At 34.7% G+C, this 1,150,462-nt stretch overlaps 1 protein-coding gene across 6 annotated transcripts; it reads right to left on the bottom strand.

Moving 5' to 3' along the window:
• Window positions 1-109,856: 109,856 nt before the first annotated feature.
• Window positions 109,857-778,314, bottom strand: Nlgn1 (neuroligin 1). Of its 6 annotated transcripts, XM_027942190.2 has the most exons (7): window positions 777,822-778,314; window positions 777,317-777,376; window positions 581,279-581,338; window positions 574,589-574,741; window positions 115,866-116,051; window positions 111,748-112,537; window positions 109,857-110,679 (listed from the first exon to the last, which is right to left on the bottom strand). In XM_027942190.2, the coding sequence occupies exons 1-7, from the start codon at window positions 778,312-778,314 to the stop codon at window positions 109,857-109,859; spliced, it is 2,565 nt and encodes an 854-aa protein (XP_027797991.1). The 6 variants fall into 6 exon arrangements, with proteins under 6 accessions (XP_027797991.1, XP_027797992.1, XP_027797993.1 ...); XM_027942191.2 differs by lacking the exon at window positions 777,317-777,376 and having other exon boundaries at window positions 115,839-116,051; XM_027942192.2 differs by lacking the exon at window positions 581,279-581,338 and having other exon boundaries at window positions 115,839-116,051.
• Between the last annotated feature and the right edge of the window lie 372,148 nt (window positions 778,315-1,150,462).

Consider the following 1,150,462-nt stretch of genomic DNA (forward strand, 5'->3'; position numbering starts at 1 on the left):
GTATAAAGACACTTAGCATCCCTACTATGACTTTAAGACCATTTGTTCCAGTCTTCACTCAACAATCTTTCCTCCTTCAACATTTTGCTGTATTTAGTGAAATTCTGTTATTAGTGCACAGGGGTATATTTTAGCTCCCTGCCTTTTATTAATTTTATTAATATATGATTTCTTTGTCTTTCACCCTTTTTATCCTCATCTCTGCTGCCCTCTAAGAAATGTCTTTCTTCTCTTACTTTCTTTCAGCTTCTCTCCACCTTATCTGGAGACAAATAAGCAGAATTGAGAACGTTGTTCTTTAGGATTTGGTTACCCAAGTGGCATCATTTTCTCCCAACTTTACTGCGGGAAAACATTTCAAATAACTTGCAAACTTTCACTCATTCCAAGGATATCTGCTCAGATCATACTTTCCCATTATTTATTCTTCTTATCTCTCTTTACCTAAAAATTGCTTTACCTGGTTCCTAAAAGACATATTCTAAGCAGAAGTCAGGATTCAAGAACAGAGAATATAATACAGCTGAAGATCTCCAAATTTGTGACTAACTACAATTCTGAACTCTTGTCTCAAGGGGCAAGCTCAAACATTCCACTGCTCCCTCCCTGTTCATTAGGCATTCCCCAGGTTCAAAATCGCAAACCAAATTGTAGGCATTATTTCTCTGGCCCCTAGCTTCTTTTTCGACCATTCTTATCTTGATTCATTACACTCTTGTTTCACTCACACTCCTTCTGTTACTAGAAGACATCAACCTTCAAACACAGGTCCTGTGCACTACCTTTTCTCTTTGACTTGAAGACTCTTCCCTTAAATATGTACCTGGATGGCTCCTTCAAATCCTCAAAATTTTGGCTCAAACATCATGTCCTTAAAGGGCCTTCCGTGATTAAACTACCCAAAGCAGCCCCCTTCTCCATTTCTCTCTGACTACTCTGCTGTATTTTATTATCAGTAATTCACCTTTTTGATTTTTACCTTATTTTTTTTTCTGTCCCTATTCACTATATACATGAGAGGAAGGACATTATCTGTCTTCTTCCCCATGTATATTTAGGCAAAAGGAAATTATTTTTTGGTACATGATAGCTGCACAGTAAAAACTTTCTTTTTAACAAATGACTAGATGACACCATTTTTCATTAAGTCCAACACTTTTTTCCTATCATTGTTTTTGGTGCCAAATATCCAAGGAAATAGTTAGCTTGAGTTTAAAGGCCATGCTGTACAAGCAGTATGTGTCTTTAATCTTTAGACTCTTATCCAGGGTGATAAAATGTGGCACTGAGGATTTGACACCCACAGAGAAAAAAACAGGTTCGTATATTTTGTTCTCTCTAACTCATGGCATATGCTTGAGAGGAATGGTAGACTAAACTGATTCCATTATTTAAGCTGTTTTTCTATCTCTTAAGCATGAATGTATGAATTAGAATATATTGTACTTACGAATGTGTACTTCCTCCCACAAAATTTCGCTAAGTTTATCTTTTGGGAAGGAATTTATTAGAAAGCTAACAGACATGATTTCAAGCCACCATGTTCTAGACATTCTGGTTCCTCCTTCCAAAGATAGTCTCCAATATTTTCAACTTAGGAAAGAGAGAATCATGACTTATTTGGGCCTCAGGTTCCTTTGGAACCATATGGTTTAAAGGTAGTAACTTTGAAAACTACTGCACATGAATTGATGTCTCTGGGAGAGATCCCCTTGGAACCACCTCAGCTAAGCCATAACTTTGCATCTATTAATTTACAGAGATGCCAGAATTGACAATTTGATATAACTTCTCTAGTCTCTACTATTCCGATTATTACCCCAGCTATAAGGTCTTTTGTTTATTTTTATTTATTATATGCAAGAGCATTGTTACTGGAAAGCGTTTTACTTTTCATACTGAAATTATTTGCATACAGAATTATATTCAGAAGTTAACACTTTTCATGAAAATATGAGCAGAAATATATGAAAAATCAATGCTCAGAATGCTGGATATAATGATGGTACATCCAGTACAAGTTATAGCAGAGGCATGAGTATACCCGAGTGGTGCCCTACTGGATCCACTGGGGCCATTAGTGTTTTTTTTTTTAATGCATATGAAATTAATTTAATAAATAAATCTCTATACACAAAAATGAATACACCTATAGTACGCTTATATGAAGAAAGAATTAACAAAAAAAAAAAAAAAACACTAAAGTGTTGTTAAAAGTGATACAAGTAAATAATTTACAAAATTCCAAAAAATGAGATAAAGCTGCTCATGCCTGATTTTTCTCATTTGGTTGTCAGAGTTGAAATATGAATTTAAGAGGTTTAGAATGTTTTCTTTAAAAAAGTAATATATTGGGGCTGTGGTTGTAGCTTAGTGGTAGAGCACTTACCTGGCATATGTGAGGCACTGGGTTAGACCCTCAGCACCACATAAAAATAAATAAATAAAATAAAGGCATTGGATTCATCTACAACTAAAAAAAAAATCTATAAAAAGTAATATATTAAACTTACACACAGGAAAATTAGCAATACAGAACAGAAAGACAATTTGCAAAATATTTTTTAAAAAACATTATTATTTATGGACACTCATAATCCAAAAATAGTGTAGACCTTAAGAAACTGTCTTAAACAGCTTATACTCACACTCCTGTATTTGTTAGCTTGGTGATACTATGACCAAAATACCTGAAAAGAACAACTTAGAGAAGGAAAATTTATTTTGGCTCATGGCTTTAAAGACTCAGTCCATTATTCACTGATTCCATTGCTCTGGGTCTTGATAGGCAGAACATCACAGCTGAAGGGCATGACAGCAGGTCGCTACTCCATTCACAGTGGCCAGGAAGCAGAATGAGAAAGGGGAAGAGGCCCAGAGGAAGTTGCAACCTTCCAGGAAAACGACCTACCTCCTCTAGTTATGTCGCACTTATGTACAATTACCAACCAGTTAGTCCATTCCAACTAGGATAAACAAATTGGGTTACAGCTTTCATAATTAAACCATTTTTCCTCTGAGTATTTCTGCATTAACACAGGAATGTTTGGGGGACAACTTATATGAGACCATAACAACATCCAACACCCAACCATTTTTGTCAGTGACAATATAATATAGTTAAGTAGTCTTTCCATTCTCTAAAGTAAGCTTGACTTTGGAGCACAATTAAATTTTAGGTAGATTTTTAAACATGAGAGAAACATGTAAGAAAACAATTTCATCTGTCCAGTTAGTACTAAGAGAACACAAAGTTATAGATAATTAGATAGCTCTTCATGCTACGCCCAGCAATTATTCAGAAGCCTTTTTTTTTTTTTTTTTGCTGCTGGTTTCAGGACAAGTTCTTTAACAAATTCTTATTTATTTATTTATTTTTAATCCTGAGGTACAGTTCAGTAGATTCAGCTATATTCTCAAACCAAAATGACATAATTCCAATTAAAATTTGCTCATAGCAAGTATAGGTCTATAAATTTTAGTGTCTATCATAGGACTGATGTCATCATGAAGGAGCTTCTAGCTGCTTCAGATCTTAATGTCACAGTTTGATATACAACATTGCCATTACTAACTAGAACACCTGAAGACTCTACCTGAGGAGACTCTTCTTTCACTTTCAATAAGGTAACATAGCCTCAGAATATGAACTTGAACAATGTTTAACTTTGGATTCTTTCTACAAGCATCAGGCTTTTAATTTTGTTTGTTTATTGGGAGTTACTGGGGATTGAACTCAGGGGCACTTGACCACTGAACCACATCCCCAGCCCTATTTTGTATTTCGTTTAGAGACAGGGTCTCACTGAGTTGCTTAATACCTTGATAAATTGCTGAAGCTGGCTTTGAACTTGCCATCATCCTGCCTCAGACTCCCAAGCTATTGGGATTACAGACATGCACCACTTTGCCTGGCCACTTCTATTGTTTTTAATAACAAAGATTCTTCTGTATTATGATCCTCTTCTAAAACAATACTGGATGACTACAGCATGATCAAAGGAAGACTTTTCCACAGGAATAGATTGCTGTTCCTCTAATCTTTTTTTTTTTTCAATTTGATACAAATAATTTCTTGATGATATTGCATCAAACTAACATTGTTCATATATAAAAATTATAATAAACATTCATCTAACTTAGTATTATTCACCAATATTCCATTTGGTCGAGGAAGAATGTTCAATTTTCTTTTGAGTTCTTGAATGTAGAGCAAAATTGCCATATAATTCCTTAATACAGTGGATTGCGCACCTATACCACTGTTTTGCCAACTCCATTGTTGTTCTTATTACTTTGAAGTGGGTGTGAATGGGCCTTGGTTAAACTCCTCTGGGTGGTAAATTGCACTAAGCAGCCCTTAGTTCTATCGAGTTCTATACATTCTATGAAACCTAATTGTAATTTCCATTTTTTAAGTTTTTGACTATGGAGTGAAGTGATTTTAGATTTTGGGGATCTAGACAGATAAAGTACATTATTTTTTTTTCCAGGAACTAAATCTCAAGACCTCTTCTCTGATCTTGCTGAATGTTCTACTTGTTATGTTTGTGTGAAGATCAAGGAGTACTTTAGAATAAACATAAGCATTTTTACCCTTAGAATTTTTGTACCATAGATAAGATTCTCCTTAGGAAGATCTATGTGTTGTTTTGTAAACTGACTTGACACTCACAGCTAGTTCTGTGTTCTTCTGTTGAAGAGAAATAATTTCACAAAATATTAACATCTAATAATACCGTTCTGTGACCATAATAAGTCAAAACAAAAATAACACTCTTCTGAAATTGCCTGAACACAGATAAAACATGAACATTTTCAAGTCATAAAATGCCAAATAACTCACTCTTTCAGCCAATATGACTGACTACTGTGTATATGTTTTCCAAAAACACTTTAGCCTGATTGTATTCTTCTATCCTTATGAGTAAGAATTATTAAGGCACCCAATTATAGAATTATTCCAGTTTTCTGACAGTACCCAATTTGAAGCAAGGCCCTATTTTCCCCAAATATTTAAATCACAGCCAAAATCCTTTAATAAGTTCTTCTGACACTATCTTATTGTGATACCCAGGATTTATCATGATGTGTCTTCTCTCTTGAAGCAACAAGGAATAAATCCAACTTGTTCAATTGTACAACAACTGGGTTGTACAACAACTTCCTTTAACTGGGAGGCATTTACAGTTCATCCTACCTATGACAACTGGTAAAATCTCATCTAAACCCAGGCAAACCCCGTATAATGAGAAACTGTGCAACTCCTCTCTGGGTTACTTGACATAGCAGTATATATCATACAATTATGCAGAAAGCTGCAGTTGACAAGATCTGCTGTTGAAAATACTATTTCCTCCTCAAAACGACCACATGTCTAAGGGCAGGGACACTCAAATTGTAATGTGCATGTGAATCACCTGGACATCTTGTTAAGAAAATGCAGTTTTCTGTTTAGTAGGTCTGAGTGAGATCTGAGATTCTGCTTTTCTAACAAGCTCCCAGGGGATGTTGAGAATTGAGAAGCAAGTTATTAAAGTACTCACAGGCTACAGATTTGAGTCTTTATTTCCCTCTTTTCCTCATTTAAGGAGCTCAGATGACCACCAGCCAGGTAAGATGTGGGATTTATCCTGAAACTACAAATTTCTCCTATTCTTCCTCTCTTGAGCCACAGGGTGAAAAAAGACAGACAATTTTGCATTAATTTAGCAGTGTATACATGTCCATGTTTGTTATGGTTTAGATATTAGGTGTCTCAAAAAGCTCATTGTGAGACAATGCAAGAAGGTTCAATGGCTAAATGATTGGGTTATGAGAGTCTTAAACCAATTATTGAATCAACCATCTGATGGGATTAACTGAGTGGTAGATGAAGAAAGGAAGGGTGTAGCTGGAGGAGGTGGGTTTCTGGGGATGTGCCTTTGGGGTATATATTTTATACTTAGTGAGTGGAGTCTCCCTCTGCTGTTTGATCATCATGTCAGCTGCTTCCTTCCACCACACTCCTCCACACTCTTCCCTTCAGCCCCAAGGAATGGAGTTTGCTGTCGATGGATTGAGACCTCTGAAACTGTGATTCCCCCAAATAAACTTTTTCTTCCTCTAATATTGTGTTTTTCAGGCCTTTTGGGTGTGGAGGAAGATACCAGGTATTGAACTCAGGAGCACTCAACCACTGAGCCACATCCCTAGTCCTATTTTATATTTTATTTAGTGACAGGGTCTCACTGAGTTGCTTAGTGCCTCACAATTGCTGAGGCTGGATTTGAACGTGTGATCCTCCTGCCTCAGCCTCCCAAGCTATTGGGATTATAGGTATGTGCCACTGTGTCCAGCCTATTTGTCAGATCTTTTTGTCATAGCAGCAAGAAAGCTAACTAAAAGAATGATCTTAATCTTTAGGCACATCCAAGTACAAAGTGTTTGAGATGCATTTTTTATCAGATTTATTACGGTTTTTGGATGACCCCTTCCCAGATCAAACACTGAGACAAAGATTTGAGAGTGAGTACATAATATAGGGAAATTCTTAGACAGCTCAGACTGCTATAATAAAAATACTGCAGTCTGGTTTATTTATAAATATTAGAAATTTATTTATCATAGTACTGAAGGCTAGAAGTCCAAGATCCAATTGCCAGCATGGTAGGCTTCTGATGAATATCCTTTGCCAGGTTGCAAATTTTAACTGCTTGGTGCATCTTTACATGGAGGAGTGCAGAGCCAAGCAACATCTCTTGTGACGATTATACAGACACTAATCTTCATTGCAAAAGCTCTATTCTTGTGACCTCAATTTATCCTAATTACCTCCCAGAGGCCCTACTTTTTAATGCCATAAGATTGGGGATTAGGGTTTCAACATCCATATTTTGTTGGAAACACAAACATTTATCCATAAAAAAATAGTGATGTGGGGAAGGCAAGGAATTCAGTAGAGGGTAAATTATTAAGCAAGTTATGACTGGGTACTGAGAGCCTTAGCCAAGTAGGAATGACGCATGGCATTTTTGGTTGAAAGGTGACGCCAGCAAGCCATTGAGATGATATGATTATGTTAAGATCTGCATTCAATTGGATATTAGACCCCCTGCTGTCCGTCTTGGCCTGCTACTTTGGAGCTCTAGCGGGACTCCTGGAGAGTTCCCATTGGTTGGGGAAGTGCACTAGGAGGGATTTCCGGAGGAGGGATTTTCCTGTTGGTGTAGTGTGGCCCGGGAGAACGCCGTGTGTGTGGTTTGGCATATTTCCCGGGAGCATGTGTGGCATTGGTGGGAGTTTCAGAAATAAAGTTTGCTCCTGCTTGAGTGGCTTGTGATTTTGTTCCCAGCCAGACTGCGGCATTTGGTGGCACGTGCGGGGGACACCTGAAGCTCGGAGGTAAGTAAAATTGCTCACCTCTGAGGGAAGGTGAGAGAATGGGTGACCATTTCAAAAAACAATGTGTTCTTGTTTTGATTTATTTTGTTTTTGTTTCAAGCTGCCTGTCCCTAGAACTTTCTCAGGCAAACTGGGAAAAATGGTTGGCTCAAGGTTTGAAGTTGTTCGGCCCTGAGAAAGAGAAAATTGATACAACGATTTTTTGTTCTGTTTTTGTTTCATTCGGTTTCGGTTTTGTTTTATGTTATCTTATTGGGTTGCGTTATCTTTACAGTAGATTAGAAATTAGTAAAAAACAAACCAAAAGAGTGTTAAGTAAATTGTTAGAGGTCCAGACTATGGTAGAAAACATGTTAGATCAAGCAAAAGAAAAGGTCTCTTGAGCTAGTCAGATAGAGGAAGAAAATTTAAAGGAAGAAAGCTTAGAGGAGAAACAGCTATCGGGGGGGGGGGGGAGGGGGAAGCTACAACAGGAGGCTGCTACTAACTCCGTTCTATCACCAGAGGGCGTAATTCAACCAACAGCTCCATCTATAGAGACAGCTGAGTGGCCCTCAACCCCTGTCGTTGATAGATGGAATCCTGAGGCAGGACCTCAAAGATTAGCATGCCCTGTACTTGAGCAGGCAGGACGGCAACGAATTCACCGTGCTTTAGATTTCAAAACAGTGAAGCAATTAAAGGAGGCTGTAACAACCTGTGGTCCACAAGCACCCTTCACTGTAAGCATGGTCGAATCCATTACCAACTTGGATATGACGCCAGCGGATTGGGCTAACATGTGTAAATCTGTGCTAAATGGAGGACAGTATTTGTTATGGAAGGTTGCCAATGAGGAATTTTGCACAGAGACAGCTAGGCGAAATACAGCAGCTGGTTACCCTCAAAGAAATCTAGATATGTTGTTAGAAAAAGGACCTTATGAGGGTCAACGGCAACAAATTGAATATGATCCTGGTATATATGCACAAATTGCTGCAGACGCAGTTAGGGCATGGAAGACTTTACAAGGACATGGAGATTTACAAGGTCAATTATCTAAGGTAATACAGAGAGCTAATGAATCTTATGCTGAACTTGTAGATAGGCTTATTCAAATAGCTGCCAGAATTTTGGGGGATACAGAACAAGCAATGCCATTAATAAAAAAACTGGTTTATGACCAAGCAAATCTTTACTGAAGAGAGGTCATTAGACCATGGAGACATGAATATTTAAACACATATATTAAATTATGTAGAGACATTAATGAACAAGGGCAAGTCTTGGCAGCTGCAGTAAAACAGGCTTTAGATGCCAGGCCAAAAACATGCTACAATTGTGAACAAACAGGACATTTTAAAAGGAGTTGCATAGGAGGAGGGTTTAAAAAAGCTAGGTATCAAAGGAATAGAATACCGGGTATTTGCCCATGATGCCGTAGAGGGAGACACTGGGCTAATGAATGCCGTTCTCAAACCACCATAGAGGGTACTCCCTTATCAAAAACCGGACAAGGACCAAGTGTTTACCCATGATATCATGGAGAAAGGCATCAGGCTGCATTGCCAAAAAAAGGACTGGGGGGCCCAATGCTCAGGGGCCCACAACCACAAATATACGGGGCAATGGAGGAACCCAGCAACACCATCAGGGTAGTACCCAGGACACATTATCCATTAAATTCTTCATCAGACAAACTAGAGGGAGCACAGGGTTGGACATCTGGAGTACTAACTCCAGAGATGGGAGTTCAAATCATTCCCACAGGAGTAAAAGGACCTCTTCCCCAAGGAACAGTAGGCTTATTATTGGGATGCAGTTCTTCTACACTAAAAGGACTTATGATAAGTCCTGGGGTAATTGATCCCGATTATGAAGGTGAAATAAAAATTATAGCTAGTTCTCCAAGAGGTATATCAGTAATTTCACCAGGAGATAGAATAGCACAGTTATTAATAATACCCAGCCTGCATGATAAATTTTCCAGTCGTACTGTAGAAAGAGGTTCCAGGGGATTAGGCTCCACAGGTATGGATTGGGCTATGCTGTCTTTAAATTTAGATTCTCGCCCAATGCTAAAACTAAATATTCAAGGACATGAATCGAATGGACTACTGGACACAGGTGCTGACCTTAGCATCATATCTCGTCAAGAATGGCCAAAACATTGGCCATTACAATAAGCCACTCAAATGCTTGGAGGCCTAGGAGTGGCAACTAATTCCCATAGAAGTGCAATGGCATTAGATTGGAAGGATCCTGAAGGATGTGAAGGAACTATACAGCCATATGTATTGGATCATCTTCCTATAAATTTATGGGGACGAGATGTCCTAGATCAATTAGGTTTGACATTAACAAATAACATCAATCCTAACATTCCCACTACTAGGGCTAGACAAGGTTTTAGGAAAGAAAAAAGATTAGGAGAACAAGAACAAGGTATAGCAGCACCAATTCAAATAGATCAAGGAATAAATAGACATGGATTGGGTTTTCAGAAGGGGCCACTGAGACAATCAAAATTACTTGGAAATCAGAAAGACTAGTATGGGTTCCTCAGTGGTCCCTGACTAAAGAAAAGATACAAGTAGCCCATGACCTGGTCAAACAACAATTAGCGGAGGGACATATACAACCTTCCATATCTCCCCATAATACTCCCATTTTTGTCATTAAAAAGAAGTCTGGTAAATGGAGATTATTGCAAGATTTAAGAGCCATTATTAATGAGATGGTTATTATGGGACCTGCTCAATCGGGGATTCCCCAATTGTCTGCTTTGCCAAAAACCTGGTATGTTTTAGCTATAGATATTAAAGATTGTTTTTTTTTTTTTAATTCCAATTCATCCTGAGGATAGTCCACGTTTTGCATTTACTATCCCTGCACTGAATCATTAAGGTCCTGATAAGAGATATGAATGGAAAGTACTCCCTCAAGGGATGGCTAACAGCCCAACTATATGTCAAATTTATGTTAACAAAGCAATCCAGCCACTTAGAGATCAAAATCCTGAACTACAAATATTTCACTATATGGATGATGTATTATTGGCACATAAAGATAAAAACACATTGCTAGAATGTTATGCCACACTTACAAATTTATTAAAAAAATATAATCTAGAGATAGCAATAGATAAAGTATAATTAAATCTTCCAATTAATTATTTAGGAGTTCTATTATCCTCAACCATGGTCCATCCACCAAAAATTCAAATACGAGTAGATCAACTCAAATCACTTAATGACTTTCAAAAGTTATTGGGAGACATAAATTGGATAAGGCCTTATCTAGGAATACCAACAGGAGAGTTGGGACCTTTATTTGATATACTAAAAGGTCCATCAGATCCAAATTCACCCCTCATGTTAACGCCTGAAGCAAGAAAAGCATTAAAAATTATTGAAACATATATGGAAAATATGCATTTGGATAGAATTGATATAAGTTTGCCTTTATTATTTATTGTACTACCAACAAAAAATATTCCTACAGGGGTATTTTGGCAAGAAGGTCCATTATTGTGGATACATTTATCTTATTCTCCTAACACTATTCTTACTAGGTATCCTGAGTCTGTAGGACAATTAATACTCAAAGGAATAAAAGCAGCAAAGGGAGTGTTTGGAATTTCTCCCAATAAAATTATTACTCCATATACTATGGATCAAATTGATGAGTTAGCTAATGAGTTAAATACTTGGGCAATAATCATGTGTAAATCTAATGTTTCATTTGATAATCACTTACCATCTAATCCTTTGTTGTCTTTTTGGTCTTCGCATCGTGTAGTTTTTCCAAAAATGACAAGAAAAACCCCTATCATGAATGCTCCAAATATATTCACTGATGGGTCAAATAATGGCACAGCATCAGTAGTTACCCCTGATCAAACTTTTACATTTTTAGTACCCAAACAATCAGCTCAAAAGGTAGAGCTTAATGCAGTATTACAAGCTTTTGTGATGTTTAAAGATTCTGTATTTAATTTATTTTCTGATATTCAGTATGTAGTTAATGCTATAGTATCCCTTGAAGATGCTGGTAGGATTTCCCCTTCCTCTACTGTTTTCTCTTTGTTTTCCACTATACAAAGTCTAATCTGGGACAGAAAAGATCCATTCTTTATAGGACATATCAGGGCACATACAGGATTGCCTGGAGCCCTTAGTTTGGGCAATGATTTAGCAGATAAATCTACACATGACATACATATTTTCTCCACAATAGAAGAAGCTATAAATTTTAATAAAAGGTTCCATGTCAATGGTAGTACTTTACAAAAGCACTTTAAAATAACTAAGGAACAAGCCAGACATATAATAAAACAATGTCAAAATTGTGTGACCTTTTTACCACAAGTTAATCTTGGAGTCAATCCTAGAGGATTGATACCTAACCATATTTGGCAGATGGACATCACACACTTGCCAGAATTTGGAAAATTAAAATATTTGCATGTTACAGTTGATACTTCTTCTGGATTTTTGATGGGCTCCCTTCATGCTGGAGAAAAAACTAAAGATATTATAGCTCATTGCTTACAAAATTTTGCCACTGTGGGCGTTCCAAAACAGTTAAAAACAGATAATGGTCCTGGCTATACCTCTACCTCTTTTAAACAATTTTGCTCATCATTTGGCATTACTCACATAACAGGAATTCCATACAATCCACAGGGATAAGGCATAGTTGAAAGAGCTCATCAAACTATTAAAACGTATTTATTAAAGCAAAAAGAGGGAATTGGAAAGGGGTATATATCCCCCAAAGATAAACTTAAAATAACACTTTTTACTCTAAACTTTTAAAATTTGGATTCATCAGGACTTAGTGCTGTGGAAAGACATATGTATCCAAAAAATGTACATAAGCCTAAGGTACTTTGGAAGGATATTCTAACAGGACAATGTAAAGGTCCTGACCCAGTGATTGTCTGGAGTCGGGGTTCTGTTTGTGTGTTTCCACAGGGAGAACAGTAGCTGATTTGGATTCCAGAGAGACTAACCAAAGTGATTTCTACAGATCAAAAATAAGATGATGTGACTCAAATCCATAACAGCTGATATCCAGAGCTCCAGCTTGGCTATTCTTACATCTGCGACAGTGATTAACCAGGATGCTTTTTTCAATATCTATTTTATTATTGCCTTTTCTCACATCATAAATTTCTATTTTATTTTTTGAGCTCATACAGACCTAGGTTAATGTTTTTCTGATCAGTTTTATTTTTTGACTGTGGAGTTTTTAAACATTGCAATGGAGATTTCACCTGTGTAAAGCTACAAGGCCTTTACTATTGTCTTGTGTTGTACATTTGTGTGCACACTTGTGTTTTGTGTTGTATGTCTGTGTGTGCGTATGTCCATATATCATATATGAGGAGCGCTCATGAAAAATTGGATCCGAATTTTTTTTATTCATGTGATTTTAATGGTTTAATTTAAATTGGGTAAACAGCTGTTGAGGATTGTTTTGGGAGGAAATGGATATATTGATAGATTCCTCCGCTTTGAACTGCTTGCAGAACTTGCCTGGACTATGTATCACTTGTATGCATTGTGAACTATCTGTTGGTGCAGCGATTTGTGGTTGTGCTGACATATCTTTGCTGATGGTGTCACCAGTGATACAATTTTTCCAAAGGAGCCATCAATTGGCTTGGTGTTGTGGCATTTCTGTATCCTCCTCCCTTCTACTAGTGATGGTCTAAATTTGGGGGCCAACAGAGGTGAGGCAAAGAACCTCACCCCCCAGTGGTGCATAGGCCTATCCACAAGTATGGCTGTATGCTGGACCGGTAGTCAGTGACGGGTATGATCCAATTGCAGTGGTACCAACCTAAGACAGGAGGCTGACGCCTAGAGGTCAGATCATCCGATGACGGGTAAGGACCATATGTTGTATTGGACAACCTAACAGGCACGGTCCCTAAGCCACATTGCTTGTTGCTTAATTAAACAGAAGGGGGGAGATGCTGAGAGACATAGCCAAGTAGGAATGACGCATGGCATTTTTGGTTGAAAGGTGACGCCAGCAAGCCATTGAGATGATATGATTATGTTAAGATCTGCATTCAGTTGGATATTAGACCCTTGCTGTCTGCCTCGGCCTGCTACTTTGGAGCTCTAGCGGGACTCCTGGAGAGTTTCCATTGGTTGGGGAAATGTGGTAGGAGGGATTTCTGGAGGAGGGATTTTCCGGTTGGTGTAGTGTGGCCCAGGAGAACGCCGCGTGTCTGGTTCGGCATATTTTTCCCAGGAGCGTGTGTGGCATTGGCGGGAGTTTCAGAAATAATGTTTGTTCCTGCTTGAGTGGCTTGTGATTTTGTGCCCAGCCAGACTGCGGCAACTGCAATTTAATCCCTTTGGGGAAGTCTGGAAGTCTGTATAAACAATGCCTTAGAATTTTCTCAAGAGATGGAGACTTGCTTCATTGGTGGAGACCCGCTTTGTGGAGCATGAATGCTATCACTTTGTGTGTGTGTGTCTTAAACAACAGGAATTTATTTGTTACAATTCTAGAGGTTGAGAGTCCAAGATGAAGGTATCTCCTGAGGTGCCGCAGTCTGGCTGGGCACAATCAGAAGCCACTTGTCAAAAGAAACTAACTTTATTTTTAGAACCAAACACGCCAAACAAACCAGCCTCTCGGGAAAAACCCTCAGAGCCTCAACTGCCACCACAGGCTTTCCACAAGCCTGTCTCTCCCCCCTCTAGCTTCTTTCCACCTCCCACAATCCTCCTGCTCTTGAGGCCGATTGGCTGGGTCACGTGGGCAGAGCCAAAAAGTCCCCCAATGAGCAGCTCCGTGGTCTGAAAGGGCAGGGAAACAGTCCAATGAGCATCACCGCAGAGGAGCCAATCAGCTAGATGTTGCTGGGGCCGAGGAGCCAATCAGCTAGATGTTGCTGGGGCCGCTGTGAGCCAATCATCAGCCGGCAGCTGGATTGCTGGCAGCTGGAAGTTTGCTGGGGCCCCTTCGGCTGTGGCTCTCAACACTGAGGCTTCTCTCTGTGGCTTACAAATGGCCATCTTCTCACTGTGTCCTCATATGGCCTTTTGCCTATGCATGTGCATCCCTGTTATCTCTCACTCTTCTTACCAGAACACAAATCCTGTCCTTGTGATATTATTTGGCCTAACTACCTCTTTGGAGGCCCGGTCTTCAAATGTTGTCACATCGAGACTTATGGTTTCAACATAGGGAATTCCTATTCTTTTTATCTAGCCTTGCTTAGCAGATCTATCCTGCCATAAAGCCAGGAAAAAAGAAAATCTCTAGTAGGCAGTTGAACTTTTTTTATAGTGAGTAGCCTTTAGCTTAGAGGTGAACACTGAAAAGATATGAGTGGGGCATGAACAGTGATGGCTACTTGAATAGCACATATCTTTACTGATACACAGGTATGAAGCAATTCATCTATTTCCTCAAGAAACAGTGGAATTTTTTGATGGACAGAAGAATATCCTTGAAGCTAGCTCCTGTCACAACCAACATTTTCCACGAAGGCTTGGTAGGTGGACTTCCTGAGAGACTCTAACGTATCACCTCAAATGGACAAAAATTTGCCACTCAGACAAAAGCCCTCTTCTCTTTACCCTCATCAGCTATAATTGCTATTTGGTAAAAACCATTCTGCAAGTTTATCAAGGTGAACTCTACATATTCTTTCTAAGCACCATATTGATCACTTTTAGTTCAGGAATTAGCAGTATGATAATTCACATTCTCAATTCTTTCCAGACTTCTTTTTCACTACCACAATTGGAGAAGCATATGGGCTATGATTCAGTAATGATCCTATTAACCAACAGTTCTTCAAAATGATCCCTTAAGTCATTAATCTCCCACAAAGCAATCCTCCTATATTGTTCCGGAAATGCCCTTGAGTCATTTAACATGATGGTGTGCAGCTCCCCTTGGACACATCTCAGAAACCAGGCATACGGGAATTGACCAGTTTTCACCTCCACCTCTCCTTCTACTCACATGCTAAAGAGACCACAAAGTGCAAGGAGGCCAACCTTGTTCAAGGGTATTTCAAGGACAAAGAACAGGAGGAGGGAATGAGGGATCGTTGTATTTTCTTGTCTCCATATTTTATTAGTTGTACACTACATGTGTTTCATGTAGCTTAGTGCTTGAGGCTGGCCTTGCTGTGATGGAAGCTGTAGAGAGAGCTCTCCTGCAAGGGATCCACTATGATCAAACCCTGATGCAGGATAAATTACATATCTGCTTACTACTTATTTTTTTTTACAATATCTTTAGGGTGTTGCAATATCACAATACTGCTCCTGGTGAAACTGTCTCTTTTTGCCCAAACTTAATCTAGGGGGACTAGATGTTAATTCTAGAATCGCTTAAACAAATATTTATTCAGTTTCACGTAGTATGCTCTTTCTTCCCACCTAATTTCTGGGATGTATGTAGTTCCCGAAGGCAGAGGCAACAGTCTGCATTAAGCCTATCCTCAGGAGGGGTGGGGCACTTAGTTCCCTGTTGAACTCATAGGTGATTGTGTTACCTGCCCCCTGGAGCCTTGATACTGAGAAGATGGAGCCTGGTTGTTACAGCTCATATCAACTTCATTGAAATTTTCTTATATGTCTAGCAAGAAGAAAAATTCAGAGGAACTTGTTGGGCCTTCTTTCTTTTTTCTTTCTTTCTTTTTTTTTTTTTTGGTAGAGATGAGGGAAAGAAGGGAAATTGGGTTTTTTGGGGGAAAGAAAAGACTGCCTGGTGACTCACTTCCTTAAGCTTCTTTGCCTTTTACTTGATTCCAGGAAACAGGTCAATACCCATAGAACTGCCCACCACCAATGTCTGTACTAGGAAAAAACTACGATTTCAGTTTTGCTCTTGGTCCCACAAACTTCTTAAGTTGCTGCTTTTTCCTTCACCTTTGGAGTAAAATTCTTAATTAGTGAGGAATCCAGGGAAAGTGGTCATTGCCACATCTCATGTACTCTAACACTTCTGAAGTTTAAGTTCCTTAAAGAGTGCCTATTTTTCCTGCTCTAAATGGGGCTGATTGTTTAACTTTTTTCTTTTTCTGTTGACTTTTACAACATCTTTTCCAGCATGAATGTTGAACTCCCTTTTTCCTCCCTATAGATATTGTCATGAATTAAACTTTCAGATTCCTACCAGTCTTATAGTAATTTTTATTTAGTTGGTTGACCTTGTTTTAATCAGCTATAGTCCTAGAGTTTTCAAAAGGTGGCCCCAGTTATCCGTAACACATCTTATGTGGAGACTGAATTCTAACAAGTTCTTGTGCCTCTTTGTGGCAGTTGTCTGCTGTGACAGTGAGGATTCTTCTTTCTGCTGCTTGTGCTACTGTGGCTTCTCAACACCCTGCATACTAGGTTGTCACCTCCTGCTCTAAATGGTCTTTTCTATTTCTATATTTTCCCTCTTTCCATGTAGCTGTTCATATAGAAAAAGTGATGACTCAAATGATTTTTTTTTCAAACATTAGCCAATCATATTTCTGTTTTCAACCTGAAACCTCCATTCAGTTTTCTGGAAAATTCTGTTTTCCGACATTTATCCTGCAAATAGAGTTGGTACTATCAAAAGCACAGCTATGCTTGCTTAGCCATGTAGCTGGCTCACACTCTTCCCTTTACTTAGGGTGCCTAACTCATCTGTATCAATTAAGGTCCATTGTTGTATCTTCAAGAACATCCATATTTCCAACATTTTCATCACATTTTTCTTTTTTCCTTGAAATATAGTCTGATTCAACCCCTCCCCCAATTTTACATTGGTAGCAGGAATATTAACAAACATGTAATATAATTTGACTTTTATAGGTGAGGATACTGAGGCCTACAAAAATTGTGGACTTAGGAAAATGGTAAATAGCTAAGTAGTGGCAGCACTAGGATTTAAATCCAATATACCAGAGTTTGTTGAATGTTCTTTCCTCAAAGAGAGAAGAAGCCTATAGAATATAAGGACCTGACCTTTTGTCAATATGTGATACATGACATTTTGCTGGTTTCTTTTCAAAGTTTTCTTTTGTTTTTGTTGTTTGCAAATATTCGTTATATTGTAAGCACTTCATAGGCAGAGGAAGCGTATCATTTGTCTCTATATTTTCTTTATTATTAAGCACAGTGCACTACACTGGGAAACAGCTGGTGCTCACTAAGTGTGTACCCAGTAAACAGTGCATGAGCAAATGAGTGAATGCTCGTTTGCTATATGTTATAAGGCAATACAGTTTAATTGGAAGAAGTAATGGGTGGTTTGGAATGCCAGTTGTTTTGCACCATGTTACGTAAACAGCTGGTTAATTTAAAAGTACGTAATATGAGTCAAACCAATGTTCTGCCACCACATAGACAAAAACTGGCTCATTAACTGGATTGTTCACTTTCCAGGCTATGGCTGTGAGATCATGTAGACAGAAATTCATAGTGTTTTATCTTCTTCCCAGATAAAGCAATGTTTAATTGGGCGATCTTGACCAAGCAAATTAAAATCCCCCTGGGTCTTCTCCTCTCCATCTGCTAAAAAGTGTAGTCAAGTCTGTCTGCTTATTGCCTCACAAAGAAATTGTCATGCCAATATTTTTATTAAAGAGAATTTTATGGAGAGAAATAAAAGTCCAAGTGGCCTAATTCCTATCTTCTTTCTAGGAAGATTTTGTAAATGAATGGTTTTATTGTTCCTCAATGCATCTTGTGTTAGAGTTATGGCAGTTTGTAAGATGTGAAAATCCTCAACATCATCTTAATTTTCACAATCTCATTCTTTATTTACCAAGTAACATGATTGCAAAAAGTACAAATAAGACACTTGTTGGATATTCTATGATTCCTTAGTCTCTATGGCTCCTTGGGTTCTCTCTCTCTCTCTCTCTCTCTCTCTCTCTCTCACACACACACACACACACACACACTGAGCAAAAGAGCAAGAACAAAATATTTACTTTTGAATATCTTCAAGTTCTTTAGTTGTTGAAGTTTTGTTCAACAAATAAAATGGAAAGAAAAAAACATAAATATGTTATGTTAAAATAACAAAATTTATTCTGGTGTATTTTCCAAAAAGAGAAAGTTTTAAATCTGAGTTTGATCAACATCTTATCTTAAAAAGATATTCTATTATTACTATTATTATTATTATTATTATTATTATTTGTACTAGGAATTGAACCTAGGGACACTTAACCACTGAGCCATATCCTCAGCCCTTTTTATATATATATTTTTAGAGACAGGGACTCGCTAACTTGGTTAGCGCCTCACTAAATTGCTTACAGCCTTGCTAAGTGGATGAGGCTGGCTTTGAACTCATAATCCTCCTGCCTCAGCTTTCTAAGTCACTGGGATTACAGGTGTACACCACTGTCCCCAGCAGAATATTCATTCTTGAGATACATTTATCCTTTTTCTTTGTAGCTCATATTAAATCTGTTGAGACTTAATCTTCTCAAGCTTTTTCTGCCTCACTTTTCTCCCTCCCTCAAATCATTGTATACATACCATGGAACTTGTCTCCAAAAATCACTTCTTTGGTCAAATCCTTATTAGGCATCTTCAATCTCTTATTGTAGTAGGGGTTCGAAAACCAGGGCAAGTGGGCCATATCCAATCTTGTATTTGTTTTCATAAGTGAATTGATAGGAACAAAGACATATTTATTCATTTACTTATTGTCTAGGGTTGTGTTTGTGCTACAAAGGCAGAATGGAGTAGTTTCTATAGAGATCACATGCCTAAAAAAGCCTAAACTCATTACTTTCTTGTTATTCACAGAAAATATGAAAAATGTTAAGTAGCCTCTGGACTACAGAATAAAATAAAAAAAATTTGCACCCTTGGTATTTATGGTCTTTCATAAATGGTATTAGGCTATAGTAGATGAGCAATACAAAATAAGCTAGATGAAAATTTAACCTAGAAAAATAACTCCACACCAGGCATGGTGGTGCATGCCTGTAATCCCAGCAGCTCAGGAGGCTGAGATAGGAGGATCACGAGTTCAAACCCAGCCTCAGGAATGGTGAGGCTCTAAGCAACTCAGTGAGACCTGTCACTAAATATAATAAAAAATAGGGCTGAAGATGTGGCTCAGTGGTTGATTGCCCCTGAGTTCAATCCTTGGTACCAAAACAACAACAAAAACTCTGCTAACAATTCCTAGTAGTCTCTCAGCTCTAACAATGTCCTGTCCTATTAGGAAAACAGCCAAGTATCAGGCTACACAGCCTCTTCTGTCAAACATATCTAGTGTTAGTCTTCTTTTCTGAATATTGTTTTCCTCCTTTATAAAATTATTTCACAGGGTTTTAAAATAAAGTTATGACTTTAATTATACAGTTAGAATCTGAAATATAACAGTTCATGCGTAAGAAATGCTATTGCCTCGTTTCCTGATCAGTCTAGGAGGTGGGGCAGCCTGAAAATCATAGTGTGTTCACCTATTTAGATTGCCATATCAACATATCCCAGACTAGGTGGCTTAAATAAGAATAGTTCTGGGTTGGGGTTGTGGCTCAGTGGTAGAGTGTTTGCTTTGCATGTGTGAGGCACTGGGTTCTATTCTCAATACCACATATAAATAAATAAAGGTTCATTGATAACTTATAAAAGTATTTAAAAATATAAGAGTAGTTCTGGAGGTAGAGGAGTCCAAGATCAAGTTCCTGGCCACTTGGGTTCTTGTTAGGGCTTTCTTCCTGGCTTCCTGGACAACTGCCTCTAACAGTCCTTATATAGTGGAGAAAGACAGAAAGAAAGCAGGCCCCAAGTGCTTTATATATTCACATACTTGTCCTATTGGGTCAAGGCTACAGCTTAATGACCTCACTTAACCTCAACTTTCTTCTGATAGACTCTGTATCCAAATCTAGTCATTTGGGGTAGGACTTAGAGTACCAGCATATGTATTTAGGGGAACACAATTCAGTCCATAGTACATGGTGTTCAGAGAGTGGTGATTTATTATTTGGTTTGCACTTGTCAAATTGGCCATTATTTCTCCATCAGAGTGGGCTGCATCTTGAAATAAATTGAGTGTTTGATTTTTAAACTTCAAACTCAAATCATCTTATTCACATAGTATGACATTTATATGTATTGTTAAGCCAAAAAAGCATAATACAGAGGTACATATATAGAATGATTGCATTTTTGGTAAAAACACACAAAAACTGAATTGATGTGTATATTCCCATAACTTCACTAAAACTATTGCTAGATGATAGAATAATGCCATTAAGTCTCTTTTCATTTCTCACTTATGATACAATAAATATGAAATGCATCTAAAATAAATATATAGATAATACATAAAACAGACTTAAAACACAAACACACATATTCTATCAGTGTCCATAACTTTTTATTTGTTTATTTATTTATTTAACCTTTAATTAGATGAGAGATACATAACATAAAATTAACCATTTTAAGGTATACATTTCAGTGACATTTAGTACATTCAGATATTGTACAATTGCTTCAACCTAATTTCTGTCCATAAATTTTAATGACAACATTATCACATTATAACTTACCTTTTATAAAATTCTTTCATCTAAAATACACATTTAAAAGATTTGTATAATTATACAGGTATGCAACCTTTACCACAATCAAATTGTAGAACATTTCTATTATTCCAATATGATTCTTTGTGTCTGATTAGATTTAACCTCTATTTAACCTCTCACTTCTACCCCAGATAACCACAACTTTCTCTTTCCTTAGATTTGCCATTTCTAGCAATTTCACATCTATAAATTCCTACAATAATCTTTTGCTTCTGGGTTCTTTTACCTTGCATAATATTTTTGATGTTCATCCATGTTGTAGCATTTCATTTCTATTCATTCTGAGAATATTCCATTGTGTTATGAATATACCATATTCTGTCCATCTACTCATTTATGGACACTTGGGTGGTTTCTACATTTTGCACATTGTGAATAATTCTACTCTGAATATTCACATGCAAGCCTGTAGAGAAATGTGTTTTCATTTCTCTAGAGTTGTGTGATGGTTAATTTTAGGTTTCTACTTGAATTAGGGAATACATCCTTGGATTAAGGAATGCCCAGAAATCTGGAAAATCATCACTTTGGGTATGTCTGTGAGTGCATTTCCAAGGAAGTTAACACGTGAATCTAAGTGAATTTAAATAGAGAAGACATACCCACAGTGAAAGTTGGCATTATTCAATAAGGAGAGAACGAATACTGACGGTGAATTGGTCTCTTTCCCTGAAAGCTAAAATACACTTGTCTCATGCATTAGCATTAGAATTCCATTCTTGCTGGCTTTTGGACTCTAGGAGTGACATCAGTGGCCCTCTCCCTGGGTTTCCAGGCTTTTGGCCTTCAACAGAGTTACACCAACGACTTCTCTCATCCTCAGGTCTTCAGACTTGGACTGAGCTACACTACTTACATCCCAGGGTCTCCAGCCTGTGGATGAGCTATTATGAAGGATGGTATAATATTGTTAATGTGATACATGATTTTTCCTCATTATTGTGTTGTAATTAACCCTTCTCAGATGCTGATAATCATATGAGCCAATTCCCTAAAAAAATTCCCCGTATTTTACACACACACACACACACACACACATACACCTTATTAATTTGTCTTTCCTGAGAGCCCTGAGTACTACAAGTGGGATTTTAGAAATGAAACTACTGGGTTGTGTGGTAAACTTATGTATAACTTTTTATGAAACTGCAACATTGTTTTCTTCATAATTTGGTTTTTGATTTACACAAACATGTAACAAAAACAACTACTTTTTGATTTTCATAAATTGCATAACGTAGGGCAAATTTCTTATGTTCTCTACTTTGTTCCTTCATCTATAAAAGGAGATACCAATAAAAGTTATTTCAAAGAGTTATTGTAGGTATTGAAGGTATTATATGTAAGACACTTACTACTGTGAGGTATATATACACTCACACACACACACACACATATAGTATGTATATATCCATTCATCCCAAGTAAGCGTTAGTCATTTTTATAGAGTGTGTTCAAATGATTGGATCACACATCAAATCTCTCGCATGGACATTTTATAAAGCATAATATTTAATTTAACGCTTTTTTTCCAGTGAAACTATAATTTTTATTCTCTTCTTGGATTTTTAGGATTTCCCCCCCAAGGTTTTCTAACCCATAGCCAACCTTATTTATTTAGTTTGTCCCAAAGCATTCAACTTAATTTTTATGGAAATTAGTCTTCACAGAGACACAAACTCATTCATTTTGCACCTGTATGCCATATTCATCCTTCTCTAATTCATGCAGTTTGGTCATGAGTAAGTTTTTTTTAATTTTAAAATTTTTTATTCTAATTTGCTATATATGACAGAAGAATGCTTTACAATTCAAATTACACATATAAAGCACATTTTTTACATCTCTGATTGTATACAAAGTATATTCACAATATTTGTGTCTTCATACATGTACTTAGGGTAGTTATATCCACCTCATTCCACCTTTTATTTTCTTTTTACCCCCATGGACCATCCCTTTTCCTACCACCCCTTTGCCCTATCTAGAGTTCATCTAATCCTCCCATGCTCCCAGCTCCAACTCCATTATGAATCATCCTCCTTATATCAGAGAAGACATTTGGCATTTGGTTTTTTGGGATTGACTGACTTCACTTTGCATTATCTTCTCCAACACCATCCATTTACCTTCAAATGCCATGATTTTATTCTCTTTTATTGCTGAGTAATATTCCATTTTTCTTTATCCATTCATCTACTGAAGGGCATCTAGGTTGGTTCCAGAGCTTAGCAATTATGAATTGTGCTGCTATAAACATTGATGTGGCTGTGTCCATGTAGTATGCTGTTTTTAATTCCTTTGGATATAGACTGAGGAGTGGGATAGCTGGGACAAATGGTGGTTCCATTCCTAAGGAATCTCCATACTACTTTCCATATTGGCTGCACCAATTTGCAGTTCCACCAGCAATGTATGAGTGTGCCCTTTCCCCCACATCCTCATCAACACTTATTATTGTATGCACTCTTTTTTTTAATATTTATTTTTTTTTGTTGTAGTTGGACACAATACCTTTATTTTACTCATTCATTTTTATGTGGTACTGAGGATTGAACCCAGGGCCTCACATATGCTGGGCGACTGCTCTACTGCTGAGCCACAATGCCAGCCCACTTTTGTGTTTTCTTAATAGCTGCCATTCTGACTAGAGTGAGATGAAATCTTAGAGTAGTTTTGATTTGTATTTCTCTAATTGCTAGAAATGTTGAACATGTTTTCATATATTTGTTGATTGATTGTATATCATCTTCTGAGAGGTATATTGATTGGGCTATTTTTTTTTTTTTGGTGTTTAGCTTTTTGAATTCTTTATATACCCTAGAGATTAGTGCTCTATCTGATGTGCAAGTGGTAAAAATTTGCTCCTAAGATGTAGGCTCTCTATTCACTTTACTGATTCTTTTGCTGAGAAGAAGATTTTTAGTTTGAATCCATCCCATTTATTGATTCTTGATTTTAATTCTTGCACTATAGGAGTCTTATTAAGGAAGTTGGTGCCTAATCCGACATGATGAAGATTTGGGCCTACTTCTACAATGAAAACAATAGAACGCTAAAGAAATTAAAGAAGTCCTTAGATAGAAAGATCTTCCTTGTTCTTGGATAGGCTAAATTAATATTGTCAAAAATGACCATACTACCAAAAGCATTATACAGATTTAATGCAATGCCAATCAAAAATACAATGGCATTCCTCAAAGAAATAGAAAAAGCAGTCATTAAATTCTTGGAAAAAATAAGAGACATAGAATAGCTAAAGCAATCCTTATCAAGAAGAGGAAGAAGCTGGTAAACCAGATCTTAAACTGGTTAACCAGACCTTAAACTATACTACAGAGCAATAGTAACAAAACCAGCATGGTATTGGCACCAAAATAGACTGGTAGACCAATGGTACAGAATAGAGGACACAGAGACTAACCCACGTAATTACAGTTATCTTATATTAGACAAAGGTGCCAAACACATACATTGGAGAAAAGATAGCCTCTTTAACAAATGGCACTGGGAATAATGTGCTTAGTAAGTTTTACAAAGCAAACTAAAATTTCTGGTAAATCTGATATTTGGTAGAGTAGTGTCTGGAGGAATTTCTACTCTAAAAGTTAAGGAAGAGGAAATGACAAACATGCTTTACTCCTCTTGCAAAATTGAAATAGAATTTACCATATTCCTTTTGTCAAATACAAACAGCCATGAAACAATATTTGCCATAATTTTTATTGCATAGGAAAATAAAATATTAAGATTAAATAATTAATACAAATAAGTCAAGAAAAGTGACTCTAAATTATAAAATTAAATGTTGATCTTTTCTTTTTTTTTTTTTTTTTTTGGCACCAGGCATTGAACCCAGGGGCTCTAAACCACTGAGCCACATACACAGCTTGTTTTTATCTGTTTATTTTGAGATAGGATCTCCTTAAGTTGCTGAGGCTGGCTTTGAATTTGTGATCCTCCCGTCTCAGCCTGCATAGTGGCTGGGATTACAAGTGTGTACCACATGTCTGGCTAATATTTTCTCAATGTCTCTGTAATTTTCTCTATTGAAATGTTTATAACACAGGAAGTTACAGATTTGATAAATAGACAAACTAAAGAAAAACACCTGGTTTCAACACTGACATGTGAAGAGTTTGGAAGTTCCCACTCCTGTCCTTGAAACAAATATAACAAAACCTCCCAAAAGTGGTAAATCAACAACTTTTCTTAAACCTTTTAGAGAACTGAGATAATTAGAGAAAATTTAATTTCAGAAATCTGTAAACAAATCCAGAGTCTGCTTACCTTGAGGAGAAGGAAGCAGAAGCATAAATAGGTTGGAATGTTTAAATGATAGTTTAATGGGTTGCTTCAGGCTGAGTGATCACACAACTTAATCTGCACTGGAATATTGACAGTAACCTTTCTCGTAATCATCAAAGCTGGAAACAACCAAGTTACTAATGGACAAATATATTGTGGTGCATCATCATAATAAAATATTATCCAGCAATGAAAATAAATGAGCAACACAAAACAAGCAAACAGAAAAATAGGGGGGATTTCATGAAAATAGAAAGGAGATTAGCCGAATGGAGGAAGGGGACCAGGAGTAGGGTGGAGCAGAGGTAAAGGGAGAACAAAATTGACCAAATTATATTGTTATATTGTGTGCATGTACAAATATGTAACAATGAATTCCACTATTGTACATAATTATAATGAAATAATTTAAAAAGAAATGTATTGAAATAACTGAGTTATGAAGCCACAAATATATCAATAAATATTAATTATGCATATTACTAAATTAAAGAATCTTATTTCAAAAAGCTATAGACTGGATAACTCCAATAATTTTTTTAAGGAAAGACAATGCTATAGCAACAGAAAAATATCAGTGTTCTTAGGGGCTTGACGGGGGGAATCCCAGAAGTCACTTTCAGTATGGTGAAACTATTTGGTATGACAAGTTAACAGTAGAAATATAAATTTGCCCAAATGCATAGAACTTAAGAGCATAAAAAATGAACCTTAATTTATATAAATTTAATTTTAAAATATTAGGAGGTTGGTAGATTCCAGGAACAATCACCCACTATAACAAGAAAGTTTGACTTTATTACAAATGTGTCTAATAATCTCACTAAATAGGATGGGAAAAACGTGCTGACCTAAGTACTTTGGAAATAAGCCAGTCTGTAAGACCAACAGCAAATAGAAGAGCACAGAAGCACTGTATTCTAGTTGGTCAAGTCATTTCCCTTGAGGGTATGGGTTAGTAATTGTGAAACTGCTACGCTTATATACCAGAATTAAACAATTAAGTAGTGAGATGCTGTTCAATGGGAGTGAGATTTCTTACTGTTATAAAAGAAATGTACAGTTAAGGAAAGAGAGCAGGCTGGAATAATCCTTGTGGTTAGTAATGGACTACAGACATCATATGAACCTATATTTAGTTAAAACATGGACAGTTACATGTAAAATATTTAGAGATATGTATATTTATATATGAATGTATACATACAAATAGTCAGTGTATGTACATACATTTCCTTGTTCTGTCAACCAAGAAAATCTGGAGGCAACGACATAACTAGTAATCAGATAAAGATATTGATTTATAATAAGGGTCTCACAAAAGCATCCAGTGTGCCTGGAAATATGGTTTATTCTAGCACTATATGGGGAAGGAAATATATAAGATTACCATTAAGAATCTATAGTACCAGAAAGAAAAGAAGTGTTAAGAATGAAAAACAAAAACTCATAATTAGCAAAGTTTGCCAATGAAATACAGAAACCAACTGAACAATCTGAACATCAAAAATAAGTATAGTGGTATTGGTTTATAACCCAATGTACAAAATAAATATATATATAAGCTCATACCAAAATAAAAAATTTTAAAAATAAATAGAAAATTTGGATTAAAAGAATAAATTACAAAGCCTAAGATACAGTTAGTTGGAAAATCCATAATATTCTCTGGTATTCCTGTGGATTAATTGATTATCTTCTTTGACCTTCCCAGGACACCAAGGAGAGAATGAAGTTGTTACAAGATTCCCACTATACATAAGGTTAGCTCTTTTAAAAAATAAGATACAAGAGACACTCTTTATTGTGCCTGGAAATATGGTTTATTCTAGCACTAGATGGGGAAGTAAATATATAAGATATATAAGATAAAATATACTATCAAATGTATATTTACATAAACTTAAAACATATTGTGTTTTACAATATAAGCATTAATAAATGTCATTGACTCTATGCTCAGCAATATTTTTAAGCCAGGTGCAGTGGCACAAGCCTATAATGCAAGCAGCTCAGGAGGCTGAGGCAGGAGGATCTAAATTCAAATCTAACCTCAGCAATTTAATGAGGCATTAAGCAATTCAGTGAGACCCTGACTCTAAATAAAATATTTTAAAAAAGGGCTGGGGATGTGACTCAGTGGTTAAGTGCCCCTGAGTTTAATCTCTGGTACCAAAAAAAAAAAAAAAAAAAAAAAAAGTATAAAAAGCTTTAATGACATCTTTCAATATAGACTAAATAATAAGAAGTATTTAATTATTTTTTGGCACACGTACATGATAATGTTTACAAATACTATCAAATGTATGTTTACATAAACTTAAAATCATCATTTATTTTTGAAAGAGATTCTCAAAGTCAAGATTCTTAAAATCGTAAGTGACAAAAAACTGGCAAAAATTAAGAAGTTTGAATATGACTTCAAATTTTATTTTTACAATTCTGACTATTTCATGATAATTTTTAAAAATTGACTTCTTAAAAATACAGATATCTAATTTTAGAACTGAGGTATACATACATTCAGATCTGAGGTTCTGGTATTAAGCCTTCATTTTAATATTATCACATTCCTATTCTAGTTATAAACCTCTATCTTCAGTTGCTCACACAGCTTCAAATGTAAGCCAGGGAGTTCCAGATTTATGTAGGATAGGTATTTATGTATTAAAATTCATGTGTTTTTATCAACTTGCAGCATGACTCTGAATTTTGTTTTCCCCCAAGATTGGTTTGACTTTCTACCCAGTAGAGTTGTAGAAGCAAGCTGTAAAATGACGTTGGAAGTGGTCAATTGGCACCCTACAGTGCTCACTTCCACAGAAAGATCTCAGAACAGCAGTGGGGCGGCTTACACAACATTAGGTCTAAATAGAAAACCAATCTATATTCACCCCCATTGAGGATCGAAACAGGAAGGGCTAATTTGTTCCAAGTGGGGAAGAAACACTACAGACTCCCTGCTCTAGGCTGTGGGTTCTTATCACTTGGCTCATCATGGGGCTTTCACAGAAGCTGACCTGAAATTCTTTTGGAATGGGACTTCAAATACAGATATTTGTGGTAGTGCCCTGAGTAACTCTTCCTATCAGTTACATTTAAATTGAATTATGTTTAAATAATCACTTGAGTATTATTTGTGTCAAAGAAGCGCTGTTTAATTTGCAACACTTTCATTTCCTGTAACATTCTATCTAAAATTGGAGGCTGTATCTAAGGAGGTGATTGGCAAGTTGACTAAGGCTCCTGTTCTTTGTGTTAAAAGACTAAGACCTACATGCTCTTCACTATGTAATTTAGTTGTCTATGATTTTGATGATTGTCTTAGATCCAATCATTTTGTCAGGTATCAAATAAACTCTAGTAAAACTGAATATTACCCTCTTGGTGTTTGTCGGTAGGGTATTATTTAATTTAAGATAGCTATAGCAATTCCCTTTTCAAAGCTTCAGCAGATACTTTAACTGGGAAATAAATTTTTCAAAGTATGTCCTTCCCTTCATCAAATTTATGTTATTGTGTAATTTATTTCCATGGGAATACATTTCTTCTAATATAATTGTGCTTTTTAAAGTGCATTATCACTTGGGGACATCTTTTCTCAGCTATTACCTGGGAATCCGAAGACAACAAGATAAAAATACTAGCTTTATTTGTAAAGTGCTTACATAAACCTAAATATTTATATTTATACAAGGTCCTTTTATATTTTATTAATGAGCAATAATAAACATTACAGTACATTAGAGTTGTATAGGGAGATTTGGAACATTGTACTTCTGTGACTTAAGTATGCAATAGGCAAAATAGAATGACCAATATAAAAAGCATTTATTTAACTAAGGTGAGAGGAAAATGATAACAATATAACTTTTACTGGGGAAAACATGACTCTAATGGGGGGATTCAATTTAACTGAAATTATTAACATATTCCAGGCAGGTATACATCTCTTCTTGTGCTTTCTATCTTTAGTTGTCTGCTGGTTTCTTCTCCTATAAACATTAAGTCATTCTGGTTCAAAAAACAACTTCTTCTGAAACTTTCCCATTTTTCCTAATACATTGTAACCCTCCTTCCATTTTCACATAGTGAAAAAACAACTTACCTAACATTTGTTTCAATCCTTTGCAACCTGTCATTTGCAAGTGTTTTTGAATCATTATATGTTATCTTTACATGGTCAGATAGATCTCCTTAAATTGTCATTAACTCTGCTCTGCATACATACTCCAACCCCTTCCCACATGCAATGTCTGTCTCCTCTTTCTTGGTTTCCTAGATAACACTCTACTTTTTTTTGTTCCTACTGAAGGTTTTTTAGTGTAAATGCCTTTTGATCTATTTTTTTCAATGCCTTCTCTGTTTCCTGACCCTCAAATATTGGTTTGTTCCCTTCAGCCTTTTCAATATGTGCTCGTACCAAGTGATCTCATCCATTACCGAGGCTGCTGCTTCCATTAATGTGCTGATGAATCTAAAATCTAAATGGATCAGACAAAGAAAAGTTGGACTACTACAAGAAGAAAAAGTGGACATTTTGGGTAATAAAAGTGGAAAGATAATTTCATACAGATTATGAAGGAACACTCAATATACCTGATTACAAAGTAGATTTATAGGCTCTAGCTATTAAAGAAGAAAATTAACCCAAGGTGCTGAATTCAGAGAATGAAGAAGATAATGGAATTACTTAGAGTAAGATTAAACAGTCATAGTATGTAAGAGCTCTCAGACGCTCCCCCTCCTTGTCTGGATGGATCAGGAATTATTGCCCTAGAGTTTTTAGGTAGCGTGTACTCAATACCAGAAAATATCATATTATGAAATTTTCTTGCCATGGAGCTTGTGAGGTAGGGGAGGAATTAATGAAAGATAGCACCAGAGTTTGAGAATAATTCATAAAATATGTTATTGTCACATATCAAAATGGCAAGATGTTAAGAGTAAGCAGATAAAATCTGGAGGCAAAAGTTCCAGGACTTCATCATTAATTTACCAGGAAGTTTATACTGAAATTAAAGCCTGAAAAGATGGAGTCAGAAACAGTTTTTGTGGATTGCAGCAGAATGTAAGGTGTGAAAGGCAGCTCAGGGACATACCCAGGGCTGCATGAATGAGACATATAATACAGACCTTGTGTTAGAATTCAGATTTCTGTCTTCTAGGTCATCGTACCAGGCAGCCTCCAAAAATGAGGAGGGATTAGAGAAATTTAAGAAAATCCTGTCTATTTGAAAACCACTTTAGTAATGCTTTGCTCCAACTAAGTAAACATTGTTTATTAAACAAAGTGCCATAATTCCCAAGGAAAACGGTAAGTTTTGAAGAGTGCCTGACAAATGTCTCATTACTCCTTCTAATGTTTTGCTCCCTGGAGACTGTTCAGTATTGTTGGCTGCAGGTACAATTCGCTCTTTTCAAAATTCTCTGAATTTAGAGTTGAGCTACTCAGAAAATCATTCATCACACATAAATGAACAGTTTGGTTGTTATTTTCAAAGCATCGAAAATTTTGGATAACAAGCTTTCTTTGAAGAACATAAGGTCCTTTCTTTATAGGGCTCACCAGCTTAAAAGGTGACTAAGCCTCTGTTTTAGACAACTCATGGCCCATTCTCATTTGAAACATCAAATAGATTTTTTTTCAGTAGGATTATATTTTTCATATTTTTCTTTCTTATTTAGTTTGATTCTCAGTAACTTAGAAACATTTAAAATTGCTGAAGATGATCCAATTTAATTAAAAATAAAACATAGAGGCTAGGGTTGTAGCTATGTGGCAGAGTGCTTGCCTAGCAGGTGTGAGGCACTGGGTTCAATTCTTAGCACCACATAAAAATAAATAAATAAATTTCGTGTCCATCTACAACTAAAAAAAAATTTAAAAATAGACTTTTTAAAAAAATACTTTTTAGTTGTAGATGAACACATTACTTTTGCTTATTTTTGTTTATTTTTATGTGGTACTGAGTGTTAAGCCGAGTGCCTTACATGTGTTAGGCAAGTGCTCTACCACTGAGCTACAACCCCAGCCCTGAGACATATATATTTGAAATGAGATTTTGTAATAACAGGAATTAGAAATGCACTATTCATACATAGTCCATGAATATGCTGGCTGCTTTCCTTTGGAGCTTTAAGGGAATAGGCCACATTTATTTGCTTTCAATATTTGTTGTTTCTTTTCATTTTATTTATTATGCTACCTGAAATTTATATAATTAAAATATTTGGGCTCAGAAAAGAAACACTGCAATGAAATTGCAAACATTTCTGGGAATATTAAAGGGCTTATAGGTATTTATGTGTTACTATAAATTAATTTAACAAGATTGCTTCTCCTCCAAAATCATCAGGCTCTTGATAACATGAATGTTATTGGAGAGAGAAAACCAAAGAATTTGAAAATATAGAACACTTGGGTAGTTGTGGACTAGGTCTAGGTGGGCCACATGATAGTACAGGGAAAGATGCTGAAGACAGATTTGATTTATTTTAAAAAGAAAAGTTTTTGAAAATAAAAACGTGCCTTTGCCTTCTTTGCATACACACACACACACACACACAGAAATTATATAGTTGTTCCCCCTCAATCATGGTTTTAGTTCCTTTGGTTTAAGTTACCTGTGGTCAACAACCACAGTCTGAAAATATTAAATGGAAAATTAAGTGAATCTTAAACTATGCATCATTCTGAAATAGCAGGAGTGAATACCAGGTTTTTTGCAAGGCTATGACTCCTTTTTCCAGTCTATTTATGCTGAATTCACTGCAAAATCACTAATTCTTCAATAGACCTCTCAGTCATCTGAACTGCTGTCAAGTTATTGCTATTTCTGTGCTGAAGTAATCCTTATTTTACTTAGTGGCCCAAAGTATCAGAGTAGTAAGTGCTGCCGGCAAAGAAATATTGTACAGATAATCTATGAAGTGTTTATTTTAAGTGAAAAGGTGAAAGTTTGTCACTAACTTCAGATAGTACCAAACATATAGTTATATATATTTGGTATATTTATATTTGGATATATATGCATTTGGTACCAGCTGGAGTTTCAGGTGTCCACTAGGGATCTAGTTTTTATGAAGTGGCCTAGACCACCATTCTGAGTTACAGATTATGGACAAAAAAAAATGACCATTGTAGGATAATGGGATTATACATTTTAGATTGGACAATATAAGTAAAAGGAGAGTTCTCTAGATAATGTTTTATATGCTAACATTATTTTTAGAATTTCACAACTAAGACGATTCTCTCTCTCTTGAAGAACTGGAGATTTTCCTTTAATCAAGTTATAAGAATTTTATAACTCTTGTTCTGGCCTCCAGCAAATTTAAAGTTGAGGCCTCTTTATGGTTAAGAAACCTGGCCCTTTTGTTGGCTTTTATTTCTATTCCCTTCTTTTTATTTCTTTGATTTTTTAATTTCTCTATAGGCTATCTAATTATAAGCTGCCTTAACTTTAGAAAAATATGGTAACTAAGAAGGAATAAGAAACAGAGTGGTTTTATGAATTATGTGCCAGGTTTTATACATGCAGTGTCTCAATTATTCCTCCTGGTAGCCTGATGACATAGGCCTTAAAATCCCACTTTTATAAATAATGAAGCTGGCTGGGCCCAAAGCTATCTGAAGTGACCGTCAGATTTGTCCATATATAACTAGTTAGTGAAATGGAGTAATATTCTGCTGATTTCTTAACAGGACAGAGCTTTAGTTTTTTCCTTTGTTTGCATTAGAAAAAAATCCCTTGGATCTCTGTATTTTTTTGATTGGCTCTTAGATTAAGGGTACTATTTTTTTTTTTTCAGGTATTACCAAGTCTAATTCCTCCTAAAGCAAACCTTCAAAAACTCAAGCAGTTCAGAATTTTCCCCCTCTCCCTGCAGAGGTCTGAGGTGGACATCAGGGATCTTGCGCTTGTTTTTTTTTTTTTTTGAGTGGGGATGGGTATCAAGGATTGAACTCAGGCAGGGGCACTTGACAGCCTCCGCCATTGCTAAGGCTGGCTTTGAGCTCGGGATCCCCCTGTCTCAGCCTCTGGAGCCACTGGATTACAGGTGTACGCCACCGGGCCCAGCAATCTTGCCCCTTTTGTTCTGTTTCTCTGGAGTTTTCCTTTCTCTCTCTCCACTTACTTTGCCGTTGGCCTGACTAGAGTCGGGGGAGGCTGGAGAGGGATGGGAGTAGGAGGGAAAAGCAATATCTCCCTTGCAGTAGTCTCCAGCAATCCATCTGCCAGCATCCTCTGTAATGGCAAGCTTCCAACTGCTGACTGATACTCGGGGTTCTCTTTCTGGCTGACTTCTTTAAATTTCACTTCCTGCACTGTGAGACTCATTTTCAGCTTCTTCCTATGGGATGCATTTTTGGCTGGGGTCCATCGATATATATTCAACCCTAAGTTCTAAGGAATCCATTTGGCACGAGGGAGTTCAGACACCCTTGTTCTGTCAAACAAGGATGTACTTATGTGCAGTCTGCAACCTTTGATGTCCTCTCGAATTGCCTTACCATTTAAGTCAGTTCAATCATCCTCCCACCTTCAGCAGTCTCCAGGTAAGTGGCAGGGACTCTCTCCATACTTGTATATGCCGGAGAATCATGTCAGTTTCTTCCAACTAGTCACCTAGGGAGTGAGAGCTATTGTACCCTTTTAGACATGCATAATACTTACACTGCCCCTCCTTGCATTCCTCTCACTTATCTTGAGGTATGGGGGGCATATCTGAAGAAGGCTGGTAACCCTGACTTGATGAACCAGTCTTATTTTACGTAGTTAGGCTATTAGGGTCAGATTCTGGAAAAAAATTTCTGCCTTAACTTAGTCCCACAAGTATGTGTCCAACATCTGTCTTCAGAATGTAGGAGAACCTATCAGCTCTTTTTCTCAATCTTGAGGTTTCAACTGAAATTTAGAGACAATAGGACAAGCCCCATTTAACACAGTTAAATTGTTTTTAAGAGTTCAGAGTCTTTTCAGTATAACATACTCTGCCCCAAATTTACCTTAGGTGTATCTACCCACATGCTTCACACGTCCTCCACTGATTTAAATGTTCAATATGACAATAAACATATGTTAATATACAACGTCAACACACTTTATACTGTAAATTTCTCTTTTATCTTTTATTTGTCTTTTAAGAACATGAGCTATATTTTCTGATACAAATGTCATACTAAATTGTAGTTATATTATGAAAACATAAATATCTGCCAAACTCGATAATATTTCTAAGGAAATAGCAAGCAAGCACTAATGACTTTGCCACTTGTTTCTGTTTCCTACATGGCCACTAGTTGAATAGTTGAAAACATTTTGCAAAGAACAATTAATTGGAAAGAAGGTACAGGTCTTATTTTTAGCCTTAGTACTGCATAGTTGTCTGAACTTGGCAAATATGTTAACCTTTGTTTCACTCAGTATTCCTATAATTAAGGATTCTTACTAAGTAATCTTTACAGCCACAAAAGGTTAACCATGCACATAATGCTTAGATGAAGCACCGAAAACCTTCTAAATAAAATCAGAGCCATTGAAGGTACTTATTAGAAAATAACCCTTGACTGATAATATGGCTGGACAAGCCATTATCCAGGATGGGTTCCTTTGATTTCAGTAAAGCAAGGTGCTAATCTAAGCAGTTAGTTCTTTAGAGCTTCTGGAGACTAAAGGAGATGCAGATCAAAAAATAAACACATTTACTTATGTGTAGTCTGAACACTTTGTTAAGCCACCACTATAGTGTATATTATGAATTTACAAATTAATCAATATGAAATATTCTGAGCAAATGTTCATAAATAATAAACTAATATTTGTCTATAAGTATTCCCAGAATACAGAGGTACAGTCATTGGTTTCAGGATGAAACCCCATAGCATGCCACACTAGAACCTCTATGACCTGACCTTGGGTGCCTGGCCCTGACTCAAATCTATCTTTTGACCACACTACATGGAGATACTTGTTCTTGCTCAGAAACACCATAATGTTTTAAGTCTCCATAGCTGTCTATTTTTCTAGTTATAATCTTCAGGGTAATAAATTTTATCAGCACTTAGAGTGGTCTTGGAAGTTGACAGAGACTAGGTGGTCCTTGCTCAATGGGCTTACTCATAGGGACATATTCAGTTGATGATTGGAATGGGAATTTTCTAAGTCTTGCTAACTTACATGTTAGTTGCCTGAACTTGAAAGACTCAACAACTCATATTTAGCACAGTTGGAGCTCTTTGAACATCTTTCCTTTTATGGTCTCTTGACATGGTCTCTCATGCATAGCGGCTTCAGCAAAGTCAGAGTTCTAATATGGAGGGCCAGGACTTCAAAAATGCATGTCTCAATACAACAGGGGAGTCAGGAGGACACTATCACCTTTTATGGCTGGCCTTGAAAGGCATGCAGTGTCACTTCTGCTGCATTCTATTCATTAGGGAGTAACTCAGGAACACCTAGGTTCAAGAGGAGGGGAATTAGATTCCATCTGTTGATGAGTGGGATGTCAAAAAATGTGTGGGTGTTTTCCAGTCATTGTGTGGACAGCAAACACCTGTTATCTTTTGAGATGCAGCTCAATAGTTATTTCTACTGTTTAGTTTCTGGACCATGTTCATGTTTTATCTCACCCTTTTTAAATTGGATCATTTGCTTCATTGTATCTCTACCCTTCCTGTACCTGATTCTATTATTACAAGTATGATATCTTTGTTGTTGTATTTATTTAAGTTTGGCCTATTAAAATGTGAATATCACTGGGGCAGCAAATATTTCTATATTCTCTTCTTTAGCCCTGTGCTAGCAAAAAAATGTTCTGTTGTATAACTAGTGAATTAAATAAGATATTAAATAATAAATGAGAATATACAAGAAGCTTATATATACACCATATAATTATTTGTTACAAAACAGATTTATTTTTTAAAATGATGCCAAAGCATTTCTGTCAATGCTAAGAACATTTTCCTTTGGCCATTATGGACAAACTTAATACTTTACATGTGTATGTTGAGCAAGAGGGGACTGGACATCCTTTAGTTTTTTTGTTCTTGCCAGAAATATGGTCACTTAAAAACGAAGTGTCATATGTCTAAATTATGAACTTCTGCTCCTAGTTTTGAAGTACTGAAAAAAATGAGAGGATAATGTAGAATATATTCATTTTCTTAGTCTCAGAACTTTAGTATACTTTAATCTTGTTTTCCCCCAGTGCTGTTGTGAGAGCTGTCATAAGTCTATGAAACTCCAGTAAAATAATGGAAGAAGGAACTTTTCCAAAATGAGTTTAAGAATTAATAGATTTGCAAAACGTAATGGTTAACTTCCTGGCAATTGTGTAATGAATGATAAGCAAAAATTAAGCAATGTACTTCTATTTGCTTTAGATTTATATGTTTGTCTTTTGGATACATACTGGCCAGTGAAATTGACAGCATTAATTTTTGGCATCTTCGTTTCATCTCCATTATAAAAGCTAGTTAAAAAAGATGTTGTAACTCTCACCCAAATTAATGGAAGCAAGACTACTTATATTTAATTTGCCCAGGAGTCAGATTTTTACCTCCTATGCATTGCTATTATCAATATTAGCACTTTTCATGTTGAGAAATTTGAAGAGTTGAATAGTTTACTGGCATATTTTGGTAACTCAAGATCTCTGCTAACCACAATTGCATGGGGAGTGGGTGATTATTCTTTAATAGTAGAAGACTAGTAGGGGTCACATTTGGCTCAGAGTCATGGCTAGTGTTTTCATTAAATATTTCCCTGTAGTCATTACTCACTGCACGTTTTAGCAAGGCAGTTGATGAGGAAGGACGACAGAAACAGGGACATTGCCATCAACAAGCAGAGCACACAAAGGCTCAAGAGTGTAATTTGGTTCGACTAGTACTTGGAGACACTTACTGTCACATTATGCCACCCTACAACTAGAAAGAGTTTAGAGGAGAAAAACTATTGTTTAGGGAAAATGTGTGGTTGTCTGATGGCACACACTTCAAATTCTGTTCAAATAAAACCTAAGACAACTGAGAGGTTCCAGAATTCTATTGTGCCTTAAATGAAATTCAGGACATTGAATTCTTTGACTGCATAATGTTTCTTTGGGTGCTGTATGTAATAGTGTCCTTCACATGAGTCAAGTGGTGGGAAGTAAGGGACACTACCGCATCACTGTACCCAAAGTCTTAACACAAGGGGAAGGGGAGGGAATTTCTGTTACTGATTTCTCATGCCTTTAAATATTGTATGAAGATTCAGGGGAATGGTATTGGCCAAATTATATTGTTATATTGGGTGCATGTGTGAATATAGAACAACAAAGCCCAACATTATATACAACTATAATGCACCAATTAAAAAGGTGGAAACAATATTGTATGAAGTAAACTTCTGCACTTGATTTCTTCCCTTGCTGTTTTAGTTTATATTATTTTTTTGTTTTTCTCTTCACTCAGATTCATTTTTAGATTTTTAATCCTACATCCTCACCTCATTACCTTTGGTGTATTCATAAAGTGATCAACAAAACCCCAATCCCAAAAACCCAGGTCCTTGGGTGTGTGGTATCAGGACATGTAGATGACATGAGATTTTCCTGTTTTACCATGTCTATCAGCCATGCTTCTCTCCTTAGGCTTCTCCAAAACAAAAATGCACTCCAATAATATAGTGAACATGCGTGGCAGGTACCTCTCAGATGCTTGAGACCCTGATTCCAGCCACACTCTGGCTTTTAAGTTCTTTCTGTAGAGAGATCCTTCAGTTGCTAATGGTTGCATTGCTTCCCTTGAAACATCTGCTTCTATAAAAGCCTTCCAGTCTGGAGATGTAGCTCAGTGGTGGAGTGCTTGCTTAGCACATGCAAGGCCCTGAGTTCGACCCCCAGCACTGCCAAAGCAATAGCCACATCAACAACACTTTCTACTTCTTCACAGAAATACTTGTAGTGAATGAGAGAAATTATAAAGTCTAAGTATTTTTAATTTGTAAATAACCTATTTAAATTATGACAAATGGGCTGGGGTTGTAGCTCTGTGGTAGAGCTCTTCCCTGGCATCACCACATAAAAATAAATAAAATAAAGGTTTTGTGTCCATCTACAACTAAAAAAAAATATGACAAAAATGTATAGTCAGAATTCTGTTAGTCCCCTAACAGGTTGGGGGCAAAAAATATCAAAAGGGAATAAAAGTATGGATAAAAACATTTCTATATAATAATAAGGTCAATACTAAATAATTTAAGAGAGCTTTAGGAACTTACCAGGACAGGGAGGATTTTCTTTTTTCCTTCATGCTTATACTGGTTTTTCAATCTGCAGGTTGAGTTATAGTGATGAATGTTTATGTATGATTCTGGTGGTAGGGTAGGATTTTTCTATCTCATTAGAAGGGAAAAATATGAAACAAGGCAAAAGGTTCACTTCAAAAGATGGGTCAGGATTTTGAAATTGACAGATAACAAACATACGCCTGTCCCTTTACCATATCTGCAGCTGTCCACTGCAGTTATCTTTCCCATTGATTGCTTATTTTTAATTTGACTTCTGCCTTTCAGATGATTATAATGGCTCTCTTTTAGTTTCTCTGTATTGACCATCTAGTCTCAGTGCTGAATCACATTGAACCCCATGCCTCAACAATATAGTTTTAGTTGGAAAAAGAAGTGACTAAATATAATGAAATGCATAGGTACTTCAGAAGACGTTTGCATACACACCAAGTGTAATAAGAAAACATGGTGTGGTCAGTTCTATTTGTTGGGAGAAGATGGGAATGTCTTCAAGATGAATTGAGAGCTCATCCAAAAAGTCTAAATGGTGCCACTAGTTAGACGAGAGAGAGAGAGAGAGAGAGAGAGAGAGAGAGAGAGAGAGAGAGAGAGAGAGAATCAGACACCAAAGAGAGAACTATTTAGTCAATCTCCAGGATATTGATGATATTTGGAACACCTTCTTTTAGGTGAAGCAAGAGGAAATAAGACTGGTGTACATGAACATATGTAAGGTATAGAGAATAAAGGAGAAGTGATGAGTGGCCTTAACTGATGGTCTCTGTTCTTTCAAGGAGATTGGAGGCAAGGGTTGATGACAAATCATAAAAGGTGGCTCTTGGACAAGGAGTCAAGGTGGGTTTATTTGTGCTACTGAGAAAATGACCAAAATGTACCAAAGTGTGTATTATGGTTTGGATGTGAGGTGTCCCCCAAAAGCTCATATTTTCTTTGTACCAAAAGAAAAAGACAATGCAAGGTTTGGAAGAGAAATGATTGGGTTAAATGATTGAACTAATCACCTGACTGGATTAATTGAATGGTAACTGAAGGTAGGTGTGGTGTGGCTGGAGGAGGTGGGCATTGGGTGGCATAGCTTTAGGGTATATATTTGTATCTGGCAAGTGGAGCTCTCTCTCCTGCTTACTGATCATCATGTGAGCTGCTTCTCTCCACCACACTCTTCCACCAAAACGTCCTGCCTCACCTTGAGCTTGGAGGAAAGGAGCCTTCTATGTATGCTCTGAGACCTCTGAAACCATGAGTCCCCAAATAGACTTTTCCCTCTCTATAATTGTGCTGGTGGGTCTTTTAGTCACAGTGGCAAAAAAATCTGACTAAAACAGTGTTTCATGTTTTCTTAAACACAGAAACAAAAAGCACTCTGTTTTCTTTGTTACCATAGAAGTAATGAGAGAAGATTGCTATTAAAAAAAAAAAAAAAAAGAAGGAGCACTGAACTGAGAATTTGGGGAGTTGGCTTCTGTCTAGAGTTTGCCCTTGTCCAGCTGGCATGTGAGACAAGCCAATTTAACAGGTTTTTCCTCTCAGAAAGGAAGAATTGAACTAAATGACCTCCAAACATCCTTCTTCATACAATCTAACTTTAACTGTTTTTATTTTGATAAAGGCAAATAAAAAAATGTAATGTTTAAGCCACAGTATTTTGTACATTCATACCTTGCTGCGGACACCTGGGAGCAAGAGACTGAAACTATAGCTTTGGGTTTGGGATAGAATTTTTTTTTTATTTATTTAAAAGCTATTCATGGCATTCCTACTTTGAGTCAAACAGTGTACTAGGTGTTGTGTGAATAGAAAGATGTATTAGATAGGTTTGGGCCCTCAAGGGAGCTCACAAAGAACGGAAAGAGTGGAATATACATCTTTCAAATGTTGAAACTATAAAACCAAAGACATGAAAAGACAATAAACATTCCAGGACTGAGCATAATGACATAGATAGTGTTCGTTCCCAGGCTGTTTGTTAATTGCAAGAGACATTTGCTGTTAATTGGCCAGGACATTTTCCAGTTCAGTTCATGTGATGTGCTGCTAGTTCCCTCTTGTCTACTAAATCTGTTGCCACCATAGCCTGGAGAGATTCTAAAAGTACTGTAGAAGACTGCAGAAATGTTACCTCCCTGCAGAGGGAATTGGTTTGGGCATGAACCCATGAGCAATTGAATGTCATTCAGCTTAGGTTGTGTGTTATCCTTGAGCTAACTAAACTCTGCCATCAGATCTGGGGTTGTTGTTTGAGATCTGGGGTTTGGAGAAGTTAGGAGTCATATTCTATTAAACTTGGTATTAATGCCTCCTTAGCATATCTAAAACCAAATGAACCTCAAGAGCCAAACTTTTCTTCCTTTTCACCTGCCTTTTCTTCTTTCTTCTGTTCTTTCCTCTTTCTCTTTATTCCGTCTTGTTTACCCATCTAGTTTATAAATATTATTTCAATTTTACTGGACCCTATAGTAAATGATAAGATACAAAAGTAAAAAGCATTTTGTTTCTTTTCTCATAGAGTGGATAGTGATGGGAAGAATACACAAAAAATCAGTAATAATATGCCATAATAACTATTTATGGATTTTGTGTAATAAAGAGTCAGAGGAATGACTCATCTGGAGAGGAGGGAGGGAAGGGGTAATTGTCAGGGAAACAGGGAAAGCATTCCATATTAGGTCTTGATACATAGTTGTGTGTGTGTGTGTGTGCATGCATACATGTATACTCAAATTTATCTCTGGGGAGAAGTTACTACTTGTTCAGAAGTCCTGAAGCAAGAAAGTACTATACATGGGATAGTCTGACAGAGGGCTGAGCATTTCATCTCTGCTCCAAATGGTGGAAGAGAAGTCATGCCTCAACCCTATTTCTGCTACTCACTTACCAAACTAAAATGTATCCCTGCTTCTTTCCTTTCCTACCACATCTTTCTTCTTCAAATGACAGTTTCATCAAGGAACAATTCCTCAACACATACATCCATAGGTATCAGTGCTTGTCTTAATCTATTTGTACTTAATCTATTTCCTTTGTACCAAAAGAAAAAAAGAAAAGACACAGTTTTGTAGAAAAAGTGACTATGAGTTTTTAACCTTTTTTCCTAGTTAGGTTCCTGATGATAGCAGGACAATGCCATTAGGGGAAGTTCCAGTGGTGTGAAGAGACTGTGGTATACAAAGGAGAGTGCAAGGTATGAGATTGGAAATGCAGATGGAGTTAGAATTTGCAGGAATTAATATGCAATTCTAAAGAGAAGACCGACACATTTAGATCTATATTTTATGATGAATATGATTTCTCATATTTTATAGTGAGTAGTAACAAATTTAGTCTTACCCCCCCCCCCCCAAAAGACATTGCTCTCAGCCTCTGAGAGGTAATTCACATCAAATATGATAGGAGTATCTTTGCTTTGGGGAATGTGGGCTGGCTTACCATATCTTAAGGTGGGACCAGGATATTGGATACTCAGAGTGGGGGTTAGCATTGGCAGAAAGAGCAAATATGTGCTTAGTATGAGGGCTTTGTTTCATGTGAGATCAGTCAACCTAGAGGCTGAGATCAAACAAATGGGCAATCAACCTATCAATCAAAGAATGCCTGTAAAATGGAGCCTGTTTTAGCTTTTCATCACTGTGACCAAAATTCCTGGCAAGAACAATTTAGAAGAAGGAAAGCTTATTTGGGACTCATGGTTTCAGAGGTCTCAATCCACAGATGGCCAACTCCATTGCCCTGGGCCTGAGGTGAGGCAGGACATTATGGAAGAATGTGGTGGAAAAAAAGGAGCTTAGTTTATGCTCTCACAATCCTATCTCTTTACCTGTAAACATTCCTGCATTAACACAAGAGCTTTTAAGGTGGCCACCCCATGTGAATGCATAAGAAAGCCTCAGTGAAAATTCTGCATTCTGAAGCTTGAGTGCATTTCTATGGTTGGTATGGCTGCACACATATCATCATACATTGTTGTCAGAAGAGTAATGCATCCCGACTCCATGGGAAGATAACAACGGAAACTCACATTTGGAACACTCCTGAACTCTGCCCTATGCACGTCTTCCTTTGGCAGATGTTAATCTGTATCCTTTCCCTGATATCCTTTCCCTGATAAGTCATAACAATTAGTATAATAGGTTTCAGAGAGTTTTATAGCCCTTTTAGTGAATTATTGAAGCTGAATATGGTTTTGGGAATGCCCCCCCCACAACTTGCAGTTGGTGTGTGAAAATTGAGCATAGGCTCGGGGGCTGTGCCCTCTAATTTTGTAGTCAGCTGAAACTTCTTGTACATAATTATAGGTAGAGACTTTGGAGTCAGACAGATCTGGGTATAAGTGATAACTCGGTTCCTTTGCAATCTGTGTTACCTCTCAAAGCTGTACTTCCTTTATCAGTAGCAGATGTCTTTCATGCTCTGTGTCACTCTCTGTGGCTTATCTTAGATTTAACTGTGGCAGTGGTGAATAGTTCCTTGTTGAGCTTAGACTCACCTGCCCTGGCAGTGGTTCCCTTAAGTGTGTGCTGTGTCTTTTCACTTTCTGTTCCTGGGCTGTTTAATCCATGAAAAACAGCTCCTTAACACTGAGGATGCAGCTATAGATAAATGTCCCAAATGCTCATATTTTGGATAACTGTTTCTTTAAGGCACAGTGTGGATTTCTCAGATGTTCCAGCCCCTGTTGCCTATGGCAGAAAGCATGATATTGGTATTGACTTTTTCTCCCCATCCCTTTATTTCTGCCTCTTCCCTAAGCTCTTTCCTCACTCTTTAGTTGAGAATCTAAACTAAGACACCATCATATGCCTACCATGAGGTTTATATTTACTTAAAAGAGATCAATTTATTGCTCAGTATATAGAAGCTGCTGTTAGAAAAGACATGGATCTTTATAGAGATGGTGAGAACAGGATTCATTTGAGAGAACTGGGAGATTCATCTGAGAGTTTTAGGAAACTGGATGGGCATGACAGATGTTTATGTGTGCTAAGGAAGAAAGAGAGATGTGAGGTGACTTCGATTTCTGACTGCCATTCTTTGAGAGTTTATGAGAGAAACATGGTGAAATGAGCTAAATTTAGTAGTTGACATATGAAGCTTGATGTTTTAGTTAGCTCTTTTGCTGCTATGACCAAAAGACCTGACAAGAACAATCAGAGGAGGAATTGTTTACTTGGGGGCTCGCATTTTTAGAGTTCTCAGTCAATTGACGGCCAACTTCATTGCTCTGTGCCCAAGATATGGCAGAATATCCTGGTGGAAGAGTGTGATGGAGGAAAGCAACTCAAGACATGGGATCTGGAAAGAGAGAGAAAGAAGAGTGAGAGCAAGAATGAATATGAGAGAGAGAGAGAGAGAGAGAGAGAGAGAGAGAGAGAATGCTCTGACCACCAGGAACAAATATCTCCTTCAAAGGTATGCCCCCCACTCCAGTAACTTGCCTCCTCCAGCTTCACCCTACCTGTCCCAGTTATCAGCCAGTTAATCCCTATTAGGGATTATTGTACTGATTAGGTTAAAGTTCTTATAATCCAATCATTTTACCTCTAAACTTTTTTTTTTCATTTTTAAAATTTTTAATTTGTTAGTACCTCTAAACTTTTTTACATTGTCTTACACATGAAGTTTTGGGGGATATCTCATATTTAAACATTTAACACTTGATATTCTTGTGGGAAAGCTAGTGTGATTGTCCTTTATGATTCCCTTTTCATATCTAGTAGCCAAAGTGACAGGCAGTCTAAAAAATATGCTGCCACTGCTCCTCAGTAACCCTCAACATCATCAGACAGATGCACCAGAAGCAGAGGTTGGAAAGCACACTTGTGGTCCAGACCCACAATTCTATTTTTTCTGTTTTCGACTGAGTAGTATTTCCCTACATTTTGAAATATTTATTTTTTTTTGGTTTATTTTTAATCATCTGTTAAGAAACTTTATATAAAAATCAAGATTGACAGTGTTCCTTAATAGAAAATCAGATGATCTGACACCACTGAGTTGCACTTCTGAATGGCAGCATTCTGATGGTTCTGAGAGGCTTAGCATCTTTATTAGCACAGGGCAAGTCCTCTTCCATCTACCACAGACCACACAATTTTCCCTACATTAAGGGCAATTGCTGCTCAGCAGGAAGGTGAGCACATCCTTTATTTTTGATATATGTTTGTCTCCTGTGGGTATTTGTGATTGAAATCTCTGTAGAATAAGGTAGTGGAAACTGAGGAAAATTCTGGACAAGCATTATATTTTAATTTGAAAGAGCTTTGAAGGAGGATCTAAGGAAGAAGCCTATACTGGGTTGAATAATGTTCTGTCAAATCCATGTTCAGCTGGAACCTATACATGTAACCTCATTTGGAAACAAGACCTTGGCAGATATCAAGTGAAGTTAAAATCATGTTGAAATAGGTTGACCCTAAATCCTTTATGACTTAAGTCTGAATAGGAAGAGGGAAATTTGGACACAGACACACAGATACACACAGAGAACCCCATGTGATGATGAAGGTTGAGATTGGAATGAGGTATATGTAAGGAAAGGAATGCTACCAACTACCAGGATTGAGGAAGTGTAGAGGAAGGGTCCCTCACTAAAGCCATCATATAGAGCATGACTCTGCCAATGACTTGATTTTGGGCTTCTAGCCTTTGCAATTGTGAGAGACATATTTCTGTTGTTTGTTTATTTATTACCAGGTATTGAACCCAGGGGCATTTAACCATTGAGCCACATCTCCAACCCTTTTTTATATTTTATTATGAGACAGGGTTTTGCTAAGTTGCTAAGGCTGGCTTTAAACTCACAATCCTCCCACCTCAGCCTCCTAAACTTCTGGGATTACATGTTTGTGCCACAGTGCTCAGTGTATATCTTTTGTTTTAAGTCACCCACTTTGTGGTCCTTTGTTATGGCAGCTAATAAGGATAAGCCAGAGAAGATTGGGGATGGACAGGAAAGCCTGTTGTCTTGGGAAACAAAGGAAAATAACATTATGATCCAGGGCTAAAATATGGTCAAATAAAATGAGGACTGAAACTGTTGAAAGTGACAAGTAAAATTTTAGTAAAGACAGTGGAAGGAGAGGAGCCAAATCACTTTCCAGGGAGTGGTGGGAGTAGAAACCAGATGGAAGTGGGCAGAGGAAAGAATGCAAAATTTAGAGGTGGTGACAGTGAGTGAATTCAAGAGGTGTCTCTAGGGAAGGTCTGAGAATGAAAGGGCAATGGTGTCATATGGGACTCCTAAAGATTATTTTTTAAAAGAGGGAAATATTTACACATGTCTGTACTGACTAATTGGTGGGAATATCTACTCATTTACTCCGCATTCTTCTTCGTCCACTCCATCAGAAGCTGATGAATGTGAAGTAAATTGACAGTATCTCTTGCTCCCTGACTTATAGTTGGGTTTGGTCAGTGGGAAGTACCAGCAGAAGATGAACTATTGTCAAAAAGTTAGGTCAGGGTATTCATTGTCTAACTTTCATCTGGGTTCATGGGCTGGGAGTAGTTAATTTCTCAACGGTTTCGTTTTTGTCTGATGGCATTCTCTCACAACAGTGGTTCTCTTTCTGGGTTCAGATAATTGCTCTCCAGGTTTAAGAGTGGGCACCTGAGAGCATCATTTTCTGCTGCTTGTTAGTGTCTTTTTATTCTTTTCAAATCTTTTATTAAATCTCTCCATTAAATGTTCTCTAGTGACTCCATTTGAACATGTCACCTATTGCGAAGAAGTCCATGAAAAAAGGTGGCTGATATAGGATTGAGACAATAATTGATATAGGAAGATAGATTCTGACTTGCTGAGAAAACATGAATTTTAAAATCAGTTTCTACCTACAGATGGCCCTTCACACTGGCACCAGAGTGATACCTTTAATAACATGAGTCAGATCATATCATTTCTCTGTTACTCCAACCTCTCCAGGGACAGCCATGCAAGTCAGAGTGAAATCTGTATCTTCTCCAGTGGCTGGCATGGCCTATATTATGTGACCTTTAACTCTCTGATCTGATTTCCTTCTATTCTCTGCCTTCGTCACTACAGTAACCTCTTTGCTTTCCCCCTTACTCTCTTAGCTGGCTTCCTTGCTACCCCAGGAGCAGACAAGCATACTCCCCCTTCATATCATTTACATGTACTCTTCTATGCCTGCTATGCTCTCCACGGATATTAAAGTGGAGAATGTCCTAACTTCATTCAAAATCTCTGCCCATTGTCACCTTTAGAGACAACTGCAGTGACTACTCTTTAAAATATCATCTTCCTGCCCCTATTATTATCACCATTCCTGTTCAGCTTTATTTTTTCTCTGTAGTTATCTCTCCACTAATACTTATCCTTGAATTTAGTCTCCATGACAGATGGTTCTTGGTACATTTTGGTTTTTGCTCTATACCTAAAGACTACAGTTAGTGTTGGGTATATAATAGATGACCAATAAATATTTTTGCATAAATACTTGGATAAATTACTTTTAATAGTAATTCCATCATCCACTGAGATAGACACTCATATATTTATAAAGTCAAATTTGTTATCTCACCCTCTCTCTCATCTCTAGAGTCCAGATAAACCTTTATAGTATAAACAAATCCCCAGACTTTATTATTCTCAAGATGAGTATTGTCCTATTTTACTGTAAAATATCAATTTCAGGACATTGTGAAGTACAGAGTCTGTTTTAGTCAGTTTTGTGTTGCTGTGACCAAAAGACCTGACAAGAACAGCTTAGAGGAGGAAGAAATATTTATTTTGTCTCACAGTTTCAGAGGTTCAGTCTGGTCAGATGACTCCATAGCTCTGGGCTCAAGGTGAGACAGAACAGCATGGTGGAAGGGCATGGTGGAGAACAGATGCTCATTTAACAACGCCACAAAGTGAAGTGGGTTGGGGGAAGAGATCAAGATCCACTTTCCAGAAACAAAGTATAAACACCAAAGCCATGTCCGCAATGACTTACTTCCTCCAGCCAAATCCTACCTGCCTACTGTTACCATCCAGTTAATTCATTCAAATGAATTAATCCACTGACTATATTAAATCTCCCATAATCTAATCATTTCATTTCTGAACTTTCTTGCATTATTTCACACATGAGCTTTTGGGGGACTCTTCATATCCAAACCATAAGAGAGGCCATGAAAATGCCTCTCTGAGATTTCCAACCAGAGAGAACATAATTCATATGTGGTCCCAGCTGCTGCACTTGGAATTCAACACAACACTTATGACAATACAATATTTTCCAGATACTCTCCCAGCATATAACTGAGTGCAGTAGGAATACCAAGGCAATACTAATTTCTGGAGAACATGGGACTCATTTGATGGGCAACTTTGGTTTGAATACTTCCCATCAATATTATTGAACATTTTTATAAGTGTTCCTATTCTAATATTCTCCAGTTCTACTTTAATTTCTTTCCTGTCTCTTTTATAAGAGCCATATTTTCATTGAAGTCCCTTGTCCTTCCAAATTTCCTCAATTTTCTCCTTTCTTTCCCTCACAGACTCTCCTCCTTATAAACATTTTTAGATATTTCCTTCTGTGTTGGTGTCTATTTCTTGCAGGACTTGTACTTATCCATATAAAGATACTTCTCCCCAAGAACCAAGATATGTAGTGTCTCTAGTTCAGGCCTCTGCTTTCTTAGGAAGCAGTTTGACCATAAATCCAAAAGTATTCAGAAATTCACTCTCCAAACAATTACTTCTTCACATTTTTTTTTAGCTAGTGCCATTATTCTATTTTTTGATCCTCCTCCATACTATTTATATTTCCCTTTCTTCTAGTGTAGTTCTTTTTGCTGCCAGAGAAAACAAAGACCTCCACCATACATATAAGATATGACACTTGGCCTGAATGCTTCCTCGTTTGAAAGCTAGGCAGCAAATTATCAATAGGGCATGGTGAGTTAAATACACAGGACACAAACTTATTCAATGTGTGTATATGTGTGTGTGTGTGTGTGTGTGTGCATAGGCTCATGTGTGTTTATGTGTGTATTTGTTGACATTCTAGAAATGGAAGCAAAGCAGAGAAATTTGATTTAAATGGCATGTCAAGTCCTTGATCTCCAGTCCATGATCTGCTATCAGACAACATATGACTCTTGATTATTTCCAAAACTCCAATTTGGATTTTATCTTTCTTTCTCCTGCACTTTGGGTTCCGAACTTCTTCTTATCTTCTTTGGAGGTCTCACTTCCAAGTTTTCCCTCCCTACAACATACTACATCTGCTGCCTTTCAAATGGTTTCCTCCCTGAAGTATATATTCATGCTTATTTGCATCACAATTAACCAAACAAAACTCAGGAGACCATTCCTTCTCTATCAACTTTGCAAGAATGCTATGGGCATGGAGATTGATTGCAAATTCCATGCAAGTAGGAATTATGTCTGATTTAATTTGTGCTATATCCCTAGTCCTTTGCCTGGTGTCTGAAACATGACAGAAAATGAATGAGTGAATGAATGAATAAATGAATATATAAATAAATAAATAGTTTAGTGGATAAATAAAATAACACATGTGATTTTTTGAAAGTCAGTACACATTTTAAAAGTGATGTGCAATAAGGGTGTATGTCATAATTAAATTCTATGTTTTATAGTAAGTACATACATACAATGTAGTTAAGGTTGCATCTTGGTGTGTGTGGGGGGGAATTGCTGAGTCACATAGGGTCTTCTTTTTTGTTTTTTAAGGCTATGTATTAAAGTGCCTGTTGTAAACACACCAACTTTTGTTGAATAATCCAAACTTCACTCAAGCAAAATGAGTTCAACAAAAGGTGCAAAATATCCAAGGAATCCCCAAAATACAGAAAATAATTAAAAGTAAACATAAAAATTCAGCAAGCATAGCACTTGATATTCAAGCAATTCTATATACATCAATAACTCTAGAAGTATGTTTTATTTTATGACCCAGAGAATGCATATGAGGAGGTCATTAAGTCATCAAAAGCAAATTGAATTGGCAGTAGCACATTTTAGCAAAATTTTAATCAAGATATTAAAATATAATCTGGATCTTAATGAGAAAAATATTTAGCAACATGGGAAAAATCTGCTTTTCTAAGGAATATAAATATTTTATTTAGAAGAAAAAGAAGTATTTTTTATGATGAAAAAATATAATGGGAATACTTAAATTACTGCTATCATACTTTAGTATATTTTAGTATATATTTTTATATATTTCATGTACCTTAAATATGTATTTTACAAGGACTTACACATAAAAACCACTTAAATATATTTGTTATATTCTTACACTGTATATGATAAGTATATATATGTATATATATATATATTTTTACACACACATATATAAAATAAAGTACAGTATAAGGACTGTCAGTAAAATATATTGGTTGAATGTTTTTTAGCCATATAATATGTATTATGCAAATTTTTAATCCATTTACCTACATTATTAAAAGTTCTTATTGACCACACATGGTTCCAGTGATGAACTGTGATTAGTTTAGCTGTGATCTTTGTTCTGATATCAACAGAGATACCATATCTGCATCCCTAGGGAAGTAATGGCTGTTTTCTCTGGATACTTACCTAGGTGACCTGATGCTCTTTCATTCAACTTTCACTGAAAGGTGTCAGGAAGGACAAGAGAGAACAAGACTATTATATTATTAGAGAACTATACCTGTCCCCTGGTTAGTTCAAAAGGACATTGTAAGAATTAATGAGATGATATCATTGAAATACTTTTAAATACTGAAAAAATTCTAACTATGTAAATGGTTATAACTTTAAAATGATCACCAAAGGTATACTTTGGGAGTTTGATTGTATTCCATTCAAAAATTATTAAGTCAATAAATTAGCTTTATAATGTCATTTTTTTACTAAATTCAAAGGGTAGATCCTTGAGCTAATTTACCTTTTGTGAGAGAGACCTTTTTACAAGACACGGTTCTTCCAGTTGCAAGTCTGAAAACCCAGCCCAAAGAAGTTTAACTATTCAAGGGATTTGATTGGGTCAAAGAACAGAAAAACTTTGGGTGGTTTCGCTTCAGGCATGGTAGATGTAAAGTCTCAAAGAATAGGATACAGGAATGATTACTCTCTCCTCTCAGTTCTTTTTCCCCCTCAGGTTATGGGAATTATCAGGTAAACTGAACAAAACTAGAAAATAGTAGCTTCAGAGATTTTTCAACCCATGAGGTAAGGAAAAAGAGCTTATATCTACCAACATTTTTATAAAAGTTCCAAGCCTATGATTGGCTCCAAATGGCAGTATAGTCCCACCATAGTCAGTGAAATGTGGTCTGTTAGCTAGGAGTGGGTCACTGGTGTTTTTCTTAAGTAAGGAGGTGGTTTCAGTATTATATGTTTCTATTAGAGTGTTCCTATAAGGTGTTCCCCCAAAAGCTCATGTGTGAGACAATGCAAGAATGGTCTGAGGTTAAATAGTTAGATTGTGAGAGCTGTAACATCATCAGTGGATTAATCAGTGGATCCACTGATACAGATTAACAGGGTGGTAACCATAAGCAGGTAAGGTGTTGCTGGAGGAGGTAGGTCACTGGCGGAATTCCTTTGGGGTATATATTTTGTCCCTGGTGAGTGGAGCTCCATCTCTCTGCTTCTTAATTTCCTTTTTCTGACCTTCTGTCCTCTTCCACGCCCTTCTGCCGTGATGCTTTGCTATCACTTTGGGCCCAGAGAAATGAAGTCGGCCATCTATAGACTGAGACCTCTGAAATTGGGAGCTCCAAATAAACTTTTCCTCCTCTAAGTTGTATTTGTCAGATATTTTGATCACAGCAACAAAAAAGATGACTAAAATAGTTGCATACATTGAGTAGGAAAGGACTGACTTCCCAAAACAGGATCTGGTGCTTCTATCAAGGGCCAAGGCTAAAAAGCAAAATCTGCAAGGGGCCACATTCCCTTTATACCTGTGAGTAACTAGAGTTCCGGATGCCAGAAAGAAGTCTGTCCTCAAACCCAGTTTTATTTTCAAGTTTCTTAGAGATTCATAAACTATGTAGTGGTTTGTATAAATGTTCTACTACTATAAATTACCTCCTGGGTTTAGCAAAACTACCTGTCAAAACCTTATTGACTCTGCATTTCAGAGGCTCATTGCCACCTTTTCCCTCAATGAGAGCACAACTGTACACTTGTTATAATCAGGCTATCTGGGACCTGTAATTGAACACTTAATGAATACCTAAGGTAAAATCGTTGACCCTGTCACGTTTGAACACATTAATTAAGAAACTGGGAGATTTTGGAGAGTGAGTGACATTTTGGAGCACCAATAGTAGGGGAAAATCAGGAGACCGATCAACCTGATTTTGTCTGTGGAAGAGACTCTCCACAAATAAATAATTTAAAGGGGGGATTTAGAGCCTCAGGGGGAAAAATTAAAGATCTTATTGAATTGTAGGAGAAAGTAACAAGGGCAAAGAAAGTCATATTACAGCAGATGTACTTTTTGGTGGGTCATTTGAATTTAGCTGGCGGGGTAACCCCAGCAGGAGGGGTATTTTCACATCGTTTAGCAGAGGCCACAGCGGGGATGAAGAGTTCTAATCACTTTATTAGAATCGTGAAGTCATTAAAGGAAGCTTGGGCATGTGGGAACTATTTATAGAAATATTCAATGAAATGCTCGTGTGGCCACGAGAAATAATAGAAAGTGGATGTTGCTCATAAACACATTAAAGGAAAAAAATTGATTTATTTTGACTGAATAAACGAAATCAAGGGATTCTTTTGGTGAGGAAAAGAATTTTTCTGAGAATCAGACCTTAGGTTGTCAGCTTTAGCACACAATCCCAGACCATCAACTCTAATTAAGTCCTTTTTTTTCCCATTTTGGTAAGTGTGGTTAAAATATTAATCTACTTTATAGAGTTGATTAAAGCATATAAACTTGGATTCAGTTCTTTAAAATTAGAGGAGTTTTGATCTACTTGTGGCTTTGCTATTCCTATTAATGATTTCTTAATTAAATTTTTAACCTGGTCACAACAGATCTTGGTGATTCTGAATCCAACTCTGATATGTAAAATATGGTTTATGACAACACAAGCTTCCAGTCTCATTCATATGCATGATTCTGGGAGATCAAAACATATATAGAAGTGACTCTCTTCATGTAACACTAATTATCATAAGGCAGAGCTGTTTTTGTGCAAATTGGGTGTGTGTTAGTTTTCTATTTCTGCATAACAAATCATTGTAAATTTAACATCTTAAAATAAGATTTAGATGTATGAACTCATAGTTTTATGAAAAGGGAACCAGGGTTGGGTTCTTTACTTATAGCTCTGTAAATCAAATCAGGCTCTTGGGTACCTGCATTCTTATTAGGCTTCCACATTCCATTGATATGATTGCCCTAATTCAGTGGTTGCGGTTATAGGACTGCTGTCCCTGTTTCTTAGCTGACTGCTGGCTAAAGGCTGCTCTCTACTTCTTAGGACTGCTGTATACCTTGAAACTTAGTCTCTTTCACATTCAAATCCAAGAATGGAAAGTCTTAACAAATCTCTCTAAAGCTTTTTCTTTGACTTTCTGTGTTGTAAGAGAGCCGACTTCCATTTAAGAGCTCACCTGATTAGGTAAGTCTTACCTAGGATAATCTCTGTTTCTTAAATTCTGTTCTCCTATATCATATATCCTAATCATGGGAATAAAATGCATCATATTCATAATTTTAGGGTTACACTGGCTCTGTATAACATCTTAGAGTTCTGTGTAGGACATGAATTCCTTGAATTTAAATGTGGGTGGCCAAATATACACAATGGTCTACATTTCAAGCAAAGAAATAATTTTTCAACACATTTCAACTTGTTGCTATTTTTATTCATCATTGGTCACCTGACCTCTACAACTGTGAAAATTGCCAAACTATGATAATTATATCACTAGGCAGTGGATCTCAAACTTAAGTATGCATGAATGTCCCAGGGAAATTTTTGTTTGTAGATTGCTGAAATCCTAGCTCAACAGGTCCCAGGAAAAGCAAAGGAATGTACATCTTAGCAGTAATTCTGACATACGCAACAACTATATACAGGTTCAGAAATGTCATTGCTCCGGAATCATTATACTGATTCTGGCAGTCTTATGTGGATGCATAAGTTACTCAGAGGATTATATTCATGGTGCCATTATTAAAATGAAAATTAGGATTTATGAAAATATTTAAGAACTAAAACTGAGATCCACTAGGTCTAGTCCTTGAAAATGGCAAATTGTTTACTGTAAACATTGAGTGTTCCATTGACTTAATGCAAACTTTGGACATGAAAGAGATAACAGGGATAAAAGACAAATATTACAGAAGAATTATTTTTCTCAAGGAGTTTAAGGTATGCTGCTCCAAGTGTTATCATTAAAAATGTCCTCTTTTACATCTGTGCTGCGTTTTGTGAGATTTACATTAGTCATCCTTCACAGAGAGGAGTTCTGTGAATACTTATTGCACTTTGTGTTTATTCATACATAATGACCATGAATCAAAACATGGAAGAGGGATTTGCCCTCTATAGCATGCTGAAATATACCTTGTAGTTTGGGATCATCAGATGCAAGTCTAAACCCAGAATCAAAGGCTTGATTTGTGAAGAGAAGTGAGAAAAAAAAATGAAAACATGCTAGTATCTTAAAGGACACATGTAAAAACAATGCTTTTTACAGACAACATTTTAAAAATTATTCTGAATACAGGATAGTTTGAAATTGTTAACATTCTCATCACCTCACTTAATTCATATTTTATTTTGGGGCCTTCATTTCATCACTAGATTAAAATTGATTTGTCTTTGGAAAGTATTCAACACTTAATAAAGAAATTTCCACCAAGTCATTTGCAATCAGACATGCAACAAATTCCCTCATAATCACTGTTCTAAAAAACAATGCAGTAGATACAAGTTCAGATATTCTTTGTAGAAACTGCAACTCATATTATCTGTTTATTGCTTTACCTGGTAAAATGCAAGTACATATTTTCAGTTGCCATCAGTAGCAATAATTTTGGTAATAAAAGAATATAAACATTCAACTTCACTTTTACTTACCCCTTCAAGTAAACCACTATAATATCAATTTGTCACATTTTCATGCCTAATTCTCCTGTTAGATAAAAATCTTGGTTTTTTTTTATAAAAGCAGAGTTAAATTTGATATCTAAACATTTTATATGGTATTATAGTATTATTTCCAAAGTTAATACAAAATATATATAATGATAATATGAGAGTGATGAAAGCAAGTGATTTCTAGAATTTACTAATTTGGCCAGTCTAGTTGAAAGTGTAATGTAATATATGTAACTGTGTGTGGGTCTACAGTTCATGTGAGTTCTTTTATTGGAAGTAAATTTCTTTTTTTTTTTTTCAAAAAAATCTATCTCCTTCAAAGTCATACCTCAATAAATTAAATTTTTTTTTTCCTCCTTAACTTTACTTTAGATCTTTCTACAGTTTCTCCTTTAAGCATGTTCCACTTTCTTTTTTTTATTGGTTGTTCAAAACATTACACAGCTCTTGACATATCATATTTCATACATTTGATTCAAGTGGGTTATGAACTCCCATTTTTACCCCGTATACAGATTGCAGAATCACATCGGTTACACATCCACATTTTTACATATTGCCATACTAGTGACTGTTGTATTCTGCTATCTTTCCTATCCTCTACTATCCCCCCTCCCCTCCCCTCCCATCTTCTCTCTCTACCCCATCTACTGTAATTCATTTCTCTCCCTTGATTTTTTTCCCCTTTCCCCTCACATTCCTAGATTCTCTTCCCTTTTCTAACTGGGTTTAAATTCTCTAGGATCTCAGATTTTACTCAGCTCTTGAATGGTAAGCATGGTTTAAAAAAATGGCTAGGCATGGTGGTACACACCTATAAATCCCAGTATTCCTAGTGATTAGGGAGACTGAAGCAGGAGGATTTCAAGTTTGAGGCCAGCCTTGGCAACTTAGTGAGATTTTTGTCTCACAATGAAGAATAAAAAGTGCTGGGGTCTGGCTCAGTGGTAAAACACCCCTGGATCTCTAGTACTACCCCCCCAACACCCATGAACAAATCATATCTTTGGTTGGTATGAATGTTTCCTCAAAATCCATGTGTTAAGCTTAACATTTTTGTTGTGGCATTGAAAAGTGGGGTCTGGTGGAGAGATTGTCATGAGGGCTACATGCTCAGGAAATGGATTTGTACCTTGTAGAAGGGCAAGAGAGACATAGCTGAGACCCTTTTGGCTCTTGCACTCTTCCACTATGTGATGACAACATGTACCTTTCTCCCTTTTCTTCCTTCTGTTACGTGAGGACACTCAGATGACAGTATCTATGAGGGTTAGGCCTTTACCCAAGCTGCTGGCATCTTGATTTGGACTTTCTAATTTCTAACTGTGAAAATATAAATTTTCATTCTTTTCAAAATACCCACAAATTACCGTATTCCATTATGGCACCACAGACAGATGAAGATGAACTTCATCCCCTTTCTTATGACCCTTGTCACCTGAAGACTTGGCTATAATCTTCCTCCAGGTTTAATGTGGAAAATCTAAGTGCTCTTCCAAAACCTTCCTCTTCCATAAACTTTTCTCCATGTCTATTTTTATAGTATATCCTGCATGTCTAACAGAAAGAAGACTTGATCATATTAATGCTTGACTTTGGCCCAGATTCCAAGTGACCACATCTCTACTGAGAACTATTTATCACCACCTCCCTTGGTGGTGATAAGTTTTACTAAAACCATTTTCTCCTCTTTTAAACACCCTCAAGCCTCCTGTAGTTATTTTCTTTAACAAAGAGTCAAGCTATCTTGACACTGCCAGCTACTTAGGCTACCACCAAATTTTCTTTCTCTTTATTTTTCCTTTCCCCTCTCCCTTTCTCTCTCTCTCTCTCATTTCCTTCTTCCCTCCCTCTGTTCCCTTCCCTTCCTTTCCATTTCTCCTTCTTCCTTCCTTCCTTCCTTCCTTCCTTCCTTCCTTCCTTCCTTCCTTCCTTCCTTCCTTCCTTCCTTCCTTCCTTCCTTCCTTCCTTCCTTTGAATCCAGAGGTATTTTAACATTGAGCTAAATCCCCAGCCCTTTTGAATTTTTTTTTTTTTAAATTTTATCTTAAGACAGATTCTCACTAAGTCTCTTGGGACCTTGTTGAGTTGCTGAATCTGACCTCAAACTTGTGATCCTTCTGCCTCAGCCTTCTGAGCTATTGGGATTACAGGTGTGTGCCACCATGCCCAGCCCACAGAGTTTTCTTAAAAGAGTAATCTATATGAACTACCTCCACTTCTGATCTTTAAATCAGAGTCCTTTGTATTCTGGGTATTCCTCTCATAAACTTTTTATTTCGTTCTGAAGTATTACTTTTTCCAGTTTTCTCTTCTGTCTAATCATTGTTCATTCTGATCTTAATAACCCTATTTCTTAGGAAGCTTTCTCTTGCATACATTTAGATGGTATTCCAGCATTTTGTCTCTTTCGGATACTATTTTCCCATCACTATTCTAATTTAGTTTTCTGTGTGTCACTTTAGAATGTATACTTATAAATACCAAAGCTCTGCTTTTCTGTCTCTGAGTGTTGCTCCTTCTTCTATTCTCTTTCTTAGTTATTTTATATATTACAACTTGGCATATCACCTCCTAATTAGACTTCTCGAAGCCTTATTGCTCTCTTGAATTTCAAAATCACTGTTTAAATTGTCATTGAAATTTCGACAAGGATATTGTACCTCAATCAAAAAGTTCACTGTCCAGAATTGCCACTATTATCACATGGCCCCATCTCTTCTTCAGTGTGCTCCTTCTTCCTGTAATTACTTATCTTTATGTTCATCATGCTTGCCTCTGGGAAAAAGTCAACATATGCGGAATGAATAAGTTGCCCTCTCTCTGCCAATGGCTTTTCTATTTTGCCTGTGACTTAAATTTAAGGCCATATATATTTTTAATTTGTCCTCTTTTTAACCATCCATTTGAAGATAGAACCTGCCAATTCAATCTCTTGCGCTGTCAGAGATTTGTGCTTCCCCCTACAATTGCCAGAATATAATTCATAAGAGGGCAGGAAAGTTATAATATTTTGTTTATTAATCTAGCATAAATACCTAGAATGAATAGCACATGGAACGTTATCAGGGCTCAAAAACTATTGTTGAATTTAATGAAATATTTTTTCTTTGTATTGACTATTGCAGTTGACTTCTAACTGGACTCCCTGAATCTTATCATTCCTCTAACGCATCCTGCAAGCCACTGCTACTTACATGTTACTACTCTTCTGCTTTTGTATAAAACTTCTCCCCTCCCTGAGGAATATGCTACACTTCAGTCTTCCTCATGGCAAATATTGACAGACTTCTGGTTCTTAGTCAACATATATATAAGCCTCAGATGCATGAAATATATTTGTCTTCTCCACCTCAAATTATTTCAACCCTGTGGATACAGAGGCATATGTATCTGTGATACATCAAATATCATTTTATTGTTCTCTATACTAATCTTCCAGAAATGAGAAATGCTTGGATATGTTTTAAGTTGGTGAAAATACACAAAATATACAGACACTGAGGGATATCTGTATATTTTAATCTGCCCATTATATTTGTAAAAAAAATTCCCCTTAACTTCATAAAGTTGCTTCAACAGCTTATATAAGATTTTTCATAATCCTTTGATTCCATGAAAACAAACTATTCCCTCAAGACAGTGCCCCATTTCTTTTGTATGGGAGATTGCAGGATGGATCAAGAAGCTCATTTTTAGTCAAATTACAAATTATTAACTCAATATATTCAGAAGATAATATTCCATAAATGATTTTGGTAGACATTAAATAGGATTGGGTTTTTATGAATATCTCTTGTGGGAAAAAGAAATTATTTTCTGTATTTGAGTTGCTAGTCAATTTATAGTACACTATATCAGAATAGTGAGACTTTACTTTTTATTTTACTCTTTGAATGGTACCTGAATATACTATTATTATAAAACATTATCTTTTGATGGCTTTTATAACTGTGGGATGCATATGGGTATTGCTTTATGGTCCAATACTGTGTTCTGAAAGTAACACATATATGAAATGTACACCAGAATTTAAAGTCTTGTTAGTGTTTACTTCTATTATGTTTCCTTCTCATGGAATATACTTCTGTTGTTAACAAATAAAATATGTTTTTTAAAATTATTTCCCAAATTTTAATTAAACATGTATGATTTTTTTGGAATCACATACACTATAAAACAACCCAGAGATAATTTCCTTTCCATGTTAAGATTTCATCTTTTTTTTTTTTTGTAATCAATAGTTTGAGCTGTCATCCTGACAATTTTTATTTGTTCTTTTTATATAGATGTGACAGTAGAAGGTATTTTTAATTTTTTTTATTTGTAGATGGACACAATATCTTTATTTTTATTTATTTATTTTTATGTGGTGCTGAGGATCAAACCCAGGCCTCACATGTGCGAGGCGAGCACTAAACCACTGAACTACAACCCCAGCCCAGCAGAGTGTATTTTGATGTATTATATATATACATGTAGTATAACTTATTCTAATTAGAATCTCATTCCTGTGGTTGTACATGATGGTGGAGTTACACTGGTCGTGTATTCACATAAGAACACAGGAAAGTTATGTCTGATTAATTCTACTGTCTTTCCTATTTCCATCCCTTCTCCTTTCCCTTTATTCCTGTTGGTCTAACCCACAGAACTTCTATCCTTCCCTCTCCCCTCCCTTGTTATGCGATAGCATCTGCATATCAGAGAGAAAATTTGCTTTCCTTGATGAGAAGGGTATGTTATATATCCATGGATTCTATTGTTTGGGCCATAAGTATTACACAGTATTATTGTATTTTGGTCTATTTCATTAGTGAAATGAGAAGGGTTTGTTATATATACATGGAAGCTCTATTGTTCTGTGTAGAACTAACCAGCAAAGAGAAAAAAGAAAAAAAAATCTTGATAAAAAATTGAAGGATTGTTTGCATTGGAGTTCAAAAGATTCTCAGCTTTCCTTCTCAGCCATGTTACATAGTGTGGCCTGAAGTGTGATTTCTGCTCCACCCTCAGGGTGGGGTCCAGGGGTAGGGTTTAAGCTTAGCTAAGCTCCAGGTTCTTTATTGAATGGTGATTGTTCTAAAGATTTTAAATCAGCATACCTCCAGGGCCCAGCACTTACCAGTCCACACTGGGAGGTTGCACCCCAGGGATCTCCCCTGGGTTTCACTCATGCAGTGGAGGAGCTAATCCTTAGTCCCCTCCATCGTCCATGAATGCGGCTTTTCCAGATCTCTTAGGTTCAGTTTCCAAACTTAGTCACGCCCACCCCTGCTCTTTCTATCACTCTTTCTAATTCCTGGCCAGCGGCTAGCATGTCTCTCCCAGCTGGTTCTGCTAGTCATCAGACTGCAGGGGAGCTGGGAGTCAGGTGGGTTTCCATGACCTGTAAACCCCTCTCTCTGTTTGATTTTTCTCCTGGTCACTTAGGCACTGTCTATGTCACATGGTGTGCGCATTAGCAGGCTTGTATTTGGGGCCTTGTTTGGGGTTGCCAGGAATCAGTTCCCCCAGCTGCTGCCCCCATGCCACAGTTGAAGAATGGCTCTTTCCTCTGTCCTCCATGGGCAGCCAGGAGAGATGTGGCTTCTTTCCTACACTAGGCTATGGTGCCGCATGCCTTTCAGGTTAGTCTGGCAGTGTCTTTGTTCTCTGATCATTCTGTACATGGCCTCCTCTTAGGCCTCCTAAATACATAGGCTCCTCTTATTCCTTTATTCCTCCATTTTGCTTGTGAGGGAACCGCTTTTACTGGCTCCACTAGCGGCAGTGATGGTGCAGAGATTTCTTCCTTATTTTATTACAACCAACCTCCTGCATCCCCAGTCTGCTTTGAATGAATGTCCAGTATAAATTCCCAGTAAATTTTTTTTTTCACCCACTTTTTTTTTTCACCCACTTTGATGAGAAGCTACCTATCTGCTTTCTTGTTTACATGCCATGGAGCAGGCAGAAAGGTGACCTCCTCTATTCCACCACTTTGATACTCGTTGGTCACTTTGACATTAGGATTGGTCTTTAACAGAAAGCTTGGATTGGAAATATTATTGAAAAATAAATTTGTCCCCCATCTCATCTGACATCAGCAACCATATCCTGTGTTAAAGAGGATGAAGCAATTTGAATGCTTTAACTTTGGCTTGACAGATTGAGTAATAGCAACGATGAGTTACCTAACCCTAGTTAAAAAGAAATATTAACAAAATTATAAGTAAAAAGTAAAAAGAGGACAAAAAACAAGAATTTTTCCAAATTAAGTACTAATTAAATGAATGATTTTCTGAAAAAGCAAAAACTGAAATTTGAATTAAGTACAATTAAAAATATAGTTAGAACAATATGTGAAGATGTAAAATATTATAAAACAATCATTTCTAGTATATGACTATATTGAGATGACTTAGTAATTCATTGAATATCAAAAAAGTATGATATTCATTCTATGTAATATGTTAGGTGGTAAATAATAAAAGATAAAATGATCCAAATTGACTTTCGAAACTTGAAATCCCTGACACAGAGTAACACAAACTCTACATCAATATCGTTTAAAAATATGTGTATATAAATCATAAACACAATTTTAGCGCTTCAAATTTTGCTGTACATTGAAAAACATCACCTAGCAAGATAAACTAGGATTTATTCCAGGAAATTCCAGATAACTTAAGCTTAGGAAATCTATTAAAATAATTTGTCACTTCAAATTTTTAAGGGAGAAAAACTGATTTTCATCTCAACAGAGTCCAAGAAAGTTATTTCCTGAAAATGTCTTAAGAAAACTCACAAAGAAAAATACTTATATAACATTATAAACAATATCTGCTTTGGCTAACAATTCATGTCCTACTTAAATGGTGAAAAATTTAGAAAACTGCCTTTAAAAATCATGAACAAGACGAGGATGGCTTTTGTTTGTCATTTATAAAGGAAAAGACAGCCTAGATGCCTGTCTTCTGATCTCTTCCAATCATGGGTTGCTGATATACTTGGCTGCTGCCTATCCTTTGTTTCCACACATGAAATACCATAGTCACCCTGACACATTTTCTGGTATGCTGTTGCTTCAACTATGCTAGCACAGTGGGAACACGTGTGGATCGCTGCCTCTATTAATAGGAAAAGCATCAAGCAGGCAGGATTCAACATTATTAAACCACCTACAGTAGATAAAGAAGAGAGGATAGATACACAGTGGGCAAGGAAAGAAAAGGAACTAAAATATTAGTGACCCCTCCCTACTCATTTCTATTAGTTTAACCTATGAGTTAGTTGGAGTACTCTCAGTTCTACTATGGGAAGAAGTTAACCATGAAATCTTAGATACTTAAAATGACAAGTTTATTTCTCTCTGATGCTACATGGTCTGTGAGGACTAATGTGGAGTACTACTTCTCCTAGTTTCATAAGGAGTTGACTGATGGTGGCAGCATCATCTTTACCTACATCATCTGGTACCCATAATCTCTTCAGATTTCTTGGCCAGAGAAGACAAAGGCTGGAGAATCATTATCAGTTTTCCATTGTCTCAGTCAAGAAGTAATGTGTGACAGCTTCAATCATATTTCATTAAATGGAAACTGTCATAGGATCATTTAGAATAGCAAGTGGATATTTGTTGAGAACAGATGTCTATCACAGATCAAAACTGGCCTTCCTCATTGGTCCTCAAACTCTAGCCAGTATATGAATGAGATCACACTGACCAGGATGGAAAAAAAAATCAGAAAAAAATGAAGTGATTATTACTTCAATGATTTCTTGTTTTTAAAATCTGTGACCTCCTAAGTGTTACCAATGAATTGATTTGAAATGTTCATATCAGATAAACTCAATAATTATGTGGGCTGTTTTGGTTATTTTTGTTGTTGTTGCTGCTGTGATGAAAGGACCTAAGCAGAGGAGGAAAGATTTATTTAGGGACTCTCTGTTTCGAGGTCTCAATCCATAGAAAGCAGGCTCCATTCTTCAGGATCAAGGTGAGGCAGGATATCATGGCAGGCAGAGGGAAGCAGCTTGCATAATGATCAGCAAGGAGAGAGAGAGAGAGAGAGAGAGAGAGAGAGAGAGAGAGACAGAGAGACAGAGAGACAGAGAGAGACAGAGAGAAACTCCATTCTCCCGATATGAAACATATACCCCAAAGTCATACCACCAATAACCCACCTCCTCCAGGAATATCCCACCTGCCTGCAGTTACCACTCAGTTAATCCTATCAGAAATTCATTCGATGATTAGTTTAAGGCTTTCAGAACCTAATCATTTCCCCTCTGAACCCTTTCCCTTTGTCTTGCACCTGAGCTTTTGGGGGACACCACATCTAAATCATAACACACATTATAACCAATATTTTCTGCTTGTAGATAAGCCATATAAGATGTCAACATAACCTGGAATGATCTCAGACCTAGAAAGAAGAACACAGTGTAATGATTTTAATTTAAAGTACTAGTAACAGTCTTACAACAACCCTTACTATTCACATTCATTTTCTATAGTTGCATAAAAATCATCACAAATAGTATCTTAATACAAATTTATTATTTTACTTTCCATGGGTTAATAATACAAGTGTGGCTTAACTTGGTCTTCTGATCAGGGTCTCTCCAAGATCACATCAGGTTCTCAATTAGAAACTTCTTTCAGCAACCAACAATCATGCTCTGGGCCTTGCCCAAAGGCCTCTCCTCTCACCAAAAGGCAATTCACTTACTCTTTCAATCTATTCTATTTTAAGGGCCTCCCCTGATTATGCCTGGACCCCTGAGGATAATCTCTCTTTTGGTTATTGTTAATTAATTACGAGTCTTAAACACTGGAGTGATATCACATTCACTGGTTCTTGCCTCACTCCAGGGAAGGTGACTATACAGAGAGTGCCCATGAAGGGTGGGAATCTTTGGTGTCAGATTGGAGTTCTCATCAGTATACTGTTAATGTTTATTGAGTCCATATTTTGTGTCAGGCATTATGATAAGCATTTTACATGTTCTATTTTATCATTTTTTTTTTTGCAAAACTGTATAAAGTAGGTGTTAATATTTTTATTTCTATAGATGAAAAATTGAATATTCCAAAGAAGCTTTCTCAATGTATCAAAAGCTGCAATCACGGAGCTAGAATTTGAACTTAGGTTTGAAAGCCCCAAAGTTAAATGGCTTCACCTCTACACTACATAGTTTTTCCTTTTGTTGTCATCTACTTAATAAAATAACTGTTGGGTATACCATGACTACTGCCCTGGACATTGCTCACCTTGGTGTTTGGTGCTTTGTTTTCTCTTCGTGTATCATTTATGACCACATCTTCTTCTAATGACATATTACTTGAGATTTTTAAGGCCATGTGCTGCTGGCCTTAAAGTCACGCTGTTTCCTTGATAGAGTTTTTGTCACCGCTGTTCTGGACCATCAATTTTTAATGTCATTAGGTAACTTCCTGAAAGCCCATATATTTCATCATGTCCCAGGCATCCCCTGTAGAGTTTGGTGAGGACATGAAGAAAAATTTGGGGACTGGAGAATCTCTTAAACATTTCCAATTTCTTTTTACATGAGAGAGATATACAGGCATAATCCTCTGAGTGAGAACTGTGTCTTCTTAAATAGTTATTTTTAATTCAAGGATATGGAAATACTAGTTTTACAATTTATCTTCTTTGGGAATGTGTTAGAGTTTACTTGTGGTAACCTGGGAAGAAATGGTTCAAAAAGCTTGGAGTCATGTGGAATTTTTATCTTGAAGCCTTCTTTTTTTCTCCGTATTGATTTGCCTGCTCCCGGATATAATCAATCATTACTTCTCTGATGTGGTATTCAGAGTGATGAGTCTCAGGGAGAAGGGGAGCATCTGCTTCAACCCAGGGTACATTTTTCAAAGTGCAGAATCCTTTCTTCGTTAGACATCCTAAGAAGAATTTTCCTCTGTTTATGTTTCATTTGGTACCCTTGAATCAGTGCTGTTGTGAGTTACAGTACTAACTCGATAGTATCTTTTCAGTGTATTGATGTTGAAAAAATGACAATAATTAGTCTGAAAATTATGATCTGTTTTGGAATCTGTGACTCAACTTTTGAGTGGAGAATGCTCTTGCATAGATTAATGGCTCATAATGCTGTTACTTTTATTTTGGGACCGGTTATGCTTTTGAAAGTCTGTGAGTGTGCCGCTAAGATATTCTTAAGTAAAAAGTAACTTGGACTTTGGAAAACAGAAGGCTGGTAAAAAAGTCTTAGAGCTGAAAATGTCCAATTTTGGAGGCTCTGGAGGAGCATCTTAGCTATAGCAGCTGAGAGAAAAATATAGACTCCTAGATTCTCCAAGTAACAGAATATAAATGACATGAGGAGAATGATTGCTTCTGAACACTTAGCTATTTTAAAAATACATGTGAAGGTCAGGCATGGTGGTATACACCTATAATCCCAGCAGCTAGAGAGGATGCTGCAGGAGGATTGCAAGTTCAAAGCCAGCCTCAACAACTTAGCTGAGCCCTAAGCAACTTAGGGAGACCCTGTATCAGAATAAAAAAAAATAATAAAAGGTTTGGAATGTGGCTCAGTGGTTCAGTGCACTGGGGTTCAATCTCTGGTACTAAAAATAAGCAAACCAAACAAACAAATATCACAAAATAAAACCATTAAATGGAGTGGTTTAGATGATTTGAACATTAGATGGAGTTTGAAGCTTTTAATTATACAGTATGGAGTAAATCTTGGATGTTATATTATTTGATTTGAGTTATTACATTGGTGCAGGACAAGATGGAGAGAAAACACTTACTCTCTTTGGAGCCAGACTCCATGGGTTCCCACTTCCTCATTTACTGGATGAGAAAACTGAAGCAAGTTCCTTAACCTCTGTGTTTTCTAATCTACAAAATGTGAGTAATAGTAGCATCTACTTAATAGGGTTATATAAGGTTCAAATGGATTAATGTCAGTCAAAGTACTCACATAGTGCCTGACGTAGTAATTAATCAATGTTAGCTATAAACACAGCCACTGGAGGAGTAAGACAAGAAAGCCAGTCATATTTAGTGAATTAGGAATAGTGCAGGGGTGAATGATAGTCTTAGTGTATAAGGTAAGGTGAAGTCACTGGAAATACTTCACTGAGTACTGAGCAATGTCAAATCAAACAACATTTATAAAAGACTTTAGGCTAGAAGAAAAAAAAAATGGAAATGATTTTCACTTAGGAGAAGTTTTCATGAATAATCCTTGAGAAACAAAAATAAAATAATATAAGCTCACAATTAGGCTAATATGAGGGGGAAAAACATGATTAGAAGTGGGAATCACAAGTTCTAATATCTAAGAGGGGTGTAGTGTTTCTATTCTCTTCACCACTTCAGAGCCCAGAAAGACTGGGAGAGGAACTAAGATAGGAATCAATGCAAAATGCAGCGCTCAGTCACATCAAGTTCGGTCACTGGCTGGGCTTAATTATCTATGAGTGACATATATAGAATACAAGTACAACTGAATGTACGCCAGATATTTTATGAAACAAGCTGAGAAAGAAATAAACAAATTAATGTTTCAAGCCTGAGAATGAATTAAATGGGTTCATTTGATCATTCTCTTAGATCTTTCTTAGGCCATATCTTAAATCTTTGCACAACTCTCTTTAATTTCTTTCACTAGAATTTGTGGCATGTGGCAGGATGAGTCTAGAGAGTCTGAGAACTTATGTAGGAGCTTGGGTGCTTTCACAGGGAAGAGTAGCAAGTGTCACACTTATCTGACTTTCCCCTAAATTTTGTGTATAAAGCATGGATGCGTGTACCTGGTATAATTTTCTACATCAGAAGAGACTTGATAGAGAATGGAATCTGAAACACCAGGTCAAAATAAAGGGTATGTGTGTATTTGGATCATAACATATATACTAAAAATGCAGGGGTAGTTAATGATCTGTGGTTTTAGTCTTTTAGATCCAGGTGTCTTCATTTTGTATCACAAATACTATTGCCTCTATTAACATCATTCTAAAATTTCTCCCCAATGCAATAAGTATAGAGATAATATAGATTGCCTCTTCATACCCCATTCCAAGTATCTTCTTTTTTGTTGTTGTTTTAATTGGTTATACATGACATTAGAATGTATTTTGACACATACATAAATGGAGTGTAATTTCTCATTCTTCTGGTTATACATGATATAAAATCATACCAGTTGTGTAGTCATAAATGTGCATAGGGTAATAATGTCTGTTTCATTCTAAAATCCTTCCTACCCCCAAACCCTTCCTTTCCCTTCACTCCCCTCTACCTAATCTAAAAGTAACTCTATTCTTCCTTAGCTCCTGAATTAGCATCCACATATCAGAGGAAAACATTTGGCTTTTGGTTTTTTGGGATTGGCTTATTTTGCTTAGCATGATATTCTCCAGCTCTATCCATTTACAGGCAAACGTTATAATCTCATTCTTCTTTAAGGCTAAGTAATATTCCTTTGGGTATATATACCACATTTTCTTTATCTATTCTTCTGATCTTTTGATACAGATGTTGGAAAGCCAAATGCCCTTTGCAGAGTAACTCAGTGTCTTGAAGATAAAAGTCCTTAGGAGGGCTTCCTTTCAGAATGAATAGCGAAATTTCATCAGGAGAAATATTTTCATCCCAACCCCTCTTCAGGCTTTCCCCTTCTGGAAACACAGACATAATTCCTGAAGTGGGAGTAGCCATCTTGAAATTGACACAGTCAATGCAACTGGGTTAGGCAGATTTTCATAGTGGTGACAAAATACTTGAAAAAAAAAATCTACAGGAGGAAACATTTTTTTGGCTCATAGCATTAGCAATTGCAGCCTTTGGTCAGCTGACTCCATTCATTCCAGGGCTATAGCAAGGCAGTGTATCATGGTTGCTCACCCCATGGCAGCCAGGGAGCAGAGGAAGAGAGAGGGAGAAAGGGGCTGGAAACAAAATATATAATTTTACGGCACATACCCAGTGTCCTCCTGCTTCCAACTAGGCCCCACCTCCTAATTTTCACCAACTTCTAATAATGCCATCAAATTATAGATCCATCAATGGGTGAACTCATTCATGAGACTGATCTCATGATTCAGTCACTTCACAAGAGCCCCACCTCTGAGCTCTGCTGCATTGGGGACCATACCTTCCACACATGAACTTCCGGGGGACATTGCTGATCCAAATCATGATAACTTAACAAATATAAAACAACCCAGAAGGATAACACACCAACTTCCAGCCAGAACCATGGTCCTCCCAATCTCTTTAGGTAACATTTTAATGAATTATAACAGATACAGAGAGGTGTACCTAATATATGGTCACATCCATGGCTCATATTCATGTATAACTGAATAAGAATAGTCAGTGGTCAGCAATCAGAAAGGATAGACCCCAACTGAAATCTTATTCAAATGCAAAGGCCCACACCAGGAAGCCATAGTGACCTCAGGAGGAAGAGATAAAGCTGGACAGGTAGGGAGATGGGCCCCTGGGTAAATTCCTGGACAACAAAGCACAAAACATCACCTGCGAATATTTGCTAAGAAACTTATAAAAAGGCTATTCTTAAATTAGGACCTATGTGACTGGGGTCCATATCTCTCCAAAGAAAGAAAAATGACTGATTGATATTTGATTGGACTATAAGCTGTAATGAATACCTGGTGGATGCTGAATGCCTTACCCAGGATTGAGCTAAGGGCTGACTTTCTTAAACCTAAAGATTTATATAAAACCCTAGACAATTGCCACTCCTTGGTATCCCTTTCTTGGGACCCCCCCACCCCCTCTTTGGGAAGTCTGCTTTCTATTACTCTAAGAAATCCTGTTACTTTGCCTCACCCTTGTTTCTATGGGTTTTATTCTTAAAATTCATGAAACAAAGTATCCAACCCCACACTCTGTGCTTTAGTAGCCTTGGTGCCATTTTCAATGTCACCATAGATAGATTTAGCTTCATGCTCTTCCCAGAACTGTATAAGCCCCATAAGCTTATATAGTTTCTTATAAATGGGTTTTTCTGCTGTCTGACCTTCTCCTGCCTGGTAAGAGTTGTCTCTCTTCTTGCTTAAATAAATACTGTTTCTTAAGATTAGTCTTCCCTTCTGTTATTGTCCACAGATTTTGTTCTTCAGATTTTGTGAGACAAGGGCCCAGAAGGAAATTGGCAAAGTGGGGAATCTAGTCATATCTCAAAACTCCAGTTTCATAACCACCACCAGAATCAAGAAGAGAGCACAGTTAGCATAAAGAAGCTTGCCCATGCCTGTCATCACCCACTCCTCAAAGGCAATCACCATCCTGGCTTATATAGCATTGGATAGTTTTGCTTATTTTATAACTTTTTATGAGGAAAATCACATTGTAACCCTCTTTTCATCTGGCTGCTTTCACTTAATATACTGTAACTATGGTTCATTTTTCCCCATTGTTATATGGCATTCCAGTATAAGAATATCTCACAATTTACTTATTCTACTCTTTATATACAATCTCAACCTTCGATTTATTTTTTACAATCACAAATAGAGCTGCTACGGACATCCTTAGGTGAACTTATGCACCTCTTTGTGTTGAGAGTATTCCTTAAAAAAGTCTCACTCAGAATATATATTCCAGATGGATTCAAGAGTTAAAAGTTAAAATTAAACTATACAAATGTAGGAGAAATTGCTGAGTTGAGGGACTTTTGAAGTTAAACATTCTTGTGTGGAAGTCTTTTCTCTTCCGCTCTTGGTAACACAGAGGAAGTCTATGCTGTGTTGCCTTGGCAACCTTGCAAGTGTTCACGTAGACCACTGGGGTAAAGACTTGAACCAGTGTGAACTTGAATCTTGGCATCATACCATGTGATTCTTCCAGGGTGGGAGAGAATGAGAGGCTTGTTAGGAACTTTTGTGAGGCCATCTTCCAATTGCCTGTCTCCTGGGAGGCTGTGAAGAGACAGTTTCTCACCACTTCCCATCTCAAGTTTGATGAAGTATGACCTTTCCTCTCTCTCCCTCAGGGTGTTGATACAGACACACCCACTTAACTTTCTAAAGCTGCCTCCTTATCCATGTGCTATTGTTGACTCACACTGTAGTCACCCTTTCCTTTTTTGTTTTCTTATCATACTTTTTGCAGAGCCAGGGAGTTAGCACCTTTGGCTATGTTTCCCTTCACCATCAATGCAAACAATAACAAACTCCAAATCTAACAATGATTCATCCTATCTTTACTGACTGAGCCAACCAAGTCTTGGACTTGGCCCTTGCTTTGGCCTCATTTGGTATTTTGTGCAAGTCTGAACATGGCATTTTCTAATCCCACAGGCTGCCTTAGATGCCCACCACCTTGAGCCGACATAATATCCTAGGGACACCGGACTTTTAACAATTAACATATAACCCATCTACACCTGCACTGTTCAATGTAATAGCCATTCACCTGATGTGGCTATTGAGCACTTGAGATGTTGCTAATGTGAATTAGGATAGTACTGCCTGCAAAATATATGATGGATTTCAAATTTTTAGGATAATAAAAGTATAAAATATTTTATGAATTCTTTAAAAATATCAATTTTTGTTTAAATTTGGATCTATTGGGTTAAATAAGATATATTACTAAAATGAGTTTCACCTGTTTCTCTAGTTTTTATTGAGGAATAAAAATTGTTTATAATTAAGGTATAAATTTAACAACTTGATATACAAATATATTGTGAAATAATCACCACTATCATGCTAATTAATGTATCAATAATGTCAGATAGTTACAAAGTGGTTTTTTTTTGTGTGTGTGTATGTGACGAGAACACTTAAGATCTACCCACTTTGTAAATTTGAAGGACACAAAAAAATATCGTTAATATGCTCATATTTTGCACATTACATTTCCAGAACTTATTCATCTTGTATAAATGAAAGCTCTTACCCATTACTCATTTATCACAATTTCCCCAGTTCTTCCACGGCCCAGGTTCTGGTAACCAACATTCTACTTTCTGCTTCTATGAGTTTTTTTTTTTTTTTTTTTTTAAACAAAAAGTTACAAATGAGATCATCCAGTATTTGTCTTTCTGCATCTGGTTTATTTCACTTAGCATAATATCCTCCAAGTTCGTTCATGTTGCAAATGGTGGAATTTCATTCTTTTGTAAGGCTGAATAGCATCCATATGTCTCACATTTTTATCTATCCATTCATCTATCAATGTACAATTAGGTTATTTTCATATTCTTGCTACCATGAATAATGTAAAATGAATATGGGGGTACAGAACTTATCAATGTCCTAGATTCTTTTTGCTATGTACCCAGTAGTAAGATTATTGTATAATGAGAGTTTTATTTTTAATTTTATTAGAATCCACCCTAGTGTTTTCCATAATAGCTATACCAATTTCCATTTCCACCTCGATGTAAAGTGTTTTCCTTCACTCCCCATAGGTACCTTCACTTAATTTTTATTTTCTGATAGCCATTGCACTAGGTGTGAGGTTTTTTCCTTTCTGGGTGGATTTGATTTGCATTTAACTGAAGAGTAGTAATGTTGAACCCCTTTTCACATACCAGTTTGCTATTTGTGTGTCAAAAAAAGGTCATCTCAAAACAGAAAAAAAACATTTAACAATGTTCAACATCAATTCAATTAATTCTGAATAAAACATCCAGAACTCATTTAATCTTATGAAACTGAAACTCAATACATATTAAGCAAAAACTCCAGATGACCCTTTTCCCTGGCAACCACCATTTTATTTTCTGTCTCTATGATTTTTGAGGTTTAGGACAGAGATAGAGACACCCACTTCTTAACTCCCCCCCACACATGAGTGATCCCATGTTTCAAGGCATAGATAACACTTCATTATAAACATAAATTTCCCACCACATCACTGAGTGGCTAACATGCTATACATTAGGTTTTGACTTATTTGAAACTGCTATATTCCATTTTTTCTTCAATGTTGATAATAGATTTTAGTCATATTAATAATGTTCTATAGAGAAGCCACACAGTTGAACAAAGCCTCTGCTCTTAATAAAGCACACGACTGGCTTCAGTTCTCAGAATATTCTGTTGTTGTTTAGTTTCCCTCAGTGAAATAGAAGTCTAGAAGATTTTATGGAAGAGGTTCAGAACAGACAGTGAGCCAAAGGAAAAACAAAAGAAGGAAGTCTAGGAAAAAAAATATATCAATTGCTTATTGCATACTACTCAACCTCCAACAATCAATGCATATTTAAAGTAATAAACTAATTTTTAATATTATTTTTTAATTTGATTCAAACAGGTGTTCAAGATAATTTGCATCAACCTATTTTAAAAGATTTTTCATCTAATATTTATATGCTAAAATCATAGTAAATTTATTAATATGAAATTTATTAATATCTAATTTTGTAATAGGGTTCTGTAGAGAATCAAAGGCAATATGTATGTATGTGTACATATGTCTATATATGTATGTTTTTGTATATATGTGTGCATATATAATACATATTATATGTATTATTATATATTATAATCGTTATTATATATGTATACATAAGTGTGTGTGTGCATGTGTGCGTGTGTGTGTGTGTGTGTGTATATATATATATATATAGAGAGAGAGAGAGAGAGAGAGAGAGAGAGAGAGGGGATTTACGCTGAGGAATTGGCTCAATATGTAATGGAGACTTAGAAGTACCACAATACAACTCTCTGCAAGCTGGAGACCCGGTAAAGCCAGTGGCACAGTTCAGTATGACATCATAGGTATGAGAATTAGTGGGGTCAATGGTGTAAGTCAGTCCAGGAGCAAGAGAAAACCAGTGTTTGAGATCAGGCAGACAGTCAGAAGGGTTAAATTCTCCCTCCCTATGCCCTTTGTTTGATTCAGACCCTCAACAGATTAGATAAGGCCCTCCCACTTTGGAGGACATGATCTGCTTTAATAAGATATCAATTCAATTACAGATCTCATCTGGCAATGACCTCAGACACATCTATAAATGATGTGCAAATATCTGGATACTCCATGGTCTAGTCAAATCAACACATACAATCAATCATCAAAATTTTGTACTAGAAAGGCCTTTGTGTGTACCTATACACACTATGCCTTTTATTTAATTTTTACACGCCTAATTTGGCAAGTCTTTATTCCTACTAATCACAAATAGTGATGTGTAGCTATTTACAACAAAATTCAGCTTGTGTTTAATTTGGATAAAATTAATACATGATGCTTTTAATGATAATTCCAGTTGATACTCTTTCTTGAAAAATGACTAGAATAACCCCACGTCTAATAATGTAACAGAAGCGTACATGGAAACCAATGATTCTACATAGTACCAAGAACACGGATATATGTACTCTGTCTTTATGCCCTCCTTTTTACAATTTTTTGGCATTTATAGTTTAGAATATGCTTTCACATATGTATTTTGCTTGATTAGTCTTCAATTTCATATTATTCTTCTCAGGAATCAGAGATTCAGAAAAATTAAGAAACTTCATCGACATCACTCACTTTAAGATTATGGCAAGGAACTGGTTGAATTCTGGACACCCAAAAACATATTTTACATATGACTTGTTAGGGATGTATCTGTTCAATATGTATTTTATAAAATATCTTAGCATTTAGAAGAATAGCTAAAGTGTCCTATATTTCCTTGGAACAAGTCAACCAATCCTTAATGACAATAGACTGTACCCTGGCATAAAGAAACTTTATTGTTAAAACTAAGATAATTGACACTTCAATTTTCTCAAATCCATAAGCTTACACAAAGTAATATTATTAAGTCTTAGGGAAGATTATAGAGTCTACTTGCAGTATCATCCTGAATTGGCATAGGACTAACAATATTTTAAGACTGCTTGCTAAATATCTCCAGATTATCAGCACATATATGCTAGATTCTGTTAGAACATAGATATCCTAAATCACTATTCTCGTAAGCAGTAATTTCCATCCTTACTTCACCAAGATCCCTTTCATAATTAATTCCTCCGCTAATGATTCAAATCTTTTCTCTTCCAAGCAAAACATTTTTGTAACAGTTTACTATGGCTTTCAATTGGGGAAAAATGGACTTTTCATTAACAATATTTTTTCATATATATATATATATATATATATATATATATATATATATATATTCAAATATATATAATAAGTATATATTTGAAATATATAATAAATATATAAATATATAAATAATAAATATATATAATAAGTATATATATATATATATATATATATATATATATATATATTCAAATATATAAGTTAGGGACTGCTGTGACAACTACTTGGGTGTTTATGTTCCAAGAATTCTGGGCTTTTTCTTTTTTATTATTTATTTATTCTTTCAAGATATACATGACAATAGAGTATATTTTGACATATTATTCCTACATAAAATAAGTCTAACTTATTCCAGTTATTATTCCCATTATTCCCATTATATGATGTGAAGTTACATTGTATGTGAATTCATACATCAGGATAGGAAAGATTTGTCTGAGTCATTCTACTATTTTTTCTATTCCCATCCCCTCTTCCCTTCATTCCCCTTTGTCAAGTTCAATGAACTTCTAATCTTTCCCTCCCTTGTTGTGGGTTAACATTCACATATCAGAGAGAAGATTCTGCCTTGTTTTTTTTTTTTAGGATTGGCTTATTTCACTGAGCATTATATTTTCCAGGTCCATCCATTTATCAGCAAATGCCATAATTTCATTCTTTCTTATTGCTGAGTAAAATTCCATTGTGTATATCTACCACATTTCTTTATCCATTCATTTGTTGTAGGGCACCTAGTTTGGTTCCATAGCTTGGCAATTGTGAACTGAGCTGATATATATATATATATATATATATATATATATATATATATATATATATATATATATATATATATATATATTGAAGTGGCTGAATCACTGTAGTATGCTGATTTTAAGTCTTCTGAGAGATGGCTTTATGGCCAGTCCCCATAGCCATACTCAGATTAGCCATCACCTCTGTAGTGAGATTAGAGTGTTATCTCTAAATCTTTTTCTGATTGAGAATACCCCTTACTCAAATAATCCTATATTGTCACCATTAGCTTGGGTGAATTCAGTTTAGGCTCCATAAAGGTCTTTTTTTTTTTTTTTTTTTTCAGTCCAGAGCTTGATCTGAGTAAAAGGACACTGAGCAAACAACACTGGGAGTTAGGGATGGAGTTCCTGGGCATGGAGTTGAGGAAAATCAAAGGAAGTTGATTAAATGAGAGAGATTAGGATGTAACAAGTATTAGGCTAAGGAGGCTGTGAGAAGCTTAAAAATGACCTGGAAATGCTGCCTGAGTTAGATTCCTGAGAGGTGATGGAAGGCAGTGACTCTATGATAACTGGTGTTGCTGTTGGTTGTGCCCCATGCTAGCATAGACCATATCTCCTTGCATTTCATTTTATTAACCTCCCACAAAAGCTACAAATGCAGCAGTCTCTAGAAAACATTATTTCTCCTCTTCTGCTTTTGTCTTTTCATATTTATTATTTGGTGTGATGTAGGTGGAATAAGAATTTCCTGATACCTTGGGCTCAAGTTTAGGAGTGTTAAGAGTTTCGGAAATTGTATTGAACTGAGTTTGTGGATGATTATTAGCACAAGTTAACTCCTTAAATTAAATGAATTATATGGATATTCAAATAGGATTCATTTTAGGTTGTGTTATGATATGAGCACTACTTTTGGCCTCAGGAATAAAAGAATAAAAATGTAATAACCTGTTTTCTAGCTTCGTAGTCAGGTATTTAACCCTTATGCTGTCTGAGCTTTAGTTTGGGCTCCATATGATCCTGGACTGGAGAATGCTCAAGAAGTTCTCCAATGGTGTCATCTTGATTTCAGGGAGTATTCTTGGTAATTCAATTGAGGGACCTTATAGAAGTTGAGCTCAAGGAACTGATTAGGAAAGGCAAAGATATGTTATTATGAGAACACATAAAGCTGACAAAAAGATTTACAATATAATTGTGCTTAAATCAAAAGTTTCACTTGGAAATATTAACTGAAATTGGCCTCATCTACAATTATCCAGATGCTGGAAAATTTGCTTCAAGTATGACACCTTTAATGAAGAAATAAAATAGTGTGCAAATTGTTTGCATATAAAGGTTCCATATATACATATATATGTATGTATTTACATATAAAACATTTTTTAACAGTGTTGAAGATTATGGTCTACCTCCTGTTTTAGATTGGTCAGAACATAGCTAGCAAGTCAGATGTAAGCCATAGTCTCTTGAGACATTGTTCTACTTAAAATTAAAACATAATTTATAGATTTAAATTGTTATTTTTTAACTTTACTCTTAAGACCATAATGAAAATTGACAACAAGTCACATAGAGTAAAGATTTTAAAAAGTTGTAAAAACATGCATTCAAAAGGTACAAAGAAAAATGTATATCTTAGTGAATCATTGTGAGTGTAAACAAGAGCATAGCAACCTCTCAGTTCAAGGAAGAGAATCCTGTCAGCACCTAAACCCCATGGGACCCCTTCCCAGTGACAGCTCTGCCTGTCTCTTGCAAGGGGATTTTAAGCCAGTTTCTAGGGATTGCACTTTGTTTTATTTTATGAATGTAACACCAAAACATGTACTCCTAAACAATAGGATTTAGTACGGTTTGCTTAAGAAGACAATGTACTTTTAGCCAGGAAAGATTTAGCATATGTAGAAGCCAGGGTTATTCCCACTCAGTATAGATTAAGCACAGTCAATACCATCCACTGACAGTATAAGACATAGGCGTGTTCCCAAGAAGCTTGGCCATTTCTCTATTAACGAGGAGTTACTCTATTTTAAAATAAGCGTTTTCTTCCATTTTTAAGTCATTTTCATCTTTAGTCCTCTGTTTCATCTCCCTGTCCCTTTAAAAACATCACATATGTCATAATAATAAAGCATTTTCTTTTTTTAAAGTCCTGGTCTATTTCTATACAATCATGGGTGTAGGGTGTTCCAACTATGACTTAGATTAAACGAATCACTGCCATTTGTCACACATAGAAGTGTGATTGGCAGAAGCAGCAAGTATCGATCAGTTCAATCTTGCTGATGTGTATAAAGACTGTTGAGCTGTTTGAAAGAAAGTTGTGGCTTGGACAGCTCTAAGAAACGTTCTTCTATCTCCTGTGTAGACCAGTCTATTGATCTCATAAACCTTATAGATGTACTTCAAATTGTTTTACTTGTACAAACCAATCTTAGAAGAGTTTAGCCCTTTAAAAAGCAGCTGCCAGGCATAGAGAGGCTAAGAGTTCAATGCCTCAGAGTATTTGGGGCTAGAAGAAAAAAATGAAGTTATTTTTCTTCAGATCAAAAAAGACTAAAGGGACAAAGAATCCAACACATTAATAAATGAGACATGACCCTTTCCACTGATCCCAGATATTAAAGTTGCTTTTCTAAAGTAAGAGTTTTATTTTTCAAGAGAGACAGGGTCATGTGAGAAAGAAAAGGAACAGAAAATGAAAGGTGATGTTACATCAGAGTAGTTATAATTAATAAGTGCTATTGGAAACATTGTGAGAAATGTCAGGAAGGCAAAAAACACAATTTTAAGTGGCTATTGTAACTAAAATGCTGTTTCAAAAGAAAATACTTTTAAATGTAAATTTTTATGTTTCTCTTATCAGATTAGTCACAATTAGACTAAACAGCAGATGCACACTGAATGATTTCAGGCACACTAGATTAATCTCTTAGTTTAATCATATAAAAAACTAAGCTTCTCTGTGGGTAATGTCTCGTATTTTGGGAATGTTATGCAACATCATGTTAAAAGAATTTTAATGGAAGACTTAAAATATATAAAAAAATAGAGTGATATAATTGCTTCATGTTTTCATTACCCAGTTTTAACAATGATCAACTTAGGACCAATGGTACCTTACCTGGACACCATGCCATTTCATTAGTAAATAACATTTTAGAATATATCTTTAAATACTGGGGTATTTATGGCCATTTTAATAATTGTCCCTGAGGTTTTATGTTTGGAAAATCACTTCTCTCATAATAATTACTTTTTATCCCCCTTCAAAGTGGTCTTCAAACATTCATATGGGTGAGAATTGCCAGAGAAGCAACTGAAGTAATATTTAAACACACATGCTCAAAATTTTTATATTGTTGATCTATGGAACACACTTTTAGAAATTAGAGCTATAGAAATTCTTACTAGAGTTTCAGAGGCATTCAGTGAAGTTAGGAAATTGTTTCACATGAAGACCAATTTTTAAGTTTTTCTCCATGTCCATAGTAAATATTTAGAACTCACCAATATAAGTTGTTTTGTTATCTCCCTTTATGCTCATTGTACATTTGTTTTTTGTTTAATAATTTTAAACTTGACATAAGTGAAATCTAGGTATTAATTCTAATATAAATTGAGAATTTATCACCTCTATTTGAAGTGCTTGTGTTTAAAGCAGTTGTTGCCAATCCTGTCTCTCATAGTTACTATGAGAATTACTACATGTATATTTAATATCATAAAATACACATCTGAAGTGCTCTTTGAGAAGAAACATTAGGGTTTCCTTTAAAAAAATCAATAAATACAAAAAGGCATTCCTCTTATCTGAAAGTAGAAAATAATTTTTCCAGTAAAGAAATGTTGGGAGTCTCTGGTTCCTTTTCCTGATCTGGCTGGCAGAGAGAGTGGTGTAAAAGCCATGCTAACTAATGGCCAGAATTCTTGGGAATTGAAGGATCTTTGTGAGGGAGAGATGGTGCACATTGTAAATGAGAGATTATCACTTGAGAGACTCAAAAGCTTTCCCTTTCAAGAAAGTATAAAAAGACCTTGGAAACCATTCTAAACAAGCATTCTTAAAAGCAATTGGGTTCTCTATTGGCAAAAAGAGAAATTCGACCAGAAGAGATAGATATAATCATCACTCAAGAGCACCTTTCCTACCCATACATGACCTTAAGGTTCTACCTTTCTCCTATCTGCCCACATAATGATTTTTACCAAAGATCTACACTTTTCCCCAACATTGCAATAGAATGTATTCAATCTCTTGTTCTTCACTTTCTCTTTTCTGATCTCAGATCAGATACAAATAAATTCTTTTTCCATGTCTTCATCTGAGGACATAGTTTTAAGATCTTGGGAATATGATTTTGCAAATCCCCTCTCCAGCCTGAACTACTGAGTACATAGGCAAAGAAGGGCTAAAGAAGTAGCTGGATCTCCTGTCCTAAGAAATCCAGGTTGACTCAAACTAATTACCCACACCGTTTCCCAGGTACACAGGAAGATGGATTTCTACCTGCAATATTTAATCCTCTAGGAGGTATTCCAAATATCAGAAGGATAGGGACTTTTACTACTAGTGTGCTAGGAAAAACATGTTGCAAAAAGCACCACTTTGTGTGTGACATGGGGTGGAGTTCCATCTTGCATCATTCAGTGGGAATTCTGGATCCTGGAAGAGTGTACTTATGAATGATGTCATAAATATGCCTGGCCTACAAGAAGAAAAATGGAGTTATTAAGAGATACTAATTTTTATTAGATCACATTCCTCTACTTTTAGCAAGAAAGGATGTAAGATGTTACAGGACATCCAAAAGTATATCTTAGACCTTGGGCCTGGTGCTGCTTCATGTGATTCTTGTATAATTGAAAGTACATTTGGGGTCTTCCTAGTTATACAAGTCAGCTGGAGATTATTAGAGAATATGAAAACTATACACAGCATTGAGAGTTGAAGGAAAGCATTCAGAATGTAACTCACAATTCCCAGGGAATGAAATATTACAGGTGTAGGAATATAGGGAACTATATTCAATTCCATAATATTGAGGTGGACGGGCCAGGAATGTACCACTAAGTGAGAAACCAGAGCAAAGCCTGTCCAAGGAAGGGGGCATGACCCTGTCCTTGGAAAGACCCACAGAGCACTCCTAGGCACATCCCCACCCTGCTGAGTTGTTTATCTACAAATAACAGGAGAGATCTGCTGCCCAGGTGTCCCTGACTCAGTCAGGCTAGGTGAGGACCCATAGCAACCCCCTAGCAACCACCAATCAGCGTGAAACAGGGAAAATACCTGGGATGCCAGAGGACCCTCCCAGTAGTTTATGGTGGTTGATAACATGTTGGGAAACCATGTAGTTCAGTAGGTACTCCCCTCGTGGCTTAAACCAATCAGTTCAAACGAATTCCCCTCTTGTACTAACCAACCATCCTTACCCAACTTGTTCCTGCCAGTGAATGTGTTAATCATGTTTTATGATTTTCCCGCGGTGTGTGATGATTTGCTAAGAGATGCTATGATGTATGTGAAGTCCCTGCCTTCCCCAAAGAGTGTATAAAACTGCTGCAAAACCTGGGCTCGGGGCCTCTCAGCGTCACTAGTTACTGTGTGTGCGCAGAGGACCGAGCTAGCTCGCTATAAACACCTCTTTGCTGCTTACATCGATCTTGGTCTCTGGAGGTCTTTTGGGGGCCCCGAATTTGAGCATAACAGTAATACAAGGTAATGTATACATGAGTATTGTGTGACCTTTGGGTCCTGTCAAGTGACAGCACTAGATACTTTGACCATCACCACATCTTGAAAGTAGTCGTCCACTCCTCAGCTTCCTGGATAGCAGGAAAGCTCTAGAAAACTGGTTTTCTTTCTTTCTTTCTTTTTTTAATATTTATTTTTTAGTTTTAGGTGGATACAACATCTTTATTTTATTTTTATGTGGTGCTGAGAATCGAATCCATTGCCTCAAGCATGCTAGATGAGCGCGCTACCACTTGAGCCACATCCCCAGCTCCAGAAAACTGGTTTTCTAACTAAAGATTCTGATTCAATGCATCAGAAATCTACAGAACCTCTGAGGACAAGATCTTTGCAAGTAAAGGAATACTGGGGGGTCGTCCTCACATTGTATAACTGATGAGAGAAGAGCTTATCTTTCTGGTGTTTGTACTTTTATTTAACTATTGCTTGTTGAACAAAAACACCAGGCTCTTTGGGAGTATATCTTTTGGTGATGCTTCTTTGTGCCCCAAAGCTTACTTTATTTATCTTAATGTTTAAAAAGATTTTTAACTGATACTCAAAAACATAAAATTGTACCTATTAATAGGATACCATGAAATGTTTTGATACATCGATACATTGGGTAATATCTAAGTCAGGTTAGATGTATCTACTTCTTCAAACATTTATGATTTCTCTGTGATTAAAAAAAATTTCAAAATTCTTTTCTCTAGCTTTTTGCAATGCACAGTTCACTATTGCTGTGTATTTACCAAATTGTTCAACAGCTCACCAGAGTCTCCTGTCAATCTATAACTTTGTCCCCATTGATCAACCCCTAACCCATACTCTTCTTAGTCTCTGGTACCATCATTCTATTCTCAACTTTAGTGAGCTCCATGTGTTAGATTTTACAGATGAGTGATATCTTATAGTATTTTTCTTCCTTGCCTGAATTATTTCACTTCACACAATGATCTTCAATTCCATTCAGGTTGCTACAAATGACAATATTTCATTCTTTTTATGGAATTCCTGAAAGGAAAGTGAGGAAGCTTGAGACAGGAGAGCAAGAAATGAAAAACGGAGACAAGGCAGAGATACACATGACAGTTTATTTGTCAGAGCTGACAAATAAAGGCACATCCCTCCATAGTGGAGAGAGGTAACACAGGCTTGGGGTTCCAGACTTTTATGGGGGAGGGTCAGGGATTAGAGCTGGGTGGGTCCTGATGTGGGCCATTCAGGGTGGGGTTGGTATGCCCTTGAGTGGGAAGAATGTAGGTGGTTAAGGTTGGGGCTGGTATGAGGGAGTAGTGAGTCTTTCTCAGAAAGCCCATGGGGTGGGAAAACCTTAAAATGGCAGCTGTCACTTAAGATGGCCACCCAGATGATAAGCAAGGGCCTTACAATTCCATTGTATATATGTACCATATTTTCTTTATGCATTCGTCAGTTGATAGTGTGCCCCAAACTTTATATCCACATACTGTCATCACTCTTGGTCTCTGAGAGGAAGTAAACTCTCAATTAAGAACAAGCACTCATGTCCTGATTGGTTATATGGAAGTATTATTTACTATGGAATAGAGCTGCGTGATCTCTGTCTGAGAGCCCTTCCTTGCTGAAAGAGTATCTGGAGACTTGGCACAGGTTTTAGCAAGAGACATGATTGTGGACTTGAATGGGCAGAATTTTTAGGCAATGCTGGTGACATGTGTTAGAAGTGACACCAATATGTTCCAGTGTGCATAGCTGCATCCCTATAAAGACTAGTGTGATCATATGTAGTAGCCAGAGATTGCTGTGGACTACTGAGTAATATGAGCACAGGGCAAGTGACAGCACTACATAGTTGACGTAATCATTTCATATGATTTAGAGGGATAATCAACAAGTTTAATAAGACTAAGGTTTGGGCCATGGTGCTGCTGTATATGGCCAAATCTTGGGGCTAGTGAAACTGGGATCCTAGTTTTTCTTCTCTACTCCATTATTCCAGTCTTCTTGTTCCTGGATTACTCACCAGAATTACATGGCCTCATTGGTCACTGTTCTTCCCTTCTGTCAGAGATGGTAAATGGTATTAGTGGCCATTTTATCATAGATTGTCAGAAGCTGTAGCTCAGTTCTGAGCTATCTTGGAGGCCATGTGGTTCAAACAGCTTTGCTTTAAGGTGAAGGACAGATCCTGACCCACACCAGACGTTGTGCACGTGGGGACTAAATATTACATTAGGCCACTGGCAGTTTGGTGGAACTTTAATACATCAGCTACAGATGATTATCCTAAATATGATTTGAAGGAAATGGAAGATCGCCAGGTCCATGGTGATTCAGTAAAACAGCATCAGAAACTTCAATGCCCCTGGCAGGATAAAGATGCTGAGTTCTAAAGTGAAAGCATGGATCCACAGCTGTGGTTAGATTGAGGGTCCTGGCTGGCAGCATTAGGTGGACTTTAATAGCTGCCATGGTCAGGTTTTATAGCAAATCTCAGTTGCTGCTCGGGATGAAAAACTTCCCTCACTTGAGAATGTTCCTACAGGGTATTCTTGTGTGTGGGCCTGAGATAACTTCCTGAAGATTCCTCAATAGAGGGATATAAAATAACTGTTTTGTCTCCAATCCTGGGTGAAAATTGATACGTCATTTAGTGTTTGTTCATATCCATCCCCACCCTTCTCCTCCTCCACTCTATATCTTTAATAAGAGTTGCCCCTGCTGGTTTCCATTTGGTTCAACCAATGGAGGGAATTGCCAGGAGATTGTAAGCCAGAGAAGTCAAGAAGTAAAAGGTTTCTTCCCCCTCTCGTTCTCTGACTTGGGAGAGATTTATGGTAGTAGCTGTGCCTTTTTTTTTTTTTTTTTTCTGTACTGGCTCTTCCTGTGGTGGTCTGAATTTCTGTTGGCCTTCTCTACCTGGGTCTTAGATTTAAGTAATTCAATCTTCATTTTTTTCTTCAACCTTGTAACCCTAGAGGTGTTCATAGCTTTCTGATAATGTTAACATAAGGATTCCTACATCACTCCTTTTGGTTTTGCAACTCTTTTAACACTTTTTTTTTTTTAACTAGTGACTGTATTTATGGTCTCTTTTGAACTACCTGAAGTGGGCTGTATTTTCCTTATTAGACCTCACTTCCTTGGGCTGTAGACCTTCCTAATATTCCAGGAGCCAGAATTGGATGAGGAAATGTATAGAGATGTAGCTACAATACAGGGGTAAAGACAGAGTAGCACCATCTGATTTGTGGAGAGATCAGGAAAAGATTCTTGGTGGAGTGGAACACTGAGGGAGAAAGGTGTTTCTTATGGAGTACTCCCTTGAGAGCTGTTAGGTTAAGGACATGCATATGCCCTACCACACAAACCTTGTTTTGGTGTTTCAGTTTTGAGTAGGCATACTTGAGAAATTCTCAGGTAGCTAACTTTCCTCCAACTGACTAAATAGCAGAACTTGTCTCTGGGTTGCTTTCCTTAAGAATAACTGTACTCACCATTCCCCCTGACATCCAGAGTGAGACCTGGAACTCAGTAACACAGAAAAGTTATCTGGGGGGATGTCTAACTTTAAAGAAAAACCTCTATTCTAAGGTCAGCTTTCTATTTCATCCAGATGGTTTGCCTTCTGGAGATGGTAAGGCCCATATGCAGATTCTGACCCACTTGCTAATAAAGGGAATGTGTTGTGCCAGGGCCTAAAAAAACTTGGATTCAGGTTCACAAATGCAATTACTGAGGTAAAACATAGTCATAAACATCATTAAGCTAATAAAATTTTCCTTTTTTTTCTGAACACAGTGAAGCATTACTTAAAAGGTAAATGTAATTAGCATTGCCCATTAATACAACGGAAGAGTATTTATCAAATTAATTATTGATCAGATGTGAAAATCACTAGATTCTATCAAGAATACTTAACATAGACTTAACTAATGTTCATTTTTATTTGGTGCTATTTAGTTAGTGTTCCAGTACAATCATTAAGCAGTCATTTAAAAACTACTTTAGTCAAGTTCATTACATTACACTCCATTCTTCAAATATGAGTTAAGATTACATTTTCATTAATTAAGTGCATGTATATGTTTGTCAAGAATCAATGATGCCATAATAATGTTCTTTAAAAATTAAAATTATATAAATATACAGATTTTCTACTGATAGAAAGTTGACTTTTCACACTGAGATGTGAGAGAAAAAGGAAAGAAGAAACTGAACTTAAGCACTCTGAACTTAGATTTTCTCTCTAACGTTTTGCAGAGAAGATATAAATTGTTAAGATATAAATTTAAAGACCAATCAAACAAAAAGCCACTCCATTTCTTTGTAGTGTGTTTCATTTTATGTGTTTTTAAACTTAACCAAGGTGTATGTACTCTCAATGGCAGAATCCTTCCAGATTGCTTGCACAATTCCACTCAGGCAAACTGGGTCAGGGAAGAAGGCATGATTGAAATAACAAATAATTCTAGTCCTCTTTTAATTCTCTCACCACTCTATCTACTTGTCTCTAACCTATCATTTAAGAACAACTCAAATCCCATTTCCTTTATACACATTTTCTTTTTTGGAAACTGTCTGCCTCTTCTACCCTCTGGTTTTACTGTTTACAGGGTGGAAAATTACATTACAGGGTGGAAAATTTATTCCAATTTTTTTCCCTTTGCACAACCTACCATTTTTTTTCCTTTACACATGATGTTTACACTGAAGAAAATTCAGGAGATCAATATATGCATGTTAGAAAAAACTCAAATTATACCAAGAAGTGTAGTTAAGATGATGAATCTTTTTATTGTTTTTTTTTTTTTCCTCTAGGGCATTCCCTCCCAGATGCAACTACCTTAATTTGACAGTTCTTAACATGCACACTTTGATGCCTTTGTGCCATTGTTTTCTCTTAATTCTTACATTTTCTACCTATCTCCCAAGACTTAAAAGTAGCATGCTCTGTAAGCTCCTCCTTGCTGTCCTTCATCAGCCTTCACTCCATTAGTATGCTGCTTATTCTTTACCTGTGTACTTCATTATAGTGCTATGTGCTTTTCTTGAGAGAAAGAGCCTATTTTATTCATCTTTGTATCTTTCCTATTATATACTTAAGCTTAATAGAATATATATATATATATATATATATATATATATATATATATATATATATATATATATAAATAATATGGTATATTCCTCATCTATGCAGATTTGTCACAGCCAAACTGTCAACATCTTTGAGGCAGGGGCTAAAATAGTTTGATTTTGTTGTCCAATAAAAATGGCGATAATTCAAATATTGTAACCATATCTTTCTGTAGTACTGTTATGATATGAATCTCTCTCCAAATTTGTGTGTTGAGATTTAATCTCCACTGGGGTGGTATTAAGAGCAGGGTTTTATTTTATATCAAGAAGCCCTTTCTTCTCAAATAGGTCAGTAATTTATAAGAGTGTTTGAGAGAGTGGACTGCCTCTCTTCTGCCATGTGAAGTTATAGCATTTATTTCTCTTTTGATCTTTCCATGACTTCTGCCATTTGAGAACATCTATATGGTATCATCTGTAAAGATTGAGACCCTCACTAGACAATAAGCCTGCTGGTAGCTATGTCTTGGATTTACCAGCCTCTGGAACTATAAAACAGAAATTTCTGTTGTTTATAAATTACCCAGTCTAATCCATTGTATTATAGCAGTATAAATAGGCTAAGACAAGTGTTCTGTTTTGATTCAGAGCATTTTCATTTATAGAAATGCCTCTGAATTTCACAAAATCCTATATTAGGAGCTCCATTGGTTTGGAGAGGGAAAATACATGGGCTTTGGATTCAGATAGACCTGAATTTGAAGTCTTTCTCATCTATCTGCAGTTTATAAGATTTTGGGAAGCTTCTTTGACCTTTTCAATTCTTAATTTTCTCATATTAAAGACAGAACCTTAAATTTTTGGAGGGGATGTATAATCTATACATGTAAATATATGTGATATATAGTAGATATTTAATAAAAGTGAAGGCATCCACCTCATCACCTCCTCTAGAAAACAGAAGCTTAGATAGACTTGATGATTGTTCAAGGACATGTGACTGGCAAAGGGTTATAAATGGTTGCAAAGCCAGCACTGAAATCTAGAATCTATCAATATATACATGCCTGTCCCTATGTGCCTAAAGTCTGGGCTGGAGTTGAAAAACCTGCTATCATCTTACTATATGCATACTGCAAAGCCTATGATACCACTGTAGGCTGCTGACTCCTAGCAGGATAAGGAACAGGTTTAGAGAAGTTGAATGACTTGACAAAGATCAATCCATGATCTAGAAGCCATGTATCTGTCATTCTCCATACTCATTCTTGGCCTGTATGTGACTGAGATTTCGTGGTTTAGTCTGCATTGACCCTTTGAGGAATAAACAGAGCAGCAAAAATAGGATCAGCAGCACCAGGCCTGCCTGACTCCAGAGTATGATAGACACCCTGGTACTGTTGTGGTGTGAAATGATAAATATAATCAATAAGAGTAAGTTATAGGTTACAAATTAGTAAAAAAAAATATAGATTATAGACATAAGATTTTGATAAGTGAGATAAGACAATTATAAGGCAAGAACTGTCATAGGAAGGCCTAGGACTCCTGTTTTGTTGCCACCTATAAAAAATTGTTGCAGGACCCATTTCTAAGAAAACAAAATGAAAGCTGTTTTCTGCTAAATTAAAAAATATATATATATATTGTCTTATGTACTTTGTACCCCAAAAATGTACTCATCCAGGATATGGTGGTCTTGATGACCCAAGACTTTGAAGAAGATTCTCGCCCCCACTAACTACCTGCTCGAACCCAGGATACAGTTGTCTAACACCTGCTCAAACCCGAGATGTGGTTGTCTGAGTTGCTCTGCTAACTGCAGAGTTAGCTTCCATGATTGGTTTGCTTGCATTACGCTAAGGAAAGTCCCTGAGCTGTGGTTTTCATCCTTAAATTTCTAAGACACAGGCCAGGAAATTGCTGTTCTCCCACAGAGCTTCAGTCTCTACAGGTAGGTGACAGCCCCTGGCCAGGTAAATAAAGCTCTCTTTTGTTTGACTTAGTGTGTTTTTGTTCGGACTTAGTGTGTTTTCTGAGGCAGCTCCATATAACAGGACGTATTAGCAAGCCAGTCTCAGAGACTGTGCTGATAGTGTGACAAGGAGGGAGAGAAGAAAGAAAAGAAAGACAGCCAAGACTCATGGACAAGGCCATGCAGGAAACAGTGAAATGAGTGATCCTAGTAGGGAACCATGTGTGGGGAAGTCAATATGGTGGCTGTGGAAGATAAAAAACAGAAGCAAGACCAGTGAATGATCTATGTGAACAAGGCAGGATGGCCTTTGAGAGACTCAGCCCAGTCAGACCCTCCCTACAGAACCAAATGATGGCTTTTTCTTTAATGAAGAAGAAAATAAGAGATAACACTAGAGCAGAAACTTCTGCTCACCTGCTATTTGTGAGGAAATGTCACACCCAAGCCATCACTGAGTAAGGACATGTAGATCGTAAAATAGTCAGTAACTTATTAGACTGTACCATTTTATCTGTTTCCCATGAGAGAATGTCTAGTTAACACAAATTGGCTAAAATAATACATCCAATATTTGAAACTATTATCCGTGAAGTAGGATCAGACAGAAACAGATATTGAGCTGAATGTTCTACACTCACTTGACTTATTCTTTCTATTTTTAATTGTGCTGCCTCTCCCTTCCTCATTAAGATTTGTACACATTTAAACAAAGTCAAATCAAGTTGAAAGAAGAGGCAATATGGCACATGTATATCAAGCAAGAAGTTTGTTTTGTGAAAAAAAAAATAGGCCCTCACATAATTCAGTCACTGTTCTCCAGCATAAGGAGCTTGAAATCCCTTTAGTTGACTGGCTATTTATGATCATAGGAAGGTGATCATAGAGGGTGAAAGAAACGGGAAACTTACAGGGGCTTAGAGCTCTTACAATGTCAAGGAATATTTGTAGGAGGATGTTGGGGAAGTAAAATTAAAGGCAACTGAATTGAACTGGATATGCAAATGCTAATTCACAATAAGGGAGAGGGAGTACAGAAGAATATAGGTACTTTGGATTAGACAGAGAGGAGTGAAGGGATCGGAGGAGATATGGGGGGAGAATGAATGTAATAATGTAGAATGAATCGGACATTATTATACAATGTGGATATATGATTACATGACCTGTGTAACTATAACATATATAAACAGAAGGATGAGCAGTTACACACCACTTATATATGATGTCAAAATGCATTCTGCTGTCATGTATGACTAATTAGAACAAATAAAAAATATTAAAGGCAACTTCTGAAGTTTATATCAGAGAGTCTCATGTTGTAATGTGAATATGAATCACCTAAGGATATTGTGAACATGCAAATTCTAATTTAGTAGGTTCATGGGACTTCTCTAGGACCTCCATCTATGATGAGCTGTAGTTGTGCTGAGGCTATTTGTCCATGGACCATACATTCAGTAGCAGGATGTTAGACCATGTTGACTATTTTAGGATTGCTGAACCCTGACAGCCCCTAAATAACTGTGAATATTTGTGTTTGGAAAAAAAGGCAAGGCCACAACAAACATGTACAAAATAATAGCATTCTTATCTCAACTAATGATGCTGGAGTGCCAAGGCTGGGTCAAAAGCAAACCCCAGGACAAGCTTGATTTGTCTTGAAATCAACCTCAGAACTTGTTTTAATCCATATGAAAAATACATTGTCTCTTATGGCTCTAAGAACTAAATCCAAGGTAGATGATTGATTTGCAAATAGTAATGATGGACAATGTTGGTCTCCTAACCTGATTTATCTGGGTGTTCATTCAGTTATTTTTCTCTTGTTCTGATCAGTTCATTCATTATTTAATAGCACCCAAGTATAGCCCAAGAGACCCTTCCATAGTGGTATGTGATTTTTAAGCTCTGTGCTTTCAAAGTCTTGTCAGATGGATATTTGGGTAAATATTGAAATCTCAAAGTTCTTTACAAGAGAACTTCTTGAGAAGGTTTGCAATGGTATCGTTGGTTAACAAGATTGGACTAATGTGGCTCCAACATAAAAAAGATTATTATAAGATGTGAGAAATACATCCAATTGAACTCAATTTATGGGAATAATTCTATTATTCCTTTTAATAATAATAAAATGTCCATTTTTCTCCTATCTCATGTCAATTTGAATTATGGAAAGATTGAACTATTTTGTATGGCATATTCCATTTATTTTCTTTTAATAAATGATCCCCAAATATTAGGGTTTAGGAATTTGACCAAGCACCTTGGTACACTTTAGTGAAAAATTCTGCACATTGCATACCTTATATACAAACAGAGATATGAAAAATTGTGGTATATATGTGTATTAAGAATTGTAATGCAAAAAAGCACATGTATAATGACATAAATTGACTGAACATACTTTATACACAGAGATACAAAAAATTGTGCTCTATATGAGTAATAAGGATTGTAATGCATTCCACTATTATAGTGTGTTAAAAAATAATAAAATCAATCGAAAAACATATTATATATAATGATTTAAAACTTAGATTGAAATAATCATCAATGCAATACAAATAGTTTTATGATGGTATAGTTAGCCTTTGCTAATGCTTTGTATTGTCTTCCTCAAAAGATTGCTGTGAAGATCAAATAAGATAGTGTCTTTGAAAGTGATCTGTAAAGTTTAGGTGGTATTTATGTCTTGTCTTCCCCTCTACCAATTTATTTTACAGGGACACCAAATTAATCTCCTTTTTTAAAGAATTTTATTTTGTATTTTATAATTTAATTGATATACAAAAGCATAAATTGTACATATTAATGAGGTACCATGTAATGTTCAATACATGTATACATTGTATAACATTTAAATCAGATTAAACAAATTTATCACCAAAATATTTATCATTTCTTTGTGCTGAAAACTTTTAAAAGTCCTTCTTCAAGTTTTTTTTAAATGCCAGATTAATTTTAAACCATCACTTTGATTACATTATTTCCCAGCTCAAATACCTTTAATGTTCATTCCAGCATCCTTTTGGATGAATTGGGTTTGGATTCCCATGGCATTTAAGAAACATCACACAACCTCTTTAATCTCTCCCCAGCCAGTTTTCTATTCTAATCACAAGGCTACTGTGTCCCATTCTAATTTTCCTGAGTTTATGAACCAAAATTTCAGTTGTTTCCTGAATATCTCTATCTGGTTGTTCTTTAGGGATTCTAATACTGAGCATACCCCAAATCAGGAACATAAGCTTTATTTATATGTTTAATATTATCCATTTAATTATCCAATCCAGCAAATGAGAATTTTGTTTGTCTCTACCTTGTTCAGAATTCACTTTTAATTGGGAATGTGGAGTTTTTCTTTACCTGCATTTCTTCCTTAACTCACCTTCAATCTTTATCTACATCAATTAATTCTGTCAGATAATTATCAGGCCTAATATTGAGTGGATTTTTTCTTTGAAAAGATATTTATAGAGCACCTGTTATAGCTGGCTGCTGCACCTGTTCCCTGTTGCTGCTGTAACGTATTACCATGAACTTGTTGCTTTAATGTAGCTCATTTATTACCTTGCATTTCTGGAGTTCAAAGTCAAAATGAAGCTTACTGGGCTAAAATCAAGGTGTTGGCAGAGCTCTGTTCCTTCTGGAGGCTCTAGGTAGGGATCCATTCCCTATTCCCTGTATTTTACAGCTTCTAGAGGCTGCCCACATTCCTTGGCTTTTATACTTTTTGACCCATCAACGCTAGCAATCACATCATTTCAACTTCTGCTTCTATTGTTGCATGTTCTATGACTATCCTGCCTCTCTCGTTCACTTATAATAAGTCTTCTGATTACATTTATGGCTCATCAGGATAATCCAGGATATTCTCCTTTTCACTGTTAATTTACTCATATATGCATCTTAGATAAAGTATGCACCAGTTCTGAGGTTAGGATGTGGGCATCTTTGGCAGAGGCTGGGAGAGTAGTTTTAGCATTATTCTGCCCATCACAGCTGTAACTTTCTATGCATATTGACAAAAAGTCAATATGATGATATGGTTCCTGTTCTCAAAGAAATCAGACAAAGCAGCCAAATGAGCAGGCAGCTGCACTATACCATAGTCACTGTTGAAGTCTACATGAAAATCTTTGGGGATCAGGAAAGTCTTTGAGAAGAAGTGAAATACAAGATATATGATTACAATTCTACTCGAGTTTCTCTTGCTATGTTTTGGAGACGAGAAAAATGGCACCGAATTAAATTGGTGCCATCATCCAGGCTCTAATAGTATCAATCAATCTGATCAGTTTTATAATGGTGAGCAGGCTGCCTTAATATAAATGTTAATGTAAAAATTAATATAAACATTACTTTTATAAAAATTTATATAATATTTACTTTACTCCAAAGACATAATGATATGTTTGTATATATTTTGTTCGTCTGCATATTCTTTGTGTATATATTATATACTATTCAACAGATACATGAGTCACAGAACAACATATATGTGCATGGCATTTTTTATGGGCAAAAGAAAATAGAGAAACTAGGTAGAAGTTTTTCCCTCTGAGAACTCAAAGTGTAGGAGGAGTACAAGTCTTGGGCATAAATATTCACAAAAATGTGAAGCAAAAAGAGATGGCTGTCATTAGAGACATACAGATTGTGCGCTGTGTGCATATGGGGCTGGAAGAGAGTGTTTTCAGCTTAGAAGAAGTAGGAACACTTCACAAGTAATGTCTTGTTTGAGCTATAGTCTCTAAGGATGGGTTATTGGGCTTTGGTCACGTTGGTGATGAGAGAGAAAAAACATTAAAAGGGCACACATCTCCATAGTGCTCCTGGGTAGAGGAAAAAAAGTTCCTGCTAGACATCTTTGAGTCTTTGAAAAAGTAGTAGAAGAGATGTGAATTTTAATTACAATTTCATCTATACCAAACAGAATTATTCACATGCTTCTATTATTCCCATCAACTCTTCAGAAGGCTTTCTACTGCAGTGCTATAAGGGAAATATGTAGAAATAAATCACATGCTTCCTTGTTAGAGTGGGAAAGATGAAGAAATTCACAAGGGGGAAAAGTACTATGATAGCATTTTTCTACAGAAAATGCAGAAAAGTTCATAGCTTTGAGAAATTATTTCACAATAATTCACTCAGTACATAATAAGCACCAACTCTGCAAAGCACTCTGATAGATGATATGGGGAAAATGAAGGTTTTAAAACATAGTCTCTATTTTGAATTCATCTAATATGGGGGAAGAAAAGCAATTGAGTGCACACTAGAAAGCAGTTATTATTCACATTACTTGATGAAGGTGTAGAACAGTGGAAATTCAGAGCAGTTCTAGAGGAGATGCTCACGCAAGTGATAATACCCAAATCTTGCCTGCAAGACTAAGCTGGACTGGGATACATCTAGATGTGTCCATTGGGTTGGTAAGCGGGTAAATTTGTAGGGATGAAATTCAGGCAAAAAAAGCAGCTTAAGAGAAATAATGGAAATAGGAAAATCAAGACATTTTCAGGGAACATATATACCAATTTTTTTTCCAAATATGAATTTACCAGTAGCCATAGAAAGTAAAACAGCACATAAGATACTTCTTGACTTAAAGGAACTTGCAGTCTTAAAGTGGGTACAAAGAAACTGACAATCAAAGTGTGATTTATGTTGTGGCAGAGACAAAACAGAGGGCCAGATTTTGCCTATCCTAGGAGTCACTAAGAGCAGAGAGGCTCTTCGGAGAAGATGCCATTTGAGCTGAGTCTTTGAGGGATCACATTGAGTTAGCCAAGCAAAGAAAGGGAAGATGGATGAGACTGTGTAAAGATCCAGAACAGAGACCAAGAGTATAATTCATTTGAGGAACTGCAGAAAAGTTTCTTTGTGGTTGCAGACTAGGCTGTGTAGGTACAGACTAAAGAAAATTATGGATATAAACAGCAGCTGGGTCACACAGGATTTTTGGAAACTAGGTAGGAGGCAGGTTTAAAATCTGGCCACAGTGGTTGAGGCATTGAACTATGAAATGGCACTAGGGACTAATAACAAGAACAATACAAATGAGATAGATATGGGACACGTGGGATGGAGATTTTCCCTAGGTCGAGTCTAATTGGGAGGGATTTTATCATAAGAGGTCTGCATAAATTTAATACTACAGAGAACTGTGTTAAAAACTCTCAGGAGTAAAGCCATGGGTACCAGTTCAGAAAGGCTAGAAGGTATATTCAAGGAGAATGGAAAAATAAGTTTGCAAATAGGAAAAATGAAACTGGGAGTGGGACATAGAATGCAGAAGTGAGGGAGGAACTTGGGAAATCCTGGGTTTGAAATGAAGTTCTCTTCCTGCACAGAGGCTATTATAGACAAGATGACAAAAGATTGCATTTGTAATCAAGTCACCTTAGCTAGGTAAATTAACTTGATCAGTTTTTAATTTAATATACAGAAATATGATGAGTTTATTTGGCCAAGATCTTTAAGAGTGAATCCCAATAAGGAAAAAAAAAATCTCACAGACCTCAAGTTACCTCTCCATATTAGAGTAATGTTGGTCTCCATTGCAACATGAGAAGGTTATATTTCCTGGCATGTGAGCATAGTTACCTCCATGTTAAAGATGTACCAATCTGTAGTTTTTGGTAAGAAGAATTTTCTGATTTACTACAGGAAAAGAAAATGTAGTGTAATTCAGGATTTTAACTGTGAAAAATTCACAAGAAAATTGACAAGACTGACTCCTAGTGAATATTATCTTGATGACTGTTTCTTTCTTCCAGAACCTTTTTTCTGCAGATGATTGCTGCAGGTTCCTCTTTAGCTTCTAGGTCCTCAATCTTTTCCTAGGGCTTTATAGCCCCTGAAACAAACATATGTGCTTATTATTCAAGGAACTTTGTGGTTGTTAGAGGAAAGAAATATTTTTAGTTTTCTCTCCTTAACACATCTTTTCATGTCAACTGTAAAGATTAGTTCTCTCCTTCTTTTATCTTTCATCTAATTCCACCCAAATTTCTTATGGAAAACTGCACACATTGCTAAGCTCTTTTGTCTTGTCTCCAAAATTAGTCTTTGTGTAGAAGGGAAAACTGATTTAGCTGTAAGATATATGAACTTTTGTTAAGTATATTTTGACCACTAAGTAAAAGCTGTCTCTATATAGTCTGCCCACACAGAGTCCAATTAACCTTCTATCACCTTTTAAAACGTGCATTTTCATAACACATCCATCTTTGCTAAAAGCCTTCATAGAAATCTAGACAAAAATAATTTCTGTTTGTTATTCTTCAACTTTAATGCAAAAACTAGTTTCTTTTTATAGCAATTCAAAGGCTCTGGAAAGCTTAGAATAAGAAGATAGAGAAATAAGTCATGTATCAGAGTATGAGCCCCAAGAATCAACACCAAAAAATGATAACCCGAGAGCTACAGATACAGTAGAGGTCTTAGGCAATGGAGAAGAAGTTAGGTAGCTACTTTAGTGAGATCTTTCTTAACAACAGATCAGTGAACTAATTATTCCACTGCTCCAATCTGGGAAGAAACCAAGACCACTAAGTAGATTATCTTTAAAATGCCAAGACATCTACTCTTGTCTTAAGGATACCACACTTGGTGAAAATCCTTGGCAATCCCATAGCAGCACCTGACAGGCATTTGGCTGAGGTCTGGAGTCCAGGGGCAGGTGGACGTGTAGATTTATTGTTGCTCTTCTATGACTCCAACCTAAATCAAAAGACCCCCTTATCATAGTACCTTTAATTCTATTTTTTTTTCTGATTACAGAGTTCTGTGAACTTTTTATTGTAGAATTGAGTAACCTCACAGAGGTAAAAGAAACACTTAGAAGATTTCTTTAGAATAATTAAAATAGTGGTTATTAGATCTTGGGAAGAGTATGAGGGAGGGCAGACAAAAGAAAGGGTGGTTAATAGGGGCAGTGGTGAAGTTGGACATAAGGAATAATTTCTGTTTGCTAACATAGTAGGATAGCTATGATTGATAACTGTTAATCCTATATTTTATAATAGCTAGCAAAGAGGGATTTCGAATTTTCTCAATAGAAAGAAATGATAAATATTTAAAGTGATGGATATACTAATTCCCATGATCATAACATATTGTATACATACATTGAAATGTAATACTGTACCACATAAATATGTACAATTATTGTGTGTAAATTAAAAATTTAAAAAACCCTATAACACAGTCTGAAGATGTGAGTATACTTTATAATTCAGATCTATGAGAATACTGATATGCAGTCAGAGGCCATCCCTTACTGGTTGAATAATTTTCAAACTTCTTGGGATAGTTTGGAACTGGATGTTACATACTAGGAGGGCAGGTAGATTTCAGTTATAGACATGGAATAAGACAGACGGAGGTAGTAAGAATCCTCAGGTGGTTTGGCTAGCATCATGTTCTTCTGTAGTCTCGTAGAATTCAGCAGCTGAAAATAAAAGGCTAAGCTTTACAATAAAACAATCCATTTTATTCCTGTCTGAATTTTAAGATGTTGAATTATTGGGGAAGAAAATAAACCTAAATCCTCCATCCTTACCTGCTCTATCATTATAAATTGTAAATGGATTAAATATTTTCCCATAAACACTGAGGCCATCAGTACAGAAGAAAATATAAGAAAAAAATATTTGGAATGGAGGAAGTCTTTGTAAGCAAGAAACATACCCCAAAAAACATAATGGAAACACTGATACATTTAAATAATAGAGGGCAAGCATTTCTGTCTAGCACAAAATAACAAAATTCAAAGAAAAGGTGATCAAAATTATCTACAACACATATGTCAAAATGTACTGATTTTATTTGTCTATAGAGAGCTTTTATAATTCCATAAGAAGAGATTAAAAAAACAAATAGAAAATATATACAAAGTAAAGGAATACATTAAATATAAAAAAGAAATACAATGGCTTATAAGCATAAGAAAAGATGCTTTACCTCAATTTAAAAATGCAAATTAATACAATAATGACATTCCATTTATCTTAAAATGGAAAAGATAAAAAATTGAAAATCACATTTTTGGCTATAGGGTAGGCAAACAGGTTCTCTAATACACTTGGTGGGAATGTTAATTTGTATAACATCTTTGAAAATCTATCAGGAAAAAGTTATAAAAATGAAAACACCCTTTGATTCAATCTGTATTTGTAAGAGTACTAAAGAATATCACTTAAGTATATTTTCATTCATGTGCACAAATACATATCTGAGGCTTATATTTGATTCCCTACAGTACTTTTTGGTTTTCTCTGTATTAACAATTACCATTTTGTTTGTTGTTTAGCTTCCTACATCTTTTTCAAATTGAGCAAGAAAATTCTAAAATCCATACAAATATATATATTTTTTTCCACATGTTGAAATACATGGGATTTCCTATCAGGTTCTCCTTTGTTCTAGAGAAATGTTCTCCGGGTTCTCCAGGTTCATAGCCGTTCTCATACCTCCTGGTCAGTGGCCTGATTTCCTTCTGATTTCTTCCTGGATCCATGCCTTCTTGGATGATGGATACACTGGACTCAAATTTTGTTTTGATATGAAACTCCAGGTTGGTCATAATTTCCCCTAAAACTATGAAGGGGTTTATTTAGTGTCTTCTAGCTTTCAGAGCTGCTGTTGAGAAACACTCGTGTCTCTCTTTGGAAGCTTCGGGAACATTTCTTCTTTTCTGATGTCCTGACATGGCTTCCATATAGGTGCATTTTCTGCCTATTCTCTGAACAATTGGCAGCCCTTTCAATGAACAGAGTTATTATTTTTTTTACTCTGAAACATTTTCATATATATATATATATATATATATATATATATTATTACATTCTATTTATTTTATTGTGAAATATAACAAGTACAAAAAAAGTTATGAAATAAATGTTTGGTTTAATACATCATTGTACTCTAGAGAAAAACACCCACATTAAGAAATAACTTTGCAAGCCACCCTCAAAAGTCCTCCACATGTACCATTTTAATCACGACTTCTTTCCTCCCCCATAAATAAACACTATTTTGGGGCTTGCTAGCTGGCCTTACTTTTCTTTATAGTTTTATCATTCAGTGGTTCTTCCTGAAGCAGGAAGTTTTCAAAAGTTCTTAAGTTTCTTTTAATCTAAACTTTTACCATCATTTTTTCTTGCAATTAATTTATTAAAGAAACCAAGAAATTGGTAAAATCCTCAATAGTCTGATTGTTGCTGATTTCATCTTCATGGTCTATTTTAACCTGCTCTTTTGACCCATGTATTATTCAGTCTCCAGTATATTTCCTGACAATGAAATCTAGAGACTTTATTGAATAAAGGTTTGTTTTGGTGTGTAGGACTTTTCAGAGGTGGTCGTATCTACTTCCTTCTCAGAGTCACACAACTACTGATTGTTTCTATTTTTGTGATGTTTCCAGCCATTGACACTTAATAGCTACACCTACTGATTCACTAGGAGTGACAGGAGGGTGAAAATCGAACACAATGATCGCTTCTTCCATTAGCTGAAATACTTCCAAAGGAATTAAAGTTGACCTATTATTGTGTTTCATGCATAACAATGTTTATAGCAGTGTAGTTCACAATAGTCAAGCTACGAAACCAACTTAGGTGTTTGTCACAGATAAATGGTAAAGAAAATATGGTGTATATATGCAATGGAACTTTACTCAATTATAAAAAAAGAATAAAATTATGTCGTTTTCAGGAAAATGGATGGAACTGGAGAACATCATGCTAAGTTAGGTAAGCCAGATGTAGGAAGTCAAGGGTCATGTTTTCTCTCATTTGTGGAAGCTAGAGAGAAGAAAGGAAAGAACGGGACCTCTTGAAAATAAAATATAATGGAGTAGTAGAAGAAAATTGGGAGAGGGAAGAAGGGAGAGAAAGGGGAGGTATAAGGAGTGAAACAGACCAAATTATACTGTGTTTATGAATAAATCACAATGAATCCCACTACTGTGTACCATTATAATGTACCAATAAAATTAATAATAAAAAAGCTAAAATACTTCTCAAAGAATAAATTCTCATGGACTGTTTGGCTGCTTAGCTGTACCAATCATAGAGGAATGGCAGGATAAATACTTCAATCTTTTTCAGTTTTAAAAACAATGAATTGTATTTCAGTTATCTTCCATAAGAAACAGATGAGTTTTTTCTTTAGTCATTATTAACTTGAGAATTTAAATTTAATTTTTTTTAATCAATTGAAATTATTCTTATTGATGTACAAACTTTCCTGTCTTTATATAGTGAAATCTTCTTCAAGCTGTTTCCTGAATTCTTTAGATACATCCCTAAAATCTTTGACAAGATGTTCCAGGTTTGTTTTGTTAAGTTTGTTCCCCAGACTCACAAACACTTATCTCCATCTCTCTCTGTCCCTCTCTCTCTCTAGCTCTGTCTTTGTATGGGTTTGTGTCCGTGGTGTGTGCATTTTAAAATGGGGAATGTTATTCTAAGACTACAATCTGGGTCCTAGATATGCTCATTGCCACTGGCTTGGTCATTGTTTGTATAACATTTTAGAGTTTCCACTTTAAAATCCAAACCACACTTATACAGAACACTTAGAGTATTTAGTGTATTTTTCCTAAGATAAGCTCTCAAAGACACTAGGAATTGTAGAATTACACATCACTGTATTCCTCATTTGCTATATTCCATTGTTGCAGAGAAACCAGTCTCTGAGTAATGACAGCACTATTACGTCCACAAATATGACTATTAAAAGTAACTACAATTTTGCTTGTGATTTTCCTATCATCTTCCTATTTCTTTTGGTAGTACATGTCCATGTTGCCAAAGCCTATAGCTATGATATATTGTACTCGCTATCTTAGTCTTAATCTTTAAGTAAGTGTGTCTTCAGTCCCCATCATTAATGCTCATGTCAGTGGCACCTTTCAGTTTGTCTGATGGTCTTTTCCTGGCATATTTTCCAGGAAGCACTCTTGGGAACAATATTAATTTGCCTGTGGTCTTCTTACTTAGAGAAAAGGTAGTATATAGCTGGATATAAAAATCACTGGATATAGCTGGATATGAAAAATCTTTCTTTGAGTATTTTATGTATGCTACTTTATATCCCTAGATTTGGAAGTCTGTTATATAATCTAACTATGTTATAAAATATCTCCATTCTTCGGAGATTTGGTCTTTTGCTATGGTGTGACTGTTCAAAGGCTTTTTTCTTTGATATTTAATTGGGATATTATTGGGATATGTCTTGGGGTTGGTCCTTTCTGATGAGTGTCCTCAGATCCTCAGTATAGCCTTTCAAAGTGTAGCATCATTACTTTGTGCAAAGCTTTTTGAATTACAGTTTTTATTGTATTTGTTCTATCCTCTCATTTAGGTTCACTTTTTTTGGATTCCACACACATATATTAAATTTTCTTTGTCTCTCTGGTCAGTTATGCTTGAGTTCTTCCTTTCTTCCTCTCTCTCTCCCTTCAATCCTTCTTCTCTCCTTCTTTCCCTTCTTACCTTCCTTCCTTTCTTTTTTTGACATTTGGACTTTTTCTTTGTTTCATCTTCTTTTTCTATTTAGTTATTTTCTATGCCTTGCATTTCTTTCAATTTAATCTCCCTTCTTGATATATATATATATATATATATATATATATATATATATATATATATTTATATACACACATATATATGTATATATAATTCTTTCTTGAGTTCTATTAAACATCACTTAATCACTTAACTTTTCCAATTGTAATTTATGTTTTTATTTCATAGGTTGTATTATATTCTTGACATTCTTTATTTTATGTAATTTTTATCTTTCTCAAACTTAAAACTTCTCAGCTGCTATCTTCTCTTCAATTCCTTTCATTCTAATGGGTTTCCATATTTTTAGTCCTCTTATAGGATTTGGGAGAGGAGAAAAGCAAAAAATGTTTTAATCTGCAATACTTTACCAGCTTAATTTTTCTTGTGGATTTGTATTTCCTTGCTGATTTACAGAAGTTCTCCATTTTAACTCATTAATATAGTCTTTCATTGCTGATGGGTGCTGCAATCATTCAGTGTTTGTAGATGCTTGTTGTCATTTTAAAAAATCTTATTACCTTATATATTGATATTTTAACTTTTTAGTGTTTCCCTTTATCTCATTTAACTCTGTCACTACTTCAAGAACATGACAGTGTTTCCCTCTGTGTTCTAAAATAGCTGAAATTTGTTTTTCAAGTTTATATTTTTATTGGGGTTAAATTTTGTATGTATTATGACATAGGGCTACTTTTCCCCATGTGGATAGATATTTTTAGCTAGCGTCTATCCTCTTTTCTTGATTTGTAATGCCACTCTAGCATATAATAAGTTTCCCCTTCTTCATAAGTTTGCTTATGCTTCACTATCATTCTCTATTTCTCTCTATCAATATTGAATTGATTCACACTGTTTTAATAGCAATAGATTTACAGTTACCCTTGAAGCATGGTTGAAAAAGTAGTTGCTCCATATTATTTTCATTCAAATGGTCTTGGTTATTCTTGATCTGTAGCTATCTCAGGTCTATAAACAAATTTTGTTGAAACTTTGATTAGAATGGCCTTGAATTTAAGGATAAATTTGAAATTTTGTTGTTGTTATTGTTCCAGGGATCGAACTCAGGGTCAATCAACCACTGAGCCACATCTCCAGTCATTTTTATATTTTATTTAGAGACAGGGTCTTGCTAAGTTGCTGAGGCTGGTTTGGACTTATGATCCTCTTGCCTCAACCTCCTGAGTCACTAGGATTATAGGCATGTGCCACCTCACCTGGAATATTTGAGACCTTTAAATTTACTTCTGTTTTCTCCATAAGGCTGACACATGTGTTCTCACATAGAACATTTCCAGATACATTAAAATGAACATATCATAAATGCCCCCTACATACATACACAGACAATGCATATTTGTATGTATTTGCATATGAATAGGATACTTGTAGAAATATCTATAAAAGTTGGTAACAGTCAATGTCTCTAAGGAATTAAGACTAAAAGATTAGGATCTCAAGTGTGAGAGATGTTTATTTTTTACTATAAAATATTTTATATTTTTTTCTTTTTTTATCCTCCCCCACCCTTTCTCTCTCTTTACCTATCTCTATATCTTTATTTTTTTTCTTTCTTTCCTGTCCTGAGAGTCAAACCCAGGCATATACTAAACAAGCTTTCTACCAGTAAGCTATAGCTCTAGGACATGCTTTTGGTATTAAATAATGCAATTTGAAGACTACACTTGGCTGGCCTAAATGAACATCTTCAGTGTGACAGATGATTGCTGTGAGAATTCTTTTTCTGTGATGTCTTCTGTCATATAATATAAGGCATTGGTGACACAGAGATGCCCAAATAGAAAATCTGAAGTAATTATGCCAATTTTTTTTTTTTACTAAAGATGACTATGGTGGCACTCGAATATTTTAAATGGAAATAAAAGGATCCTGCAAGTGTTCTGATAGTATCTCTTGTAAAATGTTTGTAGACAAAGGAAGATAAATCAGTCAGCTGCTAGTGGTATGAGAAAAGAGACTACATTCTATTCACTCTTCCATCACCAAGGGGTAGTTCATCATATAAGGTAATAATAATAAGTAGTTTTTAAAGACCAAATAGTGAATTAGCATATCAAAAGTGGTCATTTTGACAGTGGTGTGTAGTGGTTTTTTGTAGGGTGTGACATAGAACCTGGGAACTAGGAAGTGCTCAGTAAATGTTAGCTCTTGCTCTTCTCAGTCTTACAGATACCGCCTCCATTGTTATTTCTCTAGAGCTTCATCTTCAACCTGATTCTGTGTGGTATTTTTTGATAATTATGTGGGTAAAGACAAAAGTTATTTATCAACCATGAGATTTCATTTCTCTAAGGTGAAAAAAGACTTTAATTGGCTGGAATGATATTCTGAATCTAATGAAGTATTATTTCATAACATTTAATATCTATATATGAGGAAAATGCAAATTATAATTTGCTTGGCAACACATGTAGAAAATTTAAGAGTTTTAGTAAGGAATACGATTCAATCTTAATTAGAAGAATGCTGTGTCCACTAAAAAAGCCAATACTATCATAAGTTATGTTAAAATAATATTTTATAATAAGGAATTTGATAATGATACTCCATTAGTCAAAGGTCAGCTATACTTAAGGGTTTATTGTGGTCAATCCTGATGTACTTCCTAAGAAACTTTGGCTTAAAAGCATTTTTGAGGAACAGTGATTGAAATGGAGAACACACTCAACTATTTATATCGAAATTGGGAATATTTTGCCTTGGGCAGAAAATGACTTATGGAAGACACGACAGGAGTCCTCAAATATTTAAAAGTAAGTCAGGTGATAGAGATTTTATAACTATCAAAAGAAAAAGATAGATCATCATTAAGAAGAATTTCCAAAACTTCTAAAATATAGCCAGATGTTTCAGAATTCCAGAACTGTGGTGGTTCATAACCACAAACTGGGACTGTGGCAGAGCTTAAGGAACCAGTTAACGATCTGAGATGAACTTTCAGCTGGACATTTCATATTCTGTGATTTATTTTGTGGTAGTATAGCATAACTTCAGATATGGCCATATTTATTGCTGGGATAGATCACTACCACCTGTCCTGATAGATGGGCTTGATCAGAAAATTCAACTAACACTGCTTTGAACCCCCAAATATCATTTTTATGTGTAATTTTGAGACATATAAGATGAAATAGGACATTATGCAATGATTTGCTACAATGGAGAGCACAGAAAAGGATCTGAATCAGTTCAAGTTTTTGAAATTATTCCCATAGTTATATATATCATTGGGTAAGCCATAGCGGTGGTCCATGCGTCAACATCCACCACACTGTCTGACACATGGTAGCACCAGTGACGAAGGAATGAGTGATTAATTCCTCTCATTGCTTGATTCATGTAGCTTCTAATCTGCCCAAAAACAGAGGAAGCATTCCCAAGGCACCAGTTAGATCGCCTTTTAAGACTTGCCTCACAAATTCCACACATTTGAAAAAGAAGAAGATATAAATAGAAATAAGACAGTTCATGGAAATAGAAGCTGTAGTAACTGTTGGGAGGATCCCCTATGGTGCAGAGGAAGGCAGCTCTGGGAGTGAAGTTGAGTATTTTCAAGGGAGATAGAAATGTTTTAAAGAGATATTCAAAGCGACTCGCTAGAAATGTGGTAGTAGGAAGTACTTCAAATTATAGCACTTCACTGGAAAATTCTGCTTTTACATAACATTTATAGAATATATTTGGGACTTTTTTTGAACTCAGAAATAACATTCTGCAAACTGTAAGAAAATGTAAAAATGCAGTGAAAAGTGTATTCATATCTAATGACACCAAATTCTACAAAACATCAAAACTCTCTATTATAGAAAGTGAACTCTCAGAATATGTTTTTGAATCATTTAATTTATTTTGTACCGATGGCCATATGCAGCAGAGATCTGCAAAACAGCATCACTTCTTTTCTTTAGCAATTGGGAAGCATTGATGTTTAAGCCATGTATGGGAAAATTTCATGATGCCCTACTTGTTTTCTGGGTTACACAGATAAAAGGTGGCCATATATAAAATGGTTTTCTCTCCTAAGGTCATTATTGATTGGATAGTACAAGATTAGAAATACATTACTCCAGGTTTTCATTTTCTTTATTTCTAGGGACAAAATTTGACTGAGACTTGGATCAAGGATTAAGTTTAGTGCATTTTCTTACATGTTAGTAATCTTGTTCTCTATGGACAGTAAATTTATGCTTTAAAGGGATTTATTTAAATCCTTTGTTTTCCTTTTTATAAACACATCTCTATTTATTGAACCACTCCAAGGGAAAACTGACTTCAAACTGGGAAGTTTCTCTTGGCTCCCCATTGCCTCCTTCCTTCCTCCTGCTCTCCCTTTTCGCTCTTCTCTTCTGACAAGTTCTGTCCAAATTTCCAAACACAATTCTCCATGTCCTTTCCCTGAATCCACCAAGAGATAAACAGAACATAAGCCTGTAATTGTTTCCATCAAATTAGAACCATCATCACACATATGGGGGATATCAAGAAGTTGTAAGGGAACATTGATCTTACAAATGTTTTAGGGCATGCCAAGCAGAAGAAATTATTTCTGAATTTAAAAATAGCCAACACAACTTGGAAAATATGATAATATTTATTCATGATAATAAATGCATTTTAATGAAAGCCATGGATGTCCAAACACAAACTGAACCATGACAACCCAATGGCCCTTTTTTTTTTACAAAAACCATGATATATGACGCATTAATTTGCTAATTGATATGAATGCGGAGAAATAATGAATCAAAAACACTAAAACTTTTTAAACACTTCATCTAATATAGATATCAGCTCTGAAAATGGCATTCAAAAATGGTCCCCTTGTTTGAACTTCAGCTGCTGAGTTTTCGTTATTGTGTCTTACAAATCTCTTTAAAGCTTTGTTATCATTTATTTCAACACAACACTGCTTGTACTTTGGCTTGGCTTTCCATGGAATACTGAATCCTGTCATATTATTACAAATTTAGGAAGATATACAATGTTATTTGTAAATATATGGATCTAAAAGGGCCATCATAAATATCCTATGAACCATGTAGTATATAGATATATGTATGATATAGTACATAATGGATGGCCAGAAAAATTATATATGTATCTTATTTATGTTTGTTCCTAATACCTTCAGATTTCTAAATTAAATTCAATATTTGGAAATATTTAAAAGTTTGTTAGAGATTGAAGTTTCTGTTCTTAAGTACCATCAAATCAGATGCCTAAAGATTTGGAAAATCTTTAAAAAAAAATGTTTCAAAAAAAAAATAATGACTTCATTCTTTCCAAAGAGGCATTTGTACCCATTTGATATCCTACAAAACTCAAATTAATTGCACAATTTCCAAATAATATTTTCTTATTAGCAATTGTAAACCTATTCATTTAAGTTGTTTTTTAAATCAAATTAATCAAAATCTGTAAATTAAAAAAGTTAAGTTTTATAAATAAAATTCCAAAAGGAAAAGGCACTTAGGCTCTGCACATGGTTATTTCAGTTTATATTCTCCATAACCCTAATCACATTAATTAGGGAATTAATTTCTGGCCTGTATACAATAAATACAGCAAAGTGCCAGATTAAAACCAAATCGCAATGCTTATGGAAAAGAATCAAGTCGGTCACCTGAAGTTTCTAAGGAACTTTGGAGACTACAATGGAAATCTGAAGTGTATATTGGTATATTGTCAATATCAAGTGCAGGAAATGTATAAGGCTATTGCAGACATTCTGTTACTTTTTTGACAAAAAAGCTAAAACGATTGATGTAACAGTAAAGCTTGGCAAGATAATTAAATGAATGATAACAAAAATCTCAGCAGGGAAGTGCCCATTAATTGAATTTATTTGGGAGCATGTTTTCACAAGTATAACCAAATTATCTAATTTTCACTCACATTAAAAAGTGATAGTCTGTAACAACTAATTACTGGAAATGAAGGAAAAGGCCAGTACTTTGAATCAACACCACAGAAAGAAATAAAATCACTAACATCAAAGGATTTCTATGATGTTTCACAACTTCCTAAAAACTCCACTCATATTGTCCTGTGAAAGTATTTCAGTGAAACTCGCCAAGGAAAAGAATCCCAGTAATTTCTATGTAGTAGTGTCTTTAAAGCTGGAACATATTTACTACATTTCTTCTATCCTTTCTTGACAATAATATGCATTTGAATATGAATATACCAACAGGTGAAATAACTGTCATCATCTAACATTTTTTACATACAGCCATTGAAATTTGGCATTTCATTTCTGTAAGAAAATTATTGCCATCTTGTTTTCCTGCTTAGTAAACATGGTTGAGATATATATATATATATATATATATATATATATATATATATATATATATATTAATGTTGCTCTTTTCAGGTTATACAGATTAAGAAGTCTGAAATAAAGAATTTTTTGGTCAACTTTTAAATTCTATTGAGAAATGAAATTATCCACACTCATTTCATTTGAGTTGAAAAGATGTCTCCAAATTGGGTATTTGTAACATTTTAGCAAATTATGCTCCAATTTGCATAAAATTAATGATGAAATTTATTAAATACCTGTAGTAGTAAATCAGATTTTGTTCATAGTCAACACATTTAATAAAAATTGAAAACTATGAAATCTGTCATTTTAACATTTTTACCCTCATACTCTAAAACAACATTATTCTAATAAACGTTTGGCAAAAAATTTATAGAAAAACAAAACAATAAAATAAAGTTCATTTTGGCTTAATGTTTATACAAAGTCTAAGCAGCCTTGCTTAGGTTACAATTTAATATGAATCAAGAAAATCTGAATTAATAAATAATGCCAAAATATTCTTTTATTTTTAGTACTTACTTTTTTTCCCTAAAGGAGGCTATTATCTAAATAAATACATTTTAAGCATATTGATTAAAATTTATTGAGTATTCAAATTAGTTCTTGCATTTAAAAATTTATGTTGCAGCTTTGAAAACAGTTCTTAATGTTCTGCTTAATGTGGGATATCGTTTCTCATCCAGAAAACTAGAGGCTGTGATTATAAAACTAACAACTAACACTCATTCACAATGACTTTACCAATTGACTTGAGAAGAGCAATAAAACCTGGCTGCTCTGCCTTCTGCAAAGTTGATGCTACTTAAATTTTAGAGAAATAAACAGGGTAATGCTTTTTTCCCCCAATTTTAACATGAAGTAGATGTCAGATATGTTACAGATAGGCAGGTTTACAGATAAGGGTACAATAGGGAGAAATTTGGCCATCAGTAAAACATAATAGAATGTTTGGTTTTGCCAGGTGGAAGTAATGCCTATGAAGGTATTCATATATTGTCTTACTCTGCTGTCATTTCTAGTTCTGTTTTTATCTTTTGTTTACTCAATATAGTAAAAGACACTCTTCTGATTAAACAATATTTCAGATGCTAAGCAATTCCTTTTATTGGTTTACATTGGCAGTTCACAGTCTAAAAGCATAACCACATCAGGCAAAGACTGAATGTAGACCACTCTGGATTTTGAAGACTCTGGATTTTTTGGCTTCTAACAGAGATTTTTATTTGAAATTATGGAGCCATATCTGCATTTTACTGAAGGTTCATAATTGGGAGGAGAAATTGTAATCAAATAAATCCCTTGAAATAAACTTTTATCTTTTAGTATAATTTAATGTCTTGCACAGCAATTGTAAGTTCTCTTACAAGGATAACTTTCTATCTGCTACTTTATGACAACTTAATTACCCTTATATTATCAACTTAAATATTCTTTCTTTCTTTCTTTTTTTTTTTTTTGGTGCTGGGGATTGAACCCAGGGCCTTGTGCATGCAAGGCAAAGCACTGAGTTAGAGTCATATATTTCATGAATTTTTGCACATTTCTTTCCAAAAGACCTTCTCCCTGATGATCAGAATTGTAACCTGTGTTTCTAACGGAAAACAATTGGCACTTTATTTCTAAAACACATTCACAAAAGGGGTATTTAAAAATACAAAGCTAATATTTTTCAAGAGTTTCTGGAGCTTATAAATCCATAATGTTGAAGTTTCAATCTTCGACAAGAATTGACTTTAAACACATGGTCATGTTTTTCTGTAGAAGTTACCTATGTGTCTTCAAAAACCCGACTGGTCTAGAAAAATGACCCTTTGAGACAGTCATGTTTCTCTTGTTTTTGTTTTGTAAAAAAAGACAAAACAGCAATAAACATTTTAGCTCTTTAATGAGCAAAGATCATGTCTCTTAGCATTTGACTAATAGTCATTATCCAGATTATCTTTATTTCACGCAATGACCAGTGACATGGCCAAGATGTACAAAGTTGTTTCCATCAAGTAGTATACAATTTTTTTCTTTTGTATAATAAGCTTTCATTCTTGAAAAAGAGTAACTGAAAAGAAAGGTTTCTGTTACTGCAGTTAGTTTGTCAGAGAAAGTTCTTTGCATTATCTTACAAACTATCAAAATTGCTAGTCATCTGAAAAAATGTAAAAAAAAATCACATAACTTTAATCTAATAGAAATATAGTACAGGTAAGAGAGAAAGTATTTATCAGGATGTGCTCTTTAAGTCCATCTCATTGTTTTAATATAAATGTACATCGGATTACATATACAAACATTTGGAAAGGTCAGTGATATACTGATATTACTGGTAAACAAGGGGATGAAGAGTTTCCTGTGATCTTAGAGTATTCATTTAAAATCACACACATGTGTAAGACTAAAATCCTCCGGGTGTTGACTCTCCTAGGTTCTTTATCTATGTCACACTCTACTGAGATTGCGTGAGTAAATTCCAGTGAATGAACCTCAGTGAGAAAGATAAGTGATGTGAAGAGGGACATAACTTTATATTGAATTATTATTGGTAAACATTTTGCCATGCAACATGAGTAAATCAATTAACTGAGAACTGTCATCAGAGTGGTAATATTGGGGCATCTTCATATCATAAAAGACTGTTTCAAACAACTCTTTGGACACACTTCACCTTACCAAAAGGAACAAACTACAGAATAACAAAAAAAAACACAGCAAATTATAGAGCCAGTAACACATGTCCAATTAGGGTTATATTTCTATAAATTATTTAGATGGGAATGAAAAGAACATTAAAAACTCAGGAAATTTTTTTTTCTGGGATTCATATCAGCGAGTATTCACCACTATACCTATATTTCTTCGAATACCTTTATTAGCTAATTCCTTCTATTATTGAAGCTACTGTGAATTATTTTACTGTAATTACTTTTGCCCCTTAAAATCTTCTTTAGGTTCTGCCAATTGATGGAGGAAGCTTGTATTAAAAACTCCAATGGGATGAGAAGAATTTTAATTACGGCTTAATCAGCAGCACAGCCACCAAGCATATAAATTATCATGCACATCGTGCTAAAAATATCCAGTTTCCTTTATCCCCACAACTTTATACTGACAGCACTTATGTGATAATGTTGTACCTGCCAGTCTTTAAACTCCTTTGTTTTACTGGCAAATTTCAGCATGAGCCTCCGCTAAGGCCATTAACAGCATTGGTGCTTTGTGTACTTATCCAAATATGTAAATATGGTTTACACAATAAAACAGCTCCAAATAAAAACTGGTGAAAATTATCTGACATTCCATTGGTGTGTCCCTTGTGCATATTCATAGTTGTTTTTAAATTTTTTTTTTTATATTTCGGACATAGTTCTTTCCTGTTCGGTGTTCCACATGCCTAATTCCATTATGCAACTTAAATCTTCAAAAAATTAATTCTTGAATATGAATGAAAAAGTATCATTCAGAACAATTGCTTCAAGCAATTGAAATTTGTTTTTAGAGTTGATTTGTGTATATATATATATTTATACAATTCATTTTTTTCAAAACCCCCAAAGTTCTTGATATGTATATTCACATAATATTCCTCCTTATTTAAATAGTGAGAGTCTTGTAGGTTGAAAGCCAAGGAATCTTCAGTAATTTTGTTTTACTGCAATCCATCAAAAAAAAAATAGTTTGTTTCTCTTATCTGGCTATACCCTGGTTGTTGAATGTGAATGGGGGTGGGGATGGGGATGGGGCAGAGTATTGTTCTGTCCTCCAGTAAATGTATTGAATGTGTGTAAGGGTTGAATTCCTGGTATAGTGTTGGGAATCATTGTAATGGTGTTGGGTGTCATTAAGGGAACATCATCAGGTGACCTTCTCATAGCTAGTGTGTAATCTGGGGGGCAGGCGGTCCGAAGAACCACCTCATGTGGATGGATGGACTCACATTCATGATCCAAATCAGTGTGCTTCATTTGGAGGGACATGATTTCCTCTTCTTGTGCATGGGTCAGATCGTTGGTGGTAGTACGCTGAGGGCTGCACCTCCTGTGGACATCGTGTCTCCTCTTATCCTTTTTGTAGTACAGGGCTGCAAAGGCCAAGATGTTCAGAAACAACAGTGATGCTCCGACTGCAATAGTGACGCTCAGCTCTGTTGAGTAGTCCCTTTGATCCACTGAAAATGGACTTGGCTGTTGTTTGGGATCATCCTGCTTGGCAGTGGGAAAGGCTGATGTGACAGGTACAGAATTTTTTCTCGTGGGTCTGAGAGTGATGTCAGTTGATGGCACTTTAGTTGTTGTCGAGGTATACTGAGAAATGTCATTGAGATTATGCAGATGAGGTACCAGCTCCAACCAGAGGTTCACCTTATTGGCCCTGTAATGCTCTTTAACTCTTGGTTTTAATCCAATATGGAGATAAAGTTGGTCTTTCTGGGAATATCTGGTCCATGCTACTTCTTCAAAGCGGTTGGGTTTGGTATGGATGAATTTTGTGTCTTGAGGGACTGGTTGATTGGGGTCACTAAGAAAGAAAAAAGAATTTATGAGAACAAGATTGTTTTGTCCATAGTCAAAATATCACTAGTTTAATGTCAAGTGAAGAGGTAACACAACAAGGCTTTAGATTATGTTTTAACATTAACTTGGGTCAATTTAGAAATTTAAATCTCATATAAGAGGCAGATTACTAGATGGCTGAAAATACAAAATAAGAGGTCTCACATTCTTGCCCTCTGTGTCCACTAGAAACAGGCTGCTATCTATTCCAAGATTTATCTATCTATCTATCTATTTTTGGTACCAGGGATTGAACCCAGGGGCACTCAACCACTGAGCCATATCTCAGCCTCTTTTTTTTTTTTTTAAATTTTGTGACAGGGTCTTGCTAAGTTGTTGAGGCTGGCTTTAAATTTGCAATCCTCCTGCCTTGGTCTTCAGAGCCAGCTGGGATTGCAGGTATGTTCCTCCACATTCAGCTATTCCAAGATTTTTAAAAATTATTTAAATATTTATATACATATGAGTTATCTTATAGGAAATCTATATAGAAATGGCATGGAAAAATAGAAAGGAAGGACTTGAGGTTTGGGACTGGCAGATAAATAGTTGAGTCATGGTGCTGCTACATATCAGAAATACTACGAATATCTATAAGAGACTCTCAGAACCTCAGGACCCTTCTGTGTAAAATAGGATTAATAGTATCTGACTTTGTCTCAGACGGTTCTTAGAAAGATTAAATAGCGCACAGTATTATGAACTGGAAAAACTATGAAATAATATTTTGTACTACTAAATAGCAACAAAAATAAGTTCTGTGTAATACAAAAAAACAAAAACATAAACGATTTTTCAGCAATGTAATAGAGACATAAGCCTTTCTCAATAAACTTTTAAAAAACAAAACTAAAATAGTAATGACTTTTTGAAACATTATAATATAGAATTAATTTTTAACAAAAAGAAATTGCTATATTGCTGCTATCAACTTGTTAAATTATTTGGGCACAAAATATGTATTGCTTTTAAAAATATTTAAAGGGATATTTTCTACTAAAATTCTAGTAAACGTCACTCCTTAAGTACATACCCAGTTTTGGCAAAGTTTGTCCAGTATGTCATTACGACAGCACTCAGCATCACATCATTTTTGGAGAAATTACAAGGAAATAACTCTGTGGGACCAATCATGGGGATTCCCAATACATAGGGAACCTCATCTCCATGGGCTGCATCAGCCCAAGCTGGAACCTGATCTGTTTGGCAATGATGGTAAAAGGCGTAGAAGTATGTAGGTGAACCAAAGTTTGAGTGAAGATCTGCTGTGGCTACAGCTGGTGCCACCCACTGATGGTCAGTAAATAATGCCAAAAGTGTCTTCCTTCTGGTTTCAGGGTTATGCCGATCAGCCCAGTCAGTGTACATGAATTTAATGGTTTCTCTCAAAACATCTTTGCCTTCAGGATAGCCGTATAAATTATCAACAAAATTGGAAACAGCAAAGTCAAAGTCACTAGCTGATATACCATCATCACTATCTACTATATTTTCAACAAATTTTAACCCTTCCCCTTGGTTAACTCCTAACATTATGTCATAGTTGAGAAACTCTCCTTGCTCCATCAATATCTGGGGGTCGTCTGGTATGACATCACCATCGATCACAGGTCCAAAGGCTATGTGGTATCTGGCAGGCTGAATATCTTGATCAACAAGTTCTTTGTAAGGCTTCTTCTGGAGGCATTCCACTAACTCTACTGTATCTGAAACATTGCAACCAACTTTTGTGGCCAACATTCTAGCATATTTTGCAGGTTGGAAACTAACAGCCCAGCTGGAAAGGGCTGTTCCACTTTGAGCTATTGCTCGTTGAAAAAGTCCTATGGGAAAATCAACAAAGAGTTTCAGGTAACCTTTGAAGAACATTGTGGCAAAAAAAATAATAATAATAACATCTGATCTCTGAGACATGTATATAAAAACCCAGATACATATCAAGAAACAGAGAGAGACATTTGGCCTAATAGAGAAGGTACATAAAGTCATCCCCAAGGTATAATGAATCAGAGACGTAATTAAGTCTTGGGCTTTAAGTGACACCTGTTATAGGGATTATAGTTCTAAAGTTTTGCAGTCTCAAAGAGGCAGTAAGCAAAGAGAAGAGGATAAGTTGTAAATACTACAGGAAAAAAGCCCCAAATATTATCTTCTAGGAGCATGTAAACACAGTCAACACCAACCAGAGGGGGCCAATCCTCTCTCTTTTGACTCACCATCAGACTGTATTGTTTATTTGGGATATTTTCTCCAAATTGATTTTATCTTTCTTCTCTCAAAATAACTCTGTGTGTTGATTACACTAGCTTTATTTTGAAAAAGACGTGTAGTCTCATAAAACTACTGGGGTTGGGAATTTGTTAATACCCTGGGGATGGCCTTAAAGTCACACAAAACAAAGTATCACTTTTGACATACTCATTCCAGATCTTCATGTCAGACATTGTAAGCTGAATATTTTCTTTCAGAGAAGACATAACATTTGAAGTGTCTTCACTAAGTTAAAGAAAAAATCATGAGCAGAAAATCCAGTTGGGGTGGGTGATTTAACATCTTCCATTGTTGAATGTACCTTGCATTAATCTATCAGAAAACGTGAAACATACATGGTCCACTGCTTTTTACTTAATTGTGTTTAAGAATTGTAAATTATGGCCCCATAGGTAGCTTGATAAGAGCTGCATGTCATTCAAATTTACAAATGCATTTACCCTAATCTACTTAATAGGGTACTTTATAATGACATTCTTGTTTTAAACTATAATTTGTCTATTTTCTTTTAAATTTTTACATTTATTATCAATTCCAGATGCAGCTTTGTAGTTCAGTTATTTAACAATATGCTTAATTATTCATACATGTTAATGAGAAAATAACTCCTTTTACAGTAACTTCTTTTACAACTGCTAAATTAGAAGTAAAGTTTTTTCCAAACATCCATATATATTAAAAATGTCTATAATGTGTTCCTAGATAGTTCTAAACATTTTTAAAAAGTTAAACAATTTTACTTTCTGACTCTTTGGAAACATATTTTTACTTTGATAAAACAAGGTGTACTAGAATAAACAATACAAATACCAAAAATTTTAAAGACATATAAGCTGCTGTCAAAATTTGCTTGAAGAAATACTTTATGAATTAAAAATTTTTACAATTAATATAAACCTAGTGACTTTGATGATATACTTTGAATTTCCAGGACTTAGTGATGTTAACTAACTATGCCCCAAAAAGATTTAGTGAAAAATGCACATCATGTTAAATATTGCCTGAAATACCCCAGTTAGAAGGTCTTGGGAAAGACCATTTATTTTATCACTATTGACAGTGCTTGTTGAATGTACTGGAGATGTAGCTCACTCCTGGGGTCACAGCCTGCACACTGCTGCAGCCCTTTATGGAGTTTACAGACTTTGAAGCCAGTGATTACATTGGAGGCAGAATCTTTTGGATTATTTCAAGAGATTTGAGCCTGTCTTGGTCAAGTCTGACAGCACATCCTGGAGATGGGTTTAAAAACAAACCTATCTCTGTCTCTGGCCAGAGCTTCCCTTGAATGGTATGATGAAAGGTTATATTTTCTACTATTTGCAGAACCATTTGCCAGTGTTCTCCTCACTGCCAATTGTTGAATAGCGATGTTGATTGATAAACTAACTTTTTTTTATCCAATGCTAGTTTGATAAGCTAAAACTAGCTTTGGTACCCATTTTTGTTAAAATGAGCCCAAGAAGTCTATTCCAGTGATATCAGTAATGTATGCTAACTTGCCTAAATATTGGCACAAATAAGGTGCTATCGCTAGAACAATCTAATCTTTTTAATTAAAAATCCAAAATCTGTTATTTCAAAATAAGCCATTTCATTTCAAAGCAAAATCTCTATGCATTTGAAAGTATTCTCAGCTATATAATTTTGTCATCTCAAATCAGAATCTTACTAATATAAATGAGATGCAATATAAAATATGTTAATAAATTAAATAAAGCAAAATTCTCTCTATACACTCAATAATTGGTTTTTCTTTTAGAATTCCACCTTAATGTATCTTTGATAACTAAAACAAATATTCTATGCATGATGCTCAACCATAAAAGTTTCACAAAATAAGATGCTTCATAAATTTTGCTTGATAATATATACTTAGGTTTTCCATATATATAAAATGAGAATTAAGAAACATAAAATAAAAATTGGGCTGTGTTGATGCATATTCTCTATTTTCCTATTATACATAAATAATGGAGAAAAATATTTACTTTCCAGACTTCTTCACAAATCTTTTCTGTTCTTTATTGGTCTTTCAAGTTTTAAATTAATTATGTTGGTAGAATGGGTTCCTTATCACATGGTAAAATGGAGCTCATAAAGAACAACATGAAGAGCCTTGAACAGGCACTTTGGAAAAAGGATGTCAAAGCTAAAATGTAAACAAAAATATTCCATAGTTTTAAGCAGCTTTAGTGCTCCAAGCTCCTTTGCCAAGCTTTAGGGGAAAAACACTTTTGGAGTTGAAAATAGAAAAAGTCACAAAATCAAATGTATTTTATTTTTTAACCAAAAACTCAACTAGTGACCTTGATGCTTTGACAATTTTGGATCATGCATGCAAAATAATCAAATATCCATTCTCTTCTCAGACAACAAGTGAAATCTTATGATTCCAGACAAACTAGTTTATGACTGCTCCATTAGTTTCAAACTACTAAAGGGCTTAAAATGTCTATTGTCTTGAAAATAGATTATATACAATCCCTGTGCTAAATAAAAAAAAAAATCTTATTTGATTTTGATTACTGAATAAACAAAGAGGACAAAACTGCTAATGTCTTTGCCTGATTTTCCCCCAAATCATCCTTTGAAGAAAAGAAAATAACTACAATACCAGCTAATCTGTAGTGTGCTTGAAAGGGCATCCTTACCAAGCTCCACAAGAGACAAAGAAGAGTTTGACAAAAATTTAAACATGCATAGAAAGCTGAAGAAACATAGTTTTAAACAGTTATTGAATTCAACCTCACACTCAGTTTGAACAGAGAAGTATATACAAAGTATCACATATTACTGATGGTGGTGGCATGCAGACACCAAAATTGTCAAAATTTGCAACCTGCATAATACCTTTGGTTGAATTGCTCCAACGGTTACCTTCAGAATAATGGGATAAAGTCAGCAGATTGACACATGAACCCCCAGCGCCTGATCCAAAAACAGTGATTCTCAAGGGGTCACCACCAAAGAATCCAATATTCTCACTAGTCCATCTTAAAGCCTGTATGAGATCAAGAAGTCCATAGTTTCCTTTTGCGGCCTGATCCCCTGTACTCAAGAAACCTGGAAAATAGAAATTGAAATACACCTTAGAACATTTGTTTAGTTGACATAAACTCAACAGACATCACATTTAAATGCAAATGAAGCCTGCATTCATCAATGTGAGCATCGACCAAGGTTTTTAGTAAAAATTATTTCCCACCAGAAAAAATAATTTATCTTAGGAAGAATAGTAGTGATGAAAACCTGAAACATGATGTTTATCTTCCTCAAAGGCTTCCCAAGTTATCCAGGTAACAGGTCAAAAGGTTAGATAAAGGAAATAAAAGCATTTCCAGAAGAACACAATGGAAAAATTCCAAAGGTCAAGTTGTCTGATGGAGACATTTGGGAAGTACTATGAGAATATGCGAAAATTAACTGCATGAAACACCATGTCAGTCCTCAAGTTGCTTATGGTTTCTCCGGGACAGAATTTAAAATATGTGTAGCAGAAAGTAAGTATGGCTGTAGAGAAAAGACATTTTCCAAGCCCTGTGGGAGAAGTTTTAGAAATTCTGTTAAATTATATACAATTCTTTGCATGCATCCATTTGAACATTTTTTTAAAATCAATTTTGGCCCATGATTAAGAAAGAATCATTGTGCTAGAGATAATTTGAGACCATATTTTGGAATACCTTTAAACACCAAGCTGAGGATTGTTGCTCAATTAGCTAACAGTGTAAATAACTAAAGTTTTTGAAAAGTTCAGATTCAGATCATTTCTGGGTTGTTCAAAGCTCTAGTTTAAAGCTAAGATGATAATGAGGAGGAACATAGATTGAAGAATACAAAGAATAAAGATTGGGGAAAGATTAAACAGATCTGAACTGACAAGGGCGATAGAGATTGAGAAAGGAAATGAATACAAAAAATTGTGGCAGTTAAGAGCTGAGTTATTTGGGAGGTTGTGGAGGAGGAGTCAAAGATATTACTTTAGTACCACTTTAGCCATATTCATTTTTTGTGCAAAATGAATTTTTGGTAATGTATTACAACTTGTAAAACATACATTTGTTCTCTATCATAATACCGCAATTTTAATAAATCAGAAAAGTAGAATGTGGTTCATACAGTATTACATTTTATGGACTATTCATATCATATAGAAAATATATAGGGTCATATTACATGTAAATTGATTAATAATACTCAAGAATATAATTTCAAATCTCAACAAGTTTATAGAACTAATTTAAAATTACTTCTATCTGATATTGTAAATACAGTAGAAACTACACAATGATTCAATGTTTAAATAAAAACTAATGGTTTTCAATTTAAAATATACTTCATTTTATAAAATAAGTGATGCAATAATTGTATTTCTGAAAGTCATACTATGACATTAGTACCTATCAGTTGAATAAGTAAATTCATAAGCAAAATGAATGTGTGGATGAGAAATTCTTTAGGATTATTGTAGGGTGGGGGAAGATCAGTCCTCCCAAATAACTTTAATAAGGGTAAAGAATTGAAAGTGGTTAGCCCTTTTCCTACAAGATCAAAAAAATGTAAAAAACATAAATTCTATCTCTAGTTCACTCTATGAGCACATGTGCACATATGTGTATGTGGTCCTGGAAATATTAATTATTGTTAAGTTTGAGGATAACATTTTCCAAATATATTTTGAATAAACATTTCTTCCTGCTCATGCCCATTACCTGTAATTTAATTTGCATAATAATTTAAGGAAATTTTCATGGTTTCTTCTTACATTGAAGCATTGTCAAATACTCAATTATGGCATAATAAAATTCAGAACTAAATCATAGCAGGGATTCCTTTATCTTTCCTAGCTATTAAATGAACTTTGGTATAAGACAGAATCATTTCATTCCTAAAGAATTAAGTTATGAATGTTTTAATCTATAAAGATAGACTGATGGCATAAACCTGGAAAACAATATTATAGAAAGATTACTAATAATTAGTTAAAAGGACTCTGAAAGAATAAAGGATGGATATATATATATATATATATATATATATATAGAGAGAGAGAGAGAGAGAGAGAGAGAGAGAAGAGAAGAGAAGAAGACAGTACTACAGGTAGTTTATTACCTATAAATTCTGTATCACAACATTCAGTTAAAAATTTGATTCCTGAATATAGCTTAAGCCACTCAAGCATAAAAAGAGGATTTGAATTTAATTCCTCTTAAAATAATATTGAATAACATTATTTATTTTCAAATGAGTCTTTACATCCATACAAAAAAACTTACTACTAAGGGAAATTGCATGGAAAGGGAAGGAGACCCTCAGGGTTATACAAAATTACATACAAGAGGAAGTGAGGGGAAAGGGAAAAATAATACAAGGGGGAGAAATGAATGACAGTAGAGGGGGTAGAGAGAGAAGAGGGGAGGGGAGGGGAGGGGAGGGGGGATAGTAGAGGATAGGAAAGGCAGCAGAATACAACAGACACTAGTATGGCAACATGTAAATCAATGGATGTGTAACTGATATGATTCTGCAATCTGTATACGGGGTAAAAATGGGAGTTCATAACCCACTTGAATCAAAGTGTGAAATATGATATGTCAAGAACTATGTAATGTTTTGAACAACCAACAATAAAAAATTAAAAAAAAAACTTACTACTAAAATAACCATTATTCAATGTATAGCATGTAGAGAAGCACAGTAAATTCTACCATTAAGTAACTGTATGTGCCCCCCCTGCCCCGCCCCCATATAATTTTACTTTTGGTTGTACCATTTTCACCACTCAGGTGTATTGGCCAACTAATTTTATATTTATATAACAATAGTTTTAAAATATATCAAGTCTCTGAAAAAAAACTTCTGCTTTATACATAATTAAAAGAATGTTGTAGCATCTTCCAGGAAAAGTTTTAAACACACCAATTTGATTCCCAAATTATACTATTAATTTAAAGTATGGAAGTTGATGGAGTAAGTCCTCTGATAAAAGTTATGTCTTAGTTATGTCTTAGAAATGTCCAGGATTACTCCTCAAGCTCCATTTTTGATCTTCAATACTGAATTACCCTCACTCTTAATTCTATTTCATAGGTATACAGAAGTATCCTTCTATTTATTCATTCATCTGTCATCTATCTAGTCTATATGAAGCCAAATGATCATTACAGTGCATATGGAGAACAACTTTAGGTTTTATATTATGGAGAAGTAATAGTTACTGTCATTATTAAGTCCAGTCAACCAATCAGATCATCTCTTCAGACCTGGAAGAGCCATACATGCTTCCATGAATTCCTTGATTCCTATGCTGCATTCAAATACATCCTGTGGCTCAGCTAGGCCCACGATATGAGGAAAGTTAAATAAGTTACTGCTTCAAAGGAGACACAGTTTGCTAATTACCCAAGAGATGTGCATTATTTATATCTTGCTATCCAGTGAAGTATTCATCCAATTTTTAATTGACTTAGTTGCTACATTCTTAACAGCAGAATAATTTCAGATCACTCTATTTGGAAATTTATACTGAATTATTCAACTACATTCCAACCATGAGGAACCCAATTTTGTAAAACCTGAAAATGCCATTTACCTTCATGAACATTTGGAGAAGAAAGATTTTTCCTTAATGTCATTTAAACAAGTCATAACAGAAAGTCACAAACTTTATCTGGCCTTCATTTGTAAGCTTCTAGACTGTGTGATTAATTTTGTTACACATTCATAATAATATGGCATATTATTATTTTCATAAGATAGAACAATAGTGACTACAAAAATGAATAAGCTTTTCCTTTTTCAGGAAGAAGCAGCAGAATGTTCCAGGGAAAATCAACTATTTAATTTACTTGACTTTCGACTACAAAATATTTAAAAACATTAGTACTCTCAAATTGATGGTTAACCTAAAAATTCATTATTGCCATTTTACTGAGAACTACTTCACTATTTCATGAATCCACTACAATCATCATTCAACTATTTGTTCAAATAAAATTTATTTAATATCATACTTCCTGCCTAAAAATTAGTTCTATTGAAAAACACTTCCAATTGTTGTTCCTACATGGAACAACTAATTCCACTGATCTGAGTAAATCTACTGAGAAAGCTGAGTTTTAAATCATAGTTTACCTGATCTGGCAACTATGATTGCTTTTCCATAGTTAAGGAGAAACCAGAAAATTGAGCATAGCTCCACAGGTCTTTGGAATGGAAAACTCAGATCAGGCCTAAAATAAATTGGGCAAGGGAAAAATAAATAAAAGCAGAAAATTACTGTGACAGAGATATTGGCTTGGCCTACTGATATATACTGAACTCACATGAGTCTCTGGTAAGCAGGTCCTAAGGAATAGTGGAGAAGCTAAGTTTGGTTGTCAGGCAGTAGCCTTGAAGCTTATTCATTGATCCAATCAGTACTTAGGTTTCTAACAACACAACAATGTACAATCTATTCCAAATGTTAAAACAGAAAAATTGGGTGAGTCTTACTAAAAAAACAATGACAAAAAGTACCTCAGGAGGAACCTTGGACCAGGAAAAACAGACCGCTTACATTTCATAATTTTTTTTTAAAAATATTCTTTTAGTTGTCAATGGACCTTTATTTTATTTATTTTTATATGTGGTTCTGAGAATCAAACCCAGTATCTCACACATGCTAGGCAAGCGCTTTATCACTGAGCCACCACCCCAGACCACTGCTTACATTTTAGACAACATATAGAATGACAGAGATTTAAGATGTCAGTGATTCTATACTGTAGATGTGTGTTTTGCTTTTTGGGGGGTGTGGGGTAGGGACCATCTTCAAATATCTACTGTATAATGGTTCATTTCTGGAAATATTAAATGTTATATAATAACCTTAGAGTCTGTATTGTGTATCAGACTATAAAGAAGTAGAAGGAAATTGTTAGTGTTTATTCATGCTGTTGCCTGGTTATAGATGATGTGATTGACTCTTTGAATCAAAATGATAAGACCTTCAAATAGAGACCATTAAGGAATCAGCCTTGCAGACATGACTCTTTGAATGACAGTGAGGCATACTTCCAGGGTCCTGAATATATGAATTGAAAAAAGAACTAAGTATAGATTTTCCCTTGTAAATATAACTGGATTTTAAACTGTAGAATTAAATTCTCAAGTGATTCCAATTAAAAATACAACTGGAAATCCCATGTTCTAACTCTTGCTATCTGCTCAGTTGCCAGGTCTAATCAGTTTCCCTGCACTCTTGTCTATTTCTGTTTTAAATCACATACCCCTGACTTATTCTAGGTCTTTTCTTTCAAAACCCATGAAATCTTTCTAATTAGTCATTTGACCTCAAGAATGCCAACAAACAAGTCTATCTTTTATGCTCACCACACTCACTTTTGAAAAAATATTCTATTCTAGTAGAGGGATGCAGCTCTATGAAAATCTTCATGGGAAGTCATGATTAAATAATTTAAATTTATTTCTCTTTGAGGCGATACTGTTCAAAACCTGTTTTAAAAGTCACCAACCTGGGCATATATGGCTAAATGGTGCCAACAATAGTGCCAAGACTCCACCATGGGGAAAAGTAATCTCACTAACATATGATTTGAGGAAAAAATGGATATATACATGGTAAAAGAATGAGTTTGGAACCTTACTTTCCATTATATATTAAAAAAACCCAAAATGGATTAAAGGTCTAAATGTAAGACCTGAAATAACTAAACTTTTAGAATAATTCAGAGAAGACTTCAGGTTATTGAATTTGGTGATGATTTTTTGGGGGGTTATACCAATGCTCAGGCAACAAAATAAAAAATAAGCAGATTGACTCCATCAAACTTAAAAACTTCTGCATATCAAAGGAAAGAATCAAAAGACTGAAAAATCAATCCATGGAATGAAGGGAAAAAACTGTTAAGTCACATAACTGATAAGGTATTAATATTATAACTAAATAAATAAAAAGAAAAGATTCTACAAATAAACTAATTTAAAAACATGCTAAAAATTAAATAGACTTTTTTTTAGTTAATTTATTTCTTCTAATTTGTTATGCGTGACAGCAGGATGGATTTCAATTCACAGTACACAAATGGAGCACAATTTTTCATTTCTCTGGTTGTACACAAAGTGGAGTCATTCATATCTTCATACAAGTACCTGCAGTAAAGATTTCTCCAAATAAAATATAGAAATAGTCAATAAGTGCATGAAAAGATGTTCAACGTCACTAATATTAAAAAAAAGTAAATCAAAACCACTATGAGACAGCACCACACACTCATCAAGATGGTCATAACCAAATGAGAACAAGACAATAAGCTTTTGGCAAGGATGCAAAGCATTTGGAATCTTATGTTGGTAGAAATGTAAAACAGCATATCTATTATAGAAAAGAGTATAGAGTTTCCTCAAAAAATTTAAAAATGGAATTACCATATGCTCTAGCAATGGCCTCAGGATATATATTCAGAAGAATTCAAAGGAGGATCATGTTGCAAACCCATGATGATCACTGTGATATTCACAATAACCCAGAGGTAGAAATGACCCAATGTCCACAGATATGAACTGATAAAGAAAATGTAGATAATGAAAATGTGCATATTATAGGATATCATGCAGCCTTAAGGATATCTTGTCACATGGTACAGTGTGGATAAAATTCAGAGATATTATGCTAAGTGAAATAAGCTGGTCACCAAAGGGTGGATATTGTTTAATTCTACTGATATAAAATATCTAAAGTGGTCAAAATCATAGCAACAAAAAATACAAGTGTGATGACTGATGACAAAGGAAATGGAAGGATAATTTAGTAATAATGGGTATAGTTAAATGGTGTAAGATTAAAAAGTATTAGAGACCTTTTGTAAAACAATGTAAAAATAATTAATAATAATGAACTTAGTACTTCGTGAATTAGACTGTATTTAAAAGGGTTAGGATGATAAATTTAATTTGTAACTATAAAAATCACATTCCCCCAATGGGAAAAGTCAGGGTCCTTTTAGAAAACAAAAACACCCATGGTACTACTTAATTACCCATCATCTACAACTTGCTTCCTGCTTATTGTGTTCCCTTGAAAGCAAGTATCTAATTTTTTTCTTAGAAAGCAATGAAAGACAAAATTAAAATAATTTCCTTTTTGTATGAATCTGTTGGGGAAAGAAACTCGTTTGGAAATAAGACTGATATCATTGTCTTATAACGTGGTATTTCCAAAATTCAGTATTTTGTTGACTTTATTTCTTCATTATTTTTTTGTGAGAGATAATTTGCTCTCTAATGACTCATCTTTGGGAAGAACAAACTGAGTTACTGGCCAAGGCTTCTGATTACTGACAGCTGGACATGGAGGCATATGCTGTGGAAAAAGAGAGGAACTGCTAACAGATGTAAGGACAGAAAACACCTGTAGATTTTTGTTGTTATTTTCAGTCCACAAATTCTCAAGTGTCACCCTTTTCAAGATAAGCAGGTCAGATTGATCTGTCTCAATCAACATTTTGTGACTCCTTCATCCAAAAAGATTGAAAATTGATTTCAACCAGATTTCTTTTGAATATAGATGGTGACATAGAGAAAAAAAATCATGATTTACTTAGCTCTTAATCATGTACCTTGTTTTCCTTTCAAAAATGGCAGAAGATACTGGGGGCAAAAATAACTCATAACCACAGTTCCCACCACTATTGCCCCTATTCTCAACCGTAATTTAAGGTTGTCAGTGTTTCATACTCTTGGTCTATATGCCAACAGAAGCTCATCCAAAGTTTACTGAGTTAGACTATAATGCAATTCTTGTCTATTTGAACCTGAATAACAACCCCAGTACAAAATCTGGTGAAATTCCTGTGTATTTTGAACTATTTAGCTGGCAAAGAAGTGAAAGGAAAATTTATATTCTAAAAGGGCTATCAAGTAAAAATAAATTGTTTATTTCGGACTGTTTTGATTATATAAGGATGTGTTCAGGGATTTAAATGCAGAATTTACTTCAAAGCATGTCATTAAGGGACACAATGGCTGCCATGGAAGAATGGTCTTTAGGAATTAGGTACCTAAAGACTGTGCTTTGTGGCTTCAGAAACAATAAGGACGATGTGAATTTTGTAAATCTCTGTCTAATGTTTACTTTTTGTTCCTATTGTAATATGTGTGTGTGTGGTTGTAATGTGCATTTATATATTTTTTTATATTCTCTATTTTTTTCTGGATTAATAACTTTACTCATTAAACTTGTCCCCAAATGGCCATTTTATGTGTGTTTGCTGAGTGAAGGAAGCCATTAATATAATTCTCTGTCACCACATGGAAATAAATGTTTACACACTACAAATGAAAGACGTCTCTATGTCTTTCTTTGTTGGCAACAGTAAAGTAGGAATTTAGGAAACAACTGTCTCTGTAGCTAGTCCTTAGGGGAAAGAACTCTAAGACAAAAAAAATGGGTGGTAACTGTCCTAAAGGGAGAAAAACAGCACAGTCCTGGGTGGGGACTGTCTAAGAAGAGGACAGACACAGGGACCTGTTGGCTAGCTCAGAATTTTGGCCTAAGTACATAGAGGGTGACAGACATTTTAAATTTCCCCAATAGTCAGTATTGTGAAAAGAATAGTTTAGGACAACTTGAGTGGGTAAGAGCAAGTTGGTCAGTCCCTCTGAGCCTTGATTTCCTAATAAAAATATTAATAACACTACCTGCCCTACAGAATCATCATTATTAAAAGAGAAGATGATTGTTGCATGCAAGAGGGTTTAATATATATATATGAAAGGAATACTTTGGCTCTAATCAACTAATATTTTACTCATGACCCCTTATTTCTTTTAAATAAAATAAACTATTCTTATTGATAATAAATCTAACATTCAAAAGAAGAAAAAGAAAATACATTTTTAAAGGTTTACAAAGTTAAACACTTGTAACCTGGACAACAGAGTTAAATTTATCATGGAGGTTTTAAAATTGTTGTGCAGGGAATAGCAAGGAAGGCATTTCAAAACACACAGGTTGCTCCTTAGGTAGTAAAGGTATTGGTTATAATGTAAACAAATTTAAGCTATCCTATTTAGAGTAGGAAACATATTTGTATTCGCTGTGGGTAGCTCCTTAGAATTCAAATCAAACGAGATGAATTGGCATGTATTGCAAAGATAACAATTTTGCAAGCCAAGATACTCTGATGATGGTGAAGTATAAAGCCTCATGTCTTCATTTGCTGATAAATCATTATGTTAAAAATAGCTAACAAAATTACTAACACTTGTTCATAACACATTTTGGGGTTGTAAGAGAAAGAAAGAGTAGGAAAGACGAGAGAGAGAGAGAGAGAGAGAGAGAGAGAGAGAGAGAGAGAGAGAGAGAGAGAGAATTTTAGTAATCTGACCATTATAAAATGGGCTAAAATGGGCAGCAATAGTCAATTGCACTTAACTGAGGCCTAAGTGGGTAGGAAGGGTGCTGTGTTCTTCAGTCTCACACTAGCTGACCCTTGACAAAGACACAAAAAATTAAAAAAGGAAGCATAGGAGTTAAGTTCTAAGTAATGACTAGGGATGCCAGACAATTCAGCAGACTTCATATGAATATTGACAATATCAGATGATTTTATGTATTTATTTGTAACATCTGAGGAATTTTTGAGATGATAAAAGTTACATTAAGGTTTAACATGTAAAATCTGGTATTCATAAAATGCTGCTTTTATTCCATCTTTCTCTATTAAAAGCTAATCTGACTTTGTGACTTTAAAACTTTTTATTTTTGAGTACTTTCAATATGACAGAAATATTTCAAAAATAGTACAAAGAACTACCATATATATACTTCAACTGGATCTCCCACTAATAACATTTTATTATCCTACTTTCTTTTTTCCTTTCTTCTATCCTTCCTTCCTTCCTTCCTTTCTTTCTTTCTCTTTCTCTCTTACATCAAATATGAAATCACATATTAAATTTAGTTTTCTATTTGTATTCATTAACTTTTACGTTTGTTGGTCTGTATTCATTTCTTGATTTTGACACTTTCTTAAGAAATACAGGTTAGCTATTGCATAGGCTGTCCCTTAATTAGTGTTTGATATTTCTTCATGATTATATTCAAATTATAAAATTCTTGGTAAATGGCCAGAGAAATAATGTTGTGTTATCTCAATCAATCAGGACATGAGGAACATAATGTTGATGTCTCCATTGACCATTTGGTTAGGGTGGTAATTTGCCAGGTTTCTCCACTATAAAATTATATTTTTTTTTCCCTTTGCAGGGGATAAGTAAGTATAAAGTAGACAGATATATGGAGACTATGTGAACATCCTGATTTCCATCACTTTCACATACCTATTTTAATGTCTATTGATGAATATTATCTGAAACAGCTATTAATTTTCTCCTTTCCCCAATTTGTGTTCACCCACTCATTCATTCATTTGTATGACTATGGACTCATACATTTGTATTTTATTCTAGAAGTTATAATATTTATTGTCATTCTACATTCTGATTCTTAAACTTTCCCCTGCATGACCACAGAGAGCCCCTTAAAAGTCTTTGCAAGGAAAAGTAGCCTGATGAATTTCACCACTTCCTTGCTCTCTTTTGCAGTCTTCTCTGCAGAGTCCTCTAATTTCTTGGCTGATTAAAGGTTCAACTTCTACTCAGTTCCTAAGGTTCATTTTAAGTGTTATTGTTAGGAGGACTTGAAATGCAGTTATTCCACCTTTTAAACATCTACTTTAGACTGGAGAGTCTTTTGTGTAGGGACTGAATTGCAACTTTTTTTTAACCCTAACCCCAGATTAGCACAGTGATACACATATAGTAAGTGTACAGTAAGTGCTTGTGGAGTTAAAGGTGACCATTTTGAAGCACTTTGGATTCCAGAAAAAAAATTAAAAACACGTATAACAAGAGATAATTAATTAATAATTTCATTTTATGCACAGCCTAAATATGTATATAATTCGACTATCCTGTATTTACAAATATCAGAAAAATATAACACGATTCCTGGTGTTATATAGACATAATCACTAAGGTAAAACTAAATATCTACAAGATAAACTGAACAAAGGAGTGAGATGCTTATTTTCATCTAATACAACTGTCCATGGTTACAGTTACCATATAGTTAGTTGCAAAGGTGAAAACCAAGAACGCTGTGAGAAATTCTACTATAAATAATATGAAAACTCATATAGAAAGAGAGAGACTGTCATATTAGAATATTAAAAATTAAAATGTAAACAAAATAATATTAAACTACTTCCCATAATCAGATGTGATAAAACTTAAACGCTAATTCAAGTTTTCACTTCCCCAAAATTTAAATGACAAATAATTTTTAAAAATAACATTTCCTAAGAAATTTCAGTTAGTATTTCTTAAAAGACAAGCTTATGAACCCTCTATTTGGGCCATATGTTGTGCATTTAGGGCAGCTGCTTAGGGGACAAAAAGGCACCGGAAGTGGGACCCAAAATATCCTGAGGCAAACCACTAATTCTAGAGGCCAATGTTAATAGCACCAGCAACTAGCCTCAGGGACTCTCATTTACTAGTGCTGAAGGGATAGATGACAGCTCTGAATTAACTCTAAACAATTAATCTACCTAATATTGAAAACTTGGATAAATTTTGGATTCTACTCAAGTTTAAGTAACACGGTGATATTGGCTCCTGCAATCCATTGGAAGCCTTGGCTGAAGCACAGAATCTATTGCTGTGTTAACCAGTGAAGGCTCACAAGGAGAAAATTATTCATGTGAATTGGCCTTCAGTTAGAGAAATTTTTCAGAAGTTTTCCTAGCCCTGCAATTCCTACTGTAGCTATTATGGATCTTCAGCTCAGAGGGTCATGGAATGCTATTCAATAGCGAAGGAAATATTGAAACAAGTAGAAGGTCAATTTAGAAGAAGCAGTGATCTGAATCTCCCCCAGGGTGCCCTCACATTAAGTTCAGATTTGTAATTGAAAATAAATCTTTCATGTCCGGGTGACAAGTCTGAGGTCCTGTCCCGGGTGCAGTTTTCACTAAGCATTATATTTTCCAGCTTGAAGTCACTGTCCTTTTCAGCTGATTTGACCTGTAATGCCACAGTTGGATGTTGGCTGCCAAGTGATTAGCTATTCAAGAAAAAAGTGAAACTAATCTCTGTATTAATATACATGAGGTGAAATGAGAAGGAATCTGAGACTTGAAGGCACAGAGACTGATGTTACAAGCTGTGCAGCGAGGCATACTCCCCCAGATCCAATAGCAGAATCAAACCCCAGAGAAGAAGGGTGACATTTGGCAGAGGTGGTGCAAGAGACAGCTGCTGTGGGTTGAAGTGACAGTTTGATTTTCTGCCACTTTAATGTAAAGAGTTGGTCTTTTTTGCAGAATAAAAAGAGCATTCCGTTATTATGCCACTTATCAAAAAAAAAAAGTACAAGTGCAGAATTCATTTCATTTTTTTTTTCCTCTTACACTGAGGATTGCAGGGGAGCTATGTTGAAGAGAAGATAGGATTTTTAATTTGTGAATGTTAAAAAGCACTTCCATATCATTTTATACCTACTTAGAAACCTAACCTATTTTCCTTCTATTAGAAATATCCCTTCTTTCCCTGAGAGAATCGATAATAATGAATATCAATTAATATAATGAATTTGAAAGAATATCTTAATAACACATGGTTCATTATGTCAACATTCGTTACATACCTACTTTTTGCCAGTTAGTGATAAACAAAATCTAATTAAGACATGTCTGCTGTTCTCCAGGAAGTTTGGTTTTATTCCAGTTTTTCTTTAATTTATATTCGTTAGCCATCCTGTGATCTCATCGCGGAAAGAGTGTGTAAAAAAGCTTTTTTGGACCTTATCTAATGAATCAAAGTTTCTAGACAAATCCCAGAATCCCTGGGCTGGAATTTGCATTGTTAATAAATTCCCAGGTGATTTCTATGTATGCTAAAACTTGAGAACACTGATGTCTTAAAGAATGAAAGGAATTCCTACAAAAAATATTAGGGCTGGAAGGACTTAAGTACCCAGTGTGATATATAACTTTACAACTGGAGTAAACAGAGGATCAGAGAAGGAATACAATATACCTGATGTCACACAGCTGGTTAGGATCCCAGTTTTCTTTTAGTCCAGTTCTTAGAAAGGGAAAGAAATAGGTTTTGGATTTCATTACTCAAAAAACTCACTGCCCTGTATATGTTCAGTATCATGTTTGCTTTACTAATTAACTGTTTCTGTGTAATGGTGTTTTCTTACAGGAACAGGCTGGCCAAAGTTTATTTGAAACTATCTGCTCTGTTAACCTTGCCTGCAGCCACTTTTTATCCACCTTTAACTTTTCTGGAAAAACAGACATACTTTTCTCTGAGTAAAAGTCACAACAAGAAATTAATGTACATGGCCTATTCTATACACCTTTATTAGTTTTTCTTTCAGTTTAAAATGCTGATCTTATCTACAAATTATTCTTATATTTCTAAAGGAAACAAAAAAACTGGTTTTGAAAATGTGGGCCAATAAAATCCTTAATCTTGCCTTTAAGGTTCTATTTACCTTGAGAAAAATTCCTTTATAAACTAATTTTATTATTCTCTCAGCTAGGAAATTCTTTCCAGAGCTGAAATATCTATGCAGCTTAAGCCAGTTTCCTTTTCTTCTGTGCAGGGAGAAGATGGAACACATCTGGCAGTTTCCTCTGGCAGGATATTTAAGGCAAATACTTTCCTACTCTTCGGGAAAACTAATCCAATTTTTTTTGTGTGTGTGTGTGTCTGAATTGTAGGGAACTAACTATGTTCTAACACTTATATAAATGTATAAATAAATAATGTAGATGGATATTTGTTGATCAGAGCCAAGTGCAGCAGTTTAATTTGCTATTTATTTAGATACCGCTAATTATAACAAAGACAATGTTACCAATTCTACAGAAAATAATGTCCTTTTTAGGTTTTTTCCACCTGTTGTCTGTGTCAAAAGAAATATCATGCAGTATCCTAATTGTTTTTTCCTAAGGAAAAAAGCCTACTGGCATATCGCAATTGACAAACTTTGCAAAGCTGCCCTAGGGTAGCCCATGGTTGAGGAGAGTGTCAGGCTTGAGGAAGGAGGCCTACAGCAGGTGTCTTTTTAAATTGCATAAAGTAGCCTTATGCGTTAGTGTAGTTCACTGAGATGGTCACTACAAACCCTGGTCAAGTGCTCAGATTTAGATTTGCATGTAAATAGGTTTAGTTGGTTTTTTTCCCTCCTTGGATGTTGGAGGAATGCCAACCCACCGTTTCTTACAAAGAAAAACTATTCATGATATATTATAAATTGCTAACCAGTCCAATATTAAATAGTCAGGATTTGAAAAGTTCTCATTTCTCATTAACTGTTTCTGTGAATATTTTTAGGGTTTATAAATGTGGCAGTTTCCTATATTTATACACTTTTTAAAAAAATTTCAGCAGATTGGTATTGCTGTGATTCAAGATGGATACTACCAAAGCACATGATAAAAGTTGGTCAGTACCAGGTATAGGAGCAAACGTTACCATCAAAGCAAACTTTTAATTTCTGTTAGGCCTCGTCAATAGTAAGTATGGTGATACTTTACTCAAAAAAAAAAAAAAAAACCAAAAACCTTTTCTTATTAAAAACAGCATGTCATGTCAGATTCTGCCCAAAGAAACCTTACTCAGAGGAATAAGGAAGGCTCGAAGGATAGAAAGGGTAATCAATATTTGATTACCTATATATCCTAGGTCACAGCTGCTTCTTCTCCTGAGCTGGGCCATAGTTCTTCTTGAATTATTAATGATCAGAAGTAGAGAATGTTAACTTCTCAAACTTGGCTCCAAGGCCCAGCTCCAAGTCTGCTTCACTAAAGTAACCTCTCTCCCTCTTTCATCCTCTGCTTCTTTGATTCAGGCAGGTTTTTTGTTTCTTTCTTTTCCAGACCTCAGAGTCTATCTCTAGGCATCCAGTGATGCCAGTATCCTTCTGCTTTATTTCCTTTGCCATTTTAAATTTTCTCTACATCAGATTCTCACTCCTTAAATGATACATTTTTTTCCTTTATAACTCTTTATAACCACCCCCCGAAAACCACTCTTTAATTCAAATCAAATAAATAGAATTCAGGCAAAAACCAAATTTAATGCACACGCAGTCATGTTTTACACGGAGGTCCCATAAAATTACATTACCTATTGGCATCGTGGCTGCCAAGTTTGTTGTGAGTAGACATGATGATTTCAAATCACCTAATGAACATTTCCTCATAGTTCAGTAATACATACATATAAAAAACACAAAATATAGATGAATTATTTAATTTTATTAATGTCTGCTTTTTTACAGCAACTAATAATAATGATGATTTGTCCTGTGTGATATACTAAGAAACTTATTCTGTGCTAGGCACTGGGCTAAGTATTTTGCACACCATGTTTCCTTGAATCTATATAATAGCTTGATTAGTAGATACGAGTTTGAGGTCAGGTTTTTTTGTGAATTAATCACAGGGTGAGACCAGAGGGCTTTGTCCTGAAAATTTTCATATTTTAATAATGAATATGACTTTATGTATGATCTTTTTTAGCAACAAAATATTCCTCCACTGTAACAACCTAAAGGGTGACTTTTCCTATGCTTCTAAACTCGTCTCTTCTGTCTCTTCTGAACACTTAAGGTTTTTCTTCCTTAACAAATCTTCCAGCCTCCAACCTTCTATTCCTTGATAATATAATCTTCTCCTTTCCAGAGGTCACACGCTGGAACAAATGCGTGACCCATTTGTGACAATGAAACACACCAGCCTCCTTCTTTCAACACAAAGGCACAATCAGAGAAGAGAAAAATAACTAAGTAAAAAAAAAGGGAGTGAAAGAAAACTCCCCTAGTTTTAAACATAACTCAATAGAAAATTTGTCTTTCATCAAAAGTATTTTCAGGCTAATGACTTGTGGTTTCTTGAGTCTTCATTTAAGTGGAATAGGACTCACTTTTTATAAAGTGGGTAAGTGGATAAAGGACTCATTCAATTCTACATTAATTTTAAAGGGAATAGGAAGTAGCTTCAGTTGATATGAGTACTCATCTCAAAGAAAGCCAGCTGTCACTTAGAGCTCCTGGGGACAGAACTGCCTAGTCTTATTTCAAGAAAGGGCCATGGTCCCTAGTCATGCAACTTAGAGACAGTGTCATTGGATCTTTGCCCTGAACACTCTATTCTTCATCTCTTCTATGAAGCACTATAGAGTTCTAAGGGGGTGGGAAAAGTCTTAATTATATTCAGAACATATGATACCATTCAGTTCAAAAGAAAATTCATTGACAGCATGTGACAGACATTATAAAATGCACCATGTTTCTAATTCAACATGTGAATGAGAGCTATCATACTATGATGAAAATAAAGGAATAAATGCAATTCTCAACTTCTTGCTAAACAATAAATGAAGCAGCAGCAGAATAAAAAAGATAGAGAGATGTATACCCTATAATAGGTATTTCTAGGAGATATAAGTTAGTGAGGACATCATTTGATTCAAAATCTAAGGTTGTACCATTGGGATGCAGAAAAGCAGCCATGAGTCCAATTGTTTCATCATCTTTAGGAATCCTTACAGATATCATCTCAGACTTTTTATCATTACAAGTCTCTTGGACCTGGAGAATCCATAGAGAAGCAGGGGTTGAGAAGGTGACAAGATGGAAATAAGAGAAAAAAACTATAATATGAAGATTGTATATTGGATTATAGTGCCCGGTTTTGGTGTTATTCTCCCACAGTATCATTCAACATACACTCTTTATGCTTCTTTATAATATGTCCCTATAACATTATTTACCATGTCTTAACAATGGAAAATGCTCAACACATGTTTATGGAATTGGAGATAATGCATATTTATTGAGGGTATTCTTTGCAAACAATTATCCATGGGCATGACTTTGTTTCTTATTAGACTGTAAGCAGCGGAGGAGATGGAGGAGAATGGGAAACTTCATCTTTGCATCCCCTTCAGCCTCTAGCATACAGGAAGCTACCTATACAAATTTATAGAATAAAAGAATTCATGAAATGAAAGTACAGATTTTGGCTCTCAGTTGTCCCCTCCACAGGTCCTCTTATGTGATCTAGCTCCACTGGCAAATCTGAAGGCAGACCAGAAGTCTGTTTCCAAAGCTGATTTGATTGTGCCGTGATCCACATCAAGCACTAACATAGCCAATATGAATGAATTAATCATGCCCAGACTGCCTATTTCTTGAGTATGGACAGAGGCTAAAGTCATGTCTTACAGAATACTATTTTTTCCCAAGAATCTGTAATTAACATACATTATGTATCTGCAAATTTTCCAGGCAGATCTGCAGATACTCTCAGTCCTTATTCCAATGAGGTCAGACATCTGGACAAAGCAGAGCAGCAGCCTGCATTGTGAAGCCTGAAAATGTCTATCTTGCACAGCCAGGGTGGTTTCCAGCTGAGATGGCAGCTCCTGACTTCCTGAGATAGCTATAATGGGCAGTTGGCTTAGGCTGTCTATCTCATCTCTGAGCTGGGCTGCTTGATTAGTGAATGATGAATGCAAGGTCCTCTAGCTGACAGCTGCCAACTACTGAGGGGCTATAGATAACTGTAAGTAAAGTGAAAAGATGGGAGAGACTTCTTGGCTGCACTGATGATATCATTTAGATGAGAAGTCTGCATAAGAGGTAGACTTGTGAAAGAGTAGGAATAAGAGAGACTGTCACAGTGTCTGCCATAAGGGTTTTGCGGGATAGAATCTTAGCAAAAAAAAAAATAGAGATGGGTTTTTCTCTCAGAGACATCCTGATAGGCCTCGTACCAGATAAGGATGGAGAAGCCACGTTAAAAGGAAGCTCCCTGAGTGGTAAGCCTGTTGATGTCAAGGACTATTATTATAGTTTGTAGGGGTGTATGTGTATCACCAAGACATGACACATGGCAGTCATTTAATATCTGTACAGTGTCTTCAACTGAAAGTGGACACAATTCTGTTGAGGCTAGAGAATAACCTTTGAGGTTGGCCTCCAAATAATGCCCATAAAAATGATGAAGATTCAAAAATTGTATAGATATTATTAAGAGGCACATGCAATCTTCCCTAATGGATGATCGAGTCACTGTAAGAGAATGCTTAAGGGGCTGGGGATGTGGCTCAAGCGGTAGCGCGCTTGCCTGGCGTGCGTGTGGCCTGCGTTCGATCCTCAGCACCACATACAAACAAAGATGTTGTGTCCGCAGAAAACTAAAAAAATAAATAAATATTAAAATTCTCTCTCTCTCTCTCTCTCTCTTTAAAAAAAAAGAGAATGCTTAAGAGGTATCAGCCTTCACATTTGTAAATGTTTCAATTATAAAGTTTCTTGTGTTATTCATTTTTAAGAATTATTCTGTTCTACATAGAGACAGACTCACAGATATAGTCATGTGATCCTTGACAAAGGTGCTGAAAACATGTTGGAGAAGACAGACTTTTTATCAAGTGGTGCTGGTGAAACTGGTTAATGATATATAGAAGAATGAAAGTAGATCCTTATCTCTCACCCTGCAGAAAAATCAACTAAAAATGGATCAATTACCTAGGAATTAGACCAGAATTTCTGCAAGTCCTAGAAGAAAATATAGGTTCAGCCCGCTAACATATAGGCACAGGCCATGATTTCCTCAAGAGGATTCCTAAAGCTCAAGAAAAAATATCAAACATTAATAATATGGCATCAAATTGAAAAGCTTCTGTTCAGCAAAGCAAACATTTAAGAATGCAAAGAGAGACACTGGGTACAATGACACATGCCTGTAATCCTAGAGACTTGAGAGGCTGAGACAGGAGGATTGTGAGTTCAAAACCAGTCTTGGCAACTTAGCAAGGCCCTAAGCAACTTAGTGAGACCCTGTCTTAAAATAAAAAACTAAAAAAAAGCTGCTAATGTGTTTCATTGGTGAAGCACCTCTGGATTCAATTCTCAAGTACCCAGAAAAAAAAAAAAGAATGTGAATAGACAACTTACAGAATGAGAGAAAGTTTTTGGTAGCAACTCTTCTGATGAAGTATTATACCCAGAATATTTATAGACCTAAAAAAAACTTACTGACAAAAACAGTTAACCCAACTAATAAATGAGAAAATGAACTAAAAAGAAACTTCTCAAAGGAAGAAACAAAAATGACCAGCAAAAATATGAAAAATGTTCCATGTCTTTAGCAATTAAGGAAATGCAAATCAAAGCTACATTGATTTCATATCATTCCAGTTAGAATGGCAGTCATCAAGAACACAAACAATAATAAATGCTGGGGAGGATGGGGGAGAAAGGAACACTTTAACTCTGTTGGTGAGATTGTAAATTAGTACCACCACTATGGAAATCAGTATGAAGAAATGGAACCACCATAGGACCCAGCTATACTACTCTTTGGCATTCATCCTACAGAATTAAAATCATCACACTATAGTGATACATACATACCCATGTTTATAGCAGTACAATTGATAGTAACCAAATTATGGAAACAGCCTAAGTATCTGTCAATGGATGAATGGTTTAAGGAAATGTGGTATATATGTGAAATGGAGTTTCACTCAACCATAATATAATGAAATAATGTCATTTGAAGGAAAATAAATGAAACCTGAGAGCATTATGTTAAGTAAAATAAGCCAAACTTGGAAAGTTAATAATCATACTTTTTTTCCCCCATGTGAGGAAGCTAGAGAGGAAAAAGGAAAAGAAAAGTGGGTCGTAGTAATCTCAAGAAAACTGAAGGGAGATCATTAGAGTTAAGGAAAGGTACTGGGAGACAGAAAAAGGGAGGAATGGTGGAAATACTGGGGAATGATATTAATCAAATCATACTGTAATATCATGTGTATGCATAAATATGTAAAAATAATTCCACTATTATGTGTAATTATAATGCACCAATAAAATGCAGAAAAATTCCCAATTCTGTTGCCTACCTAGCCCATGAAATAACAAAGTTAGTATCTATAGGCAGTTACTGTAGAATAGTTCAATTTACTAGTTACTTTCCTACCATGGACTAGCTATTCTCCCTGGGTCCTGCTGATTCAGTCATCAGTGTGGCCACCTTATTAGTGGCCATTTTTGGTTCAAATCTCATACACTATAATCCAACGCACAAACTTTATAGTTCTTTATTATACAGTATGTCTTTACAATAATAAATGCTCAACAAATGTTTGCTGATTTGCTGACATTACATATTTATTAAGAGTAATCTTTTAAAATAAGTATCCCTGTGTGTTACTTATTAGACATTAAGCATTTGGAGAGATTGAGGGAAGAGAAAAAAATCAAATATGATTTTTTGCATCTTCTGCAAAGCATTTTTCTCCATTACAAGCCATTTAACTATGCATCTATTGGTGAATTTGTTTCCTCTAGGATCCAGAAAATTATCCTATTAAAAATGGAAGTAGGAAAGTTATGTCATGTATTACTTAAAAAAAAGGAACAAGGTTCACCCAGTGAACATTTGCTAAAGCAGATTAGCCTTGCCTATTTCTTCCACAAAATCTTGCATGTGTGCATAAATATGGATTTGCCATGAAAAAGAGCTGGATTTAAAGATAAGATCATATAATGAACAATCAGTATGATGAAAATTAGTGATTTCAATTTCATGAAACTTGACATAGGCAAAGTGAGAGCATGGTGGGAATCTTGCCATTTCTATTACTTTTAGATCTTTCTTCCCTGTTCTAGCTTCAGCAGTGGTACAGTGATATTCAAGACCAACAGTACCATTCTTGTTCCCAGAGTATTTGTTTTGAGACTAGCCAAATAATCTGATAAACAAAATTATGCTAAATTATTACTTGATGGACAAGATCAGGCAATGTGTTTTCCTAGGGCTTGCCATACAATAGAAATTTGGTAAATATATGTCAAATTGAATTGAAAATGTACACAATTATGTCAAGACTAGAGAGTCACCTTTGATAGTCTCTACATAAAGCCAGTTAAGTTCCATATGAAGTTCTAAGCTTCCATAATAGGTAAAATTATCACCTAAGAGACATTTTGAACTGAGTATAGGTCTTTAGAATGTGAAAAGTAATTGAGCAGAACATTTGAATCAAAACAGGAATTATTCAATATGTTAAAATAGAGCACTTAGAAAATCTACTTTTAGAAAATACCAAGAGTTATATAGAAACATATATAAATATCTTGATATCAAGAAAGTTGATTCGTAATATGGAGAATTGGGAAGCAATTTCATCAGCACTTTGTAGTTTTTGTAGAGATAATTTTACCTGCATCTGTTCAGTTTCTGTGTGATTATACACCTGGTTTATTATCTTCATGAGTTTTAATTCTAAGTAACAACTACTAAACCAAGAATATTTTCCCAAATGATACTCATTAGGAGCAAACAAAACAAGATATTTTAAGCATTACCTATTAATATTCAACAGTCATTGGCAATATGCTCTTTCAACAATTTTTAAAATTGATAGGATGGAATGTATAGTGTTGAATTTCTCATGTTGCCCTTCCCTCAATCCAGATTGAAAACCTAAGTTTTATATATTGAAAAATAGCAGGTCTTTAGAAGAATTAGTTTAAAGAATAATAGTGGTGGTTGCCTTTTGAATTAAAAATCACAGAGACTCTAAATGCCACTTTGAAAAAAATGAATGCTATTAATCTGTACTTCCCAAATGGAATCTGGGGAGATTAAGCTACTGCTGGCTGCACATCTGTTAACAGAGAACAGCTGCATACGATGGGTATAGATTAAAATAGAAATAGATTGTGTAGATGCTCCTTTGGCTCCAGCACATCCTTATAAAACACCTAGTCACACAGAGTCTCCCTCTAATTTTCTAGCAACAATTTAAATAAATACAAGATGTCAGACAATAGTCCCAGTTCAGGGAAAAAAAGGGCTTCAATTCTACCCAAGTTAATTGAAGCTAGACTCATTCCTGTGACATCTATGGCAATTTCACATTGGTGCACTTCAATTAAGGAATAATAAGAGTGCAAAGTAATTTATACTCATAGATTAGATGTCGTCTGTGAAAAATTACCGATTAACTCGAAGGCAGCCTCTGGAGTGCTCACTGAGCATTCTAATGGGGGTCTCTCTGTCACCTCTTGTCCTAATATCTGGTAAGAAACTAGCAACACTCTAAATTTGCCTTTTAAAAGACTCAGTATGCCTATTTTACACACCCATGACTCCTCCTTATAAAAATCCCCCCAACCATGACTGTTTTGTAGTAATAATCAATTTTACTCTCTGTTTTTGTATTATTTACCTACATTTTTTCTTATTTCATTTATTTTTGTTGTGCTTGCCATTAAAGGGCATTTTCTTTGATAAAGTAACAATACACAGCATTTTTTGGAAAATATTGTTACTCAAATGTTCTGTATTTTATTTCCACCTCTGTGAGCATGCATGATTTTCAACAATGAGAAAATGTAGTTTTTTTTTTGTATAATGAGACAAGATTCTTAATTACTGTTTTCCCCAAACTAAAATTTTAAGCCTTAGTAGCTGACAAGCATCACAAGAAAAATTTTGTGCATGATATTTGACCTTTTTAAACTCCCACAAATTAAGCAGGAGGATTATTACTTGATCATCTGTTCTCAAATCGTTAGTTTTTTTTTCTTTAGGTGTCTGGAAGACATGGCTAAGAAACATTGAATTAAAAAATAACTAAAATAGCTCAATTGGAGTTATTTTCCTTTTCCTTTCTCTAGTTATTAGCTGAAGAAAAAACAAATGGAACCATTAAGAAACCCACATTTATCTTATTAGGAGAGAAAATGGTCTACTTTCAGTTATGAGCTATTTATTCCTAGAGATGAAAGACCATATCAAAACACAAGCAAAATAAGTTTGCCCTTTCCCCTTTCTTTATGATGGTGAATATGTCAGAGACCTAAAAAGCTTGGAAGATCCAAATTCTATTGTGAGTTCTGCCATGTTGTAATAGTGTGAGTTTGGAGTGAGCTCAGAGAATTATATGAAACAGTGCTCTTGTAAAACAGGGCAGAATTTCAATAGGTTGTTGTATGAACTAAATTTTAACAAGTGTTGACCATGACTTCTCAGGATGGATGGCATTTTTTTAGGGTCCTATGAAAATAAGGTGCTGGAAGAACTTCTAAAATGTTTTCTCACTCTGTAATAAGTGTGATCTTTCTCTTTAAGGAATTGCATTGAACCATGTGTAAGTTCACAGGGACAAGTCCTCAGCTGCCATTGTTAGGAGATCTGCTATGGAAAGTGTGCTTGCAGACCAGGAAGGCCACCATACTAGCGAGGTTATCTCATGGGACCACCTTAGTGTGTGCATATGTAGTTCATCCTTAACTGAAACGTCATTATGCGGCATATGACAATGTATTGTAATTGGCCTAAACCTGCACTATGACCAACCTTATATGACTTTCAGAGACTGTATTAGGAAAGCATAAAAAGAAGTTAGGATGGGAAAAAAATTGCAGAGGGTAATTTTTAAAGAGCTTGAAAGAAAGAAAGAAAGAAGGAAGGAAAGAAAGAAAGAAAGAAAAAAACAAGAGTAGGATCCTAGTGAAATGTATGTTAGGTAAAATCTTCTGAGCTTACAGTCTTTAAAATATGGTTTGGTTTGGTTGAGAAGCCTGGCTTTGTGGTAGCAGCTTATTTATATGCTGACACTGTTTATCTGAACCTGTCATTGCTATAGTGACTAAGTCTCCAGCCTGCCCTCCCACGAGCCTGAAAAGCCATGTTAAGTCATTCTATGAGCCCTGGATCTGGGAAGAAAGACATGTTTGAAAGGAGTAATTTAAATATGATCTTCTTCCTTGAAGCAAAGGGTTATCAAAGCAACGTGAAAAGGCATACATTATAAATGTCTGTAAGTGAACATACTGGGGCTCAGTTCTGCTTATATTCTCTATTCAGCTTCACAAGGCTTGTGATTAAAAACAGTATCCGACAAAATAACTGCAGTGTACCCTCTCTTATCTTTCCGCAAATAATGAAAAGAATGTGTCAAAAACAAAAACTTGAAGTGGCAAAGGAAATCAAAGCTTGGAGTTAAGCTTTGACAACAATTTTGGAGGAGGACTTAGAGTTGATCATAAAGTAGATCATGCTGGATTTCATTCATTTAACATCTATACATCATTTTTGGTATACTAAGCAGTCTGAGCAATTCACAAATATTGCTCCATCTAATCAATACATCGGTATCATCATCTCCTACTTGGAATTGCACAGGTAGGCAGTAGAACTGAACTTGAACATGGAACTTCCACGCTCAAAACCATCATGCTGTTCTCCTAAGGTGAAGGAGGTTAAGGACTACTTCCTGAAACGAAGAGGCTGCACCCTGTTGGCCCATGTCCATATCAACAAGGAGTGTGTGGGTTTACTGCCTATCTCCTGGAAAGATGCAAGATGCAAGAGCAGGAAGACCAATTTGATTTTTTTTTCTTTTACGTGTGCTGTGTACCAGGAAAATGTTCATTTCTCTCTCTCTCTCTCTCTCTCTCTCTCTCTCTTTTGTATTGGTAGATGAGATGCCTGATGGTGGCTAGAGAACTGTTTCCAAGATGCCAGATTCTGAAGTCCTAGGTTAGCACCTGCTTAGGCATTCACTTCTCTATGGTGTGACAGCTACTTTAATTTTTTTTTTTTTTACTAAGCCTGTTATTGTTTACTGTAAAAGTATTGAACTGTATAAAATTCGAAAACTAAAAAACAAAAAGAAAACAAAAATGCAAAGTAGATAAAAAATTACTTATTTCATTTTAAACAGAAAATAGTGATGCAGATTATGAAATAAGAATTAAAATAGTATCATGATCAAATTTCCTAGCAATTTAAGTGATTACAATGAAACTTTATTCACCTCTGCTTTTCTAGGAAGCAAATAAATGAGAAAAATATCATGTAGTGTGCCAATCTATGTACAACTCTTGAAACTAAGTTCTATCACTATTAGCAGGTAATAGATGAGGAAAACATTTCTTATTTTGAGTGGCTGTCAAATAAGTTAAGAGAGGCCATATCAGTGGTAAAGTAGAAGATGTGGCACAAAGAACACATCTGTAAATGGCTGAAAGTAGAAGGAGAAGAGAAGCAGCTGATGAAAATAATAGAGTTCTGTGTTTCCCCAGGATTTCAGAATTTCCTCCAAGTCTCAGAATTTCCCCCAGCAAGAAATGGTCCCCTACGTTCTGAAATCAGGGTCAAAGAATGAAAAGAGTTACAAATTTTCTCCTGTATGCACTATGCTAAGGTCTTTACTTCTGTTTCAAGATAAAATTCAGGGATGTTGTATATTCTGAGCTTTTGAGTATTTCAGAATAATGATGCTACTGTATATAATGTCTGTGATCATGTTTTCTCCTGAAGCTCTGTGTTGCTTAGTTGTATTCTGGAAAAACATTGGAGGCTGTGGCCGTTGATAGGGAGAGTGTGCATTACTTATTCTTTGCAATTCAAAACCATTTTCAGGATTTGTCTAAATGTGGATATTTCTTTTCAGTTCTTGTTCATTATAAGGAGAACTTTTTTAATTTGGATACTCGGGCCATTTTTTTTCAACTCCAGAAAAATTCTTCCATATTACATTGTATTACGTTTCTACAATGTTCCTGTCCAAGAAAACTCTGCTGTATCAGATCTTCATATTTTTAATGTAATACCTATCACTTTCTCCATCCTCATTTTGACTCTGTTTTCTTCTTTTGGTCCCTAAGTTTTGGGTGAGCTTCCAGAGTCTGATGACCAAATAAAGAGTTTAGTTCCATACTGGACTGATTCTCCTCTTTAGTTGCCACAGTCATTATGGATTTAAAATCTGTAAATTAATTCTCTTTTAAAAAAATATTTTTTAGTTGTTGATAGACCTTTATTTTATTTGATTATTTATATGTGGTGCTAGGAATTGAATGTATGAGGCAAGTGCTCTACCACTGAGCTACAACCCCAAACCCTGTAAATTAATTCTCTTGCTATACTTCCTTACCAGGCCTACCTATTAAAAAAATATCAACCTGATGTCTTATTATGTAAATATGTTTTCTAAAAGTTGATTTATACCTCTGTTTCAGAAGTAATATATTGTACATTCTATGGAGTGTGTCAGTTTCTGAAATTTTATTCTGGGTTCTCTGTTATTTTCAGAAGTCTGATTTTCTCTTAGTGAAATTATTATCCTTTTCCCTTGTTTGATGATATTTTTAAATAAGAAATTATTATTTTCATTTTAGTATTTTATTTTTTTCTTCTTTCCTTTGAATACATATCCAAACCTGGAGTTTTTCAAATTGTGAGGCTGACTTTATTCTCTGTTCTACTTGGTTAACTTTTCAACCAGCCAAGCCACTTACTTAGACCTAATACTATATTGCTGAATCACTCTCCCTAATTCTATGCTTAGTATCTAAAACTTTGATGAATATCTATCCTTTTGATGTACTAAAACATGTAAAGAGGTAATATTTTGTTTGTTTTATTAAATATTCTTTTAATTGATTTAAATTAATTTTTAAAAATTCAAATGAATCAAAGCAAAAATCAGCAACAATAATAAAAAAGAGTTTATTGGGTCATTGAATAAAATAGCTTAAAGATCATCATCAGGCATGGCTGGATCCAAGTGTTTAACACCTACTGTAGTACCCTCTCTTGCATAAGCTCTAGATTAAAGAGGCCCAGAGATATCAGTACAGTACAAACATGCTGGATATATGCATGCATGTTCTTAGAATTAGGCGGAATAGCATTCTGCCATTTAGCTGTAAGTATAAAGAGTGGCTCCTACCACTCGTAGTCAATGATCAAAGTTAATAGATGATAAAGACAATGTGGTACATATACACAATGGAGTATTACTCATCCAAAAAAGAAGAATAACTATGACATTTGACAGCAAATGGGTGTATCTGGAAACTATCATGCTAAGTGAAGTAAGTAAGTCCTCTAAAACCAAAGGTCACATGTCTTTGATATGTGGAATCTAATCCACAATAAGGGGGAAGTAGGTGTAGTGGAAGAATAGAAGTGCAATAGATTAGACAATGGGGAATGTATGCAAAAAAGGGTGATAAGTAAAGGAAAGATGGTGGAATGAATATGATGTAGTTTTCCCATGTACATATATGAAAACAACACAGAGAATCCTACCACCATGCAAATCCATAATAATGGGACTCTAGAATAAAAATCTATGTTTGTGTCATTGTATCAAAATAAATTCTGCTGTCATGTACAACTAAAAAAGAACCAATAAATTTCTAAAATATTTTTAAAAATTAAAAAAAATAAAATTTTGACCAAGGTTGAAAAAAAAAAGGTATTCCACCAACCCTATTAAGTAGAAGTAGAAGTCAGTGTAGAATAACCTTTCACTAGAGTAAAAACAACTAAAAGAGAGAGAGAGAGAGAGAGAGAGAGAGAGAGAGAGAGAGAGAGAGAAAAGAATATATATATATATATATATATATATATATATATATATATATATATATATATATTTTTTTTTTTTTTTCCTTAGTGTTGATTCATCATTAAGTCTGCTGGAATGCATAGATAGATAGATAGAGAATACAACAGACAGTGAGTTCTTATCTCTAAAAACGATTTATTAGAGGGATGGGCAATACTATTTTGAATCCTCTGTAGATTTCAAAAATAGACAGTATATGGATTTGAATTTGAAGTAATAAGATAAATTAAACCCTGAAGTGAGAACAGAAAATTGAATGTATAGAGGGGAAAAAAATTAAAAACTCCCATGAGAAAAAGTGAACATGGAGATCAAAGGTAGAGCATGAGTATGTGTCTGTTTAACAGAGTGAGGGATACACAATCTGAAAGAAGACAGTATTGGGGTAGCAGTGGAAGAGATGAGTAGCAAGAGCACATCAGCAAGGCAAGCAGACAAGCACATGGGTGACACTTAACCTGAGTTAGAAAACAAAACAAGCAGTCAGGCATAGAGGTAAAAGAGATCTCCTATTTCAGTGGTTATTATGAAAAGATACAATATGTAGACACCTAATAGAACACAATATGTAAAGCACAAGAATAACTAATACATCTTACTCTCAACTATACTTGTAAAAATATTGTCTCAAAGGAATAAAGCAAAAACTTCTTTGCAATATGAAATATCTGGAGACATTAGCAAAGGTGCCACAGATTTTTTTCAGGGCAGGATATCAACTTATGATCTATAAGTTTCATACTAGCCAAGTGTTTATGCACATATGAAAATAAAAGAATGATAATGTCAGAAATGCTTGGCTTAGACAATAGTGTACAGCTTGCAAATTTTATTTGAAGATGCATTCCAGCGGACTTAATGATGAATCAACACTAAGAATTTAGGGATAGGAAAATTGTGTCCTTAAAGAGTTGATATGATGCCAAATTATTAAACATAATTGACAGTCTAAGTAATTATAGTTTTGGATAGACAAATGAATAAAACCTAAAGCACTGTATTGAGATACAGTATTTAAGCCACAAAAAAAAAAAACTAATGCAAATTTTCTGGTGTAAATATTTAGATTATATTAAGAAAGCCTTTAAATTGGGAAGACAGAGAATAAAGGTGAAGATAAAGTTTGAAATTACTTACATTGAATTAGGAAAGCAAAAAAAAATCTCATTTTTTAATTTCACCAATGAATTAACTATAAGAAAACAATAATTTCTAATTACTTAAAATCAATTCATTATAAGTTCCATATGTTTCAAGTTTCATTCACATCTCAATTACTATGAACAGTAAATATTAGTAGATGAATGAATTAGTGAGCTTACATGAGAGAAGAACAATATATGTGTGTTTGTTTCTGTGCTCATGCATGAGTGTGTGTGTGTGTGTGTGTGTTATTTTTATCAGTTTGGAAGCAGTTGTACTAATTAGGAAGCTAAAAGTGAACCCATAGAATTCATGTAATAAAAGGAAATAAAGATAACTGCTAATCAGGAAAAAGAAAAAGAAAATTAAAACTAAAGCAAGGTCAAAGAATAGTGATGATAACAAATGTAAATGGTATAAAATCTACTCTTAAAAGATGAAGAATTTCTGGCTAGTTAAGAAACAAAGTTCATTATCAATATTTATTCAAATATGAATACATGCTGCTTGAAAACAACACATTAAAATATGTGAAAATCACTGGGTGAAGTTTAACAAGTACAAATGCTCCTCAACTTGCAGTAGGGCTATGTCCCAATAAACCCATTATGAATTGAAAATGTAATAAATTGAAAATGCATTTAACACATTTGCTGAACATCATAGTTTAGCCAAAGTGTACACTACAGATTACTGTTCACCCTTGTGAATGCATGCAGCTCACTACCTCTCACCTATCATCACAAGAGAATGTTGTACTTATATTGTTAGCCTGGAAAAACACCAAAGTTCAAAATATGAAATACAGATTCTGCTGAATGTATATTATTTTCAGACTGTTGCAATGTTGAAAAATTATGAGTCAGACCAATATACAATGAGTACTCTCCATAAATACAAACTACTAGCAAATATTAAAGATAGCACTAAATCTATTTATTTATTTATTTTATGTCTTTTGAGACAGGGTCTCACTCTGTTGCCCTGGCTGGTCTTGAATGGCTGGGCTTAAGCCCTGCTTCTGCATCAGCCTCTCAAAGAGCTTGGCCTATAGGTGGCATCACCACCTCCAGGAAAGTATTAAATCTATACAAGTAAAAGTAAAGAAAAAGCTTCCTAAACAATTTAAATGAGTATTTTTCTCCTAAAGAGTGGCATCTATATGGATCAGAGTTGCTATGTACAATAAAAACAGTTGTCATGAATTTTTCCATGACAAAGGGAAAAATATTGAAATATACAGGACAAAACTCTTAGAAACATAACACTTTTTAAAAAATAATGAATAAAAAACAGAAACTTCTTCAGAAACACAGTTGTTTTAAAAAACTTTACCATAACATTTTTAGCATTTGACAGACTATGTAGGAAAATATAGATTGGCATACAGAAATTGGATTATATGATTTTTATTATATCCTGTTTAAGTTATAGATTAAATTAATATGTCTGTATTGAACTACATGTATTCTATGGAGAACACTAGTTCTTTTCAAGTGCCTATGTCATTTTTATCAAAATTGATTGATTCCCAAAAGCATATTTGTAACATTCATCCAATCATTAATTTATTAATATTTATTGAGGATTCACTATGAGTCAACACTCTTCCAAGTATTGGGGATATAGAATGAACGAAAGAGATCAACTCCCTGTTTTCTTGGAATTTGAATTTTTGGTGAGGAAGAAATAGAATTTCATAAGCAAGCTAGTAAAATACTATATGTCAGATGGTAGAAAGTTCTGTAGAAATAAATAAAATAGTGTTAGGATACTTGCTGATGATTTGGGAAGAAGTTCTTTTGTGAGGGGAGCTTTTTACAAATCTTCTTGGAAGTTAGGCTATTCTTAGTTCATATTTTTAAAAAGGCACTGTTCTATTTTGAATTAAGCTTTTTACAATTTTACATAAGCTATATATCTATAACACAGACAGTAAGTTAACCAACTCATACTTTTAATAGGAAAGCATTAACTATAAATCCTATTTGTAACCATACAGAATGTAAGTAGATAAAAATAATATCAAGCTTATTAAGGAGGATTTTCTATTTTTCATTAGAACATGTTTTACATTTTCTGGGCCTCAGGTATATAAACTTATGATGCATCTAACCAGGATAGGAGAACCACTGGGTGATAACGTATTAAACAAGATTCGTTAAACCACTAAGCTAGAGTTGAATTATCTCACAGAGACATAGAGAAGTACCTGGGGTGTGCACAACTCACTGTGTGAGGAAGTATACACTCTGTTTCCTTTTCCTTACACTAGCTCCACTGAAATTAATTATTATGATCATCCTTAGGACTATCGTGGCAACCAAGAGAAAAGTTCAGGGACAGACAGGTGGAGAATGGCAACATACCAAAGAAAGACAGGAGTAGACAAGTCTCATTTAACTCCCATTTCATTGGGTTAAATGTTGCTGTAGAATGTGGGTTTATATGAAACTTTAAGCTGTGGAGCATATAAAATCTGAACCTTAGCATATCTGTTGTGAGGCTGAGAGGAAGCAGGTCAAGTATCTGCATGTTGAATTTGTGTTGTGTTAACATTATACCACACCAGCCATCAGTAGAATGGGGAGATCAGTGAGATCTTTTTTATGAAGCCTAGAAAGATGGGATAGGAACACATGCACAAAAGGGGAAAAAATGTAATGGGAAATTACCCAAAAAATCAATATATAAGGTAATGTTGGGTAAGAACTTTTTAATATGATATATTTAAAAATTAAGGTTATAACTCTACAATTTTGTTTTACATTAATGTGATTCTAAAAGCATAACTGAGTGATTTAGTATAGAATGACTAAGTTCCTTATTCTTTTATTCATATGGAACTTAAAATAGGTTACTGAAAGGAACTATAGAAAATTAAAGTTTAAATGCTTATATAAAGAATAAAAGGAAAAAGAAACTACAAGTCAACATGTCAAAGGCACCAAAAATAAGATAGAAATTAGCATGTAATAAATGTTGAATTTCCATTATTACTAAAGAATTAAGTGTTTTGGAATATTTGATGACTACTCATCAGAGATTTCATCCACTGAGGTGAATTAAATGCTGTCTTCAGTGCACTACCCCTTCTGAAATTCTCACATGTGTAAATCATTCCTTTGGCACAAGAAGATGCTCATTTAAATGCTCAAATATCACTATCCTATAAGGTTAAGAAATGTGAAACTTCATGGTTATATAAAACCAAGACTTAGGCAAATCAATGCCTGCAATTAACCACCAAGAAGGTACCCTTGCAGAGTGGAGTCGCTGTGAGAAATGAGGCAACTGTGAAGCCTGCCAGCCCTAGCCAGGCCGACTTGATCTGGGAGCAGCATCCTGGGCTGGGGTTCAGGGCTGACAGCAAGGCGTGAGAACCTGAGAGTTCAGTTATCATGAGCCTGGAGATACCTGAATTTGAGGCAGCTACTGAACAAAGAAGGAGGAAATACCAGTCCACCAGCTTTATTGCCCCTCCAATACCAGTCCTGTTGCCAATCTGTAATTTTGACCCCAGACACAATGCCTTAGAAAACTGGAGGGGAGCCAGGGGTACTTAAATGTCCCTTTACTTCCACCATCAGCATTTCATGATCTGGAAGTAGTCTTCTGTATTTTAGCATCCTAAGGTCCTAATTTCCTCCATTCCCACTTGGACACACATGCTCAGTAACAATTGGAAAGACTTCAATAAATACCAAACCCAAATTAAATCAAACTCACTTAAGTATACATTTTGGTGCACTCTGGTGCAAATAAGATCCAGTATTCACAGGTCAACAATGAACAGAGCAGTATTGTTTCCTCCAGGAAGCAAAATATAGTATGAAATGTGTAAAGATAGAGGGTGTGGAAAATAGAGAGATGGAGTGATGAACTGAGAAAGGCTAGAGAAGGCTTCCTAGAGGAAGCAATGCAACTGATTTTTACAGGCTAAAATTTTAAAAAATGTAATAAAAACAAAAGCCAGCATTTCTCTCTAAGATATATTTGTAGGATATGGGGGATTATATTTCCACCAAACCAGGATCATTTTTTGTGAAAGGAAGTATTAACAATTATGTCTAGGCAGTAGGTGTAAACCAAGAGTCTCCAGGTAAACTAGTTTCACAAAAATGGTGGTAGATTGACAGAGAGGTAATTTGGAAATAAAAAGGAGAGAGACATCTCAGAATGCCCAAGATACAGGTGACCAACTCTTAAAAACTGCCTACTGAATACGAACTTAACCTATATATTTTTTTAAGTAGAGGGAATATGTGCATAATTTCCCAGTTATGTCTGGAATGTTTAAAGCTATTCAATATTTCAAAGCTTTGGAACATACTGGGACAAGGAACATTTCATTGAGATGGTTTCTCAATAGCATTGTACTTCTTACAGCCTCTAGTTTGCTCCTCCTTTGGCCATCTCCAACTCTCTCCAGGTCCTCTCAGACAGACATAAGGGACAGAGATAAAGCAACAGGACATTCCATTCACCCAGCTGTGATGTGATGGAGAAGGCAGGGACTTTGACAAAGCACTCCTTAAACTTTCAACAGTAAGTACCTCAAAACTGCCAGATGTGCTTTTGAGTGTTGCTGTCACATAGCAAATTGACAATCAAGCAAAATGAGAGAATATCAGAAGGCATTCTACAACAAGGGATATGATTTCCCTTTGTGAATTATTAGGAAACTTCCAGCCATGTGGATGAGGGATAAAATGAATTTCTATAAACCAATCATATGCTAATATTTAAGAATAGTTTGCTGTTTTATAATTTCTTATGTAATCATATTTCCATAGTTTAAAAAATTTATACGATTATAATAGCAATACATGCCATTTTTTAAGAATTAGAAAAATAAAAAATGTAAAAATGAAAATAATCATCACCCATGGTTTCTTTACCCAGTTATCCATGATTGAATAATATGTGATTCTTTTATGTTTATTATGCATATTTGTACAACTTTCATTTGGGTTTTTCACTTAAAATTTCATCATAAACAATTCTCCACATTATTGAAGTCATTTCACAATACAATATAAAGGATAATGCTTATAAATGTACTATATTAATTATTTCTCTTTCTTGAATATTAGACTGATACATTTTCACTAAGATAAATAATGCAATAAATATTTTTTCTAATATTCTAATTTTTTAGATTTTTAGGAGCAAAAACACTGGGAAATGTATTCAAGTTATTACATGTCATTAAACTTAAAGATAAATCACTTTCACATCAATAGCTCTAAATGTTGGATCTTTTTTATTATATTAGTCTTAGCACTGGGTATTATACTTTTTATAATCATCTTTGATCATTTCATGGGGGATAGTGGCATTTCTTGTCATCTTAATTTGTATTGCTTCAATTTCTTACATCCTGAATTTTTTCACGTTGTCTATGAATATGCTTAAGCTTTCCTGACTGAAATTTTCCCAGGAAAGTATTTATCTCAATTCTCATTCATCCTATAAAGTTGAATGTGTACTTTTCTGGTTGTGTACTTCCTCTCCAAGTGCAGGGCCTCACAGGCACCTAGGAAGATGCTGTGTGCATGGGAAGTGCTCAGTACCTATTTGTATGAGAACCTGGGCTGTACCTCAGTACCTTGCCATGCACAGACATGTGATGCTGCACTTATAGGAAAATTTTCCTACAAAAATGTCTCTGAAGACCATAGTGATTTGGAAAAAAAATGTTTTTGATGAGAAGAATATAAGGATTTCTCTGACCATTTAATTTATGAATTTGGAATGAGCATATTTTGAAGATGTAGTTCAGTGGTGGAGTGTTTGTCTAGCAGGTACACAGCCCTGGGCTTGATCTTTAGACACACACACACACACACACACACACACAGGATTTCAGGCTCAAGTGTATTCTGCTCAGACAGAAGTGGAGAGACCCCATTCATAGTCAATGAGCAACAACAACAATAACAGGCTTATGTAAAACAGGCCTAAGAAATGGCAATTCCCTTCCTACCAAAAGAAATCCTTTCAAAAGCAGCATCACATAATCATGATTACAATATGATGGAAATTTACTGTACACTCTTGCTTTCTTCTTATTGAAAACCTCTTTGATTTAATTCAACAAAATTCCAATCACATTTTAAAGAGATTTAAAGAATCTCTTTAAAGAAAATCCTACACATACATTTATCTGCCACTTCTTTTTCTTTTTATTTCTTTGTATTTACTATTCATTAGCAGAAGAACTTTACCTTTGACAAAGACAGGAGGGGAAAAAGTATATAATACTTCAAACCAAGCAAACAAAACAAACATGTTGCTTTTATTAATTGGAGAATGGCATAATTTGATATTGGTACTAGTTGTAGTGTTTTTAAAATCACAGTTTGAGAAGGCCACATGGGGAATGTGTACTATAAGCCAGGTTTGAGATATATATATCTCATCCCTAATTTTAGATGAGGAAAACAAGATTCACAAATTATAGAAAACTTGTCCAGCATCACTCAACTCCAAATGACATAGAGAAAATCAATATTTCCTTGTTTCTACTTCTACCTGGCACCAAAGACCATGTTCGTTCTATTTCACTTTCTGCATACAGGATTCTGTTTTAAATCCTTTAGAATTAGTAACTCTTTTAATTTTTTGAATATTTCTCTGACTACTACTATTTAACAGTAGAAAAATTAAAACACAGAGAGGCAGAAGTTTTCCTTGGGTCACACAGCTAGCAAGCAACAGAACTGGGAATCTCAGAATCAAATTCAGACAGTCTGAGGCCAGTATCTGTACTTTGAACCATCGTTTACCTCTTTACATTTTAAAAATAGATAGAATTGCTCATCTAACCTTCACTGTGACTATGACACCATAGTCTAATTTCTACAAGTTAGCGCTCTTCAGGAACTTATCAATGTCTACTTTATAATCAATATAATGCAACAGTCTACTTACCTGGTACATCTTTGTATTATTTCTTGGTTTCTAAAGAAAGCTGGGAGACTGAAAACACTATATTATAATCACATCACTAGATTTGTATAAAAATGCTTATTGGGGGGCAGGACATACTGTAAAGAAGACTTATGAAAACAAAGGGTGTATTTCCTATCATTTAAAATAAAACTTTCTTTCATCTGATGTGGATAAATGGTAAATGGAATTTTATTTTCAGGAGCTTATTAGCATGGAACTAAAATGACAACTTTTTAGTCATCTAGTGCCAAATATCATCTATGTCATTTCTAAAAGATATCTTATGCCACCCCCGCCTTGTATGTGCAGTGGAGAAAATACACTGATGTTTGTAGCTTCAGTTTCTTATTCCCAACCACTTGGTAGATGCCCTGCAAACATACCTTTGGGGATGGAGGGAAATGATTTATGCTAACAGAGATGTGATTGAACTCATAATTGAGCCAAATTTCTGTTACATGTAACTGTGTGCATTTGATTTGCAAAATTGTTTCTTCTTCCTTTATGGGAAGATACACTGATGATGTATCATTTTAATTTCTTTCATGAGCACTCACTGGAAAAAAGTAACAAATGACAAGGTTGTTTATTTGTCACAGTAGTGCTCCTCCAAAATCAAAGGAACAAAAGGTAATCTTAATTTCATGAATCAATTATCTTAATAAATACCTCCAAAATTAACTGGAGAATTCCCTTTGGAAGATCTAATTGAGAAATGATTTTAATGTCGAGAAGTAGAGAGAGAAAAGCATACTAATTCTGAACTAAAACATGATTTTTCAACACTGTCAAATATACAAATTTTCCTAAGTATACAGACAATATATAATATATATGTGTGTGTGTATCACTTAAGCATATATGATGAACAAAACTGTCAGATTTGATTCTGTTATTTTTCTCATACAATGGCCCATTTTAGAGAAAATTCACCAGATTATTAATTTTATTCATTTGGTATATTTTATAAGTAAAATAACTATTAGATTATGCTATATTAACTTTTTTCTTCATCTTTTTACTTGAAATGTACTTTCACTCAAATTAATTAAGTAATGCTATTTAAAAATATTTTTAAAAGATTATCCAAAATCTAGGTCCAAAATACTTGGCCCATTTCCACCAGTCATTTAGTAATCTTTAGAATTTTTTCTTCTTTTTTTTTGGTCACAGTTTTCTCCTCTGTGAAATAAAGGGGCTGAACAAGATGTATTCTGCAGCTCAATTTTTCTCTTACAAAAATTAAATTCAGATAAAAATATGACTTTCTTGATAAGTTATAAAATAATTGGAAACAAAATTAAAGTAACTATATTAAGTGGCACGGCTATTGTTTGTCAAAACAAAAATTAAGATTAAGGAAGTGAAAAGAGTTTTGTTTGAATCCCTGTTGTAATTCTTATGAGTGGTGTGACCTTTGAAACTTGTGCTTCCCTGATTCCCCATTGGGGACAGGAAGATGGGAGTAAAACCCTTAAATATTTTTCCCCTCATGTGTAGCAAAGTGGTAATTCCCTTGTGTTGTGGTTTTTTGGTTCTTTCAATTCCACAGGCACTTGGATTAATGTAATGAATGTGTAAATTGCCTTAAGTGTTCAATTAGCTAATTGTACAGGTAAAATGATATGGCTTTGTGCTTTCCATGTAGCATCTACGTGGAACTGGCAGACAAGTAAAATGATTGCTTTCTTATTGCAAAGTCCATGCAGTCAATCCTTATGACTCTGAGTGAATCACCTATTATAAACCTTATTAAGGCTTAGAATTATTTTTAATATTAGGATCACTAAAAGTCAAGAATCCCATGTCTACTTGCTTTGTTTCTTGTTTATGAGCAATAAATAACCAGCTCTTTAAATACAGCTTCACTAAACACGTACCCATCTGCAGCTGGGGCAAATGAAAGAAATCTCCACCTCCAATAATTCCCTAAACTGCCAATTTGGATAGTATGGCCATAATCCAGGCTGCTTAAGAAACAGGGGGAATATCCACAAAGGAACATTTCAGCAAGGCATTATTTTTCTGTTTAGTGTTGTTTTAAATTTTAGTGGATGGTATATAGCTCTTTTTAATTAAGTAACAGACATATAGCACCTGGTTCTTATGTCGTACGGTACTTAAAGAGTAGAGGAAGTAACACTAAAATTCAATGCATCATGAGTCTTGTAAAAGCTGAGCTCAACAAAAACTAGCCTAAAAGCATCTTATATATTGTCCTTAATAGCACCCCAATGCTTCAGCAATGTGGAAAGCCACATATTGACTAGAACTTAAAAAAAGAAAAGAAAAGAAAGAAATCCAGACAACTTTGGAGAAGATCCTTCTTAAGTGATAACCTGCTCATTCCTTCATAACAAGCTAAACCATGTTTTCACTATGTGAGACAAAGAGGGTCAGGAAACATTTAGAGAACCAAAAGGGAGTAGTTAGTGTTCTAATCATCCTCCTAAGAATTCTTATGTACTTTTAGAAACCATGTATTTTCTTGGAACCCACAATTTCTTTGGTTATGCTCATAAAAAGCTTCTATACTCTTTTCATAAGTGAGCCATCTTCAGGCTTCTGTCTCTTAGTCATCTCCTTAAACAGATTTTTGAAGATTCAAGTTATCACTGACTCTTGGTCTCCATTGGTAAGTTTCAAAGTAGGCTTATCTGGAAAACATCATATTTAGGACAAAAGAGAAAACTATGGAAATGTGCAATCATGTCCACACAACCTCTGATACAATCAGATCCTCCTCCTCTTTTAATATATCTTGTATTAGAATTTCTGCTCTAGAAATCTTTTCTTTGACTTATTTTATATACGTTTTTCCTGTAGAGTTTAACTGTAATGATGCAAAATGAAAACAAAATTCACCAAATACTCAAAGATGTGAAGGCTTTTAATTATAAACCTTGATTTTCCAACATTTCTGACATACAAAAGTAATCTAAAAAGTACAGGAGTAAACCAAGAGCACAAGGCACATTACATGACATGGAGCCCAGGCTGACTGTTGTAATTTTCTCTTTTCCTTGTTTACCATAGAAAAACAAGTGCTTTTAGGGATAAGATTGTTTTCATAGGATTCCTAGAAGGGTTTAGTGGAATCTGGAAAACTTTAATATTTGAGGCATGTTTTTATCTGCAGAAAGTGGTCATATTTTTCATTAGTATCTCAAAGAAGATTAAAGACTCCTTTCTTGGAATTATTTGAGAATTTTGTACTGTGACTGTTCAGGCTTCCAGGCATACCTTCCCAATACAACTATATAATTGTTGAGATGCTTAAGATTGCTGTCTTTTTCTCTTCTAGGGGAGAGAAGAAGAGCAGGAGAGATAAGGGAAGAGCCCATGTTGAGCCCAATATAAGAGAATGGATAAAAGTAAACACCAGAAGTTTGGATTTTTCTTTTAACTCAACCCTTGATAAGCTTCAGAATTTGGACCCATTTGTTGACCCCTCCTGGTCTCAGATTTCCTATTTTTTTGGGGGAAGGAAGTACTGCGGATTGAACTCAGAGGCACTTGACAACTGAGCCACATCCCCAGCCCTATTTTGTATTTTATTTAGAGACAGGGTCTCACTGAGTTGCATAGTACCTTGCTTTTGCTGAGGTTGGCTTTGAACTCCTCCTGCCTCAGCCTTCTGAGCCGCTGGGGATTATAGGCATGTGCCACTGCACCTGGGGCCAGATTTCCTATTTCTTAACTGAGTTTGTTGGACTATATCAGTATTGATTTCTCGAAATCCTGGGGGATCTGGAAAATTATTTCAGTGACCCTTATACTACAAACTCTCATTTAGCTTCATGTATCTCTTCATGTACCTCCTAAAGGTCGATGTAGTAGGTGGCCGGTGAATGTACAGATTCACTTATTCAAGCGACCTTTGAGTTTTCTTAGGTGGTTCTTTTGGGTGTGCATGCTATTCATTTCTTCAGATGTTAAAATTGCTCAAACCTCCATGAGAACATTTTCCCCGTGGCATGGTAATTATTATACAATTTTATTTCCACTAGTAGATTGTAGGTAATTTAGGAGAAGTATTATTTCTTGGCCATCTCTAGAGCCCAGGAAGTAATTCTGACATGGAATGAGAACAATAAGTTAACTTGGGTGATAAAAAATAATAGATGTATCAATATTGAAGAAGGATTAATATTCATGATACAAATAAGAGGCACAAAGAATGGTCTAGGCTGTTGTGTTATAATAGTACATGAAGTGGGATGGAGAGATGAGGTGAAACTTGAAAGTCATTAGGACTTTGTGGCCATCTTTTTGGGAAATACAGGAGATTGGAGTGCAAAGTAATTTCCAGATTTTTGTATTGGAGTCTCACCAACCAGGGGAGAAAACACAGAAGAAAGAGCAATTCGGCAGGTAATGATGATTTGTTAGATTTTGGTTATGCTCCTGAGAGCACCAAGTCATGCGGCCCTTTTGCGCCTCTGGGCATACTTGGTAATTTGAGATTCAAAAGTACACTCACTTCTGTGGGCAGCAGCCAGAAAAGTTTAGAAAGACATTTCTTAAAGACATCCACATAAGATATTCAAGTGCAGTTGTCAACAAAGTGCTTGTTCTGGATCTAGGTTACACATTTAGAAAGTCAGAAAAAGACATCTAGCTGCAAACACTGATTTGAAAGTAGCCAGTGGGCAGGAGTTAGCTGAAAGCAGGTGAGTGGGAGAGATTAGCTAAAGGAAAAATGAGGAGGAAAGAAACCCAAGAGAGTTCTGATATCATGGAGCAAACAGAGGAAAAAATGATAGGAAAAGAGAATGGGAAAGTGTTCTGAAAGTTAATGGAGAAGACCAAGCTTGTCAGGAACTTAATGCTATGTGATACTGTGCTTGGTTTAGTGCCAAGAAAATCACACTGATTTGAGGTTTCCCTGCGGAATTCATCATCAAGGACCAAAACACCATTGACTAGATTAACAATAAACATAAAAAGTAGAATTGGCACACTAATTTGGCACACAGGGAGGGTATGCTAGATAGAGCACATATTTAGGCAAAGACGCTAAAGGCACCAGAAGTGGCAGGTGCTTCAGGAGATAAGACAATGAAAATTGTCAGCTCTCCAGTGATCACTGTGAGAACCCAGTTAGGAGAAGGTAAAATATCCTCAGTGATTTACAAAACAGAAGTTTACCATCCCTGAAAGAGTTGAGATCGGCTATTGCACTCTGGTGCCCCAAAACACGTTAAGATTCGAGAGAAAGAAGAGGAAGCATTGTAACGGAGTGTGAAAATGTGAAAAAAAAATTATCAGTGGCACACTTTTAAAAGTACAATCTCTAAATAGTAAAAATATACAGAAAAAAGCTGTAGTCTCAGATAAACACTTTTTGCTGAACTTATTTCAGAAACCCCATGCTGTGAAATCGATACTATCAACAAGTGGGATGGTCTAATCAACACCTGGGAAGAAGGGCAAAAGAAACCAACCAGTGGCATGCAGGAGGGAGATGAGATTGACATGTGTTTTATGAACCAGGAAAAGTGAAAGAGAATTACTCGCTCAGAGAAAGGAAGACATTCTTACCCAGTTATTTGACCAGATACACTGACTTGAGTTGAATCTAATGAGTTCATGTGCCAATGCAAAATAGACCCAAACCTAACCTTAGAATCTCTTGTTCTCAAAAAATGATTAACTGAGAGAGAACTATGTGGATTGTGAACTAGTAAGTTATTTGATTATCAAACAAGATAATACATGTGTTCACTATATGAAAGAATGTGTTCATAAATTTGGGATGGGAATAAAACTCCACTTTCTAAACTTTCATTTCCATCTACCATGTCTCTATATAAAGGAATAATTCTTAACTCTGTAAAACTATTGTTCATTAAAGTATTTTGCAAAATAAACTATAAGAAGTGATTATAAAGTCTGCTTTTATTATAACTATGTACAAGTATCAAGTGAAATGAATGCTTGTTGCATAAGTTAATGTGCCATAAAATCAAGCCAAGTGTACCTGTATATAATACACATATGCGATCACCCACGAATGGAAAGCCTTATGATTTAAACTATGTGCATACTTATGTCATATTTTGAGATAAATACTGAGAGTTTGGGTATATACTTTAATTCTCCCATGGGAGTGGGTAAAATATTGCCCCACGCCATTCATATTCACAAAGAACCGCAGAGTGCAGACTTGTTGGAAATAGGATCTTGGCAGATATAATTAGTTAAGTTAGGACTAGGGCATATTGGATTAGAATGGGCCCTAAGTTCAATGACAGGTTGTTAAAATGAGCAAACTTCAGACACAGAGAGGGGAGATGTTCATTTGACAATGGAAGCAGAGATAGGAATGAGGAACACCAAATGTCACTGGAAGCTGCTGGAAGCTAAAATGAAGCAAGAAAGAATTCTCCCCTAGAAACTTACAAAGGTACAGGCCCTGTCCACAGCTCGGTTTTGTGTAACTATGAAAACTTTCAAAAAATACATAATTTTGAGCCATACAATTTGTAGCAATATATCACAGCAGCCCTAGAAATGAATACACCCACCTTGCTAAGGGAAAAAAAAAAAAACAAAAAACAACATTTATGCATGTCTAGGTACGTACTGCTCGTCCAGCTTTAAGGCTTATTCATGACATCAAGAAGTTGAGTGTCCCAAGGTCATTTGGTAAGACTGCGCTTTTGTTGTAACTGGAACCCAAGACCAATACCTGTTTGGAGTCTTTGCTATAGTCACTGTCTCCTACTGCTGGAGGCTTTATGAGAATAATTCTATAGGAAAATGACTCCTGTAAATTCTGCCTCCTGTCAGTGGGAGCTGGCAAAGTGCTCGTGCTGATGGCTTTCTTGATTAGAATGCAGGGCAAACAGCCCTACACTCTCGCTTATAAAACAAGCCAAAGTGTCTCCTGCTTCCCCACCTCATCATTTTCAAATGGTACTTATCTTTCAAGCCACAAAACAGTGCTGGTGCCAAGGCCATAAAAAGTATTATATGGTTCTGCCTGCCATCTTTTCAAGGTGGGCTGGCAAAGCAGAGGACCACAGACAGAAAAATGGAGTAATAAAGTTTAAATAGTAGGTAATAATATTAATCTGCTGTGCTGCAGTGCCGATTAAGAGATTGAACCAACTCCCTGCAGTTCTAATTGGATTTTCCTGTGTTTTCTACAACCCTTAGGGCTCTCTCCTGATAAATCCTATTTTTGCTTGCCATTTATTCTCCATGAATGACTCTACGTAATGGACTTATCTGTAAAAACGCACAAATACTTGTGTTGTCATAGAATTCTCTTTGTGGTTCTCTTTTGCAGATTGCTGGCACATTACTTTCTAAAAGGCAAGTAATTAATACACTTGAATCACTGGACTAATTGCTGTCTAAATATTTCATATGTATAATAAGATATAAGTCCATAACTCAGGCACTGGGAAAACACAACCATTTCTAAAGTGATGCCCTAAAAATTATTATCATATTAGAACTAGGAAAATGGATCTATACATTGTGGTAATAAAATATAAAATAAAAGTGAACTACAGCTTTATATATTGACATGTCATGTGTACTTCTCAAATCTTTAAAGTCATTTGCACAGGGTAAATTCACTATTTTTTTGAAGTAATACTATCACTGTCTAAATTTGTCTTTGAGAATACTTTGTCAGGATATTACTTACATAAGGATCTAATTATTGGTTATGATTCCAATAACAATATTGTTAGTTCTAGTTTTAGAACATTAATTATATACTCCTAGGTCCAGATGAAAATGCTTGAAATAGGGTCCCAATACATGTACTTCTGTGTTAGAACCAAAAATCTTACTCATCTGAGCTGCTCAATTTGTCTGATTTTATCATGAAACTCATGAAACATCTATTTTCCTTTGCTATGCTTTTAGTTTTGATTTAGTCTAGTACTTTCCCTCAAACTAAAGAAAGTAGGTTTTCTCACCAGAATCTTCTTTCACAATCCCAAACTCAGCCAGGTGTTCAAATTTTCTACTTCAGATTCTCAGGGGGAGGTTTCTGTCTCCCGTTTGTGATGTTTTGCTCTTCAGACTTTGGGGGCACAGTAGTTCTGATTGCAATGGATTTTATATCACCTCCCTGCTTGGTCTCTTTCTGCTACAATATCTATTGTATTTTCTTCCTTCTTCTGATTTCCCAAATTCTTATATCTGTATGGCACCTGGCATCATCAACTCTTCTGTACTATTGTTGACATTTGGGAAAACAGAACTACAGTCAGACATCCTGCTTATTTTCTGATGATGTATCTTGCTTCTATTTCCTGTTTCACTTGAATCAAACATTCTCTGACTCTTCCTGGTCTTTGCTTCCAGCTCTAAATAGTAATTTCTAACCATCTAATCAATGAATAGTTATTGAGCATCGGCTTTGTGCCAAAGATACAAGAGCTAAGACACACCATCCCTGTGTTTAAGGAATTGATGGTCTATCCATGGATTTGTCTATTGGTTGTACTCTTATTGCGCACCAGGCTGTTTACATTGAACTCTTACAGAGATTGTTCTCCAAGCAGGGTAGGCTTGGTAATCATCTAGGGTGTATGCTAAAATATCAAGAGTTCTGGGCCCCTTTCCAGATTTATTAAATCAGTATGTTCAGGGATGGGGTCTAGGATCTGGCTTCAGTTAGAATGCCTGTAGCTGTGTGAACAGATGCTCCAAGGACCAGGCCTTGAGAAATACTCTATAAGAGCTATTCTATTGAGTAGATTTTTAAAAATCCCTGTTTACATACCAAGGTATGAAAGACTGGAAAGATATGTAACTTTCCCATCCAAACTCAAAGTGGCCCGAAAATCTTTTCAGAGAACCTCATACCATATTATCTATGTCTTTCACAGGCCCCTGGCTCCTATTCCAGGGTGGACTCTCAGACAACCTGTTCTGAGTATGGACTAGCTGGTGGTCTGGACAGCAGTTGCCAATATTTTAGAAAATAGGGAATCATTGTTTGGGTATCTTGAGAAATTGCCTGAAATATATTCAGATATTCTGTATCTTTTTTTAAAGAAGGAAAGCTGGTAATGAACAAATATGGTGGAGAATGATCTAGGTCAGAATGAATCACCAGCTGAACATAAACCAGGATTGCTCTGTCAGAACTGGAGAATCATTCCATTCTCGATAAATGGCAATAGCAGCCCGGAGGCAATCCTCCCACTTCAGGGAACTCATGAAATGATCTCAAACAATAGAAAATGGGCTACTGTCAGCTGGATCATTGAGCAGAGTGGGAAACTTGGGGAATGTCAAGAACTAAGAAAGTAAAATTCAAATGAAGCTCACAAGGGGGAAAAAGCTTGAGAAATGTGGGTTACTTATCTGATATAAAGCTCAACAAGAAGGCCTCAATTTAGCTATTCCGATGCATTTCCCTGCAGAGTGGTCTGATTCAGAAGGGATGCTTTGGCTCTCACCCAAGATTTTTCCAAAGATGAGGATTTCTCATCTTAAAGGATTTTGTAGCATGAAACTTGCAATACCATTATGAGATGAGGTTCTCAAGGACATGAGTTGTTTATTGAAAAAGCAACTGTCTGCATGAGATGAAAAAAATATATATACATTCGTGGTGGAAAAGTTTGATTAGACCAAGAAAAACATATGACTGAGTGAAATAAGGCAGCATTGTACTCAAACTTCTGATTACCTTCTTCCTAATCCTTAACCTCCCTCAAGTGAAGATGCTGCTGCAATACAACCAAAAAAAGAAACTCCTACTGGGAACATTTTTATTCTCTGCCTTAAATCCTCCCTATTAAAATTTTACCTTATTACTCTTGGGGAGGTAAGGGTAATCAATGAATGACATTAGTCATAGTTTTCTTAGTAAGCTATAATCCCCGGTGGCAGATTCTATTACTATGAATACTCTCTTTTTAACCTTGCTTGATTATTTAAAGGGGACTTAAGTGGTATGGATTCCACTTGTCTAAAGCATTAATTTTTCCAATGAAAAACCTGGTATAAGCCATAAAAGAGCTGTGAGAAAGCCAAAGACAATTTTCCAAGGAAATTATTCATTGACTTAATTTACTTTAAATTGCAAAACTCTGTTTCAAAAGTTCATTTATTTTCTGGCCCAGGCAAACTTAGGAAGTAGGTGAAGTTTGTCTTCCTCACACCCCTCCCCACGCCCGCCCCTGCCAACCCAAAGCTTTTGCTGGCATATTCTTTGGGTACGCTTCCAAATGCCTGGCGTATGTATGAGGACCTCTGGTTGGCCAGCAGTTGCCCCTCCAGACACCTCCCTGGAGCCTGCCATACCGCCTTCATTCTGAGCTCCTTCACTTTGTCTTTCTTCCTATCTCATCCTGCTCACTTCACAAAAGCTTAGTTCCTTTATGTATCACTTTTCAGGGTTTTCTTTCTGCTAGGTGAAATCTTACTAATTTGATAGAGTAGCTCATGTATTAATAAAAACTTGCTAACGTTTGAATTGTAGTCCCCCAAAAGATGCATTGAAGTTCTCATCTCTATGTTATGGATTGAATGTGTCCTTTCAAATTCATATGTGATCTCACAATGCAGCGGTGCTAGGAGTGGGACTGAGGCAGGGAGTGGTCTTGAGGATGGAGCATTCATGAATGGAATCAGAGACCTTGTCAAAGGGATCTCATAGAGCTCTGGGTTTCTCTTTCTGTCATGTGAGGATACAATAAGTCAGCAGTCTGCAATGCAGAAGAGGGCCCTCAGCACAACCTGACCCTGCTGGTACTCTGATCTCAGAATTCCAGTCCAGAAATGTGAGAAACACATTTTGGATGTCTGGGAGCCACTCAGTGTTGTCAGAGCAGACTGAACTAAGACAGCCCACTACCTTGGAGTATGCTTTAATTTAGAAATAGGGTCCTTGCAGATGCAAGTTTGTTAACATTAGATCAGATTGGATTAGTCTGGATCCTAAATTAAACATGACTTGGTCCTTATAAAAATAGAAGAAACACAGATACGCAGGAGGAGAAATATCATGGGACACTGAAAGCAGAAGCTGGTGTTATGCCACTACAAATTGAGGAACACCCGAGGCTACCAGAAGATGTAAAAGGGACCAAAAAATCATTGTCTAGAAAAGACTTTGGAAGGAACATGACCTGATAACATCTTGGACTTGTAACCTTCAGAACTATGAGAGGAAAAAATTTTGTAGTCTGAAGCAATGAAATTTAGGGTACTTTGGTATGGCAGCCCAAGGAAACTAATACAGAGACTAGCTTGTTATTTCTGAATATCTTGCATGGGTCTATTAAAATAAAGTTTTTGGTATACAACGACATAGCAGAAGCAATACCACTAATGACATGACTCAGATACCTGACAGGTCAATGAGAAAGGTATTTTGAGATGGAAAAGGATATGTGACATCCATCAAGTTCATGACAGAATGTGATTTTAGGGTTCTCAGAGCTGACCCAGTATTACAACCTGACATCCAAACTGTCCTGGTTCAATTTTTAAATAATGCAGATACAGAAACAGACATGGCCAAGAAGACAATGGTTGGCTAAAAGTCTTGAATATCTGGTAGACACTTTAGTTTGGCTCCTCATACAGTCTTCTCCATGTCAGGAAGAGGTCCTTCTATCTATCATAAGGCCAGTGAAACTGGAAGATGAAAGAACTGCTTTGTTGTTGTTTGCTCTTGAGTTCTTCGATATCTGCATAGTTTACAAAATATAGTATGTGTTTAACAATTATTTTAAAAAATGACTAGAATAATGATTGGTTTATAGAGTCTGAACAGGCTTATCTTTGTGATAGGGAGTTACTATATGTTATTTCATGGGTGCTATGCCGAGGACTCTCTATGCTCCTCTTTAGACCACTTTCACTGGTTCTATGAAATATGGTTATTGTATCTTAGATGGAAATCCATTTGCTGATGACATGGGACACAGAAGGCGATGCTAAGTCATCACTAGGAGGAGTCCACATTTTCCCCTCAGCTCAGCAAAATAAGGAGATACTCAAATCTGGAAAGAACATGTTTTAACAGAAATTATTAAAGGACAGACAGAGTAATGCAACTGAAAGTAGATTGGAAATCCAGTGAAATTGGACTTCTAATTTCTACTACCCCAAACTTCCCTATTGGGGTTGTTGTAAATCTCCTATGGACTGCATTCTTTCTACTGGAAAAAAAATATATATATATATATATATATATATATATATATATATATATATATATATATATATATATATATATTTCATACTGGGGGTTGAACTCAGGGGCACTCAAACACTGAGTCACCTCCCCAGAACCCTTCTCCTTTTTTTTTTTTTGTATTTTATTTAGAGACAGGTTCTGAGTTGCTTGGTGCCAAGTTTTTGCAGAGGCTGGCTTTGAACTAGCAATCCTCCTGCCTCAGCTTCCCAAGCCACTGGGTGTTAAGGAGATTTGATATTTAAGAAGGAGCAGGCATAAAGCCATTTGCCTATGTGGGTGAGGAGGTTTAGCAGGGTGAAAGGACTGAGGGAGAAAGTTTGTCATGCTGGAAAAACATAAAAGTACCATTTTATTTGGAGTCAGTGATGAGTGTACAAACATTTCCTTCTACTGTCCTCGAGTATGTTCCTTGGCAATGCACTGCTCTTGTGTTAGATTCCCATGGTCTTCTGTGACCTACATTTTCTGTGGTATTTTACCAACGCCTTCATTTTAATTAGCTGCTTTTTTTATATGTCTCCAAATGCTATTATGAATCACTGAAGCTCAAGACCATCTATCACAGTTACAAGGCACATAAAAGATGACAATCATCACTCAAATATCTTCACTCTGCCTGAAACAAAATTTTCTCAGTACAAAACTTTCCCTCCTGCTGGATTAGCTAAGATTTATACTCATAATATGCAAATAGTCTCCAAAGTTTCAGATAAAGGGAAACAGTATCTCAACTCACTAATAAACAGAAGACACAATTTTCAACAGGTATTTCTGTTTGAGAATTATACATGGGCTACAAAAGTCACATTTTGGTTAGGGAGACAGCTAATGATACCATGTGTGCTTAAATATTTCTCCAAAATTTCTCAATGTCTTGAGCACAAAAGAAGTCTACATAATATTTAAATATAAATATCATTCATGTCTTACGTTAAAATGAAAATGTTACAAAATAAGAAAATGTAAATCATAATATATTACACAATCATTAAATTTTTGAACTGGAAGAATTAAATCATAGTTTGCACTTAGAATATCCTCCAAAGACTCATGTGTTAAAGGCTTGGTTTCCAGCTATTAGTGATATTCAGACATGCTGAAGCTTTAGGAGGTGGGGACTTATTGAATGAAGTAGGTCACCAGGCACATATCTCTGAAGGGGATATTTTGTGTTTGACCCGTACCTTTCTCTCTCTCTTTTATCTTTCTCCCTCTTTCTCCATCTTGGTTGGTCACCTATAACATCCCTGCCATGATGTTCTGACTTATCGCAAGCCCACCACAAATGTGATCATGACAACTGACAAAAACCTGTGAAATCATAAACCAAAATAAATATTTTCTTCTTTAAGTTGATTTTCTCTGGTATTTTGTCCCAGTCTTGACTTTGATTTGAGCTTTCTTTCAATTTCATGAATTCTAATTGTTAAATAATTAAAAAGTATGGCAGAAACACTTCATTGTCAAAGAATATTCATAGATATCATTCTGAGTAGCAATAATACATTCAACCAAAAAAAGATTACATTTCCTAAAGTAAAGTTTAGATAATAAAATACAAATTTAAGTGTTTGGTGAAATTTTCAAAAAAAAAAAAAAAAAAAATCACATTGATCAATAAGATGGCCTTGAAGAAGTAACCCAGGCTAGGATTATAGAATCCTTGGTCATCCTACTGACCATTCATGATTTTTTTTTAACTTGAGAAACTAAAATCACCAATTTTAAAAGACACTTTTATTTTGGGTTTTCTGTAATAAGTAGAGCCAATGTTAATCCTAACTGTATACAACTTATTGTTATTTTTTAAGAAATAGAAAAACAAAACAAAAACCAAGAAGGTTTATATTTGCTAGCTGGAAAACCAGAAAAGGCACCAAAGGGACTTGTAAATAAGGGCACATTATTAAGGGTACAGGCATTGTTTAAGAAGGACCACCTAAAGGAGAATGCTTGTAAATATGTAAAGTGCTTATTAACACTTTTAATAAGGAACACTGTTATTGCATGGACAATGAAAGCTAAGAAATCACTAGTAATTATTTCTATAAACTTATTTCATAACAACTTACTAAGCATATCAGAAAAAGCTAATTACTACATAATTCAGAAGCTCATGACATGTCAATAATAATTCTAAAGACACAATGAAAAGAGTGTAAATGTTTAATTCCTGAGAATACAATGGTAATTATTTTATTTCATTTCTGATAATCTGGATTCTGATCTGTGTTGATAGAAAGAAATTGTGAATATTCTAAAATTTACAAAACCATAGCTAACAAATTTAGGAGACACAAACAAAAATAAACTTTAGAGTCAAAATCTTTTGAGTAACATTGTTTTAAGTGATTTCTTGATAAAGAGCTAAAAACATCTTTTCATATATGTGATCTCTTTAATTCTTTGGAGAAAAAAAATGCCCTTAAGAAAACTGATTGAAAATTAAATATGATAAAACTGCATCACAAAACAGTACCTTATTCCTAATCTTAAATCCAAGGGAGACAAACTATGAAATCATCATCCACAAATGTTGATAGTTTTAAAAATGTGTTATAAATTGAAAATAATTCATAATTTTAATTCAACAATCCTACCTTTGGCATGTATTCTGAAATGTTAAGGAAAAAATATCTATAACTTGGAAATAAATATAGATCTTGTCAATGTCATTGTTCTGAAGGGTTCTTCCACAGATTAACAAAGTGTCTGGGGGGTTGGGGCTGTAGCTCAGTGGTAGAGGGCTTGCCTAGTATGCACCAGGCCCTGGGTTTAGTCCACCAGCACTGAAAAAAAAAGTGTATAAAACAATGCACAATGGGGGCCATGACATTAAGATCTTATCTAGTAGATTTCAGTCTGGTAGAAAATAACAACCCCAAAGGTTACACTTTTATGTACATAGAGGAGATTAAACAGCTTTGTCTCTTAATATTAACAAAATTATTTCTTTACTAATTGGCTATATGAATTTCTATGCTCACATACTCCTTTGAACCAATCTTCACAGTTCCTTTATTAATAAATTGAAATAAAATCTTTGATATGTGTGGATCTTAAACTTACATGAAAGTTCTACTTCTAGCATTCAGAAAATTATCTTTTAACAAAAGAATGGATATGAGCTAATGTTTCATCAGAATTTATTAATGCCAAAAATTTCCCACAACTCAAATGGTACCATATATTACAACATGTAAACCCTGTTTCTTTTGGGAGAGGAAGATGCATGCAATTTTGTTGTTGTTGTTGTTTCTTGTTCTTGTGGTAGGCAAAGTAAAGGCCCCCAGTGAAGTCCATGTCTGAACCTCCAGAATTTGAGAACATGTTCCTTTATATAATAAAGGGGAATTAAGATTGAAGATAGAATTGATAGCTAGTTAGCTGACTTTCAAATAATCATTATCCTGGTTTATCCAAATTGGTCCAATGTAACCACAAGGGTCCTTGAATGTCAAAGAGGAAGACAGAGAAGATCAGAATGATGTGACATGATGTGAGGTGAAAAGAACCTGATAGTGTTGGTGCCTTTGGAGATGGAGGAAGGAGACATCAGGCAAGGAGATGGGCAGCTAGAAGATAAGGAAGGTTAAAAAAAAATAGACTCCTCTACAGCCTCAAAGAGGAAATATAGCCCTGCTGACTTCTTATTTTAGACTAGTGAGAACTGTGCTAGAGAGTTCAGGCTTGCACAATTGTAAAAAAAAAAAAATAGCTTTGTATTGTTTTAAAATGGAATAATTGTGATAGCTTGTTATAGCAGCTATAGAAAACTAACAAACTTCTCCATAATTTTAAAATTGCCACTTGCTATAAGGCTAGTAGAAGAGCACAGTTTAGATCCCTGAGCACTGAGCAGATGAGGGAGGGTGGGGAGAGGGAAAGCACTAGAAAGACATTGCATCTGTCTCTGTTTTGCCGGTTATTAACAGAGAGGCTGCAGATCTCATTTTCTTTGGGCCTCCAGCTTTTTGCAGCTTCTAAATTCTGTGACATTTCAAGGTCTTAGCGATGTTCTTCTATACATTGACCTGAAGCATGTATAATGCATAAGCTTTAAAGATTATAATAAGAAAGAAATAGAGCAATAGTGCCGTCATGGAAAATATGCAGTGGGCACCTGCCCATCACGGCTGACACCAGTTACATCCACTAATGCTCTCTACAATAGACTTTGAAGGCATGTCAATTCATCCCACAAATATTTGTTGTATACCTACTGTGTGCTGGGCACATATCCATGAGCTAGAGATAAAACAGGAAACAATATAAAGAAGGGTGTTGATCCCTTATGTCATTTGCAGTGGGGAGAAAGAAATATACAGGAAATAAATAAGAAAATAATGTGATGAATTCAGACAGTGATTCATGATATGATACATTATTTTTAAATAAGGGGATGTGAGAGATGAAAACTGAGGGTAGAGTAGGGTAGAGTATGGAGACGTGATTGGAGGATATAGCTGATGTGAATTTTACGGAATGGTATTTGAACTCAGATATAAATGTTAATGGGGAACCTACCATAAATGATCTGTATAGAGAATATCTCAGGAAAATGCAAAAGAAAGTATTTAATACAGGAGTAATCTTGGTGTGTCTAGAAGAAAGGAAAATGCCAGGGTGCCCAAGACATGGTGATGAGGATGAAGGTGAAATGAGACAAAGGTAGAATGGCAGATATGAAGCCAGAAGTAGACAGGTGGGTAGGTGAGGGCCAGATCTAGAGTATGGAGGAATTGAAATGTTAATTCTTTCAAAGCCCTTCCTCAACCCTTATCAAGACAACCTGGCTGCCTCCAACCTGTTGCTAAGGTAACCTGTCCCTAGGATTGTCCCCCCTACAGGGAGTTGTTAATTACACCCCCTTCCTGCCCCTGCCCATCACTCCTCCCTGGCCCCTTCAGCCCACCTGTTTCCTACCTTTTGCTATCCCACATTTCCTGGACTTAGAATCACATATGCAGGAAGGAGAAAGATAAGGAGAAAAGAGCAGGAGAACAAAGGAAGCCTAGAACATATAAAAAGGCCAAACACCCTCACTTCTTGGAATACCAGGTTGCCAGCTGTGGCCCCCTTCTCCCTCCTGGGAGAGGTCTGTGTGACTTACCCCTTTTTAAATAAATCCTGATTTATATGCTTGCCTCAGTGTGCTTCTCTAATGCTATACTTCAACATGTGAGGGGGCAGAACTCCTCACCGGTAGCCAGCAGTATCAGATAGACACCCAAATAGGCACTGGATAGTTATTAGTGTGGCCAACATTGTTCTTTCTCCAAAGTGACAATATATGTCTGATCAAATAAACACATTGTTCATCTGACTTAACCAGTTTATTAGGCATTTATATGCAGGAATTTCCTTGCCAGTGTGTGGTGAAGAAACTAGCTGAAAATATGTGATGAATAATTATTTTTATGCTAAAATGTACTGACAAACCACAAACTCTGAGATGCTCTCCCAAACACTGGTGTGAAGCATGTATAATGAATAGCACTAAAGATTACAATAGGAAATACAGTAATGGTGCAGTCAGAAGGAAAGATGGAGGGAGGATTTAACAAGTCATCAAAACAAAAGGAGCTATTCCTAATTGCTACCTACCTGTATCACTAGGATTAGACACCATGTTATTCTCTGCTGCTGGATATTGGAGACCCTCACAAACAGAAAAAGAAAGATGAATATTCACTACTTTTGGGTCTGCTGATGATTTCCTTTGGGCGTTTGCTGATTGAATTGAGGATGTAAGCACTGTGCTTAATTTCAGGGCTCTCTTGGTTGATAAATTATCATTCTCCTTGTCCCCTGTAATGGCACTATCTTGCAATAATAGTATACTTTTGAATGGTATACGGATAGACTGTCAGATATATAAATGCAAGCTACTTAAGGTCAGCGATGTGGCAGCAATATTAGAGATGGTTTGGGGAACTTTCAGTGAAAACCTGCACTATATATGATACTAGACTTAGCTCTCTAAGGTAATGCTGATCAGATTTAAATTGGGTGTTTGAAACAAAGGTCATGTTAGTGACATTAGTGGTGAATCATCTACCTACAAATACCATTTCTATGACCAACTCTTCTTGTCTGAATAAACTCCTGTTAAGCTGAGATAACAAATCATATCTTGTCCACCCTGGCTCTTAGCTTCATGTATTTGGTCCAACTTTGCTAAAGGAAATAAAATTTAACCTGATCCAATGCAACCATCCTTCCTCTCCTCCCACAGACTATGTAAAATGAGAATGTAAAGTCAGACGTCTCCTTTCCTTTGGGTGACCATGCAGGAAGCATAGAATTGGAAATGAATAATATTTTCATGATCTAGAAATAATGGGGAGCAGATGCCCATTTTACATCACTCATTCATGTCATTAAAAGGCATTCATAAGAAGTCTCTGTTAAAACAAATGGATTTGTCTTTTGCTAAAGCTTTGTTTTACAATGTGTTAAGGGCTTTGAAAAAAATATAGGCAGTATTCAAAGAAAGCAAAGCAAATACATGCAGTTTTTTCATTATTTACTAATTAAAATTTGGCAAGCAGTTCTAGTTTGCATATATTTGAATTAAGAGAAATGCATTTGTATATCTCTAATAAGAATGTTAATTCAACTTTTTACTAAAGGCCTAGAATGTGCAAATTTCTATGCTTGGTGCCATGAGGGGTTCAAAGAGGAATTAGAAATTGTAGTCTGGTGAGGCAGCATGATATACAAGCAAAAAAATATTAGTAACTATGTAAGGATACAAGCAACTGTCTTTGGGGACAATTATCTCTGACTGTCTTATTTGAAGAATATGATAAGAAAAGTGTTCTGGAGTAATAAATATCCTCAGAGTGGGAATTTTTCATAGCCTCTGACATCCATATGTAGGAGCCATCCATATGTATGCATTTGGACTGACATAAAATCTATTCACCTCACACAATTGTTTTGGCAAGATGATATGAATTAATTTCTTTATAAAAAACACTTTATTTCTAATTGAGTTAAGAACAGCTTTGCATTCTTTATGTATCCTAGCACTGATATATTCAACAGATAGATATGGTCTGAGTGTCTACTGTATGCTTCATCTTTTGTCTGTGACTTAAGAACCTGCAAGAGTCTCATCCTGCATGAGAACTGAATGTTGCAAGAGAAAACATAATAGGGTACAATGACCAAGTGTTCTGTTGCTACTTCTTAGCACTTTTTGTTTCCAAACCTAGCCTTCAGCCTTGTGGATGAGCTACACAAAACAATGTAGAGTTGTCATATATCCCATCTCTCTCTGTATATAGTCTAACCACCAGCACACTAGGCCTAAGCATCCAGATATTTCTTATTACTGTTCTCTCCACTCTTCTTAGAATCCAATTAGTTTTTCAAAGGTGCAAAATGTAAGCACTATTCAGTTGTAAAAATCTCAATACTGTGGAAGAAAAGCAGAGAGCAAACCTTCAATATCCTTTCCCTCCTCCCACGGAAAGCTCCACTGGCACTCTTTGGGGTTGGTGGGATGTTTTGCCTGTGGTGGGTCTTTGCCCAACGTGTGTGTGTAACCTTGAGACTAGAGCAGAGTCTGGAGAAAGGAAGGATAAAGCAAGTATGCAGGACATTATACTTCAAATTTTTAACTCCAAACAGGCTATCTCAGACAATCTAGGAGGCTCATGCTGATTGAGACTTGATTTTTTGCCAGCCCCTTTCTGTGGTGTTGCTAGGTACACAAAGGCACACCCCTGTCTCAGAGAGGTTATCAGTTTGACAATGACAGGAACATATGGTGTGGCTTGGGTTCTGATGCTCTTTACCCTACTCTGCACAGTTCTTCTCACTGCCAGTTCTGAAGGGAAGCACAGCAAGCTGTTCTCAACAGAGCACCTGTCAATCATTCTTTGAGCAGGAGCTGAAAGGAAAGCCTGCTGAGACCCTAGGGGCGGAGTGTGGACCACAGGCAGTCCTCCGTGTGGGGGTGAGATCCTCAGTAGGCAGCTGTCATGGACCTCTTGAGCAAGTGAAGGATTGAGGGGAAGCCTGTGAGGGAAGGCTTTTCTTTCTGGAAAGAGGGAAAGGTGCTGGAGCTAAAATGATTCATAGTTTTACCTCCTTGGCCCCAGTGGCTGGAAACTAACATGAATCCCAACCCAGCACCTGATTTTTCTCCTGTTACTGCAAACCCAAGGAGACAAAATGAAGAAAAGAATACATCTTCTCAGGGCTTTAAAGATCCCTGCTCAGGAGATTTTCTATGGTTATTCTGAGAATGCATAGGCAGCTTTATTTGAAATCAGATCACGTGCACTTATTTTTGGTTTGAAACAAATATCATCATATCTGCAAAGTTTTGCTTAATTCATTTGGACTTTAACAATTGAGGTATTTTTTTTTTTCAGTTGCTTGCTTTGTGTTTGTGTTCCAGGCCGACCAAATTAACTATCAAATTTTCATATCAGATGCATCTATATTGATTAGGATATTTAGTGAAAATAATAATGGCCACTGCTTTGGGTACCAGATACCAGGCACCAAATGGAAGCACTTGACATGTAGCTATTTCAGAAATCCTCTCAAAGATCCTCTAAGATTGACCTTAGAAGATCTGGGATACATTCTTAAAAACAGAGTCTTTCTTTGTACTACAGTGTGGAAACATTAAAATTAAAGCAGCATGCATTCTCTAATCAGAACTTAAATGCCACTGTATTTCCTTTCTAAAAATGCAAACAACTTTGTTATCTTTCTCAGTAGTTTCTATATAGATGCAAAAAAAAAATGGTCTCATAGATTAGGAAGCAAGACATAGTTAGAGGTAGTTTAGTCCACTTTCTTGCTGCCATGAAGCTTATGAATTTATAAAACCTATATCAATGCTGTTAAAAAATTCAAAAGCACCACACATATACAGATATTATAACTACAAAAACATATGAAAGTCCAGAAGTGTTGAAAACTTTAAAAACAACTACCACATTAAGCATAAAAATATTCTTTTCAGTATGTACATATATTTTGATTTTTAAATGTTAACAGAAATTAAAATTTTCTTTTTGTATTAAATTTGAGAGTTGTAGAGATTTATTATGAAAGAAGTAGTAGTGAGTAATGGAATTCTAAACATATCCATTTTCTTTTTGAAAATTATGATGTTTTAAATATTTAGCTTTAACCTCAGGCTAATTGTATTCTGAAAAGGGAATATGACAGAATCAATGTTACATCTTCAAGTGCTTTGTTTTGAATATCTTAGCTTTCTTAAGAGGGAAATTTTGGTGGATTCCTAAGGGTAGAATTACCACAATTATATTTTCATGTCACTTGAGATATTTGTTAAGCATGTAATTTTTAAATTTTTTTTCAGTCAGATTGAAATTAATAAATGTGCCACAATAGTTTGCTAACTACATTGTGTTAAGTACTATTACATAATTTCTGGATGAAAAGACTTCATAACCTCATGACCATGTGACTAGTTTTCTATTTCTGCCAACTCATTGCTGGCTATCACATTTAAAGCCTTTTTTAATAAACCCCTGCAGACTAGGATACGATATCCGAAAATGAGTAATCCAAAAGGATTTACAGGTGGCATCTCTAAAAAAAATGTTTGAAGTTTAGTTAATATGCATTTTAATGTTTTACCTGCCTAGAAATTCAAAAGCTGGAAAATTGTGCTAGGTGATACAATAAGCTGTCTTAGAGGTGAAAGAGAATACATATTGACAGCCAAACTTTTCATCTGTGAAGCTTTTCTAGGGCGTTAGTCATGGAAACACTACAATCTTCTATAATTTACCATGCATAGATACAAATCCTGATAATCAGATTATAGTTCTGCTTCTTCATGAGCTTATGCCGTCTCAGGACTTTCACTCCAAACTTCATTATTTTTTAAAAAAATCCTATGTTTAGTGAAGCAAATACCAACATAATCTGGCACACTCCACTGAGAACACATAGGACTTCAGTAACTATCCGCGGATGAGTTTATTTTATGCTCTAATCCAGTGACTGATCGGCTGGCACATTCAATAAAAAGTTCTTTACATCAGTGGAAACACAATTAATCCATGCTTTTGCTTAATTAAATTTTAAGTTACATTTTTTTTTTTTGTTAAGCAAAGAAAATTTCTTTTTCGGGAAACAAGTCTAGAGTATTGCAGAATATTAAAATATATTTTGATTCATTGTTTATAAAGGACAATAAACCTACTCTGGTGTCAGAGGCTATTAAATTATGACTTGAGGAATTATAGTCTAATTTTTACAAAAATTATAAAAACCAGACAAAATACCCCATTTCTCTAAAGGAAAAATTAGATACTTAGAGAAATAACCCATAGTTCCTTAATAATCACCATAGAATCATGATTAAATTTTACTTATGTACATACAAATTTGTTATCTCTTATGTTCAATCCAAAGATACAAACGTATTTTTGGTAAGAATTCCTTTCTAAGAATGTTAATATTAATGCTTTCAGCAAAGTCTCTAGAATCGTAATTTTAAAACAATGAATTCAATAGAAATTCTATATTATATGAATCAAATTATAATATATAGGCAGGAAATCTGTTTTGTGTCCGGGTTGCTATGGAAATCTATTTTTTGTTCATAGAGAATGATTGGATTAAGTCTCTAATAATAAGATAGCCATAGCTATATCATTCAAATCTGGAAGTTCTATAGACATATGCCTTATAAAAAAATCTGCCTGTTTTAAAAGAATCCTACTATTACAATTCCACAACTCCTGTGGAATACTCATGTAGTACAGAATTCTGTGTTGAAGATGCTGGAGGAACAGTAATGGGAAGATGTTCTCTGGTTTTTCATCTATTTTCTTCATGTATTTGTGTACCTGTATATGTCAGATCTATATCTTTCTACTGCAGCTCAAGCAGCATGGCTGATGATGGAATAGCAGTGCCCTGGGCAAAAGAAGAAAGTACTGAGACAGAACAACTTTGGACAGCATGTTTTCTATGGTTTCACTTTCTCCTAAAATACTTCTGCCTGGAGCTGTCCATGAACAAATGTACCACCAGCCAATCTGGAAGGGTGAATGCCTGTATTTCAAAGAAGCAAAGATTACACTTTCCCCAGTCTCAGCTACCTCAAGGTGGACCTTCCAATAAGAATTTAAAATATCTTTCAGTGAAGTAATTCCTTAGTAGCAATTGGAATAGTAACCTTTACCAGACTATACAGGCACAGAAAATTACTCTTCTTGTGTTGGTCATTGAAGCATTAGGGAATTTCTGCTAGTGTCAGAGATGTGAAATGGGGAGTAGACCTGGCCAAGAACTTTCATAATCATAGAAGAGATCTTAAGGGCATGCTTCAGTAAGCAAGGACATCACAGAGACATTCTGATCAGGCACCTTTTAGTGACATGTTCAACTCTCTCAAGAAAAAAAAAATGTAAAGGCATATTTCCTTTTATAGAAAATAGTCCAGAATTCTCATGGAAAAATAAGGCAATTTACTGGACCAACATTTTTCACTGTTCACTGAGGGTTAGCCTCCTGCCCTCCATCAGCTGTGCACAGCTCCCTGACTTCTGTAAGGAAGAGAGAGTCAACCTTTATTCTACTGCTGCTGATATATATTCTTGAATAACAGATTCTTGCATGAGTCATGCCTAGGTTCTCCTTCATTTTTTTTTCCCACAGTAACACCAGAAATCTTTACTTGTGTTTCCGTTGCCATGGAAAAGTGAGCATTCTGAAAAGCAGGCTTGATTGTGAGTTGAAGCAAAATCTAATAGCAGGGGAGGGAGAGAACCCAGGTTGAACACATGCACACACCACAGCTAATATTGCAGAAAAACAGCAACTTAACAAGAGAAAGAAACACAATTCTTTTCAATCTTTGACCTTTTGGGTAAAATACTCTGAGTTTCAAGACTATTTTTTCTGGCCTTTAAAAAAATTTCTTTTAAAAGTAGAAAAACACCCTCATGCTTAGGAATAAAGTAGATGCACTATTTTTACCACCTGGTGTGTGGCTGGCAGATACAAAGGCGTTTGAGCACCAAACAGCAGATAATTGGATCTTATCTACACTAGGAACTGGCTACATCATTAGCAGACTTTTCATTTGGAAATAGACATGGCTATTTCAAAGAGGCAGAGAACAAGAATGGCATACCAACCCTTGTGTGGTTAACTTAGTCAAGCAACAGGAATTACATTTGGATCTAGGTCATTTTATCCTAAATACCTTGAGTACCATCAGTGCTCTGTACAGAAAATGTAATCCCAGGGACAGAAATAAGAGGTAGAGAGACACAGAGACAGAACAAAACATATGTGTCAAGAGGATATGATAGAACAAAGAAGAGGATTGAGAGTACAACAGGAGAAGGGAAGAAAGATGGGAAATGAAATGGAAACAGAGGGAAGCAGAAGAAACGAGAGTCGTCAAAGCCTGCCAGAGAGAGAAAATGAATGCAGAGAAATTTGAGCAAATACAGAAATCACAAGGGGAAAAAAAATCTGCCTTCAATTAGCTGGTTAGACCTTATCCATTGCAATCCATGGATCTCCAGGCTGTAATTTTCAATTCTTATCAGTGGGGTGAGAAAGCAGTAAGTGACCTGTCATTTCTGAGTTGAGGTGATTTGGAGCAGTTAAGAGAAGACAGAGCTGGTAGGTGGGAGACCTGGAGTCAATCCCAGCAGTACCTCTCAGTAAATGAGGCTTTAGATGAGGCCAAGAACAAATCAGGCCTGATTTCCACCCCGGGATATGCACACTTGTAGATCCTGAGGACATTACTTCTCTAGGTTAAGAGAAAAAGGTTAGCTGTACTTTCTACTTGATATGATTGGACTATTTGTGCCTGATGGCCAAAGAGAATACACAGTGATGGGAGAACTACGTGGTCTGGTTAGGGTCAAAGAAGATGAAGTTGCTCAATTCAGTGGCTGACAGGGAGGTTGGAGTGAGACTTTAGTCTCAGGTAAAAGTGTTTTTATATAAAAAGAAAGATGTTGTTAATATTGTTGCATTGTGAGCCTTATTAGTTGAACTTAATCTTTCTCTGCTTAACATACAGCATCTTCTCTGAAGTATATTCTATGGAAGCATTCTCCACTTTATACTCTAGGTACCAGTTTTTGATGGTCAGGCCACATCTTGTCCAAAAGCATCTATACAAAATCTATTTTTAATAAGAATGCAGTTTATATTTGGTGTAAAATAAGAAAAAAACAATGAAGGAAGTTTGTTTTTAGGTCAAGATGTGGCAATTTTAACTTTAGCTGTGCACTAGTGTTTGAACAAATTGACTGAGGTCTTCGTATTTAAGTCTCAAAAATTGAGTAGCCAGTATCTGAATCATTAACAGCTATTAATTACTCATTGTGTACTCTGTGCTAGGAATCTTCGAGTAGTTACTCTTCCTCCTTGCATTAGCTCCAAGTAGCTGTCATCTCTCATTTTACTGATGAGGAAATAGGATTAAGTAATTTGTCTCAAGTAACAAGGACAGAGGCATAGGGTTCAAATTCAATTCATGCATTAGTATTACACGTAAGGTCAGATCAGGAGCTGTAAAAATCTTTCCTGGAAATCTAGTCTTCAGAGAGAGTTCTGCATGTAGAGATACCTAGTAAAGTATATTGTCAAGAAAAAATGCCAGACTGACTTTACTATAACTATGGACAAATCCTTATGGTCCTATCATGTTTATTTCTTTCTTTGCAAATGCTACTCTATAAAAGTATCACTTATTTTTTATCTATTGGATATATTTTCATATAAGTTGCTTTGAGATGTTGGAAAAACTTCTAGAACTGTGCGTGGCACATCAAAGGCACCTAACAAATGCCATTTGAACTTGAATTTCTATGGAAGTAAAACGGTTGAATTTGTAGCACCATGATGATAATTTAGAGAGAGTTGCTTTCCATGAATTTCTCAGACCATGTGTTGGACATCTCTTCTACCTTGGACCTAACTGCAAGGCATACCTTTTCTAATCTTTATCTGCCTAATGAAGTGATCATCTGGAAATGGACTTCCAAAACTTTTGAGCTCTGGAACAGCCCTCCATCCTGTCTAGGCTTGGTCCCTTCTTTAAGTTAGTTCACATCTTCTAGAACTTGAAAACAGTGCTTTTAAAAAAAGATAACCTTGGGCTATAATCTCAGCTCTACAGTTAGTAGCTTTTTGACTTTGGAGAATTTCACCTCTCTGGGCTGTATTTTCCAATTTTATAAAATGAAGCTTCATATAAAGTGAAGACACTCTACTGAGTGTATAATTCACAGTACATGCTCAAAAACATTAACTATTTTATTTTTTTCTCTGTTATATTTCTTACTAACCTAAATGTATAACAATGTGGAATAAATACATTATATATCATCATCTGTTTAATGGAATTATGTTTTTGAAGACTAATTATGTGCAGAAATAATGATCAATTAAGTAACAAATGTACATACAGGAGTATCTCAACTTTTACTTTAGTGTCTGTTTATATAACTGTATGTATAACTATTTTTAAAAAAGAAAAGAAAAAACTCAGGATGGCAATACCAGATAGTTTGGGATTATAAGTGACTACGTTTTTTTTTTTTTTCTTTCTTTTTTTGTATTTTTCAAATTCTCTATAGTAAATGTGATATTTTTTACAATCAGAAAATAAAATTGACTTTAAAACAGTTTTAACCACAGATTGTTTTACTCCACTAACACACATACACTTTCTCTCTCTCTCTCTCTCTCTCTCTCTCTCTCTCTCTCGATGCTAGCAATTTTTCTGGAATTTGCAACTATGGATGTTTGTGGGATTTTGACTTCCCATAATCTATTTGTAGTTCCTAACAATGATCTCTAGTGCATTTAGGAACCTATATTGTCCTTACTCAGCACAGACTGGCACAATTGTATTCTAGTCACCCTTCTCTCCTAGCCAAGAGATTGTGGTTGTTATCCAAATCAGGCTAATTGGGTTCTGCATTTTTAGAATTTAAATCTTGAATGCAGCTACAAAAAGATTGAAAATGTTTGGAATCTATTCATCTTCGTATGAGTACTATGCACTCTGCCCTGATATAAACTGTACATATAGTTCTGCTTTCCTCCTTCGCCAGACGGCTTGGTTCCTGTAAGTTTCCAAGTTTGGTTCTTTACCCTGTGTGTGATTCTGTGACTTTCCACTTCAGTCCCAATGCATTTCCTTTTGTTTAAGGAAGTCTGATTTCTCATGCCTTCTCAATAGATTCAGCACCTAGATATTTCTCTAATCCCCCACTAAGTTCAAGTCGAAATTCAGAGAGAATATGGCTTGAGGAATAGATAGTCTTACCAACAGATTCATCTCCAAACATCTGCCAGTTCTTTTATTCATATATTGTTCTGTTTCTTCCATATTGTCTCTCTGAATATTGATATAATATAGCCTTAATTATTCAGATGTCTACTTCCTGGATCATTTAAACTTAAGTTTCCCCAAGGCAATGATAAAATTGATGTTAAGAATGATGTCTAAAATATCAAAGATATTTTTAAAAGATTACATCTTCCAAAAGAGAGAGATTATAAGGTTGAGTGATGTTCTATTTTGAGCATCACTTTTCAACAATTATTATATGCAAAGGAAAGGGAATTAATCTGAAAATCAAGAATTTTGTGTTTGGGTCTAGCTGTGTTTATGAATAAAAGACATGACCTTGAGAAGTACACTGAAACTTTCTACACGTAATTTCCTTTATTTTTAAAGTGAGGAGGTTATATTTTTTTCACCAAAATTTCCTTGGGGTTTAAAAGTTAATGTTATAACTATATCTATGTACTTCTTTTTAAAGAAACATAACCTTTTCTCTCTGTGTCTCTTTTAATTGGTTTTTGTGTATTTAAAATGCATTTATCAAAATTTAATTCTTCTTCTACAAATAGCCTCATTATTTTGTACATCTGGGTTTGCTTTACCTCATGCTAATCTAAATATCTTGCCTTAACTGGAAATATTAAAGAATATCCATGTAGAGTATATAGATAAAAGAATAATGGAGAGTGTTTCTCCAGTTTTGATTAAGATGTTGGGCTTTTAGTAATTTGGAAAATGTTGTGAAGAGTGAATTTTATCAGCACTTTGTGTTTCCTTACTTAGTACATAAGTAACAGGAGTAAAAAAGAATCATAATCAAGTGAACAAAAATTTCATTTAGGTGGTACATGCCTGTAATCCCAGCAGTTCTGGAGGCTGAGGTAGGAGGATAGTGAGTTCAAAGGCAGCCTCAGCAAAAGCAAGGTGCTAAGCAACTCAGTGAGATCCTGTCTCTAAATAAAATGCAAAATAAGCTGGGGATGTGGCTCAGTGGTCAAGTGCTCCTGAGTTCAATCGCCAGTACCAAAAAACAAAACAAAACAAAAAAACTCCATTTAACCATCATCAACTGGCATGGGTTGCAATAATTATGTAAATGAAAATAAACAACAGGAAAAAATAAAATGTATTCTAACCTCTGGGATGACTACTGATTTAAAATTAATTTTTAATGTAAATTTAATAGAACAAATGAAGAGTGTAATGATATTATGAAACAATACCAGAGAAAAATTTTCAACACATGATTTCTGAACCACAGCTTTAAAATAGTAATCTTATGGACATAACACAGTGGTATTACACTTAGGAATGAAAAATGGATAATCTTTTGGGTTTTATCTTTATAAAAAGTTATTCATTCTGTCTTCCCATATAGTCATCTCTACTATTTTTCCCATGGTAAGATGGAATAACTTTAGCCACAGCTTATTTCCTACTTAACAACAATTTTTTTTATCCCTTAGGAAAACATTAGGAAGAGGCACAAGACTGGAACCAGTGGAGTGGCCAAGAATCTCTTGCTCATGGAGTTAAGAAAACTCTTTTTGCTCTTATTTTTTTGCTACTGCCTAAAACCTCACAGTTCAAAACTTACTTCTTTGGTTTAAGGTAATATATCTCTTACTTGATTGCAGATACTCCTGGAAGGAGTATCATGGGAAGACCCGTTGTCCCTTTCCCAACTGTAGCATGGAGGATTTTAAGTCAAAGAATTTTGAGGGGGAAAGTATGTAGGAAAGTTACTCCAAGAAATCTGAAAAGCAGAGGTAGGCCTTGAAAAGGAAAAATGAAAGGGAAGCAATCACAGACAAAATTATACTGTTTAATTGTATGATAATGATTAATTCTTGGACAAAGCCTGAAATGTACCCAACTTTTTTCAATTATTATATATCATCTTATTTGCTCCTTTGTACTAACTGCTGTATGTCACCTTAAAAATACTTATATGTATATATTATATTAATATGCGTTAAATGAAATAATATATATGAAATAAATATATTTTATATTTATTTAATGATATAAATATATTATTTATTTAGTATTATAATAATAAATATATGTCTATAAATGATACAATCTAATAGTAAAAATTCATATTACTTATTATATATTTATTATTTTAAATATAAATTTATAAATAAATATATGCTTACTATATAAAAATCATATAAATACATATGCCCTATATTGTTTCTTTGTACTGTTACATGTCACCTTAAAAATGTTTATATATAAATTTGGATATGGCTGTGTCACAACATAAAATGACTGATTTATCAGTAGATCTCTCCTTTTGTCATCTTGTCATCAACTCTTCATTTCTCCCTAGTCTGTAACCCTTTTACTTATTTCATCTCTCAATTTATCTTTCACCAGAGATGTGAGTCACTGATGGCATGAGGATTAGGAATTGTGCTGTATGTAATAGACTGAAATTGAACCCCTATAGCTTACCCTGCACAAAACTCAACTCTAAGTGGATCAAAGACCTTATACATTAGACCAGAGACTCAGAACTTACTAGAAGAAAAAGGAAGCCCAAATCTCCATCCTATTAGCTTGGGAACCAACTTCCTCCACAAGACTCCTGAAGCGTAACAAGTAAAATCAAGAATCAATAAATGGGATGGTATCAAACTGAAAAGCTTCTTCACAGCAAATGAAACAATCAGGAATGTGTACAGAGATCCTGAAGATTATGAGAAAATCTTCACTATCAGTACCTCAAATAGAGGCATTAATTTCCAGGATATACAAAGAACTCAAAAAACTTACACCAGAAAAATAAATAACCAATCAATAAATGGTCAAAGGAACTGAACAAACACTTCACAGAAGAAGAAATAAGAATGGTCAAAAAATATATGAAAAAATGTTCAACATCTCTAGCAATAAGAGAAATGCAAATTAAAATTACACTGAGATTCTATCCCACTCCAGTCAGAATGGCATTTATAAAGAAAACAAGTAATAATAAATGTTGGTGAAGATATGGGGAGAAAGGTACACTCATACATTGTTGGTGGGTCTGAAATGGTGCAAACCTCTGTGGAATGCAGTATGGAGATTCCTTAGAAAATTTGAAATAGAACCACCATTTTACCCAGTTATCTCACTCCTTGTTGTATTCCCAAAGGACTTAAAAATAGCATACTTACAGTGACGCAGTCACATACATGTTTATAGCAGCTCAACTCACAATAGCCAAGTTATGGTAACAACCTAGCTGTCCTTCAATGGATGAATGGATAAAGAAAATGTGGCATTTATACACAATAGTGTATTATTCAGCAGTAAAGAAGAATGAAATTATGGCATTTGCTGGTAAATGGATGAAGCTGGAATAATCATGCTAAGTGAAATAAAGCCAATATCCAAAAATCAAAGACCTATTATTAACTCAGATTTATGGATGTTAACCCCAAACAAGGGAGGTTAGAGAGAAGAATAATAGAAATCCCATTGGACTAGACAATGGGAGATAAAGGGAAGGGAAGGTGAAAGAGAGTAGGAAAGACAGTAGAATTAATGACATAACTTTCCTAACCTTGTATTTGTATACAGGACCAGGGTAACTCCATATCACGTACAACCACAAGAGTGGGAGCCTAAATAGAATAAGTTATACCTTACATATGTGCAATATGTCAAAATACATTCTACTGTCATGTGTAACTAAAAATAAAAAAAATGAAAAAAAGAATTAGGGATTATGGATGGATACCTGTTTTTAACTATCTGGTAAATGAAAAAACTGAGACTTAAATATTTCTACCATGCTTTCAAAATTACCCTGTTATCAAAATAACCTATGTTACACAGTTGGTGATAAATAGGGGATGTTCGACATATGTGTTTCAAATGTAAGAAATAATAACTGTGTATATTGTGTGTGTTTCATCAAATAGATTGAATTCAACACTTACTGAATATCTATTAAGCGGTAGGAATTTTCTTGGGTACTGTGAATACAAAGACAGAAAAAAATCAAATAAAACTTCAAGTAGCTTAGTCAGAGTGGTCAACGATTAGTTACACATCAATGAGGTAAGTGCTGTAATAGTGACATGTGTAAAATAAATCCAATTCTACGTGGTCTTGGTAGAAGAATTGTTATTGGACAGAGGGAAATAGTGCACATTTTTAGCAGAAGTTAGCAATACCCAAGAGCTGGAGAAGGGGAAATGCAAGTCAGTGTGGGGAACGGCGAAGAGTTCTATGTGCACAGAGTGAAAGGTCCCTGGGGATGAAGAGAGAGTGAGAAAATGAATGAAAGAAGGAAGGTCATAGCTCAAGCTCACCATTGATAAATAAAAAATGTTTATCCATGAAATTCTTCATGGAAAGTACACTGGGGACACATGCCACCACATAAGCATCCCTATGAGCTTTTAGGCCTGGGGAGAAGACAAAACAAAACACACAACTAAGCAACAGTGAATCATGGCAGGAACTACATGTCTGTGTTCTATGTGTACTTTACTGGGAACTTTGTTCAATCCCCAGAGTAGACAATCAATAAATCGATACTGAACGCATACATACAGAAGTATCTTTGCTTTGTTAACTTGTTAGGAACAATTTTTTTTACATGAGTTTTTACATCTGCACATTATCACTGACTTCTATAAACAAATTAATCTTCTCTTTAATTTCATCTTACATGGAACATCAAAACCACTAGTTGAAAAGCTAATGTTCATTCCAAGAAATGATTAGCTATTAGGCAGGTTAAAATCCTGGTTGCTTGATTGAATTTACTTTTCACAGACAAAATCTAGAATAAACCAGTTTTATGTTTAACATTTGTTGAGATAAAATTTAGCTAATGTTTTTCAAAAATCCTAGTATGGTATATATCTCATGATTTTTTTCAAAACAAATCAGTGGTTTTTAACCTAACACTATCAGAAACAAAATATATCTGTTTTAGGTATCCTACAACTTATATTGAAATTTCAGGGAGTTTGGCCTAATCAATTAATGAAAGTGTTATTTTTATCAGCTTTGAATTAGTCACAGTAATAGTTGCTCATTTGTTTTTATACACCTCAGTCCAACAGCCTAGACCAGAAGTTTTAATGGACCTCATTTACAGGATAGAATGAGGAATCTACTTGAAATAATTTCACAGATAGGTATAATGCTGAAACACTCAGATTAATTTATTTGAAATTAAATCTTTGAAACAAGCAAATAAAAACAATGGACCCAAATCTGAAAGTGTATGTTCAAGCCCCAAAGTTTAGGATACAGTGCATGAGTATTCTCAATGATCCCACTTCATGATGCCTTGTTACAATGGTAATTTTTCAAAGCAGACAACACATGTCAGAACTTCCTTCATAGCTTGAACAAGGTGGCCTGTTCAAACAAGTATAAGAACATGATCAAACGACATGTGATTTGTAGTTTCATTTTTGGCAAGACACCTACTTTTCACAGAATGACAGGTCATGGAGTTGCAAGCCAGCCTCACTCTTTGATCTCTGTCAAGAGAAAAACTAGGGAGCAAAAATAGCTTTGCTCATTTATCATTTGCTTATTAGCTGTATAATCTGACTAACAGCTTAAAAGCAAACATGGTTGTGCCACTCCACTACGTACTAATAAACAACTACTTTCTGTACTTTGATTACTTTTTTCACATGTATAACAGAACACTGGTTGTGACATTAACTGCTACGTTCTAACAGCAGGTGCAATTCTGGTAGCATATTTTTATATGTTAGGGATATTACTATACAAGTCTCCTAATTTGCATAAGAAAATCTCTTTATAATAAACTTGTGAAGAGCAGAAAGTGGATTTCTAAGAAAGGCTGGAGCCATGAGTGAGTCCAACAAGCTTGGGAATTGGATTTGTTTTACAATGACTGCCATTCATTCCCTATGAAAAGGCTTCTACTAACTGGAACAAATGTAATCTATGCAGGACGTGGAAAATAAGAGTTACATACACTTTCCTGCATACATATTGCTGTCAATTGAAGGAGCAGAGAACAGAATACAATCTCAGGTACTAGAAATCACTGCCTCTAATGAAACCCTTCATATTTTCTCTAGGAAAGATACATTTTTTAAAAGGATATCGGAAGTTTTTGGCTACATGAAGTAAAGGATCAAATATGACATTTATTGTTCAATCTAGGTGGTGATTAGTTTGTTTGGAAACAAAAGAAGGATTCTAGAAGTATGTGGTTAATATTATTAAAGGAATGCGAACTTAAGATGGTCACTTTTTTAGTCAATATCGTACAGATGTAAACCACCACTCTGCTGGTATGTGACCATAAATAAATTTACTCTTAAATGTGTATGCATGCATAAATGAATATATTATTTCAATAAAGTGTTTTTTCATTTAAATTCAGTTTTTTTAAAGATCTCCTTAAGTTGTCTGTGATGCCCTTGAATTTGCAATCCTCCTGCCTTAGCCTCCTGAGTAGCTGAAATTACAAGCATGCACCACCATACCTGGCTAAAGGATTGATATTATCTTGATTTAAAAATTTTGGGCAATTTATATGAAAAAATTAAATTATCATGAAAATACAAATCAAAAACACAGTGAGATATCACCTTAGTTCAGCAAGAATAGCTATTGTCAAAATAACAAAAGATAATAAATACTAGCAAGAGTGTGGAGAAAACACAGCCATTTCACATTGTTGGTGGGATTGTAAATTAGTATGGTCATTAAAGAAGAGAGTATGGAGTTTACAAAACAACAACAACAACAAACAAAACACAGAACTACATGTGTTGCAGCAATCCCACTACTCCTGGTTATAGATTGAAAGGAAGTGAAATTAGTATTCTGAAGAGACATCTGCAGTCCTATGCTTATTGTAGTATTATTCACAGTTAGCGAAAAAATGAAAAGAACTCAAGTGCCCATCAACTAAAGAACGAATAAAGAAACATGGTGCATATACACAATGCAATACCATTCAGCTACCAGAAAGGATGAAATCCTGTCATTTTCAACAACTTGGATGGAACTGAAGGGCATTATGTTAAGTGAAATTAGCTAGACACAGAAAAACTAATGTTGCATGATCTCACTCATCTCTAGTCTATAAAAAAAGACCTCAAAGAAGTTGACTATAGAATGGTAGGTAACTGACTGGAGACAGTAGAAAGGTAGCAGAGTGGGAAGGTCGATCAATAGATAAACAGCTAGAGTTAGTAGGAGTACAAAGACCTGGTGTGTGATTGCACAGTAGGGTGACTATAAAGCAAAGTGTACTGTACATTCAAAAAGAGCTAAGAGAAAGATTTTGTATGTTTTTTAAAATCATAAAGAAATGATAAACATTTAAGGAAATACGTACATTTACCCTGATTTCAATACTACACAATGTATACTTGTATCAAACATTGCAAGGTATCCCAAAATATGTACAATTTCTATGTGTCAATAATTTTTTTTTAAAAAATTAAATTTTAAGCTAATTCTGTAGCTACATCTCAAAGAACAAACATTTAAGTCTTGGAATAGCTTAAATAGGTGCCTGTATTCATCTTTTTTTTCCCCTTAAACTAAAATGAGCCATTGGTCACCTTTTATAAAACTGGAAGTTTCACAATGGGATAATTAGCAAATGTACATACTTTGCTTTTTAAATCATTCAAGACATGGTATGTGCATTATGCACTTGCTATGTTCTTTTTTAAAAAATATGGAACACATAGTACATTTGAATCACAAGTCTAAAATTCTTATTCACTTTGCTGCTTAAATCCACTCAATAATGTAGGGAATATGCTTTCTAAGTTACATAATAATTCACTTTTATAAACTGAGCTATAGCACAGTGCTCAAGTATTATACCTTTTTCTACCCTTAAGTCCCAAGTGGCATTATGTTCTCATTTATTGAATGCCCCTGATATTCAAGCCACCTAGCTATAAATTGGCTTCCCTCCCAGTCTAATAACTTGGAGACTTTTTGTAAAACAATTGTAATATTAAAATTCAGACAAGTGACCCAAAAATGGCCCTAGAGGGCAGGCCTGCAATTTCCTGATTTGCACTTTCCTTATTCCCTCATTTGTTAAGTTTCGCAACATCAATTTTTATACTGTTGCTGTTTTATCCTGGCCAAATGGTGGTTGAATTTTAATGAACTGTCTTCCTTTGACAAATGAGTTATTGTTTGATATATTACATTAGGGATATAGAGAATAAACTACTTATGGATACCAGATATTTGGATAAAATACATTTACATAATAGTAGACTATTAGTGTAATGAGTTTTATTAGTTATAAAAAATACCATCCACATCAGAGTTTGGAACATGTTGAAGAATGATGGACACAGACATAATTCAAATCCCAGTACCTTAAATGAAATGGCAAGTATGTTTACATTATATAGCTTATATACTTTTTTTTTACCCTTTTAATAGTGCTAGGGAAATTTTCACTTTCATGAAATAGATTTGAAAGATGGGATAACTTTCTCTGATTATTAACAATTACTCAAATAACGTGGTAGCTTATTTCATTATCAGTGAATTGAAATAGGTGTTGATGAGTAATTTACTATGTTGAAAACACTAGAGCTCCCCTTCCCTCATAATTCTTCCATCTACTAGGAAAAGGCAGTATGATTTTTTTCTCCTGTCAGAGTGTAGGGCTTAGTTGAGAGTACTCTTTGCTCTTTGTCTTCCATTCAGACTTGATTTCAAAATAATTTACCTAGACGTTGTTATAGGAAAGGAAAATATTTAAAGCAAACTCCCACATATTCAGACACTAAATCGCCCAAATGTTCCAATATCCACACTGTAAGAATATTATTATATGCTAATTATGTGCATGATGATGAAGCACTTCAAGAATCTGAAGTGCCTCTTTAATCATTGTGCAAAGAGGAAATTATATTTGGTACGACTTTCATGTTAAGTGTATGTATGTTATTTCATTCTAGCTACAGTAGAAACTTAACATACTCCAAATATAATAATTTTCTCCTAAGAAGAATCTAATTACCATTGGTGTAAGGTGATGATTAAGAATCTTGCTGGCTCTTTGAAGTGAACTCAAGTCCAAAGTCTATTAGGCAGTCTACTAGCTTTGTATTAATGGGCAAAGGAGCCAAGATTCTGTAAGCCTCACTTTTCCCATCTAGATAATGAAACCTATAAATTTGTATTGTTGTTTTGAGAATAAATGTTGAAATTGCAGAATATTCAATCTCTGGAACAAAGAATGAGTTCATAAATCATATTCATTGCTAATTTGGACCGAGGAGGGAGGTTAGCATGGTGGTCAAGAGCATGGACTGCAGGGTCAGACAGACGTGGGTCCAATTTTGCTCTTGTTATTTTTCTGCTGTGACATTCTTTGTAAGATTTCTAAGTCTGAGTCTCTTCCAGTGTAGCAGGGATCAGGCAATAATAGTCCGCATTTCATAGAATTGCTGTGAGGATTAAATAAGTCAACATGCATAGAGTACTTACAGTAGTCGCTATGTTCCAACTCATGATTTCACTATCACTGTTATTGATTTCACTATTATTCGCTATTGTTTTATATCTTTTCAGCTCTCTAAGTATTCTGAGTAAAATATTTTTTTATTTAACACAAACATAAATGTACCATATTATATAATCATACAAAATACAAAACTAAAGGCTGAAGAAATATCCAAAATAACTTTAGAAAAGTATAAAATGTTTTCCAAATATATGATGATGTTATCATGTTATTTTTTTACTAAAATAATTCAGCAGATGTTACTTTCGTCTTCTTCAAAATTTTATTTCCTTGATAAATATTAATATTAGGTACTAACATTATGGAAATCAAATAGCTAATTCAAAATTATTGTATGAGTCTTAATTTTACTGTTAGATAATCACCAGAAAATAGTCACATAACATGTTGATTGACTGACTGATTGATTCAAAAAATATGTACAGTATTCTTTCTCTTATCCACAGTTTTGCTTTCCTGAGTTTCATTTACCTTGGTCTGAAGATAGTAAAATTTCAGATTTAAAAATGTCTTAAGCTTTAAATTGTGCCATTCTGAGCAGTCTGATGAAATCTCAGATCATTCTGCTTCATTCTAACCAGGTCATGTATCACCCTTTTCCCTAATGTATCCACACCATATGTGCTTCCACATTTAGTGACCCTCTCAGTTATCAAGCTGATGGTTGTGGTACCACAGTGTTTGTATCCAAGTATCCCTTAATTTACTGAGTGATGCTTGATATCTTGGCTATACCAAACTGAGCCCATAAAGGGCTTCCTTCCCTTTCTCTTTTAAGGAAAGGATACAGATATTGACTTAATAATGAAAGAAAAAAAATTATACACTGCAATTGCTAGATCTATGGTAAGAACAATTCTTCTGTGAGATGGCCAAGAAAGAAAAAGAAATTTATGCTAGTTTTGCTGTTGCACTTCAAACTGCAAACATTGTGGCCTAGTACATGGCAAGTGCTTAGATAAAATGGAAAAAGACATTAAATTTGTAAATAAAAGTTATGAATAGAAAATATGTTTCTATTGATGGCAATAGGTTGCATCAGAAAGCTAAGATCTATAAGAAAATTTAAGCAAGGGATCCCCTAAAACTAGTGACACCAAACAGTTCACTACAAGGAATAGTTCTACAAGTTCAGGAAAAGGTTGGGACTGAAAAATCTAAAACTTCCTGTAGAGGCTGCATCTGCTATTAGAAAAACTGTTGCCTATTTCCAGCAGAGTTGTAGAAGTAGATTAAGGAGAAAGAACCCTATAAGTGCAAGACTTCAACTGCAATGAAATCAGTTTGTGTGCAGGTGTATAGAGATGTACATATTGTGGGGGAAAAGAGAATAGATATAGGTTTCAGTGCTATCTGTAGTTTCAGGCATCCTATATAGGTCCTGGAACATATTCCCTACAGATAAGGGGGGTACCAATGTATTACTGTATGTTAAGAGCTGCATTTAGTATAGAGGAGACAGAGTTAACTAAAACCCATTCTGGTGTCCTAGAGTCCACCATCCCAGAAAACCCACAATATTACTATGAAGAATGAAAAACACTGTGGTAGAAGTTAGAGAAAGGGAGTGATTATCCCAGAAACCCATCAAGTGAAGCTAAGACTAAGAATAGCTAATGCCATCGCTGACTTCAAGCTCTCCATTTAGAGATTTCACCATAAACTCTCCAGGTCTTTTCAAGACTCTACTGGATCTGGTTGATCCTCTACTATGGTTGTTAAATTTCCTAAGCAGCTCTGGGCTTACAATCCTCAATCTTGATTTGAGTAAGTAAATGTGTCTGTAGGATGGGATTTAGATGGTCTTCTCATTGGCCTGCACTTTGGCTCCCATGTAAGAATAAAATAGTCAACCATTAAGCCTGCTGCAGGAGAATTTCATGAAGAAATTAACCTAATTTGGGATACTCAGGATTTGTATTCCCATAGGTAGCCCCAAGAACTTTCCCTGTAGCCTTCCCTTTCATCCTTTGACATGACCCTTTAGAGACTTTAAAATCTTTACATCATCCCTTCTCAAGATATCTAGCATTATTGCTATGTACATTTTAGGCACTTCATATTTACATATCACACTTATTAAGAAAATAAATATTTTTCAGTCTTCTGTCTTTTGAATTATTGTAGTTAATGTCCTTGTCTTCATACCTTGCAGTATTTAAATATTTAATTCCTGCCAATCTTTTTTTCTCAGATAGAATACCACTCATCTATAGAGCAAAAACACTCTCTCTCTGAACTCTGAAAGCAGTTTGCTTTGTACCAAGCATTGGCTAAGGGTTTTATAGTGTGCCAGGGATAGAACTGTCGTGACCCCCCGCCAGCAAGGGAAAACAGGACACAGGATTCTTCTTTCAGCAGTTTATTTAGGCCTTGATTCATGTATTATCTTCTAGTGACCTCCCGCCGAGCGCCCAAGCACAGCCTAATAAAGCCTCCCGCATACCAATCCCAAGCTGCCACGTGGATCTTTCTCATAGGGTGGTAAGGGATTGCGTGCCAATCTCTCCATAAAAGGAGTTGTTTACCACAGGCCACAGTGGAAGCCGGCGCCATCTTCTAATGGCGGCCACGGTCTATAGGAACGGCTCACCACATAGAACAATGTTAATGCTTGAACATGCTTGGCCTCTCTTTCTCCACCAGGAGGATTTGCTTTTTTCAGATTATAGTTCAATAATCAAGCTACAAAAAAAGAAATTCTTCTTGCAAGTGTAAAGCTCAAAGAGGCTAATATATCTTGTTTAATGTCAATAACTCCTAATATGGGAACCAAGAAATAAATTCAAGACTGTTCTAAACCATTATATAATACTTAGCAATTGGTGTTTCGTAACTATTTTGTTTTTGTTTTTGTTTTCTGTGTGTGTGTGTTTATGTATGCACATGTGTGCACATGTGCACATATTTGTGTTATCTTCTAGGACAGACCTATTATTTGAAGTCAGGTTCACCAATGATTAATCTCCCTCGAGTATGTAACACATGTACAGTTAATGCTCAATAAATACCTTTGGAGTGATCAGGGGAAGGAAAAAAAATGATAAAAATTGTAGCCAAACTCAAAGGAAAGGTAAAACAATCCCTTTTGATTTAATAGGGTAAAAAAAAAAAAAAGAAAAATCTATGCTCTCAAAAGCAAAATCGGCTGACAAACAGAAACCAGACTCTGTAACAGCTCAAAAATGATTAATTGGATATGCTAGTCAACATGGTAGGTCTGAAGCAGGAGCATTAGGCAAAGCTCCTGCAATTTGTTCTGATTAGTCTATGGTGACATTTTTATACTTGCATACTGTTAACCACCTACCATGAGAAAGTAAAGAAAATTCCATTCCACTATTTAAAGGTGATGGAAATATTAAAAGAAAACTGTAAAAGAGCCAAAGAAGCTGAAACTAAATTTAAATACTAAAAGCAATGTGACATATAGAATGGTGGGAAGGAGGTAAAGAACATAAGACGATTGCAATTTTATTTTAGGAAAAAGCTATTTCAAATAACACAGGTTTCTCAAATATAAGGCAGAAACACACACATAAAATGCTGCAGAATGCTTTATTGTTCATAGTCTCTGAGGGTCTTTGCAGGAGCTGTCTTTCTTTTCTGAAAATCAACTGTGTTAGTTTCATTAAAATAGATTATTTCTGGTTTTACTATTAATTTCATTTTTTCCAATATTATTGAGTGCCTATTCTGTCCTAGGCTTATGCTGGGAGGGACCACAGATCCAGTGGAAATAGATTTTCCTGTTCTCTCGGAGGTTACAGTCTAGTATGTGAAAACTTAAATATGATTAAAACATTATAAAATACTCTGGAAATGTAGTATAAAATATCAATGTATAAAGAATAGAGAACCTCAGCATTTCCACAGGTCTCTTTGGACTAATTCTATTCTAGGCCACCAGTGGCAATATTTTTTAAAAAATCTACATTCATGCCACACTATTTTCCCTTCTCATATTTCATTGTTTAAGTGTCATTAAAATTTATTATTTTCATGCATCTGGTCTTTATTTTCATTACCTTGCCAAATACCCAATGTGAAAAAAATTGTAGATTAATAACAAAAACTGAAAAAAAAATACCCAATGTGACCCACTCAGACTTGGCCACTTATTAATTCAACAAAACCTTATTCAATTCACATTATGTTTGACTCTGTTAAGATATATAGATGGCATTACACAATTCTCACCCTCAAGAAGGTGAGCACCTAGAACAACACTAATATGATAACCATTACCTAAATACAGTAACAAAAATTTTAATTTAAATATATCATAATTAAATATAAGGAAAAAAGGAGTTAATATAACATTAGTTATATTTCAGGCATTCACTAGACAGATGTAGCCAGAAGCTCTTTTATTGGACAACGCAGATACATTATTTCCATTATCAAACAAAGTTCTACCGGACAGTACCAGTTTGGAATATGTGTAGGACAAATGGTAGGACAAGTTGGTGAGCTGATGATTATGTGTAATTATGATGTATAATTATGGCATAAAGATGATTATTCATAGATGTAAAGTGCAATGGAAGTTGGAAATAGGGAAAGGCTTCTCAGAAGCAGTAACATTTGTCTCTCAAAGGATGAAATCAAGCGAGCTCATGGAGGCTTATAATAGCATGACATGCTCAGAGACCCATACACAGGAGCCTTTGAACACACTTGTGTATATTGTGCCCATCACAATTCTAAAGGGTCCTGTTAAAGGTTTGGATATTCATTGTCCCCACCAAAAGCATATGAGTCAGACCATTCAGGAATGTTCAGAGATAAAATGTTTATGAGAGAAGTAACCTAATCCATTTGAATTAATCCATTTGATGATTAGTAATTTGAATGGATTACTGGGTGGTGACTAGACAGGTGGGTATAGTTGGAGGAAGTAGATCATTGAGGACATTTCCTTAGGATTTATGTTTTTTACCTTGCTTCTCTCGCTCACTCTGCTTCTTGGCTACCAAGAGCTGAGCAGATTTTTCTCTGCCATACCCTCCTGCCATAATGTTCTGCCTCACCTAAAGCAATGGAGCCAGCCTACCATCCACCAAGATTTTGAAAGCCTGAGCTCCAAATAAACTTCTCCTCCTCTAAATTGTTATTTTTAGGTATTTTACTCACAGTGATGAAAAGCTGATTAACACAGCTCCCATCCCTGCCTTGAGTGTTATCACAGGGAACTGGCCTTGTGCCACTCACATTCCTGCCCCTTGATCTACAGTCATGCTTTTCCTTGAAAATCCAAAGAGCTTTACAACTTCTCCTATCTGTTAACACTGACTTCACTTGGTGTCTAGTTCCTTCCGATGTCTTTTTGGTCTTTATCCTCCCAATCTGTAAGACTGTGCCAAAATTGTGGAACTCCTCTACTCAGGCCTTATAGAAATTGCATTTGGATGTGCATGTCAGAGCTGATACACAGGTTTCCATAGTTCCTCACTGATGCTCACGTTAGTATTGTCTCTTGACTATACTTCAGTGCTCAAGAAGGTACACAGAGTCCATGTCCTGCTTCTTTTATATTCCTCAGAGCAGTGCTGAACATCTAGGCAAATGTTCTGGAAATTTCAGTCGATTGATTGATACGGTGCTTACTATAGCCCATTTTTATTCAACACCAGTACACATTCAGCCTACACCCTTGTAGGCACTCTAAAGTAGTGAGGATAAAAAGATGAAAAAAAAAGATAATATAGAAAAGGTATTGCTATTCTGAGGTGAAGTTAGATTATATATATTTAATTGCTATAGATTTGAAAGAATCCTGAAGTTAATCTTTATGTAATGTGATAGTATATTTTACATTATGTATGATTATATATTGATATTTCTATTTCTACATACATTAATATTTGACTTAGTGGTTTTGTTTGCAATGAGATACACTGATTTTTAATCACACTGATTTTTAATCATTTCTAAGTTACTTTTATATTAATGATGTGAGATTTCTGAGTAATAATAATTCTAAAAATCTAATTTACTCAGTGCAGATGACAGGTAGTCATCTGTTTATCATTCTGCCAAATATTTTGACTTTTCTATTTTTCTATCAAGCAATGATATAGACAAGATTCTAAAGACCTCCTTCTCTTCTACCAATATGTTCATGTAGGTGGCTTTCTCATAAGTTATGAGGTAGCTCTATTTATATTCAGGATCATCTTTGAATTGTTCCCTGACATTCAGGGTTGATCTTTGCTTTCAACTGAAAAATAATAATTCACAAATGTTGTCTGTAAGCACAGTCATGCCATCTGTAAATAGGAGGAATATGAACTGCTCTCACCAAGAGACCTTCCCTCATTTCAGTTCAATCCAGTATCTGAGACATAACTTCTAGTACCAAGGCCCACAGTGAAGCAGCATGACAAGGAGTATTCACACACTTTTCTTGTTCTTTCTGGGAACAAGCTATTTGGTAAAAAATTTTGGGGGCAGTTCAAATGATGAATGTGTATGCTCAGGGGAGAAGTGACTTAACATTTAAGTAGTAAATACTCAGCTTCCCTCATTGCAATGTTTCTTAGTGTTTTCCTCCTCTATCTGCTCTTTCCTCCTCTTTCTCCCTAGCATTTGTATCTGCAGTGCATTGAAATTCCATCATAATATGCATTGGTTTGTTTATTATTGCTGTCATAAATTATTTTTGAGCCAGGAAAGACGTTTGTAATAGCTAGTTAGGATTTATTTATTCATTCTATAACCTGCAGCTATTGAAGCATCTTCTATATTTTGAGCGTAGTCTTATGGGTAGAAGATGCAAACAAGAGTGAGATTCTGATCCTTCCAAAATAGAGGCTCATGTGGGAGTGGTGGAAGTATACAGAAGAATTCAGTTTTTGTGCTACAGAACTCTTAGCCCTGTCAGTCTGGGGCAAGCCTTAGGGAGGAGGGGACATTTGAGTTTCCGCTGAAGGATGGGTATAGTTTGCCCAAAAGACTATGGGCACAGGGCATCCCAAGAAAAGGCCGCAGCCTGTGAAAAACAGAGGGAAGCAAGAGTGTAGTGAAGTCACACTGACGCAGGTTACACATGGTGGAGCTGATGGCAGGTACAACTGGAGAACTGGCAAAGGCAGGTTTGGGAAGGGCCTTCAAGTTTGGAGCTCCAATGACAAATAATGGAAAGAATCACAATAACTTTAAGCCAAAGAATGGCAAAGTCAGAATTTTGGAGAGAATCATCCAAAGGTACTTTAGAGGATAAACAGAAAGGGTTTGGTAAAGAGAGCGACAGTGTGAGATTGTCCCAGAAAGAATCAGGAAGGCTTTATAGAAGAGGTGGGAAATGAGATATGTTTTAAAAGTTGACATACAAAGTACATGAATAAAGGCAAAAAAAAAAAAAAAGAATAGCATTACCTTAGATTAGATAGAGGGAAGTGAAAGGAGGGGAAGGCAGGGGACAAGGGGATAAGAAAGATAATAGAATGAAACAGACATTAATATTTTATGTATATATGTGACTGTATGACCAATATGATTCTACAATATGTAAACTCAGAAAAATGAGAAATTACATCCCATCTATGTAGGATATATCAAAGCATATAAGTGCATTCTACTGTCATGTATAACTAACTAAAACAAATAAAAAAATTTTTAAAAAGTTGATATGGAAGTAGGCCTGAGCTTGGGTGTCCTCAGTGCACATATATCTTTCAACCTCAATATTTTCCTCATATCACCTCCTTCCTCCATGAAGCCTGCCTGCTCTTAGAATCTTTACTGGCAGGACAATTCAAGATTCTTAGTAGGTTTTAATAGCTTTCTACTCAAATTGAGGTCCATAGACCAGCAGCAAATACAACACCTGGGAATTTGTCGAAAATATAAAATCTCAGACTTTGCCCCAAACCTACTAAATCAGTATTTTACTGAGATCTCCAGTTGATTTGTATATACAATGTACTTTTAGCAGCACTATTTCACAAGTCTCCATGCCCACATTATAATGTCTTGGAGGTAATTCCCACGCTCTGATTCTCCTGACTCCCTCAGAGAACAAAATAGAGTCACGAGCATATTGTAGGTAGGCAGGCAGCAGGTACTTGCTAGTTGATTTATTTTCAAAATAAAGAATGTTACTTTAAGAAATTTAGCTATTTCAACTTAATAGACATTTATTACAACTGGGAGACTGGTTAAGAGGTTACTGCAATATTGTCTTGGTGAAAAATGAAGTTCTGCATTAAAGCAATGATCATGGAGATGAAAAAGCAGTAGAAATGGAATTTTTAAAAAATTACAAAAAAAGAGTGGTAGGGTCCACTAATTGAGGATCTGAAAAGGGAAGGATATGAGAAATAAGTACAGGTACATGGCTAAGGCACACAATCACCTGCTGACTTTATTGGCCAATGAAAGATTGGCTGATATTCCAACTTTATTCAGAGACCTACCTCTTTACATCTTTCGTTTTCTCCCAGCTAATAGATATTAATTAATCAAGACCTTCTATAGGGCAGGCTCTGTTCCAGGTGTTCTAATATTATAGTGTTTGTCCTCAGGAGCATATAAAGTAGGACATAGAAACAAGCTGACAACTGAAATAATTGGAAGTACCTGTATGATAAAGGTGATAGCAGTGGGTCCTGGACCCTGAAGAGAAGTCCTGGGTCTAGGTTGGAGGTGTTGGCATGAGGCAATACTTTTCAAATGAGGGACTCCACAATCTACTCTTGAAGCTTAATAGGCCAGGTGCATGCGGGTATGTTTTATGGATAGAAAGGCAGGGTGGGAGTTCACTTCTGGGCACAAAGGACATAGCATACAGAACAACTGGATGTGTGATCACACATGATTTATTTTGTGAATTTCTGTTCTATGTGGCAGCAATATTCAGAGCCAGGAGGAAATGTGCTGTATTGGAAAAATACAAGTAAATAATATCATAGAGTACCATTGATCTTGTTGGTTATTGCATATCAAGGTACACAGGAATTCATGTCTCCCCATGGAAAACATGACAATATTTTAACCTTTATTCTCTGTCTACAATGATGTAAATCAAATTTAAATATGATTTTTTATACACACTCCAAATACTTGTTTCAATTCTACTGGTTTTCAATACCTCCGTCTTTTCCCTCCAAAGAAGCCAAACACTCTTCTTTCTCCCTTTTCTATAGTTCCACGGTTTTTGTACCTCCTTGTTCAGGGATTGCCCTTTCCTTTTACAGAGCTTGAGTCTGTGACTTGATTGCAATCTCCAGGAAGTTAAGAATTTTATCTTTATCTTTATAAACATCTCAATTGACCATGCTTGGCTCAGATTAAACACAATAGATTTATGATCTCCAACAAATTAAATTGATTTTTAAATTATTGAACCAAGTAGATAACTGATAGTGAGTTATTCTTTTTAAAAACATAAACTCAAAAGTAAGTTGTTTTCCTAGACTTTCTTCATATGTATAAATCATTAGTAACTCAGAACTAGATTTAAGGAGGAAAAGACTAGCACCCCTTGCCCCTCATTAAAGTCATTTGTACCCTGTAAAATACTTCTGGACTCCACATCTGCTTTTGGTATAATTATGTGACATTTCTCTGTAAACAGCTCAAAAATAAAATTGCACTTGTTTATTCGCTTTGTTAGCTAAATGCAATCATTCAGCTAGATCAGCCTCACACTAAATTGGACAATACACTGTAGCCTACAGGAAAGAGAAAGAAAGTGATGAAGCTACGAACCTTCCCTAAATTACTGGCAGTTTCTTTTTGAGAGGGAGCCATTGCCAGCTATATCAGTGTCCTTGAGGTTTTACTCTCATCTCCCTAATGTATGCTAAAAGGCACTCTGGCTTTTGCATTGTGTCTATTTTTTTTTTTTTTTCATCTGCAACTCTTCTGTGGCTCTTCTGCCTCCATACTAAATTGAAAGAAAGGGCCATGTTCTTTTCATATAGAAATGGCAGCAGGGAGCATAAATAGAAAAAAATAGGTGGTCTCCCTGAATCAGTTTGGGATTCTATTGCTAAAATTCTGTCCATGTTTTGGAAACAATGTGTCTTATAATCCAGGGCACCATCAAAATTAACTATGGAGGCAAATCACTATGAGGGCTCAGAGGGAAGAGGGCACAGGTTAAAATAATGTAAGGAAGAGTAGATTTGTGAACATTGCTTCTTAGAGATGGATTTCAAATTAAAACTCTCTTCTAAAATTATTAAGGAACTTGTGAAAAAGGTGAGATCGCGGTTGGATAGGAGTCTGGGATAATCATCTCCAGAACTGTTCAAATTCTCTATAGTTAAAAATACCCCTTTGTTTAAAACAGTGTGTGTTCTCTTATTTGGCAAAAGATTACTCATTGTCCTCCGTATTCTTTATACATTAGAGCAATTCATAAGCATCTACAAAATAAATATTTTAAGGTTAAAATACATGTATATCATACTACACTTTCTTCTTGTCACTAACACACAAACAACATTAAGAGAGTTGCAATTTCAGTCAGTGAGAATACAACAATCTACCTGATATTTGACCTTAGCTATGCATACATCAGAAACTGTCTGAATACTGTTTTTCATTATTCAATTGCAATGCAACAATATGTTTTCTCTCCCAAGAGAAAACATATTGTACCCAAGGACTCCCACTTTATCAAATTCATGGTCAGTTTTACCTATCCATGATTTTTTTGTGTGTGTGATTCTTCTATTTCTAAATACTCCTGCAGGTGCATGTGGACCTTAGAGGGTTTTTCCTACATAATCAAGAATTCAATTTAATCTTATCTAAGTTTTAACTTGTTAGTTTAAAATTGTATTCTATTGTGAGGCAAACGATTCATTTTAAAATAAATATGGCATTTCTTACATCATAATCCTGGCTCAGCAATTGTTGAATAGTTAAGGAATCTAATGACAAGTAGTGGTTTATCACTATGATTGTCCTAATTCCACTGGCAATAATAATCCACTGCCTTAAAATATAATCTGAAAAAAAGATGAAGTGATACTTAAAATAAGTTGAAATCACTTATTTAACTTTAGAGTCTTCCCAGAGCTACCACAGAATGATTTTATAACCTTGGGAAAGTCACTGAATCTCTATATGCTTCTGATCTCATCCCTTTAAAGTAAAGATAATAACTTCACCTTATTATCTATTTCATGATGAAGGTGTGAAGACTAATAATTATAAAAAGCACATCAGGCTTTCTGGAAGCTACATTCATGAAATGACATGCTATATGTTTGTAAATATAGAGACCAAGGCTTTAGACTGTTTCTTGAATCAACAAAATACATAGGGCAAGAAAATCATACTTCAATATTCATTTTTCTAAGGTCCTCCTGTGTCCCTGGTATCCCTGCATTATCATTCCATGTGAAAGACCTGAGGAAGTTTGTATATGGTTGCACTTAGCATTCAGCCATGGCTCCCCCTTGCCAGGCAGTGAAATACTCATCTTCTACTTGAAACGCTGGATTTACTGCTCCTAATGGGAGATTTGCATTTGTTCTGAGATTACAAATAACAATGATGCCAAAGCAATTACTCTTAACCTCAATTTGTAGCTCTTGCTTGCAGCAGCGCACTTTCATCTGTTCCATTTATTTTCATTCTCATTTTGGCCTGGAGGTATTTCTAAATCAATCAATCACCGTAGATGTTGGAACAGGTCTATTGAATAACACCTAGGCTGACTACACACACTGTGTGGAGGATACAGAAAATTATAACCATAATTCAAGCAGAAAAAGAAAGCATACAGCTGGGGTCAGTTATCTGAATAAATCAAGGGAAAAGCTTTTGCCTTGGATTAGCTGGAGTTTGCTCTCCTTTCCATTCGTTTTTGCATGTATGGAGATAACATTTTATGTTGCAAACATAAAATAAATAATTCACTGTCTACTTCATAAATACATTGTGAACATACCCTATAATATGTTTGAAGGCCTGCTCTCAACCACCATAATTAAAGGGGATCATGAGTTATAATATTCATTAATCTTCATTCTGAATTTCCTATTGCACTTTATCTTTTTTTAAGTTCCTATTTTATAGATGAAAAACAAAAAAAGTACTGAAGCAAGGAAAGATGAAAGAATTTGCTCAAATTCATACAAATAGCAGCAGAGTTAAGTGTCCATCTTAGGCTTGTCCCTGGAACCCGTGACCACATCGCTGCTTCAACTTCCCACAAGCAGGATTGCAGTCTGGGTCACACTCACAACATGGATAAAGACCAATTCCAATATGAAGAACAAATGAAAAGTTGATTAGTTATGACTATGCTCTTTCTTCCATTGTCAAATTTCTCACTGTCTTTTTTTAAATATTCATTTTTTAGTTTTAGGTGGACCAATATCTTTATTTTACATTTATGTGGTGTTGATGATCGAACCAAGTGCCTCATGCATGCTAGGCGAACATTCTACCACTGAGCCACAATCCCAGCCCCTCACACTGTTCTTAAGGAGAATATAACACAGTGAAAGACGATGAGTAAATGATTTGATTTTGACCAAGATCGTGTATAACTGAGAATAAAAATCTTGTATTTTTCTTTATACCAAAACCTGTTAATAAAGGATGAATCCCTAAGTTGGCGTCCAAATTACTATTTCTCTTCATAAAACTGAAGAGAACATCATTGAATACATTTAATTAATATTCTTCCTTGCAGAGGATACTGGCTTATAATTAGCTATCTCTTTATATTTATAACATATGATATATATTTAATTAATTCCAATAACAAATTATAAACAAAGCAATCGGGAACATATCATTAATCAATATAATCATTACTTCTAATCAGCATACTAAAGTTTTTCAGTAAATAAAATAATTTTGTACTCTACTTTGTTATGTTTCAAAGTAGTTTCTTAAAACTGATAAAATACATACTCAATATAAGAAATTGGGGGAAATAATAATGTAGAAATAAAGGAGAAATCACTTAAAATGCCCTCAGTTGGAAAAAAATAAAGGGTTGGCATATTTCTTTATAAATCTTTTTACAAATATTTTAATGAGAAAGTGCTTATTGCTGCAGCATAATGTCTGTATACTCAAAGGCCATGGAATGGTTTCCAGCTTACGAGGTAGTATGCAGATAGTTAAGTAGTGTTAGTATGTTTCTTCTAAAACATTAATTCTGTCTTTTTAAAGCAATCTCGTTTAAGATTAAACGTTTATCTTGTCAGATTGGAAAAGATCCTGCTCAGAATCTAACCAGATAGCTCTTTGACATTATCCATAGATTTTACCACTGCACCATTCTGAGTGTACCTGGATTAACTCCAAATGTTATGAAGGTTGAGACCGCCCCTTTCCTTTTTCCTTATAGTTGAGGCAATTCAGACACATTCTGAAGAACTCTCTTTTCTATCCCTATGTAATGCATTCTAGTTATGCCTAAAAAATCAAGCCAGATAATACCAACTGTGCTAAGTATCTGTGTGGTTGCACACACACACAGGTTTAAAGATATATGCTTTTAATTTTTAGGTCCACATCAGATGGTTTTACTGGCCTCTGTTCTGCTCCCTTTTGATAGCAGTCTATATCACAAAGTCATTATTCACTGTTCTTTCAGTGATCTTCAGTGAAACAAACAGAACAATTTTCTATCCATCTAAAAAAGTGCAGAGTACTAAGCAATAAGGGTTCCCTTCTTCCCAGAGAGGTTATCTTCTCAGTACAGGAAGAGAGTATCACATCTGATGCCCTGAAGGGAAGCCGTTTACTGTAAATGCAAAATCCTGATGTTTCAAAGTACATTAGTGTTGGAACTTTTAAAAGTACTATAATGATTTATTTTATTTATATCTATATATGATTAGAGTTAACCAAAGACTGTAAAGATTTAAACATTGTTTGAAGATCTTTATGGTAAAAATCCTAAGTGTTCATACAAGTGAAAGAATTGAGGAGAGTCTTGTTTGAGTACTTCCTATTTTAATTTAATTAGATATATGGAAGGAAGCCCCCAGATAGGCATCTTTAACGTATTTTAAACTAAAGGGCATTTTAAATTAAAACAATAAAATTATTGGGTCCAATTTCCCAGTATAACTTGTAAATCACATAGTACAGTGTCCAACAAACTTGATTTCAAGACCAGAAACTGGACCTGAAAATAGAACTCACAGATGTCTATTAAGTACAAAAGTCCTTCTATTAATGCATGTTTTGAGCTGCTTGTGCATGTGTACAGAGATATAATGTGGAAAGCATGTGCTTAGTACGGTGAATGGGAAGGTCAAATCTAATATTTGTGCTATAGGTGGTAAAAAAGAAATATCTCAAGGACACCCAATAGAAATCATGACAGTGGTGAGCATGGCAGAGTTGTTGAGAAGGCATTGTGATATCTTTAGCTGAAAATACAACATCAGTGTAGTTCTTGACTATATTTAAGTGAGATACATAAAGATATATATATATATATATATATATATATATATATATATATATAGCTATATATATATATATAGCTATATATATCATGAGATGTGCATGCATGTTTGTGTGTGTGTGTGTGTGTGTATACATACACACACTTTGGGCAAGTCTCTTAACTTAGAATAAGATTTTTTGTCTCATTTCCCTCATTCCAAAATAAATTTGCAGGACCTCACATACTTCAAGAATACTTTTAAATAATTAACTGTTGTACTATTTTATAAATGTTAAAACTCTCTGCATGTGTGAGCTCGAAAGAGCTAACAGATATTATAGGATTCTGGGAGTAAAATTTTAATGCTAATTTTTGAAGCAATACCCTTGCCACTAAAGTAGAATGTGGATATTTTAAAAGTCAGGAGAACTTCATAAGAGAATTTGACATGATGGAGAAAATCTTGGGGAAAACTCTTGGCACCCAAATAGCTAAAGTTTTGAGTTTAAATCCTATCTAAGGGTTACATTAGAATTTGGAGCTTAGCACGTGAATAGGGAGGTGATTATTATATTAAGCAGAGTGATCAATAAGCTGGCCGAGAAATACAAATTTGGAAGGAGGAATTAAAAGGGTTGAATTCCTGTCACCCAAGCTAACAGAGGAATCACTGAGCTTTTTAAGGCTGCAAAACTTGAAGTGAGAAGTGGGAAATTGGTGACAAAGAAAGGATTCTGGGACTGGTAAAGATGTTCATTGATGTAACTAAATATTTCCCATTTTCAGTGTATGAAATACCTGAAGATTTGAAATTGCAAAGGTAGATATGATTTGTAGGGCTGGTATTGTGTGCACTCAGTAAAAATGCTTATGAACTCATTTTACCTAGTTTTATTAGCAGCTTCAGAAAGAAATTAAAGACCCTAATATTTATTTTCCAACATTAAAGATCTCTTTAGACATTAAATTACTTATTAGAAAAGGGTAGAAGCTAGTTTACAAGCTCATATTCTAGATAGGGTTTCTCTTTGCCAATATCATAAAATATGCCACTATTTATTTTTAACAAGTAAATGTTCCCTTTTAAAAATAATGTAGAGGGGGTATATTCAGGATAGAAGTAATAACAGGCTTTTCCCTAAAATTCAAAATTTAAGATAAAGAAGAGCACTGTAGCCAGCCAATTTTTAAATTTATTTAATTTATTCAAAGCTCAAGTTTTCCATACAGCTCTCTAATGATAACCTATTAAATTCTTGATTTTTAAGTTATTTTGAATAGAATTGGATTAAATATTTATTTAGTGTGTGCAACAATATCTGACATTTCTCTCAAAAATATGATATCTCTATGTATTTCAAATTGATTTTAAAGAAACAAAAAGGCAAACTTGGAGGTTTAATTATTTATTTGTCCACATATTCTTTCAATGAAGTTGTTAAAATTTTGCTGAACATTAAATGTGGATAATAGAACCCTTAGTAAATGCAAAATTTCCTAGATGTGAATGCAAAATTTCATTTCATATTTTACATGTGTAAACATATAAGTGTGTACATTCAGGTTCAGTGATAATTCTGTTATCCAACAAGGATACATAATGTAGAAGATATAATGTAGCATGTGGCTAGTTAAATATTTGGATTAATAAAGCAATAGCATGCATTATTAGAGAACCAGAATGCACATATTATAAAACCTATTCTGATACTATTTGAATCTTTTCTTTGATTCAGAAGATTTAGGAAGCTGAAGAATATTGTGGTCACTGTTAGGCACATCAGCTAATATCATACTTCTAAAATGAAAGGAGAATTCTATCTTGTAAACCAAAAACATTTTTGTGGCTGGAATTCAAGACTTCTGAAATACATAGCGAGTTTCCTTACTCATCCATACCCTTTCAAATCATTTTTTCTTTCATTAGAACTAAAACAATTTATGAAAAAGGCCTGTTTTAAGCACTTTTTTTTCCTGTCAGCTTGTGGGCTGATGATGTAATACAATAATCCATCATGGATCCAGGGTTCCTGCTGATGGATTACAGCAGGAAACATCCATGTGCTGCTGTGCTCTGTAATGCACCATTACTGGCACATGAAAGCAAAGCAGCTTTGAAAGAACTAAAAGTTCCAGGAAAACCTCAGTTTGGATTTTTTTAAAAGAAATTATCAAAGAATGGGGTTGATGAGAAATGCTAAGGGACTCCCTGAACAGAATTTAACACTGTCACTGATGAGAAAATAACAAGTTTTCTATGTTCTGATTCACATGCAAATTTACTTTATATGGTAGAGGAACTACATGAGTTTCATGAGTGAGATTGAGTTGAGAAATATCCATGGACAGTAAATGATGATCTCATGAGAGGAGAAAATTTTTTAAAAAGGTAACTTCCTAATCGGCACAAGAATGTTGGTACTTGACATAGCTGTATCTGGTGGATAGCAGTACCTTGTAGTTTGTAATAATCTTAATATAGGTAACACTTATTAATGAGAACTCTCTCAATGCCATCTATTGTCCAATTTAAGAAGAAGATTCAGGAAACTTGTGAACACATAGCTGACAAATAGTGGAGGAAAGATGTGATGATAAGTCTCCAGGCTTTAAATCCAACATGGTAAAGTACACAAGAGAGCAGATTCAAATCAATCTTCTTCTCAGGATGGAGTGTCATAAAAAAGTGATAATCCATATACCTAATCCTGCTTAACAGAGAACAACTGGAGATCAACTGAATCAGAGATCAACTGAATTAAAAGTGATCTCTTTCTTTCTGTTCTCTTGACTTCATTTAATAAGATGCCTCTTCCTTGAGCCACAGGCTACCATAAACTCACTCCAGGTGAAGCCATGGAAAGCTTGAATATTTTCAAGATGACAGAACTGTTATGAGAAAGTTTTAAGGTTGTCTCACCTCTTGCTGCAGATCCATGATCAGGAACCACAGCCATTCTCTAATGGAGGGCTACATAACAGTTTCTTCAGAAAACAATGAAGTTGAATTTAGAAGAAATAGTACAACTCTTAATTAAATTTAAGAAATCAATTACACTATACAGAATTAAATATAATGCAGTTGCTAGAAGTAGATTTTAGAAAGCAGAAGAAAATAATGGCTATATTGATCATTTTCTTAATGAATGAAAAACTGTGAAGTACCTCTTCTACAAGTTAGGCAAATGGCAACTTTGTGAGAGATTTTAGAACCACAAAAGCCAATTTCGAGACCTAGATTATGAGTTTGTGGTGAATGCTTCATTTTGACAGACTAAGGAATGGAAACACAGTTGAAAAACATCTCATATTTATAACGGACAGGAAATTGACTAAATAGAGCCTACAGATTAAGTTTAAACCTAAGAGAGTCCAGCAGTTATTTCTATGATACAGCTATGTTTATATTTCTTAAAAAGTCATAGCTAGGACATAGAATACAGGACTCTGAGAGGCCAAATCAATCTTTAGTTTAGAAATTAAATTGTTCAAAAGTAGTATGGGCCACTTTTTATATGACTACTGAAGGATCAACTGTCATTTTCTGTTGAACTGAATGCTGAGTATTCCCATACTGGTTGGAGACTTACATGAACCACCAGACCCCTCTCAAATCCAGGGTTCCTGCTTTTGTGGTGGAAAGTAGGAACTCTGAGGTTCACAAAATGAAAATCTTGAGGCATAATGAAACAAATTTCATATAAGCCCATATAAAATACACATATTTATTGAGTACAAAGTAGGTAATCAAATATTTTGTTCTCTTGATTCCTTTCAGAAGCTCCATGGAGATACTCCTTCTGTCTAGGTGGAGCCAAAATGGAGTAATCTTTTTCTTGAGGAATTGTTGTCATTCTGAAATGTGAATTCTGATAATAAGTGATGGTTTTCAGGTGAATTGTTTTGTTGCTATTGAATTTTGTTGCTATTGTGCTGGTTAGGAAGTTACCTTTTAAAAACTTTCTCCTCTCATGAGATCATCAATTTATGATCCGTTAACCTGAATATTATTCATAGAGTTTTCCATCACAAATTTAGAGCTGATTTCACAGTATTTTACTTAACTGCATAGAAAAAGAAAATTAAAGAAAGCACTAATCACCATTATCAAGTTGCTTGAAATTTTTTTTTGAGGGGTTACAGGGATTTAACTAAGGAGCACTTGACCACTGAGCCAAATCCCCAGCCCTATTTTATATTTTATTTAGAAACAGTATCTCACTGAGTTGCTTAGGGCCTTGATTTTTGCTGAGATGGGCTTTGAACTCAGGATCCTCCTGTCTCAGCCTCTAGAGCCACTGGGATTATAGGTGTGCACCACCATGCCAGGCACAAGTTGCTTGAAATTTGTTCAACATTTTCAGTATGAATATGGAAGTATATAAGACATATTACAAATTAATCTAGCTAAATGTCAGTTTTTAAATATTTCATGTATAATATATATTTTATATATATAATATTTCTTATTTTAACATTTCATTCATATGTATTATGTATGAACTATATTCGTATCACCTAGATTATATTCCATATAAAATGTTACAAAACTGACATTGAGTTAAGTGCATTGCTAAGGGCACCCTAGTTTTAAATGCAGTCACTTTGACCCATGGAATTATAGATAGCACTAAAAAGAGTTTTTCCTAATAATTGATGAAAAACCAAAGATGTTAAAGTTCAGAGGCAATAAAACAATAATATCTTAGACAGGACTTTAATCTTTACAAGGTAAAATTCTCATTTAATGGGTAGACTGACTAAAAAGAGAAATAGATCCCAGTCAATAGCACAATTGGAGTAAAAATATGCTGAGCTGGGATGCTGTGTTTATACAGTGTTCTGAGAAAAATAATCTGGTAACACTGTATAGGAAGATTGAACAGTGGCAGAAGAAATTAAACTGCAGTAGTCATGCTACAATGCTAACATGATGTGATGAAGTTTGGCTCTCAACTTGTGGCCATATTAACAGGAATAAATGAAATTATAAAAAGCAAGTGTATGCATTTGCCCAGGAACAAGGTGGCCAGGACAAGGAAAAAAAAATTAAGGTCACTCTAATATTGAATGTGGCTAAGAGAATAGAACACTACCATGGAAAACGGTAAGGAAATAACAGGAAGGGCACAAAAAACTGTTTCAGGTGAAAACAAACAAGAAACCAAACAAACAATAAGAGCAGCTCTAACACTTACTATCTGCCAAACACTGTTTTATGTTTATTAACATACTTAATCTTCACCAAAATCTTGTGTGGTAAATGTTTAGGTTGCCATAATTTAGAGAAGTTAGAAACACAGGTGTTGTTTTTGAATTTGACATTTACTGTTCAAAAAAACCTATGTGAGTTTTTCAGATGCCACTGTAAAAGGTTTCTGTAATATTGATCTGCAAGTAGGCGATGGGAGTAAACAGGTAAAGGCAAAAGCAAATGTTCACACACAAGGTTTTGGCCCTTGCCCTCTTCTCCAAAATACTGCACAGAAGTGTGAGGTTAATATGAGGAAATGAGATGGCAGCAACTCAAGAAATCTCTTGTGGAAAGAGAAATGCTAAGTGAGAAAGATGTTCTACAAGCTCTCATTATATTGCAAATAAGGAATTCCTTGTCAGAGGATGCCAAACAATTTTAATAGAAACAATGTGAGAATAACTGATACTGTGGTTATGTAAAATTATTTTTTTGCTACTGTTTTTTGTTTGGGTTTTGGAAGGAGAGGAACACTGACATATTTAAGGAGAAGGGATCATCAGCATCTATAGTTATCCAACTTTCCCACAAACTGCTCAGAAAAACAGAAAATGCAAACGTGACAAAATATTAACATTTGAAAAACCTAGGTCAAGTTTTTGTATAATTTATAAGTTCTCTGCCAGTGTTAAACTATTTAATGACACAAATTAAAAGAGAAAAAACATTAATGAATTCTGTTTGGTGTGTGTATGTGTGCACGTGCGCGTGCATTGGGTTCATGCTAGATAAAAAGGAAGAGAATCCATGCTAAAATTCAGGAAACAAACTGAACATAATGCTTTGCATGAAAAATAAAATCCCATAAGGAATCGATTTATCTTGCCCACTCCAATATTCTTGAAATGGTGTTGCTGTGCCTAAAATATTGCATCTAAGACAGTGAAATCAATTCCCTGTAGAGGCTGTCAGAGAGGTCTTGTTAAAATGCCTACCGAAGGTTAAGCGTAATCAGAATAGTCAGAGAGCAGTGGCTAGTGGATCATTGCTGAAAGGCTCATTGGAATTTCAAAGACTAAGGATAACAGGTGATAACTTACTTTGATGACTCTAGTACAAATAAACTGTGGGATTGGAGCAGCGGCCTAACTTGATTAACACATCAACCTCATAGCCTAGGGAGCTTGTCTCTTGCTGCCTCTCTAAATTCTTTTCTCTCCCGCGTGAACTTCTCTTTATAAATATTTCTTCATCTTTCCACCTATTTTAGAAAATCTCTGCCTTTCATAACCTTTTTTTCTTTCCCATCTCCTAGCTTTTCACTAGCCCTTGTTATCCTATCTCGTGTGTTACTGACTGTATAATCAGAATACATGGTGCTTGATAAAATCGAGATGTTGCATTTAGTAGACACAATGCAAGCCTTATGATATCATATTTAAAGATAAAGTCTTAAAATATTCCTCTCAACTAAAAACAGTCATTGCCTTTCCCTTGAACTTGTCTCTTTCTTGATTTTTTTTTTAGTTGAATTGACACTCAGCAATTTAGAAATGGACCAAAATTTAACCTTAGTCACCTAGGTATAGATACCAAGGGTGAAAATTTTCACAAATATCTATTTCTTGGATTTCAGAGTACCATTGAGTCAGACAACTGAAGATAAAGAAGAAGTCATTTTACTTCTCTAGTAACTCCAGGGAGCTAGAGAAGATATTTTACAACAGATACATTCCTCTCCAGTGCATGCTAGATGTGCAGCAGCCTGGCTATTCCTGAGTTGACCCAGTTGTTATTCAGTAAAAACATTCTTCTCTACCTTGCAGAAAGGAAATTTTTATTTCTCTTCACATACACTTTTAAGACTTCAGAAACATAATTTTAGAAAGGGAGACTAAAGAAGATGAGGCCTCCAAAAGTTTTGAAGAGCCATTACCCATGGCCTGGATAAACACAGATAGGCATGAAGACTGAAGGCAGGAGGCCCACGAGGTGGATTTCAGGAGCCGGGGAAACTGATAGGTACACTTACTCTCCATTGTCTGACTGTGGTTCTTTCAAACTTCTGTACATATGCCCTGCCTCCTCTCAGCACCCTAACCCTTTGCAAACACACCTGTACCCTCACAAAAAAAAAAAAAAAAACACAAAAAACCCCCCAGTATTCTAAGTAAGTATGTCTCAAACATTAAAGTACACACAGTCACTTGGGGACACTTTGAAAAAAATGCAAATTCTGATTCAGTGGATTTGGGGCAGGGTCTGAGATTCTGCTTTTATAACAAACACCCAGGTACTTTTCTATAGACCATACTTTGAATAGCAAGGCTCTATACCACAATGACTTTTTGGTGGATTTCAATAAGATTCCATTGCATGCAGTTTCTAATATTGATATGATTATAAATGCTATCACTCCTTCTTACCAGATTTATAAACTTTTGGAAAGTTGGTTTCTACTTGTATTTTATCCTCACATAACATACATTAGAGTTCCCAGATACAAAGGGTGGCATTCAAGGATACCACATTCAGTTAAATTCTATTTTAAACAGTATTATTTTACATAATCTTTAGATAAAAATTTTCTTTTTCAATATAAGAGAAACTCATATGTGAAAATTTTATTTAGTTATCACCACAAAATAGAAGCAGAATCAGATTATCATTGATCTGTGAAGAAAAAACATACTTCACAAGATAAATAAACAGAAACGTTTTGCAATTCTTCTGTCCATTCTTATTGCCATTTAATTTATAGAGATCTTCTTTCCCCTTTCTAGGATCATCCAGTAACCCCAGAAAAGAGGGGACCAGAGAGGGGGACAATGCACTTTGTACTTAAAGGCAAAGAAGCAATTGAAGGAAGAAGTTTGACAATCTTAGATTTTAAGGCTAAAAAAAAATAGTGAAGAAAAATTGGTAGAAGTGAGTAATAGTGTTCTAAGGGGGAAAAAGAAAAGAAAAGAAATGATCTAAGAACACGTCTTGCAGACATTTATGGTATTTTTTTTTCTATAACCTTTTCTTCCTTCCCAGCTCCCATTCTGGTTTCAGTCTCCTTGTAGAACACTTTCCTTGATTCTCCCCCTTGCTTGGAGACGAGGTGGCTGGAAATTATAATCAGGGCAATCTAATTCTAAAAGGGAAGAGGTCTGAGTTTCAAGTAAAAATTTCCAAGTTTACTCAGAGTCCAGAGATTTGCAATTACTTCATTCAAACTCTCTTTTACAACAAATACCTAACTTGATTGTTGTGTGCTACCAATGTTACTAGGCATTGGTTTCCATTCAGCTTTTTATGATGAAGGGGAGTTTATGTCAGCTATTGTTTGTGGGAAAATTCCAAGCATATTTTACAAAGTGAGTATCTGGATTGTCTAAATCTATGGATGACAGAAAAGAGAGTGTTATTTAGGAAAAAAAAACCTTCATCAATCAAGTAATATGAATTGAAATATTGCTGATAAGCAAAAGTGTATGCATTATATAAAAATATACTATACTGTTTTATCTTCTTTAATATGTTAATACACAGCAAGGTGAAACAAAGGCTTTTAAGGTACTAATTATGCTGGTCCACTTGCCTATGTTTTTAGTTAAATAGTCATGCTGATAAAGGAATCCTTGAATATAAATGAAGTAAAATTGTTGTTCACACACTTTGGTCAAATTAGCTTTGTGGTAAATCCTGTATTTTCTCTGAACACAGCCACATATCTTCACGTCTATCACTTACCGAGTGCTTTTGAAATTTGTGGGTTAATGTAATGTAGAATGAAAGTACAGAACACCTGCATTTATGTAAGGAGTGTATACAGAATATATATGGTCTTAAACTATGTTTATGTTACTGGGCGCAGTGGCACACATGTGTAATCCCAGTAGCTTGGGGGGAGGGAGGGCTGAGGTGGGAGGATCATAGTTTAAAGCCAGCTTTAGCAACTTGGTTCGGCCCTAAGCAACTCAGTGAAACCCTGTCTCTAAATAAAATATAAAAAAGGGCTGTGATGTGGCTCAGTGGTTAAGCACCCCTGGGTTCAATCTCTAGTACCCCTCTATACATATATTTATGATATACATAAATATGTGTGTGACTCAAATACAACTATATATAGTTTAACTTTTAAAATCACATGACTTAAATTTATTTAGAGATATTTCTATTTACCAGTGCGTGTGGTGCTGTAGTATGGAAATCAAATTTGTGTAATTAATTTGGGTTGCTAGTTTTGTAATGACATTTGTTTTTAAATTTTGACGTTAACTGTAAATGTTGTGTGAAAATCTGGCTTAGTGAACAATGATACCCATCTTTTCAAATTTGCATATTATATAATTTATCTTTTAATTATAAAGACCTTATAAAGTGATATAACCCTTTACTCCTACTATTTTAAACTAGTATCTTTCTTAAAACAATATCCTTTGATATACTAAATATTAAATCTTATTCCCAAACCCATAATACAATTTTACAGGAAAACTGCACTCTCCTCATTGACAAAATGACTAATTATATAAAGATGGTGAGTGAAAGTGGTTTCGAAATATTCCATTCAATTTCATCAGCTTATGTTTATTTATAAAATTAGGAACATTAAACAAACAAAACAACACAAAGCCAAACGTTAGGTTGAAAAGAATACATAGGCAATAGGGATGAGCATATTTCTGGAAGCCTAGCTCACCCTGACTGAAATATCTATCTCATAGACAGCTTTTCTAGAAAAATAAGGGGAAAGTGTTAGTTTAGAAACATTAATTACAGTATTAAAGCAGCCAATCGGCTCAAATGGTATTCCTAAAGTCACTATCCAGCAAATGACATGCTTCATCTACCTTTTTGCCATGCAGGCTTTTGAGCAGAAAATAAATGCAGTAGATGCTATTTATTGAAAACAAAACCCAAAAATAAACAACAAAAAATTATCCAAGTCTTCTACCAAGGCTTTTTATGCCTTGACTAGTTAAAACTAGTAAACGATCTCTTCACAACTCATGTATAAAGCTACCTAAAACACCAAACATGTGCCTCAAATTTGAGCTCCTGCCAGTGTATGTTACCTTGGAAAGGTATTTTAAAGTATTAAAAAACTATATTATAAATGAAGATAGAAATACTTGTTCAGAAAAAAAAAAGCATTACTTTCCTTCCTATAAGACTTATAAAAGAAATATCACTAAGATCTGCTTTGCTCTCTAAAGACACTGAAAAAACTTTGTTTATATTAAAAAAAAATGTGAACTCACGCTCCGGACTTGCCACCCTAATTTCCTTATTCATTTTGATACCTCTTTATTCACTTTGCATGCTCTTGCTTATTTTCATTGCAATTTGTGCTATATAGTACTTCTATAATATAAAGCAGCTCCAGCCAGGGAGCTGTTTCTTTGTCTGAAAATAAGAACTAAATGAAAAATAAAACCCATTACACCCTGAGTAGCTATGTTATTTGACATATCATTGAAACCTGAAAAACATACCGGTATGATTTTCTTATATTGTCTAATGAAAAGTTTGCAAGCATATTTTCACTATATAGTGTTCACAAATGCTTCATTGTCCCCTGACAAATGGTCTGTAGCAAATCTCTAAAATCTTCTCTCACAGTACTACAGCTTAAAAGATTCATACCATCAAACACTGCACCTCAAAGGCTAATGTCTACTCTCCAAATTTCAAATACTGTAGCCTAATAAAAATTTAAAGAGTCCAAGCGCCTCTCTGGGGAGGAGCTGTCAAACATCTCTTGAAAGAAAGAAACATAAACAGCCTCTATCTAGAGTACCAATATCTAGTCTTTGAGAAAAGACACAGTAAGGGCAAGCATTTCTAATAGAAAAAATTCAAGTGATGTTATTTGATGTTAAAATGATAGGCTTTTGATCTCTCAATAACTATGTATCAAAAACATTCCAAATATCTCAGATTTATTTATGGAGGAAAAACTAAAATTATATATATGTGTGTATACATATGTACATACATACCCATATGATTAGTTACATGCAACCAAACATATACATACATATACATATAATCTACTTTTGGGATACTGCAGATTTTTTCTCCTGAATTGTTTTCATAATCAATTTTCTGTGCAAAGTCTGATTTATCCTGTTTATAGCTGTGTGCGTTAAGTCATGACTGCCCCGGAGACAAAACATAGTTCATTTTAGTTCAGCAGCTTTTCATGTTTTGCTCTCCTCTCAGCACATTTCATCAGTGATCCTTCATTTACAGTTTCTGGTTCAGTAAAATTCCTTGTAGTAATATTCCTTCATAAAGGTTTGATCTGAAAAATCCTGTGTAGAGAGGACCAAACCACTCACTTTATGTCACCTAAGGAAAAGTTTGAGGACACAGATCCTTAGACTAAATTGGAAAGATCATCACTCTTCCACAGAAATGCAATTTATTATTTTTCTATTACAGCATCTTAAAGTACATTTATACTATCACTCTAAATAATAAAATTTATTTAAAATAAGTTTAGTATTGCTTTTCATAAAACAAAGCATATAATATCTCCTTTTGTGATCCCCTTTCTGCCCAAATGCCTTCTGCACTCATTTGCTCTGAGAAGGAAAAAATGCTCATCTCAAAGAAGAATGAGTTCTAGACTCCCTCCTGATCCTCTAATAGCCTAATATAATTCAGGGAAGATGAGTTACCTTCAAATTCTTGCCATGGGCCATTAGCCATATATGGAAATGAATTACAGTACATTTTGTTTACATTTGATTCACTTTTTTGAATGCCAAAGACAATAGAATACACAAATAGAGAAAAATATGATCACTTTGAATTGGCCAATGCTTGAAAAATACAACTGCTTTAAGGGAAAAAAATGGTAAATTCAATTAAATCATTCACATTTGTATATTTACCAGTATTCAGTGGTTAAATTCATACATATCCATAGGTTCTTACACAAATTCTTTTGATGACTTGAATGTGTCCCAACATGATAAGCTATTTTAATCCTGTACTGCTTTTTAAAAAAAATTATATTAATTTTTATTAATTGAAATTAAAAATATGACTTATTACTAAAACCATTTCAATTTATCTTAAAAACATTTAGAACTAAAATATAACATTAAAAAAAACATGAAAAATCTGCTGTTGTTTTATTGTTTTATTCTGCAATGATGTGACACCTATAAATCAGTGTAAATTGAAGACAGTCATAAACATTTCTAAGATGTTTCAAATTTAAAAATTATGAATAAATCAAGGGTAGCTATAAATGCGATTATTAAGTTATAAAGTTGATGTTAGAGAGCAAGAAAATAGTTATGAAGACCTCTAGGCAGACTCTGCTATTTTCTGTATTGTTTGCTCTACATGCAAATACTACATATATATCTATACCTACAGATATTTTAAATGTGTGTTAGAAAAAAAGAGTAACAACATGTCTATCTTCACATGTTTTATTTTCAGGTTAAGGGGACTTGAGTTTAACATTGTCCTTGAAAGGTTACCTTGCTTTCATTAGGTACAGCCATCACACTGATCATAGTTCTGTAACATGTAATTGTTGCAATGTGTCAAGATTGCAAATTGCGGTAAAATCTCAAAAGGTTGAGAAAGAGATTAAAAGGCAACATCCCTTAGTTAAGCTTCTTCAAGGAAGGACCATTTATTTAATCAAGACTTGAAGATACACAAGTCAGTCCATAGAGGAGCCTGGCTCTTTGTGTGGAAGACCTGAGCTGGTATTTTAAGGCTTCCTGAAACATCATGATAGAGATGAGAGGCAGGAGGGGAAGCTGGAAATGTAGGCAAGGGCTAGAGTGTACAGAATTTAGCAGAGAATGAAAAGGAATATGCAATTTGTTTTAAATGCGTGCAAAGCCATGCTATGGTTTGGATGTGAGGTGTCCCCGAAAAGCTCACGTGTGAGACAACGCAGGAAGGTTCAGAGGAGAAATGATTGGGTTATAAGAGTCTTAACCCAATCAGTGAATTAATCCCCTGATAGGGATTAACTGAATGGTAACTGAAGTGGTAGAGTGTGGCTGGAAGAAGTGGGAATTTCGGGTGTGGCTTAGGGGTGTATGCTTGTATCTGGCAAGTAGAGTTTTTTCTCTCTCTGCTTCCTGATCACAATGTAAGCTGGTTCCCTCTGCCATACTCTTCCTCCTTGATGTTCTGCCTCACCTCAAGCCCCAAGGAATGGAGTTGGCAGTCTAGGTATTGAGACCTCTGAAACTGTGAGCCCTGTAATAAACTTTTCCTCCCTTAAAATTGTTCTGGTTGGGTCTTTAAGTCATAGTGGCAAAAAAGCTGACTAAGACAGACCACTGGAGGCTTTTAAGCAGTGAAATTAGATGATTTTTTTAAAAATTTTAAAATGATCATACTGGCTTCTAAGCAGATGATAGGCAGCACACAGAAGCAGGTGATTTAGGATTGTCATATTAAGGTTTTGGTTATCTTAGTCAGAGATGATAATAAGGTTTCCCTAGAATAAGATACTACTCACCAGAGGCTTGATAATACTATGTGTTGGCTTAAATAACATGTCATTAAACATTAATATACTTGATGAGCAAAGTATTGCTCATCTTTAAATATTTTATGATTTCATTGAACTTGAGAATATCTGCTTTTCCTCATGAAGGATCCTAAATATGTCAAATTTCATTCCGATGATATTTATGCATATAGATGATTAGACAGTTGTAAATATGTACATATTATATCCATTTAAAAACCTGTGTGAAGAGTATATATCACCTGTTGGATAATATTAGATAAAAATTTTTCTTCAAATATCTTAGCCTCAGTTACGTAATTTTTATTTCTCATCATTATATTTTGAAATTCAGGAGAAGACAAAAATCATACTTGTTCTGATTAAGTACTTTTGAATATTTATTTGTGATTGAAACCATTTAATATGGTTCAGACATTAGAACTGATACACACAGGTGTTGCATGCCTATGTTCTTTCCTTAATAGCCATTTCTTTTCTATTCCTATAGTGAAGTACAAAAATGCTATATGAATGCTCATCACATACATTTTTTCTCAGTTAATTTTAATACACAAATGGTTCAGGTAGCACATTTGCTCTAAATCATTCAACCCTTAATGCAGAAACCTTTGTAAAATCAGGTTGGCTTGTTTTAGTCAGCTTGTTTATGAGGTTTTGAAATAAATCTTTTGTCCATTTGTAATGTGGGCATCACTTAAAAAGCAGAAAAGGAACTCTGCTCCAAAGACTTTAGGAATATCTGTCTCTCTTTTTAATACACAAATGGTTCAGGTAGCACATTTGCTGTAAATCATTCAACCCTTAATGCAGAAACCTTTGCAAAATCAGGTTGCATGAAGGAAATCCATCAATAAAACACAGTAATCTGAATGAATCTGTACCAAGCTGTGCATGTTTCCTGAAGGCTCTGTAAAGGTTGACAAAGAACAAATATTTTAGAGGCTCATGGAGGCTTAATTTGTCTGTGATAAGTTCTTATGTGTAATTTATTTGGAAACATAAATATTGTCTAACATCGGGGCCTAAGGACAACTCAACATTCCAGAGAAGTACAAACCCATACTATAGCAGAGTTTTCAGTGAGGTTTTAAAAATTGGGCATATGGCCAGTATGTTCAGTACAATAGCAATTATTTCAAATGCCCACAGAGGCAATCAGGAGGTAATGATGAAAAAGAGTATAATTGAAGAATATAATGAATATAGATTGATTGATTGATGGATGAATAGCAACCTTTCTGTTAATGAACATCTTTTCCATGTTATAATATGAAAGCAACTTTTTAAAGCTTGCACAAGTGAGAGTAAGTGAGTTAGTTTTTTTTTATATAATTAAGTATTCCAAAGTGAAGATTATTTTTGTTACTTTTTATGCGTAAAGGACTATCTTTTTCAATATGATACTGAAGCACTTCTTTGTTGGGTATACATATTTAGAAGGGAAAGAGAAAATTTTAGCAGTAGAGATGTTTCTGGACTTGAGGGAAAAAGCCTATGACCCTGGGAATTGAAAGATAGAGGAGATTGTCTACAGTGGGAAATTTTTATTGGAGACCACTGCCTACCAGATTGAGTCCTGCTATTTGGAAATAACTGTTAGATGGCACATCTATTGTACTACAATGTCCAGAGTGCTGGACAATTTATTTTTGTCTTAATTTTTTTTATTCGAAATAAATTCATCTTTGATTATTTACTTTTCCATAGTGATATATTCTCCTATATTAGATCTTTCTATTTTTTTTCCTTTCCTATACTTTCTGATCCAAATAAACCTAGTGATATGTCATCTCTCCTAATATATACTCCCTGAATCTCTACTAGACCTTGATCATGTCCTTTAAGTGCAACAGTGATCAGATCAGAGAGTTCAGTATTCATGTGTTTATCATATTGTGTTATGTTGTGTGACTTTGCTAGTTCTGGTTCACTTACAGCCCCAGCTCCTAACATACCCTGGAAACAGAATTGGCTCTAGAATGAATAGTGGTTCTCATCTAGGGGCAATTTAATTTATAGGATATTATTTGTCAATGTCTAGTGACATTTTCTGTTGTTATAGCACTGAGGGTATAGAGGTCAGCAATGCTGCTAAATACCCTACAGTCCTCAACACAGCCCTCTACAACAAAAAATTAATTTGTCACAAAATGTCCATAGTGCTGTGATTGAGAAACCCTGCAAGAGAGGCATAGGCATTTGTTTTGCAATCAATTTTGTGGAAACATATTAATCTCAACATTAAAAAAACCATTTAACATATTAACAATGTCTACTATGTAGACTTATTTGTAATATTTTAAATTTTCCAGTCCATGTATGGTCCAAGTTACTAGCTGTGCTTCTTCTACAATTATAAGTAAATTGTGAGTGTTTTGCTAATTTCTATTACTCTAATAAGACAGGAACAAATAATGTTTTAAGAAAGGCAACAAAATGGTACAGATTATCAATCAATAAGTGTTTATGTTGGTCCATGCACTGAATATCCATGTCTTGTGTTCATTTCCAGGAAAACATGAATGTATAGGTCACCCCTGAAAAAAATGCAAATACCTGTGTAATTCAATGCATTTTTCCTTTTTTGGCCTATATATAGAAAGACTCTCAAATGTAGCTTCCAACCATGGTGTTATACTTATCTAGATTTCTCCTGGTATCCAATTTTGTTTTCTTTATCCTTTTAGTGATCACATCATTTTCATGCAGTGATGATAGATTTGAAGACCATAAAAATTAAGAACTTAAATGTCCTTACATTCAAGAATGCTTAAAAATCAATGTGCAAGTTGAAAAGCATAGTAAAAAAGAAAAGCATAGTAATAACTACTGAAGAAAGCAGAAATGTTCCCCAAAATAAGGACAAAATATAGAAGTCACTCGTCTTTGGAGAGTACAGGAGTATGAAGGCTTTAGGATAACATTGGTTACTGAAATAGAGGTTCTTATTAGATGAAGTTTGGAGAAAAAGATATTTCAAAGGAATAACATGAGAGAAGGTATAGACACTGTTGATAGCTTACTCAATAATTCTGGCTAGGTCAGGACTTTGTGATCCAATTCTGGCCAATGGAACCTTGGGGAACTTTGGCAAAGGGTTAATGCTGCTCTGAAAGATTTTCTTCTTTATTAAATGTAAAGGTACGAAAGCAAGATGGGGTAACGACTTAAGCACTATTTACCTGATAAGAGCTTGTTCATCATGTCATAAATTTATGACATTAACTTGATTTGGTAGGCTTGCAGAAGGTCTATAATAGCAGAATATAATTGTGAAAATGTGTAGTATAAATAATAAATGCTTCACCTTACCCTTCTATCACTAATATTTACACGTGGGCTAGGCATAAAGTATTAGATAAATATTTGATGAATAAAATGAAAGAATGAAATCACAAAAATAGTTATCATGGAGGCTTCAAGAATTCTTAATGGCTTATTACTATCTTTGACCCCCTTCTTCATAATACTATTTAGAGTTATAGCAAATAAAACTTTGTAAAATATATGTAAACGTGCATGTGGCATATGTTCCAATCAGATCCATATATTTTAGTGGGAGGGCATGATGAAGTCCCAGTAAATTCAGTTATGATGCTTGAGTATTAATTACATGTTACTCAAAATGGACTTAAAGGAAGATAGGCAAGAGAGTTGGAAGAAGAGAGAAAAGGTAAACATAATCATAGGATCATGCCCATTTGGCTTTTATTTCTAAATTAGCAGAGGAAAATATGTTACATTCTTATGTTTATTCATGTACCCATAAGTAACAGAGAAGGACAAACCATTTAGATATAATTGCTTGTACCCTACCACTTGTACAGCTAATTTTAAGTCTTTTGCAAGATTTTCAAGAACATATTGTGTCTGCTTTTGAATGTAATATAAACTACTAAAACTGAACAGAGAATTGACACATTCATAAGAGACACATATTTCAAAGGTCCTTCTTTTGTTTTTAACCAGAAAAATGGTGCAACATCTACCAATGAGAAAACACCTATACTCCTAATTAAATTGGAGAATAGCTAATGTTTGTCACGGACCAAATTAAAAATTCATTGTTCAGTTTAGTAGCTTGAAACTGTTATGTCACATTCTTCATTGAATGACATACATTCTTTTGTAGAAGCATTCTTTTGCTAAATGCACACCAGAATGTTGATAATTGGGGCATGCAAATTTGTTCTGCAACTAAGAACAAGAGGAGGATTTAGAAGCTATTTAAATGTGGTGGTACATTTATGTTTAAAGTACAATCATATTCATGTCATTATCATGTATTATTCATATCCATTGTTTAAAGTGGAGGTCTTTCCAAATATATTAAGAAACTCTTATTCACAATAATCTAATGAATTCTCACGCCCTCTATTCCTCTGGTTTCAGCAAGCATGAATCTTCAGGCTAAATTACATCACAGGTTCTTTCCTGGCACCCCATGGGCCAGATCTAGCCAGCAATGTGTTTTGTTTGGCTCACACAGTGTTTAATTTTTAAAAATTATTTGCCAGAATCTAAAAATAGGAGCTATAACACAAAAAAAAATTTCAGATTTTCACTTCTTTTGAAAAATAAAAACCAGAAGTACTGGCAACAATGAGCCTACACTTCTGTGTGGCAATAATTTGCTGTAGTTGGGTAGACCTGTAGATGGGGCTCATGTTCTCTGATTTCATGCCCCACACAATGACTTGTCTTCCCTTGGTCTAAAGAGAGCTTCTGGGATCTGACACAGTAGTTTTTTATTTCTCCCTATGGGGGTTCATAGGAGGAATTAGAGATTGAACCAAGGTCCTCATGATGCTAGGCAATTGCTGCTACATGCTTGTAATCTCAGCTACTTGGAAGGCTGAGGCAGGAGGATGACATAGTAATTTAGGGAAACCCTGGCTCAAACTAAAACCGGCTTTGGAGGCAGGGGCACAGTTCAGTGGCTGAGCATACCTGAGTGCAATCCTGCTCATGCAAAAATTAAAAAATAGAGAGAAAGCAAGAAAGAGAAAGAGAACAGAGGACTTCTGACACTTGGGAAGATTTATGAATGTTATACAGGGCATCCTTACAAACCCAATTCAATTTGATGCTCTAGACTTTAACTATTGTTGGCATTAAGGGAAAAAATATCAGGAGAATGCTATTTCTATAATGGAGTAAATACAGAGGTGGTCTTACCTTTTGGGAGTTCACTGAGTATCTATGTACATAAACGATCTTGAAGAAAAGGGTTTTCAGTTCTTCTTGAAAAGGTGTTTTTCACTCTTGTTAATGCATGGTTTTCATGAATTAAAATTTCTTTTTTCCCCACAAATCTGTTTTATGCAAATATCTCATAATATTTGAAGGAAATGATATATACTATATTAAGGATTATTTTGAAAAGGTCTACTTTGCAATTCAGATGTGTTAGATATTTTGTAGCAAATTTTATTTAAATGATTTTAAAATGTTCAAAAGTATTTGATTTGATTTAAAATTAAAAGTAACACTTTTTTGATAGCTAACATTTATTGAACTGTTACTATTGATAACAAAACTGCCAATTATTTTTATACAGTAGCTCCTCCCTCACTTATTCATAATGTATAAGGGCCTCAGTGGATTCCTGAAACCACAGATAGTACTGAACTCAATATACACTATGTCTTTTGCTATACATAAATACCCATTACTATAGCTTTTTCTGTAAGGTATCTGAATTGCTAGCATCACCATTATTGTGCTTTGTAGCTATTATTAATTAAAGTAAGGTTGACATGAACACAAGCATCAAGATATTGAGCCAATGAATCTGAAAATCAAGACAATTATTAAGTCACTAATGCACAGGTAACATCTACATGAGGATATGCGAGAATAAGGAACAACTTATGTCCCAAACAGGACAGAGTCAGTTTTAGTTTTCATACAATAAGTTTTACCCAGGTATATGCATATTTTCGTGGTAAATGTTAGTATGTATACATGTGCGAGCATGCACAGGTGTGTACACACACACTAGTAGTGATACATTTTTCTTATTATGAAATTTGGTCAAAAAAGTTTAAAATTACTGCACTTCGATAGCCTCCTATTACAGTTTGTAGTAGTTGCTGGACACAGGGGTGCACGCTTATAATCCCAGTGGCTTGGGAGACTAAGGCAGGAGAATTGCAAGTTTAAAGCCAGTCTCAGCAATTTAGTGAGACCCTGTCTATAAATAAATAAATAAATAAATAAAAGGGCTGGGTGAGTGGTTAAGTTTCTCTAGTATCAACACCCCCCCCCAAACAACAACAACAAAAATTTGTAGTATTTACTGAAATTCTGTTAATATTTTCAGTAGAAATGAAGTTTAGATTTAAGCATCTTTTAAAAGTATACCCCTGTTCTTTTAGCATTATAGTACAACAAATACTAATAAATCAAGAATGAACTTATAAAAATATATTTATAAATCAAGAATAATGGTATTATCTTAGATTCTTACGGAAAATCTAGTCTTATAAAAAGCACAATTGTATTGGAATACAGTTAAATGTGTTACAAAATGCAAGTAGCAATGTCAAAGACAAGATAGATGACTCATTTAAGAAAAACAAAATGCAATGTATGTTTCTTCAATGCCAGTTTGTTTAATTATTTTGTCTAATTATTTTATCTTAAACAATTTATTTCTTTCTATAGATATAAAGTAAACACACTAATTAATCAGGCGGCATTGCTTTATTCATCTTTGTAGATGTTGTTTAATCAGTAATTAATTTGGGCCATGAAGAATTTGTTAACAAATCCTAAAGAGGAAAATCAACACATTGGAGGCTGAAATAACTGACTTGAGTTGCACTTAGATGTATCCCTGCAGTTGGACCAACAGGCATATAGTGGTGTGGGGCTTTAGAATCTCCATCAGCATCTTACCTGTCAAGCCTAAATGAATGAAGAATATTACATTTTATTGTAATAAAAGTCTGCTCTACTGGGTGCAACTTGGCCAGCCTATCCCATAATCTGGAGCTGCTGCTCAGGCTCCACTAATTTGGAGACCACTTGCAACCGAGATCATGAAAGGTGACACCTTGAGAGAGATCAATCGTATCCTATCTTAGAATAAGAATTATGAAGTTATAGCCAGACATCAATCATAGCACCTTTGCATTCTGTCACTTTCTTCCCTTGGAGTTCATAACATGAATGGAATTTTTGTAATAAAATTTTCTCAGTGGCTATCAGTGGCTTTAGTTGTTTGCCTATATTTTGTAGCCTACAGCAGTTTGTGAATTTTTTACTGAATAGTATTTATGTAATATTGTATGATACAAATAATTATAACTCAAAATAAATGTGCATATATATCTAAGATATCAATAATTAGATGAAATGCAAAAAGTTGTATGCTGCTCCCTATCACTGTTTCAAGTATCTGATAAAGCACTATCTAATTTAACCCTTACTTAACTTTTAGATTTTTTTCTTCTTTCTTAAACACACAAAGCTCTTCCCACCTGAGGGCCTTAGCATGGATTCCTTTGTGTGAAATGTTCTACTTCCAAATGCTCACATTTCTACGGTGAAACAGTATCTCTAAGTTAAAAAAAAAAAAAAAAAACAGAACTGGATTTGGAAAATTTGAACTGATGTACCTTATAACTCAGAATCTCCACACCTAGGTACACACCCATAGAGAACCACCTGCACCTTTGTCTCAGGATAAAGGTATGAGTAAAAGATGACCAAAACTGTGTTAGCAATAATAGCAAGCAAACAGAAAAACAACGTGGAAACAACCAAATGTCAATGGAGAGCAAATTGGATAAACATACTGTAATGAATTCACACAGTAAAATATTATATATAAGATTGAAAGTAGATGAACATATATCATCATGCACTAACGTAACAAATTGTAGAAACAAATTGTACACCTAATGAAGCCACTTACAAAAAACAGGTAAAATATTCAGTACATGAAATGTGCAAAACTGAACTACATTTTTTTTAATTTTTTATTGTTGGCTGTTCAAAACATTACATAGTTCTTGATATATCATATTTCACACTTTGATTCAAGTGGGTTATGAGCTCCCATTTTTACCCCATATACAGATTGCAGAATCACATCAGTTACACATCCATTGATTTACATATTGCCATACTAGTGTCTGTTGTGTTCTGCTGCCTTTCCTATCCTCTACTATCCCCCCTCCCCTCCCCTCCCCTCTTCTCTCTCTGCCCCCTCTACTGACATTCATTTGTCCCCCTTGTATTATTTTTCCCTTTCCCCTCACTTCCTCTTGTATGTACTTTTGTATAACTCTGAGGGTCTCCTTCCATTTCCATGCAATTTCCCTTCTCTCTCCCTTTCCCTCCCACCTCTCATCCCTGTTTAATGTTAATCTTCTTCTCATGCTCTTCGACCCTACTCTGTTCTTAGTTACTCTACTTATATCAAAGAAGACATTTGGCATTTGTTTTTTAGGGATTGGCTAGCTTCACTTAGCATAATCTGCTCTAATGCCATCCATTTCCCTGCAAATTCTATGATTTTGTCATTTTTTAATGCAGAGTAATACTCCATTGTGTATAAATGCCACATTTTTTTTATCCATTCATCTATTGAAGGGCATCTAGGTTGGTTCCACAGTCTTGCTATTGTGAATTGTGCTGCTATGAACATCGATGTAGCAGTGTCCCTGTAGCATGCTCTTTTTAGGTCTTTAGGGAATAGACCAAGAAGGGGAATAGCTGGGTCAAATGGTGGCTCCATTCCCATCTTTCCAAGAAATCTCCATACTGCTTTCCAAATTGGCTGCACCAATTTGCAGTCCCACCAGCAATGTACAAGTGTACCCTTTTCCCCACATCCTCGCCAGCACTTGTTGTTGTTTGACTTCATAATGGCTGCCAATCTAACTGGAGTGAGATGGTATCTTAGGGTGGTTTTGATTTGCATTTCTCTGACTGCTAGAGATGGTGAGCATTTTTGCATGTACTTGTTGATTGATTGTATGTCCTCCTCTGAGAAGTGTCTGTTCAGGTCCTTGGCCCATTTGTTGATTGGGTTGTTTGTTATTTTATTGTCTAATTTTTTGAGTTCTTTGTATACTCTGGATATTAGGGCTCTATCTGAAGTGTGAGGAGTAAAGATTTGTTCCCAGGATGTAGGCTCTTTATTTACCTCTCTTATTGTTTCTTTTGCTGAGAAAAAACTTTTTAGTTTGAGTAAGTCCCATTTGTTGATTCTAGTTATTAACTTTTGTGCTATGGGTGTCCTATTGAGGAATTTGGAGCCCGACCCCACAGTATGTAGATCGTAGCCAACTTTTTCTTCTATCAGACGGCGTGTCTCTGATTTGATATCAAGCTCCTTGATCCATTTTGAATTCACTTTTGTGCATGGCGAGAGAAAGGGATTCAGTTTCATTTTGTTGCATATGGATTTCCAGTTTTCCCAGCACCATTTGTTGAAGATGCTATCCTTCCTCCATTGCATGCTTTTAGCCCCTTTATCAAATATAAGGTAGTTGTAGTTTTGTGGATTGGTTTCTGTGTCCTCTATTCTGTACCATTGGTCCACCCGCCTGTTTTGGTACCAGTACCTTGCTGTTTTTGTTACTATTGCTCTGTAGTATAGTTTGAAGTCTGGTATCGCTATACCGCCTGATTCACACTTCCTGCTTAGAGTTGTTTTTGCTATTCTGGGTCGTTTATTTTTCCATATGAATTTCATGATTGCTTTCTCTATTTCTACAAGAAATGCCGTTGGGATTTTGATTGGCATTGCATTAAACCTATAGAGAACTTTTGGTAATATCGCCATTTTGATGATGTTAGTTCTGCCTATCCATGAACAGGGTATATTTTTCCATCTTCTAAGATCTTCTTCTATTTCTCTCTTTAGGGTTCTGTAGTTTTCATTGTATAAGTCTTTCACCTCTTTTGTTAGGTTGATTCCCAAGTATTTTATTTTTTTTGAAGATATTGTGAATGGAGTGGTTGTCCTCATTTCCATTTCAGAGGATTTGTCGCTGATATACAGGAATGCCTTTGATTTATGCATGTTGATTTTATATCCTGCCACTTTGCTGAATTCATTTATTAGCTATAATAGTTTCTTTGTAGACCCTTTTGGGTCTGCTAGGTATAGAATCATGTCAACTGCAAATAGTGATAATTTAAGTTCTTCTTTTCCTATTTTGATGCCTTTAATTTCTTTCGTCTGTCTAATTGCTCTGGCCAGTGTTTCGAGAACTATGTTGAACAGAAGTGGTGAGAGAGGGCATCCCTGTCTTGTTCCAGATTTTAGAGGGAATGCCTTCAATTTTTCTCCATTCAGAATGATGCTAGCCTGAGGCTTAGCATAGATTGCTTTTACAATATTGAGGTATGTTCCTGTTATCCCTAGTTTTTCTAGAGTTTTGAATATAAAGGGATGCTGTACTTTGTCAAATGCTTTTTCCGCATCTATCGAGATGATCATATGGTTCTTATTTTTAAGTCTATTGATGTGGTGAATAACATTTATTGATTTCCGTATATTGAACCAGCCTTGCATCCCAGGGATGAATCCTACTTGATCATGGTGCACAATTTTTTTGATATGTTTTTGTATCCAATTCGCCAGAATTTTATTGAGGATTTTTGCATCTAGGTTCATTAGAGATATTGGTCTGTAGTTTTCTTTCTTTGAAGTGTCTTTGTCTGGTTTAGGTATCAGGGTGATGTTGGCCTCGTATGAACTAAATTTTTAGATATAGATATGTGGTAAAATCATTAGGAAGTTAAGAAAATGATGAACACAAAATTAAAAATGGTGGCACCTTCTGAATGTGAAAATGGGTACAGGAATTTGGATCAGAAAGGCACATGTAGATTTCAAACATTTTTTTCCCCTTAAACTAGATTTGAAGAGTCTGTGTTTTAGGTTTATATGTGTGGTATATACATGCCATTTACATACAATATACACAGTAGTATTTAATACTATTATTTTCATTTAATATTTAATTTACAATTTAGCGTAGAGCTTCAGCCCTTTTGCAGACCATCCTACTTTATTTTCACATAGCTTATCATTATCTGAAGTTACCTTATTAATCTACTGCTGACCTGTTTAGTTTTCATCTCTCTGTATCTCTCCACCAGACTGTAGGCTCCACAAAATCTAGCACCTGATCTTCTTGGTTCAGTGCTCAGTATAGGAGAGTGTCTAGCCATTAGTGGGGATGTAATGTACTCATTTACTGACTTAATGAATCACCAGCATTGTTTATTACAAATATAATTCCACAGTGGTGCAGGGGAGTCATTTTTGAATATGTATGCACTTTTTATAAAGGACTTATATTTGAGTTGGATTTGTTTAACATGCTATGTCTTAAGGGAATCCAGCCATTTTCTTATCAAATGTAGTCTCCTGTACATAAACCCATTGCCTTTTCTAGCATACCTGACCACTGACTTGTGTGATTTTATTTCTTCACAGGAGGCATTTTGAATTTTGTTATTTAAATGAATTCCAATGTGACAAGATGAAAGATTAGGAAACACTTGAGCAACCCTCCTCTCATCTATCCTATCACTGGATAGGAAAATTACTCATAAATTTCCTGAAGGATATAATCCTATTCCTGTTAACTGCTTGAAAAATAATTTGCTTGTATTAAAGAATGTCTTTTTCTTGTTAATTTCTTAATGAAAAACAGTGCAAAAAATATAACTTAAACAGCATGAGAAAAGCCTGAAGTACTTAATCTGATGTGAAACCAGATAGATGTTAAGTGAATTGTAGTAACAATTATAAAATAAGCTAAGAAGCCATTAAACAACGTTGAACATACATACTATTTTAGAAATTTGCCTTTACACAAATCATATTAGTTGACTTCTAATTGTTTTAGAAATAATAAATAATAATGTTTTAATGTACAGATTAAAAATAATTTCCTAACATCCTTCCAGAAATTGAACCATTATCTAATACATATGCATATTAATAATAAATGTTTATTTTTATTTCTAACCACAGAGCTATAAGAAAATAATTCAACTTTTGAATGACTATTTAGGAAAAAAAACAAGTTAATTTGAATAATATCTTCCTCCCCAACTCCCCTCAAAATTTAGTATTTGTAAAAGATCACTAATTTGTTTTTTTCCCATATTTTTTGCATTTTAGTTGCACATAATGCTGGGATTTGTTGTTATGCATTTATACATGCATAACATAATAATATAGTTTGGCCAATATTACTTTTCAGTGTATCTCCTTCACTAATTTTATAAAATAATAACTTTGCAAGATAGGAAACTGAAGGAGATGTCAATCAAGAACAATCCAATAACTATAATGTCCCACATATATAAAAATGCACTTTTGTAAAAACCTATGGAATATACAATATCAAGAGAGGACCCTATGTAGAGTATGGACTTTGGGTATGATGTGTCAATGCCGCTTCATTGATTTTAAGAAATGTACTAGTGTGGTTCAGGATGTTATCGTGGGGTAGTTATGCCGCTGTGGGGTTAGGAGATATATAAAATGCTGTACTTTCAGCTCAGTTATATTGTGAACTGCTCTAAAAAAGTATCCTATTTTTAAAAAGTATCTGTTAGGTTGATATTGGCTAAGCAACATACAGAGATGTAATAGTATATAGATTCTAATTTTTCTGCTAAAGATTTTGTAATTGGGTTTCAAAGTATGTTTGGCCTGCATATTGTTAGCTACAATTATAAAATGACCAGAGAATTAATTTCAAATAATTTTTTAAAAATTTACTTTATGGAATTAATTAATAAACCAAGATGATTTAATTTGATTTTTACTTTCAGCATCTTTCCCTTCTTTTATTGCCATTCTGTGAACAGTGAAAAATGAGAAAATAATTATTGATAAGTGAAGTGCTGTGTTCAGTATCTTATAAAAGATCTAGAATTAAACAGCTACGCAGAATGAACTCAAGCTAAGAGTATTATAGGAATTAATAATAATAGTGAATGTGGAATAAATTATAATAAAATAATTCAATTAAGTCTTAAGAGGATAAAAGCTACTTTATTAACTATAATTTGCATAAATTTGGCAACTCAAATTGAGCTACCAAGGGGCTCTATGTTTTAAGATTAAATTTCAGTACAAAATTTCAAGTAATGTTAGTAGTATACAGTAGCTGAATTGCTAAAAATTCAGCCAATACAACAAGACCAAACTTGTTATCTGTTAAACTACTTATTTACACTAATGTGAAGTTTTAAATTTTAAGCATTACATTAGATATTGGAGAACCTGAAACTACCCAATACTTGCCATGTTGTTTATAGGCTAAGAGGAGGCAAGGCTAGAGATTACTACCAATTCTAATCTTGAGTTTAATGTATCAGCAGTGAAACTGGAGTGATCAATTTATTCTTTACTGATGGTGTAAAACAGTAAAGTGATAGTTGACCAAATGTTACCAGACAGATGGATTTCAGAACAGTTTGAATGCCATACGTGCAAGTAATGTGTGTGTGTGTGTGTGTGTGTGTGTGTATTTTTCTATCTAGAAATCAAGAACTAGAAGAGATGGTATTGCCCCTTAGGCTCTGGTAAGGTTTGGATATGTGGTGTCCCCCAAAGCTCCTGTATTAGGAATGTTGAGAGGTGAAATGACTGGATTGTGAGAATCCATCTTGATTTGAATGGATAGGCTTGGTTTTGATTGTAGGCAGGTTGGACATGGATTGAGGAGGTGGACCACTGGGGCCATGTCTAGAAAGGGTAAATCTTCTGTGTGCTCACCACTTCAATCCTGCCATGAACTGAGCAGCTTTCCTCTGCTGGGCCTTTCCCCCAAGATGTGCTGCCTCACCTTTAGACCAGAGCAACGGAGTTAACCATGTATGGGCTGAGACCTCTAAAATAGTAACCCACAAATAAACTGTCCTTTTCTCTTAGTTATTCTTTTTTTAATTTTTAAAATTTATATATGTCAGCGGAATGCATTAAAATTCTTATTACACATATAGAGCACAATTTTTCATATCTCTGGTTGTATACACAGTATATTCACACCAATTTGTGTCTTCACACCAGTACTTTGGATAATGATTATCATCACATTCCACCATCATTGATAACCCCATGCCCCCTCCCTTCCCCTCCAACCCCACTGCCCTATCTAGAGTTCATCTATTCCTACCATGCTCCTGCTCCTTATCCCACTATGAATCGGCCTGCTTATATCAAAGAAAACATTCAGCATTTGGTTTTTTGAGATTGGCTAACTTCACTTAGCATTATCTTCTCTAACTCCATCCATTTACCTGCAAATACCAAAAGCTGACAAAACAGGATTAATAAGACCAAAAGTAGTGATTTTACTTTTCAGTATTTAAGTTTCCCCACATGAAAAATAGTTGAAATAATAGCAACACATAGGCTTTTTTTGGCCAAAGTAATGCCAAAGTTAATATGGCTATGTTGATTAGTTATTCATATTTGTAATCTTTTGGTATCCTTGGGCATTAAATGACAGTATTTCTATACCACATAATGATAATCCCTTAAAGTAAGACTTTTTAAAGTTGTTTGATATTCATTACCTTATTTGAGAATTCTAACAATTCAGCAAATACAACGAGATATATCTTAGTATTCCTATAGACAAGGTGAAAAAAAATTGGATTTAGAGAATTAACATGGTTTCTCCAGGGACACATGACCAATAGGTAATGTGAAGGTTAAAACCTAGGTATATGACTCATAAACCAATCCCCTTTCATTTACAATGATGTTGAGTTTGAATTTTAAATAGCCTTAGGAAACTGTATAGAGGTTATAATAAATAATTATGAATTCTTATGTTTTTACTTGCTTCCATGTTTCATTTTATATTGGATTAAAACACATATAAACATATTCCAGGAAATATTATTCTAGGAAATATAATTTATGGCAATATTTTCTTGTGTTCAATCTAACACATGCCCTGTGAAACAAAATTAATAAATGCTCAACACAAAACAAGATTCTATAGGCAAATTAGTTTGGGAAATCTGGCACATGATCACCTTTAGAACAGGAAAATTACTGATAAGTTTTGCAGAAAAATTATGTGTTCACCGCCTTTGTCACATATTCTTTGTATAGTGTTCAACATAAACTAAAGTGATTTCATCATCAGCCCTATTGTTATAGAATGAACTAGTATATAATTAACCTTGGAATAGTTTGTTAGAGTTACTTTAAAATAAATGTAATAAAATATAAATTATTATAGTTTTCTTTAACATTACATTTTCCGGTTCAAGTATCCACTGTTCTAATTTTGGTGACTAAATCATCATCATTTTAAGTACCCAGAGTATAAGGACTTGACTTTACATATCCTCTTATCTCCTACTAACTAATAATTTTGGAGCAATAGAAGGAAACATTATGATTACAACTACTCAGATATTTATTGAGTAGCTATGAGGAAATGCTATTTTGTTAAGGGTAAAAATAATTTATAACCAATTTGTAGCAATTTTCTAAGAATGAGGAAATAAATGATGAAGAAGAAAGATTAAAGCTCAGGCTGTGAAGTCATTCTTCTTTCAAAGGGGTTACAAATGCATACCACTCTTTGACAAGGAATTAAAAAAGAAGCCAACAGTCACATTTCCCTGCCATCTTTCCACTGGAACACTGGAAAATTGGTTCCACCTTTGGCAAGACAAATCATGATCTCTCTCTCTCTTTCTCTAACACACACACACACACACACACACACACACACACACACTTTTTAAGTAAGATAAAAGCATAGAATAACATGGTATGGAGGGCCATGCAATGAAGGGGGATCCTTTCCTGATAAACAGTGTGTGGATCTTCCAACATTAAATACAGTCTCTTAACAGCTTTTGTGGGTTGTTATGACTAAACAAACCCCATGGAAACAGAGACCATTTCCCTCGCCATGTAGTACCTAGAACTTGACTGACAGCTGATATATGGAACATTTTCTGAATGAAAAGATGAATGAGTATATACCTGATTCTCTGTTTTTAAGTATAATTTGCTTAGCTTTCCCACTGGGCCAGAAATTTAAGAGTACTTTCACTTTAAAACGTGTACAGTTTTATTCTTATAGTTTGATTTCATTGAATAAATTTGAAGAAAAATAACCTCCAACCAAGAGTTGAAAAGCAATGACTTAACTGCATACCTGCTTAAATCCTAGGGCATTGAGGTACACAGGATAGTTACAGGAATAGATCACCACAAGCTATGCTAGTTATTAGTGTTGGCTGGGGCCAAAGTGGATGATAGGTGATATTACAATTCAGAGCAATGCCCCTCTTCAGCAGTAACTGGCTGTAGTGATGGATAGCTAAGGAGCCCATAGAGGTTAGCCTGGCACAGGATCCCAAGTCATAGTCCTAAAGTCTCAAGCAAACTGCTGTCAGCAGAACTTCCCAGAGCAAGCATGCTTTCAAAAAGAAGAAAGTTCACTTACCCTAATCAACAAAATTGATTCCCCTGAACCTAATGAAAAATGTCAGGGAAAACATGTCTTGTCCCTGTCTCTAGTAAAATTCTTGATAATTAGATGTTCTATTATAGACATGCTTTTCTTAAAAATATATAATTGGATAATTTTCATTGGCAAAATGATGTTGCTCTGCTGACTGCAATTTGTCAAGTTTTCCCTATTATCTTATATGGCTTTGAGGCCTCATAATGCAATGACCTATGTTCAAATTTGATAATATAGAGACATATCAGTTTAGGGTTAGTGTTCATGACAACAAGTTTTAGTATTTATTTAGAATTGATTATTTTCTATGATATTGAAAGCAGAAGTAACCAACACCAATAATATGACATGTGGCTATGCATCTTTAATTTTTCTGTTCTGAATATTAATGTGAACATCTCACCAATATATCAGATTATATATTTTTGGAGCTTACAGACATCTGCTGTATCCTTTGAGCTGCAGATTGTTCAGTTATTGAGGACTGTTCCAATCTTGCAGTTTTAAAATAATTTCCAGATGAAGCAAAGATCAAAGCCCTCCACATGTGTGCATAGTTTTAAACATACTAGAATAGAAACTAAACCATGTTTGGAGACAAAATAGAAGAAATGTGCAGAATTTCTAAATTTAAAAACAGTTCTCATGCACATGATAGTTGGTTTTCATTTTAGTATATTAAAGATTAATTTCCAATGATACATTAACAATTTCTGTTTCTTTATTTCACCAGATTCTACATAGGTCTGGAATTTAATAATGGAAGCTTTCCAAGTAGATACTCCTTTTAAAAAAATGAGTATTACTCAGTCAAGATAGTTCTTGATCCGGAAACTTTGTGCTACACACTTAACTGCAGTGTAGATAAACTTCAATGTTTTTTAATAAAGCTAAATCAAGAGACCACAGCGAGGGAGGCAGCACTGGAGTTGTGTAGTCCCTGGTGTTCTTTTAGGCCATACATCAAACCTAGTTAGTATGTATATTCTGTGTCATGAAAATCTGGGGATGATAGAACATACTTTTAAAAGTCAAAACTGTTAGAACTTTAGGTCCATTTACTAAGACTAGAGTGAAAAATGAAGCTTGCTATTTCAAAGATTTATTTGTGTTATTAATAGGCATCATTAAAATGTTCTGTAGGTTCAAGAACTATTTGCTTGAACTCACATATTTCCCAGCCAACTACCACCCTCTATGCATCTTTAACACTGTTTACCTTGAAGCACAGGTTACACCATCATGTGATCTACTTGTCATTAGGATGTAACTAAAAATGACTCAATTGTATGCTCTTGCTAACTACTCACAATTTTGTCAAAAAAGAAATACGAAGAAACGTTTTACCTTATCCATTTCCTTAGTATTTTCAGACATTTACCTAATAAACTACTTAAAATAAAGGTTCTGAGAAATATCTTTGTGAAATTGCCTTAAAAGTGGTTAACTTAAGAAACCAAGTGTCTGATTAAGATGCATTGGAAATCTTAAGAAACAATAATGTTCCATGTGGGATGATCAGAATGATTGGTATTATAATAAAGACATTAGGGAAATGGTTTTAATAATCTCAGAACTTGAGCGTAACATTAAATTGCCTTTTTTTTCTATATAGGAGGTAGCTCCAATTGTTTCTGAAAAGAAAGTCTACATATCAGACAGGGCACCAGCGCCTGCAGGAGCACAGTAGAGAGAGACTCAGCCCTGGCTTCCTCTCACACACCATTCTGAGAATCTGCTTTATACCCCAAAAGGCAGGATTCGATGCTGGCCTCTGCTTTCACTGTGTGCCCTGCTGTAGTTCCACTGGTCAGGGAGTGTTCTACCATGTATGATGAGTTCATCTGGTCTTCACTCCCATGGTGACTTAAGACAGATTTCTCAGAATTACCAGGGCCATCCAGTTTCAACTCATTTCCTTGGAAGCTGCAAGTTCCTTTGGGGCCATGGGGAATTATCAGGATGAAACAACTTTCTCACATGCCTCTATTTATTTAATATCATCTTGGACACTCATAACAGAGCTGATTCTTAGCTTCTGGGTACAAATCAGGAAGGGGACAATGTATCTCATTCAGCTTCAGAAAGAAAAAGAGATTTTCTATTCTTAAATCCTTAAATAAAATTTAAACTATAAAGCTTGCTAAAATGATTTATTTAGTTTTTAGGTAAATGACTTCATACACATAATAATCAAAAAAGATGGTCCATGTTGCTTTTCCATTTCTCTTTCAGTTTCACCCTTAGATTTTACAAAAGCACTGCTGGATTTTAAGTCACTTTTTCCCCATGATATAGTTTCTCTTTAGTGTTTTGTAAACTGGCTCTTTCACATCCACCATTTTCTAAAATGATCCATTTGATTCTTTTCTTGCTCTGTTGACTTAGTCACCCTCCTATTTCTGTCCTTTAATCACAACTATTCCTTTTTGCTCTTATGGCCACAATAAAATAAAATTTGTTCTCTTCCTTTACCTTCCAGATTGAAACTGTGGAGGAGGAATGCCTTGCCTAAGAACTTATTAACATCATATGATCTTCTTAGCAGTGGGTTCAAAGCTTTGTCTAGGTATTGGAATGATTAAGAGGATTTAATGCTAATTCTTAAAAAGTCTCAAATAAAAAGTGTTTGTGTGTCTGCCTATTTGTGTGTGTGTATGTGTGTGTGTTTGTGTATGTGTGTGTGTGTGTGTTTTCTGGAGGTGCAGTGGGAAAAGGCATATCATGGTTTTATATGATAGGAAGGAATACAGTAGTCTGTCCATATCTGTGGAGGATTGATACAAGGACACCCATGGATACCAAAAATCTGTGAAAGGTTAAGTCCCTAACATAAAATAAAGTAGTGTTGGCCTATAAATTATGAACATCCTTCTGTATACTTTAAATCATTTCTAAATTACTTGTGATATGTAACACAATGTAAATATTACATAAAAAGACAAATAATTGCTATTCTCTATTATTTATGGGGTAATGACAAGGAAAAAATATGTATCTATTTAATACATATGCCATTTCTTTTCTGAGTGTTTTCAATTTGCAGTTGAATAAATACATGAATAGAATCCATGGACAAAGGAAGGCAGATAGCTTTGCTAACTAAGAAGGTAGTATTATGGTTTGGATCTGGAATGTCCCCCCAAAGCTGATGTACTTAAAGCCTTGGTCCTCAATTGCAGCATTGACCAGATGTGGGGCTTTGGGGGAATTAATTGGATCATGAGTGTTCTGACCTCTTCAGTGAATTAATCCACTGATAACCAAATGGACAACTGAGAGGTGGGACCAGTTGAAGGAAGTCGGTCACTGGAAGCTTTCCCTCAAAGGGTTTATGTTGTCCCTGGCCCCTTCCTCTCTTTCTCTGTGCTTTCTTGATGCCATGAGCGGAGCAGCTTTCCTCTTTCATGCCCTTCTGCCATGATGTTCTGCCTCACCTCAGGCCCAAAGCAATACAGCCAGCCAACAATGGACTGAAATCTCTGAAATCCTGAACCAAAATAAATCGTTCCTCCTCTAAATTATTCTCGTCATATATTTTGGTCAAGCCATGAAAAGTTGACTAACACAGGTAGTTAGAAAAAGATTCTGCTTATGGAATTTTGAACAACCTACCTGTGTTATATAATGTATTGCTGTCTTTTGGAAGTATATTTGTTTACTATTACAACCATAGGAATAATTAAGATCTTTCACTCACAATCAAGAGAAAACTTTCAAGGAATGTAGACTGGGAGATCTCATCCACCATAAACTGAGTGGTGGCTCAAGTTCCAAAGCCTCTTCCCTCATCTTCCATCTCCTTGGAATCATACTATCAATTATCTTTCCTCCAAACCAGATTTGGGTTTGATTTAAAGGGCAGAAGACCTCCCAGGACTGACTGGCAGATAATCCAGACATTAATTAACACTAAATTTCTTAGATTCGGGAGTTGTACTCTTGGGAAAGAAAAGGATACCTCCTGAAGAAGAGACTAAAGGGGTGGAGTTGGAAGTTTAGACATCAAAGTTTAAAGAGAAATTTTTCCAAGAGAAGTTTTACCTGAAGACAAGAAACAGATTATCTGGGGCCTTTTATGGAGGAATGAATAACCTGTGAAGATTCAAATTTCTTTGTACATTTTTTTGGTTTTATAGTTCTCTCTTTTCTGTATATAATTAATATTACAAACCAAGTAAGTGCTCAGGAAATTGCAATTAATACAAAAGTGCTTGTAGTTTTCATGTGAAAAAGAAAGTGGGACTGACCTGACATGGATAAGAATCAGCTACTATGGAGAAATGATCAAGGCTGAATTAATTTGCTGGCAGTATGTGAGGAGCCTGAGGTGATCATGAGAATCCGTGACACCCAAGAATTCATAGCAACCTAGAAGAAGGTGCTGGACTTTCCAAAAATCATGGAAAAAGGATTGAGCCTAATTTATCTGTGGCCAAAGGACAGAGTGACCCTAGAAGGTCTTTGGATTACACTTAGCAAACGTTGCCTATGGTACTGTCAACCTACATGCCCTTTAAGAAATCTCATTCACTCTCTTGGCAAAGCAGTTTTATACCTTGGACATATTCAATCATTTGTTAGATTGAATTTCCTTGTTGAGATCACATATGATAATCTCATTACTGGATAAAGAACAGAATCATTTTGCTGACACCCGAGGCACTGACTGAGTCTACCCCGAACACTGTTAAGCTCACTGTGACTTGTAGAGTACCTTGAACTCTGGGAAGTGCTTAGTAAATGTTTATTGATGATTAATCCAAAAGGTTCCAGAAGCTTTACAGGAGGTTATAAACAGACTGGGGGAAAAAATCCATAAATCCCTCAAGACAGAGCCAGACTTACAAGAGTATTCATACTGTTTTCTCTGAAGCAGTTTTAAAAGAAAAGAATACAAAAGGGAAAATTCTCAATATTCTACCTTTATGACAGGAGTTTGCTAAATGCAGTCAGAATGCTAAGTATTCATGTGAAGGGTTGGATTTTTTTTTTTTTTTTGGTGTAACCTTCTTGCCTCTCCATTTTTATTGTGAATAATTACAAACAACAGAAAGATGGAAGAATAGTAAAATGGGAAATCTTATTCCTAATATTTAAATGCAAAAATTATTAATATGTATCATTTCTCTCTCTCCCTTCATCTCTCTCTTTCAGTCTCTCCCTCTTTCTTTTCATCTCTTATTTTGAAATATATTTAAAAGTTAATTTCTTACATGTCTTTCTCCTAAGCAATTCAGTACTTCTCTCCTAAGAATAAACAAATTTCCTATGGCTTACCATAATTTAATTATCATAGCTAAAAATTAATAATTCTCAGGACTGGGGATATAGTTCAGTGGTAGAGCGATTCCCTGGTGGTGGGGGACCCTGGGTTCAATCTTTAGCAGCAAATCCCCCCTCAAAAAAGAAAACAACCAATTCTTTAATATTATATTCATATAGTTTCGGTTATTTCTAAAATGTCTTCCTTAGCTATTTTTCAGACCAAAAAAAAAAAAGAAAAAGAAAACCTTCTAAATTATGTTCATTTCATAAATGTAGAGCAGTCCCTCATCATTGATTCTTCTTGCCTTGACTTTTTTTTTTAGGGGTGATTGCTATGGATCAAACACAGAGCCTCATACACTCTAGGTGAGCGCTCTACCACTGATTTACACTTCACCTCTTACCTTAATTTTGTGAAGAGATTAGGCAAGTTGTTTTGTAGAATGGTGCATAATCTGGATTTCTCTGATTGTTCCCTGCTGGAATTTGTGAACCTGTTATTTGGTTCTCCATATTTCCTATGAACTGGACATTTGCTCTAAAGGCTCGATTAGATGGAAGTTAAAGTGTCTTGGCAAAAAGACTCCACGTGTGATACTTTGTATTTCCCATCATATCAACTCAGATGGCACTTAATGTCAGGTTGTTCCACCATTTGTGAAGTTAAATTTGATCTCTTGATTAAGGTGTTCTCACTGACTTTCCCCACAGTAAGGTAACTTTTCCCATTTCTCATTTATAAATAATTTATAGTATAATATTTGAAACCTTGCAATTACTCTGTTTCTCCAAAAACTTTCACAGGAGGGTTTTAGCATTCTTTAGTAACTATTACTAAATCAATTATTTCATATGTGGTTATTCTGCATTTCTCATTACTACTATAAATACAAGTTAAATGATATTCCAAAGGAAGTACAAAGAGGAGGTCAAACCATTCATATAAATGTTTCGGTCATGAACTTATTTTGAATCCTCCAGGTAAGAATTAAAATAAGCAGTGGACAGGATATGTTGAAAAGATAGTGGAAGTTCCATGGAACAAATATATGAAAAATAGTTCAAAGATTTAGCAACATTTTAAAGAGGATAATCTAATACATGTGGTAGTCTCCATCAATGGTTGGTACTGATATTAAGAGACTCTAACTATTTGTACCACAAATCATGAGTGGTAAAAGACACCTCATACCAATAAATAGCTAATATTAGCAATTAGAGTTGTGCATAAGAGATGTGGGACTAGTATAAACAGCATCAGTGAAGTTTGAATAAAAGAAGTATCTTATAAAAGGTAAAGTCAATTAGAGAGACCTATGATTATCTCCAAGAAGGAATCCCTTCATTTCTCCAGTGCAGATCATGTCCACTCTTTAACCGCAATTAAATGAGCCAAAGGGATGGGAGTTCCTTGAGTCCTTAAAAGGCATGGCTTATTGAAAATTATAGATTTGTGAATTCAAGTTACCCAAGTGGTTTGTCAGCCTGCACATTCACAAGCTTATTTTCCAGTTCTTTGATTTCAGATGGAAATATAGCTTCCCCCCCCTTTTTTTTGCAATATAAAAGTTAAATACACGAATAGCAAAAGCATGCAGAATTATAGAGAAACTTAATGATCATCCCTAATTACATCTTCAAGATATAATCTTTTAATATTTTATTGTATATTATTCAAGATGGTTTTCTATGCATATATTTATATTTTACAAAAATATACTCATAGTGTCACATTGTTTTTAAACCTGCTTTTTATCTAACATATATTATGAAAATCGTTCCGTCAATAATACAGTTCTATACTATCACTGTGACGGTGTCCATGCATATGTTACTATATATTATCTAAATCTGACTAATTTTATTTTGCCTGAATCTAGTTTTTAAAACACTTTCTCATCCTATCTTATTTCTTTAGAGTCTATAAACTTACCAGTAAGGTAGCTATAACATCATCCTCCATGTGTAGCTTTCTTGGAACTGCTTTAAGCTTTAATAATCAGAAACAGGTGAGTCCTATTCATCACCAGGCTGCTAGGTGGGATGTTACAGTGAAAGTAAGTGTGAGACCAAATTCTTTCATGAGGGTTGATTAGCAAGCAAACACATTTTCCTTTGTCTTCTTGTAAATTCAAGGGAGCCCATACCCTCTGTCCTCAGAAACTCTGGAAAATACTTTGAGTGAAAATTCCTTTTCTGTTCCATCCTGGGCAGATACAATAAAGCAAGACCTGCCAATGTTTGATCTGGGTCAGACAACAAAGAGCTGCATGTAATGTGGTGACACTGCCAAATGGGCATCCAGACCATGAGCAAGCACTGTTCTGAAGTTATCAAGCTGTCAGGATGTTTGCATTCTCATGCCTTGTTTAAGAAGGAATAATGTTGTCAATGTAACTTGCTAGTCATTGACAACTTTCAATCACTTGCCATTTCCACATAGACTTCCACATAGACTTCTAACGTCTCTTGTGTTAACTGATAAACCCTCTAAAAATGTAGTTTCCCAAATGTGTTTGTATCCAGCTGTACACATGCACAGTACACAGTTTAATTCAGAATTTTTAAAAAATAAATTATTTTCAGGTAATTAATCAAATCTCATTATTTATTGTTATTGCTATTTATGTTATCACTATTATCCCATTGCTATTATTCCTATTTTCCAAATGAGAAAACTGAAGCTCAGAAACCTTAATTGGCTTTCTCCAAGTCATTCAACTAATATGAGAGACACTTTCTGGCTATATAAATCAGAACTCAGTTCTTGGCTTCTTGTAATGAACAATAAAGTGGGAAATCTCATAGATTATGTAGCTTTCATATTGCTAATAGAAAGAACCTAGAGAACCAAGACAAGGGTGTGAGAAATAATTTGTATAAATTCTTTTGGTTGCTGCAATAGATGATATGCTTGCTATTAATGGATTGAGAAAAGCAGAAATATCCCGATGGCTGATTATCTCCTACGTTAACTCTCACACAAAGAGTTAAAGAGCATGATGATATTTGAATGCCTCCTGGTGACCTAGTTAAATACAGAGATAAAGCTGAACAAATGGATAATTAAAATATCCATTGCATTTTTTTTTTCTTCTTAGGAAAGGGGTATAATGAATATGAGTCACATAAGGATCTTTCACAAAAATGTTTGTGCCCCTGTGACAATTTATTAAAATACTGTCTCAGTGAGTACTTGGCAGAAACTCTATGCCAGACATTACAAAAACAATTCCAGCAAATAGTTTAGAATAGATATTTTCTGCTATTGACTGAAGAGTGATCTGCATGCTCTTAACTTTCAGCATAAAAAATCAAATTTCTAAGCTGCTTTGTATCCTCTTGTTGCATTTTTCCTCATCTTATGCTCTATTTTTCTGCTATCATGAGTGACTTAAACTCTCCTAATGAATAGTCCCATCTTCCTGCTTTTGTTTCTGTTGCCTGCTCCGCCTATCACATCTTCCCCATGTTCTCTCCTAGCCATCATATTCCAGTACTACTTTTTTCTTTGTATGTCCCATATACCATGTTGTCTGATATATCATAAGTCCTCAAGACTTGATGGAATATAAAGACATAAATGCATTTATTCATTTTTAGCTAAGATATTATACCTGGCTCATTTAGATTTACCAGGGTTTAGAGCTTTCAGAAAAGGAAAAATTTTATTTTGGAAATTTGAAAAAGGTTTAGAGGCATGCAGGTGGTTCTGCAACACAGTGATTTGATGTCAGTATGGTACTGTTTGCCCTCTGCCCTGTTGTTCAGTCTCTTTTCTGGTGTGGGCTGTAGTGCCATTCTGCACACTAGCTCCTACAAATGCTGGTGACTACAGGAGAGATGGATATTCAGTGACCAACAGAGTCCTATCAGTAGCAAATCTAAAGGCATTGTTTACTTGAAAATTACACATGAACTTTCAATGACCAATGTGTTAGAGCAGACAATGAAAAATTATACTCAGTCTCCATTGAAACCCACCTTACATTTCAGGATCTTATTTTATAAAGCACATTAACTATTTCATGTTTGCATGCCTTTTAAAAGTTATTACTAAATGCAAATTTCCTTTCACATACACAATAATATGGATTTAACTCTCAGTCTTAAGCATAAAGATAAAGCTACATCATTTCATTGTTTGGGGCATCCCATTCAGCAATCTAGCTGAAATCTGGCCAGAGAAAACTTGAAAGAGTGAAAGTCTTCAAAGCATCTAATAAGCCTGTCTTAACCTAAGTGTCATATATACCTTGACTGCTAAATTCACCATTAATGTTCTTGGGGGAAATTCTCAGCTTTTTTAATAAGTAAATGCAGATTGTGATCATGGGTATTTTCAGCCCTACATTACACTTTTTATTAGATGCCATGGAATGAATGAATGAATGAATGAATGTGTGTGTGTGTGTGTGTGTACTCAATGAGTAGAAGGAGCAGCAGATGACATATTTAAGCACATTTGTTCATCTCTTTTATATCAACTGCCTGAGACTCTTTATTCTTTAAATTCTGAACAACAGAAACAACAACAACAAATGTTTGAGCCAAAAAAACTTATGTCTTAAAGGTAGAGGATACCAAAATTTCCCCAAAAGAGTCTTCTGAAACCAAATAAGAGCTCAGTAAGGAGTGGCAAGACAACCACATTTATATGAACCTTATCTGCTTATATTAGTTCTCTCATCTCCAGATTACACAAGGAGCTTACCATATATGCTTGGGCATGTTTTAATTGAACATTATTATTCCTTACATTGTCCAGGTAATAACTATAGTCTCAAAAAGATATTTTGCTATTCACAGGACGAGGACACATTCTGAAATCTCTCTCTCTCTCTCTCTCTCTCTCTCTCTCTCTCTCTCTCTCTCTCTCTTTCTCTCTCTCTCTCTCTTCTTCCCTTTGTTTCCCATTTCTATTTTGATTTCCTGGGCCTGCTGTCTTTGGCAGGCAGACACATTTTCCAGATGAGGCAGTGAGGAAAGCAGCAATCAGGACATGCTTTATGATGGTCGCTTCAGGTTGCTTTATGCAGCACCATATCTAAAGAACCCAGCTTTCCTGAATGTCCAGGCAGGTGGCTCTTTTGTGAAACCCACTGAAATAGCTTGTCCCAAAATGGACAAGGTACAAGCTACCAACTGAGCAGGTAAAAGCACTGCACTCTGGGTTCTCTAAGGTCAGTCAGTTTGACTAAATGTACAAAGATGAGAACTACATGATTTGGGGGCTGCTTTAAAAATGGGTCAATAAATAATCACCATTCAATCAGACTAGCAGTGAAGAAACTGGATGTATTCAAAGGCAGTAAAATAGAGGTGAAAGCTACTTTCTTTCCCTTTAACTGAGCTGTTGTAAGGATCAAGTGAAAATCCAAATGAAAATGCTAAATGTAATTCCTGTCTATTCTACACATTATCGTTTCAATTACTATTTTACTATTTTTCTTGACTTCAGTCAGAGAGGAACTGGAAGTCAATTTTGAGTTATCACCATTTATAAAATTATTAGAAATGAACTCCCTTTTAGAAACTGAACACAGGATGGGTGGAAAAGCACTTTCTTTCAGGCCAAATTTTGTCTATACATCTGTTTGTTTAAAACAAACTTTTCATTTCAGTGGATTAGGTACCGAAATTAAAATTTAGCATGTATTCATACTATTTGCATTTTTTTATATTTCTTTTTCCTTTTTGAAATATCAAGAAATTTAGCAGCAATAGGATCCCTGTTACATTAATTAATTTGCTCATTCATTCAACAAATCTGAGAGATAGGCACTTTTCTATGCATTGAGAAGATGACAGAATGAAATCTAGCCAAATCCAGCTAGAATTGACTGGGATGTTTCCCTGCATGAGTTTTGTGCTCTAGTTTTATCATAACCCCCACTACCTTTGTATTATATGTTGACTAGCAGACTCACTGCACTTGTTGACTTCAGCTGCTGCATCTTTATAAACACTGATGTTGAAGATGTGTGGAATATATACTTGTATTTTTCACATATTTATCAAGTTCTCAAATATGACTTAAACGGACCCAATTTAAGTGGAGGAAAAAAATTTCTGGCTATTATTATCCTCAGCTTTACCGAGTACCTGCTTTGAGCACTTTATTTTAGGGGGCAGTGTTAGAACTGAGCTTTAAAAGAGTGGAATCCATATAGTCATACACATGGCTGGGTCTGAACTTCCTCGGCTGTTTGAGAATGTTGAAGAGATAAGTTCATAAGGAAAATGGGATGTGAGAGGAAGTACTACTGCTTCAGAGCCCTCCCTTAATGCAAAAGGTCCCGATGCTGTTGTTTCTAAGTCCAAAGACTTAACTATCAGATGTACATAAATCCTCACAATATAACAGAAGGATAATATAAAATCAAATGATTTCAACATTTATTAAAATTATTAAATAAAAGAAAGTGCTTATATGATTGAATCATACATTTCTTACTCTACTCGTAAGGTTTTCAAAATGGGGAAGGAGATGATTTAGAAGCTTTTAAATGCCTGCATTATTTGAGCTTACCAAATTTCTAAATACTTGGGTAGAGTGAACCATTTAGATAAGCTTTCTCATATAGTTTTTCCAGATATTAAGCTTGATGAGTCATGATGGTAAAAAAAAAAAAAAAACATATTTATTAAAACTTGGCTTCAGTCTAGAAAACATTTTTAGCTTCTTCCTGTGACAAACATAACCTCTGAAATCATTTTGTTTCCATGACATATTTGGAAAGAATGATAAGATATGCCCTATTGTGCATGTACATAATATATATTATATATACATATATATATATATATATATATATATATAAATGGGTCAATAAATAATCACCATATTCAAAAATGGGTCAATAAATAATCACTATTCAATCAGAATATATATTGTATATAATATACATGTAAATATATATTATATATATATTTATATAATATACATATATATATTACAAATTGAGCTCAGAGCAGCAGTTAAAAAGTTAGAATGCCATACTAGTGCATGACATTTTGTAATTTTGAATAGAAAGCTTCTAATGTCTTTGGAGGCCAAGAAATCTCCTCTTCATCAACACCAAATTTATTTATTTTATGTTTTTAAGTACTGTGTAAATACCATGTGCCTGGTGGTAGATTAGGTCCAATGAAAATGGGAGCTTAGAGAAATCACAGATCTTGTCCTCAAGGAGCTCGTGATTTTCAGGGGTCTAGTTTTCTAATGTGGTATTTGCACAGGTTTAAGTAAAGGCAGAATATCTCATTCTCTATTCTCTTCTCAGTCCCAGGGTAAGTTAAGTTTTCATTATTGGCAGTGGATTGATTCCCAAACTATATTAGCAAGTATGATGTGGACAATTAACTGAGGAAGAATGTATTAGTGTCCTAAGAATGAAATCTCACAAATATTTATTTAATCTTAGTCTCTGAAATACAATGAACTGAAAGGGACCCACAGAAATAATAAAATCCACATCCATTTAACACTTGGCTCAACATCTGTACCTGTCACTCTACTAGACACTTCTTGGACATTATAATTTTTTAACTATGACCCAAGTCTGTCAGGTTGCAAAGTCTATTTTGTCTCCTTTATACTGTGCTCTGGTGCTTGCTCTTTGGGGAACTCATAAATCTCATGGGAGAGACAAGGCTACCACAAACAGAGCAATAAGAGAATAAACTAAACGTAGTTTTGTGGCCTTGGATTTTAAGGCCCAAACAAGCAGCAATGACGAGGACAATAACAACAAAACAACACAGAACCAGCTCAGGAAAACGAGAGGTGGTATGGGTTTAAGTGGCAGTGTACAAAGTGCAGGGTTCTACCTCTCCAGGTTGATACCTGCATTTGAGTTCAGATTTTCCCATGACAAATTCTTAATATGTGGCCTGGATCTCTTATGCTCGGTTTCTTTACCTACGACAGGACACTAATACCTACAACACTGTAAGAATTAAAGATAGATGAAAAACATATTGTATAGTATCTGCCCAAAATAGACCCTCTGAGTTTTTTTTTTTTCTAAATTAAAGGGTATCTTCTTCCTCACGTTATTTGAACTCATCATAGTTTTTGACAAGATTACCGGTAACTCATCTTTTGAAATGCCATCATTCCTTGTGGCCTGGCATTTCCCAATCTTAAAAGTTTTGTTCCCATCTTATTAGATACATTGTAGAATTTTTTCCACATCTCAGTATTAAGCCTTACCCGATTCCTTTATTATATTAACATATATTTATAAAATCATATTATATAAAATCATATTATACATAATCATTATTTCTATACATATTCATGTAATCTTATGTATAACCACGATACATATATGTATATTCTGAAAACTCGCTAAGAGATGTTGCAGACTATGTCTCTTTTGAGTTACAAACTTCAACATGCACCTTCCCATCCAACCTCACCTGATCGTCTCACCAGCATGCTAGGGGAATACAGGCACACTGTAAATCTTTGTATAACACCCTTTCCCCTGCTCAGCTCTCTTCATCTCTACTCCATTCTATCTTAGAAGATCAAGGATGATCCTCTTGTTGTTCAGGCTTCACATATAGGTGTGATCTTTGATCTTTCCCCATGTGCATGCCAATAAATCACCAAGTCTTTTCACAACTTCTTCTTATTGTTGTTTTAAATCAAACCTCAAATTTTTGTTCTCTCTCTTTGTACCCTAGGACAAGTGAACCTTGCCTGTACACTAAACTATTAAATAAATTTTACCTAGTCTTGCTACATTTGAGTCATCCTATAGACAGTCATGAAAAGTTCTTTTAATATTGAAAATCTACTTGTTTTAATGGTGTTCCAGTGTTCTTAGAATAAACATACAAATCTCAACCTTTGTCTACAACCTACATTATAATCTGGCACCTGAATTTTTCTTCAACTTTATCTCATATAATTGTGTACTCACATACAATATTTTCCAGATATAGATCCTTGGTTACTTTTTGTTTTGGGTACCAGGGATTGAACTCAGTTGCACTTAACCACTGGGCTTCATCCTCAGCTCGTGTTTATGTTTTATTTTGAGACAGGGTCTTGTTAAATTGCTGAGACTGGCTTTGAATTTGTGATCCTCCTGCCTCAACTTCATGAGCCACTGGTATTACAGGCATCTGCCACCACATCTGGCCTTTGTTATTCTATTACATTCTTGAAATGCCCCCATCCTATTCCTGAATCAAGTTCTTTGCACCAGCTGGATCTTCTACCTCTGCCTGATCAATTCTCAAACTTTAAGTGGACAGTAATTTTTTTCAGAGAAACGTGAATTTCTCCATTTTAGCACTTAGCAACTCAGAATAAGAATATATATATACACAAAATATGTAATATATTTATTCAATTTCCATCTCCCCATGAAGACTATGACTCTGGTGGTTTCACTTACTGTTGCCAGTATGTTCCCATGTAGTACAGTGGAATGTACAAAATAGATGCCCAAGAAATATATTTGCATGGATAAATATTCAATATTCCATTGATTAATGCTTATATAGGAATTTTAAGTAGAGCAATAACAATGACTATAATAGTGACAATGTATATTATTAGTTGGCTTGGTCTCTCAAAACAAATACCATACACTGGGAAACTTCAACAACAGAAATTTATTTTATCACAGTTATGAAGTGGAAAGTTTAAGATTGTGGTGCTAAATAGTTTGGTTTCTGGTGGGGTCTCTTTTCCCTGGTTTGCAGTTAGCCACATTACTCTTGTGTCCTCACTGTTGTCTCTCTCTCTCTCTCTCTCTCTCTCTCTCTCTCTCTCTCTCACACACACACACACACACACACACACACACAGAGAGAGAGAGAGAGAGAGAGAGAGACTCTTTGTTCCTCTTTTTATGAGACTGGGTTCCTATTAGATTAAGAGCCCACTCTTACCTCCTCACTCAACCTTGTTTACTGCTTTAAGACCCTAAGTCTAGATATAATAATACTGGCTTTAGGTCTTCTACATAGATTTTTTTTGGGGGGGGGCAAGGGATCAATTCAGTCCATAGCACAATGTCTTATAAAAGAGATATATAAATAAGACTTGAAGGGAACAAAAGTTTTAATAGCAACTGAGGAGGCAACGGAAGTACATATGGTGTGTGAGCAGAATGCTTTAAAAGCTGAGCAGAAGCATTGATTAGTGCAGGAGGCCTTAGGATATAACAGTAGATTCTTCAGCTTTGAACCATGACCAATACAAGTTCATGGGAAGATAGCAAGGGCTGTTATGGATTAGATGGGCTATAGCCATGACGCATGAGGCATAGAAGCAAGAATTTCTGTATAGTAGTGGGAATAGATGGATGGGTTCATTCCTGGAGAGTTCCATGGAAAGAACAAACAAGCTGACTTTTGGGATAAAAAGATGTATTTACGTCTCCATGAAGCAACAGAGTCACAAGAGCACTCTAAGAATGGGAAGGCTGTGAAAGAAATTTTTTAAAACAAGGGACAGACACCCAGACAAGATTGTAAACAAAGTAATACAAAATAATAAATAAGATGGCCGCTTAACAACAAACTCAGCATAGGTCACTTCCCATGCAGAAATCTTTGGGTTTTTCACTAGCTGTGTGAGATCTTAATTGTCTATCTCCTTAATTTACTAGAAACAAATACCCAAATTCCACCTATGTAGGTGGCCATTTTTTTTTTTCTTGTCATTGGTTTTCATCAAAACCTGACTGCAAATGACTCTCTGTTCTTTGATTTGGGATTCACAGTTATAAATCCTGATGAACTGGAGTCTACACTAGAGAACCTCTTGTTAGGTGAATTTATCTTAAATTAAGAATCCATAGTTGCATTTGCCTTCTACTTAAATGCACAGCTGGTAACATCTGGCATCCCTAATCTAGATGGTTCCAAATCATACTTAACTACCAGTGGATATTTAAATATATACTTATTAACCTAAGCAGCTTTCTTGGATTGGGGGCACAGTTCAGCATCAGAGCACTTGCCTAGCATGTGTGTGAGGCCCTGGGTTCAATTCTCAGCAATGGAAAAACTTATAAAAAGCTTTCTTATCTCATCTAAAGGAGGGAAAGCTTTATTTATTGGTTTGTCTGTTTTTAAATAGTATGCTGCTGAAACAAATTATCTTTAATTGTCTTTGCAAATCTCTTATTAACAAATATTCTGGGGAAGGCAGGAATAGCAAACCTAGCTATAAAATAAACCAAACCTCTCTCTTCTCTCTGTCATTTAAAAACTATATAAAAAACCAAGCATGGGAGCGATTTTCCATGTGAGAAAGAAGCCAGTGCAAATGATCTTTGCTTTGGGAGGTCTAGCTCTAGGTTTTGGCTTAAACACAGTGTCATTGTGAAATCTGAAGGGCAAATTTGCCACATGATGATCATGGGGATGTCGTAAATTGCCTTCTTTCCTTCTCCCTGAAGAGGTTATTATAGAACCAGAATTATTTTGAAAATGTCATCAGAGAGGTGGAAAAAAATAATCTCCCCCTCTAGGTAGAAGATAATAAAAGACTAAGGGATCCTGGTGGATTTTCAGCTAACAAAGGGCATAACCTATCTTTCAGTTAAAGCGAGAAAGGATATGGCAAGGCTACATTTCCTTTGAATGACCCTGCTATTTTTATCTTATCATTATTAAGCCTTTCCTTCGTATTCAGCCTCTTATAGAACATGCAGAAATCCAGTCTTTAAGATGGGTTAAAACTGTAAGTGAACAAAAGAAAAATCTCTCAAGGAGGTTACCATCTAAAAAGAGGACAACAATTAGATGCAGGTAGTATTGAAAAAACTTATGGTGTTTTTATGGTTGTTGAAAAGGGACAGAATGACTGGACTTGGGAAACATGTTTACTCGTTTTTCCTTTCATCTATTTCCTTAATTCTACAGCACACTTCAAGGCGGTGTGATCAAGAGACAGTCCACAGGTGAAGGGATTTCAAAGCAGAGAGATGAGCAAATTTTCCATATATATGAAGTAGAGTAAAAGAATAGATGGAGGAGAGTGTGGGTGTAAATTAGAGGCAGAAATTTCTGCTTGATTTAAGGGAAAAAATGACATGTTCAAGAAGGATGAGTTTAGCTTCTCATATTTACATGCTCATGAAGGCTCAGCTTGGCGCAGTAAAGACTCCAGAAACAGATGTTCTGTAGGGGATTCTAATTATGATTTAGTCCCCATAAAATCCTGTGTTCCTTAAATGATAAGTGCTTTAATATGTGGGCATTGAGTTCTCATTGTGTGAGATACAAGAGGTATAGGAATTTGAAAGTAAAATCTAGTTGTTTATATTTGATGAAGAATGGTGGTGAGGACTGGATTTGAACATCCAGAAGTGAATCTATTCAGAGCAAATTTTATTCCCATAGCTAGGAAGCAAAATTAAAAAAAAAAAATCCAGGTGTGGTGGTGCACAGGTACAACACCTATAACCCCAGCTACTTGTGAGCCTGAAGCAGGAGGATCATAAGTTCAAAGACAGCCTCAGCAATCTTAGGAAGGCCTAAGACCCTGTTTCAAAAAAAAAGAAAAGGTCTTGAGATGTAGCTCAGTAGTAAAGTGTCCCTAAGTTTGATCCCCAGTACCAACAATAATAATAATGATATTAATAAAATTAATTAGTTATTTTTCTTTCCCTGTGCTGGAAGCCTACCTTAGAATTAATTTCTACAGATACTTAAAACTCAAGCCTCAATTGCTGATTGCATTAGCTAATTTCATGGACTTGCCAGCTTGTCTAGAATACAAATGTGGCCCAATGTGGCAGTGTCGCCCCGTGCTCTGCACACCACTTTCACACAAAGCACAGGTCACTATCGTGGGTGGAAACGTGTCTGGTCAGTGATCTCAAAGTAAAATGCTCCTGTAGACAATGGCACTCTCAAGCACATTCATTTCATTTAGGACCTGTGGACAGAGAGGAGGTCAAGTAGAGTTGAAAAGGTCAAGTGGCTCTCAGACAGAACTAGCTGCTTTTGTTCTTTCAAATGCTGTCACCAGTCACTGCTCCAAAGTAGCAGAAATAATGAGCATATGGGCTCTCCCTGAACTCTTGATGTTTTACCAACTGTAGGGCACATGCACAGCTACCCAGTTGACTCTAAAGGTATTATTCAACTTAGACTTGAATTTCCCAAGCTCTAAGGTAATTCCCAGTGCATAAGTTACAAGAATTTGAAAGCTGCAGACTATTAGGTTACTGAAGTGAATGGCTACCAGAACAAGGCTTACTGCTCTGCAGATTCAAATACTGAGAGTCACATAGTGGCTGCTGGGCCTCATTTTACCAGTAACAGGGAACACAGATAACAGTGGAGGAAAGTGAAGCCCCTATTCAGGGTCGGGTAGCTATGAATTCCAGTCTTGATTTTAATTATTTACAGTATAATATCTTGGCCATGAAAATCTATTTGAAACTTAAAACTTTACCTTTGGGGGTCTTAAATTTCCTTTGTCAATCTAATCTCCATAGTACTGAGGGAGAGAAAGAGATAGGAAAGAGAGAAAATGTAACTAAAAACTCAAACATGACCATACCTTGCTTTAAAATCAATTGTTTCTCAGTGCTAAGTGATAACATTCAAATTCCTTAGAAAAGCAGAGTGAGTCATTGGCAATTATTTTTTTACAGTGTCAAATTAATAAACAAATAAAAGGGAGTATCAGGTAAGTGGAACTAATAAGATGACAGTCTTTTTTCAATATTTGCTATGTGCTTAATGCCAAGTTAATTATTTCACATCATTATCTCATTTAACCCTTATCACAACTTCACAATTATTTATAATGATATTTAGCTCTAATGTATTATGATATTTGGACTTTAGATGTCAATGTTTATTATTTTTAATACTCATGGCTATTTGGTTAATGTATCTAAACTTCTGTAAACTGCGAATAGTAGTATTTCCTGAGACATCGTTATTGCTATAAAAAGGGCTTAGCATTTATTTAAGGCAGCTTTTTCACTTCTGTGACTAAAAGACTTGAATAATGTTAGAGGTGGAAAAGCTTGTGTGGGGGCTCATGATTTCAGAGATAGGTCTCAATCTATAGACAGTTAGCTCCATTCCTTTGGGCTTAAGGTAAGGCTGAACATCATGGCAGAAGAGTGTGGTGGACAGAAGCAGCTGTGAATTTGACACTAAGAAGGAGAGAGAGAGAGAGAGAGAGAGAGAGAGAGAGAGAGAGAGAGAGAGCGCACTCCACTCAACAAGGACAAAAGTAAACCCAAAGATACACCCGCAGGGACCCACCTCCACTAGTCACACCCTACCTGCCTATAGTTACCACTCAGTTAATCCCTATCAGAGGATTAATTCATTGATTGGTTAAGGCTCTCATAAGACAATAATTTCACCTCTGAATGTTCTTCCATCATTTCACACATGAGATTTTGGGGGACACCTATCTGAACCACAACAGCATTCCTATTAACAAATGCTAGGTAAGACAAGGACAGTTTCTTTACTACAGGAACTTTCTGACCTTTGATATAAGTCAGGGCAACATGAAGATAGAACTAGGTAATTGGGCAAAGGAATTCCTTTTGGTTCAACACTTCTTGAAATAGATATACTAGCATTTCACAGAACACAGACTAGGAGTTCTGATCTAGATAAATCCTAGAGTGGTGAGTCCTCAGAAAATATTCCAGAGTACTTTCTAGCCAAGAGGGCTTGCGGCTCCCCAGGGCTTGGTGTCTAAGTCAGTCCTGAGTAAATCTGTAGTTTTCTAAACCTAGGATGACCCTTGTTCTGAAGCTATTTTAGAGCTCCTAAAGCACGTGGCACAGAGCAGAGGGCGCTGAGTGTAAGTCCACAGGATAATTAGGTATGTGATGGAGTTTTCGAAGGTTTATGTGAAGTTAGAACATTAAGACTATTTTAATGGGTTTGCACAAAATTTTAAGACAAGGAGGATTTAAAAATAAATCATAGTAAATCCAAGCTATGGAGTACTTTCAAGTGGTTAAATAGAGTGAGATAAACTTATATGTACTGTAGGAGAAGTTGTCTATGGCATATTATTAAATGAAAAAAATAATTTGTTGAGAATGCATTGAAGATTCCATTTATAATGTTAAGAAACATGTACATTTAGAAACACATTGAAATACATGTACAAAACTCTCAACGGTGACTTACATTTAAAAAGTGAATTGTGAGATGATGACTGGTGGGTTGGGGAGAATGTTCAGCTTTTATGTCAATAACAGTATTTTTTGAGATTTCAATAATGATACATGTTACATTTGCAAGGCAGTCATTTGTTGCTTAATGATGGGAAGAAATTCTGAGAATTGCATTGTTGGGTGATTTCATCCTTGTGTGAACATCATAGAGTATACTTAACACAAAATCTATAGGGCATAGGTCAGCCCCACACTGGATTGTCGGTGGCCTCTTGATGCAATTGAGAGATGCAGTAAACATGAATTGTATAAGTCTGGTGTTGGCATAACACAGCACCTGATTTTACAATAAACATTTTTATGAGCAGAGGAAATACACTCTAAAAAGAGCAACTTAGTACATATATAAACCAATAGCACAGTTGTTTATTATCATTATCAAGTAGTATTGCTGGGCAAAATTGTGTATGCTATATTTTTATACAACCAGCACTACACAGTGTGTTTCACCACAAACATGTGAATGATGCATAGTATGAAGACATTACTATGGCTATGCCATAACTAGGCCATAGGAATCTTTAATCTGTACTGTAATCTTACAAAATCATCATCGTATATATGGGCCATTATTGATAAACATCAATATGCAGCACATGACAAATTTTATTTTAATTGAAGAAGACTTATTCTAAACTTGTATGAAAAACATAATCCCATGATTTGTCCCTATCCTCTGCCATAGAGTTGTAATGTCAATTACTATTGTTTAAAAAAAAATTACAGTAGGACTGGGGTTATGGCTCAGTGGTAGAGTGCTTGCCTAGCACAGGTGAAACACTGCGTTCCATCCTCAGCACCACATAAAAATAAATAAACTAAAGGTATTGTGTCCATCTACAATTAAAAAAAAATTACAGTGAAGAATATTGAAAGTACATGTATTCTTTCTGATATGTGGATGCTAACACATAAAGGGGGAGGAAAAATAGAAGTTTATTAGATTAGACAAAAAGGAAGGAAGGAAAGGGAGGGAAATGGGAGTAGAAAAGACAGTAGAATGAATCAGATAGAACTTTCCTATGTTCATATATGAATACACAACCAGTAAAATTCCACATCATATACAACCACAAAAATGGGATCTTAATTAGAATAAGTTATACTCCATGTATGTAGAATATATCAAGATTCACTCTACTGTCATGAATGTCTAAAAAGAACAAATAAAAAAAATTTTAAAAAGAAAGCACATATGGCCATTTACTAAATCATCTGGAGAATGACAGACAACGATCACATTCACCTACTTAACCTGGACAAGTAAGTGATGAAAATAGGAAGAACTATACTATTGCTTTTAGTGGGAAATATAAAGTTACCAACCTCCTACTTTGCATCCTGCTTGTACACAACATCTTTTCCCCAAATTCTCCCAAATGCTTAGATTTTCTTATGTCTCTTGGATCATGTAGTTAGGCAAGCGCTAGAAATCTCTTCCTACTCCTCAACTTACCATGTGTGTAATTATTGAGCATCTAAGAATCCTTCAAGAATAACTTCAGTATTTTATTTCTGTGAAACATTTCCTCACTAGATCCTCCTTCTCTACTACAAATGAATGAGTGATGTCTTTACAAATTAAACCTTATTAGCAATTGTTGTAACTTTAGCTCCTGTCACTAATTTTGTACTCTTCAAAACACATTATCATTATCTTCTTTTTTCCCCCCCTAGTTGCCAGAGTTTGAGTAGAACATGATTCCTAGTTAATGCCTGACTAGCATATAGAAAATAGATGATTAGGGGCCAGGTGCAGTGGCACACACCTTGAATTCTGGAGGCTGAGGCAGAAGAATTCCAAGTTTAAAGCCAACCTCAGCAACTTAACAAGACCCTAAGTGACTTAGCAAGACCCTGTCTCTAAATAAATAATAAAATGGACTGGAGATGTGGCTCAGTGATTAAGCACCCCTGGGTTGAATCCACCAGCTGGAAAACTCTGAAACCCATAAAAAGATGTGATTGATTTAACCAAATGTTTCACAAGGAAAAAAAAATCTGAGCAGTAGTAAATGGTAACAGCTCATTTTCTGAATTTTAAAATAAAAATAAAAGAAGGGAAATGAGCAATTTTAAAAGTAGATGAAAAATTAACTAAAATAAGTATTAATGACATGACCTTAATTAAGAGAGAGAGAGAGAGAGAGAGAGAGAGAGAGAGAGAGAGAGAGAAACTCTATGAAGCAAATTTATTCCCTGCTTATGGAATCTCTTTGTTCTCTTTGAAGCCAGATTAGTTCAGATCCTGAAATAAAGTATTAGATTTGAGGGTCTGTTAAGATTATATGTTAAATAAAGGACATTAGTAATGGGCAATACAGAAAAAATCTACAAAAATGAAAGTATTAGAATTTCCTTCTAATCTTTGGTTAAATCAATCACATCTTTTTATGGGTTTCAGAGTTTCCCAGCTGGTGGGCAGCCGAAAAGCGTCGAGTTGCAAAGAGGTTGCAGGTGTATTAGCTACTGACCTCTTGTGACCCTCGTGGCCATTCCTCACCAGCCATAAGCAGGCTGGCTCATTTATCCCAGTGATTTTCTTTGTGTGCTACAATATAAAGACCTTGAGAAACATTGATCTACTGTTATTTGAAATTTTCATTCTTTCACATGAACCAGCTTTTGGATAGCTGCCTATTACAGATGGTAATGTCATGGAAGGGAATGGCAGCAAAACAAAATAGGATAAAAAATTTTAAATGATTTATTATTTAAAATTCAAAATTAACTACACCATATGATTTGCATTCTTAGTTTGCTTGTCCATGAAATAGATAAAACGATCCTTCCAAACCTCCTTTCATACAATTGTTACAAAAAAATAAAATAATGGATGTGAAAGTCCTTTGAACCTGTCAATGCCAGCATCTACTTCCCCACATGAACCAGAAATCATTTTACATACATCATTCTCTTAATTCTTCTAAGAAATAAAACAACATAATAAGTGAAAGTCATTTTAGAACTGAAATAAAATTTAACTTGTATTTGGTCCATATGCCTTCTGTATCAATTGTCATTATCTTAGAATATTTGCATTCTATGCTAGTACCAAGTTAATAATAAAATTGAAAAATCAGCATTCAGGGTTCTTCTGTCTAAGTGTAGAATTTCCAGATGCTATCTGGCCTGTTTCAAAAAGCTTGCATATCACAATTTATAGTGGAGTATATGGAAGTGTCATCCTTAAATATAAGATGAACAATTTTGATGATGGCAGTGGTGGTGGTGTTGGCCAGAAAGATGGTGGTAAAAAAAAATGTCATATGTTTGACTAAACTTGCTACTTTTAAAGCCTTTGTATTACCTAGTGCACCACCTATTAAAGTATATGATATGAGTTCCATGGAGCTTATCTAAGTTTGGGAACTGAATGCTTAATAGTTTTCTTTACATAATGAACTTCCTGGAAGTTTAATATTCCCTGAGGGTTTGATTGTGAAGTTTTAGGAGGTAGGTGGCATGGGCACAATTCCCTATGGGACATTTTACTCTCTCACCCCAAATCACCAAGAGGAATAACTGCTTAATGGAATATACTTTAGGTTGCTCCACTTTAATGTATAGACACACACACAACCTTAGCATTGGAAGTGACCACAGGGACTTTTCATCTATTTCAGCATACTTCCTAAGAATATAGGACATTGAAATGATGCCTTTGAGCCTACCTAGCAAATTAGTGGTAAAAGAAACATTATAGTCCAAAATTCTTAATTCTAGGGCACTGTCTTTTTCATCACAACATCTAAGACGGATGAATATCTTCAGGTCTCCTTTATCTCTACCCAATCCTTAAGAAAGCCTGCCACCCTTTCCCTTGTCATCTCGTCCTAGACTGACTTGTACTTTTCACTTCCTAGATCAGAGATCCCAAGGTTATGTCCATGACTCCAAGTCCAAAGACCTCTCCATGAATCACTTATCTTTATACAGATTCTGAAATATGGTTTGATATATCTGTTTAGCAGAGAAGGAAAATAATATACAGAGGTAAAATCTGTATAATGTCTTGTAGCAGTTAGTGACATGAGCATCCAGGGAGTGAGCCTATGTGGTGCCTGATAACCAACCCTATTTTCCTGTAGTTTTCTCATTCAATCTTCTCGACAAAAGTAGACACAGGTGATTAGATCACTTTCCAAGTTCACAGAGCTAGCAAGCAGCCATACAGAACTTGTACCTAAATCTCACTTCAATACACTGTTCCACTTATAATTCTCTACTGACTTTGATTTTTTAGTTTGCAGTAAAAAAAATAAAAATTTGATGTTCTAAAGAGGATACAATCACAGGACCATTTTAGATGCAATGTAGTCAACAGTCCTTTGCTAACCAGGCATGATGGAAATTGCTTTCAAGACCTGGAAACCTGGGTTTTAATACAACTGCTACTCTTTATTGGCTACATAATCTTAAACCAGTTAACTCTGGGTCTTGGTTTATTTATTGTTTATAGTGAATAATAATGCCTACTATTCTATGGAACGGTTCTGAGATTAAGGAACTTGAAGAGTCAGAGATTCTTGAGATTTGGAAGACCATGACCTTTTTGAGAAGAGATCTAGAAATCTTGCTAGGAATCATCAATCTGGGGTTAAATAAACATCAGGGAGGAAGATGCATTTTTCTGGGTATATCTGTGAGGTAGATAACTGTAAAAGCACCTTATGGATAATGTTCAGATTCATGTGAACTGTGTAGCATTACGTAAAATATGACACACACTACTAGAGGTATGTGAGTAAAATATTACTTGGCAAATTTGTAATTTAAGAGGAAAAAGATTTCAGAAGAAAGAAAGCATTTTAATTTTTGTTATTGTTTTGACAGATTAATTATTTTTCTGACTTGGTCTAGCTAAAATTTAAAGCCTCATTGAGTGGGAAGCATCAGATAAACAGATATGAAGCATCCACTTTACAGTATTTAATGTACTCCTCAGAGTTTTGGAATTGTTTATATGCCATTGTAAAACTAGGGATTATGCATAATGAGAGAAGAGATCATTTTTACAACTTCAATCATATTACTGAGGGCTTTCAGTTGATATTCATAGATTGGTGTTTTAATGAATTACATAAAGTCTCCCTTTTAATGTCTATAACACGTTTGTTACTGCAAGCTGTGGTTCTAGGAATTTATATGTCCAAATACTTCTAATACTCTAAAAGCCACATGGGTAAAGACAGCCAAGAAATACAAGTGGGTTGGATCACGTGGAGTAAAAAATAAAGGGTGTAACATACACGCACAGCATTGAAAAGTAAACTCAGGACTTCAGCCTAAATAAATATAATGCAAAAATATTCTTCTATTATACTAGAGTAGTTTCACCTAACATATCCTGGACATTGATAAGCTAATCTTCATGCCATTTGATATAAAAATAGAGGAAAGATAAAGTCAGAGAAGAGAGCTTCTATTAGAAAAAAAAGTTATCTTTCTTAGAGTGGCCCCAAACTGCTGCTATATTATTGTTAAGTTTTTGTCTTTGCTAATGTTATAAATCCTGATTTGCAGATATTTCTAGTATGACTATAAAAAGGGCTTATATAAAACTTTCAGATCTTGGCCTTTAAGATTATAGTTGACTCAGGGCTAATCATGATATAAAATGAATATTTTACATATTAATATTTTCTTATTATATTACACGTATGTATATATGTTATATATATTATACTATATAATTATAATAATATAATTATCACATTATTCTAAATATAAGACACTATCCTAAGACTTATACAAGGATACTTCTGCTAAATCTATACAGCAAGTCTATCACATAAGTACAATTTGCATCCACATTTAGAAAAATTGAAACTCAGAGAAGTTAAGTGAATATTCCAAAGTCACATGGCTAATAAGTAGCAAAGCCAGAATACAATCCCAGGAAGATTGACTCTTGGCTTCAGTTGTTTGACTACATAGAAATTAAGCTCATTAGTTTTTACTACCAGATTTTAAAAAACCCAGAGCCTCTCCAGTAGTTGCAATAATTGTTGCAGAATCCTCAGGATAGAAGGGGATTTAAATTCGTTTTAGCTGAGGGATATGAGAATGATAAGAAAATTGTAGTTCTACAAATTTTAAATCACTTTTTACTGACACTTTCCCCTAAGTACCACAGTAGAATATATTTGAATTGAATAGTGAATAATATGTTTCATAAAATTTTGTCTCATTTTGGAAGCAAAGCATATTTTCCTTTTTGCATTTGCTTTCAGTTCATCATTTCCCCCCCAGAAATATCTGGAACTCCAAATCACTGTATGTTATTGTTTGATTCTTTAAAAATCAATTTTTTATTTGTTCTAATTAGTTATATATGACAAGAGAATGCACTTTGACACACCAGACATAAATGGAGTATAACTTCTCATTCTGGTTGTGCATGATGTAGAGTTTCACAGGTCTAAGGTAATGATTTCCAATTCATTCTCCTATTCTTCCTACACCCATACCTCCTCCCCACCCTTCACTGTCCTCTGCCTAATCCAAGGAAACTCTATTATTCCCTGGTCTTCCCCCCTTAGTGTGAATTAGCATTCATATATCACAGAAAACATTAGGCCTTTGGTTTTTTGGGATTGGCTTATTTCGCTTAGCATGCTATTCTCCAGCTCCATCCATTTACTGTCAAATGCAATAATTGCATTCTTCTTTAAGGCTGAGTAATATTCCATTATGCATATATACCACATTTTCTTTATCCGTTTATCTATTGAAGGACATCTGGGTTAGTTCTATAGTTTAACTATTATGAGCTGAGCAGCTTTAAACATTATAGCAGCTATCCCACTCCTCAGTTTATACCCAAAGGATTTAAAATCAGCATACTACTGTGACACATCCACATCAATGTTTATAGCAGCTCAATTCCCAATAGCTAAACTATGAAAATGAAATTTACCATTTTAATCTATTGGCATGTGAAAATATATCTTTTGGAGATCACATGTTATTAATAAACACTCATAGGAGTGATTCTTCAAATAAAGAAAGCTGCCAAAGTGATATAAAATATAAAGAATAAGATTAAAATCTAGCATGAAGGTGAGATTTTTATTTTAAGAATTCTCCCCTTCCCTTATGAACCTCTTATATAGGAGAATATTAGTTTTCTTAAAAATTGAAACATAAAAATTATAGAGGATACTATGTACATGTGGGTATATGTATTTATGTACATAAAACATTATAATATATATATATATATATATATATATATATATATATATATATATATATATGTGTGTGTGTGTGTGTGTGTGTGTGTGTGTGTGCGCTTCTGTTTAGCATAAAGGTTTGTTTTTAGGTCAAGCTGTTTGAGAATCAATTAAAGTCTAAGTCCAAACTCGTTATTTCATTCAAGAATTCAAGACTAATCAATACCTGGCCTACCATAAAAAATAAATCATATTTGCATTTCATTCTAACATCTTTTAAAATATGATATTATTGGCTTATAAAGAAGGAGTTTGAAATCAATTTATTCTGGTTTTCTGTTTGAATCCATCATTTTAACAGAGAAGCAGAAGTAATGAGTGACATTTTAAAATGACTTTTCAATACAACTGAAGATATAAAGTACATTCTGCGTCCAACCTGAGCAGTTAATCTGTGTCGTGGATCTATTGAACAGTGAGCAGAATAGAGTGGTATTAGCAAATATCTCTGAAATGGCACCGAGTCAGAAAAAGAGAAAGAAATTGCAGGGATCAGTTCAGAATAATAACAATAATAATAGTGACTTCTCTCACATTTACTTTAATGATTGTATCCATGATGTTCAAACTCTATCTTGTGAATTTGTTCTTATATTCATAACAATGCTCTGAAACATAGGGAAGGTTTTTATTTTCAATTTACAGGTGTGATCATGGAGAAAGAGTAAATGTTCATCTATCCATCATTCTATCACTAAATCAACATATCTATTCCAAATCCAAGTGACTCCATGTTTCCACTGGATGTTTTGACTTTGTGCAATTCTGTGTGCAAGCTACTCATCCATCCAGGCTCAGTTCTTACACTTAATACTCACCAGACTTCCTAAGCTACTACAGCTTTTCCAAAATTCTTGATCCAGTGCCAATTAAATATGTAATAATTTGACAATTATTTGGATGTCACTTTAAGACATTTCTTGAGTCCTTGTGTTGATCAATCCTCTGAAGCACAGGGAAGGGTTTTGGTTTTTAAAAAAATTATCTTTCTGTCTTATGTATTGGCTTTTTGTTCACATCATCATCTTGCCAGCTAGGTCCTTCCCTGAGAACAGAGGGATTTGTGATTCCAGGGCTAGGTCCACTGGTACATCCAACAGTGTGATTAGGTTGGTCTAACAAAGTTTAATTAGACCTAATATGCATAGAATTGATCTCTTTTCCATGATATACTCTCCTTATAGTTCATGCATAGTTCTTATTTACTTAGTCCTCATTTATTTGGTTGTCTCTAATAATGTAATAGAATTTAAGTACCCTTCATTCAGTCCATAAGGCAGAACATTACTAATAACTTGTATCTATTATTTCATTCCTTTCCTTCCCCCATCAAATACAATTACCATTCTGCATCCTTTATGTTCATTGTTTCCTTTTTTCTGGAGTTTTATTGCAAATATATATGTATTCATTAAACTAGGTTTTGTAAATTTAAACTTCACAAAAAAAAACAATAGGGCAATGTTAGTCTCTTCTACTTTTCCATTTAGTATTTGTTCGCTTAATATATTGTGAAGTGACATCTGGATTTTGCATATTCTTGAAGTTTCATTTGCTTTGGTCACACTGGACTTAAAAGCTTGTGAAATAATTGCCAAGATTTAAAAATTGGGAGCAGACATTTCATTAAAAAGTCTAAAGTTCAGGTTTAGGTTAAATATGGTAAGTTCTGGAGATACTCGGTCCTCATTCTTACATGAAATGGATCAGCAGTAAGAAGCAATTGTGGCTTTTCCTGGAGACAGTGCTTTCTGTCCACACCACTTTCTATAGCCCCATTCCCAATCTACTTAGCTAGCTTCCCTGTCAAACTATGGAACAGGATTCCTCCTGCCTTAAACTGTTTGTTTAGTTAGCAAAATGCACAATTTAGTAGTTAAAGAAATTACAGAGCCACAACTCTTTAAATACCTTTTTAAAATTAAAATGATAATTGAAAAACAGGTGATCCATGAGAACACAGTTACTGCTGCTTATTGCTAAAGGGTGCTCAAGCATGTATAAGAAGGACTGACAGTAAGTATTTCTCAACACTTGCCTTGGGTGTTCTGAATGTGACCTTTAAAAAGCTGCAGTAACTATTTACCAAAAGACATAGATGAATTGTTCTCTGGAATAACATATTTCTTATCTAGTGCTTTAAATTTGTTTATTCCATCCACATTTTACCTTGGGTACTTTTTAGATAAAAAGAAAATACTCCAAGACTTTGTGTTTATACATGCAAAATATATGGAAAAATCAAGGCATTTATTCAGATGATTTGGGAAAAGAGTCATTATTTTGGGAAAATAATTTCTTAGTCAAGATTAAAAATCTTGACAGTCTAGGTCAAGCAAAGATTCTCTCTTATTATTATTGTTTTGCTAATATATTTTAATATCTTTTAGTACCTATTAAAGTCAGTCCTCTGTATCTATGCACTCTGCATGTATAAATTCAACCAACCACAGATCAAAAATATTCAGAAAAAAACTGTGCCTATACTGAACATAGACAATTTTTTTCTGGTCATTATTTTCTAAATAATACAATATAACAACTATTTGCATGGTATTTATATTGTATTAGGTATTATAGTAATCTAGCATTTAGCCTATGCACAGTAAGGTGTGCATAGGTTATATACAAATATTGCACTATTTTGAATAATTAATTTGATCATCTGAAAATTTTAGAATTCTCAGAATTTTAGAATACAGTTTGCTCAAATTCATCTACCATGTATGCTAAGGGATGACTGCATATTCTAGGTCTTGTTCTTGGTGTTAGTTTCATAACAGCTAAATCTTTTGATAGTGTTTGCCGCAGTCTGTCTGGGCACAAAATCACAAGCCACTCAAGCAAGAACAAACTTTATTTCTGAACTCCACCAGCACACTCCACACACGCTCCCGGGAAAAATGCAGAATGCCAAGCCGCCAGGCGGCTCCTCCCGGGACACAGTACACCAACAGGAAATCCCTCCTCCGGAATTCCCTCCTTCCGCACTTTCCCAACCAATGGGAACTCTCCGGGAGTACTGCAAAAAGTAGTAGGCCTAGGCAGACAGCAGGGGTCTAATCTCCAATTGAATGCACATCTTAACATAATCATTATCATCTCAATGGCTTGCTGGGGTCCGCTTTCAACCAAAAATGCCATGTGTCATTCCTACTTGGCTATGGCTCTCAGCAAGTGTTAATTATTTATTCAAAGTATTTAACCCAAAGAGGGAAAAATTCTTGTAGAGTCTGTTTGTAAGGAATAAAAACATTTTATTCCTGAATATCACCTTTACTAAGCTTTTATACTTTTTTTTTTTTTTTTGGACATGAGACCCTAGCAACAACAGTAGCAATATCTTATCTTCCCTGGAGAAAACAAAAGGAAATAAATATCTACTTAAAGCAGATAGAAATAAACCCAGATATACCAACCAAACAATGCTCTGATGAGTTCATTGGAAGGTAGGGATGTGGAAAAGCAAGCACAAACCTACAGGGAAATGTCGCAGAGTACCCAGTGGGATAGAGAATTAAACAACTACAAATCAGGGAAATGCTCACTGAGAAGTCACCCAAGTGAACATCTGTAGTTTCAAGCTTTAACAAGTCTGAGGAAGTATGTGCTGGCAGAATGTTCACTTCTAAAAATGACAAATCAAGTGTGTACAACTCTGAAAACCAAAAACTGTAGAACATTCCACAGAATTCAACAAAGACAGTATTTTGGGTTTTTGCAGTTCTTTAAAATGTCTTTAATTCACAAAAGGGCCTTTTTCAATGGACCAAGCAAGACATGGTTTAGGAACTTGTGGATAGCTTTCTGGTATCATTTCAGATATGAATAATAGAACATCAACATACACTGACTCCAAATTTCAATTTCAAAGGATTTGTTCCTTGAGAGTAACACTAAATGTAATGCTGGAAAGAATCTTAGAATATCTTAGAAAGAAGCTTAGAATATCCTCACAGCTATGCTTATCATAAATATTCCTGTGAGATGTAGCATATTGCTAATATTTTTTTCTATCCTGAATAAAAATTCCAGTAAAACAAAGTAACGATAAAATATTTTTTTGTTAATTTATTTATCGAGTCCTAAGTTTAGATACAGAGAAAAATATTATTAAAAGAAAAGAAAGAGAATTGTTTGGCAATATAGGTCAAATAAGATGATTATAAACATTATGTGATTTAATAAAAGGTGTTTGTTCAAACAAGAGGAGGAGAACCTCATAAGTTAATTATTGAGAATAAAAATAGAGAAGCAACTCCAAAAAACCATAATGGACATTTGGCAGTATGTAGTAATATGTTTGCAAAGGTAACTGAGTCCAAACTAGAAAGTGGTACACAAGAAAAATAATGCATGGTAAACAGGAGGATATGTACTTCTTTGAAATAAGCACAGAGGAAATGTACTTCTTTGAAACTTAGAATAAGGGAACTTTATTAATTTGAAGAATTTCCTATGAAAATTAGATCATCACACAATATAATAATCTTAATTTAAAATTATTAGAAGGCACTTATTTGTAGTTTACATTGTTATTTTTTAATTTCTCTTTTCATATAAACCTGTCAAATCTTTAAGCTTAAGTATTTCAGATAAACTTTAATCTGCCATAAAGTTTATCTGAAATACTTAGCATATAGGAAGAGTGTTTTTAAAGAACATTTTACTGTACATATCTCTAATGCTTATATTTACAAAAGTTCATAAATTTACTCAATATTGAGGACATTGCTTACATTATAGTATGCAAGAATTATAGGATTTGAAAAGTGAAAAGAGGGAAGACCAGCAGAACATCTACAGGCTTCAAGCCACAGAAATGCTATGATGGTAACCAAGCCTCCTGATACAAGGAGTCTTTTACTCAGGCTCTTCAGAACTCTCTTCTCCACTAGGTGTGCCTCTGTCAAGACCTACATTGCCTAGTTTTAGCCAGAACCACATAAAGACAGTAAAGAGAGAAATCACCTGGCTCCTGATGTTTTTTCTTAACTAACTTCTATCTACTGACCCCCACCGTGTTCCCTGGCTACAAATCCCCACTCATCAAATGCTGTATTCAAAACTGAGCCCAGTTCTATACTAATGTCTCTTATTCCGTATTGCATTAGTTCCTAAATGAAATGTTTTTAACATTTTACTACTTCACTGTCCAGTTCAGCTTTTTCTTTTTTTATTTTTATTTTTATTTTTTACATACATGACAATAGTGGAATTCATTACAATCATAATTATCCATTCACAGCACAATTTTTCGTAACTCTGTATATAAAGTATGTTCATGCCAAATTATGCTGTTATACAACAGCTCTCTCTCTCTTTTTTGCATTACAATTCTTAATACACCTTTATACCACAATTGATCATATCTCTGTTTGTATATAAGGTATGTTGACACCAAATTCACGTCTTCATACATGTGTTTTGTATAATGATGAGGTCTCCTTTCACCATCCTTGCTATTCCTCTTCTCTCTCCCTTTCCCTCCCACCCCTACTCCCTATCTAGAGGTAATCTTCCTCCCCTGCTCTCCCTCCCCACCCATTTTGTGTCACCCCCCCTTATATCAGAGAAGACATTTGTTTTTTTGTGGGGGGATTGGCTTACTTCACTTAGCATAATCTTCTCTAACGCCATCCATTTCCCTGCAAATGCCATGATCTTATTCTTTTTTTATTGCTGAGTAGTATTCCATTGTGTATAAATGCCACATTTTTTTATCCATTCATCCACTGAAGGACATCTAGGTTGGCTCCACAGTTTAGCTATTGTGAATTGTGCTGCTATAAACATTGATGTGGCTGTATCCCTATAGTATTCTGTTTTTAGATCCTTTGGGTATAGTCCAAGAAGAGGAATAGCTGGGTCTCAGCAAAAGAAATAATCTGTGAGTTGAACAGGGAGCCTACATCCTGGGAACAAAGTTTTACCCCTCAAATATCAGATAGAGCTCTAATCTCTAGGGTATTTAAAGAGCTCAACAAGATAAGCACCAAAAAAAAAAAAATCCAATCAATAAATGGGCCAAGGACCTGAACAGACACTTCTCAGAGAGGATATACAATCAATCAATATAGGAAAAAATGCTCATCATCTCTAGCAATCAGAAAAATGCAAATTAAAACTACTCTAAGATACCATCTCACTCCAGTAAGAATGGCAGCCATTATGAAGTCAAACAACAAGTGCTGGCAAGGATGTGGGGGAAAAAGGTACACTCACACACTGCTGGTGGGACTGCAAATTGATGCAGCCAATTTGGAAAGCAGTATGGAGATTCCTTGGAAATCTGGGAATGGAACCACTAGTTCAGCTTTTTCTAACAGTGACACCATTGTCATCCTATGTTTTCATACAACCCAGGCGTGGAGGTGAAAAAGTACACAACCCAAAAATGTCAGTAAGTGAGGATAAATGCCTACTTCCCCTCCTTCAGTCAAAGGACCATAAAGGTGGCAGTGTAGCAAGAAACAGAAACCTAAGTTTCACATTGTATTCAAAAATTAATTTGACCTCTCTGGCAAACTTAAATATAAAGTGCAAAACTGTAAGACATTTAGAAAAAATGCAGGATAAAATCTTCAGTATAAAGGGCTAGACAAAATGGTCCTAGATAGGATAACCAAAGCATTATCCATCAAACAATAAAATGAATAAAGTAAATTTTATTAAAATTTTAAAATTTTCATCTGTGAAAGATGCAGTAAAGAGGACAAAAAGGCAAGGTAAAGACTGAGAGAAAATACTTGTAGGCCAAATATCTGATGAAAGACTGGCATTTGGAATATACATATATAAATTCAGAAATTCAATGGTTAAAATAAGCAAATAAATCAACTAGAAAATGGCCAAAAGATGTGAAAAACTGTTTCACTGAAGAGGACGTATAGATGGCAAATAAGCATATGAAAAGATGTTCTTGGACATTGAAAAATGAAAATTAAAACAAGAAGATATCACTATCCCCACCAGAATGACTGTAATAAAAGAGTTAAAATAGCAAATGCTGTCAAAAATGCAGAGAAATCAGATTGATCTTACCTTGCTCATGGGAATTCAAAATGGCACAGCCACAGCTAGAAACAATATGGCTTTATCTAAAAAAACTAAACATTTTTTATCTAAAAAACTAAACATGCGGGCTGGGGTTGTGGCTCAGCGGTACAGCACTTGCCTAGCATGTGGGAGGCCCTGTGTTTGATCCTCAGCACCAAACTTAAAAAAAAAAAAAAGAAGACATTGTGTCCATCTACAAATAAAAAATTAAAAAAAAAAAAACTAAAAATGTAATGGTCACCTAACTTAGGAATTGCATTCCTTAACATTCCCCCCGCCCCCCCCACCCCCCCCACCCCCCACCCCCACCCCCCCCACCCCCCACCCCCACCCCCCCCCCGCCCCCCCCCCCCCCCCCCCCCGCCCCCCGGCCAAATGAAGGCTCACGTTCACTAAAAAACATGCACATAAATGTTACAGCAACTGAATTTATGATAGCCAAATTCGGTAAGTCTCAAGATGTCTTTCAGTGGGTAAAACTATGGTACATCACACTGTGGAATGCTATTCATATTATAAGGAAAAACTAGTGGTTAAACACAATCACTAGGATGAATCTTCAGACAGTGAATGCCAATCCAAAGCTTATAATGTGATTCCACTTATATAATCTTTCAAAATGACAAAATTATAAAAATGAAAATAGATTAATTATTGGCAAAGTGGGGGAGGAGAAGGTGAAGTGAGGCTATGTGGCTACAGAGGGATGGCCTGAGGGATCCTGTCGTGATAGAACTGTTTTTAACCGTGATTATATCTGTATCAACACCCTGCTATGATTCTGTACTACAGTTCCTCAATGTGTTAGCACTGGGAAAAACTATGTAAAGTCAGCATGGAATTTATGATCATTAATTTCATGTGGCAATGAGCCTGCAGTAAGGGATGAATAGGTAGCTAATAAAACACTATTTCTAAGAGCTTCTGTGTGGGCACTTCTGGAAGAAATCAGCATTTGAATCAGCAAACTGCATAAGAAAGATCTGTCTTCACCAACATATGCAGGCATTGTCTCATCCATTGAGGGAGGGCCCGAACAAAACAAACTGTAGAGAAAGGGAAAATCTCTTTCTTTCCATGCCTGGAACATTCAATTTCTCATTGGAACTCCTGGCTGCTGGGCTTTCAGAGTATAGCTGCATTACACCACTGGTTCTACTGATTCTGTAGCGTGCAGAATTTCTTTTCTCCATGATCATGTGAACTAACTTTCATAATAAATCTTCTCTTATCTATCTCTGTGTCTGTCTGTCTGTCTATCCATCTATCTCTATTGCTATCTATCCATGCTGTTGGTCCTGTTTCTCAGTCAGGGAGAACCATGACTGATATAGGATTCTCTGTATTATTTCTTACAACTGCATGTGTACCTACATGTATATCTAAAATCATCTCAAAATAGAATGTTTAATTAAAAATATGACATACAGAAATTCATGGTCTTCAATGGTTTTGAATAAGTAAAATATAGTATAGGAATTCTCAAAATTATCATGAAGACAAGAGAATATTTTGTTGTGAAACCTGAATATAGAAGGTTAGAAGGTTTTTATATTTACTTTAAATCCTGAAACATTGAGAGAAAAGATCATAAGGAAAATTTCCAGGTTTCTTTTGTAATGGAAAGTATAACTCCTCCTGAGTTTATAAGAAAATATTATACATAGGGCATAATGTCATGTACTTAGAGGGGAAAAAATCCTCTATGAAAGGACTCTCTAACTTCAGGAAGTTAACAATGAAGTTTATAAACTTTACTCAAGCTCTGAATTCCAACATAAATTGAAATCCTTCCTGCATGATTCTAGTTGAGACTTTGATCAAGAGATTTAACCTTTTTGAACTGTATTTCACTCATCTGTGAAAGGCGGCTTATGGATGGATCCTACCAAGGAGGGAATGAAATGTTTTTGTTCAAAGATATTAATGCTGGGTCAGGTACAGTATGGGTTCCAATCAATGGTAGTTGCCAAATTATTTTCAGGGATTGAAGCTTACTGGGCAAAGACTGTTCCCACATCCTCTTGAGCAATAGTGTACCCATATGACTTAACAAATTTTATGACCATAGGATATTATCACCATTCATACAATGACTCTAAAACCAATATTGTGATAATATATATTTTCATGTGTTCTTAAATGTCTTGCATATTAGTGTTATCTATTAGGTGATTGGAATGCATTAGGTAAAAATTTAAAAAGTGAACATTCTAGAAGAATCAGAGAGAGAGTTGTATATGTTCAAGTAATAAAATAATCCCTAAATATGGTGAAGATACTTGCCCAGAAGAAACTGTTTTGGTGTCACTGATTAAATTAACAGTCAGACCTTTGAGCCAATTTGTAAAGCTAGAAACTCGGTTTCAGTTCCTCCCCTTTTTCTCATCTGCCTCTTTGTCTCTCTTTTTCCTTAGCTCTACCCTACTTGCCAAACTATATTTTCACCTACTTTTATGCAATATCTTACTCAACTCTGTTGACTAAGTCTTTTCCACTCTTGCAGCCACTTATAATTGAGAACACATATTATGCTGCTCATCCTTTCCTCCATTTACCACTAGCCATATCCTGAAAATTCACTTCAAGCCATGTAACGACTTGATTGGAGAAAACCTGGGTCATTATTCTAATTGACACCAGAATAATGGCTAAACTCCCTGGCAGGGCACTCCATAATATTTATGATCTGACCCTAATTTTATGCAGTTCATCTGACTGAAACCAATGACATTGCCAAAAGAAACTGCTGAACTTCACCCTGCTGACTTGCATCCCTCCATGATCCTGAGCACCTCTCCACTTCTTCCTCACTTACCAAAATTCCTCTCATCTGAAAGATTGTACTCCAATGCCATATCTTTCCATAATCCCCTTTTATTGCTGACTTAGCATAAAAACAGCAAAAAATCCCTTAAATCTTTATGTAAACTAACACAGTTAATCCAATGTGTGTTTGGGGCTGGGTGTGGGTGGTGGCACATACCTTTAGTTTCAGCTACTCAGAAAGGTGAGATGGGAATATTACTAGAGCTCTGGAGTTATAGACCAGCCTAAGCAAAATAGCAAGACACTGTTTCAAGGGGGGAAAAGAACATTAAAAAAAATCCTAACGAAGCAATTATATGTCTACTATATATGATTTATTTCATTCTTATTTAGATTATATTTATTGTTATGGGTCTAACTTGTAGTATATGTCCAGTTTCTCCAAAAGTATCAAAAAATACAGACATAATCTACGCTTAATAGCTTATTTCCTGTATACTGTTAAACATATGCAGAACACTCAGTTCTAAACATTTAATAGATATTTGTAAAGTAGATAACTAGTGAAGGCACATATCTACACTGGTGTTTGAATATACCCCAGTGCCATATATCTAATAAGCACTCAATAAAAGCTATTTGAGCAAAATGGCTTTGAGTGAAATATTATTGTAACATTTTTAGAGCTCACAGTTCAATTCAAGTGACAAATTGACCTGTGAGCTTTAAAGCATTACTATAATATTTTTGAAACTCAAATAACCAAGCCACAGAATATAAATAGAAGGACAAATAACCAAATAACTGCAGAAGAAATGAGGAAATAATCAGGGCTTCCTGAAAAATGATTTGTCATCAGGAGGAAGAAATGTAAAACTTCTATAAAAGACTGGAAGAGATCTGGTGGGGGAAATATTGGGGACAATACTGATCAAATTGTTATTACATATTTAGGAGTATGACACAATGAGACTACCATTCTGTATAATTAACATGCACCAATCAGAAAAAGGTTGGAAATGGAAAATTATCTTAAATATATGAAAGTAAGCAAAAGATAAAGTGAAATCATCCCTTTATGTAATGAGAAGAATGTTTTTATTTTTCTGTAATAAACTAGTAAATGTTATCAGTAACCTGCATGTAGAGAAAGGAAACTAATAAGCACCAGTTATGTAAGGTATGTAATGTTAGGTATTATGGAGAAATAAGAAATAAAACAAAAAGAATAGATCTTATGTATAGAAATATAACAATTTAATTTATGGCTATGCCACAGCATAAAACTACATTTGAGAATACTGGTGGTGAGAAATTCAGGTCTGATTCTTACAGCTAATAACAGTTTTATGTTTTATACAGCAGCTCACCATACCAGTAACAGACTGCAACATAACAAACACCTCTTATTCAAAGGCATATTTTTATATAATGCCATTGTGTTATGTTATTTAGCTATACCATAATAGCATATTTAATAAATGTCCATTCACCAGACCATTAAATTGCCAGTAAAAAACCCATTCTCCCATCACTGTGTTTAAAATAAACTCTGCCCCAGTTCTGAAAATTCAGATGGGAAGAGTTTCCAGCTAAGTAAGACTGTCATTCCTATAGAGAAATTTTAATTTGAGGAAAAGTGGATATCTGAATAAGCAAGAATGAGCCTTTATCTATAAAATTAACTACTTTGAAAAAATTTAAAAGGATTTTTGAAATGCAAACAGCAATTATTCCTTTTTAGAATATTCCCTCTTTCCAGTCCAAAAATTTTTGAGGAAATTGCTTTTTATCTCTAATCAGTTTTATGCTTAATCAAAACCTTTCTTGAAACATTTCAAGAATGTGACACACCAGGAACTTCTATGCAGAAAAATGAAATGTTACTCACTATGACTAACTTCTAATGCAAATAAACCCAAATGTCAAAACAATGCAGAAGTTATAAGTACCACTGCAAGCTGAGGAAAAGATTTACAGTTCTTCCCAGTCCCCCATTTATTTTATAGCTGCCATATGAGATTTTATTTCTGGATGAAAGCTGCATTGATAAAGAGGTTTAATTGTCTGTCAGTATGCCTTATGGTGAAGTTGCTTCATTTACTTCAAGTCTGAATCTCATTACCAGTTCAAATCTCCAGGCTCTCCTCCATCTTAAGGCGGTGCTTAATTAGTGTAGCCCTGGTGATGAAAGTGCATGCCGCCTGCTTTCTCTTCCCAGTCCCCTGACGAATCTAATAGACTATTGATTTTCCATCCTCAAATAGATCAGGCACCACTCAATCATGATATTAGCTGTCCATTAACTTGAATTCCCCACTTTCATGAGCTGTCAACACCATCAGGACCATCCAATCAACCATTCAACAGTCAGGTAGCACCTGCAATTGAAGATCTCTTTGAAAACCATGCCTACAATTCTGTTCTTTGTTACTTTATATTTTTTTCCTCCGGAAGGGCTTCTATTCCATCATCATTTTTTTCTTATTTAGCATTTGAATAAAGCTTTCATTTCCTAACAACTATACTTGGAAAGAGGTGTTTGCGTTTGAAAGGTTGATTGTGTTATCTGCAGACAAGCCATAATTTTACTCAAAACTAATTCTACCCCTTTTCCACATCTGTAATATTTTGAAAATAATCTGACACTATAAACACTTAGAACTTGTCAAAGCAAATAGATCCTTCTAATTTTAGGGGGAAAAGATCTTTATTAATTTCAACTGTAGTTTTAAGAAATGATTGTTATATTAAGAAGCAAAGAGAAAAAAATATTGAATATCTCACAGCCCCTACCAGGTGTGTGCGTGTACACACACACACACACACACACACACACCACAAATGTGCAACAGTTTAAACCAAGTGGGAAGGAAATAAAAGTCTGCTGTGATTTTTTTTCAATTGAATGTCAACTCAAGATGCACACTCAGCAACAACTTCATTGACAGAAAGAATGGCAACCAAAAAGACCTGCTGAGTGTGGGAAGTATGAACTTTGATGCATAATTTTAGAAAACCAACATATCACAGTGCAATGAAAATGTGGCAATCGTGCCTTCTGGCCTTTTCTTCCCACACCCTTGTACATGATGAAGCCCTATGCAGATGCAATTTTCTTTGTGGAAACAAGGAAAATGTCTCCACTTTTTCCTTTACTCTGTATTTATTAGGACACTTAGAGCACACAGCATGGCACATTTTGGAAGCACTTTTCTTCCCTTCCACACAGGAAATAGATCTTCACTCTCTTAGTCACTCACTCAGTCTCTTTTCTAATTATACATCCATTTGAAAGGTATTTATGACAGATCTATAATGTGGCAACTACTACTGTGCCAGAACCCAAGGAAAAACAGATAAAAGGCAAACACAAGACTTTGGCTTTAAGAAGTAAACAGGCCAAGAAGGAGGTAACACAGTTACAACACAGTGGGGTCATTTAGTTAAAGAAGTTATAATTTATTTATTGAGAGTTGGTAAAATGATTAATTGGAAGGCCATTAGTTTGAGGTGGCTTCTGCACTTTGCATCCTGAAACCCAAATTAGAATAAATGGTAACAGAGAATCTCAGCTGAACCAATCAGAAATCACAAACTAACTTCTAAACTTGGGACTTTACCAATCAGAAACTATCAATGAACATCAAAGTAGGAACTTTCAGGCTACCGTTTCACATAAATCACAAATATATGCTTGATCTTGTTTCTTCGAATACCTTGTTAACAGTTTTTCTCTGGTGCCCTTATGATGGAGCTCAAACTGATTTGGCACTGCACAATTCATGAACCACTACCTGATCAAGTAAAGTCTTTAAAATTTTAATGTGCCTATCTTTTAATAGAGCCTGCAATCTACTAGGCACTGAGTCATGTACTTTAGGTGCATGACTGAATTTAAAATCACAAACAACCAGAGGTTAGATATCATTGTCCCAATTTTATAGATGAGGAAATTGAGCCAAAATATCCATTAACTACCTATGTTCACATCACATAGTTGAAAGAAGGTAAAAGTTGGTTTTGAAACCAGACCTGGCCAACTTCCAAACAGCTATATTCTTGGCCTCTTAGTTGCTGCACAAAGGAATATGGAAATTTTGAGATAGAATTTGGGGATACAGAAAAAGATAGACTTAATCTCAAAAGAGAAGTGACCATGAGCCTTTGGAATGAAGGAAATGGCCATGGTCCTTTGAAATACAAAACAAGTATTCCTGAGTCAATCTTCCATGTTCTTAGCCCATGCCCTTATCTGCAAAAAAAAGCAACGTAAGGGTAACACCCAAGCTCAGAAGAAACTGGTGCCATATTGTGTAACTCTGCCCTGGCCCCATCTCTAATCCAGGACCTATCAAATGTCTCTCTATAAATATTAACATTCCCACACCAAGGGGTGGCTATCTCTCCCTCTGGAGATGACCCACATTCTCCTTGGAATGTGTATTCCTTGCTTTACCCCCAAAGCTTCTTACTCTTAAGATGGCCTATTTTTGTCCTTGAATATGTATTTTTTACTTCACTCAAAATGCATCTTTCCCCTAAGATGGCCTGTATTCTCCCTTGAATGGGTATCTGCTTTCTTAAATAAATCTGTCTGTATTTTGGCACATTCTAAAAATCATATACACTGAGGACCCTGCTTGTTCTGAGTAGGGTCCCCATTTCTGGGAACTCCACCAATGATGCCTCAAGAGATATAATATATATGTCATGTGTTACTGAAACAAGGTCAGTATGGTACATAAAGAAGGAAATGGAATAGAGAGAAATTAGATGTAAGTCATTTATTTATTTTTTTAATGCGGTGCTAAGGATTGAACTCAGTACGTCACACATGCTAGGCAAGTGTTCTGCCATTGAGCTACAGCCCTAGCCCAATTAGACATAAATCAGAATTGTCCCTCGTAAAACAGGAAACTTAATCACTAACTAGAAAGGGCCCCTTCCTTGCAACTTAATGGAGATTTTTAAAAGTAGGATGCAGAAGGTGACTTATTAACTGAATTTGAGAAGTTTGAAAGAAAGAAGCAAAATGACTTTTTAGACACAGCCTGGGTAAAAGCCTAATGGCATGGGAGAAGATGTCCCCAAGTGATGGGGTGACAGGGAAGAAATCAGATTGTAAGTCAGGTAGTAAAGGCTAGATCTCCAAGAGCCTTATGGGCCAGACTGAGAAGGTTCAACTTTATTGAAAAGCTGTGGGAAAGAAAGCCACTGTAGGACTTTAAGCCAAGAAAGACAAGACTAAAATACAATAAATGGAATTAGGAAAAAAAACATTAATGATGGACATTATAGAATATGTGAAGTTAAAATGAAGACTTTAATCGTTAGAATTTGGTGGTTCTTGGAAAACTAAAGCCATGTTAAAAGATTCCTTAGTTGTCTAGAGTCTCTGGCATCACGGAAATGGAAGCAAAAATAACAGCATGAGATTACATTGTGGGTTTTCATTTCTAGTAAAACACTTAAAACCTAAAGATTTTCTTCACATTTTTTTTTTTTTTTTGCTTAGGAACACAAACCCCATATTCAATAATGCAAATCCTAAACAAACTAAATTATACCTTCCATGCAATTTCCACAGAAAAGTCTAGGAGCCAACAAGGGTCACAGGAAATGTTCCAAGGCAAATCTTTAAACTTGATTTATCAACACTGACAGTTACTACTGCAAATCCATGACTCAGTGGAATTTCATCCCATCCCTAAACCCATTGCCCAAGAGAGAGAATTAACTTCACAGATATTTTCACAGCTTACCTCTCTTTGAGATACATGAATTAGAAAACAGTAAGTTCTTTTCACAAGGTCCTGTGTTTTGCACTAACACATGTTTTTTGCTTCTGCAATTAGTAAAACCTTCCATTTTAATTTCTTTCTTTTTCCCCCTCTCCTTCCTTCCTTCCTTCCTTCCTTCCTTCCTTCCTTCCTTCCTTCCTTCCTTCCTTCCTTCCTTCTTTTTTCCCCTCAGAGATGGGCTATGTTGCCCAGATTGGTCTTGAACTTGTATATCAAGTGATCTTTCCACCTTAGCCACCCAAGTTGGTAGGAGTAGTAGTGGGCCGCCATGCCCATCTCCCATTCATTTCATTGCCATGTTGTATTAAATGGCTAGAATGATGACACATATGAGCTAAGATAATCACTGGCTATCTATCACTAAAAAAAGTTTTAATCACTTTCTTTAACTATTTACAGATTATGGAATTCTATTCTTTAATGCTCAGAACTACAGGAAAAGACTTCATTAAGATCTAATAATACTATCGCACATTTAAATAGAATCTGTGCAAGGGAAACCTCTAAGCACATTCTCAGGTAAAACCAGACCATTTTAAACAGTGCAATGACAAAATTGACCACCTTCTTCCTCCCATATCTGAAAACTGAGAGATCATAATCAAACCTAAAAAGTTAGCATGTGCCCCAGTATGACCTATATCATGGCCTGGTATGTGTAGCAGGAAATAACAATTGCAACTGAAAAGCCGTCGTAAGTATAAGTTATAAATTATTTAAGAATACTTACATGTGAAATATCATATTCAGACCTCACTACATATTTATAAGATTTGGATCAGGTATTTAACATCTTCAATTTATAAATAAAGAAAACTGGTTCCATGGCAGAGCTCGAACAAAATCTCTTTCATAGCTTCTATTCTTTTTCCTCATATACTCACTTTTTGATTTATACATTTGGCTTTAAAAACTCTCTTTAGTTTTAATAGAAATGTCCAGTTTTAACAAAGTAATTTATCTTTAATATGAGCTCAGCATTTCATAGCAAGGCACTCACCTTAGTTGACATCTTCATTTTGTGGCATTTTCATTCATTCATGAAATCTTATTAAGTTAACAAATCTAAATTTCCCAAAAATGCATAACCAGGCTCCTAAGTGATGATTTTTCTAATGGCTTCTTTATTTCTCCCTTTTTATCTTTAGTTAAAACATTAGTTCTTTTATACTTAGTTCTTCAAACTGGAAGCGATTCTACCTATAAGTAGTCCAATAGACTGCACTGTTGTACTCTTGCTTCTTTGATTGATTAGCAGACGAGTAGCATTTGTGGGATATGGTTTGAAATGCAGCGGCTCTGGCCTAACACTGGACTGATTAAATGGAACTGGAATTTTAACAAGATCCTCAGGTAAGAATTTAGTTGCACTTGAAAATCTAAGAAGTAATGTACCTTTGAACAACAACAACAAAAACAAACAAACAAATAAAGTTAAGGATGCAGACCTACACATAGTTTGAAAATCGAGGTATAAATTTTGTCTTCTCCAAAACTTACTAATAGCCTGCTGTTGAACAAAAGCTTAAGCACAGCATAGATGATTAACTTGTTTTAGGTGTTATGTGGACTATATATGATGAAAATGTGGGAGAATCATTGAGAGTTCACATTTTGCTTTCATATATACTTTACTAGATTAACTGCTCACAGAAGGATGATTACCACCACACCACATTTTAAGAAGTTATAACACTTGAAACTCATCACAATGCCAACAGGAGGTGGCAATGAAATTATTACAGTACTACACTAATACAACAGTTAATTTTATGCCATTATAATTTAATACCACATTTTGTGTTTGTTTATGTTTTTTTCCTCATGTGCATGGTATCATGTGTAGTCTATAAGTATGTATTAAGTTTCGATAAATTTTAACTTTTTGTAATATATTTGTGTATTTTAATAGTGCTAAATCACAAAATAGACTATTCATTTCACATATCTTAAATATTTTTCTCATAACACCTTTTTAAATGTTTTGATATTTGGGGGCCACAGATTCATCTAAAAGTTTTTACAAATTGTCTAGTATCTCAAACAAACAAAAAGCTACATAAATGTGGAACCCTGTAGCTCAAACTCATGTTGTCCAAGGATCAACTGCATTATTCTATACTCCATTTAGTGAATCACTCCTGAATAGGACTGCAAACAGTTGAAACTTCTCAGACATCTGATGTTTACCTAGTTTCTTAACTGTCTACCACACATAAAAAAAGCATTTGTGGCACCATATTTCCTCATTTCGGTTAAAAAATTTCTCTACTGCCCCTGGTTTTATCTTCAGTAAACAATTTGCCAGGTGGATATGCAGGCAAATGAACATGGACATATGGATATTATACAAAGAAATTTTGATCATGCACATAATTACTTTAAATTTCTTTCTTTTATTTTAGGAGCCAACTTTACAAATTTGCAAAAATTATGAATTACAAGATGTGAAATACAGATAATCAACTATAAGTACACAGCCATAAATGAAGGAAAACTATTTGGGAAAGCAAATAAAACTCTCAATGGAAACAGGCTAATCTTATTAAGAGCTTTACTGCAAGTAGCAACAAATTAGCAGCATTATGAAGGCGATTTGTATGTAAATTTCCTTTTTACTTTCCCTGTGAATGTGTTTTCTTTGGTCCAGCATTTATGGGGAAATGCTTTGATTTTATCAGATGAATATTAATACCACCTCAGTGACATGCTGCAGAGAAGGTACCTAGCAGGAGAGACTGATAAAGCAGTTAATCCAGATACATGCTTAGAGCCACATTAGTTAAAAGGTGGGCACTTATGCAGGAAACTATGCACCACTCACTCACTGACAATGAATCACAGCTGTATTAGAAGGAATTGGTGTGGAGTGATAATGAGCGGGTGTCCTTGTCACTAATTGGAGGCAATGCCACACCCCTGACCACTTCTGTCAGGACTTACTCTCTCTCAAACTGCAGGAGCTATTCAGTAACTCTTAATTTTATAACCGCTTTCTTTGTAAACTCAGGGCAGAGATTTTTTTTCTTTATATACTATGTCTTTATTCCCAGCTAGATACACTGACTCTAAAACACTATATAATTGTGTCCTATATTAACAGCAATTGAAATAATTTTGGATTAAAAGACTATTAAAAAGGTTTAGTAGGTAAACAGCTGAATTATCTGCTGTTCACACAGACTTGATAAAAGTGACTCCATGACATTTTTTCTAATACTTAAAAACAATTCTTCAAAGATCAGGAACCAAATAATCTTAAAGGCTTCTTTTTTGACCAAGAATATCTCAATAGACAATCTCCACTGATCAAATAAATTGAACAACTGCCAGTTTTTCAGTTTGCTGTTTGATGGGTAGATAGCTCGAAGTAATTCACATTCATTCACTAATTTTTGTCTTAAGGAATAAATATGAATGATATCTAAAAGTGATTTGAGTTCTAAGCAGAGCTACATTGAAGTTTTGAATAGTTACAAAAGTGAAATGATTAAGTATTTAAAATTCCTTGCCATGAATGGAAATTTCCCATCTGCTTATTAAGAAAACATTCAGAAAATTGGATAATTATAATCATTTATATGTAGCTACCATCTTTTCCACAGTGGCATTCATAGCCATTGTCTCAGTAACCTTCAAATAATTTTAGGGTAGATAAATAGAAACCCTCAACTATTCTGCGGTGGTAAAAAAGCTACAGTTATTGGTTAAAAAAATCATACACATAGGGATCTCCTCCACTGCCACACACAAGCAGATATATACTTACTTATTTATTTTTTGAACTTTTACTTCAAGGTGTTAATTCCAGAAGTTTATTATCTTGTCTTGTGAGGTCAGTTATGAAAATCTTTTATAATTTCTACAAATTCAATTACATCTTTAAAAATATCTAACAAATATTCTACAATAAGAAAAGCAATAATCAAAGTACCCACTACTGCTACATATTTTATAAGGTTTCTGACAAATAATCATGCCTAGCAAACCCTAAATAACATAAAAGAAACCAAATAGTTTTCAATGGCTATAAATTATAATTTGTTATTTTAAAAACAAGTTTTCTAGAAATCTCACCTCAACCAATGTTCATCCTTCATAATCTGGGCATTAATTTGGAGTTTTCCACATTTAAAACTTAAGTTATTTTCAAACTAAAATTTCTACCTATTTTTATTTATTATTGTAGAGGTATATTCATAATCTCTTACCATTATCTCTGTGGCATCTAGAAAACCAGTTAGGATACTCCTAATCAAGCCATTGTGTTTTAGGTCATTTTAAAATTCACATGCTTATTGCGAGAATAAAGAAGTCTGAGATATTAAACTATTTTGTTGAAATTAATACCTATTTATTAATCATTGTGAATTAATTTATCAGATGATCTGACTCTCACCTGGCCATCTGGGTTATAAAAAAAGTAAATAAGTTGGGCTCAGTGGTGCATGCCTGTAATCCCAGTGGCTCAGGAGGCTGAGGCAGGAGTATCGTGGGTTCAAAGCTAGACTCAGCTTTAAAAGTGAGGCAGTAAGCAACTCAGACCCTGTCTCTAAATAAAATACAAAACAGGGCTGAGGTTGTGGTTCAGTGGTAGAGTGCCCCTGAGTTCAATCCTTACTACCCCACAAAATAAACAAACAAACAAATAAATAAACAAATAAATCTGGGTAAATGAATGTGAAGTGTGATGGTAGGAAGCATCACAAACCAACTTTCTTTCTTTCTTTCTTTCTATCTTTCTTTCTTTCTCTTTCTCTCTTTCTTTCCTTTCTTTTTTCATGCAGTGCTGGCAACCCAAATCTGGGCCTCCTGCATGCTTGGTAAAGGCTCTATCACTGAGTTCCACGGGAAGCCTGAGAATGACCTTTCTGGACAGTGGTTCTCAGAGACAAAATGGAATAAGTGTGGGGACATCTGTCTTTCTGCTGTCTCACAAATACATGGGGTCATCCTTTACCAGATGCATAAGGAACTTGTGCCGCCTTGTTCCCCCAAACATTTATTTACATACTTATTTATCAAGACTGCTGTTTGTTGGCATATTCTCAGTTTGTTCACTCATAAAAATAACATTTCTATATTACTGTAAAATTGAGAGCTTCCTATTAGCCACAGGCTGTGTTAGACTCTAAGCATATGCTGATAATAGATAGTACATGGTCTTTGCCTTTAAGGAATCTGTACTTCATCCCGGACAAACAGCAGCTCCAGGACCATGTGAGAAGCATTATGACAGTGTAAGCATTATGAGACACAGGATGAGAAAAGAGAGGCAGCTGATCCTGCCTGGGGGAAATAGAGTTCATAAAACCTAGTGGGGTGAGGGTCAAGAGAAGGGCCCTGTGTTGGTTGAGTAAGATCTCCCTTCTTACCTACAATATCTTTACCACTTCTCAGCAAAGCAAAAAAGGATATGAAACCAAGAGTTCCTAACTGTCTGATGGTTCCTTAATGTTCCCCCAGTTCGGTTATCCTTTAAATCTTGTCCACACAGAAGCAGAGAGGCAGCACTTAACTGTAACATGTAGCTGATGACAAGATGCTGTGTACTGGTTGAAATAATTTGTCAATATCATGAAGGGAAAAGGTTGTTTTTTTTTTAATTGCTTCACATTTGTTTTTTGAAATGAATGATTTTCACATAACAGAAACTTACTATAAATGTTATTCATCTAAAGAAATACTCATTTTTTATAATCAGCTTTCATGTTGATTTTGAAAATTCATATTTAAATTTTTATAAGTAATGATAATTAATAATAATAATTAGTCTCGTGACATATTCTTCTCTTTGAATTTACGTTTTATTTCCAAAATGTCTACTGAAATGCTTTATTGACACATATAGTGACTCTCACTTTAGGGAACCTAAAAGAGTATATCAATGATAGTGGCTGAGAAAAGAAATGAGACCCAAGTTTCAAACAAGTCACCTATTCTCTATTAGCTTTCTGTGGCCGTATTCTAGACCACTTTTACACTGCATGCATCTCTGATAATAGTAATAAATCCACACTAGGAAGTCTATATAGGTTACTTTATTTCTAAATATAATATGGTTCTCTATTATAGAGATCTGTGTGAATCCTGTGAATCTTTAAAAAGAAAGCTAGTTTAGCCAGGCGTGGTGGTGCACACCTATGATCCCAGTGGTTTAGGAGGCTGAACCAGGAGGATAGTGAGTTCAAAGTCAGCCTCAGCAAAAGAGGGGCACTAAGCAAATCAGTGAGACCCTGTCTCTAAATAAAATACAAAATAGGGCTACAGATGTGGCTCTGTGGTTGTGCTCCTGAGTTCAATCCCTGGTACCTCCCCCCCCCCCACCCCCCAAAGAAGAAAGCTACTCTGGGCTAGAGACTGACTTCAGTAGTCTCCTGACTCCTGTTCCCTATTCCTCTGTTGATTTCTAAGGGAAAGGATCCTTTCTAATCCTTGGGCATGAAACATTAGAAGGGGTGGATTTCATCTTTTCTCTTTGAGATGGAAATAATAGAATGAATTCTAAGCTTCCTCCTGAGTCCAGAATGTGTGGCCAGCTCTGCCACAAAGATCTTTAAATATAATAGAAGTTTACTTTGGTAAAATTTCCAAAGAACAGCACATTTGTGTATTTACAAATTACTTTGATTTAATACATTGAGTAGCTCAGAAAAACAGCATTCCCTAGTTGTATGATTTGGTCTTCTGTGGTCTCCTTTCTGGCTGCTCTGACCTTACATCATTGTGCAGGTAATGAACTCTGTCATAACACCTGTGATACTTTCTGTGACCCTCATGATAAGCACACATAGATAGATATGTCATCCATTCAAGTTCCTCAAAATAGAAATCCAATGCTAACTGCAGAAAAATTACTTGATCTTTAATGTCTATGTCTTCCTAGGAAAATTCACAATAAGAATAAAGTCACTGTGGCCCTCATTTTCCTTAAAACCATGTGACAAATTTTCCTCAAAACAAAATCCTTTCATAATCCAAGAATTCAATAAGTCTTGTAAAATATTTACATACTTTCTAATCTGTTGCTTGCAAAAAAAAGGTGTTGGGCCTTCATAAGGTAAATTAATGCTCTATTATATGACGTTGCCATGATTATATTGTTAAACACATTTTAGAAAGTCTTATACTATTACAATATGTAGGCTGCACTTATTTGCACTTTTTAAAATTAGCCCATGTTCTGTGGAGGACCCTTCAGGGGCTATCAACAGAGGACAGACAAATTTGTGGGGTCCCCAATTCTTTCCCCATAACAGAATATAATGTATTCTGCAAATCCCAGGCAGGAAGGGTGTTCTAGTCCTAAATCCTTCCCTTTTCTCTTCCATAAACTTGTTTGTGTGTTTGTATACATAGGCACCCACACAGGTGCAGTGTATATGCCACAATGGTTTAATCACATTACTTCCATTTTTACCTATCTTATATATTGTTTCCATTTAAAATGTTACATGAAAACTGTCCTACTATTAAAACATTTAACTATTCAGTCATCATATTTGTATGTGAGGCTTATTTATTATTTAAAAAATAAGTAAAAATCATCTTATTTTTTAATTTATATACACATACACACACACCACTTTTCAAAGACTACAAGAAAGTAGCTTCCTTATCATGTGTGCAAAATCTGATTTAGCATACTTCATTCCAATTGCTAGTGACTTTCTGGAAAGGCAATCCACAAGATGTGTGAGGACTACCCTTAATTTAATTTTTATTGGCTACCTATCTGTTACTAAAATTAGATTTTTTCTTCCTAAAGTAAATCCAATTCCATTCCCATGTAATTTTTTACAGAGCACTTTTATAACTTTTATTTTTAAAACTTCTTCAACAGGTTCAAAATCTATTTTTCAGGCCTTGATAAGCAACTCTTAAAATTATTTTATGTCAGTTGAGATGACAGTGAAGACAAAGTCATGCAAGGAGTGCTGAGGCAGGAAAGGGTAGTCTGGTTCTAAATTTCCCACTTTTCCCTATAACCCCCCCCCCTAACCCTAACCCTAACCCTAACCCTAACCCTGAGCATTTATGAAGGCTGATTCCGGAAGAATTCTTTGGCCTTTCTAGGGCAGAAAGGAATGACCAAGTGCTACGGGTAAATTTCTCCTCAGCTTAATCCCTGTGCCTTTTTGTACTCTGATCAGGTCTATTTCAAAAGTAGGGACTACTGCTGCTCAAGTAATAAAGCTGCTGAAATAAAAAAAATATATAGTTATAATATTTGTGACCAACTTACCACAGTTATCCTTTTCTGGATGAAGATACATGCTCAACTCACTTGACTCCCCTGTCCCTTCTTTTTTTTTAAAATATTTGTTTAGATGTTGACGGACCTTTATTTTATCCATTTATTTATATGCAGTGCTGAGAATTGAACCCAGTGCCTCATGCATGCTAGGCAAGGTGCTCTACCACTGAGTCATGACCCCAGCCACCGCCCCCCGCCATCTTTTTTAAATGGAGCAAGCAATGCCAAGTAAGGAAGCAATTTGTTTTTCCTAGAAACACAGGAGGAGAGTATTTATCAATGTTTAATAGGGTATAACAAGGGAGTCCTAAAGAATAAATAATAATAGATACTATTGTTTTTTTTTTTTTTTTTTTTCTGGAGGGGGATACTAAGGATTGAGCTCAGGGGCACTCAACCACCTAGCCACATCCTCAGCCCTATTTTGTATTTTATTAGAGACAGGGCTGGCTTTGAACTCGTGATCCTCCTGTCGTGTACCATCACGCCCAGCTAGGTAGATACTATTGTTTATACCTTCAAGTTTTGAGAGACAGAAGAATCAAAGGTTTTGATTCTACAAGAACTTGTAGGTTTTGTAATGATAATATTTGAATGATTACCAAAATGCAACTAATTTATAAGACAAAGGGTTTGAAGATTTTTCAGAAAACAAAGTTGTAAAAATGTCATCATTATTACAAATTATAATTCAGCTCCACAAAGACTTAGAGAAACTACTGAATCTTAGGATAAGTCAATAAGCACTTAGCAGTAATTGACCACGTGTCTGTCAAGGTAAGAACTGTGATAACTAAATGAATCTCTTCCCTTAAGATTTTTATAATATATGGAATATGGTTATGTAAATAAGAATGAACAAAAACTCTGACTCTATGGATACTAGTGAGGAGTTCATGTAGCTTTGCAGGTAAGAGATCATTTTAAAATAAGAATGAATAAAACAGATTTTCAGAGGAAGAAATCTGATGTAGAAGGTAAAGAAGATGAAGGACTTAAATATGATTCCCAAGATTATACTTAGACTAGGAAGTGGATGGAGTCATTGGAAGAGACAGGCAGTACGTAAGTATTAACAGGCTGGGTGAAGAGTACAGGGAGGAGAGAAGCAATAATGAGCATGTGTTAGTCAGCTTTGCATTGCTGTGACCAAAAATATCAGATAAGAACAACTTCAAGGTGGAAGCATTTATTTGGAGCTCATGGTTTCAGAGGTCTCAGTCCCTAGATAGCTGATTCCATGGCTCTAGGATGATGAGACAGAACATCACAGCAGAAGGGCATGGTGGAGTGAAGCTACTCAGCTCATGTGAGGGAGGAGCACAGAGCAGAAAAACTCCTGGGCATGCCCCCAGTGGCCCATCTCCAGTCATGCTGCACCTGCCCATACTTACCACCCAGTCAGACCATTCAAACTAGGATGGAGTGATTAGGTTGCAGTACACACAACCCAATCTTTTTACTGTTTACAGAAAATTCCTGCATTAACACAGGAACTTTGGGGTACATCTCAAATCCAAACACAGCATAAGGCAGGCTGAGCTTAGAATGTTGCAAAAGATCCACAGGAAGATGTTCAGCCAGCATTTAAAATCACCCAATGCAATTTTCTGAAATAGCTGGTCCTTTTTTCTTTTTTTTTCTTTGCTTTTTTCTCTTTTTAGTGGGGCCAAGGAATGCTCAGCAGGAGAAAACTGTATTTTAAAAGGACCCTTTCTTACCCTTTCTTACAGTTGATCATCCATTTACTTAATGCGTATTTATTGAATGCCTTCTGGGTACTAGTCCTACACTTTTAGAACCAAGGAGATGGAAAAAACACATATAGTAATTTTCTCTTATGATTTAGATATGTCCCCCAGAGTTTCAGATGTGAGACAATGCAAACATTTTCAGAGATGGAACAATCAGATCATAAATAGTACAACTTAATCAGTGGATTAATCCACTGATATGGATTAACTGGGCAGTAACTGTAGGCAGGGAGGATGTGGTTGGAGGAGGTGGGTCACTAGGGATGTGCTTTTGCGATTTATATTTTGTCCCTGGTAAGTGGATCTCGCTCTATCGTGGCTGCTGTGTCCTCTGCTGCTTTTCTCCACCGTGTTCTTCCATGGTAATGTCCTGCCTCACCTCAAGCTGTTGGCTGTCCATGGATTAAACCTTTGAAACCATGAGTCAAAATAAACTTTTCCTCCTCTAATTGTTCTTGTCAGGATTTCTGGTCACAGCGATTCAAAAGCTGACTAAAATACCTTCTCTCGGGGAGTTTAATTAACTGGAGAAAGCAAACAGCAAATAAGTAGAGAAACAAATATATAATTACAAAATGAGACAAAGGCTGTGAGGGGAAAGGAAAGAATAAAATGGATGGGATTTTTCTAAAACTTGGTAGTCAGATATTCTCTTGAGTGAAGTCACATTAATCTGCGGCCCCCCAAATGAGAGAGAACTAGACACTCAAAGGTTATTTATTTATTTTTGGTACTGGGGATTGAACCCAGGGGTGCTTAACCACTGAACCACATCCCCAACCATATATATATATATATATATATTTTTAAGAGACAGGGGCTCACTAAGCTGTTTAAGGCCTCACCAAGTTGCTGAGGTTGGCTTTAAACTCACTATCCTCCTGTCTCTGCCTCCTGAGCTGCTGGGATTACAGGTGTGTGCCACCGTACCTGGCCTCAGTTATTTTTAGCAAAAAAAAGAATAGCATCTTTGAAGATCTTGAAGCCCAGAAGAACTTGTCTATTAAAGAGCACTTGATGTGAGATGAAATTGGGAGATATGTTAAGTCTGCAAGTCTGTATCAGTAACCTCTGTCTAAATGGATATGTCAAATATTTGTCAATTAAGAAATCAGTTTTGTCCAGTGACCAGAAAGAGGAGGGAGGTTTACTAATAACACGGGACTTCTTGAAAAGGTTTCAGATTTCCATCCAAGACATTGATCCTCCTACCCTTTTAAAGACTTTTAGTAAAATGAATAAGATTTTTAGTAAAATGAATAAAAAGAAGGTTTCATTGAAGAAACTGCAGAAGCAATCCTTCATCAGACAGTAGGGAAAGTAGTATCAAATAGAAACTTCTCTTGAGACTGAAAAGGGTTAAGCTGTTTGTTCAGAAATATTACCTAACAAGAAATAGATATTAATTAGATTTATTATTTATAATGCAAATGCAAAATTTCAAGTTTGCTGTTCAAGTGACAAAGTAAAACTGACAATAGTAATTTCTCCAGTGATGTTACCAATTGACATATGTAGCACATTTTAAAATTCATGAAGAGCTCTTTACACATCTGTTTTTTTTTTTATAATAATCTAGTGAAATAGATATGATAAATATTGTTTTTATTTTATCAAAGAAGAAATTGAGGCTCAGAGAGAAGGAAATTGACTACTGCATTATACTAGGATAAAGCTCAGACAGTCCTAAAATCCCACATTTATTCCATGAAATTTTCAAGGAGAATCTTCCTTCAGTGGTTTGTTGCAGATTAATAAACTATAACCTTCAAATATGAGTTCAATCAAAATGAAACCAACGGATACCTATTAAATTTTGATGGCAAGTGGTGATAATAGACCCATTTCACATATGGGAAAACTAGTAACATGACCTTAGAGGACTTGAGCCACATCCATACAAACATCCATCAAGCATCTTTGACACTTCCAACAGGCTATGTGGGGCCCTACTGAAGAATGCATTATTCTGAAAATATGTATGTTGACTGCTTGCATTTATTTAGCCATTACTGAATTCTTTAAAATATAAATTTATTTCAGGTAGATATCTCAAGTTTTTCTTTTCCTTCACTGCTGAAAAATTGTGTAGGATGGTAACTTCAACTTGTAGCTACAGGTCTCTCAAAGTGGTAATGAGTCTTTAAAATATAAATGTTCAAACATGTTAGAAAAAATTTGGAAACTAGTTTAACTTATGCTTCTACACAATGCTATTTTGAGGTTAAAACTTATAAATTACCCTTAAAAAAATCAAATGAATGGGCCAACGACCTGAAAAGACACTTCTCAGATGATGATGTACAATCAATCAACAAATACATGAAAAAATGTTCATCATCACTAGCAATTATAGAAATGCAAATCAAAACTACTCTAAGATTTCATCTCACTCCAGTCAGAATGGCAGCTATTATGCATACAAACAACAATAAGTGTTGGCGAGAATGTGGGGGAAAAGGCACACTCATACACTGCTAGTGGGACTGCAAATTAGTGCAGTCAATATGGAAAACAGTATGGAGATTCCTTGGAAAATTGGGAATGAAACCACCATTTGACCCAGCTATCCCTCTCCTTGGTCTATACCCAAAGGACATAAAAACAGTATACTACAGGGACACAGCCATATCAATGTTTACAGCAGCACAATTCACAATAGCTAAACTGGAACCAACCTAGTGCCCTTCAATAGATGAATGGATAAAAAAAAAATGTGGCATATATACACAATGGAATATTACTCAGTAATAAAATAGAATAAAATCATGGCATTTGCAGGTAATGGATGACGTTGGAGAAGATAATGCTAAATGAAGTTAGCCAATCCCAAAAAACCAAATGCCAAATGTTTTCTTTGATATAAGGAGTCTGATTCATAGTGGGATAGGGAGCGGAAGTATGGGAGGAATAGACAAACTCTAGATAGGGCAGAGGGGTTGAAGGGGAATGGAGGGGGCATGGGGTTATTAATGATGGTGGAATATGATGATCATTATTATCCAAAGTACAGGTATGAAGACACGAATTGGTGTAAACATACTATGTATAAACCAGAGAAATGAAAAATTGTGCTCTATATGTGTAATGAGAATTATAATGCATTCTGCTGTCATATATAAATAAAAAATTAAATGATACACCAATACTTTGTAAAGTAATTAAAGGTTTAAGAAAATATATAAAACCACCTTTTAACTGCTAGCTTTAGGTTCGGGGCAACTACTTCTTTGAATATAGTCTATACCATACAGAATACTAAAGTATATATTTTTAATTTCTTGGATAATGTTCAGATTTATAGATTCATATACCAAAGACACATTTTCTCAAATTAATTTCAGTGGAAAACAGAATTTCCTTCCTTTAATTCTAAAATCTTAATACAAAATTTTAAATTTCCTTCATTACATACATGAAAATCAATAGAAGAAAGATCATTGGGGAGAAAAATGAAAATTTATAAAAACTTTAGAATGGGTATATGTGGTGGTGAGAAGCAAAGAGACTCAATCTTTATGTACATCACAGATACTGAATATTAACTAAATTTGCTGGCTAAAAGGATTATCTGAATATTAAATGTACACCAACTCGCAGAAAATTTATAGTAGGAGTGTGAACAATTTAATTATAAGGTCAAACTTTGGAAAGAGGCAATCACACTATCAAACACATACCTTAAATAAATGTTTCCCATGGCCTCATTTATACCAAATAAGTTAATGTGCAGCATTAACCTATTGCTTGGCATTAGCATTATTGATGAGTTTGTGTGTAACCAGTATTAATCAATTGGCTTCAGAGAGACAAACTACTGTTTTAATTTGTTTTCTTGAATTCATGGAGATTTGCTTTTACTGCATTCCTTTAACTCATATCTCACGGACTTTGGAAGGCATTGCAGCTGCTTAGCTGCAAGCCATGTGCCTCTAAAATACCTACATCTTCCAATAGAATATGTGTGATCTTATTAAGGAAAGCACTGTTCGGAAAATATGTATATTTATTGTTTGCACTTATTTGGCCATAACTGGATTCTTGTATCTGGTTAAATTTACTTCAGAGAGATATCTCAGTTCTTCCTTTCCCTTCTCTCCTGCTAAATTGTGTTTGCAGAAAATAAGGCTACATGTTGGCACACTGCCTTTCTGGCTAATGCAAATAAATGGAAGATTGTATTCCTTTAGATCCCTAAAGTGCCAGGCAAGGTTAAAGCTTCTGTCTCATAAGAAAACTAAGCTTTTTAAAGCCCTCCCAGAGTTTGATTTATTCTTTGCGTTCACCATTGTTAGGTGTGCCCCATGGGATGAGCTAACTCAGGGGAATAACAATGAGCCCAGGGTCTGCTCTCTTCCATCATCCTGCCATGGATTCAGTTCATCTTGATAATGGCTTAGAAAATTTAAAGACTTGATGGATTAAAGATTTGAGGGAAGAGAGAGAGAGAAAATACATTTGAAGTTAGAATCTATAGTTTACATTTGAATTGGCAATTGTCCATAATTTTTGAATAACCATTAAGATGAATGTTCCTATTCTCTTTAGGGACATCAGGAATTAACTAACTATATATCTTCATATGGTGACCAGTATTGTCATGCATCAAAGTGCTTATGCAGCAACAGATGAGCATTAGGGATCTACTTTCCCCTCTGGAATGAAAAATAAATAAATAAAGAAGTGTTATGAATAATGTCACTCTATGGTTTGTCTTAAAAATGTGAAATAATAATCTGTCATTGGTATCACTTTTATTTTGTTTTTCTGAATTACTAAACGACAACTTATTGTGAAAAGAGTTTTAATAGGAAGAAAACACAGCTCCTGGAGAGTACATGGATAAATGAAATCTACTGATGGCCTTTCACTTTCTGTAAATTTTCTCTTATTACAGAAAATTTTAGTTCAAATGAAAACAAATCTCATCTTTCTGTACCTATGGTACCTGCTCTCTATTTTTTGTGTGTCTTTAAAATTACTGTCTTCTTTTGCCATCAACATGGGTATCATCCTCCACATTTCTCCCCTGCTACTAGCTCTAAAGAGTTCCTATTTCTAGTGACTTCACAGAACAACTCCACTTTATTTATTAGAAACCTGAGGAATATTTTACACAAGATATATTGCTTTTATTTCTATTTTCATACAAGTTTATATTCTATGCAACTTTATTTTTAACTATAATCTAGAGGCATTTGCCCTACTATATGTTGATAGATATATGAGACATGATCAGAGTTTTTTTTTAAATTTATCTACTCCACTAAGGTAGCATAGTGCTCTTAAAATAGATTCAAATGATTTGTTTACTCTTTATTTTGGGTCTTGATAAAAAGGTTTATAACAGTAAACAAATGATTAAAGCCTACATGGCAGAAAGAAGCAGAGGAACTGTTAATTAGTAACTTATGAATTATCTTTTAAAAATATTCATAAATTTTACTGTAATTAGACTTTGCAGTTTTATAGTATCGTAAAGACAAAAACATCCTCAAAACAAATAAAATGTTTTACTTTCATAAAAAATGTCAGGGGCTGGGGTTGTGGCTCAGCAGTAGAGCACTCACCTAGCAGGGCGAAGCTCTGGGTTAGATCCTCAGCACCACATAAAAATAAATAAATAATTAAAGATATTGCATCCAACTACAACTAAAAAATAAATATTAAAAACAGTCAGTTCCAGAAGTATGTATTTTGGTCCCCACCAAAAAAAAAAAAAAATGAATGATTCATCAAATTGTGTTAAAGAATGATTCCTCTGGATTAAAAGTCATTGTAACCACAGCAGGATCTCTTGGTTAGTTTAAAGAAGAAAGCACTAGGAAAGATCAAACAATTGTCTCTGGATTTGTTTTAGATCTAGCATGACCCCTGGGTTGATATTATACTATACAAGTTAAAGAAAATATTTGTGCCATGCGTAAAGTTCAAAGGCAAGCTTATTAATTTGAGTTTTTTTCTTTTAACCAATTGAAAAGTATCTTATCAGTTGAATACGATCATAAATTACTTAAAGCAATTTTGAAAAATCTACAAAGGAGCATATATTCTATGATTTTTAAATAAACACAGAAACCAACTGGTGTTTAAATGAGAAAGCTATAAAAACAAATAGCTCTTTTAAAATGTTTAATGAGAGATGACCAACGTCGAAATTCCCAATCATCCATTTTCCAGATTGATGATAGATCACCTCAAATTTCATTTTGCCTTCAGAATCCAGGTTAATTTCCTTCAGGCAATGGGTCATCTCAGATCAATCATTGGTCTGGGCAGGTCAGCAGAGCTGTCTGGAAGAGAGAAATTCTCCCCCATAGCTTTAGCACCATACTTCCTCAGGCTACAGTGGCTGATGGTCTAGCAATGCATCAGTGTCACAGTGATATTTACAGTCGTGAAAAAGCCAGTGGGGGTGGCAAATGCTTTTGAAGGCTAAGCTTTATTTCTCTAACTTTAGAGTAAATAAGAATCACTGGGATGATCCAGAATAAGATCCAAGGTTGGCATTTCTAAAGAGCTCCCTTATGATACTTATGTTATTGGTCTAAGGACCACATTTTGAGTAGCAGGAGACTTTCTGAAAGATTGCTACAATATGCTGAAAAACAGTCTTTGATCTCCATGTATCATGCACAAATACCATCAGTTCTTTTGGATTTTTGATCCTTATATACCCTGTATTCAACCTGAGTTCTGCTGGTGTGATTACAGAGAATTCTTTTTCACTTTGGTTCTTGAATAACCAACCAGCTCTCTCACTCTATACAAATTGCTCCAAGTGTTTTTTTTTTCCTTTGAGATATTTTAGTGGCCTTTTAAGAGCAATTTCTTAATCTCTGTATCTTTCTTTTTTCTATTTAAAATCCTAACACAAAATAACATAAAAATAGGGCATTTTGCTGGTTCACACACTAACCAAGTGATTGTACATGGGAATATGTGTTCTTTGTTAGAACAGGTGGAATTGCTAACTTTAACAATTTGTTATGTCTTATATGCAAGAAATTTTTTCTTCTTCATTCCTCACATCACCTTGCATCAGGTGGAACTCTATGTTGTGAGACAAATAGTATCAGATTATTTATTGAACTGCTTTTTTTGGCTGTGAAAGAGATAATGGGTTAAAAAAAAAGTAACAATATTTAGTGAATACATCAACACAAAAACCTACTTCTGCTGCATATTATTTTGAAAAAGAAAAAAAACTTCAGTCAATGTATACAGTCTCCAAGGAAAATACTTTGCCTACTGAATGCATTTCTAAATTTTCCATAGAAATTCTGGATGCCTTTAAGGGAATTACTTCTTGAGCTTAATTGTATTAAATGGATCTGCAGCGCACTCCATGTGAATACGCTGCAGAGCTCTCTTCAATGAGTTATTGGTGGCCTTACCCTTCATAATAAGAATAAAAGTGTTGTTGAAAGGTCTTCTGGATTAATGTATATTAACAACATTTTTATTTTATTTTATTTTTTTAATGTAAGCCCTGTTACCTCAAGGGGTCAGAAACACAAAGCGTGAAAAAATGTTTTCAGATAGCTGGGAACGTTTGTTTGCCAACAAAATCATATGTTCCTTTACACTTACAGAAGTCTAAATGTAAATATTTTTATACCATCTTTTATTTCCAAACAAGTCTGCTGTTTCCTGCTTTTATTTCCAAACAAGTCTGCTGTTTCCTGAACTCTGAGCTGCATGTCCTCAAACCTAAGGCAGAGACCACAATTTCATAATATTCTGCCCTACTTCTAGTTGAAAGAAGAAAAGCAGTCATAAAGAGCAGGCTGGAGGAAGAAACACATACTGAAAATGGCTAAATAAGTTTCCAGGGAAAATATTTTAAGCAAATGGCACCCAAGACAGGTTATATGTTTATTTATGGGAAAAACTTCCACATCTTCCATTATGCTTTGAAGCGAATGAATGCTGATCATGTTCCTGTCCCTGGAACTATATGCATTTAAATTAAAAATATAGAAAGTACAGTATACACCGAGGTGGGATCTATTGACTCTGTCAGTAATAGCAGCATTTTCATTTTTCCTTTTGTAATAGAAGTCATTGTGTGTGTTCAGGATGGATTCTTGGTCTTTATTAATCTCAGCAGTGAGAGCATTTGGGATTTTAAAAGCTATTGATTTTTTTAAAGAGGCCATAGTGTTTTTCTATGACATCCTCAACTTCTATTTCAAAGCTGTCATAAAATGGGTACTCTGTGCAGAGGAGACCAACATTGGGTGATGCATGCAAAGATTTGAATACTTTACTATCTTTAAAAAATAAAAAACACAATTGATTAATGATTTTTTTCTTCATATTATTCTCTCCCCTTTCTTTTGACAATTTGATAACAATTTTATAACACAATTGTGGCAATAAATGTTGCAAAATAGAATCTTGCCATGTGTCCTCTATTTGCATTCATTCTCAAGGCCTCCTAAGTAATCTATTTTTGCTTCTAGTCACTCTTTTATTTTCACTTTTGTCTGAATCTTACTGCCTTTTCTCCTCAAGTATCTGAAACTTTGCTGGCCTCTGGAATGAGATGCATATTATTCTGTAAATTAACCATTCCATGATGTTATCATTTGTCAATACATAATGAATCCTGAAAGAAAAAATTATAAAATTATTTAAAAATTATAAAAATTATATTTTATAATATAATTTTATATGATGCATTGGTATTTTATGGAAAAACACAATGTATGAAGGCAAAATATAGATCTTGGAGCAAAACCTAGTAAAACATGGCTTGCTTTGCCCTCCCCAGCAAACTCATAATGCAGGAATACAAAGCAAAAGATAACAATGGACAGTCCTTTCTAAAAATAGACAGCCTATTTTCTTACTTCTCCTGATATGTCACTTGGGACTGGGAGAATCCATACATGACTTCAATTCTTATTCATAACTAATTATTCAAGTGAGAAAAGCATGTGGGATTAGATCATTTAAAAAGGCCAGTATAAAAACATGGTTAAATGTGAACAAACTAAAACCAGTTTTCCTGTGGCCACAGGTGTACCTCTGGCATGGCCTTTTGTATGACTTTTAACAGCCAGGACGTACAGTTATGAAAAAGCACAGAGAATGTATGAAAGGGGTAAAACCCAAGTTTGGGCTTGGATTTAAGGGTGAAAGGGTGGGACAGAGTTGATAGTAAAAGTTGTCTAAAACTTGATGAGTAAGTATGGATATATTTTCATGTTATCTTTGTGGCTTAATACTTTTTAAAATTTACTGTTTTGTGAAGCAGAATTTATATGCATTGGCAGCTTTGTAATTTTGTAGTTAAGTACTCTAGAAAATTGCATCAGTTTGTTTGTAATAGGCTAGATATGAAGTAAGATGACTATAAGGAAATGAGCATTTCAGAGAACCTCCCCTATTTTTGTTAAAAACATAATAATGTTTTGTCTCTGAAAAGATAATAATGTTCTTTAGAAACATTTTATACCACACCTTCAGATTAATTGGATGCTAAAGAGACTGAATCTTGTCTTTGGAGACTGAAAATAAAATGACATTACAAAACATAAGCTTGAATTATTTATTTATTTTTGGCACCAAAGATTAAACCCAGAGACACTTAAGCACTGAGCCACATCGCAGCCCTATTTACTTTTTATTTTGAGACAGGGACCTGCTAAATTATTTAGGATTTTGCTAAGTTGCTGAAACTGTCCTTGAACTTGTGATCTTCTTGCTTTAGCCTTCTGAGTTGGTGGAATTACAGGTGTGTGAACCAGCACCCAGCACAAACTTGATTTTATAAAGATTTTGCTAAAACCCTTTAACTTATAAAAAGAACAACAAATGCCAAATGTCTTCTTTGATATAAGGAGAGTAACTAAGAACAGAGTAGGGACGAAGAGCAGGAGAAGAAGATTAACATTTAACAGGGATGAGAGGTGAGAGGGAAAGGGAGAGAGAAGGGAAATTGCATGGTAATGGAAGGAGACCCTCAGGGTTATACAGTGGAGGAGGTAGAGAGAGAGGAGGGGAGGGGAGGGGAGAGGTGGGGAGGGGGGAGGGTGGAGGACGGGAAAGGCAGCGAAGCACAACAGACACTAGTATGGCAATTTGTAAATCAATGGATGTGTAACTGATGTGATTCTGCAATCTGGGTATGGGGTGAAGGTGGGAGTTCATAACCCACTTGAATCAAAGTGTGGAATATGATATGTCAAGAAATTTGTAATGTTTTGAACAACCCACAATAAAAAATTAAAAAAAAAAAAAAGAACAAAATGTCTTCCAATATATTAAGATTGCATTATTCAACTATGTATTTTGAATATATGAATGCTGAATATTTCCAAAGGTTTTGGGACTATTTTAGGAGAGCTAGGAGAAAGAAAATTTCCATAAATTTTACCACAAAGGTACAAAGACCATTGAAAACTTTCATTGAGATTTCTTTTCTATTTGCTTTATTTGAATTATATAGTTATTTAAAGAATCTTTTAAAATTGTATTTTTATGAACTTTAACATTAACATTTTCATATTTCTGCCAATGTTTTTTATTCTAACATTTCAAGGGTCATAATGAATATTTTTACACATAAGATTTTTCTTTTAAGACTTCATATAAAGTTATTAACAATTGAATTAATGTCTCAAGATGAGACAAAAATAATCAAAATACTTTGTTTGGCAAACACTAAAAAAATTCTACATAATCATATATACATATACATGCTTCATCAAATATTTGGGAAGAAAGAGCATTGGTGGTTGTGGTAAGAAATAGACAAGATAGATATTTGATACATTTGTTATGTATAATTGGTCAGAAAAGAATAATTTTTACATATATGTATATGTTTTTATACTATTTGACTTTTTGAAAAATCATGGTGATTAATGATTTTATCCAAAAATGTGTTCATTTTATCAAAAATTAATTGACACCTATGTTCTTATATGAATACACAACCAGTGTAACTCCATATCATGTACAACCACAAGAATGAGAAGTTGTACTCCGTGTATGTATATCAAAATACATTCTACTGTCATATATAACTAAAAAGAGCAAATTTTAAAAATGTAAAAAAAAAAAGTAGGAAAAAAAGAACCAATTGGCAATCATTTTTAAAATGAAAATTTGAATCCTATTTTAAACTTTCTTGAATATGGTAGGCACTCAATAAAGTTAATAAATTCATTTTTAAAAGCTGAATTTAGAGTTGTGTGCATTTTCATATATATTTGCTGCAAACTAAGATATTTTACTTTCTAAGATGTTTAATGATAGTTAAAATAAGAATTTTACCAATTACATTTTTAACTCAAGGAAGAAAAACGTGTCCTCTTTCCTTTCTTTCTCAGGCTGCAATTTCCCAGTCTGTAATCCTCTGCCATGAATGAAAAAATACAAAGAAACTTCCCTTAAGAATGCTTAAGATACAATGAACACAATACAAGGTAGAATGTAGACTTTGTCTTACAGAGAAGACCTACATGTGATGAAAATTCTTAGCATGAGTTTTTGAGCACTAGGCCAGAAGGAAATTTGAATACAACTCATAGAATAAAAGTGAAATCACTCATATGGCCTAGATTTCCCAAGAAATGAATTTAATTTACACTCAACTTATAAAGATACAACTCCATGAAAATAAATTCATAAATGAGTGGTAAAGGAAAGTTAATTCGGTGAAAGCAATTGAAAATCTAATATATGGTCCTTTTCTAAATTTGAATAGGATTTTTTTGACTGCTTTCCTCTAAGGAACATATTTCCCCCAACATTTTATCTGAAAAATTTCAAATATGCAACAGAGTATAGAGAATACTATACATGTTCATATATCAATTATACTAAATATTTTATTATACTGCTTTATCATATCTATCTACCCACAAGGAGCAGATTTTAAGAAATAAATTTTACATTTCTATAATTGTAACTTATGTGAATTTGAATCTCATTGTATAATTGTTATATATTTTAAACATAGTGTTTGTTTTTCTTTCAATGATTGTTACTAACATAGGGAGGATTCTTAAATGCTTTGTAATTGAGGAAATACAAGCTCAGGTTTGAAAAAAAGATAAATTAGCATATTTTACATTGTTTAAATATTTGAGTTCACTTTAGCAAGATATAAAGGCTTAAGCTCATCAATCCAATATAACAATGAATCATGATTGAATTAAGAAAAAGCAGACTTCTGTAGCATATAAAACAGTGGGACAAAGATTATAGAAAGAATTGGGAGCAGTAAATATCAGAACAGCATTTTCTCAAGGAAGTTTTTAGCAGGTTAACGTCACTGTATCCTCATTTAGACCATAATAATCCCTCTTGTCTTGCCTTTTGAATACTGATCAACAAAACTATAATCTGTCCCTTATTTTATTCATCTATGTTCATTTGTATTTTGAATTTTTAGAGGAAAAGAAAATAAGAATATAATTTGCACATTGAGTCTCTATTGATTCCTCCCACCTTGTTTTAAGTTTGTGATATCTTTCCAAGAGAGTAGAAAAGTGTTATGTTAAAAAAAGAAAAAAAAATGTAATACCTGGAAAAAGTTCTATGTGAAGAAAAAAAATTCCTGGCCATCTACCTATTAATGAATCTCTTCTTTAAGAACTACTATTAAATGAATTGACTGTAATTGTAATGTAAGTGCCTGAACAATATTAGAAAAATATATGAGAAAGTCAGAAAAAAACTTTTTAAAAATGATGTGGAATTTTTGTATTGGCACTTAATTATCTGAAAATTTTAAGGAATCAGCTATTTTATGCAATTATTTCTTCCCACAGTCCTTCCTACACAGAAGTACTAAATTAAAAAAAAAATCTATCTAAAGTGTGTGAAAAAATGTTCTTGCTTTATGAAATGGTGAACTCTAATTATAACAATGATAAAAATTTAGCAGAAGCATCACCTTTTTATATTCACTCTACTGTAAAATACAAAATGATACTTTGCTCTCAGGGGCTATTTGTCCCTCTACAGACTGAAAGGGTCTTGGTTCATTGTTGTTGTGTTTGTTTTTTTTTTTTTTTCATAGTGTACATCTGGTGTGTGTTCCCACTGTCCACCTTTCATCTCCATCTTCTCTCCTGTGTCATAGAGACTACTTCTAATGACTACCTTCTTTTCATCTGATCTTGAGTTTTTATGTATAGAAGGGTAAATGTCCTCAAATTAGGAGGATATGAGCAGTGGGTCCAAAATAAAAACCAATCATTTGAGAGAGTTCAAGAGTATTAAAAGAATGAATTACATAAGCATCATTATATGAATTTTTGACATCTCTTTTTTTACATATTCAGACTTAAGATTCATATATTTGGGGCTGGGGCTGGGGCTCAGTGGCAGAACACTTGCCTTGCACATGTGAGGGACTGGGTTTGATCCTCAGCACCACATACAAATAAGTAAAAAAAAAAGGTCCATTGACAACTAAAAAATATTTTTTAAAAAATTCATATATTTGACCAGGTACTAAGTAGTTTAGGATGTTCACTAAGTGTTGTGTTTTGGATATAAAATCTCCTTCAAAGACTCATGTGTTGAAGACTTGCTCCACAATGCTGCAGTTTTTAGAGGTGGACCTTTGGGGAAGTAATTAAATCCCAAGGGCTCTGACCTCATCAGTGGATTAATTCCACTGATGGTTAGCTGAATGGACTACTGGGAGTGGGTAAAGACCATGTGAGACATGGAAGGAGGAAGCAAGTCACTGAGGACATGCCCTTGGGGATTACATGCTGTTCCTCCCCTTCTTCCTCCCTCCCCCCTTTTTCTCCATTTGTCTCTCTATATGCACACATCTCCAATGCTGCTGCCTGCTCCCTGGCTGCCATGAGCTGAGCAGCTTTTCTCTGTATACCCTTCCTCCATGGTGTTCTGCCTCACCTCAGGTCCAAACACTGAAGATAACTGCAACCATAGACCAAACCTCTGAAACCTTGAGTCAAAATAAACCTTTCCTCTCCTAAGTGGTTTTTCTAAGGTAATCCTCACAGTAAGGAAACACTAACTACAAAGTAAGTAACTCTAATATATTAGGCATTAACTCTGTTTTATAAATTAAATTCTAGGTCATTCCAGGACAACTATGGGTTTTTAAAGACTACAGAATGTTAGGTTGCCCTCAATTTGTTATGTGTTTTGAAATATAATTTAGTATAGTAACTACTATGTATCACCAACTTACTAGTATATGTCAACAACTATTCTTCATAATAATCTTAACTCATAAGTTAAAATCTAGTTATGTCCATTTTACAGATGATGAAATGGAAGTACAGAAAGTAGAGACCACTTGCTGAAGGGAAATCACCATAAGTCCAACAGTTTGGGTACGGTACCTACAGTGCTTGATCACTTTGCTATACCAAACAACTTCATATTAACATGATCATCTATGTATGTTATTTTCTAATACATGTATATTATATATATAAATATATATATATATATATATCATATGTTACTTGTTAGATGTTAACATCTAATATATAAGAATATAATCAGTTCAGTAAAGAATAATAATGAAACCAAATATTTTGTATAAATTAATACACACCAATGAAAATTAATATCGTAAATGAATTGAAAAAATGTCCAGAAATTCAACCTCAGACATGAAATACATACATACTTTTAATATTTTGTTACATTTTTTGTTTCAAACAGTTATAGATTTTTTAAAACCTTCAATCATATTTGATACATATTGTACATTCTTTTATTCTATTTACTATTATATATCTTACACTCTTTGCCGTTACATTACCTAGTTCTTTTAATCATTATTTTTAATGGATAAATAACATGCCAATACCTTTTTTCACTCAAAATGGTTTTGTGTGAAAACAAAAGTCACAGAAAAATTATTGATAAAGCTAGCATTAATAAGCTTGAAAAATGTCTACCATATTTCTTTGAATTATTGCTTTATTTTCTAATGAAATTTCACTTGCCTAATGATCTAAATAAGGTCTTAGATAAAATATTTGTGTGATGGTCAGGTAGTTATATCACAAAAGGAATTTTTAGATGTGTTGCCATACACTTGTAATCCCAGCTATTTGGAATCTGAGGCAGGAAGATCACAAGTGTGAAGCTAGCCTGGGCAACTGAATGAAACATTGTCTCAAAATTTTAAAAAAGGGCTGGAAATTTATTCATTGGTACAGTGTCCCTGGATTCAATGCCTTATTGCCTTATTGCCCAATGCTGAAAAAATAAAAAACACTACTGGGAATACTCACTGATATATATATATATATATATATATATATATATATATATATGAATGCTAGCTTCATGAAAGACTCTTCAAATAGAAGGCCCTATTAAAGTTGCTTGATATTTTCTCTTTAAATAAAGAAATTGGTACAAAAGACAAAAGTATAATTTGAAAATTGAAATAAATTTCTTAGATCTTCATTTTAATGCACATCACCCAGCAAGAAATAATAATACTGTAACCATTGCACATATTTCAGTGTAAATACCTCCTCTCAGAACCCTCCACTACTGTCTTGTATGGATAACTGGATAGTAGAAGTGTCCTCATTTTGATTAAATAATTCAAGGTGAATGGTAATTCCTGAATGTGATGTCCTCTAATATCCATATGTTCCAAACCTAATCAACAACATGGTGGTAGCAGGAGATGGCACCTTTGGAAGATGACTGGATCTTGAGGGTGGAACCTTTATAAATGGAATTCGTGCCCTTAGGATAAGGGTCTCAGAGAGCTCCCTTGTCTAATGAACTCTTGTATTTCCTCACTGAGCAAGCTGTGCAGACTCAGGTAAGTGTTGTGACATAACAAAATAGGTGTTTTCAAACTTTCTTTCAAGAAATGATTTGCAACCCATGGTGATGATTCTATTGCAACATGAACACTAAGAATTAACTAGCAAAATGATCTGTTTTATCTATGTGGATATTCTTTAACCCTCATTAAACAGCAGCTCCTTTTTATATTAAAAAATATAATAAAGGCATCAGTGTGATATTTTTTAAAACATTATATCTCAGAAGTTTTGGCAATATTTAGATTTATTCCCTTTATAGACAAAAGACTATATGGCATATAGATAAATATTAACTGATGGTTTTGTTACTTCCTCCTGAACCCCCATTGGATCAACTTCAGGAAACAGTGTTATAATTCATTAGAGGGGAAGATCACATCTGTGAGATTTCCTCTGCTTTGTTTTCATTTCCTCTAGAGACCAATTTATATATATATATATATATATATATATATATATATATATATATATATATATATATATATATATTTTGAGCTTCACAGTTGCATGCATTCTTGTCTGATTATTGTTAACAAAAAAGTTGAGCAATGAAGATAAACCTAAATATATATATATACTTTTTCCTGTTGTCCGAATATTTTCTGAGCATCATTTGCTACTATCTATGCAATTAGTTTTACATTACCTACTCTATTATCACAACCTTAGAAAGTAAACTGCTTTCTTTAAATGAGACAAGTTTCACTTAAAAACCAAGTTAGTGGAGCTATTTCGCAGATTTCAGTGTTTTAGTGGTGCATTAAACTCCTGTAAAATTAGTCAGGGTATCTAGGTTGAGGCATTTGGATCTTAATGGAGCTTCAGTTTCTAAGTAGTGTGTGGCTTCATTTCCTCCCACAGCGTATTCTCTATAATCTCAATTTTTAGGGTAGGAATTGCTATTTTTTTCTTAGAAAAAATATATTTTTCTCTGTGATTTGTCACTTCCTGTGTCCTAAATATCGATTTAGCAGCAAAATATGCAGCTATTTGAATTAAATTTTCTTAAGGAAAAACAGTTTGATAATTCTCATTATTTAAATAATTTAGCACGTATAGCTGTATATAATTCTATGTTATTTTTTCTTTAAGTCATACTATAATTTAAATATGGGAATCTCCTAGCAGTTCAGTGATTTGTTCCTGAATCTGTTTCACTGTCAAAAGAAGGAGAATAATCTCTTTCATGACACAGTAGGATGGTGGAAACTTAATCTGAACATGGTATTTAGAAATGAGAATTTTTGAGAGGTGATCAAAAGTAGATAAGGTCATCATATTGAAGACCCATGATGGAATACTGGTGGCTCTATAAGAAGGGACAGACCAATAGACAGACACACACAAACTCCCTGTCTCTTGCTATGTGATGTTCTACAGCACCTCAGGACTCTGATAAATCATCACCCCCTTGGCATTGGATCACAAACATAGCCAAAATGAATTGCTTTTCTTTGTAACTTTCCCAGTCTATGGCATCATTGTATTATTAGCAACAGAAAATGGACTAACAGCTGTACATACCTGGAGCTACCTTGGATTAAAAAAAAATTAGTTATTTAGGCACCATTGTGAGTGATTTCAAAGGCCCCCAAACAATCTCACCCAGATGTGGGTAATTTTTGAAGGCAATGGGGAATAGAGATGGAATACATTAACTTTCTCTTGCATCTAAAATATGCAGTCATCTGGAAAAGAGGAAATTCTATCAAGAAATATTTTTGATGCTCATGCTTGGTTTTTTGTTTGTTTATTTTTTAATGTGTGTTGTGTTGTTTTGTTTTGTTTTGGTTTGGTTTGGTTTAAAATATCCTGTGCTATTTTCCAGATTTCTTCCTGGTATTTTCTCAGAGGGTAAAGTAATACTTCGAGTCAAGAAAGGCTGTCTTTCTCATCGAAATGGAACTTAGAGGTCCTTCCTTACAAGATAGAAGCTTCCCTTATAGGACAGGATTTTCACTGCTATTAATGAGAGCTGTCAAAGGTATATTGGCACACATTGAGTCTATTCCATGGCACCACTTAGAATTTTGAAAGAGAGATGGTCAGATGCATTTCTCAATTTTTTTTTAATCAAAGGGATAAATAATACTAATGTCCATGGCATCATTTTTGATTACCTGCAATAAATGAAATATTAAATATATCAATCATATCTAGTCTTTCCTAAACACTGCCAGCTACACAGAATTATTTAACATGTAAGAATTTCACATATAAGAAAATAAGAGATCAGAGACTTTAAAAAAGTTATTATGATTATACCAATTAATAGAGCCTGGAATAGGAGTTGAACTTTGAATTTTGATTTGCACGATTTCAACAACTTTGCTTTTTTTTCTGCTACAGTGTCTTTCTTTTTCTATTTCTAGAAACTTCACCTTACAAAACTCACATATGAGCAGGATACAAGAAAAAAAAGGAATTTTAGAGTTCTAGTATGGGCATCAGCAAACCATGGAGACCCTACTAAATGCAGTAGTAAGTGAAAAATAAATGACAAGCCCTCCTAGCAGTTCAGTGATTTGTTCCTGAATCTGTTTCACTGTCAAAAGAAGGTTTAGGTTTTTATGATGCCTGAAGTTTATACAATTTGTAGCACCCTTTGAGAACAAGTATGAAAATCCAAACACTAAATTTGGTAGGGAACATTTATTTAGAATAGGGAAACAAAACACAACAAATATTAAAATTTTGGAAAGTCAAATGCCTTAATTTTGAAAACTCCTTATGCATTTTACCAGAAATCCTTATGAACTCATGAACCTGCTTGCCCGTCTCAAACTGTAAAACTATGTACCTTACACTAACTCATTGCACTTATATTGTTCAGAGGGAGCTATGCAAATAAAGGCTCTGAATATTGAGTTTCTTTTGTCATTATATGTACATTGTGCTTCAGCGTGGATGATCAAAATGTACTTCAGTAATATTGCAAGTTATTCCCACTGATAAATGTTTGGGCTGTCACCCTTACATCCACAACCACTGATAGTTTACAGAATACATGTGTATACAGATACATGTGAACCTAAACACACACATACACACACACACATACATATATAAACACTTTATAGTCCCAGAGTAGAGTGGCACTATTATTGACTCTTTCTGGAAGGTTCAGGAAGGTTTTCATAAAAATATGAAAATTTAATTGGGTTGTAAAAAGTACATAGGAGTTTGTTAGTCAAAGAGAATACTTAAAATTATTTCCAGATGAGCACAGTGGAACACTATCTGGGCCTTCTCTGATCCATAATGAATCTCCAGAATCTGGTGTACAAGGGGACCTACTACGAGTGTTCAGAAAACCTCACTGAGGATTGAATAAAGTGATGGGAAGTAGGCTAAAGCTTTATTTCTACATGCCTACAAAGCAGTTAAACCAACAAGTGAAACTTGGTCTAATGGTTAAAGATCAAATCCTAAACACATTTTAAGGTCTAAAATTATGTGATTGCCAGTATAACTTCAAAAAAAAAAGAACAAAATTCATTTGAAAATATATTATTTTTTCAAATTAAAAACACTTTAGAATTACTTGTCAAATTTTAGACACAAAATATCACATAAATTTGATTATTATTAATTAATAAATAAAAACTATGATCAGTGAGTTGTCAATTGTAAATTAATTGATGATAAGTGTGGACAGACATGTAAAATGATGTACTGGTGCTTAGTTTAATTAATAAGTCAGATATTTTTGCACCCACAATGATTCTTCATACAATAATATCTAATGTACACTTTTAGTATTAAATTAGTTTTTTATGCACAATTTGAACTGATATAGTTAATTAAAGCAGTGAAATTAAACCATTACTAGCTTATTTTCAGTTCCACTGAAATTCATAGCTAAATACTATTATCCACAAGAATCAATAATTAACAAATGGATTGTTTTTATGCCTTCTTTTTCTTTCTAGCTCTATTAATAAAGAAAATATCTTAAAGTAAAATTTATTTTCCCTAAGACATTCTTTAACACAGAAATGCCTACAAGGCTTAATGTTAAAAACCAAAGAATGAGTCATCTTAATTTGCAGAAATAGCTGTTCTTAGGTGACTCCATTCTGCCCTCAATGAGAATGTGCAATTCCTAGGCAAGTCATACTGTCAGAGTTTGAACACCTGAAGTAAATTTTGATTCATTTTGTGACATTTTCAATCACTTCTGGCATGTACTTTAAAGTATCACTTAATCAAACTTATTTCTAATCTAGGAGCTTCACTTATCATTTAAATTGATCAAGTTTCAAAATCAATCAATATTGTATGACTTGAAATTATTATCTTCATAACTTCTGATTGTCACAAATTTTACCAGATCCTGAGATTCACAAATGTATTTCTTTTCAATTATTAGTGGGATTCTTTCAATTTATTTTTAGAAGGATTAGGAATTAATTTGAACTACTGTAGGAATATCCTTTAAATTCCATCCAAATCTGACATGCAAATTCATTAGATTTTCTACTCCTTTATCAATAGCTTCTAAAGCTCATGCAAGGGTCTATCAGTATCACTCTAACAGAGATCTGGCTAAGTAAAACTTGCTATGGTTCCATAGTGCTATTCATAAATATACATGGTTCAAGTGGGATAATCTTGGGAAAGTCAACAATGGTAGATTGAAAATTTATTCAGAATTAATTGAATGAATTACTTTCATACACCCACATTCATATTGTGGGATATACAACCCAAAGATAGCCCCTGCCTCAGGTGCGACTGTGGACAGCATATATCCAGGCAAAGCTATGCTTAGACCTTGTAATTTTAAGGTTGAACTTCCTGAACTGATGTGACTCTTAATTATGGAGCATCATGTAATAACCACATTTCCACTAGTGAGTCCTCAATGGGAAGCCCATAAGCTTACATTAGTGCTTGTCATATAATTGTTGCTTATTCTCCATGTCAACTTCGCTGACTTCCCTTATATCCTTTAGGGAAGAAAATTAGTATAAATTGCTGAAGTAACACTCATGTCTGATTGTAAATATTATGACTTGTATTTATTCCAGATTTTCAATGTTTTCAACAAGAAAATAAATAATACTCTAGAAATTGAATACTTTTTTCACCTCTTATTTTTAACTATGAAGAACAGTTTTGAATTAGATATTTCCTTTTTATGTTTGTTTCGACTAAAACAAATAACATTTCAGTTAGTATGAAATTATATTCACAAATAGCACCTAAACCTCAGACGCTTAACCATAAGCATTAGCACACCAATATCTTTCCCAATAGGAACTGGGTAATAATTGTGATTTATAAAACCTGTTTGATTCTTTTAATTTTTTAGGTATTTCAACAGAGCCAGTCTTAGGGAGAAGCATCTGTGAGAGTTATCATTTATACCCCCAGTCCTCCATATGGACTTAGATCTTTTATTTTGAGATGCTCCTTCTACATTGGATACAAACAAGCTTATGTTGTAAACATTCTCAGAATAATCCTGTTCCTAATCATTCCACTACCTTCAACAAAATTTCCTTTTTTTTTTTTCTTTTTGATGCTGAGGATTGACCCCAGAGTTGCTGGCATCCTAGGTGAGCTCTGCCTCTGAGCTACCTCCCCAGTCCTCTGCATTCAATTTGATTGACACCCTTTCCATTTATAATTTTGTCCTGCTTTCTGGTAGTTTATCTGATAAGTCAACTGTTTTATGTTACATGAAAAAAATTGTCAATTTTTTACCTCATTTCTAGCAGTACTTACATTTAGGTCAAATTATTCTTGATAGTTTAAAAATATTCATTATTTTTTAACTAAAAAGAATGCTTTATTTTTCTGCTGTGGATCTTGTGTTTTAAAAGATTTTGACTAACATTTTATTTATTTATTTATAGAACCAAAAGCTATTGAGGTGGGTACTCTAATAACCAGACATGTGACTCAGGTAAGTTTGCCTTCCATCAATTACATCTTAGAAGCATAGGCAGTGTCAACAACAGTTAATCTAAGCCTCTGATTAGCATGAAATTAGGGTTATGATACTTTCAACCAAATGTGAAGAAATAAATGAGAGTTTTCACTATGATATCCAAAATAATCTTTCAGGTTTCACTGTGACATACAGATTTTAGAATGAGGAGAATTGAAAGAGAGAATCAGTAATGTAATCTAAGGAAGTGGTTTCAAGGTTTAGAATTCTTGCCCAGTGGAGGAAATAATTGTAGGTAAATCTCATCAGCCCTATGTGCAAAAGTAATGCTTTTAAGTTTTTGTATTGAAACTATTTAGATATTCTAAATGGCCCCCTTGAAAAATTTTAAAATTCTATTTTAAAAGATACTGAAATATATGTAATATAAACTTCTAGATAATATTAATAAAATATAATACTGAAATATGCAAAAGCATATAAACTTTAAGGTTGAATGGAATGTTATTTGATATTAAAGAATTGCCCTCTGCTCCCCTAACATAAATTGATTCTATTTTTTTTTTTTCATTTAAAAACAAAAAACAAAAGATTAGATAAAAAATTTCCAGGTTCAACTTTAAAAATATGATTCTGGAACTCATTAAGTGTGTAATTTTACTTTTATTGATGGGGTTATTCTCTTAAGATGATTAGATGGTTAAGCTACATAGTCTATGTTAATAACCATCCAAACATGATCTAAGAAGTTATTAGCTAATGAAGCCAGTTGATACTTTTGTGCAATTCTATTCAATTCCAAAAAGGCATGTTTACTCAGACTTTCCCTTATTCATAGTGAATAGGATACTCTTTATATTGAGTGCAATAATATTATCTTAATGTCTTCAAGGGAGTGATTTATGTTCCAAACCCTCTTCATGAGTATGAACATATTAATACTGGTAATGATTCTCAGCCATTCCTGTAATGGCTCACATTCCATTAGCTTTCTCTAGTTACTCCACCATTAATTAATCTTGAGCTCCATGGTCATTTCCTCCTGAGGGTCTGTACGGCCAATCCTTGATCCTTTATCATTTGCTAACATGGCCAACACTTCTGTTGTATCCACATTGTCTTCTTGGTCTATTCCTACCTGGAACTAAGAATTTTGTGGGAAACAATTAACACTTTATAGATCCACCCAGCCTCAGTTTCATGTTGAACAATTTCAACTTAGATCTCACCATTGTACAACTATCCTCTATTTTACCATCTGTGCCCTTGATGTGACCTCTACTTTCTTAGTTTATTAACATAAATTGTTACCTCCTAACTCCTGTGTCTACAATTTTCAATCTTCTTTTGGATGTTGTACTCAGTTCCACAACACTCTCATAACAAACTATTCATCCTCAGGCCCAAGTTAGTTCTCTCTCCTATTTCTCTGGTCCCTATCTTACAATACCATCATTCAGCTCAGTCAAGATGAAAGCCTCCTCTTTTTCCTTTTCCCAAGGATAGTCTCTCTTTGGGTTTGAGAATCCTCAGATCATTCTTTTTAAGTTAAGTGATTTTTAGGTGAAGCAATAAATTATCATTTGTAGAAAGAAAAAATAAGAAACTCGGTGAAAATGTGAGGATAAATGCAATACTGTGAATGATTTTTTTTTTTAAACTGGAGATTGAACCCAGGGCTTCCTGCATGCTAAGCAAGTACTCTACCACTGATCATATCACCAGCTTTTTATTTTTTAGAAAGAGTGTCCTATGTTACCCAGGCTGGCCTTGAACTTTCTCAATCCTCCTGCCTTAGCTTCCCAAGTAGCTGGGATTGCAAATGTGCACCATTGTGACCAACTTCAACATATTTTTCTTACTTTAGAGTTATTTTTCAAGGATTCTCTTTTCTGCAAAACAATTATGCTACCATGTACTTCTTCTCTCCTTTTATTCATTCTGCACAGTGCACATGAACTGTCTTTGAATCTCCACTTGTATAAATTTCCTTTCTTGAAAGCATCTCAAAGCCAGTTCCTTCAGAAGGCTTTCCTGATCTTGAAACTAGATCTAACCTGTATATAAGCTGCTAGGAAGCAAAAATTATCAGTTCATGCTTGAAAATATTTTACATAGTTTCTCATTGTAAACATGCTTACAAATTAGCTGACTAAAATAAGAATATCTCTTACCTGCTTGCCAGATTGATATTTCCAAATATTTAACTGGCACCTTCATGGGTAGGATAACGTATTCTTGCCATGAATTCCACACAACAATACTAAATTTTTATCTCCTCTCCATAATCAATTTTATTTCCCCACTTCCTATGTCCTTTAATGTTCCACCAACATTTCTCTACCTTCCAGGCTTAAGCATGCAGTTGACGTAAAAATATTCTTAACAAATGACAAAATAACAAAAGTCTGGAATCTTTTTAAGTTCACTGTTATTTTTGCATGTGGTCACCAAGGAATTCAGACATTTTCCTTATACACAATTCTGTTGTTGTTATTGTTGTTTTTAAATTGTATCTTAGATTTGCCCTTTACTCTTAATGAGTATTCCCAACTCCCTAGTAATATATCAGTTTTTATTTTTAGCCAGTTCTGACATTCTAATAAAAATAGTTTTAAAATTAATGTTGTAATATTTAATACATAAACTTTTATATTAAAATGTCAGGGATTGTATAGTATATGTTAGAAATTGTCTGGCAAATAATAATGAACTACAAAGCATAGTTGCAGGCTTTTATCTCCAATGGGATAGAAAAATCTTAGGTAGGAATCAATCTAGGTTCATTCCAGTTTACTTTTTTGTAGCCTTGGTTTTCTCCTAGAGATGCAGAAAAACATCAGACTTCTGACATTGCTTCTAAGTACATTCCAAGCATCCTTCTATGCTCATTTAGTCAATTTATTCCTACAACATCATAAGAATAACAGCAAAAACTAAATTTATTTGCTTGCTAATTACTCCATGCCAAATGCTACACCAAATATTGTATACTAGCTGTCTCATTTATTGCCTGCCATCACTCTTTAGGGTGTTGTATTATTTCCATTTTACAGGTGAGGACACTGTGCTAGCAATGCTTATCATTCACCACAGGTCACACACGTAGTAAGTTTTAGAGCTGGAAATCAAAACCTGTCTTTTCCAAGGACTATGTTAGCAACCACTTTACTGTACAGCTTTCCAGAAATGACATCAAGTTTGAGGATCAATTGCTTTTCTGGCATTTTTCTGACATCTTGAGATTTTTTTTTTCTTCTTTAGTCTTCTCTTGACCTCCAGGCCAAAAGCTGTCTAGACAGTTGAACGATCCATGACCTCTACACTGTCCCCTATGTGTTCTGGCTTCATACCTCCCTGCCCTGCCATCCATAACCAATTGGTTCTGTTTCTTCTCCTTCCAAGTTTAAAGTGTTTACTGGATCTGAAAAAAAAAATGTTTATGGCATAGATTTTACTTTTACCATACAAAGGTGGGTAATCTAAGACATATATGTACCTTACAGGTGTTTTAGCCTCTTCTTCTTTATGTACCACAGTTATGTGAATGAGAATCTCATTGATTAATGTTTAAAATTTTCTCCCAGAGAATGTACTTCCTTTTCATTTCCACCATGATCATCTCTGGTCAATGCAAAAGCCTTCTAACTGGTCTCCCTAGTGTGTTCTGTTTCCATCTAATCTGGATTGTGAACAGTTATCAGAGTTACATTTCCAAAGTGTCACTCTGATTATATTATACCCAGATTCACAAACAACAGAACTAAAAGATTCAATTATGTGACCTAGAATTCAAGACATTTAAGTCCTTCCTATGCATTTAACCTCACTTCACCATGAGATTCTGTAACAAAAAATGTATTACTTATTCTATGGCTTTTACAAAACCATGCTTATTCTGGCTTCTAAACTATGGGCTCCTCCTTTCACTTCCAGGAACATTAAACCCCATTATTTATACTTGCACATGCTTCTGTCTTCTAACATGACTCCTTTCTTTGAAAGTCTGATATCCTCTTTGATTCCACCATACATTTTAGTACAGATTTACATACTACTATGTATAACAGTAACTTTTCTCCTGCCAACTTATTTCTCTCCCCAGGCATAAATATTAAATAATGTTTAGAACCATCCCACCTCAGCCCCACACAAATTAATGTGGAATATATTCTTGCTATTCAATTCCTGGTTTGAATTTTTACATTTAAGATTAAAAATCTACTTTTAATCCATCTATTATCTAGAAGAATATGATGTTAAAAGTTTGAAAATGAAACAGAATGTGATTAAGATTGATTGAAGTAAAATTATGGCTCAGATCATTGCTATATCAAATATAACTTCTTTTCCAAGCACATTGATGTTTTCTAAATCCATAGTATTTGAAAACAAATTTTAAAAGCCTGCAAATAAAGTCAGCCTAAGGTGAATATTTCTGTTAAGCAAATACATTTTTTTTCTAAATCTGAATATAAAATGGGACTTTACTGGTTCAAGTCAACTACATATGTGGTTTAGGAAGGAGCAGTGTAGAGATCAGAAAATATCTAGCATGTTGGGCTCATGGTGGCAGACTGAAAGGGAGCAGAACTGACTGGAAGATTTCCAATAAGTGCCTATGTATTTCATATAGCATTTGCATTTTATATAATATTTTGCTGTGCTACATAACTTTTTTTTTTTTAAGATGGAGGTGCTTAGAGTGCTTAGACAGAGCAGGCAGCTACTTGCAAATTGAACTTAGAGCTGTTCTAAGAGGCTACTATACTCACTAACAGTTTCTCTCTTAGCTATATTCACAGCTCCTGAAATGCTAATCTCAGTTAGTTAAAGCAAAAAAAGCCCAGTTAAAATGCAAAGGAACCTTCTTTGCTAGCAGGAATGACACAAGGAGAAAAACCTACTCAAACCTCACCTATTTTTCAGTTCTGCCTCAGGTCAGCCTGCTAAGAGGAAATTTATATAGCAGCAAATTAAAGAACCAAGGTCTGCTATTCCTAGAACAAATACTAGAACACTTTGGTGTTCTGATTCCCAAAACAATTCTCTGTATTTTAGAATTTTTTTTTTATATTTATTTTTTAGTTTTCGGCAGACACAACATCTTTGTATGTGGTGCTGAGGATCGAACCCAGGCCGCACGCATGCCAGGCGAGCGCGCTACCGCTTGAGCCACATCCCCAGCCCAATTCTCTGTATTTTAATACTCCATGTTTTACTTTCTTTAATATTTATTTCCTTCTGAGTTTTCCTCCAAATGCCCCAAACTATTTTCTTAAAATACATGGATTTGATTATCTTATTTTCAAAAGTGGGTCTATGTTTAGTTATCTGGAGGTCCCTAGCACAAGGTTTAGCAGATAACTTAAACTAAGAAAGAGCTGGTCTGCACAGATTCATAGCAACTTTGCCAAATGAGATTCCTCCTGTAGAACATTGTGTGCCTATCAAAGAGAAGACCTGGGAACAATTATTTCCACAGAAATCTATTCAGATCTGCCTACCTTAACAGCAATTAAAACTTCATCTAACTCAGTAATGTCACTGAGAAGAAAGACTCTGACTTTCCATGCAGATTTCAAAGCTACCTTCCCTAAACAAATGACATTGTTAATTTATTCTCTACTTTAAAACAGAAGAAAATCAATTCTAGATATTGAATTTACAATTATCGATCTATCATTTCTAAATTTCCATTGAAGAAAAATACTACAGTTCAGATGACCTTTACAATCAGTAATAATACAATCCTAAGACTTATTCTAGCTTTGCTGAGTTCCCGTTTGTATTATGATTAGTTTAATGGAGGTTAGGAGATAGAAAAGTAGATTTATGACACTGGGTGTAACTCAGGGGTAGAGTGTGTGCTTAGCACATGCAAGATCTTGGGTCCCATCCCCAGCATAGGGAGAAAGGGAAAGAAAGGAGAGAGAAAAGAAATAGGAAAAAGACGGATTTAACAAATTGATTTCAGTCTCTCAGAAACAACAACAACAAAACTTGATGATTTTTATCTTTTACCATTGTCTCTGTGTTTTTTTTTTTTTATTTTTTTAATCTAAATAGTTACTTAAGGCAATTTTTCTCTATGAAACAATGAAATAGTGGAAATATTTAATAAGTAAAGAACTAAGAAATCCAGGAAAGCAAAAAAGATTTGAGAGCTTAAGTGTGTCAAATGTTTCCCTGTGTTTTTTTTTTTTCTTGTTTGTTTTCATTTTTAATCGCCAAGAACATCAGTCTGAGAAAAACCTGTAAAAATCTGTGTATTCAAGTGAGAATATTTGAAGAACTTACTTGCTATCAAATCTCTTTTCTACCAAACAACACAACAGTCATTTTGACCAGATGGTTTCATATCCCATGTATAGGTTAGAATTTCCTACACAAATAAGTCATTTCGATTTAAAGTCCTATAGAAACACACCTTGACCCTAGCAAGGACTCATTTAAGTTGAACATTTATAAAAGAAAACGTATCACAGAGACATGATTTTATTCTAAGTCATGTAATGCATTGTTGTCAACAAGATACTGGTTTCCTTCTCTACATTGGACCAACCAGAAAGCTAAAAACAACCCAAATTATGCGTACATACACACCCTTCATAGAGCTGTGTTCTAGAATCCATCCAAAAACTGCATTCAGATGGAACAGATATGTAAGTCAAAGTGAAAGCTAAATAGAAACCATTTTTTAAAAATAATTCATAGCTAATCTTGCAATATGTTGATAGTTTACTTAAAAATCTTTGCAATTAACTGACTGGACTCACATACCTTGTCTTTACGTAACTTTAATTTTTATATTGAAACAGATCATTTTAAAATCATTTTTTAAGAAACAGTTTATATAATTTTTGAGTTACTTTAGTTACCTGATCATTTGTTCTAAATGAGATAAATAAAAAGAAAAGATGATGGATAAAAACTGCCTCTGCAAATTCACATTAGTGATATTATGAATAATTAGCCTACAAACTATTTGTATAATGGTGAAGTTGGCAATATGTCTATGGCAATGACCCTTTTAAGATCTCAAACATCTCATTAAGGTATCAAGTCATCCAAATTTGTCTTAAGAAAAAAACCTTGTCATAGACCCAACTTCATTAGTAATGCGGTGCAATGAATTATCCCAAACTGCAAGGCTTTAAAAAATAATGTTTATTATCTTGCAGTTTCTATGGGAAACAAATGTTGGTACTGGTTTAGGGTCTCTGATAAGACTTCAGTCAAGGTGTAGGTCAGGAGTCAGTCATCTTAAGGGTGCAACTATAGAGATCTACTTCTAGGCTCACTTATTTGGTTGTTCCTGGTGGGTTGTAGTACCACAATCTTCAATTCTCACAGGCTTTTGGTCAGAGACTATTGTTAGTTTCTTATTTCAAGAGCTTCTCCTCAAGGAAGGTCATAACATGTCAACTGGGTTCCTCAGCCCAAGTAAGTTAGAACAATCAGAGAGAATAAGGGTAAGGCAGAAGTCACATTCATTTATAACCTACCCTTGGAAGTGACATCAAATCTCTTACACCATATTCTGTCCACTAGCACCAAGTTAGCAGGGCTTGTCCACATATAAGGAGAAGGGATTACATAAGAACACGGGTACCACATGTGCAGACCATTGGGAGCCATTTTAGGAGTAGCCTTCCACTCTTATTCTTATCATTCCTGTTTTATAACTAAAATTTATTTAATCATTGGTACTTCAGGATTAACTATTCATTTATTCAATCCATTTATTAAAAATTTCAAAACTATGGAAAAGTTGAATGATGAAAGTAATTAATGCCTACAAACTCATTTCCTAAATCATACACATATAAACACACACAAATATACATATTCACATATATATCCTATCATATATGTACATATGTATAATGTCATATATCCCATATAGTTAATGTATCATATAGTTACTGTATTTAGCATTAATGTAATTAATAGGGATTATAATTAAACTCATTTGAAACAAAAGCATAGAGGAAGTAAGTAATATGTCCAGGATTATCTCTCTAGTAACTAGTGGAGTCTAGACTTAAATTCAAGCTGTGAATTGACCATTATGCTATCATACAATTATGAAAACTATATGAACTAAATTAACAATTATATGAATGATAACGACTCAGAATCATTTCCCTTTTTAAAAGTCTATTTTCTCATCTGTCAAGTTCCTATTTTTTAATTAATTCATTCAAAAATATTTTACCTACTAAATTGCAACACTATATGAGGTGCTAGGAATAATTAGGTATAACTGTTGTCTTCATGAAGCTTCCAATATGTATTTTTTAAGATATTCCCTTTTCTTTCCTTTTTATCCTTAAAATATTTCCAGTTGTTGCTACTTTAGAATCTGCTATTATTTTTATTCCCAGAGCTTTTATTATTAAACTTTTCATAACTATAGAAAAGTTGAAATACTAATGCAATAAACACCAATAAATATTTTTTTCTAAATTAACCAACTGCTAAAAATTTACTATAACCTCTTTTTCTCTTAATCTCTGTCTCTGTGTCTTCATTTATGTTTTTCTCTCTCACACACATAAACACTATGTTTTCACTGTTTGATAAATTTCACTACTTCTTATAGAATATGAACACCTCACAATATAGTTTTATTTATTTTCCCATCTTTATGTTAATGTTGTCATTAACATAAGGAAAAATTACCCATAATATAATTATTATTTTAAGCAGATAATAGTCCTACAAAAATTCAAATGAAGTTATTATTCCTTCTATTTATCTCAAAGTTTACCATTTCTAGTTCTTTTCCTTCCTTTATACAAATCAGGATTTCCATATTATATATTTTAGCTTTGAATATTTCTTTTAGCATTTCTTATAGTATAAGTCTACCAGAGATAAACATTGTTAGCTGTTATTTATTTTTTAAAAATATATTTCTTTAATCATTAAATGTGAGATTTTCTCTGGAAATAAAATTCTGAGTTCAAATTTTCCTGCCTTCAACATTTTTAAGATGCATTCCATTGTTGTCTATATTTCATCAGTGCTCATGAGGAATCAGTGTTTTTCATATTATTACTCCCACATACATAATAATATTTTATTTCACCCAACTCCTTTCAGGATTTTCTCTTTAATGTTGGGATTCAGCAGTCTTAATAGGATCTGTCTGCATGTGGTTCTGGTTTTCTTTGCATTTATTGTATTCTATTCTCTGAACATATTCAAACATGTTAACAATATATTCTTAAGCAATTAAAAATGTCAATTATTACTTCGAAAACAATTTGCCTTATTCTTTTTCCATACTCTTTTTGGGACTTAAAGTCCATATAATATAGATTACTAGATGTAGTCTCTCAATTTACTGAGACTCTTCATTTTTTGATTCAAGCTATTCTCTATGTTCTTTAAATTAAGTATTTTTTGTTCTTTAAATAAAGTGTCCAAATATTTTCTTCTATAATCTCTAACTTCTTCTAAACTTCTGAATTGAATTTTTAAATGTCAGAGGTCATAATTTTTATGTTTAAAATGTTTATTCTTTTAAAATATTTTTATTCTTCTGCTGAAATTTCTCTCTACATTTATTCATTATGACTACCTTTTGTTTGAAATCCTAAGCATATAAATATAACAGCTAACCCAAAGTCATTTTAAAACTACTTTTAAGCTATAAATAACAAAAATTTGTTCCTGTTAATTGCCATTTTATCAATTTTCTGTCATATTTACCTGTTTTTTCAATGTTCAGAAAATTTTTAATTTTTACACTAAACATTAGGGACAATGTTACTGAGATTCTAGATTATTTTTTAATATGCATAATTTTGAATTTCACTTTTTTCCATGCACAATATCTACTGAAAATGATGGGAATACCCTTATATTGAGCTGTTTCTCATTTCATGGTTGTACAGCACTCTATTATGAGAGTGTATTATAGTTTATGCATATTTTGTTTCCTAGGAAATTAACTATACTTTTAAATCTGTTTTATAATCACTTTAGAGAGCTTGTCCAAGAGGTGTTATGATTTTTAGTTTCTTCTATGTCAATGGATATATTCTATCCATTTTATTTTTACTTCTTTTCTCCCTTCCTTCCTTCCTTCCTTCCTTTTTTTCCTTCCTTACTTTTCTTTCTTTCCTCTTCTTCCTCTTCCTCCTTCTCCTTCTTCTTATTCATCATAGAGATGGGTCTGTCCAATTGATGTTTCAATTATGAACATTTTTTTCATTATTTATACTCTTTTCCCTTTTTTGGTTAATTAAAACCAGTCTCTTTATTCATTATTTATTTTCTGTTCTTTTTGCTTAATTTATATTTCTATCTCTTCCTTTATGGAGTAAGATATTAATTAATTTACATTATTTTAAATTTATGGTTGTAAACATTAAACCTTCTGAATTTTTTGAGCAATACTTTATTTGTATTACATAGGTTTGAATATGTGGTGTTTAGCATTCATTTTTGGAGTTTTTGAAATTAGGATTTGCATTTTCTCTTTTCCTCAGAAATTGTTGTGATATGCTATTATACAGTAGGGTGACTACTGCTCATGGAAATGTGCCATATATTTCAAAAAGCTAGTGAAAAGAATTTCAACATAAATGAATGATACATGTTTGTAGAGATAGATGTTTATCTGATTTAAATATTATAAAATGTATACATGTGTTAAAACATTACATGTACTTCATAAATATGTACAATTGTATGGTTTTATGAAATCAGTTAAAATAAATTTGGAAGAACTGTTTAATAGAGTTTTAATATTGCTATGTAGAAAAGTCTTTTTTAAAAAAATAATTTCCAGTATTCCTGAGTATTCATAAGAAAATATTAATATTGAAACTTTATGGATAATACTGAGATTTTTAAAAAATCTGATGAATGTTAAATTTTCATGAGTGTTCTAAAACCACTTGAGAATAATGTATAAGTTTTATATCATGGTGTAAATTTTGATATATATATTCCTAATATCTGTATTATGAACCATGTTGTTTAGTTCTTTTATATCTCATTTTGTCCTATCTTATGATGAGATTGGTTTATTAAAGTCTTCTTTCATTTTGCTATGCAATTTTAAATTCTCAACACTATGGAATTAAAATGAAACACTTATGTCTTTCAGAGAAGCTGGCAGGCTCAAATGCTAAAAAATTTTGTGGTAAGATCAAACTTATGTACTTTTGTTAATGCATTCTGCACCATCTTGAAATCCTTACTCTGATACTAAACTTCCTTGCCACACCCTTTCTGTCATTCCTTCCTATTCCATGGGTTGATTTTCCTTGCCCAGCAAGCATGCAAATCATTTCTATAAAAAAAATAGGGTGCTGCCCACTTCAAATAGAACTATATATAGGTATCTTTGTAGCTTAAATTATATCCCTTATTACTTTAATGGTTGGTAATATGAAACAATCTTTTGAATAAAATTATCATTAGTCTCTAATTTTTCTCTCACTTCTAAACCAAATATTCTTACAAAGTCAATTTTCCTTTTTTCAAAAAGAACTTTTAATCAGTTTGGAACAGCAGATCTGAGCCAAGTTGAAATTCTTAATAATAGTCTTAGTTTTAAAAGACATATCTTAATGACTTTATCTTTGGCTGAAGTTCTTTCTTACCTTTCTAGGTACCTATCCTGAAAGCCCATGTGTGAGTTCAGGGAACACATTAAACTAGTCTTATAAAATAACTAGTCTTCCAGTTTATTTCCAAGTAAAATTCAGGGTTGACTTAAGTCAACAGATGGTTTGGGGCTTGTTTAAAGAAGAAATTATCTCACTCCATATGTAAGCTTGTAAGACATGCAGTCAACTATTGCACTTTTACATATACTCTCTTCATCCCATTTTAAGAATCTCCACCCAGGGATTATTCAATGGTGATCAAGTACTTTTAGAATTTCTCCCTTTTTATAAAGTAGCCAAGCCTTTGTTAACTTACCTTGTTGATTCATTCTAAATAAATTGGCTTGAAGCTACTCTTTTGATGTTATTTTTATCTCAATGTGTTTTAATGAATTCTGTTTATAGCTATTTTAAGCATTTTAATCAGCTATTCTTGCCAGTCTGGACCCTTGAAGCTAACAACAGTCCTGTATATCCTTTACAGAATTAAAGTAATCACTTATGTAAAGTTCTTTTGAGACAGTTATTTCATATGGTGGTTCGACAGTATTTCTTATAGCAACAACAAAGAAAGCCTATATGCTTTATCATCTGGTTCTGTTCTTCTTTTGGCTGGCCCGTCTACAGTGCATTTACCAATTCCACTGGCTTTCCTCAGTGTGTAATGACTTTCCTTGTACTCTGTTAAAAATATATCCCCACAAATCAAGAAGAAGCAGATTCAGACTAAGTGGCTGAGAAGATTTACATTCTATTGCTAACCCAGTTATTACTCTGCTGAAAACCCCATAGCATCAATATAATGAATCCCTCAACTTCTGCAGCGAGCACAGTTTTTCTTCCCAACCTCATTGGCTCCCAACTTTCTGCTTGACCTTTTACAATCTGTGTGCAGCAGAACTTCATTACAACCTTTTAATGATGCACAAATGGCACACAACACCAAGGTCACAGAAGATCCCAGTGAAAACTTTTCAAACACCATCAGAATAGTTATGAAGACCTCATTTAAGAAGCAGAATAACCTTTTGGAGAAATTATATATCTTAAGATTCTGTATGTTCCCAAGGACCAATAACACAAAATATTGACAATGTGGTAAGTTGAATAACTACCCTCAACAAACCTTTCTAAAGAGGAAAAGAACCTGATTTTCCAAGCTATAAATGGCTAAGATATTCTAAATGGCTCCTTTGGTGTCCCATCTCAGGGCTAAAAGGATAATAGCTTTCGGAGTACAACCCAGACAGGTTTCATTATATAACTCACAACACTGATGTAAGCTCAAGAAGCCAACACTTTATATATTTTTTTTTTCTTATCAGCTTGAGCCAGCAAAAAGCACCTCAAAATCCCATTGTAACATAAGTTGAGAATGTGAAAAGCACAAAATTACAGCATGGCTCTTCACATGATTGATTGACTGGAAATGGAGGGATCTTGAAGGTGTAGGAGTAAGAGAGTTGAATTGTAGGGCAGGATGGGATGTGACAAGAGAATGGGAAGGAGAATTTGATTCCGATCAGCAATCTCCTTCAAGAAAACGAATATTTTCTTGGGGAGGGAAAGAGTGAAAGGAAAAAGTTTAGTTCCATTTGCTTTAAATACTGCTCAAGGAGAATAAAGGGGGAAACACAACTTCATTCTTCTTTTGGCTGTTTTTAAACCAGTTCCTGAGTTGTTTCCCATTTTCTCTTTCCCTGTCCTCTTCTTCTTTCCCTGTTTTTTTTTTCAAATTAACTTGAAAAGTCTATTATGCAGAGGTGAGGTTATGTAATATGTTAAAGCACGAGGTGGACCGGCATGTTCAGTGTCATGTTCACTGGGAAAAGAGGAAACATTCCCATTTACTTCTCCCACACCCAATTTTCATCCACTCAACACAAGTTTTTTAAAATAATTATTTTAAAATATTTATTATAGACTATTCAGTAAGCACCACATGGAACAATCACAAATTTAAAAATATACCTGAATTGAAGACCTTTAGAGGAGCCTTTTTCCTACCATGATGACTGGCCTCAATGTCCTTGGAAAAGCTGTCATTTCTATGGGTACCCTTCTTCCAACCCACAGATTCACCAGTATTTTTTTAGAAGGTAAATATAAAAATCCAGAAGCTACAGAAATTACTTTCATACCAAAAAGGGTCTTAGACCTTAGATGCAGTGCATATAATGGAATAAGAATGTCAGTTATGCAGCCATATACAGCCAGTTTCAAATTTCCAGTTCAGAAATTTCTAGCCATGTAAATTCAACACAATTACTTAAACTCCCTAGATCTCAGTTACTTCCTGTCAACTTATAACAGCATCTAACTTGTGCAGTTATTTGAAGAATTAGATATCATATAGAACTTTTTGCATAGAGCTTATCACTTAATGGATTCTCCATAAATTATAATTATGATCATCATCAAGCATATAGCTTCATTTAAATATTATGAGTAGGTTTGGAGGTCCATTTCCACCAAGAAAAATTTCAATGACAATGAAAAATGTCTATCAGCTTAAAGAGCAAGTGTAGTTTTTCTAAAGTTTTTATAGGAAAGGCCATTGGGTTTGGTTAAGCTCACTACTTGATAGGGAATAAAATTGGGAGGAGCTGACACATTTCATATCCCATTCACAATTTTTTTTTTTTTGCACCAGGGATTGAACCCAGGGGTACTTAACACTGAGCCGCATCTCTAGCTCTTCTTATTTTTTATTTTGAAATAGATTATAACTAAGTTTCCTAGGGCCTCATTAAGTTTTGAATTTGCCACCCTCCTACCTTAGCCTCCTGTATTGCTAGAGTTACAGGTATGCACTACCATCCCCTCCAGCCCATTCACAAATTTGAATACAGAAGTCCCAACCCTCTGCCCCAGCCCTTCATTTATGGCAATTTCACTATTTAGCTGTTTAAAGTCATTGAAACTGAAGCCACTGTTGAGTGGAGTTCTAATTCACTATCCTTCCCATGCGAAATTACCTTTGAGGCGGTGATAACCCACAGTTTTATTTCATAGTCTAAGCCAATGCTGGAAACAGAGTGATCTGTTTACTAGATTAACTAGCTAGGCTAGTTCAGAGAGAAATACTAGATTGCACCATTTACCCTGTCAGGCTTTCTGCCGTAGGCTCCAAAGCCTTAGCAGTATGATGGCTGGCAGCTTTGGTAGCGAGCACAGATGGAGAGTAATTGAGGTGCCCAGTTAGCACCAGGCACATTGTGGAAGCTCAGAGAAGTATTAAATAGCAATGGGAAACTGTTCATATTCTGTCTACATACAGCTGTTATACACATTTGTGAATATATTTGTAGAACAGATTACTCACATTTCATCCTCAAGCCTGCAGGGTTGAATGTAAAAGAACTGGCATTTGTTTTAAGAGTTCTCAATATCTTGTTCAAAGAAAGGCTGAAACTTTGGCAATCGAAATTATCTACAGACAAAGGACTACTGATAAATTTACTGCTTTATATATTAATGCCTAGAAATTTGCCTCTTTAAAAAATCTCAAAAAAAAATGGCCTGGATTACTATAAGGAATGTGGGGTTTTTTTCATAATTATTAAGTACAAAGCTCATTTCTACAGCAAAACTATCCTTGCATGTTCAGGAAGAGGTCAGTCAGCTAGAATTAACGATAATAAATTTAACAATATTTTTATAAATTTTCTAAGTATGCACAGTTGATTTATGATGAAATTTCCTTAAGTAGTTTTAAGTTAGTATTAAATTTATTTATGTACAAATTCTTTAATTAATATATGAGTACCTGTGTATCTTGTTTCAGGCATTTTGAGAAGCACTGGGAAATGGCAAGAAAGAAGCAAGATGAAAAATAAGAATCTCTCTATTTATGTTGTAACATAGCACTCCTCATGCTCTTTTCCAAAATCTGTAAAAGTGAGATTCATTTGCAATGAAATGGGAAGTGTGTCCAATTCATGCATTTTTATCTAATTTAACTGAAGCAGGTACTCTCTAGTATAATGCTTTACTTTGCCATAAAATCTCATTACAGAATGTGTCAAAACAATATAAAAGCAAATGGAGTTAAAGAAGTTAAGTTTTCATAATTCTAAAAAGTCAACTGTGAAAATAAAAACTGCCTCTCTGGCTAATTCCCCATGCACAGACTGCTTATACATGAATAAAGATAAAAGGCTCTAAACTCACTCAATTGACAAAGGAAGCATAAAAAAAAAAACAATACTGGTAAATATATTCTTACCTGCCTTGTTACCACTTGTCATCTGTACTGTTATTTCATTTCTAAAGTCACTTCTCTGCAAATGCAAAGAAATCATCTTAGCTACAACTGTGTCTTCCTTCAAAATCATAACCAGTGCCCTGGAAGAATACCAGTCTTAGTCTTCTACTCTCCCTTCAATATCTTGCTTCACAAGGACTCCCCTTCAACATCTGAAACTATTTTTCTTCAACTGTAAATTTCTTTTCAACTACAAAAGAGGTAGAAGGACTTGGCAAATTAAATGAAATTATATACCGCCCACAAGCAGAACTACTTTTGAAATCATACTCAGGAAACTCGCCAACTTGAACTCCCTTGAATCAACATGATTTCTGCTCTATAGGAGAAGGTCATCCTTTCAAACTGAGCATTGGGAAAGATGTAAAGTGGGGGACTGAGGGGAAAGGAGACAGGACACCATTTAGCAAGTCACACTGAGTAAAATAAACTCTGGAGAAACGCCAGGTGATCTGGATGGCAGACTGTCCTTCATCAACTCTCACACCCACTATCGCAGTATCAAAGTTTCTTTCAGCCAAAGCTGGCTCCTGAGCCACAAAAATACATATGCAAGTTTAAATGACTTTGTAGAGGGGATTCCTTAAATCTAGTTGCAAAATAACTCATTTTTCTTTTTCTTTTTTCCTTCTTTTTTTGTTTTCTTCTTCTCCTCCCCCTCTCCCTTCTCTTTCTCTCTCTTTAATTCCTTTAAAGTTACTCATTTCTATGTCCTATGCCTTACTGGAAATTTTTGTTTATGTAGCAAATTATACTTTCATCTTTCTACCTGGGCACCTAAGACCTAGGCCTGTATTGATAATAGAGCATCTCTCTGATGCCAAATTCAGGCTCATAAACATTTCCACAAGTGCTTCTTGCACTAAGCATTTCAGTTCACACATATCTAATTACCCGGAAGTTTCTTCCACCCCTACCAAAAACAGTACCCTGTTGGATCAACGCCTCTAAATTTTGTTGTGATAAAAATTCTTAAGTTATGACTTACTTCTCTTCTCCTCTAATTACAATTTAAGGCCAATTTAAAACCAATTAAGATCTTGGGTTTTTTTTTCCCCTCAGTCTGCCATTAATAGGTTCTAAATTACAAGAATATAAGAAGCTTTGGAACATCAATCTACAGTCACAATACTTTCAGTAGAGTTGTCATGAAATTACAGAAGGATAACGAAATGATTAGATGTAATTAGGCGGGAGGAAAATAAGACTCAACTCAAAATGTCAATCAGCAAGTAATTAATCATAGTGTAGAAAAATAAAATATATATATGACTTAAAGTCATATTAAAAAACTGTATTCCCTAAAGGAATGAAAACACTGAAGATGAATTAGAAGCTCTTTATTAATAACTTGATTGAGTTCATGTTTACCATAATAAATGGCAAGTCTTTTCAATTTTTTAAAATTGCCTGTAAGGAGAATGGTTTTCTTAAGTTTAAATATATTGCTTGAGATTACTGTCAAATGACATATAGCAATCTAAAGTTTTAATAAATGGCTGATTACAGAAAAACACAACCAGAAATGGTGATTTATCTTTAGTAGTAAATATAAAAATCCTAATATGTGCACTGTTATTAGAGAACTTCAGTGAGAACTTTGAATTTTCCTTTGTGCTTAAAATAAAACCAGCTCCAATGAAAAAGTCAAAGTTTACTCACCTTTTAAGGAAATTATGACCCTGAGCTAATGGGAAAAAAAATATATCTGTCATAATTACATGAGAATGATAACAATTTTTATATTATGTATAAATCAATAAAAAGGATAGTTAATTATTTCCAGGAGAAAATAAATACTAACAGAGAAACTCTTCAAGTCTAACTCCCCCCCCCCCCCAATTCCAAATACTCTGCTTTCACATCCCTAGATTCTGAGTTTGGGAATGGGAGGAGAAAATAGCATTCTGATCTTAGTTAAAAGGCACAGAATCAAGCATGCAATGTGGGGGAGGGGAAGCCAGGAGGGATCACCCAATACAGTCATTACATCACTACATGACAGCTAAAATGCATTTTGGTATAAAATAAATTTTACAATATCATGGTTGAGAGTTTGATTTCTGGTGATAGACCTGTGCTCAAATTCTTTTTGGGCAAGCTACTTAAGCCCTCTATGCTTTCGATTCTTCATCTTTAAAAAGTAGATTATAAAAGTATCTGCCCTGTGAAGGTGTGAGGATTAAATTGTATAGGTAACACATGTAAAGCCCTGAAAACAATACTTGTCACAGATTCTGCTTTAAAAATATTTTACCTTTTGTTGGAAAATACAATTTTTATTTAGATTTTGCTGGGACAGAGACAATTGGTTATAACTTACTTCTAAAAGTATCAAATATGATAAATTCAAAGTAAAATTTTGTTGGGTAGACATATCTGATATTAAAAATGTTGTGAGTCTATTCATAATAAGATTGAGGAATAAGAAGTATGAAAACAATGATTGACAACACTTATTGAGTGCTTACAATGTCTCAAGCATTGCTTTGTTTTGCATATACTGTCATTTAATTCTCACCAAAAGCCCTCTGATAGGTTCCATGGTCACTCCTCTGTTTATTCCACCAGCTGTTTGAAGATGGGGATTGTGTTTCAGAAGCAGGACTGAATTTGGTTATAGCTTAGGAGCTGTGGACTGAACCCATGAATGCATCCTCCTAAGTTCCCTCAAACCAGAATTAGGATCTCCCTGTTCTGTATTGCCACAGCCATTTACATGTCCTTTAGTTCATTTGCTGGTTCATTTATTCCATTCATTTATTATTTATTCACTTATTATTTAATGTAAGTAATTAGACTTGAAATGTCAATAGTAGCCCACAGGCACATTTAAGTGCTGGAGAGAAAAGACAAGCTTTGCCTTTAGGGAGTCTATATTCAGAAAAGTGACCCCACGTGCTCAGATCCAGATATGCAGAGGATATGCATGGTAATGAAGCTTCAAATTAGTCTCAGAAGGCTTTCTGGAGGAGGTGACTCTTGTCCTGTATCTCAGTACATAAGAAGGAGATCAATCCAAGGAAGAATCCAGGTTGATTTTAGGAAGGAGAATTCACAAGGGACATGGCAGAGGGAACCCTGTTTACAAACTGCCCAGTAATTTAAGGGAATGTTATTTTAAAGTGTGATCCAGTAACTTGACGGCAGCTTCTCCATAAGAGGTAAGTCTGGAAGTCGGGAATAAGGTTCGGAAACTTTTGTAGAAATTGACATGGATGTGACTTCAAAGCCTCAGTAGACTCACCATTGCCTTGAGTCTGGTCTGGACCAGTTCTTGAATTGTGATGAGATATGAATAGTGCTAGGCATGACCATTCAGTGGGACTATGTGTGCGTTCACAGTGGATTGGCAAGAAAACGAACAAAAGCACTGGTCCTTCAGCACAGTTTGAGAAGTACTAGTTTAGAACTTGCGAAACACAGTTGGGGGAATGGCAAGAAGCTGAGAGAAGAAAGGGAGGGTCAGATCATGGAGGATTATGGGGGCCAGCAGAACTCAATTCTTCCTCTTGAGACTATGATGGTTTTATTTTAGACACCAGTGCATCCCTCACAACTTTCCAGGTCTTTACTACCACATAATTTGTGAGGAAAATCACGTGTGTGTGTGTGTGTGTGTGTGTGTGTGTGTGTGATTTGCTCTAAACAGGAGTCTAATTTGGCTCCATGTAGCAAATGAGACTTTCTAGAGGCATTAGTGCAATCACATTGCTACTTGAAAAAGTGTTTCAGTGAGTTAGGTTTTCACCAAATATGTTCATTTTTCATTTGGTGTAGTTACTCCATCCTCCCAGCTAGGTACCAGGAATGCCTCTGAGCCTTAGATCAAGCCCCTTCTCTCTAGTTGCTCATTCCTCAGGCAGTGGAAACACTTGAAGGCTGCATACCTACAGTTCACAATAAATCTATATCTTTGAACAAATCCTCTTTTTACAAACACCTGGCAAGTTGATTTAATGTCCCTAAGAGTGCCAGTCATTTTTTCAAGACAATTTAAATTTTAGGAACTTGTTCAAATTCATACTAGATGAGGAAAAAATATTCAAGAAACTTGGCATAAATATATTCCCTGTATTGAAAATTTCAGAATTTTCAGTGATAGCAGAGGAAGCCAAATGTCTACAGCCATCAATTATAGGCAATGCTGTGAATAGAGAGTATAGACTGGTTGGTTCTAAGGAGAAAGGAGAAAGAACAGGAAAAAGTCAAAGACCGAAAGGGCAATCACTGCTACAGGTTACACCTAAAGGTCCATGAAAGCAGAGCATCACGTTTCCCTTCTGCTTTTTTCCCAAAGACCTATAATGACACTACTGAAGCAATGACTTCAAGAGTATAAAAAGGATTATTTGGAATAGATTTAGACTAATAGAGATCCAATAAAACAAACTGAAAAAAAGTGTGGTCAATAAAATAGTCTATCATCGAAAACTGTATATATACATATGCATATTTATAGTCAATTGACTATAAAGTTAATAAAACTTCATGTTCAGGGCCACTACAAATATAGATTTAAAAATATAATAATGATGATATTTTTCTTTTGCCTTATGGTTTACAGCATCCTTTAACCTTCAACACCCTATTTAATTATCTTTCCAGTCCAGAGACCTGATTCTAGTAGGGAGATTAACACCCATTTTCTGGATTAGCACACTGAGGTTCAGGAATACTAGGGGATTGGCACTAAGTCACATGATATTAATTCAAACGTGAAAGTCTCATTTTTTTCTTTTACTTAATTTTTAAAAATTACTTTCTTATTTTATTCTCTGGGGACTTTCTTCAACAATATACTATCACCCTAAAAGGAACAGGCTTTGATACAATGTAGTAACTCTAGAAATCCTATGCATATGCTTTGGGGGTAGTTTGAGCATAAGCACAGTGTACAAATAATCTCATTCCATTATAGCCCTCACTGGATAAGATAGCAAATAGTTAGCTATAAAATATTTACTACCACGTTTATTTCGTTAGAAGCATTTTTTGATAGAAATAACATGGTTACTCCTTCTACAAAGCAGTTGGCACTGTGAAGTAATAATCTCTACTGATTAAGCCAAACTAAGAATCCTCTTACAAGTCTATTGATTGTTGTCAAATTTGCAGGACTGGAAATCAGACAGATTCCTGCTATTAATGTCAGTGACACAATAATACTGTACATTCTAATAGAAGCATCTAATCGCCTCACCTTTGTCCTGTTAAAGACTAATAAGATGAGACTTTAAATAAATGATACACTAAAATATTAGCCTCCAGATTCCTATCACATAAATTTGGTTCGTTCCATTTGATTTTTATTGCCACATTTAAACACACCTGTATATCACCCTGCTTAATGCATTAAAATATATGCTATGTTCGGAAATAGGACTATTCACTGAAACATTCAAGTTAAAAAGTGAGCAGTTCATAATAAACTCTGCCTCATGGTTTTTTAAAGTGTTGATGTTTATTATTGCAATTCATGCACTCTCAAGTATATTCCTTGCTTAATTAAAAAAAAAAAAACTCAATTGTCTTGTTAACTCTTCAAGGAAGTCTCCAGAGAAAATAATTAATATTCTCATGAAGTAGAATATATCCAAAGGGCCTGGAATCATCTCAGAGTGTATCTTACACATCCATGACTTGAGTATCTGGTCCTACCCAATACATGCCCTGGCCTTCCCCTCAGATGGAAATGACAGCCTCATTTTGCATTTCCCACCTGGCTCATTCAATAAACTGGTTCATGGAGGAAAAAGCCCAGCAACATCTTAGTAGGAGTGTGGGCTGCAAGTAAATCAGGAAATTAACATTTTCCCTAAGAATCACTTGGAGTTTGTGAGCCTGGAGCTAAGTGTTAAAACAGATTATGCTACATGAATTACTAATTTCTCTAAAGAGCTGAGGGGAGGGCCCTTTACTGGGGATTGTAAAGGGGTAGAGAACCCAACTGCCTAGAGCTATTACTGTCAAGCATGTAAATCTTCCTTTCTTTTTCATTGTATTGCATTATATCTTTATTCAGAGAAAGAGAGAATTACAGCAAAAGCACATGAGCCCCATCTGCCTGCCAGGAATATCCTTCTGCTTCTGGGTAGGTGGGGCAAGAATTTTAATGGCATAAAACATAATTCCACTATCTTTTTTGAGACTATCACACAAGCAAATGTCATCTGCTCTCATTTTATTAGTTTGATCCCATTAGTTCTCCCCATATCCCTGAGTACCATAAGTAACCTCTGCCTTCAGTTTATGTGACATGCCTTTCTTTATAGGCTTTTCGGTTCCATTCATGTCCTTCAATCCCTGAAGCATCCTCCAGGCATCCATGTAGAGTTGATTGCCATACATAAGGGTAAGAGAAAGTTAGGGCCATCCCAAATTGATTCTAAGAAAACTGCCTTGCAGTTAGTTCAGACTGCTACAGCAAAAGCCAATGTATGGAAAGCAAGTGAAAGCTCTCCTCGAGTCTACTTGAGGGTCTTTTCACAAATCAGCAGGACAACCACGGTGGGCTGCACACTGGGATGGGAGACCAGCAGAAACTTGGGAGACAGACTCTTTGCCTTCATGAGTACCAATGACTTTATCTGAAAAAATATTTTTTAGGTGCAAAATAAGAATTCCTAGTGAATTATATCTGGAACTCCATTGCATCCAAAAATAAAAGCAGAGCTGGTATAGTAGGACCAGTATGAGGGATCTGGAGACTCTCCTGCTTGATCTCTTAGAAGCACTAGCAAGGACATCCTTTAATGTTCACTGAATGCAGGATTTCAAAGTTAGTCAAGCCTTCTTCCAATCCAGCTGCTCAGCCCCAGGATCTCCTCTCTCTGTGGCCAGACAACAGACACAAGGGACACTTCTTGCACCCAGAGAAATACCCTAGTTCTTATTTTACCATTAGGGCTTCACTCCTACAATTCTACGATGTTGTTTAGCATTCATGACTTACTTTAACCTTAAAGGTATAATTGGCTGACTGGAGAAAAAGCATTAAAGATATTCTGGGTGGAGAGAAGGCAAGTGGCTAGGGTGTCTTGTATGAGGTTGAGGAAAGGCCCAAAGAGCAGTCTAATTAACTTCTCATCTTAATCCAAATCAGACTTCTTGCCTGCACCAGGTTACAGCATAGGTTGTCAAACTGCAACAGTATATTTTATGCTAAGTAATGCACTCTTTTCTAACAGTTCCATACACCTAATCCATGAGAAATGCTAGATTAATCTGGTCTGTAATTCTGGACTGAAAAAAGATAGAAAATAGTTTTCATAGGCCACATTTTGCTGTTAGAGTTCTTTCTTTCCAAGGTATAGGTATCAACTGAAAACTTCATCCTGATGTGGCTTTTAGAGGCATGTAATGTGTCTATTCCAGATGTCAATCCCATAGTAGCCTAGAACTAGGTCCCTTCGTTGGAACCCTTGACACTTGACTTTGATCACTTGAACTCTGCAATTCTAATGACATCATTACTTTCTTCTTTCTAACAACTATCAATTTATTACCCACACAGCTTTCAACATTTTTCTCTGCCTATTTTTATTTATTTACTTATTTTTAAAAATTTTGCATAGTTTTATGGGGTACCATGTGATGTTTCCACACAGGTATATACTGTGTAGTATTTAAATCAGGTTAAACATATAGCTCAAGCTTCTATCATTTCTCTATGCCAAAAATATTCAAAATACTTTCTTCTAGCTTTTTGAAAATATACTACTTGTCATTATCTATAACCACCCTGCTGTGCAGTAGTACAACAGTACTTCTTACTCATATCTATAACTTAGTATCCTTTGATCAACCTGTCCCCATACCTTCCTCCACCACCCCCACTATCCCAGCCTCTGGACTTATCTTTGAAATGATGTTATTCTATAATGCAACTGCATATGCATTGGTTACTTTTGATTTAAAATTCAAAATGTATACCTACATATGTACCTGTTTTCATATCTCTTTTCATAAGTGCAACAAGTTGCCTTTAAATTTAAGGCAAAATTTTTGTTAATAATATTTTAATAATGAATAGTGAAATTCAAATACTCACTAATTCTCTTCTTTAACATAATAACACAGTTTTATCTGTTTTAAGTCTGAAATCCATTGTCTTCTTCTATTTCTCTTTCACTCTGTATTCTTCTATCAATGCCATTAACCTTCCACATTAAACACCATATTGATTATCTAGCTTATTTCCCTCTCAATACTCTTTAAACAATTCTCTCGTGATGGCTAAGCACATTCATCATTCTGTATTCCTCTTTTATACATAATGAATAATCATATTTACCTAGTGTCCAGTTCCAGAGAAATAAAGCACTTTAGATTACTTTGGGGAAATATGCATAATCAATTCTGACACAGCATCTCTGAAACAGGTAGAAGCAAAACACCATAATCCATTTTACTAAGTAATAAAGATGGCGCTGGACATAGAGAATTAGCCTTAGGACAACACTGTCATTTACCAGTAGTGACACACTGACATTCTGTGGCTGGCCAAACTTGCTAGCCCTGTTGATCTTTCTTTTTCTATTTCCACTGTGGCTTCCCCTATTCTGGCCACCCACACTGTCAGCATGACTAGACTTCCTAATGAGAACTCCCATTCCAGACTCTCTCTGTGCTCTCCCTTTGTCCTATCCATTAAATTAGAGGTATCTTGCTTAAGAGCTTCTTTGGTCTTGCCACTCACTGGCTCAGAAACCCCCAACAGCTTTCTATCATCCAACATATTAAATACATCTTTTCTCAAAATCCAAGGATCTCAACCTTTTTCAAAAATACCAATACTTATTGCCTGATGTGTACTCTAGATGTCCTGCAGTGACCAGCTCTCCTTGAAAGTCCTTCTTCTATTCTTTGCCCCTGCTGTTTCTGATGCTCCAACACACTTGCCTCACCTCTCTGATTTAATCCTATTTCTTTGTTGATAATTTCAATTTTTTCTACTTCTATGAACACCTTACATTTGCTAGCCAAATATAACCTATGTTTTTCAAAGATAGAGAAATTTTTGTTTATCTTTTGGCATTTATGATAGCCTGGCTTATCCTCTAGCTATTTTTTTTTTTGCTTATGTTATTACTTTTATAAAATAAAAAAATACTTCTAAGAGCAATAATGTAACTTAATGTCTTTCAGAAATCTTCTGCTGTACCTAGCATCTCTAGTTACAAACTTCATGAATATTCTTTATATGTTTAATTTGAATGTACTAATTGTATTTTATCATACTTATTATTGTGTCTTATCCTCATATACCATTTCATAATACAATTCATGAAAGCATTTTTCATTAAATCTTTAAATTCTTTTTTTTTATACAAGGGCACTAAGTGACTTCCCCATCCCTTTTCTATATTTTATTCAGAGACAGAGTCTTCCTGAGTTGTTCAGACCCTTGCTAAGTTGCTGAGATTGGCTTAGAACTCCTGATCATCTTGCCTCAGCCACTTGAACTTTTGGGATTACAGGTGTGTGCCACCATGCCCAACTTAAATTCTTGATTTCTGTTTTCTTCTATCACCAATCCTTTTCATCTCTTGGCCCTTAATTCTTGCAATTCTTGTAGGTTGGCTCTTGCCTTTTGCCTTTATAGTCCCTCCAGGATAATTTCTTTTTTTCTCATGCTAATTCATTATGCATGATACTGACCTGCACATTTTTTTCAGCTCCCATCAGTCTCTATTGTCTTTTCCCCAACTGTCTCCTTAAAGTTTCTTTGAGGATGTCAACTTATCTGTAAGCAAACTCAACTCCAAATTCCTCCAAACCTCCTTTCTCTCATTGCAAATGATTCCACCTCTCACTGGCATTTAAACTGTAAATTCCTCCTCTAGTTCATCCAGTCATTCTTTTTTTCATTGTGCAAATGATGAAGCTTAAATCTTAGAAAGGGCAAGGGACAGGTCCAAAATTACATATCAGAACTGATCTCCAGATCAAGTTAACAGTTAGTCGGCAATCTATCTGGACAGTTGTCATAAAAACAATCCTGTGAAATTTACTATGTTTACAGCAGTGCAGTGTTGATGATGTTCACTCCCATACAAAGCTTCTCTTCAGGATAGAAAGCATTTCTCTCCTTGTTAAATAATAAAACAGAAGAATTTCTCTTGTGAAATTGCCTCATTTAAGCTTAAAAATGACTACCTTAATCAGATCTCCTTTTTATTGCCTTCTAGAAAACTCAAACCTAAGATTTCTTTGTACCTATAGCAACTGTCCCTTTCTTTTGGCTTTAAATGACATTTTCTTACAACTTTTTCATTTTCTTTCTTTCATTTTTTTTTTCTTTTGGTACTAGGGATGAACCTAGAGGTGCTTAAACACCGAGCCATATCCCTAGCCCCACCTTTATGAAAATTTGGCACAGGGTCTCGCTAAGTTGCTTAGGGTCTTGCTAAATTGCTGAAGCTGGCTTTGAACTTGCCATCCTCCTGCCTCAGCCTCCTGAGTCAGAGGGATTACAGGCATGTACCACACATCCCATCATTTTTTTTCTTCATATAAATTTCATCAATTACCTTTGTCTCTTATAAAACTCGTTAATTCTCTCCTCCCCACCTTTGGACTAACTCAAAAATTGGGGGATAATAAATAAAGATAAAAACACTTCACAAAACACATAAAACACTGATAGGAAGAGGAATCAATAACAAAATCTCAGATTCCTAATATAACACCATGTATTTTCTAGCTGTTTTTAAAAGGTGCTGATTTATTTTGTGTTCACTTGATATGAATCATAACATATACCTGTGTGTGGGTTGTGCATGTGCATTTAAGATGTACTCATTTGTCTCATCTCTTATCAGATTATAAAAATCACCAAGGACAGGAATTCTCTTAAAGTGTTTCTTTAATTTTATCAGGCAAATACATTGTGCATATGGTAGCAACTTAAATGGATTTGGATGATTCTAAATCTATCCCTAAACCCTGAGTCACATCTCAATTCTCAGTCCTCATCTCTCTTGTATACAGAATTGTCTATCTGACCTTGGCTAAAACTATAATTCCTTTCTTGATAGAATAGATATGTAATCTCAGGGTTTACCGTAAAATGAAGTTCTGTTAATGGATTCTTGTCTTCTCACTAACTTGGGGAAAATGAGAAAATGTGCACCTCATAAAAATATAATGCAGTCTGTATTTTAAATTATGGAAGAAAGATGCTATTACAGTGAATATTAATATTTAGATTTTTAGCAATGTTATTTTGTGCTTAAGTAAGTTAAGTATATGAAATATAGTAACTGAAGTTGGAGAAAATTACAAGAATCTCTGATATAATGAACATCTTTTATTCTCTTTTAAATACTGACTTGAAATTACAAATATTTAAAACTTTAAAACTCTCACCTATTCATCCTTGATAACTTCACTTAACAATTTTAATTTTGTATTCAAAGTAGATTTATTTTTTTCACTTTTTAATTCTAATTTATTATTATGACAGCAGAATGCATTATAATTCATATTGCACATATAGAGCACAATTTTTTACATCTCTGGTTGTATTCAAGTATGTTCACACCATTCGTGTCTTCATTCATGTACTTAGGGTAATGATATCCATCTCATTCCACCATCTTTTTTATCCCCATGCCCTCTCCCTTCCCCTCCCTCCCCTCTGCCCTATCTAGAATTCATCTAATCCTTCTATACTCCCCCCTCAAAACCCCACTATGAATCAGCCTCCTTATGTCAAATAAAATATTTGGCATTTGGTTTTTTGGGATTGGTTAACTTCACTTAGCATTATCTTCTCAAACTCAATCCATTTACCTGCAAATGCCATGATTTTATCCTCTTTTATTGCTGAGTAATACTCCATTGTGTATATATGCCACATTTTTTTATCCATTAATCCACTGAAGGGCATCTAGGTTGGCCCCACAGTTTAGCTATTGTGAATTGTGCTGCTATAAACATTGATGTGGCTGTGTCCCTGTAGTATGCTGTTTTTAAGTCCTTTTTGGTATAGACCAAGAAGTGGGATAGCTGGGTTAAATGGTGGTTCCATTTCCAGCTTTCCAAGGAATCTCCATATTGCTTTTCATATTGGCTGCACCAGTTTGCAGTCTCACCAGCAATGTATGAATGTGCCATTTTCTCTACATCTTTGCCAACCTTTTTGTTGTTTGTGTTCTTAATAGCTGCCATTCTGACTGGAGTGAGATGAAATCTTAGATTAGTTTTGATTTGTACTTCTCTAATTGCTAGAGATATTGAACATGTTTTCATATATTTGTTGATTGATTGTATATCATCTTCTGAGAGGTGTCTGTTCAGTTCCTTGGCCCATTTATTGATTGAGCTATTTGTTTGTTGTTGTTGTTGTTGTTGTTGTTTGAGTTTTAGCTTTTTGAGTTCTTTATGTACCCTAGAGTTTAGTGCTTTATCTGATGTGCGAGTGGTAAAAATTTGCTCCCAAGATGTAAGCTCTCTATTCACCTCACTGATTGTTCCTTTTGCTGAGAAGAAGCTTTTTAGTTTGAATCAATTCCATTTATTGATTCTTGATTCTAATTCTTGTGCTATAGGTATCTTATTAAGGAAGTTGGGGACTAATCTGACATGATGGAGATTTGGGTTTACTTTTTCTTCCAATAAGTGCAGTGTCTCTGGTTTAATTCTTAGGTCCTTGATCCACTTTGAGTTGAGTTTTCATGGTGAGACCTAGGGGTTTAATTTCATTTTGTTACATATGGATTTCCAATTTTCCCAGCACCACTTGTTGAAGAGGCTAACTTTTCTCCAATGTATGTTTTTGGCACCTTTGTCTAATATAAGATAACTGTAATTATGTGGGTTAGTCTCTGTGTCCTCTATTGTGTACCATTGGTCTACCAGTCTATTTTGGTGCCAATACCATGCTGTTTTTGTTAGTATTGCTCTGAAGCTTACCAACCAAGAAAAGCCCAGGACCAGATGGATACACAGCTGAGTTCTGCAGGACCTATAAAGAAGAGCTAATATCTATACTCTATTATTTTGTGAAATAGAAAAAGAGGGAGTACTTCCAAACTCATTCTATGAGCCCAATATCACCCCAATTCCTAAACCAGGGAAAGACACATCAAAGAGAGAAAACTTCAGACCAATATTGCTAATGAACATAGATGCAGAAATTCTCAGTAAAATTCTGACAAATCGAATACAAAACATCTCAAAAAGATAGTGCACCACAATCAAGTGGGGTTCATCCCAGTAATGCAGGATTGGTTCAACATACGGAAATCAAAAATATATAATTCATCACATCAATAGACTTAAAGAATCATATGATCATCTCAATAGATGCATAAAAAATATTCAACAAAAGATAACATCCATTCATGTATAAAATACTAAAAAAACTAGGGATAACAGGAACATATGTCAGCATTGCAAAAGCTGTCTATGCTAAGCCCCAGGCCAACATCATTCTAAATGGAGAAAAATTGAAAGGATTCCCTCTAAAAACTGGAACAAGACAGGGATGCCTTCTTTTACCACTTCTACTTAACATAATTCTTGAAACACTGGCCAGAGAAATTAGACAGACAAAAGTAATTAAATGGATAAGGATAGGAAAAAGAAAAACTCAAATTAGCACTATTTGCTGACCATATGATTCTATACCTACAAGATCCAAGAAATTCCACCAGAAAAACTTATAGAACTAGTAAATGAATTCAGCAAAGTAGTAGGATACAAAATCAACGCCCATAGATTGAAGGCATTTTGTGTATCAGTGACAAGTCCTCTGAAAGGGAAACAAGGAAAACAATCCTATTTACAATAGCCTCAAAAAAAAAAAAAAAAAGAAACTTGGGAATCAACCTAACGAAACAGATGAAAGACCTACATAAAATTACAAACTACAGAATGTTAAAGAAATAAATTAAAGAAGACCTTAGAAGATAAAAATATCTCCCTTGTTCTTGGATAGGCCAAATTAATATTGTCAAAATGACCATACTACCAAAAGCACTATACAGATTTAATGCAATTCCAATCAAAAACCCAATGGCATTCCTCATAGAAATAGAAAAAGTAGTCATGAAATTCATCTGGAAAAATAAGAGACCCAGAATAGCTAAAGCAATCCTTAGTAAGAAGAGTGAAGCAGGTGGCATCACTATACCAAAGTAGATTTATTTTTAATACTTCAAAACTTTAAAAAGAATTTCTCTCAACTGTATTATATCACTCTTATAGATCTTCATTATTGCCTGTAAATTTGTTGTATGAATGATACTGTGGTAAATAAAACCAAGGAATGAGAAAGCAATTTTGTTTTTAGTAGTAGCATCTACCCACTGACATTTTACAAAAATACATATATTCATTTATACATTATTTTACTTAAACCTCACCTTAATTTTATGAAGTACGTACTATGGGTGTACAGAGCCCTATTATCAAATAGAGATATGTATTTATGTTTCCTGTGGCAGAATATATATATATATATATATATATATATATATATATATATATATATATATATATATTTGCCTTGAAGTTGTTATCTTTATACTGTGTAAGCACAGAAATGCATGTATTCCTTGAACCTAGCAACTTGGGCTTCGACACAGAGATAGGAGGAGCTAGAGTCCAACAAATGTCACACGGAGAGGGACTGTGCTTGTAAAATGAGAAGTAAATCTTGGAAATTCTTCATAGTCCCATTTCTCATGCACTAATACAGAAAGTTGTAGGATGGGAAAATCAACAAATAAAAAAATACAATAAATTTTTAAATTCTGTTTGCTACCATTAGAGGCATCAGTGCTAGTTTTTAATAAAGCCAGGGAAATAGGTTATTCTGCCAATGTTCAGTTTTCCATTATTATTTTAAGAACAAAACCCTGTATTCAAGTCCATTGAGGAAATACTATTGCATCTTTTTGAATATACAGGCAATTTCAAGTTACTGCTAAATTACATTTAAGAAAATATAGTACGGAGTCTCAATTTTTCACATGCTTTTGCAAAATAGTAGGCACAATTCTCCTTACTAATACACTGGCAATAAATCTCACACATACTGAGATAACACCTCTTTCTTTAGGTCATTTTTGAAACACAAGCATATAATAACCAAATGTTTTCCAAACAAATAGGCATGCAGTTTTCACCCTAGCAGTACTCTAAATCATAATACCTTTCTTCAGACTTCTTGAAACTCAGATAATCTGATTTGAGATCAGAACTCTCGTAGAAATTATTTCAGAGGACTGAAAGCCTGCTTTGTTTCAACTGATAAGGAAAACGAATTTTAAAAGCTCAGCTTTCCATACTTATTCTCAGCTACACTATTTTTAATCACATTTGCAAGCAGATTTATTCAAATACTGTCAGTAAATTATAAAGGATAAAAACATAAGTCATTAAAGATAGTGAGTTACCATTTAAAGAAATACAGACTTGCAATTCTCCTTTTCTCAAGGTAGTAGGTAAGTCCCGATATGCCTGTTTTCTACATAGAGAAAGCAATTTTAACTAATGTTCCAGTCACTTTCTACCAGGTAAAATATCTGGCTCATTGATTTTCATTACAGGTCAACATAGTACACTGGCTGAGAGCAGTTTCCAGATTCAGAGAGACTTAAGGTCAAGTTCTGTTTTTGTCACTTTTGAGCTGTGTGACCTTGGCACATTATTTTGCCACTCTGAGCTCATTTTCTTATTTCTAGTGGGCATCATAAAAGTGGTTACTTGATAGAGTTGTTTTGAAAAGGGAAGGAAATAATCTATGCTGAGACACTCAGCACAGTGACTAGTAATTTTTGGAAATTTTTAGCACTATTTGTCATCAGTCACAAATTGTAAAATAATGCAAATAACCTTTTTCAATCAAATGGGAATCTGGACTTCTGTTGCTTGGTTTAAAAACATTGAAATCTTAATGATTTCCATTGAGTCTTTAAAAAGAGCCAAAGCAACTCAATAGAAAAAGAAAAGTATTTTAAACAAAGGGTAGAAGAATAATCACATACATATATGGGAAACAATCTTAACAACTATTTCATGCCATAGGCGAAAATTAATTTGAACATTGGGCCCACTTTAAAAAATCAAAACTCTAAAATCATGGTATTTGCAGGTAATTGGATGGTGTTGGAGAAGATAATGCTAAGTGAAGTTAGCCAATCCCGCAAAAAACAAATGCTGAATATTTTCTCCGAAATAAGGGGTGTGACTCATAGTGGGGTAGGGAGGGAGAGCTTGGGAGGATTAGATTAATTCTAGATATGGAAGAGGGGTGGGAGGGAAAAGGAGGGGGAAGGGAATTAGCAAGGATGGTGGAATGTGATGGTCATCATTATATAAAGTACATGTATGAAGACTTGAATTGGGTGTCAACATACATTATATAAAGAGATGAAAAAAATCAAAACACTATCTTCTAGAGAACAACACAGGAGGCTATCTGCATGATTTGGTGATAGATTTAAAAGTTTCTTAGACAAATCACAGAAAGAAATAATTATGAAAAATAAATAAATTAATTAAAGTACATTAAAACTTCTGCTCATTAACAGATGCCATTAATAAAATAAATAGCAAAGATACCATTAATAAGCTTGATCCTCAAAGAAAAAAAATCATTGAGAGCCAATGAAAAGGCTTCAGGAATACAAATATTCCAATACTCAATTTTAAAATACTCTAAAAAGAACTGATGTGAATGTGGGAGTCTTTAGTCCCAGCTACTCAGGAGGCCAAGTTGGGAGGATTACTTGAGTCCAAGGGTTCAAGACCAGCCTGGGACATAGAGTGAGACCTCCATCTCCAAAAAACACAAAACAAACAAAATTTAAAACGATCAAAATATTTGAACTAACCTTTCAATGAAATAACATACAAATGGCCCCAAAGCACACGAAAAATACTGAAAATCATTAGTTATTTGGGAAAAGAAAGTTAAAACCATGAAAAATGCTATTACGAGCACCACCAGAATGACTAACATTTTAAGATGAACCATCTCAAATTTTGGTAAAAATGTAGAATATTGCAGCTCATATATATTGTTTGTAGAAATGAAAAATATTAATAGACTCATTATGAAGAAATACCTTCTAGAAATTTCCTATCTTTGCACATGATCAAATATATATTCATAAAAGTATTGTACAATAATGTTTATAACAGTTGTATTCATAATGCCTCATGCTATATATGGCCTAAGCATCAATTATTAACAGAATAATAGAAATACCAAAATATAATAACAAAATACAATACTACTCAACAATCAAAAGAAAAAAATACTAATATATCCCAAACGTGGTTAGATCTCAAAATAATTATGTTGAGTAGAAGAAGCCTTACAGGAAAACATGCACATTGCTTGATTTCATTTGTAAGATCTTATGAACAGGCAAAATTAGACTTCATATTATGAAAAAAAAATATTACAGCAGTAGTTACCTCTTGGGGGATGGGCAGGTAAGGGCTGTGAAAGAATTTGATGGTGATGACAGTGTAATGTATCTAGAGAGCAACAGGTGTGTTTGCATTTTTCAAAACTCAGGAGATAAACACTTAATATCTGTGCCTTTCATTGTAAACATACATATATGCATATGTATATATATTTTATATCAAAAGAAAATGCACAGTTGGCAAATATTGAATTCTCTCTAATGATATGCATGCTGAAGTATTTGGGGAGACATGTACTCGTATATGCAATTTACTTTGAACTACATTAAAAAACAAGATGAATGGGTGAGTGGATAGATGGATGATATGTAGCAAAACAAGTGTAATAAAATGTTGATGATACAATTTTGGCAGTACATATATGAACATTCACTGAAAAATCACTTCAACTTTATTGGTATTTGAAATTTTTCATTAAATGTGTTGAAATGTTGGAACTCTCTGGAAAAAGAAAACTATAATTCCTACCTAAAGGTTTTTTTTTTTTTTTTTTTTTTTCCTTCTGAAGTGAAATGAGACTCTGAGGTCTCAGATACTTGTTGTGCAAATAGTTCATGTCCCCGACCTGTGGATTGACTATTATTTTCTTGGTGGTATCTTTTGATGAACAAGTTTTTAATTGCAATGCATTTGTTAATTTCTTTCTTTCATAATGAATGAAAAAATGTGTCCTACACAAAGTTGTTCTTTACTGAGTGTCAGTTCTTTTATCCTTTGCCTCACCTACAATCAGAAGCCCCACGAAGGCTCTAGAATCATCCATATGTACCACCTAACATTCACTTCTCATGCCTCCTATAAATAGTTGCAAGATATTTCCTTGCTCAGAGTTCCTTCTTAAAGATGTCCTTGACCTCTCTTAGAAATAGACTTCTCTCTCCCTCACCCCTCACACACACTGAGCAAATCAGATGTAGGCTCATGGTGGACATTTCTCCCTCCTTATCCCCCAGCTTTTTTTCCTGAAGAGAAGGAGTAGGCAAAAAGAAAGACAACAGAAGCACTTATCATCTTGGATGTCAAACTAGAGATTATCATGAAAGTGGGGAGCAAGCATCAAATGCCACCAAAATTTAAGGAGAAATTGATTGGAGGAGAATGCCTTTGAATTGTGAGAATTTGAAATATTGACCTCAGAAAGATAATTTTCAGGAAAGCAGCTGGGACATCAGAGGGTTGCCCTCATTTCTATTTCAGGCTTATCAGTAGCTCAACTTGGACAAGCTTTTCAGCTACCTTTGCTGCAACATGAAGGTCCTACTTATTTTACTTTAGTTTCTCACATTCTTAGGCAGAAAATTGTTACCTCTTGGCATTTCTTATCTTCCTAAGCACAGGCAGTCACAGGCTTACAAAGGCACCATGAACACAAATGACTGTGAACACACCATCCACCCCACCATGCTGCCAGAACCTGCACTGGCTCTGGAAGCCACTCAATTGCTGTTTTCACTTTGCAGGTGTATGTATTTTGTCCTTTGCAAGGAGTGAGCTCCAATAGCTTCACTAACTTACTAAGTCTTATCTTCCTTACCCAATGCCTTTGAAATGCTTCATTCTCAATGGGGAAAAAAAAAATCACCGAGAGCCAATGAAAAGGCTTTAGAAATAAAAAATTTACCTAGGGATCTTGGACAGCTCTTTCCAGAGATCACTTTTTAATTTTTTTTTTTTTAGGTAAAAATTTATGTTCTGGGTCTGAACAATAAAAAAGTATGAAACATCTGGTACCTGGGACCCGGATGCCTTGTTCCTAAAAAAAAAAAAAAAACAAAAACAAATCTCTCTTGTTTTTAATGCCTGGGGAGTCTCCTGCTATAGGCAACAACTTCAATTGGATTTAGAGCTAAGTGAATTACTTCTACCTTCAATGAGTAATTTTTGATGCTGAAGTCTATAGTGGGTCCTGGGGAACTTATCAAAGAAAAATTCCACATGTTCTTTTCCTCAAGAGTTATGTATATGAAGCAATTAAGGAACAATTCAAACTACAGAATAGCCAAGCAGGAAGGAAAGTGAGTAAGAGGGGTGGAGCACATTTCCTTAGTTCTTCAAGTTTTCTAGAAAAGGAGAAGGAAAACTGCTTCAAAAAATGTGTGGGGTTTATATAAGGCCAGCTGGACACTCATAAAATGAACCAATATGACATTTGGACTGCTGTAGACTCAGAGCACAATTTTTTTTTCACCCGAAGTAAAAATTTAATTGTTTGAAGTAGCTCTTTTTACTTATTTGGGAGGAAGGCGTTACCTTAGGTTAATCAATGATGAACTCAATGTGTAAACTTAGAGGAAAGATTCCATAAGATGTAGTACATAGAGGAATATTCTTAAGGCTCCTTGTGGAAGAAAAATGTGAAAAGTTTGTCATTACACTTAAGGATGTACTTGGATGATGCAAAGACCACTCCTAGGATAAATTAGCAAAGAGACTTACTGCTGTGAATCTTTTTTGCAAAGGTGTTTCTGGTACAGTTCATGACCCATGTCACAAGGAGGAAGGATATAGTTATATGCCTTGTCAGAATAGTAAATCAATTGAGAACTGAGTAAGAGATGGAAAGTCTGACATCTAAATGATTCAGCCGGGTACACTGAGTTAGAAATGCTGTCCACTGGCTACACAGCAAATAGACATGGCATTAAAAATTTCAGTTTCCACCCAAACCTGACAATTCGGTGGGATCCTGATGTTCCCTGATGTGCTCATAGAAACCAAAGGAGATTTACAAAGTTAAAAGCAAAACCCAGATAAGAATTATGTTGTTCAGATGCTCACTGACTGCCACATTCTCCCTCTTTATTACCTTATTTTAGTTAATATTCTTCAGGCAGCTTCATGCCTCATAACATTCTGTGAATAAGAAACATAATTTTCCATATTTGCAAATATATTTGTGTCATAAAATTCATTCAATATATTTTTATCATTACTGGAGGCATTAACATCAGGCTCCATCTCTGCCCTCACTTTTTGCATCAACATTTTCTTCTTCAACCTATTCAAATCACAGAACTCACGACACACTCCTTCAATAAATCTGTTTCACCACACTGTCAATGGTATTTTTTATTGTTGACAGCTCTCCCCAACTAATATGCTCAAAGTCACTGCACTAACCTCCGTCTGAGACTATTAAGTTACTGTTTTCATATGCTTAACTCAGAGGAGGCAAAGGAAGAGCATGCAAACTTTGCATTAATGATGTTTATTCTTAAAATTAATTTTCCTGTCTTAATACATAACAAAATCCAGCCCATTCTTAGCTATTGGTCTTAGCTGATAGCTAAATAGACGTGCTTCTTATTTCCTCACCTGTGCTTATTTGCAAATAATACTCTCTGGGCTGGCACTCTCTAAATGGGCTGGTTCCTTGTTGCTCTGTGATGTTAAGACTTTTTGCTGTGAGGGATATTACATTGCCTGGCTTTCATCAATATTGTGATCTCTGTTGTCAAAAGACGATTTCCTTGAGATTAGTCATGCTGGTACAGAGCAGACCCCTTGACAGTAAGTAAGGTGATACACTTATTTCTCAATGGAGCATTTGAAGAAAACACTAATGAGAATTAGTTTTGAAACAAGAAGCAGAGGTGAACAAAAATATGCCCGTGCAGAAGAAGTTATAATTTAAGGCCTCTTTACACAAATACTTGACATCATTAGATAAAATTTTGGGGGGTTTTACTCTCTGATTTTGCTTCCTTGGATTCCTTGCTCTAGACTTATACTTTAAACTTTCTCATGCATAATGTAGGTTAGGATTATATTATTGTACTTTATTTGTATAAAAGTGCCAGCTGAAAAGTGAGGTAATAAGGCTTATATAAGAGAACCAGTGGCTCTGGAGGCTGAGGCAGAAGGATCCCGAGTTCAAAGCCAGCTTCAGCAGCACAAAGGTGCTAAGCAAATCAGTAAGACTCTGTCTCTATATAAAATACAAAAAAAAAAAAAAAAAAGGTTGGGAATGTGGCTCAGTGGTCAAGTACCTGCCCCTGAGTTCAATCCCCAGTACAAAAAAAAAAAAAAAAAAAAAAAGGAGATATCTGGGGACCTTGTTTATCATTCCAAGTCAGTGGTTTAGTCTGCATAAAAGTCACCCAGGGAATTTGTTAGAATACAATAATAGAATAGAATAAGTATTGTATGAGAGTATGTCACATACAACTACTATGTATAAAATAAAAATTCAAAAGCCAGGAAGTATGGAAAAGACCTGTGGCATTCATCTCCACTTTTTCTTTTTTCTTTTTGTTTTTATTGTGCTTTAAAGTTTGATCTTGGTTTTACTTTCTAAAGTCCTCAGTTGATTGGCAAATTTTAAAAACAATAGTAATAGTTATAGCATTTGTGTTTAGGTTTCTTATACAAATTAGTAAATTGCTGTGTAATTTTAAAAAACAACAATTATCTCTTTTTTGCAAAGACATAAAAAAGTGCCATTTTTCACCCCAGACCAAATAGCATGTTTTCCACTTTGTGAATGGAGAGTATATACAACTTTTGGTCCAGAAGGTCATGTAGCGAGGAATGAGGCCAGTAGCCTTAAACACTGATGTACAGGGCAGTGACAATTGGATGTATATTTGCTAACATGTGGATTTCTCAGGCAGTGTCACCGGCAAGACCATCAGCCCGTTTTATTATTAAATGGAAGTGCAGATCACTGGCAACAAGACCCTGGATTCCAGCCAGCCTAGCAGCACTGAAGCCATGCTCCCTCCAGCTCTGCTCTGCAGGATGAGATGTTTGTGGTTGATAAATGGTAGCAGGACACCAAGACAGGAGCTGCATTTAGTGGAACAAACCTAAACTTGGCAGGCAGATGAAATGTGTTAAGCATATACCAAACACAACATCAAATCATGTAGAAAACTGTGAGACACTGGGAAGTAGCAGAAATTGCCACCAGGATTATGTATGACATAGACCACAAGGCATCAGTATCCCACAAGACAAGATGGTTAGAGACCACACATAACAGCATGCTGGTATAAAAGATTCTGCTGACCACAAGGCCTGCTGTGTATCTTGCTTACCTGGGAACAGCAACTGTACTAGCACTTGAGTAGACTCATGAAAATAATCGATGCAATACAAAAACAAATGACATAATGGGGTATTGAGTTCCTGTTTACAGTTTTCAAATGCTGATTTTTCTCTTTGTTGCTTCAAATGTAATTTATTTAACAAAAGGAGAACAATGCAGAGGTCATTTTTCACATTTTATTAATTCTCTTATATTCAGACATAGAGTAAATGCCACCTACCAACTGTATTTTCATGAGGACTAAATGAAGTAATATTAAAAAAAAAAAAAAAACTCTGTCATGGTATTAGACACACAGCTAATGCTTCATATGCAATATCCCCCTTAACTCCTGATAATCTCCTTTGTTCTTAAGTTAGATTCCTCTGAAATTAAAAGAGTGCTCCATTTTTTTTATTAGGGTTAGCATGGTGTATCTTTATCCCTTAACTTGTAACCTATCTGAATCTTTATATTTAAAAAGGATTTCTTACAGACACATGTATTTGCATCTTGCGTATTTTAATCCACTCTCTCGATTTGTCTGTTAATAGTCTGTTTAGACCATTCATCATGTGCTTCTTGATTGATATCTGCCTAGTTTGTAACTCTTCTGTATTCGCTGCATTTGTTCTTTGTTCCTCACCCAGTGGCCCCTTTCCTTCTCTTGTTTCAAATAAAAGACTGGAGTCCATTTTGTCTCCTCTTGTAGTTTATCAATTCTATTTCTTTAAAGAAAAGTAGTGGTTGCACCAGAGTTTACAGTATACACAATTAACTAATTGGAGTCTCCTTTGAAATTTTGTTAACCACTTCATATGTAAACAAGTGACCTACAACAGAGTATTCCCAATTCCTCCTTCTCACTCTTTGGGACAAACTGTCATTCAGTCTACTTAGCAGTATGCTATAATCACTCAAGACATTGTTACTATTATTGCTATAAACCTTCATCCTTTAGATACACTAGAAATAGGAAAATCAAACTGTTTTGACTTTATGTTTTTTCTACTCTGGTGCTCTTTTGTTTTTTATGTAGAATCAAGATTCTGACATGTATCAATTTCTTTTTGCAGGCAAAACTTCTTTTATTATTGCTTATAGAGAAGATCCACTAAAATATACCTCCATTTTAGTTTTTCCGAGAAAGTCTTTAATTCTTTTGCCATTGAATAACAATTTTTCAGATATAAAATTCTAAATTAGTAGAGTGTTTTTCTCTTTATTTTGGCACTATGAATATTACACTTTACTTCTTGCTTTGCATGATTTCTAGTGAGAGGATGCCCATAGTTCCTGTCCTTCTTCCTAAATATGCCAGGCATTTTCTCTTCTTACTTTCAAGATTTTCTCTTTGTTTCTGGTTGTCTACAGAATGAAAATAATATTCCTAGTTGTTTTATTTACTTATTTATTTGACATTGGTCCTGCTTGGTCTTCACTGGATTCCCCAGATATTTAGTTTGGTGTCTGTAACTAAGTTTTTAAAGTTTTATTTTATTTTTAATTTACAAATAATTATTGTGTATATTCATGAACTACACTGTGGAGTTTCAACATATGTATGCATTGTGAAATGAGCAAATCAGGGCACTTAGCATATACATGACCTCAATATTTATCATTTCTTTGTGATAAGAATATTTCCAATCCTTTTTATAGCTATTCTAAAATACACAACACATTATTAGTAAGTATAGTCCCCATGATGTTCAATAGAATAAAGGAACTTATTCCTCTTATCTAATTGAAACTTTGTACCTGTTGATAATTGCCTCTCTTTTCCCCATCTATGCCTTCCTCAGCCTCAGGTAACCAGCACTTTGTACCTTCTTCTTCTAGGAGGACCATTTTTAAATACCATACCTACAGTCAAATACTGTATAGTGTTACTTTAAGTATTTGATTGTCTGGATCTGGATTCATGTAGTCACAGTGAAGAAATTTTCTAGTTTTTTTTCTTTTTTTAAGGCAAAATAGTATTCCACTGTGTATATGTGTGTGTAAATATACATACATATGCATATACATGGAGTTTTTAAACCCATTCATCCATTGATGGACATTCAGATTGTTTCCACTTCTTGGCTATTATGAATAAAGTTGCAATGGACATGAGAGTACAGATACCTCTGCAATGCACTGATTTCAATTCCTTTGGGAATATACTCAGAAGTAGAATTGTTGGGTCATATGATAATTCTATTTTTAGTTTTTAAAGAAACTTCTATATTCCTTTTCCAAAATGGTTGTAATAATAGATAATACCAGCAAATCCAGATAAGGACTTCTTTTTCTCTATATGCTCACCAAAACTTAACTAAGATTCCCCCTTCTTTGGTACTGGAAATTGAACCCAAGGACAGTTAACCACTGAGCCACATCCCCAGTCCTTTTTATATTTTATTTAAAGACAGGGTCTCACTGGGTTGCTTAGGGACTCACTAAGTTGCTGAGCCTGGCTTTGAACTCTCAATACTCTTCCCTCAGCCTCCCCAGCCTCTGGGATTCCAGGCATGTGCCACTGTATCTGGTATCTATCATCTTTTTTAAAAAAAATAACTTTATTTTGCTTGTTTATTCTTTCTTTCATTTCTTTTTTCTTTTTTTTTTTTTTTTTAATGTGGTACTGAGGATCGATCCCAGGGGCCTCACACATGCTAGGCAAGCACTCAACCACTGAGCCAAAACCCCAGCCCCACCTCTCATCTTTTTGATAACAGCCAATCTAACAAGTGTGTGATGATATTTTATTTTGGTTTTAGTTTGCATTTCTCTGATGACTGGAGACATTGATCACTTTTTATTGTATCTGTTGGCCATGCATACATCTTCTTTGGGGAAATGTCAAAGTCATTTGCACATTTTAAAAAAATAATTCTTGCATGCTATTGAGTAGTTTGAGTCTGTCATATATTTTGAATATTAACCCCTTAGCCACTTAGCCAGTGTATGACTTGCAAATATTTTCTCCCAATCTATGAATTGTCTTTTCATTCTCATTTCCTTTGCAGTACAAAAGCCTTTTCCTGTAATATTGTCACATTTGTCTATTTTTGCTTTGTTTGTCCTTTAATGATGTTATCCAGAAGACTACTTCCTAGATCTATGTTGTGAAACTTTTCCACTAAGGTTTTTCTAGTAGTTTTATAGTTTTAGGTCTATGTTTAAGTCTTTAATCCATTTTAAGTTGATTTTGTGTACAAGGGGTGAAATAAGTATTCATTTTTATGCTTTTCTATATGGATATCCAGTTTTCCTAGTACCATTTATTGAAGAGACTGTCCTTTCCCAATTGTGTGTTCTTGGCATCTTCATTGACAATCAGTTGACAACAGGCATGTGATTTTATTGCTGGGTTCTATTCTGTTCCATTGGATGATGTAACTGTTTCCATGCCTGTATCCTGCTGCTTTGATTACTATTACTTTGTAAAATATTTTGAAATTTGATACAATCATGCCTCCAGCTTTGTTCTTTTGGATGGAGATCACTTTGGCTACTTGGGTCTTTGTGGGTACATACAAATTTTAGGATCATTTTTTTCTATTTCTGTGAGGAATGAAATTGGAATTTTGGTAGGCATTTGCATTGATTCTGTTGTCACTAATTGTGTGAAGTTCTTCATCATATTACTTCAACAATATCTTCTCTTTCTTCTTCTTCTGGTAAGTAGTTACAAATATGTTACAACTTCCAAAACTGTTCCTAAATTTTTTGGATGTTCTGTTCTGCTATCTAAATTCTTTTTCTTTTTGCATTTCAGGTTTAGAAGTCTGTGGTCACCTCTTTCCAAGCCCATTGATTCCTTCCTCAGCCATGTTAAGTCTAATGAACCCATCAAGGATAGTCATCATTTGTCATACAGCATTTTTAATTTCCATCATTTTATTTTTGATGAGAATTTCCATTTCATTTCCTGTTTTTGCATGTTGTCTACTTTTTCCACTAGAGCAATTAACATATTAATCATGATTACTTTAAGTTTCTAATCTGATAATTCCAATGTGTATCATATATAAATCTTGTTCTCATGCTTGCTTTCTCTTTTCAAACTCTCTTCTTTTGCCTTTAGGGCTTCATACATTTGATTTTTTTTTAAGTCAGTTATGTTTTATCAGATAGTATGAACTCAGTAACTAGGTCTTTCATAAAAGGATTTATAAAAGTTTGGTCTTTATTTAGGTATGTTTAATGTGCATGTTTTATTTGATATTTTTTTTGTAGTAATAGTGCCAGGGACTTCAGATTCCTCTATCCTTTTGTCTCCACTCCTAATTTGGGTTTCCCTAGGTAATCCTCAGGGAGTGTCTGTGTGGTGCCTCTCTTAGACACTCAAGGAGTGTCTGTGTGGAGCCCTATTGATGAGGTGGTGCATGAGGAAGCTGAATAATCTATAATGAAATGAGGAAGTCTCAGTTTTTGGGTGAGCCTGGATCTCAACACTGTGACCATCACTAGTGATTCTCCAGTGACACAGATTTTATCTTTTGTCCCCTAGTTCCTTCCCTGGGTACAGTATGTCCAATCTATTCCTTGACCCCTCTTGACTCTGTCCTTCCCCTTCGTCCATGAAATGGGAAGAGGAGACTTGCTCCAAGTAGAATTAATGCCTTTCCTCCACTGGAATAAGGCTCTGACAAAGTCATTTCTGACAAAGTAGTTTATTTGGAAAATTGGTCTTTTTTATGGAAGACTCTTGTGTTCTTAGAAGATTTTTTCTTCCTTTCAGCCTGCTAGAGTCACAAGGGCATTTTCTTTAAAACAGTGAGATCTTGACAGGGTTACTGGAGGTAAAGTCCACAAAAGTATGGAGCTCTCCCTACACCTCATTCTCATGAGTTTATCCCTCTTGCAAGGCTCCATACTCAGCTTCTGGCAATTCTTTAAAATTATATCTAAGTGTTCCTGCCACTGGGATTTTGCATTTCTGACCAGTTCCAAGGTGATGTCAATGCTGCAACTCAGGGATCACATGTTGTATAAGATTCTACATTCAGACACTTCTCAGAATATGATATACAATCAATCAACAAATATATGAAAATATGTTCATCATCGCTAGAAATTAGAGAGATACAAATCAAAACTACTCTAAGATTTCACCTCACTCCGGTTAGAATGGCAGCTATTATGAAAATAAACAACAATAAGTGTTAGTGAGGATGAGGGGAAAAAGGTACACTCATACACTGCTGGTGGGACTGCAAACTGGTGCAGCCAATATGGAAAACAATATGGAGATTCCTTGGAAAGCTGGAAATGGAGCCACCATTTGACACAGCTATCCCTCTCCTTGGTCTATACTCAAAGGACTTAAAAACAGCATAGTACAGGGACATAGCCACATCAATGTTTACAGCAGCACAATTCACAATAGCTAAACTGTGGAACCAATGTAGATGTCCTTCAATAGATGAATGGATAAAGAAAATGTGGCATACATACACAAAAGAATAGTATTCAGCAATAAAAGAGAATAAAATCATGGCATTTGTAGGTAAATAGATAGAGTTAGAGAATATAATGCTAAGTGAAGTTAGCCAATCCCCAAAAAACAAATGCCAAATGTTTTCTCTGATATAAGGAGGCTGATTGATAGTGAGACAGGGAGAGGGAACATGAGAGGAATAGATGAACTCTATGTAGGGCAGAGGAGTAGGAGGGGAAGGGAGGGAGCATGGGGTTAGAAATGATGGTGGAAGGTGATGGACATTATTATCCAAAGTACATGTATGAAGACATGAATTGGTGTGAATATGTTTTGCATACAACCAGAGATATGAAAACTTGTGCTCTATATGTGTAATAAGAATTGTAATTCATTCTGCTGTCATATATAAATTTAAAAAAATTATAAAAAGAATTCCAGATTAACATTATAACACTAATTACACCTTCAATCCCCTAAAGAACCTTGAGAAAGTCGATGCCTAGGCCATTCCCAGATTTTCTGATTTATTTCATCCAGAATGTTGTCAGTACTTTCTATTTTAACTAATTTTTTATATTTGTACATCTTTTAAAAAATATAACTTAGTTGTAGATGATACAATATATCTATTTTATTTATTTATTTTTATGTGGTGCCAAGGATCAAACCCAGCTTCCCACATGTGCTAGGCAATTGCTCTACCACTGAGCCACAACCCCAGCCCTATTGTAACTCATTCTTTTTAAAAAAAAATACCGCTTTAGTTGTAGATGGAATATATTTATTTTTATTTGTTTTTATGTGGTGCTGAGGATCGAACCCAGTTCCTCAAAAGTGCCAAGCAAGCCCTCTACCACTAAGCCTCAACCCCAGGCCTGTAACTCATTCTTGAATACACTGTAGTACATAACTGAAATCCCAGCAGCTCAGGAGGCAGAGGCCAGAGGACCACCATCAAAGCCAGATTCAGCAAAAGCAAGGCACTAAGCAACTCAGTGAGACCCTGTCTCTAAATAATATACAAAATAGGGCTGGGGATGTGGCTCAGTGGTGGAGTACCTGAGTTTAATCTCTGGTACACCCCCCTACCCCAAAAGACCCCATATGATATTGCCATCTCAGATTTCCCTCCCCATTAAATTGGACATTCCCTTGTCTCTCCATTGTGGATTCTGTAATTGGATCTGGGTTTTCACATTTCTTGATTTACCTCCTTGTTTTGGTGGAACATGACCTGCTCTAGTAGTTTCTTATGAGAGTTATGAAAGGTTACATTCAAATTACATTTTTGAGGGTTTATGTGTAAACCACACACACACAGATCAGGAAATTACAAAACTAGGCATCTCCAGAAGTGAGGATCAACTAGGAACTAAAGAGGGAAATATTAGTTAAAACTCTCTCTCATTCTCTCTCTCTCTCTCTCTCTCTCTCTCTCTCTCTCTCTCTATATATATATATATATATATATATATACATATACATATATATATATATATATTATCATAATATTATTATAAGTATGTGATTTGGAGTAAGATACACCTAACATGGAAATTCATATATATATATATATATATATATATATATATATAGAGAGAGAGAGAGAGAGAGAGAGAGAGAGAGGGAGAATTACTCCTATATTCTGCCTTTTTAACTAATGAGTAGTATGCCTGGTTATAAAACTCTAGATGGAAGAACATTGTTTCTTAGAATTTTTTTAACTTTGAATTTTGTTTTTAAATTTTTGGTGATGCTGGGAAAAATGTAATAACCCTTTGTTCTTTATTTCCATTATTGTCTGCTTTTCTTTTTCCTGGAAGTTTTTAGAAGTTTCTGATTGTGTCCCCATATTCTAAAACTTTATGATGTAGGCTTTGATGATTTTATGGAAGGTAAGAGGCACTAGATGGTTCTCTTTGATCTGCAGTCTCATGTTCTTAAACTCTGGCAAATTTTCTATAAGTCATTTGAATTTTATTCCCCTTTGTTTCCTCAATTCTTTATTTCTAGAACTACCATTGTTATTCTACTTCCTGAGAGACTGCCTTGACTTATACTCTATTGAATTTTTCATTTGTTGATTTTTAATTTTTCCAAGTAGTTTTATTCTGTGAATATTCTTTTTAATATCATAGTGCTTTAATTCTGGACGCATTATTTCCTCTTGACATCCCTGAAGATATCAATAATAGTTTTGTGTAGCTTTCTCATGAAAATTTTTCTTTCATTTTCCTCTTCTCTATTTGTTGGTGCTTTTATCATAAAAGCCTACCTCAAATATCTATTGACCCTTGGCTTTCTAACAGTTACCAACAGAAACTAAAATTTGTTAGAAAGCTCAATGGATGAGGCTTGTCAACTGTGGGCTTCCTTTTAGGATGGATCATTTCAATAAAGAACCTCACTCTTGGTGTTTTTAATGCCTTTTTTTCTGCTTAGATTCTTCCAAAGCACGATTGTCCATCCATATTTGAGAGAATCAACTTGACTTCCAGTGTTGGGTCTGGCAAGAAAAGGAATGTCCAAGGTTTAACATTTTCATGTCTGAGCTTCTCCTTAAACTCTATCATGAAACCAGCTTTATACCGGGATCTGAGGAGCCGTATGTTCAAGTACTTCAGACACATAGAAAGGCTTCTGAAACACTTCTGAAGAGTTTTAACTAATATTTCCCTCTTTAGTTCCTAGTTGATCCTCACTTCTGGAGATGCCTAGTTTTGTAATTTCCTGATTCTCTGGGAGATTCTGCAATGTAAATTTGGTTGCTCTTTGTCTGAGGTTCAGTTTCCTTGGTACCGTTTTATCAATTATAATTTGTCCATCTGTTTTTCAGCTCCCAGTATTCAACAGAATATTTTTCCTCTACCACCCTGAAACCACTTGTGGATTAAGCATTATTTTTAATATCCCTTTACTGTTATTTTAATGAAATTTCAGGAGGGTATTAAAATAGATGAATACATATGTTCAAACTGTCACCTTTAATCAGAAGCCAATTCCTTGGGATCAAATATCATAATATTATTATAAGTATGTGATTTGGAGTCAGATACACCTAACATGGAAATTCAACTTGTACACAATTACCCAAATGCTTCTGAGCAAGGTACTGAGTCCTAAGATTCTCTTCTTCAGGACCTTACAGGAGTACCTAACTTAAAAGAGTGGTTATAAGATTCAGTGGTATAATGCACATTTTTTTCCAGTGTCATAAGTATCTCATTAATGATAATAGCCAACATCTATTATGGTTTTGTTGTGAGCTATGCACTGATCTATGATTTTTGTGCAAATTAACTTATGAATATGATACTTGAGTATCAATGTACAGCATCAAATTCTCTCATCTTCAATTTCATAATCTGAAAAGCTATAAATATTAAACTTTTACAAACTCATTTGACAGTAAAACTTGAGCCAATCTGAATGCATTTGTGGGCAAAACTTGACCTGAACTGAAAGGAGCCTGTATCCCTCTAGTGTCTATATTCACATTTTGTGGCAGAAATAATAATGTGTCTTTGTTACATTAGTGCTATCTAATCCCCTTAGAAGTATTTCTTATGTACTAAGTTTATTTCTAATGACTGTAAAATTTGGAATTTCAAAACACATCTGGCTCCAAAGGGATTGTGGACCTGAGTATGTGTTTATAACCTTCCCCCTGAGCCCCAGCTGTTAGCCTTTTGTTTGGGTGATGACAGACCCCGAAATGAAAGAGTTAGCTATGTTAGGAAGAAAAACTAAGCATTTAAAATCTAGGGAAGAGAGTGTGACAAAGAAGGATGTAAAAGAGTCAAAGAAGATGAATTTTGGAGAGGATTTGCCAGAATGTTAAAACTTTGGGCAAACAGCTGAATAAAGAACATTTTTAGGATTCCTTCTCGGTGTTATACATACTATCTAAAACTTCAGTATGAACTTATATTTATCTAAAAGCTTGAAGATACATTGCTGTTTTTAGGTTGTTCTTACTTTTTAAAAATGGAACTGAACCTAACTTAGCCAAGCTTTGTTTGGCTTACACTCTAGCCGAGTTCTTCTTGAACACCTAGGACAATCAATCTCTCATATGCAATTACTGCCTAATAAATCTCTTTGAAATGAATTACAATAATCCTTATAGCATGAAAATATTCTGTAAATATTTAGTATAAAAGCATCATTAAATGTAGAAAGAGATAAGATTAGGAACAGAAACCCTTGCAACTTTGCTTCAAGTTCTGCCTTTGTTGTTAGCAAGTTGTATAATAGTTGTTTCCCTATTAGAGACCTGTGTGAACCATTCCTGGCTGTTCAGGGCATGAGATCATCATCATTCTCAAACCCTACTCAACTTTTATTTGCTTTCCCCTTTTGTTCCTGACTACCTCTTTCATCAACCCCAGACCCACCTCTACCCTGTGGTGTTTAGTGTGTGTCTTCAGTTAGCCTTCTTCCATTACATTTGTAAAATATGTAGTAATGTTGAATGTTTAACTGCTTTTATTTATATAAATGATGTTTTCACTATATACATTTTAGTTGTTTTTTAACCTATAATTTTTAAGATTTTCCTTGTGATTATATGTATATGTTTGCTATTATTTGTTTATATATAACCATCTACACGATTTTTTGAATTCTTTTAATCATCCAGAACCATTTGTTACTATCAAAAACATTCAAGGTACAATAACATAGTCTTTGGCATTTTGGCACAAAAACAAACCCATGTCTGAAAAAAAAAATAATTTCAATTTCTAACAAAAAGGGTTTGACATTTAAAGTGGTCCCCTTTCCCTTCTGTGTTATAAGACATTATTTCCCACGAAACACAAACTACTGTTCTTCTTTGTGACTTTTTTTACTATATCAGTTTTTCAGAGCTAAGTTCCACCATGTAGCCAATGCCTTAAAGTCATATCTCTGCATCTCAGCAGTGATATCCTTTTCTCCAGAATGACTATTCCAGTTTACATTAGCATCAAGGGAACCCAAGTGTTTCGAGTTTCCCAGACTATAGCAGTCCTGATGAATACTGACCTTTCTAACTTTTGCCAGTGTGATGACATAAAATGCCAGGGCGTTGCTTTAATTTACATTCTTCATAAAAACTAAAGAGTTTAAATATCTTTTACATTCATTTTGTCTTTCCTCTCTGCATCTTTCATTTCATACTTCGTCCATGTTCTCTTGGAGTCCCTGACATGATTGTTGTTGATGTGAATACCTCCTTTGTATATGCTATACCATAGTCTCCTTTAGCAATTCTATATTCTGAATATATCTCCTGTTAAGCTGTCATCTTTCTGTTACCTTTGTGTATAGCAATCTTCAATGAACAGAATTTTTTTTTCATTTTATGTTTTGTCATTTTCTATTGTAATTTTGAGTGAAGATCAGGTCATGTTTTTGTAATCATAGACTAAAAAAAATTACAGACGAGATATTTAGCCATTCTCAGCCCTAGTGACCTCATTTGGGAATTTCATGTTTGCTCTAGATGCTTATTAATCAGTTATTTAAAGCTGAATTTCTAGAATATTCTATATAACTTTATGATTAGTCAGAACTGAGAAATACAGATAAATGAAATAATATAAGCTTAGCACCTCCATTTACTGATCTGTCATATTTGTATGCTAAAACCAGTTATTACTATTAGAAATAGCTAGGCAGAGCTAGAGAAAGAACAGCCTGTGCTCATGAAAAATGATGGGCATGATTTAGAGGTGGACATTTAATTTTTATTTGCTTAGCATGTACAATTAAATGCTGATAAAATTGAATGTGTTTTTTTTTTAATTTTAAAAATTCAAAGTAAAAGATGCCACAAAACCCAAATGGCATCACTATAGAGCCAACTATTTAATGATAGCTAGATTGCCAATGCAGTGGTGATTTTATATTATCAATAAGCAGATGAAAGAATTCAAGGAGTCATTCGTGTTCATGAGAGATTCATTCATAGTGCTTCTTTGGTGAGCAATCTTACTTTTTCTCAGCCAATTCAATGTTTCCAATAGAAGACTTCAGAGTCTTCTGTGACTAAGAATAATGACCGTTTTTTATTTTATTTTTATTTTTTGCCACAAATACACTAGGTGAATTCTATGGAGGGCTACATACAAATGACTGTCTTAAGTAGGAGAAAATTTGTTCCTGTTCGATACATAAACTGTAACTCTATTAATTGTTATACATGGACCATAAACCTAAAGAATTCCCAATCCTCACTTCTTTTCATTCCTTAAAATGCAATTTATCACAACAAACAGATAACCTATTCTCTTTAAGAGAAATAGTATTCCTATGTCCTCATATTTATTCATTTGGCATGCTAAAACTTACTCAAATTCTTAGTTATCTTCTCTTGACCAATATAATCTCCTTTACTAATTTTCTAATTCATTATTGGCAGGAATCATGAGATCTTTATCTTTCTACTCCCCACAATACACTACGATCAAAAAATTTGCTAACTTATGGATGATCTACGCTGAACTGTGGAGGTTTAACTATGGCCTCATCCACGTTGTTTTTGTAGTGACCCTGAGAACACCAGGGAGCCATGAACTGGAAATAGTGAATGAATCCCTGTGTTGCTGTTTGGATCCCTGCAATGGAAATGAGCCCTCTCTTCTCTATACAGGCATCCACATGTACCTACTTGCACCCTGTGATGTTACAAGTATGGATTATTTCCCAAGCTTCCGCATGTGAGCAAAGGTGTACAAGGAGAGGGGAGATGCTCTGAACAAAAACCCTCCTGAGGTGTCATTGGCAGTCAGCTCTTCCCATTTTCCGGATCAGCCTGCCCTTCCCATAAAATCCACAGCTGCTGACTGCAGGCCCTGTCACGGTTACCACTTCTGCCTCTTCATCACACAGTCAGCATGACTTTTTTTGCTCAATCAAACTTACCCCAACTCAGATTGTTCCATTGGAGTGGTCTGGCTGCTGCTGCTGCGATTTCCCAGCTATTAACATAGGCATTACAGCGCTCTAACCACTCAAAGAGTGCAGCAACACAGCCATCCTGGACCGCAGCCACTTCAGGGAGATCTCAGACAGATGGCTGTTTGCAGAGGGCAGAGAATTTAACAGCAGTGCCTCTCCACACTGCGATGATGGATTTCCACCTCAAAGGGAGGAATGGGCATTAATCCCCTTGAGATTTCCCTACATTCATTCTGTGCCTTTCTACCCACATCCCATTGCTCACCCTTGCAAATAGCAAGCAGATGCCAGCATGTTTTGGAAGCCTGAGAAGAGGGAACTCCAATGAGTTACCAACAAGAATCATATATCCTGGGGAAGAAGCTGGTCTCCAGGTGGACTCCCAGCTCTTGCAGACACTAAGTTGTGATTATAGAATCATAAAACTTTGCTGAGGTCTCAGTGTTTTATTTATTTTTTTCCTTTTATCTGCAAAATGGAGAATATAATGTTTAACTCAAAAAGTTTTAGAGAGAAATAAGTGTGTGGGGGGGTCATATGTAGAGAACAGAGGATATCACCCCTCCCCCGCTCTTGATACTTGCATAAGAAATGTGAACAGCAACAGGGAGCAGAGTGCTGTGGTGCACTCCTGTAATCCTAGTGGCTGGGGGGGCTGACACAGGAGGACTGAAAGTTCAAGGTCAGCCTCAGTACCTTAGCAAGGGTCTAAGCAATTTAAGGAGATCCTGTCTCAAACACAATCAGTATTTACTCCCTTTTTTCCAGCTTCATTCTTTTTATTTTTAATGACATACATTCCCCATATATCTATTAATCTATTATATTGACCTCAATTAAATTACAAACCTTCCTTAATTCAGGTTCAAGTAACATAAAATTTACTGTTTTGTTTTGTTTTGTTTTCCCCCAGTGGGGACTGGGGAAGTGGCTCAGTGGTTAAGTGTGCCTGGGTTCAAAGTTTAATTCTCTAGTATCCAAAAAAAAAAAAAAAAAAGAAAGAAAGAAAGAAAGCAACAGGAATCTCCCTGGTGGCAATGATAAATTACCTTCCTTTTCTTCTATTTCTTTTTGCTTTTTCCTTTTAAGGACTCCATCTTCCACTAATTTATGTATGCTCCTGACTTTATTTATCTATTTTTATATCAGGTAGAAAGAATTTCCTCTAAGTAAAATCTCATTTAACATATAACATGGAGAGAAAAGTTCCCAAACCCTAAGTATATAGAATAATAAACATTAGCAAAGTAAATAAATTGGTATAACCAACACCTATATCTAGAAGAGACATTGTCAGCACCTCCAGAAGCCCCTTTGTGTCCCTTTCAAGGGCCCATAAGGTTTTGAAGGACAATAGTGAACCAGAATGTACAAATTAAAAGGATCTTGGAAAACTCTGTCCCAAGGACAAAAAATACATTCTATATCAAACAAATATTTTTCTGGAAGAGAAGATCTAGAGCCACAATTTCCATAAGTCAGTGTCTGAGTCTACCTTGGTACTTGTTGGTAACTGTTTCAACAACCAACCGCAGGATATCCACTTCAGAGATTTCTTTCCTGACTTCCCTGAGTCAATATTTCTGGGTGCATTTGAAAGATGACACTCTCCTTCATATTCCACATGCTAGTCCATGAACAGTGTCTTGGAAAAGCAAACTTTATCTGTTGAGAGGTAAGATAACTTACCACAATCCAATACTATTGGTCTTATGGCACTCATCAGACAAGGATATTGGAATTACGCTGTCATATAGCTCAGAAAAAAATAAAACATCTCTAAACATCAGGATTTATTTGTGTAGATAATCTTAAGATATCTATGATGTATATACACAGATGTGTCAGAGCAACCCCAATTATTCAGTTCAATTTGAGGTATGGCCAATGAAAATGACTGAAAAATTTAAATTTAACTATTACCACAGTGCACGCATAATTATCAGTGTGCTGTCAGGTTACTTCAGATGGTGTTTTGATGCTCTAAAATTAGTATATCAATTTATTGTATGCAAATGCAGGTTAAAGGGCTTCAAAAATTGCAATATTGCTTTAATAATCATACTTACTAATTTTCCCTGTCAATAGTTTCCCTTTAAAAGAATGAAGATATATAAATGTATAATAAATTTTCTGACTTTTTATAAATTGTATATTATGGGATTGGGTATATAGCTCAGTTGGTAGAGTGTTTGCCTCGCTTGCACAAGGCCCTGGATTCAATCCCCAGCACCACTAAATAAGTATATAAATAAATAAATAAATAAATAAATAAATAAATAAATAAATAAATAAATTTATGTTATGTGAACCCGAATTAAGGAAGGTTTATAATTTAATTAACTTCAATATAATAGATTAATATGTATATGGGGAAATAAAAGGAGGTAAGATGTAAAATGGAAATAAAAGGAGGTAAGATGGAAATAAAAGGAGGTAAGATGGAAAATGGAAATAAGCACTGATTATATTTTAATGAAAGATTCCCTGGATATTTTCTCATACAAGTACATGACGATGTGTGAAAATCATGCAGAACCCTCATCTCCTTTCTGAATTTGAAGTTTTTGTAAAGCTAAGAGTTCAAACATCTCTTTCCACCTTGCAATTCTGGGATTTTCTAGTGTGTATGTCACATAACAACAAGTAAAGTAAATTTCTATTCAGTTACAGAGCAAACTCTGTGTAAAGCAAACTAAATAAAGAAGCTGCTTTATTCCAGTTGAGGAGAGACCAGGGCTGTCCACCAACTGGCAGGGAGTGTCTAACATTAAAAGGAGATTTATTCTAGATGGAAAGCAACTAAGCATGCTTCAAGAACTTGATAGATAGTGCAGCATGAGAAATTGGGATGGCAGCCCAGATCTACACCAACTGCAGGCCACTGGCAGAACACCAGGCCTGGAGAGGGGAGAAGCAGCCACACTGAGTTTGCCACCTGAGTCAGGTGGAGATTCTCACTCCTGCATGTCACTGCAGGCTTGACTATTGAACAAAAAGTTCAATGACCCTTCAAGGGAGCTTGACATGGCTTTTCCAGAAACTCTTTTGTGTGGATGCTTTGGTTCCTTAATTACAGAAACCCAACTCTAACTCTCTCAGGCAAAAACAAACAAACAAACAAAAGGTGTATTATTTCATATCACGAAAATCAAGAGAAGATAGATAACTAAAACTTTTAGAAGTCTCTCTTCACCTTTCTTTCTCTCCTCTTTTTATCTTCACACAACTTTCCTCTCAGTTCTGTTTTATCCAAAAGGCTAGAAGCATGGTGGCCTGCAGCTCTTGGATATTCATCTCTGCATCTTTATCTCATTACAGAGAAGAATTACCTTTCTTCTCTTAGTTTCTGTTACTTTACTGGGCTGAGATGTAGGCCAGTAGTAAGAGCACCTGCCTAGAATCCTAGCATGTTCAAGACCCATGTTCAATCCTCAGTTAGAAGAAGAAGAAGAAGAAGAAGAAGAAGAAGAAGAAGAAGAAGAAGAAGAAAAGACATTCTATTACATTGCTTCCAGGATTGTTGGATTTTTTTAGAAAAGTAAGATGAAAAAAAAAAAAAAATATATATATATATATTTGGAAGGCCAGTCCAGAATTTCTATCTTCTTGGTTTCTCCAGAAGAGATACTAAACAAACAAACAAACCAACAACAAGAAAAACCCAGGCCGCATTTCTTATACTAACCCAATTTTATTATGTATGAAAAGCAATATTTTGAACTAAGAAAAAAATTTATAACGTGAGAATTAAGGATAACTCTTTAAATTGAGTATAGTTAGCCTTATGGAAACTTTATTACATTGCTCTTATGTTTTCCATTTTACTGGACACATTATCACTGACCAACATAGTCTTTGTAAATCTGGGTTCAAAGGTACCAATATTTATCTTGCAGTGCTAATAAATTGCTGTCTCCACACAGTCTTGGTTTTAGTTTCTCATCTTTACCACCAGCCACCCTACTCAATCCATTAGTTTACTATAGACTAAGGCAAGGAATTAAAGAGTTAGAATTGATATTCTCAGTCGCAAAAACCATTGGATTGAAGCAATGAAGCCCCTTATCCCTTTCTAGCCTAGGTAAACTTAAACTCTGTCCTCTCTTTGAATCTGCTACACAATATAAAAATGCAGACCACACCCCTAAATCTTTCCTTTCAGCACCCTTTAGATGGCATACAATTACACTTGGATTCCAAATATTCACATAAGAATACACACTAATTTTCAGGTATTGGTTTCTAATTGCATTTTGCCCATCCCTTTTGTATGTTCATAAACATAATGAGATCATTAAACTGGAAGTTTTTTCTCCACCATTAAAAAGCACAATACAAAGTGCTATACTGAATTATATTCAGTCATTCAAAAACAAGCCAAGCTATCAAATTAGCATTTGCATTAGTGAATGACTCAGATATAATATAAAATTAATCCTTTACAAATTTATACAGGCTTCCTCAAACTGTTACTGTAATAGATTTCCTTATGAAAGCACATTTAATTACATCTTTTAGGGAAAGTAGTACATCAAGACCTAGACATCAAGGTTTAAAAAATTAGGTAAAATTACATTTCTAATGAGAAAAAAAATTAAAATGCAAAAAGTAAAACAATACTAAAATTAGGTATATAAATTCTAATCTTCACAAAGAACTGATACAGATCCCCATCAATCACTTGGTGACATTTTTGGCAGGAAAAACATTTGTCCTTCCAAGGCAATGCAGTTTTTGCTCATTCAAAACTCAATCTAAAATTTCTCTCTTTGACAAAGAATCAGATCATATTCATTTCACTTCCTCAAGCATTTATTACAGAGAGAATCAATTAACAGTAAAGTTAATTGCAAACTATAAAATTGCTAATTGAGACAAATTACACATGATGGCATTGTAATTTGGGTAAATGACAGGTTCCGATGGATGTGTGGCCTACAAACTTATGTTATCAAAGATTCATCTTTTTAAAAATATTTAAAGAGAAATGTGCATTAAAGTACAAAAGGAGCAGAATCTACTATAATATATAATAGTGCAAGATTCAGTAATAGGAAGTCTCCAACCTAGAGGTTTTATTACTTTAAGTTCCAGAAGCAGGTCATCAAACACTGTTGAACTCATCTTGTAATCTTGTGACATAGACTGGACCCTGAGGGTCACATCACAGTGAGAGTTAAGATATGCTGTTAAATGGTTTCTAGCATGCTTGCTATTTATGAATTATTGCTCTAGTTATGGTCAATCATTTGTTTTAGTACATATCTATGTAAGCTGTTTAAACCAAATGCTCAAGAAAATACTTTCTCATTGTGAAAAATAATCTGAACTCCCATTCTCCTCAGTAGCAAGGCTATATATTCTTTGTAGAAAACTTAAATGAATATGAAGAAAAGCAAAAGTCTTAAATAATATTTTCATTGCCCTTTAAGATGTTGGTGCCTTTCTGTCTACCTTTCTCTAGCTATTGTTGCATATTTGAAAATTTTACTTGCTAATAAATATCATATCATAGCCTACACATAATTCTGTTCTTTACCTATACAATATAGTAATATTATTAGGAATGCATTTCCTTGCCTAAATTCAATAATATGTATTTTTATTACATCCTTATATTTTATGGTATTGACTACATGAATCAATTAACACTACATGTGTGACATTTAGAAATTGCTATTTTTCTACAACAGTGTATATTGATCATTATCTTATTAGCTAATATTTGTTTACATTCAAGGCTATTTCTCGTGTTTTCTTTGTTATACTCCAAAATATACATATACGTTTATATTGGTTGTATTCTTTTTTTAAAAACATATGGCATTAATGTTAAACTCATACATACCCTTGTGAACACACACGCACACACACACACATACACAAACACACCCACACAGAGTCATTGTAGTGATGTTAAGTTATACATAGAACTATTTGGCTACTTTTATCAAAAGTAACACCCAATCCCGGTCTTTCTGCTGTGAAAATGGAATTGTAGAGAAAAGCAGCAAAACTGATGAGCCTTACCTGACTGTATCAATGACCTGAAAGGAGAACCCTGGGATGCAATTTCCATTTAATTTTAAGAATGTTTCTAGATGTAGCTATGGAATCTCATTGCTTAAGAAGCTATGTAGAACCTTCTCAACAAATTCATTCTAAAATAACCACTATCTCTGCTAATCCCTAGGATTCCACTAAAAATCCCTATAATTCTACACAGCAAGAAGGCAGTAGTCTGCAAGACAGAAAGAGCCTCACCAGAACCTAACCATGCTAGCACCCTTATCTCTAACTTCCAGCCTTAAGAACTATAAGAAATAAATTTCAATTATTTTTTGTTTTTGTTTTCTTTTCTTCTTTTTTTTTTACATTTGAATTAGATGGGATATAATTTCTCACTTTTCTGAGTATACAGTTTGCAGAATCACATTGGTCATGCAGTCCCGTATATACACACAGGAATAATAATGTCTATTTATTATTATCAACTAGTCAGTGGTATTTTGTTATGGCAGCCCAACCTAAGAAAAGTAGATAACAAATTAATAATAGATTCTTTAAAAATACATTATGGTGTTTCCTAACTGATTAAAGGAATGCCGTATGTATTTTATCATAAATAAGAATAAATATAGCAAAATGCAGCTTATAAAGACAAAACCACCATTTGAGGCAGAGAGTAAGTAAAATTATACTGCTGTCTATATGAGCATCCACCAGATCCATGCACTGGGGGAGATTTTCTCAGCTGTTCCGTTTACTTGCCAGCCCTACCCCTATTGCCCATTTCCACTTTCATTGTCCCTCAGAAGGACTTGGAAATGATTTCTCTTTCCACACCCCTTCCTGAAGAGTAATGATCACTATTTATCAAGCCCATACTCAGGGCCAAGGATTGTGCCAAGTGCTTTCAATGGCATCTCACTCAATTGCTATAACAACCTTGAAAGGTAGGTTATTACCTTCCTCTTATAGAGAAGCAAAGAGAGCATTGAAGAGATTGAATGACTTGCTCTGGAACACAACACTTGTTAGCTAAGACTTAAAGTCCTTCTGTGTTTGGTGCCAAAACTTCTTTCTTTTATGACACATTATTAGAAATTCAAGGAAAGGGATGAACATGATCTCATTTCCTTGGAAACCAGCAGTTCAATGAGTGAGATACATGTAAAGAATGCAGTGTAATCAAATAGGAAGATATTAATAAGTGTGGCAAAAGGCATTTAATAGAAGAATGTGGTAAGTGTACTTAGTAAAGGTTACTAATTGCTGAGTGTGGTGGTTTACGTATGCAATGCCAGTGACTCAGGAGGCTGAGGTGGGAGGATTGCAAATTCAAAACCAGCCTCAGCAATTTAGCCAGATCTCGTCAAAAAAAGTGGATAAATATTTTAAGTAGAGCCTTGAAGATGTAGAAGATTGACAGATGTTGACAGATGACAAAAAGTAGAGAACACAAGCAAGCAATTGTCAGACGTGGTCAAAGCTTAATCAAAATATGGGAGAATCTGAAAAATCAGAGTGAAACAATGAAATTTAAATAGTGTTTTAAGAAGTCTGTTGTTTATTATGTAAGAGGCAAGGGATAAATTTATGTTTACTTATTAACAAATAACCATATAGTTTACCTATTCAATGTATTTGGAAACTACTTGTTTGTTTTTTCTTTACTTATTACATTGGGCTTGGGTTGTTTCTAACTTTAAAAACCTTTATTAACTGTTTTGTTAATGTGTGAACATTTGCAAAATCTTGGATAAAGTTTTAATTCACTTAAAACCCATGGCAGTACCAACCATACTTTATACTATTAATAGGATCTGCAGAAAATACTAGGTTCCAGATGAGACTAGAAAACCACTGATTTTTTTTTCTGATGTCTTCTTTGGCTTAAAATGTATTTAAGGTATCACATCTGCTTAGATTTTGTCCATTTAAGTTCCAGTCAATCACCAATAAATTTAAAAAATGACTAGATGACTTACTGGTTAATTTGAAGTTGACATCATTGTATTGAATTTGATCCTATAGAAGATAGGTTCTCACAGACATTGACTCATTGACTCTGAGTTACTGAAATACTATTATTTTAGCATAAAAAAGTTATTCTAAGCTTTATTTTTTATGATTTCAGCAAATTGTTAGGACATTGGCTTTAAATGCATTTGTGTCATTATTTTAAGGGAAGAAACAATTGTTTGCAAATCACACAAAATTCTAATGCTTTATAATGAAATATTAATAGGGCAAGAACTGTTAGAATAAGGACTTTACTTAAGAACACTCAAAATTGCAATTATCATCCCAATTAAAATACCCTTTGCCAAGAATTCACTCAAAGAGGCACTGCTTTGTACAAAATCTGAAGGTGCCATTTGAAAGACCTCACTTCCAGGCACATCACAGTTTAAAGTGATTCATATTAGGAAGCATATTAGCTTCTCACATTTTTGCCAAAGCTTCTTTTTGTGTTTAAAGATCACAATTTTGATGCTTTTATTGTTCATGCATACATATCAATACAGCACCTGCTTTCCTTCTTTACTATCTGATACACTTTCCTTGCTCTAAGTTTTGTATTCTGCTTTGATGACTTAACATCAGATCAAAAAATCCTCAAAAGAATGAAAAGCCCTTGGTTAACCCACATCCAAATCTAGCAGCTATTCTACATCCCTGGAAACTGGCATCTATAATCTAAACATTTTACCGAAATATATGGATTATGGCAAAGAGAATTCAGTGTTCCTTGAAGCTAGATCAGTAAAACGGTACAGACCATCTAAGACTCCTATCATCTTAGAACCTGACTATAACCAAAATTTGATGCTAAATTGCATTGAATATATGATGGTGAAGATAGAGGACAAATCCTCAAGTAGTTGATTCCAACCAGGAAGCTGAGGCAAAGGTTGCAGGACGAACTAGTAGAACTCCTCCACTGGAAGAGAAATCTTAAAGAGGACATGGACTGGGCAGTAGGTAACCCTGAACATGAGATCCTGGTGTGGTGGCTCATGCCTGTAATCCCAGTGACTTGGAGACTGAGGCAGGAAGATCTCAAGTTGGAGACCAGCCTCAGCAACTTAGAGAGGCTCTAGGACTTAAGGAACTATGTCTCAAAAAAAAAATGCTGGGGATGGGGCTCAGCAGTTAAGTAACCCTGGATTCAATCCCTGGCAGGAACCAAAAATTAAAAGAGCAAATGAGATAAAAATCAAAGGGAAATCAATAAGGGCAAGGGATCTGGGGTAGGAGGAGGTGAGAGAGGGGGTAAGTGCTGGAGAGTGATATTGGCCAAATTTTATTTTTATATTGTGTGCATCTATGAACATGTAACAGCAAATCTCATCATATGTACAACTATGATGCACCTATAAAAAATGTGGAAAGAGGAAAACAAAGAATGAGAGAGGATGCATTGTCATATTCTTCCAATTGTCCTGTTAAATGCTTAGGGTAAAGGCATCTGCCCTGTGATTGAGAAGTGGAATTTCCTGTGAAGCCAGAAAGATTTTTCCACATTTATACTAAAACTTTTTAAAAAATTTTAAAATTGATTTAAGAGACAGAAACAAAACACTAGAAAAATGGACCTCATTAAAAAAGAGTTGGATATAAACTATTTTCCTCTGTTCTGGGCAGGAGGACAGTGTGGACTTGGCATTTCCAAAGGATGGAGTTTAAATACACTGATGAGTGGGGGAGAGGACCATTTGGGACCGGCCAGGGCAGGGCTATGTCAAGCACAACTTCAGCAACCTGGACTCTTGTCATGGTGGCATGAAGAGGGCAAGAGAGGGAAAGAACTTGAGCAGACAGATTCTTTGAGCTGGCTTTAGACTGCTCCTTGGAAACTCTGACAAGTCCTGAAGGAAGCTTCCAGAGACGCTTTGGTTCCACATCTATCAAAATTTGGTATTTAAAAGAAATGTCATCTAATTTTATAGTCATAGACTGGAAATGTCTGGGAATAGTGAGCACCTACTCCATACAGTAAAATTGCATTTTGTTTTCTTATATAATAGAATATAAGTCCTGAGAGAAGGGATCTTTTTTTCTAGATTTTGTTCACTGATTCAATCTGTGTCTAAACCAGTGTCCAGTACAATATAAGCCTTAATGAATATTGTTAATGACATGATATTTTATTACACCTTACAATAACCCTCATAGTAGATATTATGCCCTATTTACAAATTCAGAAATAAAACTTTGAGGAAGTGAAAAACCAGCCTCTACCTCAGAGCAAAGCCTGTCCAAGGAAGGGGGTGTGACCCTTGTCCTTGGAAAGACTCACAGAGCACTCCTAGGCACATACCCACCCTGTTGAGTTGTTTATCTACAAATAACAGGAGAGTTCTGCTGCACCAGGTGTCCCTGACTCATTCAGGCTAGGTGAGGACCCACAGCAACCCCCTAGCAGCCACCAATCAGCATGAAACAGGGAAATACCTGGGAATGCCAGACGACCCTCCCAGTAGTTTATGGTGGTTGATAACATGTTGGGAAACCATGTAGTTCAGCACCAACACCCCTCTTGGCTTAAACCAATCAGTTCAAATGAATCCCCCTCTTGTAGTAACCAATCACCCCTACCCAACTTGTTCCCGCCAGTGAATGTGCTAATCATGTTTTAGAGTTGTTATTTGATTTTCCTGCAGTGTGTGATGATTTGCTAAGAGATGCTATGATGTATGTGGGGGTCCCTGCCTTCTCCAAAGAATGTATAAAACTGCTGCAAACCCTGGGCTCGGGGCCTCTCAGCATCACCAGTTGCTGTGTGCGCGCGGAGGACGGAGCTAGCTCGCAACAGCTCTTTTCTGTTTACATCGATCTTTGTCTCTGGTGGTCTTTTGGGGGTCCCGAATTCGAGCATAACAGAAGTAAGACCATAGTAAAGCCTCCATAGTTTCAGAGACAGAAAGAAGCAAAGTCTACATTTGAATCCAGGTCTCTTAATTGCATTTACACAATTAGAACTAATTCAGCATAACTATGCATCCATAAAAGCATAAACTAAAATCTTTTCCATAATGGAAGGTTTAACTCTAAAGCGTATTTAGATTTTGTGTATATACTCACTACTCTGAATTAAAACCGCGAATATAGGTACTTTTTTTTTTCCTCTTACTAGTACCCAGAAATGAAAATAAATGGACCACATTCACTAATGTGAAATTGGAACCATTTTCTCTCCAGTCTGTTAAAACACGAAGGGACATTAAACAATACAGAGAAGCAAGATGACCTAAAGGAGGGGAAAAAGCTAACAAACACTAAAGCCAATTTATTGTTCCAATAAATGTCAGGGCAGTAATTGTGTGGGATGTAGATTAACAGTGAAAAGAATAGATTTGTGTCATTCTTAAAATATAAATATGAATGCTTTTGACCACAGAGTTAATAAAAGTATGTTGTCCACAGTGACTGGTAATTGATGTGAAACACTTACCTTTACTTTATCCTGCAAATGGCAGGAACAAAGCTTGCACTGAGGGGGCTGTTCACACGTAAATTGTGTTTAATGGTTTCCTGTTAATGTGTTCTATTTCTACAATGAAAGTCTTGCCAAATTATAGGAGAGATGCTCTTAACTCCTTTACTGCTATCAAATTGAGCAGTAATTGAATCAGGCAAGAAGTCCCTTTTTGACCTTGAAGCCTGAAATTTAGATTTTTACCTTTCCATCCCATCATCAAAGTTGAGAGAGACACAGTATTAAGTTTTTAGCCTTTTGCATTTTATATGGTAACCTAATGGCACTAAATAAAATGCTTTCGAATGTAAAGTGCAATGAATCATCAAGAAACTCACCAGTTTTCCTGCAGAAACAAGAAATTTTGATGGAGTCTAGCTTAAATTCACTAATTCAAGCTTTCTATTCAGCATCTTGCCTGCTATATAACATTAAACAAAGGAGCAATTCAGACATTATGTAAAACCCATCACAAGAAGAACTGTGATTATGGGCAGAATATATATAACATTAAATCAGGAAAAAAATGTGCTGTATAGAATAGACAACATTCTGCATAGGTGCCATGACACAATTTTTTTTTGTATTCCTGAGGCATTTCAACAATACTTAATGAAAAGAGTATTATGCCATTGTATTATTATGTAGTACATTTAAAAATCAAATTAACAGTCTTTGGCCAAAAAGGTGTTAATATTTGGGGTCAACATGTTGAAAAGGCTGACCTTTTACATAACTGAAATGATTTTCAGGTGAACGTGATTTACATGCAATTGGCAAATTACAAGCTACATTAGACAAATCTATCCTTATTTTAAGGGAGCAAATGGCTAATTGCATTTATGCTCATTTGAACTTCAGAGACTGAATTGGCCTGAAGCATTACAGCTTGTCTTCAGAGGTATTATGTTTTGATTAAAATATTTTTTGAAGTCCTGATTTTCAGCCTTCCTTAAAACTGCCATTCCACATTCCCTAGAATACCCATTAAAATGCTGATACTGATTCAGCAGGGAAATAGTTCCCTATTGACTTACAAGTGTCCAATTTTTACTATATAGAGATTAAGGTCCTTGTCATCCCAGCTATTCTATTCATGCACTGTTATCCAGTCTGACCCCTTCCCTGTGCACGGCCACAATTCTCTGAGTGTGCTCAAGTCATAAATGCTCTCTGCCTACTAAACTCCTTCCTACTCATTCTTGACACCCTGCAGACAGCCATTACCCTTTCCATGAAGTCTTCCCTTGTTCCCCTTCTGCTGTCTTCTGGAATCTATCTCAACTGCTTACTTTTTCTTTTTCTGCTATGAAGCTTAAATGATAAATATCTTATTTTCTTCTTTATGTGTAACATAGACATATAGAAAGTCTACTTCCACTCAACTGCCAATTAGATAATCTGGTCCTTGAGGGAATATACCACCATGTATACTACTCAGTGATGAAGAGCTGGGTTCAGAAGTCAAATGGACCAGGATTCATGTCCCACATCCATCAGTTTCTGGTTGACTGTGACAGTTACGTAGCCTCTCTAAGCCTTTTCTGCTCTACTGTGAAATAATGGTGTCAATCTATTTGGTATTTCGTAAAGAAGAAAGAATGAATCTTGTAATGATTATGATGTCTGATATATATGTGTATATGGAAACACTGAATAGCTATTAGATATTTTTATTAATAATTGTTATGAACTGAGTGCTTATATACTCACCGCCCCCATTTATATGTCTAAACCCTTCCCCCTAAAGTGATGGAATTTTGAAGTTGGGATCTTTGGTAGTTAATTAGGATTAGATGAGGTCATAGGGGACCTCATGAATGTAGTTGGTCCTCTTAAGAATCCCAAGAGAAAGCTTGCTTCCTCTTTCTGTCGGGTGATCACACTGCTATCTATTGACCAGGAGGCAGTCCCTCACTAGAAACCAGATCAAAAGATCAGGTGATCTTGGACTCCCAGCCTTCAGAACTGTGAGAAATATGTGTTGATTAAGTCAGACTATGGATGGCACTTTTTTTACAACAGTCTGAGCTGACTAGGGCAATAGTTATTTATTTCATAGTCAAACAAAGAATACCAAATAGGGGAGATGCTCAATACTGTTAAATGAATGATCAAAGAAATAAATAAAATGAAACCTATAAAAAAGAAAGAAAAGCCTCTAATTTGAAAGGATTTTTCACTACTTTCTATAAGCACCATCACCACGTCTGAGGTTGTAAAAAGACACAAAGTTTCACGAAGATGTCTGCTCCTTATTGTGTAACTGACTATCTGGGGAGTTGTGTTCTTCATCCTCCTGCCCTGTATTGGAGCACAATCTGCTCTGCAGAATGAAGATGAGTATTTGAACACACTCAGGACACGTTCTCCTCCTCCAGCCGTGGCTTGTCTGTACAAGTAAAAGTGAATACTTGCCTGAGGAGCCAAGAAATCTTGCTATGGGTTCAGGGCAAGGGCATAGGTGAAGAGCAAGTAGAAGAGAACATGGATAGGAAATGGTGGAATGGGAAGCAGTGCAAATGTAGAAATTTTCTCTACCTGCCTTAATTTTCACGTATTTTCCTCAAAATTAAGATGTATTTTGATTTGGAGCCCCTTTATATGGTAGGAGCACAGTTCCCATCCCAGGGACATCAGGCTAGGCTTTGTGACGTGCAGATTTGAACAGTAGTGACATATGCCATATCTGAGCAGAGCTTCAGGAGATAGTGTGCAGTCCTATCATTGATTTTTTTTCCTCTACCTGATGTTTGCACGACAGGGATAAAGAAGAAATGGCACAGAAGCCCAGCTAAACCACAGCCTGTATTGTTGTTGCTAGGATGGAGGTTTGGGAGGTTATTGCCACAGCACAAGCCAGCAAAAGCTAATACAAAACTCTTTTGAGAGTTTTTCTTGGGGGCAACTAAATCCTCCTACAATACCCCAGAGCAGCTTCCCTTAAATCCCACTCATGCCCCACCCTGCAAACACACAGGAACAGACAAGTCTGAACCAGCAAAATCAACGGACTCACCCTGGAGAACTCAGCAGTTAACAATTGATACACATCTAACCTCATTCTTTGTGTGAGACTTCGTAAGTTAACATGTGTGGGTAGGTGCATGTGTGTGGGTGTGTGCATGCTTGTGAATTATGTATAATTCCAACTTCATCTCATGATATGCAGTGTGAGAAGACACGGCTACCACTTTCTAGGGTTTCCCATGTTGAGGCAATTATACACATGAAACTCAAAGGTATTCCTCACTTCTGTACTTTGAGCATGCTTTGTCCCATGTAGGATGGGAAGCATTGAGAATGATACATGCATGACTTATTAGATATGTTTCTTGATATCAAAAAGTCCACTGCCTTGTTGAGGTGGTAAATATGCATGTGATCAGCTACCATCTAGTATTCACTGTAGAAACTAGTATTGCCATAGGGAAAGTGAAATAAAGTGTGATGGGAGTCAAGAAAGCTCCAGGGAATGTGCCATGATGAAATGTTTTCGAGAAGACTGTTGTTGATGGATGGGAGAAGAGTCTCAGCATTTGAGAATGAGGAAATGGCATGATGAAATCAGAGAATGGGGGAAAAAAGTCAGCGGATTTGATTGCTCCAGAGGATTTCATCTTGGGCCTGCAGATGGCTGCCTTCTCTTTTTGAGTTCACATGGTCTTTCTTCTCTGTGCAGTCAATCCTGGTCTCCCCTTATAGGATTTGAGTCACATCACATTAGGGCATAGCCCAACAACCTCATTTTAACTTAATTACTCCTTTAAAGGCTCTCACTTTCTATAGTCACATTTGAGACACTGATGATTAGGAATTTTAATTTCATGTAGAGTTCAGTCCAGACAAAGGTGTGTAGATAGAACAAAATAAAGGCTGGTTGGCTACTGGGAAGAACTGAAAATATGTGATCAGATGTGGAGCAAACAATTAAAACTGTGGTTTAGAAAGATCATGCTTGAGTATTGGGTGTATAAGGTTAGGAGAGAGAGTGATACATATTTTCTAATGCAGGGGCTGATGACCTGATTAAAAATGTTACAATGGGAATTGAGAGAAGGGGGTATATACGGAAGAATATGTGAGACACAATGAATAAGTCTTGGGTGGGGGACAGGTAAGCAATAAGATAAATGTACAACCGACTTTACTTTTGTGACTGGATGACCACGTCTTGATGACCACCAAAAGATGATACTTTTGAAACAGAATTATGGAAAATAAAAAGAGTCTAGAGAGGTATAAGGAGGACCTAGAATGATTCATGAAATTGGAGGAGGAGGCTTTTACAGTTAGTAATGGGAGCTTTATAAATGTTTATGAAGCAGAGAGATTAAAAACTCTGAGAAGGATCTTTAGCTTTGAGGCTGGGGGATCTAGATGCATGGAAGAGTGTTTTCCTAACATGCATAAGGCCCTGGGTTCAAACTCTAGCACTGAAAACAAAAACTGACAATAATAACAAAACACATTAAATTTGGCAGCCAGAGGAATGGGGTATTGGTAACCTTATCAAACAGTTCAGAGGAGAATCGGGGAAGGGTTTGGAAGGAGTAAGGTAAAGGCAGAAGTTGGCAGTAGGACTGCACAGGTCAAAGGAATATATAAGGTCTTAAGTATAGTAGAATATATAATAATAAAGCTAATTTTGTTTAGCTTTTGATTATCTATATTTTAATCCTTTTTTGGGGAGGGGGTGGTACCAGGGATTGAACTCAGGAACAGTTGATTACTAAGCCACATCCCCAGCCCTATTTTGTATTTTATTCAGAGACAGGGTCTCTGTGAGTTGCTTAGTGCCTCACTTTTGCTGAGGCTAGCTTTGAATTCCCGGTCCTCCTGCCTCAGCCTCCAGAGCTGCTGGGATTACAGACGTGCACCCCCACGCCCAGTTTATTTATATTTTATAATACCTTATGAATAGAGGCTGTCATAATCCCCAATACACACAGAAATAGAAAATTAAAAACACAATGGAGATGATTTTTTTCATCTATTACATATCTAGTAAATCAAAAACCTAAGTTTAACTCCAGGTACTTCACTTAAGAATGCACATATTTAACTACTATTTTTTGTATCTTAATATGAGCAAAACAAACAAACAAAACACAACATAAATTGATTTAAGCTGTCAAGAGAAGCCTGAGCAATTGCATGCATAAGCACCAGATGATCAGGTGTATGGAGATTGAGGGACTGTGTACTATGAAGTCAGCACAAATATGGCAGAGGGCTTGCACTGAGGGCTCCTCCTAAGAGGTTGCACAGAAGGAAGTTGATGGAAAAAATAAAGATTACTTATTTGAACTTAGCTGAAGGAGGTACTTCCTAAGTGGAAGAGTCATCAACTATAATTCATCAGTACATTCATTCAATGATTATTTATTGAACACTTACTACATGCCAAGCACTTACATTGGAACCTGGAGATATGATAGGAAACAATACAGACAAGGTCTTAGAACTTATGGATTATCCAATTAGTAACACTGAAAAGGATCATCAGGAATTTAATAAATAGTAGAATTAGCTATTTGATATCAGAGGTCATAGATTATAATGAACTGTCTTTATAATTAATGGAATATACAATTCAAGGAATGTCAATACACCCAAGATGTCCCAGTTTTTCCAACAATGTAACAAAGATCAAATGATAACAGACTGTTACATCTTTGGATAAAAGGCAGCTGAGGGAGGCAAAGCAATATTAATAAATGAAGATAGCATATTAAACTATATAATAATAAGACAGCTTCATTTTATTTTCATTAAGGAAATATTAATTATTAGATTTGACCCAGGAAGACTTGTTATTTTAAATACATTGAATAATCTTTAGAAGCTTTTATCATTTTCTTCACAAGTAATAAAGATATAATTTATAAAATCCTAAGTTAATTAAATTTTAAAAAATTATGATGAAATTATATTATGATTGAGATTTTAACATGAACATAATTTAAGAAATTGTTATGGCTGCCATAGTAACCATACCTGGCCACCCTTCATGGTTTTGCTACAACCATTTAATCTGTTTAAACAATAGATGCTGATATGTGGACAGAGTTGTTCTCTGAACACATTAGAGTGTTTCTGTGTATTTCAATCTTGATTGTCTGAATCTATTTTAAAAGTTAAGTGGAAATATTGTTTTTCCTATCGCTTACCAAGTTAGTATCTTTACATTCAGAAAATAGCAAACTGAACCAAAGAAGCCCACACAAATTCAATTAAAGCCTTTTTGTAAACTCATCTGATTTTGTCCATTATAGTTAGCATACTGGTAAGTCAAGACAGAGAATATTTTTACTTCAGCAGAGTAGTCTTTTTGACATTTTGGTATATTATTTAAATAAGGATTAAAGGGTATATGAAATTTGAAGATATAGCTAGGTGCAGTGGCACAACTTTGTAATCCAGCAACTGGGAGGTTGAGGCAGAAAAATTACAAGTTGAAGGCCAGTCTCAGTAGTTTAGCAAGACCCTTTCTCGAAATAAAAGAGTAAAAAGGACTGAAGATGAAGCTTAATGGAAGAGTGCCACTGGGCTCAATCCCCTATATCAGGAAAAAAAAATTAAGTGACACAAAACCTGAAAGGAGAGCAGTCTCAAGATGCAAATTTATCTTGATAGATACTAACAAGCTAGTCTAAATCTAAGCATCCCATAACATGGTAACCATGCTTCCCCTTTTTTTTAATAAAGCCATTTGTACAACTCTAGCTTGGTAGGAAAAAAACTTTCTTAGTAAGAATTCATAGAAAAGCAATCAGAAAATTTTGCTTAAGGAAAAGTTATTTTGTTAATGCTCCAAATAATGTTAACAGAAATGTAGTAACAACAAAGCTAACAAGAATCTTTAGGCTATACAAGTCAAGTACATGTTCCAGATAATTAGAAGTGATCTTTGCTTGAGGATCTGCTAATTGATGCAATTTCAAGGATCATAGTTTAAGAGGCACTGATAAGCAAGATCCCAAAGACAAAGAGGAAGCAATTGCAGAATTAGATGTGAATTATTTTATGTCATTAAGAAAATCTATTCTAGAACTAAGATTCTATGACTGCATGCAAAATGTGAACTACTCGAAAGTATGCTTATATCAGAAAAATCCCATTGAGTACACCACATGTAATCTTTGATTTCTATCCTTCCACTACTTTGTTTTGAAATTATTACTATTTTGATAAGTTCAATTGCAAAACAATACAAGTTCTTATCATATTAACTCAGGGGAAGGCACACAATCAATTTGGCTTTGCAGATAAAACAGATAAATGTTTTACTCCACAGGGTCTAACTTTTAACCCTAGTTTTTGGAATAAGAGTGAATTCTATTTTTATATTAAAATATATGTAAAGAGGTGTGTTAGAATTTTAAAATAGTCTTTCTAAATTCTTTAGGAGAACATATTTACTAGATAAAAAAAAATCTTTTAAAACTGTTCCCAGGCTGAGCATAATTTAGAATAAAAAATAAATGGTTTGCACAAATCATATGGCTTAAATGTACACCTACCTACTAAAATCTGGACTTCATAATTCACAGCAGCGCTTCTCAAATTTTTATATGTGTAATACACCTGCAGATCTGGAGTGGACCTCAAATTAAGCACTGCTGAAAAGCTCCCAGATGACACTGATGCTGTTCATCCATGGACCACTCACTAAATAGCAAAAATTTGAAGAACTCTACTTCCCTGATGCTATCAAAGATTTGAAAGCAATGCCCACTAAATAAACCAGGAAAAAATAAAGAAAGTTACTTTTAAAAATGAAGAAGAAACATGGCAGTATTCACCTCCATGGAATTCCTTACCACTTCTTACACTATTATTCTTCTGAATAATGTGACATGAAGGTCTTCTTCTTTCCACCTGCCCACCGGAAAGTGTGAGGTGCTTTCTCTGCACAAGGGCTCATGACCTTGTCTCTCATTTGCTCAACACCACTCTGCCACAGTAGGACTCTCAGGTCAAATCATGCACTTTCTTACCTCAAAATCAACACATTACTTAATTTGCATTGATTTCATGAAGACTTTTCTTCCCATATCCTCACAGCAAGATCTTTCTTTCTTTTACTTCTACTGAATTCTCTATCTTCTATATGGTTTCATCCCCTACTCTTTTTCACAGACCTTTAAGGTCTTTAATTTCCTATAACTTAAGCATTGGTAATATGTATATAAATGAATTATTCAGAAGCTTTTACCTTATTCTACTGCACAATTTTAACGCGTAAAATAATTTCTACTTACCTTGAATGGCAAGCTGCCAGCAACCTGACCTAAACAGAGCCATGAATGAGAAAAACTGGTGCAGCTCTGATTAGCATTGCTTGACTATATTCCTCCATCTCTCCCTCAAACTTCTTTCCAGTGGAAGGTATACAGTGGCTTCCTCACCAGGCAGAGAAACTCACTGTGAACTTCAGAATTGGTCTGTTTGCAAAGAATAAAAACTTAAAGTCCAATTCCAAAATTTCTTCCATTTATTAGTAATTTCAGCGGGGCCCATGGTTCTCAAATTGTAGTACCTTTAAAATCATTTGGGAACTGTTAAAAATTATTGATTCCTGGAAGTGTCCAAAAATACTGATCTCAGTAATTAATGACTACTGATCATTAAGTAAAAATGATTCACTCAGCATTAAAAACATTGATTCTAAGACACTCTTCCACAGAAGTCTCATTCTATTGGATATTGCCTGAATGTTGGTATTTTAAAAAATTCTGTCTAGGTAAATCTAATTTCTTAATTGAACCCACTTTCCTCTAAAACTCCCTCACTTTTATTTCTATGACATCTTTTTACTCACAACACAATATTTCTTCTACGTCAGAATTTCTCAAGTGTGAATCTATGGACATTTAGAACTGGATAGTTTTTTTGCTATTGAGGTTTTCCCATACATTATAAGATGTTTGGCATCTATGATCTTGACATTACATTACCCATTTTGACATCATCTGTCTCTAGACTTGCTAGATATCCCCATAAGTAAAACCACATTGAAAACCACTGCTGTCCATCATTATCACTGCATTTCCACTGTCACCAGCATGATCATCATATTCACCACTATTTTTTACATGGCAGAATCCAGAAAATTGTTGTACACAGATTTTCTACTTCATTTGACCCTCAAAATACAGTTATGAAGTAAATACATAGTTTAGTGAGGAGAAAACCAAACCTCAGAGATGTGAAAATGATAGAAAAATTGCAACCGGTGAATATGGAATACAAACCTATAGTGATCTGCCTCTGATTCTGGGGACTATGTGTTTAACCCCTACAACACACTTTACTTTGTAGATTCTTAGTTTATGTCTGTTTAAGATTATTAGCCATCTAGAAACTTATCACATTATGACTAATCTATTATTCCTACACATAGTAGGTACTAAATTAATATTTGTCAAATGAAATGGTATTTAATAATGAGTGTTAGGTTTTTATTGCAGAGAACTATATTTTCCTTTGTAAACACATATTACATTCTGAATAAAGACAAACCTTTCTAAAATCTGGATTTTTAACTTATTAACTTACCAGTACAAATAATTTTATCATGACCTTTAAGGACAAAACAGAATATTTTAGCCTGGAAGTTCAAAACCCATTTTAATTTTGTTCCCATCTGCTCTTCCATCTATGTTCCACTGGAATGTTTTTCAAAAGTTTTGTGTTGTGTGTGTTGGTGAATACTCTATATAATTAAATCTTGCATTTAAGTTCGACAAGCAAAGTAAATTGAACTATGTGTGTGTTAAGAATAGGTGGGGGGCAGGTAGTATGTGTTAAGCTGGAGTACCATAACCTAGAGGATATATAGATGGTACCTGGCTGGGTTCCCAGGATATCCTGGGGTTCAGAAGAGGCCAAGGGAAGCACTGTGATCAGTCATCCTCTTATTCAGCATAATATAATCCTGGCCCACTGCTGAGCACACCTGATGTGTCTGCATGTGCCCGTGTTGCCACAGTAGGACTCTCGGGTCAAATCATACTCTTTCTTTCTTACCTCCCATATGCATTAAAATCAACACATTATTTAATTTGCATTGATTTCATGAAGCCTTCTCTTCCCATATCATCACAGCAAGATCTTTCTTTCTTTTACATCTTTGCCCTGTGTAGGACCATCACACTGAGTGCTCACCATATTTTATAATATACAGGATGAACAGACAATTTCTTAATTAATGCAGTAGGGTCTACATTAGTAGGTCCAATTAACTTTGATTTAACCAGCTCCACTGATTCATCAAGGCTCTCTGTTACAGCTTTCCAATGCCTATGAAATTTGGGAGTGGGTAGGATTGTCTCTGATTCACCATTCATTTTTGGTTTGACCACTGGAGGCTTCTGCTTGCCAAAATTGTTCCTGTTGAATTTGTTCACATACATTAAATTATTTAGTTCTCACCAAGATAATAATGAACATGAATGGATTCATTGTAGTGAAAAGTAAGCTGAATGTTATAGGAAAAATCAAAGTTGCCATAAATTAGCTATGGAGATATAACAATTAAAAATAGGAAAAATCATTGGTGAGCAAGTTTCTTTAAGATTTCACTCCACAGTAAAGAAATGGAAGCTGGAAATCTGTAGTCAGGATATTACAGAGAACAAAAAAAAAGGAAGAAAGAAAGAAAGAAAGGAAATACCATCAGTAAGCCAGGTCCCAAATAAGGCCTTTGCTCTTATACCCAGAAATCTGTACAATAATGCACATTTACATGTTTAGGGATAAGGAAATGTTTAAAGTATCCACGCAACTCTTGATTATGATTTTTTACCTTAATGGGATTTTAAAGATCTAGTCATATCAGAAAGAAAATTTTCCATTATATCTTCAAATTAATAAGTCAAGAAATTCAGGCAATTATTACATTGTTTAAAACAAATCTTTAATATTCCTTTGGAAATGTTGTACTTTGAGAAGTGACCTGTGTACTTACTAGCAACAAATTTTCATTCTTCAAGGGTGGAATCCATTCTTTGGAATCAGTTAAATGTCAATTGAAGCTACTTCTGTGAATAAAATAGTTATCATGCTGAGTAATACCAGCTCTGGGAAAAAATGAGGTATTGCTAGAAAGAAAATAGATCTCTTTGTCGTATAAATTGGCTCTGAAGGCAAATGAAGAGTTCTCAAAATGTCATAAGAATTTTAGAAAAATAAAGTGGTGGTAGGAGAATAAAGGTATCCATCAGCTATAACTCTTGAAAAAAATTAAACTAATTCTTTTAATCAGCGATTTTATTTTCATTTTTCAAATATATTCTATGAAACTTCCACCATTTGTACCATCTCATTCTCAGTAAGTTTTCCATTATTACAAGATATACAATTAAAATTATGTTTCTGTCTTTATACAACATCGACTCAGAGGGTTCAAAGGTAAAATCACGTCCTAGAGTTCCTCTAATGTTATTTATAATCTAGTATTCAATGAAATTCAGTTCTAGAATTTCTAAAATCTTGCTTCATAGAAGTTAGGGGAAAATGTCATCTAAAAGCTTTCTTGAAAACTCCTTGAACACCCTTTTGGGACAAATTGTTCTTTGTTCTGGGAAAACCACCAAATGGACTTCTGTCGTGAAACATCACCCTTTTCAGAAATGGCTATGACTAGTCAATTGTAGATCTACCAAGTTCAACTGCCATCAGGGAACAGGAAGTTTATTTTATGGGTAACTCGGAGTTACATTTCATTTCTGGAGACAATACATTTATAGAGCAAGTTTATAAGCATTGTGTGTACATAAAATTATTGCTGGCCCTTACAGAAATAAGTGTAAGTCGGTGCTGTTATGGTTTAGATGTGGGGTGTTCCCCCAAAGCTCATGTATGAAACAGTGCAAGAAGTTTAGAGTTGAAATTATTGGGTTATGAGAGCCTTAACCCAATCAGTGACTCAATCCCATGATGGGTATTAACTGCGTGGTAACTGAAGGCAGGTAGGGTATGGCTGTATAATGTGGGTGCCCAGGTGTATGCTTTTGGGGTTTGTATTTGTCCTTGCTGAGCAGTGCTTTCTCTCTGTTTCCTGGTGATTATGTCCTGACCTGCTTTCCCCCACCACACTCCTCCACCATGATGTTCTGCCTCACCTGGAAACAAAGGAATGCAACCAGCTGTCTATAGACTGAGATCTCTGAAACCATTAGCCCCCACATAAACTTTTCCTCCTCTAAAATTGTTCTTGTCAGGTTTTTTAGTCACAGCAGCAGAAAAAGCAGACTAAACCAGCTGCTGATTCACATTCCTGCAATCCCAGAAACTCAGGAGGCTGAGACAGGAGGATCGCAAGTTCAATATTAGCCTCGGCAAATTTGTGTGGCCCTAAACAACTTAGCAAGACCCTATCTCAAAATAATGAAAAGAGCTACAGATAGAGCTCAGTGGTAGAGTGTCTCTGAGTTCAATCCCTAGTAGTGAACACAAAACAAACAAACAACAACAACAAAAACCAAGATCCTATTTCCCACTACTGCGAAGAGTTTACAAGCTGAAATTCAAAAGGAGTTGTTTAAATATAGGAGTCTATAATTAATAGACTGCTATGGATAATAATACTTTCAGATCCAAATGATAATAATATTCAGCCTGCAGTTGAGAGTGCATTTAACTGAATGATGTGCCCTTCATCCTTGTCCAGATCCAGAAAACACCCCAATATCTCAGAGGTTGGTAACTTTGAGAAATTGGAATCAGTATGACAATTGGTTCTCCTTTCCTCCCTCTTTTTCTCTCTCTCCCTCCCTCCATCTCTCTCCTGCATTTCTTCTTTCTTTTGCCCATTCTGAGAATTGAGCCTAAGAGCACTCTACCACAGAGCCATACCCCAGGTCCTCCATTTTTATTGTTTACTTTGAGTCAGGTTCTCGAAAAGTTGCCTAGGCTGACCTTTGACTCCTGCCTTTGCCTCCTGAGTAGTTGAGAAATAAGTCGTGCACCATCACATCTGGTTTTACCATTAGATCTCAAGGAGACCAGGACAGGCATGACAGGCAGTGACTCCCTATTAAGAATAAAACACTGAAAGTACACTTAATTCTCAACACATGTCAACATTCCAGGTACTTGGTGAAACAACTGGACTATAGGTAACTAAGTTACTAGGAGGCAAGAAAGAGGTAACGGTGTTATAATTTGGAGTTTTTTGTTTGTTTGTAGCTTTCTTTTTCTTTGCCTCCACATTTTTTTAATTGCTGAATTCTAGCTGTACATAACAGTGGGATTTATTGTCACATATTCATACACGCACACAAGATAACAATATAATTTGGCCAGTATTCCTCCCCAGCACCTCCCCTCTCCCTCTCCTCCTCCAACCCACTGATCCCTTTCCTCCATTCTACTGATTTCCCTTTGCTTTTCATGGAATCATATCCCATCTTTCTTTTCCTATTAGCTTCCTAACTGCCACAGATGAGAGAAAGCATGTGACTCCTAATCTTCTAAGCTTGGCTTATTTTGCTTAATGTATTCTCCCAAATTCCATCCATTTTCCTGCAAACGGCATACCTTCATTCTTCTTTATGGCTGGATAAAATTCCATGGTATATATATACCACATTTTCTTTATCTATTCATCTGTTGTTGGACACCAAGGTTGGTTCCATAGTTTGGCTATTGTAACTTGTGCTGCTTTAAACATGGGTGTATATATATATCTCACTATCACCATAGTATGCTGAATTTAATTCTTCAGGGTAAATACCAAAGAGTGAATAATTTGGTTTTTATGGAAGTTTTTTATTTGATACATATAATTAAACCAACCCTGATAATGAAGTTATATTGTCCTATTTCTTTTTTATGTATTTCAACTACTTAAATATACTGAAAGAGTAAATGGAGACCCACCGGCAGAACAGGCACAGCGGCCTCCTGAGAGGCAGAGCCGCCCCCTCCCCCCATGCCTGCAAGGTAAACGGAACTGTGACCACTCACAGAACAGGCCCAGCGGCCTGCTGAGGGGCAGAGCCACCCCCACCCCCTGTGCCTGCAAGGTAGGCGGAACTGTGACCACCGACGGAAAAGGCCCAGTGGCCTGCGGAGGGGCAGAGCTGCCAACCACGCCTGCAAGGTAGGCGGGCCTGCGACCCACCAGCAGAACAGGTGCAGCGGCCTGCTGAGGGGCAGAGCCGCCTCCTCCCCCCCTGCAAGGTAGGCGGACCTGTGACACACCGGCAGAACAGACCCAGAATTCCGCGGAAGGGCAGAGCTGCCCCACGCACCTGCAAGGTAGGCGGACCTGCGACCACCAACAGAACAGGCCAGACCTGCAACCGACAGACAGAACAGGCCCAGAGGCCTGCAGAAGGGTAGAGCCGCCCCTCCCCCCCCGCGCCTGCAAGGTAGGCGGACCTGCGACCCACCTGCAGAACATTCCCAGAGGCCTGCCGGCGTGGTAGGCACATTGCCCCAATTGGAGGAGCGGCAGAGCCGCCGCCCGCGCCTGCGAGGGAGACTTTGCAACTATACAAGACCAATATAAATATATAGGGGGAAAATTCAATAGCACAACAGTTTCACCAAGCAGAAAGAAATGCGAACAGTATGAAGAGACAAGGAAAGAAAGGACCACAAGCAATGCAGTTCAACTCAACGTTAGAAGAGGTAATATCTGCAGCAGATGGAATGTCAGATAAAGAATTCAGGATATACATGCTTCAGATGATCTGGAGTCTCAAGGAAGACATCAGACAGCAAAATCAGACAATGAAAGATCACTTCAACAATGAATTACATAAACAAATCCAAGAAGCAAAAGATCAACTATACAGGGAGATAGAGGTTATAAAAAACAAACAAACAGAAATCCTAGAAATGCAGGAAGCAATAAACCAACTTAAAAACTCAATTGAGAATACTACCAGCAGAGTAGAACACTTAGAAGATAGAACATCAGACAATGAAGATAAAGTATTTCAACTTGAAAAGAACATAGAAAGCTCAGCAAGACTGTTAAGAAACCATGAGCAGAACATCCAAGAAATATGGGATAACATCAAGAGACCAAATTTAAGAGTCATTGGGATACAGGAAGGGATAGAGTTTCAAACCAAAGGAATGAGCAATCTATTCAATGAAATAATACGAGAAAACTTCCCAGACTTGAAGAATGAGACAGAATCCCAAATCCTAGAAGCCTACAGGATGCCGATTGTGCAAAATCATAAGAGATCCACACCTAGACACATTATAATGAAGATGCCCAAAATACAGAATAAGGAGAGAATTTTAAAAGCTACAAGAGAAAGGAAGCAGATCACATTTAGGGGTAAGCCAATCAGGATAACAGCTGATCTTTCAACACAGACTCTGAAAGCTAGAAGATCCTGGAATAAAGAAAGAAAGAAAATGGGTTCCAACCAAGAATTGTGTATCCAGCGAAATTAAGCTTCAGGATGGAAGATGAAATTAAAACCTTCCACGATAAACAAAAGTTAAAAGAATTTGCAGCTAGAAAACCATCTCTTCAAAACATCCTTGGCAAAACATTACAGGAAGAGGAAATAGAAAATAACAATGAAAACCAACAGTGGGAGGTAGGACAGTAAAGGGGGGAAAATAATCAAAGAGGAAAACAAACCATGTTTAGTAACAGAAATAAACAAATATGGCTGGAAGAACAACCCATATCTCAATAATAACCCTAAATGTTAATGGCTTAAACTCACCAATTAAGAGACACAGGCTAATAGAATGGATCACAAAACAAGACCCAACAATATGCTGCCTAAAGGAGACGCATTTGATAGGAAAAGACACACATAGGCTGAAGGTGAAAGGTTGGGAAAAATCATATCACTCATATGGACTTCGGAAACAAGCAGGAGTGTCCATACTCATATCAAATAAAATAGATTTCAAGCCAAAGTTAATCAAAAGGGATAAAGAGGGACACTACATACTGCTCAAGGGAACCATACACCAACAAGACATAACAATCATAAATATATATGCCCCAAACAATGGTGCAGCTATGTTCATCAAACAAACTCTTCTCAAGTTCAAGAGTCTAATAGACCACCATACAATAATCATGGGAGACTTCAACACACCTCTCTCACCACTGGACAGATCTTCCAAACAAAAGCTGAATAAGGAAACTATAGAACTCAATAACACAATTAATAACCTAGACTTAATTAACATATATAGAATATACTACCCAACATCAAGCAGTTACACTTTTTTCTCAGCAGCACATGGATCCTTCTCAAAAATAGATCATATATTATGTCACAGGGCAACTCTTAGACAATATAAAGGAGTAGAGATAATACCATGCATCTTATCTGATCATAATGGAATGAAACTGCAAATCAACGATAAAAGAAGGAAGGAAAAAGCATACATCACTTGGAGAATGAACAATAGGTTACTGAATGATCAATGGGTTATAGAAGACATCAAGGAGGAAATTAAAAAATTCTTAGAGATAAATGAAAACACAGACACAACATATCGGAATCTATGGGACACATTGAAAGCAGTTCTAAGAGGAAAATTCATTGCTTGGAGTTCATTCCTTAAAAAAATAAAAAACCAACAAATAAATGATCTCATACTTCATCTCAAAATCCTAGAAAAAGAAGAGCAAAACAACAGCAAAAGAAGTAGAAGGCAAGAAATAATTAAAATCAGAGCTGAAATTAATGAAATCGAAACAGAAGAAGCAATTGAAAAAATTGACAAAACTAAAAGTTGTTCTTTAAAAAAATAAACAAAATCGACAGACCCTTAGCCATGCTAATGAAGAGAAGAAGAGAGAGAACTCAAATTACTAGCATACGGGATGAAAAAGGCAATATCACAACAGACACTTCAGAAATACAGAAGATAATCAAAAATTATTTTGAATTCTTATACTCCAATAAATTAGAAGATAGTGAAGGCATTGATAAATTTCTTAAGTCATATGATCTGCCCAGATTGAGTCAGGAGGATATAGACAACCTAAACAGACCAATATCAATTGAGGAATTAGAAGAAACCATCAAAAGACTACCAACTAAGAAAAGCCCAGGACCGGATGGGTATACAGCAGAGTTTTACAAAACCTTTAAAGAGGAACTAATACCAATACTTTTCAAGCTACTTCAGGAAATAGAAAAAGAGGGAGAACTTCCAAATTCATTCTATGAGGCCAACATCACCCTGATTCCTAAACCAGACAAAGACACTTCAAAGAAAGAAAACTACAGACCAGTATCTCTAATGAACCTAGATGCAAAAATCCTCAATACAATTCTGGCGAATCAGATACAAAAACATATCAAAAAAATTGTGCACCATGATCAAGTAGGATTCATCCCTGGGATGCAAGGCTGGTTCAATATACGGAAATAAATAAATGTTATTCACCACATCAATAGACTTAAAGATAAGAACCATATGATCATCTCGATAGATGTGGAAAAAGCATTCGACAAAGTACAGCATCCCTTTATGTTCAAAACTCTAGAAAAACTAGGGATAACAGGAACCTACCTCAATATTGTAAAAGCAATCTATGCTAAGCCTCAGGCTAGCATTATTCTGAATGGAGAAAAATTGAAGGCATTCCCTCTAAAATCTGGAACAAGACAGGGATGCCCTCTCTCACCACTTCTGTTCAACATAGTTCTCGAAACACTGGCCAGAGCAATTAGACAGACGAAAGAAATTAAAGGCATAAAAATAGGAAAAGAAGAACTTAAATTATCACTATTTGCTGATGACATGATTCTATACCTAGCAGACCCAAAAGGGTCTACAAAGAAACTATTAGAGCTAATAAATGAATTCAGCAAAGTGGCAGGATATAAAATCAACACGCATAAATCAAAGGCATTCCTGTATATCAGCGACAAATCCTCTGAAATGGAAATGAGGACAACCACTCCATTCACAATATCCTCAAAAAAAATAAAATACTTGGGAATCAACCTAACAAAAGAGGTGAAAGACTTATACAATGAAAACTACAGAACCCTAAAGAGAGAAATAGAAGAAGATCTTAGAAGATGGAAAAATATACCCTGTTCATGGATAGGCAGAACTAACATCATCAAAATGGCAATATTACCAAAAGTTCTCTATAGGTTTAATGCAATGCCAATCAAAATCCCAACGGCATTTCTTGTAGAAATAGAGAAAGCAATCATGAAATTCATATGGAAAAATAAAAGACCCAAAATAGCTAAAACAATGCTAAGCAGGAAATGTGAATCAGGCGGTATAGCGATACCAGACTTAAGACTATACTACAGAGAATAGTAACAAAAACAGCATGGTACTGGTACCAAAACAGGTGGGTGGACCAATGGTACAGAATAGAGGACACAGAAACCAATCCATAAAACTACGACTATCTTATATTTGATAAAGGGGCTAAAAGCATGCAATGGAGGAAGGATAGCATCTTCAACAAATGGTGCTGGGAAAACTGGAAATCCATATGCAACATAATGAAACTGAATCCCTTTCTCTCGCCATGCACAAAAGTTAATTCAAAATGGATAAAGGAGCTTGATATCAAATCAGAGACATGCCGTCTGATAGAAGAAAAAGTTGGCTACGATCTACATACGGTGGGGTCGGGCTCCAAATTCCTCAATAGGACACCCATAGCACAAAAGTTAATAACTAGAATCAACAAATGGGACTTACTCAAACTAAAAAGTTTTTTCTCAGCAAAAGAAACAATAAGAGAGGTAAATAGGGAGCCTACATCCTGGGAACAAATCTTTACTCCTCACACTTCAGATAGAGCCCTAATATCCAGAGTATACAAAGAACTCAAAAAATTAGACAATAAGAGAACAAACAACCCAATCAACAAATGGGCCAAAGACCTGAACAGACACTTCTCAGAGGAGGACATACAATCAATCAACAAGTACATGCAAAAATGCTCACCATCTCTAGCAGTCAGAGAAATGCAAATCAAAACCACCCTAAGATACCATCTCACTCCAGTAAGATTGGCAGCCATTAGGAAGTCAAACAACAACAAGTGCTGGCGAGGATGTGGGGAAAAGGGTACACTTGTACATTGCTGGTGGGACTGCAAATTGGTGCAGCCAATTTGGAAAGCAGTATGGAGATTTCTTGGAAAGCTGGGAATGGAGCCACCATTTGACCCAGCTATTCCCCTTCTCGGTCTATTCCCTAAAGACCTAAAAAGAGCATGCTACAGGGACACTGCTACATTGATGTTCATAGCAGCACAATTCACAATAGCAAGACTGTGGAACCAACCTAGATGCCCTTCAATAGATGAATGGATAAAAAAAATGTGGCATTTATACACAATGGAGTATTATTCTGCAGTAAAAAAATGACAAAATCATAGAATTTGCAGGGAAATGGATGGCATTAGAGCAGATTGTGCTAAGTGAAGCTAGCCAATCCCTAAAAAACAAATGCCAAATGTCTTCTTTGATATAAGGAGAGTAACTAAGAACAGAGAGTAGGGTCGAAGAGCATGAGAAGAAGATTAACATTAAACAGGGATGAGAGGTGGGAGGGAAAGGGAGAGAGAAGAGAAATTGCATGGAAATGGAAGGAGACCCTCAGGGTTATACAAAATTACATACAAGAGGAAGTGAGGGGAAAGGGAAAAATAATACAAGGGGGACAAATGAATGACAGTAGAGGGGGTAGAGAGAGAAGAGGGGAGGGGGGATAGTAGAGGATAGGAAAGGCAGCAGAATACAACAGACACTAGTATGGCAATATGTAAATCAATGGATGTGTAACTGATGTGATTCTGCAATCTGTATATGGGGTAAAAATGGGAGTTCATAACCCACTTGAATCAAAGTGTGAAATATGATATATCAAGAACTATGTAATGTTTTGAACAACCAACAATAAAAAATTTAAAAAAAGAATAAAAAAAAAAGAGTAAATGGAATTAATGTCTCAGAGACAGGTTGTCCTTGCGTAAAAAGCCTGCCTGTCATTCTTACAGCCCATGAAGTCAGCCCATGAAGCCTGACTACACCCAAATCCTTGGTTAATCTCAAGTGTGGCACAGTCCACAGAGAAATTTGTACTGATGTCATTAAATTACCCACAGGAATAGTAGTTGTCAGTGTATTGACAATGACTGAGACCTTTGGTCAAATCCTAGCTCAGTGGGCAACAATATTAAACTAACTGCAGTTCATAATTCTAGCCCTGGATTTGCTGAAACTAGGATCCTGGTTGTAGCATTTTAGTTTATTAAACTTAAAATGTCTCCTAAATTAAGTGGTTAGATTAAATCAGAGTTTTCAAAAAGTGGGTTGTTTTAAGCTTCAGTGTAATGGTGCTTTGAGAAGTAGCTCTGCTGTAAAGGCTTCAAACACAATCTGGAGCCTCGGGTGACTTATTTGAACTTCCTGCCTTACTTTCCTCAACTGAAAAATTAGGGATGATGAAATTTTCATCTTCATAGGATGAATATTAACACATATAATGCTTAAAGTTAGGAAGAGTAAGAGCTCACACTACTAGTCTAGAATTCATTTGATAAGAGCTCTAATTAAAGTCAGATGAGGGGCCTGAGCCCTGGAAATTTCCACTAAGACCCTTGGCACCATACATAAGTTTGCATTTTATTTCCATTTTAAAATATGACAGTGTACATTTACACCAGTTCTTATACCGATACTCTACACTTCTTGGACATTCAATAAATATTTGCTGATTTGTTTTAAATAAATTAAAGTCACTGTTATGGCTGAAAGCAAAACATTAAAGAGTCTACCATTAATAGGGGCATTTTAGTATATTTGATCAATTCACTGGAACCTGTTCCTAATTCCATTCTCAATCATGGCAGAAGGTCCTTGCTGGCCATTTTATACAAGGACATGCCATTCAGACATATTTGATTGGACTAGGATGGGTTGGATCTATTTCAACTCGTTTTTCTTTTTAGAAATTTGGAATTGGGATTCACAGAGATTCATTCATTCCCCCTAGGAAAGATGAATTCTTTGGTTAAAAAAAATCCACAGAAGAAAGCACATAAAGAACTGAGAGACAAATATAAATAGAAACTATTACTGGAAGTCAATATTTTTTGCATAAGATGATTTTTGAAGGTTTGGTGCCAGACTCCCTTAGCTTTCATCCCTCTCCTTATGTTTCCTCTTTGCAAGGGTAAAGTTTCAAATGTTTCCTCTGGAAAGCTGTTAATGTTGGTCTAGCGTTCTGCTTTGTATTATTGTAATTATTTGACATTTGTGAAGTGCTCATGGTGTTCCAAAAATTGTTCACAATTTTTAAAACAAAAATATCATTCCCCTTCAGGCAAAGCACATGTCCCTAATTTTAACCTAATGCCAAGAAATTAGATGTTGGTAGAGAGAAATAAAGGATTAATGCAGTCACTCATTTTGCCTGGATCTTCGCTAAACAAACTGTTTCACTGTAAAAAGAGGCATGAATCTCATGTGAGCTTCAAATTTTGCCATGAGATGTGAGCTGCAGAACTAAATTTTAATGGATTTTTAAAAGAGAGCTAATGGATTACTAATTAGTCTTTTGTTTTTTTTTTTTTTTTGGCTTTTTACAAAGTTAAAATGAAAATTTTCACACAAAAGATAATCTCACTAAGAGATATCTACCAATAGTCTTTTTATTTCTCAATTTTAAATGAAATATAAAATCCATTTTTTTCTAATTTATTATATTTTTTCCATGAAAGTTAAATATTCAAAATCCTCTATGGCAATCCACTGATATTGACTGATTTGAAATAACTATCTACAGTGGCAAGAGACAAAAATGTGTTTGCCTAAAATTGTTTTCCTCATGATGATATATGTGTATCTGCATAAATATATACATACCTACATACATGTGTTTCTGTGTATTTTACACTGAGATTACTGAATAGAAAAGCTATACTACTCTTAGTTGCCCCCTGAACTCCTTCTATTTTCAGTTTTGAAAAAAGCAAAAGTATCCAAAAGAAAAGTAAAATGTCTGGGACCTGCAACTCCATCTACTGACCAAAAGTTACCATAACATTCTTCTTAACATTTGACCTAACCACTATTAGCTCTATTTATGTCATGCTATGATAGCCTGTACTTTCTCTGCAACAAGGAGAATAATCTTATGTCAAAATTCGTTATGCAAAAACAGTACAGATCGAACCCTTTAGTACATACAAGGTGTATATTTTATAAAACTTAAGTAGAACATGAATTAACTAAATTGATAAATTGTCTTGGTCACATAAAGTAATGCATGAAGCATTGCTACCAGGACATATTTAATATATTTTATAAATATAGATTACTGAGTACAAAATTCCAACTGTAGATAGGTCACTCATTATGAGAGTATTAAACTGTGTCCCAATAACATAAAAAATAATGAAAATGCCTACAAGGTACCCCTCTAATATTTATTTACATATTTTAACAAGAAACAGGAGGATAATAAATGATAATGAAGAATCATTTATCCCCCAGGGATTGAATAGCCTCTTGTCCTATTATGCCATACAATCATTAATTTTAATTGCTTCAGATTTGTAACCCACATGGATAAAATTAAGATCCATTTCAACAGGAGGAGGAAAAAAAACTAGTATTGTAGTAAACAAAATTTTCTTCCAGGCTACTTTTCAATAAATACACAAAATAGTATTGTAACATTTGGCATAATGGTGTATAATAATATTTAGTTTCATACAATGAATAGAACTATAGACTATATGTGTGCTTTTAATATTGTTTTGTCATTTCTGTGTTTATAAAAATATTATAAAGTACCTTGATAGTGTGTTAAAACTACTTATTTAATGTTCAGCATAAGAAGTCACTACAATATCTATTTTTGGATAAATTCAACATAATATTTAGAAAAGATAACTATTTTACTTTCAAAAGTAATTCTTATGTGGGATTTTTTTTTATGGCAGTCTATTCTTGAATCACTTAAAAAAAAAAAAAGAGCCACTGGTGCATTTGTTGAATCAGAAATTTCTTAGCCCTGGGGGTGGAGATGGTGTCCACATCTTAAGGCATGGTGGACCAAAAATGCTTTCTGCCCTCATTTCCTTTATGCCACTGCCTTAAGGTCCCATGTGGAGTTGCAAGGCCTAAATCATCATTGTAGAAAACCTCTTTTCATTTGAGTCTTACATATTGTTGAATTATGAATCAACTTAAGGGTCATTCAATGAAGTAGAATAGAATGTAATTTAAAGGATCTGAGTTCATAGAAAACATGTAAAAAATATTTATTACACTGTGCATTTACACATTTGTTCCTATGTATGAGTGTATATGTATGGATGTGCACATATGCTTTCAAGATAACAATAAATTTATTTTTTTACTACAAGCTGTAAGCAAAAGGGAGAAAAAAAAGTTCGAAAGTCACTATTCTAGTGAAAGCAGCTGCTGAGGCAGGCTGTCCTTACAGACAGGGGAAAATCTCTTAGGCAGATGTGACAATAGTGTTTCTCAAAGCAGGCGTTTCAGACCACCTGTGTTGAAATCACCTGATCCTGGGTGTTACTCAAAACCTACTGATCCAGCATCATCAAATAGTTAGAATCTTCATGCAAAATCAGTTCTCCATGTAAATCTTCTAGGTCCTGAAGTGTTAGGGCCACCGTTCTAGACAACATCTCTACACTCTGAGAAGAAGCGTCCAGGGCCATCAGTAAGATTGAGAAAGAAGTATTGTTTGTTCTATTTTATACCTCTTATAGATCTATACTATCCTATAGAAAATCACTAGTTTTTGATTAATTAAAATTTAATAAAACTAATAAGTAAGTTCCCCAGTTACACTCATCACATATGAAGTATTAAATAAGCATGTGGCTAATAACATTGTATTCAACAGAGCAAATATAGAACATTTTTATTGCACAAAAGTCTTGATGGGACAGACCTATTCTGGAAGTTTTCAATGAATTATCCATAAAACTTACACTTTGTTTTAAAAATAAGTGCCTTCATATTAAGTATAGTGTATTCAGCCACATACAAAGGATAAAGGTAATATATGCAACATATTTTTATTAAATTTAAAAGCATTTACTATTAGTTTATAAAAATTGTTAATGCTTTTTAATGATTCAAAAATGAATATGTCAGGAGAAGGGAAGGATAGATAGGTGGAACACAGATTTTTATGACAGTGAAGCTACTTTATACGATGCTCTTAGGCTGCATACATGTCATTATACCTTTTCCCAATTTATAGAGTGTGCAACACCAAGAGTAAACCCTCAGGTAAATTATGGACTTTGGATAATAATGATGTGTCAATGCAGATGCATCAACTGAAACAAATATACCACTCTGGTGGGGGATATCTAACAGGATTTGTGGGGGTAGAAGGCTATGGAAAATATTTGTACTTTTTGAAAAATCTATTTATAAATCTTAAAATCCACTGAAAAATCAATATATGCTTAGAAAAAGTATTGTTAAAAAACTGAAACACAAACCAAAAATCAAAGTAGTTTTATATTGTAATATTCCGTTCTTTAAAAAAGTAAAAATATATTTTATTAAGATAAGGCATTTATGAATATTCATAACTGCACATGTACATTTCATACTAAAACAGCTGTGTGTTGTTTACTAACTTTCCCTCTAAATTATAATGACACTATCTTAAGAAGACACATACTGCTAGAACTGCTATTACAATGTGGAATAATCATGTTGCCAATAGAGTGAACAACTTTTAGGATACTAGCTGCATCAAATAATACTTGAAATAGATTGATGCCCTCTGAAAAATAAAATTTTAAGGAGTTAGAACTGAAGTTGTTATGCAAGTTATATGCAAATATGCGTTCTTATTTGTAAAAAATTTCAAATCAGCTGTAGTCTTCAGTTAGGTTTATGTCAGAACAAAATGTTTGTTTTTGTAAAGGTACTGTTGACCTATTCCTTTTTAAAAATGTTTTAAATTGAGAAAGGGAGAGTAAAGAAAACAGTCAACAAGTCCAGATGAGAGAGAGAAAGCTAATGTAAGCAGTACATGGGGAGAATTGTGAGGTTGCTTAGCACCCTAAGCACTTGCAAATAAACTTCCATTTGCCTAAGAATATAAATGTATAATTACCTCATGGGGTGTGTTGTGACAGTCAGCATTGACAATCCATTTATCAGTCATTCCCACTTCTTGCTTGCTAAGAGAAAATTATCCTCTATCCCTATCCAGGGCAAGGTGATCAGCTGCTGAGGATTAAAAATGACTGCTTTAAGTCAGCTGTGCCAATCCTGTTCTTCTATGCCAGTAATCTGTCTAGAGGTGAGCTGGTGATCATGTCTACTCAAAGAAATGTAAACTGGGAGGAAGATCTGGGCAAGGTTGGGTGCAGGAGTGCTTCTGGTGAGAGAATCCTTTCTCCCTTCCCTCCCTTCTTGATTTGTATTCTGTTCTGTGAGGATGAATCCTGTGATCCAAAGCCCAAACAACAGAATGAGGGGAAAAAGAAGGGTGGGGGAGAAAGTCTCCCAAGACAGAACTGAGCTTGCTGCACCGGACCTGAGGTTATCAACTCTCACACTTCTTTTTAAATGTTCTTATAGTTTAAGTCACTGTAAATGGAATTTCTGTTCCTCTTGGCTGAACACATTTTAACTATTATAGTAGATAAGATCAGAAATATGTAAAGTTATCTTAAAATTACTGATGAAACCTACATTGAACTCTATTCGACTCAGTGCATCAACATAATTTAAACAACAGCAACCAAAGAATGTGTCAATCCCCAAAAAGGAGGCTGTGCAGACTTGCAAGTATCAAAAAAGAAACATCACTTAGAAAAATAAACCCTGACTTGCCCATTCAAAGGTTGCCTGTTGGAGAGGGAATTTTAGCAACAGACTTGAAGTGTTATGATCCTCTTGTCAAAGTTATCTCTACAGTAGATGAGAGTTTTTCAAGCTTCCTTAGCTGAAGATCATTTGTAAAGAAAAAGTGTCTCCACTCGTTTTTTTTGTATAAATATGTGATTTCCCATGTAGATCTGCCCAAAGGGTAAGGTACAGAGAAATCATATTGATGCTGCTGCATCAGTCGATGGGACCTCTATGTTTCTCTTTCTAAAACAAATGCCTTATATCTCCAGTATTTTGGGGTGTAGTTAATGAGCAACAACCTGTGAGAGATGTGAGAGAAACTGTGCCAAAGCCTGGTAAATTCAGCAAATTAAGTGCCACCCAGTGAAGATCTGCCCATCTGCTGGCTAGTCTCTCTCCTGCCTTATCTTTCCTTCAACATTCCAAGGGAGAAAAACAAAAGTGGATTGGGTAACAGAGATGGAGAGAAAGAGAGCAAGGTTGAGAGGTCATTAAATAACATCACAGGGGTAGTAATTAGGGATGACAGGCCTAAGGTATTCAGGAGAGAGCAGTGGTGCTCTGCTAAGAGGAGAAGTAAAAGAGGTAATGTTTCATTGGAAAATTACAGTAGACTCAGTTCAACTGAAGAATCTACTAGATAAAAATTAGTCAGGCATACATAAAATTTTAAAGCAGATCCGATGGTGCATGGAATTCATGAAAATTGGGCAGGAAACAAAAAAGAGAAGGTTAACTTTTGCCTAGATGGCTCTACATCCAGGAACCATTATTACTGATTGGGATAAGTATTAGTACTTCTCAGAAGTCATAACAGGTAGCCTTATGCTAAGAAGACAAGACCTTTCCAGCCTGGTTCTTCCAGTTAAGATCTGATAAAACTCCTCTTTTTCTTCATTCATTGAGCGGTTGGCTAAAAATAGCAGCTATGAGAAGCCCTAAGAAAACACAGATTATGATAAAGGATTGGTGGTAGTAGGGAAATGATAGAAGAGAGAAAGGAAAACTTTGCATCTTCATCTGCTTTATGAAAATGAAAACTTACATGGAACCTGTACTCACACAGAAAAAGAGCATTTTAACTGGAACTGCCTGTGTCGTAACTCTTACTTAACCCACAGAGAGAAGGAAAATGGATGACGTTAGGTCCCAGTCCCCTGACTAGGGCCTTCAGACTAGACAGATTATATTTTATGGTCTTGTTCCTGTGTGCTCCAGTGTTCATGCTCCTAGATCTATTATATATTTTGAAATAAAATAAGAAATGTACTTGAAGTAGCCAAAGTTACAATTCAAAAGTGAGCACATTCAATGATCGAGAATCTTTTTACTTTCGCTGGTAGGAAAAGAGAGATATTTCCCCAAATGCATCTTCCCTGTTGCTCAAGTCACAAGACTAGAATAGAAATTACTTCCTTTACTAAAATGAAAATGTACTTTAAGATATTGGCATTGCTTAGGAAAGGCATCTGGAATATTTGACACTAAAGCCATATTAAAGGTGGCAATTTCATTAATTCTCAGTGCAAGTGAGAAGTAGGAAGTAAGAATTTCCTTCTTGAAAAAACAAAATGAACTAGTTACTTGTTAAGTCCAACTGAATTACAGTATGTATGTTCTCAATACTATAATAAATAGCTAAGGGGCAGAACTGGGTCAGCACATTACCCTGTGCATAACTTCAGGAGGATAAGGTGCTACACAACTGTTTTATTGCTGAAAACGAAGTAAAATATGGTATTGTACATGATAATACTACTTTACTAACATGAGCTGGGTTATCAGGTATAAAGGAACCATAAACAGCAAAAAAAAAAAAAATGCAGCAATTTTCACAAAGTTTTGGATTTAACCACTAATATTTTTCATACTGTAATTATTTCCATATTTTTTATCAACCCACATATATTAAGAATAGTGCTAAATAGAAGTTAAATATGGGCACTGAATTCCTTTACTAACCACAATATAAAACGGTGATTTAATTTTCCCTATTGTTGCCATTCTCACAGTTGATTCTCTCTGATTTGGGTTTCTTGATTCAATAACATGGCCAAAGTGAATTTGAAGTAACATCTGAACTAATTAGTGACAAAAGCAATTTGACTTTTCCCTTTGTTACAAGAGACATTTTAAAGTTCTGGCCTCTTGGTATTGGGCTGAAGAGGTATAAACTGCATTAGGCCAATCCTCAAAGAACAGAGATAATGGTAGCAGTAATTTCCGGGAAGATTTACTGCAATTTTCTATATTACCTGCTTCTAACATCCACTTTAAAAATCTAGACAGTTTTGACCAAAATGTTGCTTGGTCAACCATATAGGGCTACATAAAGTGAGTTTCAAAGTGATTTCATTGCCTTTTATCTTTCCAAATATTTGTAATTTCTTCCTATCTTTGCTTATTATGGTTGAAGTAAAATACACTAGAAGAGTAAAAGAAGGTTCACCAAAATATCATTAAAGGATCTACTCTAAGACTTGAGCTGAACTAGTTATTCTAGAACAGAAGAAGCAAAGATGGTATTATAAGGAAAATTGCTCCTTGACCTGCTCTGCTCCAAGATCCACTCAGACATCTGCTGGTCTGGAAGGAGAAATTTGTCTGTCAATCGTTTAGTTGTCTGTATAGGACCCAGAGACCTGATTTCAGCATTTAGGACCTGTATTAGGTTGCTAGAGGTGATGAAACAAAGCATCACAAACTGGGTCACCTAAGGAACAGAAGTATATCGTGTCACTTTTGTGAAAATCAAGATGTGGGTCAGTAAAGTTGGCTACTTTGAAGAGAAAGTGTCCATTGTAGGTCTCACTCCTTGATTTGTTGGTAGAAGTTTTCTCCCTCGGTTGCTTTCCATCATCTTCCTTCTGTGTATGTCTAAATTTCCCCTTTTTTATGAGAACTCGATCAGGGGTCTACCCTACTCCACTGTGACCTCATCTCAAGTAATTACATCTACAATGACCTCATTTCTGAATAAGGTCATGTTTTGAGGTATTTCCATCCTGGGGGTACAGAAGTCATCCCCTAACAGACCCAAAATAGTTTCTTTTTCAAAGTCACATTCTTACCAGATTTATGACTTCAGGGCTACATGAACTTCTTGAATAGAATCATTGAAATCATCACAAGTATGGCCATATTGTGTCAGTGATAGTCAGATGGAAGTTTATTAAACTCCTTGGTTTGGTTTTGTAATAAATGTTTTGCATAGACATAAACAAAAGGCTCTTTGTAACTCTAGCAACCTGGCCCAAGAAGGGGTTCCTCCTCCCAGGATAAAAGTCCTCTTGACCTGAATCCCTTAATCTTGGTGTAATTTCTGAGATTTAGGATTAGTTGAGATAGAGTGGGGGGTCTGATCTAAATAGAATGGCTCCAAGCCCTGTGGATGCTGACAGTATTTTCAGTATGAAGGTCATTAAGATTCAAACATTCAAACATTAAGATTCAGTTCTTTCTTACTGAAGAAAACTCCGAGGGGTGGGGTGGGGGGGGGGTGCGCAGAGCTTCTAGGATAAATGGTAAGCATCCTTGAAATGTGGCACCAGATAATTTTGGACACTAAAACCAAAAGATAACTTTGGGATAATCCATTCCAACATTTTTCACACTGAATTTTGTGAAATAGTAGTTCACTGTTGTTGCAGGATAAAAAGAATACTGTGGTCAGATAAATTTGATGAATGCTGAATAAAATAAATGTAAAGTGATTTATTTTCCAAAGGATTTTCAGGATTTAGAAAATGCAAATGTGTATTGTAAATCCCCAAGAGAATGATACAGTAATTTTAATTTCCTGCGTTTTTTGTTAATGTAAGCTTCTGAGACTTCTTACATTGTTGTTTGTAAGCCGAAATTTAGGTCTCAATGAATTAGCATTTTATAGAACCTTACATGTGAAGTACTAATTTAGTTTCATTTTCTTGTTTTTAGATACATAGAAATTTAGTCCCTGAGAGGCAGAATATCTTGGCAAAGTCCTTGAAATTTCTAATCTTTGGTTGTTTGGTCAAACAAAGACACATGATAAGCTGGCTGAACCAGAGTCCTAAGCCAAGATCTTCATTCCAGTTCAGGGAACCTTCACATTGCCGCAGGGGTTCTCCATGCACTAAAGTACTCTGGAAGGTTTCTGTTAGATTTTACTTGCCTCTGAGAAGTCCTGCTTATCCAGAAGAGCAGAAATTACCTGAACCATCACTTTGTTGTGGTTTTAATTGAGAAACATACACTAGTCCTGAGACATCCTCTAGCACAATGGTGTCAAGTTTAAAGGTATGGAACAGTCACTTGAATTTTTGATAAAACATTCAGTTACTTATTCCATAAGGATTTACTGGAGCATCTTCTATAAATATAGCAACGAATAAGACAGAAAAAAATGTCATTCTGCTAACAGAGTTTCCATTTTATAAAAAGAGACACTAATGTTAAACATAAATGCTATCTGATAGAGCTTGATACTTGGATGAACATGACACTTATTAACAAGGTAGAAATGTCATGGTAAGGATGGAGGTTGTTAAGGTTTGGATGTGATTTGTACTCCTCAAAAGCTCATGATTCAATGTAGCACTGTTTAGAGGTGAAATGATTAGATGATGAGAGCTATAACCTACTCATTGGATTAATCCATTTGATGAATCAATAACTTGAAAGGATTATACTTCCAGGTGGTAACTGTGGGCAGGTGGGACATGATTGTAGGAATAGGTTACTGGGGCATGCCCCAGGGATTATATTTTGTTTCTGGCTCCTCTCTCTCTCTCTCTCTCTCTCTCTCTCTTTCTCTCATTTGATAACCATTTACCATCTAATCCTTTATTGTCTTTTTGGTCATTGCATCCTGTAATTTTTCCAAAAATGACAAGAAAAACACCTATCATGAATGCTCCAAATATATTCACTGATGGGTCAAATAATGGTACAGCAGCAATAGTTACACCTGATCAAACTTTTACATTTTTAGTACCTAAACAATCAGCTCAAAAGGTAGAGCTTAATGCAGTATTACAAGCTTTTGTGATGTTTAAAGATTCTGTATTTAATTTATTTTCCAATAGTCAGTATATAGTTAATGCTATAGTATCCCTTGAAGATGCTGGTAGGATTTCCCCTTCCTCTACTGTTTTCTCTTTGCTTTCCACTATACAAAGTCTAATCTGGGACAGAAAAGATCCATTCTTTATAGCACATATCAGGGCACATACAGGATTGCCTGGAGCCCTTAGTTTGGGCAATGATTTAGCAGATAAAACTACACATGACATACATATTTTCTCTACACTAGAAGAAGCTACAAATTTTCATAAAAAGTTCTACGTCAATGCTAATACTTTACAAAAGCATTTTAAAATAACTAAGGAACAAACTAGACAAATAATAAAACAATGTCAAAATTGTGTGACCTTTTTATCACAAGTTAATCTTGGAGTCAATCCTACAGTTGATACTTCTTCCAGATTTTTGATGGGCTCCCTTCATGCTGGAGAAAAAACTAAAGATATTATAGCTCATTGCTTACAAAATTTTGCCACTGTGGGCGTTCCAAAACAGTTAAAAACAGATAATGCCCCTGGTTATGCTTCTACCTCTTTTAATCAATTTTGCTCATCATTTGGCATTACTCATATAACAGGAATCCCATACAATCCACAGGGACAAGGCATAGTTGAAAGAGCTCATCAAACTATTAAAAGGTACTTATTAAAGCAAAAAGAGGGAATTGGGAAGGGGTATATATTCCTCAAAGATAAACTTAAAATAACACTTTTTACTCTAAACTTTTAAAATTTGGATTCATCAGGGCTTAGTGCTGCGGAAAGGCATATGTGTCCAAAAAATGTACATAAACCCAAGGTACTTTGGAAGGATATTCTAACAGGACAATGGAAAGGTCCTGACCCAGTAATTGTCTGGAGTGGGGAGTCTGTTTGTGTGTTTCCACAGGGAGAACAGCAGCCGATTTGGATTCCAGAGAGATTAACTAAGGTCCTGACCCAATGATTGTCTGGAGACGGGGGTCTGTTTGTGTGTTTCCACAGGGAGAACAGCAGCCCATTTGGATTCCAGAGAGATTAACTAAAGCGATATCTATAGACCAAAAAGAAGATGATTTGGCTCAAATCCATAACAGCTGATATCCAGAACTCCAGTTTGGCTATCTTTACATCTGTGACAGAACCAGGATGCTTTTTTCAATACCTATTTTATTATTGCCCTTTCCCACATCATGAAGTTCTATTTTGTTTTTTGAGCTCATACAGACCTAGGTTAATGTTTTGCTGATCAGTTCTATTTTTTGACTATAGAGTTTTTAAACATTGCAATGGAGATTTCACCTGTAAAAAGTTATAAGGCCTTTACTATTATGTTATGTGTTGTATGTATTATATTATGTGTGCACACTTGTGTTTTGTGTTGTATGTTTGTATGTACGTATGTCCATATATCATATATGATGAGCACTCATGAAAAAATGGATCCAAGTTTTTTTTTATTTACATGATTTAAATGGTTTAATTTAAATTGGGTAAACAGCTGTTGAGGATTGTCTTAATATGTGAAGAAAAAAGGAGGTTAACAGATCTGTTTCTTTACTTTCACCTTTCCTTTTCATTATATTTAATAATTCTGTTCAAGATAATGTAAATTGTTCAGAAAATTGTTTTCTTTTAGTGCCTTCTGGAATGTTACATAATTTTTTCTTTAGCCATTATTGCCAGAATTCCTATCTTCATCCTAGTGCTGGTGAAGACAAAGATAAAACCAATCTACAGCTTCTGCAATAGCTATCACTGAACTGCTTGCAGAACTTGCCTGGACTATGCATCACTCGTATGCATTGTGAACTATCTGTTGGTGCAGCGACTTGTGGTAGTGTTGGGGTATTTTTGCTGATAGTGTCATCGGTGGTACAATTTTTCCAAAAGGAGCCATCAATTGGCTTGGTGTATCCTCCTCCCTTCTGCTTGTGATGGTCATTCAGCTAAAATTTGGGGGCCAACAGAGGTGAGGCAAAGAACCTCATCCCCCGCTGGTACAAAGACCTATCCACAGGTGTGGCTGTATGCTGGACCTGTAGTCAATGATGGGTAAGATCCAATTGCAATGGTACCAACCTAAGACAGGAGGCTGACGCCTTGAGGTCAGCTCATCCCATGACGGGTAAGGATCATATGTAGTATTGGACAACCTAAGGCAGGCAAGGTCCCTAAGCCACATGCTTGTTGTTTAAACAGAGAGGGGGAGATGTTGAGAACCACAGCTGAAGGGGCACCAGCAAACTTCCAGCTGCCAGCAAACTTCCAGCTGCCAGCTGATGATTGGCTCACAGTGGCCCCAGCAAACTTCTAGCTGCCAGCTGATTGGCTCCTTTGCAGTGATGCCCATTGGGCTGTTTCCCCGCCCTTTCAGACCACGGAGCTGCTTACTGGGGGACTTTTTTTTGGCTCCGCCCACGTGACCCAGCCAATTGGCTTCAAAAGCAGGAGGAGTGGGGGTGTTGAGAGGCTTGTGGGAAGCTGGTGGTGGCAGTTGGGCTCTGAGGGAATTTCTGAAGAGCTCCTGTGGTGTGGCGTGTGTTCTAAAAATAAAGTTCGTTTCTGCTTGATAAGTGGCTCCTGAATTGTGCCCAGCCAGACTGCAGCATTCTCTCTCTTTCTCTCTCTTTGATTCCCCACTGCCAGAAGCTGAACAGCTTTCTCCACCACAGCATTCTGCTGCAATGTTCTGCCTCCCTTCCAGTCCAGAGCAATGTAGTCTGTTGACCATGGATTGAACCTCTGAAACTTGAGCCCAAAGTAAAATTTTCCTCTTCTAAATTGTTCTTGTTAGGTATTTTTGTCACAATTTCACAAAACATTGATTAACATAGGGGTTTACTTTAGCTTAGGGAGTCTGCTTCATGGAGGTGACAGTTGAACTGAGACATGAATGAGAGGGAACCATTCCTGAGAAATTTAGACAATGGATGAACCAGGCATAGAGAGAGTTACATGTAGTTCTATAGTAGAGATATACTTGGCATGAGTCAGAGATTAAAAGAAGCAAGAGCAAAAGGACAAAGGGGTAGGTAGAAAGATGGGCACTGACGTCAAGTTCCTGGGATAAACTTAGGAATCTGATTTTTAAGCAAATATTCAGGGCTTTCTGATTTAGGAATTCCATGGAAAACACAGTAATTTTGCACTAAACTTTTGGGTATACACTGAATTCAAAACCAAAATCTAGAAGTGTTTCCTGAGAGAGTGGGACCAGTAGTCACTAATCACAGATCATATATAAAGGGCAAGTTTGGAACAACTCAACAAATAATTTGAAGATGTATGCTGGAGTCATGTATACAAATAGTAACCTACTAGTCCTCCTCTAGCACATAATTTAATATCTCATGTTGCCTAGTAATACTAATTGAGAGTGAACCCTGACATTCCCAAGTAAGACTAAGTAATGTGCTGTCCTTGAAATATAAACTGAAATGAAAGAAAATTAACAATTCTTATAAGAAATGTGCTAAGGATCTTATCCAAAATAACAAAAACAGAACTATTAATAATGCATATTTTAAAATTTCATTATTATGTATTTAATGCTTTTCTTTAAAGAAAAAGAATTAGGGTAACATACAACAACAATGCTTTTCTGGGGGAAAATGTGGAGTCCCAATAATCTCTCCATCATCCTAACTCAATGTGTAGATGACTATCTACATTCTGCTCATTTGTCTAATGACCAATACCTTTGGTATGATGGGGGCCCGGGTATAGAGTTGCACCATGGTTGCAAAGCAGCCAAGAAAAGTTTGTTGGCACCTAGGAAATGTAACACATGACCCTGAATGTGGACCTTATATATTTTAAAGTAAACTACAATAAAAACTTCAAACAGAGAGTTCAAAAAGTTACTTAAATGTCAGTGACTCTGTCTCTGAAACTCACAGCAAAAATAGAGATGAAAACCAGCTCTCCCTCACCATTATGACAGGTAGCAGTTTGACTCAGAAATTGATACAGGGTAGGTCTGGCTGTGACCATCAATCAATTCATTCACTGCTTTTCATCCTTAAATTTTCTTATTCTGTAAAATGATCAATAGTCCTTCACCTTATAGAGTTAACTGCCTTTATTCTAAATTTACAATGTCCATTTCATCCTCTGGCTCCTTATCTGTGGACTTTTTGTTTCTGTGGACCAAGTATTTAATCATACATGGTAGAGTTAGGACAGATTAGTGGAGCTTCATTTTTTTTTTCTTTCTAAAATTATTTTCATCATCTTATTTTTTTTCTTCATCAAGGAAAATAAGCATATGTGGAATAAATAAATGTTAAAATGTAAATACTCCAGTTTCTTACATTTTCTTTATTATTTTATATAAACCTCCTTGACATATTTCTTTGACTCCTCAGGAACCAGGGTGGATTGCTAGTAGTTAGAAACCTAGATTCTAGCCTTAGTTATTTCAGCTAGTGACCATTTAGAAAGTCATTTAATGCCTTGGAATATTAATTTTCTCAACTTCTTTAAAATTAAGACACTAACTTCTATTCTGTATTCCTTATGTATTCAAACTGAATATAAAAACAGATTTTTTTTCAAATGTGAGAGTGAAGGTATTTCAAAAATTATAAATATAATATAAAAATGTCAGCTATTATAATTATTTCACTAGAAGTGGGAAGAAAGGAGCATGGCAGCTGGTCACTATATTATGACACTCGTATGTATATGACAAGTCAGGCAACATTTTTTAATCCAAAAGAAAATGAATGCATGAATGCTCATGAGATGCTTTTTAAATTGTAAAGTACTATGTCAATATGTATGTTATTGTTAGAATATGGTTATATATGAGAAAATATACTTGGCACCATGATTAATATAAAGAGGTATCCAATGAAAAGAGCAAACATGGTTATGTAGATGTAAGTAAATTACACACACACACACACACACACATATATATATATATATATATATATATATATATATATATATATATGACAACCCCAACAAAATTAAAATAAGCAGCACATCAAAACATGTCTTTGCACAGCAATATTGCAAACAGAAGTCGGATTCAGTCAACATCGTGGAACATCAGCTATAATCACTGCACGAAATGAGATCCTGGCTTTAATAAAATAGAGAAATAGTAGGAATTATGTGGCATGTCAGTGATATCTGTAAAAAATGTCCTCAACTCTCCACTACTTTGAGCTAAAACAATTTAATATAGGTATATGAGGTTTTACTATTCTATATTTTATTCCTGCCAAGAAACCATCTAAAACACTATTAACTCAAAGAATTTGTGAATTTACAAGAGGATGATACAAATAAAATAAAAACATAAAATAAAATCAACAATCTCAACTTGACTGATTATCTAAATCAGCAAGTACTGAACTTTGTTCAGCTCAGTGCATAAGTACTTTACATTCAATGCTCACACTACTGTCATGCTACTGTTATTCTTATCTCCACAGGTTTAAATCACCAACAGGACAATTAGAAAGGCAGAGCTGGACTTCATCAAATCAAGTTACCTGTGACTAACGCCCATAGTCCTGGCCACTAATATGTTCTAAAGTACAGGGTTAGATAGAGATTCAATTTGACTTTATTTAATAAAATTTATTATGTAGAGTTGTATATAAAAGAAACAACTAAAATGATTGGGGAAGTCTGGATTGAACAAAAATATGGATCAAATTATAATAAATTGATTTCTCTGAAAAATAACTTAAATTGATAAGATATAACTGATGTTCTTGAAAATAGGTAGGACAATAATAGTATTCGAATTTTTCAAGATCATGAACTCTAATTTAAAATAACTCCCATCCCAAACTGTTATGGTTAGGATATGAGCTGGCCCCCAAAAGTTCTTGTTAATGAAGGAATATTCAGAGGACAAATGTTTCAATGATGAGAGTTGTAACCTAATCAATCCATCCTAGTTTGAATGGGCTGACTGGATGGTAACTCTAGGCAGATGGGGTATGACTGGAGAAGGGAGGTCACTGTGGGTATGCCTTGGAAGGGTGCATCTATCTGCCCCGCAGTAGCTTCTCTTTCTCTGCTTCCTGGCCCTGGCATGAGCTAAGCAGCTTTCCTCCAATGGGTCCTTTCCCCCATGATGTGCTACCTTACCTCAAGCCCAGAGCAATAGAGTCAGCCATCTATGGACTAAGACCTCTGAAATTGTGAGCCCCAAATAAACTTGCTCTCCTCTTAAGTTGTTCTTATCAGTTATTTTGGTCACAGCAATACAAAAGCTGATTAAAACACCTCAAATTTAAACAGAAGTGGCAATTTACATATATCAAATTAAGAAAAAAAATTTATAATTGATGCTGGTAAAAACAAGTGTGAAGCACAGTTATTATAGCATTTTATGATATTTTTTGGGGAAAAACATATCAACATTCATGTGAATATCTTTATCTTGTGATCTAGTAATCTCAGGCATAAGTATATATCTGAAGAAAACAATCCAACAAAAAGAAAAACTATAGTACCAAAGATGTACATTTAGCTATTGTAATTAGGAAAAACATAAAAAAGAAATAAACTAAATTCCAAACAAAACGGGAATGACTGAGTAAATTATAAAGAATCAACACAATGGCTGCTCAGCTCATGCTGGGGCCATTTATTTATCATGCAATCATTACGCATTATAAATAAAAAGACTGCACAGTGACATGTAATAATTTCATGATATAACGAAAGAAAAATGTTTTATTTATACTATAATTAAATAATAGAAAATGAACGAAGTCTAAAGTACACAAAGAAACTTGAAGAACATATTTTAGTATGGTTGTTTATACTTAAACTTTATATTCTTATATTTAGTGTTATAGGATAGGTTTTCAGGTTCATTGTCCAGTGTTTTTTATTTGTCCAAGAGGTATAACTGCCAGGCACAACCCACTTTATTTGTAGTGAGTACAAGAGGTCTGGACAAGAGGCAACACCATACAACTTTAAAACCTTAAATTCTTTAGCCAACATGCCTCAACCCAGCAGATGGAATATAAGTAAATTCCTGCTGTTGATATTTTCTGGGAACTACAGATCTCCTCAGAGGTGCAGATAGAGAAGTCATTAAGGTGACAAATAGAAAATCTAAATTCAACTCATTAAATTATTGAGTATTCTTATATTTAAAACATTTTGGTAGACTCAAATAGGAGGAAGTTCTAGGGGCTCATAATCTAGACTCCTCTAGACTGAGATATAAGCATTCAATAACAGGATAATATAATGACAAGACTAGAATAATAGAAAGGATCATAATTGTATAGTATCACAATAGTGTGTCGCACCTGTAACCTTGAAAAGACTTACAGTTCTCTGGTAATCATGGTAACTTATCCATGTGAACCAGGTTTAGCATGTTCTAAATAATCTTTAGGATAATTGGTACTCAATGAGACTAATCACATCTGTTGTTAGGCTTATTGGTTCTTTGAACTGGCAATTTTTAATTTCTTACCCATCAACCTTATCTTATCCTTATACCTCTTCTAGTTACCCTAGATTCTGTCAGCCATTATCTTAATATACTCCCATGTTTAATAATCCTCTAACCTTATTATAGCTTTCGCCCATCTCACAGTGACCTGAATTAAATCCCTTTCCATTTCTTAATATCTATTATTTTATATGCCTTTAATTTCTCTATCTCTTGGATTATTATTATCTTCATTTAGCATGCTCACACATTTCTCAACAGAGACACCTTTCTGTACCTACTTTCTCCTTTAGCTATTGCTTTCTTTCTTTCTTTCTCTTCATAATCAATTCTTCTGGAACAGTTACATACATTCACAATCTACCTTTCTCACTTCCTGTTTCCCCACTTACTCCTTAATCTACTCCAATCTGACTTAATCCCCACCATTCCCTGCGCCTTTCTTTCTGTAGCACAGTGAAACAATTTCTAAAAAGACCATCAGTGTCTTTTATTGCTAATTAAAATGTATTTTACCTGACAATTTGATCATTTTTATTTACTTGATTCTTGGGAGTATATGATAAGTTGGCAATCACCTTTTTCTTGAAATCTCTTTCCCTTGGCTTCAATGACATCACATTCTTTTTTTTTTCTTCTTTCTGACTCTTACATGTTGATTTTCTTGTTTGCACCTAATTCTTTAAACCTGGAGTGTTTCAGTGCTAGGTTCTAGACCATCTTTGCTTTATTTATTTGCCCATTAAGGGAAGTCCATGAACTATCACAACTTTGACACTTTCTTCAATTTTAACTGCCTCTGTACCATGTGTACTCAGATGCATCACCTGTCTTTCCAACTCAACATACTTCTAACTAAACTGAAAGTTTCCTTCCAAAATTGCTGTACTTTTGTATTATTCATCTTAGTGAACAGTATGAGATATAATAAGTTTCACAGTCTGGGATCCATCTTTTATATCTCCTTATTTCTTATTTCCCTACCCAATCAACCACAGGCAGAGCATGGAAATATATGGTCCTTAGTGGTATTGTTTGATCATATTTCCATGATGCCAGACTAATGCTGGATATTACAATTACCAGAGGCAATAAATGTTATTTATTTATGACTTGTAAAACATAAGAGTCATGGTCTGTTCTCACTTGCCTAGTCTTTCATAAAGGTTGACACTACTGATATTTTTTTCTACCTTGGACTTCAAGACAATTTTTTCTTGGTTTTTCTCTTCATTATATTCTATTCACATGCTCATCCTCCTTCAAGCCACAAAATTTTTGACATTCCTCTAAACTTGTTCCTTCATCCTCTCTCCATTTTTCACATGATATTTTCTCCTTGGGTGATCTCATTCATGCTCACAGATTCAATTATCATCTAGTCACAACTGATTCATACAGTTATATCTCTAGGCCATAACACTCTCCTGAGTTCCAAATTTGTGTAACCAACTGCCTACAGTACATCTCCTCCTGGGTATCTTAAAGATGTCTCAAACCCAATGTGGATAAAATTGAATGCATTCTTTTCTTTCCTTCGCTCCTTCAGAATCTAGACTCTGTCTATTGTTCCTTATCTCAGTCGGTATCCAGGTGCATGATACAAATTGTTGAAGCCATCCTTGACTTATAGTAGCTATCTTCCATCTTCTAATACAAAAATTTTAAATGCTTGCTTAATAGCTTAGTGGCCTATTTATTTTGTAGTTAAGGAACTCTTTAATATGTTCTACATGATTCTGTATGATCCAACTTATATTCACCTTGTCAACTCAGATAAAACTCTCTTCCAACCATTTACTCTAATTACACGGTTACACTTGTCTTCCATCCATCACATGTATGATCCCTCCTATCACGGATTCTTTGCATATGTACCTTGCTCTCCATTCTGCTTCCATATGAGGCATGCTTCCTTCCCTTATTTGCTTAATTACCATCTGGTTGTGCTTCATATTTCAACTGAAATATTTATTTTTCTCAGATAATCCTTTCCTGACCTACTTGGCAATGTCAAATTGTTCTATCATAGGTTCATAGTAAGCAAATATCTTTCTATTGTATTTGCCACAGTTATAATTCTCTCTCTCTCTCTCTCTCTCTCTCTGTGTGTGTGTGTGTGTGTGTGTGTGTGTGTGTCCCTTTCACTCTGTTAGTCTGTAAACTTAATAAAGGAAGTACTTTGACCACATTTTTTCACCATGGCATCTGTCGTACCTGCCATACTGCCTGTACATGGTAGGTATTCAATACATGCTTGTTAAATGAAAGAAGATCTGAGGAAGAAGTGAATGAGTAAATTCCTTAGCCTTAGCAGCTCTATTTGAACAGGGTTTAATACACTTTTCTACACTGAGTAAATAATATGTACACTGAATAAGTTGGCAAGTTTTTAAAATATCAAATTATTAGGAGATTGGAAAATATCTATGAGGAAAGATGAAAAAGAATGGTTGAAGTTTCCACGTGAAAATTACAGTTAATAAACATGAGAGGACATATATTCCTTAAAAATGGATGTCAGGGAAAGAATTACTGGCTTGTGGGATCATTTTTTTCAAGATAACCTGGAAAAATAAATGGATATGCTGGGTATGGTGGTGCGCACCTGTAATCCCAGCAAAGCTCAGGAGGCTGAGGCAGGAGGATCATAAGTTCAAAGGCAGTCTCCGCAACATAGCAAGGCCCTAAGTAACTCAACAAGATCATTTCTTTAAATAAAATATTTTAAAAAGGACTAGGGATGTGGCTCAGTGATTAAATACCCTTAGGTAAAATCTCTAGCATGAAAAAAAATGGCTATGAAGAAAATTAGAAAATTCATCTCATAGTAAGATATATTTATTCATGGGAGAAAAGCAGTAAGATGATTACTATAATAGTTATTTGTACTAGAAAAAAATGCTGACTGAGAACCAATGTCAGCTCTACTATCACCTCACAGCTTGATTTGTTCAATTACTAAAATATGCCAAACATATTTGAATGATCAGTGCATTGTCTGTAATAACTCTAAAATTCTGATTCTGTTACTTCAGAAGAGTTTTACATGCAATTAGACTATTAGCTACCCAAAGGAATGGACCGTATCTTACTCATTGCTATATTCCTCAGGGTCTAGCATGGACTTTTGTATTAAGGTAGACTGTGGTGTTAAGCCTGTTAAATTGTTGATTCTATAACAAACCATTAAGAATATCCTAGGTTAATAAATCAATTATAAAAGTGTATGTAGGAATTTTGACCGTGGAAATATATAGGGAAGCGTTCCTTTGGTGAACAAACTCCCAGGGAGGTAACAGGCACTCTTATTTTCCATGCTTGGAAAGCTAGGCAGTTTCTCCTAGAAGCTGGTAAGACAACTATACAGGTGCAAGATGTTGCTCTGGTAATGTCCTTCATGAAGAGGCTCTATGCTACAGTCTTATCAGCCTGGACCTTGATTTCAGACATTCAGCTCCTAGGAATAAAGGAATACTAAACAATAATGTAGTCATGGCACTAATGACTTAATGTAACCTTCTGATAGAAATAAACATGGCCACTTGGACGAGCAGCCATCTTTCCTGCCTCTGCAACTTGTCTCTGTGACTCTTTTTATTTTCCTTACAAGTGTATGTAAAATTTTGTGTGTAGTTTGGATGTTTATTTTTCTGTGAGCGAGAAAGAGCAATAGCTTTTGCAATGTAGTTTGAATGAAAGAACAAAAGCTACAATGGTGGAATTTTGGAGTATTGATATTATCCTCATAACTCTTGTTGCACTCAATGCATGTCATTCAGTTGGAATTGGCCTGATGTACCACCACCTAACACACTGCGAATAGTGAATCAGTAGTCAGCTAATAAATACGTATTATAGATCTCCAGATGTTGAGGGTACAGTATTAGTAACTGTATTTAGAAACAGCAGTGAACAATACATATAATTGCCCTTAAGAGATTCAGTTTCTAGTAGAGAAGATAGTGAAAAACTCACAAACATGAGAAAATCAATCTAATAATGACATGAACATAAAAATTCAACAAGAAAGTGGTAGAGAGTAATGACTGGGACAAAACAGTACCTAGGCCAGGAAGGAGTCGGTAGAGTGGTCAGGCAAGTTCCAGTGAAAAGTACACTAAATGAGGTGTCAAAAGTTATTTTTGGCCAGGCACAGTGGCACACGCCTGTAATCCCAAATGTCTCAGAGGCTGAGGCAGGAGGAATATCGCTAGTTCAAAGACAGCGTAAGCAAAAGCAAGGCACTAAGCAACTCAATGAGATCCTGTCTCTAAATAAAATATAAAAAGCGCTGGGGATGTGGCTCAGTGGTTGAGTGCCCCTGGGTTCAATCCCTGGTACCAAAAAAAAAAAAGTTATTATCTTAAGACAATAGCTCACATAAACTGTGCAATCTTGCATACATCACTTACCCTGTCTGAATCACCATTCTCTCATCTTTTATAAGAGATACTATACTCACTTTTTTATATATCAAAGAACTGTTGTAAGTGTTAGTGTTAAGGCATTCACCTTCCTTGAAAACTGAAATCTTGTTTTGTAATCAGTGTTATCTCTTGGTGTCCACAGCACCAAACTGTCAACTTCTTCTGATGCAATTTTCCTTGCTTTGTTCTCTCCTTCCCACAGCTCCCTCCTCCAGCCAACTAGGCTTCACCAATGGGGGTGGGGGTGGGCGGGGAGTGGCAGACAGGAGTGGAGGGGGAAAGAGGGAGAGATTTGGAAGAGATGTCCAGTGTTGTACCTCATATACCAAATCTCCAGATAAACTCATTCACTACTTTGACTGAAGCCCCAAATTGGTGAGATGTAAGCTGGCATATATTTAGTCCAAGTCATCTGGGAAGAAACAGTGAATGGCTATAAAGACTGCTAAAGGTGCAAATGTAACCACTTTCAAGAAGTAGTTAAAATCCATTTCCATGATGTTGGCACCACTTCAAACACCAGTCCTGGAATCCCCAGTAAGTCAATGTTCTTTCTTTTCCTAAGGAAATGTGACCTTGGATCAACAATTTTGAACAGATTGAACTTAATAATTATTATTCAGGGCAGCATGTGAAAATAAGGTTATTGGCATCAAAATAAGAATTGAAAGCATAATATTTATGATTCATGATCTATGACTTTACTTCAGTTTCATCCATTTAGGAAATAAGACAATGAGACTATAAAATAAAATATATACTCAATTATAAAGATAATGCACTTGGTAGCTGGGCACACACCTGTAATCCCAGCGACTCAGGAGGCTGAGACAGGAGAATTGCAAGTTCAATGCCAGCTTCAGCAAAAGTGAGGTGCTAAGCAACTAGGGCTGAGGATTGAGGATGTGGCTCAGTTGTTGAGTATCCCTGAGTTCAATCTCAGCACACACACACAAAAAAAAATTCTACCTTTAAATATATATTTCATCTGTATCTTTCTAAAAAAGCTTTTCTACCTCTCTCACTAATCACTAAATTTTAAAAATAATGTGTTCTAGTTTTCCACCAGATTATAATGTCAAAGTCCAGGATTTGTGACTGTTCTCTCTCTCCTTAACTGTTTTATTTAGAGTCTTGTGCATATTAAAAGTGCCTAGTCAGTGGTTGTCAGATGATGAGTAAATCAAAGTTCAAGAGCTCATTTAAGTTAAAATGAATGTGTTATAAAAGAATACCAACATACAGTGAAGAGTCCTTAAGCAATGTTGAAAAATATACATGATAATTCCTGATTTTCACAATTCAATGAGTACTCCATGATATCAAAATTTTGGGGGCATGAAGTAAATCTTTCATCAAATACCCTACTAAAACTTTACAATATCACCTTTCAGCCTCTCTTAATCCTAATCGCACAATCAGACTTTTATTAACTCTAATTGCTCTTTGATCAGAATTTTGATTATTTACCCTGAGGCTACATTGCAGATTTCAAGTTGTTCTGCACAGTTGTAATTACCATATGTTTTCATTAATCTAATTCTGTTAGCTGACTGTTTACTGAGTGGTCTTAGTGTCAATCAATTATCCTGCTAGCCCATGCATCACAGCAATTAGAATAGGGTTTAGTTCTCAAGGTGTAGTCATTAGAGTATTTTATTACAAATTTCCAGCCTATTAGAGGGTAACCAGAAGAAGATAAATAGGAGATTTTCAAATTCAGTTTTACACTAATACTACACATAGAACTGGTGGGAATTCATCTATGTGGTTAATATAATTATCAAAGAATTTGGGCCCTAGAAAATATTATTGAACAACTGGAAAAATGAAGTCATGTAGATCTAAGTAAATTTTAAAAAAATAGCAAATGCAAACTGACATTTCTTTCAAATGTACTGGAAACCAAGATTTAGGTAATACAGAAATTATCTTTTACAAGACCATTATATTTGATATGGTTTCCTAGCAATGTTATTCAAACTTCTTTGAAGCATTTAAAATGCTTTTAAAAACACTTTTAAAAACACAATCTTATTACTCAAAATCAGTTATATATTTATTCAAAATTCTTTCGATTTGACTAATTCTATAGGTATTGTTCTGCACATAATATTTTTCTCCTTCCTTCATCTCTTCTTCCTTTCTTCCATTCCTTTCATCAAACACCTCTGACCATGTGTCTTACACACCTGAAGACAGTGTGAAAAAAGAAAAAGATTGCAAGACTCCTGGGTGAACAGTATGTGGCAAGGGCATCAATGATTCCTAGTCGCTAAGGGGCAATTGTCGCAAAGCACAGTACATCAGAGTAGTCAGAAATACCATTTCTTTTATGTTTACTTAGCTTTTTAGCTCATTCTCCATAAATATAACAATAAATGACAGTTGCTGAGTACACTCATTATGCCAGAGACCACTCTACAAATTTCAGGTGCATTGACTGATATAGACTTTACAATAGTACAATGTGTTGATGGCTGCTATCAGTTATCTTCCTTTTAAAGATGAAGAAACAGAGAGTCAAGTAATTTGCAAATAGAATTATTAAATGTTATCTGTAATTTAAAATACAGAATGTATCGAACTCTAGATAGGGCAGAGGGGTGGGAAGAGAAGGAAGGGGGCATGGGGTTATAAATGATGGTGGAATGTGATGGACATCATTATCCAAAGTACATGTATGAAGACATGAATTGGTATGAACATACTTTATATACAACCAGAGATATAAAAAATTGTGCTGCATATGTGTAATAAGAATTATAATGCATCCCACTGTCATTTATTTTAAAAAGATCAATTAAAATTGTAAAAAAATAAATAAAAAGAAAAGAAAATGCATTTAAGTTAACCTCTAAATAATGACAAAATATATTTTAATTTGCTGGAGAGTTATCTGGGAGCCATCCACGGGCTGTATGTGGACTGTATCGGCTTTGCAGCCTAGTGAATAGAAACATCTGGTGTTTGGGAAGTTCCTGTGGGAGTGCCACAGAGTGAGATTGCCCAAATACATGTGAATTTCTATTCCACTCTGCCTGGTCCCACTTAGCATTGGAGATGGATGACCTATTACAACCACCAGCCACACAGAATCTCAGAGTTGGGTGGGACTTGCCACCATGTCAATCAACCTGTTGACTGCAGGACACCATGAAGCAAGACTCCACCCCTGAGACCTAATCCCTGCCTTTGATGTATCCCCTTCAATAAACCACTGGAGCCATTTTACAGTTGTCAAGCTCCAGCTCATGTGTGGGATGAACCTATCAGGTGCTCCATCCTTCAAAACTAAAAAAACAAAACAAAACAAAACAAAAAAACCCAGAATGTATACTTTTTTTTTTTTTTTAATTTTTTTTTATTGGTTGTTCAAAACATTACACAGCTCATGACATATCATCTTCCATACATTTGATTCAAGTGGGTTATGAACTCCCATTTTTTACCCCAAATACAAGTTGCAGAATCACATCGGTTACACATCCACATTTTTACATAATACCATATTAGTGACTGTTGTATTCTGCTACCTTTCCTATCCCCTACTATCCCCCCTCCCCTTCCCTCTCATCTTCCCTCTCTACCCCATCTGCTGTTGTTTAAATCTCTCCCTTGTTTTTTTTTTTTCCCCTTTCCCCTCACAAACTCTTATATGTAATTTTGTGTAACAATGAGGGTCTCCTTCCATTTCCATAGTTTCCCTTCTCTCTCCCTTTCTCTCCCCCCACTCGTCTCTGTTTAATGTTAAACTTTTCCTCATGCTCTTCTTCCCTGTTCTGATCTTAGTTGCTCTCTTTATATCAAGGAAGACATTTGGCATTTGTTTTTTAAGGATTGGCTAGCTTCACTTAGCATAATCTGCTCTAATGCCATCCATTTCCCTGCAAAATCCATGATTTTGTCATTTTTTAGTGCTGCGTAATACTCCATTGTGTATAAATGCCACAGTTTTTTAATCCATTCATCTATTGAAGGGCATCTGGGTTGATTCCAAACCATTCAACTCTTAGAATGGATTTTAAATTCTTTAGGGTGGATAAGAATCACCAGAACTTCTTTAAACAGACTGTTGGGCTTTATGCCTGAGTTTCTGAGTCATTAGGTCTGGTTGGGACCTGTGAATTTCTAACAAGTTCCCAGAAGATGTTAATGCTGCTAATCCAGAGACCATACTTTGAGAACTGCTATAGTCTACTCCAAACCTCTACCAGTCTCTTTAACCTTCCAACTTACCCAGTACTCTTAACTCTCCAAAGGGAAGCTCGTCAATTTCCAGAGAAAATAGATAACAACATGTCAAATTTCTCTCAATTTATTTCTGTTTTTCCACCTCCCCCCTCCAACTAAATCTTGTCATTATATTCTCTTATTCTTATATTTTCTCTCTTACAATTGTTAAAGTTTGCAGTTCCAGGTTAGTATTCTTAAAGGTAGATTCTACCCACTCACATTCCTTTGGGTTCTTCTTCAACCATATGTACCAGTGTGCTGAATAATCTTCCTTGTGCTATCTAATTTTTTTAATATTTATTTTTTAGTTTTAGGTGGACATAATATATTTATTTCATTTTTATGTGATGCTGAGAATTGAACCCAGGACCTCAGGTGTGCTAGGTAAACACTCTACCACTGAGCCACAACCCCAGACCCCTTCTGCTATATAATTAAAATACAACCTAATAATTTTGTGTTCTCCTGCTATTTTTATTTATTCAGTGTGTGTGTGTGTGTGTGTGTGTGTGTGTGTGTCTATGAAAGGGTTCTTCTCCTATGCCACCATTTCTGTAGTATTCAAGAAATATCGTGACTTTTCTTCTTGTTTGTGGATAATAAAAAAAACAAAATCACTTTAAATGACATATTTAAAATATCACTGAATGTTATGGTTTAGATATGAGGTGTCTCCCAAAAGTTAAGGCATGAGACAATGTAAGAATGTTCAGAGGTGAAATGACCAGATTAACCTAATCAGTGGATTAATCCACTAATGTGAGTTAACAGTGTGGTGAAATATGGCTGGAGGAAGTAGGACATTGGGGGGAGTGTATTTGGGGTTTATAGCTTGTCCCTGGTGAGTGGAGCTCTCTCTCTCTGTCTCTCTGCTTCCCACTCTCCTGAGCTGCCTTTCTCTGCCATAATCTTCTGCCTCACCTCTGACCAAGAACTATGGAGTTGGTGACCTTCTGAGACCATGAGCAAAAAAAAAAAAAAATCCTTTTCTTCCTTTTAGTTGTTCTTGTCAGGTCTTTTGGTTATAGTGACTAAAAGCTGATGAAAACACCAAGTCATACACTAGTCATGAATAGTAATCAATACTCAAGACTTTCTAAGCTGAAACTTCTACTGATGAAGGCAGGCAGATCTCCTCCAGACTACCACATCAGGGAGGGGAATGTTGTCATCTTACTTTCTTGTGCTCTCCTTTCCCATTAGGAAAGGGAAGACAGAATATTGTTAATTAATTAATTTTGTCTTAAGATGCTTCATACTCTATAGTTCTGTAATGTTTCTAACACTGACTCTTTCTAGGGACTTCTATGGATTCTTCAGACATTCCTCAGTTAGATACCTTGCACTGAAGCTTTCATGATGTGACCAAGAAATTGCTTCCGTCTGACCTCTGATTTCCTGGGAGGGTACTCCACACAGACATCTTTATCTGTTTATTATTGTCCCAGGCAGTCCAGCTGGGCAAGAGTGAGAAGGACAGCAAGTCAATTCTCAGCTGTAGTCCACCATATCTTATTCAGAGGTAATTCTCCCACATCCTTGGTCCTGGCAAATTCCGGGAAGGCACTTTCTTTTTAGATATGCACAGGAAGTACTCACTTTAAAAAAAATTGAGCGTGTTTCAAGTGGTACTTAAAAATATTATTAGAGTAACATGAAGTTTCAACACCTGTAAGTTAAACACACCAGTCTTCCATGCCCTCTGACTGTAGGACACCTACATCATGATCCCAAAGAAGCCCAAGAATTTGAAATTGAATTTTCCATCATCTTAAGGGTCTGTTGCCTCATTTTAGAATTTCATTCTCAGAACCGGAGTGGAAATTTGCAAATAAAATTTGTCACAAATTATTCATTATTTCTCTGGGTGCTTATTCTTCTTAGCTCTTTCCTTGTGCTGTGACAATTTTCTCAAATGAAAAGTAAAAAACCATACATCCTTAACCTCTCCTCTCAGCAACATTCTTTTCAACTTCTTCCTCTTTTCAGCCAAATTTCTGCAGTCTTTCTCCATTTCTTGCTGCCTCAATCACAATCCACTGAAATTTGATTTTACCCCTTTCCATCTCTGAAAGTTGTCCATGACTTCCTACTTCCCTGTTCAAAATCTATGGGTATTTCCCAGCCTCATCAAAACAGTGTGCTCATTGGCAATCAGAATTATAAAGAATTCCCTTGCTGGAAATCATTTCTCTCCTTGGGCTTTTGTGGCACCACTTTCTCTTAATTTCCTCTCCTTTTGGCTCCCTGTCTTTCATTTAGGGGTTTCATTCTTTTCTAGTCTATTCCTCAAATATTAGCGAGCATACCCATCCATGTTCTCTTCTGAGACAGTTTCATCATTCACATGCACATTCACCATTCAACACACCAGCAGGGATGACTCACAGACTGATCTGGGCTCGGTGGCATCTCCACTTGCCCTTTCCAACTTAGCACATTTGAAACACCAAACTCCCAAACCCACTCTTCTCCCTAATATTCCCACTCAATTCTCCAGTAGCATGCTACTCATCCATTACCGACAGTGTTCAGCCTCTAATTCCATTTTTTTTTTTAAGAAGTAGAAGTAGCACCCAGCACAGCAACAACAACTTCCATTTATTGCCTAGTAACGATGTACCAGGCAGGTACTTTGTAGATAAGGACACTTAGGTTTAGAGGTTAAATAACTTGCTCAACTCACATAACTCTTGGTTGGCAAGCCCAAGATTTAAACCCAGGTCTAGGCAGGTCCTCTTAGCTACTATGCTATGTGATGTTCTCCTAATAGCTCTGGAAACTACCCCACCATAAATCCTCAAGCTCTAATTCACATCTTATCACTTTGGATAAAATCCAACTTTCTTTCCTTTGTTAGCAAAGCCCTTCATTATCTGGCTCCTGAATTCCTTCCTACTTAATCTCCTCTTACCTACCCATAAAACATCTGGACAGTAGCCACACTGAACCTCTAGTATTTGAAATCCACTCTCTTTAAGTGCCATTCCTTCTAGCTAGAATCCTTTCCACCTGACTAACAACTAAATAGCCTTCAGGACTCAGGCCCATGAGGTGACTTTCCTTTGTTCTCACAAAGTACCCTAGACATTTTCCTTTATAGCACTTACCAGAAAATACAATGAGTCTTTACCAATATTTACTTGTCTTACCTTCCACTAAATAAGAGGCTCTTTAGTCTTTAGCAACAGGACTGTGCTTATTATATGGTAGGTGCTCAATAGACTACAGTCTGTTTTTTATGGAACTTTATTAGGAAAATATCAACCTTAATGGTTTGTACTATTTTAAATATTAAAATATATGAAACAAAGAGACTGTCACAACACTTGATAGCATCTATTTAATGCATCAGCATAATAGCATACAGTTCACTTAAAATATTATAGTAATGTAGTAAAAATGGGCAATTAAAAGGTTTTTATTTTATGGTTAGATTTCTTTAAGCCCAAATATCCTCTCCATATCTAATGAAGCAGAACTCTGAGATTTCAAATAAATAAGCGGGCAATTACTTGGAATGAGTCAAAAGTTTTTTTGGTAGCAATTTTGATTCTGCCCACAGTTACCCTTCTGTGAAAAAGAGGTGAGGATACAAATCAAGTTACCAAATTTTCTTAACAAGTGTTAATTCTGCTACAGGCTTATCTCACATTGAAAGAATATGGATTGCTATTGAATCAAGAGCACAGAATATTGGCACTGCAGACACTCATCAGAGAATCCAGCCCCAAACTGAACTAATAGTAAAAACAAAGCTCAGCTCACTTGAGTCAATTTTGAGAGGCTGCTCAAGGAGCAGGCTAATCTTGCTTATAATCCTAGCAGGTTTGTTTTTGTTAAGTAAAATTGTCATTGACCCATTTTTTCATAACTAGCAAAATTTTCTGTTGAATACAAGTATTTGAGGAATATGGGTATAGAAATAACTGTAGCCATAGATTTATCCTGCATTCAACTTGTTAAAAGAAATTTGGCTTGTTTCTGAAAAGCAAGACCCCAGTACTTGTATGGAATGTAAAGTGGTAATTCAAAATTAAGTCATTATTTAACAAATTCATTTTCTATAGGGTAAAAAGGTGTTCATTATTGTAACTAAACCATATTAGGTATTGTGGAATTTAAAAATGTCAGCATAGATTCTATATATTAGTCCAAAATTTAACAACTGAAATGCTAATTTTAATTTTACACTTCATTATAAATTAGAGAAAAGCAAACACCAGTGTGAATCCTTAAGGAACCAAGGTAATTTTGAAAGTCTCAGCAAAGTTCTGACTGTCTCCTATGAGTTTTGTATATTACTGGGACACCTGTCATTTACCATCAAAGCTAACAAAGCCCTGTGTTCAGGCTGCTTCATGAGAGAAACAGGAACTTGAAAATGTTATAAGCAACTTTGCTGATTAGGGAAAACATGGTGCTGGGGATGAATTTTATGTCAAATTTCTCAAGAAGAAAAGTTAAATGTGGAAAGAAAAGGGAAGGAGGAAGAAAGAAAATTCCAGGTGTTCACCTGACCTCTTTCTTTGTTTTCTGGCACCTATGAAGGTGTTCATGGTACTGAAAAGTTAATAGATAGGACCAGGTAGAGGGAAATGGGGTGAAGTGCTTCTCAAAAGGACTGAGAATAATAGCAGATCTTGAAAGCAAGAAGTAAGGACAACAAGAACATGCTGAAGGACACAGAAAGTAAACAAACATTACTGAGGAAATGAATTTTGTAATAATATGAAAACTTAAAGATCGAGGACACAGGGCAGTTTGGGGAAACATAACAGTGCAAAAAGGGACCTGTAAGGATGCCAAGTAGAGATTTTGACAAGAATTCTCTCGTTCTTTAGCAGAAATACTTTTGTGTTTACATCATTACAATAAAGACCTATCTACATCTATTTTAAAAACAAAGCATGCCCTTATGCCTCTCTACAGAATCACTTATTAGGGTTCAGGCACGGGTCCTGAGGTTTGCATGGCATGGTCACTAGCAGGGAGCCACACAAGTTCTGATTGCTGTGCACCAGCACGGTCTGTTTGCTGTATCACTGTCCAGCAGTCAGAAGTTACGCCACGTTGCTTAAAGGCCTTGGAGTGCTTCTTTTGCCTACTGTGCTCACAATCACTCCATTTCAGCTAGACTATCAGCTGCTTCGCCACCCTGCTGTTATCCATCTTCCGCACATGTCCAGCCCAGTAAATATGAATTTCAGGGAGCTTGACTTGCATGCTGATGTCCCAGGATCCTGCTGTTGTTGACCTTGTCTTGCCATTAGCTACTAAGTATGACTTGCAGGCAAAGTTGATGAAACTGTTCCAGAAACTCTATGAGGGTTTCTCTTTATTTATTTGTTTGTTTATTTATTTGAGATGTTAGTCTTCATCTACTAAAGAAAACTGAGGCTTGTATCATTGAGAGCTTTCTCTTTGAACAAATCCAAATGCTGGGTTCATCTCATAGGCTGCATGCTTACTTTCAATGGGGGTGTTCACCAAGGTCTACTATCAAGATTGCAATGCATTACAAGGACACTATCATAAGGCAAGATTTTTCTCTACTTTTATATAATGTGCTGTTTGACTTTGGTCTTCTTAAATCTATCAGATTACTCAGGCCGATATTGCTGAGTGAGCAAGTATCACAACTCATAAAGCCTACTTATCTGTAAGTCTGCCTGAGATAGATGGAATTGGAGTACAAAAGGTTTTGTGTACTGTCAGCGACTAGCTGAACACCTCAACATCCTTAAATTGGCATGTGCAGTTTTACATGTTCCTTTATGAAATGTACAAACTTGGTACTCACATAATTTGTGTGCTTTCTTAGTTCTTTTTTCAATTATATTTATGTCCTTTGATAGAATAGTATTATCTGTCTCTGATGCCAGCCCCTTTGAGACTGACCTTCTACTTCACAACAGCATTTCAAATCAAAACAGAAGACAATCTGTCCTGGCATCTTTAGATTAGCCACATGTCATGGATATTTTGGATTTAGGAAAATATGCTATCACCTGCAAGAGGAATGTACTGACATGAGCTTTGAAAGGCAGAGCTGTGGGCTTTTGACGAGATCAGATGTTAGGCATGAGAAAGAAGTTTTTTTCCCAAAAGGTCACTGGCTCTTTTTTTTACTGAGATGGACAAGGTATCAAATAATTATGAATATATTTATCTTGAGTATCCACTGATAAAAATTAAAATCTGTCCTTCTCACAAAGAAGACAAGGTATATGTTAATAAGCTGTACAAGCTTGAGGCATTCCCAAGATATGAATAAACCTAACTAAAAGATCAGTATTATGCATAATGGCATCCCTCCCATGCATACAAATATATATATATATATATATATATATATATATATATATATATATATATATACATATACTTTTAAATTGCTTTTCACAATGTCATTATTAATATAATTTGTATGTAACAACAAAATATGTTGTTTTTCCTGTAGTTGTTTACTTCAACAGTTCCTTTAATCCAATAAATGTACCTTTACTTCAGAGGAAGTTAGACATTTATATTTAAAACAACAACAACAATAATCTTTGAGATAGTAATAGCTATACACACATACACACACACACACACACACACACACAAATCAAAACAAAAACCAAAAATAAAACAACCCAGCTTTTTGTTTTAAAAACTATGGAAAACATAGATTCAACCAAGTTAAAAGGGTATCGTACTCTAGGTATGTTAGGTCTTTAACTCTGCATTATAAATTTTTAAGCAGGAATGGAGGGATTCTATAATAAAAGCATGGTACCATTTGAGCAGAGACTGTTAAATTCAAAGACCATCTATGAATAACTCAGGAAACAATTTGGCAATTTGGAAAACAATGGCTGAAGGTATAATCCAGGAAGCCCTGATAACCACCCTTTGGTTGTCCCACAAGCTATTCATGACTGTTTATATTCTCTCTCAGAATGGCCTAGAAGAGCTCATATCTGAACAGCTAAGCAAAATCCAAAATCTCCTTAAAGATCCTGGTCCATGTGGTTTCCAACTCCAGCTTCATTTACTACTTGAAAATGTTTATTTTTGATACTAGTTTTTCTAAGTAAATTTGCATACAATTATAAAATATATGATGTTATCTGGATTCAGAAACATAAAAATAAAAGACGATCATGTAAAATCAAACTGCCATGTATTTATCCTGATGGGTTTTTTATATTCACTTAGGAAGAGCCATCAGTGAGAACTAAAAGTGAGATACAGATATCAGGAGTAGTGTAAGTTTCAAAAACAAAATTAATCAATTTTCAAGCTTCAATCTTATATAAGGTAACATCAATATTTAGGGTGCTGTCAGGAAGTGCTTTGACATTCTATTACCAAAAAGCATATAAAAGACCAAAAAGCACAGCAGTCTTTCCTCTGCCCCTAAGTAGCTTCCTGGCGCTAGATAAGTCCTCATCTTCCTAAATGTACTAAAATGTAACAGGCTCAGTTTGCAGAAGCTAACCCCAGGGCCTCTACTATCACTGACATTCTATAATTTTTCCACAGTAATGACATGAACCTTAGAACTTTATGTTGTAGCTTATTATTCAGGAGTCAATGAAACAGAAGCAGCTTCTTGTTAAAATTTGGGCTGATACTTGGCAAATATTTGTCAAACTATAAAAAGTCATCTGCTGTGGGAGAATAAATTGTAAAATGATTGTTCTTTCTATTCAAAATAACTAGAAAAAGAAGCCCCCCTGGGGAGTAGTAACAGGAAGCATCCTCTCTACAAGCTGACCTGGCTAGGCAAGCAAGCCTCAGGCTGGATCTCAGCATCCAGTCTCCCCTCCCCTCCCAAGGCCATAATATCATCTTGGCAGAAATCTTGGAATACGCTGTTAAGATTTGTGCACTGGACTTCAAGACCCCTTTCCTAATCATCCATCTACCTATGTCTCCACCTTCTTTCTCTCCATAGGTAAATGTGTTTAAAACTCTCTAAAAGAACTCCCCTCTTGATTTCTAGAACTGACTTCTTAATGTCTACACACACTGGCTTCCATAGTTTCCATCTACTTCCTCATCTACCTAGCTCCCATTCACTCCTGGATGAACCAGAGCACTGAGTTTGACCACATTGACCACTAGGAACAGATGTCTCTAACTAATAAGCCCATTAGAAACTTTCAAGCCTCATCTTACTTGACACCAGAGATTAACCTTTAGGACTGTTCTTTAGGTCATAAAGTCTTCATTCTGTTATTTCTGGTGATAACATCCTATCCCAATTCTCCTATTTCCAACTATGATTGAGATATCAGTGTTCCTCAAATTTTATCTTTTGACTTCTACATCTACAATGTGATCCCTAAATTTCCAGGGCAGCATATACTAGAAATCTACCACATATGTTAAGAGTAAAGCATGTGACATGGAATTGATTATTTTTGATTTTCTTCTGTGTTTTACTGTACCTTTCCAAATCATTTAAGGCACACATGTACTACTAAAACAATTTAAAAACCTAGAGTAAGTGTTACTTACAAGATTTTATAAGCTCTTTAATTAATTCCCTTTTCTAACTGCCTCTTTTACCCAATTGCTCAACCCCTTGGCTCCTGTCCTTTCCTTAGTTAAAATCATCTTCCCCCCCCCCACTTCAGCTGCTTTAACTATAGAATTGAAATGATAATTCTCTCATATAGTTTGCGGCATGAATCAGATGAGATAATGCATTTAAAAGGCCTGGAACCACAGCAGGAGTATAATAAATGGTGGAATATTATTATTGTTGAAATTATTATTTTTATTACTCGTAGGATTATGAGGTTCCATAAATTGCAACTTGACCATAACTACCGCTAACTTTATTTGCAATAGTAATAGCAGCTTAGGACTGAACTTGATCTGGTTTGCTAAATTAGCATTTTTTCAACTACTACATAGCAGTGAAAGAAAAGGTTATAGACTAACTCAATGTAAGAGATTCCAGTTTAATTTAGAATTGCAGACAGACATGGTATACTGAGCATCAGCTTTCAAAATTTTAATTAGAAATCACCCTCAGGCTACTCTGCATCAAAAAGATAACTTTGCACTTACTGAGTCAAATCCAAGAATATATTGTTAGTTAGTAGAACTCTCACCTTTATATTAACAGAGAATTTTCTAGTTTATTACATAGCAAATTCCATATTCTTTCAGAATTTCATTCTTTGGCTCTTGACATCTTCCATTTGAAAGAATAAATGACTATTTGGGAAGTATCTGAGTCATTGTAACTTTTTTTTTCTCAGGCTCAAGTAGTAAAGTATTCGTGTTGAAACCTTCAACTAAAATGTGACAGTCCATGGTATAGCTTTTACCAAGCACGCGTTCAAAGCTACTAAGCCCATCCTGAAAAAGTGTATGACCTAATACATTCTATTATGAAAGAGTAAAATTCTCTCTTCGTGGGGTTTCCAACTTAAGGCAGTGCTTGACAAAGAGCATCTTATTTGGCCTTTCCCTGTGATGACTTCTAAAGTGCTTCTGAAGGTACAGAAAAAAATAATAATAATCCTCACCTGACACCCAGCCTGAAACCTACATACAAATTGCCTGACTATGAATAGAAATTCTGCCAATATTTGATGGAGGGTGGTAAACAAACAAATATATATATATTTACACACACACATATATATATATACACACACACATATACATATATATGTGTATATATATACACACACATACATACACATGCACACACACACACTTCAAAATTCACTGTTATAAACTCACTGTCATATGCTTGATTTTTAAGATTCAAATGCATTTATTAAACTTTCTCCCAACTAAAAATTGTTCATAAATTGAGAATAAAGATTTGAGGCTTTTAAAAACATACTTACAGATTTTTCTATCTCCCTTAACTTTGTACTCAGAGCACAGTAAGTAATTAAGAAGCAGGTAGAAAGAATAGCTTGAGGAAGTCTTCCGTGGGTGACAGAACAGGTGGGAGTCACTTTGGGGTCTCAAAATAGCAGAGTACTCAGTAGAAACCGCCTTATTACACTTTAAGTTAGAAATGGGTGATGAAGCTTCTCTAACTTAGGGTGGCTTTTATGAAGTTATCTTCTCAACTCTTTGGTATCAAAGGAGACAAGAATTATCAGAAGCCTGAATCCTCAGAACTTCCATTCAGGTGAGGGTCTGATCTTCCCCATCAGCATATGGGCACCATCCCGATTGCTGATGTACTCTTGAGTCTTCTGTCTTGTTATATGATTTTTCTTAAAACTTACAGAGAATTGTATCTACTAAATACTTAACATCTACATCTAATGTACTTTCCTGCTACAATCTTAAGTAGTTTATAAAAGTGAACTAGTTGCATATGCATATATTCCAAATAACACACATGACTTGTCTATTTTATAATATTTTTGAAAAGTAGTCTCTATGCATAAACAATATTTTATAGTATTCTTAAATCAGCTCTAGTTTGGAAGAGGAATCAAATTATTTGCTGTGATTTGTAAAAATAGAAATCAATTCAACAAGTCCCCTACACCCAAACTCTGCTAAATATCTTTACTGTGTGTTGTTCTTATTTTTGCAGGTTCTTCTTCAAGTGTTTCTACCACATTATCTTTCTAACTTTATACACAGCCAACAGGTCTAAAGGGGTAAAAATATGAGAATGAGTGGGGAAGGAAGTTAAGAGATTGGCAAATGAATAGGTAGATATACCCACATACATATATGTCCATATGAATATATATATATATATATACTATATATCTGAGGAAAGTAAAGTATACTTAGGAAATTGCAAAGAAACACAAAAATGAAAAATAGGTTATCAAAATGGTTCACAAAATTAAATCCAAATGCTATCCCTTAAATATAAATAGATTCAAGATTAGAAACTTTTTTAAAAATAAGAATATGTTTTTCATATGTGATATAATTACAGGGACCACAATAGTAGAAATTTAGGTAGTATATTAGACATTGATGTTGCATTATTGACAATGTGTACAATATATATTAAAGGTTGATGAAACAAAGTTCAAAAATGAATATTTAAATGTACAAAGAGGAAACTTTTAGAAGTTTTGTGGCAGACAGAAATGTTAAAATAATGGGAAAAAAATAATTTGCCTCTCTATTTTAGCTTACATATGAAATAGGTAAAAATACCAAAAATCTGAAAAATAAAAAGAATACACATGTTATGTAGTTCTCTTCACATAGTTTATAATTAAATGATTGTTCAGTATGTACATTTCAAAATTCCATGCAAAAAAATTTAAACTCTCTGTGTAAAAACTCACTAAAGAACATCAATAAATCTAAATTTCCAATACTAGAGAGGCCATTAACTACCTTCTCTGGATTCAATACTCTAAAAATCAAAATTAGTAGCAAAATTGGAACCAAATTCCCTGAATTAAAAAAAAAAAAAGAACTCTTCAAAGTAATGTTCGGGCAATGGAAAAATAAAAATTCCAATTGGATGTCAGTAGAAAAATTAGAGTGAGAATATTACATATAAAAATTGGGGGACAGGGTCAACAGATGAATCAGAAATTAAAATTTTATCTACAAACGTTTTTATTATTAGGCAACAAAAGCTAAAGGGAATGGCTAATCAAATCAAGAAAGGAAATAAAATAAAAACAAACAAGGAAGGCTGGAGGAGAGCCTTTGCAGCAAAAAGTTAATTTTCAAGCAGGAAAAGTCCACAGAAGCTACTCGAGAAGGCAGTCAAACAAATTTCTGCCTTTTACAATACAGAGAGGACAAACAAAAAGAAAACTCAAGAGCACTCTATTAAGAATGAAAAAGAAAATACAAATTCTGAGAAAAATTTGAGACTGTGATATTCAAGTCTGTGTCCTATGATATACAAAACTCATTGTAAGGATGATTTTCTAAAAATATATGGTAGAACAAAACTGACAAAACGTAGGGAGTTTTAGAATATGTAATTACAGAAGAAACTAGAAAAGTAGGCAAAAATATATAGGATAAGAGAGGTTTAAAAGCCCTTTCTTTCAAGCTTTTAGGAAACCACTATCTTCCTGACATATGAATTAGGCAGAAATATAACAATGTGAGAAATTCTGAAAATTATTTTTTGAATCCAACATAAGTATGATATGAAAAAAAATTTTAAAGGAAAATTTCAATGTTAATGGGTGTTTTTTGCACTGATGTAAACAGCCTAAGTAGAATAGTAGCATTTAATTTATTGCAAAGTTGCTCAAGGAGAGCTTATTTCAAAAATGAAAGAAGATATTCACTCATTAAAATTAATATTCAATATTCATATAATTCCTCAAGTCATTAGATTAAAAAAACTACATTGTTCATAGATACAAAAATTTTCCAAGTTTCCCATAAAAAAGAAAAAAAATTTCTTGTTCATGTATCATTGTCAGTCCAGGGCTCATAGGGTGACTTCAGTCATGGGGGAACAAGATGCATTTTTTGTTACTCTGATTTCCTTCTGATTGGACAAAGATGGATCCCACCACATCCATACCCTGGTAACAGGATGGGGCAGAAAGAACATGGGAGGATAGTTCCTTCTCCTAAGAGCTCAATTGGAAAGAGGCATAAAACACTTCTATTTATGTCCAAGTGGACTAGAGTTATGCACATGCCCTATTTAAAAATTACTCAGCTGTTTAAAAATGATTTTCTAAGTCTAAATAATATATATATATTTTAGCCTTTATTTTGACAAAAAAATTCCAGATTATTCAAGAAGGCAAGAAGAGATATATATTGAGAAAAAATATATATATATATATATATATTATGCTTTTGCTCTGCCTATTTTTTTCTCTCATGAGTTAGAGTTAAATACTGATATGTTATTTTAATGTTTTAAAAATATCCACTGAACTATAGTTATCTAAAATATAATAAGATGTGATATTGTTATCTGCATTATGATATACAGAGTCTGAGAATCTGTTTGGGAGAGAAAATATTCATTTTGCCTTAATTTAGGCAATGATTAATCAGTGTTGATTTACCCTAAACAAGTTATCCATACAAATAAATATTACATTTTTTCTTCAGAAATAAATACACTTTTAATACTAAGATATTTAAAACTTGCCTTAAATACAATTTAATTCTCATTAAATCATTTTAGCCTCCAAAGAGTTCTTTTGTCTGCAATTTTATAACATAGATCATAGTTCTGTAGCTATATCTATAATTTTTTGTTATTGATAGCTATTCACAGAGATGCCTAAAGTCACCATTTTATGATACTCACCATATTATTAACTCATTAAAAAAATATCCAGCTCTGCAGGAAACAGTGAGTTCTCTGATGAAAAGAGAATCTACCATATGGTCCCATCAGTGGGGAAAAATGAATTTTTGCATCCCTATAGAAATCTGTGTGATCTTTCCTATGCAGGATTTTATGAATCTTCTTTAGGAATCATAGGCAGCAGGATTAAATTTAATGTTATTTATCAATAAGTTTTAATCGTGAACAATATCATCCTTTGTTCTATTAAGAAAGCTTACCCTGACAAGTCTTTAAATAGAATTGTCATAAATATAAGCCATGAGTGTAAGTGAATTCATTATGTCATATGTATTCAAATGCAGGATCCAGACCACCATGTGGGAGTTAGTGATTCACAAAAATATAATTTAATTGTGAATATATAAAATACTTTTTAAAGGGAAGTAATAGCACAAATAATATTTAAAATTTATTTTCAAAGTGAATTACAACTGGCTTATTAAAGAAGAGAAAAAAAGAGGAGAGAAGTAATGGAAAGAAGAAGAAAGATGTTGATAATAAAGACTGCCAGTTTAAAACATGATAATTTTCTTTATTCAGTTTACAAGCTGGATTTCTTTTACTTTCTTTGATTGTGTAATATTATAAATATGAAAAGTAGATTCTTATTTTAATTTACCACATTTTTTTGTGTAACCTTAAATAAGTCACTTTGCATCTCTCTGCTTAATTGCTTGTTTTATTTGACAACCATATGATACAAGGAAGGGTTTGAATCTCAACTCATCAAATTTGGATGTTTTTATTTAAATATCATTTAAGATTTATATAAAATTAAAAAAATTATTTGATGTAGTTTTGTGTTAAAAAAATAATGTATTGAGCTAGCAAATATAACCTTAATTTTATATGTAGTTAATAGTTGGAAACATATTGTGAGTTCTCTTTCATATAATAAAATATATTTATTCTTGAATACTTTCAATCGTATCTAATTGTATTAATAATATATAATATATTCAAACTGAACTATTTTAGGTAAACAATGAATTAAAATGATATCAGAAATTTCCATAATACTTTCTCTCATAATTAGATCATATCTAGGCAGTTATAAAAGGAATAATTTTAGAATCATTTCTGATATATTCATATGTTAGTAATATTAGTAATATTATTATTTTTCAACTATTTTTACCTACAGTTTAAGTCAAGCAGTCATTCTCCATTTTCCTGTTTATATCCCATATTCTAACCTATCAGTCAAAATTGTGATTATGCCTAGACATGATGTCACACCTATCTATAGTATTATTTGATTGGCAAGGAAGCTGGTTATACATGAAACTGACATCATATCTTGCACAATAAAGCACTTTTCTGACAGTGTACTTGCCATGAACTATTTGTGTAAAAACCAATTTGAAACTCCTGTGTTTATAGAATTTTCTCAAAGCCATAATAATCTGCATTTCCTAAGAGAAGAAAAAATATAGCATCTCTTTTCAGACACATTTATTATATTCTCCTTGATGCACATTTGGGGAAGTTTGCTGATTTCCACTCACAATTCTGTATTATTTTTTTGCTTTCTAATTAACAACAGTATACTTTATGACAGGGGTCAAGAAACTATGGCTCACAGGTCCAATTCAGTTCATTGCCTATTTCTGTGTAAGCTGTATAGTTTTTATATTTGAAGTGGTAGAAACTGAAAGACATATCATATTTTATGATGTGATAATTAATATGAAAATAAAATTTTGATGTCCATTATTGAGTTTGAGGGGAACACAGCAATTTGCCCACATTTGTCTATGGCTGCTTATGTGCTACAACGACAGAGTCAAATAGTTGCAGTCCAGGTCAAGTGCTTCATAGAGCCTAAAACATTGTCTACTATGCCCTTTACTAAAATGTTTGTGGATCGATTTTCTATGATCTATCAATGGATAAGGGAGATTTCACAGATCCTGCAAATACCTATTATCATTTCCAGATTCACTGCATGAGTCTCACATTTATGAGTCAGTCCACTACTTTTGTAGGGGTGTACATATGATTATTGACTATCTAAGATAATCCAAACAAAAACATAGAAATATACGAAGAAGGAGAATTTGGAAAGTACAACCTTTGTTTCAGTTTGTCCTCTGTGTCTGAACTCTACCTTAGTGACCATATGAGTAATGATCCAACCTAAATAATCAGGGATTGTTTCCCTTATGGTTTCAGAAATAGGTTATGGGACGAAGAAAAAACCAAATCAAGGAATGACATTTGGAATATCTGGCAGATATGAGGACATGCTGATCACACTCTGCCTCACAGTTTATTTTGGAAGTTAAAAATAAAATTCTTCTTGCAAAGCAAATTTCCTGTACGTTTTAAATGCAGATTTCACAATGACAATGGTTACACGTCTGTGCACTCCAATGATAATGATAATAACAATAATAACATTTTACATTTCTCTCAAGATTTACAGTTTAGAAAGATCTTCTTAGTGGTGACTACTGAGGTAGATGATTAATAAAGAATGCTTCACTTAGCACAGAGTTGCGTTAGAGGATACATCCATATACATGAACCAGTACTGCCTGTGGGTCAGACTTGATTCTCGTTTCTGAGGAACCTCACTGAAGGTTAAGGAATAAAGCAAAATTTTTCAATAATTGTACATGTTTATTTTATTCTTACTGATTAACTACAGTCATATATTGATAATAATATTTTACATTTTTATTTTAAATTTTAAAAATTGTTTTCCTATACAAACTTTGTGATTATGATTATATAATGCCTTGCAGGTACATCATTTATTAGTAAAAAGCTACAAGTTCATCACCTTGCCATTTTGCTTTAACATGCAGCTTCAAGTTATTTTTGCTGGCCATACCTGAAGCGACCTTAATTTTTTTTTCTCTAAATTGGAATAATTTTGATAGTAAATGGAGGACAATTGGCTATTACAACAGGAAGACAGGTATAAATTAAAATAGTCCCTAGTAACCTAGGAATGTTTTCCATTAACTTTGACATACAGCATACAGTCTACCTTAGTTTAGTGCCTGTTTGAATAACAAGCAATTCTAAATATTAGCAAAGTTTAATCTCTTAGTACTTCAGGAATTGATTTTTTTTTTCTTTTTAGGGAAGTCCTTTCTGCAAAACAATTGGTAATACATATATTTGTTTTCACCAAGTTTATCTTTGGGTAAAACAACTTAAGTGGTGATAATAAGGTTTGACAATCATTAGATAAAAAAGTCTAGTAGAATAATCTGAATTATAAACATGAATCATTTTCTCTGCTAGTTTCTTATATATTTAAATGCAATTGATTGTCTTTTATTAGTAACTTTTAAATAAATATTTTGAAGCCACTCTGAATTGTATTAAGTAGCAGAGTAGATAATTAATCATTAAAAGATATAAGGTTAAAATTTTAAATATTTTTTAAAATAGTATTAAGATTTTAAAAAAAGGAAAGAAATAAAGACTGATGGTTTATTCTGATGTAATAAACATGGGTTCTCTGAATTGGATACCAACTGATCAACTGATTTCTGAAAAGGACATCTTGGACCTTTTACTTTTCCAGTTTCTTGCTTGTGGATAAAATAACCACAGTAAACTGTATTAAACAGGCCTCTTTGGTTGCAAGAGGTATAAATTCAACTCAAGCAATCCTAAGCCAAAATAAGGCTATTAATTAGGTGATGTAACAGAAAAGTTCAGACTAGCACTAGATTAAGACAGGATTTAACAATCGAGAGATGCCACATCACATCTTCCCTGCTCCATCCCTTGGGTCCATTCTGAGGCAGGATCTCTCTCTGCTGGAGGGCAATATGACTGCCACCAGCTCCAGGTTCCCATCTCAGTGACTCAGTGGAAAGAGTCAGACCAAAGTCTGGGACCTGGTCTCATTAAATTTCGATTCAGTGACTGTGCCCATTGTTGAAGGATGGAATTAACTGATTAGATAGGCCTGTACCACCTGCTCTGGTATGGACCTCTAAAAAGGTGTTTGCCTGAAGTACATGGATTGTTGAAGTAGATAAATGATATTTATTCCTCCCTCATACCTCAAAATATATATATATACACAATGGAATATTATTCGCATTAAAAGAGAATAAAATCATGGTATTTGCAGGTAAATGAATGGAGTTCGAGAATATAATGCTAAGTAAAGTTAGCCAATCCCCCAAAAAACTAAATACTGAATGTTGTCTCTGATTTAAGGATGTTGATTCATAATGTGGTTGGGGGTGGGGCATGGGAGTATTAGATGAACTCTAGATAGGGTAAAGGGAAGGGAGAGGAAGGAGGGGATGAGTGTAGGGAAGATGGTGGAATGAGATGAACATCATTACCCTAATTAACATGTATGAAGACACGAATGGTATGACTCTACTTTGTGTACAATACAACCAGAGATATGAAAAATTGTGCTCTATATGTGTAATATAAATTTTAATGCATTCTGCTATCATATATAACACATTAAAATAAAAAAATAAATTAATTAAAAACAGTATAAGGACAAAAAGATGAGGAAAACAATGCCAGGTGGAGTGTTTGAGGTCCACCACAGTATTCCCTTGTTCACAGACATAAAGAATTTCTATTGCACTGTACGTGAAGAATTACACAGACTTTATACTGAAATGTGCATGGAAGAATTAAATTGAGGAGCTTAACATTGAGGAGCTTAACATTAAATCATCATGAAATTATGAAATTATGTGAATACACAAGGCATGCATTAAAATTTACAAAAATGCAGTGGAATACACACCCACACATATGTATATATACACATATATATGTTGTTTTTACTGTTTGGAGGGCACCAAGATAAATGATAAAAAATACAAAGATATAATTGATACTTGCTTTTTATAGAGACTACATATAGTAGAAAGGAAAAAGGTTGGTCATGTTATGGCTTCAGGATAATTAATATAGTAATTAAATTTTAGTCACAGTCTAAATTTATCAGAGAATATACATGTATGAGATTTATTTTGATAAGCTGTGAGACTACCACATAATTTTCGAGCTAAAACTTTCATTTCACTTTTCCAGTTAGATCAAAGCATTCAATTTGAATACAAGTTTTATACACACACACACACACACACACATATATTTATAAGTGCGCACACACACACATATATGGACCTTTGAAAAATAAGGTTGAACATTAATATATTTATTTAAGTCTCATTTACATAGAAATGTATGTAATATAATTAAATTTTCAGCATATCCTTAAGTGTTTCAATATCAGATTTTTTGTAAGCATAAAATTATATTTTATATTTCCAGTAATTTTATATTTATATCAGCAAATAAGCACATAATTTTAACATGAGACAAAACAAACTTAGCTAAATGAAAGTTTTACATCCTGAGACATTTCCAAAGCATTTTCTAATGGTTCCATTTGTTTGAGTTTAGAAGTTTATAAATAACTCTATTAACTATTCTTTGAAGTATTCATAAATGATAAAGAAAACAACAATTTTATAAAATTCTTCCATTTCCTTTAGCTACAGAAAGATCCTTGTCTCAATATAAAGGTGTTATGGTTCCTACATTTGTTTAAGCAACAGTAACCATACAACTATTACTATCTTTCAGTTGTTCACACTTAATAATTCAGGTGAAGCATTTTCCATGTATATAAACAGAAATCATGCCAGAAGCAGATGGTTAAATATCCATCAAAATCAGAAGACAAAATTTATTAGCAGTCACACAGGTAATTGACTCAGCAATGCAGACATAATGATTTCCTCCTGTGATTCTTTAATGTCTGGCAACACTGGTAAACCCACTGTAGTAAAGTCCTATAAATCCTACTTTTATTTAATTTTCATTTTAGGATTATTGCAATGTCATGCTTCACTTTCTGATATAATATTATGCAGATTTTTTTACTATTTTTACACTGAATGTTTATGGGACAACTTCATTTTTTTAAAACTTGGTTTTACTAACTGGATATTATTTAACAATTCATCATATTCCGTCTGAAGGTAGTAAAGATGAGTTCTCAAAAGAACAATCCAGATGCCTCCTTTACCCAAGAGTCTATAAATTGACATTTATAGCATTGGCTATTAGGGAAATTTTTCTGAAAGTATAAATAAACAGAAGTAGAACTTGCAAATGCCTCAAGTCATATAGGAAGATAAATCTTTCCAATTATGTCTTATTGACTGTTTTTCTCTTTTCTCCCCTGTAGATTAAGAAGTTTTATATTGCTTAAACGAATTACTTCTGCTAGGAGAGAAAAAAGACTGAAGGCTGTATCACACATAAAGCCCTTTTACTGGCAGCCAATTATTGAAATAACTGAAGAACGTTTTAACAAAAGTTATATATGATTATTTTCAACTGTAATAGAAGACATCTAAAAACACACTGTCCTTACATAAAGGGAGTTGTATGTCTGGAAAGAATGTACTAGGTGCTGTTTTTCAAAATGCTTGATTACCTAATTATTTAGTGAGCAGATTTTTTTAATGAATAAATATTTTACATAGGGTGGCCATGGTTAAAAACAGGAGAAGATCCGGGTTTGGTGGTGCACGCTTTTAATTTTAATGACTCAGGAGGACTTAGCCATACCCTCTGCAATTTAGTGAGACTCTGTCTCAACACAAAAACTGCAAGGCTGGGGATGTAGCTCAGTGGGAAAGTACCCCTGAGTTCAATCCCCAGTACCAAAAAACCAACCCCACCCCCCATAAAAAAGAAAAACAACAAAAAAAAGTTTTTTTTAAAAACTTACCAAATTTTATCTTCTAATTAAAAAATATTTTTAAATACATTTTTATGAATTCCTCCAAATCATTTTACTTCAACTAGTGTCTTTCTGGATACCACTGAATCATAGTCAACTAAAACTTCTAGTCACAGGATCATTTTAAAACTTTAAGTATAATTCGGATGAAAAACATAAATACTTAATGTTTGTAAGAACAGGTAGATATCAAAGTTTTAGAACCCTACACCCTTTTCCTTCCCATTTTTTCAGGGGCCATCTTTCTCCTAAAATTTCTATCTCCAAATGTTAATAACAATTAATTCCCAATCCTGTTCTTTCTTCTGAGTTACAGGCAAACAGAACTACTTGTAGTCTAGTCATCTCCATTTTTTCTTCTGCAGAGATCTCAAAGTCAAATCCTGACACATCAGCAGAGCCCACACTGGAAAATCTGCCGTTGTTGTAAATTTTAAATCAGCAGCCAATAATTTAGTTATGTGCCTGTGTTCTGGGCTCTGCATTATGTGCTTGACATTCCTTATCTCAAGTAAATGCTTTTATTTTATAAAGAAAGCAATTAGATGTGGAGAATGTAAGTGACATTCCTGGTGTCAGTTCTTAGAGGCAGACCTGATGTGTGAGGATGGTTGTTCTGATATTGAATGAGTGCTAATAGCCACAACAGTAAGCTGTCTTCCATGTCTCACAGAGATGCATATGCTGATATGAACTTTAGAAAGATGTAACCCATCTCCACTTTAAACCCAATATTAGGCCACTGGAAGCAAATGAACTTCATTATTTCACCTTTCAGTTGTTTGATCTCTCACAGTAGCAAAGACTATAGTTGAATGAAATAAAGACATAGATCGTTATTTGACTAACAGATGGACACTTCTATTACTTCAATTCTCTACATATTTGAATAATTCTTTATTTTATTTAACTTGTTTATTCCAAATTTAGCAATGGGTATTAAAGGGGTATTGACACTTGTTATTTCAATAATGGATGTGTTATTTACAAATCTATTTTAAATATCCATTCTTCTCAGAATTTCATCTTAGTCTAAAATAATGCTAAATTGCCATTCACAATATTTAATGTATGTATTGCATATTCAAGGAATTTGATGTTAAAGATTTGAAGATGTTTTGATAAAATTACTTTTCATCTGTAACATTAGTCTACCCAATCTTTTGACTGGACAATAATTACAGAATAAACCTTAAAGTTTGATTATCTAACAGGCATTTTGCTAAGAGCTTTATACATAGCTCCCTAGTACAGTAAAATTATTAGTATATAGAGAGTGCTTAAGGAAAGTGCTTGGCACACAGTAAGCAATACCAAAGTCTTATGCTATTATTATTGTTTTTAGTATTATTATATGCAGGACTATATTAATTCTACCAACTGTTAGACAGATTTATCCTGAAAACCCTTTCCAAAAGTGGAAAGAGAGTGTCCACTCTTGACCACATTACATAGATAAGATAATTTTGAGGCCAAATGAGTTTGTGAAACGTTGTGGAGCACCAAGTCATCCATCTCCAGAGATCCCTCATTAAAACACAACATTGAGATGCTATGTAGGTGGAGTTTTCCTGCTTAAATGAAAAAAATATCATTAAACATACAATGGAGCATTTTATTTCACTAATTAAAAATACAGGCTATAGAAACAATACATATAAAATACCATATTTCTGTGATAAAAACAATCTATTCTATACGTAGATACATACATATACCCACACAACCATTCACAAATCCTTAGATAAAGCCCCAAAGCAAAGTACTAAAATATTAGTTATGCTGTATAGTTTATTAAAAGACAATTTCTATTTTTTTCATATTTAATGTGTTATTTCCATTGTTAGAAAGAAGAAATATAAGCTTTTTAAAAAAATCTAATTTAACAAAAGGAAAAGCATTAAGTGGGATTTTTCTATTTTGTTAAGGTGGGTCTGTGTGGAAGAGGTCAATGGCAACTATAAGAAGAGGAGCAGATGAGACAGTCCCATAAATAAGTGCTCAGCATCAGTTCATGGCACAAGGCAAAATCATATTCTATTTGACTCAAAGCTGTGTGTTAAGACCCGCCCTGACAGCCTGGAGATGCTTCCGTTAAGAAGCTCAGACTACTTTCACACGGAGATTGTAACTCATCCTTGTCCTTTCCTCACAAATGTAATATATAGAATGGAAGATTGACAGCTTGTTAAAAGCTAATTAGGAAGAATAGGAAAGAAGCAAGCCTTGTGCGACCAAGTGGGTGCATTTCCCTCCTTCAATTATTCAGAAGACTAGACCTCTTGTAAATGCAAGTGGGGAAAAAAGTATATTTTATATACTGAATACATAATGTTAATATCTGTTAAGAGTAGAAATTCTGGATTCAGAAAAATAATGTATGTGTAAAGTAAACAACTTTTCGTTGGCGTTGAAAATATGTGCATATTTCTTACAGGGGAAAATGGCATTCCAGCTCATTAAATTATGTCAAGAATCATAGCTAAAACTCAACACAGACTGTCACCAAGCATCACACAAATAATACAGCATGGGTTGGCAGCTGAATACTACAGACTGTGCAAATAATGACAAGGAAAGCCTTTATTCCCAAACCACTTAGTGCAGATTCCAACCAGCTCTGTGCACTCCAGAGGCACGAGCATTATGCACAGGAAAATTAGGTTTACACCCACATCAAAAAATGCATTTGTTAGAATCGAAGTGTAGGAGGAGACATTGAGAGCTGCACAGATGCAACCAATGACACCAGAGAGCACAGTTGCAAGTTCCTGCTCCCACCCGACCCAGCAAAGGGAGACCAGATGTGAGGGAAAATATGCATATTTCTCAGAATTTCCAAAAGACTCCTGAAATCAAGCAGATGAGCATAGATTAGAGCCTTCTATCAGACTGTGTTATTGACTTTCAAATCAGGTCAAATGAAGCCCAGATTGGATGAAAGCAATCCAATCAAATTTCCATTTAAGTCCAGGTAAAGGGGGCTTAAGGGCCTAAATTATTCAGAAAATAGCCTCCCTCTCATTTTTCTCTTTACCATCAAAGTTTGTCAAATATAAAGTTATCCAAAGAATTCTAGCCAGACAGAATAAATTTTTTTTGATTAAAACTCTTCTCTTTATTGTAGAGCTATTTATACAAATAATTAGTACTAAATGCCAAATCTGGACAGCCATTATGATTTGGCATGATCATTATCTTCAAGAAACTAAGTAGGATGAATGAAGATACAAAAAAGAGCATTGTATTATCATGGAGCATCATATTAGATTAGAAAACAATGGAAAGGAGAAAAGGTGTAATCAAAGATGATGTATCCTTCTGGGGGAGCCTCACTTTCTAGCTGAATCTAAACTGATGCTAAGAACAGTCCTTGGGACAGTGGGAGCATCCTCCTTTCTATCTCAAATCACCTCCCCCTTCCCTCTTTGCCTTGCCAGTCTGACTCCACCTTTTTCATTGACAATCCTAATTCAGAAGAGAAATAACTGGTTGCATTGTACCACAATCCACTTTTCCAGAATCAAAGAGAAGCTGTATGTCCCAAAATCTCTCTGCAGTGCCAACTTAGAGCCTCAGGTAAATGAACCAGTGAAGGTTCCCATTGACTTGGTGTTGACAGTGTAAATAAAGCTGCAGAGAAGTTCAACTTTTGTCCTTTTTAATATGGTATTTTTCCTCCACATGTTTCATTTAAAATGAATCCATATGATTCATTTTAAATGAGCTCAATTTGGAAATATAAAATAAAGTATGAAAACATATTATATTACAGGGGCTGGGGTTGTAGCTCAGTGGTAGAGTGCTTACCTAGCACATGTGAGCCTTGGTTTCAATCCTCAGTACCACATAAAGATAAATAAATAAAATAAAGGAATTGTATTCACCTACAACTACAAAAAAAATTTAAAAAGAAAATGTTATATTACAAAGACATTTCTAAGAATGGTACAATGCTTTTCTCCTAGAAGAATTTTAATTCTACTTGCACAGGAACCAAAAAGTTTCGTTAATTTGTACTGGACATTTAGAATGAGGCTTTATTATGGAAAGTAATAGTATGCTTCTGTTCTGTATTTTGCATTTTGCTTTCTCTAATATTGGCTGGCACATTTGTATATGTCTGTCAAATATTTGCTCATTATCTGCATTTCTTGTCACTTCTCTTGGAAAATACAAGCAAACATATTTATTACTAATGATGTTAGGAAGAGATTGATTTTCCTCTGTTTTACTATTTAGTGAATAATTCTTTAGCAGCTGCAAAACATTAAATGTTATGTAGAAATACAACGTTGCTTCCTGAAGTGGTTTTGGAATAAAAAAAAATGTCACTCTTCACACTTGGGAAGCTTTGTTGGGCTCTCTCAATGCTGTTCTCACTGTTATAACCAATAATACTAGGAGATGTGAAAAATCAGATGGCAGGGAAGGGAATTTGCCTGTAAAACACAACAGCATAAACCCCCCAAAGCTAAGAAGTTAAAGTCCTCCAAAACCTTTAGTCACTAGTTCATTATCAAATCTTGGAGTTCCTTAATAAAAATAAATGGTACTAAATGTCACACAATTCAGGGGTGAGCAGTCTCCCTTCCACACAGTGGAAACAGTGCACATGTAATTGATGATGAGTGGATTTTCAGTGGAAAAGAAGTGAAGTTATTCTACTCTAAGGCTTTCCTGAGCTAGTTTGTTTTCCAGATGAGAGTGGCAGGTATTGCACTGAAGCCTAAGAAACTGTCTGATTCTGAAATCCAAAGAAGTGTAAATAAACTGTATTTCAAATTGAATTAGTATATGAAAATTCAGTTTTGCCATAGACTCACAGGTCTGAATTTTTTATATTTTCCTTAATGTCATGAATATTATTTTAATGGGAAATTAAGTCAATCCTACTAGGTAATATTTGAAGTTGTTATAAACTATTTAAAAAAGGAAAATAAGTACAACTTTGCTCCCATAGGTAAAAGAAACTTGCATATTTCTTTTTATTGCAATTTTCTTTTAAAGAATGAAAACCTTTTTCCTTTCAATGCAAAAGAAAACCTTAAAATTAAACTTTGATCTATAAATATAAAGTTCATGCTACACTTTTAGCAGTTGTGGTGCTACTCTGAGATCAGAAGATACTGGATCTATGGTAAAATCTGAATCATATTAGAATTATCTGAACTAGCCTAAGGCATCATCTCATCCTCATCCTAACAAGGGCTACTAGCCTAGTCTCCACTGAATGATACACTAATAGTTTATGTTTTTTTTTTTTTTTCCTGTTTCAAGCCAACACCATCAGAGTATGGCTCTATTTCTGAAGTTACTTTTATGAGTTAATTAAGCAGATGTTACTCTAAAGTTGACTGACCATAGAACTTGGCTCCAAAACACTAGAGCAATCATTATAAGCTGCTCAAAATACAGGCATTGATTTACTAATTGTGTGTGTGTGTGTGTGTGTGTGTGTGTGTGTGTGTTAGAGAGAGAGAGAGAGAGATAGAAATCATGATCCTTCATGCTTTCCTGGAAAAACATTTAAACCCAAGAAAACACTTGTGAGTTGATAGGCTGGGAACATGAAGTTCTTAAAGTGTGGCAGTGCAGACCTCTCCCTTTGGGCATTGGTGTTCTAAATGGGAAATCAGCATCCCACAGCCTCTGCGGATGGCTGTTATTCCTAAATAGGATGCTTTTATGATGGATAATGCACATGCATCCATGATTAATTAGACACTCATGATGGCTTCTAGTAAATAGTGAAATGGCCAAAATTGGAGAGGCCAAAGTCCAAATAATTCATCAATGTATACTAGTTCCTTAATAATCTTAAATAATTAGAGATGGATACTGAGTTCTAATTTAAGCTTGTTTTCCTTGGGGAAAGGAGAGAAAGAAAGAAAAGAAAAGAAAAGAAAGGGAAGGGGAGGGAAGGGAGAGAGGAAGGAAAACTGTCAAGGGCACACACACCATTCAGATATTTTTAAAACTTCTATCTATCTTTAATTTATAGATCTTTCTTTCTATTTATCCATCTATCATCTATCTTTCTATCCATCTCCAACCACTTAAACAAGCCCTCCCAAGTTTTTTGGCTTTTGTTTATTTGAACATGCACATAATACATTTTGATGTGTTTAATGTAGTGCATGGAAGTGAAAGTCATATCCAGTCAACCTTTTAAGCCAATTGTTTTGTTTTAGGCTTCAAACCATTAGGGGGTCCAATAGGATGATCCAAGCTGTCACTCTAAAACATTTAGAGATGCCTAATTCTAATTAAGCATTTCAACTCTGATGCCTGACTTCAGTGAGACAAAGGGTGCCATCAATTTGATAAGACTCTGCTAAGCAGGGTTTTAAATTAATTCATAATTTCTTTTATGTTTGTCATGTGTTGTGAAAATGAACTGCCATTCAATTTTTCAGAAGCCATGCACAAGCAGGATATTTAATTTTAGGCAATGTTCTGAAAGGCCTGAGTAGTTTGGGGAGCAAATTATGACTTCATACTGTGATATTCAGATTATTGGAGCAGCAAGCAACTATTTGGCATGCAGGTATTGACATTCACACTTAAAGTCCATACACATTTACACACTTAAAGGAAATAAGGTTAGAGTCATGAAGTTTTAGAAACAGCGTATATAAGTGGTTTCTACTAAGCAATTTATAGTCAGTATTCACATGATGCAGTATAAGTTTTTTTACTGTCATTTATTTATAATAATAAGTAGCTGATTTGTTTCAAAATCCTGATTGACAAATGCACAGAGAAATACAACCCTCTTAAAGCACTTTTGAGAACTCTGTCAGTATCAGATATAACATGGGCAGAAATTATCAGGCAACTTTATAAAACCAGGAAACAACAGGATACTATTATTGGAAGATATCAAGAAATTTTATGTGAGATATTCTCTTTACCCCTATGTGCAAGTGTTCTCAGGTGGTCAGTCTTGCGCGCTCTCTCTCTCTCTCTCTCTCTCTCTCTCTCTCTCTTTCATTGGGACCTTCATTTTGGAATTTATTTGGGTCTTCATTGCAAAGTGAAGCACATCAAATCTATAGTTTTTATAAACATTAAAGGTTCAAGACATAACTCAGGAGGGACCCAATCATTTTGATTGAATTAATAGATTCCATTTATTATTGATATGGGGACTAAATATAATATATACTATAGACTAGGAATCTGCAAGATATAACTATCAGTATGAAATTTCTGAAGGTGAGTTTTAAATCACTCATGTTTTTATTGTCTGTTCCTAGTATGGTGCCATAAACATAAATTTCAATGTATTTCAGCTGAATACAAACAATATGATTTTTGTTTAAGACCAGATAATCACTTTTGAATTGAAGATGTGCTGAACCATTTTTTTTAAATCCTAAGCTAAATATCATCCAACTTCTTTTAGGTGATAGAAATGGACTTTTGTTTGAATGCTTTAGGCATTAGCAAGTTGTGGTAGAGAGTACTCAACTTAGTAAATTTCCAAAGATGTCAAAGGCCTGCATCATGATTATCTGGGCAAAAAATTGAATCATCTATTAAAAGAAATTTTGAATTTTTTTTTCATTTTTACCATCATTATAGTGCAACAAGGATAGTGAATATAAAAATCAAATGTTAAAAACATTTTTCTGCCAGCTGGAAACCCTTATGTCTGTTTTGACAATCCTATCACATATATACAGACTGTCACAAAGGGAAAATCCTTCAGTTTCCTCTTAGGAAGATCATTATGAGTCTTTTTTATTGATTGCTTCCTGTGGTATGTATAATCCTCCTTGTGGTTTTGTGCAATCCAGGGAACCTGTTGTGTGTAAACAACCACAGGTGATTAGCGATCAATGAATGATTTTAACCTACGAGATAAATGCAACAGGACACAGACCTTCATGTAAAGGGCTGTTTAGCTTTCATTCCCTACAGATTTAACTTGATTCTTTTCAGCTGAAGGGAGAAGAACATGAAAAATCAATGCTGTTAGTTGAGTCCAAAGCTGTTGAGCTCTGCCGACAAGTACTCTGTTAGACGAACATTTCCAATTGAAATTTTAAGTTTATTTTGTGAACAGTAGTTTTTCCTCTAGGTGCACATTTTGCATTTTGGGTTATGCTTTCACAAAATATTCTGCTCACAATACATTTAAAAAAGACCATTTTGCTTAACTCACACCATGAGTCTCTAACTTAAAGAAAAATGAAATAAGGCACTGAGAAGATACATAGGCAAAGTTATTTAATTGTCAAGAATAAATAGATGGTAGTTGCATGAAGAACAAATAAAAACATCCTATTATTTTTGTGAACATAAAATTAGAATCACATAACCTTAGAGCTGAAGGGATCCTAGAGTTCACCTGTTACTAGAGTTTCCAGTAGGTTTACAGATCGTCAGAATTACTTGAATGTCTTCTTAAATATGAGTATTTCTGGGGTTTTCCTCCAGATATACTAAGTAAGATGACTGGAGGCCTGTACGTAGCTTTCTAAGTCTTTCTTCCTCCATGCTGGGGATCAAACCAAGGGCCTTGCGTATGCTGGGCACCAGCTCTGCCGCTGAGCTCTATCTGCAGTCTTGATAATCTACACTTTCAAAAGGTCCATAGTTAGATATGCATTAAGAAGAAAAAGCTACATACACAAAAGTATCATATGTAAATGTACAAAAATAACATATTTGAAGTTTATACAACATATATATGTACATACAAACATAAAAATATATATTAATTACTTATTTGATATATACATTGTAGACTGGAATAATATGCCCAGAATATCTTCCTCTGTGCCTCCTTGTTATTTTGTACATAATAGCAGTATTATCAATGTGGGCTAGATTATATTGCAGTAATAAAGAATCTCAAGATCTCATGCTTAATACAACAAAAATGTATCTTTTGGTCATTATCATGTCCAAAACAGATCACCAAAAGGCTTCTAGTCATTCTACTCACTCAGCTTGAGGCTGTGATGTTCCATGGCAAACATGCTTCTGGGTTTGGCATTGACAGTGAGATGGGAAAGGGTAATGCTAAATCATTTGGGACTTAAGGTTTCTGTTAGGGTCTGACCCTTTGCTCATGTTGAATCAGCTAAAACAAGTCAAATGGCCACACCTAACTTCAAGGGAATGGGAATGACATTGTACTCTGGGCCTAGAAAGAACATTGGAATTTTTGTGAACAAACCATTGATGACTATGACCACATTCAGAATATAATGCAATATTATTTTTTCTGTTTTCCAAATGTGAAATTGAACTTCTTGAAGACAATCATCTTCTTTTAACCATCTTTTGTCCCCAATGTTTGACAATTAATAAGATGTTCAAGAAATATTTAACTTGATCTTTCTATGTTTAATTGTGTGAGATTAACCCTTGAAGAATTTTTTTGACATTAGAAAAACTATATTACACATCTACAAATATTAGTTTAAATTTTGAAATGCTAACAGAGGTTCTCAGATTAACTTTGTAAAATGTAAACACTAACATATATCCTCTTACATATTTGACCAAAGCAACTTCTTTGAATTTTTTGATAGCAGACATTTGTCTCTACTAACCTATCTTAGGACAGTCACATTCTTATAATATTGCAATGTCTTACAGAGATATAAAGCAGATGCTACAGATGATATAAAATCATTTATCAAGTGATTAGTAGCCATTAGTGATTCTTCTCTAATAATTCCTTACTAAGGGATATGTCAAGGATAAGTCACAGATTATTTGCTTCTTCCTGCATGCTAGACATTATCATTAATTAAAACATCATTACAAAATTCAGGTATTTATTTCTTAGTAGTAGTAAATCACTTGAAATATAAAGAAAGACTTGATCAAATTACATCTATTGTTTGTAGTGTCATCATTTTCTGGACTTAACAATAAATCATGTCACTGCAAAATATAATGAAGTTTATTGATTTTCTTTCCAAGACATAATTTTTGTTTCATTTGTACATATCTCAACACCTCTCATTGATGGGTGCTGAGGTATTTCATGAATTCAGTAATCTGGGGTCTAGTTGGTAATTAAACAAAAATTTCGCTTAAACAGCTGACATAGTCGCAAAGCCCATCCTCTAAATCTTATACACTCTTAACCAGCAGGTCATGCCCCTTTTCTGAGTCAATACATCCTAATTCTGGTTGCATTTCTAACAATCTTTTTGTCTGGTTGTTCACCAAATGGCCTGGGAACTCTGGGATGAATTCAGAGAAAACAGATGGAAATGAGAGAAAGTTATTTTCCACAATATGAAATTTAATATGACAAATTAATTCATAAAAGTCTCATTGTTTCTGTATCTATGTGTTCACGTGAATTTTATTTTACATGATACTACTCTGGTTAGGAAAAAGACCTATTTTATTTCCTGTTATATTGCTTAGCAAAGGAAATAAGTATCTTAATCCAGGATAATCACAATAAAACTGGAATCACTTCAAAATCCTCCAAGTTGTTAATATACTCATGGTCCCAAAGGATGATGAATGCTGAAGCATAGCTACTGATATTAGAGTGAAAACTCAGGCTAGAAATCTCCCTTTGTAGGCTGTAATGTTATAACAGTGTGGTACAATAAAATAAGGCATATACCTTGAAGACCTAAAAAATGATGGAATCAATATAGTAATTGATGAAAGCTTACAGAAGTTATTTCATTTTAAAGGTCTTTTCTTCAATCTTGTATTACTCTTTCAGCTGAGAATTTCAATTTAGAAACTTGTGAAAATGCTGCAGTAAACTGCAATAATCATGCCCAAGGGTTGCCATCTGCCATTGTAATACTGGTCATTCACACAGATTCACTATGGTATCATACTACTTAGATATAATAAACTTTACAATGCTAGTATGAATGAGAAAAATAATTTTTATCATGTTTATTAACTTAAAAGTCCTAAGCTGATGGCCTAGGGGGATAAAAAAAAAACAAATGCAGATCAAATATGCTGTTAATCAACATGTAATAAATGGTACCTATGAGGAAGTGTAAGGCATCATAAAAAATGGTGCCCTTAAGGAGAAGAAGGATATAGAGACTGGACTTACAAACTACAAAACCAAAATAAGTGTCTAAAATATATAAAAAGAATACAAAACATTTATTTGGGGGCTATTTTGTGAGAGCTGTTACATAGAATTCTAGATCTGATTTAGCCTTAAGATATCAGAGTCCACCCAGAATTTTAGTAGACACAGAAGAGAAAGATGAAAATGCTGTAATTATTATGAGATAGTGTAGTATGTTCAGAACTTCACTCATCATATTTGTACTTTACAATAAGCCTGTGAGGTTGGTGTAATCCCACTCAGTGAATAAAACAGATCTTACGCCAGGCATGTACAGAGTCAAAGTTCATATCATTTTGATTATAACATATGATGTGAAGAAGAACAACATTTAAAAAAATTAGATTTCTGGAAACTTCTTTCTACAGAGGCCATGTTTATAAACTTTACACTCAAGAAAATGTTTCTTAGCTTGGTACGATAGCGTACCTGTAATCCCAGTGGCTTGGAAGGCTGAGGCAGGAAGATTGTGAGTTCAAAGCCAGCCTCAGTAAAAGCAAAGTGCTAAGCAATGACTTGAGACACTGTTTCTAAATAAAATACAAAAATTAGGGCTGGGGATGTGGCTCAGTGGTTGAGTGCCCCAGAGTTCAATCCTTTGTATCAAAAAAAGAAAAAAGAAAAAGAAAATGTTTCTTGTGGTTATGTCTTTAGTCATCATGGCGGTTGAAGTCACCAACTTTTCTGATTTAAAGAGAGTGCCATGCCTTGAGAAAGGACTGAAAAATTCAAATAAAAAGAGGTTCACATTTTGGATAAAAGTGAAATGGAAACTTGTCAGTTGAAGATAATTTTGGAAGACATGGAGGCATTGTTTGATACCAGAGTTTGGTAAATTTCACTGTAAAAGTCCAGATATTGAATGCTTTAAGTTTTATGGACCATAAACAAACTACTCAGTTGTGCCATTATAGCACAAAAGTAGCCACAGGCAATAAGAAAGGAACAAGGATATGCTCCAATGAAAGTTTGTTATGGACACTGAAATGTGGGTTTCACATAAGTTTTGCATGGCTTTGTATTTTCTTACTTTGATCTTTATTTTACCATTTGAAATAATTTTTTAAAAAATTTTAGTTTGGAAACTATACAAAAATGGACAACATGTTGCATTTGGCCTGTGGGTGATAGTTTGTTGACCCCTATATTTGAAGCTCCTGCTTCTAGAAATTCCTATACCAGTATGAAGGTGACAATAATAAATGTTAAAAAACTAATGACAGGAAAAGATCAAACTATCTAAAGGGTTAATATTATGCAACAAAATGACACATAAGATCATGAAGAAAGGAGTTAATATAAAAATTCAAAGGTCTTTATGAAGTAAATGACAACTTTGTCTATTTAATTATCTGTGTGAGAAGTTTTTGCAGCTACTTCCATTTTCTCCATGAGACCTTATCCTTGAAAATATGCTTAAGAATTTTTAACTTGTTCAAAACAGCTTTTGCTGGAGGCTTTATACTATCCATGGGGACTGTATGTCTTTGGAGTCTAAAAATCCCTATTAGGTATCAACTTCCTAATGGTATGATACAATATTTTCTCTTAGTTTACAAATACTAATATTTGAGCACTGATTACTTAAAATATAATTTATTTCACTAATCATTGGTTAAATAGTGTTAAAAACATATACAGACAAAATGGAACAAAAACTTAGAATTATCTAAATTTGTCTGCTTACAATATAATTTCTGGTTTTGCTTGACTGTCTTTCTCTGACTCAATTTAATTGTGTGTGAGGTGTGTGTGTGTGTGTGTGTGTGTGTGTGCAGGTGTCTATGTAGACTCCATATTTGGGGGACAAATGGGATCAGTTGCTTTGACTGGAAGTTGGCTAACTTTGTGTAGGAGTGGCATTATTGGATTTTTCATTTCTCCTGGGTTCTAATAAAACTATCATCTCTTGACCTTCAGGGCAGGGGAAAAATCCATATTTTTATTCTGCACTACACAAAGGAAAAGTTTTAGACTGGACTTTAACTATTGAATCTTGTTCTAAGATTTTAAACTAAGAATTATATTCACTAGGTTATAGTTAAATCTCATATCTAATATTTTTTTGGTGTATGACCTTAGGCAAGTCTCTTAGTGTCTATAATCCCCACATAGTTAATTATAAATTAGCTGAATTGAACAATATCAGGAAAGGCTTTGCTTTCTAGAGAACTAGTTAGGATCTGATGCAAAATGATGAGGGTCTGAGCCAAGGGAGTGGAAATAAAAAGAAAAAAGTTTCATAGCTTCCAGAAAAGAAAGGGAATTAGCACATAAATTAAAAGCAAAGACAAATCTGAAAAAAAGAGTTTTTCTTGTGGATAATGGAGTTGCTTAGGGTACTTGTTATAATCCGTAAGCCTCCTTTTCGTCGTAGTATGAGGGACATAACAAGGTCTGAGGCATCTGTGATTTTGGTGGCAAGTTAAAAAAAAAAACTGTCTGAAATTAGTCTGTTCTCTTTTTTATCACCCAAGACACACAGCCCTCTGGTCATTTTTCTAACTCTTCTTCCTATTGCAGTCTCCACTCCCCATCTGTAGTCATCTAATTCCCTGAGTTATTGGTGGAAATGTTTGTTTTCTCCCCACAATGAGGCTTCTAAAATAGCTACTTCTCTATTTCTCCAGCCATTCACTGAACTTCTGATCTTCACTTGAGGTGCCACTGTTACCAAAGATGTTGACATCTGGTTCATGGTCCCTACTGATCCAAGAATAATTTCTCTGGATGACTCCCTTATTCCTCTGGATGTACAATGTGTTTGCCTTGTTATCTTGTTCACCAATGACTCCGACTTTCTCATTTGAGCACTCAGTGACATCCATGGGTAATTTTCATACTTCACTGTGGATTCTCCTTCATCCTACAATACCCTGAGCTTCCCTGATGCCTGTTCCTCTTAAAGTTTTGTTGTTTAGGATTTCCTATGATTCTCTGAGCATCTTTCCAAAAAATCCCACCCTCTCCCCCCAACCCCTACCAGCTTTATTGCTTAAATCAATCCCTCTCAATTTCAGGTGACTTATACCAAAAGAACCTTAATAGGTAATCTCATACTTGCACCTGAGCTAAGCTGTGACACAGCAGCTCCCTGAGGCAGCCAGTCTTGGTAAGTCACATCTACCTGATTTGTTACATATACTCGTCTGTCATTTCCTGGTCCCCAGACACTCACCCAGCTAGCAAGGCTTCAAGAATGCTGAACTCTTAGATACTCTGTAACCTCTTTGAAATTTGGTGAAACCATAACTGTAGTCAAAATAACAAAGAAACCCCATTTTAGTAACTCTGTCAGTTTAGCAAATAAATTCCTCCAATCCCTGCCCCCCAAATACATACCTCTCTACAGAGCCTCATCTGGTAACATACTCCATCTCCTCAGGTACCACAAGTCACATGCTTTCTCAATGGTTCTGTTGAACAATAGCACCAGAACAAATTTCTTTCTTTATATTCTTCTCCCAGATTTAATTTGGAGATAAATCTTGACAAATCCCATGTTTTGGCTTTGTTTTTGTTTTTGTTTTCGTTTTAAATATATACCTCTCTTTTCTCTCACAGACATATTTCCTAATTGAAGAGTTATTCCCTTTCCAATGACACACAACTTGTTCTCAAGCATGTTTTAACTGATCATAACATAGCAGAATATTTTTCTTATACATATAGAATATAGTGATAACTAACAAGAATGACATGGAAATAGGAATTATACTTTGTTTATTATGAAATTAAATTATAATTATGAATTATACTTTATTTCTTTTTTTTTTCAACTTAAAAAAAATGCCTAAAGACTAACCTATGGCATAGTGACAAATCCTTTTAAAATTGTTATCACTTTTAACTTAATAACAGTTGGAATGGGTCAACTCATCACAAATAACTAGATAAAAGCAACCAAATAATTTATCTAATATTCATCTACGTGCGCACAGGCACTATTAGACATAAACACATTTAGAAGGGGGGGGCAGCAAAAACAGACAAAACAAAACCCTCTTCTTTCAGTAAGGGAAACACAATCCTTCCATTAGGTGAGCTTCACCCTGAATCTTTTCTGTCACACCTCTCTTCCAAACTAGGAACAGAAGATTTTGGCTGGTTCTCCAAAGATAATTTAGAATCTTAGTACTTCTCACCACCCTAGTCTTACCTCCTCTTTCCAACCCAGTATCTTCTTTCATTTGATTTATTATAAAACAGTCTTTTAACTAGTCACCTAACTCATTAACATGGGAGCCAAAATGATCCTGTTAAAATATGGTTCAAAACTTGTTACATTTTGTCTCAATAATTTCTAGTGATTTCCTTCTTTCTATTCATACAGAATGAAAGAATAACATTTTTCAATGATCCAAGGTCCCTATGACTTCTGGCCTCCTATTCTCTGACCCCTTGTATATCTACTCCCATCTTACTCTAATCACTCATTAATCTTCCTTGAATGTCTAGGTCAAGTCTTGTAACGGCCTTTGCACTTGCTGATTCCTCAGACTGGAATGTGATTTTTCTAGAGATCAACAGGATTTGGTTCCATACTTCCTTCAAAGTCAGTCTTTAAATGACTTTTCTTATTGGGGTCTTCCATGACCAATCTATTTTGAAAGTACTGTATCCTTACCTCCACTACCCTTCTCTGCCACCTTTCATACTCCTTGTGCCACTTCCATGTTTTATTTTATTCCAATCACTTTTCACCTAACATTTCATCTTTAATATAGGTATTATGTTAATTTTCTTGTTGAATTCCTCTAAATGAAACAGAGTTTCCTTTAGGTTGGAACAGTTTTTTTTTTTTTTTTCTTGATTTATCCTGAGCCTCTAGAATGATGCTTGGAATATCCAAAGTCCTCACTTATTGATTAAGAGTAAAGGAAAAGAAAAGTTCCAGTGAAACTAAGCTAACTTAGAGGTATAAGGCTCTGTAAATATGCTGAAATGAATATTAGGAAATTATAGCAATGAATAGTTTCATGGTTCTTTTATAGTTTGCAGACTATTTTGACATTCCCTCTGTCTGTCTTTGTCTCTGACTCAGTCTCCTTAAGAGGAATATATGTGTCAGGGGACAGCATTCTTCTAACTGAATAGGTAGGAGTCTATATCCAGAGACCTTAGTGACTTCCTAGAGTCTGCACAGATTTGAAGGAGCAGACCACCTTGAGCTCTCATGTGCTATCTCCAGGAGACCATGGTTCCCCACCTCTTCCAAGGCAATACTCTACAGACCTTCAAATCACCTCCAAATTCATTTGATGAAAGTATGTCTAAAAACACTATCATCTCTTGTATTACAAAGGCTAGACTTCAGAGACACAAGGATAAATATGACAGTTGAGTTGACTCTGTTTGTTTAATTAATATTTTAGGGTATCAAAGGCATGTTCTAAACTTTATCTTCCCTTCTTAGATGATCTCATTCTATCCTGCTTCCTTAGCTGAGGTGAAATAGCTTTTTACCTGCTTGTATTACATTACCTTAAGTACTTAAATTTCATTTTCAATGAAACCCTGCTTAATGAATATTTATGAGTATGTCCCTGCAGTGTTCATTCAATGTGTAGACTTTCCTTCACAGCAGGCTGCAGTTTTACATTTTGCTTTTTATTGCTAAAATGTTAGCCATACAAATTGATGTCACTTAGGAAATATGAAAATAACAGTTCCTCCTCTAGTTTGAGCATTTTTCAACAGAGTCACCAGAACTGATGGTACTGAAAAATAATAAACAATAATAATTAAAATAATTGGACCCCACCTGGAATAATATGCAATTTACATTTTTGATAAATGACATTAAAGTATAGCTCTCCCAGTAGGTACAAGGTTTCTAGCTAAAAAATTCATCATTTCTCAAAGCATCAAGTACAGATGCTAAAATGAATCTTCTCTTCTCACTGTAAGTGATACTCACTATTTCTTTGGCCCTCGGCATCATCTGGTGGAGTTCCAAGGAGGAAGTTAGTTGAGAAAGATTATTGGATAGATATGTGTTTTAATAAAAATGTTTGTTTCTCTCAGAAAACATTTGGGAAATTTTAAGTTGCTCTATTTTCTTCTATTTTATTATAAATGACAGTGATCATCTGTAAAAAGTTCCATTGTAACTATGGAATAAAACACACAGACACACACACACATAATATCTATCTACTCAGCAAAAGGTAACTCCAAGTAAAACTCTCAGTGGGTGGCCTGACTCCTGATCCTGTGTGGGCAAATCTGACAACCTACCATAGTCTTTGAATTCCTTTATGGTGATCATACTACTTAGCTGGTAATTTGCATAAAAGAAAGAATGTGAAAGAATGCAAAATGAATGACATCACCAGATGGTGCTCATATTCCCCCCCCCCCAAGACAAGGAGATAGTTGTTCATCTTGCAACTGTTACAAACTTTTCTTCCTTCGAAAGCCTTCATGAGCCATTGAATTACGCAAGTAGCACTTTGCTCCTTTCAAGTCAGGGAAAAGTCAGAACTTCATGTAACTTCTGTGCATGAAACATGTATTAAATGGGACATGTCTAATTTGTCAAATTGATACAAAACCTTTGGATTAGATTTCTAGAATCTATTTTGCCAGAAAATTTGGAAGTTTTAAAATGCAGAATTCTATAAAATTAAGATTGGTAATAATTGACCATCTATTTTTAAATATCAGTTCTCTCAAAAGTTAACTATGTGACATCTATTGTTAGATTACCTCTAAATGTGATTTTGTTAATGAAAGAGTGAGAAATACAATCAAATGTGAAGTTGAAAATCAAGGTCAGATTTCTTTTATTTAAATCTGTGAGATTTAATTCAATTAAACCCAAATTAAGTGCTTTTATGTGTCATGTACTATGTGACACAGTCCCTGCCCTTAGGAATTATAGATCTTAATTATCCCAGTAATTCTGTGAGGCAGGTGTTATTATTTTAACAGAGAAGATGATTGAGGTTCAAAAAGTTCAAGTGGGTTTTCCATAATCACTGAGGACATTGTCCCACTCCGCTGAGGCTCACATCACTCTTTACAAGGCAAAATGGAAAGTTCCTGAAGTTTGACCAGCTTACTTAAGAAGCAATGGGATGATCCCAAAGAACAAAAGATGAGGAGGTTCTGTCATAGTGTGTGAATCTGGTAAATCATTTAAGCTTTTTGTGTCTGGTTTCCTTATATAAGAGAATAGGAATATTAGCTAATTTAACTTGTAACTCAGGGTAGATACATTTTGTATTGAACTTGTTTAGCATCATAATAATAACTTCTTCTTGGTCATGGTAATGAAAGTTAAAAATGGGGACTGGGGTTGTAGCTCAGTGGTAAGGTGCTTGCCCAGCATGAGTGAGACTCTGGGTTGAATTCTCAGCACTGTATATAAATAAGTAAAATAAAAATCCACTGACAACTAAAAAAATATTTAAAAATAATTTAAAATGAAAGCCTATCTACACTCACTATATTTCAGAAAACTCCAGGTAACCCTGAATGTTGGAATCTCAGCTATTTAAGAAGGGGTTTACAATTCCTATATAAAAAGCACTGTACTGGATACCACCAAGTCTTCAGGGAAATTGTAAGGCTCTTGTCCTTCTTATTACTGCACAAATGGTACACAGATCTCAACTTGGTAACTACTCTCTGATTCAGAATGAAGAAGGGCTTTGACATTTTTTGACTTACTAGAGTGCATATATGTTAATATACATGACATGTGTTTACCCATGTACAGGTGCTATGATTGACAGTGGGAGGCCAAGGTCCCTACTGTTTACTCCAATCCTAAAATGAGACTGTCCTTGAAAAAATACACAAATGCTAACAGTTACAAAGGAGATCATTTAACTTCATGTCCCTCCTATTCTTCTTCTTTATTCCTTAGAAAGAGCCACAAGTAATACAGTGACTGAAGAGAGATATACACAGAAGAACAGAAGAAATGATTAATTGTATCCCTATTCCACCTACTCTCTGATAAGTTTCTGAGCCTAGGTAGGGTATGGGTTGGGAGAGGTAAGTATTTACACTATATAAGAGATTTCAGCTTTGACATCAGACTGTATCAAGCTTTTAAATAGTAATAAATAAGACAATTCACTAATTTACAAAGTGTCTAGAAAAACCATGAGGAATTTTTCAGAATATGAACATTAGGCATCTCCCAATGGAGAGAACAAAATTGATTTCCCTGAGCTGTTTGAAAAGGAAACCAAAATGAAAGACTCAATTGGCTTTTTGCTTACACCTTATTAGATCACCCCAACCAATAGTGCAGTAGTATTATTATGATAGATGATACAGGATTGCCCTTGATTTTGCTAGCAATGGGTTAAGATTTATATTAACAACAGGACCAGTAAGGCATCTTGCCCTTTTATCACCAACCCCCAAAACAGTATCTTAAAATTTCTAGCATGGAGATATTCCTTGACTTCCTGTAGCATGTAACCACATATATACAAAGAATGTAAAAGAATTTAGAAGACACAATATATGATAGTTATTGATAGTAAATACGTTGTGACAACAAGGAAAGGAGATTGACTGTGTACTAGTTCAGGGAGGAAGATGTTTTAAGGTGAACAGAATCGGGACCAGTGGTATAAAATGGTAGATGAATGGATGAACAAAGCAGGCAGATTTGTTTGAAGCAGATTATTCTCAGGAGTTAGTGAAAAATACGACTGGGACCAGACCTTACAAATCCCAGCAAACTAAAGTGAACTGGACTCTTTATGAAAAGCTGCAAATTATGTTTTAAGTTTTTGGCTAGAAAAGAAAAATGATTAATTAAAACCCATCATCTTAAAAAAAAAACTTACAGTATAGTTGAAATTCAACTAATAAAATTCAATTATCTTTTCCAGAATGTAAAGAGAAAGTAGTAGAAGGGTAGTCTTTTCTGACACACTGAGGTGTTTCTTGACAGTAACATGAAAAGAGAAAAAAATACCATTTAAAATTGTGAAATCATCTTTTTTTATTGTATCTTTAGACATGAAGATCTAGAACTATTTCATCATCACATAGAATATTTTTAGATGAAACTAGATTATAGTAAAATCTGAGGATTTCTAGTACACTATGGTTCTAATGAAAATGATAACACTAAAAATAAGAATGAGTGGTAACTTAACATGTTTTGAATAATTTTTAAAAATTTTTGCATCCTAATTGGAGGGGAAGAAATACGAATCATGGCACAGATGTTAATTTAAAAAGAAAAAAACTGTGATGTTATATTTCTTAATCTGGTGCAAATGTATTATTATTATCTATACATATATCATATTTCATACTTTTATATCTATGGATATTTTAAGTGATTTTCTTTTTGTTGGGTACTAAGGATTTAACCTATGGGTGGGGGAACTTTATCTCTGAGCTACACTTCAGGCCCCTTTTATTTTTGTTATTTTGAGACAGGTCTCCCAAAGCTCCTTCCCTACCCTGCCTTGGCTCTGGCAATAGTCCTTTCCTTCATATCATTTGTTCTACATCCAGAAATCCCCAAAGAGGACAGGGCAGAATACCTCCAGCTCTGGACTTAGCAGCACATAGCTAAGTAGTTCTATGGGGTAGGTGGCTGGAGAAAACTTCTGGGCAATAGAAGTTGTTGCTGCTCTAGGTCAAGTCCAGTGGGATGACTTTTTCATTGTTCCTCAATGTGAAATAAAAAGCAGCTGGAACCAATAGTTCATCTCCTTGTAACAACTCCTGTAATGGGCAGGTTTGGCAGCCAGGGAGTTCTTACACTTTGAATATTTTTTTAATGAACTATTTTTATGTCAAAACACTGTGAGTCCAAAACTCTCATCAAAATGCCAACATCTCAAAAGACCTTCAAGGTTTATTTGCATTATCCAGGTACAACTTTCTAAAATGCCACTTTTTAATTAAGTATTTAAAGTGGATTACATTAGTAAAAACTACAAAAGGGAATTTTCTAGTATACTAAAGAGTGTTTTAATTAATATCCCTGTATTTTTCTTTCCCACCTCTACTTCCACTAAAAAAAAAAAAAAAAGTTTAGTCCACGGTATATTTCTATGTATGTGTGGTTTTATTTATGTCTTACATTTTTAGGCAAAACATGAAGTTGCTAAATAGAAAAACAAAACAAAAACAAAAAATCTTCAAAACCCTAATATCTAGAGTAATTCTGGATAAGAATACAAATAAATTATTATGAAATGCATGAAGTAACTGTATTTCAATCTCAAAATAATCACATAATCTTAGAAACAGATGATTCCCTGAAATTTCCCTCATCATGGATTTTCAAACATTTTTACCCATATGTCATTCAAAAGAATACTTTAAAAACTATGTAGTTTTGGACTTTTAATATCTCATAAATTTAACACTTGAAAAATATAATTCTCAATATACCGTAAATATTGTCATTGAAATAATTTTCTTAACTCTTGGTGTTTGTACCTAATTGATTCTAAAGGCCATATTACTTGATCTTTGCCATTCTAAATTACAAAAACAATGCTTCAAAGATTTTGCACAACTAAATTATAAAGCATCATATCTCTTTCTCCTTCACCTTTTATTTTACCTGTCCTACAGCATTGTAATGAATTATTTTTAAATTTGAAAGTTTCTGTTAATAATCTCCTTATAATTTTCTGTAACAAAAATATGTATATAATAGAAATTTAAATTTAGAAGTTTCCTAGGATTATGAGAATCTAAGTGTTATTATATCTCTTCCAGGTTTTTAGTATTATTACTATTGATATTCTATTTTTCAATTTTTTTTTAGTTGTAGTTGGGCACAATGCCCTTATTTCATTTATTTTTATGTGGTGCTGAAGATTGAACCCAGTGCCTCACACATGCGAGATGAGCACTCCACCATTGAGCCACAACCTCAGACCCTACTATTGATATTCTTTTGATCAAAACAAATAAATATATTTAATAATTACTAACATAAAAGTAAAAAAAAAAACATGTATTAGGAAGTAATTTGTTAGTGAGATTGATGTCCTTTGATGTTCTAATCAGTTTTTGTATTCATGGTTGGCTCTTTAAATCACTATAAGATAGTATGAAACGAATTTTATTCTTATTTTTATTTTTTATCATTGTCAGTGTTCAGAAAACTGACTCACATAAATAAGTAAATGAGAAAGGAAAGAGTTTTGTTCAGAAATGTCATTCGATTCTTTGAACTCCCTCAAAGTTATATGCCAAAAATCACAGAGATCTATGATAAAAATACTGTTAATAATCTCTCAGCTGACATCTCAATTTGCATTGCTTTCAATTTTGTTGAAAAGAAAGAACTAGTTCTTAAATGACTTGTAAAAGAGTTTTTGACTCAGCTGTTCTTAGTTTGCAAAATAACCACCAACATTCTATACTTCTATACTTTCTCTTTGTTTAGTGCTGAGAATTTTTTGTTTCAATCTATTTGTCAGATATATACTAAAGGTTTCATGAAACATGAGAGGCAGATTGTATCATGCATTACTCAGAAAACTTTAAAATTATTTCCTTAAGATAGCTTTATCTTGGAAGATGTTTAAACCACAAGGATCAGCAAACTTTAGGAAATGAGAGATGTATGCCTTCCTTTATGAAGTCCCCTTTTAGAAGGGAGCAGTGCATGAGATGTTTTCGAGCAGATTCATCTCAGAGCTGAATATGTATGATCATTCAGAATGTGGATGGGGCTTTCCTTAGAAGTGCTGATTTGGAAACCTTTGGAAATTCCTTTTGAAATATCAGAAGTTTGCAGTTTAGTTTGAAGAATGTGACTGAAAGCCAAAATGATCCTCTACTAACATTAATCTCTACTTCTTTCTCACAGACCTTAACAACCATGGTGCTGAACTGACAATTTGTTCCACTTCCCAAACTCCTATTTCCCCCTTACTTGTAAGATTCAAAATTAATTTTTTTTAATATAGCCAAACAAGGTTTTAAAATATTGAATTAGATCATCTATCTCAACTTTGTGCTTTTTAGTTAAGACTGTTGAAAAAAATAAGAAGTGATATGAAATCGCAATCACAATAATAGCAGTTCTATAACATTACTTTGTGCCTGTCATGGTTAGAAAAGTTTTTCCTATATTAATTATTTAAATCTCAGAACAATTTTATGAGGCTGGCAGTGTTACTCTTCCCATTTTACAAATGAGGAAACAAAGAACTAAAAAGGTTAATCAATTTTCTCTAGAAATTTAATTCTAAAAAATCTACTATGACTGTTCACTTTTAAATATCCCATAAAAAATATTCCTCTTAATTAGTAAACTTACTTTCCAGAGAGGATACATAGAATTAGAAAAAGGCAAAGTAAATAGTTATTTCCAATAAAGACCTTCAAGCTTCTTTCTTACAATTACATTTACCAAAATCTGTCTTTTCCTCTATTCTGAGAAGAACAGCAATGCTTGAAGTATGAAATGTATACAGTTAATATAAATACACAAGCTTAGAAAAATTTAGCCAAAGCCCACTTTGGATGACATTTAAGTGATTTATAAAAATATTTATTTGAAAATATCATTGCAACAATAATATGCAATAAATATACTTTTTCCCAAGAAAACTTCTTATATTTAGAATGTGAAAAAAATTTGTGAGTAAATGAATTTTTTTTAAAAATTTGAGCTATATTTCTTAATTATATGGAAAAAATTGTTGTGTAATAATTAGCCAAAGGCCCTAAATCATGAAGTGATTGGGTTTTTATTTGTTTTTTCCTTTTTTTGTTTTTCTCCCTTTTTAAATTTCTATATATTTTATTGGTGCATTACAGTTATACACAATGATGGGATTTGTTGTTACACATTTATACATGCACACAATATAATTTGATCAATATCACTCCCCAGTACTTTACCCTTCCTTCCCTTCATGTTTACTGTTTTATAAGTGGATGAGGTGGTATTTATAATTCAATCTTTCTATGATTTTTTTTATTGAACTACGTTTTCTGTTAATATTCATGTGAAAATTATAATTAGTTGAGATTGTAAAAGTGTTATGATTTCATAGTTGTTAAATGGTCAAAGAATATATGCAGATCCTTAGCATTTATACATCATTATTAAATAGTACTAAATAAGTTAGTACTTTATAAGGAAAAATATAATGAATGTTATTGCTTATGTAATTATGATGTGAAATCTTTATAAATCACTATAGCACTAAAAATAATTATTTTAAAATTGTAATATTAGCTTGCACATACACAAATTCCACTTTCTTTTACTTATCCTATCACATTGAACAGCTATAAAAATCTGTAGAATATGGTTTATGTTTATTGCTCAGAATTTTTTAGCTTTGGTCATTTTTCATGTCATTATGGGTTAATGTTCATAAACAGGACCAACCATAATTACAATAATTACATTAAAATTTATATCACCATGACAAGGTATATTATATGAAATTAATATGAATGAGCCTTTTAAAAAACAGATTTTAAAATGTATTAATATTTTGTCAAAGTAAATCATATTGTATTTCCTTGAATTAATAAGCCCATAGTTTTTCTTAAAAGAATAAGAAATCAGAAGAAGACTGATAGATTCACAAAATCAAATTTTAAAATGTTTGAAAGTTCAAGATATTACACATATAATTTTATTCAACAATTATGAAAATATACATTTATATAATTTTAAAATTAAGATATCACTTATGCTAGTAGCACACAGAAGTTTTAAGACCAAATGCCTATGGTGACCAGGAAGATAACAGGTGTGAAGAGAACTAGGTACAGAGTATGGGGAAAAAAATCTTTCATTTTCAGTCTAAAAGAGTCAGGTATTAATCAGGTACAAGTTATCATTGCCAGAGTTTCACATTGCTAGAAGAAATACATAAGTATGTACTATTTTGGGGATAGAGTCTTCTGGCTCTTCAATACTGGCAATTAACTCCATCACATTTTAGGGTACCATGTTAGCATACCTCCAAGATGGCCACCATCAATTCTTTAAGCTTTGTAAACACATACCACTCTTTCATGTAGAGTGAGCACTAGTGACATTGCTTGAGCAGCAGACAATGTCTTTTAACAGAGCCACAGCCATCTTGAAGGGCATATTACCTGTGCAGTTACAAAAGACCCCATACTTAGAAGGTCCCCACTTGGTTTAATGTTCTGTTCTCACTATATTGAATTTTTTAATAATTGTGGAATGAGGACCCTAAGTTTTTATCTTGCACTGGTTCTCACAAATTACAAAATCGGAGTTGAAGAGGACAAGTCATTCTGTTTATTCATTTTTATCGAGAAGTCTGGATTACTCTGCTGGAAAGCATGGCTTCTTAGAGGAACACTGTCTTTAAACATCATGATTAAACATGCCTTTTTTTTTTTATAAACTAAGTAAATTCTTCAGGTGATCTGAACTAGAGATACCTACCATATTACAGAAAATTTATGATACCTAAGAAAGGACCAACTTATTGAGCCCAATCAGCATAACACCAGGAAGCTAAAAAATGAATTGGTATTTTAAGGCTGTACATTTTGGGCTGGTTTGTCATGCAGCCATTGATAAGCAGAACAAGCAGTATGTTGGCTATACAAACCGAGCTATGACTCTTAACTTTATGACACTGCTTCACTGGCCTCTGGCACATATCCATTAGCCCACTGACCACCAAGTTGATCTGCTACCTAGAAATTTTCGTCAAAATATATTTCTATTTGGATATTTTAAATGGTTCATTAGCTTAATTGTATTGTTTAAAGAACGTTTCAGAAAATAAAATTTATTTTCTCATATGGAGCTATATAATATTAGACTAAAGCACTGGGATATGATTTACATTATTTTAAAAGTGCTATAACTTGACAATCACTTCATATATATTTGATTATCAGATGTTGACAATTCAGTTTCTTTCCTTTTTTGTTTTTTGTAAGATAGACACTTAAATTGAAATATTTGCCTCATTATTGAGTTGCTCCATACAGTTTTCACAAACATATGTCTATCAAGTCATCAATCTTCTCCTGAGTTCCCAGTTCCTAAAAAAATATCTAATATTGCTACATTCCTTCATGAAATAATTTCTTCAAATCTTTTGACCATATATCTTAAATTATTTATTTGGAGGTTTTACGGAAACAAGTGATTAAATAATGCTCTTCAAATCTTTTGTAGTAAACATGCAACTAGAGGTACATTCCCTGAACTAATCCTGCATTTTTTTTCTCTACTGTGATTGACAAATAATATTTGTCTTCTCCTTTCTATTTGAAGTTCAAGGATATTTATTCATAAAAAAGATCAAAAATAGAAAAACACACATATTTAATTCTTTATATAACTTGTTATTCCAAGTCATAAAATTTTTATTATTATTTCTTTCTAAATATTTCTAGTCATATTATCCTAGATCAATGTGACTATTTCAACTAAAACATTATATTGTAAGTGATAAATTTAGCGAAGAGTTAAGGAAAGCTACCATCTCCACCAAAAGACCCCAGGTAAGAAGTAGGAATGTGTGTCACTGCCCTGACTGCTAAGGTCCTGAGTTTGGTTCTGCTGTAGCCATTAGTATAATGTATTCTGAATGGCACAGAGAAAAATGTTCTGCTTAGAAATTGAGTAGTGGATAAGAAAAGGCTTTCTCTATGGTTCTGTGTCAATTAATCAAATGATTCACATAATCCCAAGTACTACAATTAGCAGTGATCAACACCACTTAATTCTTTCTAATGTCAATTTCAGATACTTATATTGTTAGAATTTTATATACAAAAGAAGGGACATCATGGTGGGAGAACACACTAGCTGCCGGGAGAGATCAGCTTTCTTTCTAGTTTTGACACTTCTTTACAGTATGATTTGGGACAGGTCACAGCATTCATGCATACTTTAATTGCTTTCTTCAATGAGAATAATGCAATCCTGTTGGGAAAATATCTTGATAATCTCTTAAGTAAAGTGAAAATTCATATTCATAAATTCAATTAAATTTCAGTTAAGAATTGACTATTTTCCATCATTTAAATAAATGAGATTTGATCCCAGTCAAACAAAAGAAACGAAGCCTTCAGACAGATGCAAGAAAACTATTTTGAACGTCTCTAAATGCATTCTTGGTATCATGTGAGACTGAACATGGAGAAAATGAATGACTACAACTGAACAACGAATTACTAAAGTCAACTGCATTATTCTATACTTGCATTAAACATCAAATTGAAACGAAATCTATTGCTGTGAACTCCGTGTGAATTCCAAGCTGCCTTAGAGGATTTTTAGATTTTAGTCATTTAGATTCTTGAAACTTGAAGGCAACCTTAAAAAGGAATTTAGAAAAGTAAGTCAACAAAAGATCTTGAAATTGAAGCACATCTGCTGAACTCTAACTCACTTTAATATTGTGTTCCTTGAATTTAGAATTCAATATTTGAAACTGTAAGTTTCTAATTTTAAACATGTTTATATATTTGTCAGCCAGTTATAAGGTACCGAATCAATGATTTTCAGTTTTTTCCTCTCTCCTATCTCTCAATCAATGAAAACAAGTTAAAACCAGAAAAGCTCTGATTGGCAGAGGCTGGGTGCCTGGAACATGTATGTCTTTTGTAACCTATTCTTCTTTTTTTTTATCATGAGGCTCTGCAAAGTAAATCTGTACAAGTTTAGAAGCTAGAGGTTGGGCTGCATGTTGACAAACTTTTTAAAAAGTATGATGAGCTAATGTTTCCAACTTTGTGTTTCAGAAGGTGCTCAACAAATAAGATGGGTGCATACACAATCTCACTAATTTGAGGATGACTAAAGATGAAAATAGTCAGTTAAGGTAGCATCTGCCTCTAAGTCAAGGAACACTGCACCTGTGACATTTGGGTAACCTTTGTGCAAGACAGTGACTTCTATATATTTTTTTTTGGTATGATAAGATACAAGATTTAGCCCAAATCTGAAGGGAATAAAAGGTTAGAGTGCTCAGCTTTAACTTAAAATAATCATATTTTTCATTATTACATGAGAACTCTCACTGGTGAGATAACATTTGCATTTCTACCCTCTTTCTAACACACTTGCTTTAAGAATTTATGAATCTTTCAATCCAAAGTTTCATTCCTTTGGTATAATTATTTGGGAAATATTGGCAGACTAGGTTTCTGCATATGCAAGGTAGAAAACTTGATAACCAAAACTGATAATCCAATCATCCTTTATTTGATTTCTATTTTGCCCTGCTGTCCCTAAAAGTATTTGTGTCTTTTCTCTCCTTTCAAACTGGAGATCAATATTAGAATTTCTAGATTTACAAGATACAAAGATTCCTCCTCTTTTTTATTTCAATGTTTAATTCCTGCCCTGGGTAGATGTAACCTACTGTCCTACTAAAATTTAAAAGTAATAAATAGCAGCTCATTATTCTCATTTGATTAAATTAAATACAAAGCTTATCATCATCCATGTATATTTTAATATTGATTGCATATCTTCTAAGATTTATGCAAATCTAAGAAAAATATACATTAAGAAAAAAGTTTTCTCCATATCAAAACCATGAACATTTATTTTCTAGCTGTGTATTTACTAGACTATTCTTCCTATTTGCATATATTTTTCTTTTTGAGTTCAGTAGAAGATAAAATCAGAGAGACAGTACCTAAGCAATTAGTCACACAAAGTACAGAAGTCTTTATAGATTTTATTTAGATTTTAGGAATCCTTTTAAATTGTACTAGTTGGGACAACACATTGAGTTTTAGATAGAGCAGGATGTAGTTAACAGTGTGGACTTTGGAGTTGTTCAGGTTTATTCAAGTTTCTTGATTCTAACATAAGCTGCTTACCTTTGGACAATCTGTTTTAGGAGTCCTGTTTCCTCTTCTGTGAAATGTATATAAAGCAACTTACTTAAAAAAAATGGGTGTGGTTTAGATAATTTAATAAAATCATGTAAAATATCTTGCACAAATTCTATTACATGGTACAAATCTAATAAAAACTTTCAGCTCCTATATCCCCTTTGCAACATGCTTATAAAGTAAAATATAAAAAATAAATTTTAATCTTTCCCTTAATGTGTTTTATGGCTTCAAGGGGAGAACTTTTTGCTTTCAAATTCTCTGCAGTGGACAGAAAATGGACTCCTAATGATGTCTCTGTTTTAGTCCCCAGAATCATGAGTATATTACATAACATGTAAGAATGGATTTTGGAGATGGAGGTTAAAGATCTTGAGATGGGGAGATCATCCTGACTTTCCAACAGAATGACAAAAGTCCTTATAAGAAAAAGAAGGAAGCTTGTGAAGGAGAGTGAGAGAAGGAGATTGATGACTAAAGCAAAGTTTAGAGGGAGAAAATGAGATTTTAAATGCTGGGATGCTGGTGTATTGAAAAGTAGCAGAAAGAGCCATGAGCCAAGGAATGCAGGTAGACTTCAGAAGATGGACAGGGCAAGACACTGGATTCTCCACTAGAGCCTGCATAAGGAATGCAACCCTACAGACTCCTTGCCTTAAAGACATCCAGAACTTAAAAATAATGTTTATATGGTCTAAAGTCATTAAATGTTTGGTAAACTGTTACAGCAATAGTGGGGAACTGCTATAATCAGTGAAGACAAGAAATGGATCAGGAGATGTAACCATTCTGTTTTAGAATCCTGGCATTTGATACCCCTTGGAGATGTGTCCCAAGCCACAGAGAACTGTGATAGCTAGGCCATATCACATTGCAACATGTTACAAAGCACTAAACAAATACAATTAAGAATCCAAACAAAATATTTTTAAAATACTATTTTTGGAGACATTAATAAGTAATAATTGTTTCATTTATATTAATAAATTATTCACAAAATTGGCTGAACACTTAATAGAAGTCAATGTGACAGTTATTTTATATGCATTATCTATTTAATTCATGAAACAACATTAGAGGTGTATGCTCTTAATGTAACTTTACAGATGAAGAACTAAAGTTTTAAGTTTAACTTGCAAACAGACAAACTGTAAAGTAAGAGTTTGAATGAAAATCTTTTGATTAAAACCACATGCCAGTGTGGCCCTGGTGGCACAGGCCTGTAATACCACCTCAGCAACTGAGTGAGGCCCTAAGCAACTCAGTGAGACGCTGTCTCTAATAATAATTATATATATACTTGTTGTTGGTGTTCAAGAACTGGGAATGTGGCTCAGTGGTTAAGCAACCCTGGATTCAATCCTTAGTACCAACAAACAAAAACAAGAAAACTGCATGCTGTTCACCAAAGATAAAGTAAGATAAAAGAACACACACACACACACACACACACACACACACACACACAGAAAGGAAGAGAGAAACAGATGGATGTTACCTAATAAGAATTTCAGCGTGCCACTCTGATTTCTGAGGTGTGTCCTATCTTAGACATAAGGCTTCTTAATCAGGTGAAAGCAATAAGGTTCTCTGACCATTGCTCCAGAATTTCTGCCTTACATTTGGTCTTCACATCTTCCAAAATAGGGAGCAATTGATCTAACTGCAGCTAGAGTACTTAGATCTGTCCATTTTAGCTCAGGGCTTACAAAAGCCTAGATTTTAAAGGGTATATTTACTTTTTTGCTTTACAGAAAAATCTGCTTCTGGAATTCAACATACTTGAGTCTTGCTATTTTATTAACAAGTGGCATATTAGTATCTATATGAAAACTTGAGGTAAAATTAAACTAATATTTAATGAATTTTGATTTTGTGCCTGGTGTTATGCAAGATACCATCACATATCACATTATATATCATATATATTGTATTGTATTATATATGTATATATACACATATACATGTATTAAATATACATATATACCTATTATATATGTATACATATATATTCACAAATATTCTCATTTTACAAAAAAAAAAAGCAACTAAGGTTTACAAATTTTTCTACAATTACCATGATTGTAATGCCAGGTGTGACTGATTCTAATGGTCATGATGAGTAGAAATCCAGAGAAATGTAAAATACTCCAAGAGATTATGGTTTATTTGGAATCTTCTTTTGTGACAAAATTCCTGAACTTCCTTCTTATTCTCACTTGATTAAAAAGTATGGCAAAATTCAGCTTATTCAACATCAGCACTATGTGGTTGAAGGGAGGGACACTAAAACTGATACAAAACAAGTCTGCTTTCCTGCTTTCTGCATCTTTTGACAGTTTGGTCCATTTTTGGGAAAACATTGAGAAAACTTCATTTGCTCTTATATTCTGAAAAAAATATGCTGATGAAAGTATTTAAGATTTCTTCTTAGCATTCACTATGAGCCAGTCTGTCCTCAACCTCACAATCCTAGGATATGTTGTAGATTCTAAAACATTCATCCAATAGTTAATTCAAGTCTACTTAATTCAAGCTCTTGGATGAAAAGGTGGCTTCATTTCCACTTTTGACACTTTTTGTGTAATCTTCACTACAATATAAATCTCTTCAAGCTTTACAATAAATAAAAATATCATTTGAAGAGCCATGAATTTCCCAAATCCTGACATTTACCAAGAATTTTTTCATATACCCAATTATTTGATATCAAATATTATAATTCAACTATTGCTATTAGATACGTCTCCTATATATTTTTAAGCTAGAGCTTATTACTTTTGTGATTCCAGTGTCTCTCAACTTACATTGATAAGCAAAATGAATGAGGGAATGAATGAATGAATAACATATTTATTGCATGCTACATATGTGTTTTAACAATTGTGTTTTGAGCTGCATACTGCATTAGAGGTCACTTGTTGACCTCAGAAACAGTGGGGTGTCTGAAAGGCAACCTGACTCAGACCTTTCAATATCTTATTATCACAGTAAGAAATAATAATCACTCTTTTACTCTGTGCTCCATGCTAATACTGTGCTAGTTTATACAATGTGCTTATCTAATCTTTTTCTCAGAAGAAACCTAAGATGAAGTGAAAGTGAATCATTACCTGAATTTTACAGATATTAAAAACTGCTCATGATGACTCATTTGGCAAGAGATGGGGGCTCCTTGATGCTTCCTATTAAAGCCCATGATCTAAAGCCTGCTGCTTCCACTCATAATCTTGATTCAGCTGAAAAAGATGTTATAACCCATAAAGAAATCAGAAAAAAAGGTAAAAAAGTCTAGTGTAGGCTTCAGATCTGAGTATTAAGCTTAAAAAGAAAGGAAGAAAGAAACTGCATAGGCTTTGAAAATAAGAGAAAATGAAAACATAAAAAAACACTATGGTTCCTGGAAAAAAATAAATAAATATATATATATATATATATATATATATATATATATATATATATATATATATATATATATATATATATTAAAAGACTAATCAAAATCCAAATGACTGAATAGGAAGTCGCAGATGGCAAGGAGGTTGTATGACCTGAACTTCTAAATAGTTGTTTAGAAACAAAACTCCTGGTTGCCATAGCTATTTCCAGCACATTTAATACAATTCACAACGGTATCAATGTGGCTTCACAGATGAATTTGGCCTTCTTTACTTGGTTACTCTTAATAAATTGTATCACCAATGGTGAAAATTATTCTGGAAGCTCCCTGATTAGTTGTAAGTTAAAGAATTCTTAGAAGGAGGGTACTTCTTCTTCTCTCTCTCTCTCTCTCTTTGCATGCTCTTGAAAAATGTTGAAAAACTCAACTGGATATTATTCAAGAGGAATACATTTTCTGCCTACAGATATAGACTCCAGTCTACTGATCTGTCAAGAGTAAGCAATGTTTTTAATATCAATTTGTTTTATCCTGACATCTCTGTAGACAGTTGTGTTTGAAAATGAGTTAATTATGTCTTCCATATGCAAAGATACTAGATTACTCATGAGCTGTAAATCATAAAATTTGAGTTTTTTCCAATAGGAAATCAATTCCCACTGATTTGTTCACATGCTCTTACAAAATAACCCTTGAGATTAGAAGAATGCATTCTAAACCTGGCAGGCTGGGGTTATATTTACAATCCACAATTGTGGCCTGCATTCAGATTAGTCCCATGAAATTTGTGCCTGTGATCTTGGCACTGCTAATATGGTGCCCACACCATCTAATCTAATGTGCAAAGGTAAAACCCAAAACAAAAATGAAAAAAATAAAATAAAGTATCCTTTAGTAATTTTAAGGATTATTTTAAGAGGCACAAAGATTTTATATCATTCAAAATAAAATCTGATGTCAAATTCAAATACCAGCTATCTAATGAATACCACTACACAAAGTATGACACTCATTTTAACTTAAAGTCTGAACAAATAAAATTGAAAAATTTATTGATTTATGGAAGAGTGATCTCTATAGCTGATCTAGCATTAGTGTGAAGAGCTTATATTAGAGGACTCAAATCGTTATTCCATTCAACCTGGTGATTTTGTGTTATTGATTTATGTTTGCTTTAGTTTCTCCCTGACTCTATACTTGCACTTTTCCATAACAACCCCACCATCACCCCACACAAAAACACCCTTGCACACTCCCTAGAATTTCTCTACTTTATGCTTTTTTTTTTTTTTTAGCAGTATGCAGGAACAAGTCTCCTCTCTATACAGTTTCTCCTTTCCCTTTTCCCTATTCAAGTAGTCTCCATGCTTCATTGCCTTTGGGGAAGTCTTACACGAACCACAAATCAGGCAGAGTCTGACAGTCTTGCTGGCTTTTGTTTCCCCAAAGCATAAACCCTTTCAAGAAGAAGCAAAGGGAGTGTCAGAGGTTGAGATGGAGTAGAGGATTCCTTCAGATTCAAAAATGATTTCCCCAAGGATTTAGGAGAAGGGAGATGTCTATGGTTTAAACATCAATGGGAACTTAGCCACATGCTATAAAGCAATGAGAACTCAGAGAGAGAGAGAGTTCTTGAGGTGCCTAGGGAGGCAGAACCACAGTCCAAAGATAGCACCCATGCATCATAAGGAAACATAAAGCCACCAAATTTTACCAGACTACCTTGACTTGTTAATAAATCAAACAACGGCAGCCATACTTGACTGGAGGTTGAATACCATTCATTTATTTTGAATATACCATGTAAATCTCCTGTAGTGTTGCGTGATTCGGGATTAGGGAAAGGACCCTGAAAGTGAATGAGACAGAATTACCACTGACACCATCAGGATGGAGTTTCAGTCTGTATTTGAATCTTTCAGAATATATTTTTCTGCTTTAAAATGGCAACAATAAAATATATTGGATTTCTAAGTAAAATTGAGGATTGTCTCATAGTTGGAAGTGGAGAAGTTGAGATAAGAATAGCATAATAAAGGATCAAGCATTTTTCTTTGACTTTTACTGAGTTCTTCTGCTGGACATAACTTTTTGCATGAAGTGAAGTGTGGCCTGTCTTCGCCAGAGTAGACAATAGTGCCTGGATGCTGGCCAGTGTACCCCAGTTTTGAGAGAGGAAAGCGTGTCAGCATTCAGTGGAGACCTACCCAGCTGCCTGCCTCTATCAATACCTTCTTATCTGTCTTCCTCATTCCATCCTGAGCAGTCAGCGCTAACCCTGGCACTCAATGAACTGCCAACTGCCACTTAAAAAAGGCTCAGCTAGAAAATTATGTGTCTTTCAGTTCCTGTGGTCATTAGTTTCAGATTATTGAACTTTTTGTCCTATGGAAAAGACTTGAGTTGGACTTAAAGCTATTCTTCCCATATGCCAGAGGCTCAAAGGTCTTAAGCTTTAATTTGAACAAAAATGCATTCTCAATGCTACTCATATCTTTTAATCAACCTTGAAAATTGCTTTCACTCCTAGTTTTTTTTTTTTTTTTTTTGTATGTTTGTTTGTTTCTCTTAACTCTCTTTGGTGCACAAACAGGAATTATTTCAAACATGGATTCTTTCTTATGGATTCTTTTCTGTTTCTCACTTGAGGCAACACTACTCAGAGAACATAAAGGAAATGCACAAAAGTGTTAGCAGAAATACATTGGAGTTACTGCTACCTCTGCCACTCATGTACTTTGGGTGAATGGGTATTCTTAAAAGAAAGAGGAAGAAGAGTTCAAGGGCTCAATCTAGTAGCTGTTTGTTGGTGGAGGCCATTGAAGGTGCTCCCCTTGCCACTTCAACCCCCACACTCTTTTTTCCATTATATATTTTGATGGAAAAGACAGCAGTGTGTCACACAGGAGATGTTCTATATTGATGGGGTAATCACTTGTAATCATACTAGCTGTATTATTTTCATAGAGCAAATCTCCTTCTTTAGACATGCATATTTTATACAGTGATTGTGTATTATAAAGTCTACCATTTTACTTCTATTCTTTGTAACTGTTTATTTTTTATACCATAAAAATTCCCCCATAAGGCATTTTTTCCCGGGGGTGTACTGGGGGTTAAACTCAACCACTGAGACACATCCCAGCCCTATTTTGTATGTTATTTAGAAACAGGGTCTCACTGAGTTGCTTAGTACCTTGCTGTTGCTAAGGCCAGCTTTGAACTCATGATCCTCCTGTCTCAGCCTCACTAGCTGCTGGGATTATAGACATGCACCACTGTACCCAGATCATAAGGCAGTTATTAAATCAAAAATATTAAATGATTATATCATATTTAATTCTGTCAATACATCTAATTTATAAGCATAAAATTTATTAACTCATATTTCTAGTTCCAAGTTTTTTGTCTTATAGATGATGCAGTACTGAGAAGTACTACATATTGAAAGCTTGCTTAGATACACAGGGCAGATTCCAGATGCTTAGCACACATGATTTATAAGGCTCCCAATCACCTCACCGGTTGGGTGGATACTCTCAAGTCTGCTTTACAAATTAGGAAACTTGAGGTTCATAGAAGTAAAATATTTCCCCAAAGGCATTCACTCAGCAAGTGGCAGAACCAGGATTTGAAATTCATATCCATCTGACTCCAAATCTCATTCTTTCTCTCCTATGTCATAAAACTATTTCTTTGGTGAAATTTCCCCCAAGATAAAATCCCGAGAGTGGAATTGTTGAATCAAAGAGTGTGACTATCTCTATGGCCCTGTTACTTACCCATCAATGAAAATAACAGTGAAAAGGAGACAAGAAAAATTATGTGCAAACCTATTGTCTACCTTCCCTAAAGATCTCCTCTTTCAGATCAGAAGGGAGCACTGCCAGCCATTTTTTTATATTTGAAAAAATTATAGGCAGGGAGATTTAGTTACTGGCTCATACTTCTTGCAACTACATTTCTCATGATCTTATGAAAAACACTAGGAAAAAAAAAGGAGTACAAAATTTAGCACATTGTAAATAAAATATTATTATGATAAAAGATTCAAATATTTGTTCACAACTCTACTGGCATAGATGGAATTCTTAGTAAATAGAGGAACACATATTTAATCCGTGAATAAATAAGGGGCCTTTGTGTAACAAAAATTGGAGGGATCTCTTTAGCCAGAATAAAAATAAAAGTCAAGGAGACAAAGGGATGCTTTCATGGTTTGAGATACACTATTATTATTATGCCTTTTCAACAAGTATCAATGCTCTCTCTTCCTTTTCACTGGGAACAGTGGAACCTTTGCTGAACTGACAGTCAGTTAGAGCCAGTCAACAGAAACTGCTCTGGGTCACATGGCACCAAGAACTGTTGTTGCCATCGCAACTGCACTATGATAAATTAGCCTGTCTCTGCTAAGTGTTTGGTTTGCCTACATGCCCTAGAAGGTGCGTTTTGATATTCTCCTTGACAGTTTGGAGCTAATCTCTGATTCAGCCTTTCCACAGGCTTGCTAACATTTACATATATTGAAGGAGAGAAAAAGGAAATTAATATTTTTGACTCATTAGATAGATGCATCAGTGTTTCTGAATGATTATCATAGTTAAGGAGTATTTTTGCATTCTCATGAGGTTTGATCATTGTTTTAGAAACCATTATATGCAAGGTTAATATGGATTTATTTCACCTTTTAGATACTTACATATTGCTGTCACTTAATAATTGAGATAAACTACTAGATTTAGCAAAGGTAGGGGGAAAATGTGAGCTATAAAAGCACTGGAGCTTGTAATAGCTTAAATAATTATTTCTCAAAAATTAGTACATTTTTATTGTTGGGGGGATTACTTTCTTAATAGATTCTGTGTGCATATTATGATAGTTTGTTTTCTTTTTAAAGGTACAGTGAGTTTAGGAGTTGTCTAATGAGTAACTTGTATTTAAATTGAATAAGATTCATATATACTGGTTTGCAAAGTCACCAATAAAGCATATTGTGATTTTAGGCAAGCTACATAAAGTAAATGAATGATTGATATGGAGCAGTTATGTAAAGTGATTTCAGTTTGCAAGATGTTTTTACATGATTTTTTTTTCTTTTTTAATCTTCAATATCCCCTGATGTTGCTATCATACCCATTCTACAGATGTTTTCTGAAGATAATAAAATTGCCAAAATAACCATGAACTTAAAATAGCCTGATCTAATTGGGTAGAGAGAAGTGATGGGAGGGGAGGGAAGGGGAGGGGTGAAAGGAAGGACAGCAGAATAAATGGACATTATTATTGCTGTGTGTACATACGTGACTGCATGACCAATATGATTCTGCAATCTGTACACTCAGAAAAATGAAAAATTATATCCCATATGATTCAAATGTATGATATGTCAAGATCATTGTACTGTCATGTGTAACTAATTGAAACAAATTTTTAAAAATTAAAAAAAAATACCCTGATCTAAAAATTAAGTCTCTTACTCCAAATAGACTTGTTTTTATGTTATATCATTACCAAAATTTCTATTTCTCTTTTCCCTAGCAAGCACATTAGTATTTACTCAAATATATACATATATATGCTGAGAATATTACATATTAGTTATACAATTCATAATTTATAGGCTTAAGAGGTTCAGTGGAATATATATGTCTTAAAGTTGCATGTAAATCTGCATCTACTAGAATCTTACTAAAAGGATACTGTCATATTTGGATCTCAGATATGTCCCTCAAATCTTGTGTTCAAATCTTGGTTGCCAGCCTCAGGTGCTACTGAGAGGTAGTAGCAGCTTAAGGAGGTGGGCCTGGGAAGGAATTTAGGTCAGGGGCATGTCCTTGAAGGAGATATTGGGACCCTGGACGCTGCTTCTCTCTTTCAATTCCTGCTGGCCATGAGGTAAATAGGTTTCCTCCAACATGAGGTTTGCACCATGATGTACTGTCTCGCCACAGACCCAAAGTGACAGGGCCAAGTAACCAAGTACTGAAACCTCTGAAACCACGAGCCAAAACTAATCCTTCCTCCTTTTGAATTGTCTCAAGCACTTTGCCTCAGCAGTGAAAAGCTGATTCATACAGATACCAAAAAGTACAAGTTATATTAAGAAATTATCTACTTGATTATTCCCATTTTATCTTGTGTGGGATATGAAAAGAAGAAAGAATGAGGGAATAACTTTAGAACAGAACAAAATGGTAGAAATTCAAAAGTTCAAATATCAGACTTAGAATGATCATATAGATTACTGGAATTGGCAATGAAGACTTATAACTAGATTGTTATAAGAACAGATTGCATTTTCTTCTCCCCTGATCCTCACCTGGGCTCCTTCCTAGTCTCATGCTACCAAAGGTATAGTCAATAGATAAGCAACTCAACCAGCATGCCCAAAGAGCTTGTTAAAAGATCAGAATCTGAAGTCCCATTTAGCTCTACTGAAGGAGAATCTAAATTTTAGCAAAATCCTGGGTGATTCATGTGTACCCTAGTACTTAAGAAGTGATTCATCCATTAGAACTTCTGCCAACCTTCAGGGAGGAGTAGAAAGAAATGGAACATCATAACCTAATAGTTTCCAGTACCTGACATCAAGGTTGCAAGAACTTTAAGTTCTACTACTTGGAGACCTAGTTTAAAATATTTCTCCCATTGACCTAACATTCTTTGCAATGAGATATTTTGGGAGGACAGAGAGTGGATTCCTGAGGAATCCATGTTAAATGTCAATACTGGCCAGTGAGACAATAACCAGCAACCATTAGCACTGTGGTTGCATAGTAATGGAGACTGAATGAGTAGTTTTGATTTGAGATTGTGAGGTCTAGGATGACAGGGATGATACTTGACACAGAAAACACACACACACACACACACCCCATTTTGAATTGAATTTTGTTCAGGGAAACTCCTAAAACATAAGATGCTTCTGTTTGTGAAAGTCCTATGATGAAGGATCATTTCCAATATATCAATTTATCAATAGGTAAAAGATGAACAACACCCACTTGCTTATTGTCAAGTCCAGCATTAAATCAAAGTTTGATTTGCTTTCCCTCTTTAGGTGCCAAACACCATTATCCGGGGATTTTCTTTATCTTAAAGGAACCTCACCTCTTCCAATCTTCTACTTACCTTGTATCATTCAATAAAACTTTCCTGACTTTAAGACGAGCTAATATAACGAATTGCATATGGTGTACAGTCCCTAAAAGTGAATAATATTAATATTGAGAGATGATGTTCTAATACAAAAGTGTGACAGTAATGGAAAAGTGATGATTTTTTTCCCATCCCAATGTAGAAAGAGATATTTGGAGATATTTTACACAAATGGTAATTCTTAAGGCACTGTGTGCAAGCTACTTGAGTCTGGCACTGCATTTTACTATTTAGAGGAAGTAGTAAAGGTAAAAAATTCCTTAGCCTGCCAATAGTTCTCACTAAAGTGTTTGTATAGACATTAAAATTATGTTAACACAATTTAAAATGAAAGAAAAATAATTATTGCATAATACTACTATCTCAACAAGTCAAATCATTTTAATTTTTCTATATTTCCTTCTAGTTGTTTACAAGCAGTATCTATTTTTTTAATATAATTTCCATAATATCATCAATACTAATTGCCCCTGACTTAGGTCCCCTAGTGTCACAGATATCTGTAACCAGTAGTTTGCATTCAGCCTGGGAAGAGCTAACTCTAAATTAGATGTTAGTTAGTTTTAGAGCTAACTCTACACTAGATGAGCTTCAAAACCAGCCTGGGAAGGTGGTGTTATATTGTGGGTCTGAGATGATGTGGACAGAAATTATTGCCCATTAAATATATAGACTGTTTAAATCTCATGTATAATAAATTACTCTGAACTCTTCTCATGTAGCATATTTTTAAAATTATTTGTTTAATTTACCACAAATTTATTTTTTTATTTGTTGATTTTAGATATACATGACGATAGATGCATTTTGACATATTATGCATATAGGAATCATAACTTATTCTAATTTGGATCCCATTCTTACCATAAGCAAATTTATGAGGATTGGAAATGAAAAGATTTTGTGTAGCTTTTTTAAACATATTATAAAAATTATTTTCAAAATGCATTTTTTTAAAATCCATTCTGAAGAGTTTGGGTAGAGGGGAGAATAAATTGCAAAAACTTCCCTTTTGGTTCTAATGCACAATTCTCAATTGAGAACCACTAGACGAGTGTTTTGTTTTCATTGCAGTCAAATCAGTGTGGATATTATCATTTGAATATTTTTTTCCTAATTTGGTACATAGAAATGATCTGTTATGCTTTCCTTATTTTTAGGATTTTAACTAAAATGCAGTTATCAATATTCCCATAGAAGTCGTCATGTTTTCTATCTTTAGTATTTCAACCTATAGCTAGGTGAAAGAAAAAAATCAAAGCAACTCTAAGTTACACCTTCTCTAAGATACTTCTTTGATAGCCACTCTCAACTCTCTGCATGGAATAAGAAAAGAGAAAAAGACTCAGCTTGAAGACAGAAATATGGGGAAATGGGAAAGCAGGGGTGCTTGTCCTTGACTGTAAAGAAATCATCTGCTGAGTCCTGGACTCTGTAAATACCATCAATGTACCCTTCTCCAACCTGAAGTAGCTGTCCATATTTTAAATGGTGCCTCACAGTAGGAGAGTATCAACCTGACATAACATCTCAATCTCAATAACAAGCAGTTGCTAGGCAAAAACTAACACTAAAATTCCGTTCAAAAAGGGCTATGAGATATGATGGTCATTGCATGTCTCTATAATGGAGCAGAGCTTTGGGCTCCTTGGGTTTTGAATCCTTCCTGCCCGTTCTGGACCAGAGACAATGATATGTAGATATTTCATGCCACCAATTCTTCTTTAGATTTTTATGCTGAGTAGAGCCAGAAAATTGGAAAGACCTTCAACTTTTCCTAGAAAGGAACAATGTCAAAAGCTCTAGGAGAAGATAATTTTCAATTTACTTAGTATTCAAAGTTTTCAAATACCTTTCCAAGCAGTCATTAATTAATCAAAGAGAATCGTAGAAAGATGAAGACTCCTAATATTTAATAAGAAGAAAAAGTAAAGAAATACTATGTTATGGAAAAAGACTTTTTGAAACCTGATGAATCAGCCACTAATTGCTTCTATGATGGAAATGATGGAAATATATACGATGGAAAATATAATTTATCATAAATCTGTTTACAAAAAAATGATAGGTTGACCAGACAATTGGCAGTACAGTAATACTACAGAATTTTTTAAGGGCAAGAGTAATATCACCTTTATATCTCTATAGACAATCACAAAGTAGGTACACAGTAATGATTGTAAGACATTGAATTTTATCAACTATAAAGTTGTCATAAATTGGTTTATCAGATCCTTACCAAGTCCAAAGTGGCAGAGATCGGATTTCAGTGGAGGAAGCTATTTGGTCAATGAATTAGATTGGGAAGTGAATCAATGATTTAAGTGGTAATTTAAAAAAGCAATGTTATTTGTGCACAGAGCATATGGCTCAGGAGCCAGACCAAGTTGGATTCAAGTTCTGACTGTGCTACTAGCCTAGCTGTGTGGTGTGAGACACATTACTTAAACTCTCTTTTCAGTTTCTTAGTCTATAAAACAATTAGTAATAACAACAGATATATTAGACCGGAAATTAAACTCAGGAGCACTCAACCACTGGGCCCCATCTGCAGCCCTATTTTGTATTTAGAGACAAACTCTCACTGAGTTGCTTAGCACCTCTCTTTTGCTGAGGCTGGCTTTGAACTTACCATCCTCCTGCCTCAGCCTCCCAAGCCACTGGGATTACAGGTATGTGCCACCGCACCTACTTAAGACTCCTTTCCCCTTGAAAATAATGAGTCCCAGTTCCCCAGGTACCTCAGTTTCCTCAATTAGAAAAGAGCCATATTTTGGCCAGGACCATAGTGTCAGCTCTCCAATCGAGGGTCTTTTAAGTCTACACTCTATTTGCATAGCAGAGCTTAATTTCCTTAGTAGACCAGAGGGATTCATTCTCCCTGATCAAGTTCAAAGGACCACCCACAAGCTTATAAAACGAATTTTCATATCTATAGGACTAAAAACCTCAGAATCTACAAATTCTACCTTGTCAGTAACATCCATTTTGCTTCAAGGAAAGGTTATACCCTGAGACTTCCTTTGCGATCACAGAAGCGAAGCTATTAGAAAAAGCTGCTGGATCCATGTCTTCTGTTATTTTTACCAAACATTTCTGGGCTTGTTTGAAATGCCCCAAGTGATGTATTTCTTATCACATCCATCGTCACTGGCAGATCTTGTAATATAACTCACTGCTAGAGTCCAACAGGCCGATGTATGCCCAAGGGAGGGCCACATGAACAGTCTGTCTTCCTTGCTCTTAAAGATTTAGCATAGGGCTAGATCAGGAATGGGAAATGTCAGGAACACATGCCTGTATAAACCTCCCGGGTCTATGGAACAGATCCCTGATGGACTGAGATTCTGTCTTACTGAACCAGCAAGGAGTTTCAGAATTTTCCTTAACATTGCTCTAAGCAAGCAGTACAAATTGAGGTTGGAGGTTAATATGAAATCTTTGATTTTCTACGCTCTACAGTCTTTTCAACAATTAAGCTGAAGTTGCAAATTCAAACTGTGCAAAATAATAATAAAGAAATGACCAAGATGCTTGCAGTGGTGTTCATCTGTACAAAAATTTTAGAAGTTGGAAGCTGTAGTAATAAACTTCAGGCAGGCCTGAGGCCTCACTCTGCCACGAGGATGGGCCACGTGGGAAAGTGAACTCATAAAGAGATGCTGAAATTGTCACCAGTTATTTGCATCAGGCAGGTTGTCAGGACTTGATTGTCTGGAGAAGACACAGGGCTCAAAACTCCAGAAAACTACAAAGAGAAGCTTTTCCAAAGTTCTGAGAGGATCCTCACCTTCAGAGGATGGTATCTTTAGGAGTATCTTTAGGAGGAAAAGCCAGGACAGCAAGGCCCCCTCCCTGGAGGCCCTACAGCATCTGGGGCTGTGTGAGTCAATGTGTATCACAATGAGTTTATCCTGCACCTATATGAAAGGAACTCTCTTGTTCTGCATCCATTGACATTTTGTTCAGATCTCATCATTGCTTTGTTGACTAAAAAGAGAGCCACAATGCAAACACATTTTTGTACAGTCAGAGCTGATCCAAGGCATCCTCTCACAGAAGGGAAAATGGAACAGATGAAGAAATAAAAAGGTACATCCACAGCCTCCTCCAACTGCCATATTGAAGATGAAGACATTCCGTGGGGGTAGATATCATGTATGTGAGTTGGTACACTTAAAACTAGGTGGGAAAAAAGGCTTCATTCTAACATATATACAAAAGTATAGTCAGTTTAGAAAAAAAATTGTGAGGAAAAAAATGAAAGAAGTGAATGTTAAAAGGAGAGAAGGAGAGAAAGAGATTCTAACCTCTTGACAGTACAGTCTCATTCTTTTTGTGTTTCCAGGGCTACCATGATGTCTTAAATGTAATTATCCTAAGAATAAGTGTTTGTTGGCCCTGAAACTGGAAAGAGATAGAGATAAAAGAACACGGAATGAAATTAGAAAGGGAGATTTTTGTGTCATCCCTCTTTTATGTTAAAAAGGCCATGCAATAATGAAATTATGTGTGCGGCCCAAAGAAACCTACAGAAACCCAAAGTTTCAGATGTATTTTCAAAAAAATTAAAGTAATTGGCAGCCTAAAGTCACATAAGTTGGATAAATTATAATGTTCTTAAAAGTTTAAATTGTGCAATGTTAGACAGAAGTCCTTCATATTTTTCTAGAAGAGTAAATCTCTACATCAAAAGTAAAGTTTGTAGCTACTTGGAAATAAAAAATAAATTAAAAAAAAAAAGATTTTTAGTCTTCAGAGTCTATGCTGGGGAAAAAAGACTACAAGTATTTTAAAGCCAACTTCTAGAGGGCACATCAGGATTTGAAAGGATATAATAAAAGATCCCCTAACAGCTCCCTGATATATATGACAGTATTTCAAGGAATTTGGCTGAGACTGACATCAACTCTCATTTGAGACTTTAAAATAGAAGACAAACTGTCCCAGCTTTCAGCAATCACTTCATTGTTAAGAGGCTCTCGATTGCTCCTGGCCTGCAGGTACACTTCCCTACCTTCTCATGTGTATCTTATACCTGGTATTCAGTCACCTTGATGAGGTAGGCTGACCACACCAATTCTTATGGCTTACTTTTTAACCACCTCCTCCTAACCTGCATCTGCCACCTATCCCCTCTAGTAAGCAAATAGGTAAATGCAATAGTAGAGACCTTTATTTGTTAACTAATTTAAAGAAACATGTTTATATTTTACATAAACACTGTATATACATAATATATATATACATATATATATATGTGTGTGTGTGTGCATGTATGTATATATATATATATATATATATATATATATATATATATATACATATATATATATATATATATATATGTGTGTGTGTGTATATGGCAAAGGTCTAATCATTTTCACCATGCAAAAATTCTTTAACATAAACACATGACCAGAAGTAAAGCATCATCATCTGTCCATCCCAATATTAACCTTAATGATCCATTTCTTTCCTAACTCAGTCAGTAGCCCAGTCTAGTCTGTTTTTTGTTCAATGTATTCTCTTCTCCCTATTCTAATTTCTTTTTCTCAGATCCAAACATCCCAAATTGCTGCAGATCTGACCTGATAAGGCCCTGGCACTCCTGAATGTCCATCAGTGGTATCATTCCCCAATAAACTCCCAATAAAGTACTGTCCTTCCTGGCCTGCCTACTGTTTACACTATAAGTCACTTCTCCTTACTAAACTTTTCTAGACCTTCACATATGCTACTCATGTTACATAGGAAGTCCTGATACCCTAAAGCTAAGGTGAAAAATCCTAGGATGCTTAGATTATTTTTTATAGCACCAATCACACAGTATTCTATTTGTGTTTACCCTTGAGAGTTCTTTAATCTGAGTACTGAGTCTTACTCATGGTCCAGTCATAAAAGGAGCAGTACATGGCATATAGTCATAAAACACAACTTTACTAAAAGGATATTCTTGATACCATCTTTAGACTTGATGTGGTGGATTCAAAGAAAAGTTGTTGTTTAGTTTTCTATAATTTCAATCATGTTCTCATTTCACACAGATACAAGCCCAAATGTACCATTCCATGCCTACTCTATGGTTACCTCCAAGTAATGAAAAAAAATAAGATTACATAGTCTGTTGAAAGAAAATATGATTTAATATTAAAATATAATTAACAGAGTCTTGCCAACTTAAAACTGGGTTGAGCAGTCACTGGTTACTCAAAGTTCATTGTAACAATAAACATAATTTCAAATTATCCTATCTTTGTGGAGGAAAAAATTCTATATAAGAATAATTACTATGAAATGTTTCTCTATGAAATTAAATCAAGATGTAAATTTGGGTTATTTTATCTTTCTTTATTCTCATACAGTCTCTTAAAATCATATTTCCAGTTCCAAAGTCAGCAATTTCTATGTCAGTTCTGAAATCCTCACCAGTAGAAGGGGTGGGGGGACATGTGGGCCAGGCCTGTGTGTTCCTGTGGGGAGGCCAAGACCACAGAGGCCGGGATCCCAAAGTAGACTAAGTTCTCTTTCATGGGTCCTATTCAAGAGGAGCAGAAAAAAAAACTATGGGATTTTGACAAGTTAAAGAAAAAGCATCCAACCTAAAAGAAGGCAAGAATGCGGGATATGGCACAGTAAGGGAAATTAGGTTTCTTAAAACATGGATGAGAACTGATTAGTTTCATCAAATCACAGTCTGTCAAGGGCTATCTGCATAAGGAACCAAATTTTGGATGCCAGACAAAGTACAAACTTGTCATAATAAAATTCACATCAGAAGATCTGATCATTAGTTTTTATACCAGCTTGCCATTAAAAATGACTTAAATATAAAAGCTGTATTTTAGACAAGCAAAATGTATCTGAAGTCCCAATATATACTGTGTAATGTTGTGAGACAAATGGCTTCAGCTCTGACACAGCAACTGCAGTACGTCCTTTCAATTCAAATTTCTTGAAGGGCAGTGCAGTGATTCTCAGAGTAAATCAATAAAATTCCACAGCATTTTAGGGCCTATTCTTGAAAAAGAAATTAAGCCCTCTGTGTAAATTCAGAGCGTTTCCCAATAAAGTTTCCAAAATGAAACGATCAAATCAGAATGACTTGGGTACTGTGGAGAGACATACAAACCATTTCATACTTCAGCTTTGCAAAACAGAATCTTTTAGCACATTGCAGGGAATCTTAGAGATGAGGATCACAGATACCTAAGTTTTACATCCAGAATATGCAAATTCTCAGTAAGTAAAATAAGAAATATTCTTTAGGGGACAGATAACAAATGGAATAAACTCCAAAATGAGATTGCAAACAGATTTAGGCATAATTTTACATTATTCAAATCTAATACACAATAGACAGAAATGCCAAGACACTGAAAGAAAACATATGCTTTGTTTTTAAAAAAAATCACACAACCAACCAAAGAAAAGTACTAGCTTAATAATATTGTGTTTCTATTTCTATTTTTCGCTGGCTTTGGAAACTGATCTATGTATTGAATGTTCTTTTTCCTACCTCTGCCCTAGTGAGCCATACATAACAGACATGTATCCCAAACTGTAATCCATGTAAATTCCTAATACTTTCTTGGTGAAATTTTGGGGAAGATATTTTCCTGGGAGATGAGGAAAAATAAAATTATATTCTCAATTTTGATAAGTCAAATAACATTAACTGAACATTATTTAAGTTAGAACATGAAAAATTTGTGAGAACATTCTTAGGTGCTTTTCCTGAACTCTACATCAATCTTCTTGAAGAATAATTTAGAAAGATATGAGTTTAGAGTTAGAACACTTGGTTATAAAGCCTGACTGTTAATCATGACTTTTGTGACTTTGAAAAAGTCATTTTATAATGATATCTCTGCATGTTTTAGTCAGCTTTTTGCTGCTGTGACTGAAATACTCAACTAGCACAATTGTAGAGAAGAAAAAGTTCATATGAGGGTTCAGGGTTTCAAAGGTCTTAGTCCATAGAAGGCCGGCTCCATTCTTCCAGGATCTAGGTAAGGCTGAACATTATGTTGGAAGAGGGTGGCAGAGGGAAGCAGCTCACATCATGGTAATCAGAAATCAGAGAGATAGTCCACTCTCCAAATAAAAAATTAATTAATTAATTAAAAAAAATATATGCATATGTCCATATATATACATATACATATATACATATATATTTAATTAATTTATTTATTTTGGATATATATACATGTATATATATATCCAAAGCCATGTCCCAATTACCACCTCCTCCAGCCACACCCTACTACTTCAGATACCACTCAGTTAATCCCTATTATCAGGGGACTCTTACACCCCAATCATCTCTCCTCTGAACCTTCTTGCACTATCTCACATGTGAACTTTTGGGGGGACACCTCACATCCAAACCTTAACACTGCTGTAATATTGGGAAGATATCACATATCATTCACCAAGGCTCCTATCAGGTTAAAATGCTAAACAATTGATAAGTGAGTCTAATTCTTTCTTTTAGTTTACTGATTTTTATTTTACTTATAAACTCGGATTACTCTATTGGTGAAAATGAATGTTGCCCTATTCCAGTATCAATAGCTATCTCCCTGGACTTGTTTATCTTCCTCTGAAACTCTGAAGACCTCAAGGTAGCTTGGGATTTATACAGATAATTCTAAGTAAGTCCTATCTTTTAAAATTTGGATGTTAGATTCCTTCTCTCTCTATCCTCATATTTATGAAAACCTAAACAGGATGGAAATGAATATAGAATTATTTTAAACCACATTTAGTAACATAAGAAAAGTAATAAAAAACGGATTTATGAGGAAAATCCATAAGTTTCTCCAAATCCATGTTTTTCTGTTTGCGCACCCTGAATCTAGAGATAATTATTTTCTTTCCCTCAGTTTAATTACCTGCATTTGTACCTAAGCAGGGCAAATGGCATGAGATCATATTCATATCTTTGTTATAGCATATGCATTCAGAGCTATGGTCAGGCCCCACGGAGGTCCAGATAATTCCATTTGTCTGAAGCTCTTGGTTTTGGAAAATGAAGTAATGCCAAAACATTCAGAGTTCACATTTTAGAAGTATGCATTTGACAAATTAATGTTAGCACTCAAAAACAGAATAGGATGTAATTATGAAGTCTCTGTCCTGAGCATTATCTTTGTTAACCTCTTTTTAAAAGTTCCAAAGCTTGACCCTTTTGTCCTTTGTGTTCTGGTGAGAAAAGAACATGAGGAGCGGAAGATTCACCAGCTGCTCAGGAGCCTTCGGCTGGGGCCGATTGAGAGGAAAAGGGAAAATCTGAACACATAATCTGTTAGGAACTCAGCTGATTGCATATGCCCTATTTCTTTCCTTGTTTACATGTCTCGTAATTAACTTGTGCAGCTCTTTGATATCCTTAAGAAAATAGTTGATCTTGAATTTGAATCAAGTCAAAGGAATGCAATGAGAATATCAAATAAAAGAAAAGCAGGCTGCTTAGTCAATGAGTCAGCAAACTTTTTTTCTATAAAGAAACAGACAGTAAATATTTTAGACTTTGCAGGCTATATAATATCTGTTGCAATTATTCAAGTCTGCCATTGTGGCCTGAAAGCAGCTGTAGATGACAAATGAAGGAAGGGATGAGAATGTGTTCCAATAAAACTTTATTGAAATCTGAATTTTCTATAATTTCATACATCACAAGATATGGTTCTTTTGATTTTTCTCAACCATTTAAAATATAAAAATCATTACTAACAGAGGAAGTATATAAGTCAGGTGGTAGGTCAGATTTGTTCTACTGGCAATAGTTTTTCAAGGCCTGGTTTTAGCTAGCTAGTCTAGTTTATCTAGATGCTAGGGGGTGGGGGAGTGGCCAAGGTTTACCTATGTTCCTAACTGAAAGTTTTACTAAAGACACATCTTAGACTTATTCAAAGTGCTCCTTAAGAACATTAAATTTAGTCTATTAATGAGAGTCACTCTGAAATAGATTTTAACAATTAGTCTGAAAAAACTTTCAATGTGTTAATTTGAATTGTGAAAATCATCAAGGCAAGACTCTGATTTTTATATCAAGTTCAGCAATATTTCTTTTACCTGAGAATTTCCCTTAGCTCATCAAACATATATACCCCTAAGCCCCGAAAGTTTTCTGTTTCTTCTAAGCCAATAGAAGACACAGTTTGATGGAAGTGAGAATGGAGCACAGGAAGAAAAGTAGGAGGAATCGAATCCACCTTTTTTCCTATGCTATTTTGATAAAATATTCAAAGATGTATGAGTTTACTATTCTCTTTCTAAACTGGATTACTTTAATACAACATTTTCCAAAAAATTTATTGTTCCTATAACCAAACTGAATCAAACTTGATTTTTATTGCTACTATTGTTTTTAATGTCTCCTTAAAGATATCTAAATGGCCCATAGGACAATTCCATTTTTGCCTTAAAGTTTAGTTTGTTTAAAGTCATCGGGACAACTTTAATTTGATATAGTTTATGAGTTCTCTTTGAGAATGTGTTGATTCTGTGGCTGACAGTCCATTTTATTACAGTGACTGTTTGTGATTACTGCCTTGTCAAAGTAGTACGCAACCCTACTACTAAAAAGGAATTCATAGTTCATAGTGACAGTTTTACTACAGAAATGGGTAAGTCCCTAGTTAACTATAAAGCAAGCATGCGCATGTGTGTGCACATGCACACGCACGCACACACACACACACACACACACACAAACACACAATAACAAAAACAACAAGTCTGTTTGTTTCTCCAGAGCTCACAGCTAACTACATTGTTATGGAAGGTGTATCTATACTAATATGTCATAAAATGCTTATACCAAGCTCTGGGGAGAAAAGTTGTAATTTGCAGCATATGCTGGTTTCCGTGGTGTGAATAATATCACCATGGCCCATTTCTAGCTACCAGTGTGACATCAGAATGCAAAATGGGAAGAGAAGCCCACTTTTGGTTCTTTGAAGCTGGCATGTGCTGGCTTCAGCATCTCTCTGACTGGTACTATAGAGAGAAGCAGTAGTGATTTTTCTTTTGATATCTAATAGAGAAACCGCAAACAAACAAACAAACAAACAAAACACCAAACTCCTTTCTATGTATACTTTCTTCAGTATTGTATATTTCTACAATAAAATAAAATTTTCTAAATGAAAAACATTGAATTCAAAGTACATCTTTAAGAGAACATAAAAATAAAGATCTTGACACTAGCAAAATTTGGTATTGTTACATGTAGAGGGGGGACATCTAGAAGGCGATGATCATTTATAAATGTTGGTGAAAGCTCATTTTTAAGGCATTACCTTTTATTAGATGTTTTTCTATCAAATCATGGCAATTCAAGTACAATTGTGAAATGCATTTCTTTTATATGTGGCTTTATAATTCTCTTTTTATTTTTTCCAATATTAACTTTTACAGTACACCATGGCTTTTATGAATGCAAATCGGATTGATTGCAATGATTCATGTAGTCCAAAGGGGGCAAGAACACCATGCTATTCTATTAATATCGATTTGTAACATGAGTGGTAGATGTTCATGGCAAGGAGAAAAGAAATCTATGGGCTCACTTGTAGAACTTTGTCCCTAAAGCTTACCCAGTTCAGTGAACAGAACTTTCCTATTGTATTTATTGTTTATTTTGCCTTCAGTAGTTACAGAAATAATGCTTTACTTGTTCTGCCTTCAAATGAAAGCATCAGTATATTACTTTACCTATCCTGGACATAATGAAATCAACTGTAAATTGTCACTGGATTAGAGATGTAAACTCTAAAAGTAAAATTGCTTATATGAGGTTAAGCCATACCCGACTGAGAGTACACTTAGAAGTTCGACACTCATCACCCTTCAGTGGTCCTATTTAGATCTGAATTTCTGGTTCAAGAAAGCTGTGGAGGGCATCAGGCCAGGTTGTTTGTTTAATAGAAGATTTGCCGGAGCTGAAAAGTGTAGTGGCAATATGGCCAAGTATCCTTCAAGGGAAGATACCAAATTTCAATAATTCACTTGAATGTGATGACTATTTAGAAAGTATAGGTGCTTTATGATTTCATCACCCAAGCATCGAAGTGTTATTTAGGCGATCATCTTTACCTAGAGTGCCCTAAAAGGAAAGAAGTAAAACTGAAGCTCAGAGAATATTCCTCTGAGGCAGAAGAGTCACATCCACTTAGGAATGGAAATGCCTGTGGAAACCAGAGAAGTAAAGACCAGGGGGTTTCAAGAAAGAAGTAGCTAAATGCAGAAGAGAAATAAGATACATAATTATGGATCAAAGAGCACTGCTTCTGATGATGAAGATATTTAGAAACACTGAAAACATACTCGGTAAGAAATACGAGTAATTAATGGTGAAGTGATGATGGGGTAGATTTAGTAGTAGCTTTGGGAACCAAGGCAGTCTTGGATAGATAGTTAGCAGCAAAGTTCAAGGAATGTGGCAAGGAAGGGAGTTTGAATGTGAGTGAAAGTCACCTTGAGAGTAAAGGTGTTCAGCTGAGGAAGATGAGTGGCTGGGAAAAGGAAAGACAGTGAAGCTAATTAAGAAGGTGATGTTGAAGGAGCTGGAAATTTCAGGGATGGATGGCACTTTATAGCAGGACTTGCTAATGTGAATAAAAACAGCAACAGATATTGGAATAGAAGTAAAAATTTAAAAAGTAGAGGTAATGTTATGGAATATAGACTGATAGTAAATATAGTGACTTTTTCCCAGATTTTTATATTATGTAAGATCAAACTAATAGGTGTCAAATAATGTCCTGAATTTCTATGGAAGTGAAATAACTTCCCAGGGAATTAACTCACCCAAGCAACCCCAAAACCTCTTGCTAAAGATGCAAGTCTATTTCTAGTTTTTTTCAGAAACTGCAGAAGAGCATGCTTAGAGGAATCAATCTGAAAGAAGATATCTACTTTCCAGAAACAGAGATACTTTCATTCCATATATCAGGGGCCTCCCTGCTCCCAAAAGCACCAGCCAGACAGTAATGTTTTGCTTCTACATATGGTAGGCAGAATAATTCTTCCTAAAAACGACCATATCCTATCCACAAAACGTGTGAATATGCTGCCTTGCAGATGTGGTCTCTGGAAGAGTCCAGTATAATCACAGGAGTCCTTAAAAGGCTATGTTCAGAGACATGTGAGAGGAAAGAGGAAGCAATTCAAAGTGAATGTGGGAAGCTTCTAGAAGCTGGGAACAGCCCTACATCCTACCACTGCAAGAAATGGAATTTGACTAACCCCACCCCCCCAAATAAGGAAATAGATTTGTCTGTCATCTAGAGCCTGAAATATGGAATGCAGTCTTGGTGACACCTTGTTTTTACCCCAGAGATACCTGGGTCAGATTTTGTAACCCTTGAAGTCTAAGATTACACATTTGTGTCATTTTAAGTTGCCAAATTTGTGATAATTAATATGGAACAATAGAAAACTCATACATTTTTTGATCTGAAATATCCATGAGAATTGTCTTTTTGGTAAATATCAAAGAATCCTATTAATCAATTTATATAATCTTACATGAGGGTGAATGACTTTCCCTGGATGATTGGAAATGTTGCCAAGTACCAATGGAACCTCTTTGGGTCCTATAAACTTATGTCTGGAGGTGAATTATGCTTAGCAATTAGCACAAGTGCTTTCCTTTTGTATCTTGAAAAGTTTCTGTGCCCCATTGGTTCCACCAAGGCATCCACTCGGGTTTCTGCTTGGTAGTATGCTAGATGTTGACATCTAGTAGGGCTAAGCTAGCTATGTAATGATAATAACTCCATTGCAACATATTGTGATAAATGCTATAAAGAAGTTGGTAGAAATTCTAGGATGGCATCAAACAGAAAGCATGCAGCATACCCTAAGTGATGTGAGGGAAAAGGAGGTGGAGGTGTTTCCTGGAATTAGAATTGGTGAAAAGGAAATTAAAAGTTGGACACACAGTTGTTTCAGGCAGAAGTAACAGCACAAATAAAGTATGCAGAGGTGAAAATATTTTGGCTTCTTCTCACTCACATCCTGGATGAATGGGAATAAGGGATGTAAATGGCAGGAGGCCAAAGATATTGTTATACAATATTCAGGGTTTATATCACGTAAGACTTTCCATGACTTAAAAAGGAGTTTGGGATTTATAAACAATAGGCCAGCTCCAGCAGAATTTTAAGCAGAAGAAAACAAAATTGTAGTTATTCTTCTGGGGCAGCATGAAGGACAGATGGAGGTGGGTTAAGAAGAAAGTAAAGAAATAGGTCAGGAGCCCATACAATAATAATTATGCAAAAATTAATTAGGGCCTAAGGCAAAATGTTAGACATTAGGTGAAGATATGAAAGTATTTAGTTAGAAGGTGCTGAATTGGATGACCTTTTAGGTGAAGGATGGTTTAGGAAAAAGTCAAGGATCATCATTAACCCTCATGGTCATTCCCACAATTAATGTTTGCTGGGTCATAATACAAGTGCCCTGCTGTGTTAACTACTTCACTTGGATTTTATCAGGTGACCTGTACAATGATATCATGACAAAAGGTTGATTGTTATTTTCATTTTATTAATGAAAAAAAACCACAACTGAAACTTAGAAAAGTAACTTGAAGTCACACTGTTCATGAGGGAGCTGCAATCCAGACCCTGCCAATTGACCTCAGGACCCTCTTACTTCAGAAGCTGTGCACCTAACCACTATAGCATCACTTCTCAGAGGCTCACACCCAGGTTTCTGGCTTGGGTTGAGTAGGTGGGTGAGACACTTCTGGTGAAAAAAAAAAAAAAGAGAGAGAGATGAATAGTCAGAGGTTGGGAATATATTCAATTGTGGCATTTGGGTTTGAAGAGCTTATCTCTGAGTTATCTAGGTACAGAGCCAAAGGGCTCCTGGTTTTTTTAAGCCTGGTTTCTCCAAATAATATAGATAAGAAACACCTGTTTCTTGTCTGATTCTTACACTGGGTCAAAAGTTAATGTAACTAGCAAGTATACAAGAAGACAGGCCAGTAGATGCATAGCTGTACTGCAGATTAATTTCAGGGATTAACAAAAGGGGAAAAAAAAAGATGCTTCCCCAAATATCCAAGGTAGTACAATATCGCCACCTACTGTAATGCTGCCAAAGACAATACATCTTCTGAGTCAGTTTAAAACCTAATAGTGGCTTCTGGTAACACCTCATGGGCATTCCTTACTTGTCACCTCCACCTGCCATAGTCGGCTTCTCACCTTTCTCTGCCTTGTGGCTTCTGAAGCATGATGGGATACACAGCTGGGCTGGAGCCCCACCAGCACCCAGCAATTAGATCTGTTATTCTTTTTTTTCTTAACTGTCACTGCCTGTTTGCTTTGTCTTCTTCTGGTTCTCCATATGGAGCTCACACTTTTTGCCTATAGGAAGTTATACATTGTTTCAGACTCAGTTTACCCATCTGTCAACTGGAACTACTGATGTCTACCTAATAGTGCAATTCTAAAAAGAAAAACTAAGTATATGAAACATACATAGGAGAATCTTAATAAGGTTTTGTTTCTTCTAATCCATTTAGAAAAGATAGCATATCTAGTAAGAAATTGCATAATTTCATTTCTAATAAGCAATGAAAACAGAGAGGCAAGATTTATCGGAGAAAATGACATAGAGACATGTAAGCAATGTATATTCACAAGCTCCAACAGGATAAAAAAGGAACTTAAAGTAAGGGAATGACAAAACTTCATTTAAATATGTGATGACAGAAAACATATTTAAAAGAAGTAAATACTGATAAAGATGGATGATTTCTCTGAAGACGGAGCTTCCATGACAAATAAAACCATTTCATTTATGTGCTTAAACAGAAGAGGGCTTCAGATGATAGCTACTTTCCTGTGACTTCCAGAACCATAATTGCTCTGACCTTGGCTGTAGATGTGCATTCTGCCATTTAGTGCACTTTCTTGGATATTCATTCATCAAGTATTTATTACTCACTGCAAGGTGTGAGGCAGTGTGCTAGAAGCAATTTTGTCTTTTCTGCATGATGGGCATTATTGTGACTTGATTAGGACAGAGCTGGAGGGTTTATTTAGGGATGGTATAATTAGATTTTATTTGAGCACAGAATGTGAGAAAGCCCCAACCTTCTAAATTTGAATATGTTGGATTTGAGAAGAGTCCCAAGCTGGATCCCTCAGTGTGGCCACTCATATCTAACTGTCCTGTTTAGTTTTGGGGTTGTGCTAGAGAGGTTGGCACATGGCCCTGGACATTGGCCAGGAGTAAATCAATTGCACCGTTCAAGGTTTGCAGATGTCTAGCCTAAAGAAAAATAAGTTGGGGGATAATAAAGAAAAATATAAAGGTCAAATGAGGCATATGGAGGAGAGAAGTGTCCTGGGCAAAGGTCATAACACATATGAAAAAGAGGAACTATTTTAGTATTGCACTGTGATGCATACTCAGAAGGGATTTGATAAATTCTTTGCAGTTTAAATATCAAAAAATAATTGATTATGAAGACAGCTTAAAACTTCAACAAAGCACCATATTAAACTAAATAGACTCTAAGGAGATATTGCTATCAGCCCACAATGCTCCTAGCTGTGTATTTGCTGTTTTCGATTATATGGATAATTGCACGTGATGAACAGTTTAAAAAATGAGCAGCTCGTAATGTCACTGTTGTGTCTAGAGTTCATGGTGCTTTGCTGACATTACCTGTTAACCTTTCTAACCTCTTTATATCGTATGGAACACACATGTATCGGTCTTGTATTATCCTGTTTCTTCCCAGAACCAAGTGTGGGTGTAGAAATGTCTTGGTTGGATGAGGGCTACTTTTCGGCAAAGCATAAACACAGGAAGGTCACATTCCTTGATCTCCATTGTTCTCTTCTCTAGTCCATACATTATTTCCTCTAACATAAACACTCGATGGTGAAGGATTCAATATTTAATTTCCTTCTAGCTTTCTCCCAAGATCACTTAATTGAACTCTCATTACAGGTGCAACCAATTCTTTTTCAATTTGTAGCTGAAAATTGCCATAGCACACAGATTCCAGCCATATTTTAATGAAGTCTTTTATTAGAGCAGTGGCTCCTACTGCCACGTGTGAAGGAGCTCAGATTTTCCATTAGAGGCCACACTTTGGATGGGTTTATAACTTGGAAGTAAACCTTTTCATCAGGTTGAAGTAGGGCAAAAAAGGTTTTAGCCTTAAGAGTACTTTGTTATTTCATAATAATAAATCAATTTTCCTTCAAGATCAGAGTGCAATAACAATTTTCTTCCAATGCTATCTCCTTGTATTTCTCCTGGTTTATATAAATGACCGCATTTCACACATTTATATCTCCAGAAAGCGTTCGGTTGGGGTCAGCGAAAAGGGTTCAAGAGTGAGGCAGTTGAACATTTTGTGCATGATGCTAATGCAATATCCATAAAGGCCAGTTAGGTTTTGCACTGAGGAGAATCTCTGTATCAAAGGCACAGACTGTGTCTCCCATCTGAGCAGGCTTTTCACAAATGCATGCTGCTGGTCATCTAGGGACTAGAGGATTGTGTGGGGGTGGTTCTAAACAAACCTCTCATCATAAACTGAAAAACAACTAAGGGGCTCGGTTTCAGGAATGAGAATCAGTATTATGGTCTAAATACATGAAAGTCCTCTATGTAAATAGCAATACTTTCATTTTTATAAGGGAACTTCCTCTTAAAGTCCAGGTCAAGGCATTTAGAATTTTAAAGGGAACTGTATTTGATTTCAGGTTCTTACTTCTATACTCTTTCCAGCTAAGTGGTATATCTTAAAATGATTACTGGGTCACCAGAAAGTGCTGCAAAGCCTAAACCCACTCATGTAATTTTGCCTAATTAAACACACCCATACGTACACACACACACTTATACAAACAGTACAGTTCTTTATTCTTGGTGAAATTTCTACTGATTTCTACTTTTTTTTTTTTTTTTTAACTTTCTTTCCTACATCTATAAGCTTGAACAATTTCAATGTTTTCTTTTTTATCAGAGTCATTCAGAATTGGAGTTGGTGGTGGTGCTTTTTAAAGTATAAATTTATGCACCATATCTCTTTTGAAGGATGCATATTTTATTGAATGCATCTGAATTAAACAGCTTCTCAACCAGTACAAGTAGTCCCTATTACTGTTGTTGGCAGCCCAACAACTATCATGGTCGTTGCCAGACCTTATGTTTGCTGTGTTCTTTTATTTCTTTTCATGTATCACTTTCTTTCAGTCTCAACCATCATAGGTGCCTTCTTTAACATAAATTGGATGGGATTTTAAAACATCATTTTTAAAAAAAACAACCAAAAAAAAAAAAAAGCCTTTTTTACTTCTTGACAACCCAGAGAAATGGATTCTTCTAAAAGAAAACAGATTGCTTTAAAAACGACATGTCACAACTAAATGGTCATGCTACTGAGCTTTATAATAAAAGGTATGAACCCCTTGGAATTTCTACACTGACCTCCATTTTGCTCTCTTTGTCACAGTCCCTATAAAGGTACCTGGCTAGAGACTACAGTTAGGCAGAAAGGCCAGAGGAGCAAGATGGCTGCAAAGATGAGCAGTTTGCCTCCCCCTCCAGTCTCCCCCACCCAATAACCATCTTGTCATACTGCCTACAAGCAAAGCTTCTTTTGCTTATATGCCGCTCTGAAAATTATGCTTATTATTGCCATGATCTCAAAAAGGAAAATTATTATTATTATTCATTCCCATGGCCTACTTTCACACTGAACAATTATGACTTCAGATGAGAAATAACAGTTTCATGTCAAAATGCTCATACATTTATGGAAATACATAGCTGTCATTCTGCACAAAATTAGAAGCCTTCAATTTTCATTTCAAAATCATTCTGCATGCAAATAGTGAATACAAACAAAAAACTTGTAGAGCTGGTTTGAAATGTAGCTTTCTACCCTAATAACAGAAAGTTTCCAACCAAAGCAGTTAATTAACAACTAAATCAAGATAACTCTGTCTTTGTGCATATTGTGTAAGTAGTGTGCTGCCAATAGGTCATATTCAGATTACAAAGAAGTTAACAAAATGAGGACCTCTGAACCTTGATTTTAATTGGGATATTGTGAGGCTGAAATTCTACTAAATTCTTAATGCTTTCTTCAGCAGTTGAAAAAATCATGTAGATACATAAATGTAAGGAGAAGAAAACATGCCTCACAATAAGCTTTCCCTGATCTATCATTTTAGAAAAAATTTCTAGGTATTCAAATATTTATATATATAAAATGCCCTACTATAATCTAGAACATTATGTATTCAAAAGATTAGCATATATTAAAATGAACACAACATAAAAAGATGTTCACTGCTACTCAGTTTAATATGTTTTAGAAGCACTTCAATATCTTATTGTGCTTTAAGTTATTTATTATTAAATTAATTATCTATTGACTGAAAAGTTCAGATAGGCCTATAATTGAGAGTCCTGGGAATAGAATAAAGAGATTATTGTGATTCACAAAGATTTTACTGCTTCCCGAACGTGTGTGAATCTCGTACACCAACATGTCCTACTGTCTTTTGCAATAAGCTTTTCCTGTTGGTAATAAATATTTTTAAGGGATGAAATGCAATTAGAAGATCAGTTAAAAGTCATTTAGAAATCTCTAACTACAGTGCATAAATCATTTCCTTGAAGAGGATTCATTTTAATTAAGATGGTAGTGGTAGAATTATTTCCTTTTATGTTATTTTTGTTGTCAAATATTCGGAGTGAAAATTTTATAAATACAAATTGATAAATCCAAAAAACCAGTTTTTAAAAACATGATAAAGCTTTGGAAAGACTCATTCCGAGCTGTTTATTTTTAGAAAACAAATATGTTTCAAGTTAGTTTATTTAAAAATGATTGCATTTTAAAATCAACTATGGAAAATTAGAATTAAAAGTATCCTAAATAGCAGCATAATATACTGGATAAAGACGGGAACATGAGTCAAGAGACTAGACTTGAGGTTTTTCTTAGAACAATGTGCCTCTAATTAGTTGTGGCCATTCATCAAATCACTGAAAACATTTTCAAAATTTTAGTGGGTTAGAGAGTGGGATTCAGATAATATTTTCCAAGACCACTTCCAATTCTAAAATTGAAAACAGTTCTATTTAGACAAACTGTATGAAACAGTCTTTGTATTTTATGACTACTGAAAAATGGTAAGTTCATATTTCAACTGGACTTTGTCTTCACCATCAATTGTTAGCTACCATGGTAAATGAAGTCAAGGAAAAAAATAAGAAAGGAAGTATAAATTCTGAATTCTGAACTATTTGGGTTTCCAGAACCACTGTGGTCCAAGAAACAGAACTAGAATCATTCCCAATATGCAATGGCCATCATTACCCTAAGTACATGTATGAAGACACAAAGGATGTGACTCTACTTTGTGTACAACCAGAGATATTAAAAATTGTGCTGTATATGTGTGATATGAATTTAAATGCATTCTTTTTTATACATAACAAATCAAAATTTTTAAAGAATTTTAAAAATAAACAAAAAATCCCAGTAAAGTAAAATGGGACCTCAGTTGAATGTATTGAAAGCTGTTTTATGATAAGTTTTATCTAAAATTGAAATGTGGAATTAAGATCAGTGAAAAAAATTTTTAAAAAGCCTTTTTATTGTAAACAAGTGGTCAGTTTCTGAGAATCTAAAAGATCAATACCTTCATTCTTTAATGGTGTCTATGAGATTTTAAAAAACAACATTTAAGGATTACAAGGTCAAATGAGAAATGCATTTTGTCTCAAATGAGGTGAATAAGCTATTCCTTAAAACAGTTAATGACAATGATGAACATTGACTGTTCAAATTTTGATTTATGTTATGAAAGCTGAATATTTCAAGACATGACATAGAAGTGCAGAGATATTCTGCCCCTGACAAATTGTGAAATCTAATCAGATGAGAGCCATCTATTTTTCCCCCAACTCTTCTACATCTACTCTGTTTCATTGTACCAGAGGAGTCATAATATGGAGTGATTGTAAAGGCAAAAGGTTAGTCCATGGTTATTTCTATCAGCTTCTATGGTCTCTGGTCAAGCACGTATTATATCTCCTATGGATCAGCAGGCTACCTTTTCTCTAGGAATGCCTGAGTTGAAATAACAGGGCAATATTTATAAAACTTAAGTATTTGTCAATTATTTTGATTTTTCCACTCATCCATATTTTTTTATTTTATTGGTAAGTTGCATTATTTGAATTATTTTTTGCTCTTAAAACATTGTCACTTATATACAATGGAAATGCTCAGTTTATCAATTATGAACTCTAAAAATCCAAAGAATCAGAGAGAAATTTACACTTGGCTCTTGTTGCATATGCTTTGTCTTCATAAGAAGAGAAAAATAATAACTAATAACATTAGTGAAACCGTTGATTAAGAATGTAGAATGCACATTAGATTATTTCTATCTAAAGAGGAAAACTTCAATCATTTTTATCTTATATACCTTAACTAGTTTTTAAACTTAAAAAGTAATGATCTTATGATAGTAATCTGATGATGGGGAAAACAAGAAAATTATTCCCAGTCTCTCCTTTATGATGCAAATCATATAGTAATTTTGAAGTTTTTACTTTTGTTTACTTTTACGTAACTGTGGTCATATTGGCTTCCACTGTACATACTCATACATGATTTTCATTTAACCATATTCAGGAAACATGATATTACATGGTCCTAGCGACCATTATTTATAGTGGTTGAATAATAGTCTCTGTGACTGTACCATAAATTATCTCAGTATTTCTTGACCTATGAGCCTCTTGGCGATGTAAAATATGTGTTTTAAATAACAATCTAAATGAACAGCTCTATAATGTAATTTTCTACATATTTTGATTCACCTATTAATAGCTTTCTTTGTAAAGGAAATATTGGCCCAAATAATGTTATCATGCTTTCATATATATATATTTCTAATAACTTTCTAAATGTTTTTACCATTCAAAATGCAACTCATAGCATAATAGTTGTTATCATTTAGACAGTATAAATTCCAGATTGGAAATACATCTTCAATGTCATTTTAATTTACATTTCTTTAAATTAAAGAGGGGTTAAATGCTTTTTATAGATCTATTTCTACTCATAGTTTTTCATAATAATCACATCATGTCTTTGTCTATTTATCTCCTAGGTGTTTTTAAACATAGTTACAGTATTTATGAATGCTTTAGGTAATAAAGATTTGTACAATTTTTCATTGCTTAAAATGATGTCAAGTTTTAAACTTTGTCTTCCCTGTAATTTATGTTTTCCTTATGTTTTCTCTGTTTCTTGTTTTGATGTTTGGTAGTTTAAAAATATTCAAGTGTCTAAATATTTAGCGAGTTGATAATTACAACATCAGAAATTTTATTTCCTTTAGATACTTATGACCTAGCCACTTATTGAATAATGTTCTTTCCATTAATGATTTATAATTTTTATTTATCATATAATGTATTAATATATAGGATTTGTATATGTAGCAAGATCTATTTCTAGCATAATTACATGGTACTTACTATTTAAAGTATTTTAGTTATATACAATATCTTAAAGTCTTTTGCTTCTTTTACTGTTCTAATGTGGCAGTGACAGTAAATGACTTGAGGCAATTCTTTTCATGTTTCAATATCTGCTCTATCTAGCACAGGTATTCTGTGTTTAATTTATATGAGGTGGTCAAATGAGCTAGGCAGATATATAGTATGTATGAAAAAAATAGCTGGATATTTCATATGGTGAATGTTCTGATGTGTGAAGAATTACTATAAAATACATCAAATGATAAAATGAAGGATGGGGCAAAGTGTACAACATAATTTCACAGAATAAAATAATATTTGCTGATTCCTCAGGAAAGAGCCTCAGGATCCTTGGAGATAATGACATTTTAGCTAACTCTTAACATATTGTCTGCTGTTGTCTGGATGTGTCCTCCAAAATTCATGTCTTTTTTTTGTTTGTTTGTTTGGGTAGGGTTTTTTTGTTTGTTTGGTTAGCGTAGAAAGCAAGCTTTATTTAAAGGATAGAACAGAGATAGACTTCTCCTTAGAGAAGGTCCTCCAGAGCTGAGTGTCCTCCTATGTTAAAATGTAACTGCCAAAGTGATGGTATTAAAAGGTGGGGACTTTAGAAGGTGATTAACTAATGGGAGTGGAGACTTTATGGATGTGTTAAGTACCTCATAAAATGCCTGGAAAGGGCAGGTCCCTTTTTCTGTCCCCTGCCAATGGGGACACAGCTGTGTTCCCTCCAGAGGATTCAGCAACAGGTACCAACATGCAAGGCAGGAGCAGCCCTCACCAAAAGCTGAAATTTTGATTGGACTTACTGGCTTCCAGAATTGAAAGAAAAAAATTTCTATTGTTCAAAAATTGCCAAATCTGTGGAATTTGTTATTGCAGTACAAATGGATGAAGGTGTTGGTAGATTATAGATACTCATCTAATTTTAACCCATCTGAGATAAAAAAAAATAAATATATAGACATAGATATAGAGCTTAGGGTCCTAAGTAAAAAAAAAAAAAAACTTCCCTTTACTTTCCTTCTATACCATATACATGGGTATAAATTTTCAACCCCTCTCTACACATGTAGATCCTTATTAAGTAACCTGAATCAGAATTTCCCATCAATCACTGACAACAGTGTGTTAGTGGATACTACAGAAAATGTTATATTTATTCTTCTTTCTTAAAAATTGCTATGAACAGATGTAGGACACATTATGAATCTAAAACCACCTCAATTCTTACTGTGCCTCATTAGAAGAAGCACATAAAGATAAAACTTTAAGACTAAGGCAGGATGTTTGAGCATGTCCAAAAATGGAAATCAGGCTCTGGGAAATAAAGTTGGAAATTGCAGTTAATCCCTTCCATCTGATTTTTCTGCCTTACTTAAAAAGAACATTAAACATCTATTCATAGTTTTATCTTTCCAAGAGAATTCCTGTCATTTATAGGGCAAAATCCTCCATCCAAAGACAATATAAGTTAGTAAAGCATTGTAAACCAAAGTTTGGGATTAACATTCTAAAGGGCAAGAAACACCTAAGATGATTTAGTTGCTAATGATTCCTTTGATTTAAATTTTTTTTTAAAAAAAGAAATATCAGCAAAAAATCTTTAGTTTTGTCTATTCTAAATGCAAAGGGTAAAATATATATTCAAAGAGGAAGATAATTTATTAGAATTGGACACTACTATTCAAAAAAAGAGTAAAAACACTGAAACAATTTTTTATGTGGAAGTGTCAATGTGTTTGGTCTCCATTATAGAGTTTTTATCTTTAAGGATCATATAATTTAAAAAGTTTTTTCCTTTAACCAAAGCTAATGAAAGATTTTGAAAATACTATGATCTTGAATATCAATAATAACAATTACTAATCAATAATATATATAGTAGAGGCATTTAAATCAGAAAGTAGTAATGACACAATGCATACATATTTTAAAATAGATTGTATATCATAAATACAATTTATCAATTACAAATAAGTAGATAAAAATGACAATATTGATAAAATTGTTAGAAAATGCCTACTTTGCCTCTTATATATTCTCCATTGTATAGTCAATCATACAATTTACAAAGAGCTAAATGTTGCTTTAGTTGTACTTCATCTGATTAAAAACATTTGTGATTCGGTTTGTTGGTTCTTTATCTAAATTTGTTATTTTTAAAAATGTTGATCTATTTTCCTGAGGAATGAAAGCTCAGGGGTGGAGTGCTTGCCTGGCACATAGGAGACACTGGGTTCAATAGCCAGCTCCAAAAGAAAATCAATTTAAATGAAATTATGCTTCTCATCATTGCCAAGTGGCTCCTTTTGAAGCAACTGCCCCCACAGATGACAACTATAAATTCTGGAAAATACAAAACTCTGAAGACACTGTATAATTGCCCCAAACAGGTAAATTCTAGAGGACAGCACATATGATTGTAGAATATAACAGAATCTACAGTCTCTACAATGTATTATTCATGCTGTCTAGGATATAATCAGAACTATATTTTTAAAACTAGGAAAACAAGGTCAATATTGAATAGGAAAAAAATGGTTGAAAGTGACCCAGATGCTGAAGTTGGCAGACAAAGATCTTCCAAACCTGTTATAACTGTGCTCAAGGATGTAAAGGGACTGTATGCCTAGTGTTAACGCAATGATGTTATATGTCTTCAGAGTTTTGTGTTTGAGAAAAAAGAAACTGTGGTAAATATGAAGTTTTTAGAACTGAAATATTTAATATCTGAAATAATATTTCAGTGGGTAAAGTTAACAGCAGGAAGTAAACGGCAGAAGACTCAATGAACTTGAAGGTAAATGGACAACAATTGTTTAGACTGAAGAAAAGAGAGAAAGAACTTTGAAGAATAGTTCTCCAGGGCTCTCTAAAGCATTTTTAATTTTTTTTATAGTTGTAGATGGACACAAAACCTTTATTTTATTTATTTAGTTTATGTAGTGCTGAGGATCAAACTCAGTGCCTCACACATGCCAAGTGAGTGATCTACACTGAGCTACAACACCAGCCTTCTCTAAAGCATTTCTGATGGGACTGACTGACCATTGCCACAATTTATGTGAGCAACAACGTGATGAGTTAAAAGTTGCAACCATCCATGTAACCAATGACTTCGCAATTCCATTTCCAGGAATTTATCCTAAGGAGGAAAATGAGACTCTTGAGGGCAAGGGCTGACTCTTTTGTTCTGTGCTAGATTCCAAGCTCTTAGAGCAGTATATGGCACACAGTATACTGAATAAATATACATATAGATTCATATATACATATAGATTCACATATATTCATATATGTGAATGAATAAAGGATGAAAAGATGCATGAATGTATAAATGGAAAATAATACAAAAATGCATATATGAAGATCTTCATAATAGCAGTTTCTAAGAAAAAACCCCAGTTTGTCCAAACACAGAAACCTTTTTATTTGGTCTAATTTATTCATAGAATTACATGTTATTCATAATAAAATGATCCAGATTAGTATTTATAGTAATGGAAAGATATTCATCATGGAATGTTTCATGAAAAAGCCTGTTGCACAATGATAGTACATGTCATGTATTTTAATAAAGTGCTATGATTAAAGTCTTTTTAAAACATTAAAATAGAGCAAATAATGATGCAGAAGACAGAATCCTTTCTATGTAACCTCACCTTATCTTTTATTCTAAACTCTCACTCACTTGATCCAGAATTATTTTAAAAAATCTAACACACTCTGAAGGGACATACATTTGTGAACATTCAGAATATCCCAAAAGATATGCTTCACACTCCCAAATAAATTCTTAAGGTATTAAATAAATTCTTAAGGTATTTATTTACATTGTTGTAACTTCTTTCCTTACTGGTAAAGCTGTTATTCTGGAGACTTTTAAACAGTGGTTAGGAATACTCATTCTAGAGCTAAAATCCCATATTAATGTCTCAGATCTAATGGATATTGTAATCTTGGAAAAAATCTATCCACTCTTGGCCTCAGTTTTTCCCCCTCTATAACATGGTGATACTTTAGCAACTACAAGAAAACACTGTAAAAGTTATGTGAAAATATTACATATTTACAATATATGGAAAGCATTTAAAATAGTGCCTGGCACATATTGCTATTTAAATGTCAGCTGTTAACTTACAATCAGATATGTACATTTTATTATAACAGCTCTTACTTTTTACCTTTCTGTGTTAAGATAATTTAAGACTTAGAAGTGCTGCAAAAATAATTGGGAGAGTTCAAATATTCTTCCCCAGGTTACCTTTATCAATTTACATAACCACAGGCCATTAATCAAAACTAAGAAATTAACCTTGTACAACACTGCTTGTACAACACCTTGTATAACACTTAACCTTGTACAACACTGATTGTACAACGCCATGTACAACACTTCAACTCAAGTGTAGAACTCATTCAAATTTCTGAAGATTCCCCTGCCCCATGTATATTTTATTCTAAGATTCAATGCAGGACCCTGCTTTGCATTTAGTTACCAGATATCCTTAGACTTCTTCAGTCTCTGAGAGTTTCTGAATCTTCCCTTGTCTTTTACAACCAAATAACTTTTTTTTTTCAGTTCTGAATATTGAAAGCAGTATACTACTACTGAGCTACATTCTCAGGCCTTTTTATTTTTTTTCATTTTAAGGCAAGATCTTACTAAATTACAGAAGCTGGCCTGAAATTTCCAATCCTCCTGCCTCAGCTTCCTTGTATTATAGGCGTGTACCACCACTGGCAGCTATGATCTTGTAATTTTGGAATAGTAATAGTTATATCATAGTCTGTCCTGCACTTTGACTCCATCAAAATGTTGGTTGATTTTACTTATTACTGAGAAGGAAACCAGAGGAATAATTTGTCCTTCTCAGGGCACCATATAAGGGAATACATTGTATCAATAGGTATTACTGATACATCCAACTTGATGGCTTAGTCAAATGTAATGTGTGACAGGATTCAACACTAAGTTTATTTGACTCTCAGTAATTATGCAGTTGTGGAGGGGATACTTTGAGTCTATGCAAATGTCTCATGTGTATTTATAATTTTACTCACCAATTTTAGCACCCATCAGTAGATCTTGACTAAAGTGTTTTAATGGTGATTCTTATTTCCTTCCTTCTGTTTTATATATTGCAATTATTCTGTAAGGAAGAGCTGTCACTTCCATCCCATTTATATATTTAATCACTTATGTATTTGTGTCAGTATGTATTTATAGATATTGTTTTTAATATGGGAGATAACCTAAAATTTATTTATGTATTTTTTGTATTTAATTTTGCTAAGTATATTATGTTCTTACAACTTTGGCCAGTGAAAACTCTCTCATGTTAGCTCCTATACCTTTTTGATATACCTCACTTTAAAAAATGTGTTTATTTTCTATCAACAAGAGACTCCCCAGATTTATTATATATTTTTCTGCTCCAGTCCCAGAATCATATAACAACTATTAAAAATCACACTACTGGGGCTGCAGTAGTAGCTCAGTAGTAGAGCACTTGCCTTTCCTGGGTGATGCACTGGGTTCTATCCTTAGCACCACATAAAAATAAATAAAATAAAATATTGTGTCCATCTACAACTAAAAATATTTTTTTCTAAAAAATCATACTATTTTTAACAGTGCTCCATCTTTCTCTCATAGTAATATAAACCAATAATATCCCTTTAAAAACATCTAGTTTTTATAAAATTCTTGTCTCTTCATTAACTATTTTGAACTGCAAGGCGTTACTTCACTTTGATAAATGTAAGCAAACAAACCCCTGAACATTGTTTGAATTAATTATAAGTAATTAATTCCAGCTAAATTTTTTAAAACAAAATTAAGCACACCCTAATGTTTGAAACTATGGTTATATAAACATTCACTGGTTAAGGTACCAAGGGGTAAAAGCATTTTGTTAAAACTAATTGACCCGTTCTGACTCACAACCACTACAAATGCACTGTCAAAATTGCCACTTCCACAGCTGTCATAACCTACTGTTCAAAAATTATACATCTTGTTTCCTCTAGGAACCCCTACCAACTTGACATTTCTTAATATGTTCCTACCTTCCAGGGGAATCAATTTGATTTTTTCAGTTCTTTATCACTGTTGCTATACTTAGAATCCTATCACATTCATCAATCACTAGCTTCAGTTTTAAATTTTCTCAAGGATTTTTCTTGAGAGGCTTCTAAAGTATGTGTTAAGCTTTTAAAACTCTTATCTACCCCAGCCGGATCCACATTAAACTCTTTGTAGTCATCTCTTAAGTTCTTTCTGGATAGTTAGATTTCATTTGCTAAGTCGTATCTGAGGTTTTGCTATGAAAATAAATATCTGTCATTAGACTTGATAAAATATTTAATTGAAGTGTTAAACTCTTACTAGAACTTTAGTGAAGAAGCTTCTCAAAGACTTTATCCTGTGAATTCTATTTAAAAAAAAAATAATAAAGCATGCCTTCATTAGGAATGTTATTGACTAAATGTTTAAAATCATAATACTTTCTCATTTAAAAAATAGTGGTGGCTTTTTGTTTAAACCTATTTAGCGTAAGCAGAAATTCTTGGTACATTAATTTGCAGTTCCAAGTACAATGCTCAGTATGTTTATTTTTACTGTCATATGATTGCCTTACGTTTGCATTGCATTTCACAACTTACATTTAATGGCCTTTTGCATGTATTATTACATCTGATGCTTGAAATAAGTCTTTTTAGAAAGCAGAACAGATATTTCTATTACACTCTAAGTGAACAGAGTAAAGAGTGAGGGAAATTCAGTGGCCAATGGCAAGGACAAGACTAGAGTACAGATCTTATGAATTGAGCGTTCAGATGCAGATTCTGCTTGGCAACTGCGGTTCTGAGGGCAGTGAGAGGAAACTGGAAATCATTGTCAGGTGCAGAGCTGACAATTCCCATGGCTTCATCAATTTCTAGGTTGACCCAGAGACACACAACTTCTGTGCTGACAGTGGTCAGAAACCTTATATGCTGTTCTTTGCAATAGTCATGTCTAGATGGCAAAATCTGACAGGAGGTAAAGAGGATTGTGAGAACTCTTTTGTTCTGCTACAGGAATAACAAAAGGGATGTGTTTTACAGCCTAGATACCACTTTCCTTTAAAATCCAAGAAGTCAAAAGACCTTCTAGAGTTACTACACTTGACTAGTTGCGTTGCCAAGAGTGCACACCTTCCCCTGAGCGCCTAAAATTCCATTAGTTTTAAAGGGCAACTGTCTTAGGGCTCAGACTAGCTTTTTTTCCATCTTTAATCACAGATTACTCCCTCTTCTCACAGTACTGCAAATACAAACCAGTCACGAAGGAGAATGATCAAAAGATGGGATAACCCGTGAAAAGTGATTACTCAAAATGCACATCCTATTTAGTGGTCTGAAATTCTAAGCATTTTATAACAAGAAAATATGTTATTGTTACTGCTCTAAGGAATTCTTAATTTCACTCTGTGAACTTCAGTGAGGAGAGAAATTGCATGTTAATCCACAGTAACCTCTCACTGAAAATGTGCATTTCCTTTGATTTTGAAGGCAGAAAATTAATAAATTAAGCGACAATAGTATTAGCAGCACTTGTGCTTCTCATCAATAGAAATCACAGATATTTTCACCTTACATTACTATCATTATAGATGTCCCAAAATATTATTTATGCTCATCACTAGTTTGACATTAGACCTACTTGCTAGATAATATTAGTCACTGTGTTAATAAGTATGACCTTATAATCTTAAGCCTTACATGTAAAAATATTTTGATAATTATATTTCCATAAAATTGATTCTTTTGTAATTTATGTATTTTTTATGATGTATTTAAAACATCATTATGAGAAGAGATACATAGGATTCAACAGTCAACCCAAAAGGTCTGAAGCACAAAATAGATTTAGAATTCTGATAAATGATGCTCACCTTCAGGGTGAGGGTAAAAAGTCTCTTGAATTCCCCAAATCATAAGACAGTCATTGAAATAGTCCTTAATGGCTGCCACAACAAACTACCATAGTCTAGGTGTCTTAAGCAAAAAAAAAAATAATTATATATATATATATATATATATATATATATATATATACACACACACACACATATATATATATGTATTTATATATATATATTTATATATATGTAATATTTTTTAAATTTTTTTCTTCTTACATTTCAGGAGACTGGGAAGTCCAGGATTAAAGTATCAGCTGGTAGGGTTTCTTCTAATTTTTCTTTCCTTGGCTTATAGGTGGTTACCTTTTCTTGTCCCCATATCACCACCTCTTCGATGAGTTGTCTGTGTCCTAATTTCCTCTTCCTATAAGAGCACTATTCCTATTGGATTAGAGCCTACTCATAAAACCTCTCTTTACTTTAATTGCCTCTTTTTTATTGGCATATATTAATTATAGAGCAGTGGATTTCACTGTGGCTTCACATACTTGTGTATCACATAAATAGCATAATTTTATCAGTTTCCTTCCAATTTCTCTCCCCTCCTTCTTCCTGCTCATCTGCTTCTTCTTCCCCAGTGCTCTGCCTTCTACTCACATGTCATCCCTTTTTATCTTTTTCTCTCCCTCTAGCCTCCACATATGAGACAAAATTTATGACACTTGTTTTTCTGAGTCTGGCTCATTTTGCTCAACATGATGCTCTCCAGTTCCATCCATTTTCCTGCAAATTGCATAATTTCATTCTTCTTTATGGCTGCATAAAAAGTCCATTGTGTATGTATGCCACATTTTCTTTTTCCATTCATTGGTTGATGGACACCTAGACATAATTAGGCCATAGTGAACTGAGCTGCAATAAATATGGGTATGCATGTATTTCTAAAGTATCCTGACTTTAGTTCATTTGAATAAAGATTGAAGAGTGGTATATCTATATCATATGGTAGTTCCATTTTTAGTTTTTTGAGAAACCTACACACTAATTTCCATAGTGTTTATACAAATTTATACATATCCACCCAGTGTATAAGAGTTAAATTTGCTAGGTGCAGTGGCTCACACCTGTAATCCCAGTGGCTCCTGAGACTGAGGCAGAAGGATTGCAACTTCAAAGCCTGCCTCAGCAATGGTGAGGCACTAAGCAACTCAGTGAAACTCTGTCTCTAAAAAAATACTAAATTTGGCTGGGGATGTGGTTCAGTGGTTGAATGGCCCTGAATTCAATAGTTGTTCCCCCCCTCCCCCACAAAAAAAGGAGTTGCATTTTCCCTACTTAACAATATTTATAATTATTTGTATTCTTGCTGATTGCCATTCTGACTGGAGTGAGATGGAATCTCTATGTAGTTTTAATCTGCATTTCCCTGATGGTCAAAGATGTTGAACATTTGTTTTCATGTATTTATTGGCCATTTCTACTTCTTCTTTTGAAAAATGTTTCCTTCATTTGTGCATTTATTGAGTGGGTTATTTGGGAGGTCAGGTTTCTTTTTCTTTTTCTTTTTTTTTTAGTTCTTTATATATTCTGGATATTAATTCTCTGTCAGAAGAGTAGCTGGCCAAGATCTCCCATTCTGTTGATACTTTCTTCACTCTTTTAATTGTTACTTTTGCTATACAGAAACTTTTAAGTTTGTTGCTATTCCATTTATTCATTCTTGGTTTTGTTTATAGGATTTTATTCAGAAAGACATTGTCTATGTGTTATATGTTATATGTTTAAGTATTTTCCTTTCTTTCTTCTAGAAGTTGCAAAGTTTCTAATTTTATACCTAGGTCTTTTTCCATTTTGAAGTGATTTTTGTGAGGGAGTTAGATCAATTCCATTCTTTTACATATGGGCATCAGTTTTCCTAGCACCATTTGTTAAAAGAGGCTGTCATTTCTCCAATGTATATTTTCAGCACCTTTGTTGAGGATCAGATGACTGTAACTGTATATATCTTTCCCTGTGTCTTCTACTCTATTCCACTAATCTACATGTATGTTTTTATGCTATTACCATGAGGATTTTGTGATATGGCTCAGTAATATAATTTGAAATCAGGTATTGTGATGCCTCCAGCATTGCTCTCTACCCACCAGGATTGTTTTGGGGGGATTGTTTTGTTCTTTGATATGAATTGAAGGATTTTTTTCCTAGTTCTGCAAATAATGTCATTGGGATTTATATAGGAATTGAATTTAATCTATAGATCATTTTAATCTGATCATTTTAGCAATATTAATTCTGCCCCTCCATGAACATGGGATGTCGTTCCATCTTCTAGTGTCTTCTTCAATGTTTTATAATTTTCACTGTAGAGATCTTTTAATGCTTTGGTTAGATTTATTTCTTTGGTTAGATTTATTTCTATTATTTCTATGCATTGTTATGGTTGTCATCAAAGCTATTGTGAATGGAATTATTTTCCTCTCATTGGGTTCATTACTGATGCATAGAAAAGCTATTGATTTTTGGTATGTTGATTTGAATATTGTTTCTTTGGCGAGTTTGATTATTAGATCTGTAAGTCCTAGTGAAGCCTTTAGGGTCTTATAAATATGGGATCATATTATTTTCAAATACGGATAATTTGAACTCTTCCTTTCCTATTAGTTTCCCTTTTATTTATTTTTTCTTCCCTAATTGCTCTGGCTAAAATTTCAAGTACTATTTTGAATAAGAGTGGTGAAAGTGGACATCCTTGTCTTTTTCCTGATTTTAGAGCAAATACTTACATTTATTCAGTGTGATATTGGCTTTGGGATTGCCATATACAGTCTCTATTATGTTGAGGTAAGTTCCTTCTTACCCTAGTTTCTTCGAAGTTTTTATCATGGAGTTGTATTGAATTTGATGGAAAGTTTTTTTCTGCATTTACTGAGATGATTATGTGATTTTTGTCTTTTATTTCTATTTATGTGGTGTATTACATTTATTGATTTGCAGATGTTAAACCATTCTTGTATTCCTGGGATGAATCAACTTATCCAGGTGTTTTTATTGTCTTTTAAATTTGATTTGCAAGTATCTTATTAAGGACATTTTAATCTATATTCTTCAAGGATATTGGATTATGAGTTTCTTTCCTTGATGTATCCTTACCTAGTTTTGGTATCAGAGTGATACTGGTTTTGTAGAATGAGTTTCTTTTTCATAGAATAATTTCAAGAACATTGGTGCTAGTTCTTTTTCCAAGATTTGGAAAAAATACATCTGTGAATCCATCTGGTCCTAGGCTTTTCTTTTGTTATTGTTCTGAGGGATTTTATTACTGTCCAATCTAATTGTCTGTTTTCTATTTCATCTTGGTTTAATTTTAGCATCTCATCTGTATCTTAAATACATCTTCTTCCATATTTTTTGGAATATGAGTTTTCAAAATGATTTCTAGTGTTTTTCTGGATTTCAGAATTGTCTGTTGTAATATTTCCATTTGTAGCTCTAATTTTATTAGTCTTATTCTATGAGTTTTCTGTGTTCTAATCTACTCTTTCAACAGATGAAGTATTCAGGGGAACAATTCAACCAATATAGTCACTGTTCAAAGTCTGTCATCCAAAGAGACAAGCTGTATAGCTAAAAGAAGAAACTACCATGTCCCAAACCAGGTGATGACAATTAATAGGCCAAGATTTTCTTAATGGCAAGGCCATTCTAACTTGAGGAAAAGACTATTCCAAAGATAGTTATAAAATATGTAAACCTAGAAGAATTAATAAAAAAATTGCATTGAAATACAATAAAATTTTTAAATAATTTCTTTTTCATATAAAGAGAAATCAATCTAGACTTACAAGTAATTTTGTCTGTTAAATAGTATATATTTAAAATTTTGAATTAGAGTTTTTCTTTATATTGACCAAAATAACTGTAAAAAAATAATCTTCTTAGCTTAAAATCATGATAGTTTAAAATCCATAATGTATGCATCCCTGCATTTAGCAAGTGGTGATTGTGTTCCTTCATATGGCAGCTGTTGTTGACTTCCGTGCTAGGGACATTTCACAGTAATGACAGTGTGTATAACATCATGCCATTAAGCTCTAGGATCCTTTCACTTTCTCACCTACTTTTTCTACATTCCCTCTGTCTCCCTTATGTGATAAAGGAAAACAAAAACAAAAACCAAAAAACAAATAAACAATAAAAAACAATGCTATCAAAGCAGGGGAAGTGAGGAGGCTATAGATATTATAAAAATTAAATTATTTTCTGCAGAAAAATACTTATTGAGGTTAAAAGCTTTAAAAGGCACTTCAAAACTTTACATTTAGATAAGCCAAATAGAAACTGAAAACGAAAATCCTTGAATCAAGTGGCAGGGCCTCAGTGGTGGTGGTGGTGGGAGCTATCATTCTGATAGCCTAGAAACCACTTAAGCTCACTCCTCACTCTGAAGAATCCTATGAAGTAGGGCCTCTGTTTAGCCTAAGGGGTCAAGGCACTTTGGAGGGCATGTGTGTACAGACCACATGCACACTCATGCATCCCAGTTTAGAGATTTTTCTATAGTAAAAATAGCAAATAAACAAATTTCCTTCAGAAAAATAAAAATCTTGGTTTTGTTAAGATATTATTGGATGAGTCCAGTGATCAGCTAAGTATAATCCTAATGCCTGAAGAGATAAAGGAAGAGGGCAGTTAAGTCATTTGTAATTCTAGATTTTTTTTTCTTTGCTTTAATTTTGAGAGCACTGCCATCTGAATCACATTTACTCAATCACTACCCTGCACTGGAGACACTAGAGACCCTCCCACTGCCCACATGCTCCATTTAGACTAAATAGCTATCCAGTCAGTCAGTCAGTCAAATCTAATTGTTTCTTTTGCCCATTTAGCTCAAACAGTCCATCCACAGACCAGGGGTCTCCCTTGTCCACTCTGCCCACTTCCAGTTCCCCAAAGGGAAGCAACTTCCATTGCCCTTGGCCAGGTGAGGTACGATGTCCTGTTATTCTCTACCAAATTTCATCACAGGTAGCACTATCTCACCTCCTGCCTCATGGCCAATCAGTCTTTGTTTATTGATTTATTCCAACCAGTCTTTGTTTATTCAAGTTCTCAACCAAAGGTTCTGTTCAATAATTTATATTTCATGAATTCTACTTAACTGCCAAATGTGTTGGAAAATGAAAGGTCCTATGGATAATAAATATTTCATATTTTTTGAATGTCACCCAAGTTTTTTTAAAATTTTTATATCCTAAACAATGTTTAAAAGGTCCTGACTGAATCAAGACAATGTCTGAATATCTCTTTGGTTACCTGAAGCACCAAGACAGCTCCTATGACCTACATCTACCCATCCAGTAGATGAAGAGTACCAAAAGCAGGAACTCACAGAATCTACCCAGTTGTGACTTTATTTTTGTAATTTTCAAACTGTTCCAGGCATGGTTCTATTTCAGGATCTTAAGAACTATTTCTAGGTTTCTGGGATCACATATACATTTAGCTACTAGTAGAGCTATACTCTAGAGGGCTAAAACCAGTGATCTATCCCTAACTTGGTTTTAATTGAATCTGAGACATTTCAATTCAAGGAACATTTACTAAGATCCTCTTGTTTGCTGGACATTTTGCTGAGTCCTAGGGAAACAAAGATCCAGAAGATCTTTCTGCCTTTGGTGGCTTCTCCATGGAAAATTCTCACAGAGTAAACATTTATTTTCACATTCTTACTCATCACTGAGGGTTAATTCAAGAGACAAGGAGATTGTTTTTGTCCCTTTTGAAAAACCTGTGCTTTCAACTATATTCAGCTTGATGCATTCTTAAATTCTGAACCAGAAAAATCTCTAATCCTGGTTACTCCTCTTGGTGGACAATCAAAACAAAATGCAAACAACTCTATTTTTCTTTCTTTCTTTCTTCTTTTTTTCCCCTGGAACTATCACAAAGCTCTAAGTTAAATTTAATGATAAATTTATGATCTAGTTGTTTTTAAATTCCCCAAGCTGTCCCAACTAAGCAAGTATCTGTTTCTTCAACAAATAGTTATTAAACACCAGCTAGGGAACATGCATTTTATTAGGTTTTTGTAAAAATGCAGTCTTAAATTTCACAAAATTTATGGGTTTTGGTTTTGAAAACAGAATCAAATATACACAAATTAATTTATTTTAAAACTAGGATTTAAAATAACAAAAATTAATGGCCCCAAATTGTTGTGCAACTTAATAACAGGTCTTAACAGATAAATGCTAAAAGTTATATTAAGTAGTAAGGTTATTTAATACCAAACCAAGAACTTCTCCTAAACCCCAGGAGATCTTCTTTGCATATATTTTCTGATAATCCAGCAGACTTCACACATGGAAATGCATTTGTACTGGTCAGCATTTCTTCTCTTGCAGCCTCTAGATCTATTGCTGCACATCACAGCTAGCAATGAAGTCAGCCGTGTCTAGAATAAAAGACTTTCTTTCAAATGTGTGCTCAATTTATCTGAATCAGATACTTCTGCCTGCTAGAATTCTTGATACAGTCTGAAATTGTAATTTGTCCTCTATTGAACATCCAATGCAAACAGCAACAAAGCACCAAAGACAATGAATTAGAGCCTCATTTTTTTGATGTGTGTGTATGTATGCATATGTATGTATATATAAATTCTAGTAAAAAAAAAATGAGAGGTAGAAGAGGAAGGACACACTCCCTTTTATTCTAAAAGGTTTCCATTACCTTTGAGGCTTTCTTTCTTCATTTCCAGGAACCTACATTTCCATTGATGTGGTCAGGTTAGGTTACTGACCAGCAGCAGATGTAACTTTCTACAGATATTTTTTTAAAAAAATATTTATTTTTTAGTATTTTTAGATGGACATAATATCTTTTTTATTTTTATATGATACTGATGATTGTACCCAGTGCCTCATGCATGTCAGGCGAGCATGCTATCATTTGAGCCACATCCCCAACCCAGACAAATTTATCTATTTCATATCATATTTTTTAAAAATAGAAAAGGTATCTGCTTAAGAGTAGATTTGGGATATTCATTTTAAGAGAACTTTAAAAATGCATTTTCTATCATAATAAAGGATAGTAATTTATTTACATGTGGTAACAAAACCAAACAAACTTTCTATAGGCCATTACTAAGCCTACTTACATTAATGATTACACTAAAGATTATTTATAATCTTCATGATACTTGTGGTTATTTTTACTAATATTTTATAAGTAGAACTTGTAACAACATCTATTGATTTCTATATTAATAAAAAGTTTATTTTTTATCAAATATAAGCAATTACTAATTGAAAGGAATTATTTTTGTTTCATTCTAAATTGGATTAACAGTTTCAATAGCAGTGCAGGGTTCTACATTTAAACTACAAAGTTCAGATTTAATGCTATTCACTATTTACCCACACTTAAAAAAAATATAATGGCATAGCTGAATAATATCCTCTGCAGTTGGAATTAACTTTCTCTGATCTATTGCTATGTTCCTTAAAAATTTCAAATATCACTCAGTAAAAATATATGCAAAATATGAAAAATTGCATTTAAGTTGAGAAGAGACAGAGTCTTATGCTCTTTAAGAATCTACTGATAGCTTTTGCCTTTCAGTCTCACTCTGAATGCTTCCAAGGTTTCTTTTTTCTTTCTGCCATTGCTATCTCCTCTCTCTCTCCCCCACCCTTCTCTTTCTCTCTCTCCCCACCCTCCTCCTCACCCTCTCTCCTTTCTCTTTTTCTTACTTTCTCTGTCCCCTTTCTCTTCCTTTCCTTTCAAACACATCATATAAACATTATCAGTTTAGGTTCACCTAGAGATCTGAGACACCAGCCTTAGACCATTTGAGGGGCTTGTTGAAAGGCAAATGTGCATCTCCCCAGATCCAGTGAATCAGGTTGTTGGTGATAGGGCCCTAGTAAGTCCACATTTTACCATACCACTTTGCCTAGTGAGGCTTGAGAGCCATTAGTTTAGATTTCCTTTATGAAGAATTTTTAAGCAACTAGATTTTGCCAGATTTCTGGTTGAATACCTCCTTTCACCATAACTAGATTTTAATCTCACCAAAGGGGTAGAAACTGTGAGTATAAGGGACAGAAGATACTGGTGTGCCTCTTTATTCACTAATGAGTGAACACTGGTTAGTGTAACTGTACTTTGTGATTTATTGAATTCTAATTTTTGAAAACAACAATCCACATAAACTCTATGTTATGCCATATATATCTTTGGATAGCTAAAAACCAGTATTTTTCTAGCTTCCCAATTATATTGACATAAATGTTAACTAAGCATATACAGATAAAATAAGATATTACTGTTTTCAATATCTTTCCTTAGCTTCTTGGTTACTTACTCCCCATAAATTCTTATATACATCTTCTCTAGTCTTTGTACTCACTCACTTAATTTGAATCTCCTCTACCCAGTATTTGGTCAAGAGGATTCACTAAGTGCTGGAAAGCACAGGACTTCCCAACTATTGCACTTCTACTATATACCAATCACTGATGTGAACAGAAAAACATAGACAAGAATCAGATACTATTTGCTAACATAAGAGGGAAATATTAGAAAGTTACAGGCTTGACTGGGCCCAGTGGTGCATGTATGTAATCCCAGCGACCATGAAGGCTAAGATAGGAGGATCACAAGTTCAAAGCAAGGCTCAGTAACTTAGCAAGGCCCTGTGCAACTTAGTAGGACCCTGTCTCAAAATTTTAAAAAGGGCTGGGGATGTGGCTCAGTGGTTAAGTGCCTCTGGGTTTAATCCCTGGTACCCTCACCCACCTCAAGTTACAGGTTTGCAATACACATTAAAATGCTAAAATATATAGAATATCTGGAACTTTGTCCATGTGGGGATTAAGGTTTAGTAGAATGAGTAATTTTTTTTTAATGGCAATGAGTCACATGAGAACATTCTCTGGGGCTCAAGTTGGTGTAGCTAAAACTAGTTCAACTCCTCACAGCAACAAAGGAATCAGTACCCTTCCTCACTTTGGAAAAAAATGTATTTATATATTTATTCTTAGTAAATAAATTTGAAACTTCTCAATCTATCACATCACATATCTTTTTGTCTCTTCAGGTGATTTTTCTAGGAGTCAAATGTAACTATGTAATTATAACTGAAAAAGTAATCGAAGTGTGCTTCCTACCACCATCACATATTAATTACAAACCACCTTTGTTTAATGTTTATTGGTTATCAAAATTGTGTAGTAATTAATATTAACTAATATTTTAACTTACAAGCTATAAAATTAGAGAATGTAGCGTGGTTGTAGTTTTTGTTAAAAACTCATATATTTTAATTAACTTTTGGGAAAAATATTCTTAGTATTTAGATTTGAAGAAGAATTATTCATAAAGTAAATTACCATGAAATTCAAATTACCTATTAAAAATAGGCAAGTTAGAACCATCTAATAAGTGACATAAAATGGCAGTGCTGTTAACCTTGTATAGTAACCTTGTACAAAGAAGTCTAAGTTACCAAATACAGAAAAATGCACATTTTGCTTCCTCTAATATAGCTAGTTTACTAGACATATGAAATCAAACTCTAGACTATGACTTTCCCTACTTTCTGATTAATATAGGGAATGTATTAATTGCCAGGTTGAAACTAAATTTAGGAGAGACAATTGACTGATTATTGTACTAGAGTTTGATGTCATCTCTGTAAATCTTGGTTAGGAGAACTTTGAATTTTAAATTTAGACAGTGTTTCTAGAAATCTGTTTTGAACTGGAGAAATAATTTATTGGTAGATTGCTTGCCAAGGCCCTGGGTTTAATCCCCAGCACTGAAAAAATAAAACAGAAATCAGTCCTAGGAATGCCTAATTGATCAGGAAAATGATCCCTAATATACAGCTTAGATCTTCCTAGTAGTGCAGTGTTATGGTTTAGATACGTTTTCCCCAGAAGCTCATGTCTGAGATGATGCAAGAAAGTTTAGCAGTGAAATGACTGGGTTATGAGATTAACTCAATCAGTGAATAAGACCCCTGATGAGGATTAACTGAGTGGTAACTGAAGGAAGGCAGGGTGTGGTTGGAGGATTTGCATCATTGGGGGATGGCTGGTCTTTGGGGTTTATATTTCATCATGGTCAGGAGAGCTCTATCTGCTTCTCGGTGGCCATGTCCTGACCTGTTTCTGTCTGCCACACAATTTTGCCATGATGTTCTGCCTCATCTGGAGGCCTCAGGAATGGAGATGGCTATCTACGGAATGAAACCTCTGAAACTGTGAGTCCCCACAATAAGCTCTTTCTCCTCTAATTGTTCTTGTCAGGTCTTTTGGTCACAGCGGTGAAAAAGTGGACTAAAACATGCAGACACATTGCGCTTTTGGAAGGTAGCACTGGGTCATTTATGGCTGATTTTAAGCCATAAATGTTTAAAATTTACAGACTGAAATTTAATGTTCTGAACAGTTTCATATTTTAATTTTTATCTGTACTTTGTTTTGACTCTTCTCTCCACATAAATATATTAGAAATATCATAATCTTTATGGAATAATTTAAATATTATTATGTTTAACTATGGGAGGATGACCATCCCCAAAACACTACCACCATATAAATCCCCACTGCCAACCCAAAGGACATATTCTTAAACCAGGAAACATGCTTTGTTGAAAATGTAGTCTCTTCATTGGTAGTATGTGATAGACATAACATCTTCCTTGAGATTCCTTTTTTGTCTAAAACCAACAAATCGATGGAATGCTGCTGAGGTTTCAAATTTGATATTGATCAAAACTTATTTGAGGATATAAAATCAACTGTATATAAATCAATTGTCAAAAATTGAATTTCTAAAATAGTTTTACTTGAAATAGATTATAGCAGACACATGGTCAATTTTTCAACAAACATTATTATTCTTCCTTTCTTTCTTTAATTCATTCATTCATTCATTCACAGAGAAAATGCACTAGTTCCTCTCAGGTAAATGATATCGGAAAAAACTTACTAGCTATCTAATTACTGTCACTCCTGCTTTCAAATGCCTGCCCCCAACAATCAGAAATTCTCAAGATAATAAGCTGTCCTTATTACCTGCTTGTGAGGCATTCTACAAAGATATTTTTGCAACTACATACTCCCAAACTACGAGAATAATCTTAAGAAAGAACAGGTACCAGGCAAGGCAAAGAAGCAGATGTGGCCACAGGTATTTTAGTTTCTTTTGAGGGGGTTCTGGCAACTGTGCAGGCCTACTTCTACTGAATTAGAGTCCCTTAAAGAGGGAGCCTGCTGACCCTTCTTCTCAGACTCTGGACCCGTCTGCCTAACAACAGAAGACAGCTCTTACATGTCCTTTTCAGGGAAAATTGTGAAGTAAGCATCTTTTCTTTCTCAGTTGTTTGCCGTATATTTTCCCCAAAGAGCATTTTCTCTTCCAGTGTCAAGTTTATATCCGTCAAAGCCTTCTTTCCTGTCATTCATTTTGAAGCAGAATGTCTAATAACCACTTCCAAGGAGTATCTGCATTTTTAAATATCAAAGCTCTGTCATCAAGATTCGTGCAAAAGTCTTTGGGGTAAGCCACATGGATGTAAACCCCAACTTCCCAGCTGTGTTTCCTTGATCAAATTTCTTCATCCTTCTCTACTGAATGTTTGTATCTATAATATTGCAAATATAGTAGTACTGTTATGCTAAATACATAGTATTGTTATGTACTGAGGAATAAATTATTTGGTGTATATAAAGCACTTAAAATTGTTCTTGGTGCATAATTGTACCCAACACATTTTGGCTGTTATTACCTAGGCATAAAAACTAAATATAATGTCCTGTGATGGGACATTTTGAAGGTGAGGAAGTTCTGTCCTTAAAGGCACAGAAATGACTATACCTACTTGAATACAGAATGCACCATTCTGTTGAGAATTGGGAGATTAAAGAGCTGAAATTGACTTAAAAATTAGAGAGTTTTGTTTTTAATGGAAATAAACATAAGAGTAAACATGAAGTTTTAACACACTGAGATGATATTTACTTCTTACCAAATCTCTAAACTAAAACTGAAGATGTCAACTAATATGGAGTAACATTCATTTTTGACAAATACAAAGCTGGACCCACAACCTTGCCTTAAAATTAGTATCAATTCACCATACCATTCATCTGAAAGTCTAATCAGAAATAATTTAAATAAAGTTTTATTAAATATCATCCACATATACTTTCTGTTATATTCCCAGCAGAAGCTGATGGAAAGCATCACATATACAATCAAAACAATGTTTTCTCCTCTCAAAATGGCCACTCAAACTCTCATTCTCTTTCGTTTCCATGCCCTCTCAACCCAAATTTTGAGAGTTCCTCTATAAATTAGAGCTATGTGCTTTAATAGTTTCATCATGAGTAAAGAGATGTACATGCCAGGGTGAGGTGACTCCTACCATCAGGGCTGATTAGAAATGTTTACACCCTGCATGTGGGTTTCAGTTGCATATATAAGCAGAACCCAAATCTATATCAGTGTTTCACAGCATGACAACAAAATTAATAGCAAAATAATTATATATTAATGTAAGTAGACAAAATAAGAGTGTTTGGGGAAGGCAAATGTGCAAAGATTTGACACTTAAAATTCCAAAAAAAACCTTATTTTTTTAATATGTCAAGTACTCTGAAAATTCAAAAGTTAAATGATTCAAATTACGAATTCCTGCTTCATGTAATAGTTTTGGTAAAAATTGCCTATGATAAATAAAGATTTTGCTTAAGGGAAAAAATTTGTCATCCCCGATGTAAATAGATTAAAGACAATGGAAGATCAGATTCTAATTAAAAATGTGACAGTAAATGATAATCTACTAAGCAAATTGCCAATATGTACATCCATTAACTGTCACATTCATGAACCAGGACAAATTTATAATATGTTACTTATATTTCATTTCTAAAATGGAGACAAGAGGTTATTTTTCCTGTCATATTATGCTTATGAAACTAAGGGTTTATTATCATATTTCATGAACACTACTCTAAAGTCTTGCATTTAAACAAGCCATTCAACCTCTATTATTTGGTTGACAACTTTATTTATAATAAAAGCAAAAATGTTTAAATTTTTACTTTTTGATCACATATGTTCTGTCTGAAACACGTCATTATTCTTCCAATTTACCTCTCATCACCAGTCATCTAAGTATCGGAAGCTGCTTTGTCAAATCATACTTTGTGTCTCTAAAGGAGGATTCCTTCTTCTTGAACAGGAAATGAAGGCCATTGTCAGCTGTCCAAGCTCTCTTTTGCCTGAAAACTTCCAGACCTCACCTTCCAGGCTTCTTTATCATGGTCGCCATCGTTTTGTCAAATGCCAATCCTACTAGTATCATGATTGATTTACTTGACCCACATCAGGACAGGGAACCAACTTAAGAATCTAATGTAGATTAGACGTTTTTTTTTTTTTTTTAAAGTATTAGAATTCTGCGACCTAAACATAAGCACAGATTTCTGTTGCTGTTTTACTGATACAAGGAATGATAATGAAGATGCTTTAGAAAATGTATTACCCATTTTGGAGAAAATGGCTTAACTATGAACCACAAAGTAAAGCAAGTACATGTCCTGGAGAAAATATAAGAGTCACAGATGAGGATCATCTTTTAATCTTAAGTCAAAACAATCTGGAGTCAACTTTTTTTAAAAAAAAATAGTAGTTTAATTTAAAAATGGAATATTTATAAGTGATTTTAAAACTACAGGTAGGAAAATAATATAAGAAAGTAAATTATCTATTAGCTATCACTCACATTGCTGTCGGTGAATTATTTTCTATTTATTTATTGAAAGTGATTCATTATTTCTGGTTCATGTAGAATATTTAACAAAACAATAGCTTTAATACATAGCATACCTATTGTATTTTAAGCAGTTTACTTACATTCATTAATTCATGAAGAAATATGAATGACTTTTATGCATGTAAAGGCTATCCCGTACTGGATATAACAATTAGACAGTTAGCAAGACAGAAAGAATTCCTGCACCCACAGAGTGGACCACTTGAACAATGGTAATTCAGAGTAAATAGATCAAATTCAATATCATGCCATCTAAGTGATCTAGGATTATAAGTTTTTTTACTATTAAAATTTTATTATATAATTATTCTAGTAGTAGTAAAAAAATTATATAAACAATTTGAATAAAAACAAAATAAATCACTAAGTAGTATTTAGTTATTAGTTTGGTGTGTCTTTTTGTATATTTTCCATGTATCGAATTAGTACAGACATATGCATACTTAGTGTTTGTACAGACCTGGAATATATAATAGATAAGATTTTACATATATATATATATATATATATATATATATATATATATATATACATACACACACACACACACACACAGGCACACACACACATATATGTAGCTTCTATTTTACTTATGTATTATAGTATATTTGCATATCAATATATAATACATGTAGTTAATTATCTGAACCATACTCCTTAGCCAGATTATAGAACAGCTTTTGAATTATTGTAAATCATGCCCAAGATGAAATATTTTCAACCACATAGATAAGTATGCAAACTTAAAAGTTCAGAAAAACACATACATATCCCACTCCAACATCTTCAAAATTTTCTACTTGTACTTTCTCTGTTAGTAACCATTTTCATCATCATTATTATTTATTAACTGTGATCATCACTATAATTCAAAGTATATATCCACAAATATTCCAGTTACTGCAACTGCTATCTCCTAATACCATCTGTTAGCTTACCAGTATGAACAGTGAAGAATTTTGGAGAGTAAACATTCTTCCTCCATCTCCAAAATCTAGATTCAGTTATCTCTTGAGTTTTTCCACCATGTTTTTAAATTTCTAATTGTTGACATAAGGACTTTAAGTTTTATACTTTCATCCACTTTTCTTGATTTTACTAAAATAACATATTGAAAGACAAGGGGAAATTACACACCTGGCTTTCTTTCAAACTCTCATCTCTTTTTCACCATCCAATTTTAGTTAGTCTATGCTTTGTAATTATTGCTGTTTTATGTTGTCAAATTTTAAAGCATGAGTTTAAATTCTGAGATGAATGTATTCTCTGACTTTATATTAAGCTAATTTAGAAAACCTAAAATGGATAAACAGAATTTAGAGTATTGATCATGTACTATGATTGAGAAGAAAATATAAACCTATATTATAAAAAATGTGTTCACTCAAAATGTCTAATACTCCTTGGATGTTGATTTATGTTTATGTTGATTAGTATAGACATGTGCCATGGATTATTCTGATGGTCTTATTAGCATGTATCCCACAGGACTATTCTTTGAATGTTCTCTCTGACTGAGGTAAACACAAAACAAGTCATGTCGACAGGCAACCTACTACCAAATGTTTTTATATAGAGGTAGCAGACAGGCTAATAGAGTCAGATACTATGCTTTAAAAGCAAGGTTATAATGAACTAAAATTATTCGTATTTCATTCCTCAAGAGAGCAGTTCTCTATAAGAGAATACAGGGTTGAGCCCAGATTCCCCTGCCTTTTGAATTCTTTAATAAATCAACCTGATTGCATTGTTCATTGTTCATAATGGCAGTTTCTTTGTTCTATTAAGTATATTTTATCTAATCTTCTGATCACACTCATTTTTTCTATTATATTATTTACATCTATATATTTCTGTATTAATTTTAGAAAGTATTTTTTACTCCCTAGAATAAAATAGGTAATCATTTAATAAATACAATGGTCATTAAAGGAAAATTTAACAAATATGAAATAATCAATAGCCTATGGACTACAATTAGAAAAATCAATATAATTAGAAATTTTAAAAGTAGCCCAAAATTTTCAGAAATTAGGAACTCCAAAACACAATTTTAAGTAATATATGGGTCAAAGAAGATCTTTTATGGAAATTTCTAAATATCTAGAACTGAGCAGTAATTAAACACTACATATAAAGAATGTTCAGAACACTTATCAAACAGCATTTTGGGGAAGAGGGATAATATTAAATATTTAATTAAAAAATAGAAATTAAAACAATAAGGGCTGTAGTAGAAAACTAAAATATAACAAATTAATCTTAATAAGGAGGAAAAAAATAAAAATAGGATGACTATTAAAAAATAAAATAGGATTAATAATATTAAGCTAATTTTTGGTGAGTTTTATAAAATAAGTGAATTTTTGACAGCATTATCAAGAAAATAAGAAACAAGACACAATATTTTTTTAATCTGGAATAAAAAGGAATATAAGAATATTATAAATATATTATAATATTATAAATATTATAAATAAATTTTTCACAGTATTCAAATACTGTGAAAAATTTTTACACAAATTTTAAAATTTAGGTAAAAGAGACCAGGTGTGGTTTTTAAAACTTATAGAAATTCTTAAACAAAAATTTTGAATTTGTAAAAGAAGAAACTACACCTAAATATCCTGTTAAACTCCTTTACTATACAAATGAGAAAACTGAGACTGAAATTGAGAAATTAAGTTTTCCAAGTAGGTAAATTAAATATTTGTGTGTTTTAATTAACTGATTTTATTTACTATATCAATGTATTCACACAATATTATCAAAATATCCCTTTAGGGAAATAATGACCATTAAAAACATTCTTCTAAAATCCTACAGGCTGGGCAGCTTGCTGAATACACTTGGTGTCACCTGCTTCTGAAACAAATACTGACAAAACACATCACACACCTTTGGTAGATCATAGTTACCTTTGCCTGAGACAGAAAAAAAAAAAAAAAAAAAAAAACCCCACAAAGACACAAATGCGAATTTGTTAGAATACAAACAAGAAGACAGTAATTTTTAAAAAATTTTAACTAGGTTATAAGCTTTTTGAGACTATGACATAATTTTCATAGTATTGGTTATTAGGAAAATGCTTGAAATACTTCATTATTTTACTGTGAGCCTGAACAAAAATACTAAATTTTCTAAATTGGAGAAACTTCCTTTCTTTTCTGTCTTTCTGACCTTTTGATTTTTCTTTCCCCAAAGAATTTAAAACTTTTTTTTATTTCTATGCAAAGTAAGGCAAAAAGAAGAAGAAGAAGAAGAACAACAACAACAACAACAGTGAAACCAAACCATATTGAAGTCGAGTATTCAGTATATGTATTTCAATCAGGATAAAAGTGTAATTAATTTATATTGATTTTGTTCAGTCCAAAACCCCATAAAGTTTTATTTTAGATAAAAACTGTACAGACATTTTCAAACTAAGACATGATCTATCATTTCAATTAACCACTGACATTATTGGGGTGGTTTCTATGATTTTGAAGACATGAATAAATGATTTGAAGATCATTTTCAGACTTAGGATAAGTATTTTGCAGGGATGTCGTAATAATGAAAAATACAGAGCTACCTATGTGAAATACCCATGCAATTTAGAACTAATGATGAGTAAGGGATATCAAATAAAATTTCATCTGGTCTCAGTACTTAAGAGTTTTAAAACTGACCTTCCAAATGAGATGAAACCAAACAATGTGTGAGTTAGGAATTATCTTGGGAACCCTCCATACAGATTTCTTTTGATGTTAAAGTTGTATGTTTACAATGGGATAGTCAATGGTAGAAACTGTGACCCATTTTAATCGACAACTGCACTAAAAAGAGAGTTTGGAAATCTGAAGCCTATCCAAATGGCAGTGCTTCCCCAAATAAATCAAATTTTAGCATTTTACCCAGGCCCTACATAGGCTTGATTACTAGGTTATAATTCTAAAACAGAAGGTAACTGTTTTTTCAGACCTTGAAAAAGGTGTCTGAAATTAAACATCCCAGAGCAGGAAATGACAAATCATCTTACCCTTCTGTTTTGTCTGATGTATGGATGTAGGAAAAATATATGACTCAGTCCAAGGCAGAGAAATCTGACAGAGCTCATTTTTCTTCACTCATGCATCTTTTAAAATCCAGCAAAATATTGCCCTCTGAGAATTCAAAATGTAAAAGAAGAGGCTGGAAACCTCTTTCCAGACTCACTGTGCATGTGAAGATGGTAACAAAGAAGTAATGGCAAAATGAGGGCATTTGAAATAGCAAAGTTGAATATAGATGAGCGTGTGTGCGCGCTTAACAAACAAATGTTTTTACATAGGATAGTACTAAGATTTAAACAGATTTTTTTTTTCATTTTCTTTTAGGTATCAGCATTTGGTCATGGATGATGTAGTAATTTAAAAAATGCTTGACATATAGAATAAATGTATTCTGTAATTTTAGTAAAGTAAATAAATGACAATATCCTTAATATACTCAATATAGCCCGATAAAAGGAATCTATTTCAGCATCCACAGTCTTTAACTCCTTTTTTCCTTTTAACAAGGTGGAAACACAATTGTGTGTGTGTGTGTGTGTGTGTGTTGTACTTACAGAGCAAGCATTAAAGCTTGCTTAATATTGTTACTGCCAATTCAAAAGTGTTTATTTTGTATCCACTACATAAGAAACAGAAATGGAAGATACAGAAACACAATGAAAATTGGAAGCTGACTTGAGTTTTGATAAAGGAAAGATAAAATCTCAACAGTAGACATGAGAGGGAGTTTTAGGTTGACAACACTGGGTACAAAGCATGAAGTGGGAGATGTTCAGGACATAAAGGAAACATGAAGTAGTTTAGAATTAAAATTTATCACAAAAGTAAGAGTTTCAAATCAGATGTCAGGTTATCAGTGGGTTTAAATCAGAATAGCATAACATCTGTGCCCAAATAATGAGCTCTTAGCTTCTTTCCATCAGCTTGACATAGGACAAACTACCCTAGGTCCCACCAAATTCAGTCTGTTATGGTTCGGATGTGAGGTGTCCCCCAAAAGCTCACATGTGAGCCAACGCAAGAGGGTTCAAAGAGGGAAAATGATTGGGTTGTGAGCGCCTTAACCCAATCAGTGAATTAATCACAGGATGGGATTAATTGAGTTGTAATTGAGGCAGGTAGGGTATGGCTGGAGGAGGTAGGGCGTTTGGGGCGTAGCTTTGGGATATATATTTGTGTCTGACAAAGTGGAGATCTTTCTGCTTCCTGATCATCATGTGAGATGCTTTCCTCCACCAAATTTTTCCTTCATGATATTCCTCCTCTCCTTGAGCCCTGAAGAATGGAGTCTGCTGTCTATGGATTGAGACCTCTGAAACTGTGAGCCCCTAAATAAATGTTTCCTCCCCTAAATTTTTTTTAGTCAGATCTTTTAGTTGCAGAGGTGCAAAATGTGACTAAAACAAAGTCTTTGTCAGCAATTCCTTCAAATTTCTAGGTGAAATTCTTCTTGTGCACAAGAGTGAGTCCTAAGTCATCCCTCCCCCCTCCCCCGCCAGTCATTTTATGGTAATGGCCACTGAAAATGCTAAAGGTGCCTTCCAGCATCTGAAATGCCCAGTGTTCCAGGAGTCAAGACACTGTTGGATTCTGAATGGAAGAAGGGTGAATCTATCCCCTTCAATTTGTACTTCCCTGTTAATCTGAACTGAAATGTTTAGTCCTATAATGAGTCTCACAAAACCTGTTATAGAATCCACTTCTGGTTTTAAGATGATAATTTGGATCCCATCCCATTCATCACATTCTCTAGTCATTTACTACTTCTTAAACCTTTCTGTAAAAAACAACTCAGATTTTCTTTAGACTCCCTAACCAATAGTCACCATGCATGTGAATTTATGCAAATGACTCCCAGGAAGAATCATCAGTCTCAGTTTTCCCAGATTCAGTTTTGAGTTCTAGCTTGGACCAAATTGTCACATGTGTAACATGTATTATGACTGTTGTTCTTTCAGAGCAGTAGCTTCTGGTTAGGAAGGAAGTTACTTATGAAAGAAATATATATATATATATATATATATATATATATATATATATATATATATATATATATATATATGTTTTCCAACCTCAGACAAATGTAGCTAGTAAATATGAAACTCTGAAGTCAGATAGTTTTTACCTGAGGGAAATCTGCTTTATATTCCTGTTTCAACTATGTTTTTAAATTTGTGACTTGCTGATAGATATTAAATTTCTTCAGAGCTCTGTTATACCTAGTTGCAAAGTAGAAGTAATACCACTTGTACCACAGTTGTTTTAAAGATTAAATAAGATAACCTTAGCAAAGTTCACAGGTCCATAGTTAATGCAAAGTAAAAGAGCTATTGCTATTGTATTAGTGATATTACGACTACTGCAAGACTTGAATATTGTACCAATGACACTCCTTAGAGATGAAGTTTCTACAACATTCAGAAAGTGGCTTTTGCATCTATCCACACTAAAAAAAAGAAGCTGTACATTTGACAAAATACCCCAAAAGGAATCCCGCATGGTCCTGATACACAGCTGAGTAACTTGGAATGCTGTTGTCAGAAGATTCAGAAATAGATTCTTTGCTTCTAGCTCTTAGAGAGAAAATGAGACTTGGTAAAGCAGATCTATGGAGAGGGAAGATTTCACAGTGCCACTGTGCCATCAAAAAATAACTAATGTGATGGGGAAACCTGATATTAAATGGTTATTTAAAAGGATAGCAGTGATGTTGAAGACTATGATACCCATGTGCAACCTGGCCACCATTAACACTTTAAATTATAGAAGGCATGGTACATTGATCATAGAGGTAAATTGTTATATTGTCTTATCATTACTGAGGACCATTGGAAATATTCAGAATTATTTAGAATTTTATATGAAAATTAGTTATAGACTGCTCTAGATGCGAATCACATATGTTGAATAATAGAGTTATTTTTAGAAGTGTTAGTATGGGTGACACTCATTGAACAGTTGTGGTCACCCTTTCTACTTTGTTGATGCCATATCACTTGGTTTATGATACTTAGAAAAGATTCCAAAATGTGGCACATCTTGCAAGATTATAAGAATACATTATGTTGCCATAGAGGCATCTAAAATTAGTGTTTCAAATATGTAGGACTTGGTGCAATGTAACTATTTTTTGCCAAGTACATCTTCTTAAAGCAATCCAGAGCACTTTATCATTTGGCTTCTACATAATTTACCAAAATGGACATTTGTAACAGATTATTAGGAATATAATTATTTCTAAAAATTTTAAATATCTTATGAATGTTTTAAACTTATAATTTTAACATATTTAGACCTACATGATTTAATGACAGCACATAAATATTCAGAGAAAACAACATGAACAAAGGAAATGTTTTCACATTCATTGTACTATAATTATCCTTCAAAAGATTCCCTTTTAGTCAGTTATTTGGAATCAAATCCAATAGAACTAAACTTTAAAGTATAAGTTCTTAATATCTCCACTCCTAAGAACACCAAAATAAATTGTTAATGATAATGTTCTTAAAAGAACTCATCTACATTTTGGCAAACACTTGAATTGTATGAAAAAATTCAAAATGACTGTGTGACATTTTCTTTTATTCCTTTCTTCCAACAGTGAAAAATGTGGAATGGTGCAAGAATATATAAAAGACCAAAAGTAATGCACTTTGGCCTATCAAAAATATTTTTTTAATGAATTTGAACAAAACATTTACTGTCTTTGTTTTTATTTTTGATGTAAAAAGAAAGCTTGGTAGATCCTAAAGCTTTGTGTTGAGCTTTTCTCCCCCTACCTGTAACTAGGCATGTAATTTAACTTTGCTGGACCTCATCCCACAAAATGCTATGCCTTTGCCATTTATCTCTATATTTCAGTGTTTTACGTCCTCTAGACTTTGGTTCGGGTATATACCCCCCTGATCTTCCATAGTATTTTATTAGCTGGTAATTTCAAACTTTACCATGCAACTTTCTTCTTTGGTTGCCATTCTGACCAAAAAAGGAACAAATGTAAACAATGATTTTTAAAAAGTTAAACATGTTATTCTTTATATGGTAAATAAGGGAGAGATCAACCATCTTCCTTGGTTATACTGTAGGTGGGTATTATGCAGGACACAGTTGTAGAAAGCTAAGAATAGATTCAACATAACCAACTGTCATTTGTTTATAATTTTCATATATGTGTCAAAAGAAATGGTTTTCCTGGGAAAAGCCAAAAAGAAGTTGGGTTTATATTAGAATTCTTGAATTTTTTTCCTTTTTATATAATGAGTGGAGGAGTGGTTATAGGCTATTTAATTTAGGTAGCAAATATAATGATTACTTCAATTAAAATGAGTTCCTAAGTAGCTATCATTTTAAAAAGCTGTACTGAGCTTCTCTGCAAAGGAAAATGGGTATTTGAATTATTGGCAAGGACTTTTCCTTTTTTTCCCCATATTAAAGGTGCACTGTACTTAAAAAAAACTAACATAAAATTCTATACTATAAAACTAATAAAATGGATCAGCTACTTTAATTTTATATTTCTTCAATGTTTAATGTTGGTATATTATAATTAACATTCTAAAATATATTAAAGATATAATATTTTTATATATAATCAGTAAAAACATTGGGGAGAATATATCAGTTGCATGAGGCAGGACAGATCACCATAAAAATATATGCATTTTGATACAAAGTTTGTAAAATGATTATCAAAGAAATTTTAATTAAAACTCAAAGAAAATACTGCTGACCATGTGTTCCTGTCACTATAGAATTTCTTACTTTGATATTTCAGTCATGACATTTTCAAAGGCAGAAGCAGGAAATATAATGCTTATACATAAACATTTTTAAGTAATACAAATTTTTAATTGTGTTTGTTCATAAAAAGACATATTTTAGTACAAAATCAAACTAATTAGTAAAAATGCACTTATTAAATGCACATGGAAAAGTTGAGTTTCATTGAATTCATTTGTGAAATTTAACCACTATTCATGCAACTGTATAAATACACAATTTTCCCACAATCACCCAACATTTTGGGCACTTTGTGGTATATTTGTTATACTTAATTTTATTATTTTTACATAGGACATTGTGTTTTACATGCAGAAGTACTTTACTTAAGAAGGTTACTGATTGGGGGTTGGTTGGAGAAATAAAATCTATTATTTAAAAGTATTATTTACTTTGCTTGAAACAAAGTTCATCCTGTTTTCTGCCTCCAGATGCACTGAAGCTTTTCTAAAAAAAAGTTCCTACAAGGTTTGAGGGTACAGCTCAGTGGTGGAATACTTGCCTAGTATGGGTGAGGTCCTGGGTTCAATCCCAAGTAGCACACAGAAATTAATAAGATAAATAACAATTTTAAAAATGGGAAATTTCATACATATTTAAACTTCATTCTTTTCTTTTAGTCCCATAAACATCAGAAATGGGAACACCATGAGTGTATGAGAGAGAAATATTTTTCTGTTCTCTACAAACAGTTTGCTACGTACCAACCTTATAAAAGTATAATTCGTTAAACTTTCTGTGTTGACACCAGGATGCTGCCAACCTATACCTAAAGTCAAAGCCATCTGAGTTGACTAATGAAGCAGGTTATAAATGATCATGTCTTGTCTCAAAGACAGAATAGATCGCAAAGTGAAGGACAGATGGGTATAAATGTGCAGAGGATTCCATGCAGTTCTCTTTAAATCTGTGATCAACAATTGTATTTAACTGGCAATGTAATAGGCAGATTGGAAGAACACGTATAAAACCACTTGAAAGTACCTAGAAACATCTTGTTGCTCCATCATTATCAACATGATGAGATAAAAGCATGACTTTTTCAAAGTAAAATGATACTGGTTTTCTTTTTATTAAAATCCCTTCATCTTTTGTTTGTTTGTTTGTACTTGAAATTGAACCCAGGGGCACTTAACGACTCAGCAAAATCCCCAGTACTTTTTAGTTTTTGAGACAGAGACTAGCTAAGTTTCTGAGGCTGGCTTTGAACCTGCTATCTTCCCATCTCAGCCTCCCCAATTGCTGCAATTACAGGCAAGAGATACCATGCGGGACAGTTAGATCATTTTTAATTATTTCAAGAATATAAAAGACTTTTATAAGTTTAAGCAAAAAATTAAGGCCAATGGAATCCCATGAAAAGTAAAGAAAAATTTCTCTTTGTAACGAGTATCATGTCAAGACCAAATGGGGTTTACCTTAGAACTATGTAATAGTAAAGGTTTAGAAATTTTGTATAATTCACCTCAAGAAGCAGACTTATTCTGAAGCTTATGACAGTTTAGAGTGAGTCCTTTTAATATTTCCATGTCCTTGCAGAGAATTTTATATTGTCTATTCTAAATAACTACTTTTAGTCTTAGTTTTGTATTAAAAATTCTTTTCTCAAATTGCCTAAGTATTAGGCCCCATATATACTGGAAACACTCTTATTTGCACCAATAATAGGTGAAAAGAAAAAAAGTCACGTGATATCAAAATTGCATTTGGTAAAATATGAAATCTATTTTAATAGACTTTTAGAAATGTATTGATAGTTCTTCAACATTTTAGCAAAGTGCATTATGACTGATCAAAAGACAGCAAAAAGATAACTATTAAATGTTCTTATTCTTAGTGAGTCAAGACCATCCCCTCCCACACACTCATCACTTTTTTTCTTCATCTTTTTTTCCTAGATATTTTCATAAGTTTGCTTCTTGGACAAATATTAGAGCATGTATTTGAGATAGTATTCCTCAAGCATTCCATGAAAACAGATAAAATAGAAGATTGCTCTCTCCCTTATTTAAATTCTAAGCCATTGCTACTACATACAATTTTAAATAGATTCTCAGATATCTACTGAACATCTTCTAGGTATCTCGCATTTTTAAGGGGAAAGTGATATTAATATCAGCAAAACACATCTTAGTCGGGTCCTCAGACAGTTAATTGTAAAACTTAATTGTAAAACTTTGATTCTTTAAGGTGATTCTTTAAGATGATTCTTTAAGTTGGTTGTTTATGAACTACTTCAGAAAAGTGACCATTTGTAAAATATAATTTGAAAAATAGTCTCAAATGTGCCTGTAACCAAAAGTATAAAACCACCCAAGGCATAATTATAACCCAAATTTATATGACCTAGATAAATGTGTCCACTGAGATATACATCAAAGCCTTGAAAATAAGATAGTACTTGCTCTTGGAGATGAATGGCTTAACATTTTAAAAATTATTTATCTTTATGAAATTAAGTTATGCATTCACTACAAAAGATAATCCTATTAAGAATTTTCAGAGCTTGGATTTGAATAACTGCTCTAAAATCTGTTCAGAAAAAAATGTGAAAAATAGGAAAAATAATGAAGAAAAAAAGAAATTAGTTTGTGTGGAAGTACTCTTGACCCCTAGGAAATAAAACATAATATAAAACTAAATTTAAATTTTCCCTGATGAAAGTAACATAGATTAAAATAAGTGGAAAAGCAAAGAGATCCAAGAAAAAGATCCAAATAAATATAAATGTTTTAAATTTAATGTGTACTTCATTCAAGCATTTCAAATCAGTAAAAATTTTTGTTTCAACAAGAAGAGTAGAAATAACTGACTGTTGATTTAGTAGGGATGTTTCAACTCATCCAGATAGAGTAAAAAATCAAATACCATTCCACCCCAAAAGTGTACAAAGTCAAATGTGCACAAAATGCTGTTTGATGTAATATATTACATGTATTAAGACAGGATTATACCTTGGAAGAAGGTCCACCACTGTATTTCTAAAGGTTGCCTAAGAGTGGTGAGACTTCTTGACTTTTTATAATCTTTACTATAATCTTTTTCTTCGTTATGTAAATTTTCTATAGCAAGCATTTAATTTATATAAAGAATATGTAGATATGTATTAGATGTTATTAAAGCAAATACGTCATAGAGAAAACATCTCAAAATATATTTTGCTTTAGTACATACAACTCTTATCACATTTGAGTTCAAATGTGCTTTGTGGCTTCAATTCATGAGTCATACTTTTGAAAGAACACATTTGTCTCTTAAATGGCTAGATTTTCACAGTCATGGTATCAGAGAATTGTATCACAGTAGAGGAACATGAAATCATCTTCTCTATCATAACTTTATATACGAAGAAAAAGCCTCAGATAGCTCAAATGAATTACCTGAATTCACACTAGAGGCTAAAGCTAGAAACAGGGTGCTGGTGCAGGTGCTAGCGGGTGCCATTGAATTCATCATACCACTTTGTTTTCTTCCCCACTTTGCACCAATGCCCTAGAATCCTTGCCTAGGACAAATAATTAGCATAGGCTTAAGTGGTGTTTTAAAGCAGCAAGGAACTCATACCTAAATGACACTTAGTTACTAATTCTATAAAAACACTTAGCATTTTCCATATCATAGACTTTGTATAGTAAGACAGAATGGGGTTGATGTATAGCTCAATGGTATAGCATTTGCCTGGTATGCATGAGGCCCTGGGTTCAAACCCTAGCACCTCAAAAAATAATTTAATAAAATTAAGCTAATAATTTAATTAATTAATTTAAGTAGAGTGTATTTACAAATAAGCATCTAGTAATATTTGACAACTATTTGTAGGTTGTTCAACTACATTCATATGGAGGTACCACTGTTACTCTGCCAGCTATTGCTTTGCCTAATTTGTCTTATATTTTACATGAATGACTGACATACACAGAGACCTGGTTTATTGAAGAGTCAACTTAAGATTGAGTTTGTCAAACCTTTTATTCCTCAATGCCCTGAAGCTCAGTAGAGTCTGAAAAGTGACTAATCAACATGAATTAAAATGAAATGCAAATCTATGTGTACTGCATATAGAGTAGGAATGTAATTCAAAGTAATGATGACTATCAACTGGAAGGGAAAGAAATAATTGCTTTCTCCCTGCAAAATAATTTCTTTCTTCTTTATATGTAGTTATTGCAAAACTTACACAATATAGATTGAGAATCCCTTATCAGAAATACTCAGGATTAGAAGTGTTTTGTATTTGGGATTTTTTCCAGATTTGGAAATATTTACATATATATAGTGACATATTTTTGGAGATGGGGACCAAGTCTAAAGATGAACTTCATTTGCTTGATACACACCTTATACTCATACCCCCAAAGTAATTTTATATAATACTTTTACTGCTCCTGCATTTTAACTGTAACCTGAACATGAAATCAAGTATGGAATTTTTCACTGGAGTATTGTACTGGTATTCCAAAAGTTTCGGATTTTGGAGCATTTCAGATCTTAAATTTTTGAATTAAGGATATTCAGTATACACATTTTAAAAATTATATTTAGTTCAAAAAATAGTGATGAGCTTATATTAACATTAGACATCCACATTGTGTATAACATTGTATGTTCTGCATCTCTGATAGTTAATGAAGTCTTCGACTGATTTCACATTCATATGCAGTACTCCACCCCAACTCCCCTTATGCCAAGAAAATTGCTCTGCAATTCTTTATGAGTTTTGTTTAAAAAGAAATCTATTTCAGGTGATTATAGTTCATTTCTAGTGTTTATAGATACTATTTAATTTTATAACAGATAGAAAATAAAATAGTTCACATCTCATTAAAACTCAATAGGAGGTAAATCAATTCACATAAAGATTAAATGAAAAATTAGCTGAAGAAAAATCAACAAAGCATTGCAAATTGGAAGGTGACTGTTCATACTTCAGTAAATGCAGGCCAATATTCTAAAAGGCCTATTGCTTGTTTTAAATGTTCCCTTTCTTAGCAGTTCAGGAGAAAATGGCATTACATCCCTGTTGTTTTTAATACAACAATGAAGTTGTAAGACATTTTGGCCATTACAAAGATGATATTGTCAGTAGAAAGAAAAAGCAATATAGTTTTGATCATGACCTTATGAGATAAATGATATGAAGACCTCTGAATGTTAAAATTAATTTGGGCACTGGGGTGAAGACCCGAGGAATGGGGAAGGTGGTGATCTCAGTATGTGGAATATGTGATTGGGACTGATCCCGGCCCTGCCCTAGGTTACAAACTTGGGAAAGTAATTCCACATTGTTGTCAGAGACTATGATACTTCTCTTGTAGATATGGAAAGGGGATTTGAGATATTAATAGCCAATATTGATTTCATGAATTAGAGTGTGCCAAGAACTTTTCTAGGATCTTTACCCTTATCAGTTCATTAAATTACTATACTACATTAGCTACTATAATAATCACTATTTTACAGAAAAGGAAAAAAGGTTAAGTGACATGCTGCAGGATTCACAGCTAGTGTCTGGAGAATGTTTAATCTGAGCCCAAGTAATATTGCTTCAGAAATCATGTGCTGCCATCAAGAAAATAGCAAGCAGAGAGTGAATGCTCAGTAGAGGAAAAAACTAATATACTCATTTATTATTAACTCCTTCATATGAGCTTCTGGAGAACAGAAATGCCTCATTCATTGAATAACTTTTATTCATCCATGTGACATTGTATGCACTGAGCCTGTTTCAAATTCTCAATGAGTTTTGTCAAATTACAAAAATAAATAGCAACAGATGTAAGCTTTTCTACCATCTTCTCATTGGTGGAATGAAAGACAATAGCAATTATTCTTAAATGGAATAACTGCTATGGTTAATTTTTTTTTTGTTATTTTAAAATATGTGCCCTTGCAGCCAAGTCTGTATTTTAAAGAAATATATGGGGAAAAAAAAAGGTAAAGTGAAGGTAGATGAATTTTGTAATATAATGAACTCCACAATATATATTTTTTATCTTTTGATAATAAAAACAACATTGAGCCCTTTTTATTTCTTATTGGAATAAACCACATCTCTGAGGCTAAAATTTTTAATATAGCCGATACCAGACATTGTTGGAACTATTTATTTAAAGAATTGAGGACTTGATCAAAATGTCTGTTTCTCTTTGTATTTAATTTGCATTTGGTAAGTAATATTAAAAAAAACTATCATCTTTAAGATGTGAGAAAAATGCATTGTGAGATCTAAATAGTGTATAAACAGACTTTCTGGGGGGGGGCGGGGAACGGGATAAGAGAGAGCAAACAAAGCTATTCATCAGCTGTCATCTCAGAATGCAGTCCCCAGATCTTTTAAACACCTTTTCATTGCACTATTTCTTTAAAGCAAGAGCATATTTAACTATCTTTGGCAAGTTCATCATTTCAAACAGTGGTTCCTTCAAACATTTAATCAGATAAAAGAATACATGTAAAAGAGGCACCTTTAATATACTTTTTAAGGCAACCACATTGGAATATTAACATCATGGGCAATTTAGCATTTTATTTCCTTGTGCATTCATAAAACAGTAGGAAAGAAAATGGTATTAACTAGGAGAAGCTTAAAATTTTTTGACTATTTATACTTGAGGGAAATATTTATGAGAGTGGTTCCTGGATTCACTTAGAGTGCTTATCTCCTCTTCACCTGGCTATTAAAGGGAAAGCTTCCATTTAATTTAATAACACAGAGGGCAGAATATTATATTGCTGTGGGTCCAGTGGTACACATGGAAGACAGGGCTGACACATTGGTATGAGCACTGTGAGCCCATATAATTCAGTTCACCCTTAAGAAAATGATTTGTTTTTTCAGGTTTCAAGTTCCTCCCCAGTAAGGTAAGAGAGACCATCATCAGTCTCTCCCCAGCAGGATGATATATGGTTTACTTCAAGACATTTGTGGAAATGGAGGTGGGGAGGATAGATGGTACTCAGCAAAATCAGATTCCTTCCTCTCTCCAGGTCAGTGTCCTGGTGGAAGAGTCAAGAGAATTAAGAGACTTCCAACTTACTTTGGTGAGATCATAATCATTGTCCCATCTTCCCTGATCCACTCAGTAATCCCATCTTTGCTCTTAACTTCCATTCTGTACCACTGGGGTTTTGTTCCTCAGACACAGCCCTGAAATTCCAGGGCCAGCACTGTACACAAAGCAGTGGGCCTTGGGGCATCTCTTATCTGCTGAGTACATCATTGTAGGCCCAAGAATATCATAGTCAGGAGAGCTTTTTCTGTCCAATATGAAGGCATCACTTCATAATACCAGTCTAAGTTTTAAGTGGAGAATTTGGAAGAGATGGTTTATTCATTTGTATATACTAGTGTTTTCAAATCATCTTCTGTTTTAATAAATATATTTATGCCAAGGAAATGAAAAAACAAAACACATCTCCTGCTCATCAAGAAAATTACCCTCCAAGGGAAGCAGTAAATAGTTGGTAAACAGACAACAGAAGGCTATATGACATGAAGAAATGTTTAATTAAAGAAAAAAAAAGAAACATTGTCCTTTATAACCTACAAACTAAGTAAGTATTACTGAAAAGTACAACAGGCAAGAGAACTGGATTCAAATCTTATTTCACTAATACCCCAAATCGGTTTTTCACCTATAAAGCGAAAGAGTTGGATTAGAAAATTTCTTTTGAAGTCCCTATCAACTCTAACATTTTATGTTTCCTGTTAAGTTGCTCCTGGAATAATTCATCTATGTGTCTATCATCTATCAATATTACTGAATGCTAAACAAATATTTGAAAAGATTGAATCATTCCTATGCACTTACAGATTCTTCTCACTGCATTAAGATATTCCAGGGTGTTTTTTCAGTTTGTTTTATTTTTTCCTTTTTTTTTTTTCCAGAGGATCACTAACCCAGATTTTCTGTAGTAGAAAGTAGATGGCATTTTCTCTACTGCCTTAGCACACACAAGGCATATATTGGTGGTCCGGAAAAGCAGGCCCTATTATATACTGATGTTGTAATGAAACTGTAGGATTGGATCACTGAGGCAGATTCATTGCACACATTATGGGAGTACATACAAAATGTATTTGTTCCAAATAAGTAGCCTTATAACCATGCTAATAATTTAGAATTTGTTCAACAACATCAGCAGGAATAGTGGACACATGAAATAACAAAATAAAGAGTGAGATACTATATTATAAAAATCACCAGTGGTTTCTTTTTTGTTTGTTTGTTTTTCAGTACTAAGAATTGAAATCTGGAGAGAAATCCATCATCATTCTATTCTACACTCCCAATTCTTTCCTTTTTTTTTTTTTTTTTTTTTGTTAACTTTGAGACTGCATTCTACTAAGTTGCCCAGAGTGGCTTTGAACTTTCAATCCTCTTGCCTCAGTTTCCCTAGTAGCTGGGATTATAAGTCTGTGCTACTATGCCCAGCTGAAAACCACTAATCATTATGATAATTGATACTCTTTTCCATCTAATTCCAGAGTGTTTCCACAAAACCTGTTTCCTTCCTAGAGATACCATGTTAAACTGCATGGTACTTTCCTAGTACAAATAACTTCCAAGGATCACAAAATAACATCTTAAATCAGATGTTGGAAACTTCTCTGCATTTTAACTGCTGGTTATTTTAAACTATGAGACTGACCTCCTTGAATTCAGAGACTCTGTCTTTTCTCTCTTTTACAGAGGCTAAATGGTAGAGGCTCAATAAAACTTGTCACATGGATGAGAAAGTTGATAAATGATCATGCAAAAACAAAGTTCAGAACTCTGCTTACTCTATTAAAGGCACTTCTACAAGGAAATAATCAAAACATTATTCCTTGTTTCTTCCTTACAACAAATCAAAAAGTCTAAATGTAAAAAAAGGTGCAGCCAGTTGAAAAAAATATATTTTTATTGGAGTTTGAGGAAAAGGTACTCTGATTCTAAGCTTATGAACTTCAGCTTCTTACTTATTTTGTCACTTACACAACCCCTTAGCAAACTTTTGTTTGTTTGTTTTTTTATTATTCTCATTTTAATATCACTTTAAAATACAAATACTCCCACCCACATATGAACAAACCTACACACATCACATAAACAAAAGTAAAACAAGTCAATACCTTTCCCTGGCCTTGTTTTCCCTCAAAATAACACCTTACTCCACTACCAAACTGCTTGAAAGAACAACCTATAAGGGCTGGGTTTCTTCCATTAAATATATATGTCTTGATCTTTGTCATTTGAGTTCTGTCCCTATCATTCTATAAAAACTATTTTCCAATATCTCCCATGAGCTGGGAGCAGTGGCCCATGGCCTGGAATTCCAGCAGCTCAGCCGGCCAAGCAAGGAGGATCCACATTCAAAGTCAGCCTCAGCAATTTAACAAGGTCTTAAGCAACAGTGAGACCTGTCTTGAAATAAAAAAAAAAAAAAAAAAATGGAAAGGGCTTTGTATGTAGCTCATGGTAGAAGAGCACCCCTGGTTCAATCTCCAGTACCAAAAAACCAAGAACTCCCCGCCCCGCCCCCTCCCACACACACAGTGTCACCTATGACTTTCCAAAACACCAACATTTTACCATTGCCTCCTTGTGGACTCACCTTCCTCTTCTTCATCATATTTTATCCTTCGGTTCTCTTGTGCTGTTTTTTAATCACTTTTCAGCTGCTTCTTTGTTATGGTGATCTATATTCTTTGCTATGATTACTCTATTCCATAGCTTTATGAAAGTTTCTCCCTTTAATATAGTATGTTCTCTTTTTAAATATTTCTTTCTTAGCAATTTCATTTGCCCCCACTTCAGCTATGCCCTCTGCAGCTGATACCATCTAAATATACATCTTCAACCAAAAGCTCCTACCAGAACTTCATTGCAGGGTTTCCCATTGCTATTGCTCTGGATATTTCCACCTCACTATTTCATTACAAATTTAAATCAGCAAACACAAATATGGCTGGACACATTGTCTGTCTCCCTGAACAACCTCTTCCTGTAACATATTCTGTGAAGGCCAAGACATACAAGATTAATTATTAATGTCTAAGCATACTAAATTAAATACCAGTCCAATGTGATAATTTCATGATAGTCTGCAAAACTACTTGATATAAATTATTATTTCTAATTTAGACTTTCCCCCCCAAATATGGATGATTTAATAAGACTTTGACATCTTCCTCTTGAATGAGACCGTATTTTCTGTTAGTGTTGAATCTAACACATGAAGCAGATGGAATTGAGACTTTGACCATTAAAGTGTAACAATGGCACCTGGGATCATATACAGATTCCACTGTAAATTTCTTGGATATGTTGATGCTGCAATTTATAAATAGCACAGTGGATAGGGTGGAACCTGTGGCTCAGATTGTCTCAGAGTGTTTAGAGTCTAAAACCTGTTACCTTCTAGTTGTGGGAATATATCAATTTACTTACATCTTTCTGTTCCTCTGTGGCTTTACCAGTTAAGTAGGGAAAATCACAGGAGGGTTGTTAACTCTATTTAGAATGCCATGTTTCTTGATGTGAGGTAGCAATTCTGCCTGTCCTTTTGAATTTTCTATCCCTTGACTGTCCCTGATTGGGTGCTTTAAGCATGATCTACGTGGCCTTTCCATTAAGGCTTAAAGTGCACACTAGTTTTTAAACCACTTCAGAAGAGGTTTAGGTTCTCATCTTGCTAGGACTTGGCCTTGTTAATCATTGGAGAAAACTCATCTGTTAAGAGTATGATAATTTTGTATGTGCATAAGCATCATAAATGCTCTCTAAATTAACTTGAAATTAAAATCAGTGGGAAAAATGGCAGAAAGGGTAATGACTATTTTGAGGATGGTCTTACATAAGTTTAATGGATTAAGAAAAGGATGATGGATTTTTTTTTCCCTTGTTTACATTAACCAAAGATGAAGTAACCTGTGGTGTCAAACCCAATCTGTAAAAAAATAAAAATAAAAATAAAAAGTCATCAAATTTGAGCAATTAAAGAGAGTATTATGAGGGTCTAGTTTTTTCTTTAAAATTTAGAAATTTGTTTTTTCATGATATAAAGACAAGGGAAATGTCTTTATGAATAAAAAAAAATTATACATTCTATTATCTTGAATGCAATGAATATATATACAGAAGAAAAATATAGTTTGGCACCAGTAAGACTTTTTTTCTGTGAAGCATCAGTCAAAACTAGATGGCTTGCTCATCATATTTTCATTCCCACTCTCAGGATTCCAAACATAGAGACAATTTCACTCTATGAGTATAGAATCCATTGCCTCAGCAATCATAAGACCCTTTCTTTCTTTCTCTCTTTCTTTCTTTAATTTCTAAGCAATTCAGAAGTTCTTGGAAATATTCTGAAACTCTCCCAAAATCATTACCTGCTTTTCTTGACAAGATCCATAGGGAAAAAAAGCAGTCATCCATTCTTTCATTCTACAAATATTTCCTGAAAGGCTATTGTGTGACACACAGGGACTTAGGGGCTGGGAACCAACACTGAATCAGGCAGATAAATCCCCTGTTCATATTAAGTATATTTTCTAGAGGTTTAGGTTTAGAACTTGAGACTAAGTTTGGTAAGCAGAATTTATTGCATTAAAGAAAGAATGTATATTTTCAATGGTCTACAAAATTATCTAGTGAATTTTTTACTTTTTAAATCAGTAACTAAGCAAATCTCTGTATAGAGCCTAAATGTTAACTTTCAACATAAATTATTTCAGTGACCCTGCAGCTGGTGAAACAAAAAGCAATACAAATATGATACATTTAATTTATTCAAAATTGGGGGATCATTGTTTTACAAGGCTATCCACTTGGCTAAATTTGATGTTAAAACAGGTAAATATAAAAATTGGTTTTTATATACTACATTATTAAACCATTTCTTTCAATACTCCCTTTTCAAAATAGCAATTTGACCAGGTCACACAGTTCAGTGTTCACACTAAGCAAAATGCCTGTGTTAATCGGAACCTGTATAAAGAAACAAACCTTGAATTAGGAATCAAAAATGTTTGCTCTAGACTCAATTCTGCCATAGCTTACTTTCACTTACATATGAAGAAGTGTTTCCTATTCCATAAAATCAAAGTTAAAACTAGTTAAATTTCCTCCAATTATAGGTGTGTCATTTGTAAAATTTAAAATATAAAAAGTCGAAGGGCTGAGGATGTTACTCAGTAACAGAGCAATTGCCTAGCCTACACAAGTCCCCAGATTCAACCCCCAGCACTGCAAAATAAACAAACAAATAAATATACAAGTTGATTTAGTGACTTCTGAAACTACCTAAAACTTTCAGAGCAGTAGCACCTATGGTCTTGAATTGCATATAACCTCCACCCTTTCTCATCTCCCTCCCACTATTCAAACACTAAAGTCACCTGCAACATTTTGGCCGGGCTGCTTATCCTTTCATCTTTCCATATTTCACTGCAGTTTAAAATTAATTTAGATAAATATTTCAGTATTCTGGGAAAACACTTTGCAATATTAAGACTTAATTAGCATTCAAAGTATGGATATCCATGAAGAACATCTTATATAGTGGAGTTGGAATTTGTATATTAGGCATGTCACTGAGTTTGTTTTTCCATGCTGAGACTCAGTAACTGGAGTCTACCTCAGAGATACACCAATTCATTTGTACTGTGCATTAACAAATATCATTATGGAAGAGGAGGTTGAGTTTTCAAAATTTTTAATTTAAGTAGATATTCTTCAGAATTTCAAATTGTCTCATAAAGAGCAAAAATTTAGCAATATTTACTGCCCAAAGCAAATTTTCCTTTATTTCTTAATTACTATTATGAAGTCATTTAAATATAGATAAACACTCTTTTAAATGAATAGAACTGTTACCTTAATTTTATGTGAATTAAGAACTCTAGAAACATCTTTTTGTCTTTATAAAATTAAGTAATTGTGGTCTGAGCCAGCAAGGTGATGAATTAAAAATGAAAATGGTACGCTCTTAATTTTTTCTTTCTGATCTTTTTTTTTTTATGTTTAGTTTGGGAAAAAAAGAGGAAAATTGTTTCTTCAACATACCATTTAAGAAGTATTCAACCCATTGTGTAAATATGTAAAAGGGATTCAAAAGTTCCAAAAAAGATATTAACACCTATTTTGTAAATATATTTTAAATGATTTTCATTACACACATTATATTGTTTTACAAAAATGAATATCATGTTACCCAGGAGATTGATCTGGAGCCTTTAGATGAATTTAGCAAGTAATTATAAATTCAGGTTCCCTTTTCCCATGTCAGTATTATCATTTGTTTGATGGCCTTAGAAAAAGACAAATCAGGAATGCTCATTTTAGTTTGAAAGTATGTAGAATCCCACCAGTGGGACTGTCCCACACTTTCTGACCATAGGGAAATTATGACACATAGATAGGGGTGAGAGTCTGAAATTTTTCTTTTTCAGCAATCGGAAGTGGAGTTTCACAAGTCTAAGAAGTTCTTTCACAAATCCTAATGCTACTTGTAGTATAAAACGAATAGAGTCAATTAAATTTATGTTGCCTGGACAGAGTTGTTAAAGAAAATTCCATAAAACCATAATTTATTTTCCCCAGTTTATCTTATTCCATTGGTGAGAATATATTATCAGGATTTTAGACACTTTTTTTTAAAGTAAAGTTACAAAATTCTCTGACTTGCAATGTAGAGTAAGGTCCATAAATCAATAATTATTGTTATCATTACCTTGTGATTATTACTGTTGTAGTATTACTGGTAATAACAATGTGAATTTCTTAATATGAATTATACTTCAAAATTCTAATTTATGTTTAATAATAATGTTCTAAGACTGGGGTCATTATGAAATTGTCATAATGGTTCAGATTTGATATATTAAGCATCATGAAGTTGGGCTGTACCTAAACTCTATTGTGTTTTTAATATCCCTGATAGTCAGGATGACAGATTTATGTTATAGATTTATCACGACCATTTGAAGTTACAATTTTTGTGTGTGTGTGTGGTGCTGGGGATTGAACCCAGGGAGTTGTGCATGCAAGGCAAGCACTCTACCAACTGAGCTATATCCCCAGCCCTGAAGATACACCTTTATCCTGAGTAGGATGTCTGGTTGCAAGTTCTACCTAGCATGCAATGGAGAATCCTTACCAACATCACTGCATCAGACATTCCACACACAAAATAGAACTTATAGTACTTATAGTACCAACTTTTAAGTGATTTTATGAACATCAAATGAAATAAGAACTGTGAAAATAATTCATAATGTTATTATGATATATATTTGTTTTAATGTCATTAAATTTCTTGATTTATGTTGATTCTGTTATTCATTTCTCACTGTCAAGATTCAACCGATATCTACCTATCTTTGCCTCCAAGAAAGAAACATCTAGTGTTCATAGATTCATTAATTTTATGCAATATTAAAAATTTTGATTTTCATATATCAGTTGTGTCCAAATGTTATTTTGAATCTTCATAGAGATAGATTAAAGCATTGAAGAAAAGAGTGTATATGCATGTGTGTGTGTGGGGGGGTGATTATATATGTGTGTAGTACTGAATATATTGTATGACATCATATGTAATATATGTAAATACGTATATTATCCAATGTAATGTTTATTAAAATGAGTATCTCTTTGACTTAGATTATTATCAATGAAATGTGTTCTCATGGAAAGCACTGAGACCTTAAATTTTGTTGCAAGTTAAATGATCACATCAGGAAATTTTAGCAAGGAAAATGTTATTCACTATCAATTTCAAGGTGAAACAATCTATTATTGAAAAAATTCACCTCTTTTTTCCTTGTCTATGCACTATCAATACTTCCTATTTCTTGTATGACATAAACATGTGGAGGTGCAGAAAACATTTTCAAACAATGTTTAAAGCAAAGTAGTAAGTTTCTGGTAAAATATTTATAATGTTCAGTCAACTAAAAAAATCACTTCAGGTGAAATTATGACTGTATGAAGAGACAAGCATAGTAGGGAAAATCCCACATATGGTTATAAAATGTTTCCTCCTGTGATCCATTCAGCATGATAATTAGTGATCAGAAAATTCAGGTGAGCATCCCCTGCCAGAATTCAGCAGCCTATATAGGTTCACTATAGAGAGAGCAATGGATTTTATTCAGGTTTGTTGCTGGTGTGATGGACAGCATACAGATAGGCCTTTTGCTAGGAGAAGTTTACGGAATTTTTCCCTTGCTACATCTTCTATTCGCCCCACCCTTGATAATTAGGAGTGATCAAATAGATAATTTTATAAATTGAGTTTAGCACAGTAAGAGAGGGCAAGAGCCTTAAATTCATGTAGTCCTAGGTTGTATCATTAGCAATGCCTCCTACTAACCCTAGAGAAATGTGAGTTTCTTAACTTTTCTGATATTCAATTTCCTCACTTATTTGGTTGCCTGTGGTGTAAGAATTAAATGAGATTATATGTGTAACAATGGTTGCATAGTGTTTGGAAATGACAGTGCTCTCTCTTCATTGATATCATTATTATTAGAGAATTTAGAAGATTTTGCTAGAGATTTATAAATGTGGGAACTACCAAAGAGGTTTTTTTTTTTCCTGAATAAACGGAAAACCAGTTATGTTTTCTAGCAAATAACTCAACATTACAAAAGATCATTAAGTAAATATTTAATGGAAACCAAGGAAAAATATGGCAAAATTTTAGAACTATTTGAATTTATTCTAAAATGCATTAAAAAAATATGGAAAAGGCCAGAATTTTCCAACAAATAAAGAGCAATAAGGCCAGGGCCTAGGCATGCCTACCATCAAACTATATCATAAAATTACATTAATTAAATAAATTTGTAATGGGCATATGAATGCACATTGAATCTAAAGGAAGGAAAACTATCCAGAATACCATGTGTGTGAATATAATACATAGCTAGATTATAAAATATTAAGATTTTAAATTAGTGGGAAATAGATGAATCGATCAATAAATGATATTGGGCTTACCATTTGAAGGAAGCCTAGTGTTGAGAGAAAAGGCTTAAATATTATTTTCCATAAAACAAAGTAAACTTATTTCCTGTATACAAAAATAAATCCTAGAAAAATTACAAGTTTAGTTTAAAAATAAACCACAAATGAATGAGATTATTTTAAAAAACAATTTTAGAGTTTAAAAGACCTAATCATCTTGTTTTTTAAAAGCAAAATGTAGAATTTTAAAGTCACAAAAGGAGGAAAAATGTAGTTGACTACATAAATATTTTAAATTATTATTTCTTATGGTTTAGATGTGGTGTCCCCAAAAGCTCACCTGTGAGACAATACAAAAGATTTGGAGGAGGAATGATTGGGTTATTGCCTTAACATAATCAGTGGATTAATCCCTGATGGAATTAACCTTGTGGCTACTGGAGGCAGATAGGGTGTAGCTGGAGGATGGGGGCGTGGCTATGGGGTATATATTTTGTACCTGGAGAGTGGAATCTCTCTCTCTCTCTGCTTTCTCATCATCATGTGAGTTGCTTTCTTCCACTACAGTCTTCCGCCATGATGTTCTGCCTCACCTTAAGCCCTGAGGAATAGTGTCTGTTGTCTGTAGATTGAAACCTCTGAAACTATGAGCTCCCAGATAAACTTTTCCTCCCCTAAAATTATTCTGGTCAGATCTTTTCAGTCAAAGGAGTGAAAAAGCTGACTAAAACATTAAATAAGAAAATGTGCCATAAAAATTAAGTCAGAATATAAACTATGAATACTTACAGCACGTGTAGATAAAGAAACTATAAGCAAATTTATTTAGTATAAATAATTTTTTTAATTTTAAATAGAATCTAAAAATATTTAAAAACTGACAAAAGCAGTCTATGGGGATCAAAAATCTTAAATCTGTAAAGACATACATATTTCCCATAATTAAAGAAATGGAAATTGAGGTTTTTCTTTTTTTAATCAAGCAAAAGAATTTCAAAATATACATTAGATGTGTTTGGGGAGTCAGGTACACTCATGTAGTGTGAGTGCATAAGTTGATTTAATCTCTTTGTAATGCACTTGACCAATAGATATGAAAATTTTAAATGTATATATCCAATAATATGGTGATCCCATTTCTAAAAGTTATTCCTAGATACAGAAGTTTGTCTAAATATAACATACACGAAATTTTTTTAATTCACTGTATTGTAATAATGTAAAATTACCTAAATGGTTACCACCTGTAAGCACAGAAGAAATGGAATGGCTCTATTTTTATTGACCAGGAAAGAAAGATCTCCATTATGCCTTGATTGAGAAAAAATAACTAGGTCTACTTGTACAAGAATTTTCTGGATACAAACAAATACTAATTTTTTTTTTTTTTTTTTTTTTGCCTCTTGAGAGAAGAACTGTGAATGTGGAGTGAACAAGAGAACTCACTTTTTCTCATTTTTTTATGGGATTGGGAACACTGGGAATTGACCCCAGGGTTCTTTATCACTGAAATACATCACCAGTCATTAAAAAAAAAAATTGGGAGGGTGTACAGGATCTCTCTAACTTACTGAGGCTGGCCTCTAACTCATGATCCTCCTGCTTAAGTCTCCGCAACTGATGAGATTACAGGTGTGCAATACCACATCAGCTCCTTATAGTTTTTTCCCTAAAGTTTATTCACTTATTTATTTTATTATCACATGAATTGCTTTTTAAATAAAAATTAATAACATTTTAATATGGATTAAAATAACTTTTTATTCTTTCCTAAATTAACAAAATTTAACAACTAAGGAAATATTAGCTTTAATAAGTCATGGTTATCTTTTACATCTTGAGTAGTTTTCTTGCTCTTTCAAGGGAGGTACTTCATACATGACTTTTTGTTTTTAATGTTTATTTTTAAACATGTCTATCAAACATCAATCTCAATTGAGATTTTTATGCCTTTTGCAGAAGTAAAAATTTAAAACAGCATAACTCAGAATAGCATGATATAAAGAATAACAATTTATATTATGTATTAGAGAACTGAAGAGGAATAATGAAGAAAATATGCAAAAAATATTAAATTGAATAGTTATTGTAATGAAAGTTTTTGACTGCTAATTCTATATTAGATATATGTTGGAAGAAACATGAGAATTTTAGTGACTTGACTGAGAAATTACTTTTTTTTTTTTTTTTTGGTACCAGGGATTGAACCCAGGGGTCACTTAGCCACTGAGCCACATTCTCAGCCTTATTTACTTTTTTTAAATTTTGAGACAGGATCTTGCTAAGTTACTTAGGACCTCTCTAAGTTGCTGAGGAGAAATCACTTTCTTTTAAGAAGCAAGTAGAATATAGACTGGGTTGTATGAAGCATACTAATAATTAACTATGGGCTGGCTACTCACTTTCTAATGAGAATAAGGAAAGCTACACAGAGAAAAAAAACCTAAATATTTCTCTCCAGATTTTGTATAAATCACCATCATATTATAAAGAATGATGTAAAATCATTTCTAGATCAAGGACTCACAAGTTAAAAGTTTCCCAAAATTATGAGTATACTTTAAAATGATATAAAGTGGGCTAGACAGCTGAACACTGCATGGGCCTTTCATAAAAATGAAAAAAAAAGAAAACAAAACCCTTCTATTTCTATACAATAATTAAAAAGAACAGTTTGTGGTACTTTGTACAAATTACAACACTTTGTTTTATTTGCCATTTTATCAAGATGTGTATAGTAGTTCAGAAATGACAACCATTCAACAATACACAGGTAGCATCTGAGCCCCAGCAGGAGCAGGTCATGGTCTAGAGTTTGGGTCTGCCCCTACAGCCACTCTGTGCTCTGAGCATGCAAAATGCATTTCACCACTTCATTGTCTTGTAACATAGTCCTAATACAAAATGTGCAGGTCAAAACACATATTTCTTTACTTTTTTCCCTTCTTATTTCTTCTTCAATTTTATAGATAAAAAATTAGGTTGATAAAAAATGTTAAATGTATTGTTGTATAGTTAATACAATACTATACATATTTTTTCCCAGAATACTCAGGGGAATTACAAAATGTTAGTTTTAATGGAGGCATTAAATAGAAAATTATAATTCCTTATGAAGTTCAAAACCATCTGCCTGCTTCTTACTGGAGAAGGTGAGAGGTCAGGCATTTATTCATTGATGGTAATCTCTGTTAGTCTCCTTCAGAGTCCTTAACTTCAAGCCTTATGTGGAATTTAGAATAAATAAAGATATTGGTGGGGAATAGAAGGTAAATATTAGCTAGTTACTCCCACCTATCTCTAAATGTCTCCAAAGTGTTTGCTGTACTAACATTTATATTCAATACATGCTTATGACAGTTAATGTATAATTTGCATTATATTCATAATGTACATAATAATATTGAATAACAATTGCATAGATTATTTTGAGTCCTAGAAAATTATATTTTATTATTTCCTAAATTGCAAATAGAGCTTTCCACAATATAGTTTTAAATAGTTGTGTTTCATTCATTATATGGATTCAGTTTCCTCAATATTTCCTACCTATATGGTATCATCATATTTTAAAAAATAATAAAGCAACCATGTGTTCTAAATAAATGCATAATGCCAATCTATTTTGTTGGAAAGGACATAGAAATGAGAGTCATATATTTTCTCGAGGCTCATTTCATAAATAACTTGCCTGTTGTGCACTGCAGTTGATGCTGTAGGCATATCAAACCACTAACCTATTGTTTATTATAGATCCATTTTGTCATTTTGATGGTACAGATTCTAGTATGGCAATCTTCTTTCCTCTCTCTGCTTCACTGGCTACATGACTTCCCTTGGCTAAGACCATATCGGAACATACACTTGAATGTCATAAGTTATGAAAGCCTGGGAGCTGAATGAGAATCCTATTAACTGATCTATGAAATTAGAGAATTATAAATCTTGGTGAATCCAGGTTGGGCTATGTATATATAGCTTAGTGTATTAAATACGTATCTTTAACATGCTCAAATAAGTCCAAGTAAACATCATTTAAACACATTGAAACAGATTGATAAATTGATTGAACATAAAGCCTTTTTTTTTTTTTAAACCACACACTGTTCCCCTGATAATTCTATAACTTGCTGAAAATAATCTGGTAATATTATTGTCACTCAGTGGGGCATCCTTGAATCAATTAACTATTTACTGTAGTTAAAGAGGAAACATAATAGATAATTTTGAAACATTACAGACTTGACTATGCTCAAGGCCAAATAGTAAAAGGGGCTGAATGTTAACCACTAGACAATACTAGGACAAAAGAATAAACAAAAATCCGAATGAAAGAAACTTGAGAAAACAAATCAATATTAATCTTACCAAAGAATAGGTGTTGTTCAAAGGGTACAAATTTTCAATAGAGTAAAAATACTCTATTGTTTACTAGAAGTTTGATAAAAGAGCAGATTTTAAAGTTTTCTCACCACACACACACACACAAATAGTAATTGTAGTTAGTAATGCACGCTTTAGGTTGACTATGGTAATTAATATACATTATATATGCATATCAAAAATCATGCTGTGTGCTATACAATGTATACTTTTTTATCAATTAAATATTTTTAAAAAACGATAATTCACATCTGAAACTGATACATGTTTAAATTAGGGAATTCTCTCTAGCTTGACTACTTCCCTAAACTCCAAAAAATGAATCCAATTACCAAGTAAAAATCTCTTCTTTGATATCTCACAGGCATTTCAAATTTCATGTGTCCAAAACTGAGCTGCTATTTTGCCGCCACGAAGTCATTCCTTCTGTTACGGTCTCCTTCTCAGCACACGGAAGCTCCCTCTTGCTGTGACTAAGAGCATCCCATCCTTGATTGATTTCATTCACCCTTTCAATTTCTGTAAACTCTGCCTTCAAAACATCCAGCATCCCACCACTTTTCACTGCCTCCACACTCCCCACCCTCATTCAAGGCCCTGCGGTATTCTGCCTAGACTATTTCAGTTGCCTCCATTCTAGACTCTTGCTCCCTTTAACACAAAAGTCCAAGAGAGTACTGTTTGGAAGCAATTCAAGACATGGCATTATACGTTCAGAATCTTCAATGCCTCTCCATATTAGTCAGAAAAAAATGTCAAAATTCTTTGTAGTGTCAACTCTACATCACCTACCCTCATTCTCCATAGTGTAACTGACTTCAGGCCAAGGTGCAGGCTCTCACATACACTAGTCACTCTCTTGCTCAATTCCTTTGCTTTCCCCTCTGCCTAAATCACTCTTCCTCCAGATACAGAAATGGGCTGGTCTTTCAACAGACTTTTCTTTCTACCCTGTGCTATTCCATTTTCAAATTTCCTGTCCACCCTCCATGACTTATCTTTTCCTTGGAATCTGTCACTTTAAAACATAATTTACAATTTACCTACTTTTAATTGCCTTTCTCTTCTTATTAAGATAAGAAGTACAACAGGTAAGAATTTTTAATCTTCTATTCATTGCAGTGTCTCCAGTACCTAGAACAGTACCTACCTTGATAAGGTATTCTGTGAGTATTTGCTGGATGAATGCTGAAAAACTCTTACTACCTAGGACAGTTCCCACTCATTTGCTTTATCACTGAGAAGGGACCCCTGTTTCTGAACACATACCTTAAGATCTCCTAAATTCACAAGGGACTACAAAAATATTCGAGTTATAATGAATATTAGTGCATTTGAAAAACCAGATCTGCAATGTTAAAATTAATAAATATCTAAATAAGTGCCTACATGATGTGACAGCTAACCAAATTTTGACTCTCTATGTGTGTATGTGTGTTTGTGTTTAATAAGTAATTTCAAATCCAAGGAGTAAAATAAATCATTCTCACAAACTCAAGATCATAAAAATTATAAAACATCCTTGGATTTTCTTTTTGCTAAGCAAACAAAATATTAATTTGATATGATGGTTAATTTTATTTGTCAACTTAACTGGGCTATGTGATACCCAGATAGCTGGTGAAGAAATATTTCTGATTAAGCCTGCGATTTGTTTTTTCAGAAAAGATTAGTATTTGCATCACTGGAATGAAGAAAGAAGATCTGCTTTCCCCACTGTAGGCAGATATCATCCAACTTGCTGTGGGTGTAAACGGGAAAAACCATGCAAAGCAAGTCTGCTTGAACTGGGTTATCCATCTTCTCTCAATCTTGGGCATCAACACATGGAATTCTTAGCCCTCAGACTCAGGCTGAATTACATCACCATCTCTCCTGGTTCTTCACCTCACAGATGACTGATGGTACAACTTCTCAGCCTCCATGATCATGGGAGTCAATCCTCACAGAATCTCACAGACACACACACACACACACACATACACACACACACACACAACAAAACAAAATTTTTAAGATTTTTGTCCCTTTCTTTTCCATGCTTTCAAATCTGTGGTGAGTTAAATATATGTTTACCATTACCTTTTTCTTATTTTCAGCTCTGATAATAACATGCTGCTTACCATTTTCTCCATGTCCTGACCTTGGACACTTTGGGATCACTGACTCATACTCATTCTTTATAATCCAGCACAGGAATCCTCTCCCCCAGGCAATTTTCCTCACTGATCCTCTGCCCTGCCTGACTCTCAGATAATAGCTCCAATTTGTTGACCTTAAATACACTGTGTTTATTTGGGTCTCTTCGTCAGCCTACAGACTTCACATAATCTGGATTTCACTTTCTCTCCAACTTCACCCACTGGCTTCCTTTCTGTGGTCTAACTACTTACAATATAAGAACCAGGGCCCATTCTTCTCTCTTCTCCTAGAACGCTTTGTCTCCTTATCAGATCTTGAAATGACTGACTCCTTAGGTAGTAACATGATGGCCTTGATGCTGGACCATTTTATCTGACCACCTAATCTAAAACAGATTTTCTGTATTTGTATCTGGGCATCATAGTATTTTATTCACAGTAATTATCATTCTCTGATGTCATTCTATCTGTTTCCTTTGTTTCCTACACATTTCCCCCATTCCCATATGGAATACTGTCACCACAAATCAGTAACATCTTTCCTGTTTATTGGGCCCTAAGTGTATATTACAAGATCTGGCACCTAATGAGTGATAAATAAATATTTGTTCAAAAAATAGGAGAATGAATGTACCTATTTGATGTATGCGTTTACATGGTTCTTAACACTTCAGAGTGGAAGGACTGTGTCTCACTGATCTTTGTATCCCAAATGTCAAGAATGGATAAATTAAATACTCAGTAATTATTTTTTGAATAAATGAGTATCCATGAATCATCAGGAATAGCCTCAGCAGAAGCCCTTATTTTCAAAACACTGCAAACTAACATTTCCAAAAACAACATTTAGTTAGAATGTCCAGATGAAACTCTGAGAAATGAGACACAGCAAATGTAAGTATTTTGTGGATGATCAAATGACAAAGGCATCATGGCTGAGATGGCAATGCTCATGTCATAGTCTGTATGCTTCCCTATGTGCCCAGCCCTCTTGCAGTTAGCTGGAACTGTCCCTCACTCTAGCCAAAGCTCTAGGTTACTTTGGGATGCAATGAAAAGGCAAAGTGCCATCCTGTGGTTGCTCTTCCTCTGCGCTAGGAAGTGAGGAGGCCAAGTATTGAGAAGGCAGAGACATGGGATCAAGAGTAAGGCCCTGACCCAGAGAACTGGCACATGAAGGACAGTTGAACAGGAGAGTATTTTGTATTTTCAAAACAATTGGAGTGAACAAGAAATAGTTGTATTTTTTGGTCATATTTAGCTACTAACATTCTGAGTTTATTATTCCTACAGCAGAACTTAGTCTGTCCTAACAGAGAGATTCATTCCCTTTAAACACATGCTTGAAGCCAATGAACTTCTTGTTTTAAAAACACTACATATGTATCGATCTATATGCTGCTACTATAACAACACCCTTGAGGTCAGCTAATTTTATAAAGAAAAGAAGTTTACTAAGTTTATAGTTTCTCAAGATTCAAGGATATAGAGCTAGCTATCACCTCAGCTCTGGAGTGAATGTAAAGCCAGGAACATGTACAGGAGGAAATGATCATACTGCCAGACATGAATCCGGAGATCAATTTAAGGTTCAGGCTCAGGTTTGTATAACAGCTTTCTTTCATGAGAATAAATTCAATAAATTCAATCCCATGAGAACTAGCCCAATCTCTTACAAAGGCAGCACCCCTAGGAGGACCAATAAACCTCCCATCATCTTCACATTGCCATGTTACAGACCAAGCCTCCCACACTTGAACCCATAGGGCACAAACCACATCAACACTCCAGCAAAATTTATATTCAGATTGTAAATCGCATTAATTTGTCAGTTTCTTTATGTTTGTGTTTGTGTGTGTGTGTGTGTGTGTGTGTGTGTGTGTAAATATGGCTCATTGGTCGGTGTCAAGAAAATTAGGAGATATTTCAATCTGAGCTGTGACTCAAAAAGAACTCTACTTTACTCTACGTCACACCAACTTTAAAAACCAAAACCAAAGTCTAGGATTAGGCTCCCTTAGTTATCTAGAAAGAACATATTTTATAGCAAAAGATTGCTACTATTTTATCTGGGAGTATGAGATTACAAATAAAAATGAGGATATGGTATTGGGTGTGCCTGTAATCCCAGCAAAAATGGAGGCTGAGGAAGGAGGATAGCAGGTTAAAGGCCAGCCACACCAATTTAGCGAACCATGTCTCAAAATTTAAAAAAAAAATAAAAATAAAAAGGTTGGAGATGAAGCTCACTGGTAACTTGTCCTTGGGTTCAATCCCCAGTACTGGGGGGAAGTGGGGGAATAATATGGTGATTTCAATTACATCATTTCACAGAACTAATCCTCTTAGATCTACTTCTCATTAGTGGGAAATAGCATGTCAATCACCGTATAAATAAAGTCCACGTTAAACAGAGATGAGCATCCAACTAATTTGGCAGGGAATTTCTTGAGCTTTGAAGAACATGGTGTAAGTATCAATTATTTGTCACAATAGAAGGTCTTACATGTTAGAAAAAAAATGAAATAAAAGGGAAAAACCTTAAATAATAATACATTTTACTAATATTAGCTAATCTCTACGTCAAATCTGAGCAAAGGATATAAAAGTCACAGTGAAAGTTGAAATAGAATAAAATGGCATATTCTTTCTTTTCTTTTTTTCTTTTTTTGGATGCAATACTGGCGATTGAGCCCAGGGATGCTCTATCACTGAGCTACATCCCGGATCCTTTGTATTTTTTGAGACAGGGTCTCTCTAAATTGCCAAGAAACTTGAAATCCTGGTCCCTCAGCCAGGAGTAGCTGGGATTACAGGCATGCACCACCCCACCATCTGCTAAAAAGGCATAGTTTTCTTATGTTTTTATCCCATGAACTATAAAAGGGACACACACACACACACACACACACACACACACCTATATCTTTTCATTTGCTCAGTATTGTCCTTTAAGAATAAATGATCAAACTTTAAATTTATTTTTAAAAATTAATAAGTGTAATCATGCTCTCAGCATTTTAAAACATCTCTTAAAATGTACTTTGGAAAAAAAAGAATTCTCAATAGTCTGAAATGTATAAAAGTACAATTTTAATTCTTATGAACTGAATGAAAAATGAAGAATATATTTTATATGGAGATCTTAATTTCTCCACTCTTTTACTTGTTCTTTGGTTGGCAGTTTTCTGTATTCTTCTCTTGGGCATGATTGAGTCTAAGTGGCTATTTGGGCCCACTTTAAGACTTCCAGATTGTTGGATTGGGTTTTTATGCTCACAGAGTTGAAAGAACCACATAAGAGTTGAATCTGCTCTAACAAAATCATGGAATTCATTTGTTAGTCAGTGAAAAATATTTTCAGAGATGTATTAGACATATTAAAATGGCTACCAACTATCAATAAAAAGAAAATTTTCAGACTGTAATCTTAGTACACAATGTCAGCCATCCATAGTATTGACAGAGTCTTTACCCCAGGGTGACATACCATGATCCTTAGGGATGGGGCAAGGAAATGACAAAATCTACATTTATTCTCTCTTTTTTTTTAAAAAAAATATTTTAGTTATAGATGAACACAATATCTTCGTTATTGTTTATTTAATTTTATGTGGTGCTGAGGATCAAACCGGGTGCCTCACAGGTGAGAGGCAAGCGTTCTGCCACTGTGTCACAACCCCAGCCCTATTTATTCTCTTTTTATAAGAGAATAAAGAAACACAGCTTTTTAAACACACAGGGTGAAACTTTAAACTTCCCTGGGTATGTAAATCAAACATGTCATTTAATCAAGCACTTTAATATACACCTGTCATATATGGTGCTGGAGGTCTCCCAAGTAGGCAGGACTTGACTCAGCAGCCTGTACTGCCTGCTTGGCTTTCATTGTTCTAAGGCATACTTAAGATTACATGAGCCTAGTTAAGTGGATTTAGTGCCTATGTTAGCTAATTTTAATAAAACTAGCATTCACATGGGGGCAAGTAGCTTCAAAGGATCCTTGCAAATAAACCACAGATTGAAGATTTTATAAGTACCAATGAGTCATATAAAAATGGCAAAGCTGACATTTTTTTTCTCTTTGCTTTTAAAAATGAGCTTGTGGCCCACAATATTACAAAGTAGAAACCATGACAATTTAATCTTATTTGACAAGAATTCAGCCCTCAGAATTATCAAGAAGACTATTATATAGATTTAAATACACTACAATTAACAATGAACTGCTTTTTAAATGTGTTACTGCACTTCTGTGTCTGTGAGAATTGTCCTTTTCAGCTGTAACAACCATTAAAACCAAACATTAAACTGCTCCTAAGTCTTCCAAACCTCTGGATGACAAAATGAAAAATGAATATCTTAAAAACAATGGAGATTTTTTTCTGAGCACATATATTTTAAAAAGAGGATTTGTTTTAAAAGTTATACTATAAAGCAGAATTACTATTTTAAAATACTAATTCCATCTTTAAATTTGTATCTTCCATGTATTATATATATATATATATAATATTATTATATGAATGGTATGGTATATTATTACCTTGGTAAATGTATATAATTTACAAATGCTTCTGTGAATTAAGTGTTCTTGCTTCAAATATTTCTACTAACCGATGTAGGTAATCTAACATTTAATTTTAATAGTCTAGAACTCTGTGCTATTCAATGTGGTAGCTACTAGGCACAGGTTACTACTGAGCACTTAAAAGGTGGCTCATAGTACTGAGGAACTGCAGTTATAAATTTTATTTCATTTTAGTTTATTTAAATTTTAAAAATAAAGCAGTGCAAATAATGTTTCCTGTTATACATAACTGTACTGTTTGATAGAGTGATATTTTACTTCAGCTGTGGAAACTTAGCATCTGAATTGAGATGTTCTTTAAGTATAGACCATACTTCAAACTATAAAAATGCAAATTATCGTATTAGTAAATTTATGTTGATTCAATTTAGAAATATTCTGGATATATGAGCTTGAATGGGATAAATATTTAAAGTTAATTTTATCTACTTCCTTTGCTTTTCTTTAATGTGACTATTATATAATTTAAAATTATATATGTGGATTGCAGTTTATTTCTATGAGCTAATACTGGTCCAGAGGCAGCAGGTGATGGATAGAAATATTTACAACAAGAATATTTAAAATAAAATAGAAGACAGTGAAGACATCGATAAATTTCTTAAGTCATATGAGCTGCCCAGATTGAGTCAGGAAGACACACACAATTTAAACAGACCAATAACAAAGGAAGAAATAGAAGAAGCCATCAAAAGACTACCAACCAAAAAAAGCCCTGGACCAGATGGGTATACAGCGGAGTTTTACAAAACCTTCAAAGAAGAATTAATACCAATACTTTTCAAGCTATTTCAAGAAATAGAAAAAGAAGGAGCTCTTCCAAATTCATTCTATGAGGCCAACATCACCCTGATCCCGAAACCAGACAAAGACACTTCAAAGAAAGAAAACTACAGACCAATATCTCTAATGAACATAGATGCAAAAATTCTCAATAAAATCCTGGCGAATCGAATACAAAAGCATATCAAAAAAATTGTGCACCATGATCAAGTAGGATTCATCCCTGGGATGCAAGGTTGGTTCAATATACGGAAATCAATAAATATTATTCACCACATCAATAGACTTAAAGATAAGAACCATATGATCGTCTCGATAGATGCAGAAAAATCATTCCACAAAGTACAGCATCCTTTTATGTTCAAAACACTAGAAAAACTGGGGATAACAGGAACTTACCTCAACATTGTAAAAGCTATATATGCTAAGCCTCAGGCTAGCATCATTCTAAATGGAGAAAAACTGAAGGCATTCCCGCTAAAATCTGGAACAAGACAGGGATGCCCTCTCTCACCATTTCTATTTAATTTAGTCCTTGAAATACTAGCCAGAGCAATTAGACAGACAAAAGAAATTAAAGGCATAAAAATAGGAAAAGAAGAACTTAAAATATCACTATTTGCGGACGATATGATCCTATACTTAGAAGACCCAAAAGGGTCTACAAAGAAACTACTAGAACTAATAAATGAATTCAGCAAAGTGGCAGGATATAAAATCAACACGCATAAATCAAAGGCATTCCTGTATATCAGTAACAAAACTTCTGAAATGGAAATGAGGAAAACCACCCCATTCACAATATCCTCAAAAAAAATAAAATACTTGGGAATCAACCTAACAAAAGAGGTGAAAGATTTATACAATGAAAACTACAGAACCCTAAAGAGAGAGATAGAAGAAGATCTTAGAAGATGGAAAAATGTACCCTGTTCATGGATAGGCAGAACCAACATCATCAAAATGGTGATATTACCCAAAGTTCTCTACAGGTTCAACGCAATGCCAATCAAAATCCCAACGGCATTTCTGGTAGAAATAGATAAAGCTATCATGAAATTCATATGGAAAAACAAAAGACCCAGAATAGCAAAAGCAATTCTAAGCAGGAAGCGTGAATCGGGAGGTATAGCGATACCAGATTTCAAACTGTACTACAGAGCAATAGTAACAAAAACAGCATGGTACTGGTACCAAAACAGGCAGGTGGATCAATGGTACAGAATAGAGGACACAGAGACCAATCCACAAAATTACAACTTTCTTATATTTGATAAAGGCGCTAAAAGCATGCAATGGAGAAAGGATAGCATCTTCAACAAATGGTGCTGGGAAAACTGGAAATCCATATGCAACAAAATGAAGCTGAACCCCTTTCTCTCGCCATGCACAAAAGTAAATTCAAAATGGATCAAGGACCTAGATATCAAATCAGAGACTCTGCACCTGATAGAAGAAAAAGTTGGCTCCGATCTACACATTGTGGGGTCGGGCTCCAAATTCCTTAATAGGACGCCCATAGTACAAAAGTTAATAACTAGAATCAACAAATGGGACTTACTCAAACTAAAAAGTTTTTTCTCAGCAAGAGAAACAATAAGAGAGGTAAATAGGGAACCTACATCCTGGGAACAAATCTTTACTCCTCACACTTCAGATAGAGCCCTAATATCCAGAATATACAAAGAACTCAAAAAATTAAACAACAAGATAACAAACAACCCTATCAACAAATGGGCTAAGGACCTGAACAGACACTTCTCAGAGGAGGACATACAATCTATCAATAAGTACATGAAAAAATGCTCACCATCTCTAGCAGTCAGAGAAATGCAAAGCAAAACCACCCTAAGATACCATCTCACTCCAGTAAGATTGGCAGCCATTATGAAGTCAAGCAACAATAAGTGCTGGCGAGGATGTGGGGAAAAGGGTACACTTGTACATTGCTGGTGGAACTGCAAACTGGTGCGGCCAATATGGAATGCAGTATGGAGATTCCTAGGAAAGCTGGGAATGGAACCACCATTTGACCCAGCTATCGCCCTTCTCGGTCTATTCCCTGAGGACCTTAAAAGAGCATACTATAGGGATACTGCCACATCAATGATCATGGCAGCACAATTCACAATAGCTAGACTTTGGAATCAACCCAGATGCCCTTCAATAGATGAATGGATTAAAAAACTGTGGCATTTATACACAATGGAGTATTACGCAGCACTAAAAAATGACAAAATCATGGATTTTGCAGGGAAATGGATGGCATTAGAGCAGATTATGCTAAGTGAAGCTAGCCAATCCTTAAAAAACAAATGCCAAATGTCTTCTTTGATATAAAGAGAGCAACTAAGATCAGAACAGGGAAGAAGAGCATGAGGAAAAGATTAACATTAAACAGAGACGAGTGGGGGGAGAGAAAGGGAGAGAGAAGGGAAACTATGGAAATGGAAGGATACCCTCATTGTTACACAAAATTACATATAAGAGTTTGTGAGGGGAAAGGGGGAAAAAAAACAAGGGAGAGAATTAAACAACAGCAGATGGGGTAGAGAGGGAAGATGAGAGGGAAGGGGAGGGGGGATAGTAGGGGATAGGAAAGGTAGGAGAATACAACAGTCACTAATATGGTATTATGTAAAAAGGTGGATGTGTAACCGATGTGATTCTGCAACTTGTATTTGGGGTAAAAAATGGGAGTTCATAACCCACTTGAATCAAATGTATGGAAGATGATATGTCATGAGCTTTGTAATGTTTTGAACAACCAATTAAAAAAAAATTAGATAACATTAAAAAAAAAGAATATTTAAAAGAAGAGACTCATTAAAAGATTCAAGACTAGACTAATAGACCAGTTTTCAACTTAAAAGGTGTACATGTGCAAATTTTAATATAAAAATATTTTAAATTCAGATTCATTGAACTCAACTAGGAATTTCTGTGGTTATCTACTGTACAACATTTGAGTTACACACAATTAATTAATTATTTGGGCAATAAGTTTCAGTTATCTAATTTTAATTTTATTTCTAAAAAATAGATTTTTTACCACTATATGAAGGCTGGAACAAAAAGCAAAAGATAGGAAAAATGATGATATTTTAAAGATATCTTTTAAATAATATTTTAATAGCTCTTTTAAAGAGAATAATAGGAAAATTTTGGGTTTCTTGATCATATGATACTAGTGTTTTTAAAATATCCAAATAAATTATCCTTTTCTTTTAAGGATAGCTGACAAATCAAGCTAACTACAGAACTACTCTTCTTTTTAATCAAATTCACTGACTCATTCCTCCACACTAATGGGGCAGAAAAGTGAAATAGTCAGTAGTTTTCTCATACGAAACAATATCAGTTAGAAAATTCATCTTTGGAATGCACACATATGGAGAAATGACCTCTATGTAATACTTTTTATAAATCTCTGTCTTAGGTCTCTTGGCCATTGGTTTCTCTGGCAACGCCATCTGGAGGCTGACACTGGGAACAGGTAGAGAAAAGGTAACTCATGGGGTAGATGGTTCTGACGAACAGAGCACATTAGAGTCTGGGTCATGAATAAGCTTGAACTACAGGGTTGGAACTATTTCTATCTTAAAGCATTTATATCATAGAATTCTGTTTTTCTAATTGTCCCTTAAAATATGAAGTCTTACATGAGAAACTTCTTTTGAATGCTTACGGCTTAGAATACCTTTGATTTCTCAGAAAAGCTGCTCTATTTCACATCCCTTCTGATGTTAATAAAAATAAATAAACCCTGATAGAGTTTCTGCTGCAAGTCTGCATGCATCAGCTCTGGAAATGTTGAGACTTTTTATTCTCCTTCTCTTCTACCTTCCTTAGCCTTGATTCATTACGTACATGACCATAATTTTATTGTATGTCCTCCCACAAAACTGTCACAAATACTCTCTGGAAAAAGGATAGGCAAAAATAGGTAAATGAATTACTTATTTAATTACTGCTATAAATATAGAATTATATAGACTGTGGTGAAATATTACTTAAGAGATATGTGGATTTTATTCTAACAGTGCAGATTAGCCTAGAATCAGATAAAAGCATTGGATGCCTGATCTGTGGTCCTTCTAAACATGTTCTTTCAGAAAATAAATCCATCATTGCTGGGTGTGGTGGTGCACACCTGTAATCCCAGAAGCTTGGAAGCCTGAGGCAGGAGGATCAGTAGTTCAATGCCAGCTTTAGCAGGAGCGAGGCACGAAGCAACTCAGTGAGACCCTGTCTTTAAATAAAATACAAAAAATAGGGCTGGGGATGTGGCTCCTTAGTTAAGTGCCCCTGAGTTCAATTCTCAATACCAAGAAAGAAAGTAAAAAAAAGAAAAGAAATCCATCATGAGCCTCAGACTGTAAACTGTTTTAGTAAATATGACACAGATTGTCTAGAACAAAAGGGCCCAAAACACAATCTGAAAAACAAATTTCTTGTGACATGAAGCAGATACAATTGTGGTATATTTCAAGGGAAAACACTATCAATTGAAAGAATCTATTTTTTTTACTCAAATTTAATAATGCATCTTTCTTAAATCTTATTTTCATGCAAAGTAAAAAAAAACTTCAGTATTTTAGCATAATTAAATAATATGAAATCACTACATAGCTTTTTTCTCAGAAAAAAAAATGTTGCTCCTGATTATGGTATTATTACCACAAAGAATTCTTTTAATAATTTCTATTTGAGTGTGTCACATATTTGCCAAGATAACTGACTTCTCTAGGAAATACACCTTTTCTTTTCTTTCCAGAGCTCAAATAAAAGAAGCCAGCAAATATTTTAACACAAATTAATACTCTCTTGGATATGTCTCATCTCAGTGACATGCCTTGGCTCTTTAGAAAGCTTTTGAGAAGGTGACTTTACCAATATGTAAGTCAGTTGGAAAATATTACTTGTTTCAGGTTCAGGAAATTTTTCTAAAAATAGCAATTCATTTTACAGTCCTCACTGTATATGGTTCCATTAAAAGACATGGAACAGAGAGGTGGCAGAGAGGGCAATCAAGAGTTAAAGATCTCTTGTACCAAACTCAGTCTATTTGTGACAGCAGTTGAGCACCTGTAATTCAATTCAAGAGTGATGAGGTATCAGAAGGAAAAGTTAAAGAAACTACAAAAAGGATTTTCTTTTTCCCCTTGTCATTATAAAAGAGCAACCTTAACTTGAGTCTGAAAATCCTTTAGGTACCAGAGTCTATTATATATATTGTTCCACTACAAAAGACACTTCTCTAAAGGACTTGGGAAGATTTTTACTACTTCTAATGGAACAAATGGGGGGTACCATTAACAAGGTTTTATCTCATTTATGTGAGACCTGAAGTGAGGACTTTGTATACAGATGCCTAGTTCAGTTACCTACCAACATTTTCCACCACCTCTTTTCTCTGTAACCCTAGAAATACTTAATCCTGAGAAGAGGACACAGTGCATTCATTTACATGTTGATTGATGACTTTTGTGTACAGAGTACCCTGCCAGTCTTAAAGAAATTGGATAACTAGATAAGGCCCAGTATTTATACTCTGGTTTAGGTGGCAAGACATTCGCCATATTCAGCAGTTAATATATATGCCAATATCTGGAATTGGCTTCATGCATGCCAAAGTGAATACTGGGCTGAAAGAGAGAGAACAGAGGAGTCAACTGACCCCAGGATTGAAGGTAGGGTGATATTGGGGCTATGATGATTCAGATGGATATATGTGGCAAAAGTAAATAGTTGGAACTGAGCCTGGTAGGTGATAAAAAGTCTAGCCTGGAAGAGACTTCACAGAGACCAATAGGTCTTATGGTTCAGGTCTTAAGTGTCCCCTACAGGGTTGTATGCCAGCTGGTGCCAGGATGTGGCAGAATCTTTAGGAGTTGGGGCCAGCAGATGAATGTTAGCTCACTGGGGGCATGCCCTAGGAGGGGATATTGAATTCTGACCCTTATGCTCCTCTCTCTTTGCTTTCCAGTCACCATGAGATGAACAATTGTTTCACTAAGCAGTCCCTGACATAACATTCTGCCTTGCCATATACCCAAACAATAGGGTCAAGCAATTATGGGCTACAACTTCTGAGACTAGTAGCCAAACAAAACCCTCTTCCTTTTAAGTTGATTTTCTCAGGTATTTTGTCACAGAGACAGAAACCTGACTAACAAAGAAGTGAAAGGTCGCTAAGAAAAGGAACAACGCTTTGAAAAGACATGGAATGGCAGGAAAGATCTAAAAAGGAGCCCAGATTCAGTAAGAACCATTTAGTAATGGGGAACAGAGGAAAAGGTAAAGAAAATCCATGCTCTTGTGAATTTTTAAAGTAGATTTCTGGTTGTGATGTGAGATGGAATGGCTTGTGAGTAAATCTGTAGGATCGGGGCTCAGCTAGAAGCCCATCTGGTTTCCTAAAGTGAGGAGGTAGGAGCAATGGGAATACAGAGAAGGAGACTGATAAAAGGTATTTTTTTTTTAAACTGAACAGTACTAATTTAACCTAAAAAGACAAAAACAAAGGAGCAATAGCTAAATGTTTACTCAGTAAGTACTTCAAAGAAAGTCTTCAGAAAGGGAAAGAGAAAGAATAAACAAGTTGTGAGGGCAGATGAAATTGCAGTCTATTTTTAAGGCAAATCAGCCACAGTGGGTGGAACCCCAAGGATCATAGTACTAGGTAAGGGCAAGGTGGGGCGTCCTGCTGTTTCTCTTGTTGAGGAAGCATCACAGGACAGAAAAAGCTATTCAAATTCAGAAGAAAAGGGGCAGGGGAGCAAGATCTATGCTGTCATTTTCTCATTTTTTGGAATAGAGGGGAAAATTGACCTTGCTTGAGAAAAAGACCCATATCTTCATTTAAGGAAAAAAAATAATATGTGTAATTGATTACTTTTCATGGCTTTTTCTTAGAACCAAAAGATGAGAAGGAAGAGAATCTTTATGCGGTCTATAAAGACGGAAAATGACTCTCCTATTTTCTTGGTCTATGGATTCAGTATCTAGGTAAGGGCTAATGATCTCAAACCTTCTCCCTCTGTATTTCCCATTTCTTTTTTTTTTTTTTTTTAATTTTTTTTAGTGGCCAATGGATCTTTATTTTATTTATTTATTTTTATGTGGTGCTGAGGATTGAACCCAGTGCCTCACACATGCTGGGCAAGTGCTCTATGGCTGAGCCACAACCCCAGCCCCAGTATTTCCCATTTCAAAAACCACATTTGCAGGCTGGGGTTGTGGTTCAGTGGTATAGCACTTGTCTGGCATGTGCGAGGCATTGGGTTCAATTCTCAGCACCACATATTAAAAAATAAACAAAATAAACGTCTATCAACAACTAAAAAAATATATATTAAAAAACCAAATATGCTCATTTCATTTACAGAAAGCATTTTGTATTTTATTTTTTTGCAGGTGATCTCTCTATTTGGAATTTTGCATTTTTTACCTCAGCTGCTTGTTTAACAATTTATCCAGTTTCTAATTATCTTACCACTTTTTAAATTGTTTTGAAATATTTTATCCATATTTGAATATTTAACTTTGCAAATGCACAGGTAAAAATGCTCCCCAAAACTCCATCAGCATGAGAAGCACAAAAGAGGCCTTTCCTTAAATTTTCGGTCTATACTTAACCTCTACCAACATTTATAGAGGTGAGATTTTGTCTTAGCATTCCATTCTTTAGGAAATACAACTTAACAAAATTTGTATTAATGTTTAATGTTTTTCCTCACTGTGAATTGTAGAGATGGATTGAGTCTGATTTTTTTCAACATTGTGAACACCAACTACTTGAACCTTATAGCAGGCACTTAACAAATGCTTGCGGAATTAATGACTGACACATGAATGAATGAAATAAAGGATAACTTCTTCAAAAATGAAGTTCAGTATCTTTTTGTATATGGTTTTCTAGGTTGCAATACTTTGTGTACCTTGAAACAGGTCTTCAGTTCTGACCCCAGAAGGATGCCTTCACTAGGAATGAGGAAAATTTATTTCATGTTGTATAACTTTATTCAAAATAACTGATATTAAAACTCAAGAAAGTCATAAACAATAGTCTCCCAACTGAATTTGCAAAAAGACTATTTAAGATAATTAATAAAAATGCATCTTTTTTAGGACAACTCAGAGAGCTTAAATGAGGCTATTTTAATAACAAAGAAACATTATAATGTTAAGAAGATATCATAGTAGAGATTCTTGCATTATAATCTCTTATATCATGCCAGCCTATGAAATAATATGAATCCCATTGATCTATAGTTATTCAAGGCAGAAATTCAAATGAACTTTCCATGAAGGTGTTTTGATTAATTCCATTCTCAAAAAAAAAAAAAAAGGAGTGAAAATTATAAAGATCTCTGTTTGTCTGTGTCAATGACAGATTCCCACACTCACCTGAGCCAGCCAAGATTCTATGAGCAAAATTCTGCCTCAGATACTGATGAAAAACCATCTCAATTTAAGGTCTAGGCTTTTTGTTTCTTTAACAGAATGTCTACTTTGATTAAGGTCTAGGCTTACCTGAAATTTAAAAAAAAAAAAAAAAAAAGAATCTTGCATTAATCTGCTCAATGTCCTATAATTATTTCCCATTGTTCTTAGAGATACTAAATCTTTAGCAAAGTGCCACACAGGCTACTATTTTTGTCTTCAATCTTAGTTAAGAGTGCCCATGCTTTTCTCACAGTATTCCAACTGGGTTTGCACAGGTCCTTAACAAGCCAGGACTCCTCTTTCCTCTGGCTTTCTTCAGTACTCCCTTTTTTGCCTCCCCCTCCTCTCTATGATCACATTGGATCAACATCTGTTGATTCTCCAGATCCAGTTTAAATTCATTCCACAAATATTTTCTGAGCAAATACCACGTGCCAGGGACTGTAGGAGTCTTTAGAGAGTTAGACAATAATAAAACAAACAATACTAATATAAACAAGAACAATCAGGGATGATAGATATAGCACAGAATTTTAAAAGGAAGATAACTTGTGTGACATTTGGGCTCTTTTTAGATTGAACATAAATTGCCTCTGAGTAGATGATATCCAAACCACAATCAGAAAAATAAGGAACTGGCCCTATGAAGATCCAGGGTGGAAAGAACAGCACACATAAAATACCTAAAATGGAATGAGTTTGGGACATACAAAGAGTGAAAGAATTGTGCTGGAACAGAGAAAAACATGTGAGATGAAGTGAGAGATCCCAGCCAGGACTTGTTCGTGCTGGGTTTTGCCAGACAAGGCAGGAAGGAAGTTTAATTTTATTTTAAGTGAATAATGGGAAGCCAATGGAGGATGTTAAGCAAAGAAGTGAGCTGGTGTAGTTCATGCTTTTAAAAGATAATCTGATTTTGCAATGTGGAGAATGAATTACAGGTAGACAGCAAAAATGAAAGAGGGAGACAATGTAGGAAGTTGAGGGAGACAATGTAGGAATTTCAGGGAGATGTGGCCGAGTTTGGTAACGGGGGAAATAGAAAGAAGGACAGATCCAGGATTGTGTTAGAATAATTCAATAAGAACATCTGATGGACTATGTGTCGAACATGGAGAGCTGAATCAGAAAATATCAAGTTTTGCTGGATGGTCCATATAGATGGCAAGGCAATGCCACCCACATAGCGCTGTGCTGAAGAGAAGGTTCACTTAATATTACTTGATTTGAATGACTGACTAAGATACTTAGCTTCTCTGCTTTTTTTTTTTTTTTTTTTTGCATTTATAAAATCTGGAAAGTTGCAACCTTACCTCATATGGCTTCTGTGAGAATTTAATATTGTTGTTCAAGAAAACTGCTTAAAACAAGTTTTGGAATATAATAAGTCCCCGATGAATGTGGCTATTATTATTATTGCTGTTGTTGCAATTATTATTATAACCTGTTATTATAACACAAATGTGGAAGGCAATGAAATAAGGGAGCCTGAGGAATTCAGCACGTTCCAGCCACATTAAGATTGAGATATTCATTAGCCATCCACCTGGGGGTGGGAGGCAGAGGCACAGAAAAGGCTGGTGTTCTGAGGAATGGTCAGTCCTGAAGATGCAGTTTTTTCAGGCGTAGATGTAGAAAATCACTTCTACAGAGAAAGACTGAGAGAGATTAGAACAGAGAAGCGGCTATGGAATTGGTAATCTCGAAGTCCTGAGGATTCTCAACAAGGATTTTCTCAGTGGAATCTAAGAAATGGAAACCCGAATGTCACCTCCCCAGGAAACCTTTTTTGAGATTCTGTAATAGACTAGCTCCTTTTTCATTGAACTTGTCTTTTCTCTAGAATTCATATTGGTAATCTCAAAGGGAGCTGGGAGTTGACTTTTCACTAAACCGTTATCTACGTTATCTACATGCCTTCTCTAATTGCTAGTAAGATAGCAGGCACCATGTCTATCTTGTTTTTCATAATAATCACAATAATTAATAAAATGTCTAGGCATATGATTACTCAATTTATAATGAACAAATATAGGTAAAACACATTTTTTTCTTCTTTTAACTAATATCAACATTAACTAATGTAGTTACTTTCAGGTTATTTCTAAATTTTCAGAATAACTAAATAGTTGGCTGTGTTCCAAGCCTCCTAATATCATTTTGGAAGGAGTAGATGGAAGAAAAATAATGAAGAGATGGTTTACTTTGCACAGCATCATTACCTATCTAAAGTTCTTTTTTTTTTTTTTTTTTATTCCCACAATACAAACAGTATCTACACTCAGGGAGCTCATTTTAACACTCAATCTAAAGTTGATTACCATCTAATCATTGACAAAAAAAAAAAAAAAAAAAAAAAAAAAAACCCAGTTGAGACAACTGTTAGAAAGAAATCCATGAACCAAATTAATGTCCATTTTTCTAAATTGGCTTTGGCCTTATCTTAATAAAAGTGAAATCACCAAATATCTTAGCTCTATTGCATTGGTTAGCTATTTGCTGAAATGACAGTATGAAAATTGTAAGCATTTATTATTATTATGTTTGTGAGTTTTACGGAGTGTTGCTATGAATAATCACACACTGAAGACATTTTTGCATCTTCTAATAACATGAAGACTACCAGACAATCCCTTTATTGTTCCTGGTTCCAAGTAAAAACAATAAAACTCATGGGATACATTTGTCTGTATAGTGAGGGTAAACATTTGTTTTTTGATTCTTATGTATGTTTCTTCATATGATATTGATAATTATGATATTCAATTTAGTCTCCCTTTTACTGTGGTCCTTGAAAACTCCAACCTTACATGTTCATGGCCTAAGTCTCTGGGTCTTTTTCTATTTTTTATATATTACTATTCAAATATGATTTTTGAAACTAAATTATTTGTGTATGCATGTGTCACAAATTATTTCCACTTTCTCAAGATAGAAGGAGTATAAATAAATTAAAGAGAGGATGTCCTTCAGTCTTCCCTCTCCTCTCAAGGATAAACCACTCTTTGTGGTCTTGTTCAACTGCTACCAATTCCAGTAACCCATATTAACTCCAAGGACAAGCTAAAACCTTCTCCTTTTATGCCCCATGATCACACTGGGACACACTGTAGGATATAATCATCATATAAAATCCAATATTTGATTGTATACTACTCTTAAATATAAGGTCAAATTTGAGTGTTTTTGTTATTTTTTATAGGTTTTGATTTTTTTTATTTTATAATAAGACAGAAACAAAAATAATGCAAATAAGAATAAAAAATATTAAAATGTTATACTGCTTGAGGAAATAATATGCTTTGCTTTTTAAATCATGAGCAATATACAGATTTTACAAACCTTGCTCCTAGGCTGTTAGGATTAAAATATGAATTTCAGTCATGGCATCCCCATTAAGCTATTTGGTATATTCTATTTTTCTTTCCAATTTTGTTGTTCTGATTCCTTTTCTTATATGCAAAGTGAATTTATAATATAAAGGAATTAATAAACATATTAGAAACATATCAGAATACAATTACTACATTCTACTGATGGTTTATTTATCTCTCAATTAAATCAAAAGCTGTTTAAAAATAAGGATAGTGTTGTCCTTGCCTTTTATTTCTCATGCAAAATATAACTGCTGAAACAAGTGTTATTTGGTGACAGATAACACCAAAGTTATAGTTATTTCTGTCATTTGTCTGATAAAACTTGTAGCATTAATACAACCTAGTTATAAGAATCAACAAATTTCATTAACTAAGTCTAAAAGAATAAAAATAAATTTAGGAGTTTATTAAAACTGATAGGCAGTAAAGATAACAGATTATTATTTTAAATGATTTAGCCTTACATGACATTATAAAGTAAACTAAATGAAATTTGTCAAATACAAGTAGATGGGATACGGCTTCAAATTTTTTTAATGGGTGGGTGGTGTGGATACTGTTTTATTCATTAAAATATTTGATTAGATCTTTTTTAAAGAATTTGCAAGACTTCCACATATATATATCAGTAGCTTTGAAATATTTAAAGGCATATTTTCTATAATAAATAACATGGGCTAGAATTACAAATTGTATACTTGCCTCCCAAATATCCATATCAGGACAAAAGTGACTCATTACATTTCCACCAGATAAAGAATCTTATGTTTGCCCAAGTTAGATCCTTAGAGTGATGTTAAAATTTTTCTAAATTACTCTAAAATAACTTATAAATTTATTCTAAATATAGAGAGGTACTCAAAATACTTTTTAATACTAAATTACTTAATGCATTTTTTCATTTTTTTGAAACCTAAAAATACATTATCATTTAAGTAGTTTCTATTTTCAAAAAAGTTTGGTGCATAGTATCTCATCCAAACAGTAAATGATTCATTTAATACTCTCTTTCAATTTTGATCTGATCCAAAGGACCTTGGTGGAGGATCCAACACTGTACTCATTTATAATCATAAATCATAAATTATAGTTATAATTGAGTTATAATCAAATTATTTGATATTGATTCTTTTCCTCTTTAAGAACACATAATCAAAGCATTTCTCCCTAAATTACCAAAATGAAAATCTTTATTAATCATACAGTAGAATATTAAAAAGTATGTACTAACAATTATTCTAAATACATTTTAAAGGACTATGTAATGATAGATTAATTACCAGATAGTAAAGAAAGCAAATATGGAAAGAGTTTATACAAAACTGGCTAAAGACCAAAAAAATGTATATAGAAAGTAGCGGGAAAAAAAATCAAAACTCAGTGTATGAAACACGGCCAGCCAGAACTCAAACAAGACTTAGGGTAAAGTGGAGAAGTGAGGATGGAGCAGAGTCCTCCCTTGCCTTTCCTTTTTTGTCAATCTTATGATCAATTCTTATCACCTTTTGAGGAGGAGAAAACATACATAACACAATAATAGTCACACTGTACATCACTGTTCTAAACAAAATCATCAAAGGTGGAGGACATCAAAGCGTTTTTTTTTTCTTTCCTACTTTGTAATGAACAAAAATTTCTTTTTAAACATGAAATGCTTTAAACTGGAGTCTTGACCACCAGATAGTGGTATGAATTTTATTTCTGAAACATTATTATATTTCTACTTATCACCAAAAAAGTAAAGAAAAACAAGAAAGCAAAATGTTGTGCAAGACTTTTCCCCCTAGGATGGCAAATTCAAAGCAAGACTAATTACAGTATCTGTTCCAGACATACTGACATGTTGCCAGTTGCCTTCGAGCAATAGTCTTACAATTAGTTTGTTTGTAGGTTGGATCCCCCAAATTTGTTTTCTTCACAACAAAACAACCAAATCAAAACACAGTTCAGGATTTTCTCTAATGTGGGTTCAAATCTCATTTTCTGTGTAATTTACCCAAGTGCAAACTAGACAGCAATATTTTTGGAACCCACGCCGAATAAACCTTGGCTTACCTTGTTAGTGTTAGAGAAAAATAGTCATAAAAACAACCTCATAACTCTACAGTGCTCATTGCTGTGGTCCTGGGAAATGAGCTGTTGATGTGTTTTAGAGCGCCACTCATGCAAAGGGTGCTGAAACAAATGTTCTGATAATTTCTTTTTCATGAATTAATCTACTTACGTGTGCTTTAACAACACCCAACACATATTTTTGGAAGAAAGTAACAGAAGCCATATAGAATTAATGTCTTAAGTTATACCTCAAAGTGTTTTACTAACAAAGTTTTGTACTTTGTCATGTTGAAAGGTCAATAAAGGAAAATTTTGGCTGAGTATTATGTGTGTTTAGGAGGAAAAAAAAGAATTCAATATGGGCAAAACCAAGAATTCAGTAGAGTCAGAACAAGTATTTAACACTGAGAAAATCACCCCTCATCAACACTTACAATGTTTACCATTATACAAAGAACTCTTCAAGTTCTTCATCTGTTCTGCAATCCAACCATTCAGTGTGGCACATAAAGATAGATAACGGGCATGAAGGAAGGGCTCAAATTGGATCAATGTCCAGTCCTCACTACTTTTGAACACAGAAAAAGAAGAAAAGAAAGAAAAAGAGGGGAATGGGGGGGGGGGTCAGAGAAATAGCAAGGTATAGGGAGGGAAGAAAGGAAAGAAAGAAAGGGGGGAAAGGAAGGAAAGAAGGAAGGAGGGAGGGTGGGAAGGAAGGAAGGAAGGAAGGAAGGAAGGAAGGGTGGGTAAGTGGATAAAGAAGTAAAGCTTCAATCAACAAAACAACAAAGTTCATTTTTGCAAATTGCATTATATGTTGGTACAACCAATAAAAGAAAAGGGCAACATAATGTGTGGCCAAAGAGCTTAAAATAAATACATATATGACTGGCTGAACATCTAAGTCCTTGAAAACACTGTTACCACTATTGGTATTTAATTTTAAATTCTTCCTCTGCAAACTGGTCACTGCTCAGGATTTTCAACCTGCACCATTCAGAATATATGAGCATAATAACCAATGAAAATAACTCAATCATAAACAATATCATAAATTAAGTTAAAGTATTGAAGATAAGTGAAGACCCTTACATAAAGTGTTCTATAGGAAACAAACAAGACTTAGATATTTAAGAAAACTAGAAACTCTTCTGTATCTTGTAATATGCAGGGTTTTCATCGATGAGAAGACACTCATCCCAGCCTATTGAAATTATAAAACTACTGAATTGATGCAGAACTAGACACTCGAACCATGAATACTTGAGCAAAGCTACAGAAATATTTCAAGCCTACTTTGATACAATGTATCTATGCTATCACTCACCACTCTTTAAATTTCTAAATAGCAAACTAGAAAAAGATTAAGACCTCACCTTTACCCAAGACATATGAACTTGATTTACAGAAAATTAATGTATTTTATATTCTATGATTAGCATAAATGTGAAATTATGATTTCACAGAAGTTAGAATAATAATAGCTTCTACCAAAGAGGAAAAAACTTTTTTTTCTCAATATGGTTGGAATATACAACATCAAATAATCATAAAAGAGAAGGTATTCCAAAATATTTTTTAAATATTTTAGAATAAAGAAAGTGTGATATATTTTTATTTGTCCAAAAAAATTGATAGATTATACCTCTTGAATCTATATATCTGTAACTTTTGAGAACAATTAATATTAAAAAAATAAAAACTTTTGAGGTCAAATTATGCTTTTTAAGCAAATTCTGTTAATGAAAATATCATAGATATAGACGTTTACTAAATGACACAGCAATTTTACTCTGAACACTATAATAAAATTGGAGCAAATAACATTAAATTGAAAGGTTAGCACATTAGTTTTTTTTTAAGTTTATTACATAAAATAACATGCCTACCTCAGACTACCTGGAAAGACATTTTATAAATAATATTTCTCTATACTTTTCTTCAAAACTGAGGATCTGTATGTTGTATTTATTTTGTAGTTCCTTGGGGAACAGTATGCATTATTAAACTGAACTATGTCATTTTATGAAATCAATGTATGTTTTTCTAAATAATCCAATCAAAAAACATTGAGAACATATTTCTAATTATTATGGGACCAAAAAAGAAAGAAAAAAAAAAGCCTGCACAACAATAGCAAACAATCATTTCTCAAAGCCAGTCCAAACACATAATCAAGGAGAGAATATAAAATTGATTCTAAGGTCACCGCAAACCTTCAGCAATTTTATAGCATTGTAAAAAAGAAAAGTAGAAGAAGGAAAAATTCACCCAGGGACCAACTTTTTTTCCTAAGGCCTTGCCATTGTTACCTTTCACAGTCCTATAAAGCCAAACCAGGCAGTACATTCTCCAACAATGTGAGTGATTTCATTACCTTTTAGGTTTACATTTAAAAATCTTCCATAGCTATTCTTTGTCACATAGCTTGTGAACATTTATAGAACTCATTAGAACTATGAAAAATGTTGGTTCATAAAGATCCACAAACATAGAAGGAGTGAAACAAAGCCAAGCAAAACAAAATAAGTCAATAATAAATCAAAAACCATCGCATACTTCATGTATTAAATGTGAAAACAAAAAAGAAATTTCTTACCAAGTACCCCAAGCCGATAGTTGACAGTGATGACGATCACATTGCCATAGCTCGCCAGCACACTCCCATCGTATAAATTTCCAGTACCTTCCATGTATGAGCCACCATGGATATACACCATCACTGGCTTGGGACCTCCACTGTCCCGTATATCTGAAAAACAAATGGTTGGCAATTGTTCTTACCCTCAAAAAAACACAAATAACGAAGCAGAGAGTACATTTTTTATTTTAGGGGCAGAAGGCATGATTTTAATATAGGTCTTTAAATTGCTGGTTTTTTAAAAGTGTTTCTTAAGCAGCTCATGTTAAGAAACCATGGAGCAAGAGAGCAATTGTTTTCTATCTGAAATTTAGTTTACAAATTATAAACTAAATTAAAAACTTGAACAAATTGAAAGTGGTATGAATTTTAATGCATTTTAATTGATTCTGGAAGTGACAGTAAAACCCAAAGAAATAACCAATTGATAATGGCTCTTGGGCTACTTTTTAAAACTGATCTCATATGGAATTTATGAACCATAAGCTAAGGATGATGGTATCATTATTATTGTGAATAAACAATTTTTTCATTTTTTATTTACTGTAGACCTTTGTATCAAATGCAGTATGATTACATTAAGTCATTTATGCTTCCATTTGTGGACATTATTATAGTATTATACTATTCATTGCAAGAAGTTTCATTTTACTCTTTGCATAGTATTAAACAAATGTTTTGGCAGTGAAGTCATATGCATCTGAGCTTCTGTCACTGTTGTATTTAGGGGGAACGCCATTTAAATGATTTTTTTTTAGGAAGTTCTGACCATTCACTCATTCCACCTAACCTGAACCTTTGGGAGAACAGAACAATAAAATGATAATTTTCGTCTCTTTCTGTAGCTAACATACTCTTCTTATCCCTACTTTGGTGCTCAATTTTAATCATGTAACCTTGAAATAGGAGAAAGCTAAATTTGAGTGTAAAGTGACAAAATTTATGGTGAGCTTAAAGTGATTTCTATAACTTTGAATTTTGTCCAAGAATGTTTACTTTTCTAAAATGCATTTCTCACAATTGTGTAATTCTCAATAAGGTTATACGAATAACATATAAGGGAAATGTAAGAGAATTTTAATTAATATTATACATGCACTAATTTCTATAGGAAAAAGCTAACATATTATGGTTTTATTATGTAGATTAAAATATGATTTTGAATATATATATATATATATATATATATATATATATATATATGTATATATATATATAAACAAAACATTATTATTACATAGTAGCCCATGAGGTCTAATATCCAAAATTAAAATTATATCAAGTATATTATCTCTATTTTTATATCAATATTAAGGGTATCATTTAAGATTATGGGTTTGTTCCTTTGCTTCTAAAAAAAAGTTTTAATCAAATTAAATTCTCCTACAACTTCACATTTGAGGCACTAGTTTTCAGAATGAACTAACATGATACAAATTCATTGAAAGAACTGGTGATTATTTAGAGATTGGCTTACATTTCTTGTGAAAAATAATGACTAATTTGAATCCTTCCATTTTTCTACCATAATAGTAAAATGATTTCTATAAATGAAAAGTCACTTAGGAGCAGAATTTTAGCTCTGTTTGTCCAGATTTTCAAGTTGGGGAAATGTCTCATGGCAGAACTTAGAAACTTAATTTTTTAAAAAGACTATTTTAAATTGACTTAAAATCAGTGGGAAAATTTACCTTCCCACTCCTTTCCCCAAAGATGCACTTGAGAAGAATGTTTTGTTTTTAAGTAGTGAAAGGAAGATATTTTGATATCAAAATCATCTTCTAGATACAACTACATTTAAGAGGGAAAACCTGGATTTATTTTCTCTAGGAATCCTTGGGAGAGAAAATGGTATTCATTCCTATGTAAAGAATGGGGGGCTTGTGTTGTGGAGAAATTAGATTTACACCAAGGACATAATCCTTTTGAAATTGCTAAACTACAAACCTTAAATGCCTACTTTATACATACAGTTTTAGCTTCTTATTTTTCTACAGTGGTTGGCACTGAAGAAGCAATAATAAATTATTAAACTGAAATCATTAACTGACTGTTCACAGCAGACGTTGTACTCTGCTAATTGTATGCTTGGAGGTAGCACAGAGGGAGGCTGTTTCAGAATTCTTCTTTAATTAAAATTACATAGAATTACAAAGCACCAACTGTGAACAGTAATGAAATCTTGGTAGAACCATCCAGTTCACCTGGAAAACAATACAGAGAAGACCTGCCACATTTTATACCTAATAACTGAATGAAGTGGACATTGTTAGGAAGCATTGGAAACATGACAAAAGATTTTAGAAGCTATTTTAAGAAGGATCTCTTTATTTTTACTTAAAAATTAGACTTGAAAGGATTGCAGATAGCTTGGATTAATTTTAATTTTCAACTTGTCTTTTCAAACTTTTCAAAGATTTCAGCCTTGCCCAATAATTTATATATAGAGTAGTTATTTTCTAGAAAGTTCTATAAAATTCTAATGCTGGGTTCTGAAAAATACTTCTTTATGCTTGAAGTAACTTTGAAGTTAATACTTTAAGGAATATTAATTACTAAAACAAATAAAAGTCTTAGACATTAGAATCTTTAATATTGCTAATAAAATTTGGGGAAACATCAGAATTCTGAAAGAGCTTCTCATACAAAATAATTGTAATTCTTTAATAGTGTTTTATCAGAATGATCCATCTCAGACTTTACTTCTTTGCATAATTGATTTTTTTATGTTAATAGAAAATGTAAACAGTCCAAATTATAACTATTTTCTTTAAAAAAACGAGATTATTTATAAATGAAATCAATATATCAGATAGCATACCATTGAATATTTTAATAATATTTCAAGTAATTTCTAATATTTAATATTTGTAATATTTTTATCATATTTTTAATAATCAAATTTCAGGGGTACATTTTTCTTCAGTGGGAGTATATTCAATGGACTTAAGTAATTTGTATTGAACTTATTAGAGCCAAATCATCCTTGCAGACCGTGTCTCTTGTGTAACTCCTTTAAATGAGGTGCAACATGTGAGCTATATATTGTACTTAAGATCCCTTATTTGCCTAAACAGTTGCTACTAAAATCATCAGAACATTCTCAGAGATCTTCAAACACTAGCTCAGTTTCAGTACATTATAAATGTTCATCAAGCATTTTCTGTTTTTGCAATTTTTAAAAAGCTTGCTAACTACATATGGCTTTGAAAGGAGTGAAATGTTATTGGAAAAATACTACCTGAATAATTATTTTCTTCTAAATTTTTAATAAAGTATTTTAATTTTTCAAATTAATAAAATAACAAACTTGGAATCTGAGTATATATCATGATTTTAAACTTAGGAACTATTTCATCTTTCCATAAATCAAAATTTTATATCACTTTAATAAGCATCAATAGATCTAGGAGTGTTTAGTGGGAATTTATTTGTGCCTGACAAACAGGATTTGGGATCACAGATCCCTGTAATGATTCTAGTAAATAATTATTAGTCACATAACTCCTTAAATATGTTTACTGGTTTCCTTCTTCTTAAAGGACTCACAAAGTGGTTAATTGACCATATTTTAGAGTTTGGAGAATTTAATGGTTTTAAACTTTTGAAGCATTGCCTCAGCTAAATCTTTCTCCAACATATAAAGGGACATTTCACAACATTTTGTGCTTTCTACTCATTTTTATGGAATTTGATTATAAGTCAGAACTGCCAAAATAATAACAGTTGGTTGAATTTGTGCTTGTTAACCTGGATATAACACAAAGTACATTTTTAGTTTTAAAAGTATACAAAAATCTATGAAGCAAGTTTAAGAAAGCTCTCAATAGAATATAAAATTGCATTTGAATATTGAAATGTTAATATTAAGATATTCTTAGCATGATTAACATACTTTTAAAGTCTCCCAAATTCCTAAATGAATTGGAGGAAATCTGGGATGTTGCTTTTAACTATTTTTATCACTTCAGTTCTTTGTAAACTATGGAAATTGCCTATAAAATATACAGCTCTTTTGGTTATTATAAACCATACGTGAAAAATGATACAATTGTGCTTGGTTTAGAGACAGCCAAAGGGCATTGGCTCATGAGATTAGAGTAAGAGCAGTCCACTGAGAAGTCTTCTGAGAGCATCAGTGACCCAAGGGCAAATTGTGGACATAAGAGGTTAGTTTCAGAATGCAGTGGCTGATACTGTACCTTGAAATCAGGTAAAACTATTAAGGTGTCACAGGTATGGCAAAATAATGGGGGAATTTCCTATAAATGAACAGAAAACCTGACTTCTGAGTGAAGTAAGCAAATAATTCATCAAGTAGTTTCTATTCTTTTATGTCCACTGTTATTGATTCAACGTTTGAAACAACTAAGTCTGAAAACTAGACTCAGTTTTTAGTCCTACCCACATCTACAAAGTGATTCTAAAAGACATTGAATAGAAGATACTCAGAACTTTCCACAATATCTGTTCCTGTAGGATATTAGAATTCATCTTTATTCTCTTCAAAACAAGTATTCAGTAAAACACAGAGGAATAGACTGAACTAGAACTGGCAGCTTTGACATTCTACACTTTTGAACATTTAAGAAAATTTATGGATTGATAACTCTTGTGATGAGTGGCTTAGTACATAACTTCAATACTACCTGCCGATTCAAATAAGAGTTTAGGTTATTTTTAATGGCCAATTTAAAAATGTTAGATGGGCTTCACAATAGATCTATAAAGTAGATTCACATCTACAGGACTTAACTTACTATGGTTGCCCCTAGGTATCTATTTTTAACATGTAAATGCATTACTTGGTGCTGTTTCACCAAAAGAAAAAACGAATCATATTAAATCAGCAACCAAAATATTTTTTAAATAGGGAGGTGATGTATATTATCTTTGTGACTACATTGGAAAGTTATGGACTTTGCAAAGATACACACTAAGAAGTGCTTTATACTCACTTTATTATTTAGATAACAAATGAATAGGTTTTAGAATTTTCAGAGAGCTCAACAAATTCAAAATCTATAAGTGGAGACAGTCTTCATCAGAGCAGGGAGAACAGTAACCTTGCTCTACAAAGTCAAAAAATGTTCTGAATGTTTAAATATATTACATTTCTAACAGTATTTTTTTAAATCACAATTTGTATTTTGATATTATCTTTATTTTATCCATTTAGCGTTCATAATGATAACTTTTGAGCATGCATAATGATTTATTTAAAATATCAATGACAGCTTTGTGTTTAATCTTTAATTTGCTTCTTGGGTTCATGGTAAATGAATTTTTATTAAATATCATAAATTTCATAACCAAAATAATTCTTAAGGTTATAAAATATTAATAATCAAATGTCATTTTTAAGCTTTCAATAATTCACTTCTATAGTTTAATTTCCTACTGTAAAGGGGTTTGTTAAATATGTTAACAATTGATATTGAAAATGAAAAGAGCGCAAATTGTTTAGTAAAGAGTGAGTCACTGGTGAATTCCTTGTAACTTGTTCACCCCTTATTGCTGTAGATTATTTTATTTTGGAAAATCTATCTTATTGTATTAATAATATCTTTGTGAGATTTCAGTTTTAGGCTTCAGGGAATTACTTTTAATCTTGGATTACATTAGTTCCCTCTATTACAGTTATATCTAGGATAGTATTTAAAAAAGAAAAAAAAATAAAACAATGAAACCAAAACGAGCTGAAAGAATCAATAAGCTTTTCTAGACACTAAAAATCAGGTACAGGTACAGTAGAATGAGAAATTTCAGATCAGTCTTTTGAGTACTTGGGTTAAAAACGTAAATCAGAACTGTATGTCTTAAGAAAGCAGGAAGGAGAAAACAATTCTGATATTAACAAAGCAGGAAATATCTTATTGCTCATAGTTGGCAATTCTTTCAAAATCTGAGTAATCTGATTTATTTGCTAATCTACAAAGTATGTCCTTTTGAAATTAACAATCATCCATTTCATCTTTTTTAAATAATATAAACTTCACTAAAAATATTACTATAAGCTCATGGGACTTCAGGGGCTCTACAGTGATTAGGAATTAACCCAAGGGTTGTGTTGTCTTTTCTTACCTACAAAATTTTATTATTTATATTATATCTCAGCAAATCAACAGGCAGTGGTATTCTAAAATGAAAACATATTGCTCAAGAAACACTTTATATCAGCTTTTAACTTTTCTTTTTATTTAGTGTAGGGTTCTTTTTAAACAATGTCAAATGTAAAAAAATGAAACACATTTTGATATTGGCTAAAATAGTTACATAGATTAGAAAACATGCAAAATGGGCACAGAGAGACTACAAGGGAAAGATTGTTAGTTCAAAGAATGTGGACGCATTTGTCAAAACGTGGGATGAAACATATCAAAAGTCAGTTTAAGAAAATAAAAAAAAAAAGCCCCTCTTTTTAAAACATTTTAATGGTTGGCATCAAAATGTAAAACTTAACATTCATTTTTTGAAAAAAATTAAAAATGCATATTTATATGTAACAACAAGCAAGAAGACAAAACACATCAAAAACGGGAATTCAAAACAACTTTTCAAAAAAAGACAAGAAGTAAAAAAATAGAAAGGGGTGGAAAAAGTGATTGAGTCCCTTGTCATGCAAATAGATTTGTTGAAAAAAAATACCTTCATCTTCAGCACCGTCATTATCACCTAAATCATCTGTCTGTTTCTTTGTAAGGGGACCTAGGATTGAGAATGGAGAAATGGAGGGAAAAAAAAAAGACAATTCAAGAATAAACAAGACTGAGGGCAAAAAGTTAAATGTAAGTACTAAAACTCTCAAGGATATTTCAAAAAGAGTGGGGAAGTGGTTACATCATAGTTGATTATCTATTTTGTTTGAGAAAAAAAAATCCCTTTCCCCAAAATATCTTATAAAAGATTGGCTTGTGAACATATCCAGCATAAAAAATACATTATGATTTGAAAGTCATAAGTCATAAACCACAGAAATGATCTTTAAAAAAATACCCAGTGAATACAAAAAAGTAAACAGTTTTATTAGCTGAAAGAACTCAATTTATTCAGTGTCTTTTCTAATTTAAATTGGTGACAAAAACAAAGAAAGTAGGTCAAGTTCATTCTTTAATTTGGGACAATATAATAACATTAGGGAAAATAGAGATATGAACATTTTAATTTGTTCTTTTTTAGTTTTTTTTTTTTCCTTTTTTAAAATAAGAGCATTATCACTTGGGTTACATACACTTTAAATTCATACATTTTAGCTGTGACTTTTTAAAATTACTTCTCAATAACAAATATTTCCCCATAGGTTTTCATTTAAATGTATGCTGTGGATTTAAGACATTTGTCACCTGCACAAATGCATCAACGGATAATCTCATCACAAAAGGTCCCATTGATAGGAGCTGGTGTTTAGCTATTAAGGTAGTTACAAAGTCAGGGCTTATATTTCATAATCACTTTAGTCATATAATGGAATTATGCCCTCTTGCAATTTCATGCCCAGAATGGTTATTTATAATAGGATCATGTTTTAGAAGAATAATTATATTAAAACACTGTGAATGTTTAATAAATGTTTTATTATACTTAACAATGCTAATTTGCTAGAATAAAAGAACACACCAAAGGGGAAGTCAAAGGCCAGATGAAAGTAATTTTAAGTGTCACATAATTGACATACTCAGCACACAAAAAAGCAAGTGAAGCCCCACATTCTCTTTTTTATTTCCACAACCATTTAATCTGTATGACATTTCATAATTCTCATGCAAAAGCAATCACTATGAACACAGGACACTCAAGTTAAAAGACAGCCAACCACATAGCAATAAGCAAGAAAATTTTGTCATGCATAAAATAAGTCATAGAAAAAGGAGGAGAAAAGGACTGAAAGTCATGATTTCAATAACATAAATAGTAAAGAAGCAGGCTTTAAATCTAAGCACACTTCTGAGGGAAGGACTGTTAAACATTTTGAGAAAGACTTCTAAGTCTTTTTTAGAGATTACTTTGCATTATATTTGTAATTCAAAACTAAACCTTCTATAACAACTCTTAAAGAATAAAAACACCATCCAAGAAACAAGGGGGGAAAAAGAGATATAATTATGTTTCATCAGCTCAGAGACAGCCTTGAAAAATATCAGTGACTAGCAAAGATCAAAAGATTGGAAAAACAGAAATTGATGATATAATTGAAGGGACCATGGTACAGTCAATTGTAATATCATGGTTTCATCATTGCAAATAGAGACATGGGAACTGTACACAAAAAATTAAGCAATATACTTTTATAATCACACCTTCAAGCAATCATTCCATTGAGAAAACCTAGATGAAAATAATAGTTTATGTTAATTGGCATTCATTTGCAAGCTCATAGATAGCTGCATTTCTTTAATATGACTCCACTTAAATATAAAAAGCACACTTATGTTCATGTAACAACAATGCTACAACTGCTAAAAGTATAAATTTTACATTTAAATTTAAAAATTGCTGAATCAGAATACTATATTTAAAATATTTCAAATTTTAAAACACTTGAAAATATTAATGATAGATAATTGTATTCGATTATATTATAAGCTTTTAACTTTTCTGCAACTACCTATTTCCTAGGCTACTGGATAATTATGTTCTTTTGTTGTTGCTGTTGTTATTGCTGCTGTTTGTTTGTTTTGATAAGTAATAGAAATTTAGCACAGTGATATTTATTGTAGCCAAAACCATCATCTATATTCTAATTTCAGTTAAACTGTTTAACTGCTTAGTTCTTGGCTCTTTAAGAAACTAGAAATCTGACCCCCCTCCCCCAATTTTTTTTTCTGAATCATCAGTTCACTAATATTTAGGGACAAAACCAATCACAATTAAATAACTCTTCATTTTTCAGGTGGAAGTATATTTCTTCCCCACCTAGGCTATCCAAAGCAATTTACATGGTTTCCAGTAGAAATCATGTAGGTTCTACAGCCACCAAGCCAGTGGTTTTACATACTTTACATGCTTACAGAATTGTCAGCTCTTAGGCCTATGTGAGAAATAAGAGAATTTCTGTTAAACATAATCTTCCACTTTGCATGAGAACATAATTCTCAGTTGCTCTTTGGCTCTGGGTGGGTTTAAGTTAAGAAGTCATGGGAAAGGAATGGTGTTGACAAAGAATTTTTTTATGGATGAAATAGTTGATTGACCTAGCTTTTTGCTATTTTTAGTTTTTATACCCATCCCTACTCAGGAAATGGTGCCTCTTAACTGATGTGGGGGAAAAAAACAGACACAAATATAGATTCAACATAATAAACATATGGAAGCATCATTAACCTAGAGGAGAATTAAGTTGAATTCGCCCAACTAAATAATTTCATATATTGATGCTAAGTAAACCTTTAGAATGAAATGGTATTGTTACCATAGTATGCATTCCAGCAGTATTTTAGTGATTCGCTGGATTTTCTTAACCTCAAGAGTTTTTTTTTTTACACATCTGATTTTTTCAGGTTCCCTGGGAAGAAGAGGATTGATAACAGATTTTGGCAAAAGTGATTATAAAAAGAAAGAAAACAGATTTCCTTTATCTTCATGCCCAAAGGCACTCAGAATAAATATCTAAGAGGGTTTAGGGTTATGAATTGAGAAACTCAATCTTGGTTCATGTGAGTTCGCCTGAATGGAGTTAATTTGTGCTTGTGAATTACAGTGACAGATCATACCTGATCTCCAAACTCCCTATTGCCATGCTGCAAACAGAACAGCCCATCACCTTAGCTTTGCTCCCTTGGTACATCAGCAACTATAGCTCATTTTCCATTTATTCTAAAGTGTTAAAGTACTTAATGATGTTAAAACATTTTTGTAGTAATTTAAATACAAAGAAAATATCATAAAAATCAGTTGGCATGAATTTTCTTTCAAAAATTAGATAATGACATTTTAGGGATCACATGTCCCTGTAAGTTAAGCAACATGATTTTCCCAAGGGCAAAACATTTATCCTTTGAACAGGTATAGCAGTCATTAACAACATTCCAACCACAGCTTAGGTTTCTTTTAAACAACAAATAGTGCATTTTCAATACCAGCAGTTTGAAATGGCTATCTTCAAGCATCAAAATATAAAACAAATGAGACCACTAAACCCCGAGTGTAGAAGTGATTTATTTTACCTTGAAACCCGATTGGGTCCTCTCCTCCCTGAGGAACACACACATAACTCTCATTAGAGTTAATAGGAAAGTAGACCTCAAGTCATTTTGAAAGGGAGTGAGAGTAATTACTATATTTTATATCTCCTATAGGCAATAAATAGATTCAGTGGTAAAACAACAGGACTAAGCAAGGTAAAGGGAACTCCTGACCATGAACTTCAAACTCCTTTCATTCCAAGATAGTTTCTTTGTCATTAACATAAGCCATAATTCAAAGTATTGGCCTTTACCAAGAGTGTGTGATCCATTCTTAGGTTTCAGAATCTGACCACGGTGCCTTTTATTTTTTTTTAAAAGAGGAATAAAAATATCAGCATTTCTCTCTAGTTAACTGGAGAATAATTATAAGCTCTGAAATAATTACTATCCACCCATATTAATGCTGCTTTTCATCATTCTCTTTGATGAAGGGCTAATATACTTTAGGTCTTAAATACATTAGAACTGATTATAAATTCCTTCATTATGGGTTCAATTCAGCAGAAATTATCCCTACTTTGTGTCCCATGTATCTGCAAAAGGCAAGTAGGTTGAGGGTATTATTAGCTCTTGACTTAGAAAGCTGGCCATGAGAAATGTGCTTCTATCAAGGGAAAAAAACCTCTGATATTTTTAGGATTATTTAGAGCTCCAGGTTCCAGAAGGTCCCAGCATGATATATGGGAAGCCCTAGCTAATGACCTTGTTCTCCTCTTGCTCCACCCTCTCGACCTCCAAGCCTTTAAGGTAAACTGACAATAAAGAATTCCTCAGGCCATTTCCACAGAATGAGGGGATTTAAAGATATTGCCAAGGTTGTTCTGGAGCAATTGAAGACAGGCTACATATTTTGAGGGATGTATTCCCCTGAGACAAAAGTTAGTTTACCAAGTTTGTATCAAGGATAAAAATCTATGCTTGTTCCATATGAAGAACAAAGTCAGAATTCAATGCATTTAAAGTAATAACAATTTTCTTCCCAAATGACAAACATTAAAATTTAATGACTTTATAAATTTATATATCATAATGGTTGGTATTATTACAAACCTATTGAGTTTTACCCATTGAAATTTAGTTGATTTTATAAAACTAGAATGAATACACACCTCTTAAAAAAAGGAATGAAAGTGACTAATTTAGAATATTACCAATTTGGTGTTTCTGTATTTGTTTAATAAAAAGTTATTACATTTCTTAAGCAATTAACTCTATGCTCAGATGTAAAGAAATTGTAATAATGTTCTTTCTGGAAAACCTCATTTAAAGAAAGATAATTCTTTGAGCAATATCATAAATTTGAATTACACTAAAATAAAAATATAATGCAAACCATTGTGATGAGACACTGGAAGTAAACTTTGGAATAGTTGATCTTTTCAATAGAATTCCTATCAGTGGTGGTACCCTGCTTGCAGAGTATCCAGGCATCGTTTGGGTGAGCTTCCTGTTAAGACTGAGGGCTCATGTGTATACATGCTTTGGAAGGGACCACTCTCAAGGGTCTGAAAGCAGCAGGTGTGCTCCATGTTTATCTTTGTATTGAAAGGAAACACCTACATGAACATCAGACATCCATTCCCTTAAGACAGTTCTTCAGAGGCAGAGCCTACCTTACACTCCGACTTTGGGGAGAAGGGAAATCTGTTGTTCAAAGTCAGGAAAGGGAGAAAGAAATTTTCTCTTGTCTAGGTTATGGAGAAGAGCTCATTTATATTTATAAGAGAAACACATTTTTCTTCATAAAATTACCTTGATTACAACACTTTGAAGTCAAAAGCCATCCTGTCTAAAATAAAAGTGATAGGATCTGGAAGGGAAAAAAATTCAAGTAGATAAAAAGCAAATAAAATAGGTTAACCCCTAATCTAAGCATCAACAGATTTACATAAACTCATTATTTTTTAACACTATATTTGTTTGATTTTTTTAATGAAGATGCAGTATTTCTACCACATGAAGAATATCGGTATAATGTTCCCTTCTCATCTGAAGGAATGCTGACCTATACTGTATTATCCAGAGATGCACTTAGATCAGGCATATGGTAAGGACAGAGGTGTCATAAGATGTCCAGAGCTATCTTATTGAGGAGGGGATTGGAAGGGCATTGACAGTCTGTCCTCCTTCACATGGTTTCAGTTTTCAGTCATCCATCCTTTCAACGAGTATACATGATGCTAGGTGCTCAGAATTTGTGGCAAGCCAACAGACAAGACAGCTGCCCTCGCAAAAATTAGATCTTGCTGGAGAAACATTAAACAAATAATCACACACAGAAGCATGTAATTACAAATGTGAAAATGTCAAGAAAGAAAAGTCTTGGTGCAGTGAGAAGTCATACAAGGTGACCCCGGGTAGGCCTAGCAGGTCTTAGCCAGTAGGTGCAATGCAACCTGTGGCTGAAGGAGTCCATCAGTTCAAGAGGCTGGGATAGGTAGTGTGGGAAAAGATTTCAGCCAGAAAAATTAGAATGTGGAAAGGCCCTAAAATGATAAGAAGCCTGAAGGTTAAGAGTAGCTGGCATAAGGGGCTAGAACAGAGTACTGGGAGATGAGGATGGACAGCTAGACAGGCATCGGTTGTAGAAGACAGTGCCTCCAGCCTGAAGATTTTTGTCTTAATCCTGAAAGCAATGGGAAGCCATTTGCAGAGTTTAAGCACATACTGGTAAACTCTGACCTAGCTGAATCTTAAGCAGAAAAGTCAGAAAGAGGCAAAGTCACTCTGAGAATTATGGCAGGAAATATTTTATACAGAGGCTTACATTATGTTCTCATCAGATAAGAACAGGTTTATTGGAATGAAATCAGATGATGGGAAAGGAACCTAGGAGGAGTCTTATTCCACTTCTGTTTGCAAATAAAATATTACTGAAAAGCAAAACCCAAGACTTGAGCACTTCTGAAATTTTGCAGTTTAAAAGTTTCTGTTAAACATGTGTTTAAATTCACTTGCTTGAGAATTAATTTATCCTCAGGATTCTCACAGTCATATAATAATAAACTGTTCCACAGCTATTTCTATTTAGATCTGTGTCTCCAGATTCTCAATACTCAGGACAGTTTGTCATCTCCACCTTCAAAGCCAGTTTTACCTCCTGACATAGGGTCTTTTTGGAACCCTTCCCTCTGTCTCCAAACCCAAAATATAGAAATAATCTTTAACTCTTCCTTCTTTCTCCCTCTGGTTTCTGCTGGATTACATCCAATTTCTAAGAGAAGTCCCATTCCTGTCACTCTCTCAATATTGTCTGCTGTTAGCCTCATCTGGATTCACCATCACCACATACCAGAATGAGTTTAGTAGCCCCTTGATTGCTCTCACCATTGCTCAGACTCTCACCTGTCTCCTAATCCCCATTTTGTATATCACAGTCTTTAGAAGTTGCACTTAACCACAGCGGCAGACCTCAAGAGAAAATTATTAATCATTATACATTAACATCAGCTAAAATGTACACACATTCAATTCCTTCTAAGACTAAAATTAAAATGGCAAGCATTTTAAAGGAATAGGAACTTGCAAGTATGAAGTCTTGCTTAGGCATGATGAATCTTGTGAGTTTCAAAATAGCTCTAAGGAGACAGATGAATACTAAATATGGTTTAACACTGGATTTGACGTTTTGGAAAACCATGAACGAAGCTCAGATATTTTATATCCCAAATGGAAACAAATCATTTAAAATATTTTTAATGAGATGGACATCACTACTTTAAGTACATGTATGAAGACATGAATGGTATGAATATATTTTGTATACAGAGATATGAAAAATTGTGCTCGATATGTGTAACATGAATTGTAATGCATTCTGCTGTCATATATAACAAGTTAGAATAAAAAAAAATTAAAAAATATTTTTAAATGCAGTGAGGACTGGTATTCCTTAAACATGACTTTTGTTGATTCACTACTCTTTAAAATTTTTTACTGTCTCTTTATTCCTGTTGTTCTAGAGTAAATGTCTCAGCCTGACCACACAGCTGCCCTTCCTTGGGCAATCTTACATGGTGAGACTGTGTCCCCTGAGATGACATCCTGAGGGTTTCTGGTCTCTAAACATCTGGTTTCTGCCACCAAACATCTCCATCCACAATGAAGCAGTTTCACTCTTTGTGTTCTGAGTATTTCACCATGGAATGATTCTCTCTTATAACGCAGGTGAAAATTCTGTTGGCTATACAATTTTGTTTTCTCTCTTTCTGCCACGCTCTCACCGGATACAATAAATGTTAAGCATAGACAACCTACTAGAGAAACTTTTGTGAATCCATTGATGATATGACCAAATTCATAGGATATTAGTGTCACCTACAGATTGACTATTGAGTCCTGCCACATTTCACTGGTGAGGAAACAGAAGTGGAATGTTGAACTGATTTTGCCCGAGACTCACAAGCTAGTTAAAAGCAGACCTAGCTAGATTTCGGCTTTTCTACAATAAGGCACATAGCAGTAAAAGAAAAAGAAAAGGAAGAATCGGGTATAAGGATATCTGATGTAATGTGGCCCTAAACAAAACATAAAACAACACTCTACATAATTGCATTAGAACTATAAAGTCTTTAGTACTCCTCTAAGCAACATTTTATTTAGATGTGATTAAGGTTAAATTTTAAGTAAAAAGAACTATCTGTTGCAGCACTTTTAAAAGGGAAAAACAAAACAAAACAAAAATTAGAAGATGAATTTGGAAGGACAAAGATCCTGGGATTCAAAGAAAGTAACTAACACCAGTTAGGAGCGATAATTTCTTAGTAGTGCATATTATTAAACTGAATGGTGTTTGGAATAAAACTTGAAAAAATAAAATACATTACCTGATTTAAAAGAAGAACAAGAATAGCTAGGGCTAATACAGAGCTACATGGGCCAATTAAATAGTAAAGTGCTCTGGACAGTTTATCAGGTTATAAATAATTACTGCCCAGAATGTCCAGAGTTCCTAAGCAACTAAACTCAGTGAGACTCTGTCTTTAAATAAAATACAACCACTGTGGCTCAGTGGTTGAGACATCCCAAATTCAATCCCTGGTACTAAAGAAAAAATGAAGTAAAGAGTTAATATTGGGCATAGCAGGTGGTTCCCAGCACCCAGTCATATTGACAAAGACTGGTGTTCTTTCTAACTAGAGAATTTGTTTTTACTATAAACATAAATTTATTCCGAAAGAAATGCCCAAACCTAAATCTAAGGCTCTAGAATATGTTTCCTAAAATACATATTAATACTACTTAATATTTTGCCCGAGTTGTCATGGGTTTATACTCAGATATACATAGTTGTGGATATTGGGGTCTTTGACATACTGGTTGTGTAAACTTGGACATGATTTTTAATTTCACAGAGTATCAAAGGATAGTGCTGTCCCTCCTAAAGACATAACTATATTATTTAATCCTATCGACATAAAAAAGTTCAGTTAAATTTTTGTTTTATCCTTTATCTCTCTTCTGTCCATTGTTTCAAACAAAAACTATAACACACAAACAATCACATTCACTCATACATCTATCAGGATAATATGTGTTGAAAAAAAAGAAATTTAGAATCACATTGTCCCCATTCAGACACCTTCTAGCTACTAGCTTTGGTGGTTTTCTTACCATATTTTTCATAGGTTTTTTTTTTAATGTAAAGTAGGATTATTCCCACATAACAAAATTCTCATAAGGATGCAAGATCTTGAATGTCAAACACCTAATATCTGCCTGATCTATAGAATACAATGACAGTAATGATATCTATCACTAAATTGTGAATTCCTTAATACACACAAACATTTATTATATAAGTAAATAAACTTCCTACTGATTTTGTATATTTGATTCAGTCCTCCATTGTTCAGTTCACAGAAGTATTTAGTTTGAGTTGAATACCTCAGTATTCTTTTCAAATTATCTATCACTAAAATGTACTGGCAAAAAAAAAAAGAATTCACCTTGAAAAGTATTGAAATTTATCTTCTACAAAGTATTCATGAAAGGAAATAGTATGCAAGCTTCATGAATTCTCCTGAGCACAAAGCATCCTATAAGTCATGCAGCAGTAGTTAATTTTAACATCAACAATACTTTCTACTGATGACTTCAAAAGAGATTCTATTAAGGTACTTTTTCACTCAGGAACATTTTTCCTATTACGCACACATGGTTCCATTTTTTTGGGGGGAGTATTGTACTGGAGATTCAACTCAGGGACACTCAATCATTGAGCCAAATCCCCAGACTTATTCTGTATTTTATTTAGAGACAGGATTTCACTGAGTTGTTTAGTGCCCCGCCATTGCTGAGGCTGGCTTTGAACTCTCAATCCTTCTGCCTCAGCCTCCCTAGCCTCTAGGATTACAGGTATATGCTGCTGTACCTGGCAATTCCATTTTTTTTTTTTTTGACAATAGCAATCTTGCAGAAAAAAAACCTATGTAAATGAGTAATGAATTAATTTTATAGATCTACCACATGATAAATTTCCATATACTTTTAATCATCAGGCTAAGCCAAGAAATATAGCATAGAGATTAAAACTATAAATTCTAATATCTTCTGGTTTCAAATCCTCCTCTGTGATCTTAATTTTTCTATGTCTCCAATTTTTTTAAAAATCAAGATATTAATAATGATACCTTCCTACTAAATCAGAAGAAATACATTAGACAATATACAAAATTGTTTAGAAGCATCTTGGTACAACATGAATAGTCAAGCAAAGTATTGGCTTTCTCAGGAGGCAGGTGGTAACATCTCCATCTTATGATTAGGGAAGAGAAATTAATGAATATGATTCAATGCTAACTACACAAATTGGATAATCTCATCAAACTTTTATGGTTATTCCAAATTGGAGGAGCCCAGAAAGAATCAAGTGCTTAGAAAGATGACAAATTTGTCTAATATCTCCAATATAATAAAATGGGGGAGTTGGAATGTACATTTAGCTCTGTATCGTTCTGGAATGATTTATCTGCACAAATACACACACACACACACATACATACACACACAATTAAAACAGTCCTGCTTCTTTATCTGCCTGTTAATAACACAGGTTTTGGAATCAGAAATCTGGATTTTTGCATCCTGGCTATGCCAGTCTACTTGCTGTTAGACTTTTGACAAGTTACCTAACCCTGGCTCTCAATTTATCCATCAGTAAAGTTGGACTAGAAATAACTTCTTCCAATTTGTTTATAAGATAAAAGGCATTGGTGTTTGTGCAACTATTTGAACAGAATTTGGTATACATATTAAAAACACAAATACTTGGAATTATTATTATACTATGGCAAGGGGAAACTAAAAAACAGATTTGTTAACATTAAAACAATTGCAGGAGATAAAATAAATATTTCATGGTGTCTTCAAAACAGTGAAGTTTCCAACTGCATTTAGTAAAAACTTGGCTGGTCAGTTTACTATTTAATATCTAGTTGTTATAAATTTAGAATTCTTTTTTTTTCCACAAAATATCATATCTGAGTATAATATTAAAAACCAGAAAATGTAAAAGCAAGAAGTCATAGGAATACATTATTTTCATTGGGACAATATTTATTAGAGAGAGAGTTGAGAGGTTTGGGATAAACTACGATTTCTAATATTTTACCCGGTTAAGATGCAAAATAATTTTGCAGAAAAAAAATTATATTTTGGAAGAAATCATGCTTACAAATTATTTGAATATTAAAATATTTTAGCAATCCTATCACTAATTAACTTTGATATTAATCAGTCAGATTTTTATAATGTGAGATAATGTACAAAATGTATTTATGTTCATCAGCCCTGCAAGAAACAGCCACCTGAGTATAGTCCCACCCACAATGCACCTTTGCTTTGTTCAGCTTAAAAACACGCCAGTAGGAAACACGGCCACTAAAAGCTTACCTTCTGTCCTGTGTATGAATTGTGCTTGGGAAACCCATGAGCAAAATTAAGGTATTTGATCTTCAAAATATAAACGTGCCATCTTAAAAGAGGCTTATCTCTCAAGTATTTAATGGTTGCTGGATTACAAGAATCAATATGGGATAAGAAGCCCCATGCTTTATTGATTTCTCTTGCCTTACATTTCCATTCTTCCCTTTAAGCTATTAAAATGTCTCAAATCAAGTTACTTTTTATAAGAGAGACCAGAATAATAATATTTATCAAAGATAACATATTTAATACGAATATTTAGCTACAGGCAGCTAAGATTGCCTTTGAAGAAAAATATCTCTACCAATATAAATGCTTTTTCATTTACTCTCCTATATTTCAAAAATGAAAACATATTTTAAAAATATGAAAATCACATTTGATTTTGGGACAAATTTCACATTTAGATAAAACAGTCATGTCCTGAATATCACAGATTTTTAATTTTAATATAGACCACAAGACACAGATGTATTAAAATTTAAAAGCAATAAAAATATGCAATAGACTTTAGGCAAGAGATGTGTTTCAGAAATTTGCATATGAATCAATGTTTGTTAATTTTAAATACACTAAGAGAACTTACAATGTTGAGCACCCTGTGGTGAGTTATTTGGATGAATAAATCCCTTTTTGAAGGAAAAGTTATCAGTTTCCAAAGTTACCATCCCTATGCATATTCCTTCTGAATATGAGTGTCTAGTAGTAAAACTCACCTTTTCTGAATCATATTAAGAAATAATATCTAATGTTTTTTGCATATAACTAGCTAGAATTTGTTCATACAATATTACATAATAAAAGTGTTTGATTTATAATTATGAATACTATTTACCTACAGATGCATGTTTGCATATGTGTCATAGGCATCTACACATATAATACCTGGGTTCACTTTATCATTCAGCCTAAGATAATTTTTCACTGAGAATGAAAGATCTTCCACATTATTTTGTTGAAATGAAGTAGAAATTTTTCTATAGACAGCTTAATAATCCTGGGCCTTCTTTGACAAGCAGCAGGGCAGTAAGAAAATTCATAAGAGAATAGAATCTCAGAAAGAAAATTGGTTCAGTATTAAGAATATATATGTATTTTTTTAAAGAAGTGAGCTGATGAGTTGGGGCTGTAGCTCATTGATAGAGCGCCTGCCTTGCACATGTGATGCACTGGGTTTGATCTGCAGCACCACATAAAAATAAATAAACAAAGATATTTTAAAAAGAAGAAGGAGGAGGAGGAGGAGGAGGAGGCAGCGGCGGCGGCTAAATGTAACTCAGTAGTGAGCCTAGACAGTAGTGCTGGCCTAGCATGTTTGAGACTCTGGGTTACATCTACAGTATTTTCTAGACATCCACAAAAGAAGAAGAACGAAAACTGAAAAGATATTCAGGACAATTTCAAAGTACAAAATTCACAGCTGGAATACATTTCTCAACTACCCTTCCTCTGTATTTCAACATGCTTTTCAAAATGAATCCCTGTACAAAAATCAATAACATTCTGTGCTTCCAGACAGGGCTTTTCCAACACTGTCCAGACAGTGCTTTTCCAACACAAATGTGCCTCCCCAAATCTTGGAAATTATTAAAAATGGCAATCCCTAAGTTCCTTTCCCCCTGAGACTGGTCAGGGCACATCCTTGAATTCAGCAATTAAACAATGAATGAGGTCTATGAACCATATTTTAAGAAGAACTTGGAATCCAGACTCTTCTCCTGTGTTTAGGATCCTGATCCTTTCCTAATTTTAATTCTTATTGGAGAGAAAAATGAAGAGCTGCACATGAGTATATGAAATTGTTCACATTGTATACTTGCTTAGCTAGGACATACAACAGAAGTGTTTGTGTGACTGCAAGTTCAACACAATGTTGTCCTTTCCTTGATATAATGCCTAGAAAAAACAGCATGGCCTTCTCCCAAGTAAAACTTTGTTTTATGTGAATACTTTATACAGATGATAACTAGATAGACAGACATATACACACACACACACACACACACACACACACACACATATATATATATATATATATATATATATATATATCATGTGTGCAAAGCCATTTGTATATACACACACATGATATTAAAAAAAAAAATATATATATATATATATATATATATATATATATATATATATACCATTTAAATGTAAATAACTCTATCCCTTTGCTTTCAAATTAGAAGTCCAGCCAAAAATACATTCTCTCTCAAAATATCTCAAATTATCCTAGTCTAAAATGTATTTAATACTGAAACTATTCTAGGTTCTTCAAGTTCCACCTGTTATCAAGAATATCCACCTTACTATCTTATATAATGATATATCAGACTTTCATGAGACAGGCTGAAAAAAGGAAAAATAATTTTTAGGTAAACCAATGAACCCAACCAGAAGAAATTCAGAATTTAATTTTAGTAAAATTAAGAAATCTGAAGAAGATGTGAAAATTGTCAAAAATGTCCAAGAGGAATAAATGTCAGAGTGAGAGAAATTTGCACCCCAGAACATGATGAAATTAAAAAAAAAAGTAGAACAATACAGTTAGATTGCAGCACCATGATCCAAGTTAGTGGCATCCTCTGTGGCTTGGGAAACAAGGAATTCCAGCTCCCTGCCTAGTGCTGAAGCCAGGGAAACATGGCAGCTTTTGAACTATTATTATAGCAAGAACTAGCATCTTACTCTTCTTGTCTTTGAGCTATGAGCATCTATGTCTCTCTTTGTGTGTGGGGATGTCTATCTGCCACTGTGTATGTATTCTCTTTTGTGTGAGCTCCTGTGAGTTTTCTGTCCAGTTAAGCATAGATTTCACTCTTCCTTTGCAGAGGTACAAGCAACTCACTTTGTTTTGTGTGTAAATGTCTCTGAATGTGTGAGCCTCTCTACCCAATTATATCTAGCAGCTGTTTATTTGTGTGCCCTGTTCTGTTTCTTGTCCCTTTCTGATGAAAGGTACGATGACCCCCACCCCCAATCTGTTGCATATAGTTATGTATCACTCTTTTATAAATTTTTCCTTTTCATTTATGAATGTCTTTAATGGTCTGTGTCTCATTCTCCCTATAGTATTTTGTAAAATTTCTCTCTCCCTGATCATTTCATTGGATTAGAGTCGCCACACCAGATGCCTTGGGGTTTATTTTTGAGTTTTCTCTCTGTCCCGCTTCTGGGTGTGGTCTGTGTGTCTCTTTTTGCCAGTTTATAGGAGCATCACAGGATGAGTATCTCAGTGTGCCTGCTTCCCTGGATGTCTCTGGTGGAAGCATGCTGTGGGAGAAGAGGCTGACAGGAGAAGTTCCCATAATATATACCTTCTCTCTGATCCAGTCTGTAAGTAAAACCACTCAAGGAAATTACCTAGATCCTTAGTGCTTACAGACAGATACAGCTGCTGTATCTTAATATTCATCCTTCTTACCTTGCTTGATACTCAAGTTTTATACTTAGATTGTCTATTCCAGGTTCTAAAAATCTCTAAGCCTTATTTTTCTGAATATGAATGGGGATAAAAGCACCTTATTATAGTATTTTTGTGAAAACTATAGATGTAAAGTTTCTAGTACATTACCTAGCACTTAGTACTCTGTACATTCTATTACTCTTATCAGTGCATATTTTCTGGGCTACAATTTTGTTGAAAAGCTAAATCACTTTAAGAAACAACCCTGTTATGTACTCAAGCATTTTTAAAGAGAGACTGTTTTATAAAATGCTTGTACCTTTAAACGCTACAACTAGAAAAACACTATTATGTGGACTTCTCAAAGAAATTGCATATTTTGGATGAAAAATACATTAGAACATATGTTTTCATGCATCCAATTGCCTATGGAACTAATCCAGTTATTCTAAATTATGCATAATCTTAGATCAATTAAAAATAGCTCAGAATCCAGATCCTCAGAAGATTGATGCCAGAACATGGCATGACTGTGTGACCAACCTGGGCATTATAGTGATGAAAAAAATGTTCAACATCTCTAGAAATTAGAGAAACGCAAATCAAAACTACACTGAGATTTCATCTCACTCCAGTCATAATGGCAATTATCAAGAATACAAGCAACCATAAATGTTGGTGAGGATGTGGGGAAAAAGGTATACTTATACATTGTTGCGGGGACTGCAAATTGGTACAACCACTTTGGAAAGCAGTATAAAGATTTCTTAGATAACTTGGAATGGAACCACCTTTTGACCCAATTATCCTACTCCTCAGTTTATGCTCACACGACTTAAAATCAGCATACTATAGTAACGCAACCACACCAATGTTTATAGCTGCTCAATTCACAATAGCTAAGCTATGGAACCAACAGATGAATGGATAAAGAAAATGTGGGATATATACACAATGGAATATTCCTTAGCCTTAAAGAAGAAATTATGGCATTTGCCAGTTAAATGGATGGAGCTGGGATGGAGTTTATTTCACTTACACTAAGTGAAATAAGCCCATCCCAAAGAACCAAAGGCCTAATGTTTTCTCTGATATGCAGATAATAATTCACATTGGGGGGTAGTAGCTAGGGAAGAATAGGGATTCTTTGGATTAGACAGAGGGGAGCAAAGGGAGAGGAAGGGGATGGGAGTAGAAAGGATAGTAGAATGATTAGGACATTATTACCCTATGTACATATATGATTACATGACCGGTGTAACTCTACATCATGTATAACCAGAAGACTGATAAGTTATGCTCCATTTATCTATGATCTGTCAAAATGTATTCTACTGTCATGCATGTCTATTTAGAATAAAAAATTTAAAAAAAAGAAATCAAGGAGAAAAGAGACTCCTCATATCAAAGAAGAAGATGGAAGAAAAGGAGGTGGAGGGAGAGGAGGAGGAGGAGGAGGAGGAGGAGGAGGAGGAGGGAAAAAGCTCAGAATCATACAACACAAAATAACCTGCTCCTTCTCATTTGAAACACTGAAGTCAGAGAGACTGAGAGTCTCAGTGATGTGTTCTAAGTTTCTTAAGTTATAGGCAACAGTAGCAAATATAATACAAAACTATCAGGCCCCTCATGATTACAGGGTGTATTGTTTCCAAAGAATGTGTTTCTCCCACTGTGGATTTAAAAATGTTCTTTCATTTAATGATGTCTTTTGAATATGAAATTCATTCATGAAATTGAAAAGTCTAGCAGGGCATGATGGTACATGCCTGAAATCCCAGAAAGTAGGGAGACTGAGGCAGGAAGATCACAAGTTCAAAGAAAGCCACAGCAACTTAGCAAGGCCCTAAGCAACTTAGCAAGACTGTCTTAAAATATAGAAAAATAAACAAACAAACAGCTGGGAATATGGATATGGTTCAGTTCCTTGGTACTGGGGGAAAATATAAAGAAGAAAAGAAAAATATAAATAACAAATATCAAGGTACAACAAAAAAATCATGTCTCTACCTCATTCATATTTAGCTCCCTGTTCCTATCTTTCATCCCCAAAGTTATAGCTTACTTTTTAAATTTTGTGTATTGTTTCTTGTTCTCTTTGTCAAAGGAGGAAATCACTTTTATTGACTTGAACAATGTTTATATATGTATATGCATTCTTATTCCTTTCCTTTTTATATACAAAAATAGCATTCAACATTCACTGCTTTGCAAAATTTTGCTGTTTTAAACTCAATAATATCTGGGAGATCTTTTTGCATTAATATACAAAAATATTCATTCTTTTTTTATATAGTTATATAGTGATTTCATATTTCATTAAAAAATTTAATTAGCTTTACACACTTAAACCAAAGTGAAACATGGTAATAAGATATAAATCCATGGTTTGAAAAAATTACCATCCCAATTTTAATTCACAAATGGCAAGAACAGTGCAAAGAACAGAGGCAAAAGCAAGCTTTGAGCACACAATAAAAGCTGTATGGACACACCTGTTCCCTTTCCTGTTCTCCTAGGGGCTGCCTGAGGCATTGAATGAGTAGATAAAATATCTGCAGTCATTTTATTGTTTACTCCCAGGAGCAAAAGTCCATAAAATGCAAATATTTATAAAATAAGAGCTGTTACTGAGGAATTGAAGTTTATTTTGAAATATGCCGTACTCCAAAGTACTATATTAAGTTATCAGTTTTCAGGACACGGATGTGTGCAAGCACTCATAGGTGTGCATGCACACACACACTACACACACGCACACACACACACATTCTTTCAACAAAATTTTTATAGGTTTATAGCAAAATAAAGTATCTTGCTGCGATTTTTTTGTTTTGCTCTGTTTTTTACTATAATTGTATTACCCACTGCCCTTACTAAATTCCAATTAATGTGTTCATCTATGTTGTTCCCAGGAATTGATATTTGATTGTTCATGAACATGTTAGGAATATCATTAGGTATTGTACATACTTCTTACTTCACTTTTCCAGACCCTATGTTCTTCAAATTGCCATAACAACAAAATTAGGTTCCATGTCCAACATGTCTTATTACTTCCAATCCACAATATGCATTATGTAATAAATAAGTAAATTTTTCTTAAAAGAAGAGTGATTTGGTGGGACCCACAGGGCCAGGTATAATAAAAGTAACTAAAGGAGTAAGAAGAGACAAATGTGTGTACTCTGTCTTGCCTATTACCCAAATTTCCACTTTCTATAAAGATCAAATCAAGTAAACCTAATAAAATGAAATTATCTTAACTTCCTTTTCTATGATTAAGGCATATGACATTGAACAGGTTTGGGCTAATAGCATATGACTCTACCAACAGTAAGAGTGTTTAATATAGTTTCATGTTTAAGAAAAATATTTTCATCTTTTAAAAAATACTACAACATATATTGTTTCACTGGATTATTCTGAGCACTTTCAAAGTCAGGGGTTGAGGTGCTATTTTAAAAAAAAAACATATCTTAACAATTACTGAGACATAGGTTATTAGCTCCTAACATCCAAAGTCATATCAGTGTTGGTGGCAACCCTATTGCTCACGTCTTGATCTAATACTTCTCAAAGAGAACTAAGCTATCCTCAGGTTCTAAAATCAACAACTGTCTTTGATCACAAGGCATCTAGTAAGTCAATAAAGATGGATATGATAAAAGCTAAATGCAAACTAAAATAGTTATCAAAGTTAGCCCATAGCAGGAAACCAATTCTATCTTTTGTGTTTATTAAAATGAATTAGGTGGACTTATGTATTTTGACATTAAATATTATAAATCACAGCAAAGAGAAAAAGATAAATTTCAGAACAATATGGAAAATATTGTTTATTTTTATTTTATTTTTATCTCTTATTTGTATAGAGAAAGAACTGAGCATACCATGGTAAATATACACAGACATTTTTGGAGAAATAGTCAATAAACTATTATAAATTATTTTCTGTAGGGAATGAATATAGTATATGGTATCGGAAAATGGGTTGAAATTTTACTTTCTTGCTTACACCTTTTTACAAACCATGAAATATATTATCTTTATCACTTAAAATATATGATCAGAACTTTTGTTTTTTAAATAGAGAGTGAGTGAGAGAGAGAGAGAGAGAGAGAGAGAGAGAGAGAGAGAGAGAATTTTAAAATATTTATTATTTTTTAGTTCTCGGCGGACACAACATCTTTGTACGTGATGCTGAGGATCAAACCCGGGCAGCACGCATGCCAGGCGAGCGCGCTACAGCTTGAGCCACATCCCCAGCCCATGATCAGAACTTTTACGTTGCTGTTAACTATGGGAAAAATCATCTAAATATGCAGGCAGACACTTAAATATCTGCTTCGCTTCTGTCAATTCTTGTCCTGTGACACTTTGACTTTGTTTGTGCTCAAATCTCTATTGACTTTTAGAAAAATACACTTAACTTCTCCAATTAATTACAATACTCTACTGAGATAAATGTATTAGAGTTTTGTCTTATCAATGAAATGGCCACTAAGAATAGCAATTTGGTAGGATTGACGAAATGCAAGCCATTGCCCTTGTCAACATTGCCTGTGGCACTAAGGGTACAAATGGACAATTTAGAATTGTGTGTTTTTATGAAACATTCTGTGAAATTTACCAGCTATTAGCCCTTGTCATAGCAATTATTTTAGCTGTTGAACTATTGAGTCCTCTTTGAGATCCACATTTTGGATATAGTGGTAACATTTCTAACCCATTTATGGCCGCACTATGCCAATGCATGTACAGGTAAGCCTGTGTTTATCATCACACAGGGAGAAACATGTATGAGTCATCATTAAATATATGAACCAAGTGACAGCAGTGGCAACTGTAGATTAATACAACCTTTGACACACAGTATTATGTAGGCAAGTGAGAAGCACTGCAGTGTGAACTAAGGACAAAGTGTCAACCTTAAGTTTAAATATGGACTTTGCAAAGAACAAATTACATATTCCATGGACAGCTGTCTAGAAAATGTGTCGTTTTTTATGCATGTGATTTTGAAATTCTATTCATGTTTTTTAATTCTTGACTCACAGACCTTGTAAGTCAGAACTTTTTGGCAAAAAAAAAGAACTGACAGAACTGGAAAAAATGTATAAAAGAAGTTGTAAAATGAAGAGTCCACTTATGATCATTTTAAAAAATCTTATAAAAATTGTAGTTGATGTGGGGAAACCAGCAGAACATCTTTCATTATTTTAGACCATATTCTGCTTCTCATCTGTACTGTCTGTTACTCAGTGCATAGGACCTATACAGTCAGATTTGCAGTTGACAACTCTTTTCAATATCTACTTATCTGACACACCATATTCTATTTTCTCATTTATTGTAATATCAAGATTTATCCTATGCTATAAAGCAGTAGTTCAAACCACATTAATGGACCCAATCACACTTCTTTCAGTTGGGTAGAGGCTTGTCCAGTTTGTTCAATAAATTTTGAACATCCCATAAAAAAGACCACAGCAAATTCATCCTTATTCCTGAAGTCAGTGCCCATGATTTGATTTGATACATTGTAGAAGTCAACAAATATATCTCCAGAGATCTAACTTGAATCAAAAAGTAATCCTCCATCTAAACCCGGCAGTGGTGAACATCTGTGGTGCACATCTGTAATCCCAGCAGTTCGGGAGTCTGAGGCAGGAGACATGAAAGTTCAAAGCCAGCCGCAGGAAAAGCGAGGTGCTAAGCAACTCAGTGAGATCCTGTCTCTAAATAAAATACAAAACAGGACTGGGGATGTGGCTCAGTGGCTGAGTGCCACTGAGTTCAATCCCTGATACTTCCCCCAAAAATGTAATCCCCCATCTAAAGCATGCCCTCTGAAGAATGAACCAAATCTCTTCTCCCTATACGTTTATGTAGTTACAGTTACCATCCAATGTAATCATACTTGATATCCAAAATATTGATCCTGAAGCATGTAAGCCATCTAATGTAAGGGAGAAAATAAAATGAAACAAAAAAGCTGTCTGTGTTGAATACAGTAAATTCACTAAGAAAAATTAAGGATTTTTTTTTCTTAGAAAGATTACAAAAAAACTGTTAAGATGTCAGGAATGGTGGCACACACTTGTACCCTCAGCCACTCTGAAGGCTGAGGCGTGAAGATCACAAGTTCAAAGCCAGACTTAGCAATTTAGCAAGCCTAGGCAATTTAGTGAGACCCTGTCTCAAAATAAAAAATAAGAAATAAAATGGCTGTGAATGTGACTCAGTGGTAAAATGCCCCTGGGTTCTATCGCTGGTACCAAAAAAAAAAAAAGTAAAAATAAAATGATTTTTAAACTAATATGTAACCAACCATAAAATTCAGTCTCAAAGTTGTTGTTCTACTCTTTCTACAACCCAACAATTTATTTAACCACAGATTTTAATATAGAATATATCAAGTACAATGAACTCTTATTTAAGGAGTATTCTATTTTCAAAGTAATTAATACTTTTTATTTAGAGTGATTATATTTTAATTAATAAAATGTTAAATGTGATACTACCCCACTCAGTTAAATTTTTATTATAAAAGGGATATATTATATATGAAAATTAAATTGAATTATTATGTATCTATTTTTATTCCATAAGAAAATTTTTACCAATATAAATTATTAGCTAAATTGTCAGCATACACAGTCTTTTTTTTTCTTTTTTGGGGGGTACTGTGGATTAAATTCAGGGGTACTGAACCACTAAGCCACATCTGCAGTCCTATTTTGTGTTTTATTTAGAGACAGGGTCTCATGAGTTGCTTAGTGCCTCACTTTTGCTAAGGCTGAATTTGAACTCTCAATCCTCCTCTCTCAACCTCCCGAGCTGCTGGGATTACAGGTGTGCATCACCACACCCAACTAAGCATCCAAAATCTTTGATTACCTCAATTAGTTACCCATATTATTCTTTGTATAATTTTTAATTCTACTTTTGAAGACCTGAAGTGATTTAAGTTACTTATTGGAGGAAAAAAAAAAACACCCGGTTTTTGCCATCCATTTTTGGAGCATTAACATTATTATTAAGAAAGAAGTGAGTGACTAAAAGACAAAATTCACTCAATAACTGCATATATTTTTTTCATAAGAAGCACAAGGAATAAGTATTATCTTTGTTCAGCAATCTCAAGGTAAAAGAAAGGAAACATGTTAATAGAGAATAATAGCAACAATTCATTAAGAGCAATTAGCTATATATTTCATATGTTCGTAGGGAAAAGATGGCAAGCCTGTTGGCTTTCCTCTGCCCTTACCTTCTACTAGCAAGAGTCATCTCTAACAAGATAGAAACTTTGGCTCACATGAAATATCCAATTCTGTTTCCCAGAACCACTGCCTAATAAAGTCTTCTGGAACTTTCCAGGAGTCTATGATTTTCCATTTTTTCTTATTTCTAAACAATGGTAAGGATACTAAGGCATTTTTTTACATATTTGTGGGGTACAATGTGATGTTTTAATATAGGTATGCATTGTGCAATATTCAAATAAGGGAAAACGTATCTCCTCAATGTTTATCCCTAATTTTCAGTAAAGCATTCAAAGTCTTTTCTTCTAGTGCATTATCACTATCTACAGCCACTCTTCCAGGCAACAGAACATATTTCTTTTATCTGTTATTTGATATCTATTGATCAACCTTCCCCCATCCCTCTCTCCACTCTACTCTGTCCAGCCTTTAGTAATCAATATTCTACCCTTAACTCCTATGGCATCCACTTTTCCGGATTACACATGAGTGAGATCATAGGGTATTTGTATTTCTGTGTGACTTGCTTATTTCACTTAATAAAATGATTTCTAGTTCCACCCTTGTCACAAATAAGAATTCATCCATTTTTTGTTGCTGAGTAGTATTCCATTTGTATGTATACCGCATATTCTTTATCCATTCATCAACTGATGGATATTTATATTTTCTTTTGATCAATTTGTTGTTTAAATTCAAAGATAAGAGGTATCTAAAACTGGAAAATATTATAGTGGATTCATATGAATAAGATAACTCATATATGCAAATAAAACTGTATAATCATAGACAATGAATAAAAGTGATTTGAAAAACAAATTAAAAAGGATAATAAAGAGATTAAGTGCTATTTTAAAATACACTTTAACCCTACTTCAAATATCAGGAAATGGCCTTTCAGGTGCCAAAGATAAACTTTAACACTTCTGTTGGAAAGTTAATTTGATTAATGCTTCATAGGATTATTGCACTTAAGGAATATGCTGAAACAGAGATGTACCACACTTAACCTTGGAGAGCAAGGAGAGTTTAATGCACTAATCATTCTAATTACTAGTCTCAAACTCTTCATAGGATCCATATCTATTTGAATCCATTTGTTTTCATTTGTATATTGTTTATGTTTAGCTTAAGGGCTCCCTAAAAAGAGTTGTTACAGATTACATTCAATTAGAGGTAGTAAAACATTAAAATTTCTATGCGGTGTTTTTCGTTTGCCATCCAAATGTTTTCAAGAAGTTGCACTTATTTAGAATTGTACTCAAAACCTCACAACAACTAGCAGGGCCTTTCACCAGGATGTTTTTGTAAAGAAGTGAAATGAAGTTCAGGAGTGATACAGGTTGAATGGACAAGCTAATATTGTTGATAGAAAGTGAATATAATGCACTGTAAGAACTTCATCAGAAATCTGAAATAGGTAAGGGTTAATGTTTTCATACCTGAGTAATAAACATTTATGATTGTCCCCTTTAACTTCTTTGCTGAGTACTCCTATCAAGTGTTTGCTGTGTCTTTTTCTGTGTCCCTTGCTTTATTTCGTAACTATGTAATTTTTCTTTTGACCTATGCTAACAAAATGTGTCACTCTAGTATTTTGTGGTTGTTCTTTTGGTATTTTATTTTTGCACTCTGCATTACCATAAAAGGAGAATTCAAACACAAAGACGGCTGGAAATTACGTATTCTAGTAATAGAAGTGAGTGCAGAGAACCCACAAGATATCTATTTGGGGTATGATCATAGGAGTGGTTGTGGAATCCTTTTAAATGCTCCTGCCCTCCTCTTGGCCAGACAAACAGTAGAAGTCCCTCTCTCTCTCTAAAGAACTTTGAATATAGGAGTTTGTGATCAAAAGATACGATCAGTAGGTGGCCAAAAGTTTGGAGGCAGATTAATTAGTACCATAGACAAAGTATTGGCTATTACAGCACCTTGCCTGGTGGAATACCCTTTTCTTCCCTCACTTACATTTAACATGAGAAATGTTGTCCATCTTTTCTGCCTTTTATGAGCCACCAACAATTCTTGCCTTGGTTCTCTTGGGAACATTGTAACTCGAGTGACCTTGTATCAAGGTTTGCCTGCGATAACTTTTGTTTACAATGATTAAGTCACTGTTCTGCTTAAAACCTTCTCATCTCTTCCCTTTCTTCCAGTGAAATAAAAATACTTAACCATGGCCCACATGATCTTCTCTTCGAATGAGTCTAACACTTTGTGCCTTCCTTGCTGTTCTCAGGCTATGCTGTCTTTCTGTTTCTTAGACATGCAAATGTATTCCAAATTTATCACTTCACATGTGCCCCTCTCCTTGACTAGAATGTTCATTTCCCTGTTCCTCACAAGACTAGTTTCCTGTTATAATCCCACTGAAATGCCAGCCCTTTAGAGAAGCTTTCTTTTCCCCATCTACCTAATATCATACCTCAGTCACTATTACATTACCATGTTTCCTTTCTGTCCCAGCACTTACCAACTTGTGAAATCATTGTTTATCTATTTTTAAGTAATGAAAGTATCAACTCAAAATTTATCACATGCATTATATTCATTGAAAACATTGCAAACAGAGAAGATCAAATCAGGAATGACAAAAGTATCTTCTTTCAACATATTAATATGAAATTTTTCTGTCTTGGACAAGGCCAAGAACAAAACAAATATAAGGTAAGCTAATGAGTCACCCACGTAAAACTTTCAAAGAAGATGACCAAAGGACTGTTTGGTGACACTAACCCAATACTAACCCTAAGGGAATAAAAGATTTATGGAAGAAGGTATTTTGAGGGGGACTGCTTCCAGGGAAGCTGTGAATAAGTTGAAGCTGTGAATAAGTCCTCTTCTCTGCACAGAGGAGGGGAGAAGGATGCTTAGTTTCACTTCCAGTCCAGTATGAGTTGCTCCAAGGAGTCGACATGGACAGCTGATATGTATGCCTAGCAGTTCCCTGAGCACAGTGACAAAAAGGTAAAAAGGTACTGACAAGTGCTGAGGGACTTGGGTCATGATAGGACAGCCATGCAGGACCTCGCACTGGGATAATAACTGCATGGAGGAACAATGTTGAATATTTCTGGGGGGATGGATATGGAAGTCTGGGGAGGGATGCTGACCTGCAGTCCTTTGAAAAGAACATCCACCCAAAGGAGCTTCTGCCAGAGTAAGAATATTTTTCTAAAAAGAGTCTGAGAAGATGTCTTGGATGCAAAAGTGAGGGAAATTATAGCTTGCTTGCTGCAGGAGACCAAGCTGCATTTGTAGGAGCCAGGGAGCCCAGGAAGAACAAAAGAACAAGGCAAGTAGGGAAGGAGGATCAGAGACACTAAAGAGCATGACTGGGAAGGGAAAAGGCCCATTCTCTGGTGCAGGCTTCTTCCCAAACTCTAGTCAATGGAGGGAGGACAGAAGCTTAACTTTGAATAAAGTGTGGGGTTTTCATCACGAAAGTAGAGTGTGCATATTGGGATTTTGTTATTGTTATTTTTATCTAGGGGTGACCTGTCAATGGTCTTATCCAAAGGGCCACAGATGGGCTAAGAGGCACAGACAGGAAGAACATTTCATTTATGATTGCTGTGTAATGAATGATCTCTATCCCTGATTTTATTCCATACTGGGGGATTTCATGCCACATACACAAATGCACACATATATATGCAGGAGCCACCTGCCCTGCCCTACCACCTCCCAAGAAATAAAAGAAAAAAGAAGATTCATATAGTAATTAAAAAAAAAGACATACTTTCAATATCTGCAAAAACTACGAAAATTTTACAGAGGACTCAAAGAAACAATGTCATGCTATATAAATGATGTGAAGAGGTTTGACACAGAAAAAACAGAAACTTTAAAATGCAACAAAACAAGCAATTAGAAAACATGATGAAGAAAAAGGTCCTTTCAAAATAGTAACTGAAACTATAAGCTATGCTTAATTCTATTAAAAATTTAAAATGCATTATAAATAAACTATTAACTTACTGAATAGTACAAAAACAGAAAAATAAAAATTGCAGGGTGGTATGTATCAAATATGTTTTAAAATATTCATAAAATGGTGTTGCAATGACTGCAAATGTATGGAAAATGATGGAAGATGTATTGATCATAGCAGTTGTTTCTGGGAACAGAAAGACATAGGGTAAGAGTCAAGAGTGACTCCAATTTTAAGATGCAAACACTTATAATCATAATAGAATCATATTGTTTTTGTACTTGTAACCTTGAAAAAGCAAGATAAAATAAGGAGCTTCTATATTTGAGAATGTACTGGATTTTTAAGAAATAAATTAAACATATAAGAAAATTTGATTTTGTATAAATTGGAGAAATATAATAATTATAATTTTGCTTCATTAGTTTTTTTCATACTCCATTTTAAACTTAATACCTTCTTAAATTTCATTACTCAATATGAGAAATGTGAACAAATTTGATTTTTGCTTCATTAAAATGAAGTGTTTTTTCAAGTCAAAAAAACTACACTATTTAAGGTGAGAATAAATTAGAACTTTGATTAAAATATGCATAAGGGAAAATGGAAATAATCCAATAACCTTTAAAGTCTCTTCATTTCTCTCTTTAAATAATTTTAAAAATGTATTTTTGTGACTAATAAAAATGTTCTATCGATAGTGCTTCCTTTTTGGTAGATAGAAATGGTCAAAGGAATTACAGAATTTTTTAACATAAGGTTTTATTTATGTTTTTTGGTTATATTCAAGATTGAAAAAAAAGACTTCAAGTTAATTATATTAAAGCTAGAAAGATCAGCTATTTTAATGATATATATGCATTCATATATATATATATTTTTTAGTTAAATTTTAATTTGTTTCCCAGATGCTTCTCAAAAAACTTTTATACTAAAACACAGCATCTACTAAAATGTTTGTATAATATATATATATATATATATATATATATATATATATATATATATTATATTTATATAATATATATATAAAGTTTTTAATTAAAAGACAATATAAACATATTAACCAACAAGTCTAATGTCAATACCATATTTTAATAATGTGGAATTCTTGCAAAATAAGCCTTAAAAATCTTTGAAGTTCTTGAGTCCTGATAAAGGACTCAATATCTTTGAAAAAAGCCTGAACAGATAAATGAATAAACCTCCAGTTTTCTGTATTTACTAGCTCTTATTTCAAAAATATATTGGTTTATAGAACCTGCCCCACCTGCACATTTCATGTTATTATTCTGTTGAGTATTTACTCAAAGAGCATTTATTAACACCCCAACTAAAAATAAATAAATTTGTCATTGTTCCTCAGTCAAGAAAATTGCTTCCTTTACATTTTTCTCAAATATGATATTCCTCACTATGAGCAGATACCATAATCATCACATCTGCATTTAACTTTATAGATTTGGCTAAAATGGTAGCATAAGATTGTAAAATTAAGACAAGTCACAAAAATAAGGGAGTTTCTCCATTTTTATTCAGTTTCATTTGATTTCAGAAATAATTTTGTCAAGAGCCTACTATACACAATAATTGTGCTCATCATTCCACAAATGCTCACAGATCTCATCATATAAAGGGAAAACAGACATGGGGACAATGTTAACATCAGGTTGCTTGAAATCAATGATTTAAAAGTGAAAAAAAATATAAAATACAATGGAAAGGAAGAGATGGGGGAAATGAGATTTCTCTTTGAGGTCTCAGTGATAGATTGTTTGTAGAAATGCATCTGAGATGAATCTTAAAAAATCTTAGGGATTTTGAGAGGTGAAAGAGTACTGCAAGTCAAGGAAAGGACTTCTACTTTATAAGCTGAATGAACTCTGGGTCAGCTGTAAAAGGCTATGATATTGACAATATTTTGCTGATTCACAAACTGTACATGAAGGTTGAGGGGCTCTTCATGGAAAAATAACACAAATGACAGCATTTTTATTTTATTGAGCACTGATTCCATGTTAATTGCATCACATGTAGTACTCTATTCAATACCCTTGAAAGCCTTTCATGGGAAGAACATCATCATTCCATTTCCCGGATAATAAAACTAAGAATTAGAAAAGTCAATTAATTTGTATCAAGTAGTTTTTCTTACAAGCAGAGGATCAGAGCTGCAAATCAAATAGATTTCACGCTAAATCCCATTCTCTTTGTCATTATATAGTATTCTCTTTCAGAGAAATTAAGTCTATGAAGACCAGCACTGGACTCTAATTTTAGATATATCGTAGTAAATATTGATTTAATACTCTGCCAAAAAAAAGTACACTGTCAAGGTTATACAAATACAGTAATTGAAATATCCATATATAACTAATAGTTCACAAAAGCTTTTAAAACTTTAAATTTAGAAAATATAAAGGATAGAAGTTAGGGCAGATCATATGGATCCTATTCTTTGAATCCATCACCATTAATTATCTGTGCAGGTAACATTGGGGAAATAAATTCACCTCTTTTGCTCAAGTTCTGTCAATATTTTCCATGTGTATTTATTATTATGTTATAATTTCTTCTTAGACTGTGAACTCCTTGAGGAGCAGCGTGCTTACTAATTTTTGTCTCAGCACCAGGCATTTTCCTGGCCTGCTAATCCACCGACAGGAAGAATAAGCAAAAGATATTTCTGTACTAGAATGTGTCATTTTCCAGAGCTCCTGAAAGAGAACATAATTTCTAAGCTTTGCTTTATCTTTGAAATACCTTAGGCACCTCATTAATTTCTTTGAGTTAGATTCTGTAAGTAGAAAATATAAATAGGAAAGTCCCCAGACATTTTCTAGTGTCCTGGAAGGAAAATGTTATCTTTTTGATATTTCCAATGGGGTAGGTGAGGCAAGAGAAGAGTGTACCAGAAGCTAACAGACTCTAAACTCTCTTATAGGTAGCTTAAGTAAATAATAACCAGTAAGACCCTCCCTGTGCATTGGCATATGAACAAAGAAAGCTGTCCAGTAGTTGAACTTAACCTTAAACTCTTCTGTTTTCAATTAGCACCTGTTTCCAGCTGAAATCCAAATCCAATTCTGCCCTCTTTTATGTCATGCACTGGATGAATTGTCATAAGTACAGGATTTTAAAGATATGAATCCACCTTTCCAAGAGGTCATCCCATAGAAAGTCAAACAGCTGCACACACAGTGTGCATTATTTCAAACACACACGATTTTCAGGGGATCCCGTGCTGAAAAAGTTCAACAGAGATTCCTAAAGTTAATGGTGGGTTATGAGGAAGCCTGTGACTGGCAGGAAACATACAACTCTAGTTTGTATGTTTGGGGAACTACTGGGAGATGATGTGTGCATTTATTTGATAGTTAAGTCGATTACAGTCACTTGAGCAGGTAGTAAACACTCAAACCATGATGGAAGATGAGGAATGGGATGCACTGTAAATGACATTAATTAGCTTGGTCTTTCTCCTGTGGGAACCAATTGCCCAGTGAAGGATCACTGGCAGGGGAGTGTCATAGTAAATTTGATTTTCTGATAGTTGTAGAGAAGATGGACATAAGCAGGGGGAGGCTCATTATTAATATCTCTAGATTGTACCTCCCAATTTGGACTTTCTGGGTCCTGAAGATTTCATAGAAGTGGAAGCCCATCTAGGTCAATTAAGTGTTGGTTTTGATTTGGGTCCTGTAATAATTTACTTCTAATATTAGACACACCCAGCTTATTTCTAGTTGACTAGTATATGTGTTTTATAGGTAAAAGAATAAAAAATAATTACAAAATACAACTTGATAGAAAGATTATATATTTACATTTCATACAAGATCTTAGGAGAAAATAATGAAAAGATAACCTGGAGGAAATATTTACCATACATAATGTAAGCTAACATTCTGTGTGTTTGAATATTTTTGAAAGCAGTACACTTGGGATGAATATCCCAAGATCCTGAGAAGCAAATCTGTTCAGGATTATTTACTATGGTATTCACTGATTCATTAATTACTTACTTGTTTTATGAATTGTCTCAGCATTATTTTCTCAGCTCTTATTGTACCATCTCAGGCAAATGATAACTAATCAGTGAATCTATTATTAATTAGAAAAAGACTTTGTAAAGATAGTCTCTATCTTCACATAGTAGGAATTGCTCTTTTTCAACATTAAAACCAGCCTCTCTAGTTTTGTTTGATTAAACTCAAGTATTAGAAAAAAAATCACATATATTTCATATATATAAATTACATATTATGTGTGTATGTATACATATGATACATATATGGGTATGTATATGTATGTGTATATCTACATATACATAAATTTCCTAATTTCCAGGTCCTAAGTATTTAATGAGCACATATGAGTTTGAGAGGTAATTTTAGGTAGGAAAAATACATGAATCAATGTCAGGAATTTGTTTCTAAATAATTATGGTACTTAGGTAATATTGAAATGAACTGAGATTTAAATAAAATTAATTGTTATATTAAATTATAATTTAAAAATTAAATTTTAAATTATAAATATTGAATATTCCAAGGTAGAAAATAAATTAATTATGGATGAATTGCATTAAAATATGAAGGTTCTTTTCATTGTTGAATTTTAATAAATAATTTGATTTGTCTAGCTTCCAGATCTTAAAATTATCCTCTATTTTGAAGAAAATTTTAAAGTATATTAAATGAGAATAACAATTAATGTGTGTCTTATTAAGATTTCTCCAAATGGAGTCATTATTGTTTACTCTATATTTACTTCTTACTCAGTAAATAATGAATTTCTATCTATAAAACAAATTGTATGATTTAGTGAATTAACTGAATAATTTAAACTAAATAGTAGATTTCTCTGGGAGAATTCTTAAAGAGTCAGAGTATCTTAAACTGTCTGGATAATTCTCCAGTATTGCTTTTCCCCCTATTTCTTTCTGTTGAAAATGCTTGTTCCTGTTAAAAGAATGTTTTTGTACTTCCAATATTTGAGCCATCATTCCCTACCCAAAAGAAAAAAAAATTGTGCTAAGTATAAGCCAACTATCAATTTATGCAGTCCATCATTTATTTACCATATATCAGACACCAGTTATGTATTAAGTGTTTGTTAGATTCTCCTTATTTAAAGAAGAAACAAGTGTAATTTGATCATAAAACATAAGTATTGCCTTTAGACCTAAAGTATTGTTTTAAGTACCACTTGCACATTTGTGATTCAGTGTTTATTAGAAGACAAATATTCATTATTGAAGGTAAATATGCCAGTCCCTTCTTTTGTATTCTAGGTTATTAACTTATTTCCACGTTATAATTACACATTAAACATTTACAGCTACTTATAGTTGACATTTTAGAATATACTATCAAGAAAAACTATAATTACTATTTATTTTATCATTACTAATCTAGAGAATGACACATCAGTGAAGAAGATAATTTTGAGGAAAAATGCAGCAGCTAATTCTTAATCAAATTTTCAAAATCACTTATCTAGATAAAAATTTTATGATACTGTCTATATAAGATAATATTCATAATGTAAGTTTTAGTATAAATCTAGCCTTGATTTATAATGTTATTATTATATTATGAAATGGAAAATGTTAATTATTATTTACATATTCAAAATGATTTTTCTTTCATTTCAATCAACATCCGTTGAGGGCTGTTTTCCTAAGTTTGTAACTTTTTAAAATTTTAGTCAATATTATCCTGACTCCTAAAATAATTCAGCACAGGCCATTGTTCTTGCAACTGCATGACTTAACCTCTTTTCTTAACCCAAGTAAAGTGGAGAAATACTAACACCATAAGGCTATTTGTAGGATAAAACATAGTGTATGTAGGATATCAAGTGTGCACCTCATACATAGTCAGTGTTCAGAAGGCAGAAGCAGAATTATTACTACTGCTACCAATAGAACTGCTACTTCTAAAAATAATAAGAAAAGGAGGAAGGAAAATAAGGAAGAATAAGAAAATAAGGAGAAAAAGCATGAGGAAAAGATGGCAAAAAAAAGTTATTCTATGCATCTTTGTATGTATACTTATCTATGGGACAATATGTATATACTAATTTAAAAAGTAGAAATTATTTCTCCTCCACCAAGTCTTAAATATGCCATCATAACAGTGAGCATCCTGTTTCCAAAGACCATATGAGATGTGGGAGATGGTAGGGGATGAGGGGAAGAGGTGGTGAATACCAGAAAGGGGTGATGGAAGTTCCCTGAACCACATCAGTATGTATCAGAATAAAATAAATGGAAAGAAAATGAAAGGAATTTAACTTGATATTTTCAATGCATAATGTAATATTAGAACTCCATATGGAACTAATGGCCATTCCAAAGATCCAGGTATGGAAGTTAATGGAAGTTAACTTGATTACATTTAAAGATGCTGATTGAGCCAGGTGCAGTAGCACACACCTGTAATCCTAGCAGCTCAGGAGGCTGAGGTAGGAGGATAGCAAGTTTGAAGCCAGCCTCAGCAATTAAGCAAGGCCTTAAGCAGCACACTGAGACCCTGTCTCTAAATAAATACAACAAAGGGCTGGAGATGTGGGGCTCAGTGGTTAAGTGCCCCTGGGTTCAATCCACTGTGCCAAAAAATAAAAAGGAAAAGGAAAAAAAAATAAGTGAAGATTTATTTGGTCAATGGGATACAGAGGTCGAAAAGCATATAAAATTCTCTAGGAGAAAAGGTGCTACTCTTCCCGTGACACTACCTGGATCTTTTAGGTTCTAAAGAAAGGAGAGGAGTGTAAGAGGCAAGAGTTCAGTCTTGGAAGAGGAGAAGGAATTTCAGTTCCTCTTTTTCTTTCTGGCTCTACTAGTGAATTTTTTCTTTGTTTCTTTGCATATAATTTTACTGATTTCCAAAGAGCATATCATTTGTTTCTCTCAACCTGCTTAGGTGACATTAGACAAAAAGGTCTTGCCTATTTGGTCAATTACCTTTACTCTCAAGCCAATGTTTTTTTTTTTGTTTTTTTTTTTTGCATTTTAGACTCTGATGACACGTAGTTCTCTAGATCTTTCTTTACTAAGTTAAACTTTCCCAACTGCCCAAGCTTTGTTGTTTCTTTGAATTTTTCCTAATCCTCAAGAACCAGAAGGAATTCTATACACCAGAAGTAATTCTATCCCTGTATAAACAACCTCCCCCACACAAATGTATGTGTGCTCACACCCACATGTGCAATTGCTGGCACCTTCCTTCACTTACCCATTTTCACTGCCTAATGATGGACTTAAAAATATCTTTTCCTAATGAATAAGACATAGAACTTATTTGTGGAGAAATATCAGATGGCATCCATGTTGTATGGTAAAAATAATACCAATGTCTGATGGGTTGACTGACATAAAGCAATAAAAATTATTCTAAGAAAACTGAACTAAGACGTTTGCTAATAAATGTGTCTTTTGATCATCTGGAGAACTCTATATAACTGTTTTCTATTGCTGTGCAGAAAATTCTGTTGTAAGGTTAAAAAAAAAAAAAAGACAAAGAAATCCTCTCATTCAACTCCCTACCTAATGATTGAATACTTTCAACAGTACTTGTACCAAGCAGTTCTCCAGATAATGCTAACCGTTTCAGATGGTGCTGTGGACAATAAAAGTTTTGGGGTAACCCAATCTATTATTGGTGTATGCAACTAAGAGCACTTTCTGCTAAGATGAACTGGAATAAACTTCTCAGTCTTTATGACCGACTTATGGAACCACAGGAACAAATGTACCTCTTCTACCCCACAGACCTTCAGATAAGTAAAGGCGGCCAGTCTGCTCCCTCCTGGTTCTGCTCTTGTTTGTATAATCAGAAGATGAGCCTCAAAGGAGGCAGAAACTCACACTCCTAGTCACACTGCCTAGTCCATGGCCCTCTATGGCATATGTAAAACCCAAGATAGGTCTGATCAGATATACCTCCATATCAGATAAGATCATGTTAATGTTCTTGGTGACCACATCCCTGTCTTAACCAATTCAAAAGGACTCTTTCTACTGCAGTTCAATCTCTTATATCATGAGCTGATGTTAAATACTTCTGGGCCGGGGATGTGGCTCAAGCGGTAGCGCACTTGCCTGGCATGCATGGGGCGCTGGGTTTGATCCTCAGCACCACATAAAAATAAAAAATAAAGATGTTGGGTCCATAGAAAACTCTATCTCTCTCTCTCTTAAAAAAAAAAAAAAAAAAAAAACACCTCTCCATGGTGAATGGAAGGGTTTTGTTATTTGTGTAAAGGTCATCTGTGACGATATAGAATCCCCCCAGCCACTTCAAAGATTGATCATGACCAATGAAAATAAGTTTTAAAACCAGTGGAGGAATAGTATTTTTTAGATTTTTAAATGCAATATCTTAGGTATTTGTTAGCATATTAAACACAGTGAAGATTTTCTTATAAACAGTTGGATACAAATAGTCACTTACCTCATGGGAAACAGTGAATTCACTTTATGTTTAAAACAATAAATGAGTTGTTGGACTGTTTCTGTGTTTAGCATTTCTGATGTTGCTTTCCTGCTTTAAAAAGGCTTCATCTTCCTTTTTTATACTCTTCTTTCCTCCCTTTTATCTCTTTCTTCCATTTTTTGTGTTCCTCATTCAATTTTTTTCTTCCTCATATGTCCCCTTTTTCTTATCTCCTGAGGCAGTAAAGAGAAGAGGCCACAGGAAGCTGAAGACAGGAGACAGTTCTAGCCTCAGTTAATGGATGCCAAGCTTTGTTAACTATGCCATGTATGCAAATTAAATGAGGAACTTCATAGTATCTGATAAAAGTTTCATAGGTCTAAAAAAATTCACAATAAATGAAAAATAAAACAAAAAATCATAAATGTCTTATTAAACTAAAATTATATTTGTATAACAAAAGCAAACTCATGAATTTCCATTAAGTTTTCCTTTTTCTTTTTTCCACAAGGAAAAGGCGTATAAGTCTTTTTTTCCCCATCCTCTGCATATTGCCTGGCACATAACAGATATGTGAATAAATATTTGCTGAATGATGAAATAAATTCAATCAAACAGAAGGATATGCATTTATAAATTCTAGGGAAACAGAGTCAAAAAAAGGACAGGGACTTTCTGTATGTCACGTGCTGAGGTAACATTTCTCAAACAATCAACAATTAGTCGTCTCTGTTCTTGCAGTATATGAAGTATGGGCAAATTTTCTGACTTAGTAAGTACTAAACAGATTGGAGGAAAGAATGAAGTCAGAGTTCTCCCAAACCTTGTTCATTTCTTCAGTTATTTAAATTTAATTATTCATTGCAGTGGGAGTAAGGCTGATGTCCAGAGAAACATGAGATCATGTGCCTCCTGATTGTCAAAACTGTCTCTGTGTGTGTGTGTGTGTGTATGCACGCACATGTGTGCAGAGACAAATGTACACATTCTTATGAATTGGAGAATTCCATCAGAGTTATTAAAATGGATGCCCAAGAGTGTCATAAAATTAGTGTTTGGTGTTTTGTTTTAATGAGTTCAACCTTTCCTCTTCTTTTCTTGCTGTGCTTCCTTATATGCTCCAACCCCCACACCAAACTTCATCCTAATCTTGGCAGAATCAGATTCAATGAAAGCAGTCACTTTCAACGTCTAAGTTAACTCTCTTGCAGAGAGCTAAGCACTTAAAGAGATGCATTAACTTTCAGGCCACTTGGGTACTATTCAGAGTAATGGTTTATAACAGTTAATAATGTATAACATAACTAGAGAATGCCTGAGGCAGGCTCATTGTGTAGTAAACATAATAAAACAGTTTCTTTTTAGTATCAATTGGAAGTACATTATTTCCCCCTACCATTAAAGACATAGTAAATGAAGGCAAAGATCATATCATTTGCATATTTATACAGCTATCATATTTCATCTCATCGAAATTTTAATCACTCCAATGCTTTGTTGTCCACTTCTTTTTATTTATAATATTTTAAAGGACAAATATTTGTTTGTAACCAATATGATAGGTTTCATTTTTAGCAAACATCTGTTAGAGTAACTGCCATTTCTTCCACTAGAAAACAAGAACCTCATCATCAGAGAAGGTTAGTTAGACCCAGAGTGTTAGCTTATCAGAGAATAGTTTTCTTTAGAGCTTATCATCAACACTGTCCTGCTATTAGTTTCCCTTCTTGCCAGAACAGTTACTTCTCTGCCTCTCTCCTCTATGCCTAACCTGCCTTTGGCTTCTTCTTATCCTGGAGGAAATAAAATCATCAGCTAGAACAAGAATAATGCTTCAGTGCTATTGCATAGTACTAACATTACTAATAAGCTATAAGATCCAGACCCTGCAAACCCCTATAACGCTCCAGCTTTTTATCTTGGATTATTTCTTTTCCTTAAACCCTAAAAACTAGACACTTTGGTAACTCATTGCATGAACTGAACTGAAGATTCGATAGTCGACTGATGATCCTTGACTTATTTTCATTATGTTGGCCATGTCACTGATCACTGATTTTGTTTCTGGTAACCAATCTACTTTATCTATCACAACTGAGAAAATAAATTCTCTTAAATCAGAGAATAAAAGTAAGAAGGATAAGGAAAAAAAACATTTAATGCATCCAATGGTGGTAGTCAAGAACTTGTATCATTTTCCAATTTTTTTTTTTTTATGGTATTGAGGATTGAATCAGGGTCTCATATGCATACTATACAAGAACTCTGCCACTGAACTACATCCTCCACCCCTTATTTTGCAAATTTTCAGAGTCACCAAGTTAGGAAAAAAAAATGTTTCTATTGGAAAACCAGGACATTAAAGAGGAAGTTGATTCAAACATTAATAGAAGGTTCTCTATCTCTGAAATTTAATGAGAAACATCAGTATGCGTTTCCCATTAAGCTAAATAAGCTAAAGGTAGCTATGTTCTATAATTCATGCCAAACTCTGCATCCTTACAATCCCTCAGCTTTTGCCCCAATTCAACTACACTTTTGATTGAAATTTGATTGTTGACACTGGCTCCCTGACACTTTACCCCCTGACCATCTGTCATATCCTCAAAATGCAGCTTATCTGACCCACATTTCTTCCTACTCGGGGAACATGCCAACCTCCAGGGAGACAGCTTCTTTCTTTCTTCAATAGTAGAGAAAATAATGGGTCACTCCAGCAGGCATTGAGCTCTCTACTGGAATAAACAAGTTAGGATTTTATTTTTTTTAAGCATAAGAACTGTGTCTCAGTATGCTTTGTCATTACATGCTAATTTGAGTATTAAAAGTTATTGCATACTAGTTTATCTTCAGCTCGTATGCTGACTATAGAAGAGAAAAAGGACAAGACTGAGTCAGCGCTCAACATTTTTTAGCATACTACTCCAAACAGATGGAAATGAAGCAGAATTTCCTTTTATTTTACCCAGAGGCTACCACAAACAGTTCCTCTACTAATAGTTATAGGTCCAGAGTTAAAACTACATGATTTTAGGTAGTGCTAGGTAAACATCTGTTAATTGCTCTATTTTGCTGACCTGACTATCATGATTTGTATGCTATCAACACATAGATGAATTAGAAATTTTAGTTCCAGTGAGTGTCTTCTGTGTTACTATGTTACAGCAAAATCGGCATCTCAGAAGCTATAAAGAAGAACAGAAATAATAACAAGCTGTCCTTTATAGGATTATCTCTGGTTGGGTTAAATATCAGTTTCTTGGATCTTGTAGGTCTGTGAACTCATCTAGGTCATTTATGACTTTAATAAGAAGAGATACTAAATAAAACTAAATTTAACTGAACTACTGGCCAAGTGTTCATGGTGTACAATGAACTGTATGTATAAGGGGCTAATCTAAATTTATGCATGAATGATTAAATCACTATGATATTATGTAAATACAATTTCTTGTTTTCACTTCATTCATTACAGCAAGAAATTCTGAAGTAAAACAAGAATAAAACTTTCCACATCTTGTACAGAATCAGCCTCACTTTTGATTTCTAAAATTATATTAAACTACTAGGGTTTTTGCAATTTTTATACAATTATTAGTATATTCATTCAAAAACTTACTTTATTCATTCATTCAGTAACTAAGCAAGAAACTTCTAAACTGCTTCAGGATTTTCTTCATCTATTTTTATCTTTACAACCTCCACAGTTTGTATGTAAATATATATATATATATATATATATATATATACACACATACATACATATACATATATTGATATAAATAATTATAATTCTAAGTCAGAAGTGGTTGTTGGCTTAAAAAAACATAAAAATAAGGCACTTTGTGATCCTAGAGCAAGAAGACAGGACTTCGAACCAGTGAGAGGGAATTTATATAAATGCAAAAATTTAAAGCCACTGACCAAGAAGTATAGCTTAGAAATAGATCATAATTTATTATGGAGTGAAATGGATCACTATGGAGGTTTTCCAGTTCATTTCAAAAGGATAGTCTAAGTTAGTAAATGGATTTTACAACTGACTATCCTATGAAAGAAAATGTATCAAATCCCTGTCTCACCCAATTCCAGTTGACTAAAACAATAAAAACCTAAAAGACAATGGGGAGATTGTATCTACAGTCTAGATATTTTAAAGTCTGACAGAAACTTTTAGCAAAATAATTTTATTTTCAAAATACATGCAATTAGAGATACTAATATAATAAATTATTTTGGGGAGATGGTACCAGGGATTGAACTCAGGGGCACTCAACTACTGAGTCACATTCCTAGCCCTGTTTTGTATTTACTTAGAGACAGGGTCTCACTGAGTTGCTTAGCACCTCACTGTTGCTGAGGCTGACTTTGAACTCACAATCCTCCTGCCTCAGCCTCCCAAACCACTGGGATTACAAGAATTTGTCACCTCTTCCGGCAATAAATTCTTGTGTGCCCATTTTCTTGCTGTTGCCATAACAAAATACAGAGTGAGTAGCTTTTTCAGCACTGATTTATTTCTCACAGAGGAGGCTGGGAGGTCCAGGACTAAGATGCAGGCTGTTTCAGTTTCTCATAAGGACTCTTCCCTTCTTTCAGACATCCAACTTCTTACTGTACACTCATTGCTAATTACATGTACAGAGAGGGGGGAGGAAAAAAGGAATTCTCTCTTCATTTCTTCCTCTACTTTCTCTTATCATAAAGTTACTGTTAGTGTCAGAAAGGTAACCCAGCTTTAAAATCTCATATGAGCTCCTAAAAGCTCTTTATCTGAATATGACCACTTCGGGGGTTAGGACTTAAAAATATAAATTTGAGGAGAAAGAAACAATTCAGTTGATAGCATTCATCTACCAAGTTCAATAAGTATCAAGATTTGGCCACTCTTATATCATGCATTCTATGTCTTCATTTGCTATAAAGTACTTTAAAACAAGTCTTAAATCACATCATGTTGTGTGTGTGTGTGTGTGTGTGTGTGTGTGAAAGAAAGAATTTTGAAATAAATTGGCTTTTATTTACAGATATGTAGCTGTTTTTACACCTAAAAAAAAACTAACAATATTTCCTTGATATAATCTAATGACCAGAGCATTTTCAATCTTCTCTTACTATTTATAAAATGTCCTTTTTTTTCTGTTTTGTTTGAATCAGAACATGAACAACTGTCTGCATACTGTCTTTGATTGTTATGCATCTTAAGTTTTTTTTTAAGATAACCCCTTTTTTCCATCCACCTTTTTTTATCATTAGCTTAATTAAGAAACTGAATTAGATTTTTTTGTACAATGACCTGTATTTTAAATGAATATGTTTTCTTATTGCAGTGTCCTTTAATTTATTTCTCTGTCACCTGTATTTTTTGTAAACTGTTAATTAACTCTAAATATTTGAATATATCTAGGTACTTTTTATGCTTTTCAAGATTATTTCATAAGTGTCAGTATTTCTCTTTGCCACGTTTCAGAGTTAATATGTTGCCTGCTTTTAGTGATTCTAAGGTTGAACATGGGTCAAAATGGTGACCTTGGATTTCCCATTAACTTTTTCATGTAAAGGTCTCATTCATTGCTGGTTGGCGACTTCATTGGGTATGGTAAAAATACTAATTCTTCCTACTTATGTCATCTTCCATAATTTATATACAGAATTATTTTTTTAAGAATTTCTTTTCTCATCAACTATAGATGCTTAATTCTTTTCTTCGAATTGACAATTTTTATACGAGTCAGTGTCCTATTTACCACCAACATGTTGATATTTGTTGGTCTGCTGCTGTTCTTTGCTTTCTCTTTTGTTAGTGTCATTTTGAACTTTTTGCTTTTTACTTATTTGAAGTGCTTGGATCAACTAGAGTCAATTTTCTTTTTAACAAACCCAAAGCATTGGCTATTGTAACTGCTTTCATGTAAATTTCTTCATTATTATTATTAATTATTATTATTACTGTAAGTTTTTCATGTATGTATCTGTATTTCTCTGTTTCTCCCTTTTTAACTGTTAGTGTTTGACATTTTCTTTGCTTTCTGACACAATAAATATTCCTGACTCATTTTGTGCATATCTTGACTCAGATTTGCAATTAGCCATTTTTCTAAGAGACATTTTCCTATTAATGATAAAGGATATTTAGAGACTGCAATTTCTATGCTCATTGGTTCTGCTATGAATGATTTCTAGGCCCTTTTTCAATATATTTTATAAGTGTGCACACACACACACACACAATTCATATCTCCAAATACATACTCAATACTTCATTATGAAGTTTTGTTTTCGTTGAAAAGGTCTATGTTTTGAAACTTGCATATTCTTTTTTATACCAAATATTTGGTTTATATCAACATTAGTTCATGAATCCATAACATTTTTCTTTTTGGTTAAAATTATATTCCATGGAAAATGAACCCCAATATCATTTATAATTATGATATAATAATAAAAATTTTAAAAATTAAATTTAAATTTAAATCATATGTATATGATCAGAAAAAGGTAAACTCATATCTATGTTCATAATTCTATTTTAACATTAAAAATTAATACTTCTTTGATTTTTATACTTTTACCACTTTTCTATTAGAATAGATTTCTTATATCCATGAATAGGAAAATAAGTGCCTATTTGTTTTATCTCAATAGATGTAATAGCTATCTATGTGAATATGACTGTACAAAAATCTAACAGCATTAATGCAAGTAATACTAACAACAAGATTATTGAATGGAATTTAAGATTTTTTGTAGCTCTATTTGTAAAGATATTTTGGGGTAAAAGAAGTCTAATTAAAAAGTATATCACCTATAACACAAAATGCCTTTGTTATTAACATAACATTTTATTGGTAGATAGAATCGATCTTGCAGTTCAATCAATATGTATCATCATCAGTTTAGGAGGCAGCATTTAATTAAAGAATACATCAATAGAAATCTTCTGGGAAAGCTGTTGATGTACTTAAATTTGCTGAACACCTAACAGACATGTATTTGCTGGACATAGGCAGCTATGCCTTCAATAGCAGTCCTCAAGAGAGCCTGAGGAAAGCATAATATAGCCATTTTACAAAACTCTTGGCATCTTGGTTTCGATCTTTCCTCATTAGTTATTAATTATCAGTCTTTTCCTTTCATTTGCCCACTCATGGTGGGGCAATATCTCTACACTGAAAGAAAGAACCCCAACCTTGCCACTCAGGTTTACCCTAACCACAGTACTTGCCTTGAACATCTGCACGCTTCTGCTCCTCCTTCAAAGCAGCCCTCATTTCAGTGCACTTTCACATTCTCACAGGCCTTCCTTAAAAATTGGTCTCAAAGTACCTTCAACATATCAAATATCAAATCAAATGTGAAGTTATTTTAAATTTTATTTCTTGTCTTTAAAATACATAGACTTGGCACACAGTGATGCCTCAGTAGGTTTTGCACAAAAGAATTCATGTTTTAGCACTAGATCTTTCTTCAAATTAGTTAATAAGAAAGACCATATTATAACGTAATACAGTAAGGATTTTTTATCAAAAAATCAATACATATATTGTATTGCAAATCACTCAACTCCTGCAATACAAAACATTTTAATTTTTAAGGTTTTTTAAGGCAAATATTATCTAAGAAATTTTTAATAGGTTTCCTTTCTATTTTACGTAATAATCATCTGAAGCAAGCAAGCAAGCACTTCCTTGACATGATAGTCCCCTTCTGAAACAGATTTTTAAGCCCTACCTTTCACCTGTAGATGGCATTTCATAGAAAATCCTGTGATAAGTGATTCAAGGTGACACTGAAATTAATGCATATATTATATAAAATATAATGAATGGAGTGTTGGCATAATAAAGCATTAATAAAATACTGACTTTCTCTTCATAGTCATGTATGATAAAAAAGCAAGGAATAAGGAGAAAGGAAAAATATTAGTGTAAGATGCAGGGGTTTAAGAACATTCAGCATGATCTTTAGCTAAGACTTGGATTATATATTTGAATATTTGTTTCCCTGCATTTGTTGGATTTGTAAACAAACTACCACTCATTTTTTTCACAAATGTATTCATTCACCAAATATTTATTGAGTGCTTACTATGTGCTAAGAATTATTGTAAGCCCAGGAAATACTGTGCATTGAATAGCCAAAAATTCCTACCCTGATAGAAACTCTAATGGGGAAACTCATAATAAACCAAGTCAATAAGTGAACTCTGGGGTATTTTAGATGGTGATGAGTCCTCTGAGGGAGGACTGAGATGGGATGCAGAAAGGAGGAGAGATTGTTTGAGAAAATGGGCATTGCAAATTCTCACAGCTAATTAGAGAAAGGCTTTACCAATAGGAAGACATTTTAGGGGACACTGAAGACATTGAAAGACTGAAGGAAGAGTTTGCTTTGCTGAAAGAACATTTCATTTTGTTTGAGGAAGAATGAGGAACTGAGAGTGGCTGAAACACTATGAAATAACAGAGAAAGCAGGTGACTCAGGCGTAACAGGGCCTGGACTTGGTGAGTTCTTCTAGGTCACTGTGTAGACTCTGGCTCTTGTTCCAAGTAGAAAAGGAGCAATTAGAGAGTTTTGTGGCAAGAGATAATATGATCTCTGTTTGATCATAACTATGACATGTTTATCTGGCTCCTGAACTGAGAATAGCTCTAGAGATACACAGAGAAAAACAGAGTAAAACAGTTTCTTTTCTCCAGGTAAAGAGGATCCTGTTTTGCTACAGAAAGTATATATTAGGAAGAGATTAGGTCTCGGATACATTGCTTTTTAATTAAAAAAAAAAAATTCCTAAGTAATTAAATTTACTTCAAATAGTACATTAAAACATAAAACTATACATATTAATGGGATAATTTGATATTTTTATATAATATATACATCTATGTATATATACATCTATGATATAATGTATACAATCTAGTAAAATGTATCTTCTCCAAATATTTATTATTTCTTTATGGCAAGAACTTTTCAAATCTTTTATTTTAAAGATATCACCAGCACAATTTTTAGATAGATTAGATTCAAGTTATAAAAGAAAGATGAGAATCAAGGGTGTTCTCAAGGTTTTTGGCCTACACCCTGGAAGTTTGGTGTTCCTCTTAACGGAGAGAGGAAAGATCTTGAAGGAAGAGCGGTTTGCACATGTTGAATTTGAGATGACTATTGGACACCTGAGGAGCAGTGGAGAGTGTGCTGCAAAACATTCAAATCAGAATTGAAGGAGAGCCCTGGAGGGGAAAGATAAATTTAGTGATCATAAACTCATAGATCATATTTAAAGGTAAGAGTCTGGATGAAACAAATAACGCAGTAAGCATAGCTTTAAAAGAGAAGAAATTTAGAGACTGAGACAAAGGGTTTTCATTGTCCTGTTATTGTCCTTATTCATTGTCCTCTTCTTGGCACATTAGAGCCTCACTGGAGCCTGGTCTTAACAATCCATTAGAGAGAGGAAGTAGATGGTATGAAAAGGAGGCATGTGTGTTATGTTCTGGAATAATTTCCATGAGTTTGCAAATGTGAAGGGTGTTTACAAGTCAAGGGTTTTCTCTTCTGGGATGGATATAGGTGGTAGAGAAAGAGAGAAGACTGGAAATTCCCTTTTAACTGCTTCAATGTTTTCAATGAAATCAGAAGCAAAATAATCAGAAGTGAATGTAAAGGTGAAGATTTGGTTAGACAGGACTGGATTAGATTGGATTAGATAAACTAGGGAAGGAGAATGAATAGGGGAACTACTCAGCAATAAAAGAGAATAAAATCATGGCATTTGCAGGTAAATGGATGGCGTTGGAGAAGATAATGCAAAGTGAAGTCAGCCAATCCCCAAAATACAAATGTTAAATATTTTCTCTGATATAAGGAGGCTGACACATAGTGGGGTAGGTAGGGAAGGCATGACAGGAATAGATGAATTCTAGATAGGGAAGAGGGGTGGGAGGGAAAGGAAGGGGGTAGGGGATTAGCAAGGATGGTGGAATGTGATAGATGTCATTATCCAAAGTACGTGTATTTAGACATGAATTGGTATGAACATACTTTATATACTGAGGTATGGAAAAAAAAATTGTTCTATATGTGTAATAAGAATTGTGATGCATTCCGCTGTCACATATTTAAAAAATAAAACCAATAAAAAAAATTCAAACTGGAAAAAAAAAAGAATAGGGAAACTCTAACAGAACCATTGGGCAATCTGAGAGCCACTTGAAGTTGATAGTAGATTTAGAGTGGTGGCAGTTCAATGTGACTTGACTTCTCCTCCCATACTTAACATAATGAGTAGAAAGCAGAGAATCAAGGTCTAGGAAGAGAGAGGCACCAAGGAATTAAGTATAAACACAGGTAAGAGATAACGAAGATCAATGTTAAGCTATCTAAACAGAGCAAAGAAATATTAATGGTATGAGAAATAGGGAAATGTTAGTTGGGTAAAAAAACATAATTCTGGAAACAACTTACACTCATGAATGAAAGATTTAATATGAAAACAGTACACATGGTCCATAAAGCATTTATCAGAACTGTCGGGAAAAGAGATCACAATTTTGCCACTTTCACAATTCTGCCACTTTCCTGAGAATACTCTTCTCCCACTATACTAAGCCACTATACATTAAAGACAGCATTTTAACAATCATTGGTCTTGAAGTAGAACAAGATTGGAATTATAGATCCATGATTTCTTGGCTGCATTAATTTGTTGAAACTATTAAATCCCTTAATCCTTAGCTTGCTATCTATAAAACCGGGAGAGTAAACCTAATTTGACGGGTGGTTGTAGGAACTGCATCAAATTACATGTATATATCATATATATACGATAATATATGTAAAGCTATTAGCCTAGTGCCTATGATACTGCTTTGTAGCTATTATTATATTCTATTCCCCAATCCTCTTAAACTCACACATCCATGACTTTGCTTCTATTGTGTGTGTTAAGGATAAGCTCATCCTTTCTTGTATACAACAAAGTTGTTAATTTGGTTTTTTTAGGTTGTTGAGGCCTTGGCTGGAAATCTTCATCTTATTCATTGTCCTGTTCTTGGCACATTGGAGCCTCATTTGTAGAAGTAACTTAAGTCATACCTGAGTGAATTAGAGATATGGATGCAACATATGTGCATTTGGAGAAAAGTGATAAGAATACTCATGCTTTTGATTTTCCAAAAACATATATCAAATAAAGGTGGACTGAAGTAAAATTACTTTCTTATAGTCTAGAAAATTAATATCTGTGTTAGAGATTAAATCATTAAGTTATGACCACCATCCATCTACTTTTATGATTTTCTGTGACAAGAAATAAGTAGAAATAAAGAATATGTAGGCCATTGAAATTGGACCATGAAACTGGATCATTTCAAAAAAGCAATGGTCTGCCCTTGCACAAATATTACTTTAAGTAGTCTTATTATAGATATGTCCCTCCTCTGGTGACACTAGAGTCATATTCTTTAATATGAAGCTATACTTCTATAGTTTGTGAGCAGAATCTACCATTTCAAGGAACATATTTGTCACAGGGTTGAACACCTGGCCTTCCAATTGTTTTTTGTAACAAGTTCTTCTGCAACTATTATGATTAATGTGATTGTGGCCCCAACTGCCACAGTTAGCACTTCTAAAGCACTATTCCTTTTGCCAGCAATTGAGTGCTGATGAAATGTTCTAATGATCCCAGGGTCAAGAACATTACAAAGAACTTTTTTGGCTTTAGATTTTCTTCCACACATCATAACACTGTTGGAGTTAAAACCTCAGTGTAAACCACAGGAAGACTAGCATTTGCATAAAAGGATTATGCACCATCTAAAAAATTAACTACAGGGAAGTTGATTTATCTGCCTTCCTATCAAAAGAAAACTCTGCTAACCACTATTTCTGCAGTGTACAACAATAATTAGTGTGCATAATGATTCCTCTGAGGCACAGAAGTGCATTCTGAATTCTCAATAGGTATAAAATTATTTTAGTACATATCCACTACTACTATACCAAACTGTGTTCTATATGTTAGAAAATTAGCAAATCCCATTCAATCTGTAAGCTAATGTTTGTAAAATATTCTGAAGTGCAAAACATACTATTCTGACTATGCCAAGGAAAAATTTTCGATCTTAATTCAGTAATCTCCAATTTGTAGAGACGATGAAACTAGTGACATATTCAGACCAACAATTTCAATATAAGGTAGCACAAGATTATGGCTTAAGGTATGAGAAAACCTTAATAATTTATCATTAATATAGAGCAAATGTAAGTCATATTGCCTGAATAACATGAAATAAGTTTCAGTAAAAACCCTAAAAGATGAGCAAGGCTACCAGGGAAAGATGGAAAGAATAGGTCTGCCTGTATGAAAAAGATAAGGGGCTGAGGAAGATTACTTTGGTATAGGGAAAATCAAGGCAGAACAGATTCTGCATTCTTGAAAAAGGCTATAATGAGATGTCAGAATCAACTCAGTCTAGGTCTCCAGATTTCCAGATGGACAAATTTCCAGGACAGAGAAAAACCACAGAAGTAGGAAATGGGAGACAGACTTCATTACAATTTTACTTTTAGTTGAGAAATATTTATCTTCACCTGAGAATGAATAAATGAAAACGTACACAGAATGTTCCAGGAACATTTCCGCCACTCAGGGAACTTAATTCAGCTTGTGAAGGTTTTATTGTAACATGGCCAACTGGCTACAAAGGGAGTTATTCTCAGATTACTAGGTAATGGAAGAACAATTCATTCTGTTTTTAGTTAATGTGTAATGGTCATCACTGAAGAGTGACAATGATTCTTAATGGGTTTCAATAATCTTTATTTGAATGAGAAATGTATAATGTACATGTTAATATCATTGAATTTCCTGGGAGGGGTGGATAGAAACACAAGTTAAGTGAATAAGAATCTCTTGTATTGTCTCAAAATGGAAGACTGAACTTTCATTTTGGAGGAGGATCTTTCTAGTTAATTAAATCAATAGTTAAGGTTTGATTAATTGACATTTAAGTTTTTGTTTACATTGCTTAAAATTTTCAGTAAAGTGCAAATTACCATGTCATGTAATTAAATATAAAATGGGTAATATTACAATTAGAAGAGAAAACTTGAGATAATTCAGCTAGGATAATCTTCTCATTTTACAAGTGAGGAAATCAATGCCCCAAAAGGAAAAAAACAAAAACAAAAACAAAAGACTACTCAGGGTGGGCCAATAGGACTCTTAACATCTGCACAGTAGTTCTTTGATTATAAGGAAATATGATTCTGTAAATCTAGCAGTTTATAAGTTATTTTGTTATTTTCCACCATAACCTTGTGCCAAGTTTTCTTTCTAAATTATAGCAAAATAGTGCTTATATTTAAAGAAGAAAAACAAGGAATTAGTGAGATAAACGGTTTTGAAGACAGGTTGTATGTTTAATCAAATTATAGAGTTCTACACCTCATATTTTTACCTTCACTTTTTAGTCTTTGAATAACTAGTGCAAATTAGGTTTTAATAAAATAGAGACCACGTAAAGTTTTTCTTTTTCTGCTATAGCATTTTCTGTTTCCTAGAGAAAGAAATCAAAAAGAAGAATGTTGATGAATAAATACTAGGAAACAAAAGGAAAGAAAGTATATAAGAATTTGACCAGGAAAAGAAGATCACAGATCCAGATCCAATTAGGTATCTAAACACATTATGCAACTGTAGGTATTAATCCATGAACCACAACCTTCCAGTGTGCAGCTATTTGCTTATATATGATGGCATCAAGCACATGGTAGATGCCACATATATGCAAATAGACATAAACATGCATTTAAACACATCTGCTTTTTTGCATTCACAGTGAACTCAGTCATGCCATATGCATATCACGATTTCACATGTTTTGCAATCACAAGACTACTAAACAAACCTGGATTCTTTACACCCAGGGGCAGGGCCAAAAGGTAGACATCTTATTAGTTCAACCCATCTCTCATTGCTACACTAAATACTTTTCCAAATAAATAAGTGATCTTACTCCAATCCTAGGCCTGATCTATAAATGCAGCTTTCAGATAAGTTACTCAGACAAATATCTTCCACACTTACAGACAATTAGATGTCTATGCAGCTGGATAAACTAGATGAAGATCAAAAAGCACCAGGTCATGGTGAAGAAGTTTTCACCACTTAATGGGCCATCTTACAAAGAAAGGTGATTTTTTTTTTAATATTACATCTGAATTTTGAGAAAATGTATACTTAGTGACCATGAAGATATGAGGAGGTAAACAGTGTTTATAAAGGTGAAAAGTCAGGTCAGCTTCTTGCCACATGTATTGGACAACCTGGGGGATCCTCCTCTCCTGCTGCATTTCCTCCAGAAGTCATCTTTATGAGTCCAAGATTATCCTGCAATGCTAGTAGGTGCCATTTCTCCACTATGACTTCCTCTGTCCCTGTAGAGTCAAGTGTAATGTTCTGCCCATAGAAATAGGGCATTTGATGGGAAGAATGAATCTAAACCATAGTCTGTTTTCTCTTGAGATTTTCTGTTACCTGCATCCTTGCAGATGGAATGTTTCTTATTCTTACAACAAAAGTAGAACCATGTAGTCTTTTCCACATCAATACCATATTAACACATGACGTGCTTTTTAAACTCTCAAATATACATTTTCAGAAGAAAGAAGGTTTATTCTATAACTTCATATCATACTCCAATATTTGTACATATCCTAAGAATAGGCTCTAAATAAATCAGACAGGAATGGCTTTGGAGTAAAGACTGCTTTGTTTGTGTTGGGGTACTCAGTCAGCAGGTAACATGTACATACATACATGTGTTAATGGGTGAATGAGTACAGAAAAGATTTGGAAGAGAGTGTGAGTGAATGTGCCCTTGAGAATAAAGCAGGACTCTCATTTGCTATTCATCAGTGAAAGGACAAGCCATTCTAAGAGCCATTGATTTATCCAGACATTTACCAAATAGTTACTGAAGGCCTTAATATATATGTGTGTACTAGTGATGATGTATTGAACAACAACAAAAAGAAACATTATCTCTGTTTCATGGGGACTCTGGTAAAAAGACAGATCTTGAGTATATAATTGCATAAATAACTAAATTGCTATATCTGAGATTATAAAGGGCATGTCAATATTCTATAAGAGCATATGACGAATGAAACTTAATTGAGAGTGAATGGTCAGGAAAGTTTACTAGAAGGGTTTTAAGATTAAGACCTGAAGCATGAGTCAGAACTAATGAGTATTGAGAAAACAGCATGTAGAAGTCATGATATGAAATGGAATGGGGCAAAGATTATATGGCTAGAGCCCTACAAGTAGGGATAATGGATTGGGAGATGAATCAGAATTGCTAGGAGGTAAAGGCCAACCCTAAAAGGCCAGGTAGATTCTAATTGGGGATTTTAAACTTATTTTGAGGATAATAAGAGAAAAGAAAAGGTTGTAATGAGGATCCTTATAACATGAGATCAATTTTTAATAGATGATTATAATCATTCCTATATAACCATTTCTTTCATTGGCTAGGAATCAAGAAAACAGGAGGAGAGAGAAAATCTTTGTGAACTTCTTCATAATCCACTCTCTAATTCCTGGCTTAGGGAAGGCAGTCAGTGAATACCAAGCTGATATTGAGCAAGTGTCTTGCTTGCAACCCACATATGCACTCTTGGATAAGTGACTATAAAATTGTAAGCCTCAGTTTCCCCATTATGAAGTGAATATGTCTGATTTATTGTTACTTAGAGATCTTTTTTGAAGTAATAATCTGTGATATAAATTAGCTTTATTCAAAGACAAATAAAGACTACAAATCCATTCTGATTGGAACTAGGTCGCTGGGTCTCCAATAGTCATATCACATTATGTCCAAACATCTAGTCTAATGCTTGGAGATTCCCCTAAATACCAGCAATATGATCTATGGCAAGTCACATCATCTCATGTATAAAACAAGAGGTGTGGATTGAGCTATTGAAATTCTTCTCAGTTCTCAAATAGTACATCTTATTCACCTCCCTATTTTTATCACTGAGGCAACTCAGGGAGTTTTAAGTTTAAGCTTATGTCTATTTAAAATAAATAAATGCAAAAATAAGTAACTATTTCTTATAAAAGTTTTAGGTATATTTATGCAGAAAATAAGATGACTGACTAATTAAACTAAGAAATTGCTACATGCTGATCCAAGTAAGCAAAAATTATGTGGAAGCTCCTTTTAAAAAATGAAGTCTAGTAACATATTTGGGTACATACTTGGAGATAAGAAAGGGAAAATAACGTTCATCACTGGACAGGGAAAGCTGTTATCTGCACCTCATTTCTCTTTTTTTACTTCATTCAAGGTGTAATAAGGATATTAGTCACAAGTAAGGCATCTTTAAGCTTAGGAAATGTGGTTGAGAGCTGACTTATCAATCACTAAGTTCTAGCAACATTTCACGGTAGCTGATGAGAATGACTGCCATTGTGCTTGTTTGCCATGGTCTGCCCCATATATAGGGCTCATATGCCCTGGTTAGAAATGAGCCATAAGCATGTGCATCACTGAGCCTACTGTAACTCCTAGTTTCGATTTAGCATGAGCAACGACAGGTAGCCTGTTAACAATGCTGGGGACATCTGGAGTTGGCGATGTGGACAAAGAGTGATTGATGTGAGTCTGCTGAAGGATAGAGAGATTTTTAATTGGTACATTAGTAGAGGATGGAGATATATCAGACCTATCCCAGTACAGCAATGAAGAAGCCAAAAGATGAATAACAGCCTCTGCAGTATCACTGCCAATGAGTGGATTCCATAACACACCAAATGCTTAGGAAAAGTTAGAGGAGCGGAGGAGATGGGATACACACAAAAAATTCAATGACATACATAATTTGGGGTGACTTTTACTTCTCTGAAAAAACACTGAGAAGAGACTTACAGTTTATGCAATCATGCTTTATGATGGTGACGATAGTGACAATTATGATGATGTTCACTATAATGGCTGTTCACTCTCCTCTTTGCTTAGTCATTTCCTACTTAATCTCTCTGACCTCAGCACAGTTGTCACCTTTTCAGAGAAGCTCTTGTGACAGAGCTAAAAGCTTGCTAATATTTGCTCTCATGTGGCCCTCCCACCTACAAGACCTTTTCCAGTGAGAGTATGCCCTGGTTTGTGTGACTATTTCTTTACTGTAGCTTTCCCCATCTGGCTATCCACGTCTGGTAATAAGGTAGGAATCTCCTTTTGCTTATCAATCACTGTCCTCCTAAATCTCAGCAGTGTCTGGGACTCAATAAACGTATATTTAAAGGAAGGAGCCGAAAAGGAAGGGAGGAAAAGAATCACTTTGTGCACACTGGCCGTATAGCAGCCATTTTCCTGATGTGTTACACATTTCTCATGATAACCCTTCAGGGTGAGTCCTGTTTCCATTTTTTTTCAGTCTCAGAGAATGAAGCCAATGGTCTTAGGTTCCCTAACTAACATGGATGGAGTGCAGGTATAAACCTTGATTGGTTTGGCTCCAAATCCATGCATTTTTCTACCATTCCTTACTATATCACATTGCCTCTTTATAGAACAGAAGCTTAACTGAATTCCTAATTAGTTTTTAAATTAAAAAAAAAATAATGATGTGCAGTATTCAGACATCTGACAGTTGACAACTCCCTCATCTGACATGTTTTACTATATGAAACACTTAACTTATGATAAATGAAATCTGAGTGTCTATCTGTGAACACTGGATTCTGTAGCAGTTAAAGCATCTGTGTAGCTGGAGCTAACCCTGAGGGAGAGGCAGAGAGCTCTGGGGCCCAGAGTCACAGTCAGTTTGTCAGATCTTGAATAGTTCTATTCCCTTCCTATCCAATTGCCCAAAGAGAGGCCAACAGTTTGCTTCTTCTGTTATTTTATTCTTGTTTATTCCAGCAAAGAGAAAACATTTTTCCCTTAGACACAGAAAACAAAATGTTAGCAATATCAATTTTTTTTAAAAAATGAAGGGTAAATTTAAAAAATAAATATATAAAATAAAGATCCTGTTTTTTCTTCTCAAATTCCATGTAAAGGAGGCAAAAATGTGAATAAATGCTATGATCCGTTTGCTAGTACAAAGCACTGACACAGAAGAAATATGAATAATAAGTAACAGCTGTTAGAAGAAGGAAATGTAATATGATGGAATAAATGGTGTATCTGTCCCCTGAGCTGGTGAGTACTTAGTCACTAGGAAATCCTTCTCACAGAGAACATAATTTAGTCGACACTCCAGGACAAGCTACGCCGGATTCTATGGATGACACCATTCATTAGATATTCACACGTTTTTAAATATTAAACCATTATCAATTATTAATGATAAAAATAAGCTAATTTTAGAATGTATAGCTCAACTCTTGTCATCTATTACTAAGTGTGAGTTTATCATGTCTTTAAGAGCAGAAGACATCTATCTGAAGGAATAGCTTAACAGCCAACCCACAAGTTGTGGTGGTCACAGCACATTGAGAGAACCAATAAATCACCTTCACTGTCATCCCATAACAAAGCAGTTGTGTTAAGACATGTATCTAGACAGCCAAACTTTATATCAAAATTTAGGACAGGGAAATGTGTTCAAATGCAAAAAAAATGAAAATAATTTTATAGGTATCAGATAAACACCTCCTACAAGACTAGAGAAATAATTTATTCAAAATAACACAAAAAAAATTTATGTTCTGCTTTTTTTATGTTACAGATGACCAGATTCCTAAAAACACAAATAAATTGAGAAAACCAAGAGTGAATTCCATGGCAAAAATTCAGAACTTTTGTTGTCTTACCAAAGAAACTAGCACAAATCAAGTAAAGGAGAAATATATTCCTGAACTCCCAGGGTGAATTTGTTCTATCAGTACATCATATAAAGATTAAATCTTCATTTTCTTATATGGCAAATCATGTGTTATAAAGGAAAATACAAGGTTTAGCAATACTTTCATAATATGACTGGTTGAGTCCTTAAAGAAATATTTTAACCTTTTTTACAATGTTTCTACACCTGTAAAATGGGAATATACCAGCTATCAAAAAAAAAAAAAAAATCATCGTTGCCAGGCGCAGTGGCACACATGTGTAATCCCAGCAGCTCAGGAGGTTGAGGCAGGAGAATCTCGAATTCAAAGCCAGACTCAGCAAAAGCCAGGTGCCAAGCAACTCAATGAGACCCTGTCTCTAAATAAAATAGAAAATAAAGCTGGGGATGTGACTCAGTGGTCGAGTGTTCTTGAGTTCAATCCCTGGTACTAAAAAAAAAAAAAAAAAAAAAAAATCATTGTTAAGTAAAATGTGCATATAAAGTGTGTAGCATGTAATAAGAACTTCAAAAGCATTATTTCAGTTTGTTCCATTAAGGAATACAAACAATTTTGAAAAAAAAAAAGGTGTTGATTAAATTTAATCAATTGACACAAAATGATAAACTATCATCAGCCATGATATTGAAATGGAATTTGTTCTTCTAATCACACTCCTCACTCTTCTGCCTCAATGTCTTTGAAGACTGCATGAGTCTAGTTTGAAAATAAAACAATTAGTAGCCTCACCACAGGAAAATAGGTATGCTATATATTCCTAAGAAGATCTAATATAGTTATCTTTAGAGAGAAGGAAGTAGAATACACTATCAGTAAAGGGGAGAGTAGAATGGAAAAAAAAATCTTATTTACGGGATACAGAACATCCAAGAATGATTTGACATTCTTGTTACTTGGTTGCTCTAAAAATTGAAGTGAGACCACTCCTGCTTTCTCACTAGAGGGCCTAGAGGGAGGGGGATTCCAGCTTCTACCCAGAAAGTGTGAGTTAGCAGGGTACAAATTTCCTTAGTTTTCTCAGTCTTTACAAGTTTGGCCTTTCTTTACTGTATCAAGACTACGTTTCCATAAGTCAGAGAACTGATGTAAAAGGACACAGTAAATAGGATGCTAATGAGTCTACTTAGAACATCAGTGTGTCTCTTTTCTTGGGCATACAGTAGGTAAGTAAAAAATATTTGCTGGTCATAGATCAATAATCGCATCTTCTCTGTGAAGGCACTGAGCTGGAACTTATTTATACATTAACTCAAGAAATTGCTATTGATTGCATGACATGTGTCAGATACTATGCTAGACAAACTTCTGTTTAGTTATTCTCATAGATAATTGCATACCTATATGCTGGATTTTTGGAAATCAAAGAGCTAGCTTGCTTTTGCATGTTAATATCACATTATGTGTTTACTAAGGTCAAAAGTGGTTTTTCTGTAGGTCTTGAAATTATCCCAGAAGATGATCTGACTCCTTCTTGACTTTGATCTCATCTACTTTCATTTGGTTTTTCTTTGTCAGTACTCATACCTATCTTTTCTATCTTATGGAAAGCTTTTCCAGTTTGGGTGAATTTTATTATTTATTTATTTATTCTTTAATTTATTCTTTAATTTCCTCCTTCAATTCTAAAATCTGTCATTATCCAAGAATTAAATGTACAGGTTCTGTCTTACCTGAACTATGGTGTGAGCAAAACCAAGCACATTTTCATTTCAGATGTCATTGTTTGTCACTATAGCTTTTATTTTCTATATTCTCCATTTTATAAACCTGTTTTTATCTCCTATACCCTTGAAATTTTATTTCTTTTTTTCTATAATTCATTTTCTCTTCCCCCCCCCACAAACTATTTCTTTGGAAAAGGGGATGGAGAGAGGGTTGAAGAGAACTTTGTCCAGGATATAGGTTTCATGTTGGCACATCCTGACTTTTATTTACTCTGTCCTCTAAGGTGTCATATGCAAAAGAAGATCCATCCTCGAAATGTAAAATTCATATAAGGAGGTGCTGAAAGTGGGAATCTAGTGTTATAGAAAAAAATATATATATAATTTTTCTATTACCTCTAATGTATAATTAAACCTAAGTAGTACAAAAACCACTAAGTTCCTTCCAACTACCTAGTTCAGTGCACAGCACTTTCAATAGTTTGGCTTCTATGGGAGCCTTCAGGAATAAGTACTATATGTTAATTTACTAGCTTTCATATCACAGTGAGTCGGACCCATCTAGAGGGATAAACTGCTTTTGAATCACAACAGTCTTCTCAGACTACATTCCCAAAAGCCAAACTAGGTTTGGTTTTTTTTGTTTTTGTTTTTGTTTTTGTTTTTTCTTTTCTTTTCTTTTTCTCTTTTTAATAAAGGACAATAAACTAGAGAAAATTGTGTGCATGTGCAAACATGTAATAACAAATCCCATCAGTATGTACAACTATAATGCACCAATAAAAAATATGGAAAAATAAACTAGGGAAAGTAGTTATGATTATTTTATCCCCATATATTTTAAACCCTCTGTTAGGGAGTACATCACTGGTGCATCAGTCTGCTGCATTGTCTGCATTCTTCCTATCTGGAGGGAAAGAATTCCACCCAGAATTTGGGGATTTCTACAAGCATTATCTAGTCAAGCAAAGCTGAGATGTATCCATTACCTTTGTTTTGTTAATAAAGTTTATTATTTGAGGCTGATGATCTGAAATCCAAGCCACTAGGAAGAACATTAGTTTTCTAAGAAGTAAGGCATAAAAATATTTTGACCAGACATTCATGTTTTGTCATTTTCCAAGCACAGTCATTTTTTCCCCTCCGCCTTTTCCATGATGTGACATTTAATTATGGATTCCCCAGAAACCTTTCCCTGAGGTCTTTTACATCAGAAGTACCTTTTTCCAGGAGGACTCCAATGGCGTTTTTCATCATGACAGCTGCTCCCTGTGGCTTAGCTTGCTATTAAATCCTGAATTAATATAAGCAACCCCCTTCCATTGACACGATAAACAATGTTTCCTTTTGTTTTCTAGAAAAGTATCTACTAGGCTGGTTGTCACACTCTGTATCTTTAAGAGACTGTAGCCTTTTTTTGGGGGGGGGGGGGTAAATCTGTATAGACACACCATTTCCATTTAATAGATTTCACAATCTGGATTGCAACACTTATTCAATGAAAACATTAGGGAGCTTCTGCTGCTGCCTACCCAAGTAAAGGCTAAATGCTGTCTTCTTAGGCCCCTACAATATTGTTTCCTTTGTTGAACTACCAGCTGAATATATGATTAATTCCCTTCAAACATCCTCTCTTCAGCCAAACTGAACTACTTGATGCTCCATTAAGTATAACCTATGCTTTCCTTCCTGCTTTGGATGCTTTTGTTCATAAAGTTATTCCCATCTTGAGTGTTTCAACCTATGTCCTCTTTTCCAACACAAGCCTGATAAAATCCTAAGCAACCTCAAAGTCTACATACACTTTTTGAACAGCCTCCTCCATGATATTTTTTTTTCCATTCCAATGCACAAAATCTCCTTCTCCTGTGAACCTGCAAGGGGTTCATCTTACATCTTACATTATACATCTTACATCATGTATCTGAAGCTCCCATATAGTGTTCAGTGTCTTCACAGTGAGTGGTTCTGCCCCTTCCAGTAAAATATGAGTTACATCAAGGCAGAAGTTTGTTGTTATCACCCTTGAATTTTATGTATAACCTACAAAATGACATTTCTTGACAAATATATTATAATTTTGTGGATAAACATATATAGAGAAATCTATACTTATGTCATATCTTTATCTAGCTCCATGTATTTTACCTTCAGTGGAAGCAGAGACATCTTTCTGGAACATGCAGTTTCAGATTTTCAAATGCTTTATTCTGGTTACAATCTGGTGCTTTTAATTGACATAATTTTCATATTTTATATTTCTCTTTAGCCAGGCAACTAATATACAGGGGGTACATTTATCCATAAATATTGTGGATGAAAATAAGGCAAAGATAGATGCATAGCTTGTTTTTTAAGTGATCTATATTTTGGTCTGTTTTTTTACAAATGTTGTGCACTGTAAGGATGCTCCCAAACAAATCAAGCAACATAAAAATTATCACTTGCTATGACCAACTAAGATTTTTTTCCATGAATACAAGGCTACTTTTACATTCAATTAATGTAATATATCATATTAATAGCATAAAGGATAATTTTAACACATGATGAATTTGGTAATTCTAGAAAAAGCAAAAAAACTCTTCACAATAAAAACACTCACGCTCAACACATTAACAAAAAGGGAACGTCTTTAAGCCAGTAAAGGTCATCTATGAAAAACCCACATCTAAAATCACCATTTTAATAGTATAATACCCGAACACTTTCCTCAAAAGATCAGAAACAAGCAAGGATATCTATTCTTGATAAATATATACAATAATAGATTGGAGGATTTTGCCATATAGGAATGTAGGAAATATAATGAAATAAAAAGATTCTCATATTAGAAAGAAAGAAGTAAAACTATCTACTTGCAGATTATATATCTTTTTTTTAATTTTTTATTGTTGGCTGTTCAAAACATTACATATTTCTTGATGTATCATATTTCACACTTTGATTCAAGTGGGTTATGAGCTCCCATTTTTACCCCATATACAGATTGCAGAATTACATCAGTTACACATCCATTGATTTACATATTGCCATACTAGTGTCTGTTGTGTTCTGCTGCCTTTCCTATCCTCTACTATCCCCCCTCCCCTCCCCTCCCCTCCCCTCCCCTCTTCTCTCTCTGCCCCCTCTACTGGCATTCATTTGTCCCCCTTGTATTATTTTTCCCTTTCCCCTCACTTCCTCTTGTATGTACTTTTGTATAACTCTGAGGGTCTCCTTCCATTTCCATGCAATTTCCCTTCTCTCTCCCTTTCCCTCCCACCTCTCATCCCAGTTTAATGTTAATTTTCTTCTCATGCTCTTCGTCCCTACTCTGTTCTTAGTTACTCTCCTTATATCAAAGAAGACATTTGGCATTTGTTTTTTAGGGATTGGCTAGCTTCACTTAGCATAATCTGCTCTAATGCCATCCATTTCCCTGTAAATTCTATGATTTTGTCATTTTTTAATGCAGAGTAATACTCCATTGTGTATAAATGCCACATTTTTTTTATCCATTCATCTATTGAAGGGCATCTAGGTTGGTTCCACAGTCTTGCTATTGTGAATTGTGCTGCTATGAACATCGATGTAGCAGTGTCCCTGTAGCATGCTCTTTTTAGGTCTTTAGGGAATAGACCGAGAAGGGGAATAGCTGGGTCAAATGGTGGCTCCATTCCCAGCTTTCCAAGAAATCTCCATACTGCTTTCCAAATTGGCTGCACCAATTTGCAGTCCCACCAGCAATGTACAAGTGTACCCTTTTCCCCACATCCTGAGGAAGGATAGCATCTTCAACAAATGGTGCTGGGAAAACTGGAAATCCACATGCAACAAAATGAAACTGAATCCCTTTCTCTCACCATGCACAAAAGTTAATTCAAAATGGATCAAGGAGCTTGATATCAAATCAGAGACACGCCGTCTGATAGAAGAAAAAGTTGGCTACGATCTACATACTGTGGGGTCGGGCTCCAAATTCCTCAATAGGATACCCATAGCACAAAAGTTAATAACTAGAATCAACAAATGGGACTTACTCAAACTAAAAAGTTTTTTTCTCAGCAAAAGAAACAATAAGAGAGGTAAATAGAGAGCCTACATCCTGGGAACAAATCTTTACTCCTCACACTTCAGATAGAGCCCTAATATCCAGAGTATACAAAGAACTCAAAAAATTAGACAATAAGAGAACAAACAACCCAATCAACAAATGGGCCAAGGACCTGAACAGACACTTCTCAGAGGAGGACATACAATCAATCAACAAGTACATGAAAAAATGCTCACCATCTCTAGCAGTCAGAGAAATGCAAATCAAAACCACCCTAAGATACCATCTCACTCCAGTTAGATTGGCAGCCATCATGAAGTCAGATTATATATCTTTAAGACCTTTTAAGGAGTTTATACAAAACAATATTAGAACTTATAAATGAGTCCAGCAATTTTACAAGCTACAAGATCAAAACAAAACAAAACAAAAAACATAAACAGAAGATAGAAAGACCTCCCATGTTCATGAATAGGCAGAATTAATATTGATAAATGACCAAGAGCAATCTATAGATTCAGTGCAATTCCCATCAGTACTAATGATATTCTTCACAAAATTAGAAAAAAAAATTCCTAAAATTTATATGAAAGAATAAAAGACCTAGAGCAACCAGAGAAATTCTAAGAAAAAAAAAAAAGAATCCTAGAGACATCACAAAAACAAATTGTATTTCTATTGCAGTGAATAATCAGAAAATGAATTTAAGAAAATGATTCTGTTTTTGATAGCAAAAAATAATTATAAGCCAGCCACGGTGGCACACACCTGTAACCCCAGTTACTAGGGAGGCTGAGGCAGGAGGATTGGGAGTTCAAAGCCAGCCTCAACAATTTAGGGAAGCTCTAAGCAACTCAGTGAGACCCTCTCTCTAAATAAAATTTTAAAAAGTTCTGGGATGTGGTTAAGTGGTCCAGTGCCCCTGAGTCCCATCTCCGGAACTAGAAAAAAAAACCATAAAATATATTGGGATAAAACTTATGCTCGAAAACCATTATTCTAAGAAATTAAAGACTAAAATAAAAAGAAAGCCATCCCATGTTTTCCATTCATAGTTCAGAATACTTAATAATGTCTAAGATAGCAGTACTTTTTAAAGTGATATACAGATTCAAAATGTTCCTTATTAAAATTAGAACTTTCTTCTTTCACAAATTAACAAACTGACCATAAAGTCCATATGAAAATTTAAGAGATATAAAGCAGCTAAAGCAATTTTGGAAACAATGTTGGAGGCCCAAATTATATTAGTGTTTTCCTAGTGCTGGGGGCAAAGTTGGAAAGAAAAGGGTAATGACTACTAATAGATTCAGGGTTTCTTTTGAAGACAAGAAAAATATTCTAAAGTGATTGTATGTTGGTCATACAACTCTAAATATACCCCAAACCCTTGAGTAATAAACGTTTTTGCATGTGTATGGTGCTAGGGATTAAACCAGGCTGCCTTGCATGTAAGGCTAATACACTAACACTAAGCTATACCCCAGACTCCAATTCATGCACATTAAATAGATGAAATGTGTGCTAAATGAATTATATCTCAATAAAGCTGTTATATTTTAAGTAAGGATATTGTATATTAGCACCATAAATAACACTGGAAATTGCCCTGTTTTTTTCTTTCTTTTTTTTTTCTTTTTTTTTTTTTTGAGAGAGAGAGAGAGAATTTTTTAATATTTATTTTTTAGTTTTCGGCAGACACAACATCTTTGTTTGTATGTGGTGCTGAGGATCGAACCCGGGCCGCACGCATGCCAGGCAAGCGCGCTACCGCTTGAGCCACATCCCCAGCCCCTGCCCTGTTTTCTTGTGTAGAAATTCAGCTGACACAGGCCACTATTTCTTTAAGTAATGGAACCTAAATTCCAAACCAACTATCAGTACATTTTGGCTTTTTCATCTACCACCTGTTTTACTAATTCAAATAGGTTCTGTTTAGTGATATGGCTATAACTACAAAGATTCTTTGTAAATATAACAGCCATTTTAGAGTAGGCAAAATGAAATCATAAACAGGTTCTCTGATTTATTGCTTGTTGTGAAATTTTCAGATAAGCTTTTAAATTTACTATTTTACCACTATTGCTCATTATTAAACAGGAGAGTTATACAAAATTTTATAGCTTTCATTTATCAATAATAAGATTTCTAGGCCAATACTAAGATATATAAATATTACATATCTCTCTCTCTATATATATATATAGATATATATAAAATCTATCTGTCCATTTATGTATCTTTCCTTCCTTATTTTATACTCATAATCCCACTACAAATGAATTACACTGAAGTTTAAAGGTCGTTACATAGTTTAATGGTTTACTAGCATCTTTAAATACTTTGTAGGTTCTTGAATTTCCAAGTGAAAATTCAATATTGTAACTGCAATGGCTCTCCTATCATATTGCAATCCTCCCCAGCACCCAAACCTCCCTCTAAGAAAGGGAGAACTGCAGGAGAGGTAGCAAAGGAACCCTTTTTGTTCAAAAGTGAAAACAAAAGGCAAAAGAGTCAGTCCCATCTTATCATTGTATTTACATTACTTCCTGTGTCTGCACTTGCTCTTCATGCCTTAGACATTGGTTCTGCACACCTGGCTGTAAATCATGCCCCTGGACTTTATAGTTCCCAGAACATTACACACAAAGTATACATGAAGACTCTATATGCTGTTCCCAAGTTCAGTGATCCTGTTTGCAGGGCTGGTGAAAGGAAGTAAGGGGCAGGAAAAATTTCTTCTTCCTTCAAGCACAGAAATCAGTGAGCAATTTCAAGTCTGTGGAAGCCGTGAAGAAAGAAGGAAAGGCAAAGAGAATTGGAGGTTGGTAGAAACCATTCTCAGGTTCATACCTTTCATTAAGTAACCCATATGAAGCTGAAAATGAATCAAGCTAAATTCACTTTTACTCTAATTCAATAACAATTCTGTTATCTCTAACTTAGGATATCTACTTCCTTCATTCTATGTCTTTATTCCAAATTTCAAGTCTTCCAACTTTTCTGTGCTTCCATCTGCTTCATGATTGCTTGAGAGATAAGTTTCTAAGAGCTACTCCAAAACCAAAATCATCCTAAAGAAGAGCTTGTGGATACAAAGATAAAATATATATTTTTGTAACATATTTGAATGACTCATAACACAGGAAAGAATTTCAAAATGCCACCTGTAATTGGAAAAAATAATATTTATATGCTGAAGGTATTTTAAAATAATCATGTGGACGTCACCATTCCCCTGTGCAATATGAGTCAACTTTGGCCTTGAGAGTGACAAGCCTAACTGAATTGCCAATCTTTAATGTTATTTCAACCCTAAGGCAGAAAATTATTATACATTCTCCTGTGAAAAAAGAATAACAGAAATAGCAAAAGCAAATTTCATCCCCAAAGGGACTCTGCTCCTCTCAAAACTGTATGCAGATTTGAGACAGAAGCATTAGTCTGGTGTGCAAGGAACTAACCATCTGACAGCAAGCTTTGTATGCTGCAGAAGATCAAAAATTACATATATTTCATGAACTGGTAAGAAATTTTAGTCTTTCTTATAAACTAGCAAAAGATGACTTTTTCCTAATCCTTTGAGTTTGATTTGCAGCACTCTGGAATGTGAAATGGAACTGCTTCATTAGTATTTTACATTCTTCTGTAGGTCTGCAATAAATTTAAGTGTCCAAAGATATACTGAGAAAGGAGAAACTTGTTTCACCAGTTCTGATGTGCAAGACCCAGAGGGAGAAAGAAAATAAGCTTCCATGTATAAAAACAATAAAATATTTACTCATTGTACCCAAGACTGTAAGAACTTTTGGATTTCAGTTGTTATTTTTTTCCAACAGCAGTTGAGTTTGAACAAATTATTTTCACTTTTTATATCTTATGCCCACAAAATCACTAGTACCTAGAAACTGGAATATGGATATGCAAACCAATGGAGCTCACTAAGCAAATGAACTTCATTACCTTTGTCAGAGCCCTAGCAGATACTTATTTGCATAGCCTAATTGACACATATTGAATTGTTAAGTTTTAAAGGGAAAAGGAAAATCTTTGTAGAAAGGCTTAGAATATAGGTCAGTGGCAGAGTGCTTACCTAGCTTGCATGTTGCCTTAGGTTGATTTTCAGCATTACCAAAAAAAAAAAAAAAAAAAAAAAAAGCCACAAAGTCACCTGTGCTGGTACATGTCTATAATCCTAGTGGCTCAGGAGACTGAGGCAGGAGGATCACAAGTTCAAAACCAGCCTCAGTAAATTAGTAAGGCCTTACCCTAGGCATCTTAGCAAGACCCTGTCTCAAAATAAAAAAATGGAAAAAGGCTAGGGATGTGGATCAGTTGTTAAGCACCCCTGGGTTCAATCCTTAGTATCAAAGGGGGGGGGGTGGGAATCACAAAATCCACAATTTTGTAGAGAAGGATGTGATGCCATGCTAATCACACAATGCGGACTTGCACATAAACCTAGAAAAGGCCCACTATTTCATTCCTTTACTTTGCCATTATGGATAGCAATTGGCCTGATCACTTTGAATCAGAATTCACAAAGAAACTACTACAATAATTGGTTGAAGACATTAACATTACTAGGGAAAATTCCTACTAAGAAAAAAACAGGAGAAAAGGGACTATTTTTAGGGGGGGAAAGGTGATTTACTCTGATTACTTATAATATAAAGTGAATTAACTGTCCAGATAATTTACTTATCTGGTATAATTCACAATGGACTGAGAATACAGTGCACCTATTACTTTAGGGATATAAAGTGGTTGATCGTTCAAACTAAAGTGTCAGAAACCTGACTTTCCAAATAAATTAGATTCTAGGACCTTAACATTGCAATAATCCTAAAGCTATCAATATTACAAAATCAAATGTTATTTAATAAAACAACCAATAAAGGAATTTTCTAAAACAAAGAAATGTTATAAGCTGCTTTCTGATTATTTCTGTAGGAATAGTAGACCTACATAGTAGACATACAATGATTTCTTAGATTGAATGTTTAGTAATTACAATAGTGGTTATTTGATATGTTCATGGAAAGAAATAACACTAGACAACCAGAAGTAATGTGTCTTTTGTTATTTAAATTTTTATGCTCATATACTGGAGTTAGTACATATAAATGAAAAATGCACCATTTACCCAAAAGCAAATGTTTCTTTTGTAGTTGTTGTTTTGTTTTCTTGTTGAATTTGATGCATTGGGCAAACCCTTTTTTAGTAGTATTCAGAACTTAAGTGTCATCCCTCCTACTGTGACAAATGCCAAAGGCCATAACTTTGTTACCTTTGGGACTCCATCTATTTTGAAGACTTAGGAAAGTGAGTCACTATGAGGAGATCTGCATGCTATAGACCACAGGCAAAAGAAACCCAGGCATAGAAGAGTGGAAAGTGGAGCATAAACATACACCAGGATTTCAAGGTAAAGCTTGAGAAGCTCCTTGAATCTCACCCAGGTGAGAAAATATTGCACATGCAGACAACATGCCTGAAACTCCTCCTGGATACCTGACTGCAGAAATGAGGCACTCCCACTCCCACCATCCAGGTGCTCTGCTTTGGAGAAAAGATTTTATCCTTCTTCCCCCAGGGCACAGTTGCCAAAAGCTACTCTAGAATAGGGAAGGACGATTAGAGAAAGGGGGAAGAATAGAAAGAGAGAAAGGAGTTCAGTTATGAATTTCAGTGATAATTCAGAAGCCCTAAATAATATTTTCCCTTCTAGAATGTAATGACCTGTATGGGATAAAAGAAAATAGGAACAACCATTCCTGAAGATTTTGCAAGATTTAAAAAAAAAAAAAAAAAACTCTGCTAAGTGCACTTAAAACTCAAGCACCACCTGCTGGTTCAAACTGGATCTTCCCACTCACTGCCCAATTCCAATTCTATTTGCATTCAAATCAGCCAAGAGGACAATTCATTTTTCCTTAGGAATAAAGCTAGAGTTCTACTGATTTTTAAAACCAGATAATTTAAACCTTTGCTAAAATTTATATCTAGCTTTGTATTTTCATCTAGTATTTAAAGAGAAACCCACTGATGGTGACACATTAACAATAGACTATTACTGGAACTGACGGCTAACTTGTTAATGAGAGAGATATAATAACCTATAAACATAATGTTGAAATTTCTATGTATTTCTGTGGTTCAACATCAAAACTCTCATAATTGCTGTTACAAACATTTCTGCTAATTTTTGTACTAATATGATATTTCTACAATAATAGATAAAATTTTCAAAACCTTAATACAAATAAACTGTGATGTGTTTTTAACAGAGACCAAATAAAAATCCATCAATAAAAGATATTATCAGATGAAGCAGCTTATAAAAAATGACTCACTGTGATTTAGCAAGTTACCATTTCCAGTACTTCAACAACAAATATTATATTCTTTGAGAATGTGTCTTAGAATTAGGTCACTGAATCAATTTTGCATTTGTTTTAAGAAACAGTCACTTTTTGCCTCTCAGAGAAAACTAGCCTCAACTACAATAAAAATAACTATTTTTCATATAACTACTCAAATATACAGCTGGTTATTTCATTAATCAAAATGCACCTCCCCAAGTGTCTCTGTTAAATTTCCCCAATTTATTAAAAGCCACTATGTGCAGCAGTTACAGACATGGCCTCAAAGCTTAACTGGTAGCAGCATCTTAGGGCTACATTAACGGTGTATCCTAGGCAACCAAGTCATGGCTAAAGCACCACAGTGTTTGTTTAAAACGTGATGTGGAAAGCAATCAGAGGAGCTTCAATTCCAGGGAAATTCCTTTTCAATGTAAGCCTGAAATTAGAGTGGTGCTATTTTCGCCATTATAATTAAGAATGTGTCACCATATTCATTATTTTCAAGGGTTTGTAACTGAGCTGTAAAAAATTAGTCATAGTAATTAAAAGATGGAAAACATCTAGTTATGTTAAGATGTCCTACTGGGGCACTTAGGGTCCTAGTAAAGGGGTTTAAGTAATTTAAGTGACAGATAATATTTTATCTTAACTAACTTAAAATACTATCCTAACCACTGATAAATTGCAGATGTGTGTAATATTAAATTTAAACAAGCATTTATTCTGTCCTTTTCACCATATGATATATATCAGCTATTCAAAAATTACACTCATCATTCTTTTATGATTCTTAGTTAATTCTCACTGACTTTAATGTTTTCATTAACCTCTTGGCAAGGAGTGGTATGTTCATTTCAAAGAATTCTCAATTTTGATTTTTTTTTATTACTTCAAGTAGGCAGTCGTGATGCAGGAACCTAAATTCTTTTTATTTTGCATGTCTCCCCTCTATACTATACGTCCTGGTAAAGTACAGCTCCCGGTTTTGCTTTTGATGTATGATTTTTTAAAAAAAGTATTTTTTACATTTCCTTAAATAAGTAAAGAAAGTATTTGATTATTTTTTAAAAAGAAAAATAAGTGCGGAGTAAGGGAGAAAGGGTAACTAACTTCTACAAAGAACCTGTTGAAACATCCACACAAGGTTCTACACCAGTTCTACAGGATAGGTAGTACTGTTCTTATTTCCCCATGACTAAACTCATTATCCTAATAGGACCCAAGATCCAAAGTCAATGCATTGTTCATACCATTTGTGCATCTCTAAAATAAAAATTTTATACTGGACATAGTTTATATCATGTTTAAAGATTTTTTTTAAAAATATTAGAAACAAAACTTTTCATTCTCCAGATTTCATTGTCATATTTAATTAATGAATGTTTAAAACTCCTCAGAATCCAGGGATATAATTAAGGTAACAATGGGAAAAAAAACTATTTCATTTTTAAAAAATCTAGTAATAATATAATCTAAATTATGCATAAAATAGTACTGAATTTTTTCAGAGGAAAAAAAATATTCATCTGATTCTCCCTGTGGATGATATTGAAATTAAAACTGTCACAGGTTTTATGGAAAAATTACTCTGCAGAGTGGTTCCAAGAGGAAGAATAACTCCTTAGTGATGACCATGGAATCTCTCAAGGCACATATGATGGCTTCTTTGAAGTCTTTCACAAATTCATACGTTTGTTTTTTCTTTGCATTTTCAAACTTACAAAATATTATTTGCCCAATTATCTTCAGAGAAAATATATCAGAGATTTTATTATTGCATTCTGATTCCAAAATTTATATTCTTCTAAGATCTGCACACTTTATTTTATATTTTTAAATGCCCTTCTAATAAATAACTATGCTTTGTTTTCACATACTTGGGGAAACTGTTGAGTAGACCTCTTTGCTTTTTTATCCATTTTTTTCCATTTGAAGAATGTTGGTGGGGAATACTGGAATAAACAATATTTCTATCTCAAATGGAGAAGGCAAGGAAAAAAAAATGAAAGCATTCGATAGTCACTGTCCAATACAGTAACCACTAGCCACAGGTAGCTGCTCAACACCTGAAATGGATGTAAAATCCTCATGGTATTTCAATGATTGGTGCGAGAAAAGGAATGCAAATCCCATTCATAATTTTAAAATTATTTCTTGTTGAATTGATAATATTTAGGAAATACTGGTTAAAATAAAATATACATTGACTACTTACTTCAACAATTTATCTTTACTCTTTTTTTTCAGTATGACTACTAGAAATTTAAAATTATGTGTGGCTCAAAATTTATAGTTTATATTCTATTATTTGAATAGCACTGTGTTAAACCATGAGGCATGGTAGTTTAGATCTGGAATCACTGCTGTTATCTAAAAGATATTTTCTATAACAATTTTGTTTTGCTGTTTCAACTTATAACTGAAAAAGTTATCTCTTATGATTACATAAACTTAAACATACACTCAGTTTTTACACTCTCCTATTCAATGTTGTTTTCAATTTCTAGAACAGTGTCTGGGCAATACAAACACAGTAAATAATTGTTGACTTATTTTGAATTAATGCATTTCCCAGCACTACACACAATGGAGGGAAAGAAAAAGAAGAGACTCTGTTTCACTAATCCTATTCAAAAATTCTAAATCCCATAGATAAGATATTTGGGGGAAAAAAAGGACATGCAAATGAAAGATGGAATTTTTGAGTCATTTAAAATAATATTGAAGTTAGCAGTAAATAAAATTTTTCTATGATCAGAATATAAAACCACCCATTTGGGTTCAATAGCATATACACTTATATTGTGGGTTATCTAGAACTATAATAATGTATTTACCTTTAAGGTAAACTGGCTATGGAAGGCATTTTTTAATGTCCGTATTCCATGTTGGCAATATTTCTTGTAAAAATGTGTTCACTTACCAATGTCCATCTTTTATGAACACCAGAAACTCCAAGGTACAGATTTGTATCCCATCAAAGAATAATAATGAGAACAGCTTAAATATTTTGCATGTTGCTTCACAATGCCTTCAAATTTATTGGAAGTGTCTGTATTTAAGCCACCCACACAACTTATGTCTTTGGTTAAAATCATTTTAGAGATTATAAAATTCTTTAGAAACCAAAGCTTGGAGAATTAGGGAAGATAAATACAAAATGAAGCTCTTGTAACCCCTTAAAACTCAGAGACCCACTAGAAATTCCAGAAGTCATAAACACAGGAATAAGACCTTAAGATCCCTTGATCCATTGCTGAATATGAAGCAACAAAAAAATGTGTGTTTTTCAGAGAATTTTTTTAAAAGCTTAAGATACCTCTCTTGGGAGGCTCTTAGCAGCTGAAGGAGTGACCAAACATAACTTGCTTGATAGTTCTTGAGTCCGAATGCTATTTTAAGAATCCCGGTTCTACTGATTACTAACATTATGACCTCAGGCAAAAATCTAGAAAATCCCAGGTGTGGTGGCACATGCCTGTAATCCCAGTGGCTAGGGAGGCTGAGGCAGGAGGATCAGGATTTCAAAGCCGGTTTCAGCAAAAAATGAGGCACTAAGTAATTCAGTAAGACCCCATCTCTAAATAAAATACAAAATAGGGCTGGGGAAAAAAAAAATTCTTGACAGCCTCAGTTTTTTATTTACCAAGTATATAACAATAATATATATTTACCAAGTATATAACAATAGTCTCTACAACATAGGTTTCCATAAACTCATTTGAATACAACCAACACTCATGATAGTGTCTAGCAATAATGACAATTTATATTTCTTTCTGCAGTAATATATTACCACCAACTTAGTGGCTTAAAACTCGAGACATCTGTTCTCTCACTGTTCTGGTGGCTTGACACCTGAAACTCATCTTACTTTACTAGTTAAATCTACAAGGACTTGATCCCTAAAAAAGTTCATATTTTGAGGTTCTGAGTTATTAGGAATGTGGAAAGGAGCACTATTCAACCCACAACAGATACTTGATTAATTTTAAAGCTCACATGGCTTTAAGCAAAATAAGAGAATGCTCAAAAATTAATGGAATGTAAGAGATAGTCACCTCTGCTATGTATTGTCTTCTCTCTCTCTCACACACACATACACATGTACGTGCTTGCATACAAAGTCTATTTAGATGTGTAGTATAAGCATATTGCTCATCCACATTCCAAAGTTTCCCTCTGCTGAAGTCTGTTTTTTGTTTTTCTTAGGATTTACATAGTTTTGTCCTATCTTACCTGTTTGCAACCAACATCTTGTCACTAAGTCTAGTCATTTTTTCCTTAATAGACATCTCTCGCATCCATTTCTCCATTTTACTTGTATTTAATTCTATTCAACCTTAGAGGTTCACACTAACATGAATGTAATCACCTTCAAAACAACATTTGCCTCAAAATTTTTCAGTCATAGGGCAAATCATCATCACTTTTTTTCCCCATAGAATCACATAATCGTTTAACCATCAGTGACTCTCCATTTTTTAAACTCGAAGTTCCTCAAACCAGCTGGAAAGACATTTATGATCTGGTGCCATTCACCTACCCAATTATATTTCCTTCTACAACCCAGCGGGAAACCTCATCTCCAGTAAATCTGAATTCATTGTGTCCATCAGGCTCTTTCACTTCTTCTTGTTTACAAGAAGAAGAAATTACAGAGATTCTTCCTCAGAAACATCAAAAAATGAACGGAATAATTCTGGCTTCATTTCAAAATGTACTTTAAACCAAAGTTCAGAGGTATAAAGGATTTGTAAATGGACTGGAATATCTTTCTTGAATGAAGAACAAATAGAGAATATAGACACTTATATAGGAGCCCACAGCCCATGCCAGGTGTTGATGCTTTTGTGGAAATAAAGACGATAAAATGGGTTGAGCTAGGCCTAGCATGAAAGATTAGGAATCAACTGTTTCCAAAGTGAATTTCAAATGAAAGAAAAATATCCACTTGGAAATACCTAGTAGATATTAAAAAGCTAGCCCAGGCTGTGTCAATAACATTTCTAGGAGATCAATGAAGGCACTGGAAGGACATAAAACTAATGCTAGATAGGTCAGTACCAGGCAAAAAATGGAAGATATTGGCAAGCCTCTATTATTTTTAGAGTGGTATTGGAAGATGTGTATGATAAATGTTTTTCTACTTTTTTAATAACTGCAAACTAGATATTGGTCTTCAATGAAAAATATGTTTCTCCCCTGGGGAAGTCAGCTCTGAATACTACAAAAGATTTTTGGAGATGGTCAATTAAGTTTGCCACTTTCCAATTGACTGTCCCATGAAATACATGAGGTGCCCAGATTTGCTATCTCCTAATCAGTCTGTTTTCCCCTGATGATTCACTATTGCTCTTTCCAAAGAGGGCTATGGGGGCTTTTGGTGGTTGAGGAAACATCCAGATCAAGCAAATCCCCAATTCTGTTCTCAGCTGAGGAATGCTGTCTTCAGTTAAAAGTTTTTATATTTTTCTGTTGCCCCCCACCCCCACCTTTTTTTGTAAAGAGAACTCCCTTGGTAAAATCACTAGAAAGTTTTAGATATTTTTTTTTATTATTTTTTTTTAAGTAAGGAAATAGAAAGTGAGTTGCCTCTGAAGCAAGGAACATAACTTTTATTATCCCTATTCCCTCTTACTGACTGTTATTAATTTTAAACTTGTGTTGCATTTTTCAGGTAATAAAAAAAGCAATAAAGTAGTCCTTTAGTACAAACTGTACAACACTTGTGATTTGTTTTAAAAATCAAACATACTTCATAAAGGAAGGTAAAACTATCTATGGCTCCCAAGATGAACAAAACTAGTTATAAACCAAATGGAGAAAAATATGCTTAAATATGCTTTATTCATTCAATGAGTATTTGAGAGCTTGCCGGTAAAAAGGTGAAGGCCACAAGCCATTCATAACACTGCTGCTTTCTCCCAGACAGCCAATGCAGACTCAGAAGACCAGAGAATAATCATCATGATAGAGATTTTCATCTCATAGTTTTATGCCATTTTATCATTTTATAGCACATAATTCAATTTTCTTTTTCTTTTTTTTTTTTTTTTTTTTTTTTTTGTTTTGGTACTTGGGATTGAACCCGGGGCACTTAACCACTGAGAGACATTCCCAGACATTTTTTTTTTTTTTTTTTTTTTGTGTTTTATTTAGAGACAGGGTCTTGCTGAGTTTAGAGCCTCACTAAGGTGAAGAAGAAGAGAAACAGGAGGATACACCGAAAGTTACCTCCAATAAATCAGAACTTTTTAAAAATATAATCCTTTTCCCTTCAGCATGGATATAACAAATGTGTTGCTTCTAACCAATAGAGTCTGACAAAAAAATGATTTTACTTCCTTGATAAAGTTATGTTAAATGACAAAGGTGGGGGGTTGCAATCCCTTGATTATGTCATATTATACGACACACTGGAGCTTGAGAGATTCTTCTGCTGCCTTTGAAGAAGTGGCCATGCTACAAGCTGTCTATGGAAAGGTCTCTGCCTAGTGTCCCAAACCAATAGCCAGCAAGCAAGTGTGACCTCAGCCCTACACCTATAAGAAGGAATGCAGCCAATATCTTGGGGCCTTTAAAGTAGATCTTTCCCCACTCAGGACTCTGGTAAGAGAACAACCCCAGCCAACACCTGAATTGTTGCCTGGTGGGATTGCTAAGGAGAAAACTCAGTTAACAGTTTAAACTGTACCAGGATCTCTGATCCAGAGAAGTTGACATAATAAATCCATGTTTTAAGTTACTGAGTTTATGGTGATAAAATATCAAAAATTAATTTAGCACCTATTTCTTTTTTCTGAAAGCTATAATCTGAGCCTTCTAAAGGTAAGAGTGATAAAAATAAATCAAGGAATATTTGGAGAGAGGGAACCTTTCAATAACAAAAACTATCATTTTTGAGTCCTTCGTCTATGCTAGGCATTGTCAAAGGTCTTTGCACATAGGACATCAAACAACATAGTCCTTGGGACACAGTTCTCCTCTGTTCCCGGTCCACTCTAGCTTTGTGTTTTTCAATCTGAGGAATATGTAGTCACACTGGTTTTTGAACAAGGAGAGATTGATGAGACAAGAAAAACAAAATGTATCGCACATATAAGATGAAGTTACATGAGCCAATACATTTATCCCAGTGTTTGTTTGTGATATGGTGAAATAAAATGTAACTTTAGGTGTGACTGCAAAGCACTTCTGTAGGTGATGCCATCCTCTGTCATAGTATTAAATATCAATACTATAATGGAGTCATTTTAAATCAACTTTATATCTTCAGACTACATCTTTTGTGAACTTCAGACTCATTTTCTAAATGCCCAACCCACTTCTCCATTTTACTGTGTAATAGGTAATTCAAAGGTACCATGTCCAAAAGTAGTCTCCTGACCTTAGTGGATTCCAATCTATTCCTCTACAGTCTTCCTCATCTCAAGCCCTAAACCTAGAAGTCATTCTCTAATACTCCACATTAAATATCAGAACTAATAGAAAAAAGAAATCCTATCAATTCTATCTTCAAAATTGATTAGAATCTGACCATGACATACCACCATTAACCTACCATTTCTGAACCAAAGTACAATCATAAATCGAAATCATCATTAAGATAAATATGGCCAGCTCTCTCTACCTTTGCTCATTCTTTTCATGGCAACAAGAGCAATTCCTTAAATAAATCATCATGCCTTTTCCCAAGACCCTCTTCTGACTAATTCATCCCTACCCCATATATAATTTATATGTGTGTGTGTGTGTGTGTGTGTGTATTTGAATGGCCATCTGTCCAACAGTAAATAGAAGATACTATTTTATATTCACTGTTGGACAGATGGCCATTGTCAGTTGGTAGTCATTTTATGTGACAAACTTGGTCATAGCTGCTTATGGTGTCATCAGTACATTTGCAGCATAGGCACTGTTGTTTTTTTGTTTAGCACTGTAAAGGACTGGCTCAGGGTCTCACACATGCTATGCTAATTCTCTACCACTGAGCTATACCCCAACACTTTTTAAAATTTTATTTTGAAACAGGGTCTCCGGAAGTTGCCCAGGCTGGCCTTGAACTTGTGATCCTCCTGTCTCAGACTTCCAAGGAGCTGGGATTACAGGTGTGTACCATCATAACCAGCTGGGATGACACATCGTGTATTTAAGGTCTTCAAGTTAACACTATGACTCAACACTGAAATGAGAACTTACTGTGTATGTCAAAAGAAACAGATGTAGGCTCGCAGGGCATGTTAAAGAACTTTTTGTCTAAGTAAAACAAAATGAGTTATTTAAGTAAATACAAAATTCTATGTGATTACAATGTACTGAACTGGACTAGGGGCATAGCTCAGTGGTAGAGCCTTTACCTGGCAAGCACAAGACCCTGGGTTCTAATCCCTGGACTTGTCAAAAAAAAAAAAATGGAATTGTGCCATCATTTACATGGCAACTTTTTCTTAGTTATACATGGAATAAGAGTGAAGCTCACAATCTGAAGTGTTTTCAATTTGACAGTACATAGTGAAAGGCAGCCCAGACAATGTGCTACCAGGTCTGTATATGCTCTTACTTTCCTGATTTACTTTTTAATTTATCTCTGAAAATTCTCCTCTTTACTCTCACAGCTCTAGACACAAGGCCCTCCTTGCAGTTAGTTAAAAATATCACAAACTTGCTTTTGACTCTGCTGTTCCATCTACCTGAGATGTTCCCACTTACCTCCCATTCTAACTTCATGACCTCCTCACCTCATTCAGATCACTATTCAAACAGCATATCATCAAGGAGGCTGTCCCTCACATGCTATATAAAATATTCTTTCCCTTTTCAAATTAATTTTTCTGTGTGCTTTATATTTTCCTATTCTTCTATTTATTGTCTGTCTTTCTTTCATTGAAATTATAGGTGGCTAGCACTGGTCTGTATTCTCAACCATGCAGGAGGCTAAGACAAGAGGAACACGTATTCTAGGCCAGCCTGGGCAATTTAGCAAGACCATATCTCAAAACTAAAATAAGTAATAAATTTTTTTTAACAATGGAGATGTAGCTCAGTGGTAGAGCATTTGCCTACCATGCACTAGCTCTTGGATTCAAATCGCAGAATTGAAAAAAAAAAAAAGAAGAAGAAGAAGAAGAAAGAAAAAAGAGTGTATCTTCACAATTTTATGATAGCTATTAATATTATCATTGGTAATGATATAATTATTTTAATTACACTAGTGAAATCAAATTGTGAAATATGATATATCAAGTACTATGTAATGTTTTGAACAGCCAACAATAAAAAATTAAAAAAAAAAAAAAAAGAAAAACAAAAGTGAAGAGTTAGGAAGCTATTTGATCAGGGTCACCAGGTCATATATGTGACAGGCCCTGGATCTGTGACTGCAGTGCCTGCACAATGAACCTTTCTTTGGTATTGTCTCCTAGGTACGAGTGCAGATTTGAGGTCACTAAGAAAATAAAGAAAGAAAAGCTGTGTAGGTTAATGGCTTTCACAAGCCTATTGAAGAACTTGTTTCTAAGACAGAAAAGGCTATCAACCTGCTGTGCCGATATCAACTTTGGAGCTCTTTTACAATCAATTCTGTTATTTAACTAACTTCTCAGAGGTGTCATTGTTGAGGATATTTCTCCATTCTAGGGCATTTACAGTTTGGTAGAAGACTCTTGAAATAGACAAAGACACTAAAATTCTATTAAATAGGTACCTTGTCTCCTTTGGGGTCCCTCTTTTACCCAGCAGATATCACAATGCCCATCATATCACACCAGTTTCCTACTCAGCACTAACGTATACCTGCTTGGTATTTTGGTATTTTATCCTAGCAAAATGGTGGTCACTTACTCAGTTCATTAAAATGATTAGATGACTGTGAATGGCAAAGAGGAATCCATGTTTTAGTTCATGTAATATACTGCAATGATGATTAAAAACAAAACAAAACCTCATAATTTTCTTAGCATTAAAAAACATTTTCCTGCTTTAAAATTCCCTGGTATGTTCCAGCTTTCTGTAATAATCTCCACAAATAATTACCTAAAATTTCTATAGTATATTTTGCCTTTGAAAAATTCATTGCTTATTATAAAATGCAAAAAGACAATTTATAAATATAGTAAGAGCAGTTCCTGGTACAGAGTGAACACTTTGAACACATTATTGTTATTATTATCATTACTAATGTTATAAATTATTACATGTTGAACTGCAGAGACTGGTGACCCAAACAGAAATTTGAAAGCAAAATGTAAAGAAGGGATCATATGCAATTAAAACAATAAAGTTACTTTTGTAATGTCATTAATTTTTTATTGGCACAATTTGAATTTTAATGAATGCTTTCATTGTTATAAAATTTCAAACACATTTTTCTTTAAAAATGTGTTAAAGAGAGCCTTTTCCAAGGCATCAGAAAAAACACTCAGGCTGGCCTACCTATCCTTTTGGATAAAATAAATCAACAAATGATACTAAATCTGTGCTGAACTTTTGATTTGACACAAAGCTACATGGGTTAGGGCAGTGAACACTAAGCTCATTTTTTACCTGGTGACTTGGAACCATGATGTAAAACGCTCATGTTTAAAGTACGTTTTCCCTAAGTAACTTGTAAAAATGTTAATCATTTCATTGTTGAGTGTTATAGCTTCTTTCAAAAGAAAATTAATTCTTTTTTTTTTTTTGTACCACAGATTGAATCCAGGGTCACTTAACTATGGAGCCATATCCCCAGCCTATTTTTAAATCTTTCTTTATTTTATTTTGAAGGAGGGTCTCCCTAAGTTGCTTAGGAAGTTGCTGAGATTGGTTTTGAATTTGCGATCCTCCTGCTTCAGTCCATGGAGCCACTGGGATTTCAGGCAGGCACCACCATGCCCAACTCACAAGTCAAATAAGGAAGACTAGAATCTTTGCCAGGCATGGTGGCATATACTTTTAATCCCAGGGGCTCCGGAGGCTGAGGCAGGAGGATCGCAAGTTCAAAGCCAGCCTCAGAAAAAAAGTGAGGTGCTAAGCAACTCAGTGAGACCCTATCTCTAAATATAATACAAACTGGAGTTGGGAATGTGGCTTAGTGGTTCAGTGGCCCTGAGTTCAATCCTCTGTACTCCAAAAAAACAAGGCTAGAATCCTGCTTCATTTGAGCATCCAAAAAAACAGTATTTAAAGAATGAAGGGATAAAGCCTTCACTCATGCTGCTGCCTCTGCTGAAAATGCTCTACCTGTGCTTTGCCTGCCTGGTGGGCTACCTGTCATTCATTCTTCATGACTGTGAATAAAATCATTTCTCCAGGCACCCCAAGGCTGGAGTGGGATCCCTGGTCCATCTCTGCATACCTTTCACTTCTCATCACAACTATACTTAGATAGTATTTAAAATTAATTTAAAAAGATACATTCTCAGAATTGTCAAAAACTACCAGAGAACAGTTATCAAGTCTACAGTATCTTCAGGTTTACCACAATGCCTGCTATAGGCATTCAATATTATCATTTTATTTATTGGTACATTCAACTCTCAATTACCCTTGCTAGAAGAGAGATTCAAATGGAAAATATAAAAGTCTAAAATATATTTGTCTATAAAAACAAATAAAACACTTAGCATTATTATGTTTTCCTTAGTGGAATTACCTTTCTAATAATGTATGGTGTAATGAAAGATTTCTTTTTAGAACTTAATTAAAATTAAAACATCATCCACTCCTACCCTCTCATTTAATTTATTTTGTCTTTTCTAAGCAAATAATCTGTGATTTACTAAAAGCCTGCTCTGTTTAGTATGTAGGAAAACTATTGAAAAGCCTTGATAAGTACTCTAGAATTCTAAGTTTCTATTTATTAAACTTTGTTCTAATATCCATTTTTAATACAGGAAGAAAAACAGGTAACCTAAAAAGAAAACGAACCATTTGTAAATGAGTTATTATAAACACTTTTTAACATGAAAATTTATTTAAAATGTGGGTTTTCAGCTTCAGCACTTATGAATATCATTTGAGAGTTCATTTAAAAATAAAGGTTTCTGGTTACTACATTCAAGAATTTCTGAGTTAGGTTTGGACTGATTCAGAAATTGGCACTCGTTAAAAGCATCAGAAAATCTACAATCATAGACTGAAGACACCCTCTCCTTGATCATAGAAAGATAAATATATATATATATATATATATATATATATATATATATATATATATATTCTATATATTTGTGTGTGTATGTGTATACATATATATGTTAGTTGCTCAAAACATTACAATGATCTTGACATATCATATATGTACACACATACACATACACACACACAAACATTTCAACGCCTTCAGGATTCCTCATTAATTTATGACCCTAGCATAGTCTCAGTATTTTCTAAAGTAAGTTCAAACAGTAATCATATGAGGTTACTTGTGGGAAACTGAGGAGATGTCAACTATGAGCTTTCCCATATCTTTTAAACAGTGCTGATAAATTCATCATCCAATATGAGGACATCTACCACAAGGCTCTGGTTGAGATGTAAATTGGCCCAGAAGCAGTTACACTATAAGCCGTTAATGTGATTTATTCATTCCTTAACATGAATTAATTTGTGTAACTAAATGATGTTTCAGGAACTGAGGAGACAGGTCAGTTTTGTGAGGTCAATGTGAAGAGGAAGGTCAGGAGTTCAGGACAGGCAATAAAACTTTGTTTTCAAGTGACATGGTACCAATGCCCACTTGTAATGCAGGAGGAAAAATAAATGACCTTGGGATCACCTTAATAAAGATGAAAATGAAACTTCTTATTTTCAAACAAGCTATTACAGACATAAAAAATGTAAAACTTTAAAACATCAAAAAAATTTAAAACTTAAAAATTGGGTCTTCAACTTTAGCATGCATCAGTATCATTCGAGAGAGTTTATTTAAAAATAAAGATTTATGTTTACCACACACAAGAAAGCCAATGGCAATCAGGAAACTAGACTATGTATATGTGTCAACTAAGGTGATTAAGTCTACTAAAAACTAAAAGAAAGAAAACCAGAGATAAAAGAAAATTTTGTTATTTCTTAGCTACTTAGAGGAAATCTTACTAAAACTAACTTGTTCATCCTTCTATTCATTTATATTCATAGAATCAACAAAATACTAATGAGTACCAAGAAACTGCCTGAAATAACGCTTTGCTCTGAGGTTAAAAAAAAAATAGTCAATAGGGCTGAAAGACACAAATGGTCTCTATCCTCATGAAGTTTCCACACCAGCCTCTTCTATCTTGGAGACCACAAAAATGACAGTATGAAAAACAGACCTCATTGCATAAGTTACCTTCAACTCTGGTTCATCAGTAGAACAAATTGCACTTAATGGCTCAAGGAAAGTTTGTCACTTTTAGTTCAGCAATCAACAGACCAACACGTAATTATATAGCAACAGTAAAGTTTCAGGCATTTTTGTAAACATTTTTGGTGATTGTTTTAAAATGTATCTTAAATTCTTTTGTTAGGACTTATTTTAGGAAAAAAATTGCATCACACAGAGTCATACATTCAATGGAAATCTATAGGTAAACCAGGCATCCATCATCTGATCAAGGTACCCATTTCTTAGTTCTGTCCTATGACACTTGAGGAACATAAACTGTTGCATTTTCTATTCAAAGATTTTCATAACTGAAAGTAACTTTTAGAAGTTTATTCTGTTTCTGTTTCCCTTCTAAGCTACATATACAATTGTGGTTGAAGCATTATTTTACAAACTGAGACCAATTCATAGGTTATGAAACCAGTTTACTAGTTGGTGACCAGCATTTCTTTTCTTTTTTTTTATTAGTTGCTCAAAACATTACAATGATATTGACATATCATATATCATACATTTGATTCAAATGGGGTATGAATTCTTATTTTTCCCATGTGTACAGATTGCAGGATCACATTGGTTATATAGCCACGTTTATACATACTGCCATTTTAATCAAATAGTACAGAATAGAAATTAAATTTTATTGGCTATACTAAATTTCTTATCATTTTGTAAAACTTTTGTTCATTTTTGATCCTATAAACACAGGTCAAATATTTTACTATGTGCCTTAGCCTAAATCATTTCGAAGTCTTGTATCAAAACCAATTTTCTACCTCTCATGCACTCCTAATATTTACTGGCTTGATATGTATGCTTCTTTTGTAGAAATGGAAGCAAATAACCACCAAATCATGTGTTTCTCTTAAAGAGATTTAAACAGCTTTAAAAAATTAAAATTATTTAACTTTATACTTTTTCATAAAAATTCAGTCATGTTAAAGTCTGGCAGAAGATGAACATGATTTTAGAACAAATCACATCAAATTCAATTAAAGACCAAAGTTCGCTCTCAAAGTCCAGTGACTAAGGATTGCCCTGGGATCTTCATACCCCATTGTCTGGTAGAAGTTTCCTTTGCTAGATGTTTTCTTAATCAACTTATGACAATGCAGTGCAAGGAAGGACTTAGAAATAGTTAAAAGCCATCTGCTAAAGCAAGAGTCACTTTTAAAAAGTAACTTGTCATGGTTGTTGGAAAGGAAATCAAATACTAGGAATGAATTCAGTGCTAGAATCAAAGCTGCAGTTTCATCGATTAATGTGTCAGGATAATCCATTTGAGGCAGAACCTGCCCCCCCCCCACTCCCACCCTCAGAGCCCTCAATGTATTCTGGTTGCTATGACATCTTCATAAAGATACATGGCAATTATTCACCTTGGAACAGTAGGTAATAAATGAGTATAGAAAGGGGAAAATCCTAATTAAAAGGCCAACTTATCAAATAATAATCTAAGCCACATTATACTTCAGCCTGATTTCAGCGTTCGCTCTTGGACTTAAGGATACATTTGGCTCCCAGCAACACTAAAGCTCATTATAATCATCATTAAAATAACACTTTTCTCAAGCCAGCAGGAGTTGGGTGTCTTGCTGAAGCTGTGCGTTCAGTCCCAGGAAGAAGGAGTATCAGGCAGTGCATCAACTGACCCCTTGGGATAAACCTGAATGGGCTCTGATGAGCTCCAACGGGGTGCAATTGAAGGTCTTCTTGACGGGAAGACCCTGCTGCCTCTTGCTTCCTGTATATTAGCAGTACTTAAGCTGCTGCAAAAGACAGACTGGAGTTTAAATGAGTCACATTCTTACAGATCATAGGTACATGATGCTCATATGTAAGCCTCACATAAATGATCATATATATGAGGTGTTTCAAATTGAGGTGTAGATGTGATGTCTTATTTTATACATAGGTTCATAATATTAATAAGCATTCATATATTCCAGTAAAAATGAATACATACACAAAATCTGTGACTCATCTTTCCAGGAAATAAAAGACTTTAGTTAAATGCAGAGATTAGAAATATTTATAGTGATTAATTTTTTAAAATACCTTCTGTAAAAGTGCAAATTCTCTGTGTCTATTATCTCTTACATAGAGACAGTTATGAAAGGAAATCAATAAAGTGGTAGACTTAATCAATTTTGTTTTGTGAAATCACTCCAAGATTTTTATCTTAATCATGGAATTGTTTTCTGTACATTTCTGGCCATTGTAAACATGTTTATTTATTATGCATTTTAAAAATATTCTGAATAATTTATCATACAACTCTCTATTATTTAAATGCCTTCTGTTTTGCAAGAACTCAAGTACATTACTCAAAATCTAAATAAAGAAATAAACTTTTTAAAGAGGCTGAAATTCTGTTTTCCTAGTGTCATGACATTAAAAAAAAAAAAAGGACAAGGATTTGACTTAAATTATCAACCTAAACTGTATGGGGAATAGTTATATATTCCTGACTAAAAAACTTTCTATCCGAAGTCAAAGGGTGCTATTTATTTAAGTAATTTAATTTTTCTCATAAAGTAATATCAGGAAGCATGATAAGAACTTCAACATGATAAGAACTTCTGTCCAAGGAGCAGAAAATGAGCAGAAAACTAGAGTCAAGTTTTCTTATAATAAAAGGAACACAAAACCTTCCCCTGATGTACAGAAATAGCTCATCTAGTCCCCTTTTGCAACCTTTATTCTGTAATAGCACAAAAAAAAGACCCCCAAACTTTAAAACTTTTCATTGAGATGAATCACACAAACAAAAAATTAAAAAATAAACAAAAACGATAAAAAAACATTCATTACTTTTGAAGCACAGAGAACAGATGTAGTATATTTATTTTGCTTACTATTCTCTGGGTTTTGAAGCTACAGACTTCACAATAAATTTCAAGTGGAACTACTAATTCCACATGATAATTGTGGAATTGAGCATGAAAGATGCTTATATATAGGCCATCGAACATGAGAATTGTAAGTTGTTATTGAACCCAAACAAATCACTAGGTTCAGATTTGTACAAAGGAAGTCAACTGAAAATGTGTGAAGTAATATGTAAATGAAGGCCTCAGCCTGAACCCTAGTTTAGAGAAGTGAGGATCCATCAAGTCTTCTCCATTCTGCCTGTTTTAGTCAGCTTTTTTTGCCTCTGCGATGATAGGACCCAACCAGAACAATTGTAGAGGAGGAAAGGTTTATTTGGGGGCTTATGGTTTCAGAGATTTCAATCCATAGACGGAAGGCTCCATTCCTCTGGGCTCAAGGTGAAGCAGGACATGATGGCAGAAGAGTGTAGCGGATGAAAGCAGCTCACAGGATGATCAAAAAGCAGAGAGAAGGACTCCACTCTCCAGATACAAAATACATACCCCATAGCCACACCCCCAACAAGCCACTTCCTCCAACCACACCCCACCTGCCTCCAGTTACCACTCAGTTAATCCCATAGGGATTAATTCACTGCTTAGGTTAAGGCTATAAGCCAATGATTTCTCCTCCAAACCTTCTTGCATCGTCTCACATGTAAGCTTCTGGGGGACACCACACATTCAAACCATAATACTACCTGAACAAAGTCTATCCACTTCTCTCAACTTCAATTGCCACGTCCTGTTTGGGGAGCTACAACCACTTCCTGAGTGGATTTCAGAAATGCCTCTGGAGGGTTTGCCTTACAAGAAACTTTGCCTCCCTCCCTCCCTCTGCTCTCCGAGCCCTATCAAAGGGAAGAGAAATCTTAAAGCCTTGATATTATCATGTGACTATTCTGAGGAATCCCTGGCAGCTTAAGCTCCTAACACAAAGTGAAAAGCCTTCTAATCTTCCCTTGCTCACTCATCCCTGCATAGTCTACCAATTTCCCCACTTTCCTCAGATTTTTCTCCAGCAATTCTGAACGAGTACTAACTATTAATGTTGGAAATTAAATTTGAGCACCAAGGCATCTGGCACTAAAGTCTATCCTATTAAACCACTTTTTTTTTTAAAGTATAACAAAGAATTTGAAAATGAGTGAGTGAAAGTTTGTATCCCTAGTGCTATCAACACTTGCATTTCCACTTCCAAGATTTCCATTGAGCCAGCAACGGAACATGAAAAATGAGTATGTAAAAAGATATTGTTAAAACCAATCATTGCAACCAATTTAATGTTATAATTTGAACCTAAGAAAGTTTAAATCTTCAAAAGACATTATTTTCTGATAATGTAATCTCTAGTTACCAATGTATTTTCATGACTTTTTGTATCCAAACATTTATTCTCCCCTCTGCTTAGTCTGGTTTTTCCCTCCTTTTTCATGTCTGGATCCTTGAGCCATCTTGAACTTTTTTAGAAGAAAAAGCTATGCAAAGCATAATTCTTTAGGAATAAAGTTATATGTGAAATCAAGTATCACATAAGTGTTTTATAATATCTGATATGTGTATATGTAATGCACTTTGTAGAAAGTAAAATAAAGAATATGATCATGCACATAATAGCATAATAGCTACTGCTAGCAAATAACATTTGTTGAGTACAGATGGCTATGAACCTCTATTCTAAACACCTTGCATATATTAAACTACTTAATTCCCACAATGACCCTGCATATCATTAATCCTACCTTAAAGATGAAAAATACAGAAAGGTCAAATAATTGTCTAAAACCAGTCATATCATACAGATCACAGAATTATTATAATTTTAAAAATGGAAATTGCTTATAATTCATTACAAAAGCAAAGTATTTTCATGTTTCTGAGATGAAGTCACCCAAGGAGTTAAAGGGAAAAAGCAAAGTATCCTCAGGTGCAGCCGTGCATGATTACAATTCCAGAGACTTGGAAGGCTGAGGCAGGAGCATCACAATTTCAAAGCCAGCCTCAGCAACTTAGCTATGTCCTAAGCAACGTGGTAAGATCCTGTCTCTAAATAAAAACAGAAAAGGGGCTGGCTGGCTGGCTGGCTGGGGAAGTAACTCAGAGGTTAAGCACCCTTGGGTTCAAGCAAAGTATGTATAGGCTAAGTCCCAACTCCCAACTTTAAAAAAATAAAGCTAACATTTAGTGCCATTCTTCTCCTTCCCTTAATGCTTATTCTTTGGCACTTTGCTACTCAGAGCACTAATTATGGACTAGGTATTATTTGTCTGAGCACTTCCAGTATATTAATTTTAATGACAAAAGAAACCTATTACAATTTATCAAGCCACATGTCTTTGCAATGTGTAAATCAAATAATGCAAATATCTCAATGAGTTAAAAAAAACTGATGAATTATTTATTTTCATATAATTTGCTTATTTTGGACCTAAGTCTACTCTTTATTCTGATACCATACTATCTCAGAGTGCCCAATGATACTGTGAGAATTATTTCTTTGAAAATTTAATTTTGGTTTCTATCTGTTTTAGTACAAAGAAGGATGTTTTGATGTCTGCCTAAAATTACAAAAATGCGACTTTGTTTAAGGGATATTTAGTTCATTTGAAAGCAGTTTCTTTAATTTTTATATGAGTATGGTCTTTGGAATGTCTATTTGCCTCTTTGTCTTTAGGTATATTATTCTCTGACGTAGCTGCCTTTGTGTCTGTCTCTCTCATTAGTTTATTGTGCTCTTTTATACTAATTTGCACCCTTATCAGCCTGCTTTAAAATTTAAAAATTAAATTTGTATTTAATAGGTTGTATATTCCTCATCTTAACTTTGAAAACACAAAGTTTAATACATTAAGTTTTATGGGGAAAAAAAACAATTAGTTCATTTATTTATTTATAAGGCTGTCATTTAGACCTTCCTTGTAGGATGGTGGTATCCAAAAACTAATGTCTTTTTTTTTTTTTTTTTGGTCCTGGTTCTTTTTACCATTGAGCTACCTTCCAGCCCTTTTTTCATAACTTACTTTGAGAAAAGGTCTGGCTAAGCTGTGTAGGGCCACACTAAGTTGCTGAGGCCAGCCCTGAACTTATGATCCATCTGCCTCAGTCTCTCAAACCTATTATTTATGGAGCACTAATACTGGAGTAGACATCATTTTGTTTGAGCACTTCCCGTGTACTAATTCATTTTAAACTAATGAGACACCCCTCAGAATTAAAATCTGTTATCCTCATTTTTCAGTAAGACATCTAAGGTTCAAAAAAGGTAAAATAACTCATTTAAGGTCAGACAGGCAGTAGATGGTAGAGTCAGAATTTGAGTCCAAGCAGCCTTGACTAGGTCCCAAATCTCATATGTCCATAAAGTTAGAGGTCAAGAATCTTAAGCATAACTAACTGTACTAATCAGAGCTAGGAGGAAGCAGCTGGTTCAGGCTTTGAAATTAAACAGAAACAGCTTTGAAATCCTCTTGTACTATTTTCTATCTATGTGCTCTTTTTGCATCTTTTCTTCTCTAAGTTCCAGTTTCCCCATCTGGAAATCAAAATAGAACAGTTATCTCACCAAGTTAATGTAAGAATTATAGGAACTAATTAAATACGTAACAACAACAAAAAATCTAAAAAACACTTGACACGGTAGTTAACACACATGACATGCACCATAAATTATGATTAAGCAGTCACAGAAGTGTATTCTTGTATTTCCTGCTCGGTCTTCAGTTCACTTTTTAAAGCTTCCTGAAAGCAGGAACAAAATAACACACCATGGCTCTTAACAAATGTCAGATTCAAAAGTAAAATGACCTGTGCTGCTCTGTGCCCTCAGTTTTCTTTTGCTCACTCTGACCCACTCAGCAATTAGCCTTGGTCTCTGTGCCATTTCAGACTTTGAACAAGTTGTGCCCGTGTTTCAGGGCAATGTAAAGGGCCTGTTGCTCAGTTTGTTGAGAGGCATCCAGACAGTCTTGTTGCCAGTCAGGTGCTGGTCTCTAACCCTACTCCGATGGTAGCCTGCTGTTAATTCATGGTGATTCATCATCTGCTGGGTAGGCCAATTCCAGTAACAAACAGAAGCAGTCAGTATACTTGTCTGCCTCCCTACGGTAAGAGACGGTAATGATGGAGAGACCCACCTGCAAACACAGAAGTTCCTTGAGCATGCTTATTCCCTTTAACTCCTTGGGTGACCTCATCTCAGAAACATGAAAATAATGACCCTTGCTGCTTTCATGCATTAGCAAAGGAAACAGAGATGCAGTAAGTGTTGGCTTTCACAGTTAATCTTTGTTGTTTCGCTGGGGACTTCTTTTCTTTGTACTCTGTTTCCACTTAAGAGATTGCTCTACTCCTCTCTAACACGGAAAGCAAATTCCATACTAATTTTTCTCCCACTGTTCCCAGAACAGAACAAGTTCACACTCTTGGTTCTTAGCCTAAGGCATCTAAACTGAAATATCTGTAAAATATCCTGAATCATTTAAATTCAAAAAAGATGGCCCAAATGAACTTAACAAAACTATGTGCCCATCATGAAATACATACTGTTATTCTTCCTGAGAATTTTTGAATCTTGATTTTATGACTTCCCATTAACAAAACTTAAAGTGTAGAAATTTTGGGACTTCCTGCATGGATAGATAAATATTAAATAATAAATGAATAAACATAATACATAATAAACAAGGATCTGAGTTCTGGAATCACAAACTGACGGGTGTACAGATCTTGCTTCTCAGAGTCTTTAATTTGGCTGGCACAGTACTTTAAAATAGATTTAATAGAATGCCTTTAAAAAGAGCATGCATTCTGATGTCACATCAGGAACTACAAGTCTTTATTTTCTTATAGACCACCTGATTTATTTTTATGGTATTTGGCTGGTTCTTAATATGCCTGAAGTATACTAAGCCTAACTTCTATAGCTCCAAAAGTATGTGTTGACTACAAAATGGCAAGTAAAAAGTGACTTCATTCTTTAAAAATCCACAGTTAATGAAAAATTTATAGATGCAATTAAAAATTTAATTATTAAGATTTTATTAATTTAACAAAACCCCTGCTATCAGAGACATTACACTTATGTGCTATAGGGCATTCAATAGATGAATCAAGTATTCATATACTAAATCTTAGACAATTAAATTACCTTTAATCAATATGACTCAATTTTAGTACATAACAATTGAAAAATAATTTGGAAACATTGCATTTAAGATGTAATCGTTGAAAATTTAAGGTTGTGATATATAGTTGAGAAATACATGAATCCTGGGAAATCTATGTTAAAAATGTTTGTATTAATGTGAGTTTGAATATAGCTAACAGTAGAAAATTAAATGAAATACTTTATGTGGCAGCATTAGTAAGGTTCTAGTGTCTGTTGAGATACATAGAAGTCAAGAATAACAAATTGGGTAACTTGTTGGGCCTTTTCTATTTTATATTGTCTAATATCTTCTACTGTGTCTTTGGTATGTTCATTTTAATTATCTTAGAGTTTCAGATGTTATGTACATACTTATTCATTAAATACTTGAAAACTCTGTAAGTAGCAGGTCAACTGGATCTCATACTTAAAGATCTATTCATCATCAGTTTGGCATGGCATTTTTAAAAAGCTAATGTTAGATGAACAATATACTTAAATCATAAATATGTGGGTATTGTATTAGGTATTTATACCTCTAATGCTATCTTTCAGCCTTACTTTAAAAAATATTGCACAAATACTGAAAAATACAAAGTTCAAAAAGTATATGCACACATGTATATAATGTATAGGATTAGTTGTTCGTTCTGTTCGATAAGTATTCTAGTTCTGTCTCCTCCTGGAACACAAGGATCATCATGACTAATTTTTGTTAATGAGTTACAGATACAAGAAATAAGTGTGCCTTCTGGGATGAGCACATAGCAAATAATACAAGGTTTACCAAAGTTCTCCTTTCTTTCTTTACTACAACTTGTAAGAACAAAAGAGTGACCAATTGCTCCATCAGCCCAAATCCCAGAGTTAGAATGGTCATGATGCCAAACAAAGCCCTGCACTGATTCCTGATAGACGTAGTGCAAATAAGAAATAAAAATCTGTATTTTAAATTACCAAATTGGTGTGATTGCTACCATAGCCAAACATAGACTTGCCTGATCAGTGCATACACCACACTCATGGCCGTAGCTATGCTTATGTATAAATTATTTGCCATGGTTTGTGTCTTTATGAACAGAACCTGTATATAAGTTATTTCTCAATCACTCAAAGCCCAACAATATATTAAAAAGGAAGCAATAGCAAAACAACAGAAATCTTATTATTGAGAACCTTATTTTTAAAATAAAACTAATATACTAAATAATGCATTGATCAAATATAAAGCTTTGCTTTTCCTTGAAGAATATGTTTAAGATCAAGGTATTAGACTTATTAGCACCATTTAAATATTTGTGACATTAATTATGTAATCTCTGAAATATATGCAAGTGCTTAACGTATGATACTGAACCATCTCTACACCTAGGCAAGGTGTCTCCTGTACTTTAGAAAGTTTCACTATTGCTCTCTGCCTTTCTCCTCAGGGGACAGAGTCTGCAGGACCAAATGTCCACCTGCAGTTTACAGTACCATTCGAGTCTATTCTCCAGGTAACCAAGACTCTGATGTTTCTTGTGCTATAGTTCCTGAGCCCAATCCAGGGCCCGTACAGGCCTCTTTTCAGGTCTTTCTTGCATATCTAGACCAGAAGATTGGCCAAAACACACCCATTTAAGGTGGTTTTGACTGGGCTTGGAGGTATGTTCACTAGAGGTGGAGCAAAAGTTCCATTGTGCCACAGCGCTCAGCTGAGGGTTGAAGGAAAATTGATCAGGCATCAGGTGAGAGTCTGTTCTTCAACCAAGGCCTGATGTCGTAATGTAAGGGTCAGAGGATTCTAAATTCAAACCTGAGGTACTAGATCATTTTGGAAGCATATTTATTAAGGCAGGGGGGGCACAACATATTTAATAGTTTGTTAGCACATTTTATAATTTTTATATATTTGCCCATGCCCCACAAAATGTTAAAGGCTGGACTAAATATGATTAGTACTCTTGGCCTCAGTGTGAAACTGTGATGATCAAAATATAATTTCTTATATAATTGCTAATATAAATTCACTCTGACTGTAAGGAATTTTACCTGTCACTGTTAATTAAAACTGTGCTTTGTCACCTGTGATGATCCATTTACTACATTAAAGTAGTTCATTTCTGAACCAATAACAAATTACAAAATGTAATTGCGAAGGCTGTTTTATTTCTAAGGATAGGTGGCAAAATCACCTTAGTATTCCACAATGGTGAGGTAATTTTTGAGCATTACCATATCCCTATCTCACAGTCCATTGGGTTTAGTATTGGCAGCAGGCAAGCTGTAATTTTTCAGTTTCTTAATTAGATTTAGCCATTAATTTAACTATTCTATCACATAGAATAGAGAGTATAACCCTATTTGAGAGCTGATTTTTCTTTCTGCCTTTACTAAACAATCTCTGAAGGACGCATATGGTCACAATATTTGCATCTGGAATTTGGTTATCTATCCAGTTACTTAAGATTCATATATCATTGGATACACTTTAAGGGAGGAGAAATCAGTCTTCTTATTTACTTTCCACCAACATAAAAATTTAAAAATCATAGTTGTAATAATAATTTGTATTTGCAGAAAAATTTACATGTCAAGCATTATCTTGTTAATTCTTCATTACTACTTTGTGAAGTAAGGTATTTTCTTCATTTCATAGGTGAATTAAACTGGGGTTTACAGAAAATGAAGAATATCCTCAAAGTCACACAGTAATTTAGTGGCAAATTCCTTGACTCAAAAGATTCCCAGGATATTTTCTAGAATAATTTCTTAAAAAATTACTCATTTTGTAGCAAACCACAATGGAAATTCACATGTATACAACACTGACTTAGTACCTTCCCCAAATCAACAAATATCGCCAAATTACCAGATAGCCTTGGATAAAAGACAGGTAAGACACAGTTATTGCAAGCAAAGGACTTCCCTATGAATAATAGAGCTGAGATAGGGCTAAGCTAAATTAAACAAGAGAATAGGATGTGTCAGAGAAGTACACACCTTAGAAGGTCTAAGGGAGGAGGTAAGATTTCCTACAGGAGCAATTATAAACAGATTTATCTCAGGAGGGAGAGTGGACTCTGAGCTCAACTTCCTAGAATGAAAAAAGGTAAATATGGAGAAATCAAAGCTTTTAATGGATGAAACAGTATAAGCTAAAGTTTATTAATGGTAAAAAGACAAAAAGGTGTGTGACTTTGTCTATGTCTACATATATGTCTATAACTACGTCAATAACCATATGTCTGTGTCTACTTCTATGTTATTTCTATATAAATTTATCAATTGACATCTATAAGTAGATATTTATAGCCATTCACTTGATAAATATGATGGCCACAAAGATGACCAACCTAATAATAAAAGGCAGAATATTTTTTAAAAAACCATAAATCACAGAGTAAACCTAAAAATACGTGGTTAAGAGCAATGGTACTGTAGAATATGGAAAGCATTCTTTTCTCACATTAGTTGATGTGAGTGTAAGGTAACACTGTCAACCTAAAATACCTCTGACCCAGAAAATCTACTCCCAAGAACCTACACTAGTGAAAACATTGAATGACTATGTAAAGACACATGATTTTTTATGGGAGTGTTGATAACAGAGTAACACGAAAACAGTTCAAATCTTAATCGTATGAAATTGTTTAAATAAATTACAGTAGATCTATTTTTAAAAAGTGGTAGATATAGCCAGGGGTGGTGGTGCAAGCCTGTAATCCTAGCAGCTCTGCAGGCTGAGGCAGGAGATTGCAAGTTAAAAGCCAGCCTCAGCAAAAGCAAGTACTAAGCAACTCAATGAGTCTCTAAATAAAATACAAAATAGAGCTGGGGATATAGTTCAGTGGTTAAGTGCTCCTGAGTTCAATCCCTGGTACCAAAAAAAAAAAAAAAGTGATAGATCTAGATGTATGTGTTGATAAGACCTTTTTATATGATAAAGTAAATAGAGGAAATGATAGAACAGTAAATGCAATATGCATATACTTAGTAAATATACTTACCTATGCATAAAAAGTATGCAAAGTAATGTACCAAATCATAAGCTATTTTATCTATGAAAATAGAACTATGAGGAACTTTTGTTACATGTAACACTAAAATTTTTAAAGTTATTGCAAGGAGCATGCAAATTGTTTCTATTTTAATATGGAAACTTTAATTGTTCAAAGTTTAATTATTGTCCGTTGTTAACTTATAACATAGTTTTCTCAAACCCTGCTGAATTTAAGATGTAAATTATTTAAATAATCCCAAATTATTTTCCCCTTGGTTATATTTGATCTTCTGAAGACTTACAGAAACAGCATTTCTACAACTGAATTTCATAAGTCCTAGACAAACCTTGAATACAAAAGAAGTGTTTTTGGTTTTGTTTGGTGTGTGTGGCACTCAAATGCTCAAACCATCATGAACAGTTTTAAAAGATCATGCTATGAAAGGAAAGTACTGTCACACATTACAGGAAAAAATATAGGATCAGTAGGCCAGGCTTCCTCCATGATAGAATGAGTGTTCCATTTATTTTCATTACCAGAAAGAGTCAAATTATTTAAAATAAAACTCTCTACCTGCTAAGATTTTTCCTGGGTTTTCTATTTTCTTCATCTCTTTTCCATTAAAGGGAATATTCCCTCAATTAATTTTTCAACAATGTTTTATTTGGCCAAATTCTTACATAACTATAAACCCCTCTAGGATATCAAAATCTCAGTATGTTGCAAATCAACATTTTTGCCCATTTGTAAATGATTGCCCAAAATGGACTCTACCAGGTAATACAAGGGTATTTTATGTTTTTCTGTGCTCCCCCGATCTAGGGGAAGAATTTAGACAAAACAAGAAAAATAAATCCAGAAAACAAACATCTCAGAACCACAGCTTCCTATGAAAACACTTTCACAATGATCTATTTCTGTATATCAAAAATGATATACTCCCCACCAGTGTTTCACCATGGATCCCACAACATCATATGACATTTTTCAAGCTTAGTTTCAAGTGCGCCGCTAGTTGTAGGTCATAAATTCTCCAGCTTCTATTATTTCAGTTTAAAAAAATGTTTCCAAAAGATATTAGTTGAAAAAAATACTGATTTGTACATATATAGGGCTAAGGTTGTCAGTGCCTTTTTGGGGTGGATAATATCTGATACTGTAAATTTGAATGAAGATGGTGTGACAATTAGAATCGCAAAACGCCTGTGCAAAGTCATTTTCCACTAATGAAAATTGTCAAGATTGAAAGTACCCTGTTTCATGGCAGCAGTTTCCTCCGCATAAAGTAACTTGTACACATGATGATGCAGAAAGGATAAAGCAGGATTGAGTTCAAGTCAAATGCAACAATAGATACCCAGAGTTTTCTGTAACTTGATAACAGAATGCTGGAAATGTGACTACCAATCCGTTGCAATATTTGGCAAATAACTCCAAGGTAACCTGATGTTCATAAGCTCTTCTAATACAGAAGTAACAATAATTCTCCATCAGCATTAAATTACTAACAAAAATCTCATTGAGCCCTTCTGTGTCACGAAAATGGTAAGCAGAAAAAAATAGCCAAAAAGATTCAGCCAATATTTCCAGTATAACATGCTTGAAACTTTCAACATTTAAGACAACAGGTCTTACCAGTTGAGTCTCAGACCTATTGTATAAACTGAAATCTTTCAGAATTGTTGATTTTTTTTTTACAACTGTATGAGTACTTTTGAAATTGTTCTTCTCTTTATCTTATTGGGCAACAAGTTAATTTCCAACTGACTATTCAAGGCAAATAAATTATTCTGATTGAACAAATCCATACACACTAAAAGATTATAATTTGACCATCAACTCTGACCATACTTTTAAACAAAGAAAGCACTCTGTCACTTCATAGAATGGTTACAGATGTCTATTCTATATTTGAGATCATAATTATTTGGGGACAATGTCAGACATCAGGACACACTGCCATGTGCCATTCTTACATAACAACATGTTCATCTCCCTAGTTTATGCCTCCCAAACCGAGTGTTTGCATTGGCTAACAATTACCCTGTGTACTTGCAAGTAACTGAAGCATCTGCATCTGCTCCTGCAGGTAAAAAATAAAAGCAAGCAATAACACAATATGTGTGTGATTTAAGGAACAGTTCTGCCACCGCCTCTAATTGCTCTCAGGATCTGAATTGGCAAAACCATAAGACATTCAACAAAAGGCTCTATGCAGGTAGGCCTATAAAACCTAATTATTTCTCACAAAGCAGACCATTCCATTTAAAATAAAAGAAAGCTATGAGCAATAAAGACCATGCCATTAACAATTAGTCTTCTGCACACATGATTAGACTCAGAGAGATAAAGAAGCCTCTAAATTTAATGACGAATCCCATATTTCTGGCGGGGTTCAATATTCTGTGCTAATTATACTGAAAGACCTTGTGCTACTTAAAAGTACTTAGACTGCAAAGTATGACACTATCTCCACGGATTCACTGTTAACACTTAACATTTAACTTTGAAATTAAAATACACTTGAAGGTAGGAGTTCGGGAGTAATTTTTAAATTTTTAAAAATATTTTTCTGCCTTCCTAAAACTATTTTTAGAAGTTGGTTTAAGCTTTTGTCAATTATAATATTTACCAATACATATGTATTTCAGCATTTGCAGAACTTAAAAAAAAAACACACCCTAGTAAGTTAGAGAATTTTTTTTTAAGGAGGAATTTAAATGAATCAAAAATCACAACCAGTAAATAGAACTAGTATTGAAAGAAGACATTCAGACCAGAGAATATTATCAGTTGATTTACCAATTTAAATATATATATGCATTTAAAACTAATGATGTTAAAGAGGGCAGAATGGACCCATCAGAATCCAGGAAACAAACATTAATGTAGAATTTTTTTTATTAAATTGAACCGGCATGCCTCTTGTAAGTAGAAAAGATTTGTTCTCTCACATGGCCTTGTACTAATTTGATTCTATAAAGGGTACTTTCCTACTTGCATGCAAATGTAACTTCAGTTAATATAAATGGAAGTTATCTGCACACCACAGCTGTGCAAAAGACCAAAGTAGAAGTTATTGGTAGTGCTTAATGTGTAAGTTATTTTAAAAAATCTCAAGTAACATAATACCAAAAAATTCTGATTTATAAACTACACAGAGGAAACACTATCTTCACCATTAGACAGGGATGGCTAGGGAAGATCTCATTTTCTGTTGGACTGTATTTAATTTGTAAAGGTATATAGTCTTTGTGAAATAAAGGAAAATTCTATTGGCATTCAAGACATGGTCCTCAAAAAGAAAACCATTTTAATTTTATTTCTGAAGATGTGCAATAGAAAGACAAGTAAAAACAGTTTTAAAGCCACGGGGAAGCTGAGGGATTTTTTTTTTCTTTCTCTCTCTCCTAACTGCACAATAGTTAGTGTCTCCATAGAAACTGATGGCATTGCAGTGAAGTGTTATCAACAAACCTGGGCTTTTAAAATATACACAAGTATGTTTCCAAAGACATGGAAAAACACATGTAGACATCCTTCCCCAATTAAAAGGAGATAATTACATCTATGCAAAATAAGAATAACGGCTCAAAGTCGTATCATGATCTCTTAGTGACATTAACAGTTTAGATCAACATTTTATTCAAAGACTATATAGATTAAGAGAAAAGTTCCATTTATATGATGATTGAAGACGCCTTTGCAGAATTTTGCCTATGCAAGTATTTTATTAATTATAATTATATTTATTTATGTTTATCTTCCCCAATGGGTTCACTGCTGATTGCCTCCTCTGGCTGGAACTTCTCAGGACATGCAAAATTATTATGCTAAAGTGGTCCTACCCCACCCTTATCCCCTTTTCCTCTCACACATTTTGACCCCTACTCCTTATATGAGCATTAGAAAACACTTCTACAGCACTGACTTTTTGCATGCAAGTGTTTTCATATCATAAATCTGAGGCAGTCTAGTTGAAATTAAATATTAGTCATCTGAGTTTAGACTCAGCTCTATTACTAGCTAGCTGTGCTAATATGAGCAAGTCATTTATTGCCTCTGGCTCTATTTACTGATGTGCATCAGACTTGTATCACCAAGGTGTATTCTAACTCTGCGTTAGAAAAGGACTAAGCTATATGTGGATCATTGCATTCTAATTTAGACCTGACAGTCCTGTTATCTAAAACAAAAGTGAGACCAAGTGTGCATTTGTTTCAAATTAATAAATGAATATTAGTTAATGGTTTAAAATTACAGAAATGTATTCTCTCACATTTCTGAAGGCTAGAAGTCCAAAATCAATTTCATGAAGTAAAAAGTGTTTTCAGGGCTACATTCTTTTGGGAGGTTCTAGGGGAATCAGTCTCTTACCCTTTTCAACTTCTTTAGGCTGCTTGTACTCTCTCCTTGGATTGTGGCTTCATCTCTCTAACTTCTGCTTCCATCAATATTCTTCCTTCTCTGACTCTGCCCCTCTCTGCCCCTCTTTTATAAGAAGGCTTGTGATTACATTGGGACCTCCCAGATAATACAAGATGATCTTCATATCTCTAGACAATTATATCTACAAAGTTCCTTTTGTTATATAGGACAATATGCTTATTGATTCCATGAATTAGAGCATATGTTTGAGGGTTTTTTTTGTTTTGTTTTATTTTGTTTTTTTGATGGGAACATTACCTACATGCTTCAGAGAAACTTTAAAGTTTAATGGGATTTTTCTGATATTTCAGAGAAATCTACAGTTTAAAATATCCATTAAGCACTCACAAATACATTCATTAGCATTCTACTCTGGCTTCTACATAATTGGTTTGTGCTGCCATGTATCAGTTATAGCTTCTGGAGAAAAATCTTTCACATGCAAAGAATAAATGTGACAGAAATTAGATTCAAATAATAGACACCAAAAACACAAATGCTGGCTTTTGCCTAAAGATGATACATTGGAGAAGAGAAACTAAGCATTTAATTATGTGAAAATGCTATGCAAACTCTATGAAAATGTAACAGAAGCTCTGTATTGAACACAAAAATCATTATGAAAACAAACCAATATCATTCAGCTTTCTTCATACAGTCTTAATGATGGTAGAATTTGTTTGCACCTATTGAATACAAGGCACATTGTAGTAATACAGAGATCTGTATATCTTTTCTCACCTTGAGAAAGTCAATAAGCAAAGTTCACATAAATGACAAGCCTGTTTTCTGTAAGATTTAATTAAAGTGAATTAATCTGACTCTCTTGATTGCTTTCAAAATTATCCCATATTTTTCCAAGAAATGAAATGTTATAAAAAGTAAGAAAATATAGCATATCTGCAGTAATGATTAACATGAGTGCATTCACAAGATTTTTTTGTAGATATACAATTAACAATAATATTTTTACTATATTTCCCAGGAGGATGTGGTTTTTGTCATTTGGGGAATAAATTTCATTTTGCTGATTTACTCCATTGCCCATATCTTACCCAGTTATTTCCCAAAAGATGAATAACTAACTATACAGGGTCTTGTCCTTCTGATGGGAAGAATGTAAATTTGCTCAGTCTGGTAGGTAAATTAGCTCTTTTTAGCCGCAAAGGTCCACTTAATAAATTATGCTCCAGTGCACTGTGTAAAATTATGCTTTTTCTTTTTCTTTTCCCATCTTCCTCTTATCTCCCAGTGGGGGACAATTTTTTCCCCACTGGTTGGAAAGGAAAGCTGATTTACTTGTGAGGTAATGTGAGGCATAGAAATGTGAGGCATTTCTATTAACCAGTCTTAAAAAAAAAAAAAAAAAAATTACCTGCTACCATTTCTATGCCTTCCCATGTCCTTCTCTCCAAACTTTAGAATGCAAATCAATCACTGTCATATTACAATATTTATATTTTCAAGAGTAGGAACCAAGAAGTTCAGGCCATCAAGACTGAACAGTAACTTGGTGCTAGGACAGGGACTCAGATCAACGACTTTAAAAATTTCCCTTTTGTTGCTTAATTCAGTGAGACAGGAAGCTTACACTTGTATTCACTGCAAGGGCAACATATTTCAAATAATCCATAAGAAAGCAGGACAGTTTTTACTGCTGCCCTGAAAAAATTAGGCCATCTGGCTGCCCTCATGACACATTTGGAAAAGAATATCAGGGTGGAAATTTAGGTCAAACCAAACCAAGAGAGAAGAGTTTGACAAGAGTAAGGCTAACATATTTAATGTCAAGTTGATTTTGGATTTGCCCTAAAATTTATGGATGCATGCTTTTAAGATATATCAGTGAGATTTAATTTGGATTCTTTTATTGTATGTTCATGCTTGGGAAATCATCATGAAATTTGGGCTTTGAAATGGAAAAATAGATAAGGTAGATGGAATATAGAACAGAATTAAGATGGAGATTATACCTACTCTAAAAATTGTTCTCTTTTTTTCTTAGAAGAGTAAAGAAAAATGCTCAAATTCAGAAAAGTGAAAAACAAATAAAAATGTTACAAAACAATAACTACTAAAATATCACATATAAATAGTTATTCATAAACAAATTGTCATAGATTTTTAAATGAGTTATACTATATATGTGTGTGTGTGTGTGTGTGTGTGTGTGTCCTCCTTAGAGTAATTTTATGTTTTAATAAATGAAATATTTCATACTTTCAAGGTCATATCCTATTTTTAGAAGGCAAATGAAACATCCACATTCCTATCATTTTTTTATTACAACTGTAAATGAAAGTTGACCGATTAGACAAGTGCATATAAAACAAAAAAAAATTTTTTTTAAATACGTTACAATTTACAGTAGTGATGTCATTTGTGGATTTTACAAATCATGTAAGAGTAATCCAAATAAAAGAAAGTTTAAGTTTAGATTAATCTCCTTCAACTAATTAATCAGAAATATTGTGACAAAATATTCACCAAACTAAGCATACATAGGATAAAAAGTAATTCTACAATTCTAGTGAAAATATATTTGTTAGCCTTGTAAAATTAATTCACGTAGGACTGTTATTTAAGACTGGATTAAATAGATGCTTGCTTTAGTTTTCTTATTTTAACACTATAAAACAATGAATAGATGTTCCTAAATTTGGCTTAGGTTTTTGTGTACTGTCAAGTTGATTAGTCTTATGAGAACTTGTTTTAACATGATTTAAAGTTGAGAAAGGGACCTAGTTTTTTGATCTTCAGTAATTAAACAAATCTTCCTTCCTACTAGCACAAGATGCAGTGTTTCTCCTCATTGCATCATTGATATTCTCCCAACTCCAAGGAGATAATTAATACCAAGACAGAACAAAATTAAGGATTTTTTAAACGAATTATTCATTAATTTGGGAAAGCTTGTTTTGTGTATGTGTAGACAACAGAAACAGAATTTCAGATTTTTTCCATAAAATATGAAAAAAAAAACTAGAAAATTTTTTGATGTGATGATTTTTGGCAGAGATATGTTCTATGGGGCACAATATAGAACAAGACATGTACCGAGAACTGAACAAATGTGGTAAACAATGGATTTAATAATTTTAAAGCACTTTACAAATAGTTGATGAACCTTTATGAATCAAAAAGTGATAAGATTATTCTCCTATTAGAAGTTGCATAAACCCATCAGCTAAGCAGCACCTATATGATGGAGTGGTTTGAAAGGCCCCCTATCTCCATTAATAGAAGAATCAGCATTTGAAAGAATACCTGAACAGACAGTGTTTTGCTTCTAGTTGCATAAGGGAAAAAAATTTTCCATTTGATAATTTAATATGGCAATATGATGCCTTTCTTTCCTTGATTTCCATCTTTTGGGGGAAAAATAGCAACAGCATTATCATCAAGTAGCATTTATTGTCTAATATTTGCACAATAACATAAAGCTCCACAAATCAGCCATCTTCTGCAAAAAAGCAGTGGGTCTTCATAGGATTTATGAGTCAAGTAAACTGAAACATGGGAAAACAGACCATTTTTTAGCTATCTTGGAAATGAAGCACAAAGAAAGAGATTTTTACTTGTTAAGCTTTGTTTATAATGCTTCTAGGTCACTGGTTACAATTCAATACATGGGAGCATACATTTGCAAAAAACTGAAGTACCTTTAAAAGGTAAATAATCTGCCCTCAAATCATAGAAAGGGTCTTATCTATATAGAAGAAGAATCAGAATAAAATTACTACTAGATTCAAACTGTGACTTTGTCTATCTCCCCTCCTCTCTGAAAAACACGTAGACATTAGTATCTGGCTTTCTTATTCTTATTAAAACATTCTGTAAAATCAGATGACAAAAGATGATAGTGGCCACCAATTCATTTATCATAACCTCTGTCTTCATTAACTTCTATTGAATCACAATACCAAACACTTAGCATGCATTATGTATTTAAACTTTACAAAAGATCTTATAAGGTAAGCATTTTCATTTTCTCCATTTACTTTTTAAACAGATACAGAAACTGAGACTTGGAAAGATAAAATAACTTGCTTAAGAATACATAGTATATATGGACAGATAAACAAAACAAAACAAAAAATAAGATTGAGTCCTACTCTGAGGCCTGCTTTTAAACCTGTGCATCTAACACAGAGCCATGTCAACATTCATCAAGTTTTCCTTAAGGTATCTATACATTTTTCCTGCAATTAGACTCTATACCTATATGTTATGGAATAGCACAACATAAATACTTGAGGGAAGTGTTTAACATTCCCCAGGATCAAAACATATGCAATATTACTTCTGCTCTTTTTTTAAAATAATATGAGAAGAGTAACATTAATATTAATAGTCAATAACAATTATTACTTTGAGGCTTCCTAGATAAGCCATAAAGATAAAGAATGGATAATAGAATAGAATATCCATTCTCTAGAAAAACATAATTTTTCCAAATAAAAATCTTAATAGAATTTGGCAATATACCTCTGTGAAGCATACTAGTCTGTCAGATGTTCATTCCAGAATGCCTGCAGAACATCTTATAAGAAAATATAGAAGACTCTTATGTAATCATGGAAGTATGGCTAGTTTTCAGAAATTTGTAGTTTCTTTTATATGTAGGGCAACATATCTATGTGTTGAAACTCATAAGAAACAAAGAACCAAGCCTAACAGAAGTCCTTTCAATTGCCAATGAACCAAATTCTTCATAGATAAATAAAAAGGAGAAGGAAGGTGATGTCAAGGGGGGAAAGAAAGAAAGAAAGAGAAATGTATAATAATAAACAGGGTTGTTCTCCCAGCACTGTCTTCTGGAAAATTCCAGAAATGTCACTCCACTCTGTCTTCACAGAAAGTTACCATGTGAATCTCCACCTTAGTTCAGGATGGCTCCATTCTTGGGCCACAGATGATTGGTTTGGCAGTGGATGGGTCACCTGAATCAACAGAACCACTTACAGTTCTTTACCAAGGTTTGAAGAAAGTGTCTTGGGGGGGCCATACTATACAATGTGAAATTTGAGAACCTGAGATAGCCATTTTCTACTGTGCCACTGGGAGAAGCCAGAGTGCTCAGGTAAGCATGGAAGTAAAGATACCAAGACAAGCAAAAATGAAATATTGAGAGAATGGTGTCACCATTGAAATCTAGTAGTAGTTACTTCTGATAGTCAGTTGCTCCTATCTCAAACCACAGTTACATCTTTTTTTTCTGAATTGTATAATCTAATACATTTCCAGTTTTTAAAAAAATATTCATTTTTTAGTTATAGGTGGACACAATGTCTTTATTTTACATTTATGTGGTGCTGAGGATCGAACCCAGTGCCTCATGCATGCTAGGCAAGCGCGCTACCTCTGAGCCACAATCCCAGCCCCACATTTCCAGTTTTTAGTCAACTTATTTGGGACTTTGTTTCCTCATGGGCACCATAATGAATCACAAATAAATGACTAACACATATTGGGCATGTCACCATGCTAGACACTGTGCCAGGCCCTATACAAACTTCATCCCTGATGCTCATAGACATCCTATGGCATAGACATTACTCTCCATATTTTACAGGTAGAAAAACTGAATGAAAGAGAGATTCAATTGCCTGAGGTTTTATTGCAAAAAAAGTGATGAGGACAAGGTTGAGTTGTCCTTACAGATAGGCTTCTTATGCTATTAGTTTGGAGAAAATCTATGGACTACAAAAAATATGAGATTAAAAGTCAAAATAAATAGAAATAACAACTTTTAGAGTTAGCATGCCAGTGTGAAGGGCATTGTAATAAGTTCAAAAGATCGAAATATGAGACTCAGTTTTGCAACTAAAACTCTGCAATGACTCAGACTAATAAATGGGTGGTAAACAAGCCTAGGACTGAATGTATCCCTGTGGGTGTATTGTTCTATAGGAGGATTTTATGGATCAGGCTGGGTAACTAAACACCATCTCCTACATAAAAATGTATTTTTTAAAAAATTTCCATGCTATTGACTAACAAGTGTAAATTAGAACACAACTCCTTTGAAACTTGGGGACTGATATGATTCAGTTTTATAGACTGTTTAAAATTACAGAATGACATCTTCAAAGTACATCTAGGTACTGGAGGTAGATAATCTTTTATTTTCTTGGAAAAAGTAATTCTTCTTGCAATGAAATATTTATTGGCAACTTTATTCAAGCCTAAAATGTAATTTTTGAAAAAATGGACTAATTAAAAATTCAACTAGAAATTCTTGACTGTAAGTCCCAAAATATCTACCTAAGTCTCTGGAAAAGGGCTCAAATACCAAACCTACAATTTCAATACCATTACTGAAAAATTGAGGCCAAATTGAGTTAATCTTTGAATTTTTTAGTGGAATCTGACAAATATGGAAATTTTCAACATGTCAATTATTTATCTACACTTTAACGAAGAGCTAGCAGTGCATCATATTTCTATTCTCCCCCTTTTAAATTTGTTTCCCTGCTAATATTATTTGCAGGAATCAGCTGTGTACATGCTGAATGTGTTTGTATCATAGTAAATAATAGCAAGGTGAAATTTCACATTTGAAAAAAGTCTTCCACTGAGGAACATTGTATAGCTAGGCTGTGAATCCTAGGTTAAGGATCTTACTTTCAAATTTACAATCAAAACTAGAGTCTGTCAAGCAGGTTATGTTTAATGCTGCCTATGCAAAAATGACAAGTTTTCACTCTGGATAATGGAGGCTCTGTGCAAAAGCATAGGTCTCACCATAAATCTGAAAGACAACTATAACCTTGTTCAGTGTTGCTAACCATTTTTTTTTTCCTGTAGCAGAAGGCAAAATGATGAGAAAATAAATCCTATTGATTCAATTCATAGCTCAATTTATTTGAAGCCCATAATGATATACACATAATTATATCTTAGGAATGGATCAGAGAGACATTAAATGAAACCTTGCCATTGTTCACACGATTTCAGCACCCCATTTGACCCCTATATGCCTGAAATGTCTTCTGTTAGTTTAGTAGCTCCCACATAATGTAATGTTTTATTTGGTGACTATTCTTGTCTTCTCTTGTCCTAAGCACTCCACAATGGATCATTGACTTCAACGTAGAAAAGAAGAAATATAATTGACAATAGGTCTTTTTAAATTCAGAGCACAGAGAGAAAAAGACCTATAGATCCATAACAACCTCAACTAGCAACAAGCAATAATCTGTCACACAAAGTCACTAATAGCCTCACAACTTTCTGTTGACACTCTGGAGTTCAGTTTTTGTGCCAAGTATTATTTTCTTCTTATTATTTCCCCATATATCCCTTTCATTTCAATCTATCATTATCAGTGTATTGTCCTTAAAGAATGTTCTTTTATACTTTCTCTACAAATTTTATTCTACGGTATGAATTAAACTAATATCTCCATAAAAATTAATGGTTTTTAAAAATCATTTTAATCTTTTTTAAATAATTAGTTTTTCTAATCCACTAACTCCAATGTTTGTTAAAAATATTTGCTCTGAATACCCCAGAGATCCAAAATAAACACAAGAGAAACCAATATTCTTGCTACGTTTAATAAATTCACCTTTATTTTTCATTTTTTACCAACATGTTTCCCTTTGGTTCATTATTATGTGTATTATCTTTGCCCCAAATATTACTTATTTACTTATGATTGTGTCCCACAGATAATATTAGAGAGAAAAACCTTTTAATTCATGTAATTAAATTGGGAATAAAGGCTAATATAAATTAAAGTTCTAATACAACATGCACATAGCCAGGTTGTAAATGTGATGTGCAATAAAGGAAATTCTCTTCAATGGACATAATAACTTTAATTTACAAATGTCATCAATACTTTAAGGAACTTCTTCTGTGAGGTATTTATGTTTTGTATCTGAGGTATCTCCCCAAAACACCTGTTTTAATAAAGGAATATTCAAAAGTGAAATGATTGGATTATGAATGATATGATCTAATGGGTCCATCCTAGTTTAAATGGTCATGTGGGGGCATAGCTGAAGGACTTAAGTCCCTAGGGGCATGCCTGGGTTTATTTTCCCTGTGGTCCCTTCTTCTCTCTCTCTTTCTCTGCTTCCAGGCTGACCAAGGAGGTGATCAGTGCTCCTCCATCATTTCCTTTCACCATGTTGTTCTGCCTTTTCACCACAATGTTTTGCATCAAATTGGGACCACAGCAAGGGCCACTGCCAATCATGGATTAAGTCTCTGAAACCATGAACCCAAATAAACTTTTCCTCCTCTGAGTTTTGCTTATCAGCTGTTTTAGTGCCAACAATAAAAACTGACTAACAATGTGTGAAGGTATTCGTGAAGTTTGAGTTTCTTTTTGCATGCTCCATTAGTCTCCAAATTTTCTACTCTCATGTTATATATTTATGCTACTTGCTTACCCATGAGGAACTTGTCATAACAACATTTGTTTTCCATAATTGGTAGGTAAATTTCATTTCAATTTCTACTCAAATTTCATGATAAAACCAAATTCCCACTTTACAAAAGTATCAAGGAATAATTTCTACAGATGATTCTCCAGTCATCCAAAATATTGCTTCTAGTATCCAGAGATCCCCAGCATTTTATCTCATTCTGCTTTGAAACATCAAAATCACTTGTTCTAACATTTTTCCACAAAAGTACCATACAAAGTCCTTTAGTCAGCTTCTTAAAATTGTTTTTTATTCTCAACCTCAATGTAAAATTGAGGAAATCATAGATCAACTCTCTTTAAAAAAAAATTTGAACCATGCAAAACAGCAAGGATACCTTGACTGAACGGTCTCACTAGTAGAGAAGATATTTGTGTAATCTGCTGTTTGTGAGATCAGGAACACACTTTTGACTGATGCAGTACCTTTTAATAGGAAAGTGACCTATCCTTATTTCCATCAGTGTTCTTTCCAATTCATTTAACCCCATTCACAGAAATATTCTGAGGATTATATGTAACACAGCTAAAGACTCATAAGTATCTTGGAAGAAAAAGTCAGCTTTTAAGTATAAGGCATTATCATTTTATTTCATATTAAATTCAAGAATTTCATCTTTGCCTTCAGGGTTCTGTAGTTTTCTCAGCACTTCCAAATCTCAGCTATCAAACACATTCTGAAATACTCAATATAAACGTTAAAGTGGCATGTTACCAAGGATTTTCAACACCCACTGCAGATGTTTGATAAGTCCAATCTTACCTCTGAGCTGCAGAGAAATGTAGTTGGAAAAGTCATATTTTGCATTTATATTGTATTTTATATTTTAAAAGACATACTTGATCACTCACTTTATTTCATAGTAATCACATGGCATTTGGGAGCTGTGGAGATAATTATCAGTTAATCGTCATGCCACAAATGTGAAATCATTGATTTTTTTTTTAATTGAGTAGAAATGGACTTCCGCCATGCAAAGAGAAGTGATAACTGCTAAAGAAAGGTTTACAGCTTACTCCTTTTATAGCTGAAGAGATAGGGACTATATAAGTAAGTGATGTCATGATGTCTTACTAGATTAATAGTAAAATAATTTCCTTCTTTAAATAATAATGGCATAACATAATGCTGATTTTAAATGAAAATTTGAAATAACTAACAACTAAATGAAAAAGACTCATAATTACATATTTTGATATAAGGAGTAAATTGATTTAATTTTCTGATTATTGCTACCTGAAAAGTTAATCAACTATTACCCTACTAAGTCTACAGTATTCAAGATGTTATGTGTAACTGAGGGCAGCACAATTTTTTTTAATTTTTACAAAAAGATATGTTATGCTTGAGAGTCCTGTCTTTCATGTGACTGAAGTCCTTACACAAATGGCAATTTTTTAAAATTTTTTTATCTCCACCCATAAACAAACAACTGTCTTTCAAAAATATTATTAGTGAAAGCATTTCAGTTGTAAGAAATATTTCTCCTTGTTGTTTAGTTTTTGAAGCAAAATCAACATCATTCAGAACCAGGCACTTGAACAAGTTACACAATACCATTGGGGATGACAAATGTGACGAAAACCATGAGTGCTGACTTCTTAGAAGATCCCCAAACAAGCTAGATGGAGTTTAAAAGATCATAGCATACAACACCTGACTGCAAATACATCATATTCCATGTGGCATAAATAACAACCTCGGCACCACTGAACAAGACAACATTATTTAAAAATATAAAGAGTTCATTTGAAAATATAAGGAAAAGAACTAAAAAGGTACTCATTTTGTAGTTTTAGGCAATAAAAACAGGATGTGGAAAGGGAGAGAGAGAGACAGCAAGATGGCAAGCTCAGGCACTGACTGGAATCATCAGAAAAGCATCAGAGATGGAGAAACATGAAGAAAGTCTCAAAGAAATGGGCTAAAGAGGGGTTGGAAGGAAAGGAAAAGAAATCTCCCAGATGGGAAAACAGCATGAGCAAAGGACAGGAGGAGGACTATTATTCCCTAAATGTTTTTTCAAGTTCCCCTTCTTAGAAGCTAACAATGGATCCCAATTATCCCTCAAATAATTAAGACTCCTAATCACTGGCTTCAAAGCTTCCACTCCCTCACCCCCTAGACTCCCCAGCTACCACTTCAGTCAGTCATGCCAACTTAATGTACTCTAACATTAAGGAATTCATCCTTCTACAACTTCTGCAATTTTTACAGCTTCTCCTAAGGCGCTTTCCCTGAGGCACCACAACCTGTTCAGCCTTTACTTCAAAAATAGCTTAAACTCAAATCTTTCTGCCTTTGGCTCCCTTCACTAACCACAGTAGGCTCTTATTTCCCCATGTACAAAACATAATTAGTCAGGAATCCATGTTTCTTGTGGTTTTTAATCATTTTTTTTTAAATCTATGCTTTCTTGTGCTTTTATTCTCACATGCCTTCAATGCTTCTGTAAACAAAAGCATTATTCATTGACTAGGTCAGATTATGGGGTCCTTGAACCATTTATGTTCTATGAGTTTATATAGAATATAGAATCCTAAACTTTTGTTATATGCTTTATTTGTTTATTTACCAAATATTTGTTGATAACAGTAAGCAAAGTATATATGTGTGTTTTATATCTTATATAGAATCCATATTATATATAATATATATATATATACTGATCTATATATTATATACATTATTTTCAACTCAGTTGGAAACCAAACAGGCATTCCAGTGGTATGTGAAAAATGCCACATAAAGTAGTTTAAAATCCTAATATCAGTTTATTTCTGACTGTGATCATTGGGGTTGGATTTATAAATAAGAATATATTTAAGCATGAAAAAAAATTATGCCTAGAAGAGAGAGATGACATTTCAGGAATGAGAAAAAAAGCACAAAGGTATGAAAGATGTAATTCATGGTGAGCATCCCAGTTTGGTTAGCACAGGGTTGTAGAATATTACTTAATATAAGAAACCCTAACCTGGATCCATGGCAGAACAATTATTGTATTTCATTTTTTAAATGTATAATCTACAAAATGGTTTCACTCAGTAAGAATTCTGGAGCCCTGCATTTATTTCTGGTGGCTACTAATTAAATGATTAATACTCATAAAGTTATATATAAACCAAAGACCAGAACCACCCAATTCCTTCAAACTTCCCAGTATTTGCAACCTTGGTATCCTGTGTTCTTCTTTCACGACACTAGTGTCATTTATTCTATTCATACATACTTAGGATCATTCTCTACAGGTAGAATGTGGACTCCGTGCAGGTTAAGGATCATGTCTATCCTCTCTACTATTGTTCCTTAATGTCTACTTTACTGAGGGATATGTTTTGAAAATTATTAAAGTGCTTCTCTAGTTTACATTTTCAAGAAAAAGATTTTTATTGTAGTTCACCCAAGGTACTCAACTGAATGGAGCCAAATAGAGTGGGAGGATTAGAGTTTGTTACAGACAGAATGCAAAAAGGAAAATATCAAGACAAAATTCAGCTTTTGATAGTCACAATTTGATTTTGCAGCACATATAAGCCTTGAAAACCAGACCATTAACATGAGAAATATTGTCAAAATTCTTTTTGACTCTTCTGAAATTCAGGCTAATGAGGGTCAGATTTGGAAGTGCAAATTGGGAAAAGCTGTGGGTCAAATGCATTCATCTATTTCTGACCCACAGGATAATGGAAAAGGAAAGGAAAGGAAAGCTGAATGGCCATTCTGGAGTGGGGGGTGTAACCTGACTTTTACAGATTTTCCCAAGAGATGGGGTAGAATCAGGGAAGTAAAAGTAAGCTTAGAAGCAGACTGGGACTGACTCCCCCATGGCTCCAGTCTACACACTTCTGGACGAAGCCTCCTTACTGGATAACCCACACTGTCTTGTGCTTTTAAATCAATTTCAATCTCACACTCCCAGAAGAAGAGGGAGTTGGAGAGGTGGCTGGGTTTGGTTTTTCCATGCTACAAGTATAATGACATACAGAAAGGAAGTTACATTGAGAACCTGAGAACTGCTTGTGATGCCATCCACAGGGTCATCAAGAGGTACCTATAGAAGTGGCTGATTGTGATTCAGGACAGAACTGGGGTCTTACTTTCATGGAACCAAATGGAACCAAGGCAGCCAGTCAGAGCAGATCAGGATCAAATCAGAGCAGAGCATAAATCATTTTAGCTGCAGATGTCAGTCATAAATAATCACCCCCAAGTTACCCCCAAATGGAAGGTCCAGGAACCAAATGTGACAGTTGGATGCTGAAACAAAGAAACTCAACTTTTTGCTGCAGTCTCATAGGTATCCCCATTCTCAAATATTCCCCGACACCATTTTAGGGAGAAATAGGTCAATAAGAGCAGGATATTTCAGAAATTAGCAATTTCATGCATGAGATTTTGAAGAATAACTTTGATGAATGGAAGGGCTGTGTATTTTGTAGTATTTTACCTAAACTTGAATACTGATCGGACACTTAGCTTTTTTACATATTCTGTTAGAGTTAGACCATGTGAATTTCCCATGATATTTTTAATAACTTAGTGTCTAGAATAGGTTTAGAGTTTGATAAATGGTTTTATTTTAATGACTGAGAGAATTAAAGAGCTGTCTAACCCACCATGATTCTTTGATTCCTCTGTAATGTTCTGATTAAAAGGAAATGTGAATGGCCTGCTAGTCATTCTCTACTGACCAACCACACAAAACTGAAAGGAATTTCAAAGTCCTAAGAAAACAGCATTGTTTTCTGAGGCTAAAACTCAAAGCCTACTGAATCATTAACTTTCTCTAAACCTACTTAAATTTATTATTCCAGGAGAACAGATTAAATAAAAGGATTCCATTTTTTCTCAGGAGACATTAACAAATCCTGTGTCAGTATTTAAGGAAATATCCATAATAGCACTGATAACATTCATAATTGGCTTTGCAGTTTACAAAACATATTCATATACACTGTGCCATGGGACTCACAAGTAGGAAAAACATGTCATATCACTGAATATTTTTTTAAAAAATGGGCTTTGACAATTCAAGTCACAAGTCCAGTAGTCTCTCTCAGATTTAGCCTAGTCTAGGTCTATAATTCAACTGGATGCACATATTTCTCTACATACTCATATTATCAGGCATATTGAATATTAGTGTGTTTTCTTGTCATCATTGTATATGATATTAGAGCTTTGTTATGTAACTAATTTTTCTAAAAATTTAATCAAGATTTTAAAATATTGGACACTAGATTACAGCAACAATTCTCACCTCCAGAGGCTTAGCCTTTAAGAATGCTATTTAATTAAATTAATTTATTTACATGCATTTTTATATGGGAGACTCCTTCATTGATTGTTGGGTATTAATAACTGATTAAAACAATTTAAAATTTTTTTAAAAAAGAATTATTCTATATCTCATGTACCTTTCAAATACATTTATGGAGACATAGATATATCTCCCTATATAGATATACATATGTCATACATACTTATACATGCATACATATGTGTGGGTATGTGATAAAACTGTTTAAAATTATTTGAGCCTATGGCCCAACTCTTCTTTGCACATAACTATTTAAACACTATATTTTGTTAGACAATAAGAAAACAAACAACCCAATCAACAAATGGGCCAAGGACCTGAACAGACACTTCTCAGAGGAGGACATACAGTCAATCAACAAGTACATGAAAAAATGCTCAACATCTCTAGCTGTCAGAGAAATGCAAATCAAAACCACCCTAAGATACCATCTCACTCCAGTAAGATTGGCAGCCATTAGGAAGTCAAACAACAACAAGTGCTGGCGAGGATGTGGGGAAAAGGGTACACTTGTACATTGCTGGTGGGACTGCAAATTGGTGCAGCCAATTTGGAAAGCAGTATGGAGATTTCTTGGAAAGCTGGGAATGGAGCCACCATTTGACCCAGCTATTCCCCTTCTTGGTCTATTCCCTAAAGACCTAAAAAGAGCATGCTACAGGGACACTGCTACATCGATGTTCATAGCAGCTCAATTCACAATAGCAAGACTGTGGAACCAACCCAGATGCCCTTCAATAGACGAATGGATTAAAAAAATGTGGCATTTATACACAATGGAGTATTACTCTGCATTAAAAAATGACAAAATCATAGAATTTACAGGGAAATGGATGGCATTAGAGCAGATTATGCTAAGTGAAGCTAGCCAATCCCTAAAAAACAAATGCCAAATGTCTTCTTTGATATAAGGAGAGTAACTAAGAACAGTGTAGGGACGAAGAACAGGAGAAGAAGATTAACATTTAACAGGGATGAGAGGTGGGAGGGAAAGGGAGAGAGAAGGGAAATTGCATGGTAATGGAAGGAGACCCTCAGGGTTATACAGTGGAGGAGGTAGAGAGAGAGGAGGGGAGGGGAGGGGAGAGGTGGGGAGGGGGGAGGGTGGAGGATGGGAAAGGCAGTGGAGCACAACAGACACTAGTATGGCAATTTGTAAATCAATGGATGTGTAACTGATGTGATTCTGCAATCTGTGTATGGGGTGAAGGTGGGAGTTCATAACCCACTTGAATCAAAGTGTGGAATATGATATGTCAAGAAATTTGTAATGTTTTGAACAACCCACAATAAAAAATTAAAAAAAAAAATAAAAATATAAACACTATATTTTGGTCATTGTTTAATGTAAATATGAATTATTCCCAAATTCAACTCTTTTATAAATCCAAGGAAGTTTTTGTTTTGTTTTCCAGAATTTGAAATATCAAGAGTCAGTCACCATTTAAGAAAATCAGCTGACCAACAGAAGAACTACTCTTGGTGTTTGAGCCTGAACAAACTACATTTATATCAGTTTGATTGTTAGTCATTTTTCTCAGTGATTCTATGAATAGAAATAAGTATCTGAGTACTTCATCATGTATCTGCTAGTGAAGCCATATTCATGCATTTACATAATAAAGAATATACTTTTTAAATTACTTTTAAAAATCACATGTGTGGGTAGAGAATATCTTCTATTAACTTCTATTTTAGAAAAAGTGCATTACAAAAGATTTTATACAAAAGAGTTATTGGGTCTATTATATTGAGAACCACTGTTCCAGGGGAATCAATCCATCATGGTTCTACAAACATAAGATTAAGTCCAAAATCTGAAGAAAATAGCCTAATCATGGATTTTCCTCAGAGATTTTTTTTTTTTTTTTTTTTACAAACTCACAAGAACCCAGCAGATCCTAACATAACTCTGGAGTAATATTAAGATAAAGGTGAAACTGGAGAAATTTTAAATATCCTTGTCCTAGTGCTCACACTTTTTACCTACAATTATCATGCCCCCCCCCATTATATAGCCACTGTACCACATAATTCAGATGTAACAGGGGTTCTCCAGAGCCTATTTACGTACAGGATGTAGGAGTGGGGGTTACCAATCTTCTCTATATAGCTAAGAAAAGCATGGATAAGCAACAACATACCTATAATTAGAAGATGGAGATATCTGCATCATGATGAAAACAAAAATTAAGCATCCTTAGAAATCCCCAAAGAGTGCTGTGTGATTACATTCTCAATAATCTTTCATTTCCCTAACTTACATCCTATTAGATTCAGTCCCCAGATTCCCAAACTTTGAAATAATTCTGATTTAAAGATAAGTGCAATAAAATAAAAATAAAACTTCATTTTTTAAAAAAAAATGAGAAAAAGAAAGAGAGAAAATAAAAGATATTTTCCTCTATGTGATGTTATTTTATTTAGGATTTGTGGGTTATTTTATTTTTTGCCAAATATGTGTTTGCTTCCTCACCTTAGTGCAATATTAAGAGAACTCTAAATTTAGCAACTCAAAATTTTTCCATTTCCACCTTTGTCTTAATATCACTCCAGAGTTACGTTATGAAAAATCAACTGTGTACAGTGACCAAAAGAACAAGCTCTGGTCTTGGGTTTTAACTCTATGTATTTCCTCATAAAATGGCTTTAAGTTTGGAAACCCATTCATCATTAGGAGGCAGTTTGTCCTCTAGGAATGAGCATATTCTGTGGTCATTAGACTCTGCCTAGCATTTCTTTCTCCTATCACTCTCACTTTGGGAGTTCAGGTTTTGATCTTCTCAACCACATGAGAAAAGTGTTAATTTTATTTTAATACGACAACATCTAGGGAAGAAGAATAGTAAATGACCTGTGTGTGCTCACATAACCCTCCCAACTTACCATTTTGACACAGCAAATTCCCAGTCTCTGCTTCCAAGTCAATAAGGGCACACACTCTTGGAACATTAAGGCTTATTTACTAAATTCCCTGGAGTTAAGTCTTTACCTGACATAGTTATCACCCTGACCAATCAACTTAGAATCTGCCATCTTGAATCACTCACTTCAAGCTTATCTCTTATACCTGAAACTTAACAGTTCTTTTTTTCTTCAGGTTTCATGACTCCCTGGCAGTATTTGCTCTATTCAGGAGTTAAGGAGGAACAGTGTAACAAATAACTTATGGCCTCAAAAATCTCCCAGCAATTTTGTTTGGGTAGGAATCTTGTGAGTATTTTTGTGTTTAGGACACTGAAAATTCTTGATTCACTTACAATATTTAGCTTTTAATTTTCATAAGATATTAGTAACCTCAACCCACATAACTCATAAAACCTGGGGACATGTCTTAATCACACATAAAAAATTATTCAAATATTTTCTCTTCATGTCCACAGGGCTCTTAATGATTTTTGTCTTATAACTAGCAATTACCAATAAACTTCATTTTGTGTCTATTGTAATACTGGGAACAACTTATTTAAATTGATTTTCAACTGAAGCCCCAACTTGATATCCTGTGATTATCTTTAATGTAACATAAACCATACATTATTAAATGAGTTTCTATTATTAAAGAGAAAGACAGTTAGATGGTCTAATAATGAGGGCTAACCTCATGGTAAGACTCATCTTCTGCTATGCGGGGGCAGAGAGGATTAAGATGGCACAAATTAAATTCTATCAGTATGAAATAATATATTATCTATAACATAAAAGAACTTTATTAAAAACAATAATTTCTGACTCATAAAATGTAGGACAAGGATTATTTACCTTTAAAGGCTTTTGGAATAACATTCTTTTATTCCTTTGTTAAGCTTCAAAATAGTTTAGTTATAATTTTAATTGGTGGGGCCCAAAAAATATCAAATTGAGATGAATATATGGTTAATTAAAATAAGGTACAGCTTTCAAACTTCAACCACGGTGCATTTTATGTAAATTCTCAAAATGTAATTTTAAAATCCACAACAAAGCAAACAGTAAACTGATTTAGTGACTGACACTTCCAATATGCTCTAAATTAGACATCACATGAACTCAAGGATCTAGTGGGACCACTCTAACACATTTTAAAGATTGAGTTCTTTGGACATCACAAGGATATCTTCCTTTGGTCGAGTTCTTCAAAGCCAAAATGTGTAGAAAGCTAATGGCTTGTGAGTAAATTAAAGCAATAAACATCTTTTGCATCTATTAGTCACATACACTTCAGACTTCTACTATTTTGAAGACATGAAAAGCATACTATATAAGTTCTGACTTTTAACTACATTCATTTTTGTCTAATATGCTTCATCTATTTCCTAAGCTCAAAGTAAAATGGCACGGTAAGGGAGTATATAAAAAATATTTCTGAAAAGTTGCATCCTTTAAAAATCACATTGTTTCTTGATTATACTGGAAAAAAACCATTCTAATAAGATGACATTATGTGTCTGCAAAAGCAAAGAATTCTTTCGAAAAGTCAATGACCATTCTAAATTATTTTGTTTCAGCAAGTTTAAATTTCAAAACACTCAGTAAAATAAGGTATACTTTTAATAAACATAGTCAATAATACTATCTGATATTTGCATATCCCAATTAAGAATTTTTTAAAAATTAACTTTGGAATTAGCTGGATCTGAATTAAAACTTATGTCTTAATATCCTTACCTCTGTATCTTCATTTGAAAAATTGTGATAATATGTATCTCTTAGAGTTTGAAAGCACATGCACAGTGCAACATATACTACTTGAACACCTTTCCCAATGTTACAGCTCATCTTATGCCTTCGTGTACATTATGTTATTTGATTGCATCAATTCAACAAAGGGAGCACTTGAGGTTTAATTGTGTGGGTGAGATCTGAGGTTAAGTAAGAGTAAATGATTTGCCCATGCCAAGTGATTAAGTTGTAATTAAATAAAGCTTTCTGATTATTATGAAAATAAGGAATGAGAGAAAGAGGATAGGTAAAGCGTGCTGTGAATTATTACCTCTAAGGTATCAAATCCAGTCTTTTCTATAATTTACACATCCCAGCAACAGGTACTGTTCTGTCACTTGGAGATCCCCCAATTTGGAGTCAATTCCACATCTCCAATAGTGACAGGCTATGGAGAGCTTAGTGGGATCTGGAGAAATTTCAACTCTATTTCCCAGAAAGATAAGACCAGCACTCACTAAACGTGATGATTTCAATACACAGTGCAGGAGGCAGTATTCAAACATGAGGGCCAGGGGAGGGGTGAGGGAAGGAGGACTTGAAATATACAGGAAAAAGAGTTTCTTCCCCTGAGAACACAGGGGATAAAAATGAAAGAAAAGAGAATCAAATGAAATCTCTGTATTTTAAAAGGAGCAAAAATAGCTACTTATACATCATTTATAAATACATGCCAGCTGCATATTAATACTAAATGGAAGGAAGCAACATTTAAATTTATTTTTGTAAAACTAACCACAAAATTCATGCTGTATACACCATGCCCCATAATAAAAAGCACAGCTTTAATCTCTGTCAACTATTGCAAGAACAGCAACTTATAAAGGATGACAATTTAATAAAAATCTCTAAATATTCTTTCATGCTGGAGTAAACTTCTTAAATTACAATAGCTTTGGTGGTTTTCTTCAACTAAAGAGATATCTAAATTTGATATAAACCTCAGATTTCAACATGTTTGACTTTCTAGTATTAATTCATTGATACCTTAGGCAGTTCTGTTGTGTATCTTGGGCAGAAAATTTTGTGAAAAATTTCAACATAATATTAATAATAGCAATAGTGATATTTTTTAATCCATATATCAACCACTGTGTGAAGAATGTGTGTGTGGGTGTGTATATTTCCACCTACTTCTTTCAATAACTTAAATCTCAGAATCCTTTACAAACACTGCATTCAAGTGTTTTAAAAATAAGGAAGTTGACTAGGGTAGTTAAATGGTGTCTCAGATCATCATAATACATACAATAACAAACACTAATTCCTCACTTACAAGCACAATACTTAGGGTATCACATGCATACACACTCAATTTGAAAGTATTGCTATGAGTTTGAGTTATTATCTGTCAACAGTCTCATTCTCAGAGGAGAAATCTGATCTAACTTTAATAACTTGCCCCAGTCATACACCTAAGTAGTTGCTTGCAGACTGAGTCTATAGCCCAAGCACTTAATCAGAGCACTAAAATGTTCCTTATTCAAGAGTCTCCCTCACACACATTGCCAGAAACAAGGTGCAGGTTTTACCCTGAGAGGTAGGGACTGCAGAGAAGCAACAGATGCTCTCCTTGTACACATCAGCCATGGAGTTGGAGAGGCCAAGTTCACATTCATCATGCAGGCTCCAGAGGACCGACTGTCACAAAAATACCTACTTACAATTACTGATAACAGCTTGAGCTGCAGAAATATATTATTTAGAATGACAGCAAGGAAGCATCAGTGCAAATTCATCCTTGCCTTTAGAAAAGTGAGAACAGCTAAGAGTCAATTATTATCCATCAAAACATCAATCTCCTTATATTCCTCTTTCATATCCAAACACTGACCATGAAGTCATTTTGTTACCTTAGCTTAGAGCAAACATTTCATACTTCCATTTCCTTATAATATCAAAAAATAATGTTCAGCACATAAAACAACTACTGCTTATCTCAGCTCACAGGACAGAAAATTTTGCATATATTTTGAAAGTAAACTGAACATAATATACAAAGTCCATAGCTAATTCTGTAAGCACACATTGGGAGTCCAATGAATTTTGAATAAAATCATATAGCTAAAATTCCTACTGCTAAACATTATCTTCTTGAAAAAAATATACTTTTAATATAAAGCAAATGGATAATCTTTAAAATTAATTTTTCTTTTTTAAAATGTAGCCTGAAGAAAAAAGAAATTCTAACAGTTTCCCATGACTCAAATTGCAAGTCCAAGTCTTCAAGGAGTTTAAGTTGGAACTAGAAAGTATGCATTTGCTTTATTTTTCTTTAATCTGATACGTGTGTGTGTGTATTGGGTATTCTGCTTTCAGAATATACATTATATATATATATATATATATATAACATATTACCTATTACACTATACTACAGTATACACTAAATACTATATAGATCTATACATATATAGTATATGGCATATATATTTTCAGGTAAAATGTCAAAGAATTTATGGACCAAAAACTTTAAAAAATAAATTATTTTAGTCAGATATCAAGGCTTCTTCAGTTTCCATGCATGTCTTCTAGTGATGGAGGTGTGACTTGATTGTCAACCAATATGCTGTCCTCCAATTACTTGCCATTAGCACATTTCAAAAGGTGTGCTGCAATTTCATCACTGTCATTAAATGGTGTTACTTGAGCAAACACAAGGATTGTGACTTTGATCCATATTGTTGCTAGACATTCAAAGAATGGAAATTAGAGGGGATTTTTTTTTTTAATTTCAAAATTTTACCATCTTCACAAAACAAAAAACATTGTTCTAAAAACGATTACTATGTTTAAAATTAATCTTAAGATTGCAATATTATCTTTTAATCTGTTGTTACTTCAGGACTTTCTAGAACTGCAAGAGTAGTGATTTATATTAAATATATATTTCTGATCATCCCTAAGATGATATCTCCTTTTTCCCATTGACACTGTTACCAATAAACAAATTACTTCATCTAAAAAGACAGAATACATAAATAAAATTCCTAAGGAAACTGAAGTATATTAATATAAATTAGCAAAAATTCAGCATCTTTTATAGAATTCTTCATAAATTCTAACTAAACCATCTTCCACCCATTGTCTACACCACTACCTCCAACATAACAAACCAACAGCAAAAGCTCAAGCAGGCAGGGTGTGTAACACACAGGTAGTGTGTGTGCTTTTCGTGAATGAAGCCCTGGTTCAGTCCCTATCATCACACAGACAAAATGACCTCCCTAAAAAAAACAAAGAAATAAAAGCCAAAACAAATCTTCAAGACCTCACTTTTTCTACAGGATAAAGTCTTTCTACCCTCCTTTTCCGTTCACCGAAGCTTGAAATATTTTGTAGGACATTCCCTGATTTCTTCTCCCAATCATAATAATTTCCTTAGCAGCTACTTTTCAAGGAATTCCTACCATAAAGTATGCCTTATAACTGAGATGAAGAGCAGGTTTTCTATGTTTCACTCATGCATGGCTACTAATATGCAGTCATGGTACACAGACAGTTGGGTTTTCATGGCATAACAATTATTAAAATCTGGAGAATACCCCAAGCATTTTCCTGGTTTCTGGCTTCAACTTAAAGAATATAATGAATTTATATTTAGATAAGTCTTCCCTCCTTAGGATCAACCCAATTTAACATACTACCCCCTACTTTTCTGCTCCTTCCTTTAATTTTTTTTCTTTCTCTGACTTCCAGTTCATTCTATATTCATAGAAACAATTAGTTCTTGTTTTACAGTCTCCCTCTCCAACCAAATTCATGTAATAATATTAAGGAAATGCAATTCATAGAGATAACATAATCCATTTCCTAACTTCTCAGTTTTATAAAAATTCTCCTCTCCTATAATAACTTTTATCCCCAAATCATTTCAGCTATCCAATAATATAACTCTAAACTGTGGAATATCATATGACTCAGAATAATTCTTCTTACATAATCTTTACACTAGTTTCAGTTCCTTCATTTCTTTATCTTTTTTTTGAAATCTCAGAGCCTCTAATTTTGTGTTCTGTGTATTTTTACTAATTTATAAATTTTTCCCTATTCTCATCTTTTCCTTTGCATTATTTTATATCATCATCATTATCATCATCATTATTTGCAGTGGTAGGAATTGAATTCTGAGTCAGGTACTTGTGAGACAAATGCTCTACCACTGAGCTGTAACACTCACCTATGTCTACATCTTTTTTAACTCACCTAGTAAGCCACATTTTCCTCTCATCATAAATGATAGATCATTTCTAAAATCTACTTGAAAATATATATATATATATTTGCATCTGGGATTTATAACAGTAGAATAGAAGTCCTCCTACTGACAAACTGATTCTAATCAGTAGTTTCCAGAGTATTCTCAATCCCAACAACATACATAAACCAAACTCGTTTAATTCCCACCTAAACCCTGGGAATTAAGTGAGTTTGGTTTATGTATGTTGGTTTTATTATGTATGTTTGGTTTATGAATATTCTTACTCCGTTATCTCTATTAATGGAAACATCCAGTTACTACAGACTCTTTAGCTCCTTATGTTATAAAACAACAAGATCTCCTAAATATCTCTAAAAACTCCCCTCTCTTTTCAATTCCTACCATCACTGCCTTGGTCGAAGCCCCTCTATTTCTCAAGTAGTGGACCCTGTTCATTATTTTGCTTTCAGCTATTCTCAAATCTATTATCTATGTTATCAATAGGACCATTTTGATATTTATCTTGACCACATCACTCTTCTAATAAAAAAAAAAAAATGAGCTCATGAGTAGTTTCTTTACCAGGAAAATAAAGTTTAATACCTTGGCTAGTCTACAAATTCCTTTAAAAATCTGACTCCAGTGTACCTTTCTAAACCTGGCCTTTAGCTACTTCTTTAACTTCTTTATAGTCACTATAGCAACAACGAACTATTTGTAGTACTCTTGCAAATCCCGTGACACAAGTCCTTCCATTTAGAATGAACCCTAGCTTCTGTCCTACTACTCCTTCCACATATAGGTCAGGCATCAGGTCCTTTATGAAGCCTGCCCTAGTTTCCCTACAGCTTCAAAATAACCAGCCAAAGTTGAGCTCTCCCTTCTTTGTACAACCAAGGGCCTTTTCTTTTCTCTCTGCCACTGTTTATGCTCACCCTCGATGTGTTAATCATTTCTTCTATATCCCCATCACCAGTCTCCATTTCTTAAAATAAAGGAGTCAGTTCATGCTATTTCCAGTCCACAACAAGTCTGATACACAGTAAGCATGCAGTACATGTTTTCTGAATGACTACATCAGAAACCCTGTGAGAATAACTGCCCTTGTCTCCTTAAAGACCTGTGGGCGCTAAGGTTGACAGGATGGATCATATTTCAATTCATAACCCTTTTGACACCTGATACCATAAGTGCTTCTATTAAGAGCAAGATAAAAACAAACTGAGGAAATTAAACATATACTCTTCCCCCCACAGACCCAGACAGACAGAAAGAAAATTGCACCTGTAACTGTAGATAACAGAAAATTAAATTATATGATACTAAGTCTTTTTTATCCAACTGAAAATAGTTACTTGGTGTCTCAGAATAAGTAGGACTCTGATGTCAGCTCTCAAATATAATCCCATTTCCTGTATTTTATTTTTATACTCAATGTTTTCAAGGTTTAATTTCTATGACTACCAAATGTGAATATAAATACAGAATACTGGGAGGATTGTTCTGAAAATTTTATGAGTCTATAACACACAATGCCCAATTCACTGTGCTTATTCAGTCTAGTTCTTTCTTCACAGAGAGCTAAATATCTACCTATGTTTAAAATAATTCAATGCAAATTTTGAATGCATGAACTTCATAGATCAATTATAAAGTTTTCAAATCTACATAGTGATCTTAGAAAAACACAATTGCTTCCTATCTGTAAAGAAAGTATCCTCATCTTAAAAATTGCTAAAGAATTAAAATGAGGGATGGGATTATAGCTCAGTGTTAGAGCACTTGCCTAGCATGTAGGAGGCACTGGGTTTGATATTCAGCAGCACATATAAATAAATGAATAAAATAAAGTCCACCAACAACTGAAAAAAAATTTTAAAAAAGAATTAAAAATCAATTTCTGTTTTCACCAATGTATAGATGGCTTGAAGATTTTAAGTAACAATTTATTATTAAATTTAGGCAAATAAAACCCAAGCAGACAAAATAAGTATAAATGAGATGCATCGAGTGACATGCAAAAATAGCCTATGTTGTATTTCTTGACTAGCCTGTATATTGGAAAGACATTCCAGCATCCAGCTCCAAGTAGGTCTCCAAAGGTATAACACTACATATAATTGGCTTCCAGTTAGTCTTCCTAGGTGTGACTTTTGGTCTCCAGATCACTTTTCCGGCCAGATGGTAGCCAGCTCTTACTCTATAGCTGCCAGAATCTATCTACAGCTTATTCAGCAAAGCTCTTGTCTTAGGACTACACAGATAATCTTCTCCAGGTCTCAAGTCCTTTGCTTCTTTCATTTACTTTAGTGGGAATGGAGAGGAGTCCTTCACTTCTGAATTTGTTGTCCTCCCCTGGAAGTTTCATGTGCCTGAAAACTTTTCCACACCACAATATCAAATACCCACTTCCCACAAGTCCCTTTAAAATTAACTCAACAAACATTATTTAAGCATCTAATATTTGCATGGTATTAGGCTGGACATTGATGACTGGCATAACAGAATAGTGGTCAAAGGAAGAAAAGAGACACCAATAAACAACAACAAAAAAATGTTGCATAATTCTAGGATTGAATGTCTACTCAGGAGAGAAACATGTGGACAAAACATGTTTGGAGGAAAACATGACAGTTGTGTGGTTTGGAGTATGTTGAGCTATGCAACAAAAGTTTAAGCATGTGTAAGACTAAAGAAAATATTTACTCAATATTTGAAGTATGTATTGACTACAAGTTCAAAATTTTAAAAATTGTATTTGAAATGTATATATCATCCCATTTGTGAACTTACATGAAAAGCACATCAAAAGTACACAAAACTGGCTATTCATTTACCATATTCCCTTTATCAATCACACAAAGCTTCGTATTATCTGGAAAATACAGCATGTATGTTCTGTATATTTTTCTTATCTTTTTTCTTTTTGGTGCATTGTAGTTATACACATGCATATTCATAAATGCATATAACTTAGTTTTCTCCATCTCAATCCATAGTACTGTCTCCTTCACTCCCTTCCCCTTGTCTCCTTCCTCTACTGTATTGGTCTTCCTTCTTTATTCATTTATTTATTTTAACTGGTGCATTGTAGTTATGTATAAAATTGGAATGCACTCATACATGCACATGGCATAAGTTGATGAACTTCATTCCTCAGTTTATTCCCCTTTGCCTTCCCTTTTCCCTTTAGTTCTTTGTTTTTATTTTACTGTTCTCCCTACTATTTTTATGAAATCCCTCTTTTATTATTCCTTGTTTCTTTCTATCCTGGCCCTGTAGGAACACATTCAACCCTTGACTTTCTGAGTCTGCCTTATTTTGCTCAGCATGCTGTTCTCCAGTTCCATCTATTTGCCAACAAATGACATAATTTCATTCTTCTTTATGTCTCAGTAGCACTACCTTGTGTATCTATACCACATTTTCTTCACTCATTTGTCTATTGATAGACACCTAGGCTGGTTCCATAACTTGGCTCTTAGGGATTGTGCTTCTTATAAACATTTACATGCATGTATCTTTAGAGTGTGCTGATTTCCCTTACATCTTCACCATCAATCACTGGTATTTGTTTCTTGATAATTGTCATTCTGACTGGGGTGAGAGGTACTCTCGGTGCAGTTTTGATTTGCTTCTCTCTGACTGCTAAGGATGTTGAACTTTTTTTCCTGTTTTTTTTTTTTTTTTGTTACTTATATTTCTTCTTTTAAGAAATGTGCTCTTAGAACTTTTACTTACCTATTGTGTGGGTTATTAGTTTTATATTTTAGCCATTACTGGGAGCTGCATGGCCACTGTCATGTACTAGCTAAAATTCTTCATGTAGACTATGTAGTGATCCAAAGCATAGCAGGACACCACTGGTCCCACTGCCAGAGCTTATTTCTTCTTTTACATCTGGACCCATTAACCTCAACTCATATTAATTCTACAATCTGTCAAGGACATCACCACCTCAGCTCTTGGGTTGTTAAGAAAGCAGGGAAGATTAACAGGCCCCATTTCACTGAAGCTTTCCCTTTCCAGGTTCCTTTTGCTATGAATAGTTATTAATTATTACTATTGAACATTTTATTTTGATATATTTTCATATTCAAAGCAGTTCTATGGTATATTTCAGAGATCCTTTGCATTATTTACTCAGTTTCCCCAAAGAGCAACATCTTGCAAAACTCTAGCACAATATCATAACCAGGATATGAACAAAAATACGATCCTCTGACATTATTCAGGTTACTCCAGTTTTACTTGCACCATCACTTGAGGTAACTATGCTAACAGTTCCATAATGAATATCCCTTGTGCTGCTCTTCTATAACTGCATCCACTGCCCCTTTCCCCACCTCCCACACTCACCCATATCCCTAGCAACCATTAATCTATCTTCCATTTCTCCATTTTGTCACTTCAAGAATGCTACATAGCCAGGTGTGGTGGCTCATGCCTATAATATAGGGATTGAGGAGGCTGAAGCAGGAAGATTGCAAGGTCAAGCTTAACCAGGTCAACTTAGTGAGACTCTGTCTCAAAATAAAAAACAAAATGGAATGGGGAATTAGCTCAGTAGTAAAGTGCCCCTGGGTTCAATCCCCAGTATTGGGTGGAAAAAAAAAATCGGGGTGAGTAATATTATTTAATGGAATCACACAGAGTGTAATCTTTTGGGATTGGCTTTTCATTTAGCATCAATCCCTTGAGATTATCCAAGTTGTTGCTTGTCTCAATAATTCGTCCCTTTTTAATTGCTAAATAGTGTATCATGGTACCATCACCATATCTTCTACTATACTGCATTTAAAAGTGACAGAATAGAAGAAATTATAGGTTTTGGTATCAGGCAAACTCAGGTTCAACCCCAAGCTATGAGATCTTGGGCAAGTAATTGAATCTTCTTTTTCACAGGTACATAAATCTTAATTTTTTTCACCGTTAAATTTGATATTTACAAAATACCTAGCATGATTTCTGGCATTTGTAAATGATAACTAAGTCAGCATCATCAGCCATTAAACATCATAATGTATTAAAACTATTAGGCAGAGGTACATTGACCTTACTTACAGCCATATTTTCCTTATTTACCTATGGTTTGATATTCAGATGAATTCTTTTATGTAAAACTTTGAGGGTTGTTCTGGTTTGCTTGTTTGTTCTAGTAAATTGCTCTGTTTACATCTATTGCTTGGAAAATTCTAGATGCATTAAAATGATTAGTTCTGGAGATTGAGCTATGCTCAACTAAAAGACATATATGCAATGAAATGAATTGCCTAGAATTCTGGTTCTTAAAAATATATTGGAATTTTAAGAATCAACTACTTTGGAGGGTTTTCTGGAAGATCAAAGAGAAAAAAATATTTTATTAACACTCATCAATGTTCAGATAAATGTATTAAGAAAAATCCACATAGGTTTATCCTTCCAAATAGTGTACATCTAAACACTTAACAGGATTTCTTCCCTTTTGTTGTATGTCTGTTCCTACATATAGAACTTTATATTCTTAAAAATTAACAACTATTATGAATAATCAATATATTTCATAAATTTAAAGTATATAGCTATTAATAATATGCCTTGTCAGCATGGGAATAATAAATCTATCAGGCTACTTGATATAATTTGAGTTATAAACAAAGAAATATAGCTATCCAGTATAATCTGATCATTCAAAAATGTGAAAAATAATTTAAAATTTTATGTGATTAAAAATAGTTTTTGATCCCTATTACTCAAATTACAGATTCCTGGGGTCCAGAAAACAGCCTTGAATGCAGAATGTTCTCCAAGTTTGTAATCCTATGTCTTGTCCCAACTGAGCTGCTCTAAATTTTCTCACCTCAGCTTGAAAAAATAGATTTAGGAAACGTCTTTCCACTACAAGTTTTGAAATCTACTATAATGATAAATACATTTAAATCCTTAATATACTAGTATCCTAATTAACTTCTCAATATTGGTTTCTTATACAGAAAGAGTCATCTATTCATTTCTGAAAGAATAGTCAGTATTTCTCTAACAAATTTTCCTACAGCTTGTGTTCAAATTTGATCATGACACTTCTTTTTTTTCCTACAGTGCTTTATTCCTTCAGGACTTCCAAGTTACAGCGTAGTGATTAAGGGCCCAGACACTGAACTTCTCAAGTTTGTCTCAAATCTTAGCTTTTTCCTTGGGTGAGTTATTTAAACTCCCTAAGCCTCAGTTCCCTTATCCATAAAGTTAGAAGATTAATATCAATTCATGGGGCTCAATACACAATAAGGGCTCAATAATTTTTTAAAAATAATTTTTAGTTTTAGGTGGACACATTACCTTTATTTTATTTTTTACTTTTATCTGGTGCTGAGGATCAACTCACATGCTAGGTGAGTGCTCTACCACTGAACCACAACCCCAGCCCTCAATAATTATTCTTAATAGGATGACTAATAATGCATATATGAAATAATTGAATTTTAGACAAGATCATTCTGCTACTATTCTTAATATTTTCTTTCAACTTTTATAGAAATCTGAGGGGAAAAAAACTTACGGTTTTGTGTATTTTCCATCCAGCTTTTATTACTTCATAAAATAAAACAGTTTCATTCCCTTAACATGGATCTCAAGACACTAATGATAATTAGATGACCACATGTAATTAAAAAAAAATGGCTTTTAAAAGTAGTCAGATAAAGATTTCATTCTGGTGTTAATGTAGTTAGTTGTATAACACTAACAGGATGCCCTCTCTGTGGTCCAGTATCCTCATGTGCAAAATAGGATAATAATACTGAGCTCACAGGGTTATTTTAAGAATTAAATTAAATGATGTAGGTAAGATATGTGGGGCCATGCTCAACACCCCCATTTATCCCTGCAAAATTTACATTTTAATATAAATGCAAAAATTGTGGACAGCAGAAGAGACTTTGACAGACTAGATCAGTAAAAACAGTAATTCAGGCTGTTTTATAATGCCTCATCTCTTAATGTATACCCTAATGCTCTGATATTACCTTCAGAATAAATGTGTAGGGTTTTGCCATAGCAGATAAGCAGTGGCTTCCTATCGTGGATGATATGCTCATATCACTATATATTAGGAATTGTATCAGGATTAACCAGTACTGGTACCCAGTTATTGCTAAGGTAATGACTTAACCTGAATCATGCTCAAAGTATTTTAGTGTTTTACTATTTTACCCAAGAGTGCATTTCATAGCATCAAGGAAATGCCATCCTGATCATGTATAGTTATCACATTATCCATGAAGGGGAAAAAATGGTGGTGATAACATAAATTGCTGAATTACCCATATAACTTCCTGAAGTTGTCCATTTAGTGCTTTAAAAAAAAAAAAAACTCAATCTTTATCACAAACTAGCACAAACCATTATAGTTTTAAAAAAATACAACTCAGTCATTCCAAATCCCTTTACTCTAAGAGATCAATTGTCTATTGACAAGGCTTAAACTAGCAAAAATCTACAGTGGTTCCCTAAAGATCTGCCTGATAAAATGCTCCCTAAATTATGAGTAATACATAATCACTGAGCTGTTATAAAGTGACAATGACCTCTAGTTTTCAGCAAGGGAAATAAAATAATACAATTGAAATGGATCAAGGAGCTTGATATCAAATCAGAGACGCGCCGTCTGATAGAAGAAAAAGTTGGCTACGATCTACAGTCCGTGGGGTAGGGCTACAAATTCCTCAATAGGACACCCATAGCACAAAAGTTAATAACTAGAATCAACAAATGGGACTTACTCAAACTAAAAAAGTTTTTTCTCAGCAAAAGATACAATAAGAGAGGTAAATAGAGAGCCTACAACCTGGGAACAAATCTTTACTCCTCACACTTCAGATAGAGCCCTAATATCCAGAGTATACAAAGAGCTCAAAAAATTAGACAATAAGAGAACAAACAACCCAATCAACAAATGGGCCAAGGACCTGAACAGACACTTCTCAGAGGAGGATATACAGTCAATCAACAAGTACATGAAAAAATGCTCACCATCTCTAGCAGTCAGAGAAATGCAAATCAAAACCACCCTAAGATACCATCTCACTCCAGTTAGATTGGCAGCCATTATGAAGTCAAACAACAACAAGTGCTGGCGAGGATGTGGGGAAAAGGGTACACTTGTACATTGCTGGTGGGACTGCAAATTGGTGCAGCCAATTTGGAAAGCAGTATGGAGATTTCTTGGAAAGCTGGGAATGGAGCCACCATTTGACCCAGCTATTCCCCTTCTCGGTCTATTCCCTAAAGACCTAAAAAGAGCATGCTACAGGGACACTGCTACATCGATGTTCATAGCAGCACAATTCACAATAGCTAGACTGTGGAACCAACCTAGATGCCCTTCAATGGATGAATGGATAAAAAAAATGTGGCATTTATACACAATGGAGTATTACTCTGCATTAAAAAATGACAAAATCATAGAATTTACAGGGAAATGGATGGCATTAGAGCAGATTATGCTAAGTGAAGCTAGCCAATCCCTAAAAAACAAATGTCAAATGTCTTCTTTGATATAAGGAGAGTAGCTAAGAACAGAGTAGGGTCGAAGAGCATGAGAAGAAGATTAACATTAAACAGGGATGAGAGGTGGGAGGGAAAGGGAGAGAGAAGGGAAAATGCATGGAAATGGAAGGAGACCCTCAGAGGTATACAAAAGTACATACAAGAGGAAGTGAGGGGAAGGGGAAAAATAATACAAGGGGGACAAACGAATGTCAGTAAAGGGGGCAGAGAGAGAAGAGGGGAGGGGAGGGGAGGGGAGGGGAGGGGAGGGGGGATAGTAGAGGATAGGAAAGACAGCAGAATACAACAGACACTAGTATGGCAATATGTAAATCAATGGATGTGTAACTGATGTGATTCTGCAATCTGTATATGGGGTAAAAATGGGAGCTCATAACCCACTTGAATCAAATTGTGAAATATGATATATCAAGAACTATGTAATGTTTTGAACAGCCAACAATAAAAAAAAAAAAAAAAAAAAAAAGAAAGAGATACACTGTAACAGGCACTTCACCTCAAGGATAAAGCTATAAAATATAATAAATATGGTAATGAGGTAAACAGTAACAAGACTTGATTGAGGCAACAAAGCTGAAATGATAAAGAAGTGTCTTAAGGTGGTAAGAAGAGGAGAGAGAGAGAGAGAGAGAGGGAGAAGACTATGTGTTCTTAAATATGTCAGTATTCTCTTAGGCAATTCACAGATCTCTTCAATGTAATTCTTATGTCAACTCTGTCCTAAAGGTGTTACCAATGTCTACATTGGACCCATGAGGCAATGAGGCTCTCAGAGGTTTAATAACTTATGCAAAGCTAGGGAGAATTCAGCAAGAACTTTACCTTCACCTGTCCACAGATTTCTACATCATTAGGTGTCAGAATAGATCCTATTGTTTACACTGACCTTACACAGAGCTCTGAAACATTAAGACTTCATCTGCTAGGATACCTACCTTCTGCTATCTCATAAGTATACATTGATAACACGAGAAAAAAATTCTTGTTCTCTTTGAAAGGAAGATAGCACAGAAATATCAAGTATTACTCTGCGGTAGCTTTAAAAATCAGTATAGCTTCATGACTATAGATAAACTATAACTTTTGTGCTGAACTCTGATGGATATAAATCCCTGTTCTGCTAACCACTATGAACTGCAGTGGAGCACCAACCTTTAGAACATCCAAATTCTAGTTCCAGTCTCTCTCTCTCTCTCTCTCTCTCTCTCTCTCTCTCTTTCTCTCCCCTTTATTTTTCATTTATTTATCTTTATGTGGTGCTGAGGATCAAACCCAGGCGAGCACTCTACCGCTGAGCCACAACCCCAGCCCCTAGTTCCATGGTTTCTTTTAGCCTGTGTTTGCCCTTGGGTCAGAAGCTTACGTAACAGAGTTTCAGTTTCCTCACCTATTCCATGAGGTTTCCTTTCTACTTTATCTGGAGTTGGAGAAAAAGGATAGAGTATATATGGAAGTGTTGGCAAATTGAACAAAGCGCTGAACATAAAGTAGTAGGAGTGTTGTCACTCGTACAGCGAGGATGGAGTTACTTCATGTCTCTCTTCCATTGTGGTTAACCACAGTAAAGTGAGATGACACAACTCCCTCATCATTTCCCTAAAGGTTGCAAACTACTCTCTCATATTACTAAGAATTGTGCCAGGGAATTAAAACCATAATTGCCCAAATATTTGAATGGCCACATATGTATTTAAAAATAAATAGTATGTAGAATGCAAAGAGTACCAGTAATATATCATTTCTCAATCTATAGCAATTAAAAGTCAACATAGTTTTATAAAAATACAATTAAAGAATCTACCATGATACTTCATGAAGTTTTCTGATTTCCATGTCATTCTTAGGTATAGTCACTTATTTGATTACTTTTAAGGTACACTTTGAGTACTGTATTTTCTTTTGTATATCTCAATTTTCAATACAATTGACACTTTAATTTTAGTCCTTATTTTAATGGTAAGAACTTCTGACATTTTAAATCTCAACACTGATGATTAACATCTTTGCTTAATGCCAGAAGCTAAAAGCTGATAGGCCCCTGCATATAGTGACACCTCTCAGGAGCCACACACTCCAGCGCTTACTAATTTTCCAACTCAGTACCTGGAGATGACATTTTGATAAATTTGCAAAGGACTTTGTGAACTATTTATTAGTTTAATATATGAAAAAGTACACCTTCAGTAATGACATTTTGTTCCCAAAATAACTTCATACACTTTGCCCATTTTTTATTTTTAAAAAGAACTACTTAGAGAATTTTGAAAAACCATCAGTAACTCCTAATTAACAAATGGGTCATTTCTATTTTTCTTTTTCATCATGCTCAAAAGTACTGAATTTTTTAACTCAAAATTATTTTTTCAGCAAATATAGGTAGGAAAATAACCATAAAGCTTCATAATTATTGTGTAACTCACACAAAATTAATAATTGTGTACATCAGTTTTTCATCCTTACTCTAAGTTAAAATATGACTAATGCAGGTTAAAGTTAAATTTCAGCTCAAGCAATGGGCCAATGGTTAAAATGAAAATGGAATGGATGCAGTAATATAGTTCCATGCTCTGCCCACTGTTCATGTCACATTTGAGATGTGATATGAATAATCATACCAAGGTACCAAGCACTCCTTAAGCTCGTTCTATGTGCACAGAATTTTAATAGTTTTCAAACTGCATAGAAATAAAGATCAAGGACTCAGAGACTTCAATTTTAATAAATCAGCTGATATTTGAGATTTACTTATTTTCTTCTTATTTATAAGAAAAATTAATTTAAAGACAATTTTGGGGAAAAAAAGTTCATAATCATACCACCATAACAAACAGATACTTTTTTAGTATATTAAATTTTACATAAGGCATATGCATGCATATTCCTTACATAGTGTTAATTATGCTGTAAACAAGATTTTGCATTTTGCTTTTGTCACTTAATAGTTTGAAATTGCCTTATCCAAGAATGAATGCATCCAATAAACAGAAGTTATGTACAGTCACACTTGCCCAGGATTTGAATGGTGAGCTATGTTTTTAATTAGCACCAATGGGCAGAATTAGCTAGTTCTATTACAAAACTTATGACTAAATGTAGTTAAGAGTTCTTATCTGTAATTGTGAATTAGCACAGTGCTGGGAACACCCAGAGAGGATCATTTAACACTGAAGCTGCAAAATATAAACATACGGGTTGAAAATTTTGAACCCCAAAGTTTGCATGTTAAAACTCTAATTCCAAGCACTTATGAATGTGAGCTAATTTGCAAATAGGGTTACTGCAAATGTAATTAATTAAATTAAAGTGAGGACATATTGGAGTAGTTTGGGCTCCTCAGTCAATATGATAGGAATATTCTTATTTAAAAGAAAGAGCCCCTGGGCGCAGTGGCCCACACAAGCAATCCCAACGACTCTGAAGGCTGAGGGAGGAGGATTGCAATTTCAAAGCCATCCTCAGCAATGTAGAGGCACTAAGCAACTCAGTGAGATCCTGTCTCTAATAAAATACAAAACAGGGCTGGGGATGTGGCTCAGTGGTTGAGTGCCCCTGAATTCAATCCCTGGTATTAATTAATTAATTAATTAATAAAAAAAGAGCCATGTTTAGAGACAGTCATGCACACAGGGATGATGCTATGTGAAAATTGGAATCTCCTGCCTCACTGAAGTATGTATCAGAAGATAGAAGAAAGACCTGGAACAGATCCAGAGGGAGTGTGGTCCTGACAACACTTTGATTTCAGACTTTGTGGCCTCCATAACTGTGAGGCAATAGATTTTCATTGTTAAGCCACCTAATTTGTGGTACTTTGTTACAGCATCCCAGAGAAACTAATAAAAACAATAAGGTTTAACAAGATTGTACCATATTACCCTCTGAACGCCCAACCAACGGAACATCTTTCTAAGAATACTCACTGCCTCTTAGGTGCCTTCAGGTCATTCCTCAAATTGGTACCACATTGTTCTTTCTCAAATTAAGAATGTAATCATATTGCTCTCTTGCTTGAAACCAATAATGACTTCAAAATGTCTATAGGGAAAAATTGAATGTTGTATGCAAACATTAACAATGATAGCCTTAATATTTATGATACTCTACCAAGGACTATGTTTGAGGGTTTGCCACATCTATTATACCTCTTAGAATCCCTTTGAACTATGTATTAGTATTCTTACAGTAAGATAAAATCTCTAAGACTTAATGAGGAAATGAATTATCTAGAGGAATAGCACTAAAAGAATGGCCCAGCTATGATTTCAACCAGGGCTATCTTTCTTATGGACACACTTAACTAACCACCTTATGAAAGCTACAAAGTGCCTTCTTGATACAGTTTTTTTTAGTGTATACTTCTATGTTGTTTCTTCACTTTACACCAACATACCCCATTCCTCTTTGTCTCAAAATGCACCCATTTTGAATTCTAATTATTAATTTAATTTTATTCTAGAAGATTTTAATTAAGGTGGACATTTCCCTGCTCATTACTTCTCCTTATACCCTTTCTCTTTTCTTCTGTCTTAAAAAGCCCAGTCAAAATGAACACTTCCTTTTAATATTTAAGATCTGACCATTGCCTTTCCTTCTGTGAAGTCTTGTTATATATTCCCTAAGGAAAATTAGATTACTACCGAGTTTCTGAATCCATGATAATATGGAAAGACACCAATTATTGCATTTAGACAATCACTTTAATTCATAAGTCTATTTCTCCTACTAGACTGTAAGCTTCTTCAGGAAATCACGTTTTGCTTACTATGGATGATAAAGATTTGTAGATTACATGAATGAATGAATGGGATATGACAGAGTTTTATGTATTCCCATGTTTTTGCTATTAAAGCCAAGCTACAACATTTTTATTAAGATGTAAATCCTTATTTTTTTTACTTCCTCTCCTCTAAAGACAGAGAAGGGAGCTTTTCTTGGCTCTACAGTAGCTGCTCAATATATGTGTTGAATAAATAAAGGTTGAATCATAAGCATATGTCCTTGAATTTATGAAATATTGTCCTATAGATTGAATAAAATATATGTATCAACACTGATAAATCTAAAAGACATAATGTTAATTTAGACCGGTAAACAAACAAGTAAAAAATGTATACCTACAATATGATGTGGTTTAGGTAAAAAATTTAAATGCATATTTTATAGTATTTGCAATTACATACATATGCATGCATATAATTAAAAATGCATGAGAAAGACAAATAGCAACTTTTTAGAGAAGGGAATTTGCATCTGTTATGCTCTTTTTAAAAATCAGAAGCAAAGTAAGAAATCTAAAGTTAACAAACCAAATATTATCATCTATTTTACCAGAGTGAATAGTTCATATATATCTTGAATTTTTTCCTGCATGTTCCTAATTTTAGAAATATTCTATAATTAAAAAACAAATCACTAAAAAGTTTGGAATATCAATACAAAGGGAAAGAGGGGAATAGAAAATTCACTATTAGACAGACATCACAGTAATGACATGATAGCTGAGAAGATTCAAATCAAGGATGCTAAATGGAAGAAGCAAGAGATAAGAATAAATAGGATATTTGCATAGTCTCAAAGTATCACCTCCAAGATACTTATTAATCACATAGGGAAATAAAAGAACTTTATAGTGGAAATCCACCATTGCCAACTTCACCATGTGTTCAAGGTCAACATCACCAGTAAGACAGGGAGAGCACCCAACCTTAGATACTAGCCCTATGAAGGATGTAATGTGATTTCTCTCATATTCTTACCAAAAATGTATAACAATATTTAAATCATAAAAAAATCAGACAAACCCAAACTGAGGACTTTCTATATATAGAAATGTATATATATATATACATTCTTCAAAATTATCAGTCATAAAGACAAGGAAAGATTGAGGAATTGTCTCAGGTTAGAAGAGACTTAGGAAAAACATTAACCAAGATAGGAAATTACACAGAATTTCCATACAGAAAAGACATTACAGGGAAAAAAAAACTGCCCAAATTTGATTAAGATTTGCAGTAAAGATGAGCAGTATATAGATATAATTTTTTGGTGTTAATAATGAAACTATAGCTATGCTAGATGTTAACATCAGAGGAAGCTTCGTGGTAAATGTTGATGTTATCTGTATTACTTTTGTCAAATTTCTGTAAGTAGAAAATTAGTTTTAAAACATTAAAAAGAGAAGTATGCATGCCTGTTGGTCCTACAATTTTTCCTATAGAAACGTATCCTAAATAATCAGGAAAGTCCTTAAAGCCATATTGTGAGTGTGTGTATGTGTGTATTTGTTAAGATAAGGTTTTGAAATTTGAAATGATAATAACCTAAAGATATAATGTTATGGTTTAGATATGAGGTGTTCCCCCAAAAGTTTATGTATGATACAATTCAAAAAAGTTTAGAGATGAAATGATTGTGTTCTGAGAGCCTTAAAGTAATCAGTGCATTAATTCCTGGTTAGGGATTAATTGGGTAGTCACTGTAGGTAGGTAGGATGTGGCTGGATGATGTGGGTCATTGGGGGTGTGCCTTTTGGGTTTATATATTTGTCAATGGTGAGGGGACTCTCTCTGCTTCCTGGTGCCATGTCCTGAGCTGATTTCCTATGCCACACTCTTCTGCCATGATGTTCTGCCTTACTTCAGAGCCCAAGAAATGGAGTCAGCCATCTATGAACTAAGACCTCTGAAACCAGGAGCCCCTAAATAAACTTTTCCTCCTTTAGTTGTTCTTGTCAGGTCTTTTGGTCATAGCAGAAAAAAAAAGCTAACTAAAACATGCAACAAATAAATTACATTGCATCCACACAAAGCTACATACAGCCATGAAAACTATGATATCCCTTTAGATTTATTGAGATAAATTAGGGTTTGCAGTCTGTCATGTTAAAAAAGTAAAATTAAATACATGTACAGAACAATGTAATTATTTTACATACGTGTATATTTTTCCACTTTCTGTATGTTAAATCTACGTGTTAATATTTCTGTATGTATGTAATGGAATTGATCTTGAATCATATAAAATATTAACATTTTGCTTTTTATGAGAGGATAATGAATATTGTTTGCTAATCTGTATTTTCAGTAGTTCTAATCCTGCAATTATCAATAATGTTGCTTTCAGATTTCAAGATATCTTAGTGTTGGGTGCCATGAAAAACAAATTAATAAATGAAGCTTCTCATCTTTATTATCATTTTAGTTAGCATTCACTCAAATAATTTTCTTAAATTTGTCACCGTAGTAGAGAGGTCACCTTCAGGACAGCAGTGAATCTATGACACATCTAAAAAGAACTGGGTTCATTTTCAAAGAAAGAGAACATCATCAAGATAGTCAGTTCCTTTTAGGGAATGACTGATCTGTTAATCATATCTCTGTACAGGAGAAAAGATCTTTAAACTCTGACATCCCTTGATTAAAACAGAAGTGTATTGTTCCCAACAACATGGTTTTCCTTCAAAAACAATAAATTTCTTTAACACCAATATATCAGGTATGCTGCTTTCAACTCCCTTTGTCTTATAGCTTTTACCTCTTCTTAAATAAAATTCATTTAATATGACATGCACATGGGGGAAATGTGTCTGAGAATATGGTTTAGTCAAGAATTATATCAATCCTATCAGAGGATCCTTAGGCTTGTGTTTACCCATGTCAATCAAATAACATTGTCCGAGTTGGAAATAGCATATGATGGTACTAGTACAACTCTTCACGATATTATTTATCAGAATCTCACATTTATATGCATATGTGTGTATATGTGTATATATATATATATATATATATATATACACAAACAGACACACATACATATATATATATATATACTACACACTATGATATTACTAAAATCTCAAAGTTTATGAATGTGTGCATTATATGTTTGTGTGTACATGTGTCTATATTAAATATAAAAATGATATTACCTATTAAGAACTCAAATCTAAGAGACAGTTAAAAGATGATTTAAAGCTAGAGTTCCCATTTCAGGTATGATGCTTTTTCTGACTACACAACAATTTGCATCTTCAATCACATACTATAGTATGATAGAGTATGAATTTGTCCATTAGCCACCTACAGGAATACGAAGTTGAATAGCTGGCTCTGCTATTCAGATGTTCAGGAGAAGAGGTCAGGCAATATAAACAATATGTATTAGGCAGTACTTCATTATAGCAGCAATGAAGGTGAGGCACTAATGCTACTTATGAATCCAACAAGCATGAATAATTATAACAATCCTTATATTGTAGAAACAGTCTGCCAAATGGAGTTAGCCACTGCTATTTTAGATCTTTCAATAACAGTTTTTCCCTTTCCCCCTGTACTTTAGGAAAGGTACACAACCACATAGATAAAATGTAAATATTTTCCTCTGATACATATTCATAGATATAAATCTTTATATGTGTGTGTGTGTGTGTGTGTGTGTATATATATATATATATATATATATATATATATATATACAATCTTTTAATTTTCTTATGTTATCCTAGACATCTATTTCTGAACACATAACCAAAGAAATTTTTGGTACTGTCATTCAAATAGACAGAAGTTAGACACTGTTTACACATTTGAAGTCTGTCAATTATATAAACCTTGTCACTTCAGCAGAAATATAACTATGCATTTATATAACATCAGTCTTCAGAATATCTAAATGATTTGACAGGTATGCTGTTCTACCACCTTTGTTTGACAAATGGAGGAAGATATAGTTCTTTTATGTTTTCATTTATTAAGATATGTTTCTTTTATGTTTTCAGCATGTATGTAACGAATATTTATAGTAATCATCAACCCTATGCCAGTCATTAATATGGAATACTGATGAGCACAGGAAAATGCCAAACCATTGTCTTTGACATTGATGAACTCATCTAGTTGTGGAGATTCAAAGTGGTCTGGGAAGTGTTCAAATGAAAACATAGAAACCAACAACAAATAATGTAAAAAGTATGATTTCAAAGGAAAATCATTAAACTTTGGAGACTTTCACATCTGGATTGGGACTCAGAACTTCTACTCACTGGTTGGATGGGCTTTACCTGTCTTTGGCTTAACATTCTCATCTAAAATATACACATAACTCAGTTTCCTACTTAGTGGCTCTGAGGATTCCATGAGGACATGTGTGAAGGCATCAAAGGAGCACTTTCTACATAGTGGCTACTCAGTGGAAACTTCCTTTCTCTGTGCTTTAGGTTCACAGCAGAGGGAAGTTTTCATACTGTCCAATGTTGATTTTTAAACACTTTTAATTGTTCCTTTACCCAAGTTGCCCATTTCTTAGTCATAAAGAACTTGCTCCGCCATATTTATTCTAGGAGAATCTTCATGCACAATTAAGTGATTCTGTATTTCTAAAAATTAGACACTGATTTGATTTCGGTGTTCATTTCCACAAAGAACCAACTTAGTACAAAGAAAAGAGATACTGAATGTAGCCTGTTCCACATAAATGTAGTGGGCTTTCAGAGAACCACTGAAGATTTTCAAAAGTCCATTTTAGGTCCAACCAGGAGAATAGCCCTTAAAAATGTACTGATAACGATTTTAAGTACGTGTTTTGCTTTTGCAAAAGGGTGTGATCTTTATTATTCAGAAAATACCATTCTTTTAGCTAAGATATATGCATAATTCAATAGGGATCCAGTCCCATTGTTTCATTTTGTGGAGAAGTACATTTTTTAACAATTCATATTGTTTTGGCACAGAAATAAATTACAGTGCTGAAAGGCCCAGAATAAATATAATGACAGCATACCTCATGCTGAATACTCCTCCATCTTCCCAACAGTTTGCTGAAGGAGAAAAACACCTAAGAAGTACTCCATGGTTCTTTCAAACAATGTACTCCTACTCATCAGGCAGGATTCCTTTGGGAAAAAGACTGCTCATAATGGAAAAATAATCATATATTCATGGTTATAACTGATGATTTCCAAGGAGCTTGGCTTTCAGAAATCAATGAATTCTCTGCTCTATTCTTGACCATTTTCTATAAGTTACTAAAGATACTGGACATGTTAGAACAGAAAAGATGGAATGTTTAGACATGGGGCATGTTGAAAATTGTTCCCACCTTAGCTACAAATACACTACTAGTCATCGTTCAACTGTGGCTTTTTTTCTGATTCATTTGTGGGTGGTTTAAATATCTTTAGGAGCTTCTCTTATTCGGCACAATACTTTACAGTATCTTTCCAATGCTATTTATTATTTTGGCACCATCTTCTATATATGCAAGTACTTTCTGTTTTATAGCATATGAAATTGGTTTTTTGCACATATTTTTAAATAGCAAAAAAAGAAAAGTTCGTAAAAAGTTGTTTTTTGTCCTATTTTTTCCTTGTTTCAACAGAAGTATTTCTCAATATTTCTTTTCTGCTGCAAAATCTTTTAAAAGTTCAACAACTTCATACAAAGAAAACTTTGACTCATAGATTTTTAAACAAATCAGTTAACAAATTTCATACTTCATTAAAATTTTCAGTAACATAATCATTGTCACATGTCAAACAGCTTCAAGTCATAAGCACTTAATGTTCTATTTTAAGTCTTACAACAATGAAAGGAAGATATAATTAAGCATCTTTTCAGATGAGAGAATTAAGACTCAAAGAAGAAAAATAAGTTTTCCAAGGTCATAGAACTATCACATGGTAGAATCACAATATGAACCCATGAATATCTACCCCACAGCACAGTCCATGCTCTTACTATGTATCCCACTGACTTCCAAATACTTCTCAATAGAAATTTTAAAAGATTATTTACTACTATCTAATGCTTTACAATCCTTAATAAAGTGAATGTTATCTTTTGTCTAGAGTGTGCTTTATAATATTCAGCACAAAAATAAGTCTCCCTGAGTACTCTAAAGTATATATTTAGTTTAGAGTTTGTTTCTCTTATTCTCTGTATAGAGATGTACTCTTGACATTTTGGGCAAAATAATTCTTTGTTGAGCATACAGGACTTCCCAGTGAATTTCAGGATGAAAAAACAGTATTTCTGGTCTCAACCTATTAAATTCCAACAGTATCCTCTAATTTTTGACAATAAAAAAAAATGTTCTGACATTGCCAAATGTCTATAGTTGAGAACCATGAATTTAGTTAAAGAAAATTAATAAAATCAAATACTAATCTCTAAAAAAGATTACAATTCTCCATGAAAAACCAAACATCTGTTATTTTATAAGGAATGAATCAGGATAGGATGGGATAAAAAAAATGGGTATTGAAAATAGATAAGTTCTGAATCAACCCTGAGTTGCACAGGATTGATTATTATTCCAATAATTTTAATCTATATTATAAAATTAAACTTAATTCAATGAGCAGGTCTTAGGATATCATGACTGAAAGACACCTTAACTTATACTACCTTTGTATTTCATATGTAAAGAAACTAACATAAAGTAACTTGGTCAAGGATGAAAATTTAAAAGAAAAATAGCAAAGTACCAGAATTATGCCTCAAATTAAATTATCTGAGTCTCAGTTAACTATTCCTTTCTCTTATCAACTTCAGGATTCAATAAATAACTCCACAAGGGCCTATTTGACAATGGAATGAATGAATAGTTAAAATTTTTCTTGTTTTTCTTTGTAAAATTTTCTTTCTTATGAGTTCACCTGAGCTGAAAGTCTTCATAATCCAGGGTTAAAGGGAAGGAGACTTTTAAACCATGTAATGAAGAGTAAAATAATTAAGCATATTTACCATGTGCAAACACTTGCATGAATTTTGTCATATGAGTTCTGACAAGCAATTCCTTCAACGATCAACCCCTAGAAAATTAATTAATAAAAAATTGCTATCCTCTGATTAGTCAAAATCCCAAGTGCTACTGCATGTCCTGCTTCATGTTCTGATTTGCTGTGTTCCCAAGCACACATCACAAATAGATCACTGTTTATATTAAATATATTGGTAAAGTTCTCCAATGAAATGGTATTCTAATGAATTTAAGTGGCAAAAAAATGCTAGATTTTGTTATTTGTTTAATGATTCTAGATCATTTATAGTCATGAATTCTAGTTGCATTAAGAGCTAGCTTAAAACAGGTAACAGTAGCCTTTCTCTAAATATAACAACAACATATCTGATGAACAGTTTTAGCAACACCCATACCAATTATTTAATAAAAGGAGAGATTAGTTTTTTCAAGTGGTGAAAGAAGGTTCAATTTTCTACTCTTCTACACCCAGGCTAACCACTCTGTGGTGTACACAAACACCTACCTTACCACTTAGTTTGGAAGGTTTCTTCACTTACCAATGGGAAGCTGGAATTCAAAGTCAGATAGATGTAGAGTCAAACCTACAATTCCCCATCTATGAACCACACAAATCGAGGCAGAGTACTTATAGTCTCTGAACTCAATTTCCCATCTGGAAAATGTAGATAATACCATTTGCCTTTTATAGGACCCAATGTAGTAACTCTTTAATAGACATGAAGTATTACAATTATCATAGCATCACAAATAAATTTCTTCTCTGGGATTCCTAGATTAATTCTAAAATCTTCCCAACTCACTCACGACTCTACTTTGAATTATACTGACCCTATTCATCATTATTTCTTTAATTAGCTCATGTCCCTTCATTTCTACTGCTCTCATTCTAAGTGAAAGACATGAACATTCTCAAGTGGACTTGAGAACACTCAGCTGGACACTTCTCACTCATACTTGCTTTCCAGTCCTTTCATATAGTTATCTTATGAGTGACCTTACACTCTCTTGGTTTATAAATAAGGAAACTAGATGAGTTTGTTAACTTGAGGCCACACAAAAAGGACCAGAATTGAGTCTGAATTTGAACTAACCCTCTCAGCACACAATAGTATTCCAAGTTTAAAATGAAGAGGATAATCTGGGAATCACTCAGATAAAATACGACCAGCATTTTCTCATCAAAGGAACTTTAGGTGGAGAATATCATGTGTTTCAGTCCTCACTCCATATTTCAATTAGTAGTTTTAACAGTGTCATAGCTAAGAAATAATACATCAAAGAAGTTTTTGTCTCATGTAATTGTTTGGTTTTTACCTTCAGGTTATAAAGTTGAATTGGTATATAAAACATATTCTAAAGATCACTCAAAATGACATACTCATATTAATTGACTATAATTCTTTTGATCTTCAATCATCCAAGGAATTTAAGTTTCAATAACTTTTGAGAGGTTATAACAATGCAAATACATTCAGGAACTTATAACACATTTGAAAGTTGAGGGACATGAGTTTCAATGCACATAACCAGAAAATGTGTTCAATGGACTCTTTAGTATTTTTTTTTAACTTTGGAAGAAAAATAAAGGAATGATTGGTCCACTGTGGTAGTCTGTCTGTCTTTGATAACCATATTCCCATGCCTAGCAGCAATGATAACTGAAACAAGTGTGTCTTGGATGTCAATTGACTTTAATGAGTGATTCACTGCACAATGGAAGCTACTTTGCATTCCCTCTAGATGCTTTCACTGTATAGAAAAGATAAAACTTTATTTCACTTGAGGCTGACATAGTGGAACATAATTTACCTGCCTCTGCTGTCTCTATGTCATGGAGGTGTCTACAAAATGGCAAGAATGACTACTCATTTTAGTAGAACAGGTGCCACATTTCCTCTTATTCTGTCTTTAGAAGAGGAGACCTAGCCAAACCAAAAGAGTACAGGAGGCAGAAGCCTGCTTATCTATCAACTGAGAACAACGAAATGAATTCAAAACAAAACCCGTATTTTTTTTTTTTCGGGCAGCAAACTAAGCTATCAAGATGAATATTGGGAAAGAAGTCTATAGTGATATGAAATTTTGACAAAATGTACAGCCACAAACTTGTAATTCCTAGTTAAAGACAAACATAAGCACATACATGAAAAAAAGCAGTGAAGAAACCACGCTCGAAAATGACACACAAAGAAGCCCCGAGAGTCACAAATAAGTAACAATAAGACACACATCAAAATCTGAGGCTAGCAATGCTCTAACATCTTGAAATCAGGATCAGGGCATCAAGACGTCCCTTTTATATAATAAACCCAATATGTTAGCTGGCAAAGGAGACCCTGTGGCCCAAGGCTATTTTTTAAACTGCTGGTCTGGAAGTTTCTAAGTGTTAAATGGTTCTGGTCATACTTACTTTCTTTTTAAATGACTCCCATATGGTTAATATTTCTGACATAACCTAGTGTACACTAGGTAGACGGTTATGTCATACACTGATTATCATTTCAGCTGTCACAAAGAGTTGACAATTCAGTAAAACAGGAATCAACAATAGAAAAGTGTTAGAGATCACCATTTGCTTATTAGAAAAAAACTACAATAGAAGTGAATTTTCTTTAATCTGCTTTTTTTTAATAGCTTACCTCATCACCATTAAACACAAGAATGAATGTACCTGAATTTGATGCTCTCTTGAGCTCTAAAATTCTTCCACATTTGTGCTTTATTTTCACTGGATATTCAGTTGTTACTTGCACTGGCTATTGCTTACAATGATGTTAATGGTAAATTAAGATTCTTGGTTTAAAATATAAAATTAGAGTCAATGGAAGTTAAATGAGACGACCCAAATGAGATAAACCTTGCCTTCAAGTTCCTGGAATTACATTTCTCTATTGGAGAAGTAAGAATTGCAATAATTGTGTGCTTGTCTTCCTAGAAGCATCAAATAAGGCTATCTGGTAGATTCCTCTCTTTGAATATCATATTCTATGGAATAATTTTACCTCCATTCTGAGGATGGAGCTCCATTTATGTGTGCATATAAGCCATATAGATAAATAAAATGGTATAAGAATAAATTATATTGTACATTACACACTACAAAAACAAATGATATTTTGGTTCAGCAGATTGTTTGGGACCTCTGCTCAGAGACTACCATTCTATAGCAGAGCAAACAGCCCCATGACTATACACATGGGAAACAGGGTGCTTGAGGAAGACTGGGGACATTAACAAAGTCTTCATACAGAAGCACCTTTTAACTTTGAACCATAGCAAAGGAGTAAAAGGACTTTGAAACCATCTTCATCCTGATTGTTTTGCCAGCTCTGCAAGAGCATGTACCACCAAGACTGGGCACATTAGAACTCCTCTGAAAGAACAAGATGGTTCAATGCTATTTCCAAATGAAGGTTAAAGTAATCATGATGTTTCAGTAGAAAAATGGGAAGTAGAATTACATTACTATGTAACAAATTCAGATTATCATTTTTATGTATCATTCTCCTGGATTCCACTACAAAGCACAGATTGCTCTTCTTATTTCTCATCAACTTCTGTCTACCTCCAAGCAATTTCTCTCTCCTGTAAGACAATTAATAAAGTTATATCCCATAGAGAGTCAATGAAACAGTAATTTAGGTTACTATAATTTCCCAATCACATACCTCATAGTAATAGACCTGTGGAAAATGAGAAGTTTGGCCCTGTATCTACAAAAGCCCAACAGCCTCCTGATTGTTAATGGTTGTATCATGTTTTATCGTGGACTTATGGTATAAATATATATAGCCATAGCATCTACTCATAATATATACTGTTACCATGTCTATTAAATTTCTCTTAAATATGCAAGCTATGCCATTTTTCATCTCTCAATTATCTATGTTTTTTGACAGGATTGCTGAATCCTAAATTTTTCATGAGTCCCTTTACTGGATTTTGTTCAACCTCTCTCTGCATTTACAAACATAAGGTTATCATTTTTCACAGTATAATCAGACATATATCTATAGTTACATTTATCAACTCATATAGAAAAGCAATGTTGCAAGAAATTTTGGGGAAGACCATTTTTAACAAAGATTATTATCCGGTGCTTTTCAAAATTAATATCCATTGCTCATGACTCCCTCTTTCAGGAATCCTTGGTTTATTTACTTGTTTATAGTTACTGAGAAGACACTGAATCTGGGGCTTTGAACAATGAATAGGGTGACTCTGATTTTTTTAAGTTTAAGGTAAAATGTATGCCCCTTATTTTAAAATATCCTAAAACAGGAATGTCAATCCAGTTTCCAACCAATTATTTTAAAGAGAAAGCACTTACATTTTAGAAGAATAATTTCAAAACATAAACTTTGAATTAGTAGACCTGCTTACTGCTCAATACTAAAATGACAGCAAAGAAATTTTTGAAAAGGTACAAATCTTACAATAACAAAAGAAGGGAGTGGTGGACATGCAAAAGGGCAAGAAACTCCTTAACTAAGAGAATCAATTCCTAGGTTGGCTGTAGAGTAGGTAAAAAATCAACTCAATTTGCACTGTAGAATTCCAAATGCCTCAAGAATGAGCAGCATAAATAGCTGGAAGAATGATGAAGTAAAGTCTAGAGACAGCAGGCATGCCTGAAGATCTATTTAAGAAGTGGAAGGATCCCCAGATTTCCTCAACTCCTATGCCATAATACAGCCTTATTAGATTTAGATTATGAAACTATGTGTTTTCATTAATTATGAAAACTGAGTCTTGTGGTTTTATTTTGTGGTATTCAAAACATGTTTGCATTTATTGTCTGATGTAATCCTCACAGTTCTCTCTGCTAGTTAAAACAAAATGATTCTCTTTTAAGTGAGAGAGAAACCAAGGTGAAATTATTTACTTATTAATTATGACGCCTTGAATATTAGCATACAAAGTCTTCAAACTTTAAATTCTTTGTAGCTTAGATTGCCCCTTGATCCCTTCCCATTGGTCTTCTTTCCTAAGAAAGTGATTTGCCAACTTTGATATTCATAGCAATCCTTTGAGGAGCTAGACTAAAATAATTCAGTCCCAAAGATTCTGTGAGTAATACTGAGTCCAACACTTTCACAAATTATTCACGTTTTTGAGGCAGGTGGTGATTATCTTTAAAAAGACTTCATTAACCATTTTAATTGTTCCCAGAGTGGAAGGCAACATACCTGGATCACATTAGACAGTTTCCCCCAAAACAAACATAAAATAACCAAAAACCAAAGACCTGCTCACACTTTCACTTAATGATATTAGCAAAATATATCTTAAACCTTTATCAAGTGGTTTGGGATATGATAAGCATCTTTGCATCTTTTGCAGAAGCTCAGTAGAAGATATTGTTCCTGTACAGGTAGAAATCACAAAATAAACACTTTTCAGAAACCAGGACAATGAAAAGAAAATACTCATCAGTTCTACTCAACTTGTATTATTTCTGTTTAAAATCAGTACTCATATTTATCTTGGCTCTGAGGAAGCTCAAAACTAAATTTATCATTACCAAAATTTTAGGATTATATTTTTCCACTGAGAACCTCAGCCTCTGTATAGTTTTGAGGTATTTTTTATTTTAATTGTCTTGTTACACATGAAATTTAAAAAGCTGTGTTAAAATCATTTGTGAAGTAGAAAGGGAATAAATTATAAATAAATTGCCCTAGAGAAATGTGAAGTATACAAATTGAAGCAAGAAAATTTTCATTATGAAGAAAGGACAGGGAACTAGAAATTTGAAGTGGCAGATTTTTTTTTTTCAAAACATAATTCTTTCAGGCACAGTTGGTAAGTACACCTGTCATATATGCTTCCAAAAATGTTGCTCAAAATTATAACACACTGAGAGAAAAACAAATCTCAGGAATACAAAATTCATTTGTTATAACCAGTTTTGCTTACACTTTCTGAAAATAGCCATCTGTGATAAAATGTGTACATAACAGAATGACTTGCTGCAATACAGAAAGGTCCATATATATTTAGATTCTAGAACTTTTAAAGGCTTGAAAACTTTTCAGAAGCACCTTTCAGACTTGCTACAGAGATGCAAGTGTAAGTGAACAAGATGTAAAGAAACAGCAGCTGCTTAAATAAATTATGCTACAGTTCTGTTGGTCCTATTTTTCTTTCTTTCTTTTCTTCCTAAAATACTTGTTTAGCTCTTTTGCCCTTTATGGGGTCCACTTCTGCCTTTTAGTTTTATTTGCATGATGCTTATTATATGCAATTAATTTTCTGTGTGCTTTGTAAGGACTCACTTGTTTACTATTCAAGCAAACAGTAGGGTAGGTAAAATTTCCCAGCGTTACATAGATACCATGGAATAGCTGAGACATGAACCATGAACCATGAAGTCTGGTTTCAGTATCTGATCACTGCAATCTCTACTGACTTTGCAATATAAATACACAGATATAGTTGAAAAAAGCAATGGGGAAAATTTCAAGTGGATAAAAATGAACAGTGCTGTCCATTAATTTCTTATCTCTTAGGCAAATTGGTCCTTCCTATCTATATTAGCCATTTTAAACAAAATGCCTGAACAATCTTCTTGCATTTATTGGACATCTATATATGCTAATCTTATTTCAGAAGGAAAGGGAAAGGACTTTAAGATGTATACATAGCTCCTCAATCCTGAGATATTTCATTGATTTGTAAACAGCTTTTGGGCAAGAGGAAGAACACTATATCAAGCATATCTGTCAATCATAAGACACATCCATCCAGGCACAAGGGCCCATGCCTGTAAGTCCCAGTTGCTGGGGAGGCTGAGGCAGGAGGATCTCAAGTTCAAAGCTAGCTTCAGCATAAAGCAAGGTGCTAAGCAATTCAGTGAGACACTCTCTCTAAATAAAATACTAAAGAGGGCTGGGGATGTGGCTCAGTGATGAGTGACCCTGAGTTCAATCACTGGTAACCCCACCACCACCACAAAAAAGGAAGCATCCAATTGGTGAAATATTAGAATATTAATAAGATAAAACTCAGAACCAAGAAAATAATGTAATATCAGAAACTTCACTCCTTTTTATAGCTTTCTCCTTCAATTTTGTTATAACAAGGGCCTAATGTGTTGATAACTTTTTAACTCCCTTGAATATTTATTTGAATTAAACAAAATAAAAGTAATACATTGTTTTTGTCAGAAATCATTCATTCTACTGAGACAAGTCTAATGCAATGCCATTCAGGATAAATTTTTCAAAAGATGTTACTAGTATTGTTAACATGTCTAAGGTAAAATATTTACTTAAATAGATTATACAGCAATCCTTTCTCTTTTTAATAGAAAAGGTTAGGTAAATAAAAAATATAAAAAGTCCCAAGTGGCATGGAACAAGGGAGAAAGTTTAAAACATCACTCCAGTTTTGATTCTAAGGTAATTTCTTAAGCTTAAAATGAAAATAAAATTTAGTAATCATTTGATTTTCCTTTTCATAAGTCTACAATTTGAGTAGGGCTTGGTGGGGAGGACTTATCTCTACTCCATGCATGTAACATCAGCTGGTTAACTTCTTTAAAGCAAGAGGATCCATTCAGAATACTCTCTCATATGACTGACTGATTGGTAACGTTTGTTGACTGAGTCAGAGTTATTGACCAGTAGCTTTGGTTTATATTAATGTGGCTTATCTGTGAAGCTGATTGGATATCCTCAGAGCATGAGTCTGGTTCCCAAAAGGTCCCAAGAGTCCTGAAAGTATCTGTTAGAATTGTTCCTGACATAGCTTGTAAGTCCCAGAATACTACCTCTGCTGAATTCCAACAGACAAATAAGTGACTAAAACCAGTACAGATTCAAAGAAGAGGAAATTAGGCTGTGTCTTGATGCATGGAGACTTTGCAGCTATCTTTAATTTATACATAATATCAACATATAATCTGAATATGATGTTTATAAAATGTTTTCATTTTCTTGAGCTTAAAAAACGGCTGCTAAATTTAATATATGAAAATAAACATTCAAGAATAGCTATAAAATTACTAGTCAAGAATAACAATGGGGACACCAGTTCTGCCAGATATAAAAACACACTCTATAACCTCTCTCTGTAAACCCAGATGAAGCTTTTTCAATGGAACAACATAGAAGATCAGAAATGTTTTCAAGAATATACAAGAACTTAGCATCTGTTAAAAAATAGTATTTCAAATCATTTTGGAAAAGAATCAAATTGACACTTTTTCTAAAATTTCTCACCACAATAAATTTCAAATGAAATAGTAATTCAAGTGAAGAAAAAAAATATTCACCACATACACACTGGTAGTATAGATGGGAGACTCCTTTATAAACGGAATGTGGGGGAAGCTTTTTAAATTATAACCAAATATCCAAAAGTGTTGATAAGTTCAACAACAACAACAACATCAAATAGAATTTAAAAATTCATGTTCTATAGTAAACCACAGGCAAATAGAAAAAGCAAATGATTATCTAGATTAACATTATTTGCAATTTGTCACAGAATATTACTCTTTCTCTCTAATACAGAAGTAGATCTTAAAAAATCAAGACTACAGGGAGAGAGAGGCAGAGATGGAACATGTAGATATTGCTGGAGGAAGTGTGAAATGTACAGACCACAGAAGTGAAATTTTCTACAAAGTTAATTCCCTTTCTAGAAAATTTCCCAGAAGCTAAACCTCCAAAAAAGCTGTGAAAATTGATTTATTCCACCATTGTTTGCAATGGAGGAAATAATAAAAACTATTAATAGAATGCCATCCATAGGAAATTAATTTGCATAAAGAATGATATAAAATCATTATAAAACTGAGAAATAGATGAGGAAGATATCCATGAACCCTGGGTTACATCCAAAGTAACACTTCAACTTATATATTACTAAGTTAAAGAAGTCTTAAGGGTAGATCTTACACAGTATATCACATTTTGTGTAAAAGAGAGGAAAATAAAAAATGAAGCTAGGTGTTGTGGCTCATGCCTGTAATCCAATTGACCCAGATGGTGAGGCAGGAGGATCGAAAGTTGGAGGCCAATTTGGGAAAGTTAACGAGAGTCTGTCTCAAAATATAAACTAAAAAAGGCCAGGGGATGTAGCTCAGTAGTAGAGAACCCTGAGTTCAACCTCCAGAACTGCAAAACAATAAATAAGTAAATAAAAAGTATGTGTATACACACACACACACATACATTGTTTCTTTTTGCAAAAAAAATAAACAAAATGATTTCCTATGCAGGAAAGTGGGAATAGAGAGTGAAGAAAATGATTATGGGAGAAAGGTTTGAGTATGTATTTTCATATAGTTTTATTTTGAGGAGCATGGTATCATGTTACATGTTAAAAAATTAAATAAAACTGGATCAAAAGAGGCAAGCCATAAAAGTCAATACATATATAAACCAATGTGCCCTCCTCAACACCAAATTTATAACATTACCATACAAAGAAAAATAATTATTGGAGCAAATTGAACATAGTTTTTAATTGAATGCCTTTAGAGTGCTTTGAAAATATACATCACAGAACCAAAAATGCTACAAGAAATCTTTAACTATACTTCTTTTTTTCTAAAAATAAATGTATAATACAACTATCTTCCTAAAGTGCTCACTCCCTCCCTCAGTTGTGAGAACAATGAGCACATGGTTTTCTCTCTTTAGGAATAGATTTCAATAGAAGAAAAGGAAAGTAAATATATGGCATATGAAGAGTTAAAAAAGAATCCTATGGTATTTTATTTTAATTTGAAGTAAAATGAGCTCAGCATTTTTAAACTGCTTTTGTGAGCTATAATTGACATACAGTAAAGTGGTTGTACTAAAATGCATAATTTGATAAGTTTTGACATATGCATATGTGTGTGTATGTATACATAAAGAGAGACATTTAACTGTCACTAAAATCAAGATTGTGTCAATATCTGTCACTACCAACAGTTTTCTGATATTCTTTGTAATCTCTCTCCCCTCTCCTCTCCAGTGCCTTTCCCCCAAAATACTCATGTTCTTTCTGTGACTATGGATTAATTTGTATTATCTAAATATTTATACAACTCTAAATCATTTATACAAATGGGATTATTCAGTACATACTTCTTTTGTGATGGAGAGAGTCTGACTTCTTTCATTCAACATCAATACTTTGAGATTCATCATATGCATATTATTGCTTGTATTATTGAGAGTTTATTCCTTTCTATTACTGAGTGTTATTCCATTTTATGCTTATTCCACAACTGCTTTATCTGCTCATCTGTTGATGAATATTTAAGTGGTTTCAAATTTTTAGCTCATGAAAATAAATATTCTATAAACATTCATATACAAATATTTACTATACACATGCATTCCTTTCTCTTGATTAAATATCAATGAGTGGGATAGATTGTATAATGGGATGGAGTATATATTGTAAAAAATATAACTCAAACCTTTCTCCCATAATTAAATATAAGAATATGTCCAAATATGTCAAAAAGATTAGTGTACAATATTTTAGATTTCTCTATATTCTCTACTGATTTGTTATGCCTAGTCATTTTAACTTATATATTCTAATATATGTGAAGTAATACTTCATTTCTGTTTTAATTTGCATTTTCTCAATGTGTAATAATACTGAGATTTCTTTATGTGCCTAATTCTGATCCCTTATTTGTTTTGATCAAGTGTGTGTTCAAACATTTCAAACCAATTTTTATTTGTATTTTGTTTTTCTAGTTATGTATTTTGAGATTTTTGCTACTTATTCTGAATGTATATTGCTCATAGAAATATGATTTTCAAATATTTTCTCTCACTTTGTGGCATGTTTGTTCCCTCTCTCAAATGTCCTTTGATGGAAAAATATTAAATATTTGGTGAATCCAATATATCAGTCGTTTTCTTGAAATCAGATAATGTCAGTTTTCTTTTTAAACTGTTTTGGGAATTCTTGGTTCTTTATAGTTTCACATACACTTGAGACCCAGCTAGTCAATTTCTTTAAAAAAAAATGTTTTTAGTTGAGTCTTTGAAAAAATATACAAGATTGATAAAAACTTAGCCAAACTAACTAAAAGAAAGAGAGAGAAGACTCAAACTAATAGAAGCAAAAAAAAAAAAAAAAGAAAGAAAGAAAGAAAAAAGAAAGGAGAATTTATAACAAAAGATACCACTGAAATGGATAAATAGTGGATATTTTGAAAATTTATATTCCAATAAATTGGAAACTCCAGAAGAAATAAATATACTTCTAAATATATATGAACTACCAAAATTGATCCAAGAGGATATAGAAAACCTAAACAGACCAATAACAAGCAATGAGAATAAAGCAGTAATAAAAACCTTTCAACAGAGGAAAGCCCCTGAAACCAGATTAATTCATAAATGAATTCTACCAGAACTTTAAATAACTGTTGTCAGTGCTCTTCAAATTATTTCACTAAATTCAAAGAAAAGGTACACTTCTCAACTTATTCTCTGAAATCAATATTACCCTGATACCAAATTGAGAAAATCACCCAAGGAACAAAAGAAACACAGATCCTTGATGAACATAGATGCAAAATCCCTAATAAGATATTAGCACATCAAATTCAATAACACATTAAAAAGATTATACACCATTACCAAATTGGTTTCATTCCAGGGATGAAGGAATGGTTGAACATACATATGCAAATCAATAAATGTAATAAACCACATAAGTAGAATCAAGGAAAAATGGCATGATAATTTCAATAGATGCACACACAAAAAAAGAAACTTTGACAAAATTCAACATCTTCATAATAAAAATCATGAAGAAACAGTGAGAGGAAATAATCTCACCATCAGAAATGCTATATGTGACAAACTCAAAGTCAACACAATACTGAATGTGGAAAATGAAATCACTTCCACTAAACTCAGGGACCAGACAAGAAAGTCCCCTCTCACCACTTTCATTTATTATATTACTTGAAACTTTAGCCAGTGTAATTAGGCAAGAGAAGGAAAAGGATGCAAATAGGAAAGGATGAAGTCAAATATCTTTGTTTGAAGATGACACGAATCTATACTTAGAAGGCCCTAAAAGCTTTACCAAAAAATTCTAGAACTGATAAACAAATCCAGCAAAGTACAAGGATACAAAATCAACACAGAGAAATCATTAGATTTTCCTATATATCAATAATAAAATCTTCTGAGAAGAAAATCAATAAAACAATTCCATTCACAATAACACAAAAATAAATTTAGGAATAACTCTAACCAAAGAGGTGTTTGACCTCTACAATGAAAAATACAGAACACTGAAATAGGAAATCAAAGAGTTCCCATGCTCATGGATGGGCAGAATTAATGTTGTTAAAATTACTATCCTAACAAAAAATGATCTACAGATTCATTGCAATTCCCATCAAAATACCAATGATATTCTTCTCAGATCTAGAAAAAAAAGTGTCCAAAAATTCACATGAAAATCTAAGCAAGAAGAGTAAAGCTGAATAAAAAATAAAAGTCACAATAGCTGACTTCAAATCACACTAAAGAACCACAGTAACAAAAATAAATAGCTTGGTACTTACATAAAAATAGACATGTAGATCAATGGAACAGAATAGAAAACTTAAGTAAAATCTGTTTTCTATTTTCTTAGTTTCAAGAATGGAAGGTGATATTTTTGAGAACATTCTTCTTTTCTAACATAGAGTTTTATCATTATAAGTTTTATCCTATATTCTCCTGTAGGGGCAGCTCATAAATTCTGACATATTGCATTTTCATTTTCATTCAACTTAAAAATATTTTTGAAAGTCCATTCTGATTTGTTTTTGACCCAGGTGCCCAGATCTGATGTTATTTCGTTTTTAAATATTTGAGGATTAGAAATATTCTGTTGTTGATTCTTAATTCTGTTCCATTAAGATCAAAAAACATACCTTTAAAATATATTAAGATTTATTTTATTACCCACAAAATGGTCTTTTGTAGCAAATGTTCTATATATTCTTGACAAAATGGGCAAACTGCTTATATTAGGTGGACGGTTCTACAAATATAAATTAGGTCAAGTGGGTTATTAGGAATGTTCAAATCTTCTACATTCTTTATTTTTATGTCTACTGGGTCTATCAATTATTGAAACTTAAGTATATAATTTCTCACTATAATTTTGTATTTATTTCTTCTTAACGTTTGATCAGGTTTTGATTTATGTATTTCGAAGTACTATTTTTGCAGCACTATTATTAGAGGCATAAGGATTTAAGCTTGCTATATCTTTATGAATTAACTTCTTTAGTATTATGAAATCGGTTTGACAGGAAACTTCCTTACATAATCAAAGCAATATTATTATTCTGAAATTAATATAACACATATAACACATAATTGGTACAAATTTAGCCATTGCGGATTTCTTTTCACTATTGTTAGTATGGCATATATTTTCCCATCCTTTTATTTTTAACCTATTTGGTGTCTTTACAGTAAAACATGATTCTTTTAGGAAAAAAAAAAGTTTAATTCTCCTTTTTTTCTCCAATCTAATAAAGCATATCTTTTAAATTGGATGTTTTAGACCTTTTTCCTTTAATGTGATGTTAACGTGGTCAGATTTACTCTACCTTATTATGCATTTTCAATTTGACCCATCTTTCTACATTCCATTTTTCCTCTTTTTTTGGTCTGCCTTTGGATTACTTGAACACTTTTTAAATTCCATTTTATTTCTTTTGTTGTCTATTAGGTACAGCTTTCACTTTGTTTTTTTTCAGTCATTGATTTCAGGGTTATATTATATACCTTTCACTTATCACAGTCTACCTCCCAGTGATATTGTACAACTTTCTATGTAGTAAAAAACACAAGCATTTCTTCCCTCTGGAACTTTTGTTTTTAATCATACATTTTATCTCTCTCTATATATATATACATATATATATACACACATATATACTCTCTAATGTTTTATATAAGTCCTTTATTTCTTTTCAAGATACATAAATAACTAGAAATCTCATAATAAAATTTATGTTATATTTCTACTACCTTAAGGACTTCCTTTATCATTTCTTATATAGCCTTCTTACCTGCAATTAATTCTTTCAGATGCAAAAGGTCTTAAAATTACTACAGTTTTTAAAATGTATTTTATTGAATAGAAATAATTTCAGGCTGATAATATTTTAATAAATACTTTGAAATACATTGCTCACTGTTTTCTTTTTTTTACATTTTTTCTGATGAACATTCTATGGTCATTATTATTATTTTTGGTATGTCAAGTGTCTTTTTTCTCTTTGATGCATTTAATACTTTTTCATTACTACTACTTGTGAGCACTTTGATTATTCTATGCTTTTGTGACATTTCTTTATGTTTCTTGTGATTAGGGCTAATTTAGCTTTTTGGATCTATAGTTTTATCATTTTAATCACATTTAGAAAATTTTTAACAATTGTTTCATCAAATGTCTTTTCTGTAACTCCTCTCTTCTCTGCTTTGGAAAATCCAATTATGTATATATTATGCTTTTGGGAATTTTCTCACAGAGAACCAATTCTCTGTTCATTTTTCTAAATTCCCTTTTATCTCAGTTTTGCTTTAAATAGTTTCACTTGCTGTCTTCAACTTCCTATCTTTTCTTCTGCAATGCTAATATTTCATAATCACATTCAATGTATTTCATTTACATATTGTAGTTTTTATGTTTAGAAGTTAGTTTCAGTTTCTTTCTTTCTCTTTTTTCTTTCTTTTGTATCTTTCAGACTGTAATTTTGTAAAATATTTCAAACACGGTTTAACAAACCTGTTTTCATATCATTGTATGTTAATTCTAACGTTTTTGTCATTTCTTTCTTTTCTTTTTTTTTTTGTTTATTTCTATGTGGTGCTGAAAATTGAACCCAGTGCCTCACACATGCTAGGCAAGAACTCTACCACTGAGCCACAACCACAGCCTTCTTTGTCATTTCTTGTTCAATGTCTTTTGACTTATTTATTATGTTCCTCACTAAGGATCACAAATACATACTTTATCTTTGCATCCTTGACAACCTTTGATTGGATGCCTAACATTTGGAATTTTATTTTATGGGATAATGTATCATTTGCCTTCCTAAACATATTCCTGAGCTATTTATGGATCTACTTTAAGTTACAGGAAAGCAAGTTTGATCTTTGGGGTCTTGCTTTCAAAAGGATTAGGTAAATACAAAACAGTTATTAGTCTAGGGCTAATTAGTTCTCACTCCTGAGGTAAAAGCTTCCTGAGAACTCTAATCTCCACCACATGAACTATGATTTTACCAGTTTAGTTAGTCAAACATGCAGTTTTAGTCCTGTGTATGCATCACACACTGTGCACTTTCTAAATAAGTCTTTCCCTGGCCTCTGATCATTTTCTCATATTCATGTTTTACTCATTATTCTGAATACTCATTATTCTGAGGAAAGCTTGGCGCTTCTCTCTCTGTGCAGCCTCTTACCTCTGTATCTTACAGCCACCTTGATATTCTACTGCACTCCATCTGCCCACCTACGGGGCAGCTAGAGTCCATCTGAGTTACTTTTCTGTATGCTGTGTTCTAGAAACCTTCTTGAAGGTTATAGGATTCACTCTGTTTTTTCTTTCTCAGGATTGTCTTCCTTTGTCTTCAGCCCGATAGCCACAGTCTTGAAACCCATTGTTTCATACACTTCGTTTATGTACCTTAGTTTAGTTTTGTCCTTTGGTTATTTCAGTCAGGAGGGAGAGCTAGTCTCTACTATTCTATTTTGGTCAGTAGAAAAATTAAAGTCAAAATGGTTTTTTTTAAAGTATATGGACATGTATGAAGATGTGAATTTGGTGTCAACATATTATATATACAAACAGAGATTTGATAAATTGTGGTATAAAGGTATATTAAGAATTGTAATGCAAAAAAAATTAGGAATGTAATGCACTCCACTATTGTCATATATGTAAGAAATAATAATTTTTAAAAAGTATATGGACAACCCACTGAAAGTATTGAGATGAGAGATTGTCAAATATTTTTTTTTAAGTTCTCTAAAGGGTTATAGTTAGCATATATTTTTGGCCTTGTGGGCCATATGGTCTCTGTGGCAACTATCGACACTGCCACTGTAGTGTGAAAATAGCAATAGATAACATGTAAACAACAAAGCATAACTGTTCCAACAAAACATTTTATATAAAACCAGGAAGCAGACTGGATCTAGCCTCTGAGCCCTGGTTTACCTATTTCTGATTCAAATCAGTGTCACCCTTATAGCAAGGATTAAACCTAGCATGAACATCTTGCTTTCAAAATACCATATTTAATTAAAATAAATGAGGATTTCTTCAGAAATGTCTTAGTTGGGTTCTGAAGCAAGAAAATGAAACCATTTTTTTCTGGTACCAAAAGACAAGATGTACTCAGATATTTACGCAATTGAAAAGGCCCACAGGATCTGAATGAAGGAGATTCCAGTGGCCAATTTTAGAAATTAAAGTATAAGAAAGAATAATGATAAAATTTACTACAACAAATTGAATGGCTTTAAAAAGCATCAAGGTGATGAGAAAATGAGAATTTTTCATATACTAATGTAATGATTTATTCACTCAAGGATTACCAAGGATGCTAGGAAAAAATATTCAAACTATCTTAGAATACCTCAAAAACCTCAAAACATTACTCCACAATGTACTTACTAATAAAGAGAAAAATATACTTGTTCACTGGTTATATATGAGGGACAATGTCTTAACCAAGTGTTTAAATACATAGTGTCATCAGTAACAGGAATGGTGATGTTATTTGCCTCCTGATAAAATTAAACAGCATCACATAGGAAATATTCTTATGTGTTTCACCCTGACCTAACTAAAGATGAACCAAATAGTAAATACCGAATTTCAGTTCTTTTGAACCACACTTGGAGAAACCATTGAAAGATGTCTGTGTTACAAAATAATTTCTTGAATATCAAGAAATTAGAAAATGGAACAATTAGGTAAAGATATATAAATGCAGTACTTGTGATTTATGAATTAGTTCCTGGTAAAAAAATGGAAAGATTAAAGTTATAAAAAACTATTGGGGTCAATTGCACAAATATAAGCATGGACCATATATTAAATTATCTTATTGAGTTAATATAATTTTCTTAGATATAATACTCAACTTATTATCCTTAAGATAGGAATTGAAACATTTTGTTGTGAAGTGTTCAGATACCTACAAGTTAGTTTCAAATAATTCAAAACTATATTAGTAAATAAATATTATATATTAAAATATATTGGATAAAATTATTTATATGTAACTAGTAATAAGTGATGAATTCCAGTTAAAAATATAAATGTTTGAAAATGCCCCAAATTAGTTTTTTGTTGAATTGTAAATCTCATAAAATATAAAGTTTCTCTCCTTATTTAAACATAGACTTCCAGTGACTAGCTGTAGACTCTATGTCATGATTCGACTGTTTCATTGAATAATTTTCCTGGAAACTCTTTTGGAAATAAGTTGTAATTTATCCTTTATATATAACATACTTGTTATATTATACAATATTTGCATCACTATATACTCCTCGAAAAATGACACCTTAAGCATCATACAGATAAATTTTTAAAGTTTTTTTTTTTTTTTCCCAAGAATGAATTAGAACCCAGGTGTGGTGGCATGCACCTGAATACCAGCAACTTTGGAGATGAAAGTAGGAGGATCCTAAGTTCCAGGCCAGCCTCTGAAACTCAGCAACTTGGTGAGACTCTGTCTCAAAAGTTAAAAAAGAAAAATTTAAAAAGAAAAAAAAAAAAAAAGACTATGGATGAAGTGCAGTGGTAAAGCACTCCTGCATTAATCCTTAGTATCAATAAAAAGAGAGAGAGGAAAAAATAAATGAAAGAATGAGTAGATGAATGAATACTGAGTTTAGATCATTACTAAAAGCCAAACATGGAAGGAGGAAATGAGAAAAAGAAGGCAAGGAGCCAGTTGCATAGTGAACTTTATAAAATATCTGTGGCTTCCTGAAGGCAAACCGTTTTCATATCCCGAGCCTGGGCTTCCAGTTGTGGACTCACTCAGCTGTGTTTTCTGGCATCTACCTAGACCTTTCTCTAGAAAACTCAAAACTCTGAATTCAATAACTCAAGAGAATCATTGTTAGGTCAAAGCCATTGCTAAGTCCCTTTTAAGGTCTGATGACCTTAAAAGTTGTCTAACTGCACTTCTGCAGTTAGAACCCCAGGACAATTCTTCCTGTCTAGCTATGTGCTGAAAACCTATCCATTCTATATGAATAGAAGCCAGTCTCATCCCACCTGCTTCCACAAGACCAGAGAACTGACAGGCCACCCAGCAGGTGTGGTAGGCTCAGTTTTCCCAGCTGCCAGTGATGTCTCAACCATTTGCATGTTTGGTATGTTGCCTGTAGCCACACTTTCTGTACTCTTTACTTCATTTCTTAACCCAAATTAGTCACCTGCCTGGTTGAGCTTCCAGAGTGAGAGGCCCCAAACTGCCTCATGATGTTACTACTTAGCATCATTTCCCTAGGATGTGAAACCAGAGCCAGAAAGATAAACAAGCCAGGATAGTGTTTATTGATGACATATTTCACACTTATTGATCAGATACTTTATACATGTCCCATTCATATTCAGAGCGAGGAAGCAAATATGCATGGTGGAATAAAATTCCAACAGTTGGAGCATCTTATACCAGAGAATCAAGCTTAACGATAGTACTTTTCCCTTCAGTATTTTTGTTTGGTGCAAAACACTGGCTAGAAAAAAGTCAGGCATCACAATTAAAGTCATGTTAAAGTCCCCACTTTATTTTTCTATCTTCATATGCAAGTCTACTTTATTCAACAAAAATTAAATACTGTAATACTATAATACGTGAAGGATTCATCTTTAATAGCTATGTGTGTGTATGTGTATATATGTGTGTGTATATAACTTTTATATATGTATATCATATATATATATATATATATATATATATATATATATATATATATATGGCTTTTTAAAAGTTTTATTGGTATAAAACCTAGAGCTAAGATTAAACTTTCCCTTTAATTCTCACTTCTCTGAGTTCTTTTTTTTAACTAAAGTGTTATTTTATTATAAAATACATCATTTTACACAGTAAGATAATAAATGCTTATTATTTCCAAATATAATGAACACCCACACACCTATCCCACAATCAAAGAAAGAAAATTTAACATTTTGAAGCTCCCTCTGTATCTTTCTCTAATCAATAGTATCATTATACTTTTCTCAATTTATGTAACATTTAAACGATACGAGGCAATATCCTCCTATGCTACCTACTTACAGGCTATTACCTTGGAATTAATAAATGCCTCTAATTGGTACATAAAAATTAATGAAAATAATTTCTCCCTCCAAAGTAATTCTGGATATTTCTCAAAGTGCTTTTATGGAGAAAAGTATTGTGTAGCTGTGAGACTATAAGTCATATTTTTTTAACAATTGATATTTCTATAAGGAGAACTCCCCTCAGGGAGATTCCAACTCTTATAAAATAATCTGTTACATGAAAGGGACCTTAGAGTTTGAGGGTGAGGGGTACTGGAATTGAACTCAGGGGCACTAGACCATGGAGCCACATCCCTAGTCCTATTTTGTATTTTATTTAGAGACAGGGTCTCACTGAGTTGCTTAGTGCCTCTCCATTGCTGAGGATGACTTTGAACTTTCGATTCTTCTGCCTCAGCCTCTAGAGCTGCTGTAGGTGTGCGTGCCACCACGCCCTGCAGAAGTCAAAACTTTTTACATTTCTTAATCACATGGCTCATGAATCCTTTAGCAGAGGGATATCATCATTTTAATAAGTAAATAAATAAATATCAGGGATTGAGAGACCTAGCCTTGCATACTTAGTGGGCAATGGGAAACAACTGTTAAAAAATAAAAACAAAATATTTATACACATATTATCTTAACTTTGATTTTTAAATTCTCCATTTATGCTTCTTTTAATAATGCCAACACACCTGCAACTTTATTGTCTTTTTAATTTTATAATGATTTTTGCATAATAACCTTTTCCCATTAAAGAATAAAATCAACATCTGTCTATTGAAGTTGACTGAACCATCAAACTCATTTTACACCCACTTCACTTCACAGCTACAATTATATTTTCTCAGCTTGGAACATCAAAACAGAGGCATAGCTAAGCTTTTTCACCTTTGTGGCAACATTAAAGAAATATTCTAACAAATGTGTGTTCCCATCTATTCAGAGGAAAAAATATATATAAAGAACTGTTATTGACAAATGAAGTGGTAAAATTCAGAGATTTTTCGTGGTGGAAAAAAAATCATATCTCAAGTTTTAGATCTCTGAGGGATTTGGGGAAATCAAATGTCTTTGTTTATATCTACCAATAAAAAATAAAACCTACCAATATACCTAGCAGCATATATCTTCAATTGAAATGAGTAGTTTACCATCAAAGTTTCAGAACATTTTACCTCTAAGTTTTGAAAGGTAAAAAATGAAATAGCATCTCTGATGATTGTTTTTAACTTGGGTCCAGAGGACCAAATCCAAACAACAAATACAGAGCATCATACATACCTGTTTATGTTTATATCATATATGACCTATGGCATGTTATGGTGAATCAGGCACAAAGGGAAACATTCTTAAGAGTTCTGCATAATAGTGTAGGTTGACCATGACCCATATAATTCCCCTTGGTCTTCTCATCCACAACTCCTTTTTTATTTTAAAACATCTTGGAAGCTTCCTTTAGCTCAACTTTTACCTAACAATTATCTATGCTACATCTCATGACATCACACTATCTCAATATCCTAACTAGAAAATAATGCCCCAGAATGCAGTTACTGGTCATACAAACCAAATTCTTATTATATTAGGGGATGTAAATAAACATGTTATTTGTCTATTTTCAGGAATGATTACTTTCATCATTTTATGATAACTAAAACAGACAAACACATACATATGAAGGAATAGTGATAAAAATAATTTTTACATGATTCCTGCCTACTATAGGTCATTTGATTTGACTACTTTTCAGGTGAAAATAATAGATATGGTCTATTATTTTTTTATGTATTATAACAGCACAACAGATGCAAAAGCAAGGGAAAAGTAAAGTTATTCTCAGTATCTCAAACTGTGCACGTTTCCAAAGATATGTTATGATAAACTATCACCAGATAAAGTTGCCTAATCACTATGTGTATAATATGATAAGAAATCTCAGCAGTTCTCTCATTATTTTCCTTGACCTTCAGAATTTAAAAAACAGGTGAGTCCCTACAGAAAAAGAATGTTCCATATCACCCTGTACTTGCTATTCAGTCAAGGTAACAATTTTCTTATAAATTTATCACTCAAATAATTTTATTCCCTACTAAACTAACATAAGGTAATGAAATAAAATTCCCACAGTTTAATTTATTTCAATTTGCACTTTGAATAAAAAAGGCAACAGCTAAGAACATATTTATTTTTTTTTGGTGGGGGGGTACCTGGGATTGAATTCAGGGGCACTAGACCACTGAATCACATCCCCAGACCTATTTTTTTATTTTATTTAGAAACAGGGTCTCACTGAGTTGCTTAGCACCTTGCTTTTTGTTGAAGCTGGCTTTGAACTCAGTATCCTCCTGCCTCAGCCTCCCCAGATGCTGAGGTTACAGGTGTGCACCAGGCCCATATTTACTTTTTGTTAGTTTAAGCACTATAAGATGATGTCCCAACCACAAGAATGGGATCTTAATTAAAACAAGTTACACTCCATGTATGTATAATATGTCAAAATGCATTCTACTGTCATGTATATCTAAAAAGAACAACAACAAAAAGATGTCCCATTTTCTTGACCTTTTTTTTTTTTACTACAACTGATCTTCATCCTAGTTCATTATATTTCTAATTTTATTTGAAATTATCCTCTTGTAATATGTATTAATGGTCCCAATCACGTATAAATCCAAGAGAAATGTGAGAGTCATTGTGTATCACTGAGGGCAACTCTTATATCCATCCTTAAAGCTGTAACAAGTTAACATTAAATGCCATAGATCTAAGAATAGAACCACTTCCCAGCTAGTCCCAAGAGTAGGCAAAATGTTCAAAACAATCATATGTTGAAATTCTAGACCACAAAACCAGGGCTGTCCGCTTGGGAATTTGTGGTTACAATATAACATACCAAAGAATGCCCCAGTTTGAAGAGCAAAATAAACACTACACTAAGAGTGGAACAAGGAGGTGTTCTGGTTAATAAAAGTGACAAATAAGATCATGAAGTAGAATTTTTAAAAATAATAACATGAAAGGAAGGAAAGAAGAGAGAAACAGGTATGCCACCAACAAACTGTGACCCAAAGGAAAATACCCGACTTCTGAATCTGTCTCTTAACCTCTACAACAGCTTTAATCTCCTCAAATGAATGGAACTAGTTACACAGTGGAAAAGGCAGTTTGTAGAAGTGATATTTTTCCTTTTCTCTTTTGGTACTGGTGGAAAAACTCAAAGGATATGACCAAGATTAGGGTTCTGCACAGGAATGCAATGGCAGGGAAGAAGGAATCACAGACAATTTAAATGTGGCATTTTCCCCTTTCACAAACTAATTACATTCTACCAGGCAACACATTGGTACATAGCAATATTCTGTTATCTTTTCACTTATTAATAGAGACACAGAAACTAGAGGAAGCAATGTACCAAATTAAAATCATTTCAAAGCTGGAAATAAAATAACTGCCACCCCCAATGGCACAGCATATACTATAGCTCTCAGCCATGGAATTGCAAATCTTGAGCCAGTATAATGTTCTCAATCCCTATCTTCTTCCATACCTATGTATTAACATACTTGTAGTAAAAGAATTCAATAGAATTATGAGTCTCATTTTACTGAACATAAAACTCACTCCCTTAAAAGACTTTTCATCCAATTAACTTAAGTCTTCATAGACATATTCTCTAACCATTTTGAGGAGGAAATAATGATATTTCAAGCTTTTCATTGATATAAAATTTATCCTTTTAATTAATAACAGTAATGAGAAAATGACAATAGAGGCGAATTATTTCCAAGTAGAGGAAGCACCCAAAGGAAGAGAATTCAAATTTTAGGGAATTCTTCAAATGGCCCGGTGAGCATTTATTTCCAAAAATATGACTTCTGAAATAGTTTTTTTTTTTAAATTTTCTTCAGAAAAAGTCATATATATTCCTATTAGAAATAAAGTTCAAACACTACGGTAATTGTGGTTGTTTTTCTTTTTTGACAGAGAAAATATGAGTTCAGTTCAAACCATAGAGGTAAAAATGTTTGTTGTTTTTTTTTTTCAAAAATGGATGGTGGACTCGGCTATTGCTATTATATTACATCTCATATCTATTTAAGAACCAATCAGAACCAATACAGCAAATAGGAGCCTCTTTTTCCTTATCTGCAGTTTAATTCCAGAAATAACTTTTCATACTGAAATAATCTAATATCTCTCAGCCACATGTATATGAAGCAGAGGTGATGATGTCTCTCTCACAATAGATTTTAGGCAGTGGAGGGTGTGTGTGTAAGAAGCCAATGACAGATGGGCTCATACAGTAACCGGTAGATATTTTTATTATACTTCATGTTATAGAAGACTATTAGAGTTTTTATGCAAGTTAAGTGTTCCTAGACCTATAAAAGCAAAGCAGCATTTTATTATTAACAACTTTGTTTTTTAGTGTGTTGCATTTTAGAAGAGATCCAAAATTAAATTAACCTGCCCACCTGCCATAAATGCAACATTTCTGCATTGTTTAGCAGAGCATTCTCCTCTTGCCCTTTACAAATCTGCTTGGAAGTTCTGTCACTTCAAGGACTCCTCCTTTGGCTGTGCTTGCTCCACCTCTGGACATCAGTGCTTCCTCTCTCCCACCCTGGTCCACCTCTCTCCCTCTCAGATCTAGATGATGGAAAAAAAACAGTAGTTCTTCCCATTTCCAGTTCTTCCTAAACGCTGATGACAGAACAATCTTCCTATAGCATAAGTATCATTGACAGTAGTAAATCAAATGAATAATACATGTAATAAATAAAATAACAATACACACTTTACAATACATTTGAAGGTAGAATTGATTAGATCATTCCTCCTACTACATGCACATTAAAATTAGTTAAAAATATATGCATGAATGATGTGGGAAGAGGTATATAATTCATTATTAATTGAAAGGAAAGAGATTTCTTAATAAAGTCTGATATATCACTCCATTTTGTAAGAAAAACCAAATTATATGCTTATAGATATAAGTATCCAAAATATTTATGTAAAATATATTATAGGGGACAAAGTAATGTATATAAATAAAAATCGTCATGAATTTGTTCATAGTGATCACATATTTGGGATGAGATTGGAAGAGCATGAGGAAGGAGATTTTATTTACTTATTTATTCTATGGGAGATACAATGGGCATGTCATTTAATTTTCATTTTTGTTTTGTTGTCATCTGTATTTTATACATACTATCAAAATTATCTTGTGAGTTCGAAGTCAAAAGTGATTTTTCACTTATTTTATCCAAGAGTGCATTGTTTGCTTATTTAAAGAAAGAAAGAAAATGTGTTTCCTTAAAAATTAGAAAAAAATAACAGCCCATAATATTTTTAATTAAAATGTGGATTTAGGCAAGGTTATCTTTATTGGAAGATACAGCCTTGAGTAGATTGTTTTTATTCTAGTAGGGAATTACTTATGCAAGTTGTCACTTATCACACCATCTCAGAATTCTATTAAAATGGGCAACAGAACAATGCCTTGCAGTGATGTAAGTATAAACTAATATAAGTGGATTATATGTAAGAGATTTAACAAGCTATGGGATCAGAAAGGGTTATGGAAAAAGAAATCCAGCCCAATAGATTCTGTTTTTCTATAAATACTGTAGTGCTAAATGAGAATTAGAAGAAGATATCACAAAGTTTAGTTTTTTGCTAGTCCTAGAAGTCTAATATTGTTCACCTGATAGACTTCACCAGAAATTATTTTCTCAGAGATGCTTTATTTCAGAGAAGCTCAATGAACCTGGGCTACTTGGGGAAGCAGCAAAGATACTCTGTCACTGGAGGTATCCATGCATGATTATTTTTTAATGTTTTCAAAAACAGTTTAAATTAGGACCTCCAAGGTTCTCTCTACATTCCCACATAGAGAGTCACAAAATTCCTTGTTTTAGGAATTTACAAATCCTTCATTTCCTTTGAAAACAGCTGTAAAGACTCAGCTTGTTACTTAATGATATGAAGGGCAGGTTTATGTGGCTAAGAGCTTGCAATAAAGGAAAGTGCCCTAATAAGGGGAGCGTTAGAAACACTTTGGAGAGAGGAAGTGACTTCAGCATACAGCACACATGAGCATGGGGTCAGATAAAGCCAGAAATGCTGGCAGAGGCTAAGATTTTACATGAAGAGCCATTGAAAATCACACAAGGATTTTACCTGGCTATGAGTTATGGAAATTAGGGGAAATTATCACCATCGTGATGTGAACCCATCTGGTGATAGTGTTAGGTACAGACTGAAAGGGGGGCCAGCATATGGGGTCATTCAGACTGACTCAGGTCAGTCCTTGGTTTACAACCTTTCAAAAGCTCCTTATCTCAAACAGAATCAAAGCTCAAGTTCTTATGAAAGACCCCAGCCCAATAACTTTAGGCCCAGTAATAAATCACCAGGGCTTGCTTCCACACCTGCACAGACGTCAGATGTATTTTTCAGAAAATCAGTTAAGTGTAACCGATTAAGAAAGGACAGGATGGTTGGGAAAGGAACCAGCACGATTGGGCAAACAGGATCATACAATGAAAAACCATACAATGAATAACAAATGTTTTTTATGTGGTTTTTCCAGGAACCTATAGTGAAAAACAAGTTTACCCTTTAAGTGACCTATATGCTGGATTCAAAAGAGCCAATGAGATACCTGTTACTGTGCTAGGAGGGAAACTGACCACTGTACCCTATAAAAGATCTGTACCCCAAAGCCCGGTGTGCCAGTTCACCGAAGCTCCGGCTGAGGTTTCGCTGGGCACCCGCAGGCGCCTGTGTATCAATAAATCGCCTCTTGCTTTTGCAGCCAGTGCCTCGTGCGTCTTTCTTGGACAGGGAATCGGTGGGTCTTTCACTTACAGCCCCACAAGGCTTTCTATGACGTGCCCATCACCCATTTCTTAGACTTTTAGTTGCCATTAACCTCATTTACACGAAAAATATTTTCTGGTTTCAAGTCAAAATTATTTTGAGGTCAAATTGAAGCCAGAATTAGACAGGCAGTCAGTATAGATAGGTAAATCGAGTCAGGTTGATTCAAGGAGGCCACTTTTGATAGAGTTGGAGACCATCCCCAGAGGGATTGAAATGTTAATTCCTTCAGAGCCCTTCCTCCACCCTTATCAAGAATAACATTTCCCCAGCTCCGACCTGTTGCTAAGGTAATCTGTCCTGGGAATTTCCCCTCCCTATTGTGAGCTATAAGGTTGTTAATGTGTCCTTGGCTGCTCCATCCTGCCCTTCCCCCTTCAGCCCACCTGTTTCCCACCTTTTGGCCAGCCCATGGTGCATTCCTGGGCTTAGTCAATACACAAAAAGGGGAAAGATAAGGAGAAGAGGCTAGGAAAACAAAGGAAGCCTAGGACATAAAAAGGGGAGAACATCTAGCTTCTGGGGATAGAAACCAGCTATGGCCCCCTTCTCCCTCCGGGGAGAAGTCTATGTTACCCCTTTTTAAATAAACCCTGCTTTATATGCTTGCCTTGGCGTGCTTCTCTGATGTTCAAAATACAAGCATTTGGCCAATGAAATAGCTTTCTCAAAGCAATTATATTCATGGTTGCCCTTAGAGAGCACATATCCTTTAGAAGATCCACCCCCCCCCAAAAAAAAAAATTCCCAAGAGAATGACTTATCTAAAATCCTGTGTTTCTAGTGAATCCATATTTTTGAAATACAGATGTCTGATTGTTTTCCTGGACTTTTAACCTTATATAGGCAAGACTGGAGGTGGGGTCCAGTAGCTGCAAGAAATGAAAGAAATCCGGCCTGTTTGAAGTTTGCAGGTGATGCTGCTATTTGAGCTCCCAGCTGGTATTCAAATATCTAAGGATTGACTGACTCCTCTGAACTCCTCTCCCTCTCCCTCTCTGTAGAGCATAAAAAGGCAGTGCTGAAAGTAAAAGTCATTTTTCTCCTGCTGCATTTAGGCCATTCTTTAAGTGTGTACCTATGGGCCATAAACACAAGCATCCCTTCAGATAAAATGTGACTTTAGGCATTTTTCTATGAGAGTTGGACACACCAAAATTTTTGAAAGGGAAGCAAGATAAAAATTTTCACTCTATCCCTAGAGATCTCAGAGATACTTTTTCCAGACTCAGGGAAAAAAAAAAAATGAAGCAGAATGAAGGGAAGCCCCATGTTGCAAGAAAGATACAGAACACAATTCAAGACCTCTAAGTTGATATATAGAGCATACCAAACCCTTTTCCACTGATGCTGCCTTAGGCAAATGGATGTGTTCTCTCTCTGTGTTGCTTTCTCTCTGTCTATATCTCCGTCTCTCTAAGAGTGCAAGAAACTTCATTCCCTACAATCTAGAATGCTCAAAATAGACACTGAGATATGTCTGAAAACAAACTTCTGTGTGGTCAGCAAATCATGAAGACTGAAGGTTGCCGCCCAGCACCACTGGATTTCAACTATGGCAGCAATTTTATTATAAAGACCCTCTTCTAAAAGTTTAAAATCCAGCTGTAAAAACTCTGCTTCAGAGTCAAGTTTTGGAGGTTTACGAAAGAAAAAAATATTAAAGTTCATTATAAAACAAAGAACGGTCTTAAAATTTGTCTTCAAAATTTAATTTTGTGCCACCACTAATTTTGATAATCAATACAAGAATAATAGTGACTAGAAATATATCAGACGGAAACCCATCTTCACCAATTCTGAATACATCTTGGAAAATAATTTTAAGCAAACGGCCATGTCCTTCAGGGTAGATTTGACATAGGTAGGCTTCATTTACTCTTGTTCTGATTAGAGGTAATTATGAATATCTATACTTACTGAGTTATCAAATGATTTTATACTTCAAAACTCTGGGGCAGAAATCTATATTCATGGAAAACAAAGACAGATGTGAAGTAACCTTTTTTCTTAGGTAAATATAAGTATTCACTCAAACACTTGTTATCTTCTGTGGCCAACACACACACACACACACACACACACACACACACACACAGTGCCTTTTTTTTTTCTGTTCAATTTTAAAGGGGAAAGTTAAGTCCCAAAATAAACTGGAAAAGGAAAAAAGAAATGTTAAACCTTACTTTTTAAAAATCTATGCTTAGAAAGAATGTAAATAATGTCATAAACATTTCCCAAGAATCTATATTGTACGCATTGTGACAATCTTGCCCCTGCTTGTTTAGCAAAATGCTCTTCACTTGGTGTTCATTATTGTAATTGATGGTTATAAAGATAATGATTTGAATCAAAAATTTGACTGAAAATAACCATTTTAGATAGATATGTTTCTCCATTTAAATGAAAACTACCTACCCAGAGAACAACCCAAAAAGGTTGGCTTGTCACCTCAAACCTTCAATCCCTGGAAAGACAAGTTCATTTCTGACTTATATCTTGAGACTTTCTGTGAAGACACATGTGAACAAACTTTCTCCAAACCACATTGCTTATCTCCTTCACTTTCTCATTGCAATTCTCAAGTCTCATCTCTTTCAAGAGTGTCTCCCTCCCCTAAATCCCATAACTCATATTTGCATTCAATGCTAATTGCATAATAAAGCCAAAAGGTTTATGGCACTTGAAAGGAAATTTAAGCAAGACAGAAGGGATACTGTTCTGTATTAAGGAAACATGTTAAGGAAGGAACTTTTTAAAAAATATTGGTACCTAGTAACAGATGTCCTTGCAGACATAATAAATAGGCCTCACAAAGCACTGCATTCCTCTTTGTGGAAGAGAAGAAATTTTGAAGGATGATATTATTAAATAAGAATGATGTTAAAAATGGATTACTGAAAAAAGTGAATCTAATTTTAAAAGGTCAGTAAGATTTGCCTGAAAGGGAAATACTGAACTACTTGATCTTAAAGGAAATGAAGAATATTAACATCCACATATATTTTTAAATATATATTAAATTTCTCTTTCTACTACTATTCTCCTTCTTCTTCTTCTTCTTCTTCTTCTTCTTCTTCTTCTTCTTCTTCTTCTTCTTCTTCTTCAATTCTTAGGTTATACACAGCTTTATAATGAAATGTCCTTTGGTTTCTGTCTTTCTTAATTCTGCTGTAGCAAACTTCACTTTCAAATCAAAGAAAATCATGGAAGAATGTGACTATTCATTTAGGGATTATAGAACTTAATGTTCATTATTTATCTAAAAATACAGTCATTTATATAGGGGTATTTTGATATGGATCTTTAAATGTCCCTCAAAATACTCATATGTTGAAGACTTGGTCCTCAGTCAATGGTGCTTTTGGGAGATGGTAGAACTTTTAGGACATGGGACCTAATAGAAGGAAGTGAGTCACTGGGGACATGCTAGATATTGGGACACTGGCAGATATTGAGGACCATAATATCCTCACTCCCTCTCTGCTTTCTGGTTGCTATGAGATGAGAAATTTTCTTCTCACACAGTCTTCCACCATGATATTGTACCTAGCCATGGGACCAAAACCAGGTGATCATGGACAAAACTTCTGAAACAATGAATGAAAATAAACGAGTCCTTCTTTTAAGTTGTTTTACTGAGGTATTTTGTCACAGCAATGGACAACTGACTAACATTCGGTGGAGAGAATAATTTAGTACCTTGAAATTCTTCCTCATACTTTGGAAGGCACACCAGACATTTAACTGTTTCTCTGAAAATACTTTTTTCTGTGTTTTATAGACTTGGTAATAACTTCCAAAATAGCTTAGCTTCCCAATTATACTTGACTGGTTCTGCCTCTGTTTACTATCCCAGACACATCTCATAAGGAACTAATAAACAGTTTATTCTGAAAATGTACGCTTTTTTCTCTTCTCCTTTGTCTTCAAAATAGGTAATCCTTCTCAAATAACTTTCAGCATTTTTCAATTCTCCTGAATTTTTGGTAGGTTTATTTTTGTAAAAAACTTTTCTATATAGGTTATAAAAAGGATTTATTGAATTTTGAAGACTTTTTCAACTGAAGTTATATGCCTGATAGAGCCTAGAATGGACATTGATTTCTTTAGTGTTTTAACACAGTCAAGTATCTCTCTTTTTCAAAATAAGCAACGAAGAAATACACATTTATAACAAGAATATTAAACAAGATGCTGAGGAGCTGGAGATAAAGGGATTAGTTATGCATACATGATTCAAAGGAAGTTGTCTAACAGAAACTTTATGTACAACTTGCCAAAAGCCCTTTATCTAGGATTCCTAAGTATCAAATAAGTTTCACTGGATATTATATAACCTATTGTCAAATGCTTTCCCTTTAAAACTAAATAATTTTTTCTTTTTAAAATGATAATTAAATATAAGTCTCCAAATCAAGAATGTCTCTTTAATTTGAAATGTATTTGTTAATTAATAAAGTTAACTGTTGATCATTTTGCTATTCTTAAATTCTGATTTTTAGGAAGCTATAAATAGTGTTTGCCAACTTAATGAATATTGAATCAAATCCAACCTGGGAATGTGGTCCATGTACAAAACAATCAGATCCTTCTATCTAGAAGAGTTGATAACAATTAAAAAAAAAAAAAAAAAAGCAATGTGCCCAGAGAAATGGTGCATGCTTGTAATCCCAGCAACTCTGGAGGCTGAGGCATGAAGGTCCCAAGTTTGAGGCCAGCCTCAAGAATTGAGTGAGACCCTGTCTCAAAATTTTAAAAAATACAATTAAAAAAAAGAGTTGGTATATAACTCAGTAGCAGAGTAGAGTGCCTTTAAATTCCATCCCTACTACCGAAAAGAAAAACTAGCAATATATTATAAAATTCAGATATTTCTCTTCAACATTGTGATTAAAATGAAGAATGAAGAAAAAGAGAAGGACTATTGGTATCCTTAAATTACTTATATAGTAACAAGTTATTTGTATAATGCTCTATAATGTAGAAAGTGCTTTGATGTCATTGAAATAAATAATTAAAATATTACATTCAGCTAATTAGGGTAAAATTTAAAAGTTACCTCAGACTTTAAAAAAGCGATTTTCCTAAAAATTTCAGGATATAATTTAGAGTATCTCTTAAGATTTTTTCCCACTTTTATCAGTAGCCAACACTTACTTACATTGATTCAATACACATTTAAAACTCTAATTTGTAGAATCCTCCAACTTCTCTCTTTTATGTGCATATTAATACTGACTTCCTATATTTAGCCAATATATGGCTTTGCACAACTTGAATGCTTAATGACTACAGTTAAAAGGCAAAACCTAGGGCATTTTCACATGTATAATAAACAGAAAACACCAGTAACAAAGAATAAGAGAGATGGGGATTTTTGTTATCCTCCCTCCCCCAGCTCACCCTAAGGTTAATGTCAAGTGACAGTCTCATGCCTCCAAACAAGAACAGAAAATAGTCTCTACTAAGAAGAGCATGTTACAGAGCAAGGTCATCCCAGAGGTGAGGAATTCAAGCCCTCTCAGATGACCACAGGGCATCTTGAAGCATGCTTACCAGGGCAGGCCTGGTAACACTATTTTTCAGTGCTTAACTCTCAGCTATGCAAATGACAGATGAGGAGAGAAATATCTGCCAGGAAGAGAAGCAAATATTCACACCAAAGTGAAAGTTGCAAAAGAGAGAAGTTCAATAGACAAATATTAGTATTAGGCACAATGTCAACATAAACCTTACGGGAAGACAGTCAGACAATGCGTACAGATTTCCAAGAATGCTTTTGCTGTACAGACAACATGTTAAAAATGAAAATTCACCTGGATGAAATAGGCAGTCAGCTGCTTGAATAACTTAAAGTATGAGTCTTGTAAGAAAAACTATGAAAGATAAATAGGCGCCTCCCAAAAGATTAGAAAAAAACTAAAGCTGAGATTTGGAAAATCAGAAAAGAACAGTGGCTTTAAAAGTAAGACATTTCCCACCAAGGGCTGGAATTAACTCATTTGCTACAAACAAAAGAATGTGCAACCAGTAGAGATGATGTAAGCAACAAGTAGAAATTTGGCTCTAGGCCTAATATGCTGGAAAACTGCAAATTTCAAATGTTTCCATATAATATATTCAACTTAAAACTATAACAGATTCATCAAACATTAAAAATAGGACTACCATATGACCCAGCAATCCCACTTATGAAAAAAATAGCATATCTATATATACATACAAAGGAAGTGAAATCATTTTTTTTTTTTTACTGGCATTGCTGACCTTTCATTCACAATGGCCAAGGCAGGGAGTCAGACTGCATCGGGTGATGGTTAAATGGGTAAGGAAAATATGCTCAACATCCACACAAGTGCTTGCATGCACACACACACACACACACACACACTGAAATATTAAAAGAAAGGAAATACCATCATTTGCAAATACATGGACGAACCTGGGAAATGTTGTGCTAACAGAAGCTGAGCACAGAGAGACGGGCACTTCATGATTATACTTATATGTGGTATTTTAAAAAGTCAAATGAATAAAAGCAAAAAATAGGATGCTATTTGCCAGGGGCTGATGCATAGGGAGATAGGCATATGTTGTTCAAAGGGTACAAATTTTCAGTTACACAGAATGAATAAGTTCTGGAGGTCTAATGGACAACATAGTAACTATAGCTCATATTGTTATCAATGAATATTGCTACAAGTGGAGATCTTAAATATTCTCAACACACACACAAAAAGGTGATTATGTAAGATGGTGAGTGTGTTTATTATCTTGATTGTGGTAATCATTTCACAATGCATACATTCAGGAAACCATTATCTTGTGTGTGTGTGTGTGTGTGTGTGTGTGTGTGTGTGTATAATTTATTTGCCAATTATACCTCAATAAACCTCAAAAAAAAAAAATGATCACAAAGCCAATGTCAGATCAGAGTAAAGACAAGACTAGAAGGCAGGGTGACATCGCTTCTGATAACAAGAGTTTACTCATGAGCAGCCTTATGAAAACATCTCTGTTTCCCAGTCAGTGACTTTCAAGAGATCCCAAGGGAAATATACCTTTCTCTCTTGCTGGGATAGTTTTCTCATTTTTGACAACAGCTTGTTTGCAAAAAAAATGAAGAATAGATTATAAATCATCAGCAACAGTTATAATGGTCAATTTAAATTCCCTAAAAACAAAAGCCATGACAAATTTGTAAGTATAAAAACAACTCATAAAAATAGTCCCAAAATGGTGAAATCATTTTTCATTTTCTAGAATGGTTGAAGTATGTGGCCCACAGTTATATACCCCTTGCAAAAAAAAAAATTGGTAAACACTATTCCAGAAACAAAAAAGAATCATAATAATTCTTTGCCACATTCTGTCTCTGAAAGAATATTAGCAAGAATATCCTAAATGAAATAGCTTTTGATGAAATAGACTATTTTAAAGGATTTTTGTTTTAATTTTGAAATACTGAGAATAAAATTTCAGCAAAAATATCTTTGCAAAGCCAGTGAAAATACATTTTATATTGTCCTATTCTTAAAATAGGTTTTTTTAAAACCATACTTGACAAGCTGTGTTTTAACTAGTACCTTTCTTGTGGTAATTTCTAGCTGCTATCTTTTAGATAAAAACTAAATAAATAAAAATATAAAGACTAGGTTTTTATTCATATCTGAAAACCCTAGATTATTTTAACTTTTTCCTCGTGTTACTCATATTTGTATCTAGTAACACTGCTCACAATGGCAGCAATTAATCATGGGTAGCAAGTAAAATATTTATTTTTACTAATAAAAATTCATCTTTTAGTCACCTTAGCCATGTTTTAAGAGCTTAAACTCTTATGTAGCTAGAGTTCTCATATTGGGTCAGAGCAGATATCTCTGACTACAGAAGGTTCTTTTGGATTACACTGACCTGCAGGTTTTAAACAGAGATGTGACATTATATGTTTGAATGTATTGAGAATTTCTAGTAGATATTCAGTTGTCAAGGCTAGATCTCTGGTGGGAAGAAAAATCACTCACAATAAATTTCAAAGATATTTCTATCACCCTTTATATTATAATAAAGTGCACAGCCTTAACAGTGAGTTTATTTCAATTCGTGCTGAGCTCTTCACACCAGAAATATGGTAAAAGACAAATTGATTCACATATATAAGCTTCCTGAAAACCTCTTTTATTACATTAAACATCCTATGATTTTCTAGCAGATTCAGGTGAATAGGTCCAAGTTGAATTCTTTAATAAGCTTACCATTTTATTATTTAATAATTCCTCTCAATGTTCCTTGAATGTAGTATTTAATCCACAAATAGTTCATAATAAGTATTTAATAAACAGTTAATGATTTGTACCTTGAAACAGATATGCTTTTTGTTTGTTTGTTTTCTCAAAGAAATAAAGGAAGACCCGAACTTTCTCAAGCACATACCAGACCCATTTGGAAATTACTTAGGAAAAGATGCAAAGGCCCACCTAATTGAACATGTCTCTATGTTTCACTAAAATTGGCAAGCAAGTCCAACTTTGTTATCTCAAGTGCAGATGTGTCTGGCATGTATGTTGGAGGAGGGTAACATTCTGATCTGTATGATCATAAAACACATAGACACATAACAGTGCTCCTTTACTTCATTCCTAAAGCCCCTATTGAGGACATTTCCCTTCAGTTGTCTAAGACCATTCCTCCTCTTCTTCACCATTTTAGTTTCGATGCCCACAATTTTTGCAAAATTAAAGAGTGCCACTTCTAACAGTGGTATCCCCAATCCCTTGAGGACTCAAAAGTCTACCTGCTAAACACTATGTCAACATAGTAAAGTAAATCCAGACACAGCAGGTTCCTTCCTAACAGAATTAGAGAAATCGCAAGTTAAGAATTTTTGACTCACCGATTTCTCTACATCTGTTGGACCAAATGAAACATGGATGAAACCTCTGACAATTCATGTAAAGTTCAAGTAGACTCCCATCTCCTCACAAACCTTTTATACACTCTCTGGAAGCCTTCCAGAAAAAAATATATAAATAAATAAATATATATATATATATATATATATATATATATAGAGAGAGAGAGAGAGAGAGAGAGAGAGAGAGAGAGAGAGAGAGAGAATGGAGAAAACATAAAAGAGAATTATACATCTTACCATCTTCCAATTGAAAAAAAAAAAAAGATAATCATGAATGAAAAGTGAGTCTGGCAAATACTGTCCTTGGTTGTCTAAAACTCTACTAGAATTAAGTACATTAATTGAAATAGTTTCTGCTTGTTCTTTCTGCATGTGGTTGCTGTCTTACATTAATGTTTTTTAACCACTACACAGTATAGCTAGATGATTTAAATTATTCTTGGACAGTTAAAACTAAGATATAGCAAGATTATACCATAGATAATTTATTTAAATTGGTGCTCTACGTCTTCTTAAATATAAAGAAGAAAATGTCTCCTTAATTCATTGTAGGGCGAAGAAGCAGACATCTGCAAACGTTTAGCATCTTAGGAAAGGAGAAAACAGCAACAGTAGCATGACAAGAAAACATTAAAGCTGGCATTTAAACTGTTACAAGAAATGAAACAAGCTCATGCTACATTAAATCTATGCATGAAGTCTCTAAACCCATCCTCCTCACTAGAATTCTGGGCAGTTCTATGAAATAGGCAGAGAAAAATGCAGATTGATACTAACCCTGTTACTATTTCAATTCCCTTTGTTCCTTTAAAGAACATCAAAATGTGAAATCTGCCATTGTTCTGGAGTTTAGGTAGCTGAAACTGTCAATTCACATAAGTGAAAACGGGTCTAGAGGGTAACACGACTTGCTCAAAGCTGCACAGCAACTCAACAATAGAAGGTAGTCCTGAATCCATAGCTCTTTCCATAACTGTTCTGTTGGCTGAAGCCCAGAAGTCCTCGCCCCTTTCTGAGGGAACACCATCCGAACTGAGTGTAGGTTCTTCTTTTTTTGCATTAAAAAGCTAATAATGCTTTTCTATTGCCAACCCTTTGGAGCCTTTGAAATAGGTATTCAATAAGACTGCAAGAAATTTTAAATATTTATAAGATTTTTTAAATTACTGATCAACTTCTTGTAAGATGACACAATTGCAAAAGCCTAACATTTTTTTCCAAGCCCCAGCCTCTTGCAACATCAATCTATGTAAAGACAACTGCCAAATTAATCTTCCTAAAACAGTTTTAATCATGTCACTCTCTTATGCACAAACATCTGGTAGTTCCCCTTTGCCTACCAAATTAAATGTAAAATCCTCACCCTGGCATTCAAAGCCCTTTACAGTGTATCCCAATCAGTCTTTCCGTACTGGTACTCATTATCTACTTCCCAGCCCAACTCCAGCCATGTAGTAGCCACAGTCCTCATTCTCCCTCACCTCCATGCTTTTATTCACCTATTCTATTCTGTTGTTTGTTACACAATATCATTCCTTCTATATCTACCTGTCAAATGTCTATATCATTCACTATCACCTTTAGTTCTAGCATTTTATGAGTGATCATTGTAACCTTATCCAAAATACATTCACAAATTGTATATCACCTCTCATTCCTTTTAACTCTCCAAGAATATATTTGTTCTTCTTTCATGAAAATTACCAGAGTGCCTTATAGTTGTATCAAATATGTACTTTCCTAACATACTTCAGACTGAGCTACCTTGGTGTTAGGGTCTGTAAACAAGTCAAGATGGTGCCTGGCATTTTGCCAGAGGGAGTGGTTTGTGAAGTAACGCCAGGGAGCCATTAAGTGTGGAGATTCCTTATTGGTTGACTGCTGTATCTAGTTTATGTTAATTAAGATAAGCTGTGTGTAATGTATATATACCCCTCCTGTCCTACAATAAACGGCTCCCACTCCTGCTGTATCAATCTATACAAGTTCCTCGTCATCCCCTGGTTAGTTTGCTGCAGCCGGACTGCAGCACCTTGGGACACAGTCAGTGATCTCTATTGCTGCCGGAATCCAATTGCACGCCAGAGAGTTTTAAACACAGAGCACACAAGAATGACTTGACTTTCACTAAGGTGAACTTTCAATAAGATGTATGTGGAAGTCCTCTTAGAGTCAGGCCACCAACATGGACATGTTTTCATCAGTTTTTGCATCACTGTGACCAAAAGACCTGACAAGAACAATTTAGAGAAGGAAAAGATTATTTTGGCTCACTGTTTCAGAGCTTCAATCCATGGCCAGCTAACTCCATAGCTCTTTTAGCCTAAAGTGAGGCAGAGTATCATGGTGGAGGGATATGCAGAGGAAAACAGCTCAGGATGCGACAATCAGAAAGCAAAAAGAGAGCTCTGCTCAACAGGGACAAAATATATGCCCCAAAGCACATCCCCAGGAAACCCCTTCCTCTGTCTACACCTTACCCGCCTACAGTGGCCACCCAGTTAATCCATATTGACAGATTAATCCACTTATTAGGTGATTGCTCTCATAATCTAGTCATTTCATCTCTGAAAATTCTTGCATTGTCTTACACAAGGGGAACACTTCATATCTAAACCATAACATGGTACAAAATGGACTGAGGAAAAAAACATCATATGTTGCTACATAATGGTGATGGAATAGAAAGAGGATACTGGTGATTATCATTTCGGGAATACTCTCAGCCCAGTTTTGCATTCAGACAGGATTCCCCGGGACTCAACACTCCCTTGGGGTATGGAATGCATTTAGAAGCTCTGTTAACTCTTTCTACATAATTAGTGCACTGAAGAAGTCAATTGCTCAATGATCTGGAAGGCAGTGTGCACCCTCCCTAAGGCCAGCATCTGTTTGGGGGCAGAAAATATGGCAACTTGATGTGTTTACTAATTGGGTCAGTTAGTAACTTTGGTTTCTTTCCTCTTTTACAGAAATGCCAAGACAATAAATGATTTTCCTTGTTGAATCATATTATGAAAATGTATTGATATCTTTCCACAATTTGTGCTTCAATGATAATTCTTGACAATGCTAAATGTCTTTTAAGAGGTCACTGTCCCTTTAGATTGTATAGAGTAAAATAAAATCACTTCTCCAATGCAGCCCCAGCATATCTGCCCGATTACCTGAAAAATGTGAACTTAAATTCATTTTCCTAAAAATCTATAAATGGGTTTGATCCCCCCCCCCTCTTTTTTTCCCCCTGAAATAGTTCTATTCTTCCAGCAGGTCAGCATCAAAAAGCAATTTGGGTGTTGTATTACGCTTTGCTCTTTCCAGATATTCCTGCCATTGCTTTAGAAAATTTTCTACTTCATGTCCCACATTCTGTGTTTTCAGTCTTTCTCTGAGGTTTCTGTGGTTTTAATAATCTCAGTGTATGAGTCTCAAGAAGAAGCCTCCCCAGTCCCATCTGTACTTCTCACAGCAAGGCATGTGGCTTCCTTGCTTTTGAGTTCTTTGGGTCCTTTCTGCTTCCATGCAAATAAACCCAGCACCTGATGGGAGCAGTTAAAGAGCCAGAAAAACAGGCTGGGTCTGTGCAATTGTCCTTGTGTGTGTTCCTCAATCTGGCTTGTCACTGAGAATTATGCTCTTACAGCCATGGCAGAGGGGGGCCTTTTAAGAGAGAAGTATTACGTATCCTATTCATTCTGCTTTTGCAAATCTAGAGCTACGCACAGCTCAGAAATGACAGTAAAACGAAATCTCAGTGCAGAAGATACATCACCTCTTTTTCTTTTCCTTGGTGAAAAAGCTGTGTAGGGTTTTTCACAGCATTTCTTCTCAGTGGTGAGGTTAATATTTTATTTGTGTCCACATCAAAAGTAGACTTTCTTTTTCTGGGATCATCATGTTAGGTTGGTAAATTCATTCACATAATCAATTTTGCTGAAAATTTCATATACTCATCTACCCCTGGAATAGATTTGGAAATATGATTTATGAACAGCATCGTCTTCCTCCCAGCCACACTGGCTCCAATCTGTTGTCGACCTTGCCACTGCCTCTTCCCTCACCATCTACTCCCTTAGACAGCCACTTTCCAGTTCTGCTTTAAAATGTGTCTCAAATCTATCATCTTTTCTTTGCGACTGTCAGTCACTTTTCATACAACTAGAGGACCATGACTTCTCAGCCAGGCTCCTTTCCTATAATCTATTCTCCACCCTTCCCACTTCCTGGCTGCTCTGTGCTGAAACCATTCTTCTTTTTATCCCCTTGCACCAAAATCATGAATGCATACTTTGACAGTAAAATTCCTCATCTTTTAATTTCGAAGGCTTTGAATAATTCCATATTTTCTGTGACCTAACCAACTGGACACTTGTCTCCAGAACTTTCTAACTGCAATGCCTTCCTTTTGCAGGACAAAGGTCCTACATCTCTGATTGTTGAATGTCTACCCGTCCTTCAAAGTTAATCCAAAATATTATTTCTTTAAGAAAACTCCCTGATGTGCCCCTAACCTATTGAGTAACTGAATTTGTATGGAGATTTATAGCGATTCTTCCACCCGGATATCTTTCCTGGTCTTATAGTACACATATTTGACTATTTATTTATTTATTTATTTTTAAACAGCTTTTTTTTTTTTTTTTTTTTTTGAGAGAGAGAGAGAGAGAGAGAATTTATTTATTTATTTTTTGGAGGACACAACATCATTGTCTGTATGTGGTGCTGAGGATTGAACCTGGGCCGCACGCATGCCAGGCGAGGGCACTACTGATTGAGCCACATCTCCAGCCCATTGACTATTTATAACCTGCCTTTAAATTAGATTTTAAGTACCTGAGTGCAGTACTTGCATGTCTATGTGTCACTAACCTGTACAGCCTGGATTTGTAGCAAGAAGCCTGCCACATGGTAAATGTTAAAAAAAAAAGTGCATATTGAATTCAATCAATATATATTCTATGAGTTACTCGTGTTCTGAAAAATTATGCTTATTTGTCTAGTCATTAATACAAATCTACATAAATTATGTACCTGTCTGTTCCTCTTAGCAATCTTCATTTGGCTAACCGATTTTGCTTTCTTTCCCGTTGACAGTTTGCAGTTTGCTGCCTATGTGTTTCTTTCTCCTCATTTTCTAGCGTGTCCAGTCAAGGGTAGGTAGAGTCACAATTCCTTCCTCCATCTTGTTTCCACCTTTCACTGGTGTGCCTCTGTCCTATTCTGACATACCTCTCTCTCTCTCTCTCAAGTTCTTTTTTTTTTTTTTTAATTACTCAGTAAAATAAATCCATACATATGATAGTATTTTTAGGCATTTATCTTATAGCCAGCTTATGGGTTATTTAAAAATTCTTTAGTATTCCAATCTGCCCTTTGGTTTGCTTTCTGGGGTCATCTCTCTTTTTTTCTCCTCTGCTTTTCTCCAGTTTAATTTTCTCTTACCCCAACTCAGTCACTGTGCTATCCTTCCTGCTCCAGTGAAGCCAGGTCACAGAGGCACATGAAAGGAAGTAAGAGCAGCAGGTCAAAAGGATAGTAACAGGCAGTGAGACATCTTGGAGGCCTCTGAGGTTACATCCCTTCCTCAGGCCTCTCCAGCAACCAATCAGTCCCCAGCCCTACCATGCTTCCAAGAAACATCTCATTTTTCATTTTTTCCTTTGCATCTCACAACTACTTCCCTAGTGAAGCCCTCATTACATGCCCAAGGTTGGCTTGTAACTAGTCTCTACAGAGGTTCATTCTCCTTGGATTCTTTGCACTGAATCAGAGAAAACATTCTACAGTATGCATCTGATCACATCAAGCTGTACTTAAGTCCTTCAATGACCTACCTGTGCTTAGGGAAAAATGCCACATCCTCACATGCCAAGATCTGGATGCTGCCCGGAGCACCAGACTCATCTCTCACTGTACCTCTGATCACGTCCTACTCTCTTCCTAGTGGAGCTCTCTTCCGCTCCTCCCAGGCATCCTCTTCCTCAGTGGATGGGCCACTTCCCCTTGCCTCACAGTCCATTCCAATCATGATTACCGGGACGACCTTTTCTCATCAGTTCCCATCCAAGACAACTGGCCATTCTCTCTCTTGGGCAACAAAACAAACTTCACTAATGCTTGTTACACTCAGTGGCTAAGAGCACAGTCAATGGAGCTGGCAGCCTGGCTTTGCATCGAGGTTCTGTCACTTCCTAGCCGTGGAAACTTAACCTACCAGTGCCTCACATCTCTTTTCCATAAGGAGGTGATCCTCAATGTCACTATTTCATAGGTGTCTGGTGAGAATTAAACAATACATAAAACCTTTAAAACTGTGGGACTTATTAGATACAGTTTGATCATAGAATGAGCAAATGCATTTTAAACAAGAAGAATGAGAGGAGAACAGATTTTGTTTGTTTGTTTGTTTCCTCCAAGTTACAATCTGTCTGTTTTTTATTGTTCCTCCTTAGATATCAAGGGAACCATAATGGTCATAGTGTTTTAGCTGAAAGTTTCAATGTAATGATTCAACAGGCACAGGGTAGGGTTTCCATTCCACCACCTCTCAGAATTACATGAGCATGTACCATTGTGCAACGGGAGAAACTGCCCACAAAACCAGGAAGCAGGTTTGGCTACATAATTTGAAGGGCCCATTGTAAAATAAATACGCATAGGACCCTTTGTTCAAAACTGATTAATAGTTTCAAGGTGATGACAGTATACTGTTTAACCAAGTATGGAGCCATTCCAAGCTCAGGTATTGGTTTGCCTGCACGGCTCACTGGGCCATGAAGCCAGCTCTGCCAGAATTCTAACACCCTATTCTCTATCAGTTCCACATGTATTCTGAGACACTTATTAGTTTATTTTATTGACAGATTTATCTCTTGCACCTATTATCAGGTGGTTTGAAGTCAATGATGTTCTCATCACAACTCTCCAACTGTAAGTGTCCAGAATTTGGTCTCTATTTATAAGAAAATCCACTAGTCTATCCATTTATCTCGGAGATCCAAGCAGCCCACTATCTGCTGTGCCCCAAATCAACATTTTCTAGGCACTAACCATGTTTTAAAACTCTCCCTTTGTGCTATGCATGCAATAAAGTCTCAATCTCTGGTTTGCTCTATTTTATAAAGTAATTTGTGGCTTTCCCTAGAAAATCTTGTAGTTAATATCTAATAAAAGAATATCAGGACAACATAACACTCACACATCGACAAGTCAAAGATGGACTGAAAGAATGATCAGGAATGAGATCTCCAGCCCAGATCATTAGAGGGGCTATAACATGGCATATAGAAAGCCCCTTCAATCAATCCACCTAGCACAGTATTCAGACTCTGCCTTTTCCACAATCTCAAAGAGAATGCCTCAGATGAAATAGTGGAGAGAAGTCCCATAACAGTGGTAGATGGTAGAACAATGAGAGAGTAAAGAAAATAATTAGAAGAGAAGATATATTTGTCAGGAGAGGGAAACTGGTATAGAGTAAGAGGAAAAGGAAATTAAAATAGAAGGTTGGAAAGGAAAATGAAGCTTCTGACCTGGAAAAGGAAATTCATTCTTAGTGCTTCTATTACACAAATGCATTGTTGGCATCCTGTATTAAAATATAAATTCAGCATGGAGGCAATAAGGCTGGCAGTAACACGCACAGGCAGAGAGCCAAGAGCCTCGGCTGTTGGCAGCCACTTGGCCTCAAGGGCCCCTGCGACGGCGTCCAGGTTATATCTGTCAGACAGCGAGCCATTGAACACTGTTATTTCTTAGTTAAGGACTCTGATGTTGGATTTGGAATTTTCTTCATTTTGGGGGCACTCTGCCATAAACAAATGGTGATTGCATAGCTGAAAGAAACAGCGTTGACTCTGTGTGGTGAGGAATGATAGCAGGTGCTGTGTTACTCAAATAAATGCAGGTTGTGGAAGATGAAGGCTCTTTCCAACAAAGTGCATTGCTTCTTAAGGCTGTTTGGGTTTTCAATGAGTATTTGTTGAATCCCTTGTGAGTGCTGGCAATTTATCACTGAACAAGAGAAATGTTCTTGGGTAGACAGAGAGTAAACATCTAAGCAAATAAGTGAACATGATGATTTTATAGAAAGGTAAAAATATGATGAAGGAAATGTGAAAAACTAACAAAAGAAAGAGGGTGAAGTTGCCTTCATAGGGTGGTCAGACAAGGCTATTTTCACAAGAAAGTACTTTGCCAAGACTATAAGCCAGACATGAAAAGAGGTAGGTATTGTACATTAAAGATGAATGGTAAGTGCAAAAGTTCTGGGGTAGGAAAGAGTTTGGGCTATTCCAGTAATCAAAATCAAAAGATTAGCAAAGATGGAATGTAGAGGGAAGAGGAAATATATATATATATATATATATATATATATATATATATATATATATATATATAGAAGGGGAGCACAAAGATGGGACGGGAGTCATCATGTAGAGTCTTGTAAGGTCTGGTAAGTTTTATATCTATTCTAATAGCAACAGGGAATCCTTAAAGGAATTAAGAAAAGGATGATATGATTGATTTTGTTATAATGGCCATGGCAACAAATAGGAAAAGCTGTAGGTTAGAGTAAGGAAATGGATAAAAAAGAAAGGATGTACCAAGGGGGAAGACAGTATCTGCAGGTGTCCTGAGTGACAGGATAAGCAATGCCTTTGCCATCTCTCTGAGATGTTCCCTCACGAATGTCCTATAGAGCTTCCTGAGGAGTAACAGCCCCATTTGTTTAATGTCTATCTCTTTAGCAACCTCAGTTATTCAGAACATAACACTTAAAATGTTACCTCTGAGTAAAGTCTATAGACTTAAGCTATCATGGGATATTCACCATGGAGACTCTCATGTTGAGCCTATTGCAAAGTTGACTTTTATCAAGTGTGTATGTGACATTTTCTAACTCATGGCAGATCAGATCTGCATCTCAGAAGTGGGCAAGTAGTGTTTCTAATGCTGGATGAAGTTAGAGTGGTAAGAGGAAGCAACTGATATCTGGAGAGAAAGAAGTGTATTGGGGGGAGATTTACACATATACATGCCTATACTCAAGCAAAACTTGTGCTCAAAAATATTTCAAACTGGAGTTACTCAGGAAAATGGTCACACAGCATCTTCTAGCCTTGAAGGCATGGAGACACCAGAGTATTCATCCATCAGTGCTCATGTTGGGGACAACCTTCTATATTAAAGACATTTCTAAATCAAAGACTCCTATGATGCCCCTCCACCCTGCCCTGCCTCCCTTCCTCGGGGCTATTACACATTGATTTTTGCTTTTTGTGTGTGTGTCTCCTCTAGGAGTTAGTGAGCTCTCCTGAGGTTAGCTCTTGAAAGCTTTTTTTCATCTCAGTATCTTTGGGGTCTGCCCAGGGCTTTGCACAAAAGGAGAGAAGAACCCTGAGTGGTAGCTGTTAATTTACCTCTGGAAGCAACAGCCTGTAATCAGTAATTCAGCAGCTTCTGCATCAGTAGCCAAAGCATTTCTGAGCTTTAAAGAAATTTATGCAGGTATGGTATAGGCTTTTCTAAAAAAAAAAAAAAAAAACCAAAAAACAAAAAACCAGATGGATACAAAGTTTTAAACCACTGCTTCTTGGCAGAGCAACTAAGGTGGGCTCAGGCAACAAGACTGATATAATTATAGTTTTGGTTATGCCTGATGTGTTTTATTCTGATGTGCATATTTCGTGCTCCATACACATTTAAAGATTTAATTAAATGCTTTATTATAGAGAACACAGTGCCAAATATCAGCATCATTACCATTTTTTTTTTTTAAACAGGAGCAGCTATTCTTTAGCTTTGAGGTTTTAATACATATTAAGCTCACCTTTACTTGGTAATTGTGACAAGGACCTCAACCCAAACGTCTTGTTTCTTGTTACTGGCAGGGTGTCATGGAGCTGTATCCTCCCTGAGGACAAAGGACATGGCTGCCCAGCTGAGCCTCTAATGAACAGGCAGGGTGCTCTGCCTGCAGGAATCTCTCTGGCTGAGAGACAGAGGGGGAAACACTAGGCTATGAAAGCTGAGGTAGTGCTGTCAGAACACAAGGCAGAGCAAAGCACAAGTGACACCAAAAAGAACAATAATCTATGAAGAAAGAAAAATCATGCTTGTGATTGTTCAAGATTCTACTTAATGACAACCTGAGGCCCCGGTAGGTAAACATTCCACAGGGTTTCATGTTTTCCTCTGAGAACGCTCTCTGCTAAACTGTACAGGCAGCCAAAGGTCTTCATAAAAGACAAACGGGGAAAAATTATATACATAATATGATTATATAGATAATCACATATTATATATATATATATACACACAGATATATATATCATCCCTACTCTTTCAGAGTCACTTGTAATACAAAACATTGAATGTGATCATTATAGAATAAAATTTATCCTCAGAATCCAAATTTATTTATATTTTAATTTTCACTGAAACAAAGTTAATTCCCTACTTAAAGAAAAAAAAAAAAAGTAAAGCAACAGAATCCCCTTTGCCCTACTTTTCAAAAAAGGAGAAAAGGAATCCTTCTATTATAAGTGGAGCCTCCATCTATATGTACACAGAGGAGCTGAATTGTCCAGGTGGTGCCCAGTACATGGGAATCTGGGCCATGTGATGATGGGGAGGCCAGTAAGTTAAGAGAGGCACTCACAGTCTGCTTGGCTGCCTAGTTTAGAGTAGCCCACACGCTTTAGAATCTGCTTGGATTGCAAATTAGCGTGTCACAGAAAGATACCAATTCTTCTTGATGGAAGTGTTGAGAGAAGCCTGACTGCTCACTGGAGGAATGATGGTGAGCTGAGGTGGGAACTTAGGAGCAAAGGACATCAGGGCTAGCTATGGGCATTACTGTTCCCAGATATGCCCCACAAGGACATAGCTGCTCCGGGGAGGTCTAGAGTCCAAATTACAAAGCATACATATGTTGTTCTTATAATTCCCCAGTGTTCCCTCTTCCTTTCCCTGGAGCAACTTACTACTGCAATTTGGCGGAGTTACACTTTTGTCCCAGTGTCACCCCTTTGCTTTTCATACTTACGCCCCTATTCCCTCCTCTTCCTTTTACTTCCTGTTTTAGTGAGATTCTTCAGCACTGTGACCAAAACGCCCCAAAAGAACAATTTTAGAGGAGGAACAACAGTTCTTTGGCACTCAGGGATTCAGTCCACAGAGGGCTACACGATTGCTCTGAGCCTGAGGTGAGACAGAACATCAGGCAGGGCAGGAGGATGTGGAGGAGGAAAGCTCCTCAGGAAACAGAGAGAGAGCTCCAGTCTCCTGGGACAAAATATGAAAACCCTAGATGCACCTCTGCAGTCACATCCTACCTGCCCACAGTTAGTACCATATCAATGGATTCATCCACTGATAAGGTTAAGGCTTTCATAACTCAATCATTTCACCTCTGAAAATCCTCTCACTGTTTGACACATGCAATTTGGGGGGAACTGGGTATCTAAACCGTAACACTTCCCACTTGGATGAACTGGGACAGAAGGTTCTAAAGAAGGAGTCCAGAAGGTTCTGGGGAGAATGGAACAGGAACTCTATTGTGAGAAGAAAAACTAAAATAAATGGAAGATGTCTGGGGCATCCTTCCAAGACTAGGAGAGGCTATTTCATTTCCCTTTGGGGGTAACTATTCAGATGACCTTTGCCTCAAAGTAAAGGGAGGAAGAGTAAAGTGGAGTGTAGACAACTACAGACATAGTTGCCTCATTAGATTTTCTACTTTTGAAAATTGTAATTACTGTTACAATGACTCCAGATCCTTTTCTATTTAGATTATTTTTTGTCATTGTTTAAATCTGATTTTTGCAATATTTTATAGGCTTTAATGAAAATTATTCATCATATTTCTCTAATGATCTTGTTACCTAGATACTGAATGAATAGGATTACAGAAAAGAAACAAGTAGCTCTTAGATTAAAAATCATTTTAAAAAGAACTTTGTCAAAATTACCTAATTTTGATAAATGAAACAGAATTGAAAATTAATGCTACATCAGTTTTACATGGATAAGATCTTAATTTTGACTGAAAACAACTTTGCATGTAAGCAACCATCTGGATAAAATGTTTAAAATTCAAAAAAATGTAAAAAAAATGTGAATCATTTTGTCTACACAGATTCAATTCTTGAGTATTTAAAAATATATTGGACTAATCTTATCTTGATGGAAAAGTACTTAGAAAGAAATTTTTAAAATCTTGGAGAGCAGAGAGAATCCATGTTTGTCAGAAGGAACATTGTGGTGAAGATGGATATCACACAAAATTTGATTTTGATTTGAACAGGAGCCTCAGCACACCAAACTTGGACAAGCTATCAAATCTTAATAAGCAATAATGTTTTAACCTTTAAAAATATGCACAATGATTGCACAATTTGGAGATAGTTATGGAGCTACAGTAAAAAGCCAAAGTGTCCTTGGTGTCTTAAGAATTTAAGCCCATTTTGATCCTCAGAACATGAAAATTCTGCTCTGTGTTCATGTTCTTGAATGTTTCCTCTGCTGTGAAGAAGATTTTTAGTTTGATAACATCCTGTTTATTCTTTGTTTTCCCTAAATTTGTGTGTTCTAGTCCATACAAATATTTTAGAATGTGCCCTTATTTGGAAATAGTGTTGTTGTGATGTAATTAGTCAAGAGGAGGCATTACAGAGTCAAGATGAATTGGGTTCTAATTCAATATACCTGGTGTCTTTATTTTTTAAAAGGCGGGAGAGCAATAATTTGAACACAGACCTATGAATGCCACATGAAGAGATAAAAGGAGAAGAGGAAACCAGAATTAGACAGGCAGTCAGTATAGATAGATAAATCGAGTCAGGTGATTCAAGGAGGCCAATTTTGAGTGAGTCTGGCAAGTTGGAGACTGTCCCCTGAGGGACTGAAGTGTTAATTCCTTCTGAGCCCTTCCTCCACCCTTATCCAGAACCTGCCCCAGCTCCAACCTGTTGCTAAGGTAATCTGTCTCAGGAGTTGCCCCTCCCTGCAGGGAGCTGTAAAGTTGTTAATTAATGCATCCTGGGCTACACTATCCTGCCCTTCCCCCTTAGCCCACCTGTTTCTCACCTTTTGGCCATCCCAATGAGCATTCTGGGCCTAGTCACATATGCAGGAGGGAGAAAGATAAGCAGAAGAAGGAGAACAAAGAAAACCTAGAACATATAAAAAGTGCAGAACATCTGCTTCTTGGGATATCAGGATACCAGCTATGGCCCCCTTCTCCCTCCTGGGAGAAGTCTATGTTACCCCTTTTTAAATAAATCCTGCTTATATCAGAGAAAACATTTGGCATTTGTTTTTTGGGGATTGGCTAACTTCACTTAGCATTATCTTCTCTAACTCCATCCATTTACCTGCAAATGCCATGATTTTATTCTCTTTTATTGCTGAGTAATATTCCATTGTGTACATATGCCACATTTTTTATCCATTCATCTACTGAAGGACATCTAGGTTGATTGGGGTAGGAAGGGGGAGCATGGAAGGAATAGAGGAACTCTAGATAGCATAGAGGGGTGGGAAGGAGAGGGAGGGGGCAGGGGGTTAGCAATAATGGTAGAATGTGATGGTCATCATTATCCACAGTACATGTATGAAGACATGAATTGGTGTGAATATACTTTGTATAAAACCAGAAATATGAAAAATTGTGCTCTATATGTGTAATATAAATTGTAATGCATTCTGATGTCATTTATTTTTTTAAAAAAATCAATAAAAAATAATAAACCCTGCATTATATGCTTGTCTTGGCATGCTTCTCTAATGTTCAAACTTCAACATGTGAGGAATCAGAACTTGTCACCAATAACCGGTGGTATCAAAGATAGCCATCTGTGAGTCAAGAAGGGAGACCTAAAATTATTTTTCTCCATATCCATCAGAAGGTAATACAGATTGTAACTTCCAAAATTGTAAAGCAAAAAAATTATGTTAAGCTATGCAGGTTATGGACTTTGTAATGGCAACCCAGCCAACCAACCCAGTGACAAATTAATATAGATGTTTTACAAATGCAATTAGGGTGAATTCTTACTGAATTTGGGTAGTACCTAAATCTAATGATTAACATCCTTATAAGAAGACCATGTGAAAATGCAAGATACAGGGACACACACAGAGAAGAAAGACATGTGACTATAGAAGCAGAAATTGGAATGGTGCAATTATAAGTGAACAGACACCAAGTTCTGCTGTCAATCATCAGAGGCTGGAAGAGGCAGGGAGATGATCCATCAGAGCCTCCAGAATGCTCCTTTATAGATATCTCAGCTAAATAACTGGGAGAGAATAAGTCTGTTGTTTTATGCCACACAGTTAGTTTTGGCGACCCTGGGCAACTAATGCAGGAAGTCTTCCATTATGGATCCTGTTCACTTATGAAGGGCTATGTGAAGATGAGCCTGGCCCAGGAAGACAAGCACCACAGGAGCTCAGTCATACTACGTGGTACCTAACAAAGCTGAGCTTAAGATGTAAAGAGTAGAATGGTGGTTACAAGAGGATGCGGGACAAGGGAGAGATGGGGAGAGGTGGATCAATGGGCACTAAGTTATAGTTAGGGGCAAGAGGTTCTGGTGTGTTATTATTGAACAGAACTGTGACTACATATAAACAATTATGTATTAAATATTTCAAAAAGCTAGAAGAAAGTAATATGAATGTTTTAACCATAAAGAAATGATAGTGTTTGTGGAAACAGATAAGTATAACCTGATTTAAATACTGCATCATAATGTACATATCTATCAAAACACTGCATTACTCCGTGTGCAATTTTATCTCTTTATGTATCAGTTAAAAACAAATCAGCTTAGGAACCGACTTCCTCAATAAGACTCTAAAGCGCAAGAAGTAAAATAAAGAATCAATAAATGGGATGGTATCAAACTAAAAAGCTTTTTCACAAAAAAGGAAACAATCAAGAACATGAACAGAGAGCTTACAGAATGGGAGAAAATCTTTATCACCAGCACTTCAGACAGAAGAAGAAACACAAATGGTGAAATAAAAGTCCAACATCTCCAGCAATTAGAGAAATGTGAATCAAAACTCTATTCTGATAGTCCATCTCACCCCAGCCAGAACGGCAAGTACCAAGAATATAAGCAACAGTAAATGCTGGTGAGGTTGTGGGGAAAAAGGTTCACTTATACATTGCTGGTGGGACTGCAAATGGGTGCAAGCACTCTGGAAAGCAGTATGGACAGTCCTCAGAAAACTTGAAAGGAAACATCATTTGACCCAGTTATCCACTCCTCTGTCTACACCTAAAGGACTTAAAATCAGAATACTACAGTGACGCAGCCACTTCAATGTTTATAGCAGCTCAATTCACAATAGCTGAGCTATGGAACCAACCTAGGTGCCCTACAACAGATGAATGGATAAAGAAAAAAAAAAAATATATATATATATATACACACACACAAACACACAATGGTATATTATTCAGCCATAAAGAAGGATGAAATTATGACATTTTCCAGTAAATGGATGGAACTGGAGAATATCATGTTAAGTGAAATAAGCGAGTCCCCCAAAATCCAAAGACAAAATGTTCTTTCTGATATGTAGATGCTAACGCACAACAAGGTAGGGGAAGATTAGAAGTTCATCAAACTAGACAAAGGGGAATGAAGGGAAGGTGGGGGGATGGGAACCGAAAAGACAATAGAATGAATTGAACGTATCTTTCCTATCCACATATATGAATACACCACCAGTATAACTCCTCATCATGTACAACCACAATAATAGGATCCTAAGTGGAACAAGTTTTACTTATTCTATGTATGTGTAGTATTTCAAAATATACTCTACTGTCATATAATTTTTTAAAATAAATATAAAAAACAACAAAAAATTAATTAAACAAAAAATAAGATTTATTGTTAGAAATCATGCTTCCACATCTAATCCAGAATTTAAGAATGTCCTAACCCAGAAAGAGTTTGTGTGGTTGTTATCAGCAGAGTTTTTGAAGTTAGTCATGTCCAAAACTACTTCATAATGTACCACCATCAGGGAAAAAAGTAAAATGTATCCATAGGAGAAATTTATAAAAGTCCATAAAATTATCAATAAACTTTTTTAGTAAGTACCATAGAAGTCAGTTAAAGCTAAGACTGAATCATAATTATTAAGCTTATAATATTCTCTATGAAGACAATATGTAAGGGAACAATATTGCACAAGATATAAGAAAGACTAGTTTCTACAAAGGATTTATTTTGTAATATAACTCTTTTTTCTGGTGGCCTAAGTCTTAAATGTTTTCAATGTCAACCCTAGTTTCTATAAGAAGAAAGTATCTATTTCTGGAAAAATTGAGTTGGACACCTATAATGTTCTTTTAATCATCTGATTCAAGAAACTCTCTCTGCCTGTCAATAAACAATGGAACAATTGATGTTGTTCTTGTAAAACTTTACAACCCTTTAGATCTACTTCCTTTCAGAGTTCCAACTTAAGTTGTGCAATGTGCAGAAAACTAAACCAAATCCATCCATAGGTACTTCAAATTCAAATTTGAAGTCAAATCTTTGGTTTCCCATTCATCTTCAAACCCCAAGTGAACCAGATTTTACAACTATTTCAGTGTGGGGTGATTTTTCTACTAACAAGTTGGCCACTGATTTCTATTTGATCTGCAATCCCAAATAAACAGGATTGGGGTTGTTTCTGTTGTTCTGCTTTTGTTTTATTTTAATTCCTCCATTCTAAATTAATCCCCTAAAAATATATGTGTAGTTAGTTGGCCAAAACTTTATGAATATCTGAGCAAGATATTTAACTTCTTTGGTCCTCCATCTCTCCATCTGTAAAGTGAGGATAAGAATCTCACAGGATTGTTATGATTTTAAATAAATTAATATGGCCAAATGCCTAGAATATAGTAAGAGCTCACCAATGTTAATGAATTCTAGCACCTTTCCCCTTAGTATTATATATTAAAGAATAACAAAAGAAACAGATGAGAATAGAATCACACTACCACTTCTATCCATGTATTCATATACTGTGCCTAGCAACATGTTAATTTAAAGTATGTGCCTGTGTTCTTTTCAATCCCAAACCCCAATTTTGTACTGAATCCCATCTTTCTCATATATGCAAGGATATTTTTCCAGAAGTTCTGCCATCTTTATCCTATATTTTATTTTTATTCTATATTTTAATTTTTTCCTACTCCACACAAATATTTCTTAACTTCGTCCATCTTAACCTACAGAAATGAAAACAAACTTTGTTGTCTTCCTCCCTCATTTTTTCCTGCTCTCTTTTAGAACAAAACTTCTTAAACTAATTATTTCTGTGCAGCGGCTCCAAAGTGTCTTCCATGTTCTCTTAGGCCTACTCCAGTGTGTAAGACCCACATTACTCCCCAGTTCAATTGCATAAAGTGGATCACCACATCTGCTCTGATTCATTTTCTTCACTTCACTTCCAGGCCAACAAAGATCTAGGTCTACTTCCTGCTACAGTTTGAATCTTAAATGTGCCTCAAAGGACTCTATGCTAAAGGATGAGTTGCCGGCTGGTAGGAGGTGTTGGTGGAAGAAAGTCAGATGATTGGTGTATGCCACTAAAGGGAATACTGGGTCCCAGCTCCTTCCCTTCTTTCATTTCCAAGATACCATAAGGTGAACATGATGCACTCCTTTATAACTGGCCCAAACTGGGCCAAACATGGCTGAAACCTCTGAAAATATGCATATATTCATATATATATATATATATATATATATATATATATATATGTGTGTGTGTGTGTGTGTGCGCGCGCGCGTGTGCGCGTGCGTGCGCATACACACACACACACACATACACATACACACATTTATTCCCATTCAACCTCATGACTTTAAAATCTTTATCTTCTCTATCACAGCTACTTCCAAATTCATATCTCTGCCTAGACCTTTCCTGAACTTGGAAGCACAAAGTTGCTTCAGGACACTGGTTTCTTGATATATTCACTGGAGTGTCTGAATATCATCTCAAATTTAACACGTCCAAAACTAAACTTACCACCTTTCCACTGAACTAGTTCATAAATCATTTTATATTCCTTTTCCATCCTAATTGATGGTAAGTGTATTCTTCCACTTATTAAAAAAAAACTAGAATTCTTTCAGATCATCAAGTTGATCAAGAAATATGATATTCAAAATATGTGGAGAATTTACGACTTTCATCATCATACCCTGGTTTGGGCCTGGACCATGATCAGATCTTGCTGGAATACAACCCCCTTCTCCTGTTTTCCCCATTTCTCCATGTTCTCCCATGACCTACTATCAGTACACTGGCCAGTCTCTTTTTAAATCGGAACATTCTGAATCTTGTTCTCTTTCTCTCCCCATCCCTTTTCCAGATATGATAGACTCCTAATTGTTCTTTAAATGTGCAAGACAGAATGACACACTAATAGCCTTCCACTAGTTCTCAGTTTTGCTCTGTCCCCAGATGTCTACCTCATTTCCTTCATTTCTTTCCTCCAAAAAGGACTACCCTGACCACATTACTTAAAATTACATTCACCCTCCACATAGGCATTCTCTTTCCTCCATACTCTGTTATTCTTACCCTTATTACACCTTTTCAATTTAGTTGTTTATTGTGTTTATTGTTTATAATCTGTCTTTACACACTAGGCTATAAGCTTCAGGAAGACAGGGATTTTTTTTTCCTCTTTTGTTCAGTGATTTATCTCTTAGGCCTAGAGTAATAATTAGTACAGAGTAAGCACCCAATAAATATTTGTTAAATGAATAAATAAATTAGTTAGAAATGTATGAGCCAGAAAGAAGAGGATTCTGGAATATAACCCCCTTTAAAAAGCCTGAACACCTTGACAGTGATATTAGTCATTTTTACACACATTAATTAGGGAAAAATAAGTCCCTGTGTTAAACAAACAACCAAATAACTCCTAAATTTGTGGGAAATATCCTGAGCAAATTCAGTGTCACCTCAAGTAAAGATGGTTAAGAGGTTAAAATAATCCTGAAAATCAAGAACAAAATGCTTAAGAAGTGCTGAATTACACCACAGCATCTATAAACATTCCAAGTTTCTGAATAATAAAAATTGGGGTAAATGAAAGAGTGGGTTAAAGTCTCATGACTATGGAAATGAGAAGTCTATATTCATTTCAGAAGATATATGCAAATAATAGTCAAAGTGCTGCAGGAATACAAGGCTGCACAACTCTGAAGTATCCAGGAGCCAATCAATTTGTTTTTGATTCTCTGGGTCCCCTGTTCCTCTTTCTCATGTTTACTGCCAAGTATTTGACCACCTTGCTGTTTGTCAGTAACTCTCACAAGACAGCAACCTGGAGAAACAAAGGGAAACTTAGACAGCTAAAGCTACTCCTTGGTAGCAGCCCAAAAGGACTATTTGGGGATTTTAGTCCAGAGAGTAATAAAAATATATGTATATTAAAAGCATTCACTAAAATGGGTACCATGCATGCTTTTGGAAATCAGTTGCTCAGCGTGGCTTGGCCCAATTCAATTAAGGTGAATTGTCTGTTTAAAATACTGTCAACTGACAGAATAAAAAGAACTCTTGATGTATTTGAATGTGCAAAGGAAGAAAGGAAGAAAGAAGAGTGAAGAGATCCATGCTTCTGCAACAGGATTATCTACAGGAGTAAATTTAACATAATGGAACCTTTTCTAACATGGGCAAGAATTATAAGAATATACCTCTACCTTTAATAGCAGTAGAAACTGGGTAGAAATAACTGCTTCTCAGAACCTATTTACTTATTGGTAAAATGCATACTAATATACTTTTCTCACAAAGTTGTTGTAATGCTTAAATGGACAAATTATGCAAAACACCTAGGATATAAAGGCAAATATCTTCCCCTTCCAAATTTGAGTTTCTATAATACTATCCGCCTGTTTGTGCAAGTGTTGATAGTCATCTTATTCTAAAAATTCATTCTATTTTTCAATTTTGCAAGGATAAAACCCTGAAGAAATATCGAGAGGGTAATTAACATATGGCTAAAACTATCATGGGAAATATAAAAAGATAGATTAAAATGTGCAACTGGGACCTGTTTTAGAATGAGAAGCAATCTATGGATAAAACTGTTTCTTTTCTTCAAATGCACAGGAAAATATTATAAAAACTATTTAAAAATTATAGTATGGTATCTTGAATGAAGGAGAATATTTTCTTCCTTTTGTATAAATCAGAGTGCAGAACATGCATGGCTCTTTGTAAAATTACTTGAATGTAAGTTCCATGGGAAGAGGATTCTTTTTGTTTGTCTCATTCATTGCTGACTCTCCTGAATACTACAAGGGTTATAATTGGCAATTAGGAAGTAGTTCTGAATGAATTCAGATGCACACACTATAGTGTACTTGGCACAGGAATAGGGGTCCATCTGCCTCTTGCAAATGACTGTACATACTTTACAAAAAGAAAGGTAAATAATAACAAGCCAGAATTACTGGCCTCAAGAAAAAGGACAACACAACTACTCTCACAGTTCCTGAACCACCATTTATAAACATCTGGAATTCTGCTGAGGAACTAATAATCCATATATGGTATTTATTAGCATATGCATAAATGTATATGAAATGACTAATAATTTCTTGAAACAGGAAAATAATTATTTCTGGAAATGACCAAAATAGACACTCCATAGTAGAGAAGAAAGAATAAAGATTTGGGCAGAAAAACTTTCTGCTACTCTAAAGCCAACTCTGAAGTTGGTTATTATGTATTTTAAAAATGCTATTTGTATGGAAAAAACATATTTAAATTCTTTGCTTTTCATATTTGGATAATATACAAAGAGCAAATAAGTGACCAGAACCTATTTAAAGTAAAAGGATATATTAAATTCTAAGCAAAATAATTTTAAAAAAAATGTTCAAGTAATAATATATAAAAACACAATAGTTTTGGACTGTAAACCATAAAGAGTCAAACAGGCATCTATAGATATTGTCCCCAGTCCAATTATAAATTGGTTCAAAGTCTGCCAAGATAAGTAATATAGCCTACACACCTCTTTGCCAACTGTCTTATAAAGCAGATGGAACCAAAAATCCAAAGAACAGTGAAAAATGAAGTTTTAAGAAATCCTTTTCTCTCTGAAGTTGTATGAGAGGAAAGGTCACTTTCTAACTTACTAGCTTAACTTTTGATGCCCTTATCTTTTTCTTGATCATACATATTTTTGTGTATTATGCTCTATTTATGCATTCTTCAATTGCATCTTTATTTATGACTTTGTGAATCAACATCTTTGTGATAGGAGGTGAAAGTCACTTAGCTAATTACACATGCCTGATAAGCTGCATAATAATAACTACTGCAGTATTGTACATTAATCGGAGGCATGTAAATTACTGCAGTTATTTTCATTGGGGGAAAAACAAAAGACTTGTTTTTAGTTGTTTAAAACACCCCTGTTGCCTTCATTTCCACCTTCATAAGTGTACTGTGCTTTTAACCCAAATTATAGCATCATTTTTAAAAAATGGAAGTTAAATTCCATTCTACCAGTAGTACCAAAGAAACAAGAGCAAGAACAAAACAAATGTTGATTTAAGGCAAATACTTCTGATCCCAGTTGAGAATTTTGTCATTTGAAGTGTCTTTCACATAATGCAATCCCAGTAAAACAGAACAGTTTAGACCCTCCCTGCCCCACAAGGATACAGTAATGAAATCTGACTTGGTCCAGCCCGGAGTTTAGAAGTGCATAGAGGGAGAGAGAGAATATGCAGCACTAGAATATTAATATGACTTCTGTATGAAGATTGGAAATTCTACAAAGTTATGAATAAGGTCAAAATAACACTTAGGTGATTTACTGTCATAGAAAATCTTCCTCTCCTATGAGTGATTTACGGAATGTTATATAAAAACAGAGTGTGGACCAGCTACATTCAGATGCAAGCTTGCAGCTGTCAGAGTCTACATTTGCTCAATCTGGCTAGAGGATGATTTGAAGGTTGATTTGATTGTAGCTTCTGAATCATGTTCTTCTCTATGTTTTAAATTGTTTAACATAAATATAAAAATGTTAAAGTAATTTGAAGACAGTCAATATTAAATATAAAAATCCCGTTCCCTTTTGGAATTTTAACTGCAAATGAAAAGGCTCTTGGAAAAAATATTACTTAATAATGCCAATTGCCCACAATTATGGTCAATTTACCCTGATGAGGAGAAAGTTCATAGGATGTTAGAAAGGAGCTAAGAATAAACAAATAAATAAATAAAACTCTGTACTGAACTGATGCATTTGAGGAGGAACACAGATCTGAATCTCTTTAGAAAGAATTCAGAGGTCAAAACTGATCAGGTAGTGGGGAGCACTGGGTGTGTTCCTTGCAGGCAACACGATACCCTGAGTATCTCCTTCCCCATAAGCAAACTCAAAACAGAGATTGAATTCTTGCCGATGCTACCAGCAATACAACATAAGGCATCATCAATGAGCTATGCCAATGTTATTTACTCAGCTGGAGCTCTCCTCAACCATCTTCCTATTCCCTGCCGCACTTCATCAAATTCCAAATATCACCTAATCATTCACTTCCCAGCATCAGCAGATCATCCTTACAGAAGAGAGTGTCTCGTTCTTCTTTGGTAAGCTTTTTACCCATTTTTTAATTTTCACTTTTATACATACCTCCTTTTCTACATATTTTCTTGCCGGGTTTTCTGGCACATTCCTTGGATATTCTTTTTACTGAAAAATGAATAGAAGACTAGAAAATAACATGGCGCTCCATCACAGACCGCCGGAACATGCAACACCACTATCTATCTTAATACGCTCCTGCATTTACTGAGTGCGAAAGATCCCCAATTTGTTGAGCCTGCACATGCAATGAGGAAATGTTGATGCATCTTCTCAGAAGTCATTTGGTAGGAAATGGAAATTAGGAGCCCATTTCTACCTAAATATACGTGCTGTGGAGGTAAGAAAATGAGTGGGCACAGGAAAAAAAAAATAACAGATATACTGACACACATAAACAGAAAGAGCGGCATGCAAGCATGTAAAATATGTCTACATGCCGACAGGAAAAGCCATGCATACTACCAGTACACATCAAGTAATATTGTTAGAATAGAAAAAAAATATATATCTACATATATAAATCTCCCTGTTTTTTCCTGCAAAAACTCACCATCCTCAGTTGGGACATATATGTTTAAATAAAGGCAGTCTTCACTCTGGTCTTGTACATACGAAGAAACCACATCCAAGTTATTGGTAAACCACACAGGAAGCATGACTTCTGGCAACCTGCCATCAATGATATTCTGGGGACACACAGGAGCAAACTGAGTGGCATTCCTGACATCTGACCAGGGAGATGGTGGTTCTGGAGGCTGAAAACGATGTTCTCCTGTTGGTGGAGCTGCATACGGAACTCCAAGAAACTGAATAACAGGCCCCAAAATTTCATTATTGAGTTCTTTCTTAATCCCTCTTATCTTGCCAAAGTTGGTTGTCACCAGTGGGTCCACATCATCCAATTTTTGTGAGAGCACATGGGCAGCCTGAATTAAACATCCCAACAAACAGAGAGTCAACGAGGCGCCCAATCCCCTGTGTACCAAGCATGCCATCACTGCTCTCCAAACGTAATCTGGCCACATGCATCTGGGCCGTGCCATGATCCCACATTAGTTGTCTAGCTGTCTGGTTACAGTGAGGCAAATGTATTTATATCCACTGGAGACGGACTGTATAATGGTATTATATGCCTCCAATTCCTCAACAGTGAGCTGGTCGGGAAAAGTTCAGAACACTCTTCATGCAGCAAGTATCTCCCATTGATTTCACATGTATTGAGGCAGCATCTTCAATCATCTCTATTTATCAGACCATATCCTATTGACCATTCTGTTTTCCATAGTAGCAACTTGGTGAGGGTGGCCATTGACTGTAGATTTCCCTCTTATAAATCAAATCCAGTTAGCTGCAGGTCTATATCCTAGAGAAAATGAGAATAAATCATTAGTATGAACAAGCTGAAATAGACAGAGTGATAACTAGATGTTGTATAAGCTATAGAAATACATTAATAGTGGCTAGAGTCAGGTAAGTTAAATACTACCACGGGAAAATTATGGTTTGATGTGAGATGACAAGTGAAATAACTGATTATTAGATTATTGAGAGCTTGCCTGCTGACTTTATACACACCGAAATGGAAGCAGGCCTTGTCAAAATATATGGTTTCAGAAGCATTTCACAGTGAAGTATTTTTAAAATACTGAAGGTTAGGTGTGAAATTTCCCCTTTATTGATAATACAATCACTTCAAGTGACTACAAAATTAATCAACAAACATGTTCAAAATTAGAATCCAATAGCAAAAAAAAAAAAAAAAAAAAATTTAAAAGTTGGTAGCATATAAATGGAACATAAACTCCCTAAGAATGATTGTACGTATTGAAATACAAGCAAAACAAACTAAATGTGCTTCCCAATCACCATGCTTAGAGGAAAAAAAACAAAAAAACAAAGGTGATGTCCAAACAGGAAAACAAACGTGAGTTCAGCTATGATTTTAAGGACAGCTACCTCCTAAGGTCAAGTTCATTGCTCTCTTTCAGAAGTCTGCATAAAATATTGATCATTGAGCCTCTACTGTTTATACAGACTCAAGAATTCAGAAGAGAATATGTCACTGGACACAATTCAAAGAAGGAAGAAAAAGTTATCATCATTTCTTTTGGCAGACCAAAGTTTCGCCAGCTATCTATATATATTAGGTAACAATAAATTTGCAATGTGTAAATGAATTTCTGAGTCAAAGTCAATATGTTTTAAATTACAAATTTTGTTCTTACCATTTGCTAGAGATCAAAGGAAGAATATTTTAAAAAGTTTCGTAATTCAAAAGAACAATCATGCTTAATCATGGCATCTTGCATATTAACACTAATCAAACACCTAACACTGTTTACCCAGTTCAACTTAAAATGCATCAGAATAAGCTGTGACATTCCGTGAATGCAATTCACAGGATATCATGCAGCTCAGAAAATTTGTCTTTTCTTGTTCAAGCAACCCCTTAGAGTGCTTACTTTGAAAATAACAGTGTTGATTCGTATTAGAGGTGGTTCCATCCTGTCATATTATGGGAAGATTCCTGAAGAACTGCTGGTTTAGCAATGAGACTACCCTGACTTTGTGTTATTTAAAAGAAGATTGTAATAACTATATAGGGCATCAGGAGATTTGGTTCTGTCCTGGTGTTCCTTTAGCTTTGAACAATCCATCACAGAAGGCATAAGAAGATAAATGTCTTTCTTCGAGTATACTTCAGTCTGTGTCAATTCTCATACTTTGGCTGTGAAAGCACATTACCATACAAAGACAGGCTTAGACCCATCCTTCTTATATCACAGAACAATGGCATTCATGGAAGAGTTAGCTACATAAACCTATTTCCATAAGGAGTATACTATGCTTACTCTTGTTCAGGATTGTGGGGGGCCACAGCACAACTGAGTCTTTCCTATTTACCTTTTGGTGTTTAAGAATAACCATCTTAACAAATAAGACAGAGAACCTGCAGTGAAGCCTTGAAAGTCTCCATCAACCATCTTTTATTTAGCCTAATTTCCAAGTACAGTGATTTCCAAAAGTTCTTGACATAATTGGCATCTCATTAATAATAAATACTCATAGTTATTGACAAAGTAACACACCATTTCCAATACTCACAAATCCTGAACTGTGTTAAAAAGAAAGAAGCTCTTGTTTCTCACTGGTATAAGATCTTAACACAAATACAGGCAATTCTTATATTACCAGTAGATTGGCCTATCAAGCCACATGGCATGGATTGGCATGGAATGGTGAGTTTTCAAATTGTTGACTCTGGCTTCAGAGGTTACCAAAATATCCTATTTTACATGCATATATATAGAGAGAACTATAGTATTTGCCCCAAAAGTTTTTCTAGAAATCATTATTTGATTCTAAAGTATTTAAAATTGAATTACAAAAATGGTTATTTATGTATATTCAAAATATAGAGGTTAGTAAATATTCTGATAATATTATAGAAACAGGAAATGTTAAATGATCTACCCTATTCTTCCAAGTCTAATGCAAAAATATACCCTGCTCTGCCTGGCACAGTAGTGCGTGCCTGTAATACCCAAGGATTCAGGAGGCTGAAGCAGGAGGATCACAAGTTCAAGGCCAACCTGAGCAACTTATTAATTTGCCTCAAAATAAAAAATAAAATGGACTGGAATGTAGCTCAATAATATACATACCTGGGTTCAATTACCAGTACCGGGAAGAAAAAGAAAAGGCCTCTTTAAATTACTGAAATATTAAAACATTACATGCCTACATATAAAGACTCTCCAGTTTGCTAACAGTTTCTATTTTTTTCCTATTTATTGGTGTTTCCTAAGTATATTCCACATTATCAGCTTTCATGGATTCACATTTAGTTTATAACAATCCTATGAAATGGGTTCAACTGTTATCCCCTTTTTACTCATGAGGAACTGAGACTCAAATGTTAAATGCCAAGGTCTCTCAACCAGTCAAGAACAGATCCAGGAGCCAATTACCATCTGATTTAATAGCCATTCTCTTGATCATTTCATGATTTGGTCTCTCAATTTACAATTATCACTTTTAAAAAATTTGATTCCAGATCCTAACCTATTTAAAAATGATTACAAATAATGATTATTTATGTATATTCAGAATATAGAGTTCATATAATATAATAATATAATATTATCAGGTAATATTATAGAAACATGGAATTTTAGATGTTCTACCTTATTCTTAATGGGAGTATCCATTTGATTGTGCTAATTTTTAACCTTATTTTACTCTAGATCTAATACAATCATGTATGTGATTATACAAGATCATGTTAAAAACAATCTATATAATAATTTGGCTGCTTTTAGTATTTTAAAAAACCCTCAAGACCCAAATTCATGACAACCTAAATATCATTAATATATACTTTTAAATGAAATATGAAATATTTGCAAATTGGAATTCTATTGTCCCTGAAAATAAAGGATTGAGTCCTAAAATATCAGCATAGATAAATTTCAAAATTCTAGAACAAAATGAATGTAAGATTAGATTTAGTAAAATATTATTTAAATAAAGCTTAAGGTGTACAAAATAATACTATTTATTATTCACAGATACATAAATACATAATAATAAGAGAGTTACCATCCCCAGGTAAGTGAGAAAAAGAATGATATTAATTCTTGCAATTAATTAGTTAATTGACATATAAGATGAATAGCCCGTGATGAGGCTTTGAAAGGCCTACAATGAGCTACAGAAATTTTACAAAATCTTAGTTTTTGATAGTGTTGGTGATACACACACACACATGTATTGTAATTATTATTTTTTCTATATTTTAAATATTTTTAAATACATTAAAACAATGGGATCAGAAAACTGTGGCTCACCCAGCCAGGCAATTCTCATATTACCAGTAGATTGGCCTATCAAGCCACATAGGACCAGCCTCCCCTGACTTCACAGTGAGCAGAGATACTAGCTCATATGTTCTTCATTATTTCTGCCCTTGAGGTAAAGAATGCATGGTCCTATTAAGATGATAAAATAAATAATAAATAATATTTGAAAGATCATCATAAATGGCAAGGTACTGACTGACTTGCATTAGCTCATTAAAATAGCTAATCCCTCAATTAGTTTGTTCCTTGGTGACCCAGATAAAAAGTAGAGAGAACCATCTAGAACATTAGATAATTGCAGCGAGTAACCACATTCATCCAATCTTTCATTCATTCAATAAAGTATTTATTAGGAATTTACAATATGCAAGTTTTTGTGCTAAATGTACGGAGAATTTAAAGACCAATACAATTTCTTCATTGCTCCCAGGTAGCTTGTGATATTATAAAGGAATAAGTCCCATAAAATAATGGCCCTAATGCAAGATGGAAAGTGACATGTGTTCAATAAATACATGATGAAGGGGGGAAAGCAAGACCCAGCAGGAAGTCTCTAACTTATAACTTTCTATAGACTCATGTCTTTTTAAAAAATATTATCTACTTATTCTCTACTTTATTTTCAATATTTTTTTTATCTGTTTGATTTTTGAATCCAACCTTTCCTTACTGAATTTTCAAGGATTTTGCACGTCTGTGTTTTTATATATTTATATTTATTGTAAAATCTATGGAAAATGCTATATATAGCATAAGCATGGTTAAATCTCAATTGGTCCGGATTGAACAAGGTTCAACACCAGAGACACCTAAACTTGACGGTGACTCTCAGCCAGTTCTTTGCAATATATAGTTGATCCTTTTTACTCATAGTGGACATGTTTAAAAAAGTCATCATGAACAATGAATTAGGGAATTATTGCTCCTTGGGAAAGCTACATATATATGTGTCTGTGTATGTGTTTATACTAACATATGTATGTATGTATCTCACCCAGATTTTAGGTTATAACCTTAAATGTTTAAATCAACTCATCCCAATAGACTTCATCTTCTTTATTTTATAAAAGAAAAACTAAGGTTCAGAAGTGCTAAGTGCCTGAGGCCCCCATACTATCAGGTGTGAGAGTTGGCATTCAAATCCCCTCCAATTGGACCCAGAACATAGCTCCTTGCCCTGCACTGTGCTGCCCCTCTACCATTCCCTCCTCCATTCATGGACCTGAAGGAAGCATGCATAGCATGGCCTTGTTTGACCTCACTGGAAATGGGCTCATAGGGCAAGTCAAAGATTTTGCTGCTTTGTCATTTCTGTGGAATGACAGAGAAAATGGTGTGAGTTTTGATTTTAGTTTTCCAAATAAATTTTATTGCATAGGCAAATTTGCAAATACAGAAATCAGAAATAATGAGGATCAACTATAATAACTAAAGAAAAATAATGTTTTATATCTAAGGGTCTATGAGTTCTTTTGAGGTCAGATGACACTAGCTTACCCTTGTCAATAGGGCTATGTAGCAATAATTGGATTTAGTAATGATAGTTTAACAAATAATTCAGTTTAATAATAAATATTTTAGTGGAGAGTCATGGTTTTCAATGGTCAAATCTGGCCATACAATGTGAATGTGCCTATGTGACCAGCACTGAAGATTTTGGTTTCCTATATCAAGATGTTTTGAATGAACCCTGGTAGTGTTTCAAGACCTGGAGACAAAGGATCTCCTGTGGGTCCCAGTAGTGGAAGAACAAAGAAATTTGAGTCTGAAATTTTCTATTTAGTGTATATCCTTTTCTTGCTATTTTCGTACTGCATTCTAAACTGTTTGTGTCCCTTTATCAACTGAGCACTTGGAGTAACATGTAAAACTAGTTCACATATTAAGTACTTAAAAATGGGATGATTAAACACATGAATGTAATTTTTAAAAAAATGTTTGGTATCAAAAGGAGAGATGGGTTCCTCCACCTGCTGGATGAGGAATGAGTCCATGAACTGGAGGAATTTAAGATGAGCTTCAAAGACTGAATATTATGGAGACATGTGCTGGTGTCCCAGTGGACATGTTTTTAAAAGTCATTATGAATACTAAATTAGGGAATTATTACTCCTGGGCAAAGCCATATGATGTGTATGTGCGTGTGTGTGTGTGTTTGTGTGTGTGTGTACTAACATATATATGTACATATCTCATACAGATTTTAGATTATAATCTTAAATGTTTAAAGTAAGGAAATGTTGGGTTCAACAATAAAACCAAAGGGATCCCAAGAAGAGGGCAGATGTAGTTGAAAGAATGTGCAGTGAATACTGTGGTGTTCCCACTCTTTGGAGGCAGCTCACATCCCAATGACTGGTCCCTGGTCCCTATGCAAAGGTCTGGCCTCTCCTCAATGAAAAACAAGGGCCAATCCTGCCCCAACGCTCCCTGTGGGAATGGGCAGAGGTAGAGTTGATGGAAATTCCCTCACTCCCTGCTGCTAGTCCCAATGGCACATCCTAATAAGCTTCTTGAAGACAATCCTTTTTCTCAAACTTCCCCCCCCCCCCCCCCCGGGAAACCTGACATATGATAGAAAAGAAAGAAAATGCCTTGTTTGAGGAGGGTGTGATTTAGTTTGGCCAGAACACAGAGTAAATGAGGATGAGCATTGGATGAGGCTAGAAAGGCAGGCTGGAGCCAAATCAAGCAAGCCCTTCATTAAGAGGCTAAAGTGTTTGGATTTTATTCACTGAGTGATGAAAAGCCATTAAATATTTCCAGCAGGGGAAGAATATTATCAAATTTATTCACAGGAAAATTAAACTGGCAGGATTGTAGAAAAGGGATCTCCACAGCAGTGTGTCTCTACTCCACCCCAAGATGATTCCGATGAGATGAGGGAAGAAAATACTTCAACTTCTATTTACCATTCTTTGTTACATAAAATGAAATAAGAATGAAATTAAGCTTTACTAATACAAGTGTTTGATTGAACATCAGCACGTTCTCATGGTTATGTGATGCAGGGCACTTGAGGTGTCCTTTGCAAGGTAGGTGGTCTGTCCTTGTCATCAGTGGCCCTTAATGGTTGGCATTTCATCCCAGTGTATGGTGGTGTGTTGGAGTTGACACCATTGGACAAACAGAATTATACAATTTTTATAAAGCTGTGATTAGAGTATCCTCACAAAGTGGGCTAGTGGATTGTTTTTCCCATGAAATCAATGTAAATTAAAGGAAATACTAGTAAGTATTATCACAAGCCAAGATTAAGAAAAGAGTAGAAATAAAACTTTTGCCTACTTTCACTAAAAGCTCTTCCTCACCTACATCCCAAGATTAAGAACAATGAAAATGTAATCAGATGTAATAGCAAATTAAGGAAAAAATTGGAAAACATCAAGAAGATAACTTGAAATATGGATTGGTCCATTTCATTAGTGTGAACTGTGTTCCAAGAATCTCTGTGCCTTGAGATGTTAGTCAAAGATGCAATTAGGGCATACAGATTTAAAAGATGTGTAAAAATACTGACTTGAAACGTATTTTTTTAAAAAAATTTTCTTATTAATTTTTTATGTATGACAGAGGAATACATTACTATTCCTATTACACATATAGAGCACAATTTTTCATGTCTCTGGTTGTATACAAAGTATATTCACACCATTCTTGTCTTCATATACGTACTTTAGATAATGATATCCATCACATTCCACCATCATTTCTAACCTCCCGCACCCTCCCTTCCCCTCCAACCCCTCTGCCCTATCTAGAGTTCATCTATTTCTCTCATGCTCCCCCTCCCTACCCCACTAAGAATCAGTGTCCTTATATCAGAGAAAACATTTGGCATTTGATTTTCTGGGATTGGCTAACTTCACTTAGCATTATCTTCTCCAAAACCATCCATTTACCTGCAAATGCCATGATTTTATTCTCTTTTATTGCTGAGTAATATTCCATTGTGTATATATATGGCACATTTTTTTAATCCATTCATCTACTGAAGGGCATCTAGATTGGCTCCACAGTTTAGCTATTGTGAATTGTGCTGCTATAAACATTGATGTGGCTATGTCCCTGTAATATACTGCTTTTAGGTCCTTTGAGTATAGAATAAGGAGAGGGATATCTGGGTCAAATGGTGGTTCCATTCCCAGTTTTCTAAGGAATTAAACTCCTTGTGGAAATGGGCAGAGGTAGAGTTGATGGAAATTCTCTCACCATGCACAAAACTCAACTCAAAGTGGATCAAGGACCTAGAAATTAAACCAGAGACCTCACATCTAACAGAAGAAAAAGTAGGCCCTAATCTTCATCATGTCACATTACGCCCCAACTTCCTTAATAAGACTCCTATAGCATAAGAATTAAAATCAAGAATAAATAAATGGGAAGGATTCAAACTAAAAAGTTTCTTCTCGGCAAAAGAAACAATCTGTGAGGTGAATAGAGAGACTACATCTTGGGAGCAAAGTTTTACCCTTCACATAACAGATAGAGCACTAATCTCTAGGGTATATAAAGAACTCAAAAAGCTAAACACCAGGGGCTGGAGTGGTAGTTCAGTGGTAGAGCGCTTATGTCGCAAGTGTGAAGAACTGGGTTTGATCCTCAGCACCAATCAAAATAAATAAAATAAAGATAGATAGATAGATATCACCAAAAAAAAAAAAAAACAACAACAAAACAAATAACCCAATCAATAAATGTGCCAAGAACCTGAACAGATACTTCTCAGAAGAGGATATACAATCAATCAACAAATATGTGAAATTTCTTTTTCTTTTTTTTTTATTGGTTGTTGAAAACATTACAAAACTCTTGACATATCATATTTCATACATTAGATTCAAGTGGGTTATGAACTCCCATTTGGTGATACAGATACTTATGAAGACCTATATTTGTTGATTTTATATGTTTTAGGATTTATTAACAAAAAATACAGATTGTATGATGACAAAGGTATGAGGACCATACACTTCGTGAATGGATTCTGGGGGGAAAAACAATTTTACTCTCAGGTTCAGTTTGAAGTATCAGCTGTGTGCACCCACAGCTTCCTGAAATGACAATGATGACAACTAATATTAGAAATCACCAACTACTTGCCAAGTCCTGTCCAAAACACTTGACATGCTTCATGTCATTTAGTTTTTTTCAAGAGTTGATAAGGTAAGTATGCTTATTTGAGATGAGGAAAACAAGGCTTTAGGTGCCTAGATAACATTAACAAGTCTGCAAATCCAAGAAAAGCAGATTTCAAAATCAAATCCAGGACCTCCTAACTCCAGAGCACAAGCCCTGAACTGTTTTGGTACAGGATCTTTTGCTTTGCTTCCCATTGAGATCAATTCAATGAAGCCATATGCTCATCCAGGCTGAGGATTTGAGGAGAGTGGAACAGACAGAACATCAACAGGAGGGAATAAAAAAGGCTGCTGATCAGCTTTCTGGGGTTAATTAATAGGCATAATTTGCAGTAGCTCTGAACAGCGTGACATTAAAACTTTTTCCAACAATACTCTATAGCTTGAGGCAGACAGCAAGCGATAGAAACCAGGATTGGGGCAAAGGAATGATAGAATTCCAAGGGGCATCGTTTCCAAGAAAGTTCGAGTGTTGAGTAGATTATCTGATTGTGGAGGCAAGAAAATCCCGAAGGATAAAATAAATGCATATATCCTGCCATAAATATCTTTATCACCAGAAGGAAAAATATCAGTTAGGAATAAGGGTATACTCTCAGATGGGACTATCAAAGTTCAAGATTTGGGTTTTGTAGAAGTTTGAGAGATGCCATGGATAATGTTGTGCCATATGAGCATGTACCTACTGAAAACTGATGAGGTGACAAGTATATTCTTCCACGGTCATCATTTAGTAATAACTGGACCAATGGCAAACACCCAGGGAGCATGTGCTGAGGCTGAATATGAAACTAATTCTATTATCTCATTTAATTTTGTTCTAAATACCATGAAGTAGAGATCATTAGCATCTCTTTGTAACAGATAATTAAATCCAAGACAGAAACACAAAGCTACTGGAACATTCTTCAACAAAAGAAAAGCACAGTTTATGGATGAGGCAATTTCCCACAAATAGAAGGAGATATGGTGGATGAATTATCTTTAGAAAGGCCCTAAAGATAAACCTTGCCTCCTTCTCAGTTTCGCCCAGAGCTGCCTTCCAGGAGAAAGGGTGAGCAAGCCTCAGTAATTTCCCAAAGATATATATCCCATTCTCAATTTCTCTGCAGAAAACATAAGTGGTTCTATTTGTTCCCTTTCCCCTTGGGCTACTTCTACTCTAAATGTACCTCTCCTGTGATGTAAGAAAAAAAAAACAGAGAAAATCCAAATGTTATGGGGGGAAAGGCAAACTAAAACTTGACAGTAGCAGGAGAAACGAGTTTGTCAACAAAATATTTTAAACTGTAACAAGAACACCCAAAAGTACATTGTAGAGTTCATTCCTGGTAACAAACTCTGTGTGAATAAAGAATATAGACAAACCAGACACTATTACCCTATGTACCTATAGGCTTACACAACGCGTGTGGTTCAACATCATGTCCAACCAGAGGAATGGAAAGTTATACTCTATTTGTGTATGATGTGTCAAAATGTATTCTACTATCTTGTATAACTAATTAGAACAACAACAGCAACAACAAAGAATATAAACAGATGGCCGGGGCAGCGCAGGGAGCAGTGCTTAGTGAATGGGGCTCAACTTGCTCACAAGATCCTCCTTTGGAGAATACTCTCCCCAACAGTTCTTGCCTGGAAGGACCCCAGATGGCAACCCTCATGGCCTGCCTCAAAGGTCAGTACTTTCCTCCCTGATCTTTCCAGACATAAAAATGCTCCCTTCCCTGAACCCTCCTAGCATCTATAATCATAGTCATGCCTGAACCCACAGTGCTTTTTATCCCAGCAACTGATAATCTCAGCTTCCACCTGCAGTCTCACAATGGCAGGTATATAGTGCCAGGCATTGGAGAAGCATCGTGAACAAGATAAGGAGTGGTGCTGGTTCTTATGGAGGCTAAAATCCAAAAGGCATGCAAATGTTATGTAAACTACTTACACACATAACAAATGCAGTATTGAGAAAGATAAGACAGGTTGTTCTAAGGGTAGATTTAAGAATCTGGAGTGGGAAAGGTGATCATCTGGAGGAAATGATCTATCAACTGGGTTTTGAAGGATGAGTAGGAGTTGGCAGGTGAAGAACAGGATATCAGACAGAGGCAACCGGACACCCCAATGCTGAGGAGCCTGTGACTTTCCAAAGAGACCTGTGTGACTTGAGAGAAGAAAGGAGCATAGTCCCGAGAAGAGAAAGGAGTTGACAAGTAGGCCATTTTAGGGCTATCAGATGTCATCCCAAGTATGATGAAAATAAGGATAATCACAAGATAGACATAAGATTAGCCTCACTCTTTGAGAATAGAGACCAGGGTTATTGAATTGTTGGAATTTAAAAAATCATCCACAGAACAAGATATTACATTGTAGGTCCTCAGAAAATATTTCTTGAAGGAGTGACCCATTAATTCATTGTACTATTTTTCATCAATTAACACAGCCCTCATTTTGTTTATCCATCTGTGATGCCTGATCTCCATGGAGGCATGAGCTTAATTAGACTTGCAGCAAGAGGGGGAAGAGAAGAAGAGGTGGAAAAAAATTGCAGGACAATGAAAATTCCTTGCCATGCAGGGTGTGCACAGAAGACCGGATAGATCTACTGGTGACTGATTCCATTATTATCTGGCCAAAACCAGAATTAAAACATGCCATTAAAGCCTTTCTGACAAAACAAAGGAAAAGAGACCAAAGGGACAACTTTTCCTTCTGTGTTACACAACTGGACACTTCTGCTGTGACCATCCTTACAGCTAATTGCTATGTATTGAGAGTTTCTTGTTTGTCTGGATTATTTGGAGGAGGAGATAGGGGCTGGCGAAAAGCTGTTTAACATGACCTATATACAATAAATTTTATTTTCCATTCACTTTGGATCTACTCTCAGGTAGACTCTCAAATGTCAATTGCTAAGTCTAGAATCTCCTTAGGAATCCTGACTTCCAAATGATTAGGAAGGTGAAGGGGATGAGAGGGGCAAGGATTGATGAGACAGAATGTTTCTTAAAAAGTCATGGGCAACAGATTTAAAGTGTATGTAAAATACTGCAGCACATGTTTTTAACACCAATTGGCGACCCTGTGCTCCCCCAGAAGAAAATGAATAATCACTCAAGAGTTCGGGAAAGACAGCCAGGTAGAGCTGATTACTTCGCTTGATATTAAATTGATGCTTTTGTCTGAAAGGGGCCACCTTTGGGTCATAAGTCATTGCTTCCAGAAGCAACTTAATTATGCCTGCCAGTACCCTTATAGAAAAACTAGCACAATGTAAGAGCAGTGCCACATTCTCAAATCACCCTTTAAGCTTATTTTGGTTTCTAGTGAGTTGCTGGTGCCTGGGAAGAGTGGAGAATTGCCATTCCTGTTGCCCTGCTTAATTAAAGCTCCTCTTTAAAAAAAAAATCCCTTGTTGCCAGAGAATAGCTACAACTTTGGCAGAGGCAATGCTAAGTTTCTGCGTATGGCTCGGTGCCAGGGTGTGTCAATCTTGACCCCTTGGAGGATGATTAGCAGAGAGAGGGTAGTTAAACCTTTGTTCAGTCCCAGGATTCTGCTGGAATTGGCAAGTACTATAGTGGCTATTGTGTAAGGAGTAACTGTCTACTAGGAGCTGGGCTAAGACCACCAACTCCTTTTACGTGAGGCACCAAACAGCAATAATGGCTTCCTGTCACTCCTGATCTAGCATAGAGCTCACCAGTGGCCAGAAGGGGAAAGGATATTACACTAGCAATCTTCCTCAGATAGCTACCTCTTTTATTTCCCCTTCATGTTACAACTCCATTAGAACAAATAACAACAGAACTCAGAGCAATGCCCTGTTCATGGGCCATTTGTGTAATACACCATTAATAAATAGAATATTAACAAGAATTTAGCATATGCATGGAATATTAGTAGCTAAATGAACTCACCACTTAAGCCAAGTTAAATAGTAGAGAGTTTGCAATACTAAATAGTAAAGATGAGAAATATTTTTCTAATCTTAAGATCTTAAGTGATTTAAAATCTTAACAATTTTGGTGCTATGACTAAAATGTCAAACTTTGTTATGTTGCACAACTTACCTCAAACTGTGTTATATTTTACATCTCATGGTCTTCACCATTCATGTCCTACCTATTTGAAATAAGTTTCGGTAATTTCAAAGTTGCTGGAGATATCATGTTTTCCTCATGTACCTTTCAGTAAATTATAACAACAGAAATAACCCTATTACACTCATAAGTCTTACTTATATAATTTTTTAAGATAAAATATACAAACTAGGCACAAAGATTACTAAAAAGTTTCAGTTATGTAACTTTGGTTAAAATTCAGTATTTAAAATATGATCCTTTCTAATTTTAAAATACTGTACATTACTTCAAACTATCTGTGAATGCAAATAACTATCAATTTTATGCTTTAAAAAAAGCAAAAATGAAGAGACTAAATATTCGTGACATAAGGAGGCTGCATATTTAGTTGATAACTGTTGTGAGTGCTAGGGATAAACACATACAGCTTTGAACAAATCAACACAAAATTCCCATGTCATAGTGGAGGTTATGTAGACTACTACCATAGTAGCAGGTGAGTATTTAATATAGTCTCATCCTCATTCTTGTTATTAAAGATTACAGCTCTCAATAGTAAGAACTTTTGGCATGAGTCTCATGATAACATATGCATTAGAACTACTTGGCACAGTTAAAGAGGTAATGAAACTGGTGACTTTCTTTTTACCCCTAAGAAAAAGGATAGATAACATTGTCACTTGTGTGTAAAGTTTTGGACAGCTAAGTAATATGGATTTAAATTAAAAATGACAGCTGTACTGACTTGAAACATAATGGTTGCTGAAGTGAGCCTTTCTTTCTTTTAGCACTATGGTTTCCTATTAAATGGCTCAAGTATTATTTTCAGGTGTGACTATTGTGACATATGTTCGTCAATGTCATATGCACTGACATTACTGTTAAGTAACAGTAATTACTGTTTTCCTGCTTAATTCTGTCCTGAGTTAGGGGAGGAGGGCAGTGGTTGTCTTGTAGGGAAATCTTACAGTTGTGACAATCACAACTTGGTTTTTTATCAAATCAGTATTTCTTGATTCCCTTGGTGACCCTGTGGAATTTCCAAGCATAGTGAGTATTTCATATGATCATAGGAAATGATTTCATAGGAAATCATTTCACCATGACCATTTTAAAGAAAAGCAAAAAGAATTTTCATTTCACTGTAAGACATTGCAATTAACCTTTCCTCCACTTAAAAGTCCAACATGGATTGATTGGGTCAAAAAGGAAAATAGAATCATTACTGTTATACATAACTGATAACACAACTGTATAAAGAATAAGTCACTATATCAGTTGAATGTGTTCCAAAAGGCAGCTGTTAGGAACATATGAGACCTTCACCTCACTGGCCAACTTCTTCACTATTTCTAGAAGGTTATCTGTTATTTAGATAAAGATGTAAGAAAACCATATTCCTAAGGAAATATTTGCCTAATAGTCTATCTTCTCCACAACTTCTCTCTCCTCAAAAAACTGCTACCACAAAATAAATAAGCAAACAAATAAATAATGTACTTATTTTCTAAATTATGAAAAAATAAATAGAATTATAGTTACAGATTAAATTAATAGATATGCAGTTTTCTTATTAAATCACCATCCAAACAGATAGCTATGGACTCCAGTGAGTAGTGCTAATTGTAGGAATATGTCACATTAAAAGCAGAATACAGAAAGAGTTACTGTGCGTCCTGTCAGAAGAGAACTAGTATTATGTACAAAAAGTGTGACTGGATACAGAATTAAAATTCTAACAAAAATTGCTACACAAATCAGGGAAAAGTAAAGGTGTTCTAAAAAATGTGTGTGTGTGTGTGTGTGTGTGTGTGTGTGTGTGTGTGTATATATATATATATATATATATATATATATATGAAACATTTTTTTTCCTACTTCACAAATCAAATCTAAACTCATCAACTTAAAGCCACGTCCTGAGATGTCAACTGCATCTGCATCAAGGTACATTAGGTCTAGTCTCAGACTGGAACTTTATTTCCTATGATATATCATTGTGGTTTTTCGTTTTACATCTGTAGCACTAACTTAACTTGCATTTGTTCCAAAATGAATTTCATGCTCAACTTGTTTTTCTTAATTAAACTTCCTTTAGCAGTTCCTAATATGTGTATTATTAAAACTCATTAGTCCCATTCACGCTTGCCTGTCATTTTCTGGCTACACATTCATATATTGAAGTGCTTCGTTGCTATATATAGGAAGAAAATTAAATAATAAATATGGGACTAGAACATTTTATGAGTGTCAGGATGAGAGAGTGCCTGCAAGGCCCATAGGTTTCACACAAAAGAGGCATTACTGCTAAAGCCAACATGCTGACACATCTCTGATCTATAAAGTCTGCAGTAATGGCAGCAGTAAAGCGTTTTGCCATTGACTAGAATTTCTCTTACATGCAACGGAAATAGGCACAGAAGAGATTATATTGACTGTTATAAAAAGAATTCATATAAAAATCTCCCAAAAGTTTAGTGTCTAATAATTTCAAATGCCTGGAATGATTTACTAGTTTTCTCTGACTTCAGTTAAGCTTAGAGTTGGCAGTCTTTCTCTTTCACAGAGATGTACTGCTAAATGGGAATGTGGGGTTTCTGTTGTTGCAACTGCTTGTTCATTCCTTTTATTGTTTTGGTTTTTTTTGGGGGGGGGCAAGAAAGCACTAGAAATCAAAGATAATGTACATCATTTTATAGAAACACAGCAATATTTGACATTATCAGCATGAGTTCACTGATAATAGAACCAAAGTAACCAAACAAAACTTGGTAGAATAAAAGAATCATTCCTCTTGGAAACAGTTGGGTATGTTGCTATCCTACAACATGAAGAGACTTGCTATTTCAAGATGCTTTAAATTATCCTTTAAAAAGCAACAAAAAAGATACCCTAGATTCACCATTAGCATTTGTTAATTTAATTTTTTTGAATTTTACAAATTTGAAAGATCAAAAATTCAAATTTTAAATTAATTGAAAAAAATTTTTAATGTCTCCATATATCCAAAGAGATGGAAGATTTGCACTTTGGAATTCCATATATATAAATTTCAACAAATCATTTTCAATAGAATTCCCGCCCACCCCCAGACAGAATTTCCCTTATCATTTTGATTTCAATTAAGAGCACATGGTAACTTCATTAAAAATCAGTTAATGTAAAAATAACATTCAATGTTGTTGATCGTCTCAACATCATAGAAGGAAACTGTAGTGAATGGGCTAGCTGTTGCTGAACGTGAGGCCACTTAGAACCCATGGAAGGCTTTCCAGAGACAGGAACAGCTGTCAAGTAAAGCTCCAGTGACATAACATCAGTTTTTCTATAGTGATAAGTCTATGATATTAGGAACTGTGTTTGCAATTAGCAGGGCTAATTGGGAGCTTCTGTTCTTTTACCCCAAACTACCGCATTTTGTGTTACTCTGAAGTATAAAATTAAAACAACCCATTGAAGCCACCATGTCCTGTTTAGTAATTATAACTAAAAACATGCCTTGGAATAGGATAGAGCAAAATATAATTAATTTTCTAAGTGAGCTCTTCAGGTTTTTCAGTAGTTCTTTAAGTGGTCTCCTCTATTAAATAGAGCATTTATCTAACTAACTAGGTAACTTGCTCTTCATTTACAGGCTACAGCTGTTAAAACTTTTGTGGTGGGTTGTTCTATAAATTAACATCCCCACAGTTATTGGCCTTCTAAAGTGAATTTACAAGTTAAAGGTTGATAACTGCTGTAGAAACAGAGAATACAATTCTTCCAACTAGATAATACAAAAGAGTAGGTCAAACTTTCCCTCTTTCAATGGCACCACCAAAACAGAATGTAATGAAGGAGTAGAAACATCAATTGTTTTCCATAGAAAAATATTTTCTGGCTTCTAAAAAGTATGTTCAGTTAAGTCTTCCACTTTAACACTATGGTACATGTAACAATGCTACTTAGTGCTTTCAAAATATGCAAATTAACTTTAAGAGGATCTCCTTTTTCATGTTTCAAATTCTCCATAACTTTTATATTAATAGTTATATTCTTTTTGACTAAAAAAAAAAAAAAAGAAATTCCAGTTCACCTACCACTCACCTTCATTATTTATTTGCTATAATCATTTAATGTTCTTTGCTAGCTGCCTTTGGATTAGCTTAATCTTTGGAAAAAAATACGTTAAATGCTATCAGGAATAGAATGTGTCTAGAATGTACCAAAACACAGAACATCCATTCTTCTAGGTTCAGTCTGCACAGGAACCATGTGACTGAGAGCAGAGCAAAAGAGAGGCAAAGCTGGCCTGGAAGATGTCTGCTTGAGACTGACAATTGGGCTTGTAGAAACCATTTCTTGCTATTTCTATAGTCTTTAGAAAATCTTACACAAAGTCTTCAGAAATAAGAAATAGCTAACTTCTCCCCTTTAGAATTCCTGGGAGACAAAAGTTTTATATTTTGCTATTTCATCCTGAAAATGCAAATTCCAGGTGCTTGCTTCAGAATTTGGTTTAAACACACACACACACACACACACACACACACACACACACACTTCAGGAGGAAAGTTTGGTGAGATTCATCTTTGAAAGCCAGAATGTCTGATATATCTGGAATTCCTGAAATAAGTGCTGGAGGATGAATGTGCTTCAGATGACATTGAAGAGTTGCCTTTTCATGAGTTTACTCATCATAGAGAGACTTCGAGGCTACAATCATAAAGGTGTCTGAATACATTTCATAATCTGTAAACAGAAACCTCTGGAAAAACACTATGTTATTCTTCAAAAGGCTAAAACATACAAAGTATAGAATTTTATGCTTAACAATTATTTATCTTCATTTTATTCCAGTGCATTTGAATTCCTGATGGTTTAAAATTTTCAGAATTGACCTTAAATATATTTTTAAAAAGCCCAAGTATAATAATGATGCTAAAGGGTCAAAGGATATAAAATAGGGGGTTCATTAACCTATTTAACACATCTACATACACTATATATGTCTCTAAAATAAATCAGTTCTTTATATACAATAGTTCTGAAGCTACGTGGACTCCAAAATTGGTGGATGGTACTATGCTTTTTCAGATTTCGAAGCAACTTTTAGTTTCCTAAGTCGATTAATATTCACTCATTTGAGTGATTAGTTTTAATTATAGCTGTTGAAATTGATTTCCTCTGCAAATAAAAACGAGCTTTCCTTGAGAGCTTCAAATTAAGAAAAAAAAAAAATTAAAGAAAAAAAATTCCCTCAATTCAGCTGCAAGAAAATATCCAGAAACGCGCGCGCACCGCTCAGTCGGAAAGAAAAGCCAGTAAGTGGCAAGGCAGGCAGGGCAGGGATGCATCAGAAATGCAGCCGGCTGCCTGGCGCACTCGCCTGCCTGGGCCCTGGGCAGAAAGGCTGCAAAGACCTCTAGGGCTCGTCCAACTCGAAGAAAGTTACCACGGACTGTATTATGGAAAGTCGTGCAAGTGAATTACAAGACGTGTGTGGCCAGTCACCCACTTCTACTGTCTCTATCCAATGCAGTGACCCTGTAACCCTTTAGTGTCTGGTAAAGAGGGGGAGGAAAGAAGGAGTAGGAAGAAAAAAAAAGGAGGAAGGACACATCATGAATAGGACCAATCCACCCCCACCCCTGCAAAATGCCCCTGGAAGCCGCGACAGTCACTGAAACCGTAGCCAAAGCGGCAGAGATTTCTACTCTGGTTTTCCCCTCTCCACCGGCAGGTTTTCCAAAGCATCGCCGCCTCCTCTCCCTTAAAGTATCACTGGGAGAAAGCACCGGATCCAGGAGGCATTTCCCAACTGAGAGATTTTTCAATGCAAAGTTGAGAGCTTGGAGGACTGCTTGGCTTCCCCACAGACGCCACCAAACAAGGTTTTCAAGCTCCATCTAGGTAGCTCCCTAGCGATCCCCCGGAGATGCGCGAGGTGGCTTTACATCTCCCCTGCTCGCCCCATTTCACAGGCATCGCGTCCGCATCACCTTCCGCGCGTGGCACACCAACCCAGGCAGCCGCCTCCCAATAAAAGAGCCACAAACTTACCCTCAGCCAGACAAATCCACAGAGGGAGCCCCCTCATCTTCCCCCGGTCCCCTTCCAATAATTCAAGGAGACAGTTTCTACAACACTTCGCCGTCAAATTCAAGCCGAAATGGTCAAAGTATTTACCAGTTTTAGACGCTTTTTTTTTTTTTTAATCTCGAGCACCCGATAATTCTTGTTTCAGGATTCAAGATGCTTCTTCTTCTTCTTTTTCTTTTTTTCTTTAAGCAGCCGCAACCCCAGTTTTGCGGGCCTCCCCCCCCCCCCTCCTTTTTATTCACCCACGGACACTTCCAAAACGTGTCGATTGATCCTTTTTTCTTTCCAAATGCAACCACGATCCAGACTCCTGGGCACCCAAAGCCACCTCCATGTAAATCCGACCATCAGGCAAGAAATACAAATGATCAAACCAACGTTACTTCTTTCAGCTGCAATCAGATAATCCTACTAATCCAATAGATTTATCTCGATTGGAAATTGACCTCAAAAATGAATTCCCAAAGCCGATGTCCAGTAGAACGATTTCATAGCCCTGTGAGGGTGACCGAAAACACTGTGGTTTCTTTCTTTCTTTTTTAAAAAAATCTTTTTGGATTCTGGGTGCACTGCTCGCAAAAAATGCCGAGGACCCTGGTTTTCCCCTAATATAGGTTTCTACTCCAAATCGGTGCAGAATGAAAAATGGTACAAAGATACCCCTAGTGGCTCTAGGCGATATTGCAGGGATCTTAGTTTTTTCTTTTTCTCACCCTTCTCCTCACCGTTTTACTCCCACCCCCATAGATAACTAGACGCTGTAGTAGTTAAAAAAAAAAAAAAAGACTGAACCAAGATTTACATGAATAGCGTGTGACTGCTTGAATAAATCATCTGACCTTTCTCCATTGTTTTATGCTTAAAGATTGAGACTCTTGTGCTTCCATCTCCTCTATATTCAAACATTTCTCCAATGGCATTTAATAGCTAAAATGACACTTTGTGGCAGGTCAGTGATTTCAAAGCAAATATATTTGTTTTCTTAATAACTAAAGTTATCAGTAAAGCCTCAGCCTTCCTGAGATAGATTGAATTTAGAAAAATCCTTAACTTTTTTTTTAAGGAATATGATTATGGATATACATTTTTAGATCTTTTCTTATTTTGGGCCTTTGATGTTCATTCAGAAAAGGAGCCAATGACTTTTGTGAGCTTGTGGTCAAAGGACAAGACCTAAATTCCACTCTATAGGTTTTCCTGTTGCTTAACTGAATCCTTTAGAATTCAGTGACCTCAAGATTACCACTAGGATTTTTGACAGGCTTCAAAGAAAAAGAATCAATGCCATGAATTTCAGGACTCTGTTGCTAAGCAGTGTATTACACACTTTCACCAACAGTGCCTACCCTTAAGACTAATTCTGTGGGACCAAGAATAGGCCAAGTTTCTGCATTTCTAACAAGCCCTCTGAGCACGCTTTGATTATCAAGGGCCTAGTAAAATAGAAAAGTTCAATTCACTTTCATGCTGATGGGTTCTGTAGCTGCAAAAACTGGAAAGTCTTTCTTAACTGACTAAATAATTAAGCCTTTTAGTGTATGAACTGTTAAAGAGTCATGAGACTTTCCTTTTACCACTGGTTTTTCTATTAATTGGCTATGTGACTTTGAGAAGTCACCTTTTGGCCTATGGTTAATTTATCTATCAAAATTCAAAAGAAATCAACAACTCTGCATGATCCTGGATGGAGGACTCAAAATGGTAAATTAATCTATAATACTAATGTAATCATTATTAAAATCCCTCTACAGCTTTTCATGAAACTTGAAAAGTCAATTCTAAAATGTTTTTGCAATAGCAAATGGTAAAAAATTATCAATATTCTCCCAAGAACAAGGTTCATGGAGTTTCCATATGAACTATTAAGGCTTAATGCAAAATGACAGTAATTAAGGCAATGTAGCTTTGGTTCAGAGAGAGAAATTTGTCCAAAAGAACAGAATAGAAAGCCTAGAAATATACATGCATTATTGGAAACTTGATAAATAACAGGTGGCATTATAGAGCAGTGAAGACAGATTAGTTATTCAGAAAACAGACTATGCATGTGAAAAAAATGGTTATAGTAGATTTTAACTTCATGTCACACATATGTATTTAAAGGGCCTAAAGATACAGTGAAAAATTTTATAACTTTATAATTTGGGGTCGATGGGAAGAGAATAGTTTAGTAAACAAGACAGAAAAACCAAATTCATACAGGAAAAATGTTAAATTTGATGTATTAAAATAAAACATATATTAAAAATCAATCTATAGAATGAGAGGAGATATTTACAATGCATATAACTAAAGAAAGATTAGTATCCAAAGTACTTAAAGGTTTCTAATAAATCTATTTAAAAGACAGGACAGGAAAAATGAGCTGAGGAGATGATCAATTGGTTGGCAGAAGAGAATTTTTATTGTCTAATAACCACTTGAAAGGCACTTATTCTCCCTAGTTATTAGAGAAATACAGGGCAAAATGCTGAGATCTCATTTCATAGACATGAAATTGGCAAAAATGTTACAAATCTAGCAATACCAGATGTTGATGAGGATGTGAAGAAACCATGGAGAATGTGACAGTTTAAAGTACAAAGTCTTTAGAAAGCAATTTAGAAAGACTTGAAGATTCTCATATCCTAAAATATAGTCTTCCCAGTCCTAGAAATACCCATTGAAAAATTACTTGAAAGAGCAAAGAAATAGAAGTGATCTAAATACCTCTGGATAAACAAGTAGACAAGGAATTCATAAAATATTCACATGTTGAAATAATAGAAGCAGCAGGGAGAAAAATGAAAGCATCACGGCTATTTGAGTTAGTATAGATAAATTTCAAAAATATCATGTGGACAATAAAAGAAGAATGCTGCAGAAAGACGTTTGTGGGATGATACCATGTATATATAAAGTTTGAAAATATGCAGAATAATTATATCAATCAATTTCAATCACATTCCTATGCAACAAAAAAGTATCAACATGCATGAGAACTATAAACCTCAAATTCAGGGGAGAGATTGCCCCTGGGAAGGATTGGGGTTTGGATTAATGGAATTGATAAGGTAACCAGGGTTGCTCCTCTTGAATCTACAGAGCTTTATTTCTCAAGGTGAATCCTGAACACATATGACTATACTACTACTATGTAAATTATTTGTATGCCTAAAATATTTCTTTAAGATAAAAGACTTAGATGATTTCTCTGATCCCTTATAGTATTATAAACATTTCTAATTAGAATAAGTAAATGTAGATGTGAAAAAATAGCACTGGAATTCAGAATTTCATAACACATTTTATAGAGAGATTTTAGAAATGAAATGGCAGCATTTTGTATTTCAAGAAGTAAAAATGAATTGCTGCTTATTTATTTCTATAATGAGTATTAGAGTTTCCAGCTTGAAAGCAAAATTCACCACCTAAATGAGAAAAATGTGGCTGAAATAGGAAAAAAAAATAACCCTCCACTAGCTCTTTCTTGTATTTTTCCTTTGATCTCATAAATAGTAATAGGGTCTCTGAAACTGTGAAACAGGCCATCGATTGATCATGTTCAGTCTGACCAGTTAACTAGAAACCACCAAAAGCAGAGTAGCCCCAAGCCAAATTACAATACAAAGAAAATTCTTCGAAGAATACTGAAAACACATATAGGCATTCAAATAGGGGGAAATTGTTGATGTGAATTATGAGAACTAGAAATCTCATTTTAAAGTCACTAGATATTATTTTTCATAATCTGTGAAAAATAGAAGATACCAAATATTAGGAAATATGTTTTTTAGAACCCCAACTTAGTGGTACAGTGAGCTATTAATACCATCAACTCACACTAGACTCAGGAAAGACTCCCTAGTTAATTGCCAAACAAAATTTTATCCATTCAGAACAGAATGTCTTGGAAATAATCAGTGCAGTTTTGTATTAAGGAAACAGCAGGTTAACAACTTCATTTCCTTTGATAGAATAGACAAGGAGGAAGAAGTAAACATAATGTTTTGGAAATTTGAAGAGGTTGACATAACCACAACAACCACTTATTGACTACCTCTTACATACTGGACACAGACAAAAACATGTCATGAGTTCCTTAATTTCCATTGATAATTGATTATAAATGTTTGTTGTTACTATTCTGTTTATACTTGTGTATCTGTAATATACAGGTATTAGATATTGATAGAGAACTGAAAGTTCATTTTCAGTGTGTTTCAGTTCAAGCTGGCTGAACAGAATAAGATAGTCAAAGAAAGTAGAAGAGTAAAAGAAAGAGAAGAAGGAAGATGGGAGAAGCAGAAGAAAGAAGGTTAAGGATTAAAAAGATGCATCAAATTCTTTGTCTCCCTGGTATATGGCTCATGATACAAATGATTAGTGAATGATGACTTAATAGAATCAAAGAATGGAAACGGTTGGTATATAAAGAAAACAAATCCATCCTCCATATTGGATGGGTTTGCTAATATTCTCAGAAAATGAAATTAACCAAGGAAGCTAAAAATTAACTATGACTAATAATGGGAAATGAAAAATCAAGATTGGCAAACCTATGCACTGTGGGGAATTTCAAATTGACTATGTCACTAAAATTTTAGCTCTGATAAAACCTCATTTGTTTTTTATACCAAATGGAGAATGATTAATTGATTAATACCAAATGGATAATGTGAATAAATAAACAGCATGATTTTACAGATAAATAGAGAGCAAATGTTTAATTGCTTCTTTTAATACAAAGAAGTTGTTATTAGAAGAGATATTTTGTGGAGTTTTTTTTCAAATAAATGATATAAATGTACTTCATAAAGGACATATATTTATATGAATTAAGTTCTAGCTGGTAGCAAATATTTTAGGATGTTATAAAAGACTGATGCTCAATGTCTGTATAAAATGAAATAAGTTACAAAATTCTGTAAAAAAGATAACTAAAGCAAGTCTGGAGGAAAAAAAAAAAAAGTGTTCCTTTACCATCTTCAGAACTCCCCAGATATAAATTCATATTAAATCCTCAAGACTTGAATCTAAATGAATGGCAACTGGGAATTATAAAAAGGCATAAAAATAAAAAGTGTTGCAATATTACACAGCCTAACTATTGCAAAGGTGGCTGTTTTGAGGAGGTTCTTTCTACAGGGAAGAATCTGCTCACACAATCCTGCTTAATTAGAAAAGACTACTTAAAGCACTTGACTGATACTGAATATTTCAGGTATGTACTGGAAGAACACACCTGCTTGGATGCTAAATATATCAGATGCATCTTTATATTCCATGGATTGAAGACTGGTAATGGAAACCAAAGAAGTAATGATCAAGACTAGATATTTTAGGATGAGACTGCCATATCTAGAACTGGGACTTCTTCATAGGTTTGAGGTGCCAAAACATTTTTAAAGTGACTCTTGTAGGAATGTAAGTCAGAAATCATTCAAGATTTTTCAAAACCAATTACACTCATTTTGACTTGATAAAAACTTTCAGATATTGGTAGAATTATGTTAACAATAATCTATTCTTTTTGAAGGAACTCTTTATATCTATAATTTGTACTTATATTTAATTGATGCAATTATTCAATTATTCTTTACTTTAAAATACATACATTTTAAACCTCAATGACTTCAGCTGGTAATAGCTTATTAACACAACTCAAAACTCATCCTATCGAACATCCATTAGAGTTAATTATAAAATATTAATATAGTTTAGCTTGTATTTCCAATATTAGCAAAATTTACTGTAAAATTTGACCTAAGTTTGGGAAGGGCTCATGATACTTCATTTTCTGTAGTTTAAACTGGAAAAGGAATTTTTAGTTACATCCCAGTGGCATTGCCACCTCTCAGGGCCATGAGGGGGTTGCTCTTCCTTTTCTTGGTAGAAACTTCTCTAATTACAAAACCAAAAATAAACACTAGCCTGAATATTCATTATTATTTAATGGTGATTTAGTGATTATCTTCTACATAAAATACCTAGTTTTACAATTTTCTAAATTATACAAATCAAACCTTAAAATGACACGTAGAGGAATGGATCCTTCTCTGTGTCTCTGTTTCCTTGTCTCCCAGTTTATCAATTTATCTGTCTACCTATCTATGTATGAATACAGTCTTCACATTTAGTTAATCTTCGATTATGTATATCAAACCAAGGAATGTCACAAATGTTTTAAAAGGAAAGATTTCCTAAAATCATTGGTATTTGACATTAGTGTTTGCTTTCTGCTTGTATATAAATAAGATTACTTTTGATGAATGAGAAACAATAAAATAATGTAATTAAATAGAATAACAAAATAATGTTATATTTAATGCAGAAGATGTTGATAAACCTTCCAACCATTCTAGAATCCATGCCCTTTATGCTAATCATTCTGGCCTTTCTCTAAAAATTTTCAAAAGCTTCTGTAGACAAAAGCAAACTAATAAGTGGTGTTTTGCTATTAAAAATGACATTCTAACCCTTTATTTCTAAATTGTGCAACTATGGAGAGCAAGAAGGAAACAGTAATTTTTTTAATAAGTAGTTGCTTAAGTTGATTACTGCAGCACACACCTGTAATCCCAGCTACTTCAGACACTAGGGTAAGAGGATTGGAAGTTAAAGGCCAGTATGAAAACATAGCTAGACCCTATTTCCAAATAAAAAATAAATAGAGTCAGAGATGTTGTTCAGGGGAGAGCACCCCTAAGTTCAATCCCCAGTTCTACAAAAAAGAATGAAAAAAAAAGGAGAGAAAAGTAATTTCTTAAGTAGATGAAACAGAGAAAGTAATATCAGGACTGTTAAAAGCAAGATTTCTAAGAAGTCAGTTGCCTATGACAATAAATAGCTTTTTGTTAACAGAGAATTATCTATTACATAATGGAATGGAAGTATCATTGCTGGCTTACTTGAGATGTAAAACATACAATTCACATCTTAGTCATTCCTAAATCTGGTGAGGACATAAGAAAACATCTATAACTGTAGTTCATCTTATCAAAGCTCAAACTCATTAAAGCACTAGAGTATATTTGAGTGGTGCTTGTATGGATTTCAAAGATCTCCTTTTGCTAAATAGAGAAGGCAAAGAGTATAAATGACTTAAAAGGTCACATTGAGCTCAGTGGTATTGCTATGAGAAGGCACTGAGTCATGCTACTTCCATATTGCTGCTTTTTTGTTTGGTTGTTGATGTTTAAATCACATTGCTCTTAAAATATCTGACTGCACTCAACTTTAAAAATTTTAATTAATAAGCAAATAAAACCCCTCAACTATAAGTAAACTTTATATGAAAATAAGAATAATGCCCTCCCACAAGATGTCCAGATCCTCATCCCAGGAATTGGTGAATATGTTACTTTACATATAGAAAGAGAATTTTTAGATTGTAGATGTGATTAAGTTAAAAATTTTAAGATGAAGATATTATTCTGGATTATCCAGATGGGGCCAGTGTTAATGACAAATATTTTTAATATAGAAAAGCAGAAGAGTCAGTCAAAATAATAAATGTAACAATAGAGTCAATCAGAAATGAGAGGAGAGAGAGAGAAACTTGAAAATACTGCATTGTTACCATAGTTGGAGGAAGAGAACACTAGTCAATAGTCTCCAGAGAAAACAAAGCCCTTGCTGACCCATTTTAGACCTCTGACTTCCTGAACAGCAAGATAATAAATTTATGTTGTTTTATGCCGCCAAATTTATGGTAATTTATTTTAACAAAAATAAGAAACAAATGTATTTAATTAAAAATATCTAAAATGTGGTGCAAATAACTGGTGCTGCCCATAGAAACATATTGTGAACCACCAGATACAAATTATAATATTTGGATAAACATTTTTTAAAAAATTTAAAAAGGACCAAGTCAAATTAAATTTAACATATTTTATTTAGCCCAATGTCTCAAGAATTTTATTATTTCAACATGTGATAAGTATCAAACATTAATGAAATATTTTGAATTTTTAAATTTAATCTCTTCCAAAGCAAATGCATATATTACTTATATTTCAATTTGGACTAAAACCATTTCAAGAGTTCAGTAGCCACTATAGCTAGTGACAACCAAATTGAATAGCACAGCTTAAATTGCAGGAAACAAGTTATAAAGAAAATTTCATGTATCATTTCATAGATCATTCTAATGTTCCGTCACAGTCTGGATTTAGAATCAGTAAAAGGACGAGTAAACTAAACAGATACTTCTCAAAATAAAAAAAATGTGAATAACCAACAAATACATGAAAAAATGATCAACATCTTTAACTATTAAGGAAATGCAAATCAAACTACACTGAGATTTCATCTCACTACAGTTAAAATAGCAATCACCAAGAATACAAATAATAATAAATTCTAGCAACTATGTCAGGGGAAAGAAACCCTTATACAAGGTAGGATTGTAACTTAGTACAATCACTAAGGAAATCAGTATGGAAGTTCCTCAAAAAAAGATTACAAATGGAAACACCATATGACCTAGTTATATTACTTCTTGTTATTTATTCAAAAGAATTAAAGTCATCATACTGTAAAAATATGTTCATAGCAGCATAATTCACAATAGCCCAGTACTGGAACCAGCCTAGGTGTCCATCAAGTGATGAGTGGATAAACAAAATATAATTCATGTATATAATGGAGTTTTATTTAGCCATAAAGAAGAATAAAATTATGTTATTTGAAGGAAAAAATGAATGGAGCTTAAAAGCATCATGCTGAATGAAATAAACTAGACTCATAAAATCAAGTGTTACATGTTTTCTGTCATATATGGAAGCTAGAGAGGAAAAAGGAAAAAAAAAATAAATGGGAGAGAGAATTTCATGAAATATAAAGGAGATTGATATAGTGGAGGAATGGGACCTTGGGAAGAAATAAGGGGAGGGAAAGGGGATGCCCTGGAGAATTAAAATGATTAAATTATGCTATGCACATGTATGACATATAATTATCATGCACCAATACAAAATTTTAAAGAACTATGTAAAATATAGGCCTCTAGGACAGGGGTCAGTAAGTTACAGTTTGAAGGTCAAATTCAGCCTCCAATATTGTAAATAAAATTTATCTGAGCATTAAAAAAGAATAATAAAAGTGTCTAAAGAAATCAGGATTGTTGTATAGGCAATTTTCTGATAACTTGTTACTTGTGAATTGTATTTAAGAAGAAATACCAGAAAAGGAAAAAATGAAAAAGAACATAATAGAAGAGTGTGATTACCTAGTGCCACTGAGTTGGCTGATATTTGTGGAAACAAAAGCTAACAATAATAGAAAGGCATTTTTCTGGTATTTTCAGAGCAAAATGATAGGCAAGAAGGGGATACGAATAACATTTCTTTAGGCCAACTACATAATGTGAACAAATGACTAAGTGAAGAGAAAAACTGTTAAACCCCAGCTTCCAATTTCTCCATACAGAAGAGTGATGTTCACACTGGAAAAGAATGTGATGGGGAGGAGATTATAATAAAATTTGAAGGTAACTTAGATGAGTTTGAAGAGACCATGAAAATTATTAATGATCCTGGTTTTCAAACAAGATTCTAGAAACAGAAGTTTCCTCACCTCAACATTAACGGAAATTCTAGAATTGATACTCACAGGTATTCGTTCACCAAGTATATGGCAAGGCAGAATAAATTTTTCATTAGAATAACTGGAATGGTAGATCAAAATGTCATTTGCATTGTTTATTCTGACTCAGGGTCTCTATAAAAGCCACTCTTAATTTTCTTGAGAACAACATTGGTATGGGCTGAATGAAGGCATAGCTGAGTAGATCCTTTGAAAGTTGAACAATTCGTCTATTGTATCCAATGAATGTTCTTTGATATTCTCTTTTCTTTTTCCTTTTTGAGGATTAAAACTTCTAAAGGAATTTGTTTTATGATTGAGTCTGTCAATTAAGCAAATTAGTTTAATGGTATGAATGAGAAGCTTTGATAGAAGCCTATTTTTATATTATAGACTTTTAAAATAAATTATTTAAACCATCAACTGTTTGGGGAATTAGTATTTTCAATGTCACTATTCATATGGAGTTTTCTTCTAAATTACTTAAATTATAAAATATTAAATTGAATTTTAATTCAATGCTCTCCAATTTAACATCTACCTCCTCTGTGTCCCCTTTTTCAATAAAGAAAGATATCCTCATGATTAGTTTACTCTGTCATACAAATTTTTCTATTTAATTAATCAACTGTTTTATATCGAAAGTACAACCTAATAAAATCCTCAAATTAGTCTAAATTTAAAACAAATCAATCACACTACAACTCAACCTCAACCTTAATTTCAATCACGCACCTTTCAAATGAATTTTATGACATAAGGGTACAATTCTTTCATCTTTTTGACTCCTAATCCTGACACAATCATAAAATCTTTCTCTCTCTGCCTTCTCTCCATATACATCAAGAACTAGACCAGGAAACAAATATCACAGACAAAAACAATAAAATAAAAAAGAGTAAGAACTCAAACTCCTCCCTCTGTTTTTCATTCAATGTTTTTCTTCTCCTTCACCACTTACATTGTTCTAGTATATAAACTATATTACATATCATTGTGCATAGAATATATTGAACCAAAAGAATGTATTTAGTAGACATATGCAAAATATAATATGAGGATACACGTATTCCCATGTGGCTACTGCAAAGACTAAGAGTTTCACTTATTTTTCTCTCAGCTGACTTGAAAGCATGCAAACAATCATAATATCGAAAATAATGTCAATTTCATTTGTTGACTGCATCCTCTCTGCCAATGTTATGCTCAGCTCTTCTACTTATGTATATCTTTCAACTTTGAAGGTACATATTATTCTTACAAATCTGAAAATGGAAATCCAGTAATATCAAGTGACTTGCTGGTATTAGCAACAGTGTAAACTAAAAAAACTGTGCCGGAGTTTGAATTTAAGCCCTCTATAATTGTGAAGGATAGTGAGCTGAGAGCTGAAGAGAATTGAGACTAGAAGAATGACTCAGTGGTCAGGAGTTATAAATGAAATGGACAGTTGGGATGTCCCCCAAAAGGGAGTTCACCTTTTAGTGATGGGCCACACCTCAAGTACTTCTCAAGAGACAAGAACAACTCCAATACTCGGGTTGGCTTTGGTGATCCTGCCTCACATGGGACCAATCCTGCTGAATTCTGAAGAGAAATGAAAAGTGAGCGTTATTTGTTATGAGTTTCAGTGATTTCATCCCCAGGTGCACAGCTAAACTGTGTACTGAAGTAAGGGACTAAAAGGACATTAGTGAGCATGTGACTTGGGAGCAGTTAACACAATTTCCTGAAATGAATGCTCAGATGAGAGAAAACACCCAAGCTGCCCAGGCAAGACTCTGTGTTCTCAGCAAGAGAGTCAGTTCTCCTGGTTACCCGGGAAAGGACACTGGCTCTATACCATTGAGAGGACCAACAGAGAAAGTCATAGTCTGGTGTAGCAGTGATGTGCCATCAGTACAACATGACAGCAGAAGGGTCAACTCATATTAGTAAAGCAGAGCGCAGAGGACCTTGTAACACGATTCTTCATTTAGGAGTTTCAAGTCATAATGGGAATTTTTGAAGTAGACTCACCTGGTCTATTCCTGAAGGGCTGGGTCATCCTCCTCTGGGGCCTCTCAACTCTCCTCACCTAACTTTCCTCTGACCCATCTCTCACACTGACACCAAAAGAATTTTTTTATAATACAAGTTTGATTAAATTACTTCTGTATATAATTATTTCCAGACTTGGCTGCCTATTGAAGTCTCTGGGGGAGTATTAAAAATACCAGTGACTGCCCCACCCCAAGACACCCCCCCCACCCCAACATGCATTAAATCAGAATTTCTGGAGTAAAGGGTAGGGCACTAACATTTTAAAAAATACTCTCAAATGATTGTTTTGTACATCCAGTGTTAAGCCAAAGTCTCAGAAGTTACATTTAAGACTCCATAAAATGATGACAAAGTCCTTTTTTTAAAATATTTTTTAGTTGTAGACAGACACAATACCTTTATTTTATTTATTTGTTTTTATGGGGTGTTGAGGATTGAAACCAGTGCCTCACACATGCAAGGTAAATGCTCTACCAACTGAGCTAGAACCCCAGCCCAACAACGTTCTTCTTAAATTGAACCTATTAGCATACTAAGATATATACAAGAATAGCTTTCATAAGGTTCTGGGCTAATCTAGTTAATTTCTTAGAAGAGATTATTTCTCAGAGGAAGAATATCTCCTATTGTCTTATGTCCAATAGGGAAATGGCGACAATATTTGTGTTAAAACAGAATTATTTTTCCCTCACCTTTATTCTTTCTCCTTTCCCCTGGGTAAAGAAAGATATATTAGCTCTATTAATCTAACATATGTCTAAGTTTTGCCACTGGGAATGCTCAGTATTAATAAGAGATAGGGTTGTGGGTTTATAAATGCTACATTAAAACACCAACATCAAAAAATAATCACCTAAACCTACTTCTCTTGAACTTAGACACATACTGTGAGCAGAAAGTGTATACTATTACAATCTAATGCTTGCTCGTAGATTGAATGAATAACTTCAAGAAACCTCCCAGGATATCAGGTTACCATCATTGTCAAATAAGTCTAAAATAATCATTAATATTAATCTTTTTTTTTTTTAAATCTCATCCTGGTAAATCTTGAAGGCTCAGAAGAAAATTGGCCAGTGTAGAAATTTTTATCTCATTTTTAGGTAGGGAAACTTGAATCAAGAAAACCAGTGACATAAGATGTGTTAAATAACCAGATCCTTCATGCCAGGGGCATCTTCCATATGAGATTCTCCATACATAAAAGCACCTTACAGCACAGGTGGTTGCAGGCATTTATAAATACTTTTGCTGCTCACTAAGCAATTCTACATAATAATTTATTTGACTTTTAGAAAAACAAAAACCTTTTGGGGACAAAAAGGGCAAATAGCATTTATTCCTTTTTTATAATTGAGAAAAATTGATTAAGAGGAACATTGACTTTCTCATGGCCCCTCAGAGGTTTGTCAACTGTAGAAACCAGACCTTAGTATTCCCAATGTTCTTTCTAATAGTAAACCCTGATATTTTCCCTAAACTGGCCGGGGCTACACAAAGACCTAAAATAACTTAGTTCTGCAGCTTTCAAAATAGATTTCATGAGGTAAGTTTCTAAAACAAAATCACTCAAATTTGTAAACAGAAAATTTAAGTAAAAACCAGAACTGATAATAGAAGTGAAGCAGACAAAAGACTGAGTCCTGTCAGCTCCTGCATCCTCCAGCCCCTCCAGCCCTGCCAATAACATCTATGGGGGGCTCTTTGGAGCACTTTTTTGAAAACCAGTTTTAGGCTTTACAAAAGAGGAAGTGGAGGTCTCAAAAATCAAGTGACTCGGTGAAGCTCACCCAGTTATAAGATGTCAGATATCTTTTGTGTTTAACAGTTTGGATCATTCTTGGATAAAGGATACAAAATTTCCATTGGATAAAAGAAATAAGTTCAAGAAATCTATTGTACAACATGGCAACTTTGAATATGAACAGGCTTCTCTGAAAAAATACCTATATTTTAAATATTAATCATAATGTTTTGTATGTTTGAAAATGGTGAATAGACTTTACATGTTTTTCACTAATAAATCCTAAGTATGTGAACTAATACATATATTAATTTGCTTGATTTAACTGTTCCACAATGTATATGTACTTCAAAATATCATGTGTATGCCACAAATATATACCTTTTATTTTCCAATTAAAAGTAAAAGTTTTGATCACTCATGAAATGTCTCAAATAATTAATTGTCATTAATTTAATTTAGCTTTAGAGTTTCGATGCTTAATAGGAGGTTGATTTATTAAGAAAGAAATATTTCGCCTCTCCTCTGTAGGTGTTTGCAGGAGGTAAATGCTCAGCAATTTATACTTTCTCTAGAAATTTGATCCAAGGAAATAATCCCAAAGAAGGAAAAAAAAATATATATATATATATATGAAGATCCTCCTTGCAATATTTTATTCTTGGAAAATTAGGAATAACCAAAATATGCAAAATAGTGTAACCATTAGGTAAAACACGGTTGTGGTTATATACTTGATAAGCATTATTTAGAAATTATGTAGTAACATGAAATGTGTTCAATGTATAAAATATGTGAAGGAAGTAGAATTATATTTGTGTTATGACAACATCATATAAAGATGTAAACACATGTATTTAAAGATTTTGAAGCACATAAAAATCAAATTATTTTATTTATTTGACTATGTAGGTCTCTTATTTATGTTTACTTTAATGAAACTAGTATAACAGACTTTTAAAACATGAAAAAACAACCAAACTTTCTATCTTTCCAAACTTTCTATCTTTCAACTTTACATAGATAAGGTGTTCTGTGAACTATTTCCAATTAAAGGTAACAGGCATGTATTATTCATATATTTAACCCTGACCTACAATAGAAGTAATTAAATTTCTTGAATTTTTCCTCTCTTTTTATCTTATTCTATATAAGATGACCATCCTTAATGTAACAATAGAAATTTTACCTGTATGCATCTGACTGTTTTCAGAGTTTATACATACACAATTATTTAATTATCTTAAGTACCAAAGTTAAAGTAAATTAGAAGAATGGATGCCATTAAGAGAAATACATTTTACTCATTTTAATAAAGAGCTAAATGAGATTCTATGGGGGCATAGACTGGAATCCATTTCCAATCCTTTCTTCTGTCTTAGTGTTATCTCATGGCATCATTTCATATCAGAATAAGTCATCGTACATTTAGCTGATCAAGCTAAATCTCTTAAGTTTCAAAATAAAATTTTAATTTTTTTATATTTTATTTTTTACCTAATATAAATTTGAAGGCATACTATGGACAAATCAATATACCAAGTATTAGAGATAAAGAGGTGCCTTAGACACAGTGAACCCTTAAGGGACTTGCAGTCTAGGAGGGGACACCCACACATGGCTGAACAGGACACTGAGCATACAGATAAGGGAATGCTTAACCATTTGTGGGATGGGGGTGAAGAAGGATTTGGGGAAAGTACTGGAGAAAAGAAGCACGGAGATTGAGTGAGAGTTAATAGGCACGAGACAGAGGATATTTTAGAAAGAAAATATTTTTTTTCCAATTTAAGGATTCCACAGAACTTCATTAGTGGTTATTACTAAAGAATCCAATTTTGCTAGCATTATTTAATTCCCTAATCATTTAGTTCTTGATTTGCATAAGGTTGGTCCAATTACACGTGTTTTGATGACCTACTAACCTATATAATTAACCAATTTGTCTGAATACTGTTGAAGTTGAGGTCAAGGAAGGTCAAGAACAATGACTAACAATTAAAGCCTAAAGTATCCTTTATCAACTAGGATCTGAGTTTCAATCTCCATCCTGAAGCTATTTCCCTTTGAAACTATAATGTGGAATATGTGGACCAGTTAACCCATTTACTAACCAATACATGGATGTATATTGTGAAGCTGTCTTTAGACTAATTTGAAATAATAAAGTGCTATTATATAATAGCTACCTGACATCCCATCTCGGTGCATTAATTATAGGCTTACATCTTCCCCTTGTACCTCACTCCTTATAGAATATTCTTTATGTAATTCCCCTACTCCCATCCCCTCTTCTTTCTCTGTGAATAATTCTGTTTTCTAGGATGCTGAAGAGGATAAGAATAGTGAGGGATTAAATCTCCCTTCAAAGTTAATGGAAAAACCGGTTTTAATCCACCAAATTCTAATTTGCCTAAAACAGCTTTAATTGGTATTATTTTCTTTTATTCAAAGGAAATGCTCTTCAACACCTACATCTATAGTCTTTATAAGATTCTCATTGTAACATCTGCTTCATCTTCATTTCAATTAATTCTGCTCAATTTGAAATTGTCAGGCCTGTGAGAACATTTCTTTCTGTCAAGACACCTTGGTGGTAGTTTAAATCAGTTTATGTAGTGACTCGTATAACCAATCATCTGAAGGCTCATATCTGGAACTTCCATTTTCTCTGTGTCTTTCATGCTTATCATGAAATAGCTCTTATGATTTTCTTCTTCCCTAAGCAAACTGATAAACCTCTCTCTCTGGGGAATTGCCTATGTTCTTATGTCATCTTTTAATTTCAACGCTAGACCCATGATAATTGTTAGATAAAGGCATCAGACTGTCTGAAAGCACTCTACCTGTTTTCCTGGCTTCAGTGAAGTAGAGCAAGTGGAAATTCAGCTGCCTGTGTCCTGGGATTTAGCAATATTTGGAAAATACCACTTTGCTGCTCAGATCCCAAATCTATCACTTTTGTTCCAATTCAGTCAATCTTCCCCATCCCAGTCCTCTCATCCCTCACCTGTAAAGCAGCCTCTCCTACTCCATTAGGTCTACGTAGAGCATCTGGAGGTGATGGGGCAAATTCTTGCATAGTAAACTTACTAGGACTAATTTCTAGTGGTCCTCTGCTGCTCCCAACCCCATAATTATTGAAAGGAACACTGTTCAACATTCTCTCCAACTTCGCCCTCCATTCCTGTATCTTTTATGCTTATAATCTTGGGCTCAGTTTTTTGGAAGATTTTGGCCTCCTAATTCTTTCTCTCAACACTTGACCCCTATTCTGGATTGAAAACCCCATGAAGAGAGCATCTGTTGCTTATCTCTATGTTCCCAATGTCCAGACAATAGAAATGTGTACTAAATGTTCACTGAATGAAAAAAAAATACACTTCCTTAAGAATTCCTGTAAGCTTACTGATCTCTTACTGATCTCTTAATTGGTGATAAACCTGGTATGACATATGAAATAATAATGTATCATTCAGAATAGTTTAGGTGATTTAGGGTATATGAACAACTTTTAAATCCATGTTGTTTATAAGAACAAAGAATGATTTATCATGATCTAACCTAATCCAACAAAGTATGTGGTCCTCGTGGATACTCAAAAGTTCTGAGTAACAGGGGTTGAACTCTCTTGTGAGGTAACCAACTCTTTGTGAGTTAGGGTCTACAAAAGGGAAAAGAGAATGGAAAATTGTATGTTTGTGCCTTTAGGCAAAATCAAAATATCTGTTGTCATTTTTTCATATGGTTAAAGCAAGTTATATGGAGATATTCAGACTTTAAGGGGGCATGGAAGTGTAATCACTCACATGGCCCCAGTGGAACAAAGATTTGGAACAATTGATGAGAACTAATCATGTTCTATGAAAGTAGTAATGGATTCCAATGTGCTTAAATATCCATTTCTCAGAAAAATCACAATAATTCTACTTAAACACTTTCCTAAACAAGGTATTGAATAGAAATCACCTTTCTTTGATACTGATCCTGTATTTCTGTATTTTACTTTCACTCAGGTCTATAAAAAGGAGGGAGGGAGGGAGGGAGAGGGAGAGGGGGGAGAGAGAGAGAGAGAGAGAGAGAGAGAGAGAGAGAGAGAGAGAGGAAGAAAAGAAGGCATTTAAAAAATCAGTTCCTACACAGCAAACTTTTTGGAGGTGAAAAACAATCTAGGTCTGTGTAATAATAACACAGTGGCATCTTCATGGAGCAACAGAGATAAGTGAAGTTGGTGCAGAGAGGGAGAGCAGAGAGACAAGGATGATGCTTAGGCGGATAATAAGAGCCAGATAGAGTCAGATCAGGTAGAGCTTTTGTTGCTGTTGTAGGAATTCTATTATCCTGGGGGAAAAGTGTATATCCTTTGGAGAATTTTGAGCTGAATAGTGAGTAAAGTTTATTTTGTAAAAAAACAAAAAAACATAAGTTTGGTTGCTGTGTAGAAAATAGAAACAGAAAGGCCAGTGAGAAGAGCATGGAGATGCTAATGGCTCTAACTGTGGTGAAATGAATGGATATGATGAGGAAGGGATGGGATTCTTAAATATTTCAGACGTTAATTCAAAAAAAGATTTCCTGACTATATAAAAGTGCAAGAAAAAGAGAAAAATCCAAGGAGGCCTGTGACCTTGTTGCACCACATTATCATCATTTTCAAAGATGTGGATAAAATGTGAATCTGACTGAGAACAAGGAGGACAATAGAATCATGAGTCCCAGAAATTCCAAGGGCCCCCAATTACAGAGATGTGTTTCTTTCTTATCGTTACAGCTATAAATTTAACTTTGGCAATTCTCTTTATGGCAGTGACACTTAAAGAATTATTTAGCTTTGGGGAAAAAAATTTACCTATACTTAACTTCCCTTACCTTTTCCAACAAATATTTTATTTGTTCTGAGTTTCACATGGAATGGTTTTTCAGGTGGGAGTGGGCTTCTCTGGAAAGCATTATTCATGCTTATCAACAAGCATGCACATTAATAATATTGAGCATCAATCAATGAGTGAGAATCACTGATGGAAGACTAAGTAAGATGACATACATAAATGAGTTTTATGAACTGCCAAGTACTATGTAAATTTAAGTTATTGTTGTCTTTAGTGGTTGGCTTATTAAAGTCAGGAGAGCATTTTTCTCTACTGAGATGCACATACACACATAGTTGGATCCTTATATTCTTGTCCAGGGTGACCTCCAGTTAAACCCTCTGCATCCCTTAGTATCTTGTGAGACTTCCCTGCCTTTCATTTCTTGAGCATATCTCCCAATAGCTATCCTGTGTCTTGGCTCACATTCTTCTTGCTGATTGAAATATCTTTACCCTTCCCCCGTGCTACAAAAGATCTAACTGTCCTGATCTTCCATGGCCCAACTTCTCTAATCCTTTTATCACAGCATTAAAAAAGAAAATCAAACCATTAGAATATTTTCTGCACTGCTTTGGAGCTTTCAGAGGATCAGACCTTGTACAAGTAAATATAGACATTTTATCGCTCCTGTTGGATAGTTAAATTCTTCAGAGATAATACCTTATGTAACCTCTATAGCTAATGTAGCATCTAATTTAATACCTGATGTGGCATACAGGCTCAATAAATTATTTAAAAATGTAATGACTCAGTTGCTCAATATGACAATAAATACATATTTGAGTAATGCTTCCTTTACTTTTGTATAGAAAAGTATTTATTTAATATTCATATTATTCAAGTACTTGGTTTCTAACTTTAATGGATATTATATTATTGTCAGACATATTTAATGCCTGCTATTGTGTTTTCTAAATTGAAGGTGTAAGTCTGGGCTGTTGGTGCACCTCAAGGCTTCTTTGGGGAAGGTATATATAGCTATAGCCATGGTGACCTCCATCCCTGTTTCCCTCTGCAGATAATAAAGCTTTAGGATGGAGCTTTGAGTGAGGACCTGGGGAACTATGAAATTTGGAAACAAAGAGTAGGAAAATTTGAAGGGAAGAGGCAGAATCTAGGAGTCAACATTACTCCACACAAGCCATTGCTATGCGCTGTGCCTTTGACACAGGCTTTGGGATTAAAGGAAATACCTCCTCAAATGCAAGTCCTCTGTTAGTTTGCATACTGCAGCAGAACCCAACAGCCATATCCAAGAGAGTAGCCATTCCCAAACTGAGAGTCTGGAAAGTCACCTGAAGCTTGTGGCAATGATGACTCATTTTGCAGTGGCTAAAATCCATGCCCAAAAAGGGAGCTGCGTTAATTCTTGGGTTGTGGAGTAGACTGGAAAACTTTGGCTTCTATTTAATATACTAAAACAAACAAACCAAAAGCCCAAAACCAAAACCAAACCTCACTGGTAGATGAGAACTGATAGATTGCTGTATATTTTCTACATATTTGTTTTTCAGCTAAATAGAATACAGCAGCATATGATCATATGTTCTTCACGTATTTTAACCATGTTACCAATGGACATGATGAACAGATGCTGATAGTTTGATATCTTTAAAATAATAATAATAAAAGAATATTCAGTACTGAATAGTCTCAAAGAGAAGGATTTACCAGAAGTAAAAAAAATATGTCTATTGCTTTTATGGTGTTTTATGGATTTTAGTGAATCTTGTCTCATTTCACCATTTCTGATTTTTTTTTGTCTTTTTGGGGGATACATGCTACTAACTAAACCTTTCTGCAAGTTTTATAAACCTCTGCAATTTTAATGTACTAGAACTTACCCAAACATCTGACCTCAAATATAAATACCTATAAAAAAAAACTGGCACTTATCCAAATTTGGTGAGAATTTGAAGCTAGAACAATGAAAAAATAAAATAAAAATTCTGATGATTATTTTAAATCTATAGGAATAAATAACAGGATAGCCCCATTCAATTGCACTTTCCTTTTCCCTCCCTCTTTTTCTTCCTCCCTCTTTTCATTCCTCCCACCCCCCCTTTTTTTAACCTTCTCCTCTTCTTCCTCCTCCTCTCTCTTGCTTCTATTTTTTTGCTAAATTTCCCATGTTACAATTTGGTATTTCTGTGGCTAGAAAAAAAGTCAAATGTTCAAATTTATTAAACTTTGAATAAACAAAGTTATGTCACCACTGAAATGAAATTATAATCTATATGTTTTTTATTAATGACCAGAGGTATTCTCTTCATGAAAGAGAATATCTCTTATAATATCTTAAAATCTATTACTATATATATATATTACTAGCCATAAATATGTATCAGTAAGTCTTCTAGCATTCATAAAACATAAATCCTACAGTAAGCTAAAACATTTCTCTATTTCTATATCTAATTCTCTCTCTCCATGCAAATATAAATATTATATATTTATATTATATATTTATTATATATTTATATTTATATAATATATATTTATATATTATATATAAATATATTTATATTTGCATGGAGAGAGAGAGAGAGAGAGAGAGAGAGAGAGAGAGAGAGTGTTTGATTGACAGTATTTATTTGATGGTAGGTCTATGACTTCCAGGTAGGATGTAGAAAAATGCAAAGCACTTTAATTCTTTTTTTTTTCCTTTTTTTTAAATTTTTATTGTTGGTTGTTCAAAACATTACATAGTTTATGGAAACAGAATGAACACTTTTCCCAAATACACGTGTCAATGGAAAAGTAAAGAGAATTAGTAAATCAGCATTTCAGATAATTATTGTTCTACAGCTTATTTTTCAAATTGTGTCTTTTTCTATATTTTTTATTGTTGGTTGTTCAAAACATTACATAGTTCTTGATATATCATATTTCACACTTTGATTCAAGTGGGTTATAAACTCCCATTTTTACCCCGTATACAGATTGCAGAATCACATCAGTTACACATCCATTGATTTGCATATTGCCATACTAGTGTCTGTTGTATTCTGCTGCCTTTCCTATCCTCTACCATCCCCCCTCCCCTCCCCTCACCTCCCCTCTTCTCTCTCTACCCCCTCTACTGTCCTTCATTTCTCCCCCTTGTATTATTTTCCCCTTTCCCCTCACTTCCTCTTGTATGAAATTTTGTATAACCCTGAGGGTCTCCTTCCATTTCCATGCAATTTCCCTTCTCTCTCCCTTTCCCTCCCACCTCTCATCCCAGTTTAATGTTAATTTTCTTCTCATGCTCTTCGTCCCTACTCTGTTCTTAGTTACTCTCCTTATATCAAAGAAGACATTTGGCATTTGTTTTTTAGGGATTGGCTAGCTTCACTTAGCATAATCTGCTCTAATGCCATCCATTTCCCTGTAAATTCTATGATTTTGTCATTTTTTAATGCAGAGTAATACTCCATTGTGTATAAATGCCACATCTTTTTTATCCATTCGTCTATTGAAGGGCATCTAGGTTGGTTCCACAGTCTTGCTATTGTGAATTGTGCTGCTATGAACAAAGATGTAGCAGTGTCCCTGTAGCATGCTCTTTTTAGGTCTTTAGAGAATAGACCGAGAAGGGGAATAGCTGGGTCAAATGGTGGCTCCATTCCCAGCTTTCCAAGAAATCTCCATACTGCTTTCCAAATTGGCTGCACCAATTTGCAGTCCCACCAGCAATGTACAAGTGTACCCTTTTCCCCACATCCTCGCCAGCACTTGTTGTTGTTTGACTTCATAATGGCTGCCAATCTTACTGGAGTGAGATGGTATCTTAGGGTGGTTTTGATTTGCATTTTTCTGACTGCTAGAGATGGTGAGCATTTTTTCATGTACTTGTTGATTGATTGTATGTCCTCGTCTGAGAAGTGTCTGTTCAGGTCCTTGGCCCATTTGTTGATTGGGTTATTTGTTATCTTATTGTCTAATTTTTTTGAGTTCTTTGTATACTCTGGATATTAGGGCTCTATCTGAAGTGTGAGGAGTAAAGATTTGTTCCCAGGATGTAGGCTCCCTATTTACCTCTCTTATTGTTTCTTTTGTTGAGAAAAAACTTTTTAGTTTGAGTAAGTCCCATTTGTTGATTCTAGTTATTAACTCTTGTGCTATGGGTGTCCTATTGAGGAATTTGGAGCCCAACCCCACAGTATGTAGATCATAGCCAACTTTTTCTTCCATCAGACGCCGTGTATCTGATTTGATATCAAGCTCCTTAATCCATTTTGAGTTAACTTTTGTGCATGGCGAGAGAAAGGGATTCAGTTTCATTTTGTTGCATATGGATTTCCAGTTTTCCCAGCACCATTTGTTGAAGATGCTATCCTTCCTCCATTGCATGCTTTTAGCCCCTTTATCAAATATAAGATAGTTGTAGTTTTGTGGATTGGTTTCTGTGTCCTCTATTCTGTACCATTGGTCCACCCGCCTGTTTTGGTACCAGTACCATGCTGTTTTTGTTATTATTGCTCTGTAGTATAGTTTGAAGTCTGGTATTGCTATACCGCCTGATTCACACTTCCTGCTTAGCATTGTTTTTGCTATTCTGGGTCTTTTATTTTTCAATATGAATTTCATGATTGCTTTCTTTATTTCTACAAGAAATGCTGTTGGGATTTTGATTGGCATTGCATTAAACCTATAGAGAACTTTTGGTAATATCGCCATTTTGATGATGTTAGTTCTGCCTATCCATGAACAGGGTATATTTTTCCATCTTCTAAGATCTTCTTCTATTTCTCTCTTTAGGGTTCTGTAGTTTTCTTTGTATAAGTCTTTCACCTCTTTTGTTAGGTTGATTCCCAAGTATTTTATTTTTTTTTTTTGAGGATATTGTGAATGGAGTGGTTGTCCTCATTTCCATTTCAGAGGATTTGTCACTGATATACAGGAATGCCTTTGATTTATGCGTGTTGATTTTATATCCTGCCACTTTGCTGAATTCATTTATTAGCTCTAATAGTTTCTTTGTAGACCCTTTTGGGTCTGCTAGGTATATAATCATGTCATCTGCAAATAGTGACAATTTAAGTTCTTCTTTTCCTATTTTTATGCCTTTAATTTCTTTCGTCTGTCTAATTGCTCTGGCCAGTGTTTCGAGAACTATGTTGAACAGAAGTGGTGAGAGAGGGCATCCTTGTCTTGTTCCAGATTTTAGAGGGAATGCCTTCAATTTTTCTTCATTCAGAATGATGCTAGCCTGAGGCTTAGCATAGATTGCTTTTACAATATTGAGGTATGTTCCTGTTATCCCTAGTTTTTCTAGAGTTTTGAACATAAAGGGATGCTGTACTTTTTCGAATGCTTTTTCCGCATCTATCGAGATGATCATATGGTTCTTATTTTTAAGTCTATTGATATGGTGAATAACATTTATTGATTTCCGTATATTGAACCAGCCTTGCATCCCAGGGATGAATCCTACTTGATCATGGTGCACAATTTTTTTGATATGGATTTGTATCCGATTCGCCAGAATTTTATTGAGGATTTTTGCATCTAGGTTCATTAGAGATATTGGTCTGTAGTTTTCTTTCTTTGAAGTGTCTTTGTCTGGTTTAGGAATCAGGGTGATGTTGGCCTTGTAGAATGAATTTGGAAGTTCTCCCTCTTTTTCTATTTCCTGAAATAGCTTGAAAAGTATTGGTATTAGTTCCTCTTTAAAGGTTTTGTAAAACTCTGCTGTATACCCATCCAGTCCTGGGCTTTTCTTAGTTGGTAGTCTTTTTATGGTTTCTTCTATTTCCTCAATTGATAATGGTCTGTTTAGGTTGTCTATATCCTCCTGACTCAATCTGGGCAGATCATATGACTTAAGAAATTTATCGATGCCTTCACTATCTTCTATTTTATTGGAGTATAAGGATTCAAAACAATTTCTGATTATCTTCTGTATTTCTGAAGTGTCTGTTGTGATATTGCCTTTTTCATCCCGTATGCTAGTAATTTGAGTTCTCTCTCTTCTTCTCTTCGTTAGCATGGCTAAGGGTCTGTTGATTTTATTTATTTTTTCAAAGAACCAACTTTTAGTTTTGTCAATTTTTTCAATTGTTTCTTTTGTTTCGATTTCATTAATTTCAGCTCTGATTTTAATTATTTCTTGCCTTCTACTTCTTTTGCTTCTTTTTCTAGGATTTAGAGATGAAGTATGAGATCATTTATTTGTTGGTTTTTTCTTTTTTTAAGGAATGAACTCCAAGCAATGAATTCTCCTCTTAGAACTGCTTTCAATGTGTCCCATAGATTCCGATATGTTGTGTCTGTGTTTTCATTTATCTCTAAGAATTTTTTAATTTCCTCCTTGATGTCTTCTATAACCCATTGATCATTCAGTAACCTATTGTTCATTCTTCAAGTGATGCATGATTTTTCCTTCCTTCTTTTATCGTTGATTTTCAGTTTCATTCCATTATGATCAGATAAGATGCATGGTATTATCTCTACTCCTTTATATTGTCTAAGAGTTGCCCTGTGACATAATATATGATCTATTTTTGAGAAGGATCCATGTTCTGCTGAGAAAAAAGTGTAACTGCTTGATGTTGGGTGGTATATTCTATATATGTAAATTAAGTCTAGGTTATTAATTGTGTTATTGAGTTCTATAGTTTCCTTATTCAACCTTTGTTTGGAAGATCTGTTCAGTTGTGAGAGAGGTGTGTTGAAGTCTCCCATGATTATTGTATGGTGGTCTATTAGACTCTTGAACTTAAGAAGAGTTTGTTTGATGAACATAGCTGCACCATTGTTTGGGGCATATATATTTATGATTGTTATGTCTTGTTGGTGTATGGTTCCCTTGAGCAGTATGTAGTGTCCCTCTTTATCCCTTTTGATTAACTTTGGCTTGAAATCTATTTTATTTGATATGAGTATGGACCCTCCTGCTTGTTTCCGAAGTCCATATGAGTGATATGATTTTTCCCAACCTTTCACCTTCAGTCTATGTATGCCTTTTCCTATCAAATGTGTCTCCTGTAGGCAGCATATTGTTGGGTCTTGTTTTGTGATCCATTCTACTAGCCTGTGTCTCTTAATTGGTGAGTTTAAGCCATTAACATTTAGGGTTATTATTGAGATATGGGTTGTTCTTCCAGCCATATTTGTGTATTTATGTTACTAAACATGGTTTGTTTTCCTCTTTGATTATTTTTCCCCCCTTACTGTCCTACCTCCCACTTTTGGTTTTCATTGATATTTTCCATTTCCTCTTCCTGTAATGTTTTGCCGAGGATGTTTTGAAGACATGGTTTTCTAGCTGCAAATTCTTTTAACTTTTGTTTATCGTGGAAGGTTTTAATTTCATCTTCCATTCTGAAGCTTAATTTCACTGAATACACAATTCTTGGTTGGAACCCATTTTCTTTCAGTGTTTGAAATATGTTATTCCAGGATCTTCTAGCTTTCAGAGTCTGTGTTTAAACATCAGCTGTTATCCTGATTGGTTTTACCCCTAAATGTAATCTGCTTCCTTTCTCTTGTAGCTTTTAAAATTCTCTCCTTATTCTGTATGTTGGGCATCTTCATTATAATGTGTCTAGGTGTGGATCTCTTATGATTTTGCACATTCGGCGTCCTGTAGGCTTCTAGGATTTGGGATTCTGTCTCATTCTTCAAGTCTGGGAAGTTTTCTCGTATTATTTCATTGAATAGATTGCTCATTCCTTTGGTTTGGAGTTCTATACCTTCCTGTATCCCAATGACTCTTAAGTTTGGTCTCTTTATGTTATCCCATATTTCTTGGATGTTCTGCTCATGGTTTCTTAATAGTCTTGCTGAGCTGTCTATGTTCTTTTCAAGTTGAAATACTTTGTCTTCATTGTCTGATGTTCTATCTTCTAAGTGTTCTACTCTGCTGGTAGTATTCTCAATTGAGTTTTTAAGTTGGTTTATTGCTTCCTGCATTTCTAGGATTTCTGTTTGTTTTTTATAACCTCTATCTCCCTGTATAGTTGATCTTTTGCTTCTTGGATTTGTTTGTGTAATTCATTGTCGAAGTGATCTTTCATTGTCTGGTTTTGCTGTCTAATGTCTTCCTTGATACTCCAGATCATCTGAAGCATGTATATCCTGAATTCTTTATCTGACATTCCATCTGCTGCAGCTATTACCTCTTCTAAAGTTGAGTTGACCTGCATTGCTTGTGGTCCTTTCTTTTTTTGTCTTTTCATACTGCTCACGTTTCTTTCTGCTTGGTGAAACTGTTGTGTTTTTGAAATTTTCCCCCTATACATTTATATTGCTCTTGTATAGTTGAAAAGTCTCCCTTGCAGGGGCGGGCGGCGGCTGTGCTCCTCCTCCAATTGGGGTGATCTGTCTACCATGCCCGCAGACCCTTGGGCCTGTTCTGCCGGTCGGTCGCAGGTCTGCCTACCTTGCAGACGTGGGTGGCGGCTCTGCTCTGCCCCTACTCCAATTGGCGTGACGTGACTACCATGCCTGCGGGTCGCTGGGCCTGTTCCGGGCACGGGCAGCGGCTCTGCTCTGCCCCTCTGGCTTGATGACAAAGTGAGAGAGACTCGGGTGTTTGTGACTCACTTTCTTTACCAGGAGACCAACTGTTTCTGTCGCCGCTGGTATTGATGAAGTTCTCTCCTCCGCCGCTTTCTGATGACATCAGATCTCTGCCATGTTGGTATCCCATGCGAATGGCAGCATTTCGTTCCCTTTGCCGGGTGACCAAAGCATCGGGTGAGTCCTGACCGGCCCTCACAAGCCCCGTCTCAATCCTGTTGCCACTGCCTATGAAGGCTCGGTTGGTATTTACCTCCACAGTATTCAGCAGGACCCGAACCAAGAAGCAGTTTCCGTGGGTTCTGTAGCCCTGGGCCAGAGCAGTTCCGGGAGCCATAGTCTCATATCTTGGTAGCACAACCAAGGAAGGCAAAGTTTCTATAGTTCTCTAACATCACATCTTTATATAAGTTTTTCTGAGAAGGCTGAAGGCATTCCCACTCCTCTTCAGTAAAATCAATGGCTATATCCCATTTCTTGGCTTTCAGGGTTCTCAGCGTTCTCCCTGTGATTTGTTTTCAGCTTCTGCGTAGCACAGAAATCTGGGCTCTGGACCCAGGACAGAAAGCCTGCATTGCAGCTTCAAAGCATTTCCCTCAAAGAATGCACCTTCTCAGAGTCACTTGCCCAGCTCAGCCGCGCTGCCCTCAGGAGAGCCAGAGCCACTCTCCCACCCCGCACCCACTTTAATTCTTTAATTGCCATGGTAACAAGAAAAACCCAGACAGATTAAAAGTTCTGATATTCTGTGCAGTTGATAAATCATGGTGGATACTAGTCTTAATTTCCAGAAAAGAGCCAGCACTTAATAGTTGAGTCATAAGTGTAGTATATTCTGTACATTTGGATCAGTGCATAGTCTAGATATAGGCAGAGGATAGGGTCTGCCATAGGTAGAGAAATTTTTCAAGGACAGGACAAATTGACCTAGATAGCATTGCAGGGCAGATAGCTTTTATGTTAATCTGAAAGAGATCCAAATGATATAATATATTGTTTTGGCCATCAATACTTCTTTTACAAATTCTGTCAGAAAAGCAATGGTGGAACAAGGGCTAGAAATGGAGAGAAGCCATGCTGTATTCTAAACACCTTAGTTCCTTGGTCTTTCCTACAGATGGGTCCAAAGATGAATCAAATATGAAACGATAGCCCAATTCCCACCTATAGCACAGTTCCCTTCCAACATGGTAAGATAAAAAAGGTAAAGAGAACATGAATGTTAGTTTGCATAACTGACCAATCACAGGTAAATTCAACCTAATTAAATGAGTGCCATAAGTAGAGCAACTCAACACAGCAAGATGCTAAAAGAGCAGCATTCCCTCATCTCAACCAGGCAAAGGAAAGAGTTCACCCTACCTGAAGAAGAACAAATGAAGACATAAACTTCATTTATGCAGTATTCACTTGCCTATTATCCAGCATATGGTAAAAAATTATGAGAAATATGAAAACATAGAAAATGTGACCATATCCTACGAAACACATGGTCAGTTGAAACAGATCCACAAATGACCCAGGTATTAAAATAGACACATATCTTTAAATGGTCACCATAAGTATGTTTTTTAAAATATTAGGAAAAGTAGATTAAATGAATGAAGACATGAAGTATTTCAAAAGAAAGAGAACTGGGGATGTAGCTCTGGTAGCCTAGGCATACACAAGGTCCTGATTCAAAACCCAATACTGCCAAACAAACAAGCAACAATAACAACAACAACACATCCTAGGATGTTAGGAAAAGAGAAATAGGAACTCTAAACAATCAAGAAATAAAACTAAAAAACGTTCACTATGCACTGAAGAATCTATATTTGCTTCAGTTTAGATGATTTCTATACAGGTGCATCTATTTCTAAATATATCTATTTATCTATCTATCTATCTATCTATCTATCTATATATATATATATATAGATAGATAGATATAGATATAGATATAGATAGATAGATATAGATCTATATCTATCTATCTATATATATATATAGATTTCTAAACACACACACACACACACACACACACACACCCCTAAATAAAGACATTTTTTTAGGTAAGTAAATGTTGAAAGAATATGATGCCAGTAAATAGAAATTTCAAAAAGTGCCAAAGTGCTTCAGGAAGAACTTATGACAGATGGAAGTCTGGAGCTAAAGTACTCTAAGGGCTAAATGTGAAAGACTTTTTCTCTTGTTTAAAATATCATTGACTACTTAAGGGAAAAATGGAGAACAAAACATTCTGGGGTTAGTAATATAGAAATAAATGACAGCAAAAGGACAAAATCCAAGGGAGGGGGTTCTGGTATTACATGCGAAGTAGTAATATATTAACTTAAGGTAGACTGTGATGAATTAAAAATTCATATCATAATTTATATAGCAACTACTAAAAAAGAGGTTCACCTAAAAAGTTAATAAAAGTTATAAAATGCAAGACTAAAGTATATTCAACTACTTCAAAAACTGCAGAAAAACAGGAACAGAATAAAGAAAATTAGATAGGGAAATTAAAAGTAATAAAATAGTATACCACAATCCTATAAATAATTATATTACATATAAGTGGGCTAAATAACTCAAATACTAGATTATAAAATGAGATAAAGGTGAGATGAATTTTATGCTATGTACAAAATACACACTTCAAATATACAGACAAATAAGTTAAAGACAAGATGGAAACTGTAATCCCATGTGTGTGTGGCCATGATTATATTTGAAAAATAGAGTTTAAGACAAAGTCTTATGAGAGTTAAAAGTAACATTTCATAATAACAAAAAGATAAATAATAATTTATTGAGAGAATTGAAAATGTATATACTAAATAAATGAGCATCAAAATTTATTTCAAAGGAGAATTAAATGTATTCACAGTTATGGTTGGAACATTCATCACTACTTTCTCAATAACTAATAGAACAAGTAGACAAAAAAGTCAATATGTTTCTTCAAAATTCAAACCCGTCATCCTCAAAAATATTCACATATATTTAAACAAAATCTACAGGTACATGTGAAACATTTACCAAGATATACCATATGTTGAGACACAAAACAAGTTTCAACCACCTTAAGTTTTAAAATCATATAAAATATTTTCTCTGATCACAATAGAATTAACTTAGAAATTAATCATGATAGAATTAACTTAGAAATCAATACCAAAAATATTTTTTTAAAAAACTCCATGTAATGGGAAGTTAAAAATATCTTCCTAAAAGACACTAATCAAAGAAGAAAAATCATGCAGCAATTTAAAAAATATTTTAACTAAATGATAATAAAAGCATATAATATCAAAATTTTTTAGATGCAGCTGAAGAAGTGCTTAGAGAGAAACTGATAGCTATAAATCAGTAATCTAGAAGAAAAAGAGCAAGAAAATCAAGGAAATATGTGTAGATATATAGCAAAACAATTTTAAAAAACCGAAAAGTTGCTTTTAAGTAAATATCAATAGCATCAAAAAATACTTAGGAAATTTGGTAAAGAAAAAAAAAAACACACACACAAATTACCAATATTGTGAATGAAAAGGAAAGAGCAATAGACAAGCTTTCAGATAATAGGAAGAATATATGCAAGTAATATGAACTTTGTGGGAAAAATGTGATAATTTAGATGTAATAAAGTATTTGAAAGACATAGCTTACCAAATGTGTTGGAGAAAACAGAAAATCGAACAACCTCATTGCTTTTTAAATTTTGAAATAGTAACTAACAATCTTTCTAAAACAAACGATAAGCCCAGATGTATTATTTTTGAATTGTCAAATATTTAAGAAATTAATGACAATCATTTAAAAGCTATTTCATATAGAAAGAGTATTGAATACTTCCCAATTCATCTTATGAACTCTATTGAATACTTCCCAACTCATCTCATGAACTCTTGACTAAGGGGGAAAAACTAAATGTAAATTTATAATACCCTCGAACATCGATACAACATTGCTTGCTAAATATTTGCAAATGAATTCAGTTATGTATGAGAAAGACTGAATTGCCAAAGTTTATTCTAGTAAATAAATAATCTTTAATATTAAAAAGATTTAAATATAGTTCAATGGTTTAAGAATGGAAATCATACAATCTTCTCAATTTATGGAGAAAAAAAATAATTTTATAGAATCACATACCCATTTGTGATTTAAAAATATATCTCAGAAAACCAATGATAACAGAATTTTCTTGATCTGATAAAGGGCTTTCATCCAGGATATATTAAAATTCAATAACATATAAACAGCTCAATAAAAATGGGCAAAAATTTGAACAGATAACTCATTAGAGAAGGCCCATGCATGGTAAATTAGCATGCAAAAATATGTTCAACAGTTTAGTCCTTAAAGAAGTGCAAGCAAAAACTACAATGACATTTAATTTCTCACCCTCAAGAAGAGCTAAAATCAAAACACCTAAAAATATCAAATGTAGACAAGAATAGGGAGCAACTGGAACTCTCAACTTTGCTTGAGGGAATACAGCAATGCTCAATTATTTTCGTTTGAATGAACATAAGTTTGAATGAATATAAGTATTTCTATCTGTAATAGCTTTTAAATGATTGTCATTCATTTCTTAAATAACATTCTGAAAGCTTTTTAGAATTATACATTTACCTTGGGAACCAAAAATTTGACTCCTAGATACTTTTTGTTTGTTTGTTGTGATTTACACAAGAGAAATAAAACATTCATAGCAGATTTATTCATCGAAATAACAACTAGTACTCAATAATCATGGGAATTGATAAACTGTGGAGGCTATGCATCAATGGAAAGGAACAAATAACTAATATGCTGGACTACCCAGGTTAATCTTTCAGACACAAAGAATCCAAACATAACTCATTTAGACTGAAGTTCAAGAACAGGTAAAACTAATTAAAGTGTGATTAAAGTCAGAAGAATGGTTTTCTGGTTTTAACAAGTGTTAGAGACTAGTGGGGAGAAAGTACAAATATACGTTTTTAAAGATGATAGAAATGTTCCATTTGGGGATGATGGAAATATTCTATAGTAGGGTATTTTTGGTTCCTATGTATGGGATTCCCTTTCCTTGTTACCACCATATCCTGAAAACAGTAGTGACTTAACCTTCATTGTCGATTCAGGCTTAAAATAACCTATATACAGGACTCAGGTAGAAACTTTATACAGGCTTGCTTTTCTTCTAAAGTAATTTTGAATTACCGTTCATTTTTAGCTAAGAAAACTGCCAAACTTCATTAATTTTATTGTTTGGAAGCATTATAAAATTATAATTCTCAGCATAGTTTCGAAAAATAAAGTTGACCTAAGTATTAAGAAATAAATAAAAATCAGTTATTAGTGTTACTATATAGCAACAACTGAACTTATTGCTATTACAAAGGTAATAAAAAACAAATTCCCAAGAATTAAGCAAATTGTAGCTCATGTAATCCATCTGAATTAACTTATCCCTGTGCTTACTCACTCTTTCAGGTACAAATATCAACTAACATTCCCATGGGGAACAGATAGTCTCCTTTCTTATCTAAAAATCAGTGTTGTCTTGCATATCAGCCAGCAGAGGGCTCAATGAGTGAATTTCCAAGTCTTCACAGAAGTTAAGAGCACCCTCTGCTAGTGGGTTTTGTTAAACATGTAATTTGCCTCTTAAATCTGCACAGGCTGTGTAGCTGATTATTCTTATTAGTTGTTAAACTTAACCACTACTTATGTTCATTCAAACAGTTCTCTTTTCATTTGTCACACATATCCAATTATTCACAGGCATTTTTTAGTGCCCGAGTGGACAAATCCTAGAATTTTAGAGTTGAAAGCAACCTGAGGCCATTTCTCTGAGATCTTTTAGTTCAAACCTCTTATTTCTGAATCTCTTTCAACATCACCACTGACTGATAACTGCACAACCTCTGCTTGTGGAAGAGAGATAAATAGATACCATATATAAGGAGAGCATTATATTTATGCACAGTTCAATTATTTGGCATCAAAGTCTCTTTTCCAGTAAATTCTATTCATATATCCCAATAATTCTCTTTGGTCCTACATGAAGTAATTAAAATTTCTCTTTAGATGGACACTCCTTTATGTATTTAGATTCTAGACATTTCTTTTGATCTTGGTGTCAGGCTTAGTAAACATAACTTATTTTTCACTTATATTACAGACAATTAGTTCTCTTTTTATTCAGAGTTGTGTCTAGTACTAGTATACTGTAGTGATCTCATTGCTTTGGAATTTAAATTTGCAAGGCTAACAATCCAAGTATTTACAATTTGCAGGCATAAGGAGCTTCAAAGTTAGGAACAGATTTATGATCTAACACAAAGCCTCTCAAACTTTATTGAGCATTGAATTACCTGGGAATCATTCAAAAGCAGTGTCTGACAATGGTTCTGAGGCAGGACTGCCTGGGAATATGCATTTTAACAAGATTTCATATTACTGGTGCATGGATCACATTTTTATTTGCCTGTTCAAGGAGAATCTTATACAGATTTAATAGACTTTCAAAAATACACTGTTTTTTCACACTATTGCATTTTATGTAAACATAAAACTAAGGTAAAACATTAACATTTCCATTCAGGTATAAACAGCCATTTAACGCAGTTTGTAGGAAAATTAGAAGATATCCTATTAGTCATTCACATATAACAATTTTTATCTGATGTATAGATGTTTTAAATTCCCCAAGTTATCTTGGCTTATTTACATATCAATAATTGATCAAAACTTGTGCTATAATTGAAGACCCATAACTACTTCTGATCTGATACCCATTAATCGAGAGTTTGATTTTCATAGGTTGACAGTCTCTCCTCACTGGTGGCCAGCTCTCACAACTGCCACCAAAAGGACTTCTTTATATTTCCATGAGAGTGAAATGAATTTCTTCTCCCAGGGATTGGACACACCTTGCAGAAAGTTTCCCATGTGTCACTGCATGCATTTTCCACGGTGAGTCAATTTCAATATGAACAAAGTAATTTTCTCTTCTCAAAGGAAAGGATCATCCATTTTTTTATAGTTGTCATATCATGGCTTGTTTACAGAGAATATTCTCTACCTCTGTTCTATGTGGCATTGGTTTTAGTTTTCTACTACTGACTAATAGGTGCCCAGGAGCTAGATGCAGAACTTCTAATAACAAACAAAAAAAATATCCGCCACTACACCTGATGCAAAGCACTGTATTGTTCACACTTACAGAATGCTGAAAGAATAATTATGATCAGTGTTCTTATATGGATGATGAAACAGAAGTTAAGTGATGGGATGTAGCTCAGCTGGGGGCCATGTGAGTAGTAAATGTCAGGTTGGGGTTTGAAGCCAGGTGACTTTGGTACCAAAGTCACAATGCAATCCTGCCTGCCTTTAAGGAGAGGTTCATATTAATACTTTAAAGGTTTTCTTTTGAAGGAAGAAACTATAATAATCTTTAAAATTGAGGATTCCATCATACTAGATCCAGAGTATATGTAAAAGACAAAATTATATTTTTAAATGTGGAGTATCCCCAGGGCATTAATATAAGCCTTCATAGGATCAGAGATCATTAAAAATAATTTATGTCAAACACAATACTTTTTAAAACACAAAACAATTACTCCAGCATTTAAGCTATTTAAAGCTCACATATTAACTAAGCAGCAAAGAGTATACAAACAATTTAATGAATCCCTAATACAGATGTTAGCAGAACTAACAGCTTCTGCATTTAGCTTAAGTTAACACTGAGCTGGCTTAGCTTAGTGGTTTGTTTTCCAAAATACGATGATAAATTTCAATCCCTTCCTATTTATGGCTTACTTTCCAGGGGAAATACTAAAAATTACACTAATCACTAATATTTCTCTAATTTCTGTAGAAAAATAGGCTCATCTTCTTTCCACAATTCCAGCCCAGCTTGATCTGACTTCTTTAGTATTAAAGTATAACTGAGGGTGAAGATGTGATTTTAAAAACCTTAATAACCTTTTCAGATATAGTATTATAAGAAAGGAAGAAATCTAATTAGATCTATAAAAATGGTTTAAATGAAAAAAAGATAAGATATGATATGTGTATAATTTTGGAACAATGTATCATTTGAAATGATGTCAAAGAATTTAAATGAAAAATGATTTCTTCTTTATATGGCATAGTCAAAGTAAATAAATTTTAGTATATATTTTAATGAGTCAGAATCTCTAGATGTCTAAGATGTTTCATGGTAGTGTCCTAATAAATTTGATTGTTAATTCTATTGTTATTGATTTATATAGATATAGATATAGATTATAGATATAGATATAGATCAATCCCATATCTAATCGAGAGATTATTATGGCTGACTTTTGCTATAAATATCTGAATGTATTTATTAAAAACAAAATATTTCCATCTTAATTGTCTAATTTGTACTCATGTTTCACTTGGAAAAAATCTATAAGATTACTAAAGAAAACATAAAACCTGCAATACCATACAGGAGAGGCAGCACAGAAAAGTTCAACTGGGTCACTGAAAGTCATAGCTTGACTGAACCAACAATAGGATTCATGACATCTTTCTGGCTTCCAGAGTCTAACTCAAGTGGCATAGATCCTCGTAAGCTCCTTATCACCTTATGTATTTTGAAAACTGTCATCTACTAGTGACCCCTGGAACTCATCATTGAAGTAGAAGATAAGGTTAGGTCACCAATAATGGCCTACTGGGAAAGGTGAGCTTTTAGGAAAGACTTAGTGACTGACTTCTACAATGAAGTAAGCCATGTTGGTTGACTTATAGGCAGAGGAAATCCAAAATAGTTAATGTAGGATTGGTTTGTCCTTCAAATCCTAAGGGTTAATATTGCCAGCTAGCTAAGTTTGTTTAAAAAATATACAATATATGTAATACAAATATATATGAAGAACTCGTTCAAACAACTTTGATAACAAGAATTGCATGATTTAGCATGTCTCCTGTAAATGAGTTATCTAATAAAAAAAGGAAATATTGTTTTCATTGAGGGAAAAATTAAATTCTGGTATAAAATGAGAGGTTACTTTCTTTATTGACATGAAAATATGGAACAATAAATATGAAAAAAAACTATGGCAATAAATAAGTATTAAAGTACATATACAAGGTTAAATATATATATAATATACACGCGCACACACACACACACACACACATCTATATATACCCACACACACATACACACATACACGTATAGTCATTTGATTAAACAAAGTTTGAAATGTTTTCTCCTGATTTTTGTTAAAGCATATTTATTACTTGTAAGTATATTATAATAACATTGTAGAAAGCAACCTTTCATTTATTTGGAGAATACATAAATATAAATGAAAAGAAAAATCTCAATACTCAGTTTAAAACATAGTTTATCTGAATTTACTCTCTAGTTGTGTAGAAGAAAAATAATTACAGACCATTTCAGTCCATAATGATGGTAAACATATTTGTAGTCTTCACTCACAAAATGTGGTGCCTTTAATGAAGCAGTAATTCAGAATTAGTGATGTTAAAAATCCTCAACATTTAAACGTAACATGATAATTTTTTTTTTCTGAAATGAAGACAATTTTAGCAGGAAGAACATGATACAGAAATACATATTCACAATTCACAGGAAGTCACAATGGGTTAATGTTTTTCAAACTGTAAAATATAGACCATTCATCAAGCATGAAATAAATGGGATGTGACCAGTTACATTTTTTTTAATGGTATAGTGTAGAATATAGGAGTAGAATATTTTGGAGGGCATTTTACAGAGTGAAATAAGAAGCCTTTGATAAAAATCTCAATTCCCCCACACATACTGTCCCCCCACCCCAACACACACGTGCATTAGTGTGTTTATGTGTACTAGATCTTAATATAAAACACACATATTTTCTCTTGTGGATCATGGTTAAATATATATATATATATATATATATATATATATATATATATATATATATATGCTTTAATAATATAATCTATCTCTCTCTCTCTCTATATATATATATGCTTTAATAATACAAATGCCCAGTCTTTATTATCAAATTGAAATCATACACTGTATTTTCCTTCAGAAAATTGTCTTAAAACTTACTGACACATGCCCCGCTCTCCACCCCAACCTTACGGGCAGATCTCATTGCTTCTATAACTACTATGGAGGTGTCAAGTGACACCTAGGTGCTGGGCTCAGGTCAACTTTCTGATTTCCAAGCAGTTTCCACTTTAGTTTACTCATGCTTTCTCTTTCACCTCTTTATATTCTATTTGGACTTGGTCAAATGTTCTCAAAGTATCTTGACATATTGACTAGCAATTAATTTTAGAGAGGCTCGATAAAATTACCTCCCCCCCCCCGTTTCAAAAGTGTTAAGCTAAAAGGTCCCGATTGTTAATGAGGTAGCTGCAAATATCAAATGAGTGGCCAAAGGTATTTATTTTTTGTGCCATTGGTTTGAAAAAAAAAAAAAAACTGAAACAATCCAAATGAACTTCTTGAGCTTTTGAGTGTTGAACAAAACACAGAAATAAATAAGTAAATAAACTAAAAATTACATAGTGAAAGAAACTGATTGAAGAGAGGGAATGAAACACCATAACACTCCCCCAGGAAAAATGCTTAGGGGGCAAAAAAGAAGTTAAAACCTGCTCAGGCTTTGTTCTGAGAAGCTATTCAAAGGAGACATCTGGTCTCCTTGCCAAGACTTTATTCTGTCCCTCTCTAAGAGAAATCATACTCCTTCCTGCTGACATGGAATTGTAATCAGACCACCTTTATTTTATATAGAGCCTGAGAGAGTACTAACAATTTTTGATTGTTGATAGCCTGGGAAGAATGTAAGCCACTAATCCATTGTCTGTAAGTACTTCATTCTCAAACCAATGCCATAAACAATCTAATTCTTGAAAAGCTGACACATAATACCCAGGATGAAGAGAAGAACTTATGTTTAGTAGCAACCTGAGGAAAAATAAGTACATAAAATCAACAAGGAAGCATCAGTGTGGTTCCTAGGAGATCTGGGACTGCGTATCTGGATATAATATTGGATAAATTGAGAAAATTAGGGCAATCATGGATGAAAAGTTATAACACAGCATTTCTGTACATCACAGAGACCCTTCGGGGAAACCCTGACTCTGCAGTGAGTTCATCTATCAAAGGGATAATGACCCCCAAAACATTCTTCTATAGACAGAATAGAAACTATTTCCTTTTTAAAAGAAAGGCACCTGTGGAACTAATTAGGATGAAGTATCTCTTTCAAAGTATAGGCTATAAGCCTGTTGAGTGAATAAAAAATTTACAAGACTGGTTTAGAATGAGGGAGAACCCAAATGACAGCTGCTAGTGGCCTGTGGTACGAAAGCAAAATTTGGGGAGATTAAGGCTGATATTCATCAAGGTGGTCACGAGAGAAAACAGTAACTATACTCAGGAAAATTTTAAATAATGCAAGTCACTCTACCCCAAATTTAATGAACAAGTGAGTCAAATTGAAGAAGCCTCCATGAAATACATATCTTATTTACAGGTTCAGGGAAACATTCTGAAAGGATAGGAAGTTCACTTAAGGAACTAAGCAAGAGGTTTACGGTAGGAGCTTACATTTTTATTTTATATGTTCTAATTTGGTTTGGTACTATTGGCTTTTTAAAACATGTACATGTATTATTTTTCTCATATAAAATAGTATTTATGAGGGAACAGTATTATCATGATTTGAGGAATACAGTATATTTAATTATTTTTTTTCATTCAAGATATAGATTTGTGAAAACTGTTGAACTTTATGTGTGTAAATAAAAGCATGTGTGAAGGAATAATATAGGGCATTTTTATCATTTCACTATCAGTTGAATGCATGGATTTAATAGTGTAACTCAACTGCCAAAGCTTATCATACTTATGCATAACAGAGAGAAGAAATATAGTGGAGTCTTAGAAATATACCTAGAAAGAATCAGGGACCATAAACATCTACTGGGATAGAATTTGTATGCAATTTTTATTGTTACTCATGTGATAAAGCCTCAAATTTTATTTAAAGTTAATCCATTTATCAATCTACCTTAATCTATATGCTCCCCTGACAGCGCTTCAAAGAAAGTCAATGCTTACATATTTCCTTAGAGTTTTAAGTCTTCTAAAATGCACATTTTGCTTTATCTCTGCTTTTACACTACCTCTGAGGCTTCACTTCATTTTGGACAATAAAAAATTTGTGGAGTCAAAAAGTGACCAAATCTAATAGGTAAGTTATATGTTTTTATTATATATTGGCCTGTAAGGACCATTTTAAATTTTTGGTGACTTACATCCTCCCTCTCGCAACACTTTTTCAAAGCTTCTGTGATACTATTCCTTCCTGTTCCTTCTCCTAATTTTAGGGCTTTCTGAGTCCTCCATCTCTTCTGGACCCTTTCCCTCCTCATCCTACAGTCTCTTTCTGGATTATGGCTGTATCTCCATTTACATACTGAAAATTTCCAAATCTAGGGCAAATCTTTTTAAAGTGTATTTTCTTACCACCTTTAACATATTTATGTTTGGATGTACTATGGATACTTCAAACTTAATATGTCTCAAAAAATGTCTCAAGGGATTTCTTTAAAGCCAGTCATTTCCTGGTATTCCTTTCTTCAGGGAATGGAGCTGACTGCCATTGTTGCCCAAGCTAGAACTATGGTATTTCATGAGTCTATTTCCTCATTTATCACATCCAATCAATTACCAGAATGTATCAATATTATGGCATCTGTTTTAATGTCTCTTTAATATCTCATCACCACTTCCCTCTTATACAAATAAATGCAATCAATCTCCCTATATTTTCATACTTATCTATGAACCATTCTCCCCATAGCCAGAGCAATTCATTCATTCTCTCTCTCTCTCTCTCTCTCTCTCTGTCTCTCTCTCTCTCTCTCTCTCTCTCACACACACACACACACACACAAATGCAAATGCAATCAAGGTACTTTCCTGCTTAAAATTTAATAATGGCTCCCTCCCTGTTACTTTTGTGATAAAGGCAATGTGTTTATTATGACATGGTATACTGTTCCATCTTACCACCTTATTCTATGCTCATCCCCAATTCAAATCAATATTCTAGTCCCTCAGAGCATCATTCCATTAATCAATTACACCCTCTTCCTATCCATGCTTCAGAATCCTCCCTAGGAGTAGTCTCTAAAACACACACTTTTGACCTCTTAAATGCTCAGACAATTTGTATATGTCATTTATATTTCAACTAAGATATTATCCTCTGACCTCCATGCCTCTATACAAATCTTGGTTTACTGTCACTCATTTATGTTCCCATAACAAATAATTTTTTTTTGCATTTATCTCATATTACAATAATCTCTTAACTTATCTCAAAGATTCATGAGGGCAAGGGTTTCATCTATTTTCTCTACCATTTTATTTCTAATGTAGTGATAGCACAGATTTGGAATTCAGTCAACATTTTTAATTGTGTATATAAATGAAAAAAAAATCATCATCAGTCCTATGGAAAATTTATTCTCAGAAATCTAGAGATCTTTGGCTACTCTTATATTAATTTAACTTATAGCATCTGATTCTATTCAATCTCTTTTAGTCATGTTTCAGAACACAATATTAGAATACGCTTGTTCTCTTCTGATAAACTTTCCACTCAGGGGACATTGTGGGAGTCATCACAAATCTTCAACACAATTACTCAAGAACTGTTTTACCCCAATAGATATGCACATAAGTATACACTAGGGGGTTATGTACTGCTTTGAAAAGGCAGAGTAGTTCTGGGAATGAATCATTATCTTGAAAACGCTCAAAGTTCTTACTAAGTTGTGCTGGGGAAGCCCCACATCCAAGTGACAGATTTCATTAGCAGTACATCCGTTTTTGCTATCTTTGTGGAACATTGTTAAGTGCTATGCTAATAGACAAAAGTAGAAAATCAGAACATATGTTATGAAATTAGCTGGAAGCTATAAAAGCAACATTTTTTTGGAAGAGGAGTTTTGGTTCAAAGACATAGTTTTCTGAAATTTTAGTATGCAATACAAATATCAAATAATGTGGTCCTAAAATTGAGCAGAATTAAGCTTGGTTATATGCTCATCTGAGTTGCATAAAATCAGGATAACAAGAAATCTAGACAAAATACTATAAGTAAATATTTAGCTTTGTTCAGCACCTCCTATTAGGCAACTTACTTTGAACTAAGAGTTGTAAGATGTAACCTGGACATACTGGGGTAAGAAATTGAGAGGAAATACACAGAACTCTATAGAGATAAATCACTACAGTTATAACTATTTAGATGAAAGGATGTGTTCTGTAGTTATTGAAAACTGAGAGAGTAACAAATAGGTGATTTTTAATCACTTTTAGACCTATAGAAACACTGTCTTTAAATATAAAGGACAATTGAAGATGACTGTTTATAAATGTTATGAGAGAGAAGATAAAATGGGATGGTAAAAGGGGGATTAAATGCAAGGCTCTAAATGGAAGTCATAATCCAGCAAAATCCTTTAGTAACACACCACAGATACAGATACCAGGTTGAAACAAACAAAACAAAGCAAAAATCAGAAGGTTCTTCTCTCTTCCCTAAGTATAAAAAGGACTGATTTCCTGTCTGTTCACCGTGAATAGAAACATAAGGATTAATTCTGAGCACTTCTAGGAAAATGATTAATGGATATTCAAAGAAAAAGAGAGCAATGGGTATATGTGATATGAGTCAGGCGAGGTAAAATTAAGGTAGAAAAGTAAACTGCAAAAGAGATTTTCAAAAATTAGAAAATAACATTTGGGAAAATAAAAGGCCCAGAATAGCCAAAGCAATCCTTATTGAGAAAAGCAAAGCAGGTGGCATCACAATACCAGATGTTAAAATATTCTACAGAGCTATAGTAACAAAACAGCATGGTATTGGCACCAAAACAGGCATTAAGACCAGTGGAACAGAAGACACGGAGATAAATCCACATAAATATAATCATCTCATACTAGAAAAAGGCACCAAATACATACATTGGGGGAAAATATAGTTCCTTCATCAAATGGTGCTGAGAAAACTGGAAATGCATGTGTAGTAGAATGATATTTAATCCCTATCTCTTACTTTGCACAAAACTCAACTCAAAGTGGATAAGAGACCTAGGCATTAGACCAAAAACCCTGCACCTACTAGAAGAAAATGTAGACCAAACTCTCAATCATGTTGGCTTAGGAACCAACTTTCTTAACAAGACTCCTAAAGTACAAGAAGTAAAATAAAAATGAATAAATGGGATTCTATCAAAATAAAAATCTTCTTTATAGCAAAGGAAACAATGAAAAGCATGAAGAGAGAGCCTACAGAATGAGAGAAAATCTTTGTCACCCACAGCTTAGGTAAGATGTTAATTTCCAGGATATACAAGAACTCAAAATGCTTAACACATACACACACACACACACACACACATACACACACACATACACACACACAATGAGCAAAGAAACTAAACAGACCCTTCTCAAAAGAAGAAATAAGAATGGTCAACAAATATATGAAAAAATATTCAACATCTCTAGCAATTAGAGAAAAGCAAATTAAAACTACATTGAGATTTCAGCTCACTTCAACAAGAATGGCAATTATCAAGAATACAAGTAACAATAAAATGTTAGTGAGAATGTGGGAAAAAGGGTATACTAATCCATTGCTGGTGGAACTGCAAATTAGTGCAACCATTATGGAAAGCAATATGGAGATTTCTCAAAAAAAAAAAAAAAAAAAAAAAAAGGACAGGATTAGAACCACCATTTGACCCAGTTATTTCACTCCGTGATACCTACCAAAGGTGTTAAATCAGCATAATTCAGTGACACAGCCACATCAATCTTTATAGCAGCTCAATTCACAATAACTAAGCTATGGAACCAAACTAGATGCTCATCAACAGATGAATGGATGAACAAATTGTAAATATAATGTATGTATATACAAATGTATTTATAATACATTTCATCATATACATATGATGAAATGTTTCTCAGCCATAAGTAAGAATGACTTTATGACATTCACCAGTAAATGAATGGATCTGAAGACTATCATTCTAAATGAAATAAGCCAATCTCTAAAAAAGAAAAGTTGAATATATACTCTGATATGTGGATTCTAACCCACAACAAGAAAGAGCACAGGAGGGGAAGATTAGAAGTTCAATGGACTAAACAATGAGAATAAAGGGAATTGGTGGGGGATAGAAATAGAAAAGACAGTGAGATTAATTGGACATAACTTTCCTATGTACATATGTGAATATACCACAATGAATCTCAACATCATATACATCCATCTACAACACTGGGTTCCTAATTAGACAATATATATTCCGTGCTTGTAAAAATACATCAAAATAAATTCTACTGTCATGTATAACTAAAAAGAATAAATAAAAAAATTAAAAATACACTTCCATAGTAAAATGTCAAGACACTGAAGTTTATGAGATTAAGTAAAAAAAATTACAGAATAGAATGAGACTTTTTAAGTTTCTCCTTAGTGTATTTAAAGAAGTTCTAGGAAGAGTCTCCATGCATAAAATAAGAAGAGGATTCAATGAAAACTGAGTAATAAGAGAACAAGATAGGGCTCTTAGAAAAGGGAAATCAAATTTTGAAAATAAAATTTCAATAGAATCAATAAAAATCAAACTTAAGAAAATATTCCCTGAAAAGAACAAATATAATAAAAAGATGAAAGAAATTAAAGAATTAATTGGAAGGGTCAAATAAAGAAGACTGATAACTAAATAATGATAGTCCAAGAATGATAGATTAAGGGGGAAAATATAAGGGAAAAATTATCAAAGTAATATTCGAAGATAATTTCCCTGAGTGAGGAACAGAGTTTTTTGGTTAAATGGTCCTTCAACTGTGCAACAAAAAGAATGAAAAAAAAATCCATGTTTAGATGCACCTTTGTGACAATTAAGAACATGAAGTTCAAGGTTGAGATCACAAACTCCTTTAAAGGGAAATAAATAATTCACCAATGAAGGCACAAAAATGAAGCTCTAGACTCTAGAAACAGTGCATGCATGAAAAGAAATGGAGCAAAACTTTCAAAGTATGGGACTATATTTAAAAATATTTCTGTGTAAAATAAAACTATCAACTGAGTATCAGGGAAGAATAAAGTCGATTTTAGATAGACAAAGAATCACAAAGTTTATAACTTCTGCCTCCTTTCCCAGGAAATTAGTCTCCCTACCCACTTACAATTAAGCTCTATCCATGGGCCCTCAATTGATACTTTTGTCATTTCAAGAAGGGTAGCTGAACCTCCACTTCAGATTTCAAGAAGCACAGACAATATGACTGACTCCCCATCTTGTAGAATGCCCCCTCTCCCCACCTCCTTTGCTCTATTTAAGCTTTAACAGCCTTAAATTGACCTTCATATTTATAGAGATTATTTCCAAATTTTCAAACATTTTTAATAGTATGATTACAATGATGATATAAATATAGTTTGTTAGTTTGTTCAAACCTTGAGTCATATATGAGGATTATATATTATTCCCTATAAATACAATATCTCCTATGCTTCTAACAAGGAAAATACTTCTTAACCCATTATGTCCCATCATCCTATGTATAGGATACTCATAAAAGCTTAAGTTAAGGAACAAAATATTCTACTTATGGTCATTTTGAAAGAAATATTATGTTTTTAGAGTTCTGTTCTTTTGAGAAAGATAAACGTGAAGGATCAAAGTTTTTGAATATATAAATTTTTTATACATAGGATAAAGATGTTAAGAGTATGTAAGCTCTAGTTTGTGTTTTCTAACCTATTTTAATGTATCTAGTAAATTTAATTGAAAACTTTATAGGATTGAAAATTGGAAATAATGGGTTTGTCAATTTGGAGTGAATTCGTTTTTTTCTTTCTATCAAATTCTTTATCATATTTTCAGTTTTGTTCAAATTGCAAATCATTCTTTAAATATTCTAGATTTCCTACTTTTTTTTCCTAGTTTTCACTTCAAACCCTTGTTCTCCTACTGCTCCCTAAGTCGACATTATAGTTATCATAGTGGAATGGCTTGAAATCGTGCTGATGTGCTTTCCTTTCTTGGCATAGTCTCTTTTTTCCCATGAGTACATCTTCAATTAACTTCCTATGAAGGAAGAGAATAAATAAAGGTTCAAGGTTAGGGTCAGAGAGCAGAGGGGAGATTGAGATTATAAATTAACTAAACCCTTACCTTCACACCAGGAAGTAAATATGTAACCTAAAGATCATTTAAAAAGGTGTCAATTTATTTAATACATCAAAACAACCAAAACCAGAAATAGAATAGTTGTCATTACAGGACACAGCCCAGGAGAGGGAAGGAGTTTGGCACTCAAAACACTTGCTTTTCAATGTAACTTGCAACCTTTAATGCTATTCACCAAATATTCCCAGTTTGTTTGTTTGTTTGTTTTTTCCCTCAAGAACATGACAGGATTGCACTTCCTGGCTTGGCCCTGTTTAAAGTTGCATGGGTTTATGGAACCAGTCACTCTCAGTGTCTTGTGACAGTAGCATATATCACCTCCAGGCAGGGATCAAGAGCCAGTGCAGGATTCACCACCCTCTCTCTCTGAATAATAAGTTGTTGCTTCTGGCCCCTTTTATAACCACAAAAGAGGCACAAGAGCTATTGGACTTCTTTGTATTTTGGAGACAACATATTTCTCATTTGGGTGTATTGCTCTGGCTCACAGCCAAGTCATTCAAAGAGCTGCTGGTTTTGAGTAGGGCCTAGCATAAAAGAAGGATCTGCAGCAGGCCCAGGCTGCTGTGCAGGTTCCTTGAACCATAGGAAGAGCAGACCCAAGGGTTCTTTAAGTGGCAGTGACAGCTAAGGATGCCATTAGGAAACTTTAGCTGGCTAAGTGAAATATAGCAACAGGTTCTTAGGATTTTGTAACAAAATTCTGTCTTCCCTTCAGGAAATTATCGTCTTTTTGAGAAATCAGTCTTGACTTCCTACTGGGCCTTAGCAGAAACTGAACACTTAACCAAGGATCACCAAGTTACCCTGAAACCTGGGCTGCCTATTGGCTCTGATTCTCCAGAGAACACTGATTAATAAATGATGAAAAGGCAGCTATCTATCCTTGAACAATGCTATGTGATAATGAAAACCATAAGGATTAAGCAAGAATTAATTTTTTTGCTATACTATTTTATGTAGTGTTGGTCCTCAAACTCAGTGAATATCGAGTAGGGATGATAAATTTGCATTTTAATCAATGTAAGATATTTTCACAGGGGTAGTCCTTAGACACATATGTAAATGCTGCCTTAATATTTTACTGTTTGTACATCAATATTTGAAATATTATTTATTTTCCCCTGAACATCAGTAAATAAAGGGGATGAAAATGGAAGCTGGGAAAAAGTCAAAGAAAAATCAAAGTTAAAATTAAAATATAAGTTAATCATCATTTCAGTGAAGATTCACTATCTCCAAGAGTTCACTGTGAGGGGGAAGTACTGGGGAGTGATCCTTTCCAAATTACATAGTTATATTGTGTGCATGTATGAATACTAAACAACAAATCCCATCATTACATACAACTGTAGTGCACAATGTAGAAGAGGAAAAAAATAAAAATGCAACCGATTTTCAAAAAATAAAGTATATAGAAGATGGGGCAGAGGATAGAGCTCAGTGGTACAGCACTTGCCTAGCATGCACAAAGCCCTGGGTTTGTTTGATCCCCAGTGACCCTCTGTAAAGTACATGGGAAGATATACATCTATTTTATATATATATATGTGTGTGTGTGTTTATGCATATATATATATATGTATATTCATATATGTTCTAGGGACTGAAATGGAGCAAATTATGTTCAATACATGTATGATTATGTTAAAATGAACCCCACTATTATGTATAACTATAATGAACTATTAAAAACATTTTTTAAAAGAGAAGTCACTGTGATTAGGATAGAGAAAGAACCTGAGAGTTGTGTCTGGTCACTTCTCAAAAGAACCCAGTAGATGATAAGACACCAGCTAGATGAACTGTCAGCTTACCACCTCCTCAGACATCAGGAGGGGCAAGTAGGACTCAGGAAAAGGGGATTCACCAAGCCAGTTGGTTTTCTAAGGCTGCACCCCAACTCACATAGCTCCATCCAGGAGAGTCATTTGTATTCTCCAACATGATGGAGGACTGTTCCCTGTTCTACTTAGCCACAATGCCTTGCTCTGTAAAAGTTCTGAGACCTAGGCTCCTCTTTTATCACATCACTCTGCAAATCCATTAATCAATCTCAGATCCTAAGAGCTGATCTAATGACACTGGATGTATTCTCAGTTCTTTCAAAACTTACCTATGCAAGCCTGCGGCTCTGTTTAAATTGTATGTCCTATTTCAAAGTAAAACATGCCATATCCATTTGATCATATTTTCCCTATTCATTTTAACAACGGAAAACCAAAGCCTTGCAATAGGTACTGAATAAACAATATTAAAATTTGAGGGTATTAAAATATATGAAATCATTAATAAAACAGGTCTTGTCCATCATCATCAAAATTAAGTCAACATACATGGTGGCAACTGTTAACACTGTCTTGTCCATCTCACCCAAGTGTACATGACTCATAAATTGGGAAGAGTAGATACAACTCTTCTTACATTTTTATTCTCTTCATTTTATATATTACTGAGTCTCAAAGCAGTCTCTTCCTGCCACTTGACACCTGATGTCTGAATGTAGTAGGGAATATGATGCATATTTGGCTAAGAGACAGCATGCATATGGTTTAATAAGTGAGTTGTTTTGCTGCTCTGTCACAAAGCAAAACATATCAAGTATCCATGGAAAAATAATGTTGTATTTAACGTAGGATGTTTTTCACCACTTCAAGCAGTATCCTTGTACATTAACCATTTTTCCTTGAGTAAGCAGTCTTTTCTATATTGAGAACACTGAATTTCATAACTGATTGTGTTTCCACTTTAAAGATCAGCATCAAATTTGCAGTCTTTTCCCACTCACTGTATGGGGTCTCTGATTGATATTTTTGTGAACTAACCATGTCCAATGTTATCTGTCTTTTTCTACAATTATTTTCCTTAACGCCAACTTTGTCATCTATCCATTATCGCTCTGATAAAATGTGTGTATTTTTGAAAAACACTTTAAAACATAGCTAAGCTGAAAAGGAATAAGAAGTAATAAAGAGAGAAAGAGAAACCTACAAGAAAATATATCCACAGTACAGATCAGCCATGCACTGTGGAGGAAGTTCAAGGCCATAGTACTGCAGCTTATAGGTCAGATACAAGCAGGCCATCCCAGCCTGCACTGTAGATGGGGAGCGAGATTAACCTCTGTAAATTATTACTGCCTTGTTCCCTTTATTTCTTCTGACTATACATGAGTTGGCCACTAATTAAAGTAATGATGGTTAATAAAATTATTTATGGATCAACTAGAAGCATGAATCAGGGCACTATGTTGAATGCTGCAGTGGGGGGAAAGTTCCACAAGAGTTGAGCAGAGTGGAGACAGAAATGTGGGCAGTGAATTTTTAGATAAAGGCCAACTGGGGTTGAATTCTGCATCTATCCATTTCTTATTGGTGTGACCTTGGGTACTTAGATCTTAGTTTCAATTTCCCTTATTTACAAATAGGAATAACTTAGGACTTCTTCGTGTTCTTTAGAGATTTAAATTGAGGTAATTAGAGAATTTAGTACAGAATATATCTTTCACCCATGTTAATTGCTTTTGTGATTGTTATTGTCCTAAAGAATTTAAAATTTGTCCAGCAAAAGTGGCACATGCCTATAATCCAGTGGCTAAGGAGACTGAGGCAGAAAGGATTGTGAGTTCAAAGCCAGCCTCAGCAACTTAGCTAGGCCCTAAGTAATTTAGTGAAACACTTGTCCCTAAATAAAGTATTTTTAAAAAAGGACTAAGGATGTGGCTCAGTGGTTAAGTGCCTTTGAGTTCAATACCTGATATAAAAAAAAAAAGTCAAGTACACAAGATCACAGTTCAAGGGCATATGTAATAAATACCATAAAAGGGTCATAAGCAAAGTGTTACGGGGAAAGAGGAAGGACACAAGACAAATGACCAAAGCCTGAAACCCAGCTGTGGGGCCAGTTCAAACAAAACCTCTAGTGACTTAAAAGTAGGGCTACCAATGAGTCTGAGAACTCAAAGTAAAGACATATCAGGACTCAGGGTGGAGGAACATACTGGGACAGCCAGTAAAATCTGAAGGTAAAATGAAAAAGCTATCAAGATGAACAAGTAATGAGAATACTTCTTCTGCAAAGGAATCCATCTGTGAAAAGTAATATGCTCTGTATGTTGCCATCAATTAGGATATGAAACTACTTTATAGCTCTTTCATAATAGCTAGCATTTACTGTGGAATTGATATATGGCAGAAGTCTGTTAGATACACAACAGTCCTATAAGGTAAAGATTATCTCCATTTCCCAGAGTAGGAGAAAAGGCTTACCCAAGCTTGACTACTTAACAAATAGTCGCATGGAGACGCTTCCTAGCTAACAAAGTTCATGCTCCAAAGCATCGATGACATTCTACACTTATCTAAAAAACTGTACCTTTAAGATATTACTTTTGATGATCTTGTAACAAATCTGGTTTTATCATTTTCATAGTGAGGGCCACATACACAGGGATATCACAACCATTCTCTGAGCAAACCACAGAAGAACTTGAATAAACAGGGCTACAGATTGTACGTTCTGGATGAAACAGGCAACTCTGATACCACTAGTTTCTCAGAGAAAAGATAGCTGCCATCATGCTCACGGGGCAGTAAATTACTCAATATTTCTGTGTTTTTCTAGTGATTCCAACTCAGGACAATATTAACCACTCTGTTAAATTGGAAACACATTGCTGAAGCATTCTGAAGTATACCAAGTGTTCAATTTGGGGGAAAACAATCTATAGGCAAAGAGGATAAGTGATAACCTTCCAATGTTTGCTTTTTCAAGTTTTCTAACCAAATTTAATTGAACAATAAAGTTTTGTGTGGCTTGTTCACTAATGACTAAGCTCTAAGAAGAGACTCAACATAATTTGAAGTAGTTCTAAATATTAAATCTAACAGTTATCATTATGTCATAAAATAATAATAATAGTATGATTGCCAAAATAGCATTTCGAAGTAGCCAACTGTAGGAAAAGGCAAAGGAGACCATTTTGCATTGGGTTATAATCAATGAAGAACAGTATCAGAAAGAACTTTACAAAGATCGTATGGTGACTAGGGCCATTTGCTGAATGGCTTTGGTTCTCCATCTTCTGGATAGTTAATAGTTCTCTACTTCCTGATTCTCTTGCTTCTGTGCTAGACTCTGTGATGAGTTTTAGCCAAAGAACCAGGAATAGAGATGTAAAGTAAGTCACCTCCAGAGCTGAGCATTTCATGATTAGTACAAGTGCCTTTCCCCTCCCCAGGTCTCTTTCTCAGTGTCCCACTGCCTGGCAGACTTTGAGATAGTGGTTGCTCCATCAACCTGAGATCTGGAGCAAGGGGACAAAGTGCAGAACTTTAATTCAACCTGCAATATAGAGTACCAGGGAAAGTTAAAACTTTGTAGCTATAAATCTCTAACATTTTGTGGTTATGACTATACAGTAACCTATAACAGAAAATATGGTGGGAGCCATATAATCCTAAATTTACTAGTATATACATTTGAAAATGCCAAAGAAACAGGTGAAATTAAATGCTAGTTACATTTCAAGTGCCCAGGAGCCTCACCTGGCTAGCAACTACTGTGTCAGAACAGACATTGCTTATGGTGAGCAGACAATATATAGTATTTATCATTGAAATTTCCTCAATAACTACACATACACATAGAAATAAAAAATGGCTTAGATGTAAGAGGGCCATTTTTATTTGCTTTAAAATAGCAGGGGGTTATCAAAATAGACAAGACCTCTACACAGTGAGAAAACATGAAACAAGGAAAGCATAGGGGTGTAAATATATTTCTAATCAATCTTCACTTTTCCAGTCTCAGAAAACAGAAGTGTAGAGGACTTTGAAATAGCCACAGCTAGGCCTCAAGAAAACAAACAGCATAATTTTGTAAAGACTTAAAGAATATATCTGAAAGAGATAGCAGCAAATATCTTCTTTTCCTTAAGTCTTGGACTGAGAAAAAAATATAAGAAACAAAGAGACTATTTTCAATCCATCTAAACTAATCCAGAGAGAAAGAAAGAACAGGATAAAATTTTCAGGATTTTAACAAGAAATAATTATTGGTGACATTTGGAAGTACAATTGTGGTGAATTCATGAGTTAAGGGACCAAATTAAAGAAATTTCAAAGGAAATCTAGTGAGAAGGAAATTGGAGCAATGAGTGAAAGGAAAGAGTAAGGGTGAGAGCAGAAAGGCACATCTATAAAATAGAACTCCACTTTAGCTGAAGAGCCCAGGGAAACTTAATGAGAGAAAACAGCCATTTGTGGGTCTGTGTAAAGCTAATAATGAAATGCAGGGTTTTAGAAGGAGATGAGTGACATGAGGGCAAAAAGCAGCAGAGGACTTAAACAAGGATCAAATGCCCTGTCTGGAGGCTTAAAGGAATAAAATGTGAGGTAGAGATTTGGATTGGCTGCCAATCAAAGGTAAAATCTTTGATCTGTTGAGAATTACATGTTTAAATAATTGGTTACCTTGACATAGAATGAAAGGAAGCATGGGATTTATAGGTAGTTGGAAATTTAGGTGGAATAAAGAAAATGAGAACTTGACTGACTAATAATATAATTTTTATAGAATTGTGTGTATATATATTCATGAAGGTAAAATGAATAAAATTGCAAGAAATAAAAATGAATCAAAATTAAGTCCATCATATGTACTAGACATAGATTTTAAATGAAAAAAAAATAGAAATGAAATTTTATTTCCTTAAAACTTAGTATCATAAAGGTTTGTTGTGCTTTTAAGCAACTGAGAGAATAAGTACTAAATGAACTTTTGGAAAAGTTTCTGCAGTGTCTACAACAGCACCGTGTTATTTTGTTCATGCATGCTATTTCTAAGTGTATATCAAACTCAAAAGTTCTTGAAAAATCACCATCTCTAAGACCTTCACCTGTACACATTCTAACCTGTGTTCCCACATAAATCTTGGCATCAATATCTGGGAAAATAAAAATATCAATTAAAGAGTGTAGGTGAAATAAAACAATTCTCTAGATTTATGTAACTAAATGCAAAGTTTCTGGGACATATGTTATATTCAAGATAAACAAGTATCTTAATACATTTTTTTTCTAATAGAGAAATAATTTATGCTTAAAGTAAAGAAGGGTTTAGGTCAAAGAATACCCAAAAATAACAGCAAAGATTTTTGGAAGAAAAAAATGTTTTAAATCGATCAAAAAAGGGATAGAACTTTAAGGTCATGTCAACTAAAGCAAAGAACCCAAGATAAAAAAAAAAAAAAAAAAAAAAAAAAACTTGTAGAGACCAAAATTTTATAAAAGAGCATCAATCAGTAAACATAATTTCAACTGAAACCAAATAACTTTTAAAAAATTCTGAACTAAGCAACTGATAAAGTGATGAAGAATAAAAATTATCTACAAAATAATATTTAGACTCTATTTTCAGAATCAAAGCAAAAGAGCTTAGCATAATTCAGATTTATAAGTAGAAGGATGAGAAATTAAAAATCATCAGATTAACACCTTAAATGACAATTAACTCAGTGATATTTTTTCTACTGACAGAAGGCTAACAATAGCAGTTCTCAATTTTAAAAATGATGAATTAAATAAAGATTATGGAAATTTTTAATTCATTCACATGGCTAAATACCTGGATGTAATCTAATTAAGTTCGCCTCAGAAAATTACTCTCAAACATTTTGTCTGTGTGAGGGTAATATCAACTACTTTCCAGTGGAAAATATTTCTCTCCCACATGATTTCAATTTCTTTTCCATTACCACCACCCTGCCCCAACACACACACTCATTTCCTTTAATACTCAGAATGTCAAAACATTAAACTCATCCCCTCATTCAAGATCCAGTGTTGATGAGTAGGGCTAGTTTCAAATGAGAAGAAGGCTCCAGGCACAGATGCGGAGAAGATAGCATAGTTTTGGAGTCAAAGAGTTCTGGGCTTCAATTATTCCAGCAATGATGTCCAGTAGCAAGTGGGTTAACCTTTGTGATACTTACTTTCTTAATTCACCAAATGACTATCATATTCATCTACCTCACAGTTATAGTGAGAATTAGATAAAATAACGTTGTTAAGCACTTTGTCCACCTTGGCACAGAGAACATGGTCAATAAGGTAATTTCACTAAGATCTTATTCAAAATTCTGCTCTGCCATTAGAAGCTCAGGGACTCAGTTCCTGAAGCCATAGTATCTACTTCATAGCATTAGAAGATTAAATAAGTTAAAATATGTGAAGTGGTTAGAATAGTATTAAGCAAATAATTAATGTTACAAAAATAGAATCATCATTATTATTACTAGACTTAGAATCTCTAACCAATCTTAGAGGTTATGAAAATAACAGTCTTAATGAACAAAAATTCAAATGTTCTATGGAATTGGGTACAACTACAGGGATCAGAAAAAGGATCCAGAATTTATGACTTGAAATATTAGTAAAAAAGAAGAGAATAGATCCATGAACACAGTGCTAATTCCAGACTTCACGTCTTCTTTTAGAATCTCTGCCTCATGTGGGAATTCAATGCTAGTAGTTGTGTGTTGGTTACAAGAAGAATGGGCCCTCACAGATGTGGTTTGCAAGGATGACAGGACAGTCCCCCCATGGAGATCACACACACTTCTCCATGTGAGCTCTAGCCTCACAAGAGCCCCACGGTGGCATGTACTGTGCTGTCACCGTCTGTGCTCTCACAGGGCAACACTCAGGTTCGTTGTAGTAGGGCTGGTTTTTCAGTTCTCTGACTCTATTCCAGAACCAAGCAGACAGGGGTTCTAATCCCGGGTCTGTCATTCACTAGCTTTGTGACCTGGGCAAATTACACAGTGTGTGTGGCCCTTCGCTTAGGATTTGCCTGTCTCTCAGGTGTGACATTTGGATGTATCTTATGTACAATATCTGGGACACATCAGTAGGTAGTTATTAATTGTTACCCACACAGCCTTCTTATCTGAATTCTCCCTCATGTCTCACAACATCTGAACACTTTTATTTTCAAATCCTGTCTATATAATGAATTTATTTCCCTCCCTCAGAGTTAAGTGCCTGTCATGTCTTAGAGCCTCGTTAGCCTCTTGCACACACTGACTTTCATCATGGCTATTTATACCTCCTCCCTCTGGTTCCATCTCTCCATTTCTGCTTTCAGACTAGAGAAGGATACCAACCAAGGTGGCTATATATATGAAATGAGTCCTAAGAGTTTTTTTCATCCTTTATATTGGATTATCCTAGTTATAACATCGTATTTGCAGTTTAAATTGACTCTTCTTCCTATGTCTGTGTTGCCTAAAATCATCTCTATAAATTTTTTCTGTCTCCTAGAAAACTCCACCCATATGCTCTTCTTCATTTTTAGACATATACCCAGGGTAGATCTTACATCAGTCTTTATGTCTTCGGCACATCATCATGACTCTAGGATGTCCTAGATACCAATGTCTGTGTTGAATGTCTCTCCCTCAACATCCTTTGAAAATTCAAACTTAGTCTTCCAAAGCAGATCAAGTCACTACCTATAAGGTCTGCTCCCACTTCCTGAATATCTCATATTATCCTGGTCCCTGAATTTACATAGTCCAATCAGCATAAAAGCATTGATTGGCCACACTGTGTTATGATTTGTTAAATGTTTTTCTAACCCATTCTGCTATGTGTTATAGAAATCATGCCCTTTCTATACTCTCAACCTCATCATTTACTGTAGCACTTGGTGAGTTTTAAAAATATTTAGTGACTAAAGATAATCACTCTTTGTACTTCAGCAAGTGACCAATGTTATTAATAATAAACTCCCATATTTGCTTGTTTTCATCCCAATATAATTCTACATTCACTATTATCACATCCATCTGTAAAACCAGAATTCAGCAGCATAATAAAGACCAAGTATCTTCCCCTGAATTGCACGGGAAGCTAAATATAAACAAATTTATCCTCACAATTTACCACAATAATAGATCAAAAGTGAAACATCCTGTGAATATTTTTATCTAAATTGAAAATATCATAGGATTACTATTAAGCACTAAGATGCAAAAAATGTTTTAAATAAGTAAAAATCCATTATTGATAGTAATTAGAATTCTTAGGAAGGGACAGAAAATTCGTTCATTTAAATGATGATGTATATTTACTTGAAACCAGAGACTCACAGCGTACAAAATGAGCTTACAATAGATACAACCACACTTTGGTCAGAAACAGGAAAGTATTGCCCTGCCCACACTTACACATTATTGTTTTTGTCATTGGTAGAAAGGTACTGTCCTACATAATTGAAGAAAAGAAGTAAAAATTGGAAAGGATGTGGTGATGAGATAATCAATGCCTGAGCATAGTATTACTTGCAGAAATCAATAACTTCCATACGTGAATATAATAAACCATTTATACTGTCGTAAAAGACAAACATTTAAATAGCAGTAAAATGTTAAATATCTAAAAATAAATTAATATGAGTTCTACATGATAAGGAAATTTTATAGCCTGTAGGAAAAAGAATACTGAAACAAACAGAAACCATTTTCTTGGATAGGAAAATACAAAATCATTTTTATTATTGTTATTTTAGTAAAAATAACCAGAAGAATATTTTAAGCTATAAAGGCTATCTTAAAGATCACATAAAATGAAAAACAAGGTTAATTCCTCAAAAATAAAAAGTAATGAAGGAGCTCTAGCTCTATCAAGCTATCACAATATATTATAAAACTACCATAATTGAAAGATAGTTGTCTTGGAGAAGTATGGAGAATAGAATAAAATACTTATAAATAAATAACAATATGGAAAGTTAGCAAATGATTAATAGCATATATAATTAGAATGACATTTCAAGGTAGTGAAGAAAATACTTACTATACAATGGATGGCATTGGGATTATCTGGGTAACTAGCTAAAAAATAATTCTTCAATATAACTTCACACCTTAAAAAAAATTACTTTCCCCTAAACTAAGGATTTAAGTGCAAATAAATAAAATTACCCAAAGAAAACTGTGACTAATGTTCAAAACAAAATTTAAAATGAAGACTGTTTTGAATTACACAAAACTTAGAAACAATTACATAAGATGAAAAATCTATCTATATAAAATTAAGAGATTTTTCAAAGGGGGAAAGCTTCATGAGCAAATTAAAAAAATAGAAGTTAAGTTAGAAAAATTATTTCAATTCATGTAGCATTATACATACACTAATACACAAACATATACATGATTACATATGTTCTTTTATGATATATAACTTATAAACTATGTTTATAAGTGGAAATACACATAGCCATACCAATATATTACAATAATGTAACTATATACATATATATAAAATGTACGTGCATATACATATAGATATGTATGTGTGTGTGTATACATATATGTATACACACACACATATATACAACTAGGAAATAAATCATTCCAAAACCCATAACCCACTAGGAAAATAATGAGTAAAGCATATGGATTGTTTATCAAAAAGAAAAAAAATGTCAACAACATATGGCTCTTAAGATAAAAGAAAGAAAACATATTTCACTTATATTAGCAGAAATTCAAATTAAAATAAAAGCTAGATTTTTTTTGGACTATCACTTTGGCAAAAAATAGGTTCTTGGTAACATTCCACATTGGTGTCATTGCCTAGAAAGATAAATGAAGACCTTGGTGGGTGTGTAACTAATACAGCTTCTAGGAAGTCATCTCAATAAGGTCTTTCAAGAATAAAAATTTACTTCTACCTACCTGCTATATATAACTTTAAATATTTATTTTAATACATGTGTAAAGGATGCTTGTGTAAGAATATACATAGTAGTGCTGTTTTTTATTGCAAAAGATTGAGCATGGTCCAATTGTTGATCAGTATAGAGCAAATTAAATAAAATATGTAACATCCATATATGAGAACTACACAAAGATTTTAAAGAACCAGACAATGCTGTATTATGAATGCATAGAAGGTTGATATAAACTTTTTTTTTTTTTGGTGGTGGTTTTGGGGATTGAACCCAGGACCTTGTGCATGTGAGGCAAGAACTCTAGCAACTGAGCTATATTTCCAGCCCCCATACAAGATAGATATAAGATAGATAACTGAAAAAATAAAGTACAAAATAGTAAAGTGTACATTATGCTTCTGACTATATAAAATATTTTAAACAATCACATAAATATATAAACACATAGATATTTAGAGATACATGTTCAGGATGGATGCAGTGGCTTACACCTCTAATCCCAGTGACCAGAGAGACTGAGACAAGAGGACTACAAGTTTGAGGCCAGCCTCAGCAATTTAGAGAGACCCTCAGCAACTTAGTGAGATTCTGTCCAATATTAAAAATAAAAAGAACTGGTGATATACTCAGTGGTAAAGTGCCCCTGAGCTCAATCCTCAATAGAAAGAAAGCAAGAAAGAAAGGAGAGAGGGAGGGAAGGAGGAAGATGTGCTGAAGGGCACAGTGGCTGACACCTGTAATCTCAGGTACCGGGGATGCTGAGGTAGGAGGACTACAATTTTGAGGCCAGCCTCAACAACTTAAGAAAGACTCCATTTCAAAAATGAAATTGGAAATTGGGGCTGGAATGTGGTTCAGAAATTCAGAGAAACATGTGCTGTAGGTGGTAAGATTAAAAGAAAACTGATCATAGTTACAGTGCCAAAGATGAAGATACAAGGAGATTAACTCTTCAGTGCATACCCTATTGTACTTTTCAATTTATGTCTTATGTACACATTAGCTCAAAAAAAAAAAAAACACTATAAAATTTAAAATAAAAGTAAGACATACTCCTTCTTTCAACACTTTTCTTCCCAACTTTATTTTAAGAAGCACCTTATGGCTACTTCTCTTCCCTTCCTGCCTAGTATCTCCAAATGTAGCCTTTCCTCTCTCCATTCAAATATCAGAAATCCCTATTTGGATTAATGCAAAAATGCAAAGAAAAGCAACAAACAAAATCCCTCTATTCTTATAGCTTTCAGTCTGTTCTCTTGATGATTTTCATTCCCCGATTAAGAAATATTTTTAAGTACCTATTTCATGTATTGTATTGTGTTAGATTCCAGGAACACAGTATTGAATAGGGCCAAGGACTGTGGTCTTATGGAGTTTGTGTTCTAAGGAAGGAGACAAATAATCAGGCAGAACGTACATGACAATGGGAGAGCTTAGATAAGAGGCACCTTACCTATAAGTTGAATGTCTGTGAAGTGATTGCCATAGAAAGCAACTTTTAAGATAGATAAGAAAGATGAATAGCAAAGAATGAGTTGTGACATTGTGTTCCTTTCAAGGTAAAAAGTGTGGATGCATATGTAGACAGGAAAGAGAACCCATTGTTCCTTTTTGAGAAAGCAGTTTGAGGTCACTGAAACTTCAACAAGGACTTCTAAGAAGTTGGATAAAAGATGAATATTTGAAAACAGACTGGAAAGAGGAAGACTAATTAGAAAATAATGGTAGCGATTCCAAACAAAGAAGATAATGATAGGTATTTTATTTTATTTTCTAAAATATTTGTTTAGTTGTAGATGAACACACAGTATCTTTATTTATTTTTATGTGGTGCTGAGGATTGAACCCAGTGCTTCACATATGTGAGGCAAGTGCTTGACCATGTAGTTACAGCCCCAGCCCATGAGAGGTATTTTATTTTAATTGGTTGTTCAAAACATTACAAAGCTCATGACATATCATCTTTCATACATTTGATTCAAGTGAGTTATGAACTCCCATTTTTACCCCAAATACAAATTGCAGAATCACATCAGTTACACATTCACAATTTTTACATAATGCCATATTAGTGACTGTTGTATTCTGCTGCCTTTCCTATCCCCTACTATCCCCCCTCCCCTCCCCTCCCATCTTCCCTCCATGAGAGGTATTTTAAAAGATGGAAAATTCAGATAGGTTCAAAAGATGCTGAGGAGACTGAATAAATGAGATTAGTAATTAATTAGATTCTAGAGGAAAGAAATAAGAAATTGAGAATTATTCCTAATTTCTTTGCTATAAATTTGTTTGCTATTTATATTGGTGCCATCACTCACTGAGATAAAGAAAGTCAAAGTTTTGAGTTAAAGAGATAATCTTTGAAATTTCCATTCTGTATATTGAGTTTGGGGTATCTGAGAGATATCCCAGTAGAACTGTCCAATAAGTACTCAAATATATGGGTCTGATGTTCATGATTATCAATCTAAGCTGCAGGTACAGATGGGATTCATAGCTATAAAAGTTAAAATTAAAGCCTTGAAGGTGAATATAATTGCTCCAGGTAAGTGCAAAGAGGAAAAGGGAAGAAGCTTTAATGAAAAACATCATAAAGGAAATGGCAAATAATGAGGTAAGACAGAATAAAATATCTGAAACAGAAAAGAGTGAGAAGAAAAATTAGAGAATAGGAAAACAGAGTGTCTCTGAAGACAAAAGAAGAGAATATTTCAATAAGGGAGTAGTCTATATATCCTAAGCATAGTTGAGGGATGAATAATGTAAGGACAAAATTAGTTCATTGCATTTCCAATGATGAGCAATGTGAAATGATGTTGTATTTGGAGTGAGGATGGTAAGAAGTATAGAACAGAGTGAGAGAAAAGTAAAATGTTTTCTGAGGATGGATAAACTTCCATAGTAAGTGGTCTTTCTTTGTACATTCTTTTTACTCTAGATCTCTGTAACTTTTCCATTCTAACTTTTGCATTGCTTTCTTATCAGGACCTCCTCACAAAGCCCATAGTAGGAAAGATAGTCTGAAAAGTAATTAAAAAAAACAAGATGCATACTCTTCTCTTAGAGCAACATAAGGTATCATCAATTCATTAACAGAAAGTAACAGAATGCATTATGGGAGCAAATGAAATTGATTACTGAGGATGATTACATTGATAAATCTATTGATTGTCAAGTGATAGATCCAATACTTAAAAATATATGAATAGGGTAGTAAGATAGACATAGAAAAATAGATAGATAGATAGAAATAGATAGGAATGTAAATAGAATGAGGCTCTGAATCCTTAACATATTCTATGAAGTTGAAAAGGCTAATGAATTTGTATGTCACATTAACACCGTGGTCTTGGAGCCAGGTTTTAACTCAGTTTTTCCTTGGTTCAAAATCCATGCTCTTGTGCTAATAATCTACTTTCTAAATTCTGTTGGTGCCAGAACAATAAGAAGAGGCATGCTTTATGGAAAGTGCTGTGTAAGCACAGTATGAAAGTACACACACAAAACTGAATAGGGAGGCAGAGTTCCAGACTGTGAGGTTGAATAGTCTGGAATTTTGTTCTAGGCAGTGTGGAATCTCTAAGGGATATAAGGGGGAACAAAGAGGGATAGATATAAGGAGGATTTCATTATAAAAAGACAATTCTAGTCTAAGTCAGTGATGGAAGTGTTTCTGCAAGTGAAAAGAACAATTGGAAGGTGCCTTCCACAGTCTGAATGAGAGTTCAAGTGGGTGTATCCATTCACTTTCTTTTGCTAACAGCAACACAGTAAAAGTCACAAATGAAAAGTCCACTGCTAACATCAAAATCCATGGCAAAAACCTGAAGACTTTTCTGTTAAAATCAAGAAAAAGACAAACATAAATATCAGAACCAATCCATGGGATTTAGTAAAATTAGAGGATAAAAAACTAACACAAAAAAATTAATTGCCTTTCTAAATACTAAGAACTAATTGTCTCACAAGGTACTTCCAGAAGTTCTATCAGGTCTCATGGTGAATATCAAAGAAAATGAGCAGAAAGTGGGAAATGTAATCACTTTAAAATATACCAGAACATCATGTTCTTCTTAACAAGACCTGCCTGCAGGAGAAACTATTTTACCAGAGACCAACCTACCTGGGGGGAGGAAAATGTCCAACTCTAGCCAGCTCTAGTCTTCCATGTAGAGGAAGGGAAATACAAAACACCTGTTCCCTCTGGTAATCCTGTTCCACTCAAGAGCAGAAAATATCTGAGAAGCACATGCAAAATTCACAGTCCAGAGGTATAGGCTCACCAAAAGGCTAAGACCTAAACATAGAATTACAGAGCGATTTCCCTACCACTGAATTACAAAAGATATATTTATGTAAGTTATTTTTATCCCATATATCATGTCCAGCTTCCAGTGAAAAATTATAGGGCAAACTGAAAGGCAAAAGATATAGTTGGAAGAGACTGACCAAACATCAGCATAAGAGTCAAATATATCCGAAATGTTAGAATTACTGCACCAGAATTTTTTTAAAATGGTGATAAATTTGCTAAAGTATTTAGTGGAAAAATCCGAAAACATGAATGAACAGTTCAAATCATAAACAGTTCAAATTATAAACAGATAAATAAAAATTCCAAGAAAGAATAAATAAGATATTAAACAGACCCAAAAAACTGCAATAAATGTGAAGAATGCCTTTAATTCGCACAGCTGAGTAAAAATTCAGAGTTTAAAGATGACAGTAACAGTAGAAACTTCCAAAATCAACAAGGAAAACAACAACAACAAAAATGGGTGCATGCGTGTGTATGTGTGTGTGTGTGCGCACACACACACACACACACACACACTACCCAATGATGCAGGATAGAGCTCAGGCTCCAGCCAGAGCAGACCCACTCTGGAGCCCAGGCCCAGGCCCTAGGACCACCCCCACAACCTGTTCAAGATTTCAAGCCCAGGTTAGCTGCAGGTTGGCCAGGCTGACCAGCAGACCCACATAGGATCTAGGCCTCAGCCCAAGACCATCTCAGCGGCCCTGAGGGCAGCCCAGGCCCAGGTAAGCCCAGATTGGCATGGCTGACCAGACCCACATCAAAGCTGAAGTCAAGGTTAGGCCCAGCACCAATTCCTGGGCCCACCTGGGAACCCAGCCCTAAACCCACCTTCATCTTGGGACACTGTAGCCATTGCCACAGCCCTCCAACGCAGTAGCTTCCACCTTGCAACAACAGACAGGGCCTACAAGCAACTACATCTCGGAACAGGGAGCCCAAAGCCATTGTAAGGCCCACCCTTTCAGCCCCATCTCTGAAAGTGGTTGCATTCATCTTGGGACAACCCCATGGCTATCTCGAGTTACCTCCACTATTGCCGCCACCACATTTAGTTGCAGTAGCATCCATCATGGGACAGTGGCAGGGTCTGGAAGCCCAAAACCAAGGTGAGGTACAGATAATCTGAATGGACACTATAAGATTATAGTGTAGAAACTGTAATAACTCAGATCCACACTGCAAGAAAGACACATAGACAACATGAAAAAACAAGGAAAGAAAGTGCCCCAAACAAACCAGGATATACTATAATAATAGAACCCATGGATGGCACAGTTGATGAAATGTCAGAAAAGTAGTTCAGAATATACATAATCAAAATGATTGGTGAATTAAAGAAAAACCTAAATGAGCAAATACAGGCAAAAATTGATCATCCAATAAAGAGATAAGGGAGAAAATTCAGGTAACAAAAGATTACTTCAAGAAAGAGACAGAGAATCTGAAAAGAAATCTTTTAAATGAAGGAAATAATAAGCTAAATATAAAACCTGATATATTTTTATTTAGAAGACATAATATCAGATAATAAAGACAAAGTATACAATCTTGAAAATAAAGTTGACTACACAATGAAGATGGTAAGAAACCATAAGCAAAACATCCAAGAATTATGGGATAGCATCAAAAGACCAAATCTAAGACTTATTGGGATAGAGAGAGAAAGGCACAGAGATTCAAACCAAAGGAATGCCTAATCTCTTCAGTGAAATAGTACCAGAAAATTTCCCAAACATGAAGAATTAATTGGAAAATTCAAATACAAGAGGCTTACAGGACAGCAAATGTACAAAATTACAACAGATCTACACCAAGGCGCATTATAATGAACACGCCTAGCATACAGAATTAGTATAGAATCTTAAAGACTGCAAGAGAGTGGAATCAGATCACATATAGGGGGAAACCAATTCTTATCTCAGCAGATTTTTCAACCCAGACCCTCAAAGCCAGGAGATCCTGGAACAATATATACCAAGCTGTGAAAGAAAATGGATATCAACCAAGAATCTTATATCCAACAAAATTAAGCTTCAGAATTGATTATGAAATAAAAACCTTTTATGATAAACAAAAATTAAAAGAATTTACAGTGAGAAAGCCTGCACTACAGAACATCCTCGGCAAAATATTCCCCATGAAGAAGAAATGAAAAACAACAATGAACATCAGTAGAGGGAGGGACAACACTACAGGAAAGCCCAATCAAAGAGAACAAGTCAAGTTAAAAAATAAAATAAAATAAACCAAAATGTCCAGGAATAAAATCATATTTCAATAATAACCCTGAATGTGAATAGCCTAAGCTCATCAATTAAAGGACATACACTGACAGATTAGATTAAAAAAAAAAGACTCAATAATATGTTGCCTTCAAGAGACTCATCCCACAGTCTGAAAGTGAAAGGGTAGGAAAAAAGGTACCACTCACATGGACCACGTAAACAAACAGGGGTTTCCAACCTCATATCAGATAAAGTGGACGTCAAACCAAAGCTAGTGAAAAGGGATGAAGAAGGACATTTCATACTGCTTAAGGAATTCATACATCAAGAAGACATAACAATCATAAATATCTATACTGCAAACAACAGGGCATCTATGTATGTCAAACAAACCCTTATCAAATAAAAAAACCGAATAGACCACAACACAACAATGCTGGGTGACTTTAATACACCTCTTTCACCACTGAATAGATCTTCCAGACAAAAATTAAACAAAAAAACTATAGAACTCAACAATATAATCAATAATTTGGACTTGACAGACCTATATAGAATTCATCAATGAGCAAATACACTTTCTTCTCAAGAGCACATGGATCCTTCTCCAAAATAGACCATATGTATGACACAAAGCAAGTCTAAGGAAATATAAAAAAATAGAGTTACTACTATGCATTCTATCTGACAATAATGGAATGAAATTAGAAATCAATGAGAAAATTAAGAGAAGCTACTCCAATACCTGGAGACTAAACACTATACAATTTAATGACACATGCATAACCAAGACATCAAGGAGGAGACAAAAAAAATTATTAGAGGTAAATGAGAACTCTAAACAGCTTATCAAAATCTCTTGGACACTATAAAGTCAGTGTTAAGAGGAAATTTTATTGCATGGAGTTGTTTCATTAAAAGAAGAAAAAGTCAAAAAATAAACAACCTGATATTATAGCTCAACGCTCTAGAAAAAGAAGAACAAACCAACACCAAAAGTAGTAGAAGACAGGAAATAATTAAAATCAGGGCAGAAATCAATGAAATTGAAACTAAAGAAACATTTCAAAAAATTGACAAAAAAAAAAGCTGGTCCTTGGAAAAAAATAAATAAAATTGACAACCGCTTAGCCACCCTAATGAAAAGAAGGAGGGAGAAAACTCCTCAAATTACTAAAGTTTGTGATGAAAAAGGAAACACTACAATAGATGCTATTGAAATACAGAAGAAAATTAGAGCTTATTTTGAAAATTTATACTCCAGTAAAATAGAAAACCTCAAAGATACTGTCAAATTTCTAGAGGCATATGACCAACCCAAACTGAGTCAAGAGGACATACACAATTAAAACAGATCAATTTCAAGCAAAGAAATAGAAGATGCCATCAAAAGCCTACCAATCTAGAAAAACCTGGGACCAGATGGATTCACAGCTGAATTCTACAAGACCCACAAAGAAGAAAATCAATACTCCTCAAATTAGACGATGAAATATAAAAGGAAGGAACCCTTCCAAATTCATTCTACAAATCTGAAATCATCCTGATACCAAAACGAGTCAAAGACACTTCAAGGAAAGAAAATTTCAGACCAATATCCCTGAAGAACATTGACACAAAAATTCTCAAAAAAATTCTGGAAAATTGCATACAAAAACATATTTAAAAAATAGTGCATCATGATCAAGTGGGGTTCATTCCAGGGATGCAAGGTTGGTTCAATATATGGAAATCAATAAATATAATTCATCACATCAATAGACTTAAAGAATCATATGATCATCTCAATAGATGCAGAAAAAATATTCAACAAAATACAGTACCCTTTCATGTTCAAAACACTAGAAAAAGTAGGGATAGTAGGAACATACCTCAACATTGTAAAAGCTATCTATGCTAAACCCAGGACCAACATCATTCTAAATGGTAAAAAGTTGGAAGCATTTCCTCTAAAACCTGGAAAAAGACAGGGATGCTGTCTTTCACCACTTCTATTCAACATAGTCCTTGAAACTCTAGCCAGAGCAATTAGTCAGATAAAAGAAATTAAAGGGATACAATTAGGAAAAGAAAAACTCAAACTATCATTATTTGCTGATGATAAATGATTCTATACTTAGAGAATCCAAAACCCTCCACCAGAAGACTTCTAGAATTAATTAATGAATTCAGCAAAGTAGCAGGATATAAAATCAATACTCATAAATCAAATACATTTCTATATATCAGTGATGAATCCTCTGAAAGAAAATTAGGAAAACTACCCCATTCACAATAGCCTTAAAAATAAAATAAAATACATAGGAATCAACTTAACAAGTGGTGAAAGAATGCTACAATGAAAACTACAGAACACTAAACAAAGAAATTGAAGAAGACCTTAGAAGATGGAAAGATCTCCCATGCTCTTGAATAGGCAAAATTAACATTGTCAAAATGACCATACTACCCAAAGCCCTATAAAGATTCAATGCAATTTCAATTAAAATCCCTTCATCATTCATTTTTAGAAATAGAAAAGGCAATCATGAAACTCATTTAGAAAATTAGGAGACCCAGAATAGCCAAGTAATCCTTAGCAAGAAGAATGAAGCAGGAGGCATCACAACACCAGACCTTAAACTATACTACAAAGTTATAATAACAAAAAATGGCATGGTATTGGTACCAACAGACATGTAGACTAATGGTACAGAATAGAAGACATAGAGACAAAACCACATAAATTCAGTTATCTCATACTAGACAAAAGTGCCAAAAACATACGTTGGAAAAAAAATAGTCTCTTCAAAATATGGTAGCAGGGAGAACTGGAATCCCATATGCAGCAAAATGAAAATAAACCCCCATCTCTCATCATGCACAAAACTCAACTCAAAATGGATCAAGGACCTAGGAATTAGACCAGAGACTCTGCCCCTAATAGAGAAAAAGGTAGGCCCAAATCTTAATCATGTTGGTTCAGGCCTTGACTTCCTTAACAAGACTCCTAAAGAATAAGAAATAAAATCAATAATTAATAAAGGAGGGTTGAAATTTTGGCTCAGTGGTAGAGTGCTTGCCTAGTACTTTGAAGCACTGGGTTTGATTCTCAGCACTGCATGTAAATAAATAAATAAAATAAAGGTCCATCAACAACTAATAAAAATATTTAAAGAAAGAATTATAAGTGGGATAGACTCAAACTAAGAAGCTTCTTCTCAGCAAAAGAAACAATCAATGAGGTGAAGAGAGAGCCTGCATTTAGGAAACAAATTTTTGCCACATGCATGTCAGATAGAGCACTAATCTCCAGGATATATAAAGAACTCAAAACACTTAACACCAAAAAAAAAAAACCAGAAAAAATTAAAAACAAAAACCCATTCAATAAATGAACTAAGGAGAAGTGACACTTCTCAGAAGAAGATATATATTTGATCAAAAATATATAAAAAATGTTCAATATCTCTAGTAATTAGAGAAATGCAAATCAAAATTACTGTAGGTTTCATCTCATGCCAGTCAGAATGGCAGTTATCAAGAATATAGACAACAATATATGTTGGTGAGGATGTGGGGTGGGGGGGAAGGCACACTCATACATTGCTGGTGGGATTGCAAACTGGTGCAAGCACTCTAGAAAGCAGTATGGAGATTCCTTACAAAACTTGGAATGGAACCACCATCTAGATATCCCACTTCTTGGTCTATACCCAAAGGACTTAAAATCAGCATACTATAGTAATGCATCCATATCAATGTTTATAGCAGCTCAATTCACAATAGCTATACTGTGGAAGCAACACAGAAGCCCAAGAATAGATGAATGGATAAATAAACTGTGGTATGTATACACAATGGAATATTACTCAGCATTAAAAGAGAATAAAATTATAGCATTTGCAGGTAAAAATGGATGGAGTTGGAAAGCATCATGCTAAGCGAAGTAAGCCAATTCCAAAAAACCAAAGGCTAAATGTTCTCTCTGATTAGTGAATGCTGATCCATAATGGGTGGGGGAGCATGAGGAAAATGGAGAAACTTTGATGGGGCAAAATGGGGGGAGGGTGGGGAGGAGGTGTGAGGGCACGAAAGATGGTGGAATGTGATGTACATCATTACCCTAAGTACATGTATGACTAAACATATGGTGCAGGGCTATATCGTGTACAATCAGAAATGAAAAGTTATGCTGCAATTATATACAATTAGTCAAAATGCATTCTGCTGTCATATATAATTAAGATTAATTAACTAATTAGTTAATTAAAAATGCAGGATAATTTAAATGGGTCTACAATGTATGTAATAAGCACACCAGAAAGAAAATAAAGAATGGAAAAAAGAGGGCGTGAGGAAAAGAAGAAAAGAGATGAAGAGGGAGTGAAGGAAGGAAGAAGGGAAGCAAGACTTAAATCTTTAATGACTGAAAATTTTCATAAATTAATGTCAGATACCAATCCACAAATCCAAGAAACTCAGACAACAGCAAATAGTTTGGCATTTCATGTTCAAATTTCATAAAATCAAATGAAAATGTGAAATGAAATGAAAATGAAAATATTTGAAAACTGCCAGGGAGAAAACAGACCCTAGCTTTAGAGGAGTAAAGATAAGGTTTATAGTAATAAGAATTACTTCTTCTTTCAAGTTAGGGAAGAAAGGAGTAAAATATTTAAAGTAGAGAGAGGGACAGAGAGAGGGAAAAAGAGAGAAAGATGGGGCAGGGAAGCTACCAAAGTGAAAGTTCATACATGGAGAACTATTCTTCAAAAGGGAAGGAGGAAGGTTATTTGGGGGTTTTGTTTGTTTGGGCTACTTTTTTTGTGGGTTAAGTTTTTTTTTTTTTTATGTTTGGAATTTTAATCCCTTTGCAGAAGAGTAGCTGGCAAAGATTTTTTACCATTCTATAGGCTATCTTTCCAAACTCTTGATTATTTCCTTTGATGTGAAAGTTTTTAATTTATTGCCAGCTCACTTATTGATTCTCAGTTTTATTTCTTGAACTTTAGGAGTCTTACTAAGGAATTGGTGCCTGTGCCAATGTTTTAGAGTGTTTCCTCTGTGGTTTTTTTCTTGGCAGTTGCAATGTTTCCGGTCCAATTCCTAGATCTTTGATCCACTTTGAATTGATTTTTGTGCAGAGTAAGATATAAGGATCTAGTTTCATTCTTGTGTGTATGGATATTCAGTTTTCCCAACAACATTTGTTTAAAAAGCTGGCTTTTCTGCAATGTATGTTTTTGGCACCTTTGTGAAGGATGAGATGACTGTATCTATGCAGCTTTGTCTCTGTGTCTTCTGCTCCATTTTTCTTCATAAGGGTGCCATGCTGTTTTTATCACTATAGCTCTGTAGTATAATTTAAGATCAGGTATTGTGATGCCTCCAGCATTGCTCAGGATTTCTTTGGCTTTTCTGGTTATTTTATCCTTCCATGTGAACTTTAGAAGTGTTTTTGTTTTTTGTATTTTTTGCTTGAATTATGTCATTGCTGTTTTGATTTGGATTACATTAAATATGTAGATTATTTTTAGTAATATGGCCATTTTGATGCTAATTCGGCCTATCTAAGAACAAGGGCAGCCTTTCCCTCTCCTAAGGTATCATTCAATTGCTTTCTTTAATTTTTACTTTAGAGGTCTTTCAATCCTTGGTTGGATTTATTGCCAGGTATATTTTTAGGCTATTGTAAATGGAATTGTTTTTCTGATTTCTTTCTCAGTAGATTATTGGAATATAGAAAAACCATTGATCTTTATATGTTGACTGGTATATAAGCCCTACAAATGGCCAACAATATATGAAAAAAAGGTTCAAAATCCTTAATAATTAGAGAAATAAAAGTCAAAATTACACTGAGATTTTCATTGTACTCCATTTAGAATGGCAATCAAGGATACAAATAATAATAAATGTTCACATGAATGTGGAGAAAAAGGGAAACTCATTGTGGATGGGACTGCAAACCTATTCTAACCACTTTGGAGAGAAGTATGAAGATCCTGCAAAAGGCTAAGAATGGAACCACCATATGACCCCAGCTATCCCACTCCTTGGTATTTATCCAAAAGAACTAAACATAGAAGATTATAGTGATATATGCATACCAATGTTTTTAGCACCACCGTTCACAATAGCCAAATTATAGAACCTTGTGAATGGATGAAGAAATGAATGGATGAAGAAAATGTGGTACATAGTCACAATGGATTTTTTTGTCAGCCATAAAGAAGCATAAAATTATGTATTGCTGGTAAATGGATGAAACTGGAGAACATCATGCTTAGCGAAATACACCAAATCCAGAAAGTCAAAAGTACGTTTTCTCTCATACGTGAAAGCAAGAAAGAACAAAAGAAAAGGGATAAAAAAGTGGATCGCACAAAATTAGAAGGGAGATCAATAGAGTAGAGGAATGGGATGAAGGAAATGAAAAGGGAAGGGCATGGGGAACTACTGAGGAACAAATTCCACCAAATTATACTATGCCTATGTATGAATATACCATACTGAATCTCAATCTTATGTATACAATTATGATGCAGTAGTTAAAGTAATAATAATACTACAAGGGAGATCACTTTAGAAGAGCAAGTAGATCTAGAAACAGGGGAGGGGAGGAAAAGGAAAGGCACTGTGGAATGAGATTGATCTAATTGTTATGTGCATACATGAATATGGCATAGTGACTCAAACAATTATGTTAAAGTATAATGTACCAATAAAATAAATAAATCAAAGAAAATAATAAATCTAGACAAAAAGAACTTACTCTTTTCACAAAATGGATCACATACTAAATTATAAGATGAAAAATTATAAAACTACCAGAAGATAGCAGAGAAGAAAATATAGATATCCTTGATTATAGTGATATCCTTTAGGCACAACATTATAAAGGAAACAACTGATAATATATGCTTCATTAAAATTAAAAATACATGCTCTGAGAGAGAATATAAAGAGAATAAATGCCATAGAGAGAAAATAATTGAAAAAGATACAGTTTGTAAAGGACTGTCATTCAAATATACAAACAACTCTTAACATTTAAAAATAATAAAAGAATCAACCCAATTAAAAGAATAAGCCAAATATCTTAAGAGACTTTACCAAAGAAGAAATACAGATGACAAGAAAGCATATGAAAAAGTGTTCAAGATCATATGCATTTAGGAAATTGCATATTAAGATGCCACTCTATATCTATTAACATAATCCAAATCCAAAACACTGACATAAAAAAAATGGTGAGGGTGTGGGACAATAGTAATTCTTATTCATTGCTGATGGGAATACAAAATGGTACAGTCACTTTGGAATAAAGTTTTGCAGTTACCTACAAAACTAAATATACTCTTACTGCAAGATCCTTGGTATTTACCCAAAGGATGTGAAAATTTATGTCCACATAAAAAATCTGCACATGGGTATTTATAGCAGCTTTATTCATAATTGTCAAAACTTGGGAGCAACCAAGATGTCCTTCAGTAGGTGAATGGATAAATAAACTGTGGTACATCCACAATGGAATATTTATTCAGCACTAAAAAGAAATGAGCTATCAAGCCATAAAAATACATGGAGGAAACTTAAATGCATATTACTAAGTGAAAGAAGTCAATTTGAAAAGGCTTCACACTGTTTGGTTCCAAATATATGACATTCTGGAAAAAGCAAAACCACAGAAATGGAAAAAAGATCAGAAGTTACTAGGGTTTCGGAGGGAGGTGCACAAGGAATAGGTGAAGCCCTGAGGAATTTTAAGGCTGTAAAACTACTCTGTATGATATTATAACAGTGGAATACACTTATTCAAACCCAGATTGTACCACACTAAGTATTAACTGTAATGGATTTGGGAGGATAATGGTGTGTCAACATAGGTTCACAGGTTGTAGCAAATGTACCACTGTAGTTCAGGATGCCTGTTGACAGTTGGGAAGCTTGTGGGGATATTTGGATATATGGAAACCCATTTACTTCCTCCTTAATTTTACTGTGAAGCTCAGACTGTTCTAGAAGATAAATTTTATTTATTAATAAAAAAGAAATGAAGAAAAGCAAAATGATTTATCATTTGTATGTTTTGACATTCTATTTAGTGGGAACAATGGTTTTAATGATTAACTGAACTTTTCCTCTTCAATAAACAATGATATGTCTTGATATTGTATGTTTCCATGAGTCTCTGTTATTTACTAGTGGAGTAATCATGAAATTATTGATATTATCTTAGCTGCATTAGAATCTTAAGCTTTCACCTTCTTTCCAAAACATGTACAAAAGTATATTTAATCTGTGCTAGCATGGGTTTCTGGATTTAAAATAACTTAGTATGACTAAAATCAAAGGTTTAATCCTAAAATTTTGTAATAATCTATCAATACCAAGTGTTAACAATAAAATTATTGTGCTTCACCCTGGGTTATTTCCACATTAATTTGCAGACAGGACCCACAGCACACAGCCAGTATGTGATTTGTGAAAGGGAAAACTCTGTGCTCTCTCTAGGGCTCATCTCCTGCCAGCCTAGTGAACAAGATGAGTTTCTTTTTATAACGACAAGGCACAGAGATAATTTATCAACTGGAGAGCACAAACAATCCTTTATTCAGCAGAATGACAAAAGGTTATTTAGCTTCTGGCATCTACTATCGTTCTTGCAAGAACCAGGCCCAAGAGCCAATATGATAATTAATAAATTTCCAACATCTGGGCAATCAAACAATTTTTTATGAATGTTAAACAAAGCCAGCGGCAAATGAAATCCTCCTCTTCTCATATTTATCTATCTAAGTCCTTCACTGGATAGGTGAATTCATCCATGCTCTGGCTATGAAAAGGGGATAGTGATGACATACTAGGAAGATATTACCCAATTTGGGAAGTCCATATTACTAAGTGTCATTTAATCATATGGACAGTGATGACATCACCCTCTGAAGCTAATGGAGACTAACGGTTGCCAAGAGTATTAAGCTAAGTGACAGGTGATTGATATCAATCATCACACAGAATAAAGGACCCAAATTTAAACGAAGACTTAGAATCTCATTTTCTCTAATTGTTCACCAACAATGTATTTCTGTTTAAAAAAAAAAGAAAGCAGGAAAATAATTATGTAGTTATGGTTTGCATAGATTGAGAAAGGTGACTGATAAAACAATGTATGTATTTCCCTCAAAATTTATGTGTTCATGTGTTGAATGTTTGTGTCTCCTTCCACCCAAATTAATATGTTGAAATTCATCCTCAGGGTGATAGTATTTGGAGGTGAGGTCTTTGGAAAGTGATTCGGTCCTGAAAGTACAGCCCTCATAAAAGGATACCACCCTTATAAAAAAGACCCCAGAGAGCTGCCTTGCCCTTCTATCATGTGAACTTACAGGGAGACAGTGTCCACCTATAAACCAGGAAGTAGCCTTCAACAGACATCAAATCTGCTGGTACAATCCGGCTCCTACAATGGTAAGCAATAAATTTGTATTGTTTATAAGCCATCCAGTCTGTTTTAGACTGTTTGCTTCTGTGAACAAAGGACTTGAGAACAACTGTCAAGGAGGAAACATTTATTTGGGGGCTCACAGTTTCAGAGGTCTCAATGCATAGATAGCCTTCTCTGTTGCTCTGGGCTGGAGGTGAGGCAGGCAGAACATCTTGGTGAAGAGTGTGACAGAGGAAAGCAGCTTGGAACACAGCACCAGGAAGCAGAGAGAGAGCTCTGCTCAATAAGGTCAAAATATAAAGGGCAAAGGCACACCCCAGGGACCTACCCCCAATCCAGCCACATCCCACCTGCTTACAGTTACCACTCAGTTAATTCCTATCAGGGGATTAATTCACTGTTTGGGTTAAGGTTCTTGTAACTTAATCATCTCACTTTTAAATTTTCTTGCATTGTCTTGCACATGAGCTTTTGGGGGATACCTCATACCTAAGCCAGAACAGAGTCTAAGGTAGTGCTTTTTTGTTTGTTTGGGGGTTTGCTTTTGCTGTTGTTTGTTTGTTATTGTTGGTAGTAGGAACTGAACCCAGGGGCAGATTATCTCTAAGTTACATCCACAGTCCCTTTTCCTTGTAATTGGTTCCTTTTAGTCATACTCAATAGCAGAGTTAATTTTGATACAATTATACAAACATAGAATATACCTCATTCTAGTTAGGATCACATTCTTACGGATGTACATGATGGTGGGATTCACTGTGTTGTTTTCATATATGTATATGGGAAAATTATGTCAGACTCATTCCATTGCCCTTCCTGTTCCTATCCCCCCTTCCCTTTCTTCCATTCCCCATTGTCTAATCTACTGAACTTCTATTCTTCCCCATGACCCCCACCCCTCCTTATTATAGGTTACTTCCACATACCAGATAAAACATGGGTCTCTGGTCTTTTTTTTGTGAGACAGGGTTGCTGAGGTTGGCTTCGAACTTGTTATCTCCTGCCTCAGTCTCCCAAATTGTAGGGATTATAGTCATGCAACACAATTCCTGACTACTGTAGTGTTTTTTTTTCTTTTTATAACAGCCTGAATTGACTAGGACAGTTACTTATAATTTCTAACTGCCTTCATAAATTGGGAAACATCATATTTTAGAATCAAAGATAACAAGTCCTTCAGTTCAAGCCTTTACCCCTTCCTTAGATTTCCTAACACAAAATAGGATATGATTATGACTATGGGTGAGTGAATTGGAAAATAAATGCTACTAGAATTTTAAGGAAAATAAATGTCATCTAAAGTATTAAATATATTTTATGAGTTATTATAAATTGCACAATTCGTAAGTCCTAGAGCATATATTGCAATTTATGAAAGAATCAATAGATGCAAATTGAAAACAACATATTCTGAAATAAAATGTGGTTGTATTTAATTGAATTAAAATAGATTTTTCAAAGAGAAAATGGCTTGACTGTAGGAGGTTTTCCTTTTTTGTTTAACTAATATGTCTGGCTATGAGAAATACCTCTTTCCCCCATTTTGATTGGTATCCACCATTAAATCTCTACACAGTCGTTATGTTTTTGGATGATATTTTTAGAAATAATTGATCTTGAAGAGCATATATAATAAATTTGAAGTTATTTGACAGAATCAGAAAATTCAACAGTGGCGATATTTTCCAAATGAAGAAAGTGTACTCCAGGAGACTTGTAGATGATACATAAGAATGTAGGAAGGAGGGAAAAAAAATTGCACGAAAGAAAAAAAAAAGACAATTATCTTTTACTTGCTAATCTCACATTTTTATACCACTTGAGTTTTATTTTATGTAATTGTAAAGTACCTTAGTATGATGATAAAATATATGTGATAATAAGAGTATATTTAGATGTGTACCTTTTTACATGTTTTACTTTGGGGAGTGTGTGATCAAGAGAGTTTGGAGAACAGTGTTTTAGAGTGATGAGGCTAAGTTATGTGCACTTTGGAATTAAAATCTGAGTTGTATGATAAAAATTCATAGTGAATTATAATAATAATTCGTTTGATTCTTCTTTCAACATACTCACATAGATTGAATCATCTGAAGTGAGCAGTATTTGATCATTTGTGTTAATTCGTTCCTAGACAAACAGACATCTGTGTCATTCAGTATGAATATTTGCCAAGTACCTTTTATGTTCAAGAATCCTGATACCTGTTAACAGTCTGGATCTGGAATGTCTCTAAAGGTCCTTGTGTTCAACCCCAGAGGTGGGGCCTTTGGGAAATGATTGGATCACGAGGCATTAATCTCATCAATGGGTCAATCTGTGGAGGGATTCATAGCTGAATGGACTATTGGAAGGTGTAGAAACTATAGGAGGTGAAACAGAACTGGGGTGAGTGGGTCCTTCAGTGTGTGTCTTGGAGACTTTATCTTGTCCCCAGCCCCTTTCTCCCTCTCTTGTTGCTTTCCAGCCAAAATGAAGTGAAAGGCTTTCTCTGCCACAGCCTTCTGCCATGATGTACTGCCTCACAAGGCCCAGAAACTATGGAGCTGTCCAAGCATTGACTGAAACCTCTAAAAGCACAAGCCAAAATATACGTCTAAGTCGATTTTTGTCAGGTATTTTGCCACAGGGATGAAAAGTTGACTAACACAATATTTGTTGCTAAGAACACAATGAAAACCTTCCCCCAAAAGGAAAGTGATGTTTATACAATTTGAACAGAAACAACTTGTTAAACTTTCATGATATTGAAGAGAAAAATATGTTGAAGAATGGCAATTTCTTATATTTTGTTACTTTCTTTTGTATATTGGGCTTATCATTCTATGAATATGCGACTTATCATTCTGTGAATAATTTTCTAGTACTGAAGAAAACACATACTTCACTTAAACTCAATGATCAGAAATATAAAAATGGGGCCCTTACTGAAGTTCCACCATCACACGCTTTGGTAACTGAGCTAATAGAGATGAGGGAGCTTTACACAGATACTATGAGATGTAAGTGAATTAAAATCTCTTCTGTTTTCTAAACATGGTCTCTAATAAGCCTAAAATGTTTCTGAAGTTTTCACAAAAAAGTTTCTATAATATAAACAAGTGTCTTATCCTAAGCCATTTATTATCTGCTGCATTATTCTAAAAAAAAGGAAAAAAAAACTTTTAGATTCAGTTAATAAGTTTTATCCAAAATGGCATTGTGACAAAAATAGGCAATTGTAGACTACCTGTGTCTAGAAATGTGAAATTCATGTTTCTATTGAATAGCAAGATTGCCTCAAAGTCATACACAACCTTTGGGAGTGAAAACTATGTGTATTTGAAATAATTTATTCAATTTAAATCAGAAATGTTCATGATTTAGAAGAACCCTTCAGCTAACAACAGCTTTCCTGTGGTCCCATTTGACTGCATACTGCTCCCCAAAGAAAAGTAATTGTGACACAGATGCTTCTTTTGTATTTTACATCAGTAACACTTTCTAGCTCTAAAATCTGTAATGATGATAATCCATATTATGCCTAGGCTATTAGTTGAATCCTGGGTCTTGAAACCCAGAGTCCTTCCTTTTTCCCAAGGATCTACTCAGGAAACACACACATGATCTTTACATTGTGTTTAGCTCCACCCCTCTACATATGTGCCACACCTCACATTTCCTTTTGCTGTGTACAGATCAATTGCCTGTCTCCTGCCTGACTAGGTTAGGAGCTTGTTCAGGCTCATTCCTCATTCATTTTTGTCCCTCCACAGAACCTAAAGAGCTCTTTTTTGTTGTCCAATGAAATGGTGAAAAGTGAGTGAAGAAATAAACAACCTACAATAAATGATGATTAAAAAAACAAAAACAATAAAAACTCCCAAATAGAGGTACACAGGTAAGTCCCAGGAGAGAATTATGATGAAATAACACCACAGACATTACACCAGCAATTCTGGAAGATATTTAAGTATATTTTACATTTTGATTCTATAAGTGAAGAATTTACCTTGCTGAACTGTTCCATATGCAAATACCTATTGAATCTATTCCTCTGACTGACAACCCTGCTCTGTGGACGGAGCACACCCATGTGCTCATCTCCTTTCACATCATGGGTCATTTGAACATTGAAATTAGATATTTCCCACAGTTTACAAGCAGATGTATTCTCCTAAGATTCACTTGGTGAGAAACACATCAATACAATCAATTCATATGACTAGAGAAAATATATTATTATACAATGTCTTAAAAATTCTAAACATGTACTACATAAACCTTTCACACAAAGTACAATTTCTGAAGTTCTCAAAATTTCCTAACATATGAAAAAATCCATAAATATATAGAAGTACTATTTATAATTTAAATACATTTTTGTTAGCAAAAATTTGAAGAAATAAAAACAAATTCATAAAAACAGAAACTGGATATGGCAAACATATCAAATGGGATAAAAATGGATTTAAAAAATCCTTCTTCAATATATTCAAATGCTGAAAATATTAAGATATGTTATATGTATTTGTAACAACATGTTTTAGCTTAGCCAGAGCTGAATAGTTCATGCTAGAATTCTATTTGATGCCTTATTTGGGGCTGAGGTGTTAACTTTATAAGAGACTATTTGATGACCTTTCTGTGTTAAATATGGACCCTATGGGAAAGAAAGTTGAACCTATTCCAGAAGTAACATCTTTCTGATGCACTTGGGATGCTGAACATATGAAGTGAGAATGTCAGAAGGAATCGAGACTGTCAAGGAAAATTTTTGTGTTAGGTATTAGAGGAGACACCTGCTAGAAATATGTTGGTTCAGCTGAAGCAACAGAGCCAGGGTATCAGAATGAGCAGTCAGGCCAAGCACAGAATTTAGGCTGGGCTTGACCCCACTAGGAACCAACCTGCCTTCCTCAACCATATCCAATAGCTATCAGCCCTGAAGAAAAGAGATGGATATAATTAGAGACCTGTATTCTTATGGGAAGAAACTGAAGGGCTGTGAACCTTTCTCTTAAGAAAGAGAAAAAGATGCACTAATAAAACATTTAAAATTTTTTAAAAAAGAACTCAGGATTATATGATTCAGAGGAGCAGACAAATGTCTCAGCATTCAGAAATGTACCAGCACTCAGAAAAGAAGAAAGAAAGCAGAAGTATTAAAATCCAGAGGAGAGGAACTATAGGTCAACAGAAACTTCCATGAAAAAAAAAGGCCAGGTGTCTCTTCCCCAACCCACTGTCTCCTGGAATTCCTGATTATATGACCATGTGTAACCTAGAGAACCTAGACATCATTGAAGGTTACTCAAAAGTGTCCCTGGATTACATACACATTTTTTGGTAGCTCCTGTCCTGTAAAACAATACCAAGCACAAAAGAAAAAGTCTCTGAACAAGGTAAAATTACCCAAGACACAGAGGATCTATGAGAAAAAAAAAAAAAAAACTATGCATCATAATTCATTGGTTCATTTCCCTGATGGCTAGTCATATTGACAATTATTTTCATATACTTTCATATGTTTTATTGATGAAATTAATTCTAAATGCAATATGCCATTTTTTTGTTTTTCTAAACAATGTGTATATATGTACACAGATCTGCATTCTAAAAATGATTTAATTGTGATCATAAGTATTGCATCCTGTTAGTTACCTCTTAGTCACCTTTCCTGACATGGGTTAGAGTACAAAAAAGAAAGCAATAGTAGAGGGAACTGGGACCGAAGACAGAGCAGGCCCAGCGGCCTGCTGAGGGGCAGAGCCGCCCCCCACCCCCCTCGCCTGCCAGGTAGGGGAAGGGTGACCACCGACAGAAAAGGCCCAGTGGCCCAGGGCGGGACAGAGCTTCCAATCACTCCTGCAAGGTAGGCGGGCCTGCGACCCACCGGCAGAAGAGGAGCAGTCGCCTGCTGAGAGGCTGAGCCGCCCCCTCCCCCTGCGCCGGCATAGTAGAGGGAACTGGGACCGAAGACAGAGCAGGCCCAGCGGCCTGCTGAGGGGCAGAGCCGCCCCCCACCCCCCTCGCCTGCCAGGTAGGGGAAGGGGGACCACCAACAGAAAAGGCCCAGTGGCCCAGGGCGGGACAGAGCTTCCAATCACTCCTGCAAGGTAGGCGGGCCTGCGACCCACCGGCAGAAGAGGAGCAGTCGCCTGCTGAGAGGCTGAGCCGCCCCCTCCCCCTGCGCCTGCATAGTAGAGGGAACTGGGACCAAAGACAGAGCAGGCCCAGCGGCCTGCTGAGGGGCAGAGCCGCCCCCCACCCCCCTCGCCTGCCAGGTAGGGGAAGGGTGACCACCGACAGAAAAGGCCCAGTGGCCCAGGGCGGGACAGAGCTTCCAATCACTCCTGCAAGGTAGGCGGGCCTGCGACCCACTGGCAGAAGAGGAGCAGCCGCCTGCTGAGAGGCTGAGCCGCCCCCTCCCCCTGCGCCAGCATAGTAGAGGGAACTGGGACCAAAGACAGAGCAGGCCCAGTGGCCTGCTGAGGGGCAGAGCCGCCCCCCACCCCCCTCGCCTGCCAGGTAGGGGAAGGGTGACCACCGACAGAAAAGGCCCAGTGGCCCAGGGCGGGACAGAGCTTCCAATCACTCCTGCAAGGTAGGCGGGCCTGCGACCCACCGGCAGAAGAGGAGCAGTCGCCTGCTGAGAGGCTGAGCCGCCCCCTCCCCCTGCGCCGGCATAGTAGAGGGAACTGGGAACAAAGACAGAGCAGGCCCAGCGGCCTGCTGAGGGGCAGAGCCGCCCCCCACCCCCCTCGCCTGCCAGGTAGGGGAAGGGTGACCACCGACAGAAAAGGCCCAGTGGCCCAGGGCGGGACAGAGCTTCCAATCACTCCTGCAAGGTAGGCGGGCCTGCGACCCACCGGCAGAAGAGGAGCAGTCGCCTGCTGAGAGGCTGAGCCGCCCCCTCCCCCTGCGCCGGCATAGTAGAGGGAACTGGGACCGAAGACAGAGCAGGCCCAGCGGCCTGCTGAGGGGCAGAGCCGCCCCCCACCCCCCTCGCCTGCCAGGTAGGGGAAGGGTGACCACCGACAGAAAAGGCCCAGTGGCCCAGGGCGGGACAGAGCTTCCAATCACTCCTGCAAGGTAGGCGGGCCTGCGACCCACTGGCAGAAGAGGAGCAGTCGCCTGCTGAGAGGTTGAGCCGCCCCCTCCCCCTGCGCCGGCATAGTAGAGGGAACTGGGACCAAAGACAGAGCAGGCCCAGCGGCCTGCTGAGGGGCAGAGCCGCCCCCCACCCCCCTCGCCTGCCAGGTAGGGGAAGGGTGACCACCGACAGAAAAGGCCCAGTGGCCCAGGGCGGGACAGAGCTTCCAATCACTCCTGCAAGGTAGGCGGGCCTGCGACCCACTGGCAGAAGAGGAGCAGCCGCCTGCTGAGAGGCTGAGCCGCCCCCTCCCCCTGCGCCGGCATAGTAGAGGGAACTGGGACCAAAGACAGAGCAGGCCCAGCGGCCTGCTGAGGGGCAGAGCCGCCCCCCACCCCCCTCGCCTGCCAGGTAGGGGAAGGGTGACCACCGACAGAAAAGGCCCAGTGGCCCGCGGCGGGACAGAGCTTCCAATCACTCCTGCAAGGTAGGCGGGCCTGCAACCCACCGGCAGAAGAGGAGCAGCGGCCTGCTGGGAGGCAGAGCCGCCCCCTCCCCCCCGCGCCTTCAAGGTAGTCGGAACTGAGACCACCATCAGAACAGGTCAGACCTGCAACCGAGAGACAGAACAGGCCCAGTGGCCTGAGGAAGGGTAGAGCCGCCCCCCCCCACACGCCTGCAAAGTAGGCGGACCTGCGACCCACTGGCAGTACAGCCCCAGAGGCCTGCAGAGGGGCAGTGCCGCTGCCTGCGCCTGCAAAGTAGGCAGAACTGCGACCACCGACAGAACAAGCCTAGCGGCCCGCAGAGGGACAGAGCCGCCGCCCGCACCTGCAAGGACGGCGGACCTGCTACCGACTGGCAGAGCAGGCCCAGCGGCCTGCCGGCGTGGTAGGCACATTGCCCCAATTGGCGGAGGGGCAGAGCCGCCGCCCGTGCCTGCGAGGGAGACTTTGCAACTATACAAGACCAATATAAATATATAGGGGGAAAATTCAATAGCACAACAGTTTCACCAAGAAGAAAGGAACGCGAACAGTATGAAGAGACAAGGAAAGAAAGGACCACAAGCATTGCAGGTCAACTCAACTTTAGAAGAGGTAATAGCTGCAGCTGATGGAATGTCAGATAAAGAATTCAGGATATACATGCTTCAGATGATCTGGAGTCTCAAGGAAGACATCAGACAGCAAAATCAGACAATGAAAGATCACTTCAACAATGAATTACATAAACAAATCCAAGAAGCAAAAGATCAACTATACAGGGAAATAGAGGTTATAAAAAACAAACAAACAGAAATCCTAGAAATGCAGGAAGCAATAAGCCAACTTAAAAACTCAATTGAGAATACTACCAGCAGAGTAGAACACTTAGAAGACAGAACATCAGACAATGAAGATAAAGTATATCAACTTGAAAAGAACATAGACAGCTCAGCAAGACTGTTAAGAAACCATGAGCAGAACATCCAAGAAATATGGGATAACATCAAGAGACCAAATTTAAGAGTCATTGGGATACAGGAAGGAACAGAGTTTCAAACCAAAGGAATGAGCAATCTATTCAATGAAATAATCCGAGAAAACTTCCCAGATTTGAAGAATGAGACAGAACGCCAAATCCTAGAAGCCTACAGGACGCCGAATGTGCAAAATCATAAGAGACCCACACCTAGACACATTATAATGAAGATGCCCAACATACAGAACAAGGAGAGAATTTTAAAAGCTACAAGAGAAAGGAAGCAGATCACATTTAGGGGTAAGCCAATCAGGATAACAGCTGATCTTTCAACACAGACTCTGAAAGCTAGAAGATCCTGGAATAACATATTTCAAACACTGAAAGAAAATGGGTTCCAACCAAGAATTGTGTTTCCAGCGAAATTAAGCTTCAGGATGGAAGATGAAATTAAAACCTTCCACGATAAACAAAAGTTAAAAGAATTTGCAGCTAGAAAACCATCTCTTCAAAACATCCTTGGCAAAACATTACAGGAAGAGGAAATGGAAAATAACAATGAAAACCAACAGTGGGAGGTAGGACACTAAAGGGGGGAAAATAATCAAAGTGGAAAACAAACCATGTTTAGTAACATAAATAAACAAATATGGCTGGAAGAACAACCCATATCTCAATAATAACCCTAAATGTTAATGGCTTAAACTCACCAATTAAGAGACACAGGCTAGTAGAATGGATCACAAAACAAGACCCAACAATATGCTGCCTACAGGAGACGCATTTGATAGGAAAAGACATACATAGGCTGAAGGTGAAAGGTTGGGAAAAATCATATCACTCATATGGACTTCGGAAACAAGCAGGAGTATCCATACTCATATCAAATAAAATAGATTTTAAGCCAAAGTTAATCAAAAGGGATAAAGAGGGACACTACATACTGCTCAAGGGAACCATACACCAACAAGACATAACAATCATAAATATATATGCCCCAAACAATGGTGCAGCTATGTTCATCAAACAAACTCTTCTCAAGTTCAAGAGTCTAATAGACCACCATACAATAATCATGGGAGACTTCAACACACCTCTCTCACCACTGGACAGATCTTCCAAACAAAAGTTGAATAAGGAAACTATAGAACTCAATAACACAATTAATAACCTAGATTTAATTGACATATATAGAATATACCACCCAACATCAAACAGTTACACTTTTTTCTCAGCAGCACATGGATCCTTCTCAAAAATAGATCATATATTATGTCACAGGGAAACTCTTAGACAATACAAAGGAGTAGAGATAATACCATGCATCCTATCTGATCATAATGGAATGGAACTGAAAATCAACGATAAAAGAAGGAAGGAAAAAGAATATATCACTTGGAGAATGAACAATAGGTTACTGAATGATCAATGGGTTATAGAAGACATCAAGGAGGAAATTAAAAAATTCTTAGAGATTAATGAAAACACAGACACAACATATCGGAATCTATGGGACACATTGAAAGCAGTTCTAAGAGGAAAATTCATTGCTTGGAGTTCATTCCTTAAAAAAAGAAAAAACCAACAAATAAATGATCTCATACTTCATCTCAAAATCCTAGAAAAAGAAGAGCAAAACAACAGCAAAAGAAGTAGAAGGCAAGAAATAATTAAAATCAGAGCTGAAATCAATGAAATCGAAACAAAAGAAACAATTGAAAAAATTGACAAAACTAAAAGTTGGTTCTTTGAAAAAATAAACAAAATCGACAGACCCTTAGCCATGCTAGCGAAGAGAAGAAGAGAGAGAACTCAAATCACTAACATACGGGATGAAAGAGGCAATATCACAACAGACACTTCAGAAATACAGAAGATAATCAAAAATTATTTTGAATCCTTATACTCCAATAAATTAGAAGATAGTGAAGGCATAGATAAATTTCTTAAGTCATATGATCTGCCCAGATTGAGTCAGGAGGATATAGACAACCTAAACAGACCAATATCAATTGAGGAAATAGAAGAAACCATCAAAAGACTACCAACTAAGAAAAGCCCAGGACCGGATGGGTATACAGCAGAGTTTTACAAAACCTTTAAAGAGGAACTAATACCAATACTTTTCAAGCTACTTCGGGAAATAGAAAAAGAGGGAGAACTTCCAAATTCATTCTACGAGGCCAACATCACCCTGATACCTAAACCAGACAAAGACACTTCAAAGAAAGAAAACTACAGACCAATATCTCTAATGAACCTAGATGCAAAAATCCTCAATAAAATTCTGGCCACTCGGATACAAAGGCACATCAAAAAAATTGTGCACCATGATCAAGTAGGATTCATCCCTGGGATGCAAGGCTGGTTCAATATAAGGAAATCAATAAATGTTATTCACCACATCAATAGACTTAAAAATAAGAACCATATGATCATCTCGATAGATGCGGAAAAAGCATTCGACAAAGTACAGCATCCCTTTATGTTCAAAACTCTAGAAAAACTAGGGATAACAGGAACATACCTCAATATTGTAAAAGCAATCTATGCTAAGCCTCAGGCTAGCATCATTCTGAATGGAGAAAAATTGAAGGCATTCCCTCTAAAATCTGGAACAAGACAGGGATGCCCTCTCTCACCACTTCTGTTCAACATAGTTCTCGAAACACTGGCCAGAGCAATTAGACAGACGAAAGAAATTAAAGGCATCAAAATAGGAAAAGAAGAACTTAAATTATCACTATTTGCAGATGACATGATTCTATACCTAGCAGACCCAAAAGGGTCTACAAAGAAACTATTAGAGCTAATAAATGAATTCAGCAAAGTGGCAGGATATAAAATCAACACGCATAAATCAAAGGCATTCCTGTATATCAGCGACAAATCCTCTGAAATGGAAATGAGGACAACCACTCCATTCACAATATCTTCAAAAAAAATAAAATACTTGGGAATCAACCTAACAAAAGAGGTGAAAGACTTATACAATGAAAACTACAGAACCCTAAAGAGAGAAATAGAAGAAGATCTTAGAAGATGGAAAAATATACCCTGTTCATGGATAGGCAGAACTAACATCATCAAAATGGCGATATTACCAAAAGTTCTCTATAGGTTTAATGCAATGCCAATCAAAATCCCAACGGCATTTCTTGTAGAAATAGAGAAAGCAATCATGAAATTCATATGGAAAAATAAAAGACCCAGAATAGCAAAAACAATGCTAAGCAGGAAGTGTGAATCAGGCGGTATAGCGATACCAGACTTCAAACTATATTACAGAGCAATAGTAACAAAAACAGCATGGTACTGGTACCAAAACAGGCGGGTGGACCAATGGTACAGAATAGAGGACACAGAAACCAATCCACAAAACTACAACTATCTTATATTTGATAAAGGGTCTAAAAGCATGCATTGGAGGAAGGATAGCATCTTCAACAAATGGTGCTGGGAAAACTGGAAATCCATATGCAACAAAATGAAACTGAATCCCTTTCTCTCGCCATGCACAAAAGTTAATTCAAAATGGATCAAGGAGCTTGATATCAAATCAGAGACGCGCCGTCTGATAGAAGAAAAAGTTGGCTACGATCTACAGTCGGTGGGGTCGGGCTCCAAATTCCTCAATAGGACACCCATAGCACAAAAGTTAATAACTAGAATCAACAAATGGGACTTACTCAAACTAAAAAGTTTTTTCTCAGCAAAAGATACAATAAGAGAGGTAAATAGAGAGCCTACATCCTGGGAACAAATCTTTACTCCTCACACTTCAGATAGAGCCCTAATATCCAGAGTATACAAAGAGCTCAAAAAATTAGACAATAAGAGAACAAACAACCCAATCAACAAATGGGCCAAGGACCTGAACAGACACTTCTCAGAGGAGGACATACAGTCAATCAACAAGTACATGAAAAAATGCTCACCATCTCTAGCAGTCAGAGAAATGCAAATCAAAACCACCCTAAGATACCATCTCACTCCAGTTAGATTGGCAGCCATTATGAAGTCAAACAACAACAAGTGCTGGCGAGGATGTGGGGAAAAGGGTACACTTGTACATTGCTGGTGGGACTGCAAATTGGTGCAGCCAATTTGGAAAGCAGTATGGAGATTTCTTGGAAAGCTGGGAATGGAGCCACCATTTGACCCAGCTATTCCCCTTCTCGGTCTATTCCCTAAAGACCTAAAAAGAGCATGCTACAGGGACACTGCTACATCGATGTTCATAGCAGCACAATTCACAATAGCTAGACTGTGGAACCAACCTAGATGCCCTTCAATGGATGAATGGATAAAAAAAATGTGGCATTTATACACAATGGAGTATTACTCTGCATTAAAAAATGACAAAATCATAGAATTTACAGGGAAATGGATGGCATTAGAGCAGATTATGCTAAGTGAAGCTAGCCAATCCCTAAAAAACAAATGTCAAATGTCTTCTTTGATATAAGGAGAGTAGCTAAGAACAGAGTAGGGTCGAAGAGCATGAGAAGAAGATTAACATTAAACAGGGATGAGAGGTGGGAGGGAAAGGGAGAGAGAAGGGAAAATGCATGGAAATGGAAGGAGACCCTCAGAGGTATACAAAAGTACATACAAGAGGAAGTGAGGGGAAGGGGAAAAATAATACAAGGGGGACAAACGAATGTCAGTAAAGGGGGCAGAGAGAGAAGAGGGGAGGGGAGGGGAGGGGAGGGGAGGGGGGATAGTAGAGGATAGGAAAGACAGCAGAATACAACAGACACTAGTATGGCAATATGTAAATCAATGGATGTGTAACTGACGTGATTCTGCAATCTGTATATGGGGTAAAAATGGGAGCTCATAACCCACTTGAATCAAACTGTGAAATATGATATATCAAGAACTATGTAATGTTTTGAACAGCCAACAATAAAAAATTAAAAAAAAAAAAAAAAAAAAAGAAAGCAAATATTGGTATTGAACAGGGCATTGTATATGTAGGAAAGACATTGTATAAGACAAAAGAATTGTTAATGATTACACTAAAAATTATGAACCAAAATTACAAAGAGAGGAAGGAAAAGTCAAGGTAAAAATAAAGAAAGAGATACAAGCTAGAAATACTCTTTCAGCAGTGATATGCAAGCAACTAAAATTGGACAGGAAAACACTAAAGTAGATATTTCACATAGGAAAAAACACCAAACGTTAGGTTGCCCGGAAGAAGGAGTTTTACAACATGCTAATTCTTCTACTCCACTTACTAGGGACCTGATGGGCACCTCTCAATGTTCATTGACTATTTAATTCGATTAATAAGTTAGTATGAAGTAACATTAACATCCTCTTTTTGTACTTGAGTAAACTGAGCTGTGGCTTAATGATCATAAAACTACATGCTGAGCCAGGTGCAGACCTGTAATCCCAGAGACTCAGAAGACTGAGGCAGGAGGATTGCAAGTTCAAAGCCAGCCTCAGCAATTTAGTGAGGCCCTAAGCAACTTAGCAAGAGCCTGTCTCAAAATAAAAAATAAAAAGGGCTGGGAGCACCAGGGTAGTGGCTCAGCGATAGAGCGTTTGCTGAGCATGTGCGAAGCTCTGGGTTAGATCCTCAGCACCACATAAAAAAATAAACAAATAAAATAAAGGTGTTGTGTCCAACTACAACTAAAAAATAAATACATAACAAAAAGGGCTGAGGATGTAGCTCAGTGATCAATGCCTCTGGATTCTAGTACCAAAAAAAAATTAAATAAGTAAACAAAAAAGCAAAAAAAACCCAAAAAAAACAAACAAAAATGTTGAGCAAAAGAGCCATAAATTAAACCCAGATGTGTTTCTTCAAAGACAATGCCCCACTGAATACCAACATTTATTCTCCATTTTTGTACTCTAACAAATTTCAGGAAAGGTGGACCATAACAATGCCATGATCATAATAAAATCATTTTTATAATACAGATGTGTATACATATACACACATTGCTTAGAAAAGGTATTATTGCATTTAAAATTATTTTCATCAATAAAACATATGAAAGTATATGAAAAATAGTCAATATGAAGTATAAATTCAAACCACAATGAGATATCTTCTCACTCCAGTTATAATGGCTATCATCAAAAAAAGCAAAATACAACAAATGTTGGGGAGGATTCAGGGAAAAGGGAACTCACACATTATTGGTGGAAATATAAATTAGTACAGCTGCTGTGAAGAACAGTATGAAATTTCCACAAAATAACTAAAAGAAGACCTTCCTTATGATCCATTTTAGGTATATTTCCAAAGGAGATTAAACCAGTGTATCAGAGAGAGACCTATACCCCGATGTTAACTGCAGGATTATTCACAATAATCATGATATAGAATCAACCTAAGTGCCCTTAGTGGATGACTGGATAAAGAAAACGTGGTATATATTCACCATGGAATTTTATTCAGCCATAACAAAGAATGATACGCTGTCATTTGTGGCAGAAATGTATAGAACTGAAGGATATTATGTTAAGTGACATAAGCCAGCCACAGAAATACAATATCATATATTCTCTTTCATATATGGAAGATAAAATGTTTGATCTAAAAGTGGAAGAGAATACATTAGTAATTACTAGAGTCTAGAAAGGGTAAAAGAGATGGAGGTAAGGAAAGATTGGATATGTATATGAAAACATAAGAAAAATAAATAGAAAAATAAATTCTAATGTTCTCCAGTTCCATAATGAGATTACAGTTCATAATAACCTATAATATTCTGTGAAGAATTAAGATTATGAATTTAAAGACTCCAAACATAAATGATAAAGACATATCAATGGTAGTTACCCTGATCTGATTGGCACATATTGTACACATGCTCTGAAATATCATAATATGTCCTGTAATTATGAACAATTATTACAAGCTAATTAAAAAGAAAAAAATCAGGCTAATTAAAATTGAAAAAAATAAATAAAATTTAATCATTTACATAAATAAAAACTACCTAAAAATTTCACTAAATTAATGGTCCTTGGCTAACTTGCTTAAGATCAAGTGTATGATGGAAATACTGAAGAATCATAATCATTTCAATAGCAATCAAAGAATTTTCAAATGTACCACATCTTATCAGGCAGTTAGCAATGACCACAAAAAAGGAAAAAAACTTTGGTTCAAACAACAAAAATCCAGTTAAGAAGAGAAGGCTAATTGTGATCCTATTTTTTCATTTTAATTGGATGGATTCGATTGTCCCTTACCAACTGTGAAAGGCTCCTCTACCAACTCTTCAACTCCCAGTGTGACAAAATGATAAGGGTGCTTCTTGGATCCTCCTTCCATTTAGAAGCATAGATTTGTGTGGCCCAGAATAGAGTGATCCTGAGGTTAATTCTTTCTCATCATCAACAAACATGTATTTATTCCCTACAGTGGAACTGAAAATTTTATCTAAAAGAATTACTTCCCTGCAGAAAAGTGTAAAGCAGCAAATGTTCAGGACCTCAGCTCTACTGGAAAATCTGTTTCAGCCTGAAGTGAGAAGAGTTTGGTACAAAGCTGGACAGGGATGAAAAAGAATACTGCTCATTAAAGCAAGAAGCCCACAAAATCATTTGGAAAACCAAGGTTTGGAGTTTGAATGTAGGACTTGTAATATCCTTTTTCATCTTGACTTTCCTTTTTAAAACGAAAGCCTCCTCCTTAAAGAATTTTTCTGAATGAAAAAAAAAAAAAAAAAAAACAACGAATGACACAACTGAAACCAAAAGTAGCATAATTCAGTGTTCTTTACCATTTTTGTGATATAGGACTCCTTAGCAATCTGGCGAAACCAAAACCATTTTCCCAGAATAGTGTTTTAAAACTCATTAAAAATAAACGAGGGAATAAAGAATTCCAAAGAAACCCAGTCATACTAATGTTATCAATAGTTTAAATAAATTGATTTTGCAATGTGGTAATTATGTGCCTATCAGCACATTAAGTGACAAAGCATACAGTTGGTCACATGGTAACCATAATATCAAGTAGAGGTAATCTGAAAATGATCTTAGAAATGCTTGAAACCAGTGTAAAATGATATGAAAATGCTTGTGGTTTCCACAAGTTATATAATCAGAAGTGTAGCCAGTACTAGGGGAATATGTTGACTACATTCATAACTAAAAGAACTGCTACCACTCAGCAAAAATGAATAATTTGCTTGTGAAATCTTGGGAGTAAAACATTGGAATAATATAATGACAAAATTGGTTCAATGGAATTTTGCAGAAAGGTTTATTCAATTTTACTTTGTTAAAATCTGAAATATGTGGGTTCTGAAAGGGAAATAATTCCTAGATATACAATGGTAACCATCAGCTTTAGTATGTTGCAAAAGATAACAAACAACATTTTGATAATATAAGCTGGTCAGTATTTAATGAAACATTATTTAAACAAACGCATTGTCATTATTTTTATTATACTCACTGATTTATTCATAAACATTTATTAAGATCCTACTATATGCCTCTGTTTTAAGAAATACCAAGTCTCAGTTATCTTAAGGTTGTTACTTGTAACTTTGGTCATTAAATACAAACAGGTGAACCTTCTATCATGGGAGGAACTACCAGTTGTTATGCAGCTGTGAACAGCATAAATACAGTTCTTTACTTCATTAAGCATACATTATAGCAGGTGGGAAAGACTTTAATTATTTAAGTTATTTAATAACTACAAAATTCAACAACAGAGATGAGCAGACTACCAATGGAACTTTACAAGACTATCCTGAATGGTCAAAGAAGGGTTCTGAGGATGTGATGTCATCACTGATACAAAAGGCAGATGACAGAGGATACAATAGGCATAGAGAATCTGTTCAAGATTGAAGGAATGGGAACATGTATAAGTTCTGGGATGAAAAGGAGAATGAATTTCAAGAAACTTTAGGGAATAATGGTATACAATAAAGGCAAAGGAAATAACAGAGATTAAATTCAACAGGGCATTCTAGATTATATTAAACACTTGATTGCTATTTTAAAAATTATAGGAAGCCAGTGTTGACTTTGAATTATGGTAGCAACATGATGAGCCTATGCCCTGAAAATTTCACTTTGGCTGCCATATGATGGCTAGTTTAGGTGCAAGGAGCTCCATTATCTATCACCAATGCACCAAACCAAGCAAGAGATGGAAGTGAATTGAATTCATATTATGACAGTGGAAAAGAGGGAATAGGAAAATTCATCAATTCATAAAGTAAAAGTGATAATTAGATATGGAGGATATAAAAGAGCTGGGGATTCAGTTTGATTCTCTGTTTCTTGACTCAAGCAATGGTTAAGGGAATGTCATTTACTGAGAAAGAAAACAGAAGTTCAGTTGTGATGGAGTATGAGTGTGTGAGGGAAAGGGAACAGCAACTTTGCTCAGTTATCGGCTTGTTAAACTTGAGGTGTCTGAGACATCCAGCTGGAGATGTCAAGTAGTTCTTGGATCTCTGGGGATGTTGTTTAGAATTGATGTTATTTAGAATGGAGGCCCTTGACTGGAAGTATCTATTTAGGAGTTATCAGTCTTGAGGAACTCTGACACAAAATAACCAGATTTAAAAGGACTTGCCTGCAGGGAATCTTAAAAAAAAAAAAAAAAAAAAAGAAATGAAAGTGGTAGGAAGAAAAGATAAAGCAAAGAGGAAGTGGTCAGTGGAGGTCAGATGCTGCTGAGAGATCAGCAATGAAGAGAACGGAAAAATGATATTTGCTGACATCAAACTCTGAGAAAATCCATTTTGGTGCAGAGTTCATGTGAAGCCAAAATAGATACAAGATGGGAAAATAGAATCTGGAAAGATTGGGTGTAAACAGGTCTTTCTTAACGCTGGGCTGTGAATGACCATAGATTAGTGAGAACAAGAGTTCTCATACTATCAAAACATATGAACCATAGATATGTAGTTTGCAATTCTAGTTTCCTTCTTTGGGGACTAGCTTTTGCATTACTGATGTTGATGAACAGTTAAGTTTGAAGTAAAGTTGAGGTAAGAGAATTCAAAACATTATGTCTGAAAATGCTAAAGTAAATATGTGAACTATTAGTTTAAGGATCTGAAAATATATTCCACACATCTCTTCATAAATTCACCTAATGCTTTATAGTCATGATGAATATAATGTATAAATAATCAAGTGTGTGGATTATACTAGATAAGTAGAAACACTCCCTCCCGTAGTCTACAGGTGAAAATTGGAAAATAAAATAAAAAGATGCACCCATGGTTGTAATTCAATGAAACAGAAGCAAAGTTAGGAGCTGCACAAACCCTTGATGTTTGCCAAGATCTTCTGAAAAAAAAGGAATTACTCCTAACTAAATTTGATTGCTTCTTATCATCAAGATTAATTGGCAGTTCATGACACATATGTGCCATCACAAACCTCCTAATTACCAGGTTTCTGATGTAGCTGTTTTCCTATTTCACTGCCAATAAGTCATGTGTTTTATTTCTTCTTTTCCATGAGCAAAGGAGACAAAGAGCTTTTAATGGAAGATAATGAGAGGAGAAAGAATACCACACAAGGTTTTCTTCTTCTAAATATGCATTCAGAATTTCTCATGAAAGATTTTAGAAAGTGAAAATTAAGTATCAGATTTCCAGTGCTGTACTATATACCATCTTTGGAAATGGCATTGAGTCTTCCAGGATAATTAGAAACCGGTAAACTAACAAATTAATAAACTACCCCCAGGTGGCCTCAAAAAGATAATATGGTTCCTATAAAGTGACAAGCCTCCCTGGGGAGAACTACAGGCTGGCACAAGGAATGTCTGGTTTTATAAGAGCTTAGTAGGCCAAATTTATCAACAATCTTAAAATCTAAGTGAAAACAAATGGTTTAAATCAAAAATTAAAATATTTTACAAATGATTTTAGATAAAATATATTTATAGAAATCTTTCTCATGGACATCTTCATTTTTATAAATTATCAGATGACAAGAATAAGCCTTTGCACATTATCTCATGCTGTTCAGTATTTGGCTGGAAGCCCAGAAGAGGGTCATGCCTTTATAATGATGGAAAATGCAACTATAAAACTTCTAAGGGGTTTAGAAAGTGCTGCTGAGCACTGAGAAAACAAGGTTCCCACACGGCTTTGCACACAGTAGGCACTCAGCAAATATTTGCTAATGGATTTGTTCTATTGGTTATCATGTTGCTTAATTCTCATGTATTTACTTAGTAGTTTTTAACAGTGTCTGTTTCATTGCATATGGCACTTAACTGTTGTGAAGTCTCAGGTTAACCATTCAATGTCTTTAGTGTCAGTTTCCTCATGTGTAAAATAAAGTTATGTTTATATGCATTACATGAGAGCTATCGGGAGCAAAGAAGATACTATGCAGAAGACTATAAGTTGCAAAGATCTATAAAATTATATATAATTCATAACTACCATGTTTTTCATATATAATTAAGACTTAGCTTATATAATTACAACAAACAACAATTCAAATATCAGTAGGCACCAAGACTTGGAAGTGCATTTTAGCTCATGCTTCTGGCTGGATCATTGCTTTCTCTAAATATTTTAACATGGAACACTGTTGTGAAGTTCATGTAGGAACTACTAAATACTGCTAGGGAGAGAGTGTCAATTATAATTTGGTGATGTGTGTCATTTGCTATTTTTCTTTCTCAGTTCTTCTATACTTAATACTTTTATGTTAAAACGAATTATAAATGCCACTCCCAAAGTTGACTAATTTCATAGAAGATAAAACCTCCATAAACTACTAAATATAAAGAATAAAATTAAGTAATTGGCAAACCCTACAGCATCACCCCACACACAAACATGAATTTGAAGCATGTGCATATGAAGGATAGAAAACTAAAATTCCTTTTGTGACAAAAAGCCTGTGGCAATATCAAAGCAGTAGTTCCTATTCTCTGCAAGCATTTATTAAATACATAGCCTGACATGGTGCAAACCTCAAATCAACTTAATTTGTGTCATCTAAGAGTTCACACACGAATAAAGATATCACATTTCATTGAAATTACTCCTTTAGACCTGCACATTTATTTATGTACTTTCGAAATTTGGGGACACAAGATCCTCTCTTCCTAAGTCTCTAGGAGAATTGCCAAGAGCTAGAATTTAATGTTCATGGCCAAAAAAAAAAATTCATAATCACTTCTGAACACTGAAAAATAGAATATCCACTCTTGATAATAGAGTTTGATTGCTGTCAAAATGAACTACTTACTACTTGAAGTGTCTAAACTTGCAAAAAAATATTTGGGGAAAAATTTTCTACAGTGTAAGTTAAGATATGAAGTTGTAAGTGTCTAGCAACCTCAAAGTCTAGGTCATAACAAGCATTATTAAATCAAGCATTAGTGAGACAATAACATGTTAGGATCTGCCATGGGCTTGAAAACTGTAATGGAACTCACTGTTTGATTATTATAGTATAATGCTGTACTAAGTTATGTGGGTGCCCTGGGTAGGCGTTCCAACAAGTATTTCTTAAATGGCTGCTCAGCATTTACTTAATGGTCCATGAAAAACCAAATTTTAAAATAAAAATCTCATATCTATATCTGTTATTTAACTTATAAGTTTTATTACATGCACTAAACATACAAATAAAAATTATAATACATGTGAAATTTTCTGCTGTTTCATGTATCTCCCTGTCTCTCAAAACTGAAACAAATCTGTCATTCAAAATTGCTGTTATAAGTGGCAATATAAATGGTGAATAGTAAACAGAATTTTTGTAGTATGATAAATGAGAATTTCTGAAGAAGTATGGAAAACCTTCTCTAATTTTGAATGTTAGGTTTTATTTTGTTTAGCTGTTTGATTATTTTTAATATTTGCTAGGTTTTTGCAAAATGACTATTGCTGGAAACTGCAGAAGTCTGAAGATAAACCTTCAGAGGTCATCCAATTGCTCATTTATAATTCCAAAAATCTTGTTGGAAATATTTAAACAAACCTGAAAGATGTCAACTTGGAAAGTACAAATTCATGATTTTCAGCTAACCATAACAAACGAGGAGACATTTCCCTCACTGTCTTCTAGCTGCCAAGAGTTGTATTAGGTGTAGTGGTAAATAGGAAATACCTGGTTCATGCATTCACAGAGCTCCCAGGACAACAAGGAATAGAAGCAATTGGTCAGGTGATATCATTACACACACTCAATGTTGTGACTCAAGAAGTATAAATCCTGGACACTGGGAACTAAACCCACCCTGCATCCTACTCAGATTGAGAAAGGCTTTAGGAGCTGACATTCACCACACTAAAGTGAAAGTGTAAATTAATAAAAAATTGAGAGAAAGCCAATAGCTAATCATTGCTAAAGCCTTAAAAAAAAAGTGTTTATTGTCTATCTAGCAACAAGGGATATTTTATTATGAAAATTACCACACATAGTTAGATAATATGTATATATACAATAATAAATACATACAATTATATATGTACATATATACACACACACATACATACAATAATTGCATCATTGTTTCTGTAGACTATTTTTCTAGTTACCAGAAAGTTTAAAAGGTGCCAAACTTGATAATCATTTTAAAGTAAACATTAAAATTACTTTAGACTGCTTAGACCTTGAATGTACATTGATTTTTTTTCTAGTGTAAATGTTTTCCTTTCATGACTGAGTTTTAATAGAATATCAATTTGTAAATTGTTGAAGTTCATATCCAAGATTTTTGCAAATGTGAGGACTGATTTAAAGACAAGTTTTGCTGCTTACAAAGCATCTTGTGGCTGTTATGCTTTGTTTGTTCTTTACAAATTGTCATGAAATAGCTATTTGTCTATATATGTGCAATTTTAATTCTAAGATTTTCATAGAAAGAAGTATTTAAATTATCTAGTGAGCTGATTTATTATGTATCTATGCACATTTAGAAGAGCACATAAATAAGTCTTTCTGAGGAAACAGTAGCAAACAAGTCAGAAAACAAACTCCTTTGTCTAGAGAAAATGAAGCACTTGGTACTCTTCCATATGATTACATACCTTACTTGAATAAACAGAGAATCTACCTTTCACCTCTCCAATATCCCAGAATATTCTAGAAGATTTCTACTCAAAATGTAGTTCTTAAACCTACGGTACTAGCATCACTTAGGAGCCCAACATGCAAAAACCAAGACCTACTCAGCTTTCAGAATTAGTCTCCTTTTTAACAGAATCTTCAGATGATCCATATTTATGCTGAAATTTGTGAAGCATTGCTCTAAGAACCTTGAACATTACTGTAGATAAACAATTATCAAGATGTTTACAACTGGGTTGTTTAGCAGGTTCAGATAACTATTAGGAAAAAAATGCATTCAATGACAACACCACCAAATCTAAACATTTCAAATTGTTAATAAAAATCAAAAGGTTAAAGTAAGTAAATTAAAAAGTATTACAGAACATAGTAAAGATAAGAAAGGGCAAAAATTAAAAATAAAATTAATAATGCAAATTAGGAAAAAATTAAAGTGATTATGATCTTAATAGAACAGTTAATAGTATAAAGACAAAATTTTAAAAAACACTACAAGCAAAAATAATATAAATTTAATACAAAATAATTTAAAGAATTATGAAATTTTAGCCAGGTGTGGTGGCACACGCCTGTAATCACAGAGGCTCAGGAATCTAAGGCAGTAGGATCTCAATTTCTAAACAAGCCTCAGCAACAGCAAGATGCTAAACAACTCAGTGAGATCCTGTCTCTAAATAAAATACAAAATAGGGCTAGGGATGTGGCTCAGTGGTTGAGTTCCCCCTAGTTTAATCCCCAGTACTGCCTCCCTCCCCCACAAAAAAGTATAGAATCTTAAAAAGCTAAAGGTTTTAAAAGTAGAGGCTCTAAAGATATCCAGCATCACTAATTCTTAAATTTCAACCTAAGGCAAATCCTGAATATGGAAATCAATAAATAATACATACAATGAGGAAAAAAATAACCCTGAAATGTGAGGTGTTGCCCGAGAGAGTCAGCAGTTTGAATTCAACTAAATTAATTGTCTGAAAAAAAGCAAAATAATAACATTCTACAGGATGATAATAAAACTCAGACTTTGCAACATAACCCTCAAAATAACCAAGATAAAAATAAAAGATTGTCCAGCATATGAAAGAAATGCAACCAATTCTCAAGAAAGAAAATAAAGGTTAGGGAAGAATTATCAAAATGGGCAAATCAGCAGTTTAATGCATTTATTATAATCATGCACAACGAGGAACAGGAAAACACACTCATAAAAAATAAAAAGCAAAGAATTCTCTGAAAAACAATGTATTAAAAAACAACATATTAAATTAAGAATATTTGAAATAAAATAGTTTATTGGAGCTAAGTATGAAGATGGCAAAAAAAAAAGAGTGAATTTTTAAGGCAGAATAACAGTAGGGCAGAAGGGTACCTCAGTGGTAGAGCACAAGGCCCCGGATTCAATCCCCAGCACACACACACACAAAAAAAAAAAACAATCAATAAATAACAGAAGCTGTATAGAGAAAAAAAAAATTTAAATTAATGGAGCCTGAAGGACCTCAGAGACAATATCTAAAAGTGTATGATATATATCAAATGAGCCCTGAAGACACAGCAGAAAGAGAAAATGGAAGAGAGTATAATAGAATTAATAGGCAAATATTTCACAGTTTTTTGAAAAGTCATAAATTCATATATTAGAAAACAGCAAACTACAAGCAGTATACATACAAATAAAATCATGCTTAGGCATATTATAATCAAACTATTAAAAACACACATGTGTACAAAGATAAAGTCTTAAAAGTAGAGGGAAAAAATGTATAAAATTCAGACCAAAGAAATTCAAGTAACCATTTGGCTCTCCCCAGAAGCTAAAAGGGTCACTAAATAGTGAAAAACAGGTTAATGTTCTGGGGATGAAAAGATTCTGTCAACCCAGAATTCTTCATCAAATGAAAATATTTTTTAAAATAAACATGAAAAATAAAAAATTTGTTATCTAATCCTTAGTAAAGTAATTAATAAATAAAGTTATTGAGGTTAAAATAATTGGGACCCAAGGAAAATTTGGACCTTCAGGAAAAAAATGAAAAACTTTGGAACTGAAAATATCCAGGTAACTATAAAAGACATTTTTCCTTCTACTTTCTCTAAAACACATTTTTAAAATAAAAATACACTTACAGTGTGAGGTAGAGAATATATGCAGATGTAATACACATGACAACTGTAAGTGATGGGGAGAATAGAAGAAATAGACCTATTCAAGTTTTCTATTTTTGTTATGTGTAGTTATAAAATATTAACTCTAAGCAGACTGACATGTTAAGAAGGTTCATATCAGAATGCCTAGAGCAACTACAAACATGCAAATAGAGTCAAAAATAATAAATTAATTAAATAACAGTTCTAAAAATATTTTAAACAATCCAGAAGAATGCCAGAAAGAAAAAAATAAAACAACAACTGGGTGAATAGCCAAATAATAAAACAACATGCACCAATTAAACAATAATAATAATTAACGTTAAATGATAATGTTCTAAGCATTCCAATCAAATGGCAGAGTTTAATTAGAATTTTGAACATATTCAAAAGAGACAGAATTACATGTTATCCACAAGAGATATACTTAAAATGTAAAGGTATGTTTTCAAAGGAAAAGGAAGCAAATACATACCATATGAACAATAAAAGGAATTATCTATATAAATATTGGATAAATAGACTTTAAGACAAAGAGTACTCCGTGAATATGTTTGCTAATTAAGACAAATTAATTGTGGCTCAGTGGTAGAGCACTTGACTAACGTGTGAGGCACTGGGATCAATTCTCTGGAGCTTCTGCAGAGAATGTAAGGTTGGCTTAACTAATTGAAACCCAACCAGTGTATAAGTTGTCATATTAGTTAACTATAGTGGCTAAAAAAAAACCCAACATGATCTTCTCAATAGATATTTTCAAAAACCATTCCATGGAATTAAATATCCTTTATAAACTCCTAAAAAATGAAATCTCAACAATTAGAAAAATAGGGATATTCCCTAAAACTGATAGAGTCTCTATTGTTTTAAAATAACTCTGTAGCTGAAAATAAGAATAAAAATTGTATGTGTATGAAAACAATAAACTCATATTGAGGAAGCCTTTTTAAAAACAAAACAAACAAAAAACCCAAAACAAACTGCTTGATTGTAAAAATCATGAAAGTTTGAGTTTTTCCCCTAAAACTAGTATAAAGCCAATAATGTCTGCTTTCATTATTATCATGCAAGTTTGTCCTGGAAGTACTAGTTAATGCAATAAGGTAAGAAAATTAATATAATGTAAGAAAAGGAAAAATGTAAAAGCATGTTATCCATGGTCAACATGATCAACTACATAAAAAACCAGAAAGAAGCTATTTAAAAACTAGACTAAAAATCATAAGACTAAAAAATAAATTTTTAGAAAGTCAATGATATATAGTCAGTATGTGTGTATTTATATAGACTAATGACAAACTATATATTAAAATTAAGAGCAATTCCATTTATGAAATTCTAAAAGAGATAAACTTAGCAGATAATAAGGCAAATCTATGTAACACACTGAAAATCATAACAAAACAAATATTTCAGACAAATAAGACCAAAAGAAATGGTACAATATGTCATGTTCATAAATTTAAAAATGCCTATTTTCCCAAATTAATCCATGGATTCTGTGCAATTTCAAATAAATCCCTAAAGCCTTTCCTGTAGAAATCAATTGATTATAGAATTTATGTCTCTATACAAAGGACCTTGAACAGCCAAAACAATATTGAAAAGATACTGGAAGACTTACATTACCTGATTTTAAGATTTAGTATAAAGATAGTCATCAAAAAGGTGTCAAAGAAGCATAAGGATAGACATAGATCAATGAAGCACAAAAGTCACTTCATAGATGGATCCACACATTTATAGTCATTTGATTTTTAACAGAAGTGACAAGGTTATTTGATGGGAGGGAATGGACAATCTTTCCAAGAAATAATGCTGGAATAATATATCTCATGTAGAAAAAACAAAACTATCATAGATCCATCCCTCATAAACAAACATAAAAAATTTAAAATGACACTGAGGTCTTAATATGTAAGATGAAAACAAATCCTGTCAAGTAAACAGAGGATAAATTACTTTTTTTTATTTTAGATTAGGCAAATCTTTCTAATATTAGATACCAAAAACAGAGACCCCCAAAAGAAACAAGTGATAATTCTACCTCCTCAAAACTAAAACTTTTTGCTCTTTGATTAACACTTTAATGGAAATGAAAATGCAAGTTACATACAGAAAGGAAATATTTATAAAACATGAATCTGATAAAGAAATTATGCTCAGAATATATGAATAACTTAATTAAAAAAATAAAGAAGCCAGTTTTTCATACAGCCAAAATATTTGGAAAAACACTCTAATGCTTAACATCATTGGTAGTCACAGAAATATAAATTAAAGCCACAGTGTTATCATTAGATATGAACTAGAGTGATTAAAACAGAAAATTAACAATGCCAAATATTAGCAAAGGATATAGCATCCCGGAGACTCATATTTGTGATAGAAATGTCAAGTGATAAAAGTGTCACTCTTCTTTTCAAATGAAAGAAGATATGACCCAGTTCCTCTCTCCAAGACCAACAAAAATATATGCTCCCATGCAAAAGATCTGTATATTAATGTTTATAATTGGTCGAATGGGAAACAATACCAATTGACATCAACAGACACCTATACATATAGATAAAGGAATACTATGCATCCACATGAAATGGAATAAAATATGGACACTCACAACAACAGCAGTGAATCCCAACATCATGTTGAATAAAAGAACTACTCACAAGAGAGTGCAAAGTCCATGATTCCAATGATATGAGAACATTAGTCTTCTATCTTTTAAAAAGGACATATTAGACCTCATAAAATCAAAAAGATCTACTTATTTAGAAACACTATTAAGAAAATGAAAAGGAAAACAATAAACTTTGTCACTACTACAAATATTATGTGCGTCCAGGGGTTGGTATTCAGGATGTACCAGAAGACAACTCAATAAATAAAAAGATAACCAATAAACCAATTGGGAAAACACCTGAGTGGGGGGATGAGGGGGTGTCTTCAGTAAAGAGGATGTGGCTTGTGCAACAAAGATAGGAAAAAACTGCTCAAACTCAACAGGAGCAGAATGGAACACACACACACACACACACACACACACACACACACACAGAAGGAGAGAGAGAGGGAGAAACAGAGAGCAAGAGTGCAAGCTTGTGCTAGAAACACTAAAAACATTGTGGAAGCCAGCACAGTGGCACACTCCTGTAATCCCAGCAGCTCAGGAGGCTGAGACAGGAGGCTCGTGAGTTTCAAAGCGAGCCTAGGCTGGGGTGCTAAGCAATTCAGTGAGACCCTGTCTCCAAATAAAATACAATATAGGGCTGGTGATGTGGTTCAGTGGTCAAGAGCCCGTGAGTTCAACCCCCAGTACCCCCAAAACAAACAAACAAACAAACAAACAAACAAACAAAAAACAGGACAGTAGAGCAAATTAAAAGAAACCATAAAGAACCCATTTTTTGATAAGGCAAGATGCTATAATTATGGACTCTGGGAATAGCCATATTTGTGATGGAAATATCAAGTGTTCTAAGGGGTTTATGATCTTTTTTCAACTTTTATAAATCTTTAGAAACCTTCAAAAACTTTTAAAAATCAAAACATAATTGCTGAAGAAATACTACTAACTTTTCTATTAAATCATTACACATGTTGAATTTGTTTAAGTATTTAAATTCTTTTGCTTTGTTGTCTGATTTTTAATCTCAGTTTTCTACTTATTGATTGTGTAAATGTAAGCACAACATTTGCCTCCCATTGCCTCAATTTCCTCATCTGTAATACATGACTAATAAGAGTATTTTTTTCATATGGTGGTTGTTAGCACAGAAAGAATTTATACATGTAATACATACAGAATTTTGCCCCAAATGTGTAAACATTAAACATATTAGCTAGTATAATATTACATATGTGTGTGTATAGTCATGTATATTTACCACTCCAAATATATTTACAATAGACAAGATTATCCAGTAAAGATGTTGGGTAGCTAGCTAACCACTACTTTACTGATGAACATAAATTGCAGTTTGTTATTAGATACTGAAATAATGCTATTTTATATTCTTTGTACCAGAGAGCATGCAAAAATGAATTTCTCCACAATTTCAGCAAAATATGGCACATATCCAGAAAGCAGAGACTATGGTTCATACCTCATAAACACTCCTGGATTGAATTCTCAGACAAGTAACTCAACAGCTGTGTGACCTGGGGCATGATATTTAATGTTGCTGAACTTCAATTTCTTCATTTATAAAATGAGGTTGATGATACCCCATAGGCATATATTTAGGAATCAATGTAATTCGCTATGTGCAAATTTACCATATACAAAGTATGGAATATAATATAAACTCAATAAGTGAAGCTCTATTTTTTTACAACTCAAGAATTATTTATCAATATAAAATAAGAAGATGTCTCAGGGACCAGGCACAATGATGCACAACTGAAGGATGGGCTCAAAGGTCCAGAACATTCAAAGGACCTAGGGACATGCTCATATTTGCCATATTAGAATGTTGGTACATATTCCAGATTTTAAACCTAGAACAGAGTTGTGCCAGCACAATCCCTTTGTGCTATCATACTTTTAAAAGATTCAGTGCACATAATTCAATCAAAGGTTATAGTTTCCTTCCTTAAGGTTCTTCCAACCTATTCTACTTTCCTATTGGTTCACTAATACAGTGGACTATTGCATTTGCAATGAATTCTGATTGAAAATCGTCCCTTGCCAATTATATTCCTTATTATGTAATTATGACCAAGTCATGATTATATTCTAATCTCTTTCAGATTAAATTAATTTTAATAGAAACATGAACAACATATATGTACACAAATTTAAACCTGGTCTAGAAAATATTCAAATATACAGGAAATCCTAATATAACAAATACTGCCATTCATAATTTTGTTCTCTCTCTCTCTCTCTCTCTCTCTCTCTCTCTCTCTCTCTCTCCAGTCAATATTTCTTGATTGACTCATATGAAGTATATACCTATCAAGCAATATTCTGCAATTAATAATTACAATGTCTCTTTTCCTAATCATAAGTGAATTAAGCACCATTTCTAAGAGGGTTAACATTAAATGGTGAGGCTCAGTAAATGACTACATGTGACAGCTTTTCCTTCCACAGAACTGTTATTCTCAGAGACAGGGAGACCTATTCCTAATAGTTACACTCATTGACACCTATTATATGACAGGCATTGCAATGGTAGGTACAAACACTTCTCATAATATTTTCTCTTTAAATGCTTATATCAATTTCATGATTTGAATATTGTTATCCCTGTCATTTTATGTGAAAAACTAAGGCTTGAAGATATCACATAAAGATCACAGAGCCAACTCAGAGATATAATTCAAAGCCCATCTGCCTTGCTCCAGATCCTGATCCTTATTTTACCTCCTTCCAGGGAGGAGGAATTGCAGAAATCCAGGGATCATTGAAAGGGGCTAAAGCAATGAAGGTTTAAGGATGGGCCACAGTTCAGTAGCAGATTTAACATGATCTGGTGACTGGTGTCATACAGTGGGATTAATGGCCCAGATAAGGAATTTATGGCAAATCATGATGACTCCTAAAACTGGCTTCAGCAACTGATTCCACAGAGAGCTGAAATAAGACTTATGAAATACAGGTATGGAAGTCCAAAATGTATGGGGGATAGTTTAAACCCAGAAAAATCACAATTCCTAAAGACACTATGAGCAGAAATGAAATACAGAATAATATAATTTAAGAGGTAAGCAGGAAAAAAGAAGCCTGAGAGGAAAGAGAACAGGTCAGAAAGGGAATTGGGTATTTAAAAATAAAGCTCAGATTCGATGGAGTTGAAGAGATTTTGTGAAATAAAAGTTAATGAAAAGATTTATCCAGAATGTAATGTAGAGAAATAAAGAAATTGAATTGGAAAAAAAAGTCAGAAGGATCACCTAATAGGAGTCCCAGAGAAGAACAGTGGAGAAACTATGAGGAAAAAAAGTTATTTCAAAGAAGCAATAACAGAAATTTTCTATGATAGATGAAATATATTAATTTTCAGATTAATAAAAAGTTATAAATAGAATAAATGAAAACACACTAGATATACCACAACGAAAGTGCAGCATATCTCAGAGGGAAAAAATAAAAAAAAGAAACACCTGAACAAAACGATTACTTCTGAACAATAATTAGACAACAGCAGATTTTTAAACAGCAGTGGAGACCAGAATACAATGGAATATTTATGCAAACTGTTCTGGGAAAAAAATGATGGTTACATTTAAAGTCTATATTCAGCTAATACATGATTCAAAACTAAAAGTGGAGTAAAAGTATTTTTAGATAGATAAAAGCAAAAGTGTACCACTGAGAAATTTTCATTGAAAAAAATAATAAACAATACATTGTAGGAAAAGGGAATTCAATTTAAGATGAAGTTATGGAAAATAAGAAACAATGTATATCCACAATAAGGGGGTTCCAATTAGGATTAGCTATATTGCATGTCTGTTTAATTATATCATAATGGATTCTACTGTCATGTATAGCTGAAAATAATGAATAAAAAAACTAAAAAAGAAACAATATCTAGCAAAGAAATGGGAAAATACATGGATATATCTAAAAATAAAACTAATTAAAGCAAATTAAAAAATATTAATAATAAAAAAGAATTTAATGTGTCAAGCAATAAATACACATAGTAGAATTTAATTTAAGTTTACTTAAAAACAAGTTGAAACTAAAATTCTAAGACAAATCTATACAAAACAAATAGAAAAAATGGTACATAAAATAGTGAGATGGGTAATGATTCGAATAAATAGCATTCTAAGATTCATATGTTGTTAGAAAAAAGATATTATTAATTAGACATTGTTTTGGTAAGTAGGGACATTAAAAATTTAAGGAAATACCCAAAATAGAAATAAAACATATAACATATAAAGGAAAACAAAGAAAATGTCATCAAACAGAAGGCAGAAAAGAATAGAAAAGCAAAAATATATCATAAATAATTAATTACTCAACAAAGCAACAAAATAAAACAAAAACTAGTTCTCATGAAGGATATAACAAAACGGAAAAAAATTAATTCAAATGGATTGTTTACCACAATGAGTATACATTAAACCCACCATTCCAGAGACAAACTTTAAAATGCATTAAAATGAGAACTATAAATGGTTTTAAAAAGAAATAAAATGTAACAAGAAGTATTAAAGGAGTGAAAAAAAGAGAAGTTAGGAAAATATTCCAGGAAAACTGTGCAGTTACACTAATTTCAGATAAATTTTTTGTTATATATATTAACATAATAATATATATTATATGGTTAACATATATACATATATACATATATGTATGTGTGTGTGAGAGTGTGTGTGTGTGTGTATATATATATTAAATGTAGCTCAATAGTAGAGTGCTTGCCTAGTATGCCTGAAACCTGGATTCACCCCCAGTACCACACAAAAAAGAAAAAAGAAGGAAAAGAAATATAAGAAGTAAATTAAATAGTGATGAAAATACAATTCACTAAGTACATTTTAACATACTTTGCCTGTATGTTCCCAAGAACACTGTTGCAAAATGCAGAAACTTTTGAGATTAAATAATAAGTAGAAATTGACAAAAGCAAAAATTAAATTTGATCTTTTTAGCAAAGCTATTTTAGTATTTTGCAGATGAAACAAATAAAAGCGGGACTGAGATACTAAGACTTGAAAAAAGAAATAATAACTAATGCTTAAGTACAAAACTCTAGCCAGAGAAATTAGGAAATTAATATCATTTCAAATATACAAAGACTATTCACAAGAAATGATCACAAACAAAGTCTGAAAAAATGCCAAAGAATTAAATATTATACCAATCACATTTTAGCAAAAATGAAGCCAAATAACAAAAGGGTAATTCCCAGATCCTTATGTCACAGTTTGAAAATTTTTAAATCTACCTTTAAATACCGAATGAGTCAAAGGAGAAACAGCAGAAGAAATAAATAAATACATAGGTCTGAAAAGGCGGTGAGAACACTACATATGGTTTGTGGGATCCATCTACAGCAGTACGTAAGGGAATATTCGTAAGCTTGCATATATATATTTATATATGCAAAACCTTGTTTTTTATATATAAAAAAAGTTAAAAAAGAATTAACTTAATTTCTAAGAAGATAACTAGAGTTCTTTGGGAAAACTATTAATTTGAAGTTACTAGGAAGCCTGAAATTCTATTTGAACAGAAATTAATGAAATGCACATATTACTTACAATAAAAAGGATAAATAAAGCAAAAGTTGACTCTTTGAAAATACACAGAAAAATGCAAACTCCAGAACTGAGTGAACTCTTTTGCTCAGGTTTGCATCTGGAACAGAAGATAGCCAGCCATGACTGTGGGAGGATACAATAATAAAGAACAATTAGAGTGATGCTTTTGCTCCTCTTGTGCCATTGCATTGAGTACAGAATGCCTGCCAGGAGCTGCTGTGACTCAGCACTCCAGTTCAGGTATCTACAGAAGCAAGTCAGGGTAGGACAGAGCCCTTTGCTTGCAGAGGGACAAAAACCAGAAGGGGAACTGAAAGCTTCTTGTAGTCTTTTCTCCTCAGCTTTTGCTCCATATTTCTAGACCAACAATTAAAATCTAAGATTCTGATGTTGGCTGGTTGTGCCTGTGTGTGTGCGTGCACTCCATTAACTCCTTTTTCTAAATGCAATTCAATTCCAAACAAAATTCTAACAGTTTTTCATGGGAATTGAAAAAAAAATGACCCTGGAATGCTAATGTAAGAACAAGTAAAAATAAGCACAAATTTGAAGGAGAATTAAAAAATAGGAAAGATATACTCTGCCGGTGACATGAATTATTAAAATCTACAGGAAAGAATTAAAGTACTAATAAAAGAACAGACAGTAGAACAATACAACAGAAAACAGAACATAAATCTATGTGTATTTGGTGAATACACAAATTTAGAGAAAAAATTCATTGAGCAGATGAGCTGGAATGTTTGGCTACTTACATTGAAAAAGATAAATATATCCTTAATTTACAATGGACAATAAAGTGATATCCACATAAACTGAAGACTTGTATGTGAAATTCAAACTTTGAAACACTTCAGAAAAAAACTATCTTTTTGATCTTGGAGGAAGAGATGGATTTGATGTAAAATTAATAATATAATAAAATTAATAACAATAATAATAAATAATATATTAATTTTACATATATTTTTTTTATTTTTTTATTGTTGGTTGTTCAAAACATTACAAATTTCTTGACATATCATATTCCACACTTTGATTCAAGTGGGTTATGAACTCCCACCTTCACCCCATACACAGATTGCAGAATCACATCAGTTACACATCCATTGATTTACATATTGCCATACTAGTGTCTGTTGTGCTCCGCTGCCTTTCCCATCCTCCACCCTCCCCCCTCCCCACCTCTCCCCTCCCCTCCCCTCCTCTCTCTCTACCCCCTCCACTGTATAACCCTGAGGGTCTCCTTCCATTTCCATGCAATTTCCCTTCTCTCTCCCTTTCCCTCCCACCTCTCATCCCTGTTAAATGTTAATCTTCTTCTCCTGCTCTTCGTCCCTACTCTGATCTTAGTTACTCTCCTTATATCAAAGAAGACATTTGGCATTTGTTTTTTAGGGATTGGCTAGCTTCACTTAGCATAATCTGCTCTAATGCCATCCATTTCCCTGCAAATTCTATGATTTTGTCATTTTTTAATGCAGAGTAATACTCCATTGTGTATAAATGCCACATTTTTTTTATCCATTCGTCTATTGAAGGGCATCTAGGTTGGTTCCACAGTCTTGCTATTGTGAATTGTGCTGCTATGAACATCGATGTAGCAGTGTCCCTGTAGCATGCTCTTTTTAGGTCTTTAGGGAATAGACCAAGAAGGGGAATAGCTGGGTCAAATGGTGGCTCCTTTCCCAGCTTTCCAAGAAATCTCCATACTGCTTTCCAAATTGGCTGCACCAATCTGCAGTCCCACCAACAATGTACAAGTGTACCCTTTTCCCCACATCCTCGCCAGCACTTGTTGTTGTTTGACTTCATAATGGCTGCCAATCTTACTGGAGTGAGATGGTATCTTAGGGTGGTTTTGATTTGCATTTCTCTGACAGCTAGAGATGGTGAGCATTTTTTCATGTACTTGTTGATTGACTGTATGTCCTCCTCTGAGAAGTGTCTGTTCAGGTCCTTGGCCCATTTGTTGATTGGGTTGTTTGTTCTCTTATTGTCTAATTTTTTGAGTTCTTTGTATACTCTGGATATTAGGGCTCTATCTGAAGTGTGAGGATTAAAGATTTGTTCCCAGGGTGTAGGCTCCCTATTTACCTCTCTTATTGTTTCTTTTGCTGAGAAAAAACTTTTTAGTTTGAGTAAGTCCCATTTGTTGATTCTAGTTATTAACTTTTGTGCTATGGGTGTCCTATTGAGGAATTTGGAGCCCGACCCCACCGAGTGTAGATCGTAGCCAACTGTTTCTTCTATCAGATGGCATGTCTCTGATTTGATATCAAGCTCCTTGATCCATTTTGAATTCACTTTTGTGCATGGCGAGAGTAAAATAATAATAAATAATAATATTAATATTATTAATAATAAAATAATAATAAATAATATATTAATTTTACATATTAATAGGACTCATTATGCTATTTCTATACATTTATATAGCATGTATTGATCATATCCAAACAACTTCTTCCACTCTCACCCCCACTCCTACCAGCACCTTTCCCAGTCCCTACTAATCTCTATTCCACTTTCAGGTCTATCATTTTTATTCTTTTGTAGTTTTCACTTTTGAGGAAGAAAGTGCAATACTTGTCTTTCTGTGTATGGCTTATTTCACGTAAATCATGTCCCCCAGTTCCATCCATTTTTCTGCAAATGACCTGACTTCATTTTTCTTTCTGGCTGCATAATACTCTACTGTCTTTCTATATCATATTTCCTTTATATATTTATCTGTTGATGGGCACTTAACTAATTCCATAATTTAGGTATTGTGTTGCAATAAACATGGGCTTGCAGATATCTCTGTTATATGCTGATTTATTTGTCTTTGGAGATATACCCAGGAGTGGAATAGCCAGGTTTTATGGTAGTTCTACTTTTAGTCTTTTGAAGATCCTTCATACTGTTTTCCAAAGTGGTTGTAAAACGGTATATAAGAGTTCCTTTTTTTCTACATCCTTGCCAACATTTTTTGTTTTTGATAATACCCATTTTAATTGGGCTAAGATTGTGTTTTACTATAGTCTTAATTTGAATCTTCCTGATGGCTAATGACCTTAAGTATTTTTTCATATGAATAAATATTGGACATTTGTATTTCTTCATTTCAGAAATATTCATACTGATAATTTCCCCATTTATAAGTTTGATTATATTTTTGTTGAATTTTTGCATTCTCTATATATTCTGGATATTAACCCTTTGTCAGATGAATAGCTGGCAAATACTGTCCTCCTTCACTCTCTTGTTTACTTTGCCATGCAGAAACTCTGTAGTTTGATATAATCCCATTTGTCAATTTTTGTTTTTGATTAAAACAAATTTGTAAGATGTTCAAAATTAAAGCTACAAAATGATCCACAGACTGAATGAACTAATATACAAAGTATACTATCCTTAAAATTTTAATAATCAAGATGTTTATACAAAATATCTTTTAAAAATCAATGAGACATAACTCCTAAAAAAAAGACAAGGAGGTAGCAAAAGACACAAACAAGCCAAGATATTTATGAGGAGATGTTCAAATCCAATGGAATCAAGATTGGTACAAATTTTAATTTGGAGAAGATTTGGAGAAATGAGAACAGTCATGTATTGCTGATTACAATTATTTTTGTAGTTTGTTTTGGCACCTGAGATTTGGCACTCTGCTTAAACACAGAGCCACATCCCCAGCTATTTTTATATTTTATTCAGAGACAGTGTCTGGCTAATTTGCTTAGGGCCTTACTACGTTGCTAAGGCTGGCTATGAACTCATGATCCTCCGACCACAGACTCCTGAGTCAGTGGGATCGCAGGCATGCACCATTGCACCCAGCTTGCTGATTATAATTTTAATTGGTACACTTGGGGTAATACTGAAAAAAAATTGAAAATAGGCATATTCCTCAATCTGTTCATTTATATAATTAAAAGAAAGAATGATAGTGGTGTAGAATTGGCATGCAATGGTTTTGTATTTAGGGGTATGGGCCAAGATGGCCTGTCTTATCTTCAGCTCCTGATCTTTGTGCTAGACTAGATGATCTGAAAGGTCCTTCTCTACTCTATGAGTCAGTAACTAATCATATATTAGGATTTTTTTTCTTCAAGCAGAACAATTTTACAAGGCTTATAGAAAGAAATTTCAAATATACTGGCTGACATGTTAAAAATTTAATATCATTAATCTTTCTTGTAACTGTTTGTAAATTCTATATTTTCCCATTTAAAAATTAAATCTTTGTGCTTAGTATATTAGTGCACACCTGTAATCCCAGCTACTCTGAAGGCTGAGGCAGGAGGACTACTTGAGACCAAGACTTCAGAGCTATCCTGGGTAATATAGCAAGACCCTGTCTCTAAAATAAATTTTTTAAAAATTCAATTAAATTTAGTGATTAAATATATTTGTGCTTTTTAAAATAATAAACTATTACCTTTCCATTTGAAATTGTGAGACTGGAGTAATGATGTTAATTGAATTAATTTGGTGAATTCTTCTGTTAATGTAAATTTTCTACATGAGCTGTATCTTCAGCACATGCTGCTTCAACTTTCATGAAATTCTATGACCTTCTATTGTCATAAAAGTTTAGAATGGCAATTTCACATACATAATGGAAAAGCATGTGCCCACATGTAAGTATTAAAAGGATATTCACCAATATATCCTGACATGGAAATTAGTCTCTTTAAAATTATTTTATAATTATGTTTTGGAAGTTTAGAACATGTCATTCAGAGATGCAACATCAGGATCTGTGTAGAGATAATCAATCTATGGCTATTGATGCATGACTAATGTATAAGCAGTTATTGGCAGGTGGGAAGTTTAAAAGAGTGGACATATAAAAGGAAGTGAAATGTTTCTTCTTTAAAATTTATCACCGATTATTAATCTATAACCTTATATTCTGAGACTCTTAGTTCCTACCATTAAAAGATTTCAAACCTGATTTTTTTCTTTCACTTTCCTTCTAATTCTTAGTAGTCCAATGTTCTTCCAAGAAATTATAATTGTAAATAATTAAGGATACTGTCTGCCTAAAATTTTTTGTGTTCAGCAAATTCATGTTCTTATTAATTTCATGGTCTGCACAATCTATCTCTGACTAGATTGCCCTTCCTACTGTGTATGAGTAGTTTGGGGTCTCTCCCTCACTTCTGTCCGGCCTCCCCATGCAACTATCAAAACCTCAGAAGGACATTCCCTCACCACTGTAGCTAACACAGTCTCCAAAAGAAACATCCAAAAATCCATAGATCAAGCTGGGTGGTTGTGCATACCTGTAATCCCAGCAGCTCAGAAGGCTGAGGCAGGAAGATTGCAAGTTCAAAGCTGGCCTCAGCAAAAGCAAGGTACTAAGCAACTCAGTGAGACCTTGTTTCTAAATAAAATACAAAATAGGGCTGAGTATGTGGCTCAGTGGTTGAGTGCCCCTGAGTTCAATTCCAGGTACCCGTCCCCCCAAAAAAAATCAATAGATCACATTCAAAATGCCAAGGGATTGAATCAATTTTTAAATTAAAACCCTTATCACAAGTCTTTGAGATATTAGAGAAACATTCCTATAATTCACACAGTGTAATAGAGATGTGGAGAAGCAGGGGATTGAAAGTGGGAATTTAAGAGTATCCAAACCAGAAGAGACAGATAAGTCCATATGGGAAAATAATCTGTGAAAACGTCATAGTGCATGATAAATTAGTAATTTCAAAAGCACTTTGGAAAGATGTTGAGCTTCTTCTCACGATTTACATAAATGAGAAATCTGGTTGTATTAAAGCTTAATAATAAAAAAGGTACTATAAAAACACCAGAAATGTATGGAAATTACTACACTCTTAGAGCAAGGAAGATATTTCCATATATGCCAACAAAATAAAAAATAACACATAAAGGACCATTTGATTTCATTATATACAAATGAAACATAATCAAATATCACCATGAACAAAATCAAAAAAGAAGTAATCCGTTAGGGAGCATGAAGAAGAATTTGAAGTTCCTTATACGTAAACTAATAAGTAAAAGAATAAAATATAAAAGATCCTAGCAATTCATAAAGAAAACGAAAATTATAAACAAATGTAAAAAGTGTTTCATTGTATAAATATGAAAGATATAAAACTTAAGGCACCAACAAAATATAATTTTGCTTCAAAGCTTCTAAGATGAAAATATTCATACTAATTGGTAAATGATGAGATAGGTACTTTCACGCTGTGCTGGTGAGAATGTAAACTGGCATAATGATATTCCCAGAAAGCAACTAAAGAGCGTCTTTCAAAGAGGCTTAAAAACATTCATATGTATATGAATATGGCTTTGTGCATGATAGGCAAATATTTTATCATGGAGCTAGAGTAGAGGAACAGGCTTAGGGAGAGGAAGAATGACAGGGAAATGGGAAGTAATAGGGACTGAAGTGGAGAAGATTATATTATATGCATTTATGAATGTGTCAAAATGAACCTAGATAAGTGATTGAACCCCACTATATTGTATAACTGCTATGTACCAATAAACACATCAAAAATAGGTATTACATAGTTTTTAAATTTATGTATTTTAATTGAATAATTCAACCTCAAAGTGTTATATGAATTTGTTTTCAAAATTCACAGCAATGATGATCACAGTTACTTAAAATAATAAATTACTGGAATTCACAAAGTATTCAACAATAATAGAAACTATTTAACATGTGGTACATTCATATGAAAATACTATATCCCAAACCAAACAATTTGCTGAACAGTGGCATATCTGAAGAATATGTAGAGGATTATGATCTTTATAAACTGTTAAATGAAAGAAGTTAAATATAAAAGTTTATTGAACATGAAAAATTAATACAGTATCTTAAAAAGTTGGCTGGGAGGAAATAGAGCAAAATTAACAATTGTTATCAGTCCCGTAGCATAGTTAATGTGCAATATTTGGTTTCTTCTCAATCTTTTTCATGATGATTTATATTAAAAGCCAGAAAAACAACAAATGTTATTCTAAAATAGTAGGTGCTTCACTATACATATTTCATTAGTTGCTTTGAATCATTACCAAATTTATAAGTTCTGGAAAAGTGAAATCCTGTGTATGTAACCTAAAATGGCATACATTTGTAGCATAATCACTGTGTTGTTAGAAGGACAGATTATGGAACCAGACTTCCTTGATTTGAATGTCAACTTTCTGTACATAAATTTCCTCATCTAAAAAATCAAACTATTACTTCTAGCCTAATAATAACAACAATATCAATCTTAAGGCATGTCTGTGAAGAGTAAATGCATTAATATATTTTAAGTATTTTGAAGTGTGCATGATATATGATGAATGCAATGTAAGGGTTTACATGTGCACACATGCACAGACACATCCTCCTTGTACTCATAAAATACTACTTAATACCTAATCTTATTTTACTTCTTTTCGGATGGACAAATGAACTAAACAGTATAGGTAGTTTCAAAGACTCTGTAATTACTAAATTCAAATACAGCCAAAGAGCTTAGAGACCTAGATAAGTGATTGACTAATTAAGTGGAATAATTAAAAAGCAAGAACTATCACCTAACCAAATTATCCAGAGATTCCTTATTGATAAATTAGAAAATTTACTACATTTACTACCAATTTAATCAGACTAAATCCTGTTGATGTCCTTGAGTGGGTAATTATGTAATGAGATACAGAAAGTAACCACTATAAATCTGTCTTCGTATCTATCCAGATCTCATGAGTAAAATCTTGGACCTATTCCTCTTCTTAGGCTCTCCATTGGTTTATTTAAATCTGAGTGTATGTGTGCAGAGCAAAACCAATATAGCAGATTCATCTTTAATATATTTTAAAACTGGAGAAAGGAATGTCAGCTTTGCTTTATTTCACATTTTATGTTCAGTGGAAGTTAGATATTAATTTCAAATGGAAATCCATTCCTCATTTCTTTTCTAAAAAGTAAACCATGCATTTATCTTCTATATCACTTTAATGTTATTTATCTGATTCTGAATCTAAGAATCCATAATGCAAAACCTAGTTTTTGGCCACCACTGAGAATCAGAATGCTTTGCACATTTCATTTGCTCAAATGGAAAAAAAAAAAAAAAAAAAAGGTCAGGGAAGAGGAGTTTCCTAAGCTTATGAGAACAATATCTGGCAGCACTAGAACATAGCCTGATCCCTCTGAACTAAATCTAGTATCTTTTCAACTTGCATATAATAAATGCCCTACAACTTGCCCATGTTTTTTAGATACCCAGGTCAGATTTCTTTCTAGTCTTTTCCAATGACTTTTTCATCACAGTCTGCAAGTTCCCAACAGTATATTAATCCTTTTCTCTTTTTACAACTTCTTCTACTTCACACACTCAGAATAATAATAAAAAGGAAAAATAAAGATGATCATGATTTTACTTACATGATTTTACGTGGGTCTTCTCTCAAATTGTATCAAAGTTTCCTTTTTGAAGGGAACAGATCATCTTCTTTTGTTCTCTCTTTAGTCATCTATTTATTTTGTGGTACTGGGGATTGAACCCAGAGGTGCTCTATCACCTTTATTTTTTTATGCTTTTTAAAATTTTGAGATAGGATATCACAAAGTTGTCCAGGTTGGCCTTCAATTTGCAATCCTCCTGGCTCTGCCTGTGTTGTTGCTAGGATTACAGGTATGCACCGCCATACCTGGCTGTCCCGGAGAGTTTTTACTGTTTTCCTCTCCCTATTTCTTGTCTTGCTGATCTGACAATAAGTTCCCCACTCACATTTTTGTCTTTGATCTGAGATGGGCACGTGGCCAGTAAAAAGGGTAAGCAGAGAACTTCTTTGGATCTATACACCAGCATTTGGAGTTGAAGTCTTTTTGCCCTTGGAGCATCAATGAGAGGAGTAGAATCTGGACCCTCATTGGCCACCAATCTCAAAACACAAATAAAGTTTGGGTGTAGAGTCAAGTGAGGACCATACCTGTGATGCTTTCATCTTCTTAATCTACCTCTATGAATACCAGATCCATCCCAGAGCTGCCTAGTTACATCAATAAACACCCTTGTTTTGTTCATGAAACTTTGGGTTTGCATTCTATAATTTTATCAGTTCCATCATGACCCACTCCCCTCCTCTCTACCTCACTCCCTTATTCCCTTACTTTTTTCATTCTCCCTCATGCCCAAGGCCAGATATGTATCCCCAGGTATTCTGCATCTCATTCTTTCCATCTCCTTAGGAATCAAATTATTCCTTCATTCCCTTAATTTTCTTCAAATAATGCCTTTCCATTGAGTACTTTTATCATTACATGCAAACTCAGCCATTTTGATTTAACAGAAAACAGAGACATCTTCCATGGCCTGCCCTGCCCTATCTACTGCCTTCTCTATTTTCCTATACAAATAATTTAAAAATATATATATAGTCTAAACTCATTTCCTCTAGGTCCTCTAATAGTTCCAACCCTAATTACTCCATTGAAATGCTTCATGCAATAGTTAAGTTGACTTACTATTTTCTAAATCCAATTTGCTTTTCCATCTTTGTTTTACTTGGCCTTTCTTCAGCACATGACTCTAAACATGATAAACTCCTTGAAACCTACTTCCTTTGGCTTCCATGTTTTCATTCTCCTTTTGGTTTTTCTCCTTCACTATTCAGCTTCACTATTCAACTCTTAGGAGTTCCCTTTGGCTTATTACTTAAAGTTTATCATTACTTAGGTTTTCATTCTTGACCTCCTCTCACTTGCAATGTCTTCCTTTCCTTACCATATGTAAATAAGACTCATTTACATTTTATTGTTACATTTTAAGTATTTCATTGGCCCCAGTTTATATTGCATCTCTAATCCAGGTCTTACTCAAGAGCTCTTGACTAATGTATTCAACTGACTGCTAATGATTACTCCTCTTACATGTTATAGATAATTCAACTTCAACAAGGCCAACTGTGAATTGGTCACAGTCTTCCCTGATCTATTCCCCTCTTCCTTTATCTTACACAATGTCTCCACCTGCTTTCAATTTCTCCTACAACTTCTCCAATTCACCTAATATCAAGACTCTGCCTTCTTCCTCCATCTCATACCATTTATATTCAAATAAATAAATTTTCTATCCCACCTAACATGCAAAAATATTCTACTACTAGTCTTTCTGTCATTAATGATGCCACATCCACTCACACTCTATGGAGATGTCAGAATGACCCTTTAAGGTGCAACCATAATTTGTCACTACACTTTACTAATGGATAAAGCATAGACTCCTTAGCTTAGCACACAAAGACCTTTAATCATCAGACCCTTCTCACTTGTTCAGTCTTACTTCCATCATCCATGACATCTATTCATCACACAGTTTCCCTAATGCTCCAGATTTTCCTCAAAGCTTTTACCCATCATGTTCTTTGTGAAACCCATACCTTAGTGTTAATCAGGCTTATGCATACCAAAAATAATTTTAGGATAATTTTTAAAATAAATAAAGATTTATAATTATAATTATGCATATGATTATCTTGCCTAATTGTTTTAACTCCCAAAATTACAATATTAAACTTACCCAAACTTTCTTCTACATGCAGGTTAATGAAAGAAACATATTTTTTTTACATTTTATTATAGAAATTTTATTTTTCACTAATGCCTCCCTAAACACCCATCTGATCCCTAGCATTAGTATGGCATCTACATGGCAGAGTCTCTGCATGGGCTGCACTTTGCTGGTCAAAGAGAAACAGCAGCTTGCTTCTGAGCTAAATTACATCTCCTGGCCACATGGGGTGTTAATTGTCTTCTTGGCCTCCTTCTCAGGTAATTCTCCAACTTGTCTCACTCTACTCTCAAGTAATCAATATTTATAAGATATTAGAGGCAGAGAACTGCAGTCCTAAAATATAGTACCATGCCCACTCCACTAACTTCTCAGAGAAGAAGATGACTGCCTGCCTTCCTTTCATGACACCACTTCTCCTAAGGCACAATATCTATTTAGTTAGTGAAGAGACCCAATTAGCTAATTTTCAACACCCTCCAGCCATTCTTTCTTTGCCAACTCTTTCAGAAGCCAACATTAAAATATTTACATTACTTGTAAAAAATTTATAAATCTTATTAAGTGTAATGTGCTCATCAGAGACAACATTCGGCCTTTGTTTTTTTGGGGATTGGTTTACTTTGCTTAGTATGATATTCTCCAACTCCATACATTTACCTGCAAATGCTATGATTTTATTCTCTGTTAATACTGAGTAATATTCTATTGTGTATATATATATATATATATATATATATATATATATATATATATATATATATACCACAGTTTCTTTATCAATTCATCTATTGAAGGGCATCTAGGTTGCTTCCACAGTTTAGCTATTGTGAATTGAGTGCTATAAACATTGATGTAGCTGTGTTACTATAGTGTGCTGATTTTAAGTCCTTTGGGTATAAAGGGAGGAGTAAGACAGCTGAGTCAAATGGTGGTTCCTTTCCAAGTTTTCTAAGAAAACTCCATATTGTTTCCAGAGTGATTGCATCAATTTTCAGTCCCACCAGCAATGTATGAGTGTGCCTTTTCCCCCACATCCTCGCCAACACTTATTGTTGTTTGCATTCTTGATAACTACCATTCTGAGTGAAGTAAGATAATATCTTAGAGTAGTTTTGATTTGCAGTTCTCTGATTACTAGAAATGTTGAACATTTTTCCATATATTTGTTGATTGAATGTATATCTTCTTCTGAGAAGTGTCTGTTCAGCTCCTTAGCCCATTTATTGATTAGGTTGTTTGGTTTTTTGGTGTTAAATTTCTGAATGTTCTCTCTGATAATTGGATGCTGATCCATAATGGGGGGCATGAGGAAAATGAAGAAACTTTGATTGGGCAAAGAAGAGGAAGGGATGGGGAAGGGACATGGGGGCAGGAAAGATGGTGAAATGAGATGGACATCATTACCCTAGGTACATGTATGACTGCACATATGGTGTGACACTACATCATGTACAACCAGAGAAATGAAAAGTTGTGCTGCAATTGTGTACAATGAATCAAAATGCATTCTGCTGTCATATATACTTAATTAAAATAAATAGATTAATTAATTTTAATAAAAAAAATAAAAGTTGGCAATGTACTGTAGGTCAAAGAATTGGTCTCCCTAATAAACAATGAAAATATTAATATTAAAAAAACGAGCAATGTGCTTAGTCAGAAAAGATAAAGCATACACTTAATAAATAGTAGTAGTAGGTGAAGTTCATTAAGTAAATCTATGGTTCACTAATTTGTTCCACAAATATTTGTGAGATCCTACCATATGCCAGTCATCAATAGGATCTGGGGATTTGAAAGTCGTCAAGATATAGTCCTTGGTCCCAAAAATATTTGTTCTAATAAGAACCAGATTTGTAAGTGGAAATTAACAGAAAATACAAGGTAATTTATGTTTAACAAGCTGACATTAATTTCTTCATTTTGTTGGTGATTTGGAAATGAAACTGAGAATTAATTACACGTTTGAAATGAGAGAGCTGAATAATCAGATATTAAATAATGAGTATCTCTATGTATAGATAGATATGTCTGTATATTTGTGAGAACAGAATATATATGTCAATATCTACAAATATATACATAAAATTATATATAATTATCTCATAAAGGCAATTTTATTAATTATACAGAAGGCAAAATTGATTCACTTAAGAAAAATTTAGAGCATCGCATACACGTGACTTGTTATTTATATATATAAATAGCATTGACTACACTAATAAGTCAATGTAATGACATAACTCTAACAACTATTTACTATTTTTCATAGTAATTATAGAGGTAATGAGTTATAAATTAATTACAAAGAAAATAGTGACTTTATTATCTATTCTCTGTTAGGACAATTTATTAGCCAAGGTATAATTCTATTTTAGTAAATTTGATGCTATACTTAAGGTAATATAAAAGCTATTTTTAGATTATACATAATTTCAGAATCATATTGGCTTGCTATGCATAACGTTTGCCATTTATGAAGACATATAATAAATAATACTTATATATTTTGCCAAAGGCAACCAAGAAAAACTGTCACAAAAAGCATAGATGGGTTAATCAAATTGCATGTCACAATAACTTCATATAATATTCTGGTTTTTTTCTATTCTCACAATTAATTTTGAGCATTTCACTTAAGAGCTACATATTTATGCTTGAGATTATATACTTTATAGGTGTGTTTATATACGTTTATACACATTCAGTGCATATATACATATGTGTGTACCCACACACACACACTTATAAATAGATTATTAAGGAAAATAAATTGGAGAGTTATATTTCTTAGAATGATGTAACATTTCATAGAATAAGTGATACTTTTCCAATATGTGAATTCCAGATATGATTTAGGTTTATTTTATTTTCAAATATAAGGATGAAAATTTCAGAATCATATTTCGTAAATATTGAAGAACCTACCTCATGCTAGTTTAGGGTGATTTTAAGACTCCCAAATGGAAAAAAAAAAAAAAACTTCCAAAGGAGAAGATTTTGGGGAAAAAAAATAGACAGGGAAAAAGAAGAGTAAAAGGGAGAAGAAAATGATAATTACTCACCATATAAAGTTCACCTGAGGCCTGGCCTGAGCTAACAACATGTTTTACTTCCAGTTTGCCCTGGGTTTGAGGCTAACAGTGGCATTCTTTCTCTTGCTACTATAAGACATTTTATAAGGAAACACAACCCTGTGCCAAATTACTGCAGAGACCAATGCTCTTAATTTTCAGAGGCAGGAAATCTGCCATCTCATTAAAGGGAGCGCTGTGTCATTAGCCCACTGGCATCCCAGCAGCACTAGAACACACAGTGAAGTCGTCCTCCTGACCAGCAAAAAGACACAGAGAAGCTGGTTCCAGAATATTTCTTTGAGGGCTGAGTAGGGAATACATACTTTAAAATAGATTAGGAATTATTTCCTTATATAAAAACTATTATTTTATTATATAACAAATCTACTCATAATCAGACATTTGGGGGTGGCAGAATGAAGGGGAGGACTGAGAGGGTTTTCTCAAATAGATGGAGCTATGTCCTACCTGCGAGTTGCAGTGCCGGAGGTTCAGATTCCTCAAGGAGCAATTACTTCACTAAAATTTAATACTGTCTTTTTCCTTTCTGGAATTTCAGGTTCATATTTGCAGATTAAAGAAGGGAAAGCTGAATTCATTATGAACATCTTTTCCACAAGTTGGTACCCACCAGCATTTCAGTGCCCATTTTTTCCCCACAGTGGGGATTTAATCCCTACTTCAAAATTAATAGCCAGCCATCCACATGGAGAAAATAATATCTTCTTAATACAAGAAAATAATATCTTCTATGATGCTTTATTTCATTGTTCTTGAAAAGGCCAGGCACTCTTGTTGGAACATTGAGATTCTTAACTTATAATAACTATCAAGCCATTGTTTATATTTCTTTTGCTTTGTAATACTTGAATTCATAGGTTTATAAACACAGTATTAACATTTTGTGGGAAACTTAATATGGAGGCTTTAAAAGATTACTGGACTTTTCATAGATATCCGTTGTATGCTTACTAACACTTTATCTATCAAGGATTTTGATTTTACATTATATGAAAAAATCCTTTTACTTGAAAACAAGCTTTATATATAATTGGCAGATTTGATTCCACAGTATACCTCTTTCATGAAATGAATACAAATTTCTGAGAGAGTCTATTTCTGATGGGATGTACAAACCAACACTCTTTAATTATTCATGATTTGAGGTTTATCAAACCAGAGATTCTTAAGGGTTGAGAGGAAAACAACTCCTTATTCCGTTTTGGCCAAACACTAAAAGTTGAACAAAAATCATTTACACAGTATAAACAACAATTCTTCTGATATTTATAACTGAAAAATGATAAGAACAAGATATAGACACAATAATTAAATTTTCCAAGAACACGCTTTACATGTTCCCACTCCACTTGTTTATTAGAAATAAAAAGAAAAATACTAATTTTAGTCAAAAATATTCAATAAGGTACAATTTTAATAAGTATAAGGAGGATGATGATATTAATAAATTGTCTGTTCCAAAGGCACAATGCTGGATAGTGGGAGTTCCTCAGTGTTAACGCAAATACAATTTGTTAAGTGAAACTAGTCTCCATTTTCACTCTTTAGTATAATTCCAGCTCCATAAATTTTATTCTTGAAATATCCCTTCTAGACAAGAAACACACACTTCCTGAACGACTCATATTGAAACTTTCTATATAGGGCACGATTTAAGGAAGTAAAATAATGAATTGACTCATGAAGATGTTATGAATAAGGATAAAATAATGCAAAACCAGTTGCCAAAACCAAAAAAATAAAAAAGAAGAAGAAAGAAAGAGACAGGAATCTAGTTTATTTATGGTCAAATCTTCAGAGATACTATCACTAAGAACAATAGGAAGCTAAGCATTTTCAAATTTATCTTACATTAATGTAACCAACATCCTATCTCTGTGTTTGGAAACTGAGAAGACCGTGTACTTTGCTTTGGATATAATTACTTTTTCTTAGGAGAAGGACCGCACGTTCCTCAAATTTTACAACATCTCCACTATTCCTTTACATATTTTACTTCTGATGAGTTTTATATTAACCCCAACACTTCTGCTTTAATAATCAGATTTGAATTTCTAGAAGTCATTACTTTCTTTCTTGAAATGTCAGTACTGCTTACATTTACAAACCTTCCCACTTTAGTAGAGTTCAGGTTCATGATCTCTGAGCAATCATAAACATATTTGAACAGAAATGTTTCTAGTGCACAGGAATATCAAGTACCACAGACGAAAGTTTAGAAACATTAAGCGTGTTTCTTATTAGTGCTGAGGTTCTGAAACACGGAATCAAAAACAAATTCATTGGAGGCATGATGGAAAAAATAAGTGAACATATATAGAGATATTCTGCCTTTAATATGTCTCTAGTATGTCTCTAAGAGCCTTTTTGCCCCCCAAATTTGTATGTTGAAGACCCAGAATTCCTTCATAATGCAACCCTGTTTGGAAATATGGTCAATACAGACATAATTAGTTAAGATGAGGTCAGGCTAAGGTAGTGTGGGCCTCTAGTCCAGTGTGAGGTATGTTCTTATAAACAGGGGAAATTTGGACACAGATAGAACACCATGGCTAAGTCAATAAGCCAAGGAAGGCTGCCAACCATCAGAAGCTGGACTAGAGGTGTGGAACAGATTCTTCCTCACAGCGCTCAGAAACAACCAACCCAACTGATATCTTGATGTCAGACTTCTAGTCTCCAGAACCTTGAGGCAATAAATTGTTTAATCTGCCTAGTTTGTGGACTTTATTATGTCAGCTCTAGCATGTCCATACACACAAGATAAATTTTGACCATAGAACCTGATTCCATGATATTATTGGCTTATTGTGAATTTTTATTCTAATTAATGTTTCTTTATAGTCTCTCTCCTTCAAATATGTGCAGTCTGCAATACCTTAGTCATTTCCTAGAAATTAAATTGCCTTTATTTTTTTTTGAGGCTGGCCTAATTCAACATTGGATTTCAAAGTACAATGTCTTTTACTTCAATATATTTCTGATAGGATAAAGTCTTTTCCTTTTTCCTAGAGGTCAACTTATTCTTTCAATTTGGTCTTTCTCCTAGGGAAAAAAAAGTAGAATTTTTTTCATTTTTATTTGCTCATTACATAGCATATAAGTAGTTAGGAACTAAAGACTCCTCAGGGCAGATTTCAACTTGAAGTTGTATCACTTTGTGATGCCTCCCACAATACACTGTAAAGAGGATATTTCCTGTATAGTCAGCAACATTTATTATTCAAGAGTAATTTCTCCTGATGGCTAGGCTGGCAATATGAAGATGAATAAGCAAGATGTTGTTAGGAAGCTATAGCTTGTTATGAGAGGCTGATAAGTAAATATATAAAAATATACTAATTTGGGGGATGTAGCTGGGGTAGAGCATATGATTAGTACGTATAAGGCCCTGTCTTTAATCCTCAGCACCACAAAACAAAAAGCAATATATACACAGTTGTTTGTTCAGTGCAGATACACACATACTGAGGCCAGCAAAAACCATAGCTAACATGTTATTGAAGAGAAAGGGAAAGAGAAGAAAGAGCAGAAGAAGGCTTAAGACCAAAATGATCAAAGCATGACATATGATATATGGAAAAATACCACAGTGAAACTTATCAATTTGTACAAATATTAAACTTTATTAATTATAATTCTGAAAGAGCTAAAAAAAAAACACATTATGAAGTGCTTGCTATCTTCCAGATTATAAGCACTGATAATTGTTATCTCATTTAATTTTCCTACAGCTTTAAGGGGCGGGTACTGTTTTATTCTCATTTTGTAGATGAACAAATGGGAAACTGTTCCAGTTCATATAACTTACAAGTGGTAGACCCAAGATTAGATCCAAGCCATGCTCTTAGTTTCTATGCAACACATACTATGTGTGTTTGGGGGTCAGGAAAGAGGTAAAGGAGGCAAGAACAAAAATAGTCATGTAGTTGAGCCATGGAAGGATTTGACAAGGAGATACAGAGACATGGATATATCTGGAGGAAGAAGTATCTAGAAATATGGTGGCTGATGCAGGCAATCAGTTCAATATAGGTGGGTCTGGTAACAGATAAAGGAATAGTGCCCAGAAAGGAAGTGCAAAGGGGAATGAAAACAAGTGGTAAGCATACTGAACACTCTCAAAAGTAATCTGGAGATTACTCTGAAAAAAATAAAGTAGTCCCCATGGAGTGTATAAGACACACAGCCATGTCTGTTTCAAATGAACTATTAAAATGGCCATTGAAGATAGCAAATAAGTTCTAAAGTTGAATCCAAACCACCACAAAGATGTCTGAGGGTCACATTGAAATGGATCAGAAAACAAGTGTACATATATACATAGAATTTTCCACTTAATAATATGTATCCATAGAATGATAATAATTGTGTGTCTCTAAGTAAAATGGCAAATGGAGTAAAAATTTAACAACAGATAAATCTGGACAAAATATATATAGATGTTCTTTGGGCTTTTCTTTAAAGTTTTCATATATTTGAAATTATTGTCATATAAAAATTTTGAAAAGCAAAAAAATTCAAATTGGCAGTTGCCAGGGTCTATGGGGGAGAGGGAATGAGGAAAACTGCTTTATGGGTAAGGAGTTTTACTTTAGAATGAAGAAAAATTTTGGAAATAAATAAAGGTACTAGTCATAGAACAGTATGAATGTACTAAATGTTCCTGAATTATTTACTTCAAAAAACATTTTGAAGTATATATATATTTTGAGGACTTAATATTAACATTTTGAGAGCTGAGTTCTGCTTCTCAGATATCATTCAAATGTCAGTACTATTCAGTCATACTAGGAATATTCTCCTAGCTCTTTAAAGGTGTCTGGTGTAAGTGATACAAGCCAAGGAGCATTTTCAAATGACATAGTTATTAATTGGCCAACTAAATATGCAATGGCCTATGTAATCGGGCGGCTTCCTCAGGAGCCATTAGAGAAGAGCAGGTGATCATGAGTGTAAGTGGGAGTAGGAGAACTAATTGACAACCTGGGAGGCACTGCTGTGTTTGAGTGACCTATTCATGACCACAGGCCTAGCTGAAAATTAAGAGTTGTCCTCTTTGAAGAAAGATTATCAAAACCCTTTTAAATGTGCATCATCTTATTGTGGTAATAACAAATTATTCAAGAGTACTTTATTATAATGTTGAGTAAAATATATCTAAACCAGTATCAACTAGAAGGAAATAGATGATTAAAACATTAAGACTTTATATGAAATACAAACATACCTTTCTGATGAAGAGCATATATCTAGCAGGAATTGAATCAGAAGTAGCTCTTTCTACCATATCCTAGTCACATACCAATTAAGATCAGTTCAATTTCAGAATATAGACTGAGATGTCCCATTATACTCTGGCTTTTAATTCAGTCATAGTGATAACCCTTCGAGCAGACGTTTTAGTTTAGTTTTTTCCAACTATAATATGAAACTAAGTTGATTCGACTCATAACTGTGCTATACTTTCAAAGAAATGAAATGGACAGAATCTTCTTAAATCCTCAGTCAAGGACACTTTGTTTCCTTTTCTTCAAAAAAAAAAAAAAATGGATTCTTGCTAGAGGGCACAAAATACAAGAAAACACTGAATTCAAACATTCAAACATGGCAAACACTATTGCCAGGAAGAAAATCATTCATCAGCTGAGGATGAGGCACATCTGGTATTTTAGGTAGTGGAGTATCAACCTACACTGATTAATAAGCATACATCATTCATTTAGATGTGCACTTAGTAATCATCATCCTTTATCTGATGGCTTTAGTTACCCAAAACATAGTCATGAACCAAGAAGTAAGCAACTAAGTATAGAAGTAATTTTATTAAAATTTTTGAGATTAATTCCTTGAAGAGTTTTGTTTTGTTTTTCAAGCCCTCAGAGAATTAATGTTATATTTTATATTTACTATCCTAGAAGTTTTAAAGAAATTTGAAGAAAATTAGTATAACTGATAGAAGAAAAAAGACACACTAAAGAACAGATGAACACATGAATAAAACTACATACACACACACACACACACACACACACACACATACACACACACTCAAAGAGCAGGAAACTGACCAAAAATACATTTATTAATGCAGTTATTTATCCTTTGGCTTTACCTCATTTATTGACCTATTAAGTGCCAGATACTATATCAAGTACTGAGAACCTACTTGATGGTGAAGCTGGGGTCTCTGAAGGGCTGCTCCAAGCAGACTTCTCATTGATCTATATCAAATGGATCAAAGAAATAAACCTATCTGTGTCAAGCCACAACTTTGACCTATGTAAACATTTACTAAATAGACCCTATGTGCCATGGAGGATTGTAGGTGCTTTCTCTTGCACTATCTCACTCATCTCACTTACATACATATTAACTCTGAATCTTTATGACAGGCAGCATATTGTTTGAAAACAATAGTAAAAATCATCATGTCTACGGACAGTAACAAGAGAGAGATGGGTTCTTGCACATATTTCTAAGAGAAGTATTAACTGTCATAATCTTTCAAAAGACAAGCTTTCAATAATTTGCCCTAAAATTTGATCAACTTCACTAAAAGTCTACAAAAACAATGTGATCTTTTATTCACTAATTCCAGAAATGTCAAGTAGGCAGAGACATATGAGGTAGCTCTTTTCAGCACATGATAGTTACATAAAATGAAAACAATCTCATTACTAATTATATATATATAATATATATATGTGTGTGTATATATGCACACACACACATATATATATACATATACATACATATATATTCAATTTTTTTTCTTTTATCCATTTGATGAGATATTATGCAGCACTATTAAAAACCAGGCATCCCAAATATATTTAATGGTATGAGGAAATGATCACAAATAAATTTATGCTATATATGATAGATAAAAATATTTCAATTTTTAATAAATATACAGGCAGATAGAAAGAAGAAAAGAAGGAAGGGAGGGAGGCAAAGAGAGAATAGAACAAAGAAAAAGATTGAAAGAAAATGAAATAAGTCAACCTATTAACACTGGTTATCGCTAGAAGACAGTGTTAGAAATAAGTTTTCTCCTTTATATGTCTCTGTTTTCAAAATGTTATATAATGATCACACATTATTTTTAAACTCAAAATATATGTTATAAGAATCAAGAATACAGAGAATTTTCTAATCCACTTTTAAAAGGTTTCCATATACACTTGTTAAAATTAAAAAGTGCTACTGTTTAAATCTGTAAGTTTTATTTATTAAGAAAATTCACTTGTGTGAAATGGCTCATTCCCCGCTGATGTTAGATGAGTGAGGTGTTATTGCAGCATTTCTAAAAGTTGTCTACCATCTGCAGATTTATTTTTTAATTGTCTCTGATTTTTCAAAATCTAAATTTAATATTGTTTTCACATATGAAGAGAAGATTTAACTATGACTTATGGTGATGAATTTGATAGCTTATATTTCTCCTAGATTTAGTTCTGCCAAAATTATTTCTTTTAAAAAAATCTACTTCCTCATAAAAATTGAAAAATATTTTCTCCATTTACAGATGAATTAAGTAAAGGGTGAGGTATGTTATTAGATCTAGAATACAAAGCAAAGCATGACAGTACCAGCACCCTGGTGGATCTGGCTGACTGCCAAGGATAGCTCATTCTGCACCTCTTTCCCAACTGCATCAGGGGTATCTTATTGGCAGCTAGAAATTGTCTATGGTGCAAATATTTGTACCAAGGAAGCTCTCAAGCATGATATCAAGGTTATTTTTTAATTTTATTTTTCCCATTAATCCAGATTATCAGCACACCACTTCCCATAACAATATATTTCTTCTAATAGTGTTTAAATAGCCCAGGACCAGCAGCCTGTCAAATATTCAAAAGGTATCAGGTCCTACAGTGTACAGATCCTAGTTTAAATTGTTCCCTGGTGATTCACAAGCCCCTATGATAGTACCTGTAAACGATTATTGCTATATATTTATGTTTTTTTCTAGATTTGAGAGAAAAGATGAACTTTTAAGTTTCCCATGCATCATCCTGATTTTATCTTTTAACCTTCTCTGGAATATTTTACACAGTTTATAGAATCTTTTTTTTTCTTAAAACTTCTTTCTTACCAGACCTTAAAGACACCTGCATATTCTAATTGCATGTTCTACTCTATTTTTCCTCACCTTTTTAAAGTGATCCTTGCCTTCATCTCTCTGTCTAACAATAGTACTTATATGAAGTTTAACAGTCATTCCTTTGAGGTCCTTTCTTTGTGATTTCTTCTCAAAAAAAAAAAAAAGAGTATGGCTTCATCTCTTACCTCTAATCTGAAACATTCACTTCTATAAATTCAGTCTTATTTCCCTAAGCTCAGTCAGAGATTTCTAATGGCCTACTTGACATTTTCATTAAAAAAGTAGCCTTCAGGGCTGGGTTGTGGCTGTGTGCTGAAGCACCTGCCTAGCATGTGTGAGGCACTGGATTTGATTCTCAGTACCATATATAAATAAATAAATTAATTAATTAATTAAATGTTCATCAACAACTAAGAAATTTTGGGGGAAAAAGAAGCCTTCATATCAAATTTGTCTAAAACCAAATGCAAGATTTTTCTTAAAATTCCTTTGCTCAGATAACTCCTATATTTCCTTTTTTAAAAAATATTTTTTTAGTTGTAGATGGACATAATACCTTCATTTTATTTTTATGTGGTGCTGAGGATCAAACCCAGTGCCTCACATGTGCAGGGCTCACCCTCTACCACTGAGCCACAACCCCAGCCCCAGATAACTCCTATATTTTCATAAGATAGGTGGGAAGTTTCTCTGCTGCCATGGTAGGTCATCTATGTAAGCTCTCTCCTAGCTCAAGTTTTACAAGATACTACAAGATGAGTCAGTTGTCCTGCAAACCTCCTTCTACCAAGTGCTCAGGAACAAGTAAAATGAATTATTCATGTAGGTTTTTCCCCAAAGCTTTCATCTCCAATGCTGGCCCTGTCTACAAAAGCCAGCAACCTCTGATACTGTATCAGTTTCCCAAGAGGTAAGGCCCAGCACCCTACAAGCAAGGCAGCAGGCTAGTCAGCTGAACAAGGTTTAATTATACACAGATAACTTTGAAAATCTTAATTCCTCTGAAGAAATGACTAAGCATATTATCAGGAAATGAAATTATGAAATGTTCTCAGATCAAGATAAACATCTACAGGTGGATTAATATTGAATTAAGCTTAAGTAGAAGTTGAATTAACTGTGTTCATTCTTTGAAACCTATTGATTTACCAAACCCATATTTCACTGTCTGCAATCGGCAATCTGGAGTTGAAAATAATTTTGAAAAAAAAATACTAATGGAAAATAAATGGTTTTAAAGAAAAAAATAGTCATTTAAAATGTAACTTTTATTATTAAGGGACTCTGAAAGCTGGGCTGTCCATATCTATTCAATAATCAGTCTGTTAATTAATTCCTTGCATGTAAAATTGTAGCTGACGCTGTAGGAGATGGTTAGATAAAAATAGTGGTAAATATGAAGAAATATCAGGGACTTGCAGTTAAGCATTAAGACTGATTCTATCAGTTAGTTTCTGGGAAAACTTGACATATTCCTAAATTTCCTCTAAACCCCAGTTTCCATACTGATAAAATTAAAGTGAGAAATCTAATTTATAGCTTATTGTGTAAATAAAATATACACAGCATATCTCTCTATAGCAGACTCTCAGTAAATTATATTTATTATTATTATTTATGAAATTAAATAGAATGTACCAATAGAGTAACAAATGTCCCATACATGTTAATGTCTAAAGCAGTAATTCCCAAACTTTTTGTTTCTATATTTTTTTTACATTTCAGAAATTATTAAGGACTCTGAAGAGTTTTTCTACATTTCAAATATATCTTTGAATATGTAACATAATAGAAATTAAATTTGAACATTTTTATAAATTAAAACATCTTTAAATAACAACTATAAGCCCATTGAATGCTAATATAAACAACATATTTTATATCAAATAATATTTTTAAAAATGAAACATTTTAATGAGAAGAGTTGCATTGTTTTACACTTTTGAAACTGTTTTTATACTGGACTTAATATAACACAGGTGGATTGCTGTACCTGCTTTCGCATTCCATTGGTTGCAGTATGTCAATCTGTTCAGAGTTGGATGAAAATCTATAATTCCTCATAGATTTTTAGTCAAAAGCTATTAGGATCTTGAAGGGATCCTCAGATCACATTTTGAAAGCTACAGCAGTTAGTCAAGACACTTTCTTGGAAGAAATAAGTCATAAATCAATTCAATGACAATAATGATGATATTGATGATGATAAGAGTAAATGAACAGCAACCATCAGAGAAATTACAAGAGGACATTCTAGGCACTGGTAACCTCTGTACTTAACGTTGGAATGTGAAACTGAATGTTCACTGTATAAAATTTCATGGAAAGACAAGGCCAATAGGAGTCATAAACCTCTACAGAAGAGAATTAAAAAGAAATAGGGGTAAATTAGGGGTTTCAATTGTGGAGAAAATATGGGATGTGGAAACTTATGAATGCAACTGAGAATAAGTATACTTCAATTTACATTTTACAATGAATACATTTCAAATTGCTTAGAATGAATAATGTTCTTCTATGTTTCTGAACAAGATGCACATTATTAGTGAAAGTTTAGCTTTAATTATTCAAAATAGTTAAGAATACTAATGCTTCAGGGTACCTATGGAGTCACAAACCATTAGCCAACATTCCATTATTCTCCATAGATCTTCAACTGATAGTCTGGGCACAAGTGGTTTCTTTACAGAATGAAGTTTGAGGAAATAAAGTGTCCCAGAGAGATTAGAAGAAGATGGAAATCGTGCCTCTTTTATATAAAACAATTTAGCATGAGCAGAGTTACAAACAATCCTCACTGAAGATGTGAGGGATTAAAAGAAGATAGCTAGAGGAAACCAAGAGAAGACAGACTTTGAATATTGAATAGAATAGCTAGAAAGACCACTGGAGTGAAATCTCAGAAGAAAATAAACCCCTTTTCTTGAATAGGAGTGGTAATATCAACTTATCCACTCTTAGAAAACAAGCCCACATAAATACAGTTATCTCATACTAGACAAAGGTCCCAAAAACATACACTGGAGATAAAACAGCCTTTTTAACAAATGGTGCTGGGAAAACTAGAAATCCATATATAGAGAAGAATGAAACTAGATCCCTATCTTTCACTCTGCACAAAGACCTAGGTTCCAAATGGATCAAACACCTAAGATTAGACCAAAAAATTAGACTTCCTTAATAGGACTCCTAAAGCACAAGAAATAAAACCAAAGTCACTAAGTGGGATGCCATCAAATGAAAAAGCATCTACACAGCAAACAATTAAGAGTGTGAAAAGAGAGCCTACAAAATGGGAGATGATTCTTGCCACCTGATCCTCAGGGAATTAAAATCCAGAATATATAAAGAATTCAAAAAACTTTAATGCCAACCCCCCACCAATAATCCATTTAATAAATGGGCAAAAGAACTAAACAGACGCTTCTCAAAAGAAGAAATAAAAATAGCCAACAAATATATGAAAAATGCTCAACATCTCTAGCAGTTGGGAAGTGGAAATCAAAACTACATTAAGATTTCATCTCATTCCAGTCAGATGGCAATTATTAAGAATACAAATAATAATAAGTGTTGATAAAGATGTACGGGGAAAGGTACACTCATACATTGTTGGTGGGACTGCAAATTAGTAATCATTCTGGAAAGCAGAATGGAGATTCCTCAAAAAACTAGGACTGCAGCTGCCATATGATCCAGCTATCCCACTCCTCAATATATCCAAAAGATCTAAAATCAGCATACCATAGGAATACAGCCACATCGATGTTTATAGCAGCAAAATTTGCAAAAGCCAAGATACAGTACCAACCTAGGTGCTCTTCAAAAGTTGAATGGATAAAGAAAATGTGGTATATACACACAATGGACTATTATTCAGCCATAAAGAAGAATGAAATCATAGCATTTGCTGGTAAATGGGTAGAACTGGAGATTCTCATGCTAAGTAAAATAAGCCTTGACCCCCCAAATCAAAGGTCAAATCTTTCTCTGATATGCAGAAGATAATTCAAAATAAAGTGGGGGGGGGAGAGAGAGAGAGAGAGAGAGAGAGAGAGAGAGAGAGAGAGAGAGAGAGAGAGAAGGGGAATAGGTTTAGGGGTATTCCATCAAAATAGAAGAAAGATCAGTGAACTAGATGAAGGAGATTGAGGATGAGGGAGAGTATGGGATAAGGGAAGAGCAGTGGAATGAATCTGACCTAACTTTTCTATGTACATATATGAATAGATCACAGTGAATCTCACCATCATATTTATCCATAAAACACTAGACAATACCACCAAAAAAAAAAAAAAACCTGAAAATAAATAGAAGAAACATCAGTAGAGTCGAAAGAAGGGAACAGGGGACAGGGGAGGGAGAAGGGAAGGAAAAGTGAAGTACTGGGGACTAAATTAGAGCAAGTTACATTCCATGCTTTTATAATTATGTCAAAATAAATCCTGTCATATATAACTATAAAGAACCAGAGGAAGGAAGGAAGGAAGGAAGGAAGGAAGGAAGGAAGGAAGGAAGGAAGGAAGGAAGGAAGGGCGAGCAATCATTTAAAATGGAAGAAGCTATGAAAATGGTAAATTTTAATTGATGAAAAAGAGAGAAGGTGATGGTATTGCGGAGGAGGAGGCAGCTGCATTGATCTGAAAGTGAGGGAGCAAAGTCCAAGGAGGAAGTCACCTGGAGGAAGAATTAGTGACTGGGAGACTGACTTTGGGAAGACACAGAACCAGAGGAGAAGGTGGTAAAAGCAGGGAGGAGTTCATCACCTTTAACGAAATGAAGAAGCCAAGGAAATGCATGCAGAAAGAAAGAGGCTCAAATCCAAGAGTTAAAATTTAAGAAACACTTAAAATTCATTAGCAAAAGCAATAAAGGTACCAAGGAAGATGGAAAGTGGTAAAACCTAACAGAGATAATGTGAAGAAAAGAAAGGTATAGAGAACAAAGTGAAAAAGTTAATACAGGTAAGAACAAATAGTGTGTTGGGCAACTTACTTATCTTAATGGAAATGCAAGATCTACTGAGCATGCAATATGTCCAGGATCGTCTTTCCTAGGGTTCACATCATTGTTACTCAAAAACAGAGACACTGGACTATTGCCATCAAACCAACTATTTGCTATCAGTTTACAGTAAGTACAGTAACAAGAAAAACTTTTATAGTAATTCAATATAATAGTATTGCTAAAATAACAATATATATATATATATATATATATATATATATATATATATATATTTTTTTTTTTTTTTTCCATTTAATTTCTTGTGTAATTCATGTTTTGGTATTCTACAAAAGTGTTGGTTTGCTATACATGATCACAGGTAGAAAAGTCTTTCACCATAGATAATCTGAGAAGCACAACTTTACATACCTTATCTAATTTATTTTTCACAGCTATGTAGTGAAATAAATGTTATTCTTTTTTTATATATTCATTTTTTAGTTGTAGTTGAACACAATACCTACCTTCCTTTCCTTTCTCTCTCTTCCTTTCTCTCTCTTCCTTTCTTTCTTCCTTCCTTCCTTCCTTCCTTTCTTTCTTTCTGTGCTAAGGATCAAACCCAGGGCCTCACACGTGCTAGGCGAGTACTCTACGGCTGAGCCACAACCCAAGCCCCAAATAAATGCTATTGTTATGCCCACTTTACAGATAAAGAACAGAGACCCTAGACTAACTCACACAATTACTAATTAAGACATTGAACCTATGTAAGTGAGGAAAATTTGGAAAAGCACACAAGGAGGAGGCGAGACAGGAGAAAGGGAAGGAGACTATTACAATGTATTTTCAGAAAGGATATGAAGAAAACATCACAGAGGGTGAGAATCTTTCTGGCTTCTTTTGTGGGTTTGATTCAATATTTGTGACCTAAATCAAAAGTTCCTAGGACTACACCAAAACCAAGTTAAGAATTACAATAATCATATTGATATTGACTTGTGAGTTGTTATTGTTCTATTCCTCATCTCTGTACTGAAGGCCTTCTGCATGTGCACTGTGGTACTATGCAGAAAGAAGGGCACTAGGGTCAGGTGTTGTTCAAATTGGGTGAAATTAAGTAAGTTAATAGCCCAAGTCTCAGTTCCTATGTCTATATAATGGTCATAAGACTAGAACTGTCCCCATATGAGCATTAAATGATGTGGCCCATGCAAAACTCAGCACAATGCCAGACTGATGCAAGTTCTCAAAAAATGAAAATAAAAAAATAAATGGGATGAGAGAACTAGTGCACTCAAGAGCTTATATCTTCCCAAGAGGATCAGATAACCATATGGTTGGCTAGAGTGTAAATTTCCCTTAGCGCTTACTAAAAGCTCTAACTGAATTTTGTACTTTACCACCCTTTTAATTCAGAGTCAATGATTTCAGCAATGCATAGACAGTTTAGTCTGTTGGATTGATCCCCTTACATCAGGGCTCATACAGGTGTTAATTGCTTGGAGTTGACTGGGAGATGTACCTGACTTGCCTGCAATGGACCTCCGTAGCGCTCAATAATTTCTAGAGTAAACGCCTGTCTTTCCCTCTGACACATGCTTATGTAGTAATACTGTCCAGATGTCTCTGAAGAAACAGTCTAAATCCCTGTCAAACCCACCCCTCCAATATGGTTTAAGAGTGGACAGGATTTTGGTTTAGTCCCAGAGAGAGCCCACTAGATAGCTCTTCACACAAGCTTGAGACACTATATTTCATATATATATATATATATATATATATATATATATATATATATATATATATATATATTTATATTTCATGGTATATCCCTGAAAACCTCTTTTATTGCCATATATACAAATAGCAAATCATAACCAAATTAAAATTTCTTTACTCTTTGTAGGCCTAACTTCTGCCTGTGCCAAGGAAATAAAAATTCGGGGATACAGACTATGTCTAACTCTTGGCCAATGGTACAATCGTAAAGAGTCTGATCAATGCTGATCCTAGTATTTCTACTCTCTTTCACTTGAAGGCAGAGAAAAATAAAAAAGAAGAAAACACACCTGCAGTTCTTGGACCCTGAGAGTATTTGGATCCTAACATCCAACACTTCAATGTTTTAATCTTAACAGGTTGAACTACAATAGGGGAAGGGATGCTATATTAGAGTCTGTAAACAAGTCAAAATAACACCTGGCATTTTGCCAGGGGAATGTTAGAGTTCGTAAACAAGTCTGGATGGTGCCTGGCAAAATGCCAGAGGGAGTGGTTTGAGAAGTAACAAAAGCTAACCATTAAGTGTGGAGATTCCTTATTGGTTGACTGATGTATCTAGTTTATGCTAATTAGATAAGCTGTGTGGAATGTATAAATACTGCTCCTGTCCTGCAATAAACGGCTCCTACTCCTGCTGTATCAACGTACACAAGTTATTCGTCACCCCCCCTGATTATTCTGCTGCAGCCGGACTGCGGCAATGCTAGTGTTCAGAAAAGGACAGACAATAACAGTTTCTTCTCATAATTCCAGCTTTCAAAATAATTTTATATATGTATGCTTTTTATTATTATTATTTTTGTACTGGGGATTGAACACAGGGGCACTCAACCACTGAGCCACATCCCCAGCCTTATTTTGTATTTTACTTAGAGACAGTGTCTCACTGAGTTGCTAAGCACCTCACCATTGCTGAGGCTGGCTTTGAAGTCGCAATCCTCCTGACTCAGCCATCAGAGTTGCTGGGATTACAGGTGTGCGCCACTGTGCCTAGCTATGTATACTGCTTGAAGGCTTACAATTTTCTGTAGGCCATGAAATATGTTGCCTCCTTTAATTTAATATGTTTCCTTTACTTCTCTTGGCTTACTTTCAGCCAGTTTAGGAGTATTTCACAAATAACTAGGAATATCTAAAATATACTAGGTCCAAAGGGTAATCACAGCACATAAAAATTCCTGTGTGATTTATAAAAATACATATCACAATTCTGAAATTTCTAATCAGCTCTTATTACTAATGAGGGTAGCCTTCATTAGTAGCTCTCTAAATATGTTAATTAATAAATATTGATTTTTGAAATTATTGTTTAGGGTCTGTGTCTGAGAATTTTCATAGCAAAAATAAAATTCCCACTGCTGACTCTCATCAGCATATGCTATAAAAAACTTGCTTCTCATAACATTTTTGTTTTAAATAAAAGTTCAAAATTCCTAATAACCCTGGATAATAGCTTTATAAATAAGATCCCCTGATTATACTTTCTTTTTAAAAAATAAAAAAGTATCTGACACATTTAAAAAGTTCTATTATAGTGTTTAACTCCAAATTATTGAGCATTTACCTCTCACTGAAATCTATTATAAAGAGTCTCCTGAAATGGGTTTGTGTATGCCTTATCATTATAGAATAAAATTATCATAAAACACTTATGGTACTATTTTTATTTTACTTTCTTAAATGCAACCATACATTAATTTCTTTCAGGTTATTTTTAAAAGAAAACTTAATTGTGAGCAAAACAGCCTCTTGTGATTTCCCATGATTTTGTTTTCAACAAGAAATAAAATATTTCATTAATCTAAAAGCCAACTATTTGTTAATCTCTGATTACTATAACAAACTCAAAAACTAGAAAATTAGTGTGCAAGGTCTGTGATTGACTGAATAAAAATGCCACAGAGTTTATGCATTAGTTACAAGACAGTTATTCTTTCAGAGACAGTTATTTACTATGAAATTCACGTGCACTTTGCATGAGCACGTGTGTGCGTGCGCGCGCGCGCACACACAGGCACACACACATGCACACACCTGAAAGGATTTAGGGATTTGTTTAATTCCTAGCAAAGTGGAAACAGAAAATGAGAACTGTTGATGTGGCTAATTGAAAAGACTCGTTGAAATCTACTTATATGTTCATTAAAGAAATATATTTTAAGTAACTGAGCTGAGCAATGAGCTAAGCATAAAGAATAAACAGTGAAGAAAACAGATATTGCTATAAGATCATGTGGTTTAGTCTGGTGGAGGAGACAGGCCATGAGCTGATTATGAAGAACAAAGCCCCACTTCTTTCCTGATGACAGAGCTTGTTCCCACCATTGAGGCTAATGGTGCTAATCTGTGCTCTCCTAGCCTCCCCTGTGGCTAGAGTGGGTGTGGTGTGTGTGAACAGGTAGAGCATGTGTTCCTGTATTGGCTAATAAAACCTTAGTAACACCTGTGTCTTCTCAAAAGGTTTTTCCTCTTTAAGCAAATGTGAAACAGTGAGAAATAGATGCATCCTACATGATGCTTAAAACTTCTGCAGCTGCCTGGCCACCATGAGAGGAGAGGATGACAGGGCATTCATATCTCTGAGTTTCTGGATTAAACAACCCTGAAACCTCCAATGTGCAGGCCTCTTACATAGGACAATAAATCTTCATTTTCAATTTTCTCTTTGCTGGACAGTCAGTAACTTCCTATGAAAATAACTTCACTTTAATTAAGTGGATTAATAAAGGAGTCGGTGACGATGAGGTGGACCTACAGCATTTAGACTCTGTGGAAGGGAAAGGAGACATTGAGGACTGGGAGAAGTTGCTGGCCTGGGAGTTTGGGGTGGAGGGATGGTGATTTTGTTTCCTTTTTTAAAAGAAACAATTTCAGCACATTTGGATGGTGATTAGAAGGATCTAATACAGAGGAACAGATAAGTTATACAGAGGAGTGTCACCTTTAAGGCAAACTCCTACAAGTAAAAGAAGGGTGGGAGCCACAGGACACTGATGATCACTCCCTCTTTCTTAAAACACTTGGTTCTTTTGATGTTGATGTCATTAACAGTACTGGTTCCCTTCCTAACTCTCTGTCTGGTTCTTCTTCTTTTCCTACTTTCTCTCCTTTTACTAGAATTCCTCATATGGAGGTGGACCCAGGGGCTCCATCATTGATCCTCTACTACTTACCATAGTTTTAAATAACCACCAATATGATGATGACATCCAGATGCATATTCCAGGTCTTAATTCACACCCTAATTGTGGATGGCCTCCTGTATTTATCCACACTGATGTCTCATGGGCATCTCAGAACTCTTGATTCTGCAATTGCCACCCTTCATGTCCTTTCTCCACCCACACTGACACATACACAAAATACACATTTCTTCTATTTCCAGTCCTTCACTTTTAGTAAATGCCAATCTCATCCACCTAGCCACTTAGACCAAAGACTTTCTTATCCTCCCTATTTCTTCTCATATCCTATCAGGAAGGCTTATTGGTTTTAATTCCCACATACCCAGATTGCATCCATTTCTATATATTTCCATACCCTCAACTTTAGTTCACACTATCATTATCTCTCATTAAGACCATGTGACAACTGTCCCTCCCCCTCATCTTGCCTGCCTACAATTTAATCTAAGTAGCATCCAAAGCTATCTTTTATAAATATATATCAGATCAAGTCTGTTCCTTATTTAAACCCTCAAGGACCTTTCTCTTCCATGCAAAACAAAAAGTCCAAACCCCTTAGCCTAAACTACAAGAATCTGGATGATTTGACCCTGCTTATCACTCCAATTACTTCTGCAATTCCCTTTTATTTTATGCAAGCCACAATCATTTTCTCCCTGCTTTGTGAACATAGCCTTTATGAATACCACCCCTAGACTTAGGTGGTACTAACTTGTCACGACCACACACATCAATCTTGCTTCAGGCATTGATACTAGCTGTTCTCTTTTTCTAATACTGTTTCACCTAATGTCAGCTCAAATATAACTGAATGATGACAATGATGATGAAGATGATGATGATGATGATGATAGGTGACGGCCTCATGTCCTCCCCAGTTCATTCTCCACCTTTCTCTGCCTTGCTTTGTGCTTTGGGAGAATATCCCCCAATGACCACAACATCTATAAACTGTCCCTGAATTCTTGTTGGATGCCCTGATAGTAATCACTGCTGGGAGAATAAGACGTGGGAAGAGATTGATCAGGATGATACTCATCCCTACTCGCCCAGCTTCTACCTTGCCATTCTTCTGAAAATGGCCAAGTTTCTTAATGACTACAGTTCTTGTCAGGGTATCCAACACAGAGAAGCAGATAAGTGACACAGAAGAATCACCTTTCAGGTGAAACTGCTGATACTGAAAGACCAAAGATGGTATGTCTAGCTCCACAGGATGCCAAGTGATCTACCAGGTTCTGGTAAATACCCTCAACAAATCACTAACAAAATATTACTGGCAAATTATCTAATCTCCCCAAATATCTGGTACTGCTTTTATAATTTGAAACATATATGCCTTCATTGAAGAGTCATTTCAAGCCTGGGAATTAAGCTGTAATTAGGTTGAGAGCTTTATACATAAAAAATAAAGCATTCTAATACCAAATTTTAAAAGAAGGAAACTATGATGGTTATTCACACAAGCAAGTTTTAAAATGCATTTCTCTTTGCATGCTGCATTGGAGGCAGCTGATCAAAGTGCCAAAGTAAATGTTTCATCTAAGTCAAAGAGCTATTAATATTATGTATGATATATAAATTATATCATATGATATATATATTATATCAATTATCAAGTGTACTTAAATTAACAGTTGTTATGTTTGGATCCACCATGAAAAAGTTACCTTGTCAGGACTGGAGAAAAAGATGGCAGAAGTAGATGTGGAATAAATGCATTCTGGACCTGCATGAAATTGCATCAGTGGCTCATTTAATTCAAGCAGAAGTCTAAGTTTTATCTTCCATTTTATGGATATTAGAGCCTATCCATTTTGATGAGCACTATTACCTTCTCTCCTTCAGTGGTACAGACAGGTAGCCACAGACATCTATCAATTGTTTTATCTAGGCATACAAGATAATATCAAATATGGAATGGATTTTATAATAACCTTAAAAAAGCAGACACTGAACTTTCAGAAAAGATGTGTAAGTCAAAATTTTATGAATAAGACTGTAATTTTAAACTTCTATATTAGTATTATATCCTGTTAATATAACCAACATATTTGAAGAGGTGCTAAGTATATACCATATTTTTCAAACTGAATTTTTGGCAGATTTTTTTTCAAGTTGAAATTATATATAGATATCACCAAAAATAAAAGGGAGCAAAAAGTATGAGCAAATTAATACCAAAGTTTTAATGCCATCTCATATAGTTCATTACTTAAGAAAGTATGTTCACTAGTCAGTTAAAAAAAGTTATTTGTAGAATGACCTGCTGCCAATGAATAAGTAGGTAAAAATTATCTATTTCAAACTGTATTACCTCCAAAGAGTTTGATTCCTTCTAGTCCTTTACAGCATTACAAGTTTTAGTACTTAATGGTTACAGGTTTAACTTGTGTAATAGTCTTTCTACTGAGAAAATACAATGAAATCTTTCTTCAGAACATAATTCCAGCTTAACATTAATATTTACACTTTTACCTTTGAAGGTAACAAAAATTTATAAATTTCCAGAGAAGTAAATATTGCTGAAAGTTGAGAACTGATTATCCAAAGTCCATATCTGAAGGTAAATTTAAAAGGTCTCTATGAAAAATCAAATATATAATGGTTCTCCAAGGTCAAACACCAAATCAGTACAGACTTGGGCCCTATGATATTGACACTGCAAATATAAATACATGTTGTTTACTCCTTTCTCATTAAATGCTTTCAAAAATAGGAAACAGTTTTTAGAAACATTTTAAGGCAATAGAAATCATAGTGGTAAAGTCCTATAAAACAGCATTGAGGATTTTTTTTTCAAAAACTAATTTAGTCACAAGAGCTTCAAGTTATCCTTTTATGATACATATCATAAATATATATACACATATATATTTGAAGTGGACATCAAATCATTTAAAATTATATTTTTTTTTTCAAAATAAAAATTGGTATTCAATTTTAAATTTTATGTTTCCACTTTAAAATATACAATTGTCTCCCATAGAAATATTGGTGATACAAGTGTTTTATTACAGATGGCTTCAGGCCACTCTGATGTTCTCTCTAAACTAGTTGGTTTAATTAATCCTGAAGTTTTCTGGGGGAAAGAGAGAGAAAATATACACCAAATGTGTATTTATGTATGTATGTGTATATGTATGTATATATGTGTGTGTGTGTGTATGTATGTATATATATATAAAATATGCTTGTGTATCTTAGTTGATTGACGAAGTCATACTATAATTAATCAGACAGGAGGACAATTTGGAAAGATTTATAACTACTACTAAATGTAGGCTTGCTATTAATACCCTTAAATTCAAGAATTCTGTATTATCTTGTCTCCCATAGTGCTACCACAAAATCTTGCAAAATTTCAATTAATAAAATTAGTCAAATACTTCCAATAGAATTTATAGTTGTTTCTAGTCTGATGTAAAGAATTAATAACTACTGAAAATATATAAGAAAACTAAAATAAATTTTAAATCCTTCAATACAGACATTCCTATTCTATCATTTATGTACTAACAAGGTAAATTTACAAAAATTAACCTTTACCAGTAACTTTCCATGAAAAAATAATACATTTTGAGTATTATAAATTATTTTTTGGTGGGAAACAAGAAAAACATGATCTGCTTTATTCAAAATGGGACTAAACCAAGTTAACCCTAGAATGAAAATAATTACAAGAATTTGATGAGTAAAATAAACATTCAGTACATTTTCGATATGACTATAATAAGTCAATACTTTCCATGCATCCAAAATCTCCTCTGGTTTTTTATAGTAGTAATATTTTCAATAATTAATGATTATGAAATCAAGAAGAAATTGATCCTATAGTCAACATAAGTTACTTCTGGGAGAAAACTAAAAACAGAATTAAGTTCCTAAATGTGTTTAGCATTTTTTTTTTTTCAATTTACAAGGACACTTTCATTCTGCAAATTTAAGTTAATTGATGTTTACACATATTTTTACATAATTTGAGAGCAAGTGTCATGGTTTTGACATTAAAAGGGCTAATAGGCACCTCAACTTTATACAATAAACATTTCTCAATGTTTATTTCAGAATACTAAAATTAGACAAATGCAGAAGGTATCCAGGCATTTGTGATGGATGGCCTCAAGTTTTAAAAGATTTGATGTCCACTTCATATACACTATTTTATAGGTGAATGGCTAGTGCTTTTAACAATAAACCTATTAACATTATGCTTTTAACAATTTTAACAAAATGCTTTTAACAATAAACCTCAGATTCTCCAAATCTGTAGAACAAGCAAATTTTCCTTTGTGTTCTACATCTAAGGATGCACATCTCATGGGAATAGAATCATAAAACATTTTCTTGATGCCAAGGTAATTCTTTTGTATATTTTCCTAAATATATCTTATTTAATTCCCCCCTTTTTTCCCATGGATTAAATTTTACAAGTTTATAACCATTCCTTGATATATTCTTAAAACTCAACAATGAGCCTCAAATGGTTTAGAAATTCATTCTTCAAGCTTTAAACTAGTGCTTTCTACACAGGTGTTAAAAGAAAATTAAAGAAAGTGATATGTGCTTGGGGGGGGGGTAGGAATTATTGCCATGTGCACATAAACTTGGTAGTTTTTTTGATATTCAACAGACTTCAATGAGTGATTTTCTTTCCAAGTATTTTCAGAGCCTTCACTGTGTTAATACAAAATGTTAATATCCAAGAAAAGAACTGCATATGTAACATTTCCAAGAAACTTTTATGAAAGAAATCTTGAAAAAGTATCTCTGATAAGTTGTATTTTCACTGAATAGAACTTGCGAAATACTGAAAAGATACCCAGGTAAGACTGTTTTTGATGAACTTCAGAGAAGAGAATTCAAAAAATGTTCACACTCGTCTTACTGATATATACCACCATTCTATTTTCTTACATTCAAGGAAGATAAAGGAACATCCAGTGCCCATTAACCCCTAAAGCAAATTGTATCTTCATTTTTTTTTCTCTCTACTGAAAGATTCTAATGCCTTTCAGCCTCCTTTGGAAGTTCAATTTTAAATTTGTTAGTCATTTTTAACACTCTCTGAATCATCTACAGTTTGTCTATGACTTTCTTAATAATTTCAAACCTAAATTTAAAAATAAAACTGCACAAAAACAAGTTCATTTTTTTCTTAATGAATAATAATTATTAATAGATATCAAGATCAGGATTGCATTAATTTTTAAAAATAAGTGTGGTATATTACATACTGCTTAGGTGAGAACAGTATACTAGATTTGTGATACAGCACTAGTAAGTATAGCTCAGAGTTCAGAGAAAACATTGAAGAAAGTTGGCAAGACTCTTTCAATTGGTTCTTTCCTTAATTTCTGTCATTTTTATATATAATAGTAATAGGAAAGACAATATGTATAAGTTTTTCCTTACCTTATTTAAACTCTATTCCTATCTCAACCAGGAAATTGTATTTTTGCTATAGAAAATTCACTGAACAAAATACATATGCATCCAGGATATGATTTTCTCCATTGTCATATGAAAAGGGTTTTGATTTGAAACTAAATCCCAAAGGAAGAAAGAAAACACCATTAAAATGAATTCATCTCAAACTAACCAAATGATCAAAGGTTCACTCTTATTTCCTCAAGAGAAAAATATATTCATGTGCATCTTCTATAAACCCCAAGCAAATAAATCCTTCAGGACTAACCTCCTTCTATATGAAATCTGCAATGTTAAAAACAAAACCCCAAACACCAAACTTCAAAATCTTTAGGAACTTAGATATTTGATAACTCAATTTGAAATTTAAAGGATGAGACTAATTGTTAAATTGTTAGTTTTTAGAAAACAGAGTTAACAATACAGGGGATGGCTGCGGTCCTTAAGGGTTAAGTGGTTAAGTGTTTAAGGCTGCTGCAGTAAGTAGTTAAAGGTTAAGGATGATTGATGGCAGGAAAGGCACAGTCAAAGACGCCAGACCAAGAAGCAGCACAGGGTGTTGTGTGGGAAGGGGACAAGGAATGAGGGGTATAGGTGGTAAAAGCAAATATGACACAGGAACAGCAATGTGGGAAACAACATGATAATTTCAGCATGATACTCATCTTATTTACTGTCTGGGTGCAGGACTTAGAGGAAGTTAAACATGGTCAGACAAATGATAGGAAAGCAAGTCCACTAAGCTAAATGAAGAATTAAGTCAGTACAGGGAGAATGAGTTCCAAGCCAAGTGCAGGGAATACAGCTGGGATTAGAAATATCTTTTTTTTTTTTTTTTTTAACCAAGGTTCACTAGCAGGAGGATCAAGAGGCTGCATACAGGAGTGCTGGATAAATTCCAAGTCATACTTTATTGCCACTCCAACACTCTTACTAATGTTCCTGAAAGAGCCTCACCTTCCCTCATTCATCTGAAAAGACTTCAGATCACTGCAGGTGATAGAGCCCTCTCCATAGGAGTAGTGCACATGAAAGCAGTAATTGTTGCCACAAAAGGTGTGGTGGTTTGGGGGATGGTTGCTGATGCCAGGAGCAGAGGAGCTGGCTGTGATAACCAGAAGGCAGGAGCTGAGGAGCACTGGGGAGCACAGTCAAGTTATTTCCAATATAGCTACCATCCAGGCAGATCATGGGGTTTTCACCTTATTCCTATATCCCAAAATAGAATGTGGACTGTCAAACGTGTTCTGCAATGCTTCTTGTTGCTATTACATGGCTTTGTCAGTCATGCAGGAATCAGAACCAATTAAACAAGTTTTAATAAAAATGATTTATAGATCTGGGCAGGGTGAAGGGAAATAAAAAGGAATGTGATGGCACCCAGAGAATACTGACTGAAAGAAGTCTTTACTGGCCTAGGACAAGGAAAAGTATTATGACTGGAGTACAGTTAGAGGTGGAAACATGGACAAGCGATCACCCAGTCAGGGTTGCAGTCATGGAATGATGAAGTCACAGCTGGAAACGATGACTCAGACCAGGAAAGAAAAGGGGAAAAGTAACCCAAACATTCTCTCTTGCCTTCTGTTCTGCTATTGATTTGCATCTGTTGAATGTCATCAAGAAGCCAGCTGTCAAGGGAACTTGGTTAGGAGCAGTTTATAAGACTCAAGTTCAGCCTCCCAGGTCATAGACAAGAGCAACTCATGAATTGGATGGAGTGGTTTCCAATTAAACCATGTCTAGAAACAAACTCTCCTGGCCACAATACAACACGGTGCCATTTTGGCTCCCCTGTAGTATGGGATCATCAGATTGTAAGAGATGGGTCATGAATGGTAAGAAAGTCAAAATTATTAAAATATGTTGCAGAACTCATATGGGTGCCATGCCATGGGAGCCATTGCCAAAGAATGGGAGCCATTAACCAGAGCAAACAAAATGTGTGCTAAGCAGTCACCTTCTATTTGTAAATCCTCTGAAATAACTTTAATAATAGAAAACACATTATAAATGTAGTAGCTATTCACAGATAATTCTGAATTTGCTCTTACCTAGAAGAGACATTCTTAAACCCTGAATTAGATTTAAAAAAAAAAACAACTACAAGACTGGCTTTATAACTCCTTTTAGACTATTTTAGATGTTGTCATTTTATGAAAAACCTCAGAAGTGATAGGAACATTCAAGGAAATATGATGTTTTTCAGTGTTAAATACATTTCTCTATTGATTGAATGGTGACAGTGAAAAATTGTTTTGCTTTTAATGTTGGTCCTTTAAAACTAATCTATTAATTTCTTAGCAAAGACTATAATAATCATCTCTGTCTTTTGACTCAGAAATTGCTAGATTCACTTAGGATTTGATAAGTTGATTTAATGATCTTTATACATAATATAGAACAACTGTTGATTTTGTTCTTGCTGTTGCAGGTCAGTTAGTTTGCTTCCAGGTGCAGTCATAAAGAGCATTCAGTTTGGAAAAGGTGATTTATTTGATAACAAAGCCATTATTTCTTCCTTATAAAATCCCTCTCTCATTAAATGCATTGTATAGACTTTTATTACATTTTTCCCTAAAAATGACATTCCCTTTATTGAGCTGCCGATGATAAATATCACAAAATAATGCTTTCATGAACACAAGAGATTTCCATATTTATCCATATTATTAAAAGAGGATCAAACTTTAAAACATAGAAAAATCCTATATTTAAAGTGAAAATAACAGCTTAAAGGGTAAAGGAATATTCAAAATTAAAATCAACTTTTTTATGGCTGATGATGGGCATTACAAGGAAGAATGATGTGTGAAATGGTGACTACATTCAAGCACAGTTAAAGAATTATGCAAGCTGAGACAACTATACTCTATATTTTATGGAGAAAAGTATTAAAATTGTCCAACAACAAAAAAAAAAGTCAACAGAACAAAAGAGGTAAGTCATGACTACGGTGGACAGTCAGGAAACAGAATTGCTGTTTTCCATGGGAGCCTTTGTTGCCACTTTTCTAACACTTCAATGGCTGAAAAGAAATCAAACTGCGAGAACTTACTGCCACTCCAGTGAGCCCTGGGGGATTTGTCACAAATTTGGAACCTGAGTGGCCTCAAGCATCACAGTTCTGGTCCTCAGAAGTGACAGAAATCAAAGGGACCAACAGAGAAAGTGGAGCATTAGTTACACAGAACTGAATGCCGACATATTTTCAACAGTGGGGCTAACTCAAGCCACCTTTTCAGTTTTACATTAGACCAAATGACCGAATAATTTCCTCCAAAACAGGCGCTATACTTAGGAGTTTCCAAAACAGCCCATTATTTTGTAGCTATTCACAGATAATTCTGGACTCACACCCTTGCCTAGAAGAAAGGTTCTTATATACTGAAAATTGGATAAAAGACTATGAAACAGAGTGGCTTTGCAACTCCTTTTAGACTATTTTTATATGGTATCATTTTACTATAAACGTTCAAAAACTTAAGGCCCATTCAAGGAATATAGCTCTTGATCCCAGACAGCTGAAGAACTTCAAGTCTATTGTGGCAGAAGATCACACATAGTGTGTACAGTTGGCTGCAACTTCATGATGACTTCTGTTCCTTGAATTCAAATATCCCCAACAGAAAAAAAAAAAAATACTTCTACTGTTTGCACTTTGAACAAAAGTGATTCAGTTGAAACATTTATTTGAACTGTGGCACTCTAAATCAGTGTTATTGAGTTCCATGGATTGCATTCACCCAGAGTTTTGGATCAAAGTGTAAATTCCTAGCCCCCCAACCCTGGTAATTTATATGCATGTTAAATTTTGAAATAAAATAACTCCACTGCTGTAAAGATCTCCTATATTATTTCCGTAACAAGAATATAAATACTGGAATATATATTGCCCTGCTTTAGAAGATTTTATACATTTCCATATTGCTCTACTTTAGAAGATTTTAAGGGAAAAATGAGAACTTAGGAAAGATTTATTTTGTATAATTCAACTGGGAGGTCTAAAAATTGTCTAATATGAATCAGGCATAACAAATAGTTTTAATTTCATAATTCTCTACTCCATCCAACCCCCTCCTTCTGGTTAAGGATTTTGAATTAAATTTGATTCTAAAATTCTATGTAATTGTGTATTTTCTATTTCTAAAGACTAGAAGAAAAACATCTAAGTTTAAAGATCAATCATTATGTTAGCTGATTCTTAATTAATTTTAAAAAATATTCTCACTGTTAATGAATTTCATAATTTTATAAATTTTAATTCTAAACTCTGAATTTTTATGAACTCTTATTTAAATAACTCTTTTCTAACAAATACTAATTACACAATCTAAGCTATAAAGAACTTCTATCAGCTTAGGAAAATTTCACCTAAGCATAAAATGCTAGGGAAACTAATATAGGAAAAACCAGATTAAATATATATGAGAAGGAAGCAAATGATAATTACATGAAGATAAAATTTCATTCCTAAATTGAAAAATGATTAAATCTACATAGATCAGCTCAGGAACTTGGTTAGTTATAAATTAAACACTCAGCATATAAAATTAAAACTTTCCTTTATACTAATAATGAAGAGAAAATAGAAATAAAAATGAAAGAAACATACACAATACGAACAAAAACATAAAATATCTAGGAGTCTAAGAAAGTACAGAAGTATCTATTCTACTGAATGACATAAAAAAAAAAATCTGGCTCTCTCCATTCTCCCTTCTTTTTTCTTCCTGAACAATTAAGTCAAAGTCGTTTAGCAAGGCAAAGTGGGCATCCTCACAGGGGAGGAGATGGATCCACGGCAACATAGAACAAGAGGTCAGAACCTGAGCAGGGTGAGGAGGGGTTTCACTCAGGGAGGGACCATAGTTTGGGAGTCAGAGGACTTGCAGGATGAAGAGGCCACAGAAAAACAGGGACAGACACAGCCCATTGGAGACCAAATAACACAAGGAGGGTGTTCCCGCAGCCCAACGGAATCTCAGTGTCCAGATGAGGGTTGGGAGGGCATCTATGTAGAGGAAAGGACAGTAGCAGCAATGAGAGACTGGTACCATAGAAAAAAAAACTAATAAAATAGATAAATATATCTTAATAATAATAGAAGTCAAATTTCATTGACCAATAAAAAATGTTGCAAATACAAAAAGGGAGAAAACTAGAATGAATTGTGTGTTATATAACCAGAATATGAGGTATTAGTGTATGTTCATTATTTTTTTAATAGAAAATATAGAAAAGCAAAGAGATGTCGATATAAATATATACTTCCTGGTTCATTCCAATGAAAAAACCTAAGGGAAGGGACACCCCAAAATTGTAAGGAGGATACTTGGAACTCAGATCTTGATTTTTATATCATTTACCTATAAAAGAAAAAAAAGGGACTTCTAGAAAATAACAGGGAAAAATTTTGATGACCTTGGGTTTGACAATGACATTTTAGATACAACAACAAAGGCACAATCCATGAAAGAAATAATTGATAAGCTGGACTTCATTAAAATTAATAACATCTGCTCTGCAAAAGGTACTGTCAAAAGAATGAGAAGACAAACCGCAGACTGGAAGAAAATATTTGCAAAGACATATATGATCAAGGATTTATATATAAGATATACAAAGTATTCATAAAAGCTCAGCAATATGAAAAAAAGCAATTATAAAATGGTCCAAAGTCCTTAACAGATGTCTCATCAAAGAAGTTACACAGATGCAAAAAAAAAAAACAAACAAACATAGAAAAAGACATTCTGTGACATATATCATTAGCAAAATAAAAATTAAAACAATAATAAGTTACATCTACACAACTAGTAGAATGATCAACATTCAAAATTCTGACAATCAAATGTTGGTGAGAAGATTAGCAAAAGCACCTTTCAATCATAGATGGTGAGAGTATAAACAGGTACAGCCTCTACATGACAGTTTGGCAATTTCTTCTGAATAAAGAGTTACTGAGGCTGGCTTTGAACTTGTGATTCTCCTGCCTCAGCCTCCAGAGCCACTGGGATTACAGGTGTGCACCACCACCCAGGCCACACTCATTGATATCAGCCTAAAAATTTTGAAAACATTTACACAGAAACCTGCACATAGTTTTATTTGCAATTTTCAGAACTTAGAAGCCACCAAGATCCTTCAGTAGGCATATGGATTAATAAATTCTAGTATATCCTTCCAGAATATTATCCAGTACTAAAATGATGTGAGCTATCAAAACATGAAAAGACATGGAAGAAATATATATATGTGTTCTACTAAGAGAAATAATCTCATATGAAATGTCCATATTCTATACGATTCCAAATATATGCCATTTTGTAATAGGTAAAGCATTAGAAAAAGTTAAAAAAAAAATCAATGGCTATCTGAGTTCAGAGGAGAGGGAAGGCTAAATAGGAGGAATTCAAAGGACTTGAGGATAGTGAAATTATTCTGTGTGGTATAGTGAGAGTGGATAGCTGCCATTACACTACAGACCAAAACCACACAATGTACAATATCAGCATTCAACCCCAATGTTGATTATAGAGTTGGATTAGCCAGAATGGCAGCTATTATGAAGACAAACAATAATAAGTGTTGGCGAGGATGTGGGGGAAAAGGTACACTCATACATTGCTGATGAGACTGCAAATTGATGCAGCCAATATGGAAAGCAGTATGGAGATTCCTTGGAAATCTGGGAATGGAACCACCATTTGACCCAGCTATCCCTCTCCTCAGTCTACACCCACAGGACTTAAAAACAGTATACTACAGAGACATAGCCACATCAATGTTTATAGCAGCACAATTCACAATAGCTAAACTGTGGAACCAACCTAGATGCCCTTCAGTAGATGAATGAATTAAAAAAAAAATGTGCCCCATATATACACAATGGAATATTACTCAGCAATAAAAGAGAATAAAATCATTGCATTTGCAGGTAAACGGATGGAGTTAGAGAAGATAATACTAAGTGAAGTTAGTCAATCCCAAAAAAATAAATGCCAAATGTTTTCTCTGATATAGGGAGGCTGATTCATAGTGGGATAGAGAGTGGGAGCATGGGAGGAATAGACTAACTCTAGATAGGGCCGAGGGATTGGAGAGGAAAGGAGGGAGCATGGGGTTAGCAAAGATGGTGGAATGTGATGGACATCATTATCCAAAGTACATATATGAAGACACGAATGGTGTGAATATACTTTGTATACAACCAGAGATATGAAAAATTGTGCTGTATATGCATAATAAAAATTATAATGCATTCCGATGTCATATATAAATAAAAAAAAGATGTGACAGTGTAGGTTCATCTATGGTAACAAATGCATGACTCAGGAGCTTGATAACGGTGGAGGCTATGTTTGTATGAGGACAAGACATGTGTAGAGAATTTCTGTACTTTCTACTCACTTTTGCTGTGAACCCAAAAACTGATCTAAAAATTAAAATATATTTATATATGAAAAATCATGTAACAATAATTACTGAAATGAAAAATACAGATAATGATTTAATAAGATTTGCCCCTAAATATCCCTCACAAATAATATAGTTATATTTAAAATAAAGATGTTATATATAATACATACATGTGCTAGATTTTATAAGAAAACCCTATGATTAAAAGCAGATAACTGACTTCATATTTGCCTAAAATACTCTTTTACCTAAGAGAAGCCAAACAAAAAGTTTAGGGAAAGAAAGCAGAGCTCATTTGAGAAATGATTGGGTCCAGGAATCTAAAAGGAAAAACACAAGATGGGCCTGGAAGATTTTGCCTAATCCAGGAAGCAAGAAAGTGCTCCAGGACACAGGGACATGTGTCAGGCACAGGACATGCCCAGAGTATTCTAACTGGTCAAAGAAAGGTAATCCTGTGCATGAAAGAATGACGTTAGTACATAATAAATTTAACACATTAAATAAAATATAATATTATCAACACATGTTGATAAATATTAGCCTATTAATTAATCAAAAGTTAGTTGGGCATGATTTACCTTTAACTCCACTAAAATACTAAAGTTACTAATTACAAAGGGGGAAGGGATACCTTTACAGGTGAGAAGACTGGCAGATACCTCTTTAATCAAGAACCCCCTGACAGAATGCAATGAGACCAGCATGTCATCCCTTCTGTGATATTCTCTGCAGTGATGCATGCTATGAGGCTAATCGCAAAGAAATATCAGACAAAGCCAAAATAAAGGAATACAAAACAATTGCCCTATAAATCTTAAAGTGTCAAAGTGTAAAGTCAAAGAAAGATTGAGGCTCTGTATCAGATTAAACAAGGGTAAAGAGATAGAGCCACTAAACTCAATTTTAAATTGGGTCCTTTTGGTATAAAGGATATTGGTGGAATACTTGGCAAAACCAAATAGGGTCTGAGCATTACATGGAATAATATATCAATGTAAATTTCCTAATTTTGATGGCTATTGTGAATGGGAAGAAGAAAGTTCTTATTTGTGGAAAATGTATACTAATGTATTTAACAGGAAGATGGGCAACTCATTTTCAAACAGTATGGGGAAAATTCTTATTTGTACAACTCTTGTAACTTTTTACATGTTTAAGATTATTTCAAAATTAAAAGTATATAATAAAAGTGACTTCAAAAAATTGAGAGGTTAACTGAGTAAATTATTTAAACTTTACTTGATTTATTTAATATTGTTAACACATATCCTAAAATCTACCTGAAAAAATAAAACCAGTGGATAATAGCAATAATAAATTAAAAAAAGAAATAATGCAAAAAGCATGTACTATCTGACATTTTAAAAATGCAAGAAATATACAATGAATTAAAGCACTGTAGTATTTTTCACAAATAAACAGATCGGTAAAATTCAATTGAAAGTCTGTAAGATTTAAATGTATATAAGAATTTTGTGCATAATAAAGAACACATTGAAAATTAGTTTGTAAAATTGAGTTCTTCAATACTATTATTAAGATCCTTATACCTTACAACAAAACACATTCTAGATGTAATTTTTTAAATTAAGTATAAACAAGACATGGAACTATCTAAAGAAAACATGAATTAATATGTGTATAGTTTGGTGTAGCAGAACTAAGTTTCATGTCAAAGAAAAAACCATAAAGGAAATACAGATTGAGAAAGACATATAGAAACACAACCCATTAGAAAAAAAATAGATAAATTCTTTTATGGATAAAAATCATTTGGAAAATAAATATGTCTTAAAATGTTTTAAATTTTTAGTAATTGAGGACCTGCCAGGTTAGGCAGTAAGAAAGAAGATCACATCTATTGGATAACAAAAATAAATAGAGTAGCAACCAGTATTGAAGAGAGCACAATAAACCTACAGTAATGGGATCATAGATGGCTACCACCTTTACAGAGAGCACATTAGGAGTATATATTGAAAGTATATATCCCTTACCCAAGAAATTCCCAGACAAGAATTTAGCTTATGCATTGCATAAGCTGTGTTCATTATTAACAGAAAAAACAAACAACAAAAACCAAAACTATTTAAAAAAAAAAATCAAGCAATAAGGAATTAAATTATAGCATACAAAGAATGAACTAATAATTGTCTTCTAATATCTCACATATAAATATGTATACATTTATATATATGTTACATATACATAATCTGTTGTATATATAATATGCATGCACTATATATACATATACATGTGTGTGTGTGTATTCTTTCAAATACTACCCAGAAAGAAGGAGTTATTTGGGGATAATAGAACTTAAATTTATTCTATCTGCATAATTTTTCCAATTATTATAAAATGGACATGTATATCTTACTAATAAAAGTCACAAAAATTGTGAGTAAAATAATCTAAGAAAAAGGAAGAATAAGGAAGCAGAAAATTTATAAGAAAGTATTAAATAAGACACTAGTATGGCAGTATGTAAAAAAGTGGATGTGTAATCGATGTGAATCTGCAATATGTATATGGGGTAAAAATGGTAGTTCATAATCTGCTTGAATCAAATGTATGAAATATGATATGTCAAGAGCTTTGTAATGTTTTGAACAACTAATAAAAAAAGAAATAAAACATCTAAAGAATGCACTCAATTTAATTTTTTATATTATGCATCCCTATTACAATTTTCTTTACAGTATCTGTTGTGGAAGTTATATGTAGAAGAAATTTTCTTAAGTTACAAAGGAAGTGGATCACAGATAGAGACTCAAACATCATATCTTTGACATTACAAGTCATTGTTGCGAGCTATCCTTTGTAAGTTATTATATTTTTGTAAAGTGCATAATTTAAAACTAGGCAACTGAATATAATTAGTTATAATATTTAATGCATATTTTTAAGACATTATTTAAAATGATAAGAAATATGAATTACTAATTTGATAAAGAAAATTATTATTTCCATGTAACTAGAAACACTTACATGATTCAGATAATCAAGCAAAACTGAAAAATATTCTTTTCAATATAAATGGATTATTTGAAATTTTGAACTGAAGTCTCACACCCAAAATGTTTAAAAATGTTTTAATTACATAACTTTTAATAATTTATAGTCTTAAAAAAGAAAATAAAACATTTAAAAAACAATTATCAGAAAAGCTCTTTTTAATTCTTTCTACTGCCACAAATTCTCTTAGAATTTTATAGGATGTTTAAATTTAATATCATAAATGACTAACATAAATGAAGTTTGTGAGGCCACAGGTAGTACCGTCACATAGATGATCATGTCAAATGTAATGTTTAACACAAAAAAGGTAGATTATTTTTATAAACAAATAGCATGAGCATTAATTTCAGATAAAGGATTTCCAAGTTCACTGGCTTATATTCTCAAAAAGTTTCAATTTTATAATTGTAAAAGCATCTATTGCTAGTATTGAACACAGAATGAAATTAAAACAGCTAAAATGGGGCTGGGGCTGTAGCTCAGTGGTTGAGCACTTGCCTTGTATGCGTGAGGCACTGGGTTTGATCCTCAGCACCACATATAAAAATGAATAAATAAAATAAAGATTAAAAAAACAGCTGAAATACTGAAGTTCAATCTACAGTAACATAATGATTTATTCTATATGATATTCCAAAGATATATTTGTAAAAGACCTCAAAATAAACACTTGGCCTCCCCTATATCTTTATCAAAGTACACTAGACTCTCTTCAACTGCATATTGTAAGGGGATGAAATCTCTGTGGTTGGTCAGTTCCAACATTCATTTGTATTTTTAAAGGATACAATTATTATTTGCAACCATTTATTTTCCTGCCCCTTATTTCCAATCTTGATGCTCACATGCTCCAGAATTATATCCAAGTAAATAATAAAAACATTGTTTTGCATGTAAATTTTTATACGGGTTTCACTAGGCAAAGCCTCAGCACTGTGTGTGTGACAGATGTTAGAGTTTGATCACAGGCAATAGTTTCTGTACTGACCAAAAGAGGGATTCATTTAGGAAATGAGAAAGCAGAAGAATAGTGAGTGAAGAAAAAACACACAGTAAATCGCATGGAGAAGCAGCTCTTCCTCGTGGCCCTGTTTTTCCTTCAGACTTTCAAGGCCATTGAGTTTGGGTTATCATCAAGATATTTTGGAATAATATAAATCCAGTGAGATACCACACATTCTGTATACATTACTTCATTAAGTCTTCTCATTCTGTGAGGAAGATATTATGTCTCTTTTGCAGATGAAGAAATAAAGTTCAGAGAGTTATAAAGTTATAAAAACTGTGCAGATTATACAGGTCATAATTCGGAGGGATAGAATATAAAACCTTGGGCATCTACCGCTCTTTAAGTGATCTAATCTACTCTTGTGGCTTAGATACCACATGTATGCCAACAACTCCCAAATACATGCCTTGCCCTCTCCCAGGACTCAAAAGTCCTCTAATTGCTCACTGTCCATCTCTACCAGATTTCTAAAAGACCCACTGAAATCCAATATGTCTGGAACTGAATTTTTGATACTCGCCTTTTAAAACCTGCTCCCTCCTTAGCCTTCTCCATCCTAGTCAATAGCAACTTCATCCTTTCATTTTCTTGGGACAAAAACCTTGGGGTCATGTTGGACTCAACGATTTTCTCTGAATCCACTTTCAATACATCAGCAAATCCTGTAGAGCTCTCCTGTCAAAATATTTCCAGACCCCAGACACTTATCACTGTTAGTGTGGTGACACCATAACTATTCTCCCCACCTAAAAAATGGCTTTCCGTATGCTTTATAAAATTACCTTATTTTTTATAATTTTGACTTCTATATTTCAAGATTTAGTTCCTATGAAACTTTTGTTCACTATTTACTATGAAATTGAAAGGGGCTCTCAGGGCCCTATTGTACTTATTTTTATTTATCTACTTAGGTAACAGGGATTGAACCCGGGGCACTGAGCCACATCCCCAGCCCTTTATAAAATGTTTTATTTAGAGACAGAGTCTCCCTGAATTGCTGAGAGCCTTGCTAAATCATTGAGGCAGGCTTTGGACTTGTGTTCCTCTGCCTCAGTCTCCCGAGCCACTGGGATTACAGGCGTGTGCCACTACGCGCAGCTCCTTACAATTCATTATAAATACAGCAGTCAGAGTTACTCCTTTGCACACCGTTGCTCCTGTGATTACAACCTTTCAAAGGCTCATTTAAATCACCACTAACATCAAAATCCTTATGAGAGCCAAAAAGGCCCTTCTTGCCTAGTGGATGTTCCCAGCACCCACTGGGCATTTTCTCACTGTAGTAGTTTGCACTGACTTCTCTCACCACCTGAAAAGTTCTTCCCCAGCTACACATATGGTTTGTACCCTAACCCCTTCAAGAGTTTCCCAACTATCACCTTCTTAATGAGGCTTACCCTCACCATCTTATTTTGAACCAGAATAATACATTCTCTCCCTCACATTCCTCATATTCCTTCTCTACTTTATTATTTCCTCTTTGGCACTTAATCACTTTTATTTTTATAAAGATCGTACAAATTTATTCATTTTGTTTACAATCATCCCTACAATAGAACGTGAGTTCCATGAACATAGAAATTTTTCTATGTTTAGTTCTCCATGTAGTATAAGAATATAAACTCAGTCTACCACCATAGATATTCTTGATTAAATTAATAAATTAATCTAACTTTAAATTGCAGTCAATTTCCATTATTAGTCCTATCTCCCTGGATCTTTCCTCCCTCTCTTTTTCTTGTTAAGTACAATTTTACCCTTAGTTTAAATACCTCTGAATCAATTACCACAAATTGTAAAAACATCTTGATTATTCAGTTGCAATGCAATCTTCATAAAAATGTGCCCATGACTTAGACAATCTAAATCAAAACATGAAATATGTTCATTCTGAATTTTTATCAGCTGCTTTTGCAGAGAGTCCCATCTCTATGTCTAAATTTTTTATCTACTATTAATCCCAGGGAGTAAGAATACATGACCAGAGGAATAAAGCCGGCAAAGGGAAAATATCAAAGTTTGAAAGAATTGATGAAACTATAATAAGATGAAGGATAAATGCAAACACAAAAACAAACCAGAAAAAAAAACTATAAAAGCATATTGACAAAGATGTATGCCTATGGCATGGAAATTAATATTTCAAGATTTGGATCTTGAAAAAATCTCTATGAAAGAATAAGATAAGAGATTGGAAAATAAAAGGTATATGCTATCTGGAATATTTAGCATCAAGCTGCTGGTGAAAAGTACTACAAACTTTCTGAGAAGGCAAGTCAATATCTGTCCAGGAAAAGTTAAGAAAAAAAGGCAATAAACCTTTATTGAGCTAATTCTACATCAACAAATTGGACACCAACTAATGTAAGTGACAGATTAAGGAACTTATGCTCCAACAGGTTAGTTAATTTCTCTGAGATCATGAAATGGCCAGAAACAAGACTGGATTACAGCCCAATTCTACCTGATTCAAAAACCCACATGTGCAATTCAGAGAGAATTACTGTATCTCTGTTATAGGTCAAAGCAAAATATTTTAGAGCCAAATAACAAATAAAACTGGGAGGAAAACATATCATATTATCCATAGGTCCAGGCAGAGCTATGTCTTTATTTATCTGAATACCCCAGTTGAGGACCTCAGTGACCGGTAAGTTCCTGTTCTTCTATAGAGACTGAATTCAGCTTCCCCTCACTATCAAAATGTCCCTGATCATTACCAGATAGCACTTACTAACCTGATTATGCAAACCCCAGTAGCAGACGTTGAAAAGAAATCGGTTCCAGTAGCACAGCAAAATCTACTGAAGAAGGCATCAGAGTGTCCATCAGTCTTCTAAACATTTACTGAGAACCAGAAAGGCCAAGTTCTCCATGTGTTTGCTACTAGCAATACTGGGCTAAAAGCTACAAGTCCTTCCTTTTGTGAATTTTAAATGGAGTAGGAAGACAGATGATAATTGATGACAATAGTACAGAGTTATATTGAAAAGTGTAGCCTTGGGCATGGGGGGCAAGGCAGAGAGGGAATCAGGGGAAATAAAATATTCAATACAAGGGCAGTATACAGCATCATCCAGATGAAGAGTTAGCTTGAAGAGTAGCTAAGATCAGGTAGTAGGACCTCAGTCTCTCAGGTAAGGCTCAGGGCTCCGTGCTCTGTCCAAGTCCAACAAATACATGTCTACCAACCACAGAACAATGATAAAATAATAGAGCCTCAAGAACAAAAAAGTCAAATTTCACAAATTGAAATTGTTACATCCCCAGCTCCAGAGCTCTTTAAGTACCTATTTTATGCCATTGTGCTCTGAGGAAGTGAAGTAAGATCCCGGCTACAGTTATTGCTCCACAGATACCCACTTAGGGAAAAACTGCAGATGCTCGGAACTAGGAGGGACCAACAAAGATAAAAGGAAAGATAAACTTCTACATTCATTATGATTCTAAGAATTTGTCTGCAAATCTGCTAAGTTAAATGTACCAAGCTGAATAATTGGTAAAAGATTGTGAGTATTTGGAGTATATAAACAGTACTATAGAGGTTATTTTTAAAAATAATTTTTATTGGTACATTATAATTTTACATCATTATAGGATTCCTTGTGACATTTGTACATGCACATGACACAATTTGGTCGATTTCATTCCCCAGTGCCTCACCTCTCCCTTGTCTACTCCCTTCTCCTGGTCCCCTTCCTCTACTCTATTGGTCTTCCTTTTAATTTCATGAGAATCTCTCCCCAATCCCTGCAGTTTCCCTTTTTGTTCTATAGCTTTTACATGTGAGAGAAAATATAAAACCCTTGACTTTCTGGAGTCTGGCTTATAGTGATATTTGAAAGAATATTTATCTATTTTATTGACAAAGAAGAAAAGGTGAGGCACAGAATAATATAGACAGGCCCAAGTTATAGGGAAGAAAAAAAAAATAAAAATGGGACAACAGTAAAGAGAAGGAAAAGAAAGACAAAAATAAAAAAGAAACACTTCTGCCCTTTTCTTTTGTAAATGTCTGTAAATCCCTGGATTTTGCTACCTAATGACTATAACAGAGTTGGGACCATAGAATGGGAAAGGAGTATTCTCAGATTCCTTCGCTGGGACCCAATGTGCCTATTTATTCAGCATGGTATCCACCCATCCTCCTGAGAACTATAAGGCATACACAGATGAGGCAGAAAGACACAACAATCATAAAACTAATTTAGATGGATGATACATACACAGACAAATGTATTCCAATAATATAACGCTAAATTCTAAATCACCAATATCCTCGCAAGAAAAAAAAAGAATGCATTTCTTATGCATTGTTAACTATAAAATATACAGAGTTCAGTACTTTGGCTTTTCAAACTACAAACTTAGATAAACTGATGTGTTAAAAAAGAAACACAGAGCTTGGGTTTCAAATTCCATTCTGTGACATTCATAGGTTTATTATTTCCAAGATAAATAAACTCAATGGTGTTAACCACAATAATCACACCTAGTAATAGCTAATATATATTTTATTTGCACACTCTTATTTTGTGTTAGGCTCTGCACAAAGTACTTTGTATAGATTCTCCTTTACTCCTTGGAATTCCCCAAAGGCAGAACTGTCCTTACTTCCCTTTATAAATCAGAAGATTGAGGCAGAGAGAGGAACAGTAACTTGATGGCAGCCCCAGAATTCACCCACAGGCCCCTGACTGTAAGGTCTATTATATGAATCCCTCAACACTCTGACTCTAATATATTGCCTTTTACTCTGCTATAGGCAACAGGACTCTATCTTCCTACCGAGCTTTATGATATATAAAATGCATTTTTAGATTTTCACTCATTTGATCCTTATGAAACAGGCAAGAATGTATTATCTGTCCCATTTTATAGGTAAAAACACTGAGACTCAACCAGTTTAAGCAGCCTCTGCCATTTTCTGATTGTGGCAAAGCTGAATTTTATCTACATCAACTTACATTGACATCATCCAACTTCCAGCCCAGTGTTCTACCCATTACATCATGCTCTTTTCTGTCCTTTTTCTAAAACCCAGCAATGTTTATCTTCATACTGCTAAACTACTTGTTGGGAACTTTAAAAATAATTACCGGAGGAAAAAAATATAATGCCTCTCAGTTGTCTTAAATTATCACCCCCTCCTACCCCCTGCTATCTCCTTAGATTTAAATAGCAATCCCTATATAATAGAGAGCTGTAAATTTGCTTATTTTGCACTTGATAGAGGAGGTTTGGGCTGAGAGCATTGCTTGAGGGTCCAGAATTAAACCATATACCATTGAGTTACTATAATTATTTGGAGGAATGTTAAATCTAAGTATTTGAAGTCACCCTTTAATCACAATTAGCTTGCAAAACAAATGTGGTTTTCAGGACACTCCAAATGTGCTGAGTTTTCTTGACATACCAAACCCGAGACCAAGGGGTTTTGCTCAGTTTGCAGGCCACCTCAGAGCTTTAGATAAGAAACTAGAACTACATTCCCCAACTTATTGTGTTTGCTTCGGTATATTAGCATGGGGGTTTCAGAAGTGTGTCTCTGATGAAGCTCTTCAGATGTGGCTATGCTAGGGCCTCCCCAGTGCTCTGTCCAGGATCCCTTCCAAGGTCAGATTTCTTATCCATTTCCTAACATTTCTCTTTTTAGGCTCCACACCCTGTTCAGCCTTCTCAACACCACTCATCTCTCATGGTACTGCTCCTCCAAATCTGTCTTCAAAGTGAGATGTGGCTATCCAAATCCTCTTTCCTTGCTCTCCCCCAGAGCCCTTCTTTCATTTTCAAGGGTTTACTGATAAACCCAATAGGGAAACAAAGGGAAGAAGATAAAACTAACCATGAAGCTGTGTCACAATGTAGTTCTAGCTTCTTATCTAAAGCTCTGAGGTAGCCAATTGAATCCCAAAGGTACCAACCAGCTCCTAAAGGAAACATAGCGATAATTCTGGCAAAATGATAAAGAAATATCCATTGTTTTCTATGCTTCATGAGTATTTCTTCTTTTCCAGCTGAATTCAAATATAGTCACTGAATCATTCCTGAGCAGGAGATCAGGACTTCTACTGCCTTTGCCCAGCCTTTTCTACACAATGAAAGGTAATATAGAATAATCTATCTCCCTCTCCACACCTAATTCAAAGTTCAGGCATTCCCCTCTCTTTCCCTTGAGTCTATGACACAGCTACCAGGTTGCTGCCAGACATAGTTTGAGGACAAGTTATGAGGATGATTATTTCAGGTCTTTTTCCTCCCCTAGGCGCCAGCCTTGTTCCCAAATGCTGAACATCTTAAAACAATGTTAAGTATGGAGATGCTCGCTGAGATAATTTGGGAACAACTTCTTTGTGCAAAACTCACAATTTCCCTCCCTTGCTAAATACCTACCACCACCACCACCACCACCACCACCACCATCACCGCTGCTGCTTTTCCCTCCATTCTTTTTCCACAAATAGGAGGGCTTTGGAAACCTTCTGCACATGGAGTGGGGAGATGACTTATGTCTTTTGGTTCAGCTCTCCCTAATCCACTCATTGTCCCCACCCAGAAATTTTTAAGACATTTAGAAACCAATGCTTTTGGAGAGAGTGCTAAGCAATGTCTGACAGACTCCTGGCAGCTGGCAAAATTCCTGTGGATCCTTTCCTCAGTGACGGTCCCTTTGCTAGATGGAAAAGCATTTTATTTTGAAAAATTAAAATCTGATTGACAGATGGATAGATAGGTAAAATGATACATGCTTCCTTGTCTCAGAGGCACATTTGTCATCTTAAAGTCCCACAGATAGGACACTCCACTGGAATCACACATCCCCCAATTACCATTCCCAACCATTTTCCTCACAATGGAATGAGATATTAGTAGTTGGTGAGGAAGCAGTGTGGCCAGGATGGGCCCTGCAGGAAGAGAAGGAAAGACTCTTTAAGAAGAAGGTAAGGGAGCCACTACTAGGGTCAAGTGCAGCTAATCTTACCTTTCACGTTCTCCTTTCCATCTGACGCACAAACCACAAATAATCAATCACTTTTTTAAGGAGAATGATAGTACATGGAATGGGACCTAAGAAAGCATTTGTTGCCAGCATTGTATACTGCAAAACTTACTGTAATTAGGTTAACAAAGTTTCATTACATAAGCCAAAAGAGTCTTTTTATTTTATAGAATTCTTCTTTCTTATGATCCTGTGACAAGGGATGTGTCTGATGCTGTCCAAGCTGGGGAGTAGAGGAGTATTAGGAATAAAGCCCTTTTGCTCACAGAAGGGCTGTAGCAATTCTGCCTCTCCAATGTCTTTATGATTTGGATTGGATTTAGTCAAAGTAAGAGAAGAGCTAGGAACCTGCCCCCCTCAGAGAATGGATTGATAGAATCACTATTTTTCCTGAAATATTTTTATAGTAATAAGAGAGTGTTATTCAGGATTGAATTCATTTAGCTATTACTTCAGAAAGAAAGACTAGTGTTAATGAAGATATATGCCTTCTGCTTTTCTTTTCTACTGATTTTCTCTTTCCCCTTCTTAGACTACAAGGCAAACTTACCTGATATCTTTACAACTCTGGTTCTAGTGATTTACAGCAAAATCACCTGTGTAAACATGTGCACATGTGTGTCTGAGATAGTCTCTGTGTGTGTGTGTGTGCACGTGCGCACGTTCATGCCTAAGCACATTTGGACATGTGTTAGGGGGCAGAGAGGAAAAAAGAGAGGGAGGGAGAAAGGGAAAGAGGGAGAGAGATTGAGAAATAATATATTTAAGCACTGGTGTGTGCATGTCAATAGCTATATTCTTCATCTTTATTTTTGGTACCTTCATTTACATCACAAAAACAGTAAAATGGTATATAACATACAAACCTGCTAATAGTATTCTGCAAAGGGACAATGCCGTGATCAGAGAGAATACCTCCTGCTCCAAATACAATTTTATATTTTGAAATATGATTTACTTTCTGGATTACATCCAGGCAATTACCATTTGCAAATATTTCAAGTGGGAGAAATGAAGTGGTTACTACTAGTTCCATAATTTGGAATTACTGCTAACAGATTTTACATATCATCTTCTTTCTTCCCTTCTTTTTTAGAAACTTCAATAAAATCTTAATATTTCTGCATTTCCAGGCTTATTGTCAGCTTTGTGGATGTTGAGACAAAACTGTGTAAGTGGCTCCCTCTGGTGCTGCCACTATTATTAGTATTTTTATTCACAAACAGATGAAAACCAGCTAAATAGGGAAGGGTAAGTACAAGTTCTCAGCGCCTGCATTACTAGAACTGTCTCTTGATTACAATGCATGAAATAAGATTAGATGAGTATGCAGTCTTAATTTTTTTAAATTTTTATTTCTCAAGACCTTCCCTGACCTTTTTCCTTTAGTTCTTAGGCATCAAAGTAAATTGCAAATGATAAAGAAAACTCAGGTTTTCTAAACCCTAGCCAAATTCCCCATTCTAGTTGCTGAAAATATTAATGCCTTAAGGGGCCTTGGCCAAACCATCAGTCACCACCTGTTCCTCCACTTTGACCTACCGCCTTCATAGCAGAAATTAGGGCAAAAGTAGGGTCATAAAAAGTCCGCTGCAAGCGACAACTGGAAATTTAGAATGGCAATAGTAGAAGATTCTGGCAAAACCTCCTTCTGTGGCTGTGACCCATAGTGGTCTCTAATTTCCATTCGTTTAATGGAAGTCATTCTACCAACAGCAATGTGTGAAATTTAGGCTCCCAATGGGAATAATAGAACTCCTAAGTCAGCTGCCACAGTGTCAAGCCACAGGAATCAGTTTAAGGCAGTCTGTCGGCTCTCCCACGTTGGTCTTGTCCTCCTTTCTGCCTGAGAGGCAGCACATCTTCCCTCACATATTTCTCTAAAGCACAGCATATCCTCCACCACCAGCCAGAATGTTAATGCAGTATCACTCTGTACACTGAGGAAACCAGTGACCATATGTAGCCTATGCCAGTGGAGCTGTAACTGTGAAGAACAATGGCTCTGAGTCAACAACAGAATTAAACTACTCCCTCTTGTGAAGCTCTTCTGAATATTTTAAGTGTTGCCTTGAAAGTGTGGGATTATGTGCAAGCATAAACATTAGCTTAATGCAATTTTTTGGTACAGAATATGCCAGAGTTTAAAAATCAGAATTGAAATGCAGAAAATAACATTGGGATAAATTTAATTTTTTTCATGTGTGATTAAAACATGATTGAAGAGGCATACTTTATGTATAATTAAAGTTGCTTTGTAATTAAGAGATTTAGGCATGTATAGAAAATGATACAGCTTAGTTTGGAGATTTTACAAAGGCGCCTATTAAACACTCCCTAGCAAGCCTATGACTCAAATGTTTTCACATTCTAATACTGACAGAGTCCTTGATTTTTTTTTGCAGCTGCCAATTTCACCATTCCTAAATGTTTTATCCCTCCTTCCATGTATGAGTGAAATAAAAACAGGCCTATCTTCCCCCCTGAATTAGCTAAAACAGGGTAGAATATGCTATATTTTAACTTCAGAAGCCCCCAGGCAAAAAAAAAGAAGAAGAAGAATCACCACAATTTTAGACACTGTTTGACTCACCTTTGCCTTCTCCACAGTGTCTAGCACCACATCTGACCTGATGTATTGAGAATAGATAATAATTGGCTCAGGCAGGAGGATCACTTGAGCCCAGGAGCTCAGGGCCAACCTGGGCAATATAGTGAGATCCTGTCTCTTAAATGAGTTAAATGGCTATTAGTAAGTGAGCAGTGTGTTTGTGTACACATGTAGAGTACTATCGTGGCAGTGTGAACACTTTTGAACAATTTTATGCATCAGGCAAAAGTGCTATATTATTTCATTTAATCTCCTAATAGCCCTATGAGGCTGATATTATCAACTTTATTTTGCAGATAGAAAAACTAAATGAAAGAAAGGTGAAGACTACAGAGATCATGCATTTTTATCTCTAACCTAGCAATAATACAACTATTGAGCTAAAGTGTGCAGAATATGTATGTTTTCCTAGGTCTTGTTCATTGTTTTTCAGCCTCTTTCCCATTCTCTAATTCCTCAGTCTTCCACCCTCTCCAGAGATTTCCTCTTGGCCTCCATCTATGTCCCTAAAGCATCCTTCTAGTAAGCATCTGGCACAGACTGAGGCTTGAGCTCACTGGCAGTGGTCTTGGTTTAAAATGATCTTCCTTGCCTTCTCCATCAATATCTGCCTATTTTATTCCATTCTTTTTTAATAAACTGAGTATCATGGGGCAGGAAAGCACTCAGAAAGACTTACACGTCATATGAGTGTTGGTTGCTGACATTTGCGATTGGAAGGCTTTTACAATAGTCTGAAGGTACACAGGAAATTTTTGAATTAGGGTTCTCTTTTTAGGTATAGGAAGAATGCTATGCAAGAAGGGTTATTGATCAACTAGAGGGATCAAGAAACATGGAAATGAGGGTAAAGACAAAAGAGCATTCATGAGGATAAGCAACAAAGCATACAATGGATAGATATTAGCTTTATTTTGCTGGTGACCAAACTTTTTTTAGTGTCTTTCTCTTTCTCATCTAGAGTATATATTCTATGAGTAACTTTTCCAAGAAAACTGCTCATTTCTTCTCATGCTTTCTCATATAAGGCATTCATCTAGAATTTCCTATTAAATCAGATAGATGGCCAAATACACACACGTTTATAAACATGCATATATGTTACTGTTTTGCAAGTTTGAATGCAGCAGCAGAAACAAAATATATTGCCATCTTAAAGATGTTCTGTATATCTCTCATAAACAATTCCATTTCCAGTGATTGTTGTTTCTTTATGTTCTTTAGAAACACCACCCCACTCTCTTGCTGTTCTCAGGTTTGTGTGGCAGAGAAAGTGCCACATTAAATGAAGCTGTTCTGTGAAGACTCATGCTTCTTCAGAGTTTTAGGGAAGAATGGAGAGGGAATGGCATTCAAAATTGAATACCTGAACTATTCCCAGGGTATTTCTGACTGGCAGGGTCGTAATGCACCTGTTCAAGAGAAATTATGACCATGTTTATTGAGCTCTGTAGAAAACATGCTCTTGCTCTTCTGACTGATTCCCTCCCTGTTCCCCAAGTGCTGGTTATTCAAGCCACTGACTCCCAGAATGACCTGCTGTTTTTACAGAAAGTGGATTCAAAGAGAGTTGGGAGGGACTTGTGCAATTTAGTGGAAACAGAAGAATATATGTTATTTGACACTGTACCTCTTAGGCCTTAAAATGTTACAAAATATTTTTTTAAGTGATGATGACTGTGATCACTGAGTATTCAAAGACAGATTAATACTTACTAGAGTTATCTCTTTCTTAAGCTGATAGGACACTTTTATTATATAACCAATATAAAAGGACTGATTGAGGACCGTGTTGAAAAGGAGCACGGGAAATAAAGTATGTTTTTGATGCTTAAGTGCTTCTCAAACTTGCCAAGGAGGCAGTGCTCAGGTTAGAAAATCACATCAAGACAGCCTTGTGCTAAGGATGACCTTGTCTGCTGACAATCAAATGATCTCAATTTGATTTTGTATCCAGAAATTATATGACTAGATAATGCTCCAAAAAGTTATATGTTTCATTTTAAATAGTTTGTTTTCCAGTAGAAATTCACTTCGAGGAAAGTTTATTCGGAATAAATATATAAATAATATTTCTAACCTGCAGAGGTCCTAAGACAAAGTACTAAACATAGAATGAGATGATCCTTTTTAATAAGCATCTTTTATTTCTACAATAGGATTTCTGTGTGTGTGTGTGTGTGTGTGTGTGTGTGTGTCTGTGTCTGTGTTTACTTCTTTTTGTTTGATTTTGGAACCATGGACTGAACCAGGGATTCTTAACCACTGAGCTACATCTCTAGCCCTTTTTTCTTTTTATTACTTTTTATTTCAAGACAGGGTCTCACTAAGTTGCCTAGAACTTAATCATTTAATCTCCTAATAGCCCTATGAGGCTGATATTATCAACTTTATCTGCAAAAGCAGATAAGTTACTGAAACTAGCCTTGAATTCACAATCTTCCTGCCTCAGCCTTCCAAGTGACTGGGATTACTGGCGTGTGCCATCACACCTGGCTTTGTGTTTACTTTAAAAAAAAAAAAAAAAAAACCAGACTGGCCAATTGCCTCTGCTACATGTCTTTGTCTTCGTTTTCTTTTTTTTTTTTTTTTTTTTTTTTGCTTTTGTTTAAGCAATATTTTTAAAAATATTTTTTAGTTATACATGGACACAATATCTTTATTTATTTATTTTTGAGGTGCTAAGGATTAAACCCAGGGTCTCAAATGTGCAAGGCAAGCGCTCTACCGCTAAGCCACAACCCCAGCCCTGTTTAAGCAATATTTTGATCCCTCATTTTCATTTATTCATATCCTAATCTCCTTCAAGAAACATCATCTTCACCTACCCTTCCTAAAAATATAACTCCCTTCTTTATCAGTTCTGGGAATTTTATCACTGTACTTCTAATTTTCTACTAAATATAAAATGATAGTAATATTTATATATAAATATATTTATTTTATTTATTTATAAATATGTAATGATAGTAATATTATCATAATAGTATGATAATAATGTGTGTATATATGTATATTTTTTTTCAAATTATATATATGTGTATATATATATACATATATGTGTATATATATATATATATACATATGTGTGTATATATACACACACATATGTGTGTGTGTGTGTGTGTGTGTGTGTGTGTGTGTGTATATATATATATATATATATATTTTGCCACTGCTCTTGAATGATCAGAGAAGAAAGCTGGGCACTTACTAATGAATAACAAGCTCTTCAGATATGTGCCACTTTTTTTTTTCTCCTTGTAGCTGCAGCCACTACAGAGAAAATACTGTTACCTCTTATCTACCTGCTTTGCTAAAAACTCAGTTGATGTTGAAGTATGGTTTTTACTATCCCATACATAAAATTAATACATGGAAGCACTACCTAAAGATTAGGATATTTGAATCCAAGCTCCACCATTGTATAAACCTAGCAACTCAGCTTTCTCTGGGTCAGAGGTTCATCACATGTGAGCTAAGGAAGTTGATGTACACGTGTCCAAAAATATACCACTATAGCCCTTTTAGCTGTTCATCTGGAAAGACCATTGGAAATTCATTGACATTTTTTAGAAAAGAATTATTCCTTTTTTACAATATGTTTTACACCATGAGGTCAAAAATTGTGATTCCCCCCTTTAGTCATAAAAATTGTGATTATAGTCTGAATATAATCTTAGAACCCTATTTAACAGTCTAAAACTGTAAGCCATTAAATAATATTCTCCATCTTAAAAACTAGTATCTTCTATATCTTTCTTATGGACAAAATGACCCAAGTAGAGAATTAAGGTAATTTAATTACTAATTCAATAAAAACCTAATTACTTGCAGCAATATTGTATCTGTATCTTATGTTTTTTAATGCATTGATTGTATTAAAAGGGTGCTTTAGGAATACTAGCACAAATAAAAAATAAAGGTAAATTTTCCTCATGTTCTGTAAATGAACTCACTTTTTTAGCAAAACAGGTAGGTAAGAAGCAACAGTGTTTTCTCTGTGGTGGCTACAGAAAGAAAGGAAAAGAGGAGAGTGGCACACGTCTGGAGAGCTTGTTATTTATCAAAAAGTAAGTGCCCCGCTTTTTGCCCACTTAAGAGCAGTGGCAATTTTCAAATACAATACAGGGAAGAAACACTGTTGTCTGTGTAATTGCATGGTGAGAACTGTCAAGATACATCCACAAATAGTAGCATCTGACTGAGCCAACCATAGACCTTCTTCCTTTTATTCACATTTTAAAAAACCAGTGGTATGTAGTTGAGTAATGGCAAAACTTTTAAAAAGGGAAATTTCATCATTATCTGCCATTTTCTCTTGCTTTTTACTGATGACTGTCTATATAAGCAGAATATTTATATATAGTGATAGTTAATTCCTGTATGAGTTTGCCTTATTCTCCATGGAAAATATATTTTCTTCTTTGCCATGTCTTACATTTACATTATTCTATTTGGCTTTGATTCATTCAGTAATATTTCAAAGACGGTATGTGTGAGGAGAAGAGTTCCTCAGTCCTATCTCCATTCTTTTCAAACTTCTGTGTTGCTTACAGTTGTTTTCAAGAAAAAGTAAGCTATGTATGGGTAAGCTTCCAAAAATCTAAAATCTTAAAACTCTACAATACACTATAAATATTAATACATATATTTTAAGCTAACTGGCTTAAAATACTATATCTCCTATTATATCTTCATAATATATTAAAATTAACATAATTATATGCAATATATTATCATTATGAACATTCTCTATTACTGACTACCCAAAGCAGATTTAGAGCCAGAAAGCACATTTAATTTTGAATATTTTCAAACTGCATTTTGAATGCTAAAACCAACATCCAGATAGGTGAAAGAAATTATAGGATGTGGCACAGATAGTTACCAGTAGAGTCTGCTTTACAAACGTAAGTCGTCTAATGATTTTTTGTCTAAAGTTTTTGTTTGTTTTCATCTTGCAATTACTTCCCTTTAGAAATCTATGTTTTACATATTAGATAGGAGGGTAAAAAATAATGACAAATTATAGGATAGATTCTATTCATAGTCCTTAAGAATTTTGTAATAATATCTCTTATTCAAATATTTGAAGATTAATTAAATAGTTTGGTTAATTAATTATCATTGATGAATAGGTATGTTTTAAAATTGAGGATACATGCATCACTAAAGTTGCTATATTTCATTGACTGATATACTTTTGAAAAAACTAATATCTCTGAAATCAGGATGCCTTTTATAATTCTGGATGGCCAAGTAGTCTGGGAAATCTACTTGCCATAAACTATGTCTGTGAAAATTGGTTGTACTGCCCTTGACATGACCAGACAGTCACTTCTCCCTACACTATAGGATAATTGAAGACAGAAACATAAGTCCTGGGTGTTTAATTAAAATTAATAAAAACTTCAGCATCAAGTCTTTCATAAGGTATTAGCTGCTTGGAATGAAATCCTGGGGACAATCATGAAGCCCTCTTTAGAAGTGGGGTATTACCAGCACACAGAGACTACTGTGTAGGAAAATCTGGACATAGGTGACTGAGTCAAAAGTGAGTCAAGAGTTAGATTCTAAACAGGATGAAGTGTTTTTAGTCTTCAAACCAATGAATTTTGCTAATAGCATACATTTTATGCATGTACAGAATTGACACATGATAAAATCTATATCTACTTAAGTATAAAATTACTCTTTATAGAAGAATAAAATAAAATAAAAATTCTCAGTGGCAGAAAAGCGTTGTTGAGAGATATTTAATTGGGGAGCTTCTACTCTTCTGTGGTACAGGGAAGACAATGCATCCTAATAGTAGTGCCCCTTAGTTTGGATGATATCTGGTACAGTAAATACAGTGAAACATTCTAATTCCTAGGGGAGGCTTAAGCAACTTCCAGTGCCTTAGGTTCATGCTATTAATAACTGCAATTATTTACAACGGATTTGTTGAAGTACCAGGCACTGCACAGGTCTAACTGACAGAAGGTCAGGTAGATGCTTAGAAAACAGTGTCCTCTGATGGCAGTCACTTGATAAGGGAGCACCAAGTAAAATGTGGGTCTATTTAAGACTCAATGTCACTATCTTTCTACTTTTAAACCTACCTTCTATTAAATAAAAAAGGAAAAGCATCTGTTTCTGATCCTAACAGAGATGGAGTGATTAATTATCATCTAGTTCTATTCAGAAACCAGTTCCTTTGGAAGCAAGAAGCCCAACTCAGATGTGTTGTTTTGGTGTAAACAGCTTTAGGCATGGCTTCTGAAAGGAGAGCATTAGCAACAGAATAAAGATGTGCTCTGGGAGAACATTCTCTCTCCCATGCTCAAGGTAAACCAAGGAGACAGCCAATGCCCATCACAAAATTTATTTTGGAGCAAAAAGAAAGATATCAAACCTATTGCTGTTCTAGTTCATGGTTTCTTGTGGCTTTAGTATGAAAATTTATTTATTCCTCTATACTGGAGAAAGAGTTATTAAGATTGAGGTTATTGAAATTTTATGTCTAGAGGGAAGAAGTTGAAAAACAATTGATATCTGATCATAGAACAAAATAACTTCAATGAGTTCAGCTTGTTTATATAGTCTGTCACATAAACCACCTTAGTTTGTCTGCAAACAAACACATGTATGTGTCCATCTGTCTGCAAATGACCACAGGATGTCCATCAAATTGACTCAAGGAAATGCCTGAAAGCCCCTGAAACTGTTCATGCCTAATGCACCTTTCCTGCCATAAATTCAGCAGTTTATTACATATAACACCATATAATCTCCAAACATATTCATTTGGGAAAAAGACATTTATTGAGGGATCTAAAATACATGTGTTTGTACTTGTATTTATTATATTCTTCCTCCTTCCAAAAATAATCTTAATCAATTTATGATAAAATACTCTGTAATAATCAAATAATCATAAAACAAATTTAAAGTTTAAAATGTATTTGAATAATGAAACAGAGTAAAAGGAAATGCTTAAGGACTTTTTTTTTTAATTAAGCATAAAACTGGCTCTGGGCTTCCATGAAATCTGACTAAAAAATGGAAATAAAGATTTCCTTGTTTCAAATAAAGCCTTAGGAATGTTCAATGAGAAAGTTACTTATTGTTACGTGAGCTAAAAATTAGAGATATGCCCTGGATACTCTAAGTAAACAAGTATGATTAAAAAGAGAGAGGTAATATCAAGTCCTTCTTCATGAGAGCAACTGGCCAACGGATTCAGTCATTTCTCAATCCATTCTCTAATTATGATGATAAGATTATGTAACAAACATAAATGAGGATAAATGATTTGTTTGATAAGTAGGGCATTCTCTAACTTAACTGGGGTTTATATTGTATGATAAAGATATAAGTTGAAAAGGTAGTTTTTTTGTTTATACATGTAATATAACAGAATTTAGTGTTTGTAATTCTCCTATCCGGAACACATTTCTACATTTTCAAATTGTCTAGGTAGTATAACAAATCAACAACCAAAACAAATAAACAAACTTGCAACATCACAAAAGCATGCATTCAATGTCAGAAGCATGCAGCATGAAATGAATATAGATTCTGTCCATGGATTCAAAGATCATTTAATTATTTTGTGCATTTGCTTTTAATACAGGCATTTTAATTGTAAAAGATTTGAGAAGGACAGGCAGAATACTTGTGGAACATCCCCAGTAACTGCCCAAGGTTACAACTGTTGTCCCTTGCCTCCCAGTTAACACAGCTCTGATTTCTGTGTATCCACAGGGAAATCAAACCTGTGGGAATGGACCAAGATTGATCATGATCCTAATAATACAACGTACTATCTCTTTTGTCAGTTCTTAGTTAGGAGTGGGATGTGACAGTTTTTGTCCATTAGGCATTAAGAGAAGTCTGTTGATGGTCCCTAGAAAAACTTTTCATCTTGATAAAAAGGTGCATTTCCCTGAGAAGAAGACTGTTTTCCTCTTTTTGTGGGGGGAGGTGATGCTTGCTTTGTGGGGATCATTTTGCATATCTGGTTCCAAGATGGGGGTTAAGAGCTTGTAATGAAGCTGATATCCTTGCACTGCTAAGTTAGGCCAACCTGGATCAGCACACCTCCAGAATCCTTGTTTGTGAGACAATAAAAGTCTTACTTGTTAAGGACTTTAATTGGGTACTCCAGTACTTTCAGGTGAAAACTTCCTAACAGATACCATGTTTTGTATTTTTGTGTTCTACACAGAGCTAAGTAAAAACTGGCATTCAGCAAACTTACAGAGAATGAAGATCAAAGGGTTAGAAGAAAAAAAAAAATCGATCAAACAAGATGATTGACCATACATAGCAATGTTGATGTATCTTTGTAAGGCACAATTCTTCTCTATAATGGTATCTGATGATTCCTATTATCATTCTGAGGTAACTAATTGAGCAACTCAGGTTAGAGTTGCTATAGTCCTGGCTAGCACATCTATATAAGTAACTTTTATTTGAAGTAATGTCATCACAGGCATGTGAGAACTTTCTAAATACAATCATTAGAAAGGAGTATTAAAGCAATGGTTGTACATTTTTTAACTCCTTTGACATTTTTTTTCACATATTTGACCACTATCTAATTTGTAAGTAAGAATAGCAACCTTTATTGTTTTATTCAATAGACCAGAAGAGATGGGATAATGTGTGAAAAGAGAAATGTTAGGAAGACAAAGTTGCCTCCATTCTGCCCATTTATTCTCTAAGTAAAATACCATATGGGAAAAAAAATCACAACATCAACATAGTTATTTCAAGTGAAATTTTATCAAGTGAAAAAAATTATGTCCACCCTCTTTAGTGGCGGTTTACCTTGTCTTTACTTTTTCTACTTTCTGAAGTATTTAGGTGAGTATTACATATTTATTTATTCTATCATGGTGGCAAGCACTACTCGTTTTCAACCCTGAATTTGTTTCCCTTCTTCTTTTGTCATGGATTGTGATTTTGTGCAGGTAGCAATATGCCACACTACAATATGTATCTCCCAACCTCTCAGGTCCCTAGCAGAGGCCAGCTGAAATGGTTCTGGAGGTGATTTGAGAATGGAAGTCTATGGGGAGAATGTCCACCCCACAAAAAAAGATGCAATGCTCAAAAAAGGACTTATTGGATCCCTTCTCCTTTTTTCCTTGGCCTCCTCTCCTTCCTCCTCCATCTTTTTTGAAATCTCATAAAGGCTCCTCTACCACTTGTTAATTAAAAAACCAAACAGCTCCTCATTGTGCTGCAATGCAAATAAAATTAAGTGGGAAACAGGGAGGCTCTTCCTTCCTACCCCATTGCAATGGTTCACAACCTGGTAAACTTTTTCCTCTCAAAGACATTTGGTGATGTCTGGAGATATTTGATTGTCCTGATGGGGGTAGGTGGTGGGGTGTACCATTGGCCTTTAGAAAGTAGAGGCCAAAGATGTTACTAAATATCCTATAATGTATAGGATCCTCTCCTAGAACACATAAAATGACTTAGCCGGCTCCAAATCAAAACAATGTCCAAGTTGAGAAACACTGAGGCATTCAAACACCATGGAAATGACATATAAAATACCATGAGAAAGACAAAGAAAGTACAATATCATTATAGTTATTTCATCAACAATTATTAAGTTTAAAAAAGTATATCCACTCTGTTTTATGGCTGTTTATCTTCTCTTTGTCATTTTTCTGATGTATATAGTATTTTCTGAAGTATTTACTCTTTTTGTTGTTTTTCATCTCCCCTCCTTCTCTGGAACTAGATAACACACATAGTTTGGAGGCATGGCTGCAATAAATTACCAAGATGATGGGGTAAGTTTGATTCCTTGATAAAATGCTTAAGCAATTGTCTTCTCTTGACTTCTTAGTATATGAAATCACACAAATCTTTATTTGCTTAATCCACAGTTAGGTTATCTGTTACTTGGTAGCCAAATATGTTTGTAAATTATATATGTATATTCTCTCTCTCTCTCTCTCTCTCTCTCTCTCTCTCTCTCTCTCGGTCTACTTCAGACATGGGGATAAATATTTGGAGTGAAATCATCAGTCAGATATGGTTTCTGACCTCTGGCAATATACTGTCCATTAAGGAAACCAACCATTAGAAATGTAAAAGGTGAGCTTCTCTTGGTGTGAATAAGATGTGGTAGGAGCTCAGAGCAAAGATAAAGGAAGGAAGCAGGTGAAGCCAAGACAACCTTAAGGAACTAAAATGTTTTCCTGTCCTGTGGTTGGTGGGTATGTGGGGAAATGGGTCCATGAAGAGAAGATCATATAAGCAAAACATAGAAACCTAAATTTGTGTTAGTACTTGGGAAATAGTAAGAGTCTTGTGAATGGACCGAAGAGAAAATTGGGGAGAAGTGGCAGCTAATGGATACTTGCATATAAAAATTGTGAAAAGAGTTGAATGTCATGAGGATTGGGGACATTATAATAAATCATAGGCTATTGTGAATAAGAAATCTGCAAGATCAGAAATGTGTTTTAGAAAACAAAATAAGCCTAGTGCATTGGACTGGGATAATTGCATTATTTTATAAATAATTTAAATATAACTAACAAATCATACCTTCCTATTCATAATCTAATAAGAAGGAAACAGGCTTCAAAACTTGACTTCAAACACAAAACTCTTTAAAACATGGCAAAAGTATACTGTTATTCTCTTGCAGTTGCTAATCTTACTGTTAAAGCTAATTGGTTTGCTTCCCAAAACTACAAGTTAGTATTCATTAGGTAATTTGTGAAATAATTCCTTAGTATAATATTAAAGAAAAAAACAACAACTTCTAGAGAGAAACCACTATTCTTTCCCAAATTATGTTAAAATTATTTATTTTAACACACAGAAACCCAAAGAAAGAAATATTGATTGTATCTACATCCATATCATGAACATCCCATTAAAAGTTGTAACATCAAACTTTATGTGGAAATTTTTAAAAGTCTCAGAGATCTTAGATTTGTACCTGTGTTCTCCAATTCTAGCTACTTCATTATTCTATTTTTAAAAAAAAATAAATAGAACTTAAACAAACAGCTAATTTAAGGAAAGTTAAAGAAAGTTGTAGATATTGCCACTGGATAATCATGTGAAAATACTGGAATAAAATATATGAGAAATTCTGAGTTGGAAGAGATTTTAGAGAGTCCTCCAGCTGAATACAGGGTCAGCAAGGCCTCTAACACCCTACAAACAGAGCAGAGTTCTCAGAGTACCTTCTGTAAATGTACATTCCAGCTTCAGAACAATTCAAACATTTATGTTGGAAAATATGTTATAACTAAATATAAATGGAAATTTTCACAAAATGAAACTCCACTAGGGAATAAAGATTGACAGAATGTACTCTGGGGAGGGAGAGAGACAATGGGAAGCAGGCACTGAAGGAGGGCTTTTCTTAACCCCACACTCCAGGAATAACAGTGGTACAGTCTGCTGAAAGATGACTCCCTCAATTTCTACTTATGCTAAGAGGATTGGGAAGACTAACTGTAGAATAGCAGGCTTACAGAAAACAGTCACTTCTTTTAATCAAACCATGTAATCAGAAGGCCTGAGAAATATGAACTTCTACTTTCTCTGTGAATCACTCAATCACTAGGCAGCGCAAGTAGACTTAGATGCATTGTCTGCCAAGGGCACAGTAAACTTAATGTTTTTGTACTTTACATTTAATATTTTAAATACATGCATGGCCCTTGCCTCTGAACTCATTTCAAAAATCTGGTGTTCTGCTAGGTTACAACAGCTGATAATAATGCCGAGACATTATAGAGGTTTTACACTCAAACATAGATACACATATCTTTTCTCGGTGGGATTTTTATATCTATGATCCTGTCAATAATTGGGCACAAATAATTTTTGAGAAATACATTAAGGCACTATAATTTCATATACAGCATGAGAACTCAATTCAAGCAAAAATAGTCTACTGTAATTTTAGTATAAAAAGAGGGAAAATGAATATATTAACTACCTATACAAATGCAGAGTGACAGTTACAGGGTTAATTATCTAAATCCACATTTCCAAAGTCCTACGTGTGTCACTATGGCTCTGGAAATGGAAAAAGAAATAATACCTTTGTGGAGGCCAACCGTTCATTAGAATAATCACAAATGAATCAAATCTCAGACACACAATTTCCTTCATTTCTATAATACACGAACACCTCCTCTAGAATAAATTATTCCTACTTCAAAAGCTCAACTTAAATAATTTTAAATTCACTGCAGGTAGCTTTTCATTTCTACTCACAAGTCATTGTGCTGAAGCGGGCAGGAGTCAGTGGAGAACGATTTAAATGTTTGGACTACCTTCTCTTCCCAGGAGAGTTTTGTTTTTGTTTTGTTTTTTTTTTTTTTTTTTTTTTTTTTGCCCAATAATGCATAAGATATTAGTTGCTCATCGCGGGGGATCTAAAGAGTGACATCTTGACTTGTACCACGCAGATCTGAAAACCACTTCTCAGCAAATGTTGTGGGGAAGAAGAGCAACTTTCTTATTCCTGTCAAACTAAGAGGCGGAACTAACCCCAGAACTCGCCGGAGGGCCTGGGGAGAGCAGAAGGCTGAAAGCAGCTCCTCTGCGCTCCGCCAAGGGTTCAGGCAAGGGTTTTCTTCTGGAGGCGGCATTGTTCCTCCATCTGCTCAGCCTCGGTATTTCTCCAGGAAACCCTCCCCGCACTCTCGTAATCTGTTCTTTATTTCTTTGGTACCTCTCGGCCGATTTCCTGGCTCTTGCTCTCTGTGGTGGTCCCAGGGCACAGCTCTAGGGTGAAAAGCTGCAGTGACTGGGGCGCCGCTCTAAGGATTTGGAGACGACTGCACTCGTCCGCCTGGGCTCGGGCAGCGTGCGCGCAGCACACTCGCTTTCTCCTTTCTCTCTGGGTCTCTCCGGCTCCGACGGGCTCTCCCGGCCTCTCATCACCCACTCCGGCTCGCCTTTCCTGCGGTGTCTCCCCACACCAGCTCGGCGCTGGCCTCCTGGGCGCGCTCTCGGCGCAGCCGCGGGGTCCTAGACACACGGACTCCGCGCCCCCCCTCGCTTGCAGGCCGGGACTAGGGATTGAAGGGTCGACCCTCCGCGGGGAGGTGGAGAGGAACAGCCAGGAGAACTGGGGCAGGTGGGGAGCCGCGGGGCGTGGGGGGAAGGAGGGTGGCGAGAGAGTGAACCTAAGAAAAAAGATGCATCTGCTCTGAAAGCGCCAATGAAGAAAGGACGGAGGAGCAGGAGTGGAGAAGGGAGAGAACGCCCACCAGCAGGGGTGGGCAAAACGGGCAATTTACAAACTGCCAGGGCTAAAGAAGCGGAGTGGAGGAGAAAGGAGGTTAGATGAAGACAAGAAAAAAAAAACAAGGTGAAGATCCCACTTCTCCCCCAAAAGGTCAAGTCTGCAAACGTGCCGCCTAAATGGGGAGTTAAACAAGGACTGGTGATGGTATAAAAGGTGGATTTAAAAAGGAATTAAGTGCCATGTAGGTTCTCCTGCACCAGACTTAGCTTCATCTCTCTCAACTCTGGTGAATTACCCTCCAAGTGAAATGATTTGGCTTTATGCAGAAGCCGAAGCTGAATTACTCCACTGTGGACTCCTCCCGAGGTATTGGTTTGTTTGCTGATTTTTTTTTCTTTTAAATGAAAAAGAAGCATTTGGGAGGTTTCATGAACCCCAGTACCGAGGAAACCACCCAGTTCATTAAAGTTCATTATTTTTAATTGTCTTTATTTTCGTCAGAGGACAGCGGTGAGGAGTTAGCTCCAAGGGATGTTTAGATAGTTATCTAGGTAGCATTCTTTTTTTAAGGGACAAAATTCATTTTTTTTTAACCGCTAAAAAGGGGAATTGCAAAACTCAGTTACTCAGCTGGGGAAAAGAGAGACGCATTTAAACTCAAACGATTACACCTCCAGCACCGCCAACCGTCCCCCCCCCCCCTCCCCCGCTTAACCCAGTGGAATTGGAAAAAGGTTGAGCATACAGAAGAGCGAGAACAGGCAGGGTTGGTGGAAGGTGGGGAAGGCGAGGGAGAGGCAGGGAGTAGGAAGTTCTCGGCAATCTCTGGGATTAAGATAAACGCCTGAGTTCGGTGGATGCAGGAAGCTCCCTTACCTTTCTCTCTAAGCCCCGTTTGCACCTGATCTGCAACCATAAATACTTCGTGGTGCTTAGTGTGCAGCCAAACGATGGCCGAATGTTAAACAATTCTTCACGCTCCCTCCCCTTTTTAGAAACCAGGCTCAAAAGAATGATAATACTGTTCTCGTTATCCATCGGCTCCAAAACATTCCGCTTTGTCGGGAAGAGAGACGAAAACCAGGCTCTTGGGCACGCGTATAAGTATTTATATATTATTCGGTCGTCTATAAACATATATACGTTTTCTGCATGTAAATCCAAAAGAAAAAGCACCACAGATTCCTCTGAAAGCGGAAGGGGACAGGGAAGAGCAAAACTTGGCAAACCAAATGTATCCAAAGATTTCGTACCAGGAGCCACCTGCTTCAATATGTAGAATTCCCGAGATTTAGAGGGAGAAGAAAAAAAAATAAAATGAAATGAAATACCCCAAACACACACTTGAAACTGGAAGACGCCTAAGAAGCGTGGAAATGGAGAGGATGAGAAGATCTCTCGGGGCTACAGATCCGTCAGCTAAGTGAGCAATCGCCTCCAAAAATCATAGGCGGGGAGGTGGCTGCAGATGCGTCCCCTGCTCGGGTCCCCGCCGCTGCCGCCGCCGCCGCTGCTGCTACCTGTAGACACGCACACACACACACACACAGCAACCTCCTCTCGCTCTCTCCCTCTCCCCCCTCTTTCCGTGGCGTTGCCGGGTGCAGGAGTCTGAATCAAACTAGACCCTTCCTCCAGACGCGGTCCTGCCCCCTCAAAGCCAAGATTCTCTCCCCTGCCTAAGCCTCCCCTCCGGGTTTATTGCACAGCATCCCCTCCCTTGGGTCGGGTCGGATCTGCTACGGTGGTGGGGGTGGGCATCGGGGGCGCGGGTCTGGCGGTGGCAGACGTGGTGCTGGTGGCGGTCCCTCCCTTAACAAGTTCCGCCCTCCGCCCTACTCCCTCTCTCCTCCCCCCGCAGCCGAACATCCTCTGTCCGCAGCGCCGGTGGCGGCAGGAGGGGTGAAGGGCCCCGGGCGTCACGTGTGACGTTCACCAAACCACTCTGAGGAGCTTGTGAGTGAACTGGCACCGCCGCGGAGCTGGGAGGCCTGGCACACACAGAGTTTTCTCTGTTCTCCGCGTCATTGTGCTCCCCGCCAGGCGTTTTCGTCTTGGTGACCAAGAGCCCAGAGTTGGAGGCAACAGCTTTCCACTGTGTCTCTTAATTCCTCGCCACCTTTGATAGATCTCTTGCCACCAAACTCCCCTGTATTTCCTCTGTTCCCTTGAGCTAGAGTCAGGGTAATCTGAATTGAGGCTTTGGTTGTAGCCCCACTTGATGGGAGTAGTGTAAATGCACCTCCACTGCCTTTGGCCTCTCCCCTCTGGCTGCACCCACACCTGCTGCTGCATAGGTGATTTTTAAAATTCATCACAGTTAATCATTATTGGCTTTTGTAACGGGTGTGACTCACTATATACCACATTGTTTACACCTACCCACCTCCTACTAGCATCTCTCTGTGAATTTGTTAAATGTGGATTGGGGGACAGGGTCCTGCCAACAAAGCCATTAAATTCACTAAGTGTACTTATAACCAAAAAAAAAAAGAACCGTCCATGGGCACGAAATTTCTCTGAGAAATCAGTGATTCTTGAACTAGAGAAATATTTGTTTCTTTTTTTAAGAGCTTGATTCCTATTTCTCAATCTCATGGTCAGTATGGTTAGTCTCTAAACTTCAGGAAAAAGGAAGGAGACTCAAAATAACTAATTAATTATTCATTAATTAAGAACAGAAATCTGATTTTTAAACCATATTATATATAACATATTCCTTCCCATAAGAAGGAATTCAGTATCATTTTCCTGACAGTTTTACAATTCAGTTTATTTTGTTATTTTTTTCCTTTCAAAGAAGGTAACCTTTAGGTGATGTGTTGACAAATCCAGTAAATTTCCAGAGGGCCCCCCACCCCAAAGTGAAATTTTGTTGTAAATCGTGTATCAGATACTGGTAACTGATCCAACCTGCTCAGGTTTGTCCAATTCAATAATCTAAAACCATAGAAACTACTGTAGATTGGCCTAGGAATGTTGAAAAACATGCATCTATTCTAATATAAGTAAAAGTATTTAATTGAATCTTTTAACTTCCATAAGACTACACAATTTAGGTAACATGATGTAAGATATGATCATAATAACTGCAGAATCAAGCTTTTATTTTAAAAAGGATGATTAGATAAAGCTGCCCATTGTAATTTACATAATGTAATGTTTTGTATACTCTTGTATCTCAAGCTGATATGGACAGCACTTTCTAACTGCATCTACTGAAATTAATGCTAGAACCCTAAAGATAACTGAACATTTTTCATTTCCAGTATTTGGTATTTATAGTATGAGATTAATTTTAAATAGGTTCCATTATGGGTTTCTTTTTTTTTTTTTCATTATTCTTTTCATGGGTACACATTATCAGCTGTGCATTATTGCCTCATTTTCATGACTTAGTCTTACAAAAATTGCAAAATTTGAACAAAATAGAATTGTTAATATATATATAATATATATAAATATATATATTATAATATATATATATATATATATATATAAAATCTCCCATCAAATGAGTCATACATTCATTGTCCATTGTTCTCTACTCTCCCTATCAAACTCCTGAAGGAAATGAACCCATTCCTCAACATTTAATTTCAAAAGTAATTAAAAAGCAAGAATTTTACTTTTTCTATTTTTCTTCATTTTTTGGTATGTGATTAAGAGCTGAGACTCTGGTATCAGATTGCCTGAGTTTGAGTCCTAGATAGGCACTTACTTTGTTACTGCTTGGTGCACAGTAATCTCTTTAAACCTCAAATTCCAGCTGTGCAAAATGGAGATAATAATAGTACCTATCTTGCAACATTGTTGTGAGATTACCCAACATAATGCATGTAAAGCACTTGGCACACATGTAATTCTTCAGTATTTCTATATTTAGTATCTGTGATATATTTTCTCTTTTGATTCAAACACCAATAACAGCAACATGTTGGTTTAGTGTTAAAAACTGATCCTAGCATTTGGTGGCAATACATAGTGTCTATAACTTTTCAGTTGTTAGTGATTTGAGAGTGATTTCCTGGGCCCTTCCTGCATTCTTTTTCTTTTTATAGTTTAATATTTACTAATTAATTTGAACATAGAGGATCATATTAAATATTAATGATGAGATAGAGGGAAAACATTAAACACATAATGAGGTTATGAAGATATCCATACAGTACAAGGAACTGGATTCAATTCTCATTGCAAATCATGTGATGTTCTAGGTTGTGACATTAACCTTGCTCAGTTTACTGCTTTTCACCATGGTAAACGTTGTTTGGAATGAATACAGGAACTCTCTGTAAAGTCAAAAACAAATAAAAACGCTGTGAAATTTGCCCAAACACACCTGCTCATCTGTAGATTTGGATGGAGACTTCAGTATAATGTATGTGAAAATATTAACATTTTCTGAAAATGCTGGCTTAAAAAAGCCTTAGTTTGCAAATCAACATTTTAGATGTCAGTGGTAGGGGGAGATCACAAAAGAATTAGAAAAATCAACTTTATAAATATACACGCCCATAAATATAAAATCAAATTGTTATGATACAAAAATTTCTTATCCTAGGAATAAAAATTAAAATATTGGGAAAGAAGCTGAAGCTTGCGTATAAATATTATATTTTATTTTCAGACTCTTCTATACAATAGTATGTAGACTCCGTGTGCCTTCAGCTGAGAAAGTCATTAAATGGGATGATATTTCCCAAGTAAATAAATATATATATATATATATATATATATATATATATATATATATATATATATATATATATATATAATTAAATAGCATGTTCTCCTAAAATAAAGAAAAGACAACAGTATTACTCATTTTGGGAAAATCTCAAAGACTCACAGCAGGAAATGAGCACCTTTTTTTTTTCTTTTCCAAAGGGCTTAGGAAGAAAAAAACATAAATAAAATGTTATGTTTAGGTGAAATTTTGCTGCAACTCTCATCATAAATTATATTTTACTTAAAATGGGTTAAATATAAATAATATACTGAGAAAGAGTTTGTAGGGACAATGACAGCTCGTATTTCTACTCTGAAATAAATAAAAGATAAAGCCAAATAATCTGTCAAGTTGTGGCATTGCCAAGTGGACCACCTGCACAGCTTCCTGGCAGTGTTTTACAATTACCTGGACAAAAGATATAGATGTTATCAACACTAACATGACAGAGCGTGACTTCTAGAGTCACTAGCCCAGCAGCATGTACTATCCATTTGGCTATAATTCATGTGGTCACCAACTCTAGTCTATTCAAAAACTATCCCTCCTTCTCATCTAATCCACACAGTATAGCCAAATTCATCTGGTTTTTGTTTGTTTGTTTGTTTTATCCCTGACTGAATCAAACATTTAAAAAATATCCTTTTTGAACCCATATTTTTCTATCATGAGAAATATAAAATTCTTATTCCAAAATCCAAAACCTAGTATGCTTTTAATTACACATATCATTATTTAACTTGTTCTCCTACAACATCTCTTCTTAATCTTTTTTTTCTCCAAGAATAATTCTAGTGATTTCTCTTGGACTACTCATATCATCATCCCTACCTACCTACATCACCTACAAAGTAAATACCTTCTCATAAAATGCCCTCAGCCAGAAATGACCTTCTCTTTTCCTAAGCTGCACTAATTTATACCTTCCATAATGTAATTGCAGACTATCATGTGTGCTATCATATTTTTCTATTTCCCTTAACTTGCTAATAAGACCACCTGTTGTCTCACTCATCAACTTTTTACTTCTCATTCCCTCAGCCTAAGTCTCTTTTTCTTTCCTCCTAATAGGTTCAGGGTTCCTTCCCTCATTCACAAAAGTCTCTGCTCACATGTTACCTTCAAAAAAGTCTCTCTTGACTCTACTATCTAAAATGACATTTCCCATCCCGTCCATCCTCCTTATCTTCTTACATTTGCCTCAAAGTGCTTATCACAACCTGATTATATTCTTTTATTTGTTTCTTTCCCTATCAGAAGTTTTTGCTATGAAATCAGGAATTTAGTCTGTTTTGTCTACTGCTCCGTGCCAAGAACTTAGAAATGTGCCTAACTAACACACTAATGTGCCTAACACTAATGTGTTCTAAAAATAAATGAATACGTGAATGAATTAATGAATTAATTAAATGGATTTCAATTCCAGAGGCATGATATCACAGACTATCTCTATCTCTAGCCAACAATTGAGCATAAAGGCATAAAAATTTGCTTGATGTTCTTGAAAGATAATTTTTTAAAATGCATATCTTACTTAAAATACATTAAAGCTATAATTATAGGACATGTGCCCCACTTTTTTGAGATAATGTTTAAAATGAGCATATATTAGCTCCAAATGTGTTCATAAAGAAATGATATCATACTTTCAAAGATACTTTATTCGTTTAAGAGCCAATGATACTTTATTACATAAGACTTAGATTCCACATTTGCTCATTTCCCAGAGATTTACTATTTTAATCCACGAATCAAGGTGATATTCGTAGGTTTTAAATTGTTTTGATAATTATTTAAAAATTGAAATTTATAGAAGCAGTTGTAAAACCTAAAATCACATTTTTAGTGTGTCACTCAAAAGCTGTTAAGGCAGGATTGCTTTTTTTTGTATATGTGTGATGATAAAGTTCTATCATGTCAATCATATTTAAGTCCTATAAGTTTGTATTTACCTGCAGAATCCAGGTTATTTCTGGGAGAATGTAGTTTAATAAATTAATTCTTACTCATCAATCTTTTGAGTACCTATCTATACTTATTATTACATTATTAATAAAATCAAAAGAACTGTAAGACAAGGTCCCTTCCCAGTTAAAGTGTACAATATCTATAAATAGGGCATATGCTACCCTTATACACAATACCAAAATACTTTCTAGGGAAGAACCCTTTAAGCATACACATAATGTCATGAGCAAAATATGTTCTTAATGACAAGTAGCTCAGTTTCACTGGAGCAAGGAAGGGGATGCACATAGAGGAATGGCAAGAAATGAGCTGGTATGTAAGAAGGGTCAGATAATGAGAGAGTTTCTGTGTCAAGCAATGAAGACTGTTACTGGCCTTCAGGCAGGGTCAGAGGAGAACTTTAAGCAAGGAAGTAGTCTCCTCATGTTTGCTATTTAGAAAAGTCTGTAGCAGGTGTGGGGAGTATTTTGGAGAACAAGATAGGAAACCAAAGGCAGGGAAGCTAATTATGAAATTATTACAATAGTACAAAAAGGAGTGGAGGATATCTAAACTGCAGAGTGACTATGGCAACAAAAAGAAATTCACAGTAGTACTTTCTGCCTTTGCCAGAATGTTTGGTGGTCTTCCATTTCATAGAAAACACACAAGACTGATTTTCAACATCTTCCATCCTCTTTAAAATACAATGGACAGAAACTCACTTATATAAGTAAACACTCAAAAAGGAAAAAAAAAAGTAGTTTATTGTGTTCTCTGAGAAGTTCAAGGTGCAGTTAGTTCTCACCCGAACTGAATTTAGAGGCTTAACTGAAGTCACTTTTTTCTCCTTTCCTTTCTTCACTCCTTAGCTTGTCTCAGTCTTATTTTCAGGAAGACTCACTTCATCATGTGGGGCAGGATGCCTGTCAGTATCTCCAGACACACCTGTCAGCATGATATCCAAAGGGAAAATTACCTTAGAACTGCAGAAAAAAGGTCCTAAATGATCTATCTTGCTTCTATCACACACTCCTTTCGGTGATTGAGGTAGGGTTAATTTCATTCAGCAAGCCCAGGACACATGGTAGACTCTTAGACCAGGAAACAGGCCCCAAGATTCACACATACAGGGTAGGCCAATGTAGGTGTGGTCTGTGGGAATTACCAAAAGAAGAGAGGCAGTCCTAAAATACATACATAGTCATAGTTCACCAACGTTGCTCTTAGTTTTTTCTCTTAGTAGCCTATTTCCAGTTCCTTCCATCTACCAAGAGTGGATTCATAGATGCTACAAAACCACAATTCATAGTTTTCTGCCTCTGAGTTATGGTTTGATTTGCTTATACTATTTTGAGTTCCTTCTCTATCCCTGCCTACTGAAATAGAAATTCTAGAAATTAATGCCTTGCCTGTATCAGGTACCTAATGAATGTTCATTGAAGAGAATTATCTAAGTAATGCAGTAGGCATTCAGGGGATGTGATGCACTACCTTAAAAAGTTTCTAATTCGAAAATTAAAGAAAATACAAATAACCTTAGTATAAAACAAACAATACAAGCTAATAAGAAAGGGTAATATGAATTCAGAGAATGAAAGGATAAAGTGCTTATGGAAATTCAGTGCATATTTCTTTTGAAGGCATAGATGATTAAATGAAGGAACTGATGTAAAAAAAGTTGGCAGATAAAGCTTCCTTTAGATTTAGATAATCTAAAAGGAAGAACAAAAAGGTAGTAAAGAAAATATTTTTTTTTTATTTAGAGGAGAACTGAGTTTGTTTGAAGAAAAAATATACATAAATTGAGGTATATTAAGTCTGTTAATTAAAAAAGTGTATCGATGTAAGGTTTAGGCCCAGAAAAGGTGAGGAGAATAAAATCTAGAAAATAAATGGATCTCCAAGTCAATTTTTTAAGGAAAAAAAATTAAATAGATTTTTTAAAAAGAGCAAGAAAATGCTATAGGAAAATGCTTTTCTTTAACTAACTGGTTTGATATTAAAATTGTAAAGATTTAGTTCAGGGTGGATTTCTCAGTTTGTAATGAATAACTGTATTTTGTTTTAAGTATTCTCAATTATAATTTATGGACTACATTAAAGTAACAAACTACTTCCTCATACAATATCAAGTGCCTATTCCTTAATAATCTACTTCAGTTGAAAGTATAAAAGTGTTCTTCCAGTCATTTATATATAAATAGAGGTGTTAAGTGTCCCTTACAGTATTAAGAAATCAATATAAATATTTAATGCAAAGGAAACAAGAGATGATTTAAGTATCTTGAGATTCAAGCTGGAGATAATTGCTCTTTCTCATTTCTTTCTCATTTTCTATGTTTCGGAGAAATAAGAGTACTATATTTGATACCTAAAATAATAGTTATGATGTTTAAATTCACAAACTGAATTGCAAACCTGAAATAGCAGGTTCATATTTACTCTAGTGCTCTCACAATGGAAAATGTATTAGAATAACTTGATATCTGTGATATAATTATTAAAAGGAGCCCTTTAGACTTCACTTTGAACTCATATTCCCATATTCTAAAATTTCTTTTTAAGTAACAGCCACTTACAGTAAACTAATACATTTTGATCACTATAAGGTACTAGGTATTTGCTCCAATGGGTGCAAGATTGTTACTACTAAAATTATTCCCTAATAGAAATTATCCCTGTTATAAAGATCACCTGTGGGGAGAGAATCAGATAAAAATGTGATGCTTAAGTGGTTAGACATGATAAGCAATGTGCACATGGAGGCCCGTGTCATTATTCTTTGTCATATCTCATTCTCAAACAGGTCAAACGGATCTCCTTCTTCCTGAGATTTGTTAGGGAATTCAAATATGACCCTTTATATCTCTGTATTTTCCCAATAAAATGCAATGTACAGAGAAAAAGGAAATGTGGGAATAATGTACCCCCAGGAGTTATTTTAAGTATTTATTCCTTCATATAAATATTCATCTTCGACTGAACTGCTTCACTCACCCTGATAGCCAGAGTTAACAGTTTCCATGTTTTCACCCTACTTATCTTACTTACTCACCTTATTGGATTCCCTCTGCTTTAACTTCATGGAGCATTCCTTTTCTAAATATTTCCTTCCCTTTATCTTTTCCAAGCCAATTCTTGCAGATGGGGATGGGGGAGGACAGGTCAGTTCCAACTTTTTTTCCCCCCCATGAACTTTCCTCCCCTTTTCTCCAAAATGAAAGTAACACTTTGTTTTCTAAACTTCTCTGGCACTTTATCTGTACTGTCCTTGTTGCAGACATCATGATTTGATTCAAAGTAATTTTTATGTATGCATTTCTCATCTACCTTATGTGATAAGTATTTGCTTTTTGTGTTTGTTTCTAGATTTCTTGGAACATGGGTAAATGCTTCATAAACATTTCTGAATGAATGCAAAATCAGTATGCAGGAAAAAAAATTAGTTAAGGGGTTATTTCAGGCATTCAGTGATGCTCACATCATTCATGAGGATGGTGTATAGAACAGGATGGTAGCATGGAAAATGGACATAAGTGGAAAGTCATTAAAGTTATTCAGCAGATTGAACTGATGGGAGAGGATGGTGAGAGAGAGGGAACATTGGAAATCATTTCCAGATTTCTCGCTTTAGGGAATGAGCAGGTTATTGTATCACTTACCAAGACAATTTTGAAAAATAGAAGTTTGGGGGAAAAACAATTTTGTTTGGATGCATGAATTTTAAGTGCCTGTGAGAAATCCCAGTAGGAAAAACCCAACTAGACTCTGGGTTGTACAAGGGTAATGTTGATATATATTTGAAAATGATCAGGGAATTCATGGTAATTGAAGTCATAGGGTGAATGGAGAGATCATTAGGAAGAGTGTAGACTGAGAAGAAACAGACTATAGGACCAATAGCATTTCAGTGTTTTAGGTGAAAAAGGAATCTACAGAAATCTAGTAATAGTCAAGCCAAATACAAGTTAAAAGTATAGTGAGAGGGATCAGAATAGGAACTGGTAAGTGTCCAATGGGGAAATTGGTGGCCTCAGCAAAAACAGTTTTCGTGGAACATTCAGGGTGGAAGCTAGACTTAAGTAGTTTTAACAGCCAGAGGATTTGGGGTTGTGGCTCAGTGGTAGAGCACTTGCCTAGTATGTGTGAGGTACTGAGTTCGATTCTCAGCACCACATATAAACATGAATAAAATAAAAGTCCATCAATGTCTAAAGATTAAAAATATAGTGACAGCGATTAAGAAAATTTATTAGGAAGTTTGACTCTAAAGAGGAGGGTCAAAATGCATTGGTAGCTGAAAAAAGGTATTGGGTCAGAGCAGATGTTTTGTTTGGGTTTTTGTTTGTTTTTATTTTCATTATTAGAAAGATTCACTTTGAAGTACAGAAAGAACCTAGTGAAAAGGGTCAGGTTGATGATAGTAGAAGTGAAGAAGATTCTTGAGAATTTAGAAAGGTCTGGAAACCAAAGCTAAGAGAAAGGAGACAGGCCTTCTAACATGGAGATAAGTGCAGAGACAGATGAACTTGTTGATTTGTGGGGAACTTGAAAGGACTATTGCTTGATAGTTTTTATTCAATAGCATAAAATTCAAGGTCATCTGTAAATTGTGTATGAGTGCATTAGTGTATTGTAGCAGGCTATCAAAGATTTGAAATGAGCAATCAATATTTAAAACAGCAAATGTATATATAGATATACATATGTAGATATTTCTACATACATGTGTATACATATAATAGTCATTAAAACTAACTCTCTATATAATGTCATTAGTAGCCATTTTAAAAATTCCCTTTGTGTATGTGAGTGAATAGACTTGGCTATCCTTTCATGGATTTAGGTTTAAAAGGGTAAGGTAAAGAACCTGTAGCAAAATGGTTGCAATCAAGATTGCTGGGGTATAGAACATAGTTACAAGGCAAAAATGTAGAAAGCTATATGACTCCTTAGGTCTAGTTCACACACTCTGCCCTAGGAATAAAAATCCAAATACAAATATAGACACATCCCATTTAATTTTACATATATACCTAAATAATAATAATAATAATAATAATAATAATAATAATAATAATACAATGACAACATTCATCAAGAGCTTTGTTGATATCAAGGCAACATTTCAAGCTTTTTACATGATCTTTACAAATCTCAAGAAATAAATCCTATTGACTTCTATCTGTGCTATACAGATGAGGAAACTGAGATACTGAGTCATGAATTACCACTGAATTAATCAGCTTTGCATTTCTGTTACCAAAATAACCTGGGGGGGGAAAAAAAAAACTTAGAGGGAGAAAAATTTATTTTGGCTCATGGTTTCAGAGGTTCAGTTCACGGCCAGCCAACTCCATGGCTCTGGGCTGGATTTGAGGCCAGACATCTTATCAGAAGGGCATGGAGGAGGAAAGCTGCTCAGATCATGAGAGCCAGGAAACAGAGTTCTGTTTACCAGGGACGAAATATGTATTCAAAAGACATTTCCCTGATGACCTACTTCCTCCAGCCATTCAGTTACCACCCATTCGTCCATTCAAATTATTAATCCATCAACTGGATTAATCAACTCATTTGATTATAACTCTTATAACCTAATCATTTTGCCACTGAACATTTTGACATTGTCTCACATGTGAACTTTTGGAGGAAACTTTATATCCAAACATAACAACAACATAACTTGTGATTTTGAGAGCTGGTTTATATTTTTATATACATATACACTCATTATCTTTTCATAAAATTCTATGCATTACTCTTCACCATATTTACCGAATAGAGTTACTCAAGTTGTATTAACTAAACATAAGTGTAAAACTCATTTGGTCTCGATTTCCTGTCAAAATGGAAGTATGAGAGTGTGAGTTTAGTGTTTAAATGCTCTTCTCTACCCCAGCTTTTATCAGCAACAAATGTTTTCATTTTAAATGAAATGAAACAGAGTAGTTGTGCTGGTTAATTTTATGTATCAATTTGGGCAAGGAAGTGCTCAGATATTTAGTTCAACATTATTCTGGGTGTGTCTGTGAGGGTATTTATGGAGGAGATGAGCATTTGAATCTATAGACTGAGTAAAGCCTGGGTGGGCATGATTCACTTTAAGCTACTAGAGACCTGTCTGGAACAAAAAGAATTAATAAGAAAGAATTTCCTCTCTCTTCCCACCTGTCTTTGTGCTAGGATGTTGATTTTCTCTTGCTTTAGAACCTGGGCTTGGGCTGAAACTCACACCATCAGTTCTCCAACTGCTTAGGCCTTCACACTTGGCTGCAATACTATAATGGGCTCTATTGGCTCTATCTTCCAACTGCAGATCTTGGAACTTTCAGCCTCCATGATTGTATGAGCCAATTTCTTATAATAAATCTCTCCTATATGATGCTAAGGCATATATAATATATATGAATACAGAATGTGGGTTTGTGTGTGTATGCATGTATGTGTGTGTGTGTATGTATATATATATATATATATATATATATATATATATATATATATATATATATAAAATAAAACATATAATCTGAAATCAAAGTAATAAGAAAGGCTTAAGCCATAGGCCTACTGGCTTCCAGTTTTGGAAGAACTTAATAGGCCTCAAGGAAGACAATTGCTGCAAATAAAAGAGAATATAAACTTCCCACACATGGTCAAGGAACAGAATAAGGATCTGTTGTAATATCAGAAGTTAGGACTGATAAAAATGGTGACCCATGCTGACATTGGCTCTGTGGGCAGAGTAAGAGGCCTATATGAAGCCTGGACATGGGCCAGGTCTCTCACTGTTTTGAAAACAAGACATGTAATATCACCACATGTGTGGCATAGAGGTGATGAGACAAGGGGGGAGGCAGAGGAGGTGGATATCAACTGATCAGAAAAGGCTACAAAATAATATTCCAAAGTATAAATGAAAAACTATTATGGAGAAAATCAATTAGCAAAAATTGCATTCCTAGAGATGAATTCATTTCCAGTGAACTGAAAATAACAGAGCAATCTAAAAATCACTTTAATGTGAACATATTTAATATTGCCAAAGAGATAGAGGAAGAAATAGCACCAGTAATATATAAAAATTAGGAAAAAAACACAACCAGATATAAATCAAGAACAGATAAACATGAAAAATAAGGAATCCTGCAAGGAAGATATAATTATTAAAAATAACTGAAACATTAAAAACTTCAGAGTGCATGAAGTCAAAGAAAATATTGAGGACCTCATCCAAAATGTAGTAGGGAAAGAAAGGTGCTAATTTTTAAATATTAAGAGACATTACAGAGTCTAGTGCTTCTGCCTAAGGTGTAGAAATATGTAAAGAGTGTTACTCCCACATGAATACAAGAGAAAGCTGATAAGCTTCAAAATCATGACTTCTCTTGAACCACACCAGAGAGCTAGGTTTTCATAGCAACTAAATAGCCTGAAATCCAAGAAGAGATGAGCCTCTCCGAGCAAAGACGTGCTTCACCCATGACCAGGCGTGAGTGGAAGAGACGGATGTTAAGTGCACATGAGCAAGTGAGAAGAATTCAACTAAAATATTACCGAATTGCTGAAGCTTGCGCAAGAGAATGTAATCCTTGGGAATCACAGACAAAAGAGGGATCCACACCCAATGACAGTCTGTCCCCTATAGGCTTGCCAATGACAACGGTGCTGATGGCATTGGAGAATAAAGATTCTCTAGGTGGTGCACCCTAGATCTCATGCACCCTAGTTCTCATGGAGCAAAAGTCTCAGCCACTGGGTTAGGGGAAGCAAACTATTACCCCAGAGTATAGCTGAAGATAACTACTGCAGCTGGGAGATGAAAAGAAAGAAAAAATAACCCTCTGTCTTACATTGCAGGTGATGCCAGATACAAGTTTGACAGGACATGTGTTTTTTCTAAGTTTTCAGGTTTTGTACCTTTTTTCCATGTAGCTATAATATGCATAAAGCTGAATGACTTCTTTGGTGGCATAGCTTAAATTTGGCTATCAAATAAAAGACTAAACAAATTTTGTCGCATGGTATTGTTCTTACTCTTCAGATAATCACCTTCTTCATTGTTTCTATACAATTGCTTTTACTATTTCTATCTTTTAAATTATTACTAGTTTTTTATATTTATTTTTTGGTTAGACACAATACCTTTATTTTGTTTATTTATTTATTTTATGTGGTGTTGAGGATCAAACCCAGGGCCTCGTGCATGCTAGGCGAGCGCTCTACCTCTGAGCCACAACCCCAGCCCCTATTAATAATTTTAATGTCAATGACATGTTGGCTATATACCTCCTTTGTGTCAGCCTGTACACTTATCTAAATTTATCTCCTTAGTATGGAGATAAACATATTCCTCAATATTCCAAAAGTCTGCATTTAGGTATTTAGAGAAAAATGTATTCCCCAACCATTGAAGTCTTGATCATTCTCCAAAGAAGATGTTGATGTGACATTCTACCCTTGTACTACTGACATGACAACAGATACACTTTCCTCCAAACTTTCCCAAAATTTGACTTTGTGCAAAACTTCAGCACAAGTGACTGTTTCCCAAGGGTGTTCTTCATGTTTAGAAGAGGGTAGGAATCTTTGCAGGTTTTTCTTGCTGAAATTGTTATGTTAGCCTCTTTATCCAAATGGGTTATAATATGTAAGTTTCTGGGTTGTTTAGGTGTTAAATTAAATAACAAGGTAAGAATTCAAGATTGAACCAATGCCATAAAAATCTGTAATTAAAGACTATTTTTGTGAAAGCAATTTCAATGTCCTCAATAGCTTGCTCAGAATGTTAAGTAATTAGGATTATACTCTAGAGGTTAAAAACCTCAAGAGCCAAATCCTGTTATTGTATATGAAAAATTCACTATATAAAAAAAAAACACCCCCACAAACCCAAAACAAACAGCAGAATTCAGAAATATGCTTTTTGCCTTCCAATTAATTCAATGTCTTCCTAAGATGGCACCCTCAAAGACTCAGTATCACTGTGTCCCATACCCCATTCTTGGTCCTTGGACAAGATGATATGGTAAGCCAGTTTCTCAATCTCACTTTCCATACACAACCCTGTGATTTCTTCATTTTTCCTTTTTATTTTCAACTTAAAGATCCTGCTCTGTATGATTTACTAGTTCTATGATGAGCATAATTATCAACATAATTTCAGTCAATGTCTCCTCAAATTTCTCACATCATCCATAACCAAGATTGGGCATAGTTTCCCTCGATGACCTATCAAGCAATGGCTGTTCACATTCCTATACCCTTCACTACAGAGCATGGAAGGTATAAAATTTCTTAGCTCACTATTGCTGCTTTCAGATATATTATATTTACACATAAAAAAGTTGAATACAATGCTTTTCCTCATTTGATACATAACAGCGGGTAGGGTAGCACTCTTCTTTATTGTTGTCACCCATTGACCTGGTCATTCCCCACCTTGTTGAACATTTTGATAAGATAACTCAGGTTTTCCTTTTCATTTCAACTCATACCATCATCACATGAAACTTCAGCTTTCTCATAAAAGGTCCTCAAGTGTCTTAAAAATGCTTACCATAATTGAAAATTCCAGAATAATGATATATTTTTAAAATTACCAATAAGCTGGTAAAATTCTATAGCATTTTATTGTATCGAGAATCAATTCTGCATATCTCTTTAAATATGACAAAATAAATAGCTTTAGTCATCATAGTAAACCGTTCAGCAGTTGAACTTCATTGCATAAAACAGCACATGTGGCAAGAAAGCTTTGTGAAGGTAAGCACCTGCAGGAAACACAGGAAGAAACAAAAGGGCTAGCATTGGATAACAGGTCATGTGGACTACTAAGAGTCACATACAAAACTATCAATGTGCAAATGCATATCAAAAACCACAAATAATTATGTTGTGCATGTGCTTTCCTATGGAGACCCTTTGCCAGGGGGCTGAGCAAACTGTTCCCGGACCATTTGGATTCTCTTCCTCTTCATCTAGTGCTGCCATCTGCTGACCTCTTCTGCATCCCACACTTACGTGCCATATTAGGTCAGGCCCAGGTTATTAATTTTAATGGTAGAGAATTTTCAGACTCCCTGGGTAGAGCTTCCTTACATTTAGATTCCTTGGAGACTTCATTGATGGCATTTCTATAATGTGTAATTCCTCAATTGTCTGCATGATCCTGGGATTTTAGAAGATTTGCTCTCCTTCCAAAGGCTCTGAAAAATGACAGGCTCAGCCACTTATTCCCTGGGAATGGCCTTCCTGCTCTGCATGCTCTTTGCTCTGTGCCTTCTGACTCTTTTTGAGCCATTCTAAACTGTGCTTTGCCATAAAAAGGCAGGTTATTAAGCTTTCTGGCAGAAAAATCCATTTCTATTCAGCGAAAGTTTACTGGTGTTTCCAAGTCGAGACCTATCACTAAGGCTGCCTTTCTATGCCAAAGACACGGACTCCAGATTACTTGATGGTGATGCCTGATGTTGCTCCAGCTTCAGTTATCCAGAGTTTTGTGATTAACCATTTGTGTTCACTTCCTGTAGGCTATAGGCAGAAATAACTTATGTAATAAAAAGAAAATACCACAAAGTCTTAGAGTCATGCTTTTCTGGATGCTTTGGAGGAGCAAAATCTGACTTTCTGGCCCATTTGAATTCTGAAAGTGTTCTTTCAACAACTTCATAGTTTAGTAAATCTTTGCTCATAGAAATAATTTACCCTTTCAGTGAGTTTGGGCCCGATCTTCAAGTTTGTTCACAGAGAACCATCAATATGAAGTACAGTCAGGATTACTGTGTTTCATATTATGACTAAGGTACCTCTTCCTCCTATCTATCTTGGTCCCACGAAATCACATATATTGTGGTACTTGTTCCTGATAGTTGGTACAGTTAAAAACCACAATGCCCGTGATGGTTACAGTGTAGCTCTACCTTGGCTGGACATCAACATTATTGGCAAAACTTTAAAAAAAATACAAATGCCTGTGCCCCACACTGGACCTGCACTGACTCAGAATCATCACAACTAAAGCTTTTCAAATGCTTCTATAAAGTGCGAGAGTAAAGAATTTCTCTATTAGAAATATATATTTCATTAAAAATTAATAGTCAGAGCTACCATTGGTTAAATCCTTGCTAAGTGAAGTACATGTTAACATATCATTTAATCCTTACAATAATTCCATGAGGTTGGCATTATTATTAATCATTTATTATTTTTCAACAGATGGCTTAGAGAGCCTAAAGAAGCTATGCAATAAGAAGGTGTAGAGCTGAGGCTGGAACCTGTTCTGTATGACCTGAAGGGTGGCTTGGCTTCTCTGTACTGTCATGCTTGGCCAATGTTTGCCATCAGTTTTTCCTTTTTTTTTTTTTTTTGTGGTGCTGGGGATTGAACTCAGGATCCTATCTATGTGTGGGAGGCAAGCACTCTACCAACTGAGCTATATCCCCAGCCCTTGCCTTCAATTTTTTCAACTACTGTTTCAAATGTGTGTACAGGTTCCCCCCGCCACCCCCCAAAAAAAAATTAACACATTTTTTTTACATTTCAGCTCTTTATTTTGCCTATGTAATAGTTGATGTAGAATTAATTCTCTGAGGAAGCTAGCTTATATGCTGCTTGTGCACAGATCATTTTATAAGGAAGGGAGTTAGGCTTCCTAGGATATATAACGCCTAACCTTGTCACAAGAGAAATGGTCTCCACTTGCAAGAGGGTTCTTTCTATGGGTATTACTCTTAATTCAGTGCATCAAATAGGGTGCTCCATATTTGTGCTCCCTTAAGAAGTTTTTCTTTCTTTTTATTATTAGACCTCTATAGTTATGTGCAGTAGATGGATTGATTCTAATAAATCACACATGCATGGAATTCAATTTCAGTTTGCAATCTTCCCACCTTTTTTTTTCCCTCTTCTTTTTCCTCCCATCCCTCGTCTTCTCCCCCGTTCTCCTTCCTCTACTCTGCAAGACTTCCTTTCACTTGTCTATTTATTTATATTTGATTGGTTCTTTTTACTTATTCATAAAGGTGAAATTCCCCTTAGTATATTTACATATGCACATAACATGCTTTTTAAAGAATTAATTTCGCATTGTTTGCTCTTACCTATCCCTCCACTCTGTCTCTCGATCTCCTCCTTTTTCATTTTCTTCCCTATATCCATATGATATTCTATCCTTTCCTTATTTTACCCTACAGCAAGCTTTTCTCAACATGTCTTATTGAGTTCCCTACAATATTGTAATGATATCATTGGACTATTTACCAGACTCTGAGCCTGCCAAGGAAGCAATGGTGTCTCTTATTTCCATATACTTCAAACTGACCAACTGAAGGCCGTCAGAACAACATACTGAGAAATAACTTGCTCAGTGATACCACTTACACCAACTGGCCACCATGCACATGAGTCCACATGACTTAACTTTGCAATGTCTTGATTCCTTGCAACACACAAATGAAAATATGTTTCTATTCCTCTTGTCAGGAAGTAATGTGCATAGACCATGTGGTGCTGCAACAGGCACATGGTAGGCCCTCTTAAGAGTGGCTATTCTTTTAGCTATTGTACACAGGAGAATAGTCATACTTCTATTTTTTCACTGAGTGCCTACTGTATGTGTCAAGTACCATGCTAAGTTCTAGTGGTATAGCCATAAACAAGGCTGATTTCATAGAGCTTGGTATGGAACATGGATATAAAAATAATTACACAAAACTTTAATAAATCATATGTGTGGAGGGTATTTTGACACATGATAATTGGAGATACACTCATCTAAGATAGGAAGGAGGAAAGAGGAACAGAGCTTGACATTACAGAGGCCTTCTGGTGAAAGCCAAGCTGGTTACTTCTTTTTTCTTGGAGAATTAGAAGGCCACATCAGGTCTGAAATAGAAAGGAGAGGAAAAAAATTTAGAGATGATATAATTGTTGCAGGGAATGGAAAGTGATGTCACTATAAAAGCATAATAGAGTTCCTAAGCAGTACTGAAGGATCAGTTTACAATGGACTCGATTTCAGTTTTCAGAAACTACTCTTAACTGTGTTGTTTTCTCAGGCAGGATTCAGAAAACCACAAGAGAAAAAACCTTTCAATTGGCTCATTCAGGTTTGCAGATTGTCCAGGTAAGTGAGGAAGGGATTCTAGGTATTCACAAAAGGGTGATTAAAATAATGGACCGTAAACCAGGAGCAGTGACTCACACATGTAATCCCAGTAGCTTGGAAGGCCGAGGCAGGAAGATCACGAGTTTAAAGCCAGCCTCAGCAACTTAGCATGGCCCTAAACAACTTGGCCAGATCCTGTCTCTAAATAAAATATAAAAAAGAGCTGGGCTCAGCTCAGTGGTTAAGTGCCTTGGGTTCAATCCCAGCACCCCCCTACCCCCTGCTCCCCCCAAAAATGGATTATAAATTCTATACTAGATACAGATGGAATTGGCAACAGATGATGAATGACAGAAAGAATAGAGGGAGAGCTGCTATCTGGAAACCCTGAAGGGGTCAGAAAACTTGGCAGAAGTCTATGAAAAGATAGTAAAAAGTAAAAAGCTATCAGCTTCAGGTTAAGTGAAATAAACCAAACTGAGAAAGAAAAGTATTGCATACTTTTTTTTATACATGGAATCAAAGAAAGAAAGAGAAAGAAGGAAAGAGAGAAAGGAAAGAAAGAAAGGGAAAGAAAAAAACGGGAAAAGATGACATGAAAGTAGAAGGGAAATTTTTAGGGGAGGCGATTGTGGAAGGAATGGGACGGTCAGAGAGGCTGGTAGGGAGGGTGGTTACAATCAAAGCATATTGTATGTACGTATGAAAATGTCAAAATGAAACTCATCCATTTGTACGATCAATGTTCACTAACAATTAAATTAAAAAATAAAAAGAAACTGTCGTCTGAGAGTGGGATCTTTGGATTAGTGACTTTACAAATAGAGAAATTCAAAGAAATTCCGATCAATACTGTGACAGTGTAAACTGGGTAGTTGAAGTGGAGAATGTAACTAGGCACCCTGAAGGTTACAGAGGCTGGAATACTGAGTGGCCAGTTATTAAAGAATGAGAAGGAATTATCACGAGGTTAACTAATTATAGTAATGCAAGTTGGGTGCACTGGTGCACGTTTATAATCCCCCCGTAACTCTGGAGGCTGAGGCAGGAGCATTGCAAGTTTGAGGCCAGCCTCTGCAATTTAATGAGAACCTGTCTCAAAATAAGAAATGTAAAGAGTTGAGGATATAACTCAGTGGTAGAGTACCCAGGGTTTAATCCTCCATATTGAAAAAAAAAAAAAAGGAAAAGAATATGCAATGCAAGAGAAGAAAAGTGTGACCTGGCAGGGAAACAGCACATTGGGCGGAATGGAGATGGGGCAGTGGTCTGAAAGCAGCTCATGAGAGCAAGGATGACAGCAACCCCAAATGGACTGAGGGGTTCTACGGTGATCAACATCTTCCAAGCTAGAGTTCTGCAGAGCGTGTATTGTCTTTGGTGGGACAGCCAATTCTCAGCCAGTAAAAGAAAGTTGAGAGAATATTCTGAGAAAAGATTCAGAACATAAAGTAATATTTTAGTCATGGAACCCTATGGCTTCAGAGAAAGGAAGGAATAAAAGAAAAGGCTAAAGAAGGAGTGCACACCTTTGTGTAGCTTTCTGTATGGAAAAAAAAAAAAAGAAGAAAGATACTTAGACTCCAGCCTTTTAATACTACACAGTGAAGTTGTGAATAGCGATTTTGACTTTCACAATTCTACAGGTCAGTCCTTGTACAATTGAGGATAATTCAACCTAACTGAATTCATCTATAGTCCCCACTGTAAACCTAAAGCCAGGGCATAGATCCAGGCATTTCTTACCATATAATATGCCTTTTACATTTTCAAAGAATATTTACTGAGGTACTGTTCTAGGTGATTGTTATGCATTGGTAAACTAAAGAGGCAAAGAATTTGGCTGTCATGGAACAACTGGGTATCTGATGGAGAGAGAAGGCAAAAGAAATGAATAAGTTGCTACACATGAGGAAGAACAATGAGTTCTTATTGCAATGGAAAAAATAGGGAGTATATAGGGGTAGTGGTGTGTGACAAAAAGAATGAGTTAGAACCTTCCATAGGCTCATCACATGAGAACTCAATGAGATGATTATGCTTGCACGAAATTCAGATGAGATAATAGAAATTGCCACATGAATTCATGAAGGAAGAGAATTCTACAGAGATGGAATAGATAGTGCAAAGATTAATAAAGCAGGAGTGTGCACCTGACAATGTTTTAATAATAGCCACAAGCCAATGGGAGTAGAGTGACAAAGAGAAAGATCAGGACTTCTCTAAATGTGCACACAGAGAAACTAGGGATCCTGTTAAAATGCAGAATGGGATTCATAAAGTCTGGCATGAAGCCTGAGGTCTGCATTCTGTACTGCATTTTCACTCCCAGGTGATGAAGATTCTGCAGACCCATGGCCCCTACTTTGAGTAGCAAAGGTTTAGATTATTCTCACTTTTTAGAAAGTCAGAGTAGTTAAATCAGGGAAGCATAGTATTATTATAACCTGGTAGTAAGGACTCACTTGAGGTATGTAATCAGAAATTCAACCCAGTGTGGCTCTGCATTTTTATCCAACCACATTCAGCTGTGCAGATGCAGACATGGCATTGTCAAAGAGTTGGACTGTGGTTTGGTAAAACATTTACGATGAAAGTTAAGAGTTCAATTAAGTCATGTAGGCACTCAAGGAAGTAGTTTCAGGATTAACTATATGTCTCAATATGGATAATGACATGGCTTTCAGGTTCAGGGGGAAGTTATAAAGCAACACAAACTTAATATCCCTTCATAGTTAACAGGGAAGTGGTTTTAAGCCCTAGTTATTGATCATGTGCTCTTTCCTTTCATTGGATCCATGGTATATGTAATAGGTGTTTTTAACAGAAGTTGATGGAGCCAGAACACTTGCAAAGCAATCCATATTGAGGTACCAATGGGAAGTTTAAAGTATTAATGCACAAATGTTGTCAATATTACACACAGGTGTGAACACAGTTTGCACACACACACACAGATATCCTATACTGTCAGGAAATGGAAAATTGAGGTTTAGGTAGTCTCATCATCATTACCATCATCATCATCATCATCATTGCATAATGAACACTGGTCACCTTGTTTGAGTACCTGCTGTCCACAGTCTTCAATTATTTCATTAACATTTAGTAGCCACTGTGGCTACAGGTAATACCCACAACTGACTCTTTAAGCCTTACTTACCTACCATTGTAAAATTTCCTGCCAACAAAAAACATTCCTCAATACAACTGAATCATAAACAATTGCTCAGAACTCTCCTCCCCTTTACCATAGTTTTCAGTTTTCTTCTATTTCACCTAGCTCTGTAATCCTAGTCCATACTGCCTTCGATCTTTGATGTTGATCTCTGACCCCATGAAGACTGGCCATTTTTCCCACCACTCCATTCACCTCTGCCATCTAGATGTTTTCCACTGTAGACTTTCTAAACTACCTTTCCCCTCCAGACTTAGTATGCTGTTTTTAATTAGAATTCATTAATGCGATTACTGACCTCTCCTCTCCTCACCTTCATTTCCCCCATGCCAGTAGAGAACCAGATGCTGTTCATTCCCATTGCTCTCCTAATTCTTTCTGACTTTCTAGATTTTTTTTCTTTTCATTTTGGTTCCATAACTCACACTGCTCTTTCTCGCATACACAAACTTTCATTTTTTTCTAGACTTTATTCTTTTGTTTCTTCCCCTTGGAGAACCAACCAATTATAACATATGGCTATAAGCTTGGGGTCTTCCATCTGGACTCATTGTTTCTGGAGACCACAGGAAACATGTCTCCATGACACGGTGAAGATGGGCAGAAGTAATACTGTGTGTGTGTGTGTGTGTCTGTCTGTCTGTCTGTCTGTCCTCCAGTTGTCTTAAGACCTGGACCGAAGCCTGAGGTTCTAGGATGCCTGGCCTCCAGAGAGCCAAGCTTTACTATCATAAGCAAACTGTACACAGAGGTTAATGTTAATAGCTACAATGGGAAATAATGTTAACTCTGCAATTAAGACAAAAACTTCATATACACAAGGAAATGGAAGGGTTCCTTATGGAGTCTAGAAGGGAATGACACTGAGACCTTACAAAAATCCTGAGATGAGAAAAATTAAACATATTTTCATGAATATATGCTGTCTCCTGTATCCCATGGAAGCATTTTACTACTACCTACATTAGATCAACAGAAAATTTCTCTTGATATGGCTTTAAAACTATGTTGTTGTTGTTATTTTTACATTCTTTTTTTTTATTGGTTGTTCAAAACATTACAAAACTCTTGACATATCATATTTCATACATTAGATTCAAGTGGGTTATGAACTCCCATTTTTACCCCAAATACAGATTGCAGAATCACATCGGTTACACATCCACATTTTTACATAATGCCATATTAGTAACTGTTGTATTCTACTACCTTTCCTATCCTCTACTATCCCCCCTCCCCTCCCCTCCCATCTTCTCTCTCTACCCCATCTACTGTAATTCATTTCTCTCCTTGTTTTTTTAAACTCTGTTTAAAAACAATTGTCTCTGTTTTGTTTCCACTTAATTTGTACCTTTATTATTCTGTTTCTTACTCAATGTGTACCTAGAGGGATTTAAAAAAAAAACAGACCTAGGGAAATAAGGTTTCTATCAAAAAATTTAAACTATTACTAACACAGAATTTGGGGAGGCAAGGTCTCTGAGATACAGCCATAGTTCAGTAATAATAATCCAGAAAAAGAAAATTTTTACTTCACCATTTTTTTCCAAGGATAATTTAAGCAATATAGCACAGATGTTATGTCAGTTTTAGAACCAAACTGGCCTCAAGTCCTACATTTTCATTTCTTGAACATTGAATCTTAAGCTGGCTACTTAACCTCTCCATGCCTCATTTCCATACATGTAAAATAAGGATAATATTTTCTGTTTCATAAACTTGTATTGAAAATTAAATGAGTAAGTACAAAACCATAAGCTCTAGAAAAGTGTTTGGAAATATTCCTTGTAATGGGAAAGAAGAATAAAATGGAAAGGCCATATGTACATCTGGATTATGGCAAAAGAACATTTTCAATCATGTATCCATTAGTGTTTGAAAGTAGACCATCTTCCTGGACTGCATTGAGTTTGCCCACTTTCTGGACCTACAAAAAATGACATATGTAATCTGATTCTTGCCATCCAATCTTACAATGCTATTTGCCTGCTGACCCACACCCCCAGCTAAAGCTTTTCCATAGGGCTGCTCTATTTGTACTTGAATATTGTGATGGAATATACATTTCTTACAGGTAGGGCCTCTGTCTTTTTTAACATTTATTTTTTAGTTGTAGTTGGATGCAATACCTTTATTTTATTTATTTTTACGTGGTGCTGAGGATCGAACCGAGGGCCTCATGCGTGCCAGATGAGCGTTCTACCGCTGAGCTACAACCCCAGCCCGTAGTCTCTCTCTTTTTATTTGCAATCCTAATTTGTAGTGTGATGCCTAACTCACAGCAAACACTCTGACAGTTGGTTGAACATAACTAGATAAATGTTGAAGTTTTTATAATGAATATAGACAAAATCCCCAGTTCTACAGTATTCAACCACTTCAGGGCTCATTAGGACAATAAATCTCAGAAGCTAGGTTTGATTTTTTCCTTTTAAATATTTTTTAAAAAAATATAATCATAGATGTTTATAATTTTGTGTTAAAATTGGAAAGATGAAAATAAAATATACATCTCACAATCTAATCCCTTACTTTTTATAATAGCAAAATGACTTTTACATGTTAATAATCTTCTACTAAAATGAAAATATGGATTTATAAAATAGCATTTTAAAAGTTTTAAGTGAAACAAATGTTGAAGCATCAAGAAGCCTGAAGTAAGCTCTCTTTATTTATTGTTTTCTGTGTATAAATTAGTTTTCAAAAAGGCAGAAAGCACAGGGAGATGGGGCAGGTCATATCTTAACTTGCATACTATGCCACATCATAGCTGTTACGACTGGTAACTTCTAGCAAAAGTCAAAATCTTCCAGCCCCAGTTCTGTTTCCTAAAGTAGAATTCAGAAACATTATCAAGAATATGGAACCAATTAATCTTCTTTTATGCACCATCTGGTAAAGGACTGAAGCCACCTCTGGTCAGGAATTGAACAGATCCAAGAATCTCAGTGAATGCCAACTTCAAAACAAGCATCTGGAATGGATGTTTGGTAAGACCGAAAGGACCACTCAAGGATCCTGTTCAGAGAGAGATGAATTTCTTGCTTAGGTCTTTCCTTAGTCTATTTTTCCACTGCTGTAACAAGATACCTGAGACTGAGTAATTTATAAAGAACTGGATTTTTTTTTTTCTCTCATTTATGGAAGCTGAGAAGTTCAAGAGCATCTGATGAGGGTCTTTTTGCTACTTCCTTACATAGCAGAAAGCAGCAGGGCAAACTCACTTTTATAGCAAACCCATTTTTGCAATGACAAACCCCCTCTTGTGATAATAGCATTATCCTTTCCTGAATGTGGAGCTTTCATGATCTAAACATTTTCCATTAGGTCCCACCTCTCACACAGTTGCATTGGGCATTAAATTTTCAGCACATGAACTTGGGGGGCCCCATAGCAAGCTTTGACTAGGTTTTGAGAGAGCTGAAGAAAGCAGTGTAAATGTCCACATAGCACATATTGTGTGCCATTCATTGGAACATGCCCAAGTAATTTCATAAGACACATGTAATGTAGACACATAATTAAGAACCATACCACATAATTAAGAAACATACCATAATTAAGAACGCATCCTCATTTAGTCTACAATGGTTCTAAAGCAGTTTTCCTTGTTGACTACAAAGGACCAAAGACAGAAAGAAAACAAAGTAGTCTATTATATATAGTTACTTGATTTGTATTCTTCTATTCAGTTACTTTACCCCAAACACTTGAAAAAAATGGAAGAAGGTCCAAATTGAAGACACAAATGGAGAAACACTGTATATTTGGGATTCAGGATGTCAGAAATCTTGGGGAAAATAACACAAAAGATCTTTTATTAAAAAGAGAAAGATATAAATACTCAAATTACACATATATATTGATGCCTATTTCTTTTGTTGTTGACTTTTCAGATCAAGCATGTTGAAATTTATTCTAATAATGAATTAGAAGACACAAAGACAAACCCACACAGGCACAGTCATTTGATTGTTAACAAAGTTACCAAAAAACATATATTGGAGAAAACATAGGCTTTTTAACTAAGGGTACTAGGAAAACTAGATATTCCTATAGAGAAGAATGAAACTAGATCCCTATGTCTCATGCTGCATAGAAGTCAACTCAAAACGAGTCAAAGCCCTATGTAAGAGAGCAGAAATTTTGCAACTGCTAGAAGGAAAGGCAGAGAAATACTCCAACTTATAGTAACAGGCAAAATACAGTGGTTAAAAGTATTTATGTGATATAAATGAAGATGTTGTGTCCGCCGATAACTAAAAAAAAAAAGTATTTATGTGAGGCAGTCAGCCCTGGGTTTATATTCTACTTCTTCCACCTAAAAACAGCTTACCATGTGCTTGTGTGCTACCAAACATCTCTATGCTCTAGTTCTTCATCTATAAAATGGTGACCACATAATTGTTGGCCATTTGTACTTCTTATTTTGAAAAGTCTGTTTAAATCATTTGTCCATTTTTAATTCATTTGTCCATTTATTAAATGGGTTTTATGTTTTGTTTTAGTATTGAGTTTTTAAATTCTGTATATATATTTTTATTAATTCTATGTTAATAGTAGCAGAGATTTTTCTCCCATTCTGTAGGCTCTCTCTTCAGACTGTTAATTGTTTGTTTTTTTTCCTGCACAGAAGGTTTTTAATTTGATGCCATTCCATTTATAAATTCTTGGTATTGTTCCCTGAGCGATACGAGTCCTATTCAGGAAGTTGTTGCCTGTGCCTGTATGTTGGAGTGGTTCTCCTGTGTTTACTTCTGGCAGTTGCAAAGTCTCTGGTCTTACACCCAGGCCTTTGATCCATTTTGAGCTGATGTTTGTGCAGACATGGGGATCGAGTTTCATTATTCTAACATATGCATTTCCAGTTTTCCTAGCACCATTAATTAAAAAGCCAGTCTTTTCTCCAATGTATGTTATTGGCACCTTTGTTAAGAATTGGATGACTGTAGCTGGGTGTGGTTTCACACATGCCTGTAATCCCAGTGGCTCCTGAGGCTGAGGCAGGAGGATCAAAAGTTCAAAGTTAGTCTCAGCAATTTAGTAGTCCCTAAGCAACTTAGCTAGACCCTGTATCAAAATAAAAAGTAAAAAGGTCTGGGTATGTGGCTCAGTAGTTAAGCACCCTGGGTTCAATCCCCAGTACCATCCCCCTAAAAAAGGGGGAAAAATCAAATGACTTTATCTGTGTGGGTTTATCTCTGTATCTTCTATTCTAATCCATTATCAATATGGAGATTTCTCAAAAAACTAAAAGCGGAACTACCATATGATCCAGCTACACTACTCCTTGGTATTTATCCAAAAGAATTAAAATCAGCTAACTTTAGAGATACATGCATACCCATTTATCACAGCAAAATTCACAACAACCAAGTTATAAATCAGTCTAGATGCCTGTCAACAGATGAATGCCTAAAGCAAATATGATATATATGTACATATAAATATATATATATATATATATATATATATATATATATATATATCATATCCATATGTGTGTATACAGATAGATAAAGATATATTTTAGTCAATCATAAATAAGAACAAAATTATATCATTTGCAGGAAAGCTGATGGAATTGGAGAGCATCATGTTAAGTGAAATAAGCCAAACTCAGAAAGACAAGTATATGTTTTTTCTCATATGTAGATACTAGAAGGAAAAAGAAAAAAGAGAGAAAAGGAAAAAGGGATCTCATGAAAGTAAAAAGGGGACCATTAGGGTAGAGGAAGGGGATCAAGGAGATATTGGTCAGTGAAAAATTAATCATATTGTGATGCACATGTAAAAATATGCGACCATGAAATCGCTATTCTGTATAATTGATATGCAATAGTAAACAAAGCACTCAAAAATGCTGATAATACTATACTCATCATATCATTGAAAGCATTAAATGTAAAAATAGGTATTAAACACTGAAGTAAAACACTCATAGCCAGCAGTGGTGGTGCACACCTATAATCCTGGTGACTCAGGAAGCTGAGGAAGCAGGATTGCATATTTAAGACCAGCTGGGGCAACTTAATGAGACCTACTCAAAATAAAAAATAAAAAGGGTTGAGTATCTCACCCAGTTGTAAAGTGCTGCTGGGTTCGACCAGTACTGGAAAAAAAAAATTTAATAAAGCTCAAATAAAGGCATATAGTATTATCATTGTAATTATTAGCTATGCCATTGGCATAAAGAGAGTTAAATCACTAACAACTATTCACTATAGTCTGGTTATAAATTACTAAGTAAGTATGTCTATGGTACATTTTATAAAAGGAACTCAATTCGTAAATTGTGTCTTATGATACCAGGGTCTGCCAGACCTTTAATCTAATTAGCTGACCTAATGTAGAACAAAACAAAGAAAGGAATATTTAGAGTAGCCTTCATCTTCTTCTCTTTGGAAAATCATGAGGATTTTTCTTCTTCTGCAGCTCAAATTTGGTTTCTTTTCTCATCCATTTATCACAGTTATTTAGTGATTCGCCATTATGAACCTCATAAGGAATTCACTAGACAAACCTATATCCTGCCTGCTCTGCATTTTCACAGCCAATTTTCATACTTTTATCTTAACATTGTTTGCAATAATAGTGTTTTCAGACTGACTTGACTCAATTAAACGGGTTCATACTTGAGAGAAAACACTGGTCTCATTTCTTACAAAATACCCAACTTCAATGTGAGAATTATAAAAGAGTTATTGTATTCTGAGTCATGTGTACACCTAATTCCTCAATAGGGAATCTATGATTTTTTTCTTCTTGACTCTGAACTAATCCAGTAACAAATTCTGCATTTTGTCAGGGGAAGTGACCACAGCTTGAGCTACACTATTACACACCATTTGTTTTGAGTAATACATAGAAATTAAGTGAGAACTTAGACTGCAAATAAACTCAAGAATTCCAACTTTAGTTTTCTTACTTGCTGATTACATATGATAAGATTATAGGCAATTAATATTTTAATCACCACTATAATTAAATTATTAAATTGATTTAATTATATCAATTATTAAATTGATTTAATTATAAATTAATTATGATTTAATTAATAGTTTAATACTGTTTTCAGCAGAATCTGTTCACAAAGACCTCCTGCACCCAGGCCTGTGGCTCATATTTGACTTGGCTGAGGTTCATTGGTTTAAATGGTCATACTTTTCTTAAAAGAGAAAAAAATTACACCTCGAGCACATAGACATTCAATAAGCAACCTAGTGGACAATAGCATACATTGTTCATAATTGCACTGTAAAATTGTTGAATCATAGTTTTCCACTGACATTACTCATGTAAGTAAATTTATAAGTATTATAAAAAATTAACAAAAATGATTTCATAATTTATCGTCCAACATCTATTAAACCACTTTGTCATAAAATGACTACGTACACAAAAATATTTTTACATGATTTTGCAAAAAGCACTGAGGCCAACACATTTTCAAAATAGAATTATCAATTACCAATAAGAATCTATTTCATTTAATCACCCTATCTGTACATGGATGTTTTAGAGAATCAGCAAGCATGCAGCGACTTGCTAAACAGAGAAGAAAAATTGGAAAGTGAAAACCTTTGTGTAAATATCTTCATTTTGATGTAGACACGAAAGAAACTATGGTTGCTAAGGGCAAAATACATAAAATTGCACGTGGTTGAATGCATAATAGACCTCAACAATGCCAGCTATTTAAATAACATCTTTGAAAACATATTAAAAAGCAGCAGAAATAAAAAAAAAAAAAAGCTGTTTTCCTCCTTTGAACACTACCTAGACCACACTTTTCTTGTAAAAACATTAGAAGATGCACTGCCAACTAAAATGAGAGCTTTGTCTCTTCCCTTTCACATATGGGCTCCCAATTGATGTATAAAATATTTTGGGAAACAAAGCGTAAGAGAGTCTAAATTACCAGGTTGATTTTCCTCCGAAAAACAGTTTTCTTCTACTTTGTTTTGTAGTCTGCCAAGCCTATCATCCTTCTGGCAGATACAAGGCAACCTTTTTTTGAATCTGTCTCATGGAGCTGGTTAATGCCTCTAGCAGCCAGTGTTACCTGGCAGTACACATCAGGGACTTTTATTATTGCTATTAATCAATGAGGTGAACTGACATTTGGAATATATATTTAACAGTTCAAGTGACTTTCTCCCTATAATCAAAAGATTTTAAAGATATGTGGAAGATGTTTGAAAAGGACCCCTGTATATTGAAATAGGCAATGATTTTGAAGCAAAATACCCTCCTTGTTTCATTTATTAATTCAAAGGTTGAAATTTTTTTCTCCATGAAGGAACAGTCAATAAAGTATTATTTTGACTTTGAGAGATATACATGGCCTTCGCTACTGTTCTGCTGTGGTCTTTCTTTGTCTGTCTTCTTTCTCCTGGCTCTATCACTGTCTCCCTCTCCCTCTCTCTCTTCTTTCTCTCTCATCCTGTAACTTCTCAGCTCACAGGCTGCACAGAAACAGGTGTCCTTTGCTGATCCTTGATTCACTCCACTCACCAACTGTTTTCAAGCAATGTGCTTATACCACCATAAAACTTGAAATATGCTAGAGAGATGAATAAAAAAAGCTTCTGTCCAAAAGTATGCTCCAGGCCATGGCACAGTATAGTTTTTGTGGTGGGGACACCTGATCCAGTCTTCAAAGGTAAGACAATTGGTGAGAAAATGATTAGTTGAAGAGAACCCAACAACACAGGGCTGGCAGGTAGGGAACCTGGAGTTGAACTATTTCAAGGGAGAAGGAAGAACCCATGAAATGACTGGAAAGAGAAAGAAGGCTTGGTATCATTGAGGGGTTGCGGCCTCTACATGGCTCGGAATGCTGAGAAGAATGGAGGGAAGGAGGCTAAGGAAGACATGAAATCAGAGTGAGCACGCTCTAGAAGCCATGCTAAGAAGGTGAACATCACGGGCAATGGGGAGGCATTGGGGAGTGATACAAAATGTTCAGTGAGCAAATCAGGTTTCCAAAAGTACCTTTTTGACTGTAGAGGGAAGATTGACTGGAAATTTAAGACAAGATAGAAGTCACCACTGAGGAACTGATGGCAGTGAAATATGGAAAAAATAGCTAAAAATAGCTAAATTTGAGTAGCTGGATTTTAAAGGACTAAAGTGATGTCCCAGTCCTGAAGAATCATTTACCTCTTGTCATCTATCAAACTGAACTAATGATATGTATTCACCTATTCTTCCCAGAAGATTTCTGTGAAGCTCAAGTGATAAGAAATATTCAAATGTAGTAACACTTCTTACAAAGATAATGGTTTTCATTATTGTGGCCATTTGAATTAGAATTATTAAACACAAAACTACATTACAATTATAGCTTTGGTAGTGTTTAATGAAGCAAGTGAGCATTTGCAAACGCTCTTTTCTTATCTCCTCCCCTAGATTTAGAGACACATAATCTGCTTCAGCATCGCCTCCTGGTAGTTTTGGGGTCTTTTATAGGCTAATTCTACATAACTGGTCCTCTTTGCCCTCTCTAGATTTATTTTAAAACTAGAACAGTGGAAAACTGCCTTTGATTAAGTAAAGAAAAAAAAAATGCCTTAATCACTTGTAAAATATCTCATTTCTAAGACTTCAGGGCAAAGGATGGGCTTCTTTATTTGGGACAGGAATAGATTTGTTTAAAAAATCTTTTGGGAGGAAAGGGAAAAGGAGAGAATGAGGAATGAGAGGACAATAAGAATCTGAGAAGGAGGCAAGATTGAGTGCTGTATGGAGAAAGAGCCAGGAGAGGAGCTCACAGGACCACAGAAAAGAAAATGCCTAAGTTTAGTCTTAAAAGTGTTTACTGTGCCATCAAGACAGGGACCTCAGCCTTTCCTACTCCCCAGGTTCTTGGACACTTCAGGGAATTTCATCTTAGTCATGTACATTCATGAAAGTATTTTTAGAGGTGGATGTTGTTGATAACTGTTATAGTTATGGGTGAAAATTAGCAAAGGAATAGGATTTTGTAAACAAACAAAAAATGCATGTAGAAGAGGAGGTTAGGTGAAAGGGGAGATCATGAGCTTGTGAATCTTGGGCAAATCTTCAAAAAGCCTGTCAGAGTTTGCATTTGCACGGGTCACAGTTTAGGTCTTCTAAATAACATATAGAACTCGCAGGAGCAGAAGTCCACTCTGCTCACACATGGGTTGCAGGATCATCATGAATTATTAAGATGACTTAAAATACAAATCTTGTTTCAGAAAACCAGTGTACTGCTAAGAGGTTTGAAGCCACCTATTGACATGGGATGTTCAGAGATAACCAGCTGCTAACTCAACTGAATTGTGAAAAGGTATGTTCTTCAGACTTTGCTCAGTATTTGAGGTACAGTATTTGAATCTCCAGACAAACCAATAGATTCCTGTCCATCTGTGCTTTTGTTTCTGAAATTACTTGTTTCATCTTTTTCTTGGTATATAGGAATGTAAATCATTAGAAATATATGGCATACTTTCCACATGATCATTTCAAAATTACAAATATGAAGCCAAACTCCTATGACTTCTGGGAAGAAGATATTAGTTTATTCACTATATTGATGAAGCTATGAAATATATAGCATAATAATGACTGGTGTAACTGAACAAGTTTATAAAAAGCAATAGGTTTCATAGCCCTTTCTTGCACACTGTAACTACAAACTATCCTTCAGCACATAGAAGACAGAACATTGGGATAAACCCCCATGATTGAATTACTAGGTTTACCACTAGATAGCTCAGGTTCTTCATAGGTCACTTAACTTCTCAAAGCCTTTGTTTTCTCACCTGTAAAATGAAGAATTGGATGTAATTATCTTTAAATATCACAACTGTATAATTTTGTTTCTTTTATGAGTTACAATGGAAAGGCCATAAATATGCTGGATACTTATGCTGTTGTCTGAGTGACAGTCAGAACTTTCTAGCAGCATCACAGATATGTTGTAATGTGGATGGAACTACTTACTAATCTAAAGGAGTGTGTGTGTGTGTGTGTGTGTGTGTGTGTGTATGTATCTGTGTGTGTAGTACTGGGGATTAAACACAGAGGTGCTCACCTTGGTGAACTACACTCAAGCTTTTAAATTTTTTTTTTTTTTTTTTATTTTGAGATACAGTCTTCACTAAGTTGTTGAGTCTGGCCTTGAACTTAAGATCCTTCTGCCTTACCCTCCTGAGTCACTGGGATTATAGGTGTGTGCCACCACACCCAGCCCAATCCATAAAACTCTTAAAATTATAAAATAACAGAGTTGTAAAGGAACTCTGAGAACTTCTGTCAAACCTCTACTTTGGCACAATATAACCAATGTATCAACAAGGTGGCCTTTCCTCTACAAAATCTCCAAAGACAAATAATTCATTAGTATATGACATCTATGTGAATATTTGCTGGCCTGGAGTCCTGTGACTACTTTGAGACATTTATTTTGGTATCAGTTGTAGAAGATAACAACAGTTAGGAACTTACCATAAAGATGATGAATGTCTCCCCTCATTCTCTCTACCTATGAATAGAGATTAAAAAAACAAAAAAGGCTGATTTTTTTCCATTCAACATCTACCCCATTATTTTCCCTTTATTTTTGACTTGCATATATGTATGCATGCACACAGATACACAGACACACACACACACACACATTCACACATAAACACACCACAAATTCTCCTCGTAGGTAGACAGAAAATATTGTGTACCCCTTGATAGGTACCCCTTGATAAGGTCATCTGACACTAATAGGGGAGGAGCTGGCTTCTTTCTCTTGGTATATAACAAGGCTCTGGCACTCAGAGTTGGATTCACACTTTTTTTTTTATCACTTCTAATGCAATGCTAGATAAGAAAACAGGTATAGGCACTTCAGTTTTAAGATGAAAAGAATCCTTGAAATATTATATGAATTCATCTTAAGGAAGATTTGTAAATAACATGCTCTTATCTTTACATAGATGGCACCATTTTGAAATGCCAAGCAACCCTTTTTTGAGTACGCTTTTACAGACTTTGTGTATAAAAATATTTCAGTATCTGTAACTAAATGAAAGGCTTAGAGCTCAGTACTCTCTTTCCCTCGCTCTTTCAGTATCAGGGAAATGTTGAAATGGACTCATCATTCAAAATGAGAGAGGTGCCAAATTGAGTGAAAGAACCAGTTACGGAGGAGAAACAGTAGAGTCCGGGCAAGTTGCCTAAAAGGGACACGGGGTGACCTTCATTTTAGAATTGAAAATGTGAATAATTTTTCTTAATTTTTTTTTTTTACTGGATTCCAACAATGAAAATAGTCTCTGAATTTTTGTTACTTGTTTCTTTTTTTTTTTAACCAAGGCAACAAAAAAAGGAAATAAGTCAATGAGCTTTAGAGTCATAAAGTTCAAAGTTTGAATCCAAGCACCATTACCTACTTGTTGTATGATCTTCATGAATACATTTAATCATCTTAATTTTCAGTTTCTTCATCCATAATTAGATATTAAAATAATAATTATCTGGTAACAGTATAGGAGTATTAAACAAGAAAAATATATGTAAATAGCATATTATGTACCATGCATACAGATACTTCTTAACAAACTAATATTGATACTTAGATATAATGAATATACATATTAAACTTCTTTGTTGAAGAATCACTACACAAAATCAAGAGACTGAACTCAAGATGGTTAAGTTTATAATATGTTGAAGTGTCTTTACAAGCTTAGAAAAGGAAAATACAGACAAAAGACTTAGTCCAATCTATTTATAAGAATAATGTTTTTTATGAAGTGGCTAAGATAAAAATCACATTGGGCCTGGCATGGTGGGGCATGCCTATAATCCTAGCAGCTCAGGAGATTGAGGCAGGAGGATTACAAGTTCAAAACCAGCCTGAGCAAAAGCAAAGCACTAAGCAACTCAGTGAGACCCTGTCTCCAAATAAAATACAAAATAGGGCTGGGGTTGTGGCTCAGTAGTCGAGTGCTCCTGAGTTCAATCCCTGGCACCCCACCCTCCCCCCCAAAAAAAAAAAAAAACTCACATTGTTCATTATAAATAAACTCTATTTACATCTCCAGGCTCTCTCTCTGCCCTTCTACATCATGCGCTGTATTCCATAGTCAATGGTTAACCTCAACATTGCTGTGTTAACCAGTTCCACAGCCAAGGACTTTGGCTTGAATTTAGCCAGTGGGGATGGGTCATCAATAGGAGATAAAAACAAATGAACCAAAAAGAAGAAGAGGAAGAAGGAGGAGGAGAAAGAGGAAGAGGAGGGGGAACAGGAGGAGGAGGAACAGGAGTGAGGGGAAGGTGGGGAGGATAAGAGAGGGAGGGGGGAGGAGGAGGAAGAGGAGGAGGAGGAGGAGGAGGAGGAAGAGGAAGAGATAAAAAGAAATTCTATTTCTTCCAAAGATGAAATAATAGATTATGTTTAACTCCTTCCTGAAAAAAATTAATGAATTGTACAAATATACAAAATGTGGAGACAGTTATTCCTGAGACAGGAAAAACAAAGTGCACCCTGAAATTTCCCAACTTATTGCCTGCAGAGTTTCCAGGCCACAGAGACCTCTCTGTGTTGAGATGGAGGGGGAAGCAGCTAAAGAGGAGAGCTACAGAGAGAAAGAGACCTCTGCATGTCTTCAACTTGGTATAGATAAATGAATCACTTCTAATAAAACTCCCCTAGTCTTGGGGGAGAAACAACATAAAACAGCAGGCAAAACAAATTTTGGAGCTAACAAAGGTCAGAGGTAGTTTATGTTCCCACCAGATACAGTAGAAAAGCATAATGATTCATGGACATTTAATAAAAACATTCTAAATCTTATTTCTTCAACAATGAGACAAAATTGACCCTATAAATAATGGCTCTCCTCTGGTCCCAACTGAGAAAAACCTAAAAACCAAGTATCAAGCCATATTCTAATAATTTCACTGCTCTTCAGAGGATGAAAACAAAAACAAAAACATCAAGAATTAAATAAACAAATTGATTAGTGTAATCCATGTCATTAACACTATAATACAGAAAAATCATAATTTTCTCAATAAATGCCAAAAAATTAGAAAAAATTCAATTTGCATCAAGAGAAAAACACTGTGAACTAGAAACAGAATGAAAATTCTTAAATCTCATGCAGGGTATCTATAAAATATTCTAGCTAACATATTGAGTGTTGAAACACTGATTCTCATCTTTTAAAATTGGGGTCAAAAGAATGATGTTCATTTGTACTATTTCTATTCAAGATCAAATTAGGAATTCTACATAAAAAAAGAGCCAACTAGAATTCTGTAAGTAAAATTAACTATGTTGCTACATATAATGCAATAAGCAAAGTAAATTTTATTTTTATAGACTATACATTTTAAAACATCATTTAACATAGCATCCAAAAATACCATCATAGTCCTAGGCACCAACTTTGAAAGTTGCATAAGACCTAAGACTAAAAATTAAAATATGTTGTTGAAAGTAATTAACAAATTCTTAAATAGATATTTCAATTTCAGTTATTGGGGGACTCAATAACATTAAGATGAAAATTTTCTCCCAAACAATCTATAGATTCAATGCAATCCCAGTAAAAATTCTAGTCAGCATAATTTTATATATGTAAAATTATATATATAATTACATTATATAATTATTGATATTATATATATGTAATTATATTTAATATCAAGCAAAACACAAAACATACTGAAAAGCAAATGAATGCCTAAAAAATTAAAAATTTAGGAATCATAATACTGAAAGTTTTTATAGAGCTACAGTGATTATGACTGTGTAAAATTGCCATAAAGATAGACTAAAGATCAGCTTAATAGAGTATGGAGTGAGAAAATATGTGGAATATTTATACACATCTTGAGAAATTGTTTTTGCTGAAATATGAAGTTGTTTCAACAAGGAAAGGAGAATTTCATTTTAATAAACAGTGATTAAATAATTGGTTATCTCAAAAAAAAATTGGCTATCTCCATGGGAAAGAAATTTAATTTCAATCCCTATTTTCCTCTACATGCAATTTGTTTTCCATTGTTTCATAGACCTAATGTATAAGACCTGAATCACAAAGTTTCTACTAGGAATTACAGGAGACTATCAGCATGACCTTGAGATAGTAAAAGATTTCTTAAACGGAATATCAAAAGGATAAATTATTTTAAATAAAACAAAAATTTAACTTATTAAAATGAAAGGTTCTGAATGTGAACTGTTAGCATTAAGAAAATGGGTCAATCTATGGATGAGAGAAAAATACAAAACCTATATAAGACAAAGAGCTCATCTTCAGAAAAGACAAAAATTTACAAATCAGTTAAAAAGTTGAATAACCCCTCAAATTGGGCAAGGATTTTAAAAGTAATTTCACAAAACAAGATACAGATGAGAATGGTCATTCAGTACATGAAAAGGTGATTTATATTATTAACCTTCAGGAAAACACAGTAGTATTTTTAAGAATTTCTAAAAAAATGAATGACAGTACAAAAGTTAAATCTATAGAGCAATGGGATATCTCATTCTTTTATGGTATGAGTCTAAAGAAAACAATTGCTTTAAAGAATAGTTTGGAATTTTGTCATGAAGTTAAATATAAATTTACCCAAAGATTTAGTAATTCTACTACTAGATATTTACCCAAGAGAAAAGAACATACATTTTGGAAAGACTTATTCAGTAACATTGATAGGTGTTTTAATGATATAATTAAAATTACAAAGAATCTACATGTGGGGCTAGGGTTGTGGCTCAGTGGTAGAGCGCTCAACTAGCATATGCAAGGCCCTGGGTTTGGTCCTCAGCACCACATAAAAATAAATTAAAAAATAAAGGTACAATACTTTAAAAAAACCTTTTTTTTTAAAAAAGAATCTAAATGTCCAAGAGGAATATAAACAAATAAGCATATATATTTACAAAATGGAATACTGCTCATAAATGAATATGAACAAACTATTGATAATTTCCACAATGATGAATCCCAAAACTATTGTATTTAATAAAAAAAATTCAGACACAAAAACGTCCATACTAGTGGATTCTATTTAAAGTTAAGGAGTTATCATTGATCTACAGTATTAGTAGAATAATAGCTACAGCTTAAAGATGGTAAACTGTTTAGGAAGGAGCACAAAGAAAGGTTTTCTGTTACAGTTACACAAGTCTGTGCAATTATCAAAACTCATCAATATGTGCATTGTGTTTTATAATCTGAAAATTATATTTTGTGATCTGGAAATTATATTTTATAATCTGGACATTATATTTTGCCTCAACAATAACAACTTGTTAGAGGTAGGTAAGTCTGAAGAAAGCAAGATAATGCTAGAAATTAAGAATATAGACTTTAGAGCAGGCAACCATGGAAAATATTAACTATTTATATCAAAATAAGAAAGACACATTAGAAAGGATGGGCAGTGAACATGAGAGCTCATTAATACCAAAAGTCCCAGCATATTGCAAAGAAAAACTGGAAAACTAATGAAATCCTATTAAACTTGTAAATAAGAATTAGGAAAAATAAAGTAAAGGATAGATATTGAACAGGATCTAAGAAATTGGAAGGATATATTGGAATATATATATATGCAAGTCCATGTAGATATAAAATAATGTATAAGATTTGATATATGCTATTGGCATCAGCAAGGTGGGCAGAAAGAAAGAAATTTTCTTTTCTTTGACCTTTCTGGTGCTGTGAACTCTCAAATATACATTTTTTTAGTGTTCATAATTGTTTTAAGAAAAACATATTTTTTCTATTTTCCTAAGTTATTCAGCATGATAAGTCGCCAGGTTGTTATTTATACTGGAATAGATATGTTAATTTATTCATTTGCATCAGTTATGACACTCTTCTCAGAAAGAGAAAAAACATCTTTATATTTGATTAAACATACCATGTGTGATTTAAGAGCAATCTTTAAGTATATTCCTCATTTTGTATTATTTAGTAGCAGTTCTGATAACCCTGACCTCTTGCATGTAAAAGAATAAAAAAGAACTTCAGCAGCTGGTTAGGAGGACAGCTTTATGTTACTATCATAATGTGAATTTGAGACAATTGACAGGTATAAAAAAATCCATCTAAATGAAAGATTATCATGCATTAAAAATATATTCATTGTTTTGCTTTCTTTTTTCTTTTTATCATTTAAATTTTGCCTTGCCTGTTACTACATCACTGTAATGACTCAATCTGGGACAACAGAAACCACTTATAACATTTACACATACATACTCTTTGAACCACTATAATAACTTTGCATTAGAAATTATTTTTGCACCATGGCAATTCCTGTATTGCTTCTTAAAATATTCTTTAATTCTAGCATTTATTCATTTATGCTCTTAAAAATGGTGAATATCACCAATATGGGAGACATCCTGCCACACACACACACACAAACTCTCCTGTAATATGAATATATTATATATATATATATATATATATATATATATATATAAAATAATAAATATATACATATTTATGTATAATAGGGGGAGAATGTCACCAATATGGGAGGCATCCTGCCATACATGCACACACTCTCCCATAATATAAATAAATAAGTATGTATATATATATACATATTTATTTATTACACACACACAGACACACAAATAATCTGGCAAGGATTGGTGAAATGGAATGTCCACATAGTAATGGTCACTGGTGAGATTGTAATGCCTAAGATACCAGGAGATTGCTAGCAAGAAAGAAAAAAAGTGGAGGTAATTGGCACAAGCAATATGGCAGAAATCACCTTTGCCCCCAGAAGTCTGCTCTCCAGAGGACACTGGCATTTTTGCCACTGACGTTACAAATATCCATTCGTACTATGGAATTCCAGAGAAGGAGACATGACTACATATTCCTTTCCCCTTAGAGAAACATCTCCTGTGGAGGAGCTCTGAGAACAAAGACACTACCTCTCACAAATGCAGCTGCCCCAACAGTACTTATACTCCAGACCTGGACTCTGGCTCCACTAGACCCAGCCATGTGTCCAAAATTAGAGCCATTGACATGGAAAGCTACTTCATACTCCAAGCCCCATAATGAAGCTCTCACTATGCATGCCCACTCCATTCACAGGTTCAGCCACTGCACACAGATAGACCCTACCCTGAACCCAGAGCCTCTGAATTTTCACAAGTTTGTGTCTCCGTTCTCATCACCATTAACTGTTTCCCAAGCATCCACTCTTTACATATTATTACAAACACAGTGGAAAGATTGCCTGCATATCAGGCACAAATGAAATTACTTCCTAGATGTCAGAGACATAGTCCCTCTACGTATGCCCACAATTTAGGCCTCAGTTCTGTGGTCAACACACAAGAAGTCCCACAAGCCAGACAGTACACAGGGGAATGCATTTAACCTCGACTTCCTCAGTGGGAAAAAGAGAGATCAGGAAAACCTTAGAGGCCAATGGTAAAGAAGACTTCAACAACCTTCATTGCCACTGCAGATATTCATAGCTATACCACTGAGGATACCTGAAATTTGTCATCATGAATCTCAGCTATAGAGTTGTATGAAGACTGTACATCTGTGCCCTCATTGATGGCAGAACCTCTTCACATCACCCAGAAACTGCTCTAATACCCCTATATAGGAAAGTCTTTTCATAGAGAAATCAGCTTATAATGTTCAGAAGAGGTGACTGCTACACCAGTCGTTAAAACAATAAGCAATAAGAAACAAGAAAAACAAGGTGACATACACCACCAGAAGAATATAATAATTTCTGATTATCTAACACCAAAGAAATGGAGATATGTGAACTAACAAAGAATGAAAAATAATTATTCTAAAGGAGTTTGAAACTAGAAAAAATATACAATCCCAACAATGACATGTATGATATATGTGATATATTTATATAAACATATATACCATCAAATACAGTCATATAACAATGTTTCAGTTAACAATGGGTCACATACACAATAATGGTACCATAAGATTAAAATGGAACTGAAAAATTCCTATCATCTATTGAAGCCATAGCTGAAGAATTAGCACAAGTAAAGGAGAGAGCAGGAAATGAAAAAGAATCACCAGGAAAATTCACAGTGAAGAGTTTAGTAGGAGATTTTAAAGAATTCAAAACTTTCTATAAAAGTCTGAAAACAAGGACTTCAATACAAGAAAGGCTTTCAACAGTACAGAGGAATGTCTGTGATGCATTATTTCCTTACAAGAAAATTTGTGAATAAAAAAATTCAAAACCATTCAAGCAAACCATCATGAACATATTTCTGAAGAGTGACACCTCCTCAACAATAGCCTCATGCAGATTCTTCAAGAGGGATTCCAGAAAAAGGTGTTTCTACCAGCGAAGATGAGAGCACCATGTGTGTTACATCCCTGAAGATCTCTTCAGTACAACAAGATGTGGAGGTGGAAGACAATAATATGATGATCCTGACCCCATATAGGCTTGGGCTACAAAATAAATTATTTTAAAATTAGAAAAAAAGCTTCTAGAATAAGTACATAAATAATATATTTGTGAAATTATAAATAGTTTGAGTTTTAAGTATTGTTATAAAAGATTCAAAAAGGTAAAAATTAAAAAGCTTATAAAGTTTAAAAGTAAGATGAGGTTATGGATGGAGTTGGAGAATATAATACTAAGGGAAGTTAGCCAATCCCCAAAAAACAAATGCCAAATGTTTTTTCTGATATAAGGAGGCTGATTCATAGTGAGGTTGGAAGGGGGAGCATGGGAAGATTAGATGAATTCTATATAGGGAAAAGGGATGGGAGGGGAAAGTGGGGGATGTGGGTAGGAAACACGGTGGAATAAGATAGACATCATTACCCTAAGTATGTATGAAGAGATGAATGGTGTGAAAATACTTTGTATATAACCATATGAAAAATTGTGTTCTATATGTGTAATGAATTGTAAAGCATTCTGCTGTCATATATAACAAATTAGAATAAAAAATGGGAAAAAAGATTTTTTTATAAATAGAATAGCTTAAGTGTATAGATTTAATAGATATTTTGGTAGTGTACAGCAGTGTTATAGGCCTTCACATTCATTCTGCACTCACCTATTAATATACCTAAAGTAATTTTCAGTCCTGTAAGTTGCTCTTATGGTAATCACCCCATTCAGATGTACCGTTTTTATCTTTAATTGTCTATTTTCCTGGGCCTTTTCTATGTTTAAATATACAAATACTTATCATTGTGTTACAACTGCTATGTCCTGTTTAATGTAGAAATATGCTATATAGGTTTGTATTCTAGTACCAATAGACAATTAGCATGTGGCCTGAATATATAGTAGGCTCTACTATATAGGTTTATGTAAGCACAATCTATGATGTTCAAGCAATGGGATTATGTTACCTAATGATGCATTTCTCAAGACATATCCTTATCTTTAAGCAATGCAGACAAATAATTCTACATAGAAAAAAATAAATAAATGACCAAAATAAGAAATTTGACACACCTATTGAAATTATAGATTTAAAATTATCAAACACAAATTTTGGAGATGAAAAATACAATGAATGAAATAAAAAATGAAAGAAAGCATAAATAGAGGAGCTGATCAAATGATAAAAAGAACCTGTGAACTCAAGGATGGGTTATTTAGTAATCAGTCAGAGGAGGAGACAGAAAAAACAATGACAAGAAAAGAAGAAATTCACAGGATTCATGGAACAGCATCAAAAGAATAAGTATTCAAATTATAGGTGTTCAAGAAGGTAAAGGGAAAGACAAAGTGGAAGAAAGCTTAGTTAAAGAAATAACAGGAGAATACTTTCCTAATATGGGAAAAGATATAAATATTGAGGTATAGGAGGGTCAAAAGTCTTCAATCAGATTTACTCCCAAGAAGAATAGACCATGACATATTATAATTAAACTGTCAAAAATCAAAGACAAAGAGAATCTTCTGAAAGCGGCAAAAGAAAATAAGCCTACAAGGGAATTCCAATAATGGGAGTAATAGATTTCTCACTAGAACCTTATAGGACAGGAGAGAGGAGATGACATATTCAAAGGGTTGAAAGAAAAAAAAAATGCAAATCTCCAGGCAAAGTTGTTCTTTGAGATGAATGAGAGACAAAGACAAAGGGAAAAAAAGCTAAAGAATTTATCACCACGAGGCCTGTCTTACATAAAATAATGAAAGAAAAGAGTGCTATAAAATATAAAACTAAGTACACAAATTCAGAATACTCCAATTCTGTAATAGTGGTATGTAAACCACTTATATTTTAGTATGAACATTTAAAGACAAAAATATGAAAAATAATAATTACAATAATTTATTAAAGCACATACAACACATAAAGCTACAAATCATGATATTGAAAATAAAAATGTGGAAGAGATGGAGTAAAAGTGTAACTTTTTATTAGAAATCAAAATTATGCTTTATCAACTTAAATAGTGTATGCTAATTTTAAACTGTTTTGTGTAAGCCTCTTGGTAATCAGAAAGCAAAAATTTACATTAGACACATAAAAGATAAACAACACGTTCCTAAATGATCAATGGTTCATACAAGACAGTAAATGTAAAATTAAACTATCTTGAGAAAATTAATAGGATACTGTTATAATTTGGATTTTAAATGTTCCCCAAACGCCTAAATATTAAAGACTTATTCTCAGCTTGGTAGCATTGAGAGTGGATGGAAACTTAACAGGAGAGGCCTAGTAAGAGTTTTCTTCTCATTGGAATTGTGCCTCTGAAGAGATAGAAGGATCCCAACTCTTTCTCTTCTCCTTTCATGTCCTGGCTGTAAAATGAACTGTTTGCTATATACATGTTCTCACTATTATGTGTTGCCTCCCATGACCAAAAACCTAATCATAGTGGATCAACTCGATCTTGCACAGAAAACTTCAATTCTGTGAGTCAAAATAAACCTTTCTCTTTATAAGTTGATTTTTCTCAGGTACCAGTAATAGAAAACTGATTAATGCAGGAAATATAACATATCCAATATATCAGATGCAACAAAAGAAATCCTAAGAGAAGATTTTATTGTGATGAATCCCTATATCACAAAAGAAGACAGATCCACAACAAACAATGTAATGTTACAAGGATCTAGAAAATGATGAAAAAGCTAAGCCCAAAGTTACTAGAAGCAAAGCAAGAATAGATACACAGGAAGAAATAAATGATAGAGAATAGAACTACAATTGAAAAGGTTAACAAACCTAAAACTTGGTGTTTTGAAAAATAAATCAACAAACCTTTAGTTAGACTATGGAAATAAGATTCCAATAAATTAATGACTCAGAAATAAAAGTGGAAATATTATAACTGATAGTGCTAAAATACAAAGAGAATATTATGAGCAATTGAACACTAACAAATTATATAACCTTGAAGAAACAGAAAATTCCTAGATACATATAACTTGCCAACAAAATCATGAAGAAATAAAAAATATGAACAGAATAATAATAAGTAAGAAGATTGAATTCACATTAAGCTTCTCATAAAAAAAGCCCAGAACCAAATTACTTTATTGCAAAATTGTACAAAACATAAAGGAAATAACATCAATTATTCTCAAACTATTCTTAAAAAAACTAATAAGGAGAGAAATTTCCAAACTCATTTTATGAAGCTAGCATTACCCTGAGACCAAAGCCTGAAGAGGACTCAATGAATGTAGATGCAAAAATCTTTCCACAAAATACTAGCAAACCAAATTCAGCAACACTCATTAAAACCATCATTCACCATAATCAGATGGTTTTATTGGTGGGATACATATGCACATAAGTAAATGTGGTACACCACATTAACAAATGGAAGAACAAAACTATATGTTCTATTTAATAGATGCAGAAAGGGCATTAGACAAAATTCAACATTCTTTTATGATAAAAACTCTTACAAAATTAGGCATAGGAGGAATGTAATTCAACACATTTAAGACTATACCATAATCTCATTGCTAACATTATAATCAGTGATGAAAAGTTGAAAGCATTTATTTTAAGGTAAGAAATAAGATAAGACATCCATCTGCCAACTTCAATTAAAGTCCTAGCCAGAGTAATTAGGCAAAAGAAAGAAATAAAAAGTCATTCAGATCAGAAAAGAAGAAGTTAAATTTTCCTGTTTATGGGAAAATTCTTATATAAAGAAATATTATATATAGAGAGAAATATATATATAGAGAGAAATATATATAGAGAGAGAAATATATTATATATATATATATTTTTTTTCTTTTATGTAGAAATCCCTAAACAATTCACCAAAAACCTAGAATTATAATCATAGAGTTAGAATAAATGAATAAAGTAAAGTTAAGGAGTACTAAGTCAATTATAAGAATCAATAGGGTTTCTATACTAACAATGAGCTCTCTGAAAAATAAACCAAGAAAACATCCCAAATAATAATAGCTACAAAATAAACACTTAAGGATAAATTTAACCAACAAAAAAAGACTTACACAGTGAAAATTGTGCAAGATTGATTAAAGAAATTGAAGAAGGCATAATGAATAATGAATGAAGCAATGGAATGATATCCCATGCTCTTGGATTTGAAGAAATAACAGGGTTAAAATATCATATTATTTGTGGTGAACTTTAAATTCAATGAAATCCCTGTTAAAATAAAATCAGCACTTTTTTTGTAGAAATAAAATTCTAAAATTTAAATAGAACACACAAACACACACACACATACACAAACACACACAAATCTAAATAATCAAAGTGATGTTTAGCAAAAAGAACAAAACCAGGCATCACACTACCTGATTGCAAAATCTACTATAGAGCTATAGTAACCAAAATATCAACGGTAACATGAAAACACACACATATACCAATGGAATAGAACATAAAGCCCATAAATAAATCCATATATTTATGGTCAATTGGTTTTTGAAAAAGATGCCAAGAATACAATGGTAAAAAGGACAATAAATGGTGCTGGGGAAACTGGATATCCACATGAAGAGTACTATTAGACTCACAACCTCACACAATATAAAAAAAATCAATTCAAAAAAGATTGAAGATTTGAACAAAACCTGAAACTTCAAAACAACTAAAAGAAAATATGAAACTTTAAAATTACTTGAAGATAGCTTTATGATGTTGGTATAAAGAAGGAATTTTTTGGATATGACCCTAAAAGCACAGGCAACAAAACCTAAAATCGACAAATTGAATCATAACAAACTGCAAACATTCTGCATGGCAAAGGGAACTCAAACAACTCAATATAAAAATGGGCAAAGAAATTTTTGTAGATTGGATTGTCTCCCAAAAGTCCATGTGTTAAAGGCTTGACCCCTGTTCTCACAGTGGTGCTATTGTAAAGTAGAGGAATCTTTAAGAGGTAGAATCTAAAGGGAGGTCTATAGGTCATTGGAGGAACACTGTTGAAGGAGATAGTGGAATCCAGCTTCCTCCTTACTTTCTTTTGCTTCCTGGTAATGAGGTCAGTGGTTTTGTTCTATCACACTCTCCCACCAAGATATATTACCTTGCTAGAAGCCCAAAACCAATGGAGCTAATGAATCAAAGACTGGATTTCCAAAACTGTGATACAAAATAAAACTATTCTCCTTATAAGTTGATTATCTCAAGTATTTGTTATGGTATCAAAATCTGACTCACACAGAAACTGAATAAACAATTCTCAATGTAAGACATGGAAATGACCAATAGGTATATGAAAAAAAATTCGCATCACTATTCAGAAAAATGAAAGTCAAAACCACAATGATATACCAACTCACACCTATTAAAATGACTCTAGTAAAAAGGACAAAACGCAAGTGTTGGTGAGAATGTGGAGAAAAGGGAACTCTGTACTGTAAGTGGTAATATAAATAGGTATAGCCATTATGGAAAATAAGTATGGCTCCTCAAAAATTAAAAGTTAAACTTCCATATGATCCACCAATCTTACTATTGGTTAATATTCAAAGGATATGAAATCACTATTTTAAAGAAACATCTGAACTGCCATGTTTATTGCAGTAGTGCTCATGGTAGCCAAGAATAGAATCAATCTAGGTGCCCATCAATGGATGAATAAAGAATATTTGGTGTACATTATATGCAAACAAATGCTATAAAGTCTTTAAAAAGAAAAAAAATCCTGTCATTTGTGAAAACCTGGATGAACCTGGAGATTATGTTAAGGGAAATAATCCAGGCACACACAGACAAAAACTGTATTGTATTATATTATATATATATTAAAAAATAAAAAGTCAACTTCATGGACAGAGAGGAAAATGGTAGTGGTTACCAGAAGCTAGCAGGTAAATAGATTAAGATGTTGGTCAAAAGACACAAAATTTCAGTTAAATAGGAGTAATAACTTTAAGAGAGCTATTATACATAAGGGTGACTGGAATTTATAGCAACATAACATATACTTGAAATTTTCTGAGTAGATTTTATTGTTTTCAGCACATACAAAAGAGTAATAAGTATATGAAGTAAAGCATATGTTAAATAGCTTTAGTAAGCTTTAGTCCATTTTTTGTTGCAATAACAAAACAATGCACATGAGATAACTTATGATGGATAGAAAATTATTTAGTTCATAATTCTGGAGGCTGGAAGTCCAAAAGCATGGCACTGGTATCCTGTGAGAGCCTTCTTGCTGTATAAGATTGAGAGTGCATCACATGCTGGGACAGAGAAACAATAATAGCTCAGGTGTCTCTTCTTATAAAGCAACAAATGCCATTATAAGAACTTTACCCTCATGACCTCTTCTAAATCTAATTACATCAAAAGGATCCATTTCCAAATACCGTTAATATATGAATTTAAAGATTATGCTTCTAATGAACAAATCCTAAGGGAATACTCCAAACCATAGCATAGCTATTCCACAATGTATACATATATCAAAACATCATGTTGTATGCTATAAACATATGTAAATTTTATTCATCAACTCAAAAAAGTAATTTTTAAAAGTTCATATTCCTTTTGTATTCCCTTCAATATTAATAATGTTATAGTTCCTAGTATCTTGGCCCTGCACATTCCTAAACTCATCAACACCAACAACTTCCCTAAGTGCCACTTTTGTGCATACCTAATGCTGAGTCACCAAGAAAGATTAAATATATTTGTTCTCCATTGCCATTGTATCTTGTATAATATAATAGCAATCATCACACTAAATGGCAATTGATTACATTAGTTTCCACTGTTAAACTGACACCCACTGTAACTATTTAAATTAAAAAATAAGTATTCTCAAAATCATATAAACCTATTGTCTCTTTTTCCCCATTTTCTTACCCATTCTAAGTTTGCTTTCATATACTCATGTTTCTATTCTTTAGCTTCATACTTCAAATTTATTACTATTACCTAATTATGGCTAAAGGAAGGGGAAAATAAAATATAGTAAATGTCAATTAGAGAATACCATGATATTTTGTTGTGAATTCACTATAATTTAGGCATTGATCCACAAGGTTTTAGTTTCAGAAATTTATTTGTTTGGACTCCATAAACCAACCCTATGCAAATTAATATCTGTATTCATATCAAATCTATGTTATATCCATGAATGTGACCATTTTTATGCCTTGAATTGTGGGGCTCAATATTGTAGAATAGATACATATTCTAGCAAACTATTAACGGGTCTTTTTGTAGTGAAAAGACTATAGGGAAGCCAGGCACAATGGCGCACACCTGTAATTCCAGGGGCTCAGTGGCTGAGACAGGATAATCACAAGTTCAAAGCCAGCCTCAGCAATGGCAAGGCACTGAGCAACTCAGTGAGACCCTGTCTTCAAATAAAATACAAAATAGGGCTGGGAATGTGGCTCAGTGGTTGAGTGCTCCTGAGTTCAATCCCTGGTACCAGAAAAAAAAAGGCTATAAGGCTTGACTCTTTTGCTATGACTAATAATAATTGATATTAATAAATAAAAATAGTATCTACACATATCTGTCACTTTTTGTGTACCAGTCACTATTCTAAGCACTTAGCATTTAATTATCTCAGTAACCTGCATTGATAGGCATTAACATTTGTCCATTTTATAAACAATGAGACCAAGGCCCAGAAAGGTATTATGCCAGGGGGGAATTTAAACCCAGACAGTTTGGCTTCAAGTTCTTTGTTCTTAATCATTATATCTAACCACCTGTCGATAAAATATACTGATATAGATTAGATTCAGAAATGAGTGATGAAAGGTGACACAGGGCAAGAGAAACCCATTCTGCTGGAGCAGATCATGGAAAAGGCAGTTTGGTTCTGTAGCCAGCCCTTCCAGACTTGACATTCCTCTGCAACAGTGTAGTCCCTTTCCTCGCTGTGTGGCAGCAATGTTATTCTATAGCCTGAGTTGTTCCTGAAACTTCACTGTGTTTGGCTTTTCTAGCCCTCTCAATAATGTTGATAACCATCTAGTAATAATCCATTATTTCCCTAAACAAGCTAAAGTAGAGTTTGTTTAAATTCCCAGTTCCTTACCAATATCGCCATTGGCACCAAAAGTGGGGCCCAGTTGCAAATGGCTGCAACAACAAAAAACAAGACAGGTGTCTTGCTATAGAAAGAATAATTCTGAGGCCATGGACAAAAATGAGATTAAGGAATTTGCTTTCCAACCAGAATTCACTTTTACAGATGCCCTCAAACTTGCTACCTTTAAGTTGACTAAAAAAGGATCAAAAGACACAAATAGAGTGGGAAAATTACATGAAATGATTTTCAAGTAGTGGACCTTAGGCAATGATGAACAATAATCCCTGACAAAGTAAAAACAAAGAAGGTAGCTCTGCAGTTGCTTCAGCTTGCTGTTTTGAAACCATTTTCAGGATGTAACTAGAAAAAGGAAACTAAGTCAGAGACAGGTGACTTCCTGAACTGAGAAGGATAGGGAGATATAAGCTGCTAGTGTTACCAGGAAAGACCACCAGAGAGGGAAGAACTGCTCAAATAAAGAATCCCAGAGATCTTCAGAGCAACCCCCGCCCTAAGTATTTAGCTGACTATTATCATAGCAAGAAAGAGGAAACCACCAGAGATGAGGAAAAGCAATCATAAAGTATAATAATAGTGTACAATGGCCACAAAGACTGAGCATAGTGCTTGTTCCAAGTCAGATTGGAAACCCTCATGATTCACAGGAAATTGTATGGAGTACTCAGAACTCTTGCCTCAGTAACAGAGGATAGGTTGCTAAGCACAATTCTGTTCTAAACAAAAATAATAATGTGGTGTATGGTTTACAATATACTTAAAACTAAAATGTAAGAAAATATAAAGATCAGGACAAAAGAAATGGAAGTATACTATTATAAGGTTTTTTAAAAATTTTTGTTAGTTATAGATGGACACAATACCTTTATTTTATTTATTTATGTTTTATGTGGTGCTGAGAATCAAACCCTGTGCCTCACACGTGCTAGGCGAGTGCTCTACCACTGAGCCACAATCCCAGCACCCTATCATAAGGTTTTAATGTTATATATTAACTGGCATACCACTTGAAGGTAGCCTATGATGATAGGCTAAAGTGTGTATACTAAAAACCTTAAAAGAGGCATTGGCATTAAAAAAAGAAAAAAAAATACAGCTACCAATAAAACAAAGAGATTAAAAACAACCATAAGGATATATATATATATATATATATATATATATATATATATATATATATACACACACACACACAAATAATCTATTATAAAGAGAAAATGAAGCCAAAGAAAACCGAACAGATGGGACAAATAGAATATAAATAGCAAGCAATAGATTTAAACCTCACAGCATCAATAATTACATGTAAGGCAAATGGTATCAATACTCCAAATAATTTTGGACATTATCAGATTGAATATAAACCAACTACTTAATATGTGTGCTATATGAAATTGACATCAATTATAATAAAAATGGGTTCAAATTCAAAAGATAGAAAAATACGTTCCATGTTAACAGTTATCAGAAGGGGCCTGGAGTGGTTATACTAACATGAAAGTGGATTTTAAAGCAAAGAATTGCAGGGGAAATTTTTGTCATGATGATAGGAATTGAATTTATCAAGAAAATTTAACAATCCTGAATGTTTATGTACTTAATCAGAGAGTTTCACATTGCACAAGGCAAAGCCTAAGAAAATTGCAAAGACAAATAGAGAAATCCACAATTACAATTGGAGATTTCAGTAACTCTCTCACAACAATCAATAGGGTTAATTAATTGAATAAGTAGATAGAAAATCAGTAAGACAGTAAGAGTATAGATTTGAAAAATAGCATCAACTGTCTTGACCTACTTGGTATTTATAGAAAATTCCACATAAATGTGGCAGAATACATATTTTTTTTTCAGGCACATGTAGATAATTTAATAAGATATATCATATTTGGAGCAAAAACACAAGCTTAAAAGATTCAAGTCATATAAAACATGTTTTATGTCTAAATCAAATATTTTCACAATGATATTTAGTCATTATTCTACCTTATTTTACCCTCATTTTTTCACGAATTTAATAGAGTTTTCCAGAATTGCCATGTTGTGTGATATCCACAGATAAAGAAGTAAATAGAAGAATTCAACTGGGTTTTGTTGTTGTTGTTGTTGTCATCTGTTTGTTTTTTGGGTAAAGCCAGGCATTAAAGATATGTTTTTAAATTTAAGACTATAATTGTCCTCTAATGTTTTTCTAAAAGATCATTATTTTTTCCAAAATTATATTAATTTTGTTCGTATCTAAGACTTCCGTTGCTGTTTTAAACTACTTAATATTTATTTCTAAAATTTCTCAGTTTCAATTTCTAACACTGAAAACTCGTTTTTCAACTATTTCCTTTCATCTTTTGTTATTCACAATGGAAGTTCAACATGAATTTGTTTCAGAAACAAATTCATCCTCTCTCCCACCAAATCAGTTTCTCCTATTGACCTGCTTTTGTAAATGCTGAATTCTTTGAATTGCTAGCACTTGAAACAGTAGCAGATATGATGTTCTCTTTTCATGTCCACTTCATTTTCACTCTGCTTAGTGAAATTTTATTCCTTTGACACATCTACCTGCTAGATGGTAAGTGCCCTGAGAGTAGAGCACATATGTTAATCATCTCTTCATTAATTTCCCACAATACTGAGACCATACTCAATACACAAGAGGCATGGTGGAATGATTCACAAATGATTGTTAGATAAAAATGCCAGCAAGTTATTTCTGATTATTTAATACTGAAGATACAATGTTATTGTTATAACCAGGAAATTTATATTATTTACTAAAACCAATTCATTATGTAACCCAGAACTATGAGTCTGTTCATGAGCCCCTAAGCATAATCAAACATGACAATGTGATTTCCATTACCTTTGAATTTAACACTGTCATAAAATGCCAGTATGTTAGGTATTGATAAAAATTAATATTTTATGATATGGGAACCCCAAGTTCTGTTCTTACTTATATAGAATGTACTGGGTGGGAGGAAATACAGTATTATCTGATAGTTTAAATTTTGCATTGAGCTTTTTGCACCTAGATTTGTGCCACTAATACAAATAGCTATGAACTGAAAGCTGGGAAATGCATTAACAAAGACCCCAGTGTGAGACCCTTGTTTAGTTCACAGTAGCAGAGACCTTGCCTATTACACTGTAGTAATATTTGAGGAGATCAGGTCATAACCAGAGTCATGACAGCATGACAGGCAACCCAGGTTTGCCAGGTGGAATTTGACCATATGGCTGCATGAAAATGCAAGTTTGTGGGGAGTTGCCAAGAGTGAAGAAATGGCCCAATTCAGAATATTTCAGAATGGAACAATGTCTGTGAGGACAAGGTGAGAGCACTCTGTTGGTGCCTGTGAAGTGATAGCATCTTAATTGCTAAACATCTCGCAGGATTACCTCCCAATTGTCTGGGTTAGAGGCACTGGGGAATAGTGCCCCTCTTATTATATTATTCATCCTTGCAGGTGCCATGTTTAGAATTACCTTTCTTTTAAGGAATTAAATTTTATTGGGATTCTAAAATCATTATGTCAATTTGTTGCACTGCGCTGACACCATAGGAGGTTATGCTTACCAGAAGAAATAATCTGGATGAATAATATAATAAGAGGGGCACTATTCCCCAGTCATCTAATCTGAAAGGTAAAGGTTTTTCCATGTGAATTATGGCACATTTTAAAACATAACTAGCAGCTTTCCCATTTTTATTTCTAAACTTCATTTGAAAATTTGGGTGTGTAGACCTGATACACAGCAGCTATGACTACAGTCAAAATCAGTTGTGCTATTTTGACTTTATTATTTCGTTTTTTTTTTTTTTTAAATCAAGCGGATTGTAGTAACTTAGGTCAAGTATTTGGCTTGACAATTCAACTAAAGTGAATTTTGAAAATAACCTGAAATTATGATAGTGCAAGAACTTTTTCTTAGTTTATTTAACTCTCAGAGAAATAAACCAGCTTACATTTCTGAACTAGAAAGCTGAATTAGGAAGGAGAACACAAGTATTATATTCACTTAAAGTTAGTAATCTTTTGGTGATTCCTTTAATTATAATTTTAAATATGTAATTTAGAAAAGTTGCAGGTGGTTAATAAATGAGTCAGTTCTTTATTCCATTAACAAACATTCATTGAGTGTCTAATACTACATAAAATATGCTAGTTTCCTCAGTTGCATTGGAGGGAAGGTGCTTCTTGAAAAGGTAATAGTCATTGTTCTAAAGCATAAGCAAGAAATTGAATCCAACTATATTCATTTGTTTCTATTATAATTATAAATATAAACAGGAGCATGGTAACATGCTTAAAAACAAATGCCTATTTTAGTTAGAATTCTTAAAAAAGAAAGGCTTACATAAAAATAAATTAGAATTTAGAATTTATCAATTATTGAACTATGCATAAATTATAATCAAATGAAGGAGTTAAATCAAATGGACCCAATTTCATACTGATATAGATAAGACAATAAGATAAGTCTGTTTTAACCATCTTTACTTCTACCTTAGAGAGATGGAAACATTTTTCTGGTCTGAAATTTGAATAGCACTTGACAATTCTTTTTATTTTAATGACTTGAAAAGTTAACCTATGATGGACTAGGATCAAATTGAAAAATAGGATCAATATTACCAAAATAGATATAAAAGAGTCTTGATGGGTCTTTTGTCCATAGTTTGTTTGCTAATACCTATTCACTTGCTGAATTTCTGATTTCTAAATAGTAGACCACTATTTATACCATGCCCTGCCTATTGGCCAATTTAATGTCAGCTGAAAATAAAAAGCATATGACCCACCAATCCCATTCCTGGTTGTACATCCAATGGAAATAAAATTAGTATGTCAAAGATAAATCTGCACCATAACCCCACCCCCACCACATTCACTGCATCATTATCCACAGTAGACTAGAAATGGAAGCAACCTAAGTGTCCATCACCTGCTGAATGGACGAAGAAAACTGTGGTACACATACAACAATGGAACACCATTCTGCCATAAAAAGAATAAAATCTTGTCATTTGCAACAGTACAGACAGAACTAGTGATCATTATGTTAAGTGAATTAAGGCAGGCATGGGAAGACAAGCACACATGACCTCAGTCACATGAAATCTAAAAACATTGATCCATAGAAGTTGAGAGTAGAATGGTGGTTACCAGAGGCTAGGGAGAGCAGAGGAGAGGAGAGATGGGGAAGGGTTGATCAATGACTATTAAATTACACTTAGAGCAAAATTTTTCTGGTGTGCTATTGCTCAGTAGGGTGATAATAATAATGTAATGCACATTTCAAAAATCTAGAAGAAAGAATTTTGAAAGTTTTCATCAAAAATAGATGATAAACGCTGAGGAGACAGACATGTTTAACCTTATTTAAACATTGCACAATGCATACATGGGTCAAAATATTGTTTGTTACCCAATACAAAAAAGTTTTATATTTTTATGTACCATAAGTTAAAAATAAATGTAATTAAAAATTTAAAAAGTGGATTGAAGTATTAGAAACATGAATTATTACATGAAAAAAGAGAGACAACAGACAAAATCTAGCCTCATAGTCCTTATCCACAGATAGTTTTTTTGTTATTGTTGTTGTTTTGTTTTTTGTGTGTGACAGGGTCTCACTAAATTGCTTAGAGCCTTGCTAAGTTGCTGGGGCTGGATTTGAACTTGGGAACTTGTGATCCTCCTGCCCAAGTCTTCCAAGCCACTGGGATCACCCATGTGCACCACCACACCTGGCTCCTCAGATACTTTTTAAAATTGCTCTAATTAACATAGAAAAAGAAAAAGAGAAGAATCCATGTAATGAATGTGATACATGGATTAAAGTTAAAATTCATACTTTAACACGAAGAATTAAAAATTAAATATTATGTAGCATAATTAATAGAAAGAGAATGCAATAATTTAGAAAACTTTTGTTTATAATCTTATTTTAATCTGTCATACAAAATTGTATGGATGTTATTGGAATAGCTGGAATAATTTATTTTGTTTAATACATCATCTTACTATAAAGATCACAGTATATATAACTCAGTATCATGTTGAATATATATTTTTAAACAAATAAAGGAAAACATCCTGATCCTGATCCTCATCAATTTCTAAACAAAATCAATACTACTACAACTACATTTTCTATAACTACTGCAAAATAATGATATGAGTACAGACTTATCAATAAATTGAAGATTTATTGCAGAAATATAAATATGTGCCTGAGTTATAACCATGGGATAGTTCAACAGATAAATTGGCAGTAGTGCTAAAAATTAAAGAAAAGTTATAAACTCTAAATATAAAGGTCAACCACAGGGACCTGAACTGCTGAGAATTTGTCATAGTACTATTGCATCATGAACAAAATACTCTAAATTTGAGCTCAAGGAAAGATCACCAGATAGGACTTTATTATGTCATTGGTAGTCAAAACTGCTCTAAAGAACAGATGTTGAAGAACAAACTACTGCTGGGTTTTGGTGTAAAAAGCTATAGTTGGAGTGTAACTTACTTATTTATTTATTTTATTGGTAGAGGGGGTAGAACCCAGGGCACTCTACTACTGAGCTACACATTCCCAGCCCCAGCCTCAACCCGCTGTTTGAGGGGTACTAGGTATCGAACTCAGGGGCACTCAACCACTGAGCCATATCCCCAGCCCTATTTTGTATTTTACTTAGATACAGGGTCTCACTGAGTTGCTTAGCTCTTTGCTTTTGATGAGGCTGGCTTTGGACTGGTCATCTCCTGCCTCAGCCTCCTGGGTTGCTGGGATTACAGCCATGTACCACTGGGCCCAGCCCCCAGCCCTTTTGATTTTTTGAGACAAGGTCTTACTAAGTTGCCCAGATTGGCTTCTAATTTGTTATCCTCCTGCCTCAGCCTCTTGAGTAGCTGGGGTTATAGGTGTGTGCCCCATTGTGTCTGACAGAGTGTAAATGGTTTTTTAAAGTTAGATATTAAAAGAGCATACATGAGGCTGGGATGGAAATTTAAATAACTTCACAATACTTTGCGATTAAATAGGCTTAGACTTTAGAAACATGTTCATGGGCTTGACATTTTAGAGAGACGATAATATTCAAAAACTGATTTTGGTCTTCAAAATAAATGCTTGTGCCAAGACAGATTATCTAAGATTGAATCACTGGTTTTACTATATTTCTAGAGAGTTCTTATTTGTGAAATTTCAACAATGATATCATCTGTGTTATAAGGTAGTTATGAGGATTAAATGCCAAAATGGATGCAAAATACCTAGAACAAGATTCATCATTCCCTCTGCTATCACCATGGCATAAGCCATCATTTCCTCATCACACCACTACAGAAGTTGCTCCCCTCTTATCCCTATCTCCACCAAGCTCGTCAATAATCAGTATCTCTATAGTGATTCTTTTAAAACCTAAATGAAAGCATGTCGATCTTCATCTTACAATTTCCTTGACTCCTCAATGCAGGTTTGGTAACAACCATTCTTAGAAGTTGCCCACTGGAGTCCCCATGATGTGAACTCCTTTAACTGATCTCATTTCCTCCCACTCCACCTGACAAATTGTAGTCCAGCTATGCCTTTTCACATGTCCTCTCTGCCTGGAAGCTCTTGTCCAGATGTGCAGAGGGTGCACTCTTTCCCCTTTTGTTCTTAGCAGTGACCATCTTATTCAGGAAATTTCCCAACACCAACTAGATACAATCACTCCTTCTATTCCCCAGACTTCCCTTGCTTCCTAGCCTAGCTTTATTTTCCCACAGTATTTACCACCACCATACCACAAATCAAATCTTTTGTTTGTTTATTATCTATCATGTCAGATAGTTTCTGTTTGGCTCCCCAGAAACACCTCGCCTTCCCTATCTGACTTTTTGTCTGGTTGACTTAACTGTACTAACTATGTGAAGGCATTCTCCTATCCTCTGGCCGTCTGGGTAGATTTGACTAATGGGGACCCCAATGGTATAATAAAGAGAAGAGTCAAGGAAGATGATTTCTTCCCCAAGATCATTTTAGACTGACTGACTGAAGTCACTTCAGGCTGGTTGTTTTCCCTTTCTAAAGGTCACTCCTCAAGGGTGAGCTCTTAGACATCTGTGCTACTCAAAGTGTGAACCAGAGAACCCCAACACTGGCACTCTCTGGGAGCTGAGTAGATGAACAGATTCTCGGGTCCTAATTCAGACTTATTGATCTTCATTTCAACAGATTAATGTGCTCCATGTGATTCAAAGTCATGTTAAGTTTGAAAAGCACTGTTTTCTAGGCTCTAGTAATTTTTGTCTCTTTAGGCTTAGTGGCAACAACAGCCTTCGTTCTATAAAAACTAGTTTGCAGCACTGTTATTTGTGCTTCCCCTACATCTTAACAATTTCTTTATAAATGGTTCTTTTTAAATAAAATCCTTTAAAAATTATTCTGATTGTTTCTCTATGTGTGTGTGTGTGTGTGTGTGTGTGTGTGCATGTGTTGGGATACTGGCTGAACCACTATGAATTCCATGAGGAGACATTTTGTTTAAATCTACTGCTTTATTTCCAAACCCCAGAACAGGTTTCTGCCTCTCAGTGCTTTTTGATTCCCTGAACAGTATCTGGCAGCAAATATTATCAAATAGTTAGTAAATTAGTGAATAATAATGTATTATGATTTCTATTACCACTGTTATATTATCTCTAGTTTGGGTGTTTTATTAAGCATGATAAAGCCTGATATTATCAAAACAAAAAGAGCTCCAAAATTGATAATCTCTTCTACCTTTCCCAGTAGTGTGATATATATATATATATATATATATATATATATATATATATATATATATATGAAACAAATGGAGAGGTCTTTTGGGAAAAGTAACAAAAATCGAATAGGAGTTGGCCAGATAAAGATAGGAAAGTTTTCCAGGCAGAGGAAACACCAGAAAATGTTCAGAAGGCTTAGAAATTAGTATGTGCTTGATATATTTGAAAAATTGATAGAATCCAGATTTTCTTAAAACACACAGGATGATGGAGAGCTTTGTATGAAATACCTCATAGAGGAAAGCAGAAAGCAGACTTTCTTAGAACTTACAGGTCATGTAGAAATTTCACATTCTGTTATAAAAAATGAAGCTTGATGAGGCATTTTCTGAAAAGAAATGATATGATCTAATTTATGCTTTTAAAACTTGAATATCATTGTTGATTACAGGATTACTGCAGAAGGAGCAAAAATAAAATCAATGAAATAAGTTAAAAAGATCTTTCAGTGGTCAAGGTAAGAGGACTGGAATAAAAGTTGGTAGAAAAAGTAAAAAATAAGAGATGAGTTTAAATGTCAAACTTGGTGATGGACAAGATTGGGAAGATGAGAACAAATTGAGGATAACTCTAGGGTGTTTGACGACAGGCAAGAGAATATAGATGTGTGATTCCATGGGATGCAAAGGATTGTTAAAGGAATCATTTTAAAGAGGAAGCTCAAGAGTTCTGTATTGGACATATTAGGATTAAGGTTCCTGGACCCAGCCAAGTAGAGATGCAAAACTGAGTGTTCTAGAGATGTACATTTATGAGCTATATGCATATAAATAATATTTAAATACTTGGGAATGGTGCTGTTTCTTAAAAGGAGACTAGAGAATGTAACTAGGATCCGGGTAAATCCCTGTACAAATCTAATATTTAAGAATCAGGTCAAGTGAGTACAACTAGATACAATCAGAGATAAGAGGAAAATAAGGAGAGGGTGGTATAATAGAACCCAAGAAAGAAAAGACAGATCATGTATATTAGAATTACCACAGACCTTGTCTGACAACAATAGAAGCCAAAAGGGAGTGGGATGGTATCTTTGAGCTGAAAGAATATAACTATAATCTAGAATTCTATGTCTGCAATGCTGAAAATTAGTATCGGGGAGAAAATAAGAATAGTTTCATACAAACACTGAAAATGAGTGTGAACTATTAATAGATACTGTTTTAGGAAATGCCAAAAGCCATGATGAAAAAGCTTTTGGAAAAAACTAAATAATTACTGAATACATAAAATAATGAGAGTAAAAATAATTATAATGACTTTTTAGGGGAGTTGGGATGCATAAGGCATACATTTTATAATTGAGATGCCCAGTCAAATCCTTGACCTTCAGCTTAATTAAAGAGAAGAGATAAAATGTGGATACTTACTTACCTGGTACAGATATCAGATCCTATTTCAGTGAGGAACCCATATACAGCTAAATTGTTAATGAATGGCCAACAGCTGAATATAAGCTAATTTAAGAGTTTATAACCACAGGGTGGGCATTTGCACACAGTTGTAGGTTTTTTTTAATTAATTCCTCACTGGACACTCAGGGAAAGATTGCATGCTTGGTGAGAAAACTGAAAGGGCATCCCTCATGGTGCAGGTCCGGGAGAAAGGAAGAGCAGCCACTACAGAAGTAGTAGGAGGGCTGTCATGGGCTACATGCTTGTGTCCTCAATGCAAAATTCATATTTTAAAATCCTAACCCCCAGTGCAATGATATCAGGAGATAATTAGATCATTATCTTAGAGCCCTCAAAATGTGATTAGTTTCCTTAAGAGAAGAGTTACTGGAGAGTCGCTTTCTCTTTCTCTTTTCCACATGAGGACACAGCAGCAAGATGAGGATCTACAAACCAGGAAAAATGACTTTACCCACCAGATCTGTCAGCACCTTGATCTTGGACTTCCCAGCCTCTAGAATTGTGAGATTGTTGTTTTTTTGTTTTTTGGTTTTTTTTTTAATCTAAGTCACTGAATCTGTAGAAGACTGTAAAGCACTCTGGGACCGTTTAAAGCAATGGAATTGTTTAAGGTAAAAGCTCATTCAATTCTTTTTTCAATGTCTCCTATAGAGCCAAGGATGTAAACCAAAGAAACAGGGGTAGATATCTTGTTACCCCCAGGTAACAGAGGAATACCCTATATAACTGGATGAAGAGAACAGGAAATATTCTTCTACCTAGGAGAGAGAGTCAAGAAAACATTCTGGACCCAGACTTTTTAGAAAGCCCTGCCACTGAGATAAGAGCAGAGTCATCAAGAAGACTCCTGTTATCCAGGAATACAACATCTGCTTATTACTAATGCTAATCTAGAACAACAGAGAATACCCCTATCCTTCACTACTAGGAGAGCAAGTATAGAGGAACTAATAACGGCAGCCTACTTCTGGGAAAGATGCTGGTGCACAGAGGTAGACACTCAGGTATAGGTGTAAAGGAAAGAAACAGAGTTGAAAGTGGAGACAGATGTTGCTGTATCTCTGTAGTATGCTGTTTTTAAGTCCTTTGGGTATAGTCCAAGGAGCACAATTCACAATAGATAAACTGTGGAGCCAGCCTAGATGTCCTTCAGTGGATAAATGGATAGAAAAATGTGGCATATTTATACAATGGAATTTTACTCAGCATTAAAAAAACAACAAAATCGTGGCATTTGCAGGTAAATGGATGGCGTTGGAGAAGATAATGCTAAGTGAAGTTAGCCAATCCCCCCCAAAAAATGTCGAATGTTTTCTTAAGGAGGTTGACTCATAGTGGGGGAGGGAGGGAGAGCATGGGAGGATTAGATTAATTCTAAATAGGGAAGAGGGGTGGGAGGGAAAAGGATGGGGCAGGGGATTAGCAAGGATGCTGAAATGTGATGGACATCATTATACAAAGTACATGTATGAAGACTTGAATTGGGTGTCAACATACTTTGTGTACAAATAGAGATATGAAAAATTGTGGTATATATGTGTATTAAGAATTTTAATGCAAAAAAGTACATGTATAAAGGCATAAATTGGCATGAACATACTTTATATACAGAGATATGAAAAATTGTGCTCTATATGTTTAATAAGAATTGTAATGCATTCCATGCTGTCGTGTATTTATTAAAAAAAAGAAAAAAAAGAAAGAAAGTGGAGACAGATGCTGGGAAAACTGAAATAGACTTATAGGTATGAAAGGAACTGAATTTGCTTTTGAAAACCTCCCCAAACAAGTCCCAGATGGCTTCTTTAGTATATAAATATTTAAATACTAAATATTTAAGAAAGAACTGATACCAATTCTATTAAGTTCTTGTAGCATATAATAAAAAATATATCCCAATTCACTTTGTAATACCTGAAATACCCTGATATGTAAAAAAGTCAGAAAAAAAGAAATAATAAGCCTCATCAATATCCACTAAATGCACCAAATGCAATCAAGATGCATAAAATATAAATATATGTATAAAGAATAAGATATCATGACCAATTGGAACTTTTCAATAAGATACAAGGATGGCTCAACATTCAAAGACCAATCAATACACACACACACACACACATATATATATATATATATATACATACATATATGAATGAAAAAATATGCATTGACCAACATGCCCATTGTTGAAAGACTGAAAGAATTTTCTATAACATCAGAAACAAAACAATGATGCACAATTTCACCACTTTCATTCAATATGTATTGGAAATCCCGGCCACAGCAATTAGGCAAGAAAAAATAAATGGCAACCAAATTGAAAAGGAAGAAGCAAAATTATCTCTGTTGGGATACTATTATATTAAATGTAATAATCTCTAATGATTCCACAAAATGAAAGTTAGAACTAATAAATTTGACCAAAATATCAGAATATAAAGTCACACACAAAAACACACAAAAATTAGTTGTATTTTTATACATTAATAATAAACAAAGTGATAAGAAAACCATTTCATATACAATAACATTAAAAGAATAAAATATTTAGGAATAAACTTCATCAAGGATGTGAAACAATTGCATATAATACACTACAAAAAGTTGCTAAAAGAAATTAGATCTGGGGTTGTGGCTCATTGGTAGAGTGCTTGCCTAGCGTGCATGAGGCACTGGGTTCTATCCTCAGAACCACATAAATGTAAAATAAAGATATTGTGTCCACCTAAAACTAGAAAAAAAATTTAAAAAAGGAAATTAGAGATGACAAAAATAAGTGGAATTCCATTCAATGTCTGAGGATTAGAAAGTGTAATATTCTTAAAATATAAATACTTTCCAAGTTGATCTACATATTTAATACAATTTCTTTTAAAATCTCAATGATAATTTTAGCAGCAATAGAAAGACCCATCCTAAAGTTCACAGGGAATGTCAAGGGACTCTGAATAGATAAAATAATTGAATGAATGAAAAACAAAGCAGGAGGCACACAGTTTCCAATTTAAACTTACTACAATGTTACATACTCACAACAGTATAGTACTGGCATAAAACAGACATTATACACACTTGTGCACCCTGTTAGATCAAGGGAACTAAGGCAATTCAAGAAAGTAAAGACACCCTTGACAACAAATGGTGCTGGGTAAACTGATAAATTCAAGTTTGAAATAAAGTTGAACCCTTACCTAACACTATATATGGAAGGAAAATAAAAATGGATTCATGACTTAAACATATGATCTAAAACTACAAATTTTGTGGAAGAAAACATAAGGCAGAAGCAGGATGTTGGGTTTGGCAATGGTATGTTGGATATGACATCAGAGGCAGGTGACAACAAGAACAAAGACAAATTCATGAAAATTTCAAAACTGTGTGTTTCAAAAGACACAATCAATAAAAAAGGCAACCAACAGGACGCGAGAAAACATTTGCAAATTCTATATCTGATAAGAGATTAATACTCAGAATATATAGAACTCCTAAAACTCAACACAAGTTGATTGAAAATGAGCACATGATTGGATTATGCATTTCTCAAAAAAAGATATATGTAAATAGCTAGAAAGCACATAAAAAGATTCTGATAATCACTATTATGGAATTCCAAATCAAAACTACAATGAGATACCCCTTCCTATCCATTAGAATGACTATAGGAAAGGAAAAAAGAACAGAAATTCAGAGGTGTTGGAAAGAATATGGAGAAATTGAAACTGTTGGTGGGAATGTAAAATGATACTGTTTCCCTGGAAAACAGTATGGTGCTTCCTCATAAAATTAGAAATAGAATTACCATATAATTAGCAGTTCGACTTATGAGTTAGAACTCAAAGAAATTGAAAACAGAGTCTTTTTCATGTTCTTCACCACATCATTTATAATAGCCAAAAGCTGGAAGTAATCCAAGTATCTATTGATTGATAAATGAATTATCAACGTATGGTACTGGTATAGACATACAATGGAATATTATTTAACCTTAATAAAATTCAAATATAGTGTTTTAATATGGATGAAACTGAAGGACATTATCTTAAGTGATATAAGCCAGTAACTAAACAGAAAAAAAATTATGATTGCACTTGTATGGAGAATTTAAAGTCATCAAAATTAGAGACAAAGCACATTAGTGCTTGGGCAGAGGGATTGAGACCGAAGGATAAAGTTGGGAGTTATTGTTTAATGGTATAAAGATGAAAAGAGTTCTGGAGTTACATGGTGGTCATGGTTGTAGACGTGAAAGCATTCAGTGCCACTAGTGTTATTCATGTTTTTTTTAAACTAGAAGATGCTAAAATTTGGCTTCATACTGGTGGTAAATCCAGTATATACTAAGTAGTTAATATAACAAAGAGTACAAACCAAGTAGAGCTCCTTGAGCCGATTGGGAAAAAGCAATCCAGTGCAGAGGGAAGAGTTAATATTTGATAGTGACAAAGTCTGTGTTCCAGAACCTGCCTACCAAAGGCATAGGAAGAATAGTTTTGGGTCCCATATGGTCATAGGGCTTACAAAATACTTTTATTAATTTTAAAATCAGGAAGCTACAAAGCCTCCATGGTATCTTGAACAGTATGGACCAGTATGGAAGAAGATGCAGGTTAGCTGGTAGATTTGTTGCTGGGAATAGAAAAGATCCCCCATGTAACCACTTTAATTTTCTTTATAAAACATGAGCTTACCTGAGGGCAGTAATGGCTAGGTACCTGAGCGGAGATTGAAAGAACTGAAAAGTAAAAAATATACAACAGATAGTACTGAGAAGAGACACGTGAGCATGAAAGAGAAATACAGAATGCTGGATACAGTTGGCTACTCATTTGAGATCAAAGATCATGCATTTATATATAGCATTATCTTTCTTCTAGACGGTGTGATTTACTCCTAAATAAAAATAAATTACCTGGTTCACATATGCTTTGAGTCCTACTAGTCAGTTGCTAACCAGGGGAAGGGGAGAAAAGACAAAAGTAAATCTCCTGTTCCTTCTCTTTGGCTTCCCCCACATCCTCTCCTCCCTCATAGATGAGTGTGTGTGTGTGTGTGTGTGTGTGCGCGCGCGTGCGCGCGCGCACTCCTAAATGAAAGATATTTTTAATTTAGGATTATTTCAAACTTATAATGACTATTTCTGAAAAGGTAAAATTGAGAAAATGTTGCTCCATATTTGGTTACAGAACCAGAAAGAACACAGACTTAGGAAGATAGGGCATGGTTTCTAGCTACTCCACATGTCAACTTTGGACAAGATGATTAACTTCTCTTAACCTTTATTCTTCTCTTCTGTAAAAGGAAAGAAAATATCTAACATAATGATTTTTATGAAGACTCATTAAAATCATGTACAAAGAACAATTTAGTTTCTACACATACACACTCACACAGAACTAATACAGGCATACATATATATAGTGTCTATATTTACCATTATCATTTGAAGGAAAATCTAAGGTCGATGAAAGGTTGTTTTTTTTTAAATTAAACCAAAAATATCTTCAAATGTTGTCAAAGTATTTTTTGTTGGTGTATTATAATTTATTCATAACAGTGGGATTCACTATGCCTTATTTGTATGTGCATGGAACAAAATTTGATCATTCTCCTTCTCTACTACGTCTCCTTTTCCTGTCCTCTTGGATCCCCCTTGTCCTGATCCACTTGCTCTAATCTACTGATCTCTTCTATTATTTTTAATATTTTAATTAGTGTATTATTATTTTATATATAATTTTATAACAAATCTTGCATATATATATATATATATATATATATATATATATATATATATATTCATTATTTATATGGTCTAAAAGTGTCCAACAAGATAAACACACAGTTCTTTTTAAAAAAAAAATGCTTCAAGGAAATCATGTCCTTGGGAAATTATTCTTTCATCCAATTGTTCATTCGTTTATTGCACAAATATTTATCTAAATATGCTCTATGCTCAAAACTTTTTTGAGTGTTAGGATACAGTGGCAGGACACAAGGGCTTCTGAAGCCCTTTGTATTCCTTTGCCATTTTTTGACTTGTCACTGCGCTTAACTCTATATAACTCTTCATGTTGCTCATGCAAAGAACAAGTAATCAACCCAGCTTCTTTTCTCAACTCTGCTCTTTCTTTAAGGAACTGTCTTGGTTGTTTTGAGAACAGATAACTGCTAACTCACATTGACTCTTCTAACTGACATATTTTCCTCTCTTATAGAGTCCGACATTTGACTGATATTTCTTCAGAATTAAAGCTTGCCTTCTGACTCTCCATGCCCTCTTCTCTGTGGTGGACATATGACAAATACATTCCTGAACTGGATTGATCATAGATAGCAACATATCTGAGCTATCTCAGCCTAGATTTTCAAAGAAATGCCGGCACTAAGTTATGGTTCAATGTTACGAACTGGCTGTTATCACAGGCTGATATAAGAAATGGCCATTTAAAAAATGTTACTCTATTTTCGGTAAAATGTGAGTCAAAGACATAATCCATCATTGTTACTCAACATCCACACAATAAATTTCCTCTAGAATTTAGGGACAGGAAAGTATTTGTCTCACTAGATAAACTTTTATGTTTTTTATAATCTGACAAAGTGGTATAGCACAGTAGTTAAGATGATGGCTTTGGAGCCTGATATATTAGGATTTGAGTCCTTGCCCCAACATTTTCTGAATAGGAAAATTATTTCACATTCTTAAGTCTTTGTTTTCTCATTTATAAAAGGGACCTGGTTGGATGTATGGCACATGCTGTAATCCTAGTAGCTTGGTAGTCAAGGCAGGAGGATCACGAGTTCAAAGCCAGCCTCAGCAATGGAGACGCACTAAGCAACTCAGTGAGATCCTGTCTTTAAATAAAATACAAAATAGGTGCTGGTGATGTTCCTCAGTGGTCGAGTGTCCCTGAGTTCAATCCCCAGTACCAAAAAAAAAAAAAAAAAGATTTTTGTTTTTGTTACTGTTGTTGTTGTTTTGGTTTTTTGTTTGTTTTCTTAAGAATTCAATGCTATAACACAGGCAATGTACTTTATAATATCATGTATACAGTGAACACTAAATACTATTATTAAATAAAAATGGCATTATTATGTTTATTATGATAAATGTGCAACTCTACAACTTGTATCTCCTGCTCACATCTTCATCTAATTTTTCAGCCAAACTACAGTTATAATCTTGTCTAAGTTTTCTGGTGCAATAATTTTATTTTATTCCCTCCAAATCTTTTAAATGATTTCTCATTGACTTATGTCTTTCTAAATTATTCAATATTGAAGATTCCTTACATTTTTATGTTAATGTGTGTAAAAATATCTGAAGAACAGAAAAACCTTAAAGAAATCCTATTTTGTACTTTTAAAAATATAATTAAAATGGCACCTCAAATACCGAACAACTATTGTATTCAATAAATAAGTGATACATAAGCCAAAACAATTTAGAAACCTACTCTGAATCTTATGTGTATGTGTGTTTGTCTAATTTTGATCCCCCAAAAAAGGAGAATACATTTTTATTGAATACCTAAAAATCTCAACATAAAAGAACATTCTTCTAAAAGAACAATATAGAAAAGATCAATGCCACATATGTTTAGAGATCTGCAGTCTGGCAGCCAAAATTTCTAAAAGTAAATATCCAAAGGCAAAACAGACAGCAAGAAAAAGATTTACAACAAACAAGACAAGTACAGGATTGTAATATTTCCTCCAAAATATGTGTGTATATGCACATATGAAATACATATGAATACACACACATGCAAATTTTAAGTATATGTATATATACATGCACACATATGCATACACATTTTAAGAATCCTCAATTCAAAAAGGTATAAAATACAGTAAGCAGACAATTCACAAAAATACAATGTCAACTTTTATAGCAGTAGAATATGCAAATCAAATAAAGACACAATATGTAAGCCACCAAGTTGGGAAAGTTTTAAAAATGATTACACCTGCTATACATACTGAAATAGATATTCTCACACATTATTCCTAAGAGTTTAAATTACTAAAAGTTATCTGACAAAAAATACAATGCTAATAAAACTTTTCCAATTCTTCTGTTTTTAACTCTATAGCTCCTAAATTTACTTTAATCCAATAATTACACATTTAAGATTTCACTTGAAGAATTTAATCATATTGATATGTGGAGGATGTTAATAAGGAATTATTACAAACACTTTAAATTCAGAGACAATCAAATTATCTATCAAGAAATGGTGAAATGCTAAAATACATCATGTACATCTATCAGTGTGAATATTCAACAGCTGAATGATATTGACTAGTCACTAAAATTATTGATGTATAAATATTTAATATGAGAAATATTTATGATAAGATATTGTTATGATTTAGATATAAGTATCCCCTGAAAGTTCTGTGTGAGATAATGCAAGAAAGTTCAGAGGTGAAATGATTGGGTTATGAGAATCTTAACCTAATAAGTGTATTAATCCCCCAATAAGGATTAACTGGGTGGTAACTGTAGGCAGGTAGGGTGTGGCTGGAGGAGTTGAGAACATTCCTTTGGAGTGTGTATTTTGTCCTTGGTGAGAGGAAAAGTCTCCCTCTGCTTCCTGGCAGCCATATTCTGAGCCACATTTCTTCACCACACTCTTCCTTCATGATGTTCTGCCTCCCCTCCTGCCCAGAGCAACAGAGGTGGCCATTTTTGAAACTGTGAGCCCCCAAATAAACCTTTCCTCCTCTAATTGTTCTTGTCATGTCTTTTGGTCTCAGCAGTGAAAAAACTGACTAAAACTAAGTGGAAAAAAAAGCATTTAAATTAATCTATACTTTGAACCTACATATATAGAGTAGATTACATATCTATATATTTAACATATGTAGTATATATTAATTAAAACATTCATTCAATTAATCAAAAAGTTCATTCGAGTTCCAAATCAAAGAAAAGTTATAAAGATACTGATTCTTTCCAGGTTGACAAAAACTATTCATAAGTCTCAGATTGTGCATTGTTTTAGTAGCACAATGAGATATTATGCTGTCCTGCTTTGTTCATCCTGGGACATGAATCACCCATTGTCTAGAGTCCCTGTATAGTTTACCTGCCCGTTAGTTACTTGTTAGCCATCTCAGTTACTAGATTGACCAGTTCTTGGTTTCGAGGAATACTTATTTAGTATTTTATTGTTCCATCTCCATGCCTATGCCATTCACTTCACTTCATCCCATCACATAGGCATTGTAGCATGTCACCAAGTAGGTGTTTGTCATCTCCTATAATCACAAGAAGAGTGAGTACAATATAACAAGGAATTTTAAGACAGTGGGGAAGGAAGTGTCATTCACAAAACTTCTATTGCAACATATTGTTATAAGCGCTTTATTTTATTTTTAGTTGTTAATTTTTTACTGTGCCTAATTTATAAAGTAAATTATCTTGTATATGCACATATATGAAAGCATATGCGATATATAGGGATTGGTATTATCTATGGTTTTGAGCATTCTCAAGGGATTTTGCAATGTATTCCTCATGGATAAGGGGGAATGACTGTATTATCAATTCATAATTTACATTGTTCCATCATTTTCCTTTCAATATGTTTTTTACACATGAAATTAATTCCTTATAGACTACAGAAGTGGTATTTTCATTTTATTCAGTCTGCTAATTTCTATCCCTCAATTTGTATAAGACCATTGTATGGTTTCAGTATTAGATGTCCCCAAAAAACTCATGTATGAGACAATGCAAGAAAGTTTAGAGGTGGAATGATTGAGTTATATAAGCCATAACTTAATTAGCACATTAATCCCTTGATAGGCATTACCTGAGTTGTGACTGTAGACAGGTCAGGTGTGGCTGTGGCTGGAGGAGATGTGAGTCATTGGGAGTGTGCCTTTGGTATATATATTTTGTTCTTGTTGAGCAGAGCTCTCTCTTTGCTTTCTGTGTGAGGTGTTCTGAGCTGCTTTCCTCCACCACACTCTTCCACCATGATGTTCTACCTCACCTCAAGCCCTGAGGAATGGGGTTGGCTGTCTATGGACTGAGACCTCTGAAACTATGAACCCCCAAATAAATTTTTCCTCTTCTAAAATTGTACTTGTCAGGTCTTTTAGTTGCAGCAACAAAAAATCTAAAACAGCCATTTACATTTAACGTCACTGTTGACATGATTAGGTTTAAATATACCAACTTGCCATTTTTATATTTATTCAACATGTTCTGTTCCTTCTCTTTTATTTCTGCCCTTTTTGGGTAGCAGTTGCAGGTAGTTGAGTGTTTTTCAGCATACCATTTTTATCTTCACTATTGGTTGTTTTAACAAAGATTCCTTTAAATTGTTTTTATAGGTTATTTTGATGGTTTATAATATGTATTTTTATATTAGCATAAACTACTTTCAAATATCATTATATCATTTTGTACATAAGATGCTTACAACAATACATTGTGATTTTCCTCACCTGCCTTTGTGCTATTATTTTAATATATTCTTCTATGTATGTTATAAACACAATGAATAATTTGTATCATTGCTTTAAACCATTAGTTAATTTTTATAGAAATTTTTAAGGGCAGAAAAGTTCTTTTTTTCCCCTTTGTGTACATCCAAGTTTCCTTCTGGTTTTATAAATAATTTCACATTTGACATTTCTTGCAGTGAGGTTACACTGCAAAAAATTCTCACTATTATGGTTTCTGAAAAAGAATTTTAATTTACCTTTGTTTTGATATATATTTTCTCAATAAAAATTCTAAATGTTCCTCCATACACTTTCAGCACTTGGCACTTTAAAGGTGTTATTCCTTCATTTCTTAATGCCCATTGTCTCTGAAGGTAAATCTAATGTAATGTAACTTTTCTCATCTGATTACTCTAAAGTTATTATTATTTTTTTTACAAGAAGTTATCAATTTGCCAACGATCTGTGCTAACATGGTATATACTTCATTTTGGATTAATTTTTTATTGTGTCTTCAAGTTCACTGATATCTTCTTCTATAGCATCTAACTGCTCTTAATTACTTCCAATATAATTGATATATTTACTATGGTGATCCTTCTAGTTGGTGGAGACTGCATGTCTGTTTACTTGGATCTTTGATATTTTTTAAATCAGAATTTTGTAGTTCACAGCACACATTCAATAGTTGTGTGGCTACACATTCAGCTAAATACATCCTTTTAGGGAAGCTATTGTAAGCAGTATTTTTTAAAATGCTTTCCTATTGTTCATTGCTACAAAAATGACTTTTAGTTGATTTTTGTGTGTTGACTATTTTGTAACACTGGAAACTTAGTAACAAGAGAAGTTTTATTTTGTTTCATATTGCTGAATACTTGATATTCTATATAGAGAGAGTGATTTTATTCTTGAATAGTACAACTTTTATTTCTTTTTCTTTTTTCCATAGGCTGTTTATTTCTTTTTCTTTCCCTATTGTCCTGACTAGGATTTCCTGTATGATGTTGAACAGTAGCAGTTACAGAATAGTGGTGGCAGTAGGTACCCTTGTCTTTTTCTGTAAGGGAAAAAGGACCAGATGATTTTAAGATAAAAGTTTTCAATGTTCCACATTTTGATATTTGTTAACTACACCTATGATAGCTATAATATTTTATTCTGCTTTTTTTTATAAGGCTCAAATGTATCTTTCCATTCCTAGTTTTCCAAGTATGTGAGTATGAAGGGATATTGGATTTTGTCAAAAAGATTTTATTGGATATTGTCAAATAGATTTTATGCAACAATTAATGCCATTGTGTGGTTTTCTCAATATAATGAATTATCTTGACTCATTTTCCAACATTGAATCATCCTTACGTTCATGGAATAAAATCCATTGAGCTTAATGCCATTCTTCCAGAAAAAAAATGTGTTTTATTCTATTCAGTGATCCAGAATGCCTTATCTATGGTATCATTTCATGTTAGTTTTCAGCTTGGGAGTTTATAAATCAGAAAATGAATAATGTTGATAGTATAATGTTGAATTCCAAACCTGTATGATAGCTGACCTTTAGTAAACATTTCTCAAGATAAAATTTTTTCACTTAAATTCTAAGCCAAGATACAGTGGATTCTTTGTCTTCTCAGTTACACATTACTAGTGTACACTTTTGCAGAGGGTGAAATCATCAAAAATTCCACTTTATTCAGAAAACAATTCCAATCATCACATTTCTTGGAATCAAAACATTGTCTCCTATTTCCACATAGTTAAAAACATACAAACTTCAAGATAAATTTATTTCCATAGATTTCAGCTATTTAAATTGGAGAAGTTTTCATGATATTTAGTAAAATACATAAAAAATGAAAGACTATATCATTTTTATATTTAAAAAAAACAATAAATTTGACTTATTTATGATTCGTCTTCAGGGGGCTAGGAAATGCTGTTTTATTAACATCTTGCCTACTAATCTTTTCTCATTTCCCCTTCTCTCATGGAAACTCACAGATCTGTGGGCAAAAGAAATTTCCTGCAGCAATTCCAGGGTAGAATGACTATGTGAGATCATAGGTCACCAGAACTGAAGGTCACAACCAACGTGTTAGAAGTTTGGCTCTTGTATTAGCCAGTCATTAAACAAACAAGGCAAAAATGGAAAACAAAGTGAAACAAATGAAGATCTCCAACTACAGCATAGTGTTAGAGCTCAGGAAAAATCACAAGAGAATCCTGGATCCCCATGATAGTCTCTTCTGGTCCAGAAATTCCCACTGGGACCAGGTAACACTCATGAATCTGACCTTTCTCTACCTCTTCATTTCTCTGATATAAACTTGTTTTCTATTGCATGTCATTTCATTAGGGTTCTGATGTGTGTTAATGAGTTTTAATAAGCTGGAAAAATACATGATATTATGTTTGGGTAGCAAATGTTATACCCCGGAAATATAATGCCTTCACCTAATTAAAATGCATGTCTCCACAAAGCCCTCAAGGAGCAATGTTAATGGTGGGAATTTCAGACATTGTGTCAGCCTCACAGGGATCTATTTTTCATTTTGAAGGAATTGGGCATCCTTCAAATTTTGCTACCACTGAATGGAAGGTCAAGTTGTGCTTCTACCCGGTAGCCTGAGCACCTACTTGATTTATAAGATGACTTTTTTTTTAAGTAGAGAAAATTTAGCACATGATGGAATTTTTTAAAAAAATTTGATAATATACTGAAAATAATGTGAACTACATGAGAGTGAGAGTAAAATAGTTAAAACTGAGTTAAGAGGTTTTACTGAAACTTCATTTAATCTTTTTATTTTAATAAAACTGCTTAAACATTAAGAGAATGTTCTTATTTTAAGAAGTATCTTTTTTACTTCTTTTTGTATTTTTAAATTACGGATTAAAAATTTTTAATAAGTGATACATTTATATGGTTCAAAGTCAACATAAGGGAGACAAAGTTGAGAATTATCATATTCTGCAATCAGATATTTTAATAAAGAAAAAATAGATTTTACTTGATACTTTAGAATGCACATTAGGGAAAATAGGGCCTTTTTATATAGAAAAATATTCAGAATAACAAAAAAATTAGTAAAATCTCTGCATTAAATTTTTAACACTGATTATTATCAGACTGAGTGGCTGAGAACTTTTTTCCATTTAGAGTTAAATTGTGCTACAAATGCACAGCCTACACCTACTCAGCCTACACCTGAGCAAGAATACCTTGGGAATCAACAAAAAACTAACACTAGAGTCTGAACTGCTCATAGAGAGAAGAAATCTTTAACAGATACACCTCGGCTATCTAAGAAGAGAAAGTTCTTCTACCCTCCTACCAGAGCTGAGAATTTTCACTAGTTCCACCTCATTGGGGAAGCATTAGAAATTTCAATCTACATATATATCATTGAGCAACACACACACTCACACTGGAGTTGGGAAAAAAAAATGGCTTATTACATAAAGATACCTGGACGTGTGTTTTCTGTCTGACCGTTTCCAATTTAAGATGGGCTTTACAAGTAAGTAAGCTTATTTCTTGCTGCAAGTAGCACATATTCAAATCACAAGTTACTGCATTATTTGCAGCATGATGTCAGCGCTTATAAAATGTACTAAAACACACAAAAATATTTATCAATAGCATATTTCCATCAAAAGAAGAATAGAGAGAAAAATCACAATCATAAAGCAGTAGCGTTGGAAAAAGTCCTTAGGAAGGGCTACCTCAAATAACAATATGTAACAGACACAATTTTATGTATTTTAAATATATTAACTTATATGATCCTGAAAACAACACAGTTGGATAGGTGTTATTATTACTCCCATGATCTCAAAGTGGAAACAGAGGCACAGCAATTTTAAATGACTTACCAAGGTCATAGAATTTAATAATTTTTGAGCTGAGATTTGAAACTGGCTCCAGAATCTGTGTTCTTAACCACAGGTCCAAGGGTCATTCCAACTAAATAAAGGTAGACTACCGCAAGGGAGGGATGAAAATATTGGATTGGAATCACATACAAAATTTATGACCATTGGAAGGAATTTGTCATCCATATTCCTAGTTTCTGATTATTGCTATGTGACCGCACTTAAGAAAAATGGTCTTGGCTGTCCTTCTTGATTATTTTAAGCAATTATATACTTTCTTTTATCTCAAAAAAAACCCTATAAAAGTCTATTAACTCAATATAGAATAATGGGACTCATTTTTTTATGGAAAGATAAAGGCTTGAGCCTGCCACTCTTAATCCTCAATGAATGTTAAAACTTAAAAACTATTTTCACTTAATACAAAATGATTTTATTAGAAATAATTGAAGTAATTATTCCCAAATTGATCTATGCTTCCCACTGCTACAGATTTCTAAGTTTTTTTTTCTTTTGAGCTTTTAATGTTTCAAATGTAAAGTGCTTTGAGACTTTTATAAAAGATGCTTTATAAATACACACTGTCAAAGTGTTACCAACTACTGTAAAACTCAGTTATATCAGGCATTGTACATATTAAAATGTTGAAGTGATTCATCTTAGATTTCCTATGTCGCTTATATGACCTACACCACAGGCATGAATAGTTTTAAACTAGAGAACAAGAGATTGTCGTTCTTTCAGTAAAAATGACCTTGGATGAATTAGTGAACCAAATTCTCTATATTCTTATGTATTCCTAACGTGAAGAAAATCAATCTCTTTTTCTCTTTCCACACCAGCTGCCCCTCCCCTGCCATTTCTCTTTCTCTCTCTCTCTCTCACTTCAGATTGATAACACGCTTGGTATTCTGGGAGATCAAGTGATGCTAAATTCTGAAGGAATGCTCTCATAAAACAGGATTATAAATCAGCTGCTGAACTTAAACAAAATGGAAGAGTGTTTCTCTTTGTGATTATTATTTTTAAATGTTTTGTAAAATGTTTTATTAGTGCATTATAAAAACACTGGAGTTCATTTTCACATATTCGTACATGCAGGGAAGATAATTGACTCCACTTTAGTACTCAGTATTTTAATTTCCCCACCCTTCCTTCCTCCCCCAGTTACTCTTCATCTATTTTTTTTTCTTCTAATTGGTGCTTTATAGATATACATAAAGGTAAAATTCACTGTGATATATATATAAACACACACACAAATAGCATAATTGGGTCAATTTCATTCTGCAATTCCTTCCTTTTCCCATTCCTCCTCCCTCTCTCTCAATCTCCTTCCTCTACTCAAATGTTCTCCCTTCTATTTTCATGGAATCCATCCCTCTTTGTTTCCTTATTTTGCCTTCAGTTTATGAAAAGAAAATATTCCCTTGACTTTGTGAGTCCATTTATTTAAATGTGATTATTTTTCTTCAAGTATTTCTTTCAAGTGATTAGTAAATTTTAACTGGCCTCTATTTTTTAAAAGTATGCTTTGAAGTATTTGAAAAAAAAGTTGTATTATTTTATAATTTGCAATGTATATGTAAACATGTAATTTCCTTATATTGGTACATCTGTGTGAATCACAGGAGCCAGATGTAGCCGACTCTTCTGATTCCCCTTCAATATCCATTTATATCTCTTCCATTTAATTTAATTTTGCCTGGGCACATGACCACTCTGAATCAAACTACATTTTACAGTCTCCTCTGCAATTAGTTGTAGCATTGGGACTATGTTTGGCTAATGGGTGGGAGAAGAGATGTGATAAAATGGCAATATGAGAAGTATGTAGTAAGAGAGTTTGGGGAAAGCTTAAGAGAAAATGCAGTGACACCATTTGCTTCCCTTACTACTTGTTCTATACCTTGTGCAGAACAGATATAGATACCCTGAACCTTGAGATTAAGACAGAGTCACTCAAGGCAATTCTCCCAAACACCATAGAGTGCCACACTACTTTTTAGTTAATCAAATACACCTGATTGGAAAATAAAGCATTTTTTCAATGCCTAGAACAACCATCAGGCCTTCAATATGCACCAACAGGGAGTGGTTTTCAAAGTCAAACTGAGTCTAAAAGTCATGCTATATACTCTCCGAGGCAGAATTTAGATTAGAGGACAACAGAGAATAGATAAGGAGGAAAATGTGAAAAGTCATTACAGGGAGATATGCGGGCCAATGAGGAGGACAGTTCCACCAAGACAGCAACATCTGCCTGGGTGACCTAACCAAGGAAATCCTTCTACTGACAGAGAAGTCAGCCTTTACTGTTCTATCCCAGTGCCATCTGGTAAATGCTTTCTACTAACTTCAGTTGTCTCCTTTTTCTGAGAAGAAGGTTTTTATTGTGGTTATTTTCTTCTTGATCCACTTTACCATCCTTGGTCCTCTCAATCAAGAAAGGAAAGTAACAATTACTTCAACAGAGAAAAAGGTAATGTAAGTATTATTAACTATGATAGAGGACTAGAATGATGATGACCAAGAAGGACAGAATTGGGGCTGGGGATATAGCTCAGTTGATAGGTGCTTGCCTTGCATGTACAAGGCCCTGGGTTCAATCCCCAGCACCACACACACACACACACACACACACACACACACAAAAGTACAGAATTATAAATAATATAAGAATAGCAAACAAGGAGCAGGCATTACCCCTTGGGCTAAAACAAAGCACAAAGAAAGAGCCCTCAGCCCACAGGGCTGAGATGTTGAACTTATTGGAGAGGACATGACATGAATGACAGACTCATTTCTGTGGTGGTTGGCCTGTGTAGCTTTCTGGAAAACTGCCAAATGGAACTGGCCACATATCCATCCTTTAATGCATGAGGGAAAATTGTTCAAAGTTGTCCCACTAGAGACACACCAGTGCAGAATCCACCTGAGATGTGGTTGGTGAGCATTAGCTGTGGGCCACTGGCTGCTAAGAACCTGGCATTGGAGAATCTGAGTGCTATAAGAATTCAAAGCACTCTACTACAAAACCACCTGATAAGGGTACTGGGCCACAAGTTTCAGGGTGCTGCTGGCCCTGTGCATTGCAGGACCTAGTCCGTGAAGAAACTGGAAGTACTACAAGAGTCTGGTAATGTCTGCAGGATCCCAGAGTGAGTGCACCAGAACCGAGAATGGAAACTCTTTTCCTCCTACAATGTTTCTCCAGCACCCTCTACTGACAATGTTTCCATGCCATTTGGGGGAAGAAATTAAATTAAATTAAAAGATCTATTTTCAAAAAGCAGGTGTGTTAGTCAGCCCTCCATTACTGTAACAAAGACTAGAGGTTAATCAACTTATAAAGAAGAAGGGTTTATTTTGGCTCCTAATTTTAGAGGTTTTGGTCCATGGGGTTGGTTGGTCCTGTTGTTTTTGGGCCTGTGGTGAGGCAATTCATCATGACAAGAGCATATGGAGCAAACTACTTATGGTAGCCAGGAAAGAAAGAAATAGCAAAAGAGACCACTATCCATCAGTCTCCTGTGAGTGCATGCCCACAGTGAGGTAACTTCCTCCCATCAGCCCACACCTCTGAAAGCTTCCACCACCTCCCAGTGACAACACAGACTAGGTACCAAGCCTTTAGTAAATGACCTCTTGGGAAACATTTAAGATACAAACTATGGTAGCAGGAAAACAGGGTAAATTTGGAGGGAACAATTAGTACATTTGTAACTGTGCATTTACCACTTCGTACTGAGTGTGTGGAAGCAAATAATCTACATTTTAATTTTAAATCAGTTGGCTATGAAAAACTACAACTAGAGAAAACTAATTTGTTTTCTCAAGTCTCCAAAAGTTTTTTTTTTCAAATCCCTAGATTTTTTTTTTTTCAAATGTGTATTTTGAACTTTGGAATCATTGTGTGTGTGTGTGTGTGTGTGTGTGTGTGTGTGTGTGTGTGTAGGGAAGCATGTTTTGTATTTGGTGAAAACAACATAGACAAATATTTGAGTATAAAATGAATGTATTATAACAGTGGTTGCTAATTGTCCCTATTATGTGTCTTCCCTTTCTTTCATAATACAATATACTCAGCGAGGTGCATGGCTGCTCAGAACAGTTTATTTTCCATCTTCCATAGCAATCAATTCATTGCCAATGGCAATTCAATTGTCAGACTTACATCTGACAGTGAGCTGGAAGGAGAAGTATGTATCAGCCTTCAGACACCTACTCTGAGGAATAATGCACATTCTCTTTACTCTCTTCTTGGCCCCATCCACCTTGAAGTGTAGTTCTCTTCATCTGGAACTAGGAAAGACTATGTATAATGGAGTAAAAGATGAGTGCCTGAGTCTGATATGGTGAAATGCCAGTCTAGTTATGGGATGTTCACTTCATCTTATCTACATAGGAGAAAAGTACATTTCTCTATGTTCAAGCGACTATTATTTTTTGTTTTGTTGTTGGTGCCACAGCCAAACTTGACATAACGTACACTGTTTTAAGTAATATCTAGAATCCCCAATTATCTACAGATGAACGACCCTGCTATAATTCTGATCCACTTTTTACAATATAAAAAGTTGAATTTTTATATTCACAGTCATAAATTTTATATTTCTATCAAGAAATAGAAGATAAATTGAAAAGTAAATAAATATATAACTAGTGTAATGATAGATAAAAGATTGGGGAGTTTTTTGCTATTGTATATTATCCAGGCTACTCATATTCTATGTGTTGGTGTGGATGTTAGAATGTTGCCTGTAAAGTACATTTTTTTTGCATAAAGATTCAAATATTTCACAGATAACAAGTATATTTATGAAATTCATGTGATGACATCTGATTAATTTTCTTATGTCATTGATGGAAACCTTAATAGAAGAAATGCGAGATTGAATAAGTTTCTTTGACTCCCTTTGCTATCTCATCAACATCAGAACATTGCACTTCAAAATGACACAATTCATAGAATGAAAATAGAAAGACTGTATAAAACCCCTTTATAACATTTCCTAAATAAAAACAAACATGCCATATAATTGGAAATTATTGTAGATGAACTTAAGGTTTGATGGGGAGAATTAAACATTGTTAACCAGGGGTAGTTATTGAAATATAATAAGATTATTATATTAGGAATATTGGTGAAATATAAAATTCTAGTTCATAATAGTGAAAAAACAGAAAGAAATGGAGAATTATTACAATTAATTTATTTTAAAACAACTTAAAAATTAAATATTGGAGAAAAAATCTATAAGTAAATATATATATCTGAAAGTTATGGAAAGATATATTAATGTATGATTACATAATGGAAAGACAATCTTCAATTGAGAAAATCATAAAAACCATACTATTTAATTAGGGTCCAGATTTTTGCTATTATCTCTGATGTAGACTAATTGTAACTCCTCAAAATTCCTAGATTGAAGCTTTAACTTTGATAGTGGTTGTATTAGAGGATATGGTCTACAAGGAGAAGAGTAAGGGTACAAGGTTACTCATATTCTATGTGTTGGTGTGGATGTTAGAATTTTGCCTGTAAAGTACATTTTTTTGCATAAATATTCAAAGATGAGCCCTGAATCCTATAGGACATGATGAGGAAGAGACACCAGGAATATGCACACACAGAGGAAAGGCCATGAAGTTACAGCAAGAAAACAGCTAGCTGTCTGCAAAGCAATGAGAGGCCTCTATAGAAACCAAACTTGCTGAAACCTTGATCTTAGATTTACAGCTTACAGAACTGTTAGCAAATAAATTAAGTCACCTACTTATGGCAACTCCATCTGACTAATACAATCTCACAATATAGTCAATCAAGGAAACAGCAAAATGAATTTAATTAATGAGCATCTACTATGTGGATTAGCTATGATTCTACTTTCTAACAGTCTAAATCCTGTCTTTAAGTAATCCTCAAAATTATTGAAATGCCTGCATCCAATGTTTGATGTCTGTTTTCTCCCCCAATTTCCCATTCCATTAGTGATAATTAACAACTGTATAGTAATATCTTTTCTAACAGGTCTCAGATCCTTGCTTTATCAGCAATTATTACAAACGTATAGGGAAAGTATAAGAACCAATATTAATACCAGACATGCAAACATAAAACAAAAGTGACATAACAAAGGTCACTGTCAAGAAATAACACAAAACCATCAATTATCATACCAAAAGAACAGCTAAAATAAAGCTATTGCTTTCCAGCTGTATTCTCTAGTGTATGCATTTATATTTTCTCTATATGTCTTTCAAGGCCCAGGAGAGTTAAAGAAAAAAATCACTTAAAATAATAGTAGGATATTATTTTAAATAATCATATCATATAATAGCAACATCACATTCAATACTTTAAGTATAAAATTCTTTTTTTATGTCACTTTAAAATTTTTGTATGCTCATAGAACCATATCAGAAAAATATAACTGCCTTTACTCATTATAGTTTTATTGGTTTAGATGATCATATTAAATAAATTCAACCTCAACAAGCAGAGTAGAATAAAAATTATGTAAAATAAATTTTAGTGCATGGAAGAGACATTGTTCTAATTGAATTGGGACTTGAGTAGGCCCAAGGCATCATACACTATTTTTGGTTCAGGATACTGCACCAATTCATTTTTTCGGTCTTGCTAATGTCACTTGAATTCCCAAGGCTTGAATTTCTGCAAGTGTGGAAACAATGAGGTAAGACCACAGGGTCTCTGAAGAGGATTGGTACAGTAATGGCCTTCAATATGTTCAAGCCCCCTTATACCCATGACCTTTGGAAACTCCTCCTACATTAACTCTGGGATTAGTCACATGCTTTGCTTTGGCTGGCGAGACAATAGAAAATGTAATACAAGCAGACAATGCAAAGTGCTTGCACTTGTCCTCTCTTAAGTACTTGGAGCCCTGACATATGTAAAAGCATAAGCTAGCCTGCTGGAGGATGAGGGACATGTCAGCCACTTACCACCACATTCCATGTCCTGACCAACAGCCAACCCATCTGCATACCATTTGTTATTGATCAGATCATGGGAACCCTCCTGTCTGTAGTCCAACTCGTTAATTAACTACTGGCACTTGATGAGCCCAAGTGAGATCAGCCAAGCCCAGCTCAGACCACAAGAATTTCAGCACAATCCTGAAACACATAAATGGATGTTGTGAAGTCACTAAGTTTGGGGTGATTTGTAATACTAAATACCTACAATCGTCTCCATTTCTAAAATGTTACGATTCTTTGATGCTACATTATGTGGAGAGCAGGCTGTGCCTTGCTCTGAGTTACTCTATGATGAATAGAATAGTAGTTTTCAAGCTGTGCCTAAACCTTAGTTATCCCATTTTATAAAGCACTAGTTTACCATGAATTTCTCCACTTTGAGTATAAATGCTGAGGGAGAATGATTCTATTCTTACCCTTGTAGTGGGTAAGATACAAGATTTTAGAGCCTAGTTGCTTGTGACTTTTTATACCTCAGATTTGTCATCTTGAAAATAGAAAAGACAATATAATACTTAATTCATCAGATTTTCTTGAGAAGTCATTGTGTTTATACACATATGCATATTATATATACTTTAAAACAGTATTTAGCAAATAGTATGATATAAGCATGAGATGGTATAAGGAAATATAGGTGAATGGTTTGGATATAATGTGTCCCCCAAAACTCCTGTGTTAATTCAAAGGGTGAAATGTTAGATGAGGAGAGTAGATTAAGGCAATCACTGGATTAATGACTTGAATGGATCACTGGGTAGTAACTGTAGGCAGATAGGGCATGCTAGAGGAAGGGTCACTGGGGTTATGCGTTGGAGATTATATACTTTGTCCCTGGCTCTTCTCATTCTTTCCCTGCTTCTTATCTGTTATGAGGTAAGCTGCTTTCCTCTGCCACACCTTCCCCTCCCCCACCCCTGTGATATTCTGCCTCATTTTGAGCCCAGAGCAATGTAGTCAGCCGAGCATAGACTGAACTTCTGAAACCATGAGCCAAAATAAACTTCTACTCCTCTAAGTTTATCTTCTTAGGCATTTTGGTCACAGGGATAAGAAGCTGACTACCACATAGGGAAAATACTAAATGCTGTAAATTTTTGCTTCTAACAGCATAAAAAGAAAACTTCATGAATAGACTCTTGAAATCCATGCACTTATATACTGCCTCTCTTGAATATGCACTATATTTGAGCTACAGTGTAGTCAAATCTTGAAGTTTTCATTCTGAGTAAAGTGTCAGGTCCTGCCTTAGTTAAAATATCCTTCCCTATCCTTCATAACTAACTACAGGGGGTTCTGTCTAAATGTAATACATCATGATATAATGTATCTATAAAATGTCCGTGGTGTCAAAATGGAGAAACATTTTGTTTACTCATATAATAAATGCTGTCATTGTTTTTTATTAAATGATTGGTATAGATTAAAGTTAAAATGCCAATTTGTTGTGATTATATTTAAACTTTTATTTTCCAAATTAATTTAATTTTTGTTTTCCAGTTAAGTCAAATGTCTTTTGAATTACCAGAAGTACTTTTTTAGAACTGTAACAGTTTGTATTGGTTAAATAAGTAAATCAGTAGTTGAGAAACAAAAAATGTGTCTGTATGGTACATAATGATTGGATATCTCAAGGATATCGACTGGGTGTATAATACACAGAGATATAGATGTGTACTTCAGGACTGTTAACGGTACTGTTTACTAATTATGTGTAACTTTAGGGAGGAAATGTGTGTAATACATATAATAGAAAACTTCTCCTACAGTTTGGATGTATTTGTAACTTTTAACTTTGTCACCATAAGTGCATGTTCTTTCCCCAGTCCTTTCTCCCATCTGGCCTTCGTAGGAATGATTGATATGCCTGTATCTGTTGTTGGATGTTGCTAATTTCAGTGCAGAAAGCAAGACTTCATGATTTGAATTGTGTTTTATGTTTAATGGTTCTTGTATTGCTGAGTCAATATAGGTAATTTTATACAGTTCAGATGTTAAAACTACCTGGCAGGGCTGGGGCTAGGGCTCAGTAGTAGAGCGCTTGCCTAGCACATATGAGACACTGGATTGGATCCTCAGCATCACACAAAAATAAATAAATAAAATAAAGGTAAAATGTTCATCTACAACTAAAATGAAAAAATAACAACAACAAAAACTACCTGGCAAAAGAAACAGAGAGGAAGGGGTCAGGGATAAGATATACTCCCCTAGGGCACATCCCCACAGACCCACAGCTTCAAGTAGGTTCCACCTCCTGTGGTTTCTACCACCTTCCAATAGGTGAGTCAAATTATGAATTCATCATTAGATCTCTAAAAAAAATTCATCTCTAAAAAAAAATACCTGGCAAATTAAAAATCTGGGAATAAGAAATCACTAAAAGTGATTCCTTTCACTGGATTGTCCCATTAACTTTAAAAGTCTAATTTTATTTTTATTATACTTATAAAGACAAAATTAACACACATGCCTATGATAGAATTATCCTTAGTTTATGGCCTGGAAAATTAATAGCACAAGTAAAAGAGAAAATTAATAGGATTTGAATAAAAGATTTTAATTATAAAAACAGCAAAAACAAAAACATCACACTTTCAGTCAATTAGGACCCAGAATGAGAGAGAACTAGTACTAAAACTTCAAAAGCTGCATTTAATCAGGTATGGTGGTACAGGCCTATAATCTCAGTTACTCAGGAGGCTGAGGCAGGAGAATCACAACTTTGAGGCCAGCCTCTACAATTTAAACCCTGTCTCAAAATAAAAAAATAAGAAGAGCTGGGAAAGTATCTCAATGGTAAAACACCCCTGGGTTCAATCCCCTGTACTGCAATAAATAATCTGAAAATAAATAATAAATGCAAAAGGAAGTTTTTATTTTCCATGCCTCCAACCTGAAAGGACACAATAACTTGTAAGGGTAACTAAACAGTAGCAAGAAGAAAGAGATTATTTGAAAACTGCAAATTGCTAGAGGAATCGCAATTTGTCAGACAATTTTGCTTGAACACACTTATGGTTTGGACTTGGAATGCTCCCCCCAAAACTCATGAGTTAGGCAATACAGGAATGTCCAGAGGTAGGGACTTTGAGAAATATTAGATTATGAGGGCTGTACCCTCATCAGTGGATGCATCCATGTGATGGGTTAATAATCTGAGTGCAGTACAGAGTGACTACTGAAGGCAGTTGGGGCATGGCTGGAAGAAGTAAGTCATTAGGAGTGTGCCTTCAGGGACTATATTTGTCCCTGGTTGGTCGGTCTGTCTGTCTCTCTCTCTCTCTGTCTCCTTTCCGCCTCCTTCCCAGCTGTGCGTGGACGCTTTCGTCTGCCATAACTTTCTGCTGTAATGTTTCTGGAGCCAGCTGATCATGGACTGATTCCTCTGACACAAAATAAATCTGTCCTCTCTAAGTTGTTCCTGACAGGTATTTTTGTCACTGTGATGAAAATCTTACTAACATGAACACTTAAAAAATAGAGGACAAAAGCTGTGCCTTCAGAACTGTACTGTGAAGAGAGGGTTTTATGCAAGTGGTAAGTCTAAGGTATGGTAGCAATGAATACGTGCACCAAAAAACCTAATCGTTTACTAAGCTATACTAATATAATTGGCAAAGTGGCAGTTCCTTTCTACTTTGTTCTGAACAGATGTGATCAGGTGTAAATGCCACATTTAATATAATGTTTACCAACAAGGTAAATATTTGCCTGAAAGAAAGACTTGGCAGGTTAGGTAGAAATTTTAGCATGGCCATGTACAGATAACTTCAAGAGCAGGAAAGGTAAACCACACTTGTTTTATGGCCTGTAATTTATTCAAAGAAAGATTGTGTTCGAAAATAAGAACTTTCTAATGGGTCAGACTCTCCAAAGAAAGAAGAGCCCCACCTCCAAAGCTCATGTGTTCCTATTCACTGAAGTATTGCTCCACACAGTACAGATATTAGGCAGAAAGACTATAGATTCAGTAATATAAGAGCACTGAGCTATGTAATGTCTAATGTTTCCACCAACCCTAAAGGGCTCAATTCCAAGATGTTTAAATATACAACCAGCTAGGAGAAAGTCAAACTACTTGCTTTTATGATAAAGATTGTGTGTACCTATGAAAAAAGCTCCATTCAACACCTAACTCCAAAAATCTTAATATCAAAAAATGTGTAGGTGTAGGAATTTTTTTTTCCTGAAGCAAAAGAGGTCCAAAGGGCCCAAAAGGATGGGTAACACATAGACTGGACTAAAAATATCATTATTGTCTGATCTGGGATTTATTTATGAAGGAACTCAAGAATTTAAAATTGAAGTAAAGAAAAGCAGACAAACAACAATTTTAAATTTAGAGTGAACATGACATGGAATTTTCAAGAAGTATAAAGATTATTTTTTAATGTGCAGCTCGTGTAGGAGGAGAAAAAGAAATGTGTGCCTTTACTGTAGGGAAGGCAGGGTGTGTGTAGAAGAATGCTGTGCTCTCTGTATTTAAAATGTCCTAAACATGCCAGGAGCTCATAAGCAGCATCTGTTCTCATGGTTTCCTTACTCCAACCTTCTTGTTTCTGTATATTTCCAAACTATCCACCTTTAATATCAGGAAATTATTTGATTTTGTCTCCTGAATTAAAGTTGGACTTCATCTCTGACCTGCAGACTCTCAGACTACATGGTTTGCTAAATGTCCACTCACTATTCCTTTATGGAAGCCCATTGTAGGTTCTGAAGAGATGGGGATTGTGACCCTCCTTATCAATATATTCCAGAAAGAGGATACAGTTGCTGCATGCAATTTTTAAATATTCAAGGAGGATAAAATTCAATAAAAATTTATTTCCAATATTACTTCTCATAGATGTCCATGTTACAGGGCATAAAATCAATTTTTAATAATTTTGATTGCTTTTGAAAACTTCTTAGAAACTGTCCAGAAGTGGTTCGAATTTACCAGACCCTAAGGGCCATCCCCATACTGTTGTTAAAGTGCATACGAAAATCCCATTCCCTTGAATAGGAGTACCAGACATGCTTTAAAATGCTCACTGAATATTAAGTTTCTCATGCTAAGAATTCATTCCTTTTCAATGTTGTGATCATCCCAACACCATTTAATGAAAGTACTCAAAAGTGTCACTGTATCTATGAGTAGACTCAATTTGTGTTTTGTCATATCAACACATGTGAATGGAAATCAGAATAATATTAATACTATTATGTGGAACATAAATAACTAGCCTTGAATCATGTTCAGAAGTGGCCCCAGAAGCATTGAATTTTAGCTTTTCTGAGCCTTATCATGTATGACCTGAGACCTGGGACTAGTCTCAGGTGTTCCTCACCAGGGTGGTCCTTTGGTGGTCCCAGCCACCTTTGAATGAGTCTCTCCAGTTCCCCAGGGATACTGACAATGGGAGGATGTTTTGATGTGAACTTATGCTCATACTCATGATTGCAGTTTTATTCACACTTTAAAGTATGATAGGGACAACAGTCATCTCCTTTTCCAGATGAAGGAGCTGATGAAAAATAACTACAATAACATTTCCAGGTTTCAATCCTTTTATTTATTCTCTTGAGGGTGTAGTTTCAAACATTTGAACAAGTACTTGAGGGTTAGAAAACAAAAACCAAAAGCTTTGTTTGATGAAAAATTTTCTTGAACGTATCTGTAGCAATTGATTAATAATGAGATATACAATATTAAGAATATTTCTTCAACAATAGAAACCATTGGCAAATTAGGTGTCAGAAAACGCTAACATAAACTGACGAGGATTGTTAAAATCATGGCTGGAACAAATGGAATTTAAAGAGGGGATAACCAAGGAAAACATTAAGAAATATGCATTTTAAGGTTTATTCCTCTATTCATTAAAATGCTCAGAAAGGAGTACATTAGTTTAACTCCCTAAAGAAATACCTTTAGTTAATTGCTTCTATATATTATGCTGTTAGTTTTAAACAAGGTTTCAGGATTTACCAATTGAAGTGACTTTATTTATCTTCTGCAGATAGCAGGTGAAATTGCCAAGTAAAATGCCAGACACATAGTAATGCCTGATAACAAAAAATTAAACTGGAAGGGATTGTACTTGTATCATTATTGGCTAATACTTCACTCGGAGTGAACCAAATCCTTTGAATTTCTTGCAGGGTAGCATCCACATCTTAAACATGTACAATTAATCTTTATGTTTAAATTTATAACTCTTCTCTTTCTATTTTAAACTTTATTCCATTTGGTTTGATGAGATATTCTAGCCTCCTCAAATAATTTCAAATCTTAATACAGAAATACTGAATTTACTGCACTTCACAATGTCCTGAAATTTTAATAAGCATTCTCTTATCCTTTTATTCAACCATTGCTGACAATAGTGAGTTGCACAGGGCCAAGGACAGAACACTATGGTGCTCAATGGATACTTTTTCAAGGGCAAAGATTTGTTCTATGGGGGGAATGACAGCAGAGTGAATTAATTCAATTCATTCTTAGAGCAAATGTGGCCATTCAGCATAATTTCTTAATTATGATAAAGATGAAAAGTAAAGGAACTTATTTCAGACCAAAGTAAAGGAGAATAAAGATACCATGTAATCTACTTTATGTCCATGAGAGATTCGGACCTTTTATATTAATCACATTTAATTCTTTAAACATCTCACCAACGTCATTTAAAGTCATTATTAGCACTCAATAGCAAGAGAGGATCACCAACTCGGAGGTCATGGAATGAAGCCAAAGTATTGACATTGGAGTCTGCTAATGTTATTTGCTTCAACAAACTCCACTAAGTTTGATGTGTGCAGACAATGAGCATTTGGGCAGTAGCTTTATGATGAAATGAAGTGGAACCAAGGTACAATAGAAACATTTAAAACACACAGAAGCTTTGAATACGGTATATACAAATGCAGTGACATATTTGGAGCAAAATGATGAGGTTATAAATGAAAATAGAATGGTCACCTACAAAGATGTCTGTGGGTCCAGCTGTAAACCAATACACAGCTTCAATGCATCAGGGAAGAGAAAACTACCTATTAGTCATGGTCACAGGAAACAAAGTAAGAAAGAGGGGTTCAAGACAGGGATGGGCATATTATTTGCAATATTTGAAATATGAAAGTATGACTGTTACTGAAAATACAAAGAATAAATGGAATAGCATTTTGTGTGTGTCTGCATCTCCAGAGTACCATATCCCTAACATGTGTTAATACAGAGAAAAACTGTTCTTATTGCATATGCTCTTATTGCATTTATTTTAGTGGAAAATAATCTATCAGAAAATAATCACTCCAAATAACACAGCCAAATCAATCCCAAAAGAAGTTCACCAAACTCCCTGTAGGTGGGAAAGAGGAGTAATTAGCAATGCAGTTTGGAAAAGAATCAATAGGAGGTGGAGTGCTGTGAGTGTTGTGTGGCAGAATGGAACATGGGTTTTGGAGTCAAAGAAAACCTAGTTAGATCCCTGCACCACCCTCAGTACCTATTCCACCTTGGTCAATCACTTCACCCCTCACTCAGGTTTCTCACACATACGATGAGAATAATAACACCTGAGATTCCTGTGAAAAGTACTGGGAAAATGTAATTCACTAAGAATAGTGGTAATTGCACTCATCATTTCCCTTAGACACCAATCCATTTGTTTGGACAAGAAGAATCACCAAAATAAGGAGGCAAGAATCATTGACTTATAGTACATAAGATAGATCAATTAGATAAGTTCTCTATTCTGTAGGACTTTCTTTTAGTACAAAATAATTATTCTCAAAGGCTGGGTGGAGATATGGTAAATTTTGAAAAAGAACCCATGGAGAAAACAAATCTAAGTGTCTAGTTAAGAATCAAGGCAGTATCCCAACCCTTGGAAAGGTGCTCTGGCAGAATCTATTCTACTGAAGCTGAACATATATCCTATGCTCCAGAAATTCCAGCCCTAGATATAGATCAAATAAATGCATACACATGCTCAACAAAAGATGTGTACTAGAATGTTCACGGTAGTGTTATCTGTAGCAGCTTTGAACTGGAAACCTCAAAAGAGATCATCAACAGTGAATGGGATAAATCGTGATGTATCCCACAAAGCAATACTGTTTAACAATGAAAATGAATGGCCTGTAATTATATGTAATAATGTGGGCAAATTTCACAAACATGTTAAGCAAAAGAAAATGAACACACAGGAATACATACTGTGGGATTCTATTTATATAAGGTATAAAAACAAAGGAAACTAAATCATGTTGTTAGAAATCAGGATAGTGCTTACCCATGGGAGCTGGGGCATAGTGGTGAGAGGGATGCCCGAGAAGGTTTTATGGTGCTGGTAATTTTCTACTCTTTGATCTGTACATGGTCGCACAGGTGTTATGTTTGTTCAAGTCCATCAAGCTCTCTATATGTGCCTGTTTCTGTATGTATGTTAAACTTAATTTTTTTAAATTAAAAAGTTACAGTGGGATAATACTGCTTGATCTTAGCATATCCTTTAATCCTTTATCCCAGGGCCTTCAGAAGAACACCAGGCACGGGAGTTCATAGAAAGCTTTAAATCAAATGAAATTTTACTGCATGCTAGTGACTGAATAAATGCCAGAAAACACATTGTTTAGAGACATTATTAAAATTTATGCAATTTAAATGTTAATGTTTTAAGCATAACCTTATGTCAGAGGAAAATGCTTGATTTGCTATTTGTCTCCAATATGTAAATTTAAGATTTACATAACTATATCCTAATATTTTGCTTATAAAAAGTTGAATTAGTATAAAAAAAGTCTTTTATACCTCTATTGAATATTTATATGCAATATTGCCATCTGCCCCCTCAGTTCATTTCTGGGCGTAGTAAACAATTATATTGCCACCTACTAGTGTCTCCAAGTGTAGTTTTCACGTGGTATGTGAAACGTCAGGAAGATCTGCAACAAATACCACTTTACAATTCATATATCTTAATTATAAAGTCATATTCATGTTTTAATATTAGTTCTTTAAATAAAATGCTACTTTACACAATTGAATTTCATTTTACATACTTGAAATATTACTTTATGCAGTTGGCTTAATATTTGCTGAGATGAGGTAATCTTCATTTGGAAAGTAGGCTTTCTGTTATACATGTCTGCCACACTACAAGTGAGAGCAGTTTGAAAAGATTGTGGAACTTTGGTGTATTATGATCCGACATACACTAAAAAAATAGCTGGTATAAAACCTTAGTCTTGTTTAAAACATTTTCTTTCTACTTTTTGAGTACTCAAAAATTTGTTTGTTTTAGTAAGCTTTTCAATGCTGTGACTACAAGATCTGACCAGAACAATTTTAAAGGAGAAAAAGTTTATTTCAGGGCTCATGGTTTCAGAAGTCTCAATCCATTGGCAGCAGGCTCCATTCTGTGGTCTTAAGGTGAGGAAGGACTTCATGGTGAAGGAGTGTGGCAGAGAGAAGCAGCTCACACCTGATCAGGAACCAGAGAGAGACACTTCATGTGAGATACAAATACATATCCCTTAGCCACGCCCCCAGTGAACCACTTCGTCCAGCCACACCCACCTGCCTCCAGTCCCCACTCAGTTAATCCCATCAGGGATTAATTCACTGATTATATTAATGCTATAATCCAATCATTTGTCCTCCGAACCTTTTTTCATTGTCTCACCACATCTAAACCATAACACTATTAAATCAAGTATGTTCCATTTTCTTTGTGAAAAGACAGCCTCACAATGCTTACTAGTCACTTGTGTTCATAAACTTCCTTTAATTGGCATTTCAATATTAGTTTGCAAAAGAATACACTAATTGCCATAATAGATTAATTTCTCTGAGTAATGAACATGTCAACTGTACTTTTAGTTCTATCAATTTCTGCGAAAGCCAGGACTCCAAAGAGATGGCATTTAATCTCAAAACACCATGCATAATCTTAGCATCAGTCATAGGGTTCCCTGCAGCTTCGGCTTCATTGTCTATTGATCCCTTTGTCTCATGGAGGGAAACATCTTGGATGTGACAAAGTCTCTTTCCTTAGGGGAAAAAAAAAAAAAAAAAACTGGACCCAGGCTCTCAGGAGGAAACTTCCCCCTTTCCTCCATCATTGTGTTTCACATTATCAGATATTTTTATGGATCATTACATCCCTGATTCCTTTGCCTTTACCCATTTCCTGCTCTGGAACATACCCTTTATAGCAGAGATGTTCTTTTCAGCCTTCCTCTTTCTCCTCTTCTCTGCAAGTCCCTGTTTGCTGCTATAGATCAGAGCAGGATACAGAGGTGATGAAGATGCAGTTTCCACCCTCAAAGAGTTTACAAGTTATGGTTTTTCACCTGCCTTTAATGGATAGGGAGAAGGGATTTAAGAATCAATTGCAAAAGGCTCCAACAGTTGATCAAATGAATATATTTTTCCATATAATTGACAAGCATTAACTATAAGAGCTAACATTTTATTTTCTAAAAGCAGGGCTCAAATATAAGGTTGTACCATTTTCCAAATTTCACATTTGCACATAACTTATTATTTAAAAATTAAGTCACTATGTGTATTCTCTAATGGATGTTTAGATTGTTATCCTTAAAGGTAATAACAATCTTACAGGATAAAGAAATCAGGAGAGTCAGAAAGCAGGTGAGGACTATATTAGAGAGGATGAAGGGCTCTTTTGAGCGCTCCTGAAATCACCCCTGTAGGCAGCTTATGTCAGCCAGAACAATTTATAGCTAGAAATAATACTAACAGTGTAAAATGATTTTCCTGAATATTAGAATCTGCATCCACATTAATGGAAAAAATACATATGTAGAAATGTTATTACTTCAACCACAAATTAATTTATGAGTAGTGCAGAATACTAAATAACTTTACAGAAAAAAAGGATATATATATGTGTTTTTTTTTCTATTTTCTGTGGGAGTGTTTTACATATGTAGTCAAGTTGTTGTTGCTGAGATACCTTGGCTTCCTGGTGATTTATAAAAGCAGGAAAAAAATCTGTGAGCATTATTTGGTTTTGTGTGCATGCTGTCTTAAGTTATTTGTACCTACTGTTTGGAGTAATGTTCCTCAGATTCAACCATGCAAGGCCAATATTTCTCTGGCCACAATTATGTAAGGGTAATAATTATAATGAATGCACAAAATTGGATAACTTTGCTAAGTTATAAACATGTGCATCCACCAAATACCTAGGGAAATAATGCGTATAGTTATCAAAGCATACATTTTAATGAAAGATATATGTTACTTTAGACAGAAAACATGAATTTCCATGGCATTATTTGCACTATTTTAGATTTTCAGGATAGAATATGAAATGACTCTCCTTCGTAAAGGACACGGTCCTGAAAGTATGTCAGACCCATGTACACAGAAGCACTGCGAGATGCTGCCTCTTTGTCCAAGCTCTTTTGTTGGCTCTCCATCCTCTGATTGCTCCTTAAAATTGGCGTTCCTTGGCTTTCTTTCCTCCTCTTCTCACTGTCCCTGGGCAATTTCTTTCCCTATAATTGGCTTCAATTACCCTTTCAGTACTGGTGAGTCCTGGATATTTCTTTTCAGTCTAGATGGCTCTTTGAAATCTCTCTACACAGTCGGCTGAATACTTCTACCCAAATATTCCAAGCTCATCTCAAAAGCAGCATACCCAGAACAGAATTTATCATCTTCCCCTCTTCCCTTTTCTATATGGCTATCTTAAAAAGAAGATGAAGAATATATGATTATGATGCTCCGTGGTCCCTGCCAGAAACCGGGAGGCTACTCAGATTCCTCCTATGCCACTCTCAGCCACCCTGGTCCATGAGTCCCCACGGCCTCCCTTAAACATTCTTGGCAGCCTTGCTGAATAGACTCCTTCCTCCTTTCCTCAGTACAGGCTCTCATTCTTCCAGCCCTGGATCCATTCATTTAGAACATTTTTCAGGATAGTCTTCTCCACTTGAGGTTTTTATCATCTTCTTGTAATAATCTCGATTGTGCCTCCGGTATTATTTCTGTAGACTTAGAAACCTTTCTCCTTTCTGCCAGAGGAATGTTTCTGAACTGCAAATCTACTCTTGTTTCTTCTCTACTGAAAGACTGCCTTTAACTTCTCACAGGAAAAACACGTGGCTTCCGCATATTGGGGAGCATGGGGGAAAAGGCATCAGAAAACTTAAAATATTGGTAATCTTTTCAACCTCTAATCCTAAACTAGAATTGGATATTAAAAACAGAGAGAAAATATTAAATCTGCTTCCCTTCTTCCACTCTCTACCAAAGCCCCATGTCAGAACAGCTTTAAACAGATAACAGGAGTAATTGATTTCTTCCTTTCCATTAAATGAGGAAAGAGGAGAACATGTCTGCCCACAGCTGGTATACAGATTTAAGTTATTTATTTGTTTGTTTGTTTGTTTAATACCAAGGTGTAATTAGCAGTCTAATGATAGCATATTCTGGATATCAAATCTCTCAGAAGCAAAAGTAGCTGAATCAGCAGAACATTCCTACTAGCTTACCCTATGAAATTCTTTCCACTACCACAGTGCCTTCTGTTCACTTTGATATGAGTGGTTGAAATGGCATGTTAAGAGAAAAATGAAATTGAAACAGAATAATATTGTAATTTTACACATCCAACATGCCTGTGAAAGCCTCTTTATCAGGTTTAGCCCTGTGACAACATGGCACAGAGAATGTAATTTGTCCAGTGATATATTCTAAGAGATTTCAAGTCAAATGCAGTCTGTTTTAACAGCCCCAAGAGCTCAGAGGATTTGGAGGTATGGATTCTGGAGAATGTTGATATAAAACCTTTAAGATAGAAGTTGAAGCTGGATGCAATGACACATGCCTGTAATCCCAGCACCTCAGGAGGCTGAGACAGGAGGATGGAAAGTTCAAGGCCAGTCACAGCAACTTAGCAAGGAGGCCCTAAGCAACTTAGCAAGACCTCGTCTCTATATTTAAAAAAAAAAAAAATTTAAAGGGCTGGGAATATGGCTTAGTGGTTGAGCACCCCTAGGGGTTAAACATCCATTCCAAAAATTATATATATGCATATATATGTATATATAATTTTATAATGAGCATATATGTTCAATATGCACACAATTAAATTTGCAGTTGCTCCTATCAAAGCTGGGTTGGGCATTAGAACGGTGCTTGCCCCTCTGATTATCCCTGCCCCTACCACCTCCTGGAGGCCCATCTGCTGTTTTCATCTTGGAGAACTCAGTAGACTATAGGATAATGCCTGCACCCTTTTGTGTGGCATAATAAGCCCTCCAGAATCCTGCCCCTGATTATCTATTTTCTTTCTACATCGCCCTCCAACCTGCTAGTTTGCCCTTGCTTTCACATTTCCCTAACATCCTATTCCAGACACTTTCTGCCCCTTCCCACTGGCAATACACCAGGCTACTTGAAGAAAATGGTTTTTGCCCCACAAGTTCCTTCTGCAATCTCCTCCCCTTTCTGTCTTTGTCCACTCATCTCATTTCATGTTTCAGAGCTCAGTTACCAGCTGACAGTTCTCCATCCATTGAAAGCATTTCCTGACCCCTCAGTTAAAATTGTCCATTCCCTGTGCTTTATCTCACTGCACATGAGACACACTTGCTAGGCACTGTCTGTAAAATTGTATTATGTTGTGTATTTATTATCCATTAGTTTCCTTTAAGTATGGCATATTTTTTAAAATGCAGAGAATTACAAGGAAGAGAGCAATGAGCATTTGTATCTCTTTCACCTATAATTTATCACCTTGAAAATATTTATTTATTTTAATCTTTTTGTATTTTAACTATTCTTAAAATCACTCTTGTATAAAAATGAATTCTGTCTATTGTAATTAATTCAAATAGTGCTGAAAATCAGGAAGGTGAAAGTTTTAAAACACTTGAAACTTTATTTCACAGAAATGAACCTTATCATACAAAGTGTATATACAAATTCAATGAGGAAGCAAATAGGCTGACTTTTATTAAAATGGAATCATATCATACATATTATCATGATTTTAATAGGAAAAAAGAAAGTAAAGAACATCTAAAGGAACTACTCAACCTCAAATAATTTTTCCTAGAGATATTAAAAGACTCTTCCAAGTTTACAAAACAAGTTCAGAAAAAAACATAAACGTTGGACTCACATTGATTTTCTTTCTCAAATGCATTTAAATTTTAGACAACATTAATTAACTTCCTGTTATGAAACACGAAAGCCTTAATACCTGTATACTTTTTTTTACCTTTTCTATCTTTTGTTTTAAGATATATTATTAATTTTATATTGTCCAGGTTTTAAAGTTTATTTTCTTTTGAAAAAAAACTTTAATTTGATATAATTACAAAACTAAAAAAGTTGCAAAACAGTCCAAGGAATTCCAATATGCCCTTTGCCTGGATTCCTCAAATGCTTGATTTTATCACACTTATGTTTTATCACTTTATCTGTCTAGTTGTTGAATTTTCTCCCTGAAGCACATAACAGAAGTTGTGGACAGATGCCCACTTTTCTCTAAATTCTTAGTGTGCATTCCTAAAAGCAGGGACATTCTCTTACATAAACAGTGCAATTATCAGAATCAAGAAAGTAACTTTGAAGTTAAGACTTCTTCAGACTTCATCAGTTGGTCTACTGATGATTTTTCTGATTCAATATAATCCAGGATCATTTCATTGTGTTTAGTTGTTGTGTCACTTGACTCTCATTTAATATTTAATAGATCTTAGTCTTTGACTTTCATGACCGAAATCTTTTTGAAGCTCACAGGTCAGTTATTTTGAGAACTGCCCCTGCAGTAGCTAATGGGTGCATGCAAGATTTTCCAAAGCGTTGCCTTCTTGGTTTTTTCTTTCTGATTCAGAAATGATTAAATTTCCCTGACTTCTCTCATCTGTAAGATAAAAAACTTGGCTGTACATTTTGATTTGTTGTTTGGTGGAAGAGAGTTTTATTTTTTCTTTTCCTTAGACCAGTGGTTCTCAATCTCATGTACTCATTGTTATCAGTGAGGAGACTTTCAGATGGGTTGGTTTTCATTCCATCCACAATTGTATAGCCTGAGAGAGAGAAAGAAGAAAAAAAACAGCTCAGTTTAGATGGTTTTGTATTGTGGAACACTTGGGATTCGTCTTCTTTAAGACTTTGTTAAAAATACTATTCTAGAGTTCGCACCATGTATTAAACCAGAGGGGACCCTATATTTTGGATTATTCTTCCAACTTAGTCTGTAACTCTGAAAGCTTTATTTTTTTAAGAACTATCGAGCCAAGCCCAGTCTCTCAATTCCATTCATTTCTTCCAAACTGCTATTTTTTTTATTACTTTCCATTCAGAAAAATAAAAGAATATAGATACCTACTCATTTACCACTTCCCAGTTTGGGGCATATTAGTGAAAATTTGCAATACCTTATTGGTCTACCTATATTACTCTGGGACTTATTAAGTATGTTTCTTTCCATGAGTACCAGTTTTCAAGGTCATTGTTTATTTCTTTACTTCATTGATGCTGACTATTTTTGTTGAGGTGTTCTGTACTTTTCCACACTATGAGGTGTTAGGGAAGGGACACATTCTGTGATGGGATTTCAGCCCACCATCTTATTCAGTTCAGCGCTTATTTATTCATATGTCTATGTTCTTCTGACAGGCTATACATTTCAGAAAGACAGAGTGCCTGACACATGATATGTGTTATTTTTCTTTTTTAAGGTCTGAAAAAAATAGAAGGGGGTGGACACCAAGAAGTTATTCAATTTCATCAAAATATACACTTTTCACTCAAAGTATGTAGGAGCATGTAACTGAACATTGAGTATGCAAGATAAAATTGTATATATTTTCCAACCATTTCTGACCTCATCTCAACTAAAATCTTGCTTTTTCCTAGTCTTTCTTCCAACTCTTCATTTCTCAAGTCAAAGTACTTTGGATGCAAAATAGCACTCAAAAATCTCACTATTTTACCAATTCTCCTTTTCCTCCCCTCTTGGTAATTATAGGCACATCCTTTTACTCTTCCCAGAAAGTTCCTTTAGAATTCATACCACCACCACCTTCCAAAACAAATCAAAACACCTTCAGGTCCTGAAGATTATGTGAAAACAGCCAACTCCTTTTGTAAAAATTTCTTTCCTGACAAGGTTAAAAAAAAATAAAGTATTCTGCTCCAAATCTGTATCACAGTGTTCCTCTGAAAAGCATTACTTGTCATAGGACGTTACATTCGAGTAAATAAAACTACTTGTTCTTTTCCTGTGCCGTTTTGTGAACAAGAAGAGGAGATGCCCTTAAGGTTTCATTAATGGACATGCAGACAGTGTGAGCCCCTCATCATTCTCTTCCCTGATACAAACAATCCACAAGGCCTCTGCCACCTGTTCTTGACCAGAAACCCAGGTTTGCTATCATTTTGTGGCCTCCCACTTTTGGCAAAGTATTGGTTGAATTTTTTTTTAATTTACTTTTTACTTAGTTCTGATACTCTGTTATCCTTTCTGGCAGCTTTTAAAGTTATTACTTTCTTATATGCATTTGAAATCTTTTAACTAGGGAGCCTTGTTAAAATTAAATAAATGTATAAACATGAAGTCTCCAGAAAGGGAGAGATGGATGCCAAACACTAAAGAGAAGTGTTTTAGACTATTTTGAAATTTTAGAAAAAGGTCAATTAGCCCAACTCTTGACTGTGAAAATGATTATGAGGAAGACAAGACACTAAACTGGAGGAAGCCCAGTCAGCTTCCTGGACATAATAATTAAGTTCAAATGGATGGATTAGTATAACTAATTAATTTACAGTTAAAAATAATTTTTACATTGCTTATTTGAATACTATTTGATAGATGAAAATTAAAGATCAAAAAATTACGAAGGGAGAAAATAAATGCAAAACAATAGAATGGGATTTATAATAGGCAAAAGAACGATCTGGCAAAGATGTGAAGGTTTTATTCCCTGGGAGATATGAATGTATTACCTTATATAGCAGAATGTACTTTGCAATTGTGATTAGGATTAAATTCAGGATCTTAAAATAAGGAAAGCATCCCTGAGTACTCTGATATGCTCTGTAGTACCACAAGGGTTTTTTTTTTTTTAAAGGCTCAGTGTGAGAGAAGGCCGCACAGGGGGTGGGGGGGGGGGCAGCGGATGTTGGAGTGATGTGGCCATGATTTGAAGACCCCAGCAGCTGCTCCTGGGGAGGAGGCAAGGAATACATTCTCTCCTAGCACCTCCAGAAGGACCCAGTCCTGCCAGCACCTTGACTAGAGTCTGATGAGACTGGTTTTGAACTTCTGACCTCCAAAACTGTATGATAATGAGTTTATGTTGCTTTAAACCAAGACATTTGTGGTAATTTGTTACAGCAGCGATGGGAAACTAACACAGAATTTAAATGTATTCCACAAAGGCCTTACCTCAAAATAAGCTGCAAATATTGGACGATAAAGTCTGAGGTGGAATGTTTTCTTTGTTGCTCTCTTAAAATATATGATGGCATTATTTCTCAATATTATATTGTATGGTTTGGGTGATATTTAACTTGTAGAATTATTTCATGTTACTATTTAAAGTTCTGTATTTGGATACACATGAGTGGGAAATTCTCCATAGCCCTCTGCAACATAAATTAATTTTTTTAAATAACATCTCTGATGTAATTACATCTCAGTGGCTTTATAAAATAAAGCCCCATTATTGTGAAAACTGGGATGTTATTTGAAATGTTAGTATCTGTGATCAAGATGTTTACTACATCAAGGAAAACTACCAATTCCCAGAGAGTTTTCACACCTGAAAATTAACCCAATTTGTTTTGCAAATCTGTTATGCAAATTACAAAATCAATCACAACAGAGGCCTCTTAACAAAGTATTTTCCAAAAAGATTAAAGATTCCCTACAGAGGTCAGTTCCTTAAATGTCCCTCAATGCAAATGCATATATTTAATAGTGTTTTCTGAGACTAGTCATTTAACCAATGCTTCACTATGTAAAGTTTTTTGAGGTATTTGCCTGATATGAGAGAAGCTGTATAATATCATATTGTAACCAAGTTTTCGTTCTTTCTTATAGGGTGTAGATTTTATATTTGTAGAGTTCTTTGGGGGTATGCCATGGTCAAGTGTGTGGGGGTTCTAGAGCCAGATCACCTGGATTAAATTCAGTGCAGCCATTTGTGACCTCAGGTCAATTATTTAATCTGATTCATTAAGAAAATGGAGGAAATTATAACACCTAGTTCATGGGATAGTTTTGAGGGATAAATAAGTTAAAGTATAAAAAGTACTTATTGACAAAACAAGACCTTGTACCAATAAACCCTCTGTAGCTATTATCATTAAAGTCAGAAAAATAAAATAATAGTAAACCCAACTCATATATAGAGATATAGCTTTCATTTTGTAGTCAGCAAATAGTTATTATGTTTTACTACATTCCAGGCAGTAAAATATCAGCATTATTTATTATGAAATGAATCTCTCTTAGGCCTAATTGATAGCCTGTGGGGGGCTAAGACTTCCCCAGAGGTAAATATATTTTAAACTTATGTAATATTATCAGTCACCAAAATTTAACATGAACAAGTTCAGGGACAGGGCTTATAGCTGAGAAGTATATCATGTTCCAAAATAATCAGGGTTTTCATCCTAAGCCTGACTATGAGCTCACAAGTCTTAGAATCTTAGACTACAAAAAGTATTTTGAAGTCACTATAAGAGGGGTATTTTTTTTAAAGAGAAGGATAGTGAAAATTCTGGTAAAAGAAATTTGCCAGTATTTAAAAAAGGGATAGAGTTGTGACTGAATATTTTTAATATATATTCAGTATAGGACTAGCTGATGACTGAGCAGCACTTTTAGAAGACATGCAAAATAGAAAAAGTTATCACCAGCATCTACTGTTTGGCTCCTTTCACCTTAAGGAAATACATAATATTCAACAGGAACTTCATGTTCACAGGGCACCGTGGCACATACCTCTAATCCCAGCAGCTCAGGAGGCTGAGACAGGAGGACCACCAGTTCAAAGCCAGCCTCAGCAATTTAGTGAGGTCCTAAACAACTCAGCAAAACTCTGCTCTAAATGAAATACAAAAAGGGTTGGGGATGTGACTCAGTGGTTAAGCTTCCCTGAGTTCAAAACCTGGTACCAAAAATAAAAGGAAAAAAAAAACAAAACTTGTGTTCAAATGCAAGCATTTGCTTAATATAATAAACCATCCAGCAAGAACTTGACCACCATTGTGGGTATTAATTTGTAACTAGTTTGGAAGGAAAAGTCTGGAAAATTGTAATTGTTAATTTTCTTTATAACAACATTAATTTGATATATCACTCCCACCTGGGCTTTGGCAGGAACTCAATAGAGTTCCAAAGTTTTATATTTGAATCCTCCATACTTCCCTCCATGCTATTTGTCATTTGTTTGACCATAGTTCCAATCAGAGCAACCCCTGCATATCCTCTAGCTCTCTGCTTACATTCTTGCTTCACTTGGGGCACAGGAACATCCCTGAGAGCTCTCAAGCCTGGCATTCCTTATACACAGGTGTAGCTGTTTCTTTCTGAGATTTTTCCACTTCCTTTCATATTGTAGTCAGAGGCAGGAAAAATCAGAAGGGGACAGTGACAGAGAAGCCAGTCTCCTAATACAAATTATCCTCTTCTTTATTTTAGCGATGGTAGTTCGTATTGAACTGGACATGCAAGTTCTTAACTAGAGAATATCTGTCCCAACTTGTTTGGAGTCAGGTGTCACCACACTGTTTTAACTCATGGAATATGAGAACTAATTTGTGCAAATTTTTAGGTATTATTTTTCAAAAAGGAGATGTTGTCTCTCTCCACTCTTACTGATAGACACTGTAGGTATATTGAATACACTGAATAGTAACCATTCATTGTACTAGCAAAACCTTTGGTCAAATGTTTATTTTCAATAACTCAGAGGACTCACCATGTGCCAACAAAGGCTGAATCTCCACCAGAAGCAGCAATAAAGGTCACATGATTGATCAATATATTGATGCACTTTGCTACTTTTAGTAAGGAATTATAGGAGAAAGTAGAAGTCAGACAGGAATTCGCCAGATGACAACTTTTCCTACTGTTATGGTTTAGATATTAGGTGTCCCCCAAAACTCTCATGTGTGAGACAATGCAAGTTTAGAGGTGAAAATATTGGGGTATGAGAACCTTAACCTAATTTGTGTGTTAGTTAGTATACTTGACTGTATTAACTGGGTGATAAGTGTAGACAGACAGGGTGTGACCACAGGAGGTGAGTTGCTGGGGGAATGCCTTTGGGATATGCATTTTGTCCTTGGTGAGCAGAGCTCTCTCTGCTTCCTGATTGCCAGGTCCTGAGCTGCTTTTCTCCTCCATACCCTTCCATAGTGGTGACCTGCCTACCTTCAAGCCCAGAGCAATGGAGTAAGCCATCCATAGACTGAGATCTCTAAAACAATATGCTCCAAATACATGTTCCCTCCTGTAAAATTATTTTTGTTAGGTCTTTTGGTCACAGCGGAAAAAAAGCTGCCTAAAACACCTGCCTCGCAGGGCATAGGCATGGCACTAATGGTCCACCTTCAATAAGGCACACAGACAACACACCAGGGAGTGTATTAATAGTACACAGGGAGGGCCTTGAGTTCCTAGATGACCTCACATACAAATGGTCGCCTTCTCTGAATTATTGACCTTACACTGGAATGAGGAAAAAGTGCTTTTATCTTGTTTGCGCTAGGATATTCCTGGGTCTCTTGAAGCATCTCAGCTTGTTAATTAACCGATGTAGCAGTCAGTAATCCAAAGGAGGCTGCATCATAATGAAATACATGGCATTGGCTAAGTATTGTAAAATGGGCACCAAGAAAATAGACATTGTAGGTATATTGAATACACTGAATAGTAACCATTCATCATACTTTAGCAAAACCGTTGGTCAAATGTTTATTTTCAGTAACTCAGAGGACTCACCATGTGCCAACCAAGCCTGAATCTCCACAAGAAGCAGTGATAAAGGTCAGATGATTGATTAATATATTGATGCACTTTGCTACTTTTAGTAAGGAATTATAGGAGAAAGTGGAAGTCAGACAGGAATTAGCCAGTTGACAAGCAGAGATAGAAGAGATAATAATTCTGCTGAGGGAGACTGTCTTTGCCTCAGTCTGTTATCTAGTTGACTGACAGTCCAATAGCTTGGGGCCTCATTGGGTTGCAAAAGCAAACTGTTTTTGAACCTGTAACAGCAGGAAACAATAATCACTTTCAGTTAGCTTGATGCAGTCCTGTTTCAAAAATCAGATTGCCTTCTTATTTGAGGTTTTTGTTTTGTTTTTTGGTTGGGAAGTTTCTTCAGTTGCTTCCATTCAGAGGAAGCAGCAGAGATTAGATGAGCTGTGTTTGTAAAGACCATTAAATAAATAAGTGTTGGAAAGCTTAAAATTCTGCGTAGATGAAATATTTGGTTTTGGTTATTCGCATGAAATTGATGGAGCTTATTAGATGCTAAGAGGTTCTGAAAAGATTTTACTTTCAAAGAAACTATAGTCTGGCCTAACAAAGCCTGTGGATTTTTGTTTGTTTTTGATCTTCAAATAGGTATATTCCAAATCACAAAATAACAAGAAATAGAGATGCTAGGCTCTTGGATGGAATAGAAATAAGATGCTTACGTGCACTAAAGATGAATAAGAGAGAAATGAATTTCTAATTTGTGTGTGAGCCACTGTATTCATTTCTATTAATTTCAACATATACATAGATTTGTACAACCACAATCAGAATCAGGACACAAACAGAATTCATCAGTGAAACCATCCAGGCCTAGATCTTTCTTTCCTGGAAGGTTTTTTAAACCATTATTCTGATTTCTTTGATATAATTATAAGACATTTTGTACCTAAGATCTTTCTTTTATAATATAAGCTTTTCATGCTATGAAATTCCTCCTAAGCACTGATTTAAATGAAGTCAACAAATTTTGATGTGTTGTGTTTTCATTTTCACTTAATTCAAAAATCTTTTCTAATTTCTCCTGAAACTTCTTCTTTGACCATAAATTATTTAGAAATTTTGATGAGCTTTTACTATCTATCTGAATCTATCTTCAGATTTCTAGTTTCACTGATATCTACATTCTAGTATTGAGATTTTAATTTCAGCTATTGTATTCTTTGATTATATTCATTGACTTATTCTTTCTATCTTCTATTTCTTTGTTGAGACTTTCTATTTATCCATTTATTTGAAGAGTGTTCACAATTGTTCCTTGCAACATTTTGACAATAGGTACTTTAGCATCCTTGACAGGTAATTTCCAATATCACCTGTGTTGATTGTGTTTTTCCTTGTGAGCTTAAATGCTCTTGAGTCTTTAAATTCTGAGGTACTCAGTATTCTGTCCTGGAAATTTTTAATATTTTGATTTGAGGTTCTATGATTTGTTAAGTCTTATTAAATATGAGAAAAGTTGATATTTTTATTTTCTAAGGAATTAACAGGCTATGTTCAGGTCAGGCCTTTCAAGCATGGGCTGTAATTTCAATATCAGTTTGTGTTAAAGCCATGACCTGTGCTATTCAGAACTATCTCCTTGTGAATAGCACCCAGCTGCCTGTCTGGAATCTGAAAATGCTCTATCCAGTAGAACAGTTCTCAAAGTCTATGGCAGGCTTATTAGCATCATATAGACACATGTACAGCTCAGTAGTAAAACCAGGAGATCATAAAAAGATTTATGGAATTACTCTTCTAAGCTGCTCCCACTCTGATCTCTGCTGCAATTTCCAGATCTCTGAAGTCCCCCCTTTCTGTGCTTTGTCCTGAAAGTTGGATGCTCAGTTATCCAAGTCTACCATAGACTTCCATTGCCATGTCCAAATCTGGGACCAAGTGGCAGAAAAAGTTAGAATATAAAAATAAAGTTTTTCTTTACCTTCTTGGAACTATAACCCAACAACTATAAAGACACTGACAGTCTTCCTGCAGTCTACTCTTCTCTAAAAGGGTTTATTCCCCTGGGCTTCATTTTCTCTAAAGGATTTTAGGAAGATTTTTGTTTCCCATTTTATTGTTTAAGTTTTCTGTAATAAGCATATAGTGATTGAACCATGATATATAATTGTTTTATTAAGATCACAAATCCATCCTGCAAGAAGCTCATAATCAAATAAGAAAAATGAGTTAGATATAATAAAAGTCCAAATTTAAGAAGTATAACCATAAACAGAGAGGCAGCATGAGTGAAATCAAAGAGAATAGAACAAAGACCAAGGAAAGCTTCACAATGAAGGAAGTTTTGAACTATGGCTAAGGAAGTGGAGAAATGGGAAAGAATATTTTAGGATAGGAAAATCTTGAATCAGGTTAAAGACATGAAAAACTGGGATGGCCAAAAGGAACAAATTCCCAATACATTAATGCAATACTTTTAATACATAAAAATTTTCATAATGAGAAAAAGGTCTTACTGTTCATGTACAAAGCTTTCATAATTAGAACACCAATTGGTGTTCACATACACAATTATATATTACCCTTAATAGTGTGGATCTTAATATAGTTCGAAAATCTAAAACTACGAAAGCAAGATGGTTGGCTTTAAATAAAATCGGAGCCTACATTTTATTTTTGGTGCCACTGGCAGCCTTCCTACAGTCTACTGTTCTCATCCTCTACCTTCGAAGTCTGCCCTGTGTTTCATTCCTTTTCTCACCTTATAGTTAAGTAATTGCTAAGGAAACATCAGGAGATTGTATTTTAATATGCTATTTCTCCCAGAGATATTTGCATTTCAATAAGTTTCTCTTCTAGGTTAAATCTTCAGGACCCAAAGGAATAAATCTCTAATGATGAAAATGACAGGTCAAGGGGTGAGGCATCCAGGGACCCAGTTTAGCCTCATAAGCCCTTTCTGCTGTCCTGTCTATGGGCTCTTCCAGAGAAGTCCTTTCATTCCTATCTCATGGGAATGAGGCAAAGGAGACAAATATGAAAAAACACAAAGCCAAAAAAAGTTACATAAGATGTTTCTCGATATCCTTCCTAAAATTTATTACTCAAGCAATTTTCCCTCCCTATAAATAGGGGAAAAGGTGAAACAATTTGCATATCATTTTATTACTTCATTAACTGCAACTGCAATGTCTGAATTGTAGACTAAATGTGCACATTCTGAAAGGATCCTTAAAGTACAAAATACATCTACGTGTTTCTATCTACATTTATCATAATAACATTAATATAATCAACTAATTCTGTTTATGTGACTATATTATTTAATATTCCTATACAGCGATTGGAAAATTAAATTTAATTATAGCTATTTACTTTTAAAATTACAATGCCTGTAACTCTAAGGCCAAAATTAAATATATACATCTGCTGAAGTGCAATACAGTTTTAGAAATCTTATTTTTACACTACTTTAAATCCCATATAATAAATGAGTCTCTATGTATAGATACATAAGAATAAATCTGAACATATACTTTATTCTCCATAAAATGTAAATTTTATATTAATACACTACAGTGCCTGCATTAAAATGAAGATTTTTATCATAATTTTAGTTTATGGAGTTAATAGAAGCAAAAAAATCACAAAGCAAAACCATGGGAAAAAATTCAAACTTAGGATGAATGGCACAAGTCTACCTATAATAAGGAATTGGACCTGCATATTTTCACTGACTTGAATCAACCTCACCAACATTTAATCATTGAGCACTCCTATCAATAACCCACACTGCTGTTAATTAGACTTTATTTCATTGGTCCTGTCCCCTTCCCTGTGTCCTAATCCCATGGGGTTTCTTTTGTAGAGTTTTGTCTGCAGTAGCATCCTTAGCTGATATCCTCTACCTCAGGACTTTGCTTTCTCTAATCATATCGTGAATGGAAAAGAATATTGCTTTGGATTTTGCTACTGATTTTATCCCTTTGTATAAATATGCTCAATTGGAGGGAAAATAATTTGTTTCTGTGTCCATCTCTGCAACTAGAACCAAAGTCCTTACTCAGACTGAACTGTGGCTACATTGGGCTCTGCACAAGGTGACTTTTGGGCATTGGAGTCTGCACAAGATTCTGTTCTGTAGCTCAACAAAAGTGGATGCTTCAAGTATTCCTTTAACGTATATTTAAAATATAAGACAGCATAATGCAAGAAAGGGAGGTAGAAGAGCACTTCTTAGTGCTTAGCCTGTTTTTAATTGTCTTGGAAAATTCAGCTGTTTTGCAAAATTCTCTTACTGAAGTGAAATAAGAACTTTTTGGTTCTGAGACCCACCTTGCTGTGACATACTTCTTTGGATCATCTTTGGCTGCTCAAGTACACCTTGCCTTTATTCTCACCTTCTGTTCCAAGTGGCCTATCAAAATATTTTTGTATATTTGTAGCATCTCTATACTGGACCAGCTTTAGACATTCAATTTTATCCATTTCATAAGAAATCTAGTATCTAGAAATATTTCCATCCTTGCTGCATCTCTGAAAGTTGCCTGGCAGCATTTGTAATGGCATTCATTCAACTGGCACTTGTTTCTGCCTTCTCCACGATGTGTAATTGGGGTAATACAGCCCTAAGCACCCAACTCCACAAACATGTATATGAGATGTACATTGTAATCTACAAAGCATCAAATTCAATTGTTGAAATGCAATGTATTCTTCAGCACCCATCATCAGGTCTGTGATTTAGGAGATGCAAAATAAACACCAAATCTGCCTATGGACTCCAAATTCCCAGTCCATGATGTGTCTTCTTCAAAGTAAATTATATTAAGGAAATTAATTTTTTTAAAATAACAGTGGACATATGTTAAATGCATCTTGTGTTAGAATATTTTTTGAACTCTGGGCCTCAGAGGAACTGTGAGTTTTATCCCTCGCTGTTTATATGAGAGAAGAGAAGATTAGAGGAATGAAATGGCCTGCATAGAGAAAAAAGGACTATATAACCAACATTTTTTATTAGTCCCCCTTTAGTATATTTTCATAAGGGAAAAAGACAAAACAAAACAAAACAGAAAACATTTGAAATCACACAAAGGCCCTGGGCATGTATAGCTTTTTAGAAGCTTGTTTTTGTAGATGCCATGGTTCTCTGGATTACAGCCCCAAACCATCACATTCCATTATAATTAACTGGGCTGCGTGTGACTATTCTACTGATGGGCTGATTTTGAGATGGAAATTTTGGTGGAATCACATCAAATGCTGGAGAGTGCACACGCATTTGGTATAAAAGAATTGTAATTAAACTTCAGTCATCCTCTCCTACAGAGAACATTGAATTAGAGTCAAAATTGGTTTCTATTATGTTTAAGTCTATCAGAGGCACTGGGGGAAGATCGTTAAGACATTAGAGTAAAGTAAAATCTGTGGGCAAATGTTCTATTTATTATAAAGTGTGGGTGAACTCAAAGCTGGCCCCAGGTGGTGCGGAGGGCAGCCTCCTTTAGGGATGAAATGTCATGTACAGAGATTCCAGTGGCACAACCATGCCACTGGGGTAAGGGCCCTGGATCATCTATCTAAGTAACTCGTCCAGAGGTCCTGCTTTTTCTGTAGAAGATGCTATGGAGAATCAAGAAACAAAAGGAGTCTCTTTGGATTTTAGCTTAAGCTTCCTCTTTCTCCTTTCTACTCTCTTAGACTCAGATTAGGTTTTCAAAGTCTTTTCCTGTTGTCTTTGTAGCAGAGTTTCTTTGGGAGAGGAAGAAAGCAGTCCCTCTGTGCTGACCTGGAAAATAATAAGCCACTAGATCCTATTTCTACAAATCTCTTATCAGGCTCCATCAGAAGAGCAAAAAAATGAGTTTAGTTCTACCCCTTTCCACATAAAACTTGTACTGTGGACTTGCATGATTTCTATTCTTCTCCAAGGATGACAATGCCTATGTTAGCATGACATATTTGGTATTCTGTGCACATAGGTTATACTAGCGTAGAATTGATTCAGCTCTCACTATCAATAGTAACAGTATATTCTTTGTCTTTACACACACCCCACCTTGTCCCACAAACAAGAATCAATTGATCTTAGTTCCTCCCATCTAAAGAGTCTTTAGATTTTATCACATGTACCTCTAAATAATCTTAATTTCTCACTCACAATTTAACTTTTGTTCCTTCATTCATCAGATCGGCTTAAACATATTTTAGTTTTTAAAAATGTACAAAAAATCATGAATAAGTAATGTTCTTTTTCTTCAAAGGGGATATAATGTATTGAATGACAACTACACAGAAAATTATGATAGTTGATAAGGACCAAGAAAGAGAGGGAACAGGAAGCAATGGTAGTGCAGAGGAGGGGTACCCCACCAGGTTGGCTGAAGTGGAGTGACAGGGAAGTATAAGAACTGTTGCACCGGAGTCTTGAAGGACAAAGAAGAGGAAGTCAGATAGGCCAAAGAAAGAAAGAAAGAAAAAAGAGTGTGAAAGACAGGGAGCGTATCCCTTTAGTAACTTGAATTTTAGGTATAACAGTTCTTTACCCGTAACAATTGGATGATACTCAGCCAGGGTACATCAACATGTCTAAACATGTGTGTGTGCATGCATGTGTGTGTGTGTGCATGTGTGTGTGTGCACACGCGCAAGTTGTTATTCATAACCATTTTGGTTGGCACCCTCTCCGCATCCTCAGCTAACTTCATTCATTATGTTGATGAGAAGATCAATGAGGTTAGTGTATGTGAATGTAAAAAAGTAATTGATTGAGAAGGATCCTGAAGGTAAAAATCGAAAACAAAAAAAAAGGAGTAAGGAAACTGACATTTGTTGGATTAAGTCCAACATGAAACTAGACATTTAAATATATTCCTATTTCATAAAAACAATATATAAGAATATGCTAATAAGGCGGAGGATGGTGCATCTCTGTAATCCCAGTGACTCCAGAGGTTTAGGTAGGAGAATTGCAAGCTCGAGGCCAGCCTCAGCAATTTAGTGAGACCCTCGGCAACTTAGCAAGACTATTCTCAAAATAAAGAAATAAAAAATAAAATGTCTGGGGATGTAGCTTAGTGGTGAAGGGGCTTTGTGTTCAGTTCCTAGTGCCTACACACACAGACACACACACATACACACACACAGGGCTTTTTTCCAAATAAGAAAAGACAGAAAAATTAAATATTTTTGCAGGACAAAACAGCTAACAATCAGAAAATCTGGAATTTGAAGCTAGTTCTTTCTGAGTCCAAGTTCTATGTGGCAGAGATCAAATATTTCAGGAGTATTTTATCTTTAATCTATAATCAGTCCTGAACTTGACTCCCTCCAAAAATTATACCTACATTTTTGTTCATTTCCCAAACATCAAGAGCAAAAGTCTCCAATTTCTATCTCCATCAGGGGTTAGTGCTGACACTTCTCAGGGCAGTGCTGTCTTTGCAAGTAACATACTTTTTCCCCCTTCAAGAAAAGAAGGGAAAAATCCAAATTACAAGGCTAATAGAAAATCATGTGAGAGACTAATGCCTAAGATTGCTTCCTATGATCAACACTATGCAACAAGAGATTGCTGTGTGCTTAGCACCAGAAGAATACCATCTGGGAAACTGGAGAGAATATAGAGGACTTCAAAGAAGAGCTGCCATCTGAACTGAACCTCAAAGGATGAGTAAGATTCCAGGCTGAGAGAAAATATAACTGCCAAAGCACAGAGGTGAGAAGACTTAGGCCACGCCTAGGAAGTGCCAATAAATTCAAATGGGTTAGAAAATGGGTCATTAAAATAGAGACATTAGTCTATCTCCCACATGTCTCTCAATTCTGTCTTTTCTCTCCACCCAGCCTTTTTTCTCTTATCAATACTTGAGTAATCTTTTCACAATATAAAACTGTTCATCCTTCCATTTATAAGTATTTCAATCTTTCAAAATCTTTTAAATATTCTTTAAAAAAATCCAGACACCCAATAACTTAATAATCACAATATCTAGTATCTAATAAAAAATAATTAGACATGTGAAGAACAGGATGATATGAACCAAAGCCAGAAGAAAAATTAGTCAATAAAACAGACCATGAAAAAACAATGGAATTAACAGATAACTGCATTAAAAATGATTATGAAAATGGTAAAGGATTAATAGGAAATCAGATACAACTATGAGAGGTACAGACTACAAAAGAGATGCAAATGAAACTTCTAGGGCTGAGAATAAAGTATCTCAAATAGAAACTTTATGGATGATTATAATAGAAGATTATGCAATGATGAAGTAAAAATCAGTTAACTTGATAATAAGGTAATATTTTTTTAAACTGATAAGAGAAAAGGGAAAAATGCTGAGAAAAAATAAACAGAACCTCAGTTACCTGTGTCACAGTACCAAATGAGATGACATACATATAATAGGTATCCCAGAACGAGAATAAAGAGGACTAGGAAGAAAAAATGTTGAAAGAAATAATGACTTAAATATTTCCACATTTTATAGAAAATATCAAAGTAAGATTCAAAAAGTTTAGTAAAGTATTAGCAGGATAAATAAAAATAAAATTGTAGCTGGATGTGGTGGCATACATCTGTAATTCCAGTGATTCAGGAGCTAAGGCAGGAAGATGGGATTTCAAGAACAGCCTCAGCAATTTAGTGACACCCTAAGCTATATATTAAGACCCTGTCTCAAAAAGCAATTAGATAAAATGGACTGGGGTGTGGCTCAGTGGTAAAAGCACCCCTGGATTCAATCTCTAGTACCCGGGCGGGAGGGAAGAAAAAGAAAGGAAAAGAAAATCATACCATGACACATCTGAATGAAATTGCTCAAGTTTTCTTTCCTCTTCAATTTCTTAAATATTTCTAGTGCTGTTGGACACGTTTATATCCTAACACAACACGTGGTTCTGCATCTCATTATTACAATGAAAAGTGAAAAGTGCTAGTATTACTTAAAGTAATTCCTATACCGTGATGGTAAGAATAACTTAATAATATTCCAAAGTGACAGCAATCATATGAATGAATACCAACTAAGTGCAAATTAAAAGTATCCCCTATTCAACTTTCCCTCAGTGGATTTGAAAATACTAATGGCTACTCCAGTACCAGTCAGAGGAACAATCTGATGGATAAAAAGTCAATATGGAAAGAGTGGTCTTCACCATTTTATATATAGCTTGGCCCCCTCCTAGACCTTAGATGAAGCCTAAAAAGTAAGGGATTCAAATGCTTAAGTTTCATTCGTTTCTTTTCTTTTTTTTTTTTTTTTTTTGATATTGGAGACTGAATCCAAGAGCGCTTTACCACTTAGCTACATCTTCAGTCCTTTTTATTTTTTATTTTGAAATAGGGTATCACTAAATTGCTGACACTGGTCTCAAACTTGCCATCTTTCTGCCTCAACCTCCAAAGTCTCAGGGATTCCAGATATGCACCACTGCACTGACCACATTAGCCAACCTTTAGGGTAGTGGTGGACAATTGATAGGGAAAGAGCAAGATAATAGATGATAAATTACACCAGCAGCTCATGCCAACAGAGAAATAACTATCGGATAAATGCCCTTCTCCAAATAACATGAGAAAATACAACTGAATGTGCACATTAAAAGGCTAAAATTTACTCTAGAAATGAATAAAATCATATTATCCTAAATTGATAAAAATAACTTTTCCATCACCATAATACTGCTTGTTCAAATGTTAGGTATAATCAAATTTAAAAGTTATATCTTTGATCAAAAACGGGGGGGGGGGGTAAATATTTCAGGTTGGACTTGGAAACTTGGAGAAACATTAATTCCTATGAAACAGGAAAAATAACATCAGAAAATTTAAAAAGGAGGAGAAAAGTTTCCACATAATAAGACAAAAAACACCTGAGACAAATGAAAAAAATTTTGTATAAATCCAAAAGAATTCTTTGATTTCCTTTATAATATCTTCCAATAAAATGAATTATTAAATAAGATGCAATTAAACACCAAGGTAGAGAATAATATTTGTATCAGTCAGGGTTCTATAGAGGAACAGAACTAACAGAATATATATAATTATATTTATTAGATTGACTTACATGATCCGAAACTGGATAGTCCCATAATGGCCATCTGTAGTTTGAAGAGCCCAAGGAACCAATAGCTGCTCAGTCCAAGAAGCCAAAGCCTTAGAACAAGAGGGACAATGATGCACTCCCTGTCCAACACTGAAGGTCTGGTATTACATGTAGAATCACTGGTCAGAGCACACACTGGAAGACAGAAGGAGCAGGAGTCCAATGTCCTCAGATGATGACAGTAGCAGTAATTAACATACCTGCTCAGGAAGAATCAAACTTGCATCCACACGGGCTTCTTCCTTCTTTTGTCTTTTGTTCCATCTGGGTCCCCAACCTCTTGGAGATGCCACCCACATTCAGGACATGTCTCCCCCCTCAATTTGCTGTCCCACAAGCCAATCATCTCTGGAAACAGCAACACTGACACACCCAGAATCTCTTAATCCTAGGGAACTCTCAATCCAATCAAGATGGCTTTCCAGACCAACCATCACAATATTATATTTATGTCTTATATTTTTATATATTTTTAAAAATCTGGTGAATTTAGTATTTACAAATTTGATGCATATTGACTGAAGCCAGAAATAAAAAAGAAAAATATTATGTTACTGTCATCACATCACCTTATAAATAGCTCTAAAATCACCCCTTTGTGTAACTAATTACATAAAGACTATTAATGATGATATACAATTTTATTTTTACTATCTGAAAATGCCATTAATATTTTAGTCATGAGCTTGTCAAGTGAAAGAAGTTCAAAGCCAGCTTCAGCAAAAGTGAGGCACTAAGCAACTCAGTGAGACCCTGTAGCTAAATAAAATACAAAATAGGGCTGGGGATGTTGCTCAGTGGTCCGTGCCCCTGAGTTCAATCCCAGTATCCCCCAACAAGAAAGAATGTACCCCATGTTAACTGCAGCAGAATAGGAAATTTTCTTTTCAATTCCATCTCTACTAACCAGGCAATTAGAACAGAGAATGATTCAGCTTCAAACGGAGGGAAGAATCAAGACAGCTGGAGCTAAGGAAGAGAAATTGGAAAGGGCAATTGTGAAGCACCGAGGCTCACTGGAGTTTTGGTGCCTTGGAAACACAGAAGTAAGCATTTGACAAAAACCTTTTTTCTTTACCTTCTTCGGCCCAAGTATAGGTGAGGCTATAAGTTTTCTGAAACCATTTCCTTTGAATTCTAACCTGAGTTCATTCCCTCTTAAGTTTACTCACAAATGGAGTAATTGTTTTTTCAACTCTCCTCCTGTTTGACTTCTCCTCAAATAAACCCCAAAGGACTTTCCAATGTGTTTTGTTTTCTTTGAGTTTTATCTGCTTAAGTCAGTTTTTACAGCAGTTTACAATGAGGAAATGCTAAAGTTTGAATAAGGTTTGTGTCCCCCAGGTGTCCATCACGACAGAAGGCTTGGTTGGCAGGGCTTTTGAGAGGTGGTACAATCTGTGGGAGATGGAGCCTTCAGGGAAATCCTTAGGTCACTGGGGACATGAGATAGTTTGTGTTTGGCTCTTTAGTAGTTCTCATGTGACCCTTTGAGTTCTCACAAAGGAGTTGTCACAAAAGATACATGTCTGGTGCTGTCCATCCTCCCTCTGTTCCTATTCATTATGTGACCACCACTGGTCCTGAATCTGTATTGCAATTGCTATTCATCACAACATGATGCCATCAAGAACTGAGTTGAATCTAGCACCATGCTCTTGAACCTCCAAGCCTCTGAGGTAAATAAACCTTTTATGTTTATAAAATTAGCTGCATCAGGGCTAGGGTTGTAGCTCAGTGGTAGAGTGCTTGCCTAACACATGTGAGGCCCTGGGTTCGATCCTCAGCACCACATAAAAATAAATAAATAAAATAAAGGTATTGTGTCCAACTACAGCTAAAAAATAAATGTTTTAAAAAATACTGCATCAGCTCATTAATTGTAATAATTTAAAGAATACTGGAAAGATGTAATTCTCTATTATGAGACTCAGTTTTTTTCCTTTTCACATAGACACAGTTATCTTCTTACCCTGTATTGTAGCAAGTTCAGAGTCAGTTTTGAGTGACAGAGCAAATATTTTTTATTTATCTAGTTTAATTATTAATATTTCTAGATAATTTTTAAAAAATTATAATGGATTTAAGAGTAGTCCTATATAAATGCTCTTCCTTACAAGTTGATGTATTTTTATAAAATGTGAGGAAAAGTTATAAGATTGTGTATAAATATACATACACACACTTGCACATATATGTGTATGTGTATATACATCTATATGTGCACTCGCACACTCAGACTGGGAACTGTGCACGGTCTACAATTAATTCTACCAATGAAAACATGGTTTGTATATCTTGAATGACAATGTGTAAAAACTACTGAGAAATACCTCTGCAATGTAAGATGGTATTTTTCTGAGGGAGGGGGAGAGTTGATGAGGTCTCAATATGTTGCTGAATCTGGCCTCAAACTCCTGGATTTGAATGACCCTCCCGCATCAGCCTCTCAAAGAGCTGGACTATAGGTACAATTCCTGTACATGGCTAGGAGAGGGAATTTTTTAGACAGTAATAAGAAAAAAATTTCAGACTTTACTAATGTCAGAAAACAAGGTATTTTTTATAGTTTGGATCTAAAAATATTCCCCTTAGAACCTGTGTGTTAGATAATGCAGGAATGTTCAAAGGTGAATGAATAGCTTATAATAACTATATCATCATCAGTGAATTAATACAATAGTTGATTTAATAATTTTAAAGTATTACTGAGTGGTTATCTGTAGGCAGGTGGGATGTGGAAGGAGGAAGTAAGTCACTGGGAGCATGCTCTTGGGTATTATATCTTGGCCCTGGTTCCTCCCTCTCCCTCTCCCCCTTTCTGCCATGAGTTCAGTAGCTTTCCTCTGCTACACCCTTTCTGCCACAATGTTCTGCCTCACCTAGGGCGCAGGGCAATATAGTCAGCTGACCTTGGACTGAGACCTTTGAAATCATTAGTCAAAATCATTTTTCCTCATTGAAGTTGTTCTTATCAGCCATTTTGATTACAATGACAAAAACAAACAAACAAAAAAACTAGCACACTAGTTTTCCTGAGCATTTGACCATACACCTAGGGTGGTCTAAGGGCTTATACGAGTTTGGCATCTGCTCAGCACACTTGGTAAGTCTCAACATTGGAGTAGGAATGGAAAAGGCATGTCTTTTTCCCCATCACCCTGAAAACCCGCTTCCTGGAACTCTGTCTTGGATACTATCAGAAGCAAAAAAAGAAACTGCATTTATCAGTTTCCAAATAATCATCAAGAGGAAGGTTGGTTCATAAGTAAATTACAAAGAGGAAGAACACAAAGTAGAAACATCAAATGAACTTACAATATTTTCTTATGGTCCCACTAATATGGGACTGATATAAAATTAGAACCCATCTTTTTATTATATCCCAAAGCGGAGTTGACTTGGGGAATCAGTGGGAATATAATATAATTCAAGATCAGCCACTTTTTGTGTAAAAAAGCCAAATAATAAATATTTTAAACTTTGCTAGTTATATGGCCTCTGCTGCAACTAGTTAACTCTGCTGTTGTAGCACAAAAAGCGGTCCAAATAATATGTAAATTAATGGGTGTGAATGTGTTCTAATAAATCTTTATTTACAAAGACAAGCAGTGGGCCTGATTTGACCTGAGGGCCATAATTTGTTGACTCTTGCTATAGTAGATAAAGCTTTGTATTTAATTTAGCTATTAACTAATGTATTTGCTTTTACCCTTCAAGACTGCTTTTCCCTCAAATTTCTCATTTATAAAATTAGTGTTAAATTAGCTCTGTAATAATAAAACACACATTTATACACATTTCTAGAATACACATGATAAATTTACATTGCATTCATCAGGTAAATATTGAAACTACTGGACTATTATAAGAAACAAACCCAGAATTTCAGTGGCATAACAAAAATGAAAGCTTATTTCTTACATGAAATTCAAGGTTAATGTTCCTGCTGAGTGGTTTACTAGGAAAACTTATCTACAGGCTGTGATTCAGGGACCTCCGATTCCCTTGTTTGGCTCCACTATTCAGACACATCCATGTCATCTAGGCAATAGTCCTGAGGAAAAAATCACCTGGGATCACATATCCCGTCTTACGTATCTCTGCATACATTCGATTAATCACAGAATCTCAGCATCTACCTAAGTACAAGGAAGAGGCTGGGAAAGGTAGTTCCTTGAGAGGCCACCACTGATGAGCAAAATCTCACGGTATGGATGGGATGATCAAATTGCTAGTGGTCAGAAGGCATTATGTGCCACAATTATTAACACAACATAATTTTAAAAATATGTGTGTCTGTGTGTGTCCTACAAAAATATTCATTGTATACATCTGAAGGTGCTTCCTAAAAATATTAATCCAGATCCCGACGGAAACTAGGTAAGAAAAAAAAAATATATATATATATATACATATATATATATTTTTTTCTTACCCAGTTCATATACATATCAAAAGACATATGTACATATATAGCTGTTATTTCATTAATAAACTAAATTTACATATTTATATAATAAATGGCTTATTAGTAATATAATTACTATATAATTCATATAAAATAAACATAAATATATATAAAGTATATAAATACTATTGCTAATATAATTACTATATATTTCATGTAATTATATATTATAAGTACATAAATTTAGTGAAGCAACATATACATAAAAACTTAGACTAATTACTTAAATTTACCATAGTAAATCAATACTAAAGCTGAGGTTCAAGTGTACGGGCTGAAACCATGGATTCAAAGTTTTGTTTATTCTTTTATAAAATCGTGCTGTATAATGAACTGAAATTTTCACAAGCAGCTGGTATTCACACCTACAAATGTATAACAGTAGCTGTTTCTTCCCTACATGGAAATGCAATTCTCATTAGGCAAAGCACAATTCAGAGTTTCTAGATGAACCAATGCAAAAGAATTAAGCATAGTTAAGGAGATTTTCAAACATAGAAAGCAGTCGAAGCACTTCTTAGGGATTCATAATTAGAAAGAGATCATTAGAAGAAGATTTAAAACAATATTGCTGCCTTGCCTTTGATGCTACAAAACCATATATCTTTGATGTTTATGCTGCCCCTTACACTCAGACACCACAATTAGTTTTAAGGACTATTACAAACTAGGGGAAGAGCTGTTTATTCAGTTGTTTACTCTTTCTGAATATTGAACACAGCACATACTCCTTCCTTTACAAAGTAATTATTTAAAAGTAAGATTATCATCAGTGCAGCCTACCAAAGAAAACAACTCTTTGAAGAGGACTGATTTATTCAACATCTATTTACCGAATACATCCACGTATAAAGGATGTTATTGGGACAGCATATGCAATGAAAACTGAAACCAGTAACTATAGGCCCTGTCCTCAAAGAGCTTAGAGTCTAGTAGGGAAGTGGAAAATAAACAAGTAAATAAATATAATCCCAAAATGGAGGAAAAAGATGGATAATGTCACATGAAAATATTTGAGACTTAAGAGGAAGATATTTGAGACTTAAGAGGAAGAACAAGTCAAGTGAAGCCCTAGGGAAGCAGAATTTCAAGAATAAAAAGAAAAAGAAAAAAAAAACAGTAAAAAAAATCTAATGCCTGGTATTCATGAAAAACAGAAAGGAGGCCACTGTCGCTCCAGCTGGTCAGCTAAGGAACAGCGGCACTGGGAGATTAGCAGGAGCCAGACTGTAGAATAGCTTCAGGTTGAAACACACACTTGGAATTTTATTCTAAACTTTATAAGACAGCCTGGAAAAGTTTTCAAGCAGAGCCAAGATTTTTATCGGATTTTATAGAAGATCATTCTAGCTGTTGGGTAAAGAACATACTAGGATGTAAGCCAAATGGGAGGAGGGGACAGGAGAGATCCAAGAACAAAAACTGAAAAAATCACTGAAATAAAAAATTTGAGGAAAATATTTATGTAAAATATAGTATATCTGACTTCATAATGGCTGCCATTCTTACTGGAGTGAGATGATATCTTAGAGTAGTTTTAATTAGCATTTCTCTGATTGCTAGAGATGGTGAGCATTTTTTCATGTACTTGTTGATTGATTGTATGTCCTCTTCTGAGAAGTGTCTGTTCAGGTCCTTGGCCCATTTGTTGATTGGGTTATTTGATTTTGTTGTTTAACTTTTTTAGTTCTTTATATACTCTAGAGATTAGAGCTCTATCTGATGTGTGAGGGGTAAAAATTTGTTCCCAGGATGTAGGCTCCCTATTTACCTCACATTATTTCTCTTGCTGAGAAAAATCTTTTTAGTTTGAATTCGTCCCATTTGTTGATTCTTGGTTTTAATTCTTGTGCTATAGGCGTCTTATTAAGGAACTTGAGGTCTAACCCCACGTGATGGAGATTAGGGCCAACTCTTTCTTCTATTAGATGCAGAGTCTCTAGAATGGCAGCCATTATGAAGTCATACAACAACAAGTGCTGGCGAGGATGTGGGGAAAAGGGTACACTTGTACATTGCTGGTGGGACTGCAAATTGGTGCAGCCAATTTGGAAAGCAGTATGGAGATTCCTTGGAAAGCTGGGAATGGGACCACCATTTGACCCAGCTATTCCCCTTCTTGGACTATACCCAAAAGACCTAAAAAGAGCATACTACAGGGACACAGCCACATCAGTGTTTATAGCAGCACAATTCACAATAGCTAGACTGTGGAACCAACCTAGATGCCCTTCAATAAATGAATGGATAAAAAAATGTGGCATTTATACACAATGAAATATTACTCAGCACTAAAAAATAACAAGCTCATGGCATTTTCATGGAAATGGATGGCATTAGAGCAGATTATACTAAGTGAATTTAGCCAATCCCTAAAAAACAAATGCCGAATGTCTTCTCTGATATAAGGGGGGTGACTCAAAATGGGATAGGGAGGAAAAGCATGAGCATAAGATTACCACTAAATAGGGAAGAGAGGTGGGAGAGAAAGGGAGGGAGAAGGGGAATTGCATGTAAGATGGAAGGAGACCCTCATCGTTATACAGAATACATGTATGACAATGTGAGGGAAAAAAAAAAAGAAGTGTGTCACATTAGATTGGGTAGAGAGAAGTGATGGGAGGGGAGGGGAGGGGAAGGAGGGAAAGGAAGGACAGCAGAATAAAATAGACACTAGTATTGCTGTATGTATATACGTGACTGTATAACCAATGTGATTCTGCAACCTGTACACTCAGAAAAATGAGAAATTATACCCCATTTGATTCAAATGTATGATATGTCAAGATCATTGTACTGTCATGTCTAACTAATAAAAAAATAAAATAAAATAAAATACAAATAAAACTTTATTTAAAAGCCTAACTCTGTAAGAGTATTTTATCATGTAGGTTAATTAAAACTTTTTGATTCCAGGTGCAGTGGCACAGACCTATAATCCCTGCAGCTGGGGAGGCTGAGCCAGGAGTTAAAAGCCAGCCTCAGCAACTTAGCTAGAACCTGTCTGTAAATAAAATGTACCAAAAAAGGGTTAGGAATGTGGCTCAGTGGTTAAGCATCCCTGGGTTCAATACTCAGCACACACACAAAAAAAAATTTTTTATGTCTTTTATCTATATTGCACAAATACACACACATACAGACACACACACAAACAATATAAAATGTATACCAAAGATATAGCTTTAGAATGATATCTTCCAAAATTGAGGAACAAAAACCATATTGGTGGTGGATACATAACTTTAGATAATGGGAAATTTGATAATAGGACATAGTAAAAATAATATTAATTCAGAGCAAGATAATTATTTTCTTTTCTTTAAAACCAAATAACGGCAAAGACATCTCTACTCGAGGTTATAACTATTTAACATTTCTCAAACATGAGCTAATTTTTAGTTTTTCATAATAAAAATCAAATCTCAAGCTCCTTTGCTTTAGCAGGCATTGATACCTAGCTAGAATTTAATGACATTACTTTCACTTTTTGATAAGAAAAAAAGATTTCTTAAATATAGTATTGAAGTGAAAATATGAATTGAGTCTAAGAAAAAATATATTAAATATGTAGTAGTTTCTAGGATTTTATAAAAAAACATAAAGATAGTTTACAAACAACTGAAGTTTGGGAAATGCTGCTGTAAAGTTTGTTTCACAAGCAAGGAATAACTCAAAATTAATGAAAATCATACACACAAAAGTCTGGAAAATTTTTCTGAACATTACTGACATCCCAGTGAGTCATATAATTGTTAACAACTCAAAAGAGGACCAGATTAAAGTGATAATTATCTGAAAACCATTCAATCCAAAATCCAGCCTCTTCTCCCAAGGTATAGTTATTAAAATAATAGCGATAGCAATATTTTCAACCTTTGTAGAGAAAATAAGGAATAAATAAGCAACATGTGTATAGGATTTGTAAATGGGCAGGTGCTTTGCAGATCTTTACAATCAAGGTTAAAGAAAATAACTTGAAAAACACTAACCAAACCAAGTAGCTTTGTGAAGTGTATGTGATTACATTTTTATATTATATCAATTGATTGACTTGGGGATAAAAAGTAAATGTATTTCCTCAAAATAGTTCAAAATCTTCAAGATTATTATATATAGGAAAAATCTGATTTGTACTCTTCTGTAAGATCTTGCTATCCTTTAAACATTGTTATCCCAGAAGAAAATTTAATTTTATGTGAAACCAAACATAGAACCCTAACCCTAACCCTAACCCTATGTATTATATAAAATAATGATTGTGACCTTCTACTTTTCTCATTTAGACATTTTTTTTAAATACAGTAGCATCAGATCATTTCCCAGGTGTCTGTCTACCTGTACTATTCACTTTATTAGACCATCCATTTTAAATTCTTTCAGAAAAAAATTTATTATGTGCTAATTTTATACCTACCATAGTGCTTCATGTTGGAGACAAAAGACAAATAAAGTATAGTCACTACCCTCAAAGAGCTTAGAATCTAAGGGGAGAGAGGCCTGTGAACTCCCACTGTGATGAAGTATCAGAAGCTTTCCTAGATGTTTGGTAAATTTCTTGTTGGTGGTCTCTCTCCACTTGGAGCTTGTTCTCAGTAATGGTGTCCAATGTAGCCAGAGATGACCATGGATAGGGGAAATCATTCTAATTGACCTGGAAGCAACTCAGTTCTTTTCCAGGGAAGTGATTCCATATTATTGCTTCCTGGAAAAATATCTATTATATAAACACATGAGAATCCCCATGTGTTGTCTGCCTCTTCTACTTCCACTGCAGAAATCATTCCTTTTCTATTATTTTATACCAAATATTTGGAAATAGATACACTTATCAATTATCCACAAGTGAATATGAAGGATCTAAAATTAGAATCAACTCTGAGGGCTTACGCTTCATGAGAGATGCTGGACCTACCATTACATAGGACTTAACTCTTCTCCCTTTATGGACAGTGAGGACATTAAATACAGATATGACCCTTTGAAAGCAGGGATTAAGACAGAAGACAATACATAATAAATATGAACAGTCAATTGGTCAGGTAGGCCGGGAAATATTTCTCATATACCAAAAACCTTCTATGTTTGAATCTCTACCACTCAGTTTACGATGTCTTATTGAGTCCACTCTGCCCACCCATGGGTTGGAGCACATGTCCTAGTTCTAATCCAATCAGGACATCAGATATGCTTACTGCTTGCAATTGTGTGAGAATGTGATCTAACTGAAGCAAACCACAATTAACCTCAAGACTTTAGCGAGAGCTACTTGGAAGAGATTTGCATTTTTCCCCACTTGGCCTGGAGTTATGAAAAATGTAGGTAATGGCCGTGTAACCACCATTCTATGGCCGTGATTAAAAGGTCATCAGAGAATGAAGGCAGCACATGTACAGTAACAGAGCTAAACTGCAATGTGAAGTAGAGAACTGGGTCCTGGTGACATTGTGTGCACTCTACAATTCCAATCAGATCTAAGTCTTAACTATTTAGTTATATTAGATAATCAATTTCCTTTTGACTTAATTAACTTTGATTGGTTTCTCCATGGCAAACAAAAAAAAATCCTACCTGCTTATGGAGGTTCCATTCCAATTCTGTTAAATCTTTCTATCCAGTCTTTGAACTTGGTGTATAAAGTGTGGTGGGTGTACTTTAAATCGGAAGAAGGATAAGTTCTTTTTCAGAGTTAGGATAAAAAATGGAGTTCCTGATGCAAACAATCTTCATGATTAATCTATGATGGTAGAAGATATTTCATATGATGTTTAAGATGGTTTATATACTATAGAGTTTTTCTCTTTTCTCAAATAAATATAATTTATTTTGTGGTTATATCAATAATAACGAATGAACTTTTTGGCTTGCAAAGTCTGACTCCATGGGCCATCTTCTTTCAGTTATACCATTTTGCCCGTGATTATGACAAAGTATATTTACTCAAAGTCTTGTGGATACAATCTCCAGAACAACCCTAGGAGTACATGGTATCCCTGTAAACTTCTTTTTCTTTCTCTATACCTTTCATTTATGTAATCTTCATTCAGAGAATCACTGCAACCATGCTGTTACCAACTCTATTTTCAGCTTCATTGAAAAAACATCTTCCATTTGGATCCACCTGAGAAGCTATGTCTGCCAATTCTAAAAGTTCTGCAACAGAAATTATTGCTCATCTTTCCAATCAATGAACATTTATTCAATACCAACTTTGTGCTAGTGTTTTGCTAGGTACATTATAAACAAAAGTAAATTAAAGTAATAATTTTTTAAAATGATGTGCTTCCTGTCTGATGAAGCTGACAGTTTAGTGCAGAGCAAATGTTCTGACTTAGGAAGCTCATCCAGAAAACTCATTTAAAAAAACCCTGAATTCTTAATAACTGAATGAAAATAACTTCTAATAATCAGAGTAGAGAAATAGAAGGGACAACTTCCATTATTCTTCAAATGCTTGCTATTGATCAAAGCCTTATTACTACTATCTACTAATTATTAAACAGTATAAAATATGAATGAGGTTAACTTGAAACCAAATTGGATATAAAATAATGTTGTCTCCAATATTCGATTCTCCTCTCACTTCCTGTTTTATAAGTCCCCTGAAATACAGAGAAAAGTTTTTATTCATTATCTATAAGGCATTCCTAATTTATGGGTCTTCCTTTTTCTTTGAAATTACTGGCTACAACCTGTATAAGACATAAGTGTTTAAATATTTAAGCTAGGAAAAAATATTTTTTGAGGCACCCATTCTTTGCCTGTTACATTTGGCCACCCAATAAATGTTAGTTTTTAATCTTTCTTTCCTGACAAAGGTGGTAAATTTTTCTGGTTTCAATGACAACTTTATCTTTTTTTCTCCATTGCTGGGCATCAACTCAAAGATAGGCAAGTGTTCTACTACTGAGTTATAACCCCAGACCTTTTTATTTTATTTTTTGACAGGGTCTCACTAAGCCAGGTTGGCATAGAACTTGAGATCCTCCTGCCTCAAACTCCAGAGTATCTCTAATCTAGAGATTACAAGTGTGTACCACATAGAAACTTGATGCAGAGACATGTATAAAATAATGGTGCAGTTTGGCCTAAACAATGAAGACTAAGTAACATGAAAGAATTTTTAATACAAAACAGAGAAATTTTGGATTAAATGCAGCAAGCATTGTTTAAGCTCATAACTGAGTACAAACACACACACACACACACACACACACACACACACACATCAGTGAAATTCCAAGAAGGAAAATAACTGAAGATAAGAGAGATTATAAGGCTAAAAACGATAGTGGAAGCTATATTATCTAACTTTACTCGCTGGTAGGAATAGGCTTAATGCTCTCACAGAGGCGTAAGATATGACTTGGGACCTGCACAACTTGGGTTATTTTAACTGAAGCCTCCACATACAGCTTAAATCCTCAAAGATTATACCATCAAAAAAGTAAGCAAAACCTAAACAAACATACAAAGACAACCAAAAATGAATTTTCTCTGTGTCCAACTAGTATCTAGTGAAAAACATTGTTTCCTATTGCACAGGTCTGAACCTGACCACTTACATTACACAAATAAACTCACATAAGCAGGATTTGTTTTGGTAGAAATCAATCACATTTGAAATATATATTTGTAATAAGGTCTGTTTTTTCAAAAGACAGACCTTACTACAATTCTCAGAGGATTCTTAAGGATGTATTAGCAAATTAGAAGTCACCTTTAAAAGTACATAATCCATGATGAAAAGCCACAGTGAATGAGAATACATAGAACTGGCCACTAACTAAAATAGACCTTTAATACAATCAGATAAGGAAATTCTCAGCTTTGGAATATACAATTGTGTTTAAAATCTTAAAGAAATTAAAAATATTATTAAAACGTTACAAAAGAAGATAATTATCATTAAGATAATATGTGGCAGCATTGAAAAGAAAAGTAAAATAGAAATTCAAGGAAAAAATTATTAATGAAGTTTAAAACCCAATAACCAGGTTAAACAAAAAGAACAGACAACGGTGAATGGAGAAATAGCAAGTTGGAAGATAGAATAAATAGCCCAGGATGGTGGCACATGCCTGTAATTGTAGCAGCTTGGTAAGGTGAGGCAGGAGGATCACAAGACAGCCTCAAAAACTTAACAAGACCCTAAGCAACTTAGCAAAACCTATCTCAAAATAAAAAATAAAAATAAAAAGGACTGAGGACGTTGTTTAGTAGTTAAGCACCTCTGGGCTCTATCCCTTGTATAAAAAAGAATAAAAAAATAAAAAGATGGAAAATCTAAACCAAAGACCTGGAAAATAAGAAGGTGCAATATACCTCTAACTGATGATACAGAAAGAATGGAAGAAGAAACTTTTTTAGTTTGATTCCATCCCATTTATTGATTCTTGGTTTTAATTCTTGCGCTATAGGAGTCTTAGTAAGGAAGTTGGAGCCTAATCCCACATTATGAAGATTAGGGCTGACTTTTTCTTCTATTGGACACAGAGTCTCTGATTTAATTCCTAGGACCTTGGTCTGCTTTGAGTTGAGTTTTGTGCATGGTGAGAGATAGGGGTTTAATTTCATTTTGTTGTATATGGATTTCTAGTTTTCCCAGCACCATTTGTTGAAGATCTATCTTTTCTCCAATGCATGTTTTTGGCACCTTTGTCTAATATAATTGTAATTTTGTGGGTTAGTCTCTGTGTCCTCTATTCTGTTCCATTGGTCTACCAGTCTGTTCTGGTGTTAATACCATGCTGTTACTATTGCTCTGTAGTATAGTTTAAGGTCTGGTATAGTGATGCCACCTGCTTCACTCTTCCTGCTAAGGATTCCTTTAGCTATTCTGGGTCTCTTATTTTTCCCGAATAATTTCATGGTGGTTTTTTCTATTTCTATGAGGAATGCCATTGGGATTTTTGTCGGAATTGCATTAAATTTGTATAGTGCTTTTGGTAGTATGGTCATTTTGATAATATTACTTCTGCCTATCCAAGAGCAAGGTTGATCTTTCCATCTTCTAAGGTCTTCTTTGATTTCTTTCTTTAGGGTTCTGTAGTTTTCATTGTATAGATCTTTCACCTATTTCATTAAGTTGATTCCCAAGTATCTTATTTTTTTTAGGTTATTGTAAATGGGGTAGTTTTCCTCATTTCCTTCTCAGAGAATTTGTCACTGATATACAGAAATACCTTTGATTTTTTTTATTGCTACTTTGCTAATATCTAGGTTATATAAAGAACTCAAAAAGCTAAGCACCCCAAAAATATATATAATCAACAAATAGGGCCAAGGACCTGAACAGACACTTCTAAGAAGATGATATACAATTAATCAACAAATATATGAAAAATGTTCATCATCTCTAGCAATCAGAGAAATGCAAATCAAAACTACTCTAAGATTTCACATCACTCCACTCAGAATGGCAGCTATTATGAAGACAAACAACAATAAGTGTTAGTGAGGATGTGGGGAAAATGGTACACTCATACATTGCTGGTGGGACTGAAAATTGGTGCAGCCAATATGGAAAGCAGTATGGAGATTCCTTGGAAATCTGGAAATGAAACCATCATTTGGCCCACCTATTCCTCTCCTTGGTCTATACCCAAAAGACTTTAAAACAGCATAATACAGGGACACAGCCACATCAATGTTTATAGCAGCACAATTCGCAATAGCTAAACTGTGGAGCCAAACTAGATGCCCTTCAGTGGATGAATGGATTAAAAAAATGTGGCATATATACACAGTGGAATTTTACTCAGCAATAAAAAAGAATAAAATCATGGCATTTGCAGGTAAATGGATGCAGTTGGAGAAGATAATGCTAAGTGAAGTTAGTCAATCCCCCCAAAAACAAATGCCAAATATTTTATCTGATATAAGGAGGCTGACTCATAGTGGGGTAGGGAGGGGGAGCATGGGAGGAATAGATGAATTCTAGATAGGGCAAAAGGGTGGGAGGGAAGGGGAGGAGGCAGGGGATTAGCAAGGATGGTGGAATGATGTGATAGACATCATCATCCAAAGTACATGTATGAAGACACGAATTGGTGTCAACATACTTTATATACAACCAGAGATATGAAAAATTGTGCATATATGTGTAATAAGAATTGTAATGCATTCCACCGTCATTTATTTTTTAAAAAATCAATAAAAATAATAATGAGTTAGAATTTTCAAGAAACAATAAATCGAGAAACTGAATTATAACTCCAAAGTATTCAGTGAAAATAACCATCAATCTTGGGCTGGCGTTGGGGCTCAGTGGTAGAGGGCTTGCCTAGCATATGTGAGGCACTGGGTTTGATTCTAAGCACCCTTAAAAAATAAAAGTCCACCAACAACTAATAAAATAATTTTTAAAAATATAATAATTTAAGCAACCATTAACCTAGAATTTTATATGTGATACAATATATAAAAGGTATATTTTAGGAAGAAGAAAATTAAATTATAGCCTGAAATTTCATAGAGAAAATTGCTCAAAATATTGGTAAAAGTGCATAAACACACAAAAAAATGACTTAATGAAAAAACAGTAATAACTTTAATTAGTTTAAGGATTATGAACCAAGACTGAACTAAACTGGGATAATAGTTAACATAAAGCAGGGGAAGAAAACAGAAATGAAGTCTTCTAAGACCACTGTGTGATAGGAGATGTTGATAGAGGTGCTGATTAACTTGAGAGTTGGTTAAGTTTCAAATGCATGCATATTAAAATTTTAAGGACAATCACTAAAAACTATAAAGACTATATAAGTTCTAAATCTATACAAGTAGGGAAATGGAAGGAAAGAAAAACAAACTTGTAATATCAAAAGATAGGGATAGAAAATCAAATCACAGAAAAATTTGGACTAAAAGAAAACCCACAATATGGGGGGGCTGGGGTTGTGGCTCAGCGGTAGAGTACTCATCTAGCATGCTTGAGACACTGGGTTCAATCCTCAGCACCACATAAAAATGAAATAAAGATGTAAAAAAGAAAACCCAAATATGGCAGAATTGACACTATATGCAGAAACTGCAGAAACAAGTTTTTATTTATTTATTTATTTTTTCCTATTTGTTCTTTTTTTTTTTAATTTTTTATTGTGGGTTGTTCAAAACATTACAAATTTCTTGACATATCATATTCCACACTTTGATTCAAGTGGGTTATGAACTCCCACCTTCACCCCATACACAGATTGCAGAATCACATCAGTTACACATCCATTGATTTACAAATTGCCATACTAGTGTCTGTTGTGCTCCGCTGCCTTTCCCATCCTCCCCCCTCCCCCCTCCGCACCTCTCCCCTCCCCTCCCCTCCTCTCTCTCTACCCCCTCCACTGTATAACCCTGAGGGTCTCCTTCCATTACCATGCAATTTCCCTTCTCTCTCCCTTTCCCTCCCACCTCTCATCCCTGTTTAATGTTAATCTTCTTCTCCTGCTCTTCGTCCCTACTCTGTTCTTAGTTACTCTCCTTATATCAAAGAAGACATTTGGCATTTGTTTTTTAGGGATTGGCTAGCTTCACTTAGCATAATCTGCTCTAATGCCATCCATTTCCCTGTAAATTCTATGATTTTGTCATTTTTTAATGCAGAGTAATACTCCATTGTGTATAAATGCCACATTTTTTTTATCCATTCGTCTATTGAAGGGCATCTAGGTTGGTTCCACAGTCTTGCTATTGTGAACTGTGCTGCTATGAACATCGATGTAGCAGTGTCCCTGTAGCATGCTCTTTTTAGGTCTTTAGGGAATAGACCAAGAAGGGGAATAGCTGGGTCAAATGGTGGCTCCATTCCCAGCTTTCCAAGAAATCTCCATACTGCTTTCCAAATTGGCTGCACCAATCTGCAGTCCCACCAGCAATGTACAAGTGTACCCTTTTCCCCACATCCTCGCCAGCACTTGTTGTTGTTTGACTTCATAATGGCTGCCAATCTTACTGGAGTGAGATGGTATCTTAGGGTGGTTTTGATTTGCATTTCTCTGACAGCTAGAGACGTTGAGCATTTTTTCATGTACTTGTTGATTGATTGTATGTCCTCCTCTGAGAAGTGTCTGTTCAGGTCCTTGGCCCATTTGTTGATTGGGTTGTTTGTTCTCTTATTGTCTAATTTTTTGAGTTCTTTGTACACTCTGGATATTAGGGCTCTATCTGAAGTGTGAGGAGTAAAGATTTGTTCCCAGGGTGTAGGCTCCCTATTTACCTCTCTTATTGTTTCTTTTGCTGAAAAAAAAACTTTTTAGTTTGAGTAAGTCCCATTTGTTGATTCTAGTTATTAACTTTTGTGCTATGGGTGTCCTATTGAGGAATTTGGAGCCCGACCCCACCGACTGTAGATCATAGCCAACTTTTTCTTATATTAAACGGCGTGTCTCTGATTTGATATCAAGCTCCTTGATCCATTTTGAATTAACTTTTGTGCATGGCGAGAGAAAGGGATTCAGTTTCATTTTGTTGCATATGGATTTCCAGTTTTCTCAGCACCATTTCTTGAAGATGCTATCCTTCCTCCATTGCATGCTTTTAGCCCCTTTATCAAATATAAGATAATTGTAGTTTTGTGGATTGGTTTCTGTGTCCTCTATTCTGTACCATTGGTCCACCCGCCTGTTTTGGTACCAGTACCATGCTGTTTTTGTTACTATTGCTCTGTAGTATAGTTTGAAGTCTGGTATCGCTATACCACCTGATTCACACTTCCTGCTTAGCATTGTTTTTGCTATTCTGGGTCTTTTATTTTTCCATATGAATTCCATGATTGCTTTCTCTATTTCTACAAGAAATGCTGTTGGGATTTTGATTGGCATTGCATTAAACCTATAGAGAACTTTTGGTAATATCGCCATTTTGATGATGTTAGTTCTGCCTATCCATGAACAGGGTATATTTTTCCATCTTCTAAGATCTTCTTCTATTTCTCTCTTTAGGGTTCTGTAGTTTTCATTGTATAAGTCTTTCACCTCTTTTGTTAGGTTGATTCCCAAGTATTTTATTTTTTTTGAAGATATTGTGAATGGAGTGGTTGTCCTCATTTCCATTTCAGAGGATTTGTCGCTGATATACAGGAATGCCTTTGATTTATGCGTGTTGATTTTATATCCTGCCACTTTGCTGAATTCATTTATTAGCTCTAATAGTTTCTTTGTAGAGCCTTTTGGGTCTGCTAGGTATAGAATCATATCATCTGCAAATAGTGATAATTTAAGTTCTTCTTTTCCTGTTTTTATGCCTTTAATTTCTTTCGTCTGTCTAATTGCTCTGGCCAGTGTTTCGAGAACTATGTTGAACAGAAGTGGAGAGAGAGGGCATCCTTGTCTTGTTCCAGATTTTAGAGGGAATGCCCTCAGTTTTTCTCCATTCAGAATGATGCTAGCCTGAGGCTTATCATAGATTGCTTTTACAATATTGAGGTATGTTCCTGTGATCCCTAGTTTTTCTAGAGTTTTGAACATAAAGGGATGCTGTACTTTGTCGAATGCTTTTTCCGCATCTATCGAGATGATCATATGGTTCTTATTTTTAAGTCTATTGATGTGGTGAATAACATTTATTGATTTCCGTATATTGAACCAGCCTTGCATCCCAGGGATGAATCCTACTTGATCATGGTGTACAATTTTTTTGATATGTTTTTGTATCCGATTCGCCAGAATTTTATTGAGGATTTTTGCATCTAGGTTCATTAGAGATATTGGTCTGTAGTTTTCTTTCTTTGAAGTGTCTTTGTCTGGTTTAGGTATCAGGGTGATGTTGGCCTCATAGAATGAATTTGGAAGTTCTCCCTCCTTTTCTATTTCCTGAAGTAGCTTGAAAAGTATTGGTATTAGTTTATCTTTAAAGGTTTTGTAAAATTCTGCTGTAAACCCATCCGGACCTGGGTTTTTCTTAGTTGGTAGTCTTTTTATGGTTTCTTCTATTTCCTCAATTGATATTGGTCTGTTTAGGTTGTCTATATCCTCCTGACTCAATCTGGGCAGATCATATGACTTAAGAAATTTATCTATGCCTTCACTATCTTCTAATTTATTGGAGTATAAGGATTCAAAATAGTTTTTGATTATCTTCTGTATTTCGGAAGTGTCTGTTGTGATATTGCCTTTTTCATCCCGTATGCTAGTAATTTGAGTTCTCTCTCTTCTTCTCTTCGCTAGCATCGCTAAGGGTCTGTCAATTTTGTTTATTTTTTCAAAGAACCAACTTTTAGTTTTGTCAATTTTTTCAATTGTTTCTTTTGTTTCGATTTCATTAATTTCAGCTCTGATTTTAATTATTTCTTGCCTTCTACTTCTTTTGCTGTTGTTTTGCTCTTCTTTTTCAAGGATTTTGAGATGAAGTATGAGATCATTTATTTGTTGGTTTTTTCTTTTTTTAAGGAATGAACTCCAAGCAATGAATTTTCCTCTTAGAACTGCTTTCAATGTGTCCCATAGATTCCGATATGTTGTGTCTGTGTTTTCATTTATCTCTAAGAATTTTTTAATTTCCTTCTTGATGTCTTCTATAACCCATTGATCATTCAGTAACCTATTGTTCATTCTCCAAGTGATGTATGCTTTTTCCTTCCTTCTTTTATCGTTGATTTTCAGTTTCATTCCATTATGATCAGATAAGATGCATGGTATTATCTCTACTCCTTTATATTGTCTAAGAGTTGCCCTGTGACATAATATATGATCTATTTTTGAGAAGGATCCATGTGCTGCTGAGAAAAAAGTTTAACTGCTTGATGTTGGGTGGTATACTCTATATATGTCAATTAGGTCTAGGTTATTAATAGTGTTATTGAGTTCTATAGTTTCCTTATTCAACTTTTGTTTGGAAGATCTGTCCAGTGGCGAGAGAGGTGTGTTGAAGTCTCCCATGATTATGGTATGGTGGTCTATTAGACTCTTGAACTTGAGAAGAGTTTGTTTGACGAACATAGCTGCACCATTGTTTGGGGCATAAATATTTATGATTGTTATGTCTTGTTGGTGTATGGTTCCCTTAAGCAGTATGTAGTGTCCCTCTTTATCTCTTTTGATTAACTTTGGCTTGAAATCTATTTTATTTGATATGAGTATGGACACTCCTGCTTGTTTCCGAAGTCCATATGAGTGATATGATTTTTCCCAACCTTTCACCTTCAGCCTACGTATGTCTTTTCCTATCAAATGCGTCTCCTGTAGGCAGCATATTTTTGGGTCTTGTTTTGTGATCCATTCTACTAGCCTGTGTCTCTTAATTGGTGAGTTTAAGCCATTAACATTTAGGGTTATTATTGAGATATGGTTTGTTCTTCCAGCCATATTTGTTTATTTTTGTTACTAAACATGGTTTGTTTTCCTCTTTGATTATCCCCCCCCCCCTTTACTGTCCTACCTCCCACTGTTGGTTTTCATTGTTATTTCCCATTTCCTCTTCCTGTAATGCTTTGGTGAGGATGTTTTGAAGAGATGGTTTTCTAGCTGCGAATTCTTTAAACTTTTGTTTATCGTGGAAGGTTTTAATTTCATCCTCCATCCTGAAGCTTAATTTCGCTGGATACACAATTCTTGGTTGGAACCCATTTTCTTTCAGTGTTTGAAATATGTTATTCCAGGATCTTCTAGCTTTCAGAGTCTGTGTTGAAAGATCAGCTGTTATCCTGATTGGCTTACCCCTAAATGTAATCTGCTTCCTTTCTCTTGTAGCTTTTAAAATTCTCTCCTTATTCTGTATGTTGGGCATCTTCATTATAATGTGTCTAGGTTTGGATCTCTTATGATTTTGCACATTCGGCGTCCTGTAGGCTTCTAGGATTTGGGATTCTGTCTCATTCTTCAAGTCTGGGAAGTTTTCTTGTATTATTTCATTGAATAGACTGCTCATTCCTTTGGTTTGGAGCTCTGTACCTTCCTGTATCCCAATGACTCTTAAGTTTGGTCTCTTAATGTTATCCCATATTTCTTGGATGTTCTGCTCATGGTTTCTTAACAGTCTTGCTGAGCTGTCTATGTTCTTTTCCAGTTGAAATACTTTGTCTTCATTGTCTGATGTTCTATCTTCTAAGTGTTCTACTCTGCTGGTAGTATTCTCCATTGAGTTTTTAAGTTGGTTTATTGCTTCCTGCATTTCTAGGATTTCTGATTGTTTGTTTTTTATAACCTCTATCTCCCTGTATAGTTGATCCTTTGCTTCCTGGATTTGTTTGTGTAATTCATTGTCGAAGTGGTCTTTCATTGTCTGATTTTGCTGTTTAATGTCTTCCTTGATACTCCAGATCATCTGAAGCATGTATATCCTGAATTCTTTATCTGACATTCCATCTGCTGCAGCTGTTACCTCTTCTAAAGTTGCGTTGACCTGCATTGCTTGTGGTCCTTTCTTTTCTTGTCTTTTCATACTGCTTGCGTATCTTTCCTGCAGGTGCGGGCGGCAGCTCTGCTCTCTCCTTATTCCAATTGGGGTGTCGTGGCTACCACGCCGGCAGGTCACTGGGCCTGTTCTGGGAGCTGGCGGCGGCTCTGTTCTGCCCCTACTCCAATTGGGGTGACGAGTGTACCATGCCGGCAGGCCACCGGGCCTGATCTGCCGGTCGGTTGCAGGTTTGCCTACCCTGCAGGCGCGGGCGGAGGCTCTACTCTGCCCCTACTCCAAATGGGGTGACGTGTCTGTAGTACTGGCAGGCCACTGGGCCTGTCCCGCTGGTCGGTCGCAGATCTGCCCACCTTTCGGGCACGGGTGGAGACTCTGCTCTGCCCCTACTCCAATTGGGGTGTCGTGACTACCCCGCCTGCAGGACGCTGGGCCTGTTCCTGGCACGGGCGGCGACTCTGCTCTGCCACTACTCCAATTAGGGTGGTGTTTGTACCCCGCCGGCAGGCTCCTGGGCCTGATCCGCCGGTCTATTGTAGGTCTGCCTACCTTGGAGGCGCAGGCGGCGGATCTGCCCTGCCCCTCCTACCACACCTGCGGACCCCTGGGCCTGATCTGCAGGTTGATCACTGGTCTGCTCACCCTGCGGGCACGGGTGGCGGTTCCGCTCCGCCCCCACTCCAATTGGGGTCACGTGACCACCACACCGGCAGGGCCTGATCCGGGCATGGGAGAAGGATCTGCTCTGCCCCTACTCCAGTTGGGGTGACGTGTGTACCACACTGGCAGGCCACTGGGCCTGACCCGCCAGGCTGTCACAGGTCTGTTTACCTTGCAAGCGCGGGCGGCGGCTCTGCCCTGCCCCTCCTACCACGCCCATGTACCACTGGGTCGCGGGTCTGCCCACCTTGCGGGTGCGGGTCGCTGCTCCGCTCCGCCCCCTCTCCAATTGGGGTCACGCGGTCACCACGCTGGCGAGCCGCTGGGCCTGCTCCGGGCGCTGGCGGTGGCCCGGCTCCTCCCCTCTGGCTCGACGACAAATTGAGGAGACTCGGGTGACTGTGCCTCACCCCCCCTACCAGGAGACCAACTGCTTATGTCACCGCTGGTATTGATGAAGTTCTCTCCTCCGCCGCTTTCTGCAGACATCAGATCTCTGCCATGTTGGTATCCTATGCGAATGGCAGCATTTCGTTCCCCTTGCCGGGCAACCAAAGCAACGGGTGAGTCCTGACCGGCCCTCAGCAGGACCCAGACCGAGAAGCAGTTTCCGCGGGCTCCTAGCCCCGGGCCAGGGAAGTTCCGGGAGCCGGAACTCGGCCGCTCCGTACTCGGTGTAAGCTCCTATAAGTGTAAGCTCCAAAAAGCAGTCCCCGCGGGCTCAGTTCCGGGAGCCGGAATTCGGCTGCTTAGTACTTGTTGTATGCTCTGATAGGAGCAGGGTCCAAGAAGCAGCCTCCGCAGGCTCCGCAGCCCTGGGCCAGGGCGGTTCCGGGACGGTTCCGGGAGCCGGAACTCGGCCGCCCCACGCTCAGTGTTCGCTCCAATAAGATCAGGTTCTAAGAAGCACCCAGGTGCTGAACCCTAGCAATCTGTCTGCAAGCCGCAGGTGAATTGCAGCCTGAAATTACCTGTTCTATGGCTGAATGAGCTGCGGTCAGTCGAAAACAGGGGTGGTGATGTCAGTTTACCAACATGGTGGCTGCTGGCCTCCTCTGTGGTCTGACCGGTGTGGAGAACCGAGATGGACCGCTTCCTTCCCCCGTCTCGAACCCAGAATTCAGCCCTGAGTACGGTGCTTGCGCGGCTGGCAGAAACTGCAGCGCTGTAACCCTGCGTCTCTATCCCAGCGCACGCTGCAGACTCTAGCCGCGGGGCGATTTGCTGAATAAGCAGTGTTACCCTCCGTGCGACAAACCTCTCGCGTTTGAGTCCCCGTAGCCGATCCTCGTGCGATGGAAATCCTTCCTCCAGGTTCCGGAGCACCCCACTATTGCTGGAAATTCCTAACAAGATATCCTTTAGCCGTCCTGACTTGTCATACTCCCACACAGTGAAGCAGCACACGGGGGCAATGCACTCCCCTCGCCGCCATCTTCCTTCCGCTCACCTGAAGAAACAAGTTTTTAAAATAAAATTGCCCACAAGATGCCGCAGTCCGGCTGCAGCAAAATAACCGGGGGGTGACGAGCAACTTGTGTACCTTGATACAGCAGGAGTGGGAGCCGTTTATTGTAGGACCGGAGGGGTATATATACATTACACACAGCTTATCTTAATTAACATAAACTAGATACAGCAGTCAACCAATAAGGAATCTCCACACTTAATGGCTCGCTGGCGTTGCTTCACAAACCACTCCCTCTGCAAAATGCCAGGCACCATCTTGACTTGTTTACAGACTCTAACAACAAGATACACATGTAAAACTTAATGGCACACACACTATGATTATGATGTTGGAAATTATATACAAGAAAATTACTAGTTAATATTAAGCTAATGTGGCTTTACAGATGTCAAACAAAATAGACTGAGGTCAAAAAGCATTTTATGAATAGAAAGATTTACTTCATGATTGTATGAGGAAAGTTTTAAGAGAAATCTATTACAATTCTAAAATATATGTGTACTTAGTATTTCTCAAAACAGTTATTGAAAAATTTGGCTAAATTTTATACAAGACAAATAATTCACACTCATGTTAAAATTTAATATACTCTTTTGGTAAGTGAGAGCTCCAAAACACACACGCACACACACATACACACATACGTGTATAAATACATACATATATATTTAATTAAAACTTCAAGCAATAAATAAATTTTACAAGTTAGGATGCTGCCATAACAAAGTATTACAGACTGGGTGGCTTAAATACCAGAAATTTATTTCTCACAATATTACAGTAAAGTAAAAAATCAAGGTGCTAGCAATATAAATTTCACACTGAAATTTCCTCTTGGCTTTTAGGCTGTCACCATTTTGCTATATGCTCTCTGTGCAGGTAGAGAAGGATCTCTCCTTTCCACTTCTTACAAGGCCACTTGATCCATCAGATTAGGACTGTACCTTTATGACCACATTTAACCTGAATTACCTCCTAAAAATTCTATCACCAAATGCAGTCATGTTGGGGGTTGGGATATATGAATTTGCAGAGGTGAAGATGGCAGGGACATAGTACAGTTTATACAGAGCCTTGAATCTAGAAATTAAAATCAGCATACTACAGTGATGCACAATTCACAATAGCTAAGTTATGGAACCAACCTAGGTGCCCCTCAATAGATGAATGGATAAAGAAAATGTAGTATATATACACAAGGAGTATTACTCGGCCTTAAAGAAGAATAAAATCATGACATTTGCTGGTAAATGGATGGAGCTGGAAAACATGCTAAGGAAAATAAGCAAATGCCAAAGAACCAAAGGCCAAACGTTTTCTCTGATACGTGGATGCTAATTCACAATAAAGAGGTAGGTAGGCTAGGGAAGAATAGAGGTACTTTGGATTAGACAGAGGAAAGTGAAGGGAGGGGTGAAGGAGGGGGATAGGAAGGTTAGTAGAATGGATCAGACATTATTACCCTATGTGCCTATATGATTACACGATCAGTGTAATTCTACATCTTGTAGCAGAAGAATGTGAAGTTATATTCGAATTATGTATGATGTGTCAAAATGCATTCTACTGTCATGTGTAACGAATTAAAACAAATAAAAAATAGACATTTTTCACAACAACACAAGACACAGTTATAAAAATAGCCCAATGCATTAGGCCATCTAAGCAAGACTCAATAAATTACTATCTGTAGCATTTATACCATGTTCTCTAAGTAGTGTTCAATGGTTAAAAGTAACCAATAAAAAAGAAAACTAATGTGAAAAATGTTGTTTTTAAATTTTTGTCATGTTGAGAATTGAATCCATGGGCTTACCAATGCTAGACTACCACTCCACTACTGAGTTACACCGCCAACCCCCCAAATTATATATTTTTTTGAAGCTAAGTAATATGTTTTAAAATTACTTATAAGTCTAAAGAAAATTGAAATATTTGAACTTGAAAGAGACTGAAACACATATATCCTGGGTGGAACACCATGTAGATAACTCCCAGAAATTAACTTCTGCAAAACATCCACTAAAAATAATAGTGTGTATCAGAAAAGTAAGTCTAAGAGTACAACACCTAAAATCTACAAGACTTTGTAACCACTGCACTAATAAAAGTAAGGATCCTAATAAAACAGTAGCATAGTTAGAAAGGCGTGTTTATTCTGTAATAAATAATTTCTATAGTAAATATTAAAAATTTTATTTTAAAAAATAGGCCAACCATAAGAAGAGGATATTAAGGAAGCAGGGAGGGTGATAAATTATAGCAAACGTGAAATGCACAGAATTAAGGGGGGGAATCGTGCATTAGTTTCAAGAGAAAGCGCCTGTCTAAACTAAGCCAAGGAGAGGAACATGGAGTGACTAGGTATCATGTACTGTATTCACCCACAGCTGACAGCACGCACCAGTATTAATTTACGTCGTGTTCCAGTGTTTCTGTTTTATTGCCATTATGTTTAGTAAGATAAAATATTGCCCTATTGGCTTTTTAAAAATGTATGAATCAAAGCAAGGTATGTAATATGTTGTCATAATTCTCTTATTTACCAATCTCACACGAGCTAACTCTCATTATAGAAACACTGGCTGTGGCAGAAGAATCTTATTACATATTAAAAATTCACTTCTAAAGGGGAATTAATGTCCTTAAACGTTTTTTTATTAGAAAACATGCTGAAATTTAGTTAGCATCTATACAGGCTGGATCCAATAAGGAGGAAGAAATCAGGAGCAGTTAGGTATCATTAAGTTGTGAACAATGATTGATCGTGATTGGAGAGTTATTTATAGAAGGAAAACAGCAAAGAAGATCTATCCAAGGCCTGAAGGATAATGTCCAAGGAAGGATATTCTTAAAAAGATGGTTCAAACCTTGTCAAAGAAGATGAAGTGACACCCAATTATATATGAGGAAATTTGCTAGATTTCCAAACCAGACCTGGTCTGCGCTTTGCAGACAAGCAGAGACAACCACAGTCCAGAGAGACTGCAGCTGATGGGCAGATGGCAGATGGAGCTGGAGAATCACTTTGAATGTGAAGAAGAGAATATTGTGCTTGCATCAAGAAAGCTAGAAGAAATAAACCTCCAGAATAGAAAAAAAGCTGAGCTGGCAGGTAGGCACCAGGAGTGGGGAGAGGGGTGGGAACTAGAGGAGTGGGAAAGTGAGTGGAAAGTGGGTGTGGGGAGAGGGTGGAGGAGGGCTGTGTAGGTGCTACTGGAGCCAGACACTAGAGAAGCCTGCTTCTGCAAGAATCCAACACTGTTCTTGTATGCAGCTTGGGCTGAGTGGTTCTGGGTCAGGTACTAAGGACGAAGGTTGGATAGCAACCCTGTTAGAAGGCCAACCTTAAGCTTGGTGTATTTGGGGCTGAGGGGAGGGAGTGAGGAACAGAGATCTTAGCTAAGGCCCTAGCCCATGCTGCCTCTGAACTTGCACTGTGTTGCTGCAACTTGTTCAACAACTGCAGAAATCATACAATAGCCAAACACTGAACAAAGTTGATCCCTACAGGCACCTAGCAGTGAAGATACTATGCAGGCCATGCAGTCAATAAAAAGGCACATTCTCCAGGAGCCTGGAGAGAGCAAGTCACTCCAGAGGCAGGAAGGGAAATACTTTTCTCCTCTAATGACTTTTAAGATCTTTTTGGCAGGCAAAGGAGAAATATTTATAAGGCCCAGAACCTATAAATAAATAAATGAATAACTTGTAAGTTTGGAGCTGAAAGGCAATAAATCAAAGACTATCATAGCATTTGTTTTTAAGCAATCTAGAAAAAGAAAAACACAAACTGAAAGAACATTGAAGGAGAAAAATAAAGAAGTGAGAAAGCAAATTCAAAGAAATGAGAAATACAATAAAAAATCAATAAACTAAAAATATTGATTCTTGGAATGACAACTAGAAGAAAAGTTCTGTCAAGAGAAACAAAAGCAAATACTCATAAAAATTTGGGGTTGATAAGGAAGTATAGAAGTAGAATTACAAAGAGAAATACAAATAAAACAACACTATAAATATTTAAGTGAATATGTTTGAAAGCTTAGACAGAGAAATTACTTTCTAGGAAAATATAACATACCAAAGCTCATTAAAGATAAAAAAAATTCCTAACCCATTTTTTTATTTTTAAAGAATTTACTCAGTTAATAAAAGTTTACCTTCCAACCCATGCATGCACAAAGACAAACAGCAAAAGTACAAGCTCAAGTATTTCTATTGGCAATGCATACATAATTTCAAAAAAGAAGAAGAAAGCAGTGATATGCGGTGGCATATGCTTGTAATCCCAACAACTCTGGAGGCTAAGGCAGGAGGATCTCAAGTTCAAAGCCAGCTTCAGTAACTTAGCAAGGTCTTGAGCAATTTAATAAGACCCTGTCTCAAAAAAGATTTTAAAAAACTGGGGATGTGGCTCAGTGGGTAAGCCCCCTTGACTTCAACCACTGGTATAAAAAGAAAAAGAAAAAGAAGAGAAAGAAGAAGAAGAAGAGAGGAAGGAGGAAGAAGGAGAAAAAGAAAAGAAAAACATAAAAATGTTAATTTTCTAAGATAGTATAAGCTAGACTCAAAGTAAAAAAAAAAAAAAGATAATGTAAGAAACAATTATACATTGATTTCCATTTGATATAGGGTAAAACTATACCTGAGAAGTCTGAGCTTAATTCAAAGACTGCCAAGAATGATTGAAATCTCATTCATTTTGACCTTCATTTCAGTTTCATGTTGAACAAATGAACAGCAAAAAATACAAAGTCTGTGAAGTAAAGACACAAGTGAGACAGTGGGTGCAGCTTCTCGGTTCCTACCTTGTTTCTTAGAGAAGTATTTTTTTAACACAATATTTAATTATTTATTGATTGAATAAGTGAAAAACAAAAGACTCTGAGAAAATAATGAAAGTCAAATAAATAATGATTTTTCAATATTGTCCAAAAAAAGATTAATTTATTTAACTTAGTAACATATATTTTAGTTTTCTTTAGGTTTTCTCATGGCTAGATAGCTCTTTTCTCTTTTTTGTAATTAACTAATTAATTTATTTTAATCAGGTATATATGATAGCAGAATGCATTTTGATTCATTGCACAGGATTGCAGCACAACTTTTCATTTCTCTGGTTGTACACAATGTAGTGTTGCACCATCTGTGCAGTCATACATGTACCTAGGGTAATGATGTCCATCTCATTCCACCATCTTTCCTGCCCCCATGTCCCCTCCCATACTTTGTAAATTTAGTTTTCAGTGGAGTGGGCAAAGTGACAAACCCACCACAGAAGAGGAGCCTGAGTCATGAGACTGTTTGTATTTAAGCAATATGAAAGGAGAGTGGGCAGATCATTATTCAAGGATATATCTACATGGCAATTCCTTTCTTACTACAATGACAAAATTTTGTGTTGTTACTACATTGTGCTTTTAATGCATTTTGTAGACCCATCGTAGGTTTAAACTAACCTATTACAAATATGCACAAAAACATTGAACTCTTAGGATATAAAAAGAACTAAAAAAAGGGGCTGGGGTTGTGGCTAGTGGTAGAGTGCTTGCTAGTGGTAGAGTGCTGAGGTTCAATCCTCAGCACCACATAAATATAAAATAAAGATATTGTGTCAACCTAAAACTAAAAAAATAAATATTTTTAGAAAAGAACTACAAAAACTTCACATCAAAGAAAATAAAAACAAAAACAAATAACTCACTCAATAAATTGGCAAAGGAACTGAACAAACACTTCACAGAAGAAAAAATATGCTGGATCAACAAATATAAGAAAAAAAGTTTGACATCTCTAGAAATTAGAGAAATGCAAATTAAAACTACACTGAGATTTCATCTCCTCCAGTCAGAATGGCAATTATCAAGAATACAAATAACAAATGTTGGCAAGGATGTGGGGGAAAAGGTACATGCATACATTGGTGGTGGAAATGCAAATTGGTGCAACTACTCTGGAAAGCAGTATGGAGATTCCTTAGAAAACGTGGAATGAAATCATCATTTGACCCAGTTATCCCACTCATTGGTTATACCCAAAAGACTTAAAATTAGCATATTATAGTGAAACAGTCACATCCATGTTTATAGCAGCTCAATTCACAATAGCTATGCTATGGAACCAACCAAGGTGCCCTTCAACAGATGAATGGATAAATAAACTGTGATACACACACACACACACACACACACACACACACACACACTGGAATATTACTCAGCCATAAAGAAGAATAAAATTACAGCATTTGCCTGTAAATGGATGGAATTGGAGACTACCATGCTAAATGAAATAAGCCAATTTCAAAAAACCAAAGGATGGATGTTTTCTCTGATAAATGGATATTAACACACAATAAAGGAGGGGGGAATAGAAGTACTTTGGATTAGATAAAGAGGAATGAATGAAAGGGGGGATGGAAACAGAAAATTTATTACATCTGGACTTATTTTACATCAGAAACACAAGACTCTTGTTACATATGCTCTCATCTGCAAGTAAATACATTCAAAAGAGATGAAGAGTATTTAACAAAACTCAATAATGATTACATATTAATATTGAATTTATAGTAACATTATCTTTAAAAAACCATTTTTTCTGCCATTACTGCTTCTGTCTATCATCATCTGAGTGTTGTTGTCAGTCCAGGGTGAAAGAAAGAACTAATATCTATGACATTCAGAAGAAAAAAGTAGAATTCTAATCATCACAGAAAAATCGCCATATTCATTAAATATCAAAGAAGTATAAAGCAAATTATTACAATTAAGAAGAAGGGTTCATTAAGGATGCTACATATAAGATGAATATACAAAAACTCAATGAATTTTCTTTCAGTAGGATTTACTAGGAATTTCCTTAGCAATGATACATATGATTATTCTCTGCTTCCAACTCTGATCGAATAACAGAGAATACTCAACTTCTTACTCAAAACAAAAAAAACTGGACAAAATACCTGCTTTCAGATATTTATAAAGTGTGTTAATCAGGTTTTAATTGCTATAACAAAAGTATCTGACAAGAACTATTTTTATAAAAGTAAAAATTTATCTTGAGCTCGTGATTTTAGATGTCTCAGTTCATAGTCAGCCAACTCCATTGCCTTGAGCCTGAGATAAGGCAGAACAAGGTGGAAGGGCAAACCAGAGGAAAGCTACTCCTTATGACAGCTGGAAATCAGAGATTGAGGTTCTGGGAATCCCAAAGGCACTTCCCCAGTGACCTACTTCCCCCAATCGTATCCTGTCTGCCTACAGTTACCACTCAGTACAGGAGTTCTTTCAAGTTACAAATTAATCTAATGTATTAACCCACTGACTAGGTTATATCTCTTAATCTAATCATTTTACCTCAACTTTCTTGCATTGTCTAACATGAGCATTTCGGGGAATACATCGTATCTGAACCATAACAGAAATTAAGCCACATAAAATGTGATCCCCAAAAAAAGGGAAATGAGGGAACTGACCTACTATCTGGACTATGATGACATGAAAAGGTTCACAAGTGTGAAATATTTTAGTTCAGGGAATCTAAGATGGAAATTAAAGAACTGAATTATGGAGGTAAAGAAACTGTAAAAAATAAAGTGTTCCAGGAGCATGCATGTGGGTTCCTGATTATGTATGTAGAAAATCCTAATGAATCTTTGTAAAATGTACTCAAAATTATAGTGAATGTAGTAAAATTACAAGATAGACAATACACAAATATCAACTGTGCTATATTCTAACACAGAACTTGAAATTTAGAAATTTGTTACTTATAACATCATTCAAACAAATATATAAAATATTTCTGATCATATTTAACAATTTATGTGCAAAAACATTAATGAGAAATCAAAGACCAAAGTAAATAGAAACAGTGCATCCCATGAACTGAAAATATCAATGATGTTAATATATTGATTCTTTGCGAATTGAGTTATAGATTTTTAAAACAATATCAACCAAAATGACAAGTTTTTTGATTGACAATCTGATCCTAATTTTTTAAAAATACAGATGACATATAAAAACTCAAATAATTTTGAGAAAGAAAAGCAAAATTGGAAGATTTATGCTACCTGAATTTAAAATTTACTGTAATAGCACAACAATTGGGAAGTTGTAAATTTGGCATTTTGATAGATGTATAGAATCATGGAAAAGAACAGAAAAGTTTGGCAGTGAAGCCAAATATATGGCTTATTGATTTTTGACCAAGTATGAAGATGATTCAATGTAGAGCAAATAGTGTCTCTACAAGACTGAGAAAACTGAATGTGTCTATATGGAAAATAATGAACACTGAACCTTATCCAATAGCATACCCAAAAAATAACTTGAAATACTTAATAGACCTTGTCCTGGAACAACCCTGTACTCATACATAACGATGATCCCCAAGGTGCTATGAAACACAAGAAGGAAAGGCAGACAGATCTAGGATTGCAGAGGGTACACTTTATTAGGGAATTATTGACGGAAGCATGGCGCTGGGCAGCAATGACCAGTTCAGCCTTGCTGCAATGTACCTGATTTATCTTAAGCTAATATCAAGGAGTCGGGCACATTCCTGGAGCCAGGGTTCAGCTCTAAAGCTCCACATGGCACTCTAATGGTTTTATCTATTTATAGCTTGCTGGGAAACATCAGGAAAAACTGACTAGGGTGACCCTAGGGCAACCATGGTGGTTATGACTCAAGATGGCTGCAGTCATGTCAAACTGCGTCCAGACAGACCTAAATATGAAATGTAAAACTACAAAATGTCTAGGAAATTATAAAACTGCAAAATAACATTTTGCTCTAAACAAAAAGCATAGAGTAAAATGTTTGTGACTTTAGGACAGGCAAATGTATCTTAGGGCATAAAAAGCAGAAATTGTACATGAAAGTAATTGATTGGGGTTTATTAAAGTAAGGGGGAAAAGCCATATTTCAAAAGGCACTCAAGAAAACCCAAAGTTAGATCACAGTCTTAGACAAAAATGTTGTAATTTACATTTCCAACAAAGCAGTTTTATCAAGAATGCATCAAGTTCTTGTAGAACTCTTTGAAATCTAAAATAAGATAAGCTACTCAATTTTTTAAATGGGAAAAAAAGTTTTGCAAACCTTTCACAAAACAACATACACACAGAGCCAATGAGCACATGACAGGGTGCTTAAACATATTTATTTTTTAAATTATTATTATTATTTTCTTTTTGGTACCAGGGATTAAACCTAGAGGCACTTAACCACTGAGCCACATCCCCAGTCCCTTCTTATATTTTATCTAGAGACAGGGTCTCTCTGAGATGCCTTGCTAAATTGCTAAGGCTAACTTTGAAATTGCGATCCTTCTGCCTCAGCCTCCCAAGCTGCTGGGATGACAGGCATGCACCACCACCGTGCCCAGGTTGCTTAAACATCATTAGACATCAGAAAAATGCAAATTAAATCTACACTTCGATATCATTATTGATATCAGAAATATCAATTGATATACAGAGATAAAAATGGCTAAAGTTCAAAATACTGACAACTCCACCTGTTATTGGAAATGTAGAACAACTAAAACTGTCATAGTTTACTAATGGGAATGAAAAATGGTACAAATGGTAAAGCCACTTGGGAAAACAGTTTGGCAATTTCTTAAGTGTCACGAATGGTACTTCACATGGTACTTGACTGACTACTCAACTACCAAGAAGAAAATACTTACTCAAGAGAAGAAAATTAATTTAATTCAAAATTTGTACATAAATATTTATGGCATCTTTTTAAGTATTAGCCCAAATCTGGGAATAACCAGTGTTTAGAGCAGGATAATTTCTAATAAATCCATACAGTGGAATAGCACTTGAGAAGAATCAGTATCTAATTTTTGACATAAGCAAAATCATGGATAAACTTCAAAAATAATGATGCCAAACATAAACTATAAGCATCATTATTTCATCTGTATAAAAAATGAAAAACAAATCTGATTTATATTGACAGAAGCCAGACCATTGACCAGAAGGGATGATGGGGTGAACTGGGAATATTTTAGAATAATAAAATATTCTTAATCTTGACTGCAGTGGTGACTACATAAATGATACTTTTTCCAAAACCCATAAAATCACACACACACACACACACACACACACACACACACACACATTATGTTATTTAATCTTCATTAAAATTGACTTAAAAGGAAAAAATTTTAGTAACCACATAATTATAGAATACCTACATGATAAAATGGGCAATACAATTAGCCGTCCTAGGGAAATTGTTTATTCACAGAGAAAAATGCATAAGTCCCCATCTCATATCATATATAATGTATATTCCTGTTGCATTAAATAGCAAAATGTGAAAGGTAAAATGTTAAAGCTTCTATTAGACTATCTTAATAATTTTGAGTTGTGATGTTCTTGTATGGAAGACACAAAATTATAAACCATAGCTGGAAATAAATTTGTATATTTGATAACATTCAAATAAAAAACTTGTGTTCAAAATTATTTTATAGTAACGTTTCAAATGGTTATTCCCATGTAAGAAACTATGCCAAAACTTAGGAGCTGGCTAAAAAATACTTTTAAGTAAAATAAAATTATTTTTATTTATTTTATTTAAGTAAAATAAAATTATTTTATTTGCTCACAAATCTGTGCTGTGGACAAGGCTCAGCTGCACGACCTTCTGCTAGTGTTGCTAATGATACTGAAAACTGATGCTGGTTCAATGATATTTGTGTCACCTGGGTTGCTGATATAGCTGGATGGCTGAGTTCCCCCCACATCATGCACCTCTTTGTGCAATGCTCTAGTAAGAGTTTCTTCCATGATGGCCCAAGGTTCTCAAACACAAATGTCAAATCAACCCAGGCTTCTTGAGAGATAGGCCCAGTCTTGCACAGTCCTCTGGGGCATTCTGTTGAATAAAGCAAGTGCAGACCCAGCATGGATAGAGAAAGATAGGGGACAGTATAGGGCAGAAGCACAAGGAGTCATCAGTCACTCGGGATCACCAATATCAGACTATCAGAAGTAAATGTAAAGCCTCACTGTAAGAAAGATATTTTTCTTAGAATGGACAAAGTATTCATGCTCAGACTCTATAAATACTCCTAAAAATTACCAAAGAATATGCTGAGAGCCACGGCTGAGTCTGTATGGCCCCTGGCATTTTGCCAACAGTATTGATTGACAGGCGCCTCTGCCTGTCCGCCTCTGCCGCAACTTTTGAGTTCTCGCACTATTTTGGAGTTCTCGTGGGGATTTCCGGGGATTCCCCGAGAGTTCCCATTGGTTGGGGAAGTGCAGGAGGAGGGATTTCCGGGAGAGATAGTTCTGGCTGGGGGTTCCTGGACAAGCCTCGTGGCGCGTTAGGGAGGATTCCCCGGGAGCTGTGTGAAGTGTTTTCCTGCAGTTTAAAAATAAAGTTTGTTCCTGCTTCAGTGGCTCGTGATTTGTGCCCAGCCAGACTGCGGCATTTGGTGGCCCGTACGGGGACGTCTGAAGCTTCGGGGTAAGTGAAATTGCTTGCCCCTAAGGGAAGGCGAGAGAATGGGTGACCATTTTAAAAAACAATGTGTTCTTGTTTTGATTTGTTTTGTGTTTGTTTCAAGCTGCCTATCCCTAGAATTTTATCAGGCAGATTGGGAAAAATGGTTGGCTCAAGGTTTGAAGTTGTTCACCCCTGAGGAAGAGATAGAAATAGACCACAAATGCACATATCAAGAAAATAGGAAAATTGATACAACAATTTTTTGTTCTGTTTTTGTTTCATTCTGTTTCGGTTTTGTTTTGTGTTATCTTATTGGGTTGCGTTATCTTTATAACGGATTAGAAATTAGTAAAAAACAAACTGAAAGAGTGTTAAGTAAATTGTTAGAGGTTCAGACCATGGAGAAAGACATTTTAGATCAAGCAAAAGAGAAGGTCTCTCAAGCTAGTCAGACAGAGGAAAAAAATTTAAAGGAAGAAAGCTTAGAGGAGAAACAGCTATTAGGGAAAAAGCTACAACAGGAGGCTGCTACTAACACCGTTCTATCACCAGAGGGCGTAATTCAACCAACAGCACCCCCTATGGAGATAGCTGAGTGGCCCTCAAACCCCGTAGTTGATAGATGGGATCCTGATACAGGACCTCAAAGATTAGCATGCCCTGTACTTGAGCAGGCAGGAGGGCAGCGAATTCACCGTGCTTTAGATTTCAAAACAGTGAAGCAGTTAAAGGAGGCTGTAACAACCTATGGTCCTCAAGCACCGTTCACTGTAAGCATGGTCGAATCCATTACCGACTTGGACATGACACCAGCAGATTGGGCTAGTATGTGTAAATCTGTGCTAAATGGAGGACAATATTTGTTATGGAAGGTTGCCAATGAAGAATTTTGCAGGGAGACAGCTAGGCGAAATGCAGCAGCCGGTTACCCTCAAAGAAATCTAGATATGTTGTTAGGAAAAGGACCTTATGAGGGTCAACGGCAACAAATTGAATATGATCCTGGCGTATACGCACAAATTGCTGTAGATGCGGTTAGGGCATGGAAAACTTTACAGGGGCATGGAGGTTTACAAGGTCAATTATCTAAGGTAATACAAGGAACTAATGAACCTTACGCTGAATTTGTAGATAGGCTTATTCAAGCAGCTTCTAGAATTTTTGGGGATACAGAACAGGCAATGCCATTTATAAAACAACTGGCTTATGACCAAGCAAATCGTTGTTGCAGAGAGGTCATTAGACCATGGAGACATGAAGATTTAAACACATATATTAAATTATGTAGAGACATTAATGAACAAGGGCAAGTCTTAGCAGCAGTACAACAGGCTTTAGATGCCAGGCCAAAAACATGCTATAATTGTGATCAAACAGGACATTTTAAAAGGAGTTGCCCCATAGGAGGAGGGTTTAACAAAGCTAGATATCAAACAAATAGAATACCGGGTATTTGCCCACGATGCCGTAGAGGGAAACATTGGGCTAATGAATGCCGTTCTCAAACCACCATAGAGGGTATTCCATTATCAAAAAACAGACAAGGACCAAGTGTTTACCCACGATATCATGGAGAAAGGCATCAGGCTCCATTGCCAAAAAACGGACAGGGGGGCCCAATGCTCCGGGGCCCACGACCACAAATGTACGGGGCACTGGAGGAACCCAGAAACACCATGGAGGAACCTAGCAATACCATCAGGGTAGTGCCCAGGACACATTATCCATCAGATCTCTCATCAGACGAACCAGAGGGAGCGCAGGGTTGGACATCTGCGCCTCCGCCAGAGCAGTACTAACTCCAGAGATGGGAGTTCAAATCATTCCCACAGGAGTAAAAGGACCTCTTCCCCAAGGAACAGTAGGCTTATTGTTAGGACGCAGTTCTTCTACGCTAAAAGGACTTATGATAAGTCCCGGGGTAATTGATCCCGATTATGAAGGTGAAATAAAAATTATAGCTAGTTCTCCAAAGGGTATATCAGTAATTTCACCAGGAGATAGAATAGCACAGTTATTAATAATACCCAGCCTACATGATAAATTTTCCAGTAGTACTATAGAAAGAGGTTCCAGGGGATTAGGCTCCACAGGTGTAGATTGGGCTATGCTGTCTTTAAATTTAGATTCTCGCCCCATGCTAAAAGTAAATATTCAAGGACATGTATTTAATGGGCTACTGGATACAGGTGCAGACCTTAGCATCATATCTCGTCAAGAATGGCCACAACATTGGCCGCTACAACAAGCCACTCAAACGCTTCGAGGCCTAGGAGTGGCAACTAATCCCCATAGAAGTGCAATGGTATTAGATTGGAAGGATCCTGAAGGATGCGAAGGAACTATACAGCCATATGTATTGGATCATCTTCCTATAAATTTATGGGGACGAGATGTCCTAGATCAATTAGGTTTGACATTAACAAATAACATCAATCCAAATGCGCCCACTATTAGGGCTAGACAAGGTTTCAGGAAAGAAAAAAGATTAGGAGAACAAGGCATAGCAGCACCCATTCAAATAGATCAGGGAATAAATAGACATGGACTGGGTTTTCAGAAGGGGTCACTGAGGCAATAAAAATTACTTGGAAATCAGATAGACCAGTATGGGTTCCTCAGTGGCCCCTGACTAAAGAAAAGATACAAGCAGCCCATGACCTGGTCAAACAACAATTAGCGGAGGGACATATACAACCTTCCGTATCTCCTTACAATACTCCCATTTTTGTCATTAAAAAGAAATCTGGTAAATGGAGATTATTGCAAGATTTAAGAGCCATTAATAATGAGATGGTTATTATGGGACCTGCTCAATCGGGGATTCCTCAATTGTCTGCTTTGCCAAAAACCTGGTACGTTTTAGCTATAGATATTAAAGATTGTTTTTTTTTCAATTCCAATTCATCCTGAGGATAGTCCACATTTTGCATTTACTATCCCTGCACTGAATCATGAAGGTCCTGATCAGAGATATGAATGGAAAGTACTCCCTCAAGGGATGGCTAACAGCCCAACTATGTGTCAAATTTATGTTAACAAAGCAATCCAGCCACTTAGAAATCAAAATCCTAAACTACAAATATTTCACTATATGGATGATGTATTGTTAGCACACAAAGATAAAAACACATTGCTAGAATGTTATGCCACACTTACAAATTTATTAAAAAATTATAATCTAGAGATAGCAATAGATAAAGTACAATTAAATTTTCCAATTAATTATTTAGGAGTTCTATTATCCTCAACCATGGTCCGTCCACCAAAAATTCAAATACGAGTAGATCAACTCAAATCACTTAACGACTTTCAAAAGTTATTGGGAGACATAAATTGGATAAGGCCTTATCTAGGCATACCAACAGGAGAGTTGGGACCTTTATTTGATATCCTAAAAGGTCCATCAGATCCAAATTCACCCCGCATGTTAACGCCTGAAGCAAGAAAGGCATTAAAAATTATTGAAACATATATGGAAAATATGCATTTGGATAGAATTGATATAACTTTGCCTTTATTATTTATTGTAATACCAACAAAAAATATTCCTACAGGAGTATTTTGGCAAGAAGGTCCATTATTGTGGATACATTTATCTTATTCTCCTAACACTATTCTTACTAGGTATCCTGAGGCTGTAGGACAATTAATACTCAAAGGAATAAAAGCAGCAAAGGGAGTGTTTGGAATTTCTCCCAATAAAATTATTACTCCATATACTATGGATCAAATTGATGAGTTAGCTAATGAGTTAAATACTTGGGCAATAATCATGTGTAAATCTAATGTTTCATTTGATAATCACTTACCATCTAATCCTTTGTTGTCTTTTTGGTCTTCGCATCCTGTAGTTTTTCCAAAAATGACAAGAAAAACCCCTATCATGAATGCTCCAAATGTATTCACTGATGGGTCAAATAATGGTACAGCAGCAGTAGTTACCCCTGATCAAACTTTTACATTTTTAGTACCCAAACAATCAGCTCAAAAGGTAGAGCTTAATGCAGTTTTACAAGCTTTTGTGATGTTTAAAGATTCTGTATTTAATTTATTCTCTGATAGTCAGTATGTAGTTAATGCTATAGTATCCCTTGAAGATGCTGGCAGGATTTCCCCTTCCTCTACTGTTTTCTCTTTGTTTTCTGCTATACAAAGTCTAATCTGGGACAGAAAAGATCCATTCTTTATAGGACATATCAGAGCACATACAGGATTGCCTGGAGCCCTTAGTTTGGGCAACGATTTAGCAGATAAAACTACACATGACATACATATTTTCTCTACACTAGAAGAAGCTACACATTTTCATAAAAGGTTCCATGTCAATGCTAATACTTTACAAAAGCGTTTTAAAATAACTAAGGAACAAGCTAGACAAATAATAAAACTATGTCAAAATTGTGTGACCTTTTTACCACAAGTTAATCTTGGAGTCAATCCTAGAGGACTGATACCTAACCATATTTGGCAGATGGACGTCACACACTTGCCACAATTTGGAAAATTAAAATATTTGCATGTTACAGTTGATACTTCTTCCGGATTTTTGATGGGCTCCCTTCATTCCGGAGAAAAAACTAAAGATGTTATAGCTCATTGCTTACAAAATTTTGCCACTGTGGGCGTTCCAAAACAGTTAAAAACAGATAATGGTCCTGGTTATACTTCTACCTCTTTTAAACAATTTTGCTCATCATTTGGCATTACTCATATAACAGGAATTCCATACAATCCACAAGGACAAGGCATAGTTGAAAGAGCTCATCAAACTATTAAAATGTACTTACTAAAGCAAAAAGAGGGAATTGGAAAGGGGTATATGTCACCAAAAGATAAACTTAAAATAACCCTTTTTACTCTAAACTTTTTAAATTTGGATTCCTCAGGGCTTAGTACTGCGGAAAGGCATATGTGTCCAAAAAATGTACATAAGCCTAAGGTACTTTGGAAGGATATTCGAACAGGACAATGGAAAGGTCCTGACCCAGTGATTGTCTGGAGTCGGGGTTCTGTTTGTGTTTTTCCACAGGGAGAACAGCAGCCGATTTGGATTCCAGAGAGATTAACTAAAACAATTTCTACAGGCCAAAAGGAAGATGATTTGACTCAAATCCATAACAGCTGATATCCAGAACTCCAGTTTGGCTATTCTTACATCTGCGACAGTGATTAACCAGGATGCTTTTTTCAATATTTATTTTATTATTTGCCTTTTCCCACATCATAAAGTTCTATTTTATTTTTGAGCTCATACAGACCTAGGTTAATGTTTTTCTGATCAGTTTTATTTTTTGACTGTGGAGTTTTTAAGCATTGCAATGGAGATTTCACCTAGGTAAAGCTTCAAGGCCTTTACTATTGTCTTAAGTGTTGTATGTTATGTGTGCACACTTCTGTTTTGTGTTGTATGTCTGTATGTGCGTATGTCCATATATCATATATGAGGAGCGCTCATGAATAAATGGATCCGAATTTTTTTATTCACGTGATTTTAATGGTTTAATTTAGACTGGGTAAACAGCTGTTGAAAATTGTTTTAATATGTGAACAAATAGGAGGTTAACAGATCTGTTTGTTTACTTTCACCTTTCCTTCTCATTATATTTAATAATTCTGTTCAGGATAATGTAAATTGTTCAAAAAATTGTTTTCTTAGTGCCTGTTGGAATGTTACATAATTTTTTTCTTAGCATCATTGCCAGAACTCCTATCTTCATCCCAGTGCCGGTGAAGACAAAGATAAAACCAAACTACAGCTTCTTCGATAGTTATCACAACAAACTGTAAAAACTGATGCATCAATGAATAATAACTCCACAAGTAATGCTCAATTAAGGAGTCGATTTACTTTGGGAGGAAATGGACATATTGACAGATTCCTCTGCTTTGAATTGCTTGCAGACCTTGCCTGGACTATGTATCACTTGTATGCATTGTGAACTATCTGTTGGTACAGCGAATTGTGGTAGTGCTGGAGTATTTTTGTTGATGGTGTCACCGGTGGTACAATTTTTCAAAGGAGCCCTCAATTGGCTTAGTGTCATGGCATTTTGCATCCTCCTCCCTTCTGCTAGTGATGGTCTAAAATTTGGGGGCCAATGGCTTATACTGGACCGGTAGTCAGTGACGGGTATGATCCAATTGCAGTGGTATCAACCTAAGACAGGAGGCTGACGCCTAAAGGTCAGTTTTCCGATGACGGGTAAGAACCATATGTTGAATTGGACAACCTACCAGGCACGGTCCTTAAGCCACATTAACCTCACTCCCCCACTGGCACCAAGGCCAAATTTGGGGGCCAACAGAGGTGAGGCAAAGAACCTCACCCCCCCACTGGTGCATAGACCTATCCACAAGTATGGCTGTATGCTGGACCGGTAGTCAGTGACGGGTATGATCCAATTGCAGTGGTACCAACCTAAGACAGGAGGCTGACGCCTAGAGGTCAGTTCATCCGATGACGGGTAAGGACCATATGTTGAATTGGACTGCCTAACAGGCACGGTCCCTAAGCCACATTGCTTGTTGTTATTAAACAAAAAGGGGGAGATGCTGAGAGCCACGGCTGAGTCTGTATGGCCCCTGGCATTTTGCCAACAGTATTGATTGACAGGCGCCTCTGCCTGTCCGCCTCTGCCGCAACTTTTGTGTTCTCGCACTATTTTGGAGTTCTCGTGGGGATTTCCGGGGATTCCCCGAGAGTTCCCATTGGTTGGGGAAGTGCAGGAGGAAGGATTTCCGGGAGAGATAGTTCCGGCTGGGGGTTCCTGGACAAGCCTCGTGGCGCGTTCGGGAGGATTCCCCGGGAGCTGTGTGAAGTGTTTTCCTGCAGTTTAAAAATAAAGTTTGTTCCTGCTTCAGTGGCTCGTGATTTGTGCCCAGCCAGACTGCGGCAAGAATACAAAACAACTCAATAAAAACATGGGATCAGATAATTTGCACATGAAACTCACTTTTGCTACACTAATTAAGAAAACTCAAATTAAAACTCATAATTAATATATTCTTATACCTTCAAGCTAGACAGAAAGCAAAATGTGTTACCACATGTAAGTTTGTCATGATGTAGAGAAATAAGCAGTCTTGCAAATTGCTTGTAGAAGTGTATATTCATACAAAAAAATTGCAAGTTGATTATCAAATGCCAACATTTGATCAACTTCTGAAGGTATATGGTTTCCAAACAGAAATTTCTCGATTATATGATCTGACCTAGAAAAATCTTATACACATGTACAAGGAAACAAGTACAAAAATGTTTGTAGAAGCTCTGTGTGAAATAATAAAACCTGAAAGAATCTAAATGTTCTAGTACAAGAATGAACAATTAAATTGTGGTAAAGTTATACAGTGCAAAATTACATAACAATGAAAATGAGTTACCCACATATATCGAAATGGAGGTAAAAATCAAAAATATAATGTTGTTGGTACAAGAAGTAATTTTCTAGGATCTATACATTCCGTAAGACTTAAATGTGCCAAATAATTCTGTTATTTAAAATTATACACATACGTGCCAAAACAATGAAAATATATTGAAGGTTAAACAGAGAATCTATGATAGTGCTTTACTTGTCAGCATGATCTCGTGCAATGAAATCATGACACCCATACATGAAAGAGCTTAATATATATTTGTAATGTTTTCTTTTAGGTTGCAGAGTCAAGACAAGGAATACTGTTTTAACATATTTTGTTAAGTGTAAAGTATATCATAATATAAATAAGTAAGGAAAAAAGAGTACTATGAAGCTACCCAGCCAGATAAAGACAAAATATATGGAGCATTACAGCCTATAGTCTCTTAATAGATAGGTTTTAGAAGAATCAATAGAAATTTTTTGGGAATAAGTGGTAGAAATTGTTGATTATTCTCTCTCTCTTGCTTGCTGATCATCATGTGAGCTGCTTCCCTTTGCCACACTCTTCTGCCATGATGTTCAGCCTCGCTGCAAGCTCCAAGGAATGGAGCCAGTTATCAATGAACTAAGATCTCTGAATCCATAAGCCCTGAAATAAACTTTTCTTCCTCTAAAGTTGTACTGGCTTTTAGACTATACAGAAATGGTACAGGGAGTGGGGCCATTGCTGTGACTAACCTGACCATGTGGTTCTTAAGTTTTTGGAGCTTTTTTGGAATTGGTGGGAGGAATTATGAGATGTTTAGCTGTGCACACTGAAAATGCTTTAGAGTGTTGTAAGTGGAGCTTAACAGACAATTCTGGTGAGAGCTCAGAAGACCAGAGTGCCAATAGGACTGTAGACATTGAAGACAGGGCTTAAGAGGGCTCAGAGAAGAAGTCTATTGGAATTTGGAATAGAGGCCATTCACTTTATGTTCTGACTGAGAAATTGTCTGTATTTTGCCCATATCCTGAGACTTTCTTTGAGACTGATTTTAAAAGCATTGGAGTTCTTAATCTGGCAGAAGAAATTTCTAAACAACATAGTATTCAGGGAGTGTCATGGATATTGCTGGCTTCTTTTAGCCAAATTTATTGTGATTATCAGGAGCAGAAAGCTGAACAGAAAGATTTGAAAAACTTGGGCTTTAATGGTGGAAGTAAAACTGGGGCTAAGAAAGTTGAAGTTGTTAAAGGTTTGACTGCCACTAAAGAAATGCTAAAGACTTTGCCCAGAGACAAAGAGAAAGATGGCTTGAGGGTACCTCAGGAGCTGATAATTCCACATCCATCTCAGATTCAAGGGAGTGAAAGTAAAATTTCTTTTGAGAAGAGAGAGTGGGGCATTCTTCTTGCCCAGGGGGCCACCCAGACACTCAGAGGCTGCTGTGCTACAGCCATTGTCTCTAGAGCCTTTACTACTACTCAGGATGGCGGCAGACCTTGGTATCATCCATATGGTGCTGGTTCCCCAGGAATGCAGAATGCTAGAGTTAGGGGGTCATGGAAACTTCCACCAAGATTTCAAAGGAAGGCCTGGGAGGTCAGGCAAAGTACATCAGGGTCAAAGTCCCTTCAGACATCCCCTGAGAGGAAAAAATGTGGAAATATGAGGAGGAAGCCAAACCTGCAATGGAGACCCCAAAGATTCAGAAATGCCAGTAAGGAGAAATGTCTGCTGAGGAAGTCCAACAGAAAACTGAGACAAGCCAACAGAAAGCCCACTTGGACTGCAACCAACAAGGCCACTGGAGTGGATCTATAAGCCCTCTGGACAGAATGTCACAATGCCATGTGCCCCAGATACTGGAAGTGGAGCTACAGGACTTGTTTGCCCAGCTGGATTTCAATTCAGCATTGGTCCCATCCCTTCTTTCTATGCCCCTATTTTTGTGAATGGAAATGTTTATCATGTACCCATCGATATTAGATTCTTATAAATTGCTTTTGATTTTTATAGGAGCTCACAATGCAAGCTTGACCTGAGTCTCGGAGGAGACTTTGGACTTGAACGTTTGGGCAATCTTGGAACTTTTGAGACTATGTGTACTCGTGGAAATGGGCAAAATGTATTTTGCATTATGAGATGGTTGTGAGCTTTTGAGGGCCAGGGGCAGAAGGTTATGGCTTGGGTGTGAGGTATCCTCCTAAAGTTTACATGTGAGATTATGCAAGAAGGTTCAGTGGAGAAAAGATTGGATTGTGAGAGTCTTAACCCAATCAGTATCCCCTGATAAGGATTAACTGAGTGGTAACTAAAGGTGCCTATGGTGTGATTGGAGGAGGTGGGCATTGGGGGCATGTCTTTGGGGTACATATTTTGTATCTGGTGAGTGGATTCTCTCTCTCTGCTTTCTGATCATCATGTGAACTGCCTCCCTTTGCCACACTCTTCTGCCATGATGTTCAGCCTCACCTTGAGGCCAAAGGAATGAAACTAGCTGTCAGCCCTTGCCGCAGTCTGGCTGGGCACAAATCACGAGCCACTGAAGCAGGAACAAACTTTATTTTTAAACTGCAGGAAAACACTTCACACAGCTCCCGGGGAATCCTCCCGAACGCCACGAGGCTTGTCCAGGAACCCCCAGCCGGAAATATCTCTCCCAGAAATCCCTCCTCCTGCACTTCCCCAACCAATGGGAACTCTCAGGGAATCCCCGGAAATCCCCACGAGAACTTCAAAATAGTGCGAGAACTCAAAAGTTGCGGCAGAGGTGGATAGTAATGCCTCGCCTGTCAATCAATACTGTTGGCAAAATGCCAGGGGCCATACAGACTCGGCCGTGGCTCTCAGCAAGCCCTCAAATAAACTTTTCTTCCCCTAAAATTGTTCTGATCAGGGCTTCTAGAAACAGCAGCAAAAAAACTGACTAAAACAGAGATTCTATCAGTCAGAGACGATGGATCTTGATATAAGCATTGTGGTCCACAATGATGCTACTACCCTATTTAATTGGCATTCCACTTGAAATTTCTACCTCTTTCTTATCAAAAGACCCTTCACTGTTCTCCTAGGCGTAGCTAGCAATAATTTTCTCCCACCTCTAGGTTTTATCTTGCATTTTGAATTTTTTTCCATCACTGTGCAGAAGTGTTGTTGTTGTTGTTGTTTGTGTTTTTTTGTTTGTTTGTTTTTAATGACATCCCATTTATTCACTCTTGGCACTGTTTCCTGAGCTTTAAGCATCCTATTGAGAAAATTGTTGTCTGTGCCTCTATGCTAAATCTGTGATTTTTTTCTCTGGTCTAATTTGGTGAATTGTCTGATTACTATGTGGCTGGTCTAATTCCTATGCCTTTAATCCATTTTGATTTGACTTTTGAGTATGATAAAAGATAGGGATCAAGTTTTCTTTTACATTTATATAACCAGCTTTCCCAGCACCACTTGTTGGAGAGTCTTTATCTTTTCTCAATTGTATTTTTTTTTGCACCATTGTCAAGGGAGTTAACACTACATGTGATAATTTGTCTCTGTGTTTTCTATTCTGCACCATCAGTCTTTGTGTTCATTTTATGCCAATACCATGCAGTTTTTATTACTATAGCTCTGTGGTATAATTTAAAACCAGGAATGCCTCCGGCATTATCTTCTTGGCTTAGAATTATATTGTTTATTCTGAAACTTTTATTATTCCAAATGAATTTTAGGACTGTTTTTTCTAGTTATGTGAAGAATATTATTGGTATTTTGATGGAGATTGCATCAAATCTCTGTGTGGCTTTTGGTTGTATGGCCATTTTGATAATGTTAATTCTGCCTATCCATGAACATTGTAGATCTTTCCATCTTCTGAAGTCTTCTTCAATTTCTTTCTTCAATGTTCTATAGTTTTCATTGTAGAACTCTTTCACCTCCTGGGTTAGGTTTTTCCTAGGTATTTTATGAGACTATTGTGAATAAAATAGTTTTGCTGACTTCTTTCTCAGAAGATTCCTTGTCAATATATAGAAAAGCTATTTGTTTATGCAAGCTGATTTTGTAACCTGCTGCATTACTGAATTTTTTAATTAGCTCTAGCAGTCTTGGTGTATCTTTTGGGATCTTCTAAGTATAGAATCACATCATCTGCACACAGTGTTCATTTGACTTCTTCTATTCCTATTTTTATGCTTTTTTCCCCTTCTCTTGCCTAATTGTTCTGACTAAAATTTCTAGCACTGTATTAAATAGGAACAATGAGAGTGGACATCTTGTCTTGTTCTAGATTATGAAAATGTTTTTCAGTATTTCTCCATTTACTATGAGGGTGACTTTTATTTTTTCATATGTAGCTTCATTATATTGTGGTAGGTTCCTTCTATCACTAGTTTCTTTAGTGTTTTATCATGAATGGGTACTGAATTTTATCAAGGGCTTTCTCTGTGTATATGGAGATGACTAAGTAGTTTTTGTCCATTATTTTATATATGTGATATATTGCATTTATCAATTTGCATATATTAAACCAGTCTTTTTTAGGGCATTGCCTTCTCTTTCCTATGTGCACTAAAGTAATCTAGACTGAGGTCATTTTGTAGGTGTGGTATCCACCCACATACTTTGTGTTGATCTTCTCTGTTCTTGCTGTAGCAGTGGACATGAATAAGTAGGACCTGAAGACTCAACCTTAGCTATTCCTACTTGGGTTCTTCTGATTGTTGGTTTGAGTTTTTCATTTCTATTCTTTATATTAAAAGTATAGTTGAAGTTTTAATGTCATTAAAAAACAAAGAAAGTGGTGGTTACTATTCATGAGTTTTTGCCTGTTCTTTCTTTCTAAACTATGGAGGCTCTTCTCTAAGAAGACAACCACACAGCTAATCAAGAGTATATTTTTTTCTCTAGGTTTCTGCAATGCATTTATCATAATCATCTCTTATAGGTTTCTCCTATATGATGAAATTGAATTTGTATCAAAGCTAGACCTTGTCCACTCCATCCAAGACCAATATGTTTTATAGCAACATGCATACTTACACAATGTATATCTCATTATAAGACAAAAGGATTATATATGCCTAGATTAATAGTTACCTTTACCTCAAAATGTGGGATAGAAAATTGTTCAAGCTAGTATACAAAGTTATTCCTCTCCTAGTAGGAACCCCATGGAGTAAATACACATTCATTTCCTTCATTCCACTTTAGGGATATTTAAAACAAAGAAGAATCTGCTACAATAATAAAATAATATGTCCAAAACAAATGTAGACCACAGACAATAGAATTACCTGTTTCTGTGTCATTTTTTTTAAACATTGTTTTAAGTTGTTTTTGCTTCTGTCTTGTTTTGTTTTGTTTTGCAGTACTGAAGATTGGACCCAGGGCCTCATGAATGCTTGGCAAGCTTTCTACCATTGAGCTACCTCCTCTGCCTTTTTAAGTTTTATTTTAAGAGAGGGTCTGATTCCAGGCTGGCCTTGAACTTGAAATCCTTCTGCCTCAGCCTCCAGGGTAGCTGGGATTACAGAAGTAAGTCACTGCGCCCAGCTCTGTATTTTTGTGTTTAGAGAGAAAGTGTGAAGATAAACATGTAATTAAGAAGGTAAATCTTAACTACACTAAAGCGATGACTAATACATAAATTGCTATGATTTATTCTCCCACATGCATATATATCATATAGTTTTAAGTATAAAGTAATAAATTTGATTGTAACTTCACACATTAAAATAACATACTTGTGCACATAGAAAAGAAGAAAGGAAAAGAAATATGCTTTCTTTGATCTGACCTACAGAATTGTGCGTGACAAGATAATTTCAGAATTTCTATTTCTTTCTTTCTGAAACTTCTTAGGAGAAAAATGATCTAAAATCAACCTAAACAATTAACTCCTACTCATTCTACAAAATGGAACTCAGAGTTGGAAATCTCTCCCCAATAGCTCCTTCCTTCTAGGGGCTGAATTAGGCACATCTCGGCAACTCTGTTGTGCCTATCTCTCCACCAATGTGTCACTGACCCTATTTCTCCCTGACAGTCCTCGCTTCCATTAGAGAATGAGCATCTGGGGTGGGATTTCTCTTAGGGTCCTCAACCTGGCAGTGCCTGGCACTAGGTATCACTAAAAAATCTTTGTTAATCTAATCTTTGTGTGATAGACAGTCTGGTTCTACATCCCACTGAATATTACTCTAACTCAGATCGTTTTCTAATCTGGGGGAAAAATGTTTCTAGCAAACTATGTGGAAAAAAAAATTATTCCACTTTCCAAACAACATGTTAACACTTTGTGTTTTCATTTCCCTCTCTTCCTGCTTCTCCAGCAGAGGAGCTCCCTATGGCAGCATAACCAGAGACAACATCCCTCTCATAGGAACAGCAGTTACTTTCCTACTTCCCAGAACATTGTGTTGAGAATATACTTAAATGAATCTGGTGAAAGATGCCAATGATATAAGCTTACTTCAATATATATCTTAGCAACAGAGAACCTACTTCATTCAACTTGCATTAAAATTTCATTTTGGATAATATTTGAAATAATTTTCATAATATGCCTGGATTCTTGTCATAGTATCTAGAGATATATGCAAGAATTCTCCTTCTCAAAAAATGGAATCAGGGATACATTGAATTATGTATTGTACAAAAAGAAGTGACAGATGGTATTATAGAGCAGGCTGAACACTGGTATTTATACAATAAGCATTAAACACATTTCTCTAGATAAATGAGGTTATTTGCAGGTATGACGCACCTAACCCTGAAATAATGGTTTATTTTAGGTCTGAGTGCATCACACAGCTTATTTTAGAGGCTGCATCTGTCAGAATGAAACTGATGTGACGCAGAAATTTAAAAGATATCAAAAAAGCACTCTACACCTATAAATATGAGAATACAAAGAGAACATGAAACTAAAGCATAGATTTTCTTGGTGATGGAAAGGGGATAAAGTGACGAATTGAACTCCAAAGGGAATTGAGTAAAAAGAATGTAAAGTCATAGATGTAAGTTACTTTAAAAGTATCCCATAGATAAAGAGCTCCACCCGAGTATGAGAAGACTAAATGACAACTGAGAAGGTATAGCAATCCACGGAATCAATATAATTTATTTAACGGTTACAAATCAGTATCAATCTTTTGAGGATAAAAATGACTGACTCTCCATGCAAATTTCAAAATCACTTCTTTCTCAGCTTTGTGTTTTGAAAACCCATCCTTAAGAAAAGCTAAAGGAGATGAAAGAAATATTTTCATTCATTGTAAATTATCTAACTTACTTCTTACTCCTTCATTTGTGTGTGTGTGTGTGAAGAAACTAAATACTTATTTCTTCATTAATACTTTAATTAAGTATCCAGCTGGGGGAAAAGACCAGTTTTCTTTCTTTGTTTGTTTTCTTTTTTCTTTTCTTTTTCTTTCTTTCTTTCTTTCCTTCTTTCTTTCTTTCTTTCTTTTTTGTACCAGGGATTGAACCCAGGGGTTCCTAACCATTGAGACATATCCCAAGAGCTTTTTATTTATTTGTTTATTTTTAATTTTAAGACAAGGTCTTGCTAAATTGCTGAGGCTGGCTTTGAACTTGCAACCCGCCTGCCTCAGCCTCCCAAGTCACTGGGATTACAGGCCTGCATCACTGTGCTTTGCCAATCTACTTTCTTCTAAAACCACCAAGATTTCATTTGAGAATCCATTGTACTCAAGAATTGACAGAAAAACTACATAAGAAATATCATATTTTTATCATATCTATTAAGATTTCTCTATTTTAGGGACAGTTTGCTTCAACATAAGGCTCTGGTGCTCAGCTTGCTATTCTTTCCCTTTCTGCAGCTCTGTCTTTGATTCTATTTCCAAGGTGAACTGCAGTCATCTCTCCATATCCTCTGGTTCCACAATGAAAGATACAATTAAAAAATAATAATAATGAGTCTGTATTGTACATGTAAAGACTCTTGTCATGACTTCCTAACAATATAGTATAACAACTATCTCTAGGAAATTTACATTATATTACACATTCTAAGTCATCTGGAGTTGATTTAAAGTATGAAAGGGCAGGCATAGATTATATGCCAATACTATGTCATTTTATATAAGAGACTTGAGCATTTACAGATTTTGGTATTCTTGGGGGTCCTGGAACCAATCCCCATGAACAGAGAAGGATGCCTGTATAGAAGGCAGACTGCCATTCATCAACCACTTTGGCACATAAAATTTGCCTACTTTAAAAAAAAATTAAAATAAAATACTTTTATTGAAAGCAAAGTACTTATTTTGCATCTGTGAAAAATGTTGGAAACAGATTTACAAGTACCATCATTTTTCTTTTAGATATTAATTTGAGTTTTACAAAATATGTTTGTAAGTACATTTATGGTGAGTGTCTTCAGAAGAAAACAATTATAGCACAATGACTGATGAAAACACATATTTCTGCTGGGCTCATACCTACAAATGGAACGATGAATATGTTCATCTTTAAAAGGTATTGTCCATTTGCAGAGGGGAGTGAAGGTGAGGTGGGGCTGAAGGACGGTACAATGAGACAGACAGATATATAACCATACATGTATATATCTACCCTATATACATGTATGGTTACCCTACTGGTGTGACTCTGCATCAGGTACAGCCAGAGAAATGAGAAGTTATGCTCCAGGTGTGTACAATGTGACAAAATGCATTCTACTATCATGTAAAACTAATTAGAACAAATAAAACAAATTTAAAAAAAAAAGAAAACAATTATATAAATATCAACTTGTATTATGCCAAAAAAAGAATAACAAAAAACATTTCATGTTTTTTTCCCTGATTATCCCACTAAAATATAAGGCTATTCCTGAAAACCAGGAACTAAAAAATCTAAGGTAGAAAAGACATGGGAAAATAATGAACATACAATAAAACTTATATATATTCAGCCTCAAAAACGATGATTATTAAGTGTACTGAGCAAGATTTCTTATTTTAACATGCTTATATATTCTTTCTCAGGATTTCCCAGATACATCACTGAAAATCATAGCTAAATATATGCATATTAGGTGCATTTTCTATTTCTAATATGTACCATTTTCTTCTCTGAATACAAATGAAGCATTAACTCCATTGGGCAAAAATCTGCATCACAGGAAAATTTTTTCTTTGTTTAAAAAACCATTACATGTTCTGTTTTAAAAAGAAAGAAAAAAGCGTGTTCTGTGAAATAGTGTATAGTCTAGAGAAGGCCAATTTGTATTATAAGCCTCCTAGAATAATCGATATGGGGCCAATTACACATACTGAAATTAATGATCATAAAACAGTTGAGCAAATATGCAGAGAATGATTGTGGAGAACTTCTTCTCTAGGAATATTAACTGGGGCAGAGGTAGATAGGGAAATTACAAACCTCAAATTCCTAGATTTTTAATGGATATGCAACATCAGATATTGTCCTCAGACATGCAGACTTGATTGTTCAGTGTCTTTAAAAACTGGATATTTCATATTGGGGTTGCTCTTTAAAAATAGGAACACTGGTTATAGTGATCTCCATCCTCTAAAACAGTGGTTCTCAAAGCACAGTCATAGGACCAGCCTCATCAGTTTACTTGTGAACTTGGAAGAAATGAAGATTCTGACTTCCTGCCAGATCTGCAGAATCGAAATTCTTGGGGACATGGCAGAGCAACTCTGTATTTTAACAAGCCTTCTAGATATCTTGGATGGATGCTAAAGTTGAAAACCACTCATTTATGGCTACCAAAGGCAGGGTTTGGGTTTTTTTTAATAACACAATGGTGTCCAGTTTTATGAAATGTTTTGATTTAGGAATTTATTGATATGATGTTTCTTTCCCTTTAGTCACTTAATAAAATGAACCATTGTAATACTATGATTCATATTGAAATCTGTATAAGACCTATATAATAAAATCCCTATTTCCTGGCATACAGCTCCTCATACTCTTGTCATCTACAAAGGGATGTCTTTCTTATGCTAATGAGATGACTGATGGATAGGAGCTCCTGGGTAGCCTTGGAATAGGTGCCGGTTGTCAGGGTGCAATGTGATGAGAGGGTTGGGCCTTTCAGCATTACCCCCAGCCTCCCAGAAGGGGAGGGTGACTGAAGGTTTAGTCAATCACAAGAGCCAATGGTATAGCCAATCATGCCTAAGGAAATGACTTCATAAGACCCCCTCCCAAAAAGATGGGGTTTGGAGAGCTTCCAGATGGCGGAACATGTGGAGGTGGCTGGGGGATGACAGACCCAGAGAGGGACATGTAAGTTTCACATTCCTTTCCACATGCCCTGCCCTGGGCATCTTCCATGAGACAATCCATCTCTCTCCTTCATGACAACCTTTATTCACCAACCAGTATCATAAATATTCTCCTGAGTTCCATGTGCTGCTCTACCAAATTAATTGAAGGCAAAGAAAGAATGGATTATGGGAACCTGATTTATAGCTGGTCAGACAGAAGCACAAGTCACAACCTGGGTCTTGCAATTTGTGTCTGAGTGGAAGCAGTCTTGCGGGGCTAAGCCCTCAACTTATGGACGCTGGTGCGAAATCCAGATGGGTAGTATCACAACTGAATTGAGTTGTAGGACAACCAGTTGGTGCTTGCTGGAGAACTGCCTGGCATGTGGAGAAGACTCCCCACACATCTGGTAACAGAAGCATTTGGAGTGAGTATTGAGTGTGTGAGAATTTTAAGAACACTGGTTTTTCCTTTTCCTCAGAATCATTTTATTGTACTATTGAACTATTCTTCCTACTGCTATGGTTTGAATGTGTACTCCAAAAAGTTCATGTGTTGGAAGCTTAATTGACAAATTCACTTGTCAGGGCCTTTTTTATGTTATGATTAGGCAAGGAGATTCTACCAGATGTCAGGGTACACTCTTGGACATCTTATCTTATGAAACCACTGAGCTAAATAAATGTCTATTGTTTATATATTGCCCATCCTGTGGTATTTTGTTATAGCAACAAAAAAATAAACCAAGAGAGAACATTGATACAGAGTGAGGCTGTTGCTTTACAAATACCTGGAAATATGGAAACAGTTTTGAAACTGGAGAGATGCTGGAACAGTTTTTTAAAGTGTGTGCTAGAAAAACAACTTTTATTTTCATGAGTGAAGTGTTAAGGCAATTCTAGCAAGAGTTTCAGAAGAAAATATTAGGGAGTCGAGAACTTCTCAGAAATACCTTAAGTGGTCATGATCTACTGGTAGAAAGAAATATGGACAATAAAGACCATTCTGATGAATTCTCAGATTGAAATGAGGAATATATTATTGAAAACTGGAGTAAAGACCATCTATACTATAAATTGACAAATAAATTGGTTGCATTCTGTCCATTCCCTAGGGTCTCATGAGATGATGAAAAATGGGATGAACAAGGATATCCAGAAGAAGAAATATCCAAGCAGTAAAGCACTTAAGACGTGGTGTGGTTACTTTTAGCGAATACAGTAAGATAGAAGAGGAAAGGAATTATTTAAAGACAGGATTTATAATTAAAAGGGAAGCAGAAGGGAAGTAAAATTTTGGAAAATTCATACCCTGCCCATGAAAAGAATGAAAAACAGGGCAAGAGTGTAGCCAAGCAACCGTGAGCTAAAGAGATTAGTTCCTGCAGAAGAGAGCCAGGTGCTATACACCAGGACAAAGGGCAAAAGACCCTGAGAGCCTTTCAGAGATCTTTGGGGCCATCCTTTCACATTGGGGCCATCCTTTCACATAGCAGACTCAGAGCTCCACAATGCAGATGATTTGAGAGGACAGGCCCCAGTCACAAGCTCACTGCCCACAGCTGCATCCTGCCCCTGATCCTCAAATCCATGAACCATGTGCCTTGGCCATCCAAATGTGGCTCAAGCAGCAACTGAGGTGCTACTTGACACTGCATGAGCCACTTCTCATGGGCAGACAGAAAACCCCAGTGGCATATATTTGGTAGTAATTTTTCAAGCACACAGAATTGGAGCTATGGACTCTTTCCCTCATTGCACGTTGGAAGTAGTTTATTTGTCTTGATTTTATGGACTGACAGATGAGACTTTGGACTTCTGAGTAGATGCAAACAGGTTAAGATTCTCATGACTGTTAGGATGGAAAAATGGTCCTTTACATGTGAGAATAAAATGAATCCTGGAAACCAGAGGTAAAACCCTATAATTTGAGTATGTCTCCTAAAAGGCATGTGTTGGGAAATCAGTCACCAATGCAGACATAGTGAGAGGTGATAGGATCTTTCAAAAGTAATTAGGTTGTTAAGTGGGATAAATGCCTTTCACATAAGTTTGAGTCAGATATCACAAGACAAGGTTGTTATAAAGCAAGTTTGAGAAGTTCTAGACTTCCTAATATTTTCTTCTGAACTCTTGCTTTTTCTCTTTCATGAATGCTTACTTACTCCTCTGCTTTTTATGGTGTGATGTATCACCAGGCCCTCATCAGAAGCTGAGCAGATGCCTATCTACTGCTCTCTTGAAGTTCCTATCCTCCAGAATAATAAGCCAAATAAACTTCTTTCACTTGTAAATTATCCAGATTCAGGTATTCTGTTATAGCAACTGAAAACAGACTAAATTTGTTATCATTTTTCTGATATAGATTTAGAAATTATAAGTTATGTTATTATTGTAATTATTACCATGTGAAATTCAAAATAAGTATATTATTTGACTATATAATATTTAAACACAAAGATAAACCAGGATGTATTTATTTAATTATGCCAAAATTGGTATATTTTAGATGCTTCTGTTTATACTTATTAATAGCAATAAACCTTAAAATATTTCCTGTGTTTATTGGTCAGTTGATTCTCTTTCAATTTTTTTTAGAGATGCAGTCTTACTATGTTGCCCAAACTGTATTACTATTATTTTTTTTTAGCATTGACTAAACGAATTCTTCATATTATTCAAATTAACCATTTTCTAACATATTCTATCATATTTATTGAAAGGATTTTTTCCATATTTTTAAGAAATAATGAAGTTATTACAGAATTATTTAGAAAAAGGTCTCACAATGAGCATGCTTTAGTTTGGAATGTACTATTTTGATTAAATGACTCCAATCTGATGTTTAAACTTTTTGTAAGAAGGATGAATAAAGATACATTGTTGCTTTTCATGAATAGAAGAAGGAACACTGTGATTTCTAATACAGTTAAATATCCTTTCAAGAAGTTTAACTATTCAGTAATAAGGCTGTTGATCATTGGTTAATTTCTACTTACTGTGAGTAGCAATTAATCAAAATGGTGCAGAAATAATACCTACGAGATAATTACTAATATATCAAATGTAAGCTTCTCTTAAAACCCTGAGTGTTTATAGTAATAGAAAATGTCATACTCATCACAGACAAAAGAAGTGGGTCAGGGACAATGGCTGAGAGTAAGAACTTAGAAGGTCAACACAAACCTGGAAATCAGTTTTGAGAATTGGGTATAATACTGATGGCAGAGACTAATTGTTATCTCTGAATATCATTTTCCTTCTTCTTTCTTCAAGTGTTAGAATCACCCTCATCACAAGTAGCCACCTAGCTAAAAACTACCCAGACTTTTTTAGAATTAGTTCTGCCCAGTGGGGTGTGTATGAGTGATGTATAGAACACCTGGGTCATGCCAGGAGAAAGAAGTTCTTTCCAATCACTTCTTCCTTTCCCCTACCTATAAACTGGAATGTGTGCTTCAAGCATATGAATGGAGACATTTCCCCAGGATGATCAAAAAAGCATGGGAAGACATTCTTGAGAGGCTGGGTAACCTCACAGAGCAGAGCTTCACTATTCCTGTGGACCACTTACCAACTCAGATGTTTGTGAGAGATAAACAAATAAAACTATCTTTTTAAGGCAGTTATTTTGTATTATGCTGTGTGTTCCTCAAAGGCTCATATGTTGGAATCTTGGTTCCCAGAGTGGTGATAAGAGGTGGCAGGACCTTTAACAGGTAAGGTCCATGGAAAGTTCTTAGGTCAATTAGGGAACTGCCTTTGGAAAGGGTTCAGGTATTCCTCATGGGCTTATTGTTAGTTCTCCTGAAGGGCTTGTTATAGAAGCCTGAGCCTGGTCTCTCCCCATCTTTTTGCCTCACCATATACCTACTCCCACACAGGAATCTACTTCTGTGGATTCTTAGTGGGGCCTGCCCTTATATGTCCAGGACTGTGAGTTAAGTGTCTTTTCTTTATAAAGTTAGTCTTTCTCAGATATTTCATTATAGTAATGAAAAATAGACTAACACAGTAGCCAAATCACAGTGCTTTGGTTTGAGCCAGTTCTTAGATGGATCCAAAAGTTAGTGGAGCAGCAAGGCTGATAAATCTGAAGTAGAAAAAATGAAAATTGATAACTGGTAAATGGAAAGCATTAAGCCACATATCCAGGCAATCAGTTTGAGATATTGTGTATTAGAGCTTTCAGGGAGACTAGGCTAGGGGTTAGAGAACATAAGCAGAGAAAAAAAGGGCTACCATAACATAAAAAAAATAGAAGAAAAGCAAGACAGAGTGAAGACCATCAATAATTAATCAGAACACAAGTAGCTCATTTATTTTATTTATTTACTTTTGGTACTGGGTGATTGAACCCAGGGGTGCTTAACCACTGAAGTTCATTCCAGCCCCTGACCTTTTTTAATTTTTTTCTATTTTGAGACAGGGTCTCACTAAGTTGTTTAAGGCCTCACTAATTTGCTGAGGCTGGCTTTGAACCTGTGATCCTCCTACCTCAGCTTCACCAGCCATGGGGATCACAGGCTTTTGCCACCACACCCAGCTTAAAAGGCACATTTTAAATACTGAGTACAGTGATGCACTCCTATAATCTCAGCTTCTTGGGAGGCTGGGGCAGGGAAAATCCTAAGTGCAAGGCCAGCCTGAGCAACTTCATGAGATTCTGTCTCCAAATAGAAATTATTTTAAAAAGGGCTGGGGATGTATCTCAAAGGCAGAATGCTCCTTGATTCAATCCCCAGTATTCCCCCTACCAAAAGGCTATTTCAAACAATAACCAACTGCAAACTGTACTGAGTTGGTCTGATTTTAAGGTAGTGTGTTATGGTTTGGATTTAGATTGTCCCCTGTAGGCTCATGTGTTGAATATTTATTGAATACCAATGCAGTATTGGTGGAGTTTGGGGGAAGTGTCTGATCACAGGAGCCCTGCCAGTATCAGTGGACTTATTCATTGATAGCTGTATGGACTAGTGGAAGATGGAGAAGGCTGTGGGAGGTGGGAATTGGTTGAAGGGAGTGGTCCTTGGGGAGTAGGGGCATGAATTTGAGGACTATATCTTGCCCTGGTTCCCTTGTTCTTGGCTTCTATCTCTATCTCTGTCTCTCTGTTTTTCTGCTGCAACAAGTTGATCAGCTCTCCCCCACAGTGCCCTTCTGCCTTAATGTTTAGCCTTGCTTCAATACCAAAGCTATGCAGCCCGTCTATAAGAGATATCCAAGAAACTGTGAGCCAAAGTAAATCTCTTCTCCTTTAAGGTATTTTTCACAGGAATTTTGGTCACAGCAACAAAAAGCTAACCCGAGAAGAAACACCAGATATGTCTTAATCTCGTTATCTGCCCCATAAATGTCTTAAATTTTAAAACAGAAGTCAATCTCCACTTTATATTTACCAAATTTCTCATATCACAGCAACAAGAACAAAAAATGATTTTATATGACTTATAAGAATCTACTTATGAGACTAGTAAATCTTGATGTTTCTTTAAAGTACGATATAAATAGTGGCTTCTTCACACAGTAATGGGATATCATGAGAAGGATCATGTAAGCTGAGACTGTGTAAAGCAAAACTAACAATCAATGAGAAAAGCTGCAATTATCTTTAGCTTTCTAAAATCTTTGTTAAAACATGAAACACACTTTCTTGGTACTTTTAAATGGATAAAGAAATTAAAATAATAAAATTAGCATTATTTAATCAACATTAATTTAAGACATTAGAAATGTCACTCTTTGTAAAAATTTATCCAGAATAATTATTCTCATTATTTAACTTATGATATGAAGTGAGCATCATTTTTATACCTTGGCAAATTATCTTATTGCTTTTGAATTGGGGGTCAGGTTTCAAAATTTTATCCTTTGAACTTTCCATGTAATAAGCTATCTCTAAGAATTGTTTTAATGTGAAGCCATTTTGCCAATGTAAATTCTTCCAGGATAACTTCATCCTTCCATCACAACCACTTTTCCCATTATGTTGGTAAGTTCCTCTTCACTGAATTTGCCCCAGCTGCATGTCTCAGGCATCCAGAATGACAGCAGTGTCAATATCTCAACAACTGGCTATTTCCTCTGAACTCTATTTCCATTCTCTTCAAAATCTAACATTTGTTTGTTTGCTGCATCTTCATCCTTGTTAGCCAGTTTCTTCCTGACATTATCCTTTTTTCTAAAGCATCATGTGGTTTTATCCCTTGGCAAAAATACAACACAACTACACACTTTGTTATCCATGAGTAGACTGAATAACACTTGTACAGCTACCCATAGTGCCAGTAGTCAACACACTTTAGAACTGATGTGGTTGGTCATGTGCTAGTTATAGAGTTACTGGTGAACTGCAGAGCTATCAGGACAGTCTATTCTATATGCAGTTACACATGGTTAATATGCAATGGTAAATATAGTTTTAGCCATGTTTTTGGAGACAGGCTTTATTTGACTAAATCATGGCACAGGAATTCATACATATCAGAACCATGCATAATGAGGACTACCTATATTTGTTGTTGTGATTCCAGACATACACAAAATGTAGAATTCAAGAACTATAAAAAGTGTACCATATAAAATTATTTTCCCCCTATTCCAGTCTTTCAGATACTTACTACTCAGATCCATTCTTATAGTCTGCTTCTCTAGACATGTAAGACACAATCTTCATGTAGGCAAACATGTAATGTATATTATATTAATATATAATAGAATAACATATAATGCATATACACGATAGCACTCACACTGTTCAAAACCTACCTTTTCATGACTTAGGTTATCTTTGAGATCATTCTACTTGATACTTGTCTGATTCTTATATTTTTTATAGCTGCATAAAATACACAGTTTATTTGAAGAGACAAATTATAATTTAGTTAGACAAATTATTGGTGAAGAATATTTACATTATTTCCATCTTAAATTAAAATTTAGATATAAAAATATTATATGTCAATTCCTGTGTGAGCAAGTATATCTTCAGTATAAAATTCCAGAAAAGGAATTGTTAGGTCACACAGTGAGTACATTTTAACACAATAAATTTAACCACACACCAGCAAAGTATAAAATATTTCTGTTCCAGCTCTGACCAATATATTTTATTACCAAACATTTCTTTCATATATTTGCAAATCTAATAGGCAAAGATTGTTTATAAGAGCTTTTAAATTTTTTTTCTTGTGAAAATAAATAAATTTTTTTCTTACCATGGCTGAACTTGGGCATATTTTTATATATTTTGGGAAAATTTACATTTTATTTTCTCAAAAACTTGTGCATCCCTTTTACTATTTTATGAGTTCTTTATTGGCTTGCAGAGCTTTTGTATATTAAGAGATATCTATTTTTCCTGTGATATGAATTGAAAATATTCCTCCAATATTTGTTACTTACCTTTTGAATTTTGTACAGTTAGTTTTTGTTATAGTAAAGCTATATGGTGAAATTATCAAAATATTTTTCTTGTATTACTCTTGGAATTTGGGTCTTAATTAAAGAGAAATTCCCTACTCCATGATAATTTTTAAGAATTATCTTCTGGTTTATTCTTATTCTTTTACATTTTCTTTTATGACATACAGATTATTGATTTATATAAATTTTTATTTTATATTAAATATGAAGTATTAAATTCAAATTCCTTAATTAAGCTCTCCAGTGTGGACTTCTGCAGATGCATTTGTCTGACCTACACCTCCCTCCTATCCATAATCAGATTTAATCAACAATAGTGTTGGACTATATAAATTAACCCTAGTTGATTAGTACTTAATGGAAGACATTAGAAGCTAATTATGTGTTGATCCTAACCAATAGATTTAGACAGGAAACATGTGTGTGTGTATGAATGTATGTGTGTGTGTATACATTTATTTATACTCCGCTTAACTCATTAATTATGTCATTTGGCTTCCTTGCTAGGTTTCTTAAAACTGCATCATTGATGTCCTGTGCTCTTATTTCTCTATAGAGAGCATTTGTGTTTGTTGTTAAATCTTCCTTGACTTTTTGGAATGGGAAGTCACCACCTTTGGTCAGTTTCCTGCCACCTCCTACTGACTGCCAATTATATGGGATCTTTACTTGAGACACAGGGGACATTACCCTCCTTTTCTCCAATGCCATTGTGTCTCCATAAATCCATAAGCAGCAGAAATGAGTGTGACAAAAATATATATATACATATACCCTAAAGGCCAACTGTATAAAATTGTCTTTTCTTTTAATTGCCACTGTATGAAAAAATAAAATCCAGAATCTCTTGTCTGTTAGCTATGTCATCAAGTTTCCTGCCTCACTATTTTCAGATATGAATTTACAGTATTTCTTGTGCCTTTTCCTTTGCATGAATATTTTCTTTCCTAATTTTTGTGCCATATTCCCCCCTTATTTTTTAAAATCCTGTTTCTCAAACTGAAAATCCCATTCTAGCTCAGAAAACTAAAAACAATTCAACAGATGTTCCATGCATCACTGTATGTTTTCTCTTTCTACACAAGAAAAGAAAATTGGCTAAGTGAGCCTCTGTTGATCTACACTTGATGCTACCACCATTGACGCCTTCCTCAGAGTAAACTTTCCTGTCAGTCAGCCCCATTTATGTAAACCAGCTGTCTTGAAGATACTAAATTATTTCATTCCATGTCTCTTTTATATGCATTTTCTATCTGGTCAAACTTTGCAATGGTTGTTCTGTTCTTTTTTAGTGTAAATGTCTAAAAATATTGTCACTGGACTTTTTTTTTAACATTGATCATTGGGAGCTTTTTCAGTTTTTCTTTTACACTGTACAGTATTTTCTCCTAATATTTTTCCCAGATCTTTGACTTTTCTGAAAGATAAAAGTTCCTGACTCAGAATTTTGCCACTGTTGGAAAAATTTGATAATAGTATTTATAATTCTGTCACAAATGAGTACACTATAAGCAATCTGAGAATAGTATTTATTTTAGGACATCTTTTTTTTTACTTTTTTATTGTTGGTTGTTCAAAACATTACATAGTTCTTGATATATCATATTTCACACTTTGATTCAAGTGGGTTATGAACTCCCATTTTAACCCCATAGACAGATTGCAGAATCACATCAGTTACACATCCATTGATTTACATATTGCCATACTAGTGTCTGTTGTGTTCTGCTGCCTTTCCTATCCTCTACTATCCCCCCTCCCCTCCCCTCCCCTCCCCTCTTCTCTCTCTACCCGCTCTACTGTCATTCATTTCTCCCCCTTGTATTATTTTTCCCTTTCCCCTCACTTCCTCTTGTATGTACTTTTGTATAACCCTGAGGGTCTCCTTCCATTTCCATGCAATTTCCCTTCTCTCTCCATTTCCCTCCCACCTCTCATCCCTGTTTAATGTTAATCTTCTTCTCATGCTCTTCGACCCTACTCTGTTCTTAGTTACTCTCCTTATATCAAAGAAGACATTTGGCATTTGTTTTTTAGGGATTGGCTAGCTTCACTTAGCATAATCTGCTCTAATGCCATCCATTTCCCTGCAAATTCTATGATTTTGTCATTTTTTAATGCAGAGTAATACTCCATTGTGTATAAATGCCACATTTTTTTTATCCATTCGTCTATTGAAGGGCATCTAGGTTGGTTCCACAGTCCTGCTATTGTGAATTGTGCTGCTATGAACATCGATGTAGCGGTGTCCCTGTAGCATGCTCTTTTTAGGTTTTTAGGGAATAGACTGAGAAGGGGAATAGCTGGGTCAAATGGTGGCTCCATTCCCAGCTTTCCAAGAAATCTCCATACTGCTTTCCAAATTGGCTGCACCAATTTGCAGTCCCACCAGCAATGTACAAGTGTACCCTTTTCCCCACATCCTCGCCAGCACTTGTTGTTGTTTGACTTCATAATGGCTGCCAATCTTACTGGAGTGAGATGGTATCTTAGGGTGGTTTTGATTTGCATTTCTCTGACTGCTAGAGATGGTGAGCATTTTTTCATGTACTTGTTGATTGATTGTATGTCCTCCTCTGAGAAGTGTCTGTTCAGGTCCTTGGCCCATTTGTTGATTGGGTTGTTTGTTCTCTTATTGTCTAATTTTTTGAGTTCTTTGTATACTCTGGATATTAGGGCTCTATCTGAAGTGTGAGGAGTAAAGATTTGTTCCCAGGATGTAGGCTCCCTATTTACCTCTCTTATTGTTTCTTTTGCTGAAAAAAAACTTTTTAGTTTGAGTAAGTCCCATTTGTTGATTCTAGTTATTAACTTTTGTGCTATGGGTGTTAGGACATCTTATAGAAAAGGAAGACTTTCATTACAAGGAAACAAAAACTGTAATTTAGTTGCCCCAAAGTTCTGTCATTTTCTAGTTTTAGGTGTAATGTGCCTATCAATTAAAAAAAATGAAATGTAGTTTAAAATGTGACTCTTTCTCTGTTATTTTAATATAATACTTTCCACACAATACTGACAAACATTTAACAAATGAAAGACTGATAGGCTAGATATTATTATGATTTAGGCTAGATATTATTATGATTTAGTTATCATTTTACTACAAATAATAAATTCTATGAAGATTTACATAACTGCCATTCATAAAAAAACTTCTAAATATATGAATTAAAGTTTGAATTTCATGTTTGTATAGAACCATTCAATTAAGTACAGTGAAATATAACCCTAATTTAAATATTTGATGTAATTGGATGCATTGTAATCAAAATGGCAATC

Source organism: Marmota flaviventris, chromosome 8 (genome assembly GCF_047511675.1).
Source record: "Marmota flaviventris isolate mMarFla1 chromosome 8, mMarFla1.hap1, whole genome shotgun sequence".
Lineage (NCBI taxonomy): Eukaryota > Metazoa > Chordata > Mammalia > Rodentia > Sciuridae > Marmota > Marmota flaviventris.

Excerpts from the sequence above, each read along its gene's own strand:
- Nlgn1 (XM_027942190.2), bottom strand. The coding sequence starts at position 778,314 with ATGGCACGGCCCAGATGCATGTGGCCAGATTACGTTTGGAGAGCAGTG. Across the intron at positions 581,339-777,316 it reads GAAAATATGTAGAAAAGGAG|GTCCCCTTACAAAGAAACAG; the intron begins GTATGTATAAAA and ends TCTCAATCCTAG. Across the intron at positions 116,052-574,588 it reads CTATCGGCTTGGGGTACTTG|GTTTCTTGAGTACAGGGGAT; the intron begins GTAAGAAATTTC and ends TCTATTTTCCAG.